The following is a 1,066,659-nucleotide window of genomic DNA, read 5'->3' on the forward strand; positions in this document are numbered from 1 at the left end:
AAGACCCTTCTGCGCAAGTGCGTGTAATCGGGCGATTAGACGCTGAAATTAGATGGCACCATGGAGACGGGGACGCCAGCGCAGGGAAGGTGAGTATATAACTTCTGTATGGCACATATTTCATGCACGATCTATATTACAAAGTGCATTACTATAGCCATACAGAAGTGTATAACCCCACTTGCTTTCGCGGGACAACCCCTTTAAGTCACACGGTAGCGAGGAGACGTGAAGTCAGCACAGTGAGGAGATGTCCTGACACTAACATGGCACACGGCAGCGAGGAGACATGCTGATGCTACCAAGGCAGCGAGGAGACGTGTGCCATCAGCACAGTACACAGCAGTGAGGATACGTGCTAACGTTGTTAAGTCACACGGTAGCGAGGAGACGTGAAGTCAGCACAGTGAGGAGATATCACACGGCAGCGAGGAGATGTCCTGACACTAACATGGCACATGGCAGCGAGGAGACGTGCAACATCAGCACGGTACATGACAGTGAGGAGACATGCTGATGCTACCACAGGACATGGCAGGGAAGAGATGTGTGACGTCAGCACAGTACATGGCAGTGGGAAGACATGCTGAAGTTAGAATGGCACGTGGCAGTGAGGAGACGTGTGACGTCAGCATTGTACACGACAATCAGGAGACGTGCTGATATTATTACAGCAGACGGCCGTGAGGAGACTGTGACATCAGCACGGTACACGGCAGCGAGGAGACTGTGACATCAGCACGGTACACGGCAGCGAGGAGACTGTGACATCAGCACGGTACACGGCAGCGAGGAGACTGTGACATCAGCACGGTACACGGCAGCGAGGAGACTGTGACATCAGCACGGTACACGGCAGCGAGGAGACTGACATCAGCACGGTACACGGCAGCGAGGAGACTGTGACATCAGCACGGTACACGGCAGCGAGGAGACTGTGACATCAGCACGGTACACGGCAGCGAGGAGACTGTGACATCAGCACGGTACACGGCAGCGAGGAGACTGTGACATCAGCACGGTACACGGCAGCGAGGAGACTGTGACATCAGCACGGTACACGGCAGCGAGGAGACTGTGACATCAGCACGGTACACGGCAGCGAGGAGACTGTGACATCAGCACGGTATATGCTGACGTAATTGCGGCACACGGCAATAAGTAGACTGTGATATCATAAAGGAACTCGGCAGTCAGATGTACCGACACTACCAAGGCAGCAAGGAGACGTGTGGCGTCAGACAGTTCACTGCAGTGAGAAGACGAGCTGACATCATTACAGCTTACAACAGCCTGGAGACGTGTGACGTTATTACGGCGTGCAGCAGCAAGAAGTGTGACGTTATTACGGCGTGCAGCAGCAAGAAGTGTGACGTCAGCACGCTACGTGCGGCCGCTTGGCAGTCGGGAGACTACGTGTGACGTCAGCACGGCAACGAGGAGACGTGCTGACGTTTTGATGTCTTAGGCGTGCTGAACGTGCTAGGGAGGAGGGTTTACGTCTTGTGTTTTGGAAGGCGAGAACGGCCGGAGAGTTGGCCAGGCCCCGCGCATCCAATAGGAAGCGGTCCCGGAGGGAGGCGGGGCCGCGGAGGAGAAGTGGCGACAGGCAATACACCGGAGCTTGAGGAGGCCGGAAGTGCCGGGGATGGCTTTGTACTGCGGGCTGCCCGGGCTCTGCCTGCTTCTCCTGGGTCTGCAGCTCCCAGACGCCGCGGGTGAGTAGCGCTATGTTCTCCCATGCGGACAAAAGGAGGCTGCCGGGCGCTCATGTCTGCTGAGGAGCCGTAAAGGGATCCTGCTAGCTGAAGTAACAGGCATCACGTTGTAGAGCCGACAGTTGTGTGGGCGGGGGGTCACTGTCTGCTCTGAGTATATATATTCAGCTAAACAGTTCGGTGGGCGGAGCTGTTGGTGAGCCGCCCCCCTGTGTACAGTCTGGTGGGTGGAGCTGTCTGGTGGCTGCCCTTCTGTGTACTGTTGGTGGGCGGAGCTGTTGGTGAGCCGCCCCCCTGTCTGCTGTCCGGTGGGTGGAGCTGTCTGGTGGCTGCCCTTCTGTGTACTGTTGGTGGCGGAGCTGTTGGTGAGCCGCCCCCCTGTGTGCTGTCTGGTGGGTGGAGCTGTCTGGTGGCTGCCCTTCTGTGTACTGTTGGTGGCGGAGCTGTTGGTAAGCCGCCCCCCCCTGTGTGCTGTCTGGTGGCTGCCCTTCTGTGTACTGTTGGTGGCGGAGCTGTTGGTTTGCCGCCCCCCTGTGTGCTGTCTGGTGGCTGCCCTTCTGTGTACTGTTGGTGGGCGGAGCTGTCTGGTGGCTGCCCTTCTGTGTACTGTTGGTGGGCGGAGCTGTCTGGTGGCTGCCCTTCTGTGTACTGTTGGTGGGCGGAGCTGTCTGGTGGCTGCCCTTCTGTGTACTGTTGGGCGGAGCTGTTGGTGAGCCGCCCCCCTGTCTGCTGTCTGGTGGGCGGAGCTGTCTGGTGGCTGCCCTTCTGTGTACTGTTGGGCGGAGCTGTTGGTGAGCCGCCCCCCTGTCTGCTGTCTGGTGGGCGGAGCTGTCTGGTGGCTGCCCTTCTGTGTACTGTTGGGCGGAGCTGTTGGTGAGCCGCCCCCCTGTCTGCTGTCTGGTGGGTGGAGCTGTCTGGTATTCTGCCCTTCTGTGTACTGTTGGTGGGCGGAGCTGTTGGTGAGCCGCCCCCCTGTGTGCTGTCTGGTGGCTGCCCTTCTGTGTACTGTTGGTGGCGGAGCTGTTGGTGAGCCGCCCCCCCCTGTGTGCTGTCTGGTGGCTGCCCTTCTGTGTACTGTTGGTGGCGGAGCTGTTGGTTTGCCGCCCCCCTGTGTGCTGTCTGGTGGCTGCCCTTCTGTGTACTGTTGGTGGGCGGAGCTGTCTGGTGGCTGCCCTTCTGTGTACTGTTGGGCGGAGCTGTTGGTGAGCCGCCCCCCTGTCTGCTGGGCGGAGCTGTCTGGTGGCTGCCCTTCTGTGTACTGTTGGGCGGAGCTGTTGGTGAGCCGCCCCCCTGTCTGCTGTCTGGTGGGTGGAGCTGTCTGGTATTCTGCCCTTCTGTGTACTGTTGGTGGGCGGAGGTGTTGGTGAGCCGCCCCCCTGTGTGCTGTCTGGTGGCTGCCCTTCTGTGTACTGTTGGTGAGCCGCCCCCCTGTGTGCTGTCTGGTGGCTGCCCTTCTGTGTACTGTTGGTGAGCCGCCCCCTGTGTGCTGTCTGGTGGCTGCCCTTCTGTGTACTGTTGGTGGGCGGAGCTGTTGGTGAGCCGCCCCCCTGTTTACTGCCTGGTGGAGGAGCTGTCTGGTGGCTGCCCTTCTGTGTACTGTTGGTGGGCGGAGCTGTTGGTATGCCGCCCCTTTGTGTACAGTCTGGTGGGGGCGGAGCTGTCAGGGAGCCGCCCCCCCCCCCCCGTGTGCAGTCTGATGTGGGCAGAGCTGTGAGGGAGCCCCCCCCTTTCTGTGTAGAGTCTGGTCGGACCGGATCTGTCGGGGAGCCGCCCTCTGTGTAGAGTCTGGTGGGTGCGGAGCTGTGGGGGAGTGATTTTCATTGCAGAAAGGTCACAGATTTCACGTCATCACTTAGCAACAATGCGGGGAAACCCAGGAATAAAAAAAAAAAAAACTGCCACGCATGTCCAACAGCCCACGGTGCGGACCATCCGCAGTACAAAAAAAAAAAAAAAAAAGCAGGAACGCTTTTCCAGTCAATGGAAGCCGTCTGTCACGCTATCTTCGCTGTAGCACAGCGGAAGATAGCGTGAAACCGCTTCACCGCCAGCCGCTTCATATGACGCGGCCGGTGCGTCATGTGACGCTGTGGGTGTGTCATATGCCGGCGCGTCACGCGCTCTATTGCGCATGCGCGCCGAAGCGTCATGCGGGACGGTGGACGCCAGATCCGGAGGTAAGTATTGGGGTCTGTGGGGGACGCAGTGACGGGCTCCGCTGCGGAATTCCGCGGCGGAGCCTGTCACGGCCGTGGGAAGCCGGCCTTAAAAGTAGTACAGGAAAATAAAAACTATGAATGTGGTATTTTAGTAATCGCATTAATCCATAGAATAAACTTATTATGCCATTTTTGCTGCAGTGTGCACGCCGTAGAAACAAGACCCCCTCAAAAATGGTGGAAACTCTTGTTTCTTTTCTTTTCCCATCTCGCTCCACTTTTTTAACAATTTCTCAGCACATTATATGACACATTAAATATTACCATTGGAAAAAAATACAGCCCGTCCGCAAAAAAAAAATGTCAGACAGCGATAGATAAATAAGAGCTATGGTTTCTTAAAAGTGGGGGGAAAAAACCAAAAAAAGAGAAAAGGGGGTGGTCCTTAAGTGGTTAACGCCGGAGCAGCAGGGAATATAGCCGCAAATACCTCACTACCTTAATGCATTCGCTGGAGGAGGGATGTATATGGCCATTCTATGTCTGCTGATGTCTACAAGTCAGATTCATTAGGTTTCATGAGGTGTTTGGACAGAAGGAGCCCTTTATTAAGGGGATCTTGCTAACCTCTGTTAAGTCAGCACCCCATCTTTCAAAAAAGTGAATTTTTTTCATAAGTTCTGGATGCACCCCAAAGAGTTCTAGAGTTCCCAATTAATTTAAAAAATAGTTCTAGCAAATTAAGCAAAAAAATCAACAAATGTATCTCTGCGGTGCTAACTTCCAAAAATGATAATACTAAAACAGCGAGACCTTTGTAAATATTGGTTCTAGAGCTTCGAGCATTAAGAGTTTTCTTCAGAACTCTTGAGGTGCTACCCAGAACTCTTATAAAATCGCGGGATTTCCCCAAAAATTTATTTACACAAAACTGAATTTTTTCGATCCGGCATCTAAAAATCGGCAAGAACTTTGTAAATATTGGTTCTAGAGCTTCAAGCATTAGGAGTTTTCTTCAGAACTCTTGAGGTGCTACCCAGAACTCTTATAAAATTGCCGGATTTCCTAAAAAATTATTTACACATAATAACTAATTTGTAGTGTGCACTAATAACTAAGTGTAATTATGTGTAAATAAATTTTTGGGTATAATGAAAACAAAGATCTGGTACCGTGTTAAGTGTGTATAAATATCCATGCCTCTTCAGATCCAATCCATAAGCCTGAAGAAGTACCCTGCGTTGGTTTGTAAGCTCGCTATTACATCATGTATTTTTGTTAGCCATTAAAAGGTATCAGATCTACAGGATTACGTCGTTTCTCTTGCTGGGAACAATCACATTTAAATTTTTGGGGAAATCCCACGATTTTATAAGAGTTCTGGGTAGCACCTCAAGAGTCCTGAAGAAAACTCTTAATGCTCGAAGCTCTAGAACCCATATTTACAAAGTTCTCGCTGATTTAGTATTTTCATTTTTGGAAGTTAGCGCCACAGAGATACATTTGTTGATTTTTTTTTTTTGCTTAATTCGCTAGAACTATTTTTAAAATTAATTGGGAACGCTAGAACTCTTTGGGGTGCATCCAGAACTTATGAAAAAATTCACTTTTTTGAAAGATGGGGTGCTGACTTCACAGAGGTGATCTCGCTAAGCTTCAGCCAGGATTTGGCTGGATTAAAAAATGTATTGTTTAGTTGCATTTCTTCAAAGTTGGTTTGTTTGTCCTTCTTGCTACCTCTTTTTTTCCCCTCTGGTTTGAATGTGTCCAGCATCTGTTGTGGAAAAAGGGTAATTAGAGAACGTGTAACTCTCATGGAGGAGTGGTAGGGAGCGTGCGGCTGTGGGAGGATTTTAGAGATCTCTGAGGCTTGCCTAGTTGAGGATCTTCTGGAAGTAGGATATTCCATTTTGAAAGAACGTTGGTGCCATCTTCTGGAGAAGTTAGAGCATGCACTGTATTCTCTTTATGGACTATTATTTTAGCAGGGAAGCCCCATTTGTAGGGTATTTTCGCAACTCTCAGGGATTAGGTGATTAATGAAAAAGCCTTTCTTGCTTGAATTGTATTCTGTGACAAGTCGGTAAAAAGACTAATGTTTGCGTAAGGAGGTGGCAGGGGACCCTGCTTTCTTGAGGCTGTCATCAGAGCGTCTTTTATATGGAAGAAATGGAATTTAGCGATTATGTCCCTTGGGACGGAGGCTGGTAGAAAGTTCGGCTTTAGCAGTCTATGCGCTCTATCAATTGTGCAATCCAATTCTGAAGCATCCGGAAGGATGCTTTTGATTAGCTTGGTAAGAAAGTTTTTCAGGTCGTGTTGTGGGACACTCTCTGGAATGGCTCTAAACTTGACATTACATCTGCTTCTATCCTCCAGATCTGTGAGTTTATTCTTTATGGCTTCCACTTCATCCTCTAGGGAGTAGTGTGCATCAATTAGTTTATTATTAGAGATGAGCAAGTATACTCGCTAAAGGCAATTGCTCGAGCGAGCATTGCCTTTAGCGAGTATCTCCCCCGCTCGAGACAGAAGGTTCGGGTGCCGGCGCGGGGGAGCGGTGAGTAGCGGCAGTCTGCGGGGTGGAGAGAGGGAGAGAGAGATCTCCCCTCCGCTCTCCCCCCGCAGCTCCCTGCCCGCTGCCAACACCTGAACCTTTCATCTCGAGCGGGCAGGTACTTGCTAAAGACAATGCTCGCTCGAGCAATTGCCTTTAGCGAGTATACTCGCTCATCTATATTTATTATGGGATGCGGTGACTTCTCTCATTTTGTTTTCGATGTGGTCAGTTCGCTCCCCCAGATCTTGTATGGAGGAGTTGATTGTGCTTGACAGGGATGTAATATCTTTTTGCAGTGATCCTCTTAAAGCTAGGATCATTTGCTTGATAAAATCCTCTGTGGCAGGCATATTGGATGATGGAACGCTGATGATGGGATCAGGTTCCAGTATGGAGTCCCCATGGGATTGATTTTTGTGAGGAGAGAGACGAGGGCGCTGTTTTTCAGGGCTTGCAGTGGGAGTGGAGGGGGAGGATGGAGGCTGAGAGCCCGTCGGTGCCATTTTGCGGCCATATCATCTTCCCTGTGTGAAACACTCACCCTGCGCTGGGATGTGATCAGCGGTGTCCCTTTTCTCTGCTTCTCTTGGTCAGCGTTCTGAATTGAATCACTGGGTAAGAGAGAGGGTGAGTCCTCCACTTCTCCTCCGGAGCTTGTAGATGAGAGGGAGCCATCTTTACTCAGCAGTCCCGGTCTCCTCGGGCCGCGGGTAATAAAGAAGTCTGAGACTTTGTTCAGCCGGGTTTTCGTATTCCTTCTTTTAGGCATCTTCTTGCAGAAGGTCTCTGGTCCGCTTTTATGTAGTTTTTGTGAGGCTGGAATAGCTTTAAGTCGCTTAGCAGGCTGAATATGAGCAGAGCTCCGGGTTATGCGACTGTCTCTGTCTGCATCTAGGCCACGCCCCCGCCAAAGTCAGACTTTTTATACAAGCCTTGTTACAATGACTGGGAATTACAAGCAAAGCCAGACTCCATGTGCATACAGCTGTTTCAGGGTTTTTGTCCTTCATCAGTGTACAGTAGGAGTCTGGCTTTGCTAGTGAGAGGCCTGGGATGGGGAGCAGAAACGCTATCTTTTCTCCTTAGGGAGAGCAACTATACTATAAACTAAGTGAGGAGACTCAAATGACCATGCATTGTAATAAGGCTTGTATAAAAAGTCTGACTTTGGCTTGAAGGAATGCTGCCTTTCAATAGGTGGCACTGTGGAGGATTTATTCCATCTCCCTTATTTGCATATTACCCAGAGGAGCGTGCTGGGCCATTTGAGTCTCCTCACTTAGTTTATAGTATAGTTGCTCTCCCTAAGGAGAAAAGGTAGCGTTTCTGACCCCCAATGGAGGACAATGTGCGGCTACAAACGGACCGAGATAAGCTGGGGGCTTGGGCAGAAAAATGGCAAATGAAGTTCAATATTGATAAATGTAAGGTTATGCACATGGGCAGGAGAAACGGATGTCACCAATATACACTAAATGGGGTACTGCTAGGGAAAAGTGATATGGAAGAAGACCTGGAGGTACTAGTGGACTGTAGCTTTAACTGGAGTAACCAATGCCAGTCAGCTGCTGCAAAAGCTAATAAAGTCTTGGGGTGCATTAAAGGAGGTATAGGGGCGAAGGACGAGAACATTATTCTTCCACTATATAAGGCACTTGATAGGCCCCACATTGAATACTGCACACAGTTTTTGTCACCGGTGCTTAGAAAAGCATTAATAAATGAAAAGAGAGGACTGGAATACCCAGAAAAGCTATCACAATTGGGATTATTTACACTGGAAAAAAAACAGTTGGGGGGGGGGGGGGCGATCAAATAACTATGTATAAATACATTAGGGGACAATACAAGGATCTCTCCCATGATCTGTTTATACCCAGGACTGAGATGGTAACAAGAAGGCATCCGCTACGTCTAGAAGAAAGCAGGTTTCATCACAAACAGTGCAAGCTTTTCTAGATCTTTTTGAATACTCTCCCTCTCTTCCCTAGTGGTAACTATCCCTCCTTGGGTTTGTTTTATCATTAAATTTGATCAGTTTCCCATCAATTCCCTTCACCAGATCATTTATAAAAATGTTGAACAACACTGGGCCTAGGACGGAGCCTTGTGGTACCCCACTTGATACATTCTTCCACTTGGATGTGCAGCCATTTATGACCACTATTTGAGTACGATCACTCAGCCAGTTGTGAATCCACATAACAGTTGCCTTGTCAAACCCAGATTGGGTCATTTTTTCAATAAGTATAGTATGAGACACTTTGTCAAATGCTTTACTAAGGTCAAGATAAACTAGATCCGCTGCATTTCCCTGATCAACCAAGTCGGTGATACTTTCATAGAAGGAAATTAGATTAGTCTGTCATGACTTGTTTGTTACAAACCCCATGCTGGCTCTGGCTAATTACTCCATTTTCATCCAAGTACTTGCATACATGCTGTTTAATAATTTGTTCAAAGATCTTTCCTGGCATAGAAGTCAGGCTCACAGGCCTGTAGTTTCCTGGATCCACCTTCTTCCCTTTTTTGAAGATGGGGACAACATTTGCCCTTTTCCAATCTTCTGGGACTTCTCCTGTTCCCCAAGAATTTTCAAAGATTATGGCGAGTGGCTCAGCAATTACCTCCGCTGCTTACTTTAGCACCTTAGGATGTAATTCATCTGGACCTTGAGACTTGAATTCATTTGAGTTAGCCAAGTGTTCCCTCACCATCTCTCTGCTTATATACAGTCTGCATTCCTTTATTCCCCCAATAGCACAGGGAAGATCAGTTGATGTTCCATCTACTTTCTGAGAGAAAACTGAGGCAAAATGGAATTTTGGCCTTCGCAACATCATTCCTAACCAATTCACCATTTTCATCTTGTAAGCATCCAATAGCATCTTTGACAGGCTGAACTAGATGGACAGTGTCTTCATTCAGCCTATAAGGGAGATGGAATAAATCCTCCACAGTGCCACCTATTGAAAGGCAGCATTCCTTCGAGTCAAAGTGGGACTTTTTATACAAGTCTTCTTACAATGACTGGGAATCAAAAGCAAAGCCAGACTCCATGTACATACAGCTGTTTCCGGGTTATTGCCCATCATCAGTGTACAGTAGGAGTCTGGCTTTTGCTAGTGAGAGGCCTGGGACAGGAGGCTCTGTGGAGGATTTATTCCATCTCCCTTATTTGCATATTACCCAGAGGAGCGTGCGTGGCCATTTGAGTCTCCTCACTTAGTTTATAGTCTATAGTTGCTCTCCCTAAGGAGAAAAGAGCGTTTCTGACCCCTGTCCCAGGCCTCTCACTAGCAAAAGCCAGACTCCTACTGTACACTGATGATGGGCAATAACCCGGAAACAGCTGTATGTACATGGAGTCTGGCTTTGCTTTTGATTCCCAGTCATTGTAAGAAGACTTGTATAAAAAGTCCCACTTTGACTCGAAGGAATGCTGCCTTTCAATAGGTGGCACTGTGGAGGATTTATTCCATCTCCCTTATTTGCATATTACCCAGAGGAGCATGCGTGGCCATTTGAGTCTCCTCACTTAGTTTATAGTATATAGTTGCTCTCCCTAAGGAGAAAAGAGCGTTTCTGACCCCTTCATTCAGCCTAACATACCCTGTCTTATGATGGGGCCGAACAGCACTATACAGACCCCATTGACTATAATGGAATCCATTCAGTTTCAGCTCAGTTGACTGGCATTCTACCGGAAGATAAAGCTTAGATATGGACCCGGCCTTATAGAATGCAGATTCTTCTGGAATACTTCTTCTGCACATCCCTGAAATACCCAAAGCACTATTTTGGAAACTAGACTCGTCAAACAATCCTCAAGGGTTGCAGTGAGCCTTCCAACCCTGCAGTGTGGCAGTACTACAGTCACTATTGTACTGCTTCTATCTTACATACAGCCGGTGTCACATAGGCGGAAGCTCATTTGTGCAATGGACGTTGCATAGTTTCATCAGAGCTCTATAAGGGTTTTTTTTTCTTGTTTGCGGGACGAATTCTAGTCTTCATTCATCCAACTTTTGGGAACACGTAACATTTTGATTGCTTTTCTTCCGTTTTTTTTCTAGAGGCGAGATTATCAATGTGTTATTTGTACTGCACAGTGCCCGATGTTAAAAATAATATATTGAATTCTGCAGGCGAGAACGATTACTCAGGTTCCAAATTGATTGTTTTTTGCAACTTTTTTCACATTTTAAGGCTGGTTTCACACAAGCGTATATCGGCCACGTTTTCACGCCCGGCCGATATACACTGCCCCTCTGATGCATTGGTTTACAATGCAGCAGGTCACATGGGTGTATTTCCACGGCGTAAAAGCGCTGGGCCGGCCAAGAAAGTGCATGTTGGCAGGGCGCTTTTACACCGCCAGCAGCTGCATAGAGTCCTATGGGAGCCTATGATAGCTGCCTAAGAAGAGAGGTGGGAGGGAGTTTAGCATTGTGACTGCTAAGCTCCCACCCCTTCCCTCCTCCTCCTCTCCGGCCCTTGTCGGCTGTTTTCAATGGAAGGGGACGGGCAGAGCTAGTTTCTAAGGCCCTCTCCGCCCCTTGTCACAGCTTATCACACCAGCTGAGAAACAGCGAAGAGTAAGAGAGCTTAGCAGAACTAAACTGTCTTCCCCCGCCCAACGGAATGGCGGGCTCTGCGTAGATGGGCCGGACAAGCGCCGTCAAAATGGGTTCACAAACGTTCGATTTGTGCGGCTGTTCACGCGGTTTTACGACGCAATTCGGTGAAGGCAAAAATGCTGACGGCCATGGGAATAAGCCCTTAATTGTGTTTTGTTTTTGTTTGTTTTTTAGTGAAGGGTGAAAAGTGGACATTTTTGAATTTTTCTTTGTTTTCTTACAAATTTTTTTATACACTTAAGTCTGATTTAGACACAGCGATTCTCGATCAAAAATCGCTCAAAGCCGTCTTTTTAGCGATAACCGTTGTGTGTAACTGCACAGACATCGTGCAGTTTTTGTTAAGGAATTGCTTATCCTTCTCTTTCAGCAAGCTCAAAGACAACGATCAGCCTTATCAGGAATTCACAGCAGGATACAGCTGATACTATTGTTTCAGCTGTATCCTGCTCCCTGAACACAGGGTAAGAAGAACATAGCGCTCCAGCTTTGTTATGCTTAGGCCTCATGTCCACGGGGAAAATAAGATCCGCTGCAGATTCTCCATGTAGAATCTGCAGCGGGTCCCTCCTGCCCCGCGGACATGAGCGCCGAAAATAAGAATTTAAAAGCATTTACCTATCCGGCGCGGGCGGGGAAGGTCAGCTGTTCCTCACGGCCGGATCTTCATTTTCGGCCGGCGGATGAATTCCTGACGCCGGCGGCACGTCGCCGGCACGTCGTCGACGTGCCGCGCGCATGCGCCGGGCACATCCGCCGAGCCGAAGCAAGGGAGATGCGGCCGTGAGGAAGAGAAGAGCTTCGCGGTCCGCTCCGGGTGAGTAAATGCTTTAAATTCCTATTTTAGGTCTCCCGCGGATCCGGACGGCTTCCATAGGCTTCAATAGAAGCCCGCGGGAGCCGTCCCCGCGGGAGACCCGCATGAAAATGGAGCATGGTCCAGATTTTTTCATGCTCCATTTTTTAAAAAATCACTTTTATTGACGATCCGCGGGTATTTATGTACCCGCGGGTGGTCAATGCATCCCTATGGGGTGCGGATCCGCATGCAGGAAATCCGCTGCGGATCCTAAATCCTATTTTCCCCGTGGACATGAGCCCTTACCCCGCTTGGAGCGCTCAGCTGTATAACAGCCGGGTGCTCTGAGCAGAGAACAGCTGAATGCAGAAGACAAGCGGCCTCGTTTGTCTTCTGCATACCCTGCTCAGAGCGTTCAGCTGTATACAAGTCGGGCTCTCCGAGCAGAAGACAAGCGTCCTTGCTTGTCTTCTGCATACCTCGCTCGGAGTGTTCAGCTGTATACCAGCTGGGAGCCTTGAGCAGAGAACAGCTGGATGCAGAAAACAAGTGGCCTGCTTGTCTTTTGTATACCGTGCTTGGAACGCAAAGTGATCGCTCAACGTTGAGAGATCACCTTGCGCTATAAAGGCGCACAACGATCATCGCTCAAAAGACATCTTTTCAGCGATATTCGTTGTGCCTACACCAGGCTTTAGTGTTTTATTTTTGCTCGTCTAGGACAGGGGTCCCCAACCACCGGTCCGCGGACCGGGGCCGGGCCGTTAGATGCTTAGCGCCGGTCCGCGAAACTTTTCTTCTAAAAACAAGGCCCACGGACCGAACCCGGCCCGCTGCCTCGTGTTATGTGGCCCGCGGCGTGCCGACGCCGCTCACCACTGAAGCGATTACCAGCGGGGGTGCCGCAGCTCCCCGCTGGTAATTGCTCTGATCCCGGCGCACACTGACGTCAGGGCAAGCAGAGAGAGAGCAACGCTGACAGCAGGGAGGAGGTAAGTATACGGGTTGGGGGGGTGCTTATTACCAGGGGGGCAGTTTATTTCTGGGGGGGGGGGGCTGCTAATTACTGGGGGGGACTGCCTATTACTGAGGGGTGGGGGCTGCCTACAACTGGGGGGGGGGCTGCTTATTACGGGGGGGGCTGCTTATTACTGGGGGGTGGGCTGCTTATTACTGGGGGGTGGGCTGCTTATTACTGGGGGGTGGGCTGCTTATTACTGGGGGTGGGCTGCTTATTACTGGGGGGGGGCTGCTTATTACTACAGGGGGGCTGCTTATTCCTGGGGGGGGGCTGCTTATTACTGGGGGGGCTGCTTATTACTGGGGGAGGGGGCTGCTTATTACTGGGGGAGGGGGCTGCTTATTACTGGGGGAGGGGGCTGCTTATTACTGGGGGAGGGGGCTGCTTATTACTGGGGGAGGGGGCTGCTTACTACTGGGGGAGGGGGCTGCTTACTACTGGGGGAGGGGGCTGCTTACTACTGGGGGAGGGGGCTGCTTACTACTGGGGGGGGCTGCTTACTATTGGGGGGGCGCGCTGCTTACAACTGGGGGCGCGCTGCTTACAACTGGGGGCGCGCTGCTTACAACTGGGGGCGCGCTGCTTACAACTGGGGGCGCGCTGCTTACTACTAGGGGGGCGCGCTGCTTACTACTAGGGGGGCGCGCTGCTTACTACTAGGGGGGCGCGCTGCTTACTACTAGGGGGGCGCGCTGCTTACTACTAGGGGGGCGCGCTGCTTATTACTAGGGGGGCGAGCTGCTTATTACTAGGGGGGCGCGCTGCTTATTACTAGGGGGGCGCGCTGCTTATTACTACGGGGGGGCTGCTTATTCCTGGGGGTGGGCTGGTTATTACTGGGGGGGCTGCCTATTACTGATGGGGGGCCTACTTACTACTGGGGGGGGACTGGTTATTACTGGGGGGGCTTCCTATTACTGATGGGGGGCATGCTTATTACTGGGGGTGGGGGCTACTTATTACAGGGGGAGGGGCTGCTAATTACGGGGGGGGGCTGGTTTTTACTGGGGGGAGGCTGCTTATTTCAGGGGAGGGGGCGATAAATTATATGATGCCCTATGTGTATGCTGGGTGGGGGGGGAGAAATTATATGCTGCCCTATGTGTGTGCTGGGGGGGGGAGAAATTATATGCTGCCCTATGTGTGTGCTGGGGGGGGAGAAATATGCTGCCCTATGTGTGTACTGGGGGGGAGAAATTATATGCTGCCGCATGTGTGTGTGCTGGGGGGGAGAAATTATATGCTGCCCTATGTGTGTGCTGGGGGGGGGGGGAGAAATTATATGCTGCCCTATGTGTGTGCTGGGGGGGGGGGGAAATTATATGCTGCCCTATGTGTGTGCTGGGGGGGGGGAAAGATAAATCATATGCTGCCCTATGTGTGTGCTGGGGGGGGGGGGGGAAGATAAATTATATGCTGCCCTATGTGTGTGCTGGGGGGGGGGAAAGATAAATCATATGCTGCCCTATGTGTGTGCTGGGGGGGGGAAGATAAATTATATGCTGCCCTATGTGTGTGCTGGGGGGGGGGAAGATAAATTATATGCTGCCCTATGTGTGTGCTGGGGGGGGGGGAGGAGGTAAATTATATGCTGCCCTCCCTATATGTGTGCTGGGGGGGAGATAAATTATATGCTGCCCTATGTGTGTGCTGGGGGGGGGGGGGGAGATAAATTATATGCTGCCCTATGTGTGTGCTGGGGGGGAATAGATTATATACTGCCCTATGTGTGTACTGCCAGGCGGGGGGATATATTATACTGCCCTACAGTGTGTACTGCCAGGACATTCTAAATGTCATAATTAAATACGTATGCACTAAACTCCAACCCCCGCCCCATATAACCAAAGCCCCGCCCAACCCTGCCGGGCCTTGTAAAAATGTTCTTGCTTGAAGCCGGTCCCTGGTGCCAAAAAGGTTGGGGACCACTGGTCTAGGGGACTTGAATAGCACGATACTTTATCATTCTTCTAATACACTGCTATACTCAAGCATAGCCGTGTATTACAAAGCCTATGAAGCTTAGCCCGAGGTTGAGCTTCATAGGCTACTGTAGCTGGCAGAGACGGAGGTCATAGTCCCCACTCCAGGAGTCATAGCAGCCCATCGGGCCCCTGTGATCACATCCTGGGGGTCCGATTGATGAGAGTAGAAGCCCCCTCCCTCTGTCAGTCTTTGACATGCCACAGTCGCACAGTGCATGGCATATAAAGGGTTAAACAACGGGGATCGAAGGTTTCTCTGGTCCTCGCTGTTTGAACAGGTGCCAGACTCCTGCTCTTACTGCCATGGGAGACCCATGCCAGGCTTCTGATGCAGCTACCGTCAAGACGGTGCATCAGAATAAAGCTCCTTAATGGCTACCATATGGGCAGTCGTTAAGGGGTTAATGTCCTGGTAGAAGTGTTCGCCTTGCTCTACGCTCAGAGCGTCAAAATTTGGGGAGAAGTAGTTTAGATGACTGTGGAGGACATGCATCCTATCACTCATATTTGCTCTCACTTTATGAAAGGAAGTCATCCCAGTTTGAACTGAGAGTACATACCTTTTGGCCCTGGTATTGCCATGATGTCCGAACAAGCAGGCCAGGCGTCCCTTTCTATGCTTAACATCATGTTCACAAATTCTGTTTTTTGAGAAAAATTAAAAGTTACTTAAAGCATTTGATGCTACTATTGCTGTCTGCTACCGTGTCACATAGTAGCGTGTACGACACACCGGGATATAGGACAAGATGATATGTTGGTGTCATATGCGGCAAAGAGCTTACAGCTATAAAACCTAGTATCTCGTCTAATCACATGTCACATCGTGACACCTCGACTTCTTCTAGGTACCGTTCTTATAGACCCTCCATGACGGCTGGGACTTAAATCTTCCGGCTTCTGCTTTGTAGGACTATTTATATTGTCTAATTTGTCTTTTTGCCTTGCACCTTCTTCCATAAGAACAATTACCTATTAAATTAATTGGAGGTTTAACACTATCTGTTCTCGCTTTGTTTATTCAGTCTTGTTGGAAAGGATCAATCATGGCTATATCTTTGATTTAGCAAGAGAATAGGACTAAAAACTGGCTGTGGAGAAGGCGCAACACTCCATGTTAAAGCATGTAGGAAGTGACCAAAGGTGTGGAAAAGTTTGGTATCAGTGTGTCTTGATGCCACCAGGAAGTCCTGGTGGAGACCAGACTGACAGCTGTGTCACGCCCCCTGAACCTGATAGGCTGCATAGCTGTTTTCCCATCAGGTCCTGGCAGCCCACGAAAATTGTGCTGTCACCTCCTGGCAGTGATACAAGATCATGGCTCCTTCCTGCAGGGGCAGCTCCCAGGCCATGTATGACCGTTTACTGGCTTGCCACTGCAGCTCTTTTTTTCTACGGCGGCTGTAAGTTCCCACCTGCGGTCCCGATGCTGCTGCTTCTTGGTTGGCAGTTTTGCGGAGGTGTTCATTATCCCTGCTGGCAGGGCAGTATCCTTCTGCAGTCGCGGCTCCCATCCTGTGCAAGTCTCCCTGCTGCAGCTGTATACTCCCCGGCGGCTGTACCGTCGCACGTGCGCTCCTTGTACCTCCCCTGCTGTTGCCGGTCACAAAGCAGCACTGACCGCCGCCGCTCGGCACATCTCACCCGTCCTAGCGTCCGTGCAGCTGCTCATGCAGTGCAGGAGAGAGGAACAGGGACAGTTGCCCGGCCCCACATGTGAGCGCTGCTCAGCGGGAATGCAGTGTAGGGGGAGGACAGTTTTAGGACCGCCGGCGGTATGGGTATTATTTCGTGCGAACACAGTGCTCAGACACAAAGGATACTGCATGACAGTATGCGGAGCGGTGTATGGCTATTATTGCATGTTGTCGTCCACCTTCCAGGACCTTGCGGGCTTGACCCATTGGGGAGCTTGGGGTGTGACAGGGCATTCCTGCATGGAAGACCTGTCAAACCCCTAGCTTCCGGTGACGTCAAGATACACGAATACCGAAAAGTTTTCCACACCTTTGGTCACTTCCTACATGCTTTAACATGGAGTGTTGCGCCTTCTCCACTGCCAGTTTTAGTCCTAGTCTCTTGCTCTGTCACGCCCACCCAGGTGGTGCGTCATCTGATCAGGCAGCACCTCTACTGTTGAAGATGCCATTCTACTCTCTTCCAACGCATAAGTAGTTTCATCCTTCACAACAAACGCCACCCCTTTCTTTCCTCCTTGTCCATATCTTTGATTGTCTTCAGACTCTAGCTCATTATTTCATATGTCAATCATGTACATATGTCCTATGTGTTCAACAGACACGTCATGAACAATATCATTTAATTCATGGGTGAACTGGAACTGGCTGGAATAAACATATAGAAACCTTCAATCTTGTCCTTTGGTCAGCAAATGTGATGTAGACCAGTGTAAAGGCAGAGCTGGATCGCACCCTCCTAGTTTGTAGCAGAATCGGAGGAGAACCACACAACTATTACAGGATCTGGGTTGGATAATAAATTGGTAAAAATCATATCTGATCCCCAGTCACAGGGAAATCCTCCTTGGCACACTCTTGTTCAGAGGGACAATGAGGCAGAAGAAAAGCAGAATTTAGTTGCCTATCGCAGCCAGGCTCAGCCTTCTAGTTACCAGAGCGGTGACTTATCGCTTGGGGCAGCTAAGACTTCTCTTCTAGACAGTTTATTAAATCTCCTCCAGTGCTTCTTTCTTCCACTAAACAAAATAGAGACTTCAAATTTAGAGATGAGCGAGCACCAAAATGCTCAGGTGCTCGTTACTCGAGTCGAACTTTCAGTGATGCTCGAGAGTTCCTTTCGAGTAACAAACCCCATTGAAGTCAATGGACGACTCGAGCATTTTTGTATATCGCCGATGCTCGCTAAGGTTTTCATTTGTGAAAATCTGGGAAATTCAAGAAAGTGATGGGAACGACACAGAAACAGATAGGGCAGGCGAGGGGCTACATGTTGGGCTGCATCTCAAGTTCCCAGGTCCCACTATTAAGCCACAATAGGGGCAAGAGTGCCCCCCCCCCCCCCCCCCCCCGCACTGTCAGCATAAAGATCGTTCTCCTCTGCCACAGCTGTAACAGCTGTGGCAGAGAAGAACGATGTTAGCCCATTGAATTCAATGGAGCCGGCAATACAGCCGGCTCCATTGAAAGCAATGGGCTGCCGGCGATCGCGGGATGAATTGTCGGGAAGGGCTTAAATATATAAGCCCTTCCCTGCAATTCATCCAGAAATGTGTAAAAATTAAAAAAAATATATACTCACCCGGTCCCGGCAGACAGAGTTCAGCGCGGCCGGCGGCAGTCCTCCTGAACTGTTCTGAACAGCTGTGAGTAGTATTCAGCAGCCGGGGATTTAAAATCCCCGCTTGCTGAATGAGCTGCCTCTGATTGGTCACAGCCTGACCAATCAGAGGCAGATCTCACTCACACATCCATTCATGAATTTATGAATGGGTGAGTGACTGCTGCCTCTCATTGGCTCAGCGGGACCAATCAGATATCATGTCATTTTTGTTGCAGTTTGTGCGCCGTAGAAGCACTTAGAATTTTGTAAAATTTTTACAGTACATTAAATGGTACATTAAATAGCACCATTGAAAAATACAACTTATCCCACAAAAAACAAGCCCTCATGCAGCTACGTCGATGAATAAATAAAGGAGTTATGATTTTTTAAACAGGCGAAGGAAAAAATAGAAGAGGGTGGGGGGGAAGGGTCCGTGTCATTAAGAGGTTAAATAATGTACTGTCTTCCTTAGAATGCAGGGATACCACATGTGTAATTTTGTTTTTCATTTTTTATAAAGTAAAGGGAGAAAAGTGTTTTTATTTTATCTTTTAAAAAAAATTTTTTGTCCCTTTAAGCGACTTCCACAGAGACCCATCTGGACCCCCTGATCACATTCTGGGGGTCCGATGGTGACAGCCCTTTACATGCTGCAGTCGCATAGACTGCGGCATGTAAAGGATTAACACAGCAGAGATCGGAGGCTTTCTCCATTCTCTGCTGAGTAAGAGCTGGTGCCCGGCTATCCTCTGACAGAGGTCGCCCCCTCCCTCTGTCAGCCCTTTACATGCTGTGGTCGCACAGACCGTGGCATGTAAAGGGTTAACACCTCAGAGATCGGATGTTTTCTCCCATCTATGCTGTAAGAGCTGGTGCCTGGCTATCCTCTGACATAGAGACCATGGGCTGGCTTCTGACAAGCCATGGTCTCCATGGCAACCTGTAAACAAAGCACTGCAGGAGTTTGAAAATAGAAGCAGGAGATTGCTGGCAGATCAGTTCTATCTTCCTGCTTCTTTTTTCAAAATCCTGAACTGTTCTATGAGGGACTGTGCAGGCAGAGCACAATGCCACAGCTTATGGCATTGTACTCTGCAGGTTCCATAGTGAAACATAGCCTGGAAATCTTCCGGGCTATATCGCTATGGGCAGTGCAGTTCGTCCTGGAAAATTTCCGGGCGTGCCACTCAAGGGGTTAATGTGGGTGCAGACCTAATTTGCAAATACTAAGTTTGGCAATTTACTTTACCCCTTAGTGACGGAGCTTTTTTGTTTTTTTTCCATTTTCGTTTTTTCCTCCTCCCTTTTAAAAAAAATCGTAACTCCTTTTTTTTATCCATTGACGTTGCTGTATGAGGGCTTATTTTTTACGGGGCGAGTTGTAGTTTTCAATAGTATTATTTATTATACCATATAATGTACTAAAAAACCTAAAAAAATTTCTAAGTGGAGAGAAATTAAAACAAAACGACATTCCACCATCTTTCTGTGCGTCCTGTTTCTACGGTGCACAAACTGCAACAAAAATGACCTGATGGCTTTATTCCATGGGTCAGTTCGATTACTACGATACCAAAACTTGTATAGTTTTTTTGTTGCTGGACTACTTGTGTTTTTTTTTGTTTTTTTTTAAAGATATTTAATTTTTTAAAATTATTTTTTGTGTCTATTTTCTGCGCACAATAACCTTTTTATTTTTCTGCTGACATAGCTGATTGGGGGCTCATTTTGAGCGGTATGTGCTATCGTTTCCGGTGGTACCATTGTTGCGTACAATTGACTTTTTGATCACTTTTTATTACATTTTTTCTCAGAGATAGGGTGATCAAAAAAGTGCATTTCTGGTGTTCTTCCTTTTTTTTCGGACCACGTTCATCTTGCAGGTAAAATAATGCATTAGTTTGATAGATCGGACTTTTACGGACGCAGCGATACCAAATACATATTTTTGGTTTAATATTTATTTTTTATTTTTTTTATTGCAAATATGGCAAAAGGGTTTTTTAGTAAAACTAGTTAGTAAAAGTTTAGTAAAACTTTCTTGTTATTTTTATACTTTCTTTTAGTCCCTCTAGAGGTCTACAACCAGCGATGCTTTGATCGGTCCTGTGGTATGGCGTAATGCTAAGGCATTACGTCATACTGCTTTTTGACAGACAGTCTATCAAGCCACCCCACGGGGATGGCTTGATAGGCAGTCTGCTGAAGCAGTCCTGCGGCCTTTTAGAAGGCCCCTGGCTGCAATGACACCTGCACGGCTCCCCCGATCTCACTGCGGGGGGGGGGGGGGGCGTATGGGACGTTCGGGGGATTTAAATGCCGCTGTCAGAATTGACAGCGGCATTTAAAGGGTTAATGGCTGAGATCGGCCAATTGCAGCTATTGCCCGCGGGTGTCAGCTGTAATAAACAGCTGACACCCGCGCTGTATGGAGGGAGATAGCGGCGCTATCTCCCTCCATACACGTCCTTCGATAGCAGGACGTAAAAGCACTATTAGGCTCTCGCTAAGGGGTTAAACTAGATACAGTATGTATGTCATAGAGTGTAAGCTGCCTTGGGGCAGGGGATTAAGTTACTAATAAGACAGTTTCTATACTCTCTAGCTTTTGTGAGATCTTTTTAGTTATTTTCTTTGATATTTTCTTTTTTTTCAGCACTAAAATGTCATTGTGAGCATTGTATGAAGGACAACCAGACCTGTGAGACAGATGGGCTGTGCATAGCAACTCTCATCATACAAGATGGCAAGGAGACCCATAACAGCCTGTGTGCTGCCAGTACAGACCTCGTCCCTGTAGACCGGCCCTTCATGTGTGCTTCCAATATTAATAATGAGGTCTATAATGCTGCATCCTGCTGCCACAGGGACTTCTGCAACACAAGACTTCCATCTCCTAGTGGTAAGTACAAGTTACACTGTCTAAAAACTCAGGTTCTGCTTTTGCGGAGGTTGGGGACTTCATATATGGCATGCTCAAACTGTACAGAACATTTCACTATAGTGATGTCTGAACTAGAAGGAATTGTGCCCTCGTTTAGGGTGCGTTCACACGTTGCGGAAACACTGCAGATCTGTGGAATTTCCTTAGTGAATCTGCCCTAAAACCCCAGGTTTGCATATCCACACCAATATCTTGTGATAGAGTAGACTAATTCGCAGAGCAGGTGAAGCACAAAAAACAGGGCCATGCTTACATTTATTTCACTCTGTAAATGAAAAGGGTATTAAAAGTCCCATCAGAGGAGGCAAATACAGCTGCAGATGTTTAATGAGCAGGACTTACCAGGGTTGTAGGAGGTGTGAACGAGCAAATTTCACCAACCTGTTCGCTGCGTCGCAGCTCTCTTTCAGTGAAGCAGTCAGAATGATCAGAGAGTTCCATGCATTCCGGACGATCACCATGCTCAATATTTGCTATTGTCTCTGATGTTGCTCGAGCAGCCTCATAGTGCAAAGTATTTGCAGATACCTGCGCCTCAGTGCCATCCTGAAACACACGTGCATTGCAGGCTTCCTTCCTCCTGGTCATCTCGCCACAAAACAGCTGCAGCCATCCCTGCTCCTCTGCTATGCTGCTCCTCCACAACCAATTCCTCACCTCAGGAAGAAAACCAAGCTAGTGCAACAAGAGGGTCCCGTGGGGTCTCCACTGCTTACACCCATCATTTGGAAACAGTATTACGTGTATTTCTTAGTCGTGTCGTTGGGAGGCCTCTTCAGTGTCTGCAGGCTTTCGACCCAGCGGCTCCCCGGACCTCTTCAGACCTCGGCAAGGACCCAGGGTAAGCTCTGCCTGGCGGCTAGCTCCCCCCTCTTGCTGCTCATCCCTCCTGCTGGCGGTTGGCATAGCAGAGGATAGTGTGCAGCATTTTTTGCCCGGTCGAAATCCCAGCACCATGTCCGACCCCAGAGTTCTGGAGGCTGAACCAGGGACAGCAAGAGTAACGCACTTTGCTTGCTCACGCTGTAACCTAGAGTTCACATGCGCACTGGCTGAGCCTTTTCGTAGTAATGTTCCTCGGTGAAACAAGGGACAGTGCAAAGCACCCCACTGCCCCCCCCCCCCCCCGTTCAGCCCCCATTTATGGCCGAGCCGGAGTGGGCTCGCTCCTTGTCTCTTGCGGGTCTGACCTCACTCGGGCGTCTGGTGCGATTTTTGAAGACGTTGGCACAGGACGCTTCAGGTTCACGTGAGAGAAATAGAGATGGTTCGCAGCGCGGCCGTCGGCGGAAACGGGACAGGCCCTCGGACTCATGGCGGTCCTCCCGGTCACCATCCTCCTTGTCGCTTTTGCGCTCCTCGGGTACGAGGTTGCGTCGATCGTCGGCAGAGGAGGACTGTTCAGACGAGGAGTGGTCTGAATCTTCCTCAGACTCTGTAATGGAGGAGGTTCACGGCCTTAAATTTTCGGCGATGGTGGAGAGCTTAGTGGTAGCAGTGCATGATACATTTCAGCTCACTGAGCAAGAGCCACAGGCGTCTGGGATATCGTTTTCTTTTAGGCAGCCCAGACGCTCCCCGAAGACCTTTCCTGCCCATGAGGCCTTTGACAAGGTCCTATCTAAGGAGTGGAAGGCACCGGGATAAGCGTTTTTTCCAAGTTAGGTTACTTGGACGGGAAATACCCCTTCTCGCAAGAGTTAGGAGAAGTGGTCGATGCCACCGCTAGTTGATCCGCCTATCTCTCGTCTGGCTAAGCCTATTATGCTGCCTACGGCGGAGTCCTCCTCTCTCAGGGATTCTAAGGATCAAAATTTCGAGGCGGCAGGGTCGGCTCTTAAGCCTGTGTTTGCCTCTTCCTGGGTCAGCAAGGCTGTTACTGACTGGGCAAACGGTTACGAGGGGGAGTCCTTGAAGGGGCTTCACCCGGGAATTTGCGGGGCACAGCAGATGCAGCCAAACGGGTGGCTCGGGCCTCCGCGGCATCAGTGGCGACTCGCTGGAGCCTATGCTTAAAATCATGGGATGCAGATGCTTCTTCAAAGGGGTCGTTAATCAGTATACCCTTTGTAGGATCTCGCCTTTTTGGCGCCGAGCTAGACAAGCTCATGCTGAACGTTCCTTCTCTCATCAGATTGCAGCCACCAGCTAGCTTGAGGCCTGGCAGGTACCAGTATGGGTGTCCGTCTGGGAAGCCCAGGTCCCGTTGACTTCTATGGGTGAAAAGAGCTCGCTTTTGCACAGAATCGTCCAAAGGGGTCATCCCCGCAGCAGAGACGTTCGCTCCTATCGCCGGACGAGTCCTCGCAGGATGGAGAAGAAAGGTCCGCAGGAGTGGGAATAAAGGAAGAGGTCTCCCTTTAAACCAAGGTCCTCTTGGTGCGGGCCTCAGCCTACAAAGAGTTCAGAAAGCCCTCCCCATGAGGGACTGCCCCCACCTGTTTCAGATAGGGTGGGGGGTCGGCTTTGCCAGTTCAGCCAGGTCTGGTCGACTCATGTCTCAGATACTTGGGTGCAGGAGGTCGTGTCCAGGGGCTATGCGATAGTGCCTGATGCAACCACACGTCTGCCTTTTTTTCGGTCCAGAACCCTGGGGGACCCAGGGAAAGCAGCGGGTTTCCTCAAGGCGGTCCACACTCTCTATTTGCAGGGGGTGGTGGTGCAAGCTCTCCCCGAAGCAACATTTCACGGGGTTCTACTCTAATCCTTTGGTGGTCCAAAAGGATGGTTCTGTCCGTCCGGTTGTGGATCTAAAGAAGTTGAACAAGTTGGTGGCGGTTCGCCATTTCCACATAGTCTGTACGAGCGGTCATCGCATCCTTGGAGGTAGGGGAGTTCCTTTCCTCGATAGGTATCCAGGATACATATTTACATATCCCCATTCGTCAGGCGCACCAGCGCTTCTCCGATTCGGGTACAGAGGGAGCATTTCCAGTTCGCGGCGTTGCCTTTCGGGCTGGCAATAGCTCCCAGGGTGTTTACAAGAATCTTAGCGGCAGTAATGGCTTTCTTGCATTCCAGGGGGGCCGTTGCCATGCCGTATCTGTACGACATCCTGGTGAAGCCCTGACCCAGCAGGACAACCTGGAGAGCCTGCAGATTGCCTTGGACACTCTTTGCAGGTTCGGCTGGCTGATCAATTATAAGAGGTCATCTCTTGTGCCAGCACAATGCATGGTATACCTGGGGATGTGCATTGGCTTGAAAAAGACTGTTAATTGCACAGTTGAAACATTGCTGCATTTTATGCGAGATGAATTAAAGATGAAGTTTTAATTTCAACAAATCTATTCATCTATTTAAACACCCCTGATGCTGCTGCTGTTCTCTTCTGTGATGATTCTACTTGGACGAAGGGTCTGCGTCTACTTTCAGCTCTGCATCTAAAGCCTATTTACAAGCTCTAGTGAGTATTTTTGCTCTCCTATCTTTAGACGTGCTGCAACTATTCCTTATCTTTGGACTGTGTGGGGATGTGCTTCGACACGGTTCTGGGTCGAGTGGCTTGCCCGGATGCAAAACGCCAGCTGCTGCAGCAGCAGGTACGATCCCTTCTATCACGGCGACCGGTGGCGATCCGCCATGCAATGAAGGTCTTGGGCCTAATGGTCTCGTTTCTCGAGGCGGTTTCATTTGCCCAGTTTCACTCCCGCCCCTTGCAGTGAACGATACTGTCAAGGTGGACGGGTTGGCATGATCCCTCGACCGGAAGATAAGAATTCCGCCAGGGGTTCAGCAGTCACTCCAGTAGTGGTTGGACTCGCCACGCATTCAGCAGGGCAGGTCGTTCCTGCCCCTGCAGTGGCAGGTGCTGACTACAGACGCCAGCATGACAGGCTGGGGGTGCACGCTGGGGGATCTGGTGGCACAAGGAACCTGGTCCAGGCAGGAATCCAGTCTCCATATAAATGTATTGGAGCTGCAAGCAGTATTCCAGGCCTTGCAGTTCTTTGCGCATCGGCTAGAGGGAATGCCAGTGCGAATCCAGCCAGACAATGCGACCGTGGTGGCTTACATAAATCATCAGGGCGGGAACCACAGCAGAGGAGTCATGAAGGAAGTAGAGGGAATTCTGGCATGGGCCGAGAAACATCCCGAGTTTTTCCAGGAGACGTGCCTAAGATAGGGTCAATCAGACGTAGATCGGATGGCATCTCGCTTCAAACAGAAGCTCCCAGCCTATCTGGCCAGGTCAAGGGACCCCAGAGCACTAGCAGCAGATGCGCTAATGGCTCCACGGACGGGTTGTCATTACCCCTAGGTCTTCCCACCAACTCCTCTCATTTCCCGGCTGCTCAGGAGAATCAGGAAGCAGGGGCTACCTGTGATTCTCATAGTCCTAGATTGGCTGCGAAGAACGTGGTACGTGGAACTCATGGACCTGGTAGCAGTCGCGCCCTGGCGGTTACCCCTGCGAAAAGATCTTCTCTCTCAGGGTCCCCTCTACCACCAGAAATTGGCTACGCTGCGTTGGATGGCGTGGCGGTTGAGGCCACGGTACATTCTCAGACCCAGTTATTCAAACAATGATTAGGGCTAGAAAGCCGTCGTCATTGCGAGTATATCACCGGGTGTGGAAAACATTCCTTCACTGATGCGAGCAGAAGGGGGCGCACCTGATGCATTTCTCATTGGCCCGCCTCTTGTCTTTTCTCCAAGATGGGTTGGACTTGGGCCTGAGCCTCAGCTCCCTTAAGGGACAGGTTTTGGCTTTGTCAAATTTTTGTTTCAGCAACCGTTGGCTTCAAGGTCAGCGGTGCGCACCTTTTTACAAGGAGTTGCTCATACGGCACCCCCTTTTCGGTCTCCGGTGCCACCCTGGGACCTAAAACTGGTTCTGGATGCCATACAGGTCTATCCGTTTGAACCATTAGCGGAGATACCGTGGCGGCTGATGTCCTGGGAGGTCGCCTTCCTGGTGGCGGTTACCTCCCTTCGCAGGGTGACGGAGATTGCGGCGCTGTCGGCAAAACCACGCTTTGCGGTTTTTCACCAGGATAAGGTGGTGCTGCGACCGGTGCGGTCTTTTCTCCCAAAGGTGGTGTCGACCTTCCACATTAATGAAGACCTTGTACTACCATCATGGTGTCCAAAGACTGTTCACCCTCGGGGACGGGCTCTGCATATTTTAGACCTAGTCCACGCCCTGAGGATGTATTTGGACCAGACTGCGTCCTTCCGGCGCTTGGGTTCCCTGTTTGTGATACCGGATGGTCCGAGACGTGGTCTTGCAGCATCAAAGGTGACAATTGCTCGCTGGATTCGTTCGGCAGTAGTGGAGGCCTACCAGGTTAGGGATGAGACACCGCTGTTCCCGGTGACGGCACACTCCGCCAGGGCAGTGGGGGCTTCATGGGCAGTAAATCACTGTGCCTCAGTGTCACAAGTGTGTAGGGCGGCTTCCTGGGTATACCTGCACGCCTTTTCTAAGTTTTATCAGATGCATACCTTTGCTTCAGCCGACGGTTTCGCTGGGTCGAAACGTTTTACAGACGGCTGTAAACTGACCGCATGCATTTATGATTTATTTGTACCCACCCTCGGGGACAGCTGTGGGACGTCCCACGGTCTTTGCTGTGTCCCCCAATAACGAGACAGAGATTTTACGGTGAGTAAAAAATCCTCTTTTTCTACGCATGTAATAGAGTATGTAGAACCTTTATATTTATAAACCATGTTTATTCATCTGTGTTTTTAATGGATTTTTCAGTCACGTGAAAATAAAAAGTAGCTTGTCCTATATTGGTTCATCTTATGAAAAGAAATATGCCATAAATCAATGGAAATAGACAAATCCGCATGATATGTGTTGACGGAGTACTTCCGCATATATTCAGCTTGCATGTGTGTGGGTTTTTTTTTTTTTGTTTGTGCAAATAAATACGTAGCTCTTACACAAAATACATCCTGCGCGACATTCATACGGAATCCGCAGTTTCTGAGTCCTTGTGACCGAGTCCTAATGGTCTGAAGAATATGGTGGCCAGATGCAGGACGTCTGCTCAGAAGGTGATGGGCACACAACAGGTTGGTTGCAGATTCTCTACTCTTGAACATCCACAGATTTTACAGTCTGCTGCGGAAGATAACAGGTTTTACAACCACTCTGTGTGAGGAGCGTCCAGGTAATCTGTCTGCACCCTACTGTGCCAACGCAGGTTCTCCGAAAGCAAGTATTAATGGGGAGTTACCCACTAGCTGGAAGAAGTACATGTCATTGTAGCGCACACTTATAGCAATAAGGCGTAATGTGTGCCATCAGCGAGAGACGTGCGCAGCAAGTACATAATGACTTTGTGTTCTCGCTGCATGTTACCAATCGCCACGCACTCTTTTGGCGTGTATGTACGCACCAAGATGGAACATGCTGCGATTTGTCTTGTCTGTGCATTTCGTGGAATATTTGTGAGCAACAAGATGGCAGCCTATGGCAGATTGGTCAGAATATTGTGTACGCAGAACAATACGCTATGACCATACGCCCGTGTGAGTCCAACCTAAAGCAGAGGGGAGGAAAGCTACAAAAAGTTCAACTCACCCCTCAGGGGTCCCATAGACACTGCTTTGGCATAGTATGGTTAGTAGTGTAAGTTGTAATGTCTGACACACCTTTGGCATTTGTATTCATAGTTACGTCACCGAAGTCTTCAAGCACCTTCACCCCTGTGGAGCTGGCGGCTATCATCGCTGGTCCTGTATGCTTCATCTGTATCTTACTGATGTTCATCTTGTACATATGCCACAACCGTACCGTCATCCATCACCGTGTTCCTAATGAAGAGGACCCTTCGTTGGACCGGCCATTTATATCTGAGGGGACCACTCTTAAAGACTTAATTTATGACATGACCACGTCGGGGTCCGGCTCAGGTATGCTCCTTCAGTAATGGATACATATATACCTAATGGATGCATCTGGCAATTTAGAAAAAAAATATATATATTGCATTAACAGCAGCATTTAAAGGGTTAATAGCCGCGATCGGCCAATTGCAGCTATTGCCCCCGTGTGTCAGCTGTAATAAACAGCTGACGCCTGCGCTGTATGGAGGGAGATAGCGGCGCTATCTCCCTCTATACACGGTCCTACAATAGCAGGATGTTAAAACACTATGGGGCCGTCACTAAGGGGTTAAGTGGTCAAGCAAAAGCGCTGGTGTTCAGCTGCCGCTCCATGCAAACTCCTTTTCTTGGCTGTCCTGCCTATGAGAAGGGGGGCTCTGGGAGCCTGAAGGATCCGCCAGTCTATATGAGCATGGGGGCTCTAGGACCCTGAAGGATACGGTGTGCTCACTGTGTTTTTAGTGATGGGGAACTCCCTTACTTGAATTGACTGTCACATGATCAGCTCAACTTGTTGCAGCCCGGTGCTGCAGATAGCGCTGGCCCCCGGTTCAGGGATAAGGCAGGCATCCTTGTATAAAATGCAGTTATTTCCATGTGCCACCATGTATTCTGCGCCCGGTTTGTAATGTCTCTCTGCTGTTGTCATCCAAGGTCTCCCATTACTTGTGCAGAGAACTATTGCCAGAACTATAGTTTTGCAAGAGAGCATCGGCAAAGGTCGCTTTGGGGAAGTGTGGCGTGGAAAATGGCGAGGCGAAGAGGTGGCTGTGAAAATCTTCTCCTCAAGGGAAGAACGTTCTTGGTTTCGCGAGGCTGAAATCTACCAGACTGTGATGCTGCGCCATGAAAACATCCTGGGCTTTATAGCGGCAGACAACAAAGGTTTGTGAACTCTGCGGCTACTGGGATTGTCAGATCTGTTAGTCTATGGCCTCATGTCCACTTGCAAATTCTAATTTAAAATCCGCAGTGTTTTTCCTGCAGCGTGATCCGTGCCCCATAGGGATGCATTAGACACCAGCAGGTAGTTAAATACCTGCAGATGTCACTATTCCCTGCAGACGCGGGCCCGCGTGCAGGAAAAAATCCGGACCATGCTCCATTTAGGTGCGGGTCTCCCGCAGGCTTCTATTGAAGTCTATGGAAGCCGTCCGGATCCGCGGGAGACCTAAAATCAGAATGCACGGCCCGCAGTAGTTGAGTTTATTCTAATTTCAGCCCTCATGTCCGCGAGGCAGGAGGGACCCGCTGCGGATTCTACATGGAGAATCCATAGCGGGCCTGATTTTTCCCGTGGACATGAGGCCTAAGGGTCAATCACGGGAAGGAAACGGCAGGTAGAAGCACCACAACCGCCAGCATGCAACCAGCCCCTCTCATGCGTAGCTACAGGTAGAAGCACCACAACCCTCAGCATGCAACCAGCCCCCTCATGCGTAGCTACAGGTAGAAGCACCACAACCCACAACATGACGGATTACCGACCTTCCATGCCTACAAGGCAGCTTTTAAGCCCATTTATTAGCATCTTTGTAGGCCTTTCTCTTTTTCTGAAGAGCGGCAGGAAACCTCAGGTGATGTTGTTCCCTTTATTCACTTTTCCTTATTAACCGAGTCTTGGAATAAAAATGGTATGCAAATAATTGGTTTAAGGAGGCATATTGGGGCTCTAGGATGGAATCCTAGGGACCCCCCCAATTACAATCCAAAGTTTAGAAGAATCCAAGCTTTTTGTGATTTAACCCTTTCAGGTCCACTGCTGGACGTCTGCGGACATAATCATCGAGTCCTGTACAGCTCCGATGTTGGAAGATTTCTGACAGGGTATACTTAGTATACTGCCGGCTGCTCGCGGCTCTGTGTCCAAAATTGTAGTTACTGACGTTAGCCAGCAGATGGCGCTGTTGTATAGAGGCAGAAACTGCAAGACACCTAGGAAAGGCTGAGCCCTAAAATGAATTGGAAAGAGTTAATGCTAAATGATTTTTCTGCTAATGGACCTTTCAGTGTTAATGTAAGAAGTTGTAGAATGTAATAAACGAAGCCTCTTGTCTCCACAGATAACGGCACGTGGACGCAGCTGTGGCTGGTGTCGGATTATCACGAGCACGGCTCGCTCTTTGATTACCTGAACAGGTATACGGTGATGGTGGAAGGAATGCTGAAGCTGTCCTTATCCACAGCAAGCGGCCTGGCTCACCTTCACATGGAGATAGTTGGCACACAAGGTATGACTATCCACATTAAGCCCCCGCTGCTTGGGAGTATGTGTCCTTAGTATACTACTCATCCACCTGATGCAACTGACCCTTCTGCATCTGTTTTTCTTTAAATACTTAAAGGCTTTAAATTTACAGGGAACCCGACTCAACGCTGTCACCTGCCTGATGCAACGCTGTCACCCTCTCGATCATGCTGCACGATCCATGCTGAGTTTCAGGGGTGACATCACTGGATCAGGGATAAGGGGGCTTCACACGAATGTATGAACTGCTGCGCATGCCTCAGAGCAATGCATTTGTGCCGTGAACAAGGAGGTTTTGCGCATGTATAATCACATTTTACTATATATATATATATATATATATATATATATTTATTTTTATATTTATTTTTATATTTATTTTTATATTTATTTTTATTTTTATTTTTATTTTTTTCGCATGTTGACATGGATACGGTATATCCTTGCACCAAGATTTAAAAGGCTAATAAGCCTAATGAGGTCCAGTACAGAAAACGAGAAGGAACCCATAGAATAGAATCATAGAATGATAGAGTTGGAAGGGACCTCTAGGGTGATAGAGTCCAACCCTCTGCTCAGTCCAGGATTTACTAAATCATCCCAGACAGATATTTGTCCAGCCTTTGTTTGAACACTTCCATTGAAGGAGAACTCACCACCTCCCGTGGTAACCTGTTCCACTCATTGATCACCCTCACTGTCAGAAGGTTTTTTCTAATACAGTAGAACCTCAACTAACGTCATTAATGTGTCCGGAAGCAATGGACTTTATTAGAAATCAATGTTAGTTGAGAACATTATTTCCATAGGAATTAACGTAAATCCGATTAATTGGTTCTAGACGTTCCAAAAAACACACCAAACCCCATTTAATAGAGAATAACTCTGGTCTGTAATACCAAAAACAATAACAATACTGAATGAATATAAAACACAACTGTAAAGAATAAATTAACATTACAGGGACATCATTATAGCAGTACGTATCACTGTGTTATCTGTGCTTTGACATAGGACTGTAGGGACATCATTAGCAGTAATTATCACTGTTATCTGTGGTTTGGCATAGGACTGCAGTATTTATTTGCAAACCTTTCTTTACTGTACTTATCTGTACAGTACTTACATTTTGCAGTACAGTGGGGATTCAGGAGGCAGGCAGCGTTCAGCCAGCACTTTGGGGATTCAGCTGCTATACTGTGTCAGGAGGCAGGCAGACACAGCAACATTCAGCCGGCACTGTACACTGTGAAGAGGGGAGGGGGAGGAGTAGGCGCGCGCTGATGCAGAAGAAACAGGAAATGACTGGCATCATCTGCACGCCGACTCATTGAGCGGCGCCCGGGGTCATGGAGCAGTCGGCGCCCTTATCTGAGGAATAGAACTTTATTTGAGGGACCGCCGCTGCCGTGACACATCGACTCTAGAAAACAGCTTTACTTAAGAGCAATGCTACTCAAGGGTTTACTTTATCTAATGTGTCTCCTCCCTTTCAGTTTCATCCCATTGCTTCTAGTCTTTCCTTCTGCAAATGAGAATAGGGCTGATCCCTCTGCACTGTGACAGACCTTCAGATATTTGTAGACAGCTATTAAGTCTCCTCTCAGCCTTCTCTTCTGTAAGCTAAATATTCCCAGATCCTTTAACCGTTCCTCATAGGACATGATTTGCAGGCCGCTCACCATGTTGGTAACTCTTTTCTGAACTTCCTCCAGTTTGTCCATGTCTTTTTTAAGTGGGGTGCCCAGAACTGTACACAGTATACCAGATGAGGTCTGACTAAGGAAGAGTAGAGGGGGATAATGAACTCACGTGATCTAGACTCTATGCTTCTCTTAATACATCCCAGAATTGTTTGCCTTTTTGGCTGCTGCATCACATTGTTGACTCATGTTCAGTCTAAAATCTATTAGTATACCCTGATCTTTTTCACATGTGCTGCTGCTTAGCTCAATTCCTCCCATTCTGTATGTGCTTTCTTCATTTTTCTTGCCCAGATGTAGGACTTTGCATTTCTCCTTTGTTAAATACCATTCTGTTAGTCGCTGTCCACTGTTCAAGCTTTTCTAGATCTTTTTGAATATTCTCTCCCTCTCCCCTAGTGTTAGCTATCCCTCCTAGCTTTGTGTCGTCAACAAATTTGATCAGTTTCCGATCAATTCCCTCCTCCAGATCATGTATAAAAATGTTGAACAGCACTGGGCCTCGGACAGAGCCTTGTGTTACCCACTTGATACATTCTTCCACTTGGATGTGCAGCCATTTATGACCACTCTTTGAGTACGATCACTCAGCCAGTTGTGAATCCACCTAACCGTTGCCTTGTCAATCCCAGATTTGGTCATATACTATACTGCATTTCCCTGATCTAAGAGGCAGTCTAAAAAACCCGCCACAGGCATGACTTGATAGGCAATCTGGAATGGTAGCCCATTGATATCAATGAGTTCTATTTTCTGCACATTGTGTGCACAAATACATCTGTGTGAAGCAGTCCTAATTATAAGAAATGCCTCCCAGGAAACCTGCTGTATGAGCGACATAACTTCCTTTATTGTGCGCATTCCTGGTGACAGGTTCTCTTTAACACCCCAGGTCGTACGGTTATGTCATGGAGGCTCAGGTATTGTATGGAGGGGGTGGTCACGGGCGATTCCCACTTCACACAATGTATGTGCGGAGTTTTTCTTACAGCCAACGCCCGACTCACAACCTCTCCGATCAGCAGCACTGCTAATCGGATGCGTTAACCCTTTAAATGTTGTCAATTCTGACAGCATTTAAATACCCGATCAAATTTTGGGGGTCCCAAAGAACCCCCATGATGAGATCACGGGTTGCTGTCCGAAAGGCCCAAGAGATGCCATTGCAGATTGCCTATCAAGTCATGCCTGTGCCGATTTTATTAGATTGCCTGTCAGATCGCAGTGTAATGTAATTCTATGGTAATACATCGTTCTGCAGGAGCGATTAAACCATTGCACGTTCTTGTCCCCTATTGGGGGCTAAAAAGGAAACTGTGAAAATCTGTTTAAAAGTTTTAATTATTAAAAAAATAAGGTAGTAAAAGAAACAAGACCTGGCGGTTCTGTGCTCTCTGCTGCATCTGACAGTGCCCCGATCTTACATAGAAAGTTGGGGTTCTGTGCTCTCTGCTGCATCTGACAGTCCCCCCGATCTTGCATAGAAAGCTGGGGTTCTGTACTCTCTGCTGCATCTGACAGTCCCCCGATCTTACATAGAAAGCTGGGGTTCTGTGCTCTCTGCTGCATCTGACAGTCCCCCGATCTTGCATTGAAAGCTGGGGGTTCTGTACTCTCTGCTGCATCTGACAGTGCCCCGATCTTACATAGAAAGCTGGGGTTCTGTGCTCTCTGCTGCATCTGACAGTGCCCCGATCTTACATAGAAAGCTGGGGGTTCTGTGGTCTCTGCTGCATCTGACAGTCCCCCGATCTTACAAAGAAAGCTTGTGTGGGTTCTGTGCTCTCTGCTGCATCTGACAGTCCCCCCGATCTTGCATAGAAAGCTTGTGTGGGTTCTGTGCTCTCTGCTGCATCTGACAGTCCCCCGATCTTACATAGAAAGCTGGCGGTTCTGTGCTCTCTGCTGCATCTGACAGTGCCCCGATCTTACATAGAAAGTTGGGGTTCTGTGCTCTCTGCTGCATCTGACAGTCCCCCCGATCTTGCATAGAAAGCTGGGGTTCTGTACTCTCTGCTGCATCTGACAGTCCCCCGATCTTACATAGAAAGCTGGGGTTCTGTGCTCTCTGCTGCATCTGACAGTCCCCCGATCTTGCATAGAAAGCTGGGGGTTCTGTACTCTCTGCTGCATCTGACAGTGCCCCGATCTTACATAGAAAGCTGGGGTTCTGTGCTCTCTGCTGCATCTGACAGTGCCCCGATCTTACATAGAAAGCTGTGGGTTCTGTGCTCTCTGCTGCATCTGACAGTCCCCCGATCTTACATAGAAAGCTGGGGGTTCTGTGGTCTCTGCTGCATCTGACAGTCCCCCGATCTTACAAAGAAAGCTTGTGTGGGTTCTGTGCTCTCTGCTGCATCTGACAGTCCCCCCGATCTTGCATAGAAAGCTTGTGTGGGTTCTGTGCTCTCTGCTGCATCTGACAGTCCCCCGATCTTACATAGAAAGCTGGCGGTTCTGTGCTCTCTGCTGCATCTGACAGTGCCCCGATCTTACATAGAAAGCTGGGGTTCTGTGCTCTCTGCTGCATCTGACTGTTCCCCGATCTTGCATAGAAAGCTGGGGGTTCTGTGCTCTCTGTTGCATCTGACAGTCCCCCGATCTTGCATAGAAAGCTTGTGTGGGTTCTGTGCTCTCTGCTGCATCTGACAGTGCCCCGATCTTACATAGAAAGCTGGGGTTTTGTGCTCTCTGCTGCATCTGACAGTGCCCCGATCTTACATAGAAAGCTGGGGTTTTGTGCTCTCTGCTGCATCTGACAGTGCCCCAATCTTACATAGAAAGCTGGGGTTCTGTGCTCTCTGCTGCATCTGACAGTCCCCCGATCTTGCATTGAAAGCTGGGGGTTCTGTACTCTCTGCTGCATCTGACAGTGCCCCGATCTTACATAGAAAGCTGGGGTTCTGTGCTCTCTGCTGCATCTGACAGTGCCCCGATCTTACATAGAAAGCTGGGGGTTCTGTGGTCTCTGCTGCATCTGACAGTCCCCCGATCTTACAAAGAAAGCTTGTGTGGGTTCTGTGCTCTCTGCTGCATCTGACAGTCCCCCCGATCTTGCATAGAAAGCTGGGGTTCTGTGCTCTCTGCTGCATCTGACCGTTCCCCGATCTTACATAGAAAGCTGGGGTTCTGTACTCTCTGCTGCATCTGACAGTGCCCCGATCTTACATAGAAAGCTGGGGTTCTGTGCTCTCTGCTGCATCTGACAGTCCCCCGAACTTACATAGAAAGCTTGTGTGGGTTCTGTGCTCTCTGCTGCATCTGACAGTCCCCCGATCTTGCATAGAAAGCTGGGGGTTCTGTACTCTCTTCTGCATCTGACAGTGCCCCGATCTTGCATATAAAGCTGGGGGTTCTGTACTCTCTGCTGCATCTGACAGTCCCCCCGATCTTGCATAGAAAGCTTGTGTTGGTTCTGTGCTCTCTGCTGCATCTGACAGTCCCCCGATCTTACATAGAAAGCTGGCGGTTCTGTGCTCTCTGCATCTGACAGTCCCCCGATCTTACATAGAAAGCTGGGGGTTCTGTACTCTCTGCTGCATCTGACAGTGCCCTGATCTTACATAGAAAGCTTGTGTTGGTTCTGTGCTCTCTGCTGCATCTGACAGTCCCCCGATCTTACATAGAAAGCTGGCGGTTCTGTGCTCTCTGCATCTGACAGTCCCCCGATCTTACATAGAAAGCTGGGGGTTCTGTACTCTCTGCTGCATCTGACAGTGCCCCGATCTTACATAGAAAGCTGGGGTTTTGTGCTCTCTGCTGCATCTGACAGTGCCCCAATCTTACATAGAAAGCTGGGGTTCTGTACTCTCTGCTGCATCTGACAGTCCCCCGATCTTACATAGAAAGCTGGGGTTCTGTGCTCTCTGCTGCATCTGACCGTTCCCCGATCTTACATAAAAAGCTGGGGTTCTGTACTCTCTGCTGCATCTGACAGTCCCCCGATCTTACATAGAAAGCTGGGGTTCTGTGCTCTCTGCTGCATCTGACAGTGCCCCGATCTTACATAGAAAGCTGGGGTTCTGTACTCTCTGCTGCATCTGACAGTCCCCCGATCTTACATAGAAAGCTGGGGTTCTGTGCTCTCTGCTGCATCTGACCGTTCCCCGATCTTACATAAAAAGCTGGGGTTCTGTGCTCCCTGCTGCATCTGACAGTCCCCCGATCTTACATAGAAAGCTTGTGTGGGTTCTGTGCTCTCTGCTGCATCTGACAGTCCCCCCGATCTTACATAGAAAGCTGGGGTTCTGTGCTCTCTGCTGCATCTGACCGTTCCCCAATCTTACATAGAAAGCTGGGGTTCTGTACTCTCTGCTGCATCTGACAGTGCCCCGATCTTACATAGAAAGCTGGGGTTCTGTGCTCTCTGCTGCATCTGACAGTCCCCCGAACTTACATAGAAAGCTTGTGTGGGTTCTGTGCTCTCTGCTGCATCTGACAGTCCCCCGATCTTGCATATAAAGCTGGGGGTTCTGTACTCTCTGCTGCATCTGACAGTCCCCCCGATCTTGCATAGAAAGCTTGTGTTGGTTCTGTGCTCTCTGCTGCATCTGACAGTCCCCCGATCTTACATAGAAAGCTGGCGGTTCTGTGCTCTCTGCATCTGACAGTCCCCCGATCTTACATAGAAAGCTGGGGGTTCTGTACTCTCTGCTGCATCTGACAGTGCCCTGATCTTACATAGAAAGCTGGGGTTCTGTGCTCTCTGCTGCATCTGACAGTCCCCCGATCTTACATAGAAAGCTTGTGTGGGTTCTGTGCTCTCTGCTGCATCTGACAGTCCCCCGATCTTACATAGAAAGCTGGCAGTTCTGTGCTCTCTGCATCTGACAGTGCCCCGATCTTACATAGAAAGCTGGGGTTTTGTGCTCTCTGCTGCATCTGACAGTGCCCCGATCTTACATAGAAAGCTGGGGTTTTGTGCTCTCTGCTGCATCTGACAGTGCCCCGATCTTACATAGAAAGCTGGGGTTCTGTACTCTCTGCTGCATCTGACAGTCCCCCGATCTTACATAGAAAGCTGGGGTTCTGTGCTCTCTGCTGCATCTGACCGTTCCCCGATCTTACATAAAAAGCTGGGGTTCTGTACTCTCTGCTGCATCTGACAGTGCCCCGATCTTACATAGAAAGCTGGGGTTCTGTACTCTCTGCTGCATCTGACAGTCCCCCGATCTTACATAGAAAGCTGAGGTTCTGTGCTCTCTGCTGCATCTGACCGTTCCCCGATCTTACATAAAAAGCTGGGGTTCTGTGCTCCCTGCTGCATCTGACAGTCCCCCGATCTTACATAGAAAGCTTGTGTGGGTTCTGTGCTCTCTGCTGCATCTGACAGTCCCCCCGATCTTACATAGAAAGCTGGGGTTCTGTGCTCTCTGCTGCATCTGACCGTTCCCCGATCTTACATAGAAAGCTGGGGTTCTGTACTCTCTGCTGCATCTGACAGTGCCCCGATCTTACATAGAAAGCTGGGGTTCTGTGCTCTCTGCTGTATCTGACAGTCCCCCGAACTTACATAGAAAGCTTGTGTGGGTTCTGTGCTCTCTGCTGCATCTGACAGTCCCCCGATCTTGCATAGAAAGCTGGGGGTTCTGTACTCTCTGCTGCATCTGACAGTCCCCCCGATCTTGCATAGAAAGCTTGTGTTGGTTCTGTGCTCTCTGCTGCATCTGACAGTCCCCCGATCTTACATAGAAAGCTGGCGGTTCTGTGCTCTCTGCATCTGACAGTCCCCCGATCTTACATAGAAAGCTGGGGGTTCTGTACTCTCTGCTGCATCTGACAGTGCCCTGATCTTACATAGAAAGCTGGGGTTCTGTGCTCTCTGCTGCATCTGACAGTCCCCCGATCTTACATAGAAAGCTTGTGTGGGTTCTGTGCTCTCTGCTGCATCTGACAGTCCCCCGATCTTGCATAGAAAGCTGGCGGTTCTGTGCTCTCTGCTGCATCTGACAGTGCCCCGATCTTACATAGGAAGCTGGCAGTTCTGTGCTCTCTGCATCTGACAGTGCCCCGATCTTACATAGAAAGCTGGGGTTCTGTGCTGTCTGCTGCATCTGACAGTGCCCCGATCTTACATAGAAAGCTGGGGTTCTGTACTCTCTGCTGCATCTGACAGTCCCCCGATCTTACATAGAAAGCTGGGGTTCTGTGCTCTCTGCTGCATCTGACCGTTCCCCGATCTTACATAGAAAGCTGGGGTTCTGTACTCTCTGCTGCGTCTGACAGTGCCCCGATCTTACATAGAAAGCTGGGGTTCTGTGCTCTCTGCTGCATCTGACAGTCCCCCGATCTTACATAGAAAGCTGGGGTTCTGTGGTCTCTGCTGCATCTGACAGTCCCCCGATCTTACAAAGAAAGTTTGTGTGGGTTCTGTGCTCTCTGCTGCATCTGACAGTCCCCCCGATCTTGCATAGAAAGCTTGTGTGGGTTCTGTGCTCTCTGCTGCATCTGACAGTCCCCCGATCTTACATAGAAAGCTGGCGGTTCTGTGCTCTCTGCTGCATCTGACAGTGCCCCGATCTTACATAGAAAGCTGGGGTTCTGTGCTCTCTGCTGCATCTGACTGTTCCCCGATCTTGCATAGAAAGCTGGGGGTTCTGTGCTCTCTGTTGCATCTGACAGTCCCCCGATCTTGCATAGAAAGCTTGTGTGGGTTCTGTGCTCTCTGCTGCATCTGACAGTGCCCCGATCTTACATAGAAAGCTGGGGTTTTGTGCTCTCTGCTGCATCTGACAGTGCCCCGATCTTACATAGAAAGCTGGGGTTTTGTGCTCTCTGCTGCATCTGACAGTGCCCCAATCTTACATAGAAAGCTGGGGTTCTGTGCTCTCTGCTGCATCTGACAGTCCCCCGATCTTGCATTGAAAGCTGGGGGTTCTGTACTCTCTGCTGCATCTGACAGTGCCCCGATCTTACATAGAAAGCTGGGGTTCTGTGCTCTCTGCTGCATCTGACAGTGCCCCGATCTTACATAGAAAGCTGGGGGTTCTGTGGTCTCTGCTGCATCTGACAGTCCCCCGATCTTACAAAGAAAGCTTGTGTGGGTTCTGTGCTCTCTGCTGCATCTGACAGTCCCCCCGATCTTGCATAGAAAGCTTGTGTGGGTTCTGTGCTCTCTGCTGCATCTGACAGTCCCCCGATCTTACATAGAAAGCTGGCGGTTCTGTGCTCTCTGCTGCATCTGACAGTGCCCCGATCTTACATAGAAAGTTGGGGTTCTGTGCTCTCTGCTGCATCTGACAGTCCCCCCGATCTTGCATAGAAAGCTGGGGTTCTGTACTCTCTGCTGCATCTGACAGTCCCCCGATCTTACATAGAAAGCTGGGGTTCTGTGCTCTCTGCTGCATCTGACAGTCCCCCGATCTTGCATAGAAAGCTGGGGTTCTGTACTCTCTGCTGCATCTGACAGTGCCCCGATCTTACATAGAAAGCTGGGGTTCTGTGCTCTCTGCTGTATCTGACAGTCCCCCGAACTTACATAGAAAGCTTGTGTGGGTTCTGTGCTCTCTGCTGCATCTGACAGTCCCCCGATCTTGCATAGAAAGCTGGGGGTTCTGTACTCTCTGCTGCATCTGACAGTCCCCCCGATCTTGCATAGAAAGCTTGTGTTGGTTCTGTGCTCTCTGCTGCATCTGACAGTCCCCCGATCTTACATAGAAAGCTGGCGGTTCTGTGCTCTCTGCATCTGACAGTCCCCCGATCTTACATAGAAAGCTGGGGGTTCTGTACTCTCTGCTGCATCTGACAGTGCCCTGATCTTACATAGAAAGCTGGGGTTCTGTGCTCTCTGCTGCATCTGACAGTCCCCCGATCTTACATAGAAAGCTTGTGTGGGTTCTGTGCTCTCTGCTGCATCTGACAGTCCCCCGATCTTGCATAGAAAGCTGGCGGTTCTGTGCTCTCTGCTGCATCTGACAGTGCCCCGATCTTACATAGGAAGCTGGCAGTTCTGTGCTCTCTGCATCTGACAGTGCCCCGATCTTACATAGAAAGCTGGGGTTCTGTGCTGTCTGCTGCATCTGACAGTGCCCCGATCTTACATAGAAAGCTGGGGTTCTGTACTCTCTGCTGCATCTGACAGTCCCCCGATCTTACATAGAAAGCTGGGGTTCTGTGCTCTCTGCTGCATCTGACCGTTCCCCGATCTTACATAGAAAGCTGGGGTTCTGTACTCTCTGCTGCGTCTGACAGTGCCCCGATCTTACATAGAAAGCTGGGGTTCTGTGCTCTCTGCTGCATCTGACAGTCCCCCGATCTTACATAGAAAGCTGGGGTTCTGTGGTCTCTGCTGCATCTGACAGTCCCCCGATCTTACAAAGAAAGTTTGTGTGGGTTCTGTGCTCTCTGCTGCATCTGACAGTCCCCCCGATCTTGCATAGAAAGCTTGTGTGGGTTCTGTGCTCTCTGCTGCATCTGACAGTCCCCCGATCTTACATAGAAAGCTGGCGGTTCTGTGCTCTCTGCTGCATCTGACAGTGCCCCGATCTTACATAGAAAGCTGGGGTTCTGTGCTCTCTGCTGCATCTGACTGTTCCCCGATCTTGCATAGAAAGCTGGGGGTTCTGTGCTCTCTGTTGCATCTGACAGTCCCCCGATCTTGCATAGAAAGCTTGTGTGGGTTCTGTGCTCTCTGCTGCATCTGACAGTGCCCCGATCTTACATAGAAAGCTGGGGTTTTGTGCTCTCTGCTGCATCTGACAGTGCCCCGATCTTACATAGAAAGCTGGGGTTTTGTGCTCTCTGCTGCATCTGACAGTGCCCCAATCTTACATAGAAAGCTGGGGTTCTGTGCTCTCTGCTGCATCTGACAGTCCCCCGATCTTGCATTGAAAGCTGGGGGTTCTGTACTCTCTGCTGCATCTGACAGTGCCCCGATCTTACATAGAAAGCTGGGGTTCTGTGCTCTCTGCTGCATCTGACAGTGCCCCGATCTTACATAGAAAGCTGGGGGTTCTGTGGTCTCTGCTGCATCTGACAGTCCCCCGATCTTACAAAGAAAGCTTGTGTGGGTTCTGTGCTCTCTGCTGCATCTGACAGTCCCCCCGATCTTGCATAGAAAGCTTGTGTGGGTTCTGTGCTCTCTGCTGCATCTGACAGTCCCCCGATCTTACATAGAAAGCTGGCGGTTCTGTGCTCTCTGCTGCATCTGACAGTGCCCCGATCTTACATAGAAAGTTGGGGTTCTGTGCTCTCTGCTGCATCTGACAGTCCCCCCGATCTTGCATAGAAAGCTGGGGTTCTGTACTCTCTGCTGCATCTGACAGTCCCCCGATCTTACATAGAAAGCTGGGGTTCTGTGCTCTCTGCTGCATCTGACAGTCCCCCGATCTTGCATAGAAAGCTGGGGGTTCTGTACTCTCTGCTGCATCTGACAGTGCCCCGATCTTACATAGAAAGCTGGGGTTCTGTGCTCTCTGCTGCATCTGACAGTGCCCCGATCTTACATAGAAAGCTGGGGGTTCTGTGCTCTCTGCTGCATCTGACAGTCCCCCGATCTTACATAGAAAGCTGGGGTTCTGTGGTCTCTGCTGCATCTGACAGTCCCCCGATCTTACAAAGAAAGTTTGTGTGGGTTCTGTGCTCTCTGCTGCATCTGACAGTCCCCCCGATCTTGCATAGAAAGCTTGTGTGGGTTCTGTGCTCTCTGCTGCATCTGACAGTCCCCCGATCTTACATAGAAAGCTGGCGGTTCTGTGCTCTCTGCTGCATCTGACAGTGCCCCGATCTTACATAGAAAGCTGGGGTTCTGTGCTCTCTGCTGCATCTGACTGTTCCCCGATCTTGCATAGAAAGCTGGGGGTTCTGTGCTCTCTGTTGTATCTGACAGTCCCCCGATCTTGCATAGAAAGCTTGTGTGGGTTCTGTGCTCTCTGCTGCATCTGACAGTGCCCCGATCTTACATAGAAAGCTGGGGTTTTGTGCTCTGCTGCATCTGACAGTGCCCCGATCTTACATAGAAAGCTGGGGTTTTGTGCTCTCTGCTGCATCTGACAGTGCCCCAATCTTACATAGAAAGCTGGGGTTCTGTACTCTCTGCTGCATCTGACAGTCCCCCGATCTTACATAGAAAGCTGGGGTTTTGTGCTCTCTGCTGCATCTGACCGTTCCCCGATCTTACATAAAAAGCTGGGGTTCTGTACTCTCTGCTGCATCTGACAGTCCCCCTATCTTACATAGAAAGCTGGGGTTCTGTGCTCTCTGCTGCATCTGACAGTGCCCCGATCTTACATAGAAAGCTGGGGTTCTGTACTCTCTGCTGCATCTGACAGTCCCCCGATCTTACATAGAAAGCTGGGGTTCTGTGCTCTCTGCTGCATCTGACCGTTCCCCGATCTTACATAAAAAGCTGGGGTTCTGTGCTCCCTGCTGCATCTGACAGTCCCCCGATCTTACATAGAAAGCTTGTGTGGGTTCTGTGCTCTCTGCTGCATCTGACAGTCCCCCCGATCTTACATAGAAAGCTGGGGTTCTGTGCTCTCTGCTGCATCTGACCGTTCCCCGATCTTACATAGAAAGCTGGGGTTCTGTACTCTCTGCTGCATCTGACAGTGCCCCGATCTTACATAGAAAGCTGGGGTTCTGTGCTCTCTGCTGCATCTGACAGTCCCCCGAACTTACATAGAAAGCTTGTGTGGGTTCTGTGCTCTCTGCTGCATCTGACAGTCCCCCGATCTTGCATAGAAAGCTGGGGGTTCTGTACTCTCTTCTGCATCTGACAGTGCCCCGATCTTGCATATAAAGCTGGGGGTTCTGTACTCTCTGCTGCATCTGACAGTCCCCCCGATCTTGCATAGAAAGCTTGTGTTGGTTCTGTGCTCTCTGCTGCATCTGACAGTCCCCCGATCTTACATAGAAAGCTGGCGGTTCTGTGCTCTCTGCATCTGACAGTCCCCCGATCTTACATAGAAAGCTGGGGGTTCTGTACTCTCTGCTGCATCTGACAGTGCCCTGATCTTACATAGAAAGCTGGGGTTCTGTGCTCTCTGCTGCATCTGACAGTCCCCCGATCTTACATAGAAAGCTTGTGTTGGTTCTGTGCTCTCTGCTGCATCTGACAGTCCCCCGATCTTACATAGAAAGCTGGCGGTTCTGTGCTCTCTGCATCTGACAGTCCACCGATCTTACATAGAAAGCTGGGGGTTCTGTACTCTCTGCTGCATCTGACAGTGCCCCGATCTTACATAGAAAGCTGGGGTTTTGTGCTCTCTGCTGCATCTGACAGTGCCCCAATCTTACATAGAAAGCTGGGGTTCTGTACTCTCTGCTGCATCTGACAGTCCCCCGATCTTACATAGAAAGCTGGGGTTCTGTGCTCTCTGCTGCATCTGACCGTTCCCCGATCTTACATAAAAAGCTGGGGTTCTGTACTCTCTGCTGCATCTGACAGTCCCCCGATCTTACATAGAAAGCTGGGGTTCTGTGCTCTCTGCTGCATCTGACAGTGCCCCGATCTTACATAGAAAGCTGGGGTTCTGTACTCTCTGCTGCATCTGACAGTCCCCCGATCTTACATAGAAAGCTGGGGTTCTGTGCTCTCTGCTGCATCTGACCGTTCCCCGATCTTAGATAAAAAGCTGGGGTTCTGTGCTCCCTGCTGCATCTGACAGTCCCCCGATCTTACATAGAAAGCTTGTGTGGGTTCTGTGCTCTCTGCTGCATCTGACAGTCCCCCCGATCTTACATAGAAAGCTGGGGTTCTGTGCTCTCTGCTGCATCTGACCGTTCCCCGATCTTACATAGAAAGCTGGGGTTCTGTACTCTCTGCTGCATCTGACAGTGCCCCGATCTTACATAGAAAGCTGGGGTTCTGTGCTCTCTGCTGCATCTGACAGTCCCCCGAACTTACATAGAAAGCTTGTGTGGGTTCTGTGCTCTCTGCTGCATCTGACAGTCCCCCGATCTTGCATAGAAAGCTGGGGGTTCTGTACTCTCTTCTGCATCTGACAGTGCCCCGATCTTGCATATAAAGCTGGGGGTTCTGTACTCTCTGCTGCATCTGACAGTCCCCCCGATCTTGCATAGAAAGCTTGTGTTGGTTCTGTGCTCTCTGCTGCATCTGACAGTCCCCCGATCTTACATAGAAAGCTGGCGGTTCTGTGCTCTCTGCATCTGACAGTCCCCCGATCTTACATAGAAAGCTGGGGGTTCTGTACTCTCTGCTGCATCTGACAGTGCCCTGATCTTACATAGAAAGCTGGGGTTCTGTGCTCTCTGCTGCATCTGACAGTCCCCCGATCTTACATAGAAAGCTTGTGTGGGTTCTGTGCTCTCTGCTGCATCTGACAGTCCCCCGATCTTACATAGAAAGCTGGCAGTTCTGTGCTCTCTGCATCTGACAGTGCCCCGATCTTACATAGAAAGCTGGGGTTTTGTGCTCTCTGCTGCATCTGACAGTGCCCCGATCTTACATAGAAAGCTGGGGTTTTGTGCTCTCTGCTGCATCTGACAGTGCCCCGATCTTACATAGAAAGCTGGGGTTCTGTACTCTCTGCTGCATCTGACAGTCCCCCGATCTTACATAGAAAGCTGGGGTTCTGTGCTCTCTGCTGCATCTGACCGTTCCCCGATCTTACATAAAAAGCTGGGGTTCTGTACTCTCTGCTGCATCTGACAGTGCCCCGATCTTACATAGAAAGCTGGGGTTCTGTACTCTCTGCTGCATCTGACAGTCCCCCGATCTTACATAGAAAGCTGAGGTTCTGTGCTCTCTGCTGCATCTGACCGTTCCCCGATCTTACATAAAAAGCTGGGGTTCTGTGCTCCCTGCTGCATCTGACAGTCCCCCGATCTTACATAGAAAGCTTGTGTGGGTTCTGTGCTCTCTGCTGCATCTGACAGTCCCCCCGATCTTACATAGAAAGCTGGGGTTCTGTGCTCTCTGCTGCATCTGACCGTTCCCCGATCTTACATAGAAAGCTGGGGTTCTGTACTCTCTGCTGCATCTGACAGTGCCCCGATCTTACATAGAAAGCTGGGGTTCTGTGCTCTCTGCTGTATCTGACAGTCCCCCGAACTTACATAGAAAGCTTGTGTGGGTTCTGTGCTCTCTGCTGCATCTGACAGTCCCCCGATCTTGCATAGAAAGCTGGGGGTTCTGTACTCTCTGCTGCATCTGACAGTCCCCCCGATCTTGCATAGAAAGCTTGTGTTGGTTCTGTGCTCTCTGCTGCATCTGACAGTCCCCCGATCTTACATAGAAAGCTGGCGGTTCTGTGCTCTCTGCATCTGACAGTCCCCCGATCTTACATAGAAAGCTGGGGGTTCTGTACTCTCTGCTGCATCTGACAGTGCCCTGATCTTACATAGAAAGCTGGGGTTCTGTGCTCTCTGCTGCATCTGACAGTCCCCCGATCTTACATAGAAAGCTTGTGTGGGTTCTGTGCTCTCTGCTGCATCTGACAGTCCCCCGATCTTGCATAGAAAGCTGGCGGTTCTGTGCTCTCTGCTGCATCTGACAGTGCCCCGATCTTACATAGGAAGCTGGCAGTTCTGTGCTCTCTGCATCTGACAGTGCCCCGATCTTACATAGAAAGCTGGGGTTCTGTGCTGTCTGCTGCATCTGACAGTGCCCCGATCTTACATAGAAAGCTGGGGTTCTGTACTCTCTGCTGCATCTGACAGTCCCCCGATCTTACATAGAAAGCTGGGGTTCTGTGCTCTCTGCTGCATCTGACCGTTCCCCGATCTTACATAGAAAGCTGGGGTTCTGTACTCTCTGCTGCGTCTGACAGTGCCCCGATCTTACATAGAAAGCTGGGGTTCTGTGCTCTCTGCTGCATCTGACAGTCCCCCGATCTTGCATAGAAAGCTTGTGTGGGTTCTGTGCTCTCTGCTGCATCTGACAGTCCCCCCGATCTTACATAGAAAGCTGGGGTTCTGTGCTCTCTGCTGCATCTGACCGTTCCCCGATCTTACATAGAAAGCTGGGGTTCTGTACTCTCTGCTGCGTCTGACAGTGCCCCGATCTTACATAGAAAGCTGGGGTTCTGTGCTCTCTGCTGCATCTGACAGTCCCCCGATCTTACATAGAAAGCTTGTGTGGGTTCTGTGCTCTCTGCTGCATCTGACAGTCCCCCGATCTTACATAGAAAGCTTGTGTGGGTTCTGTGCTCTCTGCTGCATCTGACAGTCCCCCGATCTTGCATAGAAAGCTGGCAAGTCTGTGCTCTCTGCATCTGACAGTGCCCCGACCTTACATAGAAAGCTGGCAATTCTGTGCTCTCTGCATCTGACAGTCCCCCGATCTTACATAGAAAGCTGGGGTTCTGTGGTCTCTGCTGCATCTGACCGTTCCCCGATCTTACATAAAAAGCTGGGGTTCTGTGCTCTCTGCTGCATCTGACAGTCTCCCGATCTTACATAGAAAGCTGGGGTTCTGTGCTCTCTGCTATGCAGAGGGAATAAGAGTGATAAGCATTCAGCCTCACGTAACTTGTGGAGTAATAAATTTACTGGCCTGTAATGCTGATAATAAGGGTTCAGACCACACCACATACCCAAGGACAGATTTAATTGAGTCTCACACTCTTTATACACCCCAGCCCCTCAAATGCTGGCAACGTACTCATTGGGTTTGGAAGAGCTTTATGATGAACTCTCTCAACCACAACTTCTGAGGAAATGGTTGAGGAAGTAAGAGTGGCTGGGACCTTAGGAAGTAGTAATTATGCTATCTTTGAATTTTGGATAAAAAGAGGAAGACCTGAGAAAACTCAGACCTCAAGTTGGGATTTCAGAAAGACAGATTTTAATGAACTCAGAAAGAGGGTAGGAAGAATCCAATGGCCAGATGTTCTTAAGGACAGAAATGTCCAAGAAGGTTGGGAAATATTGCGAAATGAGATTCTCAAAGAACAATCGTAACAATCTCTAAAAGAAGGAAGAATGGGAAGCATTTAAAGAGACTTAAAGAGACCAGGATGGATGAACGCAGAACTTGGCCAGATGTTAAAAACAAAGAAAAGTATGTTTATCAAATGGAGGGGGGGGGGGGGGGGGGAGAAATATGACAAGAAGAATATAATGTGGTCTGCAGAAACGGTAGGGCAAGTGTCAGAAAAGCTAAAGCTGATAATGAATTGATGCTTGCAACAGAGGCCAAAAGCAATAAAAAAGGATTTTTAAGGGTTTGTCAAAAGCAAAAGAAAAGTCAAAGATGCTATAAGATGAAAATGGTGAATTTGTTAAAAAGGATGTTGAGAAGGCCGAACTTTTAAATTCCTATTTTGTATCTGTTTTCTCTTAGAAAATAGATGGAACATCAACTGATCTTCCCTGTGCTATTGGGGAAATAAAAGAATGCAGGCTATCTATAAGCAGAGCGATAGTGAGGGAACACATAGCTAACTTAAATGAATTCAAGTCTCAAGGTCTGGATAAATTACATCCTAGGATATTAACCCCTTAATGACACGGCCTATTTTGGCGTTGAGGACCAAGCGATTTTTTGGTATTTTTCCATCTCCATTTTTCAAAAGCCATAACTTTTTTATTTTTCCGTGGACGCGGCCGTGTAAGGGCTTGTTTTTTGCGTGGCGATCTGTAGTTTTTATCGGTGCCACTTTTGGGTATATAGACAATATCGTACATTTATTTATTTATTTTTTTTTTTAATGATAACAGGGAGAGAAAACGCATCAATTCTGCCATAGATTTTTATTTTTTTTTTACAGCGTTAATCATGCAGCATAAATGACACACTAAATTTTTTCTGCGGGTCGGTACGGTAACAACGATACCAAAATTGTTATATTTTTTTTAGGTTTTTACACTTTTTTGCAATAAAACCCCCTTTTTTTGGAAATCTTTTTTTTTTCTCTATAGCTGCATTCAAAGTCCTGTAACTTTTTTATTTTTCTATGTACGGAGCTCTTTAAGGGCTTATTTTTTGCGAGACGAGCTGTAGTTTTTATTGGTACCATTTTGGGAAATGTACGGCTTTTTTGATCACTTTTATTGCATTTTTTGTGAGGCAAAATGCTAAAAATTAGCATTTTGCCTCTGTTTTTTAGCGTTTTTTTTTACGCTTTTTGTCGTACAAAATAAAAAGCGTGTTCAACTTTTTGTACACATCGTTACGGACGCGTCAATACCCAATATGTGGGGTTTTAGTTTTTTTTCCCTTTTTTTATGCTTAATATTAGAAAAAGCATAAAAAAGGGGTTTTTTACATTTTTTTTTTTTTACATTTTTCTTTTTTTTACACCTTTTCTTTTTTTTTTATACTATTTGAGTCCCTCTGAGGGACTTACATCACTGTGCCTATGATCTCTGTCATAAGGCATGGCAGAGCTACTGCTCTGCCATGCCTTATCGCTTGTACAGCGATTATAGGCACAGGCAATACAGGACGCCAGTGTCTGGCGTCCTGTTGCCATGGTGACAGACCGGGCTCTCGCGATAACATCGCGAGTTCCGGCCGGAGACACACAGGGATCGCGATCCCTCTGTGAACTCTTTCCCTGCCGCGATCTACTTAGATCGCGGCAGGGAAGGGGTTAACAGCGGCGGGCGCATCTCCGATGTCCCCCCGCTGTTGGAGCGGGACGCCGGCTGTGACTGACAGCCGGCTCCCGCTGCGGGATAGCGCGGGATCACATGTGATCCCGTGCTATCTCCAGGACGTACCAGGTACGTCATGTTGCGGGAAGTACCAGGCTGCCATGACGTACCAGGTACGTCCAGGAGCGGGAAGGAGTTAAAGGTAATTGCTAAGTCATCCGTCATAATCTTTGAAAATTCCTGAAGAACAGAAGTCCCAAAAGATTGGAAAAGGGCAAATGTTGTCCCTATGTTCAAAAAAGGGATGAAGATGAATACAGGAAACTACAGGCCTGTGAGCCTGACTTCTATGCCGGGAAAGATCTTTGAGCAAATTATTAAACAGCATGTATGCAAGTACTTGGATAAAAATGGAGTTATTAACCAGAGCCAGCATGGGTTTGTAATAAACAAGTCATGCCAGACTAATCTAATTTCCTTCTATAACAGAATCACTGACTGGGTTGCTCAGGGAAATGCGGTGGATATAGTTTATCTTGACCTTAGTAAAGCATTTGATAAAGTGTCTCACACCATACTTATTGAGAAAATGACCAAACATGGGATTGACAAGGCAACTGTTAGGTGGATTCACAACTGGCTGAGTGATCGTATTGAAAGAGTGGTCATAAAGTGGGGTACCACAAGGCTCTGTTGTGGTCCACAAATGATTTCGAGGAGGGAATTGATGGGTAACTGTCAAATTTGTTGACTACACAAAAAGCTAGGAGGGATAGCTAACAATAGGGAAGAAGAATATTCAAAAAGATCTAGAAAAGCTTGAACAATGGGTGGCGACTGACAGAATGGTATTTAACAAGGAGAAATGCAAAAGTCCTACATCTAAGCAAGAAAAATGAAAAACACACATACAGATCCTTTTATAATAATGTCTCTCTTATAGAATAATGCCTACCTGATAACCTTCATATAAAATTATGCCGCCTTTCAGTGCTTCCTTATATAGTAAGTGTTCCCGCCATGTAGAATGCCCCCTTATATAACGGTGTCCTCCCATATAGGGGAAAAAAAATACACATAAATATATAATATATATATATATATATACTTTCTGTTAGATTATTACAACTCGCTGCTGATCGGCCTCCCCTGCACCAGATTCTTCCCCCTCCAATCCATCCTGAATGCGGCAGCCACGCTCATCTTCCTGTCCAGCCGCTACTCGGAAGCCTCTGCCCTGTGCCAGTCACAGCACTGGCTGCCCGTCAAATATACCAGTGTTCCCAAACTCCAGTCCTCAGGGAACCCCAACAGATCAGGTCTTCAGGATTTCCAGGTGATGTAATTATTGTCAGTCCTCAGATATTACCACAGGTGTTCTTAGCATAGGATATCCTGAAAACATGACTTGGTGGTCCCTGAGGACTGGAGTTGGGGACCCCTGAAATATACAATTCAATTTAAAACGGCGCCCCTCATTGTGCAATTACCTGAGCTGCTGTGATCTTAATTGTACCTTTTATTCTTATTAATAGGAAAACCAGCGATTGCTCACAGAGACCTTAAATCCAAAAATATACTGGTTAAGAAAAATGGGACTTGCTGCATTGCAGACCTTGGATTGGCCGTGCGTCATGATTCAGCCACAGATACAATTGATATTGCACCAAATCACAGAGTCGGGACTAAAAGGTAATCTTTTTTTAGGCAATGTTTGGTAACAGAAGTTGGTGTCTTCATTGACAACAGGGTTAACCACTTGATGGTTCTACTGTTTACAGTCACTGTCATAGGAAATGTGTGTACAGTGATTCCTCAGGATGCAAGTGCCTTAGCTTGCAAGTTTTTTGACTTGCGAGCAGGCTGTCTCCCGAATTTCTGCTCTGATTTATGAGCAAAAACTCTGGGTACGAGCCTGCTTGCAAGTCAAAAAACTCGCAAGCTGAGGCTCGGGGGGGGGGGGGGGCCGGGGGGAGAGACTATACTCACCTGTCACCAGCATTTCGTCCTCGCGATGGTCTGTGGTGCTGCTGCAGGCTGTTGCTCCCTCCTCCACGTTGACGCAGAGCATTGCTTTCTGGGTGCTGACCTTGAATGCCCTCCCTCCAGCAAGCTAAGCTCTGATTGGTTAACTCAGCGCTGCGTCAGCCATTGAAAGACGGCGCTGGGTTAACCAATCACAGCTATTCAATGATGTAATTGAATGGCTGTGATTGGTTAACCCAGCGCCAAGTTTCATTGGCTGACGCGGCACTGAATTAACCAATCAGAGTTTGGCTTGCTGGAGGTGGAGAATTCAAGCCCCCGCATCCAGAAAGCAATGCTCTGTTGGCGTGGAGGAGGGAGCGTCAGCCTGAGGCAGCGACGCAGATCGGGGAACGCCAGCGGTAGGTGAGTATTGCGTTTTTGTTTTTGTTTTTTTTAACCTTTAGTTTCCCCATTGAAATGCATTGGAATACATTAATGGCATTTCAGTGGGGAAAAGTGCTTTGACATAAATGTTTTTTGGCTTACGAGCTCAGTCTTGGAATGTAAACTCTTATGTCAAGGCACCACTGTATTTGTAAGAAATCCTATTGTAAGCAGTGTGATGACTCCTTGTCCTGAGCGCACGGTATATACTGTTACATTGGCCTACACAGAGCTGTGAGGGGCTCAGAACACGTTGCTGCAGGCATCTGCTGCCCCTTCCTTCCCACTGCAGGCACCTGCTGCCCCTTCCTTCCCGCTGCAGGCACCTGCTGCCCCTTCCTTCCCGCTGCAGGCACCTGCTGCCCCTTCCTTCTATCCTAGGATTTTATTCAGGATTATTGAATTACTCGGCTAGCAAGATGAATAAGCATTTCTATAAACAAGTGGGACAAGATCATGCACTTGCTGCTTCCTGTGCAGTTGACAACTGACTGCAGTAAATGCAATTGATGATAACCGGTTAACCTCTTAGATGCTGCAGTCAATGATAACCACAGCATATAATTCGGTGAGACAGAGGGAAAAGGTTCCCTCTGTCACTTCATTGGCCACATTTTGATTATGGGTAGCCAAGTTGTTGTTATGGCAGCCAGATTCCCAGTGAAAGCCTCTAGGCTTGACATTATCGCACTTCTATTACAGTGTAAGCCTGAAGGCCTTTATGCCTCCAACAGGGAATGATAGACTGACAGCACAGGCAGAGTACACTGCAATATAAAAGTATACATTGTTGTTTTGGTATGCATTCACAGGTCGGTGTCTGTTGGTTTTCCTTGTAAATTTACAATTCAAATATCTTTTTAAAACAGACATTTGTATATAAATGCAAAGTAATTTCTGATTTTGGGGGTAACCTCTTTAAGGCTAATGCCCACGGCCGGATTTCTGCCGCGTTGTCCGCAGCTATTAGGTTCTATTGAACCTAATAGCTCAAGGTTCACGCTGCGAAATTCCGCAGCGTGAAATAAACCGCAGCATGTTCTAAATGCAGCTGGAATACGCGCGGCTGGCTTCCGTTGTAGTCAATGGAAGCCGTCCGTCGTGCTATACTTCTGCTGTAGAACAGCGGAAGTATCACGTGAATACGCGTCCCCGCCGGCCGTGTCATCTGATACGGACGGCGTGTTATGCATTGTACTGAGCATGTGGGCCGCATACGGCAAATCCGGAATGGTAAGTATGGAAGTTTTGGGGGTCACTGTTACTGACTCTGCTGCGATATTCGCTGGCGGAGTCTGTCACAGCCGTGGGCATGAGGCCTTAAACGAGGTCATCGAGGATTAGACCTCTTTTTTTTTTTTTTTTTTTTTTTTTAGTTCGCTGAAACTTCACTGATAAGTCAGCCCTGTGCCCCCTCACCTTCCTGGTCAGGAGGTGTTGCAGTGGCGGTCAGCGCCGTTTCGACAAGACTGAAATAGTGAATGATGACTTCACCTGAGTGACACTAATTATGACTGCTATATTCACCTATATTTTCTGTTGTTCCGAGTGTTCACGTGAATTAACTCATTCAGTGAATAGCTTCTTTTTCCATGTGAGTTCTATCCAAATCTGGACAAAACGCCTGCTGAAAGATTCTATGAACACAGTCTAAGGAACTGGAAAGTGAATGGAGGGATGGCCGCACACCACTGCTCCATTCACATGGCGGTGGGGGGTCCCAGCAGCCAGCCCTTTAGTGATCAGTCCAATAGTTAAGGCATAAATACCTTTTAAGTCCTGACATGGGCTACTAGCATTGTACTTTTTCCTGGGTTAGGCTTGTGACGCTGGAGAATTTACATTTATACCCTGACATTTCACAATATGGTTCCGAAAAAAAAATTGTTTAATCGCTCTTATCAGGATCAGTGGATTCTGCCACATCCAGAAGTGACACACGAGGAACCCCAATCTTCACCCTTTCACTTCACCAGTCAGGATCTGTAGAGGGAGCAGTGTTGCTATGGGCGGCGGCTCTAGAGGGAGCAGTGTTGCTATGGGCGGCGGCTCTAGAGGGAGCAGTGTTGCTATGGGCGGCGGCTCTAGAGGGAGCAGTGTTGCTATGGGCGGCGGCTCTAGAGGGAGCAGTGTTGCTATGGGCGGCGGCTCTAGAGGGAGCAGTGTTGCTATGGGCGGCGGCTCTAGAGGGAGCAGTGTTGCTATGGGCGGCGGCTCTAGAGGGAGCAGTGTTGCTATGGGCGGCGGCTCTAGAGGGAGCAGTGTTGCTATGGGCGGCGGCTCTAGAGGGAGCAGTGTTGCTATGGGCGGCGGCTCTAGAGGGAGCAGTGTTGCTATGGGCGGCGGCTCTAGAGGGAGCAGTGTTGCTATGGGCGGCGGCTCTAGAGGGAGCAGTGTTGCTATGGGCGGCGGCTCTAGAGGGAGCAGTGTTGCTATGGGCGGCGGCTCTAGAGGGAGCAGTGTTGCTATGGGCGGCGGCGCTAGAGGGAGCAGTGTTGCTATGGGCGGCGGCGCTAGAAGGAGCAGTGTTGCTATGGGCGGCGGCGCTAGAGGGAGCAGTGTTGCTATGGGCGGCCGCTCTGGAGGGAGCAGTGTTGCTATGGGCGGCGGCTCTAGAGGGAGCAGTGTTGCTATGGGCGGCGGCGCTAGAGGGAGCAGTGTTGCTATGGGCGGCGGCGCTAGAGGGAGCAGTGTTGCTATGGGCGGCGGCGCTAGAGGGAGCAGTGTTGCTATGGGCGGCCGCTCTGGAGGGAGCAGTGTTGCTATGGGCGGCCGCTCTGGAGGGAGCAGTGTTGCTATGGGAGGCCGCTCTGGAGGGAGCAGTGTTGCTATGGGCGGCCGCCGCTCTGGAGGGAGCAGTGTTGCTATGGGCGGCCGCCGCTCTGGAGGGAGCAGTGTTGCTATGGGCGGCCGCCGCTCTGGAGGGAGCAGTGTTGCTATGGGCGGCCGCCGCTCTAGAGGGAGCAGTGTTGCTATGGGCGGTCGCCGCTCTAGAGGGAGCAGTGTTGCTATGGGCGGCCGCTCTAGAGGGAGCAGTGGAATTAAATTGGTAGTAGCCCCAGATAGAATCTGACTCGTATAGCTCCCAGCAGCTAGCGCTTCTAGTTAGAGGCACATGGTAGTGCTGGCGTCTACACTTGTAAGGTACAGTCAGCAAAAAAAAAGAATCAACTATATATTATGAAACCTGCAGCCCCAGACACCCACCTCCCCCTCCAGTCATATTACATTTGGAAAAACCCATCCAGTCATATCAAATTTTCATTGTAGATTTTGAACTGGCCTCGTATAAATTCAGCAGAGAACTGCATTTTTAGCCCCTTCTATATATTTTTATCAGGGTTTGCTTGTTTTTTGAGCATCGTGCAATGACCAATTGACATGAAGTCTTGCTCACAGTATAATCTCGACTTGGAGAAGGTTATAAGCTAAATAATTTGCTTAATAAGCTAAAGAATTCAGAAATTTTGTTGTCTTGGCAACCTTATTTACATTTTTTGTCTGTGCTTGAAAATTAATGCAGCAACCCCCAAATTTGCTTTCACCAATGGATTCTACGCACTCGATTTAGTATTCCTGGTTATTTCCAACAAGTGATTCTCACTAGAAGAGTCAAATTTTACTCAAATCGGACCAGAACTGGGAATTTGTATACGAAACAAACCGATTTTGTGTCTTAGATAAGATGCCAAGCAAGTGAAGGACCTGTTGGGCAGAAGGACAACAGCCGCGCTTAAGTAGCAGCCGCTCGAGTAGCTGCAGCGCCTGAGCAAACTAACGCCCAACTCGAAAATTACTGCAAGCGACAAGCCGCCGCTCGACTAGCTGAAACGCTGGAGCAAACTACAGTGGTGCCTTGGGTTAAGAGTTTAATTTGTTCCGTAACAGAGATCTTAACCCAAAACGCTTGTAAGTCAAATCAATTTTTCCCATTGAAATGAATGGAAAAGCCATTAATCCATTCCGGATCGTGAAGCTCTCCCACTGATTTCAATGGGAATGGCGGCCCCATTGAGAACAAGGCTCTTAACCCACGTTTTTGCTCCCAAATCAGAGCAATAATTCGGGAGAGAGCCTGCTCAAGTTAAAAGGCTTGTAAACTGAGGCACTCTTAACCCAAAGTATCAGTGTATTAATAATAAAATGAACTATACGTGCCCCTCCACAGCTGCAGCTCCGCTATGGTCCCGGTGATTGTTGTGACAGATGTCACAGAAGCTCAGGTGACCGATGCAGCCAATGAGAGGCTGCAGTATCATACTCCTGAACTCCGGGCATCGTGACACTCAGGATGTGAGCAGCGATGCTGCATTATTTTAATACAGGGGATCCTATTGAAGTGGGGTTGTCCAGTAACTAAACAAACCCTTTCATTAAAATTAATGCAGGTCGCTACAGGTGAGGCGTCAAATGTCTATGCATAACAGCCCAGCCCAGACTGAAAGTTTAATATGTCTTCTTCATATCAGTAGCAAGCAAAGTTTTTAACCATTCACACAAACAACAAACAGTTACATGACACCGGTAATGGGTAATTCTGCCACTAATATTAGCCTGAAGACCCAGTCCTTTGCCCTTCTATATTCCAGCGGTCATAACGTTCTTATTTTTTGGTAATGCAACACTAATGACACTTTGTACTTAGCGGGACGAGTTCTAGTTTTTACAGGAACCAGTTTCTTTTAATAATTAAATACAGGGCAATGGGGGGAAAAATCTTTCACCACTGTTTTTGGGACTTCTTTTTTCAGTGTTCGCAGTGAGGTATAGATATTATGTTGCCTCTCTTCAGTGGGTAGTACGAACTTAACACAAAATTTATAAAGGGTTTTTTTTACTATTCTTGCACAATATAAACCTTCTATATAAAACTATGTGACGCCACAATCCAGGACAAGAGCATTACTAGCTTTGTCCACAGAGCTGTATATGGGCTTGATTTTTGCAGTGCAACTTTAGTTTTTATCGGTACCCCTGTTGTGCAGAAGTGAGATGAACAGAAAATGCCTATTTTAGCTTTTTATTTTATTTTATTTTTTTTCTCTGTGGAATTTATTATGCTAGATAAATATTATTTTATAGTATGGGTTCTTATGGATGTGCCGGGCTGCATCTCAGTGTGGGAGGGTGCAGCTGTGCTGGGGGAGTAGATGGCTTGAAGGTCGGAGTAGTGTTTACACTAGGTACTGGGGGAGGGCAATCACAAGGATAGGGGGAAACCATGTAGACAGAGATCTTGGAACTGAGGAATGGAGGTGGAGCGAGGGTGTGGTTAGTACAGTTAGAACTGGCAGAAAATCTAAGTAGGATAACGAATACAAATAATGATTTTTTGTTATTGCCCCCTTTATGTTTTTATTTACATTTTATTCACAATGGTTTTCTGTTTCTGACTTATTTTTTTTCCAAAAGGCATGCATATCTGACGATTGATGTTTAAGATTATTTTAGAAAATCCCATTTAATATCTGTCTCTTTATTTTGAGGTTTATAGTTGGATTTAAATCCATAACTATGTGCCTTTTTAAAGGGATTTCCCCACAACTTAAAATTGCGTCATCACCTCTCCATACTTCCTAGTGGTTGCTGACCAGGACATGCGACTGCTGCAGCCAATAACTGGCTATAAAAGGTCACTGCTGTGTTCAGTGATTGGCTGCAGCAGTCACATGTCCTGGTCAGCAGCCACCAGGAAGGATGAAGAGGCTATGAAGCAATTTTAAGTTGTTGGGAAAGCCCTTTAGGAATGCAGTAACTAACCTGAACTTATCAGTTGTTAAATGCTCCAGGTAGTAGATCCCAACCAGTTGTAACTGCTCTTCGTATTACAGGTACATGGCACCAGAGGTTCTGGATGATTCTATAAATATGAAACATTTCGAGTCCTTCAAGCGAGCTGATATCTATGCAATGGGATTAGTCTTCTGGGAAATCGCCCGGCGTTGTTCAGTAGGCGGTAAGTCCAGATTTCTTGAACTGGATTATGTTCCTCCATCAACGCATCTGCTCCCTCACATGCAATCCCAGGATAGCATGGAAGCTGGAGGCTTAACGGGGGCCCTCCAGGCTTGTTGTGTATGTTGTCCTATTAAACTTGACTAAAGGCAGGGTCTAAAATGCCAATCTGTCATTGAGAAATTTGACAGACCTAATGCATTGCACTACATAAGTAGTGCAGTGTATAACTGAAGCAATCAAATGACATGTTCAAATCCCCTTGTTGGACAAATAAATGTAGTAAGAAAGAAAAGCGATTAAAAAAATCACTCTTAATTTGGCCATACAAAAAATGTGTTTAAAAAAAAAAAACCTGTAAAATGTATGAGTTGCTGTTTTGTATGCCTTTGCTCCCAAAACATGTGATAAACCATTAAAAAGTGATCTATAACCCCCAAAATTGTACCCGTGAAAACATAAGCTTATCTTGCAAAAAACGAGCTCCAAGCTCTGTAGACAAAAAATAGAAAAGTTATGGCTTTCTGAAAAGTCACATTTGGTGTTGCCGTAATACTGACCAAGTCCTTTATGCCGCAAAATGAATGTCATACAGATGAAACCTCTACAACTATGACTGAGCTGATGTTCTCAAAAGTACTACTACTTCCACGAGTAGATTAATATACAGAGGGGGCAAGTTTCCAAATAGGAGTCCCGTTGGGAAGTTCTCCGCAGGTCTGACTGAAAGTCTCAGCTCTATGAAGATGTAGGAGAAAGTGGGTAGCAAATCAATTGGCACACTTTCTCCTATTGCCAGTAATGAAAATAAAACGCATTGAGCTAAATCAACATGTTGGAAAAATTGGTAAATTTTGTTAACAATGGACAGTGAAAATGAAGAATTACAAGCTCCTGTGGGGTCAAAACGTTCACTGCACCCTTTGATGAATTCCTTGAGGGGGTATAATTCCTAAAATGAAGTCCCTTTTGAAGGGATTTTCCCTGTAATGGCATGTCAGGGGGATCTGAGTCCTGCCATATGTCCTGCACTTATGGGGCATTTCCATACTCGTTATTATACAAAAAAAAACTCCCAGTTGATTTCCAGCATGGGGTCTATCTGAGGGGAGGTTATGTTTTGGCACCTCATGGTGTCTACAAACTTGGAATGCGGACTCGAGCTAGTACTGCTTAGATGCTGCTCTACTTCTGAGGTCCAAGTCTGGGTGTACACAAGGACCACACGTCGGAGAGTTCCAAAACCTCGAGGATTTGTATAATAGTGAGGTTTACCATAGTAACCTATTATGTTAGGCTGAATGAAGAGAATGTCCATCCAGCTCAGCCTGTTTCAACCCCTTGTTGATCCAGAGGAAGGCAAAAAAAAAAATCAAGCGGCAGAAGCCAATTAGCCCATTCGGGAGGGGGGGGGGGATTCCTTCCCGACTCCGTAATGGCAGAATAATTCCTGGATCAACCTTTTATTGTTCCTACATAAATGTAAGACCCGGAACAACAACCCCGCTGGTTACCTGATGTCCTTTAGTATCTTTTCGCTCGAGAAAGACGTCTAGTCCCCTCTTAAACTCCTCCATTGATTTTGCCATCACCACATCCTCGGGCAGAGAGTTCGACAGTCTCACTGCTCTTACAGTAAAGAACCCCCTTCCTTGTTGGGGATAAAACCTGCTTTCTTCTAGAAGTAGCGGAAGCCCTCTTGTTACCATCACAGTCCTCGGTATAAACCGATCATGGAAGAGATCCTTGTATTGTTCCCTCATGTATTTATACATAGCTATTTGATCACAATTTTGATAGCCTCTCTGGGTATTCCAGTCCTCTCATTCCATTTATTAATTTAGGTGCCCTTCTTTGAACCCCCTCAAGCACTGCAACATCCTTCCTGAGCACCGGTGTCCAGAACTGTACACAGTATATCATGTGGGGCCTGACAAGTGCCTTATATAGCGGTAGAATAATGTTCTCATCCTTTGCCCCTATACCTCTTTTAATGCACCCCAAGACTTTATTTGCCTTTGCAGCAGCTGACTGGCATTGGTTACTCCAGTTTAGTCTACATTCCACTTGTAATCCCAGGTCTTTTTCCATCTCACTTTTCCCTAGCAGCACCCCATTTAGTGTGTATTGGTGACATCTGTTTCTCCTGCCCATGTGCATAACCTTGCATTTATCCGCATTGGACTTCATTTGCCATTTTTCTACCCAAGCCCCCAGCTTATCTAGGTCCTTTTGCAGCCGTACATTGTCCTCCGTTGTATTAATTGTCTCATATAATTTTGTATCATCTGCAAATATTGATACTTTACTGTGCAGTCCCTATATCAGGTCATTGATAAATATATTGAACAGAATGGGGCCTAGTACTAAACCCTGTGGCACCCCACTAGCGACTGTGGTCCAATCTGATTACGAACCATTTATTACCACCTTCTGCTTCCTTTCTCTTTGCCAGTTCTTTACTCGAATACACACGTTTTCACCCAGTCCAAGCTGCCTCATTTTATATATCAGCTTCTTATGCGGCACGGTGTCAGATGGTTTAGAGAAATCAAATTATACGAGATCAATAGACTCTCCCAGGTCCAGCTTAGAGCTTACTTTATCGTAGAAGCTGATCAAATTGGTCTAACATGATCGCCCCCTCATGAACCCATGCTGGTGAGGAGTTATTCCGTTGTTCTCCTTGAGGTATTCTAGGATGGCGTCTCAACCCCTTTTTGTAAATTTGAACCACACTGGCAATGCGCCGATCCAATGCTACAACCCCAGTCTAGATAGTGTCCATAAATCTAAGAAATAGCGGTCTAGCTATCACATCACTTAGTTCCTTTAGAACCCTTAGCTGTATTCCATCTGGGCCCGGCGATTTATCGATTTTAATCCTCTTTAATCGGCTCTGCACTTCCGCCTGTGTTAGGTATGTTAGGTTCCTTTTATTCCCCTGCATCTCATGTGAAATTTCCTTTTCATTCATGAATACACTTGAAAAGAAACCATTTAATAGATTTGCCTCTCCCATCCCCATCGTCTTCTATGATTTCTCCTGCATTTTTCGTTAAAGGGCCAGCGCTCTCAGTGCAAATCCGTTAAAGAATAGTTTAGGGTTGTTTTTGCTCTCTTTGGCGATCAGTCTTTCTGCCTCCTCCTTAGCAATCTTGATCTTACCTTTACATATTTTGTTTTTTTCCCTGTAAGATTTTAGCACTTCTTCGCTGCCTTCTTGTTTTAGTAGTTTAAACGCTTTTTTTTCCGTTTATTGCCCCCCTTACAGTCTTGTCGAGCCACATTGATTTCCTTCTACTTGAGGTTCTTTTTTTTTTTTTTCTTTTTTTTTTATAAAGGGTATGAACTGCTTTCATGAAGTAATTAGTATGTTTTTAAACTTATCCCATTTGTTGTCTGTACTGATATTTTTGAGGATGTTGTCCCAATTAATGTTACCGATAGTTGTTCTGAGCTGATCAAATTTTGCTTTACTAATGTTTTGTCGCTCCCTGATAAGGTTTCTTATTAAATGACAGCTGGAAATTAATTATATTGCGGTCACTATTTCCCAAGTGCTTCTTAACCTGCATCCCCATTATTCGGTCCGGTTTGTTAGTACTAAGTCCAGAGTTGCCCTGCCTCTAGTTGGTTCCTGCACAAGTTGGGTAAGGTAACTAATTGTTCTCAAGAACTTATCACCCTTGTGAGATTTACAGTTTTCGTTTTCCCATATTATAGCTGGATAATTAAAGTCCCCCATAAAAATTACTTCATTGTGGTCTAACACCTTTTCTATCTTCCTTAATAATATTTCAGTTTCTTCTGTTGCTTATGGTGGCCTATAGAAAACCCCTATCGTTATTTTGTTGTTTTTTTTTTTCTCCCTGTATTTCTACCCACAGAGATTCCACATGTTCATCTCCTGCCCCTAGATCGTCCCGTAGCCTCGGAATTAAGTACGATTTAACGTACAAACACAACCCTCCCCCTTTCTGTTCCCCACGGTCTCTTCTGAAGAGATTGTGACCCTGTTAATTCACTGCCCAATCGCACTTATCATCAAGCCATGTTTCCGTTATTCCAACTATATCGTAGTTTTTATCAGTTATTTTCGTTTCAAGCTCACCCACTTTACCGATCAGACTTCTTGCATTCGTAGCCATACAATTTATACGGTTGTTTTTGTTCTTTAAATTCATTTTGCTACTAATGGTACTATTGGCTGTTCTGTCGGTTCTACCTGTACTAACCCCACCCCCTGCTCGACCCCCATACTCATTACTTGGACCCAGGTCGCTATTGCCACTGTCTAACTCCCTGTTTATCTTTTTTGTGCTTCCTCCCCCCCCCCCCCCCCAGTCCCTAGTTTAAACACTCCTCCAGCCTTCTAGCTATCTTCTTCCCCAGCACAGCTGCACCCTCCCCATTAAGATGCAGCCCGTCCCTACGGTAGAGCCTGTAGCCGACAGGAAAGTCAGCCCAGTTCTCCAGGAACCCGAACCCTTCCTTCTTACACCAACTCCGGAGCCACTTGTTTACCTCCCTAGGGTCCTGCTGCCTTTCTAGTGTGGCTTTTGGTGCAGGTAGTATTTCCGAGAAAACTACCTGGGAGGTTCTCGCCCTAATCTTGCATCCCAGGTCTCTGATATTGTTTTTGAGGGCCCTACATTGAACGCCTTTAAAAATATGGGGATAAAAATGTCTTGTTGTCGCAGGCTGAGGCGTCACATCTAGAGGCCCAGTTTCCAACCGCTGGAGAAACTCTGCAATAAAATACTTGGGCATACAACTACCTGCGGATATCTCCCAGGTGTTTAAATTAAACTTTATACCTTTCGCCACTAATTTAGAGAGGGCTCAATATATGGAAATCCCTACTCCACTTCTGGAGTGGGAGGATCAATGCCTTTAAGATGGATTCTTTACCCAGATTCCTCTATCTTTGTCAGACGATTCCAATAAAACTCCTGAGCTACCTAAAGAAACTGCGCTCCTTGGTCATGGTGTTCATATGGAGAGGAAAGAAACCTTTAATGCGTTTTGCCCTTCTCACGAGGCTTAAAGGGGAGGGGGAATCTGCAGTTCAAGGCCTCCATGCGAGGACCCCTGTCTTGGGTCTACCGAGCACTCCAATCCTTCGCCTCTAGGACGTTATGACTCCTTTGGGCCTGAGGCCGTTAGCGGAGATCACAGGAGAGGGGTGGACCTTGCACTGGTTCATGGTTGAAATATTTTCAACTGGAGGGTTTTGTGGGCTCCCTGACCCCTCAGGTGAATTTTTCTGGCCCCCTCACTGCTTTTGAGCAATTATGTATGGGCTTCATATTAAGTAACAGATGGAAATTAACTATGTTGTGGTCACTATATCGCAAGCGTCCCCCAACCTGCACCCCCGTGATTTTGTCCAGTCTGTTGGTTAATACGAAGTGGCCCTCCCTCGAGTTGGCTCCCGCGCAAGTTGGGTAAAGGCCCATTTAAGCACTATGATTATCGCTCACAATTCGCTCAAAACATAGTCGTTCTGTCTAAATGCGCGGCCATCGTGCACCGTTCGTGCACTATTCATTCATCGGTGATTTCTAGCAAGCTAGAAATCACCGATGACTCTTATCAGCGCCGCACGCTGATTTTCTCCGCACTGATGAAATCTTTCAGATGGTATCCCGCTGGCAGTTCTCAGTGGGACACCAGCTGAAAGCTCTGAGAACAATGTAGCTGTTTGCATATACAAAACAGCTACTTTGTTCTCAGAGCTATCATGGCGGTATGCCTCTCTGCCTGCATTAACTCTTAAGTTGCTAATTCGCTACATAGTTATGCAAAGATGATCGCTCAAAACTGTCACTCAAACTATCATTTTGAGCAATATCTTTCAGTGTAAATGGGCTTTAAGGCCTTTAATTGTTCTCAAGGACTTATCACTAGAGTTGAGCGAACATACTCTGCGGAACCTGATGCTCGTTCGAGTATTAGCTTACTCAAGAGAGAGGGGGAGGCAGAGGGACAGAGAGACAGAGACAGACCCCCCCCCCCCCCCCGCCCCCCCCCAAAAAAAAGCTCAGGACCCGGCGGCCCACATACAAAAATGCTCGAGTCTCCCATTGTAGTCAATGCGGTTCGTTACTGGAGTAGAGCTCTCGAACTTTACGAAAAGCTCGACTTTAATAACGAGGACCCGAGCATTTGGGTGCTCACTCATCTCTACTTATCACCCTTTTGAGATTCACAGGTCTTAGCTTCCCATATTGTATCTGGATAATTAAAGTCCCCCATAATTAACTAATTGCAGTTTGACACCTCTATTTGTCTTATTAAGTTTCCAGTTTCTTCTGTTATTTTTGGTGGCCTATAGGATTTTGTTATTTTTCCCTTCCTGTATTTCTACCTATTTGAGATTCCACACATTCATCTCCTGCACCTATATCTTCCCGTAGCCTCGGCATTAGGACTTAACATACAGACATACTCCTCTCCATTTCTGGTTCCCAGGCTCTCTTCTGGAGAGATTGTAACCCTGTAAGGTAAGTATGTTTGTTTTTATTGTTTTAACCCTTTTTGTTTTTTATTTTAAAAAGTTAATTGTAACCAGACAACCCCATTAACATTAACGTTTAGGTGAATTTTTTCCAACATTATGTTGTCATGGCATTCAAACAGAGTATATTGTATTGATAATTCTAGGAATCCATGAGGATTATCAGCTGCCTTACTACGACCTTGTTCCATCGGATCCATCAGTTGAGGAGATGAGAAAAGTGGTTTGTGAACAGAAACTGAGACCAAACATTCCAAACAGATGGCAGAGCTGTGAAGTATGTATGCACAAAATACACCAGAGCATCCCCTCTTAAGCCGCATGCAGACGGGCAGGTTAGATCCGGCTGCGAGGATTCTCGCCACGGGACCCTACCCGAGCGCCTGCGGAGAGCAGCGCGTACTCGCCCCCGGCTCCGGCTGTTTGATGTGCTGGCTTGCATGGCAGCCGGCGCATGCGCAGACCGGAGCCTGTGGCCGGGCAGTGACGTTTCTGAGAAATAAAACATGCCACAGTTTGTTTGCTGCGCGAGATTTCGCGCGGACAAACTGCGGCCGTCTGCCTAGGATTGTGTTTGCTAACGCAATCCTATGGCAGCTTCCAAGGGCGGAAATTCCGCGGGAAATCCTGCCGCGGAATTTCCGCCCCTCTGCAGGCGGCCTTATATGAGCTAAGTAGTGGATATGCTAGACTGTACCTGTGGGGGGCAGTAGAAGTCAAGATTGGGCCACTAGCTTGTTCCCTTTGAACCCAGGAATGGTAAAACTTCCTCCTTCCTTGTTTGTCATCACCAATTCATGTTGAATATACATTAATGGACCATATGGGGGAGGTTTGTGTTTTGTGACCCACGGTCCCCTTTTTAAACTGAATTTTTATTATTCAAATTATTGTTGAATTGTGCGAAAATGAACGATAATCATTCAGTGTAAAACTGCAAGAGATTGGACAGTTGATGCACTTATCAATTGTCGCCCATTTTAAGGTCCTCTTACATGGAGCAATTGGAACAAGCAAACAAATAATTTGGTTTCAAAAAGCGTCCCTTTACATGCAGATAATTTACATTTTTCATCATTTTTCCCCTTCAGGAGAGTCTGGAAAGGTCTAGGAGGGGTGTGTGAACAATGACTGGCAAACAAATCATGATGGTTATGCTAATAAATGGCAAGGATAAGCAAATTAATAGTCCCCTTCCAATCCTTGTCCACGTTTACACTGCGTGATTATAGTTTATCTTCGCATGATTTGGCGATTATTTGAATGATCATTCCATATGAAAGGGCCGTCTGCATAAAAGTTATTTTTTCTACTATATTTCAGACCTTTATCTGCTTTTCTGTTGAGTTTTTTTTTTTAAGGTTATAAAAAGGCATCTTGAATTGTAGAAGTCTTCGATCTAATACGTTTATACGTTCTTTAGTGTTTTCCATTGCAGTTTAGGTGACCTGCTTAAAGGATTTCTTTCTTCTTTACCAGGCATTACGTGTGATGGCCAAAATAATGCGAGAGTGCTGGTACGCCAATGGGGCGGCGAGGCTTACTGCTTTACGGATTAAGAAAACCTTGTCACAGCTTAGCCAGCAAGAGGGCATAAAATTGTAATGCATTATCCGAAGAACCAGTGTTCTACCTCACCGAGGGAACAGTCTAACAATGCTGCCTTTCTGAAATGTCATAGGAGAACCCTGCGACCCGTCGCATACATACAAGCGCTCTGCATTCCCATTGTATGCTGTGATCGCCCTCTTCCCAGGACATTTTGTAAATGTGTATTTAGGAATATTTCTAATGATACAATTGTCCCCTTCTCCTATTTAATTCCTCCAACGTCCCCCACAGCCTTCACTCCAGCTTATGAACATTTTGGAGATGCCAGGAATCTTGTTTTTGCTCTTCTGGGTTCCCTTTGGCTTTCCTTCTAGCTTGCTGTCAGGCATTTTGAATGCCTTTTAAAATCATGTTGCTTACAAATACCTCACAATGATTTGGGGACATTATGCAAATTGCTCTTTATCTAGTACTTTACTACATGCCTTCAACAAGTAATGGTATTACCGGTAAGTGCCACGCACAGTTCGAGATACTATTGTGTGTGTTTTGTGTGTTTGCTTTTTTATCCGAACCACTGAACATCTTATGCAACAGTGCGCTTTGCATCGTATGCGAAGAAACTAAACGAGTGCTGGTTTGAAAAAAAAACACTATTTTATAAGCCAAATTATTTCAAGCATTTTTTTGTGTGCTATGCCATTCCCATGTTATGGTTTTCTGTAAATATACTTTATTATGTACATGGCTCCGTGGCTATTGGTAGAAATGTTGGAACACTTGAATGACTGTGTATTAGCATTGGCCGCAAATATTCAGGACCTTAATGTTGACACTAGATTACCTCCATTCACTGCCTGCAATGAAATATATTGAAAATAATGAGGAATTGGAGACCCAAATTATATTACTGACTCACTTAACATTTAGTACACGCTAAGTAAGCCTTGCTTTTGTCAAACATATTGAAATTGTGCGCTTTAGATTTTTGGGTCAGCATTAAGTGTAGCAAATCTGCTTGGGTTTGGCTATTGGGATGTTTGGATAAGATGATCACTTGCTTAAAGGCCCTTTTACACAGGACGAGCTGTGGGGCACACGATGTCCGACACTCATCCTCGTGTATCCTCACTGGGGTGCTGTTACAAAGGATCGCTCAGAGCGCGGCCGCCATAAAGGCAGAGTGGGCCGGAGACCGTTCTCTTCCCCCGAAAGCCTCCATTCACTGTAAGCAGCAGTAGTTCAATACTGACCGGCAGGTCGTTCGGTTTTCAAGCTTGCTGAAACCTGAACAACTCAGTAGCTCTCGCTAAGTAAATCAGTCTCTGTATGCATTTACACAGGACAACTATCGTTCAAAACCTCAGAAGAGCATGGATAGTTAAACAACTACTAACAATAATCGTCCCATGTAAAAGGGCCTTATGTGTATTGCTAGTAAGTGCAGAAACCAACACTGATGCTTTTCATAAAGTTAAGCCAGCTTTCCAGTTTCCTTGAATAGGGGCTCACTCAGACAAGAATGCTTAACCTGCATATTGTGATTGTTCTCAGTAAGGGAAACCAAGTATATTTGTAATGTTACATAATGTTATTGCAAGCTTTCGGATCATATATACATTATACACACACATATACACAAATGCAGAGGCAACACCCCTCTTGACCTAAAAACATATGTTCACACACAGAAATTTGAGACTGATTTGCACTTAATGCAAATGTGATGGTCTTTTTGATCTGTTACGGGTGGGAACTGTGCCATCTGAGGTCTGTGGGTCGATCAATCAGTTTTCGGTATAGGGATGTCTGTATTGAGTTGTTTGAAATTTTTATGGTGGTGCCCAAAAAGTTGATTTCTGTGTACAAGTAGTTTAACCTGACAGTTCACATCCTAAGCACATCAACAAGTCCAACATCTACGGCCAGGCCATCAGATATAACTGAATTTGTTCCAACCCAACAGACAGAGTGGAACATTTACACAATCCCACATCACCAGAGCCACCAGGATACCCAGAAATCAACTACTCCAATACACTAAGCAGGAAGAAAACAATTAATCATGTACTAGTAGTGACCTAGAATTCACAGCTAGAGGTACTGAGGAAAACCGCAAGAAAAACTCCACCATGTTCCTGGACCCTCTGCTTCTGTGTTACAGGAAACCTCCAAACCTGAGGAACTTTATAATCAGGAGTGCATTACCCTCTGACACACAAAAAGGAGCTTATCCCTGTAATGTTAGAAGCTCCAAGACCTGCTCACATATACTGACTGCGGACAGGATACGGATCCCCAACACATAGCAGGACTATAAGATCCCAGGGACATTCACATGTTCCACCTTCAATGCTGTGTACCTGATCCAGTGCAGGGAATGACCTGTTGGGGGGCTTTATATCGGGAAATAAAAGGACAAAAACTGAGCCAGGATGAAATCTCATCACCACACGATTGGAGAGGGAAAGACGGAATTATCTGTGGCAGAACGTTTTTGTGGTCATGGGCACAGCATAGAGCAGATGAGAGTTGTTATACTGAAGGGCAACTTCAAGTCGCAGCGTCACAGAAGCATTTGTGAGTATAAATTTATGGCCATTTTTATACTTTCAAAAATGGAATAAAACTTGGAGCGGGATTCTTGCATCAGTGGAGAATATGAAAGGTCTGAAGGAGGTCAAGAGGAATGTCTTCTTGGTGTTCTCTCTTCCCAATCATTGTTTAAAAAAAAAATTTAAAAAAAAACTTCATAAAAATTCATACATTGATTTAAAGGAATGCTGCAATCCAATTGGTGGCGCTGCAGAGGTATTGTTACATCTCCCTTATGTGCAGGTCTAAAGGAGAGATGTGATTGTTCTCCGCAAGAGAAACCACGTAATCTTGTAGATATGATACCGTTTAATGGCTAACAAAAATACATGATGTAATAATAGCGAGCTTGCGAACCAACGCAGGGTTCTTCTTCAGGCTTAATGGATTGGATCTGAAGAGGCATGGATATTTATGCACACTTATGACAAGGCACAGATATGGATGTGATTGGTTGGCACTTAAAAGGAATTCTGCAACAGCAAACAAACTTTTGTCTAGGCACTGATAGTGGAGTGAAAGTTTTATGGTCCCTAAATTACTGTGGGGGGGGGGGGAGGTCAGGCAGGCTAGAAATGCTACAAGAGGTACACTGACATTTTTAGCTAAACACTGATAAGGGAGTGAAAGTTTATGGTCCCTGAATTACTGTTGCTGGGGGTCTTATCTGTGCAATAAATATCTCACACTTCCCATTCACGCATAAATCATGGGGAATAATTTAACCCAGTATTCAGCGTGTCAAAGGTTGTTATCAATTTTATATTCCCAAATTCTTCTGTGGTTTTGTGACTTGAAATCATCCTTCACAAAACCACAGAATAATTTGGGAATATAAATTGATGACAACCTTTGACACGCTGAATACTGGGTTAAATTATTCCCCAGTATTTATGCGTGAATGGGAAGTGTGAGATATTTATTGCACAGATAAGACCCCCATCAACAGTAATTCAGGGACCATAAACTTTCACTCCCTTATCAGTGTTTAGCTAAAAATGTTAGTGTACCTCTTGTAGCATTTCTAGCCTGCCGACCCCCCCCCCCCCCCCCAACAGTAATTTAGGGACCATAAAACTTTCACTCCACTATCAGTGCCTAGACAAAAAAAGTTTGTTTGCTGTTGCAGAATTCCTTTTAAGTGCCAACCAATCACATCCATATCTGTGCCTTGTCAGAAGTATGTATGTTATAAGTGTGTATAAATATCCATGCCTCTTCAGATCCAATCCATAAGCCTGAAGAAGAACCCTGCGTTGGTTCGCAAGCTCGCTATTACATCATGTATTTTTGTTAGCCATTAAAAGGTATCATATCTACAAGATTACTTGGTTTCTCTTGCTGGGAACAATCACATTTACTCTACTGGCTAACACGGTACCAGATCTTTGTTTTCATTAAAGGAGAGATAACACACATCATAAAACTGTCACATTCCTTAGCAGTGGACTGATTAACCATTTATCTCTCTGCTCATCTTGTCTGGTATTGTTTTAAGCGCAAATCAGTCTCACATTTCTGTGTGTGAACATTTTGTATTTTCCCATCCAAATTAGTTTCATTAAGCCTGAGAAAGGGTCCATAGAAGATCCAAAAGCTCGCATTTACATTGTGTATTTTTGTTAGCCATTAAAAGGTATCCTATCTACCAGATTACCTGGTTTCTCTTGCTGAGAGCAATCACACTTAGTTCTGGCTGACACTGGACCAAACCTTTTTTTTTTGTTTAAACTGCATATTACAGGAATACTTTTTACGTGCATAGTATGCAGCAAACTCGCATGGATAATGCATATTTCCCGTGTATCTTATGCACTAGACTATGATAATAGTGCGTAGTATGCACCAAAAGAGGACAGGCTGCATTTTTTTTCACACACGGGAAAAAAACCTTTGAATGACCCAATGTAAAGCAGTGGGCTTTTAGCACCGTGTATTACGTGTGCAACAAGTCTGTGCATGATACAGTCTATCACAGTCTGAGCGAGCCTTAAGCCTGCAGGAAGCTATATTTTCTCACATACTTAGTTACAGCTTCACATTGTTAAGAAACTCAGTTGAATGGTAAACTTCATTGTTTATTTCCAGCTATAAAACCTGCCCTTTATGTTCCAGTATTGTTATCACATCGTCCAGTCATGTAAGCACGGTGGGAGGATGACCTCTGACCTCTATAGGGATGGGAAGGCCCCTACCTCCAGTGTTCTTTAGTTCCTGTATTGGGCACAGACATGAGAGGACTGCACTTTGTGAAGTAGATTGCGGGAGCTCTTGTACCTGGATTGGCAGGCTGGGGGTCCCTTAGCCCGCACTATTATCTCCATCCCCTCCCCTTTGCTACGGTGCTCAGGACTGACCACTGTGGCTCTGCACAGATATACATGTCAGTGGTGAAGTCAGCGCAGTGGGGCACCTCCCAAGGCTTAGAGTGTATGGGCTCTGAAGAGGTGAGACGTTCCCCACTCCCTATTTTCGCCATTTGGAGGTGGGTAAAGCCCAGCATTTGTGCCATTTTCAAACCCCTTAAGGAGGACAGCCCAACTTTTTGGCTCTCTGTGGATCCGGCTCATTGGTGGTGATTATTGGGCCTATGTCTGCTATGGACAGCAGAGGTGCAAAAATGAACTCTCAGCAAACCGTAGATGAATGATCTGGACAGGAGACATCATTATCTTTATGTTTGTACTATGCACATTTTCTTTGTTCTCTTTTAGAGTGACAAAGGATTGCAAAAACCTTAAGGCCCATTTACATGGAGCGATAATCGCTCAAAACTGTCACTCAAACTGTCATCTTTGCATAACTGAGTAGCTAATTAGCTACTTAAAAGTTATGCAGGCGGAGAGGGATACCACTGGGATAGCTTGAAGAACAATGCAGCTGTTTTGAATATTCAAACAGCTGCATTGTTCTCAGTACTTTCAGCTGGTGTCATGCTGAGAACTGTCAGCCGGATACCAGCTAAAAGAATATCAGCACCATCCACTGAGATATCAGCGTGCGGCGCTGATAAGGCTCATCACCAATTTCTAGCTGGCTAGAAATGAGCAATGAACGAACAGTGCACGATGGCCGCGTGTTTAGATGCAACAATTATTGCTGAAAAGACAGCATTCGAGCCTTATGCTTTAAATAATTAGAGGAGGGATACAAACAGCAGCTTTGTGCTAAGTGTGTAACCAGAGTGGTACCTTACTGAATGATGATAGGGTAATGGTTAGAGTGCAACTAACCTTACTCCTGCTTCTCAATCTGGCCCCCCTAAACCTGCAAAAGACCCAGTTATGGTAGTCTTCTATCTCAGAGTCAGACATCTTCTAGTGACATTGATGAGCTTATTAAAGCGTTTAGGAAAACCATGAAGGTTGAGGACATACAGCAGCCCAGGTCCATCCAGGATGAGATGTTTGGCGGTTTGAGGGCCCGCCCTAAGGTGGTTTTCCCATTAAGGCAATTGGTTATAGACTGGTCTGAAGCTGAGAAAGATTTTTCTATTTCTAGGGATTTGAAGGATAGTCTTGGAAGTTGATTCCTAAAATTGACATACAGGTAGCTATAGTGGTTAGAAAGACCTCTTTCCTGTTTTGAAGACTCCTCACAATTCGAATGGAGAGGGCACCCTAGAAAATCATGGGAGACTACATCTAACATCTTCAAAACAAATTTTGCTACCCCTTCTGCAGCCCAGTCATAGTACATTTGGCTGAATCAACTAGTAAGTCCTCCAAAACAGAAGACTCCTATGGAGGGTATTATTGATCAGCTAAAGGATCTGGGAATGTCTAGCTTGCAGAAGAGGAGAGTTAATAACTGTCTACAAATATCTGAGGGCTGTCACAGTGCAGAGGGATCAGCCCTATTCTCATCTGTACAAGGAAAAACTAGAAACAGTGGGATGAAACTGAAAGGAAGGAGACACAGATATTAGACAGTGATGGGGGGGGGGCAATGAGCTGAACAGGTTGTCACAGGAGGTGGTGAGTTCTCCTTTAACGGAAGCTTTCAGAGGCTGAACAGACATCTGTCTGGGATGATTTGGTAGGTCTGCATTGAGCAGGGGGTTGGACCTTGGAGGTTCCTTCCAACTCTACCTTTCTAGGATTAGAAAGAAGGGCTTTCTAGAGGATAAACAACCTAGAAAAATCCCTGTCTTTCGTAAAGCTAGATTTCAGTCTAGGGATCCCCCCCCAAAAAATAAAGGAAAAACTGGTGGTAGATGGTCCTATCTGAAGGAAGGGGTAGGAAATTTCTCCTTAACACCTTAGGGACAAAAGCCTGTTTCGCCTTAATGACCAACTAATTTTTTTTTTCATGGTAACATTCCTGGAGCCATAGCGTTTTACATATTGTCATTGACCTAGCCATATGAGGGCTTGTTTTTTACGGTACAAGTTGTATTTTTGAATGACATAATTTCTGGGTACATATAATGTATCCTTTTTTTTTTGTTAGGGGCGCTGGGGAAAACTTGTTTGTTTTCTTGTGTTTTACTTTTACAGCATTCCGTTTTTGGGCACATAACATTTTGATTTGCTTTTTATTCCATTTTCTCTAGAGGCAAGATTATCAATTCTGATATGTTTTTTTTTACTTTTAAAGTCCTTCACTGTGCAGTATAAGGCCTCCTTCCCACGAACGGATTTACGCCGCGTAAATCCGCGGCAAAAATCCGCTGCGTTGCCCCATGCTATTAGGTTCTATTGAACCTAATAGCACAATGCTCACGATGCGTAATTCCACCGCGGAATTACGCACCGTGAAAACTCCCGTCCTCACCCGCAGCATGTTCTATTTGCCGCGGGTGTACGCGCTGACGGCTTCCATTGCAGTCAATGGAAGCCGTCCGTTCACGCTATCCCCCGCTGCAACCAGCGGAAGATAGCGTGAAAAAACGCTTCCCCGCCTACCGCCGCGCGTCACGTGACGCAGCCGGCCGCGTCATGTGACGCGGTGGGCGTGTCACATGACGCGACGGCGGTGGGCGGGGAAGCGTCTTCACGCTATCTTCCGCTGGTAAGTATAGGGTCTCTGGGGGGGCGCCGTGACGGGCTTCACTGCGGAATATTACGCGGCGGAGCCCGTCACGCTCGTGGGAAGGAGGCCTAAATTATATGCTAATTCTGCAGCCCAGTGCGATTACACTGCTACCAAATCGATAGGGTTGTGTTTTTTATGTTTCTTTTTTCACACTTTTTGGAAAAATATATTTTTTTCTATTGATCCGTTTCTGTAAGGCGAGATGGGCAAAATTAGCTTTTTTTTTATTTTTTCTGGATCATTACGAATGCAACGATACCACTTTTTTTTTTTTATTTATTTTTTTTACACACAAGGGGGAAAAGGTGGGGTTTTAGACTTTTTGTTTTTAGCTCACTAGAGGACTTCAATATCGCTATATTTTATCATTCTTATACACTACTATACTTCAGTGCAGTAGTGTATTAAAAAGTCTATTAAGCTGAGCCTCATAGGCCACTGTACTGGGCAGACCTTAAAGCCATATTAAAGCCTTTGGGTGCCATAGTAGCCCATCTGGACCCCGCGATCGCATCAGGGAGGTTTGATGGGTGAGAGAGGGAGCTCCTTCCCTCTGTCAGTATTTTTTTTGCGTGGTCTCAGAGTTAAGCAGTGGGGATTGAAGCTTTCTCCTCTCCCCACTGCTTGAGCAGGTGCCATTCTATTGTCCAGCAGCTGAGCACCCACTCCCCCTGGCAAAAGGCATGTGGACAGTTGTTCAAGGATTGGCTAACTTGCATTAACCCCTTAACATAGATATAGGACCAGTGGGTGGGAAGATTATCCCTATTCCAGTAATCTTAGAGGCCAGTAACAATAACCCTTGGGTTACATGTTGTTTTCTCAGTTTAGAAGATAGGATTATCTGCTCTCCAATAGATTCTGTATTATTCCACCACAATCCTGCTTCCTTCAGCAGAAACTGGAGGAGAGTATAGACCATTTATTGGTACAATTGATCCAGTTCCCTACGAGGAGCAAGGACTAGTCTGTCTTATTTCCAGTAGGCAAACCAAATGGTTCATATACAACTATTATTTAATAATTCATTATTAAATAGATATAGTTTTCATTTTAAATCTAAAATAAGAAATATGTAAGATCTATGGTTCCTTTTTGATACCAATTCTGTTATGTACACCATTGATCTTAAAGATGCCTATTATCATATTCCTATTGTTTATAAATATAAGAAATATTAGACTTTAGAAAAGATTCAGAAGTTCTACTCCTTTTCTGTTTGTTTACCCATTGGCATCTTCAGCACTCAGAGTGTTTACAAAAGAGGTAGTAGAGATGGTTGTGCACCTTCGGAAGAAGGGAGTTACTGTGGTCCCCTCTTTGAATGATTTCCTCTTCGCAACAAATTCATCTAAAATTCCTTCCCTGGTATAAAAAAAATAATCATTAAATCCCTGTTAACCTTTCAAAGAAAAAACAGGACCTCCCTGAAGGAGGCAGTGAGTATGCTGGGTTTCTTGACTTCCTGCATACAAATGGTCTGTTGGCCTCAATTCTACGCTAGACCCTATTATAAGCTCATTCTTTCTTCCTGAGATACAAATTATTCCTCTTTAGATAAGTTTAATTTAACCATTTTCCATTAAAAAAAATTCCCTTACCTGGTGGTTAAAACCAATGAATCTTAGGAAACGAATTTGGTGGTGTGTCTACCTTTTGTATCCGTAACCTCACATACAAGTCAGATAGATTGAGGCGTTCAGGTAGCAGACTACTATTTTCAGGGATCCTAGACAGAACAGGTCAGATCTCGGCCTTCTATAGGAAATTGAGAGCAATTTGGGAGGCTTTAAACAGCCAGAACTATTAAGAGGAAAACTTGTTATAGTTTTTCCTGACAACGTAACGTCCGTATCTTTTATTTGTCATCAGGGAGGCGCCACATATCCTCATCTCTACATTAGTACATCAAAAATCTTTTCCTTTGCGGAGATTACAATAAACCTCTCAGCAGTGCATTCAAAAGAGATCCCGAAATATTGTGGCAGATTATTTGAGTTGGAAGGAAAAAAGACCCAGGACTATGGTCACTCAATTGGAAGACCTTCTATATGATCTTAGAACAATAGAGACAGCCTCAAACAGATCTATTTGCAACCAGAAAAAAACCTCAAGAAACAACCTGACTGGTTTGGATACGCTCTCCCAACCATGGGATGTGGATCTGGCTTAAGACTTTCCAACACTACCTCTTAATTCTCTTGGTTCTCTGAGAAATGCAGGAAAGCAGAACTACAGTGATTCTCATAGCTGCGTTATCGACCAAAAGATTCCTGGTTCTCGCTATTAACCCCTTTCAGTCCGTGACCCCATTCCTCTACCACTCAGACAGGACCTTCTTTTTCATGGTCCAGATTGCCAGGAGATCAAGATGTAAGGACTAGCGTCATGGATCCTGAAAAGCAAAGACCTTTTTTAAACCTGAGTCTTTCTTGTGAAGTAATAAAGACACTATTGTAGAGTTGTAAACCTGCTTCCTCTTCTCTATACTGAAGGACGTTTTGTTTATAGTGTCGTTTGGATCATCCAGATTTACAAGACCAGATATACCTAGAATTCTTGACTCCTCCAAGTTGGGTTTAATAAGGGCCTGACTTAAACTGTTTATTAGAAGACCAGTCCCTGACTGGGATCTTAATTTGATTTTAAGGCTTTTTGTAGCCCTCCCACCCTCTTTTGAGCCCTTAGATAATGTATCATTTAAGCTACTGACTTTATATGTAATCTTGCATTGGCTACAAGAAAGGGTGAAATTTAGTCTCTCTTCTCTAAAGAGCCATACCTCAGAATTTTTAGATAATAAACTAATTCTCAAGTTGGATCCTTCTATTCTCCCCAAGATGGTCTCTACATTTCACAGAAAACAGGAAATTCTACCCTCTTTTTGCTAAAACCCAAAGAGATTTTCATAATTTACATGTGAGACGTGCAGTAATATCATACTTGAAAGCTTCTAAGCCTTTGAGAAAGGACATTAACTTATTTAATTCCAAGGTCCACATAAAGGAAGAACGGCCCTTAAAATGTACTTTTGCCAGGTGAATTAGGCTGGCAATCCGGGAGATTTCCAGGGTTCAGAACAAGATCCTTCTTAAAGCGCACTCTATTTGTGCCCTTTCTTCCTCCTGGGCTGAATTAGCAGAGGCTTCAGTGGATCATATATGCAGAGCAGCACCCACCAGGTCCAATATACGGACTTTTGCAAAACACTATAGACTGGATGTTTTGGCCATCAAAAAACTCTTTTGGAGGTAAAGAATTTTTGATGATGGGAGGTGTCTTTAAATTCTCTATCTGCCTTTTTTTCACTACAGTTTTCAGAGGTCATCCTTCAGTCATACTGTCATGATGGACTCATGGAAACTGAATTTAATGTGTCCATCATGTGCTCAAGACATAATTTTATTTTCTGGACGTAAACAATGGTGACTCATACTCAATGTCTACAAGCAGAGATCTGGGGAACTTTAGTTGAACTGATACAGAAAGTACGTTAGAGGATATAAGAACTTTTCATTGCATAAAGTTGCATTTGCTAAAACTGGACTTTACCATTAAGATTGCATAGAAGTCTTAAGACTATAGTTTATATTCTGAAGGAGAAAATAGGCTGCTTTTCTCCCTAATTCCTTCCTGTTTTTTTGTAGGACCAAAAATATTTAGTGAAATACTTTGCATGTGTGATTGCCAGAACTCTGAGCTAACTATTGTTGCCCTCTGGGTATAAATACTAAATGATAGCAATTCTGCCTTGGGAACTTGGCTACAGAACTTGGGTAATGCATCCACATTGGCTGCACTGTTAGCTATTTACCAGAGTTTCTAGTAGAGCCATGAGCATTACCTCTGCCATAGATATATCTATTGGTAGAAATTCATCAAACGGATCACAGGAAGAGAGCACCCCAGTAGCCAATCAGATTCCACCTCTCATTTTTTTTAGACCAACTTTTCAAGATTAAATAAGAACTAGTTTGAACAGTTTTTTTTGTTTTTTTTTAATAAGATATATCGCTCATTTTTCAATGAAACATAAAGAAATTAGTCCTGCCTACTCCTTCACACGAAGAATACCCAGTGTTCCTTCCCCTGCCTCCATTGGCAAGTAATTTTCCTGCATCCCTATGATCTGTCAGTTTACATGTAGCTCTCATTACACAGAAGTGCATGTGAGGAAGTTGCTGCCCTAGTAAGAGCCAATCCTTTTACTTAGATCACAATATGAAATCATTTAATGGATGGATTATATTGTTCATCAACATGTTTTTTTGTCAGCAGAATTAAATGGGTTGTCAAATAACTTTTTTTTTTTGTGAAAATGGGTCCCCTTTAATAACATACTCCCTCGTTTGAAGATGGTGGATACTGGTTACTCCACGGGGTCGGGCTGTGAACAGTTTGATGCTCCTTTTTATATTTAGAAAGACGTGTTTATGAACTCTGTAACTGTAAACTTTACACATTTCCTCTTCACAATAGTTTTGAAGTGTCGGCTCAGGTGTGCTGATCAACATCTATGCACTGTTGGCAAATCATTGGCAAATCATCACTTCTCTGCTGGCGACAAAACTATTTATTGAAAGGCCTTGTTCACACTTGCATTAACGTGTTAGTGGTCTCTGTATTAATATTTCTAAATACCTTCTGTTCTCTCTAGAGGATTATGAGGATTAAACACGCCTCCAGTATTTTACATCGTATATTGCAATGTAAAAAGAAATGTAACCAGTGTTGGTAATTTTTTTTTTTTGGTTAAACTTCCTTTTTTTAAAAAAAAAAATTCTCCTTTCAAAGGACTGTCACCTCCAACCACGCCCACAATAATAAGTACTATAGAAAGCGCTGAGTACGGAAACGGACTCTTTATACTCAGCACTTTTCCCCAGCTTGCTGAAGCACGTGAGGACTGTTCCTGGCCATTCTGTGCGCACATTTCATAGTTCTCTGGGTAGGAAATGTCAGATTTTTTGGTGCGCAGTGGGGGAAAGTTAGTGAGTATAAAGACAGCGCGTATGCTGGACCTCTGTGTTCTCTATAATACCCACGCATTACTTTTGTCTGTTTGAGTAATCGGAGGTAACAATCTTTTATCATCATTATCAGCTATCTATCGATGCCAAATAACCTGTTCAGTATCCGGTTTAACCCCCTAGTGAGGAGTCTATTTGCTTTAAGCACCAAGTGATTGTCAGAATCGAATTTCAAGAGCCATAAATCGTTGGGGTAGCTGTATGTAGCCTGTTGTTTTTTTGAACAAGCTGTTTTTTTTTTTGTTCTAATGGCACCACGCTGTAGTACATATATTGTTGTGTATAACTTTTTTTTTCTGGGGGGGGGGGGGGGGGTAATGCCCTTAGATATTCGCTATTGTTCTGGGTTTTGTTTCTATGGAGTTCACTGTTTGGTACAAATAACATAAGATTCTTATCTGGATCAGCACTGTTACCAGATACCAAGTTTACATAAATATTACTTTTTACTACTTCTGTAAAATCAAAACACATTTTTAAAGAAAACTGAATCTGCATTGATCTTGATCTCCTGGCAAACAATAGCGCATCCACTGAAAATCGCTCCCATGCTATTACAGCAGCGCTAGTATCGCTGGATCACTCTGAGTGGCCAAGGAGCGTTCTCTCTACTGCCTTAAAGAGATGTACGTGCAAATTTAAAGCCAATTGATGAGGTCAGTAAAAAGGCATATTAGCCGTTACTAAGAGGTTAATGTAAATTGACTCAGTGGTATTGACACACGTTGAAAAAAAAAGTGTCCACAACATGTAATGGAAATAGATTTCACTCTTCTATGTCTTATTCATCAAGATTATAAAATAGTAATTGGAAGCTTTCCACTCCCTTCTTATGAAGTGAGCCCTCCTGATCCCAAAAACAAAGCAGCTGCAGGGCTGAATTAGCACTGTCTACTCTGTTTTCCCTACACACTGAGGCTCCACTCTTTGCAAAGAATTACAGCCAGCCTAATTCACTTGAATGGAGTCATGCTGTAGTAGCCTTCACAGTGAGTGGCCAGGTTGCTGTAGAAGACAAAAAAGTGAAGTAGATGCAGCAAGTGTTGTGACTTCTTCAAATTCAGGAGTAGTGGGGGCCTGGGGCTTAAGCCCACTGATCATAGAATGGCTTCTCTTTTAAAGCAGCTCTGTCAGAACTTTTTTGCTAATCTATAACATTCAGTATTTTCATTTCTGTCTTTACCCGTGTAGTCGGGGCGACTCTTGGACACTTTATTGATCAGTCCTCTCTACACTGTTCTGTTTTGTACGTCTTCTGAATTAGATCGCATTATGTGCCTGAAGTCGGAGAGTCTCCTTCATAATTTTGTCCTTCAATGAAAATTATGGTTTGATGCGGATTATGGACAGTTTTGTTTTTTTTTTAGTTTTTTTTAGAAGGAATTTGGATGCCTTCAAACATGGGTGTTGAAGGAAACTCCTACAATCTTCCTCTGGTCCATTTACTTCAGTGTCCAACTTTCATATAAGTTATACAAATACCGCTTAGAACTCGGCTCTGCTTATTCTGCCCCAAAATAGATTGAGTTAGAGTAGTTTGCACATACAGGAACTAAGGGGGAGCAGAGAAGACCTGACAAATGCTTAAATGGCTACACATTATGGGGACATTTATTTTAATGGGTTTGAAAATCAGAATTGATATTTTTGAAATGTAATGTAATCTAGATTGTAGCAAAGAACATACATGCTAGTGCGAGGGGTGTGTGATCTGGTGACTACAGGGGAAAATTCCTTATTTTCCAAACTGATCTGGTTATTAAAACACCACTTGGGCAGCCCGTTTCTCTTCACACTTGGGTGAGTGGGGGGTAAAATTCTGTAGTAATAGTGCACTAAATATTCTGTTAGGCAGATTTCAAACCAAAGTGTCCAGTTAGGCCGGGCTCACACAGGCGGATTTGAATTGTGAATTCCTCAATTGGTGTCCGCGCGGACGATACGCGGGCATTGATGAAAGACATGCACTTTCGCCAGTTCTCTCAGTCGTGTGGGTAGGATTTGCAGATTCTGCAAATGAAAGAAAAATTGCAGCATGCTCTATTTTAGCGCGGATGATCCATTGTGCATGGCGTACATCTGTGTTGAGAAACTATTAAATAAACATACAAATGCATTCAATATAAAAAGTGCTGTGTGCCTTACAGGCTAAGGATATACATATCCATAGTCACAGCTAAGACCAGTGATCCCCTCCGCATCATAGAAAAGTGTGACTGTAAACACATGCAATGATGCAGACACAATACTGAATCGGCATGGAGAAGTCACTGTTAGGCCTGTCTTAAGGGTACCAAGGTCCCTGGCCCCTCAACCTTACGTGTTGTGCTAGTATACACCTAACATCAGATGGAGCCTCTGTGTTTTGAAAAACACTTGCAACCACGACCTTCCGCAATTACTTCTCACGATGTTTCGCAGGAAATCCGCTTGAGGAATCCGAACCATTTGTGTGAGCCTGGCCTTACATTTTTAAGTGTGGATTTTTGTTGCTTTTCATGCCGACCTATCGTGGCAGAACAATGCTCATGTTTATAATGGGGCCTGTATCTCTGCTGCAATAGAACGCAAATTCGTTTTCGGATTGCTATTTATTTTTCTCTTCCCAGGAAAGAGCACATTTGTCGTCCCATAATTTGTACTTCTGAAGAACCAACATTGTGGTCGAGACTCTCTTGTTCACAGACCAATGCCAAATTCTGACTTGGCATAGTAATATTTGTCTCATATCCACTAAAATATATTTGTTGCAACAGCATTTAAACAGTTTGAAAACATGTATTTTTTACCTTTTTGTATATAAAGTTGTGCCCTATTGAAATATAAATGCATTCTAGAATCAAAAATGAATTTTGAAGCCTACTTTTTATAATTGTTGTCTTTTACATATACAGTATTCAAAAACTAATATATTCAGATACAAAAAACAGATTGTTCACACATCGCTGCCAAGCTCTACAACTGTAGAGGTGCCATGGAACTCCGTGCCATCCTACTTTTACAAGATTGCATTGTGCTTTAAATTTGTGTGAAATCAAAGGCATCAACTCTGGAAACGCTTGCTGAGCATTTTCGTGTACTTTGGTTAAAAAGCCCGAGGGGTTTTTACCTCATGTAAATAAAAAGTGCAGTTATTGTCTACTTGTTGTTTTTCATAATCTGTGGAAGTGGTCCTAACCCTGTATATAGATTAGTTTCTGGACACGCATCTTTTTGTTTCTTTGCATCGGGATCATGGTGGGAGGATGTCTTCATGAGAGGCTCTTTGTAGATGTGCTGTCCATGGGATATCACCTTTGTAACTGCTGACCATTAACATGGTTAAGTAGACGACAAAATAAAAGTAATGTAAGTATTTTTCACAGAATGTTAGACATCTTGTTTGATGGAGGGTTCGTTGAAATGGAAAACTATCGAGCTAACATCTGGCTGTGGCGTTTTGATAAAGCTGGTAAGTCAAATATCAGTGGAATGTTTGTGGCTTTCTCCCCAAATGACTCCATGATGCTAAACCTGAGAATTGCTGTCTTACCAGGAGTAGCAAAAAATTACTTTAAAGCTTACTTTTAAGTAATTGTAAATTACTTACAATACACATGTACCTCAAAATGGTACCAAAAGAACGATAGCTCACCACACAACGAACAACCCTCATACCTCTATTTCAATGGAAAAACAAAAAAAAACATAACTTTTTAGAAATTTAGATGAAAATACCAAAAAAAGCATTGCATCCTTGGGCTGGTCTACTTAAATTTTTTTATTTTTTTTTTAAATTGATGTCCTCAGGACAGATGGTCAATAAATAACCAGCGATGTCTACCGCTCAGGATCCACACCGATCAACCGATTCACAGAGCCACTCTCACACAGCACAGGAAATAGATCACACCAACTATATTACAGCTACCCTGGTTCATATTGCAGGCTCAGCTCCCATTGACTGCAATGAAGACCATTTATTTATTTTTATGTGTTTCATGTCTTTATCCTCGCCTTTTGCTTTATTTTTTCAGCAGTGTAGCTACACGAGGGCTTATTTTTGCAGGATGAGTTGTATTTTTCAATCAAACCATTTAATGTTCCATTCAATATTGAAAAACTTGTAAACCTTAAGTGGAACAAAACAGTAAAAAAAGCAATTGCTCCATTTTTGAGCAGTTTTGTTCTAGTGTTCACATCGCAGTAAAAATGCCATGCTATGTTTATTCTTTAGGTCAGTACGACCACAGTGATAACAAATCTATAGTTTTTTTGTTTTGTTTGTTTTAATGTAGCACTGCTTAAGAAAATAAAATACCTTTTTTTTTTATAACTGCTTCCTGTCACTATCTTTTGACCCTTAACTTTGTTTGGTTGGTGCAAGTTGAAAGATAACCTGTAATTTAAGGGTACCATTGTGGGGTATGTCTTGTGTGACTTTTCATTCTTTTCTTGGGGTAACCAAAAAAGTGCAATTCTGGCATTGCATTTTTTTTTAATTGTGTTCACTGTGCTAGATTAATAAAATGACTTAATAAATTCGGTGCTTATGGATGCAGTGATACCAATTTTTAATTTTTATTCAATTCACACTGAGAAAAAGGTGTTTTCTTAAACTTTTAATGACTTTATTATTTGCAATAAAATTACTTTACCTTTTTTGGGTACCCACTGTGGACTCAGACCTGCAATTGTTTGATCACTTAGAAAGTATAATGCAATACTACAGTACTGCATTATAATGTATGTTAACACTTATTCAAAGAGTTGGTAGAATTCCAATGGTAGAGTTGGAAGGAACCTCCGGGGTCATCTGGTCCAAAAATATTCAAAAAGATCTAGAAAAGCTTGAAAAGTGGGCAGTGACTAACAGAATGGTATTTAACAAGGAGAAATGCAAAGTCCTACATGTGGGCAAGAGAAATGAAAGACCGCACATACAGAATGGGAGGAATTGGGCTAAGCAGCAGCACATGTGAAAAAGACTTGAGTATACAAATATATCACAGACTGAACATGAGTCAACAATGTGATGCAGCAGCCAAAAAGGCAAACACAATTCTGGGATGTATTAAGAGAAGCCTAGAGTGTAGATCACGTGAGGTAATTATCCCCCTCTACTTTTCCTTAGTCAGACCTCATCTGGAATACTGTGTCCAATTCTGGGCACCCCACTTTAAAAAAGACATCGACAAATTGGAGCAAGCTCAGAGAAGAGTTACCAAGATGGTGAGCGATCTGCAAATCGTGCCCTATGGAGAACGGTTAAAGGATCTGGGAATGCTTGGCTTGCAAAAAAGCGTCCTGAGAGGAGACTTATTAGCTGTCTACAAATATCTGAAGGGCTGCCACAGTGCAGAGGGATCAGCCCTATTCTCATTTGCAGAAGGAAAGACTAGAAGCAATGGGATGAAACTGAAAGGGAGGAGACACAAATTAGATATTAGAAAAAACTTTCTGACAGTGAGGGTGATCAATGAGTGGAACAGGTTACCATGGGAGGTGGTGAGTTCTCCAATGCAAGTGTTCAAACAAAGACTGGACAGACATCTCGAGTACCTCACTAGTAATAGTGATCCCTCTTATGCCCTCCCACTTATAACAGTTGCCCAATCAGAGTATGCATCATTTATAACCCCCTTCTGCTTTCTATCACTGACCAGTTACTTACCCACTTACACACATTCTTGCCCAGACCAAGCATTCTTATTTTATATACCAACCTTTTATGTGGCATAGTATCAAACGCTTTGGAAAAGTCCAGCTGTACAAGATTCACTGACTCCCCGGACCAGTCGAGAACTTACCTCCTCATAGAAGCTGATCAGGGTGGTTTGACAGGTCTCAGATAAATCCATGCTGATACAGAGTTATACAGCTACCGTGTTTCCCTGAAAAAAAAGACATCCCCTGAAAATAAGACCTAGTAGAGGTCTTGCTGAAGTGCTAAATATAAGCCCCCCCCCCCCCCCAAGGTAAGACCTAGCTCTGTCCCTGCTGTGTGAGTCTGCTGTGATGTGCTCCCCCTGGTGGGCGGAAGCTGCAGTGCTCTACAGGTAAACCAAGAACTGCTGTGGGTGATCGTTACAGTCTCCAGACAGTGTGTACATGGAAATACTGGTACTAACCAGAAATTCTTGATAGTTTTCACAGTTTGTCTGGTGATGCTGGTTTGTGATGACAACTACTGTACAGTATATAAGAAATATTCATTTTTCTTTCATTTTTTTGTTCAACAATAAGTGTGAATTCTTCATGGAAAAATAAGACCTGGTGCATCTTTGGGAGCAAAAATTAATATAAGACACTGTCTTATTTTCAGGGAAACAGGGTATTTTCCTTGAGGTCCTCTAGGATAGCATCTTTTAGAAACATTTCTTGTGCCTTTTGCTTCAAGCTTGCCCAAACCAAATTTGCCTTACAAATGTAACACTCCTATCTAAGGGCACTTAAACCACCCACAGTTTTGCCACTGGAAACAATTTTAAAGATTACGGGTAAATGCACAAGGGCAGAAATTCAGCTGCGGGATTTCCCGCAGAATTTCCACCCGTGCACGATGCCAAAGGATTGCATTATATTATCTAATGCAATCCTAGGCAGACAGCTGCGATTTGACCGCGTGAAAACTCGCGGGGTTAAACAAATCGCAGCATGTCCTATTTCTGTGCAAGCCTCGCAGATGCCCGCACAGAAACATTACTGCTGACGCGCCGGCTCTGTTCTGCGCATGTGCCAGCTGGGCAGGAGACTACGAGAGGAGGTGAGCCACGGGGATCACTGCAGCAGCACAGCTCGCATCCCGCTGCAAAAATTCTCACAGCGGGATCCGACCTGGCTGTCTGCAGGAGGCCTTCTGCATCATTGCATTCCAAGAGCCATAGTATTTTTATTTTTCCATCTGCTTGCTTTTTGTATGATCTGTAATTTTCATTGATTCTGCTCTTTGGGAATATGTGACCTTTTGATCACTTTGCGAAAAACAAATCTGCAATTCTGGCTTTTTTGTTTCCTGTTAAGATGTTCAATCTGCGATTTTATAATTTTTTTTGTTTAAACAAATTTTTGCCGTATTCTTCTCTTTTGTTGCATCTGGAATACGCACTTTGTGTATTCTGTTAACGATTAAAGTAAACTTTAATGATGCATCTATACTAGAACTCTTAGCACCGAAGCAACCTATCAGAACCCTGAGCTTATTTTGTGAGGGGCCGATGGGTGACATGCTGTTACAGAATCTATACTCTGTGGTGCTGAGTGAATAGAGCTTAGTTCTGGTGCCATATATAATTAGCTTTAATTTGTTACAGCATCCATGTGCTAGGCTTGGTTCTGTTACTTTATCTATTAGCTTTAATTTGTTACAGCATCCATGTGCTAGGCTTGGTTCTGTTACTTTATCTATTAGCTTTAGTTTGTTTTTGCATCCATGTGCTAGGCTTGGATCTGTTACTTTATCTATTAGCTTTAGTTTGTTTTTGCATCCATGTGCTAGGCTTGGTTCTGTTACTTTATCTATTTGCAATGCTTGCTACTGGCATTCTATCTGGACATCATATGCACAGTAACTGCATGTAGCACACAGGGGATTTGATGATCCTAGATAATTTTACAGTGAGGTGCTGTGTACAACTCCCATAAGGTTTGTAGCGCTCAGTGTGTGTTCTGTATGTATTTAGGTAATGAATCTGTACTTGTGATGCACATAGAGATCAGGGGTCATATCACACATGGCATGCAGTGTACAGTTTTAGGTACCACTGCACAAGAAAGATATAGTAGAGCTCGAGCAGGTACAAGGGCACGTAAATGATGATACATGGAATGTGTGGACAACACTATTGAGAAATATTATCAAAGTGAAGGCTCATTTACAAAACCGTGATTTCGGCTCATATTACGGCGTCGTGACACACAGTGAATGGAGTCACTGAAAGTAAATGGACTTTCATTGTTCTGTTCACATTAGCGTATAAAAAATACGAGTAGGTACGCACGAGAAAGCAATTTCTCCATTTATCACTCAGCACGAGCCCTATACTGTTGGATTGGCAGTGTATGCAACACTGTCCATACGCAAGACATATGCAACTCCACTATGAAACCGAGCAGGGAGTTAAAAGGGAAAAAAAGACAGTCACGTTGTGTGTGGCTGCATCCGTAAGATATGCAGTTATGCATGGTGTACTTGCTGCCATACATAGTCTCTGCGGCTCTCACAGACCTGTAAGCCGCTGTAAGACTCCAGCTGTGTTTAATGGATACAATCATGTGAATGAACTCTTATTTTGTTTAGAAACAGTGCTGCAGGGGTAACCTATAAACTATGTGTAAATATGTGAAGGGTTAGGGAGGATCCGCTTCCAGCACTGAAACAACGGCTACTGTAACCGGGTCAAGGAAAAAGTATATGAATATGTACACGTCTCCCAGATCCCTGCTTGTGTGCTTATAAAGGGCAGACAAGGAAACTTTTTGTATCTCCTTCATGGTTTCTGGTGAAACCTGAGTCGAAGGCCTGGTTACTGCAATGTGGAAACTTTGGGTGTGTGTGTTATCCACTATTAGAGGTGACTTACAGGAGCAGCGGCTTACAAGATGACGGCTCTGTTTGTGCCTGGAATTTGAGGGAATCTGTGAGTAAAAGCTACTAGTTGTGCATTTTGTTTGGATGCTGCACATTAGCCTCAGCTTCTACTTGATTTATGGATAGTAAGTGGCTGGACAAGCATAAGCTTTTTTTGTTTCTTTTACCTACTTGAAAATGGAAAAAAAAACAACTAGTCGAGGCCATTTGCACCACCAATGTCCCTTTGTTCTGGAAGCTCCAAAAGTGCCCGTCTAACCCAGGAGATGACGTATGCTGTAAGCTACCCCATTAGAATATCTTTCTGTCAAAGGCATATGATTAAGGTATTATAAACAAGTAAGACAAGTTTTTGAGCATTGCACATCCCAATAAACTTATTATCTACCAAAGATCCCCAAGGCTATAAACAAAGCCCCAGGATGTCCTATCATCTTAGGATAAGCTCAGCCACATGCGACCTATTCAACTATGTAGATACTTATGTGAATGATCTGCCTAGTTGTGAGGGCACGTGTATATATTGCTATATGTTTTCTTTTTATATCTTTATACCTGCGTGCAAATTTTATGCAATGTTTTGTGAAAAAAACTTAAATATTCAAATACGTAATATGCATCCTTAAAAAATCATATCAGATATGACAAAGAGCTTTTGCAAGGCGAAGAAGACTGTGTCTTGGGAATTACAAAAAGGGACAAGATGCAACGGCGATTAGCTTGGCAGTTTAAGGAAGTTGCAACATCTTGTCTGAAGAAAAAGGAGAAGTGTCTACTGCGACTAAGGACCATGTGATTGATGCAGCTGCCTGTCTAATTAATTTTTGCTGTGGACAGTATTATGGACATATATGATAATGCTATATATATCTGGACCAATGAGATGCTATATGCTTTGTGTTGCAACAGGAGGGGATAAAACCCTGTGTAAGCAAGTAAAGTCACTCGCCATTACTCCTGTACAGGGAAGCATACCAGACCTGTGTGTGGTGTTTTTCCTTACCGTCGACCACGGGATTTTAGGGTGGGCTTTGATTGATGCTGTACTGATTTATTACCCTGACAATTGGCGCCCAACGTGTTATTCCGGCTATTTTGGCCCTTGGGGGGCCCCCAAAAGCCCGGACCGTTCGGATCCGCTACACGGAGAATCCACCCTGCTGCAACCGAGACTGATCACCTCTAAACTCAAGGTAAGACCAACATATTTTCTGTGTTGAGTTTTACGCTTTGAGACTTGCAGCGGGAGGGGCTATCTGTGCTCTGTGACCGGACGGGCTGGGTTAGAGCTTCACACGGTGGCTCGCAAGCCCCAGGGGTCGCCGGAAAGGACCACTGACCGTGATAAGCGCATCAATCACCCACCCAGGGACTAGTCTATAGTCACTTTGTACTGTGAAACTTGTAGTGTTTCAGCAGTAACGGGAATGGTTTGATATGTCTGCAGAGGTTTTTGTCTCACACAGAAAGAGGAGCCCTCGGTTGTCTTACCATATACTAGTCTCACAGAAGCAGAAGTCCTCAGTTACCCTGTTGTAAAAAAGCAGATAATTTAGATTTGAAGAAGTACTCTGTGAGTTGTGCAAGGGCAGACAATTTAGATTAGAGGGATTGATTCTGTGGGGACGGGTTCCATAGGAGGAGAGGTCCTCGGTTATTTTGCTATATATACAGAGCTGATAATTTGGAGAAGAGGAGTACATTCTGTGGAATCTCTTTGTTGTTGTGTCTTGTTTTGTTATGCTTAAGACCTTGTTAAGTAAAACGGAGCCCCTTAAGGGCCACCGTCGAGCGGATGAATTGGTGTTGGAGAGACAAGGGTCTCATTTTGTGAAAAGTAAAAAGACTCTTATGAAAATGTGTGACATGGATGCACATGGTAGATTGCAATACAGCAACTGGGAAGAAGTTCTTAGGAATTAAAGGGGCGCCCTGAAAGATACAGGCTTATTAGGAAGCGCTGAAATGTGAAAAAAAAGAAGAAAAAAAAACGGCGGCCGCCATTGCCAAGGAGGGTTGGATAGAAGAAGAGTTGAGGGACAGTTAGGGAAAGTTAAATATGTATATGTATTATTTGCCTGATAAAGTAACTGTAAATGAGCGGACAACGCCCCATAATGGCGATTGTTCTGAATCCTGGACATGTCACCATTGTGGTCAACAGAATCCGCCCTCTGTACAATACTGTGTTAATTTTCACGTCCCTAGAACAGATGTGATACATTGTGCCCGTTGGCCGCAAACAGAGAGAATCGATATGTGACAAGTGATATATATAGTGTAAGAGTGTAAATGTGCCACCTATAGATATATAGTAAAAGTATGTGTATGTGTATGATACTAGTTAGATAGCTATGGATGTATGTGAATGTATACAAGGGTTAATCGAGTTTTTTTTAGTGAGAGAGAAAGGCTTCTTGCTCGAAGCTGCGGTCTTAGACCCCCCCCCCCCCCCCCTTACTTCCTCATTTCTTGATTTAGGAAGTAGCTCTGTTGCTTTTAATAATTAAAAAAAAAAAAAAAGGTTATAATGAATGTAATGAATTATACGGTCTTAGAAGTTTTAAGGTACGTTTTTTTGGTGTCTAAAGTCACAGATGGACGTTCAAGTGATCAACTAAATTGTTAGAACAGGTGGAGGAGGAAGCAAGTTCATGGAGAGTCTGTGACAAATAATAACTACTGTTTGTCTTGATGTTTGTATGTCTTGATGTTATGCAGTGTAATCTTTGTTGTACGTCCTTCATACAAGTGTAAAAAAGTTACATGCCACTCACATCCTGTGGGCTTTTTAAGAATATAAGGGTTGAGGAATGCAGAAAAATGTTGCGTTGCCAGAAGCACCTGGCATATGTTTATTAACTGCAAGGAATAGTTAAACTATAGTAATTCAATTGTAATCACAACTGTGACCGTAAATTTACAACATAGTATATATTAGACGTTAGAATCTTCCTGAATGTCAGTCAGAAGAAGAGAAAGGGGGGCTGAAATGGCATCGGTACCCACGCGTTCCAAAGACACCAACGTTTAATCTAACAGTTTATTAAATAAGGAGATAATATCTCAGTCACTCAGCAAACTTTTTCACACAATTTGTCAAAAATAGCACTCTTCCATATTAATTGGCACCTCAATATTATCTGAATAGAATCATGTATTTTATAATATTACAACACCCACCTTAATGTCTTTTAATTGATGCATGTCTGTTTATAACACAGTTACAGACATATATGTATATCCACAGGAGGGACGGGGCAGACTGGACCCGTGTTCACACTGTGATGGGTGTAGGATGTGTGATGCAGATATTGACTGCAATTTTCCCCCTCCCCTCTGCATAAGACTTTACTTGTTTGTGATGTGTATCCGAGGACTACAAACCTTGAATGAACATATTAGGAAGTAGGTATACAGCCACACTCAGAGGGGTGGAGCTAGATGATCCAAAAGTACGTAATGGGTCATCCCTCATCCCCTCCCTCTCTGTCCACAAAGGAGGGGATGAGAATCATAGACAGCCAGGAAAAGTTTTCTTTTTTGTTTTCCGGTCATTGTAGATAGGATTAGATTAATAATGAATTTGCTTAAAGAATATCACGTTTCAAATATGGATAGATGTTTGTGGATTATTCTGCCCTGATGTAACTCATGTCTCTGTTATTGGAGCTGACATTTTACAAGCCTTATCTGCATCTATCAAATTCTCACCAAATGGATCGGTACAGGTTAAGACCTCAGGTGCCAGTTCAGAAAAATTTTGTATACTAACTGTTCTCTTGGTGGACCCGGTTCATGGATTTGCCCTGACAAATTGTTGGCCACCCCCAAGACAGACAGGGAAATTGAATGTACCCCCTATGATGATGTGTTTTAAACCAGGGTACACACCCCTGGGTTGAACAGTATCCCTTTAGTTTTCTACAAGATATGTTGGGGACAAGTGGGAGACTTGGTTGCAATGGGGGTTTTGCTGTGAAATACATCCTCCAGCAAACGCCCCTCTTTTTCAGTCAAGAAAAGATACAAAGACATGTCTGTGTGGACACCTACCGCATGGTGATGACATCCAGAGCATATGCACACAAGTGCAACCCAAGCACTTAAAGGAGATGTCTCGAGGAAGCAGTTAATTTTTTTTTTTGCCCAGTCCCCCCCATTAAACATACATTACAAAGCCCCCCTGTAAATGACATTTCTAGCTGGTTCGTACTTACCGTTCCAGCGTTTCAGCAACTTATAAAAGTTTCCTCAAGATGGCCGCCGGCTCTTTCCCCGTCGCTCGCTGCAGCCCGACGTGCGCGCTCCCGAGACGCCGCCAGCTGTGTCTCCATGGCAACCGGACGCATCGCAGCCGCCGACCAGACGCCCCGCAGCCGCCGACCAGACAGCAGGTTACCGGCGCTAGCCCCCGGCTCCCCAGCGCTAGACCCTCAGCCCAGGTGAAGGCCCCGGAGCCCAGCGCTAGGTTCCGGAGCCCAGCGCTAGTTCCCCCGGCCTAGCGGCAGCCCCCCCCGGCCTAGCGACAGCCCCCCCGGCGCAGCCCGGCGCAGCGGCAGCCCCCCCCCGGCCTAGCGACAGCCCCCCCATCACAGCGGCAGCCCCCCCCGGCCTAGCGACAGCCCCCCCCGGCGCAGCCCGGCGCAGCGGCAGCCCCCCCCGGCCTAGCGACAGCCCCCCCGGCGCAGCGACAGCCCCCCCGGCGCAGCCCGGCGCAGCGGCAGCCCCCCCCCCGACCCATCACTTACCTGGGAGGCTTCTCGGGGCTGCTGGGCTGGGCTGGGCTTCTCCGCTGGGCAGCTCCAGTTTCTGCACCTTCCTCTAACAGAGGATGGTGCAGAATGGCCGCTTCAGCGCACTCCCGAGCAGTGACAGCTCGTCTGCGCATGCGCAGAAGAGCTGTAGCGGGGAGCACACTGAAGCGGCTCGTGCTGAATGGAGAAGACTAGAGATGAGCGAACACCAAAATGTTCGGGTGTTCGTTATTCGTAACGAACTTCCCGTGATGCTCGAGGGTTCGTTTCGAACAACGAACCCCATTGAAGTCAATGGGCGACCAGAACATTTTTGTATTTCGCCGATGCTCGCTAAGGTTTTCATGTGTGAAAATCTGGGCAATTCAGGAAAGTGATGGGAATGACACAGTGACGGATAGGGCAGGCGAGGGGCTACATGGTGGGCTGCATCTCAAGTTCACAGGTCCCACTATTAAGCCACAATACCGGCAAGAGTGGGCCCCCCCCCCTCCCAACAACTTTTACTTCTGAAAAGCCCTCATTAGCATGGCATACCTTTGCTAAGCACCACACTACCTCCAACAAAGCACAATCACTGCCTGCATGACACTCCACTGACACTTCTCCTGGGTTACATGCTGCCCAACCGCCCCCCCTCCCCCCCACAGCGCACACCAAAGTGTCCCTGCGCAGCCTTCAGCTGCCCTCATGCCACACCACGCTCATGTCTATTTAGAATTGCGTCTGCCATGACGAGGGACCGCAGGCACACACTGCAGAGGTTGGCACGGCTAGGCAGCGACCCTCTTTAAAAGTGGCGGAGCGATAGCCCACAATGCTGTACAGAAGCAATGAGAAATAGAATCCTGTGCCACCGCCATCAGGAGCTGCACACGTGGGCATAGCAATGGGGAACCTATGTGCCACACACTATTCATTCTGTCAAGGTGTCTGCATGCCCCAGTCAGACCGGGCTTTTTAATTCATAGACACAGGCAGGTACAACTCCCTATTGTGAAGTCCCTGTCGACCCACAGCATGGGTGGCTCCCTGGAACCCACCGGCGGTACACAGAAATATCCCATTGCATTGCCCAACACAGCTGAGGTAGTAATGTCGTGCTTAATGCAGGTGGGCTTCGGCCCACACTGCATGCCCCAGTCTGACTGGGGTTCTTTATAAGTGTACAGATGTAGTAAAAACTCCGTGTGCACCTACAGCATGGGTGGGTGCCAGGAAGCCACCGGCGGTACATAGAAATATCCCATTGCATTGCCCAACACAGCTGAGGTAGTAATGTTGTGCTTAACCCTTTCCAATCCAATTTGTATATGGTTTTCCTAGGGGGCTTACTCTTTTTCTGCTGTTATACAACGGCGCTATATGCTGGCTAAAGCCAGTACTGCATGAGCTGACACGTAGGATAGGCTCCGACAGCAGAGAGGCTGGCAATATACAGTAAGAGAACCCCGACGGACGTCTACCAACAACGGAGCTGTACAGCCTTAAACCCTAATGTCTTCACAGGTCACACAGTGGACTGGAAAGGGTTAATGCAGGTGGGTTTCGGCCCACACTGCATGCCCCAGTCAGACTGGGGTTCTTTACAAGTGGACACATGTAGGTTTAACTCCCTGTGGACCCACTGCCTGGGTGGGTGCCAGGAAGCCACCGGCGGTACATAGAAATATCCCATTGCATTGCCCAACACAGCTGAGGTAGTAATGTCGTGCGTAATACAGGTGGGCTTCGGCCCACACTGCATGCCCCAGTCAGACGGGTTCTTTAGAAGTGTACAGAAGTATTAAAAACTCAGTGTGCACCTACAGCATGGGTGGCTCCCTGGAACCCACCGGCGGTACACAAAAATATCCCATTGCATTGCCCAACACAGCTGAGGTAGTAATGTCGTGCGTAATGCAGGTGGGCTTCGGCCCACACTGCATGCCCCAGTCAGACTGGGGTTCTTTACAAGTGGACACATGTAGGTTTAACTCCCTGTGGACCCACTGCCTGGGTGGGTGCCAGGAAGCCACGGCCGGTACATAGAAATATCCCATTGCATTGCCCAACACAGCTGAGGTAGTAATGTCGTGCGTAATACAGGTGGGCTTCGGCCCACACTGCATGCCCCAGTCAGACGGGTTCTTTAGAAGTGTACAGAAGTATTAAAAACTCAGTGTGCACCTACAGCATGGGTGGCTCCCTGGAACCCACCGGCGGTACACAAAAATATCCCATTGCATTGCCCAACACAGCTGAGGTAACGTCAGCTGTAATGCAGGTGGGCTAAAAATTAATTTGATTACACTGTAGGCGAGGGCCCACAAAAATTGCTGTATCAACAGTACTAATGTACATCCCAAAAATTGGCCATGGCCAGCCAAGAGGGCAGGTGAAACCCATTAATCGCTTTGGTTAATGTGGCTTAAGTGGTAACTAGGCCTGGAGGCAGCCCAGTGTAACGAAAAATTGGTTCAAGTTAAAGTTCCAATGCTTTTAAGCGCATTGAAACTTATAAAAATTGTTCTGAAAAATTATTTGAGTGAGCCTTGTGGCCCTAAGAAAAATTGCCCGTTCAGCGTGATTACGTGATGTTTCAGGAGGAGGAGCAGGAGGAGGAGGAGGAGGAATATTAGACACAGATTGATGAAGCAGAAATGTCCCCGTTTTGGATGGTGAGAGAGAACGTAGCTTCCATCCGTGGGTGCAGCCTACGTATTGCTTACGTATCGCTGCTGTCCGCTGGTGGAGAACAGAAGTCTGGGGAAATCCAGCCTTTGTTCATCTTGATGAGTGTTAGCCTGTCGGCACTGTCGGTTGACAAGCGGCTACGCTTATCTGTGATGATTCCCCCAGCCGCACTAAACACCCTCTCCGACAACACGCTAGCCGCAGGACAAGCAAGCACCTCAAGGGCATACAGGGCTAGTTCAGGCCACGTGTCCAGCTTCGACACCCAGTAGTTGTAGGGGGCAGAGGCGTCACCAAGGATGGTCGTGCGATCCGCTACGTACTCCCTCACCATCCTTTTGCAGTGCTCCCGCCGACTCAGCCGTGACTGGGGAGCGGTGACACAGTCTTGGTGGGGAGCCATAAAGCTGGCCAGGCCCTTAAAGACTGTTGCACTGCCTGGGATGTACATGCTGCTCGATCTACGCACATCCCCTGCAACATGGCCCTCGGAACTGCGCCTTCTGCCACTAGCGCTGTCGGCTGGGAATTTTACCATCAGCTTGTCCGCAAGGGTCCTGTGGTATAGCAACACTCTCGAACCCCTTTCCTCTTCGGGAATCAGAGTGGGCAGGTTCTCCTTATACCGTGGATCGAGCAGTGTGTACACCCAGTAATCCGTAGTGGCCAGAATGCGTGCAACGCGAGGGTCACGAGAAAGGCATCCTAACATGAAGTCAGCCATGTGTGCCAGGGTACCTGTACGCAACACATGGCTGTCTTCACTAGGAAGATCACTTTCAGGATCCTCCTCCTCCTCCTCCTCCTCAGGCCATACACGCTGAAAGGATGACAGGCAATCAGCCGGTGTACCGTCAGCAGCGGCCCAAGCTGTCTCTTCCCCCTCCTCCTCATGCTCCTCCTCCTCCTCCTCCTGTACGCGCTGATAAATAGACAGGAGGGTGCCCTGACTATCCAGCGGCATACTGTCTTCCCCCGCCCCCGTTTCCGAGCGCAAAGCAGCTGCCTTTATGGTTTGCAGGGAATTTCTCAAGATGCATAGCAGAGGAATGGTGACGCTAATGATTGTAGCATCGCCGCTCACCACCTGGGTAGACTCCTCAAAATTACCAAGGACATGGCAGATGTCTGCCAACCAGGCCCACTCTTCTGAAAGGAATTGAGGAGGCTGACTCCCACTGCGCCGCCCATGTTGGAGTTGGTATTCGACTATAGCTCTACGCTGTTCATAGAGCCTGGCCAACATGTGGAGCGTAGAGTTCCACCGTGTGGGCACGTCGCACAGCAGTCGGTGCACTGGCAGCTTAAAGTGATGTTGCAGGGTGCGCAGGGTGGCAGCGTCCGTGTGGGACTTGCGGAAATGTGCGCAGAGCCGGCGCGCCTTTACGAGCAGGTCTGACAAGCGTGGGTAGCTTTTCAGAAAGCGCTGAACCACCAAATTAAAGACGTGGGCCAGGCATGGCACGTGCGTGAGGCTGCCGAGCTGCAGAGCCGCCACCAGGTTACGGCCGTTGTCACACACGACCATGCCCGGTTGGAGGCTCAGCGGCGCAAGCCAGCGGTCGGTCTGCTGTGTCAGACCCTGCAGCAGTTCGTGGGCCGTGTGCCTCTTATCGCCTAAGCTGAGTAGTTTCAGCACGGCCTGCTGACGCTTGCCCACCGCTGTGCTGCCACACCGCGCGACACCGACTGCTGGCGACATGCTGCTGCTAACACATCTTGATTGTGAGACAGAGGAGGAGGAGGAGGAGGAGGGTGCTTTAGTGGAGGAAGCATACACCTCCGCAGATACCAGCACCGAGCTGGGGCCCGCAATTCTGGGGGTGGGTAGGACGTGAGCGGTCCCAGGCTCTGACTCTGTCCCAGCCTCCACTAAATTCACCCAATGTGCCGTCAGGGAGATGTAGTGGCCCTGCCCGCCTGTGCTTGTCCACGTGTCCGTAGTTAAGTGGACCGTGGCAGTAACCGCGTTGGTGAGGGCGCGCACAATGTTGCGGGAGACGTGGTCGTGCAGGGCTGGGACGGCACATCGGGAAAAGTAGTGGCGACTGGGAACTGAGTAGCGCGGGGCCGCCGCCTCCATGATACTTTTGAAGGACTCCGTTTCCACAACCCTATACGGCAGCATCTCAAGGCTGATGAATTTTGCGATGCGGACGGTTAACGTTTGAGCGTGCGGGTGCGTGGCGGCGTACTTGCGCTTGCGCTCGAACACTTGCGCAAGCGACGGCTGAACGGTGCGCTGAACTACACTGCTGGATGGGGCCGAGGACAGCGGAGATGAGGGTGTGGGTGCAGGCCATGAGGCGGTAGTGCCTGTGTCCTGAGAGGGGGGTTGCATCTCAGTGGCAGGTTGGGGCACAGGGGGAGAGGCAGGGGTGCAAACCGGAGGCGGTGAACGGCCTTCGTCCCACCTTGCGGGGTGCTTGGCCATCATATGTCTGCGCATGGTGGTGGTGGTGAGGCTGTTGGTGTTGGCTCCCCGGCTGAGCTTTGCGCGACAAAGGTTGCACACCACTGTTCGTCGGTCGTCAGGCGTCTCTGTGAAAAACTGCCAGACCTTAGAGCACCTCGGCCTCCGCAGGGTGGCATGGCGCGAGGGGGCGCTTTGGGAAACACTTGGTGGATTATTCGGTCTGGCCCTGCCTCTACCCCTGGCCACTGCACTGCCTCTTGCAACCTGCCCTGCTGATGCCCTTGACTCCCCCTCTGAAGACCTGTCCTCCTGAGTAAGCGTTGCACACCAGGTGGGGTCAGTCACCTCATCGTCCTGCTGCTCTTCCTCCGAATCCTCTGTGCGCTGCTCCCTGGGACTTACTGCCCTTACTACTACCTCACTGCAAGACAACTGTGTCTGATCGTCATCGTCCTCCTCACCCACAGAAAGTTGTTGAGACAGTTGGCGGAAGTCCCCAGCCTCTTCCCCCGGACCCCGGGAACTTTCGAATGGTTGGGCATCAGTGACGATAAACTCCTCTGGTGGGAGAGGAACCGCTGCTGCCCAATCTAAGCAGGGGCCCGAGAACAGTTCCTGGGAGTGTTCCCGCTCCTGAGCAGGTGTCATTGTAGTGGAGTGAGGAGGCTGGGAGGAAGGAGGAGCAGCAGACAGAGGATTCGGATTGGCAGCAGTGGACGGCGCAGAACTGCGGGTAGACGATAGGTTGCTCGAAGCACTTTCTGCCATCCAGGACAGGACCTGCTCACACTGCTCATTTTCTAATAACCGTCTCCCGCGTGGACCCATTAATTGGGCGATGAATGTGGGGACGCCAGAAACGTGCCTCTCTCCTAATCGCGCAGCAGACAGCTGCGACACACCTGGATCAGGAGCTTGGCCTGTGCCCACACCCTCACTTGGCCCTCCGCGTCCTCGGCCACGTCCACGTCCACGTCCTCTAGGCTTACCCCTACCCCTCAGCATGCTGTATTACCAGTGATTAGATTTCCCAGGCAGGAAATAAATTGGCGCAAGACTGCAGGCCAAATATAATTTTTGCCCTTTTTGGAAAACGAAAGGCCCCACTGCCTCTAGTGAATGAATTATCTAAGTTTAATAACTGTGCTGTGTCCCTGCTTATGTGTCACAGAACGTGAGGGTAGCAGAGTTATTATAACTCTTGGAGAGCAGGTATTTTTTTTCCCAATTAAGGAAAGCAAATGGCGAACCCAGCAGTAAAGCGTAGCTGGCTGCGTATGATTTAGCAATGTTTTTCACGCAGCTCACACGTCTACACAGGCGTAAGGACGGACACAGGCTGGACAAATAGATTTGTTTTCAGTTTTTTCCCACCAACAGGCAGCACTGCGTATATTCAATGAACCTGCGAAGTTTAATAACTGCGCTGTGTCCCTGCTTATGTGTCACAGAACGTGAGGGTAGCAGAGTTATTATAACTCTTGGAGAGCAGGTATTTTTTTTCCCAATTAAGGAAAGCAAATGGCGAACCCAGCAGTAAAGCGTAGCTGGCTGCGTATGATTTAGCAATGTTTTTCACGCAGCTCACACGTCTCCACAGGCGTAAGGACGGACACAGGCTGGACAAATAGATTTGTTTTCAGTTTTTTCCCACCAACAGGCAGCACTGCGTATATTCAATGAACCTGCGAAGTTTAATAACTGCGCTGTGTCCCTGCTTATGTGTCACAGAACGTGAGGGTAGCAGAGTTATTATAACTCTTGGAGAGCAGGTATTTTTTTTCCCAATTAAGGAAAGCAAATGGCGAACCCAGCAGTAAAGCGTAGCTGGCTGCGTATGATTTAGCAATGTTTTTCACGCAGCTCACACGTCTACACAGGCGTAAGGACGGACACAGGCTGGACAAATAGATTTGTTTTCAGTTTTTTCCCACCAACAGGCAGCACTGCGTATATTCAATGAACCTGCGAAGTTTAATAACTGCGCTGTGTCCCTGCTTATGTGTCACAGAACGTGAGGGTAGCAGAGTTATTATAACTCTTGGAGAGCAGGTATTTTTTTCCCCAATTAAGGAAAGCAAATGGCGAACCCAGCAGTAAAGCGTAGCTGGCTGCGTATGATTTAGCAATGTTTTTCACGCAGCTCACACGTCTCCACAGGCGTAAGGACGGACACAGGCTGGACAAATAGATTTCTTTTCAGTTTTTTCCCACCAACAGGCAGCACTGCGTATATTCTATGAATAATAACTGTGTTGTGGCCCTGCCTATACAATTCTTTCCCTGCAGTATCAATGGAGGGTGCAATGCTCTGCAGAGGCGATTTTGAGAAGCCCAAAAAAAATGCAGCACAGCCAACAGCAGCCTGGACAGTACTGCACACGGATAAATATGGCCCTAGAAAGGACCGTTGAGGTTCTTGAAGGCTACACTCACTCCTAACACTCTCCCTGCCTATGCAGCACTTCTGTCCCTAATGCCAGGTGCAACGGTCTGCAGAGGCGATTTTGAGAAAGAAAAAAAAATCCCACTGCTAACAGCAGCCAACACACAGCTATCAGTGGCCCTAATAAGGACCTTTGGGGGGTCTTGAAGCCTACACTAACTACCAATTCTTTCCCTACAGCAGCTCCGGTATAAACAGCACTGTCCCTCATCTAACTCACACCGCATCTGAGGCGAGCCGCGGGAGGGGCCGACTTTTATATTAGGCGAACACCTGATCTCGCCAGCCACTCACAGCAGGGGGGTGGTATAGGGCTTAAACGTTGCAGGGGGAAGTTGTAATGCCTTCCCTGTCTTTCAATTGGCCAGAAAAGCGCGCTAACGTCTCAGGGAAGGAAGTGAAAGTAACCAGAACACCGCATGGTGTTCGTCACGAATAACGAACATCCCGAACACCCTAATATTCGCACGAATATCAAGCTCGGACGAACGCGTTCGCTCATCTCTAGAGAAGACCGGACTGCGCAAGCGCGTCTAAAAAAGCAAGCTGCCAGCGAATTTAGACGGAACCATGGAGACGAGGACGCTAGCAATGGAGCAGGTAAGTGGAATAACTTCTGTATGGCTCATATTTAATGCACGATGTATATTACAAAGTGCATTAATATGGCCATACGGAAGTGTATAACCCCACTTGGTTTCGCGAGACCACCCCTTTAATCTCTGGCTTGTTGAACCCGGCTACTCTTCTTCCAATTGAGTGTCCTGGTTCAAAGGGGGGAGGGGGAGGCATAGGTGACCTAGGTATTGCAGATCAGCTATTTTTAAATTTTTTGCAACAAGATTCTGATCTATTTGAAATAGAATATCAGCATGATTGTCTAGCATTGATGCAACAAGAAAATTCATTAAAAAAAAAACAAAAAAACAACTGTTATTGGAACCCACTGTTAACAATGCATATTTTGAGTTTTCTTTTGTAGATGGTATCAGGGTGAGGATTGATGACTCCAAACCGGATATGCAGAGGTCACACAACAAGATGTCCTAAACGCAGAAGCTCTGCCTCCGCATGCCCCAGTGCAAGAAGCGGAACCGAAGGCCCTCACTGGGGCGTGTAGAGTGGTAGAAGGTAAGACGGCAACTCTTTACACTGACTCTTGGAATGCATTTGGCATAGCTCATGATTACGGCCCAATAAGGAAGGCCAGACAGCTTGTTATCTCAGTAGGACAGCCAATTAAGAATGGTGCAGCGGTGCAGAGTCTCATGGAAACCCTACTACTACTACCTGGCAATGGAGAGCTCATACCGATTTCTACAATGGAGAAGCGAGAGACGACACCCTCGCCAACAGCACAGCAAAGGCAGCGGCCCTCAAGCCGTGGAAGAAAGAAGAAGAGATACTGACAGCATGAGTCAGTGATAAAAACTTTGGACTTTGATAAAAACTTTGGACTTTGATAAAAACTTTGGACTTTGATAAAAACTTTGGAAAGCAAAATTGGCTAAAAGATGGGAGCAACAGAACAGGACGGCGTATGGCGAATAATCAACAGAACTTGCCTACAGAGGTCCCTGTCCCCCATGATGGCCCAACAGAATCAAAAGCAGCAATGACGTCGACACTGAACTAGAATGGGTGACACCTAGGTTCTCTGTAGCTGCTGCATCATTTGTCCAGTTAACATGATCTTTATCATATGCGAGTCGGGATAGAAGTAAGGTGGCCATATAACACTTGCCTTGACCACTCTACCCATTTCAGAGATTGCCAATTTGACCACATTCAGCTCACACCTGTTGGGGAGTATGAATATGTGCTTGTTGTTCCTCTTTTTCAGGTTGGAGGCCCACCCTGATACTAAGGTAAATGAGCAGATAACCACACAGAAGCTCATAAATGAGGTAATCTGCAGATACGGGGCACCGGAAGTGATTAAGTCAACAGAGGTACACACTTCACAGGTGAAATAATGCAATACATCATGTCTACTTTGGGTATATGCAAGGCCTTTCACACACTCTACCATCCACAGAGTAGGGGGAAAGTAGATCCAAAAGACAATGGAGGAAATGGGCAAATTTTGAATTGAGTGTCTTCCATTAGTTTTTCTTTTTCTCCAGAGGGTACATGCCACAGTGGCCGAGTTTGGGAAATGATTCTCTTGTTAATTTTGTCATAGGTCTCTCCAAGGAATTGTCAATAACGCATTCTGTAGTCTCTGCTTCTCTCTCAGGTCCTACAGACGAGTGTCACAATCTGAAACAAGGTGACAGAGTCTATGTGAAAAAGCTTGAGAGAAAAGCCCGGTTTAAAGGTCCCTACCAGATGTTGCTCACAACCCCAACTGCAGTCAAGCTCGAAGGAAAGCCCACTTGGATCCACACCTCGCACTGCAAAAAGGCCCTGGGTCCCGGAGCACAGAACTCATGATCCTGCATATCCTTTACATGCTATGGGCAGAGTTTGGGACCTGGGCGGAAGTGGATGTCACAGTGACATTGTGGTACAATTCTTCAAACACACACGTAGCCACATATACCTTTGATTATTGTACATTAGCCCCTTGTTTTAAAGATATAACCAAGATTAGACAATCACTCAGAAGAATGAGCATGTATGGCTCAAAAGAGGTATATATATGTGTTACAGATGATTATTGGGGGACAGATTGTAAAAGTTGGGGAGCAGTGGGTTGGAATACAGGCCAGGATTGGGGATACAAGCCCCAAAGTGCTCAGGACAGGAGAGACAAAAGTGGGAGGTCACTGATTCAACGCATGACATTATCCAGGAAGGGAAAGGGTTATTACAATGAACAGACGTTGGAGTATAACATACCATTGATATTGACCATTGAGAATCCAGGGCCAGGGGATACAGGTGCCTACCTAATTGGGACATGGGGGTCATCTAGTGGAAGCAATTATCCCCTTGGTACATTCAAACTTGCAGACATGAAAGGTGACATCAGATGGACACAACTAACAAACCCGACTGAGTCAACTGATTCACCTGTTTCTGCACCTTTTGAGTTTGATACAATAGTTTCCGTCGGACACAGTACAGTGACTCATAAATTAAAACGGCTAGATGGAGTCATGGCCATAGCTAACCCTACTTTTGAGGACACTATATCCATGGAAACAGGGTTCTCCGACCACAACCTGTGGTTGGAATGGATGAAATATAGTGCAGAGACCCATAATCAAACTGATTGCTATGTCTGCGGTAGTAGTAGGCCCCATTTGGGTACGGTCCCCCTTGAACTGCCAGAGAATTATGAGAACTGTTTTATTAGCCTGTTTACCAATGTCACCATTAATGAGTCAGACTGTGAGAAGTGGAAGAAAGAATACCCCATCCTTACACAGGTGCCTCGATCGGGAGAGAAAATTACAATATACCCCGGTAATTACACTTGTTTAGTTAATTATGGCACTGATAGATTTCTGGGAAACTTCACTAACAAATATTGTGCAAAAAGGAAGAACGGTACCTGTGCCCAGAGACAAGTCCAGTCTCTAGGAGATATTTACTGGATATGTGGAGATGGCAAGATACGTAGTAGGCTAGAAGGAGACTGGACAGGAGAATGTGCCTTAGCCAAAGCCTTAATGCCCTTACACATATTATCAGTTGACCGCACAAAGGATGAGAATTCTACACCACACCGTATCAAGAGAGAAGTTAAGGTCCCAGGTGCTAGTTTTGATCCCCATGTGTACATAGATACAATAGGAGTGCCTAGGGGGGTGCCAGACGAATTCAAGGCTAGGGATCAAGTGAAGGCAGGATTTGAATCTTTGTTCACTATTGTCACTGCTAACAAAAATGTAGCCTGGATAAATTACATCTATTACAATCAGCAAAGGTTTGTCAATTACACTAGAGATGCTCTGCAGGGATTAGCTGACCAATTAGGGCCTACTGCATCCATGACGTTCCAGAATAGAATGGCCCTGGATATGATTCTAGCAGAAAAAGGTGGAGTATGTAAAATGATTGGTGAGACTTGTTGCACCTATATCCCTGATAATACTGGGCCTACAGGTAAAGTGACTGTTGCCATTAAGAAACTAACCGATTTGTCAGAGGAACTCAAGAGAAATTCCGGGGTCACAGATCCCTGGGACCAGTACTTTTCGTGGTTGAAAGGATGGCAGAAAATGCTGGTACAAGTAGGTGTGGTCCTAGGTATTGTTCTGTTAGTCCTATTGATTTCCTGTACGTGTATTATCCCCCTGATCAAGAAAAGTATGAGTAAGGGACTAGACAATGTGACACCGACATTCCCCCTGGTTGAGATAGAAGAAGCAGAAAAAGAACCGGTCCCATTGATGCCAACTACAGTACGTTATCAAAAAGATGGAGATGTGGTGGAGATGCCTGACATCTAAGACTGCGTCTGTTCCGGTCCCCTGTTTTAAAAATGTCAGTGGATTTCCCATACGCCTAGGGATAGTGTAGAAGGCCATAGGATCGAGCGAGGGCACACCCTGCGGGGTGTTAACTCGTACAGATAGAGGACATGGATACCTGAAAAACATAGTCCGGGGGGTCCATGTCCTCCTTCTGAGGTGAGGTAGGAATCACACCACCCTAGGAGTAGGGCTTTGTGGGCGGTGGGGGAACCCTGACACAGGAGGGATGACCAGGAACAGATGTGGGACGTGATGCGGGATTTTCATATTAAGTTTTTTAGGGGGGTTTGTGAGGGCATGTGTATATATTGCTGTATGTTTTCTTTTTATATCTTTATACCTGCGTGCAAATTTTATGCATTGTTTTGTGAAAAAAACTTAAATATTCAAATACGTAATATGCATCCTTAAAAAATCATATCAGATATGACAAAGAGCTTTTGCAAGGCGAAGAAGACTGTGTCTTGGGAATTACAAAAAGGGACAAGATGCAACGGCGATTAGCTTGGCAGTTTAAGGAAGTTGCAACATCTTGTCTGAAGAAAAAGGAGAAGTGTCTACTGCGACTAAGGACCATGTGATTGATGCAGCTGCCTGTCTAATTAATTTTTGCTGTGGACAGTATTATGGACATATATGATAATGCTATATATATCTGGACCAATGAGATGCTATATGCTTTGTGTTGCAACAGGAGGGGATAAAACCCTGTGTAAGCAAGTAAAGTCACTCACCATTACTCCCGTACAGGGAAGCATACCAGACCTGTGTGTGGTGTTTTTCCTTACCGTCGACCACGGGATTTTAGGGTGGGCTTTGATTGATGCTGTACTGATTTATTACCCTGACATAGTTACCTAGTAGAGCTCATCTGAGAACTGGCTACTATAGTATCACAAGATAACATCTAAAGTTCTATCTCTCTATACAAACATTCAGCATCATTTGGGATTGACCTGTAAAGAACAATGTATGGATAAAGTACAGCATTTTTTGGACTCTAAGCGAACTTTTATAGAGGGCTGATAATCACTCAAACAAGCGATTTACGGGAGACTGACGGCTTGTGTAAACACTGTAGTGGAATAAAGTACCGAGCAAGAAGTCACGCAGACGTTTCTATTTGTTTGGCTCATTGAAACAGAATGACCGAGTTCTAGCTCAGTAGAAATGGGTAGTTGACTGTCTGCAGTGAATCAGGAAAGGAGAGGGGTGGAGCAAACCCTATGGTATTAGAGGTTTTGTTCCCACATAATGTCTGGAAATCAAAAAGTCTTAGGATTGGCTGTGAAAATTGAATGAGCTCTGGAGGTCCTACCAACCAGGAGAACCCACCACCAGTAAAATAGTGGGATGGTAGGTTATATTATCCAACTTCCCTTATTGAGTGGGGTGAACCCCTTCATCAGTCACACTGGGTAGGGCTAATACATATAGAATCATAGAATGATAGAGTTGGAATGGACCTCTAGGGTCATCGGGTCCAACCCCCAGCTTAGTGCAGGATTTACTAAATCATCCCAGACAGATATTTGTCCAGCCTTTGTTTGAACACTACTATTGAAGGAGAACTCACCACCTAGCATGGTAACCTGTTCCACTCATTGATCACCCTCACTGTCAGAAAGTTTTTTTTATAATATCTAATTTGTGTCTCCTCCCTTTCAGTTTCATCCCATTGCTGTTTGGAATGATTTGTTTGTTACGAACCCATGCTGGCTCTGGTTAATTACTCCATTTTCATCCATGTACTGGCATACATGTTGTTTTAATAATTTGTTCAAATATCTTTCCCGGTATAGAAGTCAGGCTCACAGGCCTGTAGTTGCCTGGATCCACCTTCTTCCCTTTTTTGAAGATGGGGACAACATTTGCCCTTTTCCAATCTTCTGGGACTTCTCCTGTTCTCCAGGAATTTTCAAAAATTATGGCGATTGGTTCAGCAATTACTTCCGCTGCTTCCTTTTAGTATCCTACGATGTAATTCATCTGGACCTTGAGATTTGAATTCATTTAAGTTAGCTAAGAGTTCCCTCACCATCTCTCTGCTTAAATCCTTTTTTATTGCTTTTGGCCTCAATTCATTATTAGCTTTAGCTTTTCTAACACTTGCACTACCGTTTCTGCAGACCACATTATATCTTTAGATATTTCCCCCTCTTTCCATTTGATAAACATATTTTTCTTTGTCTTTAACATGTGCAAAGTTCTGTGTTCATCCATCCTGGTTTCTTAAAATGCTTCCCATTCTTCCTTGTTTTAGGAATTGTTAACAATTGTGCTTTGAGAATCTCATTTCGCAATATTTCCCAACCTTCTTGGACATTTCTGTCCTTAAGAACATCCAGCCATTGAATTCTTCCTATCCTCTTTCCAAGTTCATTGAAATCTGCCTTTCTGAAATCCAACCTTGAGGTCTGAGTTTTCTCAGGTCTTCCTCCCCTTTTTATACAAAATTCAAGGATAGCATGATCACTGCCTCCTAAGGTCCCAGCCACCCTTATTTGCTCAACCATTTCCTCCCTGTTGGTAAGAATTAGGTTCAAGATAGCAGATAAGAATTTGTTGGAACCCTTACTTTTACCTGAGAGAGATTCCAAACAAATGTCTGGATCGGTAAAATCTCCCATGATCACTATGTCATGCTTTTTGGAGAGCTTGGCCATCTGATGTAGAAAGAGTTCATCAATATCTTCTGCTTGTCCAGGTGGCCTATAGTAAATGCCTACAATGGTGTCCTTTCTGTTGTTCTATCCTTGTATTCTTATCCTTGTATTCTTACCCAAACAGTTTCTACACAACTCCCATGCTCTGAAGCTCGAATCTCTGTGGAGATGAATGTTTTCCTAACATACATTGCAATACCTCCTCCACTTTTTTCGGTCTGTTTCTTATAAATAGGTTGTATTCTTTAAGCCTTGTGTTCCAATCATGTGTATCATTCCACCAAGTTTCTGTGATGCCTATGACATCATATTTCTCTTCCTGTGTTAGGAGCTCCAATTCTCCTTGTTTGTTTCCCATGCTCTGTGCATTTGTCTAAAAACATTTTAGCTTGTGATCAGTGTCTCTTGCTCCTCTACTTGCCTTCTAAAGTTTTTGTCTTTGCTCGTTCTTTCCACTTCTAATAGCTAGGGTCTCAAATGTATTAATTAGCTGTATATTTTTACCAGGCTTTTTACCTCCCTTCTCATATAGTTCTAGTTTAAAGCTCTCCTAATGAGTGAAGCAAAGCGCCCACCGAAAATGTACTTACCTGTTTTTGTAAGGTGCAACCCGTCTCTAGCAAGCAGTCCATCATATAGGTAATTTACTCCATGCTCTAGGAATCCAAATCTTTGCTGACGGCACCATCGATGTAGCCAGTTGTTCACCTCTATAATCCTGTTCCATCTTCTTATTCCATGGCCATCCACTGGGAAGACTGATGAGAAGACCACCTGTACTCCTACTTCCTTCACCTTCTTCTAAAGGTCTTCAAAGTCTCTGCAGATAGTTGCAAGGTCTTTTTTTTTGCAGTGTCATGTGTCCCTACATGTATTAGGAATGGGTGGTGTTCTGTAGGACTGAAAGGCCTTGACAGCCTATCAGACACATCTTTGATTTGTGCACGTGGAAGATAACCTCATGAGAGGTGTGTTATGTCAGGTCTACAGACAGCGGCCTCTGTTCCTCTCAAAAGGGAATCCCCTACAACCACCACTCTTCTCTTCTTCACAACAGCACTTCTTTTTCTCCATTCAAGAGGACTCTGTGTACTTCCTACACTGTTCTTTGTGGGTAGTCACTTCTTGCTGTACATCTTTCACCTATGCTTTGTTTTCTGTGGGTAGAGTCATTTCTTGCTGTACCTCTTTCTCCTCTGCTCTTTGTGGGTGGAGTCATTTCTTGTTGTACCTCTTTGTCCTTCTGCTCAGGAACCAGTACCAGCTCCCCCTGTGTGAGAACCTTGTACCGGTTCCCATGCAGTATGGGTGCTGGCTGACTCATGTTCTTTCTCCTTCTTTGGGTCACATGCTTCCATTCCTGTGCTTCTGCAGGTACACTGGACATTTCATTTCCTTCAACATTTTGAAGACTTTATTCTACTCTGTAAAAGTCAAGAATTGTAGTTAAGATATAGAGCCGGTAGCATACCACTACCGTACAAGTGGAGATGTCCTCTGAACAGCTAGACCCGGCTAATTCCAGCAATCTTACCGCTTGCAGCAATTCTTTGGTCTTCCCAGAATGCACAGGGAGTATGCAAATGATCGCCCTGCAGCTCCAATCTGATCGTGCTCTGACCAGCTAGACCCGGCTAATCCCAGCAATCTTCCCACTTGCAGCAATTCTTTGCTCTTCCCAGAATGCATAGGGAGTATGCAAATAATCATCCCCCAAGCAGGTAGACTCAGCTAATCCCATAACGCACAGTGAGTTTGCAAATGATCGTCCTGCAGCTCCAACCTCTGGTTTGGCAATGTCCTCTGAGCAGCTAGACCCAGGTAATCCCAGCAATCTTCCCGCTTGCAGCGATTCTTTGCTCTTCCCAGAATGCACAGGGAGTATGCAAATGATCATCCTGAAACTCTCATCTCTGGTTTGGCAATGTTCTCCAAGCAACTAGACCCGGCTAATCCCAGCAATCTTCCAAGAACGTACAGTAAGTATGCAAATGATCGCCCTGCAGCTCCAACCTCTGATTTTGGCAATGTCCTCCAAACAGCTGGACCCGGCTAATCCCAGCAATCTTCCCACTTGCAGCGATTCTTTGCTTTTCCCAGAACGCACAGGGAGTATGCAAATGGTTGCCCTGCAGCTCCAACCTCTGGTTAGGCAATGTCCTCAGAGCAGCTAGACCCAGCTAATTTCAGCAATCTTCCCAGAACGTACAGGGAGTAGGCAAATGATCACCCAGCAGCTCCAACCTCTGGTTTGGCAATGTCCTCCAAGCAGCTAGACCCGGCTAATCCCAGCAAACGTCCTGCTTGCAGCAATACTTTGCTCTTCCCAGAATTCACAGGGAGTATGCAAATGATCGTTCTGCAGCTCCAAGCTCTGGTTTGAGGATAGCCTCTGAGCAGTTAGCTCAAGCTAATGCCAGCAATGCTCCAGCTCACAGCTCTTCCCAGAATGCAGAGGGTGTATGCAAATGATCATCCAGCAGTTCCAATTTTTGGTTTGGCGATGTCCTCCGAGCAGCTAGACCCGGCTAATCACAGCAATCTTCCCGCTTGCATCAATCCTTTGCTTTTCCCAGAATGCACAGGGAATATGCAAATGATCTTCTTGTAGCTCCAATCTCTGGTTATGCGAGGTCATAGAAGTGGTAACAACATATAATAGAGATGTTGCAGATGCAAGAACAGAAAAATAATAAAAAGAAAAATTATCAGTGAGTTACAATAAAAAATAAATACGGTACATCCAAACAGATAAGAAAAACATTGGCAATTGAGCATTGATAAGTAATAAATAAAATGGTATATCATATCAAATATGAAGTAAATAGACAGCTCAATAGAAAATTCTAAAATGAACAGTGTCATATTTGGTTATACAAAAGAGGATAGTACAGTAAAAGTATTGTTGTGTCCAGCTGGTAGAGTAATAAAATTTGAATGGAATTTGTTTAAAATAGACTTTAAAATTGTATTGTGGCATAGTGATTGGCTTAAAATATGTAAAAGGAAAAATGAGCATAAATGTTTTGATTTCAAAAATATGCAGGACTATGTTGTGCTCATTGATGGAAATGTATGGGGTGGTGGACGGCAAATGGTTGTGCGCGAAATATGAAATGGGTATAATAGGAAAATAGCTAAAAATTATGAAGATTTTTGCATATCTACAGAACTACAGAACACATAGTGTGGCACTACATTTAACCCCTTGAGTGGCGGGTTTCTTCCCCCCCTGTCGTACCCACCAGGACAGGTTTTTAAATGGTCTAATCATTTAATTTCAACTAATTTTTCAGTTGCGTTCCAAGAGCCATAACTTTTTCATTTTTCCATTGACACGGCCATATGAGGGCTTGTTTTTTGCAGGACAAGTTGTACTTTTTGATGGCATCATGTTTGGGTATATATAATGTATTGCATAATTTTTGTAAAATACTTTGGGGTGAGATTGGGGGGAAAAAAAGAAATCCTGCCATTAGTTTTTTCGATTTCATTCTTACGGCGTTCAGCGTGCAGAATAAATAATGTGATAACATTATTCTCTGAGTCAGCACGATTCCGGCGTTACCAAGTTTATACAGTTTTTTTATGTTTTGCTATTTTTGTACATTTAAAACATTTTTATTTCTTAAAGGTTTGCTTTTGTGTCGCCACATTCCAAGAGCCGTATTAATTTTATTTTTCCATTGCCAGAGCTCTATAAGGCCTTGTTTTTTGCGGGATGAACTCCAGTCTTCATTTATCGAATTTTTCGGAACATATAAAATTTTGATCGCTTTTTATTCCATTTTTTCTAGTGGCAAGATTAACAAAATCTGTAATTCTGGCATGTTTTTATTTTTATTTTCCACTGCATTCTCTGAGCAGTATAAATAATGTATTGAAGTCATTCTACAGGCTGGTACGATTATGCCAATACCACCACATTGTAATATTTTTTTTCTTTTTCACGACCTTTTCACACTTAAAAAAAAGTTATAAAAGTTTAAATCGCCCCTCTTTTGCCATATCTATAATAAAAAATCTAAATCATAAAAGAAAAATACATATTTGGTATTGCTGCGTCCGTAAAAGTCAAATCTATCAAAGTAGTGAATTATTTACCCCGCACGGTGAACGTAGTCCAAAAAAAATAAAGAACGCCACAAATGCACTTTTTCAGTCACCCAGAAAAAATGCAATAAAAAGCGATCAAAAAGTCTTATGTATTCTAAATTAGTTCTAACGTAAACTACAGGACATCCTGGAAAAATGAGCCCTTGATCAAGTACGTCGACAGAAAAATAAAAAAGTTATTGCGCGCAGAATATGCAGCAGAAAATAATTTAAAAAAATTAAATGTCTTTGAGCGAAATTACCAGTTAACATCAACCACCTTCCTATACACGGAAATGTACCGCCGATGTTTCTTTTTTTTTTTCTGTATATGTTCCTATACTTATATATGTTTTCGTTTGTTTATGTACATGTTCTAATTTCAACACCGCTACGACTATCTCCCACCTATTAAGGTGCCTTTTCAAAACTGTAAAATGTTGTTTATTTTGAAAAAATTCTAATAAAAATGTAATCATTAAAAAAAAAAAAAATTAAATGTCTTTGAAAAAAATACAAGTAGTACAGCAAAAAAAAAACTATACAAGTTTGGTATCGTAGTAATCGTACTGACCCGTAGAATAAAGTTATCATGTCATGTTTGTTGCAGTTTGTGTGCCGTAGAAACAAAACGCACTGAAAGATGGTGGAATGTCATTTTTTTTCCCTTTTACTCCACTTAGAATTTTGTAAAACTTTTTCAGTACATTATATGGTACTTTAAATAGCACCATTGAAAAATACAACTCGTCACGCAAAAAACAAGCCATCATACAGCGACGTCAATGGATAAATAAAGCAGTTATGATTTTTTAAACAGGGGGAGGAAAAAAAGAAATGGGGAAAAAAGAAAAAAAGGGGCCATGTTATTAAGGGGTTCAATAATATACTGACTTCCTCCTCTGGGTCATTACGACGCAGGGATACCACGTGTGTAATTTTATTTGTAATTTTTTACAAAGTAAAGGGAGACAAGTGTTTTTGTTTTTTTATTTTTTTAAGAATTTTTAAACTTTTTTTTTTTTACTTTTTTTAAAACTTTTTTACTTTTGTCCCTTTAGGGGACTTCCACAGAGACCCATCAGGTCACATTCTGGGGGTCCAATGGTGACAGACCTTTACATGCTGCAGTCACATAGACTGCAGCATTTAAAGGGTTAACACCGCAGAGATTAGAGGTTTTCTCTGATCTCTGCTGTAAGAGATGGTGCCTGGCTGTCCTCTGAAAGCCAAGCACCAGCTCTCCCTGCCACAGAGACCATCGGCTTGCTTCTGACAAGCCGATGGTCTCTATGGCAACCTGTACACAAACCAGTGCAGGGGTTTGAAATGAAAAGCGGGAGATTGCCGGCAGATCGGCAATATCTCCCTGCTTCTTATTTCAAAATGCTGAACTGCTCTGTGTTTGTCTGTGCAGGCAGCCTCTGGCATTGTGCTCTGCCGCTCCCATAGCGATACATAGCCCAGAAATCCTCTGTGCTATATCGCTATGGGCAGTGGAGCTCGTCCCGGAAAATTTCCTGGTGTACCACTCAAGGGGTTAAAAGTGAGTGTGGGGGGGGGGGGGGGAATATGCTATAATACAAATGGAGGAGTGAATCCATACACAAGAGTCAATTGACGTGTGCATATCCCCGCATGGGTGTAGTTATAGCATCACTTCTAAGACTTCAGGAATACGGGTCCCAAAATGTGCTTGTCTAACCAGTGGTGGAGCTGGAGAGATAGCAGGAGAAGTAGAGGATAGATAGAGGCAGGGTAAAAAAGGTCCTAGATAGCTTGAGTTGATGGGTTGGGGCAGGCGCAGATGGAGGTAAGGATGCCAGAGGGTAAAAAAGTGGCGCAAGATCAAGAAATTCAGAGGAAATTGGGTGGGGTGGTGTCTAGCACTGTAGTGATAAGAGAACGGGCAAATGCCGTATAATGAAACACATAATGGGGTGTGAATAGATAATGTATGTTGATAAAAAGGGGGGACATAAAGTTGAAGTCTGCGATCATGTGTAAAATTTTACTGGCACTGGATAGGAACTGCAGGTGGAGATGCCATGCGGGACTGGAGAGTAGTCAGAAGGAAGCTGGAGGTCATCAGCAGGTAGTCATATTTGCAGTAGAAATGGATGACGCAGGAAGAGTAGTCAAATGGAAACCAGGAGTTGTTATCAAGTAGTCACGTTTGCAGGAGAGGAGCAGGATTAGAAGGTGATGCTTGATCTTGATCATGTGCAAAGATCACAATAATCCTGCAATGCAGGAGTGTCAGGCCCAGGCTTTTATAGGAAGTCAATATCAGGAAGAGCTGGAGTTAGAACAAGGGCTGCATAGTGGGATCTGGAAAACAAGGTCAAAGTTTGCAGAGGAATTTGTCCAAAGGCTTGGATAGCTCAAAGGGCTACTGCTTGGAAGGGAGGAGGCTCCTGGTTTGAGTCCTCACAGTAGCTCCCCTCTTTCAGGACTGCCTCTGGGCATCCCAAGGGCTAGCTTATCAGGGTGCCTTTTGTGGAACTCCCCACATAAGCCCTGGAGTATGTACATTTTCTACTGGCTCCCAAGAGTTTTCTTCTGGCTCGCATCCCTGCCAGTGCACCAAGTACTGCAGTTTTCATCTGTGTTTTCGGGAATCTAGGATATTTTCAATGATTTACGCATTGTACCCCTGATCCTTCACAGGAGAGAGAGATGGTTGGTGTCTCCTCTGGAAGGTATTCTCCCGGAATGGCTTTGGTAGGGATGCATAAAAAACTGCGTGGATCTTTAAGCTGTCCGAGAGTTCGACCTTCGCTGAGATTGGAAAAAGTTCCATAAACCTTTGCTTGAGTTTGGGAGAGGGTATGTGGGTCTTAAGATTCTTCATGGATAACCACACCTTATCTCCAACCTGGAAGGTAGAAGCAGCTTGGTGTGTCAGTCTGCTGCTTTCTTATAGGCATCCTGGGCTCCTTGCAAGGTCTCGTTTAATTGCTTTTGAATATCTGCCAATGCTGCCAGTCTGGTTGACCTTCGAGACGCAAGTGTTTGCAGGAAGGCCAGGAATGAAAACTGGGTGCGTTATGTACTTGGCATAAAACAGGATCTGGGTGGTAGAACTATGTTGGGCATTGTTTTACGTGAACTCCACTGTTGCTAGATAATCCATCTAGTCATCCTGAAGATGGGATGACAGCGGAGATACTGCTCCAGAGTCTGGTTGCTTCTTTCGGTTTGGCCATTGACCTGAGGATTAAAGGAAGAGAATGGACTCACGGTAGTTCCCTGGGCAGTGCAGAAATGTCTCAAGAACTTTGAGTGCACCCCTCTGTCTGAGACAATATCATCAGGAATTCCATGTAGTTGGAAAACTTCTTGGATTATCAATTCTGTTGTGTGCTCTGTGATGGGAATCTTATTTATGGGGATGAAGTGAGCCATTTAGTGAGTCTGTCTACGACCACAGAATGGTAGTCATTCCTTCCAAGGGGGGCAGTTCCACTGTAAAGTCCATCGATATAGATCCCCCTGGCCTAGATGGGACTGGAAGAGGTTGTAGAAAAGTCATAGGGGAGCTTGCGGTGTCTTGCTCTGGGTGCATATTTCGCAAGAGGTGACATATCTCTTCACATCCTTCCTGCAGTCAGTTCACCATAGCCAATGCAGATTAATGTAATCCGCAAACCTCTCTCCACTACTGAAAAAGAAAGTCGTCATACTGAAAATCTGTGCCTTTACTGTGAAAGCTCAGGCCATTATGCCTGAAACTGTCCAAATAAGCCCCAAGGGAGTCTTGCTCTAGCCAAGACCATGACCAATCTAGCCATCTTGAGACAAGAGGATGCCACCAAACACACCTTTGCACCAGTAATTCAAGACTGTGTGAAAACCATTCCTCCACTCCATCACTTTGTCCTTCCAATAGAGATCTTAACAAGTAATCGCAAGATGCAGTGCTCAGAGATGTTGGAATCAGGAGCGGGAGGAAACTTCATGGACTTTAAATTCGCTCTTGACAAAAAATAAATTGCCACTAGGCTTAAGCCCATATCGAGTAATATAGAAACTGTGGAAGGGTCACCCTTGTCCTCCGGGCCTGTCAAAGGGGAGACAATCGAACTAGAGCTCCGTATGAAACCTGACCATTAAGAAACGATCAGCTTCCAGCTCATCTCATCCTCTAAATTACCAGTGATTCTCGGGATTCCCTGGTTCTCTACCCACAATCACTCTGTCAACTGGGAAACAAGAACCATTGCCTTCTCTTCTAAATGGTGTAGAGAGAACCGCCATATGGTACTATCTGCCCCTAAACCAGCGCAAAACCTTGAGGATGGTCAACAGGAATTTGAGAAATTACCAATTCACTATCAGAAGTTCAGGGATGTCTGCAGCAAGAAGAAAGCTGACTAGCTGCCACCTCATCAGCCATATGACTGTCCTATTGAGCTGCTCCCTGGATCTTCTATTTAATTTGGGTGTAACTACAACCCTGCAAAACCAGAGTTAGGGTCCTTTCAGGAACATTTGGATGAAAATCTCGGAAAGGGCTTCATCCAGCCTTCTTCCTCCCCGGCAGGAACACCCGTTTTCTTCACTAAAAAGAAAGACTCTACTCTTCGACCAAGCATTGGCTATTGGGAACTAAACGAGATTACTGTTAAGAATTGCTATCCTCTCCCGTTAATCCCAGAACTGCTGCAGAAGCTTTGGGCAGCCAAGGTCTTTAATAAACTGGACCTCAGCGGAGCATATAATCTGGTATGGATCCACCTTGGAGATGAATAGAAAACCAGGTCAAAGTATGCAGAGGGATGTGTCCAGAGATCTGGGTAGCTCAATAAGAAGGACTACTGCTTGGAGTGCAGGAGGTTCCCAGCTGGAGTCTTGATATCATGTGGGGATGTATTAAGGAATATGGGCAGATTGTAGTAGGAAGAGACAGGGTGCATGTACTAGTTGTAGTTGTAGAGATATGTGAAATTACATGTTGGATTGGGTTGGGGAGGAAGGGGGCTGGGAATACAGGGCACAAAGTAAATGTAAAGAGATTTATGGAGAGATGCAGGGAAAGAGGAAAAAGAGAAGAGAGAAGGGATTTTAAAATAGACAAGCTTTGGTAGTCTGTTAATGGTAGTCAGAGGAAGACGGTGTAGGGTCTTATTGAGGCTTAACCTTCATGTATTGTCCTAATTGGTCTCGAACCATCGCCTTTACCAATGCCAAGATGGGAAACATTTTGGAGACAATTCTTTTACTCTTTTGTACGCAAGAGAAGGGAGAGGTGCCTGTCTCGACATTTCATTTTGTCTTCCTCATACAGATCAGTGCTGGGGGTCGCAAGTTACAATGTACTGCCATGTTGGATTACAGAGCAGGAGGAAATTTAATGGAGTTGACAAAAACATCCCAAGTAAAACCAAATTTATCCCAGTCAATATGGAAACAGTTCACTGTTGTCTTTGGGGTCTGTGACCCACAAGATCATTGAACTTGAAATTGTTATGGAACCTGGTCAACCCTACCTGGTTAGGTAGGTCACCTGTTCACTGTGAAATGATTAACCTCTCCTAAATTTCCTGTCATTTTAGGAATTCCTTGGCTTTTGACTCACAATCCATCTACCAACTGGGACTTAAGGACTGGCTCCCACACTGCAAGGAAAGTTGTCAGTTATCTCCACCTGCGCTGGAAATTATCCTAGATTCAGAGAGATGTCAATCGAGTTCTGAAAAGGTGCGTCCACAATACTAGCAGTTTCATGAGGTATGAAACAAGAAAATATCTGATCCAGTACCTCCACAACGGCCATATGAGTATCCAATTGAATTGCTCCCTGGAACAACCGTTCCTTTTGGACAAATTTACAACCTATCCGAACCTGAACAAATGGTCCTCAGAGAATACCTGGACGAGAATTTAAAGAAAGGCTACATTTCACCTTTGTCTTCTCCTGCTGGTGCACCTTTGTTCCTTGAGGCCATGCATTGATTATAGGGAACTGAATAAGATTATGGTCAAGAATCATTACCCTCTCACCTTGATTCTGGAACTAGATCTGAGAGGTGCCTATAACCTCATACAGATTCATCCTGAGGATATGGACATTTTGAATATCATAGCACCTTCAAGCATTTCATCAACATCATCTTCCAAGATGGCTTGAATCAATTTATTGTGGTCTACCTTGATGCCATTCTTATCATTTCCTATAATTTGGAAGATGAACACAAACAAGTCCAGAAGGTTCTAGAATGTCCTCAACAGAATTATCTTTACATACAGCTCTGCTGCATCCACAGGACATATACAGACAGATCTGCAGTGCAAACAATATTTACACACACCTCAACAGCACACAATTATATGTATATGTGTATGTATGTATATATACACACAAGCTGACATACTCGTCTTCACCTGAGTTAATTTGTTACAGGTGTTCACCTGTTGTTCATGTAGAAAATGTTATGAAGTTGTGAAGAACTGAGGAATAAAATATGTTCACTATTTTGCATGTTTGGTGACCATGAATTTTTCTTGCTTAGAACTAACTAATCAAGTTGCAACCCCTTTACTTTTTTAATTTAGGACCTAAAGAATGGTTGTGGTAAATTTCAAGTTTGTACATATAGAGGGTAGGTAAATTCTCCTCAGTATATACACATAGAGGTGAGGTAGATTCTCCTAAGTATATACACATAGAGGTCAGTTATACTCTCCTCAGTATATATACACAGAAGTGAGAGATTCTACTCAGTATATACACACAGAGGTGAGGTAGATCCTCCTCAGTATATACAAATAGAGGTGAGGTAGATTCTCCTCAGTATATACACATAGAGGTGAGGTAGATTCTCCTCAGTATATACACATAGAGGTGAGGTAGATTCTCCTCAGTATATACACATAGAGGTGAGGTAGATTCTCCTCATTATATACACATAGAGGTGAGGTAGATTCTCCTCAGTATATATACACAGAAGTGAGAGATTCTACTCAGTATATACACACAGAGGTGAGGTAGATCCTCCTCAGTATATACACAGAGAGGTAAGGTAGAGTCTCCTCAGTATATAGACGTAGAGATCCGTTATATTCTCCTCGGTATATACACATAGAGATCAGGTAGATTCTCCCCAGTTTATATTCATTGTCAAGCGTCTACAACACAGAGAAGCTAAAGATTTAGATTAGGTACATAACATAGGGGGGTCATTTACTTTCAAGCTTAGAATTGAATAATCAAGTTGCGAATACTTTTCTTTTCCTATGTAGAACCTAAAGAGTGTTCTTGGTAAATTTCAAGTTTGTACAACACTGGGAAGTTAGAGAATTACTGGTTCAATTGCAATACCAAAAAGTTCTGGGGACAGAGGGCGCATTCCCCTAGCAAGGAAATACTGTTCAGATACATGGGTGTTTGTCCATATCCAGGCTACCTAGGAATAATATAATGCTTGTACCCATTTAATAAAATTTGTCCCTAAGCAAGACAACCACCCATAAGTATTTTTACTCCACCGACTCAAAAGCCTTAGCCTGATCAATAAACAACAAAGTACCTTTACCCTGACTGGATTGTGACAATGCTAAGTTAGTAAAAAGTTAGTTCATGGCTGCACTTTTACCTGGCATAAATCCCGACTGATCGGCATCTATGATGTGACTAAAGGCCCTGTTTACACGTATTGCCAATACTTTGGCTAGGATTTTAATATGGTTGTTAAGGAGAAAAATAGAGCGGTATGAGCCACAGTCCTCTGGGTCTTTGCCGGGCTTGGGAATTAAGACTGTCAGGGACTCTCGTATAGTCCCCAGCAGGATCCCCTCCCGAAGGAGTTTCGGGGCTATGAATTCCATATTTTTCTTGTAGCATTCCATTGGGAGCCTATCGGGTTTCAGGGATTTCCTCTATCTCCTCCTGCTCTGAATCCCCATCTAGCATACTCACACTACTTTGGGCAATTTCGGGAAGATAATATTGTCCAGATAGACAGTTAAGGCTTCTTTGGGACAATTGAGTTTAGAAGTATACAGGCTTGTATAAAAATGGCAAATACAGTATTAATGAGCTTGGGTTCCATATCCTTAGCTCCAGATACATCTTTGACTGTCACAATTGGGGGTATAACAGTGTCCTCATTAGCAAGATAAGCCAGTAATTGACTTTTTTTTAATCTCCTTAGTCAAAAACTCGATGTGGGTAGTGCAGGAGCTTCTTCCTAGTATAATTGAGTGGTAATAGTTTATACTCCCTTCATATGCCATTAAGAGCAGCATGTTTATCTTTGGGGGGATTTGTGGTTTAGCAGATTTCCGTCACAGAGACGGCACTCTAGATCAAGTCTATCTTGCCAGAGAGATTTTCTTTAATAGAAATGGCTGCAGCCTCTAGTGAAGCTTTGAAAGCCTCCCAGACCATTGACTTGGACAACGAAGCAGCTTTGACCCCCCCACCCCAGTAGACCTCTCTTAACCTGCATGAGTGCAGACCTGCTGATCAAGTGATAAGAGATTAAGCTTCCACGCAGATCATGTACTCCCTCCTCTCAAAGTAAGAGTTAGCTGGAGTGGTAAATGATCAGAGATACCCCGAAAAGAGATGTCACAAGCCAAGGGGAGACACTCTGGGCACCCAAAACATGAATCTATTCTAGAGAAGGAGCCATGAGACACTGAGCGGCAAGAGTATGCTATGTCACGAGGATGCTTTAAGCACCATATCCCTTCCAGCAAATAGAAGGAGGCCCATGTAGGCAATTGGGAACTCGTCGGATTCGTCTGGCAAAAACTGTCCTGTACTGGGTCCCATAAGATGATTAAAGTCTCCCATTAATATCAGCGAGTTTGCATCTAGGAGCATCACTTTGGCCATAATGTGTTTGCTCCCAGCAAGAGAAACCACGTAATCTTGTAGATATAATACCTTTTTTTGGCTAACAAAAATACATGATGTTCTGAACCAACGCAAGGGTCTTCTTCAGGCTTAAATGAAATAGATCCGAAGACGCATGCATATTTATGCACAAAGTGTGACTGTTCTCAGTGAGAGAAACCAAGCAATCCTGCAGACACAACACCACCAAATGGCCAACAAAAATACATGACGCCACAGCAAGCCCCTGGATCCTCCATCGATCCCCCACCAGACCAAAATGAAACTGGCCTGGATGGGGCACACATACAATACACAAATGCAAAGAGGACACCCTTCCCAACCAAAACACAAATGCTCACATGTGTTTGAGAAACATGTTAAGGCAACCTACGATAACATGATTAAAGGTGGTTTCACACCTGCATTGGGGATTCTGCTTTCCTGTTCAAGGTTCTTTCACACGTACGTATATTGGCCGCTGTTTTCATGGCCAGCCAATATACGCTACTATCTGAGGAGTAAAAACTTGTGAACAGGTGCACAAATCTAACATTTGTGCACCCATTCAGATGGCATGGGCCCCAACACCTGTACATCGAGACCGTCATGGCATTGCCCCTTCCCTCCCCCTTGCCGTCTCACCTCCTCTCTCCTCCCCTCTGGCTGTTTGCAATGGGAGGGGGGTGGCGTGATGGGGGTGGAGCTAAGCTCCCGCCCCTTGTCCACAGCCAGCAATGGGAGGAGGCGGGATTGTGTGGCAGTTAGCTCTGCCCCTGTCCTGCCCTCTCCCATTGCAGTCAGCCAGAGGAGAGAAGGGGGAGGGAGTTTAGCAGTCACACTACTAAACTCCCTCACACCAGAGCCCATGCAGCGACTGACATATTCCGGCCCGAAAAATAGTTCCAGGGCTATCTTTGGGGCCCTACGTAAAAGCACCCAGCGCTATATTGACCTGGCTTGGCGCTGTTACCCTGCGGGAATACAGCCATGTGATCTGATGCATTGGAATCCAATGCATCAGATCGTAGTGTGTAACATCCGACCGTGAAAACGACGGGCCAATCAATATATGCTTGTGTGAAAGAGCTCCCAGAAAGCAAGAAAAGGGGATCCCCACGGCTGAGCAGTGCCATCTCTGGATGGAACCAAACAGTGCTGGGTGGAACCATTGACTCTAATAGGTCTGTTTGTTTTGTGCTAAGCTGTCTGGCTTTTAGATGCAAGAAACAGTGCAGTTTGGGATTTTTAATAATTTTACTTGTGTTTGTTCACTTCTATATGACCTTTTAGACTTCTATTGTATTTTTTAATACTGTAATTGGTAAATCAATGTATTATTTTTTTTATACACCATCATATATTTAGATTTTTTTATATTCTTACTCTTTTCTTTAAAGGAGATGTCCCGCGCCGAAACGGTTTTTTTTTTTTTTAAACCCCCCCCCCGTTCGGCGCGAGACAACCCCGATGCAGGGGTTAAAAAAACCACCCGCACAGCGCTTACCTGAATCCCGGCGGTCCGGTGACTTCAATACTTACCGCTGAAGATGGCCGCCGGGATCTTCTACCTTCGTGGACCGCAGCTCTTCTGTGCGGTCCACTGCCGATTCCAGCCTCCTGATTGGCTGGAATCGGCACGTGACGGGGCGGAGCTACACGGAGCCGCTCTCTGCCACGAGCGGCTCCATAGAAGAAAGCAGAAGACCCGGACTGCGCAAGCGCGGCTAATTTGGCCATCGGAGGGCGAAAATTAGTCGGCACCATGGAGACGGGGACGCCAGCAACGGAGCAGGTAAGTAAAAAACTTTTTATAACTTCTGTATGGCTCATAATTAATGCACAATGTACATTACAAAGTGCATTATTATGGCCATACAGAAGTGTATAGACCCACTTGCTGCCTCGGGACATCTCCTTTAAGCTTATTTTAGGCTGGTTTCACATCCGCGACAAAACCTCTGGTCGTAGGTTCCATCACAGATCTGGGTCAAAACACTAGAAGAAAAAGCGCTGCATACGTTATAGTAAATGGTCTGTCTGGCGTTATTCCGTTTCATCCAGAGATAGAGCTGTTCGGCTGCAAGGATTCCCCTTTCCTGCTCTGAGGACAGAGCAGAAAAGCAAAATCGCCAACACAGGTGTGAAATCACCCTTAGGCTGCCTGCAGACGGCCGGGTCGGATCCGGCTGCGAGAATTCTCGCAGCGGGACCCGACCCGAGTGCCTGCAGAGAGCAGTGCGGAACTCACCCGCTCCCGCAGCTCCGGCTCTTTCATGTGCCGGCTGCCGGGGAGTGACGTTTCTGTGCGGGGCTCGGCTGCCCCGCACAGAAATAGAGCATGCAGCGGTTTGTTTTCTGCGCGTGATTTCACGCAGACAAACCGCGTCCGACTGCATAGGATTGCGTATTGTAATGCAACCCTATGCAGGCGTGTACGGGCAGAAATTTGGCGGGGGAATCCCACCGTAGAATTACCGCCCGTGTGCACGGGGCCTTACTCATCTAGAAAGACCCGATAGTGTAGCTGATAATGTTCCACAGGGCTGAAGCGCAGTACCTGATGGTGTACACTGTAGCAAAGTGGTCAAACAGGTGATGGTCAGCACAGATGCGGTAATGAAGTCTGGGCAGAAGATCAGGGCAGGCAGCAAGTTATAGAGAAATAATCAGAGCCAGAGTCAGAAACGGAACAATGGTTGATGCAGATTAAAGGGGTTGTCTCGCGGCGAAAGCGAATTTTTTTTTTTTTAAATGGACCCCTGCATTCTGCCCTGTGAAAAAGAAAGCATTTGTTAGTTTTTAAAAAGCACATTGCGCTTACCTGCATCAGCGTTCTGCAGCTTTTTCATTTCTTCTTTTAAAGATGGTCTTCTCCCATGGTGCACCGTGGAGTTTCTTCTTCTGTCTTCTGCGTTCCATTGCCAATTCCAGCCTCCTGATTGGCTGGAATCGGCACACGTGACGGGGTGGAGCTACGATGACGACGCGGTGACCTGCTCTCCGGCACGAGCGGCCCCATTCACCAGGCAGAAGACCGGACTGCGCAAGCGCGTCTAAAAACGTCAGAAGACAGCGAAATTAGACGGAGCCATGGAGACGGGGACGCCAGCAACGGAGCAGGTAAGTGAATAACTTCTGTATGGCTCATAATTAATGCACGATGTATATTACAAAGTGCATTAATATGGCCATACAGAAGTGTATAACCCCACTTGCTGCCGCGAGACAACCCCTTTAATTGCCTAATTACTTCTTGAGGAAATTTTATTAAATCAGCAGCATTAAAGGGGTTGTCTCGTGGCAGCAAGTGGGGTTATACACTTCTGTACGGCCATATTAATGCACTTTGTAATGTACATCGTGCATTAATTATGAGCCATACAGAAGTTATTCACTTACCTGCTCCGTTGCTAGCGTCCCCGTCGCCATGGATCCGTCTAAATTCGCTGTCTTCTGGCGTTTTTAGACGCGCTTGCGCAGTCCGGTCTTCTGCCTGGTGAATGGGGCCGCTCGTGCCGGAGAGCTGGTCCCGCGTCGTCGTCGTAGCTCCGCCCCGTCACGTTTGCCGATTCCAGCCAATCAGGAGGCTGGAATCGGCAATGGACCGCACAGAGCCCACGGTGCACCATGGGAGAAGACCCGCGGTGCATTGTGGGTGAAGATCCCGGCGGCCATCTTGGAGAAGGAAGAAAGAAGTCGTCGCAGAGCGGGGATTCGGGTAAGTAATATATATATATATTTTTTTTTTAACCCATCCCTTGGGTTTGTCTCGCGCCGAACGGGGGGCCTATTGAATTAAAAAAAAAAACGTTTCAGCGCGAGACAACCCCTTTAATGTTCCTCTGGGGCTCCCTTGATTTTTTTTTTGTGATGCTTTTTAAATTTTTAAATGTCTGTATACAATGTTAAATTTATATGATGGCACATATGGCTTCTTTTGGAACGCACGTCGGAATGCATAATGAAGTTGGACCTCATAGACGCTGTGACATATTCCAATATGCGTCACCACGCCGTACGACGGTACCATGTTATTATGGACCGCAAGGTGGAACACAGCACTGTTCCCCTGCTATCCAATACTTCTGAGACCTCGTAAATGGTGTGACATACTCTAGTATAGGTCATCATGTCCTGCGACGGTACTAAACTAATGTTACTATGGACCGCAAGGTGAAACGCAGCGTCTTCCCCCTGCTATCCAATACGTGTGACTAGTGTATCTATATGCGACTGACGTCAAACCTAGGCACTGCGGCTCTGCATAAGAACGCTGCTGCCTTCATCATCTCTTTATATAAAAGTAAGTGACATGAATATTAAGACTAGGCTTGAAAAAGGGGTATGGTACAACCCCAAAATGTGTTGCCAGCCATTTATAGAAGTGTATGTAAATGTATTTATATCTACTGGATACTCATGAATAAAGAAACCCTGTGACCCACAGCCTTTAATTTACTACAAGCTAACCTGGAATGGGGGCGAATGTTTAATTCCAGATCCACCCCAGTAAAGTAAGTTTATCTTACCTTATTTTATTATATACCTACAGGCTTTAAGTAGCACAGAGGATTAAAGTTTCTTCTCCTTTCCTAAACTTGATAAAACCTGGGAAACCTAGGAATTGAGGTTTCAGCTAGTTGAGAACCACAGATAACTTCTCCGAATCCATGTTAACAGCCTGGGCAGAGATGATACTGCAGCATCCCGTAGGGTAACCCCGGACACATGACATACGCCGAGGAGCTAGAAGGGCAAGATGCTGGCTTGTCACAGCGGCACTTACCACGTTCCCTCCTGGAGGGACACATATAGCCATGGCCAAGGCAGCGCATGGGGATGCCCAATAAACAGGGTAACAGGTGCAGAGGGATTGTCATGGGTGACACCACCATTCTGATACACCCCAGCATGAACATCGGCAGATAAAATAAATGAGCGATAGACAGTTTAAGTACCGCAGGTTCCTGGGAATGGTCAGGGCCTGGAAATAACTTTACTGGAAAACGTAAGCAATATGAGGCATACTTTGAAGAAGAGACAGTGCAGGCAATTCAATAAACTTGAAAGCAGTACCTCCACACGGTGACTCAGACTTCAGATCAACCCAAGGGTGATTAATTAAAGACGCGTACCTCCACTTAGCGGAATTCAGACTTCTGGATGCTTGAGTGTGAACAATGACTATAGAGTACCTCCACCAGGAGGTTCCAGACTTCAGGATGCGCGGGTGTGTAAAACAGATAATTGAGTACCTCTGCACTGGGCCTTGATGCACACTTGCTCAGAACTGCTATTGCTCACTCTCTCTCTCTTTTTCTGGGGCTCACATACAATTCCAACTGGAGACACGCATTCCAGGAAACCTCTCCTATTCTTCCATCTTCAACACATGAGGGCTGAAGGTGCCCCTATGTGTCTCTGTGTTAGGCGAAAGCCTAGATGGAACACAGATTGAAAATCTTTTCCCACTCTCAAGCACACACATTTATACCCTCTCTCATACCATGTGACAGGATAGAATTTATACATTTATAGGCAGACAGCTTATACTTTGGAGACATTAACCCATCACACACTGCAGCTGTGCAATACACACAACAGAATGAGAAAACATTTTGCACAGTGCATCAACACAAGACATTACATGTATGACATTATGGAGTGGGCCAGGAAAGTATGTACTGGGCCCCTACAATACAACCAGGAAAGGCAGACTGGCGAGTTCAAACAGGCACTTTTTAAGCTTGGTGCACAACTAATTTTGATGCAGATCCCGCAGAGTCTTTACATCTCTGGGATGTGAAGGGTGGACACATGAATGTGAAGGGCGGGTGGCATAGATGTCATAGCTAACTTCAGGCAGAAAGTAAAGGTAGGCAGTGAACAATAGTGAAGTCTAATTTGGAACCAAGGTCAGGGAGCAAAGACAGTAGTGCTTGTTCCAATTCTGACTCCATGACTTATGGCAATTCTAATGGGGGTTTTGCCACTATAGTTAATGCAAATTAATTGCTTGGGAATTCTGGAGAATACTTAATATAGCAAGTGGGGAGTTGGGATTGATAGGGAACCAGAATAGGGAGCACATACTGGCCAGTTAGAAAGGGATGGCAGTGCGTGCACACCCTACGGGCAACAAATGATGTGTTAAGGACAGGAAGGATGATGGTTCTAATCCAGTAACAGGTGAGCCACAGTAGTAGCATGCTGTGAGAGATAAAAGTTGAATCTTTGTCTCTAGCATGATATTTACTTCTTCTTTTGCTTTGCAGAGGATATTCTCTTTGATGGTAAAGTAATGAATGCAACATAGAACATAACTATGAATTTCTAAGGCAGCATCAGCAGAAAGGCCCAAAGATAAATTTGAGTTTCTACAAAGTTGAAATTAAAAGAACCGTCAAGTCCTGCACAAAGCAAGATGGTTCCACCAGTTCTCGTACTACCTGATACACACTGTGTATTGGTAGTGCATTATAAGACACTACACGCTTATGTGAGTGTAACGCCCTAAATGAACATACCGTAGGTACGGCCGGAGGCCTAAACTTTGTCACAGTGACGTCACACTCTAGTTGGACTCTCTGGATGATGATGACGCAGAAATAATGGAGACCAGTCCAGTTTAGTTTAGCAATCTGAGAGTGAGCAGATTTCCTAACTTTGGAATTTTGCAACAACAGGTCAACTTTACAATGATGACACTCTATTTTCAACACTCTCTCTTATTTTGCTGAAGATTTTATTTATCAGACAATTTTCACCACTAATGAATTCAGTTGAACAATTGAGTTTAGATTTAACTGTAGGATTAGCTGAGGCAGAGAGACAAGTGGCAGTATACTAATCCGGGCTTCAGCTTCACCGGGTAGCTAAAACTCACTGTTTAGATGAAGATGCACCTCTGAGAGGATCTTCTGGGTTCTTTGTTGTACGATGCCAAGGGAGCGAGTTAATCACCACACTCTACCTTGGGAAACGTTAACTGCTGGAATAACCCTCCTCGCCGACGGAAACTGCAACCTCTCCTCACTCGTTCCTGGCTGAGTCTGCCTAACTGCTCTGCGTCACTTCCTTTTATAACCTCTCCCTCTCCTGCACTGTTGCATAGGGACCTGTATATTTGCTTCCCGCCCTTGGTCTTGCACCAGTAAGATTAAACCTGACTGTCAGCCAATGGGAGGCCTGCTAACATCAGAATTGTGCTCAATGACTAGAGCAGAAGGGAAAACGGCACCTTCTGGATCCAGGGACGGCATCCAGACAGGTGAAACAGGACAAGTGTACCGTGAGTGTTCTTCAGAGCCTGCTGGGCCACTACATGAGCAGCACTGACCAATTTGAGCAGCCTGTAGTGTCTTGGATTAGTGATGGACATAGTTTCTCATCATTAATTTTAATATATTTATAAATGACCTAGTAGAAGGATTATACAGTAAAATATCAATGTTTGCAGATATAAAACTATGTAAAATAACACAAGAGAAGAGAGAATGCAGTTGTGAATGGATCTGGATAAGTTGGGTGCAGAAAAGCTGGAAATGAGGTTTAACACTGATAAATGTAAGGCTCTGTACATGAGCAGAGGAAATACATGTCACCATTACACACTAAATGGGAAACCACTGGGGAACACTGACAAGGAAAAGGCAGCTACTGCCAAGGTAATTAGGCACATGATAAACATTCTTCTTCGTCTTTACAAGTCATTGGTCAGACCACACATGGTATGTTGTGTAAAGTTTTGAGCACCGGTACTCAAGAAGGACATATCAGAGTTTAAGTAGGTTCAAAGGCAGGCAACTAAAGCAATAAATGGAATAGATGAACTACAATACCCCAAAAGAACAAAAAATTGCATCAAAGTGTGACCCTTGGACTTTTTTTTTTTTTAAACATTGTGTTTTTATTGAAAGAAAGAGAAATTGCCAATAAATTGAAGGAAAACTGGCCTCGCAGGGCCCAAATGTTCATAAGTACAAGGCATACAAATTGTTGCCTAAATAGTACAAAGACAATATATGTGCTACAGTCAGAAATACCACGAAATACTGGCAAAAATTAGGGGGAGGAGAGTATAGGGAAAGAGAGGGGGGAAGGCTAGTGAACCTAAACACAGAGGGGGGGGGGTGATGGGGGGAGGGGAGAAAAGGTTAAGTGGGGATAACAGATGGCAAGCATAGCGTCCTTTTGTCAGGTAGGAGGAGTAAGGCCAACCATTCTACTTGGTATATGTTGTTCTGCTTTATTAGATATTTAAGTTGTTTCTGCTTCCCTATAACTGAATCAAAGGCGTCCAGAGGGCTGTTAATTCGTCCCTTTTACCGGACTCCCAGGCAAGTACCTCTTCAAAGCGAAAAATTTGTGAAATTCTTTCAGGCCATTGGGATATCTGCGGAGTCTCTGTTTCTCTCCAGTGGAGGGGAACAATGAGTTTGGCCGCTGTCAATAAAATTGTTGGCAAGCTTTTGTTTGAGGGAATAAACCAGTTTGTAGGCAGCTAAATCAGAATCTCCTTCGGTCTGAAGGAAAAGGAAGTGTGGCAAATTCTGTTAATTAATGTGACTTGAAACTGACTGCCAAAATGGTCTAATTTTTGGACAATGCCACCATATGTGCAATGCAGTTCCCCTCTCTGTCTCACATCTCCAGCACACATCAGAGGTCCCAGGGCTCGTTTTAGATAATATTGACAGGGTTCTATACCACCTGGTTTAAGTTTTATATGAATTCTCCTGGATTCGTACACATCTGGAGAAACCATGAGAATTTCTCAAGACTTTGAGAGTTTCTTCTCTAGTAATATTAAGTCGCAGTTCCCTCTCCCATTCCCTTAGGAACCAGGGTTTCTCAGGTAAGGTCTGTAGGAGGAGGCCTTTATATACTTGGGTGACCAATCTCTTTGGTCGCGAGGGAAGGGAGACATAAGCCTCGAACCACAGGGGATCTCTAAGTTTGCTAAATCTAGACGTCTGGAACCGCTTCAGAGAATGGTAGAGACACGATCTGCTCAGGAAGTCAGAAGGGAGGTGTGCAAACCTAGTGTCTAACTGAGCCTGATTTGTGAGTTTGGGGCCTTTAAGGATATCGTGTAGCGTAAGCTCTTTAAGTTTGTCCCAGATCCCCTCCACCCCAATGGTCTATTCGCCAAGATCGCTGGTATTAAGGAGGCAGGAGTCACTAGGGGAAGTTAATATTTCTCAGCTGTCTACAATTGTACCGACCTGAGTACTTTAATTGTGCCTTTCATAATGGGACTAAGCGATTGGCAGTGGAGGTCCGTCTGCCCACAGTAGGACCTGGTTGTCCCTGCCCAGCATATTCCTTTCTACACAGAGAGTAGGAGAGGTTGTCTCAACGTCTATCAGGGAGATCCATCTGGCAATGTGAATCGCCTTATAATATAATTGTAGGTTCGGTAGGCCAGTGCCTCCCTGAGAGCGTTTTTGAACTAGGTAACAAAAGGCCAACCTTGGTTTGTGTTTATCCCAAATGAATTCCCTGAACAGCCTATGGATTTGGGAAAAGAAGAAGCTAGGGACTTCTACTGAGACTGTATAGATGATTGATGGCAAAATATATGTAGAAATAGGGTTTTTCCTGCCCAGCCATGAAATTAGTGGCAAGTTGAATTGCTTTAGCTGATTTTTCATTTTTTTATGGTTCAAAATGTGTTTATTCGTTTTATAGGATTAAAGTCAGCAATTTATACCATCAAATCTTATCAGGTGATAACATGTCAACATCTCGTAAATATTCTATCTATCAGTTCAACAAACTTGTCTTAATATGCTTGTGTGTGCTTAAATCTTAAACGTTGCTAACAATAATTCTTGCAATAACAACGAACTATAGAGAGACAAGATATAGAATTTAAAGAAAAAGAGGGGGAAAAAATATTAAAAGAGAGGGGGTTGTGTAGGGGAGGGGGGGGTGGGAGTGGGGTAGTCTGACCTTTTGCCGATTAGATGTCGTTTACTTGATTTTGTGGTTTACTCACGGTACGGATGGTGGGGTTCGTTGAGGCGGAGTGATGCCATTCGCCACCCACGCTAATGTTTCGGGCGCGCTGCGATGTATGGTCCATATGGACCAGGTTGCTGGGTAGTTGCTATGTCTCATCTCGTCCTCTGCGCATAGCTCTTCTAAGTGTTGAATGCTGTCGAGCGCTTCCAGCCACATCAGTCTGGTGGGTGGCGAGGTGGATTTCCACTTCCTGGGGATTATCTGTCGGACTGCTATAATAAAAAACCGTAATAGTGACTTCTTGGCCTGTGAGAGAGAACCTGGAAACATTGATAGTAACGCAAGTTCTGGTGTCAGTTTTAGGTTGTTTTTATTCACCCATGAGTAGAGTGTACCAACCTCCTGCCAAAGGGAGCAGATCCCAGAGCACGACCACCAAATGTGAAGAAAAGTGCCTTTTTCTTTTAGACATCTCCAACAGGCGTCCGGATATTGGGGGAAAATTCTGGCGATCTCCGCTGGTGTTTTATACCACCTTGTCAGGATCTTGTAATTTAGTTCTTATATTTTGCTTGAGGTGTTGATTTTGTGTGTAAGGATATTTTTCACTTTTTTAATCAGCAGAATATAGTTTGTATCATACAAATGGGTGGGGTTAGACGTTAGCAATATACCTAAGTATTTAATTATTGAAGGTGGCCATTTGAAGGGGAACTGTTTTTTTAAGTGAGTAATGATGTGGACTGGTGTGGTGAGGGCTTCCGATTTGTCGTAATTGATTTTAAAATTGGACAGCCCGCCGAAGAGGTCGAAGATCTCCATAAGCGCTGGGAAAGTTATTTTGGGTTTGTAGCGAGGATTAGAAGATTGTCAGCAAAAACCACAGTAGTGTGTATAGTGTCCCCTATCTTAATGCCTTCAATATCAGTAGTCTGTCTAATGCCTTGAAGTAATGTCTCTATCACTAGTATAAACAGTGTAGGGGAGAGTGGGCAGCCCTGTCTGGTGCCGTTTCTTATAGGGAAGGATTTTGATAATGTGCCATTGACCTGTATTCTAGCGGAGGGATCTGAGTAGAGTGAAAGGATGGCTCTAATGAAGGGGGATGGAAAGCCAAATTTTGCCAAGGTATGTTCCATGAAGTTCCAATTAACCCTATTGAAAGCTTTCTCAGCGTCAGTGGATATTAATACCAGTGGTAGTTTGCTTATTTTCGCGTAGTGTATAGCATGCATCGCTCGCGTTGTGTTAAATTTCCCCTCCCTGGGACAAATCCCACTTGATCTGGATTTATTAGTTTGGGGAGATAGAGGGCTATTCTCTGGGCAAGTAATTATGCCCATAATTTGATGTCCGAATTTAACAGTGAGATGGGACGATAGTTACTACATAGGTCTGGATCTTTACCTTCCTTAGGAATTAGTGTAATAAAGGCCTCTAGGGATTGTTTGGGTAAGGCTGAGCCCGAAAGAAGAGCGTTACAAAATTTGGTGAGGTACAGGACAAGTATTTTCACGAATGTTTTGTAATAAAGAATTGAGAGCCCATCAGGGCCTGAGCTTTTCCCGTTAGGGATAGAAGTCAGGACCCTGGTCACCTCGTGTTCTGTAACTGGCTGTAAAATTGAGGAGGCGTCGTCTTCAGACAGGCTCAGGAGCTTTAGAGTATTTAAGAAAGCGAGAGAAACGTCCGGAGTCTCCTCCGTCTTCTTTTTAAGATTATATAGTGCTGTGTAGTATTTTTCGAATTCCCTAGACACGTCCTCAGTAGACGTCACCACAGATCCCATGGGGGTTTTAATCTGCTAAATAAAGGTTTTCTCTTTTTGTTTTTTGATGAGCCTCGTCATTGCTTTTGAGCCTCTGTCGCCATGTATATAAATTTTGCATTTGAACATGAACAGGGTCTTTGCTGATTTTATATTTAAGACATTTTTAACTTTTTCTCTCAGACATTTTAGTTTCTCTAGGGTGTCATTGTTAGGGTTATTTTTGTGTAGGGTTTCAGTGTTAGCGATTTGGGCGTGGAGTGAGTTAATCTCCTTATTTCTTTGCTGTTTAACTCTAGTGCCTAAAGATATTAGTTCTCCTCTATAAAAGGCTTTATGGGCCTCCCATATAATTGGGGTTGACACCTCATCGGAATCATTTATCTTGAAGAATTCTTCTAATTACTCTGTCAGGGATGAACAATTGTCCCTTTCGTTTATTAGTGTGCAATTAAGGCGTCGGTTCCACTCCCTCCTCGGCAGGCTGTCAAGTATCAATGTGACAGAGATAGGGGCATGGTCCGAGATTGTGATTGGACCAATATCGGTTGAGGTGACGGAGTGTATATGTTTGCCTGATACCAGTAACTAGTCAATTCTGTGATATGTGGAGTGGGTGGAGGAAAAATATGTATACTCCCTCACCCCTGGGTTCAGGATCCTCCAAACATCTTGCAAGTTTAGCTCTGATAAAAGGCTCCATAATCTATGTGTTTGTTTACGGGCAGACGACCCAGAACCCGAGGTAGTGTCCAGTGAGTGGTCTAATGCTAAGTTGAAATCACCTCCAACTACGCACATGCCCTCCACGAAATCTCCAAATTTCGTCAATACCCAAACTAACCAAGGGATTTGGCTTTTATTTGGGGCATAGAGGTTGACAAAGGAGATCTTACTATGTGCCACTGTGCCCTTCAGAAAAATGTATCTGCCACTCGGGTCTAGCTCTGTCCGCCCGTGAACAAAAGGAACCCTTTAGCTAATTGCAATTGAAACCCCTCTGGAGGCTGAGGAATGTGTGCTATGGTACCATTGATTGTAATTAAATGTCGGGAGATTAGGGACACGGTTATGGCGAAAATGAGTTTCTTGAAGAAACACCACTTCTGTTTTATACTTTTTTAGGAAAGAGAAAGACTGGGACCTCTTCTGCGGATTATTCCACCCTCTGACATTAAATGAAGTAATCTTAACGTCTGTCATGAATCAGTCTCAGGGACATTTTTACAGAACGCTGATCTGCCCTCTTCCTCCTTGTCCTATTGTAAACATACTTGCCGTACAAACATTTAATAACAACGAACACCACAAAACATGATTGAATGAGGATGTTAATCAAGCACGGAGCAAGGGGAGGGCCATGCCAAATAGGGCCCTGCAACTGATACTCAACCAGGCCCAGGGTTGGGGCGCAGTCCCCATTGCTCCACCCGATCTCTGCGTGTTCGGAGGGTGGATGGATGCTCACCTTTTAATGTAGGGATGACCCCCGAGACCTAAAAAAAGCTAATGTTGCTATATATTGGTTATTTGGTCCATAATACAGTAATACAGCCCTATTTCAGCAATTAAGTGAATTAGAAACAGAAACAGACCGAATGAGACCATAACCCGCCATAATAAAAGGGGTTTGGAGCAACATCAATAACAGTTCAATAAACAATTATAGCCCTGTACCCACGCAACGGGCACTTGAGGAGTAGTAGTGAGGGGGGGACCCCGCGGTGGAAGCCTCCCAACAGGGCCCCCAGTCCCATAATTAATACTCTATAGCCCCCGAGTCCCCACCACTGCGCCCGTTACCTAACCAGGGCTTCCTGCCAGAAGAGCAGCAGCCAAAGATCTTCATCTACCGGCCCCACCCAGGCCCTCCTTATGTAACCAGAAATAGCCGTGTGAATCTGGAGAAAAAAGGAAGAGGAAAAGGGGTGAGGTGGGGTGGGGGGGGGGTAGAGATGAGACAGAGAGAGGGAGGCCCCCAGAGCGCCTATTGGCGTATTAGGGAGGGACCCGGCTTTAGGTCTCAGCCTGTAGTCTCTTTTTGTGTCTTGGCGTTGTAGGAGCTCTATTGAGTGACCAGTTCTCAGGTTTCTTCAGTTGAGGCAGCTGGTCTTTAGTCTGGACAGGCAGCCATGATGGAATGTTCAGCGGAGCTATTTCCAGCCTCTCCCAAGCTTTCACGAGATCGTCCGGTGTCCTGATGGTTTTCTGCTGGCCGTCTTTGAAAGTGGAGAGGCCGAACGGAAAAAATTTCTCACAGGTAGTTTTTTTGAGCACAGAGCCTCTGTTAGGGGTTTCAATATGCGTCTTTTGGCCAATTTACTGGGGGCGATGTCTTGGAATAGGAGGATTTTATTGTCCTCATAAATGATCTCGCATGTGTCTCTGGCTTTTTGTAAGATAGCAAAAGTGTCCACGTAGCTTAACAGACCACAGATTAAATCTCTAGGTGGTTCTATCTGCAGGGCTCTGTGGATATGTTCTATTACTATTTTGTCGGCCTTGTCCTTCCCCAGCAGGGTCTGGAAAATATGTGAAGCGGACGAATTTAGCGTCTCAGATGCTATGGACTCTGGGAGGCCTCTGAAACGGATATTCTTTCTTCGGCTCCTATTCTCCTGGTCCTCTATTAAAAGCATGGTTTTGTTTAACTGATCTTGCTGTGCCATTAGACTGGACTGAAGGGTCAAATTGTGTTGTAATGGAGAGTGCACACCAAGACCTAAGGCCTTGACCCTGTGTCCAATCTGTTTAACCTCTGACTTATTGTCTGCTAGCTCTTTCATGACCAGGGAGATGGAATGAGCTAGAATTTTTTTAAGGAAAGAGCGTGATATCGGGTCTCTGTCTGTGTCCTCGTTGTGTTCTGAGGCGATGGAAGCGCATTCCATGTCCGAATCCTCCATGTTTTGTTCAGCAAGGCTTTCTTGGGAGCTGCTCTGTCTTTGCGCCGCTGGGGAGCTGTGTTTTTTTTTAAGGTATTTGTCCATCTCCGCCTGACTTTTGTTGGTTCTTGGGGTGTCTGCGTGCTCTTTATTCTTATCTTTTCCAATTTTCACCATTTTGTGAGTATCCGTTCCGCCACTCCACTGTTATCTCAAAATTAAGCGTCTGCACAGTCAGTCCATCCGGTCGGTTTAGAAACCATAGGTCTCGGTGTCTCCCATTTACGTTTTGGTTATTTAATCTCCCATCTCGGGCCCCTCTCTATGAGCTCTCTCAACCACACTGCTTCCTTGAGTTTTTATTTAAAGTTGTTCAGGGTTGTGCTTCCTCAGAGCTCTGTTACAGAGGCCTTTTGGCGTTATCTGGGTGCAGCTCTCGATACTAATGGCCGCCGTGTCAGACTCCCGCTTCCTTATGTTTGCCGCCTGCGGGGGCCTCCAGGCTGCTTATCGCCCCTGCGCCTGCTCACGCGCAGTGTCCCGCTCACCGGCGCCCCTCACTGCTAGTGCCATGGCAGCAGCCTCCGACTCCTGCCTCCGGAACCACCGGCTGCCTCTTACCCGCCGGGGGTCTGATGTCCCTTCAGGTGCCGCTCACCTCTCAAGTCCGCTCCGTCACTTCAGCTCCCGTCCACGTCCCACAGCACAGGCCACCTGCTCCTCCTCACAGCCGCCGTGCATGGATATCGGTAAGCCTCCTCTTTTCTGTGAAGGAAGAATAAATTGGAAGGAGGTGCAGAAGGAAGAACCAAAATGGTGGATCACTCGTTAGCACTGTTTCCGACCAGTACTGCAGTCCTAGGTCTAAATCTCGCCAATGAAAACATCTGCAAGGACTTTGTATGTTCTTATGTCTCTCTGTCTTCTCCCCTTCCTGCAGAGAGGGAAAGCTAAGCATGGTGGCTCAGTTGCTTGCATTTCAGTGGCTCCTTGTTAATCACTCAGCCAGTTGTGAATCCACCAAACAGTTGCCTTGTCAATCCCATATTTGGTCATTTTTTCAATAAGTATGGTATGAGATACTTGGTTGACTTTAGTAAAGCATACTAGGGGATTCTGTCATAGAAGGAAATTAGATTAGTCTGGCATGACTTGTTTGTTACAAACCCATGCTGGCTCTGGTTAATTACTCCATTTTTATCTAAGTACTTGCATACATGCTGTTTAATAATTTGTTGAAAGATCCTTCTCAGTATGGAAGTCAGGCTCACAGGCCTGTAGTTTTTTTGGATCCACCTTCTTCCCTTTTTTGAAGATAGGGACAACATTTGCCCTTTTCCAATCTTCTGGGTCTCCAGGAATTTTTGAAAGATTATGGCGAGTAGTTCAGCAATTACCTCCGCTGTTTCCTTTAGTATAAAGGATATAATTCATCTGGACCTGGAGACTTGAATTCATTTAAGTTAGCTAAGTGTTCCCTTACCATCTCATGGGTTATAGATAGCCTGCATGCTTTTATTGCCCCCCAAACCACGGGGAAGATCAGTTGATGTACCATCTACTTTCTGAGAGAAAACAGACGCAAAATAGGAATTTAAAAGTTCGGCCTTCTCAACATTATTCTTAACTAGAGATGAGCGAGCATACTCGTCCGAGCTTGAGGGCGCCCACCCACTGGCGTTTGCGATTTTCGTGCGTGAAAAACGCCGCGTTTTTCGCGGCGTTTTCCCGCGTTTTTCGCGGCGTTTTTTGCCGCGTTTTCGCGGCGTTTTCGCGGCTTTTCCATTAATTTCCATTGACTCATGGGTGCATTAGGAGAAAAATAAGAACACATATGCAACTGACAGTTCCTATGTTAAAAAACGCAACGCAACACAACGCAAAACGCCAGTGGACAGGAGTACATTTAATTCTAATTGCTCTGCAGGAAAAACGCAAAACGCAAAGAAAAAAAAATCGCCAGTGGGTGGGCGCCCTGATACTCGTTCGAGTATTAGGGTGTTCGAGATGCTCGTTACTCGTGACGAGTACCACGCGATGTTCGGGTTACTTTCATTTTCTTCCCTGAGAAATTTGCGCGCTTTTCTGGCCAATAGAAAGACAGGGAAGGCATTACAACTTCCCCCTGCGACGTTCAAGCCCTATACCACCCCCCTGCAGTGAGTGGCTGGCGAGATTAGGTGTCACCCGAGTATTAAAATCTGCCCCTCCCGCGGCTCGCCACAGATGCATTCTGACATAGTTTAGGGAAAGTGTTGTTGATGCCGGAGCTGCTATAGGGAGAGTGTTAGGAGTGATTTTAGGTTTCAAGAACCCCAACGGTCCTTCTTAGGCCATAGAAATCGCAGATCGCACCTATGTGCGATCTGCGATTTCTGTTCTCTTCTCTATATGCGCTCAATGGGGCCGGCGGCAGCAGCGCCGACCCCATTGAGACCATATAGAAGACAAATCATTCTTCTCTTCCACAGCTGTAACAGCTGTGGCAGAGAAGAACGATGTTTGCCCATTGAATTCAATGGAGCCAGCAATACAGCAGGTTACACTGAAAGCAATGGGCTGCCGGCGATCGTGGGATGAATTGTCAGGAAGGGCTTAAATATATAAGCCCTTCCCTGCAATTCATCCAGAAATGTGTTACAATAAAAATATATACCGGCGTATAAGGCGACGGGGTGTATAAGACGACCCCCCCCCCCCCCCCGGCAGAGCATTGCTTTCTCTATGAAGGGCTTTAAATCCCCGCCTCCAGAAACACACGTGCCTTCAGCCAATCACAGCCAATGACAATGATGTCATTGAATGGCTGTGATTGGCTGAAGGCACGTGTGTTTCTGGAGGCGGGGATTTCAAACACTGCGTCCAGAAAGCAATGCTCTGCCTGGGACCAGGAGGGAGCGACAGCCTGCAGGAGCACCGCAGAACGCCCGGTGAAGTGAGTAATGAATTTTATTCTTTGCTCCGCTGTATTACCGGCGTATAAGGTGACAGTTGGGGGGTCGTCTTACACGCCCCGTCGCCTTATACGCCGGTATATATTTTTATTGTAGCACATTTCTGGATAAATTGCAGGGAAGGGCTTATATATTTAAGCCCTTCCGACAATTCATCCCGCGATCGCTGGCAGCCCATTGCTTTCAGTGGAACCTGCTGTATTGCTGGCTCCATTGAATTCAATGGGCTAACATCGTTCTTCTCTGCCACAGCTGTTACAGCTGTGGCAGAGGAGAACGATCTTTATACTGACAGTGCGGGGGGGGGGGGGGCCCACTCTTGCCGCTATTGTGGCTTAATAGTGGGACCTGGGAACTTGAGATGCAGCCCAACATGTAGCCCCTCGCCTGCCCTATCCGTTGCTGTGTCGTTCCCATCACTTTCTTGAATTGCCCCGATTTTCACAAACGAAAACCTTAGCGAGCGTCGGCGATATACAAAAATGCTCGGGTCGCCCAATGACTTCAATGGGGTTCGTTACTCGAAACGAACCCTCGAGCATCGCGAAAAGTTCGTCCCGAGTAACGAGCACCCGAGCATTTTGGTGCTCGCTCATCTCTATTCTTAACCAATTCACCATTTTCATCTTGTTAGCATCTAATAGCCTCTTTGACTTTTCTTTTGACATACTCCCAAATTCCTTTTTATTGCTTTTGGCCTCTGTTACAAGCATCAATTTATTAACAGCTTTAGCTTTTCCGACACTTGCCACTTTAGTTTCTGCAGACCTAATTATGTTCTTCTTTTAACAAGTAATTAAACAGAATGTATGCAAGTACTTAGATAAAAATGGAGTAATTAACTAGAGCCAGCATGGGTTTGTAACAAACAAGTCATGCCAGACAAATCTAATTTCCTTCTATGACAGAATCACTGACTGGGTTGATCAGGAAAATGCGGTGGGTATAGCATATCTTGACTTAAGTAAAGCATTTGACAAAGTATCTCATACCATACTTATTGAAAAAATGACCGAATATGGGATTAACAAGGCAACTGTTAGGTGGATTCACAACTGGCTGAGTGATCGTACTCAAAGAGTGGTCATAAATGGCTGCACATCCAAATGGCAGAATGTATCAGGTGGGGTACCACAAGGCTTTGTTCTAGGCCCAGTGTTATTCAACATTTTTATACATGATCTGGAGGAGGGAATTGATGGGAAACTGATCAGATTTGCCAACGACACAAAGCTTAGAGGGATAGCCAACACTAGGGAACATAGAGAGTATTCAAAAAGATCTAGAAAAGCTTGAACAGTGGGTGGCGACTAACAGAATAATATTTAACAAGGAGAAATTCAAAGTCCTACATCTGGGCAAGAAAAATGAAAAAAGTACATACAGAATGGGAGGAATTGGGCGAAGCTGCAGCACATCTGAAAAAGACTAGGCTATACAAATAGATCATAGACTGAACATAAGTCAACAATGTGATGCAGCAGCCAAAAAGGCAAAGATAAAGTCTAGATCATGTAAGGTAATTATTCCCCTCTACTCTTCCTTAGTCATACCTCATCTGAAATATTGTGTCCAGTTGTGGGTACCCAACTTTAAAAAAGACAGACAAACTGGAGCAAGTTCAGAGATGAGTTACCAAGATGGTGAGCGATCTGCAAATCATGTCCTATGAGGAACGATTAAAGGATTTGGGAATGTTTAGCTTGCAAAAAAAAGGCTGAGAGGAGACTAAATAGCTGTCTACAAATATCTGAAGGGCTGTCACAGTGCAGAGGGATCAGCCCTATTCTGATTTGCACAAGGAAAGACCAGAAGCAATGGGATGAAACGGAAAGGGAGGAGACAAATTAGTTATTCGAAAAAGATTTCTGACAGTGAGCGTGATCAATTAGTGGAACAGGTTACCACGGGAGGTGGCGAGTTCTCCTTCAATAGAAGTGTTCAAACAAAGGCTGGACAAATATCTGTTTGGGATGATTTAGTGAATCCTGTACTGAGCAGGGGGTTGGACCAGATGACCCTGGAGGTCCCTTCCAACTCTACCATTCTATGATATACACACACACACATACATACAGACAGATATATATTTACACGCGCACACAATATATATTACACACATAGATATATACACCCACATATACATACACACACATATGTAAACACACACACACAAATATATACACCCACATATACATACACACACACATATACATAGTATATGATTATCCTCATGCTAATACCACCAAACAAATAAAGGTGGGAGAGAAAGAATGGGGGATTATTTACATCACAGCACAGCTCCTGTCCAGGCCAGGTGAGATAATGCCTTTCTACATACAAATATCAACAGGCTGGGGAAAAAGCTGTTAAACCTGTTGGCTTCTATAGCGACATTTCAACTATTCAGGGATTATACAGGAGATAAAAAAAATTGCTGGACATAGGCTGAATATAAGTCAAGATACACAGAGCAACATTGCTAACGGCCTAACTGTCTCTATATCTATATTGTATATTATCACAGTAGATTTAAGAGGGGGGGAGGATGCTCCATTTTTCTAGTGTCCTGAATGGCAGCTGATTGATACTGGACAGCTGGGTGGAAACTTTCTTAATCTTTTTATGACAGTGCTAACTGTGGGAGCTATGTAACATGAGTAAACAATCGCAAAAGGGGGGATTTGTGAAGGAAGCTATAAAATTTCCTATTCTTCATTTTTGTCTTGTAACCTGCTTTTATTTTAGTACTTCACTGTCTTTCTGTTAGGGACAACTAACCGGTTTGACTTTGGGATAATCATATGGGTGTTATCCTGGTGGTTCCCCGGTATTCACCCTTTAACCCCTCACTAATAAATCAGATGACTTCTTATCACATTCAAAGTGTAGTGAGATTTGTAAGCTTTTTTAAGGTTGAACATTAGCTCCTAATTTGACCACCTAAAAGCATACCAACTAGCAAATATTTTGCTAACACCTTCCAAGATTCAATGTTAGAGAATAACTAAGCGTATTGGTAATTTCTGAAATATATAGTGACCCCTCCAAAATAGCGATTATCTGATAGATGCACTACTGCCATCATATACTCACCTGGTCTGCGGCATCTGGGTCTTTGCATTGGTTTCCAACGCTACAGCAGGTTGCCGTTTCAGCCTGACCGAGGATCCTCTTCTTTCTGGTAACGGGGCTTTGAATTACCCTGCCTCCGGCAAGCGAGAACTGTGATTGGATCAAGCGCCAGCCAATCAGAGTCGGTGCTTGATCCAACCAATCACAACAATTCAGTGATGTCATTCACTGAATGGCTATGACTGATCTTTTTTTTTTCTATGTAGTGTAGCTAGGGCTTATTTTTAGGGGAGGGCTTATATTTCAAGCCTCCCCCGAAAATCAGGGTAGGGCTTAATATCAATGTAGGTCATATTTTCATTAAAAAACTGTAAACAATCATTTTCATAAAATTCTTTAAGCGCAGATTGCGTTGACTCAGTTAAGTTAGATTTACCAAATAACAAAGAATCCACATTGAACTGGAAATCATCTAATACTGCAGCGCTTGATTGGATGGCATAGAAAGTCTCATTAGTCAGATAAATGGGTGTTATTTTCCTTTCCAACGCCCTAGGTCTTGTTCACACTGCAATAGATTCAAGTTAATAAGAAAAAATTGATCTTGAAAGTCAAATTCTTGAAAAATATTTTATTCATTAACTTGAGGCTCATTAATCACTTCCTCATTGTCTAGAAAAAAAGTAAGTAGATGGATGAGCTTATTCACATCCAAAACAAGTCATTCTTCTTTTTAGGAACATAATTTAACCCTTTCCAATCCAGTTTGTATCCTGGTTTTCCTAGGGGGCTTACTCTTTTTCTGCCATTATACAATGGCGCTATAGGCAGGCTAAAGCCAGTACTGCATGAAGTGACACGTTGGATAGGCTCCAACAGCAGAGAGGCTGGCAATATGCAGTAAGAGAACCCCAAACAGATGTCTTCCAACATCGGAGCTGTACAGCCTTAAATTATAATGTCTTCAGAGGTCAGACAGTGGATTGGAAAGGGTTAATCCTTTAGATAGCACTGAGATTTGCTGCTGTGTAAAAATACAAGCTGACAAATTGATTACTAAGAGATCCATATATTGAGATTGCACTTCATCTACTTAATCCGTTTCCCTGTGCGGTTAAGACATCTTTGACTTGTAATTCCTCCAGTTATAATGTTTTTTGTATAAATGTATAATTTGAGAAATAGTTTAGCAACACCTAGACTCTCAGTATCTGAGCTAACTGATGTAATATCAGTCTTTCTTGTTCAGATAAGGAGAAAAAGACAGAACATGTGGCTTTGTGTTTGTATTGTTTTCCACATTTTCCACATCAATGGAACGTGATGTAGAATTTCTATTTTGTATTTTTATGCCATTCATAGAACATATCATTATTATAAGCATATCCAATGAGAAATGTTTGCTCTTTATTTTAGTTACAGTGTCCTCTAATTTAACAATGTTTCTTTGGAGTTTTGTTTGCTATGAGGAATGGTTTTTCAACTCTACCTTTAGCTTACATATTTTCTCTCCAAAATCAGAGCTTTTTGACTCTATATCCACAATTAATTGCATGAGTCTAATAGAACATTCAGATAAAATATTGTTCCATTCTAGAGATGAGCGAGCACCAAAATGCTCGGGTGCTCGTTACTCGAGTCGAACTTCCCGCGATGCTCGAGGGTTCGTTTCGAGTAACGAACCCCATTGAAGTCAATGGGCGACTCGAGCATTTTTGTATATCGCCGATACTCGCTAAGGTTTTCATTTGTGAAAATCTGGAAAATTCAAGAAAGTGATGGGAACGACACAGAAACGGATAGGGCAGGCGAGGGGCTACATGTTGGGCTGAATCTCAAGTTCCCAGGTCCCACTATTAAGCCACAATAGCGGCAAAAGTGGACCCCCCCTCAACAATTTTTACTTCTGAAAAACCCTCATTAGCAAGGCATACCTTAGCTAAGCACCACACTACCTCCAACAAAGCACAATCACTGCCTGCATGACACTCCGCTGCCACTTCTCCTGGGTTGCATGCTGCCCAACCCCCCCGCACGACCCAGTGTCCACAGCGCACACCAAAGTGTCCCTGCGCAGCCTTCAGCTGCCCTCATGCCACACACTGGCCTCATAGCCACACCACCCTCATGTCTATTTATAAGTGCATCTGCCATGAGGAGGAACCGGAGGCACACACTGCAGAGGGTTGGCAGGGCCAGGCAGCGACCCTCTTTAAAAGGAGCGGGGTGATAGCCCACAATGCTGTACAGAAGCAATGAGAACTCCAATCCTGTGCCACCGCCATCAGGAGCTGCAAACGTGGGCATAGCAATGGGGAATCCATGTGCCACACAGTATTCATTCTGTCAAGGTGTCGCATAGCTCAATCCACACTGCAAGGGGAAAGCCGTCAGCTCTCTGCCCCCCAACCCAAGTCAGTCAGTGCCTTTGTGCCAGACAGGTCAAACACCGCAATGGGAACTAAGTTTGCACCAACAGCATAGGTGGGTCCTAGGAAACCCAAGACATGAACAAAAAATTGATCTGAGCGGCCAAACATGGCAGACTTGCACTGCGCCCATGGCATAGGCCTCGGCCCACAGATTCAGCAATCCTAGGCTGGAAGCGGACTTTCACTGCACCCAGGACATAGGCCTCTGCACAAACCCTCAGCAATCGCGTGCCTACAGCAAACTGCAATGCTAGCGTAGCTGTGCACGTCTCATTAGCGCTGTATTGATCCTGTAGTTTGTCCCAATGCAGTGCCCCGGATAGTAGAGCTAATGTCAGATTAAATACAGCTGGGGTTCTTTATAAGTAGACACAGGCAGGTACAACTCCGTGTGTACCGACAGCATGGGTGGGTCCCAGGAAGCCACCGGCGTCACATAAATAAATCCCATTGCATTGCCCAGCACAGCTGAGGTAACGTCAGATTAAATGCAGGTGGGCTTCGGCCCACACTGCATGCCCCAGTCTGACCGGGGTTTTTAATACATAGACACAGGCAGGTACAAATCCCTAATGTGAAGTCCGTGTGGACTCAAAGAATGGGTGGCTCCCTGGAACCCACCGGCGGTACATAAACAAATCCCATTGCAGTGCCCTGGACAGCGGAGCTAACGTCAGATACCATACAGGTGGGCTTCGGCCAACACTGCATGCCCCAGTCAGACTGGGGTTCTTTTTAAGTAGACACAGGCAGGTACAACTCCGTGTGGACTGACAGCATGGGTGGCTCCCTGGAACCCACCGGCGGTACATAAATGTATCCCATTGCAGTGTCCTGCTCAGCAGAGCTAACGTCAGATACAATACAGGTGGGCTTCGGCCCACAGTGCATGCCCCAGTCAGACTGGTAATATGTACCTTAACAGTAACCGTGTTGGTGGGAATGTGGTGGCGACTGCGGACCTAGTAGCGCGGTTTTATTAAGTTGGTTTTCGGAATGTGGCCAGGATTAAGTGGGCCGTGGCGGGGGGATGGTGGGGGGGCTCTCTTGTTGTGTCGTTAAAGATGAAATTCTTGGACTGCCACCAGACGGACCAATGCAAAGGTATTTGCCAAGAATCTTTTCATTGTTGGAGGAGGAGGGGGATGTTTTTGAGGCACTACGTGTCCTCTCCACGTGTCCGTGGTTATATGCACCTTAACAGTAACCGCGTTGGTGGGAAATGGCCTCGCCGCCATCATATCTTTGGGAAGCCTCCGTTTCCACACCCCAGTGACATAGCATTAGCAGCGGTATAGGCAGAGCCCAGAATTAGTAACATTTCAGCGGTAGCATTTCGGACAGGCCCCAGTAACGTATCACTAGCAGCATTATAGGGGGAGCACAGTATTAGTTCCATTTCAGTAGTAGTAGCAGTCCAGACAAGCCCCAGTAACAATTCCGAAGCAGCAGTATAGGGGGAGCACAGTCTTAGTTCCATTGCAATAATAGTAGCAGTGTAGACAGGCCCCAATAACAATTCCGAAGCAGCAGTATAGGGGGAGCAGTCTTAGTTCTATTTCAGTAATACTAGCAGTCTAGACAGGCCCCAGTAACAATTCCGAAGCAGCAGTATAGGGGGAGCACAGTCTTAGTTCCATTTCAGTAATAGTAGCAGTCTAGACAGGCCCCAGTAACAATTCCGAAGCAGCAGTATAGGGGGAGCACAGTCTTAGTTCCATTTCAGTAATAGTAGCAGTCTAGACAGACCCCAGTAACAATTCCGAAGCAGCAGTATAGGGGGAGCACAGTCTTAGTTCCATTTCAGTAATAGTAGCAGTCTAGACAGGCCCCCGTAACAATTCCAATTTCGTAGCATTCCTTTGCGGAATCACGGCTTACTCAATTTGGAATGTTTACACCCTTCCATATTAATTCTGAATTGATAATGCGCATAAGAAGTTTTTCACACTGACACGAGGTTCAGCATGCATAGCTTCCTCAATTCTAACTTTAATGATCGGCGTGTAGCCTATTTTAAGAGTTTAACAAATCCGCCCATCTGGGCAGGTCAAAGATTACATAGATACAACGTATTGTTTAATTATTGGATAAGCATCTTGCAATTCTTCCATCCTCCGGTCATCTGTGATTGGCCATCAGGTGGTGGATGAAATGAGTGGGTTGTCTTGGACCCACGTGTGGTTCCTTCGATATGATTGGTTGTTACATCATGAACTATAAATTGCACAAACCTCCCATGTTATTTGCATACGTTTCCAGTAAAGTCGCTGGGGAAATTTTCGCGGTAACTTGAAAGCGGAAGCTTGTCTCAGATTCGGTTCATTGTCTACTCCCTAGTTCCTTTAATCACCCATGCAACCGGACAAACAGATATATTTATATCTTGGTTGCGTGCTAAATTTCATCCAGCAGAGTTTATAAAACAGATATTTCATATAAGCATTGTATTTCATATAAGCATTGCCTAATACATATTTTGCATAAGTAAGTAAGTACCTTTCTATAGCTGAATCAATACAGGATTAAAGCATTTGAATTAACAAGTTTCCCCAAGGCCCACCAAATCCCAATACACAAAGATTTATATATTGGGATTGCCACCACAGACCCCCCTTGAAACTATCTGTTTCACCAAACTCGCCCTGCTCCATCCCACCCCCACCGCTGACCCTAGACTCGCATTGTGTTGTATACTGGAGCTATTGCTGTCATGGGGGTATAGGATGGTTCGACATCATCACATTCTGGATCCATGATGATGACGGTTGCGCTGACAGTGGGCTTTTTGTTGGACATCGTAGTGAGACGGGTGGACCAGGTAGTCATCAGGGTCGGAATACACTGTATGCAACAACAAACAGAAATTAGGATGACTATAAAGGTGACAAATATAATCAGGTTAGGAGAGGTGCGACTTTCACTATTTCAGGTAAACACTGCATAACTTGTATAGAACCCCGCCTTCTTGACGTTACCTCGATTCATCAACAAGAGTGCAGAATCAGGACTATCTAATAACTGATCAACATGACTGAACCCCTGTCTTATTAGTAAGTGCATTATCATATATATTAGTCTGGAAGGAAAGAGCTACAAGGTGATTATTCCCACTTCCCTTTTCCAGAGGCGGCAAGGTAACAGGACCAGGGGCGTTGTAACACCGGCATGTTGCGTGGACATAAGCAGAGTGCACTGCAGATAAAATAAAGCAAAATCTTAGCGAAAACCTATCACAGTGTTCTAAATACACAATGTTGTAAAACTTATTTTCCTATATTTTTCCCTTCTCCTGTTAGGTACCTAACTGAGGAAAACAGACTAAGGTTAGCTCTTTTTAGTTAGTGCTTCTCAATGGCAACTGCGTCTTTACCTGCGGGTCACGTTTTGTCTGGGATGTAGGTACAAGTCTCCCCTATCATCTTACAGACACTCCCTTTTTTGGCTAAAATCGTACCAAGTGCCATTCTATTTTGAAAAGTCGTAGTCGAGGTAGGTTCTATTGGTCGACTAGTCCCTATAAGGCGTCTCTAGTATAATTTATAAACCGCTGTTAATTATAATAAACATAATTAATCCAGTCAACATTTATTTACCCTAATGATCGGGAAAATGGACTTGAATCTAGTTTTAACTTGGTCTCTAATTTTTAAAACTTGTCAGGTACCCCCCTTGGCTATCCTATGATGTCAATGTATACGTGTAGATCAAAACTATCACCAGGAGCCTCTCTTCTCACTCTAATGTGCTGTACTAGAAGTACATACTAGTAGTGTGCACAGGTACGCACGGCGTGGGACTCCCTAATCTTCACCCACACCATTGTCCCTCCTGGAGATAGTCCTAATGGTGAACACGTCCAGGTCGCCTCACCCTTGCGTCAGGGTTTTCCCACTGCCCGTAAGTCCCTACTCCTAAAAGGGGAGGGATCCCTACCTCACCTCAGAAGGAGGCCATGGATTCCCTGGGCTCATTTCCGGGCATCCATACCCTCTATCTGTACAAGTTAACACCCCACAGGGTGTGCCCTCGCCGGAACCTAAGGTCTTCTGCACTATCCCTTGGCAAATGGGAATTCCACTGACAATCCATCTTAGGAGATCGGGGCAGGCACAGTACTAGTACAGCCTAATTGCCTGGCAGGTGTAGTTTCCAGGGTAGTCAGTAATACTCTCTCCGGTGCAAAACACTTAAGTAGTTATAGAGTATTCCTTCTTCCATTTCTCACGAACAGTGTAATTAGCGGAAATGTTCGTGAAGAGACTAATAAACCACTCTTCAGCATCTACAGGGAGATTTAGGGGGACCATCCCCGAGTGTAGTCGGGCACTACCGCACACGCAACAGTTAGACTTGTTGCTCCCTCCTCTCTCACTAGCCCTATCCAGAGTAATGTCCTTGGCACAACTAAGACTGGTCTCCCGGATCTGAGGCTTTCTTACAGTATGAAGCATGGATGGATCCATGTAAGTCTTTCGGCTAGTTTCACAGCTGTGGCAGTACTCAGAAGCACCTGGTGGGGGCCATCAAATCGGGGCTCAGGAGGGTGCTTCCTGGGGAACTTCTTGATGCGCACCCAATCCCCAGGCTGCAAGATATGTGTCCCAGTGTCTGCCTCTGAGTCTGGAAGAGAACACCTGTATACCTTCGTTTACCTCATTCCCTTCCGGTACCCTGTATCTGCAGATTACCTCATTCATGAGCTTCTGTGTGGTTATCTGCTCATTTACCTTAGTATCCGGGTGGGCCTCCAACCTGAAAAAGACTCGAGCAACAACAAGCACATATTCATACTCCCCAACAGGTGTGAGCTGAATGTGGTCAAATTGGCAATCTCTGAAATGCGTAGAGTGGTCAAGGCAAGTGTTATATGGCCACCTTACTTCTGTCCGGACTCGCACATGGCAAAGATCATGCTAACTGGACAAATGATGCAGCAGCTACAGAGAACCCAGGTGTCACCCATTCTTGTTCAGTGTCGCCGTCATCGCTGCTTTCGATTCTGTATACCAGCTGGGCCATCATGGGGAACAGGGACCTCTGTAGGCAAGTTCTGTTGATTGTTCGCCATACGCCGTCCTGTGCTGTCGCTCCCGTATTTTAGCCCATCTGCTTTCTTTCCTCATTAACTTGTAACTGTAAAGTCCTTGACATATCAAAGTCCAAAGTCTTATCAAAGTCCAAAGGTTTTATCAAAGTCCAAAGGTTTTATCAAAGTCCAAAGGTTTTATCAAAGTCCAAAGGTTTTATCAAAGTCCAAAGGTTTTATCAAAGTCCAAAGTCTTATCACTGACTCATGCTGTCAGTATCTATTCTTCTTTCTTCCACGGCTTGAGGGCCGCTGCCTTTGCTGTGTTGTCGGCGAGGGTGTCATCTCTCGCTTCTCCGTTGTAGAAATCGGTGTGGATTCTCCATTGCCAGGTAGTAGTAGTAGGGTTTCCATGAGACTCTGCACCGCTGCACCATTCTTAATTGGCTGTCCTACTGAGATAACAAGCTGTCTGGCCTTCCATATTGGGCCATAATCATGAGCTATGCCAAATGCATTCCAGGAGTCAGTGTAAAAAGTTGCCGACTTACCTTCTACCACTCCACACGCCTCAGTGAGGGCCTCCGGTTCCGCTTCTTGCCCTGAGACATGCGGAGGCAGAGCTTCTGCGTTTAGGACATCTTGTTGTGTAACCTCTGCATATCTGGTTCGGAATCATCAATCCTCACCCTGATACCATCTACAAAAGAAAACTCAAAATATGCATCATTAACAGTGTGTACATCACTACAATAGTGTCAGAATCTTGCTGCACAGAATTTTTAAATAATTTTAAAAAAATAGCTGATCTGCCATACTCAGATCACCTATGCCTCCCCTCCCCCCAGGAATACCTGATTAAAAGAAGAGTAGCCGGATTCAAGGTATTACAACATTGGGAAGAAATATTGGGGGAGGCATGGAAAGAGCACATTGTAGTCGGATCTAATAGGCCAGAGATAAGTGCTTGGGTTGCACTTGCATGAGTATGTTCTGGGTGTCATTTGGGGTGTGGACCACTAGGGGGTAGTCCAATACCAACTTAGAAGATTTGTCAACCATTGCCTGTACTGCTGCCACCGCACAAGCAGATGAGGGAGCTCCTCAAGTCACTGGATCCACCCTCATGGCTGTGGTTGTCCTTCGTGCTTTTGTGTCAATACTGTCATATGGCCGGCAGTATGAAACAAGGCCCAGAAAGGTGCGGAATTTGGCAACGGGTGTATGTACAGGTATGGCCTGCAGAACTTGGTTAGTCTTTGGAGGCCTCCAGGCCTTACAGCCTTCTGCAAGAGAAATTAACAGTGAAATTGTGGCCGGTTGGCAGTTTTTCCAAAGCATCAGCACACAGCACCTGATCTGCATGGCTGACCCTTCACCCCTTTTTTTTTTTTATAAACTAGGGGGATACTGTTTGACCCAGGGGTGTGTATCTGGGTCTCGTATATATTATCATGGTTGATACATCCAATTTCCCTATGCCTGTCTTGTGGGTGTCCCATAATTTGTCAGGAACCGTGGAAAGCTGAGTTTGGGACAGGAGAAAAAACAAAACTTTTTCTTCTGGCTATCTATGATTCTTACCCCCTCCTTGGATAAGAGACGTGTTCTTGCATCATCAAGCTCCACCCCTCTGAGTGTGGCTAATCACTTACTTCCTTATTCTCTCATTCAATGTTTGGCAGTCCTTGGGTACACATCACAACTCAATAAAGATAAAGTCTTATGCACCACACAATTTACATTTTACAAATTACGGGTCAATCTGCCCCGTTCCTCCTGTGGATACCTGGCCTTATCGTTACCTGCTTGTTTCCTCTTCCTTGGCTTCTCTACCGTCTCTTACTCCCTGTAGTTTATTTATTTATTTTATATTGTCTGTGAATATACGTTACTTGTGCTGGGACTACAGGGCAAGTAACTTCCTCTTTTTAGAATCTCTCCCTCCCGTGACAGCCTAGCGAGAGGATTACAACAGTTTTTGTCCCAGACTTCCGGCGACCGGGCAGATGCAGTCTTAGATGCTGGGCATCTCCATCTGATTGGTAATGTACTGCAATTCCCTCTATTCACTAAACTGTATTGAACGCTGGTGTCTTTGGCTTGTATTAATACAGACGCCATTTTAGCCTACCTTCTCTTCCTCTTTTCTTAGGGAAATTCTAACGTCTAATGCATAAATCTTATGTTGTAACCTTACGGTCACAGCGGTGACCACCTAACATTGTATGTGGTTACAATTGAATTGGGGACTAAACACCTATTGGGGACTTGGCAAACATAGACGTATTTTCTTGTGGGCATGGTGGACTACGCAGTCTGTTACAGTTACAGTTTGTATTCTTAAGAGCCCCCTCAGGATGTGAGTGGCATATAACTTTTTACATTTGTATGACGGATGTATTTGTCTGAAGGATTAGGTTACATAACAAGCCATCCGCAGTAGTTTTAACATCCAACAGTAGTTATTTATTACAGCACAGGAATTGCTCCGCTTCTATTAAGAGTTCCACTTCCTCTTTTTAAATGTAGTTAGCAGCTTTTTTTTTCCTTTCTAAATAATTACGGGCACAGTTGAGCAGGACTGATACTAATTCTATATTGTAGACAAACAAACTATTCCTATATAACAACATGATTATAAAAGTCTCCTCAGACGCCGGACATAATATGCCCCGCCCTAGAGTCTCTAGCATTTCTGTCGCTACACAGTTTATCAATCTACCCTCAGACGGAGGGATCTACTCGTGGACATTTAAACCATAAACAAATATTTGTGGACGCACACAAATAGACAGACAATTAGACGGAGCACCAGTACGGCTGGTTTGGTCTAAACTGCCCCTCGGGATACTGTCTGGCAGCCCTCTGTCCTAGATCTTTTACCAGACTTTACCGGAGCAGTGGTGCCTGTCCAGACGTTTGACCGTTTCCTGACTCTAAGGTTTTAGACACCAAACCTGACCCGAGCAAGGACCTCCTAGTCAAACTACCCCGTCAGGTCCCCCTGACTCTAAGGTTTTAGACACCAAACCTGACCCGAGCAGGGGGCCCCTGCGGGGACTTCCTCTCCCTCAAAGCAATTCACTGACCTTGCCAACCGACCAGTACTCTCAAAACGACAGGCATGTAAACATTCCTTTATATCTTATGACAGGTTCTTATCGAGTGATCGAGACTTAAAGAAGTACCTGTCGATCGGGCCCAAATCATTCGGCCTGGCACGGCACATAGGCGAGCCTGAACTTAGCCACACAGGAATAGATAATTAATTTATCTCACCGTGTTCTGATGATATTTTGGGCCCACCAAGTCCAAGGTCGCGTATGTCCGTGTCTTCTGTCCGAATTCTATGGAACCTGTCGATCACTCCCCGTACGGGCCACCACTGTCGTAGCATTCCTTTGCGGAATCACGGCTTACTCAATTTGGAATGTTTACACCCTTCCATATTAATTCTGAATTGATAATGCGCATAAGAAGTTTTTCACACTGACACGAGGTTCAGCATGCATAGCTTCCTCAATTCTAACTTTAATGATCGGCGTGTAGCCTATTTTAAGAGTTTAACAAATCCGCCCATCTGGGCAGGTCAAAGATTACATAGATACAACGTATTGTTTAATTATTGGATAAGCATCTTGCAATTCTTCCATCCTCCGGTCATCTGTGATTGGCCATCAGGTGGTGGATGAAATGAGTGGGTTGTCTTGGACCCACGTGTGGTTCCTTCGGTATGATTGGATGTTACATCATGAACTATAAATTGCACAAACCTCCCATGTTATTTGCATACGTTTCCAGTAAAGTCGCTGGGGAAATTTTCGCGGTAACTTGAAAGCGGAAGCTTGTCTCAGATTCGGTTCATTGTCTACTTCCTAGTTCCTTTAATCACCCATGCAACCGGACAAACAGATATATTTATATCTTGGTTGCGTGCTAAATTTCATCCAGCAGAGTTTATAAAACAGATATTTCATATAAGCATTGTATTTCATATAAGTATTGCCTAATACATATTTTGCATAAGTAAGTAAGTACCTTTCTATAGCTGAATCAATACAGGATTAAAGCATTTGAATTAACAAGTTTCCCCAAGGCCCACCAAATCCCAATACACAAAGATTTATATATTGGGATTGCCACCACAGTAATAGTAGCAGTCTAGACAGACCCCAGTAACAATTCCGAAGCAGCAGTATAGGGGGAGCACAGTCTTAGTTCCATTTCAGTAATAGTAGCAGTCTAGACAGGCCCCCGTAACAATTCCAAAGCAGCAGTATAGGGGGAGCACAGTCTTAGTTCCATTTCAGTAATAGTAGCACTCAAGACAGGCCCCAGTAACAATTCCGAAGCAGCAGTATAGGGGGAGCACAGTCTTAGTTCCATTTCAGTAATAATAGCAGTCTAGACAGGCCCCAGTAACAATTCCGAAGCAGCAGTAGAGGGGGAGCACAGTCTTAGTTCCATTTCAATATTAGTAGCAGTGTAGACAGGCCCCAGTAACAATTCCGAAGCAGCAGTATAGGGGGAGCACAGTCTTAGTTCTATTTCAGTAATACTAGCACTCAAGACAGGCCCCAGTAACAACTCCGAAGCAGCAGTATAGGGGGAGCACAGTCTTAGTTCCATTTCAGTAATAGTAGCACTCAAGACAGGCCCCAGTAACAATTCCGAAGCAGCAGTATAGGGGGAGCACAGTCTTAGTTCCATTTCAGTAATAGTAGCAGTCTAGACAGACCCGAGTAACAATTCGGAAGCAGCAGTATAGGGGGAGCACAGTCTTAGTTCCATTTCAGTAATAGTAGCAGTCTAGACAGGCCCCTGTAACAATTCCGAAGCAGCAGTATAGGGGGAGCACAGTCTTAGTTCCATTTCAGTAATAGTAGCACTCAAGACAGGCCCCAGTAACAATTCCGAAGCAGCAGTATAGGGGGAGCACAGTCTTAGTTCCATTTCAGTAATAGTAGCAGTCTAGACAGGCCCCAGTAACAATTCCGAAGCAGCAGTATAGGGGGAGCACAGTCTTAGTTCCATTTTAGTAATACTAGCACTCAAGACAGGCCCCAGTAACAATTCTGAAGCAGCAGTATAGGGGGAGCACAGTCTTAGTTCCATTTCAGTAATAGTAGCAGTCTAGACAGGCCCCAGTAACAATTCCGGAGCAGCAGTAAAGGGGGAGCACAGTCTTAGTTCCAATTCAGTAATAGTAGCACTCAAGACAGGCCCCAGTAACAATTCCGAAGCAGCAGTATAGGGGGAGCACAGTCGTAGTTCCATTTCAGTAATAGTAGCAGTCTGGAAAGGCCCCAGTAACAATTCCGAAGCAGCAGTATAGGGGGAGCACAGTCTTAGTTCCATTTGAGTAATAGTAGCAGTCTAGACAGGCCCCAGTAACAATTCCGAAGCAGCAGTATAGGGGGAGCACAGTCGTAGTTCCATTTCAGTAATAGTAGCACTCAAGACAGGCCCCAGTAACAATTCCGAAGCAGCAGTATAGGGGGAGCACAGTCTTAGTTCCAATTCACTAATAGTAGCAGTCTAGACAGGCCCCAGTAACAATTCCGAAGCAGCAGTATAGGGGGACCACAGTCTTAGTTCCATTTCAGTAATAGTAGCCCTCAAGACAGGCCCCAGTAACAATTCCGAAGCAGCAGTATAGGGGGAGCACAGTCTTAGTTCCATTTCAGTAATAGTATCAGTCTAGATAGGCCCCAGTAACAATTTCGAAGCAGCAGTATAGGGGGAGCACAATCTTAGTTCCATTTCCTGTAATAGTAGCAGTCTAGACAGGCCCCAGTAACAATTCCGAAGCAGCAGTATAGGGGGAGCACAGTCTTAGTTCCATTTCAGTAATAGTAGCCCTCAAGACAAGCCCCAGTAACAATTCCGAAGCAGCAGTATATGGGGAGCACAGTCTTAGTTCCATTTCAGTAATAGTAGCAGTCTAGATAGGCCCCAGTAACAATTCCGAAGCAGCAGTATAGGGGGAGCACAGTCTTAGTTCCATTTCAGTAATAGTAGCAGTCTAGACAGGCCCCAGTAACAATTCCCAAGCAGCAGTATAGGGGGAGCACAGTCTTAATTCCATTTCAGTAATAGTAGCACTCAAGACAGGCCCCACTAACAATTCGGAAGCAGCAGTATAGGGGGAGCACAGTCTTAGTTCCATTTCAGTAATAGTAGCACTCAAGACAGGCCCCGTAAAAATTCCGAAGCAGCAGTATAGGGGGAGCACAGTCTTAGTTCCATTTCAGTAATAGTAGCAGTCTAGACAGGCCCCAGTAACAATTCCGAAGCAGCAGTATAGGGGGAGCACAGTCTTAGTTCCATTTCAGTAATAGTAGCACTCAAGACAGGCCCCAGTAACAATTCCGAAGCAGCAGTATAGGGGGAGCACAGTCTTAGTTCCATTTCAGTAATAGTAGCACTCAAGACAGGCCCCAGTAACAATTCCGAAGCAGCAGTATAGGGGGAGCACAGTCTTAGTTCCATTTCAGTAATAGTAGTAGTCTAGACAGGCCCCAGTAACAATTCCGAAGCAGCAGTATAGGGGGAGCACAGTCTTAGTTCCATTTCAGTAATAGTAGCAGTCTAGACAGGCCCCAGTAACAATTCCGAAGCAGCAGTATAGGGGGAGCACAGTCTTAGTTCCATTTCAGTAATAGTAGCAGTCAAGACAGGCCACAGTAACATTCCGTTGCAGCAGTTTAGGGAGATAACAGTCTCTTTCACATTTCAGTAGTTGCAGTATAGACAAGGCCCCAGTAACAATTCCGAAGCAGCAGTATAGGGGGAGCACAGTCTTAGTTCCATTTCAGTAATAGTAACAGTCTAGACAGGCCCCAGTAACAATTCCGAAGCAGCAGTATAGGGGGAGCACAGTCTTAGTTCCATTTCAGTAATAGTAGCACTCAAGACAGGCCCCAGTAACAATTCCGAAGCAGCAGTATAGGGGGAGCACAGTCGTAGTTCCATTTCAGTAATAGTAGCACTCAAGACAGGCCCCAGTAACAATTCCGAAGCAGCAGTATAGGGGGAGCACAGTCTTAGTTCCATTTCAGTAATAGTAGCAGTCTAGACAGGCCCCAGTAACAATTCCGAAGCAGCAGTATAGGGGGAGCACAGTCTTAGTTCCATTTCAGTAATAGTAGCACTCAAGACAGGCCCCAGTAACAATTCCGAAGCAGCAGTATAGGGGGAGCACAGTCTTAGTTCCATTTCAGTAATAGTAGCAGTCAAGACAGGCCACAGTAACATTCCGTTGCAGCAGTTTAGGGAGATAACAGTCTCTTTCACATTTCAGTAGTTGCAGTATAGACAAGGCCCCAGTAACAATTCCGAAGCAGCAGTATAGGGGGAGCACAGTCTTAGTTCCATTTCAGTAATAGTAGCAGTCTAGACAGGCCCCAGTAACAATTCCGAAGCAGCAGTATAGGGGGAGCACAGTCTTAGTTCCATTTCAGTAATAGTAGCAGTCTAGACAGGCCCCAGTAACAATTCCGAAGCAGCAGTATAGGGGGAGCACAGTCGTAGTTCCATTTCAGTAATAGTAGCACTCAAGACAGGCCACAGTAACATTCCGTTGCAGCAGTTTAGGGAGATAACAGTCTCTTTCACATTTCAGTAGTTGCAGTATAGACAAGACCCCAGTTACATTTATGTAGCAAAAGTGTAGGCCAACCCCACGCACCTTGCTGTACAATGAGTGCAGGCAAAGCCCATAAAAATTACTAGGATTGCACTGTAGGCGAGGGCACAAAAAAATTGGTGTACCAACAGTACTAATGTACGTCAGAAAAATTGCCCATGCCCAACCAAGAGGGCAGGTGAAACCCATTAATCGCTTAGCTGACTGTGGCTTAATTTGTAACTAGGCCTGGAGGCAGCTCAGTTAAAATAAAAATTGGTTCAGGTGCAAGTTTCAACGCTTTAATGAGAATTGAAACGTATAAACATGGTTTAGAAAAGTAATATGACTAAGCCTTGTGGGCCTAAGAAAAATTGCCCGTTCGGCGTGATTACGTGAGGTTTCAGGAGGAGGAGCAGGAGCAGGAGGATGAATATAATACACAGATTGATGAAGCTAAAAGGTCCCCGTTTTTTATGGTGACAGAGAACGATGCTTCCATCCGCGGGTGCAGCCTACGTATTGTTTAGGTACCGCTGCTGTCCGCTGGTGGAGAAGAGAAGTCTGGGGAAATCCAGGCTTTGTTCATCTTTATGAGTGTAAGCCTGTCGGCACTGTCAGTTGACAGGCGGGTACGCTTATCCGTGATGATTCCCCCAGCCGCACTAAACACCCTCTCTGACAAGATGCTAGCCGCAGGGCGAGCAAGCACCTCCAGGGCATACAGCACAAGTTCAGGCCACGTGTCCAGCTTCGACACCCAGTAGTTGTAGGGAGCAGAGGCGTCACGGAGGATGGTCGTGCGATCGGCTACGTACTCCCTCACCATCCTTTTACAGTGCTCCCGTCGACTCAGCCTTGACTGGGGAGCGATGACATAGTCTTGCTGGGGAGCCATAAAGCTGGCAAAGGCCTTGGAGAGTGTTCCCCTGCCTGCACTGTACATGCTGCCTGATCTCTGCGCCTCCCCTGCTACCTGGCCCTCGGAACTGCGCCTTCTGCCACTAGCGCTGTCGGATGGGAATTTTACCATCAGTTTGTCCGCCAGGGTCCTGTGGTATAGCATCACTCTCGAACCCCTTTCCTCTTCGGGTATGAGAGTGGAAAGGTTCTCCTTATACCGTGGGTCGAGCAGTGTGTACAGCCAGTAATCCGTAGTGGCCAGAATGCGTGTAACACGAGGGTCACGAGAAATGCATCCTAACATGAAGTCCGCCATGTGTGCCAAGGTACCTGTACGCAACACATGGCTGTTCTCACTAGGAAGATCACTTTCAGGATCCTCCTCCTCCTCAGGCCATACACGCTGAAAGGATGACAGGCAAGCAGCATGGGTACCCTCAGCAGTGGGCCAAGCTGTCTCTTCCCCCTCCTCCTCATGCTCCTCCCCCTCCTCCTCCTCCAAAACGCACTGAGATATAGACATGAGGGTGCTCTGACTATCCAGCGACATACTGTCTTCCCCCCCTCCGTTTCCGAGCGCAAAGCGTCTGCTTTTATGCTTTGCAGGGAACTTCTCAAGAGGCATAGCAGAGGAATGGTGACGCGAATGATTGCAGCATCGCCGCTCACCATCTGGGTAGACTCCTCAAAGTTTCCAAGGACCTGGCAGATGTCTGCCAACCAGGCCCACTCTTCTGTAAAGAATTGAGGAGGCTGACTCCCACTACGCCGCCCATGTTGGAGTTTGTATTCCACTATAGCTCTACGCTGCTCATAGAGCCTGGCCAACATGTGGAGCGTAGAGTTCCACCGTGTGGGCACGTCGCACAGCAGTCGGTGCACTGGCAGATTAAACCGATGTTGCAGGGTCCGCAGGGTGGCAGCGTCCGTGTTGGACTTGCGGAAATGTGCGCTGACCCAGCGCACCTTTCCGAGCAGGTCTGACAAGCGTGGGTAGCTTTTCAGAAACTGCTGAACCACCAAATTAAAGACGTTGGCCAGGCATGGCACGTGCATGAGACTGCCGAGCTGCAGAGCCGCCACCAGGTTACGGCCGTTGTCACACATGACCCTGCCCGGTTGGAGGCTCAGCGGCGAAAGCCAGCGGTCGGTCTGCTCTGTCAGACCCTGCAGCAGTTCGTGGGCCGTGTGCCTCTTCTCTCCTACTGTGCTGCCACGCCGCGCCACACCGACTGCTGGCGACGTGCTGCTGCTGACACATCTTGATTGCGAGACAGAGGTTGCGTAGGAGGAGGAGGAGGAGGAGGAGGGGGAGGAGGATGGTTTAGTGGAGGAAGCATAAACCGCCGCACATACCACCACCGAGCTGGGGCCCGCAATTCTGGGGGTGGGTAGGACGTGAACGGTCCCAGGCTCTGACTCAGTCCCAGCCTCCACTAAATTCACCCAATGTGCCGTCAGGGAGATATAGTGGCCCTGCCCGCCTGTGCTTGTCCACATGTCCGTTGTTAAGTGGACCTTGCTAGTAACCGCATTGGTGAGGGCGCGTACAATGTTGCGAGAGATGTGGTTTTGCAGGGCTGGGACGCCACATCGGGAAAAGCAGTGGCGACTGGGAACTGAGTAGCGCAGGGCCGCCGCCGCCACCATCATGTTTTTGAAAGCCTCCGTTTCCACAAGCCTATACGGCAGCATCTCCAGGCTGATCAATTTGGCTATGTGCACGTTTAATGCTTGAGTATGCGGGTGCGTGGCAGCGTACTTGCGCGTGCGCTCAAACAGTTGCGCTAGCGACGGCTGGACGCTGCGCTGAGAGACATTGCTGGATGGGGCCGAGGACAGCGGAGGTGAGGGTGTGGGTGCAGGCCGGGAGACGGTCGTGCCTGTGTTCTGAGAGGGGGGTTGGATCTCAGTGGCAGGTTGGAGCACAGGGGGAGAGGCAGTGGTGCAAACCGGAGACGGTGAACGGCCTTTGTCCCACCTTGTGGGGTGCTTGGCCATCATATGCCTGCGCATGCTGGTGGTGGTGGCTCCTTGGCTGATCTTGGCGCGACAAACCTTGCACACCACAGTTCGTTGGTCGTCTGCACTCTCAGTGAAAAACTGCCACACCTTTGAGCACCTCAGCCTCTGCAGGGTGGCATGCGCGAGGGGGCGCTTTGGGAAACAGTTGGTGGATTATTCGGTCTGGCCCTGCGTCTACCCCTGGCCACCGCACTGCCTCTTCCAACCTGCCCTGCTGCTGCACTTGCCTCCCCCTCTGAAGACCTGTCCTCAGTAGGCTTAGCAAACCAGGTGGGGTCAGTCACCTCATCGTCCAGCTGCTCTTCCTCCGAATCCCCTGTGCGCTCCTCCCTCGGACTTACTGCCCTTACTACTACCTCACTGATAGACAACTGTGTCTCATCGTCATCGTCCTCCTCACCCACTGAAAGCTCTTGAGACAGTTGCTGGAAGTCCCCAGCCTCATCCTCCGGACCCCGGGAACTTTCCAAAGGTTAAGCATCGGTCACGACAAACTCCTCCGGTGGGAGAGGAACGATTGCTGCCCAATCTGGGCAGGGGCCCGAGAACAGTTCCTGGGAGTCTGCCTGCTCCTCAGAATGTGTCATTTTCATGGAGTGAGGAGGTTGGGAGGAAGGAGGAGCAGCAGCCAGAGGATTCAGAGTTGAAGCTGTGGACGGCGTAGAAGACTGGGTGGTCGATAGATTGCTGGATGCACTTTCTGCCATCCACGACAGGACCTGCTCACACTGCTCAGTTTCTAATAAAGGTCTACCGCGTGGACTCATTAATTGTGAGATGAATCTGGGGACCCCATAAACTTGCCTCTCTCCTAATCCTGCAGCAGTCGGCTGCGATACACCTGGATCAGGAGCTCGGCCTGTGCCCACACCCTGACTTGGGCCTCCGCGTCCTTGCCCCCGTCCACGTCCTCTAGGCCTACCCCTACCCCTCAGCATGGTGTATTACGAGTAGAGCAGAAACAGAAAGCTGTAATTAAATGTCCCGCTTATTGGCCTGTGGTTGGAGGCCGATTTCGCTTACGGAGCACGCAGCAGAGCCAGGAAACAATTACGCGCAAGCCTGTAGTGAGACCTAGGTGCGTATGACTGAGCTACTGGAATTCACAGCGCAGAACCAGTCAAGTGGCCAAAGGCCAGTGGTAGGCCTTAAGTATTTTGCTTACATTTTTTTAAATGGTGAGGTGAAAAACCAGACAGACACCGTATGCAGCGTATATATTGTATACTCTTTCCCTCTGGCGGGATGACGGCGATCATGTAACGGACACAGCAGAGCCAGGAAACAATTATGCGCAAGCCTGTAGTGAGACCTAGGTGCGTATGACTGAGCTACTGGAATTCACAGCGCAGAACCAGTCAAGTGGCCAAAGGCCAGTGGTAGGCCTTAAGTATTTTGCTTCAATTTTTTAAAATGGTGAGGTGAAAAACCAGACAGACACCGTATGCAGCGTATATATGTATACTGTTTCCCTCTGGCGGGATGACGGCGATCATGTAACGGACACAGCAGAGCCAGGAAACAATTATGCGCAAGCCTGCTGTAACGCTTAGCTGGGTATTAATTAGCGACTACTACCCCCAGCAGACACGCAGTAAACTGAAGACGGTCACAGGCAGCCCAAATATAGTATTTTTTCCCAATTTTGGGGGAAAAGCCCACTGCCTATATAGCCTGTATATGGATTTCCCTGTTGGAGGATGACTGTGGTTATTGAAAGCACAGTGCAGCCAGAACAAAATTATGTGCAAGGCTGGGTATTAATTAGCGACTACTACCCCCAGCAGATACGCAGTAAACTGAAGACGGTCACAGGCAGCCCAAATATAGTATTTTTCCCCAATTTTTTTGAAAAAGCCCACTGCGTATATAGCCTGAATATCTCTTTCCCTGCCTCACCAGTACTGCCCCTACACTCTGTAAAATGACTGCAGACTGAGGACGCTATGGTCAGCATGCCCGATATACAAAAAAAAAATTGAGCAACACTGCTAAAAGCAGCCTCAACAGTACTGCACACGGTCAGATGTGGCCCTAAGAAGGACCGTTGGGGTTCTTGAAGACTAAAATAACACCTAATGCTCTCCCTATAGCAGCTACAGCAAGACAGCACTTTCCCTGATCTCTCTCAGGGTGCATCTGTGGCGAGCCGCGGGCGGGGCAGATTTAAATACTCGGGTGTCATCTGATCTCCCCAGCCACTCACTGCAGGGGGGTGGGATAGGGCTGGAATGTCACAGGAGGAAGTTGTAATGCCTTCCCTGTCTTTTTTCTATTGGCCAGAAAAGCGCGCAAATTTCTCAGGGAAGGAAATGTAATGGAGTCGAGCACCGCGTGGTACTCGTCTTGAGTAACGAGCATCTCGAACACCCTAATACTCGAACGAGCATCAAGCTCGGACGAGTACGCTCGCTCATCTCTATTCCATTCTTAATAGAAGTCATCAAAACTATTGTAGAGTACTTATGTATTCTTCGACATTATTCTGAGTGCCTAGGGCAGTACAAGCTGTAAATACGGCCCTGTATGTTGAGTGCACTTGTGTTCACTTGAAAGTCCGGGTATGTCTTCATATTCCTGATGTGACATGTTTGGGAGTGTTTTGGAGGCAACTAATGCTGCAAATGAGTGGTTTGACCAGTAGTTGGAAGAATTCTATTTGCAGGAACATAAAAAGCTGCAGGAGAGATGTTGCAAGTGCATTGGCATCCTGGGTAAATACGCAAAATAGTGTGACAGTTTCAGTTTATATCTCATATCTATCTCTATCATCTCTCTCTCTCTCTCTCCTATCTATCTATATCATATCTGCACACAGATATATTTGCATTGTGGAATCCAGAGCAGGAGTCCACTTCCGGGTTCCGCAACAAATACCGCCCATAGATATTTATCAGACACTATACACTGTCAAAATAATAGACAGCTAGTGTGTTTATCTACTGATAGTTGCAACTACTAAAAAAGTTGCCCCGGAAAATGACTAACTTGGTCTGACGAAAAAAGAATCTTCTATTCTTCTACGCTCTATCTCAGAAAAAACAGAACCTAACGCATAATGGTGAACATATTACGCCTCACATGAGAGATCTACTTATTTTCAGTGGTTGATAAAACTTACCTGATCGTCACTAAGTGATTCCTGTTTATCACGTAGAACAAAACTGTGTATACTAACACAAGTAGTTAGCCTAATATATGTTTTGCTCCTGATGAACCACGTATTTGTGGGGAAACGCGTCGAGCCCGAACTTATAAACTCATCGAGCCCGAACTTATAAACTCATCTGCATCTCTCTGATCATACCAACTGATCTGAGTTTGAGCCTATGAGCTTATTTGTATTTCTTGATCATACCAACTGATCTATTTATGACTATATGTACTACTTGCAAACATAATACGAACTGGAGCCTCTAAGCTCACCCGTATCTTATATCTCTTTGATCATACCAACTGATCTATTCGTGATTATATACACTATTTGTAAACATTATAAGGTGATCCAGTCATACATCACTATCTGGATCTCTAAGAATCTCGTGATAAGAACCAGAGACTTGTTGTATGGAAGGGATATTGTAACATCCCTTTGTGTTTATGTTGTGTGTGTTTAAAATAGCCCATATATGTTTTTTAAAAAAGGATCTTAATAAAGAATCATTATTTTAGTCTATATCTGTGAAGGAAATACCGCCCATAGCATGCTATGGAAAAGTGCTTTTTCCTGCACATAAGCGGAAATCAATTGCAATTTCCCAGTCGCGGAGGAAACATGCTCTATTTTAGTGACGTGTCTGCACGGACGTCTTTTATTATGGATAGGTTGCGGATTCTGCATCATGGCCCAGCGACAGCACAGGAAAATCTCTATTGCGCTTGTCCCACAGTGTGCTGTCTGGACCATAAGCAACACAGATAAGAAGTAAAGAAGACAGGTATGCGGGGGTCACCGCCTGGGCACAGGGTCAGATTCCACTGCAGGATCCTGCGTCCGGAATCCGACCCAGTCGTGTGCAGCCGGCTGTATTCTTTACAGCTACATGGTTTACATTGCTACATTTAGTGGACAGTCTGTGAGACATGAACCTACCTGGTTTGAAATGCGACAGCTGATATTCTTTCCAGGCTATGAATTCTACTCAGATGTCTAAATAGAAGCTTACACTATCACTCAAGAATGGATGTGGACTAGAGATGAGCGAACGTACTCGTCCGAGCTTGATACTCGTTCGAGTATTAGCATGTTCGAGATGCTCGTTACTCGTAACGAGCACCACGCGATGTTCGAGTTACTTTCACTTTCCTCTCTGAGGCGTTAGCGCGCTTTTCTGGCCAATAGAAAGACAGGGAAGGCATTACAACTTCCCCCTGCGACGTTCAAGCCCTATACCACCCCCCTGCAGTGAGTGGCTGGGGAGATCAGGTGTCACCCGAGTATAAAAATCGGCCCCTCCCGCGGCTCGCCTCAGATGCGTTGTGAGATAGCTGAGGGACAGTGCTGTTGGTGCCGGAGCTGCTGTAGGGAGAGTGTTAGGAGTTAGTGTAGGCTTCAAGAACCCCAACGGTCCTTCTTAGGGCCACATCTAACCGTGTGCAGTAGTGTGGAGGCTGCTTATAGCAGTGTTGCACTTTTTTTTTTTTTTTTTGGTATATCGGCCGTGCAGAGCATTGCGCCCTGCAGTAATAGTCCAGGGACAGAAGTGTGGAGGCAGGGAGAGCGTTAGGAGTTATTGTAGGCTTCAAGAACCCCAACGGTCCTTCTTAGGGCCACATCTAACCGTGTGCAGTAGTGTGGAGGCTGCTTTTAGCAGTGTTGCACTTTTTTTTTTTTGGGTATATCGGCCGTGCAGAGCATTGCGCCCCGCAGTAATAGTCCAGGGACAGAAGTGTGGAGGCAGGGAGAGCGTTAGGAGTTATTGTAGGCTTCAAGAACCCCAACGGTCCTTCTTAGGGCCACATCTAACCGTGTGCAGTAGTGTGGAGGCTGCTTTTAGCAGTGTTGCACTTTTTTTTTTTTGGTATATCGGCCGTGCAGAGCATTGCGCCCTGCAGTAATACTCCAGGGATAGAATTGTGTAGGCAGGGCCAGAAGACATATATTATTGATTGAATATACGCAGTGGTCCTTTAGAAAAAAATATTTGAAAAAAATCTATTTGGCCTGCCTGTCACTCTGCTCAGTGTTCTGGGTCCATGTCTGCTTGGGGTAGTAGTTCTCCAAATAAATACGCAGCCAGCTAAGTGCTACAGCAGGCTTGCGCCAAATTATTTCCTGGCTCTCAAATCACCGGTCTGTTGCAGTTAATAACAGTGCAACACTGCAGTTCCGTGACACACACATCAGGGACAGAATTGTGTAGGCAGGGCCAGAAGACATATTATAGATTGAATATACGCAGTGGTCCTTTAGAAAAAAATATTTGGAAAAAATCTATTTGGCCTGCCTGTCACTCTGCTCAGTGTTCTGGGTCCGTGTCTGCTGGGGGTAGTATTTCTCCAAATAAATACGCAGCCAGCTAAGTGTTACAGCAGGCTTGCGCCAAATTATTTCCTGGCGTTCCGTAAGCGAACTCAGCCTCCAACCACAGGCCAATAAGCTGGACATTTAATTACAGTGTTGTGTTTCTGCATTCCTGGTAATACAGCATGCTGAGGGGTAGGGGTAGGCCTAGAGGACGTGGGCGCGGCCGAGGACGCGGAGGCCCTAGTCCGGGTGTGGGCACAGGCCGAGCTCCTGATCCAGGTGTATCGCAGCCGACTGCTGCGGGATAAGGAGAGAGGCACGTTTCTGGCGTCCCCACATTCATAGCACATTTAATGGGTCCACGCGGTAGACCTTTATTAGAAAATGAGCAGTGTGAGCAGGTCCTGTCGTGGATGGCAGAAAGTGCTTCCAGCAACCTATCGTCCACCCAGAGTTCTGAGCCGTCCACTGCTGCAACTCAGAATCCGCTGCCTCTCCCGCTGTGCCCCAACCTGCCACTGAGATCCAACCCCCCTCTGAGGACACAGGCACTACCGTCTCCTGGCCTGCACCCACACCCTCACCTCCGCTGTCCACGGCCCCATCCAGCAATGTCTGTCAGCGCACCGTCCAGCCGTCGCTAGCGCAAGTGTTTGAGCGCAAGCGCAAGTACGCCGCCACGCACCCGCACGCTCAAGCGTTAAACGTGCACGTAGCCAAATTTATCAGCCTGGAGATGCTGCCGTATAGGGTTGTGGAAACGGAGTCCTTCAAAAGTATGATGGCGGCGGCGGCCCCGCACTACTCAGTTCCCAGTCGCCACTACTTTTCCCGATGTGCCGTCCCAGCCCTGCACGACCACGTCTCCCGCAACATTGTACGCGCCCTCACCAATGCGGTTACTGCCAAGGTCCACTTAACAACGGACACGTGGACAAGCACAGGCGGGCAGGGCCACTATATCTCCCTGACGGCACATTGGGTGAATTTAGTGGAGGCTGGGACAGAGTCAGAGCCTGGGACCGCTCACGTCCTACCCACCCCCAGAATTGCGGGCCACAACTCGGTGGTGGTATATGTGGCGGTGTATGCTTCCTCCACTAAACCACCCTCCTCCTCCTCCTCCTCCTCCAACGCAACCTCTGTCTCGCAATCAAGATGTGTCAGCAGCACGTCGGCAGCAGTCGGTGTGCGCGTCGTGGCAGCACAGTGGTGGGCAAGCGTCAGCAGGCCGTGCTGAAACTACTCAGCTTATGAGATAGGAGGCACACGGCCCACGAACTGCTGCAGGGTCTGACAGAGCAGACCCACCGCTGGCTTGCGCCGCTGAGCCTCCAACCGGGCATGGTCGTGTGTGACAACGGCCGTAACCTGGTGGCGGCTCTGCAGCTCGGCAGCCTCACGCACGTGCCATGCCTGGCCCACGTCTTTAATTTGGTGGTTCAGCGCTTTCTGAAAAGCTACCCACGCTTGTCAGACCTGCTCGGAAAGGTGCGCCGGCTCTGCGCACATTTCCGCAAGTCCCACACGGACGCTGCCACCCTGCGCACCCTGCAACATCGGTTTAATCTGCCAGTGCACCGACTGCTGTGCGACGTGCCCACACAGTGGAACTCTACGCTCGACATGTTGGCCAGGCTCTATGAGCAGCGCAGAGCTATAGTGGAATACCAACTCCAACATGGGCGGCGCAGTGGGAGTCGGCCTCCTCAATTATTTTCAGAAGAGTGGGGCTGGTTGGCAGACATCTGCCAGGTCCTTGGAAACTTTGAGGAGTCTACCCAGGTGGTGAGCGGCGATGCTGCAATCATTAGCGTCACCATTCCTCTTTTATGCCTCTTGAGAAGTTCCCTGCAAGGCATAAAGGCAGACGCTTTGCACTCGGAAACAGAGCCGGGGGAAGACAGTATGTCGCTGGATAGTCAGAGCACCCTCCTGTGTATATCTCAACGCGGTGAGGAGGAGGAGGAGGAGGATCCTGAAAGTGATCTTCCTAGTGAGGACAGCTATGTGTTGCGTACAGGTACCCTGGCACACATGGCTGACTTCATGTTAGGATGCCTTTCTCGTGACCCTCGCGTTACACGCATTCTGGCCACTACGGATTACTGGGTGTACACAGTGCTCGACCCACGGTATAAGGAGAACCTTTCCACTCTCATACCCGAAGAGGAAAGGGGTTCGAGAGTGTTGCTATACCACAGGACCCTGGCGGACAAACTGATGGTAAAATTCCCATCCGACAGCGCTAGTGGCCGAAGGCGCAGTTCTGAGGGCCAGGTAGCAGGGGAGGCGCGGAGATCAGGCAGCATGTACAGCACAGGCAGGCCAACACTCTTTAAGGCCCTTGACAGCTTTATGGCTCCCCAGCAAGACTGTGTCACCGCTCCCCAGTCATGGCTGAGTCGGCGGGAGCACTGTAAAAGGATGGTGAGGGAGTATGTAGCCGATCGCACGACCGTCCTCCGTGACGCCTCTGCCCCCTACAACTACTGGGTGTCGAAGCTGGACACGTGGCCTGAACTCGCGCTGTATGCCCTGGAGGTGCTTGCTTGTCCTGCGGCTAGCGTCTTGTCAGAGAGGGTGTTTAGTGCGGCTGGGGGAATCATCACAGATAAGCGTACCCGCCTGTCAACCGACAGTGGCGACAGGCTAACACTCATCAAGATGAACAAAGCCTGGATTTCACCAGACTTCTCTTTTCCACCAGCGGACAGCAGCGATACCTAAGCAATAGGTAGGCTGCACCCGCGGATGGAAGCATCGTTCTCTATCCCCATCAAAAACGGGGACCTTTTCGCTTCATCAATCTGTGTATAATATTCCTCCTCCTCCTGTAACCTCACATAATCACGCCGAATGGGCAATTTTTCTTAGGCCCACAAGGCTCAGTCATATAATTTTTCTAAACAATTTTTATACGTTTCAATGCTCATTAAAGCGTTGAAACTTTCACCTCCACCAATTTTTATTTTAACTGGGCTGCCTCCTGGCCTAGTTACCAATTAAGCCACATTAACCAAAGCCATTAATGGGTTTCACCTGCCCTCTTGGTTGGCCATGGCCAATTTTTCTGATGTACATTAGTACTGTTGATACAGCAATTTTTGTGGGCCCTCGCCTACAGTGTAATCAAATGAATCTTTAGCCCATCTGCATTACAGCTGACGTTACATCCGCTGTGTTGGGCAATGCAATGGGATATATTTATGTACCGCCGGTGGCTTCCTGGCACCCACTCATGCTGTGGGTCCACAGGGAATTGTAAATGCATCTGTTTTCACTTCTAAAGAACCCCAGTCTGACTGGGGCATGCAGTGTGGGCCGAAGCCCACCTGCATTAAACATGACATTACTACCTCAGCTGTGATGGGCACTGCAATGGGATATTTTTATGTTCCAGGGAGCCACCCATGCTGTGGGTGCACACGGAATTCCCATTGCGGAGTTGTACCTGCCTGTGACTATTTATAAAAAAACGCGGTCTGACTGGGGCGTGCAGACACCTTGACAGAATGAATAGTGTGTGGCACATAGGTTCCCCATTGCTATGCCCACGTGTGCAGCTCCAGATGGAGGTGGCACAGGATTGGATTTCTCATTGCTTCTGTACAGCATTGTGGGCTATCGCCCCGCCCCTTTTAAAGAGGGTCGCTGCCTAGCCGTGCCAACCCTCTGCAGTGTGTGCCTGCTTTTCCTGTGGCAGACGCACTTATAAATAGACATGAGGGTGGCGTGGCATGAGGGCAGCTGAAGGCTGCGCAGGGACAATTTTGTGTGCGTTGTGGACACTGGGTCGTGCAGGGGGGGGGGGTTGGGCAGCATGTAACCCAGGAGAAGTGGCAGCGGAGTGTCATGCAGGCAGTGATTGTGCTTTGTTGGAGGTAGTGTGGTGCTTAGCTAAGGTATGCATTGCTAATGAGGGCTTTTCAGAAGTAAAAATTGTTGGGAGGGGGGGGGCCCACTCTTGCCGCTATTGTGGCTTAATAGTGGGACCTGGGAACTTGAGATGCAGCCCAACATGTAGCCCCTCGCCTGCCCTATCCGTTTCTGTGTCGTTCCCATCACTTTCTTGAATTGCCCCGATTTTCACAAATGAAAACCTTAGCGAGCATCGGCCATATACAAAAATGCTCGAGTCGCCCATTGACTTCAATGGGGTTCGTTACTCGAAACGAACCCTCGAGCATCGCGAAAAATTCGTCTCGAGTAACGAGCACCCGAGCATTTTGGTGCTCGCTCATCTCTAATGTGGACAAAATACAAGTCTGCTCATGTTTCACTCAATTGGTCGGCTCAGTACTAAAATTGTTTAAATATTGTTTATATTTGTAATTTCCATTAAATCTACTCAACACAGAACTAGAAATCATGTAAACAAGTTTAATTTTAATGAAAAAGATGGCCTACATAAAACCTGGTTATCTGCTAATACTTGATACATTTTGACATTATTAATTGAAATGCTGTGAATTTCTTAGTAGCAATAGAAGAATGATCTCTCAGCCATACAAAACTATATACATATGTGATAAAACCTCATTCTTCGTGGTTGTCATCTTGCATAAAAATCTGCATTTCCTTTATATCAATACAGCAATATTTTGGAATGTCAGGACAAAGAAATTCTATTTGCAATTCAGCAAAATAAGGCACATAAAAGAAACCCATTTTGGCAAGTAGAACACACATTAAAGGTGCCTTACAGAGGATGACTGTTGGAAGCATAAGCCTGTGTACATGCAACCTTAGTATTTCTTCAACATAAATGACTTCAATAATATGGGAGCCTTGGACACAGAATATGCATGCTGTGCTTAAATGGAGAAATCCTAGCAATTCCTCATAGTAATATGTCTCGCTTTTCTCCTTCATATTCAGTTTCTTATTGCAATCAAAAGTGTAATATATGTTCTAAAAAAAAAATCTATATGTGTCCCAGGAAATCAAGCATCCCCTTTACACATCTGTATCTAGATGTAAGACTGGGTTCACAAGGGAAGATTTGCCTCAGAAATTCCGTGCGGAATTTAGCTGCGGCAAATTCGCCTGCGGCCACTAATCCTGAGCTTGGCCAGCCATGTGGACGAGATTTGTGAAAAATCTCATCCATACGGAATGGCCAATCCATCGTGGCAAAGCCGGCGCTGCGGCGCGGATTCTGCGGCTGCAGCATGTAAATTTTTTTTACGCTGCGGCCACGCTCTTCTATATGGGAGCGCCAGCCGAAACTGAAAAACGCGCTGCCAAACTGCTACAAAACCCGCGGCTAAGTGCCGCGGGTTTTGAAGCATTGCTTTCCCAGCGGAAATCTAGTGTTTTTTCGCTGCAGCCAAACCCCGATGCACTGTGCAAAGCTTCCTTGTCATTTCCAGTATGTGTGTTGCACACACATACTTAAGGGTTAAGTGTTTAATAAAATCCAAAGCCTGCATCAGTTGTGTCATGTCATGTGGTAAGATGTATCAGTTATGTCATGTCATGTGGTATGAGAGAAGGTATAAATGTGAGTGCTTGAAAGCGGGAAAGAAGTACAGTCTTCCAACTTGTCTGCCACCTAAGTTCCACCTAATACAGAGCTACATGGAGGCACCTTCAGTCTCCCTGTGGTGAAGATTGAAGAGGAGGAAAGATTTCCAGAGCTGCTTGTAAGCTGGATGTAAATAGAGTGAGCCCCCAAGAGTGAGAGCACTTGTAAGTAATAACTGTTTTTCCAAGGCTAGTGCATAGGTACTAAGTAATCCTCTAATTTTCCTATACAACCGTCCAAGGTCTGGATCACCACGTAGAGGTACACCCTTTAATTGTCACACCCATGTGTCTCCAAGCCGGGGTGGAGGTACTGCAAGAAAAAGGTCTCCGTTGACACATGTGCGTCTTTGAGTTTATGACAGATGTGTGGAGGTACTACGTTCTGAAGTGAAGTAATTTTTCCTGCACTGTGAAGTCTATATTTGAACTGACTTGTATTATGAGTTTTTCAAGTTTTCAAGTAAAGTTTATGCCGAGCTCTAACCATTCCTAGAGACCCGTGGTACTAAAAACTGTCTGTAGCTGCATTTATTTTCCGCTGAGGATCGTACCAGTGTGTGAAGGAACAGTGGCATCACGTGTGACAGCTACAACCCCTGTTATCCTGTTTAGTGGGCATCTCCCTATCCCAGGGGTGTCTCAGGTGGCCTGCAGTGATACTCTGGCCTTGTCTGCGTGTGTTCCTCCAGGAAGGAATCTAGTAAGTGCCACCGTGACACATCAGCACTATATCCTCCCAGCTCCCCACGTATGTCAGGTGTCGGGGACGCCCTATGGGACGCTGCACTACAGAAAATGTAATGGATCAACAGGTAATTAACCAGTGTTGTATACCAGATTTGTAAAAGACATATGAGACACTTAAGAAACATGTAGAGAATCCTGTAAAACAAGCTTATTTGCTGTTTACTGTTATCATTTATGTTTAACGTTCCTTTTGGAGGGTGAATGCCCACGGACGGACTTGCACCACTTTTCCCATGGGGCGGAAATCCGTGCGTGAATTCTGCAGTGGCAAGGTTCTATTGAAGCTAATAGCATTCTGCCTGCCAATGCACACATGCAGAAAAAAAATCGTGGCATGTTCTATTTTACTGCTGATTTACACTGTGGGAGGGCTCCATTGATATCAAGGAATGGAGATCGCGGAAATCCGCGTGTAAAAACGCGATCACTCACTGACACTTATTTGTTTTGAATCGCAATACTTCCACGGCGTAAATCCACGGGCGTTTGTCGTATCGTTCATGGGCATGAGCCCTAAGTATAGTGCAGCACATACTATATATACAAGGGCAAAGCTGCAATAGCTTTGAAAGACTGTAGCATCCATCAAATAAGCTTACTGAATAACGATGAGCGAGCATGCTTGTCCAAGCTTGATGCTCATTTGAGTAGTAACATACTCGATGGTGCTCGTTACTCAAGCGAGCACCACGTCGCGTTCGAGAAAATTTTTGGCCCCTCCCCGCTTTACCACTTCCTGCTGTGATGTGCCAGCATGTGCACGTCTACAGCAGTGTCAGAGAGAGAGAGAGAACAAAAAAAAACACTCGGCACACGACAGGTCCATTGCAAAAATGCTCAAGTCTCACATTGACTTCAGTGGGGTTCGTTTTCAAAAAGAGCTCTCGAATATTACAAAAAGCTCGGCTCGAATAACGAGCACAGGAGCATTTTGGTGCTCGCTCATCTCTATTATTGAACAAATACTTCTGGTGAATCCTGAATCAATTTATTTTCTAAAGAAGTCGTATCCTTTTACTTCTTTTTCTATAATACCTACTTGTGATAAATAAATATATATCATATGATTGTATTTGTAGAACGCTGTGTAGTAGAGGTTACATATACCTCAGCAAGCCAGCTAATCTCTGCAATACAATCGTTGAGTTTAGGTTACTATGTCCCCAGGTGTAGCTAAATGACATCTCAACAGCCCAATGACAGTTGACAGTAATAGGAGTACATTTACAAGTTGGAAATAAATACACATTTTTTGCCACATGTAAATGTTCCCATAGTTGATAAATATAATAAATTACCAAATTGGTAAACTCTAGTTTACTTGGTCTAAATATGCAATAATATTCATTTATCGGTGGAAGTTATCATAACAGGATTGTTTTAATTCTGTTCATTTGTGTCATACCTTCCATTTGTAAGGTTTCTTTTACAAACAGCTGCTGTTAACAAGCACCGATCAGCAATATGAGCTGATTGGCACTCATTAAAGGAATTTGTAAACTGGTCAATTGTTGGAGAATAAATGGTAGCATAAATGATTGCTCGTGGCTTTAATCTTTGGGCAGCTGCTCATTTACAATATTGTCTGCAGCACATCCAGTTTACACGGGGAGTTGTTATCGTTTCTGCGTGCACAAGATGTGCGCAGCCAAAAAACTGCTGGTTTGATTACATGGGTCAATGCTTCAGATCAAGTGTTCATATGAACATTTATTCAGCTAGTCATTGGCCTTTGTAAAAGGACCTCAACAGAGACGTGACATTTTGGTAAAATCCAATTTTTGAAATGGATTTCAATTACGGTACTCATATTGAGGTCTGTTATGTTCCTGTCAGGGTTTTTATATCTATGATGGAAGGCTGCAATCTGTACGATTCCTGTGTTCCAAAATATCAAATTAAATGAGTGAAATGATCTCAAAAGACTTAACAGTTCCTCGAAATGAATTACAACACCTGTGTTGCAGTAGTATATACTGTGATCCATTCTGAAACTGAAAGCTATGCATGTACAGATTTGTTTTGCACCATTTCTATGTGTTTTGTTTTCTCAGAAGAAAACCTCTCCTTGACTTGAATACTTAAAAAATAGATTGCAGTGTAAGAACTACGGAGTTCTCCAGCCCACTGCCAAAAATATTAGCTGATCATTTACCATCCAACCTTCTTCCTTCTATGTAGCACCAAAGTAGAGATTGGAATCTACTTTCCACTGCAATTCTGTAATAAACGAGGTATGTTTTCTTTGGCTATAAAGTGTGCAGTTTGTTAAACAGTTCAGTATATACAGAAGGAACTTCAGTGTCTTCTTTTTTTCCTTCTGATAAAATTTATTTTCTCCTTCCATCCACAATCTGGCTATTCTCAATACACAGTATAATAAATTTATTAGAGCAGCTGTATGATTTCTGATCCAACAGCCTTCCATTCCAAAGTGAAGACGCCTGTCCACTGACTGCCATATCCGCTGTTCTCCATGCCTCACAGTAATTGTGAACTAGTCGAATGCCATTCTGGTTTGAGCCATGCCACAGAATTTTTTGAGGCCTGTAAACAGTAAAACAGCATAGAATTAATATATCGGATGTCTTATGTAAAAAAAGTCTTCAAAATGTGACCATGTCAGTTGACATGATCCTGGCTGACAAGGTGTATTATAGCTAATCACTATTGGAATAGCCTTAACAATAGGTGGGGACTATTGCTTTGTTTGCTAATTTCAGAACTAAAAGATAGATATTTTACATGTACCTTAATTATACTGAAATTCCAACTCTGCATATAAATGGATGCATATGTGTTAGTCCCATATTTATTTGTGCAGGATTAGAAGATAGGGGAGATTTTTTTTCTCCTAAAAGCAGCAATGCTCTTGTCCATGAGTTCTATCTGCTATTGTAATTCAGCTCCATTCACTTCAAGTCAAGCACAGACTGTGGACAAGAGTGGAGCCGTTTCTTTAAAAAAAAGTCCTTTAAGAATCACCTCTTTTAAGGAAATAATTGAAACACTGTTTTGCCATTTTGTGAGAAAATAGACCCTCAACATCTACTATTAATTGATTCTAAGACTACCTTTGCATGTTGAAAATATTGTACATTAAACTATAGCTACCATAGTTCTATGGCTATTGGTTCTATGGTTACTGGCAATTGATTTGGAAGACCCCAAAATGTCAGCCCAAAGTAATACAAAAGGAAGATTAAAGAAAATTAAGCAGCTAACTAATGAAGAAAGTTCCATTTAACAGTCAGAGAGCTGCTGTAAGCTGTAAATCACTTTCTATGTTAAGGACAGGAGTTTTTTCAGGGTACCAGAAAAATAATATGGAGCCGTCTTCACCTGTTACCCAAAGGAGCAGCTCAAGCTGAAGGTATAAGGTTTCCACCAGGCTAAGGGTGCATTCACACGAACGTATATCGGCTCGGTTTTCACGCCGAGCCGATATACGTTGTCCTCATGTGCACGGGGGGGGGGGGGGGGAGGCTGGAAGAGCCAGAAGCAGGAACTGAGCTCCCGCCCCCTCTCTGCCTCCTCTCCGCCCCTCTGCACTATGTGCAATGAGAGGAGGCGGGATGGGGGCGGGGCTAAATTCAGGGAATTAGCCCCGCCCCCGTCCCGCCTCTCCCCATTGCAAATAGTGCAGAGGGGCGGAGAGGAGGCAGAGAGGGGGGCGGGAGCACAGTTCCTGGCCCTGGCTCTGCCATCCTCCCCCCTCTGCACACGAGGACAACGTATATCGGCTCGGCGTGAAAACCGAGCCGATATACGTTCAAGTGAATGCACCCTAACAATGAGAGTTTATCAGTCAGATAGTCTTCCAACAACAAGTGAGATTACAGAAACTATTTAAGTAATACAACTACAGATGCAAGGGAGGAGTGTGCCCTGAATGCCATAAAAACCTCTATCAAAAACATCTATAGCATTGGGACCTCACCGCGCTCAGACCTATAATCACTCTCAGTCCTCATTAAGATAAAATACTGGGGACATACTATCAGGTTCAGGGTGCGGGCAGACGAGCGTAGGCGTATTTACGTTCGCACGAGCGCAACGTATAATCGCCCGAGCGATCGTTTTTCACCGATCACGACCAGAGCTAGAAAGCGTATTTTCGTTTGTTCCTACTTTGCAAACGGTCTTTTCGGTGATCGAATATGCGTTGGCGCATATTTCGGTCGCATATGTTCCGTTTTTTTTCGAATTGCCGTTTTTACGCGCCGTAAAATCGCCCATGTGAACGAATACATTCGAAACCATTGCCTCAGATGGTCACGTATATACGTTTGGTCGCAAAAATGCGCCGTTTATGCGCTCGTCTGCCCGCACCCTCACTGTGAAATCATAAACCACATAAGATACTGGTTCTAGCATATATCTGCCAATTCCCGAAAGGACTTTCATAATAAAAACTTGGCTAGAATAATAGACTATACATCTATATCAGTAAGGTATATTGAGTGGGAACCCAGTGGTGGCTAGACACAGCGGCATCGGGGGTCTTACATTACAAAGTATCAAAAGTATAAACACTAAAGGGTGCAAACCTTATACCTTCAGACTATATTCACATAAATCTGTTCCAAAATCAGCAGGTTCTCTGGTTATCACATAGTTGTGTTTAGGTAGTGGGTTCTGTGCATCATTTTAATTCTACAAATAAAAAGTTATTTTTCAACAACAATATTTTTGGTAGGTTCTCCAGTGATTTACTCTTCGATTTAAAAACCGATCTGTCTCCGTGAATAAAACTGTTCTGTATAGGCACTTAATTATGCATCGACGTCAGTAATACATGTGTTTTTACCAATGAAATGCCCATTGGGCTGATTTTCCAGCAGAACTGGACTGTCTGTGACACTGTATGTTGAATCTGGTATTAAGTTAAAATTGTTCAGGAAGGACCATTTTATGTTGAAAATATTGTATCATGAGGCCACTGTTATACCTAAAACTTCTCCTATTCTACTCAAATATTTTGTTTTTATTTCTGTTGTAGAATGGATGACTTACATTGTCTAACTTGATGCACAAAAAGCATATAAATCAGTAATTGCTAGCTAAGTCTTTAATCCAGCAGCACTCAGTTCCAGTCACCTATGCTCGCCCCATTATGGACTGGATCCAAGTCCACAGAAATCACAGAAGAATAGAACCGCAGGGCAGCAAAGTTAGGCTGCAAAAAGTCCAAACATCCACAAGGGGATGTGTCTTTATTCACTCACAATCGGACGATACAGCGACGTTTCGTCTTTGTCACGATTTGTCAAGTAATTGCTAGCTGTTTTCCTAAAAGATGGAGATGGAAACTTCTCCTGTTATATAAAACTGTCAAACGTACCAGGCTGGATCGGTCAAGACATTTCTTCCATCAAAGGAATAGATTGGAATTTGCATTGGGAAACGCCCTCCATTTCCATTAAATATAGATTCCCAGTTTTCAAATAGAACTTCACCCTAATAAAATATTCATTTTAATGAAAACATAATATACTTTGAGCAGATGAAAAAACATAGAAATCACTTATTCTGCTTGCTCTATTAGGGCTCACACCCACTTGCGGTTTTTTTAACGCTGCGATATCACTGCGGTTTTTTAACGCAATTGTCAATCTGACTTTCTAATGTTAAAAACGCAAGTTTGTGCTTTGGAATTTTTGTGCGATGCGTTCTTAACATTAGAAAGTCCCATTGACAATGGCGTGAAAAAACGCAGCGATATCGCGTGAAAAAAACACGCAAGACAAAAGGAAAGTGTGCAGAAGCCATTAGACAGAAAGCAATGGTGAAAATAATACAATCCACAAATAACCAGGTTGAAAGGTGTAAAGAATCTATTTTAGGAAGGCAATGTAATAACATCCAAGCATTCTTGTTACTGGTTAGTGGCTGCAAAAATGCCTTTTTAATAGCGACCACTAACGGGCTTTTTTCCAGTGTAAGGGTGTTTTGTTTTTTTTGCAGGAGCCTGGCACAGGAGCTCAGGAACTGGAGTTAGCTCTGATGCTGGCTGTTTAGATGCCTTGGTCAGTTTGATATCCTGTCCCCTATCAGCCCCTGCAATAAAATCACAGGGGGCAGAGGAGTTGCTATCTCACCCAAAGGCCTAACAATAAGTCAGCCATCTACTATGGCATACTGGTCCCTGCCAGAAGCAGGGCCTAATAGGCTTGAAAAATTCACTACAGTGCTGAACTATTCCTGTGTATGGTATGAACAATCCAAGTACAGGAAGTTCAAATCCCCTAGTGGGCCAAAAATAAAAAAAAATCTAAAAAAATTGAATGAAAATGTAAAAAAAAAAAAAAAAAAAAGCTAAAAGCTCAATGCATTCCTCTTTCTCCCTTACTATATAAAAAGAATAAGAAAGTTGGTATATTATTTAATCTGCATAGTGAAAGACATAAAAAACTATGAATTTTAAATCTCCGCTGCTGAAAGAGCTTCAGAGCAGTACCGGGAACCAAGCAGATAAGACGTTCCTGAGCCTCGACAGAGGAGAGGTAAGTATATATTTTTTTTTACACATGCCAGGGAGGATTTTGAGGGAAGGGCTTATATTTAAAGCCCTTCCTCAAAAATCCCTGTAGGGGTTGCCTGCATTCCATTGCTTTTAATGGGGCCACCGTCAGCCCCATTGAAAGCAATGGGAGAAGATCGCGATCCTCTGCCACAGCGGGAGGTGCCATCATTACTGAACACTGGGACAGTGCTCTCACAGTGTTCAGTGACAAGGGGACTCCCCGCAGGAATATTTACACGTACCACAGACCTATGCAGTGCACACATGTCCTATCATTTGCAGGTGCGTGCGTTTGCACACCTCTAAAACACGGACATTTGAACATATCATAGGAAACCAATGGTTCTAAATAGACGCGTGGTTTTGTGCGCACCTATGTATGCACATAAACACGCCCGTCTGAATGAGCCCTTAAAGCTGCTCCAGAATTGCAGTTTTTTATCTTGCCTCTAAAAAAAAAAAAAAAAAAAACCGTAATCAAAATTATCCCAAAGATGGTTCTGATGAAAACTACAGATCACCCCACAAAAAACAAGCCCTCATAGAGCTTTGTGGATGAAAAGCTAAAAATGTTATGGCTTTTGAAATTGAATGCACATATGAAAAAGCAACTTGTGCTCTGTAAAAAGGAGTTTTTGTGTGTGCAGTAGTAGTAAAATATATAAATTTGGTGTTGTCATAATCCTGCTACCCCCTCCCCCCCCCCCCGCCCCAAAGAAAAAAAACAAAAAAAACCACTCATGTTATTTACACCACACTGTGGAAACCATAGGAACAAAGCCCAAAGAACAATGATGGGATTTCACCCTGGCCCTTCAAAAATGTAAAGCTTAAACAATTATGTATACCACAAAACGATTAAAATAAAAATAGATCCTATCCCACAAAAAACAAGACCTAATACGACTATCGATGGGTTGGTCATTAAGGGGTAAAAATGCATTACTGCTAAAAAGAAAAATAAATTTAGTCAGCACTTCTTAGGCCTCATCTCCACTAGCAAAATTATATTGCAGATTCCGCAGCGGATTTCCGCTGTGGAATCCGCATTCAATTTTGTCCATAGGGATCCATTGGCCATCCGCGGGCAATTAAAGTGAAATTTGCACCCGCGGATGGCATTTTAATGGATTTGCGTTTTCTCCCGCACGTGAGAGAAAACACGACATGCTCCATTTTCTGCGGGTCTCCTGCAGGCTTCCATAGAAGCCTATGGAAGCCGTCCGGTCCCGCGGTACACTCGCTGCTGAATTTCTGCTCTCCGGCGCGAGAGAGCAGGACTTTAAAAGAAAAAAAAAAAAAGAGTGCACAGCGCATGCGCGTGGCACGTTGTCGGCGTGCCGAGCGCATTCGCCAGGCAGAGAGAAAGAAGATCCGTCCGCGACGGACAGGAACCGGCAGTGTCCGGACAGGTAAGAAAGATCTATTTTCAGGCCTCATGTCCCCAGGAAAGAAGGGTCACGCTTCTGCATGGATAAACTGCGCGGGCCCGATTTTCCTAGTGGACATGAGGCCTTACAAGCAAAGTAAATGCACAGGTGCATGTACTGCTTGGCCGAGACACACAGTACAGCCAAACACAAGTGGCAACAACACACTACAAATATTTTATTTAACCACTTAAGAATGCAGCCATTTAAAAAAAAAATCTTTGGTTTCTGCTTCCAACTTTCAACAAATTATAACTTTTTTCCCCCCAAAGTATCTGTATCAGGGCTTGTTTTTTTGGCGGGTTAAGTTGTATTTTTCGATAGTACTATTTAATATACCATATAATGTACTGGACAACTTTAAAAAATAAATTTGGAGTGCAGTGAAATGCTAAACAACACAGTTCTGCCGCCTTGAAGAGGGGTGGGAGGTGGCAGGGGTGTATGTTTTTACAGAAGATGCTAAGGCAAAAATGACATGACAACTTTATTCTGTGGACTGGTACAATTGCAATGATGACAAATTTATAAAGGGTTTTTTGTTTGATGTAATAAAACATAACATATCTTAAAAATACAGATTTTCTGCTGCCATATTCTAATCCCTATAACTTCTGTTGATATAGCTTTGCAAGTATGCACGTGGGTGTGCACCTGTGAGTCCCTGTGTGTGTGTGTGCCCATCAGTGAGTCCCTGTGTGCGTGTGTGTGCCCATCAGTGAGTCCTTGTGTGCGTGTGTGTGCCCGTCAGTGAGTCCCTCTTTATGTGTGCGCTCGTCAGTGAGTCCCTGTGTGTGTGTGCGCCCGTCAGGGAGTCCCTGTGTGTGTGTGCGCCCGTCAGTGAGTCCCTGTGTGTGTGTGCGCCCGTCAGTGACTCCCTGCTTGTGTGTGTGCGCTCGTCAGTGAGTCCTTGTGTGTGTGTGCCCGACAGTTAGTCCGTGAGTCCGTGTGTGTGTGCCCATCAGTGAGTCCCTCTGTGTATGTGTGTGCCCGTCAGTAAGTCCCTGTGTGTGTGTGCGTGCCCGTCACTGACCCTGTGCATGCTTGTCAATGAGTCCCTGTGTGTGTGTGCGCCCGTCAGTGAGTCCCTGTGTGTGTGTGCGCCCGTCAGTGAGTCCTTGTGTGTGTGTGCCTGACAGTGAGTCCGTGTGTGTGTGTGTGTGTGCGCCCGTCAGTGAGTCCCTGTGTGTGTGTGCGCCCGTCAGGGAGTCCCTGTGTGTGTGTGCGCCCGTCAGGGAGTCCCTGTGTGTGTGTGCGCCCGTCAGGGAGTCCCTGTGTGTGTGTGTGCGCCCGTCAGGGAGTCCCTGCTTGTGTGTGTGCGCTTGTCAGTGAGTCCTTGTGTGTGTGTGCCCAACAGTTAGTCCGTGAGTCCGTGTGTGTGTGCCCATCAGTGAGTCCCTCTGTGTATGTGTGTGTCCGTCAGTGAGTCCCTGTGTGTGTGTGTGCCCGTCAGTGAGTCCCTGTGCGTGCTCGTCAGTGAGTCCCTGTGTGTGTGTGCGCCCGTCAGTGAGTCCCTGTGTGTGTGTGCGCCCGTCAGTGAGTCCTTGTGTGTGTGTGCCTGACAGTGAGTCCGTGTGTGTGTGTGTGCGCCCGTCAGTGAGTCCCTGTGTGTGTGTGCGCCCGTCAGGGAGTCCCTGTGTGTGTGTGCGCCCGTCAGGGAGTCCCTGTGTGTGTGTGCGCCCGTCAGGGAGTCCCTGTGTGTGTGTGCGCCCGTCAGTGAGTCCCTGTGCGTGCTCGTCAGTGAGTCCCTGTGTGTGTGTGCGCCCGTCAGTGAGTCCCTGTGTGTGTGTGCGCCCGTCAGTGAGTCCTTGTGTGTGTGTGCCTGACAGTGAGTCCATGTGTGTGTGTGCGTGCCCGTCAGTGAGTCCCTGTGCATGCTTGTCAATGAGTCCCTGTGTGTGTGTGCGCCCGTCAGTGAGTCCCTGTGTGTGTGTGCGCCCGTCAGTGAGTCCTTGTGTGTGTGTGCCTGACAGTGAGTCCGTGTGTGTGTGTGTGCGCCCGTCAGTGAGTCCCTGTGTGTGTGTGCGCCCGTCAGGGAGTCCCTGTGTGTGTGTGCGCCCGTCAGGGAGTCCCTGTGTGTGTGTGCGCCCGTCAGGGAGTCCCTGTGTGTGTGTGCGCCCGTCAGGGAGTCCCTGTGTGTGTGTGCGCCCGTCAGGGAGTCCCTGTGTGTGTGTGCGCCCGTCAGGGAGTCCCTGTGTGTGTGTGCGCCCGTCAGGGAGTCCCTGCTTGTGTGTGTGCGCCCGTCAGGGAGTCCCTGCTTGTGTGTGTGCGCTTGTCAGTGAGTCCTTGTGTGTGTGTGCCCAACAGTTAGTCCGTGAGTCCGTGTGTGTGTGCCCATCAGTGAGTCCCTCTGTGTATGTGTGTGTCCGTCAGTGAGTCCCTGTGTGTGTGTGTGTGTGCCCGTCAGTGATTCCCTGTGCGTGCTCGTCAGTGAGTCCCTGTGTGTGTGTGCGCCCGTCAGTGAGTCCCTGTGTGTGTGTGTGCGCCCGTCAGTGAGTCCTTGTGTGTGTGTGCCTAACAGTGAGTCCATGTGTGTGTGTGCCCGTCAGTGAGTCCCTGTGTGTGTATGCCCGTCAGTGAGTCCCTGTGTGTGCCCGTCAGTGAGTCCCTGTGTGTGTGTGCCCATCAGTGAGTCCCTGTGTGTGTGTGTGCCCGTCAGTGAGTCCCTGTGTGTGTGTGTGCCCGTCAGTGAGTCCCTGTGTGTGTGTGTGCCCGTCAGTGAGTCCCTGTGTGTGTGTGTGCCCGTCAGTGAGTCCCTGTGTGTGTGTGTGCGCCCATCAGTGAGTCCCTGTGTGTGTGTGTGTTTGTGTGTGTGTGTGTGTGTGTGTGCGCCCATCAGTGAGTCCCTGTGTGTGTAAGCGCCCGTCAGTGAGTCCTTGTGTATGTGTGCGCCCGCTAGTAAGTCCCTCTGTGTGTATTCCTATCAGTGAGTCCCTATGTGTGTGTGTGCATGTATGTGCCCATCAGTGAGTCCGTTTGTGTGTGTATGTGCGTTTCAGTGAGTCCCTGTGTGTGTGCGCCCGTCAGTGAGTCCCTGTGTGTGCCAATCAGTGAGTGTGTGTGCCCGTCAGAGAGTCCCTGTGTGTGTAAGCGCCCGTCAGTGAGTCCCTGTGTGTGTAAGCGCCCGTCAGGGAGTCCCTGTGTGTGTAAGCGCCCGTCAGGGAGTCCCTGTGTGTGTAAGTGCCCGTCAGTGAGTCCCTGTGTGTGTAAGCGCTCGTCAGTGAGTCCCTGTGTGTGTAAGCGCCCGTCAGTGAGTCCCTGTGTGTGTAAGCGCCCGTCAGTGAGTCCCTGTGTGTGTAAGCGCCCGTCAGTGCGTCCTGGTGTATGTGTGCACCCGTCAGTAAGGTAAGTCCTTGAGTGTGTGTGCCCGACAGTTAGTCCGTGAGTGTGTGCCCGTCAGTGAGTCCGTGTGTGTGCCCATCAGTGAGTCCCTCTGTGTATGTGTGTGTCCGTCAGTGAGTCCCTGTGTGTGTGTGTGCCCGTCAGTGAGTCCCTGTGTGTGTGCCCATCAGTGAGTCCCTGTGCGTGCTCGTCAGTGAGTCCCTGTGTGTGTGTGTGTGCGTCCGTCAGTGAGTCCCTGCTTGTGTGTGTGCGCCCGTCATTGAGTCCCTGTGTGTGTGTGCCCGTCAGTGAGTCCTTGTGTGTGTGTGTGTGTTTGTGCCCGTCAGTGAGTCCCTCTTTATGGGTGCGCCCGTCAGGGAGTCCCTGTGTGTGTGTGCGCCCGTCAGGGAGTCCCTGTGTGTGTGTGCGCCCGTCAGGGAGTCCCTGTGTGTGTGTGCGCCCGTCAGGGAGTCCCTGTGTGTGTGTGCGCCCGTCAGTGAGTCACTGCTTGTGTGTGTGCGCTCGTCAGTGAGTCCTTGTGTGTGTGTGCCTGACAGTTAGTCCGTGAGTCCGTGTGTGTGTGCCCATCAGTGAGTCCCTCTGTGTATGTGTGTGTCCGTCAGTGAGTCCCCGTGTGTGTGTGTGCCCGTCAGTGAGTCCCTGTGCGTGCTCGTCAGTGAGTCCCTGTGTGTGTGTGTGCGCCCGTCAGTGAGTCCCTGTGTGTGTGTGCGCCCGTCAGTGAGTCCCTGTGTGTGTGTGAGTGTGTGCACCCGTCAGTGAGTCCGTGTGTGTGTGTGCCCGTCAGTGAGTCCGTGTGTGTGTGTGCCCATCAGTGAGTCCCTGTGTGTGTGTGCCCGTCAGTAAGTCCCTGTGTGCGTGTGTGCCCATCAGTGAGTCCTTGTGTGCGTGTGTGTGCCCGTCAGTGAGTCCCTGTGTGTGTGTGCGCCCGTCAGTGAGTCCCTGTGTGTGTGTGCGCCCGTCAGTGACTCCCTGCTTGTGTGTGTGCGCTCGTCAGTGAGTCCTTGTGTGTGTGTGCTCGACAGTTAGTCCGTGAGTCCGTGTGTGTGTGCCCATCAGTGAGTCCCTCTGTGTATGTGTGTGCCCGTCAGTGAGTCCCTGCGTGTGTGTGCGTGCCCGTCAGTGAGTCCCTGTGCATGCTTGTCAATGAGTCCCTGTGTGTGTGTGCGCCCGTCAGTGAGTCCCTGTGTGTGTGTGTGTGTGTGTGTGTGCGTCCGTCAGTGAGTCCTTGTGTGTGTGTGCCTGACAGTGAGTCCGTGTGTGTGTGTGCGCCCGTCAGTGAGTCCCTGTGTGTGTGTGCGCCCGTCAGGGAGTCCCTCTGTGTGTGTGCGCCCGTCAGGGAGTCCCTGCTTGTGTGTGTGCGCTTGTCAGTGAGTCCTTGTGTGTGTGTGCCCAAGAGTTAGTCCGTGAGTCCGTGTGTGTGTGCCCATCAGTGAGTCCCTCTGTGTATGTGTGTGTCCGTCAGTGAGTCCCTGTGTGCGTGTGTGTGTCCGTCAGTGAGTCCCTGTGCGTGCTCGTCAGTGAGTCCCTGTGTGTGTGTGCGCCCGTCAGTGAGTCCCTGTGTGTGTGTGTGTGCCCGTCAGTGAGTCCTTGTGTGTGTGTGCCTGACAGTGAGTCCATGTGTGTGTGTGCCCGTCAGTGAGTCCCTGTGTGTGTATGCCCGTCAGTGAGTCCCTGTGTGTGCCCGTCAGTGAGTCCCTGTGTGTGTGTGCCCATCAGTGAGTCCCTGTGTGTGTGTGTGTGTGTGTGCCTGTCAGTGAGTCCCTGTGTGTGTGTGTGCCCGTCAGTGAGTCCCTGTGTGTGTGTGTGTGCCCGTCAGTGAGTCCCTGTGTGTGTGTGTGTGCGCCCATCAGTGAGTCCCTGTGTGTGTAAGCGCCCGTCAGTGAGTCCTTGTGTATGTGTGCGCCCACTAGTAAGTCCCTCTGTGTGTATTCCTATCAGTGAGTCCCTATGTGTGTGTGCGCATGTATGTGCCCATCAGTGAGTCCGTTTGTGTGTGTATGTGCGTGTCAGTGAGTCCCTGTGTGTGTGCGCCCGTCAGTGAGTCCCTGTGTGTGCCCATCAGTGAGTGTGTGTGCCCGTCAGAGAGTCCCTGTGTGTGTAAGCGCCCGTCAGTGAGTCCCTGTGTGTGTAAGCGCCCGTTAGGGAGTCCCTGTGTGTGTAAGCGCCCGTCAGGGAGTCCCTGTGTGTGTAAGCGCCCGTCAGGGAGTCCCTGTGTGTGTAAGCGCCCGTCAGGGAGTCCCTGTGTGTGTAAGCGCCCGTCAGTGAGTCCCTGTGTGTGTAAGCGCCCGTCAGTGAGTCCCTGTGTGTGTAAGCGCCCGTCAGTGAGTCCCTGTGTGTGTAAGCGCCCGTCAGTGAGTCCCTGTGTGTGTAAGCGCCTGTCAGTGAGTCCCTGTGTGTGTAAGCGCCCGTCAGTGAGTCCCTGTGTGTGTAAGCGCCCGTCAGTGAGTCCCTGTGTGTGTAAGCGCCCGTCAGTGAGTCACTGTGTGTGTAGGCGCCCGTCAGTGAGTCCCTGTGTGTGTAAGCGCCCGTCAGTGAGTCCCTGTGTGTGTAAGCGCCCGTCAGTGAGTTCTGGTGTATGTGTGCACCCGTCAGTAAGGTAAGTCCTTGAATGTGTGTGCCCGACAGTTAGTCCGTGAGTGTGTGCCCGTCAGTGAGTCCGTGTGTGTGCCCATCAGTGAGTCCCTCTGTGTATGTGTGTGTCCGTCAGTGAGTCCCTGTGTGTGTGTGTGCCCGTCAGTGAGTCCCTGTGTGTGTGTGCCCATCAGTGAGTCCCTGTGCGTGCTCGTCAGTGAGTCCCTGTGTGTGTGTGTGCGTCCGTCAGTGAGTCCCTGCTTGTGTGTGTGCGCCCGTCATTGAGTCCCTGTGTGTGTGTGCCCGTCAGTGAGTCCTTGTGTGTGTGTGTGTGTGTGTGCCCGTCAGTGAGTCCCTCTTTATGGGTGCGCCCGTCAGTGAGTCCCTGTGTGTGTGTGCGCCCGTCAGGGAGTCCCTGTGTGTGTGTGCGCCCGTCAGGGAGTCCCTGTGTGTGTGTGCGCCCGTCAGGGAGTCCCTGTGTGTGTGTGCGCCCGTCAGGGAGCCCCTGTGTGTGTATTCGCCCGTCAGTGAGTCCCTGTGTGTGTGTGCGCCCGTCAGTGAGTCACTGCTTGTGTGTGTGCGCTCGTCAGTGAGTCCTTGTGTGTGTGTGCCTGACAGTTAGTCCGTGAGTCCGTGTGTGTGTGCCCATCAGTGAGTCCCTCTGTGTATGTGTGTGTCCGTCAGTGAGTCCCTGTGTGTGTGTGTGCCCGTCAGTGAGTCCCTGTGCGTGCTCGTCAGTGAGTCCCTGTGTGTGTGTGCGCCCGTCAGTGAGTCCCTGTGTGTGTGTGCGCCCGTCAGTGAGTCCCTGTGTGTGTGTGAGTGTGTGCACCCGTCAGTGAGTCCGTGTGTGTGTGTGCCCGTCAGTGAGTCCTTGTGTGTGTGTGCCCGTCAGTGAGTCCCTGTGTGTGTGTGCCCGTCAGTAAGTCCCTGTGTGTGTGTGCCCGTCAGTGAGTCCCTGTGTGTGCCCGTCAGTGAGTCTCTGTGTGTGTGTGTGCCCGTCAGTGAGTCCCTGTGTGTGTGTGTGTGCGCCCATCAGTGAGTCCCTGTGTGTGTAAGCGCCCGTCAGTGAGTCCTTGTGTATGTGTGCGCCCGTTAGTAAGTCCCTCTGTGTATTCCCATCAGTGAGTCCCTATGTGTGTGTGTGTGTGCGTGCGTGTATGTGCCCATCAGTGAGTCCGTATGTGTGTGTATGTGCGTGTCAGTGAGTCCCTGTGTGTGCGCCCGTCAGTGAGTCCCTGTGTGTGCCAATCAGTGAGTGTGTGTGCCCGTCAGAAAGTCCCTGTGTGTGTGTGCCCATCAGTGAGTCCCTGTGTGTGTGCCCGTCAGTGAGTCCCTGTGTGTGTGTGTGCCCGTCAGTGAGTCCCTGTGTGTGTGCCCGTCAGTGAGTCCCTGTGTGTGTGCCCGTCAGTGAGTCCCTGTGTGTGTAAGCGCCCGTCAGTGAGTCCCTGTGTGTGTAAGCGCCCGTCAGTGAGTCCCTGTCTGTGTAAGCGCCCGCCAGTGAGTCCCTGTCTGTGTAAGCGCCCGTCAGTGAGTCCCTGTCTGTGTAAGCGCCCGTCAGTGAGTCCCTGTCTGTGTAAGCGCCCGTCAGTGAGTCCCTGTTTGTGTAAGCGCCCGTCAGTGAGTCCCTGTGTGTGTAAGCGCCCGTCAGTGAGTCCCTGTGTGTGTAAGCGCCCGTCAGTGAGTCCCTGTATGTGTAAGCGCCCGTCAGTGAGTCCCTGTATGTGTAAGCGCCCGTCAGTGAGTCCCTGTGTGTGTAAGCGCCCGTCAGTGAGTCCCTGTGTGTGTAAGCGCTCGTCAGTGAGTCCTGGTGTATGTGTGCACCCGTCAGTAAGGTAAGTCCTTGTGTGTGTGTGCCCGGCAGTTAGTCCCTGAGTGTGCGCCCGTCAGTGAGTCAGTGTGTGTGTGTGCCCGTCAGTGAGTCCCTGTGTGTGCGCCCGTTAGTGAGTCCCTGTGTGAGTCTGTGCGCCAGTCAGTGAGTCCCTGCTTGTGTGTGTGCGCCCGTCATTGAGTCCCTGTGTGTGTGCCCGTCAGTGAGTCCTTGTGTGTGTGTGCCCATCAGTGAGTCCCTCTGTGTATGTGTGTGTCCGTCAGTGAGTCACTGTGTGTGCGTGTGTGCCCGTCAGTGAGTCCCTGTGTGTGTGTGCCCGTCAGTGGGTCCCTGTGCGTGCTCGCCAGTGAGTCCATGTGCGCCCGTCAGTGAGTCCCTGTGTGTGTCTGTGCGCCCGTCAGTGAGTCCCTGCTTGTGTGTGTGCGCCCGTCATTGAGTCCCTGTGTGTGTGCCCGTCAGTGAGTCCTTGTGTGTGTGTGCCCATCAGTGAGTCCCTCTGTGTATGTGTGTGTCCGTCAGTGAGTCCCTGTGTGTGTGCCCGTCAGTGAGTCCCTGTGCATGCTTGTCAGTGAGTCCCTGTGTGTGTGTGCGCCCGTCAGTGAGTCCCTGTGTGTGTGTGTGCGTCCGTCAGTAAGTCCTTGTGTGTGTGTGTGCGCCCGTCAGTGAGTCCGTGTGTGTGTGCCCGTCAGTGAGTCCCTGTGTGTGTAAGCGCCCGTCAGTGAGTCCCTGTGTGTGTAAGCGCCCGTTAGTGAGTCCCTGTGTGTGTAAGCGCCCGTCAGTGAGTCCCTGTGTGTGTAAGCGCCCGTCAGTGAGTCCCTGTGTGTGTAAGCGCCCGTCAGTGAGTCCTAGTGTGTATGTGTTCACCCGTCAGTGAGTCCTGGTGTATGTGTGCCCGTCAGTGAGTCCTTGTGTGTGTGTGCCTGACAGTGAGTCCATGTGTGTGTGTGCCCGTCAGTGAGTCCCTGTGTGTGTATGCCCGTCAGTGAGTCCCTGTGTGTGCCCGTCAGTGAGTCCCTGTGTGTGTGTGCCCATCAGTGAGTCCCTGTGTGTGTGTGTGTGTGTGCCTGTCAGTGAGTCCCTGTGTGTGTGTGTGCCCGTCAGTGAGTCCCTGTGTGTGTGTGTGTGCCCGTCAGTGAGTCCCTGTGTGTGTGTGTGTGCGCCCATCAGTGAGTCCCTGTGTGTGTAAGCGCCCGTCAGTGAGTCCTTGTGTATGTGTGCGCCCACTAGTAAGTCCCTCTGTGTGTATTCCTATCAGTGAGTCCCTATGTGTGTGTGCGCATGTATGTGCCCATCAGTGAGTCCGTTTGTGTGTGTATGTGCGTGTCAGTGAGTCCCTGTGTGTGTGCGCCCGTCAGTGAGTCCCTGTGTGTGCCCATCAGTGAGTGTGTGTGCCCGTCAGAGAGTCCCTGTGTGTGTAAGCGCCCGTCAGTGAGTCCCTGTGTGTGTAAGCGCCCGTTAGGGAGTCCCTGTGTGTGTAAGCGCCCGTCAGGGAGTCCCTGTGTGTGTAAGCGCCCGTCAGGGAGTCCCTGTGTGTGTAAGCGCCCGTCAGGGAGTCCCTGTGTGTGTAAGCGCCCGTCAGTGAGTCCCTGTGTGTGTAAGCGCCCGTCAGTGAGTTCTGGTGTATGTGTGCACCCGTCAGTAAGGTAAGTCCTTGAATGTGTGTGCCCGACAGTTAGTCCGTGAGTGTGTGCCCGTCAGTGAGTCCGTGTGTGTGCCCATCAGTGAGTCCCTCTGTGTATGTGTGTGTCCGTCAGTGAGTCCCTGTGTGTGTGTGTGCCCGTCAGTGAGTCCCTGTGTGTGTGTGCCCATCAGTGAGTCCCTGTGCGTGCTCGTCAGTGAGTCCCTGTGTGTGTAAGCGCCCGTCAGTGAGTCCCTGTGTGTGTAAGCGCCCGTCAGTGAGTCCCTGTGTGTGTAAGCGCCTGTCAGTGAGTCCCTGTGTGTGTAAGCGCCCGTCAGTGAGTCCCTGTGTGTGTAAGCGCCCGTCAGTGAGTCCCTGTGTGTGTAAGCGCCCGTCAGTGAGTCACTGTGTGTGTAGGCGCCCGTCAGTGAGTCCCTGTGTGTGTAAGCGCCCGTCAGTGAGTCCCTGTGTGTGTAAGCGCCCGTCAGTGAGTTCTGGTGTATGTGTGCACCCGTCAGTAAGGTAAGTCCTTGAATGTGTGTGCCCGACAGTTAGTCCGTGAGTGTGTGCCCGTCAGTGAGTCCGTGTGTGTGCCCATCAGTGAGTCCCTCTGTGTATGTGTGTGTCCGTCAGTGAGTCCCTGTGTGTGTGTGTGCCCGTCAGTGAGTCCCTGTGTGTGTGTGCCCATCAGTGAGTCCCTGTGCGTGCTCGTCAGTGAGTCCCTGTGTGTGTGTGTGCGTCCGTCAGTGAGTCCCTGCTTGTGTGTGTGCGCCCGTCATTGAGTCCCTGTGTGTGTGTGCCCGTCAGTGAGTCCTTGTGTGTGTGTGTGTGTGTGTGCCCGTCAGTGAGTCCCTCTTTATGGGTGCGCCCGTCAGTGAGTCCCTGTGTGTGTGTGCGCCCGTCAGGGAGTCCCTGTGTGTGTGTGCGCCCGTCAGGGAGTCCCTGTGTGTGTGTGCGCCCGTCAGGGAGTCCCTGTGTGTGTGTGCGCCCGTCAGGGAGCCCCTGTGTGTGTATTCGCCCGTCAGTGAGTCCCTGTGTGTGTGTGCGCCCGTCAGTGAGTCACTGCTTGTGTGTGTGCGCTCGTCAGTGAGTCCTTGTGTGTGTGTGCCTGACAGTTAGTCCGTGAGTCCGTGTGTGTGTGCCCATCAGTGAGTCCCTCTGTGTATGTGTGTGTCCGTCAGTGAGTCCCTGTGTGTGTGTGTGCCCGTCAGTGAGTCCCTGTGCGTGCTCGTCAGTGAGTCCCTGTGTGTGTGTGCGCCCGTCAGTGAGTCCCTGTGTGTGTGTGCGCCCGTCAGTGAGTCCCTGTGTGTGTGTGAGTGTGTGCACCCGTCAGTGAGTCCGTGTGTGTGTGTGCCCGTCAGTGAGTCCTTGTGTGTGTGTGCCCGTCAGTGAGTCCCTGTGTGTGTGTGCCCGTCAGTAAGTCCCTGTGTGTGTGTGCCCGTCAGTGAGTCCCTGTGTGTGCCCGTCAGTGAGTCTCTGTGTGTGTGTGTGCCCGTCAGTGAGTCCCTGTGTGTGTGTGTGTGCGCCCATCAGTGAGTCCCTGTGTGTGTAAGCGCCCGTCAGTGAGTCCTTGTGTATGTGTGCGCCCGTTAGTAAGTCCCTCTGTGTATTCCCATCAGTGAGTCCCTATGTGTGTGTGTGTGTGTGCGTGCGTGTATGTGCCCATCAGTGAGTCCGTATGTGTGTGTATGTGCGTGTCAGTGAGTCCCTGTGTGTGCGCCCGTCAGTGAGTCCCTGTGTGTGCCAATCAGTGAGTGTGTGTGCCCGTCAGAAAGTCCCTGTGTGTGTGTGCCCATCAGTGAGTCCCTGTGTGTGTGCCCGTCAGTGAGTCCCTGTGTGTGTGTGTGCCCGTCAGTGAGTCCCTGTGTGTGTGCCCGTCAGTGAGTCCCTGTGTGTGTGCCCGTCAGTGAGTCCCTGTGTGTGTAAGCGCCCGTCAGTGAGTCCCTGTGTGTGTAAGCGCCCGTCAGTGAGTCCCTGTCTGTGTAAGCGCCCGCCAGTGAGTCCCTGTCTGTGTAAGCGCCCGTCAGTGAGTCCCTGTCTGTGTAAGCGCCCGTCAGTGAGTCCCTGTCTGTGTAAGCGCCCGTCAGTGAGTCCCTGTTTGTGTAAGCGCCCGTCAGTGAGTCCCTGTGTGTGTAAGCGCCCGTCAGTGAGTCCCTGTGTGTGTAAGCGCCCGTCAGTGAGTCCCTGTATGTGTAAGCGCCCGTCAGTGAGTCCCTGTGTGTGTAAGCGCCCGTCAGTGAGTCCCTGTGTGTGTAAGCGCTCGTCAGTGAGTCCTGGTGTATGTGTGCACCCGTCAGTAAGGTAAGTCCTTGTGTGTGTGTGCCCGGCAGTTAGTCCCTGAGTGTGCGCCCGTCAGTGAGTCAGTGTGTGTGTGTGCCCGTCAGTGAGTCCCTGTGTGTGCGCCCGTTAGTGAGTCCCTGTGTGAGTCTGTGCGCCAGTCAGTGAGTCCCTGCTTGTGTGTGTGCGCCCGTCATTGAGTCCCTGTGTGTGTGCCCGTCAGTGAGTCCTTGTGTGTGTGTGCCCATCAGTGAGTCCCTCTGTGTATGTGTGTGTCCGTCAGTGAGTCACTGTGTGTGCGTGTGTGCCCGTCAGTGAGTCCCTGTGTGTGTGTGCCCGTCAGTGGGTCCCTGTGCGTGCTCGCCAGTGAGTCCATGTGCGCCCGTCAGTGAGTCCCTGTGTGTGTCTGTGCGCCCGTCAGTGAGTCCCTGCTTGTGTGTGTGCGCCCGTCATTGAGTCCCTGTGTGTGTGCCCGTCAGTGAGTCCTTGTGTGTGTGTGCCCATCAGTGAGTCCCTCTGTGTATGTGTGTGTCCGTCAGTGAGTCCCTGTGTGTGTGCCCGTCAGTGAGTCCCTGTGCATGCTTGTCAGTGAGTCCCTGTGTGTGTGTGCGCCCGTCAGTGAGTCCCTGTGTGTGTGTGTGCGTCCGTCAGTAAGTCCTTGTGTGTGTGTGTGCGCCCGTCAGTGAGTCCGTGTGTGTGTGCCCGTCAGTGAGTCCCTGTGTGTGTAAGCGCCCGTCAGTGAGTCCCTGTGTGTGTAAGCGCCCGTTAGTGAGTCCCTGTGTGTGTAAGCGCCCGTCAGTGAGTCCCTGTGTGTGTAAGCGCCCGTCAGTGAGTCCCTGTGTGTGTAAGCGCCCGTCAGTGAGTCCTAGTGTGTATGTGTTCACCCGTCAGTGAGTCCTGGTGTATGTGTGCACCCGTCAGTAAGGTAAGTCCTTGTGTGTGTGTGCCTGACAGTTAGTCCGTGAGTGTGTCCTTCTGTGCGAGTGTGCGCCCGTCAGTGAGTCCCTCTGTGCGAGTGTGCGCCCGTCAGTGAGTCCTTGTGTGTGTGCGCCCGTCGGTGAGTCCTTGTGTGTGTGCGCCCGTCAGTGAGTCCCTGTGTGTGTGTGTGTGCCCGTCAGTGAGTCCCTCTGTGTATGTGTGCGCCCGTCAGTAAGTCCTTGTGTGTGTGCGCCCGTCAGTGAGTCCTTGTGTGTGTGCGCCCGTTAGTGAGTCCTTGTGTGTGTGCGTCCGTCAGTGAGTCCTTGTGTGTGTGCGCCCGTCGGTGAGTCCTTGTGTGTGTGCGCCCGTCGGTGAGTCCTTGTGTGTGTGCGCCCGTCAGTGAGTCCCTGTGTGTGTGTGCCCGTCAGTGAGTCCCTCTGTGTATGTGTGCGCCCGTCAGTAAGTCCTTGTGTGTGTGCGCCCGTCAGTGAGTCCCTGTGTGTGTGTGTGTGTGCGCGCCCATCAGTGAGTCCCTGTGTGTGTAAGCGCCCGTCAGTGAGTCCTTGTGTATGTGTGCGCCCATTAGTAATTCCCTCTGTGTGTATTCCCATCAGTGAGTCCCTATGTGCCTGTGTGTGTGCGTGTATGTGCCCATCAGTGAGTCCGTATGTGTGTGTATGTGCGTGTCAGTGAGTCCCTGTGTGTGTGCGCCCGTCAGTGAGTCCCTGTGTGTGCCCATCAGTGAGTGTGTGTGCCCGTCAGAGAGTCCCTGTATGTGTGTGCCCGTCAGTGAGTCCCTGAGTGTGTGTGCCCGTCAGTGAGTCCATGTGTGTGTAAGCGCCCGTCAGTGAGTCCCTGTGTGTGTAAGCGCCCGTCAGTGAGTCCCTGTGTGTGTAAGCGCCCGTCAGTGAGTCCCTGTGTGTGTAAGCGCCCGTTAGTGAGTCCCTGTGTGTGTAAGCGCCCGTCAGTGAGTCCCTGTGTGTGTAAGCGCCCGTCAGTGAGTCCCTGTGTGTGTAAGCGCCCGTCAGTGAGTCCTAGTGTGTATGTGTGCACCCGTCAGTGAGTCCTGGTGTATGTGTGCACCCGTCAGTAAGGTAAGTCCTTGTGTGTGTGTGCCTGACAGTTAGTCCGTGAGTGTGTCCTTCTGTGCGAGTGTGCGCCCGTCAGTGAGTCCCTCTGTGCGAGTGTGCGCCCGTCAGTGAGTCCTTGTGTGTGTGCGCCCGTCGGTGAGTCCTTGTGTGTGTGCGCCCGTCAGTGAGTCCCTGTGTGTGTGTGTGTGCCCGTCAGTGAGTCCCTCTGTGTATGTGTGCGCCCGTCAGTAAGTCCTTGTGTGTGTGCGCCCGTCAGTGAGTCCTTGTGTGTGTGCGCCCGTTAGTGAGTCCTTGTGTGTGTGCGTCCGTCAGTGAGTCCTTGTGTGTGTGCGCCCGTCGGTGAGTCCTTGTGTGTGTGCGCCCGTCAGTGAGTCCCTGTGTGTGTGTGCCCGTCAGTGAGTCCTTGTGTGTGTGCGCCCGTCGGTGAGTCCTTGTGTGTGTGCGCCCGTCAGTGAGTCCCTGTGTGTGTGTGCCCGTCAGTGAGTCCCTCTGTGTATGTGTGCGCCCGTCAGTAAGTCCTTGTGTGTGTGCGCCCGTCAGTGAGTCCTTGTGTGTGTGCGCCCGTCAGTGTGTCCTTGTGTGTGTGCGCCCGTTAGTGAGTCCTTGTGTGTGTGCGCCCGTCGGTGAGTCCTTGTGTGTGTGCGCCCGTCGGTGAGTCCTTGTGTGTGTGCGCCCGTCGGTGAGTCCTTGTGTGTGTGCGCCCGTCGCTGAGTCCCTGTGTGTGTGCGCGCCCGTCGGTGAGTCCCTGTGTGTGTGCGCGCCCGTCGGTGAGTCCCTGTGTGTGCGCCCGTCGGTGAGTCCCTGTGTGTGCGCCCGTCGGTGAGTCCCTGTGTGTGCGTCCGTCGGTGAGTCCCTGTGTGTGCGTCCGTCGGTGAGTCCCTGTGTGTGCGTCCGTCGGTGAGTCCCTGTGTGTGCGTCCGTCGGTGAGTCCCTGTGTGTGCGCCGGTCGGTGAGTCCCTGTGTGTGCGCTGGTCGGTGAGTCCCTGTGTGTGTGCCCGTCGGTGAGTCCCTATGTGCGTGTGTGTGCCCGTCAGTGAGTCCCTATGTGCGTGTTTATGCCCGTCAGTGAGTCCCTATGTGCGTGTGTTTGCCCATCAGTGAGTCCCTCTGTGTATGTGTGCGCCCATCGGTGAGTCCCTGTGTGTGTGCGCCCGTCGGTGAGTCCCTGTGTGTGCCTCCGTCGGTGAGTCCCTGTGTGTGCGCCCGTCAGTGAGTCCCTGTGTGTGCGCCCTTCGGTGAGTCCTTGTGTGTGCGCCCTTCGGTGAGTCCTTGTGTGTGCGCCCTTCGGTGAGTCCCTGTGTGTGCGCCCTTCGGTGAGTCCCTCTGTGTGTGCGCCCTTCGGTGAGTCCCTCTGTGAGTTTCTATGTGTGTATATGTGCCTGTCAGTAAGTCCCTGTGTGTGTGCACCCGTCAGTGAGTCCCTGCGTGTGTGCCCGTCAGTGAGTCCCTGCGTGTGTGCCCGTCAGTGAGTCCCTGCGTGTGTGCCCGTCAGTGAGTCCCTGCGTGTGTGCCCGTCAGTGAGTCCCTGCGTGTGTGCCCGTCAGTGAGTCCCTGTGTGTGTGTGTGCGCCCATCAGTGAGTCCCTGTGTGTGTAAGCGCCCGTCAGTGAGTCCTTGTGTATGTGTGCACCCGTTAGTAAGTCCCTCTGTGTGTATACCCATCAGTGAGTCCGTGTGTGTGTGTGTGTGTGTGTGTGTGTGTGTGTGTGCGCGCGCGCGTGCCCGTCAGTGAGTCCTGTGAGTGTGTGCCCGTCAGTGAGTCCCTGTGCGTGTGTGCCCGTCAGTGAGTCCCTGTGCGTGTGCGCCCGTCAGTGAGTCCCTGTGTGTGTAAGCGCCCGTCAGTGAGTCCCTGTGTGTGTAAGCGCCCGTCAGTGAGTCCCTGTATGTGTAAGCGCCCGTCAGTGAGTCCCTGTGTGTGTAAGCACCCGTCAGTGAGTCCTGGTGTATGTGTGCACCCGTCAGTGAGTCCTGGTGTATGTGTGCACCCGTCAGTAAGGTAAGTCCTTGTGTGTGTGTGCCTGACAGTTAGTCCGTGAGTGTGCGCCCGTCAGTGAGTCCGTGAGTGTGTGCCCATCAGTGAGTCCCTTTTTGTATGTGTGTGTCCGTCAGTGAGTCCCTGTGTGTGTGTGTGCCCGTCAGTGAGTCCCTGTGTGTGTGTACCCGTCAGTGAGTCCCTGTGCGTGCTCGTCAGTGAGTCTGTGTGTGTGCGCCCGTCAGTGAGTCCCTGTGTGTGTCTGTGCGCCCGTCAGTGAGTCCCTGCTTGTGTGTGTGAGCCCGTCATTGAGTCCCTGTGTGTGTGCCCGTCAATGAGTCCTTGTGTGTGTGTGCCTGACAGTGAGTCCGTGTGTGTGTGTGCCCGACAGTGAGTCCCTGTGTGTGCGAGTGCCAGTCAGTGAGTCCCTGTGTGCGTGTGTGCCCGTCAGTGAGTCCCTGTGTGTGTGCCCGTCAGTGAGTCCCTGTGTGTGTGTGTGTGTGCCCGTCAGTGAGTCCCTGTGTGTGTGTGTTCCCGTCAATGAGTCCCTGTGTGTGTGCCCGTCAGTGAGTCCCTGTGTGTGTGTGTGTGTGTGCGCCCGTCGGTGAGTCCCTGTGTGTGTAAGCGCCCGTCAGTGAGTCCTTGTGTATGTGCGCGCCCGTTAGTATGTCCCTCTGTGTGTATACCCATCAGTGAGTCCCTATGTGTGTGTGTGTGTGTGTGTGCGTGTATGTGAGCATCAGTGAGTCCCTGCGTGCCCATCAGTAAGTCCCTGTGTGTGTGCCCGTCAGTGAGTCCCTGTGCGTGTGCGTCCGTCAGTGAGTCCCTGTGCGTGTGCGCCCATCAGTAAGTCCCTGTGCGTGTGCGCCCATCAGTAAGTCCCTGTGCGTGTTCCCCCGTCAGTGAGTCCCTGTGCGTGCCCGTCAGTGAGTCCCTGTGTGTGTGTGTGCGCCCATCAGTGAGTCCCTGTGTGTGTAAGCGCCCGTCAGTGAGTCCTTGTGTATGTGTGCACCCGTTAGTAAGTCCCTCTGTGTGTATACCCATCAGTGAGTCCGTGTGTGTGTGTGTGTGTGTGTGTGTGTGTGTGTGTGTGTGTGCGCGCGCGCGCGCGCGCGTGCGTGCGTGCGCGCGCGTGCGTGCGTGCCCGTCAGTGAGTCCCTGTGCGTGTGTGCCTGTCAGCGAGTCCCTGTGCGTGTGTGCCCGTCAGTCTGTCTCCCTGTGCGTGTGCGCCCGTCAGTGAGACCCTGTGTGTGTAAGCGCCCGTCAGTGAGTCCCTGTGTGTGTAAGCGCCCGTCAGTGAGTCCCTGTGTGTGTAAGCGCCCGTCAGTGAGTCCCTGTATGTGTAAGCGCCCGTCAGTGAGTCCCTGTGTGTGTAAGCGCCCGTCAGTGAGTCCTGGTGTATGTGTGCACCCGTCAGTGAGTCCTGGTGTATGTGTGCACCCGTCAGTAAGGTAAGTCCTTGTGTGTGTGTGCCTGACAGTTAGTCCGTGAGTGTGCGCCCGTCAGTGAGTCCGTGAGTGTGTGCCCATCAGTGAGTCCCTTTTTGTATGTGTGTGTCCGTCAGTGAGTCCCTGTGTGTGTGTGTGCCCGTCAGTGAGTCCCTGTGTGTGTGAACCCGTCAGTGAGTCCCTGTGCGTGCTCGTCAGTGAGTCTGTGTGTGTGCGCCCGTCAGTGAGTCCCTGTGTGTGTGTGTGCGCCCGTCAGTGAGTCCCTGCTTGTGTGTGTGAGCCCGTCAATGAGTCCCTGTGTGTGTGTGTTCCCGTCAATGAGTCCCTGTGTGTGTGCCCGTCAGTGAGTCCCTGTGTGTGTGTGTGCGCCCGTCGGTGAGTCCCTGTGTGTGTAAGCGCCCGTCAGTGAGTCCTTGTGTATGTGCGCACCCGTTAGTATGTCCCTCTGTGTGTATACCCATCAGTGAGTCCCTATGTGTGTGTGTGTGTGTGTGTGTGTGTGTGTGTGCGTGTATGTGAGCATCAGTGAGTCCCTGCGTGCCCATCAGTGAGTCCCTGTGTGTGTGCCCGTCAGTGAGTCCCTGTGCGGGTGCGTCCGTCAGTGAGTCCCTGTGTGTGTGCGCCCGTCAGTGAGTCCCTGTGCGTGTGCGCCCGTCAGTGAGTGCCTGTGCGTGTGTGCCCGTCAGTGAGTGCCTGTGCGTGTGTGCCCGTCAGCGAGTCCCTGTGTATGCCCGTCAGCGAGTCCCTGTGTGCGTGTGTGCCCGTCAGTGAGTCCCTGTGTGTGTGCCCGTCAGTGAGTCCCTGTGTGTGTGTGTGTGTGCCCGTCAGTGAGTCCCTGTGTGTGTGTGTTCCCGTCAATGAGTCCCTGTGTGTGTGTGCCCGTCAGGGAGTCCCTGTGTGTGTGTGCCCGTCAGGGAGTCCCTGTATGTGTGTGCCCGTCAGTGAGTCCCTGTATGTGTGTGCCCATCAGTGAGTCCCTGTGCGTGTGTGTGCCCGTCAGTGAGTCCCTATGTGCGTGTTTGTGCCCGTCAGTGAGTCCCTATGTGCGTGTTTATGCCCGTCAGTGAGTCCCTATGTGCGTGTGTTTGCCCATCAGTGAGTCCCTCTGTGTATGTGTGCGCCCATCGGTGAGTCCCTGTGTGTGTGCGCCCGTCGGTGAGTCCCTGTGTGTACCTCCGTCGGTGAGTCCCTGTGTGTGCGCCCGTCAGTGAGTCCCTGTGTGTGTGCCCTTCGGTGAGTCCATGTGTGTGCGCCCTTCGGTGAGTCCCTGTGTGTGCGCCCTTCGGTGAGTCCCTGTGTGTGCGCCCTTCGGTGAGTCCCTCTGTGAGTTTCTATGTGTGTATATGTGCCTGTCAGTAAGTCCCTGTGTGTGTGCACCCGTCAGTGAGTCTGTGTGTGTGTGCCCGTCAGTGAGTCCCTGCGTGTGTGCCCGTCAGTGAGTCCCTGCGTGTGTGCCCGTCAGTGAGTCCCTGCGTGTGTGCCCGTCAGTGAGTCCCTGCGTGTGTGCCCGTCAGTGAGTCCCTGCGTGTGTGCCCGTCAGTGAGTCCCTGCGTGTGTGCCCGTCAGTGAGTCCCTGCGTGTGTGCCCGTCAGTGAGTCCCTGTGTGTGTGTGTGCGCCCATCAGTGAGTCCCTGTGTGTGTAAGCGCCCGTCAGTGAGTCCTTGTGTATGTGTGCACCCGTTAGTAAGTCCCTCTGTGTGTATACCCATCAGTGAGTCCGTGTGTGTGTGTGTGTGTGTGTGTGTGCGCGCGCGTGCGTGCCCGTCAGTGAGTCCTTGTGTGTGCCCGTCAGTGAGTCCCTGTGCGTGTGTGCCCGTCAGTGAGTCCCTGTGCGTGTGCGCCCGTCAGTGAGTCCCTGTGTGTGTAAGCGCCCGTCAGTGAGTCCCTGTGTGTGTAAGCGCCCGTCAGTGAGTCCCTGTGTGTGTAAGCGCCCGTCAGTGAGTCCCTGTATGTGTAAGCGCCCGTCAGTGAGTCCCTGTGTGTGTAAGCACCCGTCAGTGAGTCCTGGTGTATGTGTGCACCCGTCAGTGAGACATGGTGTATGTGTGCACCCGTCAGTAAGGTAAGTCCTTGTGTGTGTGTGCCTGACAGTCCGTGAGTGTGCGCCCGTCAGTGAGTCCGTGAGTGTGTGCCCATCAGTGAGTCCCTTTTTGTATGTGTGTGTCCGTCAGTGAGTCCCTGTGTGTGTGTGTGCCCGTCAGTGAGTCCCTGTGTGTGTGTACCCGTCAGTGAGTCCCTGTGTGTGCTCGTCAGTGAGTCTGTGTGTGTGCGCCCGTCAGTGAGTCCCTGTGTGTGTCTGTGCGCCAGTCAGTGAGTCCCTGCTTGTGTGTGTGAGCCCGTCATTGAGTCCCTGTGTGTGTGCCCGTCAATGAGTCCTTGTGTGTGTGTGCCTGACAGTGAGTCCGTGTGTGTGTGTGCCCGACAGTGAGTCCCTGTGTGTGCGAGTGCCAGTCAGTGAGTCCCTGTGTGCGCGAGTGCCAGTCAGTGAGTCCCTGTGTGTGTGTGCCCGTCAGTGAGTCCCTGTGTGTGTGTGTGTGTGCCCGTCAGTGAGTCCCTGTGTGTGTTCCCGTCAATGAGTCCTTGTGTGTGTGCCCGTCAGTGAGTCCCTGTGTGTGTGTGTGTGCGCCCGTCGGTGAGTCCCTGTGTGTGTAAGCGCCCGTCAGTGAGTCCTTGTGTATGTGCGCGCCCGTTAGTATGTCCCTCTGTGTGTATACCCATCAGTGAGTCCCTATGTGTGTGTGGGTGTGTGTGTGCGTGTATGTGAGCATCAGTGAGTCCCTGCGTGCCCATCAGTGAGTCCCTGTGTGTGTGCCCGTCAGTGAGTCCCTGTGCGTGTGCGTCCGTCAGTGAGTCCCTGTGCGTGTGCGCCCATCAGTAAGTCCCTGTGCGTGTGCGCCCGTCAGTGAGTCCCTGTGCGTGCCCGTCAGTGAGTCCCTGTGTGTGTGTGTGCGACCATCAGTGAGTCCCTGTGTGTGTAAGCGCCCGTCAGTGAGTCCTTGTGTATGTGTGCACCCGTTAGTAAGTCCCTCTGTGTGTATACCCATCAGTGAGTCCGTGTGTGTGTGTGTGCGTGTGTGTGTGCGCGCGCGCGCATGCGTGCCCGTCAGTGAGTCCCTGTGCGTGTGTGCCCGTCAGTGAGTCCCTGTGCGTGTGTGCCCGTCAGTCTGTCTCCCTGTGCGTGTGCGCCCGTCAGTGAGACCGTGTGTGTAAGCGCCCGTCAGTGAGTCCCTGTGTGTGTAAGCGCCCGTCAGTGAGTCCCTGTGTGTGTAAGCGCCCGTCAGTGAGTCCCTGTATGTGTAAGCGCCCGTCAGTGAGTCCCTGTGTGTGTAAGCGCCCGTCAGTGAGTCCTGGTGTATGTGTGCACCCGTCAGTGAGTCCTGGTGTATGTGTGCACCCGTCAGTAAGGTAAGTCCTTGTGTGTGTGTGCCTGACAGTTAGTCCGTGAGTGTGCGCCCGTCAGTGAGTCCGTGAGTGTGTGCCCATCAGTGAGTCCCTTTTGGTATGTGTGTGTCCGTCAGTGAGTCCCTGTGTGTGTGTGTGCCCGTCAGTGAGTCCCTGTGTGTGTGAACCCGTCAGTGAGTCCCTGTGCGTGCTCGTCAGTGAGTCTGTGTGTGTGCGCCCGTCAGTGAGTCCCTGTGTGTGTCTGTGCGCCCGTCAGTGAGTCCCTGCTTGTGTGTGTGAGCCCGTCAATGAGTCCCTGTGTGTGTGTGTTCCCGTCAATGAGTCCCTGTGTGTGTGCCCGTCAGTGAGTCCCTGTGTGTGTGTGTGCGCCCGTCGGTGAGTCCCTGTGTGTGTAAGCGCCCGTCAGTGAGTCCTTGTGTATGTGCGCGCCCGTTAGTATGTCCCTCTGTGTGTATACCCATCAGTGAGTCCCTATTTGTGTGTGGGTGTGTGTGTGCGTGTATGTGAGCATCAGTGAGTCCCTGCGTGCCCATCAGTGAGTCCCTGTGTGTGTGCCCGTCAGTGAGTCCCTGTGCGTGTGCGTCCGTCAGTGAGTCCCTGTGCGTGTGCGCCCATCAGTAAGTCCCTGTGCGTGTGCGCCCGTCAGTGAGTCCCTGTGCGTGCCCGTCAGTGAGTCCCTGTGTGTGTGTGTGCGCCCATCAGTGAGTCCCTGTGTGTGTAAGCGCCCGTCAGTGAGTCCTTGTGTATGTGTGCACCCGTTAGTAAGTCCCTCTGTGTGTATACCCATCAGTGAGTCCGTGTGTGTGTGTGTGTGTGTGTGTGTGTGTGTGCGCGCGCGCGCATGCGTGCCCGTCAGTGAGTCCCTGTGCGTGTGTGCCCGTCAGTGAGTCCCTGTGCGTGTGTGCCCGTCAGTCTGTCTCCCTGTGCGTGTGCGCCCGTCAGTGAGACCGTGTGTGTAAGCGCCCGTCAGTGAGTCCCTGTGTGTGTAAGTGCCCGTCAGTGAGTCCCTGTGTGTGTAAGCGCCCGTCAGTGAGTCCCTGTATGTGTAAGCGCCCGTCAGTGAGTCCCTGTGTGTGTAAGCGCCCGTCAGTGAGTCCTGGTGTATGTGTGCACCCGTCAGTGAGTCCTGGTGTATGTGTGCACCCGTCAGTAAGGTAAGTCCTTGTGTGTGTGTGCCTGACAGTTAGTCCGTGAGTGTGCACCCGTCAGTGAGTCCGTGAGTGTGTGCCCATCAGTGAGTCCCTTTTTGTATGTGTGTGTCCGACAGTGAGTCCCTGTGTGTGTGTGTGCCCGTCAGTGAGTCCCTGTGTGTGTGAACCCGTCAGTGAGTCCCTGTGCGTGCTCGTCAGTGAGTCTGTGTGTGTGCGCCCGTCAGTGAGTCCCTGTGTGTGTCTGTGCGCCCGTCAGTGAGACCCTGCTTGTGTGTGTGAGCCCGTCAATGAGTCCCTGTGTGTGTGTGTTCCCGTCAATGAGTCCCTGTGTGTGTGCCCGTCAGTGAGTCCCTGTGTGTGTGTGTGCGCCCGTCGGTGAGTCCCTGTGTGTGTAAGCGCCCGTCAGTGAGTCCTTGTGTATGTGCGCGCCCGTTAGTATGTCCCTCTGTGTGTATACCCATCAGTGAGTCCCTATGTGTGTGTGTGTGTGTGTGTGTGCGTGTATGTGAGCATCAGTGAGTCCCTGCATGCCCATCAGTGAGTCCCTGTGTGTGTGCCCGTCAGTGAGTCCCTGTGCGGGTGCGTCCGTCAGTGAGTCCCTGTGCGTGTGCGCCCGTCAGTGAGTCCCTGTGTGTGTGCGCCCGTCAGTGAGTGCCTGTGCGTGTGCGCCCGTCAGTGAGTGCCTGTGCGTGTGTGCCCGTCAGCGAGTCCCTGTGTGTGCCCGTCAGCGAGTCCCTGTGTGTGTGTGCCCATCAGCGAGTCCCTGTATGTGTGTGCCCGTCAGTGAGTCCCTGTATGTGTGTGCCCGTCAGTGAGTCCCTGTATGTGTGTGCCCATCAGTGAGTCCCTGTATGTGTGTGCCCGTCAGTGAGTCCCTGTATGTGTGTAAGCGCCCGTCAGTGAGTCCCTGTGTGTGTAAGCGCCCGTCAGTGAGTCCCTGTGTGTGTAAGCGCCCGTCAGTGAGTCCCTGTGTCTTTAAGCGCCCGTCAGTGAGTCCCTGTGTGTGTAAGCGCCCGTCAGTGAGTCCCTGTGTGTGTAAGCGCCCGTCAGTGAGTCCCTGTGTGTGTAAGCGCCCGTCAGTGAGTCCCTGTGTGTGTAAGCGCCGGTCAGTGAGTCCCTGTGTGTGTAAGCGCCCGCCAGTGAGTCCTTGTGCATGTGTGCACCCGTCAGTGAGTCCCTATGTGTGTGTGTGTGTGCGTGTATGTGCCCATCAGTGAGTTCCTATGTGTGTATATGTGCCTGTCAGTAAGTCCCTGTGAGTGTGCGCCCGTCAGTGAGTCCCTGTCTGTGTGCGCCCGTCAGTGAGTCCCTGTCTGTGTGTGCCCGTCAGTGAGTCCCTGTGTGTGTGCTTGTCAGTGAGTCCCTGTGTGTGTGCGCACCCATCAGTGATACCCTGTGTGTGTGTATGTGCCTGTCAGTGAGTCCCTGTGTGCGTGTGTGTGCCCGTCAGTGAGTCCCTCTGTGTATGTGTGCGCCCATCAGTGAGTCCCTGTGTGTGTAAGCGCCCGCCAGTGAGTCCTTGTGTATGTGTGCACCCGTCAGTGAGTCCCTATGTGTGTGTGTGTGTGTGTGTGCGCGTGTATGTGCCCATCAGTGAGTTTCTATGTGTGTATATGTGCCTGTCAGTAAGTCCCTGTGTGTGTGCACCCGTCAGTGAGTCTGTGTGTGTGCCCGTCAGTGAGTCCCTGCGTGTGTGCCCGTCAGTGAGTCCCTGCGTGTGTGCCCGTCAGTGAGTCCCTGCGTGTGTGCCCGTCAGTGAGTCCCTGTGTGTGTGCCCGTCAGTGAGTCCCTGTGTGTGTGCGCCCATCAGTGAGTCCCTGTGTGTGTAAGCGCCCGTCAGTGAGTCCTTGTGTATGTGTGCACCCGTTAGTAAGTCCCTCTGTGTGTATACCCATCAGTGAGTCCGTGTGTGTGTGTGTGCGCGCGCGTGTGCGTGCCCGTCAGTGAGTCCTTGTGTGTGTGCGCCCGTCAGTGGGTCCTTGTGTGTGTGCGCCCGTCAGTGAGTCCTTGTGTGTGTGCGCCCGTCAGTGAGTCCTTGTGTGTGTGCGCCCGTCAGTGAGTCCCTGTGTGCGTGTGTGTGCCCGTCAGTGAGTCCCTGTGTGTGTGTGTGCCCGTCAGTGAGTCCCTCTGTGTATGTGTGCGCCCGTCAGTAAGTCCTTGTGTGTGTGCGCCCGTCAGTGAGTCCTTGTGTGTGTGCGCCCGTCAGTGAGTCCCTGTGTGTGTGCGCCCGTCAGTGAGTCCTTGTGTGTGTGCGCCCGTCAGTGAGTCCTTGTGTGTGTGCGCCCGTCGGTGAGTCCCTGTGTGTGTGCGCGCCCGTCGGTGAGTCCCTGTGTGTGTGCGCGCCCGTCGGTGAGTCCCTGTGTGTGTGCGCGCCCGTCGGTGAGTCCTTGTGTGTGCGCCCGTCGGTGAGTCCTTGTGTGTGCGCCCGTCGGTGAGTCCTTGTGTGTGCGCCCATCGGTGAGTCCCTGTGTGTGCGCCCGTCGGTGAGTCCCTGTGTGTGCGCCCGTCGGTGAGTCCCTGTATGTGTGTGCCCGTCAGTGAGTCCCTGTATGTGTGTGCCCATCAGTGAGTCCCTGTATGTGTGTGCCCGTCAGTGAGTCCCTGTATGTGTGTAAGCGCCCGTCAGTGAGTCCCTGTGTGTGTAAGCGCCCGTCAGTGAGTCCCTGTGTGTGTAAGCGCCCGTCAGTGAGTCCCTGTGTGTGTAAGCGCCCGTCAGTGAGTCCCTGTGTGTGTAAGCGCCCGTCAGTGAGTCCCTGTGTGTGTAAGCGCCCGTCAGTGAGTCCCTGTGTGTGTAAGCGCTCGTCAGTGAGTCCCTGTGTGTGTAAGCGCCCGTCAGTGAGTCCCTGTGTGTGTAAGCGCCCGCCAGTGAGTCCTTGTGTATGTGTGCACCCGTCAGTGAGTCCCTGTGTGTGTGTGTGTGCGTGTATGTGCCCATCAGTGAGTTCCTATGTGTGTAAGCGCCCGTCAGTGAGTCCCTGTGTGTGTAAGCGCCCGTCAGTGAGTCCCTGTGTGTGTAAGCGCCGGTCAGTGAGTCCCTGTGTGTGTAAGCGCCCGCCAGTGGGTCCTTGTGCATGTGTGCACCCGTCAGTGAGTCCCTATGTGTGTGTGTGTGTGTGCGTGTATGTGCCCATCAGTGAGTTCCTATGTGTGTATATGTGCCTGTCAGTAAGTCCCTGTGTGTGTGCGCCCGTCAGTGAGTCCCTGTCTGTGTGCGCCCGTCAGTGAGTCCCTGTCTGTGTGTGCCCGTCAGTGAGTCCCTGTGTGTGTGCTTGTCAGTGAGTCCCTGTGTGTGTGCGCACCCATCAGTGATACCCTGTGTGTGTGTATGTGCCTGTCAGTGAGTCCCTGTGTGCGTGTGTGTGCCCGTCAGTGAGTCCCTCTGTGTATGTGTGCGCCCATCAGTGAGTCCCTGTGTGTGTAAGCGCCCGCCAGTGAGTCCTTGTGTATGTGTGCACCCGTCAGTGAGTCCCTATGTGTGTGTGTGTGTGTGTGTGTGTGTGTGTGTGCGCGCGTGTATGTGCCCATCAGTGAGTTTCTATGTGTGTATATGTGCCTGTCAGTAAGTCCCTGTGTGTGTGCACCCGTCAGTGAGTCTGTGTGTGTGCCCGTCAGTGAGTCCCTGCGTGTGTGCCCGTCAGTGAGTCCCTGCGTGTGTGCCCGTCAGTGAGTCCCTGCGTGTGTGCCCGTCAGTGAGTCCCTGTGTGTGTGCCCGTCAGTGAGTCCCTGTGTGTGTGCCCGTCAGTGAGTCCCTGTGTGTGTGCGCCCATCAGTGAGTCCCTGTGTGTGTAAGCGCCCGTCAGTGAGTCCTTGTGTATGTGTGCACCCGTTAGTAAGTCCCTCTGTGTGTATACCCATCAGTGAGTCCGTGTGTGTGTGTGTGCGCGCGCGTGTGCGTGCCCGTCAGTGAGTCCTTGTGTGTGTGCGCCCGTCAGTGAGTCCTTGTGTGTGTGCGCCCGTCAGTGAGTCCTTGTGTGTGTGCGCCCGTCAGTGAGTCCTTGTGTGTGTGCGCCCGTCAGTGAGTCCCTGTGTGCGTGTGTGCCCGTCAGTGAGTCCCTGTGTGTGTGTGTGCCCGTCAGTGAGTCCCTCTGTGTATGTGTGCGCCCGTCAGTAAGTCCTTGTGTGTGTGCGCCCGTCAGTGAGTCCTTGTGTGTGTGCGCCCGTCAGTGAGTCCCTGTGTGTGTGCGCCCGTCAGTGAGTCCTTGTGTGTGTGCGCCCGTCAGTGAGTCCTTGTGTGTGTGCGCCCGTCGGTGAGTCCCTGTGTGTGTGCGCGCCCGTCGGTGAGTCCCTGTGTGTGTGCGCGCCCGTCGGTGAGTCCCTGTGTGTGTGCGCGCCCGTCGGTGAGTCCTTGTGTGTGCGCCCGTCGGTGAGTCCTTGTGTGTGCGCCCGTCGGTGAGTCCTTGTGTGTGCGCCCATCGGTGAGTCCCTGTGTGTGCGCCCGTCGGTGAGTCCCTGTGTGTGCGCCCGTCGGTGAGTCCCTGTGTGTGCGCCCGTCGGTGAGTCCCTGTATGTGTGTGCCCGTCAGTGAGTCCCTGTATGTGTGTGCCCATCAGTGAGTCCCTGTATGTGTGTGCCCGTCAGTGAGTCCCTGTATGTGTGTAAGCGCCCGTCAGTGAGTCCCTGTGTGTGTAAGCGCCCGTCAGTGAGTCCCTGTGTGTGTAAGCGCCCGTCAGTGAGTCCCTGTGTGTGTAAGCGCCCGTCAGTGAGTCCCTGTGTGTGTAAGCGCCCGTCAGTGAGTCCCTGTGTGTGTAAGCGCCCGTCAGTGTGTCCCTGTGTGTGTAAGCGCCCGTCAGTGAGTCCCTGTGTGTGTAAGCGCCCGCCAGTGAGTCCTTGTGTATGTGTGCACCCGTCAGTGAGTCCCTGTGTGTGTGTGTGTGTGCGTGTATGTGCCCATCAGTGAGTTCCTATGTGTGTATATGTGCCTGTCAGTAAGCCCCTGTGTGTGTGCGCCCGTCAGTGAGTCCCTGTCTGTGTGCGCCCATCAATGAGTCCCTGTCTGTGTGTGCCCATCAGTGAGTCCCTGTCTGTGTGTGCCCGTCAGGGAGTCCCTGTGTGTGTGCCCGTCAGTGAGTCCCTGTGTGTGTGCTTGTCAGTGAGTCCCTGTGTGTGTGCGCGCCCATCAGTGAGTCCCTGTGTGTGTGTATGTGCCTGTCAGTGAGTCCCTGTGTGCGTGTGTGTGCCCGTCAGTGAGTCCCTCTGTGTATGTGTGCGCCCATCAGTGAGTCCCTGTGTGTGTAAGCGCCCGCCAGTGAGTCCTTGTGTATGTGTGCACCCGTCAGTGAGTCCCTATGTGTATGTGTGTGCGCGTGTATGTGCCCATCAGTGAGTTTCTATGTGTGTATATGTGCCTGTCAGTAAGTCCCTGTGTGTGTGCACCCGTCAGTGAGTCTGTGTGTGTGCCCGTCAGTGAGTCCCTGCGTGTGTGCCCGTCAGTGAGTCCCTGCGTGTGTGCCCGTCAGTGAGTCCCTGCGTGTGTGCCCGTCAGTGAGTCCCTGTGTGTGTGCCCGTCAGTGAGTCCCTGTGTGTGTGTGTGCGCCCATCAGTGAGTCCCTGTGTGTGTAAGCGCCCGTCAGTGAGTCCTTGTGTATGTGTGCACCCGTTAGTAAGTCCCTCTGTGTGTATACCCATCAGTGAGTCCGTGTGTGTGTGTGTGCGCGCGCGCGTGTGCGTGCCCGTCAGTGAGTCCTTGTGTGTGTGCGCCCGTCAGTGAGTCCTTGTGTGTGTGCGCCCGTCAGTGAGTCCTTGTGTGTGTGCGCCCGTCAGTGAGTCCTTGTGTGTGTGCGCCCGTCAGTGAGTCCCTGTGTGCGTGTGTGCCCGTCAGTGAGTCGCTGTGTGCGTGTGTGCGCCCGTCAGTGAGTCCCTCTGTGCGTGTGTGCGCCCGTCGGTGAGTCCTTGTGTGTGTGCGCCCATCGGTGAGTCCTTGTGTGTGTGCGCCCGTCAGTGAGTCCCTGTGTGTGTGTGTGTGCCCGTCAGTGAGTCCCTCTGTGTATGTGTGCGCCCGTCAGTAAGTCCTTGTGTGTGTGCGCCTGTCAGTAAGTCCTTGTGTGTGTGCGCCCGTCAGTGAGTCCTTGTGTGTGTGCGCCCGTCAGTGAGTCCTTGTGTGTGTGCGCCCGTCGGTGAGTCCTTGTGTGTGTGCGCCCGTCGGTGAGTCCCTGTGTGTGTGCGCGCCCGTCGGTGAGTCACTGTGTGTGTGCGCGCCCGTCGGTGAGTCCCTGTGTGTGTGCGTCCGTTGGTGAGTCCCTGTGTGTGCGCCCGTCGGTGAGTCCTTGTGTGTGCGCCCGTCGGTGAGTCCCTGTGTGTGCGCCCGTCGGTGAGTCCCTGTGTGTGCGCCCGTCGGTGAGTCCCTGTGTGTGCGCCCGTCGGTGAGTCCCTGTGTGAGCGCCCGTCGGTGAGTCCCTGTGTGTGTGTGCCCGTCAGTGAGTCCCTGTATGTGTGTGCCCATCAGTGAGTCCCTGTATGTGTGTGCCCGTCAGTGAGTCCCTGTATGTGTGTAAGCGCCCGTCAGTGAGTCCCTGTGTGTGTAAGCGCCCGTCAGTGAGTCCCTGTGTGTGTAAGCGCCCGTCAGTGAGTCCCTGTGTGTGTAAGCGCCCGTCAGTGAGTCCCTGTGTGTGTAAGCGCCCGTCAGTGAGTCCCTGTGTGTGTAAGCGCCCGTCAGTGAGTCCCTGTGTGTGTAAGCGCCCGCCAGTGAGTCCTTGTGTATGTGTGCACCCGTCAGTGAGTCCCTATGTGTGTGTGTATGTATGTGCTTGTATGTGCCCATCAGTGAGTTCCTATGTGTGTATATGTGCCTGTCAGTAAGTTCCTGTGTGTGTGCGCCCGTCAGTGAGTCCCTGTCTGTGTGTGCCCGTCAGTGAGTCCCTGTGTGTGTGCTTGTCAGTGAGTCCCTGTGTGTGTGCGCGCCCATCAGTGAGTCCCTGTGTGTGTGTATGTGCCTGTCAGTGAGTCCCTGTGTGCGTGTGTGTGCCCGTCAGTGAGTCCCTCTGTGTATGTGTGCGCCCATCAGTGAGTCCCTGTGTGTGTAAGCGCCCGCCAGTGAGTCCTTGTGTATGTGTGCACCCGTCAGTGAGTCCCTATGTGTGTGTGTGTGTGCGCGTGTATGTGCCCATCAGTGAGTTTCTATGTGTGTATATGTGCCTGTCAGTAAGTCCCTGTGTGTGTGCACCCGTCAGTGAGTCTGTGTGTGTGCCCGTCAGTGAGTCCCTGCGTGTGTGCCCGTCAGTGAGTCCCTGCGTGTGTGCCCGTCAGTGAGTCCCTGTGTGTGTGCCCGTCAGTGAGTCCCTGTGTGTGTGTGTGCGCCCATCAGTGAGTCCCTGTGTGTGTAAGCGCCCGTCAGTGAGTCCTTGTGCATGTGTGCACCCGTTAGTAAGTCCCTCTGTGTGTATACCCATCAGTGAATCCGTGTGTGTGTGTGTGTGCGCGCGCGTGTGCGTGCCCGTCAGTGAGTCCTTGTGTGTGTGCGCCCGTCAGTGAGTCCTTGTGTGTGTGCGCCCGTCAGTGAGTCCTTGTGTGTGTGCGCCCGTCAGTGAGTCCCTGTGTGCGTGTGTGTGCCCGTCAGTGAGTCCCTGTGCGTGTGTGCCCGTCAGTGAGTCCCTGTGCGTGTGTGCCCGTCAGTCTGTCTCCCTGTGCGTGTGCGCCCGTCAGTGAGTCCTTGTGTGTGTGCGCCCGTCAGTGAGTCCTTGTGTGTGTGCGCCCGTCAGTGAGTCCCTGTGTGCGTGTGTGTGCCCGTCAGTGAGTCCCTGTGCGTGTGTGCCCGTCAGTGAGTCCCTGTGCGTGTGTGCCCGTCAGTCTGTCTCCCTGTGCGTGTGCGCCCGTCAGTGAGACCGTGTGTGTAAGCGCCCGTCAGTGAGTCCCTGTGTGCGTAAGCGCCCGTCAGTGAGTCCCTGTGTGTGTAAGCGCCCGTCAGTGAGTCCCTGTATGTGTAAGCGCCCGTCAGTGAGTCCCTGTGTGTGTAAGCGCCCGTCAGTGAGTCCTGGTGTATGTGTGCACCCGTCAGTGAGTCCTGGTGTATGTGTGCACCCGTCAGTAAGGTAAGTCCTTGTGTGTGTGTGCCTGACAGTTAGTCCGTGAGTGTGCGCCCGTCAGTGAGTCCGTGAGTGTGTGCCCATCAGTGAGTCCCTTTTTGTATGTGTGTGTCCGTCAGTGAGTCCCTGTGTGTGTGTGTGCCCGTCAGTGAGTCCCTGTGTGTGTGAACCCGTCAGTGAGTCCCTGTGCGTGCTCGTCAGTGAGTCTGTGTGTGTGCGCCCGTCAGTGAGTCCCTGTGTGTGTCTGTGCGCCCGTCGGTGAGTCCCTGCTTGTGTGTGTGAGCCCGTCAATGAGTCCCTGTGTGTGTGTGTTCCCGTCAATGAGTCCCTGTGTGTGTGTCCGTCAGTGAGTCCCTGTGTGTGTGTGTGCGCCCGTCGGTGAGTCCCTGTGTGTGTAAGCGCCCGTCAGTGAGTCCTTGTGTATGTGCGCGCCCGTTAGTATGTCCCTCTGTGTGTATACCCATCAGTGAGTCCCTATGTGTGTGTGTGTGTGTGTGTGTGCGTGTATGTGAGCATCAGTGAGTCCCTGCGTGCCCATCAGTGAGTCCCTGTGTGTGTGCCCGTCAGTGAGTCCCTGTGCGGGTGCGTCCGTCAGTGAGTCCCTGTGCGTGTGCGCCCGTCAGTGAGTCCCTGTGTGTGTGTGCCCGTCAGTGAGTGCCTGTGCGTGTGCGCCCGTCAGTGAGTGCCTGTGCGTGTGTGCCCGTCAGCGAGTCCCTGTGTGTGCCCGTCAGCGAGTCCCTGTGTGTGTGTGCCCATCAGCGAGTCCCTGTATGTGTGTGCCCGTCAGTGAGTCCCTGTATGTGCGTGCCCATCAGCGAGTCCCTGTATGTGTGTGCCCGTCAGTGAGTCCCTGTATGTGCGTGCCCGTCAGTGAGTCCCTGTATGTGTGTAAGCGCCCGTCAGTGAGTCCCTGTGTGTGTAAGCGCCCGTCAGTGAGTCCCTGTGTGTGTAAGCGCCCGTCAGTGAGTCCCTGTGTCTTTAAGAGCCCGTCAGTGAGTCCCTGTGTGTGTAAGCGCCCGTCAGTGAGTCCCTGTGTGTATAAGCGCCCGTCAGTGAGTCCCTGTGTGTGTAAGCGCCCGTCAGTGAGTCCCTGTGTGTGTAAGCGCCGGTCAGTGAGTCCCTGTGTGTGTAAGCGCCCGCCAGTGAGTCCTTGTGTATGTGTGCACCCGTCAGTGAGTCCCTATGTGTGTGTGTGTGTGCGTGTATGTGCCCATCAGTGAGTTCCTATGTGTGTATATGTGCCTGTCAGTAAGTCCCTGTGTGTGTGCGCCCGTCAGTGAGTCCCTGTCTGTGTGCGCCCGTCAGTGAGTCCCTGTCTGCGTGTGCCCGTCAGTGAGTCCCTGTCTGCGTGTGCCCGTCAGAGAGTCCCTGTGTGTGTGCTTGTCAGTGAGTCCCTGTGTGTGTGCGCACCCATCAGTGAGTCCCTGTGTGTGTGTATGTGCCTGTCAGTGAGTCCCTGTGTGCGTGTGTGTGCCCGTCAGTGAGTCCCTCTGTGTATGTGTGCGCCCATCAGTGAGTCCCTGTGTGTGTAAGCGCCCGCCAGTGAGTCCTTGTGTATGTGTGCACCCGTCAGTGAGTCCCTATGTGTGTGTGTGTGTGTGCGCGTGTATGTGCCCATCAGTGAGTTTCTATGTGTGTATATGTGCCTGTCAGTAAGTCCCTGTGTGTGTGCACCCGTCAGTGAGTCTGTGTGTGTGCCCGTCAGTGAGTCCCTGCGTGTGTGCCCGTCAGTGAGTCCCTGCGTGTGTGCCCGTCAGTGAGTCCCTGCGTGTGTGCCCGTCAGTGAGTCCCTGCGTGTGTGCCCGTCAGTGAGTCCCTGTGTGTGTGCCCGTCAGTGAGTCCCTGTGTGTGTGTGTGCGCCCATCAGTGAGTCCCTGTGTGTGTAAGCGCCCGTCAGTGAGTCCTTGTGTATGTGTGCACCCGTTAGTAAGTCCCTCTGTGTGTATACCCATCAGTAAGTCCGTGTGTGTGTGTGCGCGCGCGTGTGCGTGCCCGTCAGTGAGTCCTTGTGTGTGTGCGCCCGTCAGTGAGTCCTTGTGTGTGTGCGCCCGTCAGTGAGTCCTTGTGTGTGTGCGCCCGTCAGTGAGTCCTTGTGTGTGTGCGCCCGTCAGTGAGTCCCTGTGTGCGTGTGTGTGCCCGTCAGTGAGTCCCTGTGTGTGTGTGTGCCCGTCAGTGAGTCCCTCTGTGTATGTGTGCGCCCGTCAGTAAGTCCTTGTGTGTGTGCGCCCGTCAGTGAGTCCTTGTGTGTGTGCGCCCGTCAGTGAGTCCTTGTGTGTGTGCGCCCGTCAGTGAGTCCCTGTGTGTGTGCGCCCGTCAGTGAGTCCTTGTGTGTGTGCGCCCGTCAGTGAGTCCTTGTGTGTGTGCGCCCGTCGGTGAGTCCCTGTGTGTGTGCGCGCCCGTCGGTGAGTCCCTGTGTGTGTGCGCGCCCGTCGGTGAGTCCCTGTGTGTGTGCGCGCCCGTCGGTGAGTCCTTGTGTGTGCGCCCATCGGTGAGTCCTTGTGTGTGCGCCCGTCGGTGAGTCCTTGTGTGTGCGCCCATCGGTGAGTCCCTGTGTGTGCGCCCGTCGGTGAGTCCCTGTGTGTGCGCCCGTCGGTGAGTCCCTGTGTGTGCGCCCGTCGGTGAGTCCCTGTGTGTGCGCCCGTCGGTGAGTCCCTGTGTGTGTGTGCCCGTCAGTGAGTCCCTGTATGTGTGTGCCCATCAGTGAGTCCCTGTATGTGTGTGCCCGTCAGTGAGTCCCTGTATGTGTGTAAGCGCCCGTCAGTGAGTCCCTGTGTGTGTAAGCGCCCGTCAGTGAGTCCCTGTGTGTGTAAGCGCCCGTCAGTGAGTCCCTGTGTGTGTAAGCGCCCGTCAGTGAGTCCCTGTGTGTGTAAGCGCTCGTCAGTGAGTCCCTGTGTGTGTAAGCGCCCGTCAGTGAGTCCCTGTGTGTGTAAGCGCCCGCCAGTGAGTCCTTGTGTATGTGTGCACCCGTCAGTGAGTCCCTGTGTGTGTGTGTGTGTATGTGCCCATCAGTGAGTTCCTATGTGTGTATATGTGCCTGTCAGTAAGTCCCTGTGTGTGTGCGCCCGTCAGTGAGTGCCTGTCTGTGTGCGCCCATCAGTGAGTCCCTGTCTGTGTGTGCCCATCAGTGAGTCCCTGTCTGTGTGTGCCCGTCAGGGAGTCCCTGTGTGTGTGCCCGTCAGGGAGTCCCTGTGTGTGTGCTTGTCAGTGAGTCCCTGTGTGTGTGCGCGCCCATCAGTGAGTCCCTGTGTGTGTGTATGTGCCTGTCAGTGAGTCCCTGTGTGCGTGTGTGTGCCCGTCAGTGAGTCCCTCTGTGTATGTGTGCGCCCATCAGTGAGTCCCTGTGTGTGTAAGCGCCCGCCAGTGAGTCCTTGTGTATGTGTGCACCCGTCAGTGAGTCCCTATGTGTGTGTGTGTGCGCGTGTATGTGCCCATCAGTGAGTTTCTATGTGTGTATATGTGCCTGTCAGTAAGTCCCTGTGTGTGTGCACCCGTCAGTGAGTCTGTGTGTGTGCCCGTCAGTGAGTCCCTGCGTGTGTGCCCGTCAGTGAGTCCCTGCGTGTGTGCCCGTCAGTGAGTCCCTGCGTGTGTGCCCGTCAGTGAGTCCCTGTGTGTGTGCCCGTCAGTGAGTCCCTGTGTGTGTGTGTGCGCCCATCAGTGAGTCCCTGTGTGTGCAAGCGCCCGTCAGTGAGTCCTTGTGTATGTGTGCACCCGTTAGTAAGTCCCTCTGTGTGTATACCCATCAGTGAGTCCGTGTGTGTGTGTGTGCGCGCGCGCGTGTGTGCGTGCCCGTCAGTGAGTCCTTGTGTGTGTGCGCCCGTCAGTGAGTCCTTGTGTGTGTGCGCCCGTCAGTGAGTCCTTGTGTGTGTGCGCCCGTCAGTGAGTCCTTGTGTGTGTGCGCCCGTCAGTGAGTCCTTGTGTGTGTGCGCCCGTCAGTGAGTCCTTGTGTGTGTGCGCCCGTCAGTGAGTCCCTGTGTGCGTGTGTGCCCGTCAGTGAGTCGCTGTGTGCGTGTGTGCGCCCGTCAGTGAGTCCCTCTGTGCGTGTGTGCGCCCGTCGGTGAGTCCTTGTGTGTGTGCGCCCGTCGGTGAGTCCTTGTGTGTGTGCGCCCGTCAGTGAGTCCCTGTGTGTGTGTGTGTGTGCCCGTCAGTGAGTCCCTCTGTGTATGTGTGCGCCCGTCAGTAAGTCCTTGTGTGTGTGCGCCTGTCAGTAAGTCCTTGTGTGTGTGCGCCCGTCAGTGAGTCCCTGTGTGTGTGCGCCCGTTAGTGAGTCCTTGTGTGTGTGCGCCCGTCAGTGAGTCCTTGTGTGTGTGCGCCCGTCGGTGAGTCCTTGTGTGTGTGCGCCCGTCGGTGAGTCCCTGTGTGTGTGCGCGCCCGTCGGTGAGTCCCTGTGTGTGTGCGCGCCCGTCGGTGAGTCCCTGTGTGTGTGCGCGCCCGTCGGTGAGTCCCTGTGTGTGTGCGTCCGTCGGTGAGTCCCTGTGTGTGCGCCCGTCGGTGAGTCCTTGTGTGTGCGCCCGTCGGTGAGTCCCTGTGTGTGCGCCCGTCGGTGAGTCCCTGTGTGTGCGCCCGTCGGTGAGTCCCTGTGTGTGCGCCCGTCGGTGAGTCCCTGTGTGTGTGTGCCCGTCAGTGAGTCCCTGTATGTGTGTGCCCATCAGTGAGTCCCTGTATGTGTGTGCCCGTCAGTGAGTCCCTGTGTGTGTAAGCGCCCGTCAGTGAGTCCCTGTGTGTGTAAGCGCCCGTCAGTGAGTCCCTGTGTGTGTAAGCGCCCGTCAGTGAGTCCCTGTGTGTGTAAGCGCCCGTCAGTGAGTCCCTGTGTGTGTAAGCGCCCGTCAGTGAGTCCCTGTGTGTGTAAGCGCCCGTCAGTGAGTCCCTGTGTGTGTAAGCGCCCGTCAGTGAGTCCCTGTGTGTGTAAGCGCCCGTCAGTGAGTCCTTGTGTATGTGTGCACCCGTTAGTAAGTCCCTCTGTGTGTATACCCATCAGTGAGTCCGTGTGTGTGTGTGTGCGCGCGCGCGCGTGTGCGTGCCCGTCAGTGAGTCCTTGTGTGTGTGCGCCCGTCAGTGAGTCCTTGTGTGTGTGCGCCCGTCAGTGAGTCCTTGTGTGTGTGCGCCCGTCAGTGAGTCCTTGTGTGTGTGCGCCCGTCAGTGAGTCCCTGTGTGGGTGTGCGCGCCCGTCGGTGAGTCCCTGTGTGTGTGCGCGCCCGTCGGTGAGTCCTTGTGTGTGCGCCCGTCGGTGAGTCCTTGTGTGTGTGCCCGTCAGTGAGTCCCTGTGTGTGTGCTTGTCAGTGAGTCCCTGTGTGTGTGCGCGCCCATCAGTGAGTCCCTGTGTGTGTGTATGTGCCTGTCAGTGAGTCCCTGTGTGCGTGTGTGTGCCCGTCAGTGAGTCCCTCTGTGTATGTGTGCGCCCATCAGTGAGTCCCTGTGTGTGTAAGCGCCCGCCAGTGAGTCCTTGTGTATGTGTGCACCCGTCAGTGAGTCCCTATGTGTGTGTGTGTGCGCGTGTATGTGCCCATCAGTGAGTTTCTATGTGTGTATATGTGCCTGTCAGTAAGTCCCTGTGTGTGTGCACCCGTCAGTGAGTCTGTGTGTGTGCCCGTCAGTGAGTCCCTGCGTGTGTGCCCGTCAGTGAGTCCCTGCGTGTGTGCCCGTCAGTGAGTCCCTGTGTGTGTGTGTGCGCCCATCAGTGAGTCCCTGTGTGTGCAAGCGCCCGTCAGTGAGTCCTTGTGTATGTGTGCACCCGTTAGTAAGTCCCTCTGTGTGTATACCCATCAGTGAGTCCGTGTGTGTGTGTGCGCGCGCGCGTGTGCGTGCCCGTCAGTGAGTCCTTGTGTGTGTGCGCCCGTCAGTGAGTCCTTGTGTGTGTGCGCCCGTCAGTGAGTCCTTGTGTGTGTGCGCCCGTCAGTGAGTCCCTGTGTGCGTGTGTGCCCGTCAGTGAGTCGCTGTGTGCGTGTGTGCGCCCGTCAGTGAGTCCCTCTGTGCGTGTGTGCGCCCGTCGGTGAGTCCTTGTGTGTGTGCGCCCGTCGGTGAGTCCTTGTGTGTGTGCGCCCGTCAGTGAGTCCCTGTGTGTGTGTGTGTGTGTGTGCCCGTCAGTGAGTCCCTCTGTGTATGTGTGCGCCCGTCAGTAAGTCCTTGTGTGTGTGCGCCTGTCAGTAAGTCCTTGTGTGTGTGCGCCCGTCAGTGAGTCCCTGTGTGTGTGCGCCCGTTAGTGAGTCCTTGTGTGTGTGCGCCCGTCAGTGAGTCCTTGTGTGTGTGCGCCCGTCAGTGAGTCCTTGTGTGTGTGCGCCCGTCGGTGAGTCCCTGTGTGTGTGCGCGCCCGTCGGTGAGTCCCTGTGTGTGTGCGCGCCCGTCGGTGAGTCCCTGTGTGTGTGCGTCCGTCGGTGAGTCCCTGTGTGTGCGCCCGTCGGTGAGTCCTTGTGTGTGCGCCCGTCGGTGAGTCCCTGTGTGTGCGCCCGTCGGTAAGTCCCTGTGTGTGCGCCCGTCGGTGAGTCCCTGTGTGTGCGCCCGTCGGTGAGTCCCTGTGTGTGCGCCCGTCGGTGAATCCCTGTGTGTGCGCCCGTCGGTGAGTCCCTGTGTGTGTGTGCCCGTCAGTGAGTCCCTGTATGTGTGTGCCCATCAGTGAGTCCCTGTATGTGTGTGCCCGTCAGTGAGTCCCTGTGTGTGTAAGCGCCCGTCAGTGAGTCCCTGTGTGTGTAAGCGCCCGTCAGTGAGTCCCTGTGTGTGTAAGCGCCCGTCAGTGAGTCCCTGTGTGTGTAAGCGCCCGTCAGTGAGTCCCTGTGTGTGTAAGCGCCCGTCAGTGAGTCCCTGTGTGTGTAAGCGCCCGTTAGTGAGTCCCTGTGTGTGTAAGCGCCCGCCACTGACTCACTGACGGGCGCACACACACAAGGACTCACTGACGGGCACGCACACGCGCGCGCGCACACACACACACACGGACTCACTGATGGTATACACACAGAGGGACTTACTAACGGGTGCACACATACACAAGGACTCACTGACGGGCGCTTGCACACACAGGGACTCACTGATGGGCGCACACACACACACAGGGACTCACTGACGGGCACACACACAGGGACTCACTGACGGGCACACACGCAGGGACTCACTGACGGGCACACACGCAGGGACTCACTGACAGGCACACACGCAGGGACTCACTGACGGGCACACACACAGACTCACTGTCAGTGAGTCCTTGTGTGTGTGCGCCCGTCAGTGAGTCCTTGTGTGTGTGCGCCCGTCAGTGAGTCCCTCTGTGCGTGTGTGCGCCCGTCGTTGAGTCCTTGTGTGTGTGCGCCCGTCGGTGAGTCCTTGTGTGTGTGCGCCCGTCAGTGAGTCCCTGTGTGTGTGTGTGCCCGTCAGTGAGTCCCTCTGTGTATGTGTGCGCCCGTTAGTAAGTCCTTGTGTGTGTGCGCCCGTCAGTGAGTCTTTGTGTGTGTGCGCCCGTCAGTGAGTCCCTGTGTGTGTGCGAGCCCGTCGGTGAGTCCCTGTGTGTGCGCGCGCCCATCGGTGAGTCCCTGTGTGTGTGCGCGCCCGTCGGTGAGTCCCTGTGTGTGTGCGCGCCCGTCGGTGAGTCCCTGTGTGTGTGCGCGCCCGTCGGTGAGTCCCTGTGTGTGTGCGCGCCCGTCGGTGAGTCCCTGTGTGTGTGCGCGCCCGTCGGTGAGTCCCTGTGTGTGTGCGCGCCCGTCGGTGAGTCCCTGTGTGTGTGCGCGCCGGTCGGTGAGTCCCTGTGTGTGCGCCCGTCGGTGAGTCCCTGTGTGTGCGCCCGTCGGTGAGTCCCTGTGTGTGCGCCCGTCGGTGAGTCCCTGTGTGTGTGCCCGTCGGTGAGTCCCTATGTGCGTGTCTGTGCCCGTCAGTGAGTCCCTATGTGCGTGTGTGTGCCCGTCAGTGAGTCCCTATGTGCGTGTGTTTTCCCATCAGTGAGTCCCTCTGTGTATGTGTGCGCCCATTGGTGAGTCCCTGTGTGTGTGCGCCCGTCGGTGAGTCCCTGTGTGTGCGCCCGTCGGTGAGTCCCTGTGTGTGCGCCCGTCGGTGATTCCCTGTGTGTGCGCCCGTCGGTGAGTCCCTGTGTGTGCGCCCGTCGGTGAGTCCCTGTGTGTGCGCCCGTCGGTGAGTCCCTGTGTGTGCGCCCGTCAGTGAGTCCCTGTGTGTGCGCCCTTCGGTGAGTCCCTGTCTGTGCGCCCTTTGGTGAGTCCCTCTGTGTGTGCGCCCTTCGGTGAGTCTCTCTGTGAGTTTCTATGTGTGTATATGTGCCTGTCAGTAAGTCCCTGTGTGTGTGCGCCCTTCGGTGAGTCCCTGTGTGTGCACCCGTCAGTGAGTCCCTGTGTGTGCGCCCGTCAGTGAGTCCCTGCGTGTGTGCCCGTCAGTGAGTCCCTGTGTGTGTAAGCGCCCGTCAGTGAGTCCTTGTGTATGTGTGCACCCGTTAGTAAGTCCCTCTGTGTGTATACCCATCAGTGAGTCCGTGTGTGTGTGTGTGCGCGTGCGTGTGCGTGCCCGTCAGTGAGTCCCTGTGCGTGTGTGCCCGTCAGTGAGTCCCTGTGCGTGTGTGCCCGTCAGTGAGTCCCTGTGCGTGTGTGCCCGTCAGTGAGTCCCTGTGCGTGTGTGCCCGTCAGTGAGTCCCTGTGCGTGTGTGCCCGTCAGTGAGTCCCTGTGCGTGTGTGCCCGTCAGTGAGTCCCTGTGTGCGTGTGTGTGCCCGTCAGTGAGTCCCTGTGTGCGTGTGTGCGCCCGTCAGTGAGTCCTTGTGTGTGTGCGCCCGTCAGTGAGTCCTTGTGTGTGTGCGCCCGTCAGTGAGTCCTTGTGTGTGTGCGCCCGTCAGTGAGTCCCTCTGTGCGTGTGTGCGCCCGTCGTTGAGTCCTTGTGTGCGTGCGCCCGTCGGTGAGTCCTTGTGTGTGTGCGCCCGTCGTTGAGTCCCTGTGTGTGTGCGAGCCCGTCGGTGAGTCCCTGTGTGTGTGCGCGCCCGTCGGTGAGTCCCTGTGTGTGTGCGCGCCCGTCGGTGAGTCCCTGTGTGTGTGCGCGCCCGTCGGTGAGTCCCTGTGTGTGTGCGCGCCCGTCGGTGAGTCCCTGTGTGTGTGCGCGCCCGTCGGTGAGTCCCTGTGTGTGTGCGCGCCCGTCGGTGAGTCCCTGTGTGTGTGCGCGCCCGTCGGTGAGTCCCTGTGTGTGCGCCCGTCGGTGAGTCCCTGTGTGTGCGCCCGTCGGTGAGTCCCTGTGTGTGCGCCGGTCGGTGAGTGCCTGTGTGTGCGCCGGTCGGTGAGTCCCTGTGTGTGCGCCGGTCGGTGAGTCCCTGTGTGTGCGCCGGTCGGTGAGTGCCTGTGTGTGCGCCGGTCGGTGAGTGCCTGTGTGTGCGCCGGTCGGTGAGTGCCTGTGTGTGCGCCGGTCGGTGAGTGCCTGTGTGTGCGCCGGTCGGTGAGTGCCTGTGTGTGCGCCCGTCGGTGAGTCCCTGGGTGTGCGCCCGTCGGTGAGTCCCTGGGTGTGCGCCCGTCGGTGAGTCCCTGGGTGTGCGCCCGTCGGTGAGTCCCTGGGTGTGCGCCGGTCGGTGAGTCCCTGGGTGTGCGCCGGTCGGTGAGTCCCTGTGTGTGCGCCGATCGGTGAGTCCCTGTGTGTGCGCCGGTCGGTGAGTCCCTGTGTGTGCGCCGGTCGGTGAGTCCCTGTGTGTGCGCCGGTCGGTAAGTCCCTGTGTGTGTGCCTGTCGGTGAGTCCCTATGTGCGTGTGTGTGCCCGTCAGTGAGTCCCTATGTGCGTGTGTGTGCCCGTCAGTGAGTCCCTATGTGCGTGTGTTTGCCCATCAGTGAGTCCCTCTGTGTCTGTGTGCGCCCATCGGTGAGTCCCTCTGTGTCTGTGTGCGCCCATCGGTGAGTCCCTGTGTGTGTGCGCCCGTCGAGGGAGTCCCTGTGTGTGCGCCCGTCGGTGAGTCCCTGTGTGTGCGCCCGTCGGTGAGTCCCTGTGTGTGCGCCCGTCGGTGAGTCCCTGTGTGTGCGCCCGTCGGTGAGTCCCTGTGTGTGCACCCGTCAGTGAGTCCCTGTGTGTGCGCCCTTCGGTGAGTCCCTGTGTGTGCGCCCTTCGGTGAGTCCCTGTGTGTGCGCCCTTCGGTGAGTCCCTCTGTGTGTGCGCCCTTCGGTGAGTCCCTCTGTGTGTGCGCCCTTCGGTGAGTCCCTCTGTGTGTGCGCCCTTCGGTGAGTCCCTCTGTGTGTGCGTCCTTCGGTGAGTCCCTCTGTGTGTGTGTGCGCCCGTCGAGGGAGTCCCTGTGTGTGCGCCCGTCGAGGGAGTCCCTGTGTGTGCGCCCGTCGAGGGAGTCCCTGTGTGTGCGCCCGTCGAGGGAGTCCCTGTGTGTGCGCCCGTCGAGGGAGTCCCTGCGTGTGCGCCCGTCGAGGGAGTCCCTGCGTGTGCGCCCGTCGAGGGAGTCCCTGCGTGTGCGCCCGTCGAGGGAGTCCCTGTGTGTGCGCCCGTCGAGGGAGTCCCTGTGTGTGCGCCCGTCGAGGGAGTCCCTGTGTGTGCGCCCGTCGAGGGAGTCCCTGTGTGTGCGCCCGTCGAGGGAGTCCCTGTGTGTGCGCCCGTCGAGGGAGTCCCTGTGTGTGCGCCCGTCGAGGGAGTCCCTGTGTGTGCGCCCGTCGAGGGAGTCCCTGTGTGTGCGCCCGTCGAGGGAGTCCCTGTGTGTGCGCCCGTCGAGGGAGTCCCTGTGTGTGCGCCCGTCGAGGGAGTCCCTGTGTGTGCGCCCGTCGAGGGAGTCCCTGTGTGTGCGCCCGTCGAGGGAGTCCCTGTGTGTGCGCCCGTCGAGGGAGTCCCTGCGTGTGCGCCCGTCGAGGGAGTCCCTGTGTGTGCGCCCGTCGAGGGAGTCCCTGTGTGTGCGCCCGTCGAGGGAGTCCCTGTGTGTGCGCCCGTCGAGGGAGTCCCTGTGTGTGCGCCCGTCGAGGGAGTCCCTGTGTGTGCGCCCGTCGGGGAGTCCCTGTGTGTGCGCCCGTCGGGGAGTCCCTGTGTGTGCGCCCGTCGGGGAGTCCCTGTGTGTGCGTCCGTCGGGGAGTCCCTGTGTGTGCGTCCGTCGGGGAGTCCCTCTGTGTGCGCCCGTCGGGGAGTCCCTCTGTGTGCGCCCGTCGGGGAGTCCCTCTGTGTGCGCCCGTCGGGGAGTCCCTCTGTGTGTGTGTGCGCCCGTCGGGGAGTCCCTGTGTGTGTGTGCGCTCGCCCGTCAGTGAGTCCCTGTGTGTGTGTGTGTGCGCCCGTCAGTGAGTCCCTGTGTGTGTGTGTGCGCCCGTCAGTGAGTCCTGTGTGTGTGTGCGCCCGTCAGTGAGTCCCTGTGTGTGTGTGTGCGCCCGTCAGTGAGTCCCTGTGTGTGTGCGCAACACTCAGTGAGTCCCTGTGTGTGTGTGTGCGCCCGTCTGTGAGTCCCTGTGTGTGTGTGCGCGCGCCTGTCTGTGAGTCCCTGTGTGTGTGTGTGCGCCAGTCAGTGAGTCCCTGTGTGTGTGCGCAACACTCAGTGAGTCCCTGTGTGTGTGTGTGCGCCCGTCTGTGAGTCCCTGTGTGTGTGTGCGCGCGCCTGTCTGTGAGTCCCTGTGTGTGTGTGCGCACCCGTTCTGTGAGTCCCTGTGTGTGTGTGCGTGTGTGAAGGGGACAATACAAGGATCTCTCTCATGATCTGTTTATGCCCAAGACTACGACGGTAAGAATAGGGCATCTTCTATGTCTAGAAGAAAGCTGGTTTCATCACTAACATAGTAGGGGGTTCTTTACTGTAAGAGCAGTGAGACTGTGGAACTCTTTGCCTGAGGACGTGGTAATGGCAAAAATCGATAGAGGAATTTAGGAGGGGACTAGATGCCTTTCTAGAGTGTTAGGATATTACAGGATATAGACATTAGGTGACCAGCAGGTTGTTGATCTCAAATGTTGATCCATGGATTACTCTGGCTGTCATTATGTAGTGAGGAAGGAATATTTCCTCCAAATGAGCAAAATGGCTGCTTGGGTTTTTTTGCCTTCCTCTGGATCAACAAGGGTGGGGGTTAAAACAGGCTGAACTAGATGGGCGTGGTCTTCATTCAGCCTAACATACTATGTTAAGTTTTTCATGACATCCTGTGACGATGTACCATTTTGGAGCACATATGACTTTTTTGATTGCTTGTTATTAAATTTTACTTGACCATGGAGTGACTTATTTTCTGATGTTGTGTATTATTTGTTCTGACGTTCACCTTGTGGCATAAATAATGCATTTCTTTGACAGACTGGACTTTTATGGATGTGGAGATATATGGTTTTGTTTTATTTTTATTCTTTGATTCTTTTTTTTAGCTTTTGCTATGCTTTATATTTACATTACATATCCTTTACAAAAATCATTTTTTTCACTTATTTTAACTTTTTAAACTCCCCATAGGAGACTTGAACTTACGATTGTTTGATTGCTTATACCATACACTACAATATTTAAGTATTGCAGTATATGGCATTTCTGCTGGCATTTTATTAAGGCGTACTGTAGGCACATCTCAATAAGCAGGAAGATGCAACAGCTCTGGAGGCATTCAGATGGGATTCCACCTTCATGACACCTGGAAGGCACCGTGCAATCTCATTGCAGAGAGGTCATTCGGAACGCCTGACTACTAAATGGGCCATTTAAATGTCAGTATAGCATTTAAACGTTTAACAGCCATGATTGGTGTGAATGTAGATTGCAAATGTTATGGCCTGGTGTAAGCTGTCCAAGACAGTCTTGTATAGGGTGGGCTTTTTTGTACACATTTTTCCCTTTTTTGTTTAAAAAATGTTTAAAATATATAAAAATTGTAGTACCTGCAACTAACTAACTTTTTATCCTGTAAGACAAATGCTGAAAAACAAACAAAAAAACAGAGCTGAAATGCTTATTGTAGCCGAAAATGGTACCAATAAAAACTACAGCAAGCCCTGACCGAGCTCTGTGGATGGAAATATAAAAAACACTATGGGTCTGTTAATGCAATGATGTGAAACCAAAAAAAAATTTCCAAAAGGGATTTTTATCATTGAATAGTGGAAAAAGATAAAACTATATATATATATAATTTTGATAATGTTTATAATTGTACAAACCTTTAGAAATTAGTTATCATGTCATTTAGGCCTGCCTCACACAGATGTTTTTGTACAGCGTTTAGCGCTGCCTTTTCATCGCAGCGCTAAATGCTGTACAATGCTCCCATTCATTTCAATGGGGCTGCTCCCACAAGCATCAAAACGTTCTTCAATGCTGCACTTTGACAGCGATGCAAGTTCTATCTCTGTCGTTTTCAGCCATGTGCCGCCCATTGAAATGAATGGGCAGAGGTTTCAGCACTGAATGGCTGTGATTGGTGCATCCAGCGCTGGCTGTGATTGGCTGAGCCCGAGAGCTCAGCCAATCAGAGCAATCTCTTGCTGGAGGTGGGGTCTTCAAACCCCGTCACTAACAAAAGATGCTCTGTCAGCGGAGCTCCGGAAAACAGCACTCAAGAATCCGGACGGCGCCTGCTAGGGGAGTATTGATTTTTTTTTTTTGCAGACAAAACGCTGTAAAAAAAATGCACGACAATGCTGCTGAAACCGCAGTAAATGCAGCGTTGAAAAACATGGTGTTTTTACAAACCCCTGTGTGAGGGTGGCCTTATACTGTTTGATGAATGCCATAAAAATACAAAAACTATAACTCATTCTGGAACAAATCTAGTTGTGTAAATAGAAAAATAAAGTTATAATCTAATGAAAGCAAGGAGGAAAAACAAAAATGGAGAAAAAAAAAAAGAATCTTGTCCTCAAGGGGTTAAACAGCTTGTTTTTACAGCGTTCATTCACATAAGCGCGTTTTCTGTCCATATTAGGTCTGTATTTTTTACATACTTTATAAGCACAGTGTTCACCACCCTTGATTTGAACCAATTTGTGCACTAAAAGCGTACAGTAGAATTGGCACACACACGCGCGTGGATGACCCCCGACAACTCTAAAGAAGCAAAGCTTGCAATGACAGACTGTTATTAGGCATGTAGTACAGCAGTCTGGGCAGAGAGAGATTCTTCTTACCTTCAAATTGACAATAGGGAGGTTGGATCTATCTGCTTTTCTCACTATACTGTGAAGATCTTGCAGGTGTGAAGAGAGAAAAGCTCGGTAGGTAGATGTCAAGCCGACGGCACGAGCCTGCGTGAAGCATTGGAGGTCCGCCTGCACATCGCCAGCAGATGGAGAGTTCAAAGCCACAAGGTGCAGCTGACAAAGGAATTACACATGGTTGAGATTAACTTAATATCTATATTAGCGTATATTCACTTCTGTCTGTATCTGAGACAAGCAGAACTCACACGGAAAACAAGCCATTCATTTGAATAGGTTCACACAAACGAGTGATTTTTCACCGATGGTCTGCATTTACATTTTTGTCTCACAGGAGAATTGGACATGTAATGTTTGATGTTCTGCGCATTGCACAGCACACAAATGGTGTGTCCGGGTGCTTTGCAATGTGAGTTGACCCAAGAGCCATTCCTAGGCATGTGGTGGTGCTCTGATCTTTCGCTTGACTACAGTATACTGTAAAATGCCCTTTCTTCTAAAAAGGTGTAAAAACACAGGGTGTATGCATGTACTAGCGTATATCCTGGTGTTTATGCACGCCATTGATTTTAATTACAATTTTTGGTCTGTAAACATGCAGGTAAGTAGAAAGAGCTGCATTTTTATTTTTACACGCGACAAAAATATGCAGTAAAAATATGCATACGTGAACACATTGAAATCAATGGATTCTATCGACTGCATATTACACTCTTAATACACCTGTGTAAATACGCTTAAAGCCCCTCGCTATGTGGAATGTACCTTTGGCATTCTTCCAATGAAATAGAGTATTTCTATCTGTCATTGAACTAAATGTAGACAATGTTGATAATGTGACCAAAGCATGCTACATCTTACACAAGTTTTATGGAGGGTTGTGAACTACAGGAGGTAGAGAATGCTGTACATAAGGCTATGAAGTTTGTTCCTTGTCGCTCTGCTTTATCCCAATTTGTGTAACAAAAACATTTGCTAACTATTTTGTTTCTTCGCAAGGTTCTGTATACTGGTAAATGGATAAACTTTACATAAGTTGTTTTTCTGCCTAATATGAGTATATTAGAGCAGGGGTCCCCAACTCCAGTCCTCAGGGACCACCAACAGGTCATGTTTTCAGGATATCCTATAGTATGAACACCTGTGGCAATGTCTGAGGCACCGACAATAATTACATCACCTGTGCAACACTGAGCAAATCCTGAAAACATGACCTGTTGGTGGTCCCTGAGGACTGGAGTTGGGGAACACTGTATTAGAGAGTTTCATAGTCCGACTGCTCTTACAGTAAAGAACCCCCTCTATGTCGTGTAGAAACCTTTTCTCCTCTAGACGCAGAGAGCGCCTCTTGTTGCAGTTACAGTCCTTGGTATAATAGATGATTGGAAAGATCTCTGTACTGACTCCTGATATATTTATACATAGTTATTAGAGCGCTCCCTTGTTACAATCCTGGGTATAAATAGATGATGGGAGAGATCTCTGTACTGACCCTTGATATATCTATACATAGTTATTAGAGCGCCCCCTTGTTACAGTCCTGGGTATAATAGATGATGAGAGAGATCTCTGTACTGACCCCTGATATACCTATAAATAGTTATTAGAGCAACCCCTGTTACAGTCCTAGGAATAATAGATGATGGGAGAGATCTCTGTACTGACCCCTGATATATCTATACATACGGTAGTTATTAGAGCGCCCCCTTGTTACAGTCCTGGGTATAAATAGATGATGGCTGAGATCTCTGTACTGACCCCTGATATATCTATACATAGTTATTAGAGCGCCCCCTTGTTACAGTCCTAGGTATAATAGATGATGGGAGAGATGTCTGTACTGACCCCTGATATATCTATACATAGTTATTAGAGTGCCCCCTTGTAACAGTCCTGAGTATAAATAGATAGTGGAGCGATCTCTTTACTGAACCCTGATGTATCTATACATAGTTATTAGAGCGCCCCTTTGTTACAGTCCTGTCAATAATAGATGATGGGAGAGATCTCCCTACTGATCCCTGATATATCTATACATAGTTATTAGAGCGCCCCCTTGTTACAGTCCTAGGTATAACAGATGATGAGAGAGATCTCTGTACTGACCCCTGATATATCTATACATAGTTATTAGAGCGCCCCCTTGTTACAGTCCTAGGTATAATAGATGATGGCAGAGATCTCTGTACTGACCCCTGATATATCTATACATAGTTATTAGAGCACCCTCTTGTTACAGTCCTGGGTATAATAGATGATGGGAGAGATCTCTGTATTGTCCCCTGATATATCTAGACATACTTATTAGAGTGCCCCCTTCTTACAGTCCTGGGTATAAATAGATGAGGGGAGAGAACTCTGTACTGACCCCTGATATATCTATACATAGTTATTAGAGCACCCTCTTGTTACAGTCCTGGGTATAATAGATGATGGGAGAGATCTCTGTACTGACCCCTGATATACATAGTTATTAGAGCACCCCCTTGTTTGTGTTTGTTTTGTACAGGAACTGAGGCTAGTCCAGACATATGGGAATCCCTGATGCCCTACAATAAGGATGATCCTCAAGTAACGGAAGACTGTAAGAGTTTTCCTGGCATGCAAGAATTATTAGGTATTGTTGTGAACCCTTTCACGGGGTGGTTGCTATATTAACTTGTTAAATTCTTCCTGTATACACATTGGTCCTCAGAGCACTTTCCAAATTTTCTTGTGAGATATATGTAATTTGGAAATTATTAAATTCAATCTGCGGCCCTCATGGGTCCCGATTAGAGATGAGCGAGCACCAAAATGCTCGGGTGCTCGTTACTCGAGTCGAACTTTCAGTGATGCTCGAGAGTTCGTTTCGAGTAACGAACCCCATTGAAGTCAATGGGTGACTCGAGCATTTTTGTATATCGCCGACGCTCGCTAAGGTTTTCATTTGTGAAAATCTGCAAAACACAAGAAAGTGATGGAAACGACACAGAAACGAATAGGGCAGGCGAGGAGCTACATTTTGGGCTGCATCTCAAGTTCCCAGGTCCCACTATTAAGCCACAATAGCGGCAAGAGTGAGACCCTCCCCCCCCCCACTGTCAGCGTAAAGATCGTTCTCCTCTGCCACAGCTGTAACAGCTGTGGCAGAGAAGAACGATGTTAGCCCATTGAATTCAATGGAGCCGGCAATGGCTCTATTGAAAGCAATGGGTTGCCAGCGTACGCGGGATGAATTGTCGGGAAGGGCTTAAATATATAAGCCCTTCCCTACAATTCATCCAGAAATGTGTAAAAATAAAAAATATATATATACTTACCTGGTCCCGGCAGAACGATGTTAGCCCATTGAATTCAATGGAGGCGGCAATACAGCCGACTCCATTGAAAGCAATGGGCTGCCGGCGATCGCGGGACGAATTGTCGGGAAGGGGTTAAATATATAAGCCCTTCCCTGCAATTCATCCAGAAATGTGTAAAAATAAAAAATATGTATATACTTACCTGGTCCCGGCAGACGGAGTTCAGCGCGGCAGGCTGCAGTTCTCCTGAACTGCTCTGAACAGCTGTGAGTAGTATTCATGAATGGGTGTGAGTGAGGGATGCCTCTGATTGGTCAGGCTGTGACCAATCAGAGGCATCTCATTCAGCAGGCGGGGATTTTAAATCCCCGGCTGCTGAATACTACTCACAGCTGTTTAGAGCAGTTCAGGAGAACTGCAGCCTGCCGCGCTGAACTCCGTCTGCCGGGACCAGGTAAGTATATATATATATTTTTTATTTTTACACATTTCTGGATGAATTGCAGGGAAAGGCTTATATATTTAACCCCTTCCCGACAATTCATCCCGCGATCGCCGGCAGCCCATTGCTTTCAATGGAGTTGGCTGTATTGCCGGCTCCATTGAATTCAATGGGCTAACATCGTTCTGCCGGGACCAGGTGAGTATATATATATTTTTTATTTTTACACATTTCTAGATGAATTGCAGGGAAGGGCTTATATATTTAAGCTCTTCCCGACAATTCATCCCGCGTACACCGGCAGCCCATTGCTTTCAATAGAGCCGGCTGTATTGCCGGCTCCATTGAATTCAATGGTCAGTGCTCGTTTAATCGAGACGAGTACCGCGTGGCGCTCGTCTCGAGTAACGAGCATCTCGAGCACCCTAATACTCGAACGAGCATCAAGCTCGGACGAGTATGCTCGCTCATCTCTAGTCCCGATGCATAAAAGGTGGAGACCTTTCTAATTTACTAAAGTCCTACTTTACATTTTTAACAAATGCGTATCAACATTTAAAGGGGTTGTCCCGCGCCGAAACGGGTTTTGTTTTTTCTTTCAACAGCCCCCCCGTTCGGCGTGAGACAAACCCGATGCACTGGTTAAAAAAGAAAACCGGACAGTGCTTACCTGAATCCCCGCGCTCCGGTGACTTCTTACTTACCTGGTGAAGATGGCCGCCGGGATCTTCTCCCTCGGTGGACCGCAGGGCTTCTGTGCGGTCCATTGCCGATTCCAGCCTCCTGATTGGCTGGAATCGGCACGTGACGGGGCGGAGCTACACGGAGCCGCTCTCCGGCACGAGCGGCCCCATTCCGAAAAGAAGAAGACCGGACTGCGCAAGCGCGTCTAATCCGGCGATTAGACGCTGAAAATTAGACGGCACCATGGAGACGAGGACGCTAGCAACGGAACAGGTAAGTGAATAATTTCTGATAACTTCTGTATGGCTCATATTTAATGCACGATGTATATTACAAAGTGCATTAATATGGCCATACAGAAGTGTATAGCCCCACTTGCTTTCGCGGGACAACCCCTTTAAGACACACATTTGTCAATGATGTTGACTATTTGAATCTGTAAATTGTAGAAAAACAATTATCATACTCACATTTGGTGTCCCATAGTCAAAGTTTATTCCGGGTGACAGGGCAGGAAAAGGTTGATATCCCTGTAAAGAAGAAAGCCTATAGTTAAATGTATGTCATGTTTTAAAGCACTGTAGGTTTCCTCTTTTTTAAACTGGTTCAACCTAATCAAGATCTGTTTTTTACATTGTCTGTTATAGTAATATATAGTTGTGTTAGTGTAAGACAGTTGCATATCCCGTTCCTTAGTTTTGGGTGCTTCTACACGCTTTGATAACTTGTACTATAATTTCTCTCTAATTTTCAATTTTGCAATCAGAAAGTTAGAAAACACTAGAACATCCATCCACATAACCCCTTCGTGATGAATCCTGTTTGCGCCTTAATTGCTTTTGAAATTGTTTTTTCGCCACACGTTGTACTTCACTTAGGTGGTAAAAATACACCCATAGAATTTGTGTATATGTATTAAAATTGGGAAAATTTGGGAAAAAAGGGTAATTTTTTCACATTTTCAACTGCAATATCTCAAATATGTGCCACCATACTGTACACATATTTAATGGGATATATATTTCCATCTGTTTACTTCATTCTGGAAGCATATTTGAAAAACTTTCATTTTTTTTAACCATTTAAGAAACCCAAAAATTTTACATTAATTATTAACATTTTGAGAAACATTTTGGTTTCCTACACCAAGCCAAGATTGCAAAAGGCTCATAGGTGTCAGAATGATAGATACTCCACAAATTACCCCATCTTAAAAATACACATCTTAATGTAGTCACTGAGGGGTGTCAGGAGTATTTTGACCCCACAGTGTTTTTCAGGAGTTAAAGCAATTTAGATGGGAAAAAAATAAAATTTCATATTTTTACAAATGTGTCATTTTAAACACAGTTTTTTTTTCCTATAGTGCACATGAAAATAAGGATTTGCACCCCATAGTGGAATCCCCCTGTTTGTCCTGTGTTCAGAAACATACCCACTGTGGCCTTAACCCTTTGCAATCCAATTTTGGATTCAGGGTTTCCTAGGGGGCTTTCTCTTTCTGCAATTATACAATGGCGCCATCTGCTGGTTAGAGCCAGTACTGCAGTATGGGACATGCTGTAGAGGCCCCTGACAACAGAGTGGCCAGTAATATACAGTAAGAATACCCTGCTGGATGTCTTCCGACATTGGAGCTGTACAGCCTTCAATCAGAATGTCTTCAGACGTCAGACAGTGGATTGGAAAGGGTTAATATTATGTCTCTATGCACAATGGGGGCTCAAACATAGAGGAGCAGCCAATGTCTTCCACAACAAAAATTTAGCTTGAAGGCGCTTCAAGCCCCATTGCCCACTTGTAGAGCCTTTGAGCGACCAAAACGATAGAGAACCCTCACAATTAACCCCATTTTAAAAATTAGACCCCATAATAAATTAATCTAGGGGTGTACTGCATATTTTGACCCCAAAACTTTTTGAAATAATCTAAGCAAAGCGAAAGAAAAAATAAATATTTTTCTTTTGTTGGCAATTGTGTCATTTTAAAAACATTTTTTTTGTACAGCACACATATGAATGAACACTTGCACCCCAAAATTGATACCCTGTTTGTCCCGTACCCATTGTAGCCCCAATTTACTTACTAGACATGTGTCTAGGACTGTAATTGAAGGAACACCCACTGACTTTCAGGGCATAACTGAATAAATTCCAGTCCCCATTGCCCACTTGTAGAGCCATCAAGCTGTCAAAACAATAGAACGCCCCCCACAAGTGCCCCCATTTTGAAATCTAGACCCCTTAGCCCATTATTCTAGGTGTGAACTGAACATTCTGCCCCACAGTTTAAAAAAAAAATTATTATAAAGCAGGTGACAAAAAAATAAAACAGTTTTCTTTGTTTCAAGCAGAAAAAAACGGGAAGACGAACGCCAAATTTTATCACATCTTGTCGGTCCAGGAATATATACACATGCTTGTGATGCGTACAGCAGAAGAATGTATGGAATATGTTTGTTTTTGTAAGGGCTCCTTCAAATGGGTGAGGGCGATATCGGGTTGTAAATCCCATCTCCTTATTGCACTCCCCCATGTGAATTCCCAGAGGATGTGAGGAGTTTTCATGTGAAAACAGCCTCCCATTCCCTGTGGGGCTGATGGAATCCCCCGACATGGCTGTCACAGCTGCAGCAGATGATCACTCAGTTCTCCAATTGCTTTCAATGGGGCTGGCGCTGCTGCTGAAAACAATGGGAGAGATCGCAGGAAGATAGGACATGCTGCAATGTTTCCTGCATCGCATCACATATCGAATCGCGGTGCCAAGCGGGAAAACATCACTAACTGTGAATGAACACACTCGAAAGGGGGTTGAGATTTGTGCTTGTGAAGGTGCCATTAATGTGATAAATTCCACCCTCAAAGTATATAGTAAAAAATAGGATAGGGCCTCAGAGGAAAAAACGTATACCAGTAATTGAAAAATATATGTTAAGGACTTACCTGGTGTGGACACCTGGACCCAAGTTAACATGGCCCAGGCTCCACACCTGCAGTCCTGGTTTGTGTAATCCAGTACTCTTATTCCAACGTGGGCATCCAAATGGAAAATTAGGAGAGGAATCCAACAAACTCCAAAAAGGAATAGATAAAATGTATAAAAAACCCTCATTGCACATAAGAGAAACGTTTTTTTCTGCAATATTTACAAATATACAGAAAAAGGTAAACAATGTACCACTAAGGCTCAATGTCCACAGACAGGTTTGATTTGCGCAACCCGCACAGGGGATCTGCAAATTAAGCCCCCCTACAGGGAAGTATAAGCATCCGCAATGGAATTTAATCCTGCAGATTTGATTTGTGGACACTTTGAACTGGGAAACGCATTGCCCTTACCATGGATGTGTCATCCATAGTGCACATGACGCCATTATCCAAATGACTGTGGTATTACTACCAGGAGGGGTGTCTGTGTATTCAATCCATACTCGCCTCCTTCAAAGTAAGTGGTACATTGTTACCTCTGTCTGTAGGTTTGATAAGATAGCAGAAAACACATTTCTCTACTGAGTGTAGAGTATTTTAAATATATTCTATCCCCTCAAAGTATATTCTATGTATATCTCATAACATACACAACCAGGCTTAAACTACAAACACAACACTTACATGGCCAGAGATCGCTGGTGGCGGACTATCGGCAGGAAGGGAGATCAAGTCACCAAGCTGCAAAATAAAACAAAGTTGGAGCACCAGCAAAATAATATTTTTAATGTCTTGATAACAGCCTGCAATAAACTAAGAGCTGCCTGTGTGGTTTTGGGGGTTCAGAATCTCTGCAGCACAAAATATACGGCAAATTATGCAGTATCCCCCCCCCCCCCCTTCCCCAAACACAGTCAAATTGCGCACCATAGTGAAAGTAGCATCACCTGACCAGCGGCACTGCACTCATGGGTAGCAGGTGGAAGGCTGCGCTGATAGTACGGAGAAGGAGCACGGCATCTGCGTATCAGGTCATTTCAGTAAAAAAAGGATTCCAGAGCTGATTCTACACTAGCTTGAAGTAAAATATGTCAAAAAAATGTGGGCCTATATTGGTTGTAGCAGTGCAGCCATTGGAGGGCCTAATTTACAGGGATTTTCAGGCAGTCCGTGTGAATGAGCTGTGTGTGGGAGCTCACTTATGAGGTTAATGAAGAGCCAGGGGTAGGCAATCCCCGAAGATTCACAGATTTAGAAGAGAAACAGCCATTGCAACAACTGGGTAGGGGACGCACCTGGCGTCACACAACCGGGTAGGGGACGCACCTGGCGTCACACAACCGGGCAGGGGACGCACCAGGCGTCACACAACCGGGCAGGGGACGCACCTGGCGTCACACAACCGGGCAGGGGACGCACCTGGCGTCACACAACCGGGCAGGGGACGCACCTGGCGTCACACAACCGGGCAGGGGACGCACCTGGCGTCACACAACCGGGCAGGGGACGCACCTGGCGTCACACAACCGGGCAGGGGACGCACCTGGCGTTACACAACCGGGCAGGGGACGCACCTGGCGTCACACAACCGGGCAGGGGAAGCACCTGGCGTCACAGAACCGGGCAGGAGACGCACCTGGCGTCACACAACCGGGCAGGGGACGCACCTGGCGTCACACAACCGGGCAGGAGACGCACCTGGCGTCACACAACCGGGCAGGAGACGCACCTGGCGTCACACAACCGGGCAGGAGACCCACCTGGCGTCACACAACCGGGCAGGAGACCCACCTGGCGTCACACAACCGGGCAGGAGACGCACCTGGCGTCACACAACCGGGCAGGAGACCCACCTGGCGTCACACAACCGGGCAGGAGACCCACCTGGCGTCACACAACCGGGCAGGAGACGCACCTGGCGTCACACAACCGGGCAGGAGACCCACCTGGCGTCACACAACCGGGCAGGAGACCCACCTGGCGTCACACAACCGGGCAGGAGACCCACCTGGCGTCACACAACCGGGCAGGAGACCCACCTGGCGTCACACAACCGGGCAGGAGACGCACCTGGCGTCACACAACCGGGCAGGAGACGCACCTGGCGTCACACAACCGGGCAGGAGACGCACCTGGCGTCACACAACCGGGCAGGAGACGCACCTGGCGTCACACAACCGGGCAGGAGACGCACCTGGCGTCACACAACCGGGCAGGAGACGCACCTGGCGTCACACAACCGGGCAGGAGACGCACCTGGCGTCACACAACCGGGTAGGAGACGCACCTGGCGTTATTTTTGAGATGGCGGGCAACCTGCCGACACCTGACAGCGAGGGATGCTATTTGTGTAGCTTGTGGCTAGACAGTCTAGGATTTATCACTGCAATGATGTGAATTGCTGTGCCCTGTGAAGCAATAGAAGTTAATGCGACCAGTTTAAACCAGCAATCATAAGTGTTGGGGTATATTGAGGCACCTACCAAGTATCTTACCCAGAAGTCACATTATTATAATAATACTTCAATGTATATAAACCTGGACTTTTCTCCATCCTCCTGGAACACGAGCATAAATCTCACTGCTCTCGGTAAGGTAAATCAAGGTGCCTTCTGGGACTAAATGTGTTCTTTGCAGCATCTCCTCAATAGTTTTTGTTGCTGTTGCCTGGGTAAAAAATTATTATGAATACTAAATTTATAAAGAAGATGAAAAAGATGCTAAATTGGTTATAAAAATGAGTAATTTCCCCAATGATTTGCATACAGACATTCTTCCTCTCCACACATTCCAGAATATGCTAATAAAGGTTTATGTACATGGCCTTAATACTTCTATAGAGGTACATTGAGGCTCCACTACACCTCTGTATTTCTCATATGGAATCTGACAAGATAAATCTGCCGCACTCTAAGAAAGAATACCGCTATACATTCGCAGCCCGACAGGGTTAAGTTCACAGTGGCGTCTTCAATTCTGTTTTGCTGTTCTGTCATGGGAACAGCAAAACCGATAGAAAATGTTTCTTTTCTAGCCTGTTTTCCATTTTTATACTGAATCAAAAGTGCAGACTGCTGCAATTTCGATTCCAGTTAAGAAACAGAATACAGATTGATCTTTTTTGCACTGCATTGTCAATGGGAGATGGATAGAAATCGAAAGCAAACATGGTAGTGGTGTTGCCTCTTCAATGAATGTGGATTAGTGGTCAGTTGCAGTGGCAAAAAAAGTCCTTACTATATATATATAAAAGCCCTTCACAGAAAAGACTAATTTGCAAATATCAGATTATTGGTTCGTGCTCAATAACACGAGCCAAATGTATCTATTGAGCGCTTCCACCTGACTACATAGGTCTGGTAACAGCTCTGTTATTTCATTCAATCTTCTACTATACTATTGCTCCTAGATAGAGCTATTATACTATGTTGTTCGTTAATCATAGGCAATCCTCATTCCTATGTAGTAAGGTGTTAGTGAACCAATAATCTGATATTTGCATATTAGTGCGTAAAACCTGTATCTATATGACTTATGCTCTAATTAAGCTAATTTTTTTCTGTTGATCCCCTAAAAGAACAGTGGTGAAACACGAACTGACACTCTAGATATCAGTGTAAAATCTGTATCGATAAGAATTACGCTCTAATCAAGCTCAACTCCTTTCCTGATGATCCGCTAAATCAAAGCAGTGAAACGCGTTGTTCATACCTCCTACAATCAGACAAAGTTATAACCTGCCGATTAGCCAAGAGTACCTGCCCGCTCGAGAGAAAAGGTTCGGCTACCGGAGGCAGGCAGGGAGCGACGGGGGAGAGCGGGGAGGAACGGAGGGGAGATCTCTCTCTCTCCCTCTCCCTCCCCCCCGCTCCCCCCTGCTGACTGCCGCAAATCACCTGTCACCTGCGCCGGCAGCCGAACCGTTTCTCTCGAGCAGGCAGGTACTCGCTAAGGGCAATACTCGCTCGAGCAATTGCCCTTAGCGAGTATGCTCGCTCATCTCTACCCATTATCCCTCAGAATAAGCAGGAAGAGCATTAGTTGCTCTCTGATCGCATCAATACGCAAACCTTACTATAGATGAGCTTCTGAATGGTGTATTTATCAGAGCACATAGGCTATTATACACTGAATAGCCCCACCCAGTTCTAGAAAGTTCTGTTATCAGTAGACAGTTAAGTAGTAAACAAGTTAGAAGAACAAGTAAGAGTTATAGTCAGAGTTACTACAGGGGAAAAGAAGAAGTGTAGATAGAAGAGTAAGAAAGCTCAATGAACAAGAAAGTTGGATAAAGAACAGCCAGAGACAGTTCCATCCCTAAGTCTGAGGAAGAGGAGCAAAGGTGCCAGATACAACGCATTATACTGAGGGCAGTATCTGCAGTTCCAGATGTGACACATTATGTAGCAGAACTGTGTTTGTACCATGTGCACATCATGTCTGTCAGGCGCATGTCATGTACCAAAGCTGTGTCTGTGATGTGCATGTCATGTAGCAGAGCAGAGTTCATAACATGTGCATGTACTGTGGCACAGCTGTGTCTGTCACATGCATATAATGCAACAGAGCTGTGTTTGTACCATGCACATGTCATGTCTGTTAGGTGCATGTCATGTGCCAAAGCTGTGTCTGTGATGCGCATGTCATTTAGCAGGGCTGAGTTTGTAACATGCACATGTACTGTGGCACAGCTGTGTCTGTCATGCGCATATAATGTAGCAGAGCTGTGTTTGTACCATGCGCATGTCATGTCTGTTAAGTGCATGTCATGTGCCAAAGCTGTGCCTGTGAGGCGCATGTCATGTAGCAGAGCTGAGTTTGTAACATACGCATGTACTGTGGCACAGCTGTGTCTGTCACGCACATATAATGTAGCACAGCTGTGTTTGTACCATGCGCATATTATGTACTGTTATTCGCTGCTTCTGTGCCGCATATTCCATTGTAGCAGAGCTGTGTCTGTCAGGCACATGGCATGTAGCAGAGCTGTGTGTGTCTGGCACACGCCTATTTACCACAGCTGTGTGTGTGCGTGATGTTCACGTAGCAGGGCTGTGTGGCGCATTGCGAAACAAGAAACTTTGGTACTATAATTTCCTAATAATTACTAGTAACTTCAGAAGGGTCAGTGATCTGGGGATTATTTCGATTACCAGATTGGAGTCAAAAAGGAATTTTTCCCTTAAATGGGGAATATTGGCTTCTATCTCATTGAGTTTTTTTTACCTTTCTCTGAATCAACATTGGGGGGAAATCTAGATGGACATATATCTGCCTTACATACTATGTTACCTTAGTTACTATGTTATTATTTAATCTTAAAGCGCCATAATTTCAGGGTGCGGACATATATCCATGTTTCCCATTTATGTTTGGAGGCTATCTATATATATAAAATTTAATGTATGCGTGTGTGTGTCTCTGTCTGTCTGTCTGTTTGTCCTTTATGCTACTACACCAATCATCCGATCGCCATGAAACTTTGGGAGGTTGTTGAGTACACTCCTGGGAAGATTATTGGCATAGTACGTCTATCCAATGATAAATGGCGCACGTTCGAGCGTTGTCGACAGTTAGGCCCCCCACGTAGATCTTTCGATTTCCATCATTGTCACTAATTCTCTCACTTCCCGATGTCGTAGAAACATGACATTTGGCACGAGCATTGATTATGTCATAAATAGGAAAAGTTAATGGGTCCCAACTCGATTATTCAATTCTAAGCGCAAAAGAATTAGCGTCTAAATTTTACGTACGGAATCTAATTCTCTCACTTCCCAATGTCATAGAAACTCGAAATTTGGTACGAGCATTGATTATGTAATAAACAGGAAAAGCTAATGGGTCCCAACTCGATTATTCAATTCTAAGCGCAAAAGAATTAGCGTCTAAATTTTACATACGGAATCTAATTCTCTCACTTCCCAATGTCATAGAAACTCGAAATTTGGCACGAGCATTGATTATGTCATAAATAGGAAAAGCTAATGGGTCCCAACTAGATTATTCAATTCTAAGTGCAAAAGAATTAGCGTCCAAATTTTACGTACGAAATCTCGTTCTCTCACTTTTCAATGTCATAGAAACTCGAAATTTGGCGCGAGCATTGATTATGTCATAAATAGGAAAAGTTAAGGGGTCCCAACTCGATTATTCAATTCTACGCGCAAAAGAATTAGCATCTAAATTTTATGTACGGAATCTAATTATCTCACTTCCCAATGTAATTTGGCACGAGCATTGATTATGTCATAAATAGGAAAAGTTCAAGGGTCCCAACTCGATTATTCGATTCTAAGCACAAAAGAATTAGCGTCCAAATTTTACGCACGGAATGTAATTCTCTCACTTCCCAATGTCATAAAAACTTGAAATTTGGCACGAGCATCGATCTATATATATAAAATTGAATGTATGCGTGTGTGTTTGTCTGTCTGTTTGTCCTTTATGCGCTACTACACCATTCTTCCGATCGCTATGAAACTTTGAGAAGTTGTTGAGTACACTCCTGGGGAGATTACTGGCATAGTACATCTATCCTATAATAAATGGCACACGTGCGAGCGTCGTCGACAGTTAGGCCCCCCCACGTAGATCTTTCGATTTCCATCGTTGCCACTAATTCTCTCACTTCCCAAAGTCATAAAAACTTGAAATTTGACACGAGCATTGATTATGTCATAAATAGGAAAAGCTAATGGGTCCCAACTAGAGATGAGCGAGCGTACTCGTCCGAGCTTGATACTCGTTCGAGTATTAGCGTGTTCGAGATGCTCGTTACTAGAGACGAGTATCACGCGATGTTCGAGTTACTTTCACTTTCATCTCTGAGACGTTAGCGCGCTTTTCTGGCCAATAGAAAGACAGGGAAGGCATTACAACTTCCCCCTGTGACGTTCAAGCCCTATACCACCCCCCTGCAGTGAGTGGCTGGCGAGATCAGGTGTCACCCGAGTATATAAATCGGCTCCTCCCGAGGCTCGCCACAGATGCATTCTGACATAGTTCAGGGAAAGTGCTATCTTGCTGGAGTTGCTATAGGGAGAGTGTTAGGAGTTATTTTAGGCTTCAAGAACCCCAACGGTCCTTCTTAGGGCCACATCTAAGGCCTTAGTCAGACGGGCTTTTTTTGCCGCGATTTGCGCATGCGCATGCATCCGGCGATTTTATAAAACCATTGCTTTGCAATGGTATCGGACACATGAGCGCTTTTTATGCGCTCGTCCGATAAATTATAGAACAGAAATCGCAGATCGCACCTATCTGCGATTCCTGTTCTCTTCTCTATATGCGCTCAATGGGGCCGGCGGCAGCAGCGCCGACCCCATTGAGAACATATAGAAGACAAATCATTCTTCTCTGCCACAGCTGTAACAGCTGTGGCAGAGAAGAACGATGTTTGCCCATTGAATTCAATGGAGCCGGCAATACAGCCGCCTCCATTGAAAGCAATGGGCTGCCGGCGAGCGCAGGATGAATTGTCGGGAAGGGCTTAAATATATAAGCCCTTCCCTGCAATTCATCCAGAAAAGTGTTAAAATAAAAAATATATACATACTCACCTGCAAAACAAATGGGTGGCAAAGGACATGATCACACGTTTTTTTTACGCGTGTAGTGTGAACGTTTTTACGCGCATATAGACGCCCGTGTAACTGAGTCCTAAGGGTAAGTTCTTAAGCAGATTTGTTGTTGATTTCCCATAGCGGAAAAACCTGTATGAAAATCCAAGTGAAGATCAGCATCATTTGGCTCAGATTTTAATGCAGATCAACAGCCGGCTTCATCCCATTAGTTAAAGGTGCGATGTCTGTTGTTGATCCACATCAAAATCTGTGCTATGTTGGGCAGATTTTGGTGCAGATACTTCAATGGGTTCAATCTCTTGAATGTTTTTTTGTGCACACATTTCATGAATGGGTGTGAGTGAGACCTGCCTCTGATTGGCTCAGCGCTGAGCCACTCAGGGGGCAGGTCTGACTCACACCCCCTTCACACCCACTGCAGGCCGGCCGCGCGGAACTCCGGCTGCCGGGAGCAGGTAAGTATATATATATTCTTTATTTTAACACTTTTCTGGATGAATTGCAGGGAAGGGCTTATATATTTAAGCCCTTCCCGACAATTCATCCCACACTCGCCCGCAGCGCATTGCTTTCAATGGAGCGGGCTGTATTGCCGCTCCATTGAATGCAATGCGCTGGACAGCTCCGGCCCGTTTCTAATGAAACGCGGCTAGGAGCAGATTTTCGGGCACCGGTCACGCGATTTGCGGATGCGCATCCATCATGCGATCCGCAAATCGCGCGAAAAAACGCCCGTCTGACTAAGGCCTAACCGTGTGCAGTACTGTGGAGGCTGCTTTTTGCAGTGTTGCACATTTTTTTTTTTGTATATCGGCCGTGCAGAGCATTGCGTCCTGCAGTAATTTTACATTGTCCAGGGCCAGTAGTGGTGAGGCAGGGACAGAAGACATATTTAGTGTATATAGGCAGTGGGCCTTTCCAAAAACATTTGGGAAAAAAAATCTATTTGGGCTGCCTGTGACCGTCCTCAGTGTACTGGGTCTCTGCTGGGGGTAGTTGTCCTAATTCATACGCAGCCAGCTAAGTGTTACAGCAGGCTTGCGCAAAATTCTTTCCTGGCTCTGCTGTGCGTTCCGTAAGCGAAGTCAGCCTCCAACCACAGGCCAATAAGCGGCACATTTAATTACAGCGTTCTGTTTCTGCACTACTGGTAATACAGCATGCTGAGGGGTAGGGGTAGGCCTAGAGGACGTGGACGCGGGCGAGGACGCGGAGGCCCAAGTCAGGGTGTGGGCACAGGCCGAGCTAGTGCGGTGGCCAGGGGTAGAGGCAGGGCCAGACCGAATAATCCACCAACTGTTTCCCAAAGCGCCCCCTCGCGCCATGCCACCCTGCAGAGGCCAAGGTGCTCTAAGGTGTGGCAGTTTTTCACAGAGACGCCTGACGACCGACGAATAGTGGTGTGCAACCTTTGTCGCGCCAAGATCAGCTGGGGAGCCACCAGCACCAGCATGCGCAGGCATGTGATGGCCAAGCACCCCACAAGGTGGGACGAAGGCCGTTCACCGCCTCCGGTTTGCACCACTGCCTCTCCCCCTGTGCCCCAACCTGCCACTGAGAGCCAACCCCCCTCTGAGGACACAGGCACAAGTGCCGATCGGCCTGCACCCACACCCTCACCTCCGCTGTCCTCGGCCCCATCTAGCAATGTCTCTCAGCGCAGCGTCCAGACGTCGCTAGCGCAACTGTTTGAGCGCAAGCGCAAGTACGCCGCCACGCACCCGCACGCTCAAGCGTTAAACGTGCACATAGCCAAATTGATCAGCGGCGTGGCAGCACAGCGGTGGGCAAGCGTCAGCAGGCCGTGCTGAAACTACTCAGCTTAGGAGAGAAGAGGCACACGGCCCACGAACTGCTGCAGGGTCTCACAGAGCAGACCGACCGCTGGCTTTCGCCGCTGAGCCTCCAACCGGGCATGGTCGTGTGTGACAACGGCCGTAACCTGGTGGCGGCTCTGCAGCTCATCAGCCTCACGCACGTGCCATGCCTGGCCCATGTATTTAATTTGGTGGTTCAGCGCTTTCTGAAAAGCTACCCACGCTTGTCAGACCTGCTCGGAAAGGTGCGCCGGGTCAGCGCACATTTCCGCAAGTCCAAGACGGACGCTGCCACCCTGCAACATCGGTTTAATCTGCCAGTGCACCGACTGCTGTGCGACGTGCCCACACGGTGGAACTCTATGCTCCACATGTTGGCCAGACTCTATGAGCAGCGTAGAGCTGTAGTGGAATACCAACTCCAACATGGGCGGCGTAGTGGGAGTCAGCCTCCTCAATTGGCAGCCATCTGCCTGTCCTTGGAAACTTTGAGGAGTCTACCCAGATGGTGAGCGGGGATGCTGCAATCATTAGCGTCACCATTTCTCTGCTATGCCTCTTGAGAAGTTCCCTGCAAAGCATAAAGGCAGACGCTTTGTGCTTGGAAACGGAGGCGGGGGAAGACAGTATGTCGCTGGATAGTCAGAGCACCCTCATGTCTATATCTCAGCCCGTTGAGGAGGAGGGGAAGGAGCATGAGGAGGAGGGGGAAGAGACAGCTTGGCCCACTGCTGAGGGTACCCATGTTGCTTGCCTGTCATCCTTTCAGCGTGTATGGCCTGAGGAGGAGGAGGATCCTGAAAGTGATCTTCTTAGTGAGGACAGCCATGTGTTGCGTACAGGTACCCTGGCACACATGGCTGACTTCATGTTAGGATGCCTTTCTCGAGACCCTCGCGTTACACGCATTCTGGCCACTATGGATTACTGGGTGTACACACTGCTCGACCCACGGTATAAGGAGAACCTTTCCACTCTCATACCCGAAGAGGAAAGGGGTTCGAGAGTGATGCTATACCACAGGACCCTGGCGAACAAACTGATGGTAACATTCCCATCCGACAGCGGTAGTGGCAGAAGGTGCAGTTCCGAGGGCCAGGTAGCAGGGGAGGCGCAGAGATCAGGCAGCATGTACAGCGCAGGCAGGGGAACATTCTCCAAGGCCTTTGCCAGCTTTATGGCTCCCCAGCAAGACTGTGTCACCGCTCCCCAGTCAAGGCTGAGTTCTCGGGAGCACTGTAAAAGGATGGTGAGGGAGTACGTAGCCGATCGCACGACCGTCCTCGGTGACGCCTCTGCCCCCTACAACTACTGGGTGTCGAAGCTGGACACGTGGCCTGAACTCGCGCTGTATGCCCTGGAGGTGCTTGCTTGTCCTGCGGCTAGCGTCTTGTCAGAGAGGGTGTTTAGTGCGGCTGGGGGAATCATCACGGATAAGCGTACCCGCCTGTCAACCGACAGTGGCGACAGGCTTACACTCATCAAGATGAACAAAGCCTGGATTTCCCCAGACTTCTCTTCTCCACCAGCGGACAGCAGCGGTACCTAAGCAATACGTAGGCTGCACCCGCAGATGGAAGCATCGTTCTCTATCACCATCAAAAACGGGGACCTTTTTGCTTCATCAATCTGTGTATTCTATTCATCCTCCTCCTCCTGCTCCTCCACCTGAAACCTCACATAATCACGCCGAACGGGCAATTTTTCTTAGGCCCACAAGGCTCAGTCATATAATTTTTCTAAACAATTTTTATACGTTTCAATGCTCATTAAAGCGTTGAAACTTGCACCTGAACCAATTTTTATTTTAACTGGGCTGCCTCCAGGCCTAGTTACCAATTAAGCCACATTAACCAAAGCGATTAATGGGTTTCACCTGCCCTCTTGGTTGGGCATGGGCAATTTTTCTGAGGTACATTAGTACTGTTGGTACACCAATTTTTTTGGGCCCTCGCCTACAGTGTAATCCAATTAATTTTTTGCCCACCTGCATTAAAGCTGACGTTACATCAGCTGTGCTGGGCACTGCAATGGGATATATTTATGTACCGCCAGAGGCTTCCTGGGACCCAACCATGCTGTCGGTCCACATGGACTTCCCATTAGGGAGATGTACGTGCCTGTGTATACTTATAAAAAACTCGAGCCTGACTGGGGCATGCAGTTTCGGCCGAAGTCCACCTGCATTTAATCTGACGTTAGCTCTGCTGTCCAGGGCACTGCAATGGGATACATTTATGTACAGCGGGTGGGTTCCAGGGAGCCACCCATGCTGTGGGTGCACACGGAATTCCCATTGCGGAGTTGTACCTGCCTGTGACTATTTATAAAAAAACGCAGTCTGACTGGGGCATGCAGACACCTTGACAGAATGAATAGTGTGTGGCACATAGAATCCCTATTGCTATGCCCACGTGTGCAGCTCCTGATGGCGGTGGCACAGGATTATATTTCTCATTGCTTCTGTACAGCATTGTGGGCTATCGTCCTGCCCCTTTTAAAGAGGGTCGCTGCCTAGCCGTGCCAACCCTCTGCAGTGTGTGCCTGCGGTTCCTCCTCATGGCAGACGCACTTATAAATAGACATGAGTGTGGCGTGGCATGAGGGCAGCTGAAGGCTGCGCAGGGACACTTTGGTGTGTGCTGTGGACACTGGGTCGTGCGGGGGGGGGGGGTTGGGCAGCATGCAACCCAGGAGAAGTGGCAGTGGAGTGTCATGCAGGCAGTGATTGTGCTTTGTTGGAGGTAGTGTGGTGCTTAGCTAAGGTAATGAGGGCTTTTCAGAAGTAAAAATTGTTGGGGGGGGGGCCCACTCTTGCCGCTATTGTGGCTTAATAGTGGGACCTGGGAACTTGAGATGCAGCCCAACATGTAGCCCCTCGCCTGCCCTATCCGTTGCTGTGTAGTTCCCATCACTTTCTTGAATTGCCCAGATTTTCACAAATGGAAACCTTAGCGAGCATCGGCGATATACAAAAATGCTCGGGTCACCCATTGAGTTCAATGGGGTTCGTTACTCAAAACGAACCCTCGAGCATAGCGAAAATTTCGTCTCGAGTAACGAGCACCCGAGCATTTTGGTGCTCGCTCATCTGTAGTCCCAACTCGATTATTCAATTCTAAGCGCAAAAGAATTAGCGCCCAAATTTTATGTACGGAATCTAATTCTCTCACTTCCCAATGTCATAGAAACATGAAATTTGACACGCAAATTGATTATGTCATAAATAGGAAAAGTTAATGAGTCCCAACTCAATAATTCAATTCTAAGCGTAAAACAATTAACGTCCAAATTTTACATACGGAATCTAATTCTCCCACTTCCCGATGTCATTAAAACTTGAAATTTGGCACAAGCATTGATTATGTCATAAATAGGAAAAGCTAATGGGTCCCAACTCGATTATTGAATTCTAAGCACAAAATAATTAGCGTCCAAATTTTATGTACGGAGTCTAATTCTCTCACTTCCTGATGTCATCTATATATATATAAAAATGAATGTATGTCTGTCTGTCTGTCCTTTATGCATTACTACACCATTCTTCCAATCACCATGAAACTTTGGGAAGTTGTTGAGTACACTCCTGGGAAGATTACTGGCATAGTACAACTATCCTACGATAGGTGGTACACGTGTGAGCATCACCGACAGTTATGCCCCCCAGACAAAGATCATTTGACTTCTATCTCAAGCACAAAAGCAAAAGGCATTACGAGCAAGCGTGTTCAACTACAAAATTATGCATCCGCCGAACGTTTCGCAAGACAATTGCTGGATATTGAGAATGCTGAGATAAAATGAAAGCTGTGCTGTGATTGGTTGCTATTTTTTATATTGCTGAGGCAGAATAAAAGTTGCGCTGTGATTGGTTGTTATTTCTCTTACTGCTGAGGTAACATGAAAGCTGTGCTGTGATTGGTTATGTATTATACTGCTGAGGTAACATGAAAGCTGCGCTGTGATTGGGTGTTATATATTATAAAGCTGAGGTAACATGTAAGCTGCACTGCGATTGGTTGTTATATATTATACCACTGAGGTAACATGAAAGCTGTGCTGTGATTGGTTGTTATCTATATATATAAAGCTGAAAGCCCTCACTGACTCACTCACTCACTCACTCACTGACTGACTCGCCAAAAGTTCTCCAACTTCCCGATGTCGTAGAAACATGAATTTTGGCACGAGCATAGATTATCTCCAAAATAGGAAAAGTAATGGGGTCCCAACTCGATTATTCAATTCTAGCGAAAAAAATTGGCGTCAAAATTTAACGTACATAATCTAAATCTCTCACTTCCCAATGTCATAGAAACTTAAAACTTGGCACAGGCATTGAATATGTCATAAATAGGAAAAGTTAATGGGTCCCAACTTGATTATTCAATTCTATGCGCGAAAGAATTAGCGTCCAAATTTTACGTACGGAATCTAATTCTTTCACTTCCCGGTGTCATAGAAACTCGAAATTTGGCACGGGCATTGATTATGTCATAAATAGGAAAAGCTAATGGGTCCCAACTCGATTATTCAATTCTATGCGCAAAAGAATTAGCATCAAAATTTTACGTACAGAATGTATTTTTCTCACTTTTCAGTGTCATAGAAACGGGAAATTTGGCACGAGCATTGATTATGTCATAAATAGGAAAAGCTAATGGGTTCCAACTCCATTATTCAATTCTATGCGCAAAAGAATTAGCATTAAAATTTTACGTCCGGAATGTATTTTTCTCACTTTCCAGTGTCATAGAAACGTGAAATTTGGCACGAGCATTGATTATGTCATAAATAGGAAAAGCTAATGGGTCCCAACTTGATTATTCAATTGTATGCGCAAAAGAATTAGCGTCTAAATTTTACGTACGGAATCCAATTTTCTCACATAGAAACTTAAAATTTGGCACGAGCATTGAATATGTCCTAAATAGGAAAAACTAATGGCTCCCAACTCGATTATTCAATTCTATGTGCAAAAGAATTAGCGTCAAAACTTTACGCACGGAATGTATTTTTCTCACTTTCCAGTGTCATAGAAACGTGAAATTTGGCACGAGCATTGATTATGTCATAAATAGGAAAAGCTAATGGGTCCCAACTCGATTATTCAATTCTATGCGCAAAAGAATTAGTGTCCAAATTTTACGTACGGAATGTATTTTTCTCACTTTCCAATGTCATAGAAACGTGAAATTTGGCACGAGCATTGATTATGTCATAAATAGGAAAAGCTAATTGGTCCTAACTCGAATATTCAATTCTAGCGCAAAAGAATTGGCGTCCAAATTTTACGTATGGAATCTAATTCTCTCACTTCCTGATGTCATTTTATATAAAGGAAACGTCGCATGGTTACCTCCCGTGGTGTTTCCTGGGTAACACAGAACCACGCAAAATGGTGAACATATGTTTTTCCAGTATCTCTAAAGTAACCACGACTTCATAAGATTTCCGTGTGAACACCAGATAAACACCAGTACCAAATTAACTCGGGCGAAGCCGGGTATATCAGCTAGTTTAGATATATAAAAACGAATGAATGTATGTCTGTCTGTCTTCGCAGCAACGCGCGACGGGTAAGCGAGTATTTTAATAAGACTATGTAGAATGCCATAAAATATACATGGCAGTGAACATACCAAATGTCTTGATCCTGGGATTCCTGGTTCACCCGGTGGTCCTGGTGGTCCTGGAATGGCAATTGCTAAAACAATAGAACTCATTAAATATTTATAAAATGTATGAGACAGATGGACTACGTACATCTATAAAATAAATTTTTGATATATTACACGAGATTCTATACACAAAGTTGGACAATGCTGATATCAGCTCGGCATCTAGAATGTAGATGACCTCAAATAAAGTTATTCATTGCAAAAAATGTTTAGAAAATTTGGTAAATAGATGCCTAATAGGTTTATACAATTTAATAAGAATAATAACTTTAGAATTACTTAGGAATGAAATTGCTATTTGATAATATTTCAGTAAATAAAAAGGAAGTGGTAGTGTCTCTTCCCATGGGCAGAATATTTCGTGTAATTGGAGTGGAAATCTGCAGCAGCAGATTTAGCTGCGGAATTCGGAAGTATTCCACCCATGAGAAAGGGAACAATAAGCACTAAGACTATGCCCAGGCCTTCAAGCTATACAAGTACCAGGAACACAACATGCATTAACTAAAACGAGAAAGGAGACAATACGCCAAAAAAGGTTTAAAATGTTAATGTGGTTGACATCCTGAGAACCAGAGAATAATAATTTGAGCAGAAATGGTTAGTTTTATAAGGGTGCGTTCCCACAGGAAGTGCTGCGGAGCTTCCACAGAAGCACATTCTGCATCCACAGCAATGTCTGCAGCTGGTTTCTTAAGATACAAAGCTCTTCCTCCCCTCTGTAGTGAGCGTTGCGCTAGTGATGGCACCTCTGAGATCAGCTACAGACACGCAGCTGTTTTCAAGTCTGTTTTGGATGTGGAAATGTTGCATAATTTTCTGCTGCAAAAATTCTGCTGCATTTCCATACCGTGGGAACATACTCCAACACACAAAGTGCCCAAAAAGTCCACAGTGAAATCCTCACATGATTTTTGTTGCGGATTTGGTGCAGATTTACCCGAAGGATTTCACTCATTACATTAAGAAGAATTAAATCTGCAGTCAATCTTCCACAACAAATAAAGCACAATGTGCATGTGAAGATCCGCAAAATGACAACCCCACAGTGGAATATTCTGCTAGGAAATGGGATCTGTTAACCCCTTCATGACAGTCATGGGGCTATTTAGATTCTATCTGCATGTATATGGCCGTTGGCAATCTGCCCGAGCTTGCTTCTTTGGAGGGTCTTAGCAGCTCCCTTGCTCTTCCCCATCTGCTCCTCCTGCATCAGTCCAGCCTCATCTACATAGCAGGTAATATGTTAATAATGGCTAAAGGCACCTTTACACGGGATGACGGTCGTAAACAGCTTCCCACCAGACTACACAGAAGCAACAGTCGTTCTGTGAATGGAGGCTGATCAGCCGGGAAAGTTCCAGCTCACCTACTTCCATTCACAATAAACAGGCATTCCTCCATAGTTGAACAACTGCCTGTTTACAGGGGCCGTCAAGGGAGTGATGTCTCGCTCAGTGCCCTATTGGTGGTCAAACAGGATGATTATCGCCCGAATTTGCTGTTTCCAGGGATAATTCAGGTCATAATCACCCAATAAAAATGTTCCTCAAGTCCCCCTTCACTCACCCCAAGCAGACTATAGCAGAGCTGTAGAAACAGATGTAAGAAAAGACGTAAAGTCATACATATAAAATGTGTGTGCATATATTATATATTACTCGATTGACGTGATGTTCGCTACGCGAATATAAAAAGATTGGAGTGACGGTTGTAATCATTTTTTCCATTTGTGAGATTTTTCCTCTGCAAGTGGAAAATCATGGTCGCTGTTCACTCGTGTGAATGGACATGTGGATGCTGCATGGGCTAGAATTGGTGCAGAACGCCGCGGATCGTCCGCACGGGAGACGATCGCAGATTACGCAATTTAAACATGATTGTGTGCAGCTGGTGTGTCTCTCTACCGCTCTCATTTCTATCTCTCTCTGTCTGGCTCACTGTCTGTCTGGCTGTGTCTCTCTGTCTCGCTGCCTGTCTATCTCGCTGTCTTCCTATGGCCCCCTGCATACGGGCGGAAATTCCGCGGCGGGATTTCCCACAGAATTTCTACCTGTGGAAGCTGCCGTAGGTTTGTATTAGATGGCCGTGATTTGTCTGCGCGAAATCACACGCAGAAAACAAATCGCGGCATGCTATATTTTTCTGCGGGTCTCGCACCCGGGCTGCCGCTTCGGTCTGCGCATGCGCCGGCTTCCTGGCAGCCGGCACATCAAAGAGCCAGAGCCGCGGGAGCATGTGAGTGCTGCGCTGGTCTCTGCAGGGGCTCGGGTCCCGCTATGAGAATTCTCGCTGCGGGATCCGACCCGGCCGTCTGCAAGCGGCCTTAGTGTCTCTCTGCTGACTGGCTCTGTCTTTTTTTGTGTCTCTCTGCTGACTGGCTCTGTCTCTCTGTGTTTCTTTGTGTCTCTCTGCTGACTGTCTCTGTCTCTCTCTGTTGACTGTCTCTCTGTCTTTCTTTGTGTCTCTCTGCTGACTGTTTCTGTCTCTTTGTGTCTCTCTGCTGACTGTCTCTTCTCCCCTCACATTCAGCTGCACTCTTTGCCTTCTGTCCTCTGTGTCTCTCCCTCCCCCATGCACTGATTACTATTTCACTGTTTGCCAGCAATGACTTCTTATCACAGTTGCTTAGTAATGCAACACACGCTCTCGCTCTCGGCGCTGACACAGCAGCGCTGCCATAGACTTTGCATTGTAACTTTACACTCACCGGACTGCTTACTGAAGCTATTAAACTTAAGTTTAATGATTTCCCAGCGCTGGTGAGCACGTGCCTCATCTAATCACATTAAAATCAGCCACCAAAGTTAAAGGAAAGTAGTCAAATTGTAGTGAGAAAAAAGCATGTAGGCTTATTTATATTAGATTACACACACATTTTATATAGTCATACGTTATATTCCCCTTGGTTATTTAACCCCTTCCTGTCTGCTAGTCTATTACAAGTAGTAAAAAATTATATGTTTACAAAAAAAACCTGCCTGGTCACCACATTAAAAAAAAATGTAAAAATTGGTATCACTGTGTATAAAAAGGTCCAATTTAATAAAATATTAATGCAACATTGTGAACGCTGTAAAAAAAAAATGCAATGCTGGCATTGCCCTATTTTTTGTCATCCTGTCTCCAGGAAAAAATTGAATAAAAAGTTTTACATGTTTAAACACCGAAAAACAAAAAAGGTTTTGTCCATTTTTCCCCACTTAGAAATGTTTTAAAGTCTTCCAATACAATATGTACTACGGAAAGTACAACTTTACCACAAAAAACAAGCCCTCATATAGCTATGTTGCCAGAAAAAAATGTTTTTAGCTAGTTAAACAAGTAATGTGTTTTTTTAAAAAGCATGAATACCAGAATTTCAAAATGTGACATGGACACGGAAGCAACAGTGACCCCTCCACTGACTGTACTGTGCAGAATCTTGGCAACTAGTGTACGATATATCAAACTAGCTTAAACCTTCCCTGATAGACTAGGAGGAGCAATCAGATTCCAAACATGGCTGCATCTTCAGTATAGCAGATCTAGTTTAAGGGCACCTTCACGCAAGGCGTTTTAGAATTTCTGTTGCATTTCTGCAGATGGTTAACAAGCTGTACGGAATTTGCTGCATTGTTTGTTGCGCATTTTGTATATTTGTGTTTTTATCTGTGTATCCTCCTCTGCAGAATGTGCTGTGTTTTTGTAATATGGTAGTGGTAGTTCCTGCTTCTAAGGTTACGCTTTTAAACTTAAAGGGGTTGTTCTGTGAAATCAAGTGGTGTTAAGCACTTCTGTATGGCCATATTAATGCACTTTGTAATGTACATCGTGCATTAATTATGAGCCATACAGAAGTTATTCACTTACCTGTTCCATTGCTAGCGTCCTCGTCTCCATGGTGCCGTCTAATTTCAGCGTCTAATCGCCCGATTAGACGCGCTTGCGCAGTCCGGTCTTCTCCCTGGTGAATGGGGCCGCTCGTGCCGTGCATGTGTGTTTCCCACTAATAAAGCCTGGAGGAGGTGTAATAGTGCAGGGATGTTTCACTGGTGACATTGTTGGGACTATACTTTGAAGAATCTAAAAAACTAAAACATATTCTGGCTTAAGGCCTCCTGCACATGAACGGAAATTCCACATCGGGATTTCCCATAGACTTTCTGCCTGTGCCCGCTTGCATAGGATTGCATTAGATAATGCAATCCTGTGCACACAGCCGTGATTTGTCCGTGTAAAAACACATGCGGAAAACAATCGCAGCATGTTCTATTTCTGTGCAGGTCTCTCAGAGGGGGGGGGGGCAGGGTGTGGATAGCCACCTTCCCCCTCTCATTGGATGGTTTGTGTTGGTGTCTGGCACGTCTTGGCTCTGATGGGGAGAAAGTTCTTGCAGAGATGGTGGAGTGTCTAGCGTTATAAAGGCAAGTGGTGTCTCTGAGTCAGTTGGAGGGAAGCTGGAGGCAATTGGGATATTTCCCTTCAACCCCTTCAGTGGCGTGTTTCTTACCACCCTGTCGTACCCACCAGGGCAGGTTTCTTAAATAGGCCAATCATTTAATTTCAACTAATTTTGCAGTCGCGTTCCAAGAGCCATAACATTTTCATTTTTCCACTGACACGGCCGTATGAGGGCTTGTTTTTTCTGGAACAAGTTGTACTTTTTAATGGCATCATTTTTGGGTATATATAATGTATTGCATAACTTTTGTAAAAAATATTTGTAGGGAGATTGGGGGAAAAAAAGAAATTCTGCAATTTGTCTTTTGGTATTCATTTTTACGGCATTTAGTGTGCAGAATAAATAATGTGATAACATTCTGAGTCACACGAATCCGGCGATACCAAGTTTATACAGTTTTTTTTAATGTTTTGCTATTTTTGTACATTTAAAGCATTTTTTTTTCTTAAAGGTTTGCTTTTCTGTCGCCACAGCCGTAGTAATGTTATTTTCCCCATTGCCAGAGCCCTAGAAGGCCGTGTTTTTTGCAGGATGAACTCCAGTCATCATTTATCTGATTTTTAGGAACATGCAAAATTTTGATCACTTTTTATACCATTTTTTCTAGTGGCAAGATTGACAAAATCTGTAATTCTGGCATGTTTTTTTATTTTTATTTTTCACTGCATTCTCTAAGCAATATAAATAATACAGTAAAGTAATTCTACAGGCCGGTACGATTATGCCAATACCAAATTGTAATAATAGTTTACTTTTTCACAGTTTAAAAACAAAGCAAAACAAAAAAAAATATATATATATTTTATCACTGCATTCAAAGACCCCTAGCATTTTAATTTTTTTAATCAACAGAGCTGTGTAAGGGTTTTTGTTTTGTGGGATGAGTTGTACTTTTTATTAGTACCATTTGTTGATCTGTGCAGCATTTTGATCACTTTCTATTCCATTTTTGCATGGTGGGATAGGTTAAATAAGCTATTTTTGCCACGTTTTAATTTTTTTTCCCCCATGCTGAGCACCCTGCAGATTAACCTCTTCCCGTTCCAGGACATACCGTATATACCGGCGTATAAGGCGACGGGGCGTATAAGACGACCCCCCAACTTTCACCTTATACGCCGGTAATACAGTGGAGAAAAAAAAAATCATTACTCACCTCCCCCAGCGTTCTGCGGCGCAGCTGCAGGCTGTCGCTCCCTCCTGGTCCCCGGCAGAGCATTGCTTTCTGAATGCGGGGCTTGAAATCCCCGCCTCCAGAAAGCTAATACACACGCCATCAGCCAGTTACAGCCATTCAATGACATCATTGAATGGCTGTCATTGGCTAAAACACACGTGGCTTCAGCCAATCACACTATTCAATGACATCATTGAATGGGTGTGATTGCTAACACACGTGCACCTTCACCCAATCACAGCCATTCAATTATGTCATTGAATGGCTGTAACTGGCTGACGGCGTGTGTATTAGCTTTCTGGAGGCCGGGATTTCAAGCCCCGCATTCAGAAAGCAATGCTCTGCCGGGGACCAGGAGGGAGCGACAGCCTGCCGGAGCGCGACAGAACAGGAGGTGAGTAATGATTTTTTTTTTGACACTTTTTTTTTTGTATTACCGGCGTATAAGACGACCCCCGACTTCAGAGCAGATTTTTCGGGGTTCAAAAGTCGTCTTATACGCCGGTATATACGGTACATTTACATCCTGCAGCGTTGGGGTATGTATGAAGAGAGATTACAATATTACAGCTGACACTTGCGGGCAATAACTGCAATTGTACAGCATTACGTCACACTGCAGTAGTGATCAAAGCATCGCTAATTGTGGTCCCCCAAGGGGAGCTTAAAAAAAACTGTAAAAATAAGATTACTGAAGAACAAGAATAACAGAATTGCTTGCATCAAGAAACACAAGGAAAGGACAATAGACCAATGTGCAGTATGTTGATTGTATAACACCCTTGTTGGCCAGAAGATAAACTGAAGCAACATGTCTGGACTTTTAATTTTTTTATTCATTTTTAATCTGTCCAGAATCTCCCTAGTAATAGGATTATTCTCAACAGTAGAGGGTAGATCCTGGACGGATTAAAAAATAAACAAAAACAGACCTGCTGCTTAAATTTACCTTCTGGCTAAGAAGATACCCCATTGGTGTTAAACATCAACATCTTGCACACGCTATTTTCTTTGATTTCATTCTCGCTAGTGTCATACACAGACATCTATGCAAGATCAAGCTGAACCAGAGTGAGGTACAAAGGGAAAAGGGAGGAGTCTGTCATGGAAAAATGGATAATACATAGAATGATAGCGTTGGAAGGGACCTCCAGGGTCATACATATTAGATGTAAAAGAAAAGGGGATCGTAAAAGCATTGGAAAATGAATAAGACATGTCATGATTGTCATGACATATCATGTGGATGAGCAAGACACTTGTCATTTTACAGGGAATGGGCAGGTTGACGATTTGGGAATAGCAGTAGGCATCTGTTACTTTACAGGAAAAAGAAAGCTTGACATGTTTAAACCCACATCCAAAGCGTCTTGCCTGACAAAAACCCTAATTCCACAGTTTAAATGCTTAGTTTTCTCCTATTTTTTTGTCAATAAAAGGAAGTTTTTTTACTTTGGAGCCATTTCAGTATTGTATGACAAGTTTTCTTTTGACATTTTGAAAATGAAAGCAGAGACTGGATTGGTTGTTATCGGCAACTACACTAGTTTTCCTTTGCAACAGTTTTGATTTATGTCCCCAACCTAATTTTCACTTGTTTTCATGCTTAACCAATTAGAAATAATAGGTGAATCCAGACTAAGCTTTGAACAAAGGAGATTTAACCTAAAGTGTTATCCACCTACATGACATACTATTACTCGATTTACAGATGAGTTTGAAGTAGATGGAACTGTTTAGAATATCCACAAGAGACATTCTGGAAGATTGCGTACATCAACAAGCTCCAAAGAGCAAGAATGAATGAAACTATGAACAGTCTATGCTCTCAATGAAGACGATCCACACTGGAGAGAAGGCAGCTTTGCGAGTGGCACTTGGCAAGATGAGCATAGGATGTATAGTTTTCAAAAAAGATTGTTTGGCGTAATAAGGCTACAATTATTTAAAATAGTTCAATTAACAGTCACAATTACTACTGGGGACCTTAGAATCTGCATATTATGGTGGAACATCATGTTAATTAACCAGGAGTTACAGTGAGGTTTACAGGACGAATGTCGGGCAAACGATGCCTGAAACTGGTCCCCGTGTTTCCTCTCTCCCGTGCTCCTGCACGAGAACTAGCAGAACTGGCTCACTCACGGTGCGGCCAGCAGGGGGAGGGGCAGTGCAGGAGATTTCTCTCCTCTTGCTCCCCCTCCACTCAGATAACACAGCAGACGTTCACTGCTGAATGGCCGCAGTTTAAACTGAAGGATGAGCAGTGAGATAATCGTGCATCGTTTATGAAGCTCATCTCTCATGGTTCAGTTTACACAGCGGCCGTTCAGTAATGAATGGCTGCTGTGTTATCTCAATGGAGAGGGGCCTGTTTGGTGAATTATTCAGAACCTACGCCTGGCTATATTGGTTCCAGACGTATGGCTCTACTTTTGTTTTGAATCATCCGCACTAGACCTCTCATTGTTTTGGTCGTGCTTATACACTTATATTTATCCACAAATTTGTCCTCACTTCTGCCCCGTAGGGACAGGCCCATTTGTCTTCAAGTGGCGGACAGGCATGCACTAAATGGTCAGGAAACACAGGTATTTTGTGTCGTTTCCTTCCACACTCTCTCTATGAGATAGTGTTGTGTCCATCAACTTTTATCCAATAATCATCCTGAGTGCATGCCAGTTGAGATTATTATTCATGTTGCCTATGTCCATAAGCCGTATTTGTTTAGAATTTAAATATATCTCTTTATTAAAAGTTGCATTTTAAGGAGTCAGTGATAGCAGAAAGAGGATAGGAATAATCCAATGGCTGGATGTTCTTAAGGACAGAAATGTCCAAGAAGGTTGGGAAATATTGCAAAATAAGATTCTCCAAGCACAATCATTAACAATCCCTAAAAGAAGGAAGAATGGGAAGCATTTAGTGAGACAAGGATGGATGAACACAGAACTTGCACACATGTTAAAAACAAAGAAACATATGTTTTATCAAATGGAAAGAAGGGGAAATATCCAAAGAAGAATATAATGTGGTCTGCAGAAACTGTAGGCACGTGTCAGAAAAGCTAAAGCTGATAATGAATTGAGGCTTGCAACAGAGGCCACAAGCAATAAAAAAGGATTTTGGGGGTATGTCAAAAGCAAAAGAAAAGTCAAAGATGCTATTGGATGCTTGCAAGATGAAAATGGTGAATTGGTTAACAATGATGTTGAGAAGGCTGAACTTTTAAATTTCTATTTTGTATCTGTTTTCTCTCAGAAAGTAGATGCAACATCAACTGATCTTCCCTGTGCTATTGGGGGATAAAAGAATGCAGACTATCAGCAGAGAGATGGTGAGGGAACACTTAGCTAACTTAAATGAATTCAAGTCTCGAATTCCAGATGAATTACATCCTAGGATACTAAAGGAAGCAGCAGAGGTAATTGCTGAGCCACTCGCCATAATCTTTGAAAATTCCTGGAGAACAGGAGAAGTCGCAGAAGATTGGAAAAGGGCAAATGTTGTCCCCATCTTCAAAAAAGGGAACACGGTGGATCCAGGAAACTACAGGCCTGTGAGCCTGACTTCTATGCCAGGAAAGATCTTTGAACAAATTATTAAACAGCATGTATGCAAGTACTTGGATAAAAATGAGGTAATTAACCAAAGCCAGCATGGGTTTGTAACAAACAAGTCATGCCAGACTAATCTAATTTCCTTCTATGACAGAATCACCGACTGGGTTGATCAGGGAAATGCGGTGGATATAGTTTGTCAAATACTTTACTAAGGTCAAGATAAAGTATCTCATACTATACTTACTGAAAAAAATCACCAAATATGGGATTGACAAGGCAACTGTTAGGTGAATTCACAACTGGCTTAGTGATCGTACTCAAAGAGTGGTCATAAATGGCTGTACATCCAAGTGGAAGAATGTAGCAAGTGGGGTACCACAAGGCTCTGTCCGAGGTCCAGTGTTGTTCAACATTTTTATAAATGATCTGGAGGAGGGAATTGATGGGAAACTGATCAAATTTGCCGACGACACAAAGCTAGGAGGGATAGTTAACACTGGGGAAGAGAGAGAGAATTCAAAAAGATCTAGAAAAAATTGAACAGTAGGCAGAGACTAACAGAATGGTATTTAACAAGTAGGAATTAGAGATGAGCGAGTATACTTGCTAAGGCACTACTCCCTTGAGTAATGTGCCTTAGCTGAGTATCTCCCCGCCCGTCCCCAAAGATTCGGGGGCCGCCGCGGCTGACAGGTGAGTTGCGGCGGGGAGCAGGGGAGACGAGCGGGGAAATACTCGGCTAAGGCACATTACTCGAGCGAGTAGTGCCTTAGTAAGTATACTCGCTCATCTCTAGTAGGAATGCAAATTCCTACATCTGGGCAAGAAAAATGAAAAGAGCACATACAGAATGTGAGGAATTGGGCTAAGAAGCAGCATATGTGAAAAAGATTTGGGTATACTAATAGATCATACACTGAACATGAGTCAACAATGTGATGCAGCAGCCAAAAAGGCAAACACAATTCTGGGAGAATTGTACTAAGAGAACCATAGAGTCTAGATCACGTGAGGTAATTATCTCCCTCTACTCTTCCTTAGTCAGACCTCATCTTGAATATTGTGTGCAGTTCTGGGCACCCCACTTTTAATAAGACATAAACACACTGGGGCAAGTTCAGAGAACAGTTACCAAGATGGTGAGTGGTCTGCAAATCCTGTCCTATGAATAACTGTTAAAGGATCTGGGAATGTTTAGCTTGCAAAAAAGAAGGCTGAGGAGAGACTTAATAGTGGTCTACAAATATCTGAAGGGCTGTCACAGTGCAGAGGGATCAGCCCTATTCTTATTTGCACAAGGAAAGACTAGAAGCAATGGGATGAAACTGAAAGGGAGGAGACACAAATTAGATATTAGATAAAACTTCTTGACAGTGAGGGTGATCAATAAGTGGAAAAGGTTACCACGGGAGGTGGTGAGTTCTACTTCGAAGTGTTCAAATAAAGGCTGGACATATATCTGTCTGGGATGATTTAGTAAATCCTGCACTGAGCAGGGAGTTGGACCCGATGACGCATTCTATCATAATAGTCATTTCTGTATGTATGAACGAATGAACTCATGATAATAAACACTGACTTTATAATCACTTAAAGTGTGTATAGATTTTTTTTAGGACACCCCGTATTTCTCAACCATATAGTCCGCGATGTGAAATAGTTGGAACACACTGGGATTTATTTACTATTGAAAATGCAGGTTTTCTAAACTGTCAAACATGCTTTGCACCACATTTATTATGTTTAAAACACTTTTGGACAGTTTTTTTTTTAAACTAAGTCTGATAAAAGGGTGTTGTTTCATAGAAAAGAGGGCATAACTTAAATGTGACACAATGTCTCAAAAATTGTGATTTAAAAATGGTGCAATTTTGTTGTAAGCTAAGCCAACTAAAATTTGATATAAACCCAGTACGCCAACAACAAGAGGCCAAAGAGTTCCTACAGAGAAGTAAAAGGAAGTTTTCTTACCTGTTGGGTTGCACCAATGTCATAAAGCATGATATAGTAACTGACCCTGGGGTGAAGGTAAATCTCAAGCCATACAGGATACCAGAAGTGCGTAGAGAAGCAGTCTCTACTAAAGTTAAGCATGTGTGTAATGACCTGGACTGGCACTACAGTATAAAAACACTGAATTGCAAGTCAAGAGCAACTGTTCCTACTACAGCTCATTTAGCAGTAGTTCTGCTAGATTTTGTTTAATAAAAAGATGGAGTCAGGATAGGGAACTAAATAGTTAATGTAACTTAGAAATTTCACAGTAAAATAATGAATGAAGAACCTGGGATGATGTCATAGAGCATGATTGGTCAAGGAGCAGAGCTAATCGTAGCCAGGGTGAAATAAGATCCAAGAGTCGAAAGAGGAGGCAGCCAAGCTGACATGAGCCCCAAAGGATGGGGGTTGAGATTCCTGTCTTCCCAGCTCTGTGGCATAGTTGTTTATTATAAAAGTGTGGGTAGGTGGAACAAGGCAGTTCAGTCAGTGGGGAATAAGCGAGAGAGGAGGGAGGGGGAAGAATTGCTTTGAAGCTATGTGAAGCCACTGGCTTCTCCTCTGCCCCGTAACTGGAGACATTTAATGACACCTTCAGAAACAGTGTGTAGGCTAAGCTATGCTGAGAGAGAAGATGGTTCCTGTCCAACCTGACGTCCTTTCAAGCCAGCCTTCCAACTCTGATTTCAACCAAACAGCCGACATAAGCTTTAGACAGCAAAGAATCTCCTTAGGACAAACTGAGTGAGTACTCAGGAATTATAGCTCACGTGTCAGGAATGGCAAATTACTATTGATACGAGTTACTGATGATAGTGGTTTTGTTTGTTTCAGTCATTGTCAGTTCTCTATAGGCTTACCAGAGCTCAGATGCTGCCTCCTCAGGTCTTGTTCATCCATGTATCAAGTGTTAAACTGTGTATATGCAAGTTTTACTGTTTTAATATTCCTGCAGACTGCCACGCTCCAAAAAGTAAATGGTGTGCCTGCAGTTTACTTACATACGTGTGTTAGTCTTATTTCGCTACCAAGAACTTTTAAACCAGGCACTGGTGTCACATTTACCAAATTCTATTAGTCGTCCATATCCTGTTCACCTTCATCTGTTCGCAAGATTAATAGAGTGCACTGCACTCATCGTCATCGTGACATGGCTCCTCAGCCACCTCTTAGAAACCGCTCAGAGAGTGCAGGCCACTACCTGCTTGTTGCATGTTGCACATGTTTGAGCTAGAAATGATTGAGGAGTTAACACGTGAGTGCTCAAACCCAATTGTTTTGATTCTTATGTATTCCTCAACTTGGAGATTTTATAATGACTTTAGAAAACAAAACTAAATCCCCAAGTTCGATGCTTTCCACATGCCAAGTGTGGATAAGTTGATTGAGAGACTGGGTAATGCCAAATACATTGCTTGGTTTATAAAGATACATTACTTGGTTTGTAAAGCTGGTGAGTGGGGAACAAGATAAATTATCGGTAGCTCTTGCACATCCAATCTTACTAAAAAAAAACTAAGGGCCCTTCATAAATTAGAAAAAAGCAGATATAAGAAGTGAACTTAGTGACAATGGATCAAGAACAAAATTGAGATATGTGTCTTAAAATCCTTAGGGACAAGCAGGCGTTGGCATTGACTTTACATGAAGCCCGCACACTTGAATTAATAGATAAGGAGGGATTTATTTTCGGTTTCCATTGTTTCCATGAGTGGCTACCTTATATGGCCTTCCAAAGGTCCATAATGGTCTTAATCTTCTCAAATGTCATCCAATAGTGTCTGGAATAGAAAGTTTAAAGCAGAATCTGAGGATATATTTGTCAATGCCATCTTACATTAGGGGTACTACAGATTTAATGTCAAAACTGGATGACATAACTGTGGATGAACACACCTTGTTGTGCTATATTGACATTGAGGCCCTTTACAGCTTGATTCCATATAAATCTAGGAGCATATATTTCAAACTACACAATGAGTTTGTGTTGACACTCCTAGAGTTCGTCTTGACCCACAATTATTTTTTATTTGATATACAGGTCAGCCACTAGCTCAGGGGCATGACGATGGGAAGACTGGTGGCCTCCACGTACACGAATTTGCTCCTTGGCCGGTGGGAGGACACACAAGTGTTCGGTAAATCATTACAGGAATTTCAATATAAGAACAGAAGATCACTTTTTTGGGCCGCTTATAGATGACATCATAGTCATCTGGATAGAATGAAGGGACAAATTTGAACTGTTTATGAAGAGATTAATGATGTAATGTTGGAATCTTTAACACTGGACTGGCAATGATGTGATAACATGTCTGGTGTGTGGGAACTCTTTATATCATGATTATCTCATGATGTTTTTGGATGGTTTATATAATAGTTCTGCCATTACAATATATATGGAACACACAACATCCTTGGCATAATCCAATATTGAGAAATTAACAGCTGGGTCTCTTTTTACCTTCTCTATTCTTTGCTTTACTATTATAATAGATATTGTATCCTTGGTGAGATGTAGTGTTGGGAAACTCACATGTCTAGTTCCATTATAATGCCATATCAACTGTTGAAATATTGCATAATTCTTGCATTTATCATTATAATATGGAACAGGCGTTATTTTGGATCTGGCATGGCGCTGTGATACTCATATATAGGGTTTCAATATAATATTTATAATTTTTTTCTATGCTTTCCCGATTATATTCCCCATTACCACCAGGTTTCCCCGAAAATAAGTCCTATCTTGATTTTTCTGGATTTTCAGGGAGGCTTGAAATATTAGCCCTACCCTGAAAATAAGCTCTAGCTGCATTACATAAAAAAAGGAATACATTACCTCCTGCTGCTCTCCAGAGCTCTGATGTAGTTCCTGCAGTCTTCAGCCAACCTTACAAGATCACTTCCTGGTTACGGGATTCATAAATCCTGCCTCCTGGAAGCAGTGGCTCTGATTAGTTGTTTGAGGTCTGCTCAGCCAATCAATGCAACGCTCAATGAACCAATGAGATGTCTGTGATTGGTTCATTCGAGCGCTGCATTAATTGGCTGAGCAGCTCTTGAACAATCAGAGCCATCATGTTGTGGAGGCGGGATTTATGAATTGGCTGTGCTGTGGCTCAGACAATTTATTCATAAGGTAGAGGCCATAGAAACTTGGACTAGGCCTTTAACTAGGAAACAAGTCTGGGCTTTTCTTGGTATCATAGATACTTTTGCAGGTTTGTACCAAATTTTGTCTCCATAGCAGCAAAATATGATTTAGTGATGCAGAAATCCACATACAAGAGAAATTGTGCTTGCCAGTAACAACAGGCGGAGATGGAGTAATTGCAACATGTATGATTGCTGGTACAAACCCTTACTGGCTTAATTCTCTGAGCCTAGTATACTGGTTCCTTATACAGCACCATAAATACATTTTATCTTTATTTTTAATAGTTAACACATTCCATCATTCTAATAAATGCCTATGCAACGCCTTGCCTTACTTATGACACCATAACTCACGCCATACGGTAGCATTAACCCTCTAATTATTTCCCAGTAGGTCAAAGACCTGCATCCTGCCAAGGGATTTTGCACAATACAGTCCCAGGGAAAAGAATATGCCACCCATTTTGCCACACAGTGCTTCTCTTCCCTGATGGAGCATTACTTTACTGTCAAGTAGCATGCAGAAGTGCCTCCTTAGCACCATAAAGGCTCTGACACCCATGAACTTATCTCCTGCACGAGGAGTACACAGTAATATGCCATGCATTGCACACTGCTGCGTGCCAACAAATCCCCATACACTATCTCAGTGTGCATGCACGCATAATACATGTCAAGATGGTGCATGCTATTTTCTTTTTGTGCATGCGTTTCATGTGCTGTGTGTTAGGCACAATTTAAAGTAATGTAAAGTTTGTCACCGCTTATTACGCCCGCAGAACGCTCGCATGTAATACGTGGTAGAATATGCTCCTGTGAGAGCCCTAAGGTCTGCCAGGGCATCTGATGACATTGGCCCAGTCTGACAAGGCTGCCATCCCTACATACTTGCAGGCAGGCTGCACTATTTTCCCATCATGAGCCTTTGAAGAAAGTGTAATTGTAACCTAAATATTGTGTGAATAGGCACCTACTTGATTTGACATCTTAACTAAAATGATAGATTCATTAAATCTCCTGTAATTATTTGGTCCACTGGCATATGTGAACATTTTGGTTTTGTTCGCCTGGATTTTACTTAAGTCCACTTTTAGACAGTATTTTGTACTGTTTAGAAACATTGACAGAGGCTGTACATTCCAGTAATATTATGTTGCTCTACAATTTTAGCATAAGGCTTGGTTCCAACGGGACAGAAATCCTGTGAAATGTCCACAGCAGGACCGCACTGAAATTCAGTGAGATTGGCGTAGCAGGGGGCTGCTTCAAAACCCGCACCCACTGTGGAAATCTCTCCCTATAGAGAGAAAAGAGCCCGGAGCGGAAATGCGATACAATTGACATGTCGCAGATTTAAATTACGCACCGCATGTCAGTTTCCTCACAGCTTATCCATTTTCCTGCTTAGTCACAGGCTTAAGAATGCATGCGGCAATTCTGCCTCGTATGAACCCAACCTAAAAACACTTCTATAAAAACAAAACATACAACTAATATTTCAAATCAACATAAATTATACTGTATGTTACCAACCTGAACCAAAAATGGATGGTGGCCCTGGTGGTCCAGGAGGACCTAAATTTCCAGGTGGACCCATTACACCATACCCAGGAGGCCCTGGAAGTCCCGGCACTCCAGGTGGACCTGGTGGACCAATAACAGTATCTCCTTTTGGACCCTAAAGAAATAAGTGGTATTATGTACAATGTAATAAAAGTCACAACATACAAATTGGTTCAAATAAATATAACTAGAAACCTTATGTGAAAATTGAATCCTGCACAGGTATATAATCACAGCACCAATAACTTGTATCTAGAGATGAGCGAGCACCAAAATGCTCGGGTGCTCGTTACTCAAGTCGAACTTTCAGTGATGCTCGAGAGTTCGTTTCGAGTAACGAACCCCATTGAAGTCAATGGGTGACTCGAGCATTTTTGTATATCGCCGATGCTCGCTAAGGTTTTCATTTGTGAAAATCTGCAAAACACAAGAAAGTGATGGAAACGACACAGAAACGAATAGGGCAGGCGAGGAGCTACATTTTGGGCTGCATCTCAAGTTCCCAGGTCCCACTATTAAGCCACAATAGCGGCAAGAGTGAGACCCCCCCCCCCCCCCACTGTCAGCGTAAAGATCGTTCTCCTCTGCCACAGCTGTAACAGCTGTGGCAGAGAAGAACGATGTTAGCCCATTGAATTCAATGGAGCCGGCAATACAGCCGGCTCTATTGAAAGCAATGGGTTGCCGGCGTACGCGGGATGAATTGTCGGGAAGGGCTTAAATATATAAGCCCTTCCCTACAATTCATCCAGAAATGTGTAAAAATAAAAAATATATATATACTTACCTGGTCCTGGCAGACGGAGTTCAGCGCGGCAGGCTGCAGTTCTCCTGAACTGCTCTGAACAGCTGTGAGTAGTATTCAGCAGCCGGGGATTTAAAATTCCCGCCTGCTGAATGAGATGCCTCTGATTGGTCACAGCCTGACCAATCAGAGGCATCCCTCACTCACACCCATTCATGAATTCATGAATGGGTGAGTGAGGGCTGCCTCTGATTGGCTCAGTGCATGGACAGCTTAGAGCTGCCCCTGAGCCAATCAGAGGCAGCCCTCACTCACCCATTCATGAATTCATGAGTGGGTGTGAGTGAGGGATGCCTCTGATTGGTCAGGCTGTGACCAATCAGAGGCATCTCATTCAGCAGGCGGGGATTTTAAATCCCCGGCTGCTGAATACTACTCACAGCTGTTTAGAGCAGTTCAGGAGAACTGCAGCCTGCCGCGCTGAACTCCGTCTGCCGGGACCAGGTAAGTATATATATATTTTTTATTTTTACACATTTCTGGATGAATTGCAGGGAAGGGCTTATATATTTAACCCCTTCCCGGCAATTCATCCCGCGATCGCCGGCAGCCCATTGCTTTCAATGGAGTCAGCTGTATTGCCGGCTCCATTGAATTCAATGGGCTAACATCGTTCTGCCGGGACCAGGTGAGTATATATATATTTTTTATTTTTACACATTTCTAGATGAATTGTAGGAAAGGGCTTATATATTTAAGCTCTTCCCGACAATTCATCCCGCGCACGCCGGCAGCCCATTGCTTTCAATAGAGCCGGCTGTATTGCCGGCTCCATTGAATTCAATGGTCAGTGCTCGTTTAATCGAGACGAGTACCGCGTGGTGCTCGTCTCGAGTAACGAGCATCTCGAGCACCCTAATACTCGAACGAGCATCAAGCTCGGACGAGTATGCTCGCTCATCTCTACTTGTATCCTTTAACAAATACTGTACCGCTGGACTTTTCTGTACTAACTCTAAAATGACACTTGGCCTCAGGAACGCATTCAAATTATGTTACTCTTTTTTTTTATTTTGTTTTATTGATCACCTAATGAAATTGGGCAAATTCTCCCGCAAAGAAAAGAGTTGTTCAGTGTTTAAGACTCAGGGAATGCAAATGTTATACCTTGAATTGTTATGTTACACTTGTATTATTTGTTTCTTAAAATTCCGCACGGGATATCAGGGAAAAGCCAAAATCGTCAGGCGACGTGACAGTGACTCGTCCCTGACAGATATGTAAACTGTATTGTTGCTGTACTGTATCTCCCATTGCGGGCAATAAAATACTTTTGAACCATAATGAAATTGGGCATACAAATACATTCCATATTGTACCATTGTTCGTACTATGGCAATAAACTCAATTACACAGTTCTTACTTGTTTCTTCATATCATTTACAACTTCCCTTTTCTGTTGCATGTATCTCATAGTGCATTATAATAACAATAGAACATTTTCCCATCTTCGGATAGCGAATAATGACCTTTTCATATGGCAACACAGTATTGACCAGGCTTTTGCATCCCAATACGGATGGAGACACGTCAGCCATCCATTTCAGGGCAACTACTTTCTGAGCCCAAAAAACACCTCTCTCAAAAAGATTTGCATGTGATGAAGCCATTGTTCCTCATCTACCAAACCAAAGATTGCTATTTTAGGATACAGAGTGACTTTGTATGGAGAGAGCAAAAGTTTCGATAAAAATGTTATCACCTCTGTCCAGTAGTCCCTGATGTGTGGGCAGTCCCATAACATATCCCTATGGTACTCTTTATATGGACTGATTTATGAGGCAGAGTCAAGAGATTATCTGCATTCTGGCTGTATAATTTTAGAAAAGCCCAATACATTTGTTTACATCATCTTCATGTTTTTCTATATACTTGGTCCATTGGTTCACAAGCGTTCGCATTCTCTCATTAAAAATGTTTCAGACTGCGCTGCGAGCCACAAATACACTGCTGTTTTCACCTCTTCATAAAAATCTTTGTTCTCTTAGGGCTTCTTTCAAGAGGCTAAACAGGTGATGGGGCCAGATCAGGACACTATGGAGGATGCTTAAACACCTCAAAACTAAGTTTTTGGAGAGTGCTGACAGTATGAGCATGCAACAACAATGCACCCTTGGACAGCATTGTCTGCGTCTTCAGTGAGCGTCTCAGTGTAACGACCAGTGGGGATTGTTGTTGCCCAATGTTGTCATCAGTCGTGGATGTGGATGGGCATCCGGCTCCTTCTTCATGACTGGCACTTGTGCGATTTTCCTTGAACGTCTCTATACATTTCTTTGTGGCAAAACACTTTCTCTGTACTATGCACAAAGTCTTCGATAAATATTGCCACTAGATGCAAAGTCAGAATTCAAAAAAACAAATCACTACCCGATGCTCTTCTTTCATGCAAATCACAAGTAGGACAGCTTTTCTTTCTTGCACCGTAATCTCAAATCAACAGATGCAATACGCTCAAACCTGCACAGCAGTGGCTGGAAAGATGGCGACCAACAAGGGAAAGCGTTAATAAGACAGTGTGGCCAACAGAAGTTTTAATATAACTGGAATGTAGATAATTTTTGACACCCTTGTATAGTTATACCAGGCTCCTCAGCTAATGGCCAGTATCACAGAAAAGATTTAGCTCTCAATACCGACTGCAGCATCTAGGTTGTTTACAGACAGACTCCTATACAATATCAGCTCCCTGTGACACAATAGTTAGCCGCCAATGAAGTGACATGGCAGAGCCAGGGTCTAAATATGCTGACATAATATACTGAAACAATGAAGTATTGCAGTGTATTATAGGATCATTCCAAGGGAAGTTTAAGTCCCCTAGTGGAACTAAAATAAGAAGTGTAATTGTGTAAAAAAATTGTGACAAATTTATCAAAGATCACACAATGTTGAGACATGTGACATCACTTTATAAACTCCATCTATTGAGGTGACACTGTGACAAATTTTGAAATTTTTAAAAAAGTATGGTCTCTAATATGGTTATAATCGTCTCTAGAAACCTCACTCCACTCAAACTTCACCCCCTTTTCTATATCGTTTGTAAAATAGAGTAAGAGGTGTAGCATCTGTTCTTTTTGGTGCAAATCAATAGTCAATTTGGCTAAACTGATTTGCACCAAAAGCCACAACTTAAGCCTAAATCGCGCAGCACCATTAATGAACATGCCTCACAGTTTCTATTAAAAAAATTAATGAATTTGGAATTAATTTAGTTGTGCTGACTCTCTAAATTAAACTAACTTGTCATTTATGCTACAGTGTGAACGTTGTAAAAACAAACTTGCAGTTAAAGGGGTTTTCACAAAAATACTATTGATGACCTATCTGCTACTCGGGACAACCGCTGACAGTGCCAGTAGACACTGGGGTTTGAGTGTAAACCGCTGCTCCGACCTCTGTGTAGTGGCCGACACTTGTAACTGCAAGCTGGGGTTTCATTGAAATTAATTAGAGCTGTGCCTGCAGTTACAAGCACCAGCCACTACACTAGTGTCGGAGAGCAGCTTCCACTCCTACCCCAGTGTATACCAGTGCTGTCAGTGGACACCTGATCAGCTGATTGGCTGGGGGTATTGAGCAGTGGGCCATGGCCAATCAACTACCCTGAGGATAGGACATCAATAGTATGTTTGTGGAAAAGCCCCTTTAAACTCGCCTCAAGAAAAAAAAGTCTAGAAAGTTATCAAAATATCATATGTTTGCAAGAATGTTATCAATCAAAACTACAGCTCATCCTGAAAAAAATCCCCCAAAAGAGCTGCACTTTAGGAAAAATAAAACTGTTATGGCTCTTGGAATACGGTGTCAAGAAAGCAAATTGATTTATTTGTTTAAAGTATATTTATTGTGCAAAAGTAATTAGATATAAAAAGAAACTGTAGAAATGTGGTATTTTTTTCATTGTGTGAGAGAATAATGTTATGTTATTTATACCACATTTTAAACATTGTAAAATGACGCCAGTGAAAAATAAAACCTTTCCTGTAAAAAACAAGCCCTCATGACCAAGGTGACCAAAGTCTATTGTGGACCGAAATGCGTCCTCTCTATGGACACTGAAGAATAAAGGCTTCACAAAGATCTTCACACACAAGCAGCACTTTTGGTTTTTGAAAGTATCTGTGGTGGATTACCGTAGTGGACTGTGCGGTCAGGCTGCCTCTGGACAGGAAGATCAAGCCGGGATTGAAGCGGGTCCCGTGTGGAGCGTGTTGCTGAGCATATTTTCTTCTTTTTTACGTGTGCAAGCCCTCATGCAGCTATATAAAAAGTTATTGCTCTTGGAATGCGACGATGAAGAAAAACTGAAAAATGATTTGGTCGTTAGGGCTTAAAATAGGCTGATCGTTAAGGGGTTCAACTAACTTTGTTTTGTGTGATATTTGTGCACTTGCTACAAAGTAAAAAAAAAAAGCTAGATGAACATCTTCTAGGTGTGGCAATTCCATAATTTTGGCCAGAGGTTGCATCTGATCTTAGTACATTAGTGTCAAAATGGTCTTTCTGTTCTCAGGTTGTGATCTAGTTCGGCCTGTGGCAATAAATATACGGCCTAGTGAACAGAGCATGAGGCTAGGACAACAAGGCAACTTCGACCGCGACAGGGTCGTGTGATAAAAGACTGCTGTGTAGCACTACAACACTACACTGCCATTGAGCTCTAAGCAGTAGCAATGTGAATCATAGGATGCTCAGATTGCTGCGACTGAAATCTTGAGGTCATAAAATAAATCCAGCCTTGGTTGATTATTTTTTTTTCCTGTGATTGTGCAGTGGTCCAGAGTTGGGGTGTCTTTATGGTAGGTGTATATAAGTGCTAACATGCTGTGTTGTGTCAGGTCAGTGCTAACTAACTTGTTGGTTGTGTGTGGTCTTGCTGGAAGTTAGCAGTAGTGGGGAGGAAGAGTCTAGAGTGGAGAAGAAAGTAGAGTGTGCAGAGATGTAGTTGGTGTAGGACGACGCGCCAGTGAGAGGCTGAAGCTCTCTTTTGCTTCTGTCTACGCAGAGCCGTTGACCTGTCTCTCGGTGAGATATTTCCTTCTAGAGGGACTGCAGATCAGAGTAACAGCTCATAGCAGGACCAGCTAGGAAGAGTAGCCAACGAGCAACGAAAGGCAGGAATTGTGTGAAAACAACCATGTCAGGAGTATATCCCCACGGTTTGTCCAATCACATAATTTGGACTGAAGACACTTTGTTGTGTTCTTAAAAAAAACAAAGCTGGATTTAGTGAGTAAAGAAAACGGTGTACATCAGGTTTTGAAAACTCTTTTTGTTTGTGAACTCATTTATTTCACAAAGAGCAACCGTCTACTGGAAAAGAGGTACTGGCGTCACGTGACAACACCGTTAAGACTAATTACCATCCCTTACATCTGCCTGTTCTATTTGCACTGTGCATGACCTAGCTGAGCCCTTTGCAGCTATTGTTGGGGAGAGATCACAGTGCCACCCGTGAGAACCATCTTGAGCACCCCCATGGTCTCCTCTGCAGCGGCTCGCCTCTGCTCAGCCCACGCAACTGCACTGTGACTCCATTGAATTTATGCTGTCCCACAGACTGATCTTTGGTTACAAGGGCCCCTAGCCTTAATGTCTGACAGAGAAAAAAAATCTTACCCTTTCTCCTGGTCTGCCAGGTGGTCCTGGGGGTGCATGCATGATATATCCACCGCTGGAATGACCTTTTTCTCCTTTTTCTCCCTAGTAATAAAAAGAACAGTTTATGATGCATTAAGCCAGTTGTGGGCCAATACAAAAACATCAGACTGGCCCATATTTACGAGATTGACAGTAGGGTATTTGTTGACTTATCACAAGTACTACAAAATATATTAAAAATAGCAAAAGTGGAGGTGAGGTGAGCGGGGGCACTGCTGATCAACATTCCAGGCTGCCAGCGGTGGGGGTATAGAGGCAGAAGAGTCCCCCTACTCAGTAGACAGGCGCTGGAGCGTGTACAGTCTAAAGCCTGGGTTAGGAGGATTAGCCCCCACTCTGCACCACCAGCCCTCCTCCTCCTTCTCCTTCTCCCCCAGCCATACAGCACAAGCAGCCTCTGGGCGCTCTTCTCCCACCACAAAGTTACAGAACATAAAGTCAGCCCACATAGCTGCAGCGCTGTCCGCAGAGTATCGCACTGCTCCTCAAATGAGTCCTCACATGAAACACTGATTCTGCCATAGACACTAGCTAGCTACTGCTTAAAAGGAAACTCTGCTGCCACCTAATGGTGAAAACCTGCATTACAAGAATCTCAGAGGAATCTCATCCTTTTGCGTTGAATAGAAAACTGTATGGTTTGAGGGACGCGCTATCCTAGTTTGGAAGAGAGATGAAGAACATCCTGCACATATTAATATTTTTTATGCTACAGCCGTGGCGGATGCTGGGCGGATTCTGAATAAAATAGGCTGCACAAGGGCGCGTTTTCGTAGCTCATTCAGGTGGGAATGTAGCTGCCGAGCTGCGTAGCTCCTCATCGCAAAATACAGAAAGCTAAATTTTATACTTTTCTAGCAACACTGACCGTCCATAAGCGACCCCTGAAGGATCCACTGTAGTGCTGACAGTGAAGGTTAAAATGGCCAAGGGAGGTCGTAATAGATCTAAAATGCCTCTGAGCGGGAAGGACCAAACCCTTAAAGGGGTTGCCTCACGAAAGCAAGTGGGGTTCAGCACTTCTGTATGGCCATATTAATGCACTTTGTAATATACATCGTGCCTCCTGATTGGCTGAAATCGGCACACATGACGGGGCGGAGCGGAGCTACGCGATGACGCGTAGAAGGGGGCGGAGCCAGAACGCAGCTGCTGCCGAACCGAGCCGAAGGCAGAAGACCCTTCTGCGCAAGCGCGTCTAATCGGGCAATTAGACGCTGAAGTTAGACAGAGCCATGGAGACGGGGACGCCAGCGCAGGGAAGGTAAGTGAATAACTTCTGTATGGCTCATATTTAATGCACGATGTATATTACAAAGTGCATTAATATAGCCATACAGAAGTGTATAACCCCACTTGCTTTCGCGAGAAAACCCCTTTAAGGACTTATTTGAAACGGCTCCCAACTGCTCACAATCAGCTGACTATCAGATTACAGAGCCAGTCACGGGGAATGCCTCTCCCCAGAGTTTTTCATTGCCTGTACTGGGACCAGCCCCAGATATGTCCCCTCCACCGCCAGACAGTCCTGGAGCAGACTTCCTCTTCCAAAGCTCACCCTCTCCAGGGGCTCGCACACTCCTTCAGAGGGGCAACCTAGCCAAGACCTGCTCCTATTCACCCCAGAACAAGGAGGACCAACACTCACCGGATGCTACACTTCTTGAGAGATTCAGGGATTTACTCTGGCAAATGAACTCTAAAACAACTGGAAATATAACAAAGACCATCCAGAAGGATCTTTCGGATATAGGCAGACGCCTGGACTCTCTTGACTCCAAATAGATAGTACTGTATCCAGAGTTAACCAAAACACCAAGGTGGTTACAGATCTGCATGAGCGGCTTGAGTTGGCTAACAAGAAGATAGAAGAGCTCAAAAATAGTTCTAGGAGAGAGAATTTCAGAATATGGGGACTTCCTGAGAGTGTTATGGACATTCCCGCAACAGTGGCAGAGCTCTTGAGGGGATTGATCCCAGATATAGATCCAATTCACATGGAGATAGAGCTCACAGAGCAGTAACAGTGCCTCACAGGAATGGCAACCCCCGTGACATAATGGTAAAACTTCATTTCTACTCTATTAAGGAGAAAGTAATGCAAGCATCCAGAGCGCATCAAACAATTTCCCTTGCGGGGCAGGAGGTCCAGGTCTTCTCAGATATAGTTTTGGGAACTATACAGAAACACAGGTTGCTGAAACCCTTATTGCAGTGCCTGTCCTCCAGAGACATCAGTCATCGCTGGGCATTCCCTTTCCGGCTGTGCTTTAACTATAACAACAAGCTACAGAGTTTCAGCACCTTCGCAGTTGGGAAGACCTTGCTGGGGCAACTGGGTCTCCTGCCTAAAGATTTCTCTTCGGAACCTTTACCAAGAGACCCTGCGCCTCTTTTCCCCCCTATGGAAAACGCCATCCAAAAGAAAAGCTGGCCTAGCCACCTGATGGACAATTTATACCTCCTATAGTGATGATTGGGAAAACTCCCCAGCGGTATCACATTTCAGGGTCTATATCCACTGGTTGACCTCCTCCTCCAAGGGCTTGATTTTCCAGTTTGCTGTTTTGCATCGACCCGAGTCGAATTCATTAGAAGTACAATTTCTGATTTGGGATTCCTTTTACTAAATAAGTTTGGTTGGTGTTTACAAAAGTGTGTGGGGCAGATAATCCAAGAGCGCCTGCTCCCCACCCTGATCGATTGGCGGATAGGGAGGAATTCTTCCGTCGATCTATCTTTGGTCACCTTGGCGACGCTATTTTTGGGACTCTTAGTCCCAGTTCTAACAGTTATATGATGTAATATGTTTTCTGGTGTCTTTGGTTTTGTCGAAACCCTCCCCCCCCTTTCCCCAGAGTTGGGCTGCTCGAACTCCTTACTCATGGATGGAACACTACTGGTATATCTAAACCCTTTAAGGATCACACCACCTGCGAAAATTATCACCCTATATCTCTAATTAATAACGATCTGAAGATCCTAACCAAAATTATGGCTAATAGACTCAACAGTTTCATTGGTCAGTATATTCATCCAGATCAAGTAGGCTTTATCTCGGGTCACCAGGCCACGGACCAGATTAGGCGAGCTATAGCCATTATTTCTGCGGTTCGCTCGGGTTGGGATGGGGACGGAGATAGAAAGGGCTTACTTCTTAGCTTAGATTTACGTAAAGCCTTTGACTCAGTCTCATGGCCTTACTTATTTTACGCCCTTGAAGGGATGGGATTTGGGCCCTCCTTCCTTTCGGACATACGTGCCTTGTACTTATCTCCCACAGCTTCGGTAAGGATTCGTGGCTAGAACTTCGATAATATCACAATAGAAAGGGGAACTAGACAGGGGTGCCCCCTCTCTCCCATCCTATTCGCGCTTGCTATAGAACCTTTGGCTGCCCTGCCCAGGTCTAACATTAGCGTTAAGGGGTTTCGGGTTGGGGGGAAGAAACATAAATGTGCATTATTTGCTGATAATATTCTATTATTCGCTGATGATATTCTATTATTCGTATTCTTCCCCCTGACCTCCCTGCCCAACATGTTCAATGTGTTGGACAAGTTTGGGGCAGTCTCTGGTATCAGGGTCAATAACACCAAATTCATGGCTCTAAATTTAACCCCTCCCCCCCTTCCAGACGCCAAAACTTCTAAAAAATTGAACTTTGACTTCAGTTGGGTAAACAAACATCCTCCATATTTGGGGGTTTGCCTCACTGATTCCCTCGATTCACTCTATCAAGCTAATTATCCCCCGATGATGAAACGGTTGGAGCAGGACCTAGTGTCGTGGTCTACTCAAAACCTACCTTGGCTAGGTAGGATTCATTGTATTAAAATGACATGGCAACCTAAGATCTTATAATGATCTTAGTCAGCCGAATAGCGCCTCCGACACCCCCTATTTAAAGGGGAGAGGGCTGAGTGAACCTATGAGAGTGGAGGGACTCAGTGGGACATAGGGATACGAATATGCTGATCTTTAACCTTTATCCTTTGTCTCTTAACCTGTAACTTTTTTATATGTTGTTGCAGTCAAATTATTAGAACCGTATTTCTATAAACAATATATCTCTTTTTTTGTGAATGAGCAAAACAGGAATTTTATATCCTTTAATGTCCTAATATATGCAGGAGGTCTTGTACGGGCATAGTTTTTCTTTTGTTTTGCTTTTTTTATAGATATGCACCTAACCCACTGGTCATTTATTATCGACTGCATTGTTTGTTTGTTTGTTTTTAATGTACCAATCTCTTTTGAAAATTAATAAAATTTATGAGAAACAAAACTAGCAAAACTGAAAATATCAAGGGTTAATATATAAGAAGTAGTAAAAGTGGAAATGTTAAAATACAAAAATAATAATATACTGTAAATATAAAAGCTCCCACAATACGCCTGGTATGTTGAAAAAATAAAATTTTAAACATACGCACAATTCTTGTGAAAAAGAATTAGACACCCAGAAGGAGTTGTCGTAATTGAATGAAAGGCTCAGAGAGACACAGTGGTGTACTGATGGCGCCACCTATCTTTGTAATTTTCTCACTTTCCGGTGTCATAGAAACATGAAATTTGGCACGAGCATTAATTATGTCATAAATAGGAAAAGCTAATGGGTCCCAACTCCATTATTCAATTCTATGCGCAAAAGAATTAGCGTCCACATTTTACGTACATAATCTTAATCTCTCACTTCCCAATGTCATAGAAACATGAAATTTGGCACAAGCATTGATTGTGTCATAAATATGAAAAGTTAATGGGTCCCAACTCGATTATTCAATTCTAAGCGCAAAAGAACTAGCGTCCAAATTTTACGTATGGAATCTAATTCTCTCACTTCCTGATGTCATTTTATATAAAGGAAACGTTGCATGCTTACCTCCACGTGGTGTTTCCTGGGTAACGCAGAGAACTATGCAAAATGGTGAACATATGTTTTTCCTCAGTATCTCTAAAGTAACCACGACTTCATAAGATTTTCTGTGTGAACACCAGATAAACACCAGTACCAAATGAACTCGGGCGAAGCCAGGTATATCAGCTAGTCTATATATATATAAAGACGAAAGCCCTCACTGACTCACTCACTCACTGACTGACTCACTGACTGACTCGCCAAAAGTTCTCCAACTTCACGATGTCGTAAAAACATGAAATTTCGAACAAGCATAGATTATCTCCAAAATAGGAAAAGTAATTGGGTCCCAACTCGATTATTCAATTCAAGCGCAAAAGAATTAGCGTCGAAATTTTACGTACATAATCTAAATCTCTCACTTCCCAATGTCATAGAAACTTAAAATTTGGCACGAGCATTGAATATGTCATAAATAGGAAAAGGTAATGGGTCCCAAGTCGATTATTAAACCTATGCGCAAAAGAATTAGCGTCCAAATTTTATGTACGGAATCTAATTCTCTCACTTCCCGGTGTCATATAAACTCGAAATTTGGCACGAGCATTGATTATGTCATAAATAGGAAACACTAATGGATCCCAACTAGATTATTCAATTCTAAGCGCGAAAGAATTAGCGTCCAAATTTTACGTACGGAATGTAATTTTCTCACTTTCCGGTGTCATAGAAACGTGAAATTTGGCATGAGCATTGATTATGTCATAAATAGGAAAAGCTATTGGGTCCCAACTCGATTATTCAATTCTATGCGCAAAAGAATTAGCGTCCAAATTTTACGTACGGAATGTAATTTTCTGACTTTCCGGTGTAATAGAAACGTGAAATTTGGCACGGGCATTGATTGTGTCATAAATAGGAAAAGTTAATGGGTCCCAACTCGATTATTCAATTCTAAGTGCAAAAGAATTAGCGTCGAAATTTTACGAATGAAATCTAATTATCTCACTTCCTGATGTCATTTTATATAAAGGAAACATCTCATGGTTATCTCCCCGTGGTGTTTCCTGGGTAATGCAGAGAACTATGCAAAATGGTGAACATATGTTTTTCCGGTATCTCTAAAGTAACCACGACTTCATAAGATTTTCCGTGTGAACACCAGATAAACACCAGTACCAAATTAACTCGGGCGAAGCCGGGTATATCAGCTAGTTGATAAATAAAAGGGTTATGACTAACGTAGGGAGAACAATCCAAAAATGATAAAGAAAAAGGCTGCATCCTTAAGGGGTTAAGCGCACATTGTAAAAGCACGGAAAGGATGTTTGTGGCAATATTTGATACGTTTATATGAACCAAAGACAGAAGTGGCTTGAAAAGGAGTTGGAAGTAAAAAGAACAGATCCTTTTCTGGCTTTAGCTAAACAAAAACTACACGTGAAACTGCCCTGATGGCAGTACAATTTAGAAAAAGCATACAGTAAGCACTGTTATTTACTCCCAAAGTGATTCAGTCAGTTTTTATAAATCTAGCAGAAATGATATAAAGAATGGTGCCTAACCACATGATCTGTGCTCCAACCGTAACTAGATTTACTCCCCTCTAACTCATCCGTAAACAATGTGCAGATATTTTGTATGATCTCTGTCTTCTATACTTCCGGTTTTAGTGTCCTGTGTTGGTAGCAACGCAATACTCCTTGGTCTAGTATTAGCGTTTTTTGCACCAATTAATGCTACTTATAGACTAGTGTTATTTTGCCTCCATTAAATGCAGTACTTTTCCATATCACAGTCCTGGGTATAAATAGATCAGTTGTCCCCTGATATATCTATACATGGTTATTAGAGCGCCCCCTTGTTACAATCCTGAGTATAACAGATGATGGAATAGATCTTTGTACTGACCCCTGTAATATCTATACATAGTTATTGGAGTGCCCCCTTGTTACAATTCTGGGTATAAATAGATGATGGGAGAGATCTCTGTACTGACCTTTGATATATCTGTACATAGTTTTTAGTGCACCCCCCTGCTATAGTCCTGGGTATAATCGATGACAGAAGAGATCTCTGTATTAAGCCCAGGTATACATAGTTATTAGAGCACCTCAGCTGTCCTTTTTCTAAAGTGAATAATCCCAATTTTGATAGCCTCTCTGGGTATTGTAGATCATCCATTCAATTTTTTACTTTACATTGCTGGGTTTAGCTGGGTCTAGCTGCTCGGAGGACATCGCCAGAGCAGAGATTGTAGCTCCAGAAAGCTAATTTGCATATTTCCGATGCCTTCTGGGAGGGGTGAAGAGTTGCTGTAAGCTGCAAAGTTGCTGGGTCTAGCTGACAGAGGGACACAGTAGCACATAATGCAGTTAAATGTATTCAAATGTTTGCCTCCCTTCAAATGGCCAGACCACCACATAAAGTATTTAGGTATCAAAATCATAAAATCCTATTCTACTACAACTATTCACATTTAACTATTCCCTGCTACTGGACAAAATTAAATCACACCTCAATTCACTCAATGTCCTTTTGTTTTCCTGGTCAGGAAAGAAAAAGTATATTAAATCCTATATTCTACCACACCATCCTATATGTATTACAGATGGAACCTATCTATATCCTTCAATCCTACTTTTGCACAATCTGACAATATTTTCTCTCTTCAGCTGGAAGAACAGTAAACCCTGGTTACCGCACAGACTTTTGATACGGAAACCTTCCTGTATAGGCATGAGGCATCCCAACTAGAGATGAGCGAGCGTACTCGGAAAAGCACTACTCGCTCGAGTAATTTGCTTTATCCGAGTATCGCTGTGCTCGGGTCTGAAGATTCGGGTGCCGGCACGGAGGTAAGATCTTTCTCTCCCTCTCTCCCGCCCGCTCTCCCCTGCTCCCCGCTGCGACTCACCTGTCAGCCGCATCGGCACCCGAATCTTCAGACCCGAGCACAGCGATACTTGGATAAAGCAAATTACTCGAGCGAGTAGTGCTTTTCCGAGTACGCTCGCTCATGTCTAATCCCAACCCCAGCTCTATTATAAAGCCATTCATCTGTGAAGATGGATTTGTTTGACGAGGATCCAGGAGACCCCTCTACATCTATCTCTTGAAAGATGTCCTGAGCCCAGTGTTGTTTAACATTTTTATAAATGATCTGGAGGCAGGAATTGAGGGGAAGCTGATCAAATTTCCTGACAACACAAAACTAGGAAGGATAGCTAAAACTAGAGAAGAAAGAGAGAGGATTCAAGGAGTAATGCAAGGTCCTACATCTAAGCAAGGAAAATGAAAAGAGCACATACTAAATGGGGAAGAACTGAGCTAACCAGCAGCACATGTAAAAAAGTTATTGCTATACTAATGCTAAACATTTCTAGATCCTTTAACCATTCCTCATAGGACATGATTTGAAGACCAGAAATTAGAACCATCTGGCATGACGTTTTTTTACAAACCCATACTGGCTCTGGTTAATAACTACATTTTTATCCAAGTACCTGCATACAATGCTGTTTAATAATTTGTTCAAAGATCTTTCCCAGTATTGAAGTCAGGCTCACAGGCCTGTAGTTTCCTGGATCCACCTTTTTCCCTTTTTTGAAGATATGGACAACATTTGCCCTTTTCCAATCTTCTGGGACTTCTCCTGTTCTTCAGGAATTTTCAAAGATTATAGCGAGGGGCTCAGCAATTACCTCTGCTGCTTCCTTTAGTATCCTAGGATGTTATTCATCTGAACCTTCGGACTTGAATTCATTCAGTTCTCTCACCATCTCTCTTCTTATAGATTAGCTTGCATTCTTTTATTCCACCAATATCACAGAGAAGATCACCTGATGTTCCATCTACTTTCTGAGAGAAAGCAGATACAAAATAGGAACCTTAAAAGTTCAACCTTCTCAACATCATTCTTAACCAATTCACCATTTTCATCTTGAAAGCATCCAATGGCATCTTTGACTTGTCCTTTGCTTTTGACATACCCCCCAAATCTTTTTTTATTGCTTTTGGCCTCTGTTGCAAGCACCAATTCATTATTAGCTTTAGCTTTTCTGACACTTGCCGTGACCTAATGAAAATGATCAATGAGTGGAACAGCTTGCCACAGGAGATGGTGCATTCTCCTTCAATGGAAGTCTTAAGAGCCTGGACGGACATCTGCCATCTGCCATCTGATGTTATTTATTGAATCCTGCATTGAGAAGGGGGTTGGACCTGATGACTCTTGAGGTCCCTTCCAAGTCTACCATTCATTGATTCTATGAGATCCCTTTTGGGCTCTCACCTTATGGACCTCCTTTGGTACCCTATCACTGATCATAGCCTACTCCAAACTATTAGGTCACTTATGAGAAGTACTGTGAAAGTTTTCTGTGGCTTCCTTTCCTCCTTTAATCCCACCAGATAGATCTACTTATTAGCTCCCCAACGTTTCCTTCCCTTCTACTTAGGCAAAGTACAAAATATTCTACATAATTGAAGGTACTTCAAGCAATCGCCATCACTGACTCTTGTAACACAAAAGATGCTAGTTATGTTAATTTACTTAAAGGGGTTGTCTCGCGGCAAACCTCAAAATTTTACCTTACCCCATTCCCCCTGTCACCCCCCTGGCATAAAATAGCAAAGTAAAGCGGTTTTTAAGCCGCTTGCTACTTACCGATCCGACGAAATAAGGACTTTAAAAAAATCTTCTCCCAAGATGGCCGCCGGTCCTTTCCCAGGGATGCACTGCGGTTTTCTCCCATGGTGCACCGCGGGTCTTCTCCCATGGTGCACCATGGGCTCTGTGCGTTCCATTGCCGATTCCAGCCTCCTGATTGGCTGGAATCGGCACACGTGACGGGGAGGAGCTACGAGATGATGCGTAGAAGGGGCGGAGCCAGAACGCCGCTCGTGCCTGGACTGAGCAGAAGGGGAGAAGACCGCACAGCGCAAGCGCGTCTAAAAAAGCAAGAAGACATCAGAATTAGACGGATCCATAGCGACGGGGACGCTAGCAACGGAGCAGGTAAGTGAATAACTTCTGTATGGCTCATATTTAATGCACGATGTATATTACAAAGTGCATTAATATGGCCATACAGAAGTGTATAACCCCACTTGCTGCCGTGAGACAACCCCTTTAATGTTAAACCCATGGTCCATACTACTAATTTTCTGTAAGATCGTGTGTGATGATGTTTAAGATTTTGTACCTAGAGTCGTTTGGCCATCGGCCATTTTGTTCCATTTTACTTATATTAAGCCTATATCCAGCAATCTATTTGGTATCTACTATATAATCCCTGAATAGGTGGAAAGAATCGACAGGTTTAGCAGCTTTTCTCCCCAGCCTGTTGATATGTGCATGCAGGAAAAGCATTCTCTCACCTGAACAAGGGCTATGCTATGATCTAAATAACCCCCCATTCTTTCTCTCCCACCTGTACTTGTTGGGTGGTATTAGCATGATGATACAGACCATGCACGTGTTATTTAAGTTTTAGGAAAACCGATCTTTCATTAATTTCCTCTTCCAAACAAGCTGAGGCCGAAAGAATTCATAATGGGGGAATCTTTAATAAGTATATTTGGTCGTGTGAAGGTCCTAGCCGGATATGAATTAGATTTTCAAAATTGGGTGTCCCAGCCATACAAAACGCATCCACTTGCGGTGCGTTAAGCGCTCAGGAACCCTCTCAAATTATGTAACCCCATACCTGGTTGTGATTGCAGCTGTGTGTTTGGTATGCACATGCAGATAAAATCATAACCAGAAATATGGCTGGCATATCGTCCCGATCAGAGGCCCCCCCGCCAAGATATGACGAAAAATCAATAATTATGATTCCTCAGAGTTCCTACAAGTCCAACCCTCTATTCTCTGTATGACCTCAGAGGGGGCGGGGAGTAGGTGTGTACTAGGGACCCTTTAAAATGTGGGGCTCCTCAGGTCCCTTTTGTCGATCCACGGAGCTATACAGCGGTATATGGACTTCCCTATGTTCTGGCACTCTGCCACCCAGACCCTTTTGGGCCGTGTATCCCAAAATCTGGTAACTTTCTTTTAATTTCTCCCATTTTATTTTAAATCTTCTGAGTGTGTATTCATACTGTATTCCTTATTCTCCCATGTAACAATCTTTTTCTTTGTATACCTTTGTATATTTTGTATATATTGCACTGCTAGACCCTTTTCTAGAATAAATCTACAATTTATCAGTTCAAGACATGTCTGTTTTAACAATGAACCATAATACTCCGAAGATTGTGTTAATAATTCATAGATCAGGTCCAATGCTCGTGAACATTGGTGGTGGAAGCTGTGTATGGGCATTGTAGAGCGCTGGGGTGCGTTATAACGGATCAGGTGGTGATTTGAGCTTTCGCTTTGCATGCGTGCAGGAGCCCCAAGGAAGCTAGGTACAAATCAGCCTGTATTCTAACGACTTCATGCTTACAATACCGCTAGAGTGATCGAGGACTGAAGCGGGATCGATAGGTATCGTCCCCCCTCTCCTGTGTCCGGTACGTGACATCGTGCATTCAGGGAAATGTAAAAGCTCTTCTCTAACAAATTCAATTCCCTAACAGAACCTTCTTGCCAAGAAACGTCTACGTTATTCCGTTCACTACCTGATGAGCTGATATCCAGAATATACTCTGGCCTTTTTATCAATACCTCTACTAAACCTAGCTACTTGCTTGCCTGGTAAAAGAAGGTGGGTATTTTCTTTTGAAAAGTAGATACTACCTTTATTCTCAAGAACTCCCATGGTTCCTCCAGATGCGTACGGACACAAGAGAACTCCTACAAAATCCTCACGCTCGTGCAACACACCAGGTTTTTTGTACAAACTAAATTTATCTCCCTCCAACATATGCAGCACCCTACTTAGTTCCATCTGACATATCTGGATTGACTGTCCCAAGATTCAAGACTTTTGGAAGGAAGTTTCCGATCGTATTAAACAAGTCACTAGTAAACATTTCCCAATCACAGCCCCTCTTATTCTCCTTTGGGCCCCTCTAAAATCTTTTCACCCTAAAAAGGTGATTTAGCCACCATCACAGCTGCCAAAGTGCTTGTTCTGATGCTGTGGAGTAATAGTGAACCCTACTTTTCCAAACTCTTAATTAGCAAGTTGGATACAAATTGCAGATTGGAAGAATTAACCACCTGGGAAGCTAGAAGACATCCTGATTTCGTTCATTCTTAAGAGTCCTTGGAAACATTTTCAGAGTGAAAATAGTACTGGCCCTAGCTCCTCAACTAGGACCGCTATGTAATGAAACTCACTCTATTTTGTCTCACTCTCACTGTCCATTCGAATGTTTAAGACGTGCTACATAGCAGATCTGATAGGTGATCTTCACTGAATTTACAAATTTGGGAACATTTTAAAAAGTTCCTTGTTTTCCTTTTCTGTTATCTGCACCATAAAAGCAAGTAACTTCAGACCTTTGAGATAAGATTGTTGTTATGCCAACCTCAGATGTTTCTCTGTGGTATGCTATGAATGATGTATTCTTCCATTTACCACAGTATGTTCACTTTTGTTCTCAATAAAGAAATTTGCAAAAAGAAAAAAAAAAGAATCACTAGGATCAGTTAAAGCATTCCAAAGTTACTACAAGTAAAATTACATATCAGAATTGAAAAATTGGGCCTGGATGCCATTTTTTGGGTGTAATAATATTACATGTTATATCACTAATTACTTCAGAAGGGTCGGTGTCTCGGTGATCTGGGGGTTATTCTGATTGCAGGATTTGGAATCTAAAAATTTGCTTCTGACACAAGTCATTTTTCAGTGTTGCACACTGTTACGATGTTAAAAGAACATTCAGAAGGTGCAAGAGGCAAAAGGAGAATTGCTATGTGCCTGTGATGACAGAAAGCAGAGAAAGAAGCTCTTAAGATGGAGACTAGCAGCAACAACAAAGTAAAAAGCAAGGAAGAAGTTAGAAAGTATTGAGAAAGAAGAACAGGTGGAAAATAATAACAATGTGTGCTATTATTATTGGGATGAGGATCAGGGCTGGACCCCTTATCCTATACTAGTTGTTATACAATATTGGAGATATGAGAGTTATTATTAATTTTTCAACATACCTTAATAAGATGATGGTTCATGTACTGGGAATTCAGTGGATAGCCTGAAAGAAATTAAGTATTTTCATTTTACTGAAAATGTATCACTCGATCTTTAACCCCTTACTGCTGCAGCCCTTTTTGCTTTTTTATTTTAATTTTCCCACCCTTATCTATATATATAAAATTGAATGTATGTCTGTCTGCGTGCGTGTCTGCGTGCGTGCGTGCGTGCGTGTCTGTTTGTCCTTTATGCGCTACTACACCATTCATCCGATCGCCATGAAACTTTGGGAAGTTGTTGAGTACACTCCTGGGAAGATTATAGGTATAGTACAAATATCCTACGATAAATGGCGCGCGAGCGTCGTCGAAAGTTACGCCCCCCCCCCCCACGTAGATCGAATAAGTAAGCCACCTGCTATTGTGATGTCATCACTGATGTCATCAACATCGGACGCCCTTGAACATGCCCCAACATCTATATATATAAAATTGAATGTATGTCTGTCTGCGTGCGTGTCTGCGTGCGTGCGTGCGTGCGTGTCTGTTTGTCCTTTATGCGCTACTACACCATTCATCCGATCGCCATGAAACTTTGGGAAGTTGTTGAGTACACTCCTGGGAAGATTATAGGTATAGTACAAATATCCTACGATAAATGGCGCGCGAGCGTCGTCGAAAGTTACGCCCCCCCCCCCCACGTAGATCGAATAAGTAAGCCACCTGCTATTGTGATGTCATCACTGATGTCATCAACATCGGACGCCCTTGAACATGCCCCAACATGTTCTATAAAGCTGCATTGTGATGTCATTAAGGCTCTATTATGACACGTACAGCTTGGAACCACTAGAGCACGCCAGCCAATTACTATTGGAGTTGGAAGTGGGTAAACAAGTACTAGGATATCTTCCTAAGAAGCCACAGCAGCCGGATAAATTGTATGTTCCACCCAACGGCTATTTTATTCAGCCCGCAAGGGGGAAGCAGCGGCCTACAAAATCTAATTCTCTCATTTCCTGATGTCATAGATAGATAGATAGATAGATAGATAGATAGATAGATAGATAGATAGACTGTATGCAATAACCCTGATAGATAGATAGATAGATAGATAGACTGTATGCAATGACACGTACAGCTTGAAACCATAAATACTAGAGCACGCCAGCCATTTACAGTCAGTCTCCATTGGAGTTGGAAGTGGGCAAACATGTACTAGGCCAGTGATGGCGAACCTTTTAGGGACCGAGTGCCCAAACTACAAATGTATCGCAAAGTGCCAACACGTCAGGGGGCGGGGCTTATCACAACATATGATTTTACCCCCGTCGTTCTAAAAAGGACAAGGCTGTTTCAGATTAGACCGGGTGCAGATTCTGACTGCTTTTTGGACGCGGAAATACTGCAGAATGTCCTCAGCGGAGATTTCTGTGGAAAATTCTGCAGCATTTCCGCATCTAAAAAGCAGTCAAAATCTGCACCCGGTCTATTCTGAAAGAGCCCTGCCCATTTCTGCCACATGTACACATACCCCAGCGGTAATAGTGACACCTTCACCCCAGCGATAATAGTGACATCCCACAGCAGTAATAATAGTGACACTCCCCCCATTAGTAATAAGAGTGACATACCCCAGCGGTCCCCCAGCAGTAATAATGCCCGCTCCCCCCCCCCCCCAGCGGTTCCCCCAGCAGTCATAATACCCCCCCCCCAGTGGTCCACCAGCAGTCACAATGCCACCCCCAGCTGTCCGCCAGCAATAATAATGCCCCCCTCCCCCCAAGCGGTTCCCCCAGCAGTCATAATGGCTCCCCCCCAGCGGTTCTCCTGGCAGTCATCATGCCCCCCTTCCCCCACAGAGATTTTCTTGGCAGTCACCATGCCCCCCCTCCCCCCAACGATTCTCCCAGCAGTCATGCCTCCGCTCCCCCACCAGCGATTCTCCCAGCAGTCAGAATGTCTCCCCCCCCCAGCGATTCTCCCAGCAGTCAGAATGTCTCCCATCCCCCCCCCCCAGCGATTCTCCCAGCAGTCAGAATGTCTCCCATCCCCCCCAGCGATTATCCCAGCAGTCAGAATGTCTCCCACCCCCCCCCCAGCAATTCTCCCAGCAGTAAGAATGTCTCCCCCTCCCCCCCCAGCAATTCTCCCAGCAGTAAGAATGTCTCCCCCCCCCCAGCGATTCTCACACAACGGCTATTTTATTCAGCCTGGAAGGGGGAAGCAGCGGCCTACAAAACCTCAGTGGTCGCTGCTGCCGTCATCTAGATATATAAAAACGAAGTATGTATGTATGTCTGTCTTCGCAGCAACGCGCAGGTAGGTAGGTTCAGTTCTTGGAGGTTGGGGAATGCTTATGGGCAAGGCCTTATGTCTCATCCCAACTTAATTCTCTCACTTCCCAATGTCATAGAAACTTGAAATTTGGCACGAGCATTGATTATGTCATAAATAGGAAAAGTTAATGGGTCCCAACTCGATTATTCAATTCAAAGCGCCAAAGAATTAGCGTTCAAATTTTACGTACGGAATCTAATTCTCTCATTTCCTGATGTCATAGATAGATAGATAGATAGACTGTATGCAATAACCCTGATAGATAGATAGATAGATAGATAGATAGATAGATAGATAGATAGATAGATAGACTGTATGCAATAACCCTGATAGATAGATAGATAGATAGATAGATAGATAGATAGATAGATAGATAGATAGATAGATAGATAGACTGTATGCAATGACACGTACAGCTTGAAACCATAAATACTAGAGCACGCCAGCCATTTACAGTCAGTCTCCATTGGAGTTGGAAGTGGGCAAACATGTACTAGGCTATCTTCCCAAGAAGCCACAGCAGCCGGATAAATTGGATGTTCCACACAACGGCTATTTTATTCAGCCTGCAAGGGGGAAGCAGCGGCCTACAAAACCTCAGTGGTCGCTGCTGCCGTCATCTAGATATATAAAAACGAATGTATGTATGTATGTCTGTCTTCGCAGCAACGCGCGACGGGTACGCTAGTGTTCTATAAAGCTGCATTGTGATGTCATTAAGGCTCTATTATGACACGTACAGCTTGGAACCACTAGAGCACGCCAGCCAATTACTATTGGAGTTGGAAGTGGGTAAACAAGTACTAGGATATCTTCCTAAGAAGCCACAGCAGCCGGATAAATTGTATGTTCCACCCAACGGCTATTTTATTCAGCCCGCAAGGGGGAAGCAGCGGCCTACAAAATCTAATTCTCTCATTTCCTGATGTCATAGATAGATAGATAGATAGATAGATAGATAGATAGATAGATAGATAGATAGATAGACTGTATGCAATAACCCTGATAGATAGATAGATAGATAGATAGACTGTATGCAATGACACGTACAGCTTGAAACCATAAATACTAGAGCACGCCAGCCATTTACAGTCAGTCTCCATTGGAGTTGGAAGTGGGCAAACATGTACTAGGCCAGTGATGGCGAACCTTTTAGGGACCGAGTGCCCAAACTACAAATGTATCGCAAAGTGCCAACACGTCAGGGGGCGGGGCTTATCACAACATATGATTTTACCCCCGTCGTTCTAAAAAGGACAAGGCTGTTTCAGATTAGACCGGGTGCAGATTCTGACTGCTTTTTGGACGCGGAAATACTGCAGAATGTCCTCAGCGGAGATTTCTGTGGAAAATTCTGCAGCATTTCCGCATCTAAAAAGCAGTCAAAATCTGCACCCGGTCTATTCTGAAAGAGCCCTGCCCATTTCTGCCACATGTACACATACCCCAGCGGTAATAGTGACACCTTCACCCCAGCGATAATAGTGACATCCCACAGCAGTAATAATAGTGACACTCCCCCCATTAGTAATAAGAGTGACATACCCCAGCGGTCCCCCAGCAGTAATAATGCCCGCTCCCCCCCCCCCCCAGCGGTTCCCCCAGCAGTCATAATACCCCCCCCCCAGTGGTCCACCAGCAGTCACAATGCCACCCCCAGCTGTCCGCCAGCAATAATAATGCCCCCCTCCCCCCAAGCGGTTCCCCCAGCAGTCATAATGGCTCCCCCCCAGCGGTTCTCCTGGCAGTCATCATGCCCCCCTTCCCCCACAGAGATTTTCTTGGCAGTCACCATGCCCCCCCTCCCCCCAACGATTCTCCCAGCAGTCATGCCTCCGCTCCCCCACCAGCGATTCTCCCAGCAGTCAGAATGTCTCCCCCCCCCAGCGATTCTCCCAGCAGTCAGAATGTCTCCCATCCCCCCCCCCCAGCGATTCTCCCAGCAGTCAGAATGTCTCCCATCCCCCCCAGCGATTATCCCAGCAGTCAGAATGTCTCCCACCCCCCCCCCCAGCAATTCTCCCAGCAGTAAGAATGTCTCCCCCTCCCCCCCCAGCAATTCTCCCAGCAGTAAGAATGTCTCCCCCCCCCCAGCGATTCTCACACAACGGCTATTTTATTCAGCCTGGAAGGGGGAAGCAGCGGCCTACAAAACCTCAGTGGTCGCTGCTGCCGTCATCTAGATATATAAAAACGAAGTATGTATGTATGTCTGTCTTCGCAGCAACGCGCAGGTAGGTAGGTTCAGTTCTTGGAGGTTGGGGAATGCTTATGGGCAAGGCCTTATGTCTCATCCCAACTTAATTCTCTCACTTCCCAATGTCATAGAAACTTGAAATTTGGCACGAGCATTGATTATGTCATAAATAGGAAAAGTTAATGGGTCCCAACTCGATTATTCAATTCAAAGCGCCAAAGAATTAGCGTTCAAATTTTACGTACGGAATCTAATTCTCTCATTTCCTGATGTCATAGATAGATAGATAGATAGACTGTATGCAATAACCCTGATAGATAGATAGATAGATAGATAGATAGATAGATAGATAGATAGATAGATAGATAGACTGTATGCAATAACCCTGATAGATAGATAGATAGATAGATAGATAGATAGATAGATAGATAGATAGATAGATAGACTGTATGCAATGACACGTACAGCTTGAAACCATAAATACTAGAGCACGCCAGCCATTTACAGTCAGTCTCCATTGGAGTTGGAAGTGGGCAAACATGTACTAGGCTATCTTCCCAAGAAGCCACAGCAGCCGGATAAATTGGATGTTCCACACAACGGCTATTTTATTCAGCCTGCAAGGGGGAAGCAGCGGCCTACAAAACCTCAGTGGTCGCTGCTGCCGTCATCTAGATATATAAAAACGAATGTATGTATGTATGTCTGTCTTCGCAGCAACGCGCGACGGGTACGCTAGTTTAATTATAAATTTTATAGTTTTTATTGGTATCATTTAGCATACCCTGTGATGTGTTGGTAACTTTTATCAATTATTAAGTGGAGTGAAATGGAAAAGCTCAATTTTGTCATTTTTTAAGGAAGAGGGAATAGGTTGTTTTTATGTTGTTTATGGTGGAGTAAAAATGACATGTTGCCTTTCTTCTGCGGATCAGTATGACTATGGCAATACCAAATTTATATAGATATTTAGTTTTTTATGCTGTACTAATAAAAAAAAAACGTGTATTTTTTTTTTTTGAATTGTTGTCACCATTTTTTTCAACTTCCATAACTTATTTTTATTTTTCCATCAGTGCAGGTGTGTGAGGGGTTGTTTTTTTTTGCAAGTCAATCTGTAAATTTTATTGCTACCATATTTCATACTGAAACTTTTAAAAACTTGCTATTTTTTAAATTTACTAATTAAAATTGCGATTGGGTGTCAGCTGTAAAGAAAGACAGCTGACAGTGACTGTGTATAGGGAAGGTTCGGCTCACTCTATACATCGAATACAGATGTTAAGAAGGGGTTAAAAAAAAATTTTCAGACTGAAACTATTAATGACCAATCCTTAGTACAGCAGTTTGGCAAGGGTTCGTTATTTAGGACCCCTGCGATCAGCTTGTTAAAAAATAAAATGCTCAGAATGCTATCTGTAGTGCAGTGGCCTGGTTTGGTATTGCAGCTCTCTCCCATTCACTGGTGAACTAGAATGGGATCCCAAGCCCCAATTTCTCCTTACTGCAAGACTTTACTGAGGATGAGCTTTATTCGGCTTCTCCTATTAAGTCCCATAGAGTTGAATGGAATGGCTGCAAGGATGTGGAACAGACCACATTCTTGTGACATCCTGTAGATAATACTGGGAATACTCTTAAGGCTTTAGAGCTGCAATCTCCTAGTATGCATTGCTTATTAAATGAAATGTGAATGCAGCTGTAGACTATATTATAATGTGTAACTCAGGATTAGCGCAGCCAAAGGCTGTTATGACAGGGCAACGTTTTGGCCTACATTAAAAAAATGCACCAAAAACTCCCTTTGAAAAAACACGTGTTTAAAAAAACGCACAATTTCCATTTTTAATCAATGTACATTATTCTCTGAGATGCCATATGCAAAATGCATGCACGATTTTTCATAAGCATGCGCATTTTGATATGTATTTTTCAAGTGCACTTTTGGTGTGTTTTTTAACCCAGATCAAAAACTGTAGTGTGTAATAGCACCCCAGATAACGTAATGTATTTATGGAGGTACACAAATTTTAATGTAGATTACATTGAGATTAAAAATGAAAATGATGTTCAGTGGTGAACAAACACATACTGTAACAGTGATCACTTCTGGATCATTGGTGCAGTAATACAAAAGGAAGTGTACATATCAGGTACATGCAGATTGGCCCAATAGATACTTGTAGGCAACCTAGATGCTCTCAATTGAAGCCATTAGAGACGAGCGAGCCTACTCGGCCACGCCCCTTTTTCGCCCGAGTACCGCGATTTTCGAGTACTTCCGTACTCGGGCGAAAAAGATTCGGGGGGCGCCGTGGGTGAGTGGGGGGTTGCAGCGGGGAGTGGGGGGGGGAGAGGGAGAGAGAGAGAGGGCTTCCCCCTGTTCCCCGCTGCTACCCCCCTTCTGGTTGGAATTTTTGAGGAGGTTAGTGTGTTTCCTGCTCCTTATGGAGAAGGCTTGTGATATGTATTCTTGTGCACATTTTTGTGTGGAATGCTCTATTTAGAAGCATTTGGGTGAAGAAAATATGCACTTGGTCTTTCAATGAAAAGAAAATCATATTGCTAGAAATCTGAGCCTTAACCCTTTAATGCCACAGGATATAAGCTTATTTCCTGGCTGGGTGGTATTTAATACAACAGGACATAAACTTACATCCTTTGGATGTCATGGGCTCTAAAGCTAAGCACATGCCATCCCACAGCAGAAGCTGACAGTCACTGACAGCCAACCTCCAGCTGCAACAGCGGGGATTAGTGAGAACACAAATAGCTGCTGTTAACCCCTTACACGATTTATTAAAGGGGTTCTGACATTAAAAAAAAAAAAAATTTTACTCACCTTGCCTGGCTAGGACCGATCGTCAGGCATGTCCCCTCCAGCCGGCATCTTTTTCTGTGGCTTGTAGAAGCAGAGCAGGAGCGGTCAAAATGACCGCTCCTGCTCTGTTCCGTCCGTCAGTCACTTCCGAGGTGAACGGACGGGCAGCCCACAGCAAGCACGTCACAAGCAGTGCTTGCTGTGGGCGGCCCGTCCGTCCTGGCTGAACCCCGAGATTCTGCGTGTGCACAGTGGAGATGCGGCCCGTCCTGACTCCTGTCAGAGGGCACCTCTCCACTGCGCATGCGCGCGATCCCGGAGCGGCGTGGCTCGTGGAGGAAGAAGAGGAAGAGCAGCGTCTGCTGGGAGATGACCCCCCTGCTGACAACAACAACTGAAGAAAAGGTAAGTATTATGCTTTTATGTTTTAGCAGCCATTAAACCATGGGTTCCCTGGGTCCATTAGGCAGACCAGGGAACAATGGCTGCTAAAGCATAAAAACATTATTCATGTCAGAACCCCTTTAATGTACATGCTTGTCAGGGAGAGAGATGGGGGACCCCTGTCGCCAATTAGTCATGGATCGACTACTTCGACCGCTCTTGCCGCTATGACTGCTTGTCAGGCAGAGCCTCAATCTATCACTCTAGCAGGGTTGCAAGTGTGGAGTCGTTAGAATACATTGGATTTATACTCAGCTTTCCCAGGCTCCAGCATGCATGCAGAAAGAATGCTCAAATCAGCCCCTGGTCGGTCTAACGCCTCCAGCACTCTACAATACCCCTACAGACTCGCTACGACTACCCGATTTTAAAGGTAAGCTGGAACCCTGGCTATGAATTATGAACAAAATCTTCAAAGTTATGTTTGTCTAAAAACAGACAAGTTTTGACTAATAAATTGCAGAATAATTCTAAAGATTAGCAGTGCTAAATATATTTATAAGTATACAAAAAAATACTGAAAAAGATCTTACAAGGGAGGTAAGGTTTACAGGCATACACAACATACAGCAATTTAAAACAAAGCAAGGAGAAAATAAAGAAATATACCAGATTTGCAATATTTGCCCAAGGTTCTGTTTGTGTGAAGTCACTGAAGCAAATGGGAATTCCTTACACTGTAACATATCTCTAAAGTCTAACAACTGGGTCTCTGTGAGCCACTGGTTCTTAAAGGTTTCCTCTGAACACACCTTCCCCCACCCTCTCTGAGGTCATGCAAGGAGGAGTAGGGGTAGAGGCGTAGTTACCTGGAAAAAACATAATTCCCCATTTTGGCCATATCTCCGCAATAGATCCTCCGATCAGGAATATATACCGGGATATTTCTGGTCATGACTTTATCTATTCAGTGATATTAAAGGGGTTGTCCCGCGATAACAAGTGGGGTTATGCACTTCTGTATGGCCATATTAATGCACTTTGTAATATACATCGTGCATTAAATATGAGCCATACAGAAGTTATTCACTTACCTGCTCCGTTGCTGGCATCCCCGTCGCCATGGTGCCGTCTAATTTCAGCGTCTAATCGCCCGATTAGACGCGCTTGCGCAGATGGGTCTGGGGATATAGGATCCCAGTTGACACCTCCATCTGTAATTGGGACACTTAGTAATCCCTGGTAACATCTACAGTCTCCCCCTTATTATACTATCTGATATACTGGATGATAGGAGAATTGGTTTAAATCAATTCCCCTCACCAGTTTAGAAGGGAGAGAGAGACTATATATTATATGGAGTTCCTAATGGGCTATATAAGATTTCTTTCTTAAAGGGAGTATCTAGACTTTAGGAAAGCAATCATTAAATATACGAGACCTCCTAGTTTTATCATTATATCAGCATAGATATATTCTATCACTTTATATCGCACAAAAATTTTCTTTTCTTTTTATCGAAATAAATTAATAAAAGTTATATTTTATTCTCTTGTGGTTCCCTACGGTGAAATATTTTTGGGTACATTTGACTATATTGTAAAACTTTTATTTTTTCTTATGATCGTAGGGAGAGAAAACGCATCAATTCTGCCATAGATTTTTGGGGGTTTTTTTTAGAGCGGTAATTATGCAGCATAAATGACACACTACATTTTTTTCTGCGGGACGGTATGGTTACAACGATACCAAAACTCTTATTTTTTTTAGGTTTTTCCACTTTTCCACAATAAAAGCCCTTTTTTTGGAAATTATTATTTTTTTCTAAACTCGCTGCATTCAAAGTCTTGTAACTTTTTTATTTTTCCATGGACGGAGCTCTGTGAGGACTTATTTTTTGTGAGACGAGCTGTAGTTTTTATTGGTACCCTTTTGAGGTACATACGTTTTTTTTATCACTTTTATTGCGTTTTTTGGGATGCAAAATGCTAAAAATTAGCATTTTGCCTCTTTTTTTTTAGCGTTTTTTTAAACCCTTTTTGCCGTGCAGGATAAATAGCATGTTCAATGTATTGTACGCATTGTTATGGACTCGTCAATACCAAATATGTGTGATTTTTATTTTTTTTACACCATTTATGTCCCTCTGTGGGACTTTCACCACAGCACTGCAGATCGCTGCGATAAGGCATGGCAGGACTTCTCTCCTGCCATACCTTATCACTTATTACAGCGATCTTAGGCTATGGCAATACAGGACGCCGGTATCTGACGTCACAGATGGAGTCACAGAGGGAGCACGCTCCCTCTGTGAACCCTTTCCCTGCTGCGATCTACTTAGATTGCGGCAGGGAGGGGGTTAACGGCGGGTGGGCGCAACTCTGATGCCCCCCGCCATCGCAGCGGGACGCCAGCTATCACTGACAGCCGGCTCCCGCTGCGGGATAGCGCGAGATCTGCTATGATCTCGCACTATCCCTATGATGTAAGGGTACGTCATTTTGCAGGAAGTACCCCGCTCCAATGACGTACTCTTATGTCATGGGACAGGAAGGGGTTAACATAGCCCTGTCACTGCCTTAATTCTATGTCCAACTGAACAAAGTACTTCCTAAGGCCACATGGTCATCAAAGACCTGGCGGTTGTGAGGGTGGGGGAAATTAAGGTTGAGAATGTATTTCAGATTTCCCAGTATCCTGAATGGCAGCTGATGGGCAGCCGGTTGATACTGTATCAATCCTTATACCACAATCCTGGCAAGTAGAAGGTTTACAGAGGAAGCGTGCTCCCACTGTGATGTCATTGGCCCTTCAAAATGCAATTGTGGAGGGCAGATGGGTTGCCAAGGAGTCCGGGCCTGCCATGGCCTGTAATCGCTATTGTAAGCAATAATGTATGGCAGTACAGAAGTACTATAATGCATTATCACATTGATCATAGCTTTTGTGGTTCAAGTTCCCTACATGGACATAACAAACTGTAGAAAAATAGTTTAAAAAAAACACGTAAAAAATAGAAATAAAAAACCCAGTGCACTTTCTCCTCTTTGTATAAAAAAACACCCAAACAATATATGTTGTATCATTGTATCTGTAATGACCTGTACAATATTTTGAACACACTATGTAACCTGCATGTCAAAATCTGTAAAGAAAATGGAGACAAAATGCTTATTTTGTTTATTTCTCCTCTGAAAAAATAATACAATAAAAGTGATCAAAAAATCAGTATGTACGCCAATAAAGTACCAAGGAGGTGATAGGGGGGTTGAAACAGTCTGAACTAGATGGACATTGCCTTCATTCAGCCTGACATACTATGTTACATACTATGTTATGCAGATCTCATTAAAGGGGTTGTCCCGCGGCAGCAAGTGGGGTTATACACTTCTGTATGGCCATATTAATGCACTTTGTAATGTACATCGTGCATTAAATATGAGCCATACAGAAGTTATTCACTTACCTGCTCCGTTGCTGGCGTCCCCGTCTCCATGGTGCCGTCTAATTTCAGCGTCTAATCTCCCGATTAGACGCGCTTGCGCAGAAGGGTCTTCTCCCTTCTCTTCGGTCTCGGCACAAACAGCGTTCTGGCTCCGCCCCCTTCTACGCATCATCGCGTAGCTTCACCCCGTCACGTGTGCCGATTCCAGCCAATCAGGAGGCTGGAATCGGCAATGGACCACACAGAGCCCACGGTGCACCATGGGAGAAGACCCGCGGTGCATCGTGGGTGAAGATCCCGGCGGCCATCTTGGCTGCAAAGAAGAAAGAAGCTGCAGAAACGGGATTCGGGTAAGTAAAATTATTATTTTTTTTTTATCACGTCCCTTGGGTTTGTCCCGTGCTGAACGGGGGGTCTATGAAAAAAAAAAACGTTTCGGTGCGGGACAACCCCTTTAAGACATTCCTGAATACTATGCAGGTCCGATTCTTTCCAATGTCTTGAAAAAAAATCACAGAGACAGAGGGGTCCTTTAGACTTGAAATCAAAATTCACTAAAAAAGCACCCAAAAATTGATGCATTTATTTATAGTGTTATTAAAATATAACTTTTATTACAAATTTTCATTTAAAATAAAGTGTGACACACTACCTATAACTCAGCACACACCGGGGACTAGACAGACACTAAAAAAACATCCTAACAGCGCTGATATATCCTCAGTAGGATACTATAATAACCACTCAATGTACTTATAACAAAGAGCAGTGGCTTTACCATTCCAGCAGCGCTGATTAATACATCCTCAGCAGGATACTGTAATAATCATGAACAAAGTACCTTTACACAATATAAACTTTAGGAACTACTCTATAAAGATTCCTAACACAAATTTACTTAGGCTATTCACCCTTTTTGATCCTGATTAGAGATGAGCGAACGTGTCCGTTACGGACACATCCGCACCCGGACACCCGCTTTGCCGAACACTGCAGTGTTCGCGCGTAAGTGTCCGGGTGCCGCCGGGGGGCGGGGAGATGCGCGGCGGCGCGGGCGGCAGTAGCGGGGAACAGGGGGGAGCCCTCTCTCTCTCCCTCTCCCCCCCACTCCCCGCCGCACCCCCCCGCGCTGCCACGGCGGCCCCCGAACTTTTTCGCCCGAACACTGAAGTGTTCGCAAAGTTCGGTGTTCGGGCGAAAAAGGGGCGGGGCCGAACGTGTTCGCTCATCTCTAATCCTGATGAATCGGCTCAACTATCGTATCAGGGCCGAAGAAACGCGTCGATAAATGTGAAAAGTGACCTAATTATTGATCATATTCAGCCTTTGGATGATATATATAAATTGGTCACGTTGTGATTGAAGTGATACAATTGCTGATGGTATTCAGCCCTCAGATGAGATATATACAGATATCACTATTGGATTTAAAGGGATAGAATTGATTATCGTCTTCAATTTATTATGAGACAATAACAACGAGATTGGGACAATGGTCCTTCACATAGAGGCAATATAAGTGTTTACTGTCTCTGATTGGAGGATTGTATGCTAATCATCAGAACAAGGCCCCTAAAAGCATAGACCACTGGAGGTCTCAAATTGGTGAATACCAACATATGAGAATCACCAACCAGTGGCCACTTATGAGGAAAGAAAAAAACGTATGATCTATTGACATAGTGTCTGAAACACACTTTATCCCTTTAGTTTCCTTGTCTGCCCCCTTTTTTTCTGTTCTTTGTTTGTTTTTTTAGTGTCTGTCTAGTCCCCGGTGTGTGCTGAGTTATAGGTAGTGTGTCACACTTTATTTTAAATGAAAATTTGTAATAAAAGTTATATTTTAATAACACTATAAATAAATCCATCAATTTTTGGGTGCTTTTCAGTGAATTTTGATTTCCAATGTCTTGGGATCAATATTTTGGCTACATCAAGACAGAGTGGGAGTATAGGATCTCTCTTTTGGGGATCATTCTGAGGGGTTAAGTTCAACAGGAGGAGTTTGGGTGAAAGAGTAACCTCAAATCCAAGAATTAGATTTAATATTTTCTGTATTTCATACCAAAACGGATACAAAGATGAGCATGTGAACCAGAAGTGTGAGAATGTGCCCTCGGCTTTGGAATATCTCCAAATGTCAGGGAATATTTTGGGTCAATTCTGAGAAGCTCTGGAGTTTTGTACCATCTGGATACTATTTTATAGTTTAATTCCTGGTATCTTTTGGGACGTTGATTTTGAGTGTGAGTTTTTAAGGATATTGTGGGTTTTGTCTTGTGAGAATACAATATCGAGGTCTCTCTCCCAACTGGAGATGTATGAGGCGTATTCTTTATTAAAAATGAGTGTTTTGTATAATTTGGAGATAATACCCCTGGGGGCATGCTCATTCCCTAGTAGTTTATGAAAAAGTAAGTCTTGGTTAGTGTTTAGGATATCTGATTGGAAGATAGATATGGCGTCTCTGATTACATGATAATCTTTGTTGTTCAGTTGGGGCAAACCGAGTGACTCCTGGAGGTCCTGCGATGAAATTCGCACAAGGAAAGACTAGAAGCAATGGGATGAAACTGAAAGGGAGGAGGCACAAATTAAATATTAGAAAAAACTTTCTGACAGTGAGGGTGATCAATGAGTGGAACAGGTTACCACGGGAAGTGGCGAGTTCTCCTTCAATTGAAGTGTTCAAACAAAGGCTGGACAAATATCCGGACACAAATGCACAGAGCATGGGAAACAAACAAGGAGATTTGGAGCTCCTAACACAGGAAGAGAAATATGATGTCATAGGCATCACGGAAAGGTGGAATGATACACATGATTGGAATACAAAGGCTTGAAGGCTACAATTTACAAACCTAAAAAAGAGGAGGAGGTGTTGTGTTGTTTGTTAGGAAAACATTCATCTCCACAGAGATTTGAGCTTCAGAGCATGGGAGTCCGTAGAAACTGTTTGGGTAAAATTACAAGGAGAGAACAACAAAAAGGACACCATTGTAGACATTTACTATAGGCTGCCTGGACAAGCAGATGATATGGAGGAACTCTTTCTACATCAGAAAGCCAAGATCTCAAAAATGCATGATATAGTGATTATCAGAGATTTTAATTACGCAGACATTTGTTGGGAATCTCTCTCAGGTAAAAGTAATGGATCCAATAAATTCTTATCTGCTCTTGCTGACAACTTTATCTTCTGAAAGGTGGAAGAGAAAACAAGGGGATCCGCTATATTGGACCTAATTCTTATCAACAGGGAGGAAATGATTGAAGAAGTAAGGGTCGCTGGGACCTTCGGAGGCAGCGATCATGCTATGCTTGAATTCTGGATATAAAGGGGAGAAAGACCAGAGAAAACTTAGATCTCAAGTTTGGATATCAGGAAGGCAAATTTTAATGAACTCAGAAAGAGGAATCCAATGGCTGGATGTTCTTAAGGACAGAAATGTTCAAGAAGGTTGGGAAATATTGCGAAATGAGATTCTGAAAGAACAATCATTAACAAACCCTAAAAGAAGTAAGAATGGGAAGCATTTAAAGAGACCAGGATGGATGAACAAAGAACTTGCACACATGTTAAAAAAAGAAAAATATGTTTATCAAATGGAAAGAGGGGGAAATATCTAAAGAAGAATATAATGCAGTATGCAGAAACTGTAGGGCAAGTGTCAGAAAAGCTAAAGCTGATAATAAATTTACGTTTTCAACATAGGCCAAAAGCAATAAAAAAAAGATTTTGGGGGTATGTCAAAAGCAAAAGAAAAGTCAAAGATGCTATTGGATGCTTACAAGATGAAAATGGTGAATTGGGTAAGAATGATGTTAAGAAGGCTGAACTTTTATTTTTTATGTTTTCTCTCAGAAAGTAGGTGGAACATCAACTGATCTTTCCTGTGCTATTGGGGGGGAAAAAGAAGGCAGGCTATATATAAACAGATAGATGGTGAGGAAACACTTGGCTAACTTAAATGAATTCAAGTCTCAAATTCCAGATGAATTACATCCTGGGATACCAAAGGAAGCAGCAGAGGTAATTGCTGAGCCACTCACCATAATATTTGAACATTTCTGGAGAACAGAAATCCCAAAAGATTGAAAAAAGGACAAATGTTGTCCATATCTTCAAAAGAGGGAAGAAGGTGGATCCAGGAAACTACAGGCCTATGAGCCTGATTTCTATATCGGGAAAGATCTTTGAACAAATTATTAAACAGCATGTATGCAAGTACTTGGATAAAAATGGAGTAATTAACCAGAGCCAGCATGGGTTTGTAACAAACAAGTCATGCCAGACTAATCTAATTTCCTTCTATGACAGAATCACTGACTGAGCTGATCAGGGAAATACGGTGGATATAGTATATCTTGACTTTAGTAAAGCATTTGACAAAGTATTGCATACCCTCCCAAACTGAATTTTTGTAGGGTCAGTTTAAGAAATAACCAATTTACCCTGTCAAAAGCCTTTTCTGCATCAGCTGTGAGGAGCGCTAAGGGGGTTTTGGTGTGTTTTAGCATGTTGTATCACGTTCAGAAGTCTGGTAGTATTGTCCTTCGGTTCTCTAAAGGGAGTTAAACCCACTTGTTCCCTATTAATGAGGTTTGGAAGAAGAAGCTTAACTCCATGAGCAAGAATTTTAGCGTAAAGCTTGTTGTTATTATTGATTAATGAAATTGGTCTTTAGCTGCTACAGACAGAGTTGTTTTTCCTTTCCTTGGGGAGTAGCGAAGTGTAGGCCGTAAGAGCTTCTTTTGGGAAGTTGTTTGTGGCATTGATGTGATTGAACTAATGATGCAAGGCTGGGGTTAGGGTATCTTTGAATGTCTTATAATAGATGGAGCTAAAGCCGTCTGGGCCTGGGCTTTTGCCTTTGGGGAGGGAGCTAATGGCTTCCTCTATTTCTTTCAGGGAGATAGGGTTGCTCAGCACTAATTTCTGGTGGGCTGTAACCTTTGGGAGGGCGATAGAATTTAAATTTTTTTTTGATTCGCCTAGTGTTCTGTAGTTCTGAGTTCTTTTGTTTATCCATGTTGTGAAGGTCAGAGTAATAGGGACAGAATATCTTGGCTATGTTGTCTGTTGTGTGATGGAGTTGGTAGTTTTTAACTTTTTATTTTATTCCCTCTTTAAATTTTTCCAATTGGTCAAATAGCGCAAGGAAAAAATTTTCGTGTTATTATTTGGTGCATAGATATTAGCGGATGTGCATATTTCATTGTGCAGTGAGCCTTTGAGAAATATATATCGTCCCTCTGGGTCTGGTTAGATATTGATAAATTGGAATGGTAAATGTTTATTTAAAACAATTGCCATACATCTATGTCGTTTGAGTGGGGAGGAAGTATTATACCATTTGGTGAAGGTTTTGTTTTTGGACAGCAGAGTGTAGCACTTCTTGAAGAAAGTCTAGAAAGGCTAGATCAGTTTTGCTTGTTTCTAAATAGTGAAGGATTTGGGATCTCTCGGGGGACATTGATGCCTTTAACGTTATAGGTGGTAATTTGTAGCTCAGCCATTGGTTATTTTAAGGGAGCGTTTATGGAGTGTGTTAAGATCAGCAGAGTTCTCTAGAGTAAGGGGGGGGGGGTAAAATGGGAGTGAACAGAGTAAAAGATCATCAACATGTGGATAAAGTTGAAGAAACAGCAAGATAAAAAACAATTAGTAACATTTTGCAGCTGAGCAAGAAATTATGGACAATTTCCACTTTCGATCACGTTCAAAAGCAAAAGATCTAATTTGAATCAGATTAAATGAACAAGAAGGCCATACTTATCTCCTCAGAGGAGAAAAAGTTGTTATTGAGGAATGAAATGTCTCATCTAGTCAAGTGTCGGCTGATGAAAGGCCTCTCTAAGGGACCTAGTATGGCCCTGCTCCAATCTTCCCACCTTTCTTGGCTTGTTTGGGGTGACCTGGGTCCAGAAATCCGTTTTGGGGAGAGGAGGAAGATCTAGCGAATCCTTTGCGGAAGTCGAATCGGGATTCGTATGTGAGAGAGGTCTAGCTTGTTTAGAACCAGGGGGAGGCCCTCTGGCTTCTTTTACGATCCATGTTCTGTTTCGGCTTGAGACTGCTGGGCCAAGAGGGAACAGCCATTTGTAAGGTATTTCCTTATCTCTCAGTGCTCTTATAAGGGGTTGTAGTTGTTTCCTCGGGTCTAGTGTAAGTTTGGAGAGATCTTGGAAGAGTTGGACTTCATTGTCATTGTATTCTATTTTTTTTTTGCTGCTCTGGCTTTATATAGGATTTCCTCTTCTATTTTAAAGCTTTGTAGGCAGCAGAGGACGTCCCACGATCTGTCAGATTTCACAGACCTAGACCTAAAAACCCTATCAGCCCTTTCCAGGCAAAGATCCGTGTCCGGCTTTCTCTCCAGGAGATTATTGAAGATCTGGAAGAGGGCAGTGGGGATCTCCTTGTCAGGGATACTCTCTGGGATTCTTCGTACGCGTATATTATTGCGTCCAGAGCGGTTTTCTAGGTCATCTATGTGGATCCTTCCGTGATACAGTTCTTTACGCTTATCGACTGAAATTTCTTTCACTGTCTCTGCGTGGTTGGTCATCTTGGCACATGCGTCTTTGAGGGTGTCAATTCTAGTTCACAGAACTAGCATGATGCTTGAGAAAGGCGTGTACCACGCCGAAACGCGTCGCATAGGATTCCACAAGTATTATTTTACTACTATATGAGGCTGAGACCTCTCTCTTTTATTTGCATAAATAAAAAGTTTTTTTCTGTCTCTACCTAAACATTGGTTATTAAGACATGCATTATTGATCTTTTATATAAAGTAGCGCAGGTCTATAGTCTTTTTCCTGTAGTTTTCTTTTGATTTTATCCGACCTCTGATGAGGAACGGAGCTTTACTGTGACCTGCAGCTCTCCAACAAGTTGGATTTTATCATTTATTCGATTTTGGTATATCCTGGATAAAGCAACCGCTACGAGCACACCAGGATGTTGGGTGCAGGCATAATCACCTTAGGGTGATATGCCTGGCACCAGGTGAGTTACCACACGACTATTATTGTGGTCTACGTATAAAGTGTTTGGCGCTCTCCGTGATCTTTATTTTTTTTATCTAGATGATTTTGTATGATCTTGTGGGCTTTTAGCTGTCTTAAAATCTCTGGTGCTATTAATGATTACGGATTCTGTGGGCTTTCCCATTTTGCCTGTCTGAATACAATTACGCTGGGAGAATTTGGATTGGATTGTGATCACATGCAGCGTTCTATTAGTACAGCTTCTTCATATTTGGTGTCTTTGTAGTGGCCCTGAAGTCTATTCCTGGCCCCTCCATAAATGTCATACATATGTCTTTTGTGTTGATGCAATGTGCAAAGTGTCTAGTTTCCTGTTATGTGTATTGCACAGCTGCAGCAAGTGAGAGGTTAATGTCTGCATGAGATTGGTAGAGGTCTGTAAATGTATCAATTTATGTCCAGTCATGTCGTATGCTTGAGTCTATAAGTACGAGTGATTTGGGTGTGGTGAAGATTCGGATTCAGACTGTCCAACACAGTGAGAGGACAGAGTGCTAGCCACATGGGAGTACCTTCAACCCTCATGTGGTGAAGTGAAGGAGGAAGCAGAGAGGTATCCCTGAGGAACCCAATGCCAGGAGCCAATAGAGAGTGAGGAGAAAGAGGAAGAGAGCGAGCGAGAGAATAGAAAGCCAAGACCACCATGCAGAGGTACTGTTTTGCAAGAGTGTCTGTGGAGTGACCCTACCCCTATCCTCCTCTGCAGAGTTCCCCTTCCAATAGCGATACCTGACAGTTAACGCAGACCTGCAGGAACAGTGTCATCCTGGAGTTTCCTCCCTGACCTTCAACCGTCTGTTCTTACCTGCACTAGTGTGTTCCTGATTTGTGTGATATTGAAGTTTTCCAAATAAAGTTTTGCCAGGCCCTGACCGTTCCCAGGGACTGAGGTACTTCAACCTTACATTGTGTGTGAGTTCTCTTTATTACCGCTGAGGGTCATACTGGTGAGTAATAGGAACGGTGGTGTCACGCGTGACAAAAATGTATTCCTGTTCCATCTATATTGGCCATCCCTCTCCAAGGGGTGTCTGGAAGAGGCCCAGCACTGCTTTGATCGAGGCTATATGTGTCCCTCCAGGAGGGAGCCTGGTAAGTGCCACCGTGACAAGTGACCACTCTACTCTCCCAGCTCCTCAGTGTATGCCCATTTCCTGAGTTACCCTTTGGGACACTGCATCTTTTTTTTGAAAAATGTATTACTGTATTACCACTTGCCTCTAGATGGTGTCAGAGTCTACATATGGTGATTTCAAGGGATATGAAAAATTCCTCTTTATGCAGTTACTGCAGCCTCTTTTCAGCTGGAAGCCTTTTCCACCTTTCTTCACCCTTATCTCTTTCCTATTCACTGCTGTGACTCTCACAGACAGCTTTTCTTTCTTAATTTCTTTCTTTTATTTATTTATTTGATTGTTTTCCTATTTTCCCCTCTTCTCCTCCTCTGACTTTCTAATTTGGCCACCAGCCTCAGAGTGTGCAGGCTGCAGCTGCTCACTGCTTGGGCTGGTGAATGCAGGAGAGAGAGAGACAGCAGATGCTTAGAGAGAAAGCTGCGGAGGAAGGGGAGCGTTTCTTCCCTCCGCTATCCAAGTAGAGACTGGCCTGACCAGGTGCCGATCCGCCAGATCAGGTGATGTCCTCGCGCGGCCGCAGAACTCCTCAGCACAACAGCAGTAGGCCGGGATCTATGTCCATGCCGGGACAAATGAGCAGGACACTACAGGCCGGGGATGCGCTGGTCTCAGTAGGCCCAGCACTCCGTTGCCATGGAAACGGGACCCTGTGCCCCTGCAGATAGCTCTTAAGGTAGAGGGGACAGTGGAAAGGTCAGGGGAGGGATTTAAGCCAGTAGCCAGAATTTGAGCCGCTGGGAAAGCTGCATCAGGTGGGGGGTGGGGGGGAGGCCCCCGTGGCGTGTGCTCCTGTACTGACCGGCCGCCAGATACCACTGTCTCTCCCCCTGGGCATGTCACCTCCCTGCTGCCGCCAGTATGTGGAACTCACATCGGTTGCAGCTGGGGGTGCCTGTTGGCCTGTTGTGCAGGGCCGCTGGCTGTGGTAGCCTTCCAGGACCTATGTGCCATGCTGCTGTGCAGCCAATCAGGCACAGGGGGCGTGAACCCCCTGTCAATCTTGACTCCACCAGGACTACCTGGTGGCGTCAAGATACAATAATATCCACTAGCCGTCTCCTCTCAGCGTTGCCCGTCCGGTCTTCTGTTTCCTGTGCTTGTTCCCCATAGCAACCTGTAAACAGCAACCTCTCGCGAGACAGGGAGGGTGCTGTGAAGAGCTACAGAGACCTGTCGGGCAGCACGGAGAGGATGGTCTGGTGAGTATAACAGGGACCTATAGTGGGATTTAAACATAGAACAGTACTATTTTTTTTTTCTGAATTTTGGGTGGGAAAGTAGGGGGTGTGTCTTATACACGGAAAAATACGCTACATTACTTTTTTGTCAGTTTTATTCCCACATTTACAGGTCAAATAACAGAGGAACGGCACAAGTAATATGCATTACTTTTTATTAAAGCGGATTTCCGGCAGCTTTTCTTTTTAACTGGTTTCCCCTGCACTGATCCCTGTGTTTGGCAGCAGCAACCTGGGATGTCCCATAAATAAGCTGTTGCAGCATGTAAACTCAGAGTCACGTGAGAGCTGCAGGGACCTAGGCAAGGAGAGTATAGACTAGCTTATTATGTTTTCGCAAGGGAACCCTGATTAAAAAAAAAAATACAAATTAAGCAGTACAATCCCTTTAACATGGTATGTGTAATAAGACACATAATGGAAAATTTGTTTATAGGTATTGCAAACTCTAATTTTCACATACCTGGAGGTCCAGGAAGCCCAACATCTCCTTTATCTCCTTTTGACCCCGGCAGACCAAATGAACCCTTTTCTCCTTTAAAGCCTGTGTTGAAATAAGGTAAATCAGATATGTCTGTTAATGCTCAAAACTAGATAAAAAAGAATCTGTGACAACAATTTAGAAAATTTATCAAGACAGGCGGTTCCTACTCTTGCACTAATATAAGCTTCACTAGAGTAAGATGCGCCTAATTTATTAAGAGATGCATGCCACTCCGGTATCTATACACCAGTCTAATGAGCTACCTATGCCAGCCATGAAGTGGCATAGATTTGTGCTACTATTACACCGGTTATAATAACTTATTGTAAATTTGCTAGGCCATGAGAGGCCATGTCTGCTTCTATTATGGCCCACTCCGTCTGTAAAAATTCTAGAGCACAATGTGAAAAAGGAACAAGCCATAAATTCTTGCCCCGATATAGGCGTGCCTTAAAAATGTTAAATTTTTTCTGGTAGATTTCTGTCACAACTACCTTGCTATACGCTCCCAAATATTCTCTTAAATGATATTTACTATTTCAAGCTTCAATAACTACTCTTCCAGTTCTATCCATTCAGTCGTGTCCGACTCTTGGATACTCTGTAGGCCGGTCCTGTCCATGCTTCTCTATTCTTTATGGTTGCTTTCAGTTTCCTTATGTCCACTCTTGTGTTCTTCTTGATGGTATCCAGCCAACGTGTCCTTTGTGTTCCCTGTTTCCTTTTACTACTGACCAAGGGGTTATATTTAGTCAGGTTGTAGAGAAGAGGAAGAAAGAAAAATGTAGTTGGAGAGGAAGGATGTGCAGAGCCAAGCTTAGGCTCAGACCAGCCAGTCTAAGCAAAGCTTAAATAGAGCCCAGCCTAGGCTTAGATTGGGATTCCTCTGAGGGAAAGGTTGAAAGACGAGTCAAGGAGACAGCTGCTAGAGAGACTTTTTCCTCCCTGCCTAATCGTGGATAAAAGCCTGGGCAGACTCTGCAGACTTGGGAAGGAGGACAGACCTAGAGACTCTACAAACCTGGAAAGGAGGGCAGGCCTAGAGACTCCACAGACCCGTGAAGGAGGACAGGCCTAGAGACTCCACAGACCAGTGAAGGAGGACAGACCTAGAGACTCTGCGAACCTGGGAAGGAGGACAGGCCTAGAGACTCCACAGACCAAAGAAGGAGGACAGGCCTAGGGACTTCATGGACCTGGGAAGGAGGACAGGCCTAGAGATCATGAGTGAATATCATCCTGGCTAGGTCAGAACTCAGCGTGTCTAGAAAAGAAAGTGAGAGGCCATTTGCTTCCTTCCATTCTTCCATAAATAACTGTCCAATGCTGCCACCAGATAACTTAGACTGGTGACCTCCTCTTCCCTAACGGAGAGAGAGTTAAGGAATCAATGCCTGTTATGTGTGTTACCAGCGAAACTGTTGAAGTTATCGTTGTCTGTAAGATCTACCGAGTAAGAAATGTGTATTAATCTTTCAAGTACCGAGTAAATCGCGTGCCTCCAGTTTTACCAAAGCTCTTTCAGTCTGGACTGTTTATTTCATCATTACTTGATACTCTGAGGCACTGGTGTCACATAGAACTTTTACTACTGTGGTTTCTAGCAACCCATGTGTGATCCGTCCACTGCATGGGCCTTCGTTCCACGCAGAGTAGCCACCACCATGGCTGGGCCTGAGATAGGAATAAACCACTCGAATTACAATTGTCAACTCTAGCTCGTTGCACAGGGACACCTCTGGGCTGATAAGGTCCAGCTTTGTTGGTGACCTGAGATATCCAGGGGATTCATATAAACTTTCTTCAACACAACAGCTAGAAAGCATCAATTTTTCTTCTGCCTGCTTCCCTCAATGTCCATGTCTCACAGCAATATGCTGCAATTGGGAAGACAATGGCTTTGATTAACCTTTGTTTGGTGGTAACTGAGACATCCTTGCACTTCCATATTGGGTCCATGTTCACCATGGCATCCACCCCATTGCTAATCGACACATTATGGGACCTAAAGAATGCAAAACTATTAACCACTCAAATTTCCTTATTCTTGACTTTTATGTAGATGTCCTAATTGGTGGCAGTCATGATTTTTGTCTTCTTAATGTTCAGGTGAAGTCCCATCTTCTCACTTTCTTCTTTTAGCTTCAGGATCAGCATCTTCACATGCTTTGCTGTCTCCGCTACCAGGGTCGTATCATCTGCGTATTTTAGTATATTGATGGTTCTTCCACCTATTTTTAACTCAATACCCTGATCATTTAAATGCAGCCATCTCATGATCACTTCTACATAGGAGGTTGAAAAGAAAAGGAGAGAGAGAGGCTGCATCATTGTGTCTTTTTTTTAATCTTGTCTTTTGCCCTTTTTGATCTTGAACCATACTGTATCCTCATACCTGAGTTAGCCAAGCTATTCTGTATAATGGTTGTATTTTTAATTTTAAAACTAAACCTAGGCCTTTTATTATGGATAGTATTAAGAAATTATGGAAGGTCAAATTATTAACCTTCTGGTTCACAGTAAAAGTTTCACAATACATGCAGAATGTATAGTTAAAACCCCGGTACCCTACTTTACAATGATGCAGAGGTTCCCCCAGCGCTGCTGAAGATACTGTGTAGATGCAGAATGGACACAATGATGACATTGACAGATCCCTCCGAGAGCAGGGTTGAGTGTCTCAGAATACCAAAGCACAGAGTGAATATAGGGTAGTCTGAGAAGCTTTCTTTGTACACATGAAAAATGGGCTAGGAATCTGACTTACCATTACAGAAAAATTTAAAAAGTAGGGCACCGTTGACATAGCCTATGAAAGCTTGTTTTTTTGTGGGATGAGTTGTAGTTTAATGTTACCATCTAATGTACCATATCATGTACTGAAAAACGTTTAAGCGCAGTGATTTAAAAAAAAGCAATTGCATAATGTTTTTTGATGGGTTTAGCTCTTACAGCATTCATGTTGCAGTAAAAATGAAATATGCACTTCATCTGTGTGTCAGTACGATTACAGCAATGCAATTTGTATAGTTGTTTTATGTTTTGCTTCCTTTACGAGATGGAGAATACTTTATTTAAAAGGGGGCCCACCTCAGGCTTGTTGCTTAGAAGCCGATATCAACTTTGACTGCCGCAGCACATAAATGCCGAGATCGTAGCTAACCCTGATTGTGCCAATTGCCGGCAATTGTGAGTTGTTGAAAACAACCAACACCCATTGGGTTAGGAGCGGACTCAGGTCCCGAGCCCACTCCATACACGTTCCACGAATGCATGATGTATATTACATTATTCGGTCAAGAAGAGGTTAACTATACATTCTGCATAGAGTCACATTAACAGTAAATGTATTCATATATATTTTCTCTAATTTCCTAAATACAGTAATTAAAATAACTGCTCTGCATATAACTTCTATTACCCTAAAAATCTAATTTACAAAATGGGAAAAGCAGGATGTTCTTTTTTTAACAAAGGCAAGAACTTCTACACAATGTTATGCCTGGTACAGAGCTTTGCAGAACATCACATATGGCAGGGATGAGGAGGAACCCAGGGAATCTTTTTGTCAAGCACTGCTCCCTCAGATCCTAAATAAGATTTAAAGGGAATGACAGAAAATGACACTTTATTTAAAGCTGACTTGTAGTATTTAACATTTTTTTATGTTGAAATATTGTAGTCTGCACACTGGAACCAGGTTTCATCTCCACATAGCTCATTTGTCAGCTTTACTGCATACACTGGAACAGAATGAGCAAAGCCATCTTATTATCAAGAGGTAGGCAAGTAAAAAGGCCACTCTGGCAAAAGCACATTTCTCCAACCCTGGCCCCCTCACTTAATTACGTAATTACCTGTCCCACTCTGGAGGTCTCCTCTGTGTATTTCCAGTCACTTCCATGCAATGCAGCCTCCTGTCTAATACTGATCAGGCAAGATCTTGAGAGTGAGATTTTTTTTTACTTTGCTTCACATCAATCCCATGATGCATCACTACAACATTAGCTGAGGCTATACCATTCTGCCTGCTGGGGGGACAGTTACATTATCATTACCTTCTGTATTTAGGTATATAAGCTAAAGACCAGGAGGATGAGCTGTGATCTCCTCTATTATAACTGTGTGATCGTCAGCACTAACTGTGACAGAGTGTCTGTGACTCTTGTAGGCAGTCCTTGTGGCAGATCCTTGCAATAACATCACTGAAACTGAGAATTTATCTTACTCTATAACCGAAAGTTGACCTGAGCTGGGCAGAATTGAGATTATATGACTAACTGAGGAAAAAGAGGTTGGTAGTTTTAGACAGAAATAAATAACTAACCAAGCTAACACTAGTTCGCTGGGAGAATAGCTGCATAATAAATGATTTAAAAAAAAAAATCATCAGAGTGGCCCTTCAAGGACTTCATTGTACCAACATCGGTCCCGATAAGGCAGTATTGTAAGGGCTGCTCCAGGGACAATTGCTGATGTGCTTTTACACAGAAGCATTTATCACTAAGTGAATGGACACAGAGTGGGCTGGGGATCACTTCAGCTGCCCACCTCCATTTACAGTAAAAAGGCATTCGCCCGTATATGAATGACTGCCCGTTCACATAGGCCAATCATATGTTGTTTATGCCTCCAAGCCAAAGGGTAAACAAATGTATCATTTACCGATCAGATCATGCCGGCATTTAAATTGAATGATCAGCGGTCAGATTCCCGCAACCGAGTGATAAGCATTCACTGGTAAAGGGCCTTCAGGGTTTTACATGGACAGATCAATGAGTGCTGAGCAACACTGAACATGATTGTTCATCAGCTGATAGTAGATTCACATGACTTGAGTATCAGACAAATTAGTGTTTGGGCAAATATTCATGCTCGACCACTGACACTTGTAAAAGGCTATTAACACTATCTATCATACACAGAGAAAGCTTTGAATGCCTCTCCCTGTCACACCAGTCTCTGGAGAAGAGCGCTTTACTAGATCACTTTCTGGAGACTAGGATATTCTTTGTTCTCTTATTTTTTATAAAACAATTAATTAACAATTAAGCCATTAATGAAATAATTAGTTGACATACCACACATGTGAGATGCGTCTTCAGATGTATGTACCTGCACAAAACAAGAATCTGGTTACAGTGCTTGTAGAAGAGAGAATAGTTTGTTTTGCTTCATATATAGTAAAGCTACTGTATGCAACCTTCAGTCTTGTTAACCAGGACTATATATGACCCTGATGTACACTAAATGAATGTCCTCTTCAGAATATTCAGTTCAACTCATCCGTTAACTCCTCATGGACCAAGCACCGTAAATTTACGGCGATTGGTCCTGGGCTTTAAACCTGGCCGATAGTAAAAACGCAGCACGGGATTAAAGCTCCCGCTCCTGCAATGTTCTTTCTTTTTTTCCAGATAATCTCTTTTTATTAAGAAATGCTTAATAAAACATATGTCTGAGAAGCATACCTATACAGACTGTTTAAACATACACAAATAAACGTACATTTATGATTGAGACACGCAGGTCTCGCAAGAAATACAATCTATCACAGTTTAACCCATTAAGGACCAGGTGCGGTAAATATATGGCACCTGGTCCTGTGCTTAAAACTCCAGCTGATAATCCGGAGGTGAATGCAGGAGGGGTTTTTAATAGAGATGAGCGAGCCTCGCTCTTCTCGAGTAACTGCATTCTTGTCTGAGCGTGCTCGGGGGAGCGGCGTGGGGGGGAGAGAGAGAGATCTCTCTTACTCTCCCCTCGCTACTCCCCACTATCCCCCGCCACCGCCCCCGAGCACGCTCAGACTTATAAGTAACTGACTTATCCGAGCGTGCTCGCTCTTCTCTAGTTTTTAACCCTTTCTGCCTTTTCCTTCCCCGAGTACACAGCTCTCAATGAGCGCTGTGTACTAGAAAATCAAAGCGGAAGGGTGTCTTCCACTTTGGGAGCCAGGGAAAGGGGTCATGTGACTAGACTAGACCCTGGCCAGCTCTACCAGTGACTAATGTTACTGCAGGGGTTGTTTTCCACTGTATCTGGGGCTCCTATGGATGCCCCAGCTACAGTGGGAAAGTATCAGATAAAAAAAAATGAATGCCCCCAAGAGGTTTTATATGACGTCATGGGGAACATAGATAGTTAAAACATAATTACATACACAAGTAAATATAAATTACAGAATAAAACAACAATATATACATAAGAAAGAAAATAACCCAAAGCAGACACCAACCAAAACTGTTGCCACATGCGCCCTGTAAACCAAAACTATACATATTATATATCAAAACATCTGAAACAAATAGAGGACCCCTTTCCCGTACTTTATTTTAGCATTAATATACTAAATAAAACGAAATAACTATAAATGGTAAAAAAATGTTTTACCCCCAATAAAACTAAAAAAAATGGAAAAAAGTGTCAGTGAAAAAGATATTTAAAAAATTGCCCAATATGTCACAGAAAAAAAAACATCAAAAATAATTTTGCTAGCTAAAAAAAACCAAAATAGGGCAGTAAAACCACCACATGGGTAAAATCCCTAAAAAGTGTCTGGTCCTTAAGGTACAAAACAGCCTGGTCCTTAAGAGGTTAAAACGACCAGAAGTATTTTAATTCTATAAGGATTATGTCTTTTAGGCATGAGACAATGGTGATGTAACCTATAAACCAATAAAAGAGGGGAAAGGTAAGGGTGGGAGGGTCGTAGAGAGTCATCTTTGCTGGTTCTTAATAGATTCTGGCCTAAAGACTTGCTTTTTGGTTATTTATGAGATATTTCCTCCATAACTGTATGTGAAACCAACCCTCAATGGATGAGGGGGATGTGTTTGACTACCAGATTGTTTTCACAGACTGTAATCCTAAACTAAAACGTAGCTTTTATTCAATATTTTATTATAAAATCCTATGCGGAAAGGGATATGGAATAACAGAAGCTGGATAGATTGTTTATCGCTCTAAACTATTGTTGTTGAATCATATAGTAAGGATCATAGTTACCCGGCTCTTATTAGTGTATAGCTAAACCAGATAAAGCACATCAACATTTTTGTATGGGCTAAGAATAGATCTGGTTTGCAGCAATATCCTCTATTGGAAGGAATTCTCGAAAAAGCAATAATTACGGTGGGTTCCATCACCAACCTGACAGACTGCTTTATTAGATATACATAAGTAAATATAATGAATCATCTGTATATACACTGAGTTTTTTATGAAGCCCTTCCCTTTCCGCATAGGATTTTATAATAAAATATTGAATAAAAGCTACGTTTTAGTTTAGGATTACAGTCTGTGAAAATATAAAGGAATTTACTGATCCCCTGCAGCGGGGATTTTTGACTACCAGATTGATATTATTGTAACCTTCTAGTTATTTTTTAAAATCAGGCAATGGTTACCAGGGGGTTACAAATTTCCTAGCTTATGAGTTCCTGAAAGCGGTATATTTGGTTTATTTTGTTTTCCCATTGGGTTATGGAAGAGGGTTCTTTGTTCCGCCACATTAGATGGATGAGTAGTTTGGCTGCGGATACTAGGATTGTTGCCAGGGAGTCTTTTCTTGGTGTCAAGTTTTTAGATGGTTGCCCCGGTAATACCTCCTCCAGTGCCAATGAGGTCAAACAGATTTTGTTGATTTGGGAAATGTTTTTAACCACTTTTGCCTTCTCTCTTGCAGCCTACAAGGGTGTGCAATTAGTAAAGAGAAAGCAGAAGTGTTATTTCTGCTATTCAACCCAGTGATCAAGTGACCGCCAAGTGCCCCCTACAGAGGCAGGGCTGTAGGATCCTAGTAGATCCAGATCAGCTCTGTAAGTGACTAGGGGGATGTTTTCCCTGCAACTGTAGATCCTATGAATGCCCCAGCTAAAGTGGAAAAGTATGAAATAGAAAAAAAAAATGCAAATGACCCCCAGGGGTTTTATATGACATCATGGGGGACAGAGATGTTAAAAATAGTTACAAAATTACAGAAGGAGGGGGGCGTGGCTTGGTACGTGACCGAGACGGCCGTGTCTACATAGGCTCCGCTCGGCGCGACCTTCAGCAACTTACACAGCATCGGAGGGCACTTTCTTTCCGGACATACCGCTGGGAGAAGCCTCACAGCACATGGCGGCATCGAGGAGAAAGACTTCCAAAGCCATCCCGTCCCGTCTGGAGGAGTTTTTCAGCCCGTGCGCTCCGCTCCCTGAAATGGCGGCAGATGACACAGCAGCGCATGAAACCAGCGACCGGGTAAGGAACTCTCACATCCCCCCCGTCCCGCTCCCTGAACATAGCGCTGTGACAGATAATAAAGGTGAGGAAGCGGGAGGACTACAACAAGGGGAGAGAGTAAAAGAAGGAGAAGTTAAAAAGAAAGCTAATGTCCCCCCTGGCCGTAACATAAAAAACAAAATGGCCGCGGCCACGCTACAGGGAGGCCCCCTTGTATCTGCCTCCAATAGCCCAGCTAAACAGCGGCAGAAAATGTCCGGCGATGCGGAGGGGGAGAATCCTGAACCATCCCTTTCATACAGTGTTGGGGAGGGAGAAATAAGCACTCTAACAGCAACAGAGAAGCCAGCCTCTGAACTCTACATTAAAGAGGCTATAATGGCCCTGAGAAATACGATCCAGGCGGATCTGAAAAGTTTAACTCATCATGTCGACTCCTCAATTTCAGGGGTTAACAACAGATTAAATACTACAGAAAACAAAATGGAGGAATTAGTAAAATCCCACAACAAGCTTATTGACGCACATTACGATTTAGAGAATACTGTTATCAAGCTGCAGAGTAAACTAACAGATCTCGAAGATAGAAATAGGCGCAACAATATTAAAATAAGAGGCGTCCCCGAGCAAATTACCAACACTGAAATTCACGATTATGTTAAACGCCTGGTACAGAGAATCCTTCCAAATATCCCGGAGCACGAGCTCCAGATAGACAGAGCGCATAGACTGCCATTACCGAACTTCCTGAAAGAAACTAGTCCAAGAGACATTATAGCATGTTTACATCATTACAGTACAAAAGAGGCTCTTATGTCCGCAGCAAGAAAACTGAAAGTTTTGCCAAGTCCCTACTCTGAGATCCGCCTGTACATTGACCTCTCTCAGGCCACCATGGAGGCGAGACGCAATTTTGCTAATGTCACACTAGCCCTGAGAGAGGCGAAAATCCCATACAGGTGGGGTTTTCCCACAAAAGTAATAGTTTCAAGAGATAATTCCGTACTAGAGATGAGCGAACGCGTTCGTCCGAGCTTGATATTCGTGCGAATATTAGGGTGTTCGGGATGTTCGTTATTCGTGACGAACACCATGCGGTGTTCTGGTTACTTTCACTTCCTTCCCTGAGACGTTAGCGCGCTTTTCTGGCCAATTGAAAGACAGGGAAGGCATTACAACTTCCCCCTGCAACGTTTAAGCCCTATACCACCCCCCTGCTGTGAGTGGCTGGCGAGATCAGGTGTTCGCCTAATATAAAAGTCGGCCCCTCCCGCGGCTCGCCTCAGATGCGGTGTGAGTTAGATGAGGGACAGTGCTGTTTATACCGGAGCTGCTGTAGGGAAAGAATTGGTAGTTAGTGTAGGCTTCAAGACCCCCCAAAGGTCCTTATTAGGGCCACTGATAGCTGTGTGTTGGCTGCTGTTAGCAGTGGGATTTTTTTTTTTCTCAAAATCGCCTCTGCAGACCGTTGCACCTGGCATTAGGGACAGAAGTGCTGCATAGGCAGGGAGAGTGTTAGGAGTGAGTGTAGCCTTCAAGAACCTCAACGGTCCTTTCTAGGGCCATATTTATCCGTGTGCAGTACTGTCCAGGCTGCTGTTGGCTGTGCTGCATTTTTTTTGGGCTTCTCAAAATCGCCTCTGCAGAGCATTCCACCCTCCATTGATACTGCAGGGAAAGAATTGTATAGGCAGGGCCACAACACAGTTATTATTCATAGAATATACGCAGTGCTGCCTGTTGGTGGGAAAAAACTGAAAACAAATCTATTTGTCCAGCCTCTGTCCGTCCTTACGGGCGGTGGACACGTGTGAGCTGCGTGAAAAACATTGCTAAATCATACGCAGCCAGCTACGCTTTACTGCTGGGTTCGCCATTTGCTTTCCTTAATTGGGAAAAAAAATACCTGCTCTCCAAGAGTTATAATAACTCTGCTACCCTCACGTTCTGTGACACATAAGCAGGGACACAGCACAGTTATTAAACTTCTCAGGTTCATTGAATATACGCAGTGCTGCCTGTTGGTGGGAAAAAACTGAAAACAAATCTATTTGTCCAGCCTGTGTCCGTCCTTACGCCTGTGGAGACGTGTGAGCTGCGTGAAAAACATTGCTAAATCATACGCAGCCAGCTACGCTTTACTGCTGGGTTCGCCATTTGCTTTCCTTAATTGGGAAAAAAAATACCTGCTCTCCAAGAGTTATAATAACTCTGCTACCCTCACGTTCTGTGACACATAAGCAGGGACACAGCACAGTTATTAAACTTCTCAGGTTCATTGAATATACGCAGTGCTGCCTGTTGGTGGGAAAAAACTGAAAACAAATCTATTTGTCCAGCCTGTGTCCGTCCTTACGCCTGTGGAGACGTGTGAGCTGCGTGAAAAACATTGCTAAATCATACGCAGCCAGCTACGCTTTACTGCTGGGTTCGCCATTTGCTTTCCTTAATTGGGAAAAAAAATACCTGCTCTCCAAGAGTTATAATAACTCTGCTACCCTCACGTTCTGTGACACATAAGCAGGGACACAGCACAGTTATTAAACTTAGATAATTCATTCACTAGAGGCAGTGGGGCCTTTCGTTTTCCAAAAAGGGCAAAAATTATATTTGGCCTGCAGTCTTGCGCCAATTTATTTCCTGCCTGTGAAATCAAATCACTGGTAATACAGCATGCTGAGGGGTAGGGGTAGGCCTAGAGGACGTGGACGCGGCCGAGGACGCGGAGGGCCAAGTCAGGGTGTGGGCACAGGCCAAGCTCCTGATCCAGGTGTGTCGCAGCCGACTGCTGCGCGATTAGGAGAGAGGCACGTTTCTGGCGTCCCCACATTCATCGCCCAATTAATGGGTCCACGCGGGAGACGGTTATTAGAAAATGAGCAGTGTGAGCAGGTCCTGTCCTGGATGGCAGAAAGTGCTTCGAGCAACCTATCGTCTACCCGCAGTTCTGCGCCGTCCACTGCTGCCAATCCGAATCCTCTGTCTGCTGCTCCTCCTTCCTCCCAGCCTCCTCACTCCACTACAATGACACCTGCTCAGGAGCGGGAACACTCCCAGGAACTGTTCTCGGGCCCCTGCTTAGATTGGGCAGCAGCGGTTCCTCTCCCACCAGAGGAGTTTATCGTCACTGATGCCCAACCATTCGAAAGTTCCCGGGGTCCGGGGGAAGAGGCTGGGGACTTCCGCCAACTGTCTCAACAACTTTCTGTGGGTGAGGAGGACGATGACGATCAGACACAGTTGTCTTGCAGTGAGGTAGTAGTAAGGGCAGTAAGTCCCAGGGAGCAGCGCACAGAGGATTCAGAGGAAGAGCAGCAGGACGATGAGGTGACTGACCCCACCTGGTGTGCAACGCTTACTCAGGAGGACAGGTCTTCAGAGGGGGAGTCAAGGGCATCAGCAGGGCAGGTTGCAAGAGGCAGTGCAGTGGCCAGGGGTAGAGGCAGGGCCAGACCGAATAATCCACCAAGTGTTTCCCAAAGCGCCCCCTCGCGCCATGCCACCCTGCGGAGGCCGAGGTGCTCTAAGGTCTGGCAGTTTTTCACAGAGACGCCTGACGACCGACGAACAGTGGTGTGCAACCTTTGTCGCGCAAAGCTCAGCCGGGGAGCCAACACCAACAGCCTCACCACCACCACCATGCGCAGACATATGATGGCCAAGCACCCCGCAAGGTGGGACAAAGGCCGTTCACCGCCTCCGGTTTGCACCCCTGCCTCTCCCCCTGTGCCCCAACCTGCCACTGAGATGCAACCCCCCTCTCAGGACACAGGCACTACCGCCTCATGGCCTGCACCCACACCCTCATCTCCGCTGTCCTCGGCCCCATCCAGCAGTGTAGTTCAGCGCACCGTTCAGCCGTCGCTTGCGCAAGTGTTCGAGCGCAAGCGCAAGTACGCCGCCACGCACCCGCACGCTCAAACGTTAACCGTCCGCATCGCAAAATTCATCAGCCTTGAGATGCTGCCGTATAGGGTTGTGGAAACGGAGTCCTTCAAAAGTATCATGGAGGCGGCGGCCCCGCGCTACTCAGTTCCCAGTCGCCACTACTTTTCCCGATGTGCCGTCCCAGCCCTGCACGACCACGTCTCCCGCAACATTGTGCGCGCCCTCACCAACGCGGTTACTGCCACGGTCCACTTAACTACGGACACGTGGACAAGCACAGGCGGGCAGGGCCACTACATCTCCCTGACGGCACATTGGGTGAATTTAGTGGAGGCTGGGACAGAGTCAGAGCCTGGGACCGCTCACGTCCTACCCACCCCCAGAATTGCGGGCCCCAGCTCGGTGCTGGTATCTGCGGAGGTGTATGCTTCCTCCACTAAAGCACCCTCCTCCTCCTCCTCCTCCTCCTCTGTCTCACAATCAAGATGTGTTAGCAGCAGCATGTCGCCAGTAGTCGGTGTCGCGCGGTGTGGCAGCACAGCGGTGGGCAAGCGTCAGCAGGCCGTGCTGAAACTACTCAGCTTAGGCGATAAGAGGCACACGGCCCACGAACTGCTGCAGGGTCTGACACAGCAGACCGACCGCTGGCTTGCGCCGCTGAGCCTCCAACCGGGCATGGTCGTGTGTGACAACGGCCGTAACCTGGTGGCGGCTCTGCAGCTCGGCAGCCTCACGCACGTGCCATGCCTGGCCCACGTCTTTAATTTGGTGGTTCAGCGGTTTCTGAAAAGCTACCCACGCTTGTCAGACCTGCTCGTAAAGGCGCGCCGGCTCTGCGCACATTTCCGCAAGTCCCACACGGACGCTGCCACCCTGCGCACCCTGCAACATCACTTTAAGCTGCCAGTGCACCGACTGCTGTGCGACGTGCCCACACGGTGGAACTCTACGCTCCACATGTTGGCCAGGCTCTATGAACAGCGTAGAGCTATAGTCGAATACCAACTCCAACATGGGCGGCGCAGTGGGAGTCAGCCTCCTCAATTCCTTTCAGAAGAGTGGGCCTGGTTGGCAGACATCTGCCATGTCCTTGGTAATTTTGAGGAGTCTACCCAGGTGGTGAGCGGCGATGCTACAATCATTAGCGTCACCATTCCTCTGCTATGCATCTTGAGAAATTCCCTGCAAACCATAAAGGCAGCTGCTTTGCGCTCGGAAACGGGGGCGGGGGAAGACAGTATGCCGCTGGATAGTCAGGGCACCCTCCTGTCTATTTCTCAGCGCGTACAGGAGGAGGAGGAGGAGCATGAGGAGGATGAGGAGGAGGGGGAAGAGACAGCTTGGCCCGCTGCTGACGGTACACCGGCTGATTGCCTGTCATCCTTTCAGCGTGTATGGCCTGAGGAGGAGGAGGAGGAGGAGGAGGAGGAGGATCCTGATAGTGATCTTCCTAGTGAAGACAGCCATGTGTTGCGTACAGGTACCCTGGCACACATGGCTGACTTCATGTTAGGATGCCTTTCTCGTGACCCTCGCGTTGCACGCATTCTGGCCACTACGGATTACTGGGTGTACACACTGCTCGATCCACGGTATAAGGAGAACCTGCCCACTCTGATTCCCGAAGAGGAAAGGGGTTCGAGAGTGTTGCTATACCACAGGACCCTTGCGGACAAGCTGATGGTAAAATTCCCAGCCGACAGCGCTAGTGGCAGAAGGCGCAGTTCCGAGGGCCATGTTGCAGGGGATGTGCGTAGATCGAGCAGCATGTACATCCCAGGCAGTGCAACAGTCTTTAAGGGCCTGGCCAGCTTTATGGCTCCCCACCAAGACTGTGTCACCGCTCCCCAGTCACGGCTGAGTCGGCGGGAGCACTGCAAAAGGATGGTGAGGGAGTACGTAGCGGATCGCACGACCATCCTTGGTGACGCCTCTGCCCCCTACAACTACTGGGTGGCGAAGCTGGACACGTGGCCTGAACTAGCCCTGTATGCCCTTGAGGTGCTTGCTTGTCCTGCGGCTAGCGTCTTGTCGGAGAGGGTGTTTAGTGCGGCTGGGGGAATCATCACAGATAAGCGTAGCCGCTTGTCAACCGACAGTGCCGACAGGCTAACACTCATCAAGATGAACAAAGGCTGGATTTCCCCAGACTTCTGTTCTCCACCAGCGGACAGCAGCGATACGTAAGCAATACGTAGGCTGCACCCGCGGATGGAAGCTACGTTCTCTCTCACCATCCAAAACGGGGACATTTCTGCTTCATCAATCTGTGTCTAATATTCCTCCTCCTCCTCCTCCTGCTCCACCTCCTGAAACCTCACGTAATCACGCTGAACGGGCAATTTTTCTTAGGGCCACAAGGCTCACTCAAATAATTTTTCAGAACAATTTTTATAAGTTTCAATGCGCTTAAAAGCATTGGAACTTTAACTTGAACCAATTTTTCGTTACACTGGGCTGCCTCCAGGCCTAGTTACCACTTAAGCCACATTAACCAAAGCGATTAATGGGTTTCACCTGCCCTCTTGGCTGGCCATGGCCAATTTTTGGGATGTACATTAGTACTGTTGATACAGCAATTTTTGTGGGCCCTCGCCTACAGTGTAATCAAATTAATTTTTAGCCCACCTGCATTACAGCTGACGTTACCTCAGCTGTGTTGGGCAATGCAATGGGATATTTCTATGTACCGCCGGTGGCTTCCTGGCACCCACCCAGGCAGTGGGTCCACAGGGAGTTAAACCTACATGTGTCCACTTGTAAAGAATCCCAGTCTGACTGGGGCATGCAGTGTGGGCCGAAGCCCACCTGTATTACGCACGACATTACTACCTCAGCTGTGTTGGGCAATGCAATGGGATATTTCTATGTACCGCCGGTGGCTTCCTGGCACCCACCCAGGCAGTGGGTCCACAGGGAGTTAAACCTACATGTATCCACTTGTAAAGAATCCCAGTCTGACTGGGGCATGCAGTGTGGGCCGAAGCCCACCTGTATTACGCACGACATTACTACCTCAGCTGTGTTGGGCAATGCAATGGGATATTTTTGTGTACCGCCGGTGGGTTCCAGGGAGCCACCCATGCTGTAGGTGCACACTGAGTTTTTAATACATCTGTACACTTCTAAAGAACCAGTCTGACTGGGGCATGCAGTGTGGGCCGAAGCCCACCTGTATTACGCACGACATTACTACCTCAGCTGTGTTGGGCAATGCAATGGGATATTTTTGTGTACCGCCGGTGGGTTCCAGGGAGCCACCCATGCTGTAGGTGCACACTAAGTTTTTAATACATCTGTACACTTCTAAAGAACCCGTCTGACTGGGGCATGCAGTGTGGGCCGAAGCCCACCTGTATTACGCACGACATTACTACCTCAGCTGTGTTGGGCAATGCAATGGGATATTTCTATGTACCGCCGGTGGCTTCCTGGCACCCACCCAGGCAGTGGGTCCACAGGGAGTTAAACCTACATGTGTCCACTTGTAAAGAATCCCAGTCTGACTGGGGCATGCAGTGTGGGCCGAAGCCCACCTGTATTACGCACGACATTACTACCTCAGCTGTGTTGGGCAATGCAATGGGATATTTCTATGTACCGCCGGTGGCTTCCTGGCACCCACCCAGGCAGTGGGTCCACAGGGAGTTAAACCTACATGTGTCCACTTGTAAAGAACCCCAGTCTGACTGGGGCATGCAGTGTGGGCCGAAGCCCACCTGCATTAAGCACGACATTACTACCTCAGCTGTGTTGGGCAATGCAATGGGATATTTCTGTGTACCGCCGGTGGGTTCCAGGGAGCCACCCATGCTGTGGGTCGACAGGGACTTCACAATAGGGAGTTGTACCTGCCTGTGTCTATGAATTAAAAAGCCCGGTCTGACTGGGGCATGCAGACACCTTGACAGAATGAATAGTGTGTGGCACATAGGTTCCCCATTGCTATGCCCACGTGTGCAGCTCCTGATGGCGGTGGCACAGGATTCTATTTCTCATTGCTTCTGTACAGCATTGTGGGCTATCGCTCCGCCACTTTTAAAGAGGGTCGCTGCCTAGCCGTGCCAACCTCTGCAGTGTATGCCTGCGGTCCCTCGTCATGGCAGACGCAATTCTAAATAGACATGAGCGTGGTGTGGCATGAGGGCAGCTGAAGGCTGCGCAGGGACACTTTGGTGTGCGCTGTGGGGGGGAGGGGGTGCGGTTGGGCAGCATGTAACTCAGGAGAAGTGGCAGTGGAGTGTCATGCAGGCAGTGATTGTGCTTTGTTGGAGGTAGTGTGGTGCTTAGCAAAGGTATGCCATGCTAATGAGCGCTTTTCAGAAGTAAAAGTTGTTGGGAGGGGGGGGGGCCCACTCTTGCCGCTATTGTGGCTTAATAGTGGGACCTGTGAACTTAGGATGCAGCCCAACATGTAGCCCCTCGCCTGCCCTATCCGTCACTGTGTCATTCCCATCACTTTCCTGAATTGCCCAGATTTTCACACATGAAAACCTTAGCGAGCATCGGCGAAATACAAAAATGTTCTGGTCGCCCATTGACTTCAATGGGGTTCGTTGTTCGAAACGAACCCTCGAGCATCACGGGAAGTTCGTTACGAATAACGAACACCCGAACATTTTGGTGTTCGCTCATCTCTATTCCGTACATGTTTTCCATGACCCCTTGGCAGCAAAAGCTACGTTAAAAATATGGGGCATAAAGATGAGCGACTCTTTACCCACCCGTGCAGAGGGTCGTTCTGGAGGTACCCGGGCGAGAACCACTGAGACGCCCCTCCCCCGCATGGACACTTGAACCATTTACATTCTTCTATCAAGCCCTACCGTGACATGGTCTAGCAGACGTGAAGGTTGCATGCCTTCGTACTCCTGCGAACTTTCATTCCCCCCAAATGAGTATGCATGCACTAGCTTGCCTATTTCACTTCATAATGCTACGCAGCTTGCGTCGCATTTACATTGCTCTCCTGAGTTGGTTTTGTTCAATTTTCAGCTGCACGGTTTTCTACTGGACCAACAATTGTTATGTGCGTTGTGTTTGTAGTTTTGTGTTTTCAGGCATCACTTGCTACCGGAGGTTCCCTGCTCCTAGCTCCGCAGAGCCGTTTCACCTGCCATGGCATTGAAAATACTATCCCTGAATGCCAATGGGTTGAACTCCCCACATAAAAGAAGTTCCGTATGGAAGGAAGCCATTCGATGCGACGCAGATATTGTATGTATCCAGGAATCGCACCTGCTTGACACAGATTGTTCACGCATGTCACACAAGAAATTTCCTCATGTCACACATGCATGTGCCCCGGGGAAGCGAGCGGGCGTTATGGTTGCAGTCAGAGATTCCACCACGTTCAGTGTTGAAAAACAATTGTGTGATCCTAGAGGTCGTTATATAGTAATGGTGGGCTCTCTGAATGGAACACAAATTACATTAATTAATATTTACGCCCCAAATACAAAACAAATTCACTTTCTGAATAAGCTTACAAAAAAAATCTCGAAAATAGCAAAGGGTCAGCGGATTTATTGCGGGGACTTCAATTTAATACCAGAGTGCGATATTGACTCCACCCATATTCCTTCAAAGAGGACCTCCTCTCTTGGAAATTGGCTTCGGAGGAATGCCCTTCTGGACACTTTCCGTTGCCTTAATGCGGGGTCAAGAGAATACACATTCTACTCACCGCGCCACAAGTCGTTCTCCCGTATTGACCTATGTTTGGTCGATAGGTATCTAATCTCCGCAGTAAAAAAAGCCAAAATCGGCACGGCCACATGGTCAGATCATGCCCCAACGGTAACATCTCTGGCCCTGGGCAGCCCTTGTCGAACGCCTGGTGCATGGAGGAATAATACATACCTACTGAAACATCCTGAGTACAAAAAAGAAATAAAAAATAACCTTGAAGAATTCTTTGCATTAAATGACACTCCGGATGTGGACCCAGGTGTTCTGTGGAATGCCCATAAGGCTTTTATGCGTGGGGTCCTTATAAAATTGGGTGCTAGGTATAAAAAAGAGAAATTCAAAAAAACAGAGCTCCTGGTGTCCAATATTCACCTTTTGGAACGTGACCTACAAAAAACCCCGTCTGCACTCACTCATGATAAATTACTTAAAGCACGCCTCGAACTTCGGAACATTTTACAAAATGATTTCGATAAAGAAATTATTGCTCGGAGAGCCAATATTTATTCCTCACTGAACAAGCCATCCAAATGGATGGCTAACTTAGTCAAAAAAAAGACGATTAGAGCTAAAATCCCTTTCCTGTGGAACTCAAACAAGAAAGAATTTAAAATAGTGCACCCGGATAAAATTGCAGAAAAATTCCGCGAATACTATTACGGCTTGTACAATCTAAAAGATGATCCCTCCGTAGTCCAACCAAAGAGTAATGCGATAGCAGAATTCCTAAACAAATTAAACCTTCCAAAAATCTCCATATCACAAGCAGAAGAATTAGATAGGAGGATGTCAGTCGAGGAGGTAGCTGACACAATCGCTACCCTAAAAAATCAAAAAGCCCCAGGCCCTGACGGCTTCTCGGCCGAATATTATAAGCTATTTCAAGGGTCGCTGTCAACATACTTAGTACAAAACTTTAACACAGCCATGCAACGGGGGATGTTCCCGGGTGAGTCTCTCCAAGCGACCATTGTGGTTCTACCAAAACAAGGCAAGTCCCCCGACGAACCCTCGAACTTTAGACCAATATCTCTACTGAATACTGATCTCAAGATTTACTCCAAGACCCTTGCACGGAGGCTCCTGGGGATTCTCCCTGAAATCATCCATTCCGACCAGGTCGGGTTTGTGAAGGGGAGGCAGGCCTCTGATGGTACACGTAGGATAATAAATCTTCTGCACTCCCTGAAGCATTCCCGATCTCAGGCGGTAATGCTTGCACTTGATGCCGAGAAGGCATTCGACCGTGTCCATTGGGAGTATGCATTCAAAACATTAGAAAGATTTGGCATAGGAGAGGGTCTACTACGAGCCGTTCGCGCCCTATACTCCGCACCATCGGCTAGGACGCTAGTGGATGGAATTTTGTCGGAACCCTTTAAAATTTCAAATGGTACGAGACAGGGGTGCCCGTTATCCCCCATCCTGTACGTCCTCGCGGTCGAACCTCTGGCAGAATGCATCAGGTCTTCACCTGAGGTTAGAGGGATCCCGTTAAACCTTCGTCAGCATAAAATTGGCCTTTTCGCGGACGATGTGATCCTCACTTTAACACACCCGCTAAGCTCATTGCGAGCAGCCCAAAAAATTCTACAAAGTTTCAGTGAGGTCTCACAATACAAACTCAATATAAACAAATCCATGATTATGGGTGTGAACGCACCAAATGACCTGAGGGATGCGATTAAAAAAGAGTTCCCGTTTGAATGGAGAAATGATGTTATCCCATACCTGGGAATTCACCTGTCCCCCAATCTGGCCGATCTAGAAAAAATCAACTACCCACTGTTGTTGGACTCTGTACAGAAGGAATTAGAACGCCTAGCCAAGCTCAATTTGACATGGTACGGCAGAATTATGACGTATAAAATGAAGCTACTTCCCAAAATTTTATACTTGTTCAGAGTTCTTCCAATAGTCATCTCAAAGGCCACACTATCTAAATTACAGAGACAGTTATCGGATTATATTTGGGGGGGGAAAAAGCCCCGAGTAGCATTGTCTATTTTGGCGATGAGGCGGTCTGGGGGAGGAGCAGACATCCCAGATATAGCAAAATATTATGGAGCCTCCCTCCTGAATCAAACTAAACGATGGCTCCTGCGGGAGGATAAGTTGGGCTGGGTAGGCATGGAGAGCAGCCTTGCGAAACTAGACTCGTGCAGACCGCTCCTCTTAGCGGCTTCTTTGGAGGCCATGTCAGATCTCCCAATTTTAAAAACAACCCTGAGGGTGGATGCGGGGTCCCTCTCTCCCACCTCGTTAGCGTCTTGTGTGGTATGGAGGGAACTGACAGTAAAGATAGCAACTTATGATAGTTTGGAACTCCCTCAAATTCCCCTGGAAACTGTGAGCCTGTTCTTGCAAGATTTAGATTTGAGAGAGTGGAGCAAGAGAGGGGTGCTAAACGTGTCCGACCTAATGTCAGGTAGAGAACTGAAAACTTTTGAGGACCTTTGCGCCATGCACAACCTATACCAAGGAGACTCATTTAAATTCGCTAGGATCCGGCACTTCTTGTCTAGATCCCAATTACACAGGATAAAAATACCATCAGAAATCATAAAAAAGTTTTCATCTCCATCCACTGTGGAAAAATCTGAGACAAGGGTTTACTATGATATTCTGTCGGGGAACAACATCCCGAACAAAAAAGTACACATGTTAAATTGGGAAAAAGAGATGAAAATAGTTGTCCCGTTAGAAACATGGATAAGCGCCTTCAAATTGGCGAAGAGAGCAACTAAAGGTATGGGTGTTCTGGAGGTGCAGGTAAAGGTGAACCTGAGATGGTATTACACCCCCGCTCTCCTTTGTTCCAGATTTCGGAAAGGAGATGGTATGTGCTGGAGGGAATGTGGGGAGAGGGGCACACTCTTACATGTTTTCTGGTCATGTCCTAAACTTTACAATTATTGGCATGACATCCTTAATTTGATAGACAGAACTCTGAGAATTCGTGTCCAAAGAGACGCAAGACAGATATTATTACTCCTGGGCTTGGAGGTCTTCCCCTTCCCAATTAGGCTCCTGGTAGGACACGCTTTGATGTCCGCAAAGACCTTGATAGCGAGGCATTGGAGGGAAACCTCGCCCCCACTGGCTCAGGAATTTATTTCTCTAATGGCGGAACAAAGGATATACGAGAGATGGCTGGCATTCAGGGAGAATAATATGGCTAAATACGAGGAGATGTGGAGCATGTGGAGGGACCATACATAATTTTCGTACATTAATCAAGTTAGGTGTTGCCTGTGTTTATATTTTGAACTGTTTAACGCTGCCTTATTTCGTTGTTTCTTGTTTTGTGCTGTGGCTTTATTGCGGTCTTATAAGTCGACTTTATGCGAATTATCTACAGTATATGCCGTTACAACAAAGTGAACAAGTATAAAGCCAGTCACATAGTGCATCTAATAAATCTGAGAGGTGGTGTAGTTTTAAGCTAAGAAAATTTTAAATAAAAGTGAGGAGGGAGTTTGATATGCATGTACAGCAAATATCTAAAACTACTGTGTTTAGCGGTTAACTAAGCTTATGTATTGTTTGGATGTATGTCTCTTCCCTTTTTCTCAATAAAAATCTAATGTTTAAAATTACAGAAGGAAATTTAAAAAAACTTACATATATATATTATATAATATATATATATATATACACACACACACACGTAAGAGAAAATGACCCACCATTAACGACTAAAACAGTCGTCATCTGCTTAATCTGAGACTATACAAATTATATAGCAAAATATCTGAAACAAAACGAGGAACGTATTCCCATACTTTATTTTAGCCTAAATATACCAATTTAATTTAAAAAAAAAAGTTATAGATAAAAAAAAAATCTTTGTTTTTACCTTTATACCCCTAATAAAACTAATAAGCAGAAAAAAGTCAGTGAGAAAAGATATTTAAGATAGCCCTATATAATCCAGCAAAAATAATTCTGGTAGCTGAAGAAATAAAGATAGGCCAGTAAAACCACCTCAATCCCTAAAAAGAGCTTGGTCCTTAAGAGGTTAAATATTTGGGCGTGACGACTTCTACAAGGGTCTAGAAATTTATTAATTTAAAAGCAGCATCTCTTATAAAGTTGAAATTTAAAAAAAACTTCCAATATCAATGGCGTAGAGATTACCATTTGTGAAGAGGGAGAGGTTATTTTATTGGCACAAATAGTCCAATGTAGATTCTATTAGGCCTCATGTCCACGGGGAAAATATGATTTAGGATCCGCAGCGGATTACCTGCACGCGGATCCGCACCCCATAGGGATGCATTGACCACCCGCGGGTAGATAAATACCCGCGGATCGTCAATAAAAGGGATTTTTAAAAAAATGGAGCATGAAAAAATCTGGACCATGCTCCATTTTCGTGCGGGTCTCCCGCGGGGACGGCTCCCGCGGGCTTCTATTGAAGCCTATGGAAGCCGTCCGGATCCGCGGGAGACCTAAAATAGGAATTTAAAGAATTTACTCACCCGCAGCGGGCCGGGAAGCTCTTCTCTTCCTCACGGCCGCATCTCCCTTGCTTCGGCTCGGCGGATGTGCCCGGCGCATGCGCGCGGCACGTCGGCGACGTGCTGCCGGCGACGTGCCGCCGGCGTCAGGAATTCATCCGCCGGCCGAAAAAGAAGGTCCGGCCGTGAGGAAGAGCAGAGCTTCGCCGCCCGCTACGGATAGGTAAATTCTTATTTATTCGTATTTTCAGCGCTCATGTCCGCGGGGCAGGAGGGACCCGCTGCAGATTCTACATGTAGAATCCGTAGCGGGCCCGATTTTCCCTGTGGACATGAGGCCTTAGGATTTTTAAAGCACCCAATGTTTGGATCTGACAACTGATTTGGAAGGGGAAACACACCAGCATGGGGCTTTCATAAGTTCAACGTTGAAATGGAAAGGGGTGACTTTCAGTCCTCCAAATGTTTTACTATTTGACTGTACAATGTAATTACTTTTCTCAATGGAAGTCTAATATGGTTAACCAGAACCACATACTATTGCGCTTCAGGTACAACTATACCTAATCCGGCAACGCTTATGCTTTCCAGCTTTGGCATGTGACATTTTTACAGGTACAGTAGCATTTTGTCTCATTTCCTCAGAGCTCAGAGGTCCAGAAGTACTATTCCCTCCATTGTCCAACATGGTGGCTCTATTAATAAAAACCCTTTTGACATAGAATCATAGAATGGTAGAGTTGGAAGGGACCTCCAGGGTCATCTGGTCCAACCCCCTGCCCAGTGCAGGATTCACTAAATCATCCCAGACAGATATTTATCCAGCGTTTGGTTGAAGACTTCCATTTAAGTTGAACTCACCACCTCCCATGGCAACCTGTTCCACTCATTGATCACCCTCACTGTCAGAAGTTTTTTTTCTAATATCTAATTTGTGTCTCGCGTTCCTTTCAGTTTCATCCCATTGCTTCTAGTCTTTCCTTATGCAAATGACAGTAGGGCTGATCCCTCTGCACTGTGACAGCCCTTCACATATTTGTAGACAGCTATTAAGTCTCATCTCAGTCTTCTTTTTTGCAAGCTAAATATTCCCAGATCCTTTAACCGTTCCTTATAGGACATGAGTTGCAGACCGCTCTGAACTTCCTCCAGTTTGTCTATGCCTTTTTTAAAGTGGGGTGCCCAGAACGGGACACAGTATTCCAGATGAGGTCTGACCAAGGAAGAATAGAGTAAAGGGAGAACCTCACGTGATTTAGATTCTATGCTTCTCTTAGCCAAGAAATTTGCCAAGTATTACCTTGGACTTTATAATTTCCCCTCTACCCTGTGCAATACTGCTACTCCCAGTCTATTTCATCTTACTGTCTCATACTTAGCGGAGTGTGGCATGCTTTATCTCCACCAATCCCAAATCTTCTCTCTAGAGCTTCAAGGGAGGAGGTTGCCAGTGATCTAAGATGGATGCCATTAGGCAAAGCTTTAGAGCAGGTGGCTTCACCTGGCTGTCTGGTCTCCAACTAAACATTATACATGTTATAAAATGTGACATGGACTATTTTTGAGTGCATTTGCGCATCTAAGGCAGCATTTGTATGCAAATCAGGGACTAATTAGGCTGCACAGACTTCTCAATCAGGGCACAGATTTGTCTTGTGCCGATGTGAATGGTCCCCGATTCAGATATGCGCACAATAGTGTGACCTTCATAGTGCAAAAAGTCATGCTATCATGAGCTTATCTGTGCCTACACTTGTTTGAAGGATCCCCTAAGGTACCTTTATATGGGCTGATAGTCAACTGAATAATTGTTTAAATGAGCACTTTTGGTAGACTGTTGGTCCATGTACATACGGCTCCTTACAGAAATGGCTCAGTTGTCACTAGTCTTTTAGTTCACTAACACAGAACTACAGAGCGACTTCTACGCAGTGTATAGAGGAGCCACTCAATCAATGCATGACTCCTGCTTACTGTGAATGGAGGTAGGTGCACCAGAACAACCCCGGCACTTGAACAACTATTGCTCCTGTGAAAGTTGCTGGAATGGTTTTCGGGCACTTATGCTCCCGCATTCATATCATACCAAGGAATCTTACAATGTCATTGTTCACAAATACAAATAAACTATTCTTAATGAACTCCTTTCAGCAGCAGATGCTGTAGAACTTACTGGGACTTTGCAGTGTGGTCTAGGAGGGACTGGAAAAACTTTCTAGATGAAATTGAGAAAGACATATGTTTAAGTAAGACAAGCAGTTTTCCGAATTTGCAACTACTGTAATATTAATCATTGTTGCCAAGTACTTACTCCTTTGATGTTTAAAACAGGACTTGGTGCTCCTGGAGGGCCAGGTGGTCCAGGTAGTCCTCGAGGACCCTGTGAGTGTTAAAATATCTTTACTGCAATGAACTAAGGCTATTGCCTCATGTTTAACACCAATCAGCTACATTTATATCTGCATGGTTTTATGTTTTTTAGAAGTACAGTAGTCACACTCCAATAGATAGACCATATTTTATATTTGATAATTTCTTCTATTCTAAATTCCATGCACACATTACTGTTCAACCTAAAAGAGGTTTTTCTTGTTGGCTTCAAAATTCTACACATTTTATATTTCTTGCAAGGAAAAAAAAAGCTATCTTCACCCCTGTATTATTTTCTTGTAAGTAGCTCTTTACTATATAGTTGTTATCTGTGTGCACTCTCCAATATATATATATATATATATATATATATATATATATATATATATATATTAGCTAATATACCCGGCTTAGCCCAAGTAGACTTGGTACAGGTGTTTATCTGTTTGCACGGAAACATTTATGGAGTGGCGGTTACTTCAGAGGTACTGAGGAATAAAATATGTATACACATAGAGGAGTGTTAGACTATCCTCAGGCTGCATCTACCAATGTCCCTCTGCAAAATGTGCCGCCCCTCCCACTCTTCTCAAATTTTTACCCTTCAAGGTAATACCCCTTTTTATTCAAATTTACCCACAGACTAGAGGTTGCAGCCCTTCTTAGCCTTAAAGGCATGCTCCATGCCTGCAAACTATGGCCGCTTCCTTATCTACTTTACAGTCTTTCAGTATATGCACAGAGAGGTCAGTTATATTTTCCTCAGTATACACAGAGAGGTCAGTTATACTCTCCTCAGTATATACACATAGCGGTGAGGTAGATTCTCCTCAGTATATACACATAGAGGTGAGGTAGATTCTTCTTAGTATATACACGTAGGGGGTGAGGTAGATTCTCCTCAGAATATACATTTGAAAGCGAGGTAAATTCTCCTCAGAATATACACCTAGATGTCAGGTATATTCTCCTCAGTATATACAAATAGAGGTGAGGTAGATTTTCTCCGCATATACACATAACTGTCAGTTAGATTCTCCTTACTATATGCAAATAGAGGTGATGTAGATTCTCCTCAGTATATACGCATAGAGGTGAAGTAGATACTCTTCAGTATATGCAAATAAAGGTGAGGTAGATTCTTCTCAGTATATACACACAGAGGTGAGGTAGATTCTTCTCAGTATATACACATAGAAGTGAGGTAGATTCTCCTTAGTATATACACGTAGAAGTGAGGTAGATTCTCCTCAGTATATACACTTGAAAGGGAGGTAGATTCTCCTCAGTATATACACATAGAGGTGAGGTAGATTCTCCTTAGTATATACACATAGAGGTGGAGTAGATTCTCTTCAGTATATACACAGAGAGGTGAGGTAGATTCTCCTCAGTATACAAATCATTTCTCTAGGGTTTATGGGTTCTGAGAAAAGAACTATGTTCTGTATTGTGGATTTCCCCAGTTTTTCATGCTTAGAAATGATTATTGAAGTTGCAACCCCTTTACTTTTCCTATTAGGATGTAAAGAATGATCGTGCCAAATTTCATGTTTGCGCAGTTCAGATGTGTGTTATCAGTTACATTACATAGGGGTGCACTTACTTTTGCACTTAGTATTAAATAATCAAGTTGTGAGTCCTTTACTTTACCTATTTAGGACTTAAAGGGGTTGTCCCGCGGCAGCAAGTGGGTCTATACACTTCTGTATGGCCATATTAATGCACTTTGTAATATACATTGTGCATTAATTATGAGCCATACAGAAGTTATAAAAAGTTTTTTACTTACCTGCTCCGTTGCTGGCGTCCTCGTCTCCATGGTGCCGACTAATTTTCGCCCTCCGATGGCCAAATTAGCCGCGCTTGCGCAGTCCTGGTCTTCTGCTCTCTTCAATGGAGCCGCTCGTGCAGAATGCTGGCTCCGTGTAGCTCCGCCCCGTCACGTGCCGATTCCAGCCAATCAGGAGGCTGGAATCGGCAATGGACCGCACAGAAGAGCTGCGGTCCACGGAGGAAGAGGATTCCGGCGGCCATCTTCACAGGTAAGTAGAGAAGTCACCGGAGCGCGGGGATTAAGGTAAGCGCTCCGGTAAGCTTTCTGTACGTCCCTGCATCGGGGTTGTCTCGCGCCGAACGGGGGGGGGGGGGGGGTTGAAAAAAAAAAAACCCGTTTCGGCGCGGGACAACCCCTTTAAAGAATGGATGGTTTTGCCAAACATCAAGTTTGTACGACACCAGGAAGTAAGAGAATTAGATTAGATACATTAAATGGGGGAGGTCACAAATTATTGCACTTTTGAGTTTTGAATTGAGTAATCAAATTGTGACTTCTTTACTTTTGCTATTTAGGACTTATAAAAAGGTTATGCCAAATTTCAAGTTTGTACAACACCAGAAAGTTAGAGAATAGGTTTAGGTACATTACATAGGAGGATGGTCACTTATTTTTGGACTTGGAGCTGAATAAATAAGTTTGGACCCCTCTCCTTTTCCTACTTAGGACCTAAAGAATAGTCATGCCAAATTTCAGGTTTGTTTGACACCGGGAAGTTAGAGCATTACATTCAGTACATTACATAGGGTTTCATTTACTTTTGCACTTGCCATTGAATAATCAAGTTGTGATCCATTTACTTTTCCATTTTAGCATCTACAAAAAGGCTGTGCAAAATTTCAAGTTTATACGACACTGGGAAGTTAGAGAATCAGATTAGGTACATTATTTTTTCTAAGTGCAAAAGTCAGTGCACCCTTATGTAAAGGGGTGACAACTTGATTATTCAATGCTATGTAGGACCTAAAGAATGGTTGTGCCAAATTTCAAGTTAGAGAATCAGATTAGGTACATTGCATAGGGGTGCACTTACTTTTGCACTTAGTAGTCAGTCAGTAAGTCCATGAGTCAGTGAGTGAGAGAGTCGGTCAATCGGTCAGTCAGTCTTTCAGTCAGTCAGTCTTTCAGTCAGTCAGTCAGTCAGTCTTTCAGTCAGTCAGTCAGTCAGTCTTTCAGTCAGTCAGTCAGTCAGTCTTTCAGTCAGTCAGTCTTTCAGTCTTTCAGTCAGTCAGTCTTTCAGTCAGTCAGTCTTTCAGTCAGTCAGTCAGTCTTTCAGTCAGTCAGTCTTTCAGTCAGTCAGTCTTTCAGTCTTTCAGTCAGTCAGTCTTTCAGTCTTTCAGTCAGTCTTTCAGTCAGTCTTTCAGTCAGTCAGTCTTTCAGTCAGTCAGTCAGTCTTTCAGTCAGTCTTTCAGTCAGTCAGTCTTTCAGTCAGTCAGTCTTTCAGTCAGTCAGTCAGTCAGTCAGTCTTTCAGTCAGTCAGTCAGGTCAGTCAGTCTTTCAGTCAGTCAGTCTTTCAGTCAGTCTTTCAGTCAGTCTTTCAGTCAGTCAGTCAGTCAGTCAGTCTTTCAGTCAGTCTTTCAGTCAGTCTTTCAGTCAGTCTTTCAGTCAGTCTTTCAGTCAGTCTTTCAGTCAGTCAGTCAGTCAGTCAGTCTTTCAGTCAGTCAGTCAGTCAGTCTTTCAGTCAGTCAGTCAGTCTTTCAGTCAGTCTTTCAGTCTTTCAGTCAGTCAGTCAGTCTTTCAGTCAGTCAGTCAGTCAGTCAGTCTGTCTTTCAGTCAGTCTTTCAGTCAGTCAGTCAGTCAGTCAGTCTTTCAGTCAGTCAGTCAGTCTTTCAGTCAGTCAGTCAGTCTTTCAGTCAGTCAGTCAGTCAGTCTTTCAGTCAGTCAGTCAGTCAGTCAGTCTTTCAGTCAGTCAGTCAGTCAGTCTTTCAGTCAGTCAGTCAGTCAGTCAGTCTTTCAGTCAGTCAGTCAGTCAGTCTTTCAGTCAGTCAGTCAGTCAGTCAGTCTTTCAGTCAGTCAGTCAGTCTTTCAGTCAGTCTTTCAGTCAGTCAGTCAGTCTTTCAGTCAGTCTTTCAGTCACTCAGTCACTCAGTCAGTCTTTCAGTCTTTCAGTCAGTCTTTCAGTCAGTCTTTCAGTCAGTCTTTCAGTCAGCCTTTCAGTCAGTCAGTCAGTCAGTCAGTCAGTCTTTCAGTCAGTCTTTCAGTCAGTCTTTCAGTCAGTCAGTCAGTCAGTCAGTCAGTCAGTCAGTCAGTCTTTCAGTCACTCAGTCAGTCTGTCAGTCTGTCAGTCTGTCAGTCTTTCAGTCTTTCAGTCAGTCTTTCAGTCAGTCTTTCAGTCAGTCTTTCAGTCAGTCTTTCAGTCAGTCTTTCAGTCAGTCAGTCAGTCAGTCAGTCAGTCAGTCTTTCAGTCACTCAGTCAGTCTGTCAGTCTGTCAGTCTTTCAGTCTTTCAGTCAGTCTTTCAGTCAGTCTTTCAGTCAGTCTTTCAGTCAGCCTTTCAGTCAGTCAGTCAGTCAGTCAGTCAGTCTTTCAGTCAGTCTTTCAGTCAGTCTTTCAGTCAGTCTTTCAGTCAGTCTTTCAGTCAGTCTTTCAGTCAGTCTTTCAGTCAGTCAGTCAGTCTTTCAGTCAGTCAGTCAGTCTTTCAGTCAGTCAGTCTTTCAGTCTTTCAGTCAGTCAGTCTTTCAGTCTTTCAGTCAGTCAGTCTTTCAGTCAGTCAGTCTTTCAGTCAGTCTTTCAGTCAGTCAGTCAGTCATTCAGTCAGTCAGTCAGTCAGTCAGTCTTTCAGTCAGTCAGTCTTTCAGTCAGTCAGTCTTTCAGTCAGTCAGTCTTTCAGTCAGTCAGTCTTTCAGTCAGTCAGTCTTTCAGTCAGTCAGTCTTTCAGTCAGTCTTTCAGTCAGTCTTTCAGTCAGTCAGTCAGTCTTTCAGTCAGTCAGTCTTTCAGTCAGTCAGTCTTTCAGTCAGTCAGTCTTTCAGTCAGTCAGTCAGTCAGTCTTTCAGTCAGTCAGTCAGTCAGTCAGTCTTTCAGTCTTTCAGTCAGTCTTTCAGTCAGTCAGTCTTTCAGTCAGTCAGTCAGTCTTTCAGTCTTTCAGTCAGTCAGTCAGTCAGTCAGTCTTTCAGTCTTTCAGTCAGTCTTTCAGTCAGTCAGTCTTTCAGTCAGTCAGTCAGTCTTTCAGTCTTTCAGTCAGTCAGTCAGTCTTTCAGTCTTTCAGTCTTTCAGTCAGTCAGTCTTTCAGTCAGTCTTTCAGTCAGTCAGTCAGTCTTTCAGTCTTTCAGTCAGTCAGTCTTTCAGTCTTTCAGTCAGTCAGTCTTTCAGTCTTTCAGTCAGTCTTTCAGTCAGTCAGTCTTTCAGTCTTTCAGTCAGTCAGTCTTTCAGTCAGTCAGTCTTTCAGTCAGTCAGTCTTTCAGTCAGTCAGTCTTTCAGTCAGTCAGTCTTTCAGTCAGTCAGTCTTTCAGTCTTTCAGTCAGTCAGTCTTTCAGTCTTTCAGTCAGTCAGTCTTTCAGTCTTTCAGTCAGTCAGTCAGTCAGTCTTTCAGTCAGTCAGTCAGTCTTTCAGTCAGTCAGTCAGTCTTTCAGTCTTTCAGTCAGTCAGTCAGTCAGTCAGTCAGTCTTTCAGTCAGTCAGTCAGTCTTTCAGTCAGTCTTTCAGTCAGTCAGTCAGTCTTTCAGTCAGTCAGTCTTTCAGTCAGTCAGTCTTTCAGTCAGTCAGTCTTTCAGTCAGTCAGTCAGTCTTTCAGTCAGTCAGTCTTTCAGTCAGTCAGTCTTTCAGTCAGTCAGTCTTTCAGTCAGTCAGTCAGTCTTTCAGTCAGTCAGTCTTTCAGTCTTTCAGTCTTTCAGTCAGTCAGTCAGTCAGTCTTTCAGTCAGTCAGTCAGTCTTTCAGTCAGTCAGTCAGTCTTTCAGTCTTTCAGTCAGTCAGTCAGTCAGTCAGTCTTTCAGTCAGTCAGTCAGTCTTTCAGTCAGTCTTTCAGTCAGTCAGTCAGTCTTTCAGTCAGTCAGTCTTTCAGTCAGTCAGTCTTTCAGTCAGTCAGTCTTTCAGTCAGTCAGTCAGTCAGTCAGTCTTTCAGTCAGTCAGTCTTTCAGTCAGTCAGTCTTTCAGTCAGTCAGTCTTTCAGTCAGTCAGTCAGTCTTTCAGTCAGTCAGTCTTTCAGTCTTTCAGTCAGTCAGTCTTTCAGTCAGTCAGTCTTTCAGTCAGTCTTTCAGTCAGTCAGTCAGTCAGTCAGTCTTTCAGGCAGTCAGTCTTTCAGTCAGTCAGTCTTTCAGTCAGTCAGTCTTTCAGTCAGTCAGTCTTTCAGTCAGTCAGTCTTTCAGTCAGTCAGTCTTTCAGTCAGTCAGTCTTTCAGTCAGTCAGTCTTTCAGTCAGTCAGTCAGTCTTTCAGTCAATCTTTCAGTCAGTCAGTCAGTCAGTCTTTCAGTCAGTCTTTCAGTCAGTCTTTCAGTCAGTCTTTCAGTCAGTCTTTCAGTCAGTCTTTCAGTCAGTCAGTCAGTCAGTCTTTCAGTCAGTCAGTCTTTCAGTCAGTCAGTCTTTCAGTCAGTCAGTCTTTCAGTCAGTCTTTCAGTCAGTCTTTCAGTCAGTCTTTCAGTCAGTCAGTCAGTCTTTCAGTCTTTCAGTCTTTCAGTCAGTCAGTCTTTCAGTCAGTCAGTCTTTCAGTCAGTCTTTCAGTCAGTCAGTCTTTCAGTCAGTCAGTCTTTCAGTCAGTCAGTCTTTCAGTCAGTCAGTCTTTCAGTCAGTCTTTCAGTCAGTCTTTCAGTCAGTCTTTCAGTCAGTCAGTCAGTCTTTCAGTCTTTCAGTCTTTCAGTCAGTCAGTCTTTCAGTCAGTCAGTCTTTCAGTCAGTCTTTCAGTCAGTCAGTCTTTCAGTCAGTCAGTCAGTCAGTCAGTCTTTCAGTCAGTCAGTCTTTCAGTCAGTCAGTCAGTCAGTCAGTCAGTCTTTCAGTCAGTCAGTCAGTCTTTCAGTCTTTCAGTCAGTCAGTCTTTCAGTCAGTCAGTCTTTCAGTCAGTCAGTCAGTCTTTCAGTCAGTCAGTCTTTCAGTCAGTCAGTCAGTCAGTCAGTCTTTCAGGCAGTCAGTCTTTCAGTCAGTCAGTCTTTCAGTCAGTCAGTCTTTCAGTCAGTCAGTCTTTCAGTCAGTCAGTCTTTCAGTCAGTCAGTCAGTCTTTCAGTCAATCTTTCAGTCAGTCAGTCAGTCAGTCTTTCAGTCAGTCTTTCAGTCAGTCTTTCAGTCAGTCTTTCAGTCAGTCTTTCAGTCAGTCTTTCAGTCAGTCAGTCAGTCAGTCAGTCAGTCAGTCAGTCAGTCTTTCAGTCAGTCAGTCTTTCAGTCAGTCAGTCAGTCTTTCAGTCAGTCAGTCTTTCAGTCAGTCAGTCAGTCTTTCAGTCAGTCAGTCAGTCTTTCAGTCAGTCTTTCAGTCAGTCAGTCAGTCTTTCAGTCAGTCAGTCAGTCTTTCAGTCTTTCAGTCAGTCTTTCAGTCAGTCAGTCTTTCAGTCAGTCTTTCAGTCAGTCAGTCAGTCAGTCAGTCTTTCAGTCAGTCAGTCAGTCAGTCTTTCAGTCAGTCAGTCAGTCTTTCAGTCAGTCAGTCAGTCAGTCAGTCTTTCAGTCAGTCTTTCAGTCAGTCTTTCAGTCAGTCTTTCAGTCAGTCTTTCAGTCAGTCTTTCAGTCAGTCAGTCAGTCAGTCAGTCAGTCTTTCAGTCAGTCTTTCAGTCAGTCAGTCAGTAATAATAATAATCTTTATTTGTATAGCGCCAACTTATTCCGCAGCGCTTTCAGGCATGGATAAATGCAAAACAATACAACAATTACAATATAAGGTACATTGGGTTAGACACAAATGGGTTGAGGGTGGTACAGGAGGTGCAGGGGGTGGGGGACACAGGCAATAGGAAATATTATGTACAGATCAATTATCAGAAGGCAAACAGGGTGGAGCACCATAGTGAGGGGCAGGGGACTAGGTCAGGAGATTTGGTATGCTTCCCTGAAGAGGTGCGTTTTTAAGGCACGTCTGAAATTTCGTGCATCGGGAATTGTCCGGATGCCTTGGGGTAGAGCATTCCAGAGGATGGGTGCTGCTCTAGTGAAGTCCTGTAGGCGAGCATGAGAGGTTCGTATTACAGGGGTGTTTAGTTTGAGTGTGTTAGCCGATCGGAGTGAGCGGGCTGGGTGGTGTACTGACAGTAGGGAGGCGATGTATGGTGGTGCAGCACCATGCAGAGCTTTGTGAGTGAGGTAGAGGAGTTTAAATTTAGTTCTGCAGTGGATGGGCAGCCAATGCAGCGACTGGCATAATGCAGAGGCGTCTGAATAACGACTGGATAGAAAAATGAGTCTAGCTGCTGCATTTAGTATGGATTGGAGCGGAGCGAGTCTAGTGCGGGGGAGGCCAATGAGTAGCGAGTTGCAGTAGTCAAGCCGGGAGTGGATGAGCGCAACCACGAGCGTCTTTAGCGTGTCCGTGGTTAGGAACGGACGTATTTTAGCAATATTTCTGAGGTGCATGTGGCATGTTTGGGCCAGAGATTGGATATGGGGGGCAAAGGAGAGGTCAGAGTCCAGTGTGACGCCAAGGCATCGGGCATGCCGTCGGGGGGTTATGATGGTGCCAGACACTGGAATGGAGATGTTGAGGGGAGGTCGGTTAGAAGGTGGAAAGACAAGGAGGTCAGTTTTAGAGAGGTTTAGTTTGAGAAAAAGGGAGGACATAGTGTTAGAGACAGCAGACAGACAGTCGGTGATATTTTGGAGGAATGGTCCAGAGATTTCACGAGAGGAGGTGTATAGTTGGGTGTCGTCAGCATAGAGATGGTATTGGAGGTCAAATCTGTGGATGGTTTGTCCAATTGGGGCAGTATAGATAGAGAAAAGAAGGGGACCAAGGACCGAGCCCTGGGGTACCCCGACAGCGAGAGGAAGTGGAGCAGAGATAGAACCAGCAAAGGAAACACTGAAAGAGCGGTCAGAGAGGTAGGAGGAGAACCAGGAGAGAGCAGTATCCTTTAGACCAATAGAGTGGAGCATAGTGAGAAGGAGATTATGGTCGACCGTGTCAAATGCAGCAGACAGGTCAAGGAGGATTAGTAGAGAGTAATATCCTCTCGACTTTGCAGTCATCAGGTCATTTGTTACTTTTGTAAGGGCAGTTTCGGTCGAGTGTAGAGAGCGGAAACCAGACTGGAGGGGGTCGAGGAGTGATTTGTCAGAGAGAAAGCGAGTAAGCCGGGAGTAGACCAGGCGTTCCAGTAATTTGGAGATAAAGGGGAGGTTTGAGACGGGTCGGTAGTTAGCAGCATTAGTCGGGTCCAGGGTTGGTTTTTTAAGCAGAGGGGATATAATGGAGTGTTTGAATGAGGAGGGAAAAGTGCCAGAGGTTAGGGAGAGGTTGCAGATTGTGGTAAGGTGAGTAATGAGAGCTGGGGAAAGGGAGCGGAGGAGGTGAGAGGGGAGAGGGTCGCTGGCGCAGGTGGTAGGGCGGGCAGTGGAAAGGAGCCTGGAGACTTCTTCCTCTGTCGTTGGTTCTAACGTAGATAGTGAGTAGGTGCTGGGTGCAGTGCTGATGAAGCTGGGATCAGGGCTAACCACGCAGCTTTCAGAGATTTCTTTTCGAATGTGGTCAATTTTTTCTTTGAAATAGGCAGCTAGCTTTCCAGCAGTCAGGTCTGTCGCAGGGGCCTGTTCCTTGGGGCTGAGGAGGGAGTGAAAGGTCTCAAAGAGTTGTTTGGGGTTGTGGGATAGTGAGGAGACAAGGGAGGTGAAATAAACTTGTTTGGCATGGTGAAGGGCTAGGTTATACATTTTAAGTATGAATTTGAAATGGAGGAAGTCTGCTGGCAGCTTTGACTTTCTCCACAGCCGCTCGGCGCACCTAGAGCACCGCCGGATGAAGCGTGTTTGGGACGTGAGCCAGGGTTGCCGTGGTCTGCGTTTGACAGCTCGCGTCACGGGCGGTGCCACTTCATCCAAGGCACGGCTGAGGGTGGTGTGGTAGTATTCGGCTGCCAGGTTAGGGCAGGGGAGGCGAGAGATGGGCGATAGGGAGGACTGAATAGCTTCGGCAAACTGTTTAGTGCGGACAGACTGGAGGTTCCTAGAGGTGCGATAGATAGGAGGGTCAGGAGAGATGCTAGGGTGCCTGATGGAGAAAGAGAGAAGGTTGTGATCCGAGAGTGGAAGTGGGGAGTTAGTAAAGTGAGAAGCAGAGCAGAGACGGAGGAAAACTAAATCGAGAGTGTTACCATCTCTATGAGTGGGGGAGTCAGAGATTAGCGATAGGCCAAGGGAGGAGGTAAGTGTTAAGAGCCGGGAGGCAGATGAGGAGCTAGAGTCGTTAGTAGGAATGTTGAAATCACCAAGGATGAGGGTTGGCATTTCACAGGATAGGAAGTGGGGGAGCCAGGCAGCAAAGTGGTCTAGAAACAGGCGGGTAGGACCTGGGGGGCGGTAAATAACTGCGACACGCAGAGGCAGTGGGCGGAAGAGTCGCAGGGTGTGGACTTCGAAGGAGTGAAAAGTAAGCGAGGGAGCTGAGGGAATGACCTGGAAGGTACAGTTTGGGGAGAGGATGATGCCTACTCCTCCACCGCGTCTGTCATCCGATCTGGGGGTGTGGGAGAACTGCAGGCCATCATAGGACAATGCAGCGGGGGAGGTAGAATCGGACTGCTGTATCCAGGTTTCCGTGAGGGCGAGCAAGTTCAAGTGTTTACTGGTGAAAAGGTCATGGATAGTTGGGAGTTTGTTACACGCAGATTGGGAGTTCCATAGGGCGCATTTGAATGGGGCAGGGGGGGCATTTTGGTAGAGAACAGTACGGGGTGGGCCTGGGTTGGGGGAGATGTCCCCTGCAGCTAGAAGTAGCAGAGTAGCAAGGGTGAGCACATGGCTAGGGGATTTGTGTGGGTGGCTGAGGTGTTTCTTTGCAGTATTAGGGGGTTGAAGGCGTCTTAGGAAGTTGAACAGTGCATGGGAGCCATACATAGGTGAGGAGAGGAGGGAAGGGCTGATGTGGATGGAGTGTGTTGGGGCTGGACGTTGAAGGAAAGTGTGAAGGCTTGAAAAGAGGATAGTGAAGGAGATTAGTGCAAAGAGGAGAGCATTTCCCTTCATGCTTTGGGCAGTTGTGCATGTTACCTGTCTCCTGCACTGTCCAACTGCGCTGTATAACTGCATCATTCAACAGCATCAACACTTAGTGCTGGACACATCAGGGGAGGCTGCCTCAGGGGAGGCATGGAGGGTAGAACTGACTTTAAAGTTCTGGCTATAGGACTTCAGCTGGGAGTGGCTTGTTACATTTCACTAGTCAACCAGCTGACCCCACCTTTAGATGGCTAAGGAACAAGATGGGGGGGGCGCTTTATTGCCCTCTTACAAAAACAAACTGTGTCCAGCAACACTAAGATGAGACAGGGAGAAAACTATTTGGGGGAGGTGATGACGAAAATACGTATAGTACAAATAGAGTCAATTCAATTTATATGAAGCAATGGGACATACCATTGCGCACAGATTATGACAAATTTAAAGGTATCACAGCAGATTCAGTGGAGGGAAGGCCGAGCAATCAAATTCAGATGGAGCGGAGCAATGGATGAATGAAACATACCATTGCGCACAGATTATGACAAATTTAAAGGTATCACAGCAGATTCAGTGGAGGGAAGGCCGAGCAATCAAATTCAGATGGAGCGGAGCAATGGATGAATGAAACATACCATTGCGCACAGATTATGACAAATTTAAAGGTATCACAGCAGATTCAGTGGAGGGAAGGCCGAGCAATCAAATTCAGATGGAGCGGAGCAATGGATGAATGAAACATACCATTGCGCACAGATTATGACAAATTTAAAGGTATCACAGCAGATTCAGTGGAGGGAAGGCCGAGCAATCAAATTCAGATGGAGCGGAGCAATGGATGAATGAAACATACCATTGCGCACAGATTATGACAAATTTAAAGGTATCACAGCAGATTCAGTGGAGGGAAGGCCGAGCAATCAAATTCAGATGGAGCGGAGCAATGGATGAATGAAACATACCATTGCGCACAGATTATGACAAATTTAAAGGTATCACAGCAGATTCAGTGGAGGGAAGGCCGAGCAATCAAATTCAGATGGAGCGGAGCAATGGATGAATGAAACATACCATTGCGCACAGATTATGACAAATTTAAAGGTATCACAGCAGATTCAGTGGAGGGAAGTCAGTCAGTCAGTCTTTCAGTCTTTCAGTCAGTCAGTCTTTCAGTCTTTCAGTCAGTCAGTCTTTCAGTCAGTCAGTCAGTCTTTCAGTCAGTCAGTCTTTCAGTCAGTCAGTCAGTCAGTCAGTCAGTCAGTCAGTCTTTCAGTCAGTCAGTCTTTCAGTCAGTCAGTCTTTCAGTCAGTCAGTCTTTCAGTCAGTCAGTCTTTCAGTCAGTCAGTCTTTCAGTCAGTCAGTCTTTCAGTCAGTCAGTCAGTCAGTCAGTCTTTCAGTCAGTCAGTCAGTCAGTCAGTCAGTCTTTCAGTCAGTCTTTCAGTCAGTCTTTCAGTCAGTCTTTCAGTCAGTCTTTCAGTCAGTCAGTCAGTCTTTCAGTCAGTCAGTCAGTCTTTCAGTCAGTCAGTCTGTCTTTCAGTCAGTCTTTCAGTCAGTCAGTCAGTCTTTCAGTCAGTCAGTCTTTCAGTAAGTCAGTCTTTCAGTCAGTCAGTCAGTCTTTCAGTCAGTCTTTCAGTCAGTCAGTCTTTCAGTCAGTCAGTCTTTCAGTCAGTCTTTCAGTCAGTCAGTCAGTCTTTCAGTCAGTCAGTCAGTCTTTCAGTCTTTCAGTCAGTCAGTCTTTCAGTCTTTCAGTCAGTCAGTCTTTCAGTCAGTCAGTCAGTCTTTCAGTCAGTCAGTCTTTCAGTCAGTCTTTCAGTCTTTCAGTCAGTCAGTCTTTCAGTCAGTCAGTCTTTCAGTCAGTCAGTCAGTCAGTCAGTCTTTCAGTCTTTCAGTCAGTCAGTCTTTCAGTCTTTCAGTCAGTCAGTCTTTCAGTCTTTCAGTCAGTCAGTCTTTCAGTCAGTCAGTCTTTCAGTCAGTCAGTCTTTCAGTCAGTCAGTCTTTCAGTCAGTCAGTCAGTCTTTCAGTCAGTCAGACAGTCTTTCAGTCAGTCAGTCAGTCTTTCAGTCTTTCAGTCAGTCAGTCTTTCAGTCTTTCAGTCAGTCAGTCTTTCAGTCAGTCTTTCAGTCAGTCAGTCAGTCAGTCAGTCAGTCAGTCTTTCAGTCAGTCTTTCAGTCAGTCAGTCAGTCAGTCTTTCAGTCTTTCAGTCAGTCTTTCATTCAGTCAGTCAGTCTTTCAGTCAGTCAGTCAGTCTTTCAGTCAGTCAGTCAGTCTTTCAGTCAGTCTTTCAGTCAGTCAGTCAGTCTTTCAGTCAGTCAGTCAGTCTTTCAGTCAGTCAGTCAGTCTTTCAGTCTTTCAGTCAGTCAGTCTTTCAGTCAGTCTTTCAGTCAGTCAGTCTTTCAGTCTTTCAGTCAGTCTTTCAGTCAGTCTTTCAGTCAGTCAGTCAGTCAGTCTTTCAGTCTTTCAGTCAGTCAGTCTTTCAGTCAGTCTTTCAGTCAGTCAGTCTTTCAGTCAGTCAGTCAGTCTTTCAGTCTTTCAGTCAGTCAGTCAGTCTTTCAGTCTTTCAGTCTTTCAGTCAGTCAGTCAGTCTTTCAGTCTTTCAGTCAGTCAGTCAGTCTTTCAGTCTTTCAGTCAGTCAGTCTTTCAGTCTTTCAGTCAGTCAGTCTTTCAGTCTTTCAGTCAGTCTTTCAGTCAGTCAGTCTTTCAGTCTTTCAGTCAGTCAGTCTTTCAGTCAGTCTGTCATTCAGTCAGTCAGTCTTTCAGTCAGTCAGTCTTTCAGTCTTTCAGTCAGTCAGTCTTTCAGTCAGTCTGTCATTCAGTCAGTCAGTCTTTCAGTCAGTCAGTCTTTCAGTCTTTCAGTCAGTCAGTCAGTCAGTCTTTCAGTCTTTCAGTCAGTCAGTCTTTCAGTCAGTCAGTCTTTCAGTCAGTCAGTCTTTCAGTCAGTCAGTCTTTCAGTCTTTCAGTCAGTCAGTCTTTCAGTCAGTCAGTCTTTCAGTCAGTCAGTCTTTCAGTCAGTCAGTCTTTCAGTCAGTCAGTCAGTCTTTCAGTCAGTCAGTCTTTCAGTCAGTCAGTCAGTCTTTCAGTCTTTCAGTCAGTCAGTCTTTCAGTCAGTCAGTCTTTCAGTCAGTCAGTCTTTCAGTCAGTCAGTCAGTCTTTCAGTCTTTCAGTCAGTCAGTCTTTCAGTCTTTCAGTCAGTCAGTCAGTCAGTCTTTCAGTCTTTCAGTCAGTCAGTCTTTCAGTCAGTCAGTCTTTCAGTCAGTCAGTCTTTCAGTCAGTCTTTCAGTCAGTCAGTCAGTCTTTCAGTCAGTCAGTCAGTCAGTCAGTCTTTCAGTCTTTCAGTCAGTCAGTCTTTCAGTCTTTCAGTCAGTCAGTCAGTCAGTCTTTCAGTCAGTCTTTCAGTCAGTCAGTCAGTCAGTCTTTCAGTCAGTCTTTCAGTCAGTCTTTCAGTCAGTCTTTCAGTCTTTCAGTCAGTCAGTCTTTCAGTCAGTCTTTCAGTCAGTCAGTCTTTCAGTCAGTCAGTCAGTCTTTCAGTCTTTCAGTCAGTCAGTCAGTCTTTCAGTCTTTCAGTCAGTCAGTCAGTCTTTCAGTCTTTCAGTCTTTCAGTCAGTCTTTCAGTCAGTCAGTCAGTCTTTCAGTCTTTCAGTCAGTCAGTCTTTCAGTCTTTCAGTCAGTCAGTCTTTCAGTCTTTCAGTCAGTCAGTCTTTCAGTCTTTCAGTCAGTCTTTCAGTCAGTCAGTCTTTCAGTCTTTCAGTCAGTCAGTCTTTCAGTCAGTCAGTCTTTCAGTCAGTCAGTCTTTCAGTCAGTCAGTCTTTCAGTCAGTCAGTCTTTCAGTCAGTCAGTCAGTCTTTCAGTCTTTCAGTCAGTCAGTCTTTCAGTCTTTCAGTCAGTCAGTCTTTCAGTCTTTCAGTCAGTCAGTCTTTCAGTCAGTCTTTCAGTCAGTCAGTCAGTCAGTCAGTCAGTCAGTCAGTCTTTCAGTCTTTCAGTCAGTCAGTCTTTCAGTCAGTCAGTCTTTCAGTCAGTCAGTCTTTCAGTCAGTCAGTCAGTCTTTCAGTCAGTCAGTCAGTCAGTCAGTCAGTCTTTCAGTCAGTCAGTCTTTCAGTCAGTCAGTCAGTCAGTCAGTCTTTCAGTCTTTCAGTCAGTCAGTCAGTCTTTCAGTCTTTCAGTCAGTCAGTCAGTCTTTCAGTCTTTCAGTCTTTCAGTCAGTCAGTCTTTCAGTCAGTCTTTCAGTCAGTCAGTCAGTCTTTCAGTCTTTCAGTCAGTCAGTCTTTCAGTCTTTCAGTCAGTCAGTCTTTCAGTCTTTCAGTCAGTCAGTCTTTCAGTCTTTCAGTCAGTCAGTCAGTCTTTCAGTCAGTCAGTCTTTCAGTCAGTCAGTCAGTCTTTCAGTCAGTCAGTCAGTCTTTCAGTCAGTCAGTCAGTCTTTCAGTCTTTCAGTCAGTCAGTCTTTCAGTCTTTCAGTCAGTCAGTCTTTCAGTCAGTCTTTCAGTCAGTCAGTCTTTCAGTCTTTCAGTCTTTCAGTCAGTCTTTCAGTCAGTCAGTCTTTCAGTCAGTCAGTCTTTCAGTCTTTCAGTCAGTCAGTCTTTCAGTCAGTCAGTCAGTCTTTCAGTCAGTCAGTCAGTCTTTCAGTCAGTCAGTCAGTCAATCTTTCAGGCAGTCAGTCTTTCAGTCAGTCAGTCTTTCAGTCAGTCAGTCTTTCAGTCAGTCAGTCTTTCAGTCAGTCAGTCTTTCAGTCAGTCAGTCTTTCAGTCAGTCTGTCATTCAGTCAGTCTGTCAGTCAGTCAGTCTTTCAGTCAGTCAGTCTTTCAGTCAGTCAGTCTTTCAGTCAGTCAGTCTTTCAGTCAGTCTTTCAGTCAGTCAGTCAGTCAGTCTTTCAGTCTTTCAGTCAGTCAGTCTTTCAGTCAGTCAGTCAGTCAGTCAGTCAGTCTTTCAGTCAGTCAGTCTTTCAGTCAGTCAGTCTTTCAGTCAGTCAGTCTTTCAGTCAGTCAGTCTTTCAGTCAGTCAGTCTTTCAGTCAGTCAGTCTTTCAGTCAGTCAGTCTTTCAGTCAGTCTTTCAGTCAGTCAGTCAGTCAGTCTTTCAGTTAGTCAGTCAGTCTTTCAGTCTTTCAGTCAGTCAGTCTTTCAGTCAGTCAGTCAGTCAGTCAGTCTTTCAGTCTTTCAGTCAGTCAGTCTTTCAGTCAGTCAGTCAGTCAGTCTTTCAGTCTTTCAGTCAGTCAGTCAGTCTTTCAGTCAGTCAGTCTTTCAGTCAGTCAGTCTTTCAGTCAGTCAGTCTTTCAGTCTTTCAGTCAGTCAGTCTTTCAGTCAGTCTTTCAGTCAGTCAGTCAGTCTTTCAGTCAGTCAGTCTTTCAGTCAGTGAGTCTTTCAGTCAGTCAGTCTTTCAGTCAGTCAGTCTTTCAGTCAGTCAGTCTTTCAGTCAGTCTGTCATTCAGTCAGTCTGTCATTCAGTCAGTCAGTCTTTCAGTCAGTCTGTCATTCAGTCAGTCAGTCTTTCAGTCAGTCAGTCTTTCAGTCTTTCAGTCAGTCAGTCTTTCAGTCTTTCAGTCAGTCAGTCTTTCAGTCTTTCAGTCAGTCTTTCAGTCAGTCAGTCAGTCAGTCAGTCTTTCAGTCAGTCAGTCAGTCAGTCTTTCAGTCAGTCAGTCTTTCAGTCAGTCAGTCTTTCAGTCAGTCAGTCTTTCAGTCAGTCAGTCTTTCAGTCAGTCAGTCTTTCAGTCAGTCAGTCTTTCAGTCAGTCAGTCTTTCAGTCTTTCAGTCAGTCAGTCTTTCAGTCTTTCAGTCAGTCAGTCTTTCAGTCTTTCAGTCAGTCTTTCAGTCAGTCAGTCTTTCAGTCAGTCAGTCAGTCTTTCAGTCAGTCAGTCAGTCTTTCAGTCAGTCAGTCTTTCAGTCAGTCAGTCTTTCAGTCTTTCAGTCAGTCAGTCTTTCAGTCTTTCAGTCAGTCTTTCAGTCAGTCAGTCTTTCAGTCAGTCAATCAGTCTTTCAGTCAGTCAGTCTTTCAGTCAGTCAGTCTTTCAGTCTTTCAGTCAGTCAGTCTTTCAGTCTTTCAGTCAGTCTTTCAGTCAGTCAGTCTTTCAGTCAGTCAATCAGTCTTTCAGTCAGTCAGTCAGTCTTTCAGTCTTTCAGTCTTTCAGTCAGTCTTTCAGTCAGTCAGTCTTTCAGTCAGTCAGTCAGTCTTTCAGTCAGTCAGTCAGTCTTTCAGTCTTTCAGTCAGTCAGTCTTTCAGTCAGTCAGTCAGTCTTTCAGTCAGTCAGTCTTTCAGTCAGTCAGTCTTTCAGTCAGTCAGTCTTTCAGTCAGTCTGTCATTCAGTCAGTCTGTCATTCAGTCAGTCTGTCATTCAGTCAGTCAGTCAGTCAGTCAGTCAGTCAGTCAGTCAGTCTTTCAGTCTTTCAGTCTTTCAGTCAGTCTTTCAGTCTTTCAGTCAGTCTTTCAGTCAGTCTTTCAGTCAGTCTTTCAGTCAGTCTTTCAGTCAGTCTTTCAGTCAGTCAGTCAGTCAGTCAGTCAGTCAGTCAGTCAGTCAGTCAGTCAGTCAGTCTTTCAGTCAGTCTTTCAGTCTTTCAGTCAGTCTTTCAGTCAGTCTTTCAGTCAGTCTTTCAGTCAGTCTTTCAGTCAGTCTTTCAGTCAGTCTTTCAGTCAGTCTTTCAGTCAGTCTTTCAGTCAGTCTTTCAGTCAGTCTTTCAGTCAGTCAGTCTTTCAGTCAGTCAGTCTTTCAGTCAGTCAGTCTTTCAGTCAGTCAGTCAGTCAGTCTTTCAGTCAGTCTTTCAGTCAGTCAGGGAGTGAGTCAGTGAGTGAGTCAGTGAGTGAGTCAGTGAGTGAGTCAGTGAGTGAGTCAGTGAGTGAGTCAGTGAGTGAGTCAGTGAGTGAGTCAGTGAGTGAGTCAATCAGTCAGTTAGTCCGTGAGTCAGCCAGTGAGTCAGTCAATCAGTCAGTGAGAAAGTGAGTCAGTCAGTCAGTCAGTTAGTCCGTGAGTCAGTCAATCAAGTCAGTGAGAAAGTGAGTCAGTCAATCAGTCAGTCAGTGAGTGAGGGAGTCAGTCGATGAGGGAGTCAGTCAATGAGTGACTGAGTCAGTTAGTTATTTAGTCAGTGAGTGAGTCAGTCAGTCAGTCAGCTAGTCAGTCAGTATGCCAGTCAGTCAGTGAGTGAATCAGTGAGTCAGTAAGTCAGTCATTCAGACTGTAAGTGAGTGAGTCAGTCAGTCAATTAGTCAGTCAGACAGTGAGTCAGTGAGGGCTTCTGCCTTTATATATATAGATATTGTAGCAACGGGACTTCTCGCCTGCGGATCGTCGACCTCTTGGACTGAAAAATGGCCACTACAGATGTAGAAACAGCTCAGGAGACTTCAATTTCTTATAAATTTGGCACTTGCCAGCATTTATTTCAGCATCACAGCACATGTACAGTATAAACACAGTTCATTTGCAAACAGGAAGTAATTCTTAGATGAACTGCTGCCTGTTTACAATAGTTGCTTGGCTTTCAGGTAAGTTAAGAACAAAGTGACTCTGAGAGGTAAGTGATCCCTGCTCAGCACTCTGTGTATGGCCACATGTACATTGAATTACTATGGTCTGACGCTTCCAACGATAATTTGGACTATAATCACCTTGTGTAAAGGTACCTGTAATCCCAATGTACCTGATTTACGCATGCGCAGAGTGAAGGTGGAGACGCCGGAACTATGTGGCGCTGCTGAAGAGGAAACCTCCATCTGACATGGTAGATATAATCTATAGTCATCACCTGCATCTAATGCGTGGGAGAGCCTATACCCTGGGGGTTTATTGTTTTATGAAGTTTGGTGGTTGATGATTGGATAGTGTTTTATGTAACTAGAAGATGGTGGTGGTCTTAGTAGTGGTATTGACTTGACAAAGACTGCGTGTAGCAGTCGAAACATCAGCTTATTTGGACAAAATAATGATGAATTTGTTTTAGGACGGGAGTATCTTTCTTCGATATCCCAGATGCTGCTCCATATATAAAGACTGTGCCTGATTTAGGGATATTGGTGTTCTGTTCTTATATGTGGAATTTTTGTACTTACCATCATCGGAATACCTGGTTCCCCTTTTTGACCTCCCACTCCATTTAGTCCTGGCCGACCCTGTGGTTAAAATAACAATAAAGATAAAGTAAAATGGAACACCTATTGTGAGCTGCACTGGTGTAACTATAGGGGATGCGGTTGCACCCGGGTCCAGGAGCCTTAGGAGTCCATAAGGCCTCTTTTCTCCATATAGGGAGCGCAGTACTATGAATAAAGCATTATAATCAGGGGCCCTGTTACAGGTTTTGTATTGGGACCCAGGAGCTTCAAGTTGCACCTCTAGTAAGCGGCACTCGCACTGGTACTCTGGTGGCCACTATATACAGCTCAGGGGCAGTGATGTGCCATACTGATGCTGCCGCAGCTGGCAGGCACTGGCTGCAACAGCGCTGTCAGGAAGTATGCAGAATAACGCTTGCAGGAAGTACCTGGCGGCAGCGGTCTTGGGCGTAAATGGCACATCAAGAAATTATATAAATGCATAACATGGTGCCCTTCAAGAAGTAGGTACAGAAAAGAAGCAACTATTTAAGTGGTCTTAGCTGCAAGAACATGGAACCTGACTGTGGCACAATGAAACACACAACTGGCACAAAGAGCTGAACAACAGAAGTGCCCATTGGTCTGATGTTACTTACAGGTCTCCCTGGAAATCCAAATTCTCCTTTTATTCCTGGTTGTCCTACTGGACCCTGAAATGCATGAAATGTTTCAATCTTACAAGACAGTATTTCGACATAATATATATATATAACAGTACTGTAGTCAGCATATTTAGAGCCTCAATGTGCAGTATAGATAGATGCATCTTACATCTAGTCTCAAAGAATTGTTAAGGAAACCGTAGTACTGTTGTCTAGCAGTGTGTCCAGTATTGCAGTGAACCTGCTGGCCTATGCTGCCATACTGTACACAGCCTGCTGACAGGAGCGCTGCAGCACAGTACATATGCTCACTTATGTGTGCTCTTGTCAGGATGTCCACCAGAGAAAACGATCAAATGAGAGAAGATACCTTAGTGCGTTTGGGGTTTGTACGGAGGGGGATGGGGCGCTAATCACGCTCCATACAACGTGGATGCCGGCTGTCTCAGAGTTGACGCCTGCTGGCAGCAGTCACTATCAGCCTGAATGCTGATCATAGCTGTTAATCCTGTAAATGCTGCTGTTAGTTCTGACAGCAGCATTTAAGTCCCTGGATCGGTTTTCCAGGGTCCCAGACACTCCACTGTGATGGGAACGTGAGGTGATGCTTGGTCCCAGGCTGCCATGGCTGACTGCCTATAAGATTGCAGAGCAATCAAATGACCACAAGTTCAAGTCCCCTATGAGGACTAAAAAAATGTAAAAATTGGTTAAAAAAAAAAAAAGAAAAAGCTAATAGGTATTAAAAGTTTACACATAACACGGATTCAGCTCACTTCATGTATATGTAGAAAATAGACAAATATATCCCAAAAGGATGCACAGAAAAACTTGAGGCCCTGGACTCCCACATGTACCAATGAAAAAAAATCGTATCAGCATCCAAGGATAAAATAAAACTTCATATTTATTAGATCATGTTAAAAAATGCAGCCCATGTGCACACAGGTACCTCAAGGTTCCGGCAGAACATCTGCCCTAGGGCTTATTAACATGGACATATATTGGCCGGATTTTCACGCCCGGCCAATACACGCTGCCCCTCTCTGCAAGGGGGGTGAGATGGGACAGGGCGGGAGCTAGTGTGCAATGGGAGTGGCAGGACAGGGTGGAGCTTAGCTCTGCCCCTCCCCATTGCAAACAGTGGCAGGGGGCGAGAGCTCTGCACACTAGCTCCTGCCCCATCATGCCTTCTTCCCTTGCCGAGAGGGGCAGCGTATATCGGCCGGGTGTGAAAACCCGGCTGATATACATCCATGTCCAATAAACCATTAGTCATAGCATATTAGACAAATGTACATAAGGTCTATAAATCAGCACAGGAAATTATATCATGTATGTAAATGACCCACATCAGGTGTGAATCACAACCCTGTGCATCCTAATAAGTGTGCAACAGGGAAATAATATATATGAAGCAAAACTATATTTAATCCCTTAAGGACCAAGCTGTTTTGTACCCTAAGGACCAGACACTTTTTAGGGATTTTACCCATGTGACGGTTTTACTGCTCTATTTTTTTCCCTTTAGCTACCAAAATTATTTTTGCTGCGTTTTTTTCCCGTGACATATTGGACTATTTTTTTTAATATCTTTTTCACTGACTTTTTTTTCCCGTTTTTTAGTTTTATTGTTGGTAAGAAGCTAAAAAAAATCATTTAACATTTATATTTATTTTTAAATTTATTTTTATATTTACACTAAAATAAAGTATGGGAATGGGTTCCTCTATTTGTTTCGGACATTTTGGTATAAAGTATTAATGGTTTTGGTTTACAGGGCGCATACGGCAACGGTTTTTGTTGGCGTCTGCTTTGAGTTATTCTCTATTTTTATGTATGTATTGTTGTTTTATTGTGTTATTTTGTCTTACTGATGTAAGTAATTGTGTTTTTTTTACTATCTATGTCCCCCATGGCGTCATGTAAGACCTCTGGGGGACATTCCCATTTTTTTCCCCTTTATTTGACACTTTCCCACTGTAGCTGGGGCGTCCATAGGAGCCCTAGTTATAGGGGAAAGCAACCCCTGTGAGGACATTAGTCACCTGCAGAGCTGCCAGGGTCTAGTCTGACCCTCCAGCTCTGTAGTAGCAGGGAATCCCGGGAGGTCACATGACCCCCCGAAGCTCCTGTAGTGAAAGAACATCTTACTTTCACTTTCCCCATACAGTGCTCATTGAGCACTGTATATCACTAACAGCTGATAACCCATTCCTGCCTCTGACTGATTGCAGAGCAGGAGACGTAGAGCACTGCCGTAATTTTACTATCGGCGGTGCTCTAAGCCCAGGACCAGCCGCCTTAAATTTACTGTGGCTGGTCCTAAACGGGTTAAGTATTAGTCCCTGTAGACAACTTTGAGCAAGGAAAATGTCAAGTTAGACACCAGAGCTCCCAAGGATTTAAATTACAGGAATGATCTACTCTACATAAACTGACTGCTTGCTGTATCCATGTATAGTACACAAAAGGGGTAATATTTGCACCTGATGAGAATCTTTTGTATGCAGGATGTTTTTTCCCCTGGCTTTAGGATCTATGAGGGCTTCCTAACCTGTACCACAGCAGTGATTTGCTCCATGGCTAGCAATTGCTTGTCTGCACCCATGTATGATATACAGGGGATTTAAATTCATACATACCATAACATAATAACATAGTATGTTAGGGTGAATTCAGACGACCGTATATCGGCTGGGTTTTCACGCCCAGCCGATATACGGTGTCTCTCTCTGCAGGGGGAGGAGGCTGGTAGAGACGGGAGCAGTGCTCTGAGCTCCCGCCCCCTCTCTGCCTCCTCTCCACCTCCCTGCACTATTTTCAATGAGGAGAGGCGGGACGGGGCGGAGCTAATTCCCAGAACTTAGCCCCGCCCCCTCCTCTCATTGTTTCCACCTCTTTGTTAGTCCAGAGGAAGGCCAAAAAAAACCTCAACCAGGCAATTTATCTCATTTGTAGGAAAAATAATTCCTTCCCGACTCCATGATAGGAGCCATCTATATGTATTCTGACATTTTACTAGCTCAAAGTTGTCTACAGGGGCCTATACTTCAATATGGTTTTGCTTCATATTCCACTCATTAGCATGCACAAGGTTGTGATTCCCACCTGATGGGGGTCATTGTTATACATTTTCTTTTGCTGTGAGTTGAACATAGTTGTGTACTACAGCAATGTTTTGCTTCACATTCCCTGATTGCCTGTTGCTGTTATGCATGACATACAGGGGGTTAAACTCACACCTGATGGGGGATACTTACATACCTGATGTCATTTCCTGTACTAATTTATAGACATGATGTAGATTTGTCCAATATGCTATGACTGAGGACTTATTCACAGGAGCGTATATCGGCCGCCATTTTCACGGCCGGCTGATATACACTTGCATCTGGGCAGTCTCCCCCTTCCCTCCCTCTTACTGGCTCTCTGCCTCTCTCCTCCCCTCTGCCTGTTTGCAATGGGAGGGGGTGGGCCCCATCCCTCCCATTGCTGGCTATGGACAATGGGTGTGAGCTTAGCTCCACCCCCACCCCACCACATTGCAAACAGCTGGTGGGGAGGAGGGAGGCAGACGGCTGGTGAGAGGGATGGAAGGGGGAAGACTGCTCAGATGGTGGCATATATCGACTGACCGTGAAAACGGCAGCTGATACACGTTCCTGTGAATAAGCCCTAAGGCAAAAGCTCTACTGACATGCGCCAGAAAGCTTCAGGTACCTGTGTGAGCACAGGCTGCATTTTTTAACATGATCAAATACATTTGAAGTTTTATTTTATCCCTAGATGCTGGATACATTTGCTCCATTAAAAGTTTAACGCTGTCTCTGTTTTCCCATATTTATAATAAAAAGAATCAAAACAAAAACCCTAAAACATATTTGGTAAGACTACCCCATACAAGTCCATTCTATCAAAATAATGTATTATCACGTATGGTGAACAGAAGAAAAAAAATTACACCTTCAGAATTGCACTTTTTGTCACCCCGTCTCCAAGAAAAAATGTAATAAAAAGATCAAAAGTCATACAGACTCCAAAATGGTACACATAGAAACTACAAGATGCCCCACAAAAGAGCCATCACACAACTAAATCAACTAGAGAAAAAAGTTATGGTAGTCAGCAGAGGGCGGCAGAAAATAATGTTTTTTAAAGATATGTTATTTTTTTAAAAAGTAGTGCAGCAAAAAAAAACCAAAACACTATAAATTTGGTATTGTAATATTTGTATCGAACCTCAGAAAAAAGTTGTGTCTTTTTTGCATCAGTGTGCACGCCATATAAATGGAAATCCCAAAGATGGTAGAATTTTTAGTTTTTTTTTTTTTCCGTTTTACTCCAGTTAGAAAACGTTTAATCTTTTTCAGTACATTATATAGTTAGATAAAAAAAAAAAAAAATAGATATAAAAAGAAAAATCTAACTAGCTCCACAAAAAACAAGCCCCCAAGCAGCTACATCGACGGATAAATAAAAGAATTAGGATTTTTTGAAAGTGGAGAGAAAAACCAAAATTAAAAAAAGGATCCTTAACCCCTTAGTGACCAAGCCTGTTTGTGCCCTAATGACCAGGCCAAATTTTGGAAATTTGGAAATCACATTTTAACATAGAATAGCTCTGTAAAGGTTTTGCATATCCAAGTGATTTTGGAATTGTTTTTGACACATGTTGTAATTCATTTAGGTGGAAAAAAATAGTCCGATAGAATTTGTGTATATTCATTAAAAGCGCCAAAATTAGGAAAGTTAAAAAAAAATTGTCATTTTTTTCATATTTTTAATTGCATATCAAATATGTGCAAACATACTGTATAAATTTTTGATAAGGTATATATTTCCATCTGTTTACTTTATTCTGGATGCATATGTGAAAAGCTTTAGCTTTTTTTTAACCATTTAGGAGACGTACAAATTTAACATTGATTATCAACATTTTGAGGAACATAGTAACATAGTTTGTAGGGCCGAATGAAGACAATGTCCATCTAGTCCAGCCTGTCTAGCCTCCTGTGTTGTTGATCCAGAGGAAGGCAAAAAACCCCAAGAGCAGAAACCAATTAGCCCTTTTGTGGGACAAAATTCCTTCCTGACTCCCTAATGGCAATCAGACTGTTCCCTGGATCAACCCCTAATAGTTCCTACCTGCCTGTATACCTGGATCAATCAGACTGTCCCCTGGATCAACCTCTAATAGTTCCTACCTGCCTGTATACCCGGATTAACAATTAAGCTAAGATTTATATCCTGTAATATCCTTCCACTCTAGAAAGACATCAAGTCCTGGGTGTAAACAGATCCTGGGAGAGATCCTTGTATTGTCCCCTCATGTATTTATACATAGTTATTTGGTCGCCCCTTAGCCGTCTTTTTTCTAGAGTAAATAATCCCAATTTGGATAGTCTCTCTTTGTTTTCCTACACCAAGCCAACATTGCAGAGGCTCATAGGAGTCAGAATGACAGATATCCCACAAATGACCCCATTTTAAAAACTACACCCCTTAATGTATTCACTGATGGGGTGTAATGAGTATTTTGACCCCACAGTTTTTTTCAGGAGTTAATGCAATTTGCAAATATGTCATTTTAAAGCCAGTGTTTTTTTCTATAGTGCACATGAAAATGAGAATTGACACCCCAAAATGTATACCACTATTTGTCCCATGTTCAGAAACATACCCATTGTGGCCCTAATATTATGTCCGTATGCACAACGAGGCCCAAACTAAAAGGAGCAACTCGGGGCTTTCAGAACAGACATTTTGCTTGAAGTTGTTTTAGGCCCCATAGCCCACTTGTAGAGCCCTTGAGCAGCCAAAACGATGGAGAACCTCACAAATTACCCCATTTTGAAAACTAGACCCCGTAGGCCTTATGCACACGGCCGTGATAGGCTCTGCAAGCAGAATACCATAGCGGAGTCCGTCACGGCGCCCCCCCCAAAGACCCCATACTTACCTCCAGATCCGCTGCCCAAAGTCCTACATGACGCTCTGGCACGCATGCGCAGTACAGCGCAAGACGTACCGGTGGCATCACATGACCCGCCGGCAGCATCATATTACCCGCCGGCAGTGTCATATGAGGCGCTCGGCGGTGGGTGCGGCGCGTATTAACGCTATACTTCCGCGTATACCCGCAGCAAATAGGACATGCTGCGGGTAATTTCATGCTGCGGAATTCTGCAGCATGTTCATTGAGTTATTAGGTTCAATAGAACCTAATAGCTGCAGTGAAACGCGGCGGATTTCAGCCACGCTTTACGCGGCAGAAATCCAGCCGTGTGCATTAGGCCTTAATGAATTCATCAAGGGGTGTACTGCATATTTTGATCCCACAATTTTTGAATTCATTTAAGCATAGCAGAAGGAAAAAATAACGATTTTCATTTTTTTGCCAATTGTGTTATTTTAAAAACAGGGTTTTTTGTTTTTTTTTTACAGCACACACATGAATGAAGGCTTTCACCCCAAAATGGATCCCCCTGTTTGTCCCATGTTGAGAAACATACCCACTGTGGCCCTAATCTACTTACAGGACACATAGCTATAATGGAGGGAGACACCATTGGATTTCATGGTACAACTGAACAAATCCTAGGCCCCATTGCACACTTGTGCAGAAAAAAAAGACTCCCTAAAAATAATCCCCCCATCCCCATTTTTTTGGCATTCCCTAAATCTTAGATAAAAGTAATAATGTAAACTGTGTATGTCCGAAGACGGGGGTAATTACGGAAGCTGGTTGGGATGGGCCCTGTTGGAGCCAAAGCCCAGCAGTCTGATGACAGCTCGCCACCTGTTCTAACAGAGGGGACTGTATTGTGGGTGAAGCCTCACACCCTGGTTTTCTCCCAGAACCCTTTATGAAATTCTTGTTGTGTCACTACAACAATTAGGCCTATTAAGATGCTAGACTCGTTGGCTACTGGAGCCAGAAGCTATGTAACTTGGCTGACATCAGTGGAACAGAATGAGTTAAAGGGGTTGTCCGGCGCCGAAACGGGGTTTTTTTTTTTTTCAACCCCCCCCCCCCCCCGTTCGGCGCGAGACAACTCCGATGCAGGGGTTAAAAAAGAACACCGGACAGCGCTTACCTGAATCCCCGTGCTCCGGTGACTTCTTACTTACCCGGTGAAGATGGCCGCCGGGATCTTCTCCCTCGGTGGACCGCAGGGCTTCTGTGCGGTCCATTGCCGATTCCAGCCTCCTGATTGGCTGGAATCGGCACGTGACGGGGAGGAGCTACACGGAGCCGGCATCCTGCACGAGCGGCCCCATTGAGAAAAGAAGAAGACCCGGACTGCGCAAGCGCGTCTAATTTGGCCATTAGACGCCGAAAATTAGGCGGGCTCCATGGAAACGAGGACGCTAGCAACGGAGCAGGTAAGTGAAAAACTTCTTATAACTTCTGTATGGCTCATAATTAATGCACAATGTACATTACAAAGTGCATTAATATGGCCATACAGAAGTGTATAGACCCACTTGCTGCCGCGGGACAACCCCTTTAATATAACATTCTCTATCCAGACTTCATGCATGAAGATTAATGAAACCCAACAGAACCTTCACAGAAACAGTAATAACATAAAAGCAATACATTACCATTGGTCCAGGGGGCCCCATCGCACCAGGCTCACCCTTTAAAGAAAAAGTACACAGTTATGAATATGTATAACAATATCATTTTAGTAGGAAGAAAATGTATTACAGGGCCACTAAAATTCATTAATGATACAGCTATTCCCCCAGTATATATAATTTGGCTAGTGTTACCTCGGTTAACTATTTCCTTCTGTCAAAATCTCCTGTTCTCTTTTTCCTCAGATAATCATGGGATCTCAATTCTAACGAGAGCAGATCAACTTGGGGTTGTGTGTTCATGTTCTAGTCACTCAGTGTGTGTTATGCTGTTACATGGATCAACCACAGAAACTGTCTAGCAGGGACACAGACACTCCTATCACAGTTAGGCCAAATGCCCACGGCCGTCACGGCGCCCCCCCCCCCCCCCCTCAAAGACCCCATACTCACCTCCGGATCAGCTGTGCGAGTCCCGCATGTCACGTGGGCGGGGAAGCATATTCACGCTATACTTTCTGAAAGTATAGTCTGACGGCCGGCTTACATTGACTACAATGAAAGCCAGCCACGCGTATTCCCGTGGCAAATAGAACATGCTACGAGTTATTTCACACTGCGGAATTCCGCGGTGCACTAATAGCTGTGGTGTAACGCCGCGGATTTCCGCCACATTTCACGTGGCAGAAATCCGGCCATGGACATTAGCCCTTACTAATAAGTGCACAGCTCATCCTCCTGACTGTACACTTATAGGCTGTAACTTATTTAGGTGAATATAGAAGCTAATGATTAAACTGTCCACCCAGCAGGCAGAAATGGTATTGATTGAAAGTGAAAAAATCTCAGCCCCAAGATGGTGCCAGAGAAGCATCAGACAAGGGGCAGCACTGCAGGGAAGTGGCTGCAATACACAGAGGAGACCTCCAGAGTATGGCCGGCAATCCGGTGAGGGGGCAGGTGTGAAAAAATGTCAATATCAATAACTAATCAGTGTAAACCTGATGTAAATCACCCATTTAAAGAGTTGCAGAATAAGATATATATCTAATAATAGTGTGCACATTGTCTAAGGGATCTGTATCAAACATGTAATACAGTAATAATGCATTTCAATGCGGCTTCTACACGTTACCGTACTTACATACAGTAGTAGATGCAAGTTTTTTATGCAGTCTCCATTAAGAAATCTGAAATATGCCTCATTGGATACTGTGATATTCTATATACTGGCTGCCTGTTGCCTGTAAACAGCACCATCAGGGAGAATGTCAGATGGGGCACTGGAGGTGCACGGATACGGGACGGGCAATTACTATGTTTCTGAAAACCCCTTTAATAATCATAAGGGGAAGCACTGCATTTTAAAGGACCTCAACGCCCAGCTATTCCTCAAGTATCACAATGATAAAACTTTTCTCTCCACATATAGGCTGCTTAAAAATTAAGGGCACACTTAAGGTAAGTTCCTATGGGTTGGAAATCCGCACAAAAGCTATGCGAATTGTAGATTTTGATGTGAATTTTAGTGCAAATTTAGCCCCTTTGAAGAGGTGGATTCCACACTGAAAATTGACATACTGCAGATTTAAAATCCACACCACATGTCCATTCTGCTGTAGATTTCTTAAAACCTTAAAATAGTAGAGTCGGAAGGGATCTCCAGGGTCATTGGGTCAACCCCCTGCTCAATGCAGGATCACTAAATCATCCCAGAGAGATGTCTGTCCAGCCTCTGAAGACTTCTATTGGAGGAGAACTCATCACCTCCCGATTTAAAATCCACAGGAGGTTTGAGAGTTTGACGCTATCTGCACCCTGTTCTGTTAACAGATGAAAGTAGGGTCACACTGAGCATATGTGACAGATGTGAAAGAGTCTGAAGATCATGAGATCATCAAGATCTGATCTGTGATTCAAGTGTTCCCTTAATTGTTTTGAGCAATATACATATATATTAAATTTCCATATACATATACTATGTAAATAAATAACAATAAGCATAACAATCACCTTTCTTCCTAGTACTCCTGGCAATTTGGTTATTAAAGAACCATCAGCTGCAATGATAGCGCCTGATTCCCCCTTCTCACCCTGTAATAATAACAAATATTCACAACTTTGTAGATTGCAAGGATATAACAAACATACAGATATGAGAAACTAACATTTACAAAGTGATGAACTAGTCTGAATGTGGCAAACAGGAAAAAAACTTGAGTTCCTACAAGTAAACACGGAACCTAACATATTGCTATAGATTGCAAAATTGTGTGGGCCTATGAGAGAACATGGACTTAACACAGTTTTCCAGGTAAGTACTATTGATATCGTATCCTCGAGATCGGTCATCAATAGTTAATCGACGGTGGTCTGCTGCTTGTGATCCCAGTCAATCAGCTGTTTGGATGACTGGTGTTTGCACGGCAACACAGAGTGCAGAGCAGAAGCCGATCGCCCTGACCTCTATGTAGTGGCCGGCGCTGGTAATTGCAGGCGCAGCTCTCACTGTTTAGAATTAAAGCTGCTCCCGCCACTATACAGGGGTCAGAGTGATCTGCTTCTGCTCCATGCACTTCTGTTGTGGAGCTGACAGTGGGCACTGAGTGACAGACCCCAGCCAATCAACTACTGAAGACTATCCTCAGGAAAAGTCATCAATAGTATTTGACCTGAAAACCCTTTAACAGAGAAGATCTTAGCTCAAAATGTGCCTCTGATGGCGTCTCTCCATAGGCCTCCTGTCCACGAGCGAATTTTCACTAAGTTTCCCATGGCGATAATCCGCACACGGTTAACGCAGTGAACGCTTTCCATAGGATAACTATGGAAAATCGCGGCATGCTGCAATTTTCCGCGATTAACCTATTATTATAGAAAGGTTCATTGCGGCAAATCGCGGTGCCAAAGTGCTCCCCAGCGGCGGCCCCCGCAGCAGAAATCCGTGGTGGGATATCGCTATGCCTGTGGACAGGCGGCCTTAAGAACACAGTCTATTTTGGACTTTACAATGCAGCCCCATTATTTAATTTGAGCATTTTTTATTCTTTGTGGTAATTATTGTTAAACGGGTTGTCTGAGTTGTAAAAACTCTGGAAACCCCTTCCCTGTGCATTAAAATCACAAGTGGTGGGGCGTGGCCAAGCAGCCGAGCTGACCGGCCGTATGTGAGAGGAGCTCCCGCTCTAACCGACATTAATCCTGTGCCCATCCTGAGGACTCCCAACCACGGTATAACATCTCCGGAGGAGAGGGGGAAGAGGACAGACCTCAAAAACAAACATTGAGGGTAAGCGCAACGGCAGCGGCGCCGACGGAAGACTCGAGAGGTGGAGGGAGCCGCCATTCCATACCACGAGGTACCTATCAACCAGCCGGCAAGCCCCAGACCCGGTGTCATACGTGACAGAAAGAAGGGAGGGGGAGACCCAGACCGCCGGCAACACCGCAGAGCACCGCAGAACCTGTGCAGCACCCACAGCGAGGGCGCCTCGGCGGCGGACACGCGGAGCCGCAACCACCGCCGCCATCTTGCGGAGAAGATAACCGGCCGGCGAGCAACTACCGGAGCCCGGCACACACCACCCTGCGCTAACTAACAGGATACCCGGTGAGACGCCCGTGGTAGCGGCAACTGAGAAGACACCAGCGGCGGACCAGCGGCGGACCCGCGGCGCCGCGGCTGACACAGCCGCCGGTCTGAGAACGAAGCCAACAGACCCAGAGGAGACAAAAAGAGCAGAGGGGGCGCGCAGAGATCCTCATACCAAAGGAGAAAGGTAACACTGGAAACGGCAACCAGGGGGAAAGGGCAGCAGCCATCGTATCCCACATAAACCCAAGCCCAGGAACAGAGCCCCCCCCCCCCTCCCACCATACCCAGAGAAGAGACCATAGCAGTAACCACAGAATACCCCGGACAGAGGGAAAGGGTGACACGGGTCCTGCAGAAGACCCCTCCCCCCGCAGGCGGCGGCAAACGATCACAGTACACCACCAGGTACCTCTGAGAGAGTAGCATGGGGCCTACCAGGCAAAACGCAACAGCTGACAAACTGAAAGCGTTTGCTAGAAGTGAAAACCGCAAGGACCCAGGCTCCGATTCTACATCGTCGGCCCCGGCGGGCTCATCACCCCAGATAAAAAACACCAGCCCAGGCCCAGCGGAAGGGACAGTTCAAACCCTACAACAATTGTCCGAGCAGTTGCTGACCGTAATCCAAACATCCACGACTACCCTCACCAGTAAAATTGATGAAGTAAAAATGGATGTAAGCCTCCTTAGACAAGACCTCCAAAACCTGAGAGAAAGAGTCACTAATACGGAAGACAGAGTATCCACACTAGATGATACTGTCTCCCCAATGTCAGCCGCAATAAGAGACCTAACACAAAAAGCAGAATATTGGAGACAAAAAGCGGACGACCTTGAAAATCGTTCACGACGCAATAATCTGCGCATAGTCGGCCTACCAGAACGAACCGAGGGGCAGAAACCCGAAGAATTCTTAGAGAAATAGATCCGTGAACGCCTTCCCAATGCTGACTTGTCACAAATCTTCGTTATTGAACGAGCCCACCGAGTGCCGATGAAGCCGCCCATACCTGGGGCCCCTCCTAGACCCCTACTAGCAAGAATACTCAACTCCCGTGACAGAGATAATATTCTACAAGCTGCCAGAAAAGGAGGACCCCTACGCCACGACAACGCCACAGTATCCATCTTCCCGGATTTTTCGGCAGACCTCCAAAAACAGAGAGCGTCATTCTTCAGCGTTAAAAGGCAACTTTCAGATCTGCAGCTCCCGTACTCCATGATGTACCCGGCGCGACTGCGAGTGATCGACGGAGAACGCACCCGCTTCTTCACCTCACCACCCGAAGCAGAAGAATGGTTAACCACTAGACGACGTCCAGAAAGACTGTAATGTATACAAAATTTAACCACTTCTTATTTCCCCTTTAGACGACGGGACTTCCACACGATATATAAAGGTGTCACTAAAACTAACTAAGGATATGGTAAATTACTAAACCAAAGATGAAGCGCCCCCTCCAGGCCACCCCCGGCGTAATACCCCTCCCCACCCTTATCCCCATCCCTCCCCTCTTTACCCCTCCAGCCCCCCCTCCCCTCCCTCTCTTTCCAAAAGGGAGCCCACCTAACCAATATACAACGAGATATGGTTGGCTCGCACTACTGCTTTAACAAAGCAACAGAACCGCGAGTATAGCGAACATTGAAGCTATGCTAAGCCGGTTACCCCGAGTAAAAAGTTAGCCACGAATACTGATATAGCAAAAAAGTATTCAGTAAACAAAACCTGTTAGATTGCAAGTTGCAGAAGTTACAAGTTGGTATTACACTACCGCAATGTTTTTAAGTTGTATGCATCGGATGCTCAATGTTAATGTCTTTCATGTAAATGTACTGGAATGCGATTGTATAACGAGTAACAAAAATGTGACGAGGCGTGGTGGGGGGTTTCCTGAGGGACAGAATGCCAAAAAAAAAAACTCTATCCAGACCCAATTAAACTACCTCCGCCAATAGCAGAGATAACCTTTGTGTCCTGGAGGCATGTCAGAGACATGCGAACCACAATAAATTCATTGATACGCTCCTGGCGACCACATGTATTGTGCCTGCAGGAGACCCACCTCACGCCCGAAACTTCTAAATGCCTGTCGAAGCCATGGGTCCAGTGGTCAGCACACTCATACCACACATCATACTCCAGGGGGGTGTCCCTACTGATAAAAAGATCACTCAGATGGGAGGTGGAACAACTGAAAAGAGACCCGGAGGGCAGGTTTATTTTCGTAAGATCTAAAATAAATAATGATTTATATGTACTCCTATGCTACTATAACCCACCATCAACCTCAACGACCATCTGCATGGGAGACATGAATATGGTCAGGGACCCACTCCTGGACAGGTTTGGGGGTGGTGCTCGGGGTCGGGGGATACGTGCCCGACTCGACTGGCCTCTATGATCTCGGTAACGGGATGGTTGGATATATGGCGAACAATCCACCCACACCAGCGGGAGTTCTCCTGCCATGCAGCCCACAATCATGCGCTGAGCTGAATAGACTACATATTTGGATCCCCCTCACTATTCCCAATAGTTGAATCCATAGAACACCTCCCAAGAGGGGTGTCAGACCATTCGCCAATCAGCAAGGCTCTAAAAAACCCAAGCTTTTCTGTTATCAAGAAACAACGAATACACCCGTTCTGGCTGTCGCTGCTCGGCCCAAATGACCGAATAATAGACCAAATCCAAATATACTACGAAGCACATGAAGCGAGCCCTGATAAGATGCTGGTTTGGGAAGCCTTCAAACCATACCTCAGAGGATGCTTCAAATCCTCAATTTTCTTCATTAAAAAAACCACAGCAAAGGAAGGAGAACAATTAGCGGAACAATGCCGACAGCTAGAAAAGGAATTCATATCTGACCCCTCAAATGAAAAAAGGGACAAACGGCTACAAGCAGGCAGAGAGTATCTGCTACATTTAAAAGAGAAAGCCCAGAGAAAATTATTCTTTACCCGCCAGTCCTTCTTTGAATTGGGTAATCAGTAGAGATGAGCGAACGTGTCCGTTACGGACACATCCGCACCCGGACACCGGCTTTAGCGAACACTGCAGTGTTCGCGCGTAAGTGTCCGGGTGCCGCCGGGGGGCGGGGAGATGCGCGGCGGCGCGGGCGGCAGTAGCGGGGAACAGGGGGGAGCCCTCTCTCTCTCCCTCTCCCCCCCACTCCCCGCCGCACCCCCCCCGCGCTGCCACGGCGGCCCCCGAACTTTTTCGCCCGAACACCGAGGTGTTCGCAAAGTTCGGTGTTCGGGCGAAAAAGGGGCGGGGCCGAACGTGTTCGCTCATCTCTAGTAATCAGTCCAGTAAATTATTAGCATACATGGCCCGACAAGAGACCACCTCCCCAGCCATACTTAGGATTAAATCAGCAGAGGGCACAATAATCACAGACCCCAAAAGGTATATTAAGCAGATTCCAACAATTCTACTCCGACCTATACCAATCCCAAACTAACTACACCCCAACAGAGCTAGAGACCTACCTAGCCAGTATAACATTCCCAGCAATACAAGACACACATAAATCCCTACTAGACGACCCCATTACAATAGAAGAAATAGAGAAAGCAATGGAGGACATGGCAAAAAACAAGACCCCGGGTACAGATGGCATACCAGTAGAAGTCTACTTACAATACAGGGAGGAAATAACACCACAACTACTTACGCTATATGAAGATATATTTGGAAAAGAACATCTCCCAGAATCGCTGCTCGAGACCAATATAGTCCTCATATTAAAACCTGATAAAAACCCAGAGGAGTGTGGGTCATATAGGCCATCTCCCTTTTAAATACAGACTATAAAATCCTTACCAAGGTGTTGGCCTCCAGACTGAACCAAGTAATCAAAGACATCATACACCCGGACCAATCCGGGTTCATCCCGGGAATGTCCACGTCAGACAATATCAGAAGGACGCAGGTGATCACGCAGGTGGGGTGGAGGTGGAGAGCAAATTGGGCCTTGGCCTCATTGGACGCAACCAAGGCATTCGATTCAGTAGAATGGCCATACCTGATGGAGGTTCTGCGGAAATTCGGATTCGGAGAGCCGTTTATTAAATGGGTCTCTATCCTACATAGCGCCCTGACGGCAAAGATAATGGCGAATGGCTTGATCTCCACCTCCTTCCCACTCCACAGGGGGACCCGACAGGGCTGCCCGCTTTCCCCCCTTTTATTTGCAATCACCATAGAACCCCTGGCTCTAAAGATCCGACAGCACGCATTATACAAGGGAATCCAGATTGGACCTAGAGAGGATAAGACAGGATTATATGCAGATGACATAATACTCTATGTCAGAACCCAAATACACCCTACCACTGGCCATCTCTCAAATAGATGAATTCGGGAACTTCTCAGGCCTACGTATTAACTGGCAGAAGTCTACCCTTATGCCGCTGAGGGGGGAGGAGTGGAGGACGGGAGAAGTATATCATAATCTGCAAATTGTTCCTCAATTTAAATATTTAGGGATCTATATCACCAGAGACCACACCCAAAGCTTTGATCTAAACATTGCACCCCTAATGACAACCCTGCAACTAAAACTAAAAGCTTGGAGCCCTCTACCACTATCTGTAGCAGGTAGAATAAACCGTATCAAAATGATAATACTCCCCAAATACTTATACCGGTTAGAACACGCAGAAACGGCTATAACACAAAAATTCGTCAAAAAAAATAACTCACTAATAACCTCATTTATTTGGGGAAAATCTAGAGCCAAACTCCGTATGGAAACCCTACAAAAACCCAAAGAACTAGCAGGAATGGCATTGCCGGACTTTAAAATATACTACCTAGCGGGGTAAGTCAGATATATAAGCCATTGGCTGTCGGGCTCTCTTCTCCCGAACTCCGAGCACCACCTGATGTACTTCCTCGCGGAGGCATCACTTTGGATCCTCCTGGAGGCACCAGGACTGTTGACGAAACAAATGCTGCCCATTCACAGACTTGCAACAAATGTCTGGAAGGCATGCAGGCAATTGACTAGGCGGGAAGACACCCCCCTGGAGACCCCTTTATGGAATAACAGAGCGCTGCCGCACTTACTGAACCTACCAGACAGACAATTTTGGTCAAATTTAGGAATCACCACATTGGAACACCTATACATAGATGGAACACTAGCCTCCTTTGAGCAACTGCAACAATTATACCAGATACCTAGAACAGGATTCTTTAGATACCTACAACTCAGACACGCATTGACAGCTCAATTCCCGGAGCCCAGGAGACCCTTTTCAACATACCCATTAATAGGTATACTGCGCACACAAGGTCCCAGGGGTCTAATATCGGCACTATATACTCACCTGCTACACTCCAGGACCCCCGGCACACAGATGACGGTGATGGAAAGATGGAAAGAACTTATCCCAACACTGACTAATGAGGACTGGGAGACCGCGATGGCTATATACACCGGGGTCTCGCCAGCTGCGAATAACAAACTAACCCAATTATATATCCTACACCAATGCTACCTAACACCGAGTAGACTACATAAAATGAAATAGGTCAATTACCAGTCAGTGCCATCGCTGCCGTGCACCAAACGCAAATTTCAACCACCTAATATGGAACTGCCCGATGGTGTACACGTACTGGGAGGAGATCACAGAGTTCCTAACCCAACTGATGGGAATACCAATACCACTAGATCCAGTGATGTGCCTGCTGGGGGTCATGGACGAGGAACAGTGGCAACACTATGATAAAATATTTCTTACCAAAGTACTATTTTATGCCCGTAAAGTTATAGCACTACGATGGATGGACAGGCGCCCCCCGACAGTTACAAAATGGCAGAGCATCATTAATACTATCCTACCATACAAAAAAATAGTCTACAAAAACAGAAAATATCCTGAAAAATTTGACAGGGTTTGGGGGATCTGGTGTGGGTCAAGAAACACAAACATTACACAGGAAATGTTTCAAAATTTCTTAAGACGAACCACACCCAGGCTTGACATGTAAAACAAGCAATATTGTCATTAATACTATAAATGCATGTGTTAATATACACCTGATAAACACAGAAGAAATGTAACGTATTTGAGTACTGACTACCAATGCCAAAGAGCTTTCTGGTGTATACACAGTTAAAGGGGTTGTCCTGCGAAAGCAAGTGGGTCTATACACTTCTGTATGGCCATATTAATGCACTTTGTAATGTACATTGTGCATTAATTATGAGCCATACAGAAGTTATAAGAAAATTTTCACTTACCTGCTCCGTTGCTAGCGTCCTCGTTTCCATGGAGCCGTCTAATTTTCAGCGTCTAAGCTCCAAATTAGACGCGCTTGCGCAGTCCGGGTCTTCTTCTTTTCTCAATGGGGCCGCTCGTGCCGGAGATCAGCTCCGTGTAGCTCCGCCCCGTCACGTGCCGATTCCAGCCAATCAGGAGGCTGGAATCGGCAATGGACCGCACAGAAGCCCTGCGGTCCACCGAGGGAGAAGATCCCGGCGGCCATCTTCAACCGGTAAGTAAGAAGTCACCGGAGCGCGGGGATTCAGGTAAGCGCTGTGCGGTTTTTTTTTTAAGTCCCTGCATCGGGTTTGTCTCGCGCCGAACGGGGGGGCTGTTGAAAAAAAACAAAACCCGTTTCGGCGCGGGACAACCCCTTTAACTTAAATGTTATATAATAAAACGAGTTTAAAAAAAAAAAAAAATCACAAGTGGTGATATACTCACTGCTCCGGTCTCTGTTGACAGCTGTTTACCAGATGTCACAGGGCCTGCAGCCAATTACAGAGCTCAGTGATTGATCGCATTTAGACAGTTTTGATAAATGAGGGCCATTGTACTTTATTTAGTTATTAAGTTTTGGGCAATATATTTTGAGTTCAATTTGAATTTAAAAATTCCAAAATTTGCAGAAAGATCAGAAAAATCTGCAGCTTTCAAGATTTGATTGTCTCAATATGTAAGACCGGCCTCAAACGACCAGATTTGAATTGCGGAATCCACAATTGTTACCTGCGCGGTCAATCTGCAATATTGCACATTTATTAAAAAAATAGTACGTTCGTCTGTCTGCTCACATGAACGGACAGTGATTGCCATTTCCACTCGTGGAAATAAAATCCCTACATGTTCTATTTTTGCGCGGATTCCATTGACATATTGGATAGGTCTCGGGTAGCCACATCATCGCCTAGCGATGACATGGGGAAAACAGAGTTTTGCAAAAAAAATTGTGCTGCGCATGTCTGATGGCAGCTCGCTGCAGCTATCTGCAATGCAGATGTTGGAAGGTACGCGCGGTCTGGGACAGGGCCGGATTACACTGTGGGCTTCTGCATGCGGAATATGATGAGTCTGTGTGAGATCGGCCATAGAGTACGTTCTTATGTAGCAGATTTGCTATGGAAGAAAATCAAAAGTAGTGGAAAATGGTGCAAATTTTGATGTAGGTTTTGTTGCTGCTTTTGGTGAGGATTTGACCCTCTCATTTGAAGAGGTGGAATTGACACAGCAAGACCCAGTATACATTGACATGCTGTGGATTTAAAATCTGCAGTCCAGGGCAATTTATGCTGTGAATTGTCTTTGCAGTACGTGGATAGGATTTCTAAAATCCCATCCAAAATGGTTATGCTATAAATGCTGCAGAAATTCCACAGCATATCATATCCTTCAGGACATACCGGACAGTCATATCATAAAAATGACTTAAAATTTTTAAACACCCTTTTCATTTTTTTCAGAGCACAGATGATGTATACATTTCTAAATTGAACACATTTTCTTAGCCAGCAATGAATTCTGCAGTGAGTTTAAGGCCCCCTGTCCACGCTAGCGATATTCCACCGCGAGGGACGAGGGGGGAGCATTGAGAGGTCTCAGCAGTGAGCCTATCTGACAGATAGGCTCACCGTGGAGAATTGCGGCATGCTGCGATCTGAGTCCTGTGGGCAGAGAATCATTATGATTCTACGCCCATAGACAGGGGGCTGCGCTTTCCATAGCAACGTTATGGAAAGCATGCACTGCATTACTCGTGTCCGGATTATCGCTGCGAGTAACGCAATGCACTGTCGCCAGTGGACAGGAGCCCTAAGGGGCCAATGCAGAGTTATCCAAAAATAAGGAGCAGACCTGGGGATTTCCTTACAAGTAAAACTACAAAAGAGAGGTCCACAATCCTCACACCACGGACAAGAGCAAGTGGCAACGTTTTTATGACAAACCAGTAGGTTCCATTTTCTGCTACATCGCAGTGCTGGGTGTCTCGGTTACAATTTTATGGTCCCCGAGTGACCAGTGCTTTTCTGTTTCATATGCAACCAAGTTCAGCGTATTTTCTGCATTACTTATAAATTTGCTTGTGACAAGGTGGCTGTTTTTGGAATCGCCACTGGAATTCACGTTGTACTTGAACAACTGATTTCACACTTTTCAGATATTCACTTTTAAGCTTTTTTCAGTAAAGAGGCAGATGTTGACAGAGAAACAATTCAATATTTATTACCTTGGCTGTGGAGATTTTAGAAATATTTTATATTTGACCCTAGTGAGATACTTGACACCAACACAAGCCTCAGAATTGAAGGAGCACCTTGTGGTTTTCAGCCTCTGAAATATCCTGCATAAGGCTGCCTGCAGACGAGCGGAAATTCCGCGGCGGGATTTCCCGTAGAATTTCCACCCATGGACGCTGCCATAGGATTGCGTTAGCAAACGCAATCCTAGGCAGACGGCCCCGATTTGTCCACGCGAAATCTCACGTGGCAAACAAATAGCAGCATGTTCTGCGAGCCCCGCACAGAAATCTCACTCCCCGGCCACCGGCTCCGGTCTGCGCATGCGCTGGCTGCACAGCAGCCGGCACATCAAACAGCCAGAGCCGCGGAAGCAGGTGAGTACGCGCTGCTCTCTGCAGGACTCGGGTCGGGTCTCTCTGCGAGAATTCTCGCAGCCGGATCCGACCCGGCCGTCTGCAGGCGGCCTAAGGGTGTCTACCCACTACAGTTCTTTTTCAATGCGAAGTTCGCAGCGTTTTTTTTTCTCCAGGGGTCTATGGGACTTATTAATGTTAAAGTCGCATTGCGCAAAATCGCGATTTTGCAGTAAACTGCGATTTTGCCGTGATGCGTTTTTAACATTAACATTAGAAAGCCCCATAGACACCTGGGGAAAAAAATGCAGCAAGTTCACAAACGCTAGTGGGTAGTCACCCTTAGGATGTTTCTTAAGCACCATTTCTAGTTTTCAGAAGTCTTGAGTTGCCAAAACATAAGAACTTCCCCCAGCCCAAAGGCGACTTCCCTCAAGAAATTAATGTAGGGTGTAGTCACTTCATAGACGTTTAACATTGGGCTGTGAAAAAAATAAGTACAATTCGAATAATATACGGCTTTAGTTCACAATTTTTCATTTTCCTAAGCAAATAGGGGGAAAGCACAGTTTGCTACACAATTTCTCTTTTATGATGAAATTTACCCGCCTGATGACGGAGGCCATGTTGGACCTCAGAAATGCGTCGCTCTATATAGATCGTTGATACCAGTATTCTGATCTGAATAAATCTGGATGATGCAGCCGATGATAGAAGCCTGCTTGATTGAGACTATGTGATATTCAGCTTCGGGCATATCTGCTGGCGGTTTGGGGATTCTAAACATTTTCAGATCTCTTGTCCTTTGTTGTCTGGGCGCTGGGAAACATTTCCTTCTTGTCTGGTGTATAATCTTTTGCCTGGACAAGCAACAGGGCTGAAGAGTGAAAGAGCACCATATGCATTTCATTCCTGATTTGGTTATTTATAGTATTGGCCTATAATGGTAGGAGAAACAATGAAAGAACTCCAGGAAAGTTACCCCATTTTGGAATATGCTACAAATGGTGCAGAGTGAATACTGCAATTTGTCTACAGATATGCCATTTTATTGCCCAATGTTTTGTTTCCAACTTGTGCCACTAGAGACTCAAGCCTCAAAATGTATTATAGGGTATTCCTACACAAGAGAGAACCCACATCTGTGTTAAAATATGTGGCCTGGGCACATGGCAGAGCTTAGAAGGGTCAAACTGCCATTTAGCCATCCTAGTGCAAAAATGTCCTTCAAAAGTAGGTGCCACTAGAAAATTGCACCATTATGAATGCAGTTTCTTTGGGGGGTACGGCAATAGTCCATAGGCAGCTGTTAACTCATGTATAAACACATGCCAGGGCTAAGCAGGGTCTTAGGCTCCTAATTCTCTGAGGTTGGGGTCCACATGGGGTCACTAAGCTCAAGAGTCGCCCTTACTATTGTCTGGGGTAACTTTTTTGGGGTTGCAAATAAGGAAGATAAAAGGAACTGTTAGGGACTGCAAGTGTGCACCCACTGAGTCAACCTATTGGTTTGGCTTGGGCTAGTCCCAGACCGGTGCTATGCCGATAATACAGGATGTCACGTCATTTTACCATTTGCTCTACAACACAGACTAGTGAAGATTTTGGTGCACCTTGCACAACTCGACAGGGGGTAAGGGGTCTGGTTCCATTGGTACCTGCAGGGAGCCTACAGTGCAGTAGACCAGCAAGTGATTTGCTGACTACAAGCTCAAATACAGTGTTTTACTATCTTTACACAATAAAAGCACTTACAAAAAAAAAAATCATTTTTTGTGTTGCCATATTCTGACAGCCATAACTTTTTTAGTTTTATGTCAGCAAAGTTGCGTGAAGGCATGTTCTTTTGTGATATTTGCATTGGTACCATTTTTGAATGCATGACTTCTTGATTACTTGTTATCCCATTTTTTGAATGGTGGTGTTTTTCATGAAGGTAACAGGACAATTACACGATTTAGGTCATTACGGATCCAGTAATTTTGCTTCTTGCTAGCTTTTTTCACTAGATGAAGTGGTTTTTAATGTGTAAACAACTAAATTTGTGTTTTTAATTTTTTTTTATACTTCAAAACTTTTTCTTACCATATTCAAAGGAACTTGAAGCTACAACTGTTTCTATATTGTAGTACTACAGTTGTAGTAATATAGTGTAGTATATTATGTCTGCATCTCTGCATCTTAGCATTCTAATAGGCCAGTAAACTTGGCAGATGTGGAGGCCAATATAAGATCCAGCCATCCCATTCCGTGAGCACTCTGTGACACCAGCGTGTTTGTGGGGGTAACCCCAGAATCCAAGGGACTGACCAGCAGATCCCAACTGTTACCTATCATCCACGCAGGGTCGGAAAGCAGTAAAATTTCATTTAAAGGTTTTATCCAGTTTCTGTAAAAAAAAAAAACCCCAAAAAAACACAAGAAATAAAAAGGAGTTGTAAATGTTAAGAAAAAGAAATGAGCACAAATGCCCAGTTGTGCCTCCGCTGGTTTTCACGGTTATCTTCTGAAAGCTGTATTGACACATTACTGCTGCAGTCAATGAATGGCATTATACTACGTGACCATTGAAGTACTGGCAGTGATCATGTGCTGGCAGCTTGTAAACAAAGATTGGCAGCTCCACATATTTTTTTTTTTTTGTTTAGAAACTGTATAACCCCTCTAATCAGGGGTGTAAATATGGGGGATACGGTTGCACCCTGGCCCTCAAGCCTTAGGGGGCCTTTATCTATCTATCTATCTATCTATCTATATATATATATAAAGACGAAAGCCCTCACTGACTCACTCACTGACTGACTCGTCACTAATTCTCCAACTTCTCGATGTCGTAGAAACATGAAATTTGGCACAAGCATAGATTATGTCCAAAATAGGAAAATTAATGGGTCCCAACTCAATTATTCAATTCTAGCACAAAATAATTAGCATCCAAATTTTACATACGCAATCTAATTCTCCAACTTTCCGATGTCGTAGAAACATGAAATTTGGCACGAGCATTGATCTATATATATTATATATATATATATATATATATATATATATATATATATATAAAGACGAAAGCCCTCACTGACTCACTCACTGACTCACTCATTGACTGACTGACTCGCCAAAAGTTCTCCAACTTCCCGATATCGTAGAAACATGAATTTTGGCACAAGCATAGATTATCTCCAAAATAGGAAAAGTAATTGGGTCCCAGCTCGACTATTCACTTCTAGCGCAAAAGAATTAGCGTCAAAATTTAACGTACATAATCTAAATCTCTCACTTCCCAATGTCATAGAAACTTAAAATTTGGCACGGGCATTGAATATGTCATAAATAGGAAAAGTTAATAGGTCCCAACTTGATTATTCAATTTTATGCGCAAAAGAATTAGCGTCCAAATTGTACGTACGGTATCTAATTCTCTCACTTCCCGGTGTCATAGAAACTCGAAATTTGGCAGGAGCATTGATTATGTCATAAATAGGAAAAGCTAATAAGTCCCAACTCGATTATTCAATTCTATGTGCAAAAGAATTAGCGTCCAAATTTTACGTACGGAATGTAATTTTCTCACTTTCCAGTGTCATAGAAACGTGAAATTTGGCACGAGCATTGATTATGTCATGAATAGGAAAATCTAATGGGTCCCAACTCGATTATTCAATTCTATGCGCAAAAGAATTAGCGTCCAAATTTTACGTACGGAATGTATTTTTCTCACTTTCCGCTGTCATAGAAACGTGAAATTTGGCACGAGCATTGAATATGTCATCAATAGGAAAAGCTAATGGGACCCAACTCAATTATTCAATTCTATGCGAAAAAAAGAATTAGCGTCCAAATTTCACGTACGGAATGTATTTTTCTCACTTTCCGGAGTCATAGAAACGTGAAATTTGGCACGAGCATTGATTATGTCATAAATAGGAAAAGCTAATGGGTCCCAACTCGATTATTCAATTCTATGCGCAAAAGAATTATCGTCCAAATTTTACGTACGGAATGTAATTTTCTCACTTTCCGGTGTCATAGAAATGTGAAATTTGGCACGAGCATTGATTATGTCATAAATAGGAAAAGCTAATGGGTCCCAACACGATTATTCAATTCTATGCGCAAAAGAATTAGCGTCCAAATTTTACGTACGGAATGTAATTTTTTCACTTTCCAGTGTAATAGAAACGTGAAATTCGGGTATATCAGCTAGTTATATAATAAATAGGAAAAGTTAATGGGTCCCAACTCAATTATTCAATTCTAGCGCAAAAGAACTAGCATCCAAATTTTACGTACGGAATCTAATTCTCTCACTTGAAATTTGGCACGAGCATTGATTATTATGTCATAAATAGGAAAAGCTAATGGGTCCCAACTCGATTATTCAATTCTAAGCGCAAAGGAAATAGCGACAAAATTTTACGTACGTAATCTAATTCTCTCACTTCCCAATGTCATACAAATTTGAAATTTGGCACGAGCATTGATGTCATAAATAGGAAAGGTTAATGGGTCCCAACTCAATTATTCAATTCTAAACGCAAAAGAATTAGCATCCAAATTTTACGTACGGAATCTAATTCTCTCACTTCCTGATGTCATTTTATATAAAGGAAACGTCGCATGGTCACCTCCACGTGGTGTTTCCTGGGTAACGCAATGAACCATGACCACTGACCACTGACCTACTGACTGCAATCCCTGCTAGCCATCATAAACCGCTCCTGCAGTCACACCGTTTCTGCCGTCACACGGCTAAATGTCTGACCATTGTCTATGCGTATAGCATCGCTCACTCTCCACCTCGCCATACTGTGCACATCTCCAGCCCCTTTACCCTCTGTATCACCCCATTACTTGTAGTATGTAAGCTCGTTGGAGCAGGACCCTCACCCCTATTGTTTCCATCAACTGATTACTATATGTAACCGTGGTTCTGTAATGTTTGTATTTTGTCTTTCTGTATTCCCCCCTGTCTATGTAAGCGCTGCGGAATATGTTGGCGCTATACAAATAAAGATTATTATTATTATTATTATTAAAATGGTGAACATATTTTTTTCCTCGGTATCTTTAAAGTAACTACGAGTTCATAAGATTTTCTGTGTGAACACCAGATAAACACCAGTACCAAATTAATTCGGGCGAAGCTGGGTATATCAGCTAGTCTATATATATATAAACTAGCTTACCCGTCGCGCATTGCTGCGAAGACAGACATACATACGTACATTCGTTTTTATATATCTAGATAACAACCAATCACAGCACAGCTTTCATGTTACCTCAGTGGTATAATATATAACAACCAATCGCAGCGCAGCTTTCATGTTAACTCAGTGGTATAATATGTAGCAACCAATCACAGCACAGCTTTCATGTTACCTCAGCAGTATAAGAAATAGCAACCAATCACAGCACAGCTTTCATTTTACCTCAGCATTCTCAATATCCAGCAATTGTCAAGCGAAACGATCGACGGATGCATCATTTTGTAGTTGAACACGCTTGCTCTAAATACCTTTTGCTTTCGTGCTTGAGATGAAAATCAAACGATCTTTACATATATACATATAGATGACATCAGGAAGTGAGAGAATTAGATTCCGTACATAAAATTTGGACGCTAATTCTTTTGCGCTTAGAATTGAATAATCGAGTTGCGACCCATTAACTTTTCCTATTTATGACATAATCAATGCTCGTGCCAAATTTCAAGTTTCTATGATATTGGAAAGTGAGAGAATTAGATTCCGTACGTAAAATTTGGACGCTAATTCTTTGACGCTTAGAATTGAATAATCGAGTTAGGACCTATTACCTTTTCCTATTTATGACATAATCAATGCTCGTGCCAAATTTCAAGTTTCTATGACATTGGGAAGTGAGAAAATTAGATTCCGTACGTAAAATTTGGACGCTAATTCTTTTGCGCTTAGAATTGAATAATCGAGTTGGGACCCCTTAACTTTTCCTATTTATGACATAATCAATGCTCGTGCCAAATTTCAAGTTTCTATGACATTGGGAAGCGAGAGAATTAGATTCCGTACGTAAAATTTGGATGCTAATTCTTTTGCGCTTAGAATTGAATAATCGGGTTGGGACTCATTACCTTTTCCTATTTCTGACATAATCAATGCTCCTGCCAAATTTCATGTTTCTACGACATCGGGAAGTGAGGGAATTAGTGGCAATGATGGAAATCGAACGATCTACGTGGGGGGGGGGGGGTAACTGTCGACGCTCGCACGTGCGCCATTTATCATAGGATAGTTGTTAGAGATGAGCGAACGTACTCGTCCGAGCTTGATACTCGTTCGAGTATTAGCGTGTTCGAGATGCTCGTTACTCGTAACGAGTACCACGCGATGTTCGGGTTACTTTCACTTTCATCTCTGAGACGTTAGCGCGCTTTTCTGGCCAATTGAAAGACAGGGAAGGCATTACAACTTCCCCCTGCGACGTTCAAGCCCTATACCACCCCCCTGCAGTGAGTGGCTGGCGAGATCAGGTGTCACCCAAGTATAAAAATCGGCCCCTCCCGCGGCTCGCCACAGATGCGTTCTGACATAGCTGAGGGAAAGTGCTATCGTGTTGGAGCTGCTATAGGGAGAGTGTTAGGAGTTAGTGTAGGCTTCAAGAACCCCAACGGTCCTTCTTAGGGCCACATCTAACCGTGTGCAGTACTGTGGAGGCTGCTTTTAGCAGTGTTGCACATTTTTTTTTTTTTGGTATATCGGCCGTGCAGAGCATTGCGCCCTGCAGTAATACTCCAGGGACAGAAGTGCTTAGGCAGGGAGAGCGTTAGGAGTATTTTAGGCTTCAAGAACCCCAACGGTCCTTCTTAAGGCCACATCTAACCGTGTGCAGTACTGTGGAGGCTGCTTTTTGCAGTGTTGCACATTTTTTTTTTTTTGGTATATCGGCCGTGCAGAGCATTGCGCCCTGCAGTAATACTCCAGGGACAGAAGTGCGTAGGGCAGGGACAGAAGACATATTAATATTATTGATTGAATATAGGCAGTGGGCCTTTGCTAAAAAAATTTGGGCAAAAAATCTATTTGGCCTGCCTGTGACTATGCTCAGTGTTCTGGGTCTGTCTGTGCTGGGTGTAGTAGTTCTACAAAATCATACGCAGCCAGCTAAGTGTTACAGCAGGCTTGCGCCAAATGATTTCCTGGCTCTGTCTGGGCTCTGAAATCACCGCTGTGTTGCAGTTGACAGTGCAACACTCTGCAGTTCTGTGACATACTCCAGGGACAGAAGTGTGGAGGCAGGGACAGAAGACATATTCATTGAATATAGGCAGTGGGCCTTTGCTAAAAAAATTTGGGCAAAAAATGTATTTGGCCTGCCTGTCACTGTGCTCAGTGTTCTGGGTCTGTCTGTGCTGGGTGTAGTAATTCTACAAAATCATACGCAGCCAGCTAAGTGTTACAGCAGGCTTGCGCCAAATTATTTCCTGGCGTTCCGTAAACGAAGTCAGCCTCCAACCACAGGCCAATAAGCGGCACATTTAATTACAGCGTTCTGTTTCTGCACTACTGGTAATACATCATGCTAAGGGGTAGGCCTATAGGACGTGGACGAGGACGCGGAGGCCCAAGTCAGGGTGTGGGCACAGGCCGAGCCAGTGCGGTGGCCAGGGGTAGAGGCAGGGCCAGACCGAATAATCCACCAACTGTTTCCCAAAGAGCCCCCTCGCGCCATGCCACCCTGCAGAGGTCAAGGTGCTCTACGGTGTGGCAGTTTTTCACAGAGACGCCTGACGACCGACAAACAGTGGTGTGCAACCTTTGTCGCGCCAAGATCAGCTGGGGAGGCACCACCACCAGCATGCGCAGGCATATGATGGCCAAGCACCCCACAAGGTGGGACGATGCCCGTTCACCGCCTCCGGTTTGCACCACTGCCTCTCCCCCTGTGCCCCAACCGGCCACTGAGATCCAACCCCCCTCTGAGGACACAGGCACTACCGTCTCCTAGCCTGCACCCACACCCTCACCTCCGCTGTCCTCGGCCCCATCCACCAATGTCTCTCAGCGCAGCGTCCAGACGTCGCTAGCGCCACTGTTTGAGCGCAAGCGCAAGTACGCCGCCACGCACCCGCACGCTCAAGCGTTAAACGTACACATTGCCAAATTGATCAGCCTGGAGATGCTGTCGTATAGGCTTGTGGAAACGGAGGCTTTCAAAAGCATGATGGCGGCGGCGGCCCCGCGCTACTCGGTTCCCAGTCGCCACTACTTTTCCCGATGTGCCGTCCCAGGCCTGCACGACCACGTCTCCCGCAACATTGTACGCGCCCTCACCAATGCGGTTACTGCCAAGGTCCACTTAACAACCGACACGTGGACAAGCACAGGCGGGCAGGGCCACTATATCTCCCTGACGGCACATTGGGTGAATTTAGTGGAGGCTGGGACAGAGTCAGAGCCTGGGACCGCTCACGTCCTACCCACCCCCCGAATTGCGTGCCCCAGGTCGGTGGTGGTATCTGCGGCGGTGTATGCTTCCTCCACTAAACCACCCTCCTCCTCCTCCTCCTCCTACGCAACCTCTGTCTCGCAATCAAGATGTGTCAGCAGCAGCACGTCGCCAGCAGTCGGTGTCACGCGGCGTGGCAGCACAGCGGTGGGCAAGCGTCAGCAGGCCGTGCTGAAACTACTCAGCTTAGGAGAGAAGAGGCACACGGCCCACGAACTGCTGCAGGGTCTGACAGAGCAGACCGACTGCTGGCTTGCGCTGCTGAGCCTCCAACCGGGCATGGTCGTGTGTGACAACGGCCGTAACCTGGTGGCGGCTCTGCAGCCTCTTTCTGAAAAGCTACCCACACTTGTCATACCTGCTCGGAAAGGTGCGCCAGCTCTGCGCACATTTCCGCAAGTCCCACACGCACGCTGCCACCCTGCGGACACTGCAACATCGGTTTTATCTGCCAGTGCACCGATTGCTGTGCGACGTGCCCACACAGTAAATGTAAGGTCAGAAAAAGAGTCTGCGCTCAGAGATGGAGTGAACTGAGGACAGATTCACATAAAAGAATTAGTGAGGTATGACACTTACTTGAAAGGAGGGGGGTATGATGCACAGATGCCCCCTCCTCAGAGTGTCCTCAACACAGTGTGAAACTATACAGATCTGTATGGCTTGAGAAAGGTGCTTTGTTTTGCACTGAAACGCGTCGCCTTATTAAAAGTTTTGTCTGACTTCAACCTTTGGATCATTACTATGCATCCTGGAGCATAGTTTCACACTGTGTTGACGACACTCTGAGGAGGGGGCATCTGTGCATCATACCCCCCTCCTTTCAAGTAAGTGTCATACCTCACTAATTCTTTTATGTGAATCTGTCCTCAGTTCACTCCATCTCTGAGCGCAGACTCTTTTTCTGACCTTACATTTTCTGTTTTATCTGGGTGAGCTCTGGCTCCAGAACCCCCAGCTTGTATCTAAAGCTCTCCTTTGCATGAAAGGATTGGAGTACTGAAGAAAAGACACATTATGACTGCATCCTCTTATCCCAGCGAGTGTGGATTGGATCTACCTGTGGCGCTCTCTATCATTTTTTTGACTTTCAGTGCCCACACAGTGGAACTCTACGCTCCACATGTTGGCCAGGCTCTATGAGCAGTGTAGAGCTATTGTGGAATACCAACTCCAACATGGGCAGCGTAGTGGGAGTCAGCCTCCTCAATTCTAACAGAAGAGTGGGCCTGGTTGGCAGACATCTGCCAGGTCCTTGGAAACTTTGGTTCAATAAGTTTTTATTAGGACATATAGTATTTTAGTATGAACAGGGCATATGCAATCATTACACATCAATTTCAGTGCATTTTGAAATAGGAACTTTTGCTTAAATCGCCCCTCTCTCACCTGTTTGGCGAGGTAAGTCGATTTGTCCTTAGTTTTAAAATAACAATAATTTTCTAAATTCAAGCTTATGTTCTGGTACAACAACAACATGGACTTCAAGGAAGGGGGGGCAACGGTCAGAGAGAAAGAGAGAGAGGAGAAGGATAGGGGGGGGGGTGGAGGGGGGGGTAGGGCGGGTCACCATACCTTTCTTGTTTGGCTATCTTGTTGTTTGGGTTTGTTGGCGTTGGGGGGTCTCGGTGTGCTGGCCTCCCTGTTTCTTCGCTTGGTGCAACAGACCCTCTTTCTCTGGTGTTGGCCAGGTGGCTCCCCGTTCTAGGAATCAAGTGAGAGAAGGGGCGAGCCCTCTGGGGGTCTGGGGAGGCAGCGAGCCTCGGGTTACCCACTCTGTGGCCTCAGTGGTGGATCTAAACTCCAGCCAGGGGCGCCAGAGCGCGAAATAAGCTTCTATTTTCATTATTTCGCTTGCTCTCATCTCCTCATATCTGGCTAGTTCGTCGATGGCTTCAACCCAATGTGTCCTGGAGGGAGCGGCATCGGACCGCCAGAACCTCGGTATAATCTGTCTGACCGCTTGTACAAAAAAGCGCAAGAGGCTTTTCTTTGCTCTGGATATGGAGCCCGGGAGTATAGACAGTACCCCCATCTCAAGATTGGGTTGCACGTCTTCGCCACTCAATTTGTTGTAAAGACTAACCACGTCTTTCCACAAGGAAGCTATCGGCGGGCAGTTCCACCAAATGTGGGACATGTTTCCGATAGAGTTTGGGCATCTCCAGCACGCTGGGCTGAGTTGTGGGAGCATTTTGTGCAGCCTGGCTGGGGTTCTGTACCAGCGAGAGATTATTTTAAAATTTAGTTCTTGGAGTCTGGAGTATACCGACCCCTTGTGTGTCAGAGCAAAAGCTTTGACCCATTCAGTCGGCTGCAATTGCCTTTGCAATTCCTCTTCCCACGCGCGGGCGAAGTCTGGGGGACCGTCCCCCATCTCCCTGTCCAGCATCATCTTGTAAAGCACTGAAATTGGGTGGCTGATGGGGGCTGTGGACATGCACAGTTTCTCAAAGTCAGTGGGGTCTTCTGCTCCCCGGGGCTCGGGACTCAGGGTATCTATTGCGCTCCTTAGCTGGAAGTATTCCAGCCACGTCCCTGTGGGAACGATGCGTCCCTCAAATAGTTCCGTCAGTGGTTTCAATTTGTCTCCTGTCATCACGTCTCTCAGTCGTGGCGCGGGGTTTATTGACGTGGTCGCTAGGGTTTTTCGGTGTAGGAAGGCCTCAAATTGGGGGTTAGCTAGTAGAGGTGTGAGGGGGCCTGGAACTGAGATCAGTTCTGTATCCCTTGCAAAGCCCGACCAGGCTCTTGTTAGCTGGTTCAGCAGTGGGGACACTGCTGGAAGGCGCCTGGTCAAGGTCTGCGGGATCCAGAATATTCCCTGAGTCTGCTTGGCATCTAGGTCGTATTCCAGTTCGACCCAGAGCTTGGAGCTCCGGTTCCTGAGCAGGTTTAGCACGCAATTCGCTATGTTAGCTTTATAATACAGTGAAAAGTCTGGGAGGCCCAGGCCTCCCTTGGGTTTGTCTCTTGTTAGGGTTCTGTATTTAAGTCTGGGACTACGGCCTCGCCAGATGAATTTTGTTATCAGGGAGCGGATATGCTTAAAATAGGGTCTGTGCAGTTTTATGGGGAATGCTTGGCATATGTAAAGGAACCTTGGTAGGACATCCATTTTGACTGCGTTCACCCTTCCCGCCCAGGATAGGAAGAGGGGACTCCATTTCCCCAGGTCTCTCTCTAAATTTGTTAAGAAGGGTTTAAAGTTTAGGTCGTACACGTTTGCGGGGTCTTCTGGCAGTTGTATTCCCAAGTATTTGAGGGATTTCGATTGCCATTTGAGTGGGAAAAGTTCCTGTAGGGAGTGTGCTTCCTCTCTTGGGAGGGAGATATTTGGCATTTCGGTTTTTTGCAGGTTAATTTTGAAGTTACTAATCGCACTAAATTTGTCAAATTCTTGCAGTAGGACCGGAATCCCTATTCTCGGGCACGATAGATATAGCAGGAGATCGTCCGCGAATAAAGAGAGTTTAAGCTCCCTCTGGCCTAGATTTACCCCTCTTATGGCATCGTTTTTTCTTATGGAGTTAGCCAGGGACTCCATCGTCAATATGTATAAAAAAGGGGACAGCGGGCAGCCCTGTCGCGTTCCATTTCGTATGAGGATACTATCTGAGAGGGCGCCGTTGATTCTGATCCTCGCCGAGGGGTTCCCGTATAACGCCACTATCCACTCCCTCATGCGGGGCCCCAGTCCCACTTTCCTCAATGTGCCCTCTTAGAACCTCCATCCGACCCTGTCGAAGGCCTTTTCGGCATCGACCGCCATGAGTCCCAATGGGGACCTCTCTTGTCGGGCCCGTGAGATCAGTGACATGGTTTTTATTATATTGTCCCTCCCCTCTCTTCCCGGGACAAACCCCACCTGGTCTCTATGTATTAGTTTCGGGATGTATGGCTGAAGTCGGGTGGCGATTGACTTGGCGAAGAGTTTAACGTCTACGTTTAGGAGTGAGATAGGCCTGTAATTACCACACTCCGTAGCGTCTTTCCCTGGTTTGGGTATTACGACCAGGTGTGCCTGCAGGGCCTGAGTCGGGAAGGGGCAGCCTCTGTTTATTGCGTTGAAGGAGTTGGTCAGCAACGGGGCTAATTCGTTTTTGAATAGTTTATAGAATTTTGGGGTCAGTCCGTCCGGGCCCGGGCTCTTGCCTACTTTTAGTTCTTTGATGAGGGCTGAGACCTCTGTGGGAGAGAAGTCCTCCTCCATTTCCGCGGACGCTTCTGGATCTACAGGTCCAGGAGCGTGGCTATCTAGGTATTCCTCGACTTCACTGTCCCTCGGGGTCTGAGCGGAGTCTCTCTCTATGTTATATAGGCTGCTGTAATATTCGCGAAAGGTCTCGAGAATTTCGGTGGTTGAGTGGGCTATTCCTCCCTGTCGCTTTTGTATTTTTGGGATATAGGTTAGGGGGGCCTTAGGGTGTAGAGTCTTTGAAAGCCATTTCCCACATTTGTCTCCATACTCGAACGCACATCTGCGCATCCTGTCTCTAAATCCTAGTGTCTTTTGATCGAGTATCGAGAGGATTTGTTGACGTATTGTGGAGATTTCCACTTTCGTGTTCTCTGTGGGTCTACCTTTGTTTAGTCTCTCTTTTGTCTGTAATTCTTCTAAGAGTCTTTTCAATTTTGCTGACCTGTCTTTTTTTAAGCGGGATCCATGGGAGATAAAGACGCCTCGTAGGACGCACTTCAGGGCCTCCCATTTAATGGGGGGGCCTGTGTGGTCTTCCCTGTGTGTCTCCGCGAACGTCTCTATTGTTTTTTTGATGTCTCCGGCACAGACAGCGTCGTTAAGCAAGTTGTCATTGAGTTTCCACTGAAATGTTTTGGGAGGTCCTCCCATTCTAGAGAGACCCCCATAGATAGGGGCGTGGTCTGACCATAGGAAGGGGCCTATGGAGCACGAGGGGCTATGGTCCAGCAGTCTGTAGGATATAAAAAGATGGTCTATTCGGCTGTAGCTGTTATGCACCGCCGAGTGGAAGCTATAGTCCCTGACCCCGGGGTGCAAAATCCTCCACAGGTCCACCAGCCTCAGCCTATCTAGTTCTTTTTTGAATGTACGACGTGCTGTGTGGGAGATGGGGGAGGTCCTTGGAAACTTTGAGGAGTCTACCCAGATGCTGAGCGGCGATGCTGCAATCATTAGCGTCACCATTCCTCTACTATGCCTCTTGAGAAGTTCCCTGCAAAGCATAAAGGCAGACGCTTTGGAATCGGAAACGGAGGCGGGGGAAGACAGTATGTCGCTGGATAGACAGAGCAACCTCATGTTTATATCTCAGCGCGTTGAGGAGGAGGGGGAGGAGCATGAGGAGGAGGGGGAAGAGACAGCTTGGCCCACTGCTGAGGGTACAGATGCAGCTTGCCTGTCATCCTTTCAGCGTGTATGGCTAGAGGAGGAGGAGGAGGAGGAGGAGGAGGATCCTGAAAGTGATCTTCCGAGTGAGGACAGCCATGTGTTGCGTACAGGTACCCTGGCACACATGGCTGACTTCATGTTAGGATGCCTTTCTCGTGACCCTCACGTTACACGCATTCTGGCCACTACGGATTACTGGGTGTACACACTGCTCGACCCACGGTATAAGGAGAGCCTTTCCACTCTCATTCCCGAAGAGGAAAGGGGTTCGAGAATGATGCTATACCACAGGGCGCTGGTGGACAAACTGATGGTAAACTTCCCATCCGACAGCGCTAGTGGCCGAAGGTGCATTTCCGCGGCCCAGGTAGCAGGGGAGGCGCAGAGATCAGGCAGCATGTACAGCGCAGGCAGGGGAACATTCTCCAAGGCCTTTGCCTTTACACTGTAAAAGGATGGTGAGGGAGTACGTAGCCGATTGCACGACCATCCTCAGTGACACCTCTGCCCCCTACAACTACTGGGTGTCGAAGCTGGACACGTGGCCTGAACTCGCGCTGTATGCCCTGGAGGTGCTTGCTTGTCCTGCGACTAGCGTCTTGTCAGAGAGTGTGTTTAGTGTGGCTGGGGGAATCATCACGGATAAGCGTACCCACCTGTCAACCGATAGTGCCGACAGGCTTACACTCATCAAGATGAACAAAGCCTGGATTTCCCCAGACTTCTCTTCTCCACCAGCGGACAGCAGCGATACCTAAACAATACGTAAGCTGCACCCGCGGATGGAAGCATCGTTCTCTATCACTATCCAAAACGGGGACCTTTTTGCTTCATCTATCTGTGTATAATATTCCTCCACCTCCGCCTGCTCCTCCTCCTGAAACCTCACATAATCACGCCGAACGGGCAATTTTTCTTAGGCCCACAAGGCTCACTCATATAATTTTTCTAAACAATTTTTATACGTTTCAATGCTCATTAAAGCGTTGAAACTTTCACCTCAATCAATTTTTATTTTTACTGGGCTGCCTCCAGGCCTAGTTACCAATTAAGCCACATTAACCAAAGCGATTAATGGGTTTCACCTGCCCTCTTGGTTGGGCATGGGCAATTTTTCTCAGGTACATTAGTACTGTTGGTACACCAATTTTTGGGGGCCCTCGCCTACAGTGTAATCCAATTAATTTTTTGCCCACCTGCATTACAGCTGACGTAACATCAGCTGTGTTGGGCACTGCAATGGGATATATTTATGTACCGCCGGTGGGTTCCAGGGAGCCACCCATGCTGTGGGTGCACAGGGAGTTGTAACTGCATGTGTCCACTTCTAAAGAACCCCGGTCTGACTGGGGCATGCAGTGTGGGCCGAAGCCCACCTGCATTAAACATGAATTTATTACCTCAGCTGTGATGGGCAATGCAATGGGATATATTTATGTACCGCCGGTGGCTTCCTGGCACCCACCCATGCTGTCGGTCCACAGGGAGTTGTAACTGCATGTGTCCACTTCTAAAGAACCCCAGTCTGACTGGGGCATGCAGTGTGGGCCGAAGCCCACCTGCATTAAACATGACATTATTACTAGAGATGAGCGAGCACCAAAATGCTCGGGTGCTCGTAACTCGAGACAAATTTTTTGCGATGCTCGAGGGTTCATTTCGAGTAACGAACCCCATTGTAGTCAATGGGCGACCCGAGCATTTTCGTATATCGCCGATGCTCGCTAAGGTTTTCATTTGTGAAAATCTGGGCAATTCTACAAAGTGATGGGAACGACACAGCAACGGATAGGGCAGGCGAGGGGCTACATGTTGGGCTGCATCTCAAGTTCCCAGGTCCCACTATTAAGCCACAATAGCGGCAAGAGTGGGCCCCCACCCCTCCCAACAACTTTTACTTCTGAAAAGCCCTCATTAGCAATGGATACCTTAGCTAAGCACCACACTACCTCCAACAAAGCACAATCACTGCCTGCATGACACTCCGCTGCCACTTCTCCTGGGTTACATGCTGCCCAACCCCCCCGCACGACCCAGTGTCCACAGCGCACACCAAATTGTCCCTGCGCAGCCTTCAGCTGCCCTCATGCCACACCACACTCATGTCTATTTATAAGTGCGTCTGCCAGAGGAACCGCAGGCACACACTGCAGAGGGTTGGCACGGCTAGGCAGCGACCCTCTTTAAAAGGGGCAGGGTGATAGCCCACAATGCTGTACAGAAGCAATGAGAAATCCAATCCTGTGCCACCTCCATCTGGAGCTGCACACGTGGGCATAGCAATGGGGAACCTATGTGCCACACACTATTCATTCTGTCAAGGTGTCTGCACGCCCCAGTCAGACCGCGGTTTTTTATAAATAGTCACAGGCAGGTACAACTCCGCAATGGGAATTCCGTGTGCACCCACAGCATGGGTGGCTCCCTGGAACCCACCGGCTTCGGCCCACACTGCATGCCCCAGTCAGACTGGGGTTCTTTAGAAGTGGAAACAGATGCATTTACAACTCCCTGTGGACCGACAGCATGGGTGGGTGCCAGGAACCCACCGGCGGTACATAAAAATATCCCATTGCATTGCCCAACACAGCAGATGTAACGTCAGCTGTAATGCAGGTGGGCTAAAAATTCATTTGATTACACTGTAGGCGAGGGCCCACAAAAATTGCTGTATCAACAGTACTAATGTACATCAGAAAAATTGGCTATGGCCAACCAAGAGGGCAGGTGAAACCCATTAATCGCTTTGGTTAATGTGGCTTAATTGGTAACTAGGCCTGGAGGCAGCCCAGTTAAAATAAAAATTGTTGGAGGTGAAAGTTTCAACGCTTTAATGAGCATTGAAACGTATGAAAATTGTTTAGAAAAATTATATGACTGAGCCTTGTGGGCCTAAGAAAAATTGCCCGTTCGGCGTGATTATGTGAGGTTTCAGGAGGAGGAGCAGGAGGAGGAGGAGGAATATTATACACAGATTGATGAAGCAAAAAGGTCCCCGTTTTTGATGGGGATACAGAACGATGCTTCCATCCGCGGGTGCAGCCTACGTATTGCTTAGGTATCGCTGCTGTCCGCTGGTGGAGAAGAGAAGTCTGGTGAAATCCAGGCTTTGTTCATCTTGATGAGTGTTAGCCTGTCGGCACTGTCGGTTGACAGGCGGGTATGCTTATCTGTGATGATTCCCCCAGCCGCACTAAACACCCTCTCTGACAAGACGCTAGCCGCAGGACAAGCAAGCACCTCCAGGGCATACAGCGCGAGTTCAGGCCACGTGTCCAGCTTCGACACCCAGTAGTTGTAGGGGGCAGAGGCGTCACGGAGGACGGTCGTGCGATCGGCTACGTACTCCCTCACCATCCTTTTACAGTGCTCCCGCCGACTCAGCCGTGACTGGGGAGCAGTGACACAGTCTTGCTGGGGAGCCATAAAGCTGTCAAGGGCCTTAAAGAGTGTTGGCCTGCCTGTGCTGTACATCCTGCCTGATCTCCGCGCCTCCCCTGCTACCTGGCCCGCAGAACTGCGCCTTCGGCCACTACCGCTGTCGTATGGGAATTTTACCATCAGTTTGTCCGCCAAGGTCCTGTGGTATAGCAACACTCTCGAACCCCTTTCCTCTTCAGGTATGAGAGTGGAAAGGTTCTCCTTATACCGTGGGTCGAGCAGTGTGTACACCCAGTAATCCGTAGTGGCCAGAATGCGTGTAACGCGAGGGTCACGAGAAAGGCATCCTAACATGAAGTCAGCCATGTGTGCCAGGGTACCTGTACGCAACACATGGCTGTCCTCACTAGGAAGATCACTTTCAGGATCCTCCTCCTCCTCCTCCTCCTCCTCCTCCTCCTCCTCCTCCTCTGGCCATACACGCTGAAAGGATGACAGGCCACCAGCATGTCTACCCTCACCAGTGGGCCAAGCTGTGTCTTCCCCCTCCTCTTCATCTTCCTCCTCCTCCTCCTCCTCACCGCGCTGAGATATAGACAGGAGGGTGCTCTGACTATCCAGCGACATACTGTCTTCCCCCGGCTCTGTTTCCGAGTGCAAAGCGTCTGCCTTTATGCTTTGCAGGGAACTTCTCAAGAGGCATAGCAGAGGAATGGTGACGCTAATGATTGCAGCATCGCCACTCACCACCTGGGTAGACTCCTCAAAGTTTCCAAGGACATGGCAGATGTCTGCCAACCAGGCCCACTCTTCTGAAAATAATTGAGGAGGCTGACCCCCAATGCGCCGCCCATGTTGGAGTTGGTATTCCACTATAGCTCTACGCTGCTCATAGAGCCTGGCCAACATGTGGAGCGTAGAGTTCCACCGTGTGGGCACGTCGCAGAGCAGTCGGTGCACTGGCAGATTAAACCGATGTTGCAGGGTGCGCAGGGTGGCAGCGTCCGTGTGGGACTTGCGGAAATGTGCGCAGAGGCGGCGCACCTTTCCGAGCAGGTCTGACAAGCGTGGGTAGCTTTTCAGAAAGCGCTGAACCACCAAATTAAAGACGTGGGCCAGGCATGGCACGTGCGTGAGGCTGCCGAGCTGCAGAGCCGCCACCAGGTTACGGCCGTTGTCACACACGACCATGCCCGGTTGGAGGCTCAGCGGCGCAAGCCATCGGTCGGTCTGCTCTGTCAGACCCTGCAGCAGTTCGTGGGCCGTGTGCCTCTTATCTCCTAAGCTGAGTAGTTTCAGCATGGCCTGCTGACGCTTGCCCACCGCTGTGCTGCCACGCCGCGCGACACCGACTGCTGGCGACGTGCTGCTGCTGACACATCTAGATTACGAGACAGAGGTTGAGGAGGAGGAGGAGGAGGGTGCTTTAGTGGAAGAAGCATACACCGCCGCAGATACCAGCACCGAGCTGGGGCCTGCAATTCTGGGGGTGGGTAGGACGTGAGCGGTCCCAGGCTCTGACTCTGTCCCAGCCTCCACTAAATTCACCCAATGTGCCGTCAGGGAGATATAGTGGCCCTGCCCGCCTGTGCTTGTTACTTGTTACTTGGCAGTAACCGCGTTGGTGAGGGCGCGTACAATGTTGCGGGAGACGTGGTCGTGCAGGGCTGGGAAAAGTAGTGGCGACTGGGAACTGAGTAGCGCGGGGCCGCCGCCGCCATCATACTTTTGAAGGACTCCGTTTCCACAACCCTATACGGCAGCATCTCCAGGCTGATAAATTTTGCTATGTGCACGTTTAACGCTTGAGCGTGCGGGTGCGTGGTGGCGTACTTGCGCTTGCGCTCAAACACTTGCGCTAGCGACGGCTGGACGGTGCGCTGAGAGACATTGGTGGATGGGGCCGAGGACAGCGGAGGTGAGGGTGTGGGTGCAGGCCAGGAGACGGTAGTGCCTGTGTCCTCAGAGCGGGGTTGGATCTCAGTGGCAGGTTGGGGCACAGGGGGAGAGGCAGCGGTGCAAACCGGAGGCAGTGAACGGCCTTCGTCCCACCTTGTGGGATGCTTGGCCATCATATGTCTGCGCATGCTGGTGGTGGTGAGGCTGGTGGTGGTGGCTCCCCGGCTGATCTTGGCGCGACAAAGGTTGCACACCACTGCAACCGTCTGCACTCTCAGTGAAAAACTGCCAGACCTTTGAGCACCTCGGCCTCTGCAGGGTGCCATGGCGCGAGGGGGCACTTTGGGAAACAGTTGGTGGATTATTCGGTCTGGCCCTGCCTCTACCCCTGGCCACCGCACTGCCTCTTGCAACCTGCCCTGCTGCTGCCCTTGCCTCCCCCTCTGAAGACCTGTCCTCAGTAGGCGTAGCAAACCAGGTGGGGTCAGTCACCTCATCGTCCTGCTGCTCTTCCTCAGAATCCTCGGTGCGCTCCTCCCTCGGACTTAATGCCCTTACTACTACCTCACTGATAGACAACTGTGTCTCATCGTCATCGGCCTCCTCACCCACTGAAAGGTCTTGAGACAGTTGCCGGAAGTTCCCAGCCTCATCCCCCAGACCCCGTGAACTTTGCAATGGTTGGGCATCAGTCACGATAAGCTCCTCTGGTGGGAGAGGAACCACTGCTGCCCAATCTGAGCAGGGGCCCGAGAACAGTTCCTGGGAGTCTGCCCGCTCCTCAGAATGTCTCATTTTCATGGAGTGAGGAGGCTGGGAGGAAGGAGGAGCAGCAGCCAGAGGATTCTGAGTTGCAGCAGTGGACGGCGCAGAACTCTGGGTGGACGATAGGTTGCTCGAAGCACTTTCTGCCATCCACGACAGGACCTGCTCACACTGCTCATTTTCTAATAAGGGTCTACCGCGTGGACCCATTAAATGTGCTATGAATGTGGGGACACCAGAAACGTGCCTCTCTCCTAATCCCGCAGCAGTCGGCTGCGCTACACCAGGATCAGGAACTCGGCCTGTGCCCACACCCGGACTAGGGCCTCCGCGTCCTTGGCCGCGCCCACGTCCTCTAGGCCTACCCCTACCCCTCAGCATGCTGTATTACCAGGAATGCAGAAACACAACACTGTAATTAAATGTGCCGCTTATTGGCCTGTGGTTTGAGGCTGAGTTCGCTTAGGGAACGCCAGGAAATAATTTTGCGCAAGCCTGCTGTAACACTTAGCTGGCTGCGTATTTATTTGGAGAAATTTTACCCCCAGCACACACGGACCCACAACACTGTGCAGAGTGACAGGCAGGCCAAATAGATTTTTTTCTAATCTTTTTTTGCACAAGGACCACTGCGTATATTCAATCTATAAGATGTCTTCTGGCCCTGCCTACACAATTCTGTCCCTGATGTGCGTGACGGAACTGCAGTGTTGCACTGTTATTAAGTGCAACACAGCGGTGATTTCAGAGGCAGGAAATAATTTGGCGCAAGCCTGCTGTAACACTTAGCTGGCTGCGTATTTATTTGGAGAAATTTTACCCCCAGCACACACGGACCCACAACACTGAGCAGAGTGACAGGCAGGCCAAATAGATTTTTTTCTAATCTTTTTTTGCACAAGGACCACTGCGTATATTCAATCTATATATGTCTTCTGGCCCTGCCTACGAAATTCTGTCCCTGATGTGTGTGACGGAACTGCAGTGTTGCACTGCCTGTTATTAAGTGCAACAGAGCGGTGATTTCAGAGCCAGGAAATAATTTTGCGCAAGCCTGCTGTAACACTTAGCTGGCTGCGTATTTATTTGGAGAACTACAACCCGCAGCAGACACAGACCCAGAACACTGAGCAGAGTGACAGGCAGGCCAAATATTTGTTTTTCAAAGATTTTTTTGCAAAAGGACCACTGCGTATATTCAATCTATAATATATGTCTTCTGGCACTGCCTACACAATTCTGTCCCTGTAGTATTACTGCAGGGCGCAATGCTCTGCACGGCCGATATACCAAAAAAAAAAAAAAAGTGCAACACTGCTAAAAGCAGCCTCCACACTATTGCACACGGTTAGATGTGGCCCTAAGAAGGACCGTTGGGGTTCTTGAAGCCTACACTAACTCCTAACACTCTCCCTGCCTAACCACCACTTCTGTCCCTGTAGTATTACTGCAGGGCGCAATGCCCTGCACGGCCAATATAGCAAAAAAAAAAAAGTGCAACACTGCTAAAAGCAGCCTCCACACTACTGCACACTGTTAGATGTGGCCCTAAGAAGGACCGTTGGGGTTCTTGAAGCCTACACTAACTCCTATCGCTCTCCCTACAGCAGCTCCAACACGATAGCACTGTCCCTCAGCTATCTCACAACGCATCTGAGGCGAGCCGCAGGAGGGGCCGATTTTTCTATTCGGGTGACACCTGATCTCCCCAGCCACTCACAGCAGGGGGGTGGTATAGGGCTTGAACGACGCAGGGGGAAGTTGTAATGCCTTCCCTGTCTTTCAATTGGCCAGAAAAGCGCGCTAACGTCTCAGAGAGGAAAGTGAAAGTAACTCGAACATCGCGTGGTACTCGTTATGAGTAACGAGCATCTCGAACACGCTAATACTCGAACGAGTATCAAGCTCGGACGAGTACGTTCGCTCATCTCTAATTATTACCTCAGCTGTGATGGGCAATGCAATAGGATATATTTATGTACAGCCGGTGGGTTCCAGGGAGTCACCCATGCTGTGGGTGCACAGGGAGTTGTAACTGCATGTGTCCACTTCTAAAGAACCCCGGTCTGACTGGGGCATGCAGTGTGGGCCGAAGCCCACCTGCATTAAACATCACATTATTACCTCAGCTGTGATGGGCAATGCAATGGGATATATTTATGTACAGCCGGTGGGTTCCAGGGAGCCACCCATGCTGTGGGTGCACACGGAATTCCCATTGCGGAGTTGTACCTGCCTGTGACTATTTATAAAAAAACGCGGTCTGACTGGGGCATGCAGACACCTTGACAGAATGAATAGTGTGTGGCACATAGGTTCCCCATTGCTATGCCCACGTGTGTTGCTCCTGATGGTGGTGGCACAGGATTTTATTTCTCATTGCTTCTGTACAGCATTGTGGGCTATCGCCCTGCCCCTTTTAAAGAGGGTCGCTGCCTAGCCGTGCCAACCCTCTGCAGTGTGTGCCTGCGGTTCCTCTGGCAGACGCACTTATAAATAGACATGAGTGTGGTGTGGCATGAGGGCAGCTGAAGGCTGCGCAGGGACAATTTGGTGTGCGCTGTGGACACTGGGTCGTGCGGGGGGGTTGGGCAGCATGTAACCCAGGAGAAGTGGCAGCGGAGTGTCATGCAGGCAGTGATTGTGCTTTGTTGGAGGTAGTGTGGTGCTTAGCTAAGGTATCCATTGCTAATGAGGGCTTTTCAGAAGTAAAAGTTGTTGGGGGGGGGCCCCACTCTTGCCGCTATTGTGGCTTAATAGTGGGACCTGGGAACTTGAGATGCAGCTCAACATGTAGCCCCTCGCCTGCCCTATCCGTTGCTGTGTCGTTTCCATCACTTTCTTGGGTTTTGCAGATTTTCACAAATGAAAACCATAGCGAGCATCGGCGATATACAAAAATGCTCGGGTCGCCCATTGACTTCAATGGGGTTCGTTATTCGAAACGAACCCTCGAGCATCGCGAAAAGTTCGTCTCGAGTAACGAGCACCCGAACATTTTGGTGCTCGCTCATCTCTAATAGTTGTACTATGCCTATAATCTTCCCAGGAGTGTACTCAACAACTTCCTAAAGTTTCATGGCGATCGGATGAATGGTGTAGTAGCGCATAAAGGACAAACAGACACGTACACAGACACGCATACATTCAATCTATATATATATAAAGACGAAAGCCCTCACTGACTCACTCACCGACTGACAGACTCGCCAAAAGTTCTCCAACTTCCCGATGTCGTAGAAACATGAAATTTGGCACAAGCATAGATGATCTCCAAAATAGGAAAAGTAATTGGGTCCCAACTGGATTATTCAATTCTAGCGCAAAAGAATTGGCGTCGAAATTTTACGTACGTAATCTAAATCTGTCACTTTCCGATTCAATAGAAACTTTAAATTTGGCCCGAGCATTGATTATGTCATAAATGGGAAAAGTTAATGGGTCCCAACACGATTATTCAATTCTATGCGCAAAAGAATTAGCGTCCAAATTTTACGTACAGAATCTAAATTTTCTCACTTCCTGATGTCATAGAAACAGGAAATTTGGCAAGAGCATTGATTATGTCATAAATAGGAAAAGCTAATGGGTCCAAACTCGATTATTTAATTCTAGCGCAAAAGAATGGGCGTTGAAATTTTACGTGCGGAATGTAATTTTTTCCACTTTCCGGTGTCATAGAAACGTGAAATTTGGCAGGAGCATTGATTATGTCATAAAGAGGAAAAGCTAATGGGTCCCAACTCGATTATTAAATTCTATGCGCAAAAGAATTAGCGTCCAAAACTTTACGTACGGAATCTAATTTTCTCACTTTCCGGTGTCATAGAAACTTGAAATTTGGCACGAGCATTGATTATGTCATAAATGGTAAAAGTTCATAGGTCCCAACTTGATTATTCAATTCTAGCACAAAAGACTTAGCGTCCAAATTTTACGTGCGGAATGTAATTTTTTCACTTTCCGGTGTCATAGAAAGGGGAAATTTGGCACGAGTATTGATTATGTCATAAATAGGAAAAGTTAATGGGTCTCAACTTGATTATTCAATTCTATGCGCAAAAGAATTAGTGTCCAAATTTTATGTACGTAATCTAATTCTCTCACTTCCTGATGTCATTTTATATAAAGTAAACATCACATGGTTACCTCCACGTGGTGTTTCCTGGGTAACGCAGAGAATTATGCAAAATGGTGAACATATGTTTTTCCGGTATCTCTAAAGTAAGCACGACTTCATAAGATTTTCCGTGTGAACACCAGATAAACACCAGTACCAAATTAACTCGGGCGAAGCCGGGTATATCAGCTAGTTTTATATATATAGACTAGATTACCCATCGCACGTTGCTGCGAAGACGTACAAAGATATATACATTCGTTTTTATATATCTAGATAACCAATCACAGCACAGCTTTTTTATGTTACCTCAGTGGTATAATATATAACAACCAATCGCAGCGCAGCTTTCATGTTACCTCAGCAGTATAAAATATAACAACCAATCACAGTGCAGCTTTCATGTTACCTCAGCAGTAAGAGAAATAACAACCAATCACAGCGCAACTTTTATTCTACCTCAGCAATATAAAAAATGGCAACCAATCACAGCACAGCATTCATTTTACCTCAGCGGTATTGTCAGAACCGGCAACTCTCGGGGCCGCCGTGCCCGCACCACCGGTCCGGCCACCCGGGGTACAGGAGCGCGGCGCAGAGGTACCCCGGTTCTTGTGATCTCCCCGGGCCGCTGTAAGACTGGTCGCCGCCGGGTTGCTAGGGAGGCAGCTGGTGCTTCTAGTGTCCTGACTACCAGGCTGGCTTCCCTAGTAACTGTCTGTGCAGCTAGACTGGGGGCGTGTCCCCAGCACCGCCCTGATTAGCCCTGCTGCTGTCAGGCTCCCCGCCCCAATCAGCTTCTGGGGCGGGAGCGCTGACAGCATTTAAATAGGTGTGTTTTCCTCTCAGGCCTCGCCAGTGTTAGTTTGGTTCTCCAGCTGCACCCGCGTTTATCCTGACTGCTCTTGTGACCTCGGCTTTTCTGACACCTGCTTTTGGACTTGACTACGTTTTTGCCTGACCCCTCCGTACTGCGTACCCTCTTGTTGCCTACCCGGATTGTCTGACCATTCTACCGTTGCTTGTCTCAGTGTCTGTTTGTCTCCCGTGTCCCGCTTCCCTAGTGAGGGTAGGGACCGTCGCCCAGTTGTCGCCCTGGGGGTTAGCCCAGGGGGGCAAGTAGGCAGGGACAGGGGTTGCGGGATATCTCAGGGACCCCCATATCCCGGACACTGTCCTGACAGTAACACTGGCCGAACTAAGGTCAGACCCTTGCATCCGCCCGGCAACTTTGAGCCCCTCGATGGAGGCCGTGGCGGCTGTAGCGAACCAGGTCCAGGTCCTTACGACCCTTGCCCAGGACCTAACAGCCCGCTTGCAGCCACGGGAACAAGTGGCAGCTGCAGGTCCCATGCAGCCCTCGTCCGCTCCAGGAACGATGTCAGAACCTCGAGCCACGCTTCCGGATTGCTTCTCCGGAGAGAGAGATCAGTTTTTTGCATTTAGAGAGAGCTGCAAGCTCTACTTTGATCTCCGCCCCCACTCCTCTGGTACTGAATACCAGAAAGTGGGAATCGTAATTACCCGCCTGAGGGGAGAGCCCCAAAATTGGGCTTTCTCGCTACCAGCTGGCTCTCCAGCCCGACTATCCCTTGACGCCTTTTTTTTCGCCCTGGGTCAAATTTATGACGAACCCGACCGGGCGGGCTACGCAGTCTCCAAACTTCTGGCCCTGCGCCAGGGTTGTAAGATGGCGGAGGACTACTGTTCCCAATTCCGTCAACATTGTACGGAATCCCGGTGGAACGATGCCGCCCTAAAAGACTTATTTTTGACCGGCCTGTCTGAGGGTCTCAAGGACCTACTTGTGGCCCACCCAGAGCCTAAAACCCTGGAGCAAGCCATGTCGCTGGCTATTCGAGCCGACCGACGTTTGAGGGCCAGACACGCCGCTCGGACCACCCCACTCCCCACGTCTACTTCTTCGACTGACCCGACCTTTTACCCTCCCACCACCGAGGCCATGGAGCTGGGAGCCGTGAACCCCGAGCAACGACGGGAACACCGCCTGAAGAAGAACCTCTGCTTCTACTGTGGGGAGCCGGGTCACCGCATTGCTACCTGCGCTAAGAAGCCACGGCAGGAAGAACTCCCGCTCCTAGGCAGTTATCGGGGGGACTGTCTAGGAGCCAAGGTACTCCCTGTGTTGTCCAAAATGTTAGTGCCTTGCACCCTAGAATTTCATGCTTTCCACCGTACTGGGCAAGCCTTTGTTGATTCGGGGGCTGCGGCTAATTTCGTTAACTTTAATTTCGTTGCTCAACTGTCCGGGGTTTTGTTACGTTTAGAAACTCCGATTCTGGTTTCAGGAGTGGACTCCACTCCTTTGCAAGCAGGGGTGGTTAATCTGGTGACCCCTGAAGTAAGGTTTACTATAGGAGCCTTACACGTGGAAACCTGCACCTTTCTAGTGATGAGAGATTTGTCTGTGGACGTCGTCCTAGGCCTCCCCTGGCTCCGGGAGCACAACCCGGTAGTAAATTGGGACACGTTGGAACTGGTAAAGTGGGGTCCCCGCTGTGCCAACCACCTTTGTGCGGTGAAGGTGGGAATCTCCACCTGCGAGGGGAGCCCCCTACCAGAATACCTCTCCGAGTTTTCTGACGTGTTCTCCAAACAATTATCTGAAGCTCTGCCCCCTCATAGGGAATGGGACTGTAAAATAGACTTGATTCCTGGGGCCAAACTTCCTAAGGGCCGCATTTATAACGTTACGGTTCCAGAGAGAGAATCCATGAGGGACTACATCCAGGACAGCCTGGCCAAGGGGCACATCCGGCCCTCAGAATCCCCGGTGGGTGCCGGGTTTTTCTTCGTTGAGAAGAAGGATGGGGGTCTCCGGCCCTGTATTGACTATAGAGAGCTAAATAAAATCACAGTCCGAAACCAGTATGCTCTTCCACTCATTCCTGACCTCCTCAACCAGGTCGCTGGTGCCCGATGGTTTTCTAAACTTGATCTCAGGGGAGCATACAACCTCATCCGCATTCGGGAGGGGGATGAGTGGAAAACCGCCTTCAATACGCCCCTCGGGCATTTTGAATACCTAGTTATGCCTTTTGGATTGTGTAACGCCCCCGCCATTTTTCAGGGGTACATGAACTCAGTGTTTCAGGATATCATGGGGGTGTTCGTGGTTATATATCTAGACGACATTTTGATTTTTTCCTCCGACTTGCCGAGTCACCATACTCACGTTCAGACTGTGCTAGCTCGACTCAGACATAACAAGCTGTTTGCTAAACTCGAGAAATGTGTTTTCGGGGTACAAAAGATATCATTTTTGGGGTATATCATCACGCCATGCGACTTCCAGATGGATCCTGAAAAGGTGAAGGCCATCACGGAGTGGGCCCAGCCAGGGTCGTTGAAAGCCCTTCAACGCTTCCTCGGCTTCGCCAACTACTATCGCAAATTCATTAAAGACTTCTCCGTGGTGGCTAAACCTCTAACGGACCTCACCAGAAAGGGGGCAGATGTGAGGACCTGGTCTTCTGAGGCTCTGAGGGCCTTCAATACCCTAAAGGCGGCGTTCTCGTCTGCACCTGTCCTAGTACAACCGGATCTGTCCAGTCCTTTTGTGGTGGAGGTAGATGCCTCTGAGTTTGGTGTGGGAGCGGTACTGTCCCAAGGTCCCTCCACTCTCACCAACCTTAGACCGTGTGCCTATTTTTCTAGGAAGTTTTCGTCCACCGAACGGAACTATGATATAGGCAACCGGGAATTGCTGGCGATTAAGTGGGCTTTCGAAGAGTGGAGGCATTTTTTGGAAGGAGCCCATCACCAGATTACGGTACTCACTGACCATAAAAACCTCACTTATCTAGATTCCGCTAAGAGGTTAAATGCTCGGCAAGCCCGCTGGGCCTTGTTTTTCTCTCGGTTCAATTTTGTTGTTACCTATAGACCCGGTTCTAAGAATGTCAAGGCTGATGCCCTGTCTAGGAGTTTTGGTTCTCCGGAACCTTCCGAGCCGGAGCCTGAGAGCATTCTCTCCCCTGGGGTGGTCCTCGCTGCTGTCTCCTCCGACCTTTCACCTCTCATTCACGCCGCTCAACAATCTGCTCCTGAAGCCCTTCCGGAAGGCAAATTATTTGTCCCGTTGTCACTGAGATTGAAAGTGTTAGAGGAGACACATGCTTCAGTCCTAGCTGGACACCCCGGTATCAGGGGTACTCGGGAGTTAGCGGCCAGACTCTATTGGTGGCCGCACATGGCCAAGGATGTACGGGTATTTGTGTCCGCGTGCCCGGTTTGCGCAAGGGGGAAGAACCTCAGGAGACGTCCTGAGGGGCCTCTTCTGCCCTTGCCCATTCCGTCCAGGCCATGGTCCCATTTGTCCATGGATTTTATTACTGATCTGCCATCCTCGCTGGGGAATACGGTCATTTGGGTAATAGTTGACCGTTTCTCCAAAATGTCTCATTTTGTTCCACTTGGCAAGTTGCCTAACGCCAAACTTTTGTCTGAGATGTTCATCAAGGAGATTGTTCGGTTACATGGGATCCCCGAGGATATTGTGTCTGATAGAGGGGTTCAGTTCGTCGCACGCTTCTGGCGAGCCTTCTGTAAAAATCTAAACGTTAATTTGTCCTTTTCCTCCGCTTTCCATCCCGAGAGTAACGGACAAACGGAACGGATGAACCAAGAACTTATCCAGTATCTGCGACTGTTTGTCTCTGATAACCAGCATCAGTGGGCCAACTACTTACCTCTCGCCGAATTTGCTATTAACAACCATGGTAACTCGTCGACCCAACTGTCACCTTTTTTTTGTAACTATGGGTTCCATCCCCGGTTCTCGCTTTCTACTCCTTTGGTCTCGAACAATCCGGCCGCCGACATATCCGCCGAAGAACTGTGCACAGTTTGGGCCCAGGTTCGTAAGAACCTTCAGGGTTCCCAAGAGAAACTGCGTAAATACGCAAATAAAAGACGTACTATCTCTGCACCTTTTGTGGTCGGGGAGCAGGTTTTATTATCATCTAAGAATCTGAGACTTAAGGTTCCCTCCCTGAAACTTGCTCCTCGGTTCATTGGCCCATTTACGGTTTCTCAGGTTATCAACCCGGTGTCATATAAGTTGGCACTTCCTGACCCCTGGAAGGTCCACAAGGTTTTTCACAAGAACTTGCTTAAGAAGTATGTGACTCCAGTTCTCCCCACCCAGAACCCGCCTCCTCCCTCTCTGGTACAGGGGGAACTGGAGTATGAAGTAGAAAGGCTTGTGGATGCCCGACGGGTTAGAGGTGGGCTGCAGTACCTGGTCCACTGGAGAGGATTTGGCCCTGAGGATAGGACGTGGGTCCCTGCCAGGGACGTTCATGCGCCACGCCTAGTCCAGGCATTCCACAGGGCTTTCCCGCTTAAGCCCGCACCTGGCCATGGGGGTCCGGTGTACCCCCGTAGAAGGGGGGGTACTGTCAGAACCGGCAACTCTCGGGGCCGCCGTGCCCGCACCACCGGTCCGGCCACCCGGGGTACAGGAGCGCGGCGCAGAGGTACCCCGGTTCTTGTGATCTCCCCGGGCCGCTGTAAGACTGGTCGCCGCAGGGTTGCTAGGGAGGCAGCTGGTGCTTCTAGTGTCCTGACTACCAGGCTGGCTTCCCTAGTAACTGTCTGTGCAGCTAGACTGGGGGCGTGTCCCCAGCACCGCCCTGATTAGCCCTGCTGCTGTCAGGCTCCCCGCCCCAATCAGCTTCTGGGGCGGGAGCGCTGACAGCATTTAAATAGGTGTGTTTTCCTCTCAGGCCTCGCCAGTGTTAGTTTGGTTCTCCAGCTGCACCCGCGTTTATCCTGACTGCTCTTGTGACCTCGGCTTTTCTGACACCTGCTTTTGGACTTGACTACGTTTTTGCCTGACCCCTCCGTACTGCGTACCCTCTTGTTGCCTACCCGGATTGTCTGACCATTCTACCGTTGCTTGTCTCAGTGTCTGTTTGTCTCCCGTGTCCCGCTTCCCTAGTGAGGGTAGGGACCGTCGCCCAGTTGTCGCCCTGGGGGTTAGCCCAGGGGGGCAAGTAGGCAGGGACAGGGGTTGCGGGATATCTCAGGGACCCCCATATCCCGGACACTGTCCTGACAGGTATAATATATAGCAACCAATCACAGCCTAGCTTTCATGTTGCCTCAGCAGTATAAGAAATAGCAAACAATCACAGCACAGCTTTCATTTTACCTCAGCATTTTCAATATGCAGCAATTGCCTTGCGAAACGTTCGGCGGATGCATCATTTTGTAGTTGAACACTCATCCCGTTGCTCGTAATGCCTTTTGTTTTTGTGCTTGAGATGGAAATCAAATGATCTTTGTCTGGGGGGCATAACTGTCGCCGATGCTCGTACGCGTGCCACCAATCGTAGGATAGTTGTACTATGCCAGTAATCTTCCCAGGAGTGTACTCAACAACTTCCCAAACTTTCATGGTGATTGTATGAATGGTGTAGTAATGCATAAAGGGCAGACAGACAGACATTCATTTTTATATATATAGATGACATCAGAAAGTGAGAGAATTAGATTCCGTACGTAAAATTTGGACACTAATTATTTTGCGCTTAGAATTGAATAATTGAGTTGGTACCCATTAACTTTTCCTATTTATGACATAATCAATGCTCGTGCCAAATTTCAAGTTTCTATGTCATTGGGAAGCGAGAAAATTAGATTCCGTACGTAAAATTTGGACGCCAATTATTTTGCGCTTAGAATTGAAGAATCGAGTTGGGACCTAATAACTTTTCCTATTTATGACATAATCAATGCTCGTGCCAAATTACATTGGGAAGTGAGAGATTTAGATTCCGTACGTACAATTTGGACGCTAATTCTTTTGCGCTTAGAATTGAATAATCGAGTTGGGACCTATTATATTTTCCTATTTATGACATAATCAATGCTCGTGCCAAATTTCAAGTTTCTATTACATTGGGAAGTAAGAGAATTATATTCCGTGCGTAAAATTTGGACGCTAATTCTTTGGCGCTTAGAATTGAATAATCGAGTTGGGATCCAATAACTTTTCCTATTTATGACATAATCAATGCTTGTGCCAAATTTCACGTTTCTATGACATTGGGAAGCGAGAAAATTAGATTCCGTACGTAAAATTTGGACGCCAATTCTTTTGCGCTTAGGATTGAATAATCGATTTGGGACCCATTAGCTTTTCCTATTTATGACAATCAATGCTCGTGCCAAATTTCAAGTTTCTATGACATCGCGAAGTGAGAAAATTAGATTCCGTATGTAAAATTTGGACGCTGATTCTTTTGCGCTTAGAATTGAATAATTGAGTTGGGACCCATTAACTTTTCCTATTTATGACATAATCAATGCTCGTGCCAAATTTCATGTTTCTATAACAGCGGGAAGTGAGAAAATTAGTGGCAATGATGGAAATTGAACGATCTACGTGGGTGGGGGGGCGTAACTGTCGACGACGCTCGCATGCACGCCATTTATCATAGCATAGTTGTACTATGCCTATCATCTTCCCAGGAGTGTACTCAACAACTTCCCAAAGTTTTATGGCGATCGGATGAATGGTGTAGTAGCGCATAAAGGACAAACAGACACACAGACAGACAGACATTCAATTATATATATTATCTATCTATCTATCTATCTATCTATCTATCTATCTATATATATATATATATATATATATATATATATATATATATATATAGACTAGCTTACCCGTCGCGCGTTGCTGCGAAGACATACATACATACATTCGTTTTTATATATCTAGATAACAACCAATCACAGTGCAGCTTTCATGTTACCTCAGTGGTATAATAAATAACAACCAATCGCAGCGCAGCTCACATGTTACCTCAGCTTTATAATATATAACAACCAATCACAGCGCAGCTTTCATGTTACCTCAGCAGAAAGAGAAATAACAACCAATCACAGCGCAACTTTTATTCTGCCTCAGCAATATAAAAAATAGCAACCAATCACAGCGCAGCATTCATTTTACCTCAGCGGTATAATATATAGCAACCAATCACAGCACAGCTTTCATGTAACCTCAGTAGTATAAGTATCAACCAATCACAGCACAGCTTTCATGTTGCCTCAGCAGTATAATATATAGCAAGCAACCAATCACAGCACAGCGTTCATTTTACCTCAGCAGTATAAGAAATAGCAACCAATTACAGCACAGCTTTCATTTTACCTCAGCATTCTCAATATCCAGCAACTGCCTTGCGAAACGTTCAGCGGATGCATTATTTTGTAGCTGAACACGCATCCCGTTGCTCGTAATGCCTTTTGCTTTCGTGCTTGTAATGGAAATCAAATGATCTTTGTCCGGGGGGGCATAACTGTCGACGATGCTCGCATGCGCGCCACATATCGTAGGATAGATGTACTATGCCAGTAATCTTCCCAGGAGTGTACTCAACAACTTCCCAAAGTTTCATGGCGATTGGATGAATGGTATAGTTATGCATAAAGGACAGACAGACAGACAGACATACATTCATTTTTAAATTTATAGATGACATCAGGAAGTAAGAGAATTAGATTCCATACGTAAAATTTGGACTCTAATTCTTTTGCGCTTAGAATTGAATAACTGAGTTGGGACCCATTTGCTTTTCTTACTTATGACATGATCAATGCTCGTGCCAAATTTCAAGTTTTAATGACATTGGGAAGTGAGTGAATTAGATTCCGTACGTTAAATTTGGACACTAATTCTTTTGCGCTTAGAATTGAATAATCGAGTTGGGACCCATTAACTTTTCCTATTTATGACATACTCAATGCCTGTGCCAAATTTCATGTTTCTACGACATCGGGAAGTGAGAGAATTAGTGGCAAAGATGGAAATCTAACGATCTATGTGGGGGGGGGGGTAACTGTCGACGGCGCTCGCACGCGCGCCATTTATTATAGCATAAATGTACTATGCCTATAATCTTCCCAGGAGTGTACTCAACAACTTCCCAAAGTTTCATGGCGATCGGATGAATGGTGTAGTAGCGCATAAAGGACAAACAGACAGACAGACACGCAGACAGACACACAGACAGACATACATTCAATTTTATATATATAGACTAGCTTACCCGTCGTGCGTTGCTGCAAAGACAGACATACATGCATTCGTTTTTATATATATATGACATCAGGAGGTGGGAGAATTAGATTCCTTACAGAAAATTTGGACGCTAATTTTTTTGCGCTTAGAATTTAATAATTGAGTTGGGACCTATTAGCTTTTCCTATTTATGACATAATCAATGCTCGTGCCAAATTACATCAGGAAGGGAGAGAATAAGATTCCGTATGTAAAATTTGGACGCTAAATATTTTGCGCTTAGAATTAAAAAATGGATTTGGGACCCATTAGCTTTTCCTATTTATGACATAATCAATGCTCGTGCCAAATTTCAAGTTTCTATGACATTGGGAAGTGAGAGAAATAGATTCCATACGTAAAATTTGGACGCTAATTCTTTTGCACATAGAATTGAATAATCGAGTTGGGACCCATTAACTGTTCCTATTTTTGACATAATCAATGCTCGTGCCAAATTTTAAGTTTCTATGACATTGGGAAGCGAGAAAGTTAGATTCTGTACGTAAAATTTGGACGCTAATTCTTTTAGGCATAGAATTGAATAATCGAGTTGAGACCCATTAACTTTTCCTATTTATGACATAATCAATGCTCGTGCCAAATTTCATGTTTCTACGACATCGGGAAGTGAGAAAATTAGTGGCAATGATGGAAATCGAACGATCTACGTGTGTGTGTGTGGGGGGGGGGGGGGGTAACTGTCGACGACGCTCGCACGTGCGACATTTATCATAGCATAAATGTACTATGCCTATAATCTTCCCAGGAGTGTACTCAACAACTTCCCAAAGTTTCATGGCGATTGGATGAATGGTGTAGTAGGGCATAAAGGACAAACAGACAGACACGCAGACAGACATACATTCAATTTTATATATATAGATTACAGCACACTCTAGGTGTCACTAGAACATCTACCGTGTTTCCCAGAAAATAAGACAGTGTCTTATATTAATTTTTGTTCAAAAAGATTTAACTTTTTTACATGTATAGCTGCCTGGACACTTTTTAAATTGACTTTTTTAATTAACTGTTAGCAGGGCTTAATTTTGGAGAGGGGCTTATATTTAAAGCATCCTCAAATAGCCTGAAAAATCATTTTGCATCCCCAAAAATTTTGGAAAATCATGCCAAGTCTTATTTTCAGGGTATGTCTTATTTTCAGGGAAACGGTAGGAATATATCACTGGATACATCACATAAGTGTTACTTAATGTGCATTCCATTGCAGCGTATCTACATCAATAGAGCATTAGCTGACCAATGCGGTCACATGATCGCGGCAGCACAGTGCAACTAAGACATCGGCCACGCCCCCAGGATGATGTTGTCGTCACGTGACTGTCACATGACAGTCGTGCGTGAGGTCATCACTAGGCGACCATGCAGCAGCACAGAAGAGAGATAGACTACATCATTAGCCAATCCAGGTACTAGGAGGTGATTAATGGGAGGTGCATATCGTTTATAAGCAGACACTATTCGTCCACTGACCAGGTCTGTCAGTTTTATCTGGGCCAGCGAGCTCAGCAGTCATATCGGGCTTCATGTCCTAAAATATTGCACTATCACTGAGCACCAAAAATAAAGGTGGCTCGCTCTGACATACTGTCCTGATGAAGCAGCCAAAAATCGCTGCGGAACCGCACCAACAGTAATGCGACAGTAACGCACTAACCACGGATTCAACCGTGATTAGTCATATGGAGACAACTGACTAACAGTTGCGCTTCTAGTTGACAGCAACTCTCGCCTGTTTTTGGCTCACACACAGTGACACCCAGGGGCAGCTCTGTCTCCTGACATGTAACTGTAGTTAGTATAGCCCTATGAGAACACAGCACAGCTCAAAGTGTCAGTTTTTGATGTTGGTTTTCAATCAAGTCACCGGGGCAGTAATTCTTCAAATATTCAAGAATAGATTCACCGACGAAGAATCTGTTAAAAAACGTACTAACTTTATTAATAACTTCTTAAAATTAAAAACCAGACGGAACAGAACATATATAATGTATCCTGAGAGCCCCAGGAATGTATCCTCCTGATAATAGAGAGATATTCAGTTCCTCGGCGTCTCCGTTTCTTTAAACCATCCCTTATATTACCCTTGCTATTCAATGAGTACTGGCCAATTTAGACCACTTGGGCGATACTTGTAATATGTGTGGAATGTTTGCCACCATTGATTAAGCCAAGGTTATAGAGATGGGTAAGGCACCGCCTTTATTTTAAAATATATCTCACAACTCCTTTGGTAGGAAATCAGATACTGTGCAGTGTTTTATACTGAAGATTTAACCTCCGCTATGTAGTCAGAAACCCCTGTCCCTTTAAGCATAAGATGAGGACACATATCTTGCGCTCATGGTTGTTTGTTCATCAGGTGACTCATCAATATAGGGGAGTACTATAGAGGAGATAGAGGAAGATGCGCAATCATTCCTGTGATTTTCAGTATCCAAGGGGTTAAATAGTCCCTTTCAGAGGTTCACATAAAATAGGCAGCAGCAATGTAAATGAATATTGCCGATTTCCACAATTTGGAACACAATTTTGCCTTATTTTATCCCCCTGAAATAAGATAAACCTTGCTGTCAGGGGGGGAGAGGAAAGGGTTAATTTTGAATATTGAATAAATGAGCTCTTTGGTAAGATATATCCCCAGCCCACTTGGCCAGTTATAGAAAAAACAGCTGGTAAATGTCCAAAATTATACCCTCTCCACTTTTGTGCAATTCAGCGCACAAAGGGTTAATTTCAAATAAATGGGCTTTTGGGTAAGAGGCATTCCCAGCCCACTTGTCCAGTTATAAGGAGCAACTGGCAAATGTCCAAAATTTAGCCCTTTACAGTTTAATGCTGTTCAGCGCACAGAGGGTTAACCCCGTTAAATAGGCTAATTCCTGTGCGCTGCTGATTTCTCCTCCTTGTTTAGGGGTATCACCAGATAGAAAAAACACCCCAGAGTTATGTATATCCCTATCTCCTCTCACAGCATAAATACTGTGATGTAAGAGTAACTTCTGGCACTGATGTAGCCGCCCGAATTGCTGCTGCCTAGTTTACACACAATAGGGTCAGTTTGATTGTGTTTAATGTATTAGCAATGTATACAGTGAAGAACAAATTAAACATCAGTCATTTAGGAGTTTGAAAATTCAAGTGGCAATAATATTGTGCTAATGCAATTTGGACAGCATTGGTCATAAAGCCAAGTGCCTGCTGTTATTCTGACTCAAGAGCCAAGTGACAGTGATGGGGTTCTGCTATCAATTCTAGCCACACTTGTACCAGTTTTCAGTGCTGTTATCACATCCGCAGTGTCATTGATGCCCAAAAGTATCTGCAGGTGCCAACAACTGTGAAGCCATTCAGGTGCCTCGGGTGCAGAAACAATACAGCCTTTAATCATATTCTAGAACTGGATTATTAGCAGAATTCCTAGTGTTCATAGCCATTGTTTGACAATAGTTTATTATTTGCAGTAGTTCTTAAGGACTCTAACAGCAGGACAATGTTGGTACTTTATATAATTACTAGCTGATATACCCAGCTTCGCTCGAGTTAATTTGGTACTGGTGTTTATCTGGTGTTCACACGGAAAATCTTATGAAGTCGTGGTTACTTTAGAGATACCGGAAAAACATATGTTCACCATTTTGCATAGTTCTCTGCGTTACCCAGGAAACACCACGGGGAGGTAACCATGCGACGTTTCCTTTATATAAAATGACATCAGGAATTGAGAGAATTAGATTCCATACGTAAAATTTGGACGCTAATTCTTTTGCACTTAGAATTGAATAATCGAGTTGGGACCTATGAACTTTTCCTATTTATGACATAAACAATGCCCGTTCCAAATTTCATGTTTCTATGACACCAAGAAGTGAGAGAATTAGATTCCGTAAGTAAAATTTGGACGCTAGTTCTTTTGCGCTAGAATTGAATAATCGAGTTGGGACCCAATAACTTTTCCTATTTATAACATATTCAATGCTTATGGCAAATTTCATGTTTCTATGACTTTGGGCAATGAGAGATTTAGATTATGTACGTAAAATTCCGACGCTAATTCTTTTGCGCATAGAATTAAATAATCGAGTTGGGACCCATTAGCTTTTCCTATTTATAACATAATCAATGCTCGTGCAAAATTTCACGTTTCTATGACACCGGAAAGTGAGAAAAATGCATTCCGTATGTTAAATTTGGACGCTAATTCTTTTGCGCATAGAATTGAATAATCGAGTTGGGACCCATTAGCTTTTCATATTTATGACATAATCAATGCTTGTGCCAAATTTCGAGTTTCTATGACACCGGAAAGTGAAAGAATTAGATTCCGTACGTAAAATTTGGACGCTAATTCTTTGGCGCTTAGAACTGAATAATCGAGTTGGGACCTAATAACTTTTATTATTTATGACAGAATCAATGCTCCTGCCAAATTTCAAGTTTTATGACATTGGAAAGTGAGAGAATTAGATTCCGTACGTAAAATTTGGACGCTAATTCTTTTGCGCATAGAATTGAATAATCTAGTTGGGACCTATTAACTTTTCCTATTTATGAAATTGTCAATGCCCGTGCCAAATTTTAAGTTTCTATGACATTGGGAAGTGAGAGATTTAGATTATGTACGTTAAATTTCGACGCTAATTCTTTTGCGCTAGAATTGAATAATCGAGTTGGGACCCAATTACTTTTCCTATTTTGGAGATCATCTATGCTTGTGCCAAATTTCATGTTTCTACGATATCGGGAAGTTGGAGAACTTTTGGCGAGTCAGTCGGTGAGTCAGTCGGTGAGTCAGTCGGTGAGTCAGTCGGTGAGTCAGTCGGTGAGTCAGTCGGTGAGTCAGTGAGGGCTTTCGTCTTTATATATATAGAAGACAAAAGCCCTCACTGACTCACTCACTGATTCACTGACTCGCTCACTAACTCTCCACTAATTCTTCAACTTTCCGATGTCGTAGAAAAATGAAATTTGGCACAAGCATAGATTATGTCCAAAATAGGAAGAGTAAAGGCGTCCCAACGCGATAATTCTAGCGCAAAACAATTGGCATCCAAATTTTACATACAGAATCTAATTCTCGCACTTCCCGATGTCGTAGAAACAAGAAATATGGCAGAAGCATAGATTATGTCCAAAATAGGAAAAGTAAAGAGGTCCCAACTCGATTATTCAATTCTAGCGCAAAGGAATTAGCGTCCAAATTTTACGTACGGAATCTAATTCTCTCACTTTACAATGTCATAGAAGCATGAAAATTGGCACGGGCATGGATTATTTCATAAATAGGAAAATGTAATGGTTCCCAACTTGATTATTCAATTCTAAGCACAAAAGAATTAGCATCCAAATTTTATGTACTTAATCTAATTCTCTCACTTCCTGATGTCATTTTATATTAAGGAAACATCGCATGGTTACCTCCATGTGTTTTTTCCTGGGTAGCGTAAAGAACCATGCAAAATGGTGAACATTTTTTTCCCTCGGTTTCTCTAAAGTAACCACGATTTTCCGTGTGAACACCAGATAAACACCAGCACCAAATTACCTTGGGCGAATCCCGGTATATCAGCTAGTCTATATATATATATATATATATATATATATATATATATATATATATATATATATATATATATATATATAAAGATGAAAGCCCTCACAGACTCACTGACTGACTGACTCACTGGCCACTAATTCTCCAACTTCCCGATGTCGTAGAAACATGAAATTTGGCAGAAGCATAGATTATGTCCAAAATAGGAAAAGTAAAGGGGTCCCAATTCGATTATTTAATTCTAGTGCAAAAACTAGCGTCCAAATTTTACGTACGTAATATAATTCTCTCACTTCCCGATGTCATAGAAACTTGAAATTTGGCACGAGCATTGATTATGTCATAAATAGGAAAAGTTAATGCGTCCCAACTCGATTATTGAATTCTAAGCGCAAAAGAATGTGTCCAATTTTTATGTACGTAATCTAATTCTCTCACTTCCCTATGTCATAAAAATGTGAAATTTGGTACTAGCATTGATTATGTCATAAATAAGAAAAGTTAATGGGTCCCAACTCGATTATTCAATTCTAAGCGCAATAGAATTAGCGTCCAAATTTTACGTACGTAATCTAATTCTCTCACTTCCCTATGTTGTAGAAGCATGAAATTTGGCACGAGCATTGATTATGTCATAAATAGGAAACGTTAATGGGTCCTAACTCGATTATTCAATACTAAGCGCAAAAGAATTAGCGTCCACATTTTACGTACGGAATCTAATTTTCTCACTTCCTGATGTCATTTTATATAAAGGGAGCGTTGCATGGTTACCTCCACATGGTGTTTCCTGGGTAACGCAAAGAACCATGCAAAATGGTAAACATATTTTTTTCCTCGGTATCTGTAAAGTAACCACGATTTTCCGTGTGAACACCAAATAAACACCAGCACCAAATTAACTCGGGGCGAAGACGGGTATATCAGCTAGTTCTCCAAATAGGGAGCCCAGTACTATAAATAATTATAGTTGGGGGCCCCATTAAAGATTTTGCATTGGGGCCCAGGAGCTTCAAGTTACACCTCTGCAGATGGGAAATGCTGTCTGCAGCTTCAAAGTCTCTGTGCAACATAAATAGTGTTGTCTCCTGCTTTCACACTCTTTTATCATCATAGCAGTATAGTAAAGAGATCCAACATAGTATTTCAGGCCCACAATTCAGTGCACTTGCAGAAAAGAAGAGGTCACTTTCTTTTTCCCACTTTTGAATTATTTAAAGTGTAGAGGCTGTTCAAACACATGATATAACTGGGGGGGGGGGGAGGTTTGACTGCCTCAGGTGGCATAGTCAGCTGTTTACCAAGGATGTTGGCAGCGGGACCTACAACAGGTCTTATATGAAAAGGTTTGTCTATAGTGAGAAAACCCTATTAATATATCAAAAGGCCAACATAATTTAATTTACATTTACTTTTCATTTTCATTTGTTCCAGCGCACCTCAAATTAGCCATGATTAGCATTAATTTTGTCCACTGCCTATATTCTGGAAAATTTTAACATTTTGTCACTACCTTTTTCCCATGTAATCCAGAGACACCAATATCACCCTTTGGTCCTCTTGATCCCTTGAAGATTACAAACAAATAAAAGGCATCATTATTAAACCGGCATACCAGTGAATAAGAAAATGCTAACAAAACATGACATTTTCTGATATATCATTCATGAAATGCAAAAGTTTGATACGGAAAGTCTTGCCCTTTAATAAATAATGTAGGAAAAATTGAAGAGGATCATGAGGAGAAGGCAAATCTTAAAAAAGTTTTTACTCTATTAGAACCATAGAATGGTAGAGTTGGAAGGGGCCTTCTGGGTCATCTGGTGCAACTTCATCGGTGCAGGATTACTAAATTATCTCAGATTTGTCCAGCCTTTGTTTGAATACTTCCATTGAAGGAGAACTCACCACCTCCTGTGGTAACCTGTTCCACTCATTGATCACCTTCACTGTCAGAAGGTTTTGTCTAATATCTAATCTGTCTCCTCCCTTTCATTTTCATCCCATTGCTTCTAGTTTTTCCTTGTGCAGATGAGAATAGGGCTGATCCCTCTGCACTGTGACAGCCCTTCAGATATTTGTAGACAGCTATTAAGTCTCCCCTCAGTTTTCTTTTTTGCAAGCTAAACATTCCCAGATCCTTTAACCGTTCCTCATAGGACATGATTTTCAGGCCGCTCACCATCTTAGTAACTCTTCTCTGAACTTGCTCCAGTTTTTTTATGTCTTTTTTAAAGTGGGGTGCTCAGAACTGGACACAGTATTCCAAATGAGGTCTCACTAAGGAAGCATAGAGTGGGATAAATGCCTCACGTGATCTAGACTCTATACTTCTAATATATCCGAGAATTATGTTTGCCTCTTTGGCTGCTGTATCATATTGTTGAATCATGTTCAGTCTATTATCTATTAGTACCCAAGTCTTTTTCACATGCTGCTTAGCCCATTTCCTCCCATTCTGTATGCACTTTTTTATTTTTTTTAGCCTATCTCACCATATAAAAAATGGAATAGAATGTGATCAAAATGCTACACTGATCAACAAATGGTGCTAATAAAAAGTACAAATCCAGCTAAATAAAAATCCTTACACGGCTCCGTTGATAAAAAAAATTGGTATTGGCATAATCGTACTGGCCTGTAGAATTACTTTACTATATTATTTATACTGCTCAGAGAATACAGTGAAAAATAAAAATAAAAAACATGCCAGAATTACATATTTTGTTAATCTTGCCCCTAGAAAAAATTGAATAAAAAAATGATCAAAATTTTACATGTTCTTAAAAATTAGATAAATGAAGACTAGAGTTCATCCCGCAAAAAACAAGGCCTTCTAGAGCTCTGGCAATGAAAAAATAAAATTAATCCGGCTCTTGGAATGTGGCGACACAAAAGCAAACCTTTAAGAAAAAAAATGTTTTAAATGTACAAAAATAGCAAAACATTTGAAAACTGTATAAACTTGTTATCGCCGGAATCGTGCTGACTCAGACAATAGTGTTATCACATTATTTATTCTGCACGCTGAACGCCGTAAGAATGAAATCGAAAAAACAAATGGCAGAATTTCTTTTTTTTCCCCCCCAATCTCCCTACAAACTTTTATTTACAAAAGTTATGCAATACATTATATACCCCAAAATGATGGCAAAAAAAAATACAACTTGTGCCGCAAAAAACAATTCCTCATATTGCTGTGTCAATGGAAAAATGAAAAAAAGTTATGGCTCTTGGAACGCGACTGGAAAATTAGTTGAAACTAAATGATTGGCCCATTTAAAAAACCTGTCCTGGTGGGTCTGACAGAATGGTAAAAAACACGCCACTGAAAGGGTTAAATGATTAGAATTGGCTTCTACCTCATTGTTTTTTTTTGCCTTCCTCTAGATGAACACTAGGGGGCTAACAACAGTGAAGTTATCTCATTTCCCAGTGAAATAAAAACCACATCTACCGATTAATGAAGGGTATAGATGATGGGATGCATATCCAGTAACTCAGCAACCAGAAATTAGTACAATCTTACCTGAAGTGGAAAAGCCAGGAAGAATATAGGCTTTTCCAATACCAATAATCGCGGTGGCTTACTGTGTTGAGTTCCTTTCCTCTCCATTAATAAATGGGGAGATAATGCCACCACATAGTCCTTAAGGGCTGTAATTGTTAGTCTTTATTTTTGTTTGGTGTGCCCCATGGGTTATATTTTAACAAATTATAATAAAATTGAGTTTTAATAATTAATTTATACTGTGAAGGACCTTACAATTAGAATAGATTTTTGCCCCTGTGATTTTTTGGTTCAGAGAACAGCAGATTGGATGAGATTCTTGCAATGGATTCCTGCTGATCTACTATCGATGGCCTATCCTGAGGATAGGCGATCATTGGTTTTCAACTTGGCAACCCTGTGAAGTGTAGATTGTTCTGTGCATTACTGTTATATTCTTTACTACAATAAACATGCAGCTCATTTCCTGAATAGTGATTCTAGCAATGATATACTCACTTGTGCACTTGGGTGTAGAAGATATGAAAGGTTTAGTAATCCTTCTGTGTCATTCAGCAGTAACTGTTAAGAAGAGAGATTTTGTTTGCTTTTTATTTCAATTTTAATAAATGCTTACCTATACAGATAGTCCGTGACTTGCGAACATTCGAGTTACGAATTTCACTAGATACGAACTATCTGTACAGCACAGTATGATGTAATGCTATGGCATTACATCATACTGTGCAGGGATCGGGCGGGCTTCTATCAAGCCTGATAGAAGCCTGTCCGGTCAGATCGCGGCTGCTAGGCAACCGGGGGCCTTCTGAAAGGCCCTAGGGCTGTCTATGTAGAGCGCCTATCAAGCTGTGCACTTAATGGGCACTCTGCATAGGCAGCCCTGGGGCCTTTCAGGAGGTCCCCGGCTGCCTAGCAACCACACAGCGTCCCGCAATCTCATCGTGGGACGCTGTACGGGCCCCTGAACGTCGGGTGCAGGCTGTTTCTTACAGCGGGCACCTGGCGGCAGCAGTTCCGACGAGCCGCACGTCAGAACTGTTAACACTCTAAATACCACTGTCAGAGCGGTATTTAAAGTGTTAACAGTTCCGACAGGCGGCGCGGCTCGTCGGAACTGCTGCCGCCGGGTGCCCGCTGTAAGAACAGCCGGCACCCGACGTTGTATGGAGCGGGATCCACCCGCGATCCCGCTCCATACAAACATTTGTTCGACTTGCGAACAAAATGGACTTACCAACAGGTTCCTGGAACGGAACCTGTTCGCAAGTCGGGGACTATCTGTAATAAGAAAGAAAATGGAAAAAAATCCCGAACTCCGACAAACTATTTCTATATCTTACCAGACATTAAATTATGGTTTGCTATACATATATACAGTATGTTGTTACCTGTCAGTTACCTACAGAATATTCTTACATTTTGTAAGCTTAATAATGCTCCAGGAGGGCCGGGGGGTCCAACAATGCTTCGGCCATCTTGTCCCCTCTCACCCTGCGGGAAACAAAGTACTTTAGTGCGCAGGGCCAATTTCAAGTCTTACTTTGCTGCTAAGCAAACCAATAAGGACCAATAAGGTGCTGGAATTAGTATTATAATAAAGTTATCTGCATTCAAAACCTTTTACAATTCACATCAAATTTAGCTGTGTGAAGAAATTTTAAGAAAATCTCATATCTTACAATGAAGCAAACAATGTAGAGTAAAGAGTGACAAAAAGATAATGCCGAGAACCGAGCACCACTACAACAGTGCCGAGAACCGAGCACCACTACAACAGTGCCGAGAACCGAGCACCAATACAACAGTGCCGAGAACCGAGCACCAATACAACAGTGCCGAGAACCGAGCACCAATACAACAGTGCCGAGAACCGAGCACCAATACAACAGTGCCGAGAACCGAGCACCAATACAACAGTGCCGAGAACCGAGCACCAATACAACAGTGCCGAGAACCGAGCACCAATACAACAGTGCCGAGAACCGAGCACCAATACAACAGTGCCGAGAACCGAGCACCAATACAACAGTGCCGAGAACCGAGCACCAATACAACAGTGCCGAGAACCGAGCACCAATACAACAGTGCCGAGAACCGAGCACCAATACAACAGTGCCGAGAACCGAGCACCAATACAACAGTGCCGAGAACCGAGCACCAATACAACAATGCCGAGAACCGAGCACCAATACAACACTGCCGAGAACCGAGCAACAATACAACAGTGCCGAGAACCGAGCACCAATACAACACTGCCGAGAACCGAGCACCAATACAACAATGCCGGGTACAGAGCACCAATACATAGTAACATAGTAACATAGTATGTAAGGCCGAATGAAGACATTGTCCATCTAGTCCAGCCTGTCTATCCTACTGTGTTGATCCAGGGGAAGGCAAAAAACCCCAAGGCCAGAAGTCAATTAGCCCTTTTGGGGAAAAAATTCCTTCCCGACTCCCTAATGGCAATCAGACTGTTCCCTGGATCAACCCCTAATAGTTCCTACCTGCCTATATACCAGGATTGACACTTAAAGGAGATGTCCCGCGCCGAAACGGGTTTTTTTTTTTTAAACCCCCCCCCCCCCCGTTCGGCGCGAGACAACCCCGATGCAGGGGTTAAAAAAAACACCCGCACAGCGCTTACCTGAATCCCGGCGGTCCGGCGTCTTCATACTCACCTGCTGAAGATGGCCGCCGGGATCCTCTGTCTTCATGGACCGCAGGGCTTCTGTGCGGTCCATTGCCGATTCCAGCCTCCTGATTGGCTGGAATCGGCACGTGACGGGGCGGAGCTACACGGAGCTACACGGAGCCCCATAGAGAAGAGGAGAAGACCCGGACTGCGCAAGCGCGGCTAATTTGGCCATCGGAGGGCGAAAATTAGTCGGCACCATGGAGACGAGGACGCCAGCAACGGAGCAGGTAAGTATAAAACTTTTTATAACTTCTGTATGGCTCATAATTAATGCACAATGTACATTACAAAGTGCATTATTATGGCCATGCAGAAGTGTATAGACCCACTTGCTGCCTCGGGACAACCCCTTTAACCTAAAATTTATATCCTGTAATATCCTTCTTCAGAAAGACATCAAGTCCCCTTTTAAACTCCTCTATGGATTTTGCCATCACCACTTCCTCCGGTAGAGAGTTCCACAGTCTAACTGCTCTTACAGTAAAGAACCCCTTTCTGTGTTGGTGATGAAACCTACTTTCCTCTAATCGTAGCGGATGTCCTCTTGTTACCGTCGCAGTCCTGGGTGTAAACAGATCACGGGAGAGATCCTTGTGTTGTCCCCTCATGTACTTATACATGGTTATTTGGTCGCCTCTTAACCTTCTTTTTTCTAGAGTAAATAGTCCCAATTTGGACAGCCTCTCTGGGTATTCCAGTCCCGTCATTCTATGTATTAGTTTAGTCGCTCTTCTTTGAACCCCCTCAAGCACTGTGACATCTTTCCTGAGCACCGGTGTCCAGAATTGTACGCAGTATTCCATGTGAGGTCTGACAAGTGCCTTATATAATGGAAGGATAATGTTCTCGTCCTTCGCCCCTATACCTCTTTTGATGCACCCCAACACTTTATTTGCCTTTGCAGCGGCTGACTGGCATTGGTTACTCCAGTTTAGTCTATTATCCACTAATACCCCCAGATCCTTTTCCATATCACTTTTCCCTAGTGGTACCCCATTAAGTGAATATTTGTGACATCCGTTCCTCTTGCCCATGTGCATAGTCTTACATTTTTCAACATTGAACTTCATTTGCCATTTTTCTGCCCAAGCCCCCAGCTTATCCAGGTCCGTTTGTAGCCGCACATTGTCCTCCGTTGCATTAATTATATTGTATAATTTTGTGTCATCTGCAAATATTGATATTTTGCTGTGCAGCCCCTCTATCAGGTCATTGATAAATATGTTGAACAGAGTGGGGCCTAATACTGAACCCTATGGCACCCCGCTAGCGACTGTGGTCCAATCAGAGTACGAACCATTTATTACCACCCTCTGCTTTCTATCGTTGAGCCAATTTTTTACCCACTTACACACGTTTTCGCCCAGTCCAAGCTGCCTCATTTTGTATATTAGCCTATTATGTGGCACGGTGTCAAAGGCTTTAGAGAAGTCCAGATATACAAGATCAATAGATTCTCCCTGGTCCAGCTTAGAGCTTACTTCATCGTAGAAACTGATCAGATTTGTCTGACATGAGCGACCCTTCATGAATTCATGCTGGTGAGGAGTTATTCCCTTAATCTCCTTGAGGTACTCATCGATGGCGTCTCTCAGAATCCCCTCGAAAATTTTTCCCGTTACTGAAGTGAGACTTACTGGCCTGTAGTTACCAGGCTCACTTTTGCTCCCTTTTTTGTAAATTGGAACCACGTTGGCAATGCGCCAGTCCAATGGTTCTACTCCGGTCTTGATAGTGTCTAGAAATATTAGGTATAGCGGCCTAGCTATCTCGTCACTTAGTTCCTTTAGTATCCTTGGGTGTAATCCATCTGGGCCCGGTGATTTATCAATCTTAGTTTTCTTTAGACGCTTCCGCACCTCCTCCTGCGTTAGGTATGAGATATTTTGTGAGGAGTTCGTTTTATTCCCCTGCATCTCGTGTGGCATTTCCTTTTCTTTGGTGAACACACTTGAGAAGAAACTGTTTATTAGATTTGCTTTCCCTTCGTCATCATCAATGATTTCTCCTGCATTGTTTTTTAAAGGGCCAGCGCTCTCCCTGCAAATCCTTTTGCTGTTTATGTAGTTGAAAAATAGCTTCGGGTTGTTTCTGCTCTCTTTTGCGATCCGTCTTTCTGCTTCCTCCTTGGCAGTTTTAATCGTATCTTTGCATATTTTGTTTTTTTCCCTGTATGATTTTAGCGCTTCTTCGCTGCCTTGTTGCTTTAGTAGTTTGAACGCTTTCTTCTTTTCGTTTATTGCCCCTCGTACCGTCTTGTCGAACCACATTGGTTTCCTTTTAGCTGAGTTTCTTTTATTTTTAAAGGGAATGGACTGCTCACATGAGGCGATTAGGATCCTTTTGAACTTTTCCCATTTTTCCTCCGTACTGATATTTTTGAGGATGTTGTCCCAATTAATGTTACCGATAGTAGTTCTAAGCTCATCAAATTTTGCTTTACTAAAGTTTAGTTTCTTTGTCACTCCCTGATAAGGCTTCCTATTGATTTAGGAACAATGCCGAGAACCGAGCACCAATACAACAATGCCGAGAACCGAGCACCAATACAACAATGCCGAGAACCGAGCACCAATACAACAATGCCGGGTACAGAGCACCAATACAACAATGCCGAGAACCGAGCACCAATACAACAATGCCGAGAACCGAGCACCAATACAACAATGCCGAGAACCGAGCACCAATACAACAATGCCGAGAACCGAGCACCAATACAACAATGCCGAGAACCGAGCACCAATACAACAATGCCGAGAACCGAGCACCAATACAACAATGCCGAGAACCGAGCACCAATACAACAATGCCGAGAACCGAGCACCAATACAACAATGCCGAGAACCGAGCACCAATACAACAATGCCGAGAACCGAGCACCAATACAACAATGCCGAGAACCGAGCACCAATACAACAATGCCGAGAACCGAGCACCAATACAACAATGCCGAGAACCGAGCACCAATACAACAATGCCGAGAACCGAGCACCAATACAACAATGCCGAGAACCGAGCACCAATACAACAATGCCGAGAACCGAGCACCAATACAACAATGCCGAGAACCGAGCACCAATACAACAATGCCGAGAACCGAGCACCAATACAACAATGCCGAGAACCGAGCACCAATACAACAATGCCGAGAACCGAGCACCAATACAACAATGCCGAGAACCGAGCACCAATACAACAATGCCGAGAACCGAGCACCAATACAACAATGCCGAGAACTGAGCACCAATACAACAATGCCGAGAACCGAGCACCAATACAACAATGCCGAGAACCGAGCACCAATACAACAATGCCGAGAACCGAGCACCAATACAACAATGCCGAGAACCGAGCACCAATACAACAATGCCGAGAACTGAGCACCAATACAACAATGCCGAGAACCGAGCACCAATACAACAATGCCGAGAACAGAGCACCAATACAACAATGCCGGGTACAGAGCACCAATACAACAATGCTGGGTACAGAGCAGTATGCAACAATGCTGGGTACAGAGCAACAATACAACAATGCTGGGTACAGAGCAACAATACAACAATGCTGGGTACAGAGCAACAATACAACAATGCTGGGTACAGAGCAACAATACAACAATGCTGGGTACAGAGCAACAATACAACAATGCTGGGTACAGAGCAACAATACAACAATGCTGGGTACAGAGCAACAATACAACAATGCTGGGTACAGAGCAACAATACAACAATGCTGGGTACAGAGCAACAATACAACAATGCTGGGTACAGAGCAACAATACAACAATGCTGGGTACAGAGCAGTATACAACAATGCTGGGTACAGAGCAACAATACAACAATGCTGGGTACAGAGCAACAATACAACAATGCTGGGTACAGAGCAACAATACAACAATGCTGGGTACAGAGCAACAATACAACAATGCTGGGTACAGAGCAACAATACAACAATGCTGGGTACAGAGCAACAATACAACAATGCTGGGTACAGAGCAACAATACAACAATGCTGGGTACAGAGCAACAATACAACAATGCTGGGTACAGAGCAACAATACAACAATGCTGGGTACAGAGCAACAATACAACAATGCCGGGTACAGAGCAACAATACAACAATGCCGGGTACAGAGCAACAATACAACAATGCCGAGAACAGAGCAACAATACAACAATGCCGAGAACAGAGCAACAATACAACAATGCCGAGAACAGAGCAACAATACAACAATGCCGAGAACAGAGCAACAATACAACAATGCCGAGAACAGAGCAACAATACAACAATGCTGGGTACAGAGCAACAATACAACAATGTTTCGCCGTGACCTCGGAGACCCTTCGGAGGGAAATAACCGCCGCCATAAAGGCTACCTTCCAGGATAATAACTGCCATGGTACCCTTTCTAATGGTTCAAACGGATGAGCGTGTAGGGCGCCCAAGACCTTATTCAAATCCCAAGGTGGTAATGTGGAGCTAAACATGGGTGCAGTAAGAGCGACTCCCGGCAGAAAAGTGCGCACAGCAGACCTGGATGCCAAGGGGCGCTGAAAAAGGACAAGGTGGAAATCTGTCCCTTGAGGGAACTGAGGCTGAGCCCCATCTCCAGCCCATCCTGGAGGAAGGACAGGAGGCGGGCCAAGGAAAAACACATAAGGTGAAAACCCCTCCGCTCGCACTAAAGGACGAACCCTCTCCACACGCGATGATACACCCTCGACGAGGATGGCTTTCCAGCCTTAAATGTCTTTTGGATGACCGGGTCTGAAAAAAACCTAGATTTTGTAAGGAACTTACATAAAATCTCTTTCTCACCTGTATCATTGGGGGACACAGCTTCGACTTTCAAGAGCAGTACCCAAGGGTTGGGAATATATAAGATGCCACATGTGTAAAGAAGCAAAATCAGCTCTTTAACCGCATTCCGCATGCTGAGAGAGCAAAAAGAGGGTCCGAGAACCAGTCCACCATCGAGAAAAAGGGGGCTCCCGACTAGGAGCTTTCAATGAGACACCCATTTTAGAAATATGTGCCTTAAAAACACAGCCTGAACATATGGTGTCTCTGGCACACTAACCCTGCACTGCCGTGAAGCCGCGCCAGTGCGGAGAAACCACCACAGAAATCTAAGGCTTCACCAGTGTTGTCAGGAGCAACAGCAGAGAGCCAGGGTGACTGAAGAACCTCCACCCAATAGCGCATCCCACTTAGTAGAGATGAGTAGACCGGACGAGCTGAACGTGATATCAGCACCATCAGAAAGAGGGGATGAAACTTAAGACCTGGGGCCCCTTAATAGGTGACCTAGTTGCCAGATGTGAGCATCGCTGGTCTTTTTGCAAAATCCTCCAGAGTCGGGAGAACGAGTGCTAGGAATTGAAAACAGTATTAGTGTATACCATCTCACAGTCTCCTACTAACAATCCTGCAGGAGGAAATAGCGCAGGACAATCGCAGCACGCTACTAACTCAGTCTGATTAAATGCCTTTTTTTTCCCCTGATGGTGCTCTTACCTGCGTAGGAAGGCTACGTGGAGAAATGCTGTAGGAGGGAAGTCGCAGACCGCTCTGACTACAGAGTACTCCTAATGGCAGCAGCCCTTACATGCATAATAGGGGAGAATGCGAGGCCCGTTCGTCATGAGTCACCCAAGTCTGTATTGACACAGCTGACTGAGCCTGCCGCCCCAGTCCTCCTAGAAAGCTACGGATGCTGGTTTGGTTTCGAGGCTGCCAGGAGAAGGACCGGACCCATAGTGGTTTAGCATGTCAGAGCTGACTAGAGGAGAGCTAGTAGATGGATCTACCACCACCAGGCTCCCTGTTGGAGGAACCCTCCCCAGCCTACCACTATACTTAGATAAGACGAGATATTCTGACTGGCGGCGTGAGTGCAGATAGTATGCGGCTCTGGGCGCCCCAGCCTGTGTCTACTCCTTGTAAGTGAGGAAAGTGCTAAAGCTGCCTGCAAGGACAGTGCAGACGGGCTAGTATAGGGAAGCTAGCCGTCAGGTACGGCTCCCACATTCACAGTGCTCCCCAATGTAGAAAAAGAGCAATATGTCCATGGACTTCTTGTGCCCAGTACTCCTTCCCTATGGAAGGAACTACCAATGTCAGCAAGCCTGGAGTACTGCTGATAACCAATCTGAACACGGCTGGATGCAATCTTGTACTGTATCAAGAACACACATGGCATGTGATTCTTGTCTGCAGTCATAGACACGGACACTGCGCTAAGGCTGCCTGCAGAGAACCGCAGGTGGCATCTCTCAGTGAGCTAGCTGCTAGGCAAGGCTCAACCCAGTCTGTAACAGACCTGAGGGGCGTTGAGTCTGGAGGCTCACTGTGCGAGTACTCCTTCCACATGAAGGGTATCACAGGTGTCAGCACAGCCAGAGCCATGCTGCAATTAGTTTGCAAAACGAGATCTTCTCCGGCTGGATGCCTGTAGCGAGAGCACACAGTAAACATGGCTCTGGCTGGATCCTGTCCACGTGTCATTGCGCACACGGACACTGCGCCAAGGCTGCCTGCAGGGAACTGCAGGAGGGTCAACTGGAGAGGTACCAACAAGCAAGGCTCCACACGGTGAGCGTTGAGTTGGCCCGGAAGAAAAAAAAAACGGGGAGCTCTATGGCTGGTTGGTTCTAATGCCCTTAGGGTCAGCCAGGTATCACTTCTAGTAGAGCATTCACCCCAAACATTGCCTGCCCTGCGCGGGTAGGGGATGCTGACCTGGAAAATTGGGGGGCTCTATGGCTGGCGGGACACACGCAGGAGTACCTGGGTGGTCCTCCTTTTTCTTCTGAGGGGGCCAGGCAGACAACAGAAGGATTGCTCTACTTCTGTTCACCTCCTCAGTTGTGTTAAAAGGGAGAGTTAAACCTCCCGTTTGCCCTGGCCCATCCAGGAGAATCCATTCAACCCTTGTGGGTGAGACCATCCACCTCCTTTGGACACTAAGCTAAAACTGATTAGCAGGGTGTCGGCAGGGAGGGATATAGCCAGCAGGCGGAGCTAACACTTTTTGTGCTTAGTGTCACCCCCTTATGGCAGTAGCTATATCCCAAGGTCTTTGCTGTGTCCCCCAATGACACGAGCGAGAAAGGTTTTTGTGCTGCAATAAAAAGGAGGATCCATAAGGAAACATGCGCGATTAAAAAAAAAATAATAATAATGACAAACACAGAAAGATAGGACATGCTGCGATTTTCCTTTTTACTCCACATCGCATGTGGAAAAAAAAAATATATATATCGCAAATGGGAATGAAACCATTGAAAATCATTAGTTTTATAATTCTGCATTTTCACTCACTCTCGCTTCACGTGATCTTATTGTCAGTGTGAAGGCGACCTCAGGCAGCATCTACTGTACGTTATGGAACTGTAGTAAAAATGACTGAAGCTAGTCTTTAAAATATCACTTATAGAACCACTTGAGATGCAAAAGAGAATGGCTTCTGCAGTGCTACTCTCCTTCCTACTTCCTACTCCTTCCTACTCTCATCCCGCTTTGCATAGACATTAGTAGGTAACACACTACAAAGTATGTTTGCAGTCATTATTACATGAAAACTGATCTGATGCAGTGACTCCCTGTCTACATAACACTTGCATGCACTCACGAGAAACATACCTTTTGTCCTTTGTTACCCTTTTCTCCTTGTAGTCCCTAAATAGTATCAGAAAAAAAAATGAATTTAGGACATATTAGGAACACATATACACATTGGTTGAATTAGTTTGACAGCTAATCCTTAGTCTAGACTTAACATTTACAGCCATTTCCAACCACTGTGAAGCCAAAAAATAATTGCTACTCATCCTTTTTAAAAAATAGCAGATTTGGGCAACTGAGGTATTGATTTAAATTGCCTTCCTGTTACTGCTTACATCGGGCAGTGGGAACTGTACACTGCAAGGGAAGAACAGGACAGCTGTCAACTAGATTACATGGTCTGGAAGTACAGTCCTCTAATCTCCAATCTATGGTTCTCCAGCTACATCTCCCAGCCTCCATCTGTCAGGGCATGTACAAGTGGTAACTTCTCAACAGCTGAGAGTCATGGCTTGGAGATCACTCGCTTGCATGATTAGTGACCCAAAGAGGACAGCTCCATATTCCCATTGAGTGTGAACTGAATGTGTCCTGCAAAACCAATGAAGTAATGACAACAATCTATTTTAACTGCTCTCAAGCACACAGCCTGGAATTGAACAGAACAAATGTAGGGTACCGGCACCCATCAACTGCCAGGAGGAAGAGGAGATTTCCAGAGTATTGAGCCCATGTGATAAGGGACAAAGCTTTAATAGTATTTTCCCTGGCTTTTCAGCCAAGAACAAATCCCACCTGATCCTTATGAATCAAGTCCGGTATAAAAAATTGCAGACTGGTGGCAATCATTTTAGCAAAAATGTTGACCTCCACATTAAGTAGGGATATAGGCCGATAGTTACTACAAATCATTGTATCTTTACCTAGTTTGTGTATAACTATAATGTGTGTCTGGAGTGCCCATGGTGGAAAAGGACACCCCAGGGAGACTTCATTAAAATATCTAAGCAGAAGAGGAACAATTGCCTCTCTACACATTCTATAAATCCAAGGAGAAAAGACGTCTGGGCCTGGACTCTTTCCTACTTTGAGATATTTAATTATTTCCAAAATTTCAGATTCTGAGAAATCACTATCAAGAGCCCAAAGGTTTGCCTCCTCCAAAGGCCCTGGGACATAAGATCCCAAGTATTCGTTTATATCACTTTGTTAGGTGGAGACACCAATTATGTCCTCAAAATGTTTATGATCATTTGTTATAATACCCCTAAAATTTCTACAAGAACCTTGAGATAGTGAACCAGACCCCCTTCCTTAGACTGGATCACCCGTACATGGAATTGCGGCAAATGTGAATGCATATTTTGCACTAACCAGTGCCTACATTTATTGTCATATTGAAAGTAACTTCCTACTGATCCTATCCCTGTAACCTAAAGAATTCTGGTCTAGGATCAAAAAGATCGGCTGGCAAATGTTAGAGATCTCTGCTTTGAGAACCTCAGATGGGTTTGTTTTAGAGGATTCCTTGGAATCCTGCTAATCTGAAGCGTTTACTCTCTCTCCTGATCTTTCTTCTTAAGCCGAGATCTATGTGAGATGAATACTCCATGTATAGATACACCAAGGAAAATGAAGGATGAGCGGCATAGCCGAGTGTATTAGCAAAAAAGCTGCATCTGACTTGATGCTCCTTTATTCACTCCAGAGGCAAAAACCTTTCAACCCCAGCGGCGGTCTTTGTCAAGCTAAAGCTACATAAGACAACACCCACATTTAATAAGAAACCCCATTGAATAATTAAAATAATTACATATTTAAAATAATTGCTCCAACAGAAGATGTTCTTACTTACTCCTCATATGCGTCAGGTGTAGAGCAGGGGATGGCAAGGTGCATACAGCGTTCTAACTACATTGCGCTAAACCTGGCGTTCATAGGTATAAATGTGTATGCGCGGATGTCGTCGAATCACGCGATACCTAGGAGAAGTGTATCCAGTACGTCATTAAAAGGCTCTAGTATAGGGCCAATCAGGGTACTGCATCGCCGTTGCTATGGAGATTAGAAGCAACAGGCTCAGTAGTAAGTGCGCTTACGCGGGAACTAGAATATGCCACGATACATTAGCAGAGATTTAGATAGCTTAGAGGCACTATTGCGCTTGCTCAAACGGCAACATGGCAAAATAGGGCGACAAACCCTGTGTATCAGGCACTCACTGGAGCGCAGTTAAAGGAGAAACCGCTGATATTAGCAGAAGCACACTGCAGCATCCAGGCTTGGAATAATACATTAGTCATCCAAACACAAATGTATATCCATTAATACCAGTGCCCTGCCAAACATTCCAGCCAAAGAAAGGTGTACATTAGATGGTTATTGATGTAATTATTGTAAATATAAATTAAAAATGAAGTGTGCTGTCACATCACATATAGAACACATCTATCAGACCATGACAGCTAGCACAAAACTGGATATACCGTGTTTCCCCGAAAATAAGACAGTGTCTTATATTAATTTTTGTTCAAAAAGGCTTAACTTTTTTACATGTATAGCTGCCTGGACACTATTTAAATTAACTGTTACCAGGGCTTAATTTTGGAGTAGGGCTTATTTCAAGCATCCTCAAAAAGCCTGAAAAATCATTTAGCATTCTCAAAAATTCTGGAAAATCATGCTATGTCTTATTTTCAGGGTATGTCTTATTTTCAGGGAAACAGGGTAGAACACTAGTTAATCATCAACATTTTCTTTATTGAGGTTATAAGACATTAAAGAAATATATAGTAGTATAAATATGCAGCACTATAAAGGACGCTCCGCTCATTATTATTATACAATGATGTAATTTAGATAATGGAATAAGCGCACCAGCCAAAGACCCCGGTAGAACACCTGCGCTTGGGAGTCTATAAAGAAGAGAGGAAAAAAAGAGAACGTTAAAAGCTAGTTTTTTAAAATATATATATAAAAAACTGCCTGCAAAACACATGTTGTACAAAAGGAAAAGGTCAGACGATTGTACTCAAGGTTAAGAAAACCCTGAAACAGCTGTATGTACATGGAGTCTGGCTTTGCTTTTAATTCCCGGTCATTGTAACAAGGCTTGTATAAAAAGTCTGACTTTGGCTTGAAGGAATGCTGCCTTTCACTAGGTGGCACTGTGGAGGATTTATTCAATCTCCCTTATTTGCATATTACCCAGAGGAACGTGCATGGCTATTTGAGTCTCCTCACTTAGTTTATAGTATAGTTGCTCTCCATAAGGAGAAAAGATAGCGTTTCTGACCCGCCGAAAGGGCTGTAATGAGTCAAGTTCGAAAATCCATCTTCATTCTATATACTTCAATATCCTTTCTCTGTCACCTCTTCTTACATTGGATGGTACATGATCTATAATGTGGTAACAGAACTGGCTTATTGGGTGCTGTTTCTGCAGGAAATGTTTAGCTACGGGTACCTCTGACTTGCCCGTACGAATGATACTTTTATGTTTAGATATACGAGATTTACACTCAGTGGTTGTCTCATCAACATATATCATACCACAAGGGCATGAAATAGCATAGATGACGAATAAGGTTGTGCAGGTAAATCTCCCTTTTAGTAGATATTTCCTGCCAGTCCGAGTGTGTGTGATCTAGAGCAGTGGTTCCCAAAGTTTTTCAGCCATGGAGCCCTTTTTGAAGAAAAAATTTCTCATGGAGCCCCAAAGCAAGACCATGGTGTAGTCAAGAAAAGATTTAGGGGCCTGGCTTATCACAACAGATGTTTTTTACCTCTGTTATAAAAGGACAGGGCTGTTTGATCTCCTTCTCACTATGCTCTACTCTATTGGTCTAAAGGATACTGCTCTCTCCTGGTTCTCTTCCTACCTCTCTGACTGCTCTTTCAGTGTTTCCTTTGCTGGTTCTATCTCTGCTCCACTGTTGGGGTACCCCAGGGCTCGATCCTTGGTCCCCTTCTCTTCTCTATCTATACTGCCCCAATTGGACAAACCATCCACAAATTTGGCCTCCAATACCATCTCTACGCTGATGACACCCAACTATACACCTCCTCTCGTGAGATCTCTGGACCATTCCTCCAAAATATCACCGACTGTCTGTCTGCTGTCTCTAATACTATGTCCTTCCTTTTTCTCAAACTAAACCTCTCGAAAACTGACCTCCTTGTCTTTCCACCTTCTAACCGACCTCCCCTCAACATCTCCATTCCAGTGTCTGGCACCATCATAACCCCCAGACGGCATGCCCGATGCCTTGGGGTCACACTGGACTCTGACCTCTCCTTTGCCCCCCATATCCAATCTCTGGGCCAAACATGCCACATGCACCTCAGAAATATTGCTAAACTACGTCCGTTCCTAACCACGAACATGCTAAAGACGCTCGTGGTTGCCCTCATCCACTCCCGGCTTGACTACTGCAACTCGCTACTCATTGGCCTCCCCCGCACCAGACTCGCTCCACTCCAATCCATACTAAATGCAGCAGCTAGACTCATTTTTCTATCCAGTCGTTATTCAGACGCCTCTGCATTATGCCAGTCGCTGCATTGGCTGTCCATCCACTGCAGAACTAAATTTAAACTCCTCTACCTCACTCACAAAGCTCTGCATGGCGCTGCGCCACCATACATCACCTCCCTACTGTCAGTACACCACCCAACCTGCTCACTCCGATCCGCTAACACACTCAGACTAAACACCCCTGTAATACGAACCTCACATGCTCGCCTACAGGACTTCACCAGAGCAGCACCCATCCTCTGGAATGCTCTACCCAAAGGTATCCGGACAATTCCCGATGCACGAAATTTCAGACGTGCCTTAAAAACGCACCTCTTCAGGGAAGCATACCAAATCTCCTGACCTAGCCCCTTGCCCCTCCCTATGGTGCCCCACCCTGTTTGCCTTCTAATAATTGATCTCCACATGAAATCCCCTATTGCCTGTGTTCCCCAACCCCTGCACCTCCTGTACCACCCTCAACCCATTTGTGTCCTCACATTGTACCTCACATTGTAATTGTTGCAATTGTTGTATTGTTTTGCATTTATCCATGCCCGAAAGCGCTGCGGAATAAGTTGGCGCTATACAAATAAAGATTATTATTATGTTTAAAAGAAAATAGAGAAAAACACTGGAGCACTGGATGGGCTATTGCTATACATTCTATTTAAAATTAACATGCAATTGACATGTATTAAATTTTATTTATGAATATGAAAATTTAAAAAAGATAATTAACCCTTTTCAATCTAATTTTGGATTCAGGGTTTCCTCTTTCTGTCTCTTTCTTACACAATGGCGCCATGTGCTGGCTAGAGCCAGTACTGCAGTATGCAACTTGCCGGAGAGCGTTGGGGTGCAGGTGACCGAGAGTGGTATCATGCGGTAAAATTCGCTTATGATGATTTTTCTGTGAGCCCAGTGTTTATTTTGATATGCATTTTAATTATTTGATATTACTTTTATTAAAACACTGTGGATCTATCACTACAGCCTCCTGTCCATGGGCGATATTTCACTGCGTTACCCACGGTGAAAATCCGCACGTGGGTACTGCAGTGAACGCTTTCCATAGGATAAGTATGGAAATCACAGCCCAATGTACACGAGTGGAGAATCATTATGATAGGTTAATCGCGGAAAATTGCAATGACAAAGTGCTCCTCGGCACCGTCTCCCGTGGCTGAAATCCACGGCGGTATATCTCACTGCCCGTGGACAGGCCGCCTAAAATATATGCATTGCAATTGAATTGCCACATCCTGTCCCTGGTCATTCAGTTGTCATCTCCACCTGTGTATGTTTTTAATTGTCCTTTTATATTTTCATATGTATAAATAAAATGTAATACTTTTTATTCAGCTCTATGTGCTGACCTATTTATTTGATTGTTTATATTGCTGTAGAGCATTTCTGTTAATACAGAGTTACACCATTTTTGACTAATCCTGCTACAGCTACTGTAAATTCCACAGCAAATCTGCCCCATGTACTAATAGTGACCCCCCTATATTGGTGGCCCTAGTAGTAATAGTGACCCCTATATTGGCCCCAATAGTAATAGTGTCCCCTATATTAGTGGCCCCAGTAGTAATAGCGTCCCCTATATTGGCCCCAATAGTGATAGTGGCCCCTATATTAGTGGCCCCAGTAGTAATAGCATTCCCTATATTGGCCCCAATAGTGATAGTGTCCCCTATATTGGTGTCCCAAATAATAATAGCATCTTCTATATTGAAGTAATAGTAGGCCCGAGTAGTAATATTGACCCCCTATATTGGTGAAGGGAATTCCACAGCCGCGGCAAAGAATCGCAGAGTTCTCCCATTGCTGCTGCCAACTCCACTGAAAGTAATGAGGGATATCGCAGGAAGATAGAACATGCTGTAATGTGTTTCCTGCATAGCATTGCATCTCGGTGCCATGCAGGAAAACATAGCTAATGTGAATGAACCAATTCAAAAGAATAAAGTTCATATTTGTGCGTCTCGCAACGTATAAATCGAGTACGATTTTCTTGCCAGTGTGAAGGCAGCCTAAGGACTGTTTCATATCGCGAGAAAATAACGATGTGATGAGATACGGGATGTTCTATCTTCCTGTGATATCGCCCATTGTTTTCAATGGGGCGGGTGGTAGCAGTGATGCAAGGCTGTTTCCAGGGGTGTTAGATGGATGAAGCCATTGGTCCCTGCTCTACTCACAACTGTAGTGTGTCCCAACACGCTGTTCTGAGCAAATGAACGTCCAGGACCTGCAGTCGGCATAGCAATGTGGATCCCATGACTAAAGCCGGCTCATGTAATCCGCGTTTCTATGCTGACTCCAGGTCCTGGACATTGCTATCCTCAATACAGCCTGTTGGGACACCACTACAGCGGTGAGTACAGTGGCGACCTAGACCCCCCGTCAGAGCCCCTGACAATCGCTCGCAGAGCCCAAACGGCTCCGCTGATCTAGAGAGTTGCATGGAAAACCAAAAGTTTAAAATATATTCAACATACAAACTTGATTTAAATGCTAAGACTTCTTCTAATAACCCATAATTGGCTGCAGGGTCCTGTGCTAGCCGTTTAAAAACAAATACCTTCAGCATGGATCCACAGAGATAATAAAAAAGGTGAGCAGTGCTTTTTTTTATTGATCTTGAACATTTTTAGCCATTTTTGTTTAAAATTTTCATAAGATGTTTAATCCCTTCAATAAGTGATTGCACCACCTTAACATTAAAAAAAAGAAAAAATATAATTTGATATCAGTCTTTGACATTAACCCATTAATGAGATAATTGTATGCTGTAGGTTGTGCAGGAAGTGTTTAGGGGGCAGCGCAGGCATGGGCACCGAGCTTGCTCCATACCTGATAGCTGTCAGCTCTTTTTGACAGTTGACAGTCAACTGCAATGGCAGGACTGTAAGTAGCTTTGAACATGGCTGTTTCATCCCTTAGATTGTCTGTCATTGCTGAAAGTGGTGTCTAAATAGCTGCCTAGAGAGGGGCCCCTCTGGCCTCCCATCTTCACTTCATGACATGATTGTGGGGTACCAATGGCTGCCATCTATTTCAGCCTATTTAGCCCTGCCTGTGACAGGGCTTAACAGGCAACCAGTAAAGGCACAATTTAATACAATACTGAAGTACTGCAGTATACTGTAAAAGCAATCAGATGATTGCGTGTTGAAATGCAATATATGAATGTCATAAGAAAAAAAATACCAATTCCAAACTGTATTTTTTTAAATGAATAACAAGTGATCAAAAAGTAGAAAAACATAAAACAACTATATAAAATTGACATTCCTGTAATTGTACTTACCCATAGAAGAGAATAAACCTTTCCTTTTTACTGCACCATGCATTACGTAGAAACAAAACAATTGCACAATTGCCTGTTTTTTCCTCTTTTTATACGTCTTATGGTACATTAAGGAAACCACTAAAAAATGTGTCCTGTAAAAAACAAACCCTCATATGGCTATGTTGACCGTACAATAAAAATGTTAAGGATCTTGAAAAGCTGAAATTATTATGATTCCGAAGTGATTATGAATCTAAAACTATTCTGTTTCTGAAATGATTATGTATGAAATGATTCTGATTCTGAAAATCTTGTGATTCTAAAGTGGTTACAATTATGAAAGGATTCTTATAATGTATCTGAAATGATTATGATTTTGAAAAGAATGTGAATCTGAAATGAATATACTCTTGCTTAGTCAGACCTTATCTGGAGTACTGTGTCCAGTTCTGGGCACCCCACTTTAACCCCTTAGTGACAAAGCCTGTTTGCGCCTTAGTGACGGAGCCAAATTTTGGAAATCTGACATGCGTCGTTCAACGTAGCATAACTCCGTAAAGGCTTTACATATCCCAGTGATTCTGACATTGTTTTTTCGCCACGTTGTACTTCATTTTGGTTGTAAAAAGAGACCGATAGAATTTGTGTATATTTATTAAAAGTACCAATATTGGAAAAAGTTTGAAAAAATTGTCATTTTTTCAAATTTTCAACTGTAATATCTCAAATATGTCCAAACATACTGTACAAATTTTTGATAAGATATATATTTCCATCTGTTTACTTTATTCTGAATGCACACTTGAAAAACTTTTGTGTTTTTTTTTACCATTTATAGGACGTACAAATTTAACATTACTTTTCAGCATTTTGAGGAACACTTTGTTTTCCTGCACCAAGCCAAGTTTGCAAAGGCTCATGAGTGTCAGAATAATAGATACCCCCCCCAAATGACCCCATTTAAAAAACTACACCCCTTAATGTATTCACTGAGGGGTGTCATGAGTATTTTGACCCTACCAGTTTTTTTCAGGAATTCAATTTAGAGGAGAAAAAATAAAATTTCATAGTTTTGCAAATATGTCATTTTAAAGACATATTTTTTCCTATATTGCCCATGAAAATGAGGATTTACACCCCAAAATGGATACCCCCGTTTCTCCCGTGTTCAGAAACATACCCATTGTGGCCCTAATCTTATGTCTGGATGCACAACGGGACCCAAAATGAAAGGAGTACCCCCACAAGTGACCCCATTTTGAAAACTAGACCCCTTAACGAATTTATCTAGGGGTGTACTGCCCATTTTGACCCCACAGTTTTTGAATGAATTCAAGCAAAGCAAAAGGAAAAAAATGTGATTTTCGTTTTTTTGGCAATTCTGTCGTTTTAAAAACTGCTTTTTTGGTACAGCACACATATGAATGAAGCCTTGCACCCCAAAATGGATACCCGTTTGTCCCGTGTTCAGAGACATACCCATTGTAGCCCTAATCTTATGTGTGGATGCACAACGGGGCCCAAAATGAAAGGAGTAGTCGGTGGCTTTCAGAACATAAATTTTCCTTGAAGGCGTTTTAGGCCCCATAGCACTTTTGTAGAGCTCTTGAGCGGCCAAAACCAAAGAGAACCCCCACAAGTGACCCCATTTTGAAAACTAGACCCCTTAACGAATTTATCTAGGGGTGTACTGCCCATTTTGACCCCACAGTTTTTGAATGAATTCAAGCAAAGCAAAAGGAAAAAAATGTGATTTTCGTTTTTTTGGCAATTCTGTCGTTTTAAAAACTGCTTTTTTGGTACAGCACACATATGAATGAAGACTTGCACCCCAAAATGGATACCCCTGTTTGTCCCGTGTTCAGAGACATACCCATTGTGGCCCTAATCTTTTGTCTGGATGCACAACGGGGCCCAAAATGAAAAAAGTAGTCGGTGGCTTTCAGAACAGAAATTTAGCATGAAGGTGATTTAGGCCCTATTGCCCACTTGTAGAGCCCTTGAGCGGCCAAAATGACAGAGAACCCCAACAAATGACCCCATTTTGAAAACTAGACCCCCTAACGAATTAATCTAGGGGTGTACTGTGTATTTTTACCCTACAATTTTTGAATAAATCTAAGCAAAGCAGTAGGAAAAAATGACAATTTTCATTTTTTTGGCATTTGTATCAATTTAAAAACAGTTTTTTTTGTACAGCACACAGAGGAATGAAGACTTTCACCCCAAAATGGATACCCCTGTTTGTCCCGTGTTCAGAACCATACCCCTTGTGGCCCTAATCTACTTAAAGGACACATGGCTAGGCCTATAATGGAAGGAGCACCAGTTGGATTTCAGGGTACAACGGAATAAATTCCAGGCCCCATTGCCCACTTATAGAGCCATTGAGCGTCTAAAAGATAAAGAACCCCCTCAAATGACCCCATTTTAAAAACTAGACCCCTTAATGAATTGATCTAGGGGTGTACTGCGTATTTTGACCCCACAGTTTTTGAATAAATCTAAGCAAAGCAGAAGGAAAAAAATACATTTTTCATTTTTTTGGCAATTTTGTCAATTTAAAAACTGTTTTTTTTGTACAGTTTACATAGAAATGAAGACCTTCACCCCAAAATGGATACCCCCTTTTGTCCCGTGTTCAAAAACATACCCATTGTGGCCCTAATCTACTTATAGGACACATGGTTAGGCCTGTAATGCAGGGAACACCCGTTGGATTTCAGGGCAGAACTGAATAAATTCAAGGCCCCATTGTTCATTTGTACGGAATAAAAATTGACTCCCTAAAAATCCCCCGCTTCTCCCCCACACACTCTGCGCCCTTTTCGGCGTTCCCCAAATCTTAGATAAAAGTAATAATGTGAACTGTGGTATTTCCGAAGACAGGGGTAATTACGGAGGCTGGTTGGGATGGGTACATGGGGCAATAAAACCGTGCATCCCCCCTCCTCTCATGCTTTTTGGGGGTCATTTCTTGACCTCAGTGGTGGGTAAAGGGTGTAAAAAGTGGCGCTCTGTGAGTCTCCGTAAGCTTGATGAGGCGCGGCGGTCTCGCACAGAAGATGCTCAACAAGCTGCTCCTGGAACTGCAGGAAGGCGAGTGTTCCTGGGGCTTCTTGTAAATTGCGTATTACAGGTAGCGGTCTGAATAACGCCGGGCTCACACGGCCGTAGGTGGAATCCGCTTGCGGAGGCCCGCAGCGGATCCCAGCTGTGAGCCCGGCTGTGTCCCTGTGTACGGCCGCCTATTGTACTGCGCATAACTGCCTACTCACACGGGCGGTCATTCGCAGTACTTTTTTTAAATTTGTATTTCCCGCACAGTCGCTTAGCGATGACCCGGGTACCCGCAGCCCGTATACAACGTAGTTGCGTATGGGTTGCGAGTATATCCATGACCATGGAGCACAATGGGCTCTATGTTGCGGATAGCCGCCGTAAAATAGAACCTGCTGCGTTCTCTTTTCTCCGAGTGGATTACGCAATTCCGACCTGCTAATGTGAGCGGAATTGTGTAATCCAATGCGCTTCATCTGCGTATTACCACGGATCAGACGCATGCGGAATCCGTAATTCCTATCCGGTCATGTGAGACCGGCCTAAGGTAGATCGCTACCTTTTTATCACGTGACGGGGACCGCTCAACCCGTCAATGCTCCAGGCTTTCGGCGACCGTTGGTCGCTGGGAGCAAAGAGATTTTAAATTTCCTGTGCTCCCCGACTCCTGTGCATGTGTTCGCTGTTTTGCCGGCGGTCGCATGTGCAGAATCCGGGTAAGTTCACGGAGGAAGATCGCGTCGGGGTGCAAATACGGAGGCCTCCGGTAAAAAGTTTCATCTCCTCTCACCGATCGCATCGGTGAGGGGAGATGAAGCTTCACCTTTTTTTTACTTTTACGTGATCGCCATTATCCATTGGATAACGGCGAACACGTGACGAGGAACCGCTCACCGCGGCCCCCCGTGAAATCTTCAGGCTCTCGGCTAAGTTTTGTAGCCAGGAGCAGGGAGATTTTAAATTATCCTGGCAATCCACGGCTTTTGCGCATGCATCCGCCATTTTGGCGACGGGCGCGTGCGCAGAAGCTGGGGTAAGGTCCGCGGATAAATCCGTGGGCCTTAGGTACGTCATTTCATCCTCCCTCACGGATATGATCCGTGGGGGGAGATGAAACGCAAGCTTTTTTAACTTTTTTAAACTTTTTAAAACTTTTTTAAACCTTTTTTTTTTACTTTTACACTTTTTTTTTCACTTTTTACACTTTTTTTTTAAACTTTACATGATCACTGTCATCCATTGGATAATAGTGATCATGTCCCCGGTATAATCTCTCTGTTCCTGGCTACACATGGCAGCCAAGAGCAGAGGGATTTTAAATTTCCCGGGGCTCGAGCCCGTCTGCGCACGCGCCCGATGTCAATCATCGGGTGCGCATGCGCAGATGGGGATTCGGGTCCCGGGACATCGGGGAGGACTTAGGTGAGTATTTTCACCTCCCCTCATGGATCCGATCCATGAGGGGAGGTGAAACTGACTTTTTTTTAAAAACTTTTTCGCAATCACCGCTATCCAATGGTTAGCGGCGATCGCGGGCCCGTGGACCGCTCACCGCAGCCCCCGGTAACACCTCCTGGTTCCCGGCTACCTTCAGGAGCCGGGAGCCTGGAGATTTCAAATTTGCCGGGGGCTCCCGGGCTTCTGTGCATGCGCCTGACATCATCGCCTGGCGCGCATGCGCAGAAGACCGCCGGCGGGTCCGGGAGGACCTGATCTCCAGGGTACACCGCCGACAAGCCAGGTAAGAATTTTCAGCTGCTCTGATGGATCCGATCCATCAGGGCAGCTGAATATCTAACTTTTTAGGCACTTTTCTTTACTTTTTTGCGATCGGCGCTATCCATTGGATATCGCCGATCTCAATACCGGGGGGGACTGCCCGCATCCTGGGATGACAGCTCCATGCTGTCGGCTACCTGCGGGAGCCGACAGCATGGAGCTGTCACATCCTCAGGCCAGTGGGCATTAATCCAAAGAGGATGCATAAAACTACGTCCTCTAGGATTAAAGCCCACTTACTGAGCATGTAGTTTCCCGATGGGGCAGTCGTTAAGGGGTTAAAAAAGACAGACAAACTGGAGCAAGTTCAGAGAACAGTTACCAAGATGGTGAGCGGCCTGCAAATCATGTCCTATGAGGAACGGTTAAAGGATCTAGGAATGTTTAGCAGAAGAGAAGGCTGAGAGGAGACTTAATAGCTGTCTACAAATATCTGAAGGGCTGTCACAGTGCAGAGGGATCAGCCCTATTCTCATTTGCACAAGGAAAGACTGGAAGCAATGGGATGAAAATGAAAGGGAGGAGACACAAGTTAGATATTAGAAAAAACTTCCTGACAGTGAGGGTGATCAATGAGTGGAACAGGTTACCACAGGAGGTGGTGAGTTCTCCTTCAATGGAAGTCTTCAGACAAAGGCTGGACTGACATCTGTTTGGGATAATTTAGTGAATCCTGCACTGAGCAGGGGATTGGACCAGATGACCCTGGGGGTCCCTTCCAACTCAACCATTCTATGATTCTATGAATACAATTATTAAAAGATTCTGATTATAATTCTAAAATGATTATGATCCTGAAAGATGAGGATTCTGAAATGATTGTGAATTTTGATTTCAATAGGTTCTTTTACATTCTGTGTTTTTGCACTCAATTTTCAAGTGCACCAAAATATGTGCGAATATGCCAAAGCACCACAGGTGTCTATGGGAGTGTGCAAATGTGTTCCCCGTTCTCATAAAATTGTGCAGTGAACTGCGTGACTTTGTGGTGCTATTTGATAATACCCAGGTCTAATTAGGCACAGTTCAATCACGGCATGGCTGTCTCACACCAATGTGATAAGGCCCGGCAGTGTAGAAAGTACAGTATAATATGCAGATTCACAAGCGATAGCGCTCTCTTTACAGTGTAATTACGTCATCTGCAGGAGCCCTTAAACAAAAATTGGGGGAAAAAGGCATAGGTTAGTGTAAAATAGCAAAACAAGAGAAACTGACCTCAGCAATCTGCCACCGAGGTCAGTAATTAGTTGTACCCTTCGTGTTGTCTATGTGACATCAGCACTGGAATCCTGTAAACAAAGTCGGTGAGGAGCAGTGAAGAGGCGCTCTGGAGAGCTGCACTACTTAAATAGTAGGGAACGCTTATTTTGTAATTTTTATACCATCCCTTTGCCCCAGTTTTGTCCGATTCTTATTGGTCTATAATAATTAGGGGTGTTCCTATCTCGGCCCCTGACCCTGTCCCACCACACTTCCTCTCTGCTGGGTTTCACAGAGACAGTTGAATGTATTGTGGTGTGTTGATTCTGCAACTCTCATAGAAGTGACTGTCAGGTAAACAATTTAGCACAACCAGCTGCGCTAAACTGTATGTAACTCTCTTTATTCATTTCTATACAAACTACTGAAACAGTGAAGAACAAGCTGCTAGGCTATCTCTGTAAAACTTGGTAAACTCAGGACGCCTGGATGTGGCATACAGCAGGAAGAGGTGAGCGGGGAAGGGAACGGAAGATTCCTGACATAGCTGGGACTCGCATCTTTAGACACTTATGTCATAGCCTGTGGATATGCCATAAATATTGAAGATGGGAACACAGTTTCAGGAAAGGGAATATTTAGGGAGTAACATATATACTTACTTTTAGACCTTGTTTCCTTGTGATAGGTGCAGCTCTTAATGTGCTTACGTCTCCAGATCCTTCCATATCCTGAAACATAAGACCATTGTCTGCATGAGATAACTTTGCTCATTCCTCACACATGTAAAAAGTGGCTACAGTTGTGGTCAACATTATTGGCACTTCAGATTGTTTACTATAAGGGCTCAGTCACATGGGTGTTTTTTCGCGCATAAAAACGTTTGCACTGCGTGCGTTAAAAGCGAAGAACGTGTGATTGCGTCCATTGCCACCCATATGTTCTGCCTTTGGTGGTCACGCATTTTTTTTAACGCACGCAGTGCGAAAGTTTTTGTGCGCAAAAAAACGCCAGTGCAACTGAGCCCTAAAAAAGACAGTATCTTCAGAAATAAGTGACTATGCACTAAATTTGGAACACTAATAAATTGTAAAGTATAACTGTTAATTTTTTTTATTCTATAGAATAGGTGATTTGAAGCATTTTTGCAGTATGTTTTATTAACCTATTTTGCACATTTTTCCTTCAAAAAAAACCCTTCTGCTATGCAGCTAGGTGGAGATGTTTCTGGGGAAATCCGTATTTACCTCAGTGCACAGCAGTAGAGGGTGCTTTAGCTATGCCTGCACTGTTCTCTATATTACATTTGAAGACATAGCTCGAAAGGCGATTTACTCGAGAGAGCATCGCCTCTTTCAAGTAACCGCTGGCTCGTCCCTGAAAATTCAGGGGGCAGCGAGTAAGAGGTCACTCTCTCTCCCCCTCCTGATCCCCTCCGCAACCCCCCGCTCACCCCCGTGCCCCCCCCCCCCCGAATTTTCAGGGACGAGCCAGCAGTTACTCGAAAAAGGCGATGCTCTCTCGAGTAAATCGCCTTACCGAGTATGCTCGCTCATCTCTAGTCATTATCCATGAACATTTGAACATGAAGGAGCTATCTGCAAAGTGGGTCCCCAAATGTTTGACAACAGACCAGAAAAGCATGTGAGTGAAAACTTCCCAGTCCATTTGTCAGTGTTTCTGGACTGATAACTTCCCGGATCGACTGGTCACTATGGATGAGACCTGAATTTGTTTATCTGAAACCAAGGAGCAGTCAAGAGTGGAGGCACAGTGGTTTCCCTCGCCCAAAGACGTTCAGCCACTAAGGTGATGGTGTCTGTGTTTTGAGATAAGGAGGGCGTGCTGCTAGTGGACTACCTTCAAAATGGTTCCACCATAAATGTAAGGTATTATATTAAACTTTTGGACCAATTGAATGCAACTCTGAAGGCCAAAGGGCGCGGCAAGCTGTCCAAAGGAATCTTGTTCCTGCAAGACAACGCCTCTGCTTATACTGCACAAGCGACCACGGCAAAACTGGTGGAGCTAGGCTTCCAGCTGGTTGACCACCCGCCATATTCACCAGATCTAGCTACCTCTGACTATCATCTATTTCCAAACCTGAAGAAACACCTCAAGGGGACCAAATGTCACACCATTTCTGATGCCATGGCTGCTGCGGATGACTGGTTTGAGGCACAACCAAAATCCTTCTTTTTGCAAGGCTTACAGAACTTGGAATACTGATGTAAGAAGTGTGTTGGCATCAGTGGAGAGTATGTGGAATAAATGTAAAGTTTCATCTTCCTATCTTGTTTCTTTCTGGGTAAAGCCAAAGACTTATCAGCAGCCCCTCGTATAAAGGCATTGGCAGGGTTTTCTGGGGTGCGGCATATTTTTTCGCTAAAAACATCACTCTTGATCGTGTGAATGGGCAAGAAAATGCTGGCCTTGATCGCAGAAAATCAGCATTTCATACACTTCTACGGCGCGACCGACTCAACGCAGGAACGTATACGGTCGTGTGAAAGAGCCCGGATACTGATCACACTACACTGACTGATCATGCAATGCTAACTCCACTAATATTCTGATCTCACCACATTAACTGCATTAATATACTGATCACACTGCACTAACTACACTAATAAAATTATCACTAACACTACACTGACTGATCAGTATATTAGAGTAGTGTGGTGTGATCAGTCAGTGCAGTGTTAGTGTTGTGTGATCAGTGTATTAGTGTAGTTAGTAAAGTGTGATCTGTATAATAGTATAGTTAGTACAGTGTAATCAGTTAGTGTAGTGTTTTTATAGTGTAGTTACTGTAGTGAGATCAGCATATTAGTGTAGTTAGTAAAGTGTGATCAGTCAGTGTAGGGTTAGTGTAGTGTGATCTGTATATTAGTATAATTAGTGTAGTGTGATCTGTATAATAGTATAGTTAGTACAGTGTAATCAGTTAGTGTAGTGTTTTTATAGCCAGTAGTAGTAAAACAATAATTCAAAGCAGAAATAAGTTTAGAGCAGGAGGTACGGTACAGTGTCTCATGACATCTGTTTTTATCTTTTCTGAGAAAAAAACAAGTCTGGGTGCCAGATGTACAACGGTTATCAGAAAAAGGCTCCCCCAAGGCATGAGGTTTGGATGAATAACTGATTGTGCTAACAAGACGCTGTGACCATCTAAAATCACAAGGGAAAGAAACCAGATAACACCGGGAAAACAGATATTTGAAGGACATTTCATATATTCTCACTCTATGCGATTCCTGAACAATGCATGATTCTTAATGTTTGTCTAACCCAATGAGATTAACGCTGTGACTAATGACCCATTCCTTTCCTGTATAAAAACTCTACGTATTAATAAACGCTCAGTGTACGGCACGCCTCCTTACAGAGAGAGTCACCTGTTACCTGCCGTGGCTCATCTCTACGTATCTGAGGAAACTGATAACAGTCTCAGTGTCTAGTTCTTGGTTTCCCTGGTGTACCCAGGTACGGATTAATTTGGACCTCAAGACCTGAAAGGTCCTTAACGCCAATTGTTAAAGGCCCTTAACATTTGGCGTAGTCGGCAGGATTCTATTGATTGACGCTGATAATGACCATTGGACTACGACACAGACTTGGACTGATGATATCAGCCGTGCCAAAGTCCGAGGACTGATCACCCTCATACAGCCCGGTAAGTCACATATATACATATATATGATGTCTGCCGTTGGTCTGTTTTGGTACGTTTGATTGTAGTCTTTCTGTGGCCAGTCGTCATTTCAATGTGATATTGTTAAGTTGTCATCAATAGAGATTTTGACCTCAGGTCTTGAGTGGTCTATGACACCAGGGGACAGAATCTTTTAGGACATTATAAATTGTATTATCGAGCATACTTCTCAGGGACTTCAGAGCCTTAACACACTCATATACTGAGCCCACTATACTTACACTACCCTGGCTGATCACACAATAAAAACACTACACTAACTGATCACACTGTACTAACTATACTAATATACTGATCACACTACAAAAATACTACACTAATATACAGATCACACTACACTAACACTGCACTGACTGATCACACCACACTAACTACACTAATATACTGATCACACTACAAAAATGCTACAATAATATACAGATCACACCACACTAATGATACTAATATACAGATCACACTACACTGACTAATCACACTGTACTAACTATACTAATATACTGGAAGGAAGGATAAAATAGGTCAGCACTTCCCAATAGAAATCTATGGGTGCACGTTAAACCATTACTGCAACGTACAATAGAAGCAGAAACCAAAAAATGGCAACAGCACTCAAAATACATTTACTATCAGAGGTATACATAACTATGATAAACACTGTAACCACATTAAATAATGCAAGGTTCTTGGTATATAAATTGATCAAATCATATTTGCCCATCTATCAATGTCCAGGTGACCAAGCTTTCAGATGGGTCCTAACGCCAGGTGGTTTAATCTTAACCTGGGAAAGATGGGTGCCTACTAGAGATGAGCGAACACGTTCGGCTCCGCCCCTTTTTCGCCCGAACACCGAACTTTGCGAACACTTCAGTGTTCGGGCGAAAAAGTTCGGGGGCCGCCGTGGCAGCGCGGGGGGTGCGGCGGGGAGTGGGGGGGAGAGGGAGAGAGAGAGGGCTCCCCCCTGTTCCCCGCTACTGCCGCCCGCGCCGCCGCGCATCTCCCCGCCCCCCGGCGGCACCCGGACACTTACGCGCGAACACTGCAGTGTTCGGCAAAGCCGGTGTCCGGGTGCGGATGTGTCCGTAACGGACATGTTCGCTCATCTCTAGTGCCTACCTTTAAAAATGCTTCTCTCTTGGGACTAGGACAAATAAAGCCAGGGAAGGTAGGATACCATTTATATTGTCTAATAGCAGGGACAGAAGGTAAATGGGCGGCAAGCGTGCACGACCAGCTGGAGGCAGCAACAACCAGGGCTTATTTTTAGGCTGAAAGATTGGTCACCTGGACATTGGTAGATGGGACACTAATATCCTGATCACACTATATTAACTACACTAATATACTAATCACACTACAGTAACATTACACTGACTGATCACACTATACTAACTACAGTTCTACACTAATCACACTACACTAACACTACAATGATCACACTACACTAATACAGTGAGCACACTACACTGACTTATCACACTACAATAACTACACTAATATGCGGATGACACTACAAAACACTACACTGACTGATCACGCTGTACTAAATACATTAATAGACTGATCACCCTGACTGATCACGCTACACTAATATAAAGATCACACTACTCCAACACTATATTGACTTATCACACTGTACTAAATAGACTAATATACTGATCATGCTACACTAACACTACACTGATTGATCACACTGTACTAACCAGAGGTGTAACATGAAGCTCCTGGGCCCCAATGCAAAACCCGGAACGGGACCCCCAACTAGAATGCTTTATTCATAGCACTGGGCTCCCTATATGGAGTAGAGAGGCTTATGGGCCCCCCTAAGGCTCCTGGGCCCGGGTGCACCCGCATCCCCTATAGTTACGCCCCTGGTACTAACTATACTGATATACTGATAACCCTACATAGAGATAAGTGAGCAAAATCTGTACTCGAGAGAGCATCACCTTTTCGAGTACCTGCTGGCTCATCCCTGAAGATTCGGGGGGGCCACGGAGGTGAGCAGGGAACTGCAGAGGGGATCGGGAGGGAGAGAGAGAGGGATCTCTCTCACTCTCCCCCCCCCCCGCTCCCCCTCGCTGCCCTGCGCCCCCAGACCCCCGCAGCCCCCCCGAATCTTCAGGGACGAGCCAGCAGGTACTCACAAAAAGCCGATGCTCTCTCTCGAGTATATATCGCCTTACCGAGTATGCTCGCTCATCTCTAACCCTACACTAATATACAGATCACACTACACTAACATTATACTGACTGATCAAACTACACTAACAGTACAATCATATACTGATCAAACTACACTAATATACTGTTCACATAGTACTAACACTGCACTGTCTGATCACACTACGCTAACACTGACTACACTTTTGAAAGAATTGTCCTTTCACAACTGTTTACAGTACTAACACAAATTTATTAATAATAAAAGCTTTTGCTTCACTGGTTCAAATTAGCATGAAGCAGTTTTTTTTTGTTTCACCGAACAGGACTATCTGGTGTTTAGTATTAGTTGATCTGAGCATTTTACATTTAAAACAGTAATTGTTAGTAGATCTCACCTCAAATCCAAATGCATATGCAGGCCCTGGTGGTCCTGGAGGCCCAGGAGGTCCTTGGGGACCTCTCTTTCCAGTAGTACCTTCTTTTCCTTGGATCCCATCAGCTCCAGGTAAACCTTGAGGCCCAATCTCCCCCTGCAGAGAAATACATATAGTATTGTAAGCCTCTTCTCGTAGATCTACTAATGGAGAGATATTGCTGTAGTTTTCCTCACTTCCCTCTCCTAAATATCTTCTATATATTGTTTTATCTTACATACAGTCATGGCCAAAAGTTTTGAGACTGACACAAACTTTCATTTTACTGAATTTTGTGGCTTCAATGCTTTAAGATCTTTCAGGGCTTAAGCAGACGAATGTGTTACGCCACGATTTTGCATGTGGGAAGATCCCGAGTGCATAATGCTGACAGTCAAACCCATTGATTTTTATAGGCCCATACTCACTCTTTTTGTGCCCATTATTTTCTAGGGCACAAAAGAATAGGACATGCTTTATCCCGTGCGTGCTTACGCACCAAAGAGCCCCAGAAAGATTTATGAGAAGTGCGCAAACATCCACATCTGCCATGACCCTTTTTTGTAAAGGCTTTTGCAATTCAACCTGATATGCTGAACAACAGTTTCTGGGCCAAATTTTGACTGATGGCAACCCATTCTTGTCTAATCGGTGCTTGGAGTTTATCACAATTTCTGTGTTTTGATTGTCCACCCACTTTTTGAGAATTGACCACAGGTTCTCAATGAGATTGAAATCTAAGGAGTTTCGTGGCCGTGGTCCCACTTACTTAGCATTTTTGCCTTGTGAAATGGTGCTCCATCATGCTGTAAAAAGCATTGTTGATGACTAAGATGCTCCTGGATCATTGGGATAAGTTGCTCTTGTAGGATGTTTAGATCCCATTTTTTATTTATGGCAAGGTTCTTAGACAAAATTATGAGCGAGTCCACTGCCCTGGATGAAAAACAGCCCAACACATGAACTCAAGATGCTTTACTGTTAGTACGACACAGGACGCATGGCAGCGCTCCATTTCCTTCTCCAGAGTTTCCTTCAAACAGTCTGAGGAGGGCTTCATCAGAGAAAATAACTACCCGAGTCATCTGAAGTCCCATCCCCATACAGTGTGATGAAGCCCCATGCAGACTGTTTGGGAGATCTAAAACTACAATGAGTCCTGTAACAGTAAATACAAAGGGAGTAAATAAGAAGCAAGTGCTGGAGCTCCTTCTGCTGCTATTGTGCAGGAAGGATAGCTTTCTTTATAGGAAACAATACATTAAATAAACTAAGGTTCTGCCAAACCGCTAATGGCAAACAGTTTGTATCAGAGCACATTAATTAGATTCAAAGGAAATGTTAAAATTTCTGGACATGGAGGCGCAACCCTTATGAAATTGTGTTCAAGTAGTTAGTTTTACCCGGTTCTTCTTTATTAAGGACTAGCTGATATATCTGGCTATGCCCTAGTTAATTTGGTGCAGGCGTTTACCTGTTCGCATAGAAAATTTTATGAAGTGGTTGTTACTTCAGAGGAACACATAGAATAGCGTTAGATTCTCCTCAGACTGCATGTACCAATGTCTCTCTGCAGAATGTGCCACCCCTCCCACTCGCCTCACTTTTGACCCTTAAAGGTAATGTCCCTTTTTATTCAAATTTACCCCCAGACTTGAGGTTTCAGCATCTTCTTAGCCTTAAAGACATCCTCAATCCATACAGTCTATGGCCACTTCTTTATGTACCTTACAGCCTTTCAGTATATGCACACAGAGGTGAGGTAGATTCTCCTCAGTATATACACAGAAAGGTGAGGTAGATTCTTCTCAATATATGCACATAGGTCAGTTCGATTTTCCTCAGTATATACACATAGGTGTAATGTAGATTCTCCTCAGGTTGCATGTACTGATGTCTGTTTGCAGAATGTGCCACCTCTCCCACTCTATTCACTTTAACCCTTTTTTAAATTTAAATTTAACCCCAGACTGGGAGGTAACATAGTAACATAGTATGTTAGGCCGAATGAAGACAATTTCCATCAAGTTCAGCCAGTTTCAACCCCATTGTTGATCCAGATGAAGGCAAAAACTCCGAAAGGCAGAAGCCAATTAGCCCATTCGGGGAAAAATTCTTTCCCAACTCCAAAATGGCAGTCAGAATAATCCTTGGATCAACTTTTAATAGTTCCTACCTAAATGTAAGACCCGGAACAACAACCCACTGGTCACCTAATATCTATATCCTGTAATATCCTTCCACTCAAGACAGACATCTAGTCCCCTCTTAAACTTCGCAATGGATTTTGCCATCACGACATCCTCAGGCAGAGAGTTCCACGGTCTCAGTGCTCTTACAGTAAAGAACCCCCTTTTATGTTGGTGATGAAACCTGCTTTCTTCTAGACGTAGCGGATGCCTTCTTGTTACCGTCACAGTCCTGGGTATAAACAGATCATGGGAGAGATCCTTGTATTGTCCCTTCATGTATTTATAGATCGTTATTTGGTCGCCCCTTAAGCGTCTTTTTTCCAGGGTGAATAATCCTAATACTCTTTCTGGGTATTCTAGTCCTCTCATTCCGTTTATTAATTTAATTGCCCTTCTTTGAACGCCCTGAAGCACTGCAATATCTTTTTTGAGCACCAGTATCCAGAACTGTACACAGTATTCCATGTGAGGCCTGACAAGTGCCTTGTATAATGGAAGAATAATGTTCCCGTCCTTCGCCCCTATACCTCTTTTAATTCACCCCAAGACTTTATTAGCTTTTGCACTAGCTCCAGTTAAATCTACAGTCCACTAGTACCCCCATGTCTTTTTCCATATCACTTTTCCCTATCAGTACCCCATTTAGTTTATATTGGTGACATCTGTTTCTCCTGCCCATATGCATAACCTTACATTTTATCAGCATTAAACTTCATATGCCATTTTTCTGCCCAAGCTCCTAGCTGCACATTGTCCTCAGGTGCATTAATTATTTTGCATAATTTTGTGTCATTTGCAAATATTGATATTTTACTGTGCAGTCCCTTTATCAGGTCGTTGATAAATATATTGAACAGAATGGGGTTTGGTACCGAACCCTGTTGCAGCCTACTAGTGACGGGTTGCAGACCCTTATTAGCTTTAAAGGCATGCTCCATCCCTGCAGTCCATGACTGGGGTGAAGTTATTTTCTTTGATGTAGCCCTCCTTATGTACTTTACAGCCTTTCAGTATATACACATAGAGGGATGGTATATTCTCCTCAGTATATACACAGAGGTCAGTTGCATTGTTCTCACTATATACACATAGAGTTCAGTTATATTCTTTTCAGCATATACACAGAGGTGAGATAGATTCTCTGCAGTATACAAATTATTTCCCTAGGCTTTATGGTTTTAAGAAAAGAACTATGTCCTATATTGTGGATTTTCAGTTTTTTTTACACTTAGAATTGAATATTGAAGTTGAATTGAACATAGGACAAAGAACAGTTGTGGCAAATTTCATGCTTGTGTGGTTCACATGTGTTATTAGTAGAGATGAGCGAGCATACTCGTCCGAGTATTAGGGTTTCGAGATACTCGTTATTCGAGACAAGCACCACGCCGTACTCGAGTCAATTACATTTACTTCCTTGAAATGTTAGCGTCATTTTCTGGCCAATAGACAATAGGGAACGCATTACAATTTCCTCCAGTGACGTTCCAGCCCTATCCCACCCCCCTGCAGTGAGTGGTTGGCGAGATCAGGTGATCACCGAGTATTTAAATCTTTCCCGCCCGCTGCTTGCCTAAGACACACGCTGGCAAAGATTAAGGAGGGTGCTGTTGCTATAGTTAGAGTGTTAGCATCTTCAAGAGCCCCAACGGTCCTTCTTAGCGCCACATCTCACCGTGTGCATTACTGTTGCGGCTGCCGTGAGCAGTTTTGCACATTTTTTTTTTATATCGGACGTGCAGGCTATAGCGTTCTCAGGCTGCAGTCTGTACTACGTAGTATAGGGGCAGTATTGATCAGGCAGGGACAGTGGGTAGTGTATAAGAACCCCAACGGTCCTTCTTAGGGCCACATCTTACCGTGTGCATTACTGTTGTGGCTGCTAGGAGCAGTTTTGCACCAATGTTTTTTTTCATCTTGGGCTCTGCAGACTATTGCTTTGTCAGTCTGCAGCCAATTATACAGAGTATAGGGGAAGTATTGGTGAGGCAGGGACAATACTAGTGTGGAATCCTGTCTAGAAGAACCACAGCGGTCCTTCTTAGGGCTACATCTTACAGTGTGCATTAGTGTTGTGGCTGCTAGGAGCAGTTTTGCACCAATTTTTTTTTTCATCGTGGGCTCTGCAGACTATTGCCTTCTCAGTCAGCAGCCAATTATACAGAGTATAGGGGCAGTATTGGTGAGGCAGGGACAGTGCTACTGTAAAATCCTGTCAACAAGTACCCCAAAAAAGCACCTGTTTAGGGCTACCTGTGACCGTGTGCATGTAACTCCGTGGCTGCTGGTAGTCGTAGTACCTCATTATTGCACAGATAGGCGTGCTTGCAGGCTTCTGTATTATTTTTTTCCTGGCTGCAGTTTGCGTTACATAAGCGCTGTCTCCCTCCAACTGCACGCCAATAATTCAAAAATTTTTTACACCGCTGTGTGTCTGGCGTCAACTACACGCACAGCGGATGGAGACAGCCCCCGATAGAGGGAAACTCAGATAGACGTAATGTAGCCTGCATTGCATTTCCCAAAAATTAAAAAAATATATACTTTTTACGGCTAGCTGTGACTCTCTGCATTTCACAGCGTGGTTACTGTGAGGTCAGGTGTATCAGTATTGCATATTGCACAGCTAGGCGTGCTTGCAAGCTTCCAAATTTTTTTTCCTGACTGCAGTTTGCGTTACATAAGCGCTGTCTCACTCCAACTGCACGCCAATAATTCAAAAACTTTTTACACCGCTGTGTGTCTGCCGTCAACTGCACGCACGGCGACAGCCGCCAATAGAGGGAAACTCAGAAAGAGTCATGGTTTCTTGGCCTTGTAAGGCCACCTCCTCCTCCTGCTTGGGGTCAGGGGGTCAGCAATGCGCATCATGTATTTTCTCTCGTGTTACCACAGTTATTGGAGAAACTTGTTTGGGCCAAAGGAGAGGAGAGCAACTGCATTAACGTTACAGGGGTCTGCCTATACTTCAGCTGCAGAAATGTTACAGGGGTCTGCCAATACCGCAGCTAGATAAATGTTACTGGGGTCAGTCTATACTGCTGCAACTAAAATGTTACTGGGGTCTGTCTATACTGTAACTACAGAAATGTTACTGGGATCTACCTAGACTTCTGCAACATAACTGTTATTGGGGTCAGCTTATACGTTTGCTACAGGAATACTACAGGGGTCTGTGCATAGTATGGCTGCACTAAGTTTTCACATTGCGGTGTTCTACCTATCTGCCCCCCCCCCCCCCAAAAAAAACCCAGTGTGACTGGGGCATGCAGTTCTGGCCGACACCTACCTGTATTTTATCTGACAGTAGCTCTGCTATCCTGGGCACTGCAATGGGATACAGTAATGTACCGTCAGTGGGTTCCAGGGAGCCACCCGTGCTGTGGGTGCACACAGAATTCCCATAGCCGAGTTGTACCTGCCGGTGACTATTAATAAAAAAAAACACCAGTCTGACTGGGGCATGCAGTGTGGGCCGAAGCCCACCTGTATTTTATCTGACGTTAGCTCTGCGGTCCGGGGCACTGCAATGGGATTTATTTAGGTTCCACCGGTGGCTTCCTGGGGCCCACCCATGCTGTGGGTGCACACGGAATTCCCATTGCGGAGTTGTACCTGCTTGTGACTATTTACCCAGTCTGACTGGGGCATGCAGTGTGGGCCAAAGCCCACCTGTATTTTATCTGACGTTAGCTCTGCTGTCCGGGGCACTGCAATGGGATTTATTTAGGTTCCGCCGGTGGCTTCCTGGGGCCCACCCATGCTGTGGGTGCACACGGAATTCCCATAGGGAAGTTGTACCTGCCTGTGACTATTTTTCAAAAACCTCAGTCTGACTGGGGCATGCAATGTGGGCCGAAGCCCACCTGTACTTTATCTGACGTTAGCTCAGCTGTCCGGGGCACTGCAATGGGATTTATTTATGTACCGCCGTGGCTTCCTGGCACCCATGCATGCTGTGGGTGCACACAGAATTCCCATTGCGGAGTTGTACCTGCCTGTGACTATTAATTAAAAAAACCCAGTTTGACTGGGGCATGCAGTGTGGGCCAAAGGCCACCTGTATTTTCTCTCACGTTAGCTCAGCTATTCGGGGCACTGCAATGGGACAAACTAGAGGAGCAATACACCGCTAATGAGACGTTCACAGCTATGCTAGCATTGGAGTCCGCTGTAGGCCCGCGATTGCTGAAGGTTTGTGCAGAGGCCTATGTCCAGGGTGCAGTGAAAGTCCGCTTCCTGCCTACGATTGCTGAAGCTGTGGGACGAGGCCTATGTCGTCGGCGTGGTGCAAGTCTGCCATGTTTGGCTGCTCTGATTTATTTATTGTTCATGTCTTGGGTTGCCTAGGACCCACCTATGCTGTTGGTGCACACTTAGTTCCCATCGCAGTGTTTGACCTGTCTGGCACAAAGACACTGACTGACTTGGGGGCAGAGTGCAGATGGCTTTCGAGCATCGCGGAACGTTTGACTGGAGCATCGCGGAACGTTTGACTCGTGCAACGAGCACCCAAGCATTTTGGTGCTCGTTCATCTCTAGTTATTAGCTACATTACATGGGGGGTAGGGTCACTTATCTTCACACTTAGAATTGAATAATCAAGTTGCATCCCTTTTACTTTTCGTATTTAGGACCTAAATAACGGTTTTGCCAAATTTGACGTCTGTAAGACACCAAGGAGTTAGAGAATTGGATTAGATACATAACATGGGGGAGTCACTTACTTTTGCACTTAAAATTGAATAACCAGGTTGCAACCCCTTTACTTTTCCTACTTAGGATTTAATGAATGGTCTAGCTAAATTCCACTTTTGAAACACCAGGAAGCTACATAACATTGGGGGGGGGGGTCACTTACTTTTGCACTTAGAATTGATCAAATTGCGAGCACCCTACTGTTTCTGTTTACGACCTAATGAATGCTCGTTCTGAATTTCAAGTTTGTGCACTACATACGTGTGTTATTATTTTCATTACACAGGGGATCCCTTACTTTTGCACTTAGAATTGAATAATCAAGTCGTGACCCTTCATTTTCCTATTTATGATCTAAAGATTAGGCATGACAAATTTCATGCTTGTACAACACCGGGAATTTAGAGACTCAGATTAGGTACATTACATAATGGGTCACTTACTTTGGCACTTAGCATTAAATAATTGAGTTGTGACCCCTTTACTGTTCGTATCTAGGGCCTAAAAATGGTTGTGTCAAATTTCACATGTGTAGGACACCGGGAAGTTACATAGAATATATAGAATGAGTATAACACAGAAGGTCACATACTTGTGCACTTAGAATTGGGAAATCAAGTTGCGACCCCTTTACTTTTCCTATATAGGACGTAAAGAATGGTCGTGCCAAATTTCATGCTAGTATGACAAAAGGAAGTAACATAACATAGGGGTTTACTTACTTTTGCACTGAGAATTGAATAATCAAGTTGTAACCCCTTTGCTTCTTCTATATAGGACCTAAAGATTGGTTTCACCAAATTTCATGTTTGTACAACACTGGGAAGTCAGAGAATTGGATTAGGATCTGGGGGTATTAGTGGATAATAGACTAAACTGGAGTAACCAATGCCAGTCAGCCGCTGCAAAGGCAAATAAAGTCTTGGGGTGCATCAAAAGAGGTATAGGGGCGAAGGACGAGAACATTATCCTTCCATTATATAAGGCACTTGTCAGACCTCACATGGAATACTGCGTACAATTCTGGACACCGGTGCTCAGGAAAGATGTCACAGTGCTTGAGGGGGTTCAAAGAAGAGCGACTAAACTAATACATGGAATGACGGGACTGGAATACCCAGAGAGGCTGTCCAAATTGGGACTATTTACTCTAGAAAAAAGAAGGTTAAGAGGCGACCAAATAACCATGTATAAGTACATGAGGAGACAACACATGGATCTCTCCCGCGATCTGTTTACACCCAGGACCACGACGGTAACAAGAGGACATCCGCTACGATTAGAGGAAAGTAGGTTTCACCACCAACACAGAAAGGGGTTCTTTACTGTAAGAGCAGTTAGACTGTGGAACTCTCTACCGGAGGAAGTGGTGATGGCAAAATCCATAGAGGAGTTTAAAAGGGGACTTGATGTCTTTCTGGAGAAGAAGGATATTACATGATATAAATATTAGGTTAAGTGTCAATCCTGGTATATAGGCAGGTAGGAACTATTAGGGGTTGATCCAGGGAACAGTCTGATTGCCATTAGGGAGTCGGGAAGGAATTTTTTCCCCAAAAGGGCTAATTGACTTCTGGCCTTGGGGTTTTTTGCCTTCCTCTGGATCAACACAGTAGGATAGACAGGCTGGACTAGATGGACAATGTCTTCATTCGGCCTTACATACTATGTTACTATGTTACATTACATAGGGGGTCACTTAGTTTTGCACTTAGCATTAAATAATCAAGTTGTGACCCCGTTACTTTCCTTATTTAGCACCTATAGAATGGTCGTGCCAAATTTCAGGTTTGTACAACACCGGGAAGTTAGAGAATTAGATTAAAAACATTACACAGTGGGTCATTTAGTTTTGCACTCACAATTGAATAATCAAGTTGAGACCTTTACGTCTCCTATATAGGACCTAAATATTGGTTGCGCCAAATTTCATATTTTTACAACAGCTGGAAGTTAGAGACTTAGTTTAGGTACATTACATAGGGGTTCACTAACATTTAGACTTAGCAACGAATAATCAAGTTGTGACCTTCTTACTTTTCCAATTTAGGACCTAAAGAATGGTTGAGCCAAATTTCACATTTGTACGACACTGGGAAGGTACATAACATAGGGGGTCATTACTTTTGTGCTTAGAATTGAATAATAAGCTATCGTGGTCAGAAGATGTAGGCAGAATTTTTTTTTAAAGATATTTTGTTTTTTAAAAGTTGTACAGCAAAAAAAAGGAAAAAAGGCAGTATATAAATTTTGTATCAACGTAATTGTGCTGACCCACAGAATAAAGGTGGGATGTTGGCATTTTTGCTGTACTATGCATGCGGTAAAAACAAGATTCCCCCAAAGCAATGTCAGAAGTTCAGGTTTTTTTTCCATTTCATTCCACTTTTAAAAATCAGTACATTATACGGTACATTAAATAGTACCATGAAAAAATAAAACTCATCCCACAAAAGGCTGCCTTCACATTGGCGAGAAAATTGCGCAAGATTTGTGAGCTGTGAGCGTAAGATTCACTAAATCATCCCAGACAGATATTTGACCAGTCTTTGTTTGAAAACTTCCATTGAAGGAGAACTCACCACCTCCCGTGGCAACCTGTTCCACTCATTGATCATCCTGTCAGGAAGTTTTTTCTAATATCTAATTTGTGTCTCCTCCCTTTCAGTTTCATCCCATTGCTTCTAGTCTTTCCTTGTGCAAATGAGAATTGGGCTGATCCCTCTGCATTTTGACAGCCCTTCAGATATTTGTAGACAGCTATTAAGTCTCCTCTCAGCCTTCTTTTTGGCAAGCGAAACATTCCCAGATCCTTTAACCGTTCCTTACAGGACATGATTTGCAGACCGCTCACCATCTTGGTAGCTGTTCACTGAACTTTCTCCAGTTTGTATGAGGTTTTTTTAAGTGGGGTGCCTTTTTGGCTGCTGCACCACATTATTGACTCATGTTCTTTCTATGATCTATTAGTATACCCAAGTCTTTTTCACATGTCCTGCTGCTTAGCCCAATTCCTCCCATTCTGTATGTGCTTTTTAAATTTTTCTTGCCCAGATGTAGGACTTTGCATTTCTCCTTGTTAAATACCATTCTGTTAGTTGCTGCCCATTGTTCAAGCTTTTCTAGATCTTTTTGAATACTCCCTCTCTTCCCTAGTGTTAGCTATCCCTCCTAGCTTTGTGTCGTCTGCAAATTTGATCAGTTTCTCATCAATTCCCTCCTTCAGATCATTTATAAAAAGGTTGAACAACACTGGGCCTAGGACAGAGCCTTGTGGTCCCCACTTGATACATTCTTCCACTTGGATGTGCAGCCATTTATAACCACTCTTTGAGTACAATCACTCAGCCAGTTGTAAATCCACTTAACAGTTGCCTTGTCAATCCAATATTGGGTCATTTTTTCAATAAGTATGGTATGAGATACTTTGTCCAGCACTTTCTGTGTCGACTATATCCTTACAATTAGGTCTTAATGTAATGTTTAATAATTGTAAAATGTTATGATGTTATTGTGCATATTCCTCACTGTGTAATGTATGTTCTGGTAATAATCTCCAGCCCCTGGTGTGTACAGGTCACCTAGCAACAGTCAGGGGAGTGTTTAGTCAGGGTTATCAAAGAGTAGATACCCTGGAATTGGTAGTTTAGATCCCCATCACAGGTTGAGCTGGCTTGGCAGCATAAAAGGTAGTGTGTGGGTGGAGTTAAGTAGTCTGACCCAGGAGTCCAGTCCAGGCCTGGAGAAAGTCAAGTACATGGGAGTCTGTGATAGAGACTGGGTAGGAACAAGGTGAAAGCCAGTGGAATAAGAAGTTGAACATCTAAAGTGTAAGTACTCAAGAGCAAGAGCGTTTTAGCAACAGAAGAGAGACAAAGAGTATATTAAAAGGTCTAAGTCAGCCATTCCTAGGCACCAAGCTGGAAGGAAAGCAAGTCAGTCAGAGTCAGGTCCAGCCAAAAAACAGAGCTAAAATGCAATGCACTGAGGATCTGGAGAAGTAATTAATGCATGTAGCTGTAACTGCTTCTTCTAAAGTCTGTCAATCGCTCATCTGCTCTTGAAGAATAAAAACTCCTGAAGTCACTTTTGACCATCGATTCCATCTCCAACATCTGTACTGAGGTACCACCAAAAGCACTCCAGGCAGGACAGAGGTTGGTCCCGAATTTTTGTTTCGTTCTCCACTTTTTATCTTTATTATTTTCTTTGAAATGGGTCCCTAACCATACACAGACTGGCGTCACGACAAAACAACATCTTCCTCTATCCAACTCCATGCCCCACTGGGGTATCACCATCTTATCGTGCCTGACCCCGCGGGCAGCACGCAGTGAGAATTGACAAATTTACCTTTCCGTAGTACCACGTCCAGACCCATGTTTTCTACCTTGCCAGGAGGAGTAGCAGAGCCACCATGACCACTATCTTAATTTCTCTTGCTGCTTACTCTCTCCTAGGTCTGGCCTGTTGCACATGTTTATGGCATCAGCATTGGTTGGAGCAGCGTGGGGAGCAGTGAAGGGTTGTATGCAGTAGAGATCTCAATGGGCGCAGCCTGATGACTTCACAGTAGGTGGGTTACAAATGTGATTTTCTCTTTTTATTATAGCTCTGAATATGCTGCTGTAGTGAAACATGCCAAGTGGCTACAGCTTTCAGTATTTTAGTGACAAATAGTGCTTGCACACCACTGGATAAAGCTTGTCTGTCTGGGGCATAGACAGATACAACGTTTGGGTGAGAACAGAATTTATAGGAGCCCTTGGGGGTCTGAAATATACTGTAAGCACTGGTTACGTTTTAGCAGGCGTAATATCAGGCTAGTGCGCCTTATGGGCTTTGCTGTCATGTTTATCATAGCCACCTAGTCTTCACCCCCCAGCACTAGGACAACTAAAAACAATGATATAACCTACAGATAGAGAAGTATAAATGGAAATAGAGGTATTGGGAGTCATTTACTTAGACCGAGACAGAAGCCTGATAATACATTTCTTACATCTGGCGGCACCTCATTGGACCAGATAAAAAACCTACTCCAGCTAGGAGTAAGTAATCTATGCCAATTTCTGGTGTATAGTAGAAGAAACACCCCATAAAGCCACACCCCTTACAGTTTTTTGTGGTGCACAAGGCCCAAAAGTTACAGTTTTGGTACTCGTGACAAAACTGTGACTTTTGGATACTAGAATTCTTCCATCTAGGTATTTTTAAATAGGCCCCATAGCCTGCAGGAAACAAGTCATAAAAGCCAGAAATAGTGCTACTCATGTACATAAATGACTTCTTATTCTGAAAGGATATCTCAAACAACAGAAATGCTTTAAGTCCTGAATTTAGGATATTCTAGCTAACTAGTTGTTTCAAGAAACTGATATGGTGATGTCTCCACTAGCTCAGGCATTGATGTTAGCCGTACCTTGGGTCCAGCGGGTCCCATCACACCTTTTTCACCCTGGAAAACAAAACAGAAATTCAATTATAAACTTCAAACCAGGGCAGGAAAATGGAATCCCCAGCCAAATGGATCCATTTTTCCCAATGGTACCCGTTACCCATCCAGCATTTTACCGGATGAAAGAATCCTGCATGCATGACTTTCATCCAGCATCTCATGCCAGATCTGGCACATGCTCTGAATGGAGCCTCCAGCACAAATGTGAACATGGCCTTTGGGCTCACTCACAAAGTTTGCCTGCGTATGTCGCATGCTGCTGTGGCTTTCTGTGTGCACAAATACACTGAGTATTTGTACACGCAAAAAAGTACACAGAAGGGTCCATTGATTTTCTGCACAAATATCCAGTGTATGCACAGATTTCCTGCATAATGCACACCAAAATAGGTAATGCCGCGTATCACATGAAACATCGTATGAAAAAATACGCACATATGAAAGAACCTTTTTATATCAATGGATTGATTGTATTCACTTTATATTGTGCATGCAAATATACTTGTGTGAATAAACCCCTATTGTAGATTATTCATTCTAGGGATACTTATATTATGTTTATGTAACTTTAAAATCAATAACTATTTGCTAAATTCCTACATTGGTTTTCTTATAATTTTGCTATTTCTGGTAATATATTATTAACTCTAGGTGCAAACTTAGAGTTAATACTACACCATCAATATTACTGTACATACTCTAGTATAAGCCGAGTTTTTTCAGCACAAAAAAAACATGCTGTAAAAGTCCCCCCTCGGATTAAAATCGAGTGAGGTGAAAAAAAAACAAAAAACGCAATACTCACCTCCCAGCCAGCTCTCCCCGGTGGTGCAGCAAGCTGCTTCAGACTTCTCCCCGCTGTCATCTCCCTGGCTCGGTTTTGAATTTCCCCGCCGTCAGTGCTGTGATTGGATTGAGTGCCGGCCAATCACAGCAGTGATGAATGACATCACTGAATGCCTGGGATTGGTTTATCGAGCGCCGGCTGTGATTAGCTTGCGCTCCATCCAATCACAGCAGTTAGTTACACAGTGCTGACGGCGGGGGAATTCAAAACCAAGCCAGGGAGATGACAGCGGAAAAAGGCTGAAGTAGCTTGCTGCACCGCCAGGGAGAGCATCGCGTCGGGGACACAGATGCTGGCTGAGAGGTGAGTATGGCGTTTTTTTCGTGATTGTTCCCAGCAAGAGAAACCACATAATCTTGTAGATATGATACCTTTTAATGGCTAACAAAAATACATGATGTAATAATAGCAAGCTTGCGAACCAACGCAGGGTTCTTCTTCAGCCTAAGCCTGAGGGTAGCCAGGGCCCGTCGAACAGAGCTGTGGTCAGGCTATTAAAGTAGGGCAACCAGGGGCTTGGTTACCTGGTTTTCCTCTGCTTGGTTGTCACGGGTGACTCCACCATTCTTTCCTCTGCGGTGATACAGAATTGCAGAAAGATAGTCCACACACAGAGTAGTTGAAAACACTGCTGACAATGGTCGGCAATGTTGCTTTACTTGAAATGTAAGATTTAAGAGTTCCACAATACACAAGTCCAATACAGCATGGCTTTAGATGGAATCAGTGGTGAGACAGAGAGGCAGAACACAGGATGAATACTGGGCCCACAGTCTTAGTTATCTGTGCAGCTCCGCTCCTGGAAACCCACTCACTCTTTACTCTTGACCTGTCAATACTCACTTGTCAAATGTTCCTCAATGCTGCATTGCAAAGTTTAATTTGTGCTAATCCACTGTTATTTGTTGGAACTTTGCTGAAGTTAAAGTAAACTGATATTACCGACCATTCCCGGTTTCGGCCAGAAAACATCCCTGTGTGTGGACCAAGTTATTTACTTTACTGAGATTCACTGCAGAGGACGGAATGGTGGCGTTGCGAGTGACAAGAAGATTTCAGGTAACTTCCTCTTACATTTTCCCTGTGACCTCCCCCAGCAGTAATTTGGTTGGTCAGTGGGTGGAGAATGGAAGAAGCTGAGCCATACCCTTCAGCTTAGCCTGCGCCTACTCTACCCAGGATGTGCCGCTGCAACCACTAAAGCACCGAGGGAGAAAGAGAAAAGCAACTGAAGAGTAAGTGTTGAATGGTAGAGAGTAGGAGAGAAAGACAGCCGACGGGAGCAGGATCACACAGCTAACTGAGACTGTGGATTGTCTGGATTACCCCGAGAATCCTCCCTCTCACACCACCTTCTACAAGTGTAATTTTCTGCTAATCCACTGGTATTTGTTGGAATTTTGCTGAAGTTAAAGTAAACAGACATTAACGACCATTCCCAGTTTTGTCCAGAAAACATCCCTGTGTGTGGACTAAGTTATTTACTTTGCTGACTTTGGACTCAGAGGACGGAATGGTGGCGTCACGAGTGACAAGAAGATTATAGGCAACCCCCTCTTACATTTTCAGTAATTTAGTCGGGTCCTGAGCTATCCTTAGGGGAGGAGATGGTAGAAAAACTGTGATACAAAAATCCTTATTTACCCCACCATCTCCTCGGCTCTGGGCCCACTCTTCGGATGATGCATAGGTTTCTCAAGAGGTTAGTTTAATTATTAAAAGATATGTTTTCTACTAGGTTCTTTTTTAATTATCCTAATTTTGAACCATTACGAGTTTAGTTTAGTCATGGCGATAGCTGAGCGATCTGTAGCTTCCTTTCAGCTTTAAAAGTAAAAAAGAAACTGAGTACAATTTTGTTGGATTCTGCATTTGCTTGTGCTATTATATGTTACATAAAAGAAGAATTGCTATTGCTCATGACAGCAGGGCTGGCATAAGGATGGGCAAACTGGGCAATTGCTCAAGGTCATCATCTCCAAGGGAGTCCCCCAGGTCCGGGCCTGCATGTCGTGTGTTTAATAATTTTAAGGAATGGAGAGCTATAAAAATAAAAAAAAACCCTATATGGTGTCATGGAGCACTTCCATCAGAGCTCACTTGCTCTTGCAGCCACAAGGGGTCACTGTCATGCTGCTATATCTTTCTCTGCTTGATTCCCGAGTTCTGCCCCTAAGGCTTGTGCATACTCTGCCCAGTCTCTTAAAGGGCTAGTGTGCACTTGCACTACTCATTCGCCTCCAATCCTGTCCTGGCACAGCCTATATTAGGCACCCACATCCAAGGGTAGATGCCTAAGCAATTGGTCTCCTACTGTTGTGACAGCTCCAATTCAAGCGTTCTTGGTTTTGACTCCTGTGCTGCCTCACCTTAGATCTCTATTTTGGATTCTGCTTTTGTCAGCTGCCTGCCCTGAACATAAGCCTGGGCCTCATTTACACACCTGTGCTGCCATCCCTAACTCAAGCCTGTCTTTCCACTGTACATCTGTTCAAACTTTCAGGTACTTTACTTTAGCCCAATGTAACATCAGAAGGCACTGTCTATGTGTGCAATGGCTTGAGAACCATACAGCAAAGCAGGTATCTCACGGCGGGGATAAGCATGAAAACTGGGGTTCCCCGGGTGCTGCCACCAAAGTTATCCCACAGCCAAACCAGTGTGTGGTAAGGCGGATCCACATCCATGTGCCTAACAATTTGCTTAGTCCATGGATTCTGCTGGTGCTGCAACCATCTTGCTGTATCCAGCCGCACATGATCATGCATTCCAAAATCAAGTTTCCCAGATCTACTGCATGTACTGTGATGGAAATGGACATATTCTTAAATTCAGCTTGGTGAAGCTGGTGAAACACTGTCACTTAGGGGCTGTAGGAAACGCTGCCCTAGGTGACACAGAGTCCTCTCTAAGGTATCTACTTACTGTATCTCTGACATATATAGACTCCTAGTTTGCCAAGGAGGCTTACCTAAATTCTGGTACTGCTGGAAGTTTCATCCACCAGTCCTTGGGGACCAAGTACAGGATACCGATGCTACTTGTCTGTTACTTCTGTTGATGTGGAGAAACTGTCTGATGTTATCAGCTTAGCCACCGTCCAGTTGTAATTACAAATTGGAGAAAATAGTTTATCCACTCTATAGACACAGGGTTATAATTGTATGTTGGTCTTCTTTATATTGCATTTTTCTTGCATCTTTTCTTATGATAGCAATGTGTTATCCTGAAGAGCACAACTGTTCTAATCCTGCCATAGAGGGTGAGGAAATTTCAACACTGGTTATGTAGAATCAGAAGGTTTGAAAGTAATTTACAAAAGTAAAATACACCTGTAGGAATAGTTTGCATCTAATTTTAAACCATAATTAGCCTTCTGTGTGGCAGATCAGCTGTCCTTGATGTGTTCTCTGAAAAAAGCCCTTTGGTTAAAATTGTAAATTAAGATTATTGTTGTGTTTTAGGTAAAATTTTAATCTTATATAGTTATATTATTCAAAGTACTTTTGAATCATCTCACATTATTTGCTGGACTTGAACTGCGTAGGTGTCAAAAAGAAATCGAAAATAGAAGCCTTCTAAAACTTCTGACTGATAGTATACATTTTAAAAAATCTTGAGCGTGGCTTCATACAGAAGTCTTCTTCTCCAGCAGGTTTGGGGTTCTTTGTGAAAAAGAGAGATGGATTCCCTTGGGCATGCGTTAATACAAAAGCCTAAAGGCTGTTATAATATAGAATAAATATCCACTACCATTAAGGCTGCCTTCTCACCTTCAATCACTGCCATTCATGGAGTACCGGCTGTGATTGGCTAAGTGTCAGACAATCCCAGCCAGTGCTTCCAGGAGGCAGGGATTTTTGAATCCCCGGTCAGAAGAGAAGAAGATGATCACTGCCGGCGACCTGGGGAGAAGATGCGACCAGGTTGACAGCGCGGAAGAGGTGAGGTGTGTGTCTTTTTTTTCTTCAGCTATGGCTTATTTTCGGGAAAGGGCTTATATTTCAAGCCTCCCCCGAAAATCCATGCATGTGGCGCTACAAAGTCGCAGTATCACCGCGATAAGCCGCGGCGATATCGCACGGACCAGCGATGCGATATTGCTTCGATTTTCTCGCAGCGATGCTGTGTTGCCCGTGTGAATGAGGCCTAAAGCCGTGTTAAGTCACCCACTGCAGATGGGAAGCAAACTAGTAATTGTAGAGGCTAGGCATGTGGAAACCAGATTTAGAACACAAAGAGCCCCCACCCCCAACACGTTTTACAGCAGCATTCTCGGGTGAAAAATTGACATATTGACATATAGAAGATGTATTATTCACTGAAAAATGGTTCTGATGGACGCGATTGCCTTGCCGTTGGCCCGTCAGCTTATGTGTCTTGGCCAAAATGCAGAACAAACACTCGCACTTATCAGTATTTTTTGCATGCAGTTTGCTATACATTTGAGCGATCCACTGATTTGCCAGTAGGGGGTTGCACTCCTGTATAGTGTGGCGCACCTATGTATATAGTTGGTGACGTGTGCCCGCTGACGTGCGCTCCCCACTCACCCCTCGCAATGCTGCCGGAGGCAGCGCTTGTGCTGTGGCGTTCAGGAGAGGCAGCCGTCCACCGCCTCAGTACTGGGCTGTGCAGTGCACCCGCCTATCAGCTCCGTGTGGGCCAACCCCACCGCCTCTCTGCTCCCTTAGTACTGCTTCCCCCCGCTCACCATTTGATGTGCACTCCTCCGCTCACTGCAGCCAGTCCGCTCCCCCGCTTACCACTGCCAGCGGGGATTCGGTAATGGCCTTGCAGGACCTACAGGGCTACCAGATGTGCAGCCAATCACGTACAGGGGGCGTCACCCCCTGTCAATATTGACTCCACCAGGAGTTCCTGGTGGCGTCAAGATACCATGATACCCAGATCGTGTATGGCGTTCATCTAGAAACATTAGACTCATGCTACCTTCCATTTCCTAGCACCTTCATGATTATAAAAAGTTAACCGGGTCAGAACAGTTTTTTAATGTTGCCTGCTGCCTGTTCACGGCTGAGGCGTAATATTGCTAGCGGCGAATATTCCGCCACAGGGGAAGAACTGACAGGTCTCCGTGGTCAGCCTATCTGATAGAACAACATGCCACGATTTTCTTCTCATGGACGCTGGGCTGTGCTTTTCATAGTTCAGTCTATGGAAAGCGTTCACTGCGTTATCCGCAGCCGGATTATTATGGCGTTTCAATTCAGTTCAATGGGGAAACTAACTACACTACATAAAAAAAACCACACATCAATACTCACCTACCGCTGGCGTTCTGGTCCTCATGACGGTCTGCGGCGCTGCTGCATACTGACGTGTCCTCCTCCACGCCAACAGAGCATTTCTTCCTGGAAGCGGGTCTTGAATACCCCACCTCCAGCAAGCTAATGCTCTGATTGGTTAACCCAGCGGCAACTTTCATTGGCTGACGCAGTGCTGGATTAACCAATCACAGCAATTCAATGATGTTATTACGCTGTCGGGATGGGGTTAAAATAACCTATTCGATGTGACTTACCTTTAGGGCTAAAATCAGATACTTCAACACCAAATAATAATGCAACGTGGTAAATATATTTGAAACAACATAGAATATCACCATGTCTTACGTTTAGTCATATGCCCCAGAATTTGAAGAAAAATATTTGTTTTAAGAATGACACTTACTTTTATTCCCTTCTGACCAGAATGCCCAGTTGCACCATCTTTTCCAGGTGATCCAGGTAAGCCCTATACAAATAGCAGAAAAGAATGACAAAATAAGATATATTTACATTAAAATAAAATACTATGGTCTCTTCTGGTGGCTGCATTCACCTAGACTCATGCCAGGCAGAAGTGGAGTAATCGTCTGTAGAAAATGGATTCCACTTTTTAAATGCCTTTTGGAAAATGAAAGCAGCAACCTGATGAAATTCCATGCATGGCCGTAGCTACCAGGGCAGCAGGAAAAGAAGATGCTATGGGACCTAAAAAGCAACAAGGTCCAACCCTGTGCAGAAGTGCCTCCCCCCATCCTGCTGCTTCATCTCTGCTTAAATTGCACCACTGCTATTTTCTTGCATATTTTCTGTTATGTCTATGGTACGTGTCTCTTGCCTAGCTTGAATATTGGTCATATCTTGTGCCTCCTCCCCCATATAGTATCATCCCCCACTTCTATGTCCACTTTAAGTGTGGAGGTGTTATTTATGCAAGCGAGCCATAAAACCTCTGGGTGGGTCACTAGACAGTTGCTTAACGAATCTAATTTGAACTAGTCCCTCCCAAGTGTTGACTGCTGCTTGGCTTTAAAAGTAGTATCCCTTCACTGACACGCATGTGGCAGTGTACGCATATGGCAGTTCCCTGTGATGAAGTGTACCCATGAGCAAGTGTGACTTCTATGCAGTTCAACAGAGCAGGAGACAGGTATGCCGCATACATTGTCCTAAAACCCTGCACTCCCTGACCATCACTACTACTGTAGTCTCTATTCTCATCTTTACTGTTTTCTATCAAATCTACATCCAACACCCACCTCTGGGGCATTCTATCCATATCAGCTCTTCTCTCCTTTCTTCACCCATGTACAGTTTGCATGCACTCTTTACTTTCCTAAAACGTCATAATCCCCTGAAGCCACAGTGAAACATAACTATCGCCTTCATAAATCCCCTAACCCCCTGCTTACCCTCCCTATACTGCTGCTACTAGCAGCAGGGGACATCTCTCCCAATCCTGGCCCACCTTCTAGTGCCCCAAACTATTACTCCCCACCTGCCCCACTGAGACACTCTTCTAATCCAACCACTAGTCCCTGCATATCCTCCCCTGTTTCCTTTCAATGTGCGCTCTGGAATTGCCAGTCGGCATGCAGCAAATTTCCCACCATCTATGGCGTTTTCACTGCTAAATCCCTAAACCTGCTAGCTCTAACAGAAACATGGATACAGCAATCGGACACAGCCTCCCCTGCTGCACTGTCTTACAATGGCCTGCAGTTCTCCCATACCTCAAGACTGGAAGACATGTGAGGGAGAAGAGTGGGTGCTCTCCTCTCCCCACAATGCACCTTCCAGGTCATCCCCCCAGTACCCTCACTCTCCCATCATTCGAAGTACATGCCCTACGGCTTTTCTGTCCGCTGTTTATATGAGTAGCAGTTATCTACCGCCCCAGAGGTGCTACATGCCTGTTTCTTGAATACTTCCTCTCCTGTGAAATCCCAACCCTCATCCTAGGAGACTTCAACATCCCCACTAACAACCCCATCTCCTCATCTGCCTCTCAGCTTCTATCGCTCACCTCCTTCCTTGGTCTCTCACAACTCACAGCCTCCCCCACTCACAGGGATGGTAATACTCTGGATCTGGTCTTCTTCAGTCTCTGCTCTGCTTCCAACTTCACTAATTCCCCTCTCCCGATCTCAGACCATAACCTCCTCTCTTTCTCTGTCAAGCTTCCTAGTATCTCCCCAGACCCTCCTACCTCCCGTACCTACAGGAACCTTCAGGCCATTCACACCAAAAACTTTGCCGAGTCTCTACAGTCCTCTCTGTCCCCTATCTCTCTCCTCTCCTTCCCCAACCTGGCTGCCGCACATTACAACACCATTCTCAAACATGCCATGGATGAAGCGGTGCTTTCCCTCCCCCGTAACCCAAGTCATCCGATATAGACCGCTGCAACCCCGGCTCACGCCTCAAAACGCGATTCATTAAGCGGTGCTCTAGGTGTGCTGAATGGCTGTGGAGAAAGTCTCAAAAGCCCGCAGAGTTTCTACACTTTAAATTCATGCTTAGAACATACAACCTTGCCCTCCACCATGCCAAACAAGTCTACTTCACCTCTCTTGTCTCATCACTCTCATAACCCTAAAAGACTCTTTGATACTTTCCACTCTCATCTCAGCCTAAAACTGCAGCCCCTCGTGACAGATCTCAGTACTGAAGAGCTGGCTGCTTACTTAAAAAATTTTTTTTTTTCGAAATCCGGCAGGAAATTACCGCCGAATCCCAGACTAGCCCTGACCCTAGTCTCGTCAGTACTGTATTTAGCTCCTGTTCACTCTCTGTACTTAGACCAATGACAGAGGAAGTTGTCTCCAGACTGCTCTCCTCCGCTAGCCCCACTACCTGCACTAGTGACCCTCTACCCTCACACCTCGTGCGGTCCCTTTCCCCGGTGGTCATCTCCCACCTCATCACTATATTCAATCTTTCTCTGACCTCTGGCATTTTCCCATCCTCATTCAAACACGCTATCATATCACCGCTGCTAAATAAACCGACTCTTGACTTGACCGATGCTGCCAACTACCGACCCATCTCAAACCTGCCCTTTATCTCCAAACTCCTAGAACGCCTGTTTTACTCTCACCCTACAATCTATCTCTCAGATAACTCTCTTTTTGACCCTCTACAGTCCGGCTTCCATCCCCAACACTCGACAGAAACCGCTCTGGCTAAAGTGTCAAACAACTTCCTGACAGCCAAATCGAGGTGCGACTACTCCATAATGATCCTCCTCGACCTCTCTGCAGCATTCAACACTGTTGGCCACAAACTTCTCCTCACTATGCTTTGCTCAATTGGACTAAAGAACACTGCCCTCTCCTGGTTCTCCTCATACCTATCCGACCACTCCTTCAGTGTCTGCTTTGCTGGCTCTACCTCCCCTCCTCTTCCCCTTGCTGTTGGGGTCCCCAGGGCTCGGTCCTTGGCCCCCTCCTCTTCTCCATCTACACAGCCCCCATTGGACACACCATCAGGAGATTTGGTTTCCAGTACCATCTCTATGCTGATGATACCCAGCTATACACCTCCTCCTGGGACATCACAGCAGCATTCCTCCAGAATGTCTCTAACACTATGTCCTCTCTCTACCTAAAACTGAACCTCTCAAAAACTGACCTTCTCCTGTTTCCACCCTCTACTAACCGACCTCATCCACATCTCCATCTCAGAATGTGGCACCACCATAACTCCCAGACAGCATGCCCGCTGCCTTGAGGTCATATTCGACTCTGATCTTTCCTTCAACCCTACATCCAATCTCTGGCCCGAACATGTCAGCTGCACCTTAAGAACATCGCTAGAATATACCCTTTTCTCACCATGGATACGCTAAAAACGCTCACTGTTGCCCTCATCCAGTCTCGGCTCGATTATTGCAACTTATTGCTGATCGGCCTCCACCGAACCAGGCTCTACCCTCTCCAATCCATCCTGACTGCGGCAGCCAGGCTCATCTTCCTGTCCAGCTGCTACTTGGACACCTCTGCCCTGTGCCAGTCACTGCACTGGCTGCCCGTCAGATACAGGATACAATTTAAACTCACTACCCTCAACCACAAAGCACTCCACAGCAGTGCCCCGCCCTACATTGCTTCCCTCATCTCAATTCACCACCCAGCCAGCGCCCTCCTCTCTGCTAATGATATCAGACTGAGCGACCCTTTAATTCGAACCTCTCACTCCCGCCTCCAAGACATCTCAAGAGCAGCACCTGTCCTCTGGAACGTGCTACCAAAAAATATTCGGGCAATCATTTTACACGCTAAAGTTTAGGCGTGCTCTAAAAACGCCCCACTTCAGAGAGGCATACCATATCTCCTAAACCAAACCCCTCGGTACTCTGCCTGATAACATGCTCCCTGTCCCACAGACTGCAATCCCTGCTGGCCATAATGATCCAGCACCTGCAGTCATCCCGATTCCGCCACTATATGGCCTGACCATTGTCTGTGTGTATAGCATCCCTCACGCTCCACCCCGCCATACCGTGAACATCTCCAGCCCCTTTACCGTCTGTATCACCCCATTATCTGTGGTATGTAAGCTCGTTGGAGCAAGACCCTCACCCCTACTTTTTCCATCAATTGATTACATCATGTAACCGTTGTCTTGTGTTATTTCCCCTGTATTGTAAGCGCTGCAGAATATGTTGGCGCCATATAAATAAAGATTATTATTATAGATCAACCTTGATGAAGGAAGGGGAATGTGCAAGACTGAATGTAGGTTTTACTGTGAAGCTCTACAGTTGTGTAAGGAAGTGATTGAGCTCCTAGGCTGTCATGCAAACCTTACTAGATTTTTGTAGTGTGTTTTTTATGCTTCAGAAGGGTCGATAAGAAAAACCCAAAAGCTTGCTGTAACATCAAGTATTTTTTTTAGCCATTAAAAGGTATCATATCTACAAGATTACCTGGTTTCTCTTATTGACAACAATCACCCTTCAATCACACTTCATTTTGACAGGAGAATGATCTGTTTTTAAGGGTGTGCTCACACATGGCTGATTTGCTACATTTTTTATTTCAGATTTTGGGGCAGATCTAAAGCAGAATTCATCCCTTCAATTGAATTCAAATTGAAGAGGCAAAAGCTGCTGCAAATTTGCAACAAATTAGCGATGTGTGAATACACCCTAATGTGTATTGTCCCATTGTAAGTGTTGTCTAATGGGGATTTCCTCTCAGCTATATGCATGCAGTGGTTCTCAGGAGTAGAGCCTTGCTCTAACTATTATGGTATCGGAGAACTACAGCTTTAGGGCGCCCACCCACTGGCGGTTGCGATTTTTGTGCGCGTTTTTGGCGCTTTTTCCGTGCGTTTTTCGCGGCTTTTTCGCGGCTTTTTGCGTTAATTTACATTGACATTCAAGGGTGCATTAAGAGAAAAATAAGGACACATATGCAACTGACAGTTCCTATGTTAAAAATTGCAACAGACTGAAAAAAAAAACGCCAGTGGACAGGAGTACATTCAAAACTAATTGCTCCTGAGAAAAAACGCAAAACGCAAAGGAAAAAAAAATCGCCAGTGGGTGGGCGCCCTCAGTCGTCATACTGGTTGGGAACTTGATGCCGTGGTGTATGTTACGTGAGAGCACAAGGGTGTAATTACGATGTGCGCACTTGCATATGCAGCGGTATGCTATAAAAAGGAGTGATTTCCGGTCAAACAGGGTTAGCCACGTCTTGTGATGACAACACTAATAAGAGAGGTGCTGTCCGACATGCAAGTACAAGAGTGAAGCAGTATCAGAGCCATTGTGGGCATGCGCCCTTGCAACAGTGCATTAACCCTTTGCCTATAGCTGGTGTTTGAGTGAGAGTCAGACTAACATTGTGACCACTAATGAATTTCAAACAATGGGAGAGGCTTAAAAGCTTCAGGCTGTAGGTCTGAGACAATGTGGATGAGGTAAGCAACCAACTAATTCCAGGGAGGGTACAAATTCGAATGAGTGAATTGTGTATTTATTGCGCCAACACCCTGAGAATCATTGCACCCAGCTACGTTTTATGTTTAGTGCCTCCTCTAAGGATAAGAGATTAATTGATTATTTTAAACTTTATTTGAATAGCGTAATTGTCCCTTATTGTATCACAATGCCCAAAGATTTTCCCAATGTCGCTACTTTTGTAGAGGCATCGTCTGCATCTAGAGAAAAGAAGGTTTCTACACCAACATAGAAGGGGGTTATTTACTGTAAGAGCAGTGAGACTGTGGAACTCTCTGCCTGAGGAGTTTAATGGTGATGAAGTGGTGAATGAAAAATTCGATAAAAGAGTTCAAGAGGGGCCTGGACACCTTTCTTCAGCGCATACAATATTATATGTTATAATCACTTGTGACGTCAGAAGGGTTGTTGATCCAGGGATTATTCTGATTGCCAGATTGAAGCCAGGAAGAAATCTTTTTTCTCCTTAAATGGGGAAAATTCGCTTCTACATCATTGGATTTTTTTTCCTCTGGATCAACATTGGGGGTTAATAGCCTGAACTAGATGGACATATGAATATTTCGGCTTTACAAACTATGTTACTATATAGATTCAGTAAAGCATTAAAGAAGTTAACCTTTTGACTCCATTGTGCCTCAGTCTCTCCGCAGGTATTCCAGGAGGGTGACTTTTGCCCCTGCTTCTAAACCTTACAGTTAACCCTATTACAGTATGTACAGTTAAAGGAGATGTCCCGCGCCGAAACGGGTTTTTTTTTTTTTAAACCCCCCCCCCGTTCGGCGCGAGACAACCCCGATGCAGGGGTTAAAAAAACCACCCGCACAGCGCTTACCTGAATCCCGGCGGTCCGGCGTCTTCATACTCACCTGCTGAAGATGGCCGCCGGGATCCTCTACCTCCGTGGACCGCAGCTCTTCTGTGCGGTCCATTGCCGATTCCAGCCTCCTGATTGGCTGGAATCGGCACGTGACGGGGCGGAGCTACACGGAGCTACACGGAGCCCCATAGAGAAGAGGAGAAGACCCGGACTGCGCAAGCGCGGCTAATTTGGCCATTGGAGGGCGAAAATTAGTCGGCACCATGGAGACGAGGACGCCAGCAACGGAGCAGGTAAGTATAAAACTTTTTATAACTTCTGTATGGCTCATAATTAATGCACAATGTACATTACAAAGTGCATTATTATAGCCATGCAGAAGTGTATAGACCCACTTGCTGCCTCGGGACATCTCCTTTAACCTCTTTTTCTGAATTACTTTTTAAGGAGACAGATGAGGGCCTTAAATATACCGACCTCTAATAACAATCATCAACCAAGTACATGTCATCAACAAAATGGGTGATAATTGGCATAATTAAAAAGCAACCTTTTTTCATAAATGATTAAAACATTAGTAAATCTTTAATTCAATAAGACCAAAAATCCAATGATAAGGATATCTGTCCGAAAAAGAATAAACCAAATGACAAAAAATAATTAAATCCGTAGTATGCTATACAATCTTTAGATTTCAGTATACTTGTGATCCATATAGTTATGCAAGGAGACCAAAGCTTTATATAATAAGATGGAACATTCTTACCAATTTTAGAATCTCTCACAAATGTCAAGTCTTTTAGATGAATCCACATCATAATTTCAGCAACACTCCACTTGCGTGATGTTGGATCAAACTTGTGATATCCAGCATCCACATAGGCAAAAGAGAAGAGACCGGTTATCTATCCCTATAATTCCCTCTCTGTCTGGTATACCCCTTCTGTCTGTGTAAGTAAACAGCTGCTGTTTTAGGACTTGCTGCTTTAGGACCTGAGAGGACGTCCCAGTCATTGCCTACATGCGCGTCACACACAGCTCTGCTATAAATGCACATTACACACAGCACACATGACTCTGCTACATGTGCATCACACACACAGCTCTGCTAGATGTGCATCACACACAGCACACACGACTCTGCTACATGCGCGTCACACACAGCTCTGCTATAAATGCACGTCACACACAGCACACACGACTCTGCTACATGCGCGTCACACACAGCTCTGCTATAAATGCACGTCACACACAGCACACACGACTCTGCTACATGCGCATCACACACACAGCTCTGCTAGATGTGCATTACACACACAGCACACACAACTCTACTACATGCGCGTGACACACAGCACACACGACACTGCTAAATGCGCGTGACACACAGCACACACGAGACTGCTACATGCGCGTGACACACAGCACACATGACTGCTACATGCGCGTGTCACACAGCATACATGGCTTTGCTACATGCGCGTGACACACAGCACACATAGCTCTGCTAGATGCGCGTGACACACAGCACACATAGCTCTGCTAGATGCGCGTGACACACAGCCCACACAGCTCTGCTACATGCGCGTGACACACAGCACACACAGCTCTGCTACATGCGCGTGACACACAGCTCTGCTACATGCGCGTGACACACAGCACACACAGCTCTGCTACATGCGCGTGACACACGGCACACACAGCTCTGCTACATGCGCGTGACACACGGCACACACAGCTCTGCTACATGCGCGTGACACGGCACACACAGCTCTGCTACATGCGTGTGACACACGGCACACACAGCTCTGCTACATGCGCGTGACACACAGCACACACAGCTCTGCTACATGCGCGTGACACACAGCACACACAGCTCTGCTACATGCGCGTGACACACAGCACACACAGCTCTGCTACATGCGCGTGACACAGCACACACAGCTCTGCTACATGCGCGTGACACAGCACACACAGCTCTGCTACATGCGCGTGACACACAGCACACACAGCTCTGCTACATGCGCGTGACACACAGCACACACAGCTCTGCTACATGCGCGTGACACACAGCACACACAGCTCTGCTACATGCGCGTGACACACGGCACACACAGCTCTGCTACATGCGCGTGACACACGGCACACACAGCTCTGCTACATGCGCGTGACACACGGCACACACAGCTCTGCTACATGCGCGTGACACACGGCACACACAGCTCTGCTACATGCGCGTGACACACGGCACACACAGCTCTGCTACATGCGCGTGACACACGGCACACACAGCTCTGCTACATGCGCGTGACACACGGCACACACAGCTCTGCTACATGCGCGTGACACACAGCACACACAGCTCTGCTACATGCGCGTGACACACAGCACACACAGCTCTGCTACATGCGCGTGACACACAGCACACACAGCTCTGCTACATGCGCGTGACACAGCACACACAGCTCTGCTACATGCGCGTGACACAGCACACACAGCTCTGCTACATGCGCGTGACACACAGCACACACAGCTCTGCTACATGCGCGTGACACACAGCACACACAGCTCTGCTACATGCGCGTGACACACAGCACACACAGCTCTGCTACATGCGCGTGACACAGCACACACAGCTCTGCTACATGCGCGTGACACAGCTCTGCTACATGCGCGTGACACACAGCACACACAGCTCTGCTACATGCGCGTGACACAGCACACACAGCTCTGCTACATGCGCGTGACACACAGCACACACAGCTCTGCTACATGCGCGTGACACAGCACACACAGCTCTGCTACATGCGCGTGACACACAGCACACACAGCTCTGCTACATGCGCGTGACACACAGCACACACAGCTCTGCTACATGCGCGTGACACAGCACACACAGCTCTGCTACATGCGCGTGACACAGCACACACAGCTCTGCTACATGCGCGTGACACAGCACACACAGCTCTGCTACATGCGCGTGACACACAGCACACATAGCTCTGCTACATGCGCATGACACACAGCACACATAGCTCTGCTACATGCGCGTGACACACAGCACACACAGCTCTGCTACATGCGCATGACACAGCTCTGCTACATGCGCATGACACAGCTCTGCTACATGCGCGTGACACAGCTCTGCTACATGCGCGTGACACACAGCACACACAGCTCTGCTACATGCGCGTGACACAGCACACACAGCTCTGCTACATGCGCGTGACACAGCACACACAGCTCTGCTACATGCGCGTGACACAGCACACATAGCTCTGCTACATGCGCGTGACACACAGCACACACAGCTCTGCTACATGCGCGTGACACACAGCACACACAGCTCTGCTACATGCGCGTGACACACAGCACACACAGCTCTGCTACATGCGCGTGACACACAGCACACATAGCTCTGCTACATGCACGTGACACACAGCGCACATAGCTCTGCTACATGCGTGTCACATACAGCACACACGGGTCTGCTACATGCATGTGACACACAGCACACACAGTTCTGTTACATGGGCATCTCGCATGTCTCTGCTAAAGGCGTGTGACAAACAGCACACACAGTTTGGCTATATGCGCATGACACATGGCACACAGGTACTCAGTCACATACACATGATACGCAAGACGTACAGCTCTACTACAACCGTGTTGCATACTGCATACACGACTCTGATATATGCGCCTGACATACAGCACACACAGCTCTGATACATGCATGTGATGCACAGCAAACGTGTCTACTACATGCGTGCGACACACAGCACACACGGCTCTGTTACATTGCCATCACACACAGCACACATATCTCTGCTACATGCGTGTGACAGACAGCACACACAGCTCGGCTACATGCACATGACACAGCACTCACGGTTCGGCTACAAGCGCATGACACATGATGGGTCTGCTACATTCGTGTGACACACAGCACACATGCCTCTGTTACATGGGCTTTACACACAACACACAAGGCTCTGCTACATGCGTGTGACAAACAGCACACATGGTTAGGCTACATGCACGAGACACACAGCACACATGGTTAGGCTACATGCACGAGACACACAGCACACATGGTTAGGCTACATGCACGTGACACACATCACACACGGCTTGGCTACATGAAACTACGGGCTTTTGGAAACCAATGCTGATTGAGGTCACCCACAAACCACTTTCCGTAGCAGAGAAGGAAAGGTACCGTACTGAGAATTTTTTGTCTCTATTGCGGGGGCTCGGGACATTATGCCATTAACTGCCCCAACAAGTTTAAAAAAACTATTGCCATGACCAGACGCACATCTGACATTCCGGGTCCAGAATCATAGGCAATCCAATCGCTCACTCAAGAGAAGGATAACATACATCTCCCATCTTTCCACTTTGTCATTCCGATATAAGTCCTAGTCGGGGACCAGAAATTACAATGCTCGCTATGTTCGATCCAGGAGTCGAAGGGAATTTCATGGACTTTAAATTTGCTCTTGATAATAATAATCACAAGCAGGACCAAACCCATCGAAATGCAAACGGTGGATGGTTCACCATTGTCTTCTGGGCCTGTAACTCATAAGACAATCAAACGTAATCATTATTAAACTTGAGCACCATGACAAATAGTTTTCACCTTAACTCAAAGTTTCCAGTTCTCTAAGGAATCCTTGTTTTTCTACCCACAATCCTTCCATCAACTGGGACTCAAGAATCATTACCTTCCTCTCTGAGTACTGTAAAGAAAAATGACAGATACCACTACCCAGCCTCGAACATACTCCAACCCCTGAGGATTGTCAGCAGAATTCTGATTAGTTGGCACCTCAATACCAGCAATTCTATGATAACTGCAGCAAAAAAAAAAATCTCATCAACTACACCCTCATCGGCCATATGATTGTCCTATAGAATTACTCCCTGGAACAGATATTTCTTTTGGTCAGATTTACAATCTTTCTGAACCAGAATTAAAAGGACTCAGAAAATACCTGGATGAAAAGTTAAAGAAGGGTTACATTCGACCTTCTTCATCCCCAGCAAGGGCACCCTTATTTTTTGTGGAAAATAAGGACTTAACTTTGTGGCCATGCATTGATTATAGGGAACTAAATAAAATCTCCTCTCCCCTTAATTCCAGAATTGCTGGAGAGACTCAGTGCTGCCAAGATCTTTACCGAACTTGATCTGCGAGGGGCATATAATCTGGTACAGATCTGACCTGGAGATTAATGGAAGACTGCTTTCAGAACAAGATATGGACACTTTGAATCTCTAGTGATGCCATTCAGTCTCTGCAATTCTGCAGGTATCTTCCTGCACAATGATGTATTTTAAGATCTGTGGGATCAATTAGTAGAGACATATCTCAACGACATCATCTTCTCTGACAATTTGGTGGAACATCGCAGGCACGTTCTGGTAGTCTTTGGAACAACTCCAAAAGAATAGTCTCTACATCAAGTTAGAGAAATGTGAGTTTGAACGCAATTCCTGGGATACATTATCTCCCCAGACAGCTTAAAGGGGTTGTCCCGCGCCGAAACGGGTTTTTTTTTTTTTCAATAGCCCCCCCGTTCGGAGCGAGACAAACCCGATGCAGGGGTTAAAAAAGAAAACGGGATAGTGCTTACCTGAACCCCCGCGCTCCGGTGACTTCTTACTTACCTGGTGAAGATGGCCGCCGGGATCTTCTCCCTCGGTGGACCGCAGGTCTTCTGTGCGGTCCATTGCCGATTCCAGCCTCCTGATTGGCTAGAATCGGCACGTGACGGGGCGGAGCTACAAGGACCCGCTCTCCGGCACGAGCGGCCCCATTCAGAAAAGAAGAAGACAGGACTGCGCAAGCGCGTCTAATTCGGCGATTAGACGCTGAAAATTAGATGGCACCATGGAGACGAGGACGCTAGCAACGGAACAGGTAAGTGAATAACTTCTGATAACTTCTGTATGGCTCATAATTAATGCACAATGTACATTACAAAGTGCATTAATATGGCCATACAGAAGTGTATAACCCAACTTGCTTTCGCGGGACAACCCCTTTAAGTATGCAGCAATATTAAAGCCGTGGTTGGTTGACCCACTCCAAGAAGCCTAAAAGACGTGCAATGCTTTATAGGATTTGCAAATTTCTACCGGATCTTTATTAAAGACTTCTCAAAAATCATCTTGCCAATCACTTCACTCAACTAGAAATACAAAACAAATTCATGGTCTCTAGAAGCATAGGGCAACTTTGAAAAACTAAATGGTCTGTTCACTTCTGCACCAGTATGGGTTCATCCAAATCCCAAATTACCCTTTATGTGCAGAAGTGGATGCCTCCAATTCTGCTGTGGGAGCTGTCCTGTCTCAACAAGTCGATGACTAGATGCAACTACACCCATGTGCATTTCTGTCACATATATCACCAGTTGACTGTACCATCTTGTTCCCCAAAAGTTTCCTGGGGATACCCAACCCCTTTTTTTTTTTTCAAGAGTCAAAGATGGATACCGAAATGACACTTTTCTCAAACATCCTTCTAGAGACGTGGATCTTTCTTTTAAATAGGTTCCGTTAGACAGAGCCAGAGAACCATAGCATCAGCCTCAAAGACCAAAAAGAAAACAAATCAAGAGCCTAGCAGAGTCTCCAGCCTTGATGGTAGGCTGGAGAACAATATCTATATCTAACGGGCCTAGAGTAGATTCAACTAGACACAAAAAGTATTATACCTAAGACCAGATAGAGCTTAGCCTAGGGATACTTGGTACTGACGCTAGTTTTAGAATGGTACTTTATTATGGGATTCTTTTGCTGCTCATAACCAGCAACAAAGGGTCTCTTCTTATGACTCTTAAATGGTGAATTTTTGGTTCCTGATGACATTGTATTAAAACAACAGAAAGGCGCTGAACCAATAATAAGAATCAGGTGAATTACATCTTGAAAATTCCACCAAAGATCATTCGTACGGCTGTTTTCTTAAAGTTTAAGATAGTGGAACAAAACAAAGTAACCTCAAGTTCTTTCCTACAGGTTGTTGTTGGAATAAAATGAGACAAATCTGGTGTCCTTGGATTGTCTCACTTTTCCCATTATGGTGGGACGGTCAAGGACTTCTATGGGTAGACCCCGATATTAAAGGGGGTATGACCTCTATAAGTCTGTATATAACATGAGTGAGAAAGATTTGATCAATCCATCATCCTGTGCCTACTAGGGTCTTTGTCTGTTCCATTAAGACACCTATTGGAGAACTATGGTGGGTCTACATTAAACACTATTAGTGCGCACACGTCATCGTTTTATCAGACATCTATGAATAAATGCTAAGTTTTAAGAATGGATTCAGTGAAAAAAAAAATTCTTTTAAAGAGAGGTTTTGGATGCAGAGAAATAGACTATATGTCCTGATTCTAGTCGACTTTGTTCTTAAATTTGTCCGTGACTCTAAACTTGCAGGTCATCTTGGAGTCACAAAGACTCTGGAACTATTGCTTTGTTCTTCCTGGTGGCCTAATTGTAAGAACAATGTGATAGAATGTGTAAGAACAAAGATATGTTGTCCCTGCGTAATGTGTACACAAATAAAAAAAAAAAACAACCCCACAATCTCCTCAGTTAGGACTTCTTCAACCTCTTCCAGTCCCATCTAGGCCTGGGGGATCAATATTCATGATTTTACTCTGGGTCTCCTTCCTCGAAAGAAAAGACTACTATCTTTGTTATGATCCGATTCTCAAAAATGGCCCATTTTATTTCCATCAAAGAGATTCCTATTGCTGAACAAACTACAGGAGATATTTAGACTATGCGGTATTCAGGATAATGTAGTTTCTGATAGAGGGGTGCACTTTACTCCAAAATTCCGGAAGAGCTTTTAAATAGCCTTAGGGATCTCTATTAATTTGTCTTCTGCCTTCCATCTGCAGTCCAATAGTCAGACTGAAAGGACTAATCAAACTTTTGAACAATACCTCCAGGATGATTGGGTGGACTACTTGGCAACCGCTGAATTTGCTTATAATAACTCAAAGCATAGTTCTACATCTCCGAGTCCCTTTTTTGCCAACTCTGGTCTATATATGTTATTCATTCCTAATCTTCCAGTAAATACTACCACTCCTACGGTTGACCACAGGCTGTCAATGTTACGGGAAACTCAGGAAAAGCTAAATGAGATGCTTTGGACAGCATCATTACATTACCTTAGTCTTGTTCCTTTTTCCTGCAATCCAGTCCCCGGGACATGCTATAAAAGCCTGGCACTTCCACTTTGAGTGATTATTGTGCTTCCTGCCATTGGTCTATCTCTCCTACTACTATTCATCTCTACTGAATTGCTGTTACCCATTACCCTGGTTAATCCTCGGATTACGTTACCTGCCTGCTCCTTTTATACGGCAACTCATATCCAACGTTACCAACCCTTGGCTTGTCATGACCACGCTATCTGTGTGCTTGGGTTACAACACAAAGCTGCAAACCATTCCATGTTGTTACACAAGCTTTGTTTGCATGCTTCATTGACCAGGACATCATAAGATGCTTTATAGGATGCTAGAGGCTTAGAGAACAAAATTCAATAGAACTGCCTATCCAAGAGAAAAATCTTCAGCCAGAAATAGCTCTTTTACACAGGACGAGACACGGGTAAACGACTGCACAAACACTGATGTTCCCGCTGAGGTCCTCAGTGCTTGTGCAGAGCATTTACAATGACAAACTTGAAGGCTGGATCGCGGGCTTCTCGCTCAGCACTTTACCCTCTATGTGAAGTGATAAGCAGGGAGCGTCTACACTGAGTGACAAGCCAGCAATCCAGCAGTGGTTTTCATGCTGACTAAAAGTCACCAATAACGAATAATGAATGAATAGTGAGCAATTGTTTTGCCTTCACATGTAAGCATTATCCCTCAAAGTGAAACCAGAACATTTACTCACGGGTGGTCCAGGTATTCCAGGTTCTCCATCTTTGCCATCTTTTCCTTGAGGACCCTCAGTTCCTGAATCGGAACCTGGCTTTCCAGGCAATCCTGGTGGTCCTGGTGGCCCAACTGGCCCAGGTAATCCAGGTGAGTACTTTTAAAAAGAAAAAATTAATTAGAATTTTTGGTTGTTGTGACAAACATTGCATTTATATTACAAAAAAAGCATATTAAAATATATACAGTGGTCAGCTACAACATTAACATCTAACACTGACCGGTAGATAAACAACACAAATATCTCATGAAAATAGCTCCTGTCAAAAAGTGAGATGGCAGCAAGTGAACAGCTAATTTTTGAAGCAGATATGGGCATAGTACCTATGATATCTTACTGAAGCAGGTGGATTTGTTGTGCATGGTGTAGCGGTGACAGACATACGCAACGTACATAGATTATAAAAATAACTTTTACGGAGCAGCAAACAGATGGATAACATTTTCGTTCCATACAAGGGCGCTGTACTTAAATGTTGCATAACATACAGCATACATTTTCTCAAAGCGACTGTACTTGTTATAATCCCAAAATGACATTTTCACCTAGTCACACCAGCACTTACATCCCCATAATGTTGCTTCAATCTGGCAGCAGCGAGGCACCTGACTCTTGAGACTTTTCTCATTATGCCTGATGCTATTCATTTATCTTTATATGGACCCCTTATTCTCCATAAGAGCTGCCTGATTTATTTACCAGTCATCCAAGGTTATTGACATTATAAACACAACGGTCACTGGCACAATAAAGTGCAAAACAATACATCACACCAAGCCTTACTTCATAGCCTGACTTTCCATGAGCAGCAGCCATGGCGCACAGGACGTACATCATCATAGACTCCTTATCCACAGCTCAATGTACATTGGTGTACATTTTGACTGGAAATCAGCCGTGTATCCACAGCTGATTTCATACTTTGTAGCGGTCCCCCTCACCTCCTTCGGGGATTTCCTGCCATCAGCGTTCCCTGTCTTCTGGTTCCCAGCATCCTGTAGTGGCCTCACCTGACCCGCGGCACTGGGAATCTGAAGCACTGACTACGTGAAGACTACAGAGGAGGTGAGGGCGAGTGCTGCATAGAATGAAATCAGTTGTGGATACGTGAGTGATTTCCAGTATAATTTGCACCAATGATACAGATTTTTACCGTTTTTTTTTAGATACAGAATTTGCTGCAGAAATTTCCACAGCATTTCCGCCATATGTAAACATCTCCTAAGTCAACTTGAGTTAGTGGCCTCAGTAGTAATAGTGCCCTCAATATCAGCCCCAGTAGTTATAGTGCCCCCCACAGTGGCCTCAGTAGTAATAGTGCTCCCCTATGTCAGCCCCAGCAATAATAGTGACTCTCACAGCAGTCTGGTAGTAAAAGCACTCATATCTATTTATCTTCGTCCCCTGATCTCTTCTCCTTGGTTCTGCAGGAGGAGAGGAGTGTCACCTATATTATCCGCAGTAGTAATAGCATTACTACTGAAGCTATTGTTGGGGTAATAAGTACTACTGGGGTCAATATAGGGGACACATACTACTGAGGCCATGTTGGAGGGTCACTATTACTAACATAGTGGATACTATTTCTACTGAGGCCACTGTGGGGGGGGGGGGTCACTATTACTACTGAGGTGAATATAGGGGATAGTATTACTACTGCGGCTACTGTTACTATTGGGGATACTATAAGGGACATTATTACTACTGGGGTCACTGTTGGGGTCACTATTACTACTGAGGCTACTGTAAAAGTCACTATTTCTACTGAGGCTACTGTGGGGGTCACTATTACTACTGGGGAGAATATAGGGGACACTCCTCTTGGGGGTCACTATTACTTTTATAGAGAGGACACTATTACTACTAGAGATACTGTAGGGGTCACTATTACTATTGAGGCCACTGTGGGGTCACTTATTTTTATAGAGGGGTCACTATTACTACTAAGACCACTATGGAGGACAATATTACTACTGGGGTCACTGTGGGGGTCACTACTACTACTGAGGTCACTGTGGGGGGTCACTACTACTACTGGGGATACTGTATGGGTCACTATTGCTACTAAGGCCAATATAGGGAACACTATTACTACTGAGGCCAATATACGGGACACTTACTACTGAGGCCACCGTGGAGATCACTTTTACTACTGGGGATACTGTAGGGGGCACTATTACTACTGAGGCCGCCGTGGGGGTCACAATTACTACTTGGGATATTGTAGGGGTCACTTTTACTGAGGCCACTGTGGGCGACACTATCTACTGAAGCCACTGTGGGAGTCACTATTACTTTTATAGAGGGGACACTATTACTACTGAGGTCACACTGCACGTGGCTGCATAGCTTAAGCTGCTTTAGAGTATGTTCACACATGGTGGAAATGCTGTGGAATGTCCGCAACAAAAGTTTCCAGAGCAAATTCTGCAGCATTTCCACATCGAAAAAACTGTCAAAATCCATAGCATTGGTGTACAGAGCTGATTTCATATGATATTGGGCCCCCCCCTCACCTCCTCCAAAGGCTTCCCACTGTCAGCGCTCCCCGGCTTCTGGTTCCCTGCAGCTTGGTCAGGTGTGGTGCCGCTAGGAAGATGAGGCTACTACAGGCTACTAGGAACCAGAAGCCAAGGGAGCACTGATGTAGTGGCCCAGAACACCATTCTGGTCCCCTCCATAAATGTCATACATGTTTTCTCCTATGTAGATGCACTGTGCAAAGCTTGTCCTGTCATATTGGGTGTGTGTTTTGCACAGCTACGGCGCTTGAGAGGTTAACAGTAGAGATGAGCGAGCATGCTCGTTTAAGGCTGCTACTTGAGCGAGTAGCAGTCTTGTTGAGTAACTGTGTACTCGCCCAAGCAGCATGCGGGGGAAAGAGGCGGCGGGGAGAGAGTGAGAGATCTCTCTCCCCCCTCCCCCGCTGCCCCCTGCCCCCTCGCATGCTGCTCGGCGAGTACACAGTTACTCAAAAAGACTGCTACTCGCTCGAGTAGCAGCCTTAAATGAACATGCTCGCTCATCTCTAGTTAACAGTAATAAAATCATTGCCTGCATGTAGATCATTGCCTGCATGTATCAATTTGTCATGTTGTGTGGTATGAGTAAAGGTATAAATAGTAGTGCTTGAGAGCAGGAAGTGGTCGTCCATCTTCAGGAGCAGTGAGTGCTAACACAGAGCCACATGGAAGCACCTTCAGCTTCCATGTAGGTGAAGATGGAGGAAGAGGAGAGATATCACATAGCGAGTGAAGTCTGGATGTGAGACCCACCATCAGAGCGAGCGAGAGAGAGAGCAATTCCCAATAACCCTGCATATACAGAGCCAACATTCAGGTACTAATTCACATTACAGGCTTTTCCTGTGCGGCCTCCAAAATCCAGATCACAGCACAGAGGTACACTACTGACACGCCCACGTGCCTGCTGTTCGAGCTGTTATTGCTAATTCTTTTGCTTTGAATAATCATCTGACAGAGTGTCTGTAGAGTGACCCCTACGCCCCTTCCTCCTCTGGAGTGCTCCCAGTCCAAGAGCGGTACCATACAGATAACGTGGACTGTAGGACCGGATTCATCCTGTGTATCCTCCCTGACCTCTGAGCTCTAGCCTGCTGTCATTTAAAGAGAATTGTCCCTGCGTTGCTTTGAATACATGTTGTGTTAAAGTTTATTTTTAAGCAAAGTTATACTGGGCCTCAACCATTCCTGGGGACCCGAGTTACTATACACCAGTCTCTGTGTTCTTTTCTCTGCCGCGTAGTGGGAACAGTGGCTTCACAAGTGATAAGTACTACTACCCCCATCAACCCATTTATTGGCATTATCTATCGTAGGGGTGTTGAACCTGCGATCCTGCTCAAGCTAACACTGATGCCTACCAGCTCTGCACTCTAGTCAAGTGTCTGGGATCATCCCTCTGGGGTGTTGCACTGACAGTAGAAAGCCTTTGGAGAAGATTAGGGGAGCGCCGCATATTTTTACCCGTTAAAATCAGCCCCAAGTGTACAGATTTTGGTGCGGAAATGCTGTGGAATTTGCTCCCTGTCTTTTTTGAAATGTCCCTGTACTTTTTATAACGACAAAGGTAAAATCATACATCGTGATAAGCCCCACCCCTGTCCACAGCGCACTGTCCCGCTTTGACCTAGGGAAAATCTGGTCACCTTTCCTTAAGGCCTCCTTCACATGGGCGACAAAGTTGCATGATTTTGTAGCATTGCTACGATGCTACAACTCGCATGTATGAGAAGCCCATGGTATCCTATGGTTTCCTTCACATAGGAGATGTTTTGTAGCATGCTACAAAACGACACACAAACCTCGCAGGTCCGGCGATATGCCCGCGGCACGTGAGGTTTTGTAGCCCATGTTTCTCTATGGAGCCTTCCTCTCTGTTGCATCGCATCACACGAAAACGCAGTTTGCATGCGATGCGATTTTGACAGTAGCAGATGCTACAAAGTTGCGTGATTTTGTAGCGTCACATGCGACTTTGTAGCGCTACAAAATTGCGGTATTGCTGTGAGAAAATCGCAGCGATATCGTACGGTGTCGCCCGTGTGAAGGAGGCCTAAAGGATTTGCTGCCAAATTTTTTCATGTCATAACACAAGCAGGCCAGCCCTGGGGGTGGAATTGGCAATTGCCCCGGGTCTGTTCAACAATTTGCAATGCCAAATGCCAACACTCTGCTCTGCTACAAGTGCCGTCCATTAGTCAGGCTGTTTGGAGTCTCCTCTTCCTTCCCTAAAGGTAAACCCTAATATACCGTGTTTCAGTCTTATTTTCAGGGAATGTCTTATTATAATTACCTAGCAGGCTTGGTCCACGCAATGGCTGTAATTGGCGGAGCAGCAATCAAGAACCAATCAATGCAACACTTGATGAACCAGTCACAGTCATCACATTAGTTCATCGAGCACTGCATTGATTGGCTGAGCAGAGCTCAAGAACCAGTCAGAGCCATTGCTTCCTGAAGGCGGGATTTATGAATCCAATAACTATGAAGCGGCCTTCTGTGGGCGGCCGAGGCCTGCAGGAAGCATGGTGGAGCTCCGGAGAGCAGTGGGAGGGATCTGGACCGAGTCTGATAGGTAATGTATTGCTTTTTTAATGTAATGCAGCTAGGGCTTATTTTGGGGGAAGGAGTTATATTTCAAGCCTCCCTGAAAACAAAAAAATCAGACTCCCCTTAAAGTCAATAGAAGTGAAAATCAGGTGTACCAATTTGCCAAAACATACCTAAAGTGGCAGTGGTGGTGTCGGTGATGATTGTTCCTCTTCAAAGAATGTTGCTCAGTAGTTAGCACTGTTGCCTTGCCATGCCTATGTCATGTGACCATGTTATATATATGTGTTTGTAAGGATGTTATGCTAGGAGAGTCTGCAAGTTAGCAAGTGAGAGAAGTTTTAGTGAGTGAACCCCATAGACACTGATCAGTCTGTGCATGTGTAAGATGGTGATACAGCCCTCCTGTTGTGAATGTACTCGTTTGTGTAAGTAAGTTTATGTTCTTATAACTGACATTTTGTTGTTTGACCACAAGAGGTCACTGTGGCCTGGAATGCAACAGGGGGGAGGAAGTGCATCATCACTGCCCAGACAGGATAGAGCTTAAAAAGAAAAGATAGAAGTGTGTGTGTGTGTGTCGGCCATCTAGTTAAGTGTGCTTTTGAGGACTGGAGAGAGTGAGCCAACGTGATACACGTGGAGAAGGACCCCTAAAGGACTGGAGCTAAAGTGAAGGGGAGCTGAAATAGAGACTGTTCCAGAGTTTGTCAGACCCCCAACCTAACGGAGAAGATTGCTATTAAAGGGGTTGTCCCGCGCCGAAACGGGTTTTTTTTTTTTTCAACCCCCCCCCCCCCCCCCCCGTTCGGCGCGAGACAACCGCGATGCAGGGAAGTAAAGAAAGTTTACCGGAGCGCTTACCTTAATCCCCGCGCTCCGGTGACTTCAATACTTACCGCTGAAGATGGCCACCGGGATCCTCTGTCTTCGTGGACCGCAGCTCTTCTGTGCGGTCCATTGCCTATTCCAGCCTCCTGATTGGCTGGAATCGGCACGTGACGGGGCGGAGCTACACGGAGCCGCTCTCTGGCACGAGCGGCTCCATAGAAGACTGCAGAAGACCCGGACTGCGCAAGCGCGGCTAATTTGGCCATCGGAGGGCGAAAATTAGTCGGCACCATGGAGACGAGGACGCTAGCAACGGAGCAGGTAAGTATAAAACTTTTTATAACTTCTGTATGGCTCATAATTAATGCACAATGTATATTACAAAGTGCATTATTATGGCCATACAGAAGTGTATAGACCCACTTGCTGCCTCGGGACAACCCCTTTAAGGACCGGGCTCAGAAGTAGCAGCATCAGTGAGTTCACATGGTTCTCGGATAACCTCCTATTCCTGCCATTCCAGACAAAGAATAGAGGTACCTAATAGACCCGGGTCAGCCAGAGAACGAAGGCCTCTGGTGTAACCATGCATGCACCACATTATATGTTTGGCGCCAAACTGTTCGAGACTAATAACAAGGCCTGTAGTTAGTTAGTTTAGTTAAGCATACTGTCTGTCACAGGCCACACTACAGGTGACTGATCTGTCTATTTAATAACCCTCAAACACAGAACTCTATGGAGCTGTAATTCCCAGAGTGAGTGAGAGCTTTCTACAAAGATCTAAAAGTCACATTATATAACTTTACATTTCCTTGGCTTCTGAGCTATATACTGTGATATCTGCTTGATGGTACTGTGGTTGGGGAGGGGAGGGGTATGTGGCTAAGATTGTAAACTCTTGTGTTGTGCCGCCGGTGCGTCCCTAGCATCCTCACTAATTGTTCCTGTTTCTAGGGTGATAGAAGGTAATAGCGGCTGGTTAGAGACAGTCTGCAGATAGGCAAAAGCTTGGAGTATATTGGAAGCACATTATAAAGCACCGCACTGCATGGCATAAGGATCTCGGTTTCCCAGCTGAATGTATGTAAATATCTGGGAATGGGGGCTCTTTTAGGTAGAGAGTTTTACTAAACTAAGTAAAATCTAATTTAAACTAAGTCGCTTGGAGTCTCCTCTTTCGTTCGAGACTTCGCTGTATCCTGGGGAGCCCACCCCGGTACACAGCTTACACATGGAGAATGGAAGAAGCTGAACAATACCCTTCAGCTTGGCCTGGGCCTATTCTACCCAGGATATGCCAGTACTACCTCTAAGTACTGAGAGAGAGGGAGAGAAGGACTGCTGCATCGCTATAAGAAAAGACAAGTAATGTAAGTGTGGACTAGTAGATAGTTCGTGAAAGAGAGAGAGTTGCCAGGAGGGGAATCACACAGATAACTGGGACTGTGGCTTGTCCAGATTGCCCTGACAAATCTCCCTGTCACACCACTTTATTCTGTTATATCTGTGCCAGGCTGCTAATGTTATTTTGAGTTTCACAAGTTACAGTAAATGGACATGACCGACCATTCCCAGTTTGTGCAGAATGTATCCCTGTGTGTGGACTATTTTATTTCACCATCAAGATTTACCGCAGAGGATGGAATGGTGGCATCACGAGTGACAAATAACTTCAAGGTAATTACTAGTTACTTTTTCACTCTGACCTTCCCAGCAGTAGCTTAGTCAGGTTCCGAGCTACCCTCAGGGAAGGAGATGGTAGAGCCCCATGACAAGGTCTTTATCTACCTTGCTATTTCTTCGGGTGTGGGCAAGCTCCTCTGACTCTGCACCTTGAACTCCAGTACTGCAAGGAGCATGCCTAGCAACTGAGCCACCACATTTCTTCTTTTTCGCTTTCCAGTGGAAGAGAAGTTGGAAAAGAAAAAGAAGAACAAATACACAGAAAACAAACTCCATGCAAATGTTTTTCATAGTCAGGTTTGAACTTAGGCACTGCAAATAACTCTCGGTACATTTGTCCTGTCTCACCTGTCTGGATGCTGTCCATGGATCCAGAAGGTGCCATCTGTGGGAGAGACCCTGTGTTTCCCCTTCTGCTCTAGAAGCCCATTGGCTGACAGTCAGGTTTAATCTTACAAGTGCAGAGCCCAAGGGCGGGAAGCAAACATACAGATTCCTGTGCAAGAGTGCGGGAGAGACAGAGAGCTAATAAAAGGAAGTGACGCAGAACAGTTAATCAGACTTAGCCAGTCACGAGCAAGGAGAGGTTGTAGTTCCGTGGTCAGAGTTCAGTGAGTTATTATTTTCCCAAGGTTGAGTGTGGTGATCAACCAGCTCCCTTGGCATCCCACAGCAGAGAAAACAGAAGATTCTTTCAGAGGTCCATCTTCATCTAACAGTGAGTTATAGCTACCCAGTGAAGCTCAAACCTGGATTATCCATACAGCCACTTGTCTCTCTGGTTTACTAGACAATTTCCCCACTAGTGAATTTAGATGAATTAATTTAGTTGGATTATAATCTGTAGTATTTTATAAAGCAATCTTCAGGAAAATAGGAGAGAGAGTATCATCAATTCTACATTTCTGTATCCTGCTTATTTATTACTGCATTCTTGAATACCTGCTATAAATAAAGAATTGTAAAGTTAACCCTTTGATGCAAATATCAAAGTTAGTAAATCTGCGCTCTCTCAGATTACTAAACTAAACTGGACTTGTCTCTGTTATTTCTGCATCATCATCCTGAGTGTCTAACGCAAAATCTTGGCATCACGAACAGGATAGTTTCTTCTGTGCCTTACAGCCATAGAATCAGGATGTCTGTTGCTGAAGATAACCCCGCTGGCAACCAGCACACCATTGATGACCCTGCAGATGTTGCTGTGTCAATTAATGCTGCTACAATAGTTGTTGTGGCCACAGAATCAGACCCTGTAACTGCTAGCACCCCTAGCTTTGTGCCACTAACCATGCCGAATTGCTTAGGAGCACCATGGCTACCTACATATAGTGGCAAGTGCCACACTCTCAGAGAATTTAAGGGGGAAATGGGAGCAGTATTCAGATACTGTACTCATTAGCTATGGAGCAGAAAGTAGAAATTCTCATAGGTCAGCTAGAAGGTTCCGCTGCCAGAGAAGTTAAGACATGGCCACATGAGTACAAAAAAGATGGTGGAAGACATAATGGACAGGCTGCAGACTATCTTTGATAAACACACTATGTCAGATATAAAGAAACATTTTTAACAAAAGACAGAAATAGTAATTCCCCGCAGAGATGCCAATTAAGCATTGCTTGCCTACCATGATCAATTCGGACAATTTGGAGTCCATAAAACTAAAGCGGTGATCTGTCAGCCCTTTTATTGAATTGGCATGAAAGATGACAGAGAAATAGTGTCAGGAATGCACAGTCTGTGGAATCAAAAGAAGAGCTCAACATGATCAAAGAGCCTCATTACATCCCATCATTACCACCAAGCCCTTGGAAATCCTGGGCATTGACTATCTAAAAGCAGAAACCAGTAAGTCCGGGTATAGCTATGTACTCACGTTAATTGATCACTACACCAAATTTACAGTTACCATCCTCGTCAAAGAACTCATCTCCAGAACCACCACTGCCATCATTTTGAAGCATTTCATACTCAGTTACGGATGCCCTGACCAGATCCTTTCCGATAGAGGACCCGCGTTCGAGTACCAACTCTTCCACGAATTATGTGCTACCTATGATTGTAAGAAGCTTTGTACCACCGCTTATCATCCTTAAGGAAATGGACTCTGTGAAAAAGCCAATCAGACCATATTACAATTGCTCAGAACAATCCCAACCAAGTAGAGAGAATATTGGCCCACCTATTACCAGAATTCATCTACACATACAACACCCCCCCACACTGGATACACCCCTTATTATTTGATGTTTGGCCACCAAGGAAGATTGCCCTCAGATCTAAAATTAGGAATCCAAGTAACTGATGATCACAACCCAAATCCAACTGGATCCAGGACCACCATAGACGACTCAAAGAAGCCCAAGAAATTGTCAACACCCGCTTGGAGGAAAAAAAGAGAAAAACAAGCTTGTGATTTCGACAACATGCTCACGCATCAGACCTAAAAAATGGAGACCGGGTCTGCTTAAAAAAAAGACCACCATACCGGAACATTAGATACCCATTGGGAACTCACCCCATATACAATCATCACAGCCATATCCCCAGAAAAAGGACTTTATCATATAGCGCATCCAGATGGAAAAATTCAAGTTGTCCACCGTAACAGTCTTAAAATTTGCCATGCCCAACCTGCTTCACCTACAGATTCAGATGAAGAAGTGAAAAACCCAAAGTCTACTCCCTAATTAGCCCAAGTATGTCCAGCTCCATTCAGTCTGGAAAATCAATTGCTCCAGTACTTGAACCCATTCTCACGTCTAGTATACCAAGCACCACCACCCCATTCCACAGAAACGTCGCCATGTCCCTCAGTTTCAAGTTCTTCATCCTCAAGTTTATCCACTGCATCCAACTCAACACCAGCTTCTACAACACCATCACCAACTCCCAGAAGATGATTACCGGCATTGTCTACAGGCCCAAGAAGATCCACAAGGTCCACATGTGGCCTACCACCACCAAGATTTCGGGAATGAACTATTTCTACAAGCTTCAGTTTATCAATCCTATAGATTTAGAAAACACCTTTATTTATTTATTGCAACATTTGCCGTAACGTACAGGTGCAGAGCCCAAGGGCATGAAGCAAAGATACAGGTCCCTAAGCAAGAGTGTGAGAGAGAGGGAGAGGTTATAAGAGGAAGTGACGCAGAGCAGTTAATCAGACAGCCAGACATGAGCAAGGAAAAGTTGCAGTTCCGTGGTCGGAGTAGTTCAGTGAGTTATCGTTTTCCCAAGGTCGAGTGTGGTGATCAACCAGCTCCCGTGGCAACCCACAGCAGAGAAAACAGAAGATCCTTTCAGAAGTCCATCTTCATCTAACAGTGATTTATAGCTACCAGGTGAAGCTCAAGCCTGGATTAGCCATACAGCCACTTGTCCTTTTGCTTTATAAAATCCTACAGTAAAATTCAACTAAATTGATTTATCTAAGTTCACTAGTGGGGAAATTATCTAGTAAATCAATCTTCAGGAAAATAAGAGAGAGAGTGTTGAAATGAGAGTATCATCAATTCTACATTACTGTATCCTGCTTGTTTATTACTGCATTCTGCTTGTTTATTACTGCATTCTTGAATACCTGCTATAAATATGTTTTCAAAGAATTGTAAAGTTAACCCTTTGATGCTCACTCTCAGATTACTAAACTAAACTGGACTTGTCTCTGCTCTTTCTGCGTTATCACCCAGAGTGTCCAACTAGAGTGTGGTGTCACTGTGATAAAGTCTAGGCCTCCGGCCATACCTGCAGTACGATCATTGTGGCGTTACAGAATCCTAGTTTTACAAAGCAGCAATGCTAGCCACTGTCAACAAGCTTCTTTCTTTTTACTTCTCCTGGTTCTTCTTTCTTCTGAGCCCTTCTCTGAACTTTCTCCAGTTTGTCTATGTCTTTTTTAAAGTGGGGTGCCCAGAACTGGACACAGTATTCCAGATGAGGTCTGACCAAGGAAGACTAGAGGGGAATAATTACTCCATGTGATCTAGACTCTATGCTTCTCTTAATACATCCCATAATGTGGTACTCCACTTGAGATTCATTTCCTGCTTCTCTTTCTCCTCCTTTCTTACTATGCCTTCCCTGCCCTTTCTTCTTCTTCTCATTCTCCTCTGGAGCAGCAGGAGGAGGTAGAAGAAGAAAGAGAAATAAGGAGAAGAAGGAAAAAGGAAGAGGGAGAAAAGTATAGCAGCGCAGTCATTAGCACTGTTGTCTTATAGTACTGGCTTCCAATGTTTAAGTCTGACCAAGGACTACACCTGCATGGACTTCGCATGTTCTTTGTTTTTCTCCTTCCTTCTCTTACAGATAAGAAAAAAAAAACAAGCATGGTGACTCAGTTGTTAGCATTGCTGCTTTGCAGTGCTGGAGTTGTAGGTTCAAATTTGACCAAAGGCAACATCTGAATGGAGGCTTTGTTCTTTTTGTTTATTGTTCTTGTTTTCCTCTTCCTCTGGTGGTGAAAGACAAAGACAGATTTTTTAATGCAATTTTTGCTAAAAATTGGGTTGGGATGACGCAATCCGATTTAGCAAAAATCTGCCTGATTTTATCACATGGCTGAAAATGACAAGCAATAGTAATCACCAGCTTTGCCAGCTCGATTTAGTTACATTATGCTGATGTAAAATTACAGGCGACAATACAATGTAAGGGACATCTCAAACTATCGCTTCTTACATATCGTCACTAAGAGAAAATAGTAGTTTGAGGGTTGCAACGCTAATAGTTACCATGACTAGTGCCAGGATGGTAATTTGCATGGAATACAAAAGGCAAAATTACAATATGGAGCAAAAAGCTGGGCACGTATACCGGGCAGTGCAGTATTACCATCTGGGGCATCACTACTATCCAAATTCACAATATCAGTTGCTATTTGCTGAGCACCATCTATGAGACATTATTATTTTCAGAGGCACTTCCTGTGTGGTATTTTTTTTTTAGGAATTACGATAATTATGAAACTCCTTTTTTTTAACCCCTTCATGACGCGGCCCTTTTTTTTCCCCATTTTCGTTTTTTCCTCCCCCCCTCAAAAAATCATAACTCCTTTATTTATCCATCGACGTCGCTGTATAAGAACTTTTTTGCAGGACGAGTTGTATTTTTCAATGGTGCTATTTAATGTACCATAAAATGTGCTGGAAAACTTTTTAAAAATTCTAAGTAGAGTAAAATTTAAAAAAAACTACATTTCGCCTTCTTTCGGTGCGTCTTGTTTCTATGGCACACAAACTGCAACAAAAACAACATGATAACTTTATTCTATGGGTCAATACGATTACTATGATACCAAACTTGTATAGTTTTTTTTTTTTACTATACTACTCTTTTTTCAAAGACATTTAATTTTTTTAAATTATTTTTTGCAGTCATTTTGTGCGCCAATAACTTTTATTTTTCCGTTGACGTAGTTCAGCGATGGCTCATTTTTTGCAGGATGTCCTGTAGTTTGCGTTAGTACTAATTCGGAATACATACGACTTTTTGATCACTTTTTATTGCGTTTTTTCTAGGAGACAAGGTGACTGAAAAAGTGCATTTCTGGCGTTCTTTTTCTTTTTTTTTCAGACAACGTTCTCCGTGCGGGGTAAATATTGTGCTACTTTGATAGATCAGACTTTTACAGACGTGGCAATACCAAATATGTATTTTATTTTATTATTTAGACTTTTTAATTATAGATATTGCAAAAGGGGGTGATTTCAACTTTTATTCCTTTTTTTTTTACAATTAAAAAAACTTTATTGCTCTTATTTTCACTTTACTTTTAAGTCCCCCTGGGGGACTACAATATGCGATACTTTGATCACTCCTGCAGTATGACGTAACGTTATAGCATTACGTCATACTGCATTCTGACCCCATGGGGATAGCTTGATAGGCAGTCTCTCAAGGCGGCCCCCGGCAGCCATGACACCTGCACGGCTCTCCCAATCACACCGTCCTGGAGATAGCGCAAGCTCACATATGATCCCGCTCTTAACCCCTTTCCTGCCGCGATCTAAGTAGATCGCGGCAGGGAAAGAGTTCACAGAGGGAGCGTGCGAGAGCCCGGCCTGTCGCAATGGCAACAGGATGCCAGACACTGGCGTCCTGTGTTGCCAGTGCCCTGCCATGCCTTATCACAGCGATCATCAGGGCTGTGGTGAAAGTCCCCCAGAGAGAGACAAATGTTGTATAAAAAAAAAAAAAAGATTACAAAAATGAATTACGAAAAAGTAAAAAAATACCCTTTTTTATGCTTTTTCTCAGATAAAAAAAAAATTGAACCCCACATATTTGGTATTGTCGCATCCGTAACGACGCGTACAATAAGCTGCACATTAGAGATGAGCGAGCGTACTCGGAAAAGCACTACTCGCTCGAGTAATGTGCTTTATCCGAGTATCGCTGTGCTCGGGTCTGAAGATTCTGACTTTTGATAAATGGAGAAGAAAATCTGCCAAAAATCGTTACGTCCTTAAGCCCAAAATAGGCCATGTCATTAAGGGGTTAAAGTACAGCATTTGCGTACACTATGCCACATGACGGACAAAGTAATAGTGGAAAAATGGTATAACAGTATGCACAGAATAAGGGGTTGTCTGTGTCACTTGAGAAATGAAAGTGAGGATGCAGGAAAAAGTTGTGAATTCAAGAAGTTATCATGGTGGTCTGGGCCAGATGGAAAAGACAAGAAAAATTAATCACTTCCAGGCACTATTTCATAAAGCACCTCTCTATGGAGTGTACGGCTTGCGTCCTATGGACTGTCGTATGAAAAGTCCATAGTACCTCAGTTCTAGTCATCTAGACAGATACTTCCATCTATAATGTGAATCTTTGATGCTTCTTCAAAGTTATTGTTGGTGCCTTTGTGGAAATTTTGATTAATGCCCTCCTTGCCTGGTCTGTGGATTTCAGTGGACAACCTTTTCTTGTCAGATCTCTAGTGGTACCACATTCTTTCTAAGTTGTTTCAAATCTTGGAACATTTTTATACTCAGAGGCCATCCAGAACAGTTATACTGACTTCATGGGACAGATCATGTCACACAACTGCTCACAGCAACCTTATTCACTTAAAGGGGTTGTCCCGAGGCAGCAAGTGGGTCTATACACTTCTGCATGGCCATAATAATGCACTTTGTAATGTACATTGTGCATTAATTATGAGCCATGCAGAAGTTATAAAAAGTTTTATACTTACCTGCTCCGTTGCTAGCGTCCTCGTCTCCATGGTGCCGACTAATTTTCGCCCTCCGATGGCCAAATTAGCCGCGCTTGCGCAGTCCGGGTCTTCTCCTCTTCTCTATGGGGCTCCGTGTAGCTCCGCCCCGTCACGTGCCGATTCCAGCCAATCAGGAGGCTGGAATCGGCAATGGACCGCACAGAAGCCCTGCGGTCCATGAAGACAGAGGATCCCGGCGGCCATCTTCAGCAGGTGAGTATGAAGACGCCGGACCGCCGGGATTAAGGTAAGCGCTGTGCGGGTGGTATTTTTAACCCCTGCATCGGGGTTGTCTCGCGCCGAACGGGGGGGGGGTTTAAAAAAAAAAAAACCCCGTTTCGGCGCGGGACAACCCCTTTAATTATGTGACTTAGGTCGGTGATCCGGGAATTATTCCAAATTCTAGATTGGAATCAGGAAGGAATTTTTATCCACAAATGATAAAAATTGGCTTCTACCTCATTGTTTTTTTTCCTTCCTCTGGATCAACATTGGGGGGCGGGTGGTGATTGTAATAGGTTGAATTTGATGGATATATGTCTTTCTACTATGACTTTTGAAGTTAATTTGTTGGACCTGTCCTTAGGGTGGGTTTCAGTAGTAGAGCTGCATTCCCATGTACAGACTCCGCCAGCCGCCAATGTAAGCACGATCTTACTAATAAAGTCTGCAAGATTGTGTGGCTATCATCAACAAGCCAGTGCCTGTACTTTTTGCACTGTAACAAATAATGCAGCCTGTTGTGCAATAATAATAAATCATTTTGTTTGTGCGTGTGATGGTGGGACGAACAAATACAATATAGGAGACAAATGTTTGTTGTGCCACGGAGGTTTGTTTAGTATGATGAACATACAATTTATGTAACATGGCCGCTGTACCTCAACAAAAGAAATGAGCTTCATGACACAGTTGGAGCTCGGTGCTCCTGATCCTTCAGGATCCTTGCAATGCCACCGAAAGTGCTAGAAATTAATGTTCTGCACGCCACTTTCTCAAGTGTTGTTGGTACTATATTTCAGCGCTTGGGGCCTCACTTTTAATCCTGCCCATGGTTACACTTTGGCAATCCCTGCCAATCAGCTGATTTCCTGGGGCACTGTCATTGCAGTTACCCCAGTAATCAGAATGCCCTGACCATAGCACAGTGCTCCGAGTTCACACTGTAGGTGTGTAGGTGCAGCTCCTATTAAATTCAACGGGAGCTGCAACTGCAATACTAATCTTGGCCACTGCATTATGGTCAGCACTGCTTTCAGTGCGGATCGCAGGGACAGTGAGCATGGGTATCAGCTGATCATTGAGGACCCACTGCTCAGATACCCGACCATCATCTACTGTTGACCTGGTGGTTGTCAATAGAAAAACCTAAAAGTAATCCTGGAATACCCTTTAATGCTGATCAATGTACATACTAGCACGTGGTGTAGACAAAAGAGAAAATCCTGATTTGTTTCACAAAAACAAACAATAAATAAATATAATGTGCTCTCTTACGCTTAGACTTAATCCAGGAATACTTCCACTTGCAGAGCCTTCACTGTCTTTCGTTTGCTAAAGAAATAAAAAATATACTTCAGTTAAGCAACAAAAAATATCACCCATTTATTAGGCTATTTATTAGGTACTAAAACCACTAATTCAGAGTGAACACGACTCGCTACCCGGGCAAGAGACCTAAAAGACTGAGCTTGGATTCCGTCTGGTCCAAGCCCAAATTATGCCCAAATAACAGGCTGTAACTGTAAATAGATTGAGTCCCCTGACCAATGGGCGAGGACAGTAGCACAGTAAATGGAGTGTTTGTAGTGCATAGCACCCGGGTTCCAGGCAAGCACCTTTCCAGGAGTCTGTGGCCAGGCAATGGGCATTTGTTATTCCAGTTTCTCATTTATAATAAAAAGTTCTACAGCACCCAAGATCAAAATCTTGGCAATACTGTAATTTTCCAGGCCACCCATGAGCCCATTTCAGATCCAGGCCCTCTAGTGAACTTTTAATAGAACAGCTCCAAGGAACATGAAGTAGCCTATTCAGCTTCTCTCAAAATATGGCTGAAGATTGTAGGCTTGGGGTGTAGATGCTGTCACGGGCATATAAGGGTTGCATATTGATAAGCTGCAGAAGCTCACCACTACCTGGTGTCAAACAGCGAGCGGACTGTGTGTGTGCAGTACACTATCTGCAACATAGAATCCCTGGCTGACTGCATTCAGTGTGAGACATGACTTCCAGCATTATCTCCAGGCACTGCTGCAGAGGATGCTTCCTCCTCTCCTGATAACAGACCTGCTATAGAGAGCACTGATGCCTCTAATAGAGAGCTGGTCTGACCTAGGATGCTGCACAACTCTGGCCACTGACATCACATTGCAATATCCAACTCTGCTATATGGTGACTATGATAGATGGAAAATGTTTTTCATGGGAATTTATTGAAAAGCATCTTTTGGTTATTTATCCTGATGATGCTATTCAGACTGAATAACAGCATTAGGAACACACATAAACAAGTCATCAGGAGGGGGATATGCTGTAGTTACAGCCCACTGTAGCAAGGCTGGGTGGGAGCAAGCTGTAGTTAAAATTTCTGAGAAGCCCTGGTTACAAGGAGAGCATATACTAAACAGGTAATACAATTTATTAGGCTGAAACATGATGTAATGTAGTATGTTACGCTGAAAGAAGACAACATCATCTAGTTCAGCCTGTTTCCACCCCTACCTTGTTGATCCAGAGCAAGGCAAAAAAAAAGCAGTGAGGCAGAAGCCAATTGAGCCCCTTTTGGGGAGAAAAATTCCTTCCCGACTCCATAATTAGCAGGGAAGGCAGCTGCCTCTCTTGTGATCCCCTGTGTCTCTATGTGCAAATAACACAGTACTAGTAGCTGAAAAAAAAATAAAAAAAGATAACTCCTAAACGGCAACAATTCTAAATCAGGTATTCTTATCTGCTGCTCTGGGTACAGTCAATCTAGAACAGAGCAGAAGTGTTAAGACTGATGACGGACCCATATAGTGCTTATATAGCGCCAGAAGGAGCTGAAAATAGTCGACGGAGCAGGAGTGCTCCGAAGTGAAAGTTCAGGTACTCTTTAACTTTGATCTTTTACTATGTACAACTTTTGCATTCCACACAAAACATTTAAGTATTTTTTGTTACAGAATTGTAAAGTTATACAATTTGCTGCATTTCTTCAACTCTGATGTAATTACTAATAGTCAATTACTTACTAATGGTTTCCATGTGTTTACTGGCCCCGGAGGACCTGGTGGTCCTGGAAGTCCCGGAATACCCGGAGGTCCTTGAAGTCCAATACCAGAATCCCCCTAAAAAGCAAATTTTAATACATGAAGCAGCCATTAAATTTACAGTATGTTATTACAAGCATGTTACAATTTGAATAAGGTAATAAATACAGACATGTACCTGGTGATAACGGCATAGCACACTAGGTTGGTTGTGTTAACAGTATTATTGTATCTTGACGCCACCAGAAGCTAGGGGTTTGACAGAGGGAATGCCCCTTTCACGTCCCTAGATCCCGATAGTGTCAAGGCAGGAAGGTCCTAGCTGCAGCATGTGCATTGATTACTGGCTGGCCTGCTGCCTTAGGCCGAGGGTTGGGTGTATTTTTAGGCTTACATTATAAGCTGTAAATGCTGGCATGTTACCGCTGTAACATGGCAGCATTAAGATCTAATAATGTAAGCCTAAGAAGAGAACTAACATCAGCCTAAGGCAGCAGGCCAGCAAGTAATCAATGCACACGCTGCAGCTATCACAGTGAGCAGACCAGCTCCCAGCCACCCGCTGCCTCAGTGCTGGGTCCGTGCAGGCGCCGCAGTCTCTTTGCCCCCTGATGGCCGCTCCCCCGCTTACTGCGATGTTGTCGCTGGCCGCACATGTGGTCCGCGGCCGGGAGACCTGCCGGCCGCTGCCTCAGTGCTGCGTCCTGCCAGTTGCCAAGCCTCTGTGCTCCCTGAGGAGGGCTTCCCCACTCACCGCTCCCAATCTTGGTGCTGGCCGCACATGTGGTCCGACGATGGGAGAGCCAGGCAGCCACCTCTTCTGTCTGCTGAGTCCCGGGCTGTCAGCTGCATTCCGCCTACCTCCTAGGTGAAGCTCCTAATGCTGCGGCAGTCCACTCTTCTGTTCCACAGCTGGGAATCCTTAGTGGCCTTGCAGGACCTACAGGCCAAGCAGATGTGCCCCAGGTTACGCCCCCTGAATCAAGTTCAGGGGGCGTAACCTCCCTGTTAATCTTGGCTCCACCAGGAGTTCCTGGTGGCGTCAAGATACAATAATACCACCGTTAACATAGCATGCGTATGTTATGTGCATAGTGCGTTACTTATTCACATATGCCCACTGAATCTGTACATCTGGGAAACATAACTTTATTAGGGGTGTTTAAGCTAGGGACTGGGAGGAGGCAGGGCAATCGCAGAGATAAACAGTGACATGGGATGAAATAATAGAATGGGGGCGAAGTAGTGGGATTGGTTAGTGCGTTTAGAGCCAGCCGATCAGTTAATAGGGCCACAATTGATATAAAAAATTAACAAAACCTTCTAAACTAATGCTAGAAGTCTGACCAATAAGGTTAAAAAAAAGTTATAATGTGTGAGGAAAACATAGTGGGAATAAGCGGTAAACTTATAGGATTACAGTCTGTTAGAAGGGATCGTATAAAACGGGAAAGAGGGAGGGGAATATCTTTATGTAAAATCCTGTTTAAAGTCCACATTGCAGGAAGATATATAGGAGGGGGATAAACAAGTGGAGTTTCTAGGAGTGGAAGTATGTAGAGGAAAAAACAATAAAATCCTCATAGGGGTTTTCTATAGACCACTAAATATAACAGAAGCCACTGAAAATCTATTATTGAGGCAAATAGATGAGGCGGCAAATCACAATGAAGTAAATATTATGGGGCACTTTAACTATCTGGATATGAACTGGGTAGCCGAAATCAGCAGATCTCATGAAGGTAATGACTTCCTGTCAATTACCAAAAATAATTACCTTACCCAACTTGTACAGGACCCGACTAGAGGGACGACTATTGTGGATTTAGGATTAATCAACAGAACTGTCAGAATAACAGGGGTGCAGGTTGGGGGACCTGGGAAATAGTGACCATAATATAATAAATTTCCACTTCTCTTTCAATAAGGAGTTTTATCGGCGAGCTACGAAAATACGGTGTTAAATTTTAGAATGGGACAGTTCGACCAGTTTAGAGATGCCCTTAATCTTACTGACTGGGATAGTCGACTCAAAAATAAGAGTGTAAAAAAAAAAAAAAAGCGTTCAAATTACTAAAATAAGAAGGCAGCAAAGAAGCACTAAAACCTATAAGGAAAAAATAAATTGGTAAAATGCAAATAAAAGAGCTGCAAGAAGATATTTTGCATATTCCCTGTGCATTCTGGGAAGAGTAAAGGATCAATGTAAGCAGGAAGATTGCCGGGATTAGCCAGGTATAACTGCTCGGAGGACATCACCAGACCAGAGATTGGAGCTGCAAGAAGATAATTTGCATATTGGTATGGTACCCCACTTAATACATTCGTTCACTTTGATGTGCATCCATTTATGACCACTCTTTGAGTACAATCACTCAGTCACTTGGGAATCCACCTAACAGTTGGCTTGTCAATCCCATATTTGGTCATTTTTTTCAATAAGCATAGTATAAGATACTTTGTTAAACGCTTTACTAAAGTCAAGGTATACTATATCCACTACATTTCCTTGATCAACCAGTCGGTGATTTTGTCATAGAAGGAAATTAGATTTGTCTGGCATGACTTGTTTGTTACTAACCCATGCTGGCTCTGGTTAATTACTCCATTTTCATCCAAGTACTTGCATACATGCGGTTTAATAATTTGTTCACAGATCTTTCCCAGTATAGCAGTCAGGCTCACAGGCCTGTAATGTCCTGAATCCACCTTCTTCCCTCTTTTGAAGATAGGGACAACATTTGCCCTTTTCCAATCTTCTGGGACTTCTGTTCTCCAGGAATTTTCAAAGATTATGGCGAATGGCTCAGCAATTAACTCTGCTGCTTCCTTTAGTATCCTGGGATGTAATTCATCTTGACCTTAAGGCTTGAATTCATTTAAGTTTACTAAGTCTTCCCTCACCATCTCTGTACTTATAGATCGCTTGCATTCTTTTATTTCCCCAATAGCACAGGGAAGATCAGTTGATGTTCCATCTACTTTCTGAGAGAAAACAGATATAAAATAGGAATTTTCATCTTGTAAACATCCAATAGAATCTTTGCCTTTTCTTTTGCTTTTGACATACCCCCAAATCCTTTGTATTGCTTTTGGCCGCTGTTGCAAGCCTCAATTCATTATTAGCTTTAGCTTTTCTGACACTTGCCCTACAGTTTCAGCAGACCGCATTATATTCTTTGCTATATTCCCCAACCTTCTTGGACATTTTTGTCCTTCAGAACATCCAGCTATTGGATGCTTCCTACCCTTTTTCTGACTTCATTAAAATCTGCTTTTCTGAAATCCAACCTTCGTGTCTGATTTTTCTCATGGCTTCCTCCCATTTTTATCCAAAATTCAAGGATAAGGCCCTAGCTACCCTTACTTCCTCAACCATTTCCTCCCTGTTGGTAAGAATTAGGTCCAAGATAGTAGATCCCCTTGTTTTCTCTTCTACCTTTTGGAAGATAAGGTTGTCAGCAAGAGCGGATAAAAATTTGTCACGTTTTTTTGAGAGCTTGGCCACCTGGTGTAGAAAGAGTTCATTCATATCTTCCGCTTGTCCAGGTGGCCTACAGTAAATTCCTACAATACTGTATTCTTACCCAAACAGTTTCTACAGAACCACTATGCTCTGAAGCTTGAATCTCTGTGGAGATAAACATTTTCTTAACAAACAACGCAACACCTCCTCCCCTTTTTCTAGGTCTGTTTCTTATAAATAAGTTGTATTCTTTAAGCCTTTTATTCAAATCATGTGTATCATTCCACCAAGTTTCTTTGAAGCCTATGACATCATATTTCTCTTTCTGTGTTAGGAGCTCCAATTCTCCTTGTTTGTTTCCCATGCTCTGTGCATTAGTGTAGAAACATTTTAGTTTGTGATCAGTGTCTCTTGCTCCTCTACTTTCCTTCTAAATTTTTCATCTTTGTTCTTTCTTTCCACTTCTAATAGCTAGGTTTTAAAATGTATTAATTAGCTTTATATTACCTGGCCTTTCACTTCCCTTCCCATATTGTTCTAGCTTAAAGCTCTCCTAATGAGGGAAGCAAGGCGCCTACCAAATATATGATTACCTATTTTTTGTAAGATGCAACCCGTCTCTAGCCAGCAGTCCATCATATATGTAATTTACTCCATGGTCTAGAAATCCAAATCTTTGCTGACGGCACCATCGACGTAGCAAGTGGTTCACCTCTAGAATCCTGTTCCATTTTCTTATTCCATGGCCATCCACTTGGAGGATGGATGAGAAGATTATTTGTGCTCCTATTTCCTTCACGTTTTTTCCGAGGTCTTCTAAGTCTCTGCGGATAGTTGCAAGGTCCTTTTTTTGGAGTGTCATTTGTCCCTACATGTATTACTAGAAATGGGTGGTGTTCTGTAGGACTGAAGAGTCTTGACAGCCTCTCAGACACATCTTTGATTTGTGCACATGGAAGACAGCACACCTCTTGTGAGGTGTCAGGTCTGCAGACAGTGGCCTCTGTTCCTCTCAATAGGGAATCCCCCACAACCACCACTCTCCTTTTCCTTTATAGCAGCACTTTTTTTCAAATCAAGAGGACTGTGTGTGCTTATTACACAGTTCTTTGTGGGTAGTGACACTTCTTCCTGTACCTCTGTCTTCTCTACTCTGTTCTTTGTGGGTATAGTCATTTCTTGCTGTACCTCTTTCTCCTTCTGCTTAGGAACCAGTACCAGGCCCCTCTGCATGAGAACCTGGTACTGGCTCCTGAGCAGTATGGGTGCTGGCTAGAGATGAGCGAACGTACTTGTTTCGAGTAATTACTCGATCGAGTACCGCCATTTTCGAGTACTTCACTACTCGGGTGAAAAGTACTCGGGGTCGCCGGGCGCCGTGGGTGAGTGGGGGGTAGCAACGGGGAACAGGGGGGAGCCCCCTCTCTCTCTCCCTCTCCCTCCACTCCCCGCTGCAACCCCCCACTCACCCGGCGCCCCCCGAATTTTTTCGCCCGAGTACGGAAGTACTCGAAAATCGCGGTATTCGGGCGAAAAAGGGGCGTGGCCGAGCACGGTCGCTCATCTCTAGTGCTGGCTGATTCCTGATCTTCTTGCTTCTTTGGGTCACAAGCTTCCATTCCTCTGCTTCTGTAGGTACACTGGACATTTCTTTTCCTTCAACATTTTGAAGGCTTTCTTCTACTCTGTCAAGGAAATCCTCACCTTCCTTAAAAAGTTTCAATGTAGCTATTCTGTCCTGAAGACTACGCACCTTTTCTTCCAATAGAGACATAAGCTTACATTTTTGGCAGGTGAAGTTTGGCTTTTGCTCTGGTAGGTCTGTAAACATATAGCACACGTAGCAGCTCACCATATGGATCCTCTCCTTTTCCATGTTGTCAGTTGATGTCCACTGCCAAACTATTGTCAAGTATTGTCGTGAAGATATATAACCTATAAGATACTACTAAGTAAACAGCATGTCTGCAAGTGCTTGGATAAAAATTGAGTAACCAGAACCAGCACGGGTTTCTAACAAACAAGTCATGCCAGACAAATCTAATTTCCTTCTATGACAGAATCACCGACCGGTTGATCAGGGAAATGTAGTGGATATAGTATATATTTAGTAAAGCGTTTGACGAAGTATCTCATGCCATCCTAATTGAAAAAAATGACCAAATATGGGATTGACAAGCCAACTGTTGGGTGGATTCCCAAGTGGCTGCGTGATTGTACTCAGAGTGGTCATAAATGGATGCACATCCAAGTGGAAGAATGTATCAAGTGGGGTACCACAAGGCTCTGTCCTAGGCCCAGTGTTGTTCAACCTTTTTATAATTAATCTGGAGGAGGGATTTGATTGGAAATTGATCAAATTTGCAGATGGCACAAAGCTAGGAGGGATAGCCAACACTAGAAAAGCTTGAACACTGGAAGGCGACTAACAGAATGGTATTTAACAAGGAGAAATGCAAAGTCCTACATCTGGGCATGAAAATGAAAAAAAGAACATACAGAATGGGAGGAACTGGCCTAAGCAGCACATGTGAAAATGACTTGGGTATATTAATAGATCCTAGACGGAACATGAGTCAATAATGTGATGCAGCAGTCAAAAAGGTAAACACAATTCTGGGATGTATTAAGAGAAGCATAGAGTCTAGATCACGTGAGGTAATTATCCCCCTCTACTCTTCCTTAGTCAGACCTCATCTGGAATACGGTCTCCAGTTCTGGGCACCCCACTTTAAAAAAGGCACAGACAAACTGGAGAAAGTTCAGAGAAGAGTTACCAAGATGGTGAGCGGTCTGCAAATCATGTCCTATGAGGAACGGGTAAAGGATCTGGGAATGTTTAGTTTGCAAAAAAGGAGGCTGAGAGGACACTTAATAGCTGTCTACAAATATCTGAAGGGCTGTCACTGTGCAGCCCGGGTTTAGTTTTATTCTCATTTGCACAAGGAAAGACTAGAAGCAATGGTATGAAACTGAAAGGAAAGAGACACAGATTAGATATTAGAAAAAAACTTTCTGACAGTGAGGGTGATCAATGAGTGGAACAGGTTACCACGGGAGGTGGGGAGTTCTCCTTCAATGGAAGTGTTCAAACAAAGGCTGGACAAATATTTGTCTGGGATGATTTAGTGAATCCTGCACTGAGCAGGGGTGTTAGCCCAGATGACCCTGGAGGTCCCTTCCAACTCTATCATTCTATGATTCTATGATCTGCCAGGTATTGAGCAATTTATGCTTTTTTTTTTTTCTTTTTTTATAAAGACTGGAGTAATACAAGGAAGCATAGTACAATCTTACTATTTCTCTAATTGCAGCAGAGTCTGTCTTTAAAGTACCCTGGTTATTTCTCATGCCTGTAATGTACGTGGAGCTCATTTGTGCCCTAGAGACTACGGCTAACATATGCCAGCCTGTTCAATAGAGATGAGCGAGCGTACTCGTCCGAGCTTGATGCTTGTTCAAGTATTAGGGTACTCGAGATGCTCGTTACTTGAGACGAGCACCACGCGGCACTCGAGTCAATTACATTTCCTTCCCTGAGAAATTTGTGTTATTTTCTGGCCAATAGAAACTCAGGGAAGGCATTACAACTTCCTCCTGTGACGTTCCAGCCCTATCCCACCCCCCTGCAGTGAGTGGCTGGCGAGATCAAGTGACGGCCGAGTCTTTAAAGTGGGCCCGCGGCTCGCCACAGAAACACGCTAAGAGAGATCAGGGAAAGTGCTGCTGCTGCTATAGGGAGAGTGTTAGCGTCTTCAAGAACCACAACGGTCCTTCTTAGGGCCACAGCTCACCTAGTGCATTACTGTTGTGGCTGCTGTGAGCAGTTTTGCACTTTTTTTTTTTTATGTATATCGGGTGTGCAGGCTATAGCGTTCTCAGGCTGCAGGCTGTACTTGAGTATAGGGGCAGTATTGGTCAGGCAGGGACAGTGGTAGTGTAGAATCCTGTCTACAAGAACCCCAACGGTCCTTCTTAGGGCTACCTGTGACCGTGTGCATTTAACTCCGTGATTGCTGGGAGTTGTAGTACCTCAGTATTGCACAGCAGAGCCTGCGTGCAGCCTTCATGTAAATATTTTTCTGTCCGCAGTTAGCGTAACGTCAGCGCTGTCTGCCTCTAAGTGTACGCCAAGAAACCACAAATTTTTTACACCGCTCTGTGTTACACGCCAGCTGCCTCACAAGTGCACGGTGTGTCTGACACCCATAGATTGAAAGTGCAATACACACTGCATAGCCTCAGCCTGCATTGCATACAAAAAAAGGAAATTTAAAAAAAGAAATCCTTTTTACGGCTACCGGTGACCCAGTGCATTTGCCTGCGTGGCCTGTGGGACTTCACGTCCATCCAAACTGCATAGTGCACAGCAAGGCCTGCGTGCAGCCTTCATTTGAATATTTTTATGGCCGCAGTTAGCGTAACGTCAGCGCTGTCTGCCTGCAAGTGTACGCCAAGAAACCACAAATTTTTTACACCTCTCTGTGTTACCAGTCAGCTGCCGGCGCAGTGTACGGTGCCAGACAGCCATAGAGGGAGAGTCCAATACACGCTCAATTGCCTGCATTGCATTGCAGAAAAAGTAATTTTAAAAAAGGAATCCTTTTTTACGTCTGCTTGTAACCCAGTGCACATTATTGCGTGGCCTGTGGGACTGGAGATGAATCTCTACTGCTTAGTGCACTGCAAGACGTCAGTTCAGCCTTCAGTGTAATTTTTTTGCTGAGGGCAGTTAGTGTAACGTAAGCACTCTCTGCCTCCAACTGCATGTTTAAAAAGCACAAACATTTTTCTCCGCTCTGTGTTACCATTCAGCTGCCGGCGCAGTGTGCGGTGCCAGACAGCCATAGAGGGAGAGTCCAATAGACGCTCCATTGCCTGCATTGCATTGGAGAAAAAGTAATTTTAAAAATGGAATCCCTTTTACGTCTGCTTGTAACCAAGTGCACATTACTGCGTGGCCTGTGGGACTTCAGGTGCATCACAATTGCCTAGTGCACAGCTAATCCTGCTTGCATCCTTCCTTATAAGTTTTCTCAGGCTTCTTTTTGCGTTGTATAATCGTTGGCAGACACCAACTGCGCGGCAATAATTCTAAAAAATGTTCACACCGCTCAGTGTCTGCTCGATTCTTAATCCACCATGCTGAAGAGTAGGGGTAGAGGATGTGGACACGGGCGAGGACGTGGAGTTCCAAGTGAGGGTGTGGATACAGGCAGAGTTCCTGGTCCAGGCGAATCCCAGCCGGCTGCTGCGGGAGTAGGAGAGAGGACAGTTTCTGGGGTACCCAGCTTCATAGCACAATTTTTAGGTCCACGTCGTAGACTTTTATTAAAAACCGAGCAGTGTGAGCAGGTCCTGTCGTGGATGGCAGAAAGTGCATCCAGCAATCTATCGACCACCCAGTCTTCTACGCCGTCCACTGCTACAACTCTGAATCCTCTGGCTGCTGCTCCTACTTCCTCCCAGCCTCCTCACTCCATGAAAATGACACATTCTGAGGAGCAGGCAGACTCCCAGGAACTGTTCTCGGACCCCAGCCCAGATTGGGCAACAATGGTTCCTCTCCCACCGGAGAAGTTTGTCGTGACCGATGCCCAACCTTTGAAAAGTTCCTGGGGTCCGGGGGATGAGGCTGGGGACTTCCGGTCACTGTCTCAAGAGCTTTCAGTGGGTGAGGAGGACGATGACGATGAGACACAGTTGTCTATCAGTGAGGTAGTAGTAAGGGCAGTAAGTCCAAGGGAAGAGCGCACAGAGGATTCTGAGGAAGGGCCGCTGGACGATGAGGTGACTGACCCCACATGGTGTGATAAGCCAACTGAGGACAGGTCTTCAGAGGGGGAGGTAATTGCAGCCGCAGGACAGGTTGGAAGAGGCAGTGGGGTGGCCAGGGGTAGAGGCAGGGCCAGAGCGAATAATTCACCAGCTGTTTCCCAAAGCACCCCCTCGCGCCAAGCCACCGTGCAGAGGCCAAGGTGCTCTAAGGTGTGGCAGTTTTTCACTGAGACCGCGGACGACTGGCGAACAGTGGTGTGCAACCTTTGTCATGACAAGATCAGCCAGGGAGCCACCACCACCAGCATGCACAGGCATATAATGGCCAAGCACCCCACAAGGTGAGACGAAGGCCGTTCACTGCCTCTGGCTTGCGCCACTGCCTCTCCCCCTGGGCCCCAAGCTGCCACTGAGATCCTACCCACCTCTCACTACACAGGCACAAGCATCTCCTGGCCTGGACCCACACCCTCACCTCGTTGGAGCGAAAGCGCAAATACGCCGCCACGCACCCGCACGCTCCCCTACAGGCTTGTGGAAACTGAGGCTTTCAAAAATATGATGGTGGCGGCAACCCCGCGCTACTCTGTCCCTAGTTGCCACTATTTTTCACGGTGTGCCGTCCCAGCCCTGCACGACCATGTGTCACGCAACATTGTACGTGCCCTTACCAACTCGGTTACTGGCAAGGTCCACTTAACAACGGACACATGGACAAGCACAGGCGGGCAGGGCCACTATATCTCCCTGACGGCACATTGGGTGAATTTAGTGGAGGCTAGGACCAAGTCAGAGCCTGGGACCGCTCATGTCCTACCCACCCCCAGAATTGTGGGCCCCAGATCGGTGCTGGTTTCTGCGGCGGTGTATGCCACCTCCACTAAACCTTCCTCCTCCTCCTCCTCCTCCTCCTTCAACGCAACCTCTACCTCACAATCAAGACGTGTCAGCAGCAGCACGTCGCCAGCAGTCGGTGTCGCGCGGCGCGGCAGCACAGCGGTGGGCAAGCTGACGTCAGCAGGCCGTGCTGAAACTACTCAGCTTAGGAGAGAAGAGGCACACCGCCCACAAACTGTTGCATGGTCTGACAGAGCAGACCGACCGCTGGCTTTTGCCGCTGAGCCTGCAACCGGGCATGGTCGTGTGTGACAACGGCTGTAACTTGGTGGCGGCTCTGCAGCTCGGCAGCCTCACGCACGTGCCATGCCTGGCCCACGTCTTTAACGTGGTGGTTCAGCGGTTTCTGAAAGGCTACACACACTTGTCAGAACTCCTCGGCAAGGTGCGCCGGGTCAGTGCACATTTCCACAAGTCCAACACGGACGCTGCTACCCTGCAACATTGGTTTAATCTGCCAGTGCACCGACAGCTTTGCAACGTGCCCACACGGTGGAACTCTACGCTCCACATGTTGTCCCGGCTGTATGAAGAGCGTAGAGCTATAGTAGAATACCAACTCCAACATGGGCGGCGTAGTGGGAGTCAGCCTCCTCAATTCTTTACAGAAGAGTGGGCCTGGATGTCAGATATCTCCCAGGTCCTTGGAAACTTTGAGGAGTCTACCCTGATGGTGAGCGGCGATGCTGCAATCATTAGCATCACCATTCCCCTGCTATGCCTGTTGAGATGTTCCCTGCAAAGCATAACGGCTGACGCTTTGTGGGAAGACAGTATGTCATTGGATAGTCAGAGCACCCTCATGTCTATATCTCAGCGCGTTGAGCAGGAGGAGGAGGAGGGGGAGGAGCCTGAGGAGGAAGAGACAGCTGGGCCCACTGCAGAGGGTACCCATGCTGCTTGCCTCTCATCCATTCAGCATGTATGGCCTGAGGAGGAGGAGGAGGATACTCAAAGTGATCTTTCTAGTGAGGACAGCCATATGTTGCGTACAGGTACCCTGGCACACATGGCTGACTTTGTGTTAGCATGTCTTTCTCATGACCCTCGCGTTAGACGCATTATGGCCACTACGGATTACTGGGTGTACACACTGCTTGACCCACGGTATAAGGAGAACCTTTCCACTCTCATTCCCGTAGAGGAAAGGGGTTTGAGAGTGATGCAATACAACAGGGCCCTGGTGGACAAACTGATGGTAAACTTCCCATCCGACAGCGCTAGTGGCAGAAGGCGCAGTTCTGAGGGCCAAGTAGAAGGGGAGGCGTGGAGATCAGGCAGCATGTTCAGTGCAGGCAGGGGAACACTCTCCAACGCCTTTGCCAGCTTTATGGCTCCCCAGCAAGATGTGTCACACCTCCCCAGTCCAGGCTGAGTCGAAGGGAGCACTGTAAGAAGATGGTGAGGGAGTACGTAGCCGATCGTACCACCGTCCTCCGTGATGCCTCTGCTCCGTACAACTACTGGGTGTCTGGGGTTGGCCTATACTTCTGCCACAGTAATGCTACAGGGGTCTGACTATACTTCAGCAACAGAAATGTAACTTCGGTCTGCCGATACTTCTGCTCCTGAAATGTTACCTTGGTTGGTGTATACTATTACTACTGTAATTTTACTAATACTGGGCTCTGCCCATACTGCTTCAACGGAAATGTTAGTGGGGCATGTCTATACTGCTATAACAGAAATGTAACTAATAGTGGGCTCTGCCCATACTGCTTCTACGTAAATGTTCCTGGGGTCTGACTATACTGCTACTACTGAAATGTTACAAATACTAAGCTCTCCCTACACTGCTGCCTGGGAAATGTTTTTCTGCTGCTTTGCCAATACTGCTTCTACGTAAAGGTTACTGGGGCCTGTCTATACTGCTGCAAATGAAATGTTACTGGGCTCAGCCTACACTGCTGCAACGGAAATGTTAAAGGGGTGTGTCTATACTGTTACTACTACTGGAATGTTACTGGGGTCTGTCTGCACTGCTGGAACTGAAATGTTACTGGGGCCTGTACCTAATGATACTACTGAAATGTTACTGGGGTCTGTCCGCACTGCTGGAACTGAAATGTTACTGGGGCCTGTACTAATGATACTACTGAAATGTTACTGGGGTCTGTCCGCACTGCTGGAACTGAAATGTTACTGGGGCCTGTACCTAATGATACTACTGAAATGTTACTGGGGTCTGTCCACACTGCTGGAACTGAAATGTTACTGGGGCCTGTACCTAATGATACTACTGAAATGTTACTGGGGTCTGTCCGCACTGCTGGAACTGAAATGTTACTGGGGTCTGTCAATACTGCTGTAAATGAAATGTTACTGGGGTCTGTCTATACTGCTGCTACTGAAATGTTACTGGAGCCTGTTGCTAATGATACTACTGAAATGTTACTGGGGTCTGTCTGCACTGCTTGAACTGAAATGTTACTGGGGTCTGTCTGCACTGCTTGAACTGAAATGTTACTGGGGTCTGTCAATACTGCTGTAAATGAAATGTTACTGGGGTCTGTCAATACTGCTGTAAATGAAATGTTACTGGGGTCTGTCTGCACTGCTTGAACTGAAATGTTACTGGGGTCTGTCAATACTGCTGTAAATGAAATGTTACTGGGGTCTGTCAATACTGCTGTAAATGAAATGTTACTGGGGTCTGTCTATACTGCTGCTACTGAAATGTTACTGGGGCCTGTCCCTAATGATACTACTGAAATGTTACTGGGGTCTGTCTGCACTGCTGGAACTGAAATGTTACTGGGGTCTGTCAATACTGCTGTAAATGAAATGGACAACGGAAACCATACGAATGACGCCTTTCCATTTTCCAGCTTGAGATGAGAAGGAGTGCAGACTTTCAGTACCTTGAGTATCCTTTTCATTGCAATCAAATGCCCCTCTCTTGTCTTAGAAAATACTAGCTTTTCCACATAGGTGTTGTCAGTCGGCCCATACTGTTACTACTTAAATCCCACTAATACTGGGCTATGCCTATCCTGCTGTTACGGAAATGTTACAGGGGTCTGGTGATACCGTTACTACTGAAATGTAACTGATACTGTGCTCTGCCTATACTGCAGCTACTGAAATGTTACTGGGGTCAGTCTATACTGTAACCACAGAAGTGTTAATAGGGTCTCCCTAGACTTCTGCAACATAACTGTTAGTGGGGTGTGCGTATACCTTAGCTACAGGAGTATTACAGGGGTCGGTGCATACTATGGGTGCACTAAGTGTTCCCATCGCGGTGTTCCACGTACATGGCCCCAAAAAAATTACCCAGACTGACTAGGGTATGCAGTGTAGGCCGAAGCCCACCTGTATTTAATGTGATGTTAGCTCTGCTGTCCAGGGCACTGCAATGGGATATAGTTATGTACCGCCGGTGGGTTCCAGGGAGCCACCTATGCTGTGGGTCCACAGGGACTTCACAATCGGGAGTTGTACCTGCCCGTTTGTATGTATAAAAAAAACCGGTCTGACTAGGGTATGCAGTGTGGGCCGAAGCCCACCTGTATGTAATCTGACATTAGCTCTGCTGTCCAGGGCACTGCAATGGGATATGTTTATGTACCGCCAGTGGCTTCCTGGGACCCACCCATGCTGTCGGTCCACACGGAGTTGTACCTGCCTGTGTCTACTTATAAAGAACCCCAGTCTGACTGGGGCATGCAGTGTGGGCTGAAGCCCACCTATATTTAATCTGACGTTAGCTCTGCTGTCCAGGGCACTGCAATGAGATGTATTTATGTACCGCCAGTGGGTTCCAGGGAGCCATCCCTGCTGTGGGTGCAGACTGAATTCCCATTGCGGAGTTGTACCTGCCTGTGACTATTTATAAAAAACCGACTGGGGCATGCAGTGTGGGCCGAAGCCCACCTGTATTTAATCTGACGTTAGCTCTACTATCCGGGGCACTGCATTGGGACAAACTACAGGAGCAATAGAGCGCTAATGAGACGTGCACAGCTACGCTAGCATTGGAGTCCGCTGTAGGCCCGCGATTGCTGTGGGTTTGTGCAGAGGCCTATGTCCTGGGTGCAGTGAAAGTCTGCTTCCTGCCTAGGATTGCTGAAGCTGTGGGCCGAGGCCTATGTCATCGGCGCGGTGCAAGTCTGCCATGTTTGGCTGCTCAGATCTATTTTTTGTTCATGTCTTGGGTTTCCTAGGACCCACCTATGCTGTTGGTGCAAACTTAGTTCCCATCGCGGTGTTTGACCTGTCTGGCACAAAGACACTGACTGACTTGGGTAGGGGGCAGAGCGCAGATGGCTTTCCCCTTGCAGTGTCGATTGAGCTATGCGACACCTTGATAGAATGAATACTGTGTGGCACATGGATTCCCCATTGCTATGTCCACGTTTGCAGCTCCTGACGAAGGTGGCACAGGATTGGATTTCTCATTGCCTCTGTACAGCATTGTGGGCTATCGCCCCGCCCCTTTTAAAGAGGGTCGCTGCCTGGCCCTGCCAACCCTCTGCAGTGTGTGCCTCTGGTTCCTCCTCATGGCAGACGCATTTATAAATAGACATGAGGGTGGTGTGGCTATGCAGCCAGTGTGTGGCATGAGGGCAGCTGAAGGCTGCGCAGGGACACTTTTGTGTGCGCTGCGAACGCAGGGTCGTGCAGGGGGATTGGGCAGCATGTAACCCAGGAGAAGAGGCAGCTGTGTGTCTCGCAGGCAGTGCTTGTGCTTAGTTGGAGGTAGTGTGGTGCTTAGCTAAGGTGGGCCTTGCTAATGAGGGTTTGTCCGAAGTAAAAATTGTTAGGATGGGGGGGAGGGCCCACTCTTGCCGCTATTGTGGCTTAATAGTGGGACCTGGGAACCTGAAATGCAGCCCAGCATGTTGCCCCTCGCCTGCCCTTTCCGTTTCTGTGTTGTTTCCAGCACTTTCTTGGGTTTTCCAGATTTTCACCAATGAAAACCTTAGCGGAGCATGGGTGATATACAAAAATGCTCGAGTCGCCCATTGACTTCAATAGGGTTCGTTACTCGAAACGAACCCTCGAGCATCGCGGAAAGTTCGCCTCGAGCAACGAGCACCCGAGCATTTTGGTGCTTGCTCATCTCTACTGTTCAACTTCCTCAAAATAGGCTTTTCTAAATTTGCATTTGTGTTCCTGGGTATAAACAGATCGTGGGAGAGATCCTTGTATTGTCCTCTCATGTATTTATAAATAGTTATTTCATCGCCCCTTAGCCGTCTTTTTTCCAGGGTTAATAATCCTAATTTTATAGCCTCTCTGGGTATTCCAGTCCTACCGTTCCATTTATTAGTTTAGTTGCCCATCTTTGAACCCCCACAAGCACTGCCACATCCTTCCTGAGCACCGGTGTCCAGAACTGTACACCATATTCCATGTGGGGCCTGATGAGTGCTTTATATAGTGGAAGAATAATGTTCTCATCCTTCGCCCCTATACCTCTTTTAATACACCCCAACACTTTATTAGCTTTTGCAGCAGCTGACTGGCATTGGTTGCTCCAGTGAAATCTACAATCCAACAGAACCTGCAGGTCTTTTTCCATCTCATTTTTCCCTAGCAGCACCCCATTTAGTGTATATTGGTCACATCCATGTGCATAACCTTACATTTATCCAAACTTCATTTGCCATTTTTCTGCCCAAGCCCCCAACTTGTCTAGGTCCTTTTGCAGCCGCACATTGTCCTCCGTTGTATTAATTTCCTTATATAGTTTTGTATCATCTGCAAATATTGATATTTTACTGTGCAGTCCCCTCCATCAGGTTGTTGATAAATTGATTGAACAGAATGGGGCCTAGTACTGAGCCCTGTGGAACCCCACTAGTGATGGTGGCCCAATCTGACTACGAACCATTTATTACCACCCCCTCTGCTTTCTATCTCTGAGCCAGTTTTTTACCCATATATACACATTTTAACCCAATCTAAGCTGCCTCATTTTATATATTAACCTATTATGCGGCACGGTTTTTAAATGCTTTAGAGAAACCCAGATATACGAGATCAATAGACTCTCCCAGTTTGAGCCTGAACTTACTTGACCATAGAAGCTGATCAGATTGGTCTGATATGATCGCCCCCTCATGAACCCATGCTGGTGAGGAGTTATTCCGTTGTTCTCCTTGAGGTATTCCAGGATGGCATCTCTCAGAAACCCCTCAAATATCTTTCCAGTTATTGAAGTGAGGCTCACTAGCCTGGAGTTACCAGGCTCTCTCTTGGACCCCTTTTTGTAAATTGGAACCATGTTGGCAATGCGCCAATCCAATAGTACAAACCCAGTCTTGATGGTGTCCATAAATATAAGAAATAGTGGTCTAGCTATCATGTCACTTAGTTCCCTTAGAACCCTTGGGTGTATTCCATCTGGACCCAGTGATTTATCAATTTTAATCCTCCTAAACTGGCTCTGCACTTCCTTCTGTGTTAGGTATGCTATATGTAGCGGTGGGGTTCATTTTATTCCCCTGCATCTCAGTGCAAATCCTTTTACTGTTAATATAGCTGAAGAATAGTTTAGGGTTGTGTTTGCATTCTTTGGCGATCAGTATTTCTGCCTCCTCCTTAGCAATCTTGCTCTTTCCTCTACATATTTTTTTCCCTGTATGATTTTAGCGCTTCTTTGCTGCCCTGTTGTTTTAGTAGTTTAAACGCTTTCTTTTTTTCGTTTATCCCCCCCCCCCTTCCTTACAGTCTTGTGGAGCCACATTGCCTTCCTTCTACTTGTGTTTTTTTTTAAAGGGTGTGAACTGCTCCCATGAGGTGATTAGGAGGTTTTTAAACTTTTCCCATTTGTTGTCTGTACTGTTATTTTTGAGGACATTATCCCAATTAATGTTACCGATAGTTCTGAGCTGATCGAATTTCACTTTACTAAAGTTTAGTTTTTTTGTCGCTCCCTGATAAGGTTTCTTATTGAGTGACAACTGGAAATTTTTTATATTGTTGTCACTATGTCCCAAGTGCCCCTCAACCTGTACCCACACTATTCGGTCCGGTTTGTTAGTTAGTACTAAGTCCAGAGTGGCCTTCCCTCTAGTTGGCCCCTTTACCAGTTGGGTAACGTAGTTGTCTTTAATTGTTCTCAAGAGCTTAATAACCTTGTGAGATTTACAGGTTTTGTTTTCCCATGTTAGATCTGGATAATTAAAGTCCCCCATAATAATTACTTTGTTGCAGTTGGACACCTCTTCTGTCTGCCATATATCAAGTTGGAGTGTCTCAGTCAACAGGCTATTATTAGAACTGGAACATCCGATATTTCTGCAGTAAAGGCTATTATTTGTTTCAGTACCGTACTGCTATAGGGAGGTGGAAGGTATACCGAGACCAGCAAAGAGATATAGTTAAATATTTTACAATGGAAGCAAATATCTTCTGTGCAATAGTGACAAATGGAATAGAATGGTGGACAAGGACACTGACCCGCCTGGAGCAGGTAGAATACACTGAGTGGAAGCTGTGCGCCACCCACATGACTTTAAAGGAGGGCAGTGAGTCTCAAGAGAGATGTGTTTCCTGCAGAAATAAAATTAACGGATGAAACTCTTTAACTGTCTGAAGTACTGCCAGACGCTTAACTGGCTTAAAAATGGCAGCACGTCTTCAACTGTAAAGGCGGAAAATTTAGCCTTAGAAAAATAATACTAAGAACCAAAAATTTTTTTTTCAAAAACTAGACAAGATTGCTTTCTTGAATGGCCATTTTCTCATTTGTTAGGTTTAACACTTTTGACATTTCACTCCGTCAATTTTCTCCCAGGTATTGAAGATTCAAGTCGCTCTAACCAGGTTGAAGCAGTTTTAGGATTATCAAGGAACTGCGTTTCTTCCAGAGCTACTACTATTAGTCTGGCAGGGTACAGCATAGCATACAGTGTGTGTAAATATCATAGTCATTTCTTAACATCTATAAAAGTTCCTCTTTTCTTATGTAATTCCGCAGAGAAGTTAGGAAAAAAGGAAACTCTGGCACCATTGACTTTAATATCGCCTTTCTCTCTGGCACCACGCAATATGGCATCTCGGTTCTTGAAATGTAGGAGCTACATAAGAACCGGTCTTGGAGAGGTCCCTGTGGGACAGCGCCTCGTGGGGACACGATGGGCTCTTTCTGGAGGCGTAACTTGAAGCTCGAGGGTCCAAATGCAAAATCTGTAACAGGGCTCTGAACAATAATGCTTCATTTGGGCTCCCTATATGGAGAAGAGAGGCATTATGAGCCCCCTAAGGCTCCTGGGCCCGGGTGCAACTACATCCCCTGCATATCCTATAGTTACACCAATGGCTCTTTCTATCGCAAACATTGTTGAGAAGACTTTTCTGTCAAACAGATCTAGGAGCCAGTTTTGAAAGTATTCAGACAGGTTATTGCCTTCCATTTTTTTCTGGTAGTTGCATAGGTGTCACTCGATCTTCTATTTCACTGATCCTTCCCTCTGCTGCGGTCAGCTTTTCTCATATTTTCTGCACATTTTGCCTAAGGAGGCCCATGTGCTCTTGTAAAGTGCCAAATTACTGGTAAAGTTCTTGGACAGTGTTAGTGCACTTAGAAACAACTCCTAGAATATCCTGAAGCATGGGCTCTGCTAAAACAGAGTTTGCATTGTGGACTGTCTCTGTGTTTGCAAGGCTTCTCTCCCCACTGAGTGCTTAGCCTGCCTCCCTCTCTCTCTCTCCATCTCCTGCAGTGTGGTAAGCGCAGAGGGTTTTACCAGTGCCCCAGGGCTTCTTCCTACCTCACGGTAGTCTTTTGTCTCTGCAGCAGGCAGCAGGTCCTCCCTGGCTTAATGAGCCGGTTTAGCTGCTGTGTCTTTGCTCCACTCAAAGCGGGATATCCAGTCACCTCCAGGCGTCTTCTGCCACTCTATGCATGTGCGAGCACCATCTTGAGTGCTCCAGACACACGCTGCTCTGCCTCTCTCCTTCTCCTTTCTGCAGGTCATGCTGTTCTCCGGCATCCCAGAGACCTCCTCAGCCTCCTTAAAACCAGAGGAGCTCCTGCTGTGCTAGAGAAGACCCAGGTACAGGGTAAATTACAGGATGCTAATTAGTGGAGCTCCGGCCACTTGCTATGGCTCACAAAACTCCTGGCTTGGCTCCGCCCCCTAGCCTTTTATTTTTGGCATCAAAATTTTTTCCTTGCCAGTTCTACCATTTAAGTGATTTTTCGAGTCTTTACAATTGATGACCTATCGTCATTAGTAGTTGTTCAATGGGACTCTGCCGCTCATGACCAGTTGATCGTTCTGCCCGCTGTTGTTGCAACATGGTTGGATGAAATCATTGCTCCTCAGGGCCAGACATTTCATAGCAGCTTTTCTCACACTAAAATCAATGGAAGCACTGTACTTCTTTTACACTTCCTGCTCCTTATTACAGTCAGGACCGGATGTCCGATCCCCTCCATAATGAGAAGCAGGAAGTGTAATAGGAGGCAACACTCATTGACTTCAAATAGGAGAGAGGCCGGCTAGTACACTTCCTCCCTTGACTACTGAGGACTACTGATGTCTAGCCCTGCTGCACTGACAGTAGGCCAGATGATCAGTTGTTCGTCGGGGATCCTAAGTAGAAGACGCCATTCAATGAAAGTCTAAAATACCCCTTTAACAAATAACTTACCTTTTCTCCTTTGGCACCTGGTTTTCCTTGTAATCCAGGCGCACCTCTCTCGCCCTGAAAAAACAAAACAAGAATAAAATTCTGGGATGTTGCTAGGCTTGTGCCTATAAGTATGGTGTGCTTTAACTATACTAGTTAAAATTTATAGCTTTGCTTTTACATGCTAATTCTAGAACATGGAGTGCCTGTAAATTTAATTACAGAAATCATCAGAGGCTCGTCATTCCCCTTCATCTGCCATACACATGCATAGAACACTAGGCACTAGAGGTAAACTATGATCAAACATGAACTGAAGCTGTGAAAATCTGAATTGTTACTGAACACCATTTTCGATGTCTCTGATTTGACCAGTAGCAATATCAAAGTGCTAACGACCAATTGTCTGTCCATCCATGTAAGCTGTGTGAGTTACATGCTCCGCCTCTGGTCACATGGTGGTGATATCATTCCAGGTCCTACAACATAAAAAAACATGCAGAGCCGTGCGCGTGACAGGCGGAACGGCAGAGCCGTGCGCGTGACAGACGGAGCGGCAGAGCCGTGCGCGTGACAGACGGAGCGGCAGAGCCGTGCGCGTGACAGACGGAGCGGCAGAGCCGTGCGCGTGACAGACGGAGCGGCAGAGCCGTGCGCGTGACAGACGGAGCGGCAGAGCCGTGCGCGTGACAGACGGAACGGCAGAGCCGTGCGCGTGACAGACGGAACGGCAGAGCCGTGCGCGTGACAGACGGAACGGCAGAGCCGTGCGCGTGACAGACGGAACGGCAGAGCCGTGCGCGTGACAGACGGAGCGGCAGAGCCGTGCGCGTGACAGACGGAGCGGCAGAGCCGTGCGCGTGACAGACGGAGCGGCAGAGCCGTATGTGTGTGAGATGGAGCAGTGCATGTGTGAGTCAAAGGAGCAGAGTCGTGAGTGTGAGAGATGGAGGACCAGAGCCATGCATAAGATAGACAGAGGAGCATGTGATCAGTCACCTGTGTGGTAGGAGCCGTGTGCGTGACAGACGGAGTGGCAGAGCCGTGTATATGACAGATGGAGGAGCAGAGCGTGTGACAGAGGGAAGAACAGCGACATGCATGTGTGAGACAAAGGACCAGAGACTTGCGTGTGATAGATGGAGGAGCATGTGATTGTCACCTGTGTGGCAGGAGTCCGGGGTCGCACAATAGGGGGGTGATCAGTATGTGAAGGACTTTGCTGTGTTGCTTGTGATCCCTGTTGTATGGGATGAAGAAGGTATGTAGCAGAGCTGTGTGTGTGACACACGCACGTAGCAGAGCTGTGTGTCTGCATATAGCAGAGCTGTGTATATGTGACGTGCATGTAGCAGAGCTGTGTGTGTGCATGTAGCAGAGCTGTGTATATGTGACGTGCATGTAGCGGAGCTGTGTGTATGTGACATGCTTTAAGCAGGCTACCTATTATCTTTCAAACACCCTAGAGGCGCAATAACTGCAACGTCATCGCAGTTCTTAGACCAGCAGCTGTGTGCTTACAACTACAATCCCGTTCACTATATTATATCAGTCAGTGGCACATTGTGCCACCAAAAACACTAGTACTATAATCTCCTAGTAATTACTAGTTTCTGTATAATGAGCACAATGTTAGCTGCACATGATATTAAATTGATACATATTTTCAATGAGCACTGGTCAGTACAATGTTTTTGAAAGCCATCCATATTTTAAGGAAGCAAAATGTGAAATCTAAAACTGCTTCAGATATTACAAAAATTGGTTATAGATATTCATTGCATTTCAAAAAACTGAGGAAATCTGGTTTAAAATCTGCAATGAATGGATGTATATGCTTTATTCCCAATAAAATGCATGCAGATTTATTTAAAGCTCAAAATCACTCACCAGAAGTCCATCTTTTCCAGGAACTCCCTGAAATATAATTAATATGTTAATGGATTTCTATTTCAATAATTAATGCCATTCTATAAATTACTTGGAAAAATTGCCATATATTATAACCTCTTTATTAGAGATGAACAAACTTTTCAAAAGTTTGGTTTGGCCAATTCACAGAATTTCAGAAAAAAGTTTGGTTCAATCTGAAGTAGTTTGAACTAAAACCTAAACTTCACCAATCCCCCTAAAACTGCTGTATAACACTCTTAGGTCACTTAGAAGTGTATCTAAGTATTTTTTAGCTGTTTTTTAAGGTAAAGTCAATGTCAAAGCTATGGCAACATGTATGGCTATGAGTAAATGGATGGTACCTGGTGAAATCAAACAACTGGCTTAAAAACACACAGAACTAGTAGATTTTTTATGTATTTTTAAAAGTGAAAAAGGTCAAAAAATGTAACCCCCTTATACAAAACACGGAAGTAGCAGAAGAAACAATAGTTTTTTCCAAGCTATTAAAATAAATGATCCCATTCTGGGGAATAACATTAGAATTGGTGTCCTGGATACTGCAAAAGAAATTTACACAAATAAAAGTCAGAAAAAAATTCTCCCTTATTTTTGATCTGTAGACCTGGCAGTAGCAGCAGGTGTGATGGTAGAAGAAGCTGCACCAGCAGTGGCATAATATTGAATGGTCAGACATGCTTGCAGCAAGCATATGTTTGGCAGCCATGGCAAGCTGGCTGCGTAGCTTCTCTTGATGGTAAACCATTTTTGTTTCCTTCTCAGAGAGCATCCCTTCCTATGATGACTCCATCTCTAAATCCACCTCCTCCTCAACAATGGGGTTGTGATCCAGTTGTGATAAGAGATGAGCGAGCGTACTCGCTAAGGCAAACTACTCGAGCGAGTAGTGCCTTATGTGAGTACCTGCCCGCTCGTCTCAAAAGATTCGGGTGCCAGCGGGGGAGAGAAGTGAGTTGCGGGAGTGAGCAGGGTGGAGAGAGTGAGAGAGAGATCTCCCCACCGTTCCTCCCCGCTCTCCCCCGCCAGCACCTAAATCTTTTGAGAAGAGCGGGCTGCTATCTCCTTCCATACAGTACAGGCATCAGCTGTTTATTACAGCTGTCACCCGCGGGCAATAGCTGAAATCGGCCACGCAGCCGATTGCGGATATTAACCCTTTAAATGCCAATGTCAATTCTGACAGCGGCATTTAAATCCCCTGACTGATGTTCGGGGGTCCCGTATGCCCCCCCGGGTTAAAGATCGGGGGAGCCGTGCAGGTGTCTTGGCAGATAGGCAGTCAAGCCGTCCTCGTAGGGTAGCAGCTTGGTAGGCTGCCTGTTAGACTGCAGTATGATGTAATGCAATGGCATTACATCATACTGCAGGAGAAATCAGATCATCGCATGTTGTGCTCCCCCTGGGGACTAAAAGAAAGTGTAAAAATAAAAACAATAAAGTTTTACAAATTATTTAAAAAAAAGTAATAAATGTTCAAAAGATAACCCTTTTGCTACATTTGCAATAAAAAAAATCAAAATAATAAACCACAAATACGTATTTGGTATCGCTGCGTCCTTAAAAGTCCGATCTATCAAAGTAATGCATTATCAAAGTAATGCACACAGTGAATGTCGTCAAAAAAAATAAATAAATAAAGAACGCCAGAAATGCAGTTTTTTGGTCACCCTATCTCCAAGAAAAAATGTAATAAAGAGATCAAAAAGTTAATTGTACACAAAACGTACCAACAAAAACGACAGGACGTACCGCACAAAATTAGCTCTCACACAACTATGTCAATAGAAAAATTAAAAAGTTATTGTGCGCAGAAAATGGAGACAAAATAATTTAAAAAAATGAAATATCTTAAAGAAAAGAACGTAGTACAGCAAAAAATTATAATTTTTTTGTTTGGTATCGTACCAATTGTACTGACCCATAGAATAAAGTTATCAGGTCATTTTTGTTGCAGTTTGTGCGCCGTATAAACAGGACGCAACGATAGATGGCGGAATGTCGTTTTTTGTCCATTTCTCTCCACTTAGAATTTTTAAAAAGTTTTCCAGTAGATTATATGGTACAATAAATAGTACCATTGAAAAATGCAACTTGTCCAGCAAAAAACAAGCCCTCCTTCAGCGACGTCAATGAAAAAAATAGTTACGATTTTTTAAAAGGAAGAAGGAAAAAATGAAAATGGAAAAAAGTAAAAAAGCTCTGTCACTAAGGTTAAAAACAGGTTAATTGTGCATACAATAATAGGTTTTATTGCAGAAGATAATTTACACAGGAACACACAATAACCCCTCGCCCGGCCAGAAACCAGTCTAACATGCAGAGGTATTTGAAAGACCGATCTGCCCGCTCTCCCCATGCAGCCGGCAAGATGGCTCCGAGCCAGGAAGCTGTAACTGCTCTTGGTGCAGAACGGGAGGAGACCGCCTCAGAAGGGGAAGACAATGAGAAAATCTCAAGGGGTTTTATGAAGGAGTTGCTTTCCAGGGCTATGCGCCCTGTTCTGTCAGAGCTTGCTGAAATAAAGGAGGTGGTCAGAAATATGAGGAGAAGAGTGGAGGAGCTGGAGATGTCTACATCGGCTATCGCCCCCACTCTCTGGAGATGGCCCAGGCCCTGAACGAGCATCACTCTTACTTGAATAGAGTGCTCCTAATGCAGGAGGATTTTGGAAACAGGCGCAGCAACATCTGTATAAAAGGTTTGCCAGAATCTTGGGCGCCAGAGGTCCTTCCTAAAGTTGCACTGGAACTCTTTACATCACTTCTGGGCGCTGACAGAGCGTCTGCCATCACCATCGAGCATATCCATAGAGCGCTACGTCCTCTTCCTGCGAGCTCGGAGCCGCCCAGGGACATTATTTGTAAGCTCCTGTCCTTCCCGGACGCTCTGGCTATTCTTGGGGCAGCGAGAAACCGTCAGAATTTACATTATGGAGGATTTCCCCTTCAAATATTTTAGGACCTGGCGCCTTCCACTCTAGCCTGGATGCATTTAGAGAACAGGACATAAGATATGCTTGGCTGTTCCCTTTTGGACTAGGCTTTAATTTTAATAGCAAGAGATACAATATACGCTCTCCCGAGGATCTAAAAGGATGCTGGCAACATCTCGGCATAGACCAGATCGATCTTCCCCACTGGCTGCCTCTCCCAGAGCCTCCGAGCTTTTCCAATTTGCCCACAGTGGAAGCCAGGCAGTTGACGGGTAACTCTAAATCTCCCAAAAGCAAGAAGAAGAAGAGCAGAGAGGAAGCAGCACAGAGTGGCACCTGCAGTAAGAATACCGATCATCTTTTGAATCTTATATCTGACTGGAAATGTAACTTGTGTGCCTATTGCCGCAACTTTGACTAACTTGACTGATGGAAACTACCTGAAGGTTGTTCATAACAGTACCTCAAGCCAGCTGGCCATCTTCAGTTACCCAGCCTGCGGCCTAAACCAGGCTAACATTGTTCTTTTTCCTTCTGTGGTGGCAATCCCAATATATAAATCTTTGTGTATTGGGATTTGGTGGGCCTTGGGGAAACTTGTTAATTCAAATGCTTTAATCCTGTATTGATTCAGCTATAGAAAGGTACTTACTTACTTATGCAAAATATGTATTAGGCAATGCTTATATGAAATACAATGCTTATATGAAATATCTGTTTTATAAACTCTGCTGGATGGAATTTAGCACGCAACCAAGATATAAATATATCTGTTTGTCCGGTTGCATGGGTGATTAAAGGAACTAGGGAGTAGACAATGAACCGAATCTGAGACAAGCTTCCGCTTTCAAGTTACCGCGAAAATTTCCCCAGCGACTTTACTGGAAACGTATGCAAATAACATGGGAGGTTTGTGCAATTTATAGTTCATGATGTAACATCCAATCATATCGAAGGAACCACACGTGGGTCCAAGACAACCCACTCATTTCATCCACCACCTGATGGCCAATCACAGATGACCGGAGGATGGAAGAATTGCAAGATGCTTATCCAATAATTAAACAATACGTTGTATCTATGTAATCTTTGACCTGCCCAGATGGGCGGATTTGTTAAACTCTTAAAATAGGCTACACGCCGATCATTAAAGTTAGAATTGAGGAAGCTATGCATGCTGAACCTCGTGTCAGTGTGGGAACTTCTTATGCGCATTATCAATTCAGAATTAATATGGAGGGCTGTAAACATTCCAAATTGAGTAAGCCGTGATTCCGCAAAGGAATTCTACGACAGTGGCACCCCAGATGGGACTGTGATCGATAGGCTCCGAAGAAATCGGACACAAGGCATGGACATAGACAACCTTGGACTTAGCGGGCCCACCAAATACACGGTAGGATAAATTAATTATCTATACCTGTGTGGCTAACTCCGGGCTTGCCTATGTGCCGTGCCAGGCCGATAGATTTGGAGCCGCACGACGACAGGTACTTCTTTAAGTCTCGATCACATGATAAGAACCTGTCATATGATAAAACGGAATGTTTACATGCCTGTTATTTTGAGAGTACTGGTCGAGTGGCGAGGTCAGTAGCTGCCTTAAGGGGGGGGTTGACCCTGCGCAGGTGTCCCGATTACTCGGTCCAGGTTTGGTTACAAAACCTAAGAGTAAGGGACCTGTGAGGGTAGTTTGACGGAAAGGCTGTCCTGCTCTGGTCCAGGTTTGGTTACAAAGCCTAAGAGTAAGGAAGCCATCAAACGTCTGGGCAGGTATCGCTACTTCGGTAAAGTCTGGTAAAAGGCTTCCGAAGAAAGGGAACTGACAGACCGGATCCCGAGGGGCAGTAAGACTAAAGCCAGCCGTACTGGTGCTCTGTCTATTTGTGTGTGTCCACAAATATTTGTTTATCGTTTGAATGTCCACGAGTAGATCCCTCCGTCTGAGGGTAGATTGATAAACTGTGTAGCGACAGAAATGCTAGAGACTCTAGGGCGGGGCATACTGTGTCCGGCGTCTGAGGAGACTTCTATAATCATGAATCTGGCAGCCATGATTGAAATTGAAAGGCACCGAGGTTAATTCTTACACCCTCCAGAAAAGTGTGGAAGGGGTGGAGAGTCAAGTTATCATTAATCAAGCAATCTTTCTGTGTGTTTAAAACGTCCTACCTGTCCTTTATATAAAGTTAGTGTGCTTGTCTGTTGTGTAGAGCTAATCCTGCTGAGTTGTTATATAGAATTAGTATCAGTACTGCTAAACTGTAAGAAGGGAGTGTTAGCAATGAGAATGCATTGGCTGGGTTATAGCCAAGATAATGCACCGTACACAGCGGCGCGCTGTGGGTTTGGACTTTATAGGTTAGGTTGCATTATTGGATCCCTTCTAGTAAAAGACAGACTACTAAACTGTGTTGCCTTTGAATTGTTAAACGTTAATAATAGCATAGAGGTATAGGCTTGTGCCCGTAAGTGTGTTTGGAAAAAAAAAAAAAAAAAAGAGCTGCTAACTTCATTTAAAAAGAGGAAGTGGAACTCTTAATAGAAGCGGAGCAATTCTTGTGCTGTAACATTTGTTAGTTATTTAACTAATATTGGATGTTAAAACTACTAGTATGTCTTGTTATGTAATCTAATCTTTGTCATACGCCCGTCATAAATGTAAAAAGTTATATGCCACTCACATCCTGAGGGGGCTCTTAAGAATACAGACTGCGTAGCCCACCATGCCCACAAGAAAATACATCTATGTTTGCCAAGTCCCCAACAGCGTACATGTTAGCAGTCCCCAATTCAATTGTAACTACATACAATGTTAGGTGGTCACCGCTGTGACAGAAGTTACAACATAATATATGTGATTTATGCATTAGACGTTAGAATTTCCCTAAGAGACTTAAAAAGAGGAAGTGAAGGTGGGCTGCAATGGCGTCTGTATTAATACACAAAGACACCAGTTTAGTGAATAGAGAGAATTGCAGTACATTACCAATCAGATGGAGATGCCCGGCATCTAAGACTGCATCTGCCCAGTCGCAGGAAGTCTGGGACAAAAACTGTTGTAAAAGTAAAATGTCGCTGGGCTGTCACATGAGCGAGAGACTTAAAAAGAGGAAGTTACTTGCCCTGTAGTCCCAGCACAAGTAACGTATATTCACAGACAATATAAAATAAATAAATAAACTACAGGGAGTAAGAGACGGTAGAGAAGCCAAGGAATAGGAAACAAGCAGGTAACGATAAGGCCAGGTATCCACAGGAGGAACGGGGCAGATTGACCCGTAATTTGTAAAATGTAAATTGTGTGATGCATAAGACTTTATCTTTATTGGGTTGTGATGTGTACCCAAGGACTGCCCAACATTGAATGAGGGAATAAGGAAGTAAGTGATTAGCCACACTCAGAGGAGTGGAGCTAGATGATGCAAGAACACGTCTCTTATCCAAGGAGGGGGTAAGAATCATAGATAGCCAGAAGAAAAAGTTTTGTTTTTTCTCCTGTCCCAAACTCAGCTTTCCACGGTTCCTGACAAATTATGGGACACCCATAAGACAGGCATAGGGAAATTGAATGTATCGACCATGATAATATATACGAGACCCAGATACACACCCCTGGGTCAAACAGTATCCCCCTAGTTAAAAAAAAAAAAAAAAAAGGGGGTGAAGGGTCAGCCACACATGTTAGGTGCTGTGTGCTGATGCCGGCCACAATTTCACTGTTAATTTCTCTTGCAGAAGGCTGTAAGGCCTGGAGGCCTCAAAGGACTAACCAAGTTCTGCAGGCCATACCTGTACATACACCCGTTGCCAAATTCCGCACCTTTCTGGACTTTGTTTCATACTGCCGGCCATACGACAGTATTGACACAAAAGCACGGAGGACAACCACAGCCATGAGGGTGGATCCAGTGACTTGAGGAGCTCCCTCATCTGCTTGTGCGGTGGCAGCAGTACAGGCAATGGTTGACAAATCTTCTAAGTTGGTATTGGACTACCCCCTAGTGGTCCACACCCCAAATGACACCCAGAACATACTCATGCAAGTGCAACCCAAGCACTTATCTCTGGCCTATTAGATCCGGCTACAATGTGCTCTTTCCATGCCTCCCCCAATATTTCTTCCCAATGTTGTAATACCTTGAACGCGGCTACTCTTCTTTTAATCAGGTATTCCTGGGGGGAGGGGAGGCATAGGTGATCTGAGTATGGCAGATCAGCTATGTTTTAAAATTGTTTAAAATTCTGTGCAACAAGATTCTGACACTATTGTAGTGATGTACACACTGTTAATGATGCATATTTTGAGTTTTCTTTTGTAGATGGTATCAGGGTGAGGATTGATGATTCCGAACCAGATATGCAGAGGTCACACAACAAGATGTCCTAAACGCAGAAGCTCTGCCTCCGCATGTCCCAGGGCAAGAAGCGGAACCGGAGGCCCTCACTGAGGCGTGTGGAGTGGTAGAAGGTAAGTCGGCAACTTTTCACACTGACTCCTGGAATGCATTTGGCATAGCTCATGATTATGGCCCAATATGGAAGGCCAGACAGCTTGTTATCTCAGTAGGACAGCCAATTAAGAATGGTGCAGCGGTGCAGAGTCTCATGGAAACCCTACTACTATTACCTGGCAATGGAGAATCCACACCGATTTCTACAACGGAAAAGCGAGAGATGACACCCTCGCCAACAACACAGCAAAGGCAGCGGCTCTCAAGCCGTGGAAGAAAGAAGAATAGATACTGACAGCATGAGTCAGTGATAAAAACTTTGGACTTTGATAAAAACTTTGGACTTTGATATGTCAAGGACTTTACAGTTACAAGTCAACGAGGAAAGAAAGCAGATGGGCTAAAAGACGGGAGCGACAGAACAGGACGGCGTATGGCGAACAATCAACAGAACTTGCCTACAGAGGTCCCTGTTCCCCATGATGGCCCAGCTGGTACACAGAATTAAAAGCAGCGATGACGGCGACACTGAACAAGAATGGGTGACACCTGGGTTCTCTGTAGCTGCTGCACCATTTGTCCAGTTAGCATGATCTTTGCCATATGCGAGTCCGGACAGAAGTAAGGTGGCCATATAACACTTGCCTTGACCACTCTACGCATTTCAGAGATTGCCAATTTGACCACATTCAGCTCACACCTGTTGGGGAGTATGAATAGGTGCTTGTTGTTGCTCGAGTCTTTTTCAGGTTGGAGGCCCACCCGGATACTAAGGTAAATGAGCAGATAACCACACAGAAGCTCATGAATGAGGTAATCTGCAGATACAGGGTACCGGAAGTGAATGAGGTAAACGAAGGTACACAGGTGTTCTCTTCCAGACTCAGAGGCAGACACTGGGACACATATCTTGCAGCCTGGGGATTGGGTGCGCATCAAGAAGTTCCCCAGGAAGCACCCTCCTGAGCCCCGATTTGATGGCCCCTACCAGGTGCTTCTGACTACTGCCACAGCTGTGAAACTAGCCGAAAGACTTACATGGATCCATCCATGCTTCATACTGTAAGAAAGCTTCAGATCCGGGAGACCAGTCTTAGTTGTGCCAAGGACATTACTCTGGATAGGGCTAGTGAGAGAGGAGGGTGGCAACTGGAATCCTTAGTCGGAAGGATATGGGGGTATGGTTACCTTCTAGTATAACTCGTTCAATGCTCAAGTAGCCGCATATTCCTTCGACTATTGTACTGTGGTCCCGTGTCTTGAACTTAGAATGTTGCTTGGTTTTAATGCGGTTTTTTCATTAACCATGGGAGATCCAAGCCGGGAGACGGGGGGACTTACAGTCTGGGGACATACCGGTACGGGAGGACAGGTCCCTTAGGGAAGTTAAAAATAAGGGGTATGGTAGATGCAGCCGAATGGAAGCCTTCACTTAGTCCCATGCCCATAATTAACCCCCCCCCCGCCGTAAGATAAAGACCTTGATGATCATAGCCGACCCTACCTTTGAGGACACCTTGACAGTAGCGACTGGCTACTCTGACCAGAATCTCTGGTTGGAGTTGATGAGGTACAATGCTAACAGGAGCAACAAGTCTAACTGTTGCGTGTGCGGTAGTGCCCGACTACACTCGGGGATGGTCCCCCTAGATCTCCCTGTAGTTGCTGAAGAGTGGTTTATTAGTCTCTTCACGAACATTTCCGCTAATTACACTGTTCGTGAGAAATGGAGGAAGGAATACTCTATAACTACTTAAGTGTTTTGCACCGGAGAGAGTATTACTGACTACCCTGGAAACTACACCTGCCAGGCAATTAGGCAGGGTAGAGGGAGATTTTTGGGGAACTCACCAATATTTCCCTTGTTTAAAAAAGATGAAGAGCCAGTTCCGATAATGCCAACCACATACGCTACCAAAGAAAAGGAGAAATGTACTAGTACTGTGCCTGCCCCGATCTCCTAAGATGGATTGTCAGTGGAATTCCCATTTGCCAAGGGATAGTGCAGAAGACCTTAGGTTCCGGCGAGGGCACACCCTGTGGGGTGTTAACTCGTACAGATAGAGGGTATGGATGCCCGGAAATAAGCCCAGGGAATCCATGGCCTCCTTCTGAGGTGAGGTAGGGATCCCTCCCCTTTTAGGAGTAGGGACTTACGGCCAGTGGGAAAACCCTGACGCAAGGGTGAGGCGACCTGGACGTGTTCACCATTAGGACTATCTCCAGGAGGGACAATGGTGTGGGTGAAGATTAGGGAGTCCCACGCCGTGCGTACCTGTGCACACTACTAGTATGTACTTCTAGTACAGCACATTAGAGTGAGAAGAGAGGCTCCTGGTGATAGTTTTGATCTACACGTATACATTGACATCATAGGATAGCCAAGGGGGGTACCTGACAAGTTTTAAAAATTAGAGACCAAGTTAAAACTAGATTCGAGTCCATTTTCCCGATCATTAGGGTAAATAAATGTTGACTGGATTAATTATGTTTATTATAATTAACAGCGGTTTATAAATTATACTAGAGACGCCTTATAGGGACTAGTTGACAAATAGGACCTACCTCGACTATGACTTTTCAAAATAGAATGGCACTAGGTACGATTTTAGCCAAAAAAGGGAGTGTCTGTAAGATGATAGGGGAGACTTGTACCTACATTCCAGACAAAACGTGACCCACAGGTAAAAACGCAGTTGCCATTAAGAAGCTGACCGCACTAACTAAAAAGAGCTAACCTTAGTCTGTTTTCCTCAGTAGGTACCTAACAGGAGAAGGGAAAAATATAGAAAAATAAGTTTTGAAACATTGTGTATTTAGAACACTGTGATAGGTTTTCGCTAAGATTTTGCTTTATTTTATCTGCAGTGCACTCTGCTTATGTCCACGCAACATGCCGGTGTTACAACGCCCCTGGTCCTGTTACCTTGCCGCCTCTGGAAAAGGGAAGTGGGAATGATCAGCTTGTAGCTCTTTCCTTCCAGACTAATATATATGATCATGCACTTACTAATAAGACAGGGGTTCAATCATGTTGATCAGTTATTAGATAGTCCTGATTCTGCACTCTTGTTGATGAATCGAGGTAACGTCAAGAAGGCGGGGTTCTATACAAGTTATGCAGTGTTTACCTGAAATAGTGAAAGTCGCACCTCTCCTAACCTGATTATATTTGTCACCTTTATAGTCATCCTAATTTCTGTTTGTTGTTGCATACAGTGTATTCCAACCCTGATGACTACCTGGTCCACCCGTCTCACTACGATGTCCAACAAAAAGCCCACTGTCAGCGCAAACGTCGTCATCATGGATCCAGAATACGATGATGTCGAACCATCCTATACCCCCATGACAGCAATAGCTCCAGTGTACAACACAATGCGAGTCTAGGGTCAGCGGTGGGGGTGGGATGGAGCAGGGCGAGTTTGGTGAAACAGATAGTTTCAAGGGGGGTCTGTGGTGGCAATCCCAATATATAAATCTTTGTGTATTGGGATTTGGTGGGCCTTGGGGAAACTTGTTAATTCAAATGCTTTAATCCTGTATTGATTCAGCTATAGAAAGGTACTTACTTACTTATGCAAAATATGTATTAGGCAATGCTTATATGAAATACAATGCTTATATGAAATATCTGTTTTATAAACTCTGCTGGATGGAATTTAGCACGCAACCAAGATATAAATATATCTGTTTGTCCGGTTGCATGGGTGATTAAAGGAACTAGGGAGTAGACAATGAACCGAATCTGAGACAAGCTTCCGCTTTCAAGTTACCGCGAAAATTTCCCCAGCGACTTTACTGGAAACGTATGCAAATAACATGGGAGGTTTGTGCAATTTATAGTTCATGATGTAACATCCAATCATATCGAAGGAACCACACGTGGGTCCAAGACAACCCACTCATTTCATCCACCACCTGATGGCCAATCACAGATGACCGGAGGATGGAAGAATTGCAAGATGCTTATCCAATAATTAAACAATACGTTGTACCTATGTAATCTTTGACCTGCCCAGATGGGCGGATTTGTTAAACTCTTAAAATAGGCTACACGCCGATCATTAAAGTTAGAATTGAGGAAGCTATGCATGCTGAACCTCGTGTCAGTGTGGGAACTTCTTATGCGCATTATCAATTCAGAATTAATATGGAGGGCTGTAAACATTCCAAATTGAGTAAGCCGTGATTCCGCAAAGGAATTCTACGACACTTCCTTTAGTAGGATTACCATTACTTCTATTGTTATGTTGGTCCTGGTCGTGCCTGCAGCGATCAGGCTTAATTCGTTCTCTAACCAACGTTCTGTTAAGAGTGTTGTGTCCGCCTCACCCTTACGCACTCATACGTAATCTCATTAGATAATGGTAACCTAATTCTCAGCCCTTCAGTTTAGCAGTCTTTTTGGGTTACGTATCCGTGTCTCCTTGTCTTTGTCCTGAACCCTACCTTTCTGTGTTCCATTCCTTGTCTGTTCCTTCCCTATATTCTCCTCACCTCTCTTCCCTACAACCGGGGATTTAAGTACTCTGAGGTAAATCTGTCCGATCCACCTATGGATTTGCATATAATTGGATTTTGCTGTTTTCCTTTTTCCAGCGGTTCCAACCCGGAGTGAAGTCTTCTCCTATTTTCGATTTCAGCTATCCGGGTGACACCCGTGTTTTTACTTTCAATGTCCGGGGCCTCAACTCTCCGCGCAAGAGACATAACCTTTCCCTTCTGCTCAAAAGGTACGGTGCAAAAGTCCTTCTCTTACAAGAAACACACTTTAAGGGCAACAAATGCTTCACCCTACCGGGAAGACTCTTCTTTCAAATTTTCCACAATTCACATTCCACATCAGTCTGAAAAGGGGTCTCCATCCTGTTCCACAAATCCATCACTTTCAAATGTGAGGCTCAGTATTCAGACGGGGAGGGCATGGTCCTTTTGCTCAGGGGCTCACTCAATAATACTAAATTGACTTTCGCAAATCTGTATGCTCCCAACGCGGATGAGGTTTCCTGGATAATCAAACAACTGTAGGTCGCCGTCGGCCAGGTCATTCTGGGCGGGGACTGAAATTTAACCCTAAACCCCCTACTCGATTTCATCAGTGGGTCGATCCCAGGTCTCGCAGAGGAAACTGAGAGTGTTGAATCAACAACTCCAAAGGTTAAGCTTTGTGGATACTTGGCGGTGCTTACACCCTTTCACTAAAGATTTTACCTACTATTCCACAGTTCTCCTCTTTTCAGAGGCTAGATTATCTACTTGTCTCCTCGAACCTTCTGGTGCACCTGGGTGAGGCTAGTATAGACTCTATGATGATCTCAGACCATGCCCCGCTACACATTGACATACACCCCTTTCGGGAAACCCCGAGGGAGTGGAGATGGCATCTTAATGACTCCTTATGGACGCGGCAGAAGAGAGGACCCGTATTGCCAAATTAGTACAAGAATATTTTCAATTAAATTCTACAGGCGACTTGGAGATTCCGATAGCGTGGGAAGCTCATAAGGCTTTTGTGAGGGGTCTCTTAATTGATCTAGGGACTAAAGTCAAAAAACAACAGAAGAAAGAAATCATTAAAAAACTCTCAAATAGCATTATTAGAGCAGGCTGTGAAAAGCTCTCAAACTAAAAGTAAAAATTCTGACCACTTTGAGGCAGGACTTACAAAACTGTCTGGAATCCAAATTCAATAAGAAACACCTATTTCTTAAACATGTGGTTTATGCCCACGGGAATAGAGGAAGCAAGTTTATGTCTGCTTTAATTAAAAAAAACCTGCAGTAGAAACCACATTAACTCAATAAAAATCCATTCAGGTGAAGCGGTATCCTCATCAGTAGAAATAGCAAAGGAATTCTAGCAGTTCTACTGCCTTTACAACCTCCAATGTCAGGATCCACATACTAACCCACAGTGAATTAAGGAACAGACTGACATATTCCTGAACACTTTACATCTCCCTAAGGCTGGGTGAGGTCGAGGCTGACTCCCTGTTAGCTCCGGTTTCTTCTCTAGAAATTGAAAACATAATAGAGTCATGCGCTTCGGGGAAAAGCCTCGGCCCAGATGGCCTATCTATAGTCTACTATAAAGCACTTAACTTTGGTCCCGCATTTAAAAAACTATTTAATGCGTTACTGCAAGGAGGATCCCTTCCCAAACAGTCTCAAGAACCACACATTACGCTTATACAAAAAGAGGGGAAGGATCCAGAATTGTGCAGTAGCTGTAGACCAATCTCATTGATAAACCTTGAGGTTAACCTCTGGGCCAATTTGCAAACTAAACGGCTAGAAGACTATGTCCCCTTCTTAATTAACAGTGAACAATCAGGTTTTATTAAAGGAAGAGAAGGTCATGACAACTACCATAGGCTGCTAAATGCCACAAAATATGCTTAGTCCCATGCTGTTCCTATGGTCTTTGTGGGAACTGACGCAGAGAAGGCCTTTGATAGGGTAAGCTAGACTTACATGGAAGCAGTCCTGCATCGCTTTAATCTTCCTTCGCCCTTCATCTCCACAATTTTTTCACTCTATACTAGACCCTATGCAAGACTGAAAATTAATGAATTACTGTCCGACCCGTTCGACATCTGCAATGGGACCCACCAGGGCTGTCCACTATCCCCAACCCTTTTTATTCTTACATTGGAACCCCTACTCCAGAGCGTTAGGCAAGATCCTGATATTAAAGGCCTGAGTATTGGGCAACATACTTCATCAACTGCTGCTTTTGCAGACGGCATTAGGTTTGTCCTTACCAAACCAAAAAAGGGCATCCCTAGATTAATTTCATCAATCAGTAAATTCGGCTCCATGTCAAACTTTAAAGTTAATTTCTCCAAATCCACTATATTATACGTTTCAGTCCCGGACGCTTCTTGTAGCCACTTGAGATCCTGTTCCCCTTTCTCGTGGTCCAACTCCTCAATTGACTATTTAGGAATTAAACTCACCAAAAAAGCCAAAGACCATTATTCATTTAATTTCCAGCCCCTTCTAGCTCGAGGTAAGGAATTGCTCCACGCCTCCGAATTGCCATTTATATCCTGGTTTGGCAGGAAAAATATACTTAAACCATATGTACTCCTGACAATTTTATACAAACTGCGTATGATCCCGATTTCCTTGCCACAGACCTTCTTTGAGATCCTTCGCAGAGTCTTTACGGGCTACGTCTGGAGGCAGAGGAGACCCCATTTAGCTTACAGTTTAATGATAAAGAGACGCTCAGATTGAGGGATTGATTTACCCTGCATTAGGAACTTTAATAAAGCAATTCAGCTTAAAGGGGTTGTCCGGCCAGAAACATTGCATGTCATTACTTCTGTTTGCCCATTTCCATGCACTTTGTAATATACATTGTGCATGGAAAATGAAGCAAACAGAAGTTTTGGACTTACCTGAAGAGGTCCCCCCCCCCCCCCCTCTGTGTTGCTCCTCCGTCGTCCATGGTTATGACAAGAATCTTCTCTTCTTCTTGTCAGGCCGCAGCAGCTCTCGTTGGCGCGGGAACGAGCCTCTTCTCATCCGCGCATGCGCACTTCTCCACTCTGCAGTCGGGACCGATATACGATCTCCTTGTGTGCAGGGGGGAAAGGATGGAAGAGCGAGGAGCAGGAACTGAGCTCCCGCCCCCTCTCTGCCTCCTCTCCACATTTGTGCCCTGTTCACAAATATTACTTTCTGCTTCCAGATCTGGTACAGAAGAATTTCCACGTGGCAGAGTACTGGAAAGAACTCTTTTGGCAGGCTTTCTTCTGGAGCTTATCCCAGCAGCAACAGTTGCTATTCCCTGCTCCTACTGCAGGCCTACCCTGTTGACGTTTTGTAGATATTGTGGAACTATCTCGGCTCAGCTCTTCATCACTGCCAGTGCCACCACTACCACTCCTCCTTTTCTGATAATGTCTTCACTTCCCTGTCACCTGGTTTCCATGGTTTGTTCAAAACCACAATATCATCATAGTCCTCATCATCTTCCCCACTTCTCATAGTCTGTTCTAATGTCTCCACCCTCACCATATCTATATTCGTAACTGCCACAACCAGTATGGTTACTGTCACCCCACTAAAACCACAGTTCTGCCCCTGCTTCCACCCTCAACAACGCAATGTACACTACAGTACAATCTGCTACAATCTTGTTCAGAATTAGCCAATTACATTTAACCTCCTGATAAATAGTAGTCAGTACACGGCAGCCAATATTTACAGGGATTCTGATTTTCCTTATATGTGTACACAAAAATTGAGAATAGTAGCTTAGATGGATGCATGTTGCATTAGGACCATTTAACAAAAAAGTTGTGTTCCTTTGTGTAGTTGTATGACACTCTCTACTTGGCCATTTTAAAGTTATATGTGTGTCTTCCATTCCCTAAGAATAAAACAAAAAAATGACTGTCAGTCTATAGATCTTTCATAGGAAATGTTATCCTACTTTGGGCTGATTCACCCCACATCTATACTCCACTGTAGGCATATAAGCTGAGACAGTCTCCCAATATACTGTATAAGCCTACATGCCCACAGGCTTCAATCGGAAAAGAAATGCATAAAGGCTGCCCCTTTGGTACATCCCTAGATGGACTATGCTGGAATCCTACAGTCCTAACTATATTAAAAACTCTAGTCAATTGTATCATAAATCAGTTGTATCACATGGTAGATGGTTCTGCAAAGCTATGACTTTTTTTTTTTTTGGCTGATGTTGTGCTTTTGCCAACCAACTGTAGCATGCCACAAGGATACGGACTATCACAAGCCCCCACTCCAATCTATTCCCCAACCTCCAGCCCAGCAGGTCCTGAAACTTAGGGAGAACCTGTCTGTGCTCTAATATTTGCTTAAATTGTTTCCTACACATTCACTTGAGGCCGATGTCTAGGCTTGACCCTACATACACCCCTTCAATAGAGTCACCTACGAGAGCGTCGCACACCGAAAAAATCCTGTGATAGGGAACGCTCAACCTGAGCACACAAGTTACATATGAACTAAATGCAATCATCAGCCGGTCTAGTCTAATGGCAGTCAAGCACAAAGATTTCTTGTATTCAACCTTTGTATTCACAGAGAGGGCAGCACAAGTCGACTGAAAATTTGAAAAAGCCCTATTCACAGACGTGACTTGGTTAAAAGTAATAAATTTTATTAAGTTTTATCTAAAAAAACACGATTGGGCACAACAAAAGACACAACACAAAATCTAAGTTGTAATGGAAAGGCGTTAACCCACCAAATAGTGGATAGAAAAATGATTGGTGGGTTTCAAAATTACAACTTGGTATTACTTCTGATACTCCGTATTTCTTAATGTCGCACGTCACTTAGGAATACAGTCTGCATGGGGGCTGTTCATGGATTTCCCAAAAACCGGAACCCCAATTAGATATCTGTAGTTTTATTAATATAATGACAGAATTCGACCAGAGATACTCAGGTTGCGGAAACGTAATGTTCAACCTGAGGAAGTGAATATCTCTGTCAAAAATACTGCCTGGTGGGCTGAAAAGTTTTTAACAGCTCAAAAGGACAGTATGTCAAGGAAATTGATTTTAGTCAATTTTTATTCCTTATGACCAGTACTCCTACTCATGGCGACAATGTTTGAGCAGAAACTTACAGATTGCAAGAAAGTGATATTCAACCTAAGAAGATAGTTATCTCTGTCAGAGCTTGTTGCCTAGTGAGCTGAGACTTGTGAACGGCTCAAAAGGACAGTGTGTCAAAGATTTTAATTTTGTCAATGTTTTTTAAAGTTTCCCTTTAAATCTATGTGATATTAAGGTGACTAATAAAGTAGATTCCGTATGAGAGTCTCTATCATCTACAACAAATGACCCAAAACATAATTGAGATTCTCTTAGAATTGTTAATACAACATCAATAGGCTGTCCTATATCAATGTCAACCTGAACAGCGGCTTTGATGTTCTCAGACATGACTATATCCCACTATCAATAGGGGATCGATATATGCCCTCGGATTGGCTTAAACCACCTTCTTCATCTGCTCCAAGGTGGATGGTCATAGACCCGGGTCATATCCCGGCATCGCATATCACCGCCCCCTTATACGTCATCGCGGTGAGCGATGCTAGGAAGTAAGCTGTTTACTCAGTTGTCCTGGTGATAGGTAACGCGCTGACGTTGGACGCTTCACGTCGTGACGCCGGCGCATCTTAATACTAGTCTCTCCGGAGTCTCCGAGACTAGGAGCGCCGTGACACCAGACGTACATACGTCATCATGTCGGCGCACCTACAACGATGTGACGTCAGCGGAATAACAACGCCTCTCTGGCGCGCTTCTACGATCACATAGCGCACCTAACATCTTATTCACAATCATATACACTGATCGACAAGTAGGTTAGTGTAACATATGTCCGTTTAGATGGAGGGCTGCTATCATTTGGCCTTCCACGCTTGCATAAAATCAAATTAAATCAAATCATGGCGTTTGTGTGGCGCCAATTTGTTCCGCAGCGCTTTCGGGTAATTATTATTTATTGCCCCCCACCAAGCTGGGTTCTCGTTTTGCCGACCTCGGGGGGATGAGTCGACCTTGAGCCGGCTGCCTGGTTCATGCGGGGATCGAACTTGCAAACCTTCAGGTCGTAGGCGAGAGCTTACACTCTGCACCACCTGAGGCTCGACAACTGAGATCAGCGTGAGACCATCTCACATGGTCTCTATTTACTTCCTGGTTAAATATGACTGGCTACCGTGAAGGGGCCAACCCATTAGGAGGTGTGGCTATGAGCTATTTAAGCACCACTTTTCCTGACGGCCCCCACTCCCTAGCCTACCATCAAGGCGATGGGAACTAACCTATGTCATGCTCTGACCTCTTGAGCACTCTATCTTTCTGTAGGGATTGCTGTCCATGCAGTAACCTTGAGCTTAGTGGGAGAGAGGAAAAGGGGGAAAAAAGATAGAAAAAAGAAAGGAGGGTGTAGGGAAAAATACTCCTCTGTGCCTAGGGAGGATTGACTCCTTGTCCTGCTATGCTAACGGCCTCATTGCTTGTATTTGCATGAGTAGTTAAGGACTTTAGGGCTTGAAACCTCCTTCACTCAATTATAGGGGATTTGGATCTGTTAGAGTTATTACCTCCAGACCAAAATTCCAAACCCAGTAATCTCATGCATGTAGTACTCTTTATCCCTACTTTCATTGTAAGGAGATCCTATTGACCATTACATCTGGCATGGGACTATTGAAAGTAGGATTGATAGAGAAGAAGGGTTTAACATTTGAAAGAAATGAACCTCGTACCTACAATCTTTATCTATCCCCTCACCGAGGTTAAACCCTACTAGCTCAAATTGAACGCTAAGAGCTCATTTCCTGATTGAGGATTAAATATTTTAGTGATACTCTATCTATGGAGTGATACCCTAATTGTTTACCATCATAACTTTGTAAACATTATTGTTGTTATTATTACTCTCTAAGTACTAAGTCTCCTGAGGATCCACGTACACTCAGTGGTGAAACGCGTAGAGTGGGAGTACTGTTTATAATGAGTGGGGGTACTGTTTATAATGAGTAAAAAACATTGACAAAATTAAAATCTTTGACACACTGTCCTTTTGAGCCGTTCACAAGTCTCAGCTCACTAGGCAACAAGCTCTGACAGAGATAACTATCTTCTTAGGTTGAATATCACTTTCTTGCAATCTGTAAGTTTCTGCTCAAACATTGTCGCCACGAGTAGGAGTACTGGTCATAAGGAATAAAAATTGACTAAAATCAATTTCCTTGACATACTGTCCTTTTGAGCTGTTAAAAACTTTTCAGCCCACCAGGCAGTATTTTTGACAGAGATATTCACTTCCTCAGGTTGAACATTACGTTTCCGCAACCTGAGTATCTCTGGTCGAATTCTGTCATTATATTAATAAAACTACAGATATCTAATTGGGGTTCCGGTTTTTGGGAAATCCATGAACAGCCCCCATGCAGACTGTATTCCTAAGTGACGTGCGACATTAAGAAATACGGAGTATCAGAAGTAATACCAAGTTGTAATTTTGAAACCCACCAATCATTTTTCTATCCACTATTTGGTGGGTTAACGCCTTTCCATTACAACTTAGATTTTGTGTTGTGTCTTTTGTTGTGCCCAATCGTGTTTTTTTAGATAAAACTTAATAAAATTTATTACTTGTATTCAACCTAGCGTGCAGCCTAAAATAAAGGTTTGTATACTCAAACGAGTTACAGAAGAAATGCATGTGGACGTGTACTCTTCTTTTCAAGTGGGTTACCTATCCTCAAGAGATTTTTGTGTGCCTACAAGGTACCTACTTCAAGGGCACTTTAAACTTTTGGCATTAAAACTATTACATCTAATGGCATCAATCAGGATGCCTTGTGTCACCTACAGGAAGCCATCCTGCATACACCCAGGTCTAAACCTCCACAATATGTAATTTATCTGTTCAGTAGCAATGACGTGAGCTAGCCACTATTACAGTAAGTGGCAGAGTGATACAAATATACAGGTGGTCCCATTAAATGTATGTAAGCACCAAACAAGGTGTTCAGAGAAAATTCAGGGGAACTACATTAAACCACACTGACAAATTCAGAAAAATGCAACATATCAACACTAATATAATTGCAAACCCTTAGTAGCTGTAATGGAAGTCATTTGTGTTGCTATTTGAAAACAGCTCAAAATTTTACACTAGTGAAGCTAGGGGAAGCGACCTAACTTAGGGTTAGAATGTCTTGGAGCCCACCCTTCACTAGCTAACTCCAGAGGGAGCGCTCACAGCAAGGTGTGCTATTCATGTCCTGAAAGGAGCAACTGAAGTAAAGACTAGAGATGAGCGAGTATACTCGCTAAGGCACATTACTCGAGCGAGTAGTGCCTTAGCCGAGTATCTCCCCGCTCGTCTCTAAAGATTCGGGGGCCGGCGCGGGTGACAGGTGAGTTGCGGCGGGGGGGGGGGGGGGGGAGGAAGAGGGAGGTCTCCCCTCCATTCCTCCCCGCTCTCCCCCGCCGGCCCCCGAATCTTTAGAGATGAGCGGGGAGATACTCGGCTAAGGCACTACTCGATCGAGTAATGTGCCTTAGCGAGTATACTCGCTCATCTCTAGTAAAGACCAAAGAGGACTGGCATCCAGAAAAGACTGGATGGAGCTTACTGAGAGCCTGAGTGCTGAGGAGGGACCTGAGTAATGTGGACTTTAAACTCAAGTTCAAGGTTAGAGGTAGTGCACTGTGTGTCAGATAGGCAGTTTTTTTTTTGTTTTCATCTCTCCTTTAGTGTCTATGTGGTTATTTGACACTCAACACCACAAAAAACCTCTGTAGAGTCCAAGAAGCTGCTAGTTTTGATTCTATGTTATCCCCAAGTATCACAAGTTAGAGATTGTTTTAGTTGCAAAGGTATTAGTTACTTGTAGACAATCTTAAAGGGGTTGTCCCCCGATAGCAAGTGGTGTTAAGCACTTCTGTATGGCCATATTAATGTACTTTGTAATATACATCGTGCATTAAATATTGGCCATACAGAAGTTATACACTTACCCCCTCCGGTGCTGGCGTCTCCGTCTCCATGGCGCCGACCAAAGCTGCCTTCTCCCTGGATTAGACGCGCTTGCGCTGTCTGCCCTCTTCTCTCCGGCTCTGGCGTGCTCGCGCTGCAGAGATCTTCTGCGCATGCGCAGAAGACCTGTGTGGCGCGAGCACGCCGGAGCGGCCCCTTCAGCACAAGCGCGTCTAATCCAGGGAGAAGGCAGCGTTGGTCGGCGCCATGGAGACAGGGACGCCAGCACCGGAGGGGGTAAGTGTATAACTTCTGTATGGCCAATATTTAATGCACGATGTATATTACAAAGTGCAATAATATGGCCATACAGAAGTGCTGAACCGCACTTGCTATCGCGGGACAACCCCTTTAAGGCCCATTTACACTGAGCGATGATTGCTCAAAAATCGCTTAAAAGCGATCATTTGAGCGATAATCATTGTTTCTAAACGCGCGGCCATCGTGCACTTTTCGTGTACTTAGGTCAACTTAAAAATCATTGTGAGGCTTTATCAGGACCACACGCTGAGTTCTCCGCAGGTAGTGCTGATAGCATTGTTTCCCATCAGAGAACAAAGGAGCTGAATGTAGATAATAGCCCTCCGGCTATTAACTGCATTCAGCTAAAGGCTTCTTTTGCACGCTAACAAACTATTAAGTAGCTGACTAGCTACTTAATAGTTTGTGCAAAATGATCGCTCAAAGCTATCACTCGAATTGTCGTTTGAGCGATCTTTGCTCCATGTAAATGGACCTTTAGTCACCTTATTGTGTATTAACTACAATCACTTTGTTGCCCCAGTTTTGTAGTCTGGTTGTACTACTGGGCATAGAAGGATAGCCAGATGGCATATAATTAATTAACTTACAGGTTCACCTTTCTTCCCATTTTGTCCCGGTGACCCAGGAAAAGCTTCTTGAGCTTGATGGTGAGTTATTCCTGTTTGTCCCTGTGGTCCAATTGCACCTGGTTCCCCTGGTTCTCCTTTTTCACCCTTTTGACCCTAAAATAATGATTTTATATATATTAGAAAGTCATAAACTAACAAATACAAAATACAGCATGTTTTTGACTGGTTATAGTTACTTGTTATTATAGCATTCATGATCAATACAGATGAAAAAAACAAGTACTTAGTATATTTTCATTGCCCCTTTATTTTGTAAGCAAATTCTAGCAACAGCAACAGTACCATTAGTCCCATGCATAAGGACTGCTCTCTCTAGCAATTGTAAAAAAAGAAAGCCACCATAGGGTATACCTGGCTAAATAAACAATTACCAAAACAAATTGCCCAGGGTAGAACAATTATGTGAGGGTATAATCATTAGGCTATTTTCTTGGTAACTCTCCAGCAATTGACTTAATTACTATGTATATCAGTCCAAACAGAGAAATAGGCTGAATGCCCACAGATGGATTTTCACTGCAGCTAGCAGGGTGATAGGAGGAGGGGTAGAGGGAAGAGATCCAGGGAGGCTAGTCCTGAACTGGAACACCCCAACAAGTTTGCAAAGTTGGCAGATAAGGAATGTTACGGCGATAGCCTGCAGAGGGGAAGCAGGGTGTACCCCGTGACTGAAGTCCAGGTGACCCGTGCAGTAGGGCTGCCCCACCTAGACTTCAGTATGTCATATGACAGAGGAATTAAATGACAGACCCCACACAGTTATGGATTCATCAAAGAATTCCTACCTGACCTGGGCCTGGCGGCTTTTATTTATAGTCCCCTTACATTGGGGTGTCACAACATCATTGGTCAATTCAATTTGCACTCATTAGTCATATTCTCATCCTTCATTTACATATCTTCCAGAAACTACCAAATCAGCAGTGAATAACCTCTTGACGGAGTGCTGGGAGGCCCAAGTAGCTCAAAGTTCTTATCTTATCTCCACATATGTGTCCCTGTACTTAGCTAAGCATATGGTGAGCGATTTGTGTAGTACATTTCATGATGATTCTGTGGCGTAATATTTCAAACATCACTTATAAACATAAATCTATACACACATACATGTACATATATATATATATATATATATATATATATATATATATATATATATATATATATATATACATATATACATACACACACACACATATATATATACATACATAAGCATATACACTCATATTCAGTTCATGATTACTTTACTACATTATTCTATTCAGATGTGAGACGTCAACCCCACCTTAGTTATATCTTGATATTCTTGGTATGGCCCCTTGAGCCAACATGTGAAAGCTCCTTGATATCCTTATCTTATCTAGAAATATGTCTCTCAGTATAGTTACACCACCTAGTTTGTGAAGTCGCTTTTCTGGTATATTCGATGGGGTCCGTTATTGCGCGGTTTAAATTCATATAATATAATAATATAAATTATACATAACCAAATATTTTATACATAATCAAATATTTTCCATTACAAGGGGTATGCCATTACAGGGTTAGCAGAGCTTCAGCATGACATATCTTCTGACTGCCAGGGAGATGTCTGCCTTCATTCAGGCTGACTACGCTGTGGGCTACAGGTTTTACTGTAGGGATAGGCGCATCTCAGTGGGGACTGTCCGGGTGTGCTGGCAGAACAGTTTAGAGGGATGTGCTTAAAACAAAAAATAACCAAAACTTTCCAAACTGAATTGTGACTGATGCTAACATCTGACGAAAAAGGGCTCCTTCACACAGGCTTATTTTGTATCAGTGTTTTGCAAGCTAAAACCAGTAGTGGAACTTATAGAGATAAAGTATAATGGAAAGATTTGTATTTCTTCCGTATTTTGGACCCGCTTCTGGTTTTGGCTTGCAAAATACTGATGCATAAGAAGCCCTCATAATTCCATTACTAAGGCAAATACATGAAGTGGCAAATCACAATGAGGTAGTTATTATGGGGGACTTTAACTATCTGGATATAAACTGAGAAGCCAAAATTTGCAGATCTCATAAAGATAACAACTTTCTGTCAATTACTAAAGATAATTACCACCCAACTTGTACAACAGGACCAAACTAGGGGGATGGCCATTTTATACTTATCAACCAACAGACCTGACAGAATAAGAGGGGGCAGGTTGGGGGCACCTGGGAAATAGTGACCATAATATAATACATTTCCACAAATGCTCTTATTGACTGGGACAATGTCCTTATAAATAAGAGTACAGACAATAAATGGGAACTTTTTACAACCACCCTAAATACTTAGTGTGAGCAATTCATACCTTATGGGTTAGGAATAGGACAAAGCCAATGTGGCTCAATAAAGATGTAAAAAAGGCAATAAACAGCAAATAGGAAGCATAAACTACTAAAACAAGAAAACAGAGAACACTAAAAACGTGAAAAAAATAAATGATGTAAAAATCACTAAAAGCAGCAAAGATGGAGACAGAGAGACTTATTCCTAAAGAGAGTAAACTCACTCTAAACTGTTCTTCAACTATATAAATAGGGAAAAAATAAAAATGGAAAGTGTTGGCTCTTAAATAGGTACTAAGGGAAGAATTGTAGCGGAGGATGAGGAGAAAACAAAATCGGTTAAATAGTTTTTTCTCCAGTTTTTTCACTCAGGAAAATGAAATGTCAGGTGAAATGCAGAGTGATACAGTAAACTCTTCACTAAGTACCACCAGTCTAATCCAGAGAGAAGGACTGACTTAAAAAGATTAAAATAAACAAATGGTGGGTCCTGGTGGTCTACACCCCCAGGTTCAAAGGAAAGTAAATAATTAAGTGAACCTGGAAACTACAGGGCGTTAAGTCTTATTTCTATTGTGGGTAAAATGTTTGAAAGGTTTCTAAAAGATGCTATCAGGAGTACCTCAATGAAAATAGCCGCTCCTGTCAAACCAACCTGATCAGCTTCTACAAGTAGGTAAGTTCTCCGTCCTCTGGCTCCTGCTCGCCGATGGCTCCCGCGGTGGAGATCCACCGCGTGATACCGCAACGCCTGTGAACAAGCAGCCTAAGTTGGGGGCTTGGGCAAAAAATTGCCAAATGAGGTTTAACACTGATAAATGTAAAGTTCTGCACATGGGCAGGAAAAATACATGTCACCATTACACACTATGCGAAAACACTGGGGAACACTGACATGGAAAAGGATTTTAGTTAACTGTAAGCTTAACTGTAACAACCAGTGTCAGGCAGCTGCAGTCAAGTCAGATATGATCATGAGTGCATTAAAAGAGGTCTAGGCGTAAGAATATTGTTCTCTCTCTTTACAAACCACTTTTCAGACCACACATGAAATAGTGCAAACAGTTTTGGACACTGCTACTCAAGAATTGCCAGACTTGGAGTCAGTAAGGAATTTTTTCCCCCTTAAATGAGAACAATTGGCTTTTACCTCATTGGGATTTCTTAGCTTTCCTCTAAATCAACGTTGGGGGGTAATAGGTTGAACTGGATGGACATATGTCTTTTTTCAACCTAAGGGTGACTACCCACTACAGTTTTTTTCACTGCAAAATTCACAATGGTTTTTTTTCTGCAGGGGTCTATGGGACTTGTAATGTTAAAATCGCGATCCCGCAAAATCGCAATTTTTACGCGATTGCAATTTTACTATTACAAGTCTGATAGACTCCTGCAGAAAAAAAAATGCCGCGGATTTCGCAGTGAAAAAAACCTGTAGTGGGTAGTCACCCTTACACGCTATGTTGCTAATATCTCTCCCAGGATTTATTTATATCCAGGACTGTGACATGGTGACATCCTCTGTACACCAACAAATCATGTTTCACCGATAATAAGACCTACCCCGCTAGCAAGCCCTACCCTGGTTTTCAAGGGGGATTGAAATATAAGCTCTCCACTGAAAATAAGCCCTAGCTAAACTACATGAAATAAAAACATTACTCACCTAATGGATGGCATTCGGGGTCCCTCGTGCTAGCACTCTTTTCCTGGTAGCGGTGCTTGAATACCTGGCCTCCAGCAAGGGATTGCTCTGATTAGTTCATTGAGCACAGCTCAGCCAATCAGAGTCGGCGCTCGATTAACCAATCACAGCCATTCAATGATGTCATTCAATGAATGGCTGTGATTGGTTGAGTGCCTGCTCTGATTGGCTGACGCGGCGCTCGATAAACCAATTAGAGCAATCAAGAATTTTGGAGCTCTGTAAGAGTTTCTGGACAATTTCAGTGTAATTCTTTGTTCACTCATTTCGAAGAAAGGCCTTAACAACGTCTTTGATAACCAAGCATTTTCTTGGAGTTCCGACATTGTCCCGATTAAAATGTTTTTATTTTTTTAAATGACAGGCTACGAAACGCCAAAATTAGGTACTTGAAACAGTCTCTTTCAATTGGCAAAGCTTTTAAACAATTTTTTTTTCATGAAACCCAGTTTCGTGTGTAGAGGTGGAAATATAATTGTATTTGTCAACAAGTGGTTCATGTAGAATGTTTGGATCACTGGGTTTGAGGTCCTATGCATATCTACTTTTCTGACCGAGATGGAAGCATACCATTTTAAGGTCAACACAGATCTAATTGTGTTTGCAAAATTACAACAACTCAATGACTCTTTAGGTCTCCATATTCTTCACAAAGAGAAACTGAATGGCCAATTGGGACTGCAGCAAATAAATTGTCATTGTACAGGATGACAGAGTTTAAGTTTCGCTTTGAGCTAGTGATGAATAATCGCCATTCACTTAGGTAGTAGATTGGATTGCCGAATTTCACCATTAACCCCTTAATGACATGGCCTATTTTGAGCTTAAGGACCAAGCCTTATTTTTCAAATCTGACATCTGTCACTTTCTGTGCTAATAACTTTTGAATGCTTTTACTTATCAAGGTGATTCTGAGATTGTTTTTTCGTGACATATTGTACTTTATGTTAGTGTATTCCTTTCATCAATAAATTTTGTCCTTATTAGGAAAAAAAATCCAAATTTACTGAAAATTTGGAAAAATTCACAATTTTCAAACTTTGAATTGTTTTCTTTGTAAGATAGAAAGTCAAACACCACAACATAGTTATTAATTAACATTCCCATAGGCCTACTTTACACAGCAATCATTTTTTAAGTGTTATTTTACTTTTTGCAGAATCCACAAAGTATATAAATTTAGCAGTAATTTTTCACATTTACTAGCAAATTTCAAAATCTAAATTTTTTAAGGACCAATGCAGTTCAGACATAGTTTTGCCGAGCCTGTATATCAGAATCCCCCATGAATTGCCCCATTTTAAAATCAGCACCCTTCAAAGTATTCAAAATGGCATTTAGAAAGTTTATTAACCCTTTAGATGTTTTACAGGAATTAAAGGAAAGTGCATCAAAAATTAGAACAGTTCCTTTTTTCTACTGATTTTCAATATAAAACCTTTTTTTTTATATAAAACAGTAGGAGTTAGCAAAGAAACAAAACTTGGAATGTATTACCCAGATTCCGCAGTTTTTAGAAATGCCCCATATGTGGACGTAGCCTGTTGTATGGGCACATGGTAGGTCTCAGAAGGAAAGGAGCGCTTCTTGTCTTTTTGAATGCAGATTTGGCAGGAATAATTTTCAGACCCCATGTAGTGTTTGCAGTGCCCCTGAGGTAGCAGTACATTTGAAACCCCCAATAACTGACCCCATTTTGGAAACTACACCCCTCAGGGAATTTATTAAGGGGTGTAGTGAGCGGTTTGAACCCACAGATGTTTGAGGAATTTTTTTTAACAGTTTGAGTTCAATACGAAAAAATCCAATTTTTCACATAATGTTTAGCTTTAGGCCCAGATTTTCATTTTTCACCAGTGGCAGAAGGAAAAACGTACCCCATGATGCGTTACCCAGTTGCTCTTGAACACGGAAATGCCCCATATGTGGACGTAGCCTGTTGTATGGGCACATGGCAGGACTTAGAAGGATAGGAGCGCTTCTTGGGTTTTTGAATGCAGATTTTGCTGGAATAATTTTCAGACCCCATGTAGTGTTTGCAGTGCCCCTGAGGTACCAGTGCATTTGAAACCCCCAACAACTGACCCCATTTTGGAAACTACACCCCTCAGTGAATTTTTTAAGGGGTGTAGTGAGCGGTTTGAACCCACAGGTATTTGAGGAATTTTTTTAACAATTTGAGTTCAATACAAAAAAAATCACATTTTTCACATAATGTTCAGCTTTAGGCCCAGATTTATATTTTTTACCAGTGGCAGAAGGAAAAAACGTACCCCATGATGCGTTACCCAGTTGCTCTCGAACATGGAAATGCCCCATATGTGGACGTAGCCTGTTGTATGGGCAGATGGCAGGACTCAGAAGGATAGGAGCGCTTCTTGGCTTTTTGAATGCAGATTTTGCTGGAATAATTTTCAGACCCCATGTAGTGTTTACAGTGCCCCTGAGGTACCAGTGCATTTGAAACCCCAAACAACTAACCCCATTTTGGAAACTACACCCCTCAGGGAATTTTTTAAGGGGTGTAGTGAGCGGTTTGAACCCACAGGTATTTGAGGAATTTTTTTTAACAATTTGAGTTGAGAACGAAAAATTCACATTTTTCCAATAATGTTCAGCTTTAGGCCCAGATTTTCATTTTTCACCAGGGGCAGAAGGAGAAAACATAGTCCATAATGCATTACCCAATTACTCTCGAGCACGGAAATGCCCCATATGTGGATGTAAACTGTTGTTTGGGCACATGGCAGGGCTCAGAAAGAAAGGAGCGCTTTTTTTGAATGCAGATTTTGCTGGAATAATTTTCAGACACCGTGTAGTGTTTGCAGTGCCCCTGAGGTACCAGTGCATTTGAGACCCCCAACAACTGACCCCATTTTGGAAACTACACCCCTCAGGGAATTTTTTAAGGGGTGTAGTGAGCGGTTTGAACCCACAGGTATTTGAGGAATTTTTTTTAACAATTTGAGTTGAGAACGAAAAATTCACATTTTTCCAATAATGCTCAGTTTAGGCCCAGATTTTTATTTTTTACCAGGGGCAGAAGGAGAAAACGTAACCCATGATGTTACCCAACAGGGAAATGCCCCATATGTGAATCTAAACTGTTTTTAGGGCGCAGGGCTCAGAAGGGAAGGACTTAGCATGTGGCTTTATGTACAAGCTGTGCGAAGTACATCAGGGTAAAACGTCAGGGCAATAAAAAAATTAAAATTTCAGGGACGTGTGGTAGATCTTAAAACACTCATTTATACAGAGGCCGGGTTGTGTGGGGCACGTTTCACACTGGTATATGGTGTCTTTTCTTATCCCCTATTTGTAGCACACTCTGCACCTCTTTTGGGTCCTTCCCTTCGTCGCAGTGGAGGGAATTTCACTGAGAAAATGCTGCCCTGGTACAATTCTTCCAGAAGTACTGGGCCTCTCCCTCACCTCCTGGTCCCCAAATATTAGGTCCTTGATAACTTCCTCTTGAAATTCAAGGAATGTCCCCCTGTGGCCTGCACCTCGGAACAGCACGTAGGCATTATACAGTGCCATCTGTACGAGGTGCACGGCCAGTTTTTTGTACCACACCCGTGTTTTCCGCATGGCTCTATAGGGCTCCAGTACCTGGTCTGATAGATCGACCCCTCCCATGTACTTATAGTCGAGGACGCAGTCTGGTTTGGGGGTCTCTGCACTGGTACCTCGTACTGGGCAGGGGGTACTGCTGTGGCCGTGTATTGTCGTCAACATAAGGACATCCCTCTTGTCCTTATATTTAACGCACAATACATTGTCGCTGCATTGGGCCCGGCTCTCACCCCTTCTGAGCAGTTGCCCAAGCAGCGTCTTAGGGAGGCTTTTTTGATTTTTCCGAACAGTGCCACATGCCACTGTTCCTCTGGAAGCGAGGCACTGAAACAGGGGGACACTGGTATAAAAGTTATCCAGGTACAGATGGTAACCCTGGTCTAATAGTGGGTGCACCAGTTCCCACACTATTTTCCCTGTTACTCCCAGCACGGGGGGCATTCTGGGGGCTCAATTTTAGTGTCCTTCCCCTCGTAAATACGGAACTTGTGGGTGTACCCTGATGTACTTTCGCACAGCTTGTACAACTTCACACCATACCATGCCCGCTTACTGGGCAGGTACTGGCGGAATTTTAGCCTCCCCTTGAAGTGTACCAGGGACTCGTCTACTGCAATGTTTATCTGTGGGGCATACGCCTGGGCAAACTTGGCGTTAAAATGGTCTATTACGGGCCTGATCTTATACAACCGATCGTAATTGGGGTGATCGCTGGGGGGGGCACAGCTGGTTGTCATTGTAGTGCAGAAATTTTAAAATACACTCAAAGCGCGTCCTCGACATCGCCATGCGGAACATTGGGGTGTGGTACAAAATATCGGTAGACCAGTACGCCCTGATTGTTGGCTTCTTTATTAGCCCCATGGTTAGTATAAGCCCCCCAAATTTTTTTTATCTCTGGTGCATCCACAGGGGTCCACTTATCGGGTCTAGCATAGCTGGAGGTGGGATTTTCTTCTGTAAAATTCTGGGCGTACAAATTCGTCTGGGTAACAATATGGGCAATTAACTCTTCAGAAAAAAAAAACTTGAAGAAGTCCTTCCCTCTGAGCCCTTCCGTGTCAAATTGAATCCCTGGGTTCCCAATAAAATCAGGGATCTGGGGTCTGTAATCTTCCGGGGTACTCTAGTGAGCATCTGATGCATTGGGGTCAGTGGCGGTCCTTGGACGCCTTCTCGGGGGTGCAGGGAGCTCAGACTCGCTGGATGAGGATGAGGAGTCGGAGAATGCCAAAAAAGTGGGGTCGTCATCACCACTACCTGAGTCCGAGTCTGATGCAATGATTGCATACAGTTCCTCTGAAGTGTACCTCCTGCGGGCCATATTTATATAAAATGGGGCACACGGGGAAAAAGTTTTATTAGATGGGACACTGCGGAATGGGGTGACCACGGGACGGGGGTCGGAAAGAACGCGGAAACTTATGTGGTGTATTCACGTAAGTGTTTTTGGTTTTTTTTACACAGACGAATACACTGACACAACACGGACTAACGACACACTACACACTAGACGGACTAACGACACGCTACACTAACTAATGACGGGTGACGGGACAGGTAACGAAATGGGAACAACAGGAACTTTTTTTGTTTTTTGGGGTTTTTTTTACACAGACGAATACACTGACAGTACACGGACTAACGACACGCTACACACTAGACGGACTAACTAAACGCTACACTAACTAATAACGGGTGACGGGACAGGTAACGAAATGGGAACAACAGGAACTTTTTTTTTTTTTTTACACAGACGAATACACTGACAGTACACTGACTAACGACACGCTACACACTAGACGGACTAACTAAACGCTACACTAACTAATAACGGGTGACGGGACAGGTAACGAAATGGGAACAACAGGAACTTTTTTTTTTTTTTTTTTTACACCAAGGGATACACTGACTACACGCTGCGCTAGACTACACTGCTGATCGCACGCTACAGCTCACTCACTACACTTCTGATCACACACTACAGATCCCTCACTCACTACACTACACTTCTGATCACTCACTCCACTCTGCTACACTACACTGCCTGATCAATCACTCACTACACTCACTACACTACACTGCCTGATCAATCACTCACTACACTCACTACACTACACCACACTGATCACTAACACTCACTCCACTACACCACACTGATGACTAACTCCTCTCCACTACACTGATCACTAACTCCACTCCACTCCACTACACTGATCACGCACTCCCTGCCTAATCTACACAGTAATCGCTCTTTTTTATCACAAATACCACAGTAGGTGCTCTATCTACAAGCACCGGAAACACACTGCGGTGCTTGCACATGGAGCCCCTACTGTAAACAGCGCGAAGTCCGCTGCTGCGCTGTGATTGGTCAGGGAGTTTTTCCCTGACCAATCACAGCGATCGTGGGGGAGGGACCGCTCTGATTGGTCCCCAGCCCGGACGCAGCACTTGTCTGCTGACTATGTCAGCAGACATCACTGCTGTGTCGCCGCGGTGACACTTTAATGACATGACGTACCAGGTACGTCATGTTGCGGGAAGTATCCCGCTACCATGACGTACCAGGTACGTCCAGGAGCGGGAAGGGGTTAAACTATGTATGTTACGGCAATACACAAATCCACTGTCACTTCTAAAGTATTGCAGAATTGCAATTTCTCTAAATGGAAAGTAGGATACCTTCGCTCTTTTTTCAAGCAAGTTTTTCTTATGCAGTCTTGATGCTAGGAGTTCTGAGCCTTTTTTTCAAAATTCTTTCTTATTAGATTTTACAAGAATCGAGCTTACTAGAGATGAGCGAGCATACTCGATAAGGCAAACTACTCGAGCGAGTAGTGCCTTATTCGAGTACTTGCCCGCTCGTCTCTAAAGATTCGGGTGCCGGCACGGGTGACAGGTGAGTTGCGGCAGTGAGCAGGGGGGAGAGGGAGAGAGAGATCTCCCCTCCGTTCCTCCCCGCCCTCACCCGAATCTTTAGAGACGAGCGGGCAGGTACTCAAATAAGGCACTACTCGCTCGAGTAGTTTGCCTTATCGAGTATGCTCGCTCATCTCTAGAGCTTACGTCAACATGTTTTCACATGGAATATGATGCATATATTGGATCAGTGGAAATGATCCGATTTAGCAGATGATATACATATATTCATATTTCATAAGTCAAGTTAAAACTTCACTGCTTAGTTTGTACATTAGTGATGCAGGATAAGATAAGTAGAAAAAAAATGAAAAATATGTAACATTGATATAACTATCAACATGATATAGTGTATAATGTCATATAACACAGCCAGGGATTCTAATTGGAGTGAAACTCAGTAGTCTTTCTAATAGATCTAGCAGGAATTTTCTCATAGGTGTAGTGATTGGTTATTGTGTTTATTAATTCCTTGAGTCTAGGGGGAGAGCAGGATTTCCATTTTTTCGTACGATAAGTTTGACCACTACTAAGAAATAACATAGCCATTTACAATAGGACACAAGGGATGCTGGTACATTCTAGGAGTAGTAAAGTTAAATGGGGGTTAAATGTCAAGGTGATGCCTGTAGTTACTTGAATGGTCTGGAACACCTCTCTCCAGTGTGATTGCAAAAAGGGAGCATTCCCAAAAGATATGGACCTTCTGGTCCATACTTCCTCCAACATTTACTACTAACCGGGGATACTTCTTGCCAATTTGGAGGAGGGTGAAGTACCACCTGGTTAGGACCTTGCAATAGGACTGTAATAGGTTAGCTGATAGAGTAGATTTGTTGGCCAACTCAAAGGAGCTCAGCCATTGAGCTAGGGAGAAATTCATTTTTAGATCTCTCCCAATTTAGCAAAATTAATCTTTTTGTACTCCCCAGTGTGTGTCTCTCTCTCTTGTCCACTCTAGAATGGTCTAGTTAGAGACCCCCGTGTACTCAAACTATCAGATATAAGAGAAATTAGATTGGGCGGCCAAGTAAAATCCTTCACGTGATTTATGTGCAAAAAGGAGATGACCTGACAGTATGTGTAAAATTCGCTGGAGTCTAGACTATGTTTTTTCTTTATGTTTATGGACAGGCAAGATCTCATATGGAGTGGATACCTTGTTTATTCCAACTTCTGATGTTTAGGTAAGGAAATAAATACACTAGGGACTTCAGAAGCCGATCAAAGTGCTTCTTATCAGAAGCCGGCCAATGGTCTCCGTGACAGGGAGAGCTGGTTATCGACTGTCAGATGAGCCGGGCACCAGTTCTTACAGCGGAGAATGGAGAAAACCTCCGATCTCTGCTGTTTAACCCTTTACATGCCACAGTCTGAGCAACCGCAGCATGTAAAGGGCTGACAGGGGTAGGGGGCTCCCTCTGTTACCATTGGACCCCCTGCAATGTGATCAGGGGGTCTTGATGGGTCTCTGGCACCAGGAGGCTTGAATATAGCCTCCGGGTTTGCCAGCTAAATCAGGCTATGACGCTCAGACTCTGAGGGTCATAGTCTGTCTAATACCCTGCTAGCCTCAGCATAGCAGAGTATTAAGTATACAAAAGTATTATGCAAGTCCCCTCAAATGGACAAAAATTTTAAAAAAGTAAAAAAAAAAAAAAATTGTAAAAAAAATTATAAAAAAATACAAATGCCCAAACCCCACCTTTCTCCCTTTACTTTGTAAAGAATAAAAAAATTAAAACAAAATTACACATGGGTGTCCCTGCGTTTGTAATGACCCAGAGATGCAAGTTAGATTATTATTTAATCTGCAGGGTGCACAGCATTGAAAAAAAACTTTTTAAACGTGCCAAAAATAGCTAATTTAGTCTATCTCACTGATCAACAAATGGTACTAATAAAAAGTACAACTCATGTTGCAAAATAAAAACCCTTATACAGCTCCGTAGATAAAAAATTTTTCAATGATAGGGCGTCTTTGAATGCAACAATAAAAAAATTTTCATTTTTTTGTTTAAAGTGTTAAAAGGAGCGAAAAAGAAAAAAACTATTACAATTTGGTATTGGCGTAATCATACTGGCCTGTAGAATTACTTTAATGTATTATTTATACTGCTCAGAGAATACAGTGAAAATAAAAATAAAAAAAACATGCCTCAATTATAAATTGTGTTAATCTTGCCCCTAAAAAATGGAATAAAAAACAATCAAAATTTTACATGTTTCCAAAATTTACATAAATGAAGGCTGGAGTTCATCCCGCACGAAACAAGGCCTTGTGGAGCTCTGGCAATAAAAAAATAAAATGAATACGGCTCTTGGAATGTGGCGACACAAAAGCAAATCTTTAAGAAAAAAAATGTTTTAAATGTTCACAAAATAGCAAAATATTACAAAAAACTAAATAAATTTGGTATCACTGGAATTGTGTTGACTCAGAGAATAATGGTATCACATTATTTTCTGCATGCTGAATGCCATAAAAATTAAATCCAAAAAAACAAATGGCAGAATTTTTTTCCCCCAATCTCCCTAAAATGTTTTTTACTAAAGTTATGCAATACATTATATATAGTCAAAAATGAAGTCATTAAAAAATACAACTTCAACTACAACTGCAAAAAACAAGCCCTTATATGGCTGTCAATGGAAAAATGATAAAGTTATGGCTCCTTGAACGGGACTGGAAAATTAGTTGAAATTAATTGACTGGCCCATTTAAAAAAACCTGCCCTGGTGGGTCTGACAGGGTGGTAAGAAACACCACTGAAGGGGTAAGCTGCCTTTCCATATTACTGCATGTAGTCATCTGGGAATCCTCTAGCCATACCGCAGATTGATTCATAGTTGTCGCCTGACCAGAGATTAGGAACTCCTAGGGCTCCTTGCTGCCTGTACAGATATAGGATCGGTGCTGCAACCCTAGGCCTCTTATTATTCCAAATAAAGTTCAACAGTTGCCTCTAGAATTCTGTAATGTTGGACTGAGAAATTTGGGAATACATACATAAGTTTTACAAAATGCTAGTTTTGCCAAAGTTCTATTCTCCCGAACCAAAATGGTTCTGATTTCCCCAACAACTCCAATTCTCTCTGGATTGAGGTTTACAGAGGATTTAAATTAGTGGGTATAATATTCGATAATGGGTAGCATAGCTTAATGACTAGATAAGGATATCATCTACTAGAAGTAGAGTATAGGGCATGGATCACCTGAAGAAATCTACCCTTTATTCCAAATTTTTGAAGAGTGGCGAAGGCGAACCCAGAGTGGACTCTATTGAATGCCTTCTCTGCATCCAGGGCAAGGAGGAGAGAAGGCATCTGACTCGGTCCCAGAGCTCCAAGTAAGTTGAGTGTTCTTCTCATGCCGTCAGACGCTTGTCTGCTCTTGGAGAAGAACACCTGATCCTTGTGAATTACGTCAGGCAGAATTTTGGAATATACTTTTGTATCTGAATTAGGTAGTAAAATGGGTCTCTAGATAGCTACTAGGTCCGAAGGCTTGCCTGTTTTTGGTATGGTAATTATAATAACCTGGAGCATCAACTCAGGAAGAAAATCTCTGGCCATAGGTTTGATAAAGGTAGTGCTCAGGAGTGGGAATAAGCTATGTGAAAATATTTTATAATATTTGTTTCAAAAACCCGTCAGGGCCTGGAGAGTTAGTTTCTTAAGAGATTGATGGTTTTAACTACTTCCTCTAGTGAGATGGGTCTATCTATATTATGTTTTTTGTTATCTATGGTGGGGAGGGAGATTTTATTTAAAAAAATATTTATGATAGTTATATGGGTTGAGAAACAGGGGAGTCGTCCTGTAAGTTGTATAATTTTGCATAGAAAGATTTAAATTTCTCTGCTATAGCTTGAGGATGAGATATCCTAATGGTAGTCATTTGGCTTTATAGTTTATGGAATTTTAGCTTTAATGTATTTTTTTTTGTTAGGTTGGCCATAAGTTTTGAGGGTTTAACAAAGGAGTAATAGAAATTCGCGCACACATAATCTCTATTTTTAATAATTTCCTGTAGCAGAATTGTCCTCAATCTGTGTCTTAGTGCTATTAAATCTTCCTGATGGATGTTTATTTGGGGGTTTGGAATAGATTTTTCGTAAATTTGAATTTTGGCGTGCAGGTCATCTATTTGAGCTTTTTTTTTTTATGTTGAGTGCTTAATTTTATTAGTACTCCTCTGATGACTGCCTTATGGGTGTTTCATAACGGAAATGTACTTATATCTGGGTTGTTGTTTAGTTGAAAATATTCCTGTAAGACTTCATTAAGCATAACTTGATTTTTCAGTGATTTAATGAAATTTACATTATTACGCCAAATTTTTGTGTTTTCTTCAGGGGCTCCTAGTGTCATTTTTATGTATATTGGAGAATGATCAGACCATGTAGTCGTACCCGTTTCTGAAGATTTGAAACAAGGAGAGTAAAGATAAATTCCCTTGCCAATGAGCTGAGGCACCTAAAGGAGTCATATAGGGTCTCGTTGTGAAGCCAAGGCATAGTGTGGGAGATGTTCTATGTTTAGTAGTCAAATCTATTAATATATCTGGGATGACATTAGAGTCCCCACAAATAACCAGATGCCCTTTTGCATTTCCTTTACTTTTTTTAATGGTTTTATTTAGGAAAGAAATCTGGGCATTGTTCAAGGTGTAAATATTTGCTAGGGTGATAGGTTTGCTGTTTAAAGTTCCCGTGAAGAAGAGGTCAATTACTTGTTCGTTTAGTATAAAGTTTAGGTTTACTTTGAATGCTATTAGAACACCTGCATGTTTATTTTGGGCACAAGACATATATATCTGGGGGTAATAATAATAATCATCTTTATTTATATAGCGCCAACATATTCCGCAGCGCTTACAAGACAGGGGAAATAAAAACAAGTCCACAGTTACATGAAGTAATCAATTGATGGAAACAGTAGGGGTGAGGGACATGCTCCAATGAACTTACATACTGGAAATAATGGGGTGATACAGAAGGTAAAGAGTGAAGAGTGAGGGGTGCTATACACACAATGGTCATGCCATATAGTGGCTGAATCGGTATGGCTGCAGGTGTCGGTTGATTACGGCTAGCAGGAACTGCAGTTGGTAGGACAGGGAGCATGTTATCAGGTGGAGTACAGAGTGGTTTGTTTTAGGGGATACAATAGGACTCCCTGAAGAGGTGCATTTTAAGAGCACACCTGAAGTTTAATGTGTCAGTGATTGCCCGATAGCTTTTCGTAGCACATTCCAGGGGACAGATGGTGCTCTGCTCAGGTAGTTTTTATTAACAAATTTCGGACAGGCCATTACTAAGAAATGGGTCTTTTGCAGGCATAATGTCTGCTTTGGTTAAATTAACATCTTTACGGATCATTGCCCTCTTGAACGGAGAATTTAACCCTTTCACATTTATGCGATAGTATTTTAACCCACGTGGTACATGAAATTAGACCAATAAATTATAGGAATCTGATATCTGGCTGTTTGCATATAACACAATAAATATAAGAACCATAACATAAGAACCCTTCTTCAGGTGTGAGATGATGTGGGGGTAATTATCTTTGTGCAATAGGAGCTTTGTGGGGAAACCCCATCTGTATGGGATTTTAGATGTGCGAAAGGCTAATGTGCTGGTTGAAAAGGCTGAATATCCACTAAGTACTGGTGACATTAACAGTGCTGCCAATACTGACCAAATCCCCCCAAATCATATTTGTCTCCTTGTCATTTAACCCTTTCCAATCCAATTTGTATCTGGGTTTTCCTAGGGGGCTTACTCTTTTTCTACCGTTATACAGCGGTACTATATGCTGGCTAAAGCCAGTACTGCATGAGGTGACACTCTGGATAGGCTCCGACAGCACAGAAGCTGGCAATATTCAGTAAGAGAACCCCCGACAGATGTCTTCCAACATTGGAGCTCTACATCCTTAAATCATAATGTCTTTACAGGTCAGACAGTGGATTGGAAAGGGTTAATAGTTTGTTTGTTTGTTGGCCCATTTCTATGTTTTTAGCAAGGATTCTAATAAAGGTTACATTTTATTTTATTTTGGTCTATATCTTCTCAACTGCGGGGCTCTGGCCTTCTCCCTGTACTCCTCTGACTCTGTTTCAGCAGGTGGGGATTTAAAATCCCTGCCTGCTGAAATGGCTGTATCTGATTGGCTGAATTCAATGAATGGCCAAGACTGACCTGTGATTGGCTGAGTGCTGTGAGCAATCACAGGCAGCACGTAGCTGTCATTTAACCCCTTGAGTGGCACGCCCGGAAAATTTCTGGGACGAGCTCCACTGCTCATAGCAACATAGCCCGGAAGATTTCCGGGCTATGTATCACTATGGGAGCTGCAGAGCACAATGCCACAAGCTGTGACATTGTGCTCTGCCTGCACAGACCCACAGAGAACAAAGCAAGGGCTTTGAAAAACTAGCAGAAGATATTGCCGATATGTCGGCAACCTCCTGCTTTGTTTACAGGTTGCCATAGAGACCGTCGGCTTGTCAGAAGCAAGCCGATGGTCTCTGTGGCAGGGAGAGCTTGGTGTTTAGCTGTCAGAGGACAGCTAGGTACTAGCTCTTACAGCAGAGATCAGAGAAAACCTCCGATCTCTGCTGTGTTAACCCTTTACATGCGGCAGTCTATGTGACTGCTGCATGTAAAGGGCTGTAACTGCAGCATGTAAAGGGCTGTCACCATCGGACCCCCGGAATGTGATCAGGGGTCCTGATGGGTCCCTGTGGAAGTCCCCTAAAGGGACAAAAAAATAAAAAAAATTTAAAGTTAAAAAATTATTAACAAAATAAAATAAAAACTCTTGTCTCCCTTTACTTTGAAAAAAAATCAAAAATACAATGACACATGTGGTATCCATGTGTCGTAATGACCCAGAGAAGGAAGTTAATACATTATTTAACCCCTTAATGACATGGCCCCTTTTTTTCTTTTTTCCCCATTTCTTTTTTTCCTCCCCGTTTAAAAAATCACAACTTGTCCCGCAAAAAACAAGCACTTATATGGCTGTGTCAATGGAAAAATGAAAAAGTTATGGCTCTTGAGACGCAACTGCAAAATTAGTTGAAATTCAATGATTAGACCATTTTAAAAAACCTGCCCTGGTGGGCACGACAGGGTGGTAGGAAACCCGCCACTCAAGGGGTTAATGAATGGCTGAGTGCTATCTGTGACTGGCTGAGCGCTCAGCCGATCAGATACAGCCCTTTCAGCAGGCTGGCATTTTAAATCCACAGAGTCAGAGCAGTGCAGGGAGAAGATAGGCTGGATGCACCTGAGCCCCGGCAGCTCAGAAGAGGTGAGTATATATATTTTTTTATTTTTAACACATACTAGGGATGATTTTCAGGGAAGGGCTTATATAAACCCCACAAGTTTCCTACAGGGCTTGCTGGCAGCCCATTGCTTTCAATAGGAATGCAGAAGTGCCGGTCCCCTTGAAAGCAATGGGAGAACATCGCGATCCTCTGCCACAGCTGTGAGAGCTGTGGCAGGGGAATCTTTACTCCCCACCGGGATGAAGAAATCCTCTGCCACAGCTATCACATCTGTAACAGCTGTGACAGGGGATTCTTTATTCTCCATGGGTATCAGTATCCCACAGTGACAAGGGGACTCTCTGCTGGGGAATATTGACTGGCACCACAGACCTATGGTGCACGCATGTCCTATGTCTTGCAGGTACATGCGTTTGCACGCCTGTAAAACATGCACATGTGACCACACCATAAGGAACCAATTGTTCTAATAGACATGCATTTTTGTGCGCAATTGTACACACAAACACGCTTGTGTGAATTCACCCTCACATACTATGTTACTATGTAATTACAAATGGGTGGGAAGAGTTGGAAAATTGCCGCGCCTTGCCAGAAAGGCAACAAGTCACATTACACAACCAGAAGAAGTTGGCCTCTGCATATGATCACATGACAGCAGGCCGGAAGAAAATGACCACCACTAGTGATCACATGCCAAAATAGGAGTGTCGGTGAGCAGCCACAGAATCCAACAGCTAAACCTTTGATCTCCCTATGTACACAACTACAAGGCAGTCAAATGGGAGGGGTTGTTCTTCAGGGATTAGGTGTGTGTAGCAGCCCTCATTGGAGGCATTCCTGGACAAGTGCCGTAAGACAGGCCCCCTCACACCAGGTGAGTCCACCTCTGACTTTTATTTCCTAAGAGATATACTCTTTGAAGCACATACATATTTATACTTCTTGGTAGGTAAAGGAGGTGGTGGTAGTTGAGGCATGCTGTGTCATCCACTCTACGACCTGTTCTGTGTGCTGTGGGTGTTGCGTATGGGCAGAACCACTTCGAAGGAATGGCAGTGGGTTGGCCTCGCTTGCTACAGAACGTGGATCTGTTGCTTCAGTGGGAGATGCTTGAAGTGCCAACTTGGCTCGTCCTCCACCACCTCCACTGTTACGTCCCTTATTCCTTGCTTTCTTCAGGTTTCCTTATTTATAATATTTTTTTTGTTCCCTTTTTAGTGCAGGTTTATGTAACTTATCAGCTAACTTTACAGTTTGCAGAAAACCACTGCTAGCTTCATAAGGCCTGCAGTTAATTCATAGTGGCCGGACTGATGAGGTCTGTGGCTGCTGACACACACACTGTGTGTATCTGCAGTTTCCCTGTTTGTTTTTTCTTATATTAACAACTAGCTTACCCGTCGCGCGTTGCTGCGAAGACAGACATACAATACATTCGTTTTTATATATCTAGATAACAACCAATCACAGCGCAGCTTTCATGTTACCTCAGTGGTATAATATATAACAACCAATCGCAGCGCAGCATACATGATACCTCAGCTTTATAATATATAACACCCAATCACAGCACAACTTTCATGTTACCTCAGCAGTATAATATATAACAACCAATCACAGCGCAACTTTTATTCTTTCTCAGCAATATAAAAAATAGCAACAAATCACAGCGCAGCATTCATTTTACCTCAGTGGTATAATATATTTCAACCAATCACAGCACAGCTTTCATGTAACCTCAGTAGTATAAGTAGCAACCAATCACAGCACAGCTTTCATTTTACCTCAGCATTCTCAATATCCAGCAATTGTCTTGCGAAACGTTCGGCGGATGCATCATTTTCTGGTTGAACACTCATCCCGTTGCTCGTAATGCCTTTTGCTTTTGTGCTTGAGATGGAAATCAAACGATCTTTGTCTGGGGGGCATAACTGTCGACGATGCTCGCACGCGCCACCTATCAAAGGATAGTTGTACTATGCCAGTAATTTTCCCAGGAGTGTACTCAACAACTTCCCAAAGTTTCATGGCGATCGGATGAATGGTGTAGTAGCGCATAGAGGACAAACAGACATACAGACAGACAGAAACACAGACACACACGCGTACATTCAATTTTATATATATAGATTAAAGCGCTCCCAACTAAATAAGCCACAATCCCTGGGAAGCACAATATATGAGTACATAATGCCACAAAGCATAGCTTTTACCTTTGTGAGTTGTCCCGGTTTGGTGCAGAGTAATTGAATTTCCCAAACCCCACTGCTAGCTGCATAAGACTAGGAAATAATTCACAGTGGCTGATTTGGTGACTTTCAGCAATGTCAAAGGCCACAAACAAAGAACTGCAATATTTCCCATGCCAAAACGTAGTTTGTCTGTTTTGCTGCTATATACAGTGACAGCAACAGAAAGATCTCCTCTCCCAATGCACAGACCATATTTTGAATATGCATATAAATGTGTTCCAGCTTCCTTCTCTGCTCCCTCCAATAGAACCCTGTCTAAGTTCTCTGCTGGTTTAGAAGCTTTCACACCAGCAGGAATATATCATCTGTAAAATATCTGTCCCTAGCAACAGACTTTGTGTTATATAGGTATAAAAGCATGATGCAGCTTCTCTGCTCTGTGCGTAATTGTAAAATGGCTGCTGGTTACACTGTACCTATGCTATATATGGCTAGGTCATGTAATGCAGACGTCCAATGGAACTGCTACCCATATGCAAGATTGAGGACATATATGATGACAGCCCTGGCTGCCAATTGAATGCACACTGACCTCACAGTAGGCAGAAATTTAATTTTGTTGTGATTTTTGCCCAGCCGATTAAGATGAGCCACACTACTTATATCATCTATATGAGAGCACACTTAATCCCCTAGACTAGGAGTTATTCACACTCATTTGTCGTCTCAGGAAGCTAGCTATCTGTACTTGTAACTTGTTTGCCTTGTTTTTATTTTTATAATATAACTAATGAAAGTAAAGTCTGAATTTAGGGTACGTAACCAAAAGCCTTTTTTGCCCCTTGGGCATTTTTTAAGATGGGATCTGGGTAATAAACATTGTGTTTTGTATCTTGGATAATTCCTGCTGCTTTACAAAACAAAGTATTTAAAATGTGAAATCTGCAAGAGAAAAAATTGTAAATTTCACCTCCACTTTAATTTCTGTCATACACCTAAAGAGTTAACAAACTTCCTAAATGCAGTTTTGAATACTTTGAAGGGTTTAGGGTTTAAAATGGGGTAATTTACGGAGGTCGTGCTAATATATAGATCCTCAAAGCCAAATCAAAACTGAAATTAATATATTTTGCAATAGTTCTTGAAAATTTGATGAATAGTTTCGTAACATCCTGTGAAATTAAAACACACTTACACAAAACATGTCAACCAAAATTCACCACTAACATAAAGCACAATGCATCACGAAGAATCACTTGGATAAGCAAAAGTATACAAAGAAGTTACCCAATAAAATGATGCCTTAGATTTGAAGAATAGGGCTGTGTCATGAAGGTTAAGGTGGGTGAGAGGTTAAAAGGGTCAATAGGGCAATAGGGGTAATGGGACTTAAACCCAGGACCTCCTGTTCCCAGACCAGTGGCTCTCCCTGTTGAACCATCCAGGCCTTTGGACAATTTCCCCAGCATTCCCTAGCCTTATTCCTGTTCGGTCAGTTCTTGCTTCCCTATCCTGTCCCTGCCCTGCTTCCAATTAGGATTTCCAATAAAAACCCTTCCCGACCCTTACCCCAGCTACTTGCAAGATTATTGTGCTCTATTGCCTTGATCAAGCATCATCTCCTAAACCTGCTCCTCTCCTGCAAACCACGATTACCCATTGCTGACTCTTGGCTTCCTTCCTGACTACGTTACCCGCATCATCCATTGTACTGCAAACCGAGAATTCCTGTTCCTGACTCCTGACTTTCCATCTAACTACTCTCCAGACCTATGGCTGCTCCACCTGAGGCTCTACCTTAGTGCCTTAACCACCATAAGAAGAATAAACGGTCTGCTAGTTTTCAGAACCTCTCTTTAAATCTAATGTGTAGGTTTAATAACAAAGTTTTAAATGTATAGCTTTAGATTTTATTTACATACAGCAGATTTGTTTCTTATCTTTCTGGGATGCCCCATAGAATTTAATGGGATAGGAAAAGCCATGCATATTCTACATAAACAACCCCACTCAGATGCATTGGATGCATGTTTGATGCCAGAATTTTGCCATATATAAACATTCCTTTACAGCTAAATTGTTATAGTAGAATTTACCCAGCCTTTGGAGAATGGAGATAATATTTCGCTTCCTGAACCAGTGTCAGCCGTTAGAGACTTTAACATCAGAGCTTCTGCTGTTGCAGCTTCCATAGCTTTCTCTATGTGGTCTAATTCTGAAAAATATAGACAGTGACATTTATTAAAATAAACTAAATGAGTCTCAGTAATGAATTTCATCAGAGACAGATGGAGCAATCCGTATATAGTATGTCAGGTTACATAACTGAATGGCTAATAAATCAAGTAATCGAATTTAACACTAACAGAAGAATTACAGGAATAAAAGTACTTGTTTACCTTGGTTCCATCCCATACATATAAAATGAAATGTACTGACTGACTCATCACCGCAGAGCCAGAAGTGCTGGAGTTGAGGCCCATTTAGACACAACGATTATCGCTCAAAAGCAAACTTTTCTTTTAATTCAAATAATTTTTATTGGGTTTTTTCATAAATTGTACAGTTTACACATAAAAATTTGAATATATGTGCATAATCGGCATCCTGTAAATTGTTCATTATTCACGTTTGAGCACATACAAAAATAATACTATGTATAAACTATATAAAACAAATCAGATAATAAAAGAACAAAGAAACTAGTAAAACATCATTTTGACAAACAGCGCCGCCAAGGATCCCACATGGATTAGTGATCTGCAATTGCAAGCATTTCTTTGGAACTAGGAGGATTTTTTGACTTCCATTTTCTGGTAATGGATAATTTAACGGCTAATAGGCAGTAACACGTCCATTTCCTATATTTTAATGGTATTACATTCTAGCAACATTAAGGCAATCTTGGGCCTTTTGAGTATTCTGAGGCCTGTTACATTGTGTAGGATTTGAAAACTTCTTCCCAAAAGGGTTGCATTAAGGGACATTCCCAGAAGGTGGGAAAAATTGTTCCCACCTGCCCACAATCCCTCCAACACTGACTACTAGCATTAGAGAAACTCTTTGCCAACTTGAATGTAGTATAATACCATCTGGTTAATACTTTATAATGGGTTTGTAGGAGATTTGCACTTAAAGTAGCTTTATTTGCCCACTCAAAGGAAGATAACCATTGTGATATTGCTATATTTTCTCTCAAGTTCCTCTCCCAAATGAGTAGATGGATTTTGTTTGTATCCCCCATGTCTCCTGTGATAGTTCTCTGAATCGGAAGAGCTTTAGATAGAAGAGGTGGAGTTAGTTTGCTTGGAAATGTACACTCCATTAACTGAGATTTATTCAGAAAAGACTGAATTGGAGAATATGAGTAGCGATCCTTAGTGGAGAGATTAAATCTCTCTCTCTAAGGGCTTGAAATGGAACTCTCTTTTAATTTTCTACGAGATCAGAGACTAGTTTGATACCCTGTCTAACCCAACCTTTAGTGGATAGCTTAGAGATGAAGGAGGAGAGTAATTCCAGGGGCAGTTCTAGAGGTTTTCTTTCAGGCATATTTTTATATTTGTAGACACAGGTTCCAAGCTAGAAGGGATGTTAGCATGGGAGGTGACATGTCTTGTATGTCCAGGGACATAAAGAGGTTTGAGTATAGAATGTTGAGAACTGAGGCTGTAAGTAGGGAATCTAATGATTTATTCCTATTATACTGCCTTTCCATATAACTCCATGGTGGCATAATGTTGATTGGTTTACATTTATTGCTTGATAGTAGGACTACAAATTAGGTACTCCCAGTCCACCTCGTCCACGGTGAAGATATAAAATGCTCTGTGTCTCCTACCATCCCAAATGAATCTTAATTGTTTTTGGAATTTGTCTATGACATCGTGTGGAATCTGTGAGTAAAAAAATATTTTAAAAAAGGGGGGTGGAGCAAGACCAAGTGAGAGGGTGAAATAATTCTGGAGTGCAAAGTGTTTCAAATGATGGAGGTCCTGCCAACCAGATGATGCTCCACCAAGGTGGGAGTGAGTATAGAGAAAAGAGTGTGGAAAAATACTGGTGTGAAAGCGCAACACTCTAAGCTACTAGAAGATTAAGATCCAATATGCGATAGTGAAAGCACTTCTTTTTTATAGAAAAACAGCTAAAGCACTTCTTTCCCTCCTGTCTCACTGCCACATACAGGACTTCTGGCACATCCCAAAACCTTTGGAATTGTGTCACCCCAAGGCATCCGGTTATGTTTAATCTAGCCAAACTGACGAAGGCGCCCGTCCCCAAAACGCGTTTCCACTTGCAGTTTTTTTATTTTGTGTAAATAATAAAAAAGAAGTGCTTTCACTTTCACATATTGGACCTTAATCTTCTAGTAGCTTAGAGTGTTGTGCCTTCACATCAGTATTTTTCCACACTCTATTCATTGTGTGGAATCAGGAAGGGCAGGGTATGAAATAGGTACACAATTTTTGGTAATATTAGCATCTTATACCAAACTATTCTGCCAAACCATGATGGTTCTTTCTTTTCAAGCAAACCTAATTCTGATTGGACTGAGGAAAGTAGTGGATTGAGATTTGGGGAGATAATATCTTTTAGTGGGTGACAAATCTTTATTAGATAAACCTACGGTAGATAAGGAATCACGGGAGGCCACTGACAGCAAATTTCCTTTGGTATGTCTCTCTTTGGGGATGCACCAACATGTATACCTAGAATTTGGGATTTGCTTATATTTGGATTGTAGGTAGAGGCTATCCCAAATAAAGACACAATACTCTCTACTGCTATCAAGGAACCCAAGGGGTCCGTCAAGGTCAGTAGCACAACATCTGCGAATAGTCCAATTTTGTGTTGCCCATCTCCCATAGAGAAACCCTTGCTCTCCGGAGATAGTCTAATCAGCTCTCAATCGTAGGCATAAAGCGGACTTCCATGCTAGTTCATCTGCGACGGGCTCAATAAATCAGTTAGCTTTCCTTTCACCGCTCCAATGACTGGATTAGCAGGAGAAAAGCTCCACAGCCCCAACCTGGCGCAGTTGCAGTTCCCCCGGGACATAAGCCTCGGCCAACAGCTTCAGCAATCGTAGGCAGGAAGCAGACTTTCACTGCACCCAGGAAATAGGCCTCTGCACAAACCCTCAGCAATCGTGGGCCTAGAGCAGACTCCAATGCTAGCGTAGCTGTGAACGTCTCATTAGCGCTGTATCGCTCCTCTTGTTTGTCCCAATGCAGTGCCCCGGATAGCTGCGGTAACGTCAGATAAAATACAGGTTGGCTTCGGCCCACACTGCATGCCCCAGTCAGACTGGGTTTTTTTTATTAATAAACACAGGCAGGTACAACTCCGCTATGGGAAGTCTGTGTGGACCCACAGCATGGGTGGGTCCCAGGAAGCCACCGACGGTACATAAATAAATCCCATTGCAGTGCCCCGGACAGCTGAGCTAACGTCAGATAAAATACAGGTTGGCTTCGGCCCACAATGCATGCCAGAGTCAGTCTGGCCTTTTTTCATAGTCACAGGCAGGTACAACTCTGCTATGGGAAGTCTGTGTGCACCCACAGCATGGGTGGCTCCCTGGAACCCACCGACGGTACATAAATAAATCCTATTGCAGTGCCCCGGACAGCTGAGCTAACGTCAGATAAAATACAGGTTGGCTTCGGCCCACACTGCATGCCCGAGTCAGACTGGGTTTTTTTTATTAATAGTCACAGGCAGGTACAACTCCGCTGTGGAAAGTCTGTGTGGACCCACAGCATGGGTGGGTCCCAGGAAGCCACTGACGGTACATTAATAAATCCCATTGCAGTGCCTCCGATAGCTGAGCTAACGTGAGATAAAGTACATGTGGGCTTCGGCCCACACTGCATGCAGTGGGTTTTTTCATTAATAGTCACAGGCAGGTACAACTCCGCTATTGGAAGTCTATGTGGACCCACAGCATGGGTGGGTCCCAGAAAGCCACTGATGGTACATTGATAAATCCCACTGCAGTGCCCCCGATAGCTGAGCTAACGTGAGATCAAATACAGGTTGGCTTCGGCCGACACTCCATGCCCTAGTCAGCCTGTTTTTTTTTTTTTTAGGGCCAGATACGTAGAACACCACGATGGGAAAACTTAGTGCACCCATACTATGCACAGACCCCTGTAATATTCCTGTAGCAAAGGTATAAGCTGACCCCACTAACAGTTATGTTGCAGAAGTCTAGGGAGACCCCAGTAACATTTCTGTAGTTACAGTATATATTCCAAGAAAGAATGATGAAGGCAGCAGTTGATGCAATGAATAAAGAGGTTTATTCCTCCCACACAGAAAAGACGACGTTTCGACTCTTGAAAGTTGTTGATTCTTTGTCAAGTAAACCTCTTTATTCATTGCATCAACTGCTGCCTTCATCATTCTTTCTTGGAATATGTATTGATGGTCTGTGTTGGATCCAGACTGAAGGAGGGCGTTTGCATGTTCCCTGTCTGATCCGCTTGGGATTCAAGGATTGTGCTGCTAACAACCATTTTGTATGTAGTTACAGTATAGACAGACCCCTGTAACATTTCCGTAGCAGCAGTATAGGCAGAGCCCAGTATTAGTAACATTTCAGTGGTAACAGTATAGACAGACCCCAGCAACGTTTCCGTAGCAGCAGTATAGGCATAGTCCAGTATTACTAACATTTCAGTAGTAACAGTATAGACAGACCCCAGTAACATTTGTGTAGCAGCAGTATAGGCAGACCCCTGTAACATTTGTGTAGCAGCAGTATAGACAGACCCCTGTAACATTTCTGCAGCTGAAGTATAGGCAGCCCCCGGTAACATTTCTGCAGCTGAAGTATAGGCAGACCCCTGTAACATTTCTGCAACTGAAGTATAGGCAGACCCCTGTAACATTAATGCAGTTACTCTCCTCTCCTTTGGCCCAAACAAGTTTCTCAGAGAACTGTGGTAACACGAGAGAAAATGCATGATGCGCATTGCTGATCACCTGACCCCATGAAGGAGGAGGAAGTGGCCTTACAAGGCCAAGAAACCATGACCAGGACCCGCTGTAGCCCGTGTTGAAAGGATGGGAGCGGGACCTTGGCCAGGCTTGGTCCCAGCAAATACCTTGTGAGACCCAAGGTGCTGTGACTGACATAGCAATGGGCAGTCCATGTGCCCACACAGTATTCATTCTGTCTAGGTGTCGGATAGCTCTAGCGACAGCGCAAGGGGAAAGGCATCTGCACTATGCACCCTACCCAAGTCAGTCAGTCACGTTGTGCAGGACAGGGAAATCACCGCTATGGGAAGTCTGTGTGTACCCACAGCACAAGCGAGTCGAAGGAACCCAAAGACAGCATTAAATATGAAGGAGTCAGACTGCCCAAACATGGAAGTCTTAAAGTGCGCTGAGGCCATAGGCCTTTTTAATATCTATCTAGTAAGGGGAAAGGATGTCAGCTCAGCTTTTCTAGTGTCCTGAATTTCAGCTCATTGATACTGGACAGTTGGGGGGGACACTTTATTCATCTTTCAACTACAAAGAGCAGCAGCCAGAGGATTCAGAGTTTCAGCAGTGGACTGCGTAGAAGACTGGGTGCCCGATACATTGCTGGATGCATTTTCTGCCATGCAAGACAGGACCTGCTCACACTGCTCTGTTTGTATATAAGGTCAACCATGTGGACCCATAAATTGTGATATGAAGCTGGGGACCCCAGAAACTTGCCTCTCTCCTAATACCGCAGCAGCCGACTGGGATACACCTGGATCAGGAACTCGGCCTGTGCCCACATCCTCACTTGGAACTCTGCATCCACGCCCACGTCCACATCCTCGACCCCTACCCCTACCCCTCAGCATGGTGGATTACGAATAGAGCAGACACAGACCGCTGTAAATAATTATGGAATTATATGCGTACACTTTCACGCAGAGAGCGGAATCGTAACGCTAACTCCAGGCAGAAAAAAAAGGAAGGAAGGCCGCAAACAGGCCTAGCAATGCAATAGTGATGCCCCAAAACTCCCACCAGGCACCCAGTAAAATGCAGACGGTCAGAGGTAGCCCAACGAAGGAGCTTTTTTGTTTTTTTTTTAAAAGAAGACAGGCTATATAGTGTGTATATCACTTTCCCTCTATCAGTCGCTGTGGCCGTACGCTGTGCGCCTCTAATTCACTGCAGACACAGGTCGGTGTAAATAATCTTGGAATTATGTGCATAGTCTTTGTCGCTGAGAGCAGTATAGTAATGCAAACTCCAGGCAGAAAAAAATACTCAGGAAGGCCGCAAACAGGCCTAAGTGCAATAGTGATGGACTACAACTCCCATCAGACAAACTGTAAAATGCACACAGTCACAGGTAGCCGTAAGAAGGAGCTTTTATTTAAAAAAATTTTTGAAAAAGAATACCGGCTATATAGCATGTATGTGACGTTCCCTCTATCAGGGGCTGTCGCCGTACGCTGTGCGTGAAGTTGACGGCAGACACAGAGCGGTGTAAAAAATTTGGGAATTATTGGCGTACAGTTGGAGGCTGACAGCGGTTATGTAACGCTAACTGCAGCCAGAAAAAAATTATACAGAAGGCTGCAAACCGGCCTAGCTGTGCAATAGTGATGGACTACAACTCCCATCAGACAACCTGTAAAATGCACACGGTCACAGGTAGCCCTAAGAAGGACCGTTGGGTTTCTTGTACACAGGGTCCTACACTACCACTTTCCCTATCTCAGCAACGCTGTCCCTTTACTATGTAGTACAGACTGCAGCCTGAGAACGCTATAGAAGCACCAGCACTGTCCCTGATCTCTCCCAGTGTGTGACTGTGGTGAGCCGCGGGCGGGGCAGATTTAAACACTCGGGGGTCACTTGATCTCGCAAGCCACTCACTGCAGGGGGGGTGGGATAGGGCTGGAACGTCATAGGAGGAAGTTGTAATGCCTTCCTTGCATTTCTATTGGCCAGAAAATGGCGCAAAACTTTCAGGGAAGGAAATGGAATTGACTCGAACATCGCGTGGTGCTCGTCACGAGTAACGAGCATCTCGAACACCCTAATACTCGAACGAACATCAAGCTCGGACGAGTGCGCTCGCTCATCTCTAATCAAAATTGATTTTAAAGGGGTTGTCTCGTGGCAAACATCAAAATTTTACATTACCTCATTCCCCCTGTCACCCCCCTGGCATAAAATAGCAATTTAAAGCGGTTTTTAAATCGCTTGCTACTCACCGATCTAACGAAATATGAACTTTAAAAATTCTTCTGCCTAAGATGGCCGCCGGTCCTTTCCCAGGGATGCACTGCTGTTTTCTCCCATGGTGCACCGCGGGTCTTCTCCCATGGTGCACCATGGGCTCTGTGCGTTCCATTGCCGATTCCAGCCTCCTGATTGGCTGGAATCGGCACACGTGACGGGGCGGAGCTACACAATGATGCATAGAAGGGGCGGAGCCAGAACGCCGCTCGTGCCGGACCAAAGAGAAGCCAGAAGACCCTTCTGCGCAAGCGCGTCTAAAAACGCCAGAAGACAGCAGAATTAGACGGATCCATGGAGACGGGGGACGCCAGCAACGGAGCAGGTAAGTGAATAACTTCTGTATGGCTCATATTTAATGCACGATGTATATTACAAAGTGCATTAATATGGCCATACAGAAGTGTATAACCCCACTTGCTGCCGCGGGACAACCCCTTTAATTCTCTTTGCAAAGATACTACTGTTTGAGCATCAGCTGTGGGAAGACTTTGCAAAGGCCTCTCTTGAGCTTGTATTTGAGCCTGAAGGTTATTGATTTGTGCTTGCCTATGTTTCTTATGTTGGCTGCTCATTTTTATCAGTTTTTTTTTAAACTGAGGCAAGAAAGGTCCAATCATTATATGCAAAATATTTTCAGTGGTTTGGACTATAAAATGTAATTTTAAATAATAATAAAATTAAAATTGAGCAAGGACTTAATAACACATATAGGACATCTATCTACATATATAAAGTTGAAAGCCCTCACTGACTGACTCACTCACTGACTCGCCAAAAGTTCTCCAACTTCCCGATGTCGTAGAAGCATGAATTTGGGCAGAAGCATAGATTATCTCCAAAATAGGAAAAGTAATTGGGTCCCAACTCGATTATTCAATTCTAGCGCAAAAGAATTAGCGTCGAAATTTTACGTACGTAATCTAAATCTGTCACTTCCCAATGTCATAGAAACTTAAAATTTGGCAGGGGAATAGAATATGTCAAAAATAGGAAAAGATAATGGGTCCAAACTCGAATATTCAATTCTAGCGCAAAAGAATTAGCGTCGAAATTTTACGTACGTAATCTAAATCTGTCACTTCCCAATGTCATAGAAACTTAAAATTTGGCAGGGGAATAGAATATGTCAAAAATAGGAAAAGTTAATGGGTCCAAACTCGAATATTCAATTCTATGCGCAAAAGAATTAGCGTCCAAATTTTACGTATGGAATCTAATTCTCTCACTTCCCGGTGTCATAGAAACTCGAAATTTGGCAGGAGCAATGATTATGTCATAAATAGGAAAAGCTAATGGGTCCCAACTCGATTATTCAATTCTATGCGCAAAAGAATTAGCGTCCAAATTTTACGTACTGAATGTATTTTTCTCACTTTCTGGTGTCATAGAACCGTGAAATTTGGCACGAGCATTGATTATGTCATAAATAGGAAAAGCTAATGGGTCCCAATTCGATTATTCAATTCTATGCGCAAAAGAATTAGCGTCCAAATTTTACATACTGAATGTATTTTTCTCACTTTCTGGTGTCATAGATCCGTGAAATTTGGCACGAGCATTGATTATGTCATAAATAGGAAAAGCTAATGGGTCCCAATTCGATTATTCAATTCTATGCGCAAAAGAATTAGCGTCCAAATTTTACGTACGGAATGTAATTTTCTCACTTTCCGGTGTCATAGAAACATGAAATTTGGCACGAGCATTGATTATGTCATGAATTGGAAAAGCTAATGGGTCACAACTCGATTATTCAATTCTAGCGCAAAAGAATCAGCGTCCAAATTTTACGTACGGAATCTAATTCTCTCACTTCTTGGTGTCATAGAAACATGAAATTTGGAATGGGCATTGATTATGTCATAAATAGGAAAAGTTAATGCGTCCCACCTTGATTGTTCAATTCTAAGCGCAAAAGAATTAGCGTCCACATTTTACGTACGAAATGTAATTTTCTCACTTTCCGGTGTCATAGAAATGTGAAATTTGGCACGGGCATGGATTATGTCATAAATAGGAAAAGTTAAAAGGGTTGTCTCGCGGCAAACATCAAAATTTTACATTATCCCATTCCCCCTGTCACCCCCCTGGCATAAAATAGCAATTTAAAGCGGTTTTTAAACCGCTTGCTACTCACCGATCCGACGAAATATGGAGTTATAAAAATCTTCTCCCTAAGATGGCCGCCGGTCCTTTCCCAGGGATGCACTGCGGTTTTCTCCCATGGTGCACCGCGGGTCTTCTCCCATGGTGCACCATGGGCTCTGTGCATTCCATTGCTGATTCCAGCCTCCTGATTGGCTGGAATCGGCACACGTGACAGGGCGGAGCTACGATGACGCGGTGACCAGCTCTCCGGCATGAGCGGCCCCATTCGCCAGCCAGAAGCACGGACTGCGCAAGCGCGTCTAAAAACGCCAGAAGACATCAGAATTAGACGGATCCATGGCGACGGGGACGCTAGCAACGGAGCAGGTAAGTGAATAACTTCTGTATGGCTCATATTTAATGCACGATGTACATTACAAAGTGCATTAATATGGCCATACAGAAGTGTATAACCCCACTTGCTGCCGCGAGACAACCCCTTTAATGGGTCCCAACTCAATTATTCAATTCTAAGTGCAAAAGAATTAGCGTCCAAATTTTACGTATGAAATCTAATTCTCTCACTTCCTGATGTCATTTTATATAAAGGAAACGTCGCATGGTTACTTCCCCGTGATGTTTCCGAGGTAACGCAGAGAACTATGCAAAATGGTGAACATATGTTTTTCCGGTATCTCTAAAGTAACCACGGCTTCAGAAGGTTTTCCGTGTGAACACCAGATAAACACCAGTACCAAATTAACTCGGGCGAAGCCGGGTATATCAGCTAGTCTATATATATATATATATATATATATATAAAGCTGAAAGCCCTCACTGACTGACTCACTCGCCAAAAGTTCTCCAACTTCCCGATGTCGTAGAAACATGAAATTTGGCGCGAGCATAGATGATCTCAAAAATAGGAAAAGAAATTGGGTCCCAACTCGATTATTCAATTCTAGGGCAAAAGAATTGGCGTCGAAATTTAACGTACATAATCTAAATCTCTCACTTCCCAATGTCATAGAAACGTGAAATTTGGCAGGAGCATTGATTATGTCATAAAAAGGAAAAGCTAATGGATCCCAACTCGATTATTCAATTCCATGCGCAAAATAATTAGCGTCCAAATTTTACGTGCGGAATGTAATTTTCTCACTTTCCGGTGTCATAGAAACGTGAAATTTGGCACGAGCATTGACTATGTCATAAATAGGAAAAGCAAATGGGTCCCAACTCGATTATTCAATTCTAGCGCAAAAGAATTGTCGAAATTTTGCGTGCGGAATGTAATTTTCTCACTTTCCGGTGTCATAGAAACGGGAAATTTGGCACGAGCATTGATTATGTCATAAGTAGGAAAAGCTAATGGGTCCCAACTCGATTATTCAATTCTATGCGCAAAAGAATTAGCGTCCAAATTTTACGTGCGGAATGCAATTTTTTCACTTTCCGGTGTCATAGAAACAGGAAATTTGGCACGAGCATTGATTATGTCATAAATAGTAAAAGCTAATGGGTCCCAACTCTATTGTTCAATTCTATGCGCAAAAGAATTAGCGTCCAAATTTTACGTACGGAATCTATTTTCTCACTTTCCGGTGTCATAGAAACGGGAAATTTGGCACGAGCATTAATTATGTTATAAATAGGAAAAGCTAATGGGTCCCAACTCCATTATTCAATTCTATGCGCAAAAGAATTAGCGTCCAAATTTTACGTACGGAATGTAATTTTCTCACTTTCCGGTGTCATAGAAACGGGAAATTTGGCACGAGCATTGATTATGTCATAAATAGGAAAAGCTAATGGGTCCAAACTCGAGTATTCAATTCTATGCGCAAAAGAATTAGCGTCCAAATTTTACGTACGGAATGTAATTTTCTCACTTTCCGGTGTCATGGAAACGGGAAATTTGGCACGAGCATTGATTATGTCATAAATAGGAAAAGCTAATGGGTCTCAACTCGATTATTAAATTCTAAGCGTAAAAGAATTAGTGTCCAAATTTTATGTACGTAATCTAATTCTCTCACTTCCTGATGTCATTTTATATAAAGGAAACATCGCATGGTTACCTCCACGTGGTGTTTCCTGGGTAACGCAGAGAACTATGCCAAATGGTGAACATATGTTTTTCCTCAGTATCTCTAAAGTAACCACGACTTCATAAGATTTTCTGTGTGAACACCAGATAAACACCAGTACCAAATTAACTCGGGCGAAGATGGGTATATCAGCTAGTCTATATATATAAAGCTGAAAGCCCTCACTGACTCACTGACTGACTGACTCGCCAAAAGTTCTCCAACTTCCCGATATCGTAGAAACATGAATTTTGGCACGAGCATAGATTATCTTCAAAATAAGAAAAGTAATTGGGTCCCAACTCGATTATTTAATTCTAGCGCAAAAGATTTGGCGTCGAAATTTAACGTACATAATCTAAATCTCTCACTTCCCAACGTCATAGAAACTTAAAACTTGGCACGGGCATTGGATATGTCATAAATAGGAAAAGTTAATGGGTCCCAACTTGATTATTCAATTCTATGCGCAAAAGAATTAGCGTCCAACTTTTACGTACGGAATCTAATTCTTTCACTTCCCGGTGTCATAGAAACTCGAAATTTGGCACGGGCATTGATTATGTCATAAATAGGAAAAGCTAATGGGTCCCAGCTCGATTATTCAATTCTATGCGCAAAAGAATTAGCGTCCAAATTTTACGTACGGAATCTAATTTTCTCACATAGAAACTTAAAATTTGGCACGGACATTGATTATGTCATAAATAGGAAAAGCTAATGGGTCCCAACTCCATTATTCAATTCTATGCGCAAAAGAATTAGCGTCAAATTATTACGTACGGAATGTATTTTTCTCACTTTCCAGTGTCATAGAAACGTGACATTTGGCACGAGCATTGATTATGTCATAAATAGGAAAAGCTAATGGGTCCCAACTCGAATATTCAATTCTAGCGCAAAAGAATTAGCGTCCAAATTTTACGTACGGAATGTAATTTTCTCACTTTCCGGTGTCATAGAAACATGAAATTTGGCACGAGCATTGATTATGTCATAAATAGGAAAAGCTAATGGGTCCCAATTCGATTGTTCAATTTTAAGAGCAAAAGAATTAGCGTCCACATTTTACGTATGGAATCTAATTCTCTCACTTCCTGATGTCATTTTATATAAAGGAAACGTCGCATGGTTACCTCCCGTGGTGTTTCCTGGGTAACACAGAGAACTATGCCAAATGGTGAACATATGTTTTTCCGGTATCTCTAAAGTAACCACGATTTCATAAGATTTCTGTGTGAACACCAGATAAACACCAGTACCAAATTAACTCGGGCAAAGCCGGGTATATCAGCTAGTATATATATATAAAGACGAAAGCCCTCACTCAATTACTCACTGACTCACTGACTGACTCGCCAAAAGTTCTCCAACTTCCCGATGTCGTAGAAACATGAATTTTTGCACTAGTATAGATGATCTCCAAAATAGGAAAAGTAATTGGGTTCCAACTCGATTATTCAATTCTAGCGCAAAAGAATTAGCGTCGAAATTTAACGCACGTAATCTAAATCTCTCACTTCCCAATGTCATAGAAATTTAAAATTTGGCACGAGCATTGATTATGTCATAAATAGGAAAAGTTAATGGGTCCCAACTCAATTATTCAATTCTATGCGCAAAACAATTAGCGTTCAAATTTTACACACGGAATGTAATTTTCTCACTTTCCGGTGTCATAGAAACGTGAAATTTGGCACGAGCATTGATTATGAAAAAAAAGAGGAAAGCTAATGGGTCCAAACTCAATTATTCAATTCTATGCACAAAAGAATTAGCGTCCAAATTTTACGTAAGGAATGTAATTTTCTCACTTTCCGGTGTCATAGAAACGTGAAATTTGGCACGAGCATTGATTATGTCATAAACAGGAAAAGCTAATGGGTCCCAACTTGATTATTCAATTCTATGCGCAAAAGAATTAGCGTCCAACTTTTACGTACGGAATCTAATTCTTTCACTTCCCGGTGTCATAGAAACTCGAAATTTGGCACGGGCATTGATTATGTCATAAATAGGAAAAGCTAATGGGTCCCAGCTCGATTATTCAATTCTATGCGCAAAAGAATTAGCGTCCAAATTTTACGTACGGAATCTAATTTTCTCACATAGAAACTTAAAATTTGGCACGGACATTGATTATGTCATAAATAGGAAAAGCTAATGGGTCCCAACTCCATTATTCAATTCTATGCGCAAAAGAATTAGCGTCAAATTATTACGTACGGAATGTATTTTTCTCACTTTCCAGTGTCATAGAAACGTGACATTTGGCACGAGCATTGATTATGTCATAAATAGGAAAAGCTAATGGGTCCCAACTCGAATATTCAATTCTAGCGCAAAAGAATTAGCGTCCAAATTTTACGTACGGAATGTAATTTTCTCACTTTCCGGTGTCATAGAAACATGAAATTTGGCACGAGCATTGATTATGTCATAAATAGGAAAAGCTAATGGGTCCCAATTCGATTGTTCAATTTTAAGAGCAAAAGAATTAGCGTCCACATTTTACGTATGGAATCTAATTCTCTCACTTCCTGATGTCATTTTATATAAAGGAAACGTCGCATGGTTACCTCCCGTGGTGTTTCCTGGGTAACACAGAGAACTATGCCAAATGGTGAACATATGTTTTTCCGGTATCTCTAAAGTAACCACGATTTCATAAGATTTCTGTGTGAACACCAGATAAACACCAGTACCAAATTAACTCGGGCAAAGCCGGGTATATCAGCTAGTATATATATATAAAGACGAAAGCCCTCACTCAATTACTCACTGACTCACTGACTGACTCGCCAAAAGTTCTCCAACTTCCCGATGTCGTAGAAACATGAATTTTTGCACTAGTATAGATGATCTCCAAAATAGGAAAAGTAATTGGGTTCCAACTCGATTATTCAATTCTAGCGCAAAAGAATTAGCGTCGAAATTTAACGCACGTAATCTAAATCTCTCACTTCCCAATGTCATAGAAATTTAAAATTTGGCACGAGCATTGATTATGTCATAAATAGGAAAAGTTAATGGGTCCCAACTCAATTATTCAATTCTATGCGCAAAACAATTAGCGTTCAAATTTTACACACGGAATGTAATTTTCTCACTTTCCGGTGTCATAGAAACGTGAAATTTGGCACGAGCATTGATTATGAAAAAAAAGAGGAAAGCTAATGGGTCCAAACTCAATTATTCAATTCTATGCACAAAAGAATTATCGTCCAAATTTTACGTACGGAATGTAATTTTCTCACTTTCCGGTGTCATAGAAACATGAAATTTGGCACGAGCATTGATTATGTCATAAATTGGAAAAGCTAAGGCGTCCCAACTCGATTATTCAATTCTAGCGCAAAAGAACTAGCGTCCAAGTTTTACGTACGGAATCTAATTCTCTCACTTCTTGGTGTCATAGAAACATCAAATTTGGCATGGGCATTGATTATGTCATAAATAGGAAAAGTTAATGCGTCCCACCTTGATTGTTCAATTCTAAGCGCAAAAGATTTAGCGTCCACATTTTACGTACGGAATGTAATTTTCTCACTTTCCGGTGTCATAGAAACGTGAAATTTGGCACGAACATTGATTATGTCATAAACAGGAAAAAGCTAATGGGTCCCAACTCGATTAGTCAATTATATGCTCAAAAGAAATAGCGTCCAAATTTTACAAACGGAATGTAATTTTCTCACTTTCCGGTGTCATAGAAACGTGAAATTTGACACGAGCATTGATTATGTCATAAATAGGAAAAGCTAATGGGTCTCAACTCGAGTATTCAATTCTAGCGCAAAAGAACTAGCGTCCACATTTTACGTACGAAATCTAATTCTCTCACTTCCCGATGTCATAGAAACTTGAAATTTGGCACGGGCATTGATTATGTCATAATTAGGAAAAGTTAATGGGTCCCAACTCGATTATTCAATTCTAAGAGCAAAAGAATTAGCGTCCAAATTTTATGTATGGAGTTTAATTCTCTCACTTCCTGTTGTCATTTTATATAAAGGAAACGTCGCATGGTTACCTCCCCGTGGTGTTTCCTGGATAACGCAGAGAACTATGCCAAATGGTGAACATATGCTTTTCCGGTATCTTTAAAGTAACCATGACTTCATAAGATTTTCCGTGTGAACACCAGATAAACACCAGTACCAAATTAACTCGGGCGAAGCTGGGTATATCAGCTAGTAAAAGTATAAAGTGTACACTCCTTCTCACTTATATTCGTGAGCCATGTAATTGGTTTGCATATGGATTTGTATTCACGCACACTAGACAAAAGTTGTCCAATTACTGCCCACGAGCACTGAATCAGTTTGTATGTGGATTGTTTTTGTCCACTATACAGAGATATCTAGTTGCACCGCATGCCACTCTGGATTGGCACTAGGGACTCTGGTTGGGAATCAATCACACAGATATATTTTATTAGTGTAGGAATTAGTTTATCTATTGGTGTACTGATTTGGTCTTAGTCCGGTGTATTGATTAGGTCTTAATCTGACGCTTTTTGCTCCAAAAAGGGAGCTCCTCAGGGACCCAAATATGCCTCTTAATAGCGAAATATGAAAGATAGTTCTCTGATTCCTATACACTCTAAACCAGAGTGAAGTGGTAAAATATAGTGATATGAGGGGCAAATAAGTACACCTCTCAATATGTTTCAGGAAGAACAGGTTTCATTAAGAGTATTAGCAGCCTCTGTTATTTTGAATATCTACTTTGGTTGCTAATACTCTCATGGGTCAGAATCTATGTACAGATCAGACATAGTAATAGCTATCAGAGAAAGAACCCATATATAAATGTCAGCAACAAGAATCAGACAGCAACAAGGATCAGGAGCTTCTCTATGGGGCTATATCTGAGTATACAACTCCAGAGCATATCGATAGGGATGCATTAGAGGGACTCTAGGAGCATTAGAAAAACTCACTGCCTTTATTTTTTGGAGGCAAATATTTTGTGAGCAGCGAACGCCCACGTTATAACTAGCCGGAGTAGGGTGGTATTAAAAGGCTACGGGAGTGCTAGGAAGAATGAAACCTGTTCTGCCTGAAACATTTTGAGAGGTGCACTTATTTCCCCCTCATATCACTTTATCTTACCACCTCACACTGGTTTAGAGTATATTGGAATCAGAGAACTATGATATATATCTTCGCTGATATTTCGCTATTAAGAGGCATATTTGGTTCCCTGAGGAGCTCCCTTTTGGAGCCAAACGTGCCGGACTAAGAACTAATCAATATACCAATAGAAAAACTAAGACCTAATTCATACACTAATATAATATATCTGGGTGATTGATCCCAACCAGACTGTGTGGTGTCTCAGGTAGTTACTAGCTCAGTCACTTATTGTTTTTCTGTTACCTAAAAATCTAGAGTGACATCCGATGCAACTAGATATCTCTGTATAGTGGACAAAAACAATCCACATACAAACTGATTCCGTCCTCGTGGGCAGTAGTTGGACAACTTTTGTCTAGTGGGCGTGAATACAAATCCATATGCAAACCAATTACATGGTTCACGAATATAAGTGAGAAGAAGTGTACACTTTATACTTTTATGTACTATGTGTGTTAGTAAATCCTTGCACAATTTTAATTTTAATATTATTAAAAGTTATGTTTTATGGTCCAAACCAGTGAAAAAACTCATTTTTATGAGGACTACTCTAATGAAAGCTTTGTGGGCATTCCAAATTGAGAGGATATTAATTTCTGGGTTTAAGTCACAGAGACAGATAGGTCCTCCCTCGAGTAACTAATCACTAATTTGAAGGTTCTCTACAGTGATTAATTTCTGGGATTACATTCAGCTCAAAGTATTCCTTCATGGAATCGCTGATTAAGGAGTTATACTTTGAGGATCTGAGCAAGGATACATTGTTTCGATAAATTCTTGCATTTCCCCGACTTTCTCCCAAATTAACTTTTAGGTGGATCGGGGAGTGATCTGACCAGGTTGTTAACCATATTTCTGAGGCAGTGATCTTAGGTAGTGTCCATCTGTCTACTAAAAACATATCTATTCACAAAAATGAATAATGGCGTGAGGAGAAAAAAGTGTATTCCTTAGAGGAGGAACAGAGGCATCTAAAACCATCATATAATGGTTCTTTGTGTTGCCACGGGAGTGAAGCAGGGACGGTTCTATGTTTGGCTATGGAGTCTATTGTTCCATCTAAGATTAGGCTTAAATCCCCACATCCATTCAGATTACCCCTCTGTTCTTTTTTTATTGATTTTGTTTCAAAAGGAAATTTAGATATTTGCTATGGTAATAGGATTTCCATCTAGAGCACGTGTCAAACATCGCATGCCAGAGGCCGCTCACCACAGCAGTGAATTCCAGCTAGGGGGCCGCAGCTCCCCTGCCAGTATTCAGTCAGCGACGCAGATCCCAGGCGCACACTGTGACATCAGTGTACACCCGGGATCCTCCTCCCCCTTCCCCTCATTCCGCGAGAAAAGGGAGGAGGCATCCAGATGTCCACAATGATGTCACAGTGTGCACCTGCAATCAGTTCCAGTAACAGCAAGCAGAGGAGCAGCGGAACTTCCATAAGGAGGAGGTAGGTGTATGGATTTCAGGGGGTGCTATTACTGCTGGGGCTGATATAGGGGATACTATTAGGAATAGTGTTCCCTATATCGGCTCCAGTAGTAATAGCATTATTACCGGGGCTGCTGTAAGGGTCACTTACTGCTGATTCCTCTGTGGGGGTCATAGGGTCACTATTACTGTGAAGGTCTCTGTGGGGGTCACTATTACTGCTGAGGCCACTGTGAGGGGTCACTATTACTGCAGAGGTATCTGTGGGGGTCAATATTACTGCTGATGCCACTGTGGGGGTCACTATTACTACTGGGGATGTTGTACAGGTCATTATTACTACAGAGGTCTGTGTGGGGGTCACCATTATTGCTAATGCCTCTGTGGGGGTCAGTATTACTGCGGAGGTCTGTGTGAGGGTTACTATTACTGCGGAGGTTTCTATGGGGGTCACTATTTCTGCTGAGGCTGCTGTGGGGGTCAACATTACTGCGGAAGTCTCTGTGGGGGTCACTATTACTGTGGAGGTCTCTGTGGGGGACACTATCACTGCAGAAGCCTCTGTGGGGGACACTATTACTGCAGAAGCCTCTGTGGGGGTCACTATTACTGCGGAGGTCTCTGTGGGGGTCACTATCACTGCGGAGGTCTCCGTGGGGGTCACTATCACTGCGGAGGTCTCCGTGGGGGTCACTATCACTGCGGAGGTCTCCGTGGGGGTCACTATCACTGCGGAGGTCTCCGTGGGGGTCACTATCACTGCGGAGGTCTCCGTGGGGGTCACTATCACTGCGGAGGTCTCCGTGGGGGTCACTATCACTGCAGAGGTCTCCGTGAGGGTCACTATCACTGCAGAGGTCTCCGTGAGGGTCACTATTACTGCTGATGCCTCTGTGAGGGTCACTATTACTGCTGATGCCTCTGTGGGGGGTCACTATTCCTGCTGATGCCTCCGTGGGGGGTCACTATTCCTGCTGATGCCTCCGTGGGGGGTCATTATTCCTGCTGATGCCTCCGTGGGGGGTCACTCTTACTGCAGAGGTCTCTGTGGGGGGGTCACTCTATCTGCAGAGGTGTCTGTGGGGGGGTCACTCTTACTACAGAGGTCTCCGTGGGGGGTCACTCTTACTGCAGAGGTCTCCGTGGGGGGTCACTCTTACTGCAGAGGTCTCCGTGGGGGGTCACTCTTACTGCAGAGGTCTCCGTGGGGGGTCACTCTTACTGCAGAGGTCTCCGTGGGGGGTCACTCTTACTGCAGAGGTCTCCGTGGGGGGTCACTCTTACTGCAGAGGTCTCCGTGGGGGGTCACTCTTACTGCAGAGGTCTCCGTGGGGGGTCACTCTTACTGCAGAGGTCTCCGTGGGGGGTCACTCTTACTGCAGAGGTCTCCGTGGGGGGTCACTCTTACTGCAGAGGTCTCCGTGGGGGGGGTCACTCTTACTGCAGAGGTCTCCCTGGGGGGGTCACTCTTACTGCAGAGGTCTCCCTGGGGGGGTCACTCTTACTGCAGAGGTCTCCCTGGGGGGGTCACTCTTACTGCAGAGGTCTCCCTGGGGGGGTCACTCTTACTGCAGAGGTCTCCCTGGGGGGGTCACTCTTACTGCAGAGGTCTCCCTGGGGGGGTCACTCTTACTGCAGAGGTCTCCGTGGGGGGTCACTCTTACTGCAGAGGTCTCCGTGGGGGGTCACTCTTACTGCAGAGGTCTCCGTGGGGGGTCACTCTTACTGCAGAGGTCTCCGTGGGGGGTCACTCTTACTGCAGAGGTCTCCGTGGGGGGTCACTCTTACTGCAGAGGTCTCCGTGGGGGGTCACTCTTACTGCAGAGGTCTCCGTGGGGGGTCACTCTTACTGCAGAGGTCTCCGTGGGGGGTCACTCTTACTGCAGAGGTCTCCGTGGGGGGGTCACTCTTACTGCAGAGGTCTCCGTGGGGGGGGTCACTCTTACTGCAGAGGTCTCTGTGGGGGGGTCACTCTTACTGCAGAGGTCTCTGTGGGGGGGTCACTCTTACTGCAGAGGTCTCTGTGGGGGGGGTCACTCTTACTGCAGAGGTCTCTGTGGGGGGGTCACTCTTACTGCAGAGGTCTCTGTGGGGGGTCACTCTTACTGCAGAGGTCTCTGTGGGGGGGGGTCACTCTTACTGCAGAGGTCTCTGTGGGGGGGTCACTCTTACTGCAGAGGTCTCTGTGGGGGGGGGTCACTTTTACTGCAGAGGTCTCTGTGGGGGGGGGGTCACTTTTACTGCAGAGGTCTCTGTGGGGGTCACTGTTACATTTGAGGAAGCTGTGGGGGTCAGTATTACTGCGGAGGTCTCTGTGGGGCTCACTATTACATTTGAGGCCTCTGTGGGGGTCACTATTACTGCTGAGGCCGCTGTGGGGGTTACTATTACTGTGGAAGTCTCTGTGGGGATCACCATTACTGCTGGGGGCACTGTGGAGGTCACTATAACTGCAGAGGCCACTGTGGAGGTCACTATAACTGCAGAGGCCACTGTGGAGGTCACTATAACTGCAGAGGCCACTGTGGAGGTCACTATAACTGCAGAGGCCACTGTGGAGGTCACTATAACTGCTAAGGCCTTTGTGGAGGTCACTATAACTGCTAAGGCCTTTGTGGGGTCATTATTACTGCTGTGCCACTGTGGGGGTCACTTTTACTGCTGTGCCACTGTGGGGGTCACTTTTACTGCTGTGCCACTGTGGGGGTCACTTTTACTGCTGTGCCACTGTGGGGGTCACTTTTACTGCTGTGCCACTGTGGGGGTCACTTTTACTGCTGTGCCACTGTGGGGGTCACTTTTACTGCTGTGCCACTGTGGGGGTCACTTTTACTGCTGTGCCACTGTGGGGGTCACTTTTGCTGCTGTGCCACTGTGGGGGTCACTTTTGCTGCTGTGCCACTGTGGGGGTCACTTTTGCTGCTGTGCCACTGTGGGGGTCACTTTTACTGCGAGGCTACTGTGGGGGTCACTGAGCTGTCAGCTCTCTGCGATGAGCCTATCTGAAAGGTAGGCTCACCGCGGCATGCTGCGATTTAGATCCTGCGAGCAGGGAATCGCTATGATTCTCCACTAGTGGACGCCGCGGCTGTCATTTTTTTACATTTTCAACTGTAATAGTTCAAATATGTGCAAACGTACAGTACAAATCTTTGCTAAGATATATATTTTCATCTGTTTACTTTATTCTGAATGCACATTTGAAAAACTTGTTTTTTTTAACCATTTAGGAGACGTACAAATTTAACATTACTGTGTATCATAAGTATTTTGACCCCACGTTTATTTTTCAGGAATTAATGCAATTTAGAGGAGACAAAATAAAATTTCATATCTTTGCAAATATGTCATTTTAAAGATATATTGTTTTTCCATAGTGCACATGAAAATGAGGATTGACACCTCAAAATGGATACCCCTGTTTGTCCTGTGTTCAGACACATAGCCGTTGTGGCTCTAATCTTATGTCTGGCTCCACAACGGAGCCCAAAACGAAAGGAGCAGCCGGTGGCTTTCAGAACAAAAATTTTGCTTGAAGGCCTTTTATGGCCCATTGACCGCTTGTAGAGCTGTTGAGCAGCCAAAACAATAGAGAACCCCACAAATGACCCCATTTTGAAAACTGGAACCCTTAATGAATTTATCTAGGTCTGTACATTTTCACCTTACGATTTTTAAATCAATTCAAGTAAAGCAGAAGTAAAAAAATTGGGCTTTTCGTTTTTTGACAACTCTGTCAATTTAAAAACAGTTTTTTTTGTACAGCACACATGTGAATGAAGACTTACACCCCAAAATGGCTAACCCCGTTTGTCCTGTGTTCAGAAATATACCCACTGTGGCCCTAATCTTATGTTTCGCTGCACAATGGGGCCCAAGCCAAAATGAACATTTGAAGTTCAACTGTTTTTAACTTTTACGTGATCTTCATTCGTTGGAGTAGCTAGGAGCAAGGAGATTTAAAATTTAACGGACTCTCCTTAGCTTCTGCGCTTATGTCCGCCATTTTGCCAACGGGTGCATGTGCTGAAGTTGGGGAAAGGACAGCAGTTAAAGATCCCGTTGGGGGACATCGCTGGGCACCTTAGGCAAGTAATTTCACCTCCCCTCATGGATCAGATCCATAACTGGAGGTGAAATTTTGACTTTTTTTATTACATCTACGTGATAGACATTATCCATTGTATAGCGGCGATCACATGCAGCCCAACATGAAATTTCCAGGCTCTCGCCTATGTTTGATATTCAGGAGCAGGAAGATTTTGCACATGTGTCAGCCACTTTGGCGATGGGCGTGTGCGCAGAAGCTGGGGTAAAGTCCGCGGATAAATCCAGGGGCCTTAGGTACATAATTTCATCCTCCCTCATGGATATGATCCGTGAGGGGAAGTGAAACTTTAACTTTTTGAACTTTTTTTACACTTTTTTTTACTGTTATCCATTAGATAATAGTGATCATCTGACCGGGAACCACATAAAGCCATGCTGACCTGGAGCAGAGAGATTTTAAATTTCCTATGGAGGGACCCCTACTTGCACACGCCCAACGTTTCCGTCAGGTGTGCATGTGCAGAAGGGGATGTGAGATCCTGGAAGGATCATATCGCCAGAGGACATCGCAGAGGACAGGGGTGAGTATTTTCACCTGCCCTCATGGATCAGTGAAACTTTTACATCATTTTATTTTTGTGAACTTTTCCGTGATCGCCGTTATCCATACCTGGTATGCAGGAGATTTCAAACTTACTGTATCTGGTCATTTTCACCTTTCTCCATTTTAACTTAGGCGTACCAAATCATCGCGGGACATCGTGGAGGATGGGGGTGAGTTGTTTCAGCCCCCCTCATGGGTGCAATTCGTGAGGGGAGCTGAAACTAATATCTTTCTTAACTTTTTATTTACTGTAATGCAATTGTCGCTATCCATTGGATAGCGCCGATCGCATTACTAGGAAGGGCTCCCCGCGGCCCCCCCATGACTGCTCCATGTTGTCGGCTACCTCCCAGAACCGACAGCATGGAGCTGTCGTGTCCAGAGCCTGCAGGGCTTTAATCCTCAGGGAATGCATGTTTTTACATCCCTGAGGATTAAATCCCACAAAGCCATAAAAAAGCAATAGGGCCTTCACCAAGGGGTTAAAAAAAAGAAAAAAGGATTTTAGAGGGTTATTGTCATCATGGGAATTTTTGAAGCCAGTTTTCTGGCAGCTTTTGTTTCCTTCTCCAGTTTAAAGATGTGAAAAATGTATAAAATGTTGCATGATATTGCTACATTTTAAATATGTCTAGAGACCTGGACTCACTTTGTACACTACTCAGTTACTAGAGTGAGATTGAGACAAATTTTGCATAAAAACTTGGATGTCATAAATGTCGCTGAAAAGCTTGCTCCACTCGAACCATAACTTTTCACTTCACTCACTTTTCAAAAGTGTCTACAGAGAGGCATAACATATGGTCTTTTTGGTGCAAATCAATAACAAATTTGTCTAAATTGATTTGTGCAAAAAAGGGCAAAACATACACCAGAATAGCACAGCACCAATAAATAAATAAATCTTGGTATTTGTATAGCGCCAACTTATTACGCAGCGCTTTCAGGTAATTATTACTTAATTACCCCCCACCAAGCTGGGTTCTCATTTTACCGACCTCGGAAGGATGGAAGGCTGAGTCAACCTTGAGCCGGCTACCTGACGCAGGCGAGAGCTTACAATCTGCGCCACACGAGGCTCTGTAATAAATGTGCATTTATGTTTCTATATCAGATTTTTAAAAAATATGAGAAACAGGTAATGGGCTAATGTTTGTACCTTGTATATTTTCTGGCTTGATTGTCTGACTGATTTGCTCTATTGGTTGAGCAGAGCCAGAATATTCCATCTCTTCAACGTGGCTTGAAACTGTAGGAGGTGCTTTTACAGGTCCATTTATTGTTTTTGTCTGAAAGAGAATATTTAGTTATGATCCTTTTTCTCACAATTATAAAGGTTGTGACAGAATTGAAAATAGTTTACAGATATTAAATATATCAGACTTTATAAGATTCATATAAATATTAAATGATTAGCCACACAATTACTAATAATGTACATTAGTGTGAGACATGAGAGAGTGGGAGATGGGGGTAAAATCATTTTCCTCCACTTACGCCTCTCTCTCTAAACCTATATATCAGTAGCTGTATTAGTGTTATGCAATTGCACTGTATCCCCATTACTGTAAGAAGGTCTGTATTAGGGAGTTGTGCAGGCTCGTTCTGTAGAAACTGTTTGGGAGAGAACAACAGAAAGGGCAACATTGTAGGCATTTACTACAGTCTTCCTGGACAAGCCAAAGATATTGATGAACTCTTTCTATATCAGATGGTCAGGTACGACATAGTGATCATGCAAGATTTTAACTATCCAGACATTTGTTGGGAATCTCTCTCAGGTAAAAATAATGGGTCCAACAAATTCTTATCCGCTCTTGCTGACAACTTTATCTTCCAAAAGGCAGAAAACAAGGGGATCTGCTATATTGTGCATAATTCTTACCAACACGGAGGGAATGGTTGAGGAAGTAAGAAAGGCTAAGACCTTGGGAGGCAGTGATCATGCTATCCTTGAATTTTGGATAAAAAGAGGAGGAGGACCTGAGAAAACTCAGACCTTAAGGTTGGATTTCAGAAAGGCGGATTTTGAAGAACTCAAGAAAGATGGCAGAAAGGAGCCAATGGCTGGATGTTAAGGACAGAAATGTCCAAGAAGGTTGGGAAGCATTGCAAAATGAGATTCTCAAAGCACAATTGTTACCAAACACTAAAAGAAGAAAAGAATGGGAAGCATTTAAAGAGACAAGGATGAATAAACACTGAACTTGCTCCAGTTTGTCTATGTCTTTTTTTTAAATTGGGGTGCCCAGAACTGGACACAGTAATCCAGATGAGGTCTGACTAAGGAAGAGTAGAGGGGGATAATGACCTCACGTGATCTAGACTCTATGCTTCTCTTAATACATCCCAGAATTGTGTTTTCCTATTTTGCTGCTGCATCAAACTGTTGAGTCATGTTCAGTCTGTGATCTATTATTACACCGAAGTCTTTTTCAGATGTGCTGCTGCTTAGCCCAATTCCTCCCAATCTATATGTGCTTTTTTCATTTTTCTTGCCCAGATGTAGGGCCTTACAATGTTCCTTGTCAAACACCAATCTGTTAGTCACTACCCACTGTTTAAGCTTGTCTAGATCTTTTTGAATCCTCTGTCTCTTCTCTAGTGTTAGCTATCCCTCCTTGCTTTGTGTAATCTGCAGATTTGATCAGTTTCCCATCAATTCCCTCCTCCAGATCATTTATAAAAATGTTGAACAACACTGGGCCTAGGACAGAGCCTTGTGGTACCCCACTTGAGACATTCTTCGAATTGGATGTGCAGCCATTTATGACCACTCTTGAGTACAATTCCTCAGTCAGTTGTCAATGCATCTAACAGATGCCTTGTCAAGCCCATATTTGGTCATTTTTTCTTTAAGTATAGTATGAGATACTTTGTCAAATACTTTACTAAAGTCAATACATACTATATCTACTGAATTTTCCTGATCAACTTAAGTCTGTGATTCTGTTATAGAAGGAAATTAGATTAGTCTGGCATGACTTTGCTGGCTCTGGTTAATTACCCCATTCTCATTGTACTTGCATACATGCTGTTTAATAATTTGTTAAAAGATCTTTCCTAATATAGAAGTCAGGCTCACAGGCCTGTAGTTTCCTGAGTCTGCCTTCTTTTGTTTTTCGAAAATAGGAACAAGATTGGCCCTTTTGCAATCTTCTGGGACTTTTCCTGTTCTACAGGAATTTTCAAATATGTCACCAGTGCTTTGTGCACCTCTATCATTTTCCCTCCATGGCCTTGGCACTAGGGCTGTGGAGTTGTTAACTCGATTTTCTCTGTTTTTGACACCTTCATATTGTAGTGTACGGGATTTGTACACTCCATAAAAACAATTTGGTTACTGTGTGAATGTATATATAGCTTTAAGAATGTAAAATTTGGTTGTTTTGTCACTCATACCATGTTGGAAAATCCTATCATGTCCCTATTGGTCAATTGTAGAGACAGAAGATAGCTGTCCTAGGATTGGAGGATAAGACTCATGCACGGGTTGGTCTAGAGGAGGCAGATAAAACTGAGAGGGGAGTGGCTAGAGGGAGTGAAGGAGTCCAGGGCTGAGTAAAGAATGTAGGAGAAAAGAAGCAAGATCTGTGAGACAGTGCGGTGAGGAGGAAGCAAACTGAGTACAAATGGAGAAATGATTAAGGAAAACTAAATCAGTTTAAGCAAACACAAAAGTCAGCAAGGACAGTTTGAGTAAATATGAACTGAAGAAGAGAACTGAGAAGAAAAGGAGAATATTCATACTTAACCCCTTAAGGAAAAGGACGCATTTTAGGGATTTTACCCATGTGGTGGTTTTACTGCTGTATTTTTCTCTAGTTACCAAAAATTTTTTTGCTGCATTTTTTTTCCTCTGACATATAGGGCTATTTTTATATCTTCTTCACTGACTTTTTTTCAGTTTTTAGTTTCATTGTGGGTAGAAAGCTAAAAAATGTTGTTTTTGTTTAACATTTATACTTAAAAAAAATGAGTAAATTTTCGCTAAAATAAAGTATAGGAATGGGTTCCTCATTTTGTTTCGGATGTTTTGATATATAATATGTATTATTTTGGATTATAGGACGCATATGGCGACGGTTTTCGTTGGAGTCAGCTTTGGGTCATTTTCTTTTTATGTATTTATTTTTACTTTATTCTGTAATTTTTTTTTTATTAATCTCTGTAGCTATTTTTTTTTTTACCATCAATGACTCCCCAAGATCTCTGGAGGTCATTCACATTGACTTTTTTTTTTTTATTACACACTTTTCTACTGTAGCTGTGTCTCCATAGGTGCCCCAGTTACAGGGGAAAACATCCCCCTGTAGTGACAATAGTCAGTGACATTGCTGATCAGGTGCTGCTAAGACCCTGCCGCTCTGCTATAACAGGGGGCTCCCAGCGGTCACACGACTGCTGGCTCATGTAGTGGAAGAGACACTTCTACTTTCATGCTCATTTACAAGCTGTATTTTATTTTTCAATTTTTTTTACTATTGTTTTGTCCAGCACAGATCCCGGCCTGCATATGGACTGGCTTCACGAACTTGACAAATTGCCATCTCACTGTATCCGACTTTATGGGTTGCTCAATTCCTATTATTTTTTCAACTGCGCACCACCTTCTGCTAGTGATGGAAAGCAGCGGAGCCAATATGACCACCATTATTACTACCCACCTCATGCGGTCTAGCTGGTTTCAATATGCGTTTGCAATTCGCATCTATTAAAACTAATGGTTTTCAATAGCAGTCACATGTCTGTTTTTTACCTGCACACAAAACTTTGCACCGGTAAAAATAGGGCAGCGGATTTCAAAACACAAGTAACTGTGGCATTCAGGATTTTTTAGATGTGATACCCCCTCTGGATGCTGTCACATCCAGGGGTTCCACCTGGTGGCCAATGGGGCCGGCGGCAGCAGTGGCGGCCCCATTGACAACATACAGAGAAGATTGCGATCCTCTACCGCAGCTGTGACAGCTGTGGCCGAGGATTTCTTCGTGGAGAGTCCCCTCATCACTGAACACTGTGATAGCATTGTCACAGTGTCCAGTGACAAGGGGACTCCCTGCGGGCATGAAGAATTCCCCTGCCACAGCTGTGGCACAGGAGCGTGATGTTCTCCCATTGCTTTCAATGGGGCTGGCGCTTATGCAGCCCTATTGAAAGCAATGGGCTGCCGGAAACCACTGCAGTGATTTTCAGGGAAAATATATATGCTCACCTCTCCGCCGCAGCCAGGGATCAGGCGCATTTAGACACTTGTCCTCCTGAACTGTCCTGAAATGCTTTGAGAAGCAGGGATTTAAAATCCTTTCCTGCTGAAAGGGCTGCCTCTAATTGGCTGAGTGCTGTGACCAATCAGACGCAGCGCTCAGCCACTGAATGACAGCTGAGTGGTCCCTGCGGTTAGCCAATCAGAGGCAGAGCTCAGCCATTCACTGAATGGCTGTGATTGGTTAATCCAGCGCCACATTCATTCAGAGCATTACCTTGCTGGAGGCAGGGTATTCACTTCCCACTACCAGGAAGAACTGCTCTGTCGGATGTGATGGAGGACAGCCCAGCGCAAGTAACCTAAACCGCAGCTGCTAGGTGAGTATTTTTTTTTTACATCTAGCCTAGCTAGGGCTTATTTTCAGGGTAGGTCTTATTATCGGGGAAGCACAATACTTTAATTTACTGTTAAACATGGTGAACAATTCACTGTAAGCAGACACCCAGTCAGGGCTCGAACCCAGGAGCTTATGTATGTGCCGGTACATGGGAGCAAGTATCGTTGGCACGCTCACAGCGCTGCCAGAATGGAGGTGGAGTGGGCCAGGGAGCGCTCTCATTGACCTGCCTCCATTCACTGAAGGCAGACAATCAGTCAGCGCTTGAACCCAGGAACTCCTGTATTCCAGATGGCAGCTCTACCTGCTGGGCCATACAGCCCCCCTGCATGACCTCATTCCCAGCTCCTGCAATCCAGTCCTGTATAGGCTGTGCCCTGCTCTTGATTGTGCATACTATAGAAGCCTAGCCCTTCAACTGCATCATTACATAATTGTGCATCCCAGCCCATAGTCAAGCTCCATCTGCCTGATCCTCTGAGACAAACTGCTACAACCATTACCGACCTCTGGCATTCCTCTGACTACGTTACCCGCCTGCTCCCTAGGGTTGCCACCTGTCTGCTAATTCACCGGCCAAGCCGGTGCCGGTATTTGTTTTCTCAGCAGTCCCTAAAAATGTACATTTATGTGGGAAAATGTAAAAAAAAGTTATCCTCAGATATTGTTTGCGCACAAGAGACACAAATAGTACCAATAGTACACAAATAGTACCAAATGTCTTCCATATAAAATATCCCACAATGGATGCCACAATCTTTCAATCTCACTTTGTTACTAGAGAGGAGCTCTAATTGCGATAAAAAAATTCTGTATCATTTCAGCTTATTCAAGAGAAAATACATCCATAAGGCAGATACATTATAATAGCCTGCTCTATAAACAATGCATACTGATATAAATGCGGCAGTAACTCTGTCTGTTACCTTTTCACGGCTAAAGTACTGAAGGAATTTTGATGAAATTCAACAGGGAGATAGGTGGCATCTTGAGGAAGGACACTTGCTACGTTTTATCCTAAAAACTTATATTATCGAGAGAGAGCTACAAGACAGACTTATTTGGTGATGCGTAGGCGCACCTCTACTCCAGAGCTGTGCAGCAAGGCAGAGGGGGTGCACATCATAAGCTATGCCTAAACAAACGTGCAGGCACATGAGGGCAGACATCATTGTCACATGTATACAATTATAGAGTGCAGTGAAGGGGAAAGGGGGTGCACATCATAAGCTATGCCTCCCCACACAGACATACACGTGAAGGCAGACATCGTTGTTGCACGTATGTGATTATTAAGTGCGGCGGAGGTGAAGGAAGGGGATACACATCTCAAGCTAGGCCTCCCCAAATGGACAGACACGTGATGGCAGATGTCGTTGCTGCATGTATGCGATTTTGAACTAGCAGATATACCTGGTGTTGCCCGGGATTAAAACAAATGAAAGACACATTCACATGGATTGAGATGTTAAAGAAAATCTGTGTTGCCCATAACAACCAATCACAGCACAGTAGAGATGAGCGAACGTACTCGTCCGAGCTTGATACTCGTTCGAGTATTAGCGTGTTCGAGATGCTCGTTACTCGTGACGAGTACCACGCGATGTTCGAGTTACTTTCACTTTCATCTCTGATACGTTAGCGCGCTTTTCTGGCCAATAGAAAGACAGGGAAGGCATTACAACTTCCCCCTGCGACGTTCAAGCCCTATACCACCCCCTGCAGTGAGTGGCTGGCGAGATCAGGTGTCACCCAAGTATATAAATCGGCCCCTCCCGCGGCTCGCCACAGATGCATTCTGACAGAGATCAGGGAAAGTGCTGCTGATGCCGGAGCTTGTATAGGGAGAGCGTTAGGAGTATTTTAGGCTTCAAGAACCCCAACGGTCCTTCTTAGGGCCACATCTAACCGTGTGCAGTAGTGTGGAGGCTGCTTTTTGGCAGTGTTGCACTTTTTTTTTTTTGTATATCGGCCGTGCAGAGCATTGCACCCTGCAGTAATTATACATACTCCAGGGCCAGTAGTGGTGGTGAGGCAGGGACAGAAGACATATTTATTGAATATAGCCAGTGGGCCTTTCCAAAAACATTTGGGAAAAAAAAATCTATTTGGGCTGCCTGTGACTGTCCTCAGTGTACTGGGTCTGTGCTGGGGGTAGTTGTCCTCCTAATTCATACGCAGCCAGCTAAGTGTTACAGCAGGCTTGCGCAAAATTATTTCCTGGCTCTGCTGTGCGTTCCGTAAGCGAAGTCAGCCTCCAACCACAGGCCAATAAGCGGCACATTTAATTACAGCGTTCAGTTTCTGCACTACTGGTAATACACCATGCTGAGGGGTAGGGGTAGGCCTAGAGGACGTGGACGCGGGCGAGGACGCGGAGGCCCAAGTCAGGGTGTGTGCACAGGCAGAGCTCCTGATCCAGGTGTATCGCAGCCGACTGCTGCGGGATTAGGAGAGAGGCACGTTTCTGGGGTCCCCACATTCATCTCACAATTAATGGGTCCACGCGGTAGACCTTTATTAGAAAATGAGCAGTGTGAGCAGGTCCTGTCGTGGATGGCAGAAAGTGCATCCAGCAATCTATCGAACACCCAGAGTTCTGCGCCGTCCACTGATGCAACTCTGAATCCTCTGGCTGCTGCTCCTCCTTCCTCCCAGCCTCCTCACTCCATTACAATGACACATTCTGAGGAGCAGGCAGACTCCCAGGAACTGTTCCCGAGCCCCTGCCCAGAATGGGCAGCAAGGGTTCCGAATCCTCTCCCACTGGAGGAGTTTGTCGTGACCGATGCCCAACCTTTTGAAAGTTCCCGGGGTCCGAGGGATGAGGCTGGGGACTTTCGGCAACTGTCTCAAGAGCTTTCAGTGGGTGAGGAGGACGATGACGATGAGACACAGTTGTCTATCAGTGAGGTAGTAGTAAGGGCAGTAAGTCCGAGGGAGGAGCGCACAGAGGATTCGGAGGAAGAGCAGCAGGACGATGAGGTGACTGACCCCACCTGGTTTGCTAAGCCTACTGAGGACAGGTCTTAAGAGGGGGAGGCAAGGGCAGCAGCAGGGTAGGTTGCAAGAGGCAGTGCGGTGTTCAGGGGTAGAGGCAGGGCCAGACCGAATAATCCACCGTTTCCCAAAGCGCCCCTTCGCGCCATGCCACCCTGCAGAGGCCGAGGTGCTCAAAGGTCTGGCAGTTTTTCACTGAGAGTGCAGATGACCGACGAACAGTGGTGTGCAACCTGTGTCGCGCCAAGATCAGCCGGGGAGCCACCACCACCAGCCTCACCACCACCAGCATGCGCAGACATATGATGGCCAAGCACGCCACAAGGTGCGACGAAGGCCGTTTACCGCCTCCGGTTTGCACCGCTGCCTCTCCCCCTGCGCCCCAACCTGCCACTGAGATCCAACCCCCCTCTCAGGGCACAGGCACTACCGTCTCCTGGCCTGCACCCACACCCTCACCTCCGCTGACCTCGGCCCCATCCACCAATGTCTGTCAGCGCACCGTCCAGCCGTCGCTAGCGCAAGTGTTGGAGCGCAAGCACGCCACCACGCACCCGCACGCTCAAGCGTTAAACGTGCACATAGCCAAATTTATCAGCCTGGAGATGCTGCCGTATAGGGTTGTGGAAACAGAGGCTTTCAAAAGTATGATGGCGGTGGCCCCGCGATACTCAGTTCCCAGTCGCCACTATTTTTCCCGATGTGCCGTCCCAGCCCTGCACGACCACGTCTCCCGCAACATTGTACGCGCCCTCACCAACGCGGTTACTGCCAAGGTCCACTTAACAACAGACACGTGGACAAGCACAGGCGGGCAGGGCCACTATATCTCCCTGACGGCACATTGGGTGAATTTAGTGGAGGCTGGGACAGAGTCAGAGCCTGGGACCGCTCACGTCCTACCCACCCCCAGAATTGCGGGCCCCAGCTTGGTGGTGGTATCTACGGCGGTGTATGCTTCCTCCACTAAACCACCCTCCTCCTCCTCCGCAACCTCTGTCTCGCAATCAAGATGTGTCAGCAGCAGCACGTCGGCAGCAGTCGGTGTCGCGCGGCGTGGCAGCACAGCGGTGGGCAAGCGTCAGCAGGCCGTGCTGAAACTACTCAGCTTAGGAGATAAGAGGAACACGGCCCACGAACTGCTGCAGGGTCTGACAGAGCAGACCGACCACTGGCTTGCGCCGCTAAGCCTCCAACCGGGCATGGTCGTGTGTGACAACGGCCGTAACCTGGTGGCGGCTCTGCAGCTCGGCAGCCTCACGCACGTGCCATGCCTGGCCCACGTCTTTAATTTGGTGGTTCAGCGCTTTCTGAAAAGCTACCCACGCTTGTCTGATCTGCTCGGAAATGTGCGCCGGCTCTGCGCACATTTCCGCAAGTCCCACACGGACGCTGCCACCCTGCGCACCCTGCAACATCGGTTTCATCTGCCAGTGCACCGACTGCTGTGCGACGTGCCCACACGGTGGAACTCTACGCTCCACATGTTGGCCAGGCTCTATGAGCAGCGTAGAGCTATAGTGGAATACCAACTCCAACATGGGCGGCGCAGTGGGAGTCAGCCTCCTCAATTCTTTACAGAAGAGTGGGCCTGGTTGGCAGCCATCTGCCAGGTCCTTGGAAACTTTGAGGAGTCTACCCAGATGGTGAGCGGCGATGCTGCAATCATTAGCGTCACCATTCCTCTGCTATGCCTCTTGAGAAGTTCCCTGCAAAGCATAAAGGCAGACGCTTTGCGCTCGGAAACAGAGGCGGGGGAAGACAGTATGTCGCTGGATAGTCAGAGCACCCTCCTGTCTATATCTCAGCGCGTTGAGGAGGAGGAGGAGGGGGAAGAGACAGCTTGGCCCACTGCTGAGGGTACCCATGCTGCTTGCCTGTCATCCTTTCAGCGTGTATGGCCTGAGGAGGAGGAGGAGGATCCTGAAAGTGATCTTCCTAGTGAGGACAGCCATGTGTTGCGTACAGGTACCCTGGCACACATGGCTGACTTCATGTTAGGATGCCTTTCTCGTGACCCTCGCGTTACACGCATTCTGGCCACTACGGATTACTGGGTGTACACACTGCTCGACCCACGGTATAAGGAGAACCTTTCCACTCTCATACCCGAAGAGGAAAGGGGTTCGAGAGTGATGCTATACCACAGGACCCTGGCGGACAAACTGATGGTAAAATTCCCATCCGACAGAGCTAGTGGCCGAAGGCGCAGTTCAGAGGGCCAGGTAGCAGGGGAGGCGCAGAGATCAGGCAGCATGTACAGCACAGGCAGGGGAACACTCTCTAAGGCCTTTGACAGCTTTCTGGCTCCCCAGCAAGACTGTGTCACCGCTCCCCAGTCAAGGCTGAGTTCTCGGGAGCACTGTAAAAGGATGGTGAGGGAGTACGTAGCCGATCGCACGACCGTCCTCGGTGACGCCTCTGCCCCCTACAACTACTGGGTGTCGAAGCTGGACACGTGGCCTGAACTCGCGCTGTATGCCCTGGAGGTGCTTGCTTGTCCTGCGGCTAGCGTCTTGTCAGAGAGGGTGTTTAGTGCGGCTGGGGGAATCATCACAGATAAGCGTACCCGCCTGTAAACCGACAGTGCCGACAGGCTTACACTCATCAAGATGAACAAAGCCTGGATTTCCCCAGACTTCTCTTCTCCACCAGCGGACAGCAGTGATACCTAAACAATACGTAGGCTGCACCCGTGGAGGGAAGCATTGTTCTCTATCACCATCAAAACGGGGACCTTTTAGCTTCATCAATCTGTGTATAATAGTCATCCTCCTCCTCCTGCTCCTCCTCCTGAAACCTGAAGTAATCACGCTGAACGGGCAATTTTTTTAGACCCTCAAGGCTCAGTCATATAATTTTTGTAAACAATTTTTATACGTTTCAATGCTCATTAAAGCGTTGAAACTTTCACCTGAACCAATTTTTATTTTAACTGGGCTGCCTCCAGGCCTAGATACAAATTAAGCCACATTAACCAAAGCGATTAATGGGTTTCACCTGCCCTCTTGGTTGGGCATGGGCAATTTTTCTGACGTACATTAGTGTTGGTACACCAATTTTTTGGGGCCCTCGCCTACAGTGTAATCCAATTAATTTTTTGCCCACCTGCATTAAAGCTGACGTTACATCAGCTGTGTTGGGCAATGCAATGGGATATATTTATGTACAGCCGGTGGGTTCCAGGGAGCCACCCATGCTGTGGGTGCACACGGAATTCCCATTGCGGAGTTGTACCTGCCTGTGACTATTTATAAAAAAAACGCTGTCTGACTGGGGCATGCAGACACCTTGACCGAATGAATAGTGTGTGGCACATAGGTTCCCCATTGCTATGCCCACGTGTGCAGCTCCTGATGGCGGTGGCACAGGATTATATTTCTCATTGCTTCTGTAGGGCATTGTGGGCTATCGCCCCGCCCCTTTTAAAGAGGGTCGCTGCCTAGCTGTGCCAACCCTCTGCAGTGTGTGCCTGCGGTTCCTCCTCATGGCAGACGCACTTATAAATAGACATGAGGGTGGTGTGGCATGAGTGCAGCTGAAGGCTGTGCAGGGACACTTTGGTGTGCGCTGTGGACACTGCGTCGTGCGGGGGGGGGGGGGGGGGTTGGGCAGCATGTAACCCAGGAGAAGTGGCAGCGGAGTGTCATGCAGGCAGTGATTGTGCTTTGTTGGAGGTAGTGTGGTGCTTAGCTAAGGTATGCATTGCTAATGAGGGCTTTTCAGAAGTAAAAGTTGTTGGGAGGGGGGGGGGCACCCACTCTTGCCGCTATTGTGGCTTAATAGTGGGACCTGGGAACTTGAGATGCAGCCCAACATGTAGCCCCTCGCCTGCCCTATCCGTTGCTGTGTCGTTCCCATCACTTTCTTGAATTGCCCAGATTTTCACAAATGAAAACCTTAGCGAGCATCGGCAATATACAAAAATGCTCGGGACGCCCATTGACTTCAATGGGGTTCGTTACTGGAAACGAACCCTCGTGCATCGCGATAATTTCGTCCCGAGTAACGAGCACCCGAGCATTTTGGTGCTCGCTCATCTCTACAGCACAGCTTTATTTTACCACAGCTATGTAAGAAATATAAGCTGAGCTCAAAGCAACCAGCCACAGCGCAGGTTTCATTTACCTCAGCAGCATAACAAATGAAAGATAATTTAAACAAAAATGGAAAGATAAAGGAGTTGCTGTTACAGTAGCCTCCTGTGGAATAGCCTCCATGCTGCTTGACGGTGGTGGAAAAATAGCGACATGGAATAAGGGCTTAGTGAGACGGGCGTTTTTTGCCGCGATTTGCGCATGCGCATGCGTCCGGCGATTTTTTAAAACCATTGCTTCGCAATGGTATCGGACACATGAGCACTTTTTATGCGCTCGTCCGAAAAATTATAGAACAAAAAAATCGCAGATCGCACCTATCTGCGATCTGCGATTTCTGTTCGCTTCTGTATATGCGCTCAATGGGGCCGGCGGCAGCAGCGCCGACCCCATTGAGAACATATAGAAGACAAATCATTCTTCTCTGCCACAGCTGTAACAGCTGTGGCAGAGAAGAACGATGTTTGCCCATTGAATTCAATGGAGCGGCAATACAGCCGCTCCATTGAAAGCAATGGGCTGCCGGCGTGCGCGGGGTGAATTGTCGGGAAGGGGTTAAATATATAAACCCTTCCCTGCAATTCATGCTAAAATGTGTTAAAATAAAAAAAAATTGTATACTCACCTTTCCGCTGCAGCCGGATTCCAGCCGCGGCCGCTGTCAGTTCTCCTGAACTGCTTCTCGGCACTATTCAGCCGGCGGGGCTTTAAAATCCCCGCCTGCTGAATGATCTGGACACAGCCTGACCAATCAGAGGCCGGTTTCACTCACACACCCATTCATGAATTCATGAATGGGTGAGTGACTGCTGCCTCTCAGCGCTGAGCCAATCAGGGGCAGGTCTGACTCACATCCATTCATGAATTCATGAATGGGTGTGAGTGAGGCATGCCTCTGATTGGCTCAGCGCTGAGCCAATCAGGGGGCAGGTCTGACTCACACCCCCTTCACACCCACTGCAGGACGGCCGCTCGGAGCTGCAGGCAGAAGGTGAGAATGCAATTTTTTTTTATTTTAACACATTTTAGGATGAATTGCAGGTAAGGGCTTATATATTTAAGCCCTTACCGACAATTCATCCCGGGCTCGCCCGCAGCGCATTGCTTTCAATGGAGACGGCTGTATTGCCGTCTCCATTGAATGCAATGCGCTGGACAGCTCCGGCCCCTTTCTAATGAAACGCGGCTAGGAGCAGATTTTCGGGCGATTTGCGGGCGACTTGCGCGCACCGGTCACGCGATTTGCGGATGCGCATCCGTCATGCGATCCGCAAATCGCGGCAAAAAACGCCCGTCTGACTAAGCCCTAATGCTGCAGCAATGTAAGCTGTTAGTTTGGGACGAATGTACAATGTCCCATAAAATAGCAATTGAAGCACTAAATCGGACCATGAAAGATATTAATTGCAACAAAAGTATCATGGGAGGGATGTTGGTATTAAGGACTGTCGATTTTAGACTGACTCTACCAGTAATAAGTAGGGGCACACTGGTAGATAAATAAATAAATACATCTACATTTAAAGGCATCTACTTTATGGCATCATGTAAAAAAAATTAGTCTGACCTAGAAATATGCGAGTCCAACTGCACAATGACACAAAATCAAGGCAATATGCGGCTGCTCTTATGAAAATCGTCCAAGGTCATATCACAGCCGATACTAATGGTATGATTACATTCAATTATAAGCAAGATTTATTCTCAACTGCAACCTAATATGGGGAATAAGGAATGTGTCAAAGGGCAATTTTGGCACCAACTAAGGAAACTGTAGGACAGATGAACGAAAAAATAATTTCACAAGTCGAAGGGACACCCACCAACCACATTAGCCCAGGCTCCACGAGGCCTAGACAAGGTAATGAAAACCGAAATATGTCCTTCAAAGGCTGTTGATAAGGATACAATTAGAAAAATATCTACTTAGGTACAGGGCCTATCACTAGTTGATTTCTAACAATAAAATAGAGAAATACTTGTAAACAAATGCCTACTCAGTTAAAACTTACCTACCAAATAATTCAGTATATCACGGAACCTTTGACTGCACTGCTGTTTGTATTGTTTGAAATGATGTTACTCTGCTTTGAAGTCACCTTATTGATTTTCCTTGTTATGTGATTTCTGTGATTTGAAAACTACAGCTATGCTTTACTTTTTACTTTTTCTTTCTTAGTAAAATTGATTGATTTTAGCAATATTACCTGTTGCTGTTCAAGCAATGCATGCAATGGTTTGTAATAGAAAATCTCAATAAAAATAAATTTTAAAAAGAAAGAAAAAACATCCTCTAAAAGTGGGAGTGGCAGTTAGGTCAAACGTTCTGCGATAGAGAATGGAAGCAAGCTTTTTCTTTGACTCATAAACCACTCAAGTGTAGTACACATGTAGAAACATTTACGAAAATCACACTAAGATGGTATTATACACCAGTTCATATAGTTCAAATATATCCTAATAATTCAGCTGATTGTTGGAGAAAATGTGTTGATAGGGTATAATTGTTGCATATATTGTTTAACTGTCCTTTTCTCTAAGGATGTGGCGACTATGTTTCAGTTATCATCCTCTCTTGGTTGGTAGGACAGTCCAGAAACCTCTTTAATTGGTTTTAATGAATATTGACTCCCATGTAATCCTACCACAGTTACTAAAAAATACAACTTATCCTGCAAAAAACAAGTGGCTATGTCAATAGAAAAAAAAATATAACATTATGGCTCTTCGAAGGCAGGGACAAAATAATGAAAAAAATAAAATCTCTGGTCCTAAAGTGGTTAAAATGTATTTAACATAAAAATCTAATTGATACAATAGTTCCAGCAGGAAAGTGTCTCCTTACATGAACTTTAACATGATGTTCACTTGGGAATAGAATACGTTCATTCTTGAGTGGGTGAGCTATTCAAAGTTTAGCTAGGAGGTCCAGTTTAGTTACACCCCTATTCTGGGAATTATCTGAGCTGGGATCTTTGAGAAGGAAATCTCTCTGGAGTTCTTGTGAGAAGTTAACTACAGTGAAGGGTTATTTCTTAATTCGAAGTTGTCCAATCATACATATAGTAAAGTGTGTGGCCATATAGAACCAACATAGAAATCCTTCTTATGAGATACAGTTGTGGGGCACTTTTCTTCTGTAATAAATGAGTTAAGCCACAATATTTACTGGAACTGAATGTCCTGGATAACCACCAATGAAAAACGCAATGCTGCCAAATAAAAAAGATGCATATGAACTTAATTTGATTTCAAGTAAACTTTGCAGATGTCTGTCATCTGCACTTATCAATCCTTGGAAGGAAATATAAAACTAAAAAGTAAATCTTAGAATATGCCATGTGTATTCCACCATTCCAATTGGGCAACAATTTTTTAATTTATTTTTAACAAAAAATTTTATTCAGTGATTTAGCCTATTATTTTGTCACTTAATATAGTCCTAGAAAATCAACTTATTTTACTTCTTTACGTATACATATTCCATGGTACAGTACATCACTTGACATTATCTTTTGTTTTCACTCCCATTGTAAATTCACCCATTAATTATTTTGTTTTTGGAGTGTGTGGGGAAACCCACAAATCATGGGAAGAATATACAAACTCAATTCAGATGTTGTCCTTAGGCATTATTCACATAAGCATATGCATTTTTTTGCTGGCCACGCTCACTGAAAATTGCCTTAAAGGGGTTGTCTCGCGAAAGCAAGTGGGGTTAAGTACTTCTGTATGGCCATATTAATGCACTTTGTAATGTACATCGTGCATTAAATATGAGCCATACAGAAGTTATTCACTTACCTGCTCCGTTGCTGGCGTCCCCGTCTCCATGGCTCCGTCTAATTTCGGTGTCTTCTTGCTTTTTTAGACGCGCTTGCGCAGATGGGTCTTCTCCCTTCGGCTCGGCAGCAGCGGCATGTTGGCTCCGCCCCCTTGTACGAGTCATCGCGTAGCTCCACCCCCGTCACATGTGCCGATTCCAGCCTCCTGATTGCAGGCACCAGACCGCAGCCAATATACTCCTATCAGGATCCGCAGTTGTCCCCGGACGGACTTGTATCGCGTTTTTTCGCGCGCGTGAAAAAATCTGCGACCTGTTCTAATTTGGGTTGGATTCTGCGCGTGAAGCCTCCAATACAAGTGAATCGGTGCGTTTTTTCACGCAGTACATCCGCAGTGCAGCTGCGGATGGAGTCACTGGTTGCTATGACTACAGTAAGTAGGCATGGTAGGAGGCGTCCCAACACACAGCACAGAGCTTCACAGGCAAATTTCAGCAGCAGCACTGTCCTTCCAGTCACCTCATCCACCAGACAGCAGCCAGCAGACACCAGCCTGCAGCCACAAGCCACCAGCCTGCAGCCACCAGCCACCAGGCGTAACGAATAATGATCGACATGAGCAAACTTGTCGCAATGATGCAGGACTTCTCTAGCATATGGGACAGTAACTGCCCAGAGTACTTAAACAAGAATCGTAAGGAACAATCCTGGCTTCATCTCTCCGCTCAGGTTTATGGGGATGCCTGGACGAACGCAATAGAAGCGGAAAAGAAGAACTTGCGTGAGTATTATTCGCTATTGCGTCAAATGTCCTTTTTTTCATTTTAACCCCTTAGTGGCCAAGCAGTTTTACTTTTGTTTTTATTGTGCTTTTTTCCATCCCCACTTTTAACCCCTTAGTGACGGAGCTTTTTTGCTTTTTTCCTTTTTTCCCCTACTCCCTAAAAAAAATCGTAGTTCCTTTATTTATCCATCGACGTCGCTGTATAAGGGCTTGTTTTTTTGCGGGACAAGTTGTATTTTTCAATGGCACTATTTATTGTACCATATAATTTACTGAAAAACCTTTAAAAAATTGTAATCGGAGAGAAAAAAAAAAGACATTCCACCATCTTTCGGTGCGTCCTGTTTCTGCAGCGCGCAAAGTGCAACAAAAACGACCTGATATTTTTATTCTATGGGTCAGTACGATTACTACGATACCACACTTATATAGTATTTTTTTTGCTGTAGTACTTGTATTTTTTTTTAAAGATATTTAATTTTTTAAAATTATTTTCTGTGTCCATTTTCTGCGTGCAATAACTTTTTTATTTTTTTGGCGACATAGTTGTGTGAGGGCTCATTTTGTGCGGTATGTCCTGACGTTTCTGTTGGTACCATTTTCGCATACAGTTGACTTTTTGATCGCCTTTTATTACATTTTTCTCGGGAATAGGGTGACCGAAAAAGTGCATTTCGGGCGTAGTTTCTTTATTTTTTTTTACCACATTCACCGTGCAGGGTAAATCATACATTACTTTGATAGATCAGACTTTTACGGATGCAGCGATACCAAAACAGTCACACTGCAGGACAGGCGACTCTCCGCAACGCTGGCAGAAAAGAGCACATGACAGGCTCCATTGCCGGACTTGTGTTCTTTCCTCCAGCTCTGTGGAAAGACGTCCATCCTGCATTGCGGCCGTCTTGTGCAGGAAGACGGGTGCATAAGCCGCCAGGATGCGTCCAAGTTACTAAGCCCTCCCTGTTGTTTTTTGCGGGAACAGTTGTATTTTCCACTGGTGCCACTGAAGCGGCATTTATTGGGTTAATAGCCTTGTTCAGCAGACACCCGCAATGTGTAGAGGGAGATAGGTAGTACTTCTTGCCAATGCAGGATGTAAGAATGCAAAATCTGTAGTAATGAATTCCTCTTGTGAATTTTTTTGCAGTGACTGAAATAAAGTCACGCTGGAGAAGCGCCCGAAAAAAGTTACATGGATCAACCATGCCCACAAAGACATCTGTTCACCGGGTGAAAGCATGTTGCCAGAATAATTTAAAGGTGCTCGCACAAGCAAGAGGGACAAAACGGAGTCTGGGTGTTGGTTTTTAAGCTGTTTTCCAAGGAATGGGCAGTTCTCTAGGGGTTGGGTTTACAATAAGGTGTGTCTGCTGGTTTTTCTGCGCGTTTTTTTCCGCAACACATCCGCGTATATCCGCGCGTGATTTTTCACGCATCCGCACCTATCCGCAAGCACATTTAGGTACCATACGCGCGTGAAAATCCGCTAGCGGAATCCGGAACGCTCGTGTGCAGGCGGCCTTACAGTGATGGCTGTGCAGGAGGCCGCTGTTAGTTCTCGGTTTCCATGGCAACGCATTGGCTTTCTGTGATTGCATTCCAGAGGGCCAAAAACAAGCCACATTACTTGGCATTATAAGCACTGGCCACAGCATTGAATGGCATAATAGTCAGGATTGGAATTATGTCTGAATTGAGTCGTTGCAGAATCCTGGCCGTCAGTTACAGTCATGGTGCCCGCACACTCACCTCATGTACTATTACATCAAATTGCAAAAACAGCTTAGTTCCCATTACATAATAGTACATCATGAGGAGGGGAGAGGTTAAAATCCTAACAAAATTTTTTTTCTAATTAACGCTGCAAATGTTTTCTGGTGAAAATTTTGTAAATGTGCATTATTAAATTCAGTTTATGGAATAAAGTTTCTCCTTGTGGAGACAACAAAGTAGGCGTGATGTAATTTATTAGCCATATGTTGCTGCTCTGGGATATAGATCAAACTGGGTTAGTTATAACTCTTGGGGCTGGAGAATAAACCCCAAAGCACTGGTGTTACCAGAAGATGCCGTGAGCCTACCAGGGAACACCAAAAGAGGTGGTGTTGACTGATGAAGGGGCCTACCTCGAAATGTGTATCTGCTGGTTTTAATTGACACAATAAAAAGAGAAATAAAACAAAACAAAATCAGTGCCTACTCAGTCAAAGTAAAATCAGGTTTTCAGCTGAATACTGAAAGCACTCACCTGGTGCTCGGTGTGATCCACTGCCTAGAGGATCCACCGGCACCTATGTCCTCGTTCGCTTGTATTATTATCCTGCCGTTTCCTATCCGGTGTTCACCGGAGAGCGATCATCGGGGAGACAGCCCAATTCTGGCTGTTTGCATGCACACGTTCCCAAAACGAAAAAGAGCCCCAGCGCTCGCGGATTCACAGGGTATTAACGGACCCAAATGCCCATATAATATAAGTTATATTTTTATTATAGACGTTAACTACGCGTTTTGGTGGACTTAGCCACCCTCTTCAAGCATAACGTAGATACTTAACACACATACATTTATACAATTTACACTCACATGAATCAGCAGACGCCACTTGTCAGAGCCATCTTGTGGTCACGTGATACAATGCATAGTAATCAGATGTTTGATACGTCACCCTCAGTATCCTCCCATTGTTACTATAGCGTTCATTCATAAAAACCGGCATTTGTTTGTTATAGGTCATTCATTATAGGTTATTATGTTCCTTGACTTATTCATTCTAAAAGGCATTTATATAACACTAACTAATTGTTATAACATAGAAAAAGATATATATATTTCTCTTATATGTAAAGCGATTCATTTATCCCACATTAGATCTTTTATAAAAACCAAATTCATTAGCGGTCCAATATTAATAATCATAAAAAAATCTTTTTATCATAAATATTCATCAATTATATAGTACTTTTTTTTTATATGCTATAAAAATATTCATATAAAATTATATCTACTATCTAATATCATATAGACTAATACTATTATTAATTAAAATTATTATAAATATAATATCATAAATGCATGAATTGTTCATTCCTATCATTACACTATATATTTCTATTTATTTCTAGAGATGAGCGAACACCAAAATGTTCGGGTGTTCGTTATTCGGAACGAACTTCCCGTGATGCTCGAGGGTTCGTTTCGAACAACGAACCCCATTGAAGTCAATGGGCGACCAGAACATTTTTGTATTTCGCCGATGCTCGCTAAGGTTTTCATGTGTGAAAATCTGGGCAATTCAACAAAGTGATGGGAATCACACAGAAACGGATAGGGCAGGCGAGGGGCTACATGTTGGGCTGCATCTCAAGTTCACAGGTCCCACTATTAAGCCACAATACCGGCAAGAGTGGGCCCCCCCCCCTCCCAACAACTTTTACTTCTGAAAAGCCCTCATTAGCATGGCATACCTTTGCTAAGCACCACACTACCTCCAACAAAGCACAATCACTGCCTGCATGACACTCCACTGACACTTCTCCTGGGTTACATGCTGCCCAACCGCCCCCCCTCCCCCCCACAGCGCACACCAAAGTGTCCCTGGGCAGCCTTCAGCTGCCCTCATGCCACACCACGCTCATGTCTATTTAGAATTGCGTCTGCCATGACGAGGGACCGCAGGCACACACTGCAGAGGTTGGCACGGCTAGGCAGCGACCCTCTTTAAAAGTGGCGGAGCGATAGCCCACAATGCTGTACAGAAGCAATGAGAAATAGAATCCTGTGCCACCGCCATCAGGAGCTGCACACGTGGGCATAGCAATGGGGAACCTATGTGCCACACACTATTCATTCTGTCAAGGTGTCTGCATGCCCCAGTCAGACCGGGCTTTTTAATTCATAGACACAGGCAGGTACAACTCCCTATTGTGAAGTCCCTGTCGACCCACAGCATGGGTGGCTCCCTGGAACCCACCGGCGGTACACAGAAATATCCCATTGCATTGCCCAACACAGCTGAGGTAGTAATGTTGTGCTTAACCCTTTCCAATCCAATTTGTATATGGTTTTCCTAGGGGGCTTACTCTTTTTCTGCCGTTATACAACGGCGTTATATGCTGGCTAAAGCCAGTACTGCATGAGCTGACACGTAGGATAGGCTCCGACAGCAGAGAGGCTGGCAATATACAGTAAGAGAACCCCGACGGACGTCTACCAACAACGGAGCTGTACAGCCTTAAACCCTAATGTCTTCACAGGTCACACAGTGGACTGGAAAGGGTTAATGCAGGTGGGTTTCGGCCCACACTGCATGCCCCAGTCAGACTGGGGTTCTTTACAAGTGGACACATGTAGGTTAAACTCCCTGTGGACCCACTGCCTAGGTGGGTGCCAGGAAGCCACCGGCGGTACATAGAAATATCCCATTGCATTGCCCAACACAGCTGAGGTAGTAATGTCGTGCGTAATACAGGTGGGCTTCGGCCCACACTGCATGGCCCAGTCAGACGGGTTCTTTAGAAGTGTACAGATGTATTAAAAACTCAGTGTGCACCTACAGCATGGGTGGCTCCCTGGAACCCACCGGCGGTACATAAAAATATCCCATTGCATTGCCCAACACAGCTGAGGTAACGTCAGCTGTAATGCAGGTGGGCTAAAAATTAATTTGATTACACTGTAGGCGAGGGCCCACAAAAATTGCTGTATCAACAGTACTAATGTACATCCCAAAAATTGGCCATGGCCAGCCAAGAGGGCAGGTGAAACCCATTAATCGCTTTGGTTAATGTGGCTTAAGTGGTAACTAGGCCTGGAGGCAGCCCAGTGTAACGAAAAATTGGTTCAAGTTAAAGTTCCAATGCTTTTAAGCGCATTGAAACTTATAAAAATTGTTCTGAAAAATTATTTGAGTGAGCCTTGTGGCCCTAAGAAAAATTGCCCGTTCAGCGTGATTACGTGATGTTTCAGGAGGAGGAGCAGGAGGAGGAGGAGGAGGAATATTAGACACAGATTGATGAAGCAGAAATGTCCCCGTTTTGGATGGTGAGAGAGAACGTAGCTTCCATCCGTGGGTGCAGCCTACGTATTGCTTACGTATCGCTGCTGTCCGCTGGTGGAGAACAGAAGTCTGGCGAAATCCAGCCTTTGTTCATCTTGATGAGTGTTAGCCTGTCGGCACTGTCGGTTGACAAGCGGCTACGCTTATCTGTGATGATTCCCCCAGCCGCACTAAACACCCTTTCCGACAAGACGCTAGCCGCAGGACAAGCAAGCACCTCAAGGGCATACAGGGCTAGTTCAGGCCACGTGTCCAGCTTCGACACCCAGTAGTTGTAGGGGGCAGAGGCGTCACCAAGGATGGTCGTGCGATCCGCTACGTACTCCCTCACCATCCTTTTACAGTGCTCCCGCCGACTCAGCCGTGACTGGGGAGCGGTGACACAGTCTTGGTGGGGAGCCATAAAGCTGGCCAGGCCCTTAAAGACTGTTGCACTGCCTGGGATGTACATGCTGCTCGATCTACGCACATCCCCTGCTACCTTGCCCTCGGTACTGCGCCTTCTGCCACTAGCGCTGTCGGCTGGGAATTTTACCATCAGCTTGTCCGCAAGGGTCCTGTGGTATAGCAACACTCTCAAACCCCTTTCCTCTTCGGGAATCAGAGTGGCCAGGTTCTCCTTATACCGTGGATCGAGCAGTGTGTACACCCAGTAATCCGTCGTGGCCAGAATGCGTGCAACGCGAGGGTCACGAGAAAGGCATCCTAACATGAAGTCAGCCATGTGTGCCAGGGTACCAGTACGCAACACATGGCTGTCCTCACTAGGAAGATCACTTTCAGGATCCTCCTCCTCCTCCTCCTCCTCAGGCCATACACGCTGAAAGGATGACAGGCAATCAGCCGGTGTACCGTCAGCAGCGGCCCAAGCTGTCTCTTCCCCCTCCTCCTCATCCTCCTCATGCTCCTCCTCCTCCTCCTGTACGCGCTGAGAAATAGACAGGAGGGTGCCCTGACTATCCAGCGGCATACTGTCTTCCCCCGCCCCCGTTTCCGAGCGCAAAGCAGCTGCCTTTATGGTTTGCAGGGAACTTCTCAAGATGCATAGCAGAGGAATGGTGACGCTAATGATTGTAGCATCGCCGCTCACCACCTGGGTAGACTCCTCAAAATTACCAAGGACATGGCAGATGTCTGCCAACCAGGCCCACTCTTCTGAAAGGAATTGAGGAGGCTGACTCCCACTGCGCCGCCCATGTTGGAGTTGGTATTCGACTATAGCTCTCCGTTGTTCATAGAGCCTGGCCAACATGTGGAGCGTAGAGTTCCACCGTGTGGGCACGTCGCACAGCAGTCGGTGCACTGGCAGCTTAAAGTGATGTTGCAGGGTGCGCAGGGTGGCAGCGTCCGTGTGGGACTTGCGGAAATGTGCACAGAGCCGGCGCGCCTTTACGAGCAGGTCTGACAAGCGTGGGTAGCTTTTCAGAAAGCGCTGAACCACCAAATTAAAGACGTGGGCCAGGCATGGCACGTGCGTGAGGCTGCCGAGCTGCAGAGCCGCCACCAGGTTACGGCCGTTGTCACACACGACCATGCCCGGTTGGAGGCTCAGCGGCGCAAGCCAGCGGTCGGTCTGCTGTGTCAGACCCTGCAGCAGTTCGTGGGCCGTGTGCCTCTTATCGCCTAAGCTGAGTAGTTTCAGCACGGCCTGCTGACGCTTGCCCACCGCTGTGCTGCCACACCGCGCGACACCGACTGCTGGCGACATGCTGCTGCTAACACATCTTGATTGTGAGACAGAGGAGGAGGAGGAGGAGGAGGGTGCTTTAGTGGAGGAAGCATACACCTCCGCAGATACCAGCACCGAGCTGGGGCCCGCAATTCTGGGGGTGGGTAGGACGTGAGCGGTCCCAGGCTCTGACTCTGTCCCAGCCTCCACTAAATTCACCCAATGTGCCGTCAGGGAGATGTAGTGGCCCTGCCCGCCTGTGCTTGTCCACGTGTCCGTAGTTAAGTGGACCGTGGCAGTAACCGCGTTGGTGAGGGCGCGCACAATGTTGCGGGAGACGTGGTCGTGCAGGGCTGGGACGGCACATCGGGAAAAGTAGTGGCGACTGGGAACTGAGTAGCGCAGGGCCGCCGCCTCCATGATACTTTTGAAGGACTCAGTTTCCACAACCCTATACGGCAGCATCTCAAGGCTGATGAATTTTGCTATGCGGACGGTTAACGTTTGAGCGTGCGGGTGCGTGGCGGCGTACTTGCGCTTGCGCTCCAACAGTTGCGCAAGCGACGGCTGGACGGTGCGCTGAACTACACTGCTGGATGGGGCCGAGGACAGCGGAGGTGAGGGTGTGGGTGCAGGCCAGGAGACGGTAGTGCCTGTGTCCTGAGAGGGGGGTTGCATCTCAGTGGCAGGTTGGGGCACAGGGGGAGAGGCAGGGGTGCAAACCGGAGGCGCTGAACGGCCTTCGTCCCACCTTGTGGGGTGCTTGGCCATCATATGTCTGCGCATGGTGGTGGTGGTGAGGCTGTTGGTGTTGGCTCCCCGGCTGAGCTTTGCGCGACAAAGGTTGCACACCACTGTTCGTCGGTCGTCAGGCGTCTCTGTGAAAAACTGCCAGACCTTAGAGCACCTCGGCCTCCGCAGGGTGGCATGGCGCGAGGGGGCGCTTTGGGAAACACTTGGTGGATTATTCGGTCTGGCCCTGCCTCTACCCCTGGCCACTGCACTGCCTCTTGCAACCTGCCCTGCTGATGCCCTTGACTCCCCCTCTGAAGACCTGTCCTCCTGAGTAAGCGTTGCACACCAGGTGGGGTCAGTCACCTCATCGTCCTGCTGCTCTTCCTCCGAATCCTCTGTGCGCTGCTCCCTGGGACTTACTGCCCTTACTACTACCTCACTGCAAGACAACTGTGTCTGATCGTCATCGTCCTCCTCACCCACAGAAAGTTGTTGAGACAGTTGGCGGAAGTCCCCAGCCTCTTCCTCCGGACCCCGGGAACTTTCGAATGGTTGGGCATCAGTGACGATAAACTCCTCTGGTGGGAGAGGAACCGCTGCTGCCCAATCTAAGCAGGGGCCCGAGAACAGTTCCTGGGAGTGCTCCCGCTCCTGAGCAGGTGTTATTGTAGTGGAGTGAGGAGGCTGGGAGGAAGGAGGAGCAGCAGACAGAGGATTCGGATTGGCAGCAGTGGACGGCGCAGAACTGCGGGTAGACGATAGGTTGCTCGAAGCACTTTCTGCCATCCAGGACAGGACCTGCTCACACTGCTCATTTTCTAATAACCGTCTCCCGCGTGGACCCATTAATTGGGCGATGAATGTGGGGACGCCAGAAACGTGCCTCTCTCCTAATCGCGCAGCAGTCGGCTGCGACACACCTGGATCAGGAGCTTGGCCTGTGCCCACACCCTGACTTGGCCCTCCGCGTCCTCGGCCGCGTCCACGTCCTCTAGGCCTACCCCTACCCCTCAGCATGCTGTATTACCAGTGATTTGATTTCACAGGCAGGAAATAAATTGGCGCAAGACTGCAGGCCAAATATAATTTTTGCCCTTTTTGGAAAACGAAAGGCCCCACTGCCTCTAGTGAATGAATTATCTAAGTTTAATAACTGTGCTGTGTCCCTGCTTATGTGTCACAGAACGTGAGGGTAGCAGAGTTATTATAACTCTGGCAGAGCAGGTATTTTTTTTCCCAATTAAGGAAAGCAAATGGCGAAGCCAGCAGTAAAGCGTAGCTGGGTGCGTATGATTTAGCACTGTTCTTCACGCAGCTCACACGTCTCCACCGCCCGTAAGGACGGACAGAGGCTGGACAAATAGATTTGTTTTCACTTGTTTTTCCACCAAAAGGCAGCACTGCGTATATTCTATGAACATGAGAAGTTTAATAACTGTGCTGTGTCCCTGCTTATGTGTCACAGAACGTGAGGGTAGCAGAGTTATTATAACTCTGGCAGAGCAGGTATTTTTTTTCCCAATTAAGGAAAGCAAATGGCGAAGCCAGCAGTAAAGCGTAGCTGGGTGCGTATGATTTAGCACTGTTCTTCACGCAGCTCACACGTCTCCACCGCCCGTAAGGACGGACAGAGGCTGGACAAATAGATTTGTTTTCACTTGTTTTTCCACCAAAAGGCAGCACTGCGTATATTCTATGAATAATAACTGTGTTGTGGCCCTGCCTATACAATTCTTTCCCTGCAGTATCAATGGAGGGTGGAATGCTCTGCAGAGGCGATTTTGAGAAGCCCAAAAAAAATGCAGCACAGCTAACAGCAGCCTGGACAGTACTGCACACGGATAAATATGGCCCTAGAAAGGACCGTTGAGGTTCTTGAAGGCTACACTCACTCCTAACACTCTCCCTGCCTATGCAGCACTTCTGTCCCTAATGCCAGGTGCAACGGTCTGCAGAGGCGATTTTGAGAAAAAAAAAAATGCCACTGCTAACAGCAGCCAACACACAGCTATCAGTGGCCCTAATAAGGACCTTTGGGGGGTCTTGAAGCCTACACTAACTACCAATTCTTTCCCTACAGCAGCTCCGGTATAAACAGCACTGTCCCTCATCTAACTCACACCGCATCTGAGGCGAGCCGCGGGAGGGGCCGACTTTTATATTAGGCGAACACCTGATCTCGCCAGCCACTCACAGCAGGGGGGTGGTATAGGGCTTAAACGTTGCAGGGGGAAGTTGTAATGCCTTCCCTGTCTTTCAATTGGCCAGAAAAGCGCGCTAACGTCTCAGGGAAGGAAGTGAAAGTAACCAGAACACCGCATGGTGTTCGTTACGAATAACGAACATCCCGAACACCCTAATATTCGCACGAATATCAAGCTCGGACGAACGCGTTCGCTCATCTCTATTTATTTCCTATCATGTAATTTATACTATAAGTTCTATTACTATAAAAATTATCACGTTATCAAAAATATATACTACATATTTAATTTGTTAATCATCCATAATTTTTCCTATATGTTGTTTTATATGCAAATTATCAAAAAGGGGAAAAAAAAAAAAATTTTTTAGATTTTTTCTAGAACTTCATTGAGTCCCGATGGTTGTAATTTTTGTAGTCTATAAATCCAGAACATTTCTTTTCGTTTTAATTCTTTTAATGATTTACTATATATCTGTTCTATTGGTGTAATTTTTAGGGATCTAGACTGGCATCCATGCTGTTCTGAAAAATGTCTGGACACACTATGTTTATTATATCCTCTTTTTATATTAAATCTATGATTAGCTAAACGGACTCTGACTGCATTCTTTGTCCTACCGATGTATTTTAAGCCGCATTCACATTCAAGGAGGTAGATTACGTGTGTACTATCGCAATCAATTTTATTGTTATAGTGTATTGTGATATCCTTTCCCTCTATATTTATTACAAGTGCGTTTTTCTGTTGCTGAATGTGAGCACAGCATTTGCATCTACTTTTTCGGCATTTAAAAACTATTTCAGATTTTTTTTATTATTGTTGTTATTGAATTAATGGAAGTCTTCTTATTTTTTAATTCTGCTTTAGATGGTGCTATCAGTCCCTGAAGTGTCCTATTTTTTCTAAAAACTAGTCTCGGATTTGTTTCTAAAACGGGTTTTAAAACCGGATCACTTTGTAGTACTGGCCAATGTTTTTTCAAAATGTTCCTAATTTTACTGGCTTGGTTATTATATTTTGTAATGAAGGCTGTTTGTTTAAAAGTTTCTTTATTGTTTTTATTTTTATTTTGATTTATAGTTTCCTTTTCTATATCTTCTTTATTAGTCTCTATCGGGGTTTTTTGTGCACATTCTCTTTCTTTTAACACTCTACTATGGGCAGCATTAACTAAAGTTTTTGGATAATTTTTTTCTAAAAATTAGTTTTTTAAAATTTCGGATTCTGAGACGTAATCTATGGTCTTTGTGCAATTACGCCCAATACGCTTGTATTGTCCGTACGGGATGTTTACCTTCCAATGACGGGCATGACAACTATTAAAAATCTATATAGTTATTACAGTCAACCTTCTTAAAATGTGTACGAGTATAAATATCATTGTTTTCATAAAATAATTCTAAATCTAAAAAGGTTAATTTCTTCTTTTCTATATTGACTGTGAACTTTAAATTATGATTATTTATATTAAGATCATGGGTGAATTGCTTTAATTCATCCTCTTCCCCGTCCCAAATAATTAAAACATTATCAATAAATCTTTTGTGTAAAATTATCCTACTGTCTAAAAATCTATTTGCTTCGAATGCACCAACATAAAGATTTGCATAAGTTGGTGTGAATTTACTGCCCATCGCTGTTCCCCGTACTTGATTAAAATATCTATTATTGTAGGTGAAATAATTATTTTCTAAAATAAATAAAATCGATTTTGTTATAAATTGAACTTGGGGTGCAGGCATCAAGGGGTCTAATTCCAAAAATTGTTGAACTGCCTGGACACCCTTATCATGTGGAATACAGGAGTAGAGACCCTCTACATCTAGGGAGCACCAGATGTACATATCTTTCCATTTAATTTCTTGGAGTGCTTCCTTCAGGTGCCCCGAGTCTTTAATATACGTTGGTAAATTGTGCATATACTTCTGCAACTGCCTATCTATATACTCGGCAAGTCATAGTAACATAGTAACATAGTATGTAAGGCCGAATGAAGACATTGTCCATCTAGTCCAGCCTGTCTATCCTACTGTGTTGATCCAGAGGAAGGCAAAAAAACCCAAGGCCTGAAGCCAATTAGCCCTTTTGGGGGAAAAATTCCTTCCCGACTCCCTAATGGCAATCAGACTGTTCCCTGGATCAACCCCTAATAGTTCCTACCTGCCTATATACCAGGATTGACCCTTAACCTAATATTTATATCCTGTAATATACTTCTTCTCCAGAAAGACATCAAGTCCCCTTTTAAACTCCTCTATGGATTTTGCCATCACCACTTCCTCCGGTAGAGAGTTCCATAGTCTAACTGCTCTTACAGTAAAGAACCCCTTTCTATGTTGGTGATGAAACCTACTTTCCTCTAATCGTAGCGGATGTCCTCTTGTTACCTTTGTGGTCCTGGGTGTAAACAGATCACGGGAGAGATCCATGTGTTGTCCCCTCATGTACTTATACATGGTTATTTGGTCGCCTCTTAACCTTCTTTTTTCTAGAGTAAATAGTCCCAATTTGGATAGCCTCTCTGAGTATTCCAGTCCCGTCATTCCATGTATTAGTTTAGTTGCCCTTCTTTGAACCCCTTCAAGCACTGTGACATCTTTCCTGAGCACCGGTGTCCAGAATTGTACGCAGTATTCCATGTGAGGCCTGACAAGTGCCTTATATAGTGGAAGGATGATGTTCTCGTCCTTCGCCCCTATACCTCTTTTAATGCACCCCAAGACTTTATTTGCCTTTGCAGCAGCTGACTGGCATTGGTTACTCCAGTTTAGTCTATTATCCACTAATACCCCCAGATCCTTTTCCATATCACTTTTCCCTAGTGGTACCCCATTAAGTGAATATTTGTGACATCCGTTCCTCCTGCCCATGTGCATAGTCTTACATTTTTCAACATTGAACTTCATTTGCCATTTTTCTGCCCAAGCCCCCAGCTTATCCAGGTCCGTTTGTAGCCGCACATTGTCTTCCGTTGCATTAATTATATTGTATAATTTTGTGTCATCTGCAAATATTGATATTTTGCTGTGCAGCCCCTCTATCAGGTCATTAATAAATATGTTGAACAGAGTGGGGCCTAATACTGAACCCTGTGGCACCCCGCTAGCGACTGTGGTCCAATCAGAGTACGAACCATTTATTACCACCCTCTGCTTTCTATCGTTCAGCCAATTTTTTACCCACTTACACACGTTTTCGCCCAGTCCGAGCTGCCTCATTTTGTATATTAGCCTATTATGTGGCACGGTGTCAAAGGCTTTAGAGAAGTCCAGATATACAAGATCAATAGATTCTCCCTGGTCCAGCTTAGAGCTTACTTCATCGTAGAAACTGATCAGATTTGTCTGACATGAGCGACCCTTCATGAATCCATGCTGGTGAGGAGTTATTCCCTTAATCTCCTTGAGGTATTCATCGATGGCGTCTCTCAGAATCCCCTCGAAAATTTTTCCCGTTACTGAAGTGAGACTTACTGGCCTGTAGTTACCAGGCTCACTTTTGCTCCCTTTTTTGTAAATTGGAACCACGTTGGCAATGCGCCAGTCCAATGGTACTACTCCGGTCTTGATAGTGTCTAGAAATATTAGGTATAGCGGCCTAGCTATCTCGTCACTTAGTTCCTTTAGTATCCTTGGGTGTAATCCATCTGGGCCCGGTGATTTATCAATTTTAGTTTTCTTTAGACGCTTCCGCACCTCCTCCTGCGTTAGGTATGAGATATTTTGTGAGGGGTTCGTTTTATTCCCCTGCATCTCGTGTGGCATTTCCTTTTCTTTGGTGAACACACTTGAGAAGAAGCTGTTTAGTAGATTTGCTTTCCCTTCGTCATCATCAATGATTTCTCCTGCATTGTTTTTTAAAGGGCCAGCGCTCTCCCTGCAAATCCTTTTGCTGTTTATGTAGTTGAAAAATAGCTTCGGGTTGTTTCTGCTCTCTTTTGCGATCCGTCTTTCTGCTTCCTCCTTGGCAGTTTTGATCGTATCTTTGCATATTTTGTTTTTTTCCCTGTATGATTTTAGCGCTTCTTCGCTGCCTTGTTGCTTTAGTAGTTTGAACTCTTTCTTCTTTTCGTTTATTGCCCCTCGTACCGTCTTGTCGAGCCACATTGGTTTCCTTTTAGCTGAGTTTCTTTTATTTTTAAAGGGAATGAACTGCTCACATGAGGTGATTAGGATCCTTTTGAACTTTTCCCATTTTTCCTCCGTACTGATATTTTTGAGGATGTTGTCCCAATTAATGTTACCGATAGTAGTTCTAAGCTCATCAAATTTTGCTTTACTAAAGTTTAGTTTCTTTGTCACTCCCTGATAAGGCTTCCTATTGATTGACAGCTGGAAGTTGATTATATTGTGGTCGCTGTTCCCCAAGTGCCCCTCAACCTGCACCCCCCTTATACGTTCCGGTTTGTTAGTTAGTACTAGGTCCAGAATGGCCCTCCCTCTTGTTGGTTCCTGCACAAGTTGGTTCAGGTAATTGTCTTTAATTACTCTCAAGAACTTATCACCCCTGTGAGATTTGCAGGTTTCGTTCTCCCATGTTATATCTGGGTAATTAAAGTCCCCCATGATAATTACTTCGTTTCGTTTTGACACCTCTTCTATCTGCCTTAGTAGTAAGTCTTCAGTTTCTTCTGTTGTTTTTGGTGGTCTATAGAAGACCCCTATCAGGATTTTGTTATTTTTTCCTCCCTGTATTTCTACCCACAGAGATTCCACCTGTTCGTCTCCTACCCCTATATCCTCCCGTAGCCTCGGCTTCAAGTTCGATTTGACGTACAGACATACCCCTCCCCCTTTCTGGTTCCTTCAGTCTCTTCTGAAGAGATTGTACCCCTGCAAATTCACCGCCCAATCGCTCTTATCATCAAGCCATGTTTCAGTAATTCCGACTATGTCATAACTTTCATCAGTCATTCCTGCTTCAAGCTCGCCCACTTTACCGATCAGACTTCGTGCATTCGTGATCATACAATTTATATCATTTTTTTGTTTTTTAAATTTGTTTTGTTGCTATTCGTACTTATGGCTGATCTATCAGTTCTAACTGTACTAACCCCACCCCCTGCTCGTCCCCCATTCCCTTTGCTTGGACCCAGATCGCTAATTACACTGGCTACCCCACTATTTCTCATTTTGCCCTCCCCCCCAGTCCCTAGTTTAAACACTCCTCCAGCCTTCTAGCCATCTTTTCCCCCAGCACAGCTGCACCCTCCCCATTTAGATGCAGCCCATCCCTACGGTAGAGCCTGTAGCCGACCGCAAAGTCAGCCCAGTTCTCCAGGAACCCAAATCCCTCCTTCTTACACCAACTCCGGAGCCACTTGTTTACCTCCCTAAGGTCCTGCTGCCTTTCTAGTGTGGCTATTGAATTTGGTGGGGAATCGCACGGGGAGCTGTCAATAAATAATTTTTGGGCGTATCTATTGAAGGCAGTGATGTTCTATTTATATCTATTTTTCTTTTACTAAAATTGACTTCTGCATCTATGCCAGTGTATTCCGGCTAAGTCCGCCGAAACGCGTAGTTAACGTCTATAATAAAAATATAACATATTATATGGGCATTTGGGTCCGTTAATATCCTGTGAATCCACAAGCGCTGGGGCTCTTTTTCGTTTTGGGAACGTGCACAATAAAAAGAGAAGTTGGATAAATCTGTAAGGTCCAGCAGATGGAGGCCTCATCCTGTCTCCTGAGTCTGCTTCTGTTTCTTCCAGCATTCGCAGGGTTACTGTGTCTGGCCCCTCCATCCAGCTTGTGGGGATTTGCAATCAGCTTCCTATTTAAACTATTAAGTGTGTATAAATATCCATGCCTCTTCAGATCCAATCCATAAGCCTGCGTTGGTTCGCAAGCTCGCTATTATTACATCATGTATTATTGTTAGCCATTAAAAGGTATCATATCTACAAGATTACGTTGTTTCTCTTGCTGAGAACAACCAGAATTCTTGGTGACATTCTGATTTTTTCACCAGATATTCCTACTCACCAAAGACTGCACGGTTCTTAAGTGCAAGACTTACTTCCTTTCCCTGGGTACTTAGTATCTAAGCGAGGCTTAGAGATTGACCCAGAAAAATTTTCTGCGGTTTAGAATTGTCCTTGTCTTTCTGGACTCCAAGCTACGCAGCAATTCTTGGGGTTTGACAATTTCTATCAGCAATTCATACCGTATATCTCCTGACGGTGTCCGAATCTGGAGATATAAGAAATGGGGCAGATGCCAAGCACTGGCCTCCAGAGGCAAAACCTGCCTTCAAGGCTCTTAAAGAGGCATTTTCATCTGCCTTGGTTTTACATCGACTAGAGGAAGGGACACAATTTTTTCTTGAGGTCAATGCATCCTCATCTGAAGCTTGGGCAGTATTACTGCAAAACAATGGATCTGGTTAAAAGAGAACCTGCGGGTTTTTCTCAATCCTTTTCTGCTGCAGAACTGAACTATTCCATTGAGGATCAGGAGCTGTTGGCCAGTAAAATAGCTCCGTAATTCTGGCCATATTTACTGGAGGAAGCCTCTCATCCTATCATAATTTATACGGTGCACAAAATCCTGGCATACTTGCAGACTGCTCAGTGGCTTAACCCTAGGCAGGCTCGATGGTCCTTGTTTTTTTCCGCACTTTGACTTCCTCTTGTATTTTTGATCTGTAGCTCCAAAAATCAAAAACAGACACACTATTTTAAAGAGGTAGAGGAGGTCGCACAGTACATCATCGATACTGCTAGGTTGATAACCATGGCATCCACCTAGCAACCGGTTAAGAAATGTGCGCAAAACCTACGCACCCAAGACTAAGAGAAGGAAGGTTTTGGTCTGGAGCCATGGGTCAAGGTTAGCTGGGTACTTCGGTCTACAAAAGACCAATAAACTCATCCACCAGCAGTACTGGTGGCATTTCATAAGTCAAGATATACATGAGTTCATGTCGGCCTGTACCTCTTGTGCTTAGAACAAAACGATGAAGTCAAGACTTGCGGACCTTCTGTGTCCATTACTAATTCCAGAGACCCCATGGCAACATATTGCCATGGATATCATCATGAATCTACCACCCTCCAACAACTGTACCGTCATATGGGTAGTGGTGGACCGCTTCTCTAAAATTGTGCATATTTTGCCTTTACCTGGGCTGCCTTCTGTGGGGCAGCTGACAGAGGTTTATTGAGCACATTTTTCATCTTCATGGCTTCCCTAAACATATTGTATCGGATAGGGGGGTACAATTTACATTCAGGTTCTGGACATCCCTATGCAAGCTGTTGGGTATATCCCTGGACTTCTCATCCTATCACCTACAATCCAATGGGCAAGTGAAGCGCATGAATAAAATTATGTCTGGGTACCTCCACCACTTCATTAATGCCCATCAGAATGATTGGGTCAGCCTTCTGCCACGGGCAGAATTTTCCTACAACCAGAATGTCAGCGACTACACTAAGAATCCCCCATTCTTTTTTGTCTATGGCCAGCAACCCGGGATTCCCTTGCCTGTCTCTATCACCTCTGAGGTTCCTGCGGCAGTATCCTCGGAGGAGAATTTTGCAAGGATGTGGCAAGAGAGCAAGACAAATCTTGGAAAATTGGTAGCGGCCATGAAGAGGTTTGCTAATTGCAAGTGAAGGCTGCCACCCAACTTCACACCAGGGGATAAAGTTTGGCTCTCCTTGAAGAATATTCGGTTGAAGGCACCCTCTTACAAATTTGCTTAATGCTTTTTGGGTCTGTTTGAGATAATAGAGTTAACCCCGCTTGCTACAGGCTGAGACTCCCTCCTTCCCTGCGGATTCTATCTCATTTCACGTTTCCCTGCTCAAGCCCCTGGTACTCAATAGATTTTCAAAAACCCAGACCGGTGTCGTCCCAGATTCAAGCAGAGAACAAATTCGAGGTCAAAGCTATTCTTGATGCCAAAAAGGTTAGGAAAATGACTGGAAGGGCTATGGGCCTGAGGAGAGATCATGGGAGACCTCCGAGAATATCAACACCCCACGCCTGATTCTGGAATATTTTTTAGAGAATGGGCAGTAGGGGAGGAGGCCTTAGAGAGGGGGGTACTATAAGGTCTATCAGATGGAGGCATTGTCCTGTCTCCTGAGTCTGCTTCTGTTTCTTCCAGCATTCACAGGGATACTGTGTCTGGCTCCTCTACCCAGCTTGTAAGAATTAGCAATCAGCTTTCTATTTAAACTCCCCAGACCTTTCCCAGAATGCTTGGTGGTGGTGTTCATTTCCTGTATCACTGCATGGTGCAGCTATCTTGTCTGTATTCAGTTCTTTGTGTATCCTTAGCTGGATTATACTGTGTCTTTGGGTGTTCAACTCTCCGTGTTTTACTACGGGGTTCTTTTTGTCTATTTCCTGTACCTGTACTCTAAGCACAGGACTGCCTCCGGTTACCACCTTACATCCACTCCTCCATATCTGTGCAGCTTGGTGCAACTGACTCTGGATTCCTTTTCTCACCAGGTAGGTAGGGAAGTCTAGGAGTCAGGGATAGGAAGGGCAGCCTGGATCTCTCCACCTTTAGGAGTATCTCCAGGTAAGGGACTTAGCCCATCTAAGTAAGGGTAAGGTCATTCTCGTCCTTTGTACCGAGTCCCCGCATTTGCACACTCTTTGCTTTTGTGTCAGCTGTCTATCCTGCTGGGTGGTTCCACTCAGTAGAATGATGCAGTGGATCCAGAAACACTACATAACAAAATCTTATCCCACTGCCTGTTGAAATTCATTAGAGAGCGGCGCCAGGCCACCAGTATTGTTTCTCCATTTTCTCCATTTTGTCCACCAGTTGGAGGCTCTATCTGGTCGGCAGCGCCTCCTAGTGAAATTAATCTTCACACAAATCCACACTTTTTTTTCTTCAGCTCCTCGAGGCTTCAGGTCCCCGGACATCATACCAGGCTCCGAACCCTCATTTACATCGCGTTTGCTCCACCCCTTTTCTATCTTAATGTTCCAAGATGGACACACCTATTCCATGGGAGCACTGTCTGCCTCTCAGCCAGTAAAGTCCGGGAAACTATATACTAAGTATACAGGTGTCCTATATTAAAATTACAGTAGTGTAATTGAATAGGAAGGCCTGTATGCTCTACATAATGGTATGTTGCACAGCCCCTGTGGGACACCGAACATGGATTTCAATTTGTTGTTGTGGCACCTGTAGGAGAGTAAAACCCAATTGCAAAGTTGAAGATTAGCATGTGAGAAGCAGAAATCCACTCTCCCGCCTCTATAAGTCCCGAGGGACTGCTGATTGGCCACAAATTTGTGGGTGTAAAATACATAAGGTTCTGGAATAAGAAACTTCTCTAAATAAAACCAAACAATCAGACTAATTATTGTGTTACAATCAAGATAAATAAATTACTTCTAATTAATTATACAAGATCCTGAAATATAACATCAATGTGTAAAAATGGTATGCAGACAATATGAATAAAGGTAAAGAGGAACATATAAAATATACATATGTAAGTATATACATAACAAACGTGTATATATAGAAAAATGCTGATCAATTACATGACAAAATTACTATATGAAAACAGTGTTTGTAGTTGTAATTAAGGGTGAGAAGAATTATGAGCCTTGTGTGGCTCAGGGTGTTAAGGCAGCTGAAATGCAGTCCCCTAAGCTCTACTCATAACCTGAAGGTTGCGAGTTCAATCCCCGCTTGGTTCAGGTAGCTGGCTCAAGATTGACTCTCAACATTCTTCCAAAGATCTGTAAAATGAGCATGAGGTAATAAATAAACGTTACCTGAAAGTGCTGCAAAATAGCAAGATTTATTTTATTTTAGGCGTAAAAGGAGTGAATTTCTTACCGAAAATTCCTTTTTTCCGAGTCATCCTGATGGCATACCTGGAGGTTGCACGTTGACCTTGTAGGGACAGGAAGCAAGAGACTTCAAAAGGCTCCTCCCGCCTCCCATTCTCCAGTGTCTTCTAAATTACTCACATGGAGATGTCGTGGTTAACCAAGGAAGATATTTATTTGCTCCGAAACAAAAATAACATGGTTAATTCCATTTGAACATAAACAAGAAAGGGTAGCCTACCCGGACTTAAAGGGGTTGTCCCGCGCCGAAACGGTTTTTTTTTTTTTCAACCCCCCCCCGGTCGGCGCGAGACAACCCCGATGCAGGGAGGTAAAAAAAGCTTACCGGAGCGCTTACCTTAATCCCCGCGCTCCGGTGACTTCAATACTTACCGCTGAAGATGGCCGCCGGGATCCTCTGTCTCCGTGGACCGCAGCTCTTCTGTGCGGTCCATTGCCGATTCCAGCCTCCTGATTGGCTGGAATCGGCACGTGACGGGGCGGAGCTACACGGAGCCTGCATTCTGCACGAGCGGCTCCATAGAAGACTGCAGAAGACCCGGACTGCGCAAGCGCGGCTAATTTGGCCATCGGAGGGCGAAAATTAGTCGGCTCCATGGGAACGAGGACGCTAGCAACGGAGCAGGTAAGTAAAAAACTTTTTATAACTTCTGTATGGCTCATAATTAATGCACAATGTACATTACAAAGTGCATTAATATGGCCATACAGAAGTGTATAGACCCACTTGCTGCCGCGGGACAACCCCTTTAAAGGATAATATGCACAAATTCTCAGCATAAAAAGAATGGCCGACATAGGAGCTTCTGGGCTACAGATTCGTGCCCGCATAAAAGTAAATATAAACGTGTGAATTTTGGGAGGGAAATACGTGCCGTCAGGATGACTAGGAAAAAAGGAATTTTCGGTAAGAAATTCACTCCTTTTCCCCGGCGTCATCCTGACGGCATACCTGGAGTATACCAGATTATTATTTAATTAGGGAGGGACCACTGCTTGCAAGACCTTTCTCCCGAACGAGAGATCGGAGGAGAGGTCCGTATTCAGCCTGTAATGTTTTGCGAATGTGTGCAGGTTGGACCATGTGGCTGCCTTGCAAATTTGGTCCAGCGTCGCCATAGCCCTCTCTGCCCAGGAGCAGGATACTGCCCTGGTTGAATGGGCCTTGAGTCCTTCCGGGATAGGTCTGTTGCAGGAAGAGTAGGCCTGCTGGATGGTAGATTTTATCCAGCGGCTAATGGACCTCCTAGAAGCTGCTCTTCCTCTGCCCGGCCCCTGAAATTGAAGAAAAAGACAGTCAGCCTTCCTAAAGGATGATGTCTGCTCTAAGTAGCATAGAATGGTACTCCTTACATCCAGGCTATGGTAATCTCTTTCCCTATCATTTTTGGGATTTTGACAGAAAGATGGGAGAATAATTTCTTGCTGTCTGTGGAATTTTGAGGCTACCTTCGGAAGGAAAAAGGGGTCTGTTTTTAGTAAGACCGTATCGTCCTGGACTAGTAGGTAAGGTGTTTTACAGGATAGGGCCTGGAGCTCGCTTACGCACCTCGCTGTTGTGATAGCCACCAGAAACATGGTTTTAAAGGTGAGGAACCTAATTGGTATCTGATCTATAGGCTCGAAGGGGTCTTTGCAGAGATTTTGGAGAACTAGGTTTAGGTCCCATGGGGGGGGACCATATTATGGCTAACTGTCCTCATTCTTTCTGCCGCTTTCATGAACCTGCGGATCAGTCTATGATCCGCTAAGGGTTGGTGTAGAATGGCTGAGAGCGCTGATACCTGTACTTTCAGGGTCCCTGGTCTCAGGTTTTTATCTAGACCCTCCTGGGGGAAGTCCAAAATCTCCGCCACTGAAGTGTCAAGATTGGAGACTTCCAGCCCCCTCCAGGAGGAGAATTTTTTTCCAGATTTTGTTATAAATAGCTGAAGTCACAGGTTTGCGAGACACCTTGTCTTAGTAGGGTCTGTTCCTCAATATCCACACTGCGAGGTTCAGTCTCTCTAAGTTGAGGCACAAAACTGGGCCCTGCGCTAGGAGATCCTTCCTGGGTGGAAGGCGGATTGGCTCTGTGATGGCGAGTCTTAGGAGTACTGGAAACCATGCCCTTTTTTCCCAATATGGGGCGATTAGGATCAGCATGATATGGCTTTGCTGGACCTTCTGAAGAACTCTCGGGATCAGGGGTATGGCGGGGAAGGCATACGCCAGACTGAAGTCCCAACTCTGGGAAAAAGCGTCTAACCCCTCGGCCCTGTCCCTCGGATCTAGGGAAAAGTAGGCGGGGCATTTTGAATTTTTGCTGCTCGCAAACAGCTCCACCTGTGGACTGCCCCAGGTTTCTGTAATGAGACGAAATTCCTCTTGATTCAGAGACCATTCCCCGGGGTCTAGGCGTCTTCGACTGAGAAAGTCGGCTGTCAGGTTCTGGGACCCATTGAGATGGACCGCTGTCAGGGACTGCACCGTGGTCTCGGCCCATTGGAAGATCCGGGCTGTTAATTTCAGCAGGTGGAAGTTTCTGGTGCCTCCCTGGTGGCGAATAAGTGAAACGGTGGTCACATTATCAGAGAAGATCTTAACATGTCTCTTCTTTAAGATATCCTGAGCTCTGTGAAGCGCCTCCCAGATGGCCCTAAGTTCTCTGAAATTTGAGGTCTGGGCACGCAACGTCGGACTCCATTCACCCTGGAGCAAACGTTGCCCCACTTGCGCTCCCCAGCCAGACTGGCTTGCGTCGGTGACTACGGAGATGAAGGACTCTGCCACCCATGGGGACTCAGCTTCTAGATTGTCAGTTGACCGCCACCAGCAGAGGGACCCTGTGACAGATGAGGACATGGACATTCTGCTGTCCAGAGAGGTTGTTGCCCCGTCCCAGTTGCCTAGGATGGCTCTCTGTAGCGTTCTTGAGTGCGCCTGGGCCCAAGGAATAATGCCGATACAGGAGGTCATGAGGCCCAGGAGCCTCATTGCGTCCCTAATCGTTATCTGCTTCTTCTGGCCACATTTCTGTGCTGCCAGTCTAAGGCTTTCCTGCCTGGGTGGAGGCAAAGACAAGGTCTGCGACACTGAGTCTATCTGTACCCCCAGGAAGGTCTTTCGCGTCTCGGGGAGAAGACTAGATTTAGGGAAGTTAACTATCCACCCCAGTCTCTGAAATAGGGAGATGACTCGGCTGGTGTCCTCTTTGAGGATCTTCGGCGAGGACGCAATTACCAGGAAATCGTCCAGGTATGGGATGGTGTTTATGCCTGCTACATGGAGATTCGCCACCATCTCTGCCACTATTTTAAAAAATATCCTGGGTGCCGTTGAAATGCCGAAAGGTAGGCACTGGAATTGAAAATGGCGTACACGGCTGCCTATCCTGATGGCAAACCGCAGGTACTTGTGATGTTCCGGCAGGACTGGGACGTGGTAGTATGCGTCCTTTAGATCGACGGTACTCTTAAAGTCCCCTCTTTCGATCAGAGTTACTGCAGACCTGACGGTTTCCATCTTAAACCTTTTGTAGGTAATAAATTTGTTCAGGCCCTTCAGATTAAGGATCATCCGGAAACTGCCGTTCGGTTTTTCGATCAGGAATAGGGGTGAGTAGAATCCCAAGCCTTGCTCTACTGCGGGGACCCGAACTACGGCCCCCATTTGTAGCAGCTTAGAAATTTCATTTTTAAAGATATCCTGCAGGGTGGGGGATTATGTGGGGGGTGACTCTGAAGTTATTAGGGGGCCGGGTGAAGAATTCTATTCTGTACCCTTGGGCTATCAACTGCAGGACCCATGGGTTATCTGTAATCTCCTGCCATTCCCGAGAAAAATTCAATAGTCTGCCCCCCACCTGGTACTCTTTTACGGGGGAAGGGGTTGTTTTTGTCTTACCCCTGCCTCCTTTGGGGTAGGACCAGCGCCCCGTCTTTCCTTTGCCCCGGTATGGCTTGAAGGATGGCTGACGTTTGTGGGGAAATCCCGTTCTCTCCTGGTCCGGAAAACTGTGGGTCTTGTCGGTAGCCTTTTTAAGGATCTCCTCCAAGTCCGCACCAAAGATGTTCTGGCCATGAAAAGGAATGTTACACAGCCTTCCTTTGGATGCCGTATCTGCCTTCCACATTTTCAGCCAGACCGCCCGCCAGGCCATGTTAGACAATGCGGCGCTTCTGGCCGCCAGCCTCATAGATTCGGCAGATGCGCCTGCCAGGAAGCTTGTTGCTGATCTTAGTAGAGGCATGCATTCCAGTAACGCATCTCTAGGGGCCTTCTGTTTGATCTGGTCGTCGAGTTCCCCTAACCAGAGGAACATTGACCTTGCCACAGAAGTCGCTGCAATATTGGACTCCAGCGTAAAGGCCGTTGTTTGCCAGGCCCGTTTCATCAAGGCGTCGACCCTGTTGTCAATCAGGTCCTTAAGATGCGAGGAGTCCTCGAATGGTAGGGCTGTCTTTTTGGCCATTCTGGTCACCTGTGCGTCCACCTTGGGAACATCCTCATAGATGCTCACGTCTTCCTCCGCAAAGCAGAGTCTCTCTTTATACTCGCGGGATAAATAGAGGTGTTTGTCCGCGCAAGCCCATTCATCCGTGATCACTTTTTTCCAGGTTCCTTGGTCTGAGCCCGCCGAACATGTCGTCCTGTACGGACCTTGGCTCGACCACATCCTCGACCTTCATAGTCTCCCTGACTGCTTTGATCAGGTCATCCAGGTCCCCAGATGAGAAATAGTATTTTTTATTCTCATCCTTGGCGTCAGGGGGACGGTCAAAGAGTTCACCCTCTGACAGGTCGCCCAGGGATTATTCAGACTCTGAGCTCGTTAGCAGTATGTGGCTAGCCCTTTTAGCAGCCCTTCTTTCCCGCTGAGCTGGGGGGAGACTGGAAATTGATGCCCGGACCTCCTCCCTAACCAGGGATCTAATATCTTCCCTGAATGCGGCCTGTTCATCCGTAAGGATCTTGGAGGTACAATCAGGGCATAGCGGCTTTTTATACGCCTCGTCCAGTTTTTTAAGACACAGGGCGCATTTCCTGTGTCTTTTCTTAAGGTCCTGTTTAGACCGGGTGGATTCCCTGTGCTGCAACGATATATGCATGCACATAAGGGAAGAAACCCACACACAATGCTAAATTCCTAAGCATAACATCCCTACAGCAAGTCACACTTAGTTTGCAGGGCTTCCATCTCTGATTCCTTTGTAGTCATGATGCCAGAATAGTGTAGACAGAACCAGATAGACAGATGAATCCTTTTGTGAAGGTGTGCTGTCAGTGGAAGCTTGCCAGGTGGTCTCCATTTTAAAATCTCCCGACGCTTCCGGACTCTGCCAACGGCATCTGACGTCACCGCGTCACGCCGTGTCATTGGCTCCACCCCTCGACGTCGCGCGCGGTCGCGCCGGCATGCCTGGAGGAGAGGCATCTGAGCCGATGGCCCGCCGCTCTACCCGGCTGAAAAAACGCTGCACGGAGCTGTGGAAAGGAAGGAGGGGACTCAAGGACCTCTGGTCCGCCACTCCGACCGCTGCGGTGGTGAACCCCGGGCGGTCAGACCTGTGGACCGCATACTCCCGGACCGCGCTGACACCCCGAAGGGAGATGAGAAAGGAAGCAGCCCTGTGGACAGTCAATCCCTACCGTCAGCCTGCTTGGAAGAAAAGGTGACGGGGGAAGCAGCCCTGTGGACCGTCCCCTCGGCTGTCATCCTGTGGCTCCTGGAGGGAGCTCCTCTTGCATGTCCCTGTAGGGACAGGAAGCACTGGAGAATGGGAGGCGGGAGGAGCCTTTTGAAGTCTCTTGCTTTCTGTCCCTACAAGGTCAAGGTGCAACCTCCAGGTATAATATACAATTACAAAAAAAAAATAATTCAGAAAACATTCATGTAACAACTTTATATGCATAATGTATTATGTTTAATGTTGAATTTTGTTTATGTTCCCTCTGATTTGGTAAAGGCATATTTCCACCACAAACAGTCATCCCGTACATAGGGAATAACTTGCTCTGATGGGAATACACCTTTAAGTGCTGTAGAATATGATAGCACTAAATAAATGACGATTATTCTCGTATGCAAACAAGATATGGCATAACGCCGCACATTAGGAGGTAGCTTCTATGTAAGTCAATATCAGATCTTTTAACAGACATTGGAACATAACTAAGGATATAAGCCAAACCAAAGTCCCTTCCATAAGGAAAAGACACCCATTTGCAGACAGACTGTTTCTGGATCCTTGCTAGTTCTCAGTACAGAACAGGCGTGTGGTATCCCAATTAATGGTCATGTCAGCCTGCTATAATGACCTCATATAGGAAATTGGGTAGTTTGGTTACTTCATTCAACAAACCACCTAGTTTCCAGGTTGAGATGATATCTTGTGTCAGTGAAGCATGCCTATCTCCTCTCTTTAAGGGCCCCTCTTCAGCACATCAGCGTTCCCCCCACTGCATCCTTTCACCTCTACTTCCACCTTGCTGTCACTGCACAGACTGCACATACCAGACCTGTCCACTAGTTTGTAGTGTACCAGCAGAACTACACAAGAGGATCACTAATGCTCTTCAGGCAGCTTATACTCTTAATAGCCCTCACTGTGTATTCTGATTAGCATGTAATGTATTGCATATTGCAGAATAAATAGCAGGATATGGTTATTCTGTGTGTCCTCACGATTATGGCCATAGCATAAGGCTCATGTCCACTGGCGGGTTGGATTCCGTATTCAGGAGCCTGCAACAGAATCCAACCCTGCCCTGATCGAGGACAGTGCTTACCTGTCTGGATCTTCAATGCGGATGTGAGCGGAAGTGACTGCAGGGGACATGCGCAGTAGAGATTTTTTTTCTTAAATTGCCTGCTTTCCTGCGTAATCCATGGTCCATCCACAGCTTCCATTGACTTCAATAGAAGCCACCTGGTGGGAACTGCAGCAAAATGGAGCATACTGCAATTTGTTTTCTCGACCAAAAGGTCTGCAAAATAAATCTGTATGCTTTAATGCTCATTTTCCGGCAGCAGACAGGCTCATCTTTCTGTCCAGCCGCTACTCGGACACCTCTGCCCTGTGCCAGTCACTGCACTGGCTGCCCGTCAAATACAGAATACAATTTAAACTCACTACCCTCATCCACAAAGTTCTCCACAGCACTGCACCGCCCTCCTTGGAGCAGGACCCTCACCCCTACTGTTTCCATCAATTGATTACTTTATGCAACTGTGGTCTTGTTTTTATTTCTGCAAAATATGTTGAAACCATATAAATAAAGAATATTATGATTTAATTCAGCTGTGGACGCCAATGTCTTCCTATGGGTGGCTTTAATTGCAGATCACCCGCAGATCAAGCCATGAAGACTCCACAATTCAAATTTGTCTTGGACATTGGGCCTTAGACATTTTTTTGCTTCTTTATATTTTACTACTTTTGCATAGTAATAACTAGTAAAAATTGTTTTATATCGTTGCATTCCAAGAGCCATACCATTTTTATTTTTCCATCAATGGAGCTGTATGAGGGCTTGTTTTTTGAGAGATCAGTTATAGTATCCATTGATACTACAGTATTTTTGGGAGCATATGATATTTTGATTACTTTTTTTTTACATTCTTGTGCAGGCAAGATTAACAAAAAAAACTGCAATTTGAGATCTTTCACAGCATTTACTGTACAGTATAAATGACTTGGTAACTTAATTCTCTTATACAATAGAGTGACTGATTGTAATGGTGCATGAGGCCACAATGTTGTCATATCGGGGAACCTGCAAAGATATACACTCATTGTCAAAAAAGATCAAGCACTTGGAAGTTGTCAGAATTAAATTAAACTTTCTCTGTGTGATTGTAATCTTGATATAAGTAAGTGATTACAATATCAGAGCAAAAGGATACTTTATTGTGCAAAACTTCCCTCTTGGACCGCCTCTAGCTTGGATACAAGATGTAATATTGGCAGGCATGGAGGCTCTAGTACTCGGTTGTACTGCCTCTAGCTTGGATTGGGCCGCCGTTACTAGTGGGGTGCCACAGGTTTCAGTATTGGGCCCCATTCTGTTAAATATTTTTAATAATGAGCTGCTAGGACTGCACAGTAAAATATCAATATTTGCAGATGACACAAAACTATACAAGATACTCAATACAATGGAGGACAAGGTACGGCTACAAACGGACCGAGATAAGCTGGGGGCTTGGGGAGAAAAATGGCAAATGAAGTTCAATATTGATAAAATGTAAGGTTATGCACATGGGCAGGAACAATGGATGCCACCAATATACACTAAATGGGGTACTGCTAGGGAAAAGTGATCTGGAAAAAGATCTGGGGGTACTAGTGGACTGTAGACTTAACTGGAGCAACCAATCCCAGTCAGCTGCTGCAAAAGCTAATAAAGTCTTGGGGTGCATTAAAAGAGGTATAGGGGTGAGGGACAAGAACATTATTCTTCCACTATATAAGGCACTTGTCAGGCCTGACATGGAATACTGTGCACAGTTCTGGTCACCAGTGCTCAGGAAAGATGTTATAGTGCTTGAGGGGGTTCAAAGAAGGACAACTGAATTAATAAATGGAATGAGAGGACTGGAATACCCAGAGAGACTATCCAAATTAGGATTATTTACCCTGGAAAAAAGACGGCTAAGGGGTGATCAAATAACTATGTATAAATACATTAGGGGCAATACAGGGATCTCTTCCATGATCTGTTTATACCCAGGACTGCGATGGTAGCAAGAGGGCATCCACTACATCTAGAGAAAGCAGGTTTAATCACCAACACAGAAGGGGGTTCTTTACTGTAAAAGCAGTGAGACTGTGGAACTCTCTACCTGAGGACGTGGTGATGGCAAAATCCATAGAGGAGTTTAACCCCTTTGTGACAAAGCCTGTTTGCGCCTTTGTGACGGAGCCAAATTTTGGACATGTGTCATTTTGACATAGAATAACTCTGTAAAGGTTTTGCAGATCCAAGTGATTCTGACATTGTTTTCTTGCCACATATTGTACATTTAGATGTTAAAAATAGACTGATAGAATTTATGCATATTTATTGAAAGCGCCAAAACTGGGAAAATTTTTTAAAAAGTACCTTTTTTTTACATTTTCAATTGCAGTATCTCAAATATGTGCAAACATGTACAAATTTTTGATAACAAATATTTTCATCTGTTTACTTTATTCTGGACGCACATTTGAAAAACTTTTTTTTTTTTTTTTTTTTTTAACCGTTAAGGAGACGTACAAATTTAACATTGATTATAACATTTTGAGGAACACTTTGTTTTCCTGCAGTAAGCCCAGATTGCAAAGGCTCATACATGTCAAAATGATAGATACCCTCAACAAATGACTCAATTTAAAAAACTACGCCCTTTAACGTATTCACTGAGGGGTGTTATGAGTATTTTCCCCCCACCGTTTTTTTAAGGAATTAATGCAATTTAGAGAAGAAAAAAAATAAATTTCAAATCTTTGTAAATACGTCATTTTAAAGGCAGCTTTTTTTTTTCTATAGTGCACATGAAAATGAGGATTTACACCCCAAAAACTAGACCCCTTAACAAATTAATTTAGGGGTCTAATGCATATTTTGACCCCACAGTTTTTAAATGAATCTGAACAAAACAGAAGAAAAAAAAATACGGTTTTCATTTTTTTGCAAATTGTGTCATTTTAAAAACACTTTTTTGTACAGCACACACATACATGAATGAAGACTTGTAGCCCAAATGGATACCCCCGTTTGTCCTCTGTTCAGAAACATACCCATTGTGGCCCTAATATTATGTCTCTATGCACGATGGGCCCCTAACCAAAAGCAGCAGCCAGGGAACTGAAACTTTGCTTGAAGGTGATTTAGGCCCCATAGCACACTTGTAGTGCCCTTGAGCTGCCAAAACGATGGAGAACCCCCACAAATGACCCCATTTTTGAAAACTAGACCCCTGAATGAATTCATCTACGGGTGTACTGCGTATTTTGACCCCACAGTTTAATTGAATCTAAGCAAAGCAGAAGGAAAAAAATACAATTTTCTTTTTTTGGCAATTGTGTCAATTTAAAAACTTGTTTTTTTGTACAGCACACACATGAATGAAGGCTTTCACCCCAAAATGGATCCTCCTGTTTGTACTGTGTTCAGAAACATACCAATTGTGGCCCCAGGCTACTTACAGGACACATGGCTAGGCCTATAATGCAGGGAACACCCGTTGGATTTCAGGGCACAACTGAATAAATTCCAGGCCCCATTGCTAACTTGTCCGGAATAAAAATTGACTCCCTAAAAATTACCCCCCCCCCCTTCCCCTGCACGCCCTTTTTTGGCGTTCCTTAAATCTTAAATAAAAGTAATGTAAACTATGTGGTATGTCCAAAGACAGGTGTAATTACGTGGTTTGGTTGGGATGGGCACATGGGCAATAAAACCAAGTAACTCTCCTGCTCCCATGCTTTTTGGAGGGTATTTCTTGACTTTAGTGGAAGGGACAGGGTGTAAAAAGTGGTGCCTTGTGAGGCTTCATAAGCTCGCTGAAGTGCGGGGGTCTCACACAGAAGGCACTCAAGAAGCTGCTCTTGGAACTGCAGGAAGGCGGACGTTGTAAATTATGTATTGCAGTTAGTGATCTGAATAATGTCGGGCTCACACAGCCGGATGTTGAATCCACTTGCGGAGACCCGCAGAGAATCCCAACTGTGAGTCCTGCCGTGGTCATGTGTATGGTGGTCTAATATACTGTGCATGACTGCGTACTCACACAGGCGGTCATGCATAGTAAACAGTTTTTTTTTTTTAAATTTCCCGCACCGTCGCTTAGGTGACGCAGGTACCCGCAGTACCTGCACAATGTAGTTGTGTATGGGCTGAGGGTATAGTTCAAGTGACCGAATTTGAGAGATAATCGTTACATGTAGATGTGGGCATCAGGCTTTTCATTTTGAACAATGATTTTAAGGTAAACTTTTACGGTGATTTTAAGGTGAATCCATTGTACAGCTACTGCTTATAAAGCAAACACCTTTATCTGTCAGTAGACTGCAGCCTGTTGTCTCTGCGGGGAGCCAGCAGTTAACATTGTATTCTGCAGACACTCTTGATGAGAACAATGCAGTTGTGTGCACAGCTGGGCGTGTGATTAATCACATGCTGGGCTCTGCAAATAGCTGGTGGAGGCCCTTTTACATACAAATGAAAATGATGAAGTGTTAATGGCCATCTCTATCTTGTGATCTTGCTTTCCAGCAACAAGCTGCTCCTGAAACTGCAGGAAGGCGAGGGTTCCTGGGGGCTTCTTATAAATGACGTATTACAGGTAATGATCTGAATGTCCGGCTCATACGGATGCATGTGGAATCCACAGTGAGCCCAGCCTGTGGTCCTGCATACGGCCTTGTAATGTACTGTGCCATACACATTTTTCTGTTAATATTTCCCATGCCGTCGCTTAGCGATGATGCGTGCCTGCAGCCTGTACACAATGTAGTTGCATATGGGCTATGGATACATCCGCGACCATAGTGCACAATGGACTCTATGTCGTAGATATTCGTGGTAAAACAGAACACTCTGCATTTCGTTTTCTGCGAGAGGATTACATAATGCCGACCTGCTAATGTGAGCAGAATTGTGTAATCGAATGCACTTGACTGATCTGCATATTACCGCATATCAAACGCATGCAGAATCCGCAATTTCTATCCTGTCATGTGAGACCGGCCTAAGGTCAATGATACCATGGGTATTTAATAGGGATGAGCGAGTATACTCGCTAAGGCACTACTCGCTCGAGTAATGTGCTTTAGACGAGTATCTCCCTGCTCGTCCCTGAAGATTCGGGAGCCGCCGCAGCTGACAGGTGAGTTGCGGCGGGGAGCAGGGGAACCTTTTTTGTGTTTTTTCTAATATTAGCATAAAAAAGGTAAAAAAAATTAAAATGGCACATATTTGGTATTGTCGCGTCCGTAACGATGTGTACAAAAAGTTGACTATGCTTTTTATTTTGTATGGCAAAAAGCGTAAAAAAAACGCTTAAAAACCCAGGCAAAATGCTCATTTTTAGCATTTTGCCTTACTAAAAACGCAATAAAAGTGATCAAAAAAGCCATATGTACCCCAAAATGGTACCAATAAAAACACCAGCTCGTCTCACAAAACATAAGCCCTCATAGAGCTCCGTACATAGAAAAATAAAAAAGTTACAGGACTTTGAATGCAGCGATATAGAAAAAAAAAAGATTTCCAAAAAAGGGGAAAAACCTAAAAAATCTATAAGTATTTTGGTATCGTTGTAATCGTACCAGCCCGTAGAAAAAATGTATTTTGTCATTTATGCTGCATGATTAACGCTGTAAAAAAAAAAAATCTATGGCAGAATTGATGCGTTTTCTATTCCTGCGATCATAAAAAAAAATAATTTGATCAGGTAAATGCAGTGGATATAGTAAATCTTGACTTTAGTAAAGCATTTGACAAAGTATCTCATACCATACTTATTGAAAAAATGACCAAATATGGGATTGACAAGGCAACTGTGAGGTGGATTAAGAACTGGCTGAGTGATTGTACTCAAAGAGTGGTCATAAATGGCTACACATTTAAGTGGAAGAATGTATCAAGTGGGGTACCACAAGGCTCCGAGGCCCAGTGTTGTTCAACATTTTTATAAATGATCTGGAGGAGGGAATTAATGGGAAACTGATCAAATATGCTGACAACAGAAAGCTAGGAGGGATAGCTAACACTAGGGAAGAGAGAGAGAGAGAGAGGGTATTCAAAAAAAATCTAGAAAAGCTTAAACAGTGGGTGGCAACTAATAGAATGGTATTTAACAAGGAGAAATGCAAAGTCCTGCATCTGGAAAAAAAAAATGAAAAAGCACATACAAAATGGGAGGAATTGGGTTAAGCAGCACATGTGAAAAAGACTTGAGTATACTTATAGACCATAGACTGAACATGAGTCAACAATGTGATGCAGCAGCCAAAAAGGCAAACACAATTCTGGGATGTAATAAGAGAAGCATAGAGTCTAGATCACGTGAGGCATTATCCCACTCTACGCTTCCTTAGTGAGACCTCATCTGAAATACTGTGTCCAGTTCTGGGCACCCCAAAAGACAGACAAACTGGAGCAAGTTCAGAGAAGAGTAACCAAGATGGTGAGCGGTCTGCAAATCAGGTCCTATGAACAATGGTTAAAGGATCTGGGAATGTTTAGCTTGCAAAAAAGAAGCCTGTCAGGGACCTGGGGTCCGGGTATGGGATTCCCTGAAAACAACCCACTACCCCTGTCACTACCTACTTGCCCCCCTGGGCTAAGCCCCAGGGCGACAACTGGGCGACGGTCCCTACACTCACTAGGGAAGCAGGGCACAGGGACCGATACAGACAAACACTGGAAACAAACAAACACAGAGGAGAGTCAGAGAGTCTGAGTCAGCACTTGGAGGGTACAAGGTACAAAGGGGTCAGGCAAAGCAAGGTCAGGTCCGAAGTCCGAGGGTCAAGAGCCGGGAGCGCAATCCAATTATGCGGGTGTAGCCTGGAGACAAACATACACTGGCAATGCTGGAAGGAAACAGGCACGTTTAAATGCTGTCAGAACTCCCGCCCTAGCAGCTAATTAGTGCAGGGGCCTGCCAGCAACCAGACCCAGACATAAGGCAGCGAGTGCGGAGACCCAGACATCCAGCAGCAAGTGCAGATCATGCTAATCAGGATGTCATGGCAACAGGGACGGCATCCCCAGCAACTCGATTACCCAGGCGCTGCCCCCTGAGCACAGGAGCATGTGCCCAGAGCCAGTGTCCGGGACCCCGATGGCCAGGGGAGGTCACCAAGACCGGAGCTCCCCTGCGCCGCACCCGATCCAGGGAACAGTCTGATTGCCATTAGGGAGTCGGGAAGGAATTTTTTCCCCAAAAGGGCTAATTGACTTCTGGCCTTGGGGTTTTTTGCCTTCCTCTGGATCAACACAGTAGGATAGACAGGCTGGACTAGATGGACAATGTCTTCATTCGGCCTTACATACTATGTTACTATGTTACTATGTTACTATGTTACTATGATCAGCTCGGGTGATAGGACCGGTGGTGCGGACACGGAGACCCCGAGAGCCGTCGGTCCTAACACTGAGAGGAGGCTTAATAGCTGTCTACAAATATGTGAAGGGCTGTCACAGTGCAGAGGGATCAGCCCTATTCTCATTTGCACAAGGAAAGACTAGAAGCAATGGGATGAAACTGAAAGGGAACAGACACAAATTAGATATTAGAAAAAAAACTTTCTGACAGTGAGGGTGATCAATGAGTGGAACACGTTACCACGGGAAGGGGGTGAGTTCTCCTTCCATGGAAGTGTTCAAACAAAGGCTGGACAAATATTTGCCTGGGGTGATTTAGTGAATCCTGTGTTGAGCAGGGGGTTGGACCAGATGAGCCGGAGGACCCTTCCAACTCTTCCTGTCTGTCTGTCTCATATCCATTTATGTTTCTATCTATATATCTGTTTCATATCCATCTGTCTCATATCTGTGTCAATATCTGTCTCACTATCTATTTATCTCATATCCATCTATCAGTCTATCTATAAATCAGTCTGTCTGTCTCATATCTGTCAATCTATCAATCAGGACAGCTCTCCACAACCAGAATGGTGTAATTATGTAAACAGAAATAAAATGAACGGGACTTACCCAGTATCTAGCGGGGTATCTTCCTGGCATCCACCGCTAGCACCTCCACATCCCAGTAGGCATGTGATAAATCTATAACGAGGATCCTATCTTCTTTCTTATCCTGTGGCTGCAGGAGAGCTGCTGAATATATACTGTGCCTGCTCCAAAGTGCAGGCACAACAAGGCTAATGGCCCAATGTAATGGAAAAAGAAAATCCAGCACTCAAAAGAAAAAAGATGTTCGGATCCTTTAGCAATTGAGAAAACCTTTTGCAACGTGTTTCTTCGCACACCGTGACTTTTTCAAGCAAAACACAGTCACAGAATTATTACTAACTTTTATATTATTATGTCAACTCACATGTATCATCCTCTACGGCGTTCACCCTGACCGACCGACTTCACTTCCGGGTTCAGATTTTGTTTTTTCATTACATTGGACCAATATCTATCTATCTCACTATCTGTTTGTCCATCTATCTATCTCCTCTCTTTCTATCACATATCTATCTATCTGTCTCACTATCTGACTATTTATCTCACTACTATCTCCTATCAATGAATCAATCAATTTCATATCTATCTGTCTGTCTGTCTCATATCTGTCTGTGTAATCCTCCTATATATATTGTATGTCTCGTGTAACTTACCGTGTAAAGCCGCTGACGAGAATGCAGCGCGCCGGGCGCTAGTCGATCGTGTGTTGACGTCACCACGCACAATGTACCTAACGGCTTGCCGTAGTCGCGGCCCCATTGCGCATGCGTGGAAAAAATAGAATGCAAATTTGCGTGTCTGCTTCCTGGCGTGAGTTACATGAGTCATACGATATATATAGGAAGAAATATATTATATGTAAGAATATTTATGGTTGAAAAAGGCATTATTTAGAACGCCGTAACGCGTTGCATCTTATTGTGGGGTAACATTTATTGTTACCTCGATCTGTCATTTTGGTCTTTTTATTAAAAAATGTTGGCATCACTATAAGAAAATCCTGGAGAATACTTTATTTCACTGAGGAGCCTACAAAAAAAACTGAATATTCGGTTGGTACATTTTTTTCCCCACTTGGTCATCCATATTTGGGGTACTATTTTCTCTTTTTCTGCTGCTGATTGGATCCTATAGTATCCTTGCAGGACTCCAAGTACCAGCCATTAGGACTTCCGGTGACGCCGGGACACCCTGTTGGTATATGGGGTTCCCGTTTGGCACCAGGTGAGTTCACTTTTCACTTCATTATATGATTGACATATCGATTTCATGTTTGTTGGTGCGGATTATTGTTCTCTTTATCTATCTATCTCATATCTATCCCATATCTATCTGTCTCATATCTATCCCATATCTGTCTCATATCTATCTGTCTCATATCTATCCCATATCTATCCGTCTCACAACTACCTATCCGTCTCACAACTACCTATCCGTCTCACAACTACCTATCCGTCTCACAACTACCTATCCGTCTCACAACTACCTATCCGTCTCACAACTACCTATCCGTCTCACAACTACCTATCCGTCTCACAACTACCTATCCGTCTCACAACTACCTATCCGTCTCACAACTACCTATCCGTCTCACAACTAGCTATCCGTCTCACTACTAGCTATCCGTCTCACTACTAGCTATCCGTCTCACTACTAGCTATCCGTCTCACTACTAGCTATCCGTCTCACTACTAGCTATCCGTCTCACTACTAGCTATCCGTCTCACTACTAGCTATCCGTCTCACTACTAGCTATCCGTCTCACTACTAGCTATCCGTCTCACTACTAGCTATCCGTCTCACTACTAGCTATCCGTCTCACTACTAGCTATCCGTCTCACTACTAGCTATCCGTCTCACTACTAGCTATCCGTCTCACTACTAGCTATCCGTCTCACTACTAGCTATCCGTCTCACTACTAGCTATCCGTCTCACTACTAGCTATCCGTCTCACTACTAGCTATCCGTCTCACTACTAGCTATCCGTCTCACTACTAGCTATCCGTCTCACTACTAGCTATCCGTCTCACTACTAGCTATCCGTCTCACTACTAGCTATCCGTCTCACTACTAGCTATCCGTCTCACTACTAGCTATCCGTCTCACTACTAGCTATCCGTCTCACTACTAGCTATCCGTCTCACTACTAGCTATCCGTCTCACTACTACCTATCCGTCTCACTACTACCTATCCGTCTCACTACTACCTATCCCCTTTATCCATCTCATATCTATCCATCTATTTGTTTCTGACATATTTTGCAGTAATTGCGATAAAAGCCATAACTTATCCGCAACATGGGAATAAACCATTACTCACCAATGCTGGCGTTAGAGAAAGGGACTCATGAGCTTCCGACGCTCTAACTTGCTCTCTTATGCTCTCATCACCGCTGCTTTCTCCTGAGGCCTGTTCAAATAAAAAATTTAAAGGATGTTAATCAGCAATGATCACTGAGGCCAGCGATTGGCTGCTGCAGTCATGTGAACAATGAATGTGATGCCAATGCTTCTCATTTAGCAGGGATCGGGGAGGAGGCGACTAGGTCGGCCGGGATGAATCACAGGGACTGTAAGAGGGTATTTATGATGTCACAGACTATGCATGCAAGGTACATGGAATGGTTTGCTCCTACAAGGGTCTACTCAGACCTTTCATTACACTAGTTTCTCACAATACACAGTTGCTACTCTCCTGCAGACGCACATACAGAACCAAAAACATTCTGCAAAAGAGAAGCTTGTGTATTCTTTAAAGCTGGTTATCTGACATCCGTCATCTCAGGGTGCCTTGAGCCAAAAGCCAAAGAGAGGAAAGCGACACCAGTGCGTGGGGGTTTCTGGGAGTTCTTCCTTTCTGCTTTCATGCAGAATAAGAAGGTAAATAATATGATGGGCTCTTAACCCCTTAATGACGCCGCCCTTTTTTTCCCCCCCATTTTCTTTTTTTCCTCCCCCTAAATAAAATCATAACTCCGTTATTTATCCACCGACGTCGCTGTATGAGGGCTTGTTTTTTGGGGGACAAGTTGTAGTTTTTAATGGTGCTATTTAAAGTACCATATAATGTACTGAAAAACTTTCAAAAAATTATAAGTGGAGTAAAATTAAAAAAACGGACATTCCACCATCTTTCAGTGCGTCCTATTTCTACGGCGCACAAACTTCAACACAAGCGACATGAACTTTATTTTATGGGTCAGTACGATTGCTACGATACCAAACTTGTATAGTTTTTTTTACTGTACTACTTTTTTTTTTCAAAGACATTTATTTTTTTTCAATTCTTTTCTGCCGTCATCCTGTGCGCACAATAACTTTTAAATTTTTCCATGGACATAGTTGGGTGAGGGCTCATTTTTTGCGGGATGTCCTGTAGTTTTCGATAGTGACAATTCAGAATACAAATGACTTTTTGATCGATTTTTATTGCGTTTTTTTCTGGGAGACAGGGTGACTGAAAAAGTGCATTTCTGGCGTTCTTTATTTTTTTTCCAGACAACGTTCACTACACGAAAAAAATAATGCACTACTTTGATAGATCGGACTTTTACGGACGTGGCGATACCAAACATGTATTTTATTTTGATTTTTTAATAATAGATATGGCAAAAGGCGGGTGATTTAAACTTTTATAGCGTTACGTGATACTGCCATTTGACAGGCAGTCTATCAAGCCATCTCATGGGGATGGCTTAATAGGCAGTCTGCTGAGGCAGCCCTGGAGCCTTTCAAAAGGCCCCCGGCTGCCATGACACCTGCACGGCTTCCCCGATCTCACCACGGGTGGGCCATGCAGGACCCCCGAACATTGTTCGGGGCATTTACAGGGTCGCGGCTATTGCCCGCGGGTGTCAGCTGTAGTAAACAGCTGACGCCCGCGCTGTATGCAGAGAGGTCGCCCCGCGATTTCCCTTTATACATAGGCTGCTGATACAGGACGTAAATGTATGTCTTGGAGCGGGAAGGGGTTAAATATGCTTTTCATATTATAGTAATAGATTTATACATTTTTAATCATAGTGCCTTCTTTCAAACCTCAGAGGGTTCTATCTAGTTTGATTGATGGTGTAAAAACTGCGTTGACCCCACCATGGTGTAGTTTTCCATGAAAAAATGCCTAGGACCATTACAAAAATAGTTAACTGTAAGAAATGGTACAGAAAACATTAACACCACAATATTGGCATGCAGGGGCGTAGCTAGAGGCTCATGGGCCCGGGTGCAAAGGTTTAGCTTTTGGCCCCCTTCTAGACCCCTGCAACCCCCACTCCTTTTCACGGCTACTCCTTGTATATCACTTTTAGCTACATTACTGGTTTATTTTAAATGACCCATCAATGGATCATTAGTAATCAGGGGTTTTAGCAGAGCTTTAAAACATCCAGAACACAAGCCTCAAGGCATGCTTTGCTTCCCCAAGAAAGAAAAAGATAATTTATATAAATATAATATATATACACAGGCACACATACATTGGAGACAGCATAACAACAATATATACAATAGAGACAAGATAAGCTAACTTTTATAACGTTAGGGCTCATGTCCACGACCGGGTTTTCACCACGTATCATGCGTGTGTTGTGCACATACACGTGGTGCGCAGTGAATGGAGTCAATGAAAGTCAATGGACTGCGTGCAGATATATGCAAGAGAAATAAATCCCAGCATGCTCTCTTTTTCTGCGTACCACGCAACGTGAACCCTATACACTTGTATGGGCTGCATATGGTACGCTGCCCATACCCAATACATTGTTTCCATATGCATTGTCACTCTAAACAGAGTGGGGAATTTAAAAAAAAAATCCGACTATGCATGCGCAGTGCCACACAAAGCCATATGCGGTCCCTGCCGGAAGCGGTCATGGCTGAAAAATGTGTGAGATGCTGGTCTCCCACAGCTTTATACACTTACAGCTGTGGCATTAAGCCCTTAGACACCAATAGAGCGGCTCAGTTCTAGCATACCTCTAAGGCCTTGATCAGACGGGCGTTTTTAGCCGCGATTTGCGCATGTGTCCGGCGATTTTATAAAACCATTGCTTTGCAATGGTATCGGACACATGAGCGCTTTTTATGCGCTCGTCCGATAAATTATAGAACAGAAATCGCAGGTTGCACCTATGTGCGATCTGCGATTCCTGTTCTCTTCTCTATATGCGCTCAATGGGGCCGGCGGCAGCAGCGCCGACCCCATTAAGAACATATAGAAGACAAATCATTGTAACAGCTGTGACAGAGAAGAACGATGTTTGCCCATTGAATTCAATGGAGCCGGCAATACAGCCGCTCCATTGAAAGCAATGGGCTGCCGGCGTGCGCGGGGTGAATTGTCGGGAAGGGCTTAAATATATAAGCCCTTCCCTGCAATTCATCCTAAAATGTGTTAAAATAAAAAAAAATTGTATACTCACCGCGGCCGCTGTCAGTTCTCCTGAACTGCTTCTCGGCACTATTCAGCCGGCGGGGCTTTAAAATCCCCGCCTGCTGAATGATCTGCCTCTGATTGGTCACAGCCCTGACCAATCAGAGGCAGGTTTCACTCACACACCCATTCATGAATTCATGAATGGGTGAGTGACTGCTGCTTCTCAGCGCTGAGCCAATCAGGGGCAGGTCTGACTCACATCCATTCATGAATTCATGAATGGGTGTGAGTGAGACATGCCTCTGATTGGCTCAGCGCTGAGCCAATCAGGGGGCAGGTCTGACTCTCACCCCCTTCACACCCACTGCAGGACGGCCGCGCGGAGCTCCGGCTGCCGGGAGAAGGTGAGTATATATATATTTTTTATTTTTACACATTTTAGGATGAATTGCAGGGAAGGGCTTATATATTTAAGCCCTTCCCGACAATTCATCCCGGGCTCGCCCGCAGCGCATTGCTTTAAATGGAGCCGGCTCTATTGCCGTCTCCATTGAATGCAATGCGCTGGACAGCTCCGGCCCGTTTCTAATGAAACGTGGCTAGGAGCAGATTTTCGGGCGATTTGCGGGCGACTTGCGCGCACCGGTCACGCGATTTGCGGATGCGCATCCGTCATGCGATCCGCAAATCGCGTGAAAAAACGCCCGTGTGACTAAGGCCTAATAGTGAAGTCAGGTGCTGGCTCGCTAATAGTGATTACAGTGCAGTTACCTACAGTGATCGCTGGTGACGGTTACTTTCAGTTTTCATCTCTAGCTAGCCCAGACCACCTTTAGGGCTTTTTCCAGCCACCATTCGTCTCTGCAGAATCTGAACGGACATGTTTGGCTACATGGTTTCCCAAAACAGCCGCACACTAACAATGCCCTCCTTCTGCTCTTTAACCCATTAAGGACACGGCTTATTTTGGCTATAAGAATGCAATAATTTTTGGGGGTTTCACATCTCCACTTTTTAAAAGCCATAACTTTTATAATTTTCCGTCAACCTGCCGGTATGAGGGCTTGTTTTCTGCGTGGCAAACTGTAGTTTTTATTGGTATCTTTTGTGTGTACATAAAATGTTTTGAAAAACTTTTATTCACTTTTTTTGAGGGCTGGGAGAGAAAACACATCAATTCTGCCATTTTTTTTACGACACTAATCACACAGCATAAATGGCAATATACATTTTTCTGCGGGTCGGCATAATTACGATACTATCTCACAGAACGTTCTTAGTTGTCCTCCCCCCACTCCCATCACACAGATCGCCCCTCATTCTCCTCCCACAACTCCCCATCATACAGATCACCCCTCGTTCTCAACCACTCCACACGACGCCCCTTGTCCCCCCCCACTACCCATCACACAGAACACCCCTTGTTCCCCCCACTCCCCATCACACAGAACACCCCCTGCCCCCTCCCACACTCCCCATCACACAGAACACCCCTTGCCCCCCCCCACACACACTTCCCATCACACAGAACACCCCTTGCCCCCCCCCCACACACTCCCCATCACACAGAACACCCCTTGCCCCCCCACTCCCCATCACACAGAACACCCTGTGCCCCCCCATCACACAGAACACCCCTTGCCCCCTCCCACACTCCCCATCACACAGAACACCCCTTGCCCCCCCCCACACTCCCCATCACACAGAACACCCCTTGCCCCCACACACTCCCCATCACACAGGACACCCCTTGACCCCCCCCCACACACACTCTCTATCACACAGAACACCCCTTGCCCCACACACATACACACACTCCCCATCACACAGAACACCCCTTGCCCCCCCCCCACACACTCCCCATCACACAGAACACTCCTTGCCCCCCCCCCCCCCACACACACACTTCCCATCACACAGAACACTCCTTGCCCCCCCACACACACACTCCCCATCACACAGAACATTCCTTGCCCCCCCCCACACACACACACACTCCCCATCACACAGAATACCCCTTGCCCCCCCCACACACACTCCCCATCACACAGAACACCCCTTGCCCCCCCACACACACACACACTCCCCATCACACAGAATACTCCTTGCCCCCCCCACTCCCCATCACACAGACCACTTGCCCCCCCCCACACTCCCCATCACACAGAACACTCCTTGCCCCCACACACTCCCCATCACACAGAACACCCCTTGCCCCCCCAATCCACATCACACAGAACACGCCTTGCCCCCACACACCACATCACACAGAACACCCCTTGCCCCCCCCCCCACACTCCCCATCACACAGGACACCCCTTGCCCCCGCCCACACTCCCCATCACACAGAACACCCCTTGCCCCCGCCCACACTCCCCATCACACAGGACACCCCTTGCCCCCGCCCACACTCCCCATCACACAGAACACCCCTTGCCCCTCCACTCCACATCACACAGAACACTCCTTGCCCCTCCACTCCGCATCACACAGAACACCCCTTGCCCCCCCCACACTCCCCATCACACAGAACACTCCTTGCCCCCCACACTCCCCATCACACAGAACATCCCTTGCCCCCCCAACACTCCCCATCACACAGAACACCCCTTGTCCCCCCCACACTCCCCATCACACAGAACACCCCTTGCCCCCCCCACACTCCCCATCACACAGAACACTCCTCGCCCCACCACACTCCCCACACAGAACACCCTTTGCCCCCCCCCCTCACACTCCCCATCACACAGAACACCCCTTGCCCCCCACACTCCCCATCACACAAAACACTCCTCGCCCCCCCCACACTCCCCATCACACAGAACACTCCTCGCCCCCCCCCCCCACACTCCCCATCACACAGAACACTCCTCGCCCCCCCCACACTCCCCACACAGAACACCCCTTGCCCCCCCCCCCCCCCGACTCCCCATCACACAGAACACCCCTTGCCCCCCCACACTCCCCATCACAGAGAACACCCCTTGCCCCCCCCACACTCCCCATCACACAGAACACCCCTTGCCCCCCCCACACTTCCCATCACACAGGACACCCCTTGTCCCTCTCCCCATCACACAGGAACCCCTTGTCCCCCTCCCACTCCCCATCACACAGGACACCCCTTGTTCCCCTCCCACTCCCCATCACACAGGACACCCCTTGTTCCCCTCCCACTCCCCATCACACAGGACACCCCTTGTTCCCCTCATATCCCCCACTCCCATCACACAGAACACCCCTCGTCCCCCCACTTCCCATCACACAGATCGTCCCTCTTTCTCCTCCCACAACTCCCCATCACCCAAATCGCCCCTCAGTCTCCTCCCACTACTCCCTATCAAACAGATCACCCCTCGTTCTTAACCACTCCACAGGACGCCCCTTGTTCCCCCACACAGGTCTACTCACTCACTCCATCCATCCATCCTGACCCCTAAAGCTCCACTCACTCCATCCATCCATCCTGACCCCCACAGCTCTAGCACACACACACAGAACACAGCAGAGTCCTACATTTACTGAGCTCCCCCGTGGTGATCATGTGATCGCTGACTCCTCCCACACAGGGTATCACATGACATCATAGGATGTCCCAGAAGCTGCTGGGTCTATGTGTCCCCTCATGACAGGACTGCCGGGGGGGGGGCGTTAACCAGCGCTAGGGGGCAGTGCCCCTCCCGCACCTACCTTGCTATGCCACCGCGTCAAGGTACAACAGTACAGACGTGATTTCCAGCCAGAGAGCCACGGCACCCCAGTTGGGAATTACTGATCTAGAACAAAGATGTCAAACTAATTTTCACAGGACCACATCAGCATTGCATTTGCTTTCAAAGGGCCATTTGTTATTGTTAAGACTGTATTTTAAATTATCAAAATAATAAATAATAATCTTTATTTGTATAGTGCCAACTTATTCCGCAGCGCTTTATTTTATATTTTATTTTATTTATAGCGCCAACTTATTCCGCAGCAAAATACAAATACCCCTTGTCCAAAAGTGACTGTGTGAGTTACATGTGATGATGTCACCGTCATGTGATCAATAGCTGGGCCTTTGAGCTCCGCTCCTGATCACATGATGGTGACGTCATCACAGCATCACAGGTCCTGCATCCCTGTGTACTGAATAAGAGATTTCATGTGATCAGTCACCAGGGCTGCACGCAGTTTCTGTCCGGCTCTGCTGGTTTACCACCTGTGATAACGTCACTGTCATATGATCAGGGGTGGATCTCAGAGCACTGGTGACTGATCACATGACTGTGACATCATTACAGGTCTTGTAAACATGCGGCTTTTGAGTGATCATTTTGCATAAAACTACTACTCCACTGGGAGCTCTATTCAGAGAACACACCACCCGATGTTCTCTGAATAAATTCCCTTTGTTCTTCCATGGATAATTGTTTTTTGGGGCTAACTTACTAGGTTACTGTCACACCGTGATGGGATGATACCTCCGCACTGCAATCAGATAGCACGTGCATACTGTTAGCGCAATGTAGCACTACAGGTATATTCATCCTATTCCAAATTAAGGGTTAATACAAGCTGCTCAGAGAATCACAGATTACTTATACTGACTTGTGAAAATTACAAAAGATTCAGTTTATTTGCTAACCAACCAAAGAATATAAAGTCCTTTAAGACCAATATATTGAAGTCGGGTGGCTAAAAATCACCGGACTTAGCATAAATTTAACTTGTTAGTCTTCTTTATTAGAGACTAGGTGATATACCCGTGTGTTGCACGGCAATATAAGCGCAGGAATTGGTTATTAAAAATTGGGCTTTTTAAAGTTATTTAATTCTTCTATATAATAACTGATGTTAATGCGCCATTTCCAGTGGTCCCAAATCATTAGTTTGTCAAAAATTAGATCATGAGGCGCTGCACAATCTTCAGTAATATTTCTTTTGGCTAAAATGTTTATTAATGTCATTAGTTGCTAAATACATGTGCCACCAGCGGACACTGTTGGTGAATTCACGGACTTTACATAGGTGGTCACTTATTTTTGCACTTAGAATTGAATAATCAAGTTATGACCCCTTTTCTTCTCCTATTTACGACCTAAAGAATGGCCATGCCAAATTTCACATTTGTGCGACAATGGTAAGTTGGAGAATTAGATTAGGTACATTACATAGGGGTAATTTACTTTTTCTCTTAGAATTAAATAATTAAGTTGTGACCCCTTTACTTTTAATGCATTTTAGTGTATTTTACTGTACTTTTTGTGCCGAAGGGTGCAGGTCACACCAATGCTGTGATTAAAAGGGATGTGCAGCCTAATTAGTTCCCGGTGTGTTGGTTTTTCTATGAAGTTGTGCAGTGTAATGCGCAAATATGCATCTATAAAGGGTGCACATTTGCAACCACCCATAGACTCTCATTGAGCCTTTGGTGCGCAAATACGCACAAAGATAGAGCACGTGTTTTTTCTTGGGCAAAATGCATGTGTAAAAATGCCTGATGAGAAAGAACCCACTGAAATCAATAGCTTCTATTCTCTGCATATTGTGTCCGCAAATTTTGCGTGCGCAAATATGTCCACGTGAGTCCGCCCTTAGTGCAGTTTGGTGTGTTTTTGTCCCATTATGCGGCCATGAAACTCATAGCCACATAACGAGATGAAATGAAACCATTGATTTCAATAGTTTCGCTTTGGCCTTATGACCATGGGCGAGTTTGATTTGCGGAACCCGCACGGAACACCAACGCGGGAGATCCGCAAATCAAGCCGCCCATAGGGAATCATGGGCGCACACAAAATAATTTAAGCATGTAGATTTGTTTTGCGGGTGCTTTGGTCCACAAAACAAAGCACAGCATGCGCCATTTTTCTGCGGATCCGCACTGATGGCTTCCTTTGAAGTCAATGAAAGCCATCCTATCCGCGGCCCACTCGCAGCTGATATTGCAGAAATGTTGTGGATTCAGCGGGAAATCAGGAGTTTGAAAAAGAAAAACTCCTACTGCGCATGTGCGCCGACGCACCATAACACATCCACCATGCACAAGAGAGTAGAACAGACCCAGAACAGGTAAAATAATATCCTTGGCCGTGGGCAGGGTGGGATTCTGCTTCGGGCTCCTGCTCACGGAATCCGACCAGCCCGTGGACATGAGGCCTTTTACGATCGTGATTCTTACGCTTTATTACTACGCACAAGAAAAGGTAGGTTTGGACCTATATTCCCCCTTTTTTCCCCCAATATCAATTGACGTCGCTGTATGAAGTCATGTTTTTTACGGGACGAGTTGTATTTTTCAATGGTACTATTTAATGTACCATATAATGTAAGGAAAAAAACTTAAAAAAAATTCTAAGTGGAGTAAAATGAAGGGGAAAAAAACCATTCCGCAATCTTTCAGTGCGTCTTGTTTCTAGGGCGCATAAACTGCATCACAAATGACATAATATTCTATGGGTTAGTACAATTGCTACGATACCAAACTTATATAGTTTTTTTTTGCTGTACTACTTTTATATATTTTTTAATATATATAAAATTACTTTCTGCCACTATCTTCTGCGCACAATTTTTAAAAAATGTTTCAATAAACATAGTAGGGCTCATTTTTTGCGGGACATCATGTAGTTTCTGTTGATACCATTTTAGAATACATATGACACTTTTTATTGCATTTTTTTTTTTGAAGACAGGGTGACCAAAAAACGCATTTCTGGTGTTTTTTATTTTTTTTATGATGATGTACATTGTCATGCCTTTGGCAGTCTCTGTTCAGTAAGATTGTCTGTACTGTATGAGGTATATGGTATTGCTTTATTTCTGGCATTACTAGATAGACTTTCTGTTAGGGCTCCATCTAGTGGGCATTTATATACTGAGCCTCAGTCTATTTTGTCCTCTGAGGGATTCTGCATCTTTTACCCATGACCTCAGTGACATCATCAGCTCAGCCCACAGTAGCCAGGACTAAAAATGATATGGGAAAGACTGGAGGAGTTTTATGGCTCACCAGAAGTGGTAGAAAACGCACTCTTCAAAAGGATTGAGGATTTTCCTAAGATTCCCAATAAAGGATTTCAGAAGCTGAGAGAATTAAGTGATCTGCTGATGGAACTCGAAGTTGCTAAAGGTGAGGGAGACTTGCAAGGTCTCGCATTTTTAGACACAGCACGTGGTGTCAACCCCATTGTACAGAAATTACCTTACAGTCTACAAGAAAAGTGGATTACTCAAGGCTCCAAGTACAAACAGCATGACGTCTCATTCCCTCCATTCTCCTTTTTTGTGGATTTCATACGCCAACAATCAAAGACTAGGAACGACCCAAGTTTTGACTTCTCAACATTTGCAACCGCTTACACCAGAACTAACAAACCTGCTTCACTTCGTAACCCGAAAGCTACACCTGTTGCAGTACACAAAACCAGCATATCTGCTGTGTATCCCTCAACAAGAGACCCTTGCAAAGAGTGCCCTCTACATAAGAAGCCCCACCCATTGCAGAAATGTAGAGGATTCAGGGAAAAACCTCTTAAGACCAGAAAGCCTTTCTCAAGGAAAAACAAATTTGCTACAAGTGTTGTGCCTCAACATCTCATCGGGCGAAAGACTGTACAGCAAACATCGAGTGTTCAGAATGTCATAGTAAGGAGCACACCACGTCCTTACATCCCGAGGCCGCCCCATGGACTCTCACGCCTTCAGACCAGGCTACAGAGCATGGCGGGGAGGAGAAAGTCACAGTACTTCCTGAAGTGTCACCCCAGTGTACCCAAGTCTGTGGGGAGGGCCTCAGAGATCCTGCTCTAAGATTTGTCTTGTTAAAGTTTATCCAATTGGACACAGAAATGTCTGTAAGGTTGTATACCATTTTTGACGATCAAAGCAACAGGTCCCTTGCCAGCTCTACTTTCTTCGACATCTTCAACATTGAAAGACATAGCTCTCCATATTCACTTGCACAGGCGTGACTGAAGAAGCTGGAAGAAGAGCTACTGGTTTTCAAATAGAATCCATGGATGGTGAAACATCCCTGCCTCTACCTAAACTGATAAAATGTAATCAAATTCCAAACAACCAGTACTGGACACTCACAAGAAAGGCACCTACGAACTGCTAGACCCAGATTCCGATGCAGAGGTTCGCCCTCAAGTTTCCACGCTCATTACGACACTTTCTAGCAAACAGCTGGGATCTAAACGTTTTAACAGGTTCTCAACTTGGAAGTCACTAAACTGCGCTGTAAGTTGCTTAATTCATATAGCCAGATTCAGAGCCACGCCAGCAAGATTAAGTCATTGCAGAGGTTGGCACCGCTGTCCAAAGGGCTATACAGTGGATGAACTTTACGCAAGAAAACTAGAATCACTCCAAATTCAAAAGAATGTGCCTAAAGATAGTTCCCTCAGGAAACTTGACCCATATATAGATGCTAATGGACTGTTGAGAGTTGGAGGACGTGTCTCAAATGCACAGCTTAATAGTAATGAGTGCCATCCTATAATACTCCCTAACGATCATGTTACGTCTCTACTTGTGCGGCATTACCATGAACAGACTAAATACCAGGGACGTTTGTTCACTGAGGGAGCTCTATGTACAGCTGGATTTTGGATAGTTGGAGCCAAAAGGCTTGTGAGTAATGTCATTTTCAGATGTGTTACATATCGGAAACTCCGTGGTACGTTTCAGTCGCAGAAAATGGCTAATCTCCCTTCTGACCGACTCAGCACTGAACCACCATTCACAAATGTTGGGCTCGACGTGTTTGGCCCATGGTCTGTCACCACGCGACGCACTAGAGGAGGCGAAGCAAACAGCAAACGCTGGGCTGTCCTATTCACTTGTATGAGTATCAGGGCAGTGCATATAGAAGTTACCGAGTCTTTGGACACATCCAGCTTCATAAATGCATTAGGACGCTTCATTTCTATTAGAGGTCCAGTCAAACAATTCCGTTCTGATAGAGGTACCAATTTCATTGGAGCGTGTAAAGAGTTGAATATTCCCTCAAACATTTGACAGCGACCATGTAGGAAGATATCTTGCGGACCAAGGTTGCACATGGTCATTTAACCCTCCACATTCTTCTCACATGGGCGGCTCATGGGAGCGTATGATCGGCATAGCACGTAGGATCCTCGATTCAATATTCCTCCATCAGGGCACTTCAAGACTCACCCATGAGACCCTCACAACTCTTAAGGCTGAAGTAGTAGCTATCATAAATGCGAGACCATTAATGCCAATATCCAGAGATCCAGATGACCCTCCTTTGCTTACTCCTTCTACTCTACTCACGCAAAAGTTCGATGCAATTACAGCTCCTGCTGGTGAGTTTGATTCTAAAGACTTGTACAAGTGTCAATGGAGACTGGTACAAAGCTTGGCAAATGTGTTTTGGGAAAAGTGGAGGAAACAATACATCTCAATTTTACAGACGAGGAATAAGTGGCATTCCAGTAAACCCAACATGGAAGTTGGCAATGTTGTTCTTGTCAAGGACTCTCAGTCAAAAAGAAACGAATGGCCTATGGGACTCATAACCAAGGTTTTTCCTAGTGAAGACGGGAAAGTCAGAAAGGTGGAAGTCAAATTGTGCAGACAAAATGAGCCTAAACTCTTCTTCAGACCTGTTACTAAACTAATTTTATTACTCTCAATGAAGAGGTCTTAATGTGGTAACCTTGGGTTACCAGACAGGGAGTGTCATGCCTTTGGCAGTCTCTGTTCAGTAAGATTGTCTGTACTGTATGAGGTATATGGTATTGCTTTATTTCTGGCATTACTAGATAGACTTTCTGTTAGGGCTCCATCTAGTGGGCATTTATATACTGAGCCTCAGTCTATTTTGCCCTCTGAGGGATTCTGTATCTTTACCCATGACCTCAGTGACGTCATCAGCTCAGCCCACAGTAGCCATTTTCTGGCACATTCCCTCCATGTCTGGACTGCTCTAGAGACCCTCTGCAAACCTTTATTATCCAGGCTCACAGCGGCATGGTCGGTATGTGATAACTTCTACCTGATGTCCTACTCTTAGCATCCTGTGTATATATATTTGCAGTTCCATGATTATACTACTTCTATAGTTTCTAGTCCTATGTGTGTTATTCAGATAGTATAGTATGTGTCCTAGTGTATCCGCATGCACGCTTACCATCTCTCATGGCTGTATTACATGCTTCCTGTCTTTTCACATGTATGTAATGTATTCTTTGTCCTGCTATGTTAGTGTACATTCCTAAGTGCATTATTTTCTTTGTTCTACAGTTTTACCTCTACCTTGCAGTAAAGTTGAAAGCTGACATTGCTCCATCATCATTGTGTTGCAGGGAAGGTTATCTGCCTGTCTACTTATGCTCCACTCATAGGGAGGACTGAACATACATAATGCGGGATGACTTTGATAGATTATTGTTTTATTATTTAGATTCTTTTATTGTAAATATGGCAAAAGGTTTTTTTAACGTTTACTTTAATTTTTTTAATAATTAGTAAAACTTTATTGTTCTTATTTTTTACTTTTTTTTTAACCCCTTAGGGGACCACAACCAGTGATACTTTGATCACTCCTGCATTATAATGTGATGTCATTGCATTACATCATACGGTTATGGGGCAGGCAGTCTATCAAGCCACCTCACGGGGATGGCTTGATAGGCATTCTGCCAAAAAGCCCTGGAGCCTCTCAGAAGGCCCTCAGCTGCCATGACACCTGCACTGCTCCCTGCGAACTAATCAATGTTCGGAGGATTTAAATGCCGCTGTTAGAATTATAAGTGGCATTTAAAGGGTTAATAGCTCTAATCAGTTAAGCTGGTGATTGAAGCTGTTGCCGACGGGTGTCGGCTGTAATAAACAGTCTGTGCTCTCGCTGTATGATGAGAGATCGCCCCGTGATCTGTACTGACCCCTGATATATCTATACATAGTTATTAGGTCGCACCCTTGTTACAGTTCTGGGTATAATAGATGATGGGAGAGATATCTGTACTGACCCCTGATATAGTTATATACAGTTATTAGAGCACCCCCTTGTTACAGTCCTGGGGTATAATAGATGATGGGAGATCTCTGTATTAACGATATATCTATATATAGTTATTAGAGCACACACTTGTTACAATCCTGAGTATAATAGATGACCATATATATATATATATATATATATATATATATATTTATACATATATTTATATATATATTTATATATATATATACACACACATATATATATATATAATATGTGTGTGAAAGCACTCATTGACTGACTCACTGCTAATTCTCTAACTTCCCAGTTTCGTACAAACATGAGATTTGGCACAAGCATTCTTTAAGTCCTAAATAGGAAAATAGGAAAAGTAAAAGGGGTCATAATCCGATTATTCAATGCTAATTGCAATAGTAAGTGTATCTTATGTGATGTAACTTCCCAGTGTTGTAGAAGTGTGAAATTTCGCATGAGCATTCTTAAGGTCCTAAATAGGATAATTATAGGGGTCACAACTCAATTATTCAATGCTAATTGCAAAAGTAAATGCACCCATATTTAATGTAACTTCCCAGTGTCGTAGAAGCATGAAATTTGGTGCAAGCATTCTTTAGGTCCTAAGTGAGGAGATTGGGAAGGGTAGCACATTCTGCAGAGGGGTTCCAGTAAAAAAAGCTATGCGCTCGTGAAGATTACAACAAGTCAAGCGGAGTTTAAACAATCTCCGTCCTGTGGAGGACGGAAAAAAGGAAATGAAATAGAATAGAAAGGCACTTACTCAAAAGGAGGGGGGTGTATAAAACAAGAAGCCCCCTCCTCTAAGTGCTGACTCCTCTAGTATGTGACGTGGCTGGGTTCCCCGGATGTGCTACGTGGCACTATGTGTTTAATTTTCACTTTCAGTTGCGTGGTGACGCTGCTATAGCGTTCCACGTCATCACACAAGGTGATTGGTCACTTTGTCTGATGACGCGGTCGCGCTGTCAGTGCGTGCCGCGTCATCATGGGGAGGCCGATGGGTTAGTAATGTGGTCACATGACCCTATGACGCGGTCGCACTTTTAGTGCGTGCCGCATTTCCCGGGAGAGCCGACGGAGTAATAATGTGGTCACATGACCTAATGACGCGGTCGCGCTGTCAGTGCGTGCCGCGTCATCCCGGAAAAGCCGATGGATTTGCGATGTGGTCACATGATATGATGACGCGGTCACGCTGTACTTGCGTGCCGCGTCATCCTGGGAGAACCGATGGATCAATGATGGGGTCACGTTGGATAGGCGTAACGCCTGTAATGTGAGTCACCTGATCATGTGTAGGCGTCTGAGCTTCTTATGTTGTTATGGAGAGCGGTCATGTGACTGTAGTAGAATGCTATGGTGTCATTCTCTAGCTCCATGGAAACGATGCAATATAATGGCTGTTTTTAGTAGGGAAAGTGTGTGTTAGCTTTTGCACTATTTTATACAGTCCTCAGATTAAAAATACATATACATTCTGTTTCTTATATTTTATACAGGGAAACAAACAGTGGATTGTTTTTGTTCTGTAGCATCTCGTAAGGTATAAATACGCATAAATATAAAAAAGTAAATGAAATAAATATAGATATATAGCTTAATAAATTTCCCATAAAAAAACTCATTCATTGTTAAAAAGCATGTAATATCATATATGTTTTTTGGAATAAATTATATTCTGTGTTATGTACATTAGCTAGCAGAAAGAAACGTCTTTACCCATATGTGTATTTAGAAGTTTTTTTCAAGTGCTTCGTTGAGCCCCTGTGGGAATAGTGTCTGCATTTTAAATATCCAGTACATTTCTCTTCTTTTTAGAAGAGAGAATAGACCTGGTTTTATTGTTTCTACTGGGGTGACTTTCAGTCCTGTGGGGTCCATATTGTGTATTAATTTGAAATGACGGGAAACACTGTGTTTTTCGAAGCCTTTGAGGATGTTGTTTCTGTGTCTATTTATGCGTATTCGGAGGGCATTAATCGTGCGACCGATGTATTTAAGGCCGCATGGGCATTCCAGAAGGTAAATGACATAGTTTGTGCTACAGGTCATCAGGGATTTCAGTGCATGTTCTTTTCCGGATTGAGGCAGTGGGATTTCTTTTTTACCATTGATGATAGATGTGCAACATTTGCATCTTGTCAGTCCACATTTGTATGCACCCTTAATGGGCTTCATGGTGATATTCCTCGTGGATATTTCCTTGTTAATTTCTCCTTGTTTTGGTCGGGATGGGGCTATTAGGTCCTTAATTGTTTTGTTCTTGCGAAAAATTATTAGTGGTCTATCAGTGATTCTTTTCTTGAGGAATGGATCTTCTTGTAAGATATTCCAGTTTTTAAGAAGTATTTTGCGTATATTCGTATGTTGTGTGTTATATTTCGTTATGAAGCCAGATTTGAACGAATCTGGGTTCTTTTTGGATCCTTCTTTACCTTCTTCCTTTTCCTTGTTTGTTGTTTTATTAATTTGTTCTGTCGTTGGTTCTGAACTGAGGGCTTTCTTGTAAGCTGTATCAATGAGGGGGGTTGGGTAGTTCTTCTCCTTGAAACGTTTTTTTAGAATTGCTGATTGGTCCTTGAAGTCTCCTATTTTCGTGCAGTTTCTCCGAAGTCTAATAAATTGCCCGTAAGGGATGTTGTTTTTCCAACTCTTTGCGTGACAACTGTTGTATTTGAGATAACTGTTAGTATCTGTGGGTTTAAAGAAGGTTTTAGTGTGTATTTTCCCATCTTCTATATAGACTTCAATGTCCAAAAAAAATGCTTTGTCCTTACTAATCGTACTTGTGAACTTCAACCCCCATTCGTTATGGTTCAATTCTTGTATAAATTCGTTTAGGTCTTCCTCTTTCCCGCCCCATATCAAAAAGATGTCATCGATAAAGCGTCGATAGAATAGGATTTCAGATTCATGAATTTTCTCTTCAAAGGCTCCCATAAATAAATTTGCGTAAGCTGGCGCAAATTTCGTCCCCATCGCGGTTCCCTTTTTTTGTTTGTAGATTTTATTATTGTGTGTGAAGTAATTGTTATTTAAGATGAATTTGATCGCACGGAGAATAAAATCTTTTTGTTTTTCTGGCATCAGAGGGTCCTTTGTTAAAAAGTGGTTCACAGCTGAAATGCCTTTGTCATGCGGAATGTTTGAATATAGTGCTGTTACATCCAGTGTGCATAAGATGTAATTGGATTGCCAGTTGACTTTTTTTAGGTTGAATAAAAAATCTTTAGTATCCTTTAAATAAGCAGGTAGTTTGATTACTAACCGTTGTAGTTGATGGTCTATATATTCAGAGAGTGCACTTGTTGCGGAGTTCATGCCAGCAATGATGGGTCGTCCGGGGGGGTTTTGTCGATTCTTGTGTATTTTTGGTAAGAAATAGAAATAAGGTGTTTCTGGTTCTTTCACGCAGATGTAGTTCTTTTCTTCTTTTGTTATACATTTTCTTGTTAGAGCGTCTTCCATTAGGTCATGGAGTTCCGTTAGAATTTTCATTAAGGGGTTCTCTTTGAGTTCTGTATAGTATTCAACGTCGCTAAGGATTCTTCTTGCTTCGGACTCATAGTATTCCTTGTTCATGATAACAATGGCTCCCCCTTTGTCTGCTTTCTTTATAACTATTTGTTGATTTCTTGCCAGATCTGATAATATAGTTTTCTGTTTTCTATTTTTTATGAAGTTTGATGTTGGAATTCCTTTGTCACATTAAACATGGGACACATATGGACCTATCAGCTAAGTCTCCTCCCTCTAGATCTACACAGATCCACCCAGAAAATGGAGTCACACACAAAACGAAAGCACTATCTAGAGACCTATAAATGTGAGTAAATGTGTGTTTTATACTGATGTATACATAGGCTTGAGAAAGGTGCATGCTGCACCGAAACGCGTTGCCTCTTTGTAAATTTGCTTTTATACAAATAAAACCGAAGAAACCATCTTGCTTCCTGCCAATTCCATCGGCGACTAAGAGGACCCAGAGGAGTCAGCACTTAGAGGAGGGGGCTTCTTGTTTTATACACCCCCCTCCTTTTGAGTAAGTGCCTTTCTATTCTATTTCATTTCCTTTTTTCCGTCCTCCACAGGACGGAGATTGTTTAAACTCCGCTTGACTTGTTGTAATCTTCACGAGCGCATAGCTTTTTTTACTGAAACCCTGCTGTTTGTTTTTATTGGGGGCTCACTCTCCTGGTGAGAGTCCCCCCTCATTGTCTTTGCAGCTCTCCTCCTGCACGGAGGATAGGAGATAAAGCACGTCTGAAGTCGGTGTAGTATCCGTTGGCGCTGTCTGATCCACTGTATATACATTCTGCAGAGGGACCTTAGTACATGCAGCCTGAGTAGAATCGAACACTCCTCTAAGTGTATACATATTTTATTCCTCGGTTACTCTAAAGTAACCATGACTTCATAAAATTTTCCATGCAAACAACACATAAACACCTGTATCAAATTAACTCGGACAAAGCCAGGTATATCAGCTAGTTTTATATATTAGAGTGCACCCTTGTTACAGTCCTAAGTATAAATAGATAATTATGTTAAGTATTAGCTTACGTGGACCCACTCTGGCACCACGCTCCTATTGTGACTACAACTTTTGCCTCCCATACATTTATCTTCTATTTCGTATTCCAGTCCAACATTTTGTGCTTGTTTTTCAAATAAAAAGTAACACTTGAGGAAAATACGTTTCACGTTAAGAATACAATATTTTTTATTTATTTACATTAAACATATGGAATGCTGTAAAATTATGCCGAAAATGCAAAAGGCCATAATAATGACATTGTTTTTCAAAGAGACTATGTCATCTTAAGGTCACAGACCTGAAGACATGCTGCAGTTTAAAGGGGTCGTGCCACCGTGAAATATATTCATTGCATAGATCCTAAAAATGTTTCAGTGAAGAGTTCTGACTCTTAGTTACATAAAATGACATTCTGTGGAGTTCATCTAATGAGGTGAGTGCCGATGGACACACATGCTCTGTGAGGGGTCAGTCACATGCGCGTGACTTAAAAAAAAAAAAAAAGGAAAAAAAATTGCACCTACAGAAGATAGAACAAATGGGTGGCAAAGGACATGATCACACGTTTTTTGGACGCGTGTAGTGTGAACGTTTTTACGCGCATATAAACGCCCGTGTAACTGAGTCCTAAGGATAAGTTCTTAAGCAACAGATTTGTTGTTGATTTCCCATAGCGGAAAAACCTGTATGAAAATCCAAGTGAAGATCAGCATCATTTGGCTCAGATTTTAATGCAGATCAACATCTGTGCTATGTTGGGCAGATTTTGGTGCAGATACTTCAATGGGTTCAATCTCGAATGTTTTTTTTGTGCACACATTTCATGAACGCACATAGAAAAGACACTGCTCTATTTGAACATGCGCAATCCCTCCATTATCAATGAACTGTGTGAAATTTTACTGATTCTTTTGTGTTATTTCCCAGTGTTTTCTGCCCTTAAATGCACATTTACACAAAATGCAAAGAAAAAAAAAATGCTAGTATTAGAACTTTACATTTCCTGACCGGACGGAACTGGACATAATTATTCATTTCTATATCCTGCATTTTTTTGGCAAATTGTTAACTAGAATCATTATTCAAAATTAAAATTTAGATCTAATCTTGCATGCCCTGCTGGTGCTTTGAAAACTTACATCTGGATCATCATCTTCACATTGATCCTCAGCTGCTCTTGGGTTTGGCTTCAATGATAATTGTTGAATAGAGCCCTACAGAAAAAGGGAAAATAAAGTTAGTCTGTTGCACTGTAGATTTTGAATACCAATTATATGCGCTCCGTATAGATCATGGAAATAAAGGACTTTATTTACACACTTGGGCAGCCTGTCCACCGGCGTTATTGCATTGCGTTACTAGCGGCGATAATCCGGCTGTGGGGACCACAGTGCACGCTTTCTATAGCGTTGCTATGGAAAGCGCAGCCCCCCCACCCCCTCCCCCGGTCCACTAGTGGAGAATCCTAGTGCTGTGAAGTGCTGCGATTCTCCGCGGTGAGCCTATCTATGGCTCCTGCTCCCGGGCGGCAGCTTCCCCGGCGGAGATCTGCTGTGGGATAACGCAACGCCTGTGGACACGTAGCCTAATGTAAACTGTTTTCGTAAACTCACATTTCCTGTAACACATCATGCTACCAAAGACTGCTGTGTAGCCCAGCGACCTCGTGCTGTTATTACATTAATTTACTGGGTTGGTGAGGTGTCTCGCGAGTTGCCAGGACCCTGAGACCGCAAGACATTCACTGAGGTTGGATGTTGTGTGATTTGCAGATTGTGGCGAGCTGCGCAAGGACTGTAAAGGACTGCAGTGTTTGCACGTAAAGGATGGCGGCAACAGTGCAGTTCCTCAGGTAATGAATACCATTATATGCATTGAGAGTCTCCTGAAAATCATTCTCAGAACCATAATTTGAAAGAACAGAGTAAGAGTTGGCAACGTCACATAAAAGGTGTCCCATGCCACCTATAGTTTAAATAGTCTCACATTCTGTATCTCTGTGAATATGATGGAAGAACTGTAGGCACCAACCACATATGTCTTGTGGGTCTCCATCGTTCAGCTTTGATTTCATATATTTAATCTGTAAGCTACATTTAAGTAGCTGCTGAATGGCATGTGAGTTCCTGTTAGTGAAGTAGGGTCCATTTATCAATATTGGGCACTATTGTGGCGATAGCTATTGAGCAAATCTTTAGACAATGTTATGTGGATAGTGTAGTCACCCAGTACTTCATCCTGGTCCCCTCCATAAATGTCATACATGTATGTCTTGCGCTGATGCACTGTGCAAAGCTGTCTTGTCATTTCCAGTATGTATGTTGCAAGGCTGCAGCACTTGTGAGGTTAGGCCTCATGTCCACTAGGAAATTCGGGCCCGCGCGGATTCTCCATGCAGAATCCCGCAGTGGGACCCTCCTTTCCCGGGGACATGAGGCCTGAAAATAGATTTTTCTTACCTGTCCGGATGCTGCGGGTTCCTGTCTGTCGCGGCCGGATCTTTCTCCCTGCCCGGCGCATGCGCCGTGCACTTTTTTTTTCCTTTTTGAACTCCTGCTCTCCCGCGCCAGAGAGCAAAAATTCACCTGCGGGTGTACCACGGGACCAGACGGCTTCCATAGGCTTCTATGGAAGCCTGCGGGAGACCTGCAGAAAATAGCGCATGCTGCATTTTCTCTCACGTGCGGGAGAAAACCAAATCCATTAAAATGCCATCCACGGGTGCAAATTACAATTTAATTGCCCGCGGATGGCCAATGGATCCCTATGGGCAAAATTGAATGCGGATTCCGCAGTGTAAATCCGCACCGGAATCCGCAATTCGTTTTTGCCAGTGGACATAAGGCCTAGATGTTTGATAAAATCCAAAGCCTTCATGTAAATGTATCAAGTCTGACATCTCATGTGTATGAGAGAGTTGATGAAAGTAAATGAAAGGGTCCATGTCTTCAGGAGTGTTGCTGTGCAGGAGGTCCAGACATGAGGGCACCTTCAGCCCTCATGTGTCGAAGAATGAAAGAAGAGGAGAGATTTCCCGCTTTGCTTGTGAACTGGATGTAAAGAGAGAGAGAGAGACAGGGAGAGAGAGAGAAAGAAAATGAATGAATCTTAGTTCTAATCTGTGTTTATTTAAGGCCAGTGCAGAGGAACTATCTTTTCTTTTTTTCCTACATGGCCGTCTGAAGTCTGGATCACCGTGTAGAGGTACATCCTATATTTGTCACATCCAAGAGTCTCCAGGGTGGAGGTACTGCGAGTCAATAATCTCTGTTCACACATGTGCATCTTTAAGTTTAGAAGAGCCATGTGGAGGTACTGCAAGTTTATAATGTCTGAAATCTGTTCATCTACCTGCACTGTGAAGTCTTTTATTGAACTGCCTTGTATTGTTCCACTTATTATTATGCAAGTAAAGTTAAAGGGGTTGTCTCGCGGCAGCAAGTGGGGTTATGCACTTCTGTATGGCCATATTAATGCACTTTGTAATGTACATTGTGCATTAATTATGAGCCATACAGAAGTTATTCACTTACCTGCTCCGTTGCTAGCGTCCCCGTCGCCATGGTTCCGTCTAATTTCGGTGTTTTCTTGCCTTTTTAGACGCGCTTGCGCAGATCCGTCTTCTCCCTTCTTCTCCCTTCGGCTCCGCTCGGCAGCATCGGCATTTTGGCTCCGCCCCCTTGTACGCATCATCGCGTAGCTCCGCCCCATGATGTGTGCCGGTTCCAGCCTCCTGATTGGCTGGAATCGGCACATGACGGGGCGGAGCTACGCGATGATGCGTACAAGGGGGCGGAGCCAAAATGCCGATGCTGCCGAGCGGAGCCGAAGGGAGAAGGGAGAAGACGGATCTGCGCAAGCGCGTCTAAAAAGGCAAGAAGACACCGAAATTAGACGGAACTATGGCGACGGGGACGCTAGCAACAGAGCAGGTAAGTGAATAACTTCTGTATGGCTCATATTTAATGCACGATGTATATTACAAAGTGCATTAATATGGCCATACAGAAGTGTATAGACCCACTTGATTTCGCGAGACAACCCCTTTAATACCGGGCTCTGACCATTCCCAGAGACCCATAGTACTAAAGAACTTTCTGTGGCTGCATTTCGTATCCCCCAAGGGTCATACCGGCAGATGCAGGAACAGTGGCGTCACGCGTGACAACTACAACCCCTGTTATCCAGTTTGGTGTGTCATTCCCTATCTTAGGGGTGTTTTAGGTGGACTGCAGTGCTACTCTGGCCTTGGCTGAGTGTGTCCCTCTGGAAAGGAGCATGGTTAGTGCCACCGTGGCAAGTCAGCACTTTATCCTCCCAGCTCCCCACGTATATCAGGTATCTGGGGTCTCCCTATGGGATGATGCAGATAGGAAAGTATTGTGGAGGAGGGCACAAAGTTATTCGTAATTCTGCCTGAAGCATTTACTGTCAGGCCTATATTGCTTCCTGAGCAACAAAAGGTAATAGTTACAAGCTGGCGTTATTGTGTAGGTACTGTATAGCTTTAGTCCAGGGGTCTCAATTGTCTCCTTGGCTTAGGCTGCGAACACTTTCAGGCATTTTGCATGTAATCAATACATTCTGCATTATACACATCAGTCATTTATATCACAAATATACTAAAACAAATGACATAAGCTTTGTTCCCATCTGGATCGAAGGCATCGTTCAAAGCCTTTGGTGCATATCTAGAATGAAATTCAGAAAAAAATAGTGCAGCATGACTGAAACCCAACAGAGGGGTCCACAGAGAGACATTCGATTTAGTGAAGTGTCATATTCAGTACTTCAATTATTTTTATTATTTGACTCCAATAACAAAGCCGAACAACAAAGTGCAAACAAGGCCTTATTTATCATCAGCAATACCCTATGTACAACAAACCTGACAACAAGAACTTAAAATCTAGCTTAGAATAGGTGAGTTTAGATTGTCAGGCCCAATGAAAGTGATGACAATCTGTATAGAATGCTATGAATATATAAAATCTTTAAGGAGTCTTTATTTAGCCAAACTAGACAGGTGTACAAAAATAGCAGGTATTAAAAATGCACATTTTGCTGGTACATCACAGTACATGAGAACAGAACGGAGGAAACATAACTTTCATGTATATGTGTGTACATTTCTCATAAAGCATACTCTTTGGCTATTCATTTTTACTTTACCTGTTAATAATAATAAGAACCAAAAGGGTCTAGGAGTCCAAGGATAACAGAAGAAAAACAACAACAACCCCAAGACCTCCCTCAACCCAAACAGCAACGTAGCGCGACTCTCAGGCCTTGTTCACACGAGCGGGTTTTTTTGCGCGCCTATGTGCGTGAAAAAAAAGTGCTCCTTGGAACACACGTAAACAGAAAAGGTTTGCGCATGAGACTTTGCCCGTTCACTGGAGTAGCTGCTCCACGAAGGTCCACTCATCACTGAACACTGATAGCACTATCACAGTGTTCAATGATGAGGTGACTGCAGTGGGGACAAAAGAATACCCTGCCACAGCAGTCACAGCTGTGGCAGAGGATTGCAAAGCTTTCCCATTGATTTCAATGGCGACAGCGCTGCTGCCGCCCCATTGGAAGCAATGCGATGAAGGCAACCCCTGCAGTGATTTTCAAGGAAGGGCTTGAAATATAAGCCCTTCCTTGAAAATCATCTCTAGCTTGTGTAAAAATTGGTGCATCTTGTCAGCAACACTAGCCAGCGAGACACGCCAGTGGGGGCCAGGTGACTATATATTTTTTTTACATTTTTGTTATAATTTTAGGGATGATTTTCAGGGAAGGGCTCATGTTTCAAGCCCTTCCCCGAAAATCATTGCAGTGGTTGCCTGCATCCCATCATTTGCAATGGGGCCACCGGCAGCACAAATACACGCATAAGGCATGAGGCATTAAGAAAAAAAAAAAATTATCAAGCGGATATCTCTCAACATATTCCCTCATAGCACCTAGACTAGTATCTCCGTTGCTGTCACAGGGGAGTTTACCCATTCCGCTGAAATTTGTATTAAACTTCTCTGGGCATTCTCTGGCCATTTAAAGAGGTTGTCCAGCCACACAGGGTAAAGTTTTGTTTTTTTTAATAAAAATGCTGCTTCCCTTTCACTAAGCATGGTAACACCCAGCACACAGGGGCTCAGACCGGCAGGCAGATCAGCTGGAATGTCAGTTTCTTACTTTGTAATCTGATGTTCAATGCAGCTTACAAAAATGGCTCCGCTGTGCTGCCTTCCCACAATGCCCTGCGCTCTCCCCCCTCTGTGCGTGCTTCCGATGGCAGCAAGAGACATGAAAAAGCAGGATTTCCTAGCCCCACCCACCTCTATTGAGCTGATCCACAGTCTCTCCCCGCCAAGGCCCGCCCCCTCTAAGTCCCTCTACAGTACAGCATGTCTTCCTGCTGTACAGTGTACTTAGAGGGGGCGTGGCCAGGAGAGACTGTCTGTTATACACTCATGGTTCAGGATAAAATCCTACCATGAGAGTAATCAGCAGCCATTCAGTATTGTGTAAAGTCAATGCAAAGGGGCAAGGGAAAGCGGAGGGAGAGCTCTCCTGCAGCCGCCCCACTGTGAAACAAGGCTACCTGCTTGACAGGCACCCCCCACAAGTAACACAGACAGCCCCCCTCCCCTGTGACAAGTAACACTGACAGCCCCCCAACCCGGACCCCCCTCCCGACGGCGACTAGTTGTCAGCACCCTGACCCCGACTAGTTGTCAACACCCCGACCCCCATCAACGACAAGATGTCAGCACCCAGACGGCGACTAGTTGTCAGCACCTTGACCCAACTGGTTGTCAGCACCCCGATGGCGACTAGTTGTCAGCACCCAGACCCCCGATGGCGACTAGTTGTCAACACCCCGAACCAAATAGTTGTCAGCACCCTGACCTCCGGTGGTGACTAGTTGTCAGCAACCCAACCCCTGGCAGCGACTAGTTGTCAGCATCCCGGCAGTGACTAGTTGTCAGCATCCCAACTCCCGCCACCATATTTCCTGCAGCAAATAGACCCTTTAGACCCAATTAGTCCCTCGTAAAAATCTAAAGACCCATGAGTCACTGGCCTTAAGGAAGGGGGATCCACCAAAGGAGGGCCTCAGGTAGCAATATTACCAGATCACCGAGAAAATCAGAAAAAGGATAGGGGTAGGGATACGGGAGTACGGCAGTAGGACAATTAGTAGGTCAGCCACAGCAAAAATTTTTAGTGTCTCATAGACAGCATTCAATTTTGCTTGAGCCAATATAGGACATCCCCCGGACTCTCAAGGAAATAAGAGCCATTGTTCATGATCAATTTTAGCCTCACAGGGTACAACATGGTGTAAACAAGCTGTTAAGAGCGTAGTGCTTTCTTTGCCACCTCTGCTGCACCTCCAAGGAAATGTCTGGTAAGACACGGACTGTTTGCCCTTAAACCTTTAGTGGATCCCTCTTGCAATTTAAGTTCCAGAACTTTCTCTCTATCTCTGTAGTTGATAAATTTGAATATATGTGGAGGGCCTTCAGTTGGCAGGGCCCTAGATAAGATACGGTGAGCCCTTTCCACACAAAATAGAGGTGAAAGAGTCTGAACCGTATGTCCGCTTGAGAAGCGATTCCAGAAAATCGCAAGGATTTTTGCCATCTGTTCCCTCCAGCAATCCCATGAATCGGAGGTTACACCGACGCAGCCGATTCTCTATGTCGTCTATTTTCTTTTGCTGCACCGCAATGCTGAAGATAAGGGTCTGTGCCCTGTCTGAGAGTTGTGTAGTGGTGTCTTCAGGTTAGAGACTCGGGTCTTAATCTTGGTTTTGTGTTCCTCCAGTGTTTGAACGTCCGCTCTCAGCAAACTAGAGTCCGACTGTGGGGAATCAATTTTCTTTGTTAGGGAAGAGCAGGACTCTGATTGTTTTAAGAACATCGGCAATAGTTGGGCCAGATACAGAAGGGGAAACTGGTGTGGTCCCCTCAGAGTGTGCGCTGTGGGCTACAGGGCTGATTCCATCAAGAATTCAATTAAGGCACTGGTCAGCTTGTGGACTATCAAGTATTGCAGGGGGAATTCAAAAGTAGATTAATGGTTTGTGCATAACTACTGACGCATAATCATGATGTAGTGATGCCAGCGAGGAACAGGACAAGAGTTAATGAATAGGTATAAATGGAACAGAGTTTGCACATTGTAAAACAAAAATAGCTGCAAGTATAGGTGAAATTGTGTTTTTCTCCTTCTCTGGCCCACAGATTCCAGCTTTATTAGTCAGATAGTGAGGAAAATAGGAGAAGGGGTAAGCAAGCGAAGTGTCCTAGAACATCATTCTGGACCCCTCCATAATTGTCATACATGTCTGTCTTATGTGGATGCACTGTTCAAAACGGTCATGTCTATTTTCTGTAGGTGTGTTGCACAGTTGCAGCATCTGAAGGGTTAACTCTTTTAAAATCATTGCCTGTGAGCTCTTCTGCATGTTGAATGTATCTATCTTAGTGTCATGTGACGGGGTGTGGATGAATCTATAAGTACAAGTGATTGGGTTCCAGAAAGGAGATCCATCTTGTCTGCTGAGGGGCACCCATCTTCCATCTGATGGTTTGCAACCACAGAGGCGCATGAGGGCACCATCAGCCGTTATGTTGCTAAAGATGGAGGAGAAAGAAAGACTAACCGTATTTGAAGCGCATGGGAGTGAGTGAGCCTAAGTGTTTCTTCCCCCAAAGTCCCATCACCAGAGAGCCTTTGTAAGTAACTACCTCTTCTAGTGACTATACGTTTTTCTATGACAGATGCAATAGCAGTGGCAGCATATCAGTGATGACAATTTATTATATCATAAAAAAGGCCACTTTTCAACCATAAAAAGGCTTTTATCAAGCCGGTATCCAACATGAGGGTGGCCAGCCCATATTCATATGTTTTTCTCCAACAAGATCAGTGCAGACGTCTACTAAACCTCTGAAGTAATCTTAAGTCTGTTTTATGATTCCTATGTGGCCGTCTGTAGTCTGGATCACCGTATAGTGGTACACCTTTAACTGACACCCACGCGTGCTAAAGTCTATGAGAGCAGTGTGATAATTACTGCCATTCTGTGGCCATTGACTTTCATGTCAAGTTGTTTGAATAATACTAATCTGCCTGCACTGTAAACTCTGCCTGCTGAAGTTTGTTGTATCATGTTTAAAAGTCACTAGTAAAGTTTTACCGGGCCTCTACTGTTCCGGAGGATCTGAGGTACTATGCACTTGTCCAGTGTTATTAATCCACCATGTATGAATGCCATTGTGTGGAACAGTGGCATCACTGACAACTACTACCCTCCTCATCCTGAGGACTACTGGCCCTATCCTATGCTGTGATTTGGAGTTGGCAAGTGCCACCGTGACAGGCCATGCACTACACCCTCCCAACTCTAGCCGTAGGTTTGGATAGTGGGCCATATCCTTTCCTCTGGTAACTCTTTCTGGGAATGTTAGAAGTTGGTGTGTCTCTCAGGACACGACAACAAAAGCTGGTGGTGACTCAACATTTATATGTTAGCCTGTTAACCTTATGGTTAGCCTGTTACAGCTTACCTCACAAACAGCATGATACTGCTGCCTTCATGTGCAGGATGTTGCAATAACTTGGCGTCCCAGGAATAGGATATAACCTAGTGTGCCTAATCAAATTGATGAACTGTTAAAACTTTATTTGGCGCACCCAAGATGGAATCCATCATAATGGCTCTCCCCAAAGCTCACTCCCGCCAAGAAATTCCCGCCAAACCCAATTGACACGAAAAAGACAACGCCCTGGCCTGGTGCAAAGTAGGGTACGGGGGCTACCCCTGCTTCATGGACTTGCTGGTGCCCACAGTGGTTGGAGCAAACTGCAGCTGCAGACTCCTAGGCACAAAGCATTATTGTCCAGACGAGCAGCAAAATGGAACCAACTTCCAGAACAAACAGGCCGCGCCGGGCTTCGGTAGCAGCGATTGAGCAAGTTCCTCAGAGGATTCCTGGGTACTGGGAGGAGGACCCGCAGATGGCAAAGCTACCTACCCTCGCTGCTCTAGAGGACTTGGAGGGCTCTACAAGGCCGGCCCCAATGCAGCATATTTTTCAGAACAACGGAGTGACTGCTCAGACATCCCAACCAGTATGGATCTTAACTCACCGGGGTTAGGCAGTTAGAGAATACATCCCGGAACTGCCGCATCCATTTATTATAATGTACGGCGATGCAAATTTCAGTTTTTACTTCGTGGGAGAAAGGCGGAATCCAGCCTGCTTGCTTCCTCAGACACCGCGGAGGAGACCCACTGCGTCTCTAACCATCAGTATGGACACTGCTTCCACCTCATCTACAACCAGTCTTCCAGAGCTGAAAAATGACAGTGAGTTGCCACCAGGAGGTGCTGCAGCAGGTGCGGCTGTGGCAAAGAACAGAGAGAATTGCTGGTATGAGCTGGGAAGAAGAGCGTTCATAAATGATGATTTCCTCTCTCAGCCATAGACTCTTTACGTAAGTTGTTTTTCACAGTTTTCCTGTTTTCCATACTTTATGCAAAAGTATCTAACGTACCAGAGACTGCAAAGTATTATTTTTCTCTCATGCTGAAGAAAGTATTATAAAGTTATGCAACATTTAAGTATATGTTGTGGTGGAAGTTAAAGGGGTTGTCTCGCGGCAAACATCAAAATTTTACATTAGCCCATTCCCCGTCACCCCCTGGCATAAAATAGCATTTTAAAGCGGTTTTTAAACCGCTTGCTACTCACCGATGTGATGAAAGATGAACTTATAAAATTCTTCTCCCAAGATGGCCGCCGGTCCTTTCCCAGGGATGCACTGCGGTTTTCTCCCATGGTGCACCGCGGGTCTTCTCCCATGGTGCACCATGGGCTCTGTGCGTTCCATTGCTGATTCCAGCCTCCTGATTGGCTGGAATCGACACACGTGACGGGGCGGAGTAACGCGATGATGCGTAGAAGGGGGCGGAGCCAGAACGCCGCTCGTGCCCGGACCGACCAGAAGGAGAAGACCCTTCTGCGCAAGCGCGTCTAAAAAAGCAAGAAGACCCCGAAATTAGACGGAGCCATGGAGACGGGGACGCTAGCAACGGAGCAGGTAAGTGAATAACTTCTGTATGGCTCATATTTAATGCACGATGTATATTACAAAGTGCATTAATATGGCCATACAGAAGTGTATAACCCCACTTCCTGCCGCGAGACAACCCCTTTAAAGTAAAAGGAGGATACACTTTAAAAGTTATATGCTAATGCGTTCCCTTAAAGGCCTTTCTCTTAAAGTCATTTTTTTTAAAGTCATTGCTCTTAAAGTCAATTTGCATATTTCAAGTAACTGCATATTCATATCTAATTAATGTCTAGTATAAAGTAATCAGTTTAATGCTAATTTCATGCAAATCCTAGTACAAGTCACCATGTGTTTGAGACTGCATGGATGGAATGAAAGGTCAATGTGTATGATTAGACTTCATTTGTGTACCCTTTAGCCCATTCTTCTTTGTTTGGAGCCCGTCACTAGCCTGTCTCAGAGGCGGGGCCTTCCTACCACTTTTTATACACTTGTCCAGTGTTATTAATCCACCGTGTATGAATGCCGGTGTGTGAAATGGTGGCATCACAAGCTGACCACTACTACCCCCCCCCCCCATCCTGAGGACTACTGGTCCTATCATATGCTGCGGTAACTCCTTCCGGGAACAGGAGTTTGGCACCGCACAAGCACCTTCACCCCTCTGCACTGGGGTCCTTCACATGCAGGGGCACTCTGTCACAGTGTGTTACTGTCCTTTTTTCCCTCTTCCTCCCCTTCACCATGTTTTATTTTCCCCTTCCCTTCTCTCTCCATGTCCCTGTTCACTCCCCTCCAGTAGGAGGAGTGCTCTTTCCCATCCGCCTGTTGCAATACGGCGGCCACCCAGCAGGGAGGTGGGGCTTCAATGCATCACGGGAACCGAACCTGTCTCAAGGTCAAGGCACCTGGGCAGCACTGGCCTTGCCACACAGGAGAGCTGAGGCAGCAGATAATAATCCCAATTTTGATAACATCTTTGGGTATTGTAGTCTGCCCATTCCATTAATTACTTAGTTGCCAGCCTTTGTACCTGCTTAAGCTCTGATATGTCATTCTTGAGTAGCAGTGCCCAAAACTGTGCGCAATATTCCATGTGTCGTCTGAACAGTGATTTGTAAAAATTAAGAACAAGGTTCTTGTTACTTGCCCTTAGACCATTTTTGATACACCTCATGATCCTATTTGCCACTCACAGGAAGTATTTAAGATGCTTTTAAACATTTCCCAATTATTGTCTGTACTCTTATTTTTGAGGACAATATCCCAGTCAATAAGGTTAAGGGTATCTCTGAGCTGATAGAATATGGCCTAAAGTTTAGTATTTTTGTAGCTGAAACTCTCCCTTGAAGGACAAGTGCAAATGTATTAAATTGCTAGTACTTATTAAGAAATTATAGTACCAGTGTTTCTGGTGGCACAATGCACCACACAGCTCTGCTACATCCACGTCATGAACACACAGTTCTGGTACATAGGTGTGTGACAGAAAAACACAGCTGCACTACATGACATGCACGGCACAGACACAGCTCTGCTACATGACATGCGCGACACAGACACAGCTCTGCTACATGACATGCGCGACACAGACACAGCTCTGCTACATGACATGCGCGACACAGACACAGCCCTGCTACATGACATGCGCGACACAGACACAGCCCTGCTACATGACATGCGCGACACAGACACAGCCCTGCTACATGACATGCGCGACACAGACACAGCCCTGCTACATGACATGCGCGACACAGACACAGCCCTGCTACATGACATGCGCGACACAGACACAGCCCTGCTACATGACATGCGCGACACAGACACAGCCCTGCTACATGACATGCGCGTCACAGACACAGCCCTGCTACATGACATGCGCGACACAGACACAGCCCTGCTACATGACATGCGCGACACAGACACAGCCCTGCTACATGACATGCGCGACACAGACACAGCCCTGCTACATGACATGCGCGACACAGACACAGCCCTGCTACATGACATGCGCGACACAGACACAGCCCTGCTACATGACATGCGCGACACAGACACAGCCCTGCTACATGACATGCGCGACACAGACACAGCCCTGCTACATGACATGCGCGACACAGACACAGCCCTGCTACATGACATGCGCGACACAGACACAGCCCTGCTACATGACATGCGCGACACAGACACAGCCCTGCTACATGACATGCGCGACACAGACACAGCCCTGCTACATGACATGCGCGACACAGACACAGCCCTGCTACATGACATGCGCGTCACAGACACAGCCCTGCTACATGACATGCGCGTCACAGACACAGCCCTGCTACATGACATGCGCGTCACAGACACAGCCCTGCTACATGACATGCGCGTCACAGACACAGCCCTGCTACATGACATGCGCGTCACAGACACAGCCCTGCTACATGACATGCGCGTCACAGACACAGCCCTGCTACATGACATGCGCGTCACAGACACAGCCCTGCTACATGACATGCGCGTCACAGACACAGCCCTGCTACATGACATGCGCGTCACAGACACAGCCCTGCTACATGACATGCGCGTCACAGACACAGCCCTGCTACATGACATGCGCGTCACAGACACAGCCCTGCTACATGACATGCGCGTCACAGACACAGCCCTGCTACATGACATGCGCGTCACAGACACAGCCCTGCTACATGACATGCGCGTCACAGACACAGCCCTGCTACATGACACGCGCGTCACAGACACAGCCCTGCTACATGACACGCGCGTCACAGACACAGCCCTGCTACATGACACGCGCGTCACAGACACAGCCCTGCTACATGACACGCGCGTCACAGACACAGCCCTGCTACATGACATGCGCGTCACAGACACAGCCCTGCTACATGACATGCGCGTCACAGACACAGCTTGAAAGGGACCTGCAGGGTCATGTGGTCCAACCCAGTGCTCAGTGCAGGATTCACTAAATCATCCCAGACAGATATTTGTCCAGCCTTTGTTTGAACACTTCCATTGAAAGAGAACTCGCCACCTCCTGTGGTAACCTGTTCCACCTATTGATCACCCTTACTGTCAGAAAGTTTTTTTTTAATATTGATTCTGTGTCTTCTCTCTTTCAGTTTCATCCAATTGCTTCTAGTTTTTCCTTGGGCAAATGAGAATAGGACTGATCCCTCGGCACTGTGACAGCCCTTCAGATATTTGTAGACCGCTATTAAGTCTTCTCTCAGCCTTCTTTTTTGCAAGCTAAACATTCCCAGATCCTTTAATTGTTCCTTATAGGACATGATTTGCAGACTGTTCACCATCTTGGTAACTCTTCTCTGAACTTCCTCCAGTTTGTCTATGTCTTTTTTAAAGTGGGGTGCCCAGAACTGGACACAGTAATCCAGATCAGGTCTGACTAAGGTAGAGTAGAGGGGGATAATTACCTCACGTGATCTAGACTTTATGCTTCTCTTAATACATCCCAGAATTGAATTTGCCTTTTCATAGAATCATAGATTCTTTAGCTGCTGCATCACATTGTTGACTCATGTTCAGACTATGATCTATTAGTATACCCAAGTCTTTTTCTCACGTGCTGCTTAGCCCAATTCCTCCCATTCTGTATGTGCTTTTTTCATTTTTTCCCCCCAGATGTAGGACTTTGCATTTCTCCTTGTTAAATACCATTCTGTTAAGGCACATTTACACGGGCAGATAATCGCTCAAAGGACAGTTTCCCCAAAAAACCTTTCAATAAGTATGGTATGAGATACTTTATTAAATGCTTTACTAAAGTCAAGATATACTATATCCACTGCATTTCCATGATCAACCCATGGTAAACAGAAAGAGGGAGGGGTTTGTCTGTATGTTAAATCATACTTAATGGTGAGGCTGCGAGAAGATAAAGGTGTAGGAGATGAACACATGGAATCTCTGTGGGTAGAAATACAGGGAGAAGAATATAGGCCACCAAAAGCAACAGAGGAAACTGAAAGCTTATTATTAAGGCAGATAGAAGAGGTGTTAAACCGCAATGAAGTAACTATTATGGGGGACTTTAATTATCCGGATATAATATAGGAAAACAAATGCTGCAAATCTCACAAGGGTGATAAGTTCCTGAGAACAATTAAAGATAACTAACTTATCCATTTGGTGCAGGAGCCAACTAGAGGGAGGGCCGCTCTGGACTTAGTACTAACTAACTAACAAACCGGACCGAATAAAGGGGGTACAGGTTGAGCGGCACTTCGGAAATAGTGACCATAATATAAGTAATTTCCAGCTGTCATTCAATAAGACACCTTACTAGGGAGCGACAAAAATAAACTTTAGTAGAGCAAAATTTGTTCATCCTCAAAAATATCAGTACAGACAACAAATGGGAAAAGTTTAAAAACATCCTAATGAAAGCAATTCATACCCTTTAACCTCTTCCCGCTCCAGGGCGTAAGTTTAAGTCCTGGCAGCGGGGTACTTGCGCTATCCCGCAGGGGCAGCCAGCTGTTAGTCATAGCCGGCCTCCAGCTGAAACAGCGGGGGCGCCCCTCACTGTTAACCCCTTCCCTGCCGCGATCTCAATAGATCGCGGCATGGGAAGGGTTCACAGAGGGAGCGCGCTCCCTTGGTGAAGTTGCCAGGCTCTGGCGATATAATAGCCCTGCCATGCCTTATCACAGCGATCATAAGTGCTGTGCTGCAAGCCCCTCAGAGGGGCTCAAATTGTGTAAAAAAAAAAAAAAAAAAAAGATATTAAAAATAAATAAAGAAGAATGTAAAAAAAAAAAGTTTAAAAAATCCTTTTTTTTATGCTTTTTCTCATATTAGCATAAAAAAAGGTTAAAAAAAATTAAAACCCCACATACTTAGTATTGTCACATCCGTAACGACATGTACAATAAGTTGCACATGCTTCTGACTATGCACGGACAAAAGCGTTGAAAAAAATGAGGCAAAATGCTAATTTTTAGCATTTTGCCTCCCTAAAAACGCAATAAAAGTGATCAAAAAAGCCGTATGTACCCCAAAAAGGTACCAATAAAAACTACAGCTCATCTCGCAAAAAATAATCCCTCATAGAGCTCTGTACATAGAAAAATAAAAAAGGTTACAGGACTTTGAATGCAGTGATTTAGAAAAAAAAAATGATTTAAAAAAAAAAAAAGGGTTTTTTTTGCAGAAAAGTGGAAAAACTTAAAAAAAGTAAGAATTTTGGTATCGTTGTAACTGTACCGACCCGCAGAAAAACTGGATTGTGTCATTTATGCTGCACGATTAATGCTGTAAAAAAAAAATCTATGGCAGAATTGATGCGTTTTCTCTCCCTGCTATCATAAAAAAATAATAAAAGTTTTACAATATAGTCTATGTACCCAAAAATGGCACCAATTAAAACTACAGTTCGCCACGCAAAAAACAAGCCCTTATACGGCTGTATCGACGGAAAAATAAAAAATTTATGACTTTTGAAAAATGGAGAAGAAAATCTGCCAAAAATCGTTGTGTCCTTAAGCCCAAAATAGGACAGGTCATTAAGGGGTTAAAGAAAAAAGAACCGCAAGTAGAAGGAAACCAATGTGGCTCGACAAGACTGTAAGGGGGGCAATAAACAAAAAAAGAAAGCGTTTAAACTATTAGCCCTTTCCAATCCAATGTCGGGCCTGCCCCGACATCATCATTTCCCTCCACAGCTCCGATGTCAGGACAGGCCCGACACTGCGGTGCAGGAGTGCATCTGCACCCGATCGTCAGACACATCGGGTGCAGATGCACTCCGGCACTGGTCCTCATCGAGGACCCCCGAGAAGAAGGCAAAAAGGGTTTTTAACCCTTTCTGCCTTCTCCTTTACGCATTATATAGCGCTCAATTAGCGCTATGTAATGCAGGAGATTCCGCCCGACGATCATGTGACCGCTGGTGTCACCTGACCCCCAGCGGTCACATGAACGCCGAGTCGGGAGCCTGCACAGTGGGGGGACCTGCTTACCGGTCTGGCGTTTTCCGCATTCTCCCTTCTGCCTCCCGGCCGTGCGATCATGTGACCGCTGGGTGCCACCTGACCCCAGCGGTCACATGATCGCCGAGCCGGCAGGCAGAAGAGAGAATGCGGAAGACGCCAGACAGGTAAGCAAGTCCCCCCACAGTGCAGTGAGCACCTGCACCCTCCTGAACTCTGTCAGTTCAGGAGGGTGCAGGGAAATTTATTTTTTTTCATCCATTCTCCCCAGGAATTTATTTGGAGCTGGGGAGAATGGATGAGAAAAAATAATTGGTTTGGAAAGGGTTAAAACAAGAAGGCAACGGAGAAGCGCTAAAATCATACAGGGGGAAAAAAAACAAAATTTGTAAAGAAAATATTTAAATTGCTAAGGAGGAGGCAGAAAGACTGATCGCCAAACAGAGCAAAAATATCCCTAAACTATTCTTCAACTATATTAATAGCAAACAGATTTGCACTGAGAGCACTGGCCCTTTAACGAATAATGCAGGAAAAATCATAGAAGACGATGGTTTCTTTTCACGTGTATTCATGAACGAAAAGGAAATGTCACACGAGATGCAGGGGAATAAAACGAACCCTCCGCTACATATTGCATACCTAACACAGGAGGAAGTGCAGAGCCAGCTACAGAGGATTAAAATCGATAAATCGCCGGGTCCAGATGGAATATACCCCAGGATTCTAAGGAAACTAAGTGATGCGATAGCTAGACAACTATTTCATGACAGTGACACCATCAAAGGTCCTGTAAGCATACAGCTACTGTCATGCTCTGCATGTTTCATGCTGTAGGACCTGTAATGACATCACCAGCATTTGATCAGGGGTGGAGCATGAGAAGTACTCACTCACACATTAACGGACAAGTGCTCATTAGTAGTTTGATGGTCACCATTTCCCAGGTGCCCGCCAACCTGCACCCTTGTTATTTTGTCAAGTTTAAAATGGCCATCCCTCTAGTCAGGTCCTGAACAAGTTGAGCAAGTTAATTATGTTGAGCAATTAACAGAAAGTTGTTATCTTTGTGAGATCCGCAGGTTTCGGCTTCCCAGTTTTATATCCAGATAGTTAAAGTCCCACATCATAATTACCTCATTGTGATTTGCCTCAGTTGTAGAAATTTAGTGGTTTCTGTTATATTTAGTGGCCTACCGAAAACCTCTATGAGAATTTTGTTATTTTTCCCTCCATGTATTTCCACTCAGAGACTCGACATGTTCATCTCCCTCACATATACCTTCTCATAATTTGGGCTTTAAACAGGACTTTAGAAAACAAAGACAAACTTTTTAAGCCAATGACCACAGACAGATTATCGCAGTGGAATCCGTGGCCAGAAACCCACCGCAGATTCCGCTGCAATAGCCGTCCACAGACATGCTGTACTAAATGATTCTTCCATGTCCACAAGTGGAAACCAGCTGTGATTTTCCGCTTTCAGGGGAGAATCACAGCATCTTGTTTTTTGTGTGGAAAAATACATGGACAGCTTCTATTGCAGTCAATGAAAGCCGTCCGGCTCACAGGAATATAAGTCACCGCCCAGCACCGGTGCATCATACGCTGCACTATGCATGCACGCTGGATGGTGGACGCCATGTCGGATTCTGCTGCAATATTCCACTGGCGGAATCCAACAGGGATGTGGGCATGAGGCCTTCCCGCATTCCAGTTTTTATGATCTTTTCTGAACAGACTGTAACCTTGTAAATTCACTGCTCAGTCACAGCTTTCATCCAAACAGGTTTCTGGTATTTCCACTATGTTATAGTTTTCCTCAGACATTATTACTTCCAGTTTGTCTACTTTTTTGGTCAGACTTCTAGCATTAATCACAATACAATTTAGAAGTTTGATTATTTTATATATTATGTGTATTCCTATTATCTGCTCTGCCATTTATAACTGTAGTAATCCCTCCCACCACACCTCCCCCATTCCCATTACTTAGTCCTAGGTCAGTGTCTACACTGTCTTCCCCTCTATCTCTCCATGTTTTTCACCCTTCAGTCCCTAGTTGAAACACTCTTCCAGCTTATCCCTACGGTAGAGCCTCTAGCCAACAAAAGAGTCAGCCCAGTTCTCCAGGAACTCAAACCGCTGCTTCCTGCACCAACTCTTTAGCCACTTGTTTACCTTCCTAATCTCACGTTGTCTTTCTGGAGTGCCACAGGTAGCATTTCAGAAAATACTACTTTGGAGGTCATTGCCCTAAACTTACTGACTAGGTTCCTGAAATAGTTTTTAAAGGACATTCCACCAACCTTTAACTCTTTGATTGGTGCCAATGTGTACCACGAATCTGGATCCTCACCAGAAATTCCCTCCCAGTAATCTGGCAACTCGATCCATAATGTGTTGAACCCGAAAGACAACCCACCGTTCGACGATCTCAGTCTTTGTGGTGGATTTCCCTGTCTGCCCCCTAATAATTGAGTCTCCCACTACCAGGACTTGTCTAGCCTGGCTTGTGCTCCTATTCCCCTTCTTACTGAATGTATTAAATGAAGTTTCTTATCAAATGTCCCAGCATAGAGTTGTACTTTACGGAATACATGTGCCAGGCAACAAGAATACTGTTACAGCAGTATCTGTTGCAGTCAGCAGTTATAGCAGCATGCATTGCCCCTGCAACATTGAAGGCTACAGGCGGAATTCTTAAAAATTACTCTCAATATGAATTGTCTATTTTTACATTAGTAAGTTTTGAATATGCTTAAAAAGATATATAAGGTAATCTGAATGGTTTGTGTACAATTACAGTACTATCATAGTATAAACTATGATTTGTAGCATTCGATTGATCCACATATTACTGCGGACCAAGTGCTTGCAGAATCCTCAATTTTTATCGGTCGCATTCTTATTGATTTTAGGATAGTAAACTGCCAGCCTGCGATTAGAAACTCTTAGAAATTATTTCTTTCTTGCTCAAAGTGTTATTAGACACTGACCTCTGTATGAATTTTCTGTATTATGTAGCATGAAGGGATGTAGGGTCTGCAGATAATACTGCATAGTAGGTGGTATCTGATAGAATTCCTCACCAACCTATGTGATCGGATCCTGCCCTACTATTCTACCACTCTTATCAGTATTCCTAATAACTGTATCTTTATTATTCAGCAATGTTTTCAGAGCTTTTATTACAAGTACTCACAGCTTAACTAATGATGTAGAGACAAGGGAAAAAGATTTCTCAATGTAACTATGTTTATGATGCAGGGTAAAAAATGCGACCCAGGTTTCAGATTAGTAGATATTGAGGGCAGGGACATAGAAGAAACAATAGACTGTATTTCAATCGGCATTGCTATACCGCTGTCTACAGCTAGGCTCTGGTGTAGTGGCCCAGAGTTAACGGGGCCTCTCCATAAGTGTGAATGTGTTTGGCGTGTTGTACAAGCCACAGCATTTTGACAGGTGTTTTATTCAAAAGGGATACACATGCAATTTGACACGTTTTGGCTCATAGGTGATCCTCCTGCAAAGGATCGTTACCTTGCCGTGGTGCTGGAGCTTGAGCACCTCAATGACGCCATGAGCGAAACTGTGAAGGGACACCCAACGGGAAGGTCATGATGGAGAGGTCAGACTAAATACGATCTCGGGGGAAAGCTATGGCAACCCACCCCAGTATTCTTGCCACGAAAACTAAATGCTTCAGTTCAAACAGAGATATGTCGGTATACCATCGGAAGATGGGACTCCCAGGTCAGAGGATGGTCAAAATGCTACTGGGGAGGAACAGAGGATAAGTTCAACTGAAGCCGAACGGCCGACGGTGCTGATGGTGAACGACGAATCCGATGTTCTAAAGTTCAACACACTATAGGAACCTGGAATGTAAAATCAATGAATCACGGCAAATTGGACGTGGTTATTGGTGAGATGTCTAGATTAAATATAGACATTGTGCGTGTCAGTGAACTGAAGTGGACTGGAATGGGCCACTTCACAACAAATGACCACCAGATATACTACTGTGGAGAAGAGGACCACCAGATATACTACTGTGGAGAAGAGGACCACAGAAGAAATGGAGTAGCCTTCATAATTAATAATAAAGAATCTAAAGCAGTGCTTACATACAATCCAAAAAATGATAGAATGATCTCAATTCGAGTTCCAGGTAAGCCATTTAACATTACAGTGATCCAAATATACGCCCTGACCACAGCTGCTGAATAAGCCGAAGTAGATCAGGTCTATGAGGATCTGCAGCACCTACTGGATAATACACCAAAAAGAGACATTGTTTTCATTACAGGAGATTAGAATGCCAAGGAGGGTAATCACCATTTTCGTAATGAATATGCAGTGGAGGTGATGAATAGATTTAGGGGACTGGATTTAACAGATAGGGTCCCAGAAGAACTTTGGGGAGTAGTTCGCAACATTTTTTAGGAGGCGGTAGCAAAGAACGTCCCAAAGAAAAAGAAAACCGAGAAGGCAAGATGGTTATCTGCTGAGACATTGGAAGTAGCCCAAGAAAGAAGGAAAGCAAAAGCAAACAGTGATAGGTGGAGATATACCCAATTAAATGCACAATTCCAGAGGTTAGCCACAAGGGATAATAAACTATTTTTAAACAAGCAATGCATGGAAGTGGAAGAAGAATAGGAAGGACGAAAATCAGAAACACAGGGGGTAAATTTCAGGCAAAAATAGGCATGATCAAAAACAAAGATGACAAGGATCCAACAGAAGCAGAAGAGCTCAAGAGAAGATGGTAAGAATATACGAAAGATCTGTATACGAAGGATAACAATATCGAGAATAGCTTTGACGGTATGGTCAGTGAATTAGAACCAGACATTCTAAGGAGTGATGTTGAATGGGCCTTCAGAAGCATTGCTAATAATGCAGCAGGAGACAACGGTATCCCAGTTGAACTGTTTAAAATCTTGAAAGATGATGCTGTCAAGGTAATGCATGCCATATGCCAGCAAATATGGAAAACACAAGAATGGCCATCAGATTGGAAAAAAATTGACTTTTTTGTTTAGCTTGCAAAAACTAAGGCTGAGAAGAGACTTGGGCTAAGCAGCAGCACATGTGAAAAAGATTTGGGTATACTAATAGATCATAGACTGAACATGAGTCAACAATGTGATGCAGCAGCCAAAAAGGCAAACACAATTCTGGGATGTATTAAGAGAAATATAGAGTCTAGATCACGTGAGGTAATTATCCCCCTCTTCTCCTTATTAGTCAGACCTCATCTGGATTACTGTGTCGAGTTCTGTGCATCCCACTTTAAAAAAAGACATAGACAAACTGGAGCAAGTTCAGAGAACAGTTACCAAGATGGTGAGCAGTCTGCAAATCAAGTCCTATGAGGAACGGTTAAAGGATCTGGGAATGTTTAGCTTGCAAAAAAAAAAAAAAAAGGCTGAGAGCATACTTAATAGCGGTCGGTATTAATGTCTCTTGACGCCACCAGGAAGTACTGGTGGAGACAAGATTGACAGCTGTGTCACGCCCCCTGAACCTGATAGGTTGCAAAGCTGTCTCCCCAGCAAGTCCTGGCAGCCGACTAGAATTCTGCTCTCACCTCTTGGCTCCCGGCAGTGATCGAAAAACATGGCTGCTGGCTGCAGGGGCGCCTGCCACACCGTGTGTAAGACTTTCCGCTCTTCCTGCTGCACTTTTATATTCCCCGGCGGCTGTAAGTTTGCACCTGCGGTCCTGATGCTGCTGATTTGTGGCCGGCAGTTTGGCTGAGGTGGTCATTATCCCCGCTGGCAGGCCAGTATCCATGGGCAGTTGCAGCTCCCACACCCCTCTCCAAGGCTCCCCGCTGCAGCTGTATACTCCCCGCCGGCTGTGGCGTCGGACATGCGCTCCTTGTACCTCCCCTGCTGTTGGACGGCACATGTGACCGCTGCTATCGTCCGTGCGGCTGGTCATGCACTGCGAGAGTAGGCAGCAGACACAGTTGCCGAACACAAGATGTGAGCGCTGCTCAACGGCAATGCGGTGTATTGAGGAGGACATTTTTTCGGCCCACCGACTGACTATGGGTATCATTTTGGGCACACACGGTGGTCAGAAAAGCACTATACTGCAGGACACTATGTGGAGCCCAGAGGCCTGTATGCCTATTATTGTATGTTATCGCCAACCTTTCAGGACTTTGTCGACTTCACCTAATCGGGAGCTAAGGGTGTGGCAGGGGCGTTCCTGCATGGAAGACCTGTCAAACCCCGAACTTCCTGGTGGCTTCAAGATACACTAATACCATAGCTGTCTACAAATATCTAAAGGGATGTCACAGTGCAGTGGGATCAACCCTATTCTCATTTTCACACGAAAAGACTAGAAGCAATGGGATGAAACTGAAAGGGAGGAGACACAGATTAGATATTAGAAAAAACTTTGACAGTGAGGGTGATCAATGAGTAGAACAGGTTACCACGGGAGGTGGTGAGTTCTCCTTCAATGGAAGTGTTCAAACAAAGTCTTGATAAATATCTGTCTGGGATGATTTAGTGACTCCTGCACTGAGCAGGGGGTTGAACCCGATGACCCTGGAGGTCTCTTCCAACTCTACCATTCTATGATTTTTTGATCCCCATACCAAAAAAGGGAAACACTAAAGAATGCTCTAACTATCGCACACTGGCCCTTATCTCACATGCCAGTAAAGTAATGCTCAAAATCCTGCAAGGTAGACTCCAGCAATGTGTTATACTGCATACAATTGTATATAGAATTTTCCATGATGCTTATTTTGATGAGTTTTGCGCATATCTGTATGATTATTGATATCTTGTTTTTATTTTTTTACCCTAGTTTCAGACCTACAGTTGCAGTAAGAGGTTTTTCGGACCATGGATTGGTGGTGGACACTTGCACCCGTCAAGATTGGCTGCCTTCACTATATGAAATAGTCTGATTCCTGTTGCGCTGAGAGTATTTGATGCATTGATTATTACATTTTGAGTTGCATTTTTTCTTTGATAAATAATATTTTGTGGCAACTGTAGTTGTATGTACATCACTGGAGGGAATGATATTAAAGGCAAAACTGGAGTACTTTGGCCACATAATCAGAACACAGGATACCTTGGAGAAGATGCTGATGTTGGGGAAAGTGGAGGGCAAAAAAGAAGAGGGGCCAACCAAGTACAAGATGGGTGGATGATATCCTTCAGGGAACAGACTGGACCGTGGAGGGGGTGGGGGTGGCAACAGCCGACAGGAAGCTGTGGTGTTGGCTGGTCCATGAGGTCACGAAGAGTCGGAAGCAACTGAACAAATATGCAACAAGTTTACAACTTGAAGCGCTGGGTGTTTTCTTAGGCTCTGACCTATGCTGAACTATTGTTGCTTCTATTCTCCAATATATCCCTTCATTAGATTTATGGCCACTATCAAGACCAGGGTTGTGCCATTGGATGGGGTGCATTGCCAACGTGGTTCCAATTTACAATACGGGGGCCAAAAGAGAGCCTGATAACTACAGGCCGATAAGTCTCACTTCATTAACTGGAAAAATATTTGAGGGGTTTCTGAGAGACGCCATCCTAGAATACCTCAAGGAGAACAACGGAATAACTCCTCACCAGCATGGGTTCATGAGGGGTCGATCATGTCAGACCAATCTGATCAGCTTCTACGGAACTAAGAGAGTCTATTGATCTTGTATATCTGGAGTTCTCTAAAGCATCTGACACCGTGCTGCACAATAGCTTGATATATAAAATGAGGCAGCTTCGACTGGGTGAAAACGTGTGTATTTGGGTAAAGAACTGGCTCAGAGATAGTAAGCAGAGGGTGGTAATAAACAGTTCACACTCTGATTTGGCCACCGTCACTAGTGGGGTGCCACAGGGCTCAGTACTAGACCCCCTTCTGTTCAATATATTTATCAACAACCTGATAGAGGGACTGCATAGTAAAATATCAATATTTGCAGATGATACAAAATTATGCAAAATAATTAATACAATGGAGGACAATGTACAGCTACAAACGGACCTAGATAAGCTGGGGGCTTGGGCAGAAAAATGGCAAATGAAGTTTAATGTGGATAAATGTAAGGTTATGCACATAGGCAGGAAAAATGGGTGTCACCAATATACACTAAATGGGGTACTGCTAGGGAAAAGTGAAATGGAAAAAAAGACCTGGGGTACTAGTGGATTGTACATTTAACTGGAGCTAAATGCTAGTCAGCTGCTGCTAAAGCTAATGGAGTCTTGGGGTGCATTAAAAGAGGTATAGGGGCGAGGGACGAGAACATTATTCTCCAACTATATAAGGCAATTGTCAGGCCCACATGGAATACTGTGTACCATTCTAGACACCGCTGCTCAGGAAGGATGTTGCAGTGCTTGAGGGGGTTCAAAGAAGGGCAATAGAGATTAGCGAGCGTACTCGGAAAAGCACTACTCGCTCGAGTAATTTGCTTTATCCAAGTATCGCTGTGCTCGTCCCTGAAGATTCGGGTGCCGCTGCGGCTGATAGGTGAGTCGCAGCGGGGAGCAGGGGAGAGCGGGCGGGAGAGAGGGAGAGAAAGATCTCCCCTCCGTTCCTCCCTGCTCTCCCCTGCAGCTCCCCTCTCCGTGCCGGCACCCAAATCTTCAGGGACGAGCACAGCGATACTCGGATAAAGCAAATTACTCGAGCGAGTAGTGCTTTTCCGAGTACGCTCGCTCATCTCTAAAGGGCAACTGAATTAATTAATGGAATGAGAGGACTGGAATACCCAGAGAGGCATCAAAATTAGGATTATTCACCCTGGAAAAAAGAAGGCTAAGGGGCGATCAAATAACTATGTATAACTACATAAGGGGACAATACCAGGATCTCTCCCATGACCTGTTTATACCAAGGACTGCGTCCGTAACAGGAGGGCATTCGCTAGATCTAAAAGAAAGCAGGTTTCATCACCAACACAGAAGGGGTTCTTTACTGTAAGAGCAGTTAGACGGTGGAACTCTCTGCCTGAGGACATGGTGATGGAAAAATCCATTGAGGAGTTCAAGAGCAGACTAGACGTCTTTCTCGAGCAGAAGGGTATTACACGATATAGACATTAGGTGACCAGCAGGTTTGTAGTTCCGGGTCTTATAGTCAAGTAGAAACTATCAGAGGTTGATCCAGGGATTATTCTGATTGGCATTATGAAGTCGGGAAGAAATTCCCCCCAAGTGGGCTAATTGGCTTCTGCCTCTTGGGGTTTTTGCCTTCCTCTGGGGTTGAAATAGGCTGAAATAAATGAACATTGTCTTCATTCAGCCTAACATAATATGTTGCTATGTTACCTTCATTGATTGCAGAGCTGCCACCACGTTTTTCAAATATTTTCCAATTATGTAACTGAATAGCCATATTCTGCATCTTCTATTAGGACCTGTGCTGGATTGTAGTCCAGCTATAGAATCTGCTCGCGATACCTTCACCTGAACTTTAGGTGTCTGACATCTGTGAAGTCAGCAGCGGTCTGAGGATTTTTCATTGTGCCTATATAATGTTGTGTATACACAACTAACCCATGTGAGCAGCATATAACTCACCACTATGTTACTTATCCAAGGGAATCCTCACATCTAACACCCGTTCTCTCTGATTTACATCATTGTCCATTTGACCTTCTTGTGCACTGGTGAGTGCAAAATGTCCTTTAATGATCCATTTGTGCACACAATAATTGAGGTCCATTAATTTGCGTGTCAGGCAAAAAGAAAGACCCTTACTGGGATGGCTAAACAATAAAGCCAACCACAACAAGGAAAAACACTGTCTCTAATGAACCTTACCCAAGTAACCTGCGCTGACAAGGACAAACCTAACCACATACCTTAGCCACTAGTAGACCCTATGTGGGATAGGGAAATAACACAGAAAAGATAAGAAAAATGATAACAAGTGCAGTACTTAGCTTTGAGATGACTCGGGCAAATAGGAGATCTAGCAACAAGCTCTGACTCCTATCACAGTCAGAGGGAGACTGAAAATTAAACAGCACTTGAGCTAAGCACAAGGCCAGGCTAAATAGTCCTGACAAATTACCCACAGGTGAGACCCAGCAAGTCTCACCTAATACCCCTCCCACTAGAGTCAGAAGATGGAGAAACGCACACAAGACCTGTACAAGACTACTAGAAAGGAAGCAATCCTAGAACTGTCACAGCAGTTACTGTGAGCTGGAGCTGTAGTCATTCATTTCTCTTGCGTGATACAAGTATTTGGAGTAAAGCATAGGGTGTATTCTAAAACAGATTCTGAGCAGCTTAAGCTGGTAGATTCTGTGGTAAGGATGTGGGAGCAATAATCCATTTCTTCATCAGTCTCTCTGTTCACATTGTAACAAGAGGCAGGAGGAAGGGTTGGGGCTAAGCTGAATAACTGGACTGTCTCTACACCTCATAGCTTCATGGTTTTGCCACAATTTTCTGAAAATCACAGGAAATCCACAATAAAGCCATGATGTGTGAAGGCTATACCAAGAAAGGAGAACGGGTTCCTAAGGCTCACTGTTACATGTTGACAGTGAAGGCAAAACCTGCCAGGGCTAATCATACAGAAAAGCTACTATGGAATAAATTGCTAAAAAATGTTAATGCTGTCTAGTGTTAAGTGATTATTGGAATAGTTGGGTCAGGACTGCCACTTTTCCCACTGACCCAATTTTCAATAAATAGTCGTGAATTGGAACTTGTCGATTCTGACTCCTATTAAATATTTGGTAAACTAATTTACATTTAGAAAGTCCATAAAGGATGGTGGTGGTTATTTTTCAAAGAATGTGGCTCAGTGGTTGCTATTATTGCCTTGCAGTGCTGACTTTCTAAGTTCAAATCCTAACAAGGGCAATATCTGAATGAATTTTGAAAACCTCCATCCAGAGGTTGCCCTTTGAACCTTTAACTCCAGGGCTGTAAAGCAGCAGTGCTAAGAACTGAGCCACCACACTTGTTCTCTCACCTCCAGAGGAAGAGAGCAATAAATACAAAGACAACATAAAACCTCCATCCAGATGTTGCCCTTGGTCAGATTTGAACCTCATAGTCAGAGGGAGACTTGGTCAGATTTGAACCTTGGATTACAGAGATGCAAGGCAACAGAGCTAGCAACTGAGCCACTACATTTCTATCTTCTTTTTTCCTTCTCCAGAGGAAGAGAAGCTGGAGAATAAAAAGAATAAAACACAAAAAGAACATACAAACTCCATGCAGATGTTTTCCACAGTCAGATGTTAACCTTGAACCTCAGCACTACAAGGCAACAGTGCTAGCCACTGAACCACCAAGTTGCTTCCTTTTTCCTTCTCATGGTTAGTACTTCTCTGAAGGAGTTGGAGAAGGCAAAGGAGATTTTCTCCTTATTCTCTTTCATCTTCTATTTATTTTTGCCTTCTTATCATACCACTTTTATATCCCTTTCTTTTTCTCCTTGTCCTCTGGAGACAGCTCGGGCGAAAATGTGTGTAGTTAGGTAAAGAACTGGCTAGGAAATAGAAAGCAGAGGGTGGTAATAAATGGTTCGTACTCGGATTGTGCCAGTTACTAATGTGGTTCCACAGGGTTCAGTATTAGGCCCCATTCTGGTCAATATATATCAATGACCTGATAGAGGCACTAGACAGTAAAATATCAATATTTGCATGAAATTATACAAAATTATTAATACAATGGACGACAATGTACGATGCAAATGGACTTAGATAAGCTGAGGGCTTGGGTAGAAAAATGACAAATGAAGTTCAGTATTGATAAATGTAAGGTTATGCACATGGGCAGGAGAAACGGATGTCACCAACATACTCTAAAAAGGGGTACTGCTAGGGAAAAGTGATATGGAAAAAGACCTGGGGGTACTAGTGGATTGTAGACTTAACTGGAGCAATCAATGCAAGTCAGCTGCTGAAAAAGCAAGTAAAGTCTTGAGGTGCATTAAAAGAGGTATAGGGGCGAAGGACAAGAACATTATCCTTCCATTATATAAGGCACTTGTCAGGCCTCACATGGAATACTGCGTACAGTTCTGGACACCGATGCTCAGGAAAGATGCTACAGTGCTTGAGAGGGGCAACTGAATTAATAAGCAGAATGAGAGGACTGGAATACCCAGAGAGGCTATCAAAATTGGGATTATTCATCCCGGAAAAAAGATGGCTAAGCAGTGACCAAATAACTATGTATAAATACATGAGGGGACAATACAAGGATCTCTCCCATGATCTGTTTATATCCAGGGCTGCGACGGTAACAAGAGGTCATCCGCTACGTCTAAAGCAGTGATGGCGAACGTTTTAGAGACCAAGTGCCCAAACTGCAACTCAAAACCCACTTATTTATTGTAAAGTGCCAACATGTCAGGGGCGGGGCTTATCATGACATGATTTTTACCTCCGTCGTTCTTAAAAAAAGGCTGTTTCAATATAGACTGGATGCAGATTTTGACTTCTTTTTAATGCGGAAATGCTGTGGAATTTGCCACGGAAATTTCCGCTGAGGACATTCTGCAGCATTTCCACCTCATGTAAACATATCCCAGCAGTGACAACCCCAGAGCAGCCCCAGCGCTAATAGTGACCCCCCAAATCGGCTTTAGTGGGTATAGTGACATCCCACAGTGGGCCCCCAGTAGTAATAGTGACACCACACCGTGGTCTCAGTGGTAATAGTGACATCCCACAGCAGCCCCCAGTGGTAATAGTGACATCCCACAGTGGCCCCAGCGGTAACAGTGACACCCCACAGTGGTCCCCAGTAGTAATAGTGACATCCCACAGTAGGCAATAGTAATAGTGACATCTCACAGTGGCCCCTGTAGTAATAGCGCCCCCCACCCCTCTGAGACCCAAATCCCCCCCCCCCACCTCCTCTGCTTGGTGCTGTTCCTGTCACTGATCTCAGGAGCACACTGTGATGTGCTGCCGGACACCTCCTCCCTTCCCTGCTCTCGCGGAATCAAGTAGGAGACATCAGAGGAGGGAGGAGGAGGATCCCGGCTGCACACTGACATCACAGTGTGCGCCGGGATCAGCGCCTCTAGCAGTGCTGCTGAGTGCATACAAGCAGGGGAGCTGCGGCACCCCTGCTGGTATTTACTAATGTGGTGAGCGGCCGACGGCAGCGAGTGCCAGCTGAGAAGGCTCTGAGTGCCGCTTCTGGCATGCGTGCCATAGGTTCGCCACCACTGATCTAGAGGAACAAAGGGTTCATCACCAACACAGAATGGGGTTCTTTACTGTAAGAGCAGTGAGACTGTGGAACTCTGTGCCTGAGGACGTGGTGATGGCAAAATCGAAAGAGGTGTTTAAGAGGTAACTATATGCCTTTCTAGAGCACATAATATTACTGGATATAGACATTAAATAACCAGTGGGGTTCTTGATCAGGGTCTTGGAGTCAGGTAGGAATTTTTAAATGTTGATCCAGGGATTATTCTGACTGCCATTACGAAGTCGGGAAGGAATTTCTTTACCCAACGGGCTAATTGGCTTCTGCCTAATTTGTTTTTTTTTGGCCTTCCTCTGGATCAACAAGGAGGAAGGGGGACAGGCTGAACTACATAGACATTGTCTTCCTTCAGCCTAACATACTATGTTACCAAGGAAGGAGGAAAATGAAAAAAGAGGAACAAATATGGCAGTTCAGTTATTAATAATGCTGCTTTATAGTACTGGGTTTCTAAATTAATGTCTGACCAAGAACTACATGGACTTTATTTGTTCCTTTTGTGTTTCTCCTCCTCATCTTCCTCCAGAGAAGAAAGAAAAAGGAAGACCAAGCATAGTCCTCAGTTGGTAGCACTGTTACTTAGCACCACAGGATATCTTTAAGGGTCTTATTGAGTCTGTCAGGATTGGATCTCCAATACAACTGTGTCCTATGGCAGTAGCTCGTCCTGCTAAGCAACTGGTGATCCTAGATAACTCCTTTGCAGAACCTAATTAAGTATTCCTTGCCTCTTGAAATTCCTTGCTTTCATTGCCTAGTTGTGACATCCTATATAAACCCAGCTCTACCAGCTCTCCTTGCCAGGTTATTGTGCTTTCTGCCTGTAGTTGGAGCTTGTTGCTGCCTTATGCTATTATGCAATCTACTACTGCTCAACTGTATGTCAAACTTGGATTGCTTTTGACTATGCCCCTGCCTTATGCTACAATTTACAGCTGCCTATCTACCGGCCCTGGACTGTTCACTATGCTTGCCTCATTAACAGAATCCAACCGAATTGTTTCAGCAGCTGCACTTTTGCAGTCCACTACCAGGATTTGCTATGCTAGATGGCATGGCATTAAAATCTGGTACTTTTCGTGGCAAGAAGCAGCCCTACAGAATATTAAAAAGATGACTGATCATTATATACCAGTATGTGATATAGTGCAAAAACTGAGAAAACCTCAGATAAGATCAGTAAGAAAAATCAATTTGAGCACATATGACTCCTAAAAAATTATTTGTTTCCCATATGGCAAAAAACACAAAAGCAATAGTAAATTTTTGTCACCCTTAAACTCTGCTGTCCAATCAATCCTGAATGTAGCAGCCAGACTCATCTTTTTTGTCCAACCACTTTACTGCTGCCTCTACCCTATGTCTAATTCATGAATCTAATCCATAAGACTCTCTACATGCTGCACCACTCAATATCTCCTCCCTCATCTTTGCTTACAGCCCTACCTGTGTTCTCCACTCTGCTAAGGACCTTAGTTAAACTAAGTTCCATTGTAGTTCGAACCCCACACTCCCATCTCCAAGACTTTTCTGAAGCAGCTCCATTTCTCTAGACAATCAGCTTAATTCCTAAAATCCACAATTTTAAGCATAGCAACATGCTGAACTAGATGGACATTGTCTTCATTCAGCTTACAAAACTATGTTACTATGTTAACATGGCATATAAGGCTAAAAAAGACATCACTTTACCCTAAAAAACACATCTATTTAAGGAGGCATGTGATATCCCTAAATTTAACTCTTCCCCATCTTCCCAGTTTCTACACTCTCCATCCTAACCTGGTCACAGTATCCCCCTTGCCCCATACACCCTAATGACATGTACATATGGGGTTGGCTGGTGACCAGCTCACATAGCTTTATATATACTTGCCTTTTTATAGGAGATGTCTGGACCTTTTGACAGAACCAGCACTGACTGCTACCTCTTGTATCACCCATTTTCCCTCCTAGGTTTTAAGCTCTAGCAGGCAGGGCCTTCACCCCATTATTCAACTTTGTAGTTATTCACTATTAGCTTTATACAGTATGTAACTGTAGTGTCCCAGAACAACGTCCTGGTCCCCTCCATAATTTTCATACATGTATTGTCTTTTGTGGATGCACTGTGCAAAGCTGTCATGTCATTTTCTGTAAGTGTTTTGCACAGCTGCGGCGTCTGAAGCGTTAACTCCCTTAAAATCATTGCCTGTCAGCTCTGCTGCTAAATATATCTACTCTAATGTATCATCTGGTACAAGTGAGGTTATAAAAGTAAGTGTCTGAGAGCGGTAAGGGGGTCTTCTTTCTGTGTTGGAGCGGGGTTCCATCTTACCTGCTGCTCGAAGCTAACACAGAGCCACATGGGAGCACTATCAGCTTCCCTGTTAGTGAAGATGGAGGAAGAGGAACGACTACCCTTAGCGCATGTAGAGTGGATGTAATAGGAGTGAGGCCATTCCAGAGAAAGAGCGCACAACCACCAACTTCCTACTTCACACAAACAAGGTACCCGTTCACACTACAGGCATTTATTTTTCCTGTGTGGCCATCCGCCAATAGGATCACCACACAGAGGTACGTGATTTTGACACACACGGAGAATGTGCGGGTGCATCTAGGCTAAGCCTTCTAAGTGATTTCTTGCCAGAGTGTATGTGGGGAGATTCTTGTCTTTTTACCTCCTCCAGAGTATATATACACATATATATATATGTCCAGGACCGGTGACATATACATAACGTGGACTATAGGGCCGTATTTATTCTGTGTATTTTTTCCTCCCAAACTCTGAGCTTTTGCCTGTAACTGCTGCCGTAAATGTTACCTGTAATTACCTGCTTACAAAGTTTTTCTAAGTAAAGTTTTACCGGGCCTCAACTGTTCCTGAGGATTTAAAGTATAATACGCTTGTCCAGTGTTTAATTACTCCGCCGAATAGAATAATGGTGTGGGAATGGTGGCATCACGACGTGATATACATATACACTTCCATAAGCATTTCCCATGTGTTGCTACTCGGCTACACCGTGACAAGGACTAGGCCTCCGGCCATATCCACAGTGTTCATTTCTCCGTGACACTGCTATATGTATGTAGCATCTCTCGCAGGACGTTACATAATATTTGACTTTGTCTCTACATGAGCCCACTAATTTGTAAGTTTAATTTTAACCTTAAAGGTTAATTTTAACTTTAAATACAGAGTTAGCAAATAATAGTCACGATGCACTGCAGTCTCTTCTTTTCACTAACTTAATGATAAATTAATTGACTAGAACATTTTGTTATTCTGCCTGCATTTTACCCTAAAATCTATGTTAGACTTGGCCGCACATCCCTTTACAAGTGAGGCTTGGCTTCAGTTCAGTAACACAGTCTCAGCAGGAACACTTCTTAATGATGCTGATAAGAGTCTTTAAAGTTTAATGTGTTCACTGTAACTGAGGCATTCAAATCTATCTAAGGATCATTCTACACATCACAAGTAATCGTAACAAGAGAAACGGGTAGTTTCAATTCCCTTATATGAGATAGAGGATAGATATGTTAGAAAAAGGTAGGTATGAGATAGATGGATGATAGATAAGGGATAGATAGAATAGATAGATATGAGAGAGAAAGATAGATATGAGCTAGATAGATGATTTATATGAGATAGAAACAAAAAAACTTTTAGAAAGTTGTATCTGCGCTCACAAGAGGAGATTAAATGTAGAATTTTACTTTTCAGATAGTATAATAGGCCTCTTTCACACGGGCTACAAAATCTCGCTACAAAATCATCATTACAAAACGCATGTATGTAAAGCTCATGGCTTCCAATGGGTTCTTTCATATAAGAGGCTCACTTGGTATTGAGCCTGTCTAAACTTACAGGACTCCACAACTAGGATTCAGAGTTGCAGTTTAGTATCCTCATAGGTAATCCTGCTCTGTTAGTGTTTAGTCAGGAGAGTGGCAATCTGGGTTTTAGAGCAGCCTCAGCAGTAAACAATGGGATCAGAATCAGTACATAAAAAAACAATCCTTGTGCTGCTTATAGTCCAAAAACTTGAAGATTATTTATGAGATAGACAGACATTGATTAGGACATGCAAGGCGTTACATTGCCAGAATCTGAGGTCTCTCCATTCCTGGCTGTTAAAGCAGGGGCCGGTCTGTCAGGAGTCAGCTAAGCCACCACCTTAGAAAGCTGTACGTGCAGGTTTCAAGCCCATTACTGACTGCCATCAAAAGGCGTATTAGCCATCACTAAGGGGGTAATGTAATAAAATGCTGCACAACATGCTGCTACACTGTTTCCATTTAAAGTGTAAGTTCACGTCCTGTATTTCATGTCCAGTCTTTCATGTCCAGACTCCAGTTCACAGAATGTGGCTGAAAACTGTGGAGCATTTCCTATGCATCACACTTATGGTATTTTTACACGAGCAGACAGTCACCTAAGTAATCGTTCAAATGGGCAACTGTCGACCTATGTAAATGCTGGGCCCAACAGGGCAAGTGAGTGACGATTGTTAATTTGGAGTCACTTTGTTTTCAGGGGGTCTAAGTGTTTGTGAGGGGGGGGGGAAATGTTTTTGACTGCTTGCGCATAAGTGTCAGCGGGTAAGAGGTTGCGCGAGAGAGGCAGCGGGTGAGGGGTTGCGGCAGCGGGTGAGGGGTTGCGGCAGCGGGTGAGGGGTTGCGGCAGCGGGTCAGCAGGTGCGACAGCGGTTGCGGCAGCGGGTCAGCGGTTGCGGCAGCGGGTCAGCGGTTGCGGCAGCGGGTCAGCGGTTGCGGCAGCGGCACAGCGGTTGCGGCAGCGGCACAGCGGTTGCGGCAGCGGCACAGCGGTTGCGGCAGCGGCACAGCGGTTGCGGCAGCGGCACAGCGGTTGCGGCAGCGGCACAGCGGTTGCGGCAGCGGCACAGCGGTTGCGGCAGCGGGTCAGCGGTTGCGGCAGCGGGTCAGCGGTTGCGGCAGCGGGTCAGCGGTTGCGGCAGCGGGTCAGCGGTTGCGGCAGCGGCACAGCGGTTGCGGCAGCGGCACAGCGGTTGCGGCAGCGGCACAGCGGTTGCGGCAGCGGGTCAGCGGTTGCGGCAGCGGGTCAGCGGTTGCGGCAGCGGGTCAGCGGTTGCGGCAGCGGGTCAGCGGTTGCGGCAGCGGGTCAGCGGTTGCGGCAGCGGGACAGCGGTTGCGGCAGCGGGTCAGCGGTTGCGGCAGCGGGACAGCGGTTGCGGCAGCGGGACAGCGGTTGCGGCAGCGGGACAGCGGTTGCGGCAGCGGGACAGCGGTTGCGGCAGCGGGACAGCGGTTGCGGCAGCGGGACAGCGGTTGCGGCAGCGGGACAGCGGTTGCGGCAGCGTGTGAGCGGAGTGTGAGCAAGTCTATCTTCACTACTTCCACAAGTAAATTGTAGATCCCCATTAGGATGAGCTCCATGCCTGGCAATGTCATCCAGTGTGCTACTTGTGCAATGTATGCGGTCCTTGATCAGCCGATCGAGGGTGCATACTGTTGCGCAAGATGCATGCACGTTGCAAATTTAGAAGCCCAAATTCTGGATCTAAATGGGCAACTGGCAACACTGAGAGCCATTGACATCATGGAAAGGAGTTTAGTGCTCACTGAGCAGGCACTCGCTGGGGTAGAGGCGGGGGCGGACGGTAGTACGCAAGAGCAGGGGGAGCAGGCAGTCAGCTGGGTGACAGAAAGAAGGAGGGATAGAGGGAAGAGAACCAGGGAGGCTAGTCCTGAACTGGCACAACCCAACAAATTTGCAAGATTGGCAGATGAGGGGGATGCCATTACAGAGCCAGCACTGCTGCAGCACGACACGCCCTCTGAACGCCAGGGGGATGACTGCTCCAGTGAGACGGGGACGGGGAGCGCAGGACAGGCTAGACAGGTTCTAGTGGTGGGGGACTCAATTATTAGGGGGACAGAGAGGGCAATCTGCCATAAAGACCGGGATCGTCGAACGGTGTGTTGTCTTCCTGGCGCTCGAGTTCGACACATCGCGGATCGGATTGACAGATTACTGGGAGGGGCTGGTGAGGATCCAGCGGTCATGGTGCACGTTGGCACCAATGAACAAGTTAGAGGTCAATGGAGGGCCCTCAAAAATGATTTCAGGGACTTAGGGTCCAAGCTCAGGGCGCGGACCTCCAGGGTAGTTTTCTCGGAAATACTACCTGTACCTAAAGCCACACTAGAAAGGCAGCAGGACCTTAGGGAGGTAAACAAGTGGCTCCGGAGTTGGTGCAAGAAGGAGGGATTTGGGTTCCTGGAGAACTGGGCTGACTTTGCGGTCGGCTACAGGCTCTACCGTAGGGACGGGCTGCATCTAAATGGGGAGGGTGCAGCTGTGCTGGGGGAAAAGATGGCTAGAAGGCTGGAGGAGTGTTTAAACTAGGGACTGGGGGGGAGGGTAAAATGAGAAATAGTGGGGTAGCCAGTGTAATTAGCGATCTGGGTCCAAGCAAAGGGAATGGGGGACGAGCAGGGGGTGGGGTTAGTACAGTTAGAACTGATAGATCAGCCATAAGTACGAATAGCAACAAAACAAATTTAAAAAACAAAAAAAATGAAATAAATTGTATGATCACGAATGCACGAAGTCTGATCGGTAAAGTGGGCGAGCTTGAAGCAAGAATGACTGATGAAAGTTATGATATAGTCGGAATTACTGAAACATGGCTTGATGATAAGTGCGATTGGGCGGTGAATTTGCAGGGGTACAATCTCTTCAGAAGAGACCGAAGGAACCAGAAAGGGGGAGGGGTATGTCTGTACGTCAAATCGAACTTGAAGCCGAGGCTACGGGAGGATATAGGGGTAGGAAACGAACAGGTGGAATCTCTGTGGGTAGAAATACAGGGAGGAAAAAAATAACAAAATCCTGATAGGGGTCTTCTATCGACCACCAAAAGCAACAGAAGAAACTGAAGACTTACTACTAAGGCAGATAGAAGATGTGTCAAAACGATACGAAGTAATTATCATGGGGGACTTTAATTACCCAGATATAACATGGGAGAACGAAACCTGCAAATCTCACAGGGGTGATAAGTTCTTGAGAGTAATTAAAGACAATTACCTGAACCAACTTGTGCAGGAACCAACAAGAGGGAGAGCCATTCTGGACCTAGTGCTAACTAACAAACCGGAACGTATAAAGGGGGTGCAGGTTGAGGGGCACTTGGGGAACAGCGACCACAATATAATCAACTTCCAGCTGTCAATCAATAGGAAGCCTTATCAGGGAGTGACAAAGAAACTAAACTTTAGTAAAGCAAAATTTGATGAGCTTAGAACTACTATCGGTAACATTAATTGGGACAACATCCTCAAAAATATCAGTACGGAGGAAAAATGGGAAAAGTTCAAAAGGATCCTAATCGCCTCATGTGAGCAGTTCATTCCCTTTAAAAATAAAAGAAACTCAGCTAAAAGGAAACCAATGTGGCTCGACAAGACGGTACGAGGGGCAATAAACGAAAAGAAGAAAGCGTTCAAACTACTAAAGCGACAAGGCAGCGAAGAAGCGCTAAAATCATACAGGGAAAAAAACAAAATATGCAAAGATACGATTAAAACTGCCAAGGAGGAAGCGGAAAGACGGATCGCAAAAGAGAGCAGAAACAACCCGAAGCTATTTTTCAACTACATAAACAGCAAAAGGATTTGCAGGGAGAGCGCTGGCCCTTTAAAAAACAATGCAGGAGAAATCATTGATGATGACGAAGGGAAAGCAAATCTACTAAACAGTTTCTTCTCAAGTGTGTTCACCAAAGAAAAGGAAATGCCACACGAGATGCAGGGGAATAAAACGAACCCCTCACAAAATATCTCATACCTAACGCAGGAGGAGGTGCGGAAGCGTCTAAAGAAAACTAAAATTGATAAATCACCGGGCCCAGATGGATTACACCCAAGGATACTAAAGGAACTAAGTGACGAGATAGCTAGGCCGCTATACCTAATATTTCTAGACACTATCAAGACCGGAGTAGTACCATTGGACTGGCGCATTGCCAACGTGGTTCCAATTTACAAAAAAGGGAGCAAAAGTGAGCCTGGTAACTACAGGCCAGTAAGTCTCACCTCAGTAACAGGAAAAATTTTCGAGGGGATTCTGAGAGACACCATCGATGAGTACCTCAAGGAGATTAAGGGAATAACTCCTCACCAGCATGGATTCATGAAGGGTCGCTCATGTCAGACAAATCTGATCAGTTTCTACGATGAAGTAAGCTCTAAGCTGGACCAGGGAGAATCTATTGATCTTGTATATCTGGACTTCTCTAAAGCCTTTGACACCGTGCCACATAATAGGCTAATATACAAAATGAGGCAGCTCGGACTGGGCGAAAACGTGTGTAAGTGGGTAAAAAATTGGCTGAACGATAGAAAGCAGAGGGTGGTAATAAATGGTTCGTACTCTGATTGGACCACAGTCGCTAGCGGGGTGCCACAGGGTTCAGTATTAGGCCCCACTCTGTTCAACATATTTATTAATGACCTGATAGAGGGGCTGCACAGCAAAATATCAATATTTGCAGATGACACAAAATTATACAATATAATTAATGCAACGGAAGACAATGTGCGGCTACAAACGGACCTGGATAAGCTGGGGGCTTGGGCAGAAAAATGGCAAATGAAGTTCAATGTTGAAAAATGTAAGACTATGCACATGGGCAGGAGGAACGGATGTCACAAATATTCACTTAATGGGGTACCACTAGGGAAAAGTGATATGGAAAAGGATCTGGGGGTATTAGTGGATAATAGACTAAACTGGAGTAACCAATGCCAGTCAGCCGCTGCAAAGGCAAATAAAGTCTTGGGGTGCATTAAAAGAGGTATAGGGGCGAAGGACGAGAACATTATCCTTCCATTATATAAGGCACTTGTCAGACCTCACATGGAATACTGCGTACAATTCTGGACACCGGTGCTCAGGAAAGATGTCACAGTGCTTGAGGGGGTTCAAAGAAGAGCGACTAAACTAATACATGGAATGACGGGACTGGAATACCCAGAGAGGCTGTCCAAATTGGGACTATTTACTCTAGAAAAAAGAAGGTTAAGAGGCGACCAAATAACCATGTATAAGTACATGAGGGGACAACACATGGATCTCTCCCGCGATCTGTTTACACCCAGGACCACGACGGTAACAAGAGGACATCCGCTACGATTAGAGGAAAGTAGGTTTCATTACCAACACAGAAAGGGGTTCTTTACTGTAAGAGTAGTTAGACTGTGGAACTCTCTGCCGGAGGAAGTGGTGATGGCAAAATCCATAGAGGAGTTTAAAAGGGGACTTGATGTCTTTCTGGAGAAGGATATTACAGGATATAAATATTAGGTTAAGTGTCAATCCTGGTATATAGGCAGGTAGGAACTATTAGGGGTTGATCCAGGGAACAGTCTGATTGCCATTAGGGAGTCGGGAAGGAATTTTTCCCCCAAAAGGGCTAATTGACTTCTGGCCTTGGGGTTTTTTGCCTTCCTCTGGATCAACACAGTAGGATAGACAGGCTGGACTAGATGGACAATGTCTTCATTCGGCCTTACATACTATGTTACTATGTTACCCAAAAACTGAGCAACTGTCGGCCTGCGTAAACAGTCATTCATCCACAAGTGACATCCGGTTTATTCTGAATAGAGCCAAGCGCATGGAAAAGATCTCTGGCCCGTTCCGTCTTCATTCAGTGTGCCATTATGACTCCTGTGTGACAGGTGTCGGGTGTTCAAGCGCCTGACAATCATCCCGTGTATAAGTACCTTACCATCAATTCCCTCCAGATAATTTATAAAAATGTTGAACAACACTGGGCCTAGGACAGAGCCTTGTGGTACCCCACATGATACATTCTTCCACTTGGACGTGCAGCCATTTATGACCACTCTTTGAGTACTATCACTCAGCCAGTTGTGAATCCACCTAACAGTTGCCTTGTCAATCCCATATTTGGTAATTTTTTCAATAAGTATGGTATGAGATACTTTCCTGGAATAGAAGTCAGGCTCACGGGCCTATAGTTTCCTGGATCCACCTTCTTCCCTTTTTTGAAGATAGGGACAACATTTGCCCTTTTCTAATCTTCTGGGATTTCTCCTGTTATCCAGGCGTTTTCGAAGATTATGGCGAGTGGTTCAGCAATTACTTTCGCTGCTTCCTTTATTATCCTAGGATGTAATTCATCTGGACCTTGAACTTCATTTAAGTTATCTAGGTATTCACTCACTATCTCTCTACTAATAGATAGCCTGCATTCTTTTATTCCCCCAATAGCACAGGGAAGATCAGTTAATGTTCCATCTACTTTCTGAGAGAAAATAGATACAAAATAGGAATTTAAACCAATTCCCCATATTTATCTTGTAAGCATCCAATTGCATCTTTGATTTTTCTTTTGCTTTTGACTTACCCCCAAAATCTTTTTTATTGCTTTTGGCCTCTGTTGCAAGCCTCAATTCATTATTAGCTGTAGCTTTTCTGACACTTGTCCTACAGTTTCTGCAGATCGCATTACATTTTTCTTTAGATATTCCTCCCTCTTTCCGTTTGATAAACATATTTTTCTTCCTTTTTAATATGTCTGCAAATTCTGTGTTCATCTATCCTGTACTCTTTTTTTTTCTTTTTAGAAACTCTTTTTATTACAATTTGCTCATAATCAAAACAAATACAAAATCGCAAAATCACATTACGATACAGGAGGTTTGCATAGTTAGGTTACGCTTTTATTTTGAACACATTAGCGTAAATGCAATGTGTCTTGTATATGCATTAACTTTGAGTAATTGTACCGCAATGGTTAACATTTATATATATAACCCATTAACTTTAACTGTCAACATAAATCAAATAAATAAATGAACAAATGAAAGAAGGTGGATATTAAGAATATGACCTAAAGGCTCTTTGATTTTTCCTCTCATTAATTTACTATACATTGCGTCGTATCAATATGTAGGATTTATATTTATCACTTGGATATACCATCATCTCATCTTCTATGTGGTTTAATAACATTGCTTTAAGCTATTTTTAATCTTCCTAGTCTATCTGCTCCTGCCTGAGTATGATACCAAGATATGTTACTAAATGGATGCATGCATGCCATGATCTCATCTGGGTCCAGGAATCTTTCTATGAAGACCCGCCATTTCCCAAAAAATTTTGATGCTTGAGATTCTGCCTGTTTTTTCTGTCTCCCATCTCTCCATTTTTAGAAAGTGTTTTAGTTGCTGCAATATATGTGGCATTACTGGGGGATTGGCTTGCAACCATTTTGCTAACAGGCTCCTTTTTTCCTATTATAAGGATAATGTGTAACAAATTAACATTTTTTATTTGGCTAGGAAATAAGCTTGTGAACTCAATGGTATAGTAATTCCTCCAAGTTCATGTACCAGTGATTGGATTTCTGTCCAGAATGTTTTAATTTTTGGGCAATGCCAGATTCCATGCAGAAAATCTGCTTTTGGTTGAGAGCATCTAGGGCACGCCTGCAGTCTAGTTGGGCTGCCGGGATGCAGGGATATGTTGAAACCATATATTGCTCCATGTATAATTTTAAAATAAGTTTCCCTCCATCTCTCATTAGTTATAGCCTTTCATATAGAGATCCAACAATGCATCAGTCTCTGGGACCGTTCTGGGTCCTGTAGTTCCAGTTCCCATTTTTTAAACAGAGGAGTGCTATCTGTTTCGGCCCACCCCTCCCTGAATCTGTAGTATTTCAGATATAGAGTGGCTCTGTTGTGATCCTTGCATAAGCATATTGATTGGGTTAGTTATTGCTTCCTTCGAGGCATCACTAAGTCTAGCCCTTAAAAAACCTCTTATTTGTGCATATGGCAAAAAGTGTGATGTGGGTAAGCCGTATCTCTTCAAATGTTCTGTATCTATGCTCCCTATTATTAAGGAGGTGATGGACTTTCATAATTCCCCCACTACGCCACATCTCAAAGATTTTATTATCTTGCCCTTCTTTGAACTCTGGGTGTCCCCACAAATCCATATGTTTTGATAATTTAAATGGTAAGCAATAATTTCTGCAGGTTATTTTCCAGACAGCAATAGTGTCTTTCGCCATAGTAGAATGTTTTGCCCCAATCGGGAGATTGGAAAATCCTGTATGTAAGAGAGAGTTTACAACCAAGGGTGCATCAGGTCACTTTCTAGCTCATAAAAATAACTGGTCTTCTGTAGCCAGTCAAGCGAGTGTCGCATAAGACTAGCAACATTATATGCCCGTATGTCTGGAAAGTTCAATCCATCTCTAGTCTTAGGTAGCAGAAGCTTTTTCAGGGCAAAACGTGGACGTTTGCTGGACCAGATAAATGCTGTGAATGCTGTGTTTAGCCCTTCCAAGTCTTGTCGTTTTAACAGGAGTGGAATAGTCTGTAAAGGATAAAGAAGTTTTGGGAAACTAATCATTTTGATCAAATTGCATCGGCCGAAGAATGAAAGTGGAAGGTTGCTCCATTTATGCAATTTGCTTATTATTTTATGTATTATTGGGGGGTAGTTTAATTTATATATACTCTCAGGGATCTTGCCTATATTTATTCCTAAATATTTAATGAAGGTCTTCACTAAGGTGACCGGAATTGTTTTAATATCTATTTTATGTAGATTGACCCTGGGAGAAATATCTAGCAATTCACATTTTGTGGTATTGACCCTAAAACCAGATTGTTTCCGAAATGATCTGAGGAGAGCAAAAACCTGTGGCAGATCGGTATGCGGTTGCGCCAGTACCAACATGATATCATCTGCAAAGAGCATGATTTAATAGTCTTATTATTGATCTTGAACCCTTCTATATCATTTTCTCTCCTCCAGCATATACACAAGTGGTTCTATCGCGATATTAATAATGTAACGGGGATAGAGGGCATCCCCTTCTGTAGTGGGAACCTTGGGGAAGGAAAGCCAGGAGTGTAAATTCGTACTAGAGGAGAAGCATAAAAGTTGCATATATAAAAGAGTAAAAAGAACCCTAAAAGCCCATTTTGTCCATTACCGCCCTCAACCATTGCAATGAGACATTGTCGAACGCCTTTTCAGCATCTATAGTTAAGAATGCCAAAAAGGGACGAGCCGATGGATTACTTTTAATGGCGTCAAGAATTGTCAATATTTTCCGTATGTTCGTAGTGGCAGATCTACCCTTCACGAACCCAGATTGTACAGGAGAGATCAAGTCTAGTAGAACTGTGGCTAAGCGGTCTGCCATAATTTTCACTATCAAGTCCATACTAATTAGGGAAAACGGACAATAAGCCTTCGCTTTAGTGGGATCTTTGCCCAGTTTAGGGAGCAATTAAATGTAGGCTATTTTCATTTCATATGTGATGGGAATTTCCTGCATGTATCCATTAAAAAGTTCTTCCAGTATTGGGATTGCTTGGTCTTTAAGAATTTTGAAAAGCTCGCCTGTGTATAGCTTCTTTTATTTCTGGCTGTGATATTGGGGCATTTAAGAAAGAACATTGTTCTGCTGAGGGCAGTGAAATATGAGCAGGCACCATAGTCAAGATATTTAGTTGTATCAAATTTTGTGTATATAATTGTGAATAAAATTTGTAGATGTCATTTATCTTTTTTGGATGAGATTGTACTTTGCCATGCTCGTCTTTTAGGCCAGATATCTTTGATGCTGCAAAAGGTCCCCTTGCTAGATTTACCATTAGTTTACCAGCTTTGTTCCCAAATTTGAATAAACATGCTTCATTATGTGAGTATGCTAATTGCTCCCGCTTATGTAACCACACTTCGTAGGATTCCTTAGTTTCCACCCACTGTTGCTTAGTTTGCAAATTTGGGTTGGAATGAAATGCAGTATATGCCTCCCTAAGAAAAGAGCTGTAAAGGTCAATTTTGTCTTTAATAGTTTTCTTTAGTGACGATACATATGTGATACATTTGCCTCTAATTACTGCTTTAGCTAAGTTTCATAATAGTTGGGGGTTATCAGAATGTACTTCATTATCCGATATATATTCCAACCACCACCCCTGTATCAATGAGCAAAAAGTTTCATCCTCGGCTAAATATGTTGGGAATCTCCATAAATAATCGGTACCTCAAGGAATTTTATCATATAATGTTATTGCTACTGGGGCGTGGTCAAAAATCACTAAATCTTCGATAGTGGCTTTAGTCCCTCAGGGAGCAAGTTGGGAGATAGGAGTAGGCAATCAATTCTAGACCAAGAGTCATGCAGATGGGAATAATGTGTAAATTGACAGCCTTCTGGGTTAAGTTATCGCCATGTATCTCTGAGCTGTTGCGTAGAATTAAAAGCTTGAAAGGTATTATCATGGTATTTACAGGGATTTCTCCCTATAGCAAGACTGTGATGATCTTCCATCATATTAGGTACTGAATTAAAATCTCCCCCTATCAATTTATGTTCCATCGTATCTGCCAGAGGTTTGTCTGATAGTTCTGCAAAAAATTGTTTATTATTGCTATTTGGGCTGTACAAATTGTAGATGCTGAATTCCTTTAAGTTGTTTTTAATGTGAACATATTGGATCCTGCCATTTAAGTCATGCCAATGATCGAGTACTGTCAATCCTGATCCCTTTTTAACATGAAGCAAAACCCTGGCCTTCGAGTTAAGAGCAGGTGAACCATAGACCTCCCCCACCCATAATTTTTGCATTCGGATATAATCCTTTTCAGTCAGGTGTGTCTCTGAGTAAAGCAATATCTGCTTTAAACCGTTTTAAGTGACGCAAAATTAACATAAGTTTTTGTGGGGACCTGAGTCCCTTCACATTCTATGAGATGATACATATATCAAGCTCGAATTATATATGTAGATTGTGTATATATATTGTGTAATTCACCTATATTTCTACCAATTCAACAACTAAACTTCTAACAGAACCAATAACAGAACACAATTCTATTACCAAAGCCCTCACACCTCATGTCTGACACAATGTGAAAGGTCAAAATAAAGCAGAATGCGGTCTCCTTTAAGAGTGGCTACTCTGCGCGCCTCCTAAAAGAGAATGCATGAACGGACTTCCTTTGATTCCACTTTGTGAATCAGGAGTGAATTTGTTAATTGTACCGTAGTTGCGTGAATGAGAACATTTTAATATTTCCTGCTCCTATATGATGTGTTACAATAGGAAATTAAGTGGATCCTCCACTTTCAGGTTTGAGCCAACAAATTCCACTCCAGAAATTTTCCATTAAAGGGGTTTTGTTTTTTTTTTTAACCCCCCCCCCCCCCCCCGTTCGGCGCGAGACAACCCCGATGCAGGGGTTAAAAAAACAACCCGCACAGCGCTTACCTGAATCCCGGCGGTCCGGCGTCTTCATACTTACCTGCTGAAGATGGCCGCCGGGATCCTCTGTCTCCATGGACCGCAGGGCTTCTGTGCGGTCCATTGCCGATTCCAGCCTCCTGATTGGCTGGAATCGGCACGTGACGGGGCGGAGCTACACGGAGCCGGCATTCTACACGAGCGGCCCCATAGAAGACTGCAGAAGACCCGGACTGCGCAAGCGCGGCTAATTTGGCCATCGGAGGGCGAAAATTAGTCGGCACCATGGAGACGAGGACGCCAGCAACGGAGCAGGTAAGTATAAAACTTTTTATAACTTCTGTATGGCTCATAATTAATGCACAATGTACATTACAAAGTGCATTATTATGGCCATACAGAAGTGTATAGACCCACTTGCTGCCGCGGGACAACCCCTTTAATTCTTATAACATTCCATGAATCAAAACATTTTGTAAACATCCTTTAAATTTTCTAATGTCCTACAGAATACACCTCTGAGAAGGATAGGTATAATAATATCATTCCATCTAGTGTCCCGTGAGTGTCCATGCCTGGGGCAACAGTGATATTACTGCATACTCACGACCCGCCTCATAATGTTGAGGTAGCTGGCACCGATGCTGCCGCAGTTCTAGACACTATTCCCTCGGTGGCGTAGATGCACTTGATGTGTTTCCCTGTTGATTTTTGTCGTCGCTTGTCATGCGAAGGGGGTCAATTCCTCGTCGAAAAGGAGAGTTTGGATTGATGTTAAGCAGACCTCTTTTTCTGCTGTCTCCGAATCTTGAAAAGTGATATTTGTGCCGTCCTCCGGTATACTTTCAGTGTTGCTGAGTATAGAAGCGCAAATTTTAGTTGCTTCTTATATAATGCAGAGCATATCAGTGAAAAGGCCTTTTTTGTTAAACTTCTAAAGAAAAGTCCGCAAAGATTTACATTTTCTGTCTTTCCAGCTTCAAGACATTTTGCAGACTTTTGAAATTCCGCAAAATTAGTGATTTGTCCGTGTAGTCCAGATACTTTACAATTATGGGTCTGGGACACGTTCTCTGATGCACATGCATTATCCATTGACGCTCAACTATTCGGTCCCAATCAGTGCGCACGTTCAGTTTTACATATATGGGAGATTCCAAGTGCTTGAGGGATAGTGATCTTGCAGAGCTGTCGTAAATCTCTTTGTAGAAACGATTCCAGGACTCCTATGATGCGGAGATTATTGCGCCTGGATCTATTCTCTAGATCCTCCAGGCGGTCCCAGAGTTTTTTGCTGTCCCTTGTGAGGTTTTCTACTTGTTTGAATGTAGAATTGCTTTCTGATTTAATATTTTCAATCTCATGCTCTATATTGTTCAAACGGTTTCCATGCTGCATTATCACCTCCTGAAGTTGACGCAGAGAGCCCACAACTATGTTTGCTAAAGTCTCTTGTATGTCAGGAGAAATCAACTTTGCCACCTCAGTTGCGAGCATTTTGTAATCCATCACCGATGCCTCTCCACCTATGGGATTTTCGCTCTCTGATGTTGCGGGAGAGGGAGTAAAGGCTCATCACCTTTTGTAGCCCCAGAAATTAATGTTGCCTTTGACACTTGTTACGGTGATACCTTGCGCCACACACGCACAGTAGCGGCTGGTGCTACTGCATTAGTTATATGCAGTTGTAGTGCAGCTAGTATATAAATCTTATCAGATGTGCACTTTATGTCAGAGGCACTGTGATGGTAACTGCACCTGGGGACCCTGTGGCTTTATTGTACCTTGCAGTTCTTGAAGGAGTCTCTCCCCTGCAGAGGCTCTGCTTGCTAATGTCTCCCCTGACCTAAGTTCAGGCACCATGTGCTTTACAAGGTGGCCTCCGTCAGCCTCAGGAAGATAGCAGCAGGAGTGAAGGTGCTTTCATACAGAAGCACAGTTTTATGATAGGCGTCTGATAATGGAGCTGCAGTCGTCCATTCCACCTCCTGGAGCCAAGCAGGCAGAAGCAACGGTGAGCACGGACTCTGGTGCTTTGATCTGACAGGCTGTCTGTCTTGCACACTCCTGCACACCTTGGCTGGCAAGCTGGAGGACACCACAAGATTTATGGAGGGTAGCGCCGCACGACTGCTCCTCACTCCTCACCGCTGAGACTCGGTAAAAGGTCGGTATGCCAGCGGTGACTGCAGAACTGTCAGCAGCTGTGATGGGGTTTGCTTTCAATAGCAGTTGGGTCAGAGCTGAAACTCACTGCTCCCTCACTCCATGCTGCTGGAACCGGAAGTCCTGGACTCTTGAAATGCTCCCCATTCTTCCTTCTTTTAGAGAATGTTAACGATTGTGCTCTGAGAATTTCATTTCGCTATATTTCCCAATGTTATAGTAATAATAAATTCTTAAATCAGCCTAGGCAAACACGTGTGTGTATGTATGTGTGTATATTTACATACACACATATACTGTTATATCCACCTTCATAGGAAATAGCTAGCAGTTTAACGGTTAAACGTGTACAACATCAGAAAGTGTTAAAATCATGTGTATGCCTCCTACACATGGTTCTCACAAAGCAGTTGTGTATTCTGATTGGATAAACTGCTCCTTTACATACAAGATTATACCTCTGCAAATTCTTTCACTTTTGATACTTTATTAACATGTGAATTACCATATTATTGTATTAACCAATCCAGTATGAGCACTAACTTTTTGTACACTCCTATTTTGTGATGTAACGTTGGTCCGTAAAAGTGATTGTATTCCTTTGAATAAATCAGAAGGGTATTAGAGACTGACTGATATAATGAGTTAAGCTCAAATACATTACAATGCATGAAGCTTCTCATTATAACCAGACTGGTGAAATCTTCTTGAACATGCTATTATTCCCATAACACCAACCTTCGTGGACATTTCTGTCCTTAAGAACATCCAGCCATTGGATTCTTCCTATCCCCTTTCTGAGTCCAGGGTGTGCTGCTGGGATCTGTTGTACTACTGGGTTTCAGGAGCACACCTTCTCAGGTTGGGGTTAATTGAACTGGCTGGGTGTGGTATTCAACTGCAGCCAATCCCTTTAGTCTGCAGCAGATAAAAACCAGCATCTCTCAGTAGTTGATGCTAGTCTTTGTACTGTTTGGTTGTATCTGTTTTGTTCCTGCTCAGAGCTGTGTTTGCATGTAGGCCTGTTGCGTCTCTCTGCTTCCCAAAGATGGTTAGGACACCTATAGTCCTTGTCTGTATCTTATGCAGATCCCCTCTTCCCTTCCCCTGTCAGGTGCAGCCTCCAGATGTCTTATGTCTTGTCTGTGTGTCAGTTGGTGGTTCCCTATGTCAGCTCAGTGGCTGTCTATCCCCCTGGTATGAGGACACTTTTTGACTTGCTGTGGAGTTTTTTCTGTGTGCAAGTGAGCTCTGGGTGGAGTCCGTGTTGTATGCACTATCTGTTGTAGTCTGGTGTAAGCAGTCCTGTTCAGTGCTCATTCGGTTTCTGTTTGTGGTGTAACTTGTGTCCTGTTGTCTGTCCTGTACATCTTGCTGTGTGAACTGTGTCCTGATATCTGTGCTGTTGCAGTTTGATGTGTGAACTGTGTCAAGTGCCGCTGATCTCCTGGTTAGTGTAGGGACTAGCAGTACAGCCAGGAGCCGAGAACTGGCCCGCTAGCTTCCATGTTTTGATCAAAATGTCAACTAATACCTGGCATTTATATTCAGCTTTACTATCTGCTATTAGTGTTTGCATTTTGGCTGCTGTTTTCTGGTTCTGTGTGTAGTCTTGTTCTGTCCACTTGTCCCTGTCATATATCATGTTCTGGTGCGTGGTTACTAGGAGCAGCTAGGGGCCAGATCCGAAGACCACTGAACCCATTATGTCCCTGCTTAGGTAGGGCCATGTCATCCTCCCTGTAGCTCAGGGGCAGTTGTCTGAAACCCGTGTGTATTATTTGGTCATGATTGTGTGGGCCCCGTGCTCAGTTGCCCACACGATCGTAACACTGCCTTTCTGAAATCCCACCTTGAGGTCTGCGTTTTCTCAAGTCTTCCTCCCCCTTTTTATCCAAAATTCAAGGATAGCATGATCACTGCCTCCAAAGGTCCCAGCCACCCTCATTCCTCAACTATTTCCTCCCTTTTGGTAAGAATTAGGTCCAAGATAGCAGATCCCCTTGTTTTCTCTTCTACCTTTTGGAAGATAAAGTTGTCAGCAAGAGCGGATAAGAATTTGTTGGATCCATTACTTTTACCTCAGAGATTCCCAACAAATGTCTGGATAGTTAAAACGTCCCATGATCACTATGTCATGTTTTTTTGGAGAGGTTACATCCAAAAAAACAAAAACAAAAGGTGACTGCTTTACCATAAAAAAATCTTTAGCCTTCATTAGTACAAGTATTTCACATCAAGTCCAGGACAGAGGATGCATTTCGATTCAAAAGAGTCTTGATCACCACTCATTTTTTGAGCCGAAATGAATCCACTGTCCTGGACGTCATGTGAAATACTTGTACAAATAAAGGCTAAAGGTTTTTTCACGGTAAAGCAGTCATCTTTTGTTTTTTTTAAATGTATCCTTCTGGAGTGCCGATGAGGACTGCACACTGGATTATCTGTGCTGTGGAATTCATATGTGCTAAACGGAGTGAGGCGGTGAGCTCTTTTTTTTCTCTTTTTTTGAGAGCTTGGCCATCTGATGTAGAAAGAGTTTATCAATATCTTCTGCTTGCCCAGGTGGCCTATAGTAAATGCCTACAATGGTGTCCTTTCTGTTCTCTCCTTGTATTCTTACCCAAACAGTTTCTACAGAACTCCCATGCTCTGAAGCTTGAATCTCTGGAGATGAATGTTTTCCTAACTTACAGTACAATACCTCCTTCCCTTTTTTTACGGCCTGTTTCTTATAAATAAGTTATAACCTTCAAGCCTTGTATTTCAATCGAATGCATCATTCCACCAAGTTTCTGTGATGTCTATGACATCATATTTCTCTTCCTGTTAGGAGGTGGTAGGAGCTCCAATTTGTGTTTGTTTCCCTAGCACCTAGAGCTGTCAACTAGCTTAGTGTGTTGCGCCTTCACCACTAATATTTTTACATATTCTCTTTCGCTATACTCATGCTCACCTTGGTGGAGCGTTAACTGGTTGGTAGAACCTCCATCATTCAAAACGCTTTTTACTCCAGAATCATTTCACCACCCTCACTGAGTCTTGCTCCATCCTCCCTTTTTATCTTTGTATAAAAGTAAAAAGTTCAAGTTTCAAGTTCATACTTGAAAAAGACACAAATTGTGTTGAAACGCGTTGTTTTAAAGAATAAAAAAAGATTGGTTTTCTGCCAAGGCGCGGGATAGTTTTTATTTTTTACTTTTATACTAAGTTATCCAGCCCGACCGTGCTTGCAAACACAGTGAAAGGATATCCCTGGACGCCACTCCAAAAAAGAAACATGGAGAAGCAAGAAACCTGCTGAAGGCTAACGTGGACAACAGGTGCAGAGGGGTTAACTCCTTCACCACCGGATTAACCCTTCTGGCACCGGGTAAGTCCACCTTTCATTTAGCTACAAAAGCATTTTTAAACTGCAAGTGAGGCGCATTTTAAAGTACATTTTCCCTTTTTATCTTTGCTATGAACATACTGTATCTTAACATTTCTTGAGGTCAATGTATTCAATTAATTCTTTAGCATGAGATCCACTAGCTCACAGAAGATACAGTGGTCAAGAGGGGTGTCGTCAGTCCTTAAGGAGAGCACCCAAAAAGTGTGGAGACACCTAGAGGGTGAGTGGGTCAGGAGATGGCATTGTCTCTTCCAAAGGAAAGCACCCAGAGGGGGGTGTGAGAAGACACCTGAAAGGTGAGTAAAGAGATGTATATGGCCATACACGTTCCTCTTGGTAATTTATGCAAATAAGGAAGATGGAACATTACCTCTGCAGCGCCACCTATTGGATGGCAGTATTCCTTCAAATCAATGTCAGACCCTTTATACTGGTCTTTTATAACAATGATTGGGGATAGGAGAACAAGTCAGAAAAACCAAGCCATTAAATAGGTGGCGCTGCAGAGGTATTGTTTCATCTTCCCTATTTACAGAGGATACAAATACAGCACAATGGTAGAGCAAGAAAACGTTCAATTCACAGAAGTGTTTTTGGAGCAAAAATGTGTTTGAAACACAACTCTGAGATGTCTAATAACCTCTTCTGTACTTCAACACATTTCAAGAAAACAAAAAAATGTACACTCCGTGGCCAAAAACATTTCTGGTGTGACCTTTACCTTCTTTCCATCTTTAAAATCCATAACTACATTTCTAAATAAAAAATAACTCATTTAAAAAGTCCCAAACTCTAATCTTAAAAATGAGTTTAGCCCAAGTGAACTGATCATTAAGTGGCATTATCTGTATACGGAGCAATAAATCCTCCACAGTTAGGGTCATTGGTGGTCAGATAACTAAATAAAGTGGACTGCAATGAGCACAAGATGAAGAGTGCTCCCTGATATCAAATAAGACGTACTTACTGTGAATTTCTCTAGTCCTGTTGCCCCAGCGTTTCCAACAAAAATACCAGAGCTTGCTTCAAAAGTCAATGGACCTGGTGATCTTCGGAATGGGACCCTTTGATACTCCTCACAATCCATATAAAGAACCATTTCATATCCCACCACAGTCACCGTAAAACGATTCCATTTATTTGTCATGACCGGCACTTTGAAAGAAGCAGCCTCTTTGGAGATAAAAGACCCTGGTTCAGTGTAGTATATATTTATCCTCTGTGTACCATCTTCCACTGATGACAGCCTGAGACCTAAATAGATGATTTTCTGAAAGGCATCAGTAACAGCAAACAGAACTCCTCCATGGTCACTACTAGGCTTTAAAGTAGCTATAATCGCAAACTCTTGAAAAAACGGCTGTGGAATAAATGTGCGTGTGAGGCGGCCAATGTTAGAATCCGGACCAAAGTTGTAAGCTGGAAACCCATCATATCCAGTAATAAAAGACACAGAGGGAGGAAGAGGCACTCCGATTAGCTCTAAGAGGTCAATGTGTCCTCTGTTGCCCCGATCTGTAAGATAAATACAAGATAAAGGAACATTAGTGCCCAAACAACTGCAGTAGATTTGGGACAGCAGGTCAGTAAGGTGACATCTTGATTCCTGACTCTTTTGGTGAATGTAAGGTTGTATTCACATGGCCTACTGCAGCACGTTGTGTATTTAATTGCAATAATGGTAACAAATCAAGCCAAGGGAATGCAGCAGAGTCTTTCCAAGAGTATCTTTTGGGAAAAAAAAAGGTTTTCTGCTCTCCTTATACAGAATTTTATTATGATCGTTGGCACCGAATATACAGAATTCACTCACAGGACTGTATTTACGTCCCCTACTGGTGACTCATACTAAAGTTGCTGCCTTTAACTTTAGATACCTGTTAGGTAAACACAATTAGAACAGCTATCACTCCTAACTGCCTTATATATATGTGCATCAGGTGAGCCTGCATAGGCTTTCATTGAGGAGAAGGAAATTAGCTCCTGCCAGAGACCTCCAGTAGAGTCTTATCTCCTGTAGGAACATACATATGGCAACAAAGCCATTATTGCTGTATAGAACGGTAAAAGAACCAAGCTTACTCAATAACAGAACCAAGCTAAGATATGCCAAGCCAAGGATAGATATGGTAGCAGATCCAAGCTTATTACATAGACACAATAGTACAAGCAAGCTTACTACATAGATATGGTGCTAGAATCAAGCATAATACATAGATGCAAAAACAAAACCAAGCTTGCTACATAGATATAATTAGAAACAATATTCCTGCATAGGCACAGTACCAGAACCAAACTGGTATTTGCGAGTTGTAGTGCAAGCAATGTGGATAAAATTTCAAGAAACACATCTGCATAGCATCTGTACTGCGGATGTCACTTCTTCAGATGAGGGGAAGAAATCTGCAGTGAGAGCTTATTCCCATTGCACCTACGGTCAGCGGCATAGAGCATAATTTTGCCAGAACGAGGGGAATCCCTTCCCCTTCGTTAGCTTTTCAAACACCATTCCACAGCACAGGAGTTTGGAAAAAGAGGCAAGAAAATTAGTGCCGCTTGGATAGGGCAGGTCCTATCTTTTTTCACCGGTACAGTTAACGGGTAAGAATCCTGCTAGTGGAAAAAATTGAAATCAATTGATATCAGTGGTTTCATTTTGTACCGTTCTGTGGCTGTGATGATCATACTGTATAAGAGAACAAAACCAAGCTCGTCTGAATCCGCCCAGAATCTGCATGCAAGGCATCTTTGCCATCGGGCATTTGTCCAGGGTTTTGTCTTATATGCCGAAAATGGTGTGCAGTTGCAAACCTGGACAGTTCCATAGGCTCTCATTTCTTAAAAGGGGAATAAAGCCCCGCACTTTGGTTTCCATCTCAATAGATTTCTGTTTGTTCCTGTAATTTTTGGCGGGCAAAATAGCGTCATCGACTAGGTTATCCCATCCAGGCAGAATGCCAAAAACCTGCTAAAACTCATTCAGTCTGCCCAGAATGTCAAAAACGAACGGAAACCTAAAACAGTGAAAAGGAAATATAAAGAAACCAATCCAAGAAAGCAGCCATATACCAATGTACTGATGTAAGAGGTAGAAGTACCACAACTCCAAGCATCTAGACAGACACACTGCTACATGGAGGAGCAGCCATGCCCCTTTCTAACAAGCCACACCCTCATTAATGGAAAGTGCTGCATAGCAACCTACAGATCAAAAAGTCACAACATTTTTGCAGAAGCATGACTTGCACCACATTTTGCAACTTTTTTATGGCAGAAATGATGAATCTTTCCCAATTAGAGATGAGCGAGCACACAAATGCTCGGGTCCGCGTTATTCGAGTCGAGCTTTTCATAAAATTGAAGAGCTCTACTCGAGTAAAGAACCCCATTGGCTATAATGGGAGACTCGAGCATTTTTGTATGTGGGACGCCGGGTCCCGAGCTTTTTCTCTCTCTCTCCCTCTCTGGGGCGGGGTCGAACACGGCTTGATGCTCGTTCGAGTAATGAGCACCATCAAGTACGCTAATACTGGAACGAGCATCAAGCTCGACAGAGTACGTTCGCTCAACTCTACCCCCAATATTGCCCATGTAGATACATTCAAGCATAGATAAATAGACAAAGAAGCAGGCACATACAAACATACATGCATTTAACATACTGTACAGGGGAACACCCAGGCATACACACAAATGTAACACAGAATGTGTGGCAGGTCTGCACTGCCTCCTCGGTGGTAGCTACATACTGCTTATAGAAGATATGTTGGTGCACATGACTGTTGTAGCATGCAAGTAACTGCAGTGAGCAGGAGTTGTTGGGGAGTGGCTCGAGTGGATACAGCCCCTCTGGCCCAGTCAAGGTGGTGTCTACTCTGCCCTAGTGGATAGTTTGAGTGGTCCCAGCACCTTTGGCTCAAGCTGCAGGCTGGATTGTAAAGTGTTTTTTTGGCTAATAAAATTATTGTTTTTTTCCGTGACGCCAGTGCCTTATTGTAAAGGTGTTTTTTGGGGAAATGAAGAGACAAGTCCATTGATGAAACAGAAGACACATACATATTACTTCGATTTGATGATTGAACACAATGCACATACTTTTCTTATAGCAAACAGTAAACTATATAACAACTTCTGCAACATGTTGAATAACATTCATTGATTCCTCCACACTCCATTTAGAATGAGAAGGGGCTGCCAGGCTAGGTAAAGTGGTTGCTCGAGTATACGGTTATTTGTGGAGCCATGGTGGGGAACAGTGCAGGCTCCTCTGTGTGCACCCTGACTCCTAACTGTGCAGGGACAAGTCATACTCACATTTGTGGTGGGCACCAGGCTCCTCCGCTCCTCCACTCCTCCACACGTGCTTTTTACTCTCCTCTCTACTCACTCACTGGCCTTACCCCACCAGCTCCAACTTCTGGGCTTCCTTAACTCCTCTCACTCCAATCACCAGTGCTCTCACAGTGTCTGCTTTACTAGGTCACATGGGCAGTCTCACGCAGTAACCTAATTCCTATCAAGAGAGGAGGCTGACCAACCAGAAAATTAGCTGCAGGCATCCAATTACAAAGGGTACTGTTGCTAGGCAGATATCATTTACCGCAATAAGCATGGAAAAACAGAGTTTTTCTCCTGAAAAGTTCCTCCTATGTCCCCTTAAGGGCTCAGGCTGCATTCACATGAACGTATATCGGCTCGGTTTTCACGCCAAGCCGATATACGTTGTCCTCGTGTGCAGGGGGGGGGAGGATGGAAGAGCCAGGAGCAGGAACTGAGCTCCCGCCCCCCTCTCAGCCTCCTCTCCGCCCCTCTGCACTATTTGCAATAGGGAGAGGCGGGACGGGGGCGGGGCTAATTCGCGTAATTTAGCCCCGCCCCGCCTCTTCCCATTACAAATAGTGCAGAGGGGGCGTAGAGGAGGCGGGAGCTCAGTTCCTGCTCCTGGCTCTTCCATTGGAACTGCTGCAGATGGAAGACCTAGCCCTCATACCCCACTTTAGTGATCGTGCTGCAGAGCAGCCCCATCCAGAGAACTGAGGCTAGTGAGTATCATGTGCACCTTGCCCCTCACGGCTAACAGTTCGATGTGCCAGCCATCCGCCCAACTTTCCAATAGGCTCCAGTTGGCTGGCTCAGGCTCCCATCCTGATGTGCATTGCAGCCCTTCTTCATCATCCAGCTGGAGACTGATGAAATCAATAGACTAATATATTTCTGGTTGAACCTGGGTCAACAGCTCCTGTAGCTGGACGCCTGAGGCACTGGGATTCCAATGCCTCCTGGCAAATATGCCCTGTTCACACGGAGTTGTAACTCAGATTTTTTCATATAAAAGTGAAATATTTACATTTTTTTTCATGCAACCATTTTGGATAGCCTCTCTGGGTATTCCAGTCCCATCATTCCATGTATTAGTTTAGTTGCCCTTCTTTGAACCCCCTCAAGCACTGTAACATCTTTCTTGAGCATCGGTGACCAGAACTGTACGCAGTATTCCATGTGAGGCCTGACAAGTGCCTTATATAGTGGGAGGATAATGTTCTTGTCCTTCGCCCCTATACCTCTTTTAATGCACCCCAAGACTTTATTAGCTTTTGCAGCAGCTGACTGGCATTGGTTACTCCAGTTTAACCTACTATCCACTAGTACCCCCAGGTCTTTTTCCATCTCACTTTTCCCTCGCAGTACCCCATTCAGTGTATATAACCTTACATTTATCCACATTGAACTTCATTTGCCATTTTTCTTAGCGTATCTACGTCCGTTTTGCAGCCGTACATTGTCTTGGTGATGTCATCACAGATGCTAAACCAACAGAAGCCAACAAAGATTCTATGTAGCAGAGCTGTGTGTGACACATACATGTAGCATATACATGCATATAAATGTAGCAGAGCTGTGTGTGCTATATGTGATACTCATATGTAGTATAGCTGTGTGTGCTTTGTGTGACGTGCATACACACAGGAGAGCTGTGTGTCACGTACATATGTAGCACAGCTGTGAGTGCTGTGTGTGACGTACATATGTAGTAGAGATGTGTGTGCGCTGTGTGTGACACACAAAGTAGCAGGGCTGTGTGTGATGCACATATGTAGTAGAGTTGTGTGTGTGATGTACAAATGTAGCAGAGCTGTGTGTGTGAAGCGAATATGTAGGAGAGCTGTGTGTGCTATGTGTGATGTGCATATGTAGCAGAGTTGTGTGTGCTATGCACATGTGTAATAGAGCTGTGTGTGTGTGTGTGGTGTGTTTAACGCACATATATAGCAGAGCAGTGTGTGGTGTGTGTGTTAACCGTATGTAGCAGAGCTGTGTGTGGTCTGTGTAATCAGCATGAAGCAGAGCTGTCTGTTGTCTGTGTGATGTGCATTTGTAGCAAAGCTGTGTGTGTAATGCACATATGTAGCAGAGCTGTATGGGCTGTGTGACATGCATATATAGCTGAGCTGTGTGACAATCATACATAGCAGAGCTGTGTGTGCTGTGTCTGTGACGCACATATGTAGCAGAGCTGTGTGTGCTGTGTCTGTGACACACATATGTAGCAAAGCTGTGGGAGCTATGTGTGTGACGCTCATATGTAGCAAAGCTGTGTGTGTACTGTGTGATGCGCATATGTAGCATAACTATGTGTGCCATGTATGATGTGTATTTGTAGCAGAGCTGTGTGTGGTGTGTGTGCAATGAGCATATGCAGTAGAGCTTTGTGTGGTGTGTGTGACGTGTATATGTAGTAGAGCTGTGTGGGCTGTGTGACTCGCATACGTATATGAGCTGTGTGTGCTGCGTGTGACGCAAATATAGAGGGGGCTGGGCCACCTGGTTCTGAAAATATATTTCATACCGGGCTTGGCCCTTCAGATGACCCAGTAACCTCTATTAAAAGATTATCTTAATAAAAATCTTGGCACCGATTTGTCTTTGTGAACCAGCCTAGGTGACACAATATCTTGGTCGGGGGTCATTTAGTACAGGATTTCTTGGCCTCTTGTACATCGAAAGACCTGGCAAATGCAAGGGAGGGGAGTGAAATTAGAACATTGAACTCATCTTTCCCAGTATCCTGAGCGCAAATTGCTTTGGAAAGTTGGGGAACACGTTATCAATATCTCTATATCACACCTCCCCTTTTTGGATGGGCAATAGTGGTTGATCACTTTCAAAGCCCATCCAGGTCGCCTAGTAAAGGGGAATTCACGGGGAGGACGTCAACTCAACTTTTCTAGTATTCTGAACAGCAGCTGATTAATACTGGACAGCTGGGGGACACTTTATCAATCTCTTTATGATAGATAGATAGATAGATATGAGAAGAAGAGATATTAGAGAGATAGATATTTTAGAATTTCGTAGTCTTTGTTTTGTGCATGTATGGAACGTTTATCTTTGGCTTTCATTTTCACAGTTTACATTCATAATGAGAGTGACAAAGTTAGTTAAATCACTTTGTATTGTTCCTCTGTGCAAGCTTCTACAGGACAGGGGTGGAATAGCTGTGCTCGTAGAATTTTGATGTTTATTTAAAAAAAATCTACTGAACAAGCTATGTTAGAGTCATGTGTAAGGCCCCCTGCACACTGCAGAGCCAGATTCCACATGTGAAAACCCACAGCAGAATACAGCTCTGCCAGCAGCGGCGTCCGCACATACCTGTTTAGTTTTTTCTTCTGGCTGGCAACCCAGCCAGTAATTCACCGGCCTGGCCGGTATTTTTTCCGCCAGGCCGGTGCCAGTATTTTTTTTTACCGGCTTTATTACAGGGCAGTATTTTCAGAGCCTGCACTGCCACCTAGCGCCTGTTAACCCTCCCCAGGCAGTCCTGACATCAGGGGAAACACAGACCTGCAGAGCCGGCAGCTTCCAGAACCACCAATGATGTCATGTCATGTGATACTCAGTGTGGGAGGAGTCAGGGATCACATGACCACAGGGGGCTCAATAAATGTAAGACTCTGCGGTGTGCGTGTTGGAGCTGTGGGGGTCTGGACGGATGGATTGAGTGAGTGAGTGAGTGAGTGGAGCTGTGGGGATCAGGATGGATGTAGTAGAGCTATGTGTGTGTGAGATGTGTGGGGATCAGGATGATCTAGTGGAGCTATGTGTGTGTGGTGTCTGGGGATCAGGATGGATGTAGCAGAGCTATGTGTGATCTGTGGGGATCAAGATGGATGGAGTAGAGCTGTGTATGTGATGTGTGGGGATTAGGATGGATGTAGCAGAGCTGTGTGTGGTGTTTGGGGATCAGGATGGATGTAGCAGAGCTGTGTGTGGTGTCTGGGGATCAGGATGGATGTAGGGGAGTTGTGTGGGGTCAGGCTTGATGTCCAGCTGGCACTGCATGTGACAGTTTCGGGAGCTGAGGAGGAGAGCCGAGGAGCAGTACATGCGGTACAATGAGGTATATACCATGCACTGCATGTAATCTTGTATGTTTAGATGGTATATGTTATACCAGCTGTACATGTAATTACGTACAGGACATATCTAGGTTACATCAGCATCACTATATTCAGGGGTATATACAGGGGATGTATATCTGCTCTATATAGTGATATGGAGCATGCTGGTATAACCTGGGTATCTCCTGTATATAATTATATATGTACTATTGGTATAAGCTAGACATCCCTTGTATATAGTAATATGGAGCATGCTGGTATAACATACAGCAGCTGTACATACATAATAATATACAGGAGATACTCAGGTTAGGGCTCCTTCACATGGGTGCGCGTGATATGTGAATCACAGCCTGATATCGCGCTCCCCCCCCATGTGAAAGCCCCATGGATGCGAGGAATTTTCATGTGAAAACAGCCTCGCATCACTGCAGGGATGGAGGGAATCCCCACCACGGCTGTCATAGCCGTAGCAGAGGATCGTTAGCTTAGCTGCAAGTTAGCAGTGAAACAGTAAAGGTGATACAAATAGCGCATTTTTCACTTGTGTTTTTAGGGTTAGTGTCTATTTTTTGGCTTTTTTTTAGATGTTTTTGCTTAGACTTCTCCTTGAATAATGGCAGAAAAAAATGCATGCTAAACATAAGTAAACAAATAGTCACCACCCAAAAAAAAAAAAACCCGTGAAGAACTCTGACATTAATTAAATCCATTTTTGCGGGGTGGGGGACGTTCTGATAGAAGTCACCCTATCAGAAGCTAGGGGTGTGACAGGGGCATTCCTGCATGCAAGCCCTGTCAAACCCCTAGCTTCCTGCTGGTGTCAAGATACAATAATACCGAGGATGGGTATATGTGAGGTCACTCAGCGGTCTGCGTCTGAGTGTAGATTGTATGCGATGCGAGCATCTGCAGACTGCAGCATGGTCTCGCAAGTAGATACATACATAGTAACATAGTATGTAAGGCCGAATGAAGACATTGTCCATCTAGTCCAGCCTGTCTATCCTACTGTGTTGATCCAGGGGAAGGCAAAAAACCCCAAGGCCAGAAGTCAATTAGCCCTTTTGGGGAAAAAATTCCTTCCCGACTCCCTAATGGCAATCAGACTGTTCCCTGGATCAACCCCTAATAGTTCCTACCTGCCTATATACCAGGATTGACACTTAACCTAAAATTTATATCCTGTAATATCCTTCTTCAGAAAGACATCAAGTCCCCTTTTAAACTCCTCTATGGATTTTGCCATCACCACTTCCTCCGGTAGAGAGTTCCACAGTCTAACTACTCTTACAGTAAAGAACCCCTTTCTGTGTTGGTGATGAAACCTACTTTCCTCTAATCGTAGCGGATGTCCTCTTGTTACCGTCGCAGTCCTGGGTGTAAACAGATCACGGGAAAGATCCTTGTGTTGTCCCCTCATGTACTTATACATGGTTATTTGGTCGCCTCTTAACCTTCTTTTTTCTAGAGTAAATAGTCCCAATTTGGATAGCCTCTAGATGATGTTTAGTGTGATTTATATTAAACGTTATCTACTCGTGAGAACACGCTGGCCTGGATCCCACGCATGCATGCAGCCGCTGGACTGGAGGAAAACTTGCTGTGATAAGCCACGCCCCTTTTTGACCATGGCCGATATTTTTTTGTGACAAAGGTGGCAACCCTATCTGTACTGTAGATGGTCTGCATGGCACGAAGTCGGACATGGGCAGTATAGAACTTTTTTAAAATTCCCCTGCTTTTCCTGCATCATCGCCTAGCGATCATGCACAATCCTTAACCTTTCCACAATGTGGTTGCGGGAGGGCCATGGATCGGGTAGCTTCCATTGACTTTAATGGAAGCCATCCATGCGGAATCCGCAAAAAAAAGAGCATGCTGCGATTTATCCTCCGCTTGCGTAAGCCGCAATTGGTTTCCACAAGTGTGCAGGACGAATCTATTTTCCATACCATGCTATGGGCGCTATTTGCTGCGAATCTGCAGTGCAGGAGCCCTTTGGCACGATAAATAAGTCTCAGAAAGTATGTAAAAACCATATTTTCTTAAATTGTTAGTCTTCATAAATAATACACTACTTATTACATTCTCAACAATGAAATCTAACTGAATAAAGATTCTCCTTCCATTAATCAGAAATCAGTGACTAAATCCTTCCTGCCCACAATTAAAAGGTTGCATTGAACATCTTGATCTTGTAAGCACACATCTGGCCATCGCTCTGAAAACAATCCTACACATTTCCTGTCTAAAGCAATCAAAATACATAGAAATGCGCTGTGTATTCCCACTGCTTGCTGTTGTTCATAGCCTCTGATGTTGAGAAAGAGAACATATTTTATTTGCTGAATTCTCAAATGTGAATGGAATAGTTTAATAAAATAGATAATTCCATGATAACGATCCAATCTAAATATGCACAGCCACACAAGCAAGGCAGGATTTATTGTCGTCGGGCTCCACGGACCTATGTTTACAGGCGGTAGAGGATGAGAATAGTGAAGCATTTCCACGGTGGATTTTAGTACGCTGTGGGATCATGTAAAGGGGTTTCATCACAGCTGCCGAAAAGAGATATGTGATAGATCCCTGTACAGAAAAAAACGGAAATAGTCATTTACATTAGTGAAACAGACACCATTCCGGTATTCCGTTCACTAAGGCAAATGGATGGTTCCATTAGTTTCCATTGTATTTGGAGTATAGCATAACATTTTTTTGTGCTCCAAACATAATTGAAACGAAATGTAACTCTTTTAAAATGAACACCAAGGTGGTGTCTGTTTTACTAATGGAAGTGAAGGATTCCTTTCAGGGGGTTCTGTCTCGATGCTGTTTTCTAATTTGGAGAAGGGGGAGATAGCTCCGTAAATATAGATAAAGAACCAAGAAGCAACCACTTCAGTGTGTTCTCAGAAATTGAACGAAGTGGTTGCTTCTTGATTTTTTGTGTTTTTTTTGGTTTATCTTTATTTACGGAGCTATTCTCCTAACTTCGCTGAATTAGATGTCTCTGAGTAGATATGGTCTTTATTAGCTTAAAAGGACATACAAGTTTGAAACATTGCTATAATGAAAAATAATCCTAGCTCTCAACTTTTATTGAATTGTACACCATGTTTTTTCTCTTCATGAATGAACTACTTGTCTGAAATAAAGAAGCTGTTTTTAAGTGCATGCAAACTAAGGCCGCCTGTCCACAGATGTTGCGGAATATCGCTAGCGATATTCCGCTGCCCGGGGGCAGGGGAGAGAACTGTCAGTTCTCCGTGGTAAGCCCCCTCCCACATAAATATCACCAGGCTAACTAGTACCTTGTTGTGGTGTCTGACCCTGGCCCTCAGAATGGGGGTCGAGGACTGCAGCCAAAGATCCACCACCAAGGAGCCACAGATGTAAAGAACACTTGATGATAAACCACGAGGAAGAAAAAACGAATGTCCGCGCTCCTAGGGATATCAGACTCTGATCCGGGATAATAAATTCCTTTTTTTTATTTGGAAAAACATACAGGGATCTGCGAGCAACGCGTTTCAGTAGATACAACTACCTTTCTCAAGCTCTACACAATAACGACTAACACACAACATAAATAGACACTGAACTTGTTCATGATATTAACACAGCTACTTACCACGTAGCTGCATGATTAAAAGGGGGCGTGGTGGCAGCCTCCCAGGTAACTCTATACGTAATCCAGGTAGAACACTGGGAACGCCCTTCAGCGATCCGTGTGCTTCAACTAAACTTTATTTGGATCACTGCGGGTCAGCAATCTCTCTCCAACAAATGTGCACACCCGCTAAACGCTCGGTTATAAAAATTAAGATTTCATTAAACATCCTTAGGATAGCATTATTCACATAATAAAATGAGTGAATAAATTTTGCATAATTAAATTATCTACAAACGACTTCATTTATCTTCCAAATCAGCATGAATAGATTATACGTCTCATAAATAAAAGTTACATGAAAACGGCACTTCCCTACATACTTAATACCATTGACATCAATTAAAATTAAATTTATATAAGTAATATATCTCTCAATACTCCTCTAAATATATATTTAATATTACTTGTCATCTAAAAATAGATTGAATCCATATAAAAAAAAAAAAAAAAAACACTACTCAATATCTCTATTACTAATGGTCCTTACTCCTCACCCACAGGCGTGATTTACCTTTATAAATAAAAAAAAATAAAAAATTTAAAAAAAAAAAAAAATTTTTTTTAAATAAAAAGAAAAAATTTTTTTTTTTAAATTTATTAATCTATTCATCATATTTTTTCTAGTACCTCGTTTAAGCCGTAGGGGCACAGAGTATTTTTTTTTTTTTTTTATATGGATTCAATCTATTTTTAGATGACAAGTAATATTAAATATATATTTAGAGGAGTATTGAGAGATATATTACTTATATAAATTTAATTTTAATTGATGTCAATGGTATTAAGTATGTAGGGAAGTGCCGTTTTCATGTAACTTTTATTTATGAGACGTATAATCTATTCATGCTGATTTGGAAGATAAATGAAGGCGTTTGTAGATAATTTAATTATGCAAAATTTATTCACTCGTTTTATTATGTGAATAATGCTATCCTAAGGATGTTTAATGAAATCTTAATTTTTATAACCGAGCGTTTAGCGGGTGTGCACATTTGTTGGAGAGAGATTGCTGACCCGCAGTGATCCAAATAAAGTTTAGTTGAAGCACACGGATCGCTGAAGGGCGTTCCCAGTGTTCTACCTGGATTACGTATAGAGTTACCTGGGAGGCTGCCACCACGCCCCCTTTTAATCATGCAGCTACGTGGTAAGTAGCTGTGTTAATATCATGAACAAGTTCAGTGTCTATTTATGTTGTGTGTTAGTCGTTATTGTGTAGAGCTTGAGAAAGGTAGTTGTATCTACTGAAACGCGTTGCTCGCAGATCCCTGTATGTTTTTCCAAATAAAAAAAAGGAATTTATTATCCCGGATCAGAGTCTGATATCCCTAGGAGCGCGGACATTCGTTTTTTCTTCCTCGTGGTCTATTTGAATTAAGCCCCGGTTACCCGGTGTAGCTTATTTGGATTGCCCCGCTGCTCTCCGACGAAGGTTGGATGGATTAAAAGACTATCTTATAAGCGAACTTGGATTGCGGTGTCAGCGAGGTGCCTTGTTGTAAGGTGTCCTCGGCTGACACCAGGTGAGTTAAACACTCATTTTTTCCTCATGTTAATAGAGTATAACATGGTATATTAATAGCATCAAGGCGCCTCCTTATAAACTTTTTACTTGATGATAAACGCTAGAGAGGCTGTTGATGTGTTTTCCAGGAACATAGCACCCTTAGCAGTGTCCAGCAAAGGCCCTCAGTGAGATATCAAGGATGGGTAAACCAGACCCACAGTGGGGTCCTTTTCGCATCATCATTAATCATACCAAACCCAGAAGGACGCTTTGTATTCTTAAAGGGGTTCATCTCACCCAATAAAATGTTCTTCGCCAACCTCTATGATTCAAATCAGAATGAAATTCCTAGGCTAGTTAACGCACTGAAAAAATGTATGGAATTAGCTGAGGACTTGATAGTGATAGGAGGATATCTTAACACAGTTTTGAACCCATTATAAGACACTCATTCAAATGAGTGTTGTATAAGAAAAAACAGTTTTTAAATTGACACAATTGCCAAAAAAATGAAAATCTTATTTTTTTTCCTACTGCTTTGCTTAGATTTATTCAAACATTGAAGGGTAAAAATACACAGTACACCCCTAGATGAATTCGTTAAGGGGTCTACTTTTCAAAATGGGATAATGTGTTGAGGTTTTCTGTCGGCCTAAATCACATTCATGCAAAATTTCTGTTCTGAAAGCCACTGGCTGCTCCTTTTATTTTGGGCCCCATTGTGCATCCAGACATAAGATTATGGCCACAATGGGTATATTTCTAAACACGGGAGAAACAGGGTTATCCATTTTTAGTGCAAGTCTTCATTCATATGTGTGCTGTACAAAAAAAGCTGCTTTTAAAATGACAGAATTGGAAAAAATTGTGCTTTTTGGGTTTTTTGGCTTCTACTTTGCTTAAATTCATTCAAAAACTGTGGGGTCAAAATGGGCAGTACACCCCTAGATAAATTAGTTTTTAAAATGGGGTCACCTGTGGGGGTTCTCTATAGTTTTGGTCGTTCAAGGGACCTAAAAAGCCTTAAATCCTGAAAAAAAAACTGTGGGGTCAAAATACTCATGACCCCCCTCAGTGAATACATTAGGGGTGCAGTTTTTAAAATGGGGTCATTTGTAGGGGTATCTATCAATCTGACACCTATGACCTTTGCAATTCTGGTTTGGTGTAAGAACATAAAGTGTTCCTCAAACGCTGAAAAGTAATGTTAAACAGGCTTCGTCACTAAGGGGTTAAGATCCATAATAATTCACATGGTTTTGTCTGTTGTGTCTGCATACAAGAAAAATCCTTTAAACTGTTGATGAGATGGTACAAAACTCCAGATAACTTATTCAAACTTAATCTCTTTTCCTCAAATTGTTGCTGGAGGTGTGGTCTTGAGGGGGCACTCTCTTCCATATATGGTGGACAAAGGGACCTGTAACGATGCTGCCACCTGTCTCTGGATGGTGGACAATGAAACAATTGGAGCTGTTTGTGCTTGTCAGACAATCAGTTGATCCTCTCTACTGGTGGCCTCTCAATGATGTCCTGAGCCCGGCCACCTTGTTTGCCCTCACACATGCACTGGTCTCAACACCTCCTAACAGTCTGGTCAGAATGGCCCTGGTGGGGAAAAATTCATCGATAAAACCATCCAGCTTCTCACATCCCAATAATGCGCCCCCTCTAATACTCTGATAGTGGGAAGAAATCTCTTCTCTGTGTCATAGAGGAGTCTAGTGGTCAATAAGCTCTACACAAGTGAAAAAAAGGTCACTACACACAAGGGGCCTTTGAGAGTCTTTTTATAGGACAAGGGTCTGTCCTTAAGCTAGGTCATCAGTAGTTAATCACTGGGAACCTACTTCTCGGGATCCCAGTTGATCAGCTGATCACCCACCCTGCTGTCAGTGCACCATGTGTGATGTCATCTTTGGGATCGGAACAGTATTAACATAGCTGACTTTTCTCTCATTGAAATCAATGGGAACGAAAGTTGGTTATTAGTTTTCCGTGTTCACCTCCGTACAAACCGTGTTCAATATCGTACAAACATGAAATTTGACACGCGAACTCTTTAGGTCCTAAATAGGAAAAGTAAAGGGGTCACAAATTGATTATTCAATGCTAAGTGCAAAAGTATTGGCACCTCTATCTAATGTACCTAATCTAATTCTCTAACTTCCGGATTCTTTTGGTCCTAGTAGGAAAAGTAAAATGTTCAGAACTCAATTATTTAATGCTAATTGCTAAAGTTAGTGCATCCCTGTGTAATGTAACTCTCGTAAAAGCGCGAAATTTGGCACAAGCAAACTTTAGATCCTGAATAGGAAAACTAAAGGGGTCACAACTCGATTATTCAATGATAATTGCAAAATTAAGTGAACGTCTATGTACTGTAACTAATAATACACATCTGAACATCTCAAACATGAAATTTGCCATGTCCATTCTTTACATCCTAAATAAGAAAAGTAAAGTGGTCGCAACTTAAATAATCAATCCACGAAACATGAGATAGTTCTTTTCTCGGAAACCTGAATGCCTAGGGAAATTATTTGAATACTGAAAAGAATCTACACCACCGCTACGTGTATATACTGAGGACAATCCAATGCTCCTCTATGTGTATATACTAAAAAGAATCTAAGTCACCTCTGTGTGCATTTTCTGAGCAGAAGAAAGTGGCCATGTACTGCAAGCATGCAGCATGCCTTTAAGGTTAAGAAGGGGCTGCAACCTACAGTTGGGGCTTAATTTGAATAAAAAGGGGCATTACCTTTAAGGGTAAAAAGAGAGGAGAGTGGGAGGTGGTGGCAAATTCTGCAGAGGGTCATCAGTACATGCAGTCTGTAGAGAATCTAGTGCTACTCTATGTACATACATATTTTATTCCTCAGTTCATCTAAAGTAACAACGACTTCATAAAATTTTCAGTACGAACAGCACATAAGCAGCTGGATCAAATTAACTCGGGTGAAGCCAGGTATATCAGCTAGTATACAATATTGCTATGATTAGATTCTCTATACAACTAAATAGATAAGCCATTGGGGTTTCAACACTAGCAATAATAAGTGCTAAAGCTACATAGACTTCTATACATTTGTTTTCAGCTGCCAAGAGGAGCTGGCAGGCAAAAAAGATAGCCAAAGTGGCACAACACTCAGTCGAGCGTTGCAGTTCCCTTGTTTCAGCGATTAGTGAGGGTCTCAGCACCTGGACTCCCACTGATCAGAACTTTGTCATGCTATTCTGATGTCAAAAGTTTTTAAAAGTGTAAATACTAGTGATGAGCGAACGTACTCGTCCGAGCTTGATGCTCGGGCGAATACTAGGGTGTTCGGGATGCTCGAAACTCTTAACGAGCACCACGCGGTGTTCGGGTTACTTTCACTTTCCTCTGTGAGACGTTAGCGCGCTTTTCTGGCCAATTGAAAGACAGGGAAGGCATTACAACTTCCCCCTGTGACGTTCAAGCCCTATATCACCCCCCTGCTGTGAGTGGCTGGGGAGATCAGATGTCACCCGAGTATAAAAGTCGGCCCCTCCCGCGGCTCGCCTCAGATGCCTTGTGAGTTAGCTGAGGGACAGTGGTATCGTGCTGGAGCTGCTGTAGGGAGAGCGTTAGGAGTTAGTGTAGGCTTCAAGAACCCCAACGGTCCTTCTCAGGGCCACATCGAATAGTGTGCAGTACTGTGTTAGCACTGTATTTTTTTTTTTTTCAAAATTGGATCTGCAGAGCATTGCGCCCAGCAATAGGGACAGAAGTGGGGGTTAGGCAGGGAGAGTGTTAGCAGTGAGTGTAGGCTTCAAGAACCCCAACGGTCCTTCTTAGGGCCACATCTAACCGTGTGCAGTACTGTGGAGGGTGCTGTTAGCAGTGTTGCACAATTTTTTTTTTTTTCAAAATCGGCTGTCTGCAGAGCATTGCGCCCTGCAGTAATAGTCCAGGGACAGAAGTGGTGGTTAGGCAGGGAGAGTGTTAGGAGTGAGTGTAGGCTTCAAGAACCCCAACGGTCCTTCTTAGGGCCACATTTAACCGTGTGCAGTACTGTGCAGGCTGCTGTTAGCAGTGTTGCATCTTTTTTTTTTCAAAATCGGCTGTGCAGAGCATTGCACCCTGCAGTAATACTACAGGGAGAGAATTGTGTAGGCAGGGCCAGAAGACATATATTATTGATTGAATATAGTCAGTGGGCCTTTTCTTTAAAAAAAAAAGGGAAAAATTCTATGTGGCCTGCCTCTGTCAGTCCTCAGCGTTCTGGGTACGTGTGTGGTGGGTGGAGATAGTAAAAAAATCATACGCAGCCAGCTACGTTTAACAGCAGTCTTGCGCCAATTTATTTCCTTCCTGCCTGGGGAAAATCACCGCTCTGCTGCACTTCATATAACTGCATTTCTTATCTGATTGAATATAGTCAGTGGGCCTTTTCTTTAAAAAAAAGGGAAAAATTCTATTTGTCCTGCAGGCTTGCGCCAATTTATTTCCTGCCTGGGAAATCACTGGTAATACAGCATGCTGAGGGGTAGGGGTAGGCCTAGAGGACGTGGCCGAGGACGCGTAGGCCCAAGTGAGGGTGTGGGCACAGGCCGAGCTCCTGATCCAGGTGTATCGCAGCCAACTGCTGCGCGATTAGGAGAGAGACACGTTTCTGGCGTCCCCACATTCATCGCCCAATTAATGGGTCCACGCGGGAGACCTTTATTAGAAAATGAGCAGTGTGAGCAGGTCCTGTCGTGGATGGCAGAAAGTGCTTCGAGCAAGCTATCATCCACCCACAGTTCTGCGCCGTCCAATGCTGCAAATCCGAATCCTCTGGCTGCTGCTCCTCCTTCCTCCCAGCCTCCTCACTCCACTACAATGACACATGCTCAGGAGCGGGAAGACTCCCAGGAACTGTTCTCGGGCCCCTGCTCAGATTGGGCAGCAGTGGTTCCTCTCCCACCAGAGGAGTTTATGGTCACTGATGCCCAACCATTGGAAAGTTCCCGGGGTCCGGGGGATGAGGCTGGGGACTTCCGGCAACTGTCTCAAGACCTTTCAGTGGGTGAGGAGGACAATGACGATGAGACACAGTTGTCTATCGGTGAGGTAGTAGTAAGGGCAGTAAGTCTGAGGGAGGAGCGCACAGAGGATTCGGAGGAAGAGCAGCAGGACGATGAGGTGACTGACCCCACCTGGTTTGCAACGCCTACTCAGGACAGGTCTTCAGAGGGGGAGGCAAGGGCAGGGGCAGGGCAGGTTGCAAGAGGCAGTGCGGTGTCCAGGGGTAGAGGCAGGGCCAGACCGAATAATCCACCAACTGTTTCCCAAAGCGCACCCTCGCGCCATGCCACCCTGCAGAGGCCAAGGTGCTCTAAGGTCTGGCAGTTTTTCACAGAGACGCCTGACGACCGACGAACAGTGGTGTGCAACCTTTGTAACGCCAAGATCAGCCGGGGAGCCACCACCACCAGCCTCACCACCACCAGCATGCGCAGACATATGATGGCCAAGCACCCCACAAGGTGGGACGAAGGCCGTTCACCGCCTCCGGTTTGCACCGCTGCCTCTCCCCCTGTGCCCCAACCTGCCACTGAGATCCAACCCCGCTCTGAGGACACAGGCACTACCGTCTCCTGGCCTGCACCCACACCCTCACCTCCGCTGTCCTCGGCCCAATCCAGCAATGTCTCGCACCGCACCGTCCAGCCGTCACTAGCGCAAGTGTTTGAGCGCAAGCGCAAGTACGCCGCCACGCACCCGCACGCTCAAGCGTTAACCGTCCACATAGCCAAATTTATCAGCCTTGAGATGCTGCCGTATAGGGTTGTGGAAACGGAGTCCTTCAAATGTATGATGGCGGCGGCGGCCCCGCGCTACTCAGTTCCCAGTCGCCACTACTTTTCCCGATGTGCCGTCCCAGCCCTGCACGACCACGTCTCCCGCAACATTGTACGCGCCCTCACCAACGCGGTTACTGCCAAGGTCCACTTAACAACGGACACGTGGACAAGCACAGGCGGGCAGGGCCACTATATCTCCCTGACGGCACATTGGGTGAATTTAGTGGAGGCTGGGACAGAGTCAGAGCCTGGGACCGCTCACGTCCCACCCACCCCCAGAATTGCGGGCCCCAGCTCGGTGGTGGTATCTGCGGCGGTGTATGCCACCTCCACTAAACCACCCTCCTCCTCCTCCAACGCAACCTCTGTCTCGCAATCAAGATGTGTCAGCAGCAGCAGCGCGACGCCAGCAGTCGGTGTCGCGCTTCGTGGCAGCACAGCGGTGGGCAAGCGTCAGCAGGCCGTGCTGAAACTACTCAGCTTAGGAGATAAGAGGCACACGGCCCACTAACTGCTGCAGGGTCTGACAGAGCAGACCGACCGCTGGCTTGCGCCGCTGAGCCTCCAACCGTACATGGTCGTGTGTGACAACGGGCGTAACCTGGTGGCGGCTCTGCAGCTCGGCAGCCTCACGCACGTGCCATGCCTGGCCCACGTCTTTAATTTGGTGGTTCAGCGCTTTCTGAAAAGCTACCCACGCTTGTCAGACCTGCTTGTAAAGGTGCGCCGGCTCTGCGCACATTTCCGCAAGTCCCACACGGACGCTGCCACCCTGCGGACCCTGCAACATCGGTTTAATCTGCCAGTGCACCGACTGCTGTGCGACGTGCCCACACGGTGGAACTCTACGCTCCACATGTTGGCCAGGCTCTATGAGCAGCGTAGAGCTATAGTCGAATACCAACTCCAACATGGGCGGCGCAGTGGGAGTCAGCCTCCTCAATTATTTTCAGAAGAGTGGGCCTGGTTGGCAGACATCTGCCAGGTCCTTCGAAACTTTGAGCAGTCTACCCAGGTGGTGAGCGGCGATGCTGCAATCATTAGCGTCACCATTCCTCTGCTATGCATCTTGAGAAGTTCCCTGCAAAGCATAAAGGCAGACGCTTTGCGCTCGGAAACAGAGCCGGGGGAAGACAGTATGTCGCTGGATAGTCAGAGCACCCTCCTGTCTATATCTCAGCGCGTTCAGGAGGAGGAGGAGGAGCATGAGGAGGATGAGGAGGAGGGGGAAGAGACAGCTTGGCCCACTGCTGACGGTACCCATGCTGCTTGCCTGTCATCCTTTCAGCGTGTATGGCCTGAGGAGGAGGAGGAGGATCCTGAAAGTGATCTTCCTAGTGAAGACAGCCATGTGTTGCGTACAGGTACCCTGGCACACATGGCTGACTTCATGTTAGGATGCCTTTCTCGTGACCCTCGCGTTGCACGCATTCTGGCCACTAAGGATTACTGGGTGTACACACTGCTCGACCCACGGTATAAGGAGAACCTTTCCACTCTCATTCCCGAAGAGGAAAGGGGTTCGAGAGTGTTGCTATACCACAGGACCCTGGCGGACAAGCTGATGGTAAAATTCCCATCCGACAGCGCTAGTGGCAGAAGGCGCACTTCCGAGGGCCAGGTAGCAGGGGAGGTGCGGAGATCGAGCAGCATGTACAGCACAGGCAATACAACAGTCTTTAAGGCCCTGGCCAGCTTTATGGCTCCCCAGCAAGACTGTGTCACCGCTCCCCAGTCAAGGCTGAGTCCGCGGGAGCACTGTAAAAGGATGGTGAGGGAGTACGTAGCCGATCGCACGACCGTCCTCCCTGACGCCTCTGCCACCTACAACTACTGGGTGTCGAAGCTGGACACGTGGCCTGAACTCGCGCTGTATGCCCTGGAGGTGCTTGCTTTTCCTGCGGCTAGCGTCCTGTCAGAGAGAGTGTTTAGTGCGGCTGGGGGAATCATCACAGATAAGCGTACCCGCCTGTCAACCGACAGTGCCGACAGGCTTACACTCATGAAGATGAACAAAGCCTGGATTTCCCCAGACTTCTCTTCTCCACCAGCGGACAGCAGCGATACCTAAGCAATACGTAGGCTGCACCCGCGGATGGAAGCATCGTTCTCTCTCACCATCCAAAACGGGGACATTTCTGCTTCATCAATCTGTGTCTAATATTCCTCCTCCTCCTGCTCCTGCTCCTCCTCCTGAAACCTCACGTAATGACGCCGAACGGGCAATTTTTCTTAGGGCCACAAGGCTCACTCATATAATTTTTCTTAAAATTTTTTATACGTTTCAATGCTCTTAAAAGCGTTGAAACTTTAACTTGAACCAATTTTTCGTTAAACTGGGCTGCCTCCAGGCCTAGTTACCACTTAAGCCACATTAACCAAAGCGATTAATGGGTTTCACCTGCCCTCTTGGTTGGCCAGGGCCAATTTTTCTGATGTACATTAGTACTGTTGATACAGCAATTTTTGTAGGCCCTCGCCTACAGTGTAATCAAATTAATTTTTAGCCCACCTGCATTACAGCTGACGTTACATCCGCTGTGTTGGGCAATGCAATGGGATATTTTTATGTACCGCCGGTGGGTTCCAGGGAGCCACCCATGCTGTCGGTCCACAGAGAATTATAAATGCATCTGTTTCCACTTCTAAAGAACCCCAGTCTGACTGGGGCATGCAGTGTGGGCCGAAGCCCACCTGCATTAAGCACGACATTACTACCTCAGCTGTGTTGGGCAATGCAATGGAATATTTTTATGTACCGCCGGTGGCTTCCTGGCACCCACCCATGCTGTGGTTCCACAGAGAATTATAAATGCATCTGTTTCCACTTCTAAAGAACCCCAGTCAGACTGGGGCATGCAGTGTGGGCCGAAGCCCACCTGCATTAAGCACGACATTACTACCTCAGCTGTGTTGGGCAATGCAATGGGATATTTTTATGTACCGCCGGTGGGTTCCAGGGAGCCACCCATGCTGTCGGTCCACAGGGACTTCACAATAGGGAGTTGTACCTGCCTGTGTCTATGAATTAAAAACCGCGGTCTGACTGGGGCATGCAGACACCTTGACAGAATGAATAGTGTGTGGCACATAGGTTCCCCATTGCTATGCCCATGTGTGCAGCTCCTGATGGCGGTGGCACAGGATTATATTTCTCATTGCTTCTGTACAGCATTGTGGGCTATCGCCCCGCCCCTTTTAAAGAGGGTCGCTGCCTAGCCATGCCAACCCTCTGCAATGTGTGCCTGCGGTTCCTCGTCATGGCAGACGCACTTATAAATAGACATGAGGGTGGTGTGGCATGAGGGCAGCTGAAGGCTGCGCAGGGACACTTTGGTGTGCGCTGTGGACACTGGGTCGTGCGGGGGGGTTGGGCAGCATGTAACCCAGGAGAAGTGGCAGCGGAGTGTCATGCAGGCAGTGATTGTGCTTTGTTGGAGGTAGTGTGGTGCTTAGCTAAGGTATCCATTGCTAATGAGGGCTTTTCAGAAGTAAAAGTTGTTGGGAGGGGGGGGGGGCCACTCTTGCCGGTATTGTGGCTTAATAGTGGGACCTGTAAACTTGAGATGCAGCCCAACATGTAGCCCCTCGCCTGCCCTATCCGTTGCTGTGTCGTTCCCATCACTTTCTTGAATTGCCCAGATTTTCACACATGAAAACCTTAGCGAGCATCGGCGAAATACAAAAATGCTCGGGTCGCCCATTGACTTCAATGGGGTTCGTTATTCGAAACGAACCCTCGAGCATCGCGATAATTTCGTCCCGAGTAACGAGCACCCGAGCATTTTGGTGCTCGCTCATCTCTAGTAAATACCCTTTACAATTTAAGGGGTACCTGCACTTTAATGCTTGCACTCCATTGGCCATTTTTGTTCCCATTCCGCAGCTAAAGACAGCCTTAAATAGTGCTTATGTAGCACTATATGGGGCCATCTTCAGCTGCCGGGAGGAATCAAAAGCGGCTGACGGAGCACAAGCATTCCAGAACGAAAGTGCAGGCACTCTTTAAGCAAGACATTAACAGCTAACAAACTCCGCATTCTTGATACATAAAATATTAACATACAGTAGTGTTAAAAAATAGCAGTCCAACATCCTTGACCTAATAAATCACTGTTTTTGTAAGTGCTATTTCTACAAAGCAAGTAAGTATAGTAGAAAAAATCATAGCCCATGCGTGCTGCTCATTCTGAGCAAATGACTTATTCATAAAAGGGGAGTTTTCATATTGTTTGCAGCGAGGAGTTAAATTGGTGAAATCATTAATTCTGTGGAATAACCGGGGTTAATTTTGGACCTTATTTTAGGTTGGAGGGTGGCAAATGTTGCATGTCGGTTATAGTACATTTTCTTCTGAAATTTGGTAAACATGCGCTGTTCTCCTAAAGGACGTACTTCGATTAAAAAGGTTGATTGAAGGGAAAGACATACAGAGAAGTACAGCAAATTATAGGTTACTCGGCTAAAATTACATCAAATGGCTTGAAGTAGCAACCTAAGCCTGAATGACACAGAAGAAAGAGGAAGAACTACTGTTCCCCTGTTTCTTCTGTGTCTTTCATGTTTGGGTTGCCACTGCATTGAGCAGAGGGTTTGGTTTCTTCTGCATTCAGCAGGGGGTTGGACCTGATGACCCTGGGGGTCCCTTCCAACTCTACCATTCTAGGATTCTATGACTATTTGAATCAATCAAAAAATAGACAAAATGCCAAAGACTCAGCCAATGATCACCTCTAGAAAGATGAAAGAAGATCTGACCTTGCCAGTGTGTAGTGATGCAATCAGAAGACAATTAAGTGAAGCCAAGTTACCAGAAGAACTCCCTGCAAAGTTTCTTTGTTGATAAAGACATGTTTTGAATAGGAACACATTGACTGGTTCAAAGAGAAATGGAACAACATTTTGTGGACTGATGAAAGCAAAATTGTTCTTTTTGGGTGTAGTGGTTGCAGACAGTATGTCAGATGATCCATGAGCACTGAGTTGAAGCCACAATACATAGTAAAGACGGTAAATCATGATATGGGGATTTCTCATACCAAAATACTTGAGGAGATCACATTACCCAATGCCGAAGAAGAAATGCAGTCTAAATGGTGTTTCAACACGACAATGACTCAAAACACAACAGTAAGCAAACAACATATTGGTTACAGCAAACCGAACTGAAGTAACGGAGTGGCCCGATCCCCTGACCTCAATCTCATAGAGAACTTGTTGGATGACATAAAAAATGTGGTTTATGAGGCAACACCAAAACCTGCAGAAGAACTGCTGAAAGTTGACCAATTTTCTTGGACTCTAATACCTGCTCATAGGTGTCAGAGGTTGGTGGACTCCATGAAACACACGTGTCAAGCAGCTCTCCGAAACAATGGCTATGCCACTAAATATTAGTTGTCAAAGTAAAGTGAAATCTTAAAGGGGTTGTCTCGCGGCAGCAAGTGGGTCTATACACTTCTGTATGGCCATATTAATGCACTTTGTAATATACATCGTGCATTAAATATGAGCCATACAGAAGTTATTCACTTACCTGCTCCGTTGCTGGCGTCCCCGTTGCCATGGTTCCGTCTAACTTCGGTGTCTTCTTGCTTTTTTAGACGCGCTTGCGCAGATGCATCTTCTCCCTTCGGCTGGTCTTGGAAGCATTGGCGTTTTGGCTCCGCCCCCTTTTCGCGTCATCGCGTAGCTCCGCCCCCGTCATGTGCCGATTCCAGCCAATCAGGAGGCTGGAACCGGCACACGTCATGGGGCGGAGCTACGCGATGACGCGAAAAGGGGGCGGAGCCAAAACGCCGATGCTTCCAAGACCAGCCGAAGGGAGAAGATGCATCTGCGCAAGCGCGTCTAAAAAAGCAAGAAGACACCGAAGTTAGACGGAACCATGGCAACGGGGACGCCAGCAACGGAGCAGGTAAGTGAATAACTTCTGTATGGCTCATATTTAATGCACGATGTACATTACAAAGTGCATTAATATGGCCATACAGAAGTGTATAGACCCACTTGCTTTCGTGAGACAACCCCTTTAAACATTTTTTTCAGTTAATACCTCACATTTTTGAGTTTTTATAAACAAATGCTGGCACTGCTATTGCTGTTTTTCTTAACAAGCCAGAAATGTCTTTCTCTATACTTCTTGTAAAGGATGAACACTGGATAAATCTGCTTATTGTTTGGATTTGGAATTAAATGTGTAGCATCTCCTGAGCATTTATAGAAATAGAAGTTATTATAATGAATTTGCTCTTTTTTTGCATTTTCAAACTCACTGCTATTTTTGAACACTACTGTATGTCCATGCAAGCAATTGGACAAATCATAAAAGTGAAATCCATTGACGCATATACATCATGATGTAAGACATGAAGCTTTGCAAAGTACTATGTCAAGCTAAGACATGGCAAATTTGGTGTGAATTTTCAGGATGGATTCCACACTGAATGTCCACAACACAATATAGTTTAATACATCAGGACGCTTTTTAAAAGCCACTTACAAAACCTCATGTAGTACTCTACTAATGCGGGTTTTTAAATCTTAACTAGAGATGAGCGAACACCAAAATGTTCGGGTGTTCGTTATTCGGAACGAACTTCCCGCGATGTTCGAGGGTTCGTTTCGAACAACGAACCCCATTGAAGTCAATGGGCGACCAGAGCATTTTTGTATTTCGCCGATGCTCGCTAAGGTTTTCATGTGTGAAAATCTGGGCAATTCAAGAAAGTGATGGGAATGACACAGAAACGGATAGGGCAGGCGAGGGGCTACATGTTGGGCTGCATCTCAAGTTCCCAGGTCCCACTATTAAGCCACAATACCGGCAAGAGTGGGCCCCCCCCCCCCCCCTCCCAACAACTTTTACTTCTGAAAAGCCCTCATTAGCATGGCATACCTTTGCTAAGCACCACACTAGCTACAACAAAGCACAATCACTGCCTGGATGACACTCCGCTGCCACTTCTCCTGGGTTACATGCTGACCAACCGCCCCCCCTCCCCCCCACAGCGCACACCAAAGTGTCCCTGCGCAGCCTTCAGCTGCCCTCATGCCACGCCACACTCATGTCTATTTAGAAGTGCGTCTGCCATGAGGAGGAACCGCAGGCACACACTGCAGAGGGTTGGCATGGCTAGGCAGCGGCCCTCTTTAAAAGGGGCGGGGCGATAGCCCACAATGCTGTACAGAAGCAATGATAAATAGAATCCTGTGCCACCGCCATCAAGAGCTGCACACGTGGGCATAGCAATGGGGAACCTATTTGCCACACACTATTCATTCTGTCAAGGTGTCTGCATGCCCCAGTCAGACTGGTAATATGTACCTTAACAGTAACCGCGTTGGTGGTAATGTGGTGGTGACTGTGGACCTAGTAGCACGGTTGTATTTTGTTGGTTTTCGGAATGCGGCCAGGATTAAGTGGGCCGTGGCGGGGGGATGGTGTGGGGGCTCTCTTGTTGTGTCGGTAAAGGTGAAATTCTTGGACTGCCACCAGACGAACCAATGCAAAGGCATTTGCCAAGAATGTTTTCCCTGTTGGAGGAGGAGGGGGATGTTTTTGAGGCACTACGTGTCCTCTCCACGTGTCCGTGGTTATATGCACCTTTACAGTAACCGCGTTGGTGGTAATGTGGTGGTGACTGCGGACCTAGTAGCACGGTTGTATTTTGTTGGTTTTCGGAATGCGGCCAGGATTAAGTGGGCCGTGGCGGGGGGATGGTGTGGGGGCTCTCTTGTTGTGTTGGTAAAGGTGAAATTCTTGGACTGCCACCAGACGAACCAATGCAAAGGCATTTGCCAAGAATGTTTTCCCTGTTGGAGGAGGAGGGGGATGTTTTTGAGGCACTACGTGTCCTCTCCACGTGTCCGTGGTTATATGCACCTTTACAGTAACCGCGTTGGTGGTAATGTGGTGGTGACTGCGGACCTAGTAGCACGGTTGTATTTTGTTGGTTTTCGGAATGCGGCCAGGATTAAGTGGGCCGTGGCGGGGGGATGGTGTGGGGGCTCTCTTGTTGTGTCGGTAAAGGTGAAATTCTTGGACTGCCACCAGACGAACCAATGCAAAGACATTTGCCAAGAATGTTTTCCCTGTTGGAGGAGGAGGGGGATGTTTTTGAGGCACTACGTGTCCTCTCCACGTGTCCGTGGTTATATGCACCTTTACAGTAACCGCGTTGGTGGTAATGTGGTGGTGACTGCGGACCTAGTAGCACGGTTGTATTTTGTTGGTTTTTGGAATGCGGCCAGGATTAAGTGGGCCGTGGCGGGGGGATGGTGTGGGGGCTCTCTTGTTGTGTCGGTAAAGGTGAAATTCTTGGACTGCCACCAGACGAACCAATGCAAAGACATTTGCCAAGAATGTTTTCCCTGTTGGAGGAGGAGGGGGATGTTTTTGAGGCACTACGTGTCCTCTCCACGTGTCCGTGGTTATATGCACCTTTACAGTAACCGCGTTGGTGGGAAATGGCCTCGCCGCCATCATGTCTTTGGGAAGCCTCTGTTTCCACACCCCAGAGACATACCATTAGCAGCGGTATAGGCAGAGCCCAGAATTCGTAACATTTCAGCCGTAGCATTAGGACAGGCCCCACTAACATATCACTAGCAGCATTATAGGAGGAGCGCAGTCTTCGTTCCATGTCAGCAATAGTAGCACTCAAGACAGGCCCCAGTAACAATTCCGAAGCAGCAGTATAGCGGGAGCGCAGTCTTCGTTCCATGTCAGCAATAGTAGCACTCAAGACAGGCCCCAGTAACAATTCCGAAGCAACAGTATAGCGGGAGCGCAGTCTTCGTTCCATGTCAGCAATAGTAGCACTCAAGACAGGCCCCAGTAACAATTCTGAAGCAGCAGTATAGTGGGAGCGCAGTCTTAGTTCCATTTCAGTAGCCTTAGTATAGCCAAGGCCCAAGTTACATTTATGTAGCTAAAGTGTAGGCCAACCCCACACACCTTTCTGTACCATGAGTGCAGGCGAAGAACATACAAATTGCTATGATTACACTGTAGGTGAGGGCCCCAAAAAATTGGTGTACCAACAGTACTAATGTACCTCAGTAAAAATTGGCCATGCCCAACCAAGATGGCAGGTGAATCGCTTTGGTTAATGTGGCTTAAGTGGTAACTAGGCCTGGAGGCAGCCCAGTGTAACGAAAAATTGGTTCAAGTTAAAGTTCCAACGCTTTTAAGCGCATTGAAACTTATAAAAATTGTTCAGAAAAATTATTTGAGTGAGCCTTGTGGCCCTAAGAAAAATTGCCCGTTCAGCGTGATTACGTGAGGTTTCAGGAGGAGGAGCAGGAGGAGGAGGAGGAATATTAGACACAGATTGATGAAGCAGAAATGTCCCCGTTTTGGATGGTGAGAGAGAACGTAGCTTCCATCCGCGGGTGCAGCCTACGTATTGCTTACGTATCGCTGCTGTCCGCTGGTGGAGAACAGAAGTCTGGGGAAATCCAGCCTTTGTTCATCTTGATGAGTGTTAGCCTGTCGGCACTGTCGGTTGACAAGCGGCTACGCTTATCTGTGATGATTCCCCCAGCCGCACTAAACACCCTCTCCGACAAGACGCTAGCCGAAGGACAATCAAGCACCTCCAGGGCATACAGCGCTAGTTCAGGCCACGTGTCCAGCTTCGACACCCAGTAGTTGTAGGGGGCAGAGGCGTCACCGAGGATGGTCGTGCGATCGGCTACGTACTCCCTCACCATCCTTTTACAGTGCTCCCGCCGACTCAGCCTTGACTGGGGAGCGGTGACAGTCTTGGTGGGGAGCCATAAAGCTGGCCAGGCCCTTAAAGACTGTTGCACTGCCTGGGATGTACATGCTGCTCGATCTCCGCACCTCCCCTGCTACCTTGCCCTCGGTACTGCGCCTTCTGCCACTAGCGCTGTCGGCTGGGAATTTTACCATCAGCTTGTCCGCAAGGGTCCTGTGGTATTGCAACACTCTCGAACCCCTTTCCTCTTCGGGAATGAGAGTGGGAAGGTTCTCCTTATAGCGTGGGTCGAGCAGTGTGTACACCCAGTAATCCGTCGTGGCCAGAATGCGTGCAACGCGAGGGTCACGAGAAAGGCATCCTAACATGAAGTCAGCCATGTGTGCCAGGGTACCTGTACGCAACACATGGCTGTCTTCACTAGGAAGATCACTGCCAGGATCCTCCTCCTCCTCAGGCCATACACGCTGAAAGGATGACAGGCAATCAGCCGGTGTACCGTCAGCAGCGGGCCAAGCTGTCTCTTCCCCCTCCTCCTCATCCTCCTCATGCTCCTCCTCCTCCTGTACGCGCTGAGAAATAGACAGGAGGGTGCCCTGACTATCCAGCGGCATACTGTCTTCCACCGCCCCCGTTTCCGAGCGCAAAGCAGCTGCCTTTATGGTTTGCAGGGAATTTCTCAAGATGCATAGCAGAGGAATGGTGACGCTACTGATTGTAGCATCGCCGCTCACCACCTGGGTAGACTCCTCAAAATTACCAAGGACATGGCAGATGTCTGCCAACCAGGCCCACTCTTCTGAAAGGAATTGAGGAGGCTGACTCCCACTGCGCCGCCCATGTTGGAGTTGGTATTCGACTATAGCTCTACGCTGTTCATAGAGCCTGGCCAACATGTGGAGCGTAGAGTTCCACCGTGTGGGCACGTCGCACAGCAGTCGGTGCACTGGCAGCTTAAAGTGATGTTGCAGGGTGCGCAGGGTGGCAGCGTCCGTGTGGGACTTGCGGAAATGTGCGCAGAGCCGGCGCGCCTTTACGAGCAGGTCTGACAAGCGTGGGTAGCTTTTCAGAAAGCGCTGAACCACCAAATTAAAGACGTGGGCCAGGCATGGCACGTGCGTGAGGCTGCCGAGCTGCAGAGCCGCCACCAGGTTACGGCCGTTGTCACACACGACCATGCCCGGTTGGAGGCTCAGCGGCGCAAGCCAGCGGTCGGTCTGCTGTGTCAGACCCTGCAGCAGTTCGTGGGCCGTGTGCCTCTTATCGCCTAAGCTGAGTAGTTTCAGCACGGCCTGCTGACGCTTGCCCACCGCTGTGCTGCCACACCGCGCGACACCGACTGCTGGCGACATGCTGCTGCTAACACATCTTGATTGCGAGACAGAGGAGGAGGAGGAGGGTGCTTTAGTGGAGGAAGCATACACCTCCGCAGATACCACCACCGAGCTGGGGCCCGCAATTCTGGGGGTGGGTAGGACGTGAGCGGTCCCGGGCTCTGACTCTGTCCCAGCCTCCACTAAATTCACCCAATGTGCCGTCAGGGAGATGTAGTGGCCCTGCCCGCCTGTGCTTGTCCACGTGTCCGTAGTTAAGTGGACCGTGGCAGTAACCGCGTTGGTGAGGGCGCGTACAATGTTGCGGGAGACGTGGTCGTGCAGGGCTGGGACGGCACATCGGGAAAAGTAGTGGCAACTGGGAACTGAGTAGTGCGGGGCCGCCGCCTCCATGATACTTTTGAAGGACTCCGTTTCCACAACCCTATACGGCAGCATCTCAAGGCTGATGAATTTTGCTATGTGGACGGTTAACGTTTGAGCGTGCGGGTGCGTGGCGGCGTACTTGCGCTTGCGCTCCAACAGTTGCGCAAGCGACGGCTGGACGGTGCGCTGAACTACACTGCTGGATGGGGCCGAGGACAGCGGAGGTGAGGGTGTGGGTGCAGGCCAGGAGACGGTAGTGCCTGTGTCCTGAGAGGGGGGTTGCATCTCAGTGGCAGGTTGGGGCACAGGGGGAGAGGCAGGGGTGCAAACCGGAGGCGCTGAACGGCCTTCGTCCCACCTTGTGGGGTGCTTGGCCATCATATGTCTGCGCATGGTGGTGGTGGTGAGGCTGTTGGTGTTGGCTCCCCGGCTGAGCTTTGCGCGACAAAGGTTGCACATCACTGTTCGTCGGTCGTCAGGCATCTCTGTGAAAAACTGCCACACCTTAGAGCACCTCGGCCTCTGCAGGGTGGCATGGCGCGAGGGGGCGCTTTGGGAAACAGTTGGTGGATTATTCGGTCTGGCCCTGCCTCTACCCCTGGCCACCGCACTGCCTCTTGCAACCTGCCCTGCTGATGCCCTTGACTCCCCCTCTGAAGACCTGTCCTCCTGAGTAAGCGTTGCACACCAGGTGGGGTCAGTCACCTCATCGTCCTGCTGCTCTTCCTCCGAATCCTCTGTGCGCTGCTCCCTCGGACTTACTGCCCTTACTACTACCTCACTGCAAGACAACTGTGTCTGATCGTCATCGTCCTCCTCACCCACAGAAAGTTGTTGAGACAGTTGGCGGAAGTCCCCAGCCTCTTCCCCCGGACCCCGGGAACTTTCGAATGGTTGGGCATCAGTGACGATAAACTCCTCTGGTGGGAGAGGAACCGCTGCTGCCCAATCTAAGCAGGGGCCCGAGAACAGTTCCTGGGAGTGTTCCCGCTCCTGAGCAGGTGTCATTGTAGTGAAGTGAGGAGGCTGGGAGGAAGGAGGAGCAGCAGACAGAGGATTCGGATTTGCAGCAGTGGACGGCGCAGAACTGCGGGTTGACGATAGGTTGCTCGAAGCACTTTCTGCCATCCAGGACAGGACCTGCTCACACTGCTCATTTTCTAATAACCGTCTCCCGCGTGGACCCATTAATTGGGCGATGAATGTGGGGACGCCAGAAACGTGCCTCTCTCCTAATCGCGTAGCAGTCGGCTGCGACACACCTGGATCAGGAGCTTGGCCTGTGCCCACACCCTGACTTGGCCCTCCGCGTCCTCGGTCGCGTCCACGTCCTCTAGGCCTACCCCTACCCCTCAGCATGCTGTATTACCAGTGATTTGATTTCACAGGCAGCTAATAAATTGGCGCAAGACTGCAGGCCAAATATAATTTTTTCCCTTTTTTGAAAACGAAAGGCCCCACTGCCTCTAGTGAATGTATAATCTAAGTTTAATAACTGTGCTGTTTTCCTGCTAATGTGTCACAGAACGTGAGGGTAGCAGAGTTAACTGTGGCAGAGCAGGTATTTTTTTCCCAATTAAGGAAAGCAAATGGCGAAGCCAGCAGTAAACCGTAGCTGGGTGCGTCTGATTTTTAAAGGTTGCACACGCAGCCGACACGTGTCCACCGCCCTTAGGACGGACAGAGGCAGGACAAATAGAATTATTTTCCGTTTTTTTGCACCAAAAGGCAGCACTGCGTATATTCAATGAACATGAGAAGTTTAATAACTGTGCTGTGTCCCTGCTAATGTGTCACAGAACGTGAGGGTAGCAGAGTTATTAACTGTGGCAGAGCAGGTATTTTTTTTCCCAATTAAGGAAAGCAAATGGCGAAGCCAGCAGTAAACCGTAGCTGTGTGCGTCTGATTTTTAAAGGTGGCACACGCAGCCGACACGTGTCCACCGCCCTTAGGACGGACAGAGGCAGGACAAATAGAAATATTTTCCGTTTTTTTGCACCAAAAGGCAGCACTGCGTATATTCAATGAACATGAGAAGTTTAATAACTGTGCTTTATTCCTGCTAATGTGTCACAGAACGTGAGGGTAGCAGAGTTATTAACTGTGGCAGAGCAGGTATTTTTTTTCCCAATTAAGGAAAGCAAATGGCGAAGCCAGCAGTAAACCGTAGCTGGGTGCGTCTGATTTTTAAAGGTTGCACACGCAGCCGACACGTGTCCACCGCCCTTAGGACGGACAGAGGCAGGACAAATAGAAATATTTTCCGTTTTTTTGCACAAAAAGGCAGCACTGCGTATATTCAATGAATAACAACTGTGTTGTGGCCCTGCCTACACAATTCTTTCCCTGCAGTATCAATGGAGGGTGCAATGCTCTGCAGAGGCGATTTTGAGAAGTAAAAAAAAATGCAGCACAGCTAACAGCAGCCTGGACAGTACTGCACACGGTTAAATATGGCCCTAGAAAGGACCGTTGAGGTTCTTGAAGGCTACACTCACTCCTAACACTCTCCCTGCCTATGCAGCACTTCTGTCCCTAATGCCGGGTGCAACGCTCTGCAGAGGCGATTTCGAGAAAAAAAAAATTGCCACTGCTAACAGCAGCCAACACACAGCTATCAGTGGCCCTAATAAGGACCTTTGGGGGGTCTTGAAGCCTACACTAACTACCAATTCTTTCCCTACAGCAGCTCCGGTACAAACAGCACTGTCCCTCATCTAACTCACACGGCATCTGAGGCGAGCCGCGGGAGGGGCCGACTTTTATATTCGGCGGACACCTGATCTTCCCAGCCACTCACTGCAGGGGGGTGGTATAGGGCTTGAACGTCACAGGGGGAAGTTGTAATGCCTTCCCTGTCTTTCAATTGGCCAGAAAAGTGCGCTAACGTCTCAGGGAAGGAAGTGAAAGTAACCCGAACACCGCATGGTGTTCGTTACGAATAACGAACATCACGAACACCCTAATATTCGCACGAATATCAAGCTCGGAAGAACACGTTCGCTCATCTCTAATCTTAACATGTTGCAGATTTTAATCACAAATTCATTCTCTGCCATGTTAAATATGCAGATTTTGCAAGAGATTTCCTCCAAATCCTCAATTTTCATCTAAACATACCACTACTATATAAAAACGAAGGAGTACATTTATTAAAAGCTTTAACTGGTTTCTGGAGTAGAAAAGTGCACCAAAATGTGCAACATTTTGCTATTTTACAACCCCTGCCACTTTCAGAACCGTGAGTGGCGTTCAGGGATAGAGGGTGAGGCCACTGGTTGCCCCTAAGATTTGCTAAGAAACTAGCTTAAATTATAGTTGAAATCTATGCCAACTCTTAGCTGTTGTAAATTTCATATTTGGTGCATGGATGGTCCAAAGGTGCTTTAAGTGTATTAAGAGGCTTGCGCCTCTTAATACATTTGGCACATGCCACATCAATACAGAATTTACTTAGCCCAGTGTATAAAACACAGATCTAAGTAAATCTGCCCCAAAATGTTTACTTCTGTTGATTTTATGTTTTAAAGGCCTATTTCTTCCCACATTACCTCCTGCACTGTAGAGTTTGACTGTTTTAGCATGCAGTGCTTTCTCTTTGTATACAATGAATGTAGATTTTACTGCTCACAAGGATAAACATTTATTGCATGAAATTACCAAAGAGTTAACACCAACAATAACTTTTGGCAAAACTAATAAGACATTCAGAAACTTCCTGGTAGCTTCACAAATGTATGACTGGAGGGTTAAAATTTTGTTAAATGTTTTAACCCTTTGCAATCCAATTTTGGATTCAGGGTTTCCTAGGGGGTTTTCTCTTTCTGTCATTATACAATGGCGCCATCTGCTGGCTAGAGCCAGTACTGCGGTATTGGACATGCTGGAGAGGCCCCTGTGAACAGAGCGGCCAGTAATATACAGTAAGAATGCCCTGCCGAACGTCATCCGACATCGGAGCTGTACAGCCTTCAATCAGAATGTCTTTAGACGTCAGACAGTGGATTGGAAAGGGTTAAGCTTCAGAGACTTATAGATAGTGATAAGTTGGGCTGTCTTCACATCTGTGGTGGTGATTCTGCTTTCCTGCTCCATTCGGCTGAACACACTGGTCTCGTGGCAGAACCAAACAGTACTGGACGGACCCCATTGCCTATAATATTTCGATTTCTGCATGCAGTTTGGTTTCTGTATGCAGTTCTATTCCTTCCTGTATTTTGAGCCACATCTGCGACAGAATCTCCGATCAGAAGGTCTAGCGCAGATGTGAAGGCAGCCTTATGGCAATTTATCTTTCTTTCAAACAACATTTATTTCTAGATAATTACGCATGTTTTTTGGCAGGAATGATTAGCATACAAAAAACAGTTGTGGTCCAGATTTGGCTAAGTGAGCTTTCTTTCCCACAATAATTGCAGCTATTTGCAGTGTGAGATACAGTTAGCTTTCATCTGGCTTAAGTTGGCAGAATGTCCTACCACATTATTGTTACTTGTTGTTTCATCTAGAAACAGAAACTGGTATTTTAAAGACTCTGGATTTTTTTCTTTCTAGCACTACAGGTCTTCAATTTGTACTTTATCTAGAGTATCAGATCCATTTCTGACTGCTCCTTCAGGCCCATCTTCCAGTTTTGTTGGATTATTGAATTAAAGGGGTTGTCCCGCGCCGAAACGGGTTTTTTTTTTTTCAACCCCCCCCTCGTTCGGCGCGAGACAACCCCGATGCAGGGACGTACAGAAAGCTTACCGGAGCGCTTACCTGAATCCCTGCGCTCCGGTGACTTCTATACTTACCTGTGAAGATGGCCGCCGGAATCCTCTTCTTCCGTGGACCGCAGCTCTTCTGTGCGGTCCATTGCCGATTCCAGCCTCCTGATTGGCTGGAATCGGCACGTGACGGGGCGGAGCTACACGGAGCCGGCATCCTGCACGAAAGGCTCCATAGAAGAAAGCAGAAGACCCAGACTGCGCAAGCGCGGCTAATTTGGCCATCGGAGGGCGAAAATTAGTCGGCACCATGGAGACGAGGACGCCAGCAACGGAGCAGGTAAGTAAAAAACTTTTTATAACTTCTGTATGGCTCATAATTAATGCACAATGTATATTACAAAGTGCATTAATATGGCCATACAGAAGTGTATAGACCCACTTGCTGCCGCGGGACAACCCCTTTAAGGACACATGCCCCCCCCCCTCCCCTGATCCCTGACCATTCCTATATTCTCATTAGATGAAATAAAATCCCCTAAAGTATTTTCAAAAACGTTCTAATTTCAAATCATGTCATGAAGTGAGTAAAACTCACTAACAAGGTTCCTCACATGTGGAACCACAATAGGCTCCCTAGATAACCTAGATAGCAACTGGAACAAAGGACAGAGAACAGAGGAAATGAGACAAATAGAGAAGAGCGAGCATACTCGCTAAGGACAATTACTCGATCGAGCATTGTCCTTAGTGAGTACCTGCCCGCTCGGAAGAAAAGGTTCGGCTGCCGGCGCGGGTGAGAGGTGAGTTGTGGCAGTGAGCAGGGTGGAGCGGGGGGGGGGGGGGGGGGGAGAGAGAGATTGCCCTTAGCGAGTATGCTCGCTCATCTATAGAGACAAAATTGAAACAGGAGAAAAAACAAAAGTAAGCACAATGACAAGAAGTACTGAGAACCATAATCGGGAGTACTCAAGAACACACTAATAAAGGTCACAGCAAGGCCATGACTATCATTCTGCCCAGGATACAAAGAGTATCCAACACCTGCAGAATCCAAGGGACAGATTAAAAACCCTGATAGGCTGGTTGGAACGATAGACAGTCCAGCCAGCTTATAAAGCAACTAAACACAGAGATGTTTTACCTGCAGTGCTAGAAACAGAAAGGCATTGTGCTTGTGTCACTAGGCACATTACGGGCGGAGTGTGTAAGCGGCTGCACATGGGCGGAGGTCTGTGAGTAGCTGTGAACAGGGGCAAAGGTCTCAGGGGAACTGCGCACAGGCAGAGGTGTCTGAGCGGCTGCGCAGGGGCGGAGGCATGTTTGGAGTGTGATCTAGTCAATCTTCACTACTTCCGCAAGTACATTGTAGATCCCCATTAGGATGAGCTCCATGCCTGGCAATGTCATCCAGTGTGCTACTTGTGCAATGTATGCGGTCCTTGATCAGTCGATCAAGGGTGCATAATGTTGTGCAAGTAGCGTGCACGTTGCACATTTAGAAGCCCAAATTCTGGATCTAAATGAACTACTGGCAACACTGAGATCCTTTGATAACAAGAAAAGGAGTTTGCTGCTCACTGAGCAGGCACTTGCTGGGGTAGAGGCGGGAGAGGATGGTAGTACGGAGGAGCAGGGGTAGCAGGCAGCTACTTGGGTGACAGAGAGAAGGGGTAGAGGGAAGAGAATCAGGGAGGCTAGTCCTGAACTGGCACAACCCAACAAGTTTGCAAAGTTGGCAGATGAGGGGGATACCATTACAGAGCCAGCACCGCTACAGCATGACATGCCCTCTGAACGACAGGGGGATAACTGCTCCAGTGAGATGGGGACGGGGAGCGCAGGGCAGACTAGACAGGTCCTAGTGGTGGGGGACTCAATTATAAGGGGACAGATAGGGCAATCTGCCATAAAGACCAGAATCATCGAACGATGTGTTATCTTCCTGGCGCTCGAGTTTGGCACATCGCGGATCATACTGACAGATTACTGGGAGGGGCTGGTGAGGATCCAGCGGTCATGTTGCACATTGGCACCAATAAACAAATTAGAGGTCAATGGAGTGCCCTCAGAAACGATTTCAGGGACCTAGGATCGAAGCTTAGGGCGAGGACCTCCAGGGTAGTTTTCTCAGAAATACTACCTGCACCAAAAGCCACACTAGAAAGGCATTAGGATCTTAGGGAAGTAAAATGTGGCTCCGCAGTTTGTGTAAGAAGGAGGGGTTTGGGTTCCTGGAGAACTGAGCTGATTTTGCTGTCGGCTACAGGCTCTACTGTAGGGATGGGCTGCATCTCAATGGGGAGGTTGCAGCTGTGCTGGGGGAGAAGATGGCTAGAAGGCTGGAGGAGTGTTTAAACTAGGGACTGGGGGGAGGGCAAAAAGAGAAACAGGGGGGTTGACAGTGTAGATAGCGACCTGGGTCCAAGTAATGGGAATGGGGGTCGAGCAGAGGGTGAGGTTAGTACAGTTAGAAATAGCAGAACAGCCAATAGTACCATTAATAGTACCAAAATGAATTTAAAGAACAAAAACAACCATTAAATTGTATGGCTACAAATGCAAAAAGTCTGAATGGCAAAGTGGGCGAGCTTGAAGTGAGAATAACTGATCAAAACTACGATATAGTTGGAATAACGGAAACATGGCTTGATGAGAAGTGCGATTGGGCGGTGAATTTACAGTTATAATCTCTTCAGAAGAGACTGTGTTGAAGAGAAGGGGGAGGGGTGTGTCTGTACGTTAAATTGTACTTAATGCCGAGGCTACGGGAGGATATAGAGGCAGGAGATGAACACGTGGAATCTCTGTGGGTAGAAACACAGGGAGAAAAAAAACACCAAAATACTGTTAGGGGTTTTCTGTAGACCACCAAAAGCAACAGAAGAAACTGAAATCATATTATTAAGGTAGATAGAAGAGGTGTCAAACCGCAATGAAGCAATTATTACGGGGGAATTTAATTACCTGGATGTAAAATGGGAAAATGAAACCTGCAAATCTCACAAGGGTGATATGTTCTTGAGAACAATTGAAGATAACTACCTTACCCAACTTGTGCAGGAACCAACTAGAGGGAGGGCCACTCTGGACAGTACTAACTTACAAATCAGACCGAATAATGGGGGTGCAGGTTGAGGGGCACCTGGGAAATAGTGACCACAATATAATTAATTTCCAACGGGCATTCAATAAGAAACCTTACCAGGGAGCGACAAACATCTTCAAAAATATCAGTACAGACAACAAATGGGAAAAGTTTAAAAACATCCTAATCACCTCATGAGAGCAGTTCATACCCTTTTTTAAAAAAAGACCCAAAAGTAGAAGGAAATCAATGTGGCTCCACAAGACTGTAAGGAGAGCAATAAACGAAAAAAAGAAAGCATTTAAACTATTAAAACAAGAAGGCAGCAAAGAAGCACTAAAATCATACGGGGAAAAGAACAAAATATGTATAGAAAAAATTAAAATTGCTAGAGAGGAGGCAGAAGGATTGATCGCCAAAGAGAGCAAAAATAACCCTAAACTATTCTTCAACTATATTAACAGCAAACAGATTTGCACTGAGAGCACTGGCCCTTTAACGAATAATGCAGGAAAAATCATAGAAGTCGAGGGGGGGGGGGGGGGGGGAGGCAAATCTATTTAATGGTTTCTGTTCAAGTGCATTTATCACCGAAAAGGAAATGTCACACGAGATGCAGGGGAATAAAACGAACCCCCCACTACATATTGCATACCTAACACAGTAGCAAGTACAGAGCCGGTTAAAGAGGATTAAAATCCATTAATTACTGGGTCCAGATGGAATACCCACTATTTCAGACCACTATTTCTTATATTTATGGACACTATCGAAGACAGGGGTTGTACCATTGGATTGGCGCATTGCCAATGTGGTTCGAATTTATAAAAAGGGGTCCAAAAGAGAGCCTGGTAACTACAGACCGGTAAGTCTCACTTCAATAACTTGAAAAATATTCGAAGGCTTTCCGTGAGACTCCATTCTAAAATACCTCAAGGAGAACAACTGAATAACTCCTCACCAGCACGGGTTTATGAGGGGTCGATCATGTCAGACCAATCTGATCAGCTTCTATGATGAAGCAAGTTCTAAGCTGGACCTGGGAAAGTCTATTGATCTTGTATATCTGGATCTCACTAAAGCATTTGACACTGTGCCGTATAATAGCTTGATATATAGAATGAGGCAGCTCGGACTGGGCGAAAACATGTGTATCTGGGTAAAGACCTGGCTCAGAGATAGAAAGCAGAGGGTGGTAATAAATGGTTCACACTCTGATTGGGCCACCGTTGCTAGTGGAGTGCCACAGGGCTCAGTATTGGGCCCCATTCTGTTCAATATATTTAGCAATGACCTGATAGAGGGACTACACAGTAAAATATCAATATTTGCAAATGATACAAAATTATGCAAAATAATTAATACAATGGAGGACAATGTACGGCTACAAAAGGACCTAGATAACCTGGGGGCTTGGGCAGAAAAATGAAGTTTAATGTGGATAAATGTAAGGAATTGCACATGGGCAGGAGAAACTGATGTCACCAATATATACTAAATGGGGTACTGCTAGGGAAAAGTGATATGGAAAAAGATCTTGGGGGTACTAGTGGATTATAGATTTAACTGGAACAACCAATGCCAGTCAGCTGCTGCGGGAGCTAATGGAGTCTTGGGGTGCATTAAAAGAGGTATAGGGGCGAGGGACGAGAAAATTATTCTCCCACTATATAAGGCACTTGTCAGGCCCCACATGGAGTACTGTGTACAGTTCTGGACACCGGTGCTCAGGAAGTATGTGGCAGTGCTTAAGGGGGTTCAAAGAAGGGCAACTAAATTAATAAATGGAATGAGAGGACTGGAATACCCAGAGAGACTATCACAATTAGGACTTTTCACCCGGGAAAAAAAGACGGCTAAGGGGCGATCAAATAACAATGTATGAATATATTAGAGGACAATACCAGGATCTCTCCCAGGATCTGTTTATACCGAGGACTGTGATGGTAACAAGAGGGCATCCGTTACTTCTAGAAGAAAGCAGGTTTCATCACCAACACAGAAGGGGGTTCTTTGCTGTAAGAGCAGTTGAACTCTCTGCCCGAGGACGTGGTGATGGCAAAATCCATTGAGGAGTTTAAGAGAGGACTAGACGTCTTTCTCGAGCGGAATGATATTACAGGATATAGACATTTGGTGACCAGTCGGTTTTTAGTTCCGGGTCTTATATTTAGGTAGGAGCTATCAAAGGTTGATCCAGGGATTAGTCTGATTGCCATTACAAAGTCGGGAAGGAATTTTCCCCCAAATGGGCTAATTGGCTTCTGCCTCTTGGGGTTTTTGCCTTCTTGTAGATCAACTAGCGGTTGAAACAGGCTGAACTAGATGGACATAGTCTTCATTCAGCCTAACATTCAATGTTACTATGTTACATGGTATAGCGCTGACACTGATATTACACCAGACCAGACCTGTGCTAATTCCAGGATCTAGACATCACTTGAAGCTCCGTGACAGTTGCCTATAAAAATTCATGTTTCTTGTTCTAAACTACAGAAAATGAATCAGGAACTATGCCAGTTCCTAAAAGTAATAAGATCATATGTCAGGAATCGAACCATGGACCTCCTGAACTCCAGGCACTAGCTCTCACTACTGAGCCATCCAGCCTTTGGACAGTTGCCCTGCAGAACTCTGCCTTTTTCCCAGATCCTTCAAACCCAGCCCCTATCCTGATCCCACCTCTGTTCCTAATTAGGCTTATTATAAAAGCCTGAACCTGCCACTGCACCAGATCCAGAGAGGGTTTCCTCTGTCGCGGCCGGATCTTTTTTCTTCAGTACGGCGGATACGTCCGGGTAGGCCGGCCAACGCGCCCAGCGCATGCACAGTGTCTTCTTTTTTTAACTCCCTGCTTTCCTGGGGATCTGTGGTACGTCCGCAGTGACAGCTACGGGTGTGCTGCGGATGGGACTGCTTCGATTGACTTCAATAGAAGCCGTCCCTGCGGGATCCACAGGAATATAGAGCATGCTGCGATTTCTTCCCATGTACGCAATCCGCATGGCAGGAAAAAAAAATAAAAATCACATCTGCATGCTAAAAAGCTGCTATGTGGGCACCCATGTAACTCTATGGTTAGCTTGAGTTGCGGATCTCCTGCGCGAGTGCCCCTGCGTGGATTCTGCAAATCAGAACCACCCATGTGAGCCAGGTCCTAAGCAACATCTCACAATTTGACTGTATTCTACAGAAACAGTGATGTTTTTAACTTTAGTAGTTGTATGTTTTGTTTCTATAGAGCCATTTTCCTGGCAGAACGAGGTTACTACCAAACACTGTGGACTCTGGCCATAAGCACGTTCCAGGATTCCTGAAGAGAATCTTGCCTGTGAGTCAGAGTTCTGTTTATTTGATTTATTTAGCATAGTTTATGGCAGGATTTCCCTACTAGAGCTGTTTTGGGTTATAAGTCTGCTTTAGGCCTCCTGCAGATGGCCGGGTCCAATCCTGATGCAACCTCTGCCCCTGCAGCGACCACTGCAGCTCACCTTTTCCCAGCGTCTTCCCGCTCTTATGTGCCAGCAGCCTCCCAGCCGGCACATTGCGCAGAGCAGAGCCGGTGCATGAGCCATAAGGTTTCTGTACGGGCCTCTGCAAGGCTCGCACAGAAATAGGACATGCCGAAATTTGTTTACCGTGCGAGTTTTCACGCGGTCAAATAGCAGCTGTCTGCATAGGATTGCATTATCTAATGCAATCCTATGGCAGCGGGCACGGGCAAAAATGCTGTGGGAAATCCCGCCACTGAATTTCCGCCCATATACAGGAGGTCTTACAAGGGGTGTGTCATTGCTATTGCTGATTGTCTTGCAAGATGAAACTAGATTTGATATTGACATCAAGCAATGGTTGATTCGAAATCCAGGCCTCTTGCCAGCTTATCTCTTCTAAGAGCTTTTTTTTCCTCAAAGAAAAAATACTGTTATGTATGCCCGCAATTTAAGTTTAAAGGGGTTGTCGCAGTTGTAAGATCTCGGTATGACCCCCTTCCCACTGAGTAATATAACAAATAGTCATATACTCACCTTTCTCTGCTCCCACTATGCCCAGCACCAGTCTCCATTTACAGCTGCAGTCCCCCCAGGTTTACAGAACATCACAGGGGCTGCAACCAATTACAGAACATAGACTAAAGTTGGGGACCTGTCACGTCCATGTGGAACAAGAGCACCATGCCCAGCAGGGACACAGAGTGGTGTTCACACAGATTGCAAAAAGCATAACCAAACAATGCAGGACAGTGAACACCACTCTAGGTACAATAGATGGAAAAGACCTGTCCCTTACCTAACAGGGAAATGGGAAGCCCATGCCTAAAAGCACAGTAATTGTCCTGATAAGGACAGCCCTGCTGTCTTCACCTGGGCCTTGACTATCCCTTACAGGAGCCCCTGGCAAGATGCACTGATACAGCAAAGCAAAGTGAAACAATAAAGATACATAAAAACAACAGAAATGATTACCAGTACTTATTTGAATCGGAAGCTTTTCACCCACGCTAGAGGCTCCTACCTACACCAACCACTCCTCTCCAGAATACTGAATAAACAGCAAGGAAAAAGGGGCAGGAATATAAAAACAGCAGGAATATAAAGCCCTCCACACCTGCTGATAGGTAGAGCAGCTAGGGAACCAAACTCCAAACCCTCTCTCAAGGTATGACTCTTAGGTAGCATACCAGTATGCAGCACACTGAGAGATGGCAGCCAGCAACCTCTGCACAACGTGCATTAACCCATGTCCTGCATAGTAGCAGGGTAACAGGTCTGTCCCTGTATCGTGGCCACCATGCAAAAACGCCATTGTGACCGACAAGCTGCGACAGGACCAAGCACCAGTGCGGGACACAGTGGTGAGTATATATTTATATCTGTTATGTTACTCAATGGGAAAGGGGTTGTAACGAAAAAAACCCTTTAAACTTAAATCCTAAGGACAGACCATCAATTTTTAAAGATGAGATAACCTCTTTCAACTTAGACTGAGAATTCTTGGCATCTTCTACCATATGGAGCCTATTGTAGTAGCCTACACGTTAATTCTTTCATTTATTTACTAGGAATGATGATTATCTTGGTTCTGTGATGTTCAGCTAAGACTGCTCAGGTCAGTCTATTTCATGCACACATTGGTACCCATTTCCTTATAACTATTGTGTAGTATACACTGTATTTCATAAGACAGCATGGAAGACAATGCAGCTACACCAACAGTTTTCTTAATTGAAAATGGGCTGCAGACTTTTGTAAATCAGTTGCATGCTGAAGGGTTTGTTCATATCAGGGTTCAAAGCTCCATTCACCAGTTAAAATGGAGGACTGCTGACCGGAAATCGAAAGGACAGCATTATAGTCATAGGGGGTCTGTTCAGTTCCATTTGACTAGGAGTAGCATGACAACAGAATTCCCTAAGGCCTCCGTCCCACGGACGGATTTCCGCCGCGTAAGACGCGGCGAAAATCTGCCGCGTTGCCCGCAGCTATTAGTTTCTATTGAACCTAATAGCTCAGGGCACACAGTGCGGAATTCCATCGCAGAATTCCGCACCGTGAAATCACCCGACCTTACCCGCGGCATGCACTATTTGCTGTGGGTGCACCTGCGGACGGCTTCCATTGCAGTCAATGGAAGCCGTCCGTCACGCTATCTTCCGCTGTAGCACAGCGGAAGATAGCGTGAAACCGCTTCCCCGCCAGCCGCGTCATATGACGCGGGCGGCGCATCATGTGACACTGTGGGCGTGTCATATGACACGGCCGGCGCGGCACATGATGCTGTGGCGCGTAACGCGCTCTATTGCGCATGCGCGCTGAAGCGTCATGCGGGACGGAGGACGCCGGATCCAGAGGTAAGTATTGAGGTCTCTGGGGGGCGCCGTGACGGGCCGTGGGAAGCCGGCCTTATGCTGGTGTCAATGAGCTCTTATTTGTTCATGGTGTATAAGGCACTGTGTGGTCCCAGCCCTACAACAGCTGTATCTATTAATGGAAGGAAGATCCTTTGTTTCTCAGTAGAATTCTTTGCACTTTTTACTGAATGTTGTTATTGCGATCTATATACTGCCTTGATATAGGATTTCAGCAGAAATGTCCTCTGATTCAGTACTGGTTTCAGGATCCACTTTCATTCAGTAATTGTAAGACTGCCTGTTCACGGGTGATAGTCATAGTGTGAGCCGCGGTGATAGATTGCCTGTGGATCATGCTATGAAAAGCTTTCCATAGGCTAACTATGAAAAGCGCAGGCCACTGTATACGAGCGGAGCGTAATAGCGAATCTACGCTCGCGTGATTAAAATTTCGGCATGCCTTGTAGTGCTCCCCTCTCCTCCCCCACTGTGGAATATTGCTAGCGATAGTCTGTTCTGGCTGTAGACAGGCAGCCTCAGGCCCAATGTCCACATGTGAATATTATATATAAAATCTGCGCGTGGGCCCCGCACGGGAGATCCATGCATATTGCTGCCCATAGGGATGCATTAGCGTCCGTAGAGCAGCTAAAAGCATGCGGATAGGATTTCTTTCCGGCGTGCGGGTCGCATGCACGTGAAGAAATCGCAGCATGCTCCATTTCCCTGCGGATCTGCCGCAAGGACGGCTCCCAGGGCCTCCATTAAAGCCTATAGAAGCCGTCCGTATCCGCGGTACAGCCGCAGCTCTTTTTGTGCTGTGTCGCAGATACGCGGGAGAGCAGGGGATTTGGGAAAAAAAAGGCTGTGCACATCAGAGAGTCCCGCAGCATCTGGAGAGGTAAGAAAAATGACTTTTCCCACTCCATGGCCGCAGGCACGCAAGTGGACATGAGGCCTAACACTGGATGAGAACTGCTGAGGTCTTGCAATAATGCATTAGAGTTACAACTTCAAAGCAGCTCTGGTGGCTTCATTTATAAATCTATTTTGTTTACTCTGATCACTACCATTGCCAAGTTGAATCTAGAGAACAAATATTCTGTTTCCTCCCCTTATGTAAGAATTCCAGCTGCACAGCATCACTCCCAACTCTATGAACTCTCTCCCTTTCACTTTAGATAACTTATACGAACAGAAATGAGATTAGCCTCTTGCTCGTGACTGAAAGGGCTTCTCTGAGTTGTAGGATTTAACTAGAGATGAGCGAGCATACTCGTCCGAGCTTGATACTCGTTCGAGTATTAGGGTGTTCGAGATGCTCGTTACTCGAGACGAGTACCACGCGATGTTCGGGTTACTTTCATTTTCTTCCCTGAGAAATTTGCGCACTTTTCTGGCCAATAGAAAGACAGGGAAGGCATTACAACTTCCCCCTGCGACGTTCAAGCCCTATACCACCCCCCTGCAGTGAGTGGCTTGCGAGATCAGGTGTCACCCGAGTATAAAAATCGGCCCCTCCTGCGGCTCGCCACAGATGCGTTCTGACAGAGATCAGGGAAAGTGCTGTTGGTGCCGGAGCTGCTATAGGGAGAGTGTTAGGAGTATTTTAGGTTTCAAGAACCCCAACGGTCCTTCTTAGGCCATAGAAATCGCAGATAGCACCTATGTGCGATCTGCGATTTCTGTTCTCTTCTCTATATGCGCTCAATGGGGCCGGCGGCAGCAGCACCGACCCCATTGAGAACATATAGAAGACAAATCATTCTTCTCTGCCACAGCTGTAACAGCTGTGGCAGAGAAGAACGATGTTTGCCCATTGAATTCAATGGAGCCAGCAATACAGCAGGTTCCACTGAAAGCAATGGGCTGCCGGCGATCGCGGGATGAATTGTCGGGAAGGGCTTAAATATATAAGCCCTTCCCTGCAATTCAATGCTCTACCTGGGACCAGGAGGGAGTGACAGCCTGCAGGAGCACCGCAGAACGCCCGGTGAAGTGAGTAATGATTTTTATTCTTTGCTCCGCTGTATTACCGGCATATAAGGTGACAGTTGGGAGGTCGTCTTATACGCCCCGTCGCCTTATACGCCGGTATATATTTTTATTGTAACACATTTCTGGATGAATTGCAGGGAAGGGCTTCTATATTTAAGCCCTTCCCGACAATTCATCCTGCGATCGCCGGCAGCCCATTGCTTTCAATGGAACCTGCTGTATTGCCGGCTCCATTGAATTCAATGGGCTAACATCGTTCTTCTCTGCCACAGCTGTTACAGCTGTGGCAGAGGAGAACGATCTTTATGCTGACAGGGGGGGGGGGCCCACTCTTGCCGCTATTGTGGCTTAATAGTGGGACCTGGGAACTTGAGATGCAGCCCAACATGTAGCCCCTTGCCTGCCCTATCCGTTGCTGTGTCGTTCCCATCACTTTCTTGAATTGCCCCGATTTTCACAAACGAAAACCTTAGCGAGCATCGGCGATATACAAAAATGCTCGGGTCGCCCATTGACTTCAATGGGGTTCGTTACTCGAAACGAACCCTCGAGCATCGCGAAAAGTTCATCCCGAGTAACAAGCACCCGAGCATTTTGGTGCTCGCTCATCTCTAGATTTAACTAAAAGTCTTTCCCATGCAGCAAAATTAGTAATGTAACTATCCTAACCTCGCTACGGCTGTGTCCGTTACTGCTGCTCAGTCATCCAGTACTTTATTTACAATCTGCAGTCCCGCCCGCTTTACAGGGTGTCACAAGCACTGCAGCCAATGACAGAGCTCAGCGATCGCTTGCTGAGCTGTTACTGGCTGCAATGCCTGTGATGTCCTGTAAACAGGATGGGGCAGCCTTTTAAATGTGACGTCAGAGGGGAGACCTGAGGCAGCAGTGCAGGACACTGGAGGATCAGGGAGTGGTGAGTATATGTCTGGTACTTCTTTTACTGCACACAAAAGGCTTTTTACTAAAAACCTACAACTCGGACAACCTGTTAATGACTATATTTACACATGTGCAAAAAAAACCTCTCTAGTGTTTAAGATGTAGGGATACAGCTACAGCTCATCTTTAGGCTGGTTTCATATTACAGCCACATTTATGTGTTCATATTTATGATCATGATTGTCTGGTTCAGTAAACACTATGGCACTGGTGTACGGTGAGGGGAAGCTGGGGTCCCAACGGCGACCCGGCCCTTGAGCTGAGGGGGCCCAGGGGATCGGCGCTATCGGCCGCATGATGGCTGAGCGGAGGGAGAGGAGAGGGACAGGAGGCAGCGCTGCAGGTCGTCAAGAGCAGAGGGGAGGGCTGTTACAACTGGAGTCGGCAGCCAATTACAGGCTGCAGTCGCCCACGGCGCGCGGCCCTCCCACTGATAGACTGCAGCTGTGAGTGGTCACAGCTGCAGTCTATCAGTCTCTGCCGACCAGCGATTACCAGAGGGAGGGGCTAGTGCGGCTCTATTCACCTCCGGAGCGCTGGATGCACAGGACCTGTGGCTGCAGATCACATGACCAGGCTCTGGTCATGTGATCAAAGGACGGGGGACTTTCCATTACAGGCTGCCCAGAGACTGCTGCAGAGGTGAGTAGAGAAGGAATTGTAATTATATATGTATGGCTGGTATAACTTATACCAGCTGTATATATATATAATTATATACAGGAGATACACAGGTTACACCAGCATGGGACATACCACTACATACAGGGGGATATACATCTGTATATAGTGATATGGAGCATGCTGGTGTAACCTGTGTATCTCCTGTATATAATTATATATGTGCAGCTTTTTTTTCTTTTAATCACTGACTTTCCAGCGCTGTATTGAGTTCAACGGAGGCCACCCGGGCAGAATCTGCACTAAAATACAGCATGCCGTGATTTCTCCTCCGTGAGCAGAAAACCGCAATTGCTTTCCGCTCGTGTAGAGGAAAAAACGCTTTTCCATAGCATGCTATGGGCGGTACATGCTGCGGAATCCGTAGGCGGATGCCCGCTCCATATTCCGGAATGCAGATCCAGCCGTGTGCAGCCGGCCTTAGGCTAATTTCACACGAGTGAGTCAGATATTGGGCCATGAAACTATGCCCGATATCACACTCACCAACGTGTGCTGTGCACATGGATGTGAGGGGTTGTTGTGGCAAAACCAGCTCGCATCACATCATCATATTCTCGTGCAATGCAGAGAAAAACAAAAAAAACATCGCTCCTGTGTATGATCACATTCAAAACAATGGGGTTCATATTCATGTGCGATTTGTACATATTGCAACGCACAAATCTTGCGCAATTTTTGCAGCCGTGTGAAAGCAGCCTAAGACATTACTAACAGGTTTTTACGTAGTCAAAGAAAGGAGTCCTGATGAGAAGGCTTACTCCAAGGGGGTACATCATGTTTGTAAATTAGCACGGTTTAGGTATGGGTACATATGGAGGGGGGGCCCAGCTGAACTTTTGCACCCGGGCCCCTTAGCCTTTAGGTACGCCCCTGCTATGGCCTGGAGGTCAGTAAACCTCATGATCAGGCAGGGACATACGTTTGTGCAACTGGCTCTTATTTTAAGCACAGTATCATTGTTTTTATAGTGGATATAGCCAGGGACGTAATGAAACATCACTGGGACACATGCCAGAAAAGTACGTCTGCAAAATAATGACTGGCTGCTATGGCCAACTCAGTGTTGTCTGTCTGGTAAAATGAGTTGAAAATATCCTGGTCATGTAAAGATTCTCTAGCTGCATTCATCTTCTAAACAGCGGGTCTTGCTGCAGGGTGAAGGGCCTACTGCTTGGCATTATTAACATATCTTTAGCTCCAATGTTTCCCACATTAAAATCGGAAGATGATCATCCGTCCCAAGCAATGCAACATCAGAGCTTTACTATTTTGAATAGAGTTTTCCAGAAGTGATTTTCATTAACTAATGTTCCCTTTGTCAGGAGTGGATTGGCCATTAAATCCACCGTGAAAATTTCTGGTGAGCTGATTGGATCCTGGGGGTGGCGGAAGGACAGATTTTTTAAATTGCTGAATTTCAGTTAAAATTAAAAGTAACAGTTATACTCACCTGTGCTGCTCCTTCCGCTGCCAGTCTCTGCAGTACAGTACTCTTGGTCACCCAGTGACTTCCACGTAGAGAGTGATCATGTGACAATCACACGTGACTGCTGCAGCCGAAATCTGGTCGTAGTGATCACAGGATTACTCTAACTGGAAATCTGCAGGTGACAGAAAGTATTGCACAGACTGCAGATGCTGGGAGTGAAAAAAGTGACACAAGTGAGTATAACAGTTTTTTTAATATATGAATAAAGGCATTACTTTGAAATGGGCGCATGACAACGAGGGTCATTATTACCCAATAGAGGCCTACAAGGAGCTTTATTACTAGGTAGGGGCTTATGGGAGGCATTATCATCAAGTGGGGGCCATAATGGGTGGTATCATTACCCATAACGGGTAGTATCATAACCCATAGGGAAAAATTATTGCCAAACAGGGGGACATTTAGAGGGCATTACTACTGAGTGGGGGTAATGAGGGAAATTATTGCTGAGTTTTGGGAATAAAGTAGGCATTGTTATTGAGTGTGGTCACTTTTACTGCTGGGGGCACTTAGTGTCAGCTATTGTGTGGGGCCTACAGGAGAACAAAAAGGGGTATTTTATCAATATGTGGGGCATTATGGATGGCATTACTACTATCTGGGCACTATGGTTCAGGAGATCATGTAAAGGCTCAGAAAACAAAGCCAGGTGGCTGGAACATTTAGGAGTCAAATATATCTGTGTGCAATTCTACAGACACAAATTGTGACCAGAAGTCATCATGGCTGTCTAAGCTGGATAGAGAAGAAAAACATCACCTGTGATTACTGCGTATGATGGTACTCTAATCACTTATACAGTCTGTAGAGCGCCTGTTCAGAGCTGGTATATACCGCTGTGTGGTCACTATATGGGGATAATAATGGTGTTTGTATAGTTTCTTTTCAGCAACACTTTGGTGGTATAATGTGGTCATGATCTGGGGCATAATTTGGCCCTTATATACTGTTATTATTGGTAATGCAAATATTTGTAGTGGCTATTCAGTAACAGTATGGTGGTATTAATCACTATGTGGTGGTAATATGGAATCATGGAGGTATTATTTGACCCTTATATAGTACTACTAGTAATTATCAGGAAATTATAGTACCAGTGTTTCTGGTGTCGCAATGCGCCACACAACTTTGCTACATGCACGTCACACACACAGCTGTGGTACATGGGTGTGTGACAGACACACATAACTGTGATACATGCCATGCGCCTGAAAGAAACAGCTCTGCTACATGACATGCCCCATCACAAACATAGCTTTGGACATGGCATGCGCCTGACAGACATGACAAGCGCATGGTACAAAATACAAGCCTGCTACATTATACGTGCATGACAGATACAGTTGTGCCACAGTACTTGTGCATGTTACAAACTCAGCCTTGCTACATGACATGTGCGTCACAGACACAGCTGTGGTACATGACATGCGCCTGACAGACATGACATGCGCATAGTACAAATATGTCTGTTACATTATATGCGTGTGACAGACACAGCTGTGCCACAGTACATGCACATTACAAACTCAGCTCTGCTACATGGCATGTGTGTCTCAGACACAGCTTTGGTACATGACATGCACATGGTACAAACACAGCTCTACTACATTATATGTGCGTGACAGATACAGTTGTGCCACAGTACATGCACATGTTGCAAACTCAGCTCTGTTACATGACATGTGCGTCACAAACACAGCTGTGTTACAGGACATACATCCATGCTGACTATACACATTACACACATAGCACATTAGACAAACAACTACTTGCAGCTCTACTACATTTATGCTAACTGCATACTCCGCTCTGGGATACAGTGATGTGCCACTGGTAATATGATCCATTACTCCACCCACACATGTGATCACATGACAGTGCCATCCTCACAGGTCCTGGTACTTTCTGTTGGCTCATCCAGTATACAGTAATACCAAACTCCAGAATGACTCCTCCCACAGCAGTGATATCACCACAGGTCCTTCAGCCTGCCAGATCTCTGTGGTGATGATAGGTCAGTGTCTCCTGTCAGGACCACGGAGTTGTGTCTGACATAATAATGGCTTAGTTGTATTCTCAGTGTGTTAGGACCTGCCATAATGGTGCCAGGGGGCGGGGCTATGATGTTGCCAGAGGCGTGGCTATAAGACTCACTCACTCACATACAAACACACAAGTGGTCCTTAATAGTTTGATTATTGGTAATATGTATCTTTGTAGAGGTCTTTATTCAGTGTCAGTATATTAGTATTAATCTCAATGAGATGGTAATATGTGATCATGGTCAGGTAGTAGTATTTGCTCAATATATAGTGGTATTATTGGCAATGTAGATCTTGGTATAGTGGGTTTCAAACAGTGACAGTATTGATATAATTATGTTAGTCATAATGATTGTGGTGATATTGTAGGTGTGGTTCTTTTTTTTCACTTAATAAAACAAAACAAAAAATTTTTTTACATTTTTTTTTATCTGTGTAAAATTGTAATGAACTCTATAAATATTTAATCCATTATTTGTATAGACTCACTAAGGACATCACAATGTTATCATGTGATCACTTTTATAGTGTCTTGTTATAGTCAATATAACAATTATTTCCTGTGAGTTTAAACTGTAAAACCATCTATTAGGTTGTGCTGAAGGCCCATCCTAGTAGTCATTCAGCTGTGGCATGCCTGCGGACCTTTTCTAGGCCTCTGACTGTCATACTTACCCATTGGCATCCCATGATTGGGGACAGCTTTGTAGAAATTATGATGCAGTGAGCTATGCACTTTGCATAGGCTTCTCCCCTCCTAACGATTTGTTTTTGTAATGTTTTTCCAGTACCACTTTGAGTTTCCAATCCACTCCTGCTAGAGATGAGCGAGCATACTCGCTAAGGGCAATTGCTTGAGCGAGCATTGCCCTTAGCGAGTACCTGCCCGCTCGAGAGACAAGGTTCGGGTGCCGGCGGGGGAGAGCGGTGAGTAGCGACAGTCAGCAGGGGGGAGCGGGGGGAAGAGAGGGAGAGAGAGATCTCTCCTCCGTTCCTCCCCGCTCTCCCCCGCAGCTCCCTGCGTGCCGCCGGCACCCGAACCTTGTCTCTTGAGCGGGCAGGTACTCGCTAAGGGCAATACTCGCTCAAGCAATTGCCCTTAGCGAGTATGCTCGCTCATCACTAACTCCTGCCCTTTGTAGTAGTTGAGTATTTTAGATAGAGCACCTAGTTCACTGACTGTGCTGACAAACAAAAAGAGGTGGAAATGAGATGCCAAAATGGAGACTTTTCTATGCCAGAAATAATGCCCCATTGAATGTCGAATATTATATAATTCCTTCTTTGTAACATCACGGTAGTAATATTTGCCCCACTGTAAAGGCAGTATACAGCAATTATCCAGGAAAAATGAGCAAGTGTAAAGAGATGCAGAAAAGTGATAGTTGAACAACTGTTGAGTGAACAATTGCATGTAGAACAACAGTTTCACAGTTACAACCATACACGTTTTACTCTATATGGGCCATTCCAGTTGTACAAGCTGGCCATACATGTTAAAGACACAGACAAATGTTCTTTCTAGGAAGGTTCTTTAAAATAGATATAGTGGCCCAGAGTGGGCACTACATAATATTCCATGTGGTAATGTTTTTAATGTGTATGTATTTATATTTTAATGTTTATTAACGATACTTGGAGATTGGAAAATAAGAGGTTAAATTAAAATCTGCCTGATAACCGTCATGTTCCCCCATTGGCTGTCAACTGCCGTTTTCCCATTGCCCATTCTAACATATGGCAGCAGCAGTGGGAATGGCTGGCAGGCAGTGGGGTGACAGAGAGAGGAGGCCCGTGACTGGGTTGAGAATAAGGGAAAGTCCCGCATAGGTTGGCAGTTAAGATTCCAGTAAGGAAATATCAGTTAGTGAGGAGTCAGAGAAGAGAGAGGAACAAGTAAGAGCAGGAGGAAGAGAAGAAGAAAGTGCTTTGAGAAGGAGAAGTTGGAGTTCAGGGTACTGGTGCATCTTGTCTCCACCGGAACTAGGAGTGGAGACATGGGTTGGGCTGGATCAGTGACAGGGAGTGAAGACATTATGCCCCCAGATGTGGATTGGCTGCTTGCACTGTTTTGTTTCATGTGAAGGCCTTGCTGCTCCGTCCCCCGGTCTGACAATCTGGCCTTTGTTGCAGTGGAGAGAAGATGCAGCAATACCGAAAGCCACTCCTCCTCAAGACACCGCTGAACTTGCGAGCGAAGGTGCCTTGCACAACTCTGCTGCCTTCTCTGGAAAGCTGCTCTTCCTTAGCCGGCTCAGATGGGGACCACTGCTTTACAACACCGTGCTGCCTCCTCCGGAAATCCGCTCCTCCTACGGATCCCACTCAACTGTGGAGTACTGCCACCTTGCACGGCTGTGCAGCATTCTCCTTCGGAAAGTTGCTGCTACTACGGACCCCGCTCAGCTGTGGAGTGCCAGCGCCTTGCACCGCTGTGCTGCCTTCTCCGGAAAGCAGCTGCTCTACACCCCACTCAGCTGGGAAGCGCCGCCACCTTGCACCGCTCTGCTGCCTCCTCCGTGCAGAGCATGTGTGGGAGCCCCGGCGGCTTGTACGCAAGGTGCTGCTCCAGGCCCATGCCCTCCAGGGTGCTGAAGACAATGATTATGCAGAACACATCGGCAGCAGGCAATCAAAATCTGGGGGTGTGCCTGTCAGTGATCGTGCCCAACTCATGTTTCCACCCCTAGTTGTGGTGGAGACAAGATACAGTACCAGAGTTCAGTAACATCAAAGATTATAACCACCAGAAAGATATAGAAAGACAGTATAAGGAAGACAGATAGTTACATAAGATTTTGAGAAAGAAAGAAGAATATAGAGAGTGAGAGAGAAACGATGGAGAGAGAGCCAACAGAGAATACAGTTAAAGAAAGAAAAAAAAGCTCCAATCCTCAAAAATCCAGTAAATAAATGTTTTAACCTGTCAACTCCTGTCAAAAGAGAAAACTAAGAATAAACATGAGTTGTACTGTTTTACCTGTTACCCGACTCCTGGACCTCCTTCTCACCCAAGACCACCTACATTGAGTAATACACCGCCCTCCGAAGGAAGGGACTACAACCCCCCAATATTCCTATTTCCCTCACAAGAACTTTGTTGGCAGTGCTCTCAGGCCTGGCTATACTGCAGATTGTTGTGTAACTGCAGACTGGTCAGAGTACCTATGCTGACCCCTGTTCACTGCAGAAAGCATCTGTGGTACAATGCCCAAATGAGGGTCAGTACTGGATTATAGAGCAATGTAGAAACTTTGTTTGGTTTGATGAATCGTGTTTACTTTTGCATCATAGTTATGGCTGCATGCAAAGTGCATTTCTTATCTGGCAAAGCGATAGTGAGGATGCAATATGGGAAAAAGGCAAACCAACGGAGGAAGTATGCTGTTCTGGGCAATGTTCTGCTGGGAAAATTTTTGACTCTAGCATTGATGTGAATATTACTTTGACACGTATCACCTACCTAAATATTTATTGCAGAGCAAGTAGTACACACCCCTTCATGGCTTTGGCATTTACTAATGGCAGTGGCCTTCTTATGGTTTGAGGAACATAACAAAGATTTCAAGTTGTTCACTTGTTTAATTAGATTGAGATATGGGGAAATTGGAGGACATTTGTGGGATGTATCAGAAAAAGTCTGATATCCTTGAAGGCTCTATCCTGCAACTCGTAGGACTTACCACTAGGTTCTTGGTACCAGATACTACATGACACCTTCAGAGAGCTTGGGGAATCCATAGGTGAACAGTTCAGAGCGGTTTTGATGGCATGAGCAAAGTATCTGGCTGGTGGTTGTAATAAAGAGGTTGTGTAGGAGATGAGCAGAGTACGTCAATATGTAGAACACGACTAAGGCCGCCTATCCACGGGCGGGATGGACCCCGAATGCGGAATCCCGCAGCGGAGTTCATCCTAGTGCCCCCTGCTTACCCGTCCAGCATCATCTTCTCTGTACTCCGGCATGCTCATGCAGTACAGAGGGCGCCACGCCGTTGCTATGGCGATGATGCAGCTCCTGCGGCGATCTTGCAATGATGATTGGAGGATTTGGCATCCCGTATCACTAACAACATGTGGGAATATGAGAAGGCTGGGAATGGAGCTAGATAAATATCACAGGGAGCTCCATACTGCCCGGGCAGATTTTTGCAGTGGAATCTGTAGCGGGCATTCCACTCCGGATTCCGCAGCAATAACCCTCCATAGAATGCTAAGGAAAAATTACTTTTCATGTACACAAGTGAAAACCAATTGTGGCTTTTGCTCGCGCATGAAAGATCGCAGCATGCTCGATATCACTTCGATTCCCACACGGACGGCTTCCATTGAAGTCAATGGAAGCCGTCTGATCTGTGGCCCATCCACAATTGACATTGCACGAGAAAGCAGGAGTGAAAAAATAAAACTGAACTGTGCATGCGCACCAATGCGCCAGCCAGCACTTCCACACACATCTGCAGTACAGAAAAAAGAAGACACAGACAGGCTTTCAGGATCGCTGGCAGATTCCATGTGGGAGACGCCATGTAGAATCTGTGCATGCCCGTGAACATGAGGCCTAAAAGAGCTGCCATTTGCCAAAGGATCAAGAGGTGAAGAGGCAATTAAATTGTATGAGGAGAAGAGAGAGTGGATCCGGAAAACTAGTGGCTCTTACAAGAAAAAATGTACAAATAGCGACCACTTTTCTAAAATAGCAGACAGGAGCTGTGGCAGTACTAAAGAGCCCTTGAGCAAATATTCAAGCAGCAGCTCTGAAAAATCTGATGTTTTTAGAGAGGTAAGCCATATGCCCTGGGGGAACAGCAGTGCTTGCTGCAAAGAGAGACAACAGGCACCCGCAAGGCAGCAGAGCCGGTCAGCTTGCCTTCAACAGCGGAGGGCTTGGATGACAGCAGCAGACAGGGGCACTAATAATGCAACCAATAAGGCTGCAGGAGTCACCTGAAAGGATGCAGGGTCTCTGTTTTGGGGAGGAGTTACCATCAGAGACCATAGCAGGCAAAAAGAATACAAAGATAGCCTATAGACAGGAAAGGTTAATTTATGTAAGCAAGCACCCTGACCCAGGCTCTGTAGTAACATAGTATGTTAGGCTGAATGAAGACAATGTCCATCTAGTTCAGCCTGTTTCAACCCCCTTGTTGATCCAGAGGAAGGCAAAAACCCCAAGAGGCAAAAGGCAATTAGCCCTTTCGGGGAAAGATTTGTTCCCGACTCCATAATGGCAGTCATAATAATCCCTGGATCAACTTTGATGGTTCCTACCTAAAGGTAAGACCCGGGACAACAACCCTACTGGTCACCTAATGTCTATATCCTGTAATATCATAGCGCTCTAGAAAGACATATAGTCCCCTCTTAAACTCCTCTATGGATTTTGCCATCACCACGTCCTCAGGCGGAGAGTTCCACAGGCTCATTGCTCTTATGGCAAAAACCACCCTTCTGTGTTGGTGATGAAACCTGCTTTCTTCTAGATGTAGAGGATGCCCTCTTGTTACCGTCATCCTGGGTAGTCCTGGGTATGAACAGATCGTGGGAGAGATACTTGTATTGTCCCTTCATGTATTTATACATAGTTATGATGGGCCATAGTTGATCACCCCTTAGCTGTCTTTTTTCTAGAGTAAATAATCCCAGTTTTGATGCCTCTCTGGGTATTCCAGTCCCGTCATTCCATGTATTAGTTTAGTTGTGCTTCTTTGAACTTCCTCAAGCACTGCAACATCTTTCCTGAGCACCGGTATCCAGAACTGTACACTGTATTCCATGTGGCGCCTGACAAGTGCCTTATGTAGTGGACGAATAATGTTCCCGTCCCTTGCCCCTATACCTCTTTTAATGCACCCCAAGACTTTATTAGCTTTTTCAGCAGCTGACTGGCATTGGTTGCCGCAATTAAACCTACAATCTATGAGTACCTCCAGGTCTTTTTCCATATCACTTTTCCCTAGCAGTACCCCATTTAGTGTATATTGGTGACATCCATTTCTCCAGGCCATGTGCATAACCTTACATTTATCAACATTAAACTTTATTTGCCATTTTTCTGCCCAAGCTCTCAGCTTATCTAGGTCCCTTTGTAGCTGTTCAATACATTGTATTAATTATTTTGCATAATTTTGTATCATCTGCAAATGTTGATATTTTACTGTGTAGCCCCTCTATCAGGTCATTGATAAATATATTGAACAGAATGGGGCCTAGTACTGAGCCCTGTGGCACCCCGCTAGCGACAGTGGCCCAATCAGAGTATGAACCGTTTATTACCACCCTCTACTTTCTATCTCTGAGCCAGTTCTTTACCCAGATACACACGTTTTCGCCCAGTCCAAGCTGCCTCAATTTATATATCAAGCTATTATGCGGCACGGTGTCAAATGCTTTAGAGAAATCCAGATATACAAGATCAATACACTCTCCCAGGTCCAGCTTAGACCTTACTTCATCGTAGAAGCTGATCAGATTGGTCTGACATGATCGACTGCTAATAAATCCATGCAGGTGAGGAGTTATTCCGTTGTTCTCCTTGAGGTATTCTATGATGGCGTCTCTCAGAAACCCCTTGAATATTTTTCCAGTTAATGAAGTGAGACTTACCGGCCTGTAGTTACCAGGCTGTCTTTTGGACCCCTTTTTGTAAATTGGAACCACATTGGCAATGCGTCAATCCAATAGTACAACCCTGGTCTTGATAGTGTCCTTAAATATAAAAAATAGTGGTCTGGCTATCACATCACTTAGTTCCCTTAGTACCCTTGGGCGTATTCCATCTGGACCCAGCGATTTATCGATTTTAATCCTCTTTAACCAGCTGTGCACTTCCTCCTGTGTTAGGTATGCAAGTTTAAGCGGGGGTTCATTTTATTCCCCTGCATCTCATGTGACATTTTTCATTCGTGAATACACTTAAATAAGCTATTTAATAGGTTTGCCTCCCCCCCCCCCCCCCATCGTCTTGTATGATTTCTTCTGCATTATTCGTTAAAGGGCCAGTACTCTCAGTGCAAAACAGTTTGCTGTTAATATAGTTGAAGAATAGTTTAGGGTAATTTTTGCTCTCTTTGGCAATCAATCTTTCTGCCTCCTCCTTTTCTTCACATATTTTGTTTTTTTCCCTGTATGATGTTAGTGCTTCTTCGCTGCCTTCTTTTTTTAGTAGTTTAAACGCTTTCTTTTTTTTTTGTTCATTCCCCCCCCCCCCCTTACAGCCTTGTCGAGCCACATTGGTTTCCTTCTACTTGTAGTTCTTTTTTTTTTAAAGGGTATGAACTGCTCACATGAAGTAATTAGGATGTTTTTAAACTTTTCCCATTTGTCCTCTGTACCGATATTTTTGAGGATGTTGTCCCAATTAATGTTACCGATAGTAGTTCTGAGCTGATCAAGATAGTAACATAGTTTGTAAGGCCGAATGATGACAATGTCCATCTAGTCCAGCCTTCTATCCTCCTGTGTTGATCCAGAGGAAGGCAAACCCCCCCCAGAGCAGAAGCCAATTCGCCCTTTTGGGGAAAAAATTCCTTCCCGACTCCCTAATGGCAATCAGACTGTTCCCTGGATCAACCCCTAATGGTTCCTACCTGTCTGTCTACCCGGATTAACAATTAACCTAAGATTTATATCCTGTTATATCCTTCCTCTCCAGAAAGACATCAAGTCCCCTTTTAAACTCCTCTATGGATTTTGCCATCACCACGTCCTCAGGCAGAGAGTTCCACAGATCAAATTCTGCTTTACTATTTTTTTTTTTTTTGTTGCTCCCTGGTAAGGTTTCTTATCAAATGACAGCTGAAAATTAATTATATTGCGGTCACTATTTCCGAAGTGTCCCTCAACCTGCACCCCCATTATTCGGTCCGGTTTGTTAGTTAGTACTAAGTCCCGAGTGGCCCTCCCTCTAGTTGGCTCCTGCACAAGTTGGAGAAGGTAGTTATCTTTAATTGTTCTCAAGAACTTATCACCCTTGTGAGATTTGCAGGTTTCGTTTTCCCATATTATATTTGGATAATTAAAGTCCCCCATAATAATTACTTTAATTGCGGTTTGACACCTCTTCTATCTTCCTTAAGATTTCAGTTCCTTTTGTTATTTTTGGTGGCCTATAGAAAACCCCTATCAGTATTTTGTTATTTTTTTCTCCCTGTATTTCTACTCACAGCGATTCCACGTGTTCATCTCCTGCACAGATAGCCTCTGTAGCCTCGGCATTAAGTAGTATTTAACGTACACATATACACCTCCCTCTTTCTGTTCCCCACGGTCTCTTTTGAAGAAATTGCAGCTCTGTAAATTCACCACCCAATCGCACTTCTCATCAAGCCATGTTTCCGTAATTCCAACTGTATCGTCATTTTTGCTCCAAGCTCACCCACTTTGCCGATCAGACTTCTTCCATTCGTAGCCATACAATTTATATGGTTGTTTTGTTCTTTAAATTAATTTTGCTATTAATGGTACTATTGGCTGTTCTGCCATTTCTAACTGTACTAACCCCACCTCCTGCTCGACCCCCATTCCTATTACTTGAACCCAGGTCGCTATCTACACTGTCTACCCCCCCCCCCCCCCGCCACTGTTTTTCCTTTTGCTTCCCCCCCCCTAGTCCTTAGTTTAAACACTCCTCCAGCCTTCTTGCCATCTTCTCCCCCAGCACAGCTGCACCCTCCCCATTAAGATGCAGCCCGTCCCTATGATAGAGCCTGTAGCCGACAGCAAAGTCAGCCCAGTTCTCCAGGAACCCGAACCCCTCCTTCTTACACCAATTCTGGAGCCACTTGTTTACCTCCCTAAGATCCTGCTGCCTTTCTAGTGTAGCTTTTGGTGCAGGTAGTATTTCCGAGAAAACTACCCTGGAGGTCCGCGCCCTAAGCTTGGATACTAGGTCCCTGAAATCGTTTTTGAGGGCCCTCCATTGACCTCTAATTTGTTCATTGGTGCCAATGTGCAACATGATTGCTGGATCCTCACCAGCCCTTCCCAGTAATCTGTCAATCCGATCCGCGATGTGTCAAACTCGAGCATCAGGAAGGCAACACACCGTTCGACGATTCCGGTACTTATGTCAAATTGCCCTATCTGTTCCTCTTATAATTGAGTGGGTCCACTGCAGGGGACTGGGGAAAAAGGGGTTAATGAGGTCCAAAAGTCTGTACCTGCTTGTGCCAGTAGTGGGAATGGTAGAGCTAAGGAGGCAATGCAGAGATATGTTAGCTGAAATATGGTAGAAACTGTGCTTTTGTTTTGTGGCCATTTACTTTTGGTGTTTTTTTTTCCTGGGGCTGGCTGGCAAATTTTAGTCAGGTGGGAAAGGCACAGTTTTGGCCCATCAGTAACACCCACCCTTAGGCTAGTTTCACAGGGTGATCACGATTTTGCCAAAAGAAAATCGTGGCAAACTCGCAGCAAAATCGCATCTTTGTTCCTGCAAATTATGAGCGTCAGCGACACTTTTTTTTTTTTTTTAGAATAATCTCGCATCTCATCGGTGCCTCTTGTGTTAAAATCATGGGAGAAAATCACACTTTTTTTTAACACGAAAGTCAATAGGACTTTCTATTATTAGAATTGCATTGAGGGGATGAAGAAAACTCCTGCTACAGCTGTCACAGCTGTAGCAGAAGTCTGCAATATTCTCCCTATGTTTTCAACGGGGCTAGCGCTGCTGCCGCTGGCCCCATTGAGAGAACTGGCGATAACGCAGATTTCTTCTCTGCGATACAAAGCTCTGTTAAAACATCGCAAATGAGTATGAAACCATTAAAAATCATTGGTTTCATAATCATCGCTGTCACATCGCAGAGAAAAAAAAAACGCAAGTGGGTGTGAGCCCTTAACGCAGCATTAAAAAAACGCATGTGTGTGGGAGCCCTTAGGTTGCCTTCACACTGGCGACAGAATTGTGCAAAATTTGTGTTTTGCGAGGCACGCAAATCTTGCACAAATATGAAGTTCATTCTTTTGAATGGGGTCATACACATCTGCGAAGTTTTCCTGCATAGCACCACGTTGTGATACGATGCAGAAAGCAAATCACAGCTTGTTAATTCTTTTAACGATATCCCCCATTGCTTTCAATGGGGCCGGCGGCAGCAGGCTGAGCCATCGAAACCAATGCGAGAACATCACGATCCCTACTGCAGCTGTGACAGCTGCAGCAGGGGATTCCTCCAGCGATCTTCTCCCATTGATTTCAATTGGGTCGGCGACCCTATTGCAAACATTTGCAGAACACCGCTATTTCCTGCTGCGGCTGTGACAGCCGTGGCAGAGTTGATGGGAACCGCTGCAGATATGTGAGGTTGTTTTCAAATAAAAACGCCCCACATCTAAGGGATTCCACATGTCTTCAATGCGGCCGACAGCAGCAGTGATGCGAGGATGTTTTCCTGTGAAATCGCTCTGCATCCAGGGGTTTCAGAAGGATTGCGAGAGCGATATCGGGCCGTGAATCATGCCAGATAGCGCTGTTGCCAGTGTGTAGCAGCCTTAAAAGAGAGTGCCTTTCAGGGATAACTTCTGACTCCTGAGTTTCCACTTCTGGCTCCAAACTGGATGTGATATGGGATGGTGAGATCCTGATATGCGGATACGACCTGCTAGTGCCTATAATAAATTGTGAAGTTCTGGTATGAAATCTGATTGCAGTGAGAGTCACAGCTAAGGTTAAGATAGAGACCAGATAAATATTATTTGGAGAACTGTGGAAGGTGTTGATAGCGTGAACATTTGCTGTCTAATTATTTATAACCAGTGCACACCAGAGTGAGGGCTCATTCACAGAAGCATTAACTCCCTTTAAGGATCTCCATTTTCTCTTCTACTTTTGGAGCAGAGAAATGGAAAGAAAACTGAATTAACCCTTTAGTGATCAGCCAATTGCCTTTTTACATCCTGGCCTGCTTGGGCTTAATTCCCAGAGTACATAAAAACATGGTTCCTCTGGGAATGAAAGCCCTGCAGGCTCTGGACGTGACAGCTCCATGCTGCCAGTTACCGGAGGTAGCCGACAGCATGAAGCTGTGATCCTGGGCCGCAGGACCCCTCACTGGATACCGGCGATCGCGTTAAAGTCAATGAAACATAAATAAAAGTTAAAGTTTGAGCTCCCCTTACGTATCGGATCCGCAAGAGGGGGGGGTTGAGGATACTCACCCCCCGCCCTCACATCACGCACATGTGCACAAAGCCACGAGGGCCAGGAAATTTAAAAACTCCCTGCTCCCAGGTAGTATGAGTAGCCAAGAGCAGGGAGCTGTCACCGGGAGCTGCTGTATGTGCTTTCCGGTCACATTATCGCTGCTAAGCAATTGACAACAGCGATCATGTAAAAGTTTTAAAAAGTTTGAAAAAGTGTAAAATAAAAAGTCTGTTTCATCGCCCCTCATGGATCATATCCATGACGGGAGATGAAATAAGGTACCTCAGGCCTCCAGATTTATCCTCAGACTTTACCCCGACTTCTGTGCACGCGTCCGTCGCCAAAATGGTGGACACAGGCGCAAAAGCCACAGATTGCAGGGGTAATTTAAAATTTCCCCGCACCTGGCTACTAAATGTAGCCAAGAGCCTGGAGATTTCATGGGGGGGAGGGGGTGCACAGTATATGGTTCCCAGTCACGTGATCGCTGTTATCCAATGGAGAACGGCGATCGCGTAAAAGTAAAAAAAAGCTTTTACCTGCCATCACAGATCCGATCTGTAAGGGGAGGTGAAATTACTTAACCAAGGCCACCGACAATATCCCCTGATGGGATCTTTATTCATGGACCTTTCCCCAGCTTTGGCGCATGCGCCGGTCGCCAAAATGGCGGACAGAAGCGCAGATGCTGGGGAGGGCAATAGGAAATTTAAAATCTCCTTGTTCCTGGCTACTAGAGCTTGGAGATGTCACGAGGGGCCACGGTGAGTGTTCCTCGGTCACGTGATCGTCATGTAAAAGTTAAAAGGCAGTTAAAGTTTAATGCTCCATTCAATTTGGGCCCTGTTGTGCATCCAGACATAAGACATACCACAATGGGGAATGTTTCTGAACACGGGACAAACGGAGGTATCCATTTTGGGGTGAAAGTCTTCATTCATGTATCTGCTGTACAAAACCCCTATTTTTAAAATGACACAATTGCTAAAAAAAAAAAAAAATCGTAATTTTTCCCAGTCGTCTCCACGACAGCATCACCTGAGATAGCCTCCTCCTGATAGGACAGGAACACACCGGGAGGTTAAAAGTTCCATCCTTTCCCACCTTCCTTAGTGTTCTTCCTGTCCTGCCAGGAGGCAGGATCACTGGGAGGTGCTGGTGGGGGCCATGGCTTCCTCCTCTGTTCGGGGCGCAGGCTCTCGCAGTCTGTTGTCTGTACAGGGGTGGGCGCGGCGATCTCTGGCTTCCTTAAGCGCTGAGGGACAGAGGGCGTCGTCGTGTGACCGGCGTGATGACGTCAGCGTCTCGTGACGCAAGGAGGGGGCGTGGCCAGGGTGCAAGAGGGGCGAAATTCGAAAATTTAAAAGAAAGGAATCTGAGGGAGGATTTGATGGATGATAAGATAAGTCTTGCGGTTGTAGGCTTAGTGTCTTAAGAGTGACTGCAAGCTTGAGGAGTATGAGCGCTCCAGCAACGGACATTCCAGGTCCAGGGGCGACTTCGTGGGTCGTAAGTAACCCATGGGGTAAAAAGCATAGACATATTGTTGCAAAAGTATTGTTATGCTTATTGTGGTATTCCTCTATGTTTGTCGCCAGGGGGATAAGAAAGATGCCCCTCGCAAGACAAAACCAAAAGAGTGCGCAGAATGCGAAAAAAGGCTGCCATCCACTAAACCGCTGTGTAGGGCTTGCATAGCCAAGTTAGTTAAGCTGGAGTCAGGCAGTTTCATGGAGGACATTGGGAAACTGATTAGGGAGGAAGTCCGTTCAGCTGTGACGTCACAAACAGCGCAGCTGATGGCAGCATCAGGATCCAGGCGCCATAGGCGGCCCTATAGTCCAGAAAGATATTCTGATTCAGAAAAAAGTTCGTTAATTTCAGACTTTGAGCCAGCTCCCGAGGAATCCTCAGACGAAGACGACTACAAAAAATATTTGTTTTACCAAGAGGATCTTTCGGAACTCATAAAATCAGTAAGGGCCACCCTCAAGATGGAGGAGCCCAGGAGGCCTTGCACAATTCAGGACGAAATCTTCGGTGGATTGGGGGAAAGGCGTAGGCTTACTTTCCCAGTCCATGGAAATATAGTGAAATTAATGCAGAAGGAATGGAATAAACCGGACGTAAGTTCTTTTTCCACTAGAGGAGTCAAGAGGCGCTATCCATTTGAAGAAGTATGTGCGAGCTGGGAGGAAATACTCTGGGTGGATGTCCGAGTAGCTAAAGTGGCAAAACGCACAATACTGCCGTTCGAGGATGCTACACAATTAAGGGACCCTATGGACCGCAAAACGGAGGGTCTCTTGAAAGGGACCTGGGAAGCAGTCACTAGTCTGCTCAGGCCCAAGGTAGCGGCCACCTGTGTGGCTAGAACCCTATGGGTATGGTTGGAGCAATTAGAGCTTCATTTGTCCAACAAAACGCCACGAGAACAGATTCTGGATTTACTCCCGATCTTAAAGATGGCTACAAATTTTTTGGCAGACGCATCAGCAGAAACGGTGAAACTCTCAGCACCAACAACGGCACTTTCCAATTCTGCTAGAAGGGCCTGTGGTTAAAATCGTGGTCAGGTGACCTAACTTCTAAAAGTAAATTATGCTCTCTCCCTTTCCATGGGCAATTTCTTTTCGGTTGAGAGTTGGACAAAATCTTAGAGAAAGCGGCAGATAAGAAAAAAGGTTTCCCGGAAGAAAAGCAGCAGAAAAGGAAGACCTTTTTTCGGGCCCCAGCGCAACACTCTGAGCCCTACAATGGAAAGTGCAAGATGAGCAGATGGAGCTACCCTAAAGGGGGTAAAGGGAGAGGCTTCCTCTTCAACCGTCACCAGGGGGACCCCGCGAAGCAGAAACCCTGATGCCATCCTGGTCGGGGCGATACTGGGGAGTTTCGCAGATCGATGCGCCCCAATTTGCAAGAGCCCCTGGATCCCCGAAATCCTACAACATGGATACCGAATAGAGCTGGTATCCCATCCCAAAAGAAAGTTTCTAACTACAGGGGGCTCATCTCATCAGTTGCGGTTACTCCAACAGGGGGTCGAGACCTGCTACACTTAAAAGCAATATCTTCGGTACCTCACAAAGAAGACTCCAAAGGTCATTACTCCAGGTTGTTTCTGATAAGGAAACCTTGCGGGAGGTCACGCATGATCATCAACCTAAAACCCCTGAACGAATACATCCGGTATCGGAGATTCAAGATGGAGTTGATATCCTCAGCGGTGAAATTTATAGGAAAAGAGGCGGATATAGTATCCATAGATCTGAAGGATGCGTACTTCCACGTACCAATCCACCCGGATTCCCAAAAATTCCTCAGATTCGCGTTAAAACATGAGGAGAGGGATAAAACACTTCCAATTCAGATGCCTCCCCTTCAAGATTTTATCAGCTCCCCGAATCTTCACGAAGATCATGGTAGAACTAGGGGCCTATCTAAGACAGAAATCAATCTCGTTCGTGCCCTACCTAGACGACATTCTGGTCATAGCAGAATCCAGGGAACTCCTAGTGGAACATCTGGCAACGACCATTTAACTGCTCCATTTCTTGGGCTGGATAATAAATTGGGAGAAATCCAGCCTAGATCCAAGCAGGGAAAAATTGTTCCTAGGCTTCATGCTCAACTCAGAGAGCCAATGCTCCTTCCTTCCAGAATCAAAGGTCCAGGGAATGAAGCTGCTGGTCAAAAAATTTCTGGGAAAAAACACATGCACAATCCGAGAAGCCATGTCCCTTTTGGGAAGCCTGACCTCTTGCATTCAAGGGGTAGCCTGGGCTCAGTCGCACACCAGACTTCTTAAAACGCAATACTTTCAGCCTGGGACGGGACACAGTCCTCTCTAGGGACCAGGATGCAATTAGAAAATGCGGTGAAAGTGTCCCTCCGCTGCTGGACGTCATTTGCGAATCTGTCGAGGGGAGTTCACTGGACTGCAGCTCGAGTGCTGTCAATTTCAGCGACACACCTAAAGGGTGCATTGAATCAATGAGGGCAGACTTGCTCATAAGAAGGCGTATAGACCTTGGAGAATAGTCCCTATTGCAGGAAGCCTTCAGGACTCTGACGGTCAAGTGGGGTTCCCCACGGATCGACCTGTTCGCGACAAAAGAAAACCACAAAGTAGAGAACTTCTTTTCCCTCAAGCCAGGGGATCAACCGACACCAGTAGATGCCCTAAACCAGAACTGGGGCGTGGGACTCATCTATGCATTTCCGACAATCCCTCTGATCCCGAGAGTACTCCAGCACTTTCGTTCCCAGAGATGTACTCTAATACTAGTGGCTCCCTTCTGGCCGAGGAGGAGCTGGTTCGGCCCCCTAAAACACGTAAGCCTACAGGACCCAATTCTCCTTCCTACCCAAGCGGACCTACTAACGCAGGGCTCTCTAGACCACCCAAACATAGACAGGCTCCGCTTGGCAGCATGGATTTTGAAGAATCCATACTGTTAGGCAAGGGATTCTACGAAAAAGTAACCCAGATCCTACTGTCTAGCAGGAAAGTAACAACTAACCATATCTACCAGAAGGTCTTGAGGAAGTATATTCTCTGGGGTCAGGAAAGGATTTTTTCTCCGGACATCTCCACAATCTTGGAATTTCTACAGGAAGGCCTGGATATGGGCCTCTCCCCAAGCACATTGAGGGTCCAAAATAGCGTCTCTTAGTGTCCTGTTTGACACTAAATTATCCGAAATCAAGTGGGTCAGTAGGTTCTTGACAGCAGCTGACAGGTTGAAGCCAAGAACCACAAATCTATTTCCTTACTGGAACCTAAATTGGGTCCTCAGTGTTCCAATACTAGTAGTGTACACACGGCACGGCACGGGACCCCCTGACCCTTACCCATGCCCGTGTCACTTCCTGGAGGTAGCCCCAAAGGTGGACAGGTCCAGGCCGCCAACACTTACCCTACACTGCCTAGTGGCAAGACAGGAAGGAACTGCCGTACCTATGCAGAAGACACCTTACTAGTACCGACAGGCTAGGCAGAATAGAATAAACCAACAACACAGGAAAACCACAGAACACAGGCAGAGCTGGATCGAGATAAGGTAACTTTCACTGGGGCAGGACTGCAGCCAGACACACAGGGAACGGAACCAATAACTAATACCTGGTAAAGACGCAGTAGCAGAACACCCGGCACAAACAGGGAACAGGTCAAAGTACCAGAGCCAGAACGAAACGAAACAGATCACTGGAGAGAATAATCGTCAACTCCCAGGCAGCAGGAGCTAGATCGTATAGGGAGGCGGGAGAAGCTGATTTGCAGACAGACATGTCAATCACCAGCACCCCTCTCAGACACTAGCAGGGTAATTAACCTAGACTAGAAGGCACAGGAGCTGTTAACCCTGGCTTGTCTGGACCGAACATACAGAAGCAAGGTGTGCTGGCAAATAACTATGTACTGACTGAGATGTGTCCCTCAGGGCTCTGTCTTCAGAACCATTTGAGCCATTAGAATCACTCCCGATAAGAATGCTGATGATAAAAACAGTCTTCTTGGTGGCAATTACTTCGGCCAGGCGGGTTAGCGAACTACAGGCTCTATCCATTCGCCACCTCTTTCTTAAAGTCACAAATACTAAAATAGTGTTTAATCAGATCAGACTTTCATGCCTAAGGTAGTGTCACCTTTTCATAGAGCGCAGGATGTGGGGATTCCCTTGTTTTTCGATAAACCTAGAGACACTGGGGAAAAAGAGTTTAACTGTCTGGACGTTAGAAGAGCAGTCCTGCGATATATTGATGCCATGAGTCAGTGGAGACAAGACAATTTGTTTGTCCAATTTTTTGGCCCAAATAAAGGGAGAAAAGCAGCGTAAAGCTCCATAGCCAGATGGATCCGCCTGGCTACTACAGAGGCTTATAAAGCATTAGATAAAGAGGTCCCCTCGGAACTTAAAGCCCACTCCACAAGAGCAGTAGCCTCTTCGTGGGCTGAACATAGTTCAGCGTCTTAAGAACAGATTTGTAATGCTGCAGTAAGGCCTTAGTCAGACGGGCGTTTTTTGCCGCGATTTGCGCATGCGCATGCGTCCGGCGATTTTATAAAACCATTGCTTTGCAATGGTATCGGACACATGAGCGCTTTTTATGCGCTCGTCTGATAAATTATAGAACAGAAATCGCAGATCGCACCTATCTGCGATCTGCGATTCCTGTTCTCTTCTCTATATGCGCTCAATGGGGCCGGCGGCAGCAGCGCCGACCCCATTGAGAACATATAGAAGACAAATCATTCTTCTCTGCCACAGCTGTAACAGCTGTGACAGAGAAGAACGATGTTTGCCCATTGAATTCAATGGAGCCGGCAATACAGCCGCTCCATTGAAAGCAATGGGCTGCCGGCGTGCGCGGGGTGAATTGTCGGGAAGGGCTTAAATATATAAGCCCTTCCCTGCAATTCATCCTAAAATGTGTTAAAATAAAAAAAAATTGTATACTCACCTTTCCGCTGCAGCCGGAGTCCAGCCGCGGCCGCTGTCAGTTCTCCTGAACTGCTTCTCGGCACTATTCAGCCGGTGGAGCTTTAAAATCCCCGCCTGCTGAATGATCTGCCTCTGATTGATCACAGCCCTGACCAATCAGAGGCAGGTTTCACTCACACACCCATTCATGAATTCATGAATGGGTGAGTGACTGCTGCCTCTCAGCGCTGAGCCAATCAGGGGCAGGTCTGACTCACATCCATTCATGAATTCATGAATGGGTGTGAGTGAGACATGCCTCTGATTGGCTCAGCGCTGAGCCAATCAGGGGGCAGGTCTGACTCACACCCCCTTCACACCCACTGCGGGACGGCCGCGCGGAGCTCCGGCTGCCGGAAGAAGGTAAGTATATATATATTTTTTATTTTTACACATTTTAGGATGAATTGCAGGGAAGGGCTTATATATTTAAGCCCTTCCCGACAATTCATCCCGTGCTCGCCCGCAGCGCATTGCTTTAAATGGAGTCGGCTCTATTGCCGTCTCCATTGAATGCAATGCGCTGGACAGCTCCGGCCCGTTTCTAATGAAACGCGGCTAGGAGCAGATTTTCGGGCGATTTGCGGGCGACTTGCGCGCATCGGTCACGCGATTTGCGGATGCGCATCCGTCATGCGATCCGCAAATCGCGCGAAAAAACGCCCGTCTGACTAAGGCCTAAGGAAAAGGCTGCATACGTTCATTAAGCATTATAGGGTAGACTTGCGGTTAGATGAGGATTTGGCCTTTGGTCATAAGGTCCTCTCGCAATACCACCCTGAAAAATTTATTTAGTTGGTACGTCTCATGTGGTGCTGTCGTGGAGACGACTAGGAAAAGGTGGATTCTACCTGCTTGATAATCGGGTTTTCAGGAGTCTCCACGACAGCACCCATACATTCCACCCCGAAGGAAAAAATATAGTTTAATTCCCATTTATGAAGACCTAGATAAAATACCAGGCTTGGTAATAATTTTAGTTAAAGCTCCTACCCCCGGCAATTCGTTAGAAATCACTGAGGAAAGTGGGAAAGGGAGGAGCTTTTAAACTTTCGGTGTGTTGCTGTTCTATCAGACTCCTGAAAACCCGATTATCGTGTAGGTATAAGCCACCTTTTTACTTCTGCTTTGCTTAGATTCATTCGAAACTGTTGGGTCAAAATACACAGTACATCCCTAGATGAATTCGTTAAGGGGTCTAGTTTCCAAAATGAGGTAATTTGTGGGGGTTCTCCATCGTTTTGGACGCTCAAGGGCTCTTCAAGTGGGCAATGAGGCCTAAAATGCCTTCAAGTAAAATATCTGATCTGAAAGGCACCTGCTGCTCCTTTCGGTTTGAGCCCCGTTGTGCATATGGACAGACGATTAGGGCCACAATGAGTATAATTCTGAACACAGAACAAACAGGGGTATCAATTCTGGGTTGTAAATCCTCATTTTCATGTGCACTATAGAAAAAAAATCCTGTGTTTAAAATTACATGTTTGCAAAAATATGACATTTCATTTTTTCTCATCTATATTGCATTAATTCCAGAAAAGAAACTGTGGGGTCAAAATACTCAAGACTCCCCCACCTCAGCGAATACATTAAGGGGTGTCTATCACTCTGACACCTATGAGCCTTTGCAATCTTGGCTTGGGGCAGGAAAATAAAGTGTTCCTCAAAATGTTAATAATTAATGTTAAATTTGTACGTCTCCTAAAAGTTTAAAAGAAAAACGAAAGTTTTTCCAATGTGTGCCCAACATAAAATAAACAGATGAAAATATATATCTTATTTTCTATATTATGTTTGCACATATTTGAGATATTGCAGTTGGAAATGTGAAAAAATGACAATTTTTTTCAAAATTTTCCCAATTTTGGTGCTTTTAATAAATATACACAAATTCTATCGATCTATTTTTTTCTGCCTAAATGAAGTACAACATGTGGCGAAAAAACAATGTCAGAATCACTTGGATATGTAACACTTTTACGGTGTTATTCCATGTTAAAGTAACATGTCAGATTTCCAAAATTTGGCCGGGTCATTAAGGCGCAAACAGGCTTGGTCACTAAGGGGTTAAAGGTTTCTTTTTCCCCCCTCATTAATTTCATAGGGATTTTCAGAAATACAAAGATACATTTCAGTTTGCTTTCTGTTGCGTTTGATTTCAGTTTTTGAAACAGAACAAATAGTGCAGTCCACAGCGCTATTTGTTCCATTTAAACAGAACGGAAGCAAACCAAATCATTTCTGTTTTTCTGAAAATCCATTGAAATTATTGGGGAAAACCAGAAATGTTTAATTCTGCTTCTCTCCTCCGAAAACTGAAAAGAAAAACAGAAATCCCTAACGAGAGTTAACACTGCTGTGAATGAACCCTCAAAGAAAATTTTCATTGTGGGACTGAGTTTCTGTGCGTGTACCACTCATCTCATGAGGAAAAGATGGCCATCCAAGTGTGACCAATCCCCAGTTTGTGACTCATTTTGGAAAAATGCACCATATGTATATTACTAAAATGTAATGTAAAAATCCACACTTCATTGCACTTTAAAACGCTTCTTGTAAGCGATGGGTAAGGATGGTGCTAAAAAGATTGAGCTGTGAGAATATTGGCAGCAAAATATCTTAACTAATATTTTGAATTCACACAGTATAATTTACTGTGTAACATTCCTGAAATGCTACTTTCTGCACACACCAGGGAATGTTCATTGACCTAAACTGACCTGATCATGGATGGCTGCCACTGTGAAAAATACAGCTGTTTCTATTGGATGCACTTTCCCTAAGGGACAATAATTCTGAGAGTACCCTGTCCTACGCTAGGGAAATATTTCAATAATGGGAGAAATGACTATTCCATATCACATAATCCCCTTTTGTTCAATTAGCTGTTCTGAGTCTGAAGCACTGGCATAGGTTATGAGATGGGATAATAGAGTGCTTTCTTCCTCCTCTTTCTGACATTTCCAAATGCTAGAAATGCTACATATCCTATTTCTTTCTTCGCATATCTTTTAGCATAAAGAGCCCTAAATGAAACACTAAGGCCGGCTTCACACGGCCGTGATGGGCTCCGCCGCGAAATTCTGCGGCGGAGCCCGTCACGGCGCCCCCCAGGAGACTCCATCCTTACCTGCGGATCCGGCGTCCTCGCTCCCGCATGACTCTTCCCCACGCCGGCCACGTCACATGACAACCCCACCGCATCACATGACGCGGCCGGCCGTGTCACGTGACGCGGCGGCCGCGTCATATGACGCGGCGGCGGTAGGCGGGGAAGCAGGAGATAGCGTGAATGGACGGCTTCCATTGACTGCAATGGAAGCCGTCCGCGTGTACAGCCGCGGCAAATAGAGCATGCAGCGGGTGAGGACGGGAGATTTCACGGTGAGCTATTAGGTTAAATAGAACCTAATAGCTGCGGGCAACACAGCGGATTTTCGCCGCGAATTACGCGGCGGAAATCCGTTCGTGGGAAGGAGGCCTAAATGGCAGGTTAACCAATTTTGTACCAAGTATTTTTTCAGTAATAAATAGAGATGAGCGAGCACCAAAATGCTTGGGTGCTCGTTGCTCGAGTCGAACTTTCCGCGTTGCTCGAGGGTTTCTTTTCGAGTAACGAACCCCATTGAAGTCAATGGGCGACTCGAGCATTTTTGTATATCGCCGATGCTCGCTAAGGTTTTCATTTGTGCAAATCTTCAAAACGTATGAAAGTGATGGAAACGACACACATTCGGATAGGGCAGGCGAGGGGCAACATGCTGGGCTGCATCTCAGGTTCCCAGGTCCCACTATTAAGCCACAATAGTGGCAAGAGTGAGGCCACCCCCTAACAATTTTTACTTCGGACAAACCCTCATTAGCAAGGCACACCTTAGCTAAGCACCACACTTCCTCCAACCAAGCGCAAGCACTGCCTGCGACACACCGCTGCCTCTTCTCCTGGGTTACATGCTGCCCAAACCCCCCTCGCACGACCCTGCATCCGCAGCGCACACAAAAGTGTCCCTGTGCAGCCTTCAGCTGCCACACGCTGGCTGCATAGCCACACCACCCTCATGTCTATTTATAAGTGCGTCTGCCATGAGGAGGAACCGGAGGCACACACTGCAGAGGGTTGGCAGGGCCAGGTAGCGACCCTCTTTAAACGGGGCGGGGCGATAGCCCACAATGCTGTAGAGAATCGATGAGAAATTGGCGTTCGATCTTCATTCCAATAAAGTGCCAACCTCCGTCAGGAGCTGCAAACGTGGGCATGAGTTACATAGCTATGGAGAATCCATGTGCCCACACAGTATTCATTCTGTCTAGGTGTCAGATAGCTCAATCGACACAGCAAGGGGAAAGCCATCTGCACTCTGCCCCCTACCCAACTCAGTCAGTGTCTTTGTGCCAGACAGGTCAAACACCGCGATGGGAAGTCTGTGTGCACCAACAGCATAAGTGGGTTCAACGCAACCCAAGACATGAACAATAAAGAAATCAGAGTGGTCAAACATGGCAGACTTACACTGCACCGGCGACATAGCTTCAGCAATCGTAGGCATGAAGCGGACTTCAATGCTAGTACACCTGTGAAGGTCTCATTAAATCCCTTACGTTTTCTTTCACCGCTCCAAAGACTGGATTAGCCAGGAAAAAGTTCCACAGGCCCAACCTGGTGTCGTTGCAGCTCCCCCGGGACATAGGCCTCGGCCAACAGCTTCAGCAATAGTAGGCAGGAAGCAGACTTCGATGCTAGTACACCTGTGAAGGTCTCAGTAAATCTGTTACATTTTCTTTCACCGCTCCAAAGACTGGATTAGCTAGGAAAAAGTTCTACAGGCCCAACCTGGCGCCGTTGCAGTTCCCCCGGGACATAAGCCTTGGCCAACAGCTTCAGCAGTCATAGGCAGGAAGCGGACTTCGATGCTAGTACATCTGTGAAGGTCTCAGTAAATCCATTACATTTTCTGGAGGTGGCCTTACAAGGCCAAGAAACCATGACCAGGACCCGCTGTAGCCTGGGTTGAAAGGATGTGAGCGGGCCCTTGGCCAGGCTCGGTCCCAGCAAATACCTTGTGAGACCCAAGGTGCTGCGACTGACATAGCAATGGGCAGTCCATGTGCCCACACAGTATTCATTCTGTCTAGGTGTCAGATAGCTCTATCGACACCGCAAGGGGAAAGCCATCTGCACTATGCACCCTACCCAAGTCAGTCAGTGACTTTGTGCCAGACAGGTCAATCACCGTTATGGGAAGTCTTTGTGCACCCACAGCGTAGGTGAGCTGAAGGAACCCAAAGACAGTAATAAACATGAAGAAATGATAGTGCCCAAACATGCCAGACTTTCACTGTCCCGAGTACATAGGCCTAAGCACACACCCTCAGCAATCGTGGGCATAGAGCAGACTCCGATGCTAGTACAGATGTGAAGGTCTCATCAATGCAGTAACGCTCCTCTTCTTTGGCCCAAACCAGTGTCTCAGCTAACTGTGGTAACACGGGAGAAAATACATGATGCCCAGTGCTGATCCCCTGACCCCAAGCAGAAGGAGGAGGTGGCATTACAAGGCTTAGACACCATGACCAGGACCCACTATAGTCTGTGTGGGAAACACGTTAGCGGGCCCAGGGTCAGGCTCGGTTCCAAGCCTCCAGCTTTGTGACCCAAGGTGCCCTGAGTTACATAGCAACGGGAAATCCATGTGTCGCAACATAGATAGCTCAACACTGGAAGGGGCAGTCTTTGAGTTCCTTGGCCTAGCCTATGCTTCTAAGTGCACAAAGATGGTATTACACAGGACAAAATCGGAGTGTCCAACCATGGGAGAGTTTCGCCCCGCCAAGCAACTTGGCCTCGGCCAGCAATTCTGGCCTAGTCAGTCACTGTATTATTTGTGCCACATAGGTAAAACACCGCGATGGGAAGACTTAGTGCACCCATAGTATAGACAGACCGCTGTTACATTCCTGTAGCAAAGGTATAAACAGACCCCAGGAACATTTCTGTAGCAGCAGTATAGGCAGACCCCTGTAACATTTTTGTAGCTGCAGTATAGGCAGACCCCAGTACCATTTCTGTAGTGAAAGTATAGGCGGACCCCAGTAACATTTCTCTAGCAGCAGTATACGCAGACCACTGTAACATTTCTGTTGCAGCAGTATCAGCAGACCCCTGTAACATTTATGTAGCAGAAGCATATGCAGACCCCAGTACCATTTTTGCAGCAGCAGTATAGGGTGTGAGGAAGGAGGAGCAGCAGCCTGATCGATATACGTCGTCCTCCTCTGCAGGGGGGGAGGATGGAAGAGCCAGGAGCAGGAACTGAGCTCCCGCCCCCTCTCTGCCTACTCTCCGCCCCTCTGCACTATTTGCAATGGGGAGAGGCGGGACGGGGATAATTCTCAGAACTTAGTCCCGCCCCCGTCCCACCTCCTTTCATTGCAAATAGTGCAGAGGGGTGGAGAGGAGGCAGAGAGGGGGCGGGAGCTCAATTCCTGCCCATTTCTCTTCCATCCTCCCCCCCCCTGCAGATGAGAACAACGTATATCGGCTCGGCGTAAAAACCGAGCCGATATACGTTCGTGGGAATGCAGCCTTAGAGACACATTTGCAAAGCAGATGTAGTCTTAAGCACATGTGATGCAACTAATCAAGAGCTTCACTAATTACATCAAATGTGCTTAAAATAAAACATATCAAACACCTGGACTGGTCAGAGCTTTGTTGATTGTGATATTTGCTTGCATGTTAGAAATATGTCTAAAGGCCCTTTTACACAGGAGGACCTGTTGGGTGGAGATGCCCAACAGGCTGTCCAAGGGTTGATAGTTCCTGTGCTTTCATACAGGAACCATCATCGCTGAGTGAATAGAGATGGAGTGGGTCAGAGATCATTTCTGCCCACCTCAATTCACAGTAAACAGGCAGTCATACATGAAGGGTAAAGAGCTGGATGGGGTGTATATCGCACCAAGACACTTTAGTCTGGGTGAGATAGAAGTCTGGTCCAGAATTTCCTGGTGGATTCCAGTGAGCTCAGGTGAAATCACTGAGCTCGTTACTGGGGCATAAGAGACTGCAATGCCTGCAGTCAGTGTCCGAGAGCTGAGGAGTGAACAGAACGCCCCTGTGGACTCCTGATCATCCATGCTGGAAAAACTGCTGCCAGTGATTTTATATTGCAGGAAAAGACAGTTCTGCCAGCACCCTGAGTGGTGTATTCTTGCCTGCGAAACGCTAAGGCTGAGTTCTCACGGGACGGAATTCCTGCGAAATGTCCACGCAACAATTCTGTACACAGCTCCTAAACCTGGGATTAGCCAGCAAAGTGGACGAGATTTTGCAAATAGAAGGTGGCGAAGCCGCTTCAAAACACGTGGCTGTGGGTTTTGAAGCTGTGCTTATCCTGCAGAAATCTTGCGCTTTTTCCGTGCAGCTAAACTGCGAGATTTTGGTGGGATTTCTATCCCATGAGAACCCAGCCTAAGGGGACTGTGTGATTTGCCGTGCTGTTATTGTCATTTAGAATTTATGCTATATGAATCTACAATAAAACGGAAGTAAGTTTTATGGACTTATTGTGCCGGTGTGTCACTGCCAACCACTTTGCTACATATGGTAGAGGATGCGGGCAGAAACCTGGACTACTAAAGGCAACAGCATGACACCTGGTATTTGTTAAAGTTTTGCGGAAGTCTTGGGTGAAGCCTGCGACATTGTTGCAACCATCATTTCTTGTTATAGAGTAACTCATGAAACAGCTGATGCAAGCAAATCAAGTCCTTCAAAGGTTCTTCTGGCCCGAGGTATATTAGGAAATAAACAAAATACTGTGAATCCTGTCAGATGATTGCTTATGTGTCACACTTTCATAGTCCATTAGTGCCTCTCCCTATTATAGAGGTCCCCTTCGAAAGGATTGGGATGGATTTAGTGGGTCCCATAGTCAAGTCGACAAGAGGACATCAGTACATCTTGGTTGTAGTAGACTATGCTAATAGATACCCTGAGGTGATCCCTTTAAAAAGTCATACTACCAAAAATATTGCACAATAATTGTCCCTTTATGTTTTCCAGAATGGGGATCCCAAGGAAATGCTCACTGACCTAGGGACACCATTCCATGTCCAAAATTATAAAAATAAATAAATAAATAAATCGACCATATACGTACTTCAGTGTACCACCCTCAGACCGATTTGTTTAGTGTAGAGGTTTAATAAGACCCTCAGGCATATGTTAAAGTCGAGTAGTAGAGAAAGATGGGTGGGACTGGGACTGTCTATTACCTACCTTACCTCATGTTCTCCATTCAAGAGGTTCCCCAGGCCTCTACAGGCTTCTTTTCGTTTGAGTTGGTATATGATTGGCACCCCAGAAGTCTGCTAGACAAGCCAAAGCGAGCTTGGGAAATGGAACCTACTGCTTACAAGTGCATTATCGAGCATGTCGCATAATACAAGAGAGCATGTCTACGGTAATGCCTATAGTCAGAGAACACTGGCGACTGATTTCTCATCTTGGTACCCACATTTGAAAGTAAATTTCTTAACAAGTTGCAGGGTCCCTATGAAATCGTAGAGAAGGTGGGTGACGTAAACTGTAGAGTGCACCAGGCAGAAAAAAAGAGGCCTTATAAGGCCTTAATAAAGCCCATCAATTTGATAAAAAGCTTTTGGGTGACGCAAGGGGTAGGAAAACTGCAGCCTTCCCAGCATCAAAATAAGTGAGACCCTCTCCACACGCCAACAGCAAGAGGCTAAAGAATTCCTGCAAAGAGACAAGTTCTCTGACCGGCAAGGTCGCATGCATGTCATACAACATGACATCATAATTGAACCTGGGAAGCAGATAAACCTCAAACCATACAGGACACCAGAAGCACATAGGGAAGCAGTCTCTGCCAAGGTCAGGTGCATGATTAAGCTGAGAGTAATTGAGGAGTCAAAAAGCGGCTGGTCAAGCCCCATTGTAATGGTCCCCAAATCAGATGGTACTTGGAGATTCTGCAATAATTTCAGGAAACTAAAGGAAATCTCCAAGTTTGATGCATATCCCATGCCCACGATCGATGAATTAATCAAGAGACTGGGTAATTCCAGGTACATACCATCCTTGATCTTATGAACGGGTACTGGCAAATACCCCTAACCAACAAAGCAAGAGCAAACAACTCTTTCCAGCCCAGAGGCCTTGTTTCAATATTAAAATATGCAGTTTGCTTTACATGGGGCTCCTGCTACCTTTCAAAGGTTAACGGACCGGATTTTGAGGCCACAACAGGACTACTCTATGGCATACTTGGATGATGTGGTTATCTATGTACCGATTGGGAAAGTGACCTTGGAAAGGTACAGGCCGTCCTGGATGCCATAAGGATTGCGGGCCTAATAATAAACCCGGACAAGGGCACAGTAGGCTTGGAGAAAGCCAAGTACCTTGGATAAACTATTGGCAGACGGATAATCTAGCCTTAAAGGGGGTTGTCCCGCGCCGAAACGGGTTGTTTTTTTTTTCAACCCCCCCCCCGTTCGGCGTGAGACAACCCCGATGCAGGGACTTAAAAAAAAAAACGCACAGCGCTTACCTGAATCCCCGCGCTCCGGTGACTTCTTACTTACCGGTTGAAGATGGCCGCCGGGTTCTTCTCCCTCGGTGGACCGCAGGGCTTCTGTGCGGTCCATTGCCAATTCCAGCCTCCTGATTGGCTGGAATCGGCACGTGACGGGGCGGAGCTACACGGAGCCGGCATCCTGCACGAGCAGCCCCATTGAGAAAAGAAGAAGACCCGGACTGCGCAAGCGTGTCTAATTTGGCCATTAGACGGCAACCATGGAAACGAGGACGCTAGCAACGGAGCAGGTAAGTGAAAAACTTCTTATAACTTCTGTATGGCTCATAATTAATGCACAATGTACATTACAAAGTGCATTAATATGGCCATACAGAAGTGTATAACCCCACTTGCTGCCGCGGGACAACCCCTTTAAGTTAATAAAGCGGAGGACATACAGAGTTGGCCTAAACCTTTAAACAAGAAGCAAGTCAGGGTGTTATTTGGCATCACAGGGTACTACCACCGATTTGTGCCACATTTTGCCTCCATAGCTGCACCAGTCACGGACTTAATGAAAGGTCGAAAGTCACTAATGGTGATGTGGACTGCAGAGGTAGAGAAGGTTTTTTAGAACTTGAAATCGTCTCTTTGTCAGCAGCCAGTGTTAGTCACCTCTGACTTTACTAAAAAGTTTACCATTCGATGGGGCGTGGCCTGGCATCTGCAGGAGAAAGAGGCGTGGCTGATCGGCTCCTGAGGAGACCCACAAATACTCCCCTCTCCAGCGCTCTAGAGAGCTCTCTGACTGCCTCCAACGCCTGCCCTGTGCTCCCTGTGAGGAGAGGTACGTGCAGGGTGTCTGCCGGGGTCCCAACGCGGTGCCGGAGCATTGCGGCCTACTCACCACCTGTGGCTGCGGGCGCTCCTCGGATCCTGGTCCCGGCAGGACTCCACTTCCGGTCCGCGGGCTCCCGGTCAGGGAAAGAAAACTGCCAGCGCTTCCCATCTGCTGCTGTGAAGAGAAGACCGTCGGTGCTGTGAAGAGGGGAACCGCTGGTGCTGTCATCTGCCACTGGGGAGGGAAGTCTGCAGACGCTCCCTTCAGCTGCTGGAAGTGAATAGCCGTTGTATGCAGCGGGGGAGGGAGGTCAGGCGGCGTTCCCCTCTGCCGCTGGCAGTCTGAGGAGAGGACTGTCGGCAACTCCACTTGCCACTCAGAGTTGGAGTATCCTGTCGGGGACCCGCTGAGGGAATCTCTGAGCTCCAACAGGGGATCCTGGCACTGCAGCAGCCACCATACTTGCCTTCCTTTACGGTGGGAAGAGGCAGCAGAGCTCCCTACTTGCAAGCTTCAGCCTGCCCATAAGGTCCAGCCTGTCCTAGGTGGACTGCAGGCTTCACAAATGAACCCTTTCTGGCAGGGGCTTGGAGTGCATCCCCTGGGTCCTTTGAGGTAGATCCTACTTGCCTGCACAGTCAGGAGTCCTCATAGCCTGCAGCCCAGGGCTTCCTTACAGTGACCACACAATACACCCCTGCAGCTGCACATGATTAAGAGAGGTCTGCACCCCACAGCTAATAAAAGAAAAATAAATAACCTGCTAAACCCTGAAAGAGCTTGGGATCATTATCCAGTGCTACTCTAAACTTCTCCCAGCTTATACAGAAGCAACATTTTCAACTCTGCTACATGCAACTTTCACATTGAGACGTCTAACTAATTCACTCTAGCGCCACCTGGTGGCCCAAAGGGAAAGTCGCTATTTTTGATTACATAGCGACTTCTCACAGAGTATTTCTGCAGATTCACTTTAACTTATCACAAATAAGTACTTTTGTCACGCCCAGAAACAGCCTAAGACCGAAATCAGCAGCGCTAGAGCGACCAACTTACAACTTATCCCTCATGCCAAGCTGCTCTCTTATGATCCTTCTGCACCGTGGAAAATTGCTGCAAGATAATAATATACTAATGTGAACAAGCCCTACATTTCTCCCAGCGTAGTGACATTCAAAGCAGACACCATGGGGAAGAACACCAAAATTGCCAACCCGGAGACAAGCAAAAATACTAAAACTCCCAACAAATACCTGGAAAGTGAAAAAATCCTCAAAAAAAACCTCGCCAGAAATTTCAATACTGATGAGAACAAAGAACACTGTGGAGGAAGTCAAATCCTCATCCCTACTTGCTCAACCCTTAATCTCGGACTCAGATAGCGACCTTGAAGAGGGTGCGCAAGCTCAGGAGGTCTCAGAATTAAGAGATTACATCAAAGCCTTACCAACTAAGGACTGCATCAGAGACTTATTTAAAGAATTTACCCAGACAATCAAAGAGGAGATATCGGAGATGAGGAAGGATGTAAAGCAAATATACACAAGAGTGCAATCTTTGGAGGACACTTATACTCAGGTGGTCAGCCACTCCGAGAGAGTAACAGAGATCCTTATTGATAAACATAAAGAAGCCTATTTTCAAAAGCTGCAAATTGATGACCTTGAAAACCGTTCAAGGAGAAACAACATCCGAATCAGAGGAATTCCTGAGTCTGTCCTAGATAAAGAAATACCAGTGACTCTAGCTGCCATTTTTAATGAACTCTTGGGTAAATCAGACGATCATGATCTGGGCCTTGAAAGGGCACATCGAGTCTTTAGACCCAGATCCATAAATGCAGACAAACCGAGAGATATATTGTGATGCCTGCAAAGCTTCAAAGTCAAGGAGGAGATTCTGTACAAAGCCAGACTGGCTAAAAAGATAGACTATGCCGATAAAGAGATCTTAATCTTCCAAGACCTATCCAAACTAACCCTGGATTTAAGAAGGCAACTCCAGCCCCTGACTAAAGCTCTGAGGGAAAAAGCCATACCCTACAAATGGTTGTTTCCTTTTGGCTTAGCTGTATCCGGGCACAGCAGAACCTGGACTATTAGAACGCCTCAAGATCTTCCTCTGGTCCTGCCAAAATTAGATCTCGGTCATATCCAAATTCCCGATTGGACCACAGCTGAAGACATTCTGAATATACCACCTCTTCCCAGATGTGAGACCTGGTCGTCGGTAACACCACGTAAAGTTAAGAAGTCCCGAACTCACGACTCGGACCCTTACAAATCACCTGGAAGAGGGCACCCTAATAAATGATAACGTTTGAACATTAATTCATATATTATAATGCTTGAATGCTATACCTTTTACCTAAGTGGCACTATTTGCCAATGCCACTTGTTCTCTATTTCAGTGTTTTGTTCTTCCACTGCATAGTACATCTGTTTCTGCTTTTATCTAACATTTCCCTACAGATAACAGACTACGCTGGGAGTCATGGATCTTGCTGGGAGTCATGGATCTCCTGAGTCTCACCACGTCCCCGCAACTTCCTAATTCCTGCTTGATAATCTGGTTCCAGATAGGACTTCGTCCCTATAATCTGGTCCAGCAGCAAAAGGTCATAATGTTTTTGTTCAATGTTGGCCAATCACAGGCCAGTTATATAAGTTTTGTGTTTCCCTTCTTTTATGTTTTGTATTTTTCTGACAGTTCAGCTGATATCGTCAACTCAAAAGGTACATCCCATAGCTACAGTAATGGCTGATTTACACCTAGCCTCATTCAATGTAAAGGGTATTAATGTCCCACAAAAAAGGTCCCAAATTTTGCATTATTTAGAGAAACATGGTGTGGACATTGCTTTCTTTCAAGAAACGCATTTTAAAAAAAAACTACACCCCTGTTACCAAAAACAAAGTTTTCACTAAATGGTTTAACGCCTCAACACCTTTGAAAAAGCATAGAGGTGTAGCTATAGTTCTACATAAAAAGGTTCAATTTCAATTGTTAAATACCTTAACTGATTCCGAGGGCAGGTACATCATGACCAAGGGTACAATTGGTGACAGAACGATTACCTTAGCTAATGTGTATGCCCCCAATTCCTATCAAGATGCCTTCTTCACTAAAGTCGCTAATATATTACAAGAATGGGGTGATCTTATCCTTGGCGGTGACTTTAATCTTCCGCTTAATCCTACCTTAGACACTTCTAATGGCTCCTCGGCGGTCTCCCTTCTCAAACTTAAAAAAATTAAGAATCTGTTAGCGGATCTCCACCTGGTGGACCCATAGAGGGTTCTTAACCCAGATACAAAAGATTTCTCTTTTTATTCCCCAGTCCACAAAAAATACTCAAGAATAGACTATTTTTTTGTCACGCATTCTTTACTAGATTCAATCATCAAAACATTCTATGACCCTATCCTCTACTCAGATCATGCCCCTATTTTCATGAACATGGCTTTGTGGCTATTAAATGACAACCTGTTGAATAACAAAGAGGATGTCGAATATATACAAAAAGGCCTACAACATTATTTCAGGGAGAATGCTCTGGAGCCATATAACCCTGCGATTCTTTGGGAGGCCCACAAGGCTGTAATAAGAGGTTTATTTATTGAACTGGGTGCTAGAAAGAAGAAAGAAAAAGAGAGAGAGACTTCCTCTCTCATTGAGCAGATTAAAAACATAGAATCATGTAACAAGAAAACGTTCTCACCCCAACATGAAAAACACCTGTTTAACTTGCGTATTAAACTAAAAGAGCTCCTTAACCAAAAATTTGAAAAATACCTCTTCTTTGCGAAATATAAACACTATGTCTTCGCTGACAAATGTGGTAAAAAGCTCGCAGCCCAAATTAAAACTCAGAATGCTAAGGCATTCATCCCTAAAATAAAAGATAAATATGATAAAATGCATTACAAAACTGCAGATATCTCCAATATTTTTCATGCATTCTACACTGATCTATATAATATTCGAAATCCCAAGGAGTCAATAACCGTTAAACATCAAAAGATCCGTGATTTTCTGGACTCGGTTAACCTTACTAACGTACCCACAAGTCAACTACAATCTCTCCTTGAACCGATCTCTCCCCAAGAAGTGGAGGAAAGTATCCAGTCCGCCCCAAATGGGAAAAGCCCAGGTCCCGATGGTTTCGGGTCCCTTTACTTTAAAACCTTCAAAGAAACTCTCACACCACATTTGGTACATTATTTCAACTCCATTAGCACTGAAAATCAGTTCCAAAAAGAAGCATTGACAGCACACATAACCTTAATCCCCAAAGAAGGAAAAGATCCTACTTTATGCAGCAGCTATAGACCCATATCTTTAATTAATAACGATGTCAAGCTATATGCTAAAATCCTAGCCAACAGAATAAAATTAATACTGACTTGTCTAATCAGTCCCGAACAAGTGGGCTTTATACCAAATAGGGAGGCAAAGGATAATACCACAAAACTACTAAATCTGATACACCAAGCCCACCACAGCAAATCCCCATTAGCCCTGCTCACCACCGATGCCGAGAAGGCCTTTGATAGGGTTGATTGGTTATTTCTTAGAATGTCACTTCAAAAATTTGGTTTCCCAGAACTATTCATAGATAAGATTATGGCGCTGTACTCCCTTCCCTCCGCTAAAATTAAAATAAACTCAGAATTCTCCCCTACAGTCCATATTAGCAACGGCACCAGGCAAGGGTGCCCCCTATCCCCTCTATTATTTGTTCTTACTATGGAGACCTTTCTGGAAAAAATTAGACAAAATGATAAAATTGCAGGCATGAAATGGGGTTGTAGGGAACGCAAATCAGCCTCTTACGCAGATGACATGTTGTTTTTTTTTTTCACAGAACCCCAAAACTCAATTCCTTACATTCTGCAAGAATTTAAGAACTTTGGCCGAATATCCAATTTTAAACTAAATCTCACAAAATCAGAATTGTTGAATATAAATATAGAGCCAGACCAGTGGACAGAAATTTTAAAAATCTCACCTTATAAAAATTCAAGTGAACAAATTACATATCTGGGGGCGAGAATATCCCGGAACCTTGCAGATCTCTATAAATTAAATTTTGTCCCCCTACTCGAGAAAATTGAAAAGGATCTTATCTCCTGGAACACTTTGCCTATTTCCTGGTTTGGCAGGAAGAATTTAATCAAAATGGTCTGCTTACCAAAAATATTATACGTACTACAAATGTTGCCAATAGAGATCCCTCAGAGCTTTTTTGCCAAATTGAAAAATCTCATAGCAAAATTCATTTGGCAAGGTAAAGGACAAAGGGTTAAACATGCAACTCTTATCAAAACAAAAAGAGAGGGAGGCATAGGACTCCCAGACTTTGAAATATACTGGATTGCGTCACATCTGAATCGCATGGTGGACTTATCCCGCCAAGCAAGTTCTAAACTGTGGGTGGAGTTGGAACTTTCCTCCCTAAACAACGACCAGAAACTCTCAATGTGGTACACCCCACTTAACAAAACAACATTGAAAGAGATCCAAAACCCTTTCACCCGGCTAACTTTGAATATATGGCATAAATCCAACAAAAAACACAAACTGGTACCTCAGATTAGTGGTTTCACCCCACTTCTCCTGCTAATTCCCAACAAATTCAGAGTACTTAAGCAGAAAATTAGAAAAGATACCTACCTAGCTTCATTGCAATCCCGTTGTCTCATAATAGATGATTCCGTATCACATGATTTCCAATTTTTAAACCAACAAGGAGATACTATATTTAAAGGGGTTGTCCCGCGGCAGCAAGTGGGTCTATACACTTCTGTATGGCCATATTAATGCACTTTGTAATATACATTGTGCATTAATTATGAGCCATACAGAAGTTATAAAAAGTTTTTTACTTACCTGCTCCGTTGCTGGCGTCCTCGTCTCCATGGTGCCGACTAATTTTCGCCCTCCGATGGCCAAATTAGCCGCGCTTGCGCAGTCCTGGTCTTCTGCTCTCTTCAATGGAGCCGCTCGTGCAGAATGCAGGCTCCGTGTAGCTCCGCCCCGTCACGTGCCGATTCCAGCCAATCAGGAGGCTGGAATCGGCAATGGACCGCACAGAAGAGCTGCGGTCCACGGAGGAAGAGGATTCCGGCGGCCATCTTCACAGGTAAGTATAGAAGTCACCGGAGCGCGGGAATTAAGGTAAGCGCTCCGGTAAGCTTTCTGTACGTCCCTGCATCGGGGTTGTCTCGCGCCGAACGGGGGGGGGGGGTTGAAAAAAAAAAAAACCCGTTTCGGCGCGGGACAACCCCTTTAATGACAAAGAGTTATGTATCATTAGGGATACAATCAGGTTCCATTCTCCAGATATTGTCGACACAGATCAGAATCTGCTATTCCACAAATTATTCTGGAACCCCCAACCCGTTAAAAACGGAATCTCCAAAATCTACAAGACCCTGATACAGTATGGGCTGCAACCCTCCTTTATACCCCGATGGGAGACCGACCTAAACACCAATTTTACTACTGATGAAGTAAAAGATATCCTCCGCAATTCACATTCGCCCTCCTCCTCCACTAGGTTTCAAGAATTAAACTATAAAATTATCTCCAGATGGTATAAAACCCCGGCCCTACTCAACAAAATAGATTCGGATTATTCCCCCCTATGCTGGAGATGCTCAGATAGTGTTGGCACCTTCACCCATATTTGGTTCTCATGCCCGCTCCTACAACCATTCTGGGAGGAGATCCAAAGATCACTTGGCCTTATTTGTAAAATGAATTTCACCCTTACACCTGAGATTGTCCTCTTGAACATGAATGTCCCAGGTCTCCTAGTGGAATACAAATCTATTGTTCCATTTCTCACAAATGCAGCTACAATTTTAATCCCCAGGCATTGGAGAGATAGTACAATTCCCTCCATGCCAGAATGGTATAATGAGGTGAATATTATATGCTCTTTCGAGAAGGTCAAAGCCAGACGTGAAGGGGGTCTGGAGAAATTCATGAATCTCTGGGATCCCTGGTTTACGTTTCTTCGCAATGTTCCTGGCTCACCACCATAAATAATTGATACCCCCCAACCATTGGATTACTTATGTACTCTACTATATGTTTGTAATGCATAAATGTTCTATTCTATATTTCTAATAGTTTTTTCTCTGATATTGGAGTGTATTTTCAGCAGAGCTGTCATTGTTCTTTGTATGTTACAGGATTGATTGTTTTGTAATGTGATTTACCACTGATTTATTTCTATTTCTGTTGTAACCCCTCCCCCCCACCCTATTAAAATTGAAAAATAAAGAATATATACAAAAAAAAAAGTTTACCATTCAGACAGATGCAGGGTTGGGCACAGTGTTGTCCCAAATACTAAATGGGGAATAACATCCAGTGTTATACTTGAGTCAAAAATTGTTTCCCACAGAAAAACAGTTCACCATTGTGGAACGAAAATGTTTAGTGATGAAGTGGGCACTGGAAACCTTAAAATATTATCTCCTGGGTAGAGAACTTAAATTGGTGTCAGACCATGCCTCCTTGCAAATAAGGGGGATGGAATAATACCTCCACTATTGGGCGGCAGCATTCCTTCAAGCCAAAGTTAGACTCTTTATACAAGCCTCGTAACAATGATTGGGAATTAAAAGCAAAGCCAGACTCCATGTACAGGCAGCTGTTTCAGAGTATTTGCCCCACATCAGTGTCCAGTAGGAGTCTGGCTTTGCTAGTGAGAGGCCTGGGACAGGGGTGGGGGTGGGGGTCAAAGACGCTATCTTTTCTCCTTAGGGAGAGCACCTAGACAGTGAGGAAACTCAAAAAACCATTCATGGTCCCCTGGGTAAGATGCAAATAAGGGAGATGGAATAATACCTCCACAGTGCCACCTATTGGAAGGCAGTATTACTTCAAGCCAAAGTCATACTCTTTATACAAGCCTTGTAAAAATGACTAGGAATTAAAAGCAAAGCCAGACTTCATGTACAGACAGCTATTTTAGGGTATTTTCCCTTCATAAGTATACAGTAGAAGTCTGGCTTTGCTAGTGAGAGGCATGGGAGTGGGGGCCTTTAGGGAGAGCACTGCTTTTATTTCCCAGTCATTGTTACAATGGTTGTATTGGCTTGAAGGAATGCTGCCTTCCACTATGTGGTACCGTGGAGGTATTATTCCGTCCCCCTTATTTGCACATTACCCAGAGGAGCATGAATCGCCTTTTGCATCCCCTCACTCACCGTCTAGGTGCTCTCCCCGAGGAGAAAAGATAGCGTTTCTGACCACCATTCCTCCTTGACATGGAGAAGCAGAACAGGGAGAAAAAAAATATGAGGGTGAAAATGTGGTTCTAATCACTGCAGAACTTCAATTTTATCCATAGACCAGTTAGATCACAAGGTAATGTCAATGTCTTCTGCAGGAAGGTTTGGAGAAGAGGTAAAGAGAGGGATGTGTAGGCACCTGAAGGGTAAAGTGCTGGACAAGGGTATATATTGCACTAAGACACTTAGTCTGGGTGAGATGGAAGTCCTGTCCAGAACTTCCTGGTGGGTCCTAGTCAGCTCAGGTAAAATCACTGAGCTTCCTACTGGGGCATAAAAGACTGCAACGCCTGCAGTCAATGTCAGAGAGCTGAGGAGTGAACAGAACTCCACTGAGGATTCCTGATCATCCCTGCTGGAAAAACTGCTGTCAGTGGTTTTATATTGCAGGAAGAGACTGTCCTGTCAGGTGCATTCCCACCTCTGTAACGCTAAGGGAACTGTTTAATTTGTGGTGCTGCTATTGACGTTTGGAACTTATGCTATATGAATCTATCTATATATATTAAATTGAATGTATGCATGTGTGTGTCTGTCTGTGTGTCTGTCTGTTTGTCCTTTATGTGCTACTACACCATTCATCCGATCGCCATGAAACTTTGGGAAGTTGTTGAGTACAATCCTGGGAAGATTATACGCATAGTACAACTATCCTATGATAAATGGCGCGCGTGCGAGCATCGACAGTTACGCCCCCCCCCCCCCACGTAGATCGTTTGATTTCCATCATTGCCACCAATTCGCTCACTTCCCAATGCCGTAGAAACATGAAATTTAGCACGAGCATTGATTAAGTCATAAATAGGAAAAGTTAATGGGTCCCAACTCAATTATTCAATTCTAAGCACAAAAAAATTAGCGTCCAAATTTTACGTACGGAATCTAATTCCATCACTTCCCAATATCATAGACACCTGAAATTTGCCACGAGCATTGATTATGTCATAAATAGGAAAAGTTAATGGGTCCCAACTCGATTATTCAATTCTAAGCGCCAAAGAATTAGCGTCCAAATTTTATGTACGGAATCTAATTTTCTCACTTCCCGATGTCCTAGAAACATGAAATTTTGCACGAGCATTGATTATGTCATAAATAGGAAAAGCTAATCTAATTCTCTCACTTCCTGATGTCATCTATATATATATAAAATGAATGTCTGAATGTCTGTCTTTCTGTCTTTCTGTCTGTCCTTTATGCATTACTACACCATTCATCCGATCGCCATGAAACTTTGGGAAGTTGTTGAGTACATTTCTGGGAAGATTACTGGCATAGTACAACTATCCTACGATAGGTGGCGCATGTGTGAGCATTATCGACAGTTATGCCCCCCAGACAAAGATCGTTTGATTTCCATCTCAAGCACGAAAGCAAAAGGCATTATGAGCAAGCGTGTTCAACTACAAAATGATGCATCCGCCGAACGTTTCGCAAGACAATTGCTGGATATTGAGAATGCTGAGGTAAAATGAAAGCTGTGCTGTGATTGGTTGCTATTTCTTATACTGCTGAGGTAACATGAAAGCTGTCCTGTGATTGGTTGCTATATATATTATACTGCTGAGGCAACATGAAAGCTGTGCTGTGATTGGTTGCTACTTCTACTACTGAGGTTACATGAAAGCTGCGCTGCAATTGGTTGTTATATATTATACCACTGAGGTAACTTGAAAGCTGCGCTGTGATTGGTTGTTATCTGGATATATAAAAACGAATGTATGTATGTCTGTCTTCGCAGCAACGCGCGACAGGTAAGCTAGTCTATATATATAAAATTGAATGTATGTCTGTGTGTCTGCGTGTCTGTGTGCGTGTCTGTTTGTCCTTTATGCGCTACTACACCATTCATCCGATCGCCATGAAACTTTGGGAAGTTGTTGAGTACACTCCTGGGAAGATTATAGGCATAGTACAACTATCCTACGATAAGTGGCGCGCGTGCGAGTGTCGTCGACAGTTACGCCCCCCCCATGTAGATTGTTCGATTTCCATCATTGCCACTAATTCTCTCACTTCCCGATGTTGTAGAAACATGAAATTTGGCACGAGCATTGATTATGTCATAAATAGGAAAAGTTAATGGGTCCCAACTCGATTATTCAATTCTAAGCGCCAAAGAATTAGCGTCCAAATTTTACATACAGAATCTAATTTTCTCGCTTCCCAATGTCATAGAAACTTGAAATTTGGCACAAGCATTGATTATCTCATAAATAGGAAAAATTAATGGGTCCCAACTCGATTATTCAATTCTAAGCGCCAAAGAATTAGCGTCCAAATTTTACGTACGGAATCTAATTTTCTCGCTTCCCAATGTCATAGAAACTTGAAATTTGGCACAAACATTGATTATGTCATAAATGGGAAAAGTTAAAGGGTCCCAACTCGATTATTCAATTCTAAGCGCAAAAAAATTAGCATCCAAATTTTACGTACGAAATCTAATTCTCTCACTTCCCAATGTAATTTGGCACAAGCATTGATTATGTCATAAATAGGAAAAGCTAATGGGCCCCAACTCGATTATTCAATTTTAAGCGCAAAAGAATTAGCGTCCAAATTTTACGTATGGAATCTAATTCTCTCACTTCCTGATGTCATCTATATATATGAATGTATGTCTGTCTGTCTGTCCTTTATGCATTACTACACCATTCATCTAATCACCATGAAACTTTGGGAAGTTGTTGAGTACACTCCTGGGAAGATTACTGGCATAGTACAACTATCCATCATCGACAGTTATGCCCCCAAGACAAAGATCAATTGATTTCCATCTCAAGCACAAAAACAAAAGGCATTACGAGCAACGGGATGCGTGTTCAACTACAAAATGATGCATCCGCCAAACGTTTTGCAAGACAATTGCTGCATATTGAGAATGCTGAGGTAAATTAAACGCTGTGCTGTGATTGGTTGCTATTTCTTATACTGCTGAGGCAACATGAAAGCTGTGCTGTGACTGGTTGCTATATATTTTACCGCTGAGGTAAAATGAATGCTGCGCTGTGATTGGTTGCTATATTTTATATTGCTGAGGCAGAATAAAAGTTGCGCTGTGATTGGTTGTTATTTCTCTTACTGCTGAGGTAACATAAATGTTGCACTGTGATTGGTTGTTATATTTTATACTGCTGAGGTAACATGAAAGCTGCGCTGTGATTGGGTGTTATATATTATAAAGCTGAGGTAACATGTAAGCTGCGCTATGATTGGTTGTTATATATTATACCACTGAGGTAACATGAAAAAGCTGCGCTGTGATTGGTTGTTATTTAGATATATAAAAATGAATGTATGTATGTCTGTCTGTCTTCGCAGCAACGCACGACGGGTAAGCTAGTATATATATAAAATTGAATGTATGCATGTCTGTTTGTCCTTTATGCGCTACTATACCATTCATCCGATCGCCATGAAACTTTAGGAAGTTGTTGAGTACTCTCCTGGGAAGATTATAGGCATAGTACATTTATGCTATGATAAATGGCGCGCGTGCGAGCGTCATCGACAGTTACGACCCCCCCCCCCATGTAGACCGTTCGATTTCCATCATTGTCACTAATTCTCTCACTTCCCGATGTCGTAGAAGCATGAAATTTGGCACGAGCATTGATTATGTCATAAATAGGAAAAGCTAATGGGTCCCAATTCAATTATTCAATTCTAAGCGCCAAAGAATTAGCATCCAAATTTTATGTACGGAATCTAATTCTCTTACTTCCCGATGTAATTTGGCACGAGCATTGATTATATCATAAATAGGAAAAGTTAATGGGTCCCAACTCGATTATTCAATTCTAAGCTCAAAAGAATTAGCATCCAAATTTTATGTACCGAATCTAATTCTCTCACTTTCCAATGTCATAGAAACCTGAAATTTGGCACGAGCATTAATTATTGCAAAAATAGGAAAAGTTAATGGGTCCCAAGTCGATTATTCAATTCTAAGCGCAAAAGAATTAGCGTCCAAATTTTACATACGGAATCTAATTCTCTCACTTCCTGATGTCATCTATATATGTAAAAATGAATGTATGTCTGTCTGTCCTTTATGCATTACTACACCATTCATCCAATCACCATGAAACTTTGGGAAGTTGTTGAGTACACTCCTGGGAAGACTACTGGCATAGTACAACTATCCTGCGCTTGGTGGCGCGTGTGAGTATCTTCGACAGTTATGCCCCCCAGACAAAGATCATTTGATTTCCATCTCAAGCACGAAAGCAAAAGGCATTACGAGCAACGGGATGTGTGTTCAACTACAAAATGATGCATCCGCCAAACGTTTCGCAAGACAATTGCTGCATATTAAGAATGCTGAGGTAAAATGAAAGCTGTGCTGTGATTGGTTGCTATTTCTTATACTGCTGAGGTAAAATGAAAGCTGTGCTGTGATTGGTTGCTATTTCTTATACTGCTGAGGCAACATGAAAGCTGTGCTGTGATTGGTTGTTACTTCTTATATTACTGAGGTTACATGAAAGCTGTGCTGTGATTGGTTGCTATATATTATACCGCTGAGGTAAAATGAATGCTGCACTGTGATTGGTTGCTATTTTTTATATTGCTGAGGCAGAATAAAAGTTGCGCTGTGATTGGTTGTTATTTCTCTTACTGCTGAGGTAACATGAAAGCTGCGCTGTGATTGGTTGTTATATTTTATACTGCTGAGGTAACATGAAAGCTGCGCTGTGATTGGTTGTTATATTTTATACTGCTGAGGTAACATGAAAGCTGTGCTGTGATTGGTTGTTATATATTATACTGCTGAGGTAACATGAAAGCTGCGCTAAGATTGGGTGTTATATATTATACCACTGAGGAAACATGAAAGCTGCGCTGTGATTGGTTGTTATCTAGATATATAAAAACGAATTAATGTATGTCTGTCTGTCTTCGCAGCAACGCGCGACGGGTAAGCTAGTCTACAATAAAACTGAAGTAAGTTTTATGGACTCATTGCGCCATTCAGTGTAAATCTTCCAGGAATGCTGAGCCCTGTAGCATGTATAGTACTAGTAGAAGGGCAGTGTGGGGAAGGGGTGAAGGAAGGGGGTTATATAACACACTGAATCCACCAAACTCCTGTGTGTTTGCTTAGGAACCCTGGGCTCTGCCCTTAGATCCCATCCTACTGCAGCTTGCTGCTTCACTAATGACAGCAGAGCAGTGAGCTGCAGGACTACTGTTAGGACGGGGTTAAAAACACTGACAGGAGACATGGTAAAGTTTACATAATGGTAGACAGGGATGTTTGCATTCCCTGCAGTGATTACACCTTAAAGTACTGCTGCAGAGTAAACCTCCTCGCTCTTTTGCTCTGTCTTCCTTTATGTTAAATTGACCCATAACCAGTTTGTCTGATGAGCAGATCTCCAGGACTTGGTTATTCCCAGCTCAGCTTTTTATAACCGAGATGGGAAACTGCTACCATGGCTACCGGCCACCCAGACCGAGTACTTGGTGCAGCGCTGTTCGTAGCTCTCATTTAAGTGGATGTTAGCTATGGATACAGTGTAACAAACTGTGCTACACTGTTTCTATATCTCCCAATCACTTCAATGAGCTCTCCGGAAACAGCGCTGCCCTAAGCACTTGGTTCTTTCCGAGGTGGTCAGAACAGAGCTTCTGAGTTTTCCCATATCGGCTATGAAAAGCTGAGATGGGAATACCCCTTTACAGTAGTTGTCCCACTTACTGCTAGTGATGACCTATCCGCAGGCTAGGTCATCAATAGCAGATTGGCAGGGGTCTCCCACTCAGGATCCCTGACTATCAGTTGGTCCGGCCAGGCTGGTCACAGTCGGTATGGAGCTGTCTGTCCCCTAGAAATCTGTAATGAAGTAACCTGGTCATATGAAATAACATAGCTGTCACAGCTGTGGCATAAGTCCTCAATGTATACTCTATTTTTTCAATGGGGCTGGCACTGAAAACATTGAGAACAGTTAGTGATATCCCAGCATTTTCTCTGCACTGTTAGAGAAAAAAACAGGTAGGCACCCTAAGGCCGGTCTCGCACTCCAGTAGTGCATCTAGGTAAGGCCGGTCTCACACCCCAGTAGTGCATCTAGGTAAGGCCAGTCTCACACTCCAGTAGTGCATCTAGGGAAGGCCGGTCTCACACTCCAGTAGTGCATCTAGATAAGGCTGGTCTCACACTCCAGTAGTGCATCTAAGGAAGGATGGTCTCACACTCCAGTAGTGCATCTAAGGAAGGATGGTCTCACACTCCAGTAGTGCATCTAAGGAAGGCTGGTCTCACACTCCAGTAGTGCATCTAAGGAAGGATGGTCTCACACTCCAGTAGTGCATCTAAGGAAGGATGGTCTCACACTCCAGTAGTGCATCTAGGGAAGGCCGGTCTCACACTCCAGTAGTGCATCTAGGGAAGGACAGTCTCACACTCTAGTAGTGCATCTAGGGAAGGACAGTCTCACACTCCAGTAGTGCATCCAAGGAAGGACAGTCTCACACTCTAGTAGTGCATCTAGGGAAGGCTGGTCTCACATTCCAGTAGTGTATCTAGGGAAGGCTGGTCTCACATTCCAGTAGTGCATCTAGGGAAGGCTAGTCTCACACTCCAGTAGTGCATCTAGATAAGGCCGGTCTCACACTTCAGTAGTGCATCTAGGGAAGGCCGGTCTCACACTCCAGTAGTGCATCTAGGGAAGGCCGGTCTCACACTCCAGTAGTGCATCTAGGGAAGGCCGGTCTCACATTCCAGTAGTGCATCTAGGGAAGACTGGTCTAACACTCCAGTAGTGCATCTAGATAAGGCCGGTCTCGCACTTCAGTAGTGCATCTAGGTAAGGCCGGTCTCACACCCCAGTAGTGCATCTAGGTAAGGCCAGTCTCACACTCCAGTAGTGCATCTAGGGAAGGCCGGTCTCACACTCCAGTAGTGCATCTAGATAAGGCTGGTCTCACACTCCAGTAGTGCATCTAAGGAAGGATGGTCTCACACTCCAGTAGTGCATCTAAGGAAGGATGGTCTCACACTCCAGTAGTGCATCTAAGGAAGGCTGGTCTCACACTCCAGTAGTGCATCTAAGGAAGGATGGTCTCACACTCCAGTAGTGCATCTAAGGAAGGATGGTCTCACACTCCAGTAGTGCATCTAGGGAAGGCCGGTCTCACACTCCAGTAGTGCATCTAGGGAAGGACAGTCTCACACTCTAGTAGTGCATCTAGGGAAGGACAGTCTCACACTCCAGTAGTGCATCCAAGGAAGGACAGTCTCACACTCTAGTAGTGCATCTAGGGAAGGCTGGTCTCACATTCCAGTAGTGTATCTAGGGAAGGCTGGTCTCACATTCCAGTAGTGCATCTAGGGAAGGCTAGTCTCACACTCCAGTAGTGCATCTAGATAAGGCCGGTCTCACACTTCAGTAGTGCATCTAGGGAAGGCCGGTCTCACACTCCAGTAGTGCATCTAGGGAAGGCCGGTCTCACACTCCAGTAGTGCATCTAGGGAAGGCCGGTCTCACATTCCAGTAGTGCATCTAGGGAAGACTGGTCTAACACTCCAGTAGTGCATCTAGATAAGGCCGGTCTCGCACTTCAGTAGTGCATCTAGGTAAGGCCGGTCTCACACCCCAGTAGTGCATCTAGGGAAGACTGGTCTCACACTCCAGTAGTGCATCTAAGGAAGGACAGTCTCACACTCCAGTAGTGCATCTAGGGAAGGCCGGTCTCACACCACAATAGTGCATCTAGGGAAGGCCGGTCTCACACTCCAGTAGTGCATCTAGATAAGGCTGGGGTCACACTCCAGTAGTGCATCTAGGGAAGGCCGGTCTCACACTCCAATAGTGCATCTAGGGAAGACTGGTCTCACACTCCAGTAGTGCATCTAAGTAAGGCTGGTCTCACACTCCAATAGTGCATCTAGGGAAGACTGGTCTAACACTCCAGCAGTGCATCTAGGTAAGGCCGGTCTCACACTCCAGTAGTGCATCTAGGTAAGGCCGGTCTCACACTCCAGTAGTGCATCTAGGGAAGGCCGTTCTCGCACCACAATAGTGCATCTAGTGAAGGCGGGTCTCACACTCCAGTAGTTCATCTAGAGAAGGCCGGTCTCACACTCCAGTAGTGCAACTAGATAAGGCCAGTCTCACACTCCAGTAGTGCATCTAGGGAAGGCCGGTCTCACACTCCAGTAGTGCATCTAGGGAAGGCCGGTCTCACACTCCAGTAGTGCATCTAGGGAAGGCCGGTCTCACACTCTAGTAGTGCATCTAGATAAGGCTGGTCTCACACTCCAGTAGTGCATCTAGGGAAGGCCGGTCTCACACTCCAGTAGTGCATCTAGGGAAGACCGGTGTTACACTCCAGTAGTGCATCTAGGGAAGGCTGGTCTGACACTCCAGTAGTGCATCTAGGGAAGGACGGTCTCACACTCCAGTAATGCATCTAGGGATGGCCGGGTTCACACTTCAGTAGTACATCTAGGTAAAGCCTGTCTCACACTCCAGTAGTGCATCTAGAGAAGGCCAGGCTTGCACTCTAGTAGTGCATCTAGATAAGGCCGGTCTCACAATCCATTAATGCATCTAGGTAAGGCCGGTCTCACACTCCAGTAGTGCATCTAAGTAAGGCTGGTCTCACACTCCAATAGTGCATCTAGGGAAGACTGGTCTAACACTCCAGCAGTGCATCTAGGTAAGGCCGGTCTCACACTCCAGTAGTGCATCTAGGTAAGGCCGGTCTCACACTCCAGTAGTGCATCTAGGTAAGGCTGGTCTCAAACTCCAGTAGTGCATCTAGGTAAGGTCGGTCTCACGCTCCAGTAGTGCTTCTAGGTATGTATCCAGCTTTCATTTACTTGGGTTTCAAATCCAAGCACAGTAGAATAAGGGAATGTTGAGGTCTCGTCGCGGCATGATCCATCCAGTTACAGTATGATGGTGCACAGGGACCCTAAACTAAACCTTTGCACCAGAGCCCATGAGTACACAAAAGTTTGCATGGTGAGCGCATCATATGTGAAGTTCTGGGTGTGGAAATCTGGCTGTTGCGTACTACAGATGCTTGCAAAAACACGTTATTCATATACTATGTATTCAGTAGATCTAGGATATAATGTATCTGGTTATAAATGGCAGGTTATTAGAGATGAGCAAGCATGCTCGTTTAAGTCTGCGGGGGGGTCGCCAGTGCGGGGGAGAGAGAGAGAGATCTCCCTCACGCTCCCCCTTCCCTGCTCCCTCCCGCCCCCCCCCCCCCCGCATGCTGCATGCGGCGAGTACACAGTTACTCGAAAAGACTGCTACTCGCTCATCTCTACAGGTTATGTCATTTTTAACTTATCTGCACCCTGTGTACTTCCTTCTAGTATTTCTTTCTATTTTCCACAAAATAGCAATTTATCTGGAGGTTTTGAAGAGTTTAAAAAATCCTTTGGTCCCTCCAAAGAGCTCAAACAAATGTGATACTATAGTTAATAACGTACTATCCTTATCGAAAGGTTTCTGCATCTTTCTGCTCTGCTCCATTAAAGACATTACAGTTTATAAAGAGCCTACTGTTAGTAGAACATCTTATACATGGATGGGAGGCAGAGAAATGCCTGTTTGTAAAAATGTTCCAATGAGTTGAACATTGTGCTACTAACCGAAATTATTTTATGAACATCCTACACCTTTTCCTGAATGCCTCTGCCAGAAATGAAAATGAAGTCTGATAAAGGCTCTCCTCCCACACAGCAGCCACAAGGGAAGGTATGAACAAGCTCTTTTTATACTGTGGCCTGCTATGGTTAAATGGCAACATCACTCACTGCAAGAAGCAACTTCACAGTTTGGAAACATTTTCAGTTACTCCCACTGAAAATGTTTAGACACGGCTTTCCAGGGCAGAGAAAAAAATGGAGAGGATTATTGATAGTATTAGCAGGATCCTAAACTGTCATCATTCTAGAATAACATTACCACTTACAACTTCTTAAAGGAGTTTATTAGACTTTTCAAAACTGGCTCAGGGCAGGGAATGTAATAAAATAAACAATGTTATGTTTACTCCGGTAGCACAGCACTCTGGTCCGAGAAGCGTGTGCACATGTCACGTGGCGGTCATTTTTAACTTATCTGCACCCTGAGTACTTCCTTCTATTTCTTTCTATTTTCCACAAAATAGCAATTTATCTGGAGGTTTTGAAGAGTTTAAAAAATCCTTTGGTGCCTCGAAAGAGCTCAATCAAATGTAATACTATAGTTAATAACGTACTATCCTTATCGAAAGGTTTCTGCATCTTTCTGCTCTGCTCCATTAAAGACATTACAGTTTATAAAGAGCCTACTGTAGCACAGCACTCTGGTCCGAGAAGCGTGTGCACATGTCACGTGCCGTTCATCAGTCTTGTGATCATTGCAGCTAATTACCAACTTCAGCAGTGACGCAGTCATGTACTCCAATGAGGAACGGCTCGTGACCGATGGAGGATCTTCCAGGAGCAGAAAGGCTGCACTAGAAGATCCTGAATGAATACCTACCATATAAACCTGTGTGAAATCACCCAAAAGCCGATTTCACACGAGGGTATTACAGATTTGTTTTTGCACCCATAATATGGACAAGTACCCCGGCCCAACAGTAGGTCTACTGAATCGAACTAACAGCATTACAGCTGTGAGTTTAACTCAGTTGACCTACGGCTAGGCCGGTACACTCTTTTGTAATATTGACACAAAACTGTGCTTATGTTTGCATAAAAGGGGGCTAAGAGAAAGGACAGAGTATACAGACAGTGCTACAGTTAAAAGAAAGAAGATAAACGTAATAGCACTTCTCTGCATTCCTGGACATCATAAGCCACAGGAGGGTATAGGTATGTAAGGGGGATGAGTTGTGCACCAGAGCCTCCTCCACAGTAATCAGCGGCTCAGCGACTGTCGCAAGCTGCCCAAGAACCGTGTGCTTGGCCCTGTCCCCTGACAGATTCCTGGAGGGGACAGGTAGAGGACTTTGGGCACACACCAGCGCCTGTTTTACAATGCTTGCAGCTTGCTGTGTTGAAAGGCCCCTTTGCTGGCCGAGTGCCACAACCAGGGCATGGGGTGTAAAATGCTGTCTGAGCACCAAATTGAATACCTGTCAGACAGAAACAACAGGGAGCAGAAAGTGCGAGATGCAGGGAAGCACCTAATATAAAAGTAAACTCTGTCACATCTTTGTGTGACGGACATCAGCAGAGTTAGTTCAGAGAGTGATTGAGGGACAGGAGAAACCCAGCAGATGCAGTAGCGGAAGAGAGAGGCCAATGATGTGGTGGCTGTATATGGAGAGCAAAGTGAGCAGGACTGTCCCCTTACTCAAGGGCAGCACAGGAGAGTGTCAAGACCCAAACAAAAGGAATGACTTGAGGGCTAACCAAGTTGTAATGAAAGGGACTGATGACCAGGGTCCGAACTAAGCCACTATGAAAGGGTCCTGATGATGCGGAACAAAGGGCAAGCAGAGTTGCAATGGCCTGTGAGAGAAAGAGAAGTCAGAGTTGCACTATGCAGCTAGAAAATTGGGCCATAAGAGGACATTAGCATTACTGCAGCACTAGTTGTAAGTGAGGTCGGCCTCAATAAAAGCTGAAAACAGTGCGCACTTAAAGTGACTTATAGTAGATAGTTGATGTACTTGAATAGGGGCGAGGGACGAGAACATTATCCTTCCACTATATAAGACATTTGTCAGGCCTCACATGGAATACTGCGCACAGTTCTGGTCACTGGTGCTCAGGAAAGATATTACAGCGCTTGAGAGGTTTCAAAGAAGGGCAACTAAACTAATATATGGAATGAGAGGACTAGAATTCCCAGAGTGGCTATCCAAACTGGGATTATGTACTCTAGAAAAAAGACGGCTAAGGGGCGACCAAATAACTATGTATAAATACATGAGGGGACAATACAAGGGTCTCTCCCATGATCTGTTTATACCCAGGACTGCGAAGGTAACGAGAGGGCATCCGCTACGTCTAGAGGAAAGCAGGTTTAACAACCAACACAGAAAGGAGTTCTTTACTGTAAGAGCAGTTAGACTGTGGAACTCTCTGCCTGAGAATGTGGTGATGGCAAAATCCATCGAGGAGTTTAACCCCTTCATGACGCGGCCCTCTCTTTTTCCCCATTTTCATTTTTTTCTACCCCCCTTAAAAAAATCGTAGCTCCTTTATTTATCCATCGACGTCGCTGTATGAGGGCTTGTTTTTTGCGGGACGAGTTGTATTTTTCAATGGTGCTATTTAAAGTACCATATAATGTACTGAAAAACTTAAAAAAAATTCTAAGTGGAGTAGAATGAAAAAAAAAATGACATTCCGCCATCTTTCGGCGAGTCTTGTTTCTACGGCGCACAAGTTGCAACAAAAAAGACATGATAACTTTATTCCATGGGTCCGTACGATTGCTATAATACCAAACTTGTATAGTTGTTTTTTCACTATACTACTCTTTTTTTTTTTCAAAGACATTTAATTTTTTTCAATTATTTTCTGTTGTCATCTTGTGCGCACAATAACTTTATTTTTCCGTCGACATAGTTCAGCGATGGCTCATTTTTTGTGAAATGTCCTGTAGTTTCCGTTACTACTAATTCGGAAAACGTACGACTTCTTGACTGCTTTTTATTGCGTTTTTTTCTGGGATACAGGGTGACTTAAAATTTCTGGTGTACTCTATTTTTTTTTCGGACGACGTTCACCGTGCGGGATAAAGAATGCTCTACTTTGATAGATCCAACTCATACGGATGCGGCAATACCAAATATGTACTTTTATTTTATTATTTACACCTTTTAATTATAGATATAGCAAAAGGGGGGTGATTTAAACTTTTATTACTTTTTTTTTTTTACAAATAAAATAACTTTATTGCTCTTTTTTTAACTTTACTTTTAAGTCCACCTGGAAGACTAGAATATGCGATACTTTGATCGCTCCTGCAGTATGACGTAATGCTATAGTATTACGTCATACTGCATTCTGACAGGCAGCCTATCAAGCCACCCCACAGGGATGGCTTGATAGGCAGTTTCTCAAGGCAGCCTGGGGCCTTTCAGAAGGCCGCCGGCAGCCATGACACCTGCACGGCTCCCCCGATCGGGGGCTTTAAATTCCGCTGTCAGAATTGCCAGTGTCATTTAAAGGGTTAATAGCCCACGGGTGTCAGCTGTATTAAACAGCTGACGCCCGCGCTGTATGCAGAGAGGTCACCCCGCGACCTTTCTGCATACATACCCCGACGCTCCAGGACGTAATTGTACGTCCTGGAGCTGGAAGGGGTTAAAAGGGGACTTGATGTCTTTCTGGAGCGGAAGAATATTACAGGATATAAATCTTAGGTTAATTGTTAATCCGGGTATACAGGCAGGTAGGAACTATTAGGGTTTTATCCAGGGATTAGTCTGATTGCCATTAGGGAGTCGGGAAGGAATTTTTCCCCAAAAGGGCTAATTGGCTCCTGCCTCTTGGTTTTTTTTTTTGCCTTCCTCTGGATCAACAACACAGGAGGATAAACAAGCTGGACTGGATGGACATTGTCTTCATTCAGCCTTAGATACTATGTAACTATGTAATGCAATTCTTCATGGCACTGGTATTGGGACGGAGGCTCATATACTAGTAAAGAATTGTGACTGTGATTTGTTCAGCAATTGAGCCTGGAACCATTGAACGATAATGTTTGCAAACTCGCAGGTTGGGGTGAATATTTTTGTGATGTATGAACTGTGCTCATTAAGTCGCACTAAGCGACTTAATGAGTGGCTTAGGAGCAATATTATTAAATCCAACTATGCATAAAGTACTATAACGAATGTAAAGTAGAGTAAGACAACTGACCTACAGAGAATAAAAGTGAAAAGCAGGGTAGAGCTTGAGGTAAATAGTGACGTCAACGACATTGGGCGTTCCTGGTATAAGGACGCAGCTTCAACAGAGCAGAAGAGGTCGAGGCTACAGATAGCGAAGTTTAGCTTGCACAGGTATTGAGCTCTTTCAGCGAAGATTTGCAATTTGTCACGTGACTTGCTGGCGTCAGAAGTCAAATGCCATGTTGGTTACATCATGTGATATTGATGCAATATTCAAGTAATTAGTGTGCTCTTATGAAGTAAAAGAAAAAAAAAATCACTCCATAAGAGAAAACTAATTACTAATTAAGGTTCATTTTCAAATTGTAAACCAGAAGCTAGAGACAAGAAAAACTCCATGCTTCTTACTTGTAACTTTAAAGCCACATAACTGGTGAATCCTAGAACACTATTAGGTACGTGTCACATGGAAAAAATGAGCAATGTGAAAAGTATAATTCATAGAGTGCTGGTTTTTCCTGGTCTTGGCAGCGATCTTAGAGCAGCTACATGCTCACTCCAGATTACTGTAACCATTTCTTTTATAGTCATATGTTAGTTTTACAACAGCACTTCTATCCAGAGTTACATGATGTACAATGCAGAGGAACAGTATGGATATCCATCACTAGGATTTGGCATCATTTTCTACCCTGCAGCAAAGTAAACCATATATGAATGAAAGGCAATCCCTAAACATGGCTTATCTACTGCCTCTCTCTCCTTAGATACTGGTATATTTGCATGCTGATGTAACAGAGCCAACTTTGTTGCACAGGAACTCTATACATTGTGATGTGTCACATTGCATTTTGTATAGTGCAGTATGATTAGCGTATTTGTATGAAAAGTGTAGGAATGATAGCCAAAAAAGGTAACCATAAAATTATATTGCAGACTTCTGGAGCACAGAGGTCATTTAAATGTTCTGGTTAGCCATTAAAGGCATCAGTCCTATAATTTGTATGTTTTACCCACATGTCGATGTTCTGGCTAGCATAATGCCGCACTATTCTTGCTCAGTAAAATGCCAGGGGCGATATTCAACACACAGAGAACATGTTGACTAAGGCCAATTTCAGATGAGCATATTGTAACATGTCCATAATATGGATGCGTACTGCGGATGTGTTTCAGATGACATTACAACTGTATGTCATGAGTATTTCATCACTATTTCATCAATATTTGCCTCTGTATACTCTAACTTTCCAGTGGTCAAATCCTGATACATATTTCCCCTATAGAAAAGAATACAAATACAGAGACAAATGCGCAAAAATAGGTCATGCAGTAAAAAAAACAGGTGTGAAAAATACTGCCTATTGATTTACATTAGCTCCATATTATGGTAAACAAAATACAGACCAAATACGAAGGTGAACTACGCTTATCCAACCCTGAGGCCATATGCACACAGATGATTTAAACTTGCATCAGACAACACATGGGAACCCCATCCATATGTTGTCCGATGTGTGGGACATGTACTATTCTAGTCGGAGGCTTCTTTCACACATCCGAGAAAATCGGGCTAGGTTTGTGCATTGCGAGTGATATACATGCTCTATCTTTGCGTGTTCCTCGGTACACATCTCCCATTGTTTCCATGGGACAGAAAAACGCATTGCACGGCATATGATGTGCACGTGACTGCGATGCGAGGCTTCCCATTTAAAAACAATGAGAAACACTTGCTGATCCTCCAACAAGGCTAAAAGCTGCGCCGTGTGATCGCAACTTCACACAAGTGATGAGAGGCGTTTTTGACGCCTCGCATCCATGGGTACATCGCATATTCGTGAGCGTGATATCGGGCCCGAGTTTCACAGCCCAATATCAAGCTCGGTTGTGTTTAGGAAGCCTAAGAATCAGATAAGAATAGGACACTTCATTTAGACTTTTCGCCCAAATAAAAAAAAAAGTCAGTGTGAATACACCAATTGAAATGAATGGATTCTATTTCTGTCTGATGTTCGCACTGAAAAATCAGCTGGGAAAATTGTCCAAGTGCAGATAATGGTATAAGAGCCCCTCCACTATGATGGGAACTGACCTTCAATACTTCCAGACCCCCCAGTAACTACTAATTAGCGCAACCAATACACTCAACAACCAGACCCAGGAATCGGAGATAATGCGAATGCCTTATGTCTCTGACATGTAGCTTGAGCTTTTCTTTTTTAGAAATTTCAATTATATTTTCTAAACACCAAATAATATCATCATCCTATTTAGAGCACCTTAAGAAATACAATCACATCTTCTACATTCTGTATAGTCTGCTAATATATGGATTCATACTGAATCGGTGACATACACTCACTGTCCATAATTGGAGCAGATTTGTTAATACTTGCTAATAGTTAGACAGTGCAAACTTAGACCAGGCAGTCTAGAAATGCACCAAGTATATTACAGTGGCTAATGCAGGATGATGAATTTGGTGCATCTTTAGACACTTCTGGTTAACTTTATACCACCAATTGATTGGCCTGGTTTGTGCAAAGGTTTAGGCGCAGTTATATTAATAATTCTGTCGCATTCTGCTTAGGATGCACTCAAAGGAATTATTGCTACAAACGCTCATATAAGACACCGTACATTTTATCATTCAGCCCTTTTATAGTTCAGTTCAGCTTACAGTACACAATATGAGTTTCATACTGTTCTGCATTTCACAGGTTCTGCTATAAAGGAGATTTAGCACCATTCGGAGTCCCACAGCTTAGATTTTATCACCTCCACTGTTAAGTGTCAACCTAAAAGTTTTATGCACAAAGAAGAAAATAAAGGAAGTAAACAATATGGCAATGTGCACTGCAACGCTTCTTGCCTGTTACTGCAGAGTCTGCTGGGTTAACATTCTACTTTTAGCTACCTATATGCATAGACTACTAAACATTCATTGGTTGCTCTTACCTTCCCAGATCTGAGCATCCAAGATGAGTGGGAATAAACATAAACAGAGGAGGCGTATTAACCTGAAGCGCAGATGAGATTGCCTGCAACATAGAAATCACAAAATAAAAGATCAATCTGAATGATAAAGTAACAAGTAGAGGAGCGTGATAACTCAATATTCTCACCTGGAAGCCATTTCTTTCAATAAAAGAAGTTCCTAGGTCACATTTGAAAGCAGAGCATCGTAGCAGAAATACACAAAACTGAAGAGTCAGTTGTAAGTTTGCTGCCTTCCCTGCTTCACAGAGCAGAGTGAAACAAAGGCTGCTCTGAGCCTCCAATGACTCCCTGCAATCAGGACTCCAACACTGAAATCTGACTCCTTCTACATTTTCTTCCTAGACCACCGCCTTTAATTTCCAACCTTACTCCCCATCTTATTCACAGCCATCGACCTTCTTCCAGCGATGCTTACAGCAACCCCACTCTTACCACCGCACAAGGTTCTTACATGCGGCCCAGCAATTTTCTTGCTATCTGTTGCTCACAAGGCTTGCATGCATCAACCTTTCTGTATATGTAGTGACATGTACGATTTATGTTATGGAAAGCGCCGTCCCCGTGTCCACGAGCAGAGAATCATTGCGATCCTCTGCTCGCAGCCGGCACCCCGATTCTCTGTGGTCAGCCTATCTGTCACATAGGCTGACCTGCGGAGAACCTTATGGTTCCACAAAGCTCTCAGATATGGAAATAATAATGAAGTAACACAAAAACAATAAATGTTCTCTAATAGCAATGTTATGTAAAATTGTTACCAACACATTAAATAAATATTGCCAAAATGGAGGAGGGCATATGCTTAGCAAAATTAATTCCCTGATTCCTACAGAGGGGTAACATTTTTTGCATGCATTGAGATAAGGTCCACATTGATATGAGTATCTGTCTGTGAGGACGGTACTGTTTTTTGCTGCTTAAGGCCTACTGTCCACGGACGAATATTCACTGCGTTCCCCGGCCGTGGGGTACGTAGTGAACGCTTTCCATATCGTTGCTATGGAAAGCGCAGTCCCCTGTCCACAAGCAGAGAGTCATAGCAATTCTCCGCTCACGGGATTTAAATCACAGCATGCTGCGAATTACCACGATTCACTGCGGTGAGCCTATCTGTCAGATAGCTCAGTGCAAAGAAAACGTCAGCTGTCTCCTGCTCCTGCCACACGATATCACTACGCCTGTGCACAGGCAGCCTAAAGGGGTTGTGTGGTTTTAAATTAAAGTTTTACCAGCTGGGCGTGGGTTAAAATGAAAAAATAAAGCATACACACCTGTCTTCAGCCCCACTGGGCGCCACTAACCAGCTCTGCTGCCTTGTCACCATCATCTGCGGCAAGAAGGCAGATAACCACTGTCTTCTGAAGACCTATCATCAGCACTCACATTCTGGGTGCCATGATGCCAGAAGTTCGCTGCAGCCTCCGATTAGCTGCAGTAGTCACTTGACTTCTGGCAGCGGAGGACAGGGACCGAGCAGCGAAGCCACTTAGCAGTGCCCAGGGGGGATGAAGGCATTTGAGTATACTTAATTTTTTACTTCAACCCCTTAGTAACGAAGCCTGTTTGCGCCTTAGTGACGGAGCCAAATTTTGGAAATCTGACGTGTCACTTAACATATCATAACTCCGTAAAGGTTTTGCATATCCAAGTGATTCTGACATTGTTTTTTCGCCACATATTGTACTTCATTGAGGTGGTAAAAATAGACCAATAGAACCTGTGTATATTTATTAAAAGTGCCAAAATTGGGAAAATTTTGAAACAATTGTCATTATTTTCACATTTTCAACCGTAATATTTCAAATATGTGCATACTGTACAAATTTTTGCTAAAATATATATTTCTATCTGTTTACTTTATTCTGGAAGCATGTTTGAAAAACGTTCGTTTTTTTTTTTGTTTTTTTTTTAAATCCAAGTTTTTTATTGGGTTGTTAAACATGAACGTATACAGTATACAATCAGCAAAATCAAAAATTCGCAAGGCAGATACAGAGTTATAGGGAGAGGATATCGTATCTGGGACATACATTTCTGCCAGGTTCTACTGCTGTAAGGTTAACTAAACAGTACAGAACAAATGACGTACAACGACAAACAGAGAGGGGGGAGGGGAAGAGTAATATATGGGGACCAGAGACGGAGGGAGTCCCACCCAGCCGCCCTCCAGATCACCCCAAGACGCCTTCTGTAGCCAGGGGAAGGCCGGGGCCAACCCAGGTCGATTCTGATCAGGGCAGTATCTAGGGCGCGGCACAGGGAGGCTCACCTCCACCTCCAAGGCGGGAATCAGGGCTCCCCTCATCTATCATATGGACTTTTTAGTGATGCATGGTTGCGCGCAGGCTGCGCCAGGGGCCCCAGACCTCCAAGAATTTTTCATGAGTGCCTTTTGACCAACTGGAAAGTTCTACCAGGTTATAGGTCAAGTCCATTCTGTCTTTCCATTGAGTTATAAGGGGTGGGGATTTTTGTAGCCACAGAGGAGGAATAAGTGTTTTTGCTACGTCAATTGCGTGTGCTAACAATTTTTGTTTTAGGGGGTTGAAGTTGCTCGAGGGCTTGACAAGAAAATCCCCTCCAGTGATAGTGTAAAATTGGGAGCTAATCTTTTAAGAGACTCTGCGACATCGTGCCAAAAGGTGGTCAGAATCGGGCAATTCCACCAGATGTGTAGAAATAATTCTATGCCTCCTCCGCATCTCCAGCATTTACTACATATCGATAATTTATGATCGGAGAGCCACTGCGGTGTCCTGTACCATCGGACAAACAGTTTATAGTGGGCCTCCTGTGTGAGGATGCAGGAGGACAGACCATACGCAAGCTTCAAAATTAATTGAATATCAGATGAAGACAGGGTAATATGAAGTCCCCTCTCCCATGAGAAGAGGAACACGGGTTTTGAGTCTAGAGAGGGTGGGAAGCAAAGCTTACGGAGGAAAACAATTTTCTTACCGGTCGGCCTATTCTCCCCTGCTACTCTCTCGAACGCCGTGAGAGGTCTTGTGGAGACCAGATCTTGTTCATGCATGGATCCGATGGGAGGCCCATGAGCATGAGGCTGGGTAGGGAGCGCAAAGGGGCAATCGGGGAAGGCGTTGGGGCTAATGTCTCCCTTTGTAGGTCCGAAGACTCACAAGGCCCCCAGAGAAGAGGATTAAACTTCCTATTTCTATAGGTAGATCTCCTGGGGAACCACAAAACCTCCATTGAGGAAGCTCCATACATTTCGGTGATCAAATGGGTCAAAAAGGGATTCCCTGTCGGTGCAGTCAGTCTCAACCAATAGCTAAGGTGGGACGCAGTGTAGAAGTCATGGATATTAGAGAGACCAATTCCGCCCTCCTCTCTCCTCCTTATCATAAAGCTGTATGCCAATCTAGGTCTCTTTTGTCTCCAGTTATATTTCGTGAACATTGCGCGGAGGGTATTGAAGAAATTAGCCGGGAGTCGAATCAGGAAGGAATGGATATGGTATAGGATTATTGGAAATATGTAGGATTTTATTATGTTTTTTCTCCCAAACTACGAAATGTAGGGGAGGTTGTAGTTATGCAGCAGGGTTTTAGTTTTTGCAATTAGCGGGGGGAAGTTAGTGGAGTATAGATCGCCCAAAAGTTTCACTCCCAAAAAGTCAATTGCGGAGCTGGACCAGGAGAACAGGGACCCAATCATTAGGCTCCCACAGCGAGTCTTTGGAATAGAGACGTTGAGAACTGTCGATTTGTTGAAATTAATTTTAAAATTAGAGAGGCTCCCGAATTGTTCCAAAGAGAGAGTGAGTCTAGGAAGACCTGTCTCAGGGTTGGTGATTAGGAAAATAATATCATCCGCAAAAGCCGTTGCAGAGAGGACATGTCCTCCGGCTGAAAGGCCCCATATCTCCTGGTCCAGCCTAACGCTCTGGAGAAGGGGCTCCAGGGCCAAGATAAATAAAGTGGGAGAAAGGGGACAGCCCTGGCGTGTGCCGTTTTTTATTTCGAATGGGGACGACAGTATATTATTTATTTTTAATCTGGCGTAGGGCTCAGAGTATAAAGAAAAGATAGCTAAAACAAAGGTGGGGGGGAAGTTAAAGTGGAGTAGTACAGAGTTCATATATAGCCAATCGACTCTGTCAAAAGCCTTTTCGGCGTCAGTGCTTACTAGGGCTAGTGGTAATCCCTTTGATTGGGCATAATGCATTGCGTGCAGGATACGTATACAATTATCCTTCCCCTCTCTTCCCTTCACAAAGCCAGCCTGTTCCCTATTAATCAAGTTCGGGATATGTGCCTCCATGCTCAAGGTTAATTAGAGAGATGGGCCTGTAACTGCCGCACATCTCTGGATCTTTGTTATCCTTCTGTATTAAGGTAATATGGGCTTCTTGTGCCTGTTTTGGGAGAGTGCCACCTTTCAGGAGGACATTAAACATTTAAGTTAAGCAAGGCACTAGTGTAGAGCGAAAGGACTTCTAATATATGAGAGGGAGGCCATCTGGGCCAGGGCTCTTACCAGGGGGGAGGAGTCTAAGACCTCATCAACCTCCGGTTCCATCACTGGGGCCAGTAGTGATTTAGCTGCCGCCGTCTCCAAACTGGGTAGATGCAGATTTTTTAGGAAGTCTTAAATCTGTTTTCTAGAGCTGCTAATGTCGTCTTGGGCCCTCTGAGGATGCAGATTATAAAGTTGGGAGCAGAATTTTTGAAATTCAGCCGCTATGTCGGAAGAGCATGAGACCCGGGAGCCTGAGTGAGTTTTTATTGACTTGATCTAATTCTTGGTGTGGGCTTTCTTAATCATTGCTGACATGTATTTGCTGCCCCTGTTACCCTGGACGAAGACTACATGTTTAAGATGGAGACATCTCTTATTGAATCTCGACTCCAGGCAGAGTTTCAATTCCTTTCTAAGGGCAGTCAGTTTGGGTAGGTTTTCTTTGCTAAGTGAGAGTTTGGTGATGTATTCTAGTTTGGAGATTTGTTTCAAGAGGTCGTCTATGTTCTTTTGTTGACTTTTTTTCTTTCTGGAGCCGAGTGCTATCAGAATGCCTCTGATGAACGCTTTATGCGTTTCCCACAATATAGGTGCTGATTGGTCACCTCCCATATTTAGTTAGAAGAATTCTCCTAGTTGTTTGGAGAGCGAGGCCTTGTCTTCCGCAGAATCTAGGAGGGAGGCGTTTAGTCGCCATCTCCATTCCCAGTGGGAGTTACACAGGGGTCGGAGATCCACATGTAGCGGAGCATGGTCTGAGATGGTGGTAGGGGCGATGGATGAATAGAATAAAGAGGGTAGAAGTTTAGTGGTAATAAAAATATAGTCCAGCCTCTGGAATAAGGCATGGACCTGGAAGAAATAGGTGTAGTCTTTGACAGAAGGAGAGAGCTGGCGCCATGCGTCTACCAGTCCCATATCTGAGAGGCAGCATGACAATCGCCTCAGTTTAGGCTGGGATATCTGGGACCGACCCACTGACGAATCCAGCAGAGGATTTATTGTAAGGTTCAGGTCCCCTCCTAATATGATGGGGCCCTCTGCGAACTCCTTGAGTGTCTCCAACTGCCCAACCAGCCAGGTTACCTGATTGGAGTTTGGTGTATATAAGTTGGCCAAAGTGAGCTTGAAATTATTGATACGCTCCTTTTAGATATATGACTCTGCCTTCTCCATCAGTGTGCTGTGCCTCGCAAATGAAAGAAATAGAACTGTGGATCAAGATTGAGACCCCCTTTGAGGCCGATGTTGGGTGAGGATTGTGGAAGCCCTACGAGTACTGTTTACCCGGCAAAGATAAACACTTACCCCTCTTGTAGTGGGTTTCTCACAGGAATGCGATCTTGGTACCATATTTTTGTAGTAGTTGCGCTACATTGTGTCTTTTGAAAGGGGAGTTAAGGCCCCTTACATTAAAGGAGGTAAGGCGAAAGCGGTCATCCACAGCGAGTCGCGGAGGAAGGAGTATAGCGGGTCATAATGCTATCCTGAAGGGGAGAGAATCTGAAAACTTAATCTGTACTTACTCTGTGCGATAATAGGGGGCAGTCCAGGTGGGGGGATGAGGGACAAACACAAGGGAGAGGAATGTGATACAATAGGGTGGGGTAAAACAGCAACAAAAAAGTATTTGTTATGTAAAAGACCAATTAGTCCTTAGACAGTCAGTGGAGGTGACCTGCAAGGCGGAAATGCCCACTCAAAGTGGGGAACTGTTATGCTAGAGCGAAACCAGGCAGAGGAACCGAGTTGCACGAAGCCTGCCCTGACAGACGCCAGAGAGGACCATTGAAAAATGCAGAAGGCACCAACAAAAGAAAAAGTAATCTAGTTGAATCGGGGGAGAGGGGCAAGGGAATGAGAATAACATTTAAACTGTTGGCCCAGATAGCTTGGAATTCAGCCAGGTGGGCATGTAGGGATAGTCGCCTCGGGGTATACACCGGGGTTACCCACAGCAGGCGCACAGTCCATAGAGCGATCACCCAGACAGACAAACAGAGTCCTATGCTTCGCTCTCAAAGCTCAGATGTAGGGTCAGCCGGACCGATAAGAATAGAGGTAGACAAAGTCACTCATTCGCCCGCTGGGGTAGTATCTCGACTCTTTTTCTTCTTACCTCTGGGCGATTTTGCATTTCCTGCTGTACTTCATTCGGATGGGGATGGCATTTTTCGTAATTTAGGCAGTTCGGGAAGCGGGAGCCAACACGGGAGATCCACCGGATCCATCTCCAGGAACTGCCAGCACGCCTGCAAGTCCTCTGGATCACGGATGTTAAGCCTTCCGCCCTTGTGTGATATGTCCAGTCCAAACGGGAAAAGCCAGGCGTATTTGATCCCTCTTTCTCTTAGCACATCTAGAAGTGGGCGGAGGAGGCGACGCTTGGTCAGGGTGGTTGGGGCCAGATCCTGGAAAATCTGCAGGGGGGCCTCAGCGTATTTTAAGTCCCTGTGGCTTCTGGCGGCTCTTAAAATGGCGAAGCATCCTGAAAGGAGAGCAATTTACAAATTACGTCCCTTGGCGGTTCCGAATTCACCGGGAGGGGTCTGAGCGCCCTATGAATCCGCTCGACCGTGATGGGTGCGGCTCTCTTGGGGCTAAGGAGGAGTGAGAAGATTTCTTTGGCCACCTTAGGGAGACAGTCCGTAGCCCACGATTCAGGCAGTCCTTTAATGCGGACATTGCAGCGCCTGTTTCTGTTTTCTAAGTCCTCCTGCATCAACAGGGCTCTATTGAGATGGTTGTGCTGTTCCCGCAGCACCCGCGCCATTTCTATGGCATGAGTTGTTATGGACGCAGTAGAAGTCTTCAGGTCCTCCACCCGCCGACCCAGGTGACTAATATCTTTTTTAATTTCAGTCAATTCAGTCATTATGGGGTGGAGGGCTTTCATAATGAGGTCTTTCATAAACCCCCTGGATACCGTTTCACTGTTCTCACTGTCTGAAATAGCTTACTCCTCCCCCTCCTTACTGTGAGCTGCAGCAGAGGTCTGTGCCGGCGCCATCTTGGAAGGGAACAGCGGCGAGCGGGAGCTCTTCTCCTTCAGGTACCGCTGCATATCTGCCTGCCCTCTACTCGCCCGCCGGGTCCCTGAATGTTCCGAGCCCTTCTCCTTCCCGATTCTCTTCATCTCGGTGCTTCTGGTAGCTGCTGTGGGTCCTCTGTGGGAGTCTTGCCGACGGAGCTCTGCTCTCAGGCGGCCATTCAGCTCAGCGGTCAGGCTCCGCCCGCCAACTTTCGTTTTTTTTAACCATTCAGGAGATGTACAAATTTAACATTACTTTTTAGCTTTTTGAGAAACACTTTGTTTTCCTGCACCAAGCCAAGATTGCAAAGACTCACAGGTGTCAGAATGATAGACACCCCTACAAATGACATTATTTTAAAAACTACACCCCTTAATGTATTCACGGAGGGGTGTCATGAGTATTTTGAGCCCATAGGTTTTTTTCAGGAATTAATGCAATTTAGAGGAGAAAAAATAAAATGTAATATTTTTAGAATTTTTTATTTCTATAGTGCACATGAAAATAAGGATTGACACCCCAAAATTGATACCCCTGTTTGTCCTGTGTTCAGAAATATACCCATTGTGGCCCTAATATTATGTCCACATGCACAACGGTGCCCAAAATGAAAGGAGTAGTCGGTGGCTTTCTGAACAGGAATTTGGCTTGACGGCCTTTTAAGCCCCATAGCACACTTGTAGAGCTCTTGAGTGGCCAAAACCATAAAAATACCACACAAATGACCCCACTTTGAAAACTAAACCCCTTAACGAATTTATCTAGGGGTGTACTGCCCATTTTAACCCCACAGTTTTTGAATGAATTTAAGCAAAGCGGAAGGAAAAGATTATGAGTTTCGTTATTTTGGCAATTCTGTCATTTTAAAAACAGGTTTTTTTTGTACAGCACACATATAAATTAAGACTTGCATTTCAAAATGGATACCCCTGTTTCTCCCGTGTTCAGAGACATACCCATTGTGGCCATGATCGTATGTGTGGATGCATGAAGGGGCCCAAAATGAAAGAAGTAGTCGGTGGCTTTCCGAACAGAAATTTTGCTGGAAAGTCTTTTATGCCCTAATGCCCACTTGTAGAGCTCTTGAGTGGCCAAAACCATAAAAAAACACACAAATGACCCCACTTTAAAAAGTAGACCCCTTAACGAATTTATCTAGGGGTGTACTGCCCATTTTGACCCCACAGTTTTTGAATGAATTCAACCAAAGCAGAGGTAAAAAATTGTGATTTTCATTTTTTTGGCAATTCTGACAATTTAAAAACAGGTTTTTTTTAACAGCACACTTATGAATGAAGACCTGCAGCCCTAAATGGATACCCGTTTGTCCTGTTTTCAGAAATATACCCAATATTGACCTAATCTTATGTCTGGATGCACAACGGGGTCCAAAATGAAAGGAGTAGTCGGTGGCTTTCCGAACAGAAATTTTGCTTGAAGGCCTTTTATGCCCCATTGCCCACTTGTAGAGCTGTTGAGCGACCAAAACCATAGAAAACCCCCTAAAATAACCCCATTTTGAAAACTACACCCCTTAATGAATTTATCTAGGGGTTTACTGCCCATTTTGACCCCACAGTTTTTGAATGAATTAAAGCAAAGCAGAAGGAAAAAATTATGAGTTTCGTTTTTTGGCAATTCTATCATTTTAAAAACAGCTTTTTTTGTACAACACACACATGAATGGAGACTTGCACCCCAAAATGGATACCCCTATTTCTCCTGTGTTTTAGAGACATACCCATTGTGGCCCTAATCTTATGCCTGCATGCACAATGGGACCCAAAATGAAAGGAGTAATCGGTGGCTTTCAGAACAAACATGTTGTATGAAGGTGATTTAGGCCACATTGCCCACTTGTAGAGCCAAAACCATAGAGAACCCCAAGAAATGACCCCATTTTAAAAACTAGACCCCTTAACTAATTCATCTAGGGGTCTACTGAGAATTTTCACCCTACAATTTTTGAATAAATCAAAGCAAAGCAGTAGGAAAATATTACAATTTTTATTTCTTTTTTTTAAATTGTATCAATTTAAAAACAGTTTTTTTGTACAACATACATATGAATGAAGACTTTCACCCCAAAATGGATACCCCTGTTTGTGCCGTATTCAGAAACATACCCATAGTGACCCTAATCTACTTACAGGACACATGGCTAGGCCCATAATGGAAGGAACACCCTTTGGATTTCAGGGTACAACTGAATTAATTCCAGGACCCATTGCCCACTTGTAGAGCCATTGAGCAGCCAAAACGATAAAGAACCCCCACAAATGACCCCACTTTGAAAAGTAGACCCCTTAACGAGTTCATGTATGGGTGTACTGCATATTTTGACCCCACAGTATTTGAATGAATCTAAGCAAAGCAGAAGGGAAAAATTACGATTTTCGTTTTTTTGGCAATTCTGACAATTTAAAAACAGTCTTTTTTGTAGAGTATACATAGGAATGAAAACGTTCACCCCAAAATGGATATCCCCATTTGTTCCGTGTTCAGAAATATACCCATTGTAGCCCTAATATACTTACAGGACACATGGCTAGGCCTATAATGCAGGGAACACCTGTTGCATTGCAGGGCACAACTGAATAAATTCCAGGCCCCATTGCTCACTTGAGCAGAAAAAAAAATTGACCCCCCAAAAAATCCCCCCCACACACACTCCGCACCCTTTTTGGCCTTCTCCAAATCTTAGATAAAAGTAATAATGTGAACTGTGTTTTTTTCGAAGACGCGGGTAATTACGGGGCCTGGTTGGAATGGGTACATCGGGCAATAAAACCGGGTATTCCCCCTCCTCTCATGCTTTTTGTGGGATACTTCTTGACCTCAGTGCCAAGGATGGGGTATAAGGCTGGGTTCCCACTGGGCGGATTTGCCGTGGAAATTCCATGCGGAATTTCACTGCGGCCGCTAATCCTTGGCTTAGCCAGCCATGTGGATGACATTTCTCAGAAATCTCGTCCACACGGGATGGCAAAGCTGGCATAAGCCGGTGCTGCGGATTCACCGGCCGCACATGTTCATTTTTTTTTTCCGCTGCAGCCGCACTCTGCTCTATGGAAGCCCTGGCCACAGCGGAGAAGCTGAGTCTCCGTAAGCTTGCGGAGGTGCGGCGGTCCCACACAGAAGGCGCTCAACAAGCTGCTCCTGGAACTGCAAGAAGGCAAGCGTTCCTGGGGTTTCTTGAAAATTACGGACTACAAGTAGCGATCACGGCCAGTAAGTGGAACCTGCTTGGAGGCGCGCAGCGATCCCAGCTGTGAGCCCGGCCGTGGCGCTGCATACGGACACTCACGCAGGCAGTCATGTGCAGTACAACTTTTTTTAAATGTCCTGTGCCGTCGCTTAGCGATGACACAGGCACCAGAGGGCGGTACACGATGTAGATGCGTATGGGTTGCCGGTATATCCATGACCATAGAGCACAATGGGCCCTATGTTGCAGATATCCACGGTAAAATAGAACCTGCTGTGTTCTCTTTTCTGAAAGTGGATTACACAATTCCGACGCACTAATGTGAGTGGAATTGTGTAATCCAATGCGATTGATCTGCGTATTACCGCGGATCAGATGCATGTGGAATCCGTAATTCCTATCCGGTCATGTGAGACAGGCCTAATGTAGACCGCTATCTTTTTATCATGTGACCAGGGACCGCTCACTCCTCCAGGCTCTCGGCGACCGTTGGTTGGCAGGAGCAAGGAGATTTTAGGTTTCCTGGGCTCCCTGCCTCCTGTGCATGTGTCCAGCATTTTGCTGACGGTCACATGCGTAGAATGTCGGGAAGGTCCACGAAGAAGGAACCCGTTGGGGTTCAAATACGGAGGCCTGCGGTAAAAAGTTTCATCTCCTCTCACCGATCGCATCCAACCAACTTTTTTAAAAAGTTTTACGAGATCACCATTATCCATTGGATAACGGCGAACACTTGATCAGGAACCGCTCACCATGGCCCCCCGTGAAATCTCCAGGCTCTCAGCTAAGTTTTGTAGCCAAGAGCAGGGAGATTTGAAATTACCCTGGCAATCCACGGCTGGGCTGCACATGCGTCTGTCGCTTTGGCGATGGGCGTGTGCGCAGAAGTTGGGGTAAGGTCGGCGGATAAATGCGGGGGCCTTAGGTACGTAATCTCATCCTCCCTCAGGGATATGATCCGTGAGGGGAGATGAAATGTAAGCTTTTTAAACTTTTTTTTTACTTTTTCAAACTTTTTTTTTTACTTTAAATGATCACTGTTATCCATTGGATAACAGTGATCATGTCCCCAGTGACATCCCTCTGCTCCAGGCTACACATGGTAGCCAGGAGCAGAGGGATTTTATATTACCTGGGGCCTGAGCCCCTCTGTGCACTGATGTCAATCATCGGGCGCGCATGCACAGAAGGGACTTCAGGTCCCGGAAGACCGGGACATCGCAGAGGACCCAGGATGAGTATTTTCACCTCCCCTCATGGATCCGATGAGGGGAGGTGAAGTTAACTTTATTTTAACTTTTTAAAAACTTTTTTGTGATCGCCGCAATCCATTGGATAGCAGCGATCATGGGCCCAGATCTCCTGGTTCCCGGCTACCTTCAGGAGCCGGGAGCCAGGAGATTTTAATCTTACCGGGGCTCCCGGCCATCTGCGCATGCGGTGACGTCATTCGTCTGGCGTGCATGCGCAGATCAGCGGCGACGGGTCCCGGAGGTCCCTTTCACCGCGGGACACTTGGGAGAAGGGGAGTAAGTAATTTCAGCTGCCCTGATGGATTGATCCATCAGGGCAGCTGAATCATTAACTTTTTTTTTTCACTTTATTGCGATTAGTGCTATCCATTGGATAGCGCCGATCGCATTGCTGGGGGGGCTGCTCAGTGCCCAGGATGACAGCTCCAGGCTGTTGGCTACCTGCGGGCACTGACAGCATGGGGCTGTCACGCCCTCAGCTAAGAGGGCATTAATCCAAAGAGGATGCATGTTTTTACATCCTCTTGGATTAAAGCCCACTTAGTGAGGACGTAAAAAGGCAATGGGGCCGTCACTAAGGGGTTAATCCATGCCCAGCTGGTAAAAATGTTTAATTTGAAAACGCACAACCCTGTTAGGCCTCCCTCACACAGGCATTTGCAGAAATGCAGCGTTTTTCAATGCTGCGTTCACTGCAGATTTCGCCCGGTTTTTGCAGTGCTGGCGGGCGTTATGCCAGCGTTTTGGCTGCATTTTCAGCACAGCTGAAAGCACAGCCAAGGCTGCTGATAAAAGAAAAACATAAATACTCAGCTAGCTGGTGAAGTCGCTGTCCTCGGTGCCGCTGTCGGGAACCTTGTGAGACCGGCCGATTGCTCTGATTGGCTAAGCGCCATTGAGTGACAGCTGGCTGAGCCAATCAGAGCCAGCAATGAATGCGTCGAATCACTGTGATTGGCTGAGTGGGTTGTCAATCAGCGGCACTCAGCCAATCAGAGCAATCTGGAGGTGGGGATTTCAAATCCCCGTTACCAGAGAAAAATTTCCCCTGCTGGCCGACAAATTCCGGAAGCGCCGCTGGGGAAAGCAATATCAACCGCAAGGTGAGTATTTATTTATTTTTAATCAAGCAGTGTAACTAGGGCGTTTAGCGCTGCCAAAAGTGCAGTACCAAGTTGTGCCGCGTTTTCGGCAGCGCTGAAACCGCTGCCCATTCATTTCATCAGGGCTGAAAGCGGCCAAAAATAGCACATGCAACGCTGTCAAAGCGCAGCATTGAAGACTGTGTTTTCAGCCTTGTATGAGAAGCCCCACTGAAATGAATGGGAGCCTTGTACAGCATTTAGCACTGTGCTGAAAAAGCAGCACTAAATGCTGTACAAAAACGCCCTGTGTGAGGGAGGCCTTAGAGTTAGTATATTTTCTTTTAATGATGCTGTCTTTTTTAAGAGGCACGGGAACAGAGACTTGTGCAAGGCTTTTGACTCGGTCTCGGCAATATTTATCCTATCTCTTGGAAGGGATGGGCTTTGGGGTATCTTTTCTAACAGTTATACAAGCCTTATACTCCTCTTCCACAGCCTCAGTTAGGATTTGTGGCTGTGAATCAGATAATATCACGATAGAGAGGGAACTAGACAGGGCTGCCCCCTTTCTTCTATCCTTTTCGTGCTAGCAAATGAACCTCTGGCCACCCTACTCAAATCGAATGCTAGTGTTAAAGGGTTTTGTATTGGAGGGAAAGAACATGCGCACTATTTGCTGATGATATGTTACTGTTTATCAGAGATCAGAGGCATATAAAAAAACACATACAGCGCTCACGGAATCCAGGATACAAAAGTTTACTATCCCCACCATGAAATTCAAGAAAATGTCGTGGAATACAATGATTTGTAATTCCGTCATAGTATTCCACAACATTTTCTTCAATTTCATGGTGGGAATAGTAAACTTTTAAAAATAACCCAGATAGAGCAGGTATTTATAAAACCAGTAGAAGCACTCTGAAAAAAAGAGAGGTTTTGGATTTTTCGTTTGCAGACACTGTTTCCATGGGGCCTTAATTAACAACTGGAGAAAATTCTATGTGGTTTTCCTTTTTTTTGCTGTTTTGTTATTAATGTAATTTATGATTATTGTATGAAAATGCTTATTAATTATTGTATATTGATTATATTATATACATGTGCACACTTAAAAATTATTGTATTGCTTGTAAAAGGCTTATGCGGAAACGTGTAGCATTAAAGACGGTATTTGATATACCACCCTTTCTTTGGATTATTGAACTCTGTATCCCGGATCCCGTGAGCGCTGTATCTGTTTTTTTATATGCCTATAGTCTCTGGTTAAGTTAAAATCTCCTGTTGGGAGAACTCTTGTTGGATGTCAGCTGGCCCTCCAGTAACCTGCTGGATCGCGGATGGGGATTATGATTACATGCTTACGTGGATACTAGGTGTCAGTGGGTCTCCTTATTATAAGGTGTGCCCCACTTGGCACCAGGTGAGTCCTCCTTTTCATCTTCCATTTGTGGAATATTTAAATAAGTGAGTGCGGTTTTAATTTTTGATGTATTCATGTTACTGTTTATATCCTCCCCCCTTGTCTCCCTCCCCTATGTAACATATTAGGGTGACTACCCACTACAGTTTTTTTTCACTGCGAAATTCGCAGCGGTTTTTTTTCTGCAGGGGTCTATGGGTTTTATGTTAAAATCGTGATTGCACAAAATCGCAATTTACCGCAAAATCGCGATTTTAACATTTCAAGTCCCATAGACCCCTGCAGAAAAAAACGCTGCAAATTTCGCAGTGAAAAAAAACTGTAGTGGGTAGTCACCCTTAGATAAATTCGGAGCAGTCTCCGAATTTAGATTTGGCGTTGAGTCAACAGCGCCAAATCTCTGGCGCTAAATTTAACAATTCCGCCCCAAATGCTGAAACTTTGATTTCAGATGGGTAGATAAGTACCTTCTATATTTAGGGATTTACCTTATCGAATCCTTTGAAACACTCTATCAAGATATCCCCATTGATAAAGCGGTTAGAACAAAACCTCATGTTGTGGTGCACACAAAATTTCTCCTGGCTAGTTAGGATCCATTCAATTAAAATTACCTAGTTACCTAAGATATTATACTTATTCCGTGCCCTACCAATCCCAGTCCCATCTGCAACATTGAAACACTTTTAAACCAAGATGCTCTCCTTTATTTGGATAAATAAAACTAGACATATCGAACAAGCCTCTTTATATGCTCCATGAACTGAGGGTGACTTAGGAGTTCCCAGTCTCCAAAAATACTTTCATGCAGCCCGCTTGGCACAATTGTCTGTTTTTTCCCCCCGAATGAATAGACCCTCCTGGGTTGATATTGAATCACTGGCGGTGTCCCCCATGACGATTGAACAAACTCTTTGGTGTGAGGCGAAGAAAAGGCCTGTGTGTGCCCAGCCCTCTCTGCCTCACTCGAGATGTGGGACAGATTAACCAAAAGATATGAATTAATAACAAAACCTTTCCCGATGTTTAATCTTTTCGGTAATCCTGCATTCCCTCTGAGTCAGGATATTAATAACTTTAAGTGGTGGATTGCGAAAAGTATTACACAGATCGCAGATGTAGTAGACAGACTAGAATTCCAACCGCTGGAATTTTTGCGCATTACACTCAATCCCAGTTGCAGAAATGTTTCACCTGCAGCAGATTAAACATTTTGTGTTGTCTCTGACAAAGGATAGGTGCATATTAGCTACTATGTCCATTTTTGAAAGTATCTGCAATACAACCTCAGGTGGTGCTGGAACCAATTCCAAGCTGTATTCCAATTTTGCGACTCTGCAGGGTAAAATTTTTTACATGACTAAATGGGAAGAGGAAATAGGGGAGGAATTATCGGCCTCTGACTGGCATAAAATAGTTAAGACAACTGCAAAACTATCTATCAACGTATCTATCACAGAGGCAGGATATAAACTCCTTATGCGATGGTACCTAACCCCCGAGAGGCTTTCTAAGATGTTCCCAAGGATGTCGGGTTTATGTTTTCGAGGTTACTGTGGGCAGGGCACATACTTACATATTTGGTTGAATTGCCGTAGATTAAAACAATTCTGGATACAAGTTTATAATTTGATATTCTCCATTACAAAAGTGAATTTACGTAAATCCCTGTGGGAGACACTCTTGGAAAGACGGATACCTGATATACCCAAAGATATGTCCCGATGGATCTACCTGTGTTTTTTATCCACTGAAGTGGCTTTTGCGCGCTCCTGGAAGAAGGCCTCAGTCAGCATTGACCTAGTTAAAGTTAAATTGTCATGGATAATGACTAACGAGAAATTGGCCTCCCTCTTGATTGACCAGGAGGAACTCTTTGATCGCACATGGGCATCCTGGTATCAATATTCCCTTACTATACGGATCTGGAACTCCACGGCCCTAGCCCAGAATACCCCCTGCAATCTCAGTCAGCCTATTTGTGCCTCCTCTACGCCCCCTGTTTAACAGGAAGCAACTCAAGTGAAACCATGAGATTGGAAGACCTCTATAGACCAAGCAGATAGGAAGGTGTCCTAACGCCCCCTCCCCATATACAAACCTTTGCCCCCCCGCCCCCCTTTTTTTCTCTCCCCGCCCCTTTTCTTTGTTAATGTTTCAGCAGTCATGATTTTGGATAATTATTCCTAACGACTGTACTTTTGATTTGAATAAAAAGTAGTTTTGTTTTTTTTTTCATATCTTGACAAGATACGATTGACCTTCAATCAGGATTAGAAGTTTTATTAATGTATCCCATATTTGATATTTTTCAAATTATGACTGCTTTGTTCATATATGTTTTAATGTATTATTACTCTATTCAAAACTCTGTAGAATTTATAAGAACCATAAACAGCCTACACTTACTTGGTGGAATATCTTTGCTTATATCTGATATGGATCTTGTTGAGGTTTTGTCAAACCAGCTAAGGCGGCTGGCAATTGAATTCGCTGAGGTAAACAGTGGCAACCAACTCTGGTGGCTAAAGGGAAGGAGCATAAACTCGAGTCTTACAGGCTTTATTTTAAGGTTACGTCCTGTGTCTTCTGGTGATGAGCAATAGAGGGTCGTATTGTCATTTCCAGGTTGCAGGGGGCTCCCCAGGCATGAGCTTTTTCCTTGCCACCCTCTGAAGCCTTGTCCCTTGTAGATAGTCTTTTCACTGTTCTAGGTTTAAACTATGATGATCCAGATAGGGTGTCACTGGCGGAGGTAAAAGTCAGAGGTTTACATCAGGGAGACTCTTCTGTTGAGGATTGCTGCACTGAATTCTGCTGTTTGGTAATAGACACTCAATGGAATGATCCCGCTTTACAAAGCCAGTTTTATTGTGGTCTGGCTAATAAAATTAAAGATTTATTGATGGCTTATGTGGTGCCTCACAGTCTTGATGATGCAATGTCTTTAGCCATCAGAGTTGGTCAACAGGTTAGAGAAAAGCATAAACTGTCCTCTATTTCACCTTTCATGCCTACTGATGGGCAGGAACCCATGCAACCAGTGGCATAGGAAGGTGGGTGTGGCAGGTGCGGCCCAGGTACCATTGTTGAGGGGGGTGACAAAAGAAATTTCAGCACCACGTGACCTGCATGAATCCGTCAAGCGCTTTGGGTCAGAGATAAAACTGCTGGATTTTCCCATTCCTGTGTCTGCCATCGACGCCTCTCAATTATCACACAAGTGGTTGAAGTTCTGTGCTCTGGATGTGTGTCTAAAGATCGGATTATTCCATACTGAGACTATCACCCTTTATATCATGGAATCCCTCCCAACGCAGGTAGTCTTAGATTTGCCATGGTTTGTAAAGGTGTCTTCCATGCAAATTGATGATTTGCCTGAATATATTGCTGATTTCTCTGATGTCTTTGCTGAGGGGAAACAGACAAGTTACCACCACACAGAGAGGGGGATTGTTCTATTGAACTTATCCCAGACTGTAAGCTGCTGAAAAGCCATATGTACAACCTAACTGCTCCTGAGAGACAGTCTCTTGAAGTTAAAATCCAGGATAGTTTGAGTGAGGTACGTGCCCTTTTCTCACATTCTCCACTGGCCATTGTGTTAATGGAGATTAGTAGCCCTGTCTTGATTTCAGAGAGCTAAATAAAAACACCATGCGTAATCCTTACCCATTGCCTCTTATATTCCAGACTTGTTTTGTCAGTTGAATGATGCCAACTGGCTATCAAAGTTGTGTTTACGAGGGGCGTATAATTTGATTTGGATTAAGGAAGGGGATGAATGGAAGACCGCCTTTAACAATGCTGAAGGGCATTATTAGAACCGTGTGATGCCTTTTGGCTTAACAAATGATCTTGTGTTTTTCCAGTCCTTAATTAATAAAGTTCTCTATAAATTTATCAGCCACTCGTAGAGCTATATCTCAACTATTTTCTCATCTTTTCACCAAATTTTGATTTGCATATTTCTCATATTCTTCGAGCATTGTGCAATATTTTGTTTCATAAAAAAGATATAGGTGTGTTTCTCTATGCAAGAAATCACATTTCTTGGTTGTATAATTACCCTGAAGGATTTTAAGATGGATCCGAAAAAGGTCCATGCTGTGCAGAATTGGGTTCTACCAGAAAATGTGAAAGCTCTTCAAAGATTCCTGGGGTTTTCTAATTACTACCGAAAGTCTATTAGAGGATTTTCGGTGGTGGTTAAACCTCTGACTGATATGACAAAGGTTGTTTCCCTTCTAAGTGGTCCACAAGGGCATTACAATCTTTTCATTCCTTGAAGAGATGTTTTGCGATGGCTGCAGTTCTATTGCAGCTGGACTCTTCCAATCCTTTCGTGATGGAGGTTGATACCTTGGAAGTTGGGATTGAAGCGATGCTTTCACAGAAAACTGATACATTTCAAAATATCTGTCCTTGTGCTTTTCTCTCACGTAAATTTATTGCTATTGAGCAAAATTACGAAATTGGTGACAGAGTGCTGTTGGAGATTAATTGGGCTTTTGAGGAGTGTCCTTGAGGGACGTCATCTCCTTGAGGGGGCTCAACATAAGGTGATAGTTTTACTGACAACAAAAACCTGATCAACTTAGAGTCAGCTAAAAGACAATCCAAGACAGGTGTGGTGGTAACTATTCTCTTTTCATTTCAACTTTGTGGTTGTTTATTGTCCTGGCAGTAGGAATGTAAAGGCCAATGTTCTATTTAGAAGTTTTGTCCCGTTTGTTTTGGTTGAACCTCCGGAACCCATTATTTCTGATCAGAGGCTGCAGAGCCCCCTACAGAAAATTCAGGGATGTGTGCATGTGCATGTAGGCAGGGGGGATACTAGGTGAGGCCGGGGAAGCAGGTCTCCCTGCAGAAGGACCAGAGGACTGAGCACAACCATGCTGAGTGGGCTTGGCCGCAACATGCGAGAAAAGGGGGCGTGCTTACCTCGGTACACAGGAGGGGGATGGTGGACACTAATGGAAGAGCAGAGACTCATATGACCCCACCTGGGGGCAGATGCAGGGGAACTGGGGCTCAAACAAACTGGTGGATGGGAGAGCCATGTGGTATGTTTGCTTCTGTTTACTGGGAGTTCCATAAGATCCGCAGAGGGCTGATGGGTGGCAAGCACAGGGGTACTGAGTCTGGCAAAAAAACTGTTGCAGCTAACCCTCTCCCTTTTTCAGCATGTGCACCTGCAGCGCTAAACGGGTTGCTTCACCTGCCATGACTCTCCGCGTCAAACATGTAGAAATGTCCTGACCGGAGGCTACACTGCAAGAAGCAGGAGATAGGCCTGCCTTATGGCTGCTGGGAAATGAGAGAGGTAAAAACCACACCTCTGGGAGGGGAAGCATGTTGAACAAATTAACCCTTCACAGCTAACAAAGAAGGGGGAGAAAGGGGGGTAAGGGAGACCAAGGGGTGGGGGGAAATGTGATTACATACCCCTATCAACTCAAGTATGCAAGTACTTGGATGAAAATTGGTCACAGAGGCAGAATTGTCTAATAGTCAACTTGAAAGCCCTTCACAGTTTAGACAAAATAAAAAGAAAATCAATAAACTTTATTAGTTATATTTAAAACCATAAAACACAAATAGGGCACTACAGAAAGAACCTCTAAGTATAAGGAGGTGTACAAGTCTCTTGTAGAAGAGACTACTACCACTTCTTGTCAATATCAGATAATCCCTAGTTTGGGTACGGGCACTGATAAAGTGGTAGAAAAAAAGGGGGAGGAGGGAACGCAGGAACTGATATATAATAGAAAAATTCCTTTCTTAATTAACCTTCCCCATCCCTATACTATTCTTCTGAACATATTCACGTGTAATGAGATTGTTTCACTGGGATAAATTGAGTGTCACCGTTAGTGCCCCAGTGTCTATTTTACTTCATGTTCCAGAGAGATATAGTCAGGGGATAGGTTTATCATCCCTTTATTTTGGGATTATAGAAGTACATAGAAGGCATGTATTATTGATGTTAAACAGCATCCAGTTGTCACAGTATTGCTAGCCTCTATATTCCCATAATAGAAATGGGAATCCCACAATAAAAGTGGGAAAGGAACAAATGGTAGCCCTCTTTCAAAAAAATAGATCTTAGGGCGACCACTTTTTATTTTCTGATAGTGATTACACTTAGTTTCATCACCTATCTAATATGTGATACTTTCAATTTATTCCTCAAGATACGGTATGGATATATTGTTTCTTCAACTATTAGTACTATGTACAATCTTGATCTTGGTCTCAACGCGTTTCACCGTTCATAGAACGGATCATCAGGAGATCTCATTGATTAGTACCATCTATATAGAGTTATAACTGTTCCAGCGTTTTTAGGACAGTAGCACATAGATTATGTATAACTTTCTTTTATTATAGCTCACACTTTGCTCTAATGTCAGTGCTACCATCCAGGCCAGAGGCGCTACTACTCTGATCCTAGCACATAGAAACTCTTGTATCATAGCAGAACTAGAAACCAACTATACTCTAGCATGGAAAACTGCATCTCTACTTAGAATGCTGCTACCTTAATCCAATTATGCTAGTCTTTGACTCTTTGTTCCCTAGCATATTGTGGGTTCTGCATACACGTTGCAGTCCCACAATATAAGTGATTATATTGATATAGTAAGGGAGATACCAGTGAGATTTTGGTTATACTCCTTATTTGATATATCAATTATATCTATTGCAAAGTCTTTTTATCTTTGCTAGCTAGGTGAATATTTAAAGAGCCACATATGCTTATCATTATAGCATACGGGTACTCTCTTGCTTGACATTAGAGCAAAGTGTGAGCTATAATAAAAGAAAGTGAAATCGATATCACGTGCACAATATCATAAATTCTGATCAAAATTGCACCTGATATAATGCTTTCTAAACCTTGAGTACACTCTGATAAGCTAGGAATTTGCCTATGCACCGAGTGCTCACTTGCTCATAGTCATAGTATATTCAGAGTACCTGATAGTAAGTCTTTCTGCCATTACCAATTGGAACAATATATGAGTTATACATAATCTATGTGCTACTGTCCTAAAAACGCTGGAACAGTTATAACTCTATATAGATGGTACTAATCAATGAGATCTCCTGATGATCCGTTCTATGAACGGTGAAACGCGTTGAGACCAAGATCAAGATTGTACATAGTACTAATAGTTGAAGAAACAATATATCCATACCGTATCTTGAGGAATAAATTGAAAGTATCACATATTAGATAGGTGATTACACTTAGTTTCATCACCTATCAGAAAATAAAAAGTGGTCGCCCCAAGATCTATTTTTTTGAAAGAGGGCTACCATTTGTTCCTTTCCCACTTTTATTATGGGATTCCCATTTCTATTATGGGAACATAGAGGCTAGCAATACTGTGACAACTGGATGCTGTTTAACATCAATAATACATGCCTTCTATGTACTTCTATAATCCCAAAATAAAGGGATGATAAACCTATCCCCCGACTATATCTCTCTGGAACATGAAGTAAAATAGACACTGGGGCACTAACGGTGACACTCAATTTATCCCAGTGAAACAATCTCATTACACGTGAATATGTTCAGAAGATTAGTATAGGGATGGGGAAGGTTAATTAAGAAAGGAATTTTTCTATTATATATCAGTTCCTGCGTTCCCTCCTCCCCCTTTTTTTCTACCACTTTATCAGTGCCCGTACCCAAACTAGGGATTATCTGATATTGACAAGAAGTGGTAGTAGTCTCTTCTACAAGAGACTTGTACACCTCCTTATACTTAGAGGTTCTTTCTGTAGTGCCCTATTTGTGTTTTATGGTTTTAAATATAACTAATAAAGTTTATTGATTTTATTTTTACTTGGATGAAAATGGAGTAAGTAACCAGACCCAGCATGGGATTGTTACTAATAAGTCATGACAGACTAATCTAATTTCCTTCTATAATAGTATCACCTACTGGGTTGATCAGGGAAATGCGGTGGATATAGTTTATCTTGACCTTAGTAAAACATTTGGCAAAGTGTCTCATACCATACTTATTAGAAAAAAAAAGACCAAATATAGGATTGACAAGGCAGCTGTTAGGTGGATTCACAACTGGCTGAGTGATTGTACTCAAAGAGTGGTCATAAATGGCTGCACATACAAGTGGCAGAATGTATCAAGTGGGGTACCACAAGGCTCTGTCCTAGGTACAGTGTTGTTCAACATTTTTTAAATGATCTGGAGAAGGGAATTGATGGGAAACTGATCAAATTTGTTGATGACACAAAGCTAGGAGGGATAGCTAACACTAGGGAAGAGAAAGAGAGAGTATTCAAAAAGATCTAGAAAAGCTTGCACAGTGGGCAGCAACTAACAGAATGGTATTTAACAAGGAGAAATGCAAAGTCCTACATCTGGGCAAGAAAAATGAAAAAAGACTTGGGTATACTAATAGATCATAGACTGAACATGAGTCAACAATGTGATGCAGCAGCCAAAAAGGCAAACACAATTCTGGGATGTATTAAGAGAAGCATAGAGTCTATAACATGTGAGGTCATTATCCCCCCTCTACTCTTCCTTAGTCACACCTCATCTGGAATACTGTGTCCAGTTCTGGACACCCCACTTTAAAAAAGACATAGGCAAACTGGAGCAAGTTCAGAGAAGAGTTACCAAGATGGTGAGCGGTCTGCAAATCATGTCCAATGAAGAACAGTTAAAGGATCTGGGAATTTTAAGCTTGCAAAAAAGAAGGCTGAGAGGAGACTTAAAGGGGTTGTCTCGCGGCAAACATCAAAATTTAACATTAGCTCATTCCCCCTGGCATAAAATAGCATTTTAAAGCATTTTTTAAACCGCTTGCTACTTACCGATCCGACGAAATATGAAGTTTTAAAAATCTTCTCCCTAAGATGGCCGCCGGTCCTTTCCCAGGGATGCACTGCGGTTTTCTCCCATGGTGCACCGCGGGTCTTCTCCCATGGTGCACCATGGGCTCTGTGCGTTCCATTGCCGATTCCAGCCTCCTGATTGGCTGGAATCGGCACACGTGACGGGGCAGAGCTACAATGACAACGCGGTGACCAGCTCTCCGGCACGAGCGGCCCCATTCACCAGGCAGAAGCACGGACTGCGCAAGCGCGTCTAAAAACGCCAGAAGACATCAGAATTAGACGGAGCCATGGAGACGGGGACGCTAGCAACGGAGCAGGTAAGTGAATAACTTCTGTATGGCTCATATTTAATGCACGATGTACATTACAAAGTGCATTAATATGGCCATACAGAAGTGTATAACCCCACTTGCTTTCGCGAGACAACCCCTTTAATAGCTGTCTGCAAATATCTGAAGGGTTGTCACAGTGTAGGGGGATCAGCCATATTCTCATTTGCACAAGGAAAGACTAGAAGCAATGGGATGAAACTGAAAGGGAGGAGACACAAATTAGATATTAGAAAAAACTTTCTGACAGTGAGGGTGATCAATGAGTGGAACATGTTACCACGGGAAGGGTGAGTTCTCCTTCAATAGAAGTGTGTCTTTGTATTTTTGCAACTAATCTTTTAAGACCCCAACAACACCCTTGGCTGCTAGTGCTGCATCAATGGGCCACTTAAAGGGACTTTAAGTGTCTGGGATATTGGTGACCTTTCTTCAGTATAGTTGCTGCCCAGCAACTCTGCCAATCAACTATTTAAAGAGGTTTCCAGTACTCCAGTGAGTACATTGATAACATCACTGCATATCTGCATGTAAAATTTAAAGCAGAAGTGCCTAGTAGAGCTGTGCAATCCCATTCACCTAGATTATACTAAGCTGCACTCAGGCTACATGAATAAATGGGACATCATTAGTGTGAGAAAAGGTTTCGGCACTCACCTGAGCAGCATGAGCTCTTTAGACAGATGATTGGCTCAATATTTTAATACCAGAAAAGCCATTTAAGAGACCCAGTAATGCAGCAGAAAGTTCTAGGAGGACTACCCCCGTAGCAAAGAAGATTATTTTTTTAGGGGGTTTGGAGGGGGGATTTTTGCACTTTGCACTTGGCCCAGGAGCTTTTAGCTATGCCACTGCTTGCATACTAAAAAAGAGACAATCGAATTCCATATGAGCAATCAAAAAAGGAGGTACAGGGAGTACATACAAATTACATGCAGATGCTACCTTCGGTTGGATCTGAAGGCAGGCCTCCTGTGCTGTAATGCAGTAGTGCTCACTAATGAGCCACCATGATGCTCTAGCCAGGTTTACTACAAAGTATTGCATTATTTATCTAGCATGGTAAATTCCCTTTAAAAAAAAGAAAAAACTTAAAAAGAAAATGTGAAAATTGCCGTTTTCTGTTTGTCTAACTTCCCTGAAACAAAAAATAATCAAAAAGTCATATATAACTCAAAATGGTATCACTAGAGATGAGCGAGCACCAAAATGTTCAGGTGCTTGTTGCTCAAGTCGAACTTTCCACGATGCTTGAGGGTTCGTTTTGAGTAACAAACCCCATTGAATTCAATAGGTGACTCGAGCATTTTTGTATATGACCCATGCTTCGCTAAGGTTTTCATTTTACATTTTTTTTCCAGTAATGAACCCCATTGAATTGAATGGGTGACTCGAGCATTTTTGTATATGACCCATGCTCCGCTAAGGTTTTCATTGGTGAAAATCTGGAAAACCCAAGAAAGTGATGGAAACGACACAGAAACGGATAGGGCAGGCGAGGGGCAGCATGCTGGGCTGCATTTCAGGTTCCCAGGTCCCACTATTAAGCCACAATAGCGGCAAGAGTGGGCTCCCCCCCTAACAATTTTTACTTCGGACAAACCCTCATGAGCAAGGCAAACCTTAGCTAAGCACCACACTACCTCTAACTAAGCACAAATCACTGCCTGCAGGACACACCGCTGCCTCTTCTCCTGGGTTACATGCTGCCCATCCCCCCCCCCTTCCCGCACGACCCAGTGTCCACAGCGCACACCAAAGCCTTCAGCTGCCCTCATGCCACACGCTGGCTGCATGGCCACACCACCCTCATGTCTATTTCTCAGTACATCTGCGATGAGGAGGAACCGGAGGCACACACTGCAGAGGGTTGGCAGGGCCAGGCAGCGACCCTCTTTAAAAGGGACGGGGCGATAGCCCACAATGCTGTACAGAAGCAATGAGAAATCCAGTCCTGTGCCACCTCCGTCAGGAGCTGCAAACGTGGGCATAGCAATGGGGAATCCATGTGCCCACCCAGTATTCATTCTGTCAAGGTGTCGCATAGCTCAATCGACACCGCAAGGGGAAAGCCGTCTGCGCTCTGCCCCCTACCCAAGTCAGTCAGTGTCTTTGTGCCAGACAGGTCAAACACCGCGATGGGAACTAAGTGGGCACCAACAGCATAGGTGGGTCCTAGGAAACCCAAGACATGAACAAAAATTAAATCTGAGTGGCCAAACATGGCAGACTTGCCCGCGCCCATGACATAGGCCTCGGCCCACAGCTTCAGCAATCGTAGGCAGGAAGCGGACTTTCACTGCCCCCAGGATATAGGCCTCTGAACAAACCCTCAGCAATCGCGGGCCTACAGCGGACTCCAATGCTAGCGTAGCTGTGCACGTCTCATTAGCGCTGTATTGCTCCTGTAGTTTACCCCAATGCAGTGCCCCGGATAGTAGAGCTAACGTCAGATGAAATACAGGTGGGCTTCAAGCCAACACTGTATGCCCCAGTCAGACTGGGGTTTTTTATAAGTAGACACAGGCAGGTACAACTCCCCTATGTGAATTGCGTGTGCACCCACAGCATGGGTGGGTCCCAGGAAGCCACCGGTGGTACATAAATAAATCCCATTGCAGTGCCCTGCACAGCTGAGCTAACGTCAGATAAAATACAGGTGGGCTTTGGCCCACACTGCATGCCCCAGTCAGACTGGGGTTTTTAATACATAGACACAGGCAGGTACAGCTCCCCTATGTGAGGTCCGTGTGGACCGACAGCATCGGTGGCACCCTGGAACCCACCGGCGGTACATTAATATATCCCATTGCAGTGCCCTGGACAGCAGAGCTAACGTCAGATTAAATACAGGTGGGCTTCGGCCTACACTGAATGCCCCAGTCAGACTGGGGTTTTTTATAAGTACACACAGGCAGGTACAACTCCCTAATGTGAAGTCCGTGTGGACCGACAGCATGGGTGGGTCCCAGGAAGCCACCGGCGGTACATAAATAAATCCCATTGCAGTGCCCTGCACAGCTGAGGTAACTTCAGATAAAATACAGGTGGGCTTTGGCCCACACTGCATGCCCCAGTCGGACTGGTTTTTTTTAATAAGTATACACAGGCAGGTAAAACTCCCTAATGTGAAGTCCGTGTGGAACGACAGCATGGGTGGCTCCCTGGAACCCACCGGCGGTACATAAATATATCCCATTGCAGTGCCCTGGACAGCAGAGCTAACGTCAAATTAAATGCAGGTGGGCTTCGGCTCACACTGTATGCCCCAGTCAAACCGGGGTAACATTTCAGTTCCAGGAGTGCATACAGACCCCAGTAAGATTTCAGTAGTATCAGTAGGGACAGGCCCCAGTAACATTTCTGTTCCAGCAGCGCAGACAGACCACAGTAACATTTCAGTAGTATCAGTAGGGACAGGCCCCAGTAACATTTCAGTAGCAACAGTATAGACAGACCCCAGTAACATTTCAGTTCCAGCAGTGCATACAGACCCCAGTAACATTTCAGTAGTATCAGTAGGGACAGGCCCCAGTAACATTTCAGTTCCAGCAGTGCAGGCAGACCACAGTAATATTTCAGTAGTAGTAACATTATAGACACACCCCTTTAACATTTCCGTTGCAGCAGTGTAGGCTGACCCCAGTAACATTTCATTTGCAGCAGTATTGACAGAGTGCAGTAACTTTTCTGTTGTAGTAACAGGATAGACAGACCCCAGTAACATTTACTTAGAAGCAGTATGGGCGAGGCAGCAGATAAACAATTCCCTTGCAGCAGTGTAGGGAGAGTACAGCATTTATAACATTTCAGTAGTAGCAGTATAGTCAGACCCCAGTAACATTTACGTAGAAGCATTATGGGCAAAGCAGCAGATTCACATTTCCCTTGCAGCAGTGTAGGGAGAGTACAGCATTTGTAACATTTCAGTAGTAGCAGTATAGACAGGCCCTAGTAACATTTACGTTGAAGCAGTATGGGCAAAGCAGCAGATTCACATTTCCCTTGCAGCAGTATAGGGAGAGCACAGTATTTGTAACATTTCAGTAGTAGCAGTATAGACAGACCCCAGTAACATTTACATAGAAGCAGTATAGGGACAGCGCAGTATTTGTTACATTTCAGTAGTAGCAGTATAGACAGGCCCCAGTAACACTTACGTAGAAGCAGTATGGGCAATGCAGCAGATTCACATTTCCCTTGCAGCAGTGTAGGAAGAGTACAGAATTTGTAACATTTCAGTAGTAGCAGTATAGAAAGGCCCCAGTAACATTTACGTAGAAGCAGTATGGGCAACGCAGCAGATTCACATTTCCCTTGCAGCAGTGTAGGGAGAGCAGAGTATTTGTAACATTTCAGTAGTAGCAGTATAGACAGGCCCCAGAAACATTTACGTAGAAGCAGTATGGGCAAAGCAGCAGATTCATATTTCCCTTGCACCAGTATAGGGAGGGCACAGCATTTGTAACATTTCAGTAGTAGCAGTATAGACAGGCCCCAGTAACATTTCCGTTGAAGCAGTATGGGCAGAGCCCAGTATCAGTAACATTACAGTAGTAACAGTATACACAAACCAAGGTAACATTTCAGGAGCAGAAGTATCGGCAGACCGAAGCTACATTTTAGTTGCAGAAGTATAGTCAGACCCCTCTAGCATTACTGTGGCAGAATTATAGGTAGGCAGAACAGAGTTACATTTCTGTAGCAAAAGTGTAGGCCAATCCCAGACACAGTGGCGTACCATGAGTGCAGGCGCAGCCCATAAAAAGTACTTGGATTAAATTGTTGGCGAGGGCCCGAAAAATTGGTGTACTGACAGTACAAATGTACCCCAGACAAATTGCCCATGCCCAACCGAGAGGGCAGGTGAAACCCATTAATCGCTTAGCTTACTGTGGCTTAATTTCTAACTAGGCCTGGAGGCAGCCCAGTCAAAATAAAAATTGGTTCAGGTGCAAGTTTCAATGCTTTAATGAGAATTGAAACGTATAAATATTGTTTAGAAAAGTTATATGAGCCACAGAAAAATTGCCCGTTCGGGGTGATTACGTGAGGTTTCAGGAGGAGCAGCAGGAGGAGGAGGACGAATATCATACAGATTGAAAAAGGTCTTTAGGTACCGCTGCTGTTCGCTGGTGGAGAATAGAAGTCTGGGGAAATCCAGGCTTTGTTCATCTTTATGAGTGTAAGCCTGTCAGCACTGTCAGTTGATAGGCAGGTATGCTTGTCCGTGATGATTCCCCCAGCTGCACTAAACACCCTCTCTGACAAGACGCTAGCCGCAGGGCAAGCCAACACCTCTAGGGCATACAGCGCGAGTTTGTGCCACGTGTCCAGCTTTGACACCCAGTAGTTGTACGGAGCAGAGGCATCACGGAGGACGGTGGTACGATCGGCCAGGTACTCCCTCACCATCTTTTTACAGTGCTCCCTCCGACTCAGCCTTGACTGGGGAGGTGTGACACAGTCTTGCTGGGGAGCCATAAAGCTGGCAAAGGCCTTGGAGAGTGTTCCCCCTGCCTGCGCTGAACATGCTGCCTGATCTACGCGCCTCCCCTTCTACTTGGCCCTCGGAACTGCGCCTTCTGCCGCTAGCGCTGTCGGATGGGAAGTTTACCATCAGTTTGTCCACCAGGGCCCTGTGGTATTGCATCACTCTCAAACCCCTTTCCTCTTCGGCAATGAGAGTGGAAAGGTTCTCCTTATGCCGTGGGTCGAGCAGTGTGTACACCCAGTAATCCGTAGTGGCCAGAATGCGTGTAACGCGAGGGTCACGAGAAAGGCAGCCTAACATGAAGTCAGCCATGTGTGCCAGGGTACCTGTGCGCAACATATGGCTGTCCTCACTAGGAAGATCACTTTGAGGATCCTCCTCCTCCTCAGGCCATACCCGCTGAATGGATGAGAGGCAAGCAGCATGGGTACCCTCTGCAGTGGGCCCAGCTGTCTTTTCCTCCTAAGGCTCCTCCCCCTCCTCCTCCTCCTCAACGCGCTGAGATATAGACATGAGGGTGCTCTGACTATCCAGCGACATACTGTCTTCCCCCGCCTCCATTTCCGACCGCAAAGCATCAGCCTTCATGCTTTGCAGGGAACATCTCAACAGGCATAGCAGAGTAATGGTGACGCTAATGATTGCAGCATCGCCGCTCACCATCAGGGTAGACTCCTCAAAGTTTCCAAGGACCTGGCAGATATCTGCCATCCAGGCCCACTCCTCTGTAAAGAATTGAGGAGGCTGACTCCCACTACCCCACCCATGTTGGAGTTGGTATTCCACTATAGCTCTATGCTGCTCATACAGCCGGGACAACATGTGGAGTGTAGAGTTCCACCGTGTGGGCACGTCGCAAAGCAGTCGGTGGACTGCCAGATTAAACCGATGTTGCAGGGTCCGCAGGGTGGCAGCGTCCGTGTTGGACTTGCAGAAATGTGCGCTAACCCAGCGTACCTTGCCGAGAAGGTCTGACAAGTGTGGGTAGCCTTTCTGAAACCGCTGAACCACCAAGTTAAAGACGTGGGCCAGGCATGGCACGTGCGTGAGGCTGCCGAGCTGCAGAGCCGCCACCAGGTTACGGCTGTTGTCACACACGACCATGCCCGGTTGGAGGCTCAGCGGCGAAAGCCAGCGGTCGGTCTTCTCTGTCAGACGGTGCAACAGTTCGTGGGCCGTGTGCCTCTTCTCTCCTAAGCTGAGTAGTTTCAGCATGGCCTGCTGACGCTTGCCCACCGCTGTGCTTCCGCGCCGCGCGACACCGACTGCTGGCGATGTGCTGCTGCTGACACGTCTTGATTGCGAAGTAGAGGTTGCATTGGAGGAGGAGGAGGAAGGTTTAGTGGAGGTGGCATACACCACTGCGGATACCAGCACCAATCTGGGGCCCGCAATTCTGGGGGTGGGTAGGACATGAGCGGTCCCAGGCTCTGACTCGGTCCCAGCCTCCACTAAATTCACCCAATGTGCCGTCAGGGAGATGTAGTGGCCCTGCCCACCTGTGCTTGTCCACGTGTCCGTTGTTAAGTGGACCTTGCCAGTAACCGAGTTGGTGAGGGCGCGTACAATGTTGCGTGAGACGTGGTCGTGCAGGGCTGGGACGGCACACCATGAAAAATAGTGGCGACTGGGGACAGAGTAGCGCGGGGCCGTTGCTGCCATCATGTTTTTGAAAGCCTCAGTTTCCACAAACCTGTAGGGGAGCATCTCCAGGCTGATCAATTTGGCTATGTGGACATTTAAAGCTTGAGCGTGCGGGTGCGCGGCAGCGTATTTGCGCTTTCGCTCCAATGATTCTCTTAGCGACAGTTGGACGCTGCGCTGAGAGACATTGCTGGATGGGGCCGAGGACAGCAGAGGTGAGGGTGTGGGTCCAGGCCAGGAGACGCTCGTGCCTGTGTCGTGAGAGGTGGGTTGGATCTCAGTGGCAGGTTGGGGCCCAGGGGGAGAGGCAGTGGTGCAAGCTGGAGACGGTGAACGGCCTTCGTCTCACCTTGTGGGGTGCTTGGCCATCATATGCCTGCGCATGCTGGTGGTGGTGGCTCCCCGGCTGATCTTGGCGCGACAAAGGTTGCACACCACTGTTCGCCGGTCGTCCGCGGTCTCAGTGAAAAACTGCCACACCTTAGAGCACCTTGGCCTCTGCACGGTGGCTTGGAGCGAGGGGGTGCTTTGGGAAACACCTGGTGGATTATTCACTCTGGCCCTGCCTCTACCCCTGGCCACCCCACTGCCTCTTCCAACCTGTCCTGCGGCTGCAATTGCCTCCCCCTCTGAAGACCTTTCCTCAGTTGGCTTATCACACCAGGTGGGGTCAGTCACCTCATCATCTAGCGACTCTGTCCGCTCTTCTCTCGGACTTACTGCCCTTACTACTACCTCACTGATAGACAACTGTGTCTTATCGTCTTCGTCCTCCTCACCCACTGAAAGCTCCTGAGACAGTTGCCGGAAGTCCCCAGCCTCATCCCCCGGACCACGGGAACTTTCCAAAGGTTGGGCATCGGTCACGACAAACTCCTCTGGTGGGAGAGGAACCATTGTTGCCCAATCTGGGCAGGGGCCCGAGAACAGTTCCTGGAAGTCTGCCTGCTCCTCAGAATGTGTCATTTTCATGGAGTGAGGAGGCTGGGAGGAAGGAAGAGCAGCAGCCTGAGGATTCAGAGTTGCAGCAGTGGATGACGTAGAAGACTGGGTGGTCGATAGATTGCTGGATGCAGTTTCTGCCATTCACGACAGGACCTGCTCACACTGCTCGTTTTTTAATAAAGGTCTACCACGTGTACCCAAAAATTGTGGTATGAAGCTGGGGACTCCAGAAACGTGCCTCTCTCCTAATACCGCAGCAGGCGGCTGCGATACTCCTAGACCAGGAACTGGGCCTATGCCCACACCCTCATGTGGAACTCCGCATCCTCGACCGCGTCCACGTCCTCTACCCCTACCCCTACCCCTCAGCATGGTGGATTACGAATTGAGCAGACACCGAGCGGTGTAAAAATTTTTGTGAATTATTGCCGCGCAGTTGGTGGCTGCCAGCGGTTATACAACGCAAAATGAAGCCAGAGATAAATTATAAGGAAGGATGCAAGCAGGACTAGCTGTGCAATATGCAATTGTGATGCACCTGAAGTCCCACAGACTAAAATTGTTTTTTTTCAATGCAATGCTGGCTATGGAGCGTGTATTGGACCTAGTAGTGCACTAGGTGAGCTGTGGCCCTAAGAAGGATCGTTGCGGTTCTTGTAGACGCTAGCACTCTCCCTGTACCAGCAGCAGCACTCTCCCTAATCTCTGCCAGTGCGCATTTGTGGCGAGCTGCAGGCGGCGCCACTTTATATACTCGGCGGTCACTCGATCTCTCCAGCCACTCACTGCAGGGGGTGGGATAGGGCTGGAACATCACAGGAGGAATTTGTAATGCCTTCCCTGCATTTCTATTGGCCAGAAAATGGCGCAAAATCTTTCAAAGAAGGAAATGGAATTGACTCGAAAACCGCGTGGTGCTCGCCTCGAGTAACGAGCATCTCGAACACCCTAGTACACCCTAATACTCGAACGAGCATCAAGCTCGGACGAGTGCGCTCGCTCATCTCTATTGTTTAACTAACTTGGCCTTACTGCTAAATAAAGCGATGGAATTTTCTTCAATTAAGTATCAAAAATCTAATATGAGTGTTCCTTAATCCACATGGTGGACAGATTGCAAGATGCACTTGTAATTGATTCTTACAATTCGTGCACATACACATCAGCCTCCAACAATCGACGTGTTTCCTCAGCCACGTATAAATTGTGGCTGATTCATCAGGATAGAGGAGTGAAAGATTTTTTAAATATATATGTAGGTCCACTCTAAAGATAAATCGAGGTATGGATCAGTCAAGGTACAAATCTCCCCTCTTTTTAGGAGATTCTATTTAGGGATCTCCAATAGAGATGAGCGAGCATACTCGGAAAAGCACTACTCGCTCGAGTAATTTGCTTTATCCGAGTATCGCTGTGCTCGTCCCTGAAGATTCGGGTGCCAGCACGGAGCGGGGAGCTGCAGGGGAGAGCGGGGAGGAACAGAGGGGAGATCTTTCTCTCCCTCTCTCCCGCCCGCTCTCCCCTGCTCCCCGCTGCGACTCACCTGTCAGCCGCAGCGGCACCCGAATCTTCAGGGACGAGCACAGCGATACTCGGATAAAGCAAATTACTCGAGCGAGTAGTGCTTTTCCGAGTACGCTCGCTCATCTCTAATCTCCAATTAGATCCCTGATTCAATGATACTCTTTTAATAGTATACCGAGTATGATCTCAGTTTTAATGATATACTTTTGATAGTATGTGAGTTACAGACGGGACACTGATAGTCAGCACTGTGCGTGATAGAAATACTTCAGGCCAACTCGAAACTTTAAGAGTCAAACCCTATTCAGCACTGAATAATGTATGATAGTGAGCTATATCCTTTGTATGATATTAAAGACAGCTTTTATTGCTGCTTATTTAGAGCCTAGGGTGCCACTTGGGCTGGTTATAGATATAAAGTGGCTAAAGCCTAGGATGAAAGACTTAGCATAATTCTCCTGTTAATAACAAATACTAACACGCATACATTGAGAGCATTATATGCCATAGTATGCTTTGTTGTTAGTATGGTAATTCAGGTGTTCAGGCCGCTGCACTATCAGTAAGAATGCTAGATTTAATAGCTCAATTGGGGTATCTCTGCTTATAATAATGCTTGTTTACACCTGGTGTGCCACTTAAGACAATAGGTGGCTAAATGCTAGGATATAGAGCCTGGCAGGACTTTTAAATCAATCACACAGTCATTAGCACACACTAGCATAGATCCACTCGAGGCATTATGCACAGTAGTATGCTATGTTATAAGTGGTGTTTCGTATATGCCAGCAGCTAGTCAATTTATAAGAGAGCTAGATGCAATCGCTCAATTAAAATATCCTAGCTTTATGCTGCTTTTTAAAGCTGAAAAAAACACTTAAGATAACTATAAAATGGCAAAGGCTTAGAGTGTAGAGCCTGATAACGCCCTCCAAGCATTCACAAACACTAGCATATGTCCGCTGGGATCAGTGTCCCACAGTAATCTGACAGACCTGGTAGGTACGGGGTTGTCAGGGTTTAAGTACGTATAGCTCCGCCTCTTCTGCAGGGGGCTCGCACCAACCAGCGCCAATCACCGGCACGCGACGTGGATCAGGGCATTCCGAAAGACTGCGATCACATGACCGCTGATAGTCTCGTTCATTATCGCAAGACTTCACGGGTGCCACTCTCGTCCGCGCATGCGCTCTACCTCTCTTTGTATTCGGGAGCGTGCCACCTATGTTACAGGTTAGCTGTCATATCACTTCACTTGCTGGATTGGTTTATAAGGTATTCCGCGCGTGCACTCTGCATCTGTATCATTTATGAGGGCATAAACCTTATTTGGCCACTTTTTATCATGTGGCTGCAAGTATTGAACCAAACCAAGTGTTTTGAATATATTATTCTTACATTATGCAGTGTAATGATAAATCCGCTTATGCCTAACATTATGCCAATATATTCATTATATCACAGTTCTTCAGATTGTTGGAAAGGTGCCGGTCAAACTGTTTTTAAAGATAACAGAAAATAAAAATGTTTAGTTCTTGATGATAAGGGAAAGTATCTAGTATCTCCAAAAATCATTATAATCCCATTTATTCTCATTGATTGTAACAACTGATTTTATGGGACCCGTTTGTACATTAATCTACTATCAAAAAAAGTTGTAAAATACGAATTGCAGAGATCCCCCAATCATATCTTTGTTTGGATTTCTATCTAGATAAAGGGGACAAATGACAAGCATTCATTTAGTCCATTTGGGGCAATAGAATTTAGGCGATGAATCCATGTCGATTCTTTTTGCAGTAATTTACGGTCCAAATTTCCCCAACGCGCTGTCGGTCGTAGGGCTTCAATTCCTCTAAATTTCACAATGTGAGGGTCATTTCCGTGCACGTCTCGAATATGGTTTGCTAAACTTTGCACTCTTGGGTTTGAAAGGTATAGCAATAGATCATCAGCGTATAGAGCAATTTATTGCTCATTTTTTGCTACCTGTACCCCTCTGATGCTGAGATTGGCTCTAAGGGCATTTGCTAGGGTCTCCATCACTAGGATGTATAGGAAGGGAGACAAAGGGCAGCCTTATCTTGTACTGTTCCTAATCCGCACTTGTTGTGAGAGTCTGCCGTTTACCCGTATCCTTGCCGACGGGTTGTTGTATAGCGCCATGATCCACCCCAGAAATCTGGGGCCGAGCCCTATTTGTTTTAGAGTCGCCTCCAAAAATCCCCAATCGACTCTGTCAAATGCTTTTTCGGCGTCAATGGACAGTAAGCATAAGGGGGTATTTGACCTTGCCGCCCTCGAGACCAAGGCTAAGGTTCTAACTGTATTATCTCCCGCTTCCCTCCCCAGCACAAAGCCCACCTGGTCGCCATGTATCAGGGTTGGGATATGGGTTTTTTGGTGACCTGCTATTAATTTGGCGAATAATTTAGTATTAATGTTAAGTAGTGATATCGGTCTGTAGCTCCCGCAGCAAGATGGGTCCTTGCCAGGTTTAGGGAGAACCGTGATGATCATCTGAAGAGCCTGTGCCGGGAAGGGACATGCCCTGGAGACTGCGTTGAATGCCTCCAGCATTAGAGGGGACAGTTGCTCCATATAGATCTTGTAAAAGCGGGGAGTAAAGCCATTGGGGCCTGGGCTCTTTCTGATTTTTAGTGATGCTATTGCTTCCTTCAACTACTGAAGAGTGAAGTCCTCTTCTGGTGCCCGAGCCTCATCACTTGCGATGTATGTGGGGGTGTGCTCGGTCACATATGCATTCCTTTCTGAGCCAGGATTACCCTCGGAGTCCCCTGGACTCCTCTCTAAGTTATAGAGTTCCTGATAGTACGCGTGAAAGCTCTTCAGGATCTCTGTATTATTATGGACCGTCCCTTTCCCAGGCTTGTAGACCTCAAACACATAGGTCTGTGATGCTCTGGGGTTAAGGGCCCTTGCTAGTCCCTTGCTACATTTGTCCCCAAACTTGTAGTGTAATCCTTTGAGTTTATCTCTACAGCATAGTGACGCCTGGTCTAATATGTGTAGAATATTAATTCTGGTTGCAGATATTTCTGCCGCAGTGTTGTCTGTGGGTGAGTTTTTGTTGGACGTCTCTAGATTGTCTAATTGCTTCAACAGCTCTTCTAATTTAGCAGTTCTCAACTTTTTAAGGCGTGCCCCGTGAGTTATAAAAATACCCCTAAGGACACATTTGAGGGCTTCCCATTTCATGGGGGCGTATGTGGAATCAGCGCTATGGATATCTATGAAGGAGTCTATTGCCTATTGGATGTCCTGCAGACAGGCCCCATCCTCCAGTAAGTTGTCGTTGGGTCGCCATGTGAGGTTCGATTCGTCAGTGCGTCCCCATGTCAGAGACCCCCAGACCAGAGCATGGTTAGACCAGATAAAGGAGCCCATGGAGGCTGTTGGTCTTCTATCTAGCAACCTGTGGGAGATGAATAAGTAGTCTAACCTATGGTAACTATTATGGGCGGGGGAATGGAAACTAAAGTCCCTCTCAGCAGGATGTAGTGTCCTCCAGAGATCTACCAGTCTAAGATTTGCTAACTCTAATCGAATTCTACGTAACACTGGAGGGGAGATCCCTGACTTACCCCCCGAGGAGTCTTTGGCCGGATCCGTGGTTAAATTGATATCTCCACCGAGGATGATGGGGATCCACCCGCGAAGGCTGCCAGAGCCCCCAGTACTCGGATCCCAAACCTCTTCTGGTCCTGATTAGGAAAATAGACGTTAGCAAGTGTCATTATTTCATTGTTTACTCGAATTTTTAAGAATATATATCACCCGTTTTTATCCATATCTGTGGAAAGTAATCTGTGGGGTAAGCTTTTTTGAATTGCTGTAGATGTGCCTCCAGCCTTTTTGTCTGGATGCGGGCTGTGATAGCATATGGTATAGTGGCGATATCTACATTTAGGTATTTTGGTATCTTGAAAGTGGGTCTCCTGAAAGAAAATGACCATAGTCCCCTTATGATGGAAGTGATCCACGATCTACCCCCTCTTGGCAGGCCCGTTCAATCCCCTGGCATTAAAGGTACAAAAGGTAATATTAGCCATTGATTTATGTCAGGCAGGAAATGGATCTTATCAGCAGATGGTTGTAGGTCAGTCAGGTTGGGTGGGAGAGGAGAGAGAGGACTGAATGAAAGGTGGAGAAGGGCATAGCCCTGAGGGAAAGGAGAAGTTAGAAGAAGAGAGGAGAGAGAAGGTTCATCAAGTAGAAACTAGAAACTTGCGCAGTGTCCAGTGACTGCGTGTAGTTTCAGGAAGAACTGCTGGCATGTATATTACCAGCATTCAGACTGTATGTGATTGGTCGCCCTGTGTGAGGGACGTAGAGGTACCGGTCAGGACAGACGCTGAGCCCCCACATCCCCCCCCCCCCCCCCCAAACGCAACCATTTCAAAATTCTTGGTATTTGCAAAATAGGATACCGCGCTCCTAGGGATATACACACCCCAAACAGCTGTATATTTACTTCACCTTGTTTATTAATCCGTACTACGCGTTTCGTCCTATGGACTTCCTCAGGTACATAATCTAACATATAAAAAACACTCCTATATATACACATGTAATGGTTATTACCTTAGTTGATCAGCTGGGCTCGGGACGTCGCTCCTAGGTCATGTGTGCCTGCGTCACCAGTGATGCAGGATGCAGGGCGGGACGCCGCCGGACGCCGGAGGGGAACGGGACTCCCGAGCCCAGCTGATCAACTAAGGTAATAACCATTACATGTGTATATATAGGAGTGTTTTTTATATGTTAGATTATGTACCTGAGGAAGTCCATAGGACGAAACGCGTAGTACGGATTAATAAACAAGGTGAAGTAAATATACAGCTGTTTGGGGTGTGTATATCCCTAGGAGCGCGGTATCCTATTTTGCAAATACCAAGATTACACTTCAGCGGCTCCCTGGCCAGGGAGACGGAGGACCCGCAGAAGCTCTCCCGCAGTCTAGCCCTGAGGGATTTTGAGGGATTTACCAGCAGCAACCGTTTACAGGCTTTCCTGGATATTGGGTGGTGGCAGAGATCCGTGCATAGGTCTCTGCCATACACCGGGTAAATGTGTGTTTTCTACTTTTAACACACGGAAATACTAGCACCAGCGGTGTTTATCGTTCAGGAGCGCTAACCTATTTGTACTTTGGACCATTTCAAAATTGCTACAGCTCCTTATCGGGGCCCTGGCCTAAAACTCTTGAGGCACCGAACATTAATACAAAGAAATTAGAGAAATCAACAATTTTAACTTAAACTCTATCATCAAATAAGTTGGGACAGCACTCCATATTAGGGTCATGAGTGACACCCGCTCTGCGGCACCCAGGATGAAGAACCATCTGCTTCCCTGTGTGTTAAGGGGGTAACACAAGTCCCCCTTAGCCCCTTTCTCAAACAACACTGGCAATTAGGAGGAGGCGGTAAACCGGCAGGCCATTAATGCCTCCTCTCAGGTGGGACTGGTGTGTGGACAAATATGTGTGACCGGAGTCTGCGTGCAAGTGCTTGGTGGAGAAGGGCATCCTGAGGTGAAATCAAGTATTCCTGTCCATCAATATTTGCTTCTCACGCCGCGTCTTGGGGCGCATATTTTGCCATTGCTCCTGGGCTGTGGGTGCCAAGAGTGATTATAGTTTAGACTATTTTGACGTGCATTGCATTAGTGTCTGACTCCTGTGGATCAGCTGCCAACAACAGCGGGACTGCTCCACGAGGTCGTGGCCTGCTCGGTAGCATTGCTCTGCTTCTCTTATATAAGTGGGCTAGTAGCTTTGCAAGCCTCAATTCATTATTAGCTTTAGCTTTTCTGACACTTGCTTTACAGTTTCTGCAGACTGCGTTATATTCTTCCTTAGATATGCTCACCTCATTCCATTTGATAAACATATTTTTCTTCCTTTTTACCATGTATGTAAGTTCCGTGTTTAATTGCTTCTCATTCTTCCTTCTTTTAGGAATTGTGAACTATTGTGCTTTGACAATCTCATTTCGCAATATTTTCCAACCTTCTTGGACATTTCTGTCCTTAAGAACATCCAGTTATTGGATTCTTCCTACCCTCTTTCTGAGTTCATTAAAATCTGCCTTTCTGAAATCCAACCTTGAGGTCTGAGTTTTCTCAGGTCTGCCTACCCTTTTTATCCAGAATTCAAGGATAGCATGATCACTGCCTCCTAAGGTCCAGCCACCCTTACTTCCTCAACCATTTCCTCCCTCTTGTTAAGAATTAGGTACAAGATAGCAGATCTCCTTGTTTTCTCTTCTACCTTCTGGAAGATAAAGTTGTCAGCAAGAGTGGATAATTTGTTGGATCCATTCCTTTTACCTGAGAGAGATTTCTAGCAAATGTCTGGATAGTTAATTGCTCCCATTGTAATGGATTGTAATAAACTAAGTAAAACGCCTATCGCAAATATGTGCTTTTTTTCTACACTAAGATGGCTGCCTGCTAAAGTGCTGACTAACTACTTGCTCCCACCATGTAACTCAAGATGGCGCAATCCTCATCCAGGAATCCAAAGATGATGACGTCAGCTACTGGAGGAAGAGACCCATATAAAGCAATAACCAATCAGCTACAGATTTGTACTTCGTGACATACTAACTATGCATACTGTCTATAAAACCTCATGCAGCTTAATTAGAATAAAGAAGTGTCATTCAACTGAACTATATGTCAGCATGTGATTCTTCTGCGCATGCATAGGCCTTGGAGATTCTAATCATGAAGGGGGCAAATATTCATTAAGGTACATTCAGGTACAATCCATAGCAGTTGGCAACCAAGATGGTTTGGACCAAAGAGCAGCCGTGAGAAAAAGTCGCTGAGGTGGCTCAGGCAGGTAGACACAGGAGAAAGGAGACTGATCACCTCCTAGAGAACGGTAGGACATTTTATGTTACCTTACCAGTGCACCTGTCTCCCCTCTTGGTCTATTTCTGTGACTTATACGGCTGTGTCTGCAGCAACCAAAGACAGGTAATATTCTTGCCCTGTGTCTGATAACCCCAACCTGTTATACTGAATATCTGCTGACCAGTTTTATGTTATGTGTACATTGATGGTTGAAAGAAACTTGGAGGATTAAGTGAACCGGCAGTTAAGTCTGCAGGAAATTAGCGTGAGTACTGCCTTAGGAACAGAGTGGTGTAGCTTGTTACTGAAGCAGGGTGCTGGATACGCTCACGGTAAAGTGAAGCGGGGACGTCCTTAGTAATGAGTATCCTCCACAGTCTCCTATGGCCGGTATTGTCAAAGTGTTATGTCATGTCGTAAGTGTATTACTGGGCTTATGTTGGTATAAATGAGGGTGGCTGAGGTCTAGTTAAAACTAAGAGACCAGGATTTGAGGTTAGATTCCTAGAATGAAACCCAATTACGCCACATCACCAGAGGTCCTGGTTTTACACCTTAACGTTCATTACCCAGTTGAAGAGAGGGAGGGATTGTCTTTGAGGAGCAGGCGATATTAAGTGGACACAGTATTGAGTGTATGTGCCACCAGAATCAGCCACAGATAGAACAGGCTGTGAGAAAACAGCAGGAAAGGGTTAAGCTGTTAGAATTCCAATTAAGGAGTCTGAAGGACAAATGGGGGGGGGGATGGGTGCTATACAATCTAAGCCTCAGGAAGGCAGTTTAGCATGTGACCTTTTAGCGTCAAGGAAGAGGGAAGATTTCCGTAAGATGTTAAAAAAAACAAATGAAAGTGTGCAGGTTACTATACACAAAAGGAGGGAGATTATAGCCAGAGGAATGGCGGAAAATCATAAGGGACAAGAAAGGAATGGTAATAAATAACAACCTGCTGAAAGCAGCAGAAGGCTGGTATAACATATAACATTGTGCAGATGTACCTCAAGCAAATGCCCCTCCGACGCCCTACAATGGCGACCTGCCGTACTAGGTATGTCTCACCTGTGATGTCCAGAATCCCAGATGGCTCAACACCTGCTTTAATTGTGATGAGCCCTGGCCCTGTTCCTCCGAGATATCACCTCTTCTCTCCGTACTCCAAGCCACTCCTACTACACCTCTGGTGACCACTTCCTGTCCCGGTGGCCATCTTGGTATTCCCGGAACTGTACCACTCACTTCCTGTCCCGGCGGCCATCTTAGTACTCCAGGAACTATACCCTCCACTTCCTGTCTCGGCGGCCATCTTAGCACTTCAGGAACTATACCCTCCATTTCCTGTCCTGGCGGCCATCTTAGCACTCCTGGAACTACACCTTCTCCACCCTGTTCCGGCAGCCATCTTTGTACACCAGCCAGAATGAATAATCAGGAAGGCCCTAAGCCCACTATGTCCCTCTATCCGGTCCTCAGGGCCAATGGCTCCTTCTATGTGCCGCCTAATACTGGCCCTCCTGCCCTGGGCACCCCCCCTTATGACTAGTATTCATGAGCAAGAAGACACCGATGCCATGATCTCTCTCTGCGGGAAGGCACACAGGTTATTCTAGACATAAGCACCAGTCGGTGGCCCAGTAATTCACTGACCCCCAGCCAGCACACCCACAATCCCACCAGCCCTACAGCCTCAAAATGGGATAACTCTGATGATGTCCCCTACCCCCCGATCACATGGGCCCCTCCTCAGGTCCTCCAACCACCTCCAGGTCCAGACGTGGGGGCTTCAACCGTCAATTTTGCACCCCTACTCTCCATGTAGGGACCTCTGACCTACAACCTTTCACAAACAGTGGCACACCCAGCTCTGGGCCACACAAGATGCACCGCCCAGCTACATGGCATTCACCCCCACCCAGGCCTCCGCTATTGTGACCAGTTTGCCAGACCTAGAAAAACAACCAATGCCTTATTACCGCCGGATAGTGCAAATTTAGAAGATGTTCTCAGCCACCTGGAGGGATCTAAAGGGACTGACCAAAGTAAAGGCTGGAGACACATACTGGCCGATCATAGAAAGATGTCTCACAGAAGCTAGGCTAATGGATGACCAATCCCTCCAATCTGGTGTGGAATTCTGCGAACAATTACATACCTGGGCCCAGGATCGCCTGGCTGACCAAGCTACCACAATTCAAGATATAACTCAGGACAAGGGGGACTCCATGGAGAAGTTCCATCTCCGCCTTTCCCAGACTTTCCATGACCTCGGATTCTCTACCCAGATCAAGGCGCATGTACAAATGTGGTCATTGGCTTTTGTTATGGGACTTTGAGAGCCCATTAAAAAAGGCCTTATTAAGATGACGCCAGAGTACAAGTCCCTACCCATGGAGACCCTTCTCCTAGTGCCGAAAGGCCTGGAATCCTCCTAAAGGGGTCAGAAGCAGACTGCACCGCTTAATGCTGAGGGTGCCACCGGCTTATGGCCAGAACGTCTGTACCTGTTTCAACTGTGGCCAACCTGGACACTTCAAAAGGGAGTGCAGGGCCACCAAAAGACCCGGACACATGGGGCGCTAAGCATGGCCCCGGGAGTAGTCAACGACAGCAAACCCGAAACCCTTACCACTGCCCCACTGGAGAATCATAACTACCGCCGCCACCTTCTCCAGCTCTCCACCCCACCCAGGAACACCTGGACCTCCTGTGCTAGAGTTTGGGCAAACCTATGTTATGGCTGTGTCTTTGCTGGCCAAAGTGACCCTACCCATCGAGGAATACCCTACCATGTTCTTAATTAACACAGGTGCAGCCAAAAGTGTGATCCGTACATCAGACCTGATGGAATCCCCAGTTCTAACTCACTTAAATGCCCACTCCAAGTAGGGCCCTTCCCGGTTCTCCTGGCCAGATTCATTGTTTCCCCTACCTGTCCTCTGAACCTTCTGGGGGCAGACGTCCTATCCAGATTGCAAGCAGTCATCACCTTCACTGAAGATGGAAAAATCATGGTTTACACCACACTGTTTTCTGGAAACCGCACGGTGCTGTGCTCCCTGCCTATCCTCATGTCCACATCAGGCATCCTGCCGGAAGTATTGAAAAGAATACTGAAACACGTGCTCAACTGGCCCGGAAGACATTGACCACCTCAAGGTGCCACCTATAATGATTACCTTGAAGCCAGGAGCACCATTTCCCCAAAAACCCCAGTATCCTCTCAAGATAGCAGTGGCAGAAGCAATCGCAGGACAAGTCAAGGCTTTGCTACAAAATGGGGCTCTTATCCCCTGCGAGTCGTCCTGCAACACACCACTGTTTTCTGTGAAAAAGAAGACCAAGAAAGGGCAACCAGACAAGTACAGAGTAGTCCAAGATCTCAGAGCTGTCAATGAGGCTACCGTCTAGGACACGCCTATCATGCCGAGCCCCCACACCTTGCTGTCTGGAATCCCACCTTCAGCCACGTATTTCACAGTGGTGGACTTGGCGAACGCCTTCTTCAGTGTCCCACTCCACCCATTCTGCCAATACTTCTTCGCCTTCATTCATGATGGCCAACAGTACACTTGGATAGTAATGCCACAGAGAGCACAGAACTCTCCAAGTCAATTTGCCAAAGCCATGGCGCTCATCCTGAATACTTGGCAGCTGGAGAACCCAAATGTTGTCCTCCTTCAGTATGTGGATGACCTGCTACTGTGTGCTGATGACCTCCCCATGGCAGAAACAACATCTGAGAGTCTCCTCTGTTTCCTTGCCAGTCAGGGTTGAAAAGCCTCAAAACCCAAGCTCCAGTAGTGCGCAACATCAGTCATGCTCTTAGGACACTGCATCTCGAAGGGTACAAGACACCTCACCCAAGACTGAGTTACTGCCATACAGCAGATTCCATTACCTCAAGAACCGCAGAGCACGGATCCCAGAAGCCTCTTTACTGATGCAACCTCTGTACAATGCTTTAAAGGTGGATCCTTTCAATCTCTTACCAGAAGCACTATCCAACTTTACCCTGCTCAAGCAGGCCATTTCCTCTGTCCCAGAACAGGGCTTACCGGTCTATGACAAGATTTTCATGCTCTTTTTGCTGGAAAGACAAGGACACTCCACTGAGATTCTCATACAGTTTCACGGCAACAGATTCAGGCCCATTGGATACTTCTCTTCTTGCCTGGATCTAGGCAATAGAGGTGGACCCTTCTGCCTGCAGGCAATCTTTGTACCCTAAGCTCTCCTGGACAAAACCTCAGACTTGATCCTTGGGCACTCACTGGTGCTTCTGGCCTCTCATGACATTGTTGCTCTCCTGAACCAAACCCAACCCAAGCGCCTTACAGCAGCCAGACACCTCCGCCTTCAGTGCACTCTCCTAATCCCAGACGTCACCCTGCAGAGATGCACCATCCTAAACCCCTCCACCCTCCTCCCAATTCCGAGGGGGGGGGGACAGATCTCCTACATCCTGATGAACATGACTGTTTTGAAGTGATGAAACAAGAAACTTCACATCTCCCCACTGTGTGTGACACACCACTGGAGAACCCAGACCTCACAATTTTTGTCGATGGCTCTGGATACACCGACAACCAGGGCAGATTCCTCAAAGGTTATGCGGTCACCACTGAAGACACCATCTTCCAAGCTCAAGAGCTGGACCCCGCTAAGTTCGCCCAAGAGGCAGAACTCCAAGCACTGACCTCAGCCTGCAAGCTCTCCGAGCGAAAGAGAGCTAATGTCTACACTGACTTCAGGTATGCCTTTGGAGTGGCCCATGACTTTGGAGTCCTCTTGAAGACACATGGATTCTTGACTGTAGCGGGAACCCCTGGGAAACATCATGAAGCCATCAGGGACCTGATGGATGCACTCCTCCTGCCCACTCAAGTGGTCATATTCAAAGTTAAAGCCCACGGAAGGCTCATCTCTGCAGAAGCATGAGGAAACCACTTGGCAGACATGGCAGCTAAAGAAGCAACTGTAAGACCATGGAGAATTGAGAGTCAGGAGGAGGCAGAACCAATGATGATGGTGCAAACCCACCCCATGGTCAAAAGATACCTTCAAGAATTACAAGAGAAATCCATCAAAGAAGAAAAGGACCTCTAGGTGAAGAAAGGGGCCAAATCAACAGACATGGCCTCTATGAAGTCAATAGCAAACCGTCCCTACCCAGATGCCTATACCCAGCCATAGTACAATGGGCACATGGCCCTGCACACCTGTCTAAGACACTGATGAATGCCCTTATCCAGAAGTACTACATGGCCCCAGGCATTTCCTCTCTAACTGGCAGATTTTGCAAGTCCTGTGCCATCTGTGTGAATGCAATCCTGGACGCACAGAAAAAGTTCCCCACAAACACCTGGCCAAGCTTCAAATCGACCATATGCTTCAAATCGACCATATACTTCAAATCGACCTAATCCAGATGCCAAAAACAGGCAGATACAAGTATGCACCAGTGTTAGTGGATATGTTGTGGGGCTGGCTGGAAGCCTACGCAGTTACCAATATAACTGCCAAAACTACAGCAAAGTAACTACTCAGTGAAGTGGTGTATAGATTTGGAGTCCCAGAAGTGATTGAGAGTGACCAAGGACCAGTCTTCACAGCCAACGTGATCGAAGAAATGTGGGAAGCCCTAGGAGTGAACCTAGCCTTTCACACCCCCTACCACCCCCAGAGCAGTGGGAAGGTAGAAAGACTTAACGGCACCCTGAAAAACAGAATGTTGAAAATGTCCTAAGAGACTGGCATGCCTTGGCCTGAGAGCCTGCCAATTGCCCTGTTCAGTGTCTGGTACACCCCCAGAGGGGAGCATTCCTTGTCCCCCTATGAGATCTTGCTCGGGTCAGCCCCCAGACAAGGTTGCTATTTCCCCCAACAGCTCCAGCTCCAGTCTGATGTGCTGATAAAATATGTGACGTCCCTGGCATGGGAACTAACCAAAGTACATGCCCAGGTGTTTTCTTCTATTCCAGATGCAGAGGCCAACATGGGGACCCATGATCTACTTCCTGGGGACTGGGTCTAAGTGAAGAAGTTTGTGAGAAAACACTACCTTGAACCTTAATACGACGGTCCCTATCAGGGGTTACTAACCACAGCCACGTCAGTGAAACTAGATGGAAAGAGCTCCTGGATCCATGCCTCCCATTACAAGAAGGCTTCGCCTCCTGAGGAGCAAGCATAATTATGCTATATATCCTTTTACTACTGGGGCTGTTTCCCCAGGGTGTATCTCAGGTAGCCATCACAAGAGAAAAGGATGGGAACTGGAACCCCTGGTCAATGGCATACAAGGGTACAGTTACGTTCTGGTACAATTCATCCAACACCCATGTAACCACATTTTCCTTTGATTATTATGACCTAGCCCCCAGCCCTTATGCTTCATGGCAGTGTAACGAATATGCACGCATAATATACATATGCTGCATGGATTCCTACTGGGGACAGGACTGTAGCTATTGGGGATCCGGGGGGGGGGGGGGGGGAGGCGGGACACAGGGGCAGACTGGGGCTACAAACCACAGAGTGCCTTAGACAAGGAAGACAGAAATGGGAAATCCTTGATTAGTCGCATGACCCTACTCAAGACTGGCAGATGCCTCTAGCAGGGAAGATCCAGCTTCAGCATGCCCCTCACCCTAACTATAGAAAATCAAAGTCCTGGGGATGCCGGAACATATTTGTTGGGAACCAATTTAGGGGTAGGCTCAGACTATTCCCTGGGGAAATTCAAACTAGTGGACATGAAGGATCCCCTCAAGTGGAAACCGTCCCCCAGTCTTGCACCTATAGCCAACCCACTACGCCCTAAGATACAGACTTTGAATAACATGATAGCTATAGCTGACCTACCTTTGAGGACACCATGACAGTAGAAACCGGCTTCTCCGACCGGAACCTCTGGTTGGAGTGAATTCAGTATAATGCCGACAAACACAACAAGTTTGACTGCTATATGTGTGAAAGTGCCAGGCCACATCTAGGTACTGTCCCTCTGTAGATCCCTGAAGCGAATGAGGACTGCTTCTTCAGCCTCTTCACCAACACCTCAACTGACCACACTGCTGTAAAAAATGGAAAAAGGAGTATCCCATAAACACCGAAACTCTCCGCCCAAGAGAAGGGATCACAATCAACCCTGGAAACTACACCTACTATAAAAGTAGATGGGGTTCAGGGAGATTACTAGGGAGTTTCACTGATGGGTATTGCTCTACATGCAGCGACAAGAGCGGGGAGGCATTACAAAATAAGGTCCAATCATTGGGGGACATTTATTGGCTTTGTGGGAACATGAAATTGAGAACCAGATTGGAGGGGGATTGGACAGGGAAGTGTGCATTGGCTGAAATTCTTATGCCTTTGCGTATCCTCACCAATGACCTCCCAGATGAGTCGGTAAGCAACTCCCGTAGAAAAATACGTAGTGCACCCATGGGAAGCTTTCAGCCTCATGATTACTATATCAATTTTTTTTATAGTTTGGCCATCTGATGTAGAAAGAGTTCATCCATATCTTCTGCTTGTCCAGGTGGCCTACAGTAAATTCCTACAATACTGTCTTTTCTTTTGTTCTCTCCTTGTATTCTTGCCCAAACAGTTTCTACAGAACTACCATGCTCTAAAGCTTGAATCTCCATGGAGATGATGCTTTCCTAACATGCAATGTAATACGTCCACCTTGTTCATTAGGTCTATCTATATATATAAAGACAAAAGCCCTCACTGACTCATTCACTGACTGACTGACTCACTCACTCACTCACTGACTCACTCACTGACTGACTCGCCAAAAGTTCTCCAACTTCCCGATGTCGTAGAAACATGAAATTTGGCACAAACATAGATTATCTCCAAAATAGGAAAAGTAATTGGGTCCCAACTCGATTATTCAATTCTAGCGCAAAAGAATTGGCATCGAAATTTTGCGTACGGAATCTAAATCTCTCACTTCCCAATGTCATAGAAACTTAAAATTTGGCACGCGCATTATGTCATAAATAGGAAAAGTAAATGGGTCCCAACTCGATTATTCAATTCTATGCGCAAAAGAATTAGCGTCCAAATTTTACGTACGGAATCTAATTCTCTCACTTCCCAGTGTCATAGAAACTCGAAATTTGGCAGGGGCATTGATTATGTCATAAATAGGAAAAGCTAATGGGTCTCAACTCGATTATTCAATTCTATGCGCAAAAGAATTAGCGTCCAAATTTTACAAACGGAATGTAATTTTCTCACTTTCCGGTGTCATAGAAACATGAAATTTGGCACGAGCATTAATTATGTCATAAATAGGTAAAACTAATGGGTCCCAACTCGATTATTCAATTCTATGCGCAAAAGAATTAGCGTCCAAATTTTACATACGGAATGTATTTTTCTCACTTTCCAGTGTCATAGAACCGTGAAATTTGTCAGGAGCATTGATTATGTCATAAATAGGAAAAGTTAATGGGTCCCAACTCGATTATTCAATTCTATGTGCAAAAGAATTAGCGTCCAAATTTTACGTACGGAATGTAATTTTCTCACATAGAAACATGAAACTTGGCACGAGCATTGATTATGTCATAAATAGGAAAAGCTAATGGGTCCCAACTCGATTATTCAATTCTATGCGCAAAAGAATTAGCGTCCAAATTTTACATACAGAATGTATTTTTCTCACTTTCCAGTGTCATAGAACCGTGAAATTTGTCAGGAGCATTGATTATGTCATAAATAGGAAAAGTTAATGGGTCCCAACTCGATTATTCAATTCTATGCGCAAAAGAATTAGCATCCAAATTTTACGTACGGAATGTAATTTTCTCACTTACCGGTGTCATAGAAATGTGAAATTTGGCACGAGCATTGATTATGTCATAAATAGGAAAAGCTAATGGGTCCCAACTAGAGATGAGCGAACGTACTCGTCCGAGCTTGATGCTCGGGCGAATATTAGGGTGTTCGGGATGCTCGTTACTCTTAACGAGCACCACGCGGTGTTCGGGTTACTTTCACTTTCATCTCTGAGACGTTAGCGTGCTTTTCTGGCCAATTGAAAGACAGGGAAGGCATTACAACTTCCCCCTGTGACGTTCAAGCCCTGTACCACCCCCCTGCTGTGAGTGGCTGGGGAGATCAGATGTCACCCGAGTATAAAAGTCGGCCCCTCCCGTGGCTCGCCTCAGATGCCTTGTGAGTTAGCTGAGGGAAAGTGCTGTTGTGTTGGAGCTGCTGTAGGGAGAGTGTTAGGAGTGAGTGTAGGCTTCAAGAACCCCAACGGTCCTTCTTAGGGCCACATCTATCCGTGTGCAGTACTGTGGAGGCTGCTGTTAACAGTGTTGCACAATTTTTTTTCTTTTCAAAATCGGCTGTGCAAAGCATTGCGCCCTGCAGTAATACTACAGGGACAGAAGTGGTGGTTAGGCAGGAAGAGTGTTAGGAGTGAGTGTAGGCTTCAAGAACCCCAACGGTCCTTCTTAGGGCCACATTTAACCGTGTGCAGTACTGTGCAGGCTGCTGTTAGCAGTGTTGCAAAATTTTTTTTTCTCAAAATCGGCTGTGCAGAGCATTGCACCCTGCAGTAATACTACAGGGACAGAATTGTGTAGGCAGGGCCAGAAGACATATATTATTGATTGAATATAGTCAGTGAGCCTTTTCTTTAAAAAAAAAGGGAAAATTCTATTTGGCCTGCCTCTGACAGTCCTCAGCATTCTGGGTACGTGTGTGGTGGGTGGAGAACGTAAAGAAATCATACGCAGCCAGCTACGTTTAACAGCAGGCTTGCGCCAATTTATTTCCTGCCTGGAAAAAATCACCGCTCTGCTGTAGTTAATAACTCTGCAACCCTGCAGTTCTGTGACACATTTGCAGGACCAGAAGACATATTTATTATTAATTGAATATACGCAGTGAGCCTTTCCTTTAAAAAAAAGGGAAAACATTCTATTTGGCCTGCCTCTGACAGTCCTCAGCGTTCTGGGTACGTGTGTGGTGGGTGGAGAACGTAAAGAAATCATACGCAGCCAGCTACGTTTAACAGCAGGCTTGCGCCAATTTATTTCCTGCCTGGGAAATCACTGCTCTGCTGTAGTTAATAACTCTGCAACCCTGCAGTTCTGTGACACATTTGCAGGGCCAGAAGATATATTTATTATTGATTGAATATACGCAGTGGGCCTTTCCTTTAAAAAAAAGGGAAAACATTCTATTTGGCCTGCCTCTGACAGTCCTCAGCGTTCTGGGTACGTGTGTGGTGGGTGGAGAACGTAAAGAAATCATACGCAGCCAGCTACGTTTAACAGCAGGCTTGCGCCAATTTATTTCCTACCTGGGAAAAATCACCGCTCTGCTGCACTTCATATAACACTGCAGTTCTGTGGAACACATTTCTTATCTGATTGAATATAGTCAGTGGGCGTTTTCTTTAAAAAAAAAAAGGGAAAACATTCTATTTGGCCTGCCTCTGACAGTCCTCAGCGTTCTGGGTACGTGTGTGGTGGGTGGAGAACGTAAAGAAATCATACGCAGCCAGCTACGTTTAACAGCAGGCTTGCGCCAATTTATTTCCTGCCTGGGAAATCACCGCTCTGCCGTAGGTAATAACTCTGCAACCCTGCAGTTCTGTGACACATTTGCAGGGCTAGAAGACATATTTATTATTGATTGAATATACGCAGTGGGCCTTTCCTTTAAAAAAAAGGGAAAACATTCTATTTGGCCTGCCTCTGACAGTCCTCAGCGTTCTGGGTACGTGTGTGGTGGGTGGAGAACGTAAAGAAATCATACGCAGCCAGCTACGTTTAACAGCAGGCTTGCGCCAATTTATTTCCTGCCTGGGAAAAATCACCGCTCTGCTGTAGTTAATAACTCTGCAACCCTGCAGTTCTGTGACACATTTGCAGGGCCAGAAGACATATTTATTATTGATTGAATATATGCAGTGGGCCTTTCCTTTAAAAAAAAGGGAAAACATTCTATTTGGCCTGCCTCTGACAGTCCTCAGCGTTCTGGGTACGTGTGTGGTGGGTGGAGAACGTAAAGAAATCATACGCAGCCAGCTACGTTTAACAGCAGGCTTGCGCCAATTTATTTCCTGCCTGGGAAAAATCACCGCTCTGCTGTAGTTAATAACTCTGCAACCCTGCAGTTCTGTGACACATTTGCAGGGCCAGAAGACATATTTATTATTGATTGAATATATGCAGTGAGCCTTTCCTTTAAAAAAAAGGGAAAACATTCTATTTGGCCTGCCTCTGACAGTCCTCAGCGTTCTGGGTACGTGTGTGGTGGGTGGAGAACGTAAAGAAATCATACGCAGCCAGCTACGTTTAACAGCAGGCTTGCGCCAATTTATTTCCTGCCTGGGAAATCACTGCTCTGCTGTAGCTAATAACTCTGCAACCCTGCAGTTCTGTGACACATTTGCAGGGCCAGAAGATATATTTATTATTGATTGAATATACGCAGTGGGCCTTTCCTTTAAAAAAAAGGGAAAACATTCTATTTGGCCTGCCTCTGACAGTCCTCAGCGTTCTGGGTACGTGTGTGGTGGGTGGAGAACGTAAAGAAATCATACGCAGCCAGCTACGTTTAACAGCAGGCTTGCGCCAATTTATTTCCTACCTGGGAAAAATCACCGCTCTGCTGCACTTCATATAACACTGCAGTTCTGTGGAACACATTTCTTATCTGATTGAATATAGTCAGTGGGCGTTTTCTTTAAAAAAAAAAAAGGGAAAACATTCTATTTGGCCTTCCTCTGACAGTCCTCAGCGTTCTGGGTACGTGTGTGGTGGGTGGAGAACGTAAAGAAATCATACGCAGCCAGCTACGTTTAACAGCAGGCTTGCGCCAATTTATTTCCTGCCTGGGAAATCACTGCTCTGCCGTAGTTAATAACTCTGCAACCCTGCAGTTCTGTGACACATTTGCAGGGCTAGAAGACATATTTATTATTGATTGAATATACGCAGTGGGCTTTTCCTTTAAAAAAACATGGAAAACATTCTATTTGGCCTGCCTCTGACAGTCCTCAGCGTTCTGGGTACGTGTGTGGTGGGTGGAGAACGTAAAGAAATCATACGCAGCCAGCTACGTTTAACAGCAGGCTTGCGCCAATTTATTTCCTGCCTGGGAAAAATCACCGCTCTGCTGTAGTTAATAACTCTGCAACCCTGCAGTTCTGTGACACATTTGCAGGGCCAGAAGACATATTTATTATTGATTGAATATACGCAGTGAGCCTTTCCTTTAAAAAAAAGGGAAAACATTCTATTTGGCCTGCCTCTGACAGTCCTCAGCGTTCTGGGTACGTGTGTGGTGGGTGGAGAACGTAAAGAAATCATACGCAGCCAGCTACGTTTAACAGCAGGCTTGCGCCAATTTATTTCCTGCCTGGGAAATCACTGCTCTGCTGTAGTTAATAACTCTGCAACCCTGCAGTTCTGTGACACATTTGCAGGGCCAGAAGACATATTTATTATTGATTGAATATACGCAGTGGGCCTTTCCTTTAAAAAAAAGGGAAAACATTCTATTTGGCCTGCCTCTGACAGTCCTCAGCGTTCTGTTTACGTGTGTGGTGGGTGGAGAACGTAAAGAAATCATACGCAGCCAGCTACGTTTAACAGCAGGCTTGCGCCAATTTATTTCCTACCTGGGAAAAATCACCGCTCTGCTGCACTTCATATAACACTGCAGTTCTGTGGAACACATTTCTTATCTGATTGAATATAGTCAGTGGGTGTTTTCTTTAAAAAAAAAAGGGAAAACATTCTATTTGGCCTGCCTCTGACAGTCCTCAGCGTTCTGGGTACGTGTGTGGTGGGTGGAGAACGTAAAGAAATCATACGCAGCCAGCTACGTTTAACAGCAGGCTTGCGCCAATTTATTTCCTGCCTGGGAAAAATCACCGCTCTGCTGTAGTTAATAACTCTGCAACCCTGCAGTTCTGTGACACATTTGCAGGGCCAGAAGACATATTTATTATTGATTGAATATATGCAGTGGGCCTTTCCTTTAAAAAAAAGGGAAAACATTCTATTTGGCCTGCCTCTGACAGTCCTCAGCGTTCTGGGTACGTGTGTGGTGGGTGGAGAACGTAAAGAAATCATACGCAGCCAGCTACGTTTAACAGCAGGCTTGCGCCAATTTATTTCCTGCCTGGGAAATCACTGCTCTGCTGTAGTTAATAACTCTGCAACCCTGCAGTTCTGTGACACATTTGCAGGGCCAGAAGACATATTTATTATTGATTGAATATACGCAGTGGGCCTTTCCTTTAAAAAAAAGGGAAAACATTCTATTTGGCCTGCCTCTGACAGTCCTCGGCGTTCTGGGTACGTGTGTGGTGGGTGGAGAACGTAAAGAAATCATACGCAGCCAGCAACGTTTAACAGCAGGCTTGCGCCAATTTATTTCCTGCCTGGGAAAAATCACCGCTCTGCTGCACTTCATATAACACTGCAGTTCTGTGGAATACATTTCTTATCTGATTGAATATAGTCAGTGGGCCTTTTCTTTAAAAAAAAAAGGGAAAACATTCTACTTGGCCTGCCTCTGACAGTCCTCAGCGTTCTGGGTACGTGTGTGGTGGGTGGAGAACGTAAAGAAATCATACGCAGCCAGCTACGTTTAACAGCAGGCTTGCGCCAATTTATTTCCTGCCTGGGAAATCACTGCTCTGCTGTAGTTAATAACTCTGCAACCCTGCAGTTCTGTGACACATTTGCAGGGCCAGAAGACATATTTATTATTAATTGAATATACGCAGTGAGCCTTTCCTTTAAAAAAAAGGGAAAACATTCTATTTGGCCTGCCTCTGACAGTCCTCAGCGTTCTGGGTACGTGTGTGGTGGGTGGAGAACGTAAAGAAATCATACGCAGCCAGCTACGCTTAACAGCAGGCTTGCGCCAATTTATTTCCTGCCTGGGAAATCACTGCTCTGCTGTAGTTAATAACTCTGCAACCCTGCAGTTCTGTGACACATTTGCAGGGCCAGAAGATATATTTATTATTGATTGAATATACGCAGTGGGCCTTTCCTTTAAAAAAAAGGGAAAACATTCTATTTGGCCTGCCTCTGACAGTCCTCAGCGTTCTGGGTACGTGTGTGGTGGGTGGAGAACGTAAAGAAATCATACGCAGCCAGCTACGTTTAACAGCAGGCTTGCGCCAATTTATTTCCTACCTGGGAAAAATCACCGCTCTGCTGCACTTCATATAACACTGCAGTTCTGTGGAACACATTTCTTATCTGATTGAATATAGTCAGTGGGCGTTTTCTTTAAAAAAAAAAAGGGAAAACATTCTATTTGGCCTGCCTCTGACAGTCCTCAGCGTTCTGGGTACGTGTGTGGTGGGTGGAGAACGTAAAGAAATCATACGCAGCCAGCTACGTTTAACAGCAGGCTTGCGCCAATTTATTTCCTGCCTGGGAAATCACCGCTCTGCCGTAGGTAATAACTCTGCAACCCTGCAGTTCTGTGACACATTTGCAGGGCTAGAAGACATATTTATTATTGATTGAATATACGCAGTGGGCCTTTCCTTTAAAAAAAAGGGAAAACATTCTATTTGGCCTGCCTCTGACAGTCCTCAGCGTTCTGGGTACGTGTGTGGTGGGTGGAGAACGTAAAGAAATCATACGCAGCCAGCTACGTTTAACAGCAGGCTTGCGCCAATTTATTTCCTGCCTGGGAAAAATCACCGCTCTGCTGTAGTTAATAACTCTGCAACCCTGCAGTTCTGTGACACATTTGCAGGGCCAGAAGACATATTTATTATTGATTGAATATATGCAGTGGGCCTTTCCTTTAAAAAAAAGGGAAAACATTCTATTTGGCCTGCCTCTGACAGTCCTCAGCGTTCTGGGTACGTGTGTGGTGGGTGGAGAACGTAAAGAAATCATACGCAGCCAGCTACGTTTAACAGCAGGCTTGCGCCAATTTATTTCCTGCCTGGGAAATCACTGCTCTGCTGTAGTTAATAACTCTGCAACCCTGCAGTTCTGTGACACATTTGCAGGGCCAGAAGACATATTTATTATTGATTGAATATACGCAGTGGGCCTTTCCTTTAAATAAAAAGGAAAACATTCTATTTGGCCTGCCTCTGACAGTCCTCAGCGTTCTGGGTACGTGTGTGGTGGGTGGAGAACGTAAAGAAATCATACGCAGCCAGCTACGTTTAACAGCAGGCTTGCGCCAATTTATTTCCTGCCTGGGAAAAATCACCGCTCTGCTGTAGTTAATAACTCTGCAACCCTGCAGTTCTGTGACACATTTGCAGGGCCAGAAGACATATTTATTATTGATTGAATATATGCAGTGAGCCTTTCCTTTAAAAAAAAGGGAAAACATTCTATTTGGCCTGCCTCTGACAGTCCTCAGCGTTCTGGGTACGTGTGTGGTGGGTGGAGAACGTAAAGAAATCATACGCAGCCAGCTACGTTTAACAGCAGGCTTGCGCCAATTTATTTCCTGCCTGGGAAATCACTGCTCTGCTGTAGTTAATAACTCTGCAACCCTGCAGTTCTGTGACACATTTGCAGGGCCAGAAGATATATTTATTATTGATTGAATATACGCAGTGGGCCTTTCCTTTAAAAAAAAGGGAAAACATTCTATTTGGCCTGCCTCTGACAGTCCTCAGCGTTCTGGGTACGTGTGTGGTGGGTGGAGAACGTAAAGAAATCATACGCAGCCAGCTACGTTTAACAGCAGGCTTGCGCCAATTTATTTCCTACCTGGGAAAAATCACCGCTCTGCTGCACTTCATATAACACTGCAGTTCTGTGGAACACATTTCTTATCTGATTGAATATAGTCAGTGGGCGTTTTCTTTAAAAAAAAAAAAGGGAAAACATTCTATTTGGCCTTCCTCTGACAGTCCTCAGCGTTCTGGGTACGTGTGTGGTGGGTGGAGAACGTAAAGAAATCATACGCAGCCAGCTACGTTTAACAGCAGGCTTGCGCCAATTTATTTCCTGCCTGGGAAATCACTGCTCTGCCGTAGTTAATAACTCTGCAACCCTGCAGTTCTGTGACACATTTGCAGGGCTAGAAGACATATTTATTATTGATTGAATATACGCAGTGGGCCTTTCCTTTAAAAAAACATGGAAAACATTCTATTTGGCCTGCCTCTGACAGTCCTCAGCGTTCTGGGTACGTGTGTGGTGGGTGGAGAACGTAAAGAAATCATACGCAGCCAGCTACGTTTAACAGCAGGCTTGCGCCAATTTATTTCCTGCCTGGGAAAAATCACCGCTCTGCTGTAGTTAATAACTCTGCAACCCTGCAGTTCTGTGACACATTTGCAGGGCCAGAAGACATATTTATTATTGATTGAATATACGCAGTGAGCCTTTCCTTTAAAAAAAAGGGAAAACATTCTATTTGGCCTGCCTCTGACAGTCCTCAGCGTTCTGGGTACGTGTGTGGTGGGTGGAGAACGTAAAGAAATCATACGCAGCCAGCTACGTTTAACAGCAGGCTTGCGCCAATTTATTTCCTGCCTGGGAAATCACTGCTCTGCTGTAGTTAATAACTCTGCAACCCTGCAGTTCTGTGACACATTTGCAGGGCCAGAAGACATATTTATTATTGATTGAATATACGCAGTGGGCCTTTCCTTTAAAAAAAAGGGAAAACATTCTATTTGGCCTGCCTCTGACAGTCCTCAGCGTACTGGGTATGTGTGTGGTGGGTGGAGAACGTAAAGAAATCATACGCAGCCAGCTACGTTTAACAGCAGGCTTGCGCCAATTTATTTCCTACCTGGGAAAAATCACCGCTCTGCTGCACTTCATATAACACTGCAGTTCTGTGGAACACATTTCTTATCTGATTGAATATAGTCAGTGGGTGTTTTCTTTAAAAAAAAAAGGGAAAACATTCTATTTGGCCTGCCTCTGACAGTCCTCAGCGTTCTGGGTACGTGTGTGGTGGGTGGAGAACGTAAAGAAATCATACGCAGCCAGCTACGTTTAACAGCAGGCTTGCGCCAATTTATTTCCTGCCTGGGAAAAATCACCGCTCTGCTGTAGTTAATAACTCTGCAACCCTGCAGTTCTGTGACACATTTGCAGGGCCAGAAGACATATTTATTATTGATTGAATATATGCAGTGGGCCTTTCCTTTAAAAAAAAGGGAAAACATTCTATTTGGCCTGCCTCTGACAGTCCTCAGCGTTCTGGGTACGTGTGTGGTGGGTGGAGAACGTAAAGAAATCATACGCAGCCAGCTACGTTTAACAGCAGGCTTGCGCCAATTTATTTCCTGCCTGGGAAATCACTGCTCTGCTGTAGTTAATAACTCTGCAACCCTGCAGTTCTGTGACACATTTGCAGGGCCAGAAGACATATTTATTATTGATTGAATATACGCAGTGGGCCTTTCCTTTAAAAAAAAGGGAAAACATTCTATTTGGCCTGCCTCTGACAGTCCTCGGCGTTCTGGGTACGTGTGTGGTGGGTGGAGAACGTAAAGAAATCATACGCAGCCAGCAACGTTTAACAGCAGGCTTGCGCCAATTTATTTCCTGCCTGGGAAAAATCACCGCTCTGCTGCACTTCATATAACACTGCAGTTCTGTGGAATACATTTCTTATCTGATTGAATATAGTCAGTGGGCCTTTTCTTTAAAAAAAAAAGGGAAAACATTCTACTTGGCCTGCCTCTGACAGTCCTCAGCGTTCTGGGTACGTGTGTGGTGGGTGGAGAACGTAAAGAAATCATACGCAGCCAGCTACGTTTAACAGCAGGCTTGCGCCAATTTATTTCCTGCCTGGGAAATCAAATCACTGGTAATACAGCATGCTGAGGGGTAGGGGTAGGCCTAGAGGACGTGGACGCGGCCGAGGACGCGGAGGGCCAAGTGAGGGTGTGGGCACAGGCCGAACTCCTGATCCAGGTGTATCGCAGCAGACTGCTGTGCGATTACGAGAGAGGCACGTTTCTGGCGTCCTCACATTCATCGCACAATTAATGGGTCCACGCGGGAGACCTTTATTAGAAAATGAGCAGTGTGAGCAGGTCCTGTCGTGGATGGCAGAAAGTGCTTCGAGCAACCTATCGTCCACCCACAGTTCTGCGCCGTCCACTGCTGCAAGTCCGAATCCTCTGGCTGCTGCTCCTCCTTCCTCCCAGCCTCCTCACTCCACTACAATGACACATGCTCAGGAGCGGGAAGACTCCCAGGAACTGTTCTCGGGCCCCTGCTCAGATTGGGCAGCAGTGGTTCCTCTCCCACCAGAGGAGTTTATCGTCACTGATGCCCAACCATTGGAAAGTTCCCGGGGTCCGGGGGATGAGGCTGGGGACTTCCGGCAACTGTCTCAAGACCTTTCAGTGGGTGAGGAGGACGATGACGATGAGACACAGTTGTCTATCGGTGAGGTAGTAGTAAGGGCAGTAAGTCCGAGGGAGGAGCGCACAGAGGATTCGGAGGAAGAGCAGCAGGACGATGAGGTGACTGACCCCACCTGGTTTGCAACGCCTACTCAGGACAGGTCTTCAGAGGGGGAGGCAAGGGCAGCAGCAGGGCAGGTTGCAAGAGGCAGTGCGGTGGCCAGGGGTAGAGGCAGGGCCAGACCGAATAATCCACCAACTGTTTCCCAAAGCGCACCCTCGCGCCATGCCACCCTGCAGAGGCCGAGGTGCTCTAAGGTCTGGCAGCTTTTCACAGAGACGCCTGACGACCGACGAACAGTGGTGTGCAACCTTTGTCGCGCCAAGATCAGCCAGGGAGCCACCACCAACAGCCTCACCACCACCAGCATGCGCAGACATATGATGGCCAAGCACCCCACAAGGTGGGACGAAGGCCGTTCACCGCCTCCGGTTTGCACCGCTGCCTCTCCCCCTGTGCCCCAACCTGCCACTGAGATCCAACCTTCCTCTGAGGACACAGGCACTACCATCTCCTGGCCTGCACCCACACCCTCACCTCCGCTGTCCTCGGCCCAATCCAGCAATGTCTCGCACCGCACCGTCCAGCCGTCGCTAGCGCAAGTGTTTGAGCGCAAGCGCAAGTACGCCGCCACGCACCCACATGCTCAAGCGTTAACCGTCCACATAGCCAAATTTATCAGCCTTGAGATGCTGCCGTATAGGGTTGTGGAAACGGAGTCCTTCAAAAGTATGATGGCGGCGGCGGCCCCGCGCTACTCAGTTCCCAGTCGCCACTACTTTTCCCGATGTGCTGTCCCAGCCCTGCACGACCACGTCTCCCGCAACATTGTACGCGCCCTCACCAACGCGGTTACTGCCAAGGTCCACTTAACAACGGACACGTGGACAAGCACAGGCGGGCAGGGCCACTACATCTCCCTGACGGCACATTGGGTGAATTTAGTGGAGGCTGGGACAGAGTCAGAGCCTGGGACCGCTCACGTCCTACCCACCCCCAGAATTGCGGGCCCCAGCTCAGTGGTGGTATCTGCGGCGGTGTATGCTTCCTCCACTAAAGCACCCTCCTCCTCCTCCTCCTCCAACGCAACCTCTGTCTCGCAATCAAGATGTGTCAGCAGCAGCAGCGTGTCGCCAGCAGTCGGTGTCGCGCGTCGTGGCAGCACAGCGGTGGGCAAGCGTCAGCAGGCCGTGCTGAAACTACTCAGCTTAGGAGATAAGAGGCACACGGCCCACGAACTGCTGCAGGGTCTGACAGAGCAGACCCACCGCTGGCTTGCGCCGCTGAGCCTCCAACCGGGCATGGTCGTGTGTGACAACGGCCGTAACCTGGTGGCGGCTCTGCAGCTCGGCAGCCTCATGCACGTGCCATGCCATGTGGGCCACGTCTTTAATTTGGTGGTTCAGCGCTTTCTGAAAAGCTACCCACGCTTGTCAGACCTGCTCGTAAAGGTGCGCCGGCTCTGAACACATTTCCGCAAGTCCCACACGGACGCTGCCACCCTGCGGACCCTGCAACATCGGTTTACTCTGCCAGTGCACCGACTGCTGTGCGACGTGCCCACACGGTGGAATTCTACGCTCCACATGTTGGCTAGGCTCTATGAGCAGCGTAGAGCTATAGTGGAATACCAACTCCAACATGGGCGGCGCAGTGGGAGTCAGCCTCCTCAATTATTTTCAGAAGAGTGGGCCTGGTTGGCAGACATCTGCCAGGTCCTTCGAAACTTTGAGCAGTCTACCCAGGTGGTGAGCGGCGATGCTGCAATCATTAGTGTCACCATTCCTCTGCTATGCATCTTGAGAAGTTCCCTGCAAAGCATAAAGGCAGACGCTTTGCGCTCGGAAACAGAGACGGGGGAAGACAGTATGTCGCTGGATAGTCAGAGCACCCTCCTGTCTATATCTCAGCGCGTTCAGGAGGAGGAGGAGGAGCATGAGGAGGATGAGGAGGAGGGGGAAGAGACAGCTTGGCCCACTGCTGACGGTACCCATGCTGCTTGCCTGTCATCCTTTCAGCGTGTATGGCCTAAGGGGGAGGAGGAGGAGGAGGAGGAGGAGGAGGAGGATCCTGAAAGTGATCTTCCTAGTGAAGACAGCAATGTGTTGCGTACAGGTACCCTGGCACACATGGCTGACTTCATGTTAGGATGCCTTTCTAGTGACCCTCGCGTTGCACGCATTCTGGCCACTACGGATTACTGGGTGTACACACTGCTCGACCCACGGTATAAGGAGAACCTTTCCACTCTCATTCCCGAAGAGGAAAGGGGTTCGAAAGTGTTGCTATACCACAGGACCCTGGCGGACAAGCTGATGGTAAAATTCCCATCCGACAGCGCTAGTGGTAGAAGGCGCAGTTCCGAGGGCGGGGAGGTGCGGGGAGCAGGGGAGGTGCGGAGATCGAGCAGCATGTACAGCACAGGCAGTACAACAGTCTTTAAGGCCCTGGACAGCTTTATGGCTCCCCAGCAAGACTGTGTCACCGCTCCCCAGTCAAGGCTGAGTCGGCGGGAGCACTGTAAAAGGATGGTGAGGGAGTACGTAGCCGATCGCACGACCGTCCTCCCTGACGCCTCTGCCACCTACAACTACTGGGTGTCGAAGCTGGACACGTGGCCTGAACTCGCGCTGTATGCCCTGGAGATGCTTGCTTGTCCTGCGGCTAGCGTCCTGTCAGAGAGGGTGTTTAGTGCGGCTGGGGGAATCATCACAGATAAGCGTACCCGCCTGTCAACCGACAGTGCCGACAGGCTTACACTCATCAAGATGAACAAAGCCTGGATTTCCCCAGACTTCTCTTCTCCACCAGCGGACAGCAGCGATACCTAAGCAATACATAGGCTGCACCCGCGGATGGAAGCATCGTTCTCTCTCACCATCCAAAACGGGGACATTTCTGCTTCATCAATCTGTGTATAATATTCCTCCTCCTCCTGCTCCTCCTCCTGAAACCTCACGTAATCACGCCGAACGGGCAATTTTTCTTAGGGCCACAAGGCTCACTCATATAATTTTTCTTAAAATTTTTTATACGTTTCAATGCTCTTAAAAGCGTTGAAACTTTAACTTGAACCAATTTTTCGTTAAACTGGGCTACCTCCAGGCCTAGTTACCACTTAAGCCACATTAACCAAAGCGATTAATGGGTTTCACCTGCCATCTTGGTTGGGCATGGCCAATTTTTTCTGAGGTACATTAGTACTGTTGGTACACCAATTTTTTTGGGCCCTCACCTACAGTGTAATCATAGTAATTTCTATGTTCTTCGCCTGCACTCATGGTACAGAAAGGTGTGTGTGGTTGGCCTACACTTTAGCTATATAAATTTAACTGGGGCCTTGTCTATACTGCAGCTACTGAAATGTGAAAGAGACTGTTATCTCCCTAAACTGCTGCAATGGGAATGTTACTGGGGCCTGTCTTGAGTGCTACTATTACTGAAATGGAACTAAGACTGCGCTCCCCCTATACTGCTGCTAGTGATATGTTAGTGGGGCCTGTCCCTAATGCTACCGCTGAAATGTTAATAATTCTGGGCTCTGCCTATACCGCTGCTAATGGTATGTCACTGGGGTGTGGAAACAGAGGCTTCACAAAGACATGATGGCGGCGAGGCCATTTCCCACCAACGCTGTTACTGTTAAGGTGCATATAACAACGGACACGTGTAGAGGACACATAGTGCCTCCAAAACATCCCCCTCCTCCTCCAACAATGAAAACATTCTTGGCAAATACCTTTGCATTGGTCCGTCTGGTGGCAGTCCAAGAATTTCACCTTTAACGACACAACAAGAGAGCACCACCACCATCCCCCCGCCACGGCCCACTTAATCCTGGCCACATTCCGAAAACCAACTACATTAAACCGCGCTACCAGGTCCGCAGTCACCACCACATTACCACCAACGAGGTTACTGTTAAGGTACATATTACCAGTCAGACTGGGGCATGCAGTGTGGGCCGAAGCCCACCTGCATTAAGCACGACATTACTACCTCAGCTGTGTTGGGCAATGCAATGGGATATTTTTATGTACCGCCGGTGGCTTCCTGGCACCCACCCATGCTGTGGGTCCACAGGGAATTATAAATGCATCTGTTTCCACTTCTAAAGAACCCCAGTCAGACTGGGGAATGCAGTGTGTGCCGAAGCCCACCTGTATTAAGCACGACATTACTACCTCAGCTGTGTTGGGCAATGCAATGGGATATTTTTATGTACCGCCGGTGGGTTCCAGGGAGCCACCCATGCTGTGGGTCCACAGGGAATTATAAATGCATCTGTTTCCACTTTTAAAGAACCCCAGTCAGACTGGGGCATGCACTGTGGGCCGAAGCCCACCTGCATTAAGCACAACATTACTACCTCAGCTGTGTTGGGCAATGCAATGGGATATTTTTATGTACCGCCGGTGGCTTCCTGGCACCCACCTATGCTGTGGGTCCACAGGGAATTATAAATGCATCTGTTTCCACTTCTAAAGAACCCCAGTCTGACTGGGGCATGCAGTGTGGGCTGAAGCCCACCTGCATTAAGCACGACATTACTACCTCAGCTGTGTTGGGCAATGCAATGGGATATTTTTATGTACCGCCGGTGGGTTCCAGGGAGCCACCCATGCTGTGGGTCCACAGGGAATTATAAATGCATCTGTTTCCACTTTTAAAGAACCCCAGTCAGACTGGGGCATGCAGTGTGGGCCGAAGCCCACCTGCATTAAGCACAACATTACTACCTCAGCTGTGTTGGGCAATGCAATGGGATAGTTTTATGTACCGCCAGTGGCTTCCTGGCACCCACCCATGCTCTGGGTCCACAGAGAATTATAAATGCATCTGTTTCCACTTCTAAAGAACCCCAGTCTGACTGGGGCATGCAGTGTGGGCTGAAGCCCATCTGCATTAAGCACGACATTACTACCTCAGCTGTGTTGGGCAATGCAATGGGATATTTTTATGTACCGCCGGTGGGTTCCAGGGAGCCACCCATGCTGTGGGTCCACAGGGAATTATAAATGCATCTGTTTCCACTTCTAAAGAACCCCAGTCAGACTGGGGCATGCAGTGTGGGCCGAAACCCACCTGCATTAAGCACAACATTACTACCTCAGCTGTGTTGGGCAATGCAATGGGATATTTTTATGTACCGCCGGTGGGTTCCAGGGAGCCACCCATGCTGTCGGTCCACAGGGACTTCACAATAGGGAGTTGTACCTGCCTGTGTCTATGAATTAAAAAGCCCGGTCTGACTGGGGCATGCAGACACCTTGACAGAATGAATAGTGTGTGGCACATAAGTTCCCCATTGCTATGCCCACGTGTGCAGCTCCTGATGGCGGTGGCACAGGATTATATTTCTCATTGCTTCTGTACAGCATTGTGGGCTATCACCCCGCCCCTTTTAAAGAGGGTCGCTGCCTAGCCGTGCCAACCCTCTGCAGTGTGTGCCTGCTTTTCCTGTGGCAGACGCACTTATAAATAGACATGAGTGTTGCGTGGCATGAGGGCAGCTGAAGGCTGGGCAGGGACAGTTTGGTGTGCGCTGTGGACACTGGGTCGTGGGGGGGGGGGGTTGGGCAGCATGTACCCCAGGAGAAGTGGCAGCGGAGTGTCATGCAGGCAGTGATTGTGCTTTGTTGGAGGTAGTGTGGTGCTTAGCTAAGGTATGCTTTGCTAATGAGGGCTTTTCAGAAGTAAAAATTGTTGGGGGGGGCCCACTCTTATCGGTATTGTGGCTTAATAGTGGGACCTGTGAACTTGAGATGCAGCCCAACATGTAGCCCCTCGCCTGCCCTATCCGTTGCTTTGTCGTTCCCATCACTTTCTTGAATTGGCCAGATTTTCACACATGAAAACCTTAGCGAGCATCGGCGAAATACAAAAATGCTCGGGTCGCCCATTGACTTCAACGGGGTTCGTTATTCGAAACGAACCCCCGAGCATCGCGATAATTTCATCCCGAGTAACGAGCACCCGAGCATTTTGGTGCTCGCTCATCTCTAGTCCCAACTCGATTATTTAATTCTATGCGCAAAAGAATTAGCGTCCAAATTTTACATACAGAATGTAATTTTCTCACTTTCCGGTGTCATAGAAACGTGAAATTTGGCACGAGCATTGATTATGTCATAAATAGGAAAAGTTAATGGGTCCCAACTCGATTATTCAATTCTAAGGGCAAAAGAATTAGCGTCCAAATTTTACGTATGGAATCTAATTCTCTCACTTCCTGATGTCATTTTACATAAAGGAAACATCGCATGGTGTTTCCTGGGCCACGCAGAGAACTATACAAAATGGTGAACATATGTTTTTCCGGTATCTGTAAAGTAACCACGACTTCAGAAGATTTTCCTTGTGAAGACCAGATAAACACCAGTACCAAATTAACTCGGGCGAAGCCGGGTATATCAGCTAGTTTCTTATAAATACGTTGTATTCTTCAAGTCTTGTATTCCAACCCAGTGTATCATCCCACCAAGTTTCTGTGTTGCCTATGAGATCAAATTTCTCTTCCTGTGTTAGGAGCTCCAATTCCACTTGTTTGTTTCCCATGCTCTGTACATTTGTGTAAAAACATTTTAGTTTGTGATCAGTGTCTGTTGCTCCTCTACTTTGCTTCAGAGTTTTTTGCCTTTGTTCTTTCTTTCCACTTCTAATAACAAGGTTCTCAAATGTATTAAAGGGGGTTGTCCCGCGAAACAAAGTTGAGGTATACACTTCTGTATGGCCATATTAATGCACTTTGTAATGTACATTGTGCATTAAATATGAGCCATACAGAAGTTATTCACTTACCTGTTCCGTTGCTAGCGTCCTCGTCTCCATGGTGCCGTCTAATTTTCAGCGTCTAATCGCCCGATTAGACGCGCTTGCGCAGTCCGGTCTTCTCCGTGTTGAATGGGGCTGCTCGTGCTAGAGAGCTGCTCCTTGTAGCTCCGCCCCGTCACGTGTGCCGATTCCAGCCAATCAGGAGGCTGGAATCGGCAATGGACCGCACAGAAGACCTGCGGTCCACCGAGGGTGAAGATCCCGGCGGCCATCTTCACAAGGTAAGTAAGAAGTCACCGGAGCGCGGGGATTCGGGTAAGTACTATCCGTTTTTTTTTTTCAACACATGCATCGGGTTTGTCTCGCGCCGAACGGGGGGCTATTGAAAAAAAAACAGAACCCGTTTCGGCGCGGGACAACCTCTTTAATTAGCTATATATTTTTACCTGGCCTTTCACTTCCCTTCCCATATTGTTCTAGTTTAAAGCTCTCCTAATGAGTCTGAACAGGTAATTCACTCTAAAAATCCAAAGCTTTGCTGACGGCACCATTGATGTAGCCAGGTGTTCACCTCTAGAATCCTGTTCCATCTTCTTATTCCATGGCTATCCACTGGGAGGATGGATGAGAAGACCACCTGTGCTCTTAGTTATTTCACCTTCTTTCCAAGGTCTTCAACATCTCTGCAGATAGTTGCACAGTCCTTTTTTACAGTGTCATTTGTTCCTACTTGTATTAGGCCGCCTGCACACGAGCGGAAATCCCGCCGCGGGATTTCCCGCGGGATTTCTGCCACTGAAAGTTTGCATAGGAGTGCATTAAAATACGCACTCCTATGCAGACGGCCGCGGTTTGGCCGCGCGAAATCTCGCGCGGCAAACAAACCGCGGCATGTCCTAATTTTCTGTGGGGCACTCACTCACCCGGCCGCCGGCTCCGGTCTGCGCATGCGCCGGCTGCGCGGCAGCCGGCACATGAAAGAGCTGGGGCCGCCAGGCGCGGGTGAGTACGCGCTCGTCACTGCAGGCTCTCGGGTCGGATCGCGCGGCGAGAATTCTCGCTGCCGGATCCGACCCGCTCGTCTGCAGGCGGCCTTAGTAGGAAAGGGTAGTGTTCTGTATGAATGATTTGTGCACCTCTTTTGAGGTTATGTCAGGTTTGCAAACAGCAGCCTCTGTTCTTCTCAATAGCGAATCCCCCACAACCACCACTCTACTTTTCTTCTTCACAACACCACTTTTTCCCCATTCAATAGGACTCTTTTTGCTTACTACACAGTTCTTTATGGGTAAAATCATTTCTTGAGGTACCTCTTCATTGTTCTCCTGCGTGAGTACCTGGTTCTGGTTCCTGAGCAGTATGGGTGCTGACTCCTGATCCTCCTACTTCTTTGGGTCACATGCTTCCCTTTCTCTGCTTCTGCAGGTATACTGAACATTTTTCTACCTTCAACATTTTAAATAATTTCCTCTATGTGGTCAAGAAAATCTTCATTTTCCTTAAAGGGGTTGTCTCGCGAAATCAAGTGGGGTTATACACTTCTGTATGGCCATATTAATGCACTTTGTAATATACATCGTGCATTAACCCCTTGAGTGGCACGCCCGGAAAATTTCCGGGGACGAGCTCCACTGCTCATAGCAACATAGCCCGGAAGATTTCCGGGCTATGTATCACTATGGGAGCTGCAGAGCACAATGGCACAAGCTGTAACATTGTGCTCTGCCTGCACAGACCCACACAGAGCAGTGCAAGGGCTTTGAAAAACCAGCAGAAGATATTGCCGATATGTCGGCAACCTCCTGCTTTGTTTACAGGTTGCCATAGAGACCATCGGCTTGTCAGAAGCAAGCCGATGGTCTCTGTGGCAGGGAGAGCTGGTTGTTAGCTGTCAGAGGACAGCTAGGTACCAGCTCTTACAGCAGGGATCAGAGAAAACCTCCGATCTCTGCTGTGTTAACCCTTTACATGCTGCAGTCTATGTGACTGAAGCATGTAAAGGGTTGTCACTGCAGCATGTAAAGGGCTGTCATCATCGGACCCCCGGAATGTGATCAGGGGTCCTGATGGGTCCCTGTGGAAGTCCCCTAAAGGGACAAAAAATTAAAAAAAATGTAAAAAAAGTAAAAAAATTATTAAAAAAATAAAAAAAACACTTGTCTCCCTTTACTTTGTAAAAAATCAAAAATACAATCACACATGTGGTATCCTTGTGCGTCGTAATGACCCAGAGAAGGAAGTTAATACATTATTTAACCCCTTAATGACATGGCCCCTTTTTTTCTTTTTTCCCCATTTCTTTTTTTCCTCCCCCCTGTTTAAAAAATCACAACTTGTCCCGCAAAAAACAAGCCCTCATATGGCCATGTCAATGGAAAAATGAAAAAGTTATGGCTCTTGAGACGCAACTGCAAAATTAGTTGAAATTCAATGATTAGACCATTTTAAAAAAACCTGCCCTGGTGGGCACGACAGGGTGGTAGAAAACCTGCCACTCAAGGGGTTAAATATGAGCCATACAGAAGTTATTCACTTACCTGCTACGTTGCTAGCGTCCCCGTCTCCATGGATCCGTCTAAAATCACCGGCGACTTGCTTTTTTAGACACGGTTGCGCAGTCCGTACTTCTGCTCTGAGCACGAGCCGCTTCAGCGTGCTCGCCGCTACAGCTCTTCTGCGCATGCGCAGACGAGCTGTAACTTCTCGGGAGCGCGCTGGAGCGGCCATTCTGCTACCATCCTCTATTAGAGAATGGTGCAGAAACTTGAGCAGCCCAGCAGCCCAGCCGAGAAGCCCAGCCCAGCAGCCCAGCCGAGAAGCCCAGCCCAGCAGCCCAGCCGAGAAGCCCAGCCCAGCCCTGCCGTGAAGCCGCCCATGTAAGTGAGGGGTCGGGGGTGATGTGTGCGCTGGGGGGCCTGCCGCCGGGCCCCGGAGCCTGCCGCAGGGCCCCAGAGCCTTTGTCTGTTGTCAGGGGCCTAGCGCGGGGGAGCCGGGGCCTAGCGCGGGGGAGCCGGGGCCTAGCGCGGGGGAGCCGGGGCCTAGCGTCGGTTACTTGCTGCCTGGCGGTGGGTGACTGTGGCCCAAGAGCGTGTGCCATGGTCGGCGGCCGCGGTGGGTCCGGTCGGCGGCTGCGGGGCGTCTGGTTGTCAGGGAGACACAGCTGGTAGCGTCTCGGGAGCGCGCACATCGGGCTACAGCAAGCGACGGGAAAAGAGCCAGCGGCCATCTTTGGGAAACTTTTTATAAGTTGCTGAAATGCTGGAACTGTAAGTAGAAACCGACTAGAAAAGTCATTTACACGGGTGCTTAGTAATGTATGCTTAATAAGGGGGACTGGGCAAAAAAAAAATTTCACTGCTTCCTCGAGACAACCCCTTTAATGAGTTTCGAAGTAGCTATTCTCTCCTGAAGACTTTGCACTTTTTCCTCCACTAGAGACACAAGCTTGAATTACTAGCAGGTGAAGTTTGACTTTTCCTCTGGTAGTTCTGTAAACATATAGCCTACATTGCAGCTCACCTTATGGCTCTTTTCCATGTTGTCAGTTGATGTCCTCTTCCAAACTTCTGAAAGTCAAGAATTGTAGTGAAGATTTATAACCTACAAGATGCTACTAAGTTTATGACTTTGCACGCCGTTTAGTGGTGGAAATACCAGCCAATTGAATGGCTTGTACTTTTGAAATTTCAGGTTTTACTTTGCCATTACCCATAATAAATCCAAGGTACTTTGTTTCTTGAAATCCCAAAGCACATTTATGTGGATTTAGTCTTAAACTTACTTTTCCAATCCAGTTATCACCTTTTTTTAAAGTGATGCTTATGGTCTTCCCACGAGTTGCAAAAAATTATGTAATCTAAATAAGTAGCACTGTAGTTGTAGTATCTTATGGGCACTGGATAGGAGCCTCCGATGTAGCAACTGCAGATGTGGTGAGTAGTCAGCAGCAATGGGAAGTCTCAGTTTGCAGTACAAAGGATAAGGTGGGTCACATGAAAAGCCAGGAGTTGATATCAGGAGGTCTTATTGTAAAGGCAGAAGAGCAGAAGGAAAGGAAGCTGATCAATGCTGTGGAGCAAAATAATCTTGCACCGAGTGGCAGGGCTAGGCTTTTATAGGAAGTATATTTAACAGGTAGGGTGGAGCCAAAACAGGCACTAGATCAGGGTCACAGGAACAAGGCTGAATTTCAGAAAAGGGACCTGTCCAATAAGAAGGGCTACTGACAGTACTCCATATGGTTCTTTAAGATTATGTCCATAGCTTTTTAAAATGTGGCCGGTACACTATGATGACCAAATGACATGTTTCTAAACTGGCGCAACCACTAGGCATCACAAAGATCATCAATACGAGGTATTGGGTAACTGTCAAAGCTGGTTTTAGCATCAATTTTACAAAAATCTATGCAAAATCTTATTGTTCCATCTTTTTTACAGACAATCACTACTGGTGAAGACCAAGGACTTTTTTTTAATATGAAATTTTTGTTTCATGACAAATTAAAGACACACAATCAGGCTTACTGCCAAAAACGTCAACTTGACTTTGTTAGGTTCCTCAAGTCCCAATGTTGCACCTCAGATAATTTTGGATTTAAGGTAACAATTGACCGCTCTGCATGATTTTTTGATAAATCATTAATCTCTTCAGACATATCTTATAAGACTCTAGAATAACAGTACAAGCAGTATTACCTTCTGGATGCACCTTTGGTTTAAGCCAACATTTGAATAAATTTACGTGGTAAACCTTACTTTTTTTTACCTGGCGTTTCAATTTCAAAGTCTATGGGACCAGTTTACCTAACAACTTTGTAAAGTGCTTGTCATTTTGCCAACTATTTATTTTCACTGCCAGGAAGTAAGAAGAGAATCTTATCACCATTTTTATTAATTTATTCTTGGCATGTTGATCATACCATTTCTTCTGGTATACTTTGGCTTTGGGGACATTATGAGAGATGAGCGAGCACCAAAATGCTCGGGTGCTCGTTGCTCGAGTCTAGCTTTCCGCGATGCTCGAGAGTTCGTTTCGAGTAACGAACCCCATTGAAGTCATGGGGCGACTCGAGCATATTTGTATATGACCGATGCTCGCTAAGGTTTTCATTTGTGTAAATCTGCAAAACCTAGGAAAGTGATAGAAACGACACAGAAACGGATAGGGCAGGCGAGGGGCAACATGCAGGGCTGCATGTCAGGTTCCCAGGTCCCACTATTAAGCCACAATAGCAGCAAGAGTGCCCCCCCCCTAACAATTTTTACTTCGAACAAACCCTCATTAGCAAGGCACACCTTAGTTAAGCACCACACTACCTCCAACCAAGCACAATCATTGCCTGCGGGACACACCGCTGCCTCTTCTCCTGGGTTACATGCTGCCCAACCCCCCCGCACAACCCTGCGTCCGCAGCGCACACAAAAGTGTCCCTGCGCAGCCTTCAGCTGCCTCATGCCACACGCTGGCCTCATAGCCACACCACCCTCATGTCTATTTATAAGTGCGGCTGACATGAGGAGGAACCGGAGGCACACACTGCAGAGGGTTGGCAGGGCCAGGCAGCGACCCTCTTTGAAAGGCGGAGGTGATAGCCCACAATGCTGTTGAGAATTGATAATAGATTGACGTTCGATCTTCATTCCAATCTTGTGCCGCCTCCGTCAGGAGCTGCAAACGTGGGCATAAAGGGGACTCCGCTGCTAGCCCAGCACTTCTACACATCTCCACAATGCAGCAATACTCGGTGTGGGAAGTATGTGAGCGGGCCCTGGGTCAGCCTCTGTCTCAGCAAACACCTCGTGTGGCCCAAGGTACTGCGAGTGACATAGCAATGGGGATTCCATGTGTCATTCTGTTTGGGTGTTGGATACTTCATCGACAATGCAAGGGGTAAACCATCTGCACTCTGCACCCTACCCAAGTATGTCAGTGTTTTGGGGACAGGCAGGTACAACTCCGCTATGGCAAGTCTGTGTGCACCCACAGCATGGGTGGCTCCCAAGAACCCACAGACGGTACAAAAACAAATCCCATTGCAGTGCCCCGGATAGCTGAGGTTACGTGAGAGGAAATACATGTTGGCTGCGGCCCACACTCCATGCCCTAGACATTCTGTTTTTTTTTAAAAGTGCCAGGCAGGTACAACTCCGCTATGGCAAGTCTGTGTGCACCCACAGCATGGGTGGCTAGTAGGAACACACAGACAGTACAGAAAGAAATCCCATTGCAGTGCCATGGATAGCTGAGGTTATGTAAGAGGAAATACATGTTGGCTGCAACCCATACTCCATGCCCTAGACATTCTTTTTTTTTTTTTTTTTAAAGTGCCAGGCAGGTACAACTCCGCTATGGCAAGTCTGTGTGCACCCACAGCATGAGTGGTTAGCAGGAACACACAGACGGTACAGAAAGAAATCCCATTGCAGTGCCCCGGATAGCTGAGGTTACGTGACAAGAAATACATGTTGGCCTCGGCCCACAATCTATGCCCTAGTCAGTCGTGGATTTTTTTGGGGCCAGAGAGGTAGAACACCGCGATGGAAAGACTTAGTGCACCTATAGTATACACAGACCCCTGTAATATTCCTGTAGCAAAGGTATAAGCTGACCCCAGTAACAGTTATGTTGCAGAAGTCTAGGGAGACCCCAGTAACATTTCTGTAGTAACAGTATAGACAGACCCCAGTTACATTTCATTAGCAGAAGTATAGGCAGACCCGTGTAACATTTCTGTAGCAGAAGTATAGGCAGACCCCTGTAACATTTACGTGGCAGAGGTATAGGCAGACCCCAGTAACATTTTAGTAGCAGAAGTATACGCAGATGCCCTAGTAACATTTATGTGGCAAAAGTATAGGCAGACCCTTAGTAACAGTTATGTAGCAGCAGTATAAGCAGACCCCTGTAACATTTCTGTAGCAGAAGCATAGGCAGACCCCAGTACCATTTTTGTAGCAGAAGTATACGCAAACCCCCTGTAACATTTACGTGGCAGAAGTATAGGCAGTCCCCAGTAACATTCTTGTAGCAGAAGTATAGGCAGACTCCTGTAACATTTAAGTGGCAGCAGTATAGGCAGACCCCTTTAACATTAATGTGGCAGAAGTATAGGCAGACCCCAGTAACAGTTATGTAGCAGCAGTATCGGCAGACCCTAGTATCATTTCTGTAGCAGAAGTATAGGCAGACCCCACCACCATTTCTGTTGTTGAAGTAAAGACAGACCCCAGTAACATTTTTGTAGCAGTAGTATAGGCAGACTCCTGTAACATTTAAGTGGCAGCAGTATAGGCAGACCCTTTAACATTAATGTGGCAGAAGTATAGGCAGACCCCTGTAAAATGTACGTGGCAGCGGTATACGCAGACCCCTGCAACATTTTTGTAGTAACACTATAGACAGATCTCAGTAACATTTCTGTAGCAGAGGTATAGGCAGACCCTTGTAACATTAACGTGGCAGCAGTATTGGCAGACCCCAGTAACATCCTTGTGGCAGCAGTATAGGCAAACCCCTGGAAAATTAAGAGAGCAGCAGTATAGGCAGACCCCAGTAACATCCTTGTGGCAGCAGTATAGGAAGACCCCTGTAACATTTACGTGGCAGAAGTATAGGCAGAGCCCTGTAACATTCCAGTGGCAGCAGTATAGGCAGACCCCTGTAACGTGTAAGTGGCAGCAGTATAGGCAGACCCCTGTAACTTTCTTGTAGCAGAAGTATAGGCAGGCAGGCAGACCCCAGTAAAATTTCTCTAGTAATAGTATAGGCCTACCTCTGAAACATTGGGATACCATGAGCGTAGGCGAAGGCCGGAAAAAATTAATTGGATAAGAGTGTAGGCGTAGGCCCCAAAAATTACTGTGCCAAGAGTACAAGTGTACCTCTGAAAAATTTATCAACCTAGAGGGCAGGTGAAACCCATAAACATTTTTTTAAAGATACAGCTTACTGTTGCTTAATTTGTAACAGAGCCTGGAGGCAGCCCTGTTGGAAAAATTGGTTCATGTTACAGTCTCAATACTTTTGAAACGTAGCAAAATTGTAAATACATTGGTAGATGTAGATGAGCCTTTTGGGCCGCAGAAAAATTGGCTGTTCAGCGCGATGACATGTTGTTTCCGGAGGAGGAGTAGCAGGAGGAGGCCTAATGTCAGAGACAGATTGACAAAGAGAGATGCCCCGTTTTCCCGGTGATAGAGAAGAGTGCTTTTCTCTGCGGTTGCAGTGAAAAGAATCTTTAGGGTCCGCTGCTCTCCGCTGGTGGAAAAGAGAAGTCTGGGGAAATCCAGGCTTTGTTCATCTTTATGAGTGTAAGCATGTCGGCACTGGCAGTTGACAGGCGGGTACGCTTGTCTGTGATGATTCCCCCAGCTGCCCTAAACACCCTCTCTGACAAGACGCTAGTGGCAAGGCAAGCCAGCACCTCCAGGGCATACAGTGCAAGTTCGTGCCACGTGTCCAGCTTTGACACCCAATAGTTGTATGGAGCTGAGGCATCACGGAGGACGGTGGTACGATAGGCTATATACTCCCTTACCATCTTTTTACAGTGTTCCCTCCGACTCAGCCTTGACTGGGGAGTGGTGACGCAGTCCTGCTGGGGAGCCATAAAGCTGGCAAAGGCCTTGGAGAGTGTTCCCCTGCCTGCGCTGAACATGCTGCCTGATCTTCGCACCTCCTCTGCTACTTGGCCCTCGTAAGTGCGCCTTCTGCCGCTAGCGCTGTCAGATGGGAAGTTTACCATCAGTTTGTCCACCAGGGCCCTGTGGTATAGCAACACTCTCAAACCCCTTTCCTCATCGGGAATGAGAGTGGAAAGGTTCTCCTTATACCGTGGGTCAAGCAGTGTGTACACCAAGTAATCCGTAGTGGCCAGAATGCGTCTAACGCGAGGGTCACGAGAAAGGGAGCCTAACATGAAGTCAGCCATGTGTGCCAGGGTACCAGTAGGCAACACATCGCTGTCCTCACTAGGAAGATCACTTTCAGGATCCTCCTCCTCCTCCTCGTCCACAGGCCATACACGCTGAACAGATGGGAGGCAAGCAGCATGGGTACCCTCTGCAGTGGGCCCAGCTGTCTCTTCCCCCTCCTCCTCCTCAGGCTCCTCCCCCTCTTCCTCCTCCAAAACGCGCCGGGATTTAGACATGAGGGTGCTCTGACTATCAAGCGACATACTCTCTTCCCCCGTTTCCTGTTCCGACCGCAAAGCGTCAGCCCTTATGCTTTGCAGTGAACTTCTCAGCAGGCATAGCAGAGGAATGGTGACGCTAATGATTGCAGCATTGCCGCTCACCATCTGGGTAGACTGCTCAAAGTTTCCGAGGACCAGGCAGATGTCTGCCATCCAGGCACACTCCTCTGTAAAGAATTGGGGAGGCTGACTTCCACTACGCCGCCCATGATGGAGTTGGTATTCCACTATTGCTCTATGCTGATCATACAGCCTGGCCAACATGTGCAGCGTAGAATTCCACTGTGTGGGCACGCCGCACAGCAGTCGGTGCTCTGGCAGATTAAACTGATGTTGCAGGGTCCGCAGGGTGGCAGCATCCGTGGTGGACTTGCGGAAATGTGCGCAGACGCAGCGCACCTTGCCAAGCAGGTCTGACAAGTGCGGGTAGTTTTTCACAAACCGCTGAACCACCAGATGGCATGGCATGTGTGTGAGGCTGCCGAGCTGCAGAGCCGCCACCAGGTTACGGCCGTTGTCACACACGACCATGCCCAGTTGGAGGCTCAGCGGCGCAAGCCAGAGGTCGGTCTGCTCAGTCAGACCCTGCAACAGGTCGGGGGCCGTGTGTCTCTTGTCATCTAGGCTGAGTAGTTTCAGCATGGCCTGCTGACGCTTGCCCACCGCTGTGTTGCCGCGCCACGCGCCACCGACTGCTGGCGACGTGCTGCTTACTTTTCTTAATTGAATCACATTTTTTATGCATTGGCTTGAAAAAGTCTGTTATTTGCACAGTCGAAACGTTGCTGTATTTTATGCGAGATGAATTAAAGGTGAAGTTTTAATTTCAACAAATCTATTGCATCTATTTGAACATCCCTGATGCTGCTGATGTTCTCTTTTGTGATGATTCTACTTGGACGAAGGGTCTACATTTAATTTCAGCTCTGCATCTAAAGCCTACTTACAAGCTCTAGTGAGTATTGTCTCTCCTATTTATAGACGTGCTGCAACTACTTCTTTTCTTAATTGAGAGTTAGAGGTTGCGTAGGAGGAGGGGGAGAGTTTAGAGGAGGTTGCATAGACCGCCGCAGATACCAGAACCGAGGAAGGACCCGCAATTCTGGGTGTGGGTAGGACGTGTGCGGTCCCAAGCTCTGACTCGGTCCCAGCCTCCACCAAATTCACCCAATGTGCCGTCAGGGAGATATAGTGGCCCTGCCTGCCAGTACTTGTCCATGTGTCCGTGGTTAAGTGGACCTTCCCAGTAACTGCGTTGGTGTGGGCACGATTGATGTTGCGGGAGACGTGCTGGTGTAGGGCTGGGACGGCACATCGGGAAAAATATTGGCGACTAGGGACTGAGTAGCGTGGGACCGCCGCCGCCATCATGTTTTTGAAAGCCTCCGTTCCCACAATCCTGTACGGCAGCATCTCCAGGCTGATCAATTTGGCAATGTGCCCATTTAATGCTTGAGCGTGCGGGTGCGTGGCGGCATATTTGCGCTTGCGCTCCAACGCTTGCGCTAGCGACAGCTGGACGCTGCGCTGTGAGACATTGCTGGATGGGGCCGAGGACAGCAGAGGTGAGGGTGTGAGTGCAGGCCGGGAGGCGCTTGTGCCTGTGCCCTGAGAGGGGGGTTGGATCTGAGTGGCAGGTTGGGGCACAGGGGGAGAGGCAGTGGTGCAACCCGGAGGCGGTGAATGGCCTTCGTCCCACCTTGTGGGGTGCTTGGCCATCATATGCCTGCGCATGCTGGTGCTGGTGAGGCTGGTACTGGTGGCTCCCCGGCTGATCTTGGCGCGACACAGGTTGCACACCACTGTTCGTCGGTCGTGAGCGCTCTCACTGAAAAACATCTACACCTTTGAAGACCTAGGCCTCTGCACGGTGGCTTGGCGCGAGGGGGTCCTTTGGGAAACAGTTGGGGGATTATTCGCTCTGGCCCTGCCTTGATCCCTGGCCACCCCACTGCCTCTTCCAACCTGTCCTGCAGCTGCACTTGCCTCCCCCTCTGAAGACCTTTCCTCAGTTGGCTTAGCGAACCAGGTAGGGTCAGTCACCTCATCGTCCAGCGGCTCTTCCTCCAAATCCTCTGTGCGCTCCTCCCTCGGACTTACTGCCCTTACTACTACCTCACAGATAGACAACTGTGTCTCATCATCATCGACCTCCTCACCCACTGAAAGCTCTTGAGACAGTTGCCGGAAGTCCCCAGCATCATCACCCGGACCTCGGAAACGTTCCAAAGGTTGGGCATCGGTCACGACAAACTCCTCAGCTGAGAGAGGAACCATTTTTTCCCAATCAAGGCAGGGGCCCGAGAACAGTTCCTGGGAGTCTGTCTGCTCATCAGAATGTGTCATTTTCATGGAGTGAGGAGGCTGGGAGGAAGGAGGAGCAGCAGCGAGAGGATTCAGAGTTGCAGCAGTGGACGGCATAGAAGACTGAGTGGTCGATACATTGCTGGATGTATTTTCTGCCATCCACGACAGGACCTGCTCACACTGCTTAGTTTGTAATAAAGGTCTACCACGTGGACCCAAAAATTGTGATATGAAGCTGGGGGCCCCACAAACTTGCCTCTCTCCTAATCCCGCAGCAGCCGACTGCGATTCTCCTGGACCAGGAACTCGTCCTGTGCCCACACCCTCACTTGGACCTCCGCGTCCTCGCCCACGTCCACGTCCTCTAGGCCTACCCCAACCCCTCAGCATGGTGGATTACGAATAGAGCAGACACAGAGCGGTCTGAATAATTATGCAATTATTGGCGTGCAGTTGGAGGCTGACAGCGGTTGTGTAACGCACACTGCAGTCCAAAAAAAATTATATGCTAGGCTCCCAAAAGGCCTAGCTGGGTAATAGTGAGCCACTACAACTCCCAGCAGCCACGCAGTAAAATGCACACGGTCACAGGTAGACCTAAGAAGAAGCTTTTTTTCAAATTTCTTTGAAAAAGCAAACAGCCTAGATAGCGTGTATATGTCTTTCCCTCTATCAGGGGCTGTCACTGCATGCTGTGCGTGAAGTTGATGGGACACACAGAGCGGTGTAACAAATTAAGCAATTATTGGCCTGCAGTTGGAGACTCACAGCGGTTATGTAACGCACACTGCAGTCCCCCAAAAAATAATACGCAAAGCTGCAAAAAGGCCTAGCTGCGTAATAGTGAGGCAACTCCCAGTAGCCACGCAGTAAAAAGCACACGGTCACAGGTAGCCCTAAGAAGTTTTTTTTTCACATTTTTTTGAAAAAGCTAACAGCCTAGAGAGCCCGTATATGTCTTTCCCCCTATTAGGGGCTGTCGCCGCACGCTGTGCGTGAATTTGCAGGCACACAGAGCGGTGTAACAAATTAAGCAATTATTGGCATGCAGTTGGAAGCTCACAGCGGTTATGTAACGCACACTGCAGTCCCAAAAAAATTATACGCAAAGCTGCTAAAAGGCCTAGCTGAGTAATAGTGAGGTAACTCCCAGCAGCCACGCAGTAAAAAGCACATGGTCACAGGTAGCCCTAATAAGGAGCTTTTTAAAAATTTTTTTGAAAAAGCTAACAGCCTAGAGAGCGGGTATATGTCTTTCCCTCTATCAGGGGCTGTCGCCGCACGCTGTGCGTGAATTTGCAGGCACACACAGAGCGGTGTAAAAAAATATGCAATTATTGGCCTGCAGTCGGAGGCTCAAAGCGGTTATGTAACGCACACTGCAGTCCCCAAAAAATTATACGCAAGGCTGCAAAAAGGCCTAGCTGGGTATTAGTGAGCCACTACAACTCCCAGCAGCCACGCAGTAAAATACACACGGTCACAGATAGCCCTAAGAAGGAGCTTTTTTGGGGTACTTGTTGACAGGATTCTACACTAGCACTGTCCCTGTCTGACCACTACTGCCCCTATACTCTGTATAATTGACTGCAGACTGAGAACGCAATAGCCTGCACAGCCCAAGATGAAAAAAAAATTGTGCAAAACTGCTCCCAGCAGCCACAACAGTAATGCACACGGTCACTGTGGCCCTAAGAAGGACCGTTGGGGTTCTTGAAGACACTAACAGTAGCCTAACACTCTTCCTATAGCAGGAACAGCACTCTCCCTAATCTCTGCCAGTGTGTGTCTATGGCAAGCCGCGGGCGGGACTGCTTTAAATACTCGGCGGTCACTTGATCTCACCAGTCACAGGAGGAAGTTGTAATGCCTTACCTGCATGTCTATTGGCCAGAAAATGGCGCTAAACATGCAGGGAAGGAAATGCAATTGACTCAAGTAGCGCGTGGTGCTCGTCTCGAGTAACAAGCATCTCGGGCACCCTAATACTCGAGCGAGCATCAAGCTCGGACGAGTTCGTTCGCTTATCTCTAGACATTATCATGGGTTACCTTGATCAGTTTCAATAATCCTCATGAAATAGGAAAATTTCTTCCAGGGTTTGAGCTTTATCCCGTGTCTTTGTTTGAGCTCTGATAGTCACACCAGACAATTGTCCTTCTCCCATTAACAAGTGGTTCCGCCAAGAATCATTGGTACTTGTATTTTAAGAACAACAATTGCTGACATTGTAAAACATTTTTCATCCAAACGTTTGCTAAATGCCCTGTCTTCTGACAAATATAATACATTCTGCTACTGGTGGCTGTTTTTAACTGGGTTCCTGCATCTTGACCTCTCCCTCCTGAGATCATTTTTGATGGTCTGTAGGAGTCAGCTGCAGATTTGCTTGTGTCTCTTTTTGAAAGGAGAAAGTCATCTGTCAAACATATTACTTTTGACAGCATTTTGGGGTCAATGTCTTTTAACCCAGCCATGAACATCAGTTAGAAGAATCTGTAGAAACTGTTTAAGTATTATTGCATCACTGATTTGTTCAATTGTTTTGGTGTCTGGTTTAATCCATTTTATATATAAATCTTGCAGATGGGTACTGATGTCATAATGTCTTAAAATAGTTTCTTTAATGAAGTCATAGTCCCTTCCATCCTGTATGTTCATGTGGCTGTATGCCAGTAAGATATTGCGCTGGTCCTACCACCCGCTGCTCCTTAGGCCACTGACAGGTCCTTGCAACCTTTTCAAATATGCCTCTATCTCATCTTGTGGAGTACGTTTTGTCATGTGAGGGTCTTTCCAAGGAGACAATCCCAATTGGAGAATGAGCAGATGGAATTCTTTGCTGTTTACGTAGCGTTTGAAACAGTTCTGGCCAACGTTCATCCTGACATTGCAGTTCTGTGAAATTCTATTGGAAGGCAGCATTCCTTCAAGACAAAGTTAGACTCTTGATACAAGCCTCATAGCAATGATTGGTAATTAAAAGTAAAGCCAGACTCCATGTACAGACAGCTATTTCAGAGTATTTGCCCTTCATCACTGTACAGTAGGAGTCCAAAAGTATTTATTATTTTTTCACTGTGGCTGAGGCATTCATAGGACCCTCAGTTACAGGGGAAAACATCCTCTGTAGTTACACTAGCCACTGGCAGAGCTGATCAGGGTCTTCTAGGAGCCTGTAGTTCTGCTGTGACAAGAGGGCATCCGCTTTGTCTAGAAGAAATCAAGTTTCAACACCCACACAGTAGGGGGTTCTTTACCATAAGAACAGTGAGACTGTGGAACTCTCTGCTTGAGGACGTGGTGATGGCAAAATCCGTTGAGGAGTTTTAGAGGACTAGATGTCTTTCTTGAGCAGAAGGATATTTCAGGATATAGACATTAGGTGACCAGCGGGTTTGTAGTTCTGGGTCTTATATTTAGGTAGCAACTATCAAAGGTTGATCCAGGAATTATTCTGATTGCCATTATGGAGTGGGGAAGGAATTTTCCTCCAAATGGGCTAATTGGCTTCTGCCTTTTGGGGTTTTTGCCTTCTTCTGGATCAACTTGGGGTTGAAGCAGGCTGAACTTGATGGACATTGTCTTCATTCAGCCTAACATACTATGTCACTATCTTAGAGAACACCCGACAGTCACTGACTGCCGGCTTACGTAAGGAAAGAAAGAATTCCATTTTCACTTTTAGTACATTACGCTCATTGAGCACTGTGTACTAAATAAAGAAGGAGGCAGAAAGGGTTAAAACCCAGTTCTCTCTCCCCCTATGGGTTATAACTAACTCTAACAGCGGACAACCTGTCCTGCATTTGATTGATTGCAGAAGCAGAAGGCTTTAATCCCCGCCGTAATGTTACATACGGCTGAGCTTTAAGCCCTGGACCAAGCATCATAAATTTACAGTGCTTGGTCCTTAATGAGTTAAGGAATCTAATTAAACTAGTCCCTCCTAGCTGTTGCTTGATTTTAAAAGTAGATTTTATTTACTGGCATGCATGTGGCTATGCATGCATGTGTGCTCCCTGGATGAAGTATGACCAGCATCAAGTATACTTTTATGCAGTTAAACATGGCAATTTGACAGGTATGCCACATAAATTGCTTGAACACCTTGCACTTCATCACCATCACTACTACTGTAGGTTCTATCCTCATCTTTACTGTTTTCTTTCAAACCTACCTCCAATGCCCACCTCTGGTGCATTCTATCCATATCAGCTCCTTTCTCTTTTCTTCACCCACGCACACTTTGCACGCATTTTTCACTTTCCTAAGATGCCTCATTCACTGAAGCTGCCCTTACAAATCACTTAACCACCTGCTCACCTTCACTATACTGCTGCTACAAGCAGTGGGGGATATTTCTCCTAATCCTTGTCCACACTTTAGTGCCCCTCACTTTTATCCACCACCTGCCTCACTGAGACACCCTTCAAGCCCAACCCCTAGTCCATTCATACCCTCCCATGTTTCTTTTCAATGTTCACTCTGGAATTGCCAGTCTACATGCAACAAACTCTCCACCACTTAATACTAAATCCCTATACCTGCTAGCTCTCACACAAATGTGGATACAGCAGTCTGACACTGCCTCCCTTCCTTACAATACATTAAAATAGCCAGCAGTTCTCCCATTCTCCAAGACCAGAAAACAGGCGTGGTGAAGTAGGTGTTCTTCTCTCCCTGCAATGCACCTAACAGATCCTCCCCCGATGCCCTCACTCACTTTCCATCGTTCAAGGTACATACCCTATGACTTTTCCATCCACTGTCCATTCAGGTAGCTGTCATCTACTATGCCCCCAGGTCTTCTTCTCCTGTTTTTGGATCACTTTGCCACCTAGCTTCCCCACTTCCTTTCCTGTGAAATCCCAACCCTCATTCTAGGCAACCTTAACATCCCCACCAACTACGGTACCTCATTTCCCCATCTGCCTCTCAGCTTCAATTGCTTACCTCTTCCCTTGGTCTCTCACAACTCACAGCCTCTCCCACTTACATGGATGGCAATACTCTGGATCTGGTCTTCCTCCATCTCTGCTCTGCTTCCCACTTCACTAATCCCCCTTTCCTGCTCTTGGACCATAATCTCCTATCTTTTTATGTCAAGCTCCCTAGCATCTTCCCAGACCCTCCTACCCACTGTATGTACAAGAACCTTCAGACCGCTCATACCCAAAACTTTGCTGCACTAGAGTCCTCTCTGTCCCCTCTCTCTCCTCTCCTGCCCAAACCTGGCTGTCACACATTACATCACCACTCTCAAACATGCCCTGGGTGAAGCAGCACCGCAACTGATCCAGTGCAGACTGTGGCAACCCTGGCTCATGTCTCAAACATGCTTCATCCAGCGGTGCTCTACCTGTGCTGAACAACTGTGGAGAAAGTCACAAAAGTCCACAGACTTTCACCACTTCAGATTCATTCTCAGAACCTACAACCTAGCCATGCCAAACAACTCTACTTCACCTCTTGTTTCCTCACAACGCTAAACAACTCTTTGACACTTTTCATTCCCTTCTCAAACCTAAATTGCAGCCTCCAGTGACAGATCTCAGTGTGGAAGAGCTGGCTGCTTACTTCAAACAGAAAATTGATGACATTCATCAGGAAATAGCCTCCCAATCCCAGACTAGCCCCAACCCTTATCTCTTCTCATTCTCTGTACTCAGACCAACAACATAGGAAGAAGTATCCAGGTTGCTTTCCTCTGCTTGCCCCACTACCTACGTCAGCGACCCTCTTCCCTCACACCTCCTCCGGTTCCTCTCCCTGGTTGTCATCTTCCACCCCATCACTATATTCAATCTCTCTCTGACCTCTAGCATTTTCCCCTCCTCATTCAAACATGCTATCTCATCGCCACTGCTTAAGAAACAGACTCTTGACTCGTCCTATGCTGCTAACTACCAACCCATCTCAAATCTCCCCTGCATCCCCAAACTATTAGAATACCTGGCCTACTTTGGCCTTATAAGCTATCTCTCAAAAAACTCTCTTCTTGACCACCTACAGTCCGGCTTCCGCCCTCTACATTTGACAGACTCTGCCCTGACTAAAGTGTCAAATGACCTCCTGATGGCTAAATCAATGGGAGAGTGCTCCCTACTAATCCTCCTCAATCTCTCCACAGCATTTGACACTGTTGACCACAAACTCTTCCTCAGTATACTTTGCTGCATTGCACCAGTTATACACCTCTTTCTGTGACATCACAGCACCATGCCTTCAGAATCCCATGACTGTCTCTAATACTGTGTCCTCTCTCTACCTAAAACTGGACCTCTCAAAAACTGACCTACTTCTGTGTCCTCCATCTGCTAACCGATGTTATCCTGACATCTCCATGTCAGTGTGTGGTACCACCATAACTCCCAGACAGCATGCCTACTGTCTTAGGGTTATATTCGACTCTGATTTTTCCTTTATCCCCTACATTCAATCTCTTGCCTGAACATGACACATGCACCTCAAAAACATTGCAAGAATGTATCTTTTTCTCACCATGAACATTCTAAAAATGCTCATCCAACCTCGGCTCGATTATTGAAACGCGCTGCTGATCATCCTTTCCAGTGACAGACTTTTTCCTCTCCAATCCATCCTGAATGCAGCAGCCAGGCTCAGCTTCCTGTCCAGCCACTACTCGAACCCTTTGCCCTGTGCCAGTCACTGCACTGGCTGTCCATCATATACAGAATTCAATTTAAACTCATTACCTTCATCCATAAAGCATTTCCACAGCAATGAACCACCCTACATTGCTTCCCTCATCTCAATCTACCACCTAGACCACGCCCTCCACTCTGCCTACGAAATCAGATTAAGTGGTTTTAATGAGAAGCCTTTAACTTGAACCTCTCATTGCCGCCTCCAAGACTTCTCTAGAGCAGCACCAGTCTTCTGGAATACATTACCCAAAACTATCTGGACAGTCCCTGACACACAATTTCAGGCGTGCTCTAAAAATGCACCTCTTCAGGGAACTATGCCATTTCCCCTAAACCAAACCCCTCTTTACTCTCCTGATAACATGCTCCCTGTCCTACTGTTTGCAATCACTGCTAGCAACAATCAACCACCCCTGCAGTCATACTGATTCAGCTGCTATATAGCTAACACTAGAGAAGAGAGAGAGAGTATACAAAAAGATCTAGAAAAGCTTTGAACAGAATGGTATTTAACAAGGAGAAATGCAAAGTCCTACATCTTGTCAAGAAAAAATGAAAACAAGCACATACAGAATGGGAGGGATTGGGCTAAGCAGCAGCACATGTTAAAAAGACTTGGGTATACTAATAGATCATGAGTCAACAATGTGATGCAGCAGCCAAAAAGGCAAACATAATTCTAGGATGTATTAAGAGAAGCATAGAGTCTAGATCATGTGTGGTAATTATTCCCCTCTACTCTTCCTATGTCACACCTCATCTGGAATATTGTGTCCAGTTTTGGGCACTTTAAAAAAAGACATAGACAAACTGCAGCAAATTCAGAGAACAGTTACCAAGATGGTGAGCGGTCTGCAAATCATAGAATGGTAGAGTTGGAAGGGACCTCCAGGGTCATCGGATACAACCCCCTGCTCAGTGCAGGATTCACTAAATCATCCCAGACAGATATTTGTCCAGCCTTTGTTTGAACACTTCCATTGAAGGAGAACTCACGACCTCCCGTGGTAACCTGTTCCACTCATTGATCACCCTCACTGTCAGAAAGTTTTTTTTAATATCCAATTTGTGTCTTCTCTCTTTCTTCAGTCTCATCCCATTACTTCTAGTCTTTCCTTGTGCAAATGAGAATAGGGCATATCTCTCTGCAGTGTGACAACCCTTCAAATATTTGTAGACAGCTATTAAGTCTCCTCTCAGCCTTCTTTTTTGCAAGGTAAACATTCCCAGATCCTTTAACCGCTCCTCATAGAATTGAGCTAAGCAATTGCACATGAAAAGACTAGAAGCAATAAAAATGAAACTGAAAGTGAGGAAACACAAATTAGATATTAGAAAAAACGTTTTGACAGTAAGGGTGATACCTTCTGTATCACCCCATTATTTGTAGCATGTAAGCTCGTTGGAGCTGTTCACCCCTACTGTTTCCATCAATTGATTACTACATGTAACCATGGTTTTGTTTCTGTTCTCCCTGTTTTGTAATGTCTGCGGAAGGTGTTGTAACTATACAAATAAAGATTATTATTATCTGCTGACCCTTTTTCGAGTCCTATTTCTTTAAGCTCGAGGGCTTTCTATCTCCCAGGCACCAATCAGCATACCTTATTTTGAGCATGATCAACCCATACTGCTGTGGCATGCTGGAAACTTTAGTCTTTAGCATATCTGGAAACCAAAGGCCGCTGTTCAGATTTTCCATGCTCCCATGCTCGCAACTGAGGTAGGTCCCTTACATAGCCAACAACAAATTTGACCCAGTTCACCAAGAACCCAACCACCTCTTTTCAACACCAGATCTTAAGCCACTTGTTTACCTCCTTTACCTCTGCCCTTCTGGTATGGCACGTGAAACAGGTAGTATTGAAAAAAAATACTGTATTGGAGAGCCTCACCCTAAACTTACATTCTAGATCCCTGAAATTGTTCTTAAAGACCCTCGACCTACCTCTAACTTTGTAACTGGTGCCAATTTGTACACTGACTACTGGATCATCACCATCTCTTCACAGTAATCTGTCAACTTGATTTGTGATCTATTGAACTCGGGATCAGGACCAGGACACTACCAAGACCTTCCTATTCAGCCTTGTGCTTCTATTCCCCTTCTAACTGGCAGAAATTTCCCTGGCAGTCAGAGTACAAGTCATGCTGCAGCACAATGCTAACCTTATAATAGCATTCCATAGACTCATAGACTGGTAGAGTTGGAAGGGACCTCCAGGGTCATTGGGTCCAACCCCCTGCTCAGTGCAGGATTCATTAAATAATCCCAGACAGATATTTGTCCAGCCTTTGTTTGAAAACTTCCATTGAAGGAGAACTCACCACCTCCCATGGTAACCAGTTCCACTCATTATCAGTACCATACCAACCCTCAGTATCAGAAACTTTTTTTCTAATATGTAATTTGTGTCTCCTTCCTTTCAGTTTCACCCCATTGCTTCTGGTCTTTCTTTGTGCAAATAAGGATAGGGCTGATTTCTCTGCACTGTGACAACCTTTCAGATATTTGGATGATATTCCCATCATCTGAAAACTTTGCACAATTGTTCGGGTGTGCCAGTTCAGGACAAACCTCTCGGGTACTATTCCCTTTACCCCTCCTCCTGTTACCCAGCTAGCTACCTGATCATCCTGCACTTCTGAGCAACCAGTGTCTTGTTTGCACACTATGCATGCCTGAGGAAAGTGAAGGTCCTACCAAAATGTTGCTGCTGTTGGCATGTGTTTACATCCCTCTAACCTGTTGAACACTGGGGTAGATATTCAGTATGTATTAATGAAATTTTGATAAAAGCATTTGAAGATTAAAATACTTGGTGATTTGAAATCAATGAAGTATGCTATAGGGGTTTGAATGTTCCCAAAAATATTGGAAGGTCCATAGCCAGGAGAGGATTTCAGCAACTATAATGCATGCATGGCTAAATCTGGCTGGAGAGAAATTTGATGGTTGGTAGATTTTAGTCTACTACAAATAATATCATGAGCATGCAAATTATCATGTGGTTTAGGACCAAGAGTGTTGTGTATATGGGAGGAAACACAGATTAGATTTTAGAAAAAACTTTCTGACAGTGAGGGTGATCAATGAGTGGAACAGGTTACCACAGAAGGTGGGGAGTTCTCCTTCAATGGAAGTGTTCAAACAAAGGTTGGACAAATATCTGTCTGGAATGACTTAGTGAATCCTGCACTGAGCAGAGGGTTTTATCGACATCCTCAACCCAGTGGCGTAGCAAGGTCAGGTGGTGCCCGGGGCAGAATTTTTTTTTTATTAGCCCCCCCCCGAATTTCCAAATTATTAAAAAAAGGAAAAACAAAATACTTACAGTTGCAAGTGTAGTTTTCTGGTTTATTTACTTAGCATTGTGAGCATAAACACTTAAAACCTTTGCCTCCTAACATTGTTCTCTGCAAATTTTGAAATAGTATCATCAAAATCAATTCCTTTTGCTACTTTGTTTTCAATTGCCAAGATAGCTAAGCCATTAAGTTGAACTTAACTCATAGTGGAGCAAAGAGCTCTGGATTAATTTTGAGTTTGAAAAACTTCTCTCACACTATGCTACTGAAACACATAACGCTAACAAGAATCTTAAGACTAAAGTCAAATTTCTGGTTTATTTACTTAACATTGGAGCATAAACAATTAAAACCTTTGCCTCCTAACTTTGTTCCCTGCAAATTTTGAAATCACATCATCAATTACTTTTGCTATTTTGTTTTCAATTGACAGGATGGCTAAGCCAGAGAGCCGAGCTTGACTCATAGTGGACCTAAGATAACTCTAGATTAATTTTAGTTTTGAAAAACTCCTCTCACAAGATGCTACTGAAACACATAAGGTTAACAAGAATCTTAAGGCTAAAGTCAGATTTGGTACAGAATCTGAAAGTTCATATTCAACAACAAACTGTAAAAATCTTAAAGAAGACCATTCCAGAGAATTTTGAAACTTTAGCAGCTTGTAGATGTCTTCTTATTCATGGAATCTGTCTAAGAATACCATCTTCAGAAACTTCATCATAGTTCACAACTAAGTTTTGTATCAACTGTGGAAGTTCATCTTCTGAAGTTGTGATCATATTTTTGTTCTCGAGAACTGCAAACCGAGCTGATATAATTTCCATGTCTTTGCAGCGAGTATCGATTTCTTGATAGAACCTGTCAATGCACTCTAAGGCCTTGGTCAGACGACTGTTTTTTGCCGCGATTTGCGGATCGCATGACGGATGCGCATCTCGTGACCGGGCCCAAAAAAATCGCCGAAAAATCTGCAGCTAGCAGTGTTTTCGGCGAAATGGGAAGACACGAGAAATCCTTGCCTGCTGAATGGGCTGCCTCTGATTGGTCACAGCCCTCACCAATCAGAGGCAGCTCTCACTCACCCATTCATGAATTCCTGAATGGGTGAGTGAGTGCTGCCTCTGATTGGCTCAGCACAGGGACCAATCAGGGGCAGCTCTCAGCTGTCATTCAATAGCTAATTGATTTTAAATCCCTGCCTGCTGACTACTACTCAGAGCCTGGAAACCCCATCTATAGGGGATGTTAGCGTCTCTGAAGGCTGCTGTTACATTCGCAAAGCCTCTCCTAGCTTCCATTGTGGCTTGTGATAGGTCTATAAAAATGCGTATGTCTGCGTATGGGCTTGGTAGCACTTTTAATTTTCTAACAGCATTTATAAGAGCCTCTTTGGTACTGTAGTAGTGTATACGTATTATAATGTCTCTCGGTGTGTTCTCTTTAAGAAATCTTGGAAGTGGGAGCCTGTGAGCTCTATCAATTTTTAGTTCTTGTTTTGGGACGTCAGGGAGGATTTTGCAGAGAAAGCGTGTCACGAAGCTCATAATTTCAGCGTTAGAAATTTTTTCAGAGATTCCTCTAATTTTAACGTTATTACGTCTGTTTCTGTCCTCAAGATCAGTTAATTTTTGTTGCAGTCTGACTACATTCACCTCTAGGTCGTAATAAAACTATGATAGAAAAATCCTCCTGCGCTCTTTAACGGGGATTTTTTGCAATCCAATAAGGGAAACTATAAAGTCCCCACAATAGGGAAAATATATTTAATTGTACAATTGTACATAAAACATATATAACATGAAAAAAGTCCTGCAACGCTTTTCGGCACTAATATCAGTGCCTTTTTCAAGCATGACAAATTAAAATAAACATCACTATTTATAGGGTTACTTACCTTTTATGATGACGGAGTCCGGAGTCTGCACCGTGGGACGCCAGTCTCTCCCTTGCTGACGTGTTAGTCAGGCGTCGGGTGATTGAGTATGACGGTACGGTGGAGTTACGCCATTAACGCAGCTACGTAGCAATGTCCGTACGTGCTGAGATCCGGACTCCGGATTTCATGGTAACGGAGCCCGGGGTCTGCATCGTGGGACACCAGTCTCTCCCTCGCTGATGTATTGATCAGGCGTCGGGTGATTGAATATGACGTTACGGTGGAGTTACGCCATTTACGCAGCTACGTATAAAGCTACGCAATTAACGTAGCGGTGTCCATACGTGCTGAGATCCGGACTCCGGCTAATGGAAAGTACATTAAAACTATGCTAAATAGCAGTGTACCTATTGGACAAGGAAGGAAAGAGGTTTATTGCAAGAGACAAAAGAAAAATATAAAAATAAACCAATTCCTTAATTGTTGCTCCCGTTTTATAATCTACTTAATAGAATGTCCATGTAGATTACAATACACGTGATGTTTATTTTAATTTGTCATGCTTGAAAAAGGCACTGATATTAGTGCCGAAACGCGTTGCAGGACTTTTTTCATGTTATATATGTTTTATGTACAATTGTACAATTAAATATATTTATCCTATTGTGGGGACTTTATAGTTTCCCTTATTGGATTGCAAAAAATCCCCGTTAAAGAGCGCAGGAGGATTTTTCTATCATAGTTTTGTTCACTTTCCTCCCCATTTGTGTGGTGCATCACCCACTGGGGTTTTTTCCTACTGCTGCATCTCCTCTTTTTGAGGATTCTTGGGGATCTTGCACAGGAAGAATATCTATAGTTCTACAGGTGCCCGGGAATCATCGGTGCAAGCGGGTCATTCTCCCTGAGGTGGAGATCCCGCTTTGCACCAGGTGAGTAAAAAACCCCCTTATTTTCTATTTCGGATCCCTGTGTGGTGGCGCGGATCTACTCTTTGAGACTCTAGGTCGTAATGTGAGTCTATTAGAGAGTTGTGGGATTTGACCAATTCTCCCATTTTCGTTTCAGTTTTTTCTATACGGGTATTGACGTCTTTAACTGAGGAGTCGACATTGGAAGTTAGGTTTTTTAGATCCAATTGGATAGTATTGCGCAGAGCTATAACGATTTCTTTAATATAAAGTTCTGAAGCCGGTTTGTTAGATGCAGAGAGGTCAGCTAGGCTATTTTCTTTCTCAATATTGTGAGGTCTAAAAGGCATATCAGAGCTGTCTAGGCTGGAGTCGTCAGACAGCTTCTGCTTTTGTTTTTCTGGACTGTCTGTGGGAGAGGGGGGGTTCTGACGCTGCATGTCCGGCGCCATCTTGTGTCTTTTGTCCCCTTTAACACTGTCTCCCTCTCCAGGTATGCCTGCTGCCTGTCCCTCTGTCGCTGTTTCTGTGCCCTCTCCTGTGTCCTCCATTGTTTCCCTGGCTGTCATCAGCTCACCTGTCTCCACAGCGTTCGGGGTTGCCTGCTTCTCCCCCATCAGCATGCCGTTGGCTGCTGCATCCTCCGCCGCCATGTTAGATATAGTAGCGCGCGTGGGGAAAAAGTCTTCCAGTCGGGCCGGTTTCACTCTAGTTGTTCTCCTTCTTGACATCTCCAGATGCCAGGTAGGCTTACCAGTGCTGTGGGGTAGTTTTCTCCCTTCCTCGGTCACTGTATTGTTGCTGTGAGTCTGATTATTAGCAGAGCTCAAGCTCAAGCGTCCGCTCCGGTGCCTCACCAAGCCACGCCCCCGTGAGTGGTTAATCTTGAGCTTTTTCTCCAGGCATCATTTTTGTTCTTTTTGACGGTTTTTCTTTTTACAAGTGTTTGTTGCAAACTGTAGTACTTTTTCCATGATCTCTTTTTTTTTTTGTTATTCAAAAAGATCTTTAGACTTCTCATTTTTTTAACACACTTCTCAAAACTGATTCCAACGATCTGTAGGTATTTTTGAGTGTGGTTTACTTCTAAGACATTGCCCCAGAAATACAAAAAGCATAAAAAAGAAAAATCCCATCCTGCTGGCAAAAGCATTTGTGCTGCTCCTCTGGTTTCAACAGTTTCTCTGGGTTCACTAAGTTCTACTATGGCATCAACAATCCTCTTGAAATTAGCATGTACAAGTTTAACAGATTCATAGTGAGCACTCCATCTTGTATCTGAAAGTCTCTTGACTGTATCTCCAACATTAGTTACAAGGACCTTCCATCTGTGTGTGGAAACTGAGAAGAAGACATACAGACTTTCTAAGGTCCCAAAAAGGTTACACATTGTGAAAAGGTTGCAAAAGAATGCAATCCACGCAAATTGAGAGAGTGATTTGTACAAGGAACAAATAATGCTTTAGGATTAAGTTTACAAATCTTTGCCTGAACTCCAGAGTGCACTCCAGCCATTGTAGAGGCATCATACCCCTGACCTCGACACAATGTGATATCTAGCCCATCCTGTTCAGTTGCCTTTATAATGTTCTCTGTAATGTCAAGGGCTTTCTTTCCAGTTAGCTGAAAATAGCCTAAAAATGTCTCCTTTACTTCTACTTTTTTATTCTCGATATGAACATATCGAATTATTTCACACATCTGATCACTGTGTGAGATGTCTGGTGTACTGTCAAACATGATGCTGTAATATCTTGCTTCCTTAATATCAAACAAAATCTTTTCCTTAACACTCTCGCTTAGAAGTGTGATAAACTCGTTTTGTGTGGTAGGGGACATATAGCTCGTTAGTATTTTGGCTGTCTGTGACTGACCTGCCTGTTCTCTTTTGAGCAAGTGTTCTCTTAATATCTGATCATACTTTGATAGCAGCTCAACTAGCTGTAGAAAATTTCCTCTGTTTTCTGATAACGTATGCTCTCTGTAGCCACGGAATGGTAAATTTTGTTGACTTAAAAATAAGGTTACATCCAAGAGCCTTTTCAAAATATCCCTCCATTTCTGTTTTTCTGTTTCTGCAACAGTCTGCCTGACTTGATCAATCGTTGTGTTGGCAATTAGATTTGCTTGTAACATTTTCCATTTTTCAAAACAAGTTAAATGTTGCTCAGAGTTTACATGACTTTGAACTTTCGGATGAAGTTTCCACCAAGATTGAAAACCAGTCAGAAACTTTGATGGATTAGCACTCAAAAGTTTTAGGAGTGCCAAAAAGCCTACAGCAAAACAGTACAAGCTTTGCTTTTTTGCAGAGTAGGCCATCCAGTTTCACACCATTTGGTAGACTGATATAAAACCAATCAGATGTTAGTTGGCGGATAGGACTCTTTATTTTATCATCTGATCTTGTAACTGTATGAAAAGCACCATCTTTGTTTTGATATGCTTTACTACCCCTTTTAATTAAATCAACTCTTAGACTATCTGGAACAGTTAAATGACAATCAGATATATCATTATACAAAATATTACTACTTATTTGTTCGCCTTCTGATCTGTCATCTTCGACTAAAGTAACTTGTAATTTTTCTTCTTCACTTTCTCTGTGCTCTTTAGTAAGAGGTTCAGTGGCTTGCCTTTCCAAGTTATCAGTTTCAGTTTGTGTATGTCCACAAGGAAAGTTTGATTCCTCTGGAACACTTGATGTTGATGCCGAATTGGAAAATGTGACAAATTTCATCAACGATCCGGCCAGGAACTGCAGATTTGCAGCTTTGCTTTTCAGCTTTTTTCTTTGCTGCGCTCCACTTGGGCGGCTCCGTTTCATGGTCATATACCTGATATATGAAAACGAGGTACATTACATGTTGCTTTGCTTTGAAAAGCAAATGCTAAAAAATAGTAATGGATCACATAATTAACGTTACAGTGTAGATATAGCAAATCCTCACACAATCTGCCCAGGGTACCTCTAATACAGCCGTTCTCAAACTTCTTTGATTGAGGAACCCTTTGGACCTAAGGGCAAAGTCAGGGAGCTCTAACATTTTTTAAGGCTTAACCGTTAAAGCCACTCCCACACAAGCACCTGTAAAAACGCGGTGTTTTTTATACAGTGTTTTACTGCACTCTGACCAGCATTTTTGTGCGCTTTTACCAGTGTCAAAATGAAGAAAAGGCTCCTTCCACCCCCCACTCCTATTTCATCATAGCAACCTGCATCAAAAACGCAGTAAGATGTAGTGACCAGCCTATAGTATTTTTACATCTTGCAGGTGTGGGGTATTTACAACCTGCAGCTGCACAACGGTCTCCCTCCATACCCGGCGACAACAGTGCTCTGACAGTGGTATTGAAATCTCCTGAGCAATTTTTGGGGGTTCCGTACAGCCCCCTGCGATGAGATCGCAGGGAGCCGTGCAGGTGTCATGGCAGCCAAGGGGCCTTCTGACACACTGCAGGGCTAGCTTAGCAGACTGCCTTCTCCAGCCATTCCCATGGATTACATCCTACTGCAGGAGGGATCAAAGCATCGCAAGTTGTTGTCCCCTATGGCGACTAAAAATTAATTTTAAAAAAGTAATAAAAGTTTAAAAAAAACTTTTGCCATATTTATGTTATCAGAATCTAAATAATAAAACAAAAATACATATTTGGTATCACTGCGTCCGTAAAACCTCCAATCTACCAAAGTAGCGCACTATTTATCCCGTATGCTAAATGTCGTAAAAAAAAAAAAACACCAGAAATGCATCCCTGTCTGCAAAAAAAAAAGCAATAAAAAGCGATCGAAAAAGTTGTATGTATTCCATAATGGCACCAATGCAAAGTACAGGACGTCCCGCAAAAAATGAGCCCTTGAACAACTGCTTCGATAGAAAAATAAAAAAGTTATTGTGCTCAGAAGACAGCGGCAGAATATAACTTTCAAATTAGATAAACTATACAAGTTTGGTATCCTAGTAATCGTACTGAACCATAGAATAAAGTTATCATGTTATCATTTTTCTTGCAGTTTGTGCACCGTAGAAACAAGATGCACCGAAAGAGGGCGGAATTTCATTTTTTTTTTCCATTTCTATTCACATAGAATTTTTTACAAGTTTTCCAGTACATTATATGGTATACTAGCTGATATACCCGGCTTTGCCTGAGTTAATTTGGTATTGGTGTTTATCTGGTGTTCACACGGAAAGTCTTATGAAGTCGTGGTTACTTTAGAGATACCGAGGAAAAAAATATGTTCACCATTTTGCATAGTTCTCTGCGTTACCCAGGAAACACCACGTGGAGGTAACCATGCGATGTATATGAAATAAAAAAATAAAACTGAAAAGATTTGTGAAAAACAAATAAGAAAACAATTGAATTTTAAAAGGAAATAATAATTCCTCGTTAAAACTAAAAAGGTAGTTTTCTGAAAATGTCACCCCACAGAATGTGCCACCTCACACACTCTCCTCATTTTTACCCTGAAAGGTAACGCCCTTTTTATTCAAATTTCCTGCCCAGACTGAAGGTTGCAGCCCCTTGTTATACTTAACAGCATACTCCATCCCAGCAGTCCCTGTCCACTTACTTTACAGCCTTTCAATACATACGACAGTCAGTTTTATTCCTGTCAGTATATACTCATATTTCTAAATGCGTTTTGTTTTGCTGAGAAGATAACTGTCTCATATATTGCGGGGTACAGATATGTTGTTAGTTATATAACATAGGAATGGTCATGCCAAATTTGAAGCTTGCGCATAACAGATGTGTGTTATTAGTTACATTACAAAGGGGGTCACTTACTTTTATGCATAGGATTGAATAATCAAGTTGCAACCCTTTGAATTTCCAATATTTAGTATGCAAAGAATGGTCATGGCAAATTTCACCTTTGTGCAGTACAAATTTGTGTAATTATTTGTTACATCGGGAAGTGAGAGAATTAGATTGCGTATGTAAAATTGGACGCTAATTCTTTTGTGCATAGAATTGAATAATCGAGTGGGGAACCATTAGCTTTTTCTATTTATGACATAATCAATGCTTATGCCAAATTTCAAGTTTCTGTGACATCAGAAAGTGAGAAAATTAGATTACATACGTAAAATTTGGATGCTAATTCTTTTGCACTTAGAATTGATTAATCGAATTGGGACCCATTAGCTTTTCCTATTTATGACATAATCAATGCTCGTGCCAAATTTCAAGTTTTTATGACATTGGGAAGTGAGAGAATTAGATTAAGTACATAAAATTTGGATGCCAATTCTTTTGTGCTTAGAATTGAATAATCGAGTTGGAACCCATTAGCTTTTCCTATTTATGACATAATCAATGCTCGTGCCAAATTTCAAGTTTCTATGACATCGGGAAATAAGACAATTACATTACTACGATAAATTTGGACGCTCATTCTTTTGCGCACAGAATTGAATATTCGAGTTGAGACTAGAGATGAGCGAACGTACTCGTCCGAGCTTGATATTCATGCGAATATTAGGGTTTTCGGGATGCTCGTTACTCTTAACGAGTACCACGCGGTGTTCTGGTTACTTTTGTCAGAACCGGCAACTCTCGGGGCCGCCGGGCCCGCACCACCGGTCCGGCCACCCGGGGTACAGGAGCACGGCGCAGAGGTACCCCGGTTCTTGTGATCTCCCCGGGCCGCTGTAAGACTGGTCGCCGCCGGGTTGCTAGGGAGGCAGCTGGTGCTTCTAGTCGCTTGACTACCAGGCTGGCTTCCCTGGTAACTGTCTGTGCAGTGAGACTGGGGGCGTGCCCCCAGCACCGCCCTGATTAGCCCTGCTGCTGTCAGGCTCCCCGCCCCAATCAGCTTCTGGGGCGGGAGCGCTGACAGCATTTAAATAGGTGTGTTTTCCTCTCAGGCCTTGCCAGTGTTAGTTTGGTTCTCCAGCTGCACCCGCGTTTATCCTGACTGCTCTTGTGACCTCGGCTTTTCTGACACCTGCTTTTGGACTTGACTACGTTTTTGCCTGACCCCTCCGTACTGCGTACCCTCTTGTTGCCTACCCGGATTGTCTGACCATTCTACCGTTGCTTGTCTCAGTGTCTGTTTGTCTCCCGTGTCCCGCTTCCCTAGTGAGGGTAGGGACCGTCGCCCAGTTGTCGCCCTGGGGGGTAGCCCAGGGGGGCAAGTAGGCAGGGACAGGGGTTGCGGGATATCTCAGGGACCCCCATATCCCGGACACTGTCCTGACAGTAACACTGGCCGAACTAAGGTCAGACCCTTGCATCCGCCCGGCAACTTTGAGCCCCTCGATGGAGGCCGTGGCGGCTGTAGCGAACCAGGTCCAGGTCCTTACGACCCTTGCCCAGGACCTAACAGCCCGCTTGCAGCCACGGGAACAAGTGGCAGCTGCAGGCCCCATGCAGCCCTCGTCCGCTCCAGGAACGATGTCAGAACCTCGAGCCACGCTTCCGGATTGCTTCTCCGGAGAGAGAGATCAGTTTTTTGCATTTAGAGAGAGCTGCAAGCTCTACTTTGATCTCCGCCCCCACTCCTCTGGTACTGAATACCAGAAAGTGGGAATCGTAATTACCCGCCTGAGGGGAGAGCCCCAGAATTGGGCTTTCTCGCTACCAGCTGGCTCTCCAGCCCGACTATCCCTTGACGCCTTTTTTTTTGCCCTGGGTCAAATTTATGACGAACCCGACCGGGCGGGCTACGCAGTCTCCAAACTTCTGGCCCTGCGCCAGGGTTGTAAGATGGCGGAGGACTACTGTTCCCAATTCCGTCAACATTGTACGGAATCCCGGTGGAACGATGCCGCCCTAAAAGACTTATTTTTGACCGGTCTGTCTGAGGGTCTCAAGGACCTACTTGTGGCCCACCCAGAGCCTAAAACCCTGGAGCAAGCCATGTCGCTGGCTATTCGAGCCGACCGACGTTTGAGGGCCAGACACGCCGCTCGGACCACCCCACTCCCCACGTCTACTTCTTCGACTGACCCGACCTTTTACCCTCCCACCACCGAGGCCATGGAGCTGGGAGCCGTGAACCCCGAGCAACGACGGGAACACCGCCTGAAGAAGAACCTCTGCTTCTACTGTGGGGAGCCGGGTCACCGCATTGCTACCTGCGCTAAGAAGCCACGGCAGGAAGAACTCCCGCTCCTAGGCAGTTATCGGGGGGACTGTCTAGGAGCCAAGGTACTCCCTGTGTTGTCCAAAATGTTAGTGCCTTGCACCCTAGAATTTCATGCTTTCCACCGTACTGGGCAAGCCTTTGTTGATTCGGGGGCTGCGGCTAATTTCGTTAACTTTAATTTCGTTGCTCAACTGTCCGGGGTTTTGTTACGTTTAGAAACTCCGATTCTGGTTTCAGGAGTGGACTCCACTCCTTTGCAAGCAGGGGTGGTTAATCTGGTGACCCCTGAAGTAAGGTTTACTATAGGAGCCTTACACGTGGAAACCTGCACCTTTCTAGTGATGAGAGATTTGTCTGTGGACGTCGTCCTAGGCCTCCCCTGGCTCCGGGAGCACAACCCGGTAGTAAATTGGGACACGTTGGAACTGGTAAAGTGGGGTCCCCGCTGTGCCAACCACCTTTGTGCGGTGAAGGTGGGAATCTCCACCTGCGAGGGGAGCCCCCTACCAGAATACCTCTCCGAGTTTTCTGACGTGTTCTCCAAACAATTATCTGAAGCTCTGCCCCCTCATAGGGAATGGGACTGTAAAATAGACTTGATTCCTGGGGCCAAACTTCCTAAGGGCCGCATTTATAACGTTACGGTTCCAGAGAGAGAATCCATGAGGGACTACATCCAGGACAGCCTGGCCAAGGGGCACATCCGGCCCTCAGAATCCCCGGTGGGTGCCGGGTTTTTCTTCGTTGAGAAGAAGGATGGGGGTCTCCGGCCCTGTATTGACTATAGAGAGCTAAATAAAATCACAGTCCGAAACCAGTATGCTCTTCCACTCATTCCTGACCTCCTCAACCAGGTCGCTGGTGCCCGATGGTTTTCTAAACTTGATCTCAGGGGAGCATACAACCTCATCCGCATTCGGGAGGGGGATGAGTGGAAAACCGCCTTCAATACGCCCCTCGGGCATTTTGAATACCTAGTTATGCCTTTTGGATTGTGTAACGCCCCCGCCATTTTTCAGGGGTACATGAACTCAGTGTTTCAGGATATCATGGGGGTGTTCGTGGTTGTATATCTAGACGACATTTTGATTTTTTCCTCCGACTTGCCGAGTCACCATACTCACGTTCAGACTGTGCTAGCTCGACTCAGACATAACAAGCTGTTTGCTAAACTCGAGAAATGTGTTTTCGGGGTACAAAAGATATCATTTTTGGGGTATATCATCACGCCATGCGACTTCCAGATGGATCCTGAAAAGGTGAAGGCCATCACGGAGTGGGCCCAGCCAGGGTCGTTGAAAGCCCTTCAACGCTTCCTCGGCTTCGCCAACTACTATCGCAAATTCATTAAAGACTTCTCCGTGGTGGCTAAACCTCTAACGGACCTCACCAGAAAGGGGGCAGATGTGAGGACCTGGTCTTCTGAGGCTCTGAGGGCCTTCAATACCCTAAAGGCGGCGTTCTCGTCTGCACCTGTCCTAGTACAACCGGATCTGTCCAGTCCTTTTGTGGTGGAGGTAGATGCCTCTGAGTTTGGTGTGGGAGCGGTACTGTCCCAAGGTCCCTCCACTCTCACCAACCTTAGACCGTGTGCCTATTTTTCTAGGAAGTTTTCGTCCACCGAACGGAACTATGATATAGGCAACCGGGAATTGCTGGCGATTAAGTGGGCTTTCGAAGAGTGGAGGCATTTTTTGGAAGGAGCCCATCACCAGATTACGGTACTCACTGACCATAAAAACCTCACTTATCTAGATTCCGCTAAGAGGTTAAATGCTCGGCAAGCCCGCTGGGCCTTGTTTTTCTCTCGGTTCAATTTTGTTGTTACCTATAGACCCGGTTCTAAGAATGTCAAGGCTGATGCCCTGTCTAGGAGTTTTGGTTCTCCGGAACCTTCCGAGCCGGAGCCTGAGAGCATTCTCTCCCCTGGGGTGGTCCTCGCTGCTGTCTCCTCCGACCTTTCACCTCTCATTCACGCCGCTCAACAATCTGCTCCTGAAGCCCTTCCGGAAGGCAAATTATTTGTCCCGTTGTCACTGAGATTGAAAGTGTTAGAGGAGACACATGCTTCAGTCCTAGCTGGACACCCCGGTATCAGGGGTACTCTGGAGTTAGCGGCCAGACTCTATTGGTGGCCGCACATGGCCAAGGATGTACGGGTATTTGTGTCCGCGTGCCCGGTTTGCGCAAGGGGGAAGAACCTCAGGAGACGTCCTGAGGGGCCTCTTCTGCCCTTGCCCATTCCGTCCAGGCCATGGTCCCATTTGTCCATGGATTTTATTACTGATCTGCCATCCTCGCTGGGGAATACGGTCATTTGGGTAATAGTTGACCGTTTCTCCAAAATGTCTCATTTTGTTCCACTTGGCAAGTTGCCTAACGCCAAACTTTTGTCTGAGATGTTCATCAAGGAGATTGTTCGGTTACATGGGATCCCCGAGGATATTGTGTCTGATAGAGGGGTTCAGTTCGTCGCTCGCTTCTGGCGAGCCTTCTGTAAAAATCTAAACGTTAATTTGTCCTTTTCCTCCGCTTTCCATCCCGAGAGTAACGGACAAACGGAACGGATGAACCAAGAACTTATCCAGTATCTGCGACTGTTTGTCTCTGATAACCAGCATCAGTGGGCCAACTACTTACCTCTCGCCGAATTTGCTATTAACAACCATGGTAACTCGTCGACCCAACTGTCACCTTTTTTTTGTAACTATGGGTTCCATCCCCGGTTCTCGCTTTCTACTCCTTTGGTCTCGAACAATCCGGCCGCCGACATATCCGCCGAAGAACTGTGCACAGTTTGGGCCCAGGTTCGTAAGAACCTTCAGGGTTCCCAAGAGAAACTGCGTAAATACGCAAATAAAAGACGTACTATCTCTGCACCTTTTGTGGTCGGGGAGCAGGTTTTATTATCATCTAAGAATCTGAGACTTAAGGTTCCCTCCCTGAAACTTGCTCCTCGGTTCATTGGCCCATTTACGGTTTCTCAGGTTATCAACCCGGTGTCATATAAATTGGCACTTCCTGACCCCTGGAAGGTCCACAAGGTTTTTCACAAGAACTTGCTTAAGAAGTATGTGACTCCAGTTCTCCCCACCCAGAACCCGCCTCCTCCCTCTCTGGTACAGGGGGAACTGGAGTATGAAGTAGAAAGGCTTGTGGATGCCCGACGGGTTAGAGGTGGGCTGCAGTACCTGGTCCACTGGAGAGGATTTGGCCCTGAGGATAGGACGTGGGTCCCTGCCAGGGACGTGCATGCGCCACGCCTAGTCCAGGCATTCCACAGGGCTTTCCCGCTTAAGCCCGCACCTGGCCATGGGGGTCCGGTGTCCCCCCGTAGAAGGGGGGGTACTGTCAGAACCGGCAACTCTCGGGGCCGCCGGGCCCGCACCACCGGTCCGGCCACCCGGGGTACAGGAGCACGGCGCAGAGGTACCCCGGTTCTTGTGATCTCCCCGGGCCGCTGTAAGACTGGTCGCCGCCGGGTTGCTAGGGAGGCAGCTGGTGCTTCTAGTCGCTTGACTACCAGGCTGGCTTCCCTGGTAACTGTCTGTGCAGTGAGACTGGGGGCGTGCCCCCAGCACCGCCCTGATTAGCCCTGCTGCTGTCAGGCTCCCCGCCCCAATCAGCTTCTGGGGCGGGAGCGCTGACAGCATTTAAATAGGTGTGTTTTCCTCTCAGGCCTTGCCAGTGTTAGTTTGGTTCTCCAGCTGCACCCGCGTTTATCCTGACTGCTCTTGTGACCTCGGCTTTTCTGACACCTGCTTTTGGACTTGACTACGTTTTTGCCTGACCCCTCCGTACTGCGTACCCTCTTGTTGCCTACCCGGATTGTCTGACCATTCTACCGTTGCTTGTCTCAGTGTCTGTTTGTCTCCCGTGTCCCGCTTCCCTAGTGAGGGTAGGGACCGTCGCCCAGTTGTCGCCCTGGGGGGTAGCCCAGGGGGGCAAGTAGGCAGGGACAGGGGTTGCGGGATATCTCAGGGACCCCCATATCCCGGACACTGTCCTGACAACTTTCAGTTTCCTCTCTGAGACGTTAGCGCGCTTTTATGGCCAATTGAAAGACAGGGAAGGCATTACAACTTCCCCCTGTGACGTTCAAGCCCTATACCACCCCCCTGCTGTGAGTGGCTGGGGCGATCAGATGTCACCCGAGTATAAAAGTCGGCCCCTCCCGCGGCTCGCCACACATGCCTTGTGAGTTAGCTGAGGGAAAGTAATATCGTGCTGGTGCTGCTGTAGGGAGAACGTTAGGAGTCAGTGTAGGCTTCAAGAACCCCAACGGTCCTTCTCAGGGCCACATCTACCTGTGTGCAGGCTGCTGTTAGCAGTGTTTTTTTTGTTTTTTTTCTCAAAATCGGCAGTGCAGAGCATTGCACCCGGCATTAGGGACGGAAGTGGTATATAGGCAGGGAGAGTGTTAGGAGTGAGTGTAGCCTTCAAGAACCTCAACGGTCCTTTCTAGGGCCAAATTTAAGCGTGTGCAGTACTGTGCTGGCTGCTGTTAGCAGTGTTGCATATTTTTTTTTTTCTAAAAATAGTCTGTGCCGAGCATTGCACCCTCCATTGATACTACAGGGACAGAATTGTGTAGGCAGGGCCACAACACAGTTATTGTTCATTGAATATACGCAGTGGGTCCTTCCCTTTGCTAAAAAGGACAAAAAATTATATTTGGCCAGCCTGTGTCAGTCCTAAGGTCTCCGTGTACGTGTGTGCTGCGTGGACAACGTACAAAAATCAGACGCAACCAGCTACGGTTTACTGCAGGCTTGCGCCATTGTCTTTCCTGACTGGCAAATACCTGCTCTGCTAGAGTTAATAACTCTGCTACACTATAGTTGTGTGACACTTTTTGAGGGCCACACCACAGATATTAAACTTCTTGTTCATTGAATATACGCAGTGGGTGCTTCCCTTTGCTAAAAAGGACAAAAAATTATATTTGGCCAGCCTGTGTCAGTCCTAAGGTCTCCGTGTACGTGTGTGCTGCGTGGACAACGTACAAAAATCAGACGCAACCAGCTACGGTTTACTGCAGGCTTGCGCCATTGTCTTTCCTGACTGGCAAATACCTGCTCTGCTAGAGTTAATAACTCTGCTACACTATAGTTGTGTGACACTTTTTGAGGGCCACACCACAGATATTAAACTTCTTGTTCATTGAATATACGCAGTGGGTGCTTCCCTTTGCAAAAAAGGAAAAGAAATTATATTTGGCCTGCCTGTGTCAGTCCTAAGGTCTCCGTGTACGTGTGTGCTGCGTGGACAACGTACAAAAATCAGACGCAACCAGCTACGGTTTACTGCAGGCTTGCGCCATTGTCTTTCCTGACTGGCAAATACCTGCTCTACTAGAGTTAATAACTCTGCTACACTATAGTTGTGTGACACTTTTTGAGGGCCACACCACGGATATTAAACTTCTTGTTCATTGAATATACGCAGTGGGTGCTTCCCTTTGCAAAAAAGGAAAAGAAATTATATTTGGCCAGCCTGTGTCAGTCCTAAGGTCTCCGTGTACGTGTGTGCTGCGTGGACAACGTACAAAAATCAGATGCAACCAGCTACGGTTTACTGCAGGCTTGCGTCATTGTCTTTCCTGACTGGCAAATACCTGCTCTGCTAGAGTTAATAACTCTGCTACACTATAGTTGTGTGACACTTTTTGAGGGCCACACCACAGATATTAAACTTCTTGTTCATTGAATATACGCAGTGGGTGCTTCCCTTTGCAAAAAAGGAAAAGAAATTATATTTGGCCTGCCTGTGTCAGTCCTAAGGTCTCCGTGTATGTGTGTGCTGCGTGGACAACGTACAAAAATCATACACAACCAGCTACGGTTTACTGCAGGCTTGCGCCAATTTCTTTCCTGCCTGGGAAATCACATCGCTGGTAATACAGCATGCTGAGGGGTAGGGGTAGGCCTAGAGGATGTGGACGCGGCCGAGGACGCGGAGGGCCAAGTGAGGGTGTGGGCACAGGCCGAGCCAGTGCGGTGGCCAGGGGTAGAGGCAGGGCCAGACCGAATAATCCACCAACTGTTTCCCAAAGCGCCCCCTCGCGCCATGCCACCCTGCACAGGTCAAGGTGCTCTACGGTGTGGCAGTTTTTCACAGAGACGCCTAACGACCGACGAACAGTGGTGTGCAACCTTTGTCGCGCCAAGATCAGCTGGGGAGGCACCACCAACAGCATGCGCAGGCATATGATGGCCAAGCACCCCACAAGGTGGGACGATGCCCGTTCACCACCTCCGGTTTGCACCACTGCCTCTCCCCCTGTGCCCCAACCTGCCACTGAGATCCAACCCCCCTCTGAGGACACAGGCACTACCGTCTCCTGGCCTGCACCCACACCCTCACCTCCGCCGTCCTCGGCCCCATCCAGCAATGTCTCTCAGCGCAGCGTCCAGACGTCGCTAGTGCCACAGTTTGAGCGCAAGTGCAACTACGACGCCACGCACCCGCACGCTCAAGCGTTAAACGTGCACATTGCAAAATTGATCAGCCTAGAGATGCTGCCGAATAGGCTTGTGGAAACGGAGGCTTTCAAAAGCATGATGGCGGCGGCTGCCCCGCGCTACTCGGTTCCCAGTCGCCACTACTTTTCCCGATGTGCCGTCCCAGCCCTGCACGACCACGTCTCCCGCAACATTGTACGCGCCCTCACCAACGCGGTTACTGCCAAGGTCCACTTAACAACGGACACGTGGACAAGCACAGGCGGGCAGGGCCACTATATCTCCCTGACGGCACATTGGGTGAATTTAGTGGAGGCTGGGACAGAGTCAGAGCCTGGGACCGCTCACGTCCTACCCACCCCCAGAATTGCGGGCCACAGCTCGGTGGTGGTATCTGCGGCGGTGTATGCTTCCTCCACTAAAGCACCTTCCTCCTCCTCCTCCTCCAACGCAACCTCTGTCTCGCAATCAAGATGTGTCAGCAGCACGTCGCCAGCAGTCGGCGTCACGCGGCGTGGCAGCACAGCGGTGGGCAAGCGTCAGCAGGCCGTGCTGAAACTACTCAGCTTAGGAGAGAAGAGGCACAGGGCCCACGAACTGCTGCAGGGTCTGACAGAGCAGAACGACCACTGGCTTGCGCCGCTGAGCCTCCAACCGGGCATGGTCGTGTGTGACAACGGCCGTAAGCTGGTGGCGGCTCTGCAGCTCGGCAGCCTCACGCACGTGCCATGCCTGGCCCATGTCTTTAATTTGGTGGTTCAGCGCTTTCTGAAAAGCTACCCCCACTTGTCATACCTGCTCGGAAAGGTGCACCAGCTCTGCGCACATTTCCGCAAATCCCACACGCACGCTGCCACCCTGCGGACACTGCAACATAGGTTTAATCTGCCAGTGCACCGACTGCTGTGCGACGTGCCCACACAGTGGAACTCTACGTTCCACATGTTGGCCAGACTCTATGAGCAGCATAGAGCTATAGTGGAATACCAACTCCAACTTGCGCGGCGCAGTGGGAGTCAGCCTCCTCAATTATTTACAGAAGAGTGGCCCTGGTTGGCAGCCATCTGCCAGGTCCTTGGAAAATTTGAGGAGTCTACCCAGGTGGTGAGCGGCGATGCTGCAATCATTCGCGTCACCATTCCTCTGCTATGCATCTTGAGAAGTTCCCTGCAAAGCATAAAGGCAGACGCTTTGCGCTCGGAAACAGAGCCGGGGGAAGACAGTATGTCGCTGGATAGTCAGAGCACCCGCCTGTCTATATCTCAGCGCGCTGAGGAGGAGGAGGAGGAGCATGAGGAGGATGAGGAGGAGGGGGAAGAGACAGCTTGGCCCACTGGTGAGGGTACACATGCTGCTGGGCTGTCATCCTTTCAGCGTGTATGGCCTGAGGAGGAGGAAGAGGAGGAGGAGGAGGATCCTGAAAGTGATCTTCCTAGTGAAGACAGCCATGTGTTGCGTACAGGTACCCTGGCACACATGGCTGACTTCATGTTAGGATGCCTTTCTCGTGACCCTCGCGTTACACGCATTCTGGCCACTATGGATTACTGGGTGTACACACTGCTCGACCCACGCTATAAGGAGAACCTTCCCACTCTCATTCCCGAAGAGGAAAGGGGTTCGAGAGTGTTGCTATACCACAGGGCGCTGGTGGACAAACTGATGGTAAACTTCCCATCCGACAGCGCTAGTGGCAGAAGGCGCAGTTCCGAGGGCCAGGTAGCAGGGGAGGCGCAGAGATCAGGCAGCATGTACAGCGCAGGCAGGGGAACATTCTCCAAGGCCTTTGCCAGCTTTATGGCTCCCCAGCAAGACTGTGTCCTCGCTCCCCAGTCAAGGCTGAGTTGGTGGGAGCACTGTAAAAGGATGGTGAGGGAGTACGTAGCCGATCGCACGACTGTCCTCCGTGACGCCTCTGCCCCCTACAACTACTGGGTGTCGAAGCTGGACACGTGGCCTGAACTCGCGCTGTATGCCCTGGAGGTGCTTGCTTGTCCTGCGGCTAGCGTCTTGTCAGAAAGTGTGTTTAGTGCGGCTGGGGGAATCATCACGGATAAGCGTACCCACCTGTCAACCGACAGTGCCGACAGGCTTACACTCATCAAGATGAACAAAGCCTGGATTTCACCAGACTTCTCTTCTCCACCAGCGGACAGCAGCGATACCTAAGCAATACGTAGGCTGCACCCGCGGATGGAAGCATCGTTCTCTCTCACCATCCAAAACGGGGACATTTCTGCTTCATCAATCTGTGTATAATATTCCTCCTCCTCCTCCTCCTGCTCCTCCTCCTGAAACCTCACGTAATGACGCCGAATGGGCAGTTTTTCTTAGGGCCACAAGGTTCACTCATATAATTTTTTTTTAAAATTTTTTTTTACGTTTCAATGCTCTTAAAAGCGTTGAAACTTTAACTTGAACCAATTTTTGTTAAACTGGGCTGCCTCCAGGCCTAGTTACCACTTAAGCCACATTAACCAAAGCGATTAATGGGTTTCAACTGCCCTCTTGGTTGGCCATGGCCAATTTTTCTGATGTACATTAGTACTGTTGATACAGCAATTTTTGTGGGCCCTCGCCTACAGTGTAATCCAATAAATTTTTAGCCCACCTGCATTACAGCTGACGTTACATCCGCTGTGTTGGGCAATGCAATGGGATATTTTTATATACCGCCGGTGGCTTCCTGGCACCCACCCATGCTGTGGGTCCACAGGGAATTATAAATGCATCTGTTTCCACTTCTAAAGAACCCCAGTCTGACTGGGGCATGCAGTGTGGGCTCAGCTGTGTTGGGCAATGCAATGGGATATTTTTATGTACCGCCGGTGGGTTCCAGGGAGCCACCCATGCTGTCGGTCCACAGGGACTTCACAATAGGGAGTTGTACCTGCCTGTGTCTATGAATTAAAAACCGCGGTCTGACTGGGGCATGCAGACACCTTGACAGAATGAATAGTGTGTGGCACATAGGTTCCCCATTGCTATGCCCACGTGTGCAGCTCCTGATGGCGGTGGCACAGGATTATATTTCTCATTGCTTCTGTACAGCATTGTGGGCTATCGCCCCGCCCCTTTTAAAGAGGGTCGCTGCCTAGCCGTGCCAACCCTCTGCAGTGTGTGCCTGCGGTTCCTCCTCATGGCAGACGCACTTATAAATAGACATGAGGGTGGTGTGGCATGAGGGCAGCTGAAGGCTGCGCAGGGACACTTTGGTGTGCGCTGTGGGGGGGGGGGGAGGTTGGTCAGCATGTAACCCAGGAGAAGTGGCAGCGGAGTGTCATGCAGGCAGTGATTGTGCTTTGTTGGAGGTAGTGTGGTGCTTAGCTAAGGTATGCCATGCTAATGAGGGCTTTTCAGAAGTAAAAGTTGTTGGGAGGGGGGGGGGGCACTCTTGCCGGTATTGTGGCTTAATAGTGGGACCTGTGAACTTGAGATGCAGCCCAACATGTAGCCCCTCGCCTGCCCTATCCGTTGCTGTGTCGTTCCCATCACTTTCTTGAATTGCCCAGATTTTCACACATGAAAACCTTAGCGAGCATCGGCGAAATACAAAAATGCTCGGGTCGCCCATTGACTTCAATGGGGTTCGTTACTTGAAACGAACCCTCGAGCATTGCGAAAATTTCGTCCCGAGTAACGAGCACCCGAGCATTTTGGTGCTCGCTCATCTCTAATATTAGCCTATTATGCGGCACGGTGTCAAAGGCTTTAGAGAAGTCCAGATATACGAGATCAATAGACTCTCCCAGGTCCAGCCTAGAGCTTACTTCATCGTAGAAACTGATCAGATTTGTCTGACATGAGCGACCCTTCATGAATCCATGATGGTGAGGAGTTATTCCCTTGTTCTCCTTGAGGTATTCATCGATGGCGTCTCTCAGAATCCCCTCGAAAATTTTTCCTGTTACTGAAGTGAGACTTTCTGGCCTGTAGTTACCAGGCTAACTTTTGCTCCCCTTTTTGTAAATTGGAACCACATTGGCAATGCGCCAATCCAATGGTACTACACCAGTCTTGATAGTGTCTAGAAATGTTAGATATAGCGGCCTAGCTATCTCGTCACTTAGTTCCCTCAGTATCCTTGGGTGTAATCCATCTGGGCCCGGCGATTTATTGATTTTAGTCTTGTTTAGTCGCTTCTGCACCTCCTCCTGCGTTAGGTATGAGATATTTTGTGATGGGTTCATTTTATTCCCCTGCATCTCGTGTGGCATTTCCTTTTCGTTTTTGAATACACTTGAGAAGAAACTGTTTAGTAGATTTGCCTTCCCTACATCATCTTCAATGACCTCTCCTGCATTATTTTTTAAAGGGCCAGTGCTCTCCCTGCAAATCCTTTTGCTGTTAATATAGTTGAAAAATAGCTTTGGGTTGTTTTTGCTCTCTTTGGCAATCAGTCTTTCTGCTTCCTCCTTGGCAGTTTTGATCTTATCTTTGCATATTTTGTTTTTTTCCCTGTATGTTTTTAGCACTTCTTCGCTGCCTTGTTGCTTTAGTAGTTTGAACGCTTTCTTTTTTTCGTTTATTGCCTCCCTTACCGTCTTGTCGAGCTACAATGGTTTCCTTCTACTTGTAGTTCTTTTGTTTTTAAAGGGAATGAACTGCTCACATGAGGTGATTAGGATCCTTTTAAACGTTTCCCATTTGTCCTCTGTACTGATATTTTTGAGGATGTTGTCCCAACTAATGTTACCGATAGTAGTTCTAAGCTGATCAAATTTTGCTTAACTAAAGTTTAGTTTCTTTGTCGCTCCCTGATAAGGCTTCCTATTGAATGACAGCTGGAAATTGATTATATTGTGGTCACTGTTCCCCAAGTGCCCCTCAACCTGTACCCCCTTTATCCGTTCCGGTTTGTTAGTTAGTACTAGGTCCAGAATGGCCCTCCCTCTCGTTGGTTCCTGCACCAGTTGGTTCAGGTAATTATCTTTAATTACTCTCAAGAGCTGATCACCCCTATGAGCTTTGAGTGACCTGAGGGAGAGGTGCTGATGACCATGCCCATCACCATCTTGCAACTGGTGCTGCTATTCTGTATCGGCATGGAAAAGAAGGTGATCCACCTTCTAGGATTAGTGTTGGGGGTAGCCTCTATTTTCGTGAGTCTTTTGCACTTCCTCATGAAGGATGATCAGCCAGTAACAATAGAATAGTTTGTGGGAATGGCTAGTGGATCACAGAGTCTATAGATTATGTAACCTACTCTGCCATCAGCAAGCCATGCCCGACTGTATTTGTTACATTTTATGTAGATAAAGGCAGTGGAATATTGTAAGTACTTTATGCAAAGTCAGCTCTTCCTTTAAATCATATTCTAATTGTAAGCAGTTAATCCATTCAATATGCTGTGATTCTATAAACCAGATGAAAATTACTGTCATGACTAGCCATCTGGAGAAATATTTCCATTTTGCTGTGTATTGTGGAAATAAACAATTAGAAACACATGTAAAATGCAAACTTAATTAACAAATAGGATTTTAGGTCAAAGTAAAGCCAAAATGCTTTTTGTATAAGTAGTAATTGACAATTCATGTATGTAGGGATTACAAATGTGGTACATTTTACTGATATGGAAATACGTGCACCAGAATTGCCAACTGTCCACATATTCAAACATAATTAGAAAAATAGGGGACTTAGATGTGTCCATGATTTTTGACACTGAAGATGATTGTAGAATCATAGAATGGTAGAGTAGGAAGGGACCTCCAAAGTGATCGGGTCCAACCCCCTGCTCAGTGTAGGATTCAATAAATCATCCCAGACAGATATTTGTCCGGCCTTTGTTTGAACACTTCCATTGAAGGAGAACTCACCACCTCCCATGGTAACAAGTTCTACTCATTGATCACCCTCACTGTCAGAAAGTTTTTGCTAATATCTAATTTGTGTCTCCTCCCTTTCAGTTTCATTCCATTACTTCTGATTATTCTGCACTGTGACCGCCCTTCAGATATTTGTAGACAGCTAAAAAGTCTCACGATATTTATTAAAAAGGTTTTTGCTCACCCACTGCCTAGGTGTCTCCTTCTTTGGACAGATTATGCATCGGCTTGGGATCTCTTTTAGACTGCTTCAAGCGCTCCGTCCAGTTGTGGCATACAGGTAAGTAGTTGCAGAAAAATGCTGTTTTAACAGAGATAATGTTCACAAGGTTTTATTGAATGAAGTGCTACATAAATACAGTCAGACTGTTTTTATGTAGCACTTCATTTAATAAAGGCTTGTGGACACTACCTCTTTGAAGACAGCATTTTTCTGCATCTACTTAGCTATTAAGTCTCCTCTCAGCCTTTTTTTTTGCAAACTAAACATTCCCAGATCCTTTAACGGTTCCTTATAGGGCATGATTTGAAGACCGCTGACCATCTTGGTAACTCTTCTCTGAACTTGCTCCAGTTTGTCTATATCTTTTTAAAGTGGGGTGCTCAGAACTGGACACAGTATTCCAGATGAGGTGTGACTAAGGAAGAGTAGAGGGGGATAATGACCTCACATGATCTGGACTCTATGCTTCTCTTATTACATCCCTGAATTCGGTTTGCATTTTTTGGGTGCTGCATCACATTGTTGACTCATGTTCAGTCTATGATCTATTAGTATACCCAATTCTGTATGAGCTTTTTGCATTTTTCTTGCTTAAATGTAGGACTTTGCATTTATCCTTGTTAAATACCATTCTGTTAGTCACAGCCCACTGTTCAAACTTTTTTAGATCTTTTTGAATACTCCCTCTCTTCCCTAGTGTTAGCTATCCCTCCTAGCTTTGTGTCGTCAGCAAACTTGATCAGTTTCCCACCAATTCCCTCCTCTAGATCATTTATAAAAATGTTGACAACACTGGGCCTAGGACAGAGCCTTGTAGTACCCCACTAGATACATTCTTCCACTTGGATGTGCAGCCATTTACGACCACTCTTTGAGTACAGTCACTCAGCCAGTTGTGAATCCACCTAACAGTTGCCTTGTCAATCCCATATTTGGTCATTTTTTCAATAACTATGGTATGAGATACTTTGTCAAATGCTTTACTAAAGTGAAGATATACTATATCCATCGCTTTTCCCTGATCAACCCAGTCAATGATTTTGTCATAGAAGGAAATTAGATTTGTCTCACATAACTTTGTGCTGGATATTGTGAGTCTAATAATCCTCCTTTTATAATACCTGGTAAATGCTGCCTATGTACATATATAAATTGTGACATGCTGTATTTGCTGTGGTGCTGTGTAATAAAACTGTCAGGCACCAGATTTCAAGAATCAATGTGTCTGGAGCCATTTATACATGTGTGGTTACTAGAGATGAGCGAACGTACTCGTCCGAGCTTGATGCTCGGGCGAATATTAGCGTGTTCGGGATGCTCATTACTCGTAACGAGTACCACGCGATGTTCGGGTTACTTTCAGTTTCCTGTCTGAGACGTTAGCGCGCTTTTCTGGCCAATTGAAAGACAGGGAAGGCATTACAACTTCCCCCTGTGATGTTCCAGCCCTATACCACCCCCCTGCTGTGAGTGGCTGGGGAGATCAGATGTCACCCGAGTATAAAAGTCGGCCCCTCCCGCGGCTCGCCTCAGATGCCTTGTGAGATAGCTGAGGGAAAGTGCTGTTGTGTTGGAGCTGCTGTAGGGAGAGTGTTAGGAGAGAGTGTAGGCTTCAAGAACCTCAACGGTCCTTCTTAGGGCCACATCTATCCGTGTGCAGTAGTGTGGAGGCTGCTGTTAGGAGTGTTGCACCTTTTTTTTTTTTTTTCAAAATCGGCTGTGCAGAGCATTGCGCCCTGCAGTAATACTACAGGGACAGAAGTGGTGGTTAGGCAGGGAGAGTGTTAGGAGTGAGTGTAGGCTTCAAGAACCCCAACGGTCCTTCTTAGGGCCACATTTAACCGTGTGCAGTACTGTGCAGGCTGCTGTTAGCAGTGTTGCATTTTTTTTTTTTTCAAAATCGGCTGTGCAGAGCATTGCGCCCTGCATTAATACTACAGGGACAGAAGTGGTGGTTAGGCAGGGAGAGTGTTAGGAGTGAGTGTAGGCTTCAAGAACCCCAACGGTCCTTCTTAGGGCCACATTTAACCGTGTGCAGTACTGTGCAGGCTGCTGTTAGCAGTGTTGCTTTTTTTTTTTTTTCAAAATCGGCTGTGCAGAGCATTGCGCCCTGCAGTAATACTACAGGGACAGAATTGTGTAGGCAGGGCCAGAAGACATATATTATTGATTGAATATAGTCAGTGGGCCTTCCCTTTAAAAAAAAAGGGAAACATTCTATTTGGCCTGCCTCTGACAGTCCTCAGCGTTCTGGGTACATGTGTGGTGGGTGCAGAACGTAAATAAATCATACGCAGCCAGCTACGTTTAACAGCAGGCTTGTGCCAATTTATTTCCTGCCTGGGAAAAATCACCGCTCTGCTGCACTTCATATAACACTGCAGTTCTGTGGAACACATTTCTTATCTGATTGAATATAGTCAGTGGGCCTTCCCTTTAAAAAAAAAAGGGAAACATTCTATTTGGCCTGCCTCTGACAGTCCTCAGCGTTCTGGGTACGTGTGTGGTGGGTGCAGAACGTAAATAAATCATACGCAACCAGCTACGTTTAACAGCAGGCTTGCGCCAATTTATTTCCTGCCTGGGAAATCACCGCTCTGCTGTAGTTAATAACTCTGCAACCCTGCAGTTCTGTGACACATTTGCAGGGCCAGAAGACATATTTATTATTCATTGAATATACGCAGTGGGCCTTTCCTTGAAAAAAAAGGGAAAACATTCTATTTGGCCTGCCTCTGACAGTCCTCAGCGTTCTGGGTATGTGTGTGGTGGGTGGAGAACGTAAATAAATCATACGCAGCCAGCTACGTTTAACAGCAGGCTTGCGCCAATTTATTTCCTGCATGGGAAATCACTGCTCTGCTGTAGTTAATAACTCTGCAACCCTGCAGTTCTGTGACACATTTGCAGGGCCAGAACACATATTTATTATTGATTGAATATACGCAGTGGGCCTTTCCTTGAAAAAAAAGGGAAAACATTCTATTTGGCCTGCAGGCTTGCGCCAATTTATTTCCTGCCTGGGAAATCACCGCTCTGCTGTAGTTAATAACTTTGCAACCCTGCAGTTCTGTGACACATTTGCAGGGCCAGAAGACATATTTATTATTGATTGAATATACGCAGTGGGCCTTTCCTTAAAAAAAAGGGAAAACATTATATTTGGCCTGCCTCTGACAGTCCTCAGCGTTCTGGGTACGTGTGTGGTGGGTGGAGAACGTAAACAAAAATCATACGCAGCCAGCTAAGTTTAACAGCAGGCTTGCGCCAATTTATTTCCTGGCTGGGAAATCAAATCACTGGTAATACACCATGCTGAGGGGTAGGGGTAGGCCTATAGGACGTGGACGCGGGGGAGAACGCGGAGGCCCAAGTCAGGGTGTGGGCACAGGCCGAGCCAGTGCGGTGGCCAGGGGTAGAGGCAGGGCCAGACCGAATAATCCACCAACTGGTTCCCAAACCGCCCCCTCGCGCCATGCCACCCTGCAGAGGTCAAGGTGCTCTACGGTGTGGCAGTTTTTCACAGAGACGCCTGACGACTGACGAACAGTGGTGTGCAACCTTTGTCGCGCCAAGATCAGCTGGGGAGGCACCACTACCAGCATGCGCAGGCATATGATGGCCAAGCACCCCACAAGGTGGGACGATGCCCGTTCACCACCTCCGGTTTGCACCACTGCCTCTCCCCCCTGTGCCCCAACCTGCCACTGAGATCCAACCCCCCTCTGAGGACACAGGCAGTACCGTCTCCTGGCCTGCACCCACACCTTCACCTCCGCTGTCCTCGGCCCCATCCAGCAATGTCTCTCAGCGTAGCGTCCAGACGTCGCTAGCGCCACAGTTTGAGCGCAAGCGCAAGTACGACGCCACGCACCCGCACGCTCAAGCGTTAAACGTGCACATTGCAAAATTGATCAGCCTGGAGATGCTGCCGTATAGGCTTGTGGAAACGGAGGCTTTCAAAAGCATGATGGCGGCGGCGGCCCCGCGCTACTCGGTTCCCAGTCGCCACTACCTTTCCCGATGTGCCGTCCCAGGCCTGCACAACCACGTCTCCCGCAACATTGTACACGCCCTCACCAACGCGGTTACTGCCAAGGTCCACTTAACAACAGACACGTGGACAAGCACAGGCGGGCAGGGCCACTATATCTCCCTGACGGCACATTGGGTGAATTTAGTGGAGGCTGGGACAGAGTCAGAGCCTGGGACCGCTCACGTCCTACCCACCCCCCGAATTGCGTGCCCCAGCTCGGTGGTGGTATCTGCGGGGGTGTATGCTTCCTCCACTAAACCACCCTCCTCCTCCTCCTCCTCCTACGCAACCTCTGTCTCGCAATCAAGATGTGTCAGCAGCAGCAGCACGTCGCCAGCAGTCGGTGTCACGCGGCGTGGCAGCACAGCAGTGGGCAAGCGTCAGCAGGTCGTGCTGAAACTACTCAGCTTAGGAGATAAGAGGCACACGGCCCACGAACTGCTGCAGGGTCTGACAGAGCAGACCGACCGCTGGCTTGCGCCGCTGAGCCTCCAACCGGGCATGGTCATGTGTGACAACGGCCGTAACCTGGTGGTGGCTCTGCAGCTCGGCAGCCTCATGCACGTGCCATGCCTGGCCCATGTTTTTAATTTGGTGGTTCAGCGCTTTCTGAAAAGCTACCCCCACTTGTCATACCTGCTCGGAAAGGTGCACCAGCTCTGCACACATTTCCGCAAATCCCACACGCACGCTGCCACCCTGCGGACCCTGCAACATCGGTTTAATCTGCCAGTGCACTGACTGCTGTGCGACGTGCCCACACAGTGGAACTCTACGCTCCACATGTTGGCCAGAGTCTATGAGCAGCGTAGAGCTATAGTGGAATACCAACTCCAACTTGCGCGGCGCAGTGGGAGTCAGCCTCCTCAATTATTTACAGAAGAGTGGGCCTGGTTGGCAGCCATCTGCCAGGTCCTTGGAAAATTTGAGGAGTCTACCCAGATGGTGAGCGGGGATGCTGCAATCATTAGCGTCACCATTCCTCTGCTATGCCTCTTGAGAAGTTCCCTGCAAAGCATAAAGGCAGACGCTTTGGAATCAGAAACGGAGGCGGGGGAAGACAGTATGTCGCTGGATAGTCAGAGCAACCTCATGTCTATATCGTTGAGGAGGAGGGGGAGGAGCATGAGGAGGAGGGGGAAGAGACAGCTTGGCCCACTGCTGAGGGGACAGATGCTGTTTGCCTGTCATCTTTTCAGCGTGTATGGCCAGAGGAGAAGGAGGAGGAGGAGGAGGATCCTGAAAGTGATCTTCCGAGTGAGGACAGCCATGTGTTGCGTACAGGTACCCTGGCACACATGGCTGACTTCATGTTAGGATGCCTTTCTCGTGACCCTCGCGTTACACGCATTCTGGCCACTACGGATTACTGGGTGTACACACTGCTCGATCCACGGTATAAGGAGAGCCTTTGCACTCTCATTCCCGAAGAGGAAAGGGGTTCGAGAATGATGCTATACCACAGGGCGCTGGTGGACAAACTGATGGTAAACTTCCCATCCGACAGCGCTAGTGGCAGAAGGCGCAGTTCCGAGGGCCAGGTAGCAGGGGAGGCGCAGAGATCAGGCAGCATGTACAGCGCAGGCAGGGGAACATTCTCCAAGCCCTTTGCCAGCTTTATGGCTCCCCAGCAAGACTGTGTCACCGGTCCCCAGTCAAGGCTGAGTTGGCGGGAGCACTGTAAAAGGATGGTGAGGGAGTACGTAGCCGATTGCAGCACCGTCCTCGGTGACGCCTCTGCCCCCTACAACTACTGGGTGTTGAAGCTGGACACGTGGCCTGAACTCGCGCTGTATGCCCTGGAGGTGCTTGCTTGTCCTGCGGCTAGCGTCTTGTCAGAGAGGGTGTTTAGTGCGGCTGGGGGAATCATCACAGATAAGCGTACCCGCCTGTCAACCGACAGTGCCGACAGGCTTACACTCATCAAGATGAACAAAGCCTGGATTTCCCCAGACTTCTCTTCTCCACCAGCGGACAGCAGCGATACCTAAGCAATACGTAGGCTGCACCCGCGGATGGAAGCATCGTTCTCTCTCACCATCCAAAACGGGGACATTTCTGCTTCATCAATCTGTGTATAATATTCCTCCTCCTCCTCCTGCTCCTCCTCCTGAAACCTCAAGTAATCACGCTGAACGGGCAATTTTTCTTAGGGCCACAAGGCTCACTCATATATTTTTCTAAACAATTTTTATACGTTTCAATGCTCTTAAAAGCGTTGAAACTTTAACTTGAACCAATTTTTCGTTAAACTGGGCTGCCTCCAGGCCTAGTTACCACTTAAGCCACATTAACCAAAGCGATTAATGGGTTTCACCTGCCATCTTGGTTGGGCATGGCCAATTTTTTCTGAGGTACATTACTACTGTTGGTACACCAATTTTTTGGGCCCTCACCTACAGTGTAATCATAGTAATTTCTATGTTCTTCGCCTGCACTCATGGTACAGAAAGGTGTGTGGGGTTGGCCTACACTTTAGCTACATAAATGTAACTGGGGCCTTGTCTATACTGCAGCTACTGAAATGGGAAAGAGACTGTTATCTCCCTAAACTGCTGCAATGGGAATGTTACTGGGGCCTGTCTTGAGTGCTACTATTACTGAAATGGAACTAAGACTGCGCTCCCCCTATACTGCTGCTAGTGATATGTTAGTGGGGCCTGTCCCTAATGCTACGGCTGAAATGTTAATAATTGTGGGCTCTGCCTATACCGCTGCTAATGGTATGTCACTGGGGTGTGGAAACAGAGGCTTCACAAAGACATGATGGCGGCGAGGCCATTTCCCACCAACGCTGTTACTGTTAAGGTGCATATAACCACGGACACGTGTAGAGGACACATAGTGCCTCCAAAACATCCCCCTCCTCCTCCAACAATGAAAACATTCTTGGCAAATAGCTTTGGTGGCAGTCCAAGAATTTCACCTTTAACAACACAACAAGAGAGCACCACCACCATCCCCCCGCCACGGCCCACTTAATCCTGGCCACATTCCGAAAACCAACTACATAAAACCGCGCTACCAGGTCCGCAGTCACCACCACATTACCACAAACGAGGTTACTGTTAAGGTACATATTACCAGTCTGACTGGGGCATGCAGTGTGGGCCGAAGCCCACCTGTATTAAGCACGACATTACTACCTCAGCTGTGTTGGGCAATGCAATGGGATATTTTTATGTACCGCCGGTGGCTTCCTGGCACCCACCCATGCTGTGGGTCCACAGGGAATTATAAATGCATCTGTTTCCACTTCTAAAGAACCCCAGTCTGACTGGGGCATGCAGTGTGGGCCAAAGCCCACCTGTATTAAGCACGACATTACTACCTCAGCTGTGTTGGGCAATGCAATGGGATATATTTATGTACTGCCGGTGGGTTCCAGGGAGCCACCCATGCTGTGGGTCCACAGGGAATTATAAATGCATCTGTTTCCACTTCTAAAGAACCCCAGTCTGACTGGGGCATGCAGTGTGGGCCGAAGCCCACCTGTATTAAGCACGACATTACTACCTCAGCTGTGTTGGGCAATGCAATGGGATATATTTATGTACCGCCGGTGGGTTCCAGGGAGCCACCCATGCTGTGGGTCCACAGGGAATTATAAATGCATCTGTTTCCACTTCTAAAGAACCCCAATCTGACTGGGGCATGCAGTGTGGGCCGAAGCCCACCTGTATTAAGCACGACATTACTACCTCAGCTGTGTTGGGCAATGCAATAGGATATTTTTATGTACCGCCAGTGGCTTCCTTATAAATGCATCTGTTTCCACTTCTAAAGAACCCCAGTCTGACTGGGGCATGCAGACACCTTGACAGAATGAATAGTGTGTGGCACATAGGTTGCCCATTGCTATGCCCATGTGTGCAGCTCCCGATGGCGGTGGCACAGGATTATGCCTAGCCGTGCCAACCCTCTGCAGTGTGTGCCTGCGGTTCCTCCTCATGGCAGACGCACTTATAAATAGACATGAGGGTGGTGTGGCATGAGGGCAGCTGAAGGCTGCGCAGGGACACTTTGGTGTGGGCTGTGGGGGGGGGGGGGGTTGGTCAGCATGTAACCCAGGAGAAGTGGCAGCGGAGTGTCATGCAGGCAGTGATTGTGCTTTGTTGGAGGTAGTGTGGTGCTTAGCTAAGGTATGCATTGCTAATGAGGGCTTTTCAGAAGTAAAAGTTGTTGGGAGGGGGGGGGGCCCACTCTTGCCGCTATTGTGGCTTAATAGTGGGACCTGTGAACTTGAGATGCAGCCCAACATGTAGCCCCTCGCCTGCCCTATCCGTTGCTGTGTCGTTCCCATCACTTTCTTGAATTGCCCAGATTTTCACACATGAAAACCTTACCGAGCATCGGCGAAATACAAAAATGCTCGGGTCGCCCATTGACTTCAATGGGGTTTGTTACTCGAAACGAACCCTCGAGCATTGCGATAATTTCGTCCCGAGTAACGAGCACCCGAGCATTTTGGTGCTCGCTCATCTCTAGTGGTTACCATTTTCTGGTACGAGAGATCGGCAATCTGCAGGTGAGAAAACCTCTTGCCACAATATATAAAGGCGAAAGCCGTCACTCACTGACTGACTCGCCGCAAATTCCCTAACTTCCTGGTGTCATACAAAAGTGAGATTTGGCACAACCATTCCTTAGGTCATAAATAGGAAAGGTAAAGGGGTCGCAACTTGATTATTCAATCCTAAGTGAAAAAGTAAGTGATCCCCTAATACAAAGCTGAATATATTGAGTGTGGGGCAGGTTTATAGGTGTCCCTTCAGTCTTGAAGGTGTCCAATATGTAATATCAGATATATAGACCAATATTCTATCTTAAATGCTTATGATAGAATTTAGAGGCATATATCTGGTGACCCTATTGCCCCTTACTACTGATAACTCTGATGATGTCAAATAGGGATATTTCTGCCACAGCTTGGATGTTGTTATAAACAGCGTTCTCTGTCATCTACCAGAGTATCCACATTAATCAGTACGTGATGCTGTAACTGTTATCACGAATTGTATTATAAATATTCAGCTTTTGTTGGTATTGACAGCTGATTACTCAGAGTGAAAGTGACTGAGGGCTGGTATTAATATAATAATCAGCTGACAGTCTAAGGATAAATATTGTATCTAGCTGATACTGATAGCGATCAGTTAGATGTCTAACTGCCTAGTATCAAAGTGAACTCCATTAAGGATCTAAACCGTCTGAGCTGTCGACGCGTTTCTGCAGCGCTAAAAAAGGCGCTGTTTCATCAGGACAGAATATAGACAATGTGTAGTCCTGAGCTGATGTACCAAAGGCTCAGTATCTCCACAAATAGACCAAAGGCTCAAAGACTCAATCGAGACTGATAAAGTCTAACACACTATTGCCTAGTAGATGGCTAGTGTGTTATATAGCTGGCTAGTGATATCCTAGTGTGTGGCTCGAAGGCCCACTATAGACTGACAGACCTGGTAAGAGATGCTTCCGTGTCTGTTTAAGTAGTAAATGTACTGCCCATGTTAACTCAATGTTTGCCATTCGTATCCAATCAGAACTGTTATCCAACAGTACCTGTCTTCCATCTCCAGCGTTCAGTATGCAACGTAAAGGGCGTGAGTCACATGACTATCCCGTGACCCGATGACGTCCCACACGTCACATGGTGCGATAGTAGCGGTGCACCGTGCCTGACGTTATTGATGCTGGTCACATGATTGTCATGTGACTCACTACGTCCCTCTGGTCTCATGACGGGGAAATGACAGTTTGGCGCATCCGCAGTGTACACCGCTTCTCCCAATACTCGCTGCTATTATATATTATAGGGTTATCTCAGTACTATGCGCATATTGAGAAGTGCACAGTGAACAAGTAACTTTGCTGCATAAAATTTGCGCTTCCTGCTACTGTTATGAATAGTAAACTTCTTGATTTATTTTGTCTCTCTTATTGTTCCAGCAGGATAAGGTAAGTATAATGGATATGTTGATTGATTATATATACAACCTTCTTGGATTTACAAATATCCAAAACTCCAACTGGTCTTCTCTGTACAGGAAACCAATAGCAACAAATAATTTCTTACAGTATGAGAGTCATCATCCCTGGCCTTTAAAAAATGGCATCCCAAAAGGGTAATTTCTAAGGGCTAAACGCAATTGCTCAGATGTAGAAGACTTCGCAACAAAAGCAGATGATATGACACGGAGATTTCGAAATAGAGGCTATCCAGGGGAGGTCATCGACACTGCATGGTTAAATGCGTCTAGCCAACAGAGGGCTGAACTCCTTAGGCCGAAACAAAAAATTGAAACTAAAAATTTAATCAGAGTCATCGGAACATACGACGCCAGTACAATTAAGAATATCATGTCTAAATATTGGGGTATCCTTAGGGAAGATCCCGACCTGGTAGACTGCCTACAAGAAAAACCATCAATCTCGTATAGGAAAGGCAGAAGTCTAAAAGACCAACTAATACGTAGCCACTATACAAGACCACTTGACACACACACACATGGCTTACTACGAAACCCCTACAGGGTTGTTTTCTATGCCATGGGTGTAAAGCTTGTCAATATATGGAGAAGAGCCATACCTTCAAAAGCTCAACAACTGGTAAGATCTACACTATCAGAGACTACATCAATTGTAGAACTACTAACGTGGTGTACCTCGCAACCTGCCCCTGTCCGAGAGATTATGGGGGTAAAAAGACTCAACAACTTAGGAGATGGGTACTAGCCCATATGGGCAATATCAGCCGAAAAGAACCAACCAGTTTATCAACCCACATGCGGGAGGCACATGACGACAACCCAGAATATGTGATATTCAGGGGAATCGAAACTATAAGACCAACAGGACGGCGAGGCAACATTGACCGCAAACTTCTACAAAAAGAAGCAGCATTGATCCATCGCCTTGAATCCAGTTCCCCCAAATGTCTTAACGAATGCCTTTCTTTTGTATCCTTCTTATAAGGATTTTTCGTAGGCTACTATCTCTACCTGTTACTACAGACTATTCTTGTTGCTTCTTTTCCAAACTTCTTAGAATTTTTTTTTAGATTCACTGTATTATGTAGTTTTTGCCATATCATTTCAGTAATGATATCTAATAATCATAATAATTAATCATAATAATTATCTAACACCAAAATAATGGACACAGATCTTGGTAATTGCAGTCTGAGGAGAATCTAATGCTCCTCTGTGTATACATATTTTATTCCTTGTTTCATCTAAAGTAACCACAACTTCATAAAATTTTTGTGTGAACAGCAGGTAAACACCTGTAGCAAATTAATTCAGGCGAAAGTGGGTATATCAGCTATTGTGTTTATATTAGTATTTTGGGCTATAGCCATTGTTATGAGCTATAGTTAATCCTCAGTGAATCCAAGGAAGGAATAACTAAAAGCAATAGGATAAAACTGAAAGGGAGGAGACACAAATTAGATATTAGAAAAAACTTTCTGCCAGTGAGGGTGATCGATGAATTGAACAGGTTACCATGAAAAGTGGCAAGTTCTCCTTCAATGGAAGTGTTCAAACAAAGGCTGGACAAATATCTGTCTGGGATGATTTAGTGAATCCTGCACTGAGCAGGGGATTGGAATAGATGACCCTGGAGGTCCCTTCCAACTCTACCATTCTATGATTCAATCTAGAATACAAATTGAAACAAATTGAATTTCCTATAAACACATAGATCAAACCTAAGATGGAATTGTTAGTGAATAAGATGTGGAAATGTCCAACGCTAGATTTTGCATCTCCAAGCTACATACATGTGATGAGAAATGGCTATGGGACAAAGGGAAATATAATACTTCAAATCCATCCCTGTCATAATCCCAGTTCTGGCTAAACCCAGCTATGTTGGATTTAGCTGCTTCATGTTTCTTCAGTGCTAGGATTGTTGGCCTCAGAAGGCAATAGAACTTAATATTGCCTCAAATTATTAATATTTCACCCTCATGTTTCATATGTATAGACTGTAAAAAAAATATGCTCTGAAACATCGTTGTCATATTATCTCCCTAGGAAATCTCTATCAGGAGATATGACATAAGTGGAATTATGTCTTGTAACTGACCTTTCTGTGTGACTAGTCGCCCCCCTCTCAAATGGCCAGGAAGAGGGTTATGGGGGTCTGGCTGAGCTCATGTAAGACCTAGGCACAGAGTTAGACACCAGGATATTGTTACCCAACTTTGCATGACTGTTCCATATTTCCCTCAATTTGCTTGCCAATCTCAAGCCTTTTTAATTTGTAAGAAGTCTGTTTTCTTTATTTTATTCCCTTGTATTTTCTTTACTGCTTTGCTTGTATTGTATATAATTTCATTTTGTGTTTTATTATTTTTGCAGGAACTGCAAATTTTGTATTAACTAGTGATGAGTTAGCACCAAAATGCTCGGGTGCTCGTTGCTCGAGTCGAACTTTCCGCGATGCTCTAGGGTTCGTTTTGAGTAACGAACCCCATTGAAGTCAATGGGCGACTCGAGCATTTTTGTATATCGCCGATGCTCTCTAAGGTTTTCATTTGCGCAAATCTTCAAAACGTACAAAAGTGATGGAAACGACACAGGTATGGATAGGGCAGGCGAGGGGCTACATGTTGGGCTGCATCTCAGGTTCCCAGGTCCCACTATTAAGCCACAATAGCGGCAAGAGTGAGGCCCCCCCCCCTAACAATTTTTACTTCGGACAAACCCTCATTAGCAAGGCACACCTTAGCTAAGCACCACACTACCTCCAACAAAGCACAAGCACTGCCTGCGGGACACACTGCTGCCTCTTCTCCTGGGTTACATGCTGCCCAACCCCCTCCCCACACGACCCGGCGTCCGCAGCGCACACAAAAGTGTCCCTGCGCAGCCTACAGCTGCACTCATGCCACACGCTGGCTGCATAGCCACACCACCCTCATGTCTATTTATAAGTGCGTCTGCCATGAGGAGGAACCGGAGGCACACACTGCAGAGGGTTGGCAGGGCCAGGTAGCGACCCTCTTTAAAAGGGGGGGGTAGGGCGATAGTCCACAATGCTGTAGAGAATCGATGAGAAATTGAGGTTCGATCTTCATTCCAATAAAGTGCCAACCTCCGTCAGGAGCTGCAAACGTGGGCATGAGTTACATAGCTATGGGGAATCCATGTGCCTACACAGTATTCATTCTGTCTAGGTGTAAGATAGCTCAATCGACACCGCAAGGGGAAAGCCATCTGCACTCTGCCCCCTACCCTAGTCAGTCAGTGTCTTTGTACCAGACAGGTCAAACACCGCGATGGGAAGTCTGTGTGCACCAACAGCATAGGTGGGTTCAACGCAACCCAAGACATGAACAATAAAGAAATCAGAGTGGCCAAACATGGCAGACTTACACTGCGCCGACGACATAGGCCTCGGGCCACAGCTTCAACAATCGTAGGCATGAAGCGGACTTCCATGCTAGTTCATCTGCAACGGGCTCATTAAATCAGTTACGTTTTCTTTCACCGCTCCAAAGAATGGATAAGCCAGGAAAAAGTTCCACAGGCCCAACCTGGCGTCGTTGCAGTTCCCCCAGGACATAGGCCTCAGCCAACAGCTTCAGCAATCGTAGGCAGGAAGCACACTTCGATACTAGTACACCTGCGAAGGTCTCAGTAAATGAGTTACGTTTTCTTTCACCGCTCCAAAGACTGGATTAGCTAGGAAAAAGTTCCACAGGCCCAACCTGGCGCCGTTGCAGTTCCCCCGCGACATAGGCCTCAGCCAACAGCTTCAGCAATCGTAGGCAGGAAGCGGACTTCGATGCTAGTACACCTGTGAAGGTCTCATTAATGCAGTAACACCCCTCTCCTGTGGCCCAAACGAGTTTCTCAGATAACTGTGGTAACACGAGAGAAAATACATGATGCGCAATGCTGACCCCCTGACCCCAAGCAGGAGGAGGAGGTGGCATTACAAGCCTTAGACACCATGACCAGGACCCGCAATAGCCTGTGCTGAAAGGATGTGAGCGGGCCCTTAGCCAGGCTCGGTCCCAGAAAACAGCTTGTGTGGCCCAAGGTGCTGCGAGTGACATAGCAATGGGGAATCTATGTGTCCACACACTACTTATTCTGTTTGGGTGTCGGATACCTCATCGACAATGCAAGGGGTAAACCATCTGCACTCTGCACCCTACCCGAGTCTGTCAGTCTTTTGAGGACAGACAGGTAAAACACCTCTATGGGAAATCTGTGTGCACCCACAGCATGGGTGGGCCCAAGGAACTTAAAGACAGCACACATAAAGAAATCAGAGTGCCCAAACATGGCAGATTTTCACTGCGCCCAGGACATAGGCCTCTGCACAAACCCTCAGCAATCGCGGCATAGAGCGGACTCCGATGCTAGCGTAGCTGTGAACGTCTCATTAGCGCTGTATCACTCCTCTTGTTTGTCCCAATGCAGTGCCCCGGATAGCTGTGGTAACGTGAGAGAAAATGCATGTTGGCTTCGGCCCACACTCCATGCCCTAGTCAGTCTGGGTTTTTCTTAAAGTGCCAGGCAGGTACAACTCCACTATGGGAAGTCTGTGTGCACCCACAGCATGGGTGGGTCCCAGGAACCCAGAGAAGGTATATAAAGAAATCCCATTGCAGTGCCCCGGATAGCTGAGGTAACGGGAGAGAAAATACCTGTTCGCTTCGGCCCACACTCCATGCCCTAGTCAGTCAGTGTTTTTGGGGGGGCCAGATAGGTAGAACACCGCGATGGGAAAACTTAGTGCACCGATAGTATGCACAGACCCCTGTAATATTCCTGTAACAAAAGTATAAGCTGACCCCAGTAACAGTTATGTTGCAGAAGTCTAGGGAGACCCCAGTAACATTTCAGTAGTAACAGTATAGACAGACCCCAGTAACATTTCTGTAGTAATAGTATAGGCAGACCCCTGTAACATTTCTGCAGCTGAAGTATAGGCAGACCCCTGTAACATTAATGCAGTTACGCTCCTCTCCTTTGGCCCAAACAAGTTTCTCAGATAACTGTAGTAACACAAGAGAAAATACATGATGCGCATTGCTGATCAACTGACCCCAAGCAGGAGGAGGAGGTGGCCTTACAAGGCCAAGAAACCGTGACCAGGACCCGCTGTAGCCTGTGTTGAAAGTATGTGAACCGCCCCTTGGCCAGGCTCGGTCCCAGCAAATACCTTGTGAGACCCAAGGTGCTGCGACTGACATAGCAATGGGCAGTCCATGTGCCCACACAGTATTCATTTTGTCTAGGTGTCGGATAGCTCTAGCGACACCGCAAGGGGAAAGACATCTACACTATGCACCCTTCCCAAGTCAGTCAGTCACGTTGTGCAGGACAGGGAAATCACCGCTATGGGAATTCTTTGTGCACACACAGCGTAGGCGAGTCGAAGGAACCCAAAGACAGTAATAAACATGAAGAAATGATAGTGCCCAAACATGCCAGACTTTCACTGTGCCGAGTACATAGGCCTTACCACACACCCTCAGCAATCGTGGGCATAGAGCAGACTCCGATGCTAGTACAGCTGTGAAGGTCTCATCAGTGCAATAATGCTCCTCTTCTTTGGCCCAAACCAGTGTCTCAGATAACTGTGCGAACACGGGAGAAAATGCATGATGCCCAGTGCTGATCCCCTGACCCCAAGCAGGAGAAGGAGGTGGCATTACAAGCACAAGACACCATGACCAGGATCCGCAATAGTCTGTGTGGGAAGCACGTTAGCGGGCCCAGGGTCAGGCTCGGTTCCAAGCCTCCACCTTTGTGACCCAAGGTGCCCTGAGTTACATAGCAACGGAAAATCCATGTGTCGCAACATAGATAGCTTAACACTGGAAGGGGCAGTCTTTGAGTTCCTTGGCCTAGCCTATGCTGTAAGTGCACAAAGATGGTATTACACAGGAAGAAATCGAAGTGCCCAACCATGGGAGATTTTCGCCCCGCCAAGCAACTTGGCCTCGGCCAGCAATTCTGGCCTGGTCAGTCACTGTCTTACTTGTGCCACATAGGTAAAACACTGCGATGGGAAGACTTAGTGCACCCATAGAATAGACAGACCGCTGTAACATTCCTGTAGCAAAGGTATAAACAGACCCCTGGAACATTTCTGTAGCAGCAGTATAGGCAGACCCCTGTAACATTTTTATAGCTGCAGTATAGGCAGACCCTAGTACCATTTCTGTAGTGGAAGTGTAGGCAGACCCCAGTAACATTTCTCTAGCAGCAGTATACGCAGCCCATTGTAACATTTCTGTAGCAGCAGTATACGCAGACCACTGTAACATTTCTGTAGCAGCAGTATCAGCAGACACCTGTAACATTTATGTAGCAGAAGCATATGCAGACCCCAGTTTTTGCAGCAGCAGTATAGGGTGTGAGGAAGGAGGAGCAGCAGCCAGAGGATTCAGAGTTTCAGCGGTGGACTGCGTAGAAGACTGGGTGCCCGATACATTGCTGGATGCATTTTCTGCCATCCATGACAGGATCTGCTCACACTGCTCTGTTTGCAATAAAGGTCTACCACGTGGACCCATAAATTGTGATATAAAGCTGGGGACCCCAGAAACTTGCCTCTCTCCTAATCCCACAGCAGCCGGCTGGGATACACCTGGACCAGGAACTCGGCCTGTGCCGACACCCTCACTTGGAAATCTGCATCCTCGCCCGCGTTCACATCCTCGACCCCTACCCCTACCCCTCAGCATGATGGATTACAAATAGAGCAGACACAGACCGCTGTAAATAATTATGGAATTATATACGTACACTTTCACGCAGAGAGTGGAATAGTAACGCTAACTCCAGGCAGAAAAAAAGGAAGGAAGGCCGCAAACAGGCCTAGCAATGCAATAGTGATGCACCAAAACTTCCACCAGGCACCCAGTAAAATGCAGATGGTCAGAGGTAGCCCAGTAAAGGAGCTTTTTGGGTTTTTTTTTAAAAAGAAGACAGACTATATACTGTGTATATCCCTTTCCCTCTATAAGTACCTGTGTTGGCCGTACGCTGAGCATCAAATTCACTGCAGACACAGGCCGGTGTAAATAATCTTGGAATTATGTGCATAGTCTTTGTCGCTGAGAGCAGTATAGTAAGGCAAACTCCAGGCAGAAAAAAATAGTCAGGAAGGCCGCAAACAGGCCTAAGTGCAATAGTGATGGACTAAAACTCCCACCAGACCCCCAGTGAAATTTAAGCGGTCAGCGGTAGCCATAAGAAGGAGCTTTTTGTTCTTCTTGGTCAAAGAATACAGGCTATATAATGTGTATATCACTTTCCCTCTATCAGTTGCTGTGGCCGTATGCTGTGTGTCTCTAATTCACTGCAGACACAGGCCGGTGTAAATAATCTTGGAATTATGTGCGTAGTTTTTGTCGCTGAGAGCAGTATAGTAAGACAAACTTCAGGCAGAATAAAATAGTCAGGAAGGCCGCAAACAGGCCTAAGTGCAATAGTGATGGACTACAACTCCCTTCAGACACCCAGTGAAATTTAAACAGTCAAAGGTAGCCCAACTGAGGAGCTTTTAGTTTTTTTTTGGTAAAAGAATACAGGCTATATATTGTGTATATCACTTCCCCTCAGTCGCTGTGGCCGTATGCTGTGCGTCTCTAATTCACTGCAGCCACAGGCCGGTGTAAATAATCTTGGAATTATGTGCGTAGACTTTGTCGCTGAGAGCAGTATAGAAAAGCAAACTCCTGGCAGAAAAAAATAGTCAGGAAGGCGGCAAACAGGCCTAAGTGCAATAGTGATGGACTACAACGCCTATCAGACAACCTGTAAAATGCACACGGTCACAGGTAGCCGTAAGAAGGAGCTTTTATTTAAAACTTTTTTTGAAAAAGAATACCGGCTATATAGCGTGTATATGACTTTCCCTCTATCAGTGGCTGTTGCCGTACGCTGTGTGTGAAGTTGACGGCAGACACAGAGCGGTGTAAAAATTTTTGGAATTATTGGCATACAGTTGGAAGCTGACAGCGGTTATGTAACGCTAACTGCAGCCAGAAAAAAATTATACGGAAGGCTGCAAACAGGCCTAGCTGTGCAATAGTGATGGACTACAACTCCCATCAGACAACCTGTAAAATGCACACGGTCACAAGTAGCCCTAAGAAGGACCGTTGGGTTTCTTGTACACAGGATCCTACACTACCACTCTCCCTATCTCAGCAACGCTGTCCCTATGCTATGTAGTATAGACTGCAGCCTGAGAACGCTATAGCTGTAATGGGGCTGCACGCCCGATATACAAAAAAAAAAATTGCAAAACTGCTCCCAGCAGCCACAACAGTAATGCACACTGTCAGATGTGGCCCTAAGAAGGACCGTTGGGGTTCTTGAAGACAGGATCCTACACTAACACTTTCCCTATAGCAGCACCAGCACTATCCCTGAGCTCTCCCAGTGTGTGACTGTGGCGAGCTGCGGGCGGCCCCACTTTAAATACTCGGGGGTCACTTGATCTCGCCAGCCACTCACTGCAGGGGGTGGGATAGGGCTGGAACGTCAAAGGAGGAAGTTGTAATGTCTTTCCTGCATGTCTATTGGCCAGTAAATGTCGCAAAACTTTCAGGGAAGTAAATGGAATTGACTCGAACATCGCGTGGTGCTCGCCTCTAGTAACGAGCATCTCGAGTACCCTAATATTCGAACGAGCATCAAGCTCGGACGAGTACGCTTGCTCATCTCTAGTATTAACGCTTAAAACTTCAATAAGTTTGGTCCTTACATGCTGTAAAGAATCTTTAGCCATTCATAGTATATTTAGCCTAAGGCATGCTAAGGCATAATGTTATGCTAAGGCAGACTGCTAAGGCATAATGTTCATCCACGCACACCTATACAGTTCCAGAAGAAAGCCTACAGTGTCAGTGTGCGTGAAAGAAAATCCATACATGCCTTGAAAAAAAAACAAGGAAATCATCATTAAGCCTGCAGATAAGCTTGGTGCTATAGCCCTCAAGAACATATTAAACTACATGAAAGAAGCAGACAGACAGCTGACTGACACATGATATTACACCAAACTTGATCAAGACCCACCTCAAAAATATATGAGGGAGTTGAGTAAGGTAACCAGAACTCTGTCGATGGAGTCTACTAGACTGTTGAACTTGACACCTGAGAATCCCGAAATACATAAACATAGCAATCCAGGGAGGTCAATCATGTCACTGAAGTAACTACATTAGAGGGTCAAATTCCTCAAGATTATTCATGTGTGAATGGGAAATATGAGACATCTATAGTTAGATAACACTGCTGGCCTGGTGACTCCCTAACACTAATTTAGGGACCATAAAATCTTCACATCTTTACCAGAGGATTTTTTAAGTATGTTTTGTTTTCTCTACTCATCCTGTTGCAGTATCCTTTGCCGCTTCTTTCAGGTAGACTATTGATTCGGGGAGACCTCAAATCCATATATTTGCTCTCCTGTTCCTTTTTCAAGGTCCTCGCATTTCAATTCAAGGGCCTTTACCCTTGCAGAATAGTCATCCCACTTAGCTTGCTCTTGGTGTAGTGAATTAATAATCTCATCTGTTTTCTGTTCAAGGTCGCTTGTTTGTTGACCTAGATCATTGATCTGTTTGGAGATATCACATACTGCTGTTTGACACTCATCTCAAAACTTTTTTCTTAATATGACTGAAGAGCTTCTGAAGTGGAAAGTTCAGCGTGTTGGGATGTTTCAGCTGCTTCAGTGGATTGCCCACTGGTAGGGTGGTCCACTGAATCAGAGCTGAGAGACGGTAATTCCATTTGTGTAAGAGAATTTAATTGGGATCCCAAAAAGAGTTCTGGTAGGGTGCTCTGGGTTTTCAATGGTTGTACTTTATTCTGTCTGCCACTTTTTCTGTTCATACTAGGTCCTAGACTACTTCTATTATTCATGGGTATTACTGGGTACAGTTTCCATTGTAATGACTAGGACAGGGTCAGAGCACAGTTCATGGGTAGACCATAGCCATTCCACTAACTATGTATGAGCTCTCCCAATAAGGGGGATCAGAAAGTCTGTGGCGTAGTCAGCAGAGGCTGTGCAGTATGCTTGTTGTCCGCACTTAATTGCTTTAAAAAAATTAGAAGTATGTTGGTAAATTTATTTTATGAATTGGTGGACCAATCTTCCTGTTTCTCTGTGCGACAGAACTTTTAATGTTGTAAGTTTGAGGCTGTCATGCCATAACCAGCCACAAGGTGACAGCAGAGAGGGAAACAGTCTGAAGCTGATGGCTGTAAATCAGATGGCCTGCTCTGCTCTGGCTGTAACTATGGCTGCAGAGTTCACAGGTGGGGGATCTGGATCCCCTGCTCTATGCCCTGTTTGATGTCTGGAGCTGCTGAGAAACAGGCATCAGCGCCTGCTGCTGGATATTGTGCTGCAGGAAATGTGGCTTGCCTGTAGAACTGCTCAGACCAAGCAGGACAAGCAGCTGGAGAACTTCAGAGAGGAGGGGGGGCTGGAGAGCGCTGCTCTCCTCAAACAGTGCTGCACTTTCACCTCTCACCTGTTCTTTGGTCTGATGCTCTGACAGCCCGTGCAGTGCTGGAACTCCTCTTAAAATCTTCCGCTCAGCTCCAGCTGGTGTCGGGGCTCCCGGCAAGTGTCCACAGGTTTACTGTTGGCAGATGGAAATGCTGCCTGATGTGTCCTTCTGTCCAGTGTCCTGGAGGCCATGAGCGGGTGAGCACTAGGACTGGTGCCAGGGAAGTTGGCGGCTTCAGGGAACAGGTAGGCCGCGGTTCATCACGGCCGCACTTGGGTGTGGGGTGCTTCCCAGCCTATTCCTCCTTTCCTGCGGTGCTCAATGTGACAGGTGGGAGCAAGTTGTCTGCCTCACTGGACGAAAAAGTGGGGTTGTTAGCGCGGATTCCGGGGAGCTGAGCTCACATGTGGCCACTTAGTTCAGGTCTGGAGGAGCACTTTTGTCGGTGTGTACTTACCTTTCCAAAATTTGGGCAGGGTTGCACACATCCTACTATCACAGCAAATCCACCAGACATCCTGCAGTGCAGTTTACATATTTGAACCAGTCCTATTGCTGAGGAAAGTATAGGCTTAAACGAGGTGGTGAACCAAACAGAATGTCATAAGGGCTGAGACCTGTCTGTTTGGTGGGCGTGTGCCTAAGGGTGAATTCACACGAACGTATATCGGCTCGGTTTTCACGCTGAGCCGATATACGTTGCAATGGGGAGAGGCGGGTGGGGGCTAATTCGTGGAACTTAGCCCCGCCCTGTCCCGCCCCCTCTCATTGCAAATAGTGCAGAGAGGGGGCGGGAGCTCAGTTCCTGCTCCTGGCTCTTCCAGCCTCCCCCCCCCTGCACACGAGGACAACGTATATCGGCTCAGCGTGAAAACCGAGCCGATATACGTTCGTGTGAACGCTCCCTAAGGCTGCATTCACACGGGGCGTATTTTCGTCGGAAATCTCGTGGTTTGGCCGCAGCAAAAACCGCGAGATTTCCGCCGGGAGAACCACCGTGGTTTAAGCCGCGGCGGCTTTGAAGCGGTCCGGCCGCATGCTTTTCCGTTGCGGCCGACTCTCCCATAGAGCACATAAATAAACAAAAAAACGAAAGTAAATAGACATGCTGCTTTTGAAACCGCGGCTGCGGCCGCCCCAGCTGCGGTTTCAACCGGATTTACCGCAGCGGATTAGCCGTCCCGTGTGGACGAGATTTCTGAGAAATCTCATCCACATGGCTGGCTAATCCCGAGATTAGCGGCCGTGGGCGGTTGTGCGCGGGCGGATCTGCTGCGGCAAAACCGTGGCAAATCTGCCCTGTGTGAATCCAGCCTTATTGAATAGAGAGCACAGAAAAGACACTCAGGCCAAGGTTTGTTCAATTCAGTCATTGCTTTTATTTTTTTATGGTCACATTCAGATTCACTAATCTCCCACTGCTTTGAGGATGGTAGGGTGTGTGGAATGCCTATTCTATGCCTAACATCCCTGCCATCTCAGTAAAGTAAGTACCACGGTCACTCCCACCCACAGATCATTTCAAAAAGAACCTTTTTGGCTGTATTTTTAGCAGTAGCCACAGAAACGGGGTAAGTCTCCAGCCAGAGAAGAGAGCAATACATTCAAGGACGTATTGAAATGGTATAGATTTGAGGAAGTTGTATGTAGTCAATGTGCAACTTCTGGAAGGGGTACAAGGGCCTAGGAGTGTGTTATGATGGGGTTTTGACAGTCCTACATGGATTGGACAGTGCACAAGTCATACATCCCTGAGTATAAGAGACAGCAACGACCGAAAAATGGGCACATACCAATACCTGGAAAAAAGATCACACATTACAGTTTTAGAGGCATTCATGAGGTCATGTGTTATGAAGGCTAGCACTGGAAACAAGGCTCTTGGAAGACAAGGCTTCCCGTGAAGTGTCCACATGCCACTGGAATCTGAAGTGGCTCCTTTTGCTTACAAACCCGACACTTCATGGGAAGATCCTTGTTTCTGAAAGACAAAAGAAGGTGGTGTGAGACATTAAGCAATGGTGGCATGTCTTTTTCTTGGCACGTAGCCAGAACTGTTGGTTTGAGGGGCAATAAGGCTGCTTCTTTGGCTGTTTGGTCTGTCAAAGCATTACCCTTACCTTCTGGAGATTTGGCTGAGGTATGTGCCTTGAATTAAAGGATGGCTATCTGTTTTGGTAAGAGAGGAGCAGACATTAGTGCTTGAACTTGTGTCTGGTGTCTTATTGGCTTCCCATAGACGTAAGAAAGGATCTAGCTTTCCAGATTGGACCGTAGTCATGCGCAACGCCAAAGGCATATCTAGAGTCTGTGTAAATGTTAGCTGTCTTGTCTTGTGCCAGCATACAGGTGTGTGTAAGTCCTGCAGTTCAGCCTGTTGGGCTTAGACATTTGCAGGTAATGACTGTTGATGAAGGACAGTGGTCTGTGTGGTAACCTCATATCCAGTGTAGAACTGTCCATCTACAGCATACCTGGAGCCATCAACAAACAAGGTTAAGTCAGGACTGAATAATGGAGTGTCCTTGACAGGATCAAACCCATAAGTTTTCATCTGCATTAGCTTGGCGTAGTCATGAGGTTCTTCTTGAGTCCTTTGGTCAGTGTCATCCTGTTCCTGTAAGAGCGTGGCAGGATTCAAAGTCTGACAGTGGATGATGGTGACATTGGCAGGCATCAGTAGGGCACATTAGAGTCTCAGACAATGGGTTTGAGACTAGTACTTGGGCTGAACCTATGTTAGAATGGCAGAGGTATCATGTGGTGCTAACACTTGTTCCTCATGATCCAGAACTTGGTCCGCTGACTTGTTCAGCATCCTGGAGACTGCCACTACTGCTCATAGACAGGAAGGTGATCCTCTGGTGATGGGGTCTAGCCTGCTAAAGTAGTAGGCAACAGGTCGTTGGTGTCCTCCGTGCTGCTGTGTAAGGACTGCTGCTGCGTGTCCATTATTCTTGTTGCAGTAGAGCCTGAAGTTTTTACGTAATTGGGCAGGCCCAGGGCTGAAGCTGCCAAGATGGCAGTTTTAAGCTGGTGAAAAGAGTTGATTGCTTCTTCTGTAAGTTGGAAGGATTCCTTCTTGAGACACAGAAATTGAAGCTTCTATGCTTGCGGCTTTGTCTGGAGTACAGGGGAAAAGATCATCAACGTATTGCAACAAAACAGCCAGTGATTCAGGTTGCCAGCCTTCCAACACTTGGCGCATGAGCTGTGAGAACAGGGAGGCTAAATTCTGAGCTCCCTTTGGCAATACAACCCAGGTATATTGTTTGCCTTTGTGTGTAAAAGGAAACAAATACCTGCTGACTTTTATAGAGCGGGATAGAGAAATACATGACAATGGGACTCCTGGTTTCAACCTAACCTGAACTGGTGATACTGCTGTGGTACGAGGACATAGAAAAAGATTAAAGTACTTTAACTGCTATTGCCTCTCTGTTATCAGCCAGAGACCTGGAGTATATTGTAAGTCTTATCTGCTCAAACTGTGCTAATTTGATACTAAGATTGCCCACATTGCATTCCAACCCCCCTTGGTATGAGTCTGTTCTTCTCACCATGCATCTGTGTGTATGGAGCAGGTATAAGAGATAAGATGAACCAATAAGTGTTAGCTTTTAATAAGCCTGCCCACAGTGTATAAGGCTGTTAGAATCCTATTTTTAAGGACTCTGGGTGAAAGATGTGAATCGACCAAAGTCTGTGCACACATAAAATAAAATAACCATTTCCTCAGAAGTTCCTGAGTTGTTCTGTCAAATATCCTATTTCATATGGGGACCTCGTCCGGGATTTGACAGAGACGGCTTTTTGTCACCTGACTTCCCTGGGAGTTTTTACGGAAGTGTTTCCGCAGATATGACCGTAGTGGCACCAGCCAGAGTTTTCTCTGGAATGATGGAAACCTCTGCTCAGATATATTTGTCTATCTCTCAGCGGCATAAAAGGGAACTCAGACGGATCCCAGGAAATGGACGGTGTACGGTGAGGGCAACTACAAAAGGTAAGACACAGTATTCTGAGATAGTATGTTCTGAGATAGTATGGTAACGATGGTATAGAGTCCATCGCACGTAAACAACCTGTCCCGTGTAGACAGAAGGGGGTCTTGGTCACACCCCACCTAGACCTTAGTACGTTGACGAGTATTCCGAGGGAAGACGTCTTGAGTAATAATGATGACTGGAGGTCATCGTAGTACGGTTCGTAGATATTTGCTAACAAACCTTGCTAGTCTGAAGTAAATAAGCTTGGTAGATGGGATCTACCAAGGATTTGAATACTATCTCAAGTGTCACCTTTGAAATATATGTTGCAGAATTTCAGTAAATGGTATCATACAGTTAGTGATGGAAAACTGACTGTTGTTTAGACAAGAAGGAATTTTTGCTGATAGACGATTGCTCAAGTTTCCAGAGACCAGGTGAAAAATGTTTAAGTAATGATGAAAAGTAAACGAAAGATAGTTGAAGTAACAAGATGGCGATTTTTTTTTTAGAATTGCTTTGTGTGAAAGACAAAGAAGGTCAGCCCTTCTTCACCATCTGAGGGCTCCACCCTGGATGTGTCATGGAGGGTGTTTACTCCCTATTTCATAGATGGCCGTGTTGTTAATGTGGCCAGTAGCAGTCTGCATACCTTAATACGTGTTTAGTGTGCAGAACCACCTCTTACCATCAGGCCACGCCCCTGGTGACCATTTCAGTGCCAGCCATGGCCCAGCAGCTATTTTTGGAATCTGCTGTAAGAATACCTTAGACAGCCACCCAAGCACCATCTTGCCTGAAGAGGAGGAATGGAGACTGTTTGCTGTCATTCATGAGCCAGATCACTCAAGTCCCACCCTGGACCTAGTAATGAAGCTGCTAGCAGTATGGGCAGAGGATAATCCACCAGGACTAGCTCAGAATTGTATGACAGTTTCTGGCTGCTGCTTCTGCAGTGTTCTCTGTTGCTACTGATCTCCAGTCTGCTGTAGCTATTTGCAACTTGTGTACCATCCATGTTCTCTATTACCTACTTTCACCCTTGACCTCTGTTCCTGCTTGGTATGACCCTTCTGGTGTTATGGTCGAGACAGGGTTAGTCAGCGCCCAGGTTCCAGCTCAGGGCCGTTCTTGTCAGGACGATGACCCTGCTCTCTGTTAGGTAGGGATTTCATATTCCTCACCAGTGCAGGGCTAGCTTAGTCTTAGTTCTCACCTCGTACCAAGCTACACACTGAGGAGTGAGTATCCGGCCTCTGGGTCAGCTGTCAGTTTCACCGAGTGGTTCTCATGCCCAGAGGGACGACACAGTGGTTCCACACCTGAATACATAACAAGAATATACCTCCAGTCACAGTGCAGCTGAAGCCAGGTGCACAACCAGTGTCCATCAGGCAATACCACCTACCATCTGCTACCTGCCAGAGTATCACACTGCTTCTGGAAAGGTTTCTAAAGTAAGGTATCCTGAAGAGATTCCAATCACCCTGGAACACCCCTCTCCAGCCTTTAAAGAAACGTAGAAGAACAGAGTATCGCCCAATCCAGGATCTCAGAGCAGTGAATCAAGCTGTGGTTACCTTGCATCAAACAGTGCCCAGATGGCCGTACACACTGCTTGGACTGATACCAGGAGAAGCTACTCACTTTACTGTGCTGAATTTAAAAGAAGCTTTCTTCACCGTCAGGCTGACAAAGGATGGTCAGCTTATATTTGCTTTCCAATGGGAAGACCCAAGAACTGGAGAAAAGTTCTGTTTGCACCGAAAGCTCAAGAACTTACCCACACTCTTCAGAGAAGCTCTTGCTATTGACCTAAGAAGAATTCCCAGCCAGGCAATGTATTGCTACAGTATGTGGATGACCTTCTCATATCTGAATCTACCTCTGAATGAAGTCTGCAGAACACTCAGACAGTGCTTCATCATCTCTATGAAGCAAGATACAAAGTCTCAAGGATGAAGTCACAGATCTGCCAAGTCACTGTCAAATACCTGGGATTTCATATCTCATAAGGGAAGGTACAACTAGGAGTTGAAAGAAAGTAGGCTGTCTGCATAATCTCTGTACTAACCGCCAGAAGAAAAAGTCAGAGAATTTCTTGGAGTTGCCAGATTCTGAAGAATATGGAAACCTGGCCTTGCTGAAATGGCCAAACCCCTTTAAGAAGTCACAAAGGGAGGTGAAGATGCCCCCTTCTGCTGGAAGCAGGAACATACAAGGGCCTATGACAACATCAAGCAAACTCTGCTAAAAGCACCCACACTGGCCTTGCCTAATCTGGAGAAACCCCTTATTTTGTATGTTCATGAGAAAAAGAGACTGGTGATCGGCGTTCTCACCCAGATGATGGGATCATGGCATCAACATGTTACCTATCTCTAGAGCCAAGCAACTTGATAATGCAGCCATGGGATGGCCTCCCCACCGTAAAAGACAGGCAGCAACAGTGGCATTGGTTATGGAAGCTGACAAGCTAACCCTGGGTCAAGATCTTACAGTACGAGTGCCACCTTCTGTCCTAACTATGATGGACGCCAAAGGTCACCACAGGCTGACAAATGCTTGCATTATCAAGTACGAAGGCCTCCTATGTGAAAACCCAAGATTGAAGCTGAAAGTGTGTACTACTCTAAATCCAGCAACTCTTTTGCCCATCAGAACTTGAGCCCCTGACAATAACTGCTGTGAGGTGATGGATGAAGTCTTCAGCAGTCATCCTGATCTACGGGACACACCTTTTGAAGCTCCTGATATCGAATAGTACACAGCTGGTAGCAGCTTCATGGATGAAGGCATATGCTATGTTGAATATGCAGTGGTCACCCTACAGACTACTACAAAAGCAGAAAGGAACTTCAGCTCAAAAGGCAGAACTTATTGCACTTATCAGAAAAACCCTACAGCTGGCAGCTGGAGTGAAAGTCAATATCTTCACTGAATCAAAGCATGCCTAACTCACACTTCATGTTCATGGGGCCATGAAAAAAAAAAAGCCCGACCCTTTCAGCAGGTCAAGAATTGAAGCATGCTCCTCTCATTCCGGAACTGTAAGAAAAGGTGTGGATCATTCACTGCAAAGGAAAACAGAAGGGTGATTCACTGGTTACACAGGAAAACAGAGAGGCAGATGCTGATGCCAAGCGAGCTGCCACTCTCCAAAATGCCAAAACATTCTGTCAAAGCTACAAGCCTTTTTCCTGGTTCCCCTCAGCAACTGGAACACCTGTCAATTGAAGTGAACAGAAGTGGCTAAAGACAGAAGATGGAAAATACACCCCTGAGGGTTGGTTCATCCTCTCGAATCGAAGAAGTGTGGTTCCAACAACACTAGCAACGGAGATCGCCAAGAAAGTGCACAAGGACATGCTATGGGTCCATCACTATGAAAGATCTAATTCAAGATGCGCTGTACATCCCAAGACTTACCAGGAAAGCACCAGAAAATGTGTAATTTATGCTGAAAATAGTCCCAGACCAGGACCTCTGAAGACTCTAGGGATACAATCTTATGGAGATGCTCTCTTCCAAGATGTACTAGTGGACTTTACTCGAATGCCTGCAGCTGATGGATGGAAGTATCTCCTGGTCTTTGTCTGCACTTACACGGAGTGGGTGGAGGCCTACCCCACTAGGACTGAGAAATTGACCAAAGTGGCCAGAGCACTACTGAGGGACATAATTCCAAGACATGGCCTACCGATGCGGATTTGGTCATACAGCAGACCAGCCTTTGCTACAGAGATCGAACAAGAGCTTGCCAGCTTCCTCACGACCAGACTGAAATTATACTTTGCACACAGTCCGCAGAGCTCAGGAAAGGCCGAGTGCATGAACTGGACTTTAAAACTTGCCCTAGAGAAGCTTTCTCAGGAGACTCACCTAAAATGGTCACGTCCTACCCATTGCTCTGCTCAGAATCCGATCTGCCCCCACCAAAATGACTGGTTATTCCCCTCTTAAGATGATGTAGAGTAGGCCTAGACAAGCAGTGTTAGGGATTAGAGCAGACAACAAAATAGTGGGGGAGATGATAAATCACCAGCAGATGCGTGCCCTGGGTAAAACCATGGTAACCATTGCCAAAAGAGCAGGAGAAAGGTTACCTACTTGTTTGACTATTGCTATGCGAAAGGTACTTATATGTCTGGATACTGCTGTGTACTTTTTTATGTCTGGATACTGCTATGTACTTCTTCTTTCTTCCAGGGGAAAAATTCTGGGTGAAAGATTGGCACCAGAGGCCTTGTAAACCTAGGTGGAAGGGTCCATACACTGTTATCCCGTCTACCCCGACTGCTGTTAAAGTGGCTGAGATGGGACCTTGAATCCACCAGACCAGAGTCAAAGTGGCCTACACTGACCGTCCCTGCTTAGCACACCCGACGGATCCCCTGAAGTTTACCTTAAAAATCTCCAGAAGTGCCTTTGACCAGATAGGGACCTTGCCCTCTCCTGGAAGCCCAGGAAGCACCAGCTGACAGTGTTTTCTTCACAGAGATAGTGCTTTCTTCACAGAGACATTGTTTTTCCCTCAAACACCTAGGTGAGGGGAGAGCTACAGCTGCAAGACTAAGAAGAAGGAAGAACCTACTTAACACTGTGTTTGGGCTGGTGGGATAACGCTATACAGGAAATTTGGACTTGCGCCAATAATTGTGATAAATGTATACAAGAAGCTAGAATGGGTACATGCATCACAGGAACATTAGTGTGCCATACTTACTACATGGGTAAGGGGAGACAAATAGGGGTTGCACATACAATAAGACCACCTACTACATGTGTTAACATGGTTTACAGATCATATGCTATAATCCAGTATATTCTCCCTTTAAAACATGGACAGACACTGATGGAGCACGGGATACACAGGCTATACTCAAGTATATGGGAGCATAAACCCCTAAATTAGGATGATAGGCTATAAACCAGTGATAGCTATCAAAGGGAGGGAAATGTGGTACAAGGACATAAAAAAATGAATGTACTTTAACTGCTATTACCTCTCTGTTATCAGCCAGAGACCTGGAGTATATTGTAAGTCTTCTCTGCTCAAACTGTGGTAATTTGATACTAAGATTGCCCACATTGCATTCCAACCCCCCTTGGTATGAGTCTGTTCTGCTCACCATGCATCTGTGTGTATGTAGCAGGTATAAGAGATAAGATGAACCAATAAGTGTTAGCTTTTAATAAGCCTGCCCACACTGTATAAGGCTGTTAGAATCCTATTTTTAAGGACTCTGGGTGAAAGATGTGAATCAACCAGAGCCTGTGCACACATAAAATAAAATAACCATTTCCTGAGAAGATCCTGAGTTGTTCTGTCAAATATCTTATTTCACTGCTAGTTTGACTATATCTGCCACTTTCTTGCTCCAGAGGGTGGCTGGAACCTGTTGTAGGCATGTATTACACTGGTGACTGCTCAGGTGTCTACAAGAAAGGGGAAGGGACCTTCTGAACCTACAGTCAAAGAGACAATAGGTACTGGGCCCCTTCTGGATTTGCTAACTTACAAAGGGCCGATGTCATCAATGAGCACAGACACGAGATTGCCTGTTTCCTAATGGTCAGAGGAGGATGGTCTGGGTTTGGACTGTCCATTCTGAGCCTTAGAAGGTGCCCTACATTGTATACGCATGTGTCCCTGTTAGAAACAGTTGTAGCAAGTGATAGATTTCTAGGATTCATGATTGTTCAGGTTTACAAGTACCGTGGTACAGGAGCCTAGCTCAAAACTGTGGACAACTTGGAGAGGAGCCTGAGCCTCTAGAGTACGCCATTCAGGATGGGCGACTTATAGTTTGTCCTTCAGGTTCTTTTTGAGACCTCCCACAAAGGCTTGTGTAAGATGTTGGGCATGTGCAGGGACAGTAGGACTGTATCCCAAGTCCCTCCACGCTACCAGAATCCTAGACAAAAATTTTTTCTGCTGATTCTGTCTTCTCCAGCCTAACATCATAATTCCTAAGGCCCCCTGCACATCGGCGGAAATTCCTTGGACCTCCCACAGAATTTACGCCCCATGCTCGCCTGCATAGGAATGCATTACAAAACGCATTCCTTTGCAGACGGACGCGATTTGTCCGTGTGAAAATACACGTGTAAAACAAATTGCGGCATGTTATATTTCTGTGCGGGTCTCACAGAGGCCTGCACAAAAATGTCACTCCCGGCACGCCGGCTGGCCGGCGGCTGCCACATAACAGAGCTGAAGCCACAGGAGCAGGTGAAAGCCGCACTGGTCCCTGCAGGGGATCCGACCCGGCCGTCTGCAGGCGGCCTAACTCTATCATACTTTTCGAAACCCAGTCTTTCAGATGTTGTAAGAAAGTAGCCTCCGAACCTGACACCTTAGGATCAGGTAGTGGATGATGATGATCAAGGGGAAGAAGAAGCCCTATGTCTGGCCACTTCTTCTAGGTCTCAATAACAGTCATTAACTCCTGCTAACTGTAGACTAGCTCTATAGAAACCCATGGATTCTCAGGATCTGGCATTTTTATTAGTGATACTGTATTTCTCATTCTGTACTTACTGACACCATAATTTTCTATTCTTTCTTCTATCTTTCCTTTAGCAACCAGGCAGGCACAGCTGTCCCAATCTTCAGCTGTCTTCAGGAGTTTAGCATCTTTAAAACTGCCCTTATATTCTATCATTGCATTTGACCACAAGTGCAGACTAAGGGTCCCATATCTGCTGTCTTGTTTCATGATAGACATCAAAGCCTTGCATTCTTTAGCTATCTCTTTACCTTCAATATTCTTTACTATGTTTTTGGCCAATATCCATTCTAAGTCATCCGAGGTGGCTTTCTTAGACCATCCGTTACCCATGTTTCACTGGTAATCTATATGGGTTTTTAATAACCTTTTCCCTCCTTTATTTGAGGAGAGGGTAAACCCGTTTGAGGATATTATGTTGACTATGGCAAGAGATTCTTGTCACAATTCAGACACTTGTCCTACAGACAACCTACAGTACAAGTGTTCCCGCTGCATGACTCTAAAAACTCAGGCTTCATAGCGCAGGACCCACCTAAATGATCGGTTCCTCATCAGGGATCCAGGACACGTTACCAGTAGATTACGAAACTTCGATCATATGACAATTATCCAACCTATTGATACTATTATGACCTTCAAACACACTAGGTTACACAATTATTCAAACCTAGACAACAAGACAGCTTATTTGAAAGGGTTCTTTATCATATAAAATTGACCGACTTTAGACCTTCTGAACCACTCAATATAAGTAAACACACTTACCCCAACTTTGAACAGACAGAATCACAGAGACACAATGAGGGATAAGAATAAAAGTTTCTTACCAGCCGGCTTCGTCCTGATTATGGATCTGTGCATTCTGTCCATCGAGAGTAGGTTCTGTCAGAGTTTCTAGTCACTCGGTTCCTGTTCCGGGCATCAGCTGTTATTGGACCACACCTGTAACAATCTGATGACCTCGTTGCCAGGTGCCAAATTGGTAAATATGGAAGCTCCTGATGAGAATATTTGCTAGAAATTATCTATTAATAGAATGAAATCACTCCATGTTATGTCAACTAAAGAAGAAAATTGCGCCAGCAGTACCAGTAAAATAGCCCCTCTGGGTCGGGCTTGAGATGTAACAGCCAGAGAAAAAGAGAGAGTGCAAACCCACACTCCCTGAGAAGTTCATAAAGTAGGAAAGGAGCTCTGGCAGCATTCCAGTGGTGCTAAACACAAAAAATACTCTATTGACCCATCATAGACAATCACAGCGACGTTTCCGCTGTTAGGCCTTTCTCGAGTTCAATGGTGGTATGAATCACATAACAGTATATAGTGATACACATATGCTTAGTGACGTCATCATACAAAGGTTACTGTTTCATAGGTTACAAAGGTTACAAAGCTTATTGATCATAAGGCCTATTGACATCTACCAAATAGTCTCAAAGCTCTTAAGACTCGTCTAGTCAAAAAAAAAAATCACTGTAGTCAGGGTATTGTTATTGCATATACACTATTTTTCTGCTAGTTTTGTGTGTCTTCTAAGTTAACACAGCTCAACCTTATTTAATTTTTCTATTGACTCCTTATCTTAATATCCAAGTTACCGGCACTACAAAGCATGGGTTTTAGTCTTCTATTTAAGGACTAAAGATGAGTAAGCGTACTCGTCCGAGCTTGATGCTCGTTCGAGTAGTAGGGTGTTCGACATGCTCGTTACTCGAGACGAGCACCACACGTTACTCGAGTCAATTCCATTTCCTTCCCTGAAAGTTTTTGCGCCATTTTCTGGCCAATAGACATGCAGGAAAGGCATTACAATTTCCTCCTGTGACGTGCCAGCCCTATCCCACCCCCCTGCAGTGAGTGGCTGGTGAGATCAAGTGACCGCCCAGTATATAAGGCAGCCTTGCTCGCTGCTTGCCTCAGTTCTTAGGGCCACATCTGACCATGTGCATTACTGTTGTGGCTGCTGGGAGCAGTTTTGCACGTTATTTATTTATTTATTTATTTTGTATATCGGGCGTACAACCCCATTACAGCTATAGCATTCTCAGGCTGCAGTCTGTACTACATAGTATAGGGGCAGTATTGGTTAGGCAGGGACAGTGGGTAGTGTGGAATCCTATCTACAAGAACCCCAATGGTCCTTCTTAGGGCTAGCTGTGACCGTGTGCATTTAACTCCGTGGCTGCTGGGAGTTGTAGTACCTCACTATTGCACAGCTAGGCCTGCTTGCAGGCTTCTGTATAATTTTTTTTTATGGCTGCAGTTTGCGTAACATAAGCGCTGTCTCCCTCCAACTGCACGCCAATAATTCTAAAAAATTTTACACCGCTGTGTGTCTGCCGTCAACTGCACGCACAGCGTACGGCGACAGCCTCTGATAGAGGGGAAGTCAGATACAGGCTATATAGCCTGCATTGCATTCCAAAAAAATGTTTTTAAAAAAACCTTCTTACGGCTACCTGTGACCGTCTGCATTTCACTGCGTGGCTGCTGGGGGCTCAGGTGCATCACTATTGCATATTACACAGCTAGGCCTGCTTGCAGGCTTCCGTATAATTTTTTTTCTGGCTGCAGTTTGCGTAATATAAGCGCTGTCTCCCTCCAACTGCATGCCAATAATTCAAAAATTTTTTACACCGCTATGTGTCTGCCGTCAACTGCACGCACAGCGTATGGTGACAGCGCCTGATAGAGGGAAAGTCAGATACACGCTATATAGCCTGCATTGCATTCCAAAAATTAAAAAAAAAATTCTTACGGCTACCTGTGACTGTGTGCAGTTCACTGCGTGGCTGCTGGGAGCTCAGGTGCATCCCTATTGCATATTGCACAGCTAGGCCTGCTTGCAGGCTTCCGTATAATTTTTTTTCTGGCTGCAGTTTGTGTTTCATATGCGCTGTCTCCCTCCAACTGCACGCCAATAATTCAACAATTGTTTACACCGCTCTGTGTCTGCTCTATTCGTAATCCACCATGCTGAAGGGTAGGGGTAGGGCTAGAGGACGTGGACGCGGGCGAGGACGCGGATTTCCAATTGAGGGTGTGGGCATAAGCCGAGTTCCTTGTCCAGGTGAATCGCAGCTGGCTGCTGCGGGATTAGGGGAGAGGAAAGTTTCTGGGGTCCCAAGCTTCATATCACAATTTTTGGGTCCACGTCGTAGACCTTTATTACAAAATGAGCAGTGTGAGCAGGTCCTGTTGTGGATAGCAGAAAATGCATCCAGCAATGTATCGACCACCCAGTCTTCTACGCGGTCCACTGCTGCAACTCTGAATCCTCTCGCTGCTGCTCCTCCTTCCTCCCAGCCTCCTCACTCCATGAAACTGACACATTTTGATGAGTAGGCAGACTCCCAGGAACTGTTCTCGGTTCCCTCCCCTGATTGGGAAAAATGGTTCCTCTCCCACCTGAGGGGTTTGTCGTGACCGACGCCCAACCTTTGGAAAGTTCACGGGGTCCGGGTGATGAGGCTGTGGACTTCCGGCTACTGTCTCAAGAGCTTTCAGTGGGTGAGGAGGTCGATGATGACGAGGAGACACAGTTGTCTATCAGTGAGGCAGTAGTAAGGGCAGTAAGTCTGAGGGAGGAGCGCACAGAGGATTCGGAGGAAGAGCCGCTGGACGATGAGGTGACTGACCCCACCTGGTTTGATAAGCCAACTGAAGACAGGTCTTCAGAGGGGGAGGCAAGTGCAGCAGCAGGACAGGTTGGAACAAGCAGTGGGGTGGCCAGGGGTAGAGGCAGGGCCAAAGCGAATAATCCCCCAACTGTTTCCCAAAGCACCCCCTCGCGCCAAGCAACCGTGCAGAGGTCAAAGTGCTCAAAGTTGTGGCAGTTTTTCACTGAGAGCGCGGACGACCAACGAACAGTGGTGTGCAACCTTTGTCGTGCCAAGATCAGCCGGGGAACCACCACTACCAGCCTCACCAGCACCAGCATGCGCAGGCATATGATGGCCAAGCACCTCACAAGGTGGGACGAAGGCCGTTCACTGCCTCCGGGTTGCACCACTGCCTCTCCCCCTGTGCCCCAACCTGCCACTGAGATCCAACCCCCCTCTCAGGACACAGGCACGAGCGTCTCCAGGCCTGCACCCACACTCTCACCACCGCTGTCCTCGGCCCCATCCAGCAATGTCGCTCAGTGCAGCGTTCAGCTGTCGCTAGCACAAGCATTGGAGCGAAAGCGCAAATACGCCGCCACGCAACCGCACGCTCAAGCTTTAAACATGCACATTGCCAAATTGATCAGCCTGGAGATGCTGCCGTACAGATTTGTGGAAACGGAGGCTTTTTTAAAAACATGATGGCTGTGGCGGCCCCGCGCTACTCGGTCCCCAGTCGCCACTATTTTTCACGGTGGGCCATCCCAGTCCTGCACGACCACGTCCCCCGCAACATTGTACGCTCCCTCACCAATGGACACGTGGACAAGCACAGGCGGGCAGGGCCACTATATCTCCCTGATAGCACATTGGGTGAATTTAGTGGAGGCTGGGACCGAGTCAGAGCCTGAGACCGCTCATGTCCTACCCACCCCCAGAATAGCGGACCCCAGCTCGGTGCTGGTATCTCCGGCGGTGTATGCCACCTCCATTAAACCTTCCCCCTCCTCCTATGCAACCTCTACCTTGCAATTAAGCTGTGTCAGCAGCACGTTGCCAGCAGTCAGTGTCGTGCGGCAGCACAGCAGTGGGCAAGCATCAGCAGACCGTGCTGAAACTAATCAGCTTAGGAGAGAAGAGGCACACAGCCCACGAACTGTTGCATGGTCTGACAGAGCAGACCGACTGCTGGCTTTCGCCGCTGAGCCTCCAACTGGGCGTGGTCATGTGTGACAGCGGCTGTAACCTTGTGGCGGCTCTGCAGCTCGGCAGCCTCACACACGTGCCATGCCTGGCCCACGTCTTTAATTTGGTGGTTCAGCGGTTTCTGAAAAACTACCCACACTTGTCAGACCTCCTCAGCAAGGTGCGCCTTGTCAGCGCACATTTCTGCAAGTCCAACACGGACGCTGCCACCCTGCGGACCCTGCAACATCAGTTTAATCTGCCAGTGCACCGACTGCTGTGCGTCGTGCCCGCACGGTGGAACTCGACGCTGCGCATGTTGGCCAGGCTGTATGAGTAGCGTAGAGCCATAGTGGAATACCAACTCCAACATGGGCGGCGTAGTGGGAGTCAGCCTCCTCAATTCTTTACAGAGGAGTGGGCCTGGATGGCAGATATCTGCCAGGTCCTTGGAAACTTTGAGGAGTCTTCCCAAATGGTGAGCGGGGATGCTGCAATCATTAGCGTCACCATTCCTCTGCTATGCCTGTTGAGAAGTTCCCTGCAAAGCATAAAGGCTGACGCTTTGCAGTCGGAACAGGAGACGGGGGAAGACAGTATGTCGCTGGATAGTCAGAGCACCCTCATGTCTATATCTCAGCGCGTTGTGGAGGAGGAGGAGGAGGAGGAGTAGGGGGAAGAGACAGCTGGGCCGACTGCAGAGGGTACCCATGCTGCTTGCCTATCATCTGTTCAGCGTGTATTGCCTGTGGAGGAGGAGGATCCTGAAAGTGATCTTCCTAGTGAGGACAGTGATGTGTTGTGTACAGGTACCCTGGCACACATGGCTGACTTCATGTTAGGATGCCTTTCTCGTGACACTCACGTTAAACGCATTCTGGCCACTACGGATTACTTGGTGTACACACTGCTTGACCCACGGTATAAGGAGAACCTTTCCACTCTCATTCCCGAAGAGGAAAGGGGTTCGAGAGTGATGCAATACCACAGGGCGCTGGTGGACAAACTGATGGTAAACTTCCCATCTGACAGCGCTAGCGGCAGAAGGCGCAATTCCGAGGGCCAAGTAGCAAGGGAGGCGCCGAGGTAAGGCAGCATGTTCAGCGCAGGCAGGTGGACACTCTCCAAGGCCTTTGCCAGCTTTATGGCTCCCCAGCAAGACTGAGTCACCACTCCCCAGTCAAGACTGAGTCGAATGGAGCACTGTAAAAAGATGGTGAGGGAGTACTTAGCTGATCGTATCAACGTCCTCCGTGACGCCTCTGCTCCGTACAACTACTGGGTGTTGAAGCTGGACACGTGGCACAAACTCGCGCTGTATGCCCTGGAGGTGCTTGCTTGCCCTGCCGCTAGCGTCTTGTCAGAGAGGGTGTTTAGTGCAGCTGGGGGAATCATCACAGATAAGCGTACCCGCCTGTCAACTGACAGTGCCGACATGCTAACACTCATAAAGATGAACAAAACATGTATTTCCCCGGACTTCTCTATCAGCGGAGAGCAGCGTTACCTAAATATTCTTTTCGCTGCAATCGCGGATGGAAGCATTGTTCTCTATCACCGTAAAAAAAAGGGACATTTACCTTTGTCAATCTGTGTATGATATTAGTCCTCCTCCTCCTGCTCCTCCTCTTGAAACATCATGTCATGACGCTGAACTGCCAATTTTTCTGCGGCCCAAAAGGCTCATATAACTTTTTTAAAACAATATTTCAACGTTTCTAACTAAAGCATTGAAACTTCAACATGAACCAATTTTTTTTTAACAGGGCTGCCTCCAGGCTCTGTTACAAATTAAGCCACAGTAAGCTAAAAGATTAATGGGCTTCACCTGCCCTCTTGGTTGAGCAATTTTTCTGGGGTACATTTGTACTGTTGGGACGCTAATTTTTTGGGCCCTCGCCTACACTGTAATCCAAGTAATTTTTCTGGCCTTCGCCTACACTCTTGGTACACCAATGTGTCAGGTGTTGGCCTACACTCTTGCTACAGAAATGTAACTTGGGTCTGCCTGCCTATACTTCTGCCACATTAATGCTATAGGGGTCTGCCTATACTTCTGCAACAGAAATGTTACTTCGGTCTGCCTATACTTCTGCTACGGAAATGTTACTGTGGTCTGTCTATACTGTTAATACTGAAATGTTACTAATACTGGGATCTGCCTATACTGCTGTTACGGAAATGTTACTGGGGTCTGTCTATACTGTTACTACTGAAATGTTACTAATACTGGGCTCTGCCTATACTGCTGCCACTGAAATGTTACAGGGTTCTGCCTATACTGCTGCAACTGAAATGTTACTGAATTCTGTCTATACTGTTACTACTGAAATGTTACTAATACTGAGCTCTGCCTATACTGCTGCCACTGAAATGTTACAGGGCTCTGCCTATACTGCTGCAACTGAAATGTTACTGGGGTCTGTCTATACTGTTACCACTGAAATGTTACTAATACTGGGCTCTGCCTATACTGCTGCTACTGAAATGTTACTGGGCTCTGCCTATACTGCTGCTTAGGGAAATATTACTGGGGTCTGTCTATACTGTAACTACAGAAATGTTACAGGGGTCTGCGAATACTGCTGCTACAAAAATGTTTCTGGGGTCTGCGTATACTTCTGCAACTGAAATGTTACTGGGCTCTGCCTATACTGCTGCTACGGAAATGTTACTGGGGTCTGTCTATATTGTTACTACTAAAATGTTACTAATACTGGGCTCTGCCTATACTGCTGCAACTGAAATGTTACTGGGCTCTGCCTATACTGCTGCAACTGAAATGTTACTGGGGTCTGTCTTTACTGTTACCACTGAAATGTTACTAATACTGGGCTCTGCCTATACTGCTGCTACTGAAATGTTACTGGGCTCTGCCTATACTGCTGCTTAGGGAAATATTACTGGGGTCTGTCTATACTGTAACTACAGAAATGTTACTGGGGTCTCCCTAGACTACACACCATAGCAGGTCCTGGTCATGGTGTCTTGGCCTTGTAATGCCACCTCCTCTAAACCCTCCCCCTCCTTCTCCTCCAACAATGAAAACATTCTTGGCAAATGCTTTCGCTGTGGTCCGTCTTGCACCGGTCCAAGAATTTCACCTAAACCAGCACAATAGGAATGTCCCCTGTCCCTCTTAATCTTGGCCACAGTTCCGAAAACCAACTAAATACAACCAGGGTTGTATTCGATTATTCCTAGCTGAAGCATTCAGCTGACCGGTAGAGCAATAGTGGCTTCCATCTTGTTGGTACTGATAGTAATTACATATTTTAGTGTAGAACTGAAGTAGGAATATAGCCGACTATAGAACACAGCATCCCTGCAGGGCTGGGGACAGAGGAGCAGCAGGCACATAATATCCATGGTGGAAGCAGGCCAGCTGAGATCCACATACTCCATGACTGATTTTGGACTGATTAATGAGGCCTTTACTTGTGATCATCTTTGGTAATTCCTGACAAAGATGAGTGGTATAGCCAGAAACTTGCATTGCTAACACTTTGAAATAGTCAACACAAAACATATGAATGAAGCCTTTCCATATTTCTGATTGAGATAAGGAGGAGTTCAGACTTTTAGTGCCTAGAATATACTTTTCATTGCTATCAAATGCCCCTCTTGTCTCAGAAAATACTAGCTTTTCCACATAGCTGTTGTCGCTTCCACTTTTGTTCTGTGGCTTTACCTTTGTCCATTGGCTATTATTTGTATCTGAAGGTTTGATTTTGCCCATGGAGGCACGGAACCAAGCCTGACCATGGGCCTGCTAACGTGCTTCCCACACAGACTATAGCGGGTCCTGGTTATGGTGTCTTGGCCTTCTAATGCCACCTCCTCTAAACCCTCCCCCTCCTCCTCCAACAATAAAACATTCTTGGCAAATGCTTTCGCTGTGGTCCATCTTGCGCCGGTCCAAGAATTTCACCTAAACCGGCACAATAAGAATGCCCCCCGTCCCTCTTAATCCTGGCCACAGTTCCGAAAACCAACTGAATACAACCAGGGTCGTATTCGATTATTCCTAGCTGAAGCATTCAGCCGACCGGTAGGGCAATAGTGGCTTCCATCTTGTTGGTACTGATAATAATTACACATGGCTGTTGTCACTTCCATATTTGTTCTGTGACTTTGCCTTTGTCCATTGGCTATTATTCGTATCTGAAGGTTTGATTTTGCCCATGGAGGCAAAAATCAAGGTGGAAGCGCAGAACCGAGCCTGACCCTGGGCCCACTAACGTGCTTTCCACACAGATTATAGCGGTCATAGTGTCTTGGCCTTGTAATGCCACCTCCTCCTCCCGCTTGGGGTCAGGGGGATCAGCAATGTGCATCACGTATTTTCTCTCGTGTTACCACAGTTATCGGAGAAACTTGTTTGGGCCAAAGGAGAGGAGCGTAACTGCATTAATGTTACAGGGGTCTGCCTATACTTCAGCTGCAGAAATGTTACAGGGGTCTGCGAATACTGCTGCTACAAAAATGTTTCTGGGGTCTGCGTATACTTCTGCAACTGAAATGTTACTGGACTCTGCCTATACTGCTTCTACGGAAATGTTACTGGGGTCTGTCCATACTTTCACTACTGAAATGTTACTGGGCTCTGCCTATACTGCTGCAACTGAAATGTTACAGGGGTCTGTCTATACTGTTACTACTGAAATGTTACTGGGCTATGCCTATACTGCTGCTACGGAAATGTTACTGGGGTCTGTCTATACTGTTACTACTAAAATGTTACTCGGCTCTGCCTATACTGCTGCAACTGAAATGTTACTGGGGTCTGTCTATACTGTTACTACTGAAATGTTACTCGGCTATGCCTATACTGCTGCTACAGAACTGTTAGTGGGGTCTGTCTATACTGTTACTACTGAAATGTTACTGGGCTCTGCCTATACTGCTGCTACGGAAATGTTACTGAGGTCTGTTTATACTGTTACTACTAAAATGTTACTAATACTGGGCTATGCCTATACTGCTGCTACAAAAATGTTACTGGAGTCTGTCTATACTGTTACTACTGAAATGTTACTGGGCTATGCCTATACTGCTGCTACGGAAATGTTACTGAGGTCTGTCTATACTGTTACTACTGAAATGTTACTGGGCTATGCCTGTACTGCTGCAACTGAAATGTTACAGGGGTCTGTATATACTGTTACTACTGAAATGTTACTGGGCTATGCCTATACTGCTGCTGCGGAAATGTTACTGGGGTCTGTCTATACTGTTACTACTGAAATGTTACTGGGCTCTGCCTATACTGCTGCAACTGTAATGTTACAGGGGTCTGTCTATACTGTTACTACTGAAATGTTACGGGGCTATGCCTATACTGCTGCTATGGAAATGTTACTTGGGGCCTGTCTATACTGTTACTACTGAAATGATACTGGGCTCTGCCTATACTGCTGCAACTGAAATGTTACAGGAGTCTGTCTATACTGTTACTACTGAAATGTTACTAATACTGGGCTATGCCTATACTGCTGCTACAGAAATGTTACTGGGGTCTGTCTATACTGTTACTACTGAAATGTTACTGGGCTATGCCTATACTGCTGCTACGGAACTGTTACTGGGGTCTGTCTATACTGTTAGTACTGAAATGTTACTGGGTTCTGCCTATACAGCAGCAACTGAAATGTTACTGGGGTCTGTCTATACTGTTACTACTGAAATGTTACTAATACTGGGCTCTGCCTATACTGCTGCTACTGAAATGTTACAGGGCTCTGCCTATACTGCTGCAACTGAAATGTTACTGGGATCTGTCCATACTGTTACCACTGAAATGTTACTAATACTGGGCTATGCCTATACTGCTGCTACGGAAATGTTGCTGGGGTCTGTCTATACTGTTACTACTGAAATGTTACTGGGCTCTGCCTATACTGCTGCAACTGAAATGCTACTGGGGTCTGTCTATACTGCTGCAACTGAAATGTTACTGGGGTCTTCCTAGACTTCTGCAACATAACTGTTACTGGGGTCAGCTTATACCTTTGTTACAGGAATATTACAGGGCTCTGTGTATACTATGGGTGCACTAAGTCTTCCCATTGCGGTGTTCTACCTATCTGGCCCCAAAAAACCTCAGACTGACTAGTACACCGTCTGTGTGTACCTGCTAGCCACCCATGCTGAGGGTGCACACAGACTTGCCATAGCGGAGTTGTACCTGCCTGGCACTTTTAACCAAAACCCAGAATGTCTAGGGCATGACGTGTGGGCCGCAGCCAACATGTATTTCCTCTCACGTAACCTCAGCTATCCGGGGCACTTCAATGGGATTTCTTTCTGTACCGTCTGTGTGTTCCTGCTAGCCACCCATGCTGTGGGTGCACACAGACTTCTCATAGCTGAGTTGTACCTGCCTGTGACTATTAATTAAAAAAAAACAGTCTGACTAGGACATGCAGTGTTGGCCGAAGCCCACCTGTACTTTATCTCACGTTACCTCAGCTATCCGGGGAACTGCAATGGGATTTATTTATGTACCTTCGGTGGCTTCCTGGGACCCACCCATGCTGTGGGTCCACACAGACTTCCCAGAGCAGAGTTGTACCTGCCTTTGACTATTAATAAAAAAAACCCAGTCTGACTCGGGCATGCAGTGTGGGCCGAAGCCAACTTGTACTTTATCTCACGTTAGCTCAGCTATCTGGGGCACTGCATCGGGACAAACAAGAGGAGCAATACAGCGCTAATGAGACGTTCATAGCTACGCTAGCATTGGAGTCCGCTCTAGGCCCGCGATTGCTGACGGTGTGTGCAGAGGCCTATGTCCTGGGTGCAGTGAAAGTCTGCTTCCTGCCTACGTTTGTTGAAGCTGTTGGCCGAGGCGTATGTCCCGGTGGAACTGCAACTGCGCCAGGTTGGGGCTGTGGAGCTTTTTCCTGGCTAATCCAGTCATTGGAGCAGGGAAAGGCAAGGTAACTGATTTACTGAGCCCGCCGTAGATGAACTAGCATCGAAGTCCGCTTCATGCCCGCATTTGCTGAGGGTGTGGGCTGAGGCCTATGTCCCGGGGGAAGTGCAAGTATACCAGGTTGGGGCTGTGGAGCTTTTTCCTGGCTAATCCAGTCATTGGAGCAAGGAAAGGAAAGGTAACTGATTTACTGAGCCCGTTGTAGATGAACTAGCATCGAAGTCCGCTTCATGCCCGCATTTGCTGAGGGTGTGGGCTGAGGCCTATGTCCCAGGGGAAGTGCAAGTATACCACGTTGGGGCTGTGGAGCTTTTTCCTGCTAATCCAGTCATTGGAGCAGGGAAAGGAAAGGTAACTGATTTAACTGGCTAACTGGGTAAGTGCCTGTGTGTAAGTGTCAGTAATTCTCTGTGGGTATGTGCCTGCCTGTAAGTGTAAGTAAATGTCTGTAGGTAAGTGCCTACATGTGTCAGTAATTGTCTGTAGGTAAGTGCCTGCCTGTAAGTGTCAGTAATTGTCTGTGGGTACGTGCCTGCCTGTAAGTGTCAGTAATTGTCTGTGGGTTAGTGCCTGCGTGTAATTGTAAGTAAATGTCTGTAGGTAAGTGCCTACATGTGTCAGTAATTGTCTATGGGTAAGTGCCTGCGTGCAAGTTTCAGTAATTGTCTGTGGGTAAGTGCCTGCGTGTAAATGTCAGTAATTGTCTGTGGGTAAGTGTCTGCGCGTAAGTGTCAGTAAGTATCTGTGGGCAAGTGCCTGCATGTAAGTATTTGTAATTGTCTGTGGGTAAGTACCTGCATGTAAGTAAGCGTATTTGGGTAAGTGCCTGCGTGTGTCAGTAAGTATCTGTGGGTAAGTGCTTGCGTGTAAGTGTCAGCATTTGTCTGTAAGTATCTGCCTGTGAATGTTAGTATGTGTCTGTGGGTAAGTGCCTGCCTGTAAGTGTCAGTAATTGTCTGTGGGTAAGTGCCTGCGTGTAAGTGTCAGTAATTGTCTGTGGGTAAGTGTCTGCGCGTAAGTGTCAGTAAGTATCTGTGGGCAAGTGCCTGCATGTAAGTATTTGTAATTGTCTGTGGGTAAGTACCTGCATGTAAGTAAGTGTATTTGGGTAAGTGCCTGCGTGTGTCAGTAAGTATCTGTGGGTAAGTGCTTGCATGTAAGTGTCAGCATTTGTCTGTAAGTATCTGCCTGTAAATGTTAGTATGTGTCTGTGGGTAAGTGCCTGCGTGTAAGTGTCAGTAATTGTCTGTGGGTAAGTGCCTGCGTGTAAAAGTCAGTAATTGTCTGTGTGTAAGTGTCTGCGCGTAAGTGTCAGTAATTGTCTGTGGACAAGTGCCTGCATGAAAGCGTCAGTAATCTTCTGTGCATAAGTGCCTGCGTGTAAGTGTCAGTAGTTGTCTGTGGGTAAGTACCTGCGTGTAAGTGTCAGTAAGTATCTGTGGGCAAGTGCCTTCATGCAAGTATTTGTAATTGTCTGTGGGTAAGTACCTGCATGTAATTAAGTGTCTCTGTGTAAGTGCCTGCGTCTGTCAGTAAGTGTCTATGTATAAGTGCCTGTGTGTGTTAGTTAGTGTCTGTGGGTAAGTGTCTGAGTGTAACTGTCTGTGTTAGTGAGTGTTTGCACATAAGTATGAGATGCAAGTGAAGTAGATTGAGTTACTGAGTGAGAACCAGCAATAAGTGAGCGGGTAAAAAAAAAAAAGTGAGCGGCTGCACTGTGAATGTGCGGAGGCTTGTTTAGAGAGTGATCTAATCAATCTTCACCACTTTCGCAAGTAAATTGTAGATCCCTGGTAGGATGAGCTTCATGCCTGGCAATGCTATCCAGTGTGCTACTTGTACAATGTATGCGGTCTTTGATCAGCCAATCCAGGGTGCATACTGTTGCGCAAGATGCATGCATATCGCACATTTGGAAGCCCAAATCCTGGATCTAATTGAGTGACTGGCAACACTAAGATCCATTGACAACATGAAAAGGAGTTTGCTGCTCACTGAGCAGGCAGTCGCTGGGGTAGAGGCAAAGGGTGGATGGTAGTACCGAAGCTGGGTGATACATGGAAGGAGGGGTAGAGCAAAGAGAACCAGGGAGGCTAGACCTGAACTGGCACAACCACACAAGTTTGCAAATTTGGCAGATGAGGGGAATGCAATTACAGAGCCAGCACCCTGCAACACGACATGCCCTCTGAACGCCAGGGAGATGACTGCTCCAGTGAGAAGGGGACAGGGAGCGTAGGGTAGGTTAGACATGTGATAGTGGTGGGGGATTCAATTATAAGACTGAGATCGTTGAACGGCGTGTTGTCTTCCTGGCTCTTGAGTTCGACACATCACGGATCTGATTGACAGATTACTGGGAGGGGCTGGTGAGGATCCAGCGATCAAGGTGCAGATCGGCACCAATGAACAAATTAGAGGTCAATGGAGAGCCCTAGGATCCAAGCTTAGGGTAAGGACCTCCAAGGTAGTTTTCTCGGAAGTACTACCTGCACCACAAGCCACATTAGAAAGGCATCAGGATATTAGTAAGAAGAAGGTGTTTGGGTTCCTGGAGAACTGGGCTACAGGCTCTACCATAGGGGTGGGCTGCATCTCAATGGGAAGGGTGCAGCTGTGCTGGGTGAGAAGATGGCTAGAAGGTTGGAGGAGTGTTTAAACTAGGGACTGGGGGGAGGGCAACAAGAGAAACAGGAGGGGGAGACAGTGTAAATAGTGACCAGGCACCAAGAATTGGAAAGGGGGGTGGAGAAGGAGGTGGGGTTAGTAGAGCTAGAACTGACAAAACAGCCAATAGTACCATTAAAGCAAAAAAAAAAAAAGAGTTCCTCCCCTATGCATCAGGTTGTACAAGCTCCCGTCCAGAGGCGTAACTTAAAGCTCCTGGGTACCAATGCAAAATGTGTAGCAGGGCCCCTAATTATAATGTTTTATTAATAGTACTGGGCTACCTATATGGAGAACAGAGGCCTTATGGGCCCTCTAAAGCTCCTGGGCCCGGGTGCAACCGCATCCCCTGCACCCACTATAGTTACGCCCCTGCTCCCGTCTTATATTCAGACCGTATCCTCTCTTCCAGCAGAAGTAACTTTTTCATGCAGTGCCGCTCAATCCCAGCGTCTCTTTACATTGTAGATAAATACACAACAGGAGCTTGGATGTATAAAAGGTAAAAAACTCTTCTGCTTTTATTTAGTTGAGTTTATTTAGTTTGAAGCACAAACTAAATAAAAGCAGGAGTTTTTTTTAACTTTTATACATCCAAGCTCCTGTTGTGTATTTGTCTACAATAGTATCATTAGTAGCAAAACTAATATAAAGAACAACAACCACCATATAAATTGTATGGCAATGAATGCAAGAAGTCTGATTGGTAAAGTGGGTGAGCTTGAAGCGAGAATGTCTGATGAAAATCACAATATAGTTGGAATAACGGAAACATGGCTTGATGATAAGTGCGATTGGGCGGTGAATTTACAGGGTTTCAATCTCTTCAGAACAGACTGTGTATACCAGAAAGGAGGAGGAGTATGCCTGTTTGTTAAATTGTACTTAATGCCAAAGCTATGAGAAGATATAGGTGCAAGAGATAAAAGCGTGGAATCTCTGTGGGTAAAAATACAGGGAGAAAAAAAAACAGCAAAATCCTAATAGGGATTTTCTATAAGCCACAAAATGCAACAGAAGAAACTGAAATATTACTAAGGCAAATAAAAGAGGTGTCAAACCGCAATGAAGTAATTATCATAGGGGACTTTAATTATCCGGATATAATATGGAAAGACAAAACCTGCAAATCTCACAAGGGTGATAAGTTCTTGAGAACAATCAAAGATAACTAGCTTACCCAACTCGTGCGGGAGCCAACTACAGGGAGGGCCATTCTGGACTTACTATTAACTAACAAACCGGACAGAATCATGGAGGTACAGGTGCAGGGACACTTGGGAAATAGGGACCACAATATAGTTAACTTCCAGCTGTCATTTAACAAGAAGCTGTATCATGGAGCGACAAAAAACTGAAACTTGAGTAAAGGAAAATTTGATCAGCTCAGAACTGCTATTGGTAAAATTAATTTGGATAATGTCCTCATAAATAACAGCACAAATGACAAATGGGAGAAGTTAAAAGACATCCTTATGACCTTATGTGAGCAGTTTATACCCTTTAAAAATAAAAGAACTACAAGAAAAGAACTACAAGAAGAAGGAAACCAATGTGGCTCGAAAAGACTGCAAGGAAAAAGGAAAAAAAGAAAGCATTTAAACCACTGTAACAAGAAGGCAGCAAAGAAGCACCAAAATAATACAGGGAAAAAAACAAATCATGTAAAGAAAAGATCAAAATTGCTAAAGAGGAGGCAAACTGATCGCCAAAGAAAGCAAAAATAATCCTAAACTGTTCTTCAATTATATAAACAGTAAAGGGATTTGCACTGAAAGCCCTGGCCGCTAACAAATAATGTAGGAGAAACTATAGAAAATGATTAAGGGAAGGCAAATCTATTAAATAGGTTTTTTTTCTAGTGTATTTACGAATGAAAATGAAATGCCACACAAGATGCAGGGGAATAAAACGAACCACCCACTAAATATTGCATGCCTAACACAGGAGGAAGTGCAGAACCCGTTAAAGAGGATAAAAATCGACAGGTCTGGAAGAAATACATCCAAGGGTTCTAAGGGAACTAAGTGACATAAGAGCTAGACCACTATTTCTTATATTTATGGACATTATTGAGACCAGGGTAGTACCGCTGGATTGGCGCATTGCAAATATTGTTCCAATATACAAAAAAGGGTATAAAAGAGAGCCTGCTAACTACAGGCCGGTAAGTCTCACTTAATAATTGCAAAAATATTTGAGGGCTTTCTGAGACACGCCATCCTAGAATACCTCAAGTAAAACAACGGCATAACTCCTCGTCAGCGCGGTCTAATGAGTGGTCGATCATATCAGACGAATTTGATCAGCTTCTACGGTGAAGTAAATTGTAGGTTGGACCTGGGAAAGTCTATTGATCTTGTATATCTGGATTTCTCAAAAGCATTTGACACCGTGCCGCATAATAGGTTGATATATAAAATGAGACAGCTTGGTCTGGGCGAAAACGTGTGTATCTGGATAAGAAACTGGCTCAGAGATAGAAAGCAGAGGGTGGTAATAAATGGTTCATACTCTGATTGGGCCACCAATGCTAGTGGGGTGCCACAGGGTTCAGTATTAGGTCCCATTCTGTTCAACATATTCATCAATGACCTAATAAAGGGACAGGACTGCACAGTAAAATAGCAATATTTGCAGATTATACAAAATTATACAAGACAATAAATAAAACGGAGGACAATATATGGCTACAAAAGGACCTAGATAAACTAGAGCTTGGGTAAAAAATGGCAAATTAAGTTCAAGACCAGAGATTTCAGATATAGGAAAATAAATGACTATTCTAATTGTATTCTGGGAAGAATGAAAGATTGCTGTATATGGGATGATTGCTGGGTCTATCTGCCCAAAGGACATCTTGGAAATTGGAGTTCCAGGAAGGTAATTTGCATAACCCCAATGCATTCTGGGAAGAGTTACTGTGAGTGGGAAATTTGCTGGGTTTAGCTGCTTGGAGAAAATTGTCAGACCAGAGGTTGCAGCTTCAGCAAATATAATTTACTTATTCCTGGTGCATTTTGTGAAGAGTCATTATGAGTAGGACAATTGATGGGTTTACCATAGCTTAGTTGAGTGGAGAAATTGCCAGACCAGAGATCGGAGCTCCAGGAAAATAATTTATTTCTGCTGCATTCTAGTGAAGAGTCCCTGCAAGTGATAAGATTGCTGGGTTTAGCCGGGTCTATCAGCTTGGATAACATTGCCACACCTGAGATTAGAGCTCCAGCAAAGATAATTTTTTCTTTCCTGGTGCATTCTGTGATGAGTTGCTATGAGTGAGACAAATGCTGGGTCTAGCAGGATCTAGCTACTGATAGGACATTGCCTAACCAGAGAATGGAGCTGCAGGAGGGGAATTTGCATATTCTGATGCATTTTAGAAATAATGAGGAGTTCTTGTGAGATGGAAGTTTGCTGGGTCTAGCTGCTCAGAGGATATCGGCAGAGGTTGGAGCTGTTGGAGGGTAATTTGTGTATGCCCCATGCATTCAGGGAAGAGTGTAAACTCATTGTGAGTGTAGGAATGCTCTGGCTGCCATTATGGAGTCAGGCAGGAATTTTTGCCTCCATAGGAGCTAATTGGCTCGCAGGGGTGTTTTGCTTTCCTCTGGACCAATAAGCGGGAGGTTAAAACAGGCTGAACTAGATGGACATTGTCTTCATTCAGCCTAACATACTATGTTACTATGTGACGATGAACCTCTAGGAATATAATTTGATCATTTCTGGTGCATTCTGGGAAGAGTGAAAGGTTGCTGTGAGTGGTCTAGCTGCTTGCAAAAAATTGTCACACCAGAGATAAGAGCGCCAGGAAAATATTTCACTTATTCCCGAAGAATTCTGGTAAGAATGAATGGTTGCTGTGAGTAGGACGATTGCTAAGTTTAGCCTGGTATAGCTGCTAGGAGGATGTTTGCACATGAGTGATTTGGGGCTTCAGGAAGATTTTTGGTTATTCCTGCTGCATTCTGGGAAGCATGAGTAGGGAGATTGGTTGGTTTAGGTGGGTCTAGGTGTTCAGAGGACATTACTAAAGCAGATATAGGAAAATAAATGACTATTCCAATTGTATTATGGGAAGAATGAAAGATTGCTGTATATGGGATAATTGCTGGGTCTATGTGCCCAAAGGACATCTTGGAAATTGGAGTTCCAGGAAGGCAATTTGTGTATTCCCAATGCATTCTGGGAAGAGTTACTGTGAGTGGGAAATTTGCTGGGTTTAGCTGCTTGGAGAAAATTGTAAGACCAGAGGTTGCAGCTTCAGCAAAGATAATTTACTTATTCCTGGTGCATTCTGTGATGAGTCGGAAAAAATGAGCCCAGGGAATCCATGGCCTCTTTCTGAGGTGAGGTAGGGATCCCCCCTCCTAGGAGTAGGGCCTTATGGGCAGTGGGGAAACCCTGACGCAAGGGAGAGTCGACCGAGGGAGAGTGCGAAGCCTGGTGCTTGACCTTCATATTAAGTTTTTAGGGGGGTTTGTGAAGGTATATGTATATATTGACATATGTTTTTATGCTTTTATATCTGTAAGCAAATTCTATGCAATGCTATAATGAAAAACAAAATGCAAAAAACGTAATATGTAGCCTTAAAAATCATATCAGATATGCCAAGGCTTTGCAAGGCAAAGACAAGTGTATCTTGAAAACCGCAAAAAAGACCCGTATACGAAGGCCGCGTGCTTGGCTATTTTCCTAGTATCTAGATAAAAACTGTTTAACTACGTATATGACTAACACTGCCTCAGGCGGAACTGCGGGCATCACATATATGGTTATGTGGTGGATTTGAGCCAATGAGACCATTACACATTTCTAATGATGTGACAAGGGGTATAAAGCCCCATGCAATCTGTAATAAAATGAGCAGTTACTCCCCGTGTGAAGAACTATACCAGACCTCCGTGTGTGGTGTTTTTTCTTTACCACCAGCAACGGGACATTGGGGTGGGGCTGGTTGGTGCTGTACGCAGAATTTCCCTGACAATAAGATTGCTGGGTTTGCTCGGATGACATTGTCACACCTGAGATTAGAGCTCCAGCAAAGACAATTTTTTCTTTCCTGGTGCATTCTGTGATGAGTTACTATGAGTGAGGCAAATGCTGGGTTTAGCAGGATCCAGCTGATGATAGGACATTGCCAAACAGAGATTGGAGCTGCAGGAGGGTAATTTGCACATTCTGATGCATTTTGGAAATAATGAGGAGTTCTTGTGAGATGGAAGTTTGCTGGGTCTAGCTGCCCAGAGAATATCGGCAGAGGTTGGAGCTGTTGGAAGGTAATTTGCGTATGCCCCATGCATTCAGGGAAGAGTGTAAAGTCATTGTGAGTGGGATGTTTGTTTGGTTTAGCTGGGTCTAGCTGCCTGAGGTCATCACCAGATTGAAGCTGGTGATAGGTAATTTGCACATTCCCAAGGCATTCTAGGAAGAGTGAAGAGTCAATGTAAATGGCAGGTTTGCTAGGTTTAGCTGGGTGTAGCTTCCCAAAAGATATCTCCAGACCAGAAAATTGCAGCAATGTGAAGGTAATTTTAATATTCCCTATGAAATTCTAGCAAGTGCAAAAGTCACTTTAAGTCGGACGGGACACAAATTAGTTATTAAAAAAAAAAAATTCTGACAGTGAGGGTGATTAATGAGGGGTGCAGGTTACCATGGGTAGTGGTGAGTTCTCCTTCAATAGAAGTGTTCAAACAGAGACTGAACAGACTTCTGTTTGGGATGATTAAGTGATCCTACATTGAGCAGGGGGTTCCTTTCCAACCATACTATTTTATGATTCTATGAATTGCACTCAGTTTTAGCAAGAAGAGGCAGCCCACCACTAAGGAAATTACTTCTATTGCATGAGTAGCACTGGTCTAGCTGCCCAGAGGACATCAACAGAGCAGAGATTGGAGCTACAGGGGAGTTATTTTTATATATTCCTGCTGCATTTTGAAAAGAATGAGGAATCACTGTGAGACGGACGTTTGTTAGGTTTAGTTGGGTCTAGCTTCCCCAATGATATCGACAGATGATGGAACTGTAGGAAGGTAATTTGCATATTCCTAATGCATTCTGGGAAAAGTGAAGAGTCAATGTGAGTTGGATATTTGCTTAGTTTAGCCGGGTCTAGCTGCCCAGAAAACATCACCTAACCAGAAATTGGAGTTCCAGGAATTTTTTTTTTTTTTGTATATTCCTGATGTATTCTGGGAAGAGGCATTGTGAGTGGGATGCTTACTGTGTTTAGCTGGGTCTAGTTGCCTTGAGGACATCTCCAAACCAGAGGTTGGAATTACATGAAGGTAATTTGCATATTCCCCCATGCATTCTGGAAAGAGCGAATAGTCATTGTAAGCCAGACATTTGCTGGGTGTAGTTGCTTAATGGACATTGGCAGACCTAAGAAGATGATTTGCATATTCCTGGTGAATTCAGGATACAATGGAAAGTCACTGTGAGTTGGAAGAGTGGAAGGTTTTATTGAGTTTAACTACTATGGCATGAATGTCTTGACTGAAGTTTGAAACTCTAGGAAGATGAGTTGCACATTCCTGGGGAATTCTGTGAAGTGTCACTGTGAGCTGGAAGATTTCTTGGTTTAGTTGCTTGGAGAACATTGCTGGAGTGGAGATCTATGAAGATGGTTTCCAAATTCCCAGTGTATTTTGGGAAGAGGAAAGAGTCTCTGTGAGTTGGAAGATTATTTAGGCTTTAGTTGGTCTAGCTATTATGCAAGAAATTTCCTGATTGAAGATGCAGGAAAATAATTTAATAATAATAATAAACTTTATTTGTATAGCGCCAACATATTCCGCAGCGCTTACATAGACAGGGGGAATACAGAAAGACAAAATACAAACATTACAGAACCACGGTTACATATAGTAATCAGTTGATGGAAACAATAGGGGTGAGGGTACTGCTATAACGAGCTTACATTCTACGAGTGGTGGGGTGATACAGAACGTAAAGGGGCTGGATATGGGCACGGTATGGCGAAGTGGAACGAGTGAGCGATGTTATACACATAGACAATGGTCAGACATAGACAATGGTCAGACATTTAGCCGTGTGACGGCAGAAACAGTATGACTGCAGGAGCGGTTTATGATGGCTAGCAGGGATTGCAGTCAGTAGGTCAGGGAGCATGTTATCAGGCGGAGTACAGAGGGGTTTGTTTAGGGAATGCGGTATGCCTCCCTGAAGAGGTGCGTTTTTAGAGCATGCCTGAAGGTCTGCGAGTCCTGGATTGCTCGGGTAGCCTTTGGTAGTGCGTTCCAGAGGACAGGTGCTGCTCTGGAGAAGTCTTGGAGGCGGGAATGAGACGTTCGAATGAAAGGGGCACTCAGCCTGGTTTCATTAGCAGAGCGGAGAGCCCGGGCTGGTTGATGGATTGAGATGAGGGAGGCGATATAGGGTGGTGCTGCGTAGGGCTTTGCGGATGAGAGTAGCGAGTTTGAATTGAATTCTGTATTTAACGGGCAGCCAGTGCAGTGACCGACACAGGGCAGAGGCGTCCGAGTAGCGGCTGGACAGGAAGATGAGCTTGGCTGCCGCATTCAGGATGGATTGGAGAGGGTAGAGTCTGGTGCAGGGGAGGCCGATCAGCAACGAGTTGCAATAATCGAGCCGGGAATGGATGAGGGCGACAGTAAGCATTTTTTTACGTCTCCACAGTGAGAAAAGAGCAGATTCTTGCAATGTTCTTGAGGTGCAGGTGACATGTTCGGGCCAGAGATTGGATGTAGGGGGTAAAAGAGAGATCAGAGTCAAATATGACCCCAAGGCAGCGGGCGTGTTGTCTAGGAGTTATGGTGGTGCCACACACTGAGATGGAGATGTCAGGATGAGGTCGGTTAGTGGAGGGTGGAAATACCAGTAAGTCAGTTTTAGAGAGGTTTAGTTTTAGGTAGAGAGAGGACATAGTGTTGGAGACAGCAGACAGACAGTCGGTGATGTTTTGGAGGAAAGCTGCAGAGATGTCACGGGCAGAGATGTATAGCTGGGTGTCGTCAGCGTACAGGTGGTATTGGAGGCCAAAACTCCTGATGGTTTGTCCAATAGGGGCTGTGTCGATAGAGAAGAGAAGGGGGCCGAGGACCGAGCCCTGGGGAACCCCAACAGCAAGGGGAAGAGGAGGGGAGGTAGAGCCAGCAAAAGAGACACTGAAAGAGCGGTCCGATAGGTAGGAGGAGAACCAGGAGAGGGCAATGTCCTTTAGGCCGATGGAGCGAAGCATACTGAGGAGGAGTTTGTGGTCAACAGTGTCAAACGCTGCAGAAAGGTCGAGGAGGATCAGTAGGGAGTAATCGCCCCTCGATTTGGCTGTCAGTAGGTCATTGGATACCCTAGTAAGGGCAGTTTCTGTCGAGTGTTGAGGTCGGAAGCCAGACTGTAGGGGGTCTAGGAGAGAGTTCTCTAATAAACAGCTTACAAGGCGGGAGTAAACCAGGCGTTCTAGTAATTTGGAGATGAAAGGGAGGTTTGAGATGGGTCCGTAGTTGGCAGCATCGGTCACGTCCAGAGTTGGCTTCTTTAGCAGTGGGGATATGATGGCATGTTTGAAAAAAGAGGGAAAGATGCCAGAGGTCAGAGAGAGGTTGAATATAGTGGTGAGATGGGAGATGACCACTGGGGAGAAGGAACGGAGGAGGTGTGAGGGGAGAGGGTCGCTAGCGCAGGTGGTGGGGCGAGCAGAGAAGAGCAGTTTGGAGACTTCTTCCTCTGTCGCTGGTCTGAGTACAGACAATAAGCAGGAGCTAGATGCAGTGCTCATGAGACTAGGGTCAGGGCTAGTCTGGGATTGGGAAGTTATTTCCTGACGGATGTCGTCTATTTTCTTTTTGAAGTAAGCAGCCAGCTCTTCAGCACTGAGATCTGTCACAGGGGGCTGCGGTTTTGGGCTGAGAAGGGAGTAAAAAGTATCAAAGAGCCGTTTAGGGTTGTGCGATAGTGAGGAGACTAGAGAGGTGAAGTACACTTGTTTGGCATGGTGGAGGGTGAGGTTGTAGGTTCTGAGCATGAATTTGTAGTGGAGGAAGTCTGCGGGCATTTGCGATTTCCTCCACAGCCGTTCAGCACTTCTAGAGCACCGCCGGATGAAGCGCGTTCGAGGTGTGAGCCAGGGTTGCCGCGTTCTACATTTAATGGCTCGGGTTCTGGGGGGCGCCGCTTCATCCAGGGCATGTTTGAGAGCGGTGCTGTAGTGAGCGGCAGCCAGTTTGGGGCAGGCGAGGAGAGGGATAGGGGACAGAGAGGACTGTAGGGATTCAGCAAAGTCCTGGGTGTGAATGGCCTTAAGGTTCCTGTAGGTACGGTAGGTAGGTGGGTGTGGAGAGATGTTAGGGAGCGTGACAGAGAAAGAGAGGAAGTTATGATCTGAGAGCGGGAGAGGGGAGTTAGTGAAGTTGGAAACAGAGCAGAGACGGAAGAAGACCAGATCAAGAGTGTTGCCATCCCTGTGAGTGGGAGAGGCTGTGAGTTGAGAGAGACCAAGGGAGGAGGTGAGCGAGAGAAGCTGAGAGCTAGATGGGGAGTTGGGGTCATTAGTGGGGATGTTAAAATCACCTAAGATCAGGGTTGGAATTTCACAGGATAGGAAGTGGGGGAGCCAGGCAGTGATTGTGCTTTGTTGGAGGTAGTGTGGTGCTTAGCTAAGGTATGCATTGCTAATGAGGGCTTTTCAGAAGTAAAAGTTGTTGGGAGGGGGGGGGCACTCTTGCCGCTATTGTGGCTTAATAGTGGAACCTGGGAACTTGAGATGCAGCCCAACATGTAGCCCCTCGCCTGCCCTATCCGTTGCTGTGTCGTTCCCATCACTTTCTTGAATTGCCCAGATTTTCACAAATGGAAACCTTAGCGAGCATCGGCGATATACAAAAATGCTCGAGTCGCCCATTGGCTTCAATAGGGTTCGTTACTCGAAACGAACCCTCGAGCATCGCGATAATTTCATCCCGAGTAACGAGCATTTTGGTGCTCGCTCATCTCTAATTACTAGGCTTTATTGGGCCTAACTGGAGATTGGGTCTCCAGGAAAATGAGTTGCATAATTCCTGATGCATTTTGTAAAAAGGAAGCATTTACCGTACTGTGCACCAGAACATTCTTGGGTTAAGCAAGCTCTAGTTGCTTTGAGGATGTTGCCAGGCCAGAAAGTGGAGCTCAAGCAAGAATTCTGTGAAGAGTGAATAGTCGCTGTAAGTTGGAATATTTCTAGGTTTTATTTGGTCAAGCTGTTATGGAGGCTATCCGCTGACCAGAGATTCCTGGTGTAGTGTAGGAAGAGTCACTGTGAAGATTCCTGGCTTTAGCAGGGTCTAGTTGCTTGGATTACTTTAGTGATATAGATTGGTACTAATATACCTAATGATGAATATGTGCCCCCCTCCTGATTAAAAGGTCTGAGGCCTGTGCATGCATGGAAAAATCACACTGAAAGCTGCTGTTCAGTTAAATGAAACGTCTTTATTCTAATTAAGCTGCATTGGGTTTTATAGACAGTGTGCATAGTTAGTACGTCATGAAGTACTAGTCTGTAGCTGATTGGTGATTGTCTTGTATGAGTCTCTTCCTCCAAGTGCTGACATCCTTATTTTGAAATTACTGGACGAAAAATGCGCCATCTTGGGTTAATCTCAGAAATACAGTGGGGCGGGCAGAGGGAGTAGTTAGTCAGCACTTTCAGACAGGCAGCTGTGTTAGTAGTGAGGAAAAGAAATGCATATCCGCAATATACATTTTATTTAGTTTATTACAATCCATTACAATTCCCCTTAAAATGAATATTTTATCTGTCCCTATCTCATCTGTCTCAATGTGCCTTGGAACTCTTTTGTGCCGCACGTTAGACGAGCCATGGACTATATGAATGATTTATCATTTTATTACATTTATGCTTTTTATACATCTCCTTTCTTTTCTTCTAATACTGGTATTTTTTAATATCATATACTAAGTGACCTAAAAGAAGAAGTCTACTGGTTTTATTCATTTCTTCAGCCAGTTATGTGATTGTTCCAAGCAAGAGAAACCACGTAATTTTATAGATATGATACCTTTTAATGGCTAATAGTTTTTCATCCTGGGAGGTTCGCAAGCTCGCTATAACATCATGTACTTTTGTTAGCCATTAAAAGGTATAGTATCTACAAGATTACGTGGTTTCTCTTGCTGGGAATAATCACATTTTGTTCCAGTGACGAACACAGTACCAAACCTTTGTTTTCACCCAGTTATTGCATTGAGATTGTCCTTGAGCGTTTTCTGCCATTTGTTTTTTTCCCCCCTAAAATGTACTCTCTACAAAATGGGAAAAGATTTGTAAGTCTTGAAAATTTTCTAATGAACCTACAATTAGACAGTGCGTGTCTTAGTTTCTGTGTCACACAATACAGAATTAATCAAGCATGTCACCAAGCAGTATGAGAGTTTAAATGTATCCTAGTGGGATAATAGTGTGATTGTTTTCACAGGAAACTCTCTAGCACTCCATAGTTGTATAGTTCACTACCTCAGTTATCCCATCCTGGGCACCATGATCATGATATCAATTTTCATTTTCTGTATGTATTGTGGACTTAGGAGAATAGTTAACTATTGGGCCCATGTGGAAGGAATCCTCGCACTCCAGAGAAGAGTCCACATGCTCAATTCCCGTCTTAAGAAATCATCAGAATCCAGGGTTGAATATAATAATAATCTTTATTTGCATAGTACCAACTTATTCCACAGCGATTTCAAGCATGGAAGAAGCACAAACAATACAACAATTACATATGGTATACAATCAGCTTGAAACAAACCTGGTGGGGGTGATACAGGAGGTGCAACGGCATGGGGGAACACAGGCAGTACAGGCATTCCATATAGAGATAAGTTATTAGAAAGCAAATAGGGGGGGACGATAAGGAGGTGCAGAGGTAGAGGTCCTATGTGATAGGCAGGGTGGAAGGTGTGGGAAGGCATAGGGAAGGGCAATGGGACTAGGTCAGGGGATTTGGTATGCCTCCCTGAAGAAGTGAGTTTTTAAGGCGCATTTGAAATTTCGTGCATCGGGAATTGTCCGGATGCCTTTGTAGAATCCCAGAACAACATCCTGGTCCCTTCCATAATTGTCATACATGTGCTGTCTTATGTCAATGCACTATGCAAAACTGTCATGTCCATTCTCTGTATGTATGTTGCACAGCTGCGGCGTCTTAAGGATTAACTCCCTTAAAATCTTTGTCTGTCAGCTCTGTCTGTATGCTGAATGTATCTGTTCCTACTGTGTCATGTGGTACAAGTGAGGTTATAAAAGTAAGTGTCTGAAGCAGGAGTGGTTGTTGATGATCTTCTATCTATCCATGCTGTTGAAGGACCCAAAGTGATGCAGAAAAGCACCTTTAGCTTCCCTGCATTGACAATAGAGAAGAAGAAGAGGATCCCTATAGAAGAGCTGAGGATCTTTCCTCTTTCCTGATCAGCTGGAGAAACCACAGGGGCGCAGGAAGACATCTCTGGTTTCCTTGTGTCTAATATGGAGGAGATGGAGAGACAGCCTTACCGCATGTGAAACGCATGAGAGAATGAGTGAGTCACTAAATCCCTCAGAGAGAGGGCGCACAACCCCCAAAATCCTACTTCACAAAAACCAGGTACCCATTCACACTACAGGCATTTATTTTTCCGGTGTGGCCATCCGCCAATAGGATCACCACACACAGAGTTACATGATTGTGACACCCGCATGGAGAATGTGCGGGGTACATCTAGGCTAAGCCTTCTTCTAAGTGATTTCTTGCTAGAGAATATGTTAAGAGATTCTTGTCTTTTTATCTCCTCCGGAGTATATTTAACACTTTGCAATCCAGTTTTGGATCCAGGGCTTCCTAGGGGGTCTTCTCTTTCTGCCATGAAACAATGGCGCCAACTGCTGGCTAGAGCCAGTACTGTTGTATTGGACATGCTGGAGAGGCCCCCGACAACATAGCTGCCAGTAATATACAGTAAGAATACCTAGCCAGACGTCTTCTGACATCAGAGCTGTACAGCCTTCAATCAGAATGTCTTTAGATGCCAGACAGTGGATTGGAAAGGATTAATGTCCAGGACCGGTGACATATAGATAACGTGGACTATAGGGCCGTATTTTTCCTGTGTATTTTTCCTCCCAACCTCTGAGCTTTTGCCTGTAACTGCTGCCGTGAATGATTGCCTGCTTACAACGTTTATACAAGTAAAGTTTTACATAGTTTTTTTGACCTCTGGCCATACGTGAAGTGTTCATACAAGAAGTTGGTGATCTATAACAGGATGCCACACCTTGGGGTAGAGTGTGCCAGAGGATGGGTGCTGCTCTGGTGAAGTCCTGTAGGTGAGCATGTGAGGTTTGTATTAGAGGGGTGCTTAGTCTGAGTGTGTTTGCGGATTGAAGTGTGCTGGCTGGGAGGCGATGTACGGTGGTGTGGCGCCATGGAGAGCCTTCTGGGTGAGGTTGAGGAGGTTGAGTCTGCAGTGGGTGAGCAGCCAATGCAATGACTGGCATAGTGCAGAGGTGTCTGAGTAATGACTGGATAGAAAAATTACCCAAGTCTTTTTTACATGTGCTTAGCCCAATTCTCCCATTCTGTATATGCTTTTTCTTTTTTTTTTTTTTTTGTCCAGATGTAGGACTTTGCATTTCTCCCTGTTAAATACAAGGAGTCGCCACCCACTGTTCAAGCTTTTCTAGATATTTTTGAATACGGTCTTTTCCCTAGTGTTAGCTATCCCGCTTAGCTTTGTGTCGTCGGCAAATTTGATCAGTTTCCCATCAATTCCCTCCTCTAGATCATTTATAAAAACGTTAAACAACACTGGGACTAGGACAGAGCCTTGTGCTACCCTACTTGATAAATTTTTCCATTTGGATATGCAGCCAGTTATTACCAGTCTTTGAGTACAATCACTCAGCCAGTTGGGAATCCACCTAACAGTTGCCTTGTCAATCCCATATTTGGTCATTTTTTCAATAAGGATGGTATGAGATACTTTGTCAAATGCTTTACTAAAGTCCAAGATATATGATATCCACTGCATTTCCCTGATCAACCCAGTCGGTGATTCTGTCATAGAAGGAAATTAGATTTGTCTGGCAGGACTTCTTTGTTACAAACCTATGCTGGCTTTGGTCAATTACTCCATTTTCATCCAAGTACTTCCATACATGCTCTTTAATAATTTGCTCAAAGAGCTTTCCCAGTATAGAAGTCAGGCTCACAGGCCTGTAGTTTCCTGGATCCACCTTTATCCCTTTTTTGAAGATAGGGACAACATTTGCCCTTTTCCAATCTTTTGGGACTTCTCCTGTTCTCCAGGAATTTTCAAAGATTATGGCGAGCTGTTCAGCAATTACATCCGCTGCTTCCTTTAGTAACCTAGAATGTAATTCATTTGTACTTTGAAACTTGAATTCATTTAAGTTAGCTAAATGTTCTCTCACCATCTTTCTGCTTATAGATAGCCTGCATTCTTTTATTGCCCCAATAGCACAGGAAAGATCAGTTAATGTTCCATCTACTTTCTGAGAGAAAACAGATACAAAATAGAAATTTAAAAGTTCGGCCTTCCCAACATCATTCCTAACCAATTCACCATTTTCATCTTGTAAGCATCCATTAACATCTTTGACTTTTCTTTTCCTTTTAGTATACCCCCCAAATCCTTTTAATGCTTTTGTCCTCTGTTGCAAGCCTCAATTATTTATTATCTTCAGCTTTTCTGACACTTGCCCTACAGTTACTGCAGACCGCATTATATTCTTCTTTAGATATTACCCCCTCTTTCCATTTGATAAACATATATTTTTTTTTGTTTTTAACATGTGTACAAGTTCTGTGTTCATCCATCCTTGTCTCTTTAAATTCTTCTCATTCTTCCTTCTCTTAGGGATTGTTAACGATTGTTCATTGAGAATCTCATTTTGCAATATTTCCCAACCTTCTTGGACATTTCTGTCCTTAAGAACATCCAGTCATTGAATCCCTCCTATCCTCTTTCGGAGTTCATTAAAATCTGCCTTTCCGAAATCCAACCTTGAGGTCTGGGTTTTCTCAAGTCTTCCTTCCCTTTTTATTCAAAATTCAAGGATAGCATGATCACTGTCTCCTAAGGTCCAAGCCACCTTAAAGGCCTATTTAGACACAACGATTATTGCTCAAAAATTGCTCAAAAGCCGTCTTTTGAGCGATGATCGTTGTGTCTAACTACACTGACATTGTGCAGTTTTTATTAAGCGGTCGCTGATCATTGTCTTTCAGCATGCTGAAAGACAATGATCAGCCTTACTAGAAATTCTCAGCAGCATACAGCTGATACTATCGTTTTAGCTGTATCCCGCTCCCTGAATACAGGCGGGGTATGAAGTACACAGCGGGTCGAGCTGTGTTCTTCATACCTTGCTCGGAGCGCTCGGCTGTAATTCGGTTGCATTCTGCATCCCCCATTTGGAGCGCTTGGCTGTTCTTTTTGTGGAATTGATGTCTTATATACAGGGTTTGTAAAGCCCTCTAAGCGAAAGAAAACCCTCCATTTTCATCTCCAAGGAGAAATCACCATGATGCATATCCTACTCTAATAAGCGATCATCACATGCTGCTTTGGTTTATTCAGCTCTATAAAGAGTGCATTCTGCAGGAATCTTGAAAATATGTTTTTTAAATGTTTTAAAATATTGCCACTTATGGAACACGTAAAAGGCTCTACATCTATTTAAAGTATTGTGTTCTGTTTCTCCTTACACACGCTCGCTCCTTCTCCTAACCAGGCATAGTGAACTTGCCATAGGTTCCTGCGTGGAGATGCTCTACAGGGTGTTAACTTTTATGGGGGAGAGGTATGAACTCCTGTAAGGAGCCCAGGGCACAGTCCACACCCTTCTCCTAGTGTTAGGTATGGCAACCTGCCCCTTTTAAAGCAGATATACTTTTGGGGGAAGAATAGGAAGCTTGCATAGGATAATGAGACAGGGCACAAGCAGTCACAAAACAGTGGGAAATTAAAGAATATAATTGTATAACATTCTCAAATTGAATCTTTATATACCTTTTCTATGATTTAATTCCTTGTTGTGATCAAAATTGTGTATGTATCTTTAAGAAAACATATATTGAAATATTAAGAAAGTTTTTATGCACAGGGCGTAATTTTTGGAAGTCTTTGGCTGTGTAATCTTGATAATAGAGCCACACCAGCTATCAGAAGACACGACTGATAAGACAGTGTAACATAGCATGTACTCTTATGTTGAAAAATAAGATAACTAATGCTCTGTGAAAAACATGTTTTTGTAAAGAAACTTCTAGAAGCTTCCGCTTGTTTGTTGGCTCAGGCATACCCTTTGATTTAAAAGTATAAAGCTTGCTGTATGTTGAAATAAAGCAGGAATCATCTGATCACACCAAACACGTGTGTGTGATTTGTCTTGATTACCGGTAACCAATCACATTACAGCTTTTATTTTATTCTTGTTTTTTAAATAAAATGAAATATGTACTCTGACAGTTGGATATGGAGAACGAGCAGTTTGTTTAAGTTATCAGGTAAGATTTAAATTACAATTAGCAACTTGACATTCAGCCATTATGTTATAAAGGTTAAGTATCTGGCTAGACAATATAGTACAGTGCAAACATATATCGTTTAGAAAAACAAAAAAAACGGCATATTTATCATTGCATTCCAAGCATGGAGAACAGAAACCAGGACTGTCATGCTGCGCAATTATTGCTGTAAGTTCCCACTCTTGGCTTGCTGTATTCCACCTTTCCACAGTCCTGTTTTTTATGTTCTGGTTGCTCTGAGCTTGCTCAGAATGCCATGATAAATATGCACGTCATTTCCAGCTATGCTTACTGTGTGCTTTGATGTCCCACTGGCAATATTATCAGTGATCGTCAACTATCTGGGAATGTCTAAGTATTTTAAAGACATAAATGACAAATACTGAGAGGACTTTCCACTGGATCTCTTCGTTCAGAATAAGCAAAGATATAAATAATTTTAATTCCAGTTAATGCTAAATATATTCACAAATAAATCATTTTAATCTGCTCTGCTTCTGCTCTATAACATAATGGCTGCACTTTGGCAAATGGACCTAATTTGCAATGGCACTGTTTAACTTGAATCTCAACTGTACAGATTGTAGACTTGAAGGGGTTCAAGTGTAAAGAATGTTAACAACAGGAATTCATGCAAAGAAAATGTAATAGTGTGACCAATGTGAAATGTGCCACGGAGTAGAAGCAGCTGCAGGTGACGCTTATTGCTCGGTCTCCCATACTCCAAGAGGGAGAGGTTGGTGTAAGCTGGATCCTACATCATGGGATGCTGCTGCAGCGTCCGATGAGTGGGCCCTAGCCTTGGAGACAGTGGGGATTAGTTGTAGGCCCTTGCCACGGTGGTTCTACTGTCTCCCACCCGGAGGGTAGCCAGGGGCCTGTCCAACAGAGTCTCAGGTAGGCTATTAAAGTGTGGGAAACCGGGGACTTCGTTACCTGGTTTCTTTTGCTGGATTGACACGGGTAACGCTACCGTTCCTTCCTCTGTGGTGATGCTGGGTTACGGAAATATAGTCTACATACAAAGTAGTTGAAAACAAAGCCGGAACGGTCGGCAATACTGCTTTACTTATAAACCAATATTAAACAGTTCAAAAGTACATAAATCAAATACAGAATGGCTATAGATGGAATTAGTAGTGAGAGAGGGAAGCAGAACACAAGATGAATAACGAGCCCACAGTCCTAGTTATCTGTGCAGCTCCACTCCTGGAAAATCACACTCTTTTCCCTCCAGACTCTCAGCCTGTCAACACTCACATTGTCAGACGCTTCTGAATGCTGCATGGTAAACTCCTCTTGCTCACAGGGGCTTGTAGTTATCCCGCGGTGTTCTGAGATCAGTTAAGTCAAAGGGAGACGGGTGATACCTTTCCTTCTCCTCCATTTCTAGTAGCTTAGGCCAGACTACTTGCAGACGGACTGGCTAGACTAGCTGACTAGATCGCATTGAAATTCACTACTGACTCTCCTTGCAGACTGTCAGACTAGACTACCACCACTACTTCTTCGCACTCACTCTCTGCGACCATTAATATAAAGCATGGTCAGGTGACCACAAACTCACAACACAAAAAGACAAATATGAAAGACATTCTGAAGTGGCCTATAGGTCTGGGCCACTACACTGCAAGGGAGAAGTTAGTGTAAGTTAGATCCTACATCATGAGATGCTGATGCTGTAAGAGGGAGAGGTTGGTGTAAGCTAGACCCTACATCACAGAATTCTGACGCTGCAATAATTGGTGTTAGCTAGACCCTACATTATGGGGGTATTCTTGTATCTTGTCACCACCGGATGTGTGGGTGGGGGCAAGATACAGGGAATTCGACAGGCCGCCCACGCCCCCCTCTCAGATCCTGGAACTCACTACACAGTTACAGGCTCGTAACTAGGCCCCCAGCAGCTTTGCTGTTGCCACAGTGCCGCCTTCTTCTTTCCTGTCAGCGACATCTGACGCTCTCCCGGCAATGGGCAGCGGTGGCGGAACAGCTGATTACACGGCGGCCTTCCTTACTCGGCTGCGATGCTGCACAGTGAGGGATCGGCAGCAGAGAGCCTTCACTGGGGGCCTCCCTGCTGTGGGCAGTGGCGGCGGACTATGAAGAAGCGGAAGAGCAGTGGCAGCACACTGCTCCTATTTCACTGAGTGAGGGAGGGAAATGGGGAGGCTGCAGGGCAATGGAGACACAAGGTTCTGTCTGTATGGCGACAGCACTGGGGAGGGAGGGGGAGGCAGGCTGCAGGGGAGCGAAGACACAACTATGTAACTGCGGTCACAGCGCTGCAAAAGGGAGGGAGCTGGACAGAGGCTGTAGGGGGGCAGGAACACAACTATCTAACTGCGGTCATAGCGGTGGGACGGGAGGGGGATGCAGGGGAGCAGGGGAGCAGGAGACACAGCTAAATTACTGCAGTGACAGGGCTGGGGAGGGAAGGGGATGGAGCCTGCAGGGGAGCGGGGAAACAGCATTGTCAATCCAGGACCGGGAGGGCTGCAAGGAAATGTGCAGGCTGCTAGGACCTTCAATGCTTGACCCAATCAGGATCTAGGGGTGTGACAAGGGCGTTCCTCCTGTCAAACCCCTAGCTTCCGGTGGCATCAAGATACAATAATTTCCATTATGGGATGCTGATGCTGCAAGAGAGAAAGGTTGGTGTAAACTAGACCCTACATTGTAAGAAGCTGACACTGCAAGTGGGAGAGTTTGGTGAAAGCTAGACCCTAAATCATGGGATTCTGAAGCCACAAGAGGGGGAGGTTTGTGTAAACTAGAATGAACATCATGAGATGCTGATACTGTAAGAAGGAGAGGTTGGTGTAAACTAGACTCTACATAATGGGATTCCGATGCTGCAAGAGAGAGAGGTTGGTGTAAGCTAGACCCTACATGATGTGATGCTGACACTGCAAGAGGGAGAGCTTGGTGTAAGCTAGACCCTACATAATGGGATGCTGATGCAACAGAGAAAGGTTGGTGTAAGCTAGACCATACATCATGGGATGCTGACACTGAAAGAGGGACAGGATCGTGTAAGCTAGACCGTATATCATGGGATGCTGACACTGCAACAGGGAAAGGTTGGTGTAATCTAGACCCTACATCATGGTATGCTGACGCTGTAAAAACAGAGGTTGGTGAAAGCTAGCCCCTACACCATGGGATGCTGACACTGCAAGAGGGAGTGTTTGGTGCAAACTAAAAAGTACATCATGGGATGCTGATGCTGCAAGAGAAGAGAGATAGGTAAAGCTAGACCATACATCTGATGGCGAACCTATGACATGCGTGTCAGCACTGACACCCGTAGCCATAGTTGCTGAGACGCGGCCGCTAACCCCGTTAGTAGTGAATACTAGCAGGGGCCGTGGCTCCCCTGCTAGTATTCACTAACCAACCCTACTAGCAGCATTGATCCCGACACACATTATGATGTCAGCGTGCAGCCGGGATCCTCCTTCCACCTGCCCTGACATCTCCTACCTGTTGGTTCCGCGAGAGCGTCAAGGGGAGGAGGCGTCCAGGAGCACACTGACATCACAGTGTGCACCAGAGATCATCGGTGCTGGAGGGCGTGGAGTTCAGAGGAGGAGCAGAGCTTCCAGGAGGTGGAGGGGGTAAGTGAATGGGTCTCGGGGGGCACTGTGAGGTCACTGTCACTGCTGGGGGCCGCTGTGGGGTCACTGTGACTGCTAAGGGCCTCTGTGAGGGGCATTATCACCACTGGGGGCTGCTGTAGGGGGGGGCGCTGTCACTGCTGGGGGGCATTGTGACTGCTAAGGGCCACTGTGAGGGGCACTATCACCACTGGGGGCACTGTGACTGCTAAGGGCCGGTGTGAGGGGCACTATCACCGCTGGGGGTTACTTCTGGGCGCCGCTGTGGGGGGCGCTGTCACTGCTGGGGGCCGCTGTGGGGGGGGGGGCGCTGTCACTGCTTGGGGCTGCTGTGGGGGGGCGCTGTCACTGCTGGGGGCTGCTGTGAGGGGGTGTTGTCACTGCTAGGGGCCGCTGTCGCTGCTAGGGGGTGCGGTCGCTACTGGGGGTTGCTGTGGGGGGCGCTGTCTCTGCTGGGGGCCGCTGTTGCTGCTGGGGGTGTGCTGTGGGGGGCGCTGTCACTGCTGGCGGACGATGTGGGGGCACTGTCACCGCTGGGGGCTCATCATTACTGAGATAAGTGAGGGGGAGGCAGCAAGAGGTGAGGACCTGTGCTATGGGTGTTTTGGGTTTATTAAATACAGTTATATATTACAATTATACATTTTTGTTATTTAAACTATAAATATTGCAAATTTATGGTTTTTTTCTCAAAGTGACACACAACCCACGTTATGGTCGTTTTTTTGGCGAATTTTGACACACCGAGCTCAAAAGGTTGCCCATCACTGCCCTACATCATGGTATGCTGATGCTGCAAGATGGAGAGATTGGTGTAAGCTAGACCCTATATCAGTGGTGGCACACGTGCCATAGGCAGTATGCAGGGCCCTCTCTGCTGGCACGCACCGCCATCGGTCGCTCACCACTTGTGAATACCAGCAGGGGCCTCGGCTCCCCTGCCGGCATTCACCCAGTGCCGCTGCTAGCAGTGCTGATCCTGGCGCACACTGTGACACTCCCCCCTCCCCCGACGTCTCCTACTACTTGGTTCCGCAAGAGCAGGGGGAGGAGGTGTCCAGCAGCACACTGATGTCACGGTGTGTGCCGGGAATCAGTGCCAGCAGCAACGCTGACGAGTGCAGAGGAGGAGCGGAGCTTCCACGAGAAGGAGGTAAGTATATGGGTCTCGGGAAGGGGGTTGGGGGATTGTCACTATTATTACTGGGGGCTGCTGTGGGGTGTCACTATTATTATGGGGGCCACTGTGGGGTGTCACCATTATTATGGGGGCCACTGTGGGGTGTCACTATTACTCTGGGGGCTGCTGTGGAGTGTCAGTATTACTACTGGGGGCCGCTTTGGGGTGTCATTATTATTCCGAGGGCCGCTGTGGGGTGTCACTATTACTCTGGGGGCCATGCTGGGCCGCACTACTACACTGGGGGCCGCTGTGGGATGTCGCTATCATACTAGGCACCACTGTGGGATGTCGCTATCATACTGGGGGCTGCTGGGTTGCAGTTTGAGCACTCGGTCTCCAAAAGGTTCGCCATCACTGAGCTACACTGTACATCATGACGCTGTAAAAAGGAGAGGATGGTGTAAGCTAGATCCTAAATTATGAGATTCTGAAGCCGCAAGAGGGGGAGGTTGGTTTAAGCTAGAATATACATCATGGGATGCTGGCTCTGCAAGAGGAAGAGGTTAGTGTAAGCTAGACCCTACATAATGGGATGCTGACACTGCAAGAAGGAGAGGTGGGTGTAAGCTAGACCCTACATCATTGGAGTCTGACACTGCAAAAGGTTGGTGTAAGCTAGACTCTACATCATAGGATGCTGACATTGCAAGAGGGTGAGGTTGGCATAAGCTAGACCGTACATCATGGGATGCTGATAGAGAGGAGAGGTAGGTGGAAACTAGACCCTACAATCATGGTATGCTGCAAATAGAAGATGTTGGTCTATAGAAGCTGATGCTGCAAGAGGAAGAGGTTGGTGAAAACTAGCCCCGACATCATAGGATGCCGACGCTGCAAGAAGAAGAGGTTTGTGTAAGCTAGACCCTATACCCCAGGATGCTTATGCTACAAAAGGGAGAGGTTGATGTTAGCTAGACCTTACATCAAGGGATGCTTATGTTGCTAGAGGGAAAAGTTGCTCAACTATTTACAGTCTAATCACAAGTATAAACTCACGCCAGCAGGAAAACAGTGCGTTAATCACAAAGCGGTGCCACAGGGAGGAAATCACAAGTGGACAGAAGAATCTACAGTACTAGTTATGTGCAGGGTTCTGTCCCCGGTACAAACTCCTTTTACTCTTGCCAGCTCTCTACCGGTTGGTACTCACCTCACTGAAGCATTTCTTTCCTCCCTGATGCTGAAGCACTTCTCCCTGTCTCCCTGACACATACAGGACCTCTGGTCCATATCCCAAAACCTTTGGAATTGTGTCACCCCCATGCATCCTGTCGTGTTTAATCCAGCCAAATTGACAAAGGGGCTCGTCCCCAAAACGCATTTTCACTTGCTGTTTTTTTATTTTGTTAATCAATAAATAGAAGTCACAATCGCATATTAGAACTTAATCTTCTAGAAGCTTAGAGTGTTGCGCCTGCACACCAGTATTTTTCCACACTCTCTTTTCACGGCACTCATATGTGATGGCAGTTCCAGTCTCTGTTCATCAGTGGCTCAGAGCACCACTGGCATCTCCTGGGTAAAGCAAGTCCAGGTAAGGCTGAGGATAACTTTCAGCTTCTTCCCTTCCAGACCACACAGAACTGAAGGCGTCTGTGTGGCTCCCTTACAGCTCCACCAACACTCCTCACGCTTACAAGTCCAGAACAGAAGACAGAAGACCTCTTGCAAACACCTTACATTCACATAGATAAAACCCGATCATGGGATGCTGATGCTGTAAGATAGGGAGGTTGTTGTAAGCTAGACCTTACATCATGAGATGCTGACGCTGCAACAGAGGGAGCTTGATGTTAGCTAGTCCTACATGAAGGGATGCTGATGCTGCAAGAGGGAACGTTGGTTAAAGCTAGACCCTGTATCATGGGATGCTGACGCAGTAAGATGGACAGACTTATGCTGTAAGAAGAAGAGGTTGGTGAAAACTTCTTTCTTCATTATGGAATGCTGAAGACTAGCAGACGTTGAAAGAGGGAGAGGTTGGCGTAAGCAAAATCCTACATTATGGGATGCTGACATTTCAAGAGGTGAAGGTTGATGTAAGCTAAACCCTTCATCATGGGATGCTGACACTGAAAGAGGGTCTGTAGGGGTCTCCCTCTCCTGGTTATCAGATCAGGGCAAAATACCTTCCCTAGTTTCCATCTATACATGGGGGTGTCCATCTGGTATCTTACCTCCCATGCTGGGGTTGGCTGTCAGCCATGCTGGATTGGATCTTCACCTACCCAGGTAGGTTGACACAGTGGTTCCACATCCAGAGTCCTTACAGTACACTGCAGCCATGGATTCCGCTGACTCCAACCACGGAGGTCTTTCTGAATTGTTCCAGGAGATAGTAACATAGTATGTAAGGCCGAATGAAGACAATGTCCATCTAGTTCAGCCTATTTAACATCCTTGTTGATCCAGAGGAAGGCAAAAAACCACAAGAGGCAGAAGATGATGTGTCAAGGTGAGAGGCAAGAGCAAATCTTGGCATATTCTCACAATGTGAGTACCCGTCTTCATTGAGTCCTTTCAAAATGTGTTTGATGGGCACGGTCCTTCATCTTCCGCTGCGTCTGCCCTGTTGCATCTTCATCAAAATAACCTCACTGTAGGCCAATATACTATTCAGTTTCGAGCTTTGGCCTCAGAAGTGGGGTGGAACAATGAAGCCCTGGCATTTTGGGAGGGACTAGTAGGTCGCATTAAAGACGAGTTGGCAGGTTGCAAGGTCCCTACCTCTTTGGATGCCCTGATTTCTGTGGATACGAGGATTGACTTGCAGTTCCAAGAGAGATCCAGTGAGGTTATGCAAGAGAGGAGATCAATCCGTCTTGCTCCTTGCTTCCAGAGACCACTCTCCTTGCGGCCAACCACTAGCGATCCTGAACCAAAGCAGGTGGATCGTCTTAGACTATCTGATGAGGAGCGCGCACACAGATGCTCTCAAACCCTTGTATGTAATGTGGATCTCCAGGTCACATTGTTTGCGCTTGTCCCCTCAAACAGGGAAACTCCTCCACCTAGGGTCAGTTGGAGAGGCTACCTTAGGTGAGTATTGCTCCTCTCCCAGGCTGAACTTGCCTGTAACCATGGTTCTTTCCAGTACCCAGGTGTCAGTTACAGCTCTGGATTCCGGCTCTGCCAGCAACTTCCTCCAACAGACTTTGGTGGACCACTACCGGATTCCCATCCAGCATCTCGAGAAACCACTTATGGTCACTACCGTTAACGGTAGTACTCTCTCTGAGATGATACAGCTTGTCACAGAGCCACTGGAGTTGAGAATTGGCGCTTTCCATTCTGAGAGGATTTTCTACTTCTGAATTTGCCGTGGCTTCGATTACACAACCCCACCTTGGACTGGAGTACCAGTGAGGTATTAAGTTGGGGCACCACCTGCTATACCAAGTGCTTGCATCCTGTTCATCGGGTTACTAATAGAGATGAGCGAACGTACTCGGATAAGCACTACTCGTCCGAGTAATGTGCTTTATCCGAGTATCGCTGTACTCGTCTTGAAAGATTCGGGGAGCGCCGCGGAGCGGGGAGCTGCAGGGGAGAGCCGGGAGGAACGGAGGGGAGATCTTTCTCTCCTTCTCTCCCGTCCGCTCTCCCCTGCTCCCCGCCGCAACTCACCTGTCAGCAGCGGCGCTCCCCGAATCTTTCAAGACGAGTACAGCGATACTCGGATAAAGCACATTACTCGGACGAGTAGTGCTTATCCGAGTACGTTCGCTCATCTCTAGTTACTAACCTCTAACCTCCAGGGTCTACCGGAACCTTATCAGGGTTTTGCAGACGTCTTTGACAAGAAAGAGGTTGAATATCTGCCACAGCATCGTCCCTACAATTGTCCAATTGACCTCGTGCCTGGTTCTGTGCCTCCTCGATGTTGAGTATACTCTCTTTCTCTGCCCGAGACCCAGACCACAGCCAAATATGTTACGCAGTATCTGGCCAGAGGGTTTATCCGTAAGTCCTCATCTCCTGCCGGAGCAGGTTTTTTTCTTCATGAAAAGGAAGAACGGATCGCTACGGCCCTGTATTGGCTATTGTGGTCTGAAATCAATCATGATTAAGAATAAATACCCTTTACCCTTGATCCCTGAGTTATTTGATCGCATATAGGGCGTTCGGATTTTCACCAAGCTTGATCTTCGTGGTGCTTATAACTTGATCCGCATCCGCGAGGGAGATGAGTGGAAGACAGCTTTCAATACCCGAGATGGACACTACGAATACTTGGTGATGCCCTTTGATCTTTCAGAAATCTCTTAACAGCATTTTCAGAGATCTCCTTCAGCAATGTTTTGTCATGATTTCAAAAGGCCTTTACTTAAGACACGCTAAAATAATTTTTTTTTATTGCATGATACTAAAACCAGGGCTAATTGACAGACAATACAATGCACACAAGGAAATGCCAAAAAAATCCCTTAGGGATAAACAGCGGGGAAAAAATTTCATGCACCCAAGAGAAAAGTGGGATAAATGCCATTATAAGGAGCAAAATTAATATACAGTTGACTGTAATGTAATCACATATAATATATATATATATATATATATATATATATATATATATCTCCTTGTGATACTGTGATATGCTCCCAAAATGGGAAAGGTATTTACATATACCGTCAATATACACTAAATGGGGTACTGGCTAGGGAAAAGGGAGATAGAAAAAAACCTGGGGGTACTAGTGGATTGTAGATTTAACTGGAGCAACCAATGCCAGTCAGCTGCTGCAAAAGCCAATAAAGTATTGGAGTGTATTAAAAGTGGTATAGGGGCGAGGGACGAGAACATTATTCTTCCACTATATAAGGCACTCGTCAGGCCCCACATGGAATACTGTGTACAGTTCTGGACTCAGGAAGGATGTTGCAGTGCTTGAGGGGGTTCAAAGAAGGACAACTAAACTAAAAAAATTGAATGAGTGGACTCGAATACCCAGGGATACTATGAAAATTAGGATTAGTCAACCAGGAAAAAAAGATGGCTAAGGGGCGACCAAATAACTATGTATAAATACATGAGGGGACAATACAAGGGTCTCTCCCACGATCTGTTTATACCCAGGACTGAGTCATTAACAAGAGGTCATCCTCTACGTCTAGAAGAAAGCAGGTTTCATCACCAACCAGAAGGGGGTTCTTTACTGTAAGAGCAGTGAGACTGTGGAACTCTCTGCCTGAGGAAGTGGTGATGGCAAAATCCATAGAGGGGTTTAAGAGGGGACTAGATGCCTTTCTAGAGTGGATGTTATATTACACGATATAGACATTAGGTGACCAGCGGGTTTATAATTCCGGGTCTTACAGTCAGGTAGGAATTATCAAAAGTTGATCCAGGGATTATTCTGATTGCCATTAAGGAGTTGGGAAGGAATTTTTCCCCAAATGAACTAATTGGCTTCTGCCTCTTGGGGTTTTTGTCTTCATCTTGATCAACTAGAGGGTGGATAGGCTGAACTAGATGGTCATTGTCTTCATTCAACCTAACATACTATGTTACTAATCCACACAAAAGAAAGGGAACAAGGCTCTATCCCAAAAAGAGAAAGCTTCTCATCACAGCATCTCTATATTATATATAGGGACCCTGTATTGGCTCGATATCTTAAAAGAAAAAACTATATGGAGCTTATGAAAAGCTCTGACACATTTCTACCACGGGTTTTGACTACCATTTCTAATTCATCCAAGTTGCATTGCCTCATGATCGTTTCTGTGTACAGATTAGAAAGGACTGGTGATAGAATGCAGCCTTGTCATATGTGTTTCTCGATTCTCAACCAATACGTTTTTTCATAACCTGTCTTAACTATTGCTTCTTGGTTGTTGTAAAGCAGCCTTATGTTTGCTTCCAAAGCTTGTCATGTTTGACACAATTAAATGCTTTGCTGTAGTTGATATAAAAAAACACATGTGCGTGTGCTTATGATACTCCCGAGTCTTCTCCATGACCCAGCGCAGATTCGCGATATGGTGCTATGTCCTTTGCAGACGCCAACTTGAACGTCCGGTAGTTCCTGTACAGCAATTGGCCCAATACGTTTTGTATGACATGCATGAAATATTTAGAGCAAACAAGCTTAAAATACCGTCAAAACAATAAAGATAAAAAAAATCAGCAGTGAAATTTACTTGGAACATGACCATTCTAGAATCACAACTAAAATTACAAATGTAATGGTACTATTCCACCCAATTAATCGCTAGCACATCGAGGAGTGGAGATTGTGGGTGTTGGGGAGAATCTGGTCAAAAGGGGTCTTTAGCGCACATATTCTGGTCCTGTTCAAAGATAAAAGGATTTTGGAACAAAATTCATGATTTCTTTAAACATATGTTATGAATTCATATTCCTAAAGGTCCTAAATTGGCTGTGCTCTTCATAGGCTTAGATAGTTATCCGTCACCACACAGATACTTAATAGGTTAGCCTTCCGTACTAAGTCGTTAACCCCTTTCCGCCCCATGACGTAAGGGTTCGTCATGGGAGTGGGGTACTTCCTGCAAAATGATGTCCCCTTACGTCATAGGGATAGCCGAGATCATAGCAGAACTCCCGCTATCCTGCAGCGGGAGCTGGCTGTCACTAGTAGCCGGCGTTCCACTGTGACAGCGGGGGGCATCGGAGATGCGCCCACCAGCTGTTAATCCCTTCCCTGCCGCGATCTTAGCATTTTGCCTCCCAAAAAACGCAATAAAAGTGATCCAAAAAAGTGTGTACCCCAAAATGGCACCAATAAAAACTACAGCCCTCAGAGAGCTCCGTCCATGGAAAAATAAAAAAGTTATAGCACTTTAAATGCAGTGAGTTTAGAAAAAAAAAATAATTTCCAAAAAAAGGGTTTTTATTGTGGAAAAGTGGAAAAACCTAAAAAATCTAAGAATTTTGGTATCGTTGTAACCGTACCATCCCGCAGAAAAAAATGTATTGTATAATTTATGCTGCATAATTAACGCTTTAAAAAAAAAATCTATGGCAGAATTGATGCATTTTCTCTCCCTACGATCATAAAAAAATAATAAAAGTTTTACAATGTAGTCTACGTAGCCAAAAATGGTACCAATATAAACTACAGTTCGCCACGCAGAAAACAAGCTGTTATACGGCCATGCCGACGGAAAAATAAACAGTTATGACTTTTGAAAAATGGAGATGAAAAAATACCAAAAATCGTTTGGTCCTCAACGCCAAAATAGGCCATGTCTTTAAGGGGTTAAAAAAATACTTAGAGTTGTTGGATGCATGGATAAAATTTATGGGCCAACGATAATACTATGATTATATCAATATATGGACCAAGGATGCCTAGTTCTTATAGTTATTTATAATTGATAGTTTTTTTCTATCATTTTCACGTTTATATTGTTTCAGTAAACAAAGATCAGTTAATTAACCTTGAATATAATGAAGCACATTGCAACATAACAAAATATTTTAGTAAGGAATAGTGGTATATACATATACAGTTCACATGTTACATGTTCAAGCTATTTATAGAAAAAAGAACAAATGCTATTATCATTATACGTTATCAGAACTGAATCTATGCATATACATTGTATACCATCTATTTTGCTTTCAATAAAAAACTTAATGTTGAAAAAAAAAAAAGAAAGATGTTGGTGATAAATTCATGCTACAGGGGTGACGTCAGGCCATCATTACAGGTGGAAAAAACAATGCCAAAATAACATTGTCCCAAATCTTGGGGTTGGCACACCAATGAGTTAGGGCAAATATTGGAGCAATTTGAGAGAAATTTAAAGGATGAACTATCAGTAATAATTAGCAAACCCCAAGCAGCGCTGAGTGTCCTCCAGACTGAGGCTTTTCCAGTTTAAGAAAAGCAGACAACTTTTCTAGATCCATACTGAAACCCTGTGTAGAGATGATGTACAATAGAAATTCCAAACTGGTTTGTTCAAAAAACATTTTTTCAAGCTTCACAACAAAATCCACAATATTAATTCTGCAGTGAGAAAACATATGTGAGTGGAACTACTGTTGTTGAAGTGCATAATGAAAATCCACAACATGCTGTGAAGAATATTTCCTCAGTGGAAAAATCCATATACATATTTAAGCCATATTTGTGTTGTAGAATTTTCCAACCATCAACCCCCTCCCTGAATAAGAATATGAGGTGTAAGTTTCCACAGTGTATCTTGCAACTCCAAAAACTAGACCACACTGATCACAAGCTACTATATTTTTAAATTAGACAATTAGCTAATTTGAGGTACTGAGTATTTTAGACCTACTAATTGACAAATTACTCTTACAAGCCAGATATATTCATTAATCTAAAAAATTTTAGGCAGGTTTGTAAAAAGTGCTATAAAGTAATGATGCTTTCAAAAATAGAAGTATTTTTTTTTTATCAATTAGCAAATGTTGAGAGGACAAAAGAGGAATCTAAATCCCATCAATATTTGCTGTGACGCCTTTCACCTACATCAGCTCTTCTAGGTACACTTGAGCACAGTTTTTAAAGGCACTCGGCAGGGAGGTTGTCCTAGATATCTTGGAGAAATAGGCTCAGATCATCTGTGGATGTCGCCTCATTCCAATCCTTCTGTCTCTTCATGTAATCCCAGACAGACTGGATGATGTGTGATCCTGGCTCTGTGTGGGCCATATCATCACTTCCAGGACTCCTTGTTCTTTACACTGAAGCACTGGCGTAATGCTAGGCTCCCCACCATATGCCATTTCACTGTGGCTATGGTTTGTGCTCACGGAGTGGAGGGACTATTATCCATTGAGCCAGCAGCCAATTACAAGCTACAGACTTCCACTAAAGCACTGCCTGTTGCATGATTGGTCCGGCTGGCAGTGCACTAAATGTTCACTGAGAGAGGAAAGTGGAGTTCAAGGACATGGGGTACAATGAGGTATGTACCGCATGTAATCTTATGTGCATAGTTGATATAATTTATACCAGCTGTACAAATACAATTATATACAGGAAATATTAGGTTATACCAGCATGCTCCCCATCAATATGTACAGCGAATCAGGGATTCCACTTTTCTGCTCTATTTGGGGAGCTGAAAAGGGGAATCCACACTGCCAAATAGGTCTATCTCTTGATGGAACTGAACAGCATCAGATAGACTCCATTGATTATAATGAAGTCCGTCTGCTTTCCACCCAGCTGCCCGCTTTGGGACGGAAGTAAAAGCACCAAATGCAGCTTTTTTTCTTCCAGTATTTTGAGCGGGATCTGTAACAGAACCTTTGACCAGAGGTTCCAACACAGATGTGAAACCAGCCTCACACTAGCATGGCCAATATCCCTGTATACAGAAGATGTAAACATGTCCTGTATATAGGGATCTGAACCATTCTGGTATTACCTGGGTATCTCCTGTATATAACTGTAAACTTTATACACAATTAAAAAGTGCATAAAAAACCTGCATAAAGTTAAAAAAAACAACACATGCATTGTTTAAATTCACGTGCGTTTTTTATAGTGTATGCAGTTTCCCTTGAGTGGCGTGTTTCTTACCATCCTGTCAGACCCACCAGGGCAGGTTTTTTAAATGGGCCAATCATTTAATTTCAACTAATTTTCCGGTCGCATTCCAAGAGCCATAACTTTTTCATTTTTCCTTTGACGCAGCCATATGAGGGCTTGTTTTTTGCCAGACAAGTTGTATTTTTTAATAGCATAATTTCTGGATATATAAAATGCGATGCATAACTTTTGTAAAAAACTTTGTATGGAGATTCGGGAAAAAAAATAATTTTTTAGATTTCATGTTTACGGCATACAGCATGAAGAATAAATAATGTGATAACGTTATTCTCGGAGTCGGCACGATTCCAGCGATACCAAGTTTATACAGTTTTTTTATGTTTTGCTATTATTGCACATTTAAAAATTTTTTTTCCATTGCCAGAGCTCTAGAAGGCCTTGTTTTTTTTGCTGGATGAACTCTAGTCTTCATTTATCTAATTTTTAGGAACATGTAAAATTTTGATCAGTTTTTATTCCATTTTTCCTAGGGGCAAGATTAACAAAATCTGTAACTCTGGCATGTTTTTTATTTTTATCTTTCACTGGATTCTCTGAGCAGTATAAATAATATAGTAAAGTAATTCTACAGGCCGGTACAATTACGTCAGTACCAAATTGTAATAGTTTTTTTCTTTTTCGACATTTTTTCACAGTTTAAAAATAAAGAAATAATTATTTTTTTTATTGCTGCATTCAAAGACCCCTAGCATTTTTTTTAATCAACGGAGCTGTGTAAGGGTTTTTTATTTTTGGGGGTAAGTTGTACTTTTTATTAGTACCATTTGTTGATCTGTGCAGAATTTTGATAACTTTCTGTTCCGTTTTTTGTATGGTGAGAATAACTATTTTTGCCACGTTTTAATTTTTTTCCCCATGGTTTACACCCTGCAGATTAACCTCTTCCCGTTCCAGGATGTACATTTACCTCCTGCCATGTTGGGGTATGTATGAAGAGAGATTGCGGCGTGACCTCTCTTCATACAGCGCAGGCGTTAGCTGTTTATTACAGATGACACCTGCGGACAATAACTGCAATTGTACAGCATTACGTCATACTACAATAGCAATCAAAGCATCGCTAGTTCTGATCACCCAGGGGTGATTAAGAAGAAAGAAAAAATAAGATAAATAAAGTTTTATTTATTGTAAAAAAAAGTAATAAAAGTTTAAATTAGTCTCTTTTTGCCATATCTATAATAAAAAATCTAAATCATAAAAAAATACATATTTGGTATCGCTGCGTCCGTAAACGTCTGATCTATCAAAGTAGTGCATTATTTACCCCACACACTGAATGTAGTCTGAAAAAAAAATAGAATGCCAGAAATGCACTTTTTCAGTCACCCTGTCTCCCAGAAAAAAATGCAATAAAAAGCGATCAAAAAGTCGTATGTATTCCGAATTACTACTAACATAAATTGCAGGACATCCCACAAAAATGAGCCCTTGCTCAACTACGTCGACGGAAAAATAAAAATGGTATTGCGAGCAGTAGTTGCAGTTTGTACGCCGTAGAAACAAAACGCACTAAAAGATGGTGGAATGTCATTTTTTTTTATCTTACTCCACTTAGAATTTTGTAAAAGTTTTTCAGTACATTATATGGTACTTTAAATAATACCATTGAAAAATACAACTTGTTCCTCAAAAAACAAGCCCTCATGCAGCGACATCGATGAATAAATAAAGGAGTTATGATTTTTTAAATGGTGGGAGAAAAAAACGAAAAGTGGGGGGAAAAAAGGGCCGCGTCATTAAGGGGTTAAATAATGTACTAACTTCCTTCTCTGGGTCATTACGTCACTGTGATACCACATGTGTAATTTTGTTTTTAATTTTTTACAAAGTAAAAAGGAGAAAGGTGTTTTTATTTTTTTTTTAAGAATTTTTTAACATTTTTTAATTTTTTGTCACTTTAGGGGACTTCCACAGAGACCCATCAGAACCCCTTGATCACATTGTGGTGGTCCGATGGTGTCAGCCCTCTACATGCTGCGGTTGCATAGACTGCGGCATGTAAAGGGTTAAACAGCAGAGATCAGAGGTTTTCTCTATTCTCTGCTGTGTAAGAGCTGATGCCTGGCTATCCTCTGATAGAGGGAACCCCCTCCCTCTGTCAGCCCTTTACATGCTGCGGTCGCATAGACCGCGGCATGTAAAGGGTTAACACAGCAGAAATCGGAGGTTTTCTCCATTCTCTGCTGTATAAGAGCTGGTGCCTGGCTATCCTCTGACAACCAAGCACCAGCTCTCCCTGCCACAGAGACCATCGGCCCGCTTCTGACAAGCCGATGGTCTCTGTGGCAACCTGTAAACAAAGCAGTGCAGGAGTTTAAAAAAAAAGAAAGCTGGAAGTTGCTGGCAGATCAGTAATATCGACCTGCTTCTTTTTTTAAAGTCCTGCATTGTTCTATGTGGGACTGTGCAGGCAGAGCACAATGCCACAGCTTATGGCATTGTGCTCTGTAGGTCCCATAGAAAAACATAGCCCAGAAAACTTCTGAGCTATATCTCTATGGGCATTGGAGCTTGTCCTGGAAAATTTACACGCGTGCCACTCAAGGGGTTAATCCTTAGGGTCGTAAAAATGCTTGCTCTGAGGATTAAAGCCACAGAGGCTGTGGACATGACAGCTCCATGCTGTCAGATTTGGATTTCTAGACCATACTTGCTAGAAATAGGTTGCACCTTACAAAAACAGGTAAGCATATATTTGGTGGCTGCCTTTTTTCACTCATTAGGAGAGCTTTAAACTAGAACAAAATAGGAAGAAGTAAAAATCCAGATAAAAATAATTAATAGGTTCGAGAACCTTGCTATCAGAAGTTGCCACCTAACAGTTGCCTTGCAAATCCCATATTTGGTCATTTTTTCAATAAGTATGGTATGAGATACTTTCTCAAATACTTTACTAAGGTCAAGATAAACTATATCCACCACATTTTCCTGATCAACCCAGTCGTGATTCTGTGATAGAAGGAAATTAGATTGATCTGGCATGACTCGTTTGTTACAAACCCCATGCTGGCTGTGGTTAATTACTCCATTTTCATCCAAGTACTTGCATACATGCTGTTTAATAATTTGTTCAAAGATCTTTCCCAGTATAAAAGTCAGGCTCACAGGCCTGTAGTTTCCTAGATCCACCTTCTTCCCTTTTTTGAAGATAGGGACAACATTTGCCCTTTTCCAATGTGAAACAAGAACAGCGGCAACAAATTAAAGGAAAACATGAATAATTTCGACCTATGCTTCACTACACGATACAATTCGAAACAGAAAGAATTGAAAGATAACATAAGAAATCGATGGGAAGTCTTGAAAGGGGACCCATTTCTAGTAGAAGCTGTGTCATTACGTCCAAATGTTATATTCCGGAGAAGCAAAACTTTGGGCAACCTTTTGGCCCCTTCACGTCCACATAAAAATAAAAATATTATGAAGCTGGACTCTAAACAGTCAGCCCTTTCCATCATGGGTGCCTATCAATGTGGAAAAACCAGCTGCAGATCTTGTCAAAATATTTGCCACAAAAGAAAGTATATAGAAACAAGTCCAAACAATACTGCCTATAATATTAAACAATATCTCAATTGTGGTTCAGAACACCTTACATAAATATGATTGAATGCCCCTGTCAAATGCGTTACATAGGTAGAACAACCAATTCCCTACATAGTCGCATTAACCACCATAGACACAATATCAAACGAGGCTTTTTGAAACACAGTATATTAATGCATTTCTTTTTACACCATAACTCTGATCAAACCTATATGAAAATTAATCCCGTTTAAAAAAACTTCCAGAGGCGAGTTCGCTAGATTAAAGGTAAAAGAAAATGTTTTATATTTACTATTTTAATACATTGAATCCGCATGGACTCAATGAAATACTTCAAAAACATCTAGATTTGAAAGTATTATTTGATAACTTTTAGACATTTATTTAATAGTTTTAATATCTGATATACATTTTAAATATACATTATATATACTGTTACCATGCGACAGTTGCTGGTCCTCCTGGTGCGGCGGTGTGCGGAGTCCCGCGGTCGGGGCGCGTCCCCCCGGCTTGTTGCCTGGTTGCCATGGGCGCTGGTGCCCGGCCGGCGTGGGCGGCATGGTGCGGGGGGTGCGAGCACCTGTGAGTGCGGCTGCCGTGCACGAGCTCCCTTTTATTATTTTCTGTTGGAAGTTGGCTGTCTCCCTCTCTCCACCCATTGGGCGGAGGCTTTTGTTTAAAGGTTGGGCAGAGACTTGCAATCACTGCAAGTTATTGGTTTCCCTCAGTGTGCTAGCTATTCTGCCTCTGTTGCTCTCCTGCCTCTGTCATCTTGTCTGCTATACTTTTCTGTTGTCTGCCAGGTTTTTCCATCTGCCTCAGTTCTGCTTAGCATTGTTCGTGTTAGTTATATACATCTGCCTTTTCTGTCGATGTTCTACCCTTTCCATCCAGGTACGCCAGCGTCCCTTTTCGGTCCCTAGTGAGAGTAGGGACCGCCGCCCATTTGCCCGCCTGCAGTTAGCCAGGAGTGGAGGCAAGCAGGCAGGGACAGTGGTTGTGGGTGAGATCTAGGGCCCCCGGGCTGGCGTATCAAGGGTAGTACACTGTAACATAATAATTGCTCTCCAATGGAGGCCATGAGTACCCTCGCAAGTCAGTTGCAGGATTTAGTGGTCGTATGGTGGCCCAGGAACAGCGGGAGTTAGTGCATGTTTCTACTACCCCTTCTATTTCCGAGCCCAAGTGTTTCTTCCTGAGGTATTTTCAGGGGAGAGGAGCAAGTTTTTTGTTTTTCAGCAGGCATGTAGATTGTATTTTCGGATGTGGCCCGGCTCCTCCAGCTCAGAATTCCAGACATGGGCCTACTCCTCGCCCGAGAGTTCGACTTGCCTGCAGTCAGTTGATTTGTTTTTTCAGGAACGTGGAGGTATTTTTAATGAGCCGTGCGGGGTTGGCAGTATCTCATCTCCTGTCTCTATGTCATGGGCAGCAATGAGGAGAGGACTATTGCTCTAAATTTAGACTGTAAGCAGGTGAAACCTCTTGGAAGGATAGTGCCCTTAAAGATGTGTTCTTGTTGTTTCTTTCTGATGCTGTCAAGGATCTACTAATTTCTCATCCCACTCCCGTGACACTCAATGATGCGATAAAATTGGCGGTCAAAGCTGATAGGAGGCTGAGATCTAGAAAAGAGGAACGTTAGGCCGGTAAGGCTAGGGAATCTGGGAGGCCCGCTCCTCCTTCTCCCATTCTAACTTCTGGTGCCGAGCCTATGGAAGTGGATCAGCTAAGTCCCGAAGAACGGCGATGGTTCCGGATGACTTATTGCCTCTGCCTCTATTGTGGGAAAGCCGGACATTGGGTAGCGACTAGAGATGAGCGAGCACCAAAATGCTCGAGTGCTCGTTACTCGAGTCGAACTTTCAGTGATGCTCAAGAGTTCGTTTTGAGTAACGAACCCCATTGAAGTCAATGGGCGACTCAAGCATTTTTGTATATGACTGGTGCTCCACTAAGGTTTTCATTTGTGAAAATCTTAGCAAATCACCAAAGTCATGTAAAAAACAGAAATGGATAGGGCAGGCAAGGAGCAACATGCAGGGCTGCATTTCGGGCTCCGAGGTCTCACTATTAAGCCACAATAGTGGCAAGATTGAGACACATTCCCCCCCCCCCCCCCCAGCTGAATGACAGCTGAGAGCTGCCCCTGATTGGTCCCTGCGCTGAGTCAATCAGAGGCAGCACTCACTCACCCATTCATGAATTCATGAATGGGTGAGTGAGAGCTGCCTCTGATTGGTGAGGCTGTGACCAATCAGAGGCAGCTCATTCAGCAGGCGGGGATTTTAAATCCCCGGCTGCTGAATACTACTCACAGCAGTTCAGGAGAACTGCCGGCCGGCCGCGGCTGAACTCCGTCTGCCGGGACAAGGTGAGTATTTTTTTTTTTTACTTTTTACACATTTCTGGATGAATTTCAGGGAAGGGCTTATATTTTTAAGCCCTTCCCGAAAATTCATCCCGCGCTCGCCGGCAGCCCATTGCTTTCAATGGAGCCGGCTGTATTGCCGGCTCCATTGAATTCAATGGTCAGTGCTCATTTAATCGAGACGAGTACCGTGTGGTGCTCGTCTCGAGTAACGAGCATCTCGAGCACCCTAATACTCAAACGAGCATCAAGCTCGGACGAGTATTCTCGCTCATCTCTAGTAGCGACCTGTCCTCAGAAGCGTCTACAAATTCAGTCTGAACCGGCAGGAAAGTTCAGATCACAGGTACTCCCTAAGTTGTTGGTGCCTTGTCAGATTGGCTTCCGGAATTTCACTCGGTCCGCTCAAACATTTTTTGATTCGGGTGCTGCTGCCAATTTAATTAGTTTAAGTTTTGTCAGACCTCTGATGACTGAATTCTCGGCGTTAAAAATTCCCATACGCTTCACTAGTATAGATTCTACCCCTCTTTCTGCAGGGGTGGTACAATGGAGGACTCCCATGTTACAGTTCACTGTGGGTGTTCTCCATTCTGAGAATCTGTCGTTCTTGGTAGTGCCTGGTTGGCACTGCATAATCCCCAATTTGATTGGTCCACTCGGGAATTGACACATCGGGGGTTCTTCTGTCATAGTCACTAAGCTACTATATCCATGTGTTCAGCAGATACCATACTTATTCCTGAGTACTTGTCTGATTTTCATGATTTATTTTCCAAAAAACTGTCTGAGACTTTGCCTCCCCATAGGGAGTGGGACTGTGGTATTGATTTGATCTCCAACAGTCCCCTCCCTAAGGGAGCCATTTTCAATTTGTCTGGGCAAGAGCATGAAGCCCTTTAGACCTACATCTCAGAGTCACTGGCCAAGCGTCATATCAGACCGTCCAGGTCTTTTCTTTGTGGAGAAGTAGGATGGGACATTGAGGCCTTGTGTGGATTATCAGGCTTTGAATAAAATTACAGTGAAGAACCAGTGCTTCTTGCCCCTGATTCCTGATTTACTGAATCAGGTGGTAGGGGCCCATTTGTTTTCCAAATTGGACTTGAGGGGGGCTTACAATTTAATTCGCATCCGAAAGGGAGATGAGTGGAAGACCACATCCAACACCTCATTCGGACATTTTGAATGTCCCAGTCCCCAGACTGGGACTCACATGTGTGGCGCCTGAGGCTGGTTCTGACCCGTTTGTGTGAGTACCAAATTTTTGTCAAATTGGAGAAATGCATTTTTGGTACTAAGCAAGTGTCTTTCTTTGGTTATGTGATTTCACCCACGGAGATTCATATGGAGTCTGATAAAGTGGCAGCAATCTCCCAATAGGTCAGACCAGATAACCTGAAAGCTCTCCAGTGGTTTTTAGGTTTTTTTCAAATTTCTACTGTAGATTCATTAAGAATTAATCTGTTATTGCGCAACTCCTGACCAATCTTACCAAGAAGGGTGCCGATTTGGTAAGATGGTCGCCTGAGGCCCTAGAGGCTTTTAGTCATCTTAAAAGGGCGTTTTCTGCTGCCCTGGTGCTAGTACAGCCTGACGTGCAGTGACCGTGTTTTAATTGAGGCCGATGCGTCTGAGGTGGGGACGGGGGCTGTATCGTCTCAGGAAGTCAGCAGGAGACCTGGGTATGGTCCATGTGCGTTCTTCTCACGGAAGTTCAGTTCGGCGGAGCGTAAATACGACATGGGTAATTGTGAGTTATTGGCGATTAAGTGGTCTCTAGAAGAGTGGCGTCACCATCTTGAGGGGGTAAGGCATCCCATTACCGTGTATACTGATCATAAAAAATTTGTAAATCTGACCAATGCTAAGAGACTCACGGCTCGTTAGGCCAGGTGGGCGTTGTTTTTTGCCAGGTTTAACCTCGTTGTTACATATATTCCAGGGGAGAAGACCGTGAAGGCAGACGGCCTCTCACAGAGTTTCAGTTCGCCGGAAAGTGAGACAGTGGCTCCCGAGAATATCTTGGCACCTGGGGTGGTGGTGGCAGCTGTAGAATCTGAACTCATTCCTCATATACAAAATTGTCAGCAGAACGCTCCCTCGGGGGTGCCGGAGGGCAGATGGTTTATGCCAGAGACCTTGTGTCTCAGAGTCATTGAAGAGTCTCAATCATCTGTTCTCGCAGGCTTTTCGGGGGCTCATGGGACTCTGGATCTTTGTACTAGACACTACTGGTGGCCAGGCATGTCTTGGGAGATCCGCGACTTTGTTAAGGGATGCTCTGTCTGTGCATGCGGTAAAAGTTGGCGGCGTCATCCGGAGGGGCTACTGAGACCATTACCGGTGCCTTTTCGTCCGTGGTTGCATTTATCGGTAGATTTTATCACCGATTTACCTGAGTCTCAGAAGTTCACCACCATCCTAGTGGTTGTAGACCATTTCTCAAAGATGGCACATTTCGTGGTGTTAAAGAAGCTACCTTCTGCGATAGAATTTTCCAAGATTTTTGTAAAAGAAATCATTTGTCTACATGGGATTCCCGAGAACATTGTATCTGATCGCGGTGTTCAGTTTGTTGCGCAATTCTGGCGAGCTTTCTGTAGAAACCTGGGAACGTCGCTTTCCTTCTCATCAGCATTCCACCGCAAACTAATGGTCAGACTGAGCGGAAGAATCAGGATTTACTGCAATATTTACGGTTGTTTGCAAGCGAAAAAGGCTCATCAGTGGGCAGAAGTCCTGCCGTCGGCAGAGGTTGCACTAAACAACCGTACTTGTTATTCCACTGGGGTATCTCCATTCTTTTGCGTTTATGGTCAGCATCCTTGCTTCCTTACTGCTATTTCTATTGTTTCAAAATGCATTTTATTGATTTTCATAACTCGGTGGTACATTCAATATAATGGGCATTTCAAAGATTTACATAACTACTGTTGATTTTCATGGCATTGCTTTTGTTTACTATATTCTTGCTTAATGAAATTTCTAATTAGACTAATAAAACTTGTCATCCCACCCACCTCAGCCTATTGCGTTTATACTTGCTTCAAACAAACTTTTGTAACCATCAATGATATAACTTCGTAATATTCAAGAAAGTAGGTAGGAGAATGGAGATTAAGAAAGGGTAGAGGTAGGGGGAAAGTAAGTAAGGAGTGGGAAGGTGGATGGGATCCCCGATGTTGCCTTAGACACCCTCTGAGCCCCACAGAAGTGGGGGTGGGGGGAGAGTGAGGGGAGGGAGGATTATAGAGAAGTGCAGAGAACAGAACGTGTGTAGTGAGTAAATATTCAAGGGGTGGAAAAGGTGAGAGAAAAGTAAGGGGGGGTCTGGGTTCCGGTACTGTTTCAAACTACTACGGGCTTGTCATTATCTAGGCAGGACTCCACTCACCAACCATTGGTCGAATCTTGGGGAACTGAGAAACGTTAAACAGGGTTCCCATGTGGCATGGTACGCGGAATATTTTGTGTTGTCTCTTGCTTTCAGTTCTTCCATATGGCCTATTTCGTCTAAGACGGTCACCCATTGTACTTTTGTGGGTGGGTCCTGGGATCTCCATAGCCTAGGTATCACCGTTCGCATCACTAGAAGATAGAACCAGAGTGAGCTTCTCTTGTTAATTCTTATAGATCCCGGGAGTATCGACAGGAGGGCCATCTTGGGAGTCCATATGAAGGATCCCTTGTTCAGAGCGTTATACAGGGATTCTATTTCCTTTCAGAGTGTCCTAACCTGAGGGCACGACCACCATATGTGTGAAAGCGTACCAACCTCCTTCAGGCATCGCTAACACAGGTCAGACACCCCCCTACCGTACTTCGCCAGGCACACCGGTGTTCCGTACCACCTCGTTAATAGCTTATAGTTAAGTTCCTGGTGGCTGCTCGAGATCGTCATTTTGTGAGTCAAACATATAGCCTTGTCCCAGTCTTCCTCTGTTAACTCCTTTCCCAGTTCCCTTTCCCATTACCTCTTGTATCCCTCTCCGGGGTGCACTCTCCCCTCGGTCCCCAGAAAGCCATAAATCGCGGAGATCTCTCCTCTAGATCTCTCCTCTAGATCTCTGAGGTTTCCCGCACAGCGCTTCAAAATGTGTGTTTGGTGCCGTTAGGTCTGAAATTGGTCCTAAGGCTCGTATGAAATGGCCTATCTGGTAGTGTTGGAACCACGAACCTGTCGTCTGGTTCCCAGTCCCCAAAAGTTCGGTCAGTGGTCTAAGACCTTCTCCGTCCACCACATCCCTGACCCTGGGGAACTCTACGTCCAACCCGTCTAGAAGGGGTAGTCCCGAGTCTCCCTGTGGGAAGTCCGGGTTCCCTCTCAATGGTGTCCAAGGCCCCGGGACTTTTACCAGGCCGTGTCGCAGTGCAAAGCCATCCCACGTTCTCAGCAGGGAGTTTATAAAAGAAGAGACTCTAATGCCCCTCCTGCCTAGCCCGCCCCGTAGCCATATGAGGCCCTTAATCCAGCCTGCTGTTGTCTCTTGTTCCAGTTCAACCCAACGTTTAGGTGTCCCCTTGCATACCAGATCCAAAACCGTCTTGCATATAGCCGCTCTGTAGTAGAAGAGCAGTTTTGGCAGGCCTGTCCCTCCCTTCTCTTTTAATTGGGTTAATAATCTAAAGTTCAAGCGCGGTTTGTTTCCCCCCCCCCCCCCCCCATACAAAGCGCGTCACTGCCTTTTGTAATTTAATGAAAAAGTTCTGCGGAACCCGTATGGGTAGGGTTTAGTATAAGTATAAAAGTTTAGGAAGGGAATTCATTTTAATGAAGTTTATCCTGCCAAACCACGAGAGGGTCGTCGGTTTTCAGCTCTCAAAAGTCTTTCGTTATGGCGGAATACATAGATTCATAGTTTAGGCCATATATCTTCCCGGGATCCGCAGGGAGAACCACCCCTAGGTACTTGATATTATCCTCCAGGGGGAATATATGTTTAAACCTTCCGACGCCAAAAGTGTGATGTTTAAAAGGTGTGATTTGCACAGGTTGATCTTGAAGTTGCTGACCTGACTGTATCTGTTAAACTCTTGTAAAAGAGCAGGCAAGGCTTGACTGGGGTTAGTGATGTATACTAGCAGGTCGTCTGCAAACAGGGCGACCTTGTGTTCCTGCTTGGCTTTTGCATAGCCTTGTATTTCTTTATTCTTCCTCAGGGCATTGGCCAGCGACTCCATTACCAGGGTGTAGAGTGTCGGTGACAGCGGGCAACCCTGTCGAGTTCCATTTTTTATGCTGATTGGGTTAGAGAGCTTCCCGTTGACCCGTATCAGCACTGTGGGGTTGTTATAGAGAGCCATTATCCAGCTAATCGTCCTATCTTTCTTAGTATGGCCTCTAGGAACCTCCAGTTTACACGGTCGAAGGCTTTTTCGGCGTCAACCGATAGTAAGCATAATGGGCTATTTTCCTCTCGTGCTCTCTCTATCAGAGAGAGGGTCCATACCGTGTTGTCCCTGGCTTCACGTCCCGCCACGAACCCCACTTGATCTCTGTGGATAAGTCCAGGGACAAAAGGACGGAGACGGGAGGCTATTGTTTTGGCAAATATTTTAGTGTCCACGTTTAACAGGGATATTGGTCGATAATTCCCACATGACATAGGCCTCATGTCCACGGGGAAAATCAGGCCCACTACGGATTCTCTATGGAGAATCCGTAGCGGTCCCCTCCTGCCCCGCGCACATGAGCGCTGAAAATAAGAATTACTCACCTCTCCGCACACTCCGGATCTTCCCTTCTTCGCGGCCTGATCTTCTCTCCGTCGCGGCTGGATCTTCTTTCTTCGGCCCGGCGGATGTGCTCGGCACGCTGGCGCGTGCTGCGCGTATGCGCCGGGCACATCCACCGGGCTGAAGAAAGAAGATCCAACCGCGAAAAAGGGAAGACGCGTACCGTCCGGAGCAGGTAAGTTTAATTCAGGTGCGGGTCTCCCGCGGATCCGGACGGCTTCCATAGGCTTCAATAGAAGCCTGCGGGAGACCTGCACCTAAATGGAGCATGGTCCGGATTTTTTCCTGCACGCGGAACCCGCGCCTGCAGGGAAAAATGACATCCGCAGGTATTTAACTACCTGCGGGTGTCTAATGCATCCCTATGGGGCACGGATCCTCGTGAAGGAAAAACGCTGCGGATTGTAATTCCTAATTTGCCCGTGGACATGAGGCCATAGGGTCTCTGCCCGTTTTGGGATTACTGTGATTATTGCTTGCAGGGCTTGGTATGGGAATGGGCAGTTTCCAGATACCGCATTGAAGGCTCTGCTTAATATAGGGGTCAATAAGTCTCAACATCTATACATATAAAATTGAATGTATGCGTGCGTGTCTGTCTGTCCTTTATGCGCTACTACACCATTCATCCGATCGCCATGAAACTTTGGGAAGTTGTTGAGTACACTCCTGGGAAGATTACTGGCATAGTACATCTATCCTATGATAAATGGCACGCGAGCGTCGTCGACAGTTACGCCCCCCCCACGCAGATCGTTCGATTTTCATCATTGCCACTAATTTTCTCACTTCCCAGTGTTATAGAAACTTGAAATTTGGCAGGAGCATTGATTATGTCATAAATAGGAAAAGATAATGGGTCCCAACTTGATTATTCAATTCTAAGCGCAAAAGAATTAGCGTCCAAATTTTACGTACGGAATCTAATTTTCTCCCTTCCCAATGTCATAGAAACTTGAAATTTGGCACAAGCATTGATTATGTCATAAATAGGAAAAGTTAACCCTTTCCAATCCATTGTCTGAAGTCTAAAGACATTATGATTTAAGGCTATACAGCTCCGATGTTCAAAGACGCCTGTCGGGGTTCTCTTACTGTATATTGCCAGCTGCTCTGCTGTCGGAACCTATCCAACGTGTCACTTCATGCAGTACTGGCTTTAGCCAGCATATAGCGTTGTTGTATAACAGCAGAAAAAGAGTAAGCCCCCTAGGAAAACCAGGATACAAATTGGATTGGAAAGGGTTAATGGGTCCCAACTCGATTTTTCAATTCTAAGCGCAAAAAAGAATTAGCGTCCAAATTTTACGTAGGGAATCTAATTCTCTCACTTCCCAATGTAATAGAAACTTGAAATTTGGCACAAGCATTGATTATGTCATAAATAGGAAAAGTTAATGGGTCCCAACTCGATTATTCAATTCTAAGCGCAAAAGAATTAGCGTCCAAATTTTACGTACGGAATCTAATTCTCTCACTTCCCAATATCATAGAAACTTGAAATTTGGCACTAGCATTGATTATGTCATAAATAGAAAAAGTTAATAGGTCCCAACTCGATTATTCAATTCTAAGCGCCAAAGAATTAGCGTCCAAATTTTATGTACGGAATCTAATTTTCTCACTTCCTGATGTCATCTATATATATATAAAAATGAATGTATGTCTGTCTGTCTGTCCTTTATGCATTACTACACCATTCATCCAATCATCATGAAACTTTGGGAGGTTGTTGAGTACACTCCTGTGAAAATTACTGGCATAGTACAACTATCCTACGATAGGTGGCGCGCGTGTGAGCATCATCAACAGACAAAGATCATTTGATTTCCATCTCAAGCACAAAAGCAAAAGGCATTACGAGCAACGGGATGCGTGTTCAACTGCAAAATTATGCATTTGCTGAACGTTTCGCAGGACAATTGCTGCATATTGAGAATACTGAGGTAAAATGAAAGCTGTGCTGTGATTGGTTGCTACTTCTTATATTACTGAGGTTACATGAAAGCTGTGCTGTGATTGGTTGCTATATATTATACCGCTGAGGTAAAATGAATGCTGCGCTGTGATTGGTTGCTATTTTTTATATTGCTGAGCAGAATAAAAGTTGCGCTGTGATTGGTTGTTATTTCTCTTACTGCTGAGGTAACATGAAAGCTGCGCTGTGATTGGTTGTTGTATTTTATACTGCTGAGGTAACATGAAAGCTGCGCTGTGATTGGATGTTATATATTATAAAGCTGAGGTAACATGTAAGCTGCGCTGCGATGGGTTGTTATATATTATACTGCTGAGGTAACATGAAAGCTGCGCTGTGATTGGTTGTTATCTAGATATATAAAAACGAATAAATGTATGTCTGTCTGTCTTCACAGCAAAGCGCGACGGGTAAGCTAGTATCTTATAAAACCTAGGTGTGAAGCCGTCTGGCCCTGGGCTTTTACCAATCTTCAGATTTTTAATTTCGTCTAGTATCTCCTGATCTAATATGTCCTCCTCCAGCTGTTCCGCGTTTTCCACCGGTATTGTTGTTGGAGCGTGTTTTTGTAAATATTGTTCGATCGCTGGTGTATCCACTGTCCCCTCTATGTTATATAGCTTCCCATAAAATTCCCTGAAGCACTCTAGGATGTCGTTTGTGGCATATACTTTGCCTTTGTCTGCTGTGTTCAATGCGAAAATATATGACTGGTTCTCCCGTGGGTTTAACGCTTTCGCCAACCAGGAGCTACATTTGTTGCCAAATTCATAATACCCCCCTTTCATTCTATCTCTTATGTGTAGGTACTTCTGATCCATGATCCCCAGGATTTGCTGTCGTAGTGCTGAGATTTCCGCTTTTAAGGTCGGAGAAGCACTGGACTTATTAGCTTGCTCCAGCTTTTCTAGTCTAGATATCAGGTCTGCCAGCTTTGCTACTCTGTCTTTCTTTAACCTAGTCCCATGGGAAATGAAAACTCCCCTTAAAACACATTTTAGAGCCTCCCATTGGATGGTTAGGGAAGTGGTGTCTGTCTTGTGGGTTTCTACAAAGGTTCCTATTGTCCACCTAACCTCCTCTAGGCAGCAGATGTCGCCCAAGAGGTTGTCGTTTAGTCTCCAACTGTTTAGTCCCCCTGTTGTCTCCACCTCAGCAGGGCCCCATAGACAGGTACGTGGTCCGACCAGATAAAGTTGCCTATTGAACACCTGGGGTTCCAGTCCAGGAGGCCGTGGGAAACAAATAGATAGTCCAATCGTCCATAGTTGTTATGGGCGATGGAGTGGTGGCTGTAGTCCTTGATCTCTGGGTGGAGTGTTCTACAGAGATCAACGAGCCTCAGTTCAGATAATCGTCTCCGCAATCTATGTAGGGCCACGAGGGATAGACTGGACTTACCCGTCGAAGCATCCAGAGTGGGGTCTAAGGTCAAGTTGAAATCACCGCCCAGCCCGATATGAGAACCTTCAGCGAACTGGGTCAATTCCCTCAGCATCCGACAGGCGTAGGCAATCTGACCTGTGTTGGGAAGATATACATTAGCAACTGTAATTAGGCGACTTCCCAAATCCATTTTAAGAAAAAGGTATCTGCCCTCAGTGTCCACCCTGGAAGTCAGAACCCCGTGGGGGAGGGTTTTATGTATTGTAATAGAAGCTCCACAAGTTTTCTTATCCTGGTGCGTGCTATGGTACCAATTTGTGTAATATTTGTTGTTACCCTTAGGGACGTGGTCTTTTTTATAATGTGTCTCCTGGAACATAGCTATCGCAATCCTTTTTTTGTGCAAGTGTGCAAGTATCTGACCCCTTTTGGCCGGGATGTTCAGACCTCTGGTGTTATAGGTGCAAAAGAATAGGTTAATCATTGTTGTGTGCTAGTGGGTGAGGGTAGCACCTTTACGATCCACAGCTCCCGGAACCAAGAGTGGAAAGAGAAGGGGATGTGTAAAAACATTTGAAGGGGAGAGAGATGGAGGGAAGAGGGATAAGGTGACAGAAAGCAAACCATCTGTTGACTAGGAAGTGTATTGCCAGTTCAACTAGTGGGTAACCAAGCTACGGTCAGTTGTAAACGACACTGTGGTGTCGTCCCCCCAGGTGGGAGGGGAGGTCACAAATAACCGAGCAATCCAGATCTCCCATCACCCCAACCGGCATGTTACTCAATCAATATTTGAAGTCATGTTACCAGGCACATAAGTAACATTTGTGACAATAGTAGCATGTGCGGCTAGCAGTCAATCAGCTCAGGAATACTTCAGCCATCTGGTCGAGGACCAGGTGGATTTAGAGCTATAGGCACAGCTATTCAGGAACCTAAAGCAGAACAGAATCCAACAGCTCTTAATAGAGCATCAAAACCTAGGGAGGACGTAACCGGACACCTCAGTCATCCCAGGGGGCCTTGTCCACCCTCCTGGATGGATATGTCAGCGAGGCGGTCTGTTGGTGCGACTGTTGGCCCTTGGTTCCGGCGGTCTCACTTCGTGCCAGATTTCTCTGGGATCGGGAGTGGGCAGGGATGGTAGGTGCGGCCAGTCCGGCAATGCCACCATTCGGAGTTCCAAGGCGCCCAAAACTCTGGGGAGGTCAGCAGGGGATCTGAAAGTCCCTGTCCTGCCGTTCTTTGAAGCCGTGAGCTGGAAGGGGTATCCCCAGCAGTAAATAATTTTGTTAGATTTCAGAACCTCCAATAAGGGCCTTACTGCTCTGCGTAATTGCTGGGTGTGTCTCGCCAGGTCTGAGAATATTGCGATGGGGGTGCCATTATGAGTTAAAGTGTCCTTTCTGTCTCTGGCGTATTTCAGGATAGCTTCCTTCTCTTTGAAATAATGTATACGACACACGACATCTCGTGGTCTTTTAGGATCTTCTGGTTTGGGCCCGAGAGTCCTATGTATGCGATCGATTAAGACCGGTTGGTCAGGATTGCGGTTCAGTAATGAGCTGAAGAAATTGCGGGCCCACTCCTCCAGTTGGGAGGGCTCCACTTCCTCTGATAGACCCCCTAGTCGCAGAATATTACACCTATGGCGGTTTTCCAGGTCGTCGACATGCATCACATGGCTGTGGGCATCGAGTGTGGTGAGGAATTCTTCCTGGGTCTCTTCCACCGTGTTTAGGCGGTGCTCTACTTGTTTAAGCTCTTGATGTAAAAGGGACAGTGCCTCTTTGTGTGAGGCCTCCAGCCTCTGAAAGCCCCTTTTTGTCACAAGAGACCTTAAATGCTCCTTCCAGTCCCATTCGTCATCTGTGGAGTAGCTGCCTGGATAGGGCCGGGCTAACTGGTGCACATTTGCCCGCCATTGGGGTATTTCTGCGTGGCCTTTGCGGTAGACTACCGCCTCCACCTGGGCTAATCAAGGTGCCTCCTGTGGGGTTCATGTGGCATGGTGTCCGGTTTCCACCAGAGACCCCCCCCTGATCTGAGGTTGGGGAGAGCCCCTGGTGTACTCAGGACTCCCACTGCCTAGTGAGCAAGCAGCCTGTTCCCCTATGTCTTGTGGGGACGTGGGACCCCGTGTGGGGTGGCCATCCTCCTTATGTGGAGCTGGGTTTGGCTGGGGGTATTGCGCAGTGATCCCCTCATCAATAGCATCCGTCCAGGGAGTTGGGCCGCTGTCGTTCCTGGCACTGCTGGGGTCTCCCCTGGGGGTCTTATTGAACTTATCTGTCCCTGGTGGTGCTAGTGGTATTAGCACTCCCGCCTCCTCTGCGCCGCTTGTTTTCCCACTGGCTCCGCTCAGCTTCTTCTGCCGCGAGCTCACATGGTCCGGTGCCATCTTGGATGCGGCCGCCAGAGGTCCGCGGCCACCGAAAAATCTTTCTATGGACTGCGGCTCGTCCTCTGTCGCCTTCTACGTCCTCCCTGCAGTCCTCCTCTTCCCCATGGTCCTGTTGGTCTCCTCTACTCGTCTAAAGCCCAGTAAGTGCTTCAGCCGCCCGGCGTGACGGGAGCCCTGTTAGAGAGCGTCTTACTCCGGCATTGGCTAGGCTCCGCCCCTACTGCTATTTCTATTCCGTTGGCCTGTCCTGCAGCGGATGTCACCACAGATGCGCTGCAGGGGGTATGGAAAGAAGTACAGAAGAACCTGGAAGCAACGGGGGCTCATATGCAGTTGCGTAGTGGGAGGAGTCTGTCAGTATATGATCCTTATTGGATGGGGCAGAAGGTATATTTGTCTTCTAGAAATCTCAAATTGAAGGTTCTGTCTTTGAAACTGGCGGCGCGTTACGTGGGTCCCTTTGTCATCATGCGGGTAGTAAATCCACTTGCTTATGAACTTGATTTGCCAGCTACATGGAGGGTTCATAGGGTTTTTCATAAGATGTGTGCAAGTTCTGTGTTTATCCATCCTGGTTTCTTTAAATGCTTCCCATTCTTCCTTCTTTTAGGGATTGTTAACAATTGTGCTTTAAGAATTTCATTTTGCAATATTTTCCAACCTTCTTGAACATTTTGTCCTTAAGAATCCAGCCATTGGATTCTTTCTACCCTCTTTCCGAGTTCGTTGAAATACATACAAAAGTAACAAATGACCTGATGACTGCAAAGTCGAGAGGTGATTACTCCCTACTAATCTTCCTTGACCTGTCTGCTGCATTGGACACTGTCGACCATAACCTCCTTCTCACTATGCTCCGCTCTATTGGTCTAAAGCACACTGCTCTCTCCTGGTTCTCTTCCTACCTCTCTGACCGCTCTTTCAGTGTTTCCTTTGCTAGTTCTATCTCCGCTCCACTTCCTCTTGCTGTTGGGGTACCCCAGGGCTCGGTCCTTGGTCCCCTTCTCTTCTCTATCTATACTGCCCCAATTGGACAAGCCATCCACAAATTTGGTCTCCAATACCATCTCTACGCTGCCGACACCCAACTATACACCTCCTCTCATGAGATCTCTGGACCATACCTCCAAAATATCACGGACTGTCCGCTGTCTCGAACATTATGTCCTCCCTTTTTCTCAAACTAAACCTCTCTAAAACTGACCTCCTTGTCTTTCCACCTTCTAACTGACCTCCCTTTGACATCTCCATTCAAGTGTCTGGCACCATCATAACCCCCAGATGGCATGCCCAATGCCTTGGTGTAACACTGGACTCTGACCTCTCCTTTACCCCCCATATCCAATCTCTGGCCCAAACATGCCACATGCACCTCAGAAATATTGCTAAACTACGTCCGTTCCTAACCACAGACACGCTAAAGACACTCATGGTCGCCCTCATCCACTCCCGGCTTGACTACTGCAACTCGCTACTCATCGGCCTCCCCCGCACTAGACTCGCTCCACTCCACTCCATACTAAATGCAGCAGCTAGGCTCATTTTTTTATCCAGTCGTTACTCAGACGCCTCTGCATTATGCCAGTCGCTGCATTGGCTGTCCATCCACTGCAGAACTAAATTTAAACTCCTCTACCTCACTCACAAAGCTCTGCATGGCGCTGCGCCACCATACATCGCCTCCCTGCTGTCAGTACACCACCCAGCCCGCTCACTACGATCCGCTAACACACTGAGACTAAACACCCCTGTAATACGAACCTCACATGCTCGTCTACAGGACTTCACCAGAGCAGCACCCATCCTCTGGAACGCGCTACCCCAAGACATCCGGACAATTCCCCATGCACGAAATTTCAGACGTGCCTTAAAAACGCACCTCTTCAGGGAAGCATACCAAATCTCCCGACCTAGTCCCTTGCCCCTCCCTATGGTGCCGCACCCTGTTTTCCTTCTAATAATTGATCTGTACATGAAATTTCCTATTGCCTGTGTTCCCCAACCCCTGCACCTCCTGTACCACCCTCAACGCATTTGTGTCTAACCCAATGTATCTCACATTGTAATTGTTGTATTGTTTTGCATTTATCCATGCCTGAAAGCGCTGCGGAATAAGTTGGCGCTATACAAATAAAGATTATTATTATTTATTAAATCTGCCTTTATGAAATCCATCCTTGAGGTCTGAGTTTTCTCAGGTCTTCCTCTCCTTTTTATCCAAAATTCAAGGATAGCATGATCCCTGTCTCCTAAGGTCCCAGCCACCCTTACTTCCTCAACCATTTCCTTCCTGTTGGTAAAAATTAGGTCCAAGATAGGAGATCCGCTTGTTTTCTCTCCGAACTTTTAGAAGATAAAGTTGTCAGCAAGAGCAGATAAGAATTTGTTGGATCCATTCCTTTTACCTGAGAGAGATTCCCATCAAATGTCTGAACAGTTAAAATCTCACATAATCACTATGCCATGCTTTTTTGAGAGCTTTGCCATCTGATGTAGAAAGAGTTCATCTGCTTGTCCAGGTGACCTATAGTAACTGCCTACAATTGTGTCCTTTCTGTTCTTCTCTCTTTGTATTCTTACCCAAACAGTTTCTACAGAACGACCATGCTCTGAAGCTTGAATCTCTGTGGATATTAAGGTTTTTCTAACATATAATGCAATACCCCCTCCCCTTTTATTAGGTCTGTTTCTTATAAATAAGTTATATCCTTCCTTCAAGCCTTGTATTCCAATCATGTGTATCATTCCACCAAGTTTCCGTGATGCCTATGTTCTCCTTGTTTGTTTCCCATGCTCCGTGCATTTGTGTAAAAACATTTCAGTTTGTGATCGATGTCTCTTGCTCCTCTAATTTCCTTCTGAATTTTTTGTCTTTATTCTGTCTTTACACTTCTAATAGTGAGGTTCTTAAATGTATTAATTAGCTGTATATTTCTACCTGGCCTTTCACTTCCCTGTGTTCTTTTTTGCGCTTGCATGTTCCGCAATTCCTACTTGAAAATTTGAACTGATATGCATATGGCAATGTATTGAATTGCTTGCGAATTATCGTGTTTCAAATGCACGTACAACGCACACTTAATACATGGTAGGCATATGCTCGTGTGAGCCTGATCTAAGGGTCTATAAACAAATTTTCACGTAGCCCAGGAAATAAGTAATGCTTGGAAAGTTTATGCCAAGGGGCTAGATGATGTATGTAAATTTGTTTTGCAGCTATATGCAGCACGGATTAGGTATGGGGGATTGGGGGGGACGGGGCGAGCTGGACTTTTTCACCTAGGCTCCTGAGTCTTGAAGCCTCTTTCACACAGGCAACAAAATTGCACGATTTTCTCACAATGCGACAGCGTTACAAATCGCATGTATGTGAAACCAATACTTTCAATGGGTTCCTTCATATTAGTAATGCTTTGTAGACTACTAAATTGCGAGAGAGAAAAATTGTGGCATACTGAATATTGCTGCGATTTGTGATATTTTATAGCTTATGTTTCCATATGGAGCCTTCTAGAGATGAGCGAGTATACTTGCTAAGGCTAACTACTCGAGCGAGTAGTGCCTTAGCTGAGTATCCTCCCGCTCGTCTGTAAAGATTCGGCTGCCGGCGCGGGTGACAGGTGAGTTGCGGCGGTGAGCAAGGGGGAGCTGGGGGGAGAGTGGGAGAGTGAGATCTCCCCTCCATTCCTCCTCGCTCTCCCCCGCCGCTCCCCGCCCCCCGCCGGCCCCCGAATCTTTAGAGACGAGCGGGAGAATACTCGGCTAACACACTACTCGCTCGAGTAGTTAGCCTTAGCGCGTATACTCGCTCATCTCTAGAGCCTTCCTTTCTGTTGCATTGCATCTCACAAATAGGCGGCTTTCGTGCAGTGCAGTGCAATGCAATTTTTACAGTGGTAAGTCTTACTGTTTGTCTAAACCCTAGCTGCATTAAAAAAATACATCACCTAACAGGCTATAGCAGTGATTGGTTAATTGAGCTCTGCAGTGATTGGCTGAGCTGCGATGCTCGAGAAGCAATCAAAGCCAGCGCTTCCTGGAGGCAGGATTTTTGAACCCCCGTGACCAGAAAGCACTGGCTTAAGACTACAAGCGTGGGACTGCCGGAGAAAAAGTGCAGCAGAGCAAATAGCACCTGTTAGGTGATGTATTATTATGATTTTTTTTTAATGCAGCCAAAGCTTATTTTCAGTGTAGGGCTTATATTTCAAGTGCCCCCAAAAATCCCTCTGAAATGAGTGCTACGAAATCGCACAACTTTGTAGTGCCAGAAAATCGCAATATCGATGTGTGACAATACAGTGATATTGCACAGAACACAGCTGTTGTTCGTGTGAAAAAGGCCTTAGTTACACCCCTGCACTGAAGATAGTTCTTAATGACGTTGGCTGGATATTTGGGTTTGTCCTGCGGCAGAAATGATTTTGAGTCAAACATCTTCCATTTTTGAAAAAAAAATTCCCACATTGCAGCATTCATTTCCACACCTGCTTAAGGGCTTATTTAGTCGACCGTATATCAGCTCGCTTTTCACGCCGAGCCGATATACGGTGTCCTTGCCTGCAGGGGGAAGAGGATTAAAGAGCCAGGAGCAGGAACTAAGCTCCCGCCCCTTCCCCGACCCTCGCCACTATTTGCAATGGGGGCGGGATGGGGGTGGAGGTAAGTGCCAGTACTTAGCTCCACCCCGTCTCGCCCCCTCCTATTGCAAATAGTGGCAAGGGGCGGAGAGGGGGCGGGAGCTCAGTTCCTGCTCCTGGCTCTTCCACCCACCTCCCCCTGCAGACAAGGACACTGTATATCGGCTCAGCGTGAAAATCGAGCCGATATACGGTTGTCTGAATAAGCCCTTCAGGTGACTAGCCACTAGCGTTTTTTTTCTGCTGCAAATTTTCTGCTGTTTTTTCTTCCAATTGTCAATGGGACTTTCTAATGTTAAAAACGCAAAGTTACGTTCGTCACGTTGCGGTTTTATCATTAGGAAGTCCCATTGACAATTGGAAGAAAATATAGCAGCAAATTCGCAGCAGAAAAAAACGCCAGTGGCTAGTCCCCGTTAAACTTATGCACAATATGTGTGAAATCTGCTACAGATTCACACCCAAGGATACGGTTTTAACCTGGTTTTTGGTGTTTACTTGTTGCAGACTTCTTTCAGGTGCAGAGAATCAGCTATGTTTGCACACTCTAAGGCTATGTTAACGTGGGGCAGATCCATTGGAGAATTTCTGAGTAGATTTTTTTAAATAGAAAACCTGCATCATTTACAGTAACAGCAACATGGATGAGACGTGCACCAAATCAGTGTAGAAATTGGCATATGGAATTTGAGGATACATGCTCAAAGGGCAATGTAAAGGTTTGCGCCCAAGGTTCTCTGGCACAAGTCGCATCGGACAGCACTTGGACATACAGCAATAACTAATTAAGTTGAGTGCTCATGTGTTTCCTCGCTGCTTTGGGAATTTCTGAAGGTGCTGCATATGGATATTTAGGTCAGACTGACCAGTGTGAATACTAGTATTAACCCCTAATGACACGGCCTATTTTGGCGTTGGGGACCAAACGATTTTTGGTATTTTTTCATCTCCATTTTTCAAAAGCCATAATTTTTTTTTTCCGTCGACGCAGCCGTACAAGGGCTTGTTTTTTGCGCGGCGAACCTTAGTTTTTATTGGTACCACTTTTGATTACATAGACTATATTGTAAAACTTTTATTATTTTTTTTTATCATCGCAGGGAGAGAAAATGCATCAATTCTGCCATAGAGCTTTTGTTTTTGTTTTTTAAAGCGTTAATTGTGCAGCATAAATGACACTACATTTTTTTCTGCGGGACGGTACGGTTACAACGATACCAAAATTCTTATTTTAAAAACCCTTTTTTGGAAATTATTATTTTTTTCTAAACTCACTGCATTCAAAGTCCTATAACTTTTTTATTTTTCCATGCACGGAGCTCTCTGAGGGATTTTTTGCGCGACGAGCTGTAGTTTTTAATGGTACCATTTTGGGGTACACTTTTTTTTATCACTTTTATTGCATTTTTTGGGAGGCAAAATGCTAAAAATTAGCATTTTGCCTCAGTTTTTTAGCATTTTTTTAACGCTTTTTGCCATGCAGGATAACAAGTGTGTTCAATGTATTGTACGCGTCGTTACAGACGTGTTGACCAAATATGTGGGATTTTTATTAGCTAGTAACAGCCAGCTCCCGCTTCGGGATAGCACGCGATCTGCTATGATCTTACACTATCCCCATGACGTAAGGGTACGTGATTTTGCGAGAAGTACCCCGCTCCCATGTTGTACCCTTACGTCATGGGGCGGAAAGGGATTAAAGATGCTCACAAAGCCACTGTGCTGTGTGCTTTAGTAATGTATTCCCACATTAGTTCATTTCTTTATCATTCTAAATTTGCTTTATAGACGTATTCTATACAAACGAATCTGTGAGATTTTACAGACAATCATTATTCTGGTAATTTGATCTCTAACTAGTTCATGAACAGATGTTTTTTTTTTACATCCAACATATGGTAATTTGTTCTATCCTGTGGGAAATTGTTGTACCCATTTTTACTGTCAGCTGTTGCATGTCATCTCTTTCTCATGATAGAGATTACATTGGGGAATAGACAATATTTTCCCAGGATACTACAGTGCAGCTGTGGTTAAATGAGAACTGTAACAGCAAACAGTGTATAAAAGGTGGAATGTCAGCCAATGAACAGGTGTTAATTATGCTCATAAATAGTTTTTTTTGTATCTAATAAATTCCTCACTGCCAGAGTTAAAAAAGGCCATTTATACTGGGAAAACTATTTTTCATTGTTACAAAATGAAAAAAAGGTTTGGTACTGTGTTAGCCAGTAGAGAAAGTGTTATTGTTCCCAGCAAGTGAAACCATGTAATCTTGTAGATATGATACTTAGAGATGAGCAAGTACCAAAATGCTCAGGTGCTCGTTACTCGAGTCAAACTTTTCGAAATGCTCGAGAGCTCGTTTCGAGTAACGAATCCCATTGAAGTCAATGGGGGACTCGAGCATTTTTCGAACTGACCGATGCTCCGCATGGGGGAAGTTGTGTGAAACACCTGAAAACATGAGAAAGTCATGAAAACACCACAGAAACGGATAGGGGCAGCATGCATGGGTGCATCTTAGGCAGCCCGGTCCCACTATTAAGCCAAATTGGGGGCAAGAGCCTGGCGGTCCCCCCCTAACAATTTACTTGGGACAGACCGTAAGCAGCAAAGCACACGCGCTGGAACATCTTAGCTAAGTACTACACTAGCTGCAACCAAGGCCAATCACCACCTGTGGGTGACACCACTGCCTCTTCTCCTGTGTTACATGCTGGCATTGTTGTCCAATCCCCTGCACGAGCCTGCGTGCACATCGCACACAAACTTTTGCCTGCGCAGCGTTCAGCTGCCCTGGTGCCACATGCTCGCTTCATAGCCACACTACCCTCATGTCTTTTTATAAGTGTGTCTGTGATGAGGAGGAACCAGAGACACACTGCAGAGGGTTGGCAGGGCCAGGCAGCGACCCCTGCTTGAAAGTGTGGGCGATAGCCCACAATGCTGATGAGAATTGATGATAAATTGACGTCCGATCACAATTCCAATGCCGTGCCACCTCCGTCACAAAATTGTCAGGAGCCGCAAACGTGGGCATAAAGGGGACTCAGATGCAAACACTTCTGCATATCTCAACAATGCAGCAGCGCATACTAACACTAAAGATTGGTATGAAGCAGGAGGTGTCGCAATAGTAGCCACCACAGGTATACAGTGACCCTGTGAACGTCTCATGAAATCCGTTTAGCTTTGAACATTCCAATCTAGTATCTCGGATAACTGTGGTAATTTGTAGCACGAGAGAGAATACATGCCGACCAATGCAGATCCCCGGACCCCAAGCAGGAGGAGGAGGTGGGATAATAAGCCAGAGAAACCGTGACCGAGGTAGGACCCGCAATACTCTATATGGAAAGCACGTGAGCGGGCCCAGGGTCAGGCTCGGTCCCAGCCTCCACCTTGTGTGACCCAAGGTGCCGTAAGTTACCTAGCAATGGGAAAGCCATGTGTCCGGACACAATTCATTCTGTGTATGTGTCAGATAGCTAAAACACTGCAATGGGAAATCTTTGTGCACCCACAGAATAGGCGAGCTCCTGCAACCCAGGGACATTATTAAATATGTAGAAATCAGAGTGCCCACACATGGCAGAGTTTCAACCCACCAAGGACCTCGGCCTCTGCCCAAACCCTCAACAATTGCGGGGCTAGAGCGGACTCGGATGCTAGTACTGCTGTGAAGATGTCATTAATACAGTAACGCTTCTTTTGATTAGTCCAAACCAGTGTCTCAGATGACTGTTGTAACACGAGAGCAAATACATGTCAATCAGCGCAGATCCCCAGACCCCAAGCAGGAGGAGGTGGCATCATAAGCCCGAGAAACCATGACCAAGGTAGGACCCGCAATAGTCTGACTGGGAAGCACGTGAGTGGGCCCAGGGTCAGGCTCGGTCCCAGCCTCTAACTTGTGTGACCCAAGGTGCCATGAGTTACATAGCAATGGGAAATCCATGTGTCCCCACACAATTCATTCAGTGTATTTGTGAAAGATAGCTGAACACTTCGCTGGGAGACCTTTGTGCACCCACAGCATAGCAAGCCCATGAAACCCAAAGACAGTATTACACATGAAGAAATGAGAGCGCCCAAACATGGCAGAGTTTCACTCCACCCAGGAACTCGGCCTCGGCCCACACTTCTGCCCATGTCATTCACTATATTTGTGCCAGACAGCTGAACACCGCTATGGGAAATCTTGGTGTACCCACAGCATAGGCGAGCCTATGAAACCCAAAGACAGTATTACACATGAAGAAATGAGAGTGCCCAAACATGGCAGAGTTTCACCCCCCCCCCCCAGGACCTCGGCCTCGGCCCATACTTCTGCCCACGTCATTCACTGTATTTGTGCCAGACAGCTGAACACCGCTATGGGAAACCTTTGTGCACCCACAATATAGGCGAACCCCTGAAACATTTCTGTAGCAAGTGTATAGGCGAACCCCTGAAACATTTCTGTAGCAAGAGTATAGGCGGACCCCTCAAACCTTTCAGTAGCAAGTGTATAGGCGGACCCCTCAAATATTTCTGTAGGAAGAGTATAGGCGAACCCCTCAAACCTTTCAGTAGCAAGAGTATGGGCGGACCCCTGAAACATATCTGTAGCAAGAGGCCAGCACCTCCAGGGCATACAGCGCAAGTTCGTGCCACGTGTCCTGCTTTGACACCCAATAGGTGTATGGAGCAGAGGTATCATGGAGGATGGGGGTACGATCGGCTATGTACTCCCTCACCATCTTTTTACAGTGCTCCCTCCAACTAAGCCCTGATTGGGAAGTGGTGACACAGTTTTGCTGGGGAGCCATAAAGCTGGCAAAGGCCTTGGAGAGTGTTCCCCTGTCTGCGCTGGATATGCTGCCTGATCCTCACTCCTTCCCTGCTACTTGGCCCTCTGAACTGCGTCTTCTGCCACTAGCGCTGTCAGATGGGAACTTTAGCATCACTTTTTCCACCAGGGCCCTGTAGTGTTGCATCACTCCCATGGGGGTTTGGAGGAAGTGGCATAAAACGCCGCAGATACCAGCACTGAGGTAGGACTCGCTATTCTGGGTGTGGGTAGGATGTGAGCGGTCTAAGGCTCTGACTCGGTCCCAGCCTCCACCAAGTTCACCTAATGTGCCATCAGGGAGATATAGTGTCCCTGCCCGCAAGTACTTGTCCACGTGTTCGTGGTTAAGTGGACCTTCCTAGTAATCGCGTTGGTGAGGGCACGATTAATGTTGCAAGAGACGTGCTGGTGTAGCGCGGGGACGGCACACCAGGAAAAATAGCGCGACTGGGGACCAAGTAGCGCAGGATCGCCGCCGCCATCATGTTTTTGAAAGCCTCCGTTTCCACAAGCCTGTACGGCAATATCTCCAGGCTGACAAATTTGGCAATGTGCACTTTTAAAGCTTGTGCATGCGGCTGGGTGGCAGCTTAATTCCGCTTTCGCTCCAATGCTTGTGTTAGCGACAGCTGAACGCTGTGCTGAGAGACATTGCTGGATGGAGTGGAGGACCATAGATCTGAGGGTGTGGGTGCAGGCTGGGAGGCGCTTGTACCTGCATCTTGGGAGTTGGATTGGAAATATGTGGCAGGTTGTGGCACAGGGGAAGAGGCAGCGGTGTGACCCTTAACCCTACTCCTCATCATGTCGGATAAAGGATAGAGCAGGGGCCAAATAAATTATCCCACTGTACAGTGCTGAGAATCGGGGCTGGTTCACCTCACACAGAGACTTGTAGATACCGGAGGCTCTATGCTGTGACCGAAAAAAATTTAACCGCTGTCTTGCACTGATACCTAGGGGTTATTTACCACTCACAGAGACTTGTAGATAAGAGAGACTGTATGGAGTGGCAGAAAACTATTCACCCAGTGGATAGTGCTGATAACTGCGGCTACCTCAACCCCCCCCCCCCCCCCCAAAGGAAAGGGTATAAGGGTATTGTGAGACGCTCTGCACCGGGGTAGAAAACTATAAAGCCAGTGGATAGTGCTGATAACTGCGGCAACCTCTCCCCCCCCCCCCAAGGAAAGGGTATTGTGAGATGCTCTGCACAGTGGCAAAAAGCTATAAAGCCAGTGGATAGTGCTGATAACTGCGGCTACTTCACTGCACCCAAGGAAAGGGCATTGTGAGACGCTCTGCGCAGGGGCGGAAAACTATAAAGCCAGTGGATAGTGCAAATAACTGCGGCTACTTCACTGCACCCAAGGAAAGGGTATTGTGAGATGCTCTGCACAGCGGCAGAAAGGTATAAAGCCAGTGGATAGTGCTGATAACTGCAGCTACTTCACCGCACCCACGGAAAGGGTATTGTGAGATGCTCTGCGCAGCGGCGGAAAACTATAAAGCCAGTGGATATTGCTGATAACTGCGGCTACTTCACTGCACCCAAGGAAAGGGCATTGTGAGACGCTCTGCGCAGGGGCAGAAAACTATAAAGCCAGTGGATAGTGCAAATAACTGCGGCTACTTCACTGCACCCAAGGAAAGGGTATTGTGAGATGCTCTGCACAGCAGCAGAAAGGTATAAAGCCAGTGGATAGTGCTGATAACTGCAGCTACTTTACCGCACCCAAGGAAATGGTATTGTGAGACACTCTGCACAGGGGCAGAAAGCTTTAAAGCCAGTGAATAGTGCTGATAGCTGCGACTACTTCAACCCCCCCAAGAAAAGGGTATTGTGAGACGCTCTGCACAGGGGCAGAAAACTATAAAGCCAGTGGATAGTGCAAATAACTGCGGCTACTTCACCCAATACAGAGAATGGTATCTGTGAAATGCTCTGCAGTGGCCCAGGAAATATTAGCGTACTGTTTAGCGATGAGATCTCTGCCTAATGCAATGCGCACATAGAATGGTATAGCTGAAATGCTCTGCAGTGGCCCAGGAAATATTAACGTACTGTTTAGCGATGAGAACGGTGCCTAATGCACTGCACACATAGAACGGTATAGCTGAAATGCTGTGCAGTGGCCCAGGAAATATTAGTGTACTGTCTAGCGATGAGACATCTGCCTAATGCACTACACACATAGAACGGTATAGCTGAAATGCTCTGTAGTGGCCCAGGAGATATTAGCGTACTCTCTAGCGATGACAATAATGCCTAATGCACTACACACATTGAACGGTATAGCTGAAATGCTCTGCAGTAGCCCAGGAAGTATTAGTATACTGTTTAGCGATGAGACCTCTGCCTAATGCACTGCACACATAGAATGGTATAGCTGAATGCTCTGCAGTGGCCCAGGAAATATTAGCAAACTGTTTAGCGATGAGACATCTGCCTAATGCACTGCACACATAGAACGGTATAGCTGAAATGCTCTGCAGTGGCCGAGGAAATATTAGTGTACTGTCTAGCGATGAGAACGGTGCCTAATGCACTACACACATAGAACAGTATAGCTGAAATGCTCTGTAGTGGCCCAGGAAATATTAGCGTACTGTCTAGCGATGAGAACGGTGCCTAATGCACTACACACATAGAACGGTATAGCTGAAATGCTCTGCAGTGGCCGAGGAAATATTAGCGTACTGTCTAGCGATGATAATGGTGCCTAATGCACTACACACATAGAACGGTATAGCTGAAATGCTCTGTAGTGGCCCAGGAGATATTAGCGTACTCTCTAGCGATGACAATGGTGCCTAATGCACTGCACACATTGAACGGTATAGCTGAAATGCTCTGCAGTAGCCCAGGAAGTATTAGTATACTGTTTAGCGATGAGACCTCTGCCTAATGCACTGCACACATAGAATGGTATAGCTGAAATGCTCTGCAGTGGCCCAGGAAATATTAGCATACTATTTAGCGATGAGGCCTCTGCCTAATGCACTGCACACATAGAACGGTATAGCTGAAATGCTCTGCAGTGGCCGAGGAAATATTAGCGTACTGTCTAGCGATGACAACGGTGCCTAATGCACTGCACACATAGAATGGTATAGCTGAAATGCTCTGCAGTGGCCCAGGAAATATTAGCGTACTGTCTAGCGATGAGAACAGTGCCTAATGCACTACGCACATAGATCGATATAGCTGAAATGCTCTGCAGTGGCCCAGGAGATATTAGCGTACTGTCTAGCGATGGCAATGGTGCCTAATGCACTGCACACATTGACCGGTATAGCTGAAATGCTCTGCAGTAGTCCAGGAAATATTAGCGTACTATTTAGCGATGACACCTCTGCCTAATGCACTGCACACATAGAACGGTATACCTGAAATGCTCTGCAGTGGCCCAGGAGATATTAGCGTACTGTCTAGCGATGACAACAGTGCCTAATGCACTGCACCCATAGAACGGTATAGCTGAAATGCTCTGCAGTAGCCCAGGAAATATTAGCGTAGGGTTTAGCGATGAGACCTCTGCCTAATGCACTGCACACATAGAACAGTATAGCTGAAATGCTCCGCAGTGGCCCAGGAGATATTAGCGTACTCTCTAGCTATGACAATGGTGCCTAATGCACTGCACCCATAGAATGGTATAGCTGAAATGCTCCGCAGTAGCCCAGGAAATATTAGCATACTATTTAGCGATGAGACATCTGCCTAATGCACTGCACACATAGAACGGTATAGCTGAAATGCTCTGCAGTGGCCCAGGAAATATTAGCGTATTGTTTAACAATGAGAAATCTGCCGAATGCACTGCACACAGAAAATGGTATAGCTGAAATGCTCTGCACAGGCCTAGATTCTTAAAAAAAAAAGGTGCACACGGCTCCCAGACAGCCACAACAGTAATGCACACAATGAGGAGTAGCCCTAAGAAGGACCATTGGGGTTCCTGAAGAAAGGATCCCTACTCTAACACTTTACCTATATCAGCAGCAGCACTTTCCCTAACCTCTGCCAGCATGCGTCCGAAGCGAGCCGCGGGCGGCACCAGCTTAAGTACTCGGCGGTCACCTAATCGACCCAGCCACTTACTACTGTAGACATGCACAAGGCTGGCACGTCACAGCAGGAAGTGGTAATGCCTTCCCCGCATGTTTATTGGCTAAAAAATGGTGCTAAACATGCGGGGAAGGGAAAAGAATAGAGATGAGCGAGCATACTCGTCCGAGCTTGATGCTCGTTCGAGTACTAGTGTGTTCAAGATGCTCGTTACTCGAGACGAGCACCGCGAGGTGTTCGAGTCAATTCCATTTCCTTCCCTGAAAGATTTGCGCCATTTTCTAGCCAATAGAAAAGCAGGGAAGGCATTGCAACTTCCTCCTGTGACGTTCCAGCCCTATCCCACCCCCCTGCAGTGAGTGGCGAGATCAAGTGACCCCCGAGTATTTAAATCAGTCCCGCCCGCGGCGCACCTCAGACACACGCTGGCAGACATTAGGGAGAGTGCTGCTGCTGCTGTTGCTGGTTTAGGGAGAGTGTTAGCGTCTACAAGAACCCCAACGGTCCTTCTTAGGGCCACAGCTCACCTAGGGCACTACTGTTGTGGGTGCTGGGAGCAGTTTAGCCTTTTTTTTTGCCATATTGGGCGTGCAGCCCCATTACAGCTATAGCGTCCTCAGGCTGGAGTCTGTACTAAGTAGTATAGGGGAAGTATTGGTGAGCCAGGGACAGTGGTAGTGTGAAATCCTGTTTACCTGTGCATTTAACTTTGTGGTTGCTGGGAGTTGTAGTACCTCAGCATTGCACTGCAAGGCCTCAGTTCATCCTTCAATGTCATTTTTTGCTGGGGGCAGTTAGTGTAACGTAAACACTCTCTGCCTCCAAGCGCACATTTAAAAAGCACTAATATTTTTCTCCGCTCTGTGTTACCACACAGCTGCTGGCGCAGTGTACAGTGCCAGACAGCCATAGAGGGAGAGTCCAATACACGCTCCATTGCCTGCATTGCATTGGAGAAAAACTAATTTTAAAAAAGAAATTCTTTTTTTACGTCTGCTTGTAACCCAGTGTGCACTTTACTGCGTGGCCTGTGGGACTTGAGGTAAATCTCAACTGCATAGTGCACAGCTAGTCCTGCTTGCATCCTTCCTTATAATTTAGCTCAGGCTTCTTTTTGCGTTGTATAATCGTTGGCAGGCACCAACTGCTTGGCAATATTTCAAAAAAATTTTTACACCGCTCTGTGTCTGCTCGATTCATAATCCACCATGCTAAAGGGTAGGGGTAGGGGTAGAGGACGTGGACGCGGGCGAGGACGCGGACACGGAGTTCCAAGTGAGGGTGTGGGTATAGGCCGAGTTCCCGGTCCAGGCGAATCACAGCCGGCTGCTGTGGGAGTAGGAGAGAGGACAGTTTCTGGGGTCCCCAGCTTCATATCACAATTTTTGGGTCCACGTCGTAGACCTTTATTAAAAACCGAGCAGTGTGAGCAGGTCCTGTCGTGGATGGCAGAAAGTGCATCCAGCCATCTATCGACCACCCAGTCTTCTACGCCGTCCACTGCTGCAACTCTGAATCCTCAGGCTGCTGCTCCTCCTTCCTCCCAGCCTCCTCACTCCATGAAAATGACACATTCTAAGAAGCAGGCAGACTCCCAGGAACTGTTCTCGGGCCCCTGCCCAGATTGGGCAACAATGGTTCCTCTCCCACCAGAGGAGTTTGTCGTGACCGATGCCCAACCTTTGGAAAGTTCCCGGGGTCCGGGGGATGAGGCTGGGGACTTCCGGCAACTGTCTCAGGAGCTTTCAGTGGGTGAGGAGGATGACGACGATAAGACACAGTTGTCTATCAGTGAGGTAGTAGTAAGGGCAGTAAGTCTGAGGGAGGCGCACACAGAGGATTCGGAGGAAGGGCCGCTGGACGATGAGGTGACTGACCCTACCTGGTGTGATAAGCCAACTGAGGACAGGTCTTCAGAGGGGGAGGCAATTGCAGCCGCAGGACAGGTTGGAAGAGGCAGTGGGGTAGCCAGGGGTAGAGGCAGGGCCAGAGCGAATAATCCACCAGCTGTTTCCCAAAGCACCCCCTCGCGCCAAGCCACCGTGCAGAGGCCAAGGTGCTCTAAGGTGTGGCAGTTTTTCACTGAGACCGCCGACGACCGGCAAACTGTTTTGTGCAACCTTTGTCGCACCAAGATCAGTCGGGGAGCCACCACCACCAGCCTCACCACCACCAGCATGCGCAGGCATATGATGGCCAAGCACCCAACAACGTAGGACGAAGGCCGTTCACAGCCTCCAGCTTGCGCCACTGCCTCTCCCCCTGGGCCCCAAGCTGCCACTGAGATCCAACCCACCTCTCAGGACACAGGCACGAGCGTCTCCTGGCCTGGACCCACACCCTCACCTCCGCTCTCCTCTGCCCCATCCAGCATTGTCTCTCAGCGCAGCGTCCAGCTGTCGCTAAGAGAATCGTTGGAGCGAAAGCGCAAATACGCCGCCACGCACCCGCATGCTCAAGCTTTAAATGTCCACATAGCCAAATTGATCAGCCTGGAGATGCTCCCGTACAGGCTGGTGGAAACTGAGGCTTCCAAAAACATGATAGTGGCCGCAGCCCCGCGCTACTCTGTCCCCAGTTGCCACTATTTTTCATGGAGTGCCGTCCCAGCCCTGCACGACCACGTCTCACGCAACATTGTACACGCCCTCACCAACTCGGTTACTGGCAAGGTCCACTTAACAACGGACACGTGGACAAGCACAGGTGGGCAGGGCCACTATATCTCCCTGACGGCACATTGGGTAAATTTAGTGGAGGCTGGGACCGAGTCAGAGACTGGGACCGCTCATGTCCTACCCACCCCCAGAATTGCGGGCCCCAGATCGGTGCTGGTATCTGCGGCGGTGTATGTCACCTCCATTAAACCTTCCTCCTCCTCCTCCTCCTTCTCCTCCAACGCAACCTCTACCTCGCAATCAAGACGGGTCAGCAGCAGCACGTCGCCAGCAGTCTCTGTCGCGGCAGCACAGCGGTGGGCAAGCGTCAGCAGGCCGTGCTGAAACTACTCAGCTTAGGAGAGAAGAGGCACACGGCCCACGAACTGTTGCACGGTCTGACAGAGCAGACCGACCGCTGGCTTTCGCCACTGAGCCTTCAACGGGCATGGTCGTGTGTGACAACGGCAGTAACCTGGTGGCGGCTCTGCAGCTTGGCAGCCTCACGCACGTGCCATGCCTGGCCCACGTCTTTAATTTGGTGGTTCAGTGGTTTCTGAAAGGCTACCCACACTTGTCAGACCTCCTTGGCAAGGTGCGCCGGGTCAGCGCACATTTCCGCAAGTCCAACACGGACGCTGCCACCCAGCGGACCCTCCAACATCGGTTAAATCTGCCAGTGCACCGACTGCTTTGCGACGTGCCCACACGGTGGAACTCTATGCTCCACATGTTGTCCGGGCTGTATGAGCAGCGTAGAGCTATAGTGGAATACCAACTCCAACTTGGGCGGCGTAGTGGGAGTCAGCCTCCTCAATTCTTTACAGAGGAGTGGGCCTGGATGTCAGATATCTGCCAGGTCCTTGGAAACTTTGAGGAGTCTACCCTGATGGTGAGCGGCGATGCTGCAATCATTAGCGTCACCATTCTCCTGCTATGCCTGTTGAGAAGTTCCCTGCAAAGCATAAAGGCTGATGCATTGCGGTCGGAAACGGAGGCGGGGGAAGACAGTATGTCGCTGGATAGTCAGAGCACCCTCATGTCTTTATCTCAGCGCATGGAGGAGGAGGAGGGGCAGGAGCCAGAGGAGGAAGAGACAGCTGGGCCCACTGCAGAGGGTACCCATGCTGCTTGCCTTTCATTCATTCAGCGTGTATGGCCTGAGGAGGAGGAGGATCCTCAAAGTGATCTTCCTAGTGAGGACAGCCATATGTTGCGTACAGGTACCCTGGCACACATGGCTGACTTTATGTTAGCATTCCTTTCTCGAGACCCTCGCGTTACACGCATTCTGGCCACTACGGATTACTGGGTGTACACACTGCTTGACCCTCGGTATAAGGAGAACCTTTCCACTCTCATTCCCGAAGAGGAAAGGGGTTTGAGAGTGATGCAACACCACAGGGCCCTGGTGGACAAACTGATAGTAAACTTCCCATCTGACAGCGCTAGTGGCAGAAGGCGCAGTTCCGAGGACCAAGTAGAAGGGGAGGCGCGGAGATCAGGCAGCATGTTCAGCGCAGGCAGGGGAACACTCTCCAAGGCCTTTGCCAGCTTTATGGCTCCCCAGCAAGACTGTGTCACACCTCCCCATTCCAGACTGAGTCAGAGGGAGCACTGTAAGAAGATGGTGAGGGAGTACGTAGCCGATCGTACCACCGTCCTCCGTGACGCCTCTGCTCCGTACAACTACTGGGTGTCAAAGCTGGATACGTGGCCCGAACTCGCGCTGTATGCCCTGGAGGTGTTGGCTTGCCCTGCGGCTAGCGTCTTGTCAGAGAGGGTGTTTAGTGCAGCTGGGGGAATCATCATGGACAAGCGTACCCCCCTGTCAACTGCCAGTGCCGACAGGCTTACACTCATAAAGATGAACAAAGCCTGGATTTCCCCAGACTTCTCTTCTCCACCAGCAGACAGCAGCGGTACCCAAAGACCTTTGTCAAACCTCACGTAATCACCCCGAACTGGCAATTTTTCTGTGGGCCAAAAGGCTCATATAACTTTTCTAAATAATATTTATCTGTTTCAATTCTCATTAAAGCATTGAAACTTCCACCTGAACCAATTTTTATTTTGACTGGGCTGCCTCCAGACCTAGTTGAAAATTAAGCCACAGTAAGCTAAGCAATTAATGGGTTTCATCTGCCCTCTGGGTTGGGTATGGGCAATTTTTCTGGGGTACATTTGTACTGTCGGTACACCAATTTTTCGGGCCCTCGCCTACAATGTAATCCAAGTAATTTTTATGGGCTTCGCCTGCACTCATGGTACACCACTGTGTCTGGGGTTGGCCTACACTTTAGCTACAGAAATGTAACTCTGTACTGCCTATCTATACTTCTGCCACAGTAATGCTACAGGGGTCTGACTATACTTCTGCAACAAAAATGTAACTTCGGTCTGCCGATACTTCTGCTCCTGAAATGTTACCTTGGTTCGTGTATACTGTTACTACTGTAATTTTACTAATACTGGGCTCTGCCCATACTGCTTCAACGGAAATGTTACTGGGGCATGTCTATACTGCTATAACAGAAATGTAACTAATACTGGGCTCTGCCCATACTGCTTCTACGTAAATGTTACTGGGGCCTGTCTATACTGCTACTACTGAAATGTTACAAATACTATGCTCTCCCTACACTGCTGCCAGGGAAATGTTTATCTTCTGCTTTGCCCATACTGTTTCTACGTAAATGTAACTGGGGCCTGTCTATACTGCTACTACTGAAATGTTACAAATGCTGTGCTCTCCCTACACTGCTGCAAGGGAAATGTGAATCTGCTGCTTTGACTATACTGCTTCTACGTAAATATTACTGGGGTCTGTCTATACTGCAAGTACTGAAATGTTACAAATACTGTGCTCTGCCTATACTGCTGCAAGGGAAATGTGAATCTGCTGTTTTGCCCATACTGCTTCTACGTAAATGTTACTGGGGCCTGTCTATACTGCTACTACTGAAATGTTACAAATACTGTGATCTCCCTACACTGCTGCAAGGGAAATGTGAATCTGCTGCTTTGCCCATACTGCCCATACTGCTTCTACGTAAATGTTACTGGGGTCTGACTATACTGCTACTACTGAAATGTTACAAATGCTGTACTCTCCCTACACTGCTGCAAGGGAATTGTGAATCTGCTGCTTTGTCCATACTGCTTCTATGCAAATGTTACTGGGGCCTGTCTATACTGCTACTACTGAAATGTTACAAATGCTGTGCTCTCCCTACACTGCTGTAAGGGAATTGTGAATCTGCTGCTTTGTCCATACTGCTTCTACGTAAATGTTACTGGGGTCTGACTATACTGCTACTACTGAAATGTTAAAAAAAATATGTTCTCCCTACACTGCTGCCAGGGAAATGTGAATCTGCAGCTTTGCCCATACTGCTTCAACATAATTGTTACTGCGGTCTGTCTATACTGTTACTACAACTGAAAAGTTACTGCACTCTGTCAATACTGCTGCAAATGAAATGTTACTGGGGTCAGCCTACACTGCTGCTACGGAAATGTTAAAGGGGTGTGTCTATACTGTTACTACTACTGAAATGTTACTGGGGTCTGTCCGCACTGCTGGAACTGAAATGTTACTGGGGCATATCGCAACTGATACTACTGAAATGTTTCTGGGGTCTGCATGCACTGCTGGAACTGAAATGTTACTGGGGTCTGTCAATACTGCTGGAGCTGAAATGTTACTGGGGCATGTCACAATTGATACTACTGAAATGTTACTGGGGTTGTCTACACTGCTGGAACTGAAAAATTACTGGAGTCTGTCTAGACTTATACTACTGAACTGTTACTGGGGTCTGTCAATACTGCTGTAAATGAAATGTTACTGGGGTCTGTCTGAAATGTTATTAATACTGGGCTATGCCTATACTGCTGCTACAGAAATGTTACTGGGGTCTGTCTATACTGTTACTACTGAAATGTTACTGGGCTCTGCCTATACTGCTGCAACTGAAATGTTACTGGGGACTGTCCATACTGTTACTACTGAAATGTTACTAATACAGGGCTATGCCTATACTGCTGCTACAGAAATGTTACTGGCGTCTGTCTATACTGTTGCTACTGAAATGTTACTGGAGCCTGTCTGCACTGCTGGAACTAAAATGTTACTGGGGTCTGTCTGCACTGCCTGAACTGAAATGTTACTGGGGTCTGTCTGCACTGCTGGAACTGAAATGTTACTGGGGTCTGCCTACACTGCTGGAACTGAAATGTTACTGGGGTCTGTCTACACTGCTGGAACTGAAATGTTACTGGGGTCTGTCTAGACTTATACTACTGAACTGTTACTGGGGTCTCTCAATACTTATACTATTGAAATGTTACTGGGGTCTCTCTATACTGCTGCAAATGAAATGTTAGTGGGGTCTGTCCCTACTGCTGCCAATGAAATGTTACTGGGGTCTGTCCATACTCTTACCACTGAAATGTTACTAATTATCGGCTCTGCCTATACTGCTGCTACCGCTATGTTACAGGGTTGTGGAAACGGAGGCTTACCAAAGACATGATGGTGGCGAGGCCGCGCTATTAGGTCCCCAGGCGCAACAATTTTTCAGCAACGCGGCTACTGGGAAGGTGCATATAACCATGGACACGTGGACAGGACACGGATTGCCTCAAAAACATCGCCCTCGTCCTCCTCCAACAATGAAAACAATCTTGGCAAATGCTTTTGCAGTGGTCCGTCTGGCGGCAGTCCAAGAATTTCACCTTAAACGACACAATAAGAAAGCCCCCCGGCACGGCCCACTTAATCCTGGCCACATTCCGAAAACCAAATAAATAAAACCACGCTACTATATCCACACTCCACATTTCATCCTGGCCACATTCCGAAAACCAGCGAAATAAAACCGCGCTAATAGGTCCACAGTCGCGACCACTTTCCCACCAACGCGGTTACTGGTAAGGTGCATATAACCACGGACACGGGGACACGACACGTACTGCCTCAAAAACATCACCCTCCTCCTCCTCCAACAATGAAAACATTCTTGGCAAATGCTTTCGCAGTGGTCCGTCTGGCGGCAGTCCAAGAATTTCACCCTAAACGACACAATAAGAAAGCCCCCCACCCCCCCGCCATGGCCCACTTAATCCTGGCCACATTCCGAAAACCAACTAAATAAAACCACGCTAATAGGTCCACAGTCGCGACCACTTTCCCACCAACGCGGTTACTGGTAAGGTGTATATAATCACGGACATGGGGACAGGACAGGTACTGCCTCAAACATCCCCCTCCTCCTCTTCCAACAATGAAAACATTCTTGGCAAATGCTTTCGCAGTGGTCCGTCTGGTGGCAGTCCAAAAATTTCACCTTAAACGACACATTAAGAAAGCCCCCCACCCCCCCGCCACGGCCCACTTAATCCTGGCCACATCCTGAAAACCAACTAAATACAACCGCGGAAGTATTCCGTTATCCCTAGCTGAAGCTTTCAACCGACTGGTAGAGCAATGGTGGCTTCCAACTTGTTGGTACTGCTAAGTCCAAAGATTAGCGTACAGCTGAGGTCGGAATATAGGTGACTATAGAACACACCATCCCTGCAGGGCAAGGGACTGAGTTGCAGCAGGTACCGACCCTAAATGGAAGCAGGCTAGCTGAGAACCACATACTCCCTGAATGATTTTGGAATGACCGATGATGAGGCCTTTACTTGTGATCATCTTTGGTAATTCCTAAGAAAGATGCTTGCGTGGTAGTAGCCGGAAACTTGGATTGCTATTTGTTAACACTTTGAAATGGACAATGGAAACCATAGGAATGAAGCCTTTTCATTTTCCAGCTTGAGATGAGGAGAAGTGCAGACTTTCAGTACCTTGAGTATCCTTTTCATTGCAATCAAATGCTCCTCTCTTGTCTTAGAAAATACTAGCTTTTCCACATAGGTGTTGTCAATCTGTCTATACTGTTACTACTGAAATCCCACTAATACTGGGCTATGCCTATCCTGCTGTTACGGAAATGTTACAGGGGTCTGTCGATACCGTTACTACTGAAATGTAACTGATACTGTGCTCTGCCTATACTGCAGCTACTGAAATGTTACTGGGGTCTGTCTATACTGTAACTACAGAAGTGTTAATAGGGTCTCCCTAGACTTCTGCAACATAACTGTTAGTGCGGTGTGCGTATACCTTAGCTACAGGAGTATTACAGGGGTCGGTGCATACTATAGGTGCACTAAGTGTTCCCATCGCGGTGTTCCACGTACATGGCCCAAAAAAAAATTACCCAGTCGGATTAGGGCATGCAGTGTGGGTTGAAGCCTACCTGTATGTAATCTGACGTTAGCTCTGCTGTCCAGGGCACTGCAATGGGATATAGTTATGTACCGCCGGTGGGTTCCAGGGAGCCACCCATGCTGTCGGTCCACAGGGACTTCACATAGGGGATTTGTACCTTCCTGTGTCTATTTATTAAAAACCCCAGTCTGACTGGGGCATGCAGTGTGGACCAAAGCCCACCTGTATTTTATCTGACGTTACCTCAGCTGTGCAGGGCAATGCAATGGGATTTATTTATGTGTTGCCGGTGGCTTCCTGGGACACACCCATGCTGTCGGTCCACAAGGACTTCACATTAGGGAGTTGTACCTGCCTGTGTCGACTTATAAAAAACCCCAGTCAGACTGGGGCATGCAGTGAGGGCCGAAGCCCACCTGCATTTTATCTGACGTTACCTCAGCTGTGCAGGGCAATGCAATGGGATTAATTTATGTACCGCCGGTGGCTTCCTGGGACCCACCCATGCTGTCGGTCCACACGGAGTTGTACCTGCCTGTGTCTACTTATAAAAACCCCAGTCTGACTGGGGCATGCAGTGTGGGCCGAAGCCCACCTGTATTTAATCTGACGTTAGCTCTGCTATCCAGGGCAATGCAATGGGATATATTTATGTACCGCCGGGCGATTCCAGGGAGCCACCCCTGCTGTGGGTGCACATGGAATTCCCATTGCGGAGTTGTACCTGCCTGTGACTATTTATAAAAAACCCCAGTCTGACTGGGGCATGCAGTGTGGGCCGAAGCCCACCTGTATTTCATCTGACGTTAGCTCTACTATCCGGGGCACTGCATTGGGACAAACTACAGGAGCAATGCAGCGCTAATGAGACGTGCACAGCTACGCTAGCATTGGAGTCTGCTCTAGGCCCGCGATTGCTGAGGGACTGTGCAGAGGCCTATGTCCTGGGTGCAGTGAAAGTCCGCTTCCTGCCTAGGATTGCTGAAGCTGTGGGCCGAGGCCTATGTCGTGGGCGCAGTGCAAGTCTGCCATGTTTGGCCGCTCAGATTTATTTTTTGTTCATGTCTTGGGTTTCCTAGGACCCACCTATGCTGTTGGTGCCCACTTAGTTCCCATCGCGGTGTTTGACCTGTCTGGCACAAAGACACTGACTGACTTGGGTAGGAGTGCAGATGGCTTTCCCCTTGCGATGTCGATTGAGCAATGCGACACCTTGACAGAATGAATACTGTGTGAGCACATGGATTCCCCATTGCTATGCCCATGTTTGCAGCTCCTGACGGAGGTGGCACAGGATTGGATTTCTCATTGCTTCCGTACAGCATTGTGGGCTATCCCCCCTCCCTTTTAAACAGGGTCGCTGCCTGGCCCTGTCAACCCTCTGCAGTGTGTGCCTCCGGTTCCTCCTGATCGCAGACACACTTATAAATAGACATGAGGGTGGTGTGGCTATGCAGCCAGCGTGTGGCATGAGGGCAGCTGAAGGCTTGCGCAGGGACACTTTGGTGTGCGCTGTGGATACTGGGTCGTGCGGGGGGGGGGGGGGGTTGGGCAGCATGTAACCCAGGAGAAGAGGCAGCGGTGTGTCCCGCAGGCAGTGCTTGTGCTTAGTTGGAGGAGGTAGTGTGGTGCTTAGCTAAGGTTTGCCTTGCTAATGAGGGTTTGTCCGAAGTAAAAATTGTTAGGGGGGGAGCCCACTCTTGCCACTATTGTGGCTTAATAGTGGGACCTGGGAACCTGAAATGCAGCCCAGCATGTTGCCCCTCGCCTGCCCTATCCGTTTCTGTGTCGTTTCCATCACTTTCTTGGGTTTTGCAGATTTTCACCAATGAAGACCTTAGTGGAGCTTGGGTCATATACAAAAATGCTCGAGTCGCCCATTGACTTCAATGGGGTTCATTACTCGAAACGAACCCTCGAGCATCGCGAAAAGTTCGACTCGAGCAACGAGCACCCGAGCATTTTGGTGCTCACTCATCTCTAGAAATGAACATGGTGTTCGTCTCAAGTAACGAGCATCTCGAGTACCCTAATACTCGAACGAGCATCAAGCTCGGACGAGTGTGCTCGCTCAGCTCTAATGATAACTTTTAATTTCTAACAAAAATGCATGATGTTATAGCGAGCTTCCAAACCAATGCAGGGTTCTTCTTCAAGCTTAAATGAAATAGATCCAAAAAGCATGCATATTTATACACACATACTTATGACAAGGCACATACTTGGATGTGATTGGTTTGCATTTAATGGAATACTGCAACAGAAACACAAACATTTTTAACTAGACACTGATAAGGGAGGGAAAGTTTTATGGTCCCTAAATTACTGTTGGGTGGGGTAGGGGTGGGGGGTCACCTGGCCAGCAGTGTTACCTGTGCTATACATTTCTCATACCTCTCATTCACGCATGAATCCTCGTGGAGATTTAACCCTTTATTAAAAGTGTCAAAAGTTGTTATAAATTTATAGTTGAATCCGTTTTTATTGACATTTTCAATAGGATAGGTTACAAAACATACAAATCTCAAAAAGGTCTCGCAGGACCTATAAAACATGTATAACAAAAGAAATGACATAAATAAATCGGCTTGTTGTAAATTTATATTCTGAAATTCTTCTATGGCTTTGTGCCTTGAAATCGCTGTTCAGTATCATAACTCTCATATCTTTTATATCGTATATATGACTAGAAAAGTGCTCAGCCACAGGTAATTCTGTCTTTCTCTGTTTAATTGTGTGGCGATGAGATCTCATCCTGGCTTTCAGTTTTTCTCCAACATAAAGGCCCCTCAACAGGACATTTACTGCACAGGATCAGGTACACAAAATAAATGTGGGACTTATGAATTGCTGCTGCTCCCAATTCCTCCCATTCTGTATGTGTTTTGTTTTTCATTTTTCTTGCCCAGATGTAGGACTTTGCATTTCTCCTTGTTAAATACCATTCTGTTAGTCACCACCGCTGTTCAAGCTTTTCTTCCCTAGTATTAGCTATTAGAGATGAGCGAGCGTACACGGCCACGCCCCTTTTTCGCCCGAGTACCGCGATTTTCGAGTACTTCCGTACTCGGGCGAAAAGATTCGGGGGGCGCCGTGGGTGAGTGGGGGGTTGCAGCGGGGAGTGGGGGGGGAGGGAGAGAGAGAGGGCTCACCCTGTTCCCCGCTGCTAACCCCCCCCCCCCCCCACGCCGCCATGCCTCTCCCCGCCCCCTGGCGCCCCCCAAATCTTTTAACCCGAGTACTGAAGTACTCGAAAATTGCGGTGCTCGATCGAGTAATTACTCGAAACGAGTACGTTCGCTCACCTCTATTAGCTATCCCTCCTTGGTATGTGTCGTCCGCAAATTTGATCAGTTTCCCATCAATTCCCCCCTCCAGATCATTTATAAAAATGTTGAACAACACTCGGCTTAGGACAGAGCCTTGTGGTACCCCACTTGATACATTCTTCCACTTGGATGTGCAGCCATTTATGACCACTCTTTGAGTACAATCACTCAGCCAGTTCTGAATCCACCTAACAGTTGTCTTGTCAATCCATATTTGGTCATTTTTTCAATAAGGATGGTATGAGATACTTTGTCAAATGCTTTACTAAAGTCAAGATATACTATATCCACCGCATTATCGTGATCAACCCAGTCGGTGATACTAAGTTTCAAAGAAAAAAAGGTTTCTTTCCGCGCTCCTGCTGTAGATCTTCTTGTTTAGAACAAAACAAACTGTTGTAGCAGACAGTCTTCTTTATATAATAATAAATTTATTCCAAAACAAAAGAAAAGATTGCATGCAAGAAAGATTCCTGCAGCGGTGATTATACATTAGACGCCTTTTTCAAGCATAACAATAGATAAAAAATACATCTTTTAAATAGCATGTCTTACCTTATGGAGGCGGGAGTTACAGGTGCTCGGCGCGCGCCTCCGTATCGTGTCGCTCTGGCGCGATATCTGGGCGTCATAGCTCTGTATCGGAGGAGGTGTTCCAGCGCAAATGTGCGCTGATCCCGAACGTAAACTCCGTAGTGTGAAGGGGAGGAACGCTAAATGCGTAACTCCTGGTATAGCGCTTTACAAAACATCTCTCGTGTTCTTAAGTTACTATTCCTTCTCCCATCAAAATCACTGTACATCCAGTAGAAAACTATTTATTGAATTCCTCTTCAGCTTATTCCCCTCCGACTTTTTTTAGAAAACGGGTCATCTGATCTAATCCTATTAGATCCGGTGACGAAATTATCAGACACAAATATGATACGGCCATCCCAGACAATACAATCAGTAGACCCACTTTTACCCTTCCTAACAATGAACTCCACACTTCCAAATTTGATGCAATCCAAAAAAATCTTTCAATTTTATCAACCCCTCCCCCCCCATCAGAACGACGAAAAAAAGAGGGCTACAAGAAGAAGGGGAAAAAGAGGAGGAAAACGATCCAAAAAAAACTAAGATCCAATCATTAAACGAAGTAGTTAATAACACAGAAGCCAGAGAGATGGGTACTTTTAATCTATCACACCATCTACTTCTACGTAAAGAAGCAGAGGTCCTAGCCAAAGGGTTATCTTTCTGCCCATCTAAAAAAGCAAATATATATGACTTGTTTGTGGATCTTAATTCTTTAATAAGAAACCTCATGCTAAAGAGATACTTTGCGATTCAGAAAGAGAATGATTCAATTAATAATGAAAAGAAAGAATTATTCGATTTGGAAGGTCCCATTCTAACGGGATTACAACCAAAAAGCCTTTTCTTTCCTATAGAAAATAAAGGTAAATATATCGACATGTTTTATCAAAACGTTTTAAAAGATTTCTCATCCTTATGTAACACGAAACACCAAAATAATCCAAACATGAGTCATAACAAAATAATTACTATAAAAAACCTGTCTGATGATAAATCCATTATTATAAAAAAGCAGACAAGGGAGGGGGTACGGTAATTATGGATACTGAATATTACAACAAAGAATCCCTGAGAATCCTGAGCGATGAGAACTATTATAAAAATTAAGCTCAGATCCTACGAAGAAAATATTAGGAGCTTTACTAGTTATAGCAACAGAAGCCCTAAAGAATAATTGCCGTTCACAAGAAGAATACAAATTCATCTGTAATAGGAACCCGGAAATTCCATATTTTTACTTCTTGCCGAAAGCCGAGCACCTGTAACTCCCGCCTCCATAAGGTAAGACATGCTATTTAAAAGATGTATTTTTAATCTATTGTTATGCTTGAAAAAGGCGTCTAAGAACGCCGAAACGCGTTGTATAATCACCGCTGCAGGAATCTTTCTTGCATGCAATCTTTTCTTTTGTTTTGGAATAAATTTATTATTATATAAAGAAGACTGTCTGCTAGGACAGTTTGTTTTGTTCTAAACAAGAACATCTACAGCAGGAGTGCGGAAAGAAACCTTTTTTTCTTTGAAACTTTGTTCATTTAACCCATTGAAGGAAGATTTTTTTCTCTGGGATTTTTTCATTCCGGCGGCTCTCCTTCTCTACTGAAGGATATCTGGAGTTTCTTCATTTATATACTACAGGCATACTTGGACCACAGGTGCAGGCGGGGTATCCCCAACGGTTCATGGGAACCCCACTACGCACCAGCTGAGTTATTTTTATCGTTTGTTATATGGTGGCGCGGATCGTTGTTCTAATTTCAGTCGGTGATACTGTGATAGAAGGAAATTAGATTTGTCTGGCATGACGCGCAGAAACATTTTAGTTTGTGATCGGTGACTCTTACTCCTCTTTTTTCCTTCTAAATTTTTTGTCTCTGTACTTTCTTTTCACTTCTGATAGCAAGATTCTCAAATGTATTAATTAGCTGTATATTTTTATCTGGATTTTCCCTTCCCTTCTTATTTTGTTCTAGTTTAAAGCTCTCCTAATGAGTGAAAAAAGCAGCCACCAAATATATGCTTACCTGTTTTTGTAAGGTGCATCTCTAGCAAGTATGGTCTAGAAATCCAAATCTTTGCTGATGGCACCATCAACATAGCCAATTGTTCACCTCTAGAATCCTGTTCCATCTTTTTATTCCTTGGCCATCCACTGTGAGGATGGATAAGAACATAGTATGTTAAGCTGCATGATGACAATGTCCATCTAGTTCAGCCTGTTTCAAACCCCTTGTTGATCCAAAGGAAGGCAAAAAAAACCAAAGAGTCAGAAGCCAATTAGGCCATTGAGGGGAAAACTTTTTTCTCGACTTCATAGTGGCAGTCAGAATAATCCCTGGATCAACCTTTAATAGCTCCTACCTAAATGTAAGACCCTGGAACAATAACCCGCTGGTCACCTGATGTCTATATCCTGTAATATAATTGGGCTCTAGAAAGACATCTAGTCCCCTCTTAAACTCCACAGTCTCACTGCTCTTATGGTGAAGCACCCTCTTCTGTGTTGGTGATGAAACCTGCTTTCTTCTAAACGTAACGGATGCCCTCTTGTTACCATCACAGTCCTGGGTATAAACAGATCATGGGAGAGATCCTTGTATTGTCCCCTAATGTAGGTTTACATAGTTATTTGATCGGCCCTTAGCCATCTTTTTTCCAGGGTTAATAATTCCAATTTTGATAGCCTCTCTGGGTATTCCAGTCCTCTCATTCCATTTATTAATTTAGTTGTCCTTCTTTGAACTCCCTCAAGCACTGCAACATCTTTCCTGAGCTCCAGTGTCCAGAACTGTACGCAGTATTCCATGTGGGGCCTGACTAGTGCCTTATATAATGGAAGGATAATGTTCTCGTCCTTCGCCCCTATACCTCTTTTAATGCACTCCAAGACTTTATTAGCTTTTGCAGCAGCTGACTGGCATTGATTGCTCCAGTTAAATCTACAATCCACCAGTACCCCAAGGTCTTTTCCATATCATTTTTTCCTAGCTGTACCGCATTCAGTGTATATTGGTATATTGGTGACATCTGTCTTTCCTGCCCATATGCATAACCTTACATCTATCAACATTGAACTTTATTTGCCATTTTTCTGTCAAAGTCCCCAGTTTATCTGGGTCCGTTTGTAGCCGTACATTGTCCTCCGTTGCAATAATTATTTTTGCCAAACACTATATCATCTATAAATATTGATATTTTACTGTGCAGTTCTTTTATTACTCATCTTTGAACCCCTCAAACACTGCAACATCTTTCCTGAGCACCGGTGTCCAGAACTGTACACAGTATTCCATGTGGGGCCTGACAAGTGCCTTATATAGTGGAAGAAGAATGTTTTCGTCCCTCGCCCTATAACTCTTTTAATGCACCCCAAGACTTTATTTGCCTTTGGAGCAGCTAACTGGTATTGATTGCTCCAGTTAAATCTACAGTCAACTAGTACTTCTAGATCTTTTTTCGTATCACTTTTCCCTAGCAGTACCACATTTAGTCTATGTTGGTGACATCCAAATTTTCCTGCCCATGTGTTACGGTATACTACCCTTGATACGCCAGCCCGGGTGCCCTAGATCTCACCCACAACCCCTGTCCCTGCCTACTTGCTCCACTCCTAGCTAACCCCAGGCGGGCAACTGGGTGGTGATCCCTACTCTCACTAGAGACCGAAAAAGGGACGCTGGCATACCTGGATGGAAAGAGTAGAATACTGACAGAAAGGCAGATGTAAATAACCAACACGAACAATACTAAGCAGAACTGAGGCAGATGGAAAACCTGGCGGATAACAGCAAAGTATAGCAGACAAGATGACAGAAGCAGGAGACCAACCGAGGCAGACTAGCTAGCACACTGAGGGAAACCAATAACTGGTAGGGATTGCCAGTCTCTGCCCGACCTTTAAACAAAAGCCTTTGCCCAGGGGCGGAGAGAGAGGGGGGAAGCCAACTCCCAACAGAACATACTAAAAGGGAGCTTGTGCACGGCAGCTGCACTCACAGGTGCACGTGCAAACGGCGCCGTGCACCAGCAGCACCAAGCTGCCCACACCGGCACACTGCTGTCCTGGGAGGACCAGCAACCGCCGCATGGTAACACCATGTGCATAACCTTACATTTATCGATGTTGAACTTCATTAGCTATTTTTCAACCCAAGCACACAGCTTATCTAAGTCTATTTGCAGCCACGTATTATCTTCCGTTGCATTAATTATCATGCAGAATTTTGTATAGTCTGCAAATATCAATATCTTACTGTGCAGTCCTTCTATCATGTCATTGATAAATATATTGAACAGAATAGGGCCTAATACTAAACCCTTTAGCACTCTGCTAGCGACAGTAGCCCAATCAGAGTACAAACCATTTATTACCACCCTCTACTTTCTATCTCCGAGCCAGTCCTTTACCCAGCTACACACGTTTTTGCCTAGAGCAAGCTGTCTTATTTTATATATCAACCTATGATGCAGCACAGTGTCAAATGCTTTAGAAGAATCCAGATGTACAAGATCAATAGACTCTCTTAGGTCTTGCTCAGAACTTTCTTCGTTGTAGAAGTTGGTTTGGCATGATCGATCCCTCATGAACCCATGCTGATGAAGAGTTATACTATTGTTCTCCTTAAGGTATTCCAGTATGGCAACTCTCAAAAACCCCTCGAATATTTTTTCAATTATTAATATGAGACTTACCAGCCTGTAGTTACAAGGCTCTTGTCTTGGTCTTTTTTGTGTATTGGAACATTAGCAATACGCCAATCCAGTGGTACAACCCCAGTCTCAATACAGTCCCTAAATATAAGAAATAGTGACCTGTCTATCATATCATTTAGTTCCCTTAGAACACTTGAGTGTATTTTATCTGGGCCGGCCGATCTGTCGATTTTGATTATTTTTTTTTAACCAAATCTGCACTTCCTCCTGCATGAGGCAGGTGATATTTAGTGGGTGGTTCATTTTATCACCTTCCATCTCGTGTGACATTTCTTTTTTTTCGTGAATACACTTGAGAAAAACTATTTATTTAATAGATTTGCCTTACCCCCATCATCCTCTATAGTTTCTACTGCATTATTTGTTAAAGGCACAGTGCTTCCAGTGCCAATCCTTTTACCGTTTATATAACTGTAAAATAGTTTAGGGTTATTATTTTTGCTCTCTTTGGCAATCAGTTTCTCTGCCTCCTTTGATGTTTTTATCTTTTCCTTACATATTTTGTTTTTTATCCCTATATGTTTTTAGCACTTCCTCAATGTCTTCTTGTTTTAGTAATTCAAACGCTTTCTTTTTTTAACTTATTGCCTCCTTTACAGTCTTGCTGAGCCACATTGGTTTCCATCTATTCATAGGTCTTTTGTTTTTGAAGGGTATGAACTGCTCACATGAAGTAATTAAGATGCTTTTAAACTTCTCCCATTTATCTATTTTTAGGGTTTTTAGCACATTAGATCATTACAATGTCATACTGCAGTAAATTCTTTCAAGCACAATTCAAAGCCATTTGAAACAATAAACATTCATAACATTATGTCAAACAATAAACAGCCAAAGGTTCTATATAAAATTTAATTTCACACAAAAATCTCATATTGAAGTCCTAGTTTTATCATAGGAATCCCAACGAGATCTCTTAACACTTAGGGTTTAGTGTTAGAAGCTAGGGAGGGGAAGGGAGGGGATGACATGGATGATTATTTTTTTCAAGGTCCAAGTTGCATCCTCATCTCTTCTTAATCCTTATATCTGGAGGAGGGACAGTATATCAGGGAGGAGGGGCTTTCATTTCGGAGTGTAACGTATCCAAGGGTTCCAAGTTGAGTGGAACTTTGGTATGTTGTCATTAGCCCAAACATGTATTTTCTCATATGCACAATGCTTTTCTATCATACAGTAAAGTTCCTTTCCCTAGGAGGTATAACTTTTCTTCATTTTCTAGTCAAAGCAAGTTTAGCTATTATAAGGAAGGGGCATGCCCATTTCCAGACCTGTGGGGGAATGAAGTTCCAATCTAGTAAAAGTAAAGCTAACTGTGGATTTTTTGGAATTCTAAAACCCATCCCTCTATGCAGATTTGGAAAATCTCTTCCCAAAAGGCATATAACTTTTGGCATTCCCAAAATAGATGGAATATATTTCCCTCTAATCCACATTCTTTCAAACACTTGTCACTGGTTGTAGGGAAACTTCCTTGCTAATCTGGAGGGTGTGTAATACCACCTAGCTAGTAATTTGTAGTGTGTTTGAAGTAGGTTTGTGCATAGGGTGGATTTGTTTGCCCATATCAACCATAGAATCCATTGACTTGGTAGAAACAGCTCAGACTAGAGCCTGTGAAAGTATCTGGTTGCTAGAGAGGATAGGTAATGTTAAAATGAAAAGTAAAATTGAAAATACAGAACAAAACTATTTTAATACAGCTTTTTGTAACACATTTTAATACACAGCGTGGGAAAATAAGATCCATTATGAAAACCCGCTGGGAGAAACTGAAGGGGGGCCCAAGGTGAGCTTTAGAAAAAAACACACCCTGAAAAATATTTTAGATCGTTTTGTCCCTAGCATTTATAGCACAGATGTAAATAATGAAATAGCTCAGGCTAAAACATTTGACAATAAAAAGTATTGCACCCTGGGTTCTATCCACTGTACAGTGGAAAGCTGCAGGTTCCAAGGAAAACACAGGACACTAAGGACTACCCAGGACACTTAAACCTCAATATGGTTAGCCCCAAAGAAATGAGGGTAACTCAGAAAAAACTAATTGGGACCTGCGCTGCTGGAACCCTCTAGGTGTATATGATAGACACAAAAGAAAGGAATGCTTCCTTGAGGAGGGATCCACCTGCCAAGAAAACCCTCATAGCTGTAACTGAGCCCGTAGATATATTTTTCTTGGAGATCTCCTATCCGATTGGATCCTTCAAGTGATCTTTTGAAAAGCAGAATTCCTCTAGACTTGCTTCATCTTACATAATGTTTATTAATACAAGCAGGACAAACAGAAACAAACAAACAAACCAAGGCTTGACATAGGTGCCAGTTTCAGTACGGATAGATCTGGCAAGCTGCTGCAACGCGTTTCGGCCTGCTATGAGGCCTTTTTCAAGCCTGTTTTATTTCCACCACATACTGTACCTATATTTTAGAACGTCTACGTACGTCTCCTCTCACATGCTGATCGCGCCTCCTGGTCGCTCACTGATGTCACCAGTATCGGCCGCCTGGTATCAGGAGACAGGTATCTCTCTGAAGTGGAACGCAGCATGTGTTCCATCATACGTGGACACGTGCCTGGGTCACGTGTAAACATGATCCCTGAGACAAGTGGAACACATATTGCCTTCCACATATTGCCTTCCACATGTTGCGCATGCGTCCCCAAACCTAATTGCCCTACAGCCATCACTACATGCTGAAGTCACTGTCGGTCAACCCAGTCAGGGGAATGCACTAGACCTGTGCGCAGCACGACATGTATTATATAATACTGGCCTGAACAATAAAAAAAACGATTATAAAGTGTGTATATATAATGAATATAATAAATACAATGTACTGCAATATATCATGAAACATAAATATATTTAAATTTATAAAAATTGATACATTTTTAAAAGATTTTGTAGATGTATAAACTGATTTTTTTAAACTAATTTTTTAAAAACTAATGCCTGTATTTATTACATTCAATATGAAAACCAAAATGCATATATGTTTAAAAACAATCTTACAGACTCCTACTAAAACTTTTCTAAAACCTCATTTACGCCCCTTGGTACCAGACAATCTAATCTGAATATCCAATACATCCAAAGTTGCTTTAATTTGTTAAAATTTCTATGTTTAATTTTTTCCACTTGACTTACCCGTAGAACATTAGGATTTTTGTTGTGTGCCATATTAAAATGCTTAGACACACTATGCTAAAGGCATCCTTTTCTGATATTAGATCTATGTTGGTTTATTCTTTCTCATAAACACCCTGTGGTTCAGACTATATAGCGTAAATTACACAGACACTCCCAACAGAAAAATAATGTACCCACATAATTGGACCCACAGTTTAGATGGTCTCTAAATCTGATGCTCGGAATATCTAAAGATATATATATCTCCTTAGGGCCATGTTGTATCACCTCACAACACTTACATTTTTGCAATCCACATCGATGAGGACCCACTCGTCTATTGGCCTCTATGATTTTTAAATGTGCTTTTGGACAGGATATTGCCAAAATATTTTTTAGCGACTGATTCTTTCTAAAAATCAGTACTGGGTGGTCTGGGATCACTTTCCCTAGATATGGATCTCGTTTGAGGGTATCCCAGTGTTTACCCAGAATTTTTCGTATATTAGTGTGACTTGTGTTGAAATGGGTGACAAATGGTGTTTTGAATCTTTAATTTTTCTCTTTTTCGATAAGTTATAGAGTTTTTATTTTTTCCTGACCCCCGTATTTAGGATCTTATTGTATGCCGACTGTACAAGGGCAAAGGGGTAGTTTTTTTGCCTTGAAATGGTTTTTAAAGATAACAGATTGCTCCTTATATGAGTCTATATCTGTGCAGTTTCTACGTATACGTGAGAATTGTCTGAAGGGAATGTTGGTCTTCCAACTTCGAGCACGACTGCTGGTAAAGTCAAGGGAGCTACTGGCATCTATCTGTTTGAAATGAAACATAGTAACATAGTCTGTAAGGCCCAATGAAGACAATGTCCATGTAGTTCAGCTGGTTTAACCTCTTTGTTGATTCAGAGGAAGGCAAAAGACCTCAAGAGGCAGCAGCCAATTAGCCTTCCCGACTCCCTAATGGCAGTCAGACTAATCCCTGGATCAACCTCTAATAGTTTGTACCTGTCTGTATACTCAGATCAACAACCCGCTGGTCACCTAAAATTTATATCCTGTAATATCCTTCAACTCTAGAAAGACATCAAGTCCCCTCTTAAACTCCTCTATGGATTTTGCCATCACCCCATCCTCAGGCAGAGAGTTCCACAGTCTCACTGCTCTTACAGTAAAGAACCCTTTTCAGTGTTGGCGATGAAACCTGCTTTCTTCTAGATGTAGTGGAAGCCCTCTTGTTACCGTTGCAATCCTGGGTATAAACAGAGCATGGAAGAGATCCTTGTATTGTCCCCTCATGTATTTATACACAGTTATTTGATCACCCAATTTGGATAGCCTCTCTGGGTATTCCAGTCCCTTCATTCCATGTATTAATTTAATTGCCCTTCTTTGAACCCTCTCAAGCACTGTAACATCTTTCCCGAGCACCAGAGACCAGAACTGTGCGCAATATTCCATGTGGGGCCTGACAAGTGCCTTATATAGTAGAAGAATCATGTTCTCATCCTTCGACCCTTATACTTCTTTTAATGCACCCCAAGACTTTATTAGCTTTTGCAGCAGCTGACTGGTATTGGTTACTCCAGTTTAATCTACAATCCACTAATACCCCCAGGTCTTTTTCCATATCACTTTTCCCTAGCAGCACCCCATTCAGTGTATATTGGTGACATCCATTTCCCCTACACATTGAACTTCATTTCCCATTTTTCTGCCCAAGCCCCAGCTTATCTAGGCCCATTTGCCGTACATTGTCCTCCATTGCATTATCTTGTATAATTTTATGTCATCTGCAAATATTGATATTTTAATGTGCGGCCCCTGTATCAGCCTGTGGCTCAATCAGAGTATGAACCGTTTATTACCACCTTCTGATTTCTATCTCTGAGCCAATTCTTTACCCAGATACACACGTTTTCACCCAATCCGAGCTGTCTTATTATATATATAAGCCTATTATGCGGCATGGTGTCAAATGCTTTAGAGAAGTCCAGATATGCGAGATCAATAGACTCTCCCAGGTCCAGATTAGAACTTACTTCATCGTAGAGGCTGATCAGATTGGTCTGAAATGATCGACCCTTCATGAACCCATGCTGGTGAGGAGTTATTTCGTTGTTCTCCTTGAGGTATTCTACGATTAGGTTGTTTCAGAAACCCCTCAAATGTTTTTCCAGTTACTGAAGTGAAACTTACCAGCCTGTAGTTAACAGACTCTCTTTTCGACTCCTTTTTGTATACCGAAACTACATTGGCAATGTGCCAATTTAGTGGTACAACCCTGGTCTTGATAGTATCCCTTCGGTGTATTCTATGTGGGCCTGGCGATTTATCGATTTTAATCTTCTTTAACCGGTTCGCACTTCCTCCTGTGTTAGGTATGTAATATTTTGTGAGGGGTTCATTTTATTCCCCTACATCTCATGTGGCATTTCCTTCTTGTTCATAAATACACTTGAAAAGAAACTATTTAATAGGTTTGCCTTCCCTCTATTATCTTCAATGATTTCTCCTGCATTATTTGTTAAAGGGCCAGTGCTCTCGGTGCAAATCCTTTTAGTGTTAATATAATTGAAGAATAGTTTAGGGTTGTTTTTGCTCTCTTTGGCGATCAGTCTTTTTGCCTCCTCCTTAGCAATTTTGATCTTTTCTTTGCATATTTTTTTTTCCTGTATGATTTTAGCTCTTCTTTGCTGCCTTCTTGCTTTAATAGTTTAAACGTTTTTTTTTTCATTTATTGACCCCCCCCCCCCCCTCCCGTCTTGTTAAGCAACATTGGTTTCCTTTTACTTGCAGTACTTTTATTTTTAAAGGGTGTGAACTGCTCACATGAGCTGATTAGGATCTTTTTAAACTTATCCCATTTGTCCTCTGTACTGATATTTTTGGGGATGTTGTCCCAATTAATGTGACCGATAGTAGTTCTAAGCTGATCAAATTTTGCTTTACTAAAGTTTAGTTTGTCGCTCACTGATAAGGCTTCTTATTGAATGACAGCTGGAAGTTATATTGTGGTCACTGTTCCCCAAGTGCCCCTCAACCTGTACCCCTGTTATTCGGTCCAGTTTGTTAGTTAATACTTCAGCGTAGCCCCTCCACTAAGATGCAGCCCGTCCCTACGGTAGAGCCTATAGCCGACAGCAAAGTCAGCCCAGTTCTCCAGGAACCCAAATCCCTCCTTCTTACACCAACTCCGGAGCCACTTGTTTACCTCTCTAAGATCCTGCTGCCTTTCTAGTGTGGCTTGTGGTGCCGGTAGTATTTCCGAGAAAACTACCCGGCAGGTTCTCGCCCTAAGCTTGGACCTGAAGTCCCTGAAATCATTTTTGAGGGCCCTCCATTGACCTCTAATTTGTTGATTGGTGCCATGACCGCTGGATCCTCACCAGCCCCTTCTAGTATTAGGTCAATCTGATCTGCGATGTGTCAAACTTGAGCACCAGGAAGACAACACACTGTTCGACGATCCTGGTCTTTATGGCAGATTGCCCTGTCTGTCTCCCTTATAATGGAGTCCCTTACTACTAGGACGAATTCTTCTAGGGCTGTGCTGCGTATTTTGACCCACAGTATTTGAATGAATCTGAGCAAAGCAAAAGGAAAAAATTACAATTTTAATTTTTTGGGCAATTGTGTCATTTTAAAAGCATTTTTTTGTACAGTGTACATAGGAATGAAGACTTTCACTCCAAAATGGATCCCCGTTTGTCCCGTGTTCAGAAACCTACCCATTGTGGCCCTAATATTATGACCGTATGCACAACAGGGCCCAAACCGAAAGGCGCATCAAACGTCAACTGTGTCTTAACATTTACGTAATCGCCATTATCCATCGGATAACAGCGATCACATGACCGGGGACTGCTCACTGCTGCCCTCAGTCACTGCTCCAGGCTCTCGGCTACCTTTAGTAGCCAGGAGTAAGGAGACTTTAAATTTACCAGGCCCTCTGCAGCTTCTGCGCTTGCGTCCACCATCTTGCTAATGGGCACATGCGCTCACATGGACCATGCTCCATTTTCGTGCGGGAGACCAAAATCGGAATTTACTCACCTGCTCCGGATCTTCCCTTCGCCGCGGCTGGCTGTATAACATATCCAGTCGTGTAACGATCACAATAAAGCTGCGCTGCGAACACACAGGATAGATGATGTATACTCACTTAGGAGAGGGGAGTGTCAGCCTCCCCCCTCAGGAGTCCGAGATGGCTCTAAACAATTGTTAACTCCGAAGACTACCTCCACCAGAATCGAAAGTTGCTTCCTCACGATCCAATATCTTTTATATATATAAAATTGAATGTATGTCTGTCTGCGTGCGTGTCTGCGTGTCTGTTTGTCCTTTATGCGCTACTACACCATTCATCCGATCGCCATGAAACTTTGGGAAGTTGTTAAGTACACTCCTGGGAAGATTATAGGCATAGTACAAATATCCTACGATAAATGGCGCGCGCGCGAGCGTCGTCGAAAGTTACACCCCCCCCCACGTAGATCGAATAAGTAAGCCACCTGCTATTGTGATGTCATCACTGATGTCATCAACATCGGACACCCTTGAACATGCCCCAACATGTTCTATAAAGCTGCATTGTGATGTCATTAAGGCTCTATTATGACACGTACAGCTTGGAACCACTAGAGCACGCCAGCCAATTACCATTGGAGTTGGAAGTGGGTAAACAAGTACTAGGATATCTTCCTAAGAAGCCACAGCAGCCGGATAAATTGTATGTTCCACCCAACGGCTATTTTATTCAGCCCGCAAGGGGGAAGCAGCGGCCTACAAAATCTCATTCAGGTAGGTAGGTTCAGTTCTTGGAGGTTGGGGAATGCTTATGGGCAAGGCCTTATGTCTCATCCCAACTTAATTCTCTCACTTCCCAATGTCATAGAAACTTGAAATTTGGCACGAGCATTGATTATGTCATAAATAGGAAAAGTTAATTCAAAGCGCCAAAGAATTAGCGTTCAAATTTTACGTACGGAATCTAATTCTCTCATTTCCTGATGTCATAGATAGATAGATAGACTGTATGCAATAACCCTGATAGATAGATAGATAGATAGATAGATAGATAGATAGATAGACTGACTGTATGCAATGACACGTACAGCTTGAAACCATAAATACTAGAGCACGCCAGCCATTTACAGTCAGTCTCCATTGGAGTTGGAAGTGGGCAAACATGTACTAGGCTGTCTTCCCAAGAAGCCACAGCAGCCGGATAAATTGGATGTTCCACACAACGGCTATTTTATTCAGCCTGCAAGGGCGAAGCAGCGGCCTACAAAACCTCAGTGGTCGCTGCTGCCGTCATCTAGATATATAAAAACGAATGTATGTATGTATGTCTGTCTTCGCAGCAACGCGCGACGGGTACGCTAGCGACTCACGCGTCATAATAACGCTGCTGGAGGACCTGTGATGATGCCGAAAAGTGGGCGGAGCAAGCAGTCACATGACTGGCAATGTCATGTGACACCGCAGATGGAATTGACAGTGAGGAGGTCACGTGACTGGCACTGTCGTGTGACCGGCACAGACACGTCACATTACGTATGGGGTTCACAGCGGGAGAGGTGGGCTAGCCGTCACCTATTATCCCGGCTGACATGTAAAGCTCCTTCCCATGTAATAACATGATAGGCATCCTATAATGTGATACACCATGACATATCAAAAAAGGCCCATTATATAAATATATATATATATATATATATATATATATATATAAAATTGAATGTATGTCTGTCTGCGTGCGTGCGTGTCTGCGTGCGTGTCTGTTTGTCCTTTATGCGCTACTACACCATTCATCCGATCGCCATGAAACTTTGGGAAGTTGTTAAGTACACTCCTGGGAAGATTATAGGCATAGTACAAATATCCTACGATAAATGGCGCGCGAGCGTCGTCGAAAGTTACACCCCCCCCCCACGTAGATCGAATAAGTAAGCCACCTGCTATTGTGATGTCATCACTGATGTCATCAACATCGGACGCCCTTGAACATGCCCCAACATGTTCTATAAAGCTGCATTGTGATGTCATTAAGGCTGTATTATGACACGTACAGCTTGGAACCACTAGAGCACGCCAGCCAATTACCATTGGAGTTGGAAGTGGGTAAACAAGTACTAGGATATCTTCCTAAGAAGCCACAGCAGCCGGATAAATTGTATGTTCCACCCAACGGCTATTTTATTCAGCCCGCAAGGGGGAAGCAGCGGCCTACAAAATCTCATTCAGGTAGGTAGGTTCAGTTCTTGGAGGTTGGGGAATGCTTATGGGCAAGGCCTTATGTCTCATCCCAACTTAATTCTCTCACTTCCCAATGTCATAGAAACTTGAAATTTGGCACGAGCATTGATTATGTCATAAATAGGAAAAGTTAATGGGTCCCAACTCGATTATTCAATTCAAAGCGCCAAAGAATTAGCGTTCAAATTTTACGTACGGAATCTAATTCTCTCATTTCCTGATGTCATAGATAGATAGATAGATAGACTGTATGCAATAACCCTGATAGATAGATAGATAGATAGACTGACTGTATGCAATGACACGTACAGCTTGAAACCATAAATACTAGAGCACGCCAGCCATTTACAGTCAGTCTCCATTGGAGTTGGAAGTGGGCAAACATGTACTAGGCTGTCTTCCCAAGAAGCCACAGCAGCCGGATAAATTGGATGTTCCACACAACGGCTATTTTATTCAGCCTGCAAGGGGGAAGCAGCGGCCTACAAAACCTCAGTGGTCGCTGCTGCCGTCATCTAGATATATAAAAACGAATGTATGTATGTATGTCTGTCTCGCGCGAATTAGATTCCGTACGTAAAATTTGAACGCTAATTCTTTGGCGCTTTGAATTGAATAATCGAGTTGGGACCCATTAACTTTTCCTATTTATGACATAATCAATGCTCGTGCCAAATTTCAAGTTTCTATGACATTGGGAAGTGAGAGAATTAAGTTGGGATGAGACATAAGGCCTTGCCCATAAGCATTCCCCAACCTCCAAGAACTGAACCTACCTACCTGAATGAGATTTTGTAGGCCCGCTGCTTCCCCCTTGCGGGCTGAATAAAATAGCCGTTGGGTGGAACATACAATTTATCCGGCTGCTGTGGCTTCTTAGGAAGATATCCTAGTACTTGTTTACCCACTTCCAACTCCAATGGTAATTGGCTAGCGTGCTCTAGTGGTTCCAAGCTGTACGTGTCATAATACAGCCTTAATGACATCACAATGCAGCTTTATAGAACATGTTGGGGCATGTTCAAGGGCGTCCGATGTTGATGACATCAGTGATGACATCACAATAGCAGGTGGCTTACTTATTCGATCTACGTGGGGGGGGGGGTGTAACTTTCGACGACGCTCGCGCGCGCGCCATTTATCGTAGAATATTTGTACTATGCCTATAATCTTCCCAGGAGTGTACTTAACAACTTCCCAAAGTTTCATGGCGATCGGATGAATGGTGTAGTAGTGCATAAAGGACAAACAGACACGCAGACACGCAGACACGCACGCAGACAGACATACATTCAATTTTATATATATAGATATATATATATATATGACGAAAGCCCTCACTGACTGACTGACTGACTCACTGACTGACTGACTCACTCACTGACTGACTCGCCAAAAGTTCTCCAACTTCCCGATGTCGTAGAAACATGAAATTTGGCACAAGCATAGATTATCTCCAAAATAGGAAAAGTAATTGGGTCCCAACTCGATTATTCAATTCTAGCGCAAAAGAATTGGTGTCAAAATTTTACGTACATAATCTAAATCTCTCACTTCCCAATGTCATAGAAACTTAAAATTTGGCACGCACATTGAATATGTCATAAATAGAAAAAGCTAATAGATCCCAACTTGATTATTCAATTCTATGCGCAAAAGAATTAGCGTCCAAATTTTACGTACGGAATGTAATTTTCTCACTTTCCGGCGTCATAGAAACGGGAAATTTGGCACGAGCATTGATTATGTCATAAATAGGAAAAGTTAATAGGTCCCAACTTGATTATTCAATTCTATGCGCAAAAGAATTAGCATCCAAATTTTACGTACGGAATCTACTTCTCTCACTTTCCGGTGTTATAGAAACGGGAAATTTGGCACGAGCATTGATTATGTCAAATAGGAAAAGCTAATGGGTCCCAACTCGGTTATTCATTCATATGCGCAAAAGAATTAGCGTCCAAATTTTACGTACGGAATGTGATTTTCTCACTTTCCGGTGTCATAGAAACGTGAAATTTGGCACGAGCATTGATTATGTCATAAATAGGAAAAGCTAATGGGTCCCAACTCGATTATTCAATTCTATGCGCAAGAGAATTAGCGTCCAAATTTTACGTACGGAATCTAATTCTCTCACTTTTAGGTGTCATAGAAACATGAAATTTGGCACGAGTATTGATTAGGTCATAAATAGGAAAAGCTAATGGGTCCCAACTCGATTATTAAATTCTAAGCGCAAAAGAATTTGCGGCCACATTTTACGTACGAAATCTAATTCTCTCACTTCCCGACGTCATAGAAACGTGAAATTTGGAATGGGATTGATTATGTCATAAATAGGAAAAGGTAATGGGTCCCAACTCGATTATTCAATTTTATGGTTCAAACATTTATTTAGTCTGCCATTAATAAACGTTAGTTACAGCATTATGGAGTGCTGTCATGAATAAACATATATTTATGACTAGCGTACCCGTCGCGCGTTGCTGCGAAGACAGACATACATACATACATTCGTTTTTATATATCTAGATGACGGCAGCAGCGACCACTGAGGTTTTGTAGGCCGCTGCTTCCCCCTTGCAGGCTGAATAAAATAGCCGTTGTGTGGAACATCCAATTTATCCGGCTGCTGTGGCTTCTTGGGAAGACAGCCTAGTACATGTTTGCCCACTTCCAACTCCAATGGAGACTGACTGTAAATGGCTGGCGTGCTCTAGTATTTATGGTTTCAAGCTGTACGTGTCATTGCATACAGTCAGTCTATCTATCTATCTATCTATCAGGGTTATTGCATACAGTCTATCTATCTATCTATCTATGACATCAGGAAATGAGAGAATTAGATTCCGTACGTAAAATTTGAACGCTAATTCTTTGGCGCTTTGAATTGAATAATCGAGTTGGGACCCATTAACTTTTCCTATTTATGACATAATCAATGCTCGTGCCAAATTTCAAGTTTCTATGACATTGGGAAGTGAGAGAATTAAGTTGGGATGAGACATAAGGCCTTGCCCATAAGCATTCCCCAACCTCCAAGAACTGAACCTACCTACCTGAATGAGATTTTGTAGGCCGCTGCTTCCCCCTTGCGGGCTGAATAAAATAGCCGTTGGGTGGAACATACAATTTATCCGGCTGCTGTGGCTTCTTAGGAAGATATCCTAGTACTTGTTTACCCACTTCCAACTCCAATGGTAATTGGCTAGCGTGCTCTAGTGGTTCCAAGCTGTACGTGTCATAATACAGCCTTAATGACATCACAATGCAGCTTTATAGAACATGTTGGGGCATGTTCAAGGGCGTCCGATGTTGATGACATCAGTGATGACATCACAATAGCAGGTGGCTTACTTATTCGATCTACGTGGGGGGGGGTGTAACTTTCGACGACGCTCGCGCGCCATTTATCGTAGGATATTTGTACTATGCCTATAATCTTCCCAGGAGTGTACTTAACAACTTCCCAAAGTTTCATGGCGATCGGATGAATGGTGTAGTAGCGCATAAAGGACAAACAGACACGCACGCAGACACGCACGCACGCAGACAGACATACATTCAATTTTATATATATAGACTAGCGTACCCGTCGCGCGTTGCTGCGAAGACAGACATACATACATACATTCGTTTTTATATATCTAGATGACGGCAGCAGCGACCACTGAGGTTTTGTAGGCCGCTGCTTCCCCCTTGCAGGCTGAATAAAATAGCCGTTGTGTGGAACATCCAATTTATCCGGCTGCTGTGGCTTCTTGGGAAGATAGCCTAGTACATGTTTGCCCACTTCCAACTCCAATGGAGACTGACTGTAAATGGCTGGCGTGCTCTAGTATTTATGGTTTCAAGCTGTACGTGTCATTGCATACAGTCTATCTATCTATCTATCTATCTATCTATCTATCTATCTATCTATCTATCTATCAGGGTTATTGCATACAGTCTATCTATCTATCTATCTATCTATCTATCTATCTATCAGGGTTATTGCATACAGTCTATCTATCTATCTATCTATGACATCAGGAAATGAGAGAATTAGATTCCGTACGTAAAATTTGAACGCTAATTCTTTGGCGCTTTGAATTGAATAATCGAGTTGGGACCCATTAACTTTTCCTATTTATGACATAATCAATGCTCGTGCCAAATTTCAAGTTTCTATGACATTGGGAAGTGAGAGAATTAAGTTGGGATGAGACATAAGGCCTTGCCCATAAGCATTCCCCAACCTCCAAGAACTGAACCTACCTACCTGCGCGTTGCTGCGAAGACAGACATACATACATACTTCGTTTTTATATATCTAGATGACGGCAGCAGCGACCACTGAGGTTTTGTAGGCCGCTGCTTCCCCCTTCCAGGCTGAATAAAATAGCCGTTGTGTGAGAATCGCTGGGGGGGGGAGACATTCTTACTGCTGGGAGAATTGCTGGGGGGGGAGGGGGAGACATTCTTACTGCTGGGAGAATTGCTGGGGGGGGGGGGGGTGGGAGACATTCTGACTGCTGGGATAATCGCTGGGGGGGATGGGAGACATTCTGACTGCTGGGAGAATCGCTGGGGGGGGGATGGGAGACATTCTGACTGCTGGGAGAATCGCTGGGGGGGGGAGACATTCTGACTGCTGGGAGAATCGCTGGTGGGGGAGCGGAGGCATGACTGCTGGGAGAATCGTTGGGGGGAGGGGGGGCATGGTGACTGCCAAGAAAATCTCTGTGGGGGAAGGGGGGCATGATGACTGCCAGGAGAACCGCTGGGGGGGAGCCATTATGACTGCTGGGGGAACCGCTTGGGGGGAGGGGGGCATTATTATTGCTGGCGGACAGCTGGGGGTGGCATTGTGACTGCTGGTGGACCACTGGGGGGGGGGTATTATGACTGCTGGGGGAACCGCTGGGGGGGGGGGGGGGAGCGGGCATTATTACTGCTGGGGGACCGCTGGGGTATGTCACTCTTATTACTAATGGGGGGAGTGTCACTATTATTACTGCTGTGGGATGTCACTATTATCGCTGGGGTGAAGGTGTCACTATTACCGCTGGGGTATGTGTACATGTGGCAGAAATGGGCAGGGCTCTTTCAGAATAGACCGGGTGCAGATTTTGACTGCTTTTTAGATGCGGAAATGCTGCAGAATTTTCCACAGAAATCTCCGCTGAGGACATTCTGCAGTATTTCCGCGTCCAAAAAGCAGTCAGAATCTGCACCCGGTCTAATCTGAAACAGCCTTGTCCTTTTTAGAACGACGGGGGTAAAATCATATGTTGTGATAAGCCCCGCCCCCTGACGTGTTGGCACTTTGCGATACATTTGTAGTTTGGGCACTCGGTCCCTAAAAGGTTCGCCATCACTGGCCTAGTACATGTTTGCCCACTTCCAACTCCAATGGAGACTGACTGTAAATGGCTGGCGTGCTCTAGTATTTATGGTTTCAAGCTGTACGTGTCATTGCATACAGTCTATCTATCTATCTATCTATCTATCAGGGTTATTGCATACAGTCTATCTATCTATCTATCTATCTATCTATCTATGACATCAGGAAATGAGAGAATTAGATTTTGTAGGCCGCTGCTTCCCCCTTGCGGGCTGAATAAAATAGCCGTTGGGTGGAACATACAATTTATCCGGCTGCTGTGGCTTCTTAGGAAGATATCCTAGTACTTGTTTACCCACTTCCAACTCCAATGGTAATTGGCTGGCGTGCTCTAGTGGTTCCAAGCTGACGTGTCATAATAGAGCCTTAATGACATCACAATGCAGCTTTATAGAACATGTTGGGGCATGTTCAAGGGCGTCCGATGTTGATGACATCAGTGATGACATCACAATAGCAGGTGGCTTACTTATTCGATCTACGTGGGGGGGGGGGGGGCGTAACTTTCGACGACGCTCGCGCGCCATTTATCGTAGGATATTTGTACTATGCCTATAATCTTCCCAGGAGTGTACTCAGCAACTTCCCAAAGTTTCATGGCGATCGGATGAATGGTGTAGTAGCGCATAAAGGACAAACAGACACGCACGCACGCACGCACGCAGACACGCACGCAGACAGACATACATTCAATTTTATATATATAGATTAACAAATACTCAGTCTGTCTTCATTTTCCATCCACGTTCTCAGTCTGTGAGGCAGGTTCTTCATTTTTCAGTATAAACAAGCCTATTTTAACAGCAACAAGCCCTGGCGGGCTAGTAATTATATGTTTAACGTAAGGTTAAGAACAACAAGAATGAGAAAGAAGAAAAAGGAAAAGAAAAGAGGAGCGTTGGGATAGTAGAAAGGAGACAGGTGGGAGGCATGAGGGAATGGGGAAAGGGTGAGATTATTCAATTTTAAGTGCAAAAGAATTAGCGTCCAAATTTTACATATGGAATCTAATTCTCTCACTTCCTGATGTCATTTTATATAAAGGAAACGTCGAATGGTTACTTCCCCGTGGTGGTTCTTGGGTAACGCAGAGAAGTATGCAAAATGGTGAACATATGTTTTTCCGGTATCTCTAAAGTAACCACGACTTCATAAGATTTTCCGTGTGAACACCAGATAAACACCAGTACCAAATTAACTCGGGCGAAGCCGGGTATATCAGCTAGTATATATATATATCTTCAGATGTTCCGAACAACAGATTTAGAGAACATCTAAACTGTGGGTCCAAATACATTATCTATCTGTTGGGAGTGTCTGTGTATCTTACGCTATATGGGCCAGACCACAAGGTGTTTACTAGAGATGAGCGAACGTACTCGTCCGAGCTTGATACTCATTCGAGTATTAGCGTGTTCGAGATGCTCGTTACTCGAGGCGAGCACCACGCGATGTTCGAGTTACTTTCACTTTCATCTCTGAGACGTTAGCGCGCTTTTCTGGCCAATAGAAAGACAGGGAAGGCATTACAACTTCCCCCTGCGACGTTCAAGCCCTATACCACCCCCCTGCAGTGAGTGGCTGGCGAGATCAGGTGTCACCCGAGTATATAAATCGGCCCCTCCCGCGGCTCGCCACAGATACATTCTGACATAGCTCAGGGAAAGTGCTGCTGATGGTGGAGCTGCTATAGAGAGAGTGTTAGGAGTTATTTTAGGCTTCAAGAACCCCAACGGTCCTTCTTAGGGTCACATCTGACCGTGTGCAGTACTGTTGTGGCTGCTTTTTGCAGTGTTGCAAATTTTTTATTTTTTTTGTATATCGGCCGTGCAGAGCATTGCGTCCTCAGTCTGCAGTAATTTTACATAGTCTAGGGCCAGTAGTGGTGAGGCAGGGACAGTGAAAGAGATATACTGTGTATATAGGCAGTGGGCTTTTCCAAAAAAATTTGGGAAAAAACATTCTATTTGGGCTGCCTGTGACCGTCCTGAGTGTACTGCGTCTCTGCTGGGGGTAGTAGTCCTAATTAATACGCAGCCAGCTAAGTGTTACAGCAGGCTTGCGCAAAATTGTTTCCTGGTTCTGCTGTGCGTTCCGTAAGCGAAGTCAGCCTCCAACCACAGGCCTATAAGCGGCACATTTAATTACAGCGTTCTGTTTCTGCACTACTGGTAATATACCATGCTGAGGGGTAGGGGTAGGCCTAGAGGAGGTGGACGCGGGCGAGGACGCGGAGGCCCAAGTCAGGGTGTGGGCACAGGCCGAGCTCCTGATCCAGGTGTATCGCAGCCGACTGCTGCGGGATTAGGAGAGAGGCACGTTTCTGGCGTCCCCACATTCATCTCACAATTAATGGGTCCACGCGGTAGACCTTTATTAGAAAATGAGCAGTGTGAGCAGGTCCTGTCGTGGATGGCAGAAAGTGCATCCAGCAATCTATCGACCACCCAGAGTTCTGCGCCGTCCACTGCTGCAACTCTGAATCCTCTGGCTGCTGCTCCTCCTTCCTCCCAGCCTCCTCACTCCATTACAATGACACATTCTGAGGAGCAGGCAGACTCCCAGGAACTGTTCTCGGGCCCCTGCCCAGAATGGGCAGCAATGGTTCCGAATCCTCTCCCACTGGAGGAGTTTGTCTTGACCGATGTCCAACCTTTGGAAAGTTCCCGGGGTCCGGGGGATGAGGCTGGGGACTTCCGGCAACTGTCTCAAGAGCTTTCAGTGGGTGAGGAGGACGATGACGATGAGACACAGTTGTCTATCACTCAGGTAGTAGTAATTGGAGTAAGTCCGAGGGAGGAGTGCACAGAGTATTCGGAGGAAGAGCAGCAGGACGATGAGGTGACTGACCCCACCTGGTTTCTAAGCCTACTGAGGAGAGGTCTTCAGAGGGGGAGGCAAGTGCAGCAGCAGGGCAGGTTGGAAGAGGCAGTGCGGTGGCCAGGGGTAGAGGCAGGGCCAGACTGAATAATCCACCAACTGTTTCACAAAGCGCCCCCTCGCGCCATGCCACCCTGCAGAGACCGAGGTGCTCAAAGGTCTGGCAGTTTTTCACTGAGAGTGCAGACGACCGACGAACAGTGGTGTGCAACCTTTGTTGCGCCAAGATCAGCCGCGGAGCCACCACCACCAGCATGTGCAGACATATGATGGCCAAGCACCCCACAAGGTGGGACGAAGGCCGTTCACCGCCTCCGGTTTGCACCACTGCCTCTCCCCCTGTGCCCCAACCTGCCACTGAGATCCAACACCCCTCTCATGACACAGGCACTACCGTCTCCTGGCCTGCACCGACACCCTCACCTCCGCTGTCTTCGGCCCCATCCAGCAATGTCTGTCAGCGCACCGTCTAGCCGTCACTAGCACAAGTGTTTGAGCGCAAGCGCAAGTACGCCGCCACGCACTCGCACGCTCAAGCGTTAAACGTGCACATAGCCAAATTTATCAGCCTGGAGATGCTGCCGTATAGGGTTGTGGAAACGGAGGCTTTCAAAGGTATGATGGCGGCGGCTGCCCCGCACTACTCAGTTCCACAGTCGCCACTACTTTTCCCGATGTGCCGTCCCAGCCCTGCACGACCACGTCTCCCGCAACATTGTACGCGCCCTCACCAACGCGGTTACTGCCAAGGTCCACTTAACAACGGACACGTGGACAAGCACAGGCGGGCAGGGCCTCTATATCTCCCTGACGGCACATTGGGTGAATTTAGTGGATGCTGGGACAGAGTCAGAGCCTGGGACCGCTCATGTCCTACCCACTCCCAGAATTGCTGGCCCCAGCTCGGTGGTGGTATCTGCGGCGGTGTATGCTTCCTCCGCTAAACCACCCTCCTCTTCCTCCTCCTCCTACGCAACTTCTGTCTCGCAATCAAGATGTGTCAGCAGCAGCACGTCGCCAGCAGTCGGTGTCGCGCGGCGTGGCAGCACAGCGGTGGGCAAGCGTCAGCAGGCCGTGCTGAAACTACTCAGCTTAGGAGAGAAGAGGCACACGGCCCACGAACTGCTGCAGGGTCTGACAGAGCAGACCGACCGCTGGCTTGCGCCGCTGAGCCTCCAACCGGGCATGGTCGTGTGTGACAACGGCCGTAACCTGGTGGCGGCTCTGCAGCCTCACGCACGTGCCATGCCTGGCCCACGTCTTTAATTTGGTGGTTCAGCACTTTCTGAAAAGCTACCCACGCTTGTCAGACCTGCTCGGAAAGGTGCGCTGGCTCTGCGCACATTTCCGCAAGTCCCACACGGACGCTGCCACCCTGCAACATCGGTTTCATCTGCCAGTGCACCGACTGCTGTGCGACGTGCCCACACGGTGGAACTCTATGCTCCACATGTTGGCCAGGCTCTATGAGCAGCGTAGAGCTATAGTGGAATACCAACTCCAACATGGGCGGCGCAGTGGGAGTCAGCCTCCTCAATTCTTTACAGAAGAGTGGGCCTGGTTGGCAGACATCTGCCAGGTCCTTGGAAACTTTGAGGAGTCTACCCAAATGGTGAGCGGCGATGCTGCAATCATTAGCGTCACTATTCCTCTGCTATGCCTCTTGAGAAGTTCCCTGCAAAGCATAAAGGCTGACGCTTTGCGCTCGGAAACGGAGGCGGGGGAAGACAGTATGTCGCTGGATAGTCAGAGCACCCTCCTGTCTATATCTCAGCGCGTTGAGGAGGAGGAGCATGAGGAGGAGGGGGAAGAGACAGCTTGGCCCACTGCTGAGGGTACCCATGCTGCTTGCCTGTCATCCTTTCAGCGTGTATGCCGGAGGAGGAGGATCCTGAAAGTGATCTTACTAGTGAGGACAGCCATGTGTTGCGTACAGGTACCCTGGCACACATGGCTGACTTCATGTTAGGATGCCTTTCTCGTGACCCTCGCGTTACACGCATTCTGGCCACTACGGATTACTGGGTGTACACACTGCTCGACCCACGGTATAAGGAGAACCTTTCCACTCTCATACCCGAAGAGGAAAGGGGTTCGAGAGTGATGCTATACCACAGGACCCTGGCGGACAAACTGATGGTAAAATTCCCATCCGACAGCGCTAGTGGCCGAAGGCGCAGTTCCGAGGGCCAGGTAGCAGGGGAGGCGTGGAGATCAGGCAGCATGCACAGCACAGACAGGGGAGCACTCTCTATGGCCTTTGACAGCTTTCTGGCTCCCCAGCAATACTGTGTCACACCTCCCCAGTCAAGGCTGAGTCGGCGGGAGCACTGTAAAAGGATGGTGAGGGAGTACGTAGCCGATCGCACGACCGTCCTCCGTGACGCCTCTGCCCCCTACAACTACTGGGTGTCAAAGCTGGACACGTGGCCTGAACTTGCGCTGTATGCCCTGGAGGTGCTTGCTTGTCCTGCGGCTAGCGTCTTGTCAGAGAGGGTGTTTAGTGCGGCTGGGGGAATCATCACGGATAAGCGTACCCGCCTGTCAACCGACAGGCTTACACTCATAAAGATGAACAAAGCCTGGATTTCCCCAGACTTCTCTTCTCCACCAGCGGACAGCAGCGATACCTAAACAATATGTAGGCTGCACCCGCGGATGGAAGCATCGTTCTCTATCACCATCAAAAACGGGGACCTTTTAGCTTCATCAATCTGTTTATTCTATTCAGCCTCCTGCTCCTCCTCCTGAAACCTGACCTAATCACGCCGAACGGGCAATTTTTCTTAGGCCCACAAGGCTCAGTCATATAATTTTTGTAAACAATTTTTATACGTTTCAATGCTCATTAAAGCGTTGAAACTTTCACCTGAACCAATTTTTATTTTAACTGGGCTGCCTTCAGGCCTAGTTACAAATTAAGCCACATTAACCAAAGCGATTAATGGGTTTCACCTGCCCTCTTGGTTGGGCATGGGCAATTTTTCTGAGGTACATTAGTACTGTTGGTACACCAATTTTTTGGGGCCCTCGCCTACAGTGTAATCCAATTAATTTTTTGCCCACCTGCATTAAAGCTGACGTTACATCAGCTGTGCTGGACACTGCAATGGGATATATTTATGTACCGCCGGTGGGTTCCAGGGAGCCACCCATGCTGTCGGTCCACACGGAGTTGTAACTGCATGTGTCCACTTCTAAAGAACTCCAGTCTGACTGGGGCATGCAGTGTGGGCCGAAGCCCACCTGCATTAAACCTGACATTAGCTTTGCTGTCCAGGGCACTGCAATGGGATATATTTATGTACCGCCGGTGGCTTCCTGGCACCCACCCATGCTGTCGGTCCACACGGAGTTGTAACTGCATGTGTCCACTTCTAAAGAACCCCAGTCTGACTGGGGCATACAGTGTGGGCCGAAGCCCACCTGCATTAAACCTGACGTTACCTCAGCTGTGATGGGCAATGCAATGGGATTTATGTACAGCCGGTGGGTTCCAGGGAGCCACCCATGCTGTGGGTGCACACGGAATTCCCATTGCGGAGTTGTACCTGCCTGTGACGATTTATAAAAAAACGCGGTCTGACTGGGGCATGCAGACACCTTGACAGAATGAATAGTGTGTGGCACATTGCTATGCCCACGTGCGCAGCTCCTGATGGCGGTGGCACAGGATTATATTTCTCATTGCTTCTGTACAGCATTGTGGGCTATCGTCCTGCCCCTTTTAAAGAGGGTCGCTGCCTAGCCGTGCCAACCCTCTGCAGTGTGTGCCTGAGGTTCCTCCTCATGGCAGACGCACTTATAAATAGACATGAGGGTGACGTGGCATGAGGGCAGCTGAAGGCTGCTCAGGGACACTTTGGTGTGTGCTGTGGACACTGGGTCGTGCGCGCGGGGGGGGGGGGGGGGTTGGGCAGCATGTAACCCAGGAGAAGTGGCAGCGGAGTGTCATGCAGGCAGTGATTGTGCTTTGTTGGAGGGAGTGTGGTGCTTAGCTAAGGTATGCATTGCTAATGAGGGCTTTTCAGAAGTAAAAATTGTTGGAAGGGGGAGCCCACTCTTGCCGCTATTGTGGTTTAATAGTGGGACCTGGGAACTTGAGATGCAGCCCAACATGTAGCCCCTCGCCTGCCCTATCCGTTGCTGTGTCGTTCCCATCACTTTCTTGAATTGCCCAGATTTTCACAAATGGAAACCTTAGCGAGCATCGGCCATATACAAAAATGCTCGGGTCGCCCATTCACTTCAATGGGGTTCGTTATTCGAAACGAACCATCAAGCATCGCGAAATTTTCGTCCCGAGTAACGAGCACCCGAGCATTTTGGTGCTCGCTCATCTCTAGTGTTTACAGGAAAGAATAAGCCAACAGATTTAATATCAGAAAAGGATACCTTAAAGGGGTTGTCCCGCGAAAGCAAGTGGGTCTATACACTTCTGTATGGCCATATTAATGCACTTTATAATTTACATTGTGCATTAATTATGAGCCATGCAGAAGTTATAAGAAGTTATTCACTTACCTGTTCCGTTGCTAGCGTCCTCGTCTCCATGGTGCCGTCTAATTTTCAGCGTCTAATCTCCCGATTAGACGCGCTTGCGCAGTCCGGTCTTCTTCTTTTCTCAATGGGGCCGCTCGTGCCGGAGAGCGGCTCCGTGTAGCTCCGCCCCGTCACGTGCCGATTCCAGCCAATCAGGAGCCTGGAATCGGCAATGGACCGCACAGAAGCCCTGCGGTCCACCGAGGGAGAAGATCCCAGCGGCCATCTTCAGCAGGTAAGTAAGAAGTCACCGGAGCGCGGGGATTCAGGTAAGCACTATCCTGTTTTTTGTGTAAACCCCTGCATCGGGGTTGTCCCGCGCCGAAACAGGTTTTTTTTTTTTTTTTCAACAACCCCCCCCCCCCCGTTCGGCGCGGGACAACCCCTGTAAGCATAGTGTGTCTAAGCATTTTAATATGGCACACGAGAAAAATCCTAATGTTTTACCTGTAACTCTATTGGAAACTATTGAACATGCAAATTTTAACAAATTAAAGCAACGTGGGATGTATTGGATATTCAGGTTTGATTGCCTGGTACCAAGGGGTCTAAATGAGGTTTTAGAAAAGTTTTAATAGGAGTCTGTAAGATTGTTTTTAAACATATATGCATTTTGATTTTTATATCGAATGTAATAAGTACAGGCATAGATCTACAAAAGCTTTTGAAATTTTTCCATTTTTAAATTTTTTATATATTTAGATTTCATGATATCACAGTACATTATATTTTTTATTTTTATTATGCATACACTTTTTATAATCGTTTTTTTTAAATTGTCTAGGCCAGTATTATATAATACATGTCGTGCTGCGCACAGGTCTAGTGCATTCCCCTGACTGGGTTGACAGCCAGTGACTTCAGCATGTAGTGATGGCTGTAGGGCAAATAAGTTGGGGGACACATGCGCAATATGTGGATCATGTTTACACGTGACCCAGGCACGTGTCCATGTATGGTCTTCTGATACCAAGCGGCCAATACCGGTGAGGTCAGTGAGCGACCGGGAGGCGTGCCCGGCATGCGGGAGGAGACGCGAGAAGCAGCTATAAAATGTAGGTATGTGGTGGAAGTAAAACATGCGTGAAAAAGGCCTCATAGCAGGCTGAAACGTGTGGTAGCAGCTTGCCAGATCTATCCATACTGATACTGGCACCTATATCCAGCCTTGGTGTTTGTTTTTTTTGTCCTGCTTGTATTAATAAACATTGTGTTATATGAAGCAAGTCTAGAGGAATTCTGCTTTCCAAAAATGATTTGGCGGATCCAATTGGATAGAAGATCTCCAAGAAAAATATATCTACGGGCTCAGTTACAACTATGAGGGGTTTTCTGGCAGGAGGATCCCTCCTCAAGTAAGCATTCCCTTCTTTTGCATCCATCATATACACCTAGAGGTTTCCAGCAGCGCAGGTCCCAATTAGTTTTTTCTGGGTTACCCTAATTTCTTTGGGGCTAACCATATAGAGATTTATAGCACAGATGTAGGCCCGTCCACTGAAGCATTGCGGCTGAAGCATTCTATAGCGTTGCTATGGAAAATGCCGGCCCCGTGCCCACAAGCAGAGAATCATTGCGACGCCCGTGGACAGGGGGCCGTAGTGAGTCTTTCAAATAAGGGGGGAATCATTTAAATGTAGATTCACAAGATGTAAATGCTGCAAAAGTGTACAGGATGGTAAATGAGGTCGACATTTCTTCTGATGGTCAGACTATAAAAAGTTAAAGGATTGTATGAATTGCAGAAGTTATATACCAAATTGAATATCCCTGTAAGCTTCGATATGTAGGCACGACAAAAAAAATCTCAGGATTAGAAGGAATCAACATACTTTGTTTTAAATTTTTTTTGTTATATTAAATCTAAGGATAATTTTTAGTCCTGTCACTTCTTAATTATGAAACATAACAAAATGCTATTGGACACAGAGAAAGGGCATTTTGCAAAACTAAAACAGAGGGAAATGTATTGGATCTATAGGCTGAATTGTTTAGTACTAAGGGGACCTAATGAAGTTTTGGAAAAAATGATATAATTTTCGGGTTTTAAGTGATTATATAAAAAAAAGATCCTTGAATTTTAGTTATTAGAATAGATTTTGATTATGAATATATGTAATACGAGCTGATATACCTGGCTTCGCACGAGTTAATTTAGTACTGGTGTGTATCTGGTGTTCACACAGAAAATCTTATGAAGTCGTGGTTACTTTAGAGATACCGAGGAAAAAGATATGTTCACCATTTTGCATGCTTCTTTCCGTTACCCAGGAAACTCCACGTGGAGGTAACCATGCGACGTTTCCTTAATATAAAATGACATCAGGAAGTGAGAGAATTTTACATACGGAATCTAATTCTTTGGCGCTTAGAATTGAATAATCGAGTTGGGACCCATTAACTTTTCCTATTTATGACATAATCAATGCTCGTGCCAAATTTCACGTTTCTATGACACCAGAAAGTGAGAAAATTACATTCTGTACGTTAAATTTGGACGCTAATTCTTTTGCGCATAGAATTGAATAATCGAGTTGGGATCTATTAACTTTTCCTATTTATGACATATTCAATGCCCGTGCCAAGTTTGAAGTTTCTATGACATTGGGAAGTGAGAGATTTAGATTATGTATTTAAAATTTCGACGCCAATTCTTTTGCGCTAGAATTGAATAATCGAGTTGGGACCCATTAGCTTTTCCTATTTATGACATAATCAATGCTCGTGCCAAATTTCCCGTTTCTATGACACCGGAAAGTGAGAAAATTACATTCCGTACGTAAAATTTGAACGCTAATTCTTTTGCGCATAGAATTGAATAATCGCGTTGGGACCCATTAGCTTTTCCTATTTATGACAATCAATACTCCTGCCAAATTTCGAGTTTCTATGACATTGGGAAGTGAGAGATTTAGATTATGTACTTAAAATTAAAAGGGGGGGGAGAAGGAGAGTTCAAAAATATCTTAGACAAGCTTGACATACATCTGTCTAGGCTGATTTATTGAATTCTGCTTTGAGCAGGGGGTTGTAACTGATGAGCCTGGGGAGGTCAGTTTCCAACTTGAGCATTGTAATCTAGTTTGAAATGCGGTTCTGACATATTTGCTTTTTCAGGGCCCGGAGCCGTCATGTAGCAAGGCGAGGAGGAAGGCCTACATTGTAATGTGACTGGTACCCAACTTTCTGAGATCTGGACAAGCAAGCATCACCTACAGCTAGAACTCTACAGCAATCCACCTGGCCCTGCACTGTAAACCAATTTGTCCTGTACTGGACAAGAGGATCGAGGACAGACGGTATCGATTGGTATCATCCCTTCTCCTCTATCACTTTGCAGTATTGCAAGCTTGAAGTCGTTAGAATACAGGTTGACTTGTACCCAGGTTTCCCGGACTCTGGCACGCATGTGAAGCAAAAGCTCAAATCATCCAGCTGTTCTGTTCCAACGCACTATAGAGCTCTGCAATACGCATACAAAGACGTTGCCACCACCAGTTTCTTAACGGTAAACTGGAACCTGGTTTATGAATATAATCTTCAGAGAATATAATTGTGTTAAATTTAATAGAGAACCTCGTCCATGTTAAAGTTTAATTCTCACAAAGCAGCAGTGCTTATTTACAGAAAGACAAAACATTTTGTTACAAGATAATCGGCAAGAGACTTACATATGATATTCACAGACACTTTAATCCCTGTTATTTTACTAAGAGTGTTACCATTTTGATGTGTGGAGCCACACGGAAAGGAGAATCTGGCCAGTCCGCACACAAAGTGCACACCAGGGGGCTGACCATGAGCACACGTCCCGGTGTGTTTTTAAACTCTCATTGAGAACTCCCATTTAGCTCCTTCCATGCCCTGTGGGGGGTCTGGTTTACCTTGGAGCACATAATCCCTGGAATCCATATTTTCTTCATAAATCCATGTGGGTGGACCAGTGAATGGGGTGGGGGGGAGGGGTGGAGTGAGTTACTGGGGTGTGAAGCCTTATCTCCTTATGTAAATAAGCCCTGGTTTAGCTAGGCCTATAGGACATCAGAGACCCCCTGGGGAAGTGTAACAGCCTTTGCTGAAGTCTAATTCAAAAGGTATTTAAGCACTCAGCTTTCCTGGATGCTGGAAAGCATTTAACTCTTCCACCTACAAGCTACACAGCAGTGTTGCAAGACCATGTGGAGCTAAATTAGCCGTGTCCTCCTGCATGGGCTAACATAACAATGCACACTGAGACACACACAGAATGTCTAACAGGCTACAGCCTCCACTTGGCAATATACATCTGTCAATCTCATATATATATATATATATATATATATATATATATATATATATATATATATATATATATATATATATATATATATATATATATATACACACACACACACACACACACACACACACACACACACACACATATATATACCTACCGGTTTAATATCTATCATCCCATCTAGTAAGGGCAAATTCAAGGGGAAAGTATGTCACTACTGTACTAGTGCCCTAATCGGCAGCTGATTGATACTGGGGGGACACTTTATTCATCTCTTTATATTACAGAAGGGTCGCTTTAAGGCAATAGTGTTTTATTGTCTCACAGCTACACTACTCAGTACAGCTGCTTCCCTATATATAAGGGAACCAAATCCCATTTTCTTTGTTTGTGCTGTTCATTGTAGACTACACAGTAGCTAGTCTCCACCCACTCAGTAAAAATTGAGAATTAGGCTGGGTTCACACGGGGCGGTTTTGCCGCGGAAAATCCGCCTGCGGCCGCTAATCCCTAGGTTGGCCAGCCATGTGCACGAGATTTTTCAGAAATCTTGTCCACACAGGACGGTAAATCCGCCACGGCAAAGCCGGCACTGCAGCGCGGATTAGCCGGCCACAGCATGCTCATTCTTTTTCTTCCTCCGCTACGGCCGCGCTCATCTCTATGGGAGTGCAGGCCGCTGAGGAAGAGCGAGCGGCCGGGCCGCTTCAAAACCCGCGGCTAAGTGCCGTGGGTTTTGAAGCAGCGCTTCTCCCGGCGGAAATATCGCGGTTTTTCGCTGCTGCCAAACCGCGAGATTTCCGCCAGGATTCCGCCCCATGTGAACCCAGGCTTAGAGAGCCTGCAGTGGGGAAAAGACTGCTGAAAAATTTGATAGTGCTACTGCTTAAATGCAGAAAAGGTAAGGTAAAGTCCACTGGTGCAAGCACCGAATCATGACGGACTCCTATGGTGAACGTCACATTGTGATGTTTTCTTGGCAATTTTTTTTTTTTTTCGGGTTAG

At 45.8% G+C, this 1,066,659-nt stretch overlaps 3 protein-coding genes and 1 pseudogene across 6 annotated transcripts; 2 read left to right on the forward strand and 2 right to left on the reverse strand.

The window, feature by feature from the left end:
* Positions 1–1,472: 1,472 nt before the first annotated feature.
* TGFBR1 (transforming growth factor beta receptor 1) lies at positions 1,473–65,612 on the forward strand. The gene is made up of 9 exons (XM_066579141.1): positions 1,473–1,718; positions 20,842–21,087; positions 27,760–27,999; positions 28,627–28,857; positions 30,036–30,203; positions 49,959–50,115; positions 56,667–56,791; positions 63,460–63,590; positions 64,793–65,612. The coding sequence occupies exons 1-9, from the start codon at positions 1,649–1,651 to the stop codon at positions 64,916–64,918; spliced, it is 1,494 nt and encodes a 497-aa protein (XP_066435238.1). The 5' UTR covers positions 1,473–1,648; the 3' UTR covers positions 64,919–65,612.
* A 33,222-nt stretch (positions 65,613–98,834) lies between these two features.
* On the forward strand, positions 98,835–103,581 carry LOC136578937 (uncharacterized). Its single transcript, XM_066579142.1, has 2 exons — positions 98,835–99,521; positions 100,234–103,581. Exon 2 carries the CDS (start codon positions 100,823–100,825, stop codon positions 102,791–102,793), a length of 1,971 nt encoding a protein of 656 aa, XP_066435239.1. The 5' UTR covers positions 98,835–99,521; positions 100,234–100,822; the 3' UTR covers positions 102,794–103,581.
* A 63,351-nt stretch (positions 103,582–166,932) lies between these two features.
* COL15A1 (collagen type XV alpha 1 chain) lies at positions 166,933–805,218 on the reverse strand. 4 transcript variants are annotated; one of them, XM_066579143.1, is made up of 39 exons: positions 805,099–805,218; positions 804,932–805,014; positions 701,169–701,716; positions 650,216–650,290; positions 630,490–630,579; positions 577,872–578,001; positions 554,153–554,271; positions 532,010–532,144; positions 510,175–510,201; positions 508,306–508,359; positions 488,538–488,633; positions 486,802–486,858; positions 470,455–470,592; positions 455,127–455,189; positions 448,550–448,585; positions 436,220–436,354; positions 430,606–430,674; positions 416,163–416,198; positions 407,237–407,311; positions 406,319–406,381; positions 403,823–403,876; positions 353,152–353,232; positions 351,163–351,198; positions 343,546–343,599; positions 342,905–342,964; positions 323,923–323,991; positions 323,785–323,826; positions 304,422–304,455; positions 299,320–299,400; positions 278,258–278,301; positions 265,248–265,331; positions 258,788–258,932; positions 242,875–242,939; positions 230,368–230,496; positions 228,514–228,570; positions 225,370–225,429; positions 220,460–220,645; positions 174,187–174,302; positions 166,933–171,389 (listed from the first exon to the last, which is right to left on the reverse strand). In XM_066579143.1, the coding sequence occupies exons 1-39, from the start codon at positions 805,107–805,109 to the stop codon at positions 171,173–171,175; spliced, it is 3,654 nt and encodes a 1,217-aa protein (XP_066435240.1). In that variant the 5' UTR covers positions 805,110–805,218; the 3' UTR covers positions 166,933–171,172. The 4 variants fall into 4 exon arrangements, with proteins under 4 accessions (XP_066435240.1, XP_066435241.1, XP_066435243.1 ...); XM_066579144.1 differs by lacking the exons at positions 166,933–171,389; positions 174,187–174,302; positions 220,460–220,645; ... (3 more) ...; positions 242,875–242,939; positions 258,788–258,932 and adding an exon at positions 260,545–261,953; XM_066579146.1 differs by lacking the exons at positions 166,933–171,389; positions 174,187–174,302; positions 220,460–220,645; ... (3 more) ...; positions 242,875–242,939; positions 258,788–258,932 and adding an exon at positions 261,997–262,096.
* A 90,776-nt stretch (positions 805,219–895,994) lies between these two features.
* LOC136578629 (zinc finger MYM-type protein 1-like) lies at positions 895,995–897,456 on the reverse strand (annotated as a pseudogene).
* Between the last annotated feature and the right edge of the window lie 169,203 nt (positions 897,457–1,066,659).

The sequence above is a fragment of the Eleutherodactylus coqui genome, chromosome 9, assembly GCF_035609145.1.
Source record: "Eleutherodactylus coqui strain aEleCoq1 chromosome 9, aEleCoq1.hap1, whole genome shotgun sequence".
Lineage (NCBI taxonomy): Eukaryota > Metazoa > Chordata > Amphibia > Anura > Eleutherodactylidae > Eleutherodactylus > Eleutherodactylus coqui.

What these genes read in the sequence shown, in the direction of transcription:
- TGFBR1 (XM_066579141.1), top strand. Translation starts at nt 1,649, where the DNA reads ATGGCTTTGTACTGCGGGCTGCCCGGGCTCTGCCTGCTTCTCCTGGGT. An exon ending in TATAGCGGCAGACAACAAAG is followed by an intron (nt 28,858 to 30,035) that starts GTTTGTGAACTC and finishes TTGTCTCCACAG; the next exon opens with ATAACGGCACGTGGACGCAG. An exon ending in ACAGATGGCAGAGCTGTGAA is followed by an intron (nt 63,591 to 64,792) that starts GTATGTATGCAC and finishes CTTCTTTACCAG; the next exon opens with GCATTACGTGTGATGGCCAA.
- LOC136578937 (XM_066579142.1), top strand. Translation starts at nt 100,823, where the DNA reads ATGATCCTGCATATCCTTTACATGCTATGGGCAGAGTTTGGGACCTGG.
- COL15A1 (XM_066579143.1), bottom strand. An exon ending in TTTCTCTAACGCCAGCATTG is followed by an intron (nt 578,002 to 630,489) that starts GTGAGTAATGGT and finishes ATTCTCTTTCAG; the next exon opens with ACAAAAACAATAAATGGACC. An exon ending in CAGGAGTACTAGGAAGAAAG is followed by an intron (nt 351,199 to 353,151) that starts GTGATTGTTATG and finishes TTTTCTTTAAAG; the next exon opens with GGTGAGCCTGGTGCGATGGG.